The sequence below is a fragment of the Zalophus californianus genome, chromosome 2 (assembly GCF_009762305.2).
Source record: "Zalophus californianus isolate mZalCal1 chromosome 2, mZalCal1.pri.v2, whole genome shotgun sequence".
NCBI lineage: Eukaryota > Metazoa > Chordata > Mammalia > Carnivora > Otariidae > Zalophus > Zalophus californianus.
In genome coordinates this window covers 34,638,769-35,736,268 of record NC_045596.1, presented here as the reverse complement: position 1 = coordinate 35,736,268, position 1,097,500 = coordinate 34,638,769, and the positions used below count along the sequence as shown (strand labels likewise).

Below are 1,097,500 nucleotides of genomic sequence, written 5' to 3'. Positions count from 1 at the left end.
CAAAAGGAAGAAATAGGGAAGAAGAGGTGGTGGGTCCCAAGCAAGTCCAAAACCTAGTAAGGTAAACTTCAAGTGATCTTAAGGCTCAAGAATAATCCTTTTTGGCTCATGCTCTGCTCTCCAGTCTCAATGGCTCAGTGGTCCCACCTTCTACCTCACTAGGGCAATCGTCCTGCCCCCAGAGTTCTGCTGGGTAAGGATCACACCCCCAGGGCTCTGGGAAGCCTCATTCCCACATCTTTGGGCAGAAATCATCTGAACTTGAAAGCAAAGCCATGGTCTTTCCTCCCCAGCTCCAAGTCTTTTGAAACTGAGGAGGCAGCCCCAGTGATTTCTGAATCACCTTTAGGGTCATCCTTGACTTGTTTTAAAGAATAGCTCCTGACTTCTGCTGATACGTTTGATTAGGTCCATGCCTCATATGTGTACTAATCTCTTTATCAAATGATTGCATGGCCACACCTTCCAAACATAGTATCTTCGTGTTTGCAATATGGATGGGTTGAGAATTTTCCAAATATTTAAATTCTGGTTCCTTTTAGCATAACCATCCTTTCTACATTTTATTTCTCTCTTCTCACGTTTACTATAAGCAGTCAGGAAGAACCAAGCCACTCTTTCAAGGCTTTGCTTAGAAATCTCCTCAGCTAAAGATCTAATTGGGTCACTTGCAAGTTTTTCCCTTCCAAGGAATACTAACACATGAACACCATTCTGCCAAGATCTTTGCTGCTTTATAACAAGGATCTCCTTGCCTCCAATTTCAAGTATGATGTTCCTCATTTCTGGCTGAATCCTCATCAGAATGGCCTTTACCATCCATATTTCTATCAGGCATTCTCTAAGAAGACAGGAATTTCTCTGCAGCTCTCCTCTCTCCTTTCTGAGCTCTCACCAGAATGGCCTTTAAAAGTCCCTTCGCAATAATCTTGGCTTCTAGCAGGCACCCCCCAACTCTTTTGGCCACTACCTGTTCCCCAGCTCCAAAGCTGTGTCCCTGTTCTGAGGTATTTGCAATAGCAGGACCCCATCTTGTCAGTACCAATTTCTGTCTTAGTCAGTTTGGGCTGCTGTCACAAAAATACATGTTCCTGTCTTCTCATCCTCCCTCCAGAGAACAACAGTGGTCATTACCAGGAAAGTCCAGGAAGGGCACAGGAGTATTTATTCGCCCTGGCTCCCAGAGACTAGTAGTGCAAGTATTTAGTGAGCTAGGATCTATGGAAAATGTAGAGTAAACTGGCACAGACAGATTTAAAGCCTTGCCTAATATCAAAAGGCCATTTTCAGGGAGATCAAGTTTGGGAACCCAGGTATTCATCCTTTTCCCACACATCACAATTTTATCTTACAGGCAAACTGTGACAGATGATCTAGGGCACGGAGAATACAAGCGAAGTGGAGGAGGGAATGGGAACAGTACACGAGCACTCCACTTTCTAAAAAAGCACAGATGTGTTGAACAATTCACGGTCACAGTCATTTTATAGGAGAAAAGTAAAACAGTATCACAGATCAGTGAAGCTGATAGGTTTATCCCCATTTTACAGATGAACACCTGAGATGGAGAGAAATTGACTAACTTCTCAAGAGACGTGGCAAATCAGTGGCAGAGGTTGGACTCACATACTAGACTTTCTGATGTCAAAGCTCATGGGCAGTTGCCCTTTGTTATTTGTATGTGAACTCTTGGAGCAATGTTCTTGGATTAGAATCTTCACTGTGCACAGTAAAGAGGTAGAAATCACAGAGGATTAAAAATGTACTCATGCTCAGAGGCCAATACTTTTACCTCTTTCGATTGTGATACAAGAAGAAATAAGTTCCTCTTGCAATGTATTTTCTCAGACACAGAAAGTGGTCAATAATAGTGGTATAGAGTTAAAAGAATACCCCCCAAATAAAACTTCAGGTATACGATGTTTAAATTAACTTTTTGCAAATTGGCCTGATAATCTGGGTACCATTTACGACATTATTTCTATGGGAAAATAACAAACTCGTAAATGAACTTTTGGGTGACAACTGCAAGGTGGGGGATTGTCTACACTGTATAAACACCAGATGTTAATATTGTAAATGTTAATTTGTGTGTATAGAAAGAGATGTGTTTTCAAAGTGCAAACATAAACCGAATTCATCTACTTAGAAATCTCAGATGACTATATCCATTTTTTATCTTTAGAGGCTGACAAGAGTGGCTTTTAAATCTGCACTCTAGAATTGTTTTCTTGAATTACATTTCCCTATTCTAAGCAGCTAGCATCTGTCATGCGACCACATATGGTAGCTTGGTTAGTGAAGTGATAAAGAATTATTGTAGGTAGCAACCGCCTGATTCAATTAGTCATCAATCATTTAAAACACATCCAGCTTTGTTTTGACTGCCAGGGCCTTTGCACTAACCAGATATACAACTGATGTTCCTTGTTCATAGTCACAAAATGAAGATTGTCCTCGATCTTTCCTCTTAACTACATGCTCTCTCCCCTTCTAGCAAGCTGGCTTCAGTCACTTCAGTCTACTCTAATTTTCCAAAAGACATTCTTTACTCTTATGTCCGGATCACCCTCCTGCCCCATCCCAAGTCTTATGTGTATTGTTCCCTTCCTTGCTTGGAGAACCAGCTTAAACAGCAGTTCCTCCCAGACGTCTTCCCAAAGCCTGCCATGTAAAATTTCACCTTCAAGACTCAACATTACTTTGGCACAGCAGACTGGGCTATGTCACCCTTCTTAACAGAGGTCTCCTCACCTTCCTTCCATAAATACATGATTGCCTGCTCTGTGCTAAGCACTAATGTCAGCCAGCCCTAGGGAAATAAAAGGAGTAAATTCTAGATGCTCCTGGTCAGGGAGGGGATAACAAATACATAAGGAAAATTATTAGAACATAGGAGGACCAGAATTATGTTTTAATATTTTATTTTATTTATTTTAAAATAAATAATATATTCATATGTTACAAAAGTTACAAAAAGGTAAAATTATGAAAATTCTCCCTTTTACATTTTCTCCCAGTTACTCATTTCCCCTCTTCAGAAGCAACCAATATTAACAGATCCTGTATATCCTTCCAGAGATATTCCATGAGTATATTAACAAATACTTATGTGTGTATACACACACACACACACACACACGATGTTTTTAAAATATACATGCATATATATAGTATGTTTTAAAATTTTTTACACAGGTACTGTAAACACCCAAACAAGTTTTCGCAGCTTGCCTTTTTTACCTTTTTACTTAATTCTGATATTTTGTATATCACTTGATCAGTACATAAAGAACTTTCTCATTAGTTTTTAAATTTGGCTATATACTGTTCCATCAGAGTGACGTAACATAATTTATAAAACCAAATCCTGATTGAGGAATATTTTGGTTGTTCTCAATCTTTTGCCATTACAACCAATGTTACAGTGAATAGCCTAATACATGCATCATGTGTGTATGTATGTATGGGAGCATTTGTGGAACTATTTTGGTGTGAACAGCCCTGCACAATGTAAGAATGCTTATTTCTCCACAGCCTTAACAACACTTTACCAAGCTTTTGATCTCGGCCAACCTGATATGGGAAAAAAATCCCAATATCTCCATTTAGTTTGCATTTCTTTTATTATAAGTGAGATTAGATCTCTTTTCAAGTTCAAGTTCCTTTTCTGTGAGTTTTATGGACATATTTGTTGCCAGTTTTTCTATCAAGTTGTTGTTCCTTATTGATTTGTAGGAGCACTATAAATCAAAGAAATTAACCTTATGTGAAGTGAGTTGCATATGTTTTACCCTCAGTTAATAATTTGTCTTTTGAATTTGCCTTGCAGAAATTTAAAAAGCTAAATTTATCAATTTCAAAATAGCTAAGGACTTTCAAGTTGTAATATAAATCACAAAAGCCTTAACTGGACTCTTGAAAGTCTATTTGGCTTTCCAGTTAGAGGAAAGAAGAGAAAGTATGGTTTCTTTTTGTTTCATTTCCATATTCCAGTTACATATAATACAGGGACATATGCTAAGACTAATTATGCTACTTAAAAAGCAACCAGCTAATATTTGTTGTTCCAGTTATTAACGCTGCAAAACAAAGTATCCCAAAACTCAATGCATGAAACCACCATTTGTTATGCTCATGAATTCTTTGAGTCAAAAATTCGGACAGGACACAGTAGGAATGAATTGTCTCTGCCCTAGGATGTCTCAGACCTGATGCAGTCTTGAAGCCTGGGGCTGGAATCATATTACAAAGGCTCAGTCTAACACAGAATGCTGGCAGGAGGTGGAGATTAGCTGGGGCTGTCGTCCTGAACACCTTTCTATGGCACCCTCATGTGGCCTGGGCTTCCTCACAATATGAGGGCTGGGTCCCAAGAACGCATTATGGAAAGAGAGAGCCAGACTGAAACTATATCATAAAATACACAGCATCACTTCTGCTGTACTCCATTGTCAGAGCAGTCAACCTGCTCAAGTTCAAAGGGAGAGAAAACAGACTCTACCTCTTGCCACTACTCTTACAGTGGCAAGGTTCACTGGTGATACTCTGACCTTTTTGAAAAACCCAGTCTGTCATCGCTGGTCAAGGATCTGTCCTGTACATCTTCAGTCTGAAGAAGACATCAGTCTTGGTCTAACAGGAAGGACTCACCTGTGGCATTCATTGGATTACAGGATTATGTCTGACTTTCCTGTTGCAACAGGTAAAAAATTAACCCTGCTGTAAGCTGTAAGGCAGGTTCTGCTCCCCTTCTAGTGTCCGAGTCTGGTTACTGGGTTGCTGTCTCCTCCATCAACCATCTCAGCGTAATGCCAGTAGAAACAAAAAAGAGTCAGTTCTTGCTTATCTAGGAATATTGCTACCCACACACCACACCCCACCTCTGCCTTCTGCTGGTGATGCATGTTCACTATTCTTTTTATCAAATAATGGGAAAAACAAGATGAAAAAGTCCTATCAGCCCATTTGAGGATGCATTAGTCAGTGTTAAGAAAAAAGAAAGAAAAGAAGGAAGGAAGAAAAACATGCTATTTACCAAAGGCAGAGTATGCAGATTATCGCTGGGTTTCAATTACCTATATTTGTTTTCTTTTGCTCTGATTAGCATCATTGACTAATCCCACTTTTTTAAAAGAATTTCCTATAAAGTCTCAATTACTTCATATGGAACATATCCTACTCAGTTAAACTAGTCAATAAATACAGCTTTTTCTTTGACTAAAATCTAGAGATATTTTAAATAGAAAAACAAAACAAAATAAAACCATTGATTATCACTATGGCTTTTCATTCAACAGTGCTAGCTAGCACATTAAATACAAAAACAGAAATCACACATGTCACAAATTGAGTAGCTAAGGTATAAGGTCTATCTGACCTTTGTACAAGATCAGGATAAGAAGTGAAGACAATTATTCAGGACGGGACAGAGAACTACCAAGAGCAATTGTCTTGATTCCATAAAGGGGCATCTAGACGATACAAAAACAGCACCCACCCAAGACACACCAGTATATGGAGTTGTTTTAGAAACTGACAGAGGTAGTCAGTTGATGAGATAAGGTAGCAGGGATTTCAAAACAGAATTGTGACAATCATTTTAGACAATGTCTATAATGCAACAGGCAGCAAAAGGCTGAATCAGAAAGGTAAGACCTCATGTCCCAAAGGGTGACCAGAAACTGTTAGCCAGGTAAACACAGATCTCAGTAGAAAAATAAATAAATAAATATAGCAGCAATGTCCACAATAACCAAACTGTGGAAAGAACTGAGATGCCCTTCAACAGATGAATGGATAAAGAAGATGTGGTCCATATCTACAATGGAATATGACTCAGCCATCAGAAAGGATGAATACCCAACTTTTACATCAACATGGATGGGACTGGGGGAGAGTATGCTAAGTGAAATAAGTCAAGCAGAGAAAGTCAATTATCATATGCTTTCACTTATTTGTGGAACATAAGGAAGAGCATGGAGGACATTAGGAGAAGGAAGGGAAAAATGAAGGGGGGGGAATCAGAGAGGAGACAAACCATGAGAGACTATAACTCTGAGAAACAAATTGAGGGTTTCAGAAGGAGGGGTTGGGAGGATGGATTAACCCGGTGATGGGTATTAAAGAGGGCACGTATTGCATGGAGCACTGGGTGTTATACGCAAACAATGAATCATGAAACACTACATCAAAAACTAATGATGTACTGTATGGTGACTAATATAACATAATAAAATAAAATAAATAAATAAATAAAAATAATGGCTGCATTCTATTACTTAGTAAAGGTGATAGCTTTCTATTAGCAGAAGCAGCTAGCAATCACCTAGGAATAAGTCAGATTCTGCTCATTGAGGAAGTAGGTGGTTGACGTCAGACAGTGAATTTATGAAATCCTGGTTTGGACACACAGAGGAGGAGATTTAGGTATAAACCCAGTAACCTAGGGGTGCCTGGGTGGCTCAGTCAGTTAGGCGTCTGCCTTCGGCTGGAGTCGTGATCCTGGGGTCTTAGGATCCAGCCCCACATCGGACTCCCTGTTCAGCGGGAAGCCTGCTTCTCCCTCTGCCCCTCCCCCTGCTCATGTTCTCTCTCTCTCTCTTTCTCTCTCTCTCTTTCAAAGAAATAAGTAAAATCTAAAAAAAAAAAAAAAAAAAAAAAACCAGTAACCCAAAAGCAAGCATTGGTCCATAGGCTTCCAGACATGCATATGACTTAATTTCATGTTCTTGTCCGTTATTTAGAAAAGGTTATTTTTACAATTTTACCTTGCTTCTTTGCAGATTGGCTTAAGAATGTGGAAAGATCCAAATCTGTGTAAGTTGAAGAAAAGTTTCAAGAGGAGCCAAGAAAAGATAGAATCCAAGAAAATGAGGCAGGGGCAGACTATATGTTTTAAAAGACATTTTAACTCTAAGAAGGGTCCTGACATCTGATGCACCTGTTGTTTGCCTTCTAATATATCATCCTTTTCATCAGCTCTTCTGAAAAGATTCGATTCTTCTTGACTTTTTTCAATATTGCAGTGCCTGTTGGAAGGGTAGGTAGGATGTGACTCTGTGACAAGACTGTCACTTTGGACTTTACAAACAACTGCCACGTAACGTTTTACCACAGCCTCCTAGTAATGGATGAAGATGATTGGATATTATCCTCCCAGATGTCAGACTACCCTGACATCTGATTTTACATTTTGTGCCATTTTCATAACAAAGACCATTAAAAATCCCTCATGCTGCCCTGAGCATGATTTAAATCTGTTGGAAAACTTAATTACAGCTTTTACACTGATTTTGTGTCTTATAGAATCCAAATCGATCCATGTTTCAATTTTAAGATTTACACTTAGCTCTGATCTTGAGCATCATTTTATCCCCACTCTCTAGGCATTTCTTCCCAACTTCAGAAAGGTGGTGATAATTTCCAAATGTTATCTTGTATAAATGAGTACATAGAAAAATAACAATACACAAATATATACACACATACATATATACACATACGTGTACATATACAGATTTGCACATAGATAGAGACATACATGTATATGCATATGTATCATATGTTATTTGAGCAGCATACGGTGCTTTTCTGGGGCCCAACATCTTTCTAGTTTTCAAACTACATTTTATGAAGTAGAGACATGTGTGAAATAATGATGACAATGCACATCCGTGGAGGATCCACTACACGCCGGGCACTATTTAACATTTTTAATATGTAATGCATCTAAGTATTTCATATTTATATATAATATTTCATATAGATGCATAAAATAATGCTGACTTTATATGTAATATCTCATTTAAGTCCACAGTGCCCTCATAACACTTAAGCCTCACAGTAAGTGCTCTTAAAAGAGATCCCCATTTTACAGATAAAGTCATGAAGGCTTAGAGAGATAAAGCCACCTGCTCAAGTTCGCACAGTTAGCAAATCATGGAGCTTTTAACCATAACCAGTGACATGTACTGCCTGGGGGCGCCTGGGTGGTTCAGTCAATTAAGCATCTGCCTCTGGCTCAGGTCATGATCCCAGGGTCCTGGGATCGAGCCCCACATCGGGCTCTTTACTCGGCAGGAAGCCTGCTTCTCCCTCTCTCACTGCCCCCTGCTTGTGTTCCTGCTCTCTCTGTGTCTCTCTCTGACAAATAAATAAATAAATAAAATCTTTAAAAAAGAAAAAAAAAAGACATGTACTGCCTGCAAAGGAAGAAAAACACCAAAACCTGAGGGCCACGAAGAACCATCCCCCAGGGACAGACGGCACCTAATCAAGGGACTGGTGCCACGTGCTGGCTGTATTTCGGAACTGCTCTGGCTGCGAGAGCACTATGCCATGTGTACAAGGGCAGAAGAGTGGGGCAATCTGCCTCAGTGGGGAGGACTGTTTATCACTGACACCGTCTGCACTTGCCTTCTAAGATTTAGGCAATTACATAATTGCTTTTAAATTCTTCCAGACATGCACCCTCTCACTGTCCACACAGGCAGACGGTCCCATCACCACCCCTGCCCTTGCTACAGTGCTGCTGCTTTGCCCCTCTTGCTCCCCTACCCCCTCCTTCTGAAAGGTGGAGTTGACAGTGCTTATCTTTTTTTTTTTAAGATTTCATTTATTTATTTGACAGAGAGAGACACAATGAGAGAGGGAACACAAGCAGGGGGAGTGGGAGAGGGAGAAGCAGGCTTCCCAATGAGCAGGGACCCCGATGCGGGGCTCGATCCCAGGACCCTGGGATCATGACCTGAGCTGAAGGCAGATGCTTAACAACTGAGCCACCCAGGCGCCCTGATGTTGCTTATCGTGCCCTCTCTACAAACAAGACATCAAACTGTAGGTTGGGAGAGTGTGAGACAGCTCATTTCCCATTGATTCCCTTGTCGTCAAATCCAGAAGACCTGGACTTGCGGAGCTGAGTCTCTTCCATGCTACGGCCTGACTTAAAGACCCAAGTATACGACGTGAGCCTGAATCGGATGCCATAAAGGAATGAGACCCTTGGGTGTTTGGCAGGAGGACTGAATGCCTCTTTCATGAGGGAGAAACGTGAATTTATAAAAGTTGAAAGAAAGAGCTTGTGTTGGTCTACTATGGTAGTGCCTCCAGTATTCATGTTCTTTCGTCATCCTTTCTGAATCCTGGCAGGCCTTCTCTTATTCACTCACATGTGCTGGAAGCGACAGATTTTTGCTTCAGATTTTAACATTTTTTCAGATAGTAAGCTCTTGAAGGTCAGTTTCATCCCTCGGTTTTAAGGTTGGGCGGATTCAGTTTTGTACCTGTAGGATCCCCGAGTTACGTGTAGGAAGTCCAACCACCCCGATGGAAAGATAAGTGGAGAGGTGAGAGGAACAGGACGTGACATTACACGGGGAGGGGGGCGGATCCAGTCTGCTCAGCACTTCATCTGGGCCCAGTCTTCAACTGACCCCCGGCCAAATTCAACCCAGGCAAGATGAACAGCCACCCCCAGCCCAGGTTGCAGAGTAGTAAGCGGATGGAATGATTATTGTTTCAAGCCAGTAAATTTCGGGTAGCTTTTACAAAGCAAACAGATAACCAAATACCTAGTAAATGGAAAGCGTTTAATAAATATTTGTTGGGGGGGGCACCTGGTGGCTCAGTCGTTAAGCGTCTGCCTTCGACTCAGGTCATGATCCCAGGGTCCTGGGATCGAGCCCCGCATCGGGCTCCCTGCTCGGCGGGAAGCCTGCTTCTCCCTCTCCCGCTCCCCCTGCTTGTGTTCCCTCTCTCGCTGTGTCTCTTTCTGTCAAATAAATAAATAAAATATTTTTAAAAAAATAAAAAAATAAATGTTTGTGGGTACAACCAACAGATAGTGCCAGGATACTGATCCTCAGCGCACCTAAACTCCAGGGTAAGAGAAAGACCAATGAACTGACGATTAAATTGCAGTAAGCTAAGTGCCATAACAGAGTTGTTAGCACGGCACAAATGAAGTACTAGTGGACATCCTGGCCCTTATGAGTGGGATCAGGAAGACTTCCAGAAGAAATAATAACTGGGGGCGCCTGTGTGGCTCAGTTGGTTAAGCGTCTGCCTTCAGCTCAGGTCCTCATCCCGGGGTCCTGGGATCGAGCCCTGCATCGGGCTCCCTGCTCAGTGAGGAGCCGGCTTCTCCCTCTCCCTCTGCCTCTCTCTCTCTCTCTCAAATAAATAAAATCTTTAAAAAACAATAATAACTGAACAAAATTCTGAGTGGAAAGTAGGAGTTCACCAGAAAAAAAAAATTAAGACTTTCCTCTGTATCTCAAACACATTTAGGTCAGTCCCTTATTCATAAATGAAGAAATGAATGAATGAATGAATGACTTTGAAAGTCTTCAGCATAAACATAAAATTTAAAGTAATTAAGACCATGAATAGGAAATGAGCTAAGAATGCCTCCTCTTGAACATATGAAGTTCCAGCTCTCGACTGTGTAAAATCTTTTGCCAAATCAGTGCCTTTCCCTCAGCAAAGAAGAATTCCTTTCATTAAACGAGGTATATGCTAACAATGTATATTACAGTAATTCTCTATATGCTGCCCTACTGAATATACTATGTTAGATTCTCTCTAGAAGGATTCATGGAGATATCACATTTGACCTTTAAGAGCTTATTATCTGAAAAAATGTTAAAATCTGAAGCAAAAGCACTGGTCACATTTACACCAAGGACCTTTGTATTTCCTGTTATTACTAGATCATTAGATAATATGGTGCCCCTATAAGGACAGGGTCTGCTTTCGTTTGGTATGGTTATATTTTTACTTTTATATTTTCCCCTAATTGATATTAATATAAACATACAAATATACTTACTTGCAAAGCGAGAGGAAAAGAGTCAAGTGATTTCAAACTACTAGAAAAAAGCATTTGTTGCTGGGACTATGGACATTTGAATTTTATCTGCTATTTTTTAGTTTTATCATTTGTTTGATAGCTAGAAGTTTGGGACTTTTTTTTTTTATGTTATGTTAGTCACCATACATTACGTCATTAGTTCTTGATGTAGTGATCCACGATTCACTGTTTGCAGATAACACCCAGTGCTCCACGCAGAACGTGCCCTCTTTAATACCCATAACCAGGCTAAACCATCCCCCCACCCACTCCCCTCTAGAACCCTCAGTTTGTTTCTCAGAGTCCATAGTCTCGGGAAGGGGGGAGAGTTTGGGACTTTTTAAAAAGGTGTATAATCAAGGGTGAGATAAAATAAAGAAATGTGTTATTCTCTAATAATCAATCCATCCGTTCCTAAAATTATGGGCCAGAATACATAGCTTCTGTGACATACCGACTATTAGAAGAGGGCCTGTTGAGACCAGACTCAATGATTGTTGAGTGAATAAATAAAAAGTAAGAGGAGTTATTACACTGGAAGACCAGGACAGAGAAGGCATTCTCTGGGAGGACAGAATGGGAATTAGAGAAGATGAGAGTGATGTGCTAGCGATACTGAGGTCAGACAAAGCAGACGGGGAGATGATTAAAAGAAGGAAGATCGATACGGTCTTTGAAATGAATGGCTGAGTGATGATGGTCTTAACAGCAGTGAACCAAAAAGAAAATGAGGGCTTGAGAAGAAGATGGCTGCATTTTGGCAGGAGCCCCTTTAAAGTTTATTGATGAGAGAATTGGAAAAGAATTCATGCGCTCTTGCACATGGAGCAAACAGCTCCTCCCCAAGAATGAAAGAGGAAGGTATCTCTAATACTTCCTTCAAAAACTCACTATTGGTGTTAAGAGTTCCCTTCTCTCCTGGGGAGGAGTGAATGACGGTTTCCATGTAACCAAAGGTTATCCTGATGGAGACCTTTCCCACACGGAAGGAAACACTAGGTATGAGAGTAATTGCTTGCTCCACTAGCATTCCCTAGTTTTTTTGTTTGTTCCTAAATTGCCATTGGGCCTTCCATCTAACAGAAGAGCAACTACCCTCTTGAGGAAGGAGAAAAGTTGCCCTCTGTCTAAATAGCAGTCCTCTCTTTAAATTTATAAGGCAGCCCTCCCATATCAACTTCTGGTCTTTAGAGTAGTCTTGTAAAACAGAAGGGAGAAAGCCCCAAAAGCTCAAAACGGAGAACTCTGAGAATTCCATGCCAAGGCCCTGTTGCACTCAGGGTTCAAGTTCGTTCACTCCCAAATCTAACTACCTTCTTCTGTCTTAGGCTGTCTTCTCCCAGAGCCATACCTGAGCTCAGGATTTTGATGGAAGTGCTTTATCAGAAAGTTCACTCCAAAATAAATTTAAAAAAATAAACAATCATGGAGTAGGGGAGTCAGGAAAGACAAGGGGAAAAACTTAAAGAAGGGTAAAATTTCAGATGGAGTCCAAGATTCAGCCTGATCCCGCAGGTTTGTTCAGGGACTTTAACCCTGTATATATTTTTAAAAATATGTAAATTTCAAGAGTCCCAGCTTAAATTTTAATTGGTCAAACATCACAGCCTTTTTTACAAAACATAAGTATGAACCAATGACTTGTTTTTTCAGCTTTCTTATCAGAATACCCAGAAGTTTCTAACTGGTTTCTCTAAATCTTATCTGACTTTACCAATCCTCTTGATTAATGTCTGAGTGAATGTTCTAAAAATTCAAGTCTGTCATATCCCGGATTACTAGCTTTTAAAATTTCACCTTCAAAAAAAAAAAAAAAATTCGCCTTCCTCCTAAACATTCAGGATCAAGTTAGTCAATCAAAGTTTGAGTTTTACCAAGTAAACCAACCTTGCAAAATGGGTACATGATTAGAAGTAGATCCAGACGTCTTAATACAACTATGTTTAAATATTTAAAATGAATATCTCTTAAACAACTGCTAACAGTTCCTTAAATTTTCCTAGACCACCCCATTCTTGAGCAACAGTATCTTATCCAAAAAAAGACAATGTAATCTGCAATTACAGTATACTGTTAATCTTGTCTATTCTATGATTTTGGTTTCAAAGCCTAGAACTCCATCATAAAACAACACAATAGATCCTAATGTCAGCAATTTTCAACAACCTTCTATTACACAATGTGCACTTTGTCATCTAAAAAGAGGGGAATCAATTCTGCCCCAGCTATGGGAGTTGAATCAGCACAGTCATCCAAGAGGAGTGGCATTATTGATAAAAGGTTTTCTGTTGTTGTTTGGAATATACTTTGTGAATATTTCAACCTGAAATACCTTTCAAGTACAGTCAGCTCTTCTGCAGTGACCCCTTGTAGTTAGTGTTTGTTTTTGTTTTCCACTTGTTTGACTAAAAGGCCAAAAATGATCCTAAAAACCATCCTACTGTTGGTTTTTCTTTGGCAAAATTAATATTGCAATAAAATTGTGCTCTGAGATAAGGTAGACATAACTCTATCCTATATAGATAAAATTAAAAGTGTAAGTATTTATGATTAATTTTAGGAGACTGGCAGACCCTAATCTATAACTTCATAACATTTTGAAAGATACTTCCAATTCCAGTCTTTATTTTATACATGATAAAATGGGAGTCACTTGAATCATAATAAGTTATAAATTTACTCTAAACTTCCTTTTACAAAGTTGTCAAATACTTAATGGGTCATATCCTTTTGCATACTAGAATTTATCATGTAAATTTACCACATAAAATGGCAGCAAATAAAAAATAATTGATTAAATATAAACTCACTTTCTATTATATTTGGCATCAAAGAGCTACTTAATAGAGTTTATTATCATGGCATTCTCATAGATTTTTAATGATCTATTGATATTTTCTCTTCTTTATAGAATCATCTTATCTGTCCACTTGATTTACTTCATTAAGTCATTCTTAAAATGATCTTTATCCAATAAACCAAGTAGGCATATAGGTTTATATTCCAAATATGTTTTTTATAGTTTGTATACTAATTAAATTAAATAGAAGAAATAATCATCTTGCAATAATTCGTTTCCAATGCAGTGTTTGCAGTGTTTGAAGACATACACTTTCTGGGACGCCTGGGTGGCTCAGTCGGTTAAGGGAATGCCTTCGGCTCAGGTCATGATCCCCAGGGTCCTGGGATGGAGCCCCACATTGGCCTCCCTGCTGGGCGGGGAGCCTGCTTCTCCCTCTCCCTCTGTCTGCTGCTCCCCCTGCCTGTGCTCTCTCTCTCTCTGTCAAATAAATAAATAAAATCTTAAAAAAAAAAAACACTTTCTGACAAAATGACTCCATGTTTTTAAGCTAACCACAAGATAATTCCTCAAAAATTTTAACAAATACAGTGATCCCTACACCACTCTGCAATTCAGGAAAGTTTGCAATAATACTCTGTCTTTCAGTTTCTATGTAAAGAAATATATATGAAAGCAAATCTTGGGGCGCCTGGGTGGCTCAGTTGCTAAGCGTCTGCCTTCGGCTTGGGTCATGGCCCCAGGATCCTGGGATCCAGCCCCACATCGGGCTCCCTGCTGCGCGGGAAGCCTGCTTCTCCCTCTTCCACTCTCCCTGCTTGTGTTCCCTCTCTCGCTGTGTCTCTCTCTGTCAAATAAATAAATAAAATCTTTTTTAAAAAATTAAAAAAGAAAGCAAATCTTTCATTCATTTACTTATTTACATGTTTGATAAATTTCTATATGTTCAATTAACTATTAGATTTATATGTGTCTTTTATGTTTATATCTCTAAAGGTAAAATATAGAATTAAGATCATTATCCAGAAATTTAAAAAAAAGAGGTGAAATGATTACAAAATAAAAAATCTTGGAGTGAAAAATTAAACATGAATTATGTAGGTAGGCTAGAAAAATTGATTTTAAAATCCAATAACTAATCTGATTGTTTTATTCCAACCATTTAAACACTAATCACAAGTCACCTGTGGTAGACACAGAGCAACACTGCCCAGATTCCTCTTCAATGAAGGATTCTGTTTCCAGCTTTGGGGAATGTGGTCAGCTGAGAGCCTCTAGCTCTCGCTTCCTTCAGGGTCTACCTCAGCTGCAGAGGCCCACCTAGCTCCAAATCTTGTCCTCCCGGGGTGGCCTACATCCAGTAACTTCACAAAAAGGGGCCCAAAGTTTGAACCATTTAGAAAGAGTAAAGGACAATTCCAATGGATATTACATGCTCCAGCTGCCCCTATGAATTAGCAGAGGCTTCAGACCTGTGTCAGGGTTCAACTTCTTCCTTTGTCCAATCCTGCTTCTTGCCCTGTTTTCACAGGCATTGATCCCTACAAAATCTCTTGTACCCCAAACGCTATCCCAGCATCTGCTTCCAGAAAACCCAAGCTGTGACATCTCCCTTAATGCATAAGAAAGAAAAGCAAGAGTTAGTCAAATCTAGTGTATCAGAGATGATATTGTAAAAGTGTGGCAATAGTACACTGGATTGGAAATGGAAATTAAGATGGGTCTTTATTGCTGTCCTTAGTTTTTGGTGTCTCACAAATCACTGAATGCCTGGAGGACTGGCTCCTTCAACTGTCAAGTTAGGAGATTGGCTGCAGATCTCACTGTACTTTCCAGTACGTCCTGGAAAGCTGAACCATCTACTGTAAGCTGAACCAGTAGTTCTCAATGACTTCTGTGGACTCAGGCCTGTCTATTATAAAAATTTTCACCAACCTGTGGAAAAATGAGAAACATAGAAAGCAGTGAGTTTTTCAGAGTTAATTTTTCTTCTTTTTTGGTTTTGAAGTGAATTCCTTTCTCTTTTTAAAAATTTTTTGGCTTTGTTAAAATATCCTTTCTTTCAGAAATGGTGAGGTCAATAGGTAATTGATTCTTGTTTCATTTTGTTTTGTTTTTTATGTTTTACAGGCAATATCAAACTTGGGATCAGTCACCCAGGATACTCCTGCACTGTTATTTCAAAATTCTACTGAATGGAGAAACTTACTGTGAACCATTAATCTCAAACTTTCACAGCAATAATATGCATTTAATTGATATTGGTACTGGTTGTCATTGATTGATTTAATTGGTACAGATACATCAAAATGAATGAGGGAGAATAGCAGGCTCAGATTCATGTTCTATGACTTGTGTTTTGGATAAGTTTGCATATAGTTCTGATAGGCTTTTGAATTTTAGAGAGCATGTATTCTCATTACTGAACCTCTCCTTTCCAAAATTCTCACTTTCCGCCCCCCCCAAAGTCTAGAATTATCCACTTTAAGAAAAAAGAGGAAAAAGCTTTAGGATGAGTGGTCTGAAGATTTCCGTGTCTCAACTCTTTGAGTTGACCTCTCCAAAGTTATCAAGAGCTTAGGGGCGCCTGGGAGGCTCAGTTGGTTGGGCGGCTGCCTTCGGCTCAGGTCATGATCCTGGAGTCCCGGGATAGAGTCCTGCAACGGGCTCCCTGCTCAGCGGGGAGTCTGCTTCTCCCTCTGACCCTCCCCCCTCTCATACTCTCCCTCTCTCTCATTCTCTCTCAAATAAATAAATAAAATCTTTAAAAAAAATTACTAAGAGCTTAGAGAAAGGATGCTTTTCCCAGTCTTCCTTCATTTATCTCAAAAAATGCCTGGTTAGCAGCAACAAATCGTCTGCTCAAATCTATCCTGCTCGTACTTAATAGGCAGTTTCATATAGTATAATGAAAAGATCAGTGGTCTGGAAGTCAAGATTTATGAACGTGCCAAGTGATATTGTGAATAATATTGAGATAGTGTTTTAATAAACAAGCGTATTTTATAGTGTAAATCACTCCTCAGGTGAGAGGTATTCTACCTCGGTGACCAGTAATATCACTTACTTCCTTTCTCTGCCAGTTGATGACCTCCTTTTGCTCACTCTCTTTCTTATCCTCTAAAGCAAGTCTTTCTTCTCTACCCTCCTCCTAACTTTCTGCAGTTTCCCCAAGGGTACCTCCTCTGTCTCCATTTCAGGGCTCTCTTCTCTCCTGTATTCAAAATTTTGCTCTTCCTCGGGAATAACATCCCTGGGCAACGTGCTCTGCTGCTCTCCTCCCCCGGCCCCCTCCCTGACTTTCCTCTTCACGCTGCTGGCTGCCATTTTCCCTGCACTCACAGCCCACAGTCCTTTTTTTTTTTTTTTTTTTTTTTTACTGAAGTATAATTGACATACCATATCCTATTAGTTTCAGGTGTAGATCACAGTGATTTGGTATTTTTATACATTATGAAATTATTCCCATGAAGCCTAGTTGCCATCTGTCACCAGACATTTATTACAATATTATCGACTATATTCCCTCTGCTGTACATTATATCCCCGTGACTTATTTTATAACTGAAATTTGTACCTCTTAATCCCCTTTACCCATTTCATTCATCCCCAATCCTCCTCCCTCTGGTAACCAACAGTGAGTTTCCCTGTATCTATGAGTCTGTTAAGTGTGTTACTCAATGTACCTTTACTCTCCTTTTCCTGCTGTGTCTCCTGTCTTTGAAAAAACTTAGCTTGAGACTTTCACTAATGGGCCACTAAGGACTAAATCTATTGCTTTAGGTGCTACATTGTGTGGTGGTATTTGTGTTGTAGGACCTGAAGAGAAAGTGGGATATGATATCGTCTTGACATTTTGGAAGATTCATTTTTCAGTTTCTTAAGAATCATCTAAGACAATACAGTAAAAATGATTTTTTTTTTTTAAGTAGCACATCAGAAGCCTGGAAGGCCGCACAATTGTGGTAAGGACCAAATATGATGTAAATAAACATATTTTGTAAATTTTAAACATTAAAGATAATAAAAGGTAATAAAAAGGAAAGTAGAACTGAATTTGCGTATAAACTTGTGCTGTGCTTAAACAGTAGCAATTAGTCTATAGATATTTTACTTCACAAAATGTAAACCAATATGATTTCTAATGTCTTCAGTATTTATTAATCACTCATTTATTAGTGTTTATATCAAACCTACATCCAAAAAGATTTAAAGAGCTAGTCAACAAAATTTTAAAGCCATTATGAACCAAAATGACTTAGGAGAGACATGCGAGAATCCTCTGAGACCATTATTGTTGTGCAAAATATTTGATTCTGGCTATCTTGTGAAATAAAGAGACAGATCCTGAGGGAATACAAACATAAGAAAAATATTGTTCTTGTCTTCCAAGACCTTAAACCAATGAGGAAAAAACCATGTAAAGAAACAGTAAAATTATACCCAAAAAATTGAGGGCAGAGGTAAAGGCTTGTTTCTGGGAAGGGGCAAAGATACATCTTCCTGTAAACTCAAAGGAAAATGATTGGTAAAGCTACAGACAGATTTTAAGGGTGAGAGAAGAGACTGAAGATAATGCTTTTCAGAAGTCTTTTATCTTCTTACTAACATAGTAAATGATTTTTATCTGCTGCTTTGGAAGTGGGTTTATTGCTTCAGGGTCAGTAGAAAAAGTTTTCAATACCCACTGGGGAGAGCACAATAAAAAATAGATTTCTTATTACACCTATCATCAATAGTAGTCTATCAATAAATAAAAAATAAAGACAGCTGACTTTTCTTTCAAAATATTGCAAGAACCTTCTCTAACGATCTTCTTTTAGGTCAGAGAATATTTGGTAGGCCAAGGAATTTCTATTACTAATTCTGTGTAGACAGTTTTATTTATTAAATATACATTAGAAGAAATGATTTTTCTCCCTTAGAGTCTAGACTTAAAGCACTGTAGACTGATTCCTTTAAATATATGGAAACTAGCTATGTTTATTTTATGAGTTAGAAAGTCTCATAACTCTCAAGGCCCATATCCAATTTGTATCTCTAAAATGCTTTTTTACAAACCAGAATAAACATATAATCTCTTTTCTGCAAACTACAGGCTATTTATCCAAACCAAACAAAGATATTTGAACATGTTAATTTTAGTGTGGTTTAAAAATTCGTGGCTGGGCTATGCACATGAGGCATGCTTTTGATACCATACTCCATTTTAACCCTTCTAGTTCACTTGCTTTTTTCATACCTACTATTGTGGAGTATTCTTATTAACAGTCAGATTCAAAATCTATAGAAATACATTTTCCACTACAGAATAAAAGTGGAGAATCTGGACGTTATCTGTGGCCTGAAAGGAAGTACTGTTGGTGAGGGACCAGGACTCAGATTAATCTTGGATTTGATCTAGGATTTGATCTACAGAGCACAAAGTGAAGTTGTAATGAATGGGAGAAGTATATGTCTTCTATTTAGACCATTTTGACTGCATTATAATTGCTTGCATAGATAATTTTTTTAGTTTATAGAATATTCAATTAAGGGCAAAAATTAGAATTAGCCTAAATGTTGGTCAATTTAAAAAATGGTTAAATTGGGGCACTTGGGTGGCTCAGTTGGTTAGGCCTCTGACTCCTGATTTTGCCTCAGGTCATGACCTCAGGGTCATGGGATCAAGCCTCACTTGGGGCTCTGAGCTCAGCGCAGAGTCTACTTCTCTTTCTCTCTCCCTCTGCCTCTCCCCCACTTGCTCTTTCTCTCTCTCAAATAAATAAATCTTCAAAAATTTAATTTAATTTAATTTTAAAACGGTTAAATATTATAGAACAGTATATCCATGCAATCACTAAAAATGTAGAAAGCTTATATGTACTTCAGTGGAAATGATCACAAAGTATTAAGTAAAAATGAACAAACAAACAACAACAATAAAAAAAAACAAGTTGCAGAACAGGACACAGAGTATAATCTTATTTTTCAAACCAACAGAAGTTGAGTGTATGTGTATGTGCTTAAACAAGGAACAAAATGCAAAAGTATTTTGGAAAGTACATAACAAACAAACTTAACGGTAGTTACTTTTGAGAATATAATTAAAGGGAGTCAAAAACTTTCACTTATCATGTAGATATTGTATTATATAGACTTATATATTTATTATATAGATATCTACACCATTTGAATGTTTACCTAAGTAGTTCATTAGATTTGTAATTAAACAAAACAAACTTTGAATAGAGAATTTGTGAAAGACAAGAAAAATCTCCTATTTTTACACATTGGTGATTTCCATATAAGAATAGTAAATATTTATTTATTCTGTTATAATTACTGACTAAAGTATAATTCTCCTCTCTGTTATTGTCATTTAGAGGTGTTCAGATATACAATATATAATTCCTTCCACTTTTGCTTTTGTTTTTGTTACAACGTCAAACTTTATACTTAGAAGGATTTAATAGTAAATAATCTGGTTGAAAAGTACCTAGGTCTTGTGACACAAAAGTATTGCTGATGAGTAGCAACGGCAACATATGTTAGTTTGGTAGAAATGTAAAATATGCTTCATCTCAGATCTATTGAATCAGAACCTTCACTTTAACAGTATTCCCAGGGTACTTACATTCACATTAACGATTAAGAAGCACTGCTCCGGAGGACTAATCTTTAGTCTATGACTTTATAGGAAGTACCTTATTTTTTTTCAGATCATATGTTTATGGAGAACCTGAAAAGGTGGGGGCAGAGAAGATCTATAGAGATTGAAAGGGCTAAAGCCTTTGATTTGTCTCCATATTGCCTTTCTAGGGTTCATGGCGCCAGTCTTTTCCTTTATTTGAAATCGCTTCAGAACAGATAAGAACACAGAAGATCACAAATCTGAGTATATAACTTGATCCCTAGTCTGATAGAAAATGGCATGATCATAGACGGTTTTTGACTCTTGAATGGAAACTGGCTATAAAACACATGCCACAAATAAAATATGTTGTTTGTATAGATATTTATTTGTTCCTATTTAAATGAAAGGTCAGAAAGTAAAAGTCAGGATGAAATGAAATATGGTCAGAATGAAAGAAGTAATATGGGGCTATGAAATGGGAAAAATGCACCTACCAGAAGTGCTGTGTTTTGAGTGTATGAAATATTTGGAAGAAAATAAAGAAAAACAAGGACTCCTAGCAATAGGGATTGGCACTGTTGCCTCAATCACTTACTCTTTTTCTATCAATTTATGTCCCACTACAGTTAAAAAAATATGAAATAACGTTGCCTGTCAAACTGTAGTCAGTAAATCTTTTGGAATAAGTGAATGAATAAATGCAAGCCTCTTCTGAGTATGGAAACTTCCGTTTCCAGTAATACTGCAGATTAGATAGCCTTAAAAATCTTCTCCACAAAGACAAGAGAAGTGCTGGGCAAAATATAATGTATGTACTTTTAAATTCCAAGCTGTACTAGCAAAATATCGGTGAAATCCCCAGGATGCTAAAGCAAAGAAGTCATTAAAAACCAGAGCGGTCAGCACAAGACCTGGCACCAAGTAGCCTTGGGGAAATTATTGCTATCAATAACCTAAAGTCGTGTGGGGTTTGATGTTCAGCAGAGGGTAAGTGACAACCTATGCAAAATGAAGGCTTGGAACTGAGATCTCACACAAAGTCAGGGCATTCCAAAGACTACATCCTCAGTGAAAGGATCAACTTAAAAAAAAAAGCACGCACCTGAGCAAGGAGGAAGTTATGAAGTTTATATCTGGACACCTGGGCAATGCATGGAAAAATTAATCTCCCCTAAGAATTTATAATCATGGGCCCAAAGTCACATGTTACTGGAGTTTAATTTCAACCACCTATATTTTCCGAGACTAGAAATTAGAATAAAGTGTCTGGGGGCTAAGGATACCCCTAAAGTTTTTGGTCAGAGCAAACTGAAATCCTCTCTTCATAAAATAGTTCTCAATACATACTACATTAGATTCCCATGAATAAAGCCCTCAGATGACATAAGAGTCAACAAGCAAAAAAGCAGAAGCATCAGATAATACCATTATTATATATAGAAAATAAAATAAGCATGTTCAAAATGATGAGAGATATAAATTTTAAAAAACAAGAAAAACAGATTACAATGAAAAAAGAATAAGTAGGTAAGAAAAAGAGTATCTAGAAATGAAAAATGTAATTATTGAAATATAAAAATTTCACTGGATGAATTTAATAATAGATTAGCCACAGACAAGGAGAGAATTGGTGGCCTAGAAGAGATTAGTCAGAATGTAGACCCAAAAAATAAAATGAGAAAAAGTATGAAAGAGGGGTTAGAAGTCACAAATCTAGTATTACAGAGGATGAGAATAGAGAGAATGGGGAAAAGACAATGTTCTTAGAAATAATGCCTGAGAAATTTCTAGAATTGATGAAACACATATTTTCCTTAGTCTAGAGTCTCAAAGAGGATGTAAATAAAAATAAACCCACACCATTCCATAATGTAAAGTAACCACAGAATTTAAAATTACAGAAAAGATTTTAAAAGGAAGAAGTCATATTATTACAAAAAAGAAATACTAAAACAGTAGACTTTTTTCAATGGAACAGTATCTGTAGAAAGTTAGTAGAGCCGCAGCCTATTATTTTATACTCAGCTAAAATATCATTCAGGATTGAGGACAAAATAAACTCAGATAATCAAATTCTGAGTTTCCACTAGCAGCTTCCCATTTTACTTCCTTTACTTTATTACAAAGTAATAAAGGCTGTAAATTTTCGGAAAAAGAAACTTAGAAGAAAGAAGAAAATGGCAGGAAGCATAGTAAGGAAGACAATATGTAAACAATAATGATTGTATAAAATAAAAATGATGTCTAATTAGAGGACAATAAATACCAGGTTTAACTAAATTACTAAACTTTAGCACAGAGAATGGAAGATCATAACCAGCCCTGAGGATTCTAAGATGTTTGTATTATTCTACAGAAGAGTAAAGATACTGATCTTTAAACTGCTTAAACTTTAAACTGTTTCAAATATTTCCTATTAAAATGTTAAGATAAATCAGTTAAACAATAGAAGGGGAATGTATAATAGTCAAATTAGTAATGGGGGAAAATCAGAATAAAGAAAACCTGAAGCATCCAAAAAGCAGAAGGAAAGAGAGGAGAAAAAAGACGCAAACAAAAAAGAAAAATTAGAAAATACTCAATGTGATAGGAAAATAATCCTGAATTCTGGAGACAGAAACTGTTTGGATATAAATGAAAACAGAGAACCATGCCCAACCACCCAGCCCTAACCGCATATACGTTTCCCAGGCAGAGTTTGGGGTACAATGTGGAACCTTACCTAACATTTAACTGAGTCCTGCCTTAGAGTTGCTTGATTGCAGCAATATTTGCTGACTCTCAATAATGTAAAGAAAATCACATTTTATTAGAATAACACGGGATTGCTTACAGTTAAATAATGTGAGAGTTAAAATCTCTGCCATCAGGAAAGACAGAAACCAGGGTGAGAACAAATGGCCATTTCCTTTAGAACCAAACAGCCACAAGGAAGATTCTCCATCCTTGTTCTCTTGGGCTTCAAATTACCAGCCTGATGGGCCCAGGGGTTGGATAATTTGATGAGTGGGTGCACTAAGAAAATTAGCAACTGGGCAAAGCAGGAGGGACAGGCAAGGCTTCCCAAAGGAAAATCAACGTGCCATGATAAAGGAAGGACAAAGAAATCCCAAACTGGAAAAAACAAAAAATACCAAAGGTAATTTGACTCTTTCTGCTATACCTTTGTCCAGGTATAGCAGCAATTTTTATATGATATTTGACTCAAGGGGAATATACATTTCTAGAATTGTTATTAAGTTTTTTCCCTTTCTCCTTAAGCATTCAGACCAGTGATGACAAATCAAATGATTGCTAGCCTCAGACAACTCAAGGAAACACGTAAAGCGCTATTGGAATATGATGGTAAATAGGAACTGACTTTCAGTGTCAGGAACAAAATACAAAATGATGAAGGTAAAGAAAAACTGCAAATGCCCAGACCCAGCCCAAGAAAGCAGTGATTACTCAACTCGAGCTGATCGTTGGAGCCAGATCTTTTTCAAGAAAAATCAAGAGTCGGGAATTTATGCAAAAAAAGCTCAATATTTCTCTTGATATCAAACTTTAAATTGATATTGGCAACTGATACAATTTTTAAAATACTGTGTGTAGCAATACCAGACAGATCAATTAGACACAATTGTAGGAACAATTCTGTTATTGGTCATCTATGGATTGCAGCTTGTTGTTCAGTGACTTGTGAATTGCTTTGTCTGTGCATGTTAATGGGAGAAAACTGTCAAACTTTGCACTTCTAATTCCCTTGTCCCATCTTTTGGGCTATTTATCGGCTATACATTTAATGTGCGTATATACATATATATACACATACATATATATTATAAACATTACAAGATAACACTACTACGTTTGCTTTAGATAGTTAATTATCTTCTAGAGAACTTAAAGAAATTAATCTTTATTTGTACCTTTATTTTTACATAATTCCTTTCTTTTTTTCTTGATAGACAGTTTTTTAAACAGATTTAGGTTCAGAGCAAAATTAAGCAGAAAATACAGAGTTCCTGTATATCCTGCTCCACCCCCCAACACACACACAGCCTTCCCTACAATCAATATCCCCCAGGAGAGTGGTATATTCGTAATAAGTGATGAATCTACACTGACACATGGTTTCCACCCCAAGTCCATAGTTCACATCAGGGCTCACTCTTGGTGCTATACATTCTATGAATTTGGACAAATGCCTAAAGACAAATATCTACCATTATAGTTTCATACAGAATAGTTTCATTGTCCTAAAAATTCTCTGGGCTCCATCTGCTAACCTTCCCTTTCCCCCTAGCCCCTGGCAACCCACTGATCTTTTTATTATCTCCATAGTTTTGTCTTTTCCAGAATGTCATATATATGGTTGGAATCCTACGGTGTGTAGTCTTTTCAGATTGGCTTCTTTCACTTAGTAATTGCAATTAATTTTCCTCCCTCTCTTGTAGCCTATTTCTTTTTAGTACTGAGTAGTATTCCATTATCCAGACATACCACAGTTTATTTTTCCATTCACCTAGTAAAGAATACCTCGGTTGCATCCAAGTTTTGACAATTGCAAATAAAACTGCTATAAACACCCATGTTTAAGATTTAGGGTAAATATAAGTTTTCAATTCCTTTGGGCAAATACCAAGGAGCCGGATTGCTGGATAGTATGAAAAGAGTATATGCAGTTTTGTTACAAACTGGCAAATGCTCTTCCAAGGTGGCTTACTGTTTTGCATTCCACCAGCAATGAATAAGAGTTCCTGTTGCTGCACATGTTGAATTTGATATTGTGTATGTTTTGGATCTTGGCCATTCAAATAGGACTTTTGTGCTATGTCCTTGTTTTAATTTGCATTTCCTTAATGACAGATGATGCTGAGCATCTTTTCTTATGCTATTTGTCATCCATGTTTCTTCTTCGGTAAGTGTCTGTTCAGACATTTTGCCCATATTTAAATTGAGTTTTGTTCTCTTATTGTTGAATTTTATTGTTAATTTTGATTAAGAGTCTTTTATTATTTGCAAATATTTTCTCCTAATCTGCAGCTTGTCTTCTCATTCTCTTGATCCACACTTTTTTCAGATCTATGTTTCTAACTGCTGATCAATATGCCCAGCTATGTAATCATTTCAAAATTTAAGATTGTTTTCTATTATCAGATATTAAATAAAGACTGTAGTATTTCCTTACATTGTCAAAGTATTGAGCATAATTCTTATTATTTGATTACAGGACCCATCATGTTTAAAAAAAATAATGATAGCTATCTGGGTAATCAGTCAGACATGTTTTAAGCAAATATTAAATTATTCTTAAAAGTCTCCAAGCTATAAAATCGGCTGTTATTTCTGGCCTGAATTTTAACTTATAATTTTTAACACCTGCAAAGCCAATAGCTACCTGGGGAATAATATTCAAAATCCAGTAAAATCAAAGGGTAAAAAGAGGAAAGTAAGGTTGTTCCACAGCCATTTTTGTCACTTGCCTCAAAAACAAAAACTGTGTGTGTTGGCACTTAAAAACTATCTTAAAAGAATTAGAATTGATTTCCATATTGCTAAACAGTGCACTGTTGATGGGAATGTAAATTGGTACAGCCAGTATGGAAAATAGTATGAAGTTTCTTCAAAAAATTAAAAATAGAACTACCCACTTCTGGATAGCAATCCCATTTCTGGATATTTATCCAAAGAAAACAAAAATACTAATTTAAATAGATATCTGCACTCCCACATTTATTGCAGCGTTATTTACAATAGCTAAAATATGGAAGCAACCCAAGTGTCCATCCATAGATAAATGGATAAAGATGTATATACCCAGTACTCTGGGTAGATTTTTATTCTAAGGCAATAACCATCTAAAATTTCATTTTAAGTAAGCAGGTACCTGGGGCTCTGACATGAGGTAGATTTTTGAAAATAGAAAAGGTGGCGCACTGCGGGGGGGGGGGGGGATGAGGAAAGGGCGACCAATTGAAAAGCCCAAAGAAAGAAAGGAAAGCAGGGGCACTTGGGTGGCTCAGTTGGGTAAGCGTCTGTCTTCAGCCAGGTCATAATCTCAGGGTCCCGGGATCCAGCCATGTCGGGCTCCCTGCTCAGTGGGGAGTCTGCTTCTCCCTCCCCCCACCCCAGATTGTGCTCTCTCTCTCTCAAATAAAATCTTTAAGGAAAAAAAAAAAATAAAGGAAAGCAAAGGCAGAGTATGGATTATCAGGTCCAAAGAAGGTAAGCAAAAACCTCCAGGTATGAAATAGTAAAAGAGCTTTTACTATTTCATACTAAAAGAGTAAAAAAAAAGTAAACAGCTTGGAATAAACAAGAAGAAACTCTTTTAGGAGTGCTCGATGGAGAAATGTAATATTATGGGGGATTTATGGCCTGGTCTTTGGTCAGGGAAAAAGTTATTAATGAAAGTTCAGTGGAACACCTGAAAGTTCATCCAACAATCAAGAGTTATTTCACCAAATATACACCATGTCCTCACTGAAAAGACAGTATTTGGATTTTTGTTGTTTGCTACTAAATTTATAAATTTCTTAAAGGTAAATGGGGAGTACTTGGGACTCAAAATAATCTTTATTTAAATTCTTTCACTAGCAAACTGGCACTATTCATATATCTTTCTAGAGAAAAATGTTCTTCAGACATATAACAAACATAGGTAACTTTTAACAACTTTTCAGCTCTTTTTTGACATTTTTATTTATTTTTATCTGAGTGTGGTTGACACTTAATGTTACATTAGTTTCAGGTGTATGAAATAGTGATTCAACCTCTTTAGGCATTAAACTATGCTCTCCACAAATGTTTCAGCTCTTTTTAAAAATTCTTTGTTTCTTCTTGGAAATTGGCCCTCCTTGGACCCATGTAATTCATACATGGCATAGTATCACTTTGAAAATTTTATGCAATGGTTTAACTTTAATGAGCAAATTAAATTTCAAGAAGGGGAAAATAAATTTAATTCAACTTATTTGCCTTAAAAACAAGTAAAAATGGAGTAACACTTGAAATAAACAGAAATTGTAACATTTGCACAGAGAAATAGAAACCCATCATGGAACGGCTGCATAAAAAATATTAGACTGAGGAGCAACTCAGTTTCATACTGTGCAATTTAAATGTGCTGAAAGTAATTAAAATTAATGTAAGTGAAACTGTTTCTGCACCGTGGTTCAATTAGGTCATTTAATTGTTGCACTAGAAAATTCTAAAATTATTTTTAAGCAAAACAGAGGCCTGGAATTGTGAACCATAGATGCAGGCGAACTCATGTGGTCTGAGGGAATCAGACATGAGGTCAGCCACACCTGCTGCCGAGTGCTAGTGGGACCAGACACAGTGCTGGAAGAGCCCTTTGTTTGTAGGAAGTGGCAGGTTAGTAGTAGCAGTTCCCCTGGAAAAGGAAGGGTAATATAACTGAATGCCACGGCTGGCTCACTGATGCCAGGAATTTGGGGCAACTATGTTCCCCGGAAGCCAAGCCTAAAAGTATTGGAATGTCACATAGAAGATAGTAGGAAGGGAAAAATGAAGGGGGGGGGGATTGGAGGGGGAGATGGACCATGAGAGACTATGGACTCTGAAAAACAAACTGAGGGTTGTAAAGGGGAGGGTGGGGGGGGGATGGGTTAGCCTGGTGATGGGTATTAAAGAGGGCACGTTCTGCATGGAGCACTGGGTGATATACGCAAACAATGAATCATGGAACACTACATCAAAAACTAATGATGTAATGTATGGTGATCAACATAATAAAATAAACAAAATGAGAATAAAAAAAGAAAGGATTCTTTGAAATTAAGGTAGACGTTTTCAGTGGCTTAATAGTATTAATGGTCATGTAATTGGAAGACTAGAGCGGGAATTCCAAATGAGCTTAAGGTGTATCCATGCTAAGATTGAGAAATGTCTAGGAAAGAGTAGAGAAATTGGGCTATCCGGGCTCTATTTGTATAAATAATTCACTTTTCTTCTGGGGTGGAACTCACCCAGGAAAAAGATGTCAAGATGTATAATAATGTTTTGTCTTTAATACAGTCACATATCTGGCCACCAGATTATCAGCTGGCCCAGCTTCTACAGGTGCCCTGCTGCGCACCAGAAAAAGAGTCTACAATAAAGGAGAGAGTAAAACTGAACAGAACTAATCCTCTAAGCTCCCAAATGGACATTGACTGCATAGGGACAGAAAAGGATGGAAATGTCTAGTTTGGTTCCACTGGTACAAGTGGCCAGAGCATGGCAGCTTTGGCAATGACAGGAGTCCGCATGGGAGTTCGCAGTGTGTTCATAGCTGGATGAACACACATAACCTTTGCTGCAGCCATTGGAAGCATGAGCCACCTCACACAAAAAATTGCCTCCAGAGATGAAAAGGCGTAAAGGAAGAAAATATCAGATGTCACCAGATAGAATAGAGTCTTACTATGGATCATACTCAAGGCAAGCCTTATGAAATTATAAAATGATTCAGAGGTATATTTAACAAGGATAGGGGGCACTTTTTATGCAATTTGAGGAGAGGGAAAACCAAAGAATTTTTTCTGCACCTGTACTGTGACCTTCAGTTGGTGTGGCCTGGAGAAACCGTTTGCATTTAGAATTTACAAGAGCCTTTCTGGCATTTGCAGACATTTTAAAGTACAGCAAGATCGGAGTCAGGAATCACTGACAAGCCACACTCCCGTGAGTGCCATTGGAAACTGAATTTGAATTTTTTAAAGCATACAATCAACCCATAACCTTTTTGAAGCACTTGTATCAGGTAATGGGAGCTATACATCTTGCCATGGGCCAAGTTAAGCCACAACCACACCAGAATCTTTGCAGTCCTGAGAATATTAATCATCCCGTGAACAATACATCTAGAAACAGGCGAGCTTCCTTTTATTGGCTCTGTTCTGTTCTTTTGTTCCACATTGACTCTGAGCATTTTGTCATTGTGCCTTTTATTAACTTTATACCATTTTGATTATAGCATCTAATTGTGGAAGGAGTTTTTATGAATACCTTTATTTAGGATATCATTCCAACATTCCAAAAGTTTTTTTAAAGTAGAATATTTAAAATATTAGTCTTTAGAAAATAAAATAAAAAAAAAACATTACTGATGGCTCTTGCAAGGAAAACATTGTTTTGTGTAGGGAAGTTGTCCTTAAAAATTACCAACGTCTTCAGTAAAGGCTTATCAATCTGCTTCTTTTGTTTTAGGATTTATTTATTTATTTGAGAGAGAGTGAGCAAGCAGTGAGGGGTGGGTGGGAGAGGCAGAGAATCTAGAGCAAGGTTTGCTCCCAGGACCCTGAGATCATGACCTGAGCCGAAATCAGGAGTCAGTCGCTTAACCAACTGAGCCACCCAGGCCCCCTATGAATATACTTCTTAAAAAGCATACAAAGACCATGGAGAGGATTCAGAAGAATCAAAGGGATGTTTAAAGAATTGGAAAATAATAGCTATGTAGAAAGGCTGAGAAAACTGGGATTTCATTTTGGGAAAAGAGACAACTGTAAGGGGAATTATTCTTTTAAAATAAGAAGGGCTGTTATGAACAGGATGATAACCAGTGGTTTTTCATCTGCATTTAGAGCAAGATAAGAGAAAGGGGTTGGAGGGAGAGCCTAAGGGAGTTAGGCTAGCTGTTAGAAAAGATTTCCTGTTCATAAGGGATGATAACCCTACAACATCGCAGACATTGTGGAACACATTCCTGTGTGTATTTGGTGCAAATAATAAGATGCAAAATTTAAAATTCAAAGAGTTGTCCAGAGGTTTCTCAAGATCCTTATGTTCATCTTCAAACAGGGAAAACAAAACTCAGTATTTCTACCTCATCATCTCTTTGTCTAAATCATATGTCATTATTACCAAGTTGTTATTAACTGGTTCTTTTTTTTTTTTTGAGATTTCAATGCTTTTTATTTTTTATTTAAAAAATAAATAAAAAATAAAACAAAAAATAAAAAAATAAAAACAAATACATAAGCTGATTCTTTTTCACATTAATTTGTTTTATTGAATTTATCTTTGGCTTCACTTTCTAGTTTCTCAATGTCCCTGGTTGATATAGGAAGTAGGAGATAAATAAGGTTAGAGATTTTAAAACATTTTTGTGCAGCAAGATCCTTGCTGGCAATAAAATCTTTTGTGATGAGTCACATAGGTGAGCAGAGCTCCTCTGATTACCTGGGAGTGAGACGAGACAAAGGGGCAGAGGATGGGGCAGAATCCTGTTGATTTCATCCCCCGTACCTGCCCTCACTACCTGCCCTTCCAACAACCCCCAAGACACCCTGGAGGAACCCAGATGGCTTTTTGAGCATAGTTTAAAAATCACTGACCCAGATAAGAATGGCATATTAACACTCTCGTGGTGTTTTATAGCTCATAAAATGATTTAAAGTATATTATCTGTGTCCTTCCTGCCTCAGCATTCAGGTTCTATTTCAGCAAACCATTTAAAAGCATCTGGTAATAACTTTTTAAAGGTGGTCATAAGTCTAGTTGTATTAGTTATAATTAGGAAAGAAAAAAAATAGTCTCATGTAGAATGGCTTTCTTTCCTTACAAAAATTATGGGGGGCATTTTTATTTCCATCGTTTTAGAAAACATGGGAGATGAAAAGAGTTTATATTGGTTAAAAGTACAAGAGAAAATTCTATTATAAAAGACTTTGATATTGGACCAGGGCCAAATTAGGTACACAGTAGGCTCACAAGACTTCTTCAATGTGCATGAAAATATTTTATACTTTTTAAAATCAGAATTTAGAAAATGAACTAGGTCAAAGAAAATAGTTTAATATATAATACTAACATGTTCTTTTGATCACCTCTTATTTATCTCATTGCTAAGGGAGATATCCAGGGTCAAATGTCATGTTTGACATTCTTTCCAGAATATACTACTAGTTCTATATTTGTCAATGTCAAACATGACATTTGACCCTGGGTAGATGAGACAGAAAGTTCATTGGTCACATAGACTCCCAGCCTAGGAGAGGAGCACATTGCACCATACAGACCCCCATAGAGGCTGCACTCAGAGCACAGTGAACAACTGGCATTAGTAGGCACTGAAAGTTTATTTAATGAGGGAGAGAAACCATAAGAGACTTTTTTTTTAAATTTTATTTATTTATTTGAGAGAGAGAGAATGAGAGATAGAGAGCACGAGAGGGAAGAGGGTCAGAGGGAGAAGCAGACTCCCTGCCGAGCAGGGATCCCGATGCGGGACTCGATCCCAGGACTCCAGGATCATGACCTGAGCCGAAGGCAGTCGCTTAACCAACTGAGCCAGCCAGGCACCCCAACCATAAGAGACTCTTAATCTCAGGAAACAAACGGAGGGTTGCTGGAGTGGTGGGGGTGGGAGGGATGGGGTGGCTGGGTGATGGACACTGGGGAGGGTATGTGCTATGGTGAGCGCTGTGAATTGTGTTAGACTGATGAATCACAGATCTGTACCCCTGAAACAAATAATACATTACATGTTAATAAAGAAAATGAAAAAAAAAAAAAAAAACAACTTCCATCTCAGTAAACGATTTTTTTTAACAAACTAGTTCCCTTTGATATCTTCTCTGAACTTCTGGAGAATTTATTCTCTAAGGCACTCATTTTAACCGAAACTACAACACCTTAGTTATTAATTCTTTAGATTATTTCCCATCTCCCTGAACTGTAGAATTGTAAATGTTAAGGGACAAGATTATACCTTTTTGTTTTCTTAGGCCTAGTATTATTTCCTGCTCACAGTAGGAACTTAGTCAAAGATAAATACCGGTCTTTTCCTCCTCATTCTTGCTTCTCCCGCTCGTTTTAGTGGATAGCATTCTCATTCCTCCAGTCAGTTAGACAAAATTTCAGAGTTTCCATGGATAAATACAGAGTCCCAGGTATCCTGGAATGAGTGTGATCCCTAGCTGTCTGAGGGCAGTGTTGTCAGAGACCAGGAATTAGAAGTGGAGGAGGAAGACCACCCAGTGGTCTAGGTCCATGCACCACATCCTCCCAGAGGATCCAGGCTTTCATACCCACCTCAGTGTTTCTTCAGACCCTTTCACTCTCCCACATTGTTCCTCCAGCACTGACACTGCTCTGTCTTTGAAAAGTCTCCCATATGTGCTCCAGGTCCGCCTTCTCACTACCGGAAGTCAGGCCTCCATCAATTCCCCTCTGAGTTATTGAAATAGCCTTGAAATGGGTGTGTTTGTCGCCAGCTTACATCTCCTTCAATGTATCTTATCTCTTACGACCTGAATTGTCTTCAGAAAGGAGTTACTTTTTTACTCAAAAAGATAATCTCTGTATCTAAATTTTCAACTGGTTATTCAATATCTGCTTATTTACAGTATAAAATCCATGACCAAATCCTTTTGCCTAGAATTGTAGATCTCCTGCAATATTTCAGTAACTATTTCTCCAGTTTTATCATGTATAATATCACATCCTTTGAACACTGTGCAAACTGGATTCACAACTCTTTGAAAAGCAAACAATATTCCCTGTTTCTCTGACCTCATCCAAACTCTTTCTTTCTATTCAAAATGTCTGTCTGTGAACAGGTCTCATAAATTATATCCCCATCATCCTAAATCCATTTCAAATCTCAAATCTGTTAAGCTTTCTTGCATCCCCTTCCAGGAAATCTGTATCTCCCATTCTCTATGCTTTCTAAATCCTATACATTTTGTCCACTCCTCATTCTGACACTTTTCACAATTATCATAGAGTAATATGTGTTTGTGTGTGTGTGCATGTGTGTGTGTGATTTTCTGCTGGGTGGTGAAATTCCATTTGACAAAAATCAATGTCTGATTATCCCTCCATCTCTAATAGTGCTTAGAACCATGCCTTGACCAAAGTGGGAAGACACTGACGGCTATTGAATTCAATTTTTCCTGAACTGAAAGAGGAAAGCCTCTAGGGCCTTAGTGTCAGAAATAAAATATTCCAATTTGATGTGTTCACCTAAAATGGAACAGAAAGCCAATACAGGTTGTATGCATTATTCCATTAATTATCCTAATATTCTCCTTCAAATTTGAGTGTAGACATTATCTGCCCTCATATAAGAAATTTTGTGGTTATTAGAAGAAAAAGCAATAAATAATAAACTGATTTTTTTCTTGTAACACCATTTTCAAATATTTTTTAAGACAAGATATTTCACAAATAAAGAGTTCCATGGATTTAGGAGTTTTTACAATACCAAGTTAAAGTTGAGCCAATCTTTTTGCCACAGAATTTCAATATATTTTTTAATGAATTGTGAATATCAAACAGAGAGAAACAGTGTATAGAATTCCCTAAGCATATTGTTACACAGAAACCTTTTCTCCCAGAGCATATTGCATATGGATGGACTATTTGGGAAACCAATCTTCATTAGTGTTAATCTATTTCAACTTGACTTTAAATCTATTGTAGAGACTACATCATTTTTGTAAGAGCTAGAACACTTAATTACTAACATACTTAAATGTATAAGCATATCAAACTATCTCTCTGAAAACTTAAGGATCCAATCAAAGCAGTATTTACCACTATAAGCCATGCTAAAAATTCCTTATCCTATCAATGAGGCTATATCTATATGGGCCAAAGTCATTACATGCTTGAGTAAAATAGCACGCTACACTTTTTCAAACAACAAAACAGCAACTAAACAATTTTCATAAATGTATGGGCTTTGTGCATGACTTTTGATTTCATGGAACACAGCATTTAGGGGCTGAGAAAGTTGATAAACAAAATGAAACCACTTAATTTTTAAGCATTTAATTTTTACCCAATAAAAATCCCTTGGTTTACCCAGATATCAACTCTATAAATACCTGTGTGGGTGGGATTTTCATAACATTTTCATTTTCGTGAATCAGCTATATCCTAAAGTCAGTCACATGGTAGGCAGGAGATTCTTGGGCAAAGATCAGAGATTAAAGAGACAGCTAATCATTATTATCCAACTCCTAATGAGAAAAAGACTAAAATAGTTTGATTTAGTCATAATAATGATCTAAACATCGAGCATTGTCTTACTATTGTTTTACTATAAACTTGAGGTTACTGTCATGAATAAGTAATAGTGCACACTGGGAGAAAGTTATAGTAGTCCAAAATACCCAAAAAATTCTGCTCATTTGGAGGCACTAGAACTTCAGCCATGGTTATTGTTTACTATTATCTCAATTTGCAAAATAATATCTAAAATTATACATTTATTTGGTTTGCTTAGGCATCATAAAGACAGCAAAATAATTGAGATTAAAATCAGTTTATGGAATAAAAATGATATGTAATAAACACTTCACATTTTTTGGTGGATCTTTCTAGCCCATGAGCCATCATTAGTAGGATTCAGAGATGAGTCACGTTTTTAAGCTGATTCAACCATAATCTATGTGATCCAAGCTGAGAGCCAGGCCTACTTTTTTTCACTTGGTGCAAGGACAAGAAACTGATAGATAGCCATTAAGTATCCACGTGCGACAAAGTATGATGGAAGCCTTGGCTATAGCCTCTGTGTGTGACTGAAGTGTAACATCTATTTTAGCAACTGAGGGAGGCCATATTACTCTAGGGAAAGCTATTTTGCAGGAAAACTGGAAGAGCGAGGTGAGGAAAAATAGATTTTCAATGAGAACTAGGGGAGAAAGAGAGAGAGAAAAGATGGAGAGAAAGAGAATACTTCCTACGGTTCTGATGACATCAGATTTCTCTTTTCAGATGTTTCTTCAGGCCCACTTACATTTCAGTTTTTGTGTTTTGAGCCACTCATGTATTCCATTTCTTTTAAATCTCCATTTTGCTTAAGCTTGTTCAAGTGAGTTTATGTTATTTGCCATGGCAAAATTTTAAATAATGCATTCATGGAATTAATTTCAGCATAAATGTCATTAGAGCAAGCTATTGCCAGTGCAGTCCAGACAAAAACCACCAGAAACACACCCATGGTTGGATAAGTTGGATTTGGTTGCACACTGCAGCCAGGGAGAACACTCACCAGGGAGCTTTGGACCAGTAGAGTGTGTTAGAACAGACACTTCATAGAATTCGGACTTATGATTTGGAGAGCAGCTTTAAGGAAGTTTGGTGTTGCTCTGGACTGACTGCTGTCAGGAAGTGTGAGTAATTCTGTGATTGGGTATCTTAATACATCTTATCTAGCAGAAGAAAAGACTAGACTGAGGCTAAAGATACAACTGATAGAGAAGCAGTCACTCATCTTAGCCGATTCTGGACATTCTTGTGGTGTAGACAAGGTGCAGGTATTTTACACATTTAGACATGATTACTGAGTGATCTTGTTTTAATTTTGACCCATCATGATTGTAGAGTGGCCTTGTCTGATACTGATATTCTACGAATTGTTTTATGTTCAACTGGGGAACACCAAGACCCAGCTGATGATGTCAGGTGCTGCTTTTCTCTTTCTCATTGTAAGAAAAATGTGATCTGACCTAATCATCAATCCTTCCTCATTAAGGGATTAGTGACACTATATCTGCCCCAAGTCACCCTGGTTCATTTTGTGTTGCCCTCCAGACTCTGTTTTTTTTTTTTTTGTTTTTTTTTTTTTAAGATTTTATTTATTTATTTGAGAGAGAGAATGAGAGAGAGCACGAGAGGGAAGAGGGTCAGAGGGAGAAGCAGGCTCCCTGCTCAGCAGGGAGCCCGATGCGGGCCTCGATCCCGGGACTCCAGGATCATGACCTGAGCCGAAGGCAGTAGCTTAACCAACTGAGCCACCCAGGCGCCCCAGACTCTGTTTTTTTGAAGCTGATCTTCTCCATAGCTGATGTTTACCTTGTTTGGTCCCATCAGAACAAAAGTGGGCATTTTTCTGTCAAAGAATGTAATTCTAGTAATAAAAAGTGTTAGTCTCCAAGTTGTGCTAAAGTTCAAACATGACACAAAGTATCTTCATCTACTATATTTCTAAATCTCTAAAGCTTGTTCCCTGTTTGCACAGCTTTTTGCAATGCAGAAATATCCAACATTTTCTCTAAGACAAGCCGGCCATACTTGCTACTCAACCCTACCTACCCACTTATTTCCCTCTCTTTCCCTCTCTGTTCAGTGCAACATCCAGCAGAACTTCATGGTGGAGAAAAAAGAGCGGGGATGTTTACCCCCCAATTTTTGTTAGGAGAAAAGTGCTTTCCAATTTGAAAATTCCCAGGATTCAGAAACTACCCATGAAAGCTTCTCTAACAGAAGGCCATAATTATGATTGCATGATGTTCTCTGTACAACTCTACCAAGTATCACCTTTGTTGTAGTAGTTTAAGGCTTTCACATTTAATTGCTTAATAAATTTTTATTCTACTATTTTATTTTATTTTACTTTTATGAAGGTGATTTAAGCACAGTTTGAAAGTCTAAGGGAAAACTAAAGAACAGGGATGATTTACCTGACACTGAAGTAGGCCTACTACTCGCAGAACTGAACTAGCACTATTACAGAAAACATATTTCTGAAGATTCTAGCATTGTTGCTAAGGACAGGAGTTCTGAAGTTGGGCTAACTAAATTAAAACATTGTCTTCCACTTATAAGTTGTATGACCGATTGCGTTACTTAATCTCTCTGTGCTACAGTTGCTTTATCTATAAAATGGAGCAAAGAAGAGCATTTGTCTCATAGGGGTACCATGAAGGTCCAAAGACAAAATGTACATAAGGAATTTACCAGAGCTCCTGGGGCATGAGTCCTCAGTAATATGTACACAAGAGAAATACACACACATATAAAGATCACACACACACACACACACACTTTTCTCACATAAAACAAGATGTTTAATAGAGTTTCATAACTTTTCATGAAAATATTCATAAAAACAAAAAAAATTACTCAGCTTATAGGACAAATACCCATGAATAGTCACAAATTTTCTCAACTTACAAACACAGATATTTTCTCATCTATTCCTTTCCCAAATTCCAAATCTCTGCTAGATTCTAGGAACACAAACATAAAAGCACACATCTTTGATATTAGGCAGTCATTTTACACAAGAACAGGCATTTGTAAGCTTGGTATTTCTACATAGGCTTCCACTGCTGTTTAAACATTTGAAATTGCAGATTCTAAAGAAAAGTAATATCATGGCTTGCCTGGGGTCATTCACAAAGTAGACATATTTTTGACAAATTTCACATTTCTGCTCTACTGTGAGAATAGGTCTTTGTGATTAAGAATGAATATATGTTTCTCTAGGTCCTAGGAACAGTGAAAAAGTAGACTTGTCTACAAATAGGGGCTATAATCACTCAATCAGCATTTTTTCTTCCACAAAGTTGCTTCAACAGCATGGGGGGGAAGTTACCAAAATAAATCATCCAGATAAAATATTGAAATACATTAAATCCTAAAAAAGAGCAATACCAGATATTGCACTTTCCAGAATATACTACTAGTTCTATATTTATATTGGCTTTTTAAAGATTTCTCTTTTGTTTTTCAAAGTACAATGAGTACTGGTTTAATAGAAGTAACAAACACTAGGCAGATGTGTGAAAAATGAGATAAAGACTCAAAAAGGAAGAATACTCCTAATTATGAGTATGATATGGTTTAAAATAAACAATTTATAAAGGAATGCTGTGAATTTTTTTGGCTTTTTCTTTAAGAAGTACTTCTCAAAAAGGAAGGTATGATATACATAAATTGTCCAATGGAAAAAATGCAAGTCTTGTAGCTACTATTACCTTAATATATCGGTTATTAAAATAAAAAGTATGTTTTTATCAATTATGTCTGGTGATATACATTGAAAATTCCCCTTACTTACATTTAAGTAAAAAACTTGAATTGTAAGATCTAAATAGTACCCTAAAAAATTTTTCAAGAAGCCTCAAGTGGCATCCTTCCTGAGAAGTTGAGTCTCTTATAGCTAGTGTTTATTAAGTACTTATCATGTTTCAGGTACTGTGCTAAGTACTTTACATGTATCATATCTAATTTTTACCCAAGAAAAAACTCTGTGAAATATATATCATAGCCACCATTTCACAGTTGCGGTACTAAATCTCAGTGAAGTAATAGACTTGCCCAAGATAACATGAGCAGTAGGAGGTGGTAGGTCTATTGAAATCCAAAGCCTCTGCTCTTAATCACTAAGCTATAACACCTCTCCTAGGCAGTCGTATGTTGAGTGTTCAGTATATCCTAAGCCTTCCATTATCTCATTCACTCTATACAACTACTATTCAGGGGTAGGAATCTACCAAAGATGAGAAAACAGAGTCCAAGATCACATGTTAGTAAGTTAAGCATGTTAATTGCGAAACCAGAATCTAAATGTAGGTTTGTCTAAATCCAGAGCCATTCTTGTAATCTGTAAATCATACTGTCCAATTGTCATGCCTGCCTGGAAAAAAAAAGTATTGTTTTATTCTATATGTATTATCATTCAGACCAGCCCTGCCCTAATAACTGGTAATATATTTTGGAAGCAGTAGGTAATTATTACTATCATTATTATGTACTTTTCCATCTCACCTGAGAAGGAATCTTGTAAGCACTTAGAGAGTTGTTGTTGTTGTTGTTGTTGTTTTTAATGTCAAGGGGGTTGAACTATATTTCCTGAAACAGATTTGAATATTTGAACTTAGGCTTAATAAATGCAGTTAAAAATGTAATAGGAAAATTTAAAGTGGAGGAAAAGAGATTACATATTTCTGACCCCAGTGTGGATACTTTATCACATTGCTAGATCAAGTGAGAAAGTGATGCAGGAAAATACTATCATCTTGAACAGCCTGCATTTTTTATGGATTTAGCTGTTAATAGTGGGAATGCAATCAAAATTCTTTAAAAGAGAAACTGGAAAAATATTAACTTGATGGAATCCTCATGTGTTGATTGCTGCTTACACTTTATTTCTCAGTTTATAGAATCACAAGCACTGCCACCAAGCTGCCTATTATTTTAAACTTGCAAGACAAAAATATCTGCATCCACAAACTGTATTTCACAAGGAGAATTTAAGATAAATTATGTAATAATAAGAAAACTCCTGGATTAGGGGAAATGTCACCCTTGCATACCTTCTTCATGGGTATGGCTTTCTTGTCCACAAAAAAAAAAAAAAAAAAAAGAGCAGGCAAATACTAAAAATAATATGTACCACCAAGGGAGGGCAAGGGCAATGTATTGGGTCAGCCTGATCCTGGGTCAACAAAGCTGTGCCACAGAGCATATGAGTGGTGCTAAAAAGTAGGAGCATTTAGAAGGAGACCAATTCTAAAGACATAATTGCCAGGAGGATATCAGAAGAGGGTATGAAAACCATTTAAGTTCTGAAGCCTTAAGTCTCTAGGGAAGAAATGTGCAAGAATATTAACTTAATGGAATGCCGGTATGTTTAACATTGCTCTCATTGGCTTGCTTTCTAGTTACATAGTTACAGGTGCTCCCACTAAGCTGATTTTAACTTTGCAGAACAGAATGCGGCTGCCTCAAATTTTATTTAATAAGCATACTTTACTTGTAAGCTTTTGCCTTTAAATGTTACAAATGTAGCACCCAGGAATAGACCGAATCCTCTCTCCTCCACTCACAATTTCACATCACCAAAATGAGACTCTAGTTGCCACAGATTGCAAGTTCAAGGTGATCACCTTTGAACTAATGGAAAGGGGTCAGGTGCTCAAATTTGAACTAATGGAAAGGGGTCGGGGGTCTAGAGTTATTGTACAAATGATCAGGAGCCATTTCCAGGGCCATTTGGATGGAGACTCAATTCTTATCAAAAAAAAAAAAAGACCTATAAAAACATCATGAATGTCCTCCCCCTCATGCTCAGAGCAAGGTTTCAATCCAACTATTTCTTCAAAGGACAGTTTGAGAAGGAAAAAGTGTGTTAGACATCTCTTACGGAGCTCTTCTCAGATTTTACCTTTCTTTCATTCGAGCTGTCACGACAGCCAGAAGCTCTGTGAGGGCAACAGTGCCCTTCCTGCGGGCATGACCTTGCCAAATACCTTTCGTCTTGCCACCGCTGCGTGCTCCTGTGTGCTGCCCGGGTGCTCCCCTGTTGAGGGCTTAGGATGCTTCTGAATACCTATAGGTGAGCCCGAAAGGGAGGGAAATTTAACACTCCATGAAGTATACCTTTGTTGATAAATCCTTGCCCCTTTCACCCTCCCAGTGGACTGTCCTGAGACACAAGGATATAGCTTCTCCTTAAATGATCAAACAATATCAAAGAGTCAGACTCACCTACTGGCAGTCAGCTCAGTAGCACATCCTCACATTGACTCTCTAATGAGACCTACTTCGCTCTCTTTGTCCCTCACTTCTGCTCACTGGGATTGCACTCCCTGACCAAGTAAAAACCATACACCTTTGCCTCAGGCTGTTTCATGGGGAAATCAGATTAAGTCAGGAAGAGATAAGGTTCTTAATTCATTGATTCCTTCACCAGGCAAACAATACCCGCTGAGAAAAATGAAAGCTTTCACATCCTACATATATTGCTTTAAAAACATTTATTGAATGACTATTAAATGTCAAGTACCGTACTTAATGCAGTGGATACAGTGGTGCATGAGAAGGCTACCTCAGCCCTAAAGAAGCTCACAGTCCCTTTGGAGACATGAAAATCAAGTCAATAGATAATTAGAAGTTGCGTTAAGTGCTAAGAAGGAAACAAATCAACGCTCTGAGAAAGAAAATAGCTGACGGAGGCTCTCTTATTAGATAGGGCTGCATTGGGGATGTTTAACAGATGGAATTTATAGTTGCAAGCAACAGAAGCTAACTCTAGCTGGTTACTGGAAGATATTGAAAGCCTAACAGGTAGCTTACAACATTGTTGGGAAGAATGGAGAGCCACGCTCTGAGACAAAGCATTCCAGGACAAAACCCAAACGCACACAACAAAGTAACAGCTGGGGATGTTTCTGCCGACCCACCAGGACCAGAGTAAACCGTATCTCCTGCCCACCAATGTCATTTTGGTGTGAAAAACTTGACTTCGTTACCACTGGAAAATTGATACTGTGTCACCAAAACCCAAATACCTCTATTCCTGCAGTGACAGCAAAAAGTAAAGCACCGTCCAGAGCTTTTGAGGGTTTACTGAGAGTAGGTCTGATTGGTGAGTCCTCATCATGGATCTGCTTCCTCACGCAAGGAAGCCAGGGATTTGGAGTTACGATGTTTATGTTGGGCAGGTGAAATTCAGGATGTGGGGATTCCCATAAATGCAGAAAGGCAGGCATAATAGGAAAGATGCATTAGGAGAGTATACAAAGGCCTTGAGGAAGTTACTGCCCCAAGTTGCTGTATAAAGAACTAAGAGATGGTTTATATACAGAACTAGATCAAGATATAATAAGGCTACATTGAAAAGAGCTGTATCTGGATCCTATAGGACAACAGTGGCACAGGCTAGGGTTGGAAAGCTGGGTAGGGCCGCACCATGGACGTCAACACATGTTGTCCCTTATATATCATGCCTGTCCAGCTACCCTCTATTCGGACTGTTTCCAGAGGTGAAATAATTTGGAGTTCACATAAACCACAACTATGAACTTGGAAACTCATTTTCTGTGCATTGTAAATCCAGGGACCCAATAAATATTCATGTGGAATGAATGGATGGCACAAAAGATGAATTTTCATATAAAGGTTTTGTTCTTAGAGTTGGAATATTTTAATGAGACCTGAACATTTTCATTTGGATGCTAATATTCTGAAAATTGTTAGTATATGACTAATAATCATGTTCTCCAACTATTTATGATATTTTGAAAAATAGAACTACAAAATATTTTGCTGCATTCTCCTTCTAGGCAAATCATAACCATATGCATATTTTCCTAAATCACAGTATAAATCCACAACTAATTATTTATGGACCAGATAAATTTGTTACAGAATTTTGGCATTCATTCATTTTTCTATCACTAAGAATTAGATTTTAAACACTCCTATCAGAAATCCAAACTTGGGCAATATTTAAGGACAAATAGTATGTCCTCTTAAAGCTTCGAAGGTATTAATACATATTGTGTGAAAAATGTAATATCATAAAGCCATATCACACAATAAGTATTAATGCCTCCAATATTTTATCCTTTCTGAAATAACACATGGTATAGAAGCACGCAAATCTTTTACACTGAGAAGAAATCTGTGGGTTCTTTTTCATAACAAAGGATAAACTCAGTTTGAGATATCTGGCTACCTGCTATGCATTTTCCGAGTTTGTAGCCAGGGATGACTTACTGTAATAGCTAATGGCTACTATTTACTGAGCAATATCATACACCATCATGGTCACACAAGATACCACATTTACTTCTCACATCAGTAAAGTGGTTCTTATTCCCATTTTACACATAAAAGAATGATGGTTCACTGTGATGTGTGGGCTTTCCAAATATTGCCAAGCTAAAATCACAAAGCAGTATCACACAGCTACATGAAATACATGAGATCAAAGATCCCACCGAGGTCCTTGATCAGTGAGTCTGGTGTTCCTTACTTTTCCACACTATCACCAGATTATGAACACTCTTCCATAAACATCTCTAGTAGTTTAGAAATATATATAAAAATAACTCCACAAGTGGCCACTTCATAACTAGTCAGAGCAACAAGGTAACTCGGATTCATATTTTCATCAAATCTAGATAGAGGCATTTTTTTTTCCCATTTTTCTTCACATCTGATGGGAAAGGAGCTACACAGAGGAAAAAGCTGATTCTTATTCATGTGCTTTCCTGGATGGAAAGAGCAGTCAAAATATAAAGATATCTCTAAGGCAGAGTTATTTCATAAGTCTCCTTGGGAAATTGCCAGAAGGCAGAGCACGTGTCGAAAATCCCAGATACAGAGACACCACACATTGTCACACATTGTCAGACATCACACACTGTCACTTGATATGTTTCACTGTGTCATTGATTCTAATATATTTTATGGTGTTTCCATTCCAAAGTGATGAGAAAGGCGCAACCCCAAAAGCATAATCCTCACTGTGTACTGATTCTTCAAATAGAAGCAAGGACAATATTAAGAGGAAAGCCTAGTATTTACTGAGCAATAACATATGCCAGCAGGCTCACACGGGGCATCACATTTATTCTTCATGTTGGATTATGTAGCAAAGGCCCTTCTTCCCTGGAAGGTACAGGGGGAAAAACATCCATAGAGGCTGTACCTAGATAGAATAGTGCTATTTGTTGAATGGATGTAGTATGTCCAGCTTAAAATTATTACCTAACAGCAGCCTTGTTCCCATAGGTCTCTACATTTCTCTGGAAACTAACCCTAAACTATCTATGTCATGACTGAGTTCTGGAAGCCCCAGAAGGTATGCCATGTGCATTCACAAAAATATTTTTCTCCTGCTATAAAATGGCAATGAGTTTTTTTGTTGCTTTTAATGTGCTGAAACCACAAAGGTGTTCTGTGTCAATAAACAATACTGGAAACAACATGTTTGTCATCAGGTAGTGACCGCTTAAGAATTCTTGAGGTTACATTGTAACTATTAAGAAGGAAGCAGGTGGATTCATTTCTGAATTTGGAGGATCTACATATTTTCTTGTCTTCTACTCCTGGCTTCCTAGTACTTTATATTTGTATTAGTTTTTTTTTTTTTGAGTGATGTATAAAGGTAATAACCACATATTATTTTCAGAGGTCACCAGGAGAAGCTATTCTAAGCTGATTCTTAATTTTGCAGATCTGCAAATCTTATTTAGTTTGCCCAGAGGACAGACTCAGGCCAACAAAATTAACAAATACTGATTTCTAAATCAGATGCCAACCTATTAATTTATAGGGAGAATATTTATTACCTCAGGGCATAAATACTCATGTTTGTACTGTACCATGACTGGAAATTTTCAGTCATTTTGATTTATGATTATGCATTTATCAATACCTCTATTTTCTCTGTAATATGAGTGTTCAGGAAAGTTGGCTCTCCCCACATTATTAAGAAGAAGAGGTAGGATACAAAATATGCCGACCAAAGGCATTTAAGTCGTATGCAATAGGAAAGTGCCAAACTCTATCTGATGCTTAGTCTACACATAACAACTTTTCAGATGTCTCCGTCTCAACGAAATGATGGACATGGACTAGAAAAAATTGTGTAGAGAGACATAAATCATTTTCCTCATCTGTGGTCTTCCAGCAATTATATTACAGAATCAATTTAGATGCTCAGGCAATTGAACTACATCTGTCATTCAAAAGTCTTCAAATGAGAAGCTGATGTAACTTCTTGACTAGCACTTAAAATGAATTACACACTCAGGTCACACTTTGAAGAAAGGGGGGAAAGTGGAAGACAAATAAGAAAAGAAGAGACAGGGTGGAGTTTTTGTGATTTTTAAGTTTCAACCTACCTTTGTATCCCTACACATTCTCTACTTCCAATAAATAAGGTATTTCATCATTTATTCCATCATGCAATTATGACTGTTGTCTCCTCACAGATTTGACGCCAATATTAACATCTCTGAGAGGGCAAATATTATGAAAGTACAGGTATCATGTCTTATATTCACCTCACAATATTTTGGCTTATGGTCTCCACCAAAGCATTAATAATCAAAAGCAAAGATGAGAATCATTCAAAATAGAAAAGCTCTACTAATAATCTTTTAAAATCAGTTTTATATATAATTTCTACAGTTTTGTTCCTTAATATCTTTTACTTGGGGTTTTTTTAAAGGCACTTTTTATTCTGCAGTCATTCAGTAGCTGAAAATTAAGGTGGACATTAAGAGAAAGTGACAGATAGAAGACAGATCAGGATTTCTAACTTGCACATGGATATCAGAGACTTGAATATAAGAGAGACTTGGGTATAATTAATGTAAAAATAAACTAAATATTCAAATAAATACTTTCTAAGATAAAATCGAATGACTTGTACAATTATCTCATAACTGTTTATATAAATAGCTCTTTTACCATTTAGTAGTGCTTTCAATGGCAAATCATGTCCTCTTTTGCCCCACCACTACTCTGCTAAAAATGGTTTCAAACATAGTCATAATTATTTCTCTTTCTAGTTTAAGAAATATACCTGCTATTTTTGATTTAGTTGAATATCTCTAAGATGTGAAGCAGCATGCTGAGCACACAGAGAATTATAGTTATGTCTTAAAGTAAGATGGATATGTCATTAAATGAACAAATTCTTTCATAAATTGCCCCTGAAAACTACAGAATCAGCTCTTTTATGTAGGAGACTGGAGACTTCACACTAGCAATTTTGTTTCATCTTCAGACTACACACTAGCGTTCAAGAATAAGAGGTGAGGGGCGCCTGGGTGGCTCAGTCGTTAAGCGTCTGCCTTCGGCTCAGGTCATGATCCCGGGGTCCTGGGATCGAGCCCCGCATCCGGCTCCCTGCTCGGTGGGGAGTCTGCTTCTCCCTCTCCCACTCCCCCTGCTTGTGTTCCCTCTCTCACTGTGTCTCACTCTCTCTGTCAAATAAATAAATAAAAAATCTTTAAAAAAAAAAGAATAAAAGGTGAGCTGAAGACATCTAAAGAAAGCTGGAGCTAGCTATCTGCTCTATCACAACTCTCCCTGATTTTTTTATATATTCTCTACAAATGCATCATGTCTTAAAACAGGTGAAGAAAGCCACTTTCTATAGAAAAAAATGATAATCAAAATAATCATTAATGATATCTTTTTTTTAAGAAGATAGCTAGTTCAGTTTAAACATTTCTTTCCTTTTTAATTTTCTCCTGACTTGTGTTTGTTGAAAAATAATTGATATTAATGTGGGGCGCCTGCGTGGCTCAGTCAGGTGAGCGTCTGCCTTCAGCTCGGTCTTGATTTCGGAGTCCTGAAATCAAGCCCCACGTTGGGCTCTCTGCTCAGCGGGGAGTCTGCCTCTCCCTCTCTCTCTGACCCTTCTCCACTTGTGCTCTTTCTATCTCTCTGTCTCAAATAAATAAATAAAATCTTAAAAAAAGAAAAATAATTGATATTAATGTATACGTTAGCAGGTGTCTATATCTATCTTATAGGTTATATTCTGAAGCTCTGTGGCCCTGTTTTTTTCTTGCTCTTGCTGCTATACATTTCAGAGACTTTCTCCTGGACCATGGTTGCCTAAGTATTTAGCTGCATGCCAAGTCCCAGATAGGAGTTGCATTATCACAGGGTTCTTCTAATATGTGCTAAATCAAATATTTAATTTGTCCAAATGCTGCAAAGGCCGGTGAAATGGTATGGCCAACAATCATTTTCTGAACTCCACAACCCTCAACCTTAGGCTCAAAGTGTTGGGTTTTTATGGACTGACCCTTTAGTTCTCCTGCTACGTAATGCTTTGTAAATAATGCTTAGACCTGACATTCCCAGAAGAAGACAAACCCTGCAGTCTGGGCAGTTTTCTTGGATGGGGTTAATCTATAGGGAAATAGTGTTAAGGAATCTCTCTAGACACATAGATATTTGTTTGGACATTGGGCTTTAAAAAAATAAGCTACCCTCACACGCGTTCTGTCTAGCTCCTCATCTCTCATCTCATTCCTACTGCCTGAGTTAAAATGAATTAAATTTTAACTAGTTCCTATCATAGACATAGACATTTCTATATTGGTTATAAAATTTGTTTGGCTTTCTTAAGAGTTTAGCTTTTCTGTAACTAATTTGGGATACTCTGCTCCATTAAGAATGACTTCTATGTTTAGATCAGTCTATGACTATTGTAAGAATTTGATTTTATCCTATATCGAGAGCCCTTTTTGAGGATCAACATATTAGAGATTCTTTGGCTGTCCTTCTTGAATAAATGGCATTACAGGACTAGAACAGGGAAAGTACAAGATAATCTTGGACAAACTTATGATGCCAGAAAGTAAATAAATTTCTTATTTTTTAATGATAGAGACATGTCCAAAGGACACAAGAGTCAACTCAAAGGGACTTCCAAATGCCAAGTCTAGGACAATTTGAAGAACAAAATAAAATAATGGTAGCAATAGGTTACAACCTATAGAATAAACCAAGTATCCGTGAATTTATAAATAAGTAAAAAATATAATATAGGGATATAAATAAAAATTATATAAATAAATAGTTGAAAGATATAAAAATATTTAATAAAATATAAGTATCTTTATGTAATAAATAATTGACTAAATAAAGGAAAATAAATCACAAGTAAATAATTGAATTATAAAATAATAAATAAACACATTTGGTATATATTTAAATGTAAATGGTATAAATAAATATAAATAATATAAATATAAATAAAAAATAACTGGCATAAATAAATAACTGAATAAAAGTAAATAAGGAAAAAGGGAAAACTCTTCCTTACCATGAAATTCCAATCAGTATATTTAGAAGACATGACGAAAAGAGAAAATTCACTATTTAGCAAATACCATACTAATAATTTTTAGGCAAGACTCGTCAATAGATGATAAAATTAGTGGGCAAAAATGATGAGACACAGTATTTAGATAGTCTCCAATTATATCCCCTCAAGATAATTATTAATTACAAGGAGAAACAGAATGACAGTAATTCTCCAGTGGAGAAACATGGCAGCCACCACGTCATCCAAGTGATCAAAATTAATATCACCATCAGTGAGAAAATTAATACTATGTACCTCCTGAAATGATGTTGCACAGAGGGAGGAAAAGCACTTCTGTATATTTTTGCCAAACCTAAATTTAATCAGGAGGAAACATCAGACAATCTCAAATTGAAGACCATGCTACAAAATAACTATCCAGTACTCTTCACAAGTGTCAAGATTAGAAAGGCAAAGTTGAGAAACTGTTCCAGATTAAAGGAAACTAAGGTGACATGACAACTAAATGCAACATATGACTCTAGATCAATGTCTGGATCAGATATAAGACATAAGTAAGACAATCGGCCAGATTTGAATATGATATGCAAATTACCTAATAGCATTGCATCAATATTAATTTCTTGGGTTTGAGAATTATATTGTGGTTATATAAGATGAGAACATGTGGAAATCTATGGGAAGAGTATAGAAGAATCTTTGAGAATTTCTCTGGATTTTATAAATCTAAAACTATTTCAAAAATAAAAAATGGGAAAAATGTTAAAAAATCATAAAACAAATTTCTGACCTCCAAAATGTTTGTACCTTCCTGACTTTTTTTCAGGAGCCAATTCATGAAAACCATAGTTTAGGACTGTGGCATATGCAAGAATGTCTAGCTACCATTATCTACTTTTAACTCTCACCTAGACTATTAATAACAGACTCCTAACAATGGCCAGTCCCTTCTCTATACTATAGCCAGAATGAGCTTTTCAGAACTTAAATATGATTATGTCACCTGCCTCCCACCCATGACACTGAGTTTCCCTAAGGATCAAGATGCCATCTGCCCTCCAGTAAGAGTCTTTACAATGATATTACCCCTCCCTATGGTGTGCCTCTTTCTCTTCTTTACCTTATTAATTCTAATTTTTTAGACAACAGCTAAAGCCTTCCCTGACCTTCCTGACTTGATCCAGTACCTCTATGATAGACACCGTTACATAAAGTCTGTCCTTTTTAGCATCTCTCAGGATTAATGTTACATGTTTGTGTGGTTATTTGATTAATGTTTGCCATTCTCACTGATTGTAAACTTTATGAGAACTTAATCAATATCTATCTCCAGCATGTAGCCCAAAGTATAGCATTCAATAAATATTTGTTAGGTAAAAGAAATAAACAAGCCATATATGAAAGTATGTCTACATGATTCTTCCAAAAATTTGAAATAGGCTTTTTCTAAATTGATACTTTAAAAAAGGATAACTTTTTTAAATTTTTAACTTCACCAAATAAAAGTATAATTTAAAGATATTAACTTCTTTGGCTCTCTTGCTATAAACACATTTTCTGTGTCTAACATAGACTTTTGGAGTTGCATAACACAAGATTTTTCCTGAAATAAGTAAGGCAGAATATTGGCAGTTTGAACTTAATATCTTCACTCCCTTCCAAGAAAGTTTCAGTGGAGTACTTTAAAATAGATTGTCTTACATAGAAAATATAAGTAGAAACAGAATGTCAGAAATGAAAATATGAGTGTATCAGTAGAATGATCAGCTTGATGTACTAGGATTCCCATTTGGCTTAGAGCCTCAAGGCCACAGAGGCAAAAGGAAAAATCCATTCATACAAAGAAGGACTCATATTATTTATTCAGGTATATCTATATTTACTTATTCTTGGCACTATGGAGTTCGCTCTTATATGAAAAAAATGGTAAAGCAATGACTCTGGGTCCACTTGGGAGTCTTCCTCCAGTCTGGTGTGCAGCAAAGCTGGATTAGAATCCTATTTTTGTTAACTTATAAAGTTTGTAAACTTGAGAAAATCACTTCTGTGTGAACCTCAGTTTTCTCACCTAAAATAGAATGGTTGGAAAGAACTTACTATAGAGGGTTTTGTAAGGATTCAAAGAGATTATGCACGCACCCTTAATACATGCAGTTCATGTGGATCTAAGCATACTCCTCTCTGTGTCTTTTTCCTTTAAAAGCTTTCCATTTCTAAAAAAAAAAAAAAAAAAATCTGCTTGCAAAAATACACATTATGGTGGAGGAAAGGGGCTTTTGAAAGTTATTGTGAAAAAAATGGCATTTATATTTAAGATTATTTTTTGTTTCAAGCTTCACATCAAGATTCAAATTCAGAAGGGCCAAGCGGCTACTGTTCAGTTTATTACTCAGCAGTCGGGGCTCACTTCTATTATCAGATAAGACATTTATTGGGATTCTGACAGTTCTGCTTCCTGGATAGGAAAAGCTGAAGGAAGACCTATGTAAGGAGGAGTAGATGATAGAAAGCTGTGATATCTGGGCCGTGAGAGAAGCCCTGGGTCTCCGTGCTTATAATTTAACCTTTTATGTTGACAAGAGCAAGAGATATTCAACCTAAGTGGACCACACTGGCCTCAAAGTTTCTACTCAAAAGAAGATAAAGATAATGGACAAGAGGTAATAGGAGGGCTTATGTGAGTGCTGTAGACTGAATTGTGTCCCCCTAAAGTTCGTATGTTGAAGTTCTAACCCCCAAGGGAGCTATATTTAGAGATAGGACCTTTAGAAGGTAATTAAGTTTCAATGAGGTCTTTAGGATGGGTCCCTGATCCTAGGGGATTAGTGTCCTTATACGAAAAGACACGAACCAAGAAACAAACAAACAGACTCAAATACAGAGAGAGAACAAACTGGTGGTTGCCAGGGGAAAGGTGGGTAGGAGAATGGGTAAATAGATTTTAAAAGAAGAAGAGACACCAGGGAGCTCACTCTTGCTCCTTCATTGCCATGTAAGGACACAGCCAGAAGGTGGCCATCTGTAAGCCAGGAAGAGCTTTCACCAGAAACAAATCCTGCCAGACTTTGGCCTTGGGTTTTAGCCTCCAGAACTGTAAGAAAATAAATTTGTGTTATTGAAGCCACCAGTCTGAGATATTTATTATGCCAACCCTCTCTGACCAATACAGTGAGGAAAGCATTTGACTTGATTTTCATTCCAAAAATTCAATGAGAGCAACTTGAAGTTCAGAGGGAGAAATTTGAGAAAAAAATATTATGAGAGTTAAAATAAATAATAAAATAATTTATCCTAATAAGATAAGGAATTCGGTGAATACGCAGTGCAGAACTCACCAGTTAGCATGTTTATTATCAAAAGGTCTAACCTCTGCACCACTTGCTATATGGAATACTTCAACCACCCTGTATCTTGGTTTTGGGGCATGTGCTCTTGTTTTGGTTAGATGTAAGACAGTGAAAGTAAATCCCTCCTTGTCTAATTAAAGGTAGAGTTAATTTATTCCCTTTTGCAACACAAATAACAAAGTTCTGATTAATCAGCTCTAGAATAAAAGTAAACCCTCTGCTACACTTAATTAAAAATCAAATTTCTCTGGAGGGTTGATTACAGCGGGGAGTTGGGATATGCTGTGGCTAAATATGTGTTGCTTGCAGGACAATGCTAGAGGCAGACCCTGGGGACTTGTGCATCAGTATAAACAAGAATATGCTCAAACATTCAATTAGGTACCTCCACATTTTTATTCTCAACAGAGAATGGGTGTAGAGAGAGAGAGAGGCCAAGGGGACAGTCAAGAATTTTTAAACTATTGAGTCCTAAGCTTCCAGTCACAGTCATTACTCAGAGAATAGCTATTCAGGCAATCCCCAGGAAAAGAAAAACCAGGTGAGTTATTTTAGACATAGAGATAGCATGGCCACCATGCAAAGTCCAATTTAAATGGTAGGGAGAGATAGCATCCTGACATAAAAGTATAAGAATCAAAACATTGCAAAATTACCTTGACATGCCTGCATCTAACTGCAACTAGCTATTCCATCAGGAGCAGCCCTTCATTCTCCAGTCCTGTGTGCCTGTGTTAACCTTTTACTTCCCATTTCTAAAGACGAGATACAATCTCAGGTAAGGGACCACTGAAGATGTAATCTGCCTTAAGGCAGAGATCAAAAGATCTAACTGATACAGGGAGCAGACAGATAACATAAAGGAGGAAACAGACTTGATACAAAAAATTGGGAAGAATGGAGACTGTGATACACTGAGGATCATCGATTTCTGGTTAGTGATGGGTGGGGGCGTCTGGAGAACTCTCCAGGGTCAGGCTGTCACCACCTCGCATGTGGGAATACATGCCCGATGTATCCTGATTTTTCAAAAGAGAATGGAAATCCACATTTTTAATATAAAATATTCTGACTTTACATGTTTATTGTAATGACTGTAAAACTATGTTTAGGTTTAAAAATCACTTCTACCCACGTTATTCAGCTAGTGTGCCTTCTCTCCTCCCCACACACACCCCCCCAAATTGGTGATCTCTGCTCAAAGGACTAAAATTAAGCAAATTTTTTTTTAATCTTCCTTTGTAAAGGCTGCCTGATATACTAGAAAGGATAGTCAACTGGGACTGTACCATTGCCCCTGATTAGTGAATTACCTGTTAGGTCCTAGAGGTATGACCATGAAACTTAGGGCCTCCATCTAAACGCTTGGTAGATTGGACAGTTTGTGTCTCAGTTTCCTTTCAACTTCAACATTTCTAGCATTTCAGCAAGATGAGGAAGAGAAGTTAAAGTTCACATCATCCAGCTCCCCATCCAATGATTGAAGTATGTTTACAGGGTCTATTTGAAATTTGAAGGAATGTTACTCCTAGTTTTTGCTATATTTGTCAACATGGTGTAAAGTATCTGAATTTATGAAAATATCAAGGAATAAGGCATCTAATAATTTGAACTAAGGAGTTTACTTGCCTATAACTACTTAAAATGAATAAAATAATGAATTAACTTCATAAAAATATGGAGATTGTTGGAACCATAACTTGTCATTTTATTAGAATTAATTTTTGCCCTGGAAAATTATTTAAAAATCATGTATAACTTCAATAAACATTGCTGGGTTCCAAGCATTAATATATAAAATTTCTCATCCCTCAGATACACTAGGAGGCACTGAAACAGAATAATTTTAGTTATCGTTTATAAGAAATTTACTTTTTAATATCTTTATGTTTGCTTCCTAAGAATTAGAGCAATTACCAAGGTCATTGGATATCTCAGTGAAGCCAACTCCTACAGACATTGTGATATAAGGATCTCTTTTTATAGTCAAAGGCATAATGATCACCCACTAAACAAGAACAACAATAGTGCCTTATACTTACAAAGCATTTTTTCAGTTTGCAAAGTGCTTTCATGCATTGAGTTGAATCCTCACTACTATATCAGGGGATATTTATGGCAATAATTATTATGTTCATAAGGCATATAAAGAAACTTGAGCTCAGAGAGCCTTTGGTCATCTAAATAGTGCTGTCTTAGCACTGTCTAATGAAACTTTGTGCAATAATCAAAATTTTTTATGAACTATCCGTACGGTAGCCACTAAGGATATGTGGCTATTGGGCACTTGAAGTGTGGTTAGTGAGAATAAGAAACTAATTTTTTATTTTACTTAATTTTAATTAATTTATATTTAAAGTGTCATATGTGGTTAATGGCTTCTCTATTAGACAATGAAGATCTAGAAATTACATACTCATTTTCTTACTAATCTATCTTTTTTTATTTTCACTTTGCATTAAGTCTTCTAATCTGGCCCATACTCGGCTTGAAATGTCTTTCATATCTCTCCTTACTTACCATTCTAATTTCTAATAACTGATTCAGATCACTGGACACACGAACACTGTAACAGCCTGCAAGGTGATCTCCATTACTCATGTCCCTTCCCAACTTACTGTGAAAGTCTTCAAAAAAGAAGCCATACTCAGAAGACATGAGCAGATATTTCTCCAGAGAAGGCATACAGACGGCCAACAGACACACGAAAAGAGGCTCAACATCACTCATCATCAGGGAAATGCAAATCAAAACCACAATCAGATATCATCTCACACTGGTCAGAATGGCTATCAAAAAGACAAGAAGTAACAAGTGTTGGCGAGGATGTGGAGGAAAAGGGACACTTGTGCACTGTTCGTGGGAATGCACACTGGTGCAGCCACTGTGGAAAACAATATGGAGGTTCCTGAAAAAATTAAAAGTAGAATGACCGTATGATCAAGTAATTCCCGTACTGGGTATTTACCCAAACAATACGGAAACACTAATTTGAAAACATATTTGCACCCCTGTGTTTATAGCAGTATTATTTACAATAGCCAAATTATGGAAGCCACCCAAGTATCTATCCATAGATAAATGGATAAAGAAGATGTGGTATGTATATATAGAGAATGGAATATTATTCGGCCATAAAAATGAATGAACTCTTTCCATTTGCAACAGCAGGGATGGATCTACAAGGTATTATATAAAGTGAAATAAGTCAGAGAAAGACATATACCATATGATTTCACTCACATGTGGAATATAGGAAACAAAACAAATGAACAAAGAAAAAAAGATTAAAAAAAAAAAAAAAACCCAGACTCTTAAACATAGGGGGAAAACTGGTAGTTACCAGACGGGAGGTGGGTGGGGGATGGGTGAGGTAGGTGAAGGGGGCTAAGAGTACACGTACTGTAATGAGCACTGAGTAATGGATAGAAGTGTTGAGTCACTATATTATATGCCTGAAACTGCTTTAACACAGGATGTTAATTATACTGGAATTAAAATTTAAAAAAAAGAAAGAAGCCATACTTCTAACAGCTATCTTTGGCCACAGTAATGCTGCATAACAAATAATATATCAACAAATTTAAACTGTAAGCATGTATTTAGCTCACCAGTCTGCAGACCACCTGAGGATTTGGCCACCGTAAACTGGCTGGAGATGGGTTCATTCATGGGTTTACAGCCAGCTTGGGGATGCTGATCTTAGCTTGGCTCAGCTGGTGGCAGCTCTGTTCCACTTGTATATCATCTCCCTCTTGGAACCAGTGAGTTTGCAATAGTTTGTTCCAGGGGTGATAACAAGGGTGAACTAGAGCAAACAGAAGCATAAAAGATCCCCTGATGCCTAGGCTTAGAACTGGCACACAATCATTTCCATGTCATTCTATTGGCCAGAAGAAATCATCTACCCAAACATACAATCAGGAAGCAGAGAAATAAACACTGCCCCCAGTGTGAAGCCACTGCACGAGTCCCTAGTAAAGGGGCCTGAGGAGGGGTGAAAATGTCATGGCCACCATACTTGTTTATGTCTGTGTATTCCTTGCACTCTCTATTCCTCATGGTAGAAAGACAATATCAGAATGAAAACATTTCAAAATGAAAATAGCATGACCTGAAGATATCAGTTCAGTATTCACAAAGTCATAGTGTATTGTGTATGCTCATTTGTCTCATGATTATAGTACAGTAAGGGGTTATGGAACAGACATGAAGAGTTCAGAATTCATTAATCCATCCTCACACACTACAGTAGCGTCTTTGTCATTCTGCTCCCCGAACGAGTCTCTTTCATAAAGCTAGTTCTAATAAAAAATAAATGTATTTCTTAGGAACTTGAAATCACATATTCTTTGAATGTGGAATGCTCAAATGAATCTCATCCCCTTAGTGATATTGTTTCTTCTCTTTCTCTAAAATATTATTAAACAGCAACATCATATATCATGTAGAGATCAATTTCTTTGGGGGATCTTTTTAAACTCTTGAAAACTTAAATTAGAATAACAAAATATATAAACAGGTCTATATTTACCCTAATAACCAAGTTAAAATCTCTTTCTGTTCCTTTTTCTCTTGGGGTTATATATCCTTTAAGCTAGAATTTTCAAGCTTAAAGTCTTATTTAAGTATTTTCTCTTTTAACTAGTGTTCTTAGGAGTCTTATTGAACCATTTGTTTATGTATTCGCCATCACATTTTGTCACATCTACTTGAGTGTGAAGGAAAACCTTATGACAGATCTATCAACAAGCAGCTTTTAGCATAAATCTGAAGCATATTTTAAAATTAGTTGCCTACTTAACCGTAAACGAAACATGTTTGTGTATGTTAAAAATAATTAACATCCTTAAAAAGAATCTTAAGTTGTGTCTTTATGACAGTTTAGTGAAAACTTAAAGAGTTGAATGCTAAAGAGCTGTCACCACACAGAAACAAGAGAAAAGGGTAGGTGAGAAAATTCTAGCACAGTTATCTAATAAGAGGGCTTGGAAATGGGGTGTTTTATGAAGACTATTTTCTTGTTAATTGTGTTTCAGAAGAAAACTTGTTTAATTCTTGTTGAAAATCGTGGAAAATTGTATTTGAGTTCTATAAAATAAGTGCAAAATACTTATTCTTTGGTTTAGTTAATTAGGGTTCCCCTTTGTACATTTATTATTCTGGCATAGTAGAATGAAATGATTAATAAAATTATGCTGAAAGAATACTGATATCAAGACATCTTTAGAAATGCTTACTTCTAAAATAAATTATTGAGGGGTGCCTGGGTGGCACAGTAGGTTAAGCATCCATCTCTTGGTTTCAGCTCAGGTTCTAATCTCAGGGTCAGGCTCCACAATCAGTACAGAGTCTGCTTAAGACTCTCTCTCCCTCTGCCACTCAATCCCCCCCAACTCTCTCTCTCAAAATAAATAAACAAATCTTCAAAAAATAAAATAAAACAAATTATTGAAAAAATATTACATTTTTGTCTTCTTCATCATTCTCTAAAAGTAAAAGAAGAATAATTTAATTTACTAACAACCTGGGTTCTTTCCACTGAAATTTTACCCAAATACAGTTGAATATAAACCAGTTATTTTACCCTGAATGAACTAGAATGAATGACAATAATGGTTTCTTTTATACCTTATTTCAGAAGAGTCCCATAGAACATAATAATTAGTTTCTAGATTCAAAGACATATGAAGTATATCAGCGTTTCAGGCATGAGAGTTGACAGTGTTCCATATGTGATTCAGACAGAATTGGACATGTCTGGAAAAAGTATAAAAAGTGTCTAGCACAATTCCATTTTGTGAGTCTTTTGGGGAAAATAATTAAGACAGGATGAAGTGGGAGTAGTAGAATGGATTGAACCATGGATTAGAGTTGAAATCCCATGGGGCAAGTGTGTGTGTGTGTGTGTGTGTGTGTGTGTGTGTGTACATATTCATGCATATGGATCACAGATTAAACTAGGACTTGCTCATTTGACTTAAAAATTGTTTTCTTTTTTAATCTTCTCTGTTAACTTTTTATAAGTAACATTTCTTTTCATTTGTATGATTTAATTAATGCAGAAAGCTCTGCAATGTGATAGAAATTAAAAAGCAGGAATTCTTACTGAGCCGTGCCAACCCCATCACTGATTGTTCTTCAGCCTCCTTGAAGGTCTGTCTCCTTATCCATAACCTACTTTTGAGAGGATTACTTGTAACATACTTTAATTACTTCAGACAATTGTTAGATAAATATTAACTGTTTTTGCCATATTTTTCAAGAGACAAGTTTCTTCTGCATTACTGTTTTTGATATAAGAAATTACTCAAATCTTGGCCTCCAAAATAAGGTATGGAATTTGATTTTCTGAGCATTTAGCCAGTGATACCAATGAATTCTATGGCAGAGTTGGTGAAATAGGAAGTGATTCATGATAAAATTGAGCACAAAAGTATAATAAGATCTTACATAGTGAGAAGTTGAAAGAGTATCAATAGCATGAAATCATTTTAAGTCACACTAGACAAAACACTAAGTATACTTCTGCTGTGTCATATAAAGAAAGTAAAGGTTTTGGGAAAATTATACCTCCTGCATAAAGCCAATATGTTCCTTACAAAGGGAACTATGAAATCGACTTCAATTAGGTGCCTTCTTTGAGCGGCCATAAATTACCTTGTTCAAAATCACTACAACAGTTATTTCTGTTTAAAAGATGCATTCAACATAGGAAGCAGAGAAAATACTTCCCATATGATTTTTTTTTTCAGAGTTTAGGACTTTTAATTTGTCCCAAAGTAGCTGAAGCAAAAATCATGATAAAACATTCTGCTTTCCTTTACAAACCCCATTGCAAAAAACAAAAACAAAACGATTTGTAGGGGAAAAAAGTGGTTTTGTACATGGGAAGAAACAATATAAATTCAAAACTTACAGATAAGGATTAGCTCTATCACTCATCTCTTTAAAAAATTTATATGAATATCCAGTCAAAACCAACAGGGTATCTCCCTTGAAATGTTATCTATACAAATTTCCAAGTAGACCACAGGACTCTACTGTCTTGGAATGTCCTCAAAAGGCTCTGTCATTGATCAGGTAACAGAATAAAAACCCCAGAGTCCTTTTCTTTCAAACAGAAGAGGGAAAGACAGAGGGATGGAAGAAACTATTCAAACTTCGTCTTCTTTCCTTGTGGTTTGTGGTCTCCCCCTCCTCCTCTGCCTCCTCGGAAGTCTCCTCGCCCTCCAAAGCCTCCCCAGCCTCTGCCACCAAATCCATCTCGGCCTCCTCTGCCACCACCTCGGCCTCCAAAGCCACCTCGGCCTCCACCACAACCTCCAAAGCCACCTTCACCCTTAGGCTTGGCCCAGTCCAAAGTAACTTTGTTTCCATCAGTTTCACCATCTTCCATGGCCTCCTTGGAAGCTTTGGCATCTTTCTCACTGTTGAAGTCTACAAAACCAAACCCTTTGGAAGACGCAGTCTCCCAGTCAGTGACTGTCTTTCCCCGAACAGAGCCATCAAACGACTCCTTTAATGTATCTTCTGTAGTATCCTCAGACAGACCTTTGACAAACAAAGTTTTGGACGGCTGGCTTCTGGCATTAGGTGATCCGCTGGGTCCTTGCAACTCTAGTCTGATTGCTCTGCCCTCAATTTCCCTTTTATTACAGGAATTTAAAGCTTCTTTAGCATCTTCAAATGAAGCAAATTCCATAAATGCATACCCTTTAGATTTGCCATTTTGGTTCTGGGGCACTTTAATAAAAGTTGCCTTCTCAAATACTTCCTGAAGGGTTTCTTCTGTTGCATTGTAAGAGAGGTTGCTTTAAACCAGTGTTTTTGATTCACCACTCCAAGTGCTACTCTTGCCACCTATAGAGTCGTGACTTTGACCCTTCTCTCCGGTGTAGAACGGGGGGATAGCCCGCCTACCTATCTCTGTGCCCTGCTTTTCTTCCAAGGTTTTTTTTTTCTGCATCAGCTTCAGTCTTAAATTCAATATAAGCAATCCCTTTACTCTTTCCATCCTTGCTGACTAATCTGACCTCCGCAGCATCTTCAAATACTTCTTTTAGTTCATCCTGAGTAACTTTGTAAGGCAGATTTTTAGCCAAAAGTGTTCTTGTATCTCGATCTTTCTTACTGTCTTTTCCCTTTCGTTTTTCTAGTTTAATTTCATTGCCAGAGACTTGTAAACCAGTGAGTTCCAAAGCTTTTTCCAGGTCTCCAGCAGATTCAAAATCCACATAGCCAAACTTCCTGGACACACCAATTCTGACATCCACAACGACAAGATCATTTTTAGCAAAAAGGTCACTGATGCCTGTTTTTAATTCGGGAACAGATTTGCTCAAGTTCAGGTTTCCAACAAAAAGATTGAATGATGTCGTTGGTTCTGTAGCTTCTACTTTCTGCTTCTTGGCTTCTGGAGCTGCTTTCTGTTTGGCCATTGCCTTCTTTCATTTTCCAGGTGCTTCTTTAACAGGCTCTTCCTCTTCTTCCTCCTCCTCCTCCTCTTCTTCCTCCTCCTGCTCCTCATCTTCCTCCTCCTGCTCCTCATCTTCTTCCTCCTCCTCCTAGTCCCCCCCCTTCACTGTCATCATCATCTTCCTCAGCACTGTCTTCCTTCTTGGCATTCTTACCATTCTCTGCTCCCTTGGCTGGGGTGGCTGCTCCTTTCTCACCAGGGGTTGCTACCAATGCCTTGCCTGGTGTGACCCCCTTCTTGCCAGGTGTTGCTACTGCTTTGGCCCGCACAACGGTCTTTTTGGCTGGTGTAGCCGCTGCCTTTTTGCCAGGAATGACAACTGCTTTCTTGGCCAGTGTGGCAACTGTGACTTTTTTTGTTGGGGGAAAACATCACCTTCTTTGCTGGAGTTGTAGTAGCCTTCTTGGCTTTTTTCTGAGGGATGATAACCTCTTCTCCACTGCTATCATCATCTTCATCTTCTGGCATTTCCTCATCTTCACTGTCTTCTTCTACCTCCTTTGGGGGAGGAGCCATTTTCTTGGGGTCACCTTGATTTTTACCAGCTGCCATGTCCCCTCCCCAGACGCCAGGACACACGTGGCCACATATGGTATTTTTAATTAAAGTTTTTCCAAGTGAAAAATAAACATGCTCTAATTATGGAAAATACAAAAAAGTACTAAATACTTTAAGAAGGAAAAAAAATGTCCCATCAGGCAAACACAATCACTATTAAGACTGTAGCTTTTATGAATTTGGTAGATTTTTCTAACCAGTCTTTTCTTATATAATTATTAAAATATAGTTATTTTCTATGTACATTTTCCCCTTCTTTCCCTTCCTTTGTTCTTTCTCTTTTGCCTTCCTTTCTTCTTTCTCTTCCCTTTCTCCACTTCTTTGTCTCTCTTTTCCAATTTCTTCTTCTTTCACTGACAATTGAGAATTTTGTCAATTAAAAATATTGCTGTGTATCATAAAGTCAGAAACCACACTTGTCTCAGACCTATGTGAAATCACATTTAATAGAAGCCAATTCCAGCTACCAAAGTGTAATTAGAAAGAAAATCGAACCTTTCTTTCAAAAGCATTAAAAACAATAAAATACTGAAGAATAAATTTAACGAAGGAAATGAAAGATTTGTACAATAAAAACTATAAGACTTGATGAAAATGTGGAACATTTTTACTATATTAAGTGTAACCTAAGAGTACTATTTAACTATTTAATATCTTCTAACAATCCATGGCCACTATCTAATACCACCTGTGATGAAGGGAAAATTTAAAAAAGGGAAAAGAAAACCAGAATTTGTGGTATGCTTCATAGGGAGCTACTTAAAATCTTCACTGGCCTATACATATTATGACATACATTTTACCAGAATAAGGAATATTGAATAAAGAATAAAGAGTCTCACTTTATTAGAGAAATAATAAAGGTAACCTTTATTAAGCACTTGTGGGTCCAGATCTTTTATAAATATAGTGTGTGTGTGTATATATATATATATGTGTGTGTGTGTGTGTGTTTATATATATATATATTAGCTAATTTATCCTTGACATAAGCCCATTCATATCCTTATTACAGGTGAGAAAACTGAGGCAGAAGGGATTTATTTACTGGCTGGGATCAAACAATTAGCAAGAGGCAGAGCATAATTTGAACTGAGGTGATATGAATCCAAGGTTTTATATCTTAGCTTTCCTAATGTACCACCTCCAAAATAGCATTCTATAAGAACATTTCTGATAACACTTTTTTTCCTTATCTTTACTTTTACTTTAAAAGATAAAATATTGAAAAGCAGAAAATTAAGAAATATCTTACCTGGGTAATACTAGACATCATTTATTGCTGTTTGTATAAGGTTGTTTTTTTTTTTTTTTCTTTAAGACTTAAGCATCTTACCCAGATCCTGTATCCCTACAGGGAGAGCCTACCTCTCTTCTGTCATTTTCAGTACCACATTGAATTTGCCATGATTGGAATGTGTTTTTTGTCTCTACATCTTTGTTGGAGTGACTCTCATCATGGGCATGACTCTCATCATGGGCATGAATTGCTAGTCACTACATCCTTCCATACTTTTTAGTTCTCATCGTACTTTATGGCATTTTGATAATTCCCACTCCTTTAAAAAAAATTACCTCTCTTTTCATGATGTTCTTCTTTTCTTGGTTTGCATTCCTGCTTTCTGATTATTTTTCCTTAATTTCCTTGGTGATGTATTCTTTCTCTTCCCACCCCTTCAATATAAGAGTTCTCAACAATTGCACTCTTCCTCACACTCCAAATATTATCTCCAAATAAATCTGACCTAACTAAAGTTTGCAGCATTAATCTGTATACTAATGTCTGAAAAATGTGCATAGAAAGCTCTACCTCTCCTTTGAGTTCATTTAGTAAACTACCCACTACCTACTACCTACTGGACATCCCAAAGGAATTTTATACTCAATTGTGTCTCAAAAGAACTCATTATTTGATCTCAAGAAAACCTCCCGTATTCTTTATCCCAGAGTCTAACGTGACCATCTACTCAGTAACTCAAAGTTGGAATCTATTTGTTATTCTCAAGATCTCCTTTGTTCTCATGTCCCCAGCCAATGAATCAAAACCGTCTACATGATAGAATGCTACAGTAACCTTCTAACTAGTCTCATGGAATATTTGTCAGCACTAAAATCCATTCTCTAAACTGCCTTCACAACAAGTATTTCTAAAACAAAACAGGTCAAACTACTCCTTCATTGAAAATAGTCATTGGTCTCCTGTTACCTGTAAGATTTAAAACAAACTTAACAAACAAGAACCTTTGAGAGGTAGCATTTGACTACCTCTCTAGATTCACGACCTGTAGATACCAATTTACTTGTGATTACACGTGCCTTTACACTTTCTGCCCATTCTGCTCAGGATGCATCTATATGTGAAATATTTACTAATACGAAAATAGATATTACCCTTTTCTCTGAGAGTTTTGCACTTCACTCTAGTACTTCTATGTTTGACGTTATGATATTAGCACATTATCTGGTCCAGCAATTGTGGTTATTAGTTTATATTTCTGTTCCTTTCACTTACTGCATAAAGCAGCAGTATACAGCACGATGTATAGCACATAGTGATGTTCAACAAATATTTTTTGAACCACACTGAAATTTCATCAATTTCTGCAAATATGAAGGGAAGTTGTTTCTTCATGGTGCTATAATACCTGGTTGTCAGTCAAATCAATTAAAGTTATAATTCAAGCTAATTAAAGGCCATGATGAATCAAAGCAATCAGTTCCTACCGAGTATGTTTAACTGTTCAATTGGTTTGTCATGATAAAAACATAACTTCATTTTAGTTGAAAAAAAATCTATGATTTCAGAGAAGAAAACTCATACTGTCTTGATCACTTGGCATTTTCTGGTAACTCTGCTGCCGTTTAAATAGACCTTGAATGACGTGGCTTATCCTACTTTCCTTTTTTTGCAGCAAAGAAACATGGAACAACTGGAACACCCTATCATCTAATGTTTCAAGGCAATTACTTAAGACCTGTAGCTGTCATTGTAATACCGAACTTCCTCTGTTTACCCAGAAGAAGCACACTGACATTCATCACCATGCTGCAAGGTAATGTTAGCTTGCAAGTGTCATGTTTAAACTTTTAAATATGTAATGTTTAATTTACCTTAGTTTGCTTTAGAAATATTTTATACTTAATCCCTTATCTTCTACTTAGACAACTAATTGCTTTTGAAAAATTACACTAGTCAATTTCATATTTCACTATATGGTAAATCCTGATAAGTAACTCTCATTTATCAATGATACTCAGCTTTACTTTAATAATTTTCAAGACATAATACTCTCGGTAACAGTCGTCTTTGCTGACGCTCAAATTAAGTGTAGAAGGTGAGCGATATAATGAACTAGATTAAAAGTACAAAAATGGAGAACTCTACTAGGATTAAAATAAGAAAATGATATATCTAAGGATATTACATAAAAGTTGCCATTAGTCTTTACGTGGAATAAATATTTCACACGTAAATAAAATGATGGTTACCTTTACTTGAATGACCAAAATGAACCAGTCTGATTTTTTAATAGTTACCTATTGGTTATTTTATTATTTTGCTTCTTGATAAACTAACACTGTACTTTCAACATTTATTTTTTTTAAATGCAGTTATAACTCTCTGCACAGATTTTTAACCAGTATAAAAAATGAAACGGAAATGCAGCTGAAGAATCAGACCTATAAATACAGACAACAAACTGGTGGTTGCCAGAGGGAATTGGAGGTAGGGGATAGGCAGAACGGGTGAATGGGAGTGGGAGATAAAGGTTTCCAGTTATGGAATGAATCAGTAACAAGAATAAAAGGTGCAGTGAGAGAATATAGTCAATGGTATTGTAATAGCATTGTATGGTGACAGATGGTAGTTACACCGTGGTGAACACAGCATAATGTACAGAAATATTCGATCCCTATGTTGTACATCTTGAAACTAATGTAACATTTTGTGTCCTCTATACTCAAATTTAAAAAAATTTTTTAAATAAAATTAATGAGGCTGATCCCAAACAAAACAATATGTGAAGAGATTATGTAGAGTATTACCTAAGAGTGTGTTAAGTGCAATTTTAAACTACTTACAGCCAGTCCACTTGGCTTTTGTTAAGCCTTCACTCATCTCACCCATGGGCATTATAATAAGCTTCTCTAATTTCCTAATACTAGACTCCCAAAGCCAGCTCAGAATTGGATATTACTATAGTAGAGATTTAATAAGCAAACCTTAATACATCTTTCCTGTTTAAAAATCTTTGATGTCTCTCTATTGCCTATAGAACAAAACTGAAATCCCTTAACGTAGACATAAGGACCTTGAAATACGTCTACAGTTCACCTTTCCAAACTAATCCTGATTCTCTGTTTCTCCCTAATAAGAATGCTAACACTCCCAAATGTTTAATTTTCTTGGCCATTTTCAACCATAATATATTTTTCTTCTTCTTCTTCTTCTTTCTTCTTCTTCTTCTTCTTCTTCTTCTTCTTCTTCTTCTTCTTCTTCTTCTTCTTCTTCTTCTTCTTCTTCCTCCTCCTCCTCCTCCTCCTCCTCCTCCTCCTCCTCCTCCTCCTCCTCCTCCTCCTCCTCCTCCTTCTTCTTCTTCCTCTTCTTCTTCTTCTTCTTCTTCTTCTTCTTCTAGTACAGCTGACATACAATGTTACATTAGTTTCAGGTGCATAACAAGTATGAAGGTTCCTCAAAAATTAGAAATACCATATGATCCAATAATCCCACTACTGGATATTCAGCAAAGAAAATGAAAACAATAATTCAAAAAGATATATGCAAACCTATGTTTATTGCAGCATTATTTGCAGTAGCCAAGATACGGAAACAACAGAAGTTCCTGTTGATAAACGAATGGATAAAGAAGATATATATATATATGTAAAATGGTATATTATGCAACTATAAAAAAGGATGAGATTATGTCATTTGCAACAACATGGGTGGACCTAGAAGGTATTATGCTAAATGAAATAAGTCAGACTGAGAAAGACAAATACTGTATGATCTCACTCATATGTGGAATCTAAAAACCAAATGAATCAACAAACAAAAATCAGAACCAGATCTACAAATACAGAGAACAAACTGATGACTATCAATTATGGTCTATTCTTATAAAGCTTATTTATTCATCTTTATCTCTTTCTTCAAAGGGAAAACTATTTGTCTTTCTCCACCACCTTTCTCAAATGTTAGCTCCTTTGTAAAGCATTTGGCAACATTTCCAGGCAGATCAGTACTACTTTCTGATCTGCCCACATCACTTTTGTCAACCATTAGGATATTTATCTTCTTGTATTATAATTGCTTTTCTGTTCTCTTTTATCCTTGGGCTGTGAGTTCCTCATACTTCTTCTTGTACCTCTTGTGCCAAACATGTGAAAGATACTCAGAAAGTGTTTATTGAATAAATACATGAATAAATAAATGAATGCATGGATGATTTATACTCTGCATGTGTGTCCCAGGAGGAAATATGGAAATATGTCTCATGCAGAACACAATGTTCCAAAGGGGGTTTATTAACAAAGGAAACATTTACCAAGGTTTGTCATGAGGCATGATGAAATAATCTAGATACCAATCAAGCTCTCACAACCCTAAGCTCAGCAGGACAAAGAGAGAGAGAATAGTGCCTGGAAACAAGGACAGAGAGTCATGTGGAGTTAAATGTCTTGAGGGGAGCAGTGACTTTCAATCAAGGGACACAGAGTGTTGGAGACCACACCAAGGAAGTTAACTATGGAATAAATACCCTGACTCTATTCTATTGATTCTCTCTAGTCTCTTGTTGGTAGTCCTTATTGGCAGACCTCAACTAGAAGCTTAGAGGCCTCAGAGACTCTTGATGTAACCCACATTTATTAGTGCTCCAGTGATGAGCAACATGGAGAAGGATGGGGAGTAGTTCTAGAGGGGCAAATGGAGACATTCATGTGTAACATATATGTTTCAAGATGACATTATGACATTATGTATAACATATTACACGATAATCATATGATTATATATGATTATATATATGATTACATATATGATCATATAATTATCTGATACCATATAATATATGTCATATATAATGTCACTTTGAGGGATAACCCAAGAAATGTTATCTTTCCTCCCTGCCCAGTTTCTGGATAAATTGGGAAATAAAACTTACCTTTTAGTAAGAAAATTGGGAAATCAAACTATCATTTTTCTTGTTAGAAGAGGCCAGATTGAGGAATGTGACTTTAAGTTTATTTTCTAAATAGGTTTGCAAATACTGAGTCTTAAAGCTGAAAGACTTACTCATTTATTCATGATGATTTAAACGGGGGCAGTCTTATATGGTACGCCTGTGGTACAGCAGATTCCATGCTCTTTTCAGGCAAATTGGTTCCAAGAGAAAGAAGGACAGCATTAAGCAAGAATATCTAGTTATTCTTCTCAAATTTAGAAATCAGATGTAGTAAATGCTGAGATTCATACCCTATAATTAAGCAAATTCATGTGTTATATGTACCATGATTGTTTTTTCTCCTGATTCCAGACTCCTAGCCATCAAATGGGAAGAGAAAAAACTCCTGAGCTTCAGAAGAAGAAAGGAAGTCGTAGAGGAAAAGATGAGGCATGGCAATGAAGTGGTAACCAATCCCACCTCAGGAAGCTGGATGGTGGAAGGTGCATCCTCAGTCATCAGTATTCATTCTGCTGACCAAATCTGCTTCTATCAGATTGCTGAAATGGGCAGCAACAAACCAGAAGAGTTTGGGAATTGATGCCTCTATTCTACAAGTCCTTGCCAACCTTAGGATCCAGAATGATCCCTATCAATATTTAACTTGGATCGATAAAAATCAACAGATGATGTCAAACATAATCAGAATTTGGATTGATCTGAATTGTGAAGTTGTAACTGGGACACAGGGTTGTAAGAGGACCTGGTTCTGGGGGTCCCAAAGAGATGAGGTTTAGCCATTCTCTCCGGACAAAATCCAAAGGCAGAGAAGCAAGTGGTGGTGATACAAGAAAGACATTTATTTCAGTGAGGCCAGCACAGGGAAGACAGCAAGCAGACTAATGTCCCAAAGACAGTCTCCAAAGTGCTGAAAATACTTCTGGGTTTATATAAGGAAAACGTGGGACAAAGGTCAGTGGGTGAGTGCTGCTGAGCAGTAAAGGTCAGATCGGTCATCGCTGTGGATCATTGCTGTGGGGTCAATTACACTGAGTCTGGCTGGCTCAGGGCAGTCCCTGTCACCTGAGTGGGTAGTTTCAGTTCCCATCATGGGATGCTTTGCCCTCTGGGTCTTTTGCCTGAATTAAAAGATAAGCTGAAAAGAAGAACTTATTAGAAAGTACAGACTGAGGTCAAAATGGAGGTAGTCTTCCTTCAAAGTCAGATCTTCAGAACTCCAGCTGGCCCACCCTGGCCACTCATTAACTTGTCAACAACACAACTTACATTTAACGTGACTGAAAATTTTAGACCCTATATACAGTATTATGGAGATGTAGTAAATAAAGGAGAAGAAGCACATAGAAAGAATCCCTCCTCATTGAATCAAGAGCAGAAAAAACGTACATTGCCTCTTAAGGATATACTCATCTAGATAATAATAGAGTGATATTTTGTTTTGTTATGTTAGATCATATTAAATATTTAGAAGGACATAGTCTAATTTTTTAAACACTGAATAGTTGTAATGCTGACATTATATTTTAAAATTAGTATTTGCCTATCCTTTTTTATTCAATTTGTATTGAAAATGTGTTATGTGTGTATTTTGGGGTCCTGAACTCGATTCCAATGTATGCAGGGGGAATTTTCCTTCTATGCTACCAACTAAGCAATGTTCCAGACACACCAGCAGAGTTTCCTACAATTCAATTCAATTCTGACACTATCTACCTGAAGACAGGGTCAGATTCCACAGAGTCACCCTACAAGACTATCCCCCTCCCACTGCAGATGCCAGTCGCAAGCCCACGTTATCACCTATGCTTCCGATTGATGGTCTATAGATAGGAGGTTCCAATGCCTTCCACCTTGGGTTCAATTAGTTTGCTAGAGTGCCTCACAGAACTCAGAGAAACATTTTACTCACTGGATTAACAGTTTGTTATAAAAAGATATGGTAAAGAATACAGATGAACATCCAGATGGAAGAGATACACAGGGCAAGGTATATGGCAAGAGGTGCAGAGTTTCCTTGTCCTCTCTGAGCTTGCCACTCTCCCCAAATCTCCACATATTCACCAGTCCAGAAGCTCTCTGAACTCTCTTCTTTGGGTTTTTAATGGAGGCTTCAGGATATAAGCATGATTGCTTAAATCATTGGCTTTGGGCAATTGATTCAACCTCCAGCCCCTCTCCCCTCCCCAGAGGTTGCGGGGTGAGGCTGAAAGTTCCAACCCACTATTCAAGTTTGGTTCCTCTGGTGACCAGCCCCCATCCTTAGCTTCTTTCCAAAAGTCACACAAACCCAACTGTGGTGGAGAAGGGCTTGTTATGAATAACAAGACACCCATTTCACTTTTATGGTTCTGAAGTTCCTGCTCTCCACCCCCACAACCCCCAACTGAAGACAAGAGACTACATATCATAACAAAAGATGTTCCCATTGCTCTTATTGCTCAGGAAATTTCAAATGTTTGGGGAGCTGTGAGCCAGGAACTATGGATAAAGACCAAACACATATTTCTTGAAAGTGTTATCAGCAAAGCTAACATTATGGCAACACGCCTAGGGGCTATAAATCATAATAACACAGTGTGTAATTTTGTATTTTAAGAAAATCCCACTATTCTAATTGTAATGGCATCTCAGAGAGGAATTATGACTTATCCCTTATACTGTCAGACTTTATAGAATACACAAAAACATTAGTAAAATTTTATATAATTTCAAAAATAGGTATAGTAGCCTGGGAATTGACCTGAAATTTCAAAACTGTGAGTTGTTTACTTCATCCTCAGATTGTTTTCCTTGGAAATAATCTTTTGATTGTCATTTCAGTTAAATACTCATCAAAGGCTCTTTTCAGAAATGAAAATACTTGAGACAATTTCATTCTAACATTGCATAATGCTTTGTAATGGGTAGCCAGATCTGATTATCTGTTGATCATTTCCCTTATGTAATAAATGCTTCTTTATTGCCTATGGTTTAAATTCTCCATCCCTGTCTACTAGTGCACATTCTTGCAAAATTAGACATAGTCTGTTTAAAGAGTTGCTCAGGGTAGATGGAACATAAAGATGGGGAAAATGCCATAGGGAAGTAATACAGTGCCTTCACTATGCACTGTAAGAGAGATTGTGCCAAAGGGCCTGAGCTTGGCACAGCATGACTTAATCTGGACTCCCCATGGCCCTCACATGCTGTATTGAGAGAGAATGCATAACCTAGACTTTAAGAATAATAATATGTTTAATCTAAAGTTTATGAGAACACCAAAGAACAAAAACCAGATATCAGCAGATTGAGTAAGGTTTGCCTAGAAAAAGGAACAGGTCGAGAGTCTCCCAGCATATCAACCTACAGTAACACACATTGTAAACTGTACATCATTTCTATTACTCTGAACATTCCGTGAAGTCAAGTTGAAAGTTAGAGCTTGGACTTTCTATTCACGTGTAGAATGACAAATCCATCTCACCTAGGCTTCCAATTAGAAGCAAAAAAAAAGGAGAGGTGGATCCCTTTCATAAGGTTAGAGTGGTAATGACAAAAGCAGTCATTGGTGAAGGACAGCTGTGCCTGGAGAGTGGTGACACCACCACAACCATCATCAACAGAGGCAGCATTGTGGCAGCCTGTCTGGGGGCTGAGGCAGAATAATGTGGGAGACTTATTTCTGAGCACTCATGTGACAGCTATCTGTGGAGCTCTTAGAAATAGCTAGAGGACATGTTGAGAGATGCTAATTTCTGTCATTCAAGCACATAAGGATGATGCCTTAGAAATTGGGATATTCAGAGTTATTTATTATGATGTGTGGTAGTCATAAGCTGGTCAGGCCAGAGAATATTTGGGTTACATAAACCTCATTTGTTATGCAACACAGGCTATATGAACTTCTTTTTCATTTTTATAACCCAACACAGAGAGATGAAAATTCTACTCTAGCTATTTTATCCCTGAGGGGGTCTCTCTGTTTTGGAAGAGGTTTTTGAAACTGCTATTTAACAAAAATATCTCTTCTCTAAAAGAAGTTACTTTGTACCCTAAATAAATTAGTTTAATACATGTATAGCCAATTCTTGCTTTATGAACAGAATCTTGGCTGATGGGTGAGCCAGTCAATTTGATAAAACTGATCAATTCAAGGAACAAAATTAAGGAAGAAATTGTCAGTCAATTCAGTCAGAAAATAGATTGATGTTTTTTTCTTGAAAAGTCCATGGAGAATAAGATAGCTGGATTTTATCAACCAGGGTACTGCTGATTTTGCAAACAAAAAATAAAATATCTTGATTTCATATATTTTATTATTTCACTGACTGGTATAATCACTCAGAGGCCACAAAGCTCTTTGTGGGGTGGGGATAGGGTAAGGGTAAGGTAAAGAGGAGGAATCAGAATGAAAATGTAATAAATTGATTATACATTGATTAAAAAGTCTTTATGATGGAAGGGTTGGTATATGAAATCATGGTACATGCTATATCTGAGACTAACTTACCAAGAGGTCTTGGACGTGATTGTCACATATTCCTTTTAGTATTCTTTCAGTTAAAGTAGGTATTTTCCAACACTCAATAAAAAGGTAGCTGTGAGATGTTGTCAGTCCAAACTCAGATATGTGCAATCTCTTTTTTTCAATCTCCACTCAAAGACATGGCCTGAGTCAGGTTCACTGTTAAAAAAGAATCAAAGCAAAAAAAAAAAAAATCAAAGCAACATAGGATTTGAGGGCATGTTACCCTGGAGAAAATATGTTCAACATATTTTCAGTAGAAAACATATGATTCAACATATCGTTCAAACAGAGCAATAGAAGGAGGTTTTTAATGATGTCAAGCACCTCAAAAATATTCATTAATATACTAAGCTGGAAAGAAATAAAGTAAATAAGTTATAATGGGGAAGGAAGGAAAGAAGGAAGAAAGGAAGAAAAGAAGGAAGGAAGGAAGGAGAGAAAGGAAAGTCTTTTTCCTTTTTTCACCTCCTTACCTCCTCCCCCACTCTCCCCAAACATAGTCTGCTGTTCTTCCTTGTATATTCCTAGTGTTGGTTGAAGGCAACTTGTCTCCCAAATCTGAAACACGAGTCATTCAATATTTCTTCATCTCCTGGGTCTCACCTGCTCTGCGCTGACCCTTCCTTCCCCACACCCAGCCACTCACCGCATGTAGTGAGTTCTACCTACCAAGCATACAGGATCCACCTTCTCCTCTCCAAGGGACCCTATCTAGTTCGAGTCCCTGTCACCTCATTCCTGAACTGCAGTGACAGCTTTCTATTTTCTAGGAAGGAAAGAAGAAGGAAGGATCCAGGACAGTCTTTTAGTTTTTACCTCTCTAGGCCAGAGTCTACACTACCAGTAATAAAAAAAAATAATAAAATAAATAAAAATAAAAAATTAAGAAATATTTAGGCAAAATACAGAATATCTGTCGCTACAGGAAATAAACCTTTTATCAGTATCTGAATGACCTCAGAGTAAGATGATGGGCATAACATACAGGGCTTTTTAATTTCTTGTCCCCTGCCTACCTCTAAAGACTCCTCTTTTGTCAGTCTCCCTTCTAAACTTAAATCCAGTGACTCTAATCTCCTAACATTTCAGAAACATGCTACGTCATCTCATGTTCCTATGGACTCCTTCCCCTTCCACTGGATTGTGCTTACGCTTGTCCAACTGAAAACTGTCCACCTATCTTTTGAATCCCAAATCATTAGGTCTCCTTTTTACAGTGTCTAATTTCCATCACCCCAGAAGTATTCATCACTGTTAGAGTCAAACAACATGAAAGGGTAAAATCTGGGTTGGGGCTTTTTGTAACTATACGATCTTGTGTAAGTCACTTAGCATCTTTTTACTTCATTTTCCCCACCTGCAAAATGGGGACAGTTGTTACAAGCCTCAGCGATTATAAATACCTGACAAAGAGTAAATGCTTAACAAACTTTAGTCATTAAGTACATATGCAGAATGATGTAGGTGTTAGTAGGCAATGAGTTATCATTTTTGTTGTACTAGTCTGTCTTCACCGCTGGAATATGAGATCTTTGAGGAAAGAGACTCTGTGCTATTCTAAATTTCTCTATCTCCAAAATCTAATACTGTGCCTTCATTTAGTAGTTTTTCAATAACTACATGTCAAATAAGTGTATAAAATGATGAATATTCACTACTGTAATAGGGATATTATTGTGTGGGAACTAAAAAGAACTCAGCTGCTCCCTCATGACAAGAGAATCCTTTATGCTCTGCCTTTGGCTGATCTCCAGTTACAATAACAGCACATTTGTAAGTCAATATTCTCAGATACCACAAAATAACTTTGTGAAGGTCAGAGAGTGGGGATTGATGTAGACAGAATATTTATAAGTCTGTGATCAAGACTTATCAAGGAAGTTTCCATTTTTGTACCTCCTGTATCTTCTCTCTTCAGATCACCTCTCTCCATATGCGTATAGCAGGATGTCTCTAAGACCAGGACTCTTCTCTTTTGTGGTGATCTGGATACTATGGTCTTCTGGTCTGCCAGTCTAAATGAGCTACTGCTGAATATATTCTAGTTTCAAGCTCTTACAGATTATTATTCTTGGTGGTTTCTTATATACACTTGCATTAAAGAATTGCTTTTTAGACTACTTTTTACATTATACACTTGCATTGAATAATTTCTTTTTAGCTATTGGTTATTATATTAGGTGAACAAAAAAAACCCAGGAACCAACATTATTAGGCACCCATTATGTGCCAGGCACTGTGCTGGGCAATTTACACCTGCTGTTTTGTTTGATTTTTACAACATAGATAATTATTTTATCCCCCATTTACATATGAGGACACTGAGACCTATAGAGATTAAGTAGCTTGTCACAGAAGTTGTAATTAACAAGGTAAATTAATTAACAAAGCTGATCATTTTGTCTCTAAAACTGAAGTCATTTTGCTTTTTTTAACCCTAGCAACTAACCGTGTGTCCAAGAAAGTGTTAAGGAATTAAGCATGATTACAATATACAGCCTTTGGTTTAGAGTGGAGCTGGTTAAGAAGCTAGGTGATTGGTGAAGTTGATCTAATCGCTAAATACAAACAAGAGTAAAATATTTCCCTGTTTCAGTGGAGAGCCCAGTAGAGAATCCAACAAAGCTATGTTCAGTACTGATATATATATACTGATATATATATATATTTATGAAAACCCTGGGACAACACATGAAAATGAAAAAAATGTATTATTTGACCAAAAAATCATTTACGTCCTTGGGGTTTGTTTGTTTTACTAAATCCTTCTCCTCCTCAGCCCCTCAGTGGTCCCTGCTCCCCTCAGCCCACACTTCAACAGTGACACTAAAAGAATTGATTCATTCTACACTAAATGTAAAGAAGAAATTTTTGCTTATAAGCCCAATGACTGTCAAGTTCAGAGTTGGCTCCTTAGCAGAATAATTAGAGAGCTATGTTATTTTACATTGTCTAGGTGCTTCTAAAGTGGAATGGAGTCAAGGTAATTTAATAAGAGACTGCAAATGACAAGAGTTGATCAGAATAATATTATACTCTATAGTAATGATGAAAGATCCCTCTAGCTCTTGGATTATTACCTAGTATGTGAGACATGTGTCAGACACTAAAGACCATTGATTAGACAGAAATGAAGCTGGTCATTGAGCTGGGGATTATGAAAATTGTCTCTCATTTCTTACAGAGCACACTGGGTAGAGGTTAGAAGGTAATGACCTATGATTGCTTACATATAATTGCATCTTTCATATTTCCAGGGAAGAAGAACATAAGTCTGAAGCTAATATCCTCTGTGGAAATATTTTGGGAGCATTCTGCTGCTTTCCTCTAAGAACCAATGGAGTTTAAGTAAAACTTGCTATTCTAAGAAACAAAATACTTGATGTGACTCCAGTGAAATTGCTAATGCAGGAAAATGTTTCTCCACTCATTTTAATCACAGAATCAAAAGTGCATTCATCATCATTGTGCAGTCCTCAGAACCAAATTGATTGATTTCCCATGACCAAGTCAGGGCCTAAATTTTTGTATATGTTTAGTAATATTTGACCATGCCATCCCTATACATTAAATTAAATTGTGCAAATACCAAACAAGACTTTTGCAGAATGCTATGACCTTTCTTAGGGTAGGTAAAGCCCACCGGAGTGAGTAGGATTGGAGGGCTGGAGTAGAGAGTCCAGGAATCTTTCCTTTAATCCTTCCCTGCTTTGACACCATATTTCTCGAAGTCTCAGTATCCCTCCAGAACTAAAGCTCTTGACAAGGGGCCCTCCTTTATATTTCCAAATTTTACAGAGCTCCATTTCACTATTTATTCCTCATATACCTTCATGCTTAGGAGTGATAATGGCTTCCTTCTATTGCTGGTCTCTAGGTGCCTCTATATCCCATACTGATTCCATTAACCATGCCCACATCTCTGGAAGGTGTCCCTTTGTGAAAATGTCTTTGCCTGATGAATCTGAGTGAAATTCTGTTTTCTGCTAGAACTCTGACTGCCACAGTGAAGTCATATATAATATATGTTAAGCAAATGTATATTCATTAAATGTTTCCATGCCTACTTTAAAAGCTTGAAGAAGGAAAGAAGGAAGGAAGGAAGGAAGGAAGGAAGGAAGGAAGGAAGGAAGGAAGGAAGGGAGGAAGGAAGGAAGGGAGGAAAGGAGGGAGGGCAGAGGAAGGAGGGAGGGGGAAGGAAAGAGGAAAGGAAGGAGACAAACTTAGCCTAGTTATTTCCTGCAAAAGATGTCCCAATTAACAATGAGGTGCTCAATTCAACATTTAAAAAAATACTGAAGTTAGTCTTAGATTAAACTCCATAGATTTATGAAAACAGCAAATTTTGTTTTAGTTTTGTTTCGATTTGGCTAAAATGATCATAACTCAGTATGGTACCACTGGTTATCAGAAGATAATTAGAAATTCTAACTAATGATTCTATGCATCTGAATAATAACCATGTGACAGCTAATTATTTACACTTAATAAATACAATAAAGGAAAAAATAAAAAATTGTAACCCATTAGAGGAAAATCAATAAAAAGGATCTCTTGGGGTAAAAGTCTGGCAATAACTGGCTTAATTCTATAATATCAGTATAGGAGGCTCTCCTTAAGTCTGGGACCCCTCCCTGAAGACTGTCACACCTTCAAGGACATGTTGCAATGCAGAGAGCCACATACCCACTGACATTCAGTCCTCAGAAGCCCCAAGAATTAGCCTTTTATTTTGAATGTGCCCATTGCTTGCTTTGGTCCCATGAATTAGAGATGTCCATGGGATGACAGAGTTGGACCAGAAGTTCATGTTTATCAACACTAAATTTGAGAATGAAGCTCATAGACCAGCACTAAACTTGACTGCCAGGTGACCCGATGCATCTAATTCTCTGTTCTGCTTCCCCCATCTCAGCACATAGAAATGAATGTGACCGAATCTTCTGGATAGGTGCTCCATTTTACACTGTAGTTGAAGAACTGAGTTCACCCCCTTAATAATTCTATTTTTATGGAACTAGCCTTTAATGGATGAGTACTGTGCTTCAGTAAGTAGTTCCCAGAGCGTTAGAGATAGATTTGACTCACAGTCCCATATGGGGGCCAATAAATGCTGTTGCTTGTATCGATAAAAGATATAGTCTCTGAAAAATCCCATATTATTTTGGGATTTTTTTTTTTTTTCCAAGGCCATTTTCCCTGAAGGTCATACCTTAGGTGTCTTAGACACAGCTAGTGATTTCTACCTTGAGATCATGCTGGTGCCAGGCAGAACTTTAACAATAAGCCTGGGGTAAGAGTCTTCAATTTTATATGGTTAACATCTATTTCTTTTTCTATCTATGTATGTGTATGTATATATATATAGTTGTACAAATATATACACTAATACACAACAATAATTCACTTTAGGGTAGCATTCTTAAATATTTTACTTATTCTTAATGCCTTTTCCTTGGGGAAAAAGACTTCCTTTTCTGTTTTTAAAAATACACATATTTGCAGTGTTATGTGTATCTGAGAAAAACAGTTACCAGATTTTAAAACCCAGTAGGCTATCTGAAAATACTAATTTACAAGAAGACATCAAGTGAAAAAGCCTGGATCTTGGGGTGGGGAGACGTAGGTCCCAGAGATGGCCACCATCTCCCTAGGTGGTCTTAGCCAGGGGCTTTATCTGTCAGGACCTCAGTTTCTTTTTCTTTCCTTTTTTTTTTTAAGATTTTATTTATTTATTTGACAGAGAGAGAGAGAGCACAAGTAGACAGAGTGGCAGGCAGAGGGAGAGGGAGTGGGGGGAAGCAGGCTCCACACTGAGCAGGGACTCGATGTGGGGCTTGATCCCAGGACCCTAAGATCATGACCCGAGCCAAAGGCAGACGCTTAACCGACTGAGCCACCCAAGTGCCCCAGAACCTCAGTTTCTAATCTGCAAAGCAAGGAGACTAGAAACCCTTCTTTGACCACTCACCCCACCTCCAGTTCCCCATCTGCACCAAGAGTCTGCTCCTCCCATTGACAGCACTTCTCATATTTATCATTTTCACAACTTGCAATTACTTTGTAGAGGAGATTAATAGACCTGCTCACAAAGTTGAATGCCACATCTCCTTGCAGTATACATCTGGACCTTACAGTTGAGGTCAAAGATTCTCTGTGGTTTTGAAAAAGAGTATTTGATGCAGAGTAATGAGGGCTGGGCTTGGAATTCCTCTCTGCTGCTTATAATTTGCATGACTGTGGACAAACACCTGACACAACATTTTAAACCTAATTCCTCATTCATGAAATTCAGACGACAACGTCCACCTACCTACCTGATGGAATTGCTGTATGTCTTTTAAAAGATGGCTCTAGTGAAGCACACAGAACATATGAACCTCACTGGATGCACTTAAACTTTAATATTCAGATTGACCTTTAGGAGAATTAATGTATAGAAAAATTCAGCTCATATTTTTTAAAGGTCAATGTGAAAAATGCAAGAGATATACTTACTGCTTTCTTAAGAAAACTGCAGAAGTTATTAGTCATGACAATGATCCAAAATATTAAAAATATTTACAGAATTACCAGAAGAGCTAGAGTAATTAACCAGTTAACATGACTCCGTGTTAAGAAAGGATGAAACTATGGCCAAAGATTAAAATAATAACTACAGGAAAAATATGACTTTAAAACTGGGCTGAAACCATGAAACTGAATTAATAGTCCATAGCTGACAGTTGAATTCTGGCCGTCAGTGTGGCTCCAAAGTAACCACAACCTGGGAATTCAGAAATGAGCTAGTACCCGTTCCTCCAGTCTAGCAATAGTAGCGGCTGGTAACAAACATGGCAGATACGGTGATAACCCCCAATACACACTGATGGCTCACAACACAGAACTGTGTTTCCACGTATTGTCTCATTTAATTTCCTCAGCAACCCTATCAAGTTAGGCTCTGCTAATATTTGCACCTTAAAGATAAGGTAACTGATGGGTGACTGGGTGGCTCAGGAGGTTAAGCGTCTGCCTTCGGCTCAGGTCATGATCCCAGGGTCCTGGGGTCCAGCCCTGCTTCAGGCTCCCTGCTTCTCCCTCTCCCTCTGCCACTCTCTCTGCTGGTGCTCTCTTGCTCTCTCTCTCTCAAATAAATAAATTAAATCTTTAAAAGAAAATAAAAATAAATAGAAAGAGAGAGAGAGTGGGAGAAAGAGAGAGAGGGGGAGGGAGGGAAGGAAGGAGGGAGGAAGGAAGAAGGGAAACTGAGGTTTGGAGATGTGGAATAACTTGTCCAAACTGCAGATACTAAATTTTGGAGCTAGAATAAGACCTTAGGAAATACGATTCCAAAGTTACCACTAAGAAAAGAGCAAACAATACTTGAATGACGGAATGACTGAATGACTTGAATACTTGAATGACTGAATGCATCACTTCTGGATTAAGCCTATGAAGGCATCCTGCTTCATTTTGCCTGCCAGTCCGAGAAGCCATTTACTGAAGCTACTCAGTTGCTCAACATCCAAGCATTAATTACAAAAGTAACAAATGTCCAATCAAATAAAACTGCGGTTAGTTGGTGTCCTGCTATTGAGACGCATATGGACAAGCAGTATGTATCAGGGAACTTTTACTCCGGTCAAACAAGAGATCAGGTGTCACTCTCGCAGCAAGACTTGATTTAAGGAGCAGAACTTTGTCAGCTCCATCTCCCTGACATCATCGGCACCAAGAAAGCTGTCTTACTGATCTCTATACTCCCATTGGGATCTTAATTTATTATTATAATCACATCATTAAATGACTAACGATTGTTTTCTCATTCCATCTTGGGGCGCTATTTAAAATTATAATTACATTATTTAGAACTGTTGTTTTTTCATTCTTTCTTCTAGTGAAGTATTTTACCCAGTTCTCAGATTTGCTGTCAATGCTTTCCTTTTAGATATCTTTCACTGCACATACTTCATATTTTAATGACCTCTTTGGGTTAAAAGTCAATCCAGAAAACCACACCCTGAATTAAATAAACTTTATACGTTAAGCCAATAATATTATTTTCATTTTCACGCAACAAGCATTGTCTAAAATTTTCAAGTCATTGTATTCAACTTATTGTCTGAATACGTGTAAAATAGTTACTGAATGTTTTCTTTGGTAGATGATTCAGGATTCTAAGATAGTTGCTATAAAAAAAAAAGAAGAGATATTATTTTATTCTTCTGTTTCATTATTAGAGAACCAAAGAGATGAAATGACCTCACCAAGGTCACAGAGCTAATTAAAGATTACCAGGGCAGGATGTAGGTCTGATATGAATTTCTCAACAGCCTTGCTATTGACAGTGTAGATGAGGACCAGCAGCATCAGCATCACCAGAGACCTTGTTAGGAATGCAGAATCTCAGGCCCCACCCAGATACACTGAATCAAAATCTACATTTTACAAGACCCTCAGGTGATGTGCACCACGTTCAATTTTGAGCAGCACTGCTCTATAGCATGCTGCTAATTTCCTTCATTATCTACCTACAAAATATTGTGGCCCTTGACAGATGGATTAGTCTAGAACTTAAAAGAAAACTGAGGTCTGGAAATTTTTTTAAACTTATATTGAGTAATTTTAAATACATCCTTTTACTGTTAGGCATTTTATTTTAGAAATAACTCATGACCACGTTTGTAATTACAAATGCAAATTCTTATCTGTATGCTCATGTGTTTAATACATATATACTAAAAGGGGTATAAATCTCAGCTTTTTACTAGGCTGCTTTTTTTTTCATCCCTAGACACCCACAGAGGGCAAAATACCTGCATTATCCATCAAACGTCAACTTTTATGGCTTGTCACCTATCAGAAGCACACTATCGCCACCTGCTGGCCATGCCATAGAAAAGCCAGCAAGGTGTTTGTCCTGTTTTCTTCCACCAAGATCATTTCATTATATAGAATTTTACTGTTTGGCACTCACATTTTCCCCCATGTCTGATTTCTTTCCAACTCTATGACCACTCCGTGTGACACTTTTTCTCTATGATGCTCTTACAGAGTAGCTAAACTTCAGCCCACTACAATCCTACAAAAAATCTTTTAAAAAAACCAACTTCAGTATACAAAAAGCAATTTACCTTACTATCCTCCTTGCATAGATTACCAGGATAAGTTCCCAATTTATGATTCAAAAAGTAAAATCAACTTACCAGTTGCAGCCTAGTGACCAATGCAGAAGGCTTCATACCTGTGCTCAATGAACGGGTATTTGAGACTCAGATTTGTAAAAAAAAAAAAATTAAAAAATAAAAAACTTCTCTCTTCTTCTCCATTATTCCTTCTCTATGTATGTTTCCATGAAAAGAATGCTCTCTTTCTTTTATCCTTAATCTAAAAAAAGTTAATATTGCCATATGTGAATATCTTTCTATCTTGTAAAGGCAAATTTTCTTTAACCCTTATTTTTATTTCTCTCCTCAGCTCTGATTAAATTAGGTCCAGAAAAATCTCTCTTTTCTCCCTCATATTACTAAAAAAACTGACCTCAAAAAAGGCAACTGTTCAGACAGTTCTAGAAACATTTTAAAGCTGGCTCCAAAGAATTAATTAAAATTAATATAAACAATAGAAACAAACCTTGAGAATCTCAAAATTTCCTCAAAAAGCCTCAAAAGTTCCAATGGTTAGCAAAGATAATTTTGATCACTGTTGTTTTTGTTGTTATTGATAATGATGATTGATTGTTGCGTCTTTAAGAGAGATCTCTCTAGGGGAATATAATTGCCTACCCCAAATATTTCATTACTGAATGTGATCTCTTCCTCAAAAGGAATACAAAATATCCTTTATGTCAGAGTTACATTGAAAAAAAAATTCCTGCATTTCATTCTTAAATATCTTAAGCCTCTATGGAGAGAGAATGTTACTTCAACATTAGTAAAATTTTAGGGGACAAATTGAAAGGAGAAGAAAGTTAATTCTCTGAAGAAGTATGTGTCTTCAAATCTTAAAGTACCAATTCAATGTGTTAAGAAATGATGAGACATAAAATCCTCAAAAGAAATAGAGCAAAGGGAAGTTGAATTTTAAGAGCAGTTCAGATAAAAATTTGCATGAAATCACTTCAACTTTACTCTTCCTATTGGGTGTGGTTACAATAATAACAATTTTTAAAAGATATGCATGCTGGGTTTATTTTGAGAAAACTAGTTTAGATTGTTATGCATTGAAGAAGGAGGAGGAGGAGGGAAACAAAGAAAGAAGGAAAGAAGGAAAGAAAGAAAGAAAGAAAGAAAGAAAGAAAGAAAGAAAGAAAGAAAGAAAGAAATAAAGAAAGAAAGAAAGAAAGAAAGAAAGAAAGAAAGAAAGAAAGAAAGAAATAAAGAAAGAAAGAAAGAAAGAAAGAAGAAAGAAAGAAAGAAAGAAAGAAAGAAAGAAAGAAAGAAAGAAAAAAGAAAGGAAGAAAGAAAGAAAGAAAGAAAGAGAAAGAAAGAAAGAAAGAAAGAAAGAAAGAAAGAAAGAAAGAAAGAAGAAAGAAAGAAAGAAAGAAAGAAAGAAAAGAAAAGAAAGAAAGAAAGAAAGAAGAAAGAAAGAAAGAAAGAAAGAAAGAAAGAAAGAAAGAAAGAAAGAAAGAAAGAAAGAAAGAAAGAAAGAAAGAAAAAAGAAAGAAAGAGAGAGAGTGGGAGGGAGGGAGGAAGGAAGGAAGGAAGGAAGGAAGAAAAAAATTACACCAGTTAGAATTAAACAAGCAAGGAATACTTTGCTCAAGACTACCACAGTAGGAGAGAGACATTGAACAAAAAAAGATGGGAGGGTTTTGAAGTGCTGAGGTGAGCTAATGAAAATGTACTGAGAACTGAAAAGGAAGTTGGTCAATGAGATTAAGCCATCTTCGCTTGCTAATTGGTGCTTATCTAAATTAGGCTCCTCTCGTTCCACGGAAACTGAAAGATAGAGGTGCTATCTCTCTTGATGATTCCAAGTCAAAGGGATGGCTCTCAGGTCCTTTCTTTTTTTTTCCAGTCGGCTCCATGCCCGGTGTGGAGCTCAGTGTTGGGCCTGAACTCACAACCCTGAGACCAAGATGCTGAGACCAAGACCTGAGCTGAGATCAAGAGTCGGACACTTAACCGACTGAGTCACCCGGGTACATTTTTCAGGTTCTTGACAAAGACATACCTGGGTTGTAAAAATGGCAAGAGGCTGAGAATTTATATCTCAAAGGGGCAAAGAAAGAAATTACAATTGCAAGTTTTCTAAAGTAAATGCCCTAGGAAAAGGGAGGTCAAGGCCTAGCGTGAGGAAGACGTTTGTCAGTGGTTTAGTCAAGCCAAGGGAGTTACAAGCTGTCTGGGTCAGCATCCAATTATTGTACCACAAGTGTGTTAATGAGCTTTAAAATGTAGCATTGTTTTCTGTATTCACAAGATGTGAGTATGCAGTAAATAACCCAGATTTTCCTTATGGATTCTGACACTAACTGTGTAAGAAATTTACAAAGAGAAATTCTTAACCTATAGCAACATGATTAAAATAAGTGAATAGTCTCGTAGAGGAGGGCTCCGAAGGACAGCACTCATTTGAATATGTTAGTTATTGCAAGCTGGTTTAAAAAGTCTCTTTACATAGTGTTATAGGTGATTCTATCCTTTGTCATTGGGTCCTTTTTTTCCCTAAAATTGCAGAAACTCCATTTTCTTTCTCTATTAAAAATCCACTCTGAAATTACATTAGTTAGCTATTACCATAAACTCATTGCTCTAAAATCACTGCCATAAAATCATTGCGAATAATCATGACATTTCAATGTCATACAACAATAATTGTTTATTTCTCATGCTTTTGCAGGTTCCAGTGATCTATGCTGGGCATGGCTAGAGCGACACAAAAATTTTCCACATCGTTTTTCTGGGATTTAGCAAACAAGCCCAAGCATATCCTTCTCAGGAGGATGGTGGAAACACCAGAGCCGGCAGAAACGTTCGAGGTCTTTTGAGGTCTAGGCATACCATTACTTCTGCCTAACGCTGGCCGAAGAAAGTCACATAGATGAGGCCAGCGTCAGAGTGGAAAAACACTGCAGACTTACATGGCAAAGGGCACCCGTACAGGGAGGAGGGAAGAATTAAGGATATGAATGCAATCTACCACAGACTTATTCAGGAAATATTCATTGAAAACGTGCCATGTTCCTAGAATAATGTGGAAGAAGACTTGCCTTTTCTCTCAAAAAATGCACAATCTAAGAGAAATCTGAGCAAGTTCAGAGGCTAAAGCAAATATTTACAACGGGCATTAAGGAACAGACACCATTTAATTGAGTGGAAATGGAGGAAAAGCATCCCTGGAAAAGGAAACTTTATTTATAAACAGGAAAATGCCAGTGAGAGAAAATACAGAGCATATTCAGAAAGGTTCAATTTGAATGAAATAATGAGAACATGAAAAGGAATAATTTGAAATGTTGTTGAGAGAAAACATGGGTCCGGTGTCCTCTACTACATCATCGCCTTCATCCCACCCCTCAAATGTTAACAGCCCCAAGACTTGCCACGTCTTCTTCCTCCCTCCTCTGTACTCCCCTTGGTTGGCCTAATGTCAGCAACCAAATTTAAGCAAATGACTCATGAAGTTGAACCTCCAGTTATAGCCCTTCTCTTTATATTCAGAGCCTCTATTTTCAACCGGTTTCTAAATATCTTTAACTGAATATTCTAGAAATATTTCAAAGATGACGTTTATAATGGAATCTTCCCCACTCCCACATGTCTTGTCTTTTGTATTCCTTACAGTACAGTAATCAGCACTGATGCTAGCAGGCCAGTTCCAGAGACCCGAGGGGGTCCTACAGGACCAGCCAAGAGGGTCCTCGGCTTCCTGTAGGATGGAAATCAAACACGAGACAGCAGGAGATGAGAGCAGAGTTTATAGGAGTTTTAGAGAGAGAAATAAGGCATCTGGGAGACTCGGAAAGGAAAAGAGCGTGAGTCTTGTCTTTGTTCGGGGTCTGGGGGTTTTTACTGAGGATGGTGGTCTGGTGTGTACGTCCTCTCAGGCATCTAGGAACCGGTTAGAACAAAGAAGAGGGCACAGGTATTCTTCTTGGAGCGAGGGGGCCTTGGCGTGGAGATGTCTAACTCCAGTGGTCTGGAATATGCTACACATATGATGACTTTGGCTGGTCCTTCTCACATGGGCCTTCCTTAGATGTCTTCTAGAGAAATCTTCAACTCCTTGTCCCTTATAAAGAGGGCATATGCTATTTGCATTATAGGGCATGTAAACTGGGGGAGGGGGCAGGGGTGCAGGTCCTAGCAACAAGAGAAGAAAGAAAAGGAGCAAAAAGCAGATTTTTATGGAATCCTCCAGTTTCCCTGTCTCAGCACTACCAGGTCCCCTAGAGGAAAACCTAGCAGGCTCCCCAACCTCATCCCTACCCCTAATTTGACCCCATCTAACCATTTAAGTCACATCAATTCTGTCTCATAAGCATTCCACAAGTGTACCTCCTTCTTTCTATTTCCACACCATTACCTTAGTTAAGACCACCAGCATGTCTTCCTGTGATACTAACAATATTCTCCATATTCACCTCCCATCTCCAAATCTTCCCAATGCTAGGATGATCTAACAAAATTGGATTGTTTGATCCTATGATTCCCCTGTTCAAAAAAAAATTTAAGGTATTCCCTTATTGTCAGGATTCTCTTATTTGGTCATTTATTCATTCTGCAACTACACCCTGAGTCTCAGGCATCAGGACCTGTTCTAGGCAATAGAGACACAGCAGCGAACAATACAGGCAAGGTCTCTGCTCCCACGGAGCTGACATGATAGTAGGACAAAAATAATAAGACACAGAGAAAAAAATACATAGCATGACATATTTTAAGAGAATGACAAGCACCATAAGGACTGCAGTGAAGGGTATTGGATAATAGACAAAAAGTAACCAGGTGTGAAGTGCCTATGTTAGAGTCCAGTTAGGAAAACAATACTGTGAAGAAAAGATGGTGACTGAGATCTAGCCTGGAAGCAGTCAAGATATGATTAAAGATAGATTGAGATCCAAGGTACATTTTTGAAGTTTTGAGGTGAAATGGACAGGTCTGAATTATGGGTTGGGTGTGAGAGATGAAGGAAAGAAAAATCAAGAATGGTTTCTGTGTGTTTGGACGGAACAACTGGGTAAATGGTGGTGCCATTGACCAAGATGGGGAAAGCCAAGGAAAGAGCAGTTGAGAATGGAAGAGCAAGATTTCTAGTTCTGCCATTTGAGTTTGAGATGCCAAAAATAACTGCTCCATAGTACAGAAATTAAATTAATTGATAAATTAGCTATGAAAATTCAATATAGTTTAAATAAATTAAATAGTAGATAAATTTTAATGGGAGCTTTAAAAATATATGAATGTGCTTGCCTCTTTTGCATTTCCATGAGGATAACCTTCTGGCTAATCATCAAAAGCTTTCCTTCTGGATGATGAGATAGGATGGTGGAACGGATGAGAGGTAGTATGGGAATCACTGGTTTGGCCTGTTATTAATGAAATGTGCTTCACATTTGCACTAACAGTGTAGGGTTTGGGAATGGAAGAAATAGTCTTGAGAGCTACTATAATAGCTACCTACAACCAAGCATGAAGAATCAGATTTTACCAATTACTTCTGCATATAATCATCTTTTCACTGATTCAAGCAATCATTCAACAAGTATGCTTTAAGTCTCTCCTATGCCCCAGGCTCTGTTTAGTTCTATAAAAACTAGACTATGAGTCTTGCTGCCCAAAGCTAGAAGGGGGGTCATGCAGAGAAAGGCAGAAACACTAAGTCCACTTTTTCCATCCCAGAAATTGTGAAAGAAAAGTGATAGAATTGATCAGACCCCAGCGTCTTTTTCTTCCCAACCCTTTATTCCACATTTCAGACTATACCTTGAATAGACTGTTTTAAACACCCAGATATGTATGGGGACACCAAGAAAGTCAGAGCTCGAGCCCTGTTTTCCTGGGCACAGTAACAGGAGAAATGTACAGGCTGTTAGAAGAACCTTCACCAGGATTCAGCACCGAATTCCAATATGGCATGACAGTGAATTATGGAAGTGGCAACAAGAGGCAGGTAGATAAGTGAGTCCGGCCTGGTGGCTAACCTAGCCTGGAGTGCCTGATGGGGAGACCTCTGATAATTAAGATGACTCTTGAACCAGGAGCATCCTTGTTTAGAACAAAGTTTGCCTCAGTAAGGACCTTAAAGTTGGGCCCAAATGCCAGAACCACATATTGCAGAGGTGGGTCTAATACATCAGTGCTCTTCAAACTAAGACCTGTGCAACCTTCCAGAGGTTATGTAAAGATGGTTTTAAGTATCCAAATTCCTAACTTTCATAATATTCTTTTATAAAAACTGATCTGACTAGGAACATGCCTGAATTTAAAATACCCATTTTCCAATTTTTCAAGAAAGGAACAACCATCACTCATCCCAAATCTTGTTAAGGTACATTACTCTGCAGGGTAAAATGTCAAATATATAGTTCAACACACAGGGCTTCAATCTTATCCAACCCCAAGTCTAATGCATACCTGAACTGTTCACAAAGACCAGTGCTCTTGAGGAGGAACAATTGGAATTTCTGCCTTGGGCATATAGAATGAGAATTAAGAACACAGACTTTGGGGCCAGACCATCCGGGTCCAGACCCTAGCAGATATGGTAAATTTATGTAAATTATAGGTACTATCTGTGACTATGTTTGTCAGAAAGACCTTAACTCTTGTTGGGCTAGTTTTGAAGCTTAAATTAGAATCTATATGTAAAACAGTAAAACACCAAAACACCACCTAGTATATTTTAAATACCGTTTATGCATTAACAATTATCAGTCAATAGTATCATTATCTGTAGCTCTAACTTGGCATGTACCAATAGATACCTTTCATGTGATACTGCCTTGTTTCTCTAGTACCTTGTGAAAACAATACTTTTCCAAATCAAAAGTTGTTAGCTTATTCAGTCGGGACATTTTTAATACTGCTTGAAATACGACTGTAATTCATTAAATAGTTCCTAATGTATACAATAGATTTTTAATAAGTGAAGTATTTTATTAAATCCAGTATTAAATTGAATAACCCTTTTTATATGAAAATTCTAACACAGCACATTTGTTTATCTATAATTTAAAACTCAGCGATCTGTAACTGTGCAACTGGCATTAACTTTTTAATTTGTCTCATTGTTGCAGTATTGCTCCACAAATCCTGTTTAAAATAATTTACTTCTAACCCTACTTATAATAGTCACAGATTTCTGCATCCATCCAACTGCCTTCTGCGTCCTGGCAAGGAAGGATGACTTGCAACCACTCAACACTAAAAACATGCTAAAATATGCAACCCAAGAAACATAATTATTAATGGCTTCCCTCCTCACTTGAAAAAATTTATGGAGATTCTCTTCCATGAATCATGGTCTTATGATTTATGAATGTCTCTGTTTACTTGCCAATAAACCATTTCCAGGAAAAATTGATGAGGCATCAATAATTAAGAAATTCTAAATTATTGACAATTGCTTCAAGAAGTACTAATTCTATGGTTGTCTGAGTTTTGGAGGAAAGTGAAGGCAAATGGACTTGTGGTCATGGTTCTTGGACCAAATCAAGTAAAAGAAGTACTGAGATACATTGAGATGAAATAAAAATCAAGAGCAAGACTATGGAAAAAGACGATTTGAGAGATTCTAGCCAATGGCTGACAGAAATATGACTCAGGGACACCTGGCGTAAACTTTGCTGCTTTCTCCTCCTGGAAAAGAAGTGCCCTTGCCAGTGCAAACTTTGATTCAAGAATGAAGAGACTTAGGGGTGCCCGGATGGCTCAGTTGGTTGAGCATCTGACTCTTGGTTTCGGCTCAAGTCATGATCTCAGAGTTGTAAGACTGAGCCCCGCTCAGGCTCCATGTTCAGCAGGGAGTCTGCTTGGGATTCTCTCCCTCTGCCCCTCACCCTGCTCATGCTCTCTCTCCCTCGAATAAATAAATAAATAAATCTTTTAAAAAAATGAAGAGACAAATTGGCAAATATTTTATTTTTTAAAGCACTAAATATTGATTATATTTTATATTAATAGCATATGTAATAGTACAAATAATACAGCATACATAAATGGTGTATATAACATACTACATATGTAAAAGTCAGTTATCTGGAAGGTGTAGGTATGGCCGTTGGTGGTGTGTTGGTAAATGTTCAACAACCATTTTTCCAGCAGAGGAGATGTGTGTGTGTGTTTGTCTGTGTATAAATATACATATATATATATTTGCTTATTATAAATTTTACTGATATTAAGGGTGTGTAGCACACAATTTACAAATGATAGTAAAATATACATTACTCTTTATTATAAGTTCTGTATAACCAAGAGACTATCATAGATTTTTTTCATTGATCTTTGCCAAACTCATATCTGTAGCCGATTTATGGTTGCAACTGATGAACAAGTACACTTCTAACATGAATGTTGGTTGATACTTTGGGCTTTGTAACAAGGATGATTAAAGAAAGCAATGAAAATGAATATTGGAATTACTAATCTATAAGTAATGTGACACCTTTCCTGAATCAGACAATAGTTTTGAATACTGAAAGGATGCTTCCTCAAAAATTTTTGCCTGCCTTTCATAATATAACACATAACAGAATGCCACAATTTTAAGTTTAATTTATTTTACCGACATTTTCTTCATTACTTTCTGACGACAAGACAATCAACAAAACAGTAGACCCAATCCTCAACCGTAGTTTCCCAATTTCTGTGGTGTAAATTGTCCCACACCATAGATGCTTTCAGGTTATAAACACAGTGGCACACCATTACACAGCATTCCCACCATAGAGATACAATATATATAATCTTACTTAACAGCATAGATAATGCAAATATGTAGTAGTAAAAAGGAAGTGATGACTGCTGAGGACAATTTATTTAATGCAACTAAGTTTGTAAGTGTTCGATATGACTATGATAGTAAACCTAACAAAGTTTTGAATATAACTTATTTTTGTAATTTTGTACATAATTTATTTATTAATAATGGTTGTGTTTACTAGCTCGCCAACGTCCCTCCTCTCTCACAAGCAGGCATGAGCCAGCTGCAGTACGCCACTTGGTAAGCCTCAAACAGCTATGGCTTTTGACATAGGAAGAATTTAACTGTTACTTCAACTCTAAAGAGATCCTACATTTGTAGAGGGGCTCAGCAGAAGGTGTATACAAGATTAGTGAGCTGACGTGCCAGGAAAAAGCTGATTCAAGAAATATTCATCTATTGCTCGGTACCTCCAATTCACTCATGTTAATTTTCTGTACCCTTGGTCAAATAAATCAATAACTTGTAGAACCTGTATATAAGCGCGATCACTTTCCACAAATTCATTATCCATAAAATGTTACAGGGTGAACAAAGTCAGAGTAGAAATGCATAAACTGGAGAATTAAAGTCAGATATATTTATGGATATCCTGATACTAACGTCACTATAACTGTGATTGAGTTAAACTGTGAATACTGCTCCAAAAGACAGGAATGTTGCTAATTTATCTCATACATTCAGTTCTTGACTCAGTATACAAAACAAACTGGGTCCTAAAAGAGTAGTTCCTTTATGAATGACCAAAGTGTATTAAATACTAACTGTGCATGTTATTGTGCCAATTCTGTGAGAAACACAAAAGTGTTATGAGGTAAAGATGAAAGATCTAACTTGACCAGTCCTGTCGTCGCCTCACATGAGTCAGATATACTTCAGGGACCCAAGGCGCCTCGAGTACAAAGTAAACTGACATCACAATCTCTAACTCTTTCTACAGCTCTAATACAACATATAATGAAAAAATAGATATGGTTCCAACCCTAAAATGTTTAAGATATAGTTAAAGAGAAAAAAAACGCAACCTATAACCCATTACAAAAACTGAAATATACAATAAAATAGAGCTAAATCAGAACAACAGACTATGTCTTAAATGATACATCAGATGTTCCTAAAAGCCTGTGGACTTTACCTACGCAAACTACTTCAGTAACTGTAGCATCCTGGTCATTGCCACCTGTGAATGATTCAAACCTTTGATCATTTGAATTTTGGCCATAGCTATTTCAAAAAATAGAGCTTTCAAATTATATGGACCATCTGTATGAATGCATTATGGTGTATTTCTATAAGCACATGTGTTTTTTTTGCTTTGATATGTTGCATTGTCACTTCTGAAAGAAAATCTACTTCCTGTAGTGTACACAAGGAAACATTAACTTTGAAAGTAGGCATGATGCATTAGTCCACTAGAGTGGCCATAACAAAATACCACAAAGCAGGTGGCTGAAATGACAGAAATTTATTTTCTCAAAGTCCTGGATCCTAAAAATCCAGCAAATAGAGTTTCTGGTAAGAGCTCTCTTCCTGGCTTGTGGATAGTCTCCTCACTGTGTCCTCACATGCTCTCTTCTCTGCACTCGGAAGGATTAAGAGAGAAAGAGAGATTTCTGGCATCTCTTCCTCTTATAAAGATACCAGTACTACTGGATTAGGGTCACACCCTTACAACCTCATTTAACCTTAATCTCCAAATACAGTGACATTGCGGGTTAAGGCTTCAATGAATTTGTGGGGACACAATTCAGTCTTTAACACACTGAATTTTAAGAATGAGTAAAAACAACTGCAAACAATTACACATTTACAATATGCCAAATACTATTCTAAGAGCTTAATGTTTACCAATATATGTAATCCTCCTGACAACTCTTTGGGCTAGATACTATTATTATCACTATTCTACAGATGAAATAACTTAGTTACAAAAATGTTAACTTGCCCAAGTTTATCCTGCTCATAAGATAGAGTCTTGCTAAGAGAGCCAGGATTCAAACGTATACAGGCTCCAGAGACTAAGTTGAATGAAATCTACTAAAATCATCAGTCAGGTTAAGGATGGAGCACTGAATTCCCAACATCTTTCTCAGCTTTATGAAGAAGACTATCAGTGCAAACTACTATTTCATACTGAGGCTCATTGGCTTTTATGCAGAGGCATTTGTATTCATCTGTTTGAATTGTAAGAAGAACATTAAGTCTTCCTGGAGAAAACCATCAGTTGTACAGTGCTTTGTGTAACCGACACTGGTTTTGCTAAGGTACATGTAGTGCTGATGTATTTGTCCATTTGAACAACTTACAGTTATTCTCACAAGAGAGGCTTACATCAGCATTCTGTGTGTAAAAACAAGTAAATGAAAGAATTGGGAAACTGAGCTATGGAGTACATCATTTTATTGAGCTGGCTTGGATCTTTGGTGTCTAAAAGGCTTGTTAATGAACTCATGTGAATAATTCACTAAATGTATTATGAACATTATGCAGAGGCATTTGAAAGATAATATAAGTGGTCTATATTAATATTTTCCAAACAAGATCACAATAATTCACGAATAAGGAGAAATTTGCCATGACTCTCATTTATTTTCCAAAGTTTGACCTATTCAGAAATTAAGCAGGTGAAAGAGTACATCAGATGACTTCATCAAACAAAAATCTGTTTTGAAGTCACTTGCATCATTTTCTTTGGAAAAATAACTCTGGGTGTTAAATCTTAATGGAGAGCGTGGTTAAATAGCTTTAGTTTTTTCCAATGACCTGTACCGTTGTGTTGGGATTCTATTAAAACTAACACTAAAAAATTATTTTTTGCTTTTTTTTAAATTTTATTTATTTAATTGACAGAGAGAGAGAGAGAGAGAGAGACAGCGAGAGAGGGAACACAAGCAGGGGGAGTGGGAGAGGGAGAAGCAGGCTTCCCGCCGTGCAGGGTGCCCGATGCAGGGCTCGATCCCAGGACCCTGGGATCATGACCTGAGCCGAAGGCAGTCGCTTAACCAACTGAGCCACCCAGGCGCCCCAAATTATTTTTTGCTTTAACAGCTTATCTTCATCTCGACCTAATCAACCTGAATATTTCTTTACTATAAATTAAACATAAAGAGCCCTAACTGAGCAATATTTTCAGGGGAAATTTTTTGTAAAATGTATTAGAATCAGTATTACTTATATTTCAGTTATTTTAATTTTAAAAAGATTGGTTTTTATTTTATATTTTTACAGCTATAGTCTACCTTTTATATTGTTTTATATTGTTTCCCTCAACAGTAATAAAGTTTTTTTAAACAAATTTATTTACACAAAAAATAAATTGATTTTTAAAATTAATATTTAACGATAACAGGAGTGCAGTGTGCCTGGGTGGCTCAGTGAGTTAAGGGTCCAGCTCAGGTCATGATCTCAGGGTTGTGAGACTGGGTTCCACGCTGGGCGTGGAGCCTGCTTAGGATTTTCTCTGTCCCTCTTCCTCTGCCCCTCCCCTAACCCTCCCTCTCTCCCACTCTAAAAAAATAAATAAATAATAACAGGATTGCATGCACTCAACAGGAACCACGGCATTAGTTTGTGGATGACTGAGAATTACGAAACGACACTCTAGTATATGCTCTAAAAGTCTAATATCATCTTTATTACTCAACCACATCAAAAAGTTATTTTCAGCTTTTAAAAATGAAAAACCACATGCAATAAACCTGGAAACTGTACAGACAAGGTTAAAAGGTTAAAAGTCAAAAGAACATACATGTTTACCACTTACTGCTATCAGCAGGAAAGGAGATCCAAAGTCATTGTCATATTGTTTAGATAATCTTAGAGATTTCACTTACCTACCCTCCTTCTGATCACCTGTAAATTATTTTCGATATTGGTTCACATCGTATATTTACTTATCTGCTTCATATCCATTTCCCTCTACTAGACCATAAAGTATTGGAAGTAAAAACTATCTGTTGCAGATATTTTGCACCTAGAATTGTGCTATGCATTTATACTGGTTCAATAGATACTCACCAAATAAATTATTATTATTACTTCTACCCCACCTTAATTAACATATCTTAAATACCTCCACAAATTATATAAATAAAATAGTAAAATGTAAATAATTGTATATACTTTTAAATCAGAGCAAAGAAAAACACAAATTAGGCCAGAAAAAACAGGAAAGGAAAATAATAAATATAAATAATGATATATATTTAATATATTAAAATGTAGTTTTTATATTACATGTATAAAATATATATTATGTGTATATATCTATAGCATGAGGATCTACACAGTAAAAATTAAGGCTAGCAATTGAGTTCTAAGCTTCCTGATCACTAAAGGACAACAAGAGAACTAATTCTAGACATATGGCACATGGTTTTCATGTTTCATGGGAAAATATTCTCAGTTTTTTAGGGAAAACAAAGCTCTTCCCAAAAGTCCTTTCTAAAAAAATTTTTCATAATAGAACCCTGAGAGATGATAGACAATATAGTCAACAACCCTCTAGAATGTGGGATTCTTTCAGAGATCCTCAGTTAAAGCTAAGGTCATACATTTTAAATGTAACTCAGTGTGCTTCCAGTTTTAGACATTGTTGCTTGCAAGACTGAATAGATTGAAAAATGTAACTCTATATTACCACATCTAACGATCTGTTCTAGGCAGCTACTAGGACACGTATCAAATTAATAAACGTAATTTGTTAGTATTTATAATGCCATTCTTTCTGATGTTAGTTGGATATCAGCATCGGTAATTTGCCAAATCAATAATTTGTTAAAACTAACCTATACCTTAAGCATTTTTCTGCATTCTCTCTTGTTTCAGAAGAAATGCATCCAAACATCCAAATCATCCAAAGATGTAAGCATTTCCAAAGGAAAAGAGCTGCGACTTCAGAAGACTACAACTTAATGTCCTTCAATATTATGATATAAACTGTCAGAAGAACACCCTTGCCCTCCTTTCTCCTCACAGAGGTGATGAAATGTATGCACTAAGAACCAAGAGCCAATTTTTAGCTCATGCAGAGTAACTCACATGATTCCAGTCCATAGTTTAAAGACAGAAAAATTCAACAGAAGGTACAAATGATCATATTATTCTTAAGAAATATCTCAACACATCGATAGAGTGGCCAATCAATAGAATAGCCAAACCTAAAAAAAAAAAAAAAAAAAAAAAAAGAGCCCCTGTTTCCTAATTTAAAGTATTTGCCTGAAAAACTCAGACCTAGAGATGGTGGCAGAGGAGACAGGCATGAGGATCAGTGAGGCTGTTCCACCAGTTGGCTGCCATAGACTGACTGAATGCTCCTGTCCTCTTCAAAATCCTTATCTTGAAACCTAACCCCAGTGTGATGGCATTTGGAGGTGAGGCCTTTGGGAGGGGATGCAACCCTCAGGAATGGCATTAGTGGAGACCCCAGAGGGTTCTCGCTTCCCTTCCACCGTGTGAGGGCACAGGGAGGAGATGTCCATCTCGAAGTCAGAAAGCTGATTGTCACCTGATACTGAATCTGCCAGTTCCTTGATCTTGGACTTCCCAGGGTCCAGAACTGTGAGCAATAAATCTCTGTTCATCACAAACCACCCAGTCTATGGTATTCCACCCCAACGGACTACAGCACTCACTGACCACAACCCTGAGGAGAAAGAAAGTTTGCTCTTCTGGAAAAGAGAGCACATCCAGCAGGGAATCCATTAAAGGAAACAGCTGGTGGGAAATGGAGCCCACTTTTTTAAAGATTTTATTTATTTATTTGTCAGAAAGAGAGAGAGCGAGCACAAGCAGGGGGAGCTGCACGCAGAGGGAGAAGCAGGCTCCCTGCGGAGCAGGGAGCCTGATGCAGGACTTGATCCCAGGACCCTGGGATCATGACCTCAGCTGAAGGCAGACGCTTAACTGACTGAGTCACCCAGGTGCCCTAGTTCAGGGGTTTTAAACATCTTTGACCACAACCTACTTCCACAAACACACCTTACATGTGACCCAGTACACCAAAAATGAATGTGTCCATTAGTTTGCTAGAGCTGCTGTTATAAAATACAATACAGTGTGTAGATTAAATGTCAGAGATTTATTTTCTCATGGTTCTGAAGGCTGGAAGTCTAAGATCAGTGTGTCAGCAGGTTTGGTTTCTCCAGAGGCCTCTCTTTCCTCGGCTTGCAGGTGGCTACCATCTCACTGTGTCCTCAATGAGCCTTCCCCAATGCACACACATCCCTGGTATCTCTTCCTCTTCTTATAAAGATATCAGTCTTACTGTATTACATCCTTACCCTTAAGACCTAATTTAACCTCAATTATCTCCTTAAAGTCTCCTTAAAGACTGCGCAAATACAGTCACATTCTAAGATACTGGTGGTTAGGACCTCAAAATGTGAATTTGAGGGGGACAGAATTCAGTCCATAATAATGTGTCTGCGTGTATTACACGACTAAAATAAAGTTTCACAAGACAGTATCTACTCTCGCTACATGCTAGGTGACGTTGGATTTTCTTTTCTGTTCTATTACTTTGTATTCTTCAAACAAACAAACCTTGCTTGTGAGCCACTAAACTGATTTCATGACCCACAAACTATGGTTTGAAAACCATTGGCCAAGCATATCTGGCCATATGGTCCACCAAATTCTTGGAATAAGAGAAACTGTGGGCACATAATCTAGGTCATCCACATGGGGCAGTAACCACTCGAGGGTCTGTCAATCACAAAAAAAAAAAAAAAAAAAAAATGCTAGCAGTATGTTAAACATTATGTCAAAGTAGACTAAGATATTGGTAAGAATAAAACCTGGAGCTCTGAATTACCAACTGACTCACGGAGAAGTAGGTGACTGCATTTGGGGAATTTTTAAGCCCCATCTCTGCCGACAGATAGAGATCACCAGTTTGACTTGGCAAACACATACTGAAGATATAAGAGACTTGTTCAGTCTGGGGAAAAGATGATCTTCAGCATGAGTCCTAGATGTAGAGGAAGAAAGGGCTTATGAAAGAAAAATATGCTTTGGAGAGATGTTTCACCATAATCTAGGTCATAATATTTTATTAAATTTTCCTTCAGAACAACTTGCCTTTCCAAATATTAGAAAATATTCTCGAGGCACAATAACTAAAATAATATACTGCTGTTGTGTGGAGAAGGGCAGCATCGGGTGTGTGTGTGTGTGTGTGTGTGTGTGTGTGTGTGTGTGTGTGTGTGTGTGTAGAAATCCTTACAGCTGTGTGTAATGGTCCACATGGCCATCTAAACGCCCTCCTCTTTGTTTTGTCCAAGTGCACGGGAATGATACTTGGCAGGTACAGGAAGCTTTTTCCTTTGTACTAATTCCACAGGCATCTTTCTCAGGATTCCTACAGGGGATGTGCACCATTAAGAATCATTACATTCAGAAAAGCCCAAAATATGGCCTTGCCATGCGGTATTTGTAGTTCATTTATAATTTATCTTATTCCTAAGGAAATTTGCCAATAAAAGGGTGTCTAAACCATAAGCAATATTGTCTGGTAACATAGTTGGCTTTTCATCTTTATCAGGTTTCCAGAGGAAGAACTAGAAAGTTAACAGAAGCTAACTAAAGAACTAAACGTTAATTTGACTGAAGACCAAATTCTCATACTGAAGGAATGAAAGGTTTTCTAAACTCCTTACTCATAGCCACTTTCTGTTTAAAGTTTATAAAGTTACCCAGGTCTGATAAACAGAAGACTTTCCTAAGATGAGAAATTGTCAAAATACTGGTGACTAAAATCAAGGGCAGCTCCTCTGTGAGTCCATCCCATTTGGTTTTGGAATGGAAATTATTTCCCTTTCTCACTTGGAGGATTCTGCTACCTATACAACTTTTTCTCTACTCCCAGCTGTCCTGCTACATTCCTCCTCCAACCCAAACCCCACCTTCCCCCTTTGACCCTATTTTATTTACTCTCTGAAAGTGGAATTTCTGACTGTTCAAGCCTGAGGCCAAATATTTCTGCATTGCACTCTGAGTCCTAGTTTCTGCTTTGACATGGTCTGGGTTGACCCATGCATTTGTTGAACCAACAAGATATCAAAGGATAATGTTTACTGTGCGCTAGGCACTCTTCTGTGAAGTGGGGATGTAATAGTAGATAGGACCAACAAAGTCCATGCTCTGAGGATTTGCATTCTAGTGGAGTAGGCAGATAACAAAATGGTAAATACAGAAGCAAGAACAATGCCAAATGTGATGATGACATGCAGTGAATTAAAATAGGGTGAAACCATAAAGTGTCTGTATAAACCGTAATTAATCTTTCCTTTGTGCATCTTATACCATGGTCCACAGAAGAGAAACAAGATAACTGGCCCTTAACCTGTTAAATACCTATCAAGAATGTGTTCAGTTGCACGTAAAAGAAAAACACAACACACAGTGGACTTAATTAGGAGTTTACTTCTCTCAAATCACAGTTTTTATTAATTTATTTATCTATCCATCTATCCATATATCCATTTATTTAGCTAATCTATACAGCTCAGTGCCCTTGTAATTCACTCAGCTTTTCCCCCGTGGTCACAAATTGCTTCTATAAGTTTCAGATATAACATGGGCAACTCAGGAACAAAGGGGAAGGAACCAAGGCATGTATTTTTCAAAACTGCCCAGAAGAATTATGCATAGATCTCAATCTCATGAGGGAGTGACATGGCCACCCCAAACTACAAAGGAAACAGAAAACTGGGAAACTAACTGTCACAGTTGGTTCACATCCACTAAGACCTATCACCTAGGGCCTGCCGTGTTGCTACCTCAAACAAAGTTGGAGTACTTTTAGCATAGAACTAGTAGGAGATATTGGTGGGCAACTGACTGTTACTCCAGTCACTAATTTGATTAGTCAGAACTTCCAATCTATAAGAGGAAGAAATATTCTATTCATTCCTCTATAAATTCTGAAGAAATTATAATCACGAATATAATTTTAGTTTTTATTCAAGGCCTTCTATACCCAATACTATAATAATATTAAACCCCAAGTGAGATTATGATCAGTTTCCCCCAATTCGTCCAAAGGCTAATCAACTTGTATCTAGATGTTTTATCTAGGGTTGTTTGCACAACCCTCTGGTCTTCATTTTCCAAAACTCATAATGACACAGGGAACACTCAAACTTAGGGATACTAAGAAGAAACAATGACTCAGAAAGAAGACCCAGGCCTCCAGAATGCCTCCATAGTGGAGAAAGTTTTGACTTTTCTCCACGCACGGAAGGGTATTTCACAGTGGGAAAACAGGTAGGATGAAAAATAATAATAATAATAATAATAATAATAATAATAAAGGTTCAAAGGGGAAGATTGATAAATCTGTGGTATTAAAATAAAAATTATCATGGCCTTTTGAAATTGTGAGACATAAGATAATTAGAATATTTCCTGACCCAGAGGACACTATTTCATAATTTTGTAGGAAAAAGTAAAACAAAAAGGAACTTATAATAATCATTTATTTCACCAGAAATATGAGGGTACATAAATGGAAAACTGTAGTGTACGCTTTTAGTACTCTGCTCTGGTCCCCTTCTACATGTTAGCTACTTATAGTCAACAGCTGCATCCTTCTCTGGAGAATTTTGTTCAGCCAGCGGCAGCCACCTTGCTGGGGAGACTGTGCCTCTTTCTCTGTGCTTCCTCCTGTACCCCCAGCCAGAGCAGCCTGCAGCCAATGACGCGAAGATACAAAAGACTCCTCCTTGCTAAAAAGCTGGTCCACCTCGGTAATTCAGGGTCCAGCACTCTCCTTGGAATCAGGCAGAAGCGAGATTCCTGATGAGACCACATTCTTCCTAAATTGCTTTCCTTGGCCTGTTGTGGAGCTCTCATTCCTTCCTCAATAAAACACATGCACCTGAATCCTTGATTCAAGCTCTGTGGGTTGGAAACCCCACAAAGAGCAAAGGTGAAACACCCCTTTTCACCTGTGGGAATATTATATTCCTGTAGGCATAGCGAGGACCATGGAGGCCTTCTTTCATAGACGGACACCCTACTAAGGTCCTATAGCACAATTTGGTAATAGCAGCTTCTGATATTGTAGATATATTGTTCCTCCCTTGGGTCTCATAGCTTTGTTGCTATTCTTATAAGTCATTGACAAGCAAGAATGCTCTCATTCCAAGATGTTCCTCAACTACTCTGTGTTCTCTTCTAGTCCAAATAGTGCCTTAACTACCCTTCTAGCTCTCTAATGCACAAATTGAGCTCTTTCTGGGAGTAACTCATTAGAGAAAAAAGTTGAAGATTCTGAAACAGGCAGCAAGAAGGGATAGTCTCACTTCTGGGTATCCTTATCTGAATAGAAGGGTCATGGCACAAATTTCCAATTTCCAGCTTGACCGTTCCCTCCCACCCAATCGTGATACATGGAACTAAATGTTGGCATAAGTCCTAGACTCTTCTTACCATGTCCCGGCAGCAGTTCTGACAACTGGTTTTTCCTCTCAGATGAACACACAAATGTGAGTGTGTGTTTGTATGTGTGTTCTCTTACATACATATGCATGTATACATACATGTACTATAGTGTGTGTGTGTATATACGTGTGGGTGTATATACAGGCAAACATATATGTTTAGTCTATAAAGGTTTTTTATATAGAAATACCAAAATTCTATTCCACTGTTAATTTACTCAAATCCACTCTCAAGTGAAGGATCTGTTTCTTTCAGTTTTGTTGGCAGACAACCTATAAAATATAACTTCAATATTTTCTACATTACTCTAGAAGGCTAAAAATAAATAAGAACAAATCTAGTCCCTTTTATTCTCTTCCTATATCAATAATTTCATGACTTAGTTAACTCTGAAGATCCACTAGACTTCAGTTTCTTAAAGCTGCAAAAGCAACACAAGAAAAGCACCTTAGGGGAATTACTACAGTTTCTGGTGGTTAAAATCACTCAGTTTCTCTGTCTACTTCATCCTGGGGTTGCTCAAGAAGCTAAAATGTTTCTTATGACACAAGAGCAAAGTTCTATAATGTCTCCTTTCACAGCAGAGTTGACTAAAAGCTTCCGTTTTCCCACATGGAGGTTTCAAGGCAATAGCTTTGCATAGTAAGGAAAGTTGCCATACTGTCATTTTCAGGAAGGTCAAACACACACACTGATGAAGCTGTTGACAGAAATATAAGTGAATTATGGCTTGGCAAAACGTGAAGCCATTAAAGGAAAAATGTCCTCCAAGTCATCCCTAAGGATCAGCAGATTTTATACATGACAGCTTTTCTTTCCTTAATGGAGTTTCAATGGGAATTATCGTGGCAGAGTTTGCATTAGATGATTCTTTATTTAATGTGTTGAAATACGGCTCCCCGTCGGAGTAAGTTCTAGAGAGAGGCAGGGAATAAAGACCATGGAGGCTTGCCTAGAAAGGGGAATGAAATTCCACTTAAAATCCAACAGTCGCACTTGTTGCACGCAATTATTTAGGGAGAAATTCTTCCCTGAATGAGTGACAGATTGGATGGTGCAGTGGTGTCCTCTCATTCTAAATTTTCTGAGTCTTTTATGGTTTTACAATAGGCTATGTTAAATCTCTAAACAGAGCTTTAGGGATTTTCTGAACCTAATATTGACTTGCCTCAATTTGTTGTCATCATTGGGACAAGTTGTTGTTTGCTTTATATCCAAGACACTTATCCATAGAATCTAAATAATACCACTGGTTTCAAAAGGATGAGAATTTCAAAAGGCAAAATAATAAAAGGAAACAAAATAATAACATTTACTGTATACCTTGTTTTGGCCATATTCTGTATTAAAGATTCTATTTCACAGTTAATCTTTTCAAGACCATAAGTGGTAGCTGATATTCTTTCTTTCTTGGCACCAGAAGCAAACTATCTTTAAAAAAAAATTATGAGAAGATGAAACAAGCTGTTATATTTTGTGTCCTAGAGTGAATGTGGTGGGTATGTATTATACTGTTCTAGTTTTATTCAGAAATGCATAACCGAGTTTATTCCAATACCTTTCTTTCCAGTAAGGTAGTTCAGAAAATCTTCGTGGTCCTGGCTGAATTTATCAAATGAACAAAGAGGAGAAAATGGTATTTAAGTAGTGACATTGATTGAGCATACATAAAACCTTTAGGTGTGATAGGTCAGCTGTGATTATTCTGCCATGAGCTCCATGTTTATCATGATGCCCTAGGTGCCCAGTATCATGTACAATACACAGGTTAAATTGTGTAGAGCATCATTGTATTTCTATGGCTATAAGTTAGCAAGGAGTAAGCATGGAGTCCTGGATAGGAGATATTAAAACAGTGTGGCTGAATTTACATGGATGAGACCCCTATTTGAAATATAGAAAAAAAATAAAATCGATCTCTGGAATATTAAAATTGAACATTTTGGAGAATTTAGAAAGATTCAATATTGATATGGAAAATTAATTAAAATGTAAATTAGGGGATCTGGTTGTTAGGGGACTAGATCTCCGATCTTGGTTCTCTCCCTCCCTGGCTTTGTGTCACTGGGCACTTGCTGGGTCTCAGATTTACCTCTAAAATGGAATTGCTGAAATAGACATTTTTTAAATCTTCAGTTACCCTTTTTTCTCTAACTTTCAATCTTTTCTGATGCTCAAAAATGTACTAAATTGAACTTTTGGATATGTGTACATTTCTGCTGTTTATTTATTTGACCCAGTTCTTCAACTAAAGCTGATCATGAAGAAAGTGATTCCATTATAGAGGTCACTGGGGAGGTAACAAAGACAACTGGAGTCAATTTAACTTACTAGCATAGTTAGTACATGGGCATCCTTGGCCATTTGTGAATTGCCTTATTCCTTCTTCTGAGTACCTGCCATACTTAATATATGCATCAATTACACGGCATTTAACATTCACATTGAATTGTCATATTTTGTTCCAATGGATCCTATAATTTTCACTGCCTTGATAAACTCTTTAGTGTCCTGGATTGTAATGTGGCTATACCTATTCATAACTTTGTGGATAACAGAAATTTTGAAATAAAATTTGCTGAATAAATGTTAAGCGTTGCCTCATTTTTATTGATAAATGTGTTTAATTATAGGTGTTAGTTCAAGTAAATACATTCCCCTAAAGCTGAATATCTATGAAACAGTGGAAGCTGGAATAGGTCAGATCGACAAATTCAAATACAGCTCTTTCTATGTGCCAGGCGTTATTGTTAGATGCGCAAGTGTTTTACACATATAATCTCATGATTTCTACCATAACCCTGTGAGGTCAGTGCGTTGCTGAACCTAATTTCTTAGAGAGATTCAGCAAAGTCCACATCGGTGGTAAGTGGCAGAGCTGGAATTCAAACCAAAGCAGGCTGAAACTAGAGCTCACCGTGTGAGCCTCAATATGAGAAATACTTGTGTCTCTCTAAGTTAACCGTTGGAAATTTGTAGAAATGGTATTTTTTATACTAAAAACCTTTCTAGAGCAAAGTTGGCAAATTGTCCGTGAGCCAATTTCAGCCATCCACCATTTTTGAAATAGCTTTATTGGAATACAGCCATACTCATTTACTTCTTGTCAATAAGCTGACTTTGCACTACAGTGGCAGACCTGAGTAGTTGCCACCAGAGATTGTATGACCCTCCAAAGCCTGACATACTTACTATCTGATCCTTTGCAGAAAAGGTTTGCAGATCCCCGGTCTAGAGGAATCCTCCTCAAGGTTCTTCTTTTTGAATAATCAATCTTCTTCTAGCAATTCCGTAATCAGAAGATGTCACAAATAATGTGCATCCAAATTCATTCTATCCATCCTAGAATTCAAAACATACATACAAGTTTGCCCTTTTGTTGCCTTATTTTTACTATCCAAACCATTTTATTATCGATTTCTTTTTCCTTATTTTTTAATTATTTACTTAACTGTACTTTCATATCTACAATTAATACTACAGTCTCCATTTTGATTTTTGTGTTTATTAAAATGCTTTGTATCTTACCTTTATTAACATATATCAATAGATCGGTGACTTTCCTCATATTCTCTTGTGCTGATCCTGGATCAATTTGCTCCCAAATCCAATCCTCCAATTCCTCCTTTGCTCCTATTACAGGGCCTCTGATCCCTACAGGATGTATTTTACAGATGCCTCCAACAGTGGGTTCAGCCAGTGGAAAGTTTCTGGGAGATGGGGAGGTAAGGAGAAGCCAGGGTACTTGACCCCCTCCCTGCAACTCCTCCATAGTCTATCATGGTTCCAGCTTCCTGGTTGGTAAGGAAGATGGAGACAATGGGACTACAGCACGTGGGTTCCAATAACACCTTCTCTTCCCTATTTAGATGGCCCAGGCTTCCTTCCATGGCTAATTTCTGGACTGTTTCTCCACTCCATTTGTTTTTGTCACCATCCCATTTCTTGTGTGACCATTTCCTTGTATTTAAGTCCTTTGCATATAAGTTCTTGATGTGATTTCTTCTTTTTTTTTTTGACAGTATACAATTCTGTTTAGTATGATCTTTAGAAATAGACTACATTCTTAACACTTTGTTAACTATCACACATGATTTTACCAAAAAAAGCCTGCAACAGTTCATTATTCAAGTCCTTCACATGTGACATATATTTAAAAAAATATACTACTGCTGGAGCAATCTGGCAAAATGGGCTTTCAAGAAACAACAACAAAAAGATGACTCTCTCCTTGCTTTGAACTCTGTTCATGTACAACAGGTTGCCAAATGCCCAAGAAAAATATAAACCTAACCTCACATTGTAGGCATGATGCCTTTCAATTTAACAGAAAATATATTCAAAATTTTAGTCTTAAGATGTAAATGATCACTGGAAAGTTTCAAATGAAATACAGTGTACAGGAATTTTTTTTAGGTCTCTCTTTGCCATTTCCTCAGGCTTGAGTTAAATGCTCAATAAGAATTCTGCATGCAGACAATATGAATGCCTTAAGATTCCTGCCTTTCCCCAGGATAGAAACCAAGTATGGCTTGTAATGTGATACTGAAGTGAAAACAAATGACGGTCAATAGACATTTCCAGGTTTAGGGCCCAGAATACATTGTTTGGTCTAAAAAAGTTTTAATGTTTATTATATATTTTATGCGTGACACGGTTTTATCATTTTGTATAAAATGTGATGTTTTTGTATTTATTTTAATTTCAAAATATTTGAGATAAAATACATTGCAGGACAGGGGCACCTGGGTGGCTGAGTCAGTTAAGCATCTGACTCTTGGTCTCAGCTCAGGTCTTGATCTCAGGGTCATGAGTTCAAGTCCTGCTTTGGGCTCCATGCTGGCTCTGGAGCCTACTTAAAAAAAGATACATTACAGGACAAGGAAGCCTCCCCCTACATGAATAGATGACACCTTTCTAATATTAGAAATAGCAACTAAGGTTAGAAAATACTTCTTAATTTCTCTTCATGCTGAAAGCAGAATGGCATTAAGGATGCGTTTGGTTGGCTGAAGATTGACTGAATTTCCTCTTCTTTCCTTCTCTTACTCTCATTTTTCCAACTTCTCTTTATTCTCAGTCCAAGTATGTTCTGCAATGATATGACAAGAGTACGAGTTTTGGACTCAGAGACATCCAGGTACAAATCCCAGGTTCCCCACTTCTGACCTGGGAACATTACTTCCTTATCTGAGCCTCCCTTTCCTCACATGCAAAATGTGTGTAATACTACTTCTTCCACAGGATTTTTTTAGGACAGAATCACTTAAAAATTACGTTAAGCTCAATAAATTTGTACGTGTTCAGTATACCTTAGCTCCCTTCACTCTCCTACCCTGTCCTCCCTGCTAACTTCACTACTTTACATCAAAACCAGCAAATGCCATGTATACCATTTTCTGTGTTAACTTGTCTTCTTTGCCACTTGAATTGTCTCATTCTTAATATATCCACGTGAAGAATTGTAGGAAAATACAAAACGATAATTAAATTTGCATTTCTTTCTGATTTGAATTTATTACTGGGATACCTCTGAGTCTACCCATAGCTTATCTTACTTTAAACACATATTTGGATGGGCTACGAAGCTCTCCCTTCCTTGACTCCTCCAGTCCATGCGAATTTCTCTTATCCCCACCATCACTACCTGCACAACAGGAGAAATACATAGCCAGACCTGGGGAGAGAAAGAGAGACATGTAGGTAAGGTAACAAGTTTCAAACATGGCTCCAGAACATTCTGGTGGCTTCTGCTCTTGAGGACCTGTAGGATGGGCCACTGGCTGGGAAGGCTGTGTCCCCAGAGCACATACCAGGTTGTCATAGGTGATACTCCAGGGATTCTATTAGAATAAGGTGTGTGTTGTCAATTATAGACAGCTAACTTCTGGAGCCACTGAAGCCTACAAAAAAAAAAATAATAATAATAACTTGTGAGTGTTCAGGAGTGAAGAGAGGTATATTGATTCCTTCGGAGTGAAAGCCAATATTTAAAACACATATTTTTATTTTACTGACTTTTTTCAGTTGTGATAGAAAAATCCTATTTTAGACTGATTGTTCATGGAAGTGTTCCTGCCAGGACACACTCGTAGAGCTGTAACTGTGAAAACCAAAGCCAGAAAATCCAGAAAGAACATTGTCATTTGTGATGTCTCCCTCCTTGGACATGGAATCCAGGAAGGAGATTTTGCTATATCCCGGATTCCACCCACCCCCCTCATTTTGGACAGACTGGGAGTATCTGATTAGCTAGTTGTGGGGAAACTAGAACTGATGATACCAATGGCAGTGACAGACTGAAGAATGTGAGGGCTTTTTCTTGCTGGAAAGAGAAATCATATGGAACTTCCTTTTGGATTACATAGGCCTTGGAGTTCTTAATCATTCAAAAATGGGAAGCCCCTAGAATGTGATACCAGCTTCTTGTCAAGCAAACAGATAAGGATATAGAATTCTTTCTAGCTGAGTGTGGAAATAAATTGGACCATAACTAGTACCCTGGTTATTGTGGAGTATTTATACCTGTTAATGTTAGTCAGTCTCAATAGTCATTAGTAAGTTTTGTCCAGCTTTCACCAGAACAGTAGATTAAACCTCTGTTATCTATAATATCACTTGTGTTTTCAAATTGCATAGTTACTAGGGAGGTATGATGAATTTGAATTCCCACCCAAGAGGCTCTTTCCAAGTTACCTCATTTTCTTCTCTATATTAAGTACCTCGGCTCTTTTACCACACCATTTACAAAATGCATAACTGTTTCCACTTTCTGACTGAACTGTCACATCGTATCACAGAAATATCATTTGTTTTCACTGCGGCTGTACAATTCACAGTTATGCTTCATTTGACTTGATTCTTTCCTAGCTGATCGATGTGTTACCATGTTGTCCAACTGGCTTGGTAGTTCTTCTTGGCAGAACCAGCAGAGATAAAAGGCAGAAGAGTGTATAAACCATTAAATTCTTGTTGTTGTTGTTTGTTTTTTGTTTTACTTTTCTGCTGAGTCTCATCTAGATTTTCCATTTTAAAATTATGTAACCAAAATAGTGAATAAGGAAAATACTTGGAATCCATTCAGAAAACAGTTCTATTCTTTATCCTTAATTGTCCATTCAAAGTTGGCAGATTGATGGGACGCCTGGGTGGCTCAGTCGGTGAAGTGTCTGCCTTCGGCTCGGGTCATGATCTCAGGGTCCTGGGATCGAGTCCCGCATCAGGCTCCTTGCTCAGCAGGAAGCCTGCTTCTCCCTCTCCCTCTGCCTGCCACTCCCCCTGCCTGTGCTCTCTCTCTCTCACACACAAATAAATAAAATCTTTAAAATTAATTAATCGATTAATTAATTAAAAAAACAAACTTGGCAGATTCTTTCTGTGAGTCTGGGAGAAATCTCAGTCAGATCCCACACAATTTTGTAACAACTTTATTAAGGACTAACTGAAATACAGTAAATTGCATGTATTCAAAGTATACAATTTGATTACTTGTGATACCTGAAAGTATAAATATGTACTTTCAGACCCATTATCACAATCAAGATAGTGAATCACTTCCGGAGTTTCATTATGCTCCATTTTAGTCTCTCCCATCTTCCCTTCTTACTCTCTAAGCAAGTACTGATCTACTTCTGTCACCATACATTACTTTGAATTTTCTAGAATGTTATATAAATGAAATCATATAGCATGTAGTCTTTTATTACTTTAATTCAGCATAATTATTTTGAGATTACCAATGTTATGGTGTATATTGATAGTTTATCCTTTTTTTATTGCTGATTAATATTCCATGATATGGATACACCACACTTTGCAAACCTAATCACTCACTGATGGAGATTTCTATTGTTTCCAGTTTTTTGTTATTACGAGTAAAGCTACTGTGAACATTCATGTACACGACTTTGTACGCACATATCTTTTGTAACTTGGGTTAGGCAAAGATTTCTTATATAAAAAAAATTAAAAGCACAATCTGTAAAAGAATGAATTAAAAACTGCTCTTTGGAAAAACACTGTTTAGAGGACATAAAGCTAATGGTGAAAAGAAAATACTTGCAAATCATATATACGTTGAAAAACTTATATACAAAATATATGCTTTTAAATATCGAAATTCAATAGTAAGAAAACAATCATATTAAAAATTGGGAGTGATTTAAACAGGTACCACCAAAGATGATATATAGATGGCAAATAAGTACATGAAAAGATGCTCACCAAAATTCATTACTAGGGAAATTCAAATTAAAAACACAAAGAGATACCACAACACATTTATTAGAATGACTAAAATTAAAAAGACTGACCTTAACAAGTGTTGCAAAGATCACAGAACAACAGAGACTTTAATGCACTGCTGGAGGAAATTTAACATGGTTTTAATGATTTTGGAAAGCAGTTTGGCAGTTTCTTAAAATACTAAACATAAACCTCCCAAATGGTACCACAATGCCACTCCTGATATTTACTCATAAGCCATGAAAGTACAGCCAGGGCCGCCTGGGTGGCTCAGTCGGTTAAGCATCTGCCTTCGGCCCAGGTCATGATCCCAGGGTCCTGGGGTCAAGCCCTGCACTGGGCTCTCTGCTTGGCAGGAAGTCTGCTTCTGCCTCTCCCTCTGCCTTTCCCCCACTCAAATGAATAAATAAAATCTTTTTTAAAAAAAGAGAAAGTATATCCATAATATTTTGTATCACTCTCAGATAGTTAAAATTCCTTTAGTCGTATTTTAGTTACCCCAAAATTTTCTTTTTAATGAGTGAAATTTTCATTTTCAGGTAGTAATCAAAACTGTAAACTACAGTCAAAGTTCAAACTTCTTCTCTCCCCACGCTCAGGCTTCCTTAAGGTTGTCACCTGAAGAAGCAAAGGATTGTGTGACTGGCTTACTCCTATTCCCTCTCCTACCACCGAATCATCCTTCATCTTTGCACCACTAAGCTGAAAATTCTGTCTGCTCTAGTGTCTGGCCCCAGAGAAGGAGAAAAGATTAGGATTTTATGTGATCATATCAGGATATTTCAGGATATTTGGTTTCTCTGGATGTGTTAAATGTTCAAAACTGACTTTTTTTCCTTTTAAGGGTCTTTGTAGGTTTTCTCAAGACAAACTTTTCATATTGCTTCCAGTTGCTGAAATGTCTCACTGCAGATCCCTGACATGGGTGCTGCACTCTTTGGCAGGAGACTTGGGAATCCCAACAGTTTGGGGAACCTAGGTAAGATGCCACTGTAGGCAGGCTTCTCGGGCAGGATATTAGCTGGCTGCAGACCAACTCTCTCTGTGCATGGCTCATGTCTCATCCACAAAGAGTGCTTATACATGGTTTGGCTTATGTGACACTGGAAGTCCAGGTTATGGCCAAACGGCTACCTTTCCTCAGAACTAACCTCCGTCTCTCAAAGGGATGGATCAAACACAGGTTATCTGTAGCCCTTGAACTCCGGGAAGAAGTTCAAGTTCTCTCCAAGGGCTTGAGATGAAAATAACGTACAACCAATCTTTCCTCCATGGAGATTGAGGCCAGGACCCTCCACGGCCTTCTCAAATTTACTGATACTGGAATATGAAGAAATACTTTTTCCTACTTTCCAAACAGTTATAGTCTCAGCAACTTCAACTTTTAAACCTTAAAAGTGCAAGAGGAGTGATGCATCACAAAACTAATTATTGGACATGTCTTTTCAGCTCACTTCATTTAGCTCACATCTTGCTTGAAATACAGTCGTGCTAGCCTTTTTTTTTTTTTTTCTTTTCCCTTATAAAACAGAAATTCTCTCTTTCTTATAGAGAAGAAATGGAGATTCTATCCTAAAAGAAAACTAGAGGTACAGCACTAAACAAAAGTTACTTCCACAGATCTGGAGCTGACCCTGTTCTAAAGCAGTGAGGAGATTTTCTTTAAAAAGAAAACAAAAAAAGAGAATAATTAATAATCTCAAAATATTTAAGAAAATCTAACACCATAGACCATATATGAAAAACTCAATAACATAATGTACAAACAAGAAACAAAATCTCAAATAATTTGAAAAGAACTTTTAAATAAATAATCTGATATCTCCAGAGAAACCAGAGTAAATTCCTCTATGATAAATAACAAGAATGTACATTTATTAAAGAGGAATCAAATGGAAAAGGAAAATGCAGTTATTAAAACATTTAATTAAATATGTTAAAAAAATAATAGTTTGGATACAAATAAAGAACAAATTAGTGAGTTAAAAAATAATAAAGAGTGATTTTCCCAGATTATAGATTAGAAGGATAGATAGGAAAATTGAAAAAATAGGGAAAAGGTGAATAGAACAGAATGAGAATATTTGATACCCATATAAGAAAAAATGAGTAATTAGAAACAATGGATGAGACAAACATGGATGAAAAGTAAAAGAATGTAAAAAAATATCAAAATTACAAATCTGGAATTGCCATATTAGTATCAAGATAGATTTCAGAGCAAAGAACATTACCAGGAATGAAGGGTACCATTTCATTTTAACAAAGTGATCAATTCATCAAATGGAGATAAAAATCCTACATGTTTCTGTACCTAATAATAGTGTTTCAAAATACATTAAACAAAAATGGATAGATTTGCAAAGAAAAAAAAAAATCCACAACTGTAGTTGGAATTTTAGCATCCACACAATAAATGATTTTTAAAAATGCAAAATTCAGGAATCAAAGAGAAAACATGAATAACATTATCAACAAATGTAACCCAACCAACATTTACAGGACTTCCACCCAATCATAGCAGAATGAAATTCTTTTCAAATAAATGTGGAAAATTTAACAAAATAGACCATATTCTGGCCCATAAAACAAGAATCAATAAATTTACAAATAATTCAATAACACAAAATACATTCTCCCATAAAAATGGAATACTAAAATCAAAAACAGAAGAACTTGGGGCACCTGGGTGGTTTAGTCAGCAAATGTCTGCCTTTGGCTTAGGTCATGATCTTGGGGTTCAAGTCAGGCTCCCTGCTCAGTGGGGAGTCTGCTTCTCCCTCTCCCTCTGCCCCTTCCCCCGCACTTGTGTGCTCTCTCTCTCTCAAATAAATAAAATCTTTTTTTTTTTAAAGAAAGAACTCTGGATAGTCCTCAAATATTTTGAAACTAAGTAACACACTTCTAAACATCTCATGAATCAAAGAAGAGAGAAAGAGAGAAATTAAAAAGAATTTTGAAATGGATGAAAATGAACACACAATGTATAATAATTTATGGAATCCAATTAAAGCAGTACTTGAGGAAAATTTTTAGCACTAAACACATATCAGAAAAAGGAAAGTCTCAGATCAATGACCTCAGCTTCTTCCTTAAGAAACTTAAGAAAGAAGAGCGACTGAAACCCAAAGTATCCAAAAAATAAAATAAAACATATATTAGAGTGGAAAACAATTGTATTTGTAACCCTCAAATCAGTACTCAGAGCACTTTCTTAATCATTTACGGACTTGCTCAAAGCAGCAAACAAGTGAGCTGGTTGATGTGCATGTTCCCAACTGAGATGGAACAAGGCAACACTCTGCTTTTTTGTTGCGCCTCTTATACTATAAACAAGGGTCCTTTTCACCATCTATTGAGTGCCACGTTTTTCACATTTCTGCACTCTTTGTTGATGATTTCATTGCTTAAAATAGTCTCCAAGCATAGCCTGAAGTGCTATCTAGTGTTCCTCAGTGCAAGAAGGCTGTGATGAGTTTTACCAAAAAAAAAAAAAAAGTGTGCTAGACAAGTTTTTTTCACGTATCAGTTATAGTGTTGTTAACCGTGAGTTTGATGTTCATAAGTCAAAAATATATATTAAGTAAAGTGTATTTAAACAGAAACACATATAAAACAAGGTTATGTATTGATCAGTTAACAAAAATGTAACCAGAGGCTCTTAGGAAATTAACCCTGTGTTTCTCCTAGGAGCAATAGTTCAGTAATTGATAATTCAGTGTTCATAGAAACTTTATAGAACATAATGACTGTGAAAAACTGAAACTGAAACTTTCATACATCATGGGTGGAAATATAAATGGTAGAATCTCTTTTGAAAATTCTTTGGGACTTTCTTAAAAAATTAAATATGCTCCTACTTTATGACCCAGCCATTCGACTTCCAGATGTTTGCTCAGAAGAATTCAAAGTTTCAGTCCACACAGAGACTTGTATATGAATATCCATAGCAATTTAATTCGCAATAGGCAAAACTGGAAACAAGCCAAATGCCTGTCAACACAAGTGAATGCATACACAGATTGTGTTTTATCCGTGCAGCAAAATTCTACTCATCAACAAAAAGAAATGAAGTATAAATACATGCAACAACATGGATATTATCTCAAAATCATTATGCTAGCACGGAGGGAAAAATAGAGTATATATTATATAATTTCATTTACATAAGATTCTAAAAACTGAAAACTATAGTGACAGAAAGTAGATCAGTGGGTGCCTGCAGGTAGGGGAAGTGGTGTAAGTTTCTTGAAACCAAAGTCAACATAATGAAAATATTCCTCATTCCCAAAGTGCCCTTCTGTCCTTTGATGATTCCTTCCATTCTTCCCTCATACACTGCTCCCTCTACCTACATCCAATTACAGTATTGCAGCTTGTTGCATGTCATTTGTACATCAGTAAAACTGCTCAAAATATTTCTAGGGCATGTTACAGAAATGATTAAAAGCCACTCATTCCCGGGCTTGGCAACCTGCAGCCTGTATGTCAGAAGCGGCCCTTCAGGTGTTAGATTGGCCCACCTGGGCTGACCGTGACTTGATTCATACCTCCGGGAACACGGTGAATGCCTTTCCCTGCATTCGCCACTGAAAGCTCAATACATTCAAGTTGTTGAGCAAAACCACCTGCCGGGAGTAAAAATGCCACTCAGAGGTAGCTGCCCCCTCCGCAGCACAGCACAGGATATTATCTAAAAATAATATCCTGATTTTTTTAACACACACAACACACACCCCTACCTCATCTCCCTTGCTCTTCTCATCTGGGAGGCAGGGTGCGGCCAGTGGCTCTCTGCCATTGGATTTGTGACGGAGTCCTGTCACTGAGTCATCACTTCCAAACTGTGTAACACTGTGCTAAACACCTTGGTTCTCAGAACCTCATTTTGCTTACCTGTAGAGTGGAGAATATCATACCCACCTCAGGAGGGTTGTTAGATAAGGATGTAGTGAGCAACATGCCCAGAATCAATTTTTCACAAAGAGCATCATTCATCTATCATTATGGTTAAAACAGTAATAAGATGCAACGGTCCAAAGAGGCTGCTGGGGTTTGGGCTGTAGGACATCCTTTACGTGTCAGAGGATGGTCCTAAAACCTGCATGCACTCGTTTCCATTTCTAACAAAATAAGTAAATACCTTTAAAAAAAATTAGGTCATTTTTACCTGAGAGAGCTCTGTGGGTAGTAAAGCACATTGTGATGTGTAAACTTCAGAGCCGTTTTAAGTACAACCAGCAGAGTAGCCACAAGGAAGAAACACAGTTGCTGCGCTGTGTGGAAGAAAATGTTCCTGAACACAATGTCTATTGCTCTGTTACAGAGAGGCAGAGTCTCACTAATTAGAATGAATTAGCAGTAGTAGGGCTCCCATGAAATGGATTGAAGACTGGCTGACGCGTTAATCAACACAGAGTAATGATAAATGACGGTGTGCTGAGTTGGGGTGATGTGATTAATAGAATCCATAGAGGTCCAGGCTGCTTCTTACTTGGCTTATTATTTTCCTGAATGGATTAAAGAAGCAGATATTTTAAAGCACATCAATTTAAATGAATAGGAAATAGTGGTGCTGACAGATGTTTTAAACCCTCGAGAAGTCAAGCAGAAGAGAATATTGCTTCCTTTGGCTCTTACGGGACTAACATGTTTACAAAGGGCTTTCACATTCTTTTGTTTTTCCTTCTTACTGACATAATGACTTAGGCAAACTGGTATTAACCCCCATTATATAGTCAAAAAAACAAAATTCAGAAAGCTTGGGTCACTTGGTCATAGCCAAAGAGTTAGTACATTTCAGAGGTGGGTCTATGTTTAGAGCCTCTGCTGTATTTTTGTCTGCTTGGCATCTATTACCTATTCTAAAAATAATATCCTGATTTTTTAAATCCCACTTTTTAAAAAAACTATTTTATTTATTTATTTGACAGAAAGAGAGAGAGAGCACAAGCAGGGGGAGAGGCAGAAGGAGAAGGAGAAGCAGGGTCCCCGCTGATCAGGGAGCCTGACATGGGGCTGGATCCCAGGACCTCAGGAACACAACCTGAGCCTAAGGCAGATGCTTAACCAACTGGGCCACCCAGGCATCCCAACAAGAACCACCACTCCTCCTCCCTTCAACTGTGTAGCTTTAATGTGACTAACACCACCCATAGGTTCATAGCGTGTTTTGGAACTCCTACTAGATTTGTCAAAGAAAGGGGAATCTCTTTCTTTTTTCTGGGGCTATATAAGTTGCTTAGTGGAAACAGGTCTATCAAAGGTATGTCATTTTCATGTCTGCCTAGCAACTCCAAATTAAAGGAGAGTAATGCCAACAAAAAGAGAGGGTAGAGGAGGAAATAGGGGAGGCAGGGAGAGAAAGGAGATCATTTGGGTTCATTGTTTGAATCTCTTGATTGTAGCATCCAGCTGTGCCCAAAACCAGACCTACTCTTGAAATTTCAGTTATATAAACCAATAATTCCTTCTTATTTTGTTTAATCCAGCCTGCTTTTTGTTTCTGTCACTTTTACCTGACTAATACTGACAAAAATTCAGATCTTCGGACCCATATTTCAGTGTTCCTCACTACACTAGAATTCCTCTCTTGGAAAAAAATAAATAACTATAAAATTATGATAGTTCATATTTATTAAGTACTTTGTATATGCCAACTACTCTTCTAACTACATAGATGAACTCTTTTAATCCTTACAACAGCACTATGAGTTAAAATGTAGACTTATCTGATGAATAACCAACATGCAGAACAATTAAATAACTATATATATGTACCAAATAAATGGAGGAGCCGGGATTTGAACCCACTCAGTCTGGCCACAGAGCCAGTGCCTTTTATTGTGAAGCTATACCTGAATTATTCTTTTATCAGTATTATTCTGAGACCAGTAGTTGAATAAGTGCTAGTTTCTAGTAAGCATTGAATAGGACACATGGAAGAAGGAGGGGCAGCCTTAGCCCATGATCACTTTGGGTCTACCTAAATGAGGGCAAAATCCAATTGAGATGAAAAGTACCTCCTCACCTGAATTGCTTTTTCACTGCATATCCCGAGTTACCACTGAGAAATGAGCCATGGGAGCCTTGATAAAACTGGCACTCTAGTCAGAACAAGAACAACACACTATTCTACATTTTTAAGACTCCAGGTTTTCCTGAGGCCTCAACTTCCCCACAAACAGGCTATGAATACCCTGTGCAGGCAACCAAATACACCAGAAGGTTTAAGGCTGGTCTCTGCTACAAGTTCCCCTTTGGACCCTCCCCTGACTGTGACCCAGTGACATTCAAATGCACACGTGAAATCCCTCATACCTTTTGCTTGAGCACTCCGCCATGACCCACCAGTGAAAACACTTGCCCACAGGCCCCCACTTGCTCTCAGTTCCCCCCTCCCTTGCTTGGTTGAGCCCACTCCCTTGGAGGTCTTTTTGTGTGGACCCTTGCCTGGTGTTCCATGCCTCCCTCTTCTAGGACCTGTGAGTATGATAAATTTATTCCACTCTCATATGCCTTGCTATAGAGTTTCTCCATGTCCACACCAGACTGATCACCAAAAAACCCATTTTAAAATGATAGAACTGTTCCTTACAACACATATGCACATCTTAAGATTTTTTTTCTGTGCTCTATCCCTTGGCTCCTTTTCACTGTCAGTCAGGTAATGCTTAGATTCACTTAGTTAATCTGGAGTCAGAGGATTATGACCTCAATTTATTACTTTGAAATAAAATTTTACATATTACTGAATGTGTTCCCACAAATGTTATTTCATTTGATCCCCCAACAGATCTTTGAGGCAGTCCAGGCAATAAAATCCTTACCTGTGAAGATGAGAAATCTGAGACTCAAGCTATGTCTTGTTCGGGGTCACCCCCCTGTTGGGTAAGGAGATGAACCAGCTTCCCTTCCACGACATCATCCCACTTTTTTAAAAAACGATTTTATTTATTTATTTGACAGAGAGAGAGAGAGAGAGAGAGAGCACAAGCAGGGGGAGGGGCAGAAGGAGAAGGAAAAGCAGACTCCCCGCTGATCAGGGGCCTGACATGGGGCTGGATCCCAGGACCCCGGGAACACGACCTGAGCCGAAGGCAGACGCTTAACCGACTGAGCCACCCAAGCATCCTAACACCATCCCACTTTTTATTGTTTTCTTGGGTGAGTTATGTTTTCCTTTTATATCTCATTTATAAAATATGACCCATTCCCATCTCCTCAGATATGTCCAACCCCAAGCTCACAATCTTCATCTCCAACCATTTCTCTGATGTCACTGACATCTTTATTTGCCCTTCAGATATTTCTATTCAAGTTTAGTGGCCTTCTTTGTTGCCATTGACTTCCACCTCTACTTTCTATATACTTCCCTGTGGATGGACTTCAGCACCTCAAGCCATGAGCCACTTTGGCAATCTTTAATTAGGTATGACCACCACCAGTCTTCCTCCTGATACTTAGTCATTCAAACTGCTCTCCACTTTCCCCAAAACCTTCAGTCACTCACTCCCATCTTCCCCAAACCTCTCACCTTGAACCTGCAGAATAGTAACCTGGTCACAGATGGTAAGGACTCCTAGCCCACCATTTTTAACAACTGATAGCATTCTTTTCAATCTCCCATAAAAAAAAAAAAATCAGAACATACATATGCATCACCTATGTGCTTCATGCACAGAATAAGGAGAGACCTATACATCCAGGTCTCGTCAAATTCCACTGATGAGAAAGGCCATCAAGATGACATGACCACTGGTTGACCTGTGAGCTAGAACCCCGCAATTAAAAGCTCCTCACCCCTCCCCTGACCTTGGAATGTAGATTCTGCTTGCCTTCCTTACTTCCAGAAACTGTCTCAAGGACACAATCTTTAGATAATAACGTGGTGTTGGAACTATCTGAATGTTATCATTATTGAACTCAGTTAAGGACTCCATAGAGATGTTTAAGTTTGGCAGGCAGATGCAAAGATCTCCTTGTCTTGCAGCTGCCCAAAGCAAGTGTCATGTGTAAGTTCCCTTGCTTATTAAACCTGCCACCTACTAATCTGGAATGACCTGCCTTTTTCTTCAGTCTTTCCCTGCTTTCCATGGACAGAGGGTAGCTTCAGATTACACCTGGGAGGTTCCCAAAGAGGTTGGGAAGCTCCCAAGGAGGGTTGCAAACCAACATCTACCCTGGTCCCAGATTCAGCATTAAACATTTTTCACTCCCCAAGAAAGTATACTCATGAGGTATTCTACAGCCTTAAAGTTCACAGTATCAGAGTTAAGAGGAATCTGGTAGATGAGGAAACTGAGCCCCAGAAAGATAAGGAGGACCTCTACCAGTCAGGGCAAGCTAATTATTATAACCCACAACACCAAAAATTGTGGAGGCTTAGCACAATGCTACTCTATCTCTCACTCAAATCGTAGACCAAGTTAGGATGGCAGATGCATACGTTAGGGGCCCAGGGTCTTTTATCTAAGCCCTTGGATTCCTCTTTTTTTAAACCAGTGGTTGAAGAAAAAAAAGTACATGAAAAGTTCCACAGGAGGTTTTAATGGGTCTGGACTGGGAGTACATCCTGCCAGTTCACATTTCATTGACCAGAGCTCAGTTACATGGACACATCTAACAGCAAGGGAGGCTGAGAAATATAATGAAGCTTTTTTTTTTAATTGCAGACATTACCTGGTTTATAGGTTGCCTTAAATATTTTACTTTAAAAAAGGCCACTTAGAAATTTGTAATAAAGAAATCAAGTCATACGGTAACAGAAGAGCCTAAACAGAGACTCATGTCTATTGCTTTACAGTCCAACGCTTTTACCCCTTCTATTCAATCACCATGTTCAACATAACCCTCCTCCATCTCTGAAATTGTCCAAGCCGTTCCATGTAAGCTTCTTCATTTCTCTTTCTTATGTTACCATTTTTGCCTCTTGAAAGTGCCCTCTTATATAAAGTTCACCACAACCTTCCATCTCTTCCTACTCCCTATGGGACTTCATTGCCATATTGATCCAATTTTTCTCTCTACCCATGTGCCCCAGCTGAGAGTAGACCCCAAGGTATTTGAAACACTGACTGAAATAAAGCTACAGTATGAAAGTTGCAAACAGTTTTCTGGTTCTCAAGATTAAAGATTTTAATTCCTCTTTGATGCAGCTAATTCTACCCCCAAGGAAAATCACTTCAAGTAGGCTCTTCAATTATTCAAATATTAAGTCAGAAGTTAAACTGTGGTGCAAACATTAACTTAAACACCTATGTTTTACATGGACCATATGACTTTATATGTTACTGAAGTAAGAACTGTAATTTCAGACTTTCTTGGTTTTCTATGTGTAAATTTGCTTATCATAGTAGTTTTCTATTTCTTTCCTATTGGAAATTATCACAAACTTAATCATAACACAACCCAACACAATGACAGTTCTGTAGTTTAGAAGTCGAACACAGGTCTCACTGGGCTAAAATCAAGGTACTGATAAGACCACCTTCCTTTCTTGTGTTCTAGGGGTGTATTTGTTTGTGTGTTTTTCCTTTTCCATCTTCTGGAGGTCACCCATATCCTCAGTTGCACCCCTTTCCTCCATCTGCAAACTCAACACATCACACCTCTCTGGCCATTCTTCTGTAGTCACACCTCCCTCTGACCCTCATCTGTTTCCCTCTTCCACTTACAAGGATCTTCATTATTATACGGAGCCCAGTGGACAATCCAGGATAATAGTTCTATTTTCAGGTCAGCTGATGAGCAACTTTAATTCTCTTTTGCCATGTCAGGTCATACACTTGCTTGCAGTTTAGGGATTAGAACATGGACATCTTGGGGACCATTATTCTGCATACCAGTTATTGTGTTGGGAGAGGTACTGAAATGGAAAGGTGGATTTCAACTCTATATGGATGGAGACTTGTAAGGCACTGGCCCAAATTACTGTGTATACTTGTAAAAGTGAGATGCAGCATGAAGATGGCAGTAAAATGTTAGTATCTGTAAAAGAGAAGGGCCAGAGGGGAGAAGTGGAAATAACTGCTCTTCTGAAAGCCTCTGTAAGTCTCCAAGCACAAGGAGTGTTGATCTGGCCAAAGTTTGGAAATCTGCAAAACAAGTCTCTTCGTTTGGGCTTGGCCAATCTCACAGGGCATCAGTAAGGCTCTTTCAGGAAAATTCAAGGGCAGTAGATTTGGCCAGGTGAGTGCAATCAAGGGGGAAAAAAAGATGACTGAAACAGACAGATTACTTTTTGAGTATAAGTGATGCTCTTCTCTGGGGATCTCAGAAATAATTGAGGTCACTCTTCTCATGGATCTTAAGTATCTCAAGCCCATTGCTCAGACGATGGGAGCCACAGCTGAAACTTGGTCTGAAAAAGTAAATTCCACTTCCAAATCTCCTCAGAGACTTTAAAGTCTATATCTGTATCTAGATATCTATCTCACTGTTTTAATTCCTCTATAAATTTAAATTTCCTTCTATCATTAAACATGGTCAAAGCAACCAAAAAAAAAATTCATTTGACTACTACTGCTTTTGTTTCTGTGTTTCAAGATAGAATTTTGAAGTATTTTTTTGTTGTTCTTGTACATTCTGCTATCCCTTCATTCATTTGAGCTTCAGTAGCTTGCTCCGTACATCCTCGTTTAGTGGAAATATTGTAGTGGTACGGAAAGCAAAAGTTATTGGAAAGACGTCTCCCTTCCTAGTTGTTGTTTCCCAAAACCAAGCCCACTGATGAAATTAAGGTATATTTCCTAGAAAAAGAGAGAAGAAATTTGACTTTAGAGGAGTCCATTTGAGAAACACATAAAAAAAAAGATCTGGACAAACACCATTCTGAAAACCAGGATAAGAGACAGATGTCTGTGGGTCTCATTAGGAGCTAAGGTCTGTACACTGCTTCAGATACATATCTCAAGAGGGGGCCAGATCTTAGGAAGGAGTTACTGCACATCATCCTTAGGAATTTTAGCCATGGGGCCTCAGCTTCAATAGATGCTCATGCTTTAGGTATGACCCAGAATCAGCAGAACCAACTGGGATTCCTGGATGTCTCTACAGTGATTTGTGTCACTGGTAACATAACAAGAAGGTATCTTCAGGACCTGGACACATTCCGGTACAGTCCACAGGGCCTTGCACTTCTCTGGAAAAAGGGGGCAGCAACAATGATGGGGATGGATTGCCTGGTCCCTTCCCAACCACCTCTTTCCAGCAAAAGGAAAGGGAATGCTCAAAAGTGGACTAATTTTAAAAAGCAAGCGATGTGCTATTCCGTGTTTGTTTATGAGCAAAGATTCTTACCTTGCTTTACTTCCCTTCTACCTTTTTCTCCATGATTTTATTGTTAGCGACAGGTTGTCTACAAACATGACCTCTGAATTATTATAATTATAGTACAGACCCTAACTCTGTACCCACCCCACTATAATATATTAGCTATATATAATATATTTAGTTATATATAATATATAATATATAATAATAATTTATATATATAAATATATAACTTCACTGGGGGTATTATATATTATTTATATATTTATATATAATATTCATTTATATATGAATATGTAAATATTTATATATAAATTTGTATATAAAATTCACTGGGTGATATTATATATAATTTATATATTTATATATTTATAGATATTATAAAATATATAATATAATATTAATAATATATATAATATCACCCCAGTGAAGGATTCATGTCCATCTGAGGCACTGAGAGCCCAGATTGCAGCAAGGAAAGGTAAAATGAATGACTGAGAAAACCACTTCTGGAAAACCACACTTCTCTCTATAGCCATGGAGATGAGGAGTACCTTTGGCTCCTTTCACAAAAGTGTCGTAACAATAGGATTGGCTGATTTTTAGAAATAATAAGCAAGAAAAAGAAAGAAATATCTGGAGTATTTTTTGAATTGAATTACTTAGAAATAAGCCATCCAATGATTTTTATTTTGTCATAGGAAATGCTGAGTTCTGCTTACTAAGAAGAGAGACTTCCAGGTCATTGTATTGTGGGGTCAATCCTAGTTTTGATTGATAATCAATAAAAGCTTGTTATTTGCATATCAGAGGCTTTTAACGTTTTTATAGATGAATGTTAGTGAAGTATTTGGAGTGAAGTATTTGCTTACTACTATGTGCTAAGTACTCTTCTGAGTATTTTACCTGTATTACATGTATTATCTTATTTAATTTGGCCAATCAAAGCAATAGCAAGAAACTACAAATTAAAAACATGGAGACTTTAAGCTCATCATTTTTATTTATGGATAACATTAAACTATTGCTATTACGCCAACCTTACTATTTTGTAAGCAGCTATATTATAAATTAGTAAATATTTCAATAACACCCCACATCAATGAAATTACTGTAAGTTTTATTGTATATATAGCTGTTAAATCCTGAATGTCCTTAGATTTTTATTCAAATATTTAGAAACCCTAAATAATATGAACAGAGGCATTCATAGATAATGTTCAAAATCCAAAAGAATAAGACTCATTTTTTTTTCACTTTATTCTGGTACAAAATATTTAAATACAATACCCCTTTCTTTTCTGGTTAATTATTCTCAGTGACATTTTGAGATCAGAATCAGCATATAATTATTCTTTCTCTAAAACCCCTGAAATTAAAGTTGAGCTGACAAAAGAATATTTAAATCTAAGAACTTTTGAAAAATTACCTCTAAGTGAGTCAGCTAGAACTAACTTTATTAAGAATTTTAATTTAAAAAAAATATTTGATTCTTCAAGGTGAATAAGAGGTCTGTGATACTAAAAAAACCTTATGGGATGGTACAGAGAAAATCTGTGACTAAAAAAATGAAAATAAGGTTTTCTGGAATGTTGAGAATTAAAGGAAACTAAGATCCAGCTCCACTGGCCTTCTTCCAGTTCCTTAAATTATTGCAAAGATTTTGGCTACTTCAGAGACTTCCCATAAGCCACTTCCTCTCCCTAGAATGCTTACTCTGCCCCAAACTCCCCTCAATTCTTTGCCTAATTTCTGCTTTTTCTTCCAGTCACTTCTTCAGGCACGCCTTCCAGACTTCTCAAGCTATCTTATGCTTCCCCAGTAGATGCTCTGGTATAAGCATCCACTTCCACAGCTTTTAATTATATTCTTAGTTATGCAAATTTCTATTTGTCACCCTTATAAAATTGTAAGATCCATCGCAGGGAAGCAAGCATTATGTTGCCCTCGTTCCCCGCCGTAATTTCCAACCCTCACAATGTTGTCTGCAATATAGCGTTTGTGCCATAGATATTTAATAAAAAAATGAGAAAGATAATGGGAATTTTGAGAGAAAAAAATTAAAGAGATTATCATTAATAAAATCAATAATGCAAAACTTATTTTTATTCCCCATAATTCTGTATCAATAAATAATATCAAATTTCTTCATTCAATAAATATTTATGGAGCACCAGATCTATGCCAGGAAATCATGGTGAACCAGACACTTAGGGTATTTGTAAGTCAGTGGGAGAAACATACAGTAAGAAACAATTATGAACTACTGTGATGAGCATTACAGTAGGGTAAGGACAGAGCACCATGTAAGCCAACCAGAGAGGTATCAATTCCAATATCTATTGTTATGTTACAGATTATCCCAAAAGAGAGTGGCTAAAACAATTTGTTATTTTTACATCTCATAATTTCGTGGGTCAGCAATTTGAGCAGAACATAGACAGGATGACTTATCCTTATTCCATGATGCTTGAGACCTCAGCTATCAGAATGAGAATTGCTGAGGACTGGAACATCTGGAGGTTGGCCGCATACTTCTCTCTGTCTCTGTCTGTCTCTATCTCTATCTCTTTCTCCACCCTCTGCATATTGTTAGCTTGGGATTCCTCATAATACGGCAACTGTAGTAGGACATCTTATATGGAGGTTCAGGGCTGTAAGAGGTGATGTTTCAAGACACAAGGAGTAAACATTACCAGTCTCTTACAATCTGGGCCTTTGGTCAAAGTGGGCCTGAATGAGATGCCCATGTCAAATTCCTCTCACATATCCTGAAAGGGAGCCGTGTCAAATATCTACAATCCACTGCAGCACTTACCTCAGGCTTGTGGCGGGGAGGGCAAGAGAGAGTGTGTGGAGGGCCTAATCTCTGTTGACACCTACAACAACTATGAGTTAAGCTGAATAAGTGGAGGGTAGAGCAGGGGAGCATTTCAAGCAGAAGTCAGTATATGAAGAGCCTTAGTGCAAGAATACTCACAGTTTGGCCAGAGCAAGGTAGAGCTGGGGGTAGGAAGGAAGGGACAGCATGGTGGTGATAAAACTGACTAGAAAAAGAGTGATGCACTTATAAAAGGTCAAACAGTTCTAATTTCAACATATCCATCTCAGCGACAGCAGTCAAGATGAAGGTAGCAAGTGGTACATACAGGAAAAAGGATGGATTTGGGTGTGCGAGTTCAGAAGGACAAAATGTGTAACCAGTCTCTAATACTCTCTAACTGCACCATCTTGGACAAGTTCCTTGAGCTCCCCGAGCCACACTTGCTACAACTCTAATAGGATGAATCATGTTTCTTCATCATGATATATCATATTAGCTATTTTTATAGCTAATATTTATTGAACGTGTGAGGTATTGGCTAAAGGCATATATCATCTTATTAACAACCCTGTACGGTAGGTAATTTCATCTCATTTTATAAGAAAACAAACAGGCATAAGTAGGAAAATTCTTTTCCTGAAGTTTCCAAAGTTTCAATGGACCATGAAGTCAGACAGTCTGGCCCCAGAGACACTGTCCTTCTTAACAAGTTCTTTATGTTTCTATGAAGATAAAATAAGATACCCATTCTAAAGGTCTACCTCAGAATCTAGCAACCAATCTAGAGATATTCAATACGTGATAACTTTATCATTTGAGTGTGATGCCTACTTCTTAATAGCTTGTCTTGAAGATTCTTAGAAGCATGTCTAATATTACACACCGATCTCTGTTAAAAGCAAAATTCATTACTATGCAAACTCTGAAAGTCATTCAACTGGCATTGAATTCCATCTCTGTACAAGTCTGTTCTGGCCTATGATGTCAGATGCATGGATAGAGCAGCTGGGATCTCTGCTCAGTCCACGGCAATATAACCTAGGCTCTGGGTTCCATCAGAGACAGATTCTGAGGCGAGAATTCAAACATAAATACTTTATTTAGGAGGCAATCCCAGGAAATAGCACAGGGAGTGGGAGGCAAAACAAGGAAGTAAAGAGAGCCCAAATGGTGCATTCTCTAGCCTCTGGGCAATAGAACTTTACTCCATAGGCAGAGAGACAAGAACTTCAGAGTTATCCCTACCAAGCGGCAGAGAAGCTGGGGTATCCATCCCTCAGCTTCCTGCCCATCATGGGTTGTCAGCTGCTTCTGGGGGCATTAATTCTCTAGCACTCAGCCCACCTTGCTCTTGAGCCAAAAGCACGTGGGCAGCCAAACAACCCTCAGACAAAAAGTCAGAGGTGTTCAGAGTTAACAACATTCTGTGTGTGGAGGCCAGACTGGGTCAAGGGCCGATGGAAGGGGCCCTGGCAGTATCTGCAATGATAGACACGTAAACACGAGAATCATATAAATTAGAATGTGACAAATGCTCCAATATTATAAGGACGAATGAATGTTACAAATTCTCCCTGTTGAAAATAAGGGGAAAGATTCCCCTTCCCTTCTTAGAGCATTTACTTTAGAAAACTTGTCATTGTATTTCCCCATCGTCACGTAATGTTTTTGAAAGCAAATTTCAAATACTTGGATTTTTATTGTCTCCTCTGTCTCCCTACATATAATCCTGGACATGGAAAAATTTGACAGCACGTAATGTATAAATTGACCACTACCTGATTCCACATCTATGCTGTGAGCATGCATCACCACAGGCCATGGGACATAACGAGCCTACCTTTGAGACACTAGGAATCCTCAGATAGCAGAAAATCCTCAGTAGACTCAGGTGAAGAGCAACGTACTGACAAACAAAGCTGTTTGGGCAACCCGTGCCCCGCGCTGTCAGAGACCTAAACAGAGCATTTATAAGGGAAAGATGAAAAGCTGTGACATTCATCATACCAAGAAAACTACGAAGGCTATTTTATAGACTAAAGATGTTTTGTGTCGACCAAAGAACAAAATCTCAAAAGGACAGTTAGATCAAGTGAGGAAAAACAGTAAGGATATAAATAGTAAGACAGAAATTATCTCAGCACTTGAAATCTCTTTCGAATCTTTCCTATTTTATTGGGAGATATTACCAGGGGAAACAAATGGTTTGTGTACTCTCTCTGGAGACAATTTTCTGGGGCAATCAGCATTGGAAGCAAATGATTTATCGTTCAGCAATATCTATTGCAGAAGGATTAAGCATTTCTGATTTTAAAGTAACAGGCAAAACGGGTCTATGCGTATGATTCATAAGCCATTTTAATAGAAAACCAAATAGCTAAATTATAGTCAATGATTTGTTCTCTGTCTTTGGGAAAAATCCATCATAGACTTCCGGTTTCAGTAACTTCATTTTTCACATTTGAGGCATTTCTCACCTAGCACTTTTCAAGGGCATCAAATTAATTCAACTTCCATTTGTTTGTGGTACAAATGTTTACTGGATTCTTGATAAGTGCCAAGCCTGACACTTGACTCTCAGGACTCAGTATTGAAAAGACAGGGACCTACTCTCAGTAAGCTAAATAATGAAACAGATAATTAAAGGTAAATAAGCCAGCACAGTACAATGTGGTAAGAACTTCACTATGGAATGATTACTGGTCCAACTCGGCAAACATTTATTAAGCGCCTCTTTGTGCCAAGCAATCTGTTAGATGCTGATGAGGAGACAAAATAAACCAGCATTGTTGTAAGCAGGAGATCTTCTAGTGCCAATATGTACCACTGTTCATTCATAATTCAAAGTATGTGCTATGGTGTGGACGGACACCTAGAGATTTACAGGTAACACCAGCTGCTCTTCAAACACAATGCAAATAAGGCCATTATCTTTGGGTAGTGTGCATATCATGAAGGATTGCTTTGCAATAATTATTATCAGTGTCTTTTTAAGGATTTTAGAAGTTTTTTAGATCATGATGAATCACACATTCGATTTAGTTTCCTAACATGGTTGTAACTGGAAAGAACTGTTGCTGTTTATAGTTTATCGCTTTTTATTACTTTGAAGGATGCATGAAGTTTGTCCTTTCTTGTTTGTTTGTTTGTTTTTTAAAAAGAATTTCCACATTACGGTATTTCAGAATGGGAAATGGCAGATAGAGTTTGGCCCCACATAGCAGGCCCCTTTTGAGGGAGAAATCAACTTCTTTTTCAGTGCATTCTCCAAAGAATTCTTTAGATCATTTAGTTTGTCATACTCTTATCCCTTTTTACATTGTGGCATCTATTTTGGAATGTGCGGCTTAAGCAACTCCCCCTAAAAAAAAAAAAAAAAGTTACTATTCTTCTTAATTAACTAGCAGAACACACAATCATGAACCCCTAAGTGTCTTTGTATATGGATTTTTTTTGTCATTATTAATGGCACGTTGAAAGGATTCACCCTCAGTATTTTGGTATCAATTTCAAACAAATTATGAATCGAGTGTTAATGGAGGTTGTAGACATAATAATCTCTCCTAATGCTCTAAGATCATGGTATAAGTTTTGAGAAAATCAAGTGAACAGTATAAACGTGTAATTATATATTCATCTTCAGTTAGAATAACTTACTTATCTGCTGTTAGGATGACAAAAAGATACTCATGAGTCCGTGGTTAGGAACTCTTAGACTAGTAGTTTGTATATGCAAAACAGGTAAAAAAAAATTTGGCTAAAATTCAGACAGCCTACATACTGGTGGTCATGAGATAGAGCAGAGACTGGACTCCAGTCCCCTCAACCTTGACTGCAAAATCCAGCGTTCCTGCGTGGCTGAAACTCTCTGCCCCTTGAGTAGCACATGCTGCAGGCAAGTGAAAGCAGGGTGTTTACCTAAAGGAGGGGCTCCACTACGAAGACTAGAGAAGACCCAACAGAATCAGTCTCTGTCAAGGTGGACCCCAGAGCTGCCCTTTCACGGACTTTCTTTCCAATTATAATACTAAAAATCACACTCAGGGGTGGAGGTTTAGCATGCTAATTAGATAAACTACATGCTAAAGCCTGACCTGTAAGTGCGCAGGCGCCAAGAAATCCCCGCCTCTGTCTGCTTAAATGTCTTTCCTTTCCTGCTTTAGTCCCTTTAAAAATTTTCCCAGCCTTTGTTCAGGGAGCCAGCCTGAAGGACCCTTTCCTTTGTGTAGTCTCCCTTGTCCTCCAGCATGAGTCCCAGTAAAAGCCTTGCCTGGCACTGCCGTTTGTCCTCTGTCAATTTCTATTGCTTGGAGAGCCCGAGGACCCAAGTCACTAAGAGTCAGATGAGCTGCCGTGACTGTGAGTGATTCCCAATTCCTCAAAGATCCACTACGCTTCTGAGATCCAAAAATTAGCCAGTGTTTGATTCTTATGCAGGGTCAAATTTTAACAATGAGAGATACAACCATTTAAGAAAAAAACAATGTTTTAACTAAAGGAGAGAAGTCTAAGATTGAAGTAGACCAAGGTAAGAAGATACTGAATGGGCTGAAAACTTTGGTTCCAGCATCCGGCATGACGTGAATTAACTATTCCATTTAGTCTTCCTTAACTGATTCATGATCTAATTCTTATCTCTGATGTTAATTATGGCATTTAAAAAAAATCAGATTTTTCACTTAAGCATTTTCTATCTTTCATACTTTTGATTAGGACAAAATCACCCAGCTTGAGAACTACTTTTCAAGAGTTCACAGGACAATATGGAAAATTGCAAAATATGTTAAATTTTTACTTAATGAGAAGATAAACACACTTGATTATCCCTGGAGAGTAAGCCTTATACCCACTAAAAGGTCCAAAAAAAGAAATGTGATGTATGAAGTTTCATGTTAAGCTTGTCCTTCTGAACGGGCATATTGAAATAAAATGAGAAATTTAGGACTTGACTTTTTTTCACTTTTGAAATTTCATCATCTGCTTCGGAGAGAGAAGATCAGAGAGATGGTCAGTATCTGGAACTAAATGAAGGCAGATATCACAGGGGAAAAGGGCGCTAATGGTAAATTATGGGAATTAAGAAAGATCAGGAAAAAGTGACTAAAATCTGCAGCTGAGACACTGGCAGAATGTGGAGGCTTGAGAGACGCTGGTAGAAGTATAGCCTGCTATTCCTGCCCCCCTCTGAACCCCAGGACACCCATGTTCTTGGCTGCGATGTAACCATAAAGCCTCAGGCACATTCAAGATGTGCTGTGTGAGGTATATTGGTCCATCGGGGCAGTGTAAATGGCAGTCAACTACAATAGAATCAGAAGCTCTGCTTGATAATAATTCTTTATGACATTTAGGAAATATCCTTTGCTTATGCCACCTACCATCCCTTTAGTTTTCTTCTTTTAAAACAGACTCCAAATTTCCTTTACACCTACGTTAATGCCATGCTAGAGGGTTTGGGAGATTTGCTTAGCAGACAGCTTTAATTAGCCATAGTAATTAGTCACGGGGTGGACACATGACAAAGCCAGAGACAGGGAAACATCACGGAGCTTCTGCCAGGAATCCTGAGGAGAAAGACTCCCTCTCTTTCCCCTGCCCTGAAACCTGGTTGAATGTAGACGGTAATTCCTACAACCAACTTGCCCTTCGTAGAAATTGAGAATAGAGAACACATATGGAAGGGCATTGCTGAGCTGAGAGACACAGAAAAATAACACGAGACACGGCCCTGGTTTGAGGTTGTAGCTTGATCAAGCTGCAGCTGAGATCAGACTTAGCCCAGGGCTTTTCAAGTATAAAAACAAAAAAACTCATTGTTTTTATTAGGTCAACTTCTTTAATACTAACGCATGGACCTCTGCCTAAAATATAGCAAGGTTCTTCAACATAGTAGAAGAGATTTTGGGTTTAAATCCTAATTCTACCACTTCCAAAAGTATAACTCTTGGTAAATGAATTAAACTTCCGGCAATTCAGTGTTCTTATACAAATAATAAAATCCAAATGATCAATAAAAAGCCTATGGAGAGCTTCCACAGTATATGCCATATAGTAAGCACGCAATAGATGATGGTTACTGTTTTTTGTTTTTTTGCTTATACCACAGAAATAATGAATCCTTCTGAAAGGTCCTTACTGGCATTTATGAAAAACGAAATATAAATTGTGAGGGAAAAATCAAAGATATAAATTTTTTTTTCTGATTTTATTAACTAAACTCAGATGTTCTAATGCCTACCAATTATATGACTTTGAGAACATCACCCCACCTTTGCCATGCCACTTTAGCTCTAAAGTGACTGGATGATGAATTCCAATTCCGCTCTCAGTTCCAAACCTTTGATCTGATAGTTCTTAAGTGTAATATTACAAATGAATACTATGTTAATCAACATGTTTCTTGTATAAAAATAGAAAAGCCATCATCCATTCTCTTTATCTGGCTAGTTACCCTGAAGTAGTGATTGAACAGATAACTTTTTTAAAAAATCCCATTTGAGATTAGAAACTCTTTAAATATAATTTCTGCCTGCATTCTTTCTTTCCATCTTGTTTTTCTTCCTGAATAATTTAGCCACTAGGAGGGGGCAAGCAAGGTATGTGGCAGTCAGGGGACAGTGGCAGTCATTTGGCATAAGATGATGGAGCCAGAACAAGATGAAGAGTGTGTCTACTCACTGGTGACTGGCCCTGGTAGGTTGTTAAGAGAACCCCAGCAGGGTGACGACGGCATCCACAAAAAGAGTAAGAGGGTGGTGACCATGGCCCTGGGGGGTTGGAAACATGCTGGGAGACTGAATTCACTAAGTTACAGATTGAAGGTTATGGAGAAATGGAAATGCTGCGGTTTGAAGCAAATGGTCAAGAAAGAATTCTTGAGACGTCTCTGGAGCAAAAGTTGTTTTTTTTTAAAGCACAGCAACAGGACCCATGGGCAGAAAGAGCTGCACTGGGATTGTGAGGGGTGACTGATTCTATACTTTCAAGTTGGGAGGGGAGAGCGTAAGAGGGAGAGCTCTTAGGGAAAGCGTAAGTCTCTAAGGAATTTTGGAAGCAAGGTTTGCAGGACCTTGAAGGAGCTAGCTATTGTTGGGAAAAGGTCATTTATTATTGTCTAGTGAAACCTGAGTCATGAGACCCTTCAGATGTCTATTGGTGGGCCATATGCTTGGAGGATGATTGCTAACATATAACTTCCGGGGGGGATGGGCATAGAGATAAAAGAAGTTTCTAAAGGAATTTTTATGTTGAAGTAGACTTACCGGATCATGGGAGATTGAGATAATGTTAAGCGAAGATTGTCTTTCCCTCTTAGCAAAGTGTCAACATTGAGGCAGCTGAGTTCCTAGAGGAAGGTCACTCTACCTGTTTCAAGGACTTGACGATGGGCCGTAGGCAGTAAGGAAATTTACTTTTTTCTTTTGCCTTTGTTTCCCCCTTCAGTGGGATCTCTGTTTTTCCAAAGAGAGTTTCAAATATAAAAAGGGAGTAAATTAGAATAACCATTTTGTTACAGAACTAGAATTGAAGCTATCAATTGAACTCATGGGTATATGTAGATATAGATAGATAAATAATATACAAATATTTATATACTTAAATGTGTCTATGTATTTACATACATACTTCCCCTCACTGTCCACTGAGAAGGTCTGGAGTACTGACACCCCAGTAGCAAAAGCACAGCTAATGTCTAGATCTTGGTTTCCACTGAAAAGAAGAGGGCTTCTTGGTGGAATGGCTAATTTTAAAGCTGGAGCAGAGAATAAAATATGAGCCTGGAAAGTCTTGAATCAGAAGAAGAAAGTGCTCAAATGATGGAGACATGCTAAAAGAACAAAAAAAGCCTAGCTTATAAAGATTATCTGGCCATATTTAAGACAATTTGAATATCAAAATAAATATTGACTGTAACAAATTAAATGCTATTTAAAAAATAGGAATCCATGAAGCCATACCACTATAAATAAATGAATAAATGTATGCTGATAAGAGAAAACATTTTCTTTTGGCACAATTTCAACCAATAAATGTAGAGTGAATGATAGAATTAGAAAATCACAATTTGGCATAGTAATATTAATTTACCCAAGACATATCAGTGGATGCTAAAATGATTAAAGTTTATGAGCAAAGGGAATTTGCATAGTCTCAAAGTACCTCTCTACAAAATACGTATTAATCACAAAAGGGCACATGAGTAATTTTACATGGAGAAACATAGCAGATGCCACCTTAATCAAATGATCGAAGTTAACACCACCAGTAACCAGACAAATTAAAATTGTGCACCACCTAATAGTATACAGTGAAAAGAACACATTATTTCTTTGATATTATTGCCAAAAAATGTATAACTTACATCTAATCATGAGAAAACAGACAAAATCCCAATTGAGGAACATTGAAGGTAACTGGCTGTATTCTTCAAAAAATAATTAAGATGGAGAAGGCAAGAAAAACTAAGCCAACTGTTTTTTGATTAAAGGGCATTAAAAAAATTGCAACATGTTATATTATATACCTGAAACTAATGTAACATTGTGTGTCAATTTAAAAAAGAAAAAGAACTGCAACATGCAACCTTGGTTTAAACTCTTGGAAAAACTGGTGAAATTTAAACCGCTCCTGTAGATTCCATAGTGATCATGTATCAATGTTAATTTTGAAGATTGTGTGTTGCTTATGTTGGAGAATGTCCTTGTTTACAGGAATTATACACCAAAGTATTTAGGGTAAGGAAAAATCATATTGTCAACTAATTCTTAAATGACTAAAAGAAAACTAAATTCTTTGTGCTCTTCTTGTAACTTTTATCTAAGTTTGAAATTATTTCTGAATTATTTTAATAAATAAAAATTAGAATTAAATATCACAAAAGCTAAAAGCTGGAGACAACTTAAATGTCCATAAAAAAATGAATGGATAAAGAAATTGTAGCATATCCATACAACATAATACTACTGTAAATAAATGGAATGAACTACTGATACCTGCAATAACATGGATGAATCTCACAAGCACTACGCCAAATGAAATAAGGCAGACACAAAAAAATAATTACTGTGTTATTACATATTACTGTGTGATAAGAAATACTAGAGCAAGAAAAACCAAACTATAATAGCAATCAAATCTGTAGTTCCTGGCTATGGAGGGTGGAAGATCAGGAGAGACTGGCAGCAAAGGGCCACAAGAGAACTTTCTGGAAGGACAGAAATGTGCTGTGCTCACTGGAATCATAGTTTCCAGATGTATACTGTTGTCAAAAGTCACAAATCTGGATTTTATTTTATTTTTTTTATTTTTATTATTATGTTGTTAGTCACCATACAGTACATCATTAGTTTTTGATGTAGTGTTCCATGATTCATTGTTTGCATATAACACCCGTTGCTCCATGCAGTCATGCCCTCCTTAATAGCCATCACCGGACTAACCTATCCCCCCACCCCCTCCCCTCTAAAACCCTCAGGTTTTTCCCGGAGTCCATAGTGTCTCATGGTTTGTCTCCCCCTCTGATTTTAAAGATTTTATTTATTTATTTATTATTTATTTATTTATTTATTTATTTGAGGGGAGAGAGAGGGAGCATGCCCACAAACGTGTGCAAGCAGAGGGAGGGGCAGAGGGGGAGGAAGTGGGAGAGAGAAGCTCAGGCAGACTGCTCGCTGAGTGCAGAGCCCAGTGCAGGGCTCAATCTCACAACCCTGAGATCCAGACCTGAGCTAAAACCAAGAGTCACACCATCAACCAGTTGAGCCACCCAGGTGCCCCTGAACTTTATTATATGCAATTATATCTCATTAAAGTTGATTTTAAAATAAAATATTGCTGGTTATAATAAAGCAATAGCAACAGAGTAAAGAAAATACTAAGTAAAATATCAATAAAAAATTTTAAAAAGCCAGTTGCGACTGTTCTTTTTGGAATTATTTTTAATAAACAGCCACAAAATGGTAAATTTCCTGTTTACTGAAAATCAGCTAATAAGTATAATAAGCTTATAAGTATTTAAGTTACTTATGTCTCTTAATTTTAATGCTATGTTTTTAATAAAATTCTATAAAAAAAAAAATTTCTAAACCAAACCACTTCATTATGTAAATTTGTTTATTCATGGTGTTCTTTAGCTTAATAGTTTAACTTTATTTTAATTAAGCTTTGTTAAAACAATGTCCTTTAACACCAAACAATTCAGTTAGCAAATGCCTTTATTGGCTTGGCCAAGGAGCAGAACTCTGACTTCATCATCCAGATCTCCTATAAATTATTTGAAATGTTTTGTACCAAAAGCTTTATCATGACTCTAACGTACCTGAACACAACTTACCTAGTCTTTAAAACTAAAAGCATTTTTAATTGCTACAGGACGAACATCTTTTAAGAGCAATATATCAAACATTCAAGGAGACAGTGGTCCTTCCTTCTAAAACAAAACAGATGAACATATAGGAAGGAGAAAAAAGAAAAGAAAAGAGAGAGAGAGGGAAGCAAACCATAAGAGATTCTTAAGGACAGAGAACAAACTGAGGGTTGATGGAGGGAGGTGGGTGGGGGATGGGCTAGCCGGGGGTTGGGCTAGCCGGGGGATGAGGATTAAGAAGGGCACTTGTGAGGAGCACTGGGTGGTGTTACCTAAGTGATTAATGGCTTGAATTCTACTCCTGAAAACAACATTGCACTGCATGTTAACTAACTAGAACTTAAATAAAAACTTGAAAAGAAAAAAAAGGAAATACATAGTGTCAGAAAAGAGAAAATGATTATGTGATGTAAGTCTTGCAGGAAAAGTATATAATAGCAAGGTGTACAACAGATGGGCCTTGTCGTCTATAATCTTTCAGCTCCTTGCAGAGCACTCAACAAAGGAGTACTGATAAGCTGTTAAGAACTGGTAGTTTCAGAGTCTACTCATCACCCATTCCTTTTAAATCCATTCTTTTCAGATTCAATATGCTGGAATAAAAGAGGAAAGACATCTAACATTTAAATATCAAAATTTATGCACCGTAATTTTGCTCCTCAATTCATAGGTGGATTTTTCAGTGCCCTAAGTGCCACCCCTAAATTATTTAAAGGAAACTAAGTAACCTAAATTCTTCTGCTGGCTGAATTATTTAAGGCATAAATGTTTCCTGTTGAATGCTTTTGTGGTCACATTTTGTGTCTTGGCCTAAGTGAATAAAATTAGCTTTAATGCTATAATACAAAAACAATGGTTAGAAATAATACATGAAGTGATTGTCATGGTTTTTTCCTAAGAAAATGATGAAGTCGATCTCAATAATAATACACATTTCTTATTTATTTATTTAGTTTTTAGTCAAGCCTTGTGCCAACAAGAAATTCCTCCCTTCTGTCTCCATCTTTCTCTCTCTCTTAAACTTATATGAAAGTCGATTGCAAATAAATGTTCCTGTACCAAATTTTTAACTCACTTCTAAATCTGCCATTGCTACTAGTTCAGGTTTCCTATTACCTATTACAATATTTTATATTAGCAATAATACACTTACCAGTGTGGCCAATTACCTTGTTGAAGAGAAATTGGCAATCTGTCATTTGATGTGAAATCCAGTGCATTCTCTCTGGGGTAGAGCTTTGATTATATTGCTAAGAGATAATATTGTGCTTTATTTGCCTCACAGGCTTAGGAAGAGACTACCTTGAAGCCTTACTAGAACCTCATTTTTGTCATTAAATTTAATTGTCTCTCAAATATTGCTGCTTTTAGCAAGTCCAAACCACACAGTTTGAGTTTCAGATTTTATTTCTCTTTTCATCTTCTTATCAGTTGGGAAGATGGGATTCAGGAGGAGGAAAGTCATTTAAAAGTTCAAAAACCACAGGACAGCAGGAAAAATAAAAATTTGGAAATGACCAAATGAATCAGAAAGGTGGTAGGCAATAATGGCATTATTTTGTTCATTAGATACTCTCCTGAATTAAATTGAGATATCCTCTAAATTGAATAGTATTTTCAATGTAATAAACATCCCTGTTGCTTTACGTGGCAAGTAACAGGAACCAAATCACCGTACAGTAAGGAAAAAGGAAAAAAAAATAGCTCAGACAGGCTGAGGAGATGGAATTTACTCTATGGACACAGGGACATTTCACAGAATCCAAGGGCAATAATTCTGTCTCCAGCAGAGACGGAATTGTAGGAATTGTAAAGATGTAAGGCTCTCATTATACCCCTTCAGCTTGCTTCTCTCTGGACTTAATTTCTCTCTCTTCGGAGATTGACTTCCCTGCCCACATGGCAGCAAAATTTGGCTAACCCCGAGTTAGCAAGTTCAGATCTGGTATGTGCAGGCTCACCAAAAATTCCCTGGAGGAAGAATCTTTTCAGCTTCCCTTGAGCCTGCTGCCTTCCCACGGTCAAATCAACTATGAACCAAGATTTCATTACGTGGCTTTGGGGACTAGGGTTGTCATAAATTTCCAGAGCAAAGGAGAGTTTATTGGTTCCTGAGCTGGGCAGATACTCAATATATGCTTACCACAAAAACTTGTAGCTCAACCATTTTAAAGCAAATTTTCCTTTTAGGTCATATCCTTTAATAACTGTCATCCCTAAAGTAATTTACCAAACACTAAGAAGTTAGACTTCCAGAATTCCACATTTTGCCTCTGCAAATGTAAGATATTTGTAAACTGTGTGTCCAATTTTCTCCCTCCAGTGCCGGGATTTTTCAGGTTTTTGTATCTGAACCACAATTTCCTGTCCTTGTGCAAAGTTGCCTTCAAAAACTGGGCTGGAGAGCTCGCTGTCAATTTATCATGACCACTATCCCTTCTGACATCTAACCCAGGACTACAGGTAAGGACTGTAAAAATAAGAACTATATTCTGTATTTTCCACCATCCTCTACTTTGTGTGGTTCTGGGTTAGAGCTTGCCAATGAAAGGCATTTGCATGAGATTAGTAAGAAGTCGTTGTTTTTCAGAGATGGTTGAAGTCAGATGTGTGGACAATCAGGAGGCCCAGCCACCCTAGGGATGTAAAGACTGAAGACTGAGCCTGTTGATAGGAGCTTCCTGGGGATGGTAAAGGAGTATAGTGGCTACCAGGTGAGGACTACATCTATTTGATGTATCAGGCTGAGACCCTCTACGTTGGCTCCCTTGACTGCAGCTCCTCCAACACGTGTGTATCTCTTTAATTCATGGATCAAACCTTTATAGCAACGATACATGAGTGGCCTCTGTGTTCGTGATTGTGCCACGTCTAATAAAAAGATTATTGAATTCTGCTATCAGCTGTTTTTTTGTATGCTATGGAATGCACCGTCATCTGGAGTCTATGCTCTTAGTAGTTCTCAAATTAAATTCCAGACATTCAGTTACATCATTTTCATCTTAAATAATACTTCTGCTTATGTGATCTGGAGTCTGGTCACTTTCACTCAGTATAACCAAACTTTTCAAAAGCTTTCAGACTCAGAAGTCCCGTAAAACATTGTTATTTCTTTTTAGAAGGGTATAATATCACTACTTTTTAAATGTATTATTCCCCCCCCCTAATATATCCAGAGGCCTGTGGAATGAAGTTTAGCAATGGTTATAAATTAGTCTTAAAAACCGACAGTCTGGTCATCATGAAAAAGCTGCCTTCAAAACTTCTATCTTTCGGGGCGCCTGGGTGGCTCAGTTGGTTAAGCAACTGCCTTCGGCTCAGGTCATGATCCTGGAGTCCCGGGATCCAGCCCCACACTGGGCTCCCTGCTCAGCAGGGAGTCTGCTTCTCCCTCTGACCCTCCCCCCATCATGTTCTCTCTCTCATTCTCTCTCTCTCTCAAATAAATAAATAAAATCTTTAAAATATATATATAAAAAATTTACAAAATTAAAAAAAATCTTCTCTTTCTCTTTCTGCACTGCTTTGGATGTGACTGCCAACCCGATTATGTGCTCTAAAAGCTTTCAGGGGCAAAAGTATCTATATTTTTGGAACCCCTTTAGAACCCTTTTGGAACCTTCATTGCCCACTACTAATGGGATACTTAACATATAACACATGACTCATCTTTCCACACTTCGCTAGTAAGTATTTGATTTCATTAAAACTAGTTTTGGCTGCTGGGTTTGCCTTGGATATTGAATTTGTATTAAGTTCACATTAGAGCACTGGGAGAAATAGGCGTAGTATAAATAAATCAAATCAAATGAATAAAGCATTAGGTGGGTTGTGCAATGGGGCAGAAGTGTCTGTATGTTTGCAGGAAATTCAATACGAGATGAATGGTTTTGGAAAACGCATGCACAGCTAGGAAAGGGCTCCAAATGAGCAGGCCAAAGGCAATACTTCACTTCAGTGGCCCGTCCTGCTCAAATTTGCATGGTCTTTGAAACCCAGCTGTTGAAACCCTCTTTTTCACTTTGAAACCAAGGACGCTGGATTCTACTATGACTGTCACACATTAAAATAAACACATCTATTGGCGGTTTTTTATTCTCTTGGCTGGACTTTTTTGAAGTGATGAGCTAAAGCTTATAGTTAATTAGAATATATTGGTGAGGACAGATTCATAATTATCAAGGCCTGTCTTGATGAAAGTCTTTCAGCAGAATTTGACACCCCCCAGTTGGTTAAGTGATATTGTTATAGCCCTACTATAGTTTCACGTGAAAATTTGGTTTTCAAACCGCAGTGATTTCCTTAACTTGTTTTCTTGTTATAGAACAATATCTACATTAGAATGAAACAGACGTCCATGATAGGTATGCCAAGAAGTGAAGAGTAGTAGCATATACATACCTCACCAGCATCCACAACCTCCTTTCAGACCATAAAAAACAGTCACTGCGGGCACCTGGGTGGCTCAGTGGGTTAAGCATCTGCCTTCGGCTCAGGTCATGATCCCAGGGTCCTGGGATCGAGTCCCGCATCAGACTCCTTGCTCAGTGGCGAGCCTGCTTCTCCCTCTGCCTACCACTCCCCCTGCTTATGTGCTCTCTCGCTCTCTGACAAATAAAGAAATAAAATCTTAAAAGAAAAATGTCACTGCATTTCACCTAGATCTGCTATGTTGGCAAGGGTTTGAAAAATATCTGTAAGACTGGGCGCCTGGGTGGCTCAGTTGGTTAAGCGACTGCCTTCGGCTCTGGTCATGATCCTGGAGTCCCGGGATCGAGTCCCACATCGGGCTCCCTGCTCAGCGGGGAGTCTGCTTCTCCCTCTGACCCTCTTCCCTCTTGTGCTTTCTATCTCTCATTCTCTCTCTGAAATAAATAAATAAAATATTTTAAAAAAATATCTGTAAGACTGAAAAACAGGATGGGGTAATTGGGTGATGGGCACTGGGGAGGGCAGGTGATGTGATGAGCACTGGGTGTATTATGCAAATTACACATTATTGAACACTACATCTGAAACTAATGATGTACTTTAGGTTGGCTAACTGAATTTAAAAAAAAAAAGACTGAAAAACAAACACTGGCCATTTTATTTCAATCACATTTAATTTTAAATGTGTTCATCAACTTCACTGTTCACTATTTTGGAAAAAAGTTATGAATATAACTACATGTATTGATTCTCAATCAATGTTTCCTGTAACTTAGGCAGATATTACACCACAAATTCTAAGTCATCCTCACTTATCAAAAATTCAGACACTGACTTTTTAGATACTTTACTTTTCAAACTACTAGGCAATTGTTCAGGATATCATCAAGCGGCACATTTTTAGCAAATACTCTAGTTCATCACTTGGCTCTTCTTAAGACAACAGTTTGAGGAAGAAGAAAGCATGAAAAAAAAAAAATCAAAGTTTTCTATTCCCATGCTCTGAACTATGAGCAATGAAAAATGATGGCAGGTGGCTGTCATCTCAGAAAAAGTGAAATAAAACTGAGAATCCATTAGAGAAGAATTAGAGATTCATCCCCCTCAAACTATATTTAAGCTCTGAACATAAGAGGCAACAAGAATTTCAAAAGAAAGCCTATGTCTACATTGGATCTCAGAAGATGTTTTACTAAAAACTTACCATCAATTTCCTTGTCAAAATTATCTACTCAGGTGGGTTTTGTTCAGATCTCAGAATGTCAAATCCTCCATAGTGTGTTTGAGCTCATAACCTATAGTGTCACCCAGAGAAAAAAAATCTAGAAATACTAGTAGCCTTTGTGTTAGGACTTCCTAAGCAAGGAAGAATTGATAGAATTATTTGGAATAACATTGTACAAATGCAGTCTGAGAAAGTATATGGCAGGGATAAGGGATGTATTTACACATGTTGTGAATTTTTGATCATATTTGTTTCATTGGATCATTATTTTTGAAAATCACTGAATAATTTCATTTAAAACCTCTTTCAAAGCTGTCAGATGGAATGTCAGCACTAATAGAATCTACCAAGTAATATCTAAGTTTTATGTCACTTTTCTTTAATAAGCACAGCTAGATATTAGAAGAAGTACAAAGTAATGGCATTCCAGTTTTCTTTTTATTTTAAGGTTTGTCTATTTTCTTTGAATAATGATGAATATCTTTCACAGCATCTCGTGGATTTCAGATTAAGAATCAAGATTCAATTAAGATTAAGAAGCAAACACTTCACACTTTGAATCAATGCACTATGAACCAGTGAGAAAAAATATTAACACACTTATACAACAATAAACTCCAAAGATAAGTCAGATATTCTATAATTCAACTTAACATTCATTATATGATTATGGAATGCCAATTCCGAACATTCTAGAAGGTATGAGCTCTACTGAGTAGCGCTGAAGTTTCCAGTACCTGAATAGAAAAATGGAAGGGATGGAATATTGGTGAATATGCTCTAGTATGAAGAAAGTAAGCCAGAGCATCAGAAACTGCAAAATACATAGGTTATAATTGTATTTCTGATGCTACTTAAAACATATATGGAAAGGTCATAGAAGTAGTTTGTTTTCTTTTGTTTTGTAAACAAAAGATCTCTAATTCCATCCTAATTATTTTTCAATAATCTTTCATGAGTATTCTAATGAGCTTCATCCATTTGTTCCCTTTTAGTATCTCTGTGGAATTTGGAATGCACATTGCATTTTTTCCATACACAACATCAGGGACCAGTTGGCAAATGAAAGGGAGAATTCGTTCTCTCTGAAGAACAAAAAAAGTTTAGATGTAGACTGATGCCATGTGTGGGAAGTTCTAAGTAATGCCTAAACAACTTTTCATTTATAATCTGAACTGTGATTGCCTTACCCCTAATTATTTTTTTAAGATTTTATTTACTTATTTGGGAGAGAGAGAGAGTGTGTGAGCGCAAGCAGGGGGAGTGGCAGAGGCAGAGGGAGAAGCAGGCTCCCCACTGAGCAAGGAGCCCAATGCAGGACTTGATCCCAGGACCCTGAGATCATGACCTGAGCCAAAGGCAGACTCTTAACTGACTGAGCCACCCAGGCATTCCACCTTACCTCTATTTAGAAAAGTAATTTTTTCAAACCATGAAATAAAATTTAGGAGTGAATCACCACTTCTACATATACACTCTTCAATTCATGTTGTTATAGCTGCCCTCCTGTCTATTAAATATTTATATTGTTTTCAGGAAGGTAGTATATACCAAATATTATTGGCAAGAATTTCATCTGCCCTCTTATGAAGAAGAAAAAAAAAAACCATGGAATTTAGCCAAGGGCTTTATGAAGATTAGACTATTACCAGTTGATCCAGGCTCTTCCTTAAATCCAGTGATTCCATGGGTAGAGCTTTAGGTGGTTAAAAGATTCCTCTAATACTTTGCATTCACTTGGTGATGGGTCTTCAGAAGCCTCATCACTACCACCCAGGGAGAATTTTGAAAAGAATTTAATCTCTGTATATTTCATAGAGCCTTTTCTGGCCACTAGATCTACTGAGGGGTAATTACATTTGGAATGAGAAAATGGATAAATGTGCCAACTCCTTGAGTGTGGTTTACCCTCCTCTTTCTGAGTCCTTGAGCACTGCTCAGAATAGAATGGGGAAGAATAAGGGGAGAAACCTGAAATTCCTCAATCTGACAACAAATGTAGTTATTTGCATAGCTGGGACACATGTCAGGTCACTGAACTTCATCTACTCTTCTTCCTCTACCTCCTTATAAGAAGATTTGAATGGGACTAAAAAGAAGCAAATGATTCATTTACAGATTTTGACCAGTTGCAGTCAGAATCAATTCCTTGGCTCTTCTGACTTGATACGTTTCTATACTTAACAGAGTTGGGTGGCAAGAGATGTAAAAGTGCATCAGCAATCAGATAGCCACTCAGCAATTATTAGTTAGGAATATAGTATAAGTTAAGCCTCATGCTTAGCATTGACAATATAAAGGTTAAAATATATTACTAATACCAACAAGAAGGTTGCCGCCTATTCAGAATATTCCATGAGCTTACCAATCAATCAACCATTTTCAGTGCCCAATTATATGAATATATATCTAGAAAATTCAAGTGAATCAATTTTAGTATTTTAAGAATCAGTAATGGAGTTCAAAAAAATGGCCAATACAAAATACCTTTAAAAACTACCACTTTTAGGGCACCTGGGTGGCTCAGTTGGTTAAGCGACTGCCTTCGGCTCAGGTCATGATCCTGGAGTCCCGGGATCGAGTCCCACATCGGGCTCCCTGCTCAGCGGGGAGTCTGCTTCTCTCTCGGACCCTCCCCCCCTCATGCTCTCTGTCTCTCATTCTCTCTCTCTCAAATAAATAAATAAAATCTTAAAAAACAAACTACCACTTTTAAAAAGAAAATTGCATATAAATCACTGAGAAATACAATTGGAAAACATAATCATTCATCATAATAACTCTAACAAAAGAAAGACGGAGGATACACAAAACTAATTCTTCCATAATTGGGGCGCCTGGGTGGCTCAGTGGGTTAAGTGTCGACTCTTGATTTTGGCTCAGGTCATGATCTCAGGGTTGTGAGACCAAGCCCTGTGTGGGGCTCCACACTGGACATTAAGCCTGCTTAAGATTCTCTCCCTCACCCTCTGCCCCTTCCCCACCTCTCTCTCTCTTTCCCTCTCTTAAAAAAAAAAAAGTAATTCTAGCATAATTAAAAAAACAAAAAGCATAGAATAAATAACAATAATTCTAACAAAATATTTAAATTACCTACATGAATAAATAAAATGTTACTGAATTGCATATTTTAATAAATTTATTCAATAAATTTTACTGAATTTTTATACATAACTGTCATTATTCTAACATCTTGGGATAATGAAGTGAACAAAATCCGTGCCCTAATAACAACTAAATATATACTACAATGCCAGTTACCAATAAGTGCTATGAAGAAAAGCAAAGAGGGAAAAATACAGGAGTTGGGAAGGTAATAGTTTAAATAGGATAGTCAGGAAGGCTCTCTCTGGTTGAGGTGACATTTAAGTCAAACTCAAATAAAATGTTGACTAGATAGTTCTATGTTTCTTGATCTGAAAATTAAAAATTAGCTAGAAGAAATATATATACAGAAAGATACAGAGTGATGTTAGCAAGATGGCAGAACAGGAATTTCCATCCCTTGTCCCCTCACAGAAACATCAATTTGAACAACTATCCATGCAAAACATACCTTCACAAGAACTAAGGATTCCAGGTGAGGGATTACAGCACCTGGATGGAGCACAGAAATAAGAAAGACACATTGAAGAGCGTAGGAAGGACAGCTTCACATTACCTGCGTCACCTTTTCCCCAAACCCAGGCAGTGAAGCACCAAGGGAGATACCCTCCCTCTGGGTTGAGAGAAAAAGAGTGAAGAGAACACCGGACTTCTCCATGGACCTCAACCTCCAGACCCTCCTTCAATGCCAGGCCAGCTCCACAACCCTAGGCTCCCAGTCCACCCCAGTGCCAGAAAACCTCTGTGGCCCAAAGCACCAGCAAACCAGGAGTATAGGTCCTCTCCTGTGGACCCAGAGTCTAGGACTACCCCTGTGCACCCAGCTCCAGGTCAGTCTTCACAGCCTCAGGGGCCAGGTCTATGGCCAAGGAATCAGGCAACACACCTGCCCTGGCAATAAGCCAGCCTCCTAAAGACCCAGGTATCCAGGCCTGCTTCCATGGACTTAGGTGCCAGGCCAGTCCCAGACTCAGGACAAGCTCATCCCCAGGGACCCAGGCACCACACATGCCCCGGATCAGGTTGGCCCTCATGGACCCAGGCTTAAGGCTTCACTCCATGGACACATCTCCAGGCCTACCCCCATGAAGCAAAGCTCCAGGCTGGACTCTGTGAACCCAGGCACCAGGCCTGCCTACCTGCTGACCCAGGCAATGTAATTTTATCAAAATTCCAATGCGTGTTTTTACAGAAATAGAAAACAACAATCCTGAAATTCACAAAAGGAACCAAGTAGCCAAAGCAGTCTTCAAGAAGGAAGAACAAAACTGAAAGTATCATAGTACCTGATCTCAAAATATACTACAAAGCTATAGCAAACAAAACAGCAGGAAACTGGCATAAGAGCAGACTTACAGAGCAGTGGAACAGAAGAGAAAGCCCAGAAATAAATCCACACATGTCTGGTCAATTAATCTTCAACAAAGATGCCCCGAGCACACGATGGGGAGAGGATAGTCTCTTCAACAAATGCTGTGGGGAAAATTAGATAGCCACATGCAGAAGAATGAAATTGGACCTTTCTCTCACTCTATATACAAAAAATCAACTCAGAATGAATCAAAGACTTAAATGTAAGACTTACAACTGTAAAACTATTAGGGAAAAATCTTCTTGACATGGGTCTGGGCAATGATTTTTTTTGCATATGACCCCGAAATCCAGGCAACAAAAGCAAAAATAGACAAGTGGGACATGATCAAACCAAAAATCTTCTGCACAACAAAGGAAACAATCAACAGAGCAAAGAGACAACCTCTGGAATGGGAGAAAATATTTGCAAACCATACATCTGATAGGTTAATATCCAAAAAGTATAAACAACTCAAGTAATTCAATGCAAGAAAACAAATAACCTCATTAAAAAATGGACAAATGACCTGAGTAGACATTTTTTTTCCAAAAGGAGACATACAAATGGCCACCAGGTGCATGAAAAGGTACTCAATATCACTAAAATCAGGAAAAGACAAGTCAAAATCACAATATATCACTTCATTTTTATTAGAATGGCTATTATTAAAAAGACAAGAGATAACAAGTGTTGACGAGGATGTGTAAAAAAGTGAACCCTTATGTGCTGTTGGTGAGAATGTAAGTTGGTATAGTCATTTTATGGAAAACAGTATGGAGGCTCCTCAAAAAATTAAAAATAGAATTACTATTTGATCCATCAATCCCACTTCTGGATATATACCCAAAGGAAATGAAATCAGGATCTAGAAGAGATACCCATTCTCTCATGTTTACCGCAGCATTATTCACAGTACCAAATATGGGAACAACCTATGTGTCCATCAATGGGTGAATGGTTAAAGAAATGGTACATGTATATACAACGAAGTGTTATTTAGCCTTTAAAAAGAAGGAAATCCTGTCATTCACAATGATATGGATGGACCTGGAAGACATTATGCTAAGTAAGTCAGTCACAGAAAGACAAATACTGTTTCTGATCACTCACGTTTGAGACCTAAAAAAGTTGAACTCCCAGACACGGAGAGTAGAATAATGGCTCCCAGAACCTGGGGGTTTGGGGAAATGGGGAGATGTTGGGGAAAGGGCACAGAGTTTCAGTTATGCAGGATGAATGAATTCTGGAGATCTAATGTACAACATAGTGACTCTAGTTAATAACACTACATCGTGTACTTGAAATTTGCCAAGAGACTAGATCTTTAAATGTTTTTATCACACATACATGCACACACATGTGTACAAAGATAGCCAAATGCGGTATTTAAAACCAGTTAATTAGTTTGATTATGGTAATCATTTTACAATGCATACACATATCATAACATAACGTTGTACGATGTAAATATATACAATTTTTATTTGTAAATTATACTTGCATAAAGATGGAAATAAAAAAGAATGATCCAAATGCACACAGTTCATACAAATAAAGGTGAAAAGTTCTGAAGGAAATAGCAGCAACGTGTGCATTTGTGCTGGTTTTTCTCCTTTAGTTTTATCTTTATTTTATAAAAAAAAAATGGTCATGTATAAATTTAATATTCAGAAGTTAGTAATTATATGCACTGAAAATCATTCCTGCAACTCAGATATGCAAAGAAAATGTGCTGGCATAAAAGCCTACTGTAACATTACTTTGATTTTACCAAGCAATTGCTCAAATAAGCGTCTTCCATATCAGCAGGGAGTAAATATCTCTCACTTGAGAATTTTTTTAAGCCCTTGGATTTTCTAAAATTCTGGGGAGACCCTGGTTTCCTGAGCTAATATCTGGTCATTCCACTGGGGGCATGATTTTCACAGCCATAGGTCACTGCTGAAGATACATCCCGCACAGTCTCATGACTGGTGCTTGTCACTTCTTAGTGGGGGACACTTCCTAATCCAGATTCCTGTGCAGGATACAGTAAAGGAACCAGCTCTATTCTTTTTAGTTCACACTTTCATTTCCAGACCCTGTTCTCCAAAGCACAACGATAAACTTGCCTACTGTTTAAAAAGCTTTTCTCATCAGCTTCATGCTATGCTGAAACTATCTCCCCCCACAAGGACCCACACATCTTTGATTCTAGTTCAGGTTACTGCTAGGCCCCCAAATGAAATTATAGCTGCATTAGAGAAGGAATGAAACTGACTCAGAGACAGAGAAAATGACTGACAATGATTGATGAGTTTTTGATATGAATTTAAATATGGACTCAGTTATAAAATTAATTACCAACTCCACACTCTGCACAGTAGTAGGGAAAGGTGAGGGGAGAGAAAAGACAGAGGTTAATGGATACATAGAGAGATACATAGAGAGATAATGGAGAAAGTCATAACATATCGATAGCTGCAAAGATACCTGTTTCTACAACAGGTCATCACACTTGGTGTGTATTTCCAAATTTCTTGCTCATGTTATTCTGTGTTAAATTTGCCCTCTGTCAACACCTTGGTGGACTAGGTTCTTGTCCTAGTAGGATGACCCAAAACTTTCTCTGCAGGTTATCTTACCCTCTAGTTGCTCTACTTTCATTACAGGACTATAATCCTCCATTAACCTTTATCACTGGGTTACTTCTAGTTACTAGAAGACATGTCCCAAGTTCCGGATATCCTCCTTCTTGAATACATGGTGTAGCCCTCATACTATTCTCCACTGATAAACAGGATCAATCAGTCAGCCAAACTGTAACTTATTTTTCTGTAGGTTTGGTGTCATCAGAAGCTAAAAATGGCCTCATTGAAGTCTCAACTTTCAGTTCAATAGACCATTGTTTGGGTCCAGATGCCAGCACACCTTCTCTGAATGCTAAGATATTAAGGGTGTAACATCATGGGGCTAGAGGTGAAAATATTTTGAGCTAAAGCTTAAGAGTAATATTTACAGGATCCATTCTTATTTCTACCTCTTAGTTCCCAGATTCATATATTCCTTTTTTATGTATTCTGATTATTAGAAACAAAACAACCCAGCACCATACACTGTCATTGGTTAAAAGTATATACCACACCCTAAATTCTTGAGTTATTATTTCCCACCCCATCACTTCTTTTAATATATAATCACTTTATTTTTCCAAACCAATCTTTCATGGAATAAATAACTTGACTGAAAAAGTATTCATTGCCTCCAGGATGAATACAAAGTTTTGTGCTTTCAAAGCTTTTCACAACCAATTTCTAAACTATCTCTACTCTTACGTGGCAGGTACTGAAATAAATACTTTAATTCTCCCAACAACCCTATAGTTTAGGTATTAGTGATACTCCCATTTTGCAAATAAAATTGAGGCACACAAAGTGTTAAGAAAATTGCCTAAGGTCACACAGCTGGTAAATATCAGAACTGGGATTCAAAACCAGATAGAATCCAGAGCCTGTGCTCCTAACCACAGTGACACATTGTCTAGCATCATCATCTTTGGGTTGACTTGGAACATGTAATGAATGTTTGCCATCTGCCAGGCATAGTGTGGAGCATGGGCCATGACTTCCGTCTATAACGTGGCTAATAGAAATCCTAGCTATTGTCAAAGGCACGGCTTCAAGCTAGGTCCCCCAAGAAGGCTTCCACGTTCATATATTCTGCTCATTTGAGCTACTTAGAATAGTGTCCTTACCAGACATCTGAAAACCAATAATTTCGTGATAGAATTTGTGTCCTATTTATCCATGACATGTCTTATCTCCCCAGTCATGGTAAAGACAAAGCTACAGTATACTCATCTTTGTATCCCTCACAATGTCTGGTACATCTCTTGACCGAGAGTCACATGCTTAGTTTGGGATCCAGAAATTCAGGGAGTTTTCGCCAGTACTTCCCAGTTCCTATTTCTGCAAACATGGAAGGAGAGTAAAGTGGGAAGAAGACAAGTTTGCTAGCTGTTCACTATTTATAACAACACAGGCTTCAGAGGAACTACTTGAAAAAAAAAACAAAACAAAACATGAAGAGAACAGACAATTTTACCTTAGGGAAGAATGTTCTGAAAAACAGATATATTTCTCTTTCTTAAGAATGAAACCTGCTGTAATATTTCCGAGCCAGCACCCAAAAGTGTGACAGAAAATATATTGACAATTCTGTCTCCGGGTAAACTCTACATCAGACAGCAAGCCCCTCAAAATAGACCTCTAAAGGTCAAAGCCAACATGTAAACTTCAGAGCAACGAAGTGGCATTTGCTTCTCCAGGAAACAACACCTTAGATGTTGTACTGGTTCTCCTGAGGGGGCCTTTTCAGGCTTCCTGATGGCTTTATTCAGCAAATGTGAAGCAATACACAATATATGCAATATGTGGACCAATCAGCAATGTGTAAAAAAAATTAAAAGATCACTATTTCCAGCAGTCTTAACATTTTTCTTTTATTGTAATAAATAAGCACTCTTTCCAGATTTTCACACCACCACTTTCCAGATTTTGCCCATGTTTTGCTTTCTATCACTTCAATTTCGGGTCCTGAGATAACATCAATTTTGGTATTCCTCAAGCAAGGTTGCAGAGAGAGAAGAATTAAGATCACAGAAAATAGAAAAAGTGAGCAGAGCGCAGAATGCTAACTGGGGCAGGTGCGGTGTGGAGAATCAATATGGATTTTCCAGATATTGATTAATATTAAGAGTAGTCTTCAGTTTTGCTGCGTATACGTGATGCTTTCAGGACATCTTATATTCTTTTATGAGAGTTATATTCCCATTCAAAGTCACCTTGCCACCAAATTGTGCATTTTGAGTTTTTCAGTGTGTTCTGTGCTAAGTTTAACAGAAGAGTTCAGAAAGTTCAGAATGGGACCAGAACAAGACGTTTCCATCAGAATGAGTAATCCTTCTTTTCTTGGAGGACCTGCACTTTGAGACATGGATACCTCCCCAGAGTAAAAGAAAAGCTTAGTCTCATCAAGGAATTTCCAACAGGCCAGTGGTTCTCTGAAGATTGCTTCCAGTAAAGCGCAGGTCCCTTGCAGCTGCACGTTCTATGAGACTCTCTCTTTTTTAAAAGTGTTATTTTTTAAAATTTTAATATAAATTATACATAAGATGTACATGATTTGCTATACATATACATAGTGAAAGGATTAATACAGCCAGGCTAATTAACATATCATCTCCTCACATAGTTACCTCTGCCTGTGTGTGTCCAAGAAAGCACCTGAAATCTACTCTCTTAACAAATTTCTAGTATTCGGTGCATTAGTATTAACTATAGTCATCAGGATGTGCATGAGATCCCTAAGACTTACTCGTCCTACATAATGCAACTTTGTATCTTCTGACTAACATCTCTTTTCCCCACCACCCCCACCTTGCTAACCACCCTTTTACTCTCTGCTTCTATGCATTCCTTTTTTTTTTTTAGATTCCACACATAAGAGAGATCATGCAGGGGACATTACGCTAAGTGAAATAAGCCAGACACGGAAAGAGACTGTCTCTCAGGGAGGCAGGTGTGGGAGTCTCCCAGGCTTGCGGAGAGCAACATGTCTTCCTGAGTAATTGGGTCTCTGGTCAAACACCGCAGGTCAAACACGGCCTGCCTTAGAAATGCTGGTAGCTAAGCGATAGCAGCTGCTGTTAAGCCTGAAGGGTGGTGAGGAAGGTAATGGTAAATAACCTTGAGCATATTATCATCAGTGCCCCTGGTTACTGTTAAGGTCACATCAGTTAGCTAAAGCTTTTTTTTTTTTTTAAGATTTTATTTTCTATTTATTTGACAGAGAGAGATACAGAGAGCACACAAGCAGGGGGAGCAGCAGAGGGAGAGGGAGAAACAGGCTTCCCGCAGAGCAGGGAGCCCGATGCGGGGCTCGATCCCAGGACTCCGGGATCATGACCCAAGCCAAAGGCAGACACCCAACCCACTGAGCCACCCAGGCGCCCCAGTTAGCTAAAGCTTTTTTTAGGCCAGTTCCACTTCACCTACGCTCCAGGTTGGCAGATGCTCCCCATTCCCTCTGTAATAACATTCCTTCTGATGCCTTCTCCCTGCTGATGCTTGCAGCCAGGAGAAACACTCTTCTACCAGCAGACAAATAGATCTCCCAGGAATCAGTTGTTTCTTCCCAAATCCGTTAGATTTCTAATTGTGTTAGTAATTATATATATAATTGTATAACTAAATCACATTAATTTTAACTAAGTGAAATAGTTTGTTATTACTCAATGTCGCGTGGACCAGTTAACTATGAGAGCAAAGAGAAAGATGTTTACGAAAACGAAGTTTAATGCCTTTAGAAATAACTGTATAAAATCAAGTACTAAAAAAATATATATTATCAAATTCTTGTGGGTGAGGAAACTACAAAAGATCAGGAGAAAAAATCCCCCAAATCTAAAAGGATATCACATTCAGACTACTTGCCCAAATAGTCTTCACATTTTCACTCCACTTTGAAGAACGCCAGACTGACTTCTTTATTGGGTGTGAGGCTTGTGCATGAAAGACCAAACCCTAATCAATATACCAATAATTTAGCCTTTTTAAAAAAGACCTTGGGATTACAAGAAGATTAAAAAACAAATATGCATTTATATTTATTAGGTAGGTGTTATTTTTTTTTAAGATCTCCCCACCACCCTTTAATCTTGGTTAAAAATGTTTTCATGGACCATCCTAGCCCTGATGGTATCACTATGCATCCTTAGCCAAAACCAGCGTTGCCTGGCTTTTGAAATACATGGAGAATTGCAGGCAAGAATGTATGAAACTCTAACAGTGTAAGAGCATGGGGCAGACTTTTCATTCCTATTCTATTGCTTGTGTAGGTGTGTATCTTTGAGCAAGTTTGTTATTTGCTTCATTGATTTCCCACTTTATACCAGAAATAAAGCCAGCTCACATGGACACTTAATACCACAAATTAATACAAATATCAAGACTTCAGGAAAATTAATAACGTTCTGAATCAGTTTCTTCACAGTATGGTAAAGAATAAGACACCTAAAAACCCAAGCACGCTGAAGGTGCCCAATAAATGTTAGCTCATTTCCTTATCTGGTTAATAAAAAGATACACTGTTGATACATAAATTTATGGTAATTATGAGGTTGTTCTATGCTTCTGTGCAGTGCTTTGTGTTTTTAAAATAGATATACTTTCCTATATATTCTAATTAATTGCACAGAAAAACAATGTGGGATAAATATAGCAGGTATAATGATCTACCTACATTTTATAAAACTGAAATGGATAGACGTGAAACTTCTAAATCAAGTTCTTTCAGAAAGTTAACATAAGTTCATGTTTAAATAAGCCTATTTATGAGCCTATTACTCTCATTAACTTCTACAACCCTATGAGATGTCTGAGGTTTTTTTTTTAATTTCATTACTCTTCCATAATGTTCTTCTTTAGAGGCTCACAAATAATCAGCAGAAAACATAACACTTTAATTCCATGCCAATGCATGAAAAAAAGAATAAAAGAGAAACAAAAACAAATTCCTCCTGAATACAAATGAAAGAGAGCTTTTGTCTGAGATAGGGCCTAAAAATTAGAATTCCCTGTACTATTCTAATTCTCCCTCCTGGTTATACCCCAGACAAGAGGATGTGGGGACTATGGTTGGATTTGCAGACACATAGCCAGTGCCAGACTAGTCAGGAAATTTCTGGATAAGCCCTACTGCTTCAAAGATTCTCAGAGACATGTTGGAGCTGTGATGAGAATTTGTTCATTGATTGGAGAAACTCTTCCCCCTTTCCTGACAGAAGAGAAATCTGCTCTCAACTAGCAATAATTTGCACCACTGTCTTATTCTGGTCTGGCCATATTTAATTTCCTCTTTTTTGCCCCTTCCTTCCCATGAGGCAACTGTTCTATAGATTGATTTTGTCCTAATCTATAGCTTCATCTAAGTGGAATCACACAGGATATATTCTTCATTTCTGGCTTAGTTTATTCACATAATGTTTTTGAGATTCATCCATGTTATTGCTAAATCAATAGTTCGGTCCTTTTTTATTACTAGGTAGTGTGCCCCTGTATTAATATACCCATGATTTTCTTATTAATTCTCCTGTCAACCAGCATCTTGCTTTTTGCCTATTATGAATATAGAGTCCATGAAACTCATACACGATGTGGACATAGGTTTTTTTTATTTCTCTTGAATAAATAACTAGGAGTAAAATTATTAAGCATACAATTACCTTTATTAGAAACCATCAAATGGTTTTTCTAACTGGTTGCACCAATTAACATTCTCATTAGCGATGTGTAAGAGATCTGGTTGTTATATATCTATGCCAACACTTTAGATCTTCAGTCTTTTAAAAGGTTAGCTATTCTTTTTTTTTTAATATTGATTTTCTTTATTTATTTGAGAGAGAAAGTGAGCACAAGCACAAGCAGGGGGAGGGGCAGAGGGAGAGGGAGAAGCAGGCTCCCCGCTGAGCAGGGAGCGCAATGTGGAGCTTGATCCCAGGGCCCTGAGATCACAACCTGAGCAGAAGGCAGACACTTAACCGACTGAGCCACCCAGGCACCCCTAAAAGTTTAGCTATTCTAAATATGATATAGTAATGTTGTATTGTGGTTTTAATTTGCATTCCCCCAATGACTAATATGTATATTTCCCCTTGTTTTCAGCCATCCGTTCGTCTTCTTTTGTGAAGTGCGCACTTCTTTATTAGATTGTCTTTAATAGTGATTTTTCAGGGTTCTTTATATATCCTAAATATAAGTCCTTGGACAGATATTTGTACTGTAAATATTTTCTCCCATTGTAGCTCCCCTCTTCATTTCTTTTTAATGAGGAGATTTTAATTAAGTCCGATTTACCATTTTCTATAGTTGTCTTGTGACTTATTCAAAACATCTTTGCCTACCCCGAGACTTTGAAGATAGTCTCCTGCTTTAGTGTTAACATTTTGATCAGAGTTTGTCAGTCTTGACACTACTGACATTTCAGACTGGAGAATGCTTTAGTGAGGGGTGGGGTTATCCTGTGTTTTGTAGGCTATTTAACAGCATCCACGGCATCTAGCTACTAGATGCCAGTAGCAGGAGTGGTGGTAATGGTAGCCGTAGTAGCTTTCAAGGTCGTTTTTTTGCATATGGGAATCTAATAGTTGCAGCATTATTTGTCAAAAAGACTTTCCATTCTGCATTGCCTTGACTTGGCATCTTTCTTGAAAATCAATTGACCTTATTGTGTGTGTCTATTTCTCCATTCTCTATTCCATTTCACTGGTCTATTTGTTTATTTTACTCTACTTATTAAACATTTTCTTGAATACCCTAGATTGTTTGCATTTTTATATAAATTTAAAATTATTGGTCAAATTCTACAAAAAATTTTAGTTGAGGATTTTAGTTGAGATTGCACTGAAACTATAGATATCTTTAAGATGTCATCTTCCAATCCAAAACGTGGTATATTTCCTCATGTATTTGGGTTCTATAATTTCTCAGCAAAATTTATTGTAGTTTTAAATGTAGAAATCTTACACATATTTTGTAAAATGTATTCCATATACTTAAAGATGGCTGACAGCATTATAAATTGTATTATTTTAATTTTATATTCTAACTGTTTGTTACTTGTGTATTGTATTTCTAATTTTTATGAAATGACTTTAACTCCAACAATTTTTAACTTCACTTTGAAGTTCAGTAATTTGTAGATTTCTTTGGGTTTTCTACATGCCAATCACATTGTTTACAAAGAATGAGCCTTATTTTTTCCCAATCTTTATGACTTTTTGTTTTCTGGTCTGTTTCACTGGATAGGACCTTCATCATAATATTGAATAGAAGTGATAAAAGTGGACATTTATGTACTCTTCTTGATCTTAGGGGAAAAGTATTTAATATTTTTACCATTAAGTATAATGTGAGCTATAGATTTTCATACTCAATGAGTTCCTTTCTATCTTTAGTTCAAGAACTGAGTTTTGCTCTAGCAAGCAACCAAAGATACCATGATACCATGGAAGCTTTGTTTTTGGTCTTCTAAAGGCAAGGTGTTTTGTTTTTTTTCCCTTTTCTTTACAATATAGCCCTTAATCTTAACTTGGTCTTAACTCTAAATATGGGGCTTTTCTGGGATTTCAGGGAAACATTGTGTTTACCACATGAACTCCAAACTCTGACTTTGCAAGATGAGCAGCTGTTGAAATTTCTGCTCAATTCTCTGGTCTCTCAGCTACTTCTTTCCTCTGGGTGATATTGTGATTTATAATAAATATATATTTGGTCTTTGTGCCCTTTTCTGGCACAGAGCTAAAACCCTTGGAATTTAGGACAGTTTCTGAGTTGGTGAACATGCGGCAATGCTGGGAGAGTGACATGTTGGGAGAGGGTGTAGAAGTCCCTTTCCCCACACCTCACCCTATGCGTCTCTTCCATCTGGCTATTCCTGAGTGATAGCCTTTTATAATAAACTGGTGATCTAGTAGGTAAGATGTTTCTCTGAGTTCTCTAATCAATCCCGGATTGGGGGTCTTTGGAACCTTGTATCTCTAGCTGGTTGATTAGAAGCACAGGTGACAACCTAGAGTTTTGAGAGACATCTGAAGTGGTGGTGATGGGAGGGCCGTCTTGTGGGACTGAGCCCTTAACCTATGGGATCTGACACCATCTCCCGGTAGACAGTGTCAGAATTGAGTTGAACTGTAGGACCCCCAGAAGGTGACAGAGAATTCCTTGGTGGTGTGGGGAAAACCCACACACACTGAAACTGGTTACTCTGCATAGGTCAGTTAGGAATCAGCCCAGGATTTAGGTGGAATTAATAAGCCGATTTGGTGGCTCCTCTTTGTTTGGTTCTCTCATTTCTTAGAATTTTCCATTTAGTTCCAGGCATCCTGCAACCGCAAATGTCAACATTTATTTCTTTAGTCAGATAAGTCTGCACTTTCATTATGGGCTAAATTCTGTGCAAACTGGAAAGTGTTCTCAGAGAATAAGCAGGGTCAGTGTAGATTCATTTGTTTGTTTCCCTTCTTCCAGTGATTGAATCCCTTCCAGTTCCTTTCTGGTTGTAGTCGTTTTCCAATGCCTTTGAGAGTTGTTATTTTTCATTATTTTGTTCAAAATAAATGTGTTGTGAGTAGGATGCTTAGCCTGCTATAAACCGTTCCATTCTCACTGATTGTCACTCCCCATATTGGATTTCTTACAGTTCCTCAAACACACAACTTTTCTGTGACCTCTGGGTCTCCACATCTGCTATTCCTTTACCTGGAGCACAATCACCCTTGCCCTGTGGCTACCTTGTTTCCAATTATCCTTCATGCAGGAGTAGAAACATCAGTTGCTCCACCAAAGTCTTTTCTTACTATTTCTAATGCACACAGGTTGGTCCCGTAGCACAGTGCACCATTTGTGGTATAAGACTCAACTTGCCTATACTTATTTAACACTTTCTTCCTTCTTAGAGTGTAAGCCGCTTGAGAACAGAAACCGTACCTTATACTAAGCCTCACTGAGAAGAAAGTACTCGGTAAAGATTATAGCTTTTTACAACGCCAAAGTGTAAAATGTTTTGATTACCTTTTCACAAATATTGAGCAAGTGATTTATTAAAGTCATTCATAAGGGAACCCATCAGGATACAGATGTATGTACAGGTAGGCATCAACCAATAATTATAACAAAATTTTTTTTGTCCACTTTGCTAACATTGCCTGTGTGTTCAAACTATGTCCGGCTCAGAAGCACAATAGCACCTTTTTGGAGGGCATTCAGCATCAATAGCACAAAGCAAATATTTAAAAAACTAAGTCCAGATAAGTCTTCTGGTGGCTTTTATATATATCATCACCAAGAAATCCACCTGATAACATGAATGATTTATCATTCATGTCATGAGCTCCAAGACTGTTTTACAGCTTTAAAAAAATCTACTAAGTATAAATATGATCATATCCTGTTCCACTATCCAGAGCTCTCTTCCACTCTGTAGCTGAGACACATAGAAACGTGTTATGCATCTCGGAAGTTGGATTAACTCATTCTAGACAAATGGGTGACACTGCAATAGGCACCATTAGACATACTCGGTCTTCTCTTCAGAAAACCAAACACATTTAACAAATCAGAGTTTGGATATCCTGGAATGCTCCTGGGTACTCCATTGATTTCAAGTAGGAACGAGGGTCTAGCACAGGGCATGGCACATCGTTGTGAAACAAACATTTATTTAATAAATCAATGAAAATGGCCACAGCAAAAATTCAAAACAAAGGCAATTACAATAAACAAAGTTTATTGATTAGTCCATAAACATGACCTTTAAAAAAAAAAAGTATAAACCATACAACTGACTCTGGTAAATAAAACAAGGTGCTCCCCGGGTGGGAGGTCCACCTAACCAGCACAGCTCTTACAGCGCTGAAGACCATTCTCGTTGCAGGCAGTACACTTCAAAGCTTTGAAAGAGTCTGTAAAGCAGTTTCGAAACACTGACATCTTGCTCCCATGGCAGACAGAGCACGGAAGAAAGCCAAAGCCTCCACAGGAGGGACACTCATGTGGATGCTGCACTCTCTGTAGAGGGACAAGAGAGGACAGAAAATGCGTTGGCATGAACAACTCAATCAGCCTTCCTGTCATTCTGTATTGTGGATGGTCGTAAAATAATATTGGCATAATATGGCCGTGGACTTGAAATCAACGACCATTTATGCACATTAGACCCAGGGGGAAAGTTCGCTGAAGTTTTCCTTATTATCCCATTGACGGCCATCAATCGCACAACCTTGGTTTGTGGAGGCTGGGACATTTTAGGTTAAAGGGTCCATATCCCAGGAAATCTATCATATGAAAACACATATTTACAAACCAAGCAATTCAGGAAATGGTTCTTCGCATTAGGGGAAAGTACGGTAGCTTTCCCTTTAGTATCTCTTAACAGTTTTATATCTTTGTTTATAGAAGAGTATCATTAATGGTGAGTCTGGAAAATCAGAAAACAAAAAGCTGAAGAGTGGAGAAGCCACTACCAACTGAAGATTTGTTGTTGTATTGCACATTTGAATAATGCTTTGTTTTTTTAAAAAGCACTTTCAAATGCCTTATTGCGTAGAATCTTTCCTTACCCCATCCTTTACACATACAGACACCTTCTACTGCAAAACAGATAATTCAGGCATCTTTGCCCTCATTAAGGAAATAGACATTGAAATCTTAAGACATTTATCTAAGTCCATAAAACTTCCCACAATGGCTATCCGCCGTTCTACCTCAAGTAAAGATAGAATACCCTCCTACTAGAATAAAAATAACTATGCGGTATGTTGAGGATAATATTTTGAAAATTATTCACACACATTTCTATTTGCTTCTTTGAGCACATATCCTTTGCTGGAGTCCACTAGTGGTATCCATCAGCTGTGGGGAAATTAGGACAGAGTCATTACAGAATGAATACAAGAAGAAAAGTGAAGTAAGACCAAGCTTCTGACTTGCAAAATAGGAGTCTGCAGCAATGTTTGAAAGCTTGGCTTTGTAAAGAGAATAATTGCTAAAATAAGATTGGGAAATATGAATCTATACACACCCACAGAAATACACTCAGACAAACATATTTTACATACACATATGTATGGCTGTTCTCTAGAGACTCACAACTGCACATACTAAAGCCTCCAAAGCACCCAAATGAAAAGGAACCTGATTAATTAGGTTTAACCCATCATTTCCCCAGGACATACAGCTATGTTAACACTTTTCCCAGGAAACAACTATAATTCTCTCACAATTAGTACCTTAAGGAATGCACTTTGAGGAACAAACATTAAGGGCATGATTGCCTGAAAATCTGTATGTTCCCAGACTCCTTTTCAGATACACATTTTCTCTATATAGCAACGTTCGCTTGCAATTACAGTTTGACTTAGCTATTACAGCAAGATGGCAAAATACATGTAATATCTCATTTTTAGTGCCACTTTGATGGAAAGTAGTGACTGGCAAGCTGAATGAAACAAACAAGGAACTTTATAGAGACTACAGATTCAAAACTGTCCCAAAAAGTTAGATTGAGCATGTACAGCAATCTGGTTACTATGTAGGTGGGTTCTTGTCATTCCTTTGTGCAAGAATTGACCAACACATGGTAGTGTGAATTTATAATTTTACATAACACTAAAAAGTCTTTAGGGGCACCTGGGTGGCTCAGTCGTTAAGCGTCTGCCTTCGGCTCAGGTCATGATCCCGGGGTCCTGGGATCAAGCCCCGCCTGCTTGTGTTTCCTCTCTCGCTGTGTCTCTCTCTGTCAAATAAGTAAAATCTTAAAAAAAAAAAAAGTCTTTAGAAAAGCCCCCTCTTTAGGAAATGAAGAAATTCCTTCATAGGAAAGGGAGCTACTTTTAGTAGCTCTCAAGATAGGAAATTAAGGTAGTTTAAAAGCAAATTATAGGAGAATTAGTAAATAATGGTGTTCTTATCAAATTCTAGAAAAATATGATAAAGATAGGCCCTTGACATTCACTAGAGCTATGCTAGAAGTTTATATTAAAAATATATAATGACTTGTACAGCAAGAGCCCTGACTTGTCAGAACAGATGTTGGGCTGGCCTAGGTCCTGGGGAAAGGAACTGCAGCACCCTTGAGTTCAGGACTTCACCCATTAGTGCCAGATTATAATTAGGTTTGGGTTCCAAGTGGAATAGGGTTATCAAATTTTGCAATTAAAAATATGAGATGCCCAGTTGATTTGAATTTCAGATAGACTACAAATAAATCTCTGTATAGGTTTGTCCCAAATATTGTCAAACTATGGAAACAGCCCAAGTGTCCCTTGATGCTTGAATGGATAACGAAGATGTGGCAGATACACGCAATGGAATATTACTCAGCCATCCAAAAGAATGAAATCTTGCCATTTGCAAGGATGTGGATGGAGCTAGAGAGTATTACGCTAAGTGAAATAAGTCAGAGAAAGACAAAAATCATATGATTTCACTCATATGTGGAATTTAAGAAACAAAACAAATGATCATTGGGGGGAAAAAAGAGAGAGAGAGAGAGAGAGAGAGAGAGAGGCAAACCAAGAAAGAGACTCATAACTATACAGAACAAACATAGTTATCAGAGGGGAGGCAGGGGGTGATGGATTAAATACGTGATGGGGATGAAGGAGTGCACTTGTTGTGATGAGCATCAGGTGTTGCACGTAAGTGTTGAATCACTATATTGTATGCCTGAAACTAATATTACACTGTATGCTAACTAACTGGAATTTAAATAAAAACAAAAAAAAGAGCAAATCCCATGGTCTTTCCTCTTTAACAGTAGTTTTTAACTTTATTTACATCCATGCTCGTCTCCAATAACATATTACATGGGATCCCCAAACCTAAAAGAGTTAATATGATAAGTGCCGTGACTGAAACAGAAGTGGGGGGAGGGTGAGTGGGTCTGAAGCTCCCACTGGTCTATTAGCCTCCAGGAATCTCATTCCTGTTAAGTCATCCAGCACAATCTAGTCCATTTGTTCTTCTAATAAAAATAAATAATTCAGTCATTTCTAGCTGTGTCCTCCAGAGAGTACTTTTGTTATAATGTTATACTTTCATCAGACTGTGGTTCCAACTTAAGAGAGTTTCAACAAAGAGAAAGAACTGGCTTGGATTCGATGTATTAGATACAGCTAAATAGACGGTTCCGCCCTCAGGACAGATGTTGAAACAGCTAGAAAAGTCCCCTAAGCAGGGACAATGTTCTAGGAAGGAGGAAGAAGGAATAACCGAAGTTAACAATAGTTATTATTCATAGCAACAAAACAGACTTTCTCTTTCAATGAAGAGATTTACTGCAGAAACATTGAATGTGAAGCAATTCGTTCTTCCATGCCCGTAGCCCAGCAAAGCAAGAAATTATGCAGACCTGGGTGAGAATAACACACAGAGGACTGAGTCTACAGAATGGCCATTCTTTGGAATGGGCGTTTGGGTAGAAGCATGTCTCTTTGGGGTGGAATTCAAGAAAAAAGGAGGGAGAACTCATCCTCTCCTTTTACGTATTTCTGTTCACATATACTTGGTGAGAGATTTTAAACAAATAGATACTCAGCAGGTGAGACACTTTCATGTATTCATCCATTCCACAAATACTGAGTGTCTACTTGCCAGACACTGTACAAGGCACTGGGGATAAAGCAGTGAGACAGACACTTTCCTGCTCACTTCATAGTAGCTCTCAGCCCTACCCTTAGGTCTTTGCATAAGTCTACTCCATACTGCAATCATCTGAATTGAAGCACAGAACTCCAGAGTCTCTAACAAAGGACCAAGGGGACAAAGATAAAAGGGGAGAACTCATGAATGGCTATCACATAGATTTCCTTTGTAGCACAAACTCAAATTCAGAAATATAAAGAGATTTTCCCCTTATCTAATATAGAAACACCAAAGGGTTTCAGTGTCTTCCTCGAGATTAGGAAATGAATATATTTATTACTTTTAACCTCAGATTGCCCTTTCCTATTCTAGTAGAGCTTGAAAGACTCATGTATTTCAGCAAAGAGGAAGTGATTTATCTGAGTTCCTGTAACCATAAACCTCATCATCTAGATTGTCTATGGAGCAAATTTATCCACATAACAGACTGTCAAAGAGTGCACACTTGGCATATAATCATCTCTGGACAATTTACCTCTGTCTATGTATTTTGTTTTAAACTATAGTCAACAATTTAATTCAGCAAATGCTTGTTAAGTGCCTGCTAAACACCTCTGTCTGATCAAGCTGCTAATAGACACAATCTTTCCTGATAATCGGAGTTTCCAGCACCCTCAATTTGCAGACTTGAGAAAGAAGCCACTGAACAAAATGCAGACACAGAGGAAATTTGTAGCTTACTATCCTAAATGTGTAAGTCTAAATACACGAGTCCGATTCTTGAACCCAGGGTGATGGTTTGCCACAGACCTACTTAAAAAGATGTTCAGATTTCAGAGAGAGGCAGACAGGGTACATGGCCTGATTTCCCAGGTGAGTGGGTTCTGCTCTCCTGCTGTGGTCTATGAATACGCCATGGCCACCCCCAGCGGGAGGGGCAGGGGGGCGATCATCCAGAACTCTGCTTCTCCAGGGAGGGTTAGGACAGTTTCTGACAGCTTCAATGCCCCGTAAAAATACCCATAGCATCCTCCATGTGCAGCTGAAAATCTTACTTCTGTTCTTCATGAACAATAAATAAGTAGTCACCAGCCCTCAGGGGATAATCAGATTTTTACAAGAAAAAAGTACAGGGAATGGACACTATGTTGGCAATCTCATTAGAATGACAAGAATGTTTGTTCATATCTTTAAAAAAAATAGCGAGGCTAAAGCTTACTTGGAGCGTCTCTACCATCTGCAATCTTTAATTCAGTATCTGCCAAAACCAGGTGTTTGTTAATACATCTCAAGGCTCCCGTGGCTTTCTCTGTGTGGACACGAGCAGGATCAGCTATCCATCATAGTTATTGTTTAGGGGGAGCCTTAAACACTTCTTTGCTTCTAATCTCCAGCTTGTTTATTTATATAAAGGAATTCATAAATATATAAATAAATAAATTTTACTCAAATGGTGTTTTCATTTCATCCTTCTCACCCAAGCATTATCCTACATAAAATACTGAAAACTAGAACCTGAATTATGAGGACCAGGACAGTCATTGTCTACCATGTAGGACCAAGTAACAGCAAACCAGAACTTGGCAAGATCTGTCTGGTTTCTCTTGAAAGTTATCACCAATTTACCTATCTTCCAGGATGCCCCACCCCTAGTTTCCAAGATCCTAGTGTCAAAATCTAGCCTGTTCCCTGGATCTAATGCTCTGTCTACTTGAGCCTTGGGTCTTGCCACATATGGTCAGATTTCCCAGACAACTACATGCCACTTAATTTGAGAGTCGTGGCTACATAGATTCATGCTTAAGACCATGGGCTTTGGAGTCAAGGTGATTAGAATCACGACTCAAACACTATGTGTAAGATCTTCAGCAACTGATCTAATCCTCTGTGCCTCCATTTCCTTGTCAGTAAAATGCGGATAATAACAGAACCCAACCTGCAGAATTGTTGTGAGGTTTCAATGACTCAGTACATATAAAACATCCAGAATATTACTTGCTACCTAGTTAAGTCTCCAATGTTTCCAACCTCATGAATATTTAACTCCTACTCTGCTGCCAAAAGTCAACTTGAAGAATGGGATGGGTTTAGACCTGAATCTTGCATCCTTTATCCACTTTTCTTGGCTCTTCCAATTGCCTCTCCTGAAGGTCAGTATCATTACCTAGGTTAGTGAGCCTTAAGCCTCTCTTTCAGCAGAGTTTAGGGCTTTCTTGGACAGCTGCAATTTCTCTACCAGTTTTGTTATATGGGAAAAACAGCCCAACAGAGTTATAGCACCTTTCAGCAACTACAGCAGCAGAAGCCAGTACCATACAATTCTTTTCAACATTACCAATAGTCTTAAATATTTGCACTTTATTTTTGTCATCTGTAGAATGGAGACAGACTTAACGAAGAGAACAAAATCTTCTTTCCAAAATTCTTTGAGCTGAGAGAGAAAGGTTATATTTATATAGCATGATGGTGTTAATCAAGTTGAATTAAGGGATTATAGACTCAAAGAATAAAAGTTCATGAACAGCTAAGCCAATCATCAGTCTTTAAAAAGAACAATGAGAGAGATTTACCCTATATGACTCTAAAAGATGCTGTTAAACCACAGAAATGAAAACAGTATGACATTGGTACAGTAAGAACAGACAATGGAACTGACTAGAGAGCTCAAACCAAGGCCCAAGTATAAATGGGGATTTACTATGATATAAAATTGGCACAACAAAGCAATAAAAAAAATAGTAGATTATTTAATAAGTGATTGGGGTAAATCAGAGGGGGAGACGAACCATGAGAGATGATGGACTCTGAAAAACAAACTGAGGGTTCTAGAGGGGGGTGGGGGGATGGGTTAGCCTGGTGATGGGTATTAAGGAGGGCACGTTCTGCATGGAGCACTGGGTGTTATACGCAAACAATGAATCATGGAACACTAGATCAAAAACTAATGATGTAATGTATGGTGATTAACAAAACAATAAAAAAATTTTTAAAAATTAAAAAAAGAGAAAAAAAGAAAATGAAGGGCAACCCTGTTGGGACCCTTCTCACTCCTGAGAACTTTTTCTGTATCTTCACTTAATAAACTTCTATCGCTTTACTAACAAAAAGAAAAGAAAAGAAAAGAAAGAAAGAAAGAAAGAAAAAAAAGAAAGAAAGAAAGAAAGAAAGAAAGAAAGAAAGAAGAAAAGAAGAGAAAATGAAAGTGCATTCTATATGAATTAAGACCTAGATGTGAAATGTTATAAAGTTAATAGAAAGTAATACAGGATGATAATTACATGAGCTTAAGATGAAAGTTTACTTCATTATGAGGAAGAATGATCAATTTGATTATATCAGAGGATTTCTATTGGATGAAGGACACCATGAAAGAAACTGAAAAAAGGAAAGGAAATATTGACAATGACTAAAACAAACAAAAAATTAATATTTAGAATACAGAAGGGGCTTCTGAAAACCAACCAAGAAAAAAAAAGACAATTCCAAGACTTTTATGATGTAAGGTGTAAGAATACACAATTCACACAAGAAATTTAAAATCTAACAAGCTTAAATGAGATACCTAAACTCAGTGGTAATCAGGAAAATGTAAATTAGAACAAAAGGGCAATATATATTTACACCTATACCCTAGCAAAAATTAGAGAACAGTACATTAGAGAACAATATAAAAGAGTAAAGAATGCAGAAACAAACAAATAAAAGAATGTGGGAACACACTAAACTTCTTTCTCTACAAGAGGGAATATCTGCAAGATGCAACCATTTCAGAGACCCATCTACCTGGAAAATTAAGCGTATGCTTAAGCAATTTCTACTCCCAGAGAAATCCATAAGGGAACACGTTCAGGGCTGTTCCTGGCAGGGTGTTGAAGGACATCGGGGTATCCATTGGTGGAAAAGTAGGCAGGTAAAAAATAGTGGGTGGTCACCATGGAGCTGCACTGTCCAAAACAGGAGCCACTGGCCACATGTGGCTATTTAAATTTAATTTTAAACCAAGTAAAATTAAATAAAATTTAAATTTCAGTTTCTCAGTCACACTAGCCATATTATTCATGATAATAGTGGTTATAAAGTGCTCAGTAGCCATATGTAGCCTGTGGCTCCTACTTTGGATAATACAGATATAAAATATTTCCATCATGGAGTAGTTAGAAGAAATGGATTAAATGTTCATACAGTAACATAGATGGTCTTTAAAAACATAGCATCTAGTGAAAATAATTTGCACCAAATTAGGTAAAGTACATAACAACATTACACAAATTAAAAATGTACACAGAAAATAATAATACACTTTAACCCAGTTAAATCATTTAAATAAAAAGATATGCCAAATTAATGGTTTCAAGAGGTTGGAGTTGAGTATAGAGACAAAAGGAAAAAAATAAATCCATCCATACAGATTTTCAAGCTGAGAGGAGTTTCAGACTATGGAGTACTTGCCCTCATGGTGTTTGTCCTTCGGAAAAGATCACAATATGAATAAGACATGACTCCTAAAACCAAGGCATACATAGTTCATTTGGGACATGAGTCAAATAACCAAGGAAAAACAATACAAAAGTGAAAAAAAAATTTTGATAAGCATCCAACAAAAAGAGAGTTATAGGAATTCCAAGGCGAGAGAGACCAGGAATGATGTGGGGAAGAAGGGATACTCTATGTTGGTCTTGAAGATGGTGGAAGGAAATGAGGAACTGGACCAAGGGCATTCTAGTCAGACAAGACAGCTTGCACAAAGGAATGGTAGGAAGAAGCCAAAAATAGTTCTCTCTTTCAAGTGAAGTACAAAAAATGGTAGAGAATCAGACATGAGGTCAGTAAAGGAAACTAAAGCAAGAAGAGCTGGTAGTGGCATATAGATAGATACTGGGTGACCATATTGCCCAATTCACCTGAGAATGTCCTGGTTCGTGTGTGCAGGCCCAGAACAATTATCAAAAGACCCTTTTCACTCTCAAAGTGTCCCCATTTGAGCAAGAAAACATATGACTTTCCTACTGATAGAGAGAAACAGGCTGATAAAATAGTTTAGCAGAGGGCTTCCTGGTTCCATACTGATGCGATACATTATATATTTGAACCAAGCACTGCTCTGATGCTATAATTATAAGGATTGGAACAAAATTAAAGTGTGCACTTTTGGAGAAACCATTTTTCTGTAATCTTTAGAAATGATAAGCTGGTCCATGGGAAAAATAATTTAAATGAAAAATTGTAAATGTGCTTCAAGACAATTGCCTGATTCTGAAACACCTCATCAACATCTCTATTACGAAGAATTAGGCTCTAATAACACTGACTGGAATTCTCACCTAATAGTACGAGGTTGGGAGAAGCTAACACCACAGTCACTCCAGCTGGAGCAAACCTAATGGCAGATGATATCAAATTAAAACTGCCACACGTATCCTGTTCCATATTTGTTAGAACATGAGGAGAAAAATGCAATTAGGAAAACTCAATTACAATCAGAATGTGTTTAACATTTTGATTACTAAAAATAAGTTGCTAAAAGCACAATTACCTCAATTCTGGTTAAAAGGTCTTGCAGTTCTCCTGATTCATTCATTGACAAAATTTTCTCAGCACCCTATTAACAAGAAAGGGTGGGGGGGAGAAAATCCATTTTGTTAGTATTGGAGGAAACAAAGTTCTAGCCGGGAGAGAGCTTAACCCACAAGATAGGAACACCATTCTTCCCTTAAGATCTAAGTAACCTTACAGCCAGGAGGCCCAAGAGGGGAGGAAATTTCTTTTTCCCTTCACATAGTCTCCCACTTAGTAAGGCTTAGTGGGAGCAGAAGGAAGACTGCCAGCGGGAGGTGAGAGCCGGGAAGCCCACAACTGTCAGATCACATCCAGACATGGAAGGTTCCGGCACCCCCTCCCCACAGAGTTGTTCAGTTCTGCCGCCTGGGAAAGGAGACCATTCAGCCAATTCCCAGCCGGGGCTGTCTCCACCCTATTCCCAGCAGTGCTGACATGACCCTTCTTACAGTCATGCATGTAAAGATAGCAGCAGCTAATAGCAATAATGAAATTAAAAACCACTGACACTAATGAAGCACGCATTATGAACCAGGCACCCAACATCATCTGATTAGAAGTGGTAGACTCTATTAATAGCACAAAGTGAGCCTCAGTGAGATTAAGCAACAATTCCAAGGCCACGCAGAAAGCAAGCGGAATGGGAATTTGAACACAAGCAGGGAACTCACCCCACATGGAAGGAATCCGTGCCATTTGGAACTCCAGAAAGGATTCCGAGCAGAAGAAATCTGAATGCAACCCTGAGCCAATCCCAAACTTGACCATGAAACCGAGAACAGGGGCAATGTTCGCACTTTCCAACAAACTCACAGTGTTTCTTCCAACTACCGCATTCTCCTTTCCTGACCAGCCTCTTACATTCTCCTACTCGATTTCCCAAAGTAGAGGCATACAGAAGGAAGGAAATTATTTCTGATCAAAGGCAGAGACCATGAGTGCCTTATTCACCACATCTCCCTGCAGCAGAATAACAGCTGCTGGCACAGAAGAGGTGTTGAATCAACTTTTGATTAATCAACAAGATGGGGAGAAATAGCATCACACAGTAAATGAATGCTTCTTGGATTCCTCTGCATGCTGGGCAGGGTGGAAAACTCAAAGACTCACTCAAAAAAATTTAAAAGGTCTTTGTACTTAAGAAGCTTACAATAGATTTTTATGCAAACACCCAACAAAGTAAGCCACAATGCAGAATGGAAAAGGAAAGTGTCAAGTGGGTGGTGCAGAGAAGGACAGCGAGGAAATCCTAACATGGGTGGGAGGGATCTGCTTATTAAGGGCAGAGAAGGCTTTCTGAGGTTAGTGGCGTTTGATCTGGACTCTGAAGCTTAAGGGAGGTTTCTAAGACAGGGTAGGCAATTTTCACCAAACTGGTGTAGAGGAGCCTTTAGTTCTGGATTTTATTTCAGTTTACCTTATAAAACTCATGTCATCGGAATCACCATCAGAAATGTCGGCTTGATATATTAAAAAGTACTGTGAATGAAGATGCAGGGTTACAGAGGATATATGTAGCTCTACAGGGCAGGTTATATTCTTTTACTTGGGGGTGGCTTGGCCAGGAGTACAAAGAGACACACCTACGGTGGCAACCAAGGTAACGAAAGCAGCAAAGAAAACATGACATTCTAAATCGTAACCATAACTGGTAATATTCTACTTTCGTTGCATTCCATTTCTTTTAAGAGTCAGCTATGTGCTAAAATGGGAAAAGCTCCTGGGGAATCTGGTCCATGAGCGAAAGCAGCGAGGAGAATATATGACTCATTTTTCTTCAATGAAAGCACATGCGCCACAATGACCCCAAACAAAACGAATGTCCCAGAGAAGCTATCACGCATCTGCTTCCCAGCACTTTTCTTATCTTAGCCGTCAAGGAGCCTTAGTCAGTTGTTTAAAATACAATGCATAGGCCAGGAAAGGACTTCTCATTAACCCATCAATACATGCAATTTGCCCTGCCTCAGCCAAGTAATTCCAGCACCATCAATAGTGCAAGAGCAGGTTCTGCGTTTCAATAGAAACACAGGCTTCGCTCACATTAAGCAATATATCTAAATGCATGATAGTCACCTGCTCTTCAAGACACACCTGGGGTCTGGTGCATAGGTGGTGTACCAAGTGCTGAAGGTGGGAAAAGTTCTGCTCTGTACCGGAGACCTGGGAGCTGAGTACTCGGTTCTCTCTCAACGGCTGCTACCCAGTATAGCCTCCACCCACAAGTCCACCTGGGCGGCCCTCAGATCATTTCCTCAGAATAAGCCCTCTGCTCTTTTGCCAACTACTGAGCAGAAACAGTGGTCATAGTCCCCTGCCTCCCCACTGGGTCCCGCGTCCCCAACCTCCACCTGACCCTGTCCTTGCCGAACCTAAGTGCAAGCATGTAAGTCTACCATTCAGTTCCACGCAAGTAGAAATTAATTAATCTTTCTCTTCCTTGGCATAGTTTTCCAAGACTTCCAGGATACCTATGGAAATATTTCTCATGTATTTTTCAAGTGATTCAGAATATTTTTCTGAAAATTAATACAATCCTGAAATTAATGATAATAGGAATGTGCAGCGTGCTTTATAGACACTGGCTCTTTTAATCATCAATGCAAAGTAAGCGTTATTATCTCATTTTTTTTAAATAAAGAAAATAAAGTTTGAAGAAAATAAGGAACACGCCCAGCACCTTTTAGTTCATCAACACAAAGCCTGGCCAGATCTTGAATTCAGGTCACGCTGCCTCTAAAACCTGCACTCTTTCCATGATGCCATGCATGCTGTCTGCCCATTGAAATAATTTATTAGTGAAAAAAATGCTACAGATAAATCCTAGTCTGTGGAACATGACCCGTGTATGATTAGGATTCCTTGTTGACAAGGTGCCCAAGAAAGTCAAGTGAGTGCAAGCTTTCACTTCAAGGACCCTAAACAATTCATTTGAATGTGCCAGAGAAGCTAAGGAACATCCCAGTTTCTTTCTTAGGTCAGTGTTATGCCTTATTTGGTTATTTCAAATACACTGCATATTCCAGGAAAAGACTTACTTCATTATCAACTTCAATACATGAAATTAGCTCTATTCTCAAATTCTTCCCACCTCAAAATTCTGAGCAGTGAGCTGTGACACGTGAACAAACCACTTTATTTTACGTGTAACAAGCTTCTCAGATGAAGATAAGACACTCTACATAATCGTTCCTCATATAAATCACCAAAAAGAGACTCACACCTTCAAGGAACAAGAACAAGTTGAGAAAAGTTATCAGCCCCTTGCTGATTAGGACTGCCAGCCACTTACCCATCATTTTTCATCCATGAATGTGCAAAAGCGGGCCACCATACTCATTCATACTTATGTTCATTCACCTATTTCCACATTCAACGCAGTTTGGAGCCTCCACGATGGGTTAGGCACTGTGCTAAGTGTTAGAGATATAAACAATAAACAAAGAAACAAAAAGTCTCCCCTGTACTGAGGGAGGTAAAATCTTTTGGAGGAGACAGATATTAAACAAAAGATCACACAAATAAATGTAAATTTATTACCGTCATAAATGCCACAAAAGAGATGTTGGTACAAGATATTGTAAAAGTATATATAGTAAGGTGTAATTAACCTAATCAACAAGATCAGGGAAAACTCTGTTGAGTAACGATTAAGCTGTTATCTTTATGAAAACGAGTAGGTAACTGAGCACACAGAATGAAAGGAAGGAAATTAATTGGGAAAATAAGGCTACCAAATATCATATGTACACGACTTTTTATGGTCACCATTTCCTTTGATCCAAAATAAGAAAAATTATGTTCAATGAAATTTCCTATCAGATTCTGCATAGTATTTTGGATTGGTGCCCTGGAAGAAACATAGGGAAGATACCAGGCCACAGTGTAAGCAATATATTTTACCAATAATTATGCTGAGGAGAACATAAAGTTGGTATAAGCCAGCTTAGATTCATCATACTCTTCCAGATCTCTGTGAAGAGTTGTAGGTCAAGGGTTTCCAAACATCATCATCGAAAACCAAAATAAACAAATACAAACATGTAAGTACTTTTTTCTGAAGAATTACTTAAAGTCACACATAATAGATTTTAGCTGTCTCCAGGCTGATGGATCTCCATGCTGATATCCAGGCTCTGCGAGTCCGCATTGAACAGCCACGTTTGGAAACCATTGACCTGAAATTTCTGAGAGGTCCAGAAGAACTAAAAAAAATGTTCTCATTAACCAAAACCAAACACAACTCTTAATGTATATATACACATAAGCATATTGTGTGTTATATATCTGTATTGCATATTATTTTGTTTTAATTTTTATTTACATTTATTCACATACCACTTCATCTTACTAGGAAAGTTGCCCACAATACAAGATCCATACAATGATATAATAAAATAAAATTTGAATAAAAATTCAGGACATAAGAAATGTCCTAAATACGTTTCAAAATGATAGCTACGACTGAGCCTTAAATTTAATTCTAAGCCAGCTCCTCAGTTGAAACAAAGTTTTTCTTAACATGGTCGTCAAACAACGCAATGCCCTACTATAATACTTTAGACGATCTGGCTACTATAATAAATAATACCCCTGCTTTTTCATGAACCATAAAAATATAGTCGCCAAATAAATACCAGCACAGAAGTAGCTCTTGACTCAAATGGTACAAGTTTCCGTCCTTCCCGCTGGCTTCAAGCAGGCTCCTTTTGCCTCCCACTTAACCACCTCCCTGCCATATATTTCTCTCTATTTTATCAGTAAACTGCGTGCTGGAGTATCCCTTCTAGTGACTGGGATGAAACCCCAACTCCTCAGCATGGCCGACAAAAACCTCCACGATCTGGTGGCACCAGTCCTTCCAGCCCTGGCCTTTAATACCATGTACTCCCGATACTCTGAATCTCTCTCCTTCTCCTGGGCGTACCAGGTCCTTCCATGAGATAATGTGCCATTGCCCATGATCTGTACCTTTGCCCAGTTTCTTCTATCCTTCCCACCCTCTCTTGGAAAACTTCTCGACGTCCTTCCAAACCCAAACAAAGTGTTACCTTATTGATGAAGCTTCTTTGATTTTCCCAGACAAAAATCAGTATTCCTTCCTCTGGGCTCTCGATCACATTATGCCCCACTGCACAGTGAGCCCATCAGTGATTACAGGGGCTATTACTTCTTCACGGACCCAGCGCTTTGTGTGGTGCCACCAGAGACACTCAATAAGTATTTGCCATATTAATGTCTTCAGCCATTTTGTAGTAAATACAGCATTAAATTCCAAATGGCTGTTTCTTATCATGAAGGCTGATTTAACAGGACAGATAAGCAAAGGCATAAATCAAAATGCACCTTGGTGGAGGTAAATCTGCAAGCTGATTCGATTTGATGATAGAATGCCAGACACCTAGAAGAGTGAGAGGAATGAACACGGCGTAAATGCTTTCTCCTAACCACCGCTTCTTTCAGCCGGACACTTGATGGGAAGTGAAGAGCAAACCAACTGCAGGCCACGCTCTGACGAAGACGAGGAAGCTAGGACTCTCTAGTGTCAGTTGCTAAAGGATTTTTCCGCTGTGTCATCAGGAGAGCAGATGGCAGGGTTGGCATTCAAGGAGCTCAACCAGTACCTAGCATGGTGACTGCCAAAGGATGCGCTCAATAAATGTTTGTTTCTGGGGCTGCCATGCTCACCAGAACGGGAGGTTACCTCAACCCTGGAGACAGGCCACCTGAGCCCTGCTGACAAAGGCAGAATTTACTTTAGGAATCAGCTCTGGATCTTGTCCAGTACATGAACAAACTCCATTGAGACCGTGGAGTCCTACACCAAACACTTAGGCCTGGAAAATGTTCAAAGCAGGTGTAGTGATATCCCTCCAGTGTCTTATAAAACACAGTAAAACCTCCCTAAAGAATCTCATTCTAAAGAGCGCGGTTTTCCTGAGTCCCTGGCAGGAAGAATAAAATGCCAAATTGACTATAAACTAGTTGACTTGTTTTGTGTAATTATATAATACTGACATCGGGGTTTTAAAAAAATGCCTGCCAAAGACAGTATTTAGGTTTTGGGTAATTAATGCCCAGCCACTTATTTTCAGTGTAGCTATAAAAAAAAAACAATTTCTCAGGGAGGCCAATCTTGATCTTTTTATAATAAAGCCATATCATCCAAGTAGATGATCATGGGGATATATCATTCTCTTTTCTATGCAGAAGGCCATCTCTCTTGTTCCTTTATTTGTTCTTATTCCTTTAAAATTAACATAAAATCATATAAAAGTGACATCAAGTCACTAGGTTAAAAAAAATATATAGTATTAGGGGCTGAGCTAGAAGCCAGAAGACTGTTTTATTTAATAGACTTAAGACTATTATCTTCTGTGTCACAAAATTCTCTGCATAAACTGATTTTTAGAATGCAGTGATTAAGTTCACCAAAGTTTTTTTTTTAATTCAGATATAACTGATATATAACATTTTACTAGTTTAAGGTATACAACATAATGATTCTATATTTGTATATGTTGCAACATGAACACCACAGTAAGTCTGGTTAATGTCCGTCACAGCACATAGTTATGCATTTTTTTCGAGCGATGAGAACTTTTAAGATCTACTCTTAGAAGCTTTCACATACACAATGCAGTATTGTAGGCTACAGTCACCGTGCTGCACATGACATCCCCAGTGTTTATTTATTTTATAACTGGAAGTTTGTACCTGTTGGCCCCTTTCCCCTCTTTTGCCTCCCTGTCCCACACCCACCTTTGGCAACCACCAATCTGTTCTTCGTACCTACGAATTCGTTGGGTTTTCTTTTTCCTTTAGATTCCACAAATAAGTAAGGTCATACAGTATTTGCCTTTGTCTGTCTGACTTACTTCACTTACTAGCATGATGCCCTCAACTCCATCCATGTTGTCAAAAATGACAGGATTTCATTCTTTCTTTTGGCTGAATTATATATATATAATATATACGCATATCACAATTTTCTTTATGCATCCATCCACTGATGAACACTGAGGTTGTTTCCATGTCGTGGCCATTGAAAACATGGCTGCAGGGAACATGGGGGTACATATACCTTTTTGAGTTAGTGCTTTTGTTTTCTTTAGATAAATACCCAGAAGTGAAATTGCTGGATCATATGGTAGTTCTAGTTGTAATTTTGTGAGAAACCTCCATTGTATCTTCCACCGTAGCTACGACAATTGACTTTCCCTCCAACAGTGCACAAGGGTTCCCTTGTATCTACATCCTCCCTAACGCTTGTTATTTCTCGTCTTTTTGATTATAGCCATTCTAACAGACGTGAGGTGATATCTCACTGTGGTTTATATTTGCATTTTCCTGATAATTAGTAATGGTGAGCATCTTTTCATGGGCCTGTTAAACATCTATATGTCTTCTTTGGAAAAAAGATCATCTGCCCATTTTTTAATTGGATTGCTTATCTCTTTGCTCTCTAGTTGTACGTGTTCTTTATATTTTGGGGTATTGATCCTTTATCAGATATATGATTTGCAAATATTTTCTCTCATTTGGTAGGTTGCCTTTTCACTTGGTAATGGTTTCCTTTGCTGTGCAGAAGCTTTTTGGTTTGATGTAATCCCACTTGTACATTTTTACAACCAAAGGTTTTCTGAATAAGACTCCGGATTCAATCCTGGTGCCCCCACTTACAAATTAATTTAACTTAGACAAAAAAGGTAAACTCTTTAAGATTCAGTTTCATTTGCAAATTGGCTATAGTTATGTTTATAGTGTTGTTGTAAAGATTACATGAGATAATATAAAAGTCTAGAACACTGTATGATACATAATAGGAATTCAATGAATGGTAGTTGTTTATTATTATTATTATTATTGAACTCTTTGAGAAAATTTGTAATTTAGGATTAATTCTGAGTGCAGAAAATTTGATCTGCAAACATTTCCTATCTACATTCAATAAATAATAAAAGAAAAGTGGAGATCAACAGGAGTATGATATTGTTTTTGGGTGATGCCACCATAAAGTAAAGCGAACACAATAAAAAAAAAAAAAGGAGGTGGAGTGTCGGACAAACTGGGATGAAAGTGGCTTATTAAAAAAAGGTGCATGTGATGTGATGAGCACGGGGTGTTATACATAACTGATGAATTGTTGAACATTACATCTGAAACTAATGATGTACTATATGTTGGCTAATTGAATTTCAATTTAAGAAAAGAAAAGAAAATGGGATAAGAAGTTTGAAGACTCTCTAGCTAAGTTATAGAATTGTTAATGTATTCTTCATTATGAGAGATTTAACTAGCTCTCAGCTAGGGCTCTCTGGAAAGTCAGAAACTAAGGACAGTTAGTGAAAAATATTACTGAATAAAACCAAGTTATTTTTCTTGGATAACATGAATATTTAATCACTCAGCAGGAAAAATATATGAGGAAGATTCACATGGTGAGGGGAATTGAGAGATATAATTAGTTGATCAAAATGTCAATTATAATTCCATTAATAGGAGGGAGCTCCTACCTAAATAGGCCTAAATCCCAGATGGGATCCCAGGATGTTTAGACATAGACAGGTGACGGAAGAATCGTCACGGAAGCTTACGCATTCAATAAAAATCACTCTATCTTTCTTATTATGAGCTTCGTGAAATTATCACCCCTACCTAGCTGCTACCCAGAAAGATTTTTCTGCAGTGTTCTGAAGTTCAGGGTAATGAGATGACACAGATGTCCCATTCTTATAAGGTACTATAATGCTAAAGAGTCATGAGTTGTCGCATAATCGTTCTCTTTAAACTCATGAGAATAACCCAGTGCATCTTTAAACTTGCATGCCCAGAGTTTAAGTGAGGAGCATCTAATGAAAGGATAATCTACAGAAGTGTGGACGACACTAAGCAAACACTTCACTTGGTGAGACACCGGGGGTGGGCAACAACGAAGGCCAAGCCTAGCAATCTTGAGGAAGGTGTTGTATGACAGCGCCTAACAAAAGAGGTAGCCATGGGAAGGGGGCTGAGGGGAACTCAGCAACTGCCCCAGTTGCACCTCAGCTTGAAGGGAGCAGAGAACATAAATAGCCTCTCTATCCAGCCTCACTCAGATTTCCCCCTTAGCCCCCCTCTGAAGTCAGAAGGCAAAAGATTCTGCGTCTGTCAAGTTTACCTTTCTTTGGCTCAGAACAGGCCAGTGAAGGGGAAAGAATGGATCTGGAAGGGCAAACAGAAAGTAACCAGCCCACCAGCCATGAGTCACATGATTCCTTTCACCCTAATGGAGTCAATCGCTGTTTGAGTCCATTTATTATGCGTCTCCAGAACAAGAGGATAAGAATATGAGACTCTTTCTGTAAGCTTAGGGTGAAAGGAAGTGAATCGAGTGGGAAACAAGGTATGTTGGAAATGCTGAACGGCTGGAGTTAAAACTGTGGGTTTGGCCACATATTAAATCCTGTCTCTGCTACTTAACTGGGTGTGCAGCTTGGGCAAGTACTTAAGCCCTCAAAACCTCAGTTTTCTCCGCTCTAAAATGAAGAGAAAAATATGACTATCAGGTAGAGTTGTAAGAAATAAATGAGATAAGGCATGTGACGTGCTTAACATAGTACCAGGCAGGCACACATAGAGCCTTAGTAATGAGAATCATATTTGTTTCTCTTTGTTGTTTTCAGCAGACTAGTAGAAGTAGTGGATTTTCCACTGAGCCTAATGCCAAAGATCTATTTTGAAAGCCTCACTGTCAACTGTTTCCTTTCTTAAATCAACTGAGTGACCTCCTTATTGTGGGACTATCCTCCTTCTATTATTGGTGAGGAGAGAATATTAATTACCTCCACTCCACTGTCACTATCCATTCTCCTTTTTAGTCGGAGAATCCTTTGAAATTTATTTATGCACAGCTTATAGCAAGAGACTGTTTTCCCCAGCCTCCTGTGTAGTTAGGTGTAGCCATGGGACTGAGACCTTTCCAGGGAGATGTGAGCAGGAGTGATGCGTACAGCTTCCAGGCCAGACTCTTAAGGGCAAACAGATCATCCGATACTTATTCTTTTTACCTTTTAACAAGCCTGAAAAAATGTAATGGACATGAGCCATTTCTAAACAGGAAGTGAGGACTCACCCTGAAGGGAGGTGCAGTAAGATAAAAATCTCTCACGGAGCAGAGACAATCTATAACTTTGGACCACTACCAGCTCAGACTTACTTGAGAGGCAAATAAATATCTACCTTGTTTGAACCAATAACCTATGAGTTGTATAAATGGCGGATAAACACATAGATACATAGATATGGATATACATACATATGGATGGATGGCTGGGCAGACGGATGGACAGATAGACAGATTTACGTAGGGATATGGAGACAGAGAGAGAGAGAGATAGATATAGGATGAAGATGATGTTACAGAAGTGAGCTGGAGGCCAGCATAAACTCCTGGGTACTGTCCAAAATTTAAGAATTTTTTCAGCTATAAGATTTAGGAAAAGAAGTAAAACAGGATAGCAATAATAGCCTTGTCCAGAGAGATATCTTATATATATTTTTAGACTCTTTACCCTTTCTTTTAGGAACTCTCCCTGCCAGAAATTTCTTCTCTTTGGAGAAGAACACCGAGGAACTAATTGTAGAGGCAGGTCAGGAAGGATGAATAAAACTCAGGTCTCTAAACCTGGACTAAGAACAAAGCCCAGTACTCCTTTGTCATTTCCCTTTGTCTTGGCCTTTGTGGCCTCCAAAGAAAGCAAGCTTGGGATTTTTCTCGAAGTTATAAGGCTCCCGTGATTCATCTCTTGAGAAACTCGGTTATTGCAGGGGTAGGACAATGCCAGGAGGACAGTTCTTACGGGGTGGGGGGGGAGGGGTTTGAGCAATGGCCCTAAGTGAAGCCTCTAGTAGTCTACTGAGCACCTCCCATTAACCATGTGCTCTACAAGCATTACCCAATTTAATCTTTACTGTATCCCTGCAAAACATTCTTTAAAATCCTAAGTTTTAAAATAGGGAAACTGAGACTCAAAGAGATTAGGAAAGTATTAAGTGTCACAGGAGTACTTGTTCAAGATTGTCACACAGCTAACAGTTGTCAGGGTCAAGGTTCACATCTAGATCTACCTGTCTCCGAAGTCTATGTTCTTCTTCACTGAACTTCACCTTTTCCCATATATATATACATACATACCTCTAAGGGATACTATGAGAATAAAGCATGATACTAACATGTTAAGCCACAGTTTAATATAGAACATAGCAAGTGCTCAATAAATAATGCCCATTGCTACTACTATTCCTATAACCTTTATTATTATCCTCACACACCATAATATTAATAAATTACAAATTTTGCCTAATGTTCAGTGATGGTAGACGATAAAGAACATAGCTTTTAGATCTTGTCATTTCTTAGGTCCCCTAGACCATTCCAGCATTTCATTTATGCCATCAGGGAAGGCAAATTTCTGCTATAAGTTTCTGACCTGTGTATCTCCTCTTTGCCTTCCCGAAGTACAGAAGTAAATGGGGGGATATAGAGGCCATCTGTCAAAGGAAAGGTTTGTTTTGGAGCATCCAGAGGGTAAATATGTAGTGTTCTTATTTAGAAGATGGGCTAAGGCAAAAGTCATCCCTGAAATGACCATTTACCTTACCAACCAATTTAATAAGGCAAAGCATGGTCATAGACACAAAATAATATACTAATACTAAAAAGATGAAATAATCTACGAGAAATGAAAGCATACCTGAAGCAGTAAAAAGTAAAATAAAAAAGTAGATTCCAAGAATAAAAAGAAATAATATAATCAATGAAAGCTAGATAAAATGAAGCAAATAAAAACTAGGAAAAAGATATTAGTGAAATAAAATATTATAACCAGAGCCACTGCAGACTAAGAAAATTAAGATGAAGAGAGCCCCAGAAACATTTCAAAAATAAAACAAAATGGGAAAAAAACATTTGAAAGTAGAAAATTAACCAGTTACGGTATTATGAGGTATGAGAATAAAAGCCAGAGAGTTTTATTAGCATGCATAAATGAGGCAGCCTCCAAGGCCCAGAGCATCAACCCTCACATGGAAACTACCCAGGCTTTCAAAGCCAAAGCACCAAGTTACTAAACTATAAAAGGCGCCACCAAGCAGCCAGTTCCTCCAATCAGCATCCTAGCCAACAATCTTGACTCCACTTTTCCTCACCTCATGTCCACCCCAATCAGGAAATCCTGTTGATGCACCTGCAATGTTCAGTTGGAATCCACCCATTTTTCATCACCTCTACGGCTGACATCCCACTCCAACGGCTGGCCCTTTCCCTGCTTTTATTCTTGCATGGATCCACTTCTCTGTTCCATGGAGGCCAGAATAATATTCTATAAAGTCAGAAGGGTCACTTCACTTGCCATTCTCCTGATTAAAAGCATTGAACACCTCTGCCTTCCATTTATATCAGAAGCCAGATCTCATACCGTGACCTCTGGGATCCTGTGTAGATGGCCCCAATTCTCTGGCCCACCTCAGTTTCACCTCGGTCTCAAGCTCACAACCTTCCCACTGGGCTTTCTTCCTATGTTCTTTTAGCTCCTAGAACAGGCCAACTTTTTCTTGTCTTAGAGTATTGGCCTATGCTTCAGGGCACACAATCTCTAACATCAGAATGCACAACTCCCAGGATCTCTTTATGATGGCCTCATTGTAATGCTCCAAGTCTTAGCCTCAAGTCCCAGATCCTTAGGAGACAGACCTTCTCCAATCACCCAAATTAATTAAACTCTTTTTCTAATTATTACCAATCCCAGATCCTATTAACTTCCTAGAAGTTTACAAACCGTAATTCAGTACATACTTATTTACCTACTCATCTCCCCCAGCAGAATGTAAGCTCCATGGGAGCAGAGACAATAGCTATTTAATTCAACACTATGTATAGCTGGCACCTGGTGTGGGACTGGACTCCCATTAGTTTCTCATAATTATTTGCTGAATGAAACACCATACTGTGGGTGGGCTTCCTTTCCAAAGCTTTGGACTCCCTGGTGGGTAAGAATCCTCAAGATTCAGAACCAAAGGACAGAAAGCAGGATGCTTGGTCTCCATGCCCTTCACCCACATCTGGCCTCCCACATGCCCATGAGTACTGTCCACCTTAGATATTAGTGTTAGGATAACTGGGCACAACAAGATTGAATTCTGTGGCCCATCTCCTTGATTGGTATAGTTTGCAATCTGGTCACAGTCTCCCTTCCTACAGTGGCTCTTTGTTCTTGAACAAAATAAGGTTGAATGACACGGCATTGCCATCATTGCCAAAAATGATCAAACATCAGCGATTTCTTATTGTTCAACTTAGTCCATACACACCAGTCCACAAAAGAGGGAGCATAGAATTAATGCTAAAGAACATGCTACAAATAATAAAATGTATCCAACCAGTCTCTCAAAGGCTGCTGCGACATATGGGCATATTTTTTATGTGTATATATGTATTTCTTTATTTTAGCCAACATATAGTACATCATTAGTTTCAGACGTAGAATTCAGTAATTCATCAGTTGCATATATATGGGCATATTTTTAAATAAAAGATGCCGGCAAACACTCAGAAACTAAATTCTGGTTCAATACCGGTTTTGTCTATATCAGACCATAAGTATCAGTACCTTTTTCCATGAGACCAAAATAAACTCTCATCTCTTTACCCCTGACATTTCTGATCAGGATAAAAAAGCAGGAAAAAAATCATAGCACTGGTTCACCCAGCCCAGCATTCAGGAACAAATCAGCTAAAATATAAGACGGATATCCCACACGCCCAACAGTGACCAGCAAGGCATTCGGAAGCCCCCAGTAAGGTACATACACTGCTAAGGACTTACATTTTGAAGAGCATGAATACATAGATTTCTCCTCCAGAAGAACTCCGTATCCTTCCGGATACCGCTCCTCATAGTGCAGAATAAATGTCACTGACTCTTGAATTCAGTGTTTTACATCAGATACTTTCCAAGAGTCTAAGACTCAATTGTGAGAGCAAGCAGGACCCTTTGCAAAGTCTAGCACCAAACCCCATGCCAAGCCATCACCCACGGAGGCGGGATGGGCCTTAGTGAATTCAAAACCCAGGCGAATTCAAAAACTAACTGAACAAGTAGACAACCATTTTTTTTTTTATGTTCCAATAAAACTTTATTTGCAAAAACAGTCAGTGGGCCAGATTCAGCCCATGGGCCTTAGTTTGCCGACCCCCACACTAGAATCTAAAGAAGACAGAAGCCATTAAAACTGGCTTCACAGTAGACAACCATTTTTAAGGCAGGCAACTCACTGAAAATATATTTTATGAAAACGCAGCTCATTGAAGAGCAAGGGAAGCAAATTTGGCAGTTGTACAAAGGCATCCAAAATCTCTGACAAAGAGGTAAGAGTTGAATTGAAGAAGGAAGAAAGTGCCTGTAGCTACACATAGTATCCCTAGTGTGCAGCTGAAAAAATTATGAATTGGTAATATAGTCAGCCTCCTCCCACCATATGTTTTGATAATAACACAACCACTGCAGGCTTATATATCACCACAGGTAACAAAGGGGATATTAAGGTGAAATTAAACTCCGGCAACCATCTGATATGGAATGTAGTGGGCTTGTCTGCTTACTGATGCTTACAAACTACAGAATCCACCAAATGCTTTCCTGAGCTCTTAGTGAATTAAAACTGGTTTGTTTGTTTTTTTTAATTCAGTGAATGACAAACTTTATATGAGTTTTAAAAAATTCTCATTGTCACCCCAAGCAAGATACCTTTAATGGAAAAAGCTGTTTCAAGGATATGCCTTGTTGGGGGGTAGCTTGAGGGAAAAGGTGAGTCTGAGGATGGAAGGCATATAGAAGCGAAGAGGCAGCAAAGGAGGATGGCCTCGCTGCTGTGTCGGAGACAAGAAAGATTGTTTTGTTTTTGCTCTCAGAGAAAGAGGACAGAGAGACCGGCAGGATGGGGAGCGGGCAGGCAGGGCAGTGATAAATGGAGCCATCTAAGGCTTTGTGATGAGGAACCTGAAGGGCCCCCCAGCCAAAACAACTTTAAAGAAGCTCATGTTTAATTGGAAGCTGTCTCTGTCGAAGCCTGTTTCTTTAGCGCAAAGCAAGTCTTGAGTAAATTCTGCTCTGAGTTCTGAGTAAATTCTGCTCCTGCTTGCTTTGCAGGTATCATGTGCAGAGAAACCAGAAGAGGGCTAAATTTCACCATGGCCCAGGAGATAAATTGCACAAAGAACAAATAGGTCTGTGGCAGAAGCGATCTTAAGAATGCTGATCACCCTACCCTCATTTCCCCTTCACCGTCAAGAATTCATGAAGGTCTTGGTGGGGATTTTGGACCTGCATTAGGAATGCAGTTCTGCAGCTAAACTGAATGTCACCCATATCTTCAGGGGTCAGGCATCCCAGGTGTCATCTGCGTTTTGCTCCTGTGAAGCCATTTGTTCCTAAATTGTCTGTGTTCATTTGAAAATACTTTTTGATGTCCCAGAAGGACCAAATGTCAAATCAACAACACGAGTTGCATTTCGTGGTCAAGGAAGCCAAATCTAATTTGTTAATCAGTTTTTTGAAGTACATTCTCAAAATTTATCTGTGACAGACAAAAGTGAACAATGACTAGAGTCAAGAAGAATGATCAGAAAGGTACAAAAATGTCTTCTGTTTAAATTTCCGTTTTCAGAGGGGATTGTTCCTTGAAACAAAACCCTCTGCATTATGGAGTAGTCAAGAGACACAGGACATTTTTAGATTAGGTGATTCTCTGCTGGGAAATGCAACGATTGTGAAATTCAGGGACACTGCCCAAATGCAGACCCTGCTGTATTTTCTTTGTTTTATTTTTTTTAATGGGAAGGCACAAACTTATAAAACTTGGCCACTTTGATGACTTTTTATTCAATCATTTACAATTTTAGAACTTACCATTAACTTCACCAAATATTTGAAGTTTCTCACAGATGGCAAAAAAAAAAGGAAAAATAGCATAGAGGTAATCCAGATTTCAACTTTCAGTGAATCTGTTTTAAGACACCATCTCCCCAAAATGTATCATACCTCTGAGTAATAATCTCCTATTAATATAGAATATTTTTATACACCTATCAGTTAAGATACCCATAAATGGCATACAAAGAATTTGTATGTCATTCATTTGCTCAATAGTCAAAATGGCTACAGACCAAACATGTTAAGAGCCTGAATGAGAACATAAGGAAAAGGAGCAGAAATAAACAATATTCAGGAGGTAGAACCAAGAGTTCTTGGTGGCCAAGGGATTGTAACCAAGGGCGATCATCCCACTGTGAGTGATGAGATACATGCATATTGTAAGACATTCACATTTGATTAATGCCTATCTTATTAGTTTGAAATATTAACTCACAAAATTTATTGCACCTACTGGAGTTTATATTTTTACATCGCCAGGATGTTATTTTGCCACTTCTATAATTGCAATTTTGAGGATGCATAACAGAGTCATCTTCAAAATGCTATAATTAAGGATGACAGCTCTCCACAATAAATCTAAACTTGGAGAACTTACAGTTTTGCTATGTAAATTTGCAATGAAATGAATGCTTGACAATTTTTAAAGCAAAAGTAAAAACTGGTCACAGGCAAATCTGTTATTACACTAGAATTACAAAAATAAATCTTTAAAATACATAGATTATTAGTCAAGATTTCTTCATTGTGCAAACCAAAGGGTCCACATATCAAAAAGCAGAAGTTGAAAAAACTAAGATGATTTATTCTCCAAGTAACTTTAGGTCAAAGTTAAAGATGACTTATTAGGGTCATAAAATAGCAGTGGATGTAGTAAATTTATGTCTTTGCTTTGTTCCCTGTCATATTGTAACCAAAGCTATTTCTACCCTGCCATAATGTGTATTTTTAATCAGACAGTATTAGGCACAGCAGAGCAAACCACAAGTCACAAGGACAGATGACTGTAACTCTATTTATGTTAGAGATAGATTTCTGTGACATTGCATATAAGCAGGATTTATAAATCAAATTAAATTTCCACTTCACTTCCATAATAATTTTGCTTCTAATGAAAGCATTTTGACCCTAAATTTCATCTTTAAAAACATACTTGGAGAAAATATATAAATTTTTCTTCAGGTTTCTAGAGTAACCACAGTAATCTGAAAAAAATAACATCTACTCTTTATTGATTAAATGCTGCCCATGATAAAGTAGGGTAATGAAAAAATCTGAAAGCTTCAGGATGTTTATATCTGAAGTGTTCTCTGGTAAGACTACACAGCGGTAGGTGAGGCCTGGTTTTGCCTGAGCAAGTATACCATAGTTTTGCTTTAAACAACTTCTAAGCCCTCAGACTCAGTGAGACCTTGTCTTGAGCTGGTTGAGCTGGCTGAGTGGGCCTCCCAATTCTTTAAAGGTAAAATTCTGCTTACTTGCACATTACCTTAGAAGGGAAGAAGCATTAAAAATTTAAAATGTCGGGCGCCTGGGTGGCTCAGATGGTTAGGCATCTGCCTTCGGCTCAGGTCATGATCCTGAGGTCCTGGGATCGAGTCCCGCATCGGGCTCCCTGCTCCTTGGGAGCCTGCTTCTCCCTCTGCTTCTCTCTCTCTCTCTCTCTCTCTCTCTCTCTCTCTCTCTCTCTCTCTCCCCCCCGTCTCTCATGAATAAATAAATGAAATCTTTAAAAAAAAAAAAAATTTAAAATATCATCCCCAAATTTACCAATTCATTGTATTGACTTAAAGTGTGGCATACATATACTTCACATACTTTTTTTTTTTTAGGATTTTTTTTTTATTTGTCAGAAAGAGAGGGAAAGAGCACAAGCAGGGGGACCCTGGGATCGTGACCTGACTGAAGGCAGACGCTTAACCGACTGAGCCACCCAGGCGCCCCTACTTCACATACTTTTTAAGGCAGCAAATGCACTGCATTTTAGTAAGATTTGCACCATAGGTGCTTTCCCAGGCAACCCAATTTAGCTGCGTGTGTAAAATTGTAGGTACAGGCTCCTTATCGCGTGGATGTGGTAAACTAGTGACTCCTAGTGGTTAGTACATAGTTGTGCAAATTACCTCTTTCCAGCAAAGTCAAAAAGAGGGGAAAAATAATATATACTGCTTCATTCCCTAATGTCCAACATTACCTATAAAGCAAACCACAAAACTAGAAAGATTAATTTCCAACAAGAAGGAAATATGTTAACAAATTCAAATATGTCACCATGATGATATGATGATATGTAATAAAATCATTCTCAAGTTTAATTATAAATACTAGGGGAAAAAATGAACACTGGCTTTGATAAAATACTAGGTTTCAAAAAGCAGAGTAAAAATGGTTCGTTTATTGTGAAATGTCACCATAAAATATATATACATATGTATATACATACTGGAAGCTACTAGAGAAAAGACGGACATGATTGTATCAAGGCAGTAATATCATGTATTTTTCTTATTAAAGACATTTTTTTTCGAGAGTGGTTTTAGGTTCACAGCAAAATTGAGATGAAAGTACAGAGATTTCCCATATACTCCCTGCTCCCACACATGTAGACCCTCCTTCCTCATTATCAACATTCCCCACCAGAGAGGAACATTATTACAACTGATGACCCTACACCAACGCATCATTATCACCGAAGTCCGTAGTTTATATGAGGGTTCCCACTTGGTGCTGTACACTCGAGGGGTTTGGACAAATATATAATGACACATACCCATCGTTATAGTATCATGCAGAGTATTTTCCCTAAGAATCCTGTGTATTCTATACTTTTAATGTTTCAGACATCTTTTGTGTTCCCAATTAAAAAAAAAGTCAAAGAAAAGAAAATATCTAAATCGTGAATTTCTTTCAGAGTAACATGTAAGGATAAGCTAACAATGAACTTCTCAAAATTCAAATCTAATCCGCTATTTCTCTCCAACACCTATTCCACCCTTATAGCCCCACGCCCTCTTACGTCCTCAGGAAAGTCTTCCCTAACACCCTAGTCTGGGTAGAAGTACTTTATTAAATGTTCTCATCTTTGAGAACCTATTCTTTTCCTTCAGAACGTATCTCTCACTGTGTGATTATTAGAGTGACTGCTAAGGTTTGTGTCTTCCACTAGATTGTGAGAGAAACACTGTGTGTACAGGAAGCACTCAATACAATTTGTGGAATAAACTGAAGGGCAGCATGTACTCAATGAGGTATTTAACTTGCACAACTTCCTGCCCCCACTGCTGTAGCAGCTGGATCAGACCAAGGCACAGGTGTGATCCTTCATTCAGTCTGCAATTTTCACCAGTCCACATAAGAATTCTGATGATCTGGGTGCTCGGGTGGCTCAAATGGTTAAGCGTCTCCCTTCAGCTCAAGTCATGATCTCAGGGTTCTGAGATCGAGCCCCATATGGGGCTCCCTGCTCAGTGGGGAGTCTGCTTCTCCCTCTCCCTTGGCCACTCTTCCCGTGCTCTTGCTCTTTGTCTCTGTCTCTCTCAAATAAATAAATAAAATCTTAAAAAAAAAAAAAGAATCCTGATGATCTTAGAATTACCTAATACCCTGGGGTAGAGTTAATTAGAATCTCTGTCTCTTTATTTCCTATCAACTCCTTATATCATCTAGAATGAAACACATTGAAAGACTGAAAATTTCTCATTTGGGCCCCCTATTTTGTCTCCTAAAGCTGTTTCTCTCCCATACCCTCCTGCATAATGACTTCAGCCCCAAACCCGTCCTCTCCATCCTTCTTGATACTATCCAAACTGACCAAAAGTTGTTGCAAATCTACAAAAACAGTAGCCCCTCTTTCAAGAACCAGTTTCAGCCAATATTCCTTAAACCTAGTGAATTTCCACTGACCTATGCTTGCTGCAGTCCTGTAAAACATTTCCTCCTCCTTTCCCAAGTAATTAAGCTGCTGCCACGTCTTCTCATAGCGGCCATTATCAAGTAAAGGCTGTGCTCACAGAGCCCTCGTCCATTTTCTTCCACACTAGCTAATCAGCAAGTGAAAGAGAAGAGATGACATGTTTGCCCCACTCTTCAGAATGTACACAGCATCCAGCACAGCCTACTTGGAGCCTAACAATATTTTTCAGATGGAATTAAGTGATTGAAAACTAGAGCTTGTTGTTCAGAAACGGTCATGATAGGCTAAAAGCAAAAGTCTACATCCTCCCTACATTTTCCCACTTTTTCAGCTCAAGGTAGAGATGCACCAAGGAATGTAACCCGGAGTCCAGGAAAAACAGGAAGGAGACAGATAATGAAGACGAAGGGAGTGTTCCTGAGGTGTTACAGAAGTGAATGGCTTCCATCTGGCCAGGAGCAATTCTCAGGGGTTCCTCTAATGTCAGGTATGTTTCGCCTGTGAGAGGTAAAATACACTGGGGTTGGAAGGAAGCAAGAAAAGAAGGGAGGAAAGAAGAAAATCCGATCACTAATTAAAGCAGCATTTGCCATTTTCAAAGCTGAAATGAAGTGTAATATGTGAAATGGGGAATAAGAAAGGAAAGGAGGGGAAAAAAGAGAGGTCTTAAGAAAAACTACACTTTTATTATTTTTCTCCCCAGACCGGAAATGTACGAAAGAAATGTAAGAAATTTAAAAAAATCAATAAACCAAAAGAACTACAAAAATATTCATCTTTATAAAAATATGTGGGGGCGCCTGGGTGGCTCAGTCGTTAAGCGTCTGCTTTCGGCTCAGGTCATGGTCCCAGGGTCCTGGGATCGAGCCCCGCATCGGGCTCCCTGCTTCTCCCTCTCCCGCTCCCCCTGCTTGTGTTCCCTCCCTCACTGTGTCTCTCTCTCTGGCAAATAAATAAATAAAATCTTTAAAAAAAAATATGTGAAAATCTTTTTAAGAAACCCATTTAATTATATTTTATATTTAAGTAATTATACTAAAACATGTGAACTTTACCCCCACCCACAATCACCTCACTTCAATAGTCTGAAGGTACTCACAGCTGTGAACAATGCGAAGTCATTTACTTAGCACGTTATGTGCCTGAATCAAGCTACTAAACATTATGGGCTTCTGGGTCCCAGGATGAAAACCAGGGCAGGGGTTTCCAGGTCACTGAGGAAATAGCATGATCCACTATGAATGTATTTAATGTAATGTAAACAAATCTTATTTTCAACTCCTCTCCACACTAATATTGGAGTTCTAAAGCAGGGAAATTATGCCAATTATGTATCCAAGTAATAAAGTGTTGGCAGTCTTCAGAGGTAGGAAAAAAATAGCATGCAGCATGATACATCTTATGTAAAAATATACAAAGCACAAAATCACAATAAATTAGTCATCTGTGTTGTAATTAATTTGAAGTATGACTTTTGGTGTGCAGAGAAATTGACATTCCAATAAAACGACGATCCCAGGTTTGACTCGCAGCACTCCTCTTTCTCTTAACTACTAATTATCAATCATATTAAATCATTTAGCTCTCTGAAGAAGGACATTTGCTGAGTTTCATTTGAACGCCATGCTTATGGTTGTACTCCAGAAATGTCTTAGGAAACAGCCATATGGGTTTCTAGGTAAGATGGTGACATAACCCTATGGGTCTAACTCCTCCCCTACCAAATTTCCCAAGAGAAAACAGAATGTAAGAGTCAGGGGAAATGTGATTTAGTGATAAGAACTAGGGTGGGGTAACATCCACATGCCAGGTTCTCAAAGGAAACGCTGTAAAAGAAAGGGCAAACAGGACTGAAAGTTCCATGGATTCTGCCACTAAAGGGGCTATGGGCCAGGGAGAAAAGTGAGAGATACCTCCAAACACTTGACCAACACCTGCTCATTCAGAGTTGAGTGGCAGTCAGGAGACCTCTGTCCAGTATGGATCCTCAAAAGGGACAAGGTTGTCTCCAGGGGGGTGAAAGTTGATTCTTAAGGGTGGGGGAAAAAGATATATACTCTATAAGTATATACGTACTTAAGCAGCAAGGAGGCAATAATGAAAAATAAAAAGACTGAGAAACTGTTATATAGCATCAGCTACTGAGAAGGGCTTTTTGGACAGGAACCATTGAGCCGCAGTAACAATGTTCAGACTCACAGCACTCCCTAAGCACCTGCCAGAGGTCTCCTTGGAAGAGGCAGTTTACTGTGGCAAATACCTCAAATGCAATCCCCATCCTGATCTCCTTAGACTGCAAAGAAAGCAGAGTGCTTTTAACAAAAGAGAGTTTGGTATTGTTTTTTCTTTTTTTAAAAAAAAAGGTTTTATTTATTTATTTATTTGACAGAGAGAGAGAGTGAGCATGAGCAGGGGGAGCAGCAGGCAGAGGGAGAAGCAGGCCTCTTGCGGAGCAGGGAGCCCGATGCGGGGCTCGATCCCAGGACCCTGGGACCACGACCCGAGCCGAAGGCAGACGCCCAATGAATGAACCACCCAGGCGCCCCGAGTTTGGTTTTGTTTTTAAAGAAAACAGAAAAAATACACAAACTATAAAATAGAATGTCAACACTAAAGTAGAAAATTCTAGTGATAGGTTAATTCTCTTACTGAAACAGATTCACAGGTTATGTCAAATAAATTCCAATTATATTTTTGTTTACAAAAGAGATACCTAAATCAACATTACTAAGCAAAAGAATACAGGCAAACGAAAACAAAGTACATAAATATGCCACGGGAGATATGGAGTGGGCTGTGGGAGCAGTGATATAAGACAAGAAAAATTCAAGCCAAAAAGCACTGATTTATCAAAGATGATTTTTAGAAAAGCCATGAATATATCTGTCTCTACATATTTAAATATATGAAGCTACACTGGTAAAGACTAAAATACAATAGCTTTCCCTCAGTATTTGATGAAAAAAGGAGATTAAAATAAAAATCAGAGTATTTGAATGATATAATGATATAATTCAAATGTTTTATTTATATATATATGTATCCATAAAAATGGAGGTTACATATTCTTCCCAAGAAGCCATGAAAATCTTACAAAAATTTATTATATATTAGACTACAAAGAAAACATCAATAAATTCCAAACACTAACTATCTCATAGGTCATATTATCTGACCACAATGCAGTACAAGTAGAAACAAATTGTTAAATGTAAAACTGTGGGGGGGGGCGGAATTTCTTTGAAATGAATAAATTTCCTAAAGAACAATTAGGTCAAAGAAAAAAAAAACCCTGAAATTACCAACTACTTTAACGATATAAAAATTAAAATGTTACAGATCAAACTTACATACGCAATGAAAACAGTTTTAAGAGGTAAATTCAGATCAATGAGGTTTTATTCCTTAAAAAAAGGTAAACTCAAGAAATTACACAATGAACATCAAAAGTGTCCTATCCAAGCAAAAAGAAGAAAATAATAAAGTTGTAAATTTAGAATCAAGTTAACCAGTCAAGAGGCAGAGAATAGCAATAGCTCAAGTCCTGATTATACTAAAATGGCTACATTCCTTGCTCTAAATTTGAGTTACATTAAAATGTTAATGCCCTTGGCTTTAATTTTCTCATTTTTTGAAAGTTCTCTAAAAAAGTTAGTCTAACTATATAAAAATTACATTCACACAGATATTTATTGCAGTATTTTCTACAATGCTGAGCCCAAATTCTCAATAGCAGGGGAAAGATGAATATAATGTGGTATATATGATAAAAATATACGAAACCACTAAAAAAAGACTTTATAATTATGGAGACTCTAAATACCTTTTAAGGGAGTTCACAATGTGGGTGGAAAATATTGGGCATGTTTCCTGATACCCTCTACCACCACAGTCTGGCTCTAGAAGAATATAAGCGAAGCCAACCAGCTCCATACAACAGAGCACAACCTGTGAATGACTCCATTGCCTGGCTCCAGCAACCTCTCCAGTCTTACATCCCTATATACATTTGTGATAGATAATATGCAGTGATGGCCACCATCACTTTCTTCTCTCCCTATAGACATATGTCACTCCAACCATCAAGAGGTGGAGTCTGTCCTCTCACTTGAATCCAGGCTGGACTTGCGATTTGTTTGACCTTTAGGAAGTGGGGGGAAATGATGTTCTGGAACCTCTGAGCCCAGACTTTAAGAAGTCCAGCATCTTCTGCTTCTTCTCTTTTGGAAGACAGATGCCATATAAAAAGTTGACTACCCTGAGATCATTATGCTGTGAAGAACCCCAAGACAGCTACCTGGAGAGGCCATGTGGAAGAGCACCAAGGTACTCTTTGTGTCAACAAAAAAGAAGAGGAAGAGGAAGAAAAAGGCGATGACGACCTTTAAGGGAAGGGTTCTTGCACTTCGCAGTCCAGCCCAACTGGCAGCTAAGCGCAACTAGTTAGTTGAGTGGCCCTAGCAGATGCCCTAGCATCTAGTGAGAGGCCCTAGCAGATGCCATATGGAGCAGAAGACTCACCCTGCTGAGTGCAGTCAACCCATGAAATTGTGAAACACGATAAATTGTTGTTCTAAATCACTAAACTTTGGGATGACTTGTTACAAGGAATTTGATAACTGAAACACATTTGATACTTTAGTCACACCAAACTATTCAGAAACTACTATGTCTGTGAGTTTGCACATTCTACGTTTTTGCTCCTGCCTTTGCACACTTTATAAACTTCTAGTCCACTTGAAAGACCCAACTAAGCATTTTCTCTTCTGTGAAGTCTTCCCAGAATATCTCAGGCAGTTACTCTTCATGCCTCCAGATGTCCTAATATACTGACACAGAATACTTCTTTCACTGCCCTTGCACACTGAGAGACATACTTGGTGCCATGTCTACCTTCACACTCTGAGTTCCTCGTGGTCAGAGACTGTGATGTTATCATTTCCATATTTCCGTTGCTTAAAACAATACCTAAAAAGTAAGGCTTTGAAGCAGAAAGGATTATTTCTGTTTCATATATGTGGAAATTGACATATAGGGTGCTAAGTTAATGTGCTCAAGGTCACTCAGAAAGTTGAGTTAAATGTATAGAGAGTATGAAAGAATGAAGTTCTATGAGCTCAAGAAGTGTTTGCAGATGACTCCATCTTTCATTGATCTGTTTCTCTTCTTATGCCCAATAGCACTTATAACCTGAAAAAATATCCATATGGAACAAAGAATACTCCATATACGCTTGTCTTCACAGCCTTACTGCAAGTTTCTGGCATGCAAACATCACAGTTTATGTTGCTGCTAAATCTTCAAAAGGCCCGGCATAGCACATAATAGGTTCTCAATCATTTATTAATTGGTCATTTACAAAGTATCGAACTAGTCAATAATAAAGGGAAGTTCAGGAAAATGTATCAAGCATTTTTCTACAAAATAAAAATATAATTAAATATTCAATTATATTTTCAACCTCAATTTATTACATTGCAATGCATTTTTAAAATATATGTTTTAAAGTAAAATAAATGTTTTTGAACCCAGGGAAAAGAATGATCTTGAATGAATATTCCTTGGGAATAGCCTCCCTTTCACTTGAGTTCTGCACTACCCAAAGTGAAAGAGTAGACAACTTAGCAATCTTCAGGAAAAATCATATTGTTATTTTTATTGTATCCTTTGCTTGAGAAGGGACTGAGATTTGGTCATTCTGTGTCAGTATTCTCAGTCAATGACAGAATGGAATTGATTTATTTCTCATTTTGACTTATAAAAATCTGAAAATTTAGATCTTACCCTTTTTTCCTCAGGGACAAAACACGATAGCCAGAGAGGAGCCAGGATTCTCAGCAAGCATTCCCCTAGCCAAGACAGCACCCAGGTCCTTCTCACCCCCTTTACTACATGTTTAAATTCTCCTGACTCATTCAAGGTTAAACCAAAAGACTGAAGTTCAGACTAAGGTCATTTCAAGCTCCAGAGCACAGCACAGTCCAAAAAATGTGTGACACTGGAGGACCCCAATGAGAAGAACAAGGAGGGACCCTCCTGCCCTCAGTGGACTCTTAACGCCTTCGAGGCTATTGACTGTCAGCCACAAGGGTAGCAGGGAAGCTGAATACAATCAGCACAGAGCTAAGCTGTATGTCAGAAAAAGCTCATAAAAACGGTTTCCCTAGGTAATACCATTTTATGGAGGTCTAAGTTGATCTGCTATTCCTTCAGGAAAACCCAGTAAGTCCCTAGAATTCTTTTACCCTGCATTTCATCACCTAGATCTTTCCCAGAACTAAACTGAATCACACTTCATTAGAAAGAATCAAAGATGTTCACAAGTGGGGCGCCTGGGTGGCTCAGGTGGTTAAGCATCTGGCTTTGGCTCCCTTTGGGCTCCGTGCTCAGCAGGGAGTTGGCTTCTGCCTCTCCCTCCCCACTTGCTCATGCTGGTGCCCTCTCTCTCTCTCATATAAATAAATAATATCTTCTAAAATAAAGATGTTCACAAGTTAGGCATTACACTAGATTTCTCTCTAGAAATCTTTTATGCTAGGAACACATGCGTCACAGAATTAGGAGCACATTCCCACCGCTTCTAATTAAAATCTTACACATTTGGCAAAGCGCCGCTCAAATGCTGTCTCCTGCTTAGGACTTTCCCTCATTGCCCTGATTGAAATATGTCTCTCTTCCCCTTCTAAACTTTTACAATGAACTTAGCACTTAGCACAACTAGCTTAGGGTGACCTAGCCTATGTCATGCTCATTTCCTTCTCCCCCTCACACACACCTCTTACGTTTTGAGCCTAGATGGCAGGGACTGTGCTTTTAAAATCTTTGAATCCCTACAACATTGCACAGTGCTTTGTACACAGAGGGTGCCCAATGTTTGCTCCATGACTGTTCACTTTATTCCTTCTAGGTTTTTCAGGATGACTACATTTATGATAGCCTGGAGGCCCTGCAAAGAGACATATCTAAACCTGCCCCACCTACTGTAGATCATGACTCCCACCCTGCATATTAGCAATGTGACCCAAGTTCTAGAAAAATTCAAATAATGCAAAATCACTGAAGGGAACTTTAGACATCTGTGTCTGTGTTTTCCAAGTTCCTCAACTGAACCTTTTTGTTTATTTCAAATATTTCAACAGAAACCATAGGTAGAATACTATAAAATGTGTGGATTGGAGGGTGTAGTTTGGTATTCCGAGGAGAGCCTGAAATCCTTCCCACTCACACTACTCATCAGGTGCCCCTTAAGGAAAGGCTGAAGGAATCTGGGAGACCACAGAGAACACATTGGTTATCACTAATTTTGATTCACTTCCTCAGATTCTCAAATAGGCCATAGGAGTCACAGAGAGTTGCTGAAATCCACAGTAAATGGATGAGCACTGGCCCATGGAGCCACCAAACCTTATTGACTTCCCGAAAGAGGGACGTCATTACACCCAAAGAGGAAGCGCAGGGTGCAGCTTTTGCATCAGCATTTCAGGGCTCGTTTTTAGATAGAGACTTTGCTTCATTTTACTCATTCTATTGATTCTTTGAATCTAATCCAGAAAATAAACACCACCAGGACCAAACATATGGTCAAGTCTTTAGCTTAATTTTTGTTTTTAGAGAGAGAAGCATCTTGGGCTGAGTTCAACCAAGCTGGGAGTGCAAGGAGTGATTAAAAACAAAACACACGGGCGCCTGGGTGGCTCAGATGGTTAAGCGTCTGCCTTCGGCTCAGGTCATGATCCCAGGGTCCTGGGATCGAGTCCCGCATCGGGCTCCCTGCTCCTTGGGAGCCTGCTTCTCCCTCTGCTTCTCTCTCTCCCTCTCTCTCTCTCTCTCTATCCCTCTGTCTCTCATGAATGAATAAATAAAATCTTTAAAAAAAAAAAAACACACACACAACACAATGTATCATAATCCTACCTGAGCATATGGAAGCCTGCCACTTCAGGAGCTATTTACTTTGTCAAATCCTAGTGTGAGATATTTGTTCGGTTGTAAACATATCTTATAAATATCATGGTAACAAACGATGTTTATAGAAAAATACATCCTAAGGGCTAGAAACTCTCAGAGAAAATACATGTACTTTATTCTTATTTTTTTTTCCATTCAAAATATAAATGAATGGTAATAATGTTTGATTTAGGGTTAGGCCCCCAAAGTATAAAGTATTTATTACATTTAAGTTTTTGAATAGTCAGTTTAAAATTGTTCCTGCTAATTTTTTTTTTCTTTTCCTAAAAGAAAATCTGGATTTGAAGCTTTGTCTGTTATCCATATATTTTAGACACTTAACTTTAATTGAGCTCATTTATTCTATTGTATATGCAGTGTATTTTCTTATATTGTGAGAGCCCTCTGGTGGTTGAGAGGACACTAAATCTCTATGCTCACAAGAACAGAAATACAGTTCATTACCAACCAAAGCTTTTCTTTAGTGAGATACTGATTTCAAGTTCTACTAGAAATGGATGCTCATTAAAATTTCTATTAACTGTCACCTAGTCATAGAATGGTACATTATTTTCTTGCATTCTCTAAGATTTAAAAAAAGATCTTAAATGCTTACATTATGTCTTTAAATCCAAATAAGAAAGCACTGATTATGCACAAATATATTTTCTTTTCAATCAGATTGGGAATAGTTAGCAATTTACATCTAAATTGAGATACAGGCAAATTGGCTCTTAGAACCCTTTATTAGGTGGCATGCTCTGTGTCCTCTTTTAACTTATGGCCAAGCCACAAATAGACACAACTATTTTATATTTCCACAGTGCCTAGGTCCATAGCACCAAATTCAAGACTCAGGTTTTGATGGATTATGCAAGTCACTGAACAATGAACCTACCAGACACTTTATGAGTATCCCACCATACAGAGAATTACAGCAGGCAAAATGAAAGGTGGCAAAGTCTTGGTCAAGTGGGACAATGCATTGAAATTTGTGAAATGACAAAGCCAGGATATATATATTAAGGAAAGACTGTATATGGATGAAGTTGTTCCTTGGGCCTATAATTTCAAAATACTTAATGCCTGCATGTTTCCAAAGCTCTCTCTTTAACTGACTCTTAAGTTTTTGGAGTGAAAGTTGAAGAGCGCATAAACAGGTTTCAAGGTACTTACGGCTATGTGATTCTTCATGTCATTGATTTAAGAGCAGCACCCAAAATATGAGATGAAAACACTGTAATCATAGTACTTCTGCATTTCCTCTACAAGAATAAGATGAGAGCCAAACAAATCAGCAAAGCTGAAGATGAAGATTTGGTCAATGGACCAAGTTACACAAGGATTTTAAGTAGCCTCAGACTCAATATGATCAACTGTATGACATAGAGGCTTAAAGTAAATGTAAGTTCCATTAATAGAGCAATAGAGATAATGTTCACAGAGATAATCATCTAGAAGACTGGCTCTAGTTTTGGGTGCTGCACTTAAAGACTAGACTGTGTCCTAAGGAGAATAATAGGATGTGGAAGTTCAGAGAATCAGGAGGTAAGAGTAAAAGTTAAGGGAACCATGGAGAAAACTTGCCAACACTTTTATACATGAACTTATAGTTATGGATGAGGGAACAGTTTGAATTTGCATTGTTCTAGGTAGAAGAACTCAGACCAACAAGTGAAGGAAGTTAGAGGCAGAACTTTCTAATACTTAAAGGGATGCTAGAATAAAATTTGTTGCCTTGAACCACAATGCGGTTGCTGTCACTGGACGTGTTCAAAGGTTGTTCATCTTTGCCCAAGGATGTTGCAGAAAGAATTCTTGCACTGAGAGAAACGTTATAGACAAGCTGACATCTAAGGTTCCTTCTAAATCCAAGGTTCTATGCTTCTGTGTGACACTTCTGTATGCACCTATCTACATTTGTCTTTACAAAATCTAATAAAGTAAGTCTTCTGCAACCTCATCTTGATCATTGCCCCACTATTATCCCAACTTGGTCTGGATCTGAGAGGATATGAGAAAGGAGAGGTGCTAACAGGAGAATGTAAGAAATTAATTCCTTCACCCTTCTCCCCTTACTTGGGCACACGTGTTTAAATGGAATAGCTTTGCTCTAAAAATAAAGAATAAATCGGATGTCACCTTTTGGCATTTTCACATAACAAAATGCTTTCTGAGTTGAATAAAGGTAAAATTGGATTTACTATTAAAAAGAGAAAAATCAGTGTCATACTGTAAGGAAATAATAATTAAGGTGTAGAGTTTCTTATATATAACTCTTAGGTTTCATCCCAAGAAAATATGTAGGTTGCTAATAATTTCCAAACCTCATATATTAAAAAAATCTCACTAATATGTTGTAGATAGCATTATTATTAAAAACATTAATAACTTACCTGGTATTAAAATGAACAAATATAACATTATTTAAATAATTATGTTTAATATTCATGGAAAAGTGTCATGAACGGAGATGTAATATCTCTAATAGCCCATATATCAGCTCACGTGAAACTGAATAGCATTTGGCCTTAATACCCGCTTCATATTAAAAACACTACCACTATCCAGAATCTCAGATGCTGTGCAGCATCCTGCCCCCATGAATCAGACCATTTGGACACTGATGTTTGAGGACAGACTCAGAATGATACTCCACCTTTTCTCCTCTCATGATTTATCGATCCAGCCCTATCTTAATTTTTTTCATTCACTCCGTCTCTTTCCACCTATACATCCTAAATATAAGCTTTCTCTAAAGTTTCTGCTTGACTAATATTATCAAAGGGTGACTTAGAGTACACCAGGTTACAGGTACTGTGAGTTTTTATGCTTCATCTCATTTAATTCTCAAAATACCTAATGTTGTAGGTATTTTATTGTTTTCATCTTGCAAATTTTTAGAAGGATTTTATTTATTCATTTGAGAGATAGAGAGAGAGAGAGCACGAGTGGAGGGGAGAGGCAGTGGGAGAGGAAGAGGTAGACTCCCCGCTGAGCAGGGAGCCCAGCGTGGGGCTCGACCCCAGGACCCAGAGATCATGACCTGAGCCAAGCCAGCTGCTTAACCATCTGAGCCACCCAGGCACCCCTACTATTTTCCTCTTAAAGAGAGTAAATAACTTGACCAACACTCATACCAGCAAGAAAAAGAACTTATTCCAGCTGTCTGCTTCCACTTTCCTTTGCTACTCCTATTTTCCAGGAGGAGCTCCCAAAATGTGAAAGTGAAGAACCCATAGGATACAATGCAAATCTTGGCAAGAGACCAGATATGCATAAGAGAAAGATGGTGGAGTAAAAGAAAACTAAGATTTTGAGTCTCAGCGACTGGGAAAATCGTGGGGTCACTAATCAAAACCAGAGAACTGAATTAAGTAACTAATAATGAGGAATCATTCTATGGTGTGTGTGTGTGTGTGTGTGTGTGTGTGTGTGTGTGTTTAATGTTGAAGTAAAATATCTGCAAAAAATTAAAACACCCTACAAGATTGGAACTACAAATAGACTTGAAGACTGGAAAAAGAGAAAGATAATAATGGATGTGATAAAGAGGGAGCAGGAGATGGCAATGGGACTTCTGTTTGGTGAAATTAGAAAGCATTGGAGCAGTTGCTTATGTGGACTGCAATAGAAAACCAACAAGATATTAAGAGATAATGGGCCTAGATAATGTTGATAATGCTGATAATGCAACTCTGTTGGAGACTTCTTTGCTATGACTTTGAGATTTTCTCCAATAATGTCCTGGGTTGTACTGGAGCAAAAGAGGAAAAACAGATGAAGGGGGTTGCATGGGACTGGGAATGGACAAACGTGGGAGCTTAACAGAGCTTTTTCAGCAGGTGATAACAAACTAGGTATTATCATATTCCTGAATACAGTAAGGTAGGGAAACAAGTGGAACCAAAATTATCACTATAAGCTGAGAGAAGTGAAAAAAGGGAAAGGACAAACAATATCATTGATGGTAGAGCAAGTTTAATAGGGAGATGAGGGGATAGTCTGAAGGGCAGAAAGTCATGGCCACAGCAGGATGTTTCTAAGTTCAAGATCTTGAATGTGGAGCGGTTTCAAATGATAAAGTAATTCAGGGTGTGAATATGCTGCTAAAGAGTGGAGTTGAAGGCCATGGAGATGAGGGTTAAGAACTTTGCAGCCTCCATTTTAAAGGGTCCAATCTCTAGAGTCAGACACAGCCAAATTGGAATCCTGGCTATGCCACTTGTGATCTGGAGGTACTTAAACAGTTTCTTAACTTCTCTAAGCCTTACTTTTCTTCAGGCACAAAATTTGGGGTGGGATAGATGATGTACTATTCACAGTACTATTTGACAATGTAAAAGAGAAAAAGCAGGCAAAAGGCTTGGTAGAGTATACCATTCAAGTTAGCCTTTACTGTTATTGTCATTGTTGTTGCTAATAAAAACTACCCTCGGATATTCAGGAAGAAAGGACAAAGAAGCAATCACACAAGAAAATATTGCTTAATTTAAATTCCAAAAACCTGACTTAAGGCTTAAATTTCAGTCTTCTCCATCCCTGTGCTTTCTGAAGTAGAGTGAACAGCCAGGAACAAATACTTCATGACTTTGAAGAAGGAGGCTTGAAGATTAAACATTTACTGTGTCTATTACAAATAAGATCTAAGACAAAAGGGGTAGATTTGAAAGTTCAGGAGAGTCTCATTCCATCTAGACCTCTGATGAGGTTGTTAATGATCAAGGAAATGACCACAAAGGAATAAAGATGACTTCGAAGAAGAAGAAGGAGGAGGAGGAGGAGGAGGAGGAGAAGGAGGAGGAGAAGGAGAGGAAGAAGAAGAAAAGATAAAGATCTAAATTCATCGATTCCATAATTAAATACTAAAATATCAAAATGAGCTATGATTGTACTTACTTGTGATGAAGTGGGTCACGTTACTAAATAAAATCTTCAAAGACAACAAAGAAGTGGAGTACACTCCAGTAGGCACCATCTCCAAAGCACTCCTTTTAATGAAAAGTTAGGCACCTAGGGATAAATTCTCAGGAAGCCCTGATATTGTAAAGAAGATTGTATACATGTATTATGAGAAGGTCTGTAATTTCATCAGATTTTCAAAGAAGAATACGATGTTTAAAAACCACTTCTTGGGGCACCTGGGCTCAGTTGGTTAAACATCTGCCCTCAGCTCAGATCATGGTCTCAGCATTCTGGGATTAAGCCCTGCATCAAGCTCCCTGCTCAGTGGGGAGTCTGCATCTCCCTCTCCCTCTCCCTCTGTGCATGCTCTCTCTCTCTCAAATAAATAAATAAAATCTTTTCAAAAACCACTTCTTATATGTACATGGTAAATATTTTGAAGAGGTTTAAAACAGAACAGTCTCAAAACCTAACAAAACATTTAACTTTACACTGATTACATGGATGGTTTATAACACTAGTTATTATTTCATATCATAACACATTCCCATAAAGAAACCAAATTTACCAAAGATTCTCCACTAGTCCTCCCACCATCTTTGCAGCCCTCATTAATATACTAGGGATTTGTCTGGTTCAAGGAAAAAATTAGTATGAAACACAAAGCCCGGAGGAGTTTATTCTAGTCAACTACTCAAAAAGAGTTTTGCTTAGTGTGGCAAACACCAACCACCTACTTGATATCCATGATTCCTCTTTTCTTCTTAAAAAAAAAAAATCTGATTTTTTTTCAACGTATCAATGTGTCCCTCTGGAGGATCACAATTCCCAGCCTATTTTGCAATAAAAGGTGAACCATAAAATGCAAATGGAAGTTGGGTGGGATTCTGGAAGAACTCTTTAAAAGGGAGCTCCTTTAGATAGAATGCACTTCTCTTTCCTCTCTTCTTTCTCAGACCCTTCTTGCCTGGAATGCAAGTATGATGGCTAGAGTTTCAGCAACTACCTTGAACTTTCGAGACATCTCAAAGATAGAAGACGTGCTAAGAATGGCAATACTATAAAACAGAAAATGGTCCTAGGTGAAATCATGAATTTTATGCCCTATCTAAAGCATCTTCCCGTACATTTTTTATGTGAGAAAAAAGACCGTAAAACTCCCAATTTTTAAGGCTTCAGAGTTTGTTGCTGTTTTTTGTTTAGGGATTATTTTGTGTGTAGAAAGGAATCATTGTCATTCAGAAAAGAAGGTGATTCACAACTACCATAGACATCCAGCCTGAAAATTCCACTTTACTTTCTTATATTGCCTAAAAGTGGACCAATTGCTGATTCACTTTGACAAACAAAGACTTTTAATGGATCGTCTGCATGATATTGGACATTAGGCAGCAACGAACTATGATCTATGCGAGGCAGGAAATAAATGAGGTGAAGGGGGAGTCCAAGCAGAACCTGGTGGACACCCTGGGTTGAGGAAATAAACCTAAAAACCCAGGAGACTAGGATGGCTAGAGTTTACAGGACAAAGCACTAGAGAGTAAAGAGCTTCATGGAGACCTCTAGAGATACGCAGAGAGCCCAGCCTATGTTCAGTGGAGTACTGATCAGCACATGCATGTAAGGAAACTACTGAAGTCCGGCAAAAGAACCTGGAAAGATAAAAGGGACAGTACCTAGGAATAGGGCTGAGAAGAATGTCTGTCCCCATCAGCCAGACTGGAAAACCTTATAATGGGACATTAGATAAAGATCCCACAATATTATGCCTCCACATTGGGGAATAATTAGCTTTGGACTAAACAGTATTCTGGCTCTGTCTAGAAAATCTTAAAAACAAAACCCTAAATAGCAAACTTTTTCCAAGTAATTTAACGGCATCCTAGCAAAAAGTTAAAGAATATTTATAGGAATACAAAAATATTCCAACAAGGAATACTTTAACCCACCTAGGTCACATTCATAATATGCAAAATCCAATAAAAAAATTACTAGGCAGGCAAAAAAAGTAGAAAATATGACTCACAATGAAGATAAATATCAATCCCTTGAAACCAACTCAGAACTGACACAGGTATTAGAATTGTCAGACAAGAAGATTAAAACAAGTTATTATACCTATATCCCATATGTTTAAAAAGCTAGAAGACATATTGAACATGTTAAGTAGAGACGTGGAAAATATATTATAAAAAAATAAATATCTAAAGATAAAATTTTAATGCCTGAGATAAAAAAATAAACTGGATAGGATTAACAAAAGATTAGACATTTTACAAGAAATGATTAGGGATCTAGGAGACATACAAGAGAAACAATCCAAGATGAAAATAAGTGAACTATGGAACAACTTCAAGCAGCCTAATATGCATGTAAGTAAAGTCTCTGAAAAGAAGGGAAAATGGGGAGGGGGCTAAATCATATTTGAAAAAACAATGGCTAAAAGTTTTCCAAATTTTATTTTTAAAAAGCCAAAAAACTATAGATCCAAGAATTTCAATGAACTCTGAGCAAAAGAAACATGAAAAAACTATACCAAAATATATCATAATCAAGTTTCTCAAATCCAGTGATGAAAAGACAAATCTTTTTTTTAAAGATTTTATTTATTTATTTGCCAGAGAGAGAGAGAGAGAGAGAGAGCACAAGCAAGGCGAGCGGCAGGCAGAGGGAGAACCAGGCTCCCCACTGAGCAAGGAGCCCGATGTGGGACTGGATCCCAGGACCCTGGGATCATGACCTGAGCAAAAGGCAGATGCTTAACCTACTGAGCTACCCAGGCAACCCGAAAAGAAAAATCTTAAAAGCAGCAATTGGAGGGAAAAGACACACATACAGGGAACAAAGATAAGAATAACAGCATATAGTTTATCAGAAGTAATATAAATGGGAAGACATAGGAGCAATGTCTCTTAAGTATTGAAAGGGGAAAAAAAAAAAAAAAACTTTTTTAAACCTAGCATTTTATACCTAGCGAAAATATCCTGTAAAAGACAAAGATGAGATAAAAACTTTTCAGACATAAAAATGCTGAATTTATCTACAGCAGACCCACACTACAATAGTAGCACATAAAAAGTCCTTCACATAAAAGGAAATGATGTCAAATGATTTAATGCTCTACACCAAGCAATAAAGAGAATGAGAAATTGAAATTGCAGAAGGTAGAGCACTTCCAAACTCACTTGATGAGGTCATCATTACCCTGACACCAAAACCAAAGACATTAGAAGAATAGAAAACTATATTGACAGAAAGATCAATGACCACCAAGGGACTAGGGTTGGAGGAAGAGATTGCCAAATGGCATGAAGAATATTTGGGGTGTTATGGAAATGCTCTGATCTCAAATGTGTTGATAGATTCATGAGTATCTGCCAAAACCCATCAAATTATAATTTAAATGGATACAGTTTATTATATATAAATTGTACTTCAATAATCTGATTAAAACAAAACAAAAATAAATGAAAACAGCATATCTGGCAGATACTATGGTTTGATTCACTCAGTAACCAATCTGATCGCCTTCTAGAATGTCTTCCTGTACTGTAGAGGCTAGAAAGCTAAAAACCACATTTCCCATTTTCCCTCATTGTTTTCATATGTGACAGATTCAGCAACTACAGATACACTCACCCAAGACTTTACTTAGGAACAGAATTTTGTAGAAAAAGGGGCAGAGAACAAATCATCTGTTTTTCTGGAGAGGACCAAAGACAGCATTTCTAGAGTGAACCACTTCCTGATCGTGGCAGAGGCTTCCTTGGTGGCCCATTTTTGCAGAGAATTTTTGCAAGTTGTCCCTAAACACATGCCTAGAGTCTATATTTCTAATGTATAAACTACCTGCGCTCAATAACAATTCCTTCATTCTTAAACTGAAGGAAAAAAAAAACTGCACTTTCAATGAATACAGAATTATCAAGCAGTCACAGCTCAATATCAGCTAGTTTAAAACACCTGTCTAGATCCATAGCCCTTCTAGTCCTCTCTGTTACCAGAGTCCCCACTCTAGTTCATTCCATGTTTTATAGCTCAGTTCCAATGTGGGTTTTATGGATTTCTACCGTAAAGTTTTATCGTTGGTCCAGAATCAAGACAGTACTTCTAACCTACTTCCTACTAGAATTTCTAAGATAATTTATGTCCGAACTATCAGAATGCAATGTTCTTGTGTAAAGATCTCCTGATGCCAAAGCAACAGGACAATGGCTTTAAGCAAGCTTCAAGTTGAACTTGCTTCCCCACCGTCCACCCCTCTTAGCCCCCCACTCCTTGACTGACGTTTCCTCCCCCGATGGAGCATTCCAGGGCAGTGGAGATTTGTTTTCTAAAGTAATTTCTTTCCCTTGACTATTTCACTGCTTCCATCTTTACATAGAAGTTTGGCTGGGAACCAGAGTTGTCAGGAAAAAAGAGCTCAGCATTCTTCAATTCTTCTGTTCTTGCCCATTGAACTCTGTGATCTTCCCCTCATTGAAGATAACTGAATTTCTTTGGTACCACCCATCCCTGGCTCTGGTGACAATGATGGCAGGAAAATAAGGGAGCCCCAAAAATGGTCTCATGCTCGCCCCATCCCATCTCACTGCCTCCATAGGCCTATTTCTGTCCCTATCTACCTCATTCTCTGGCCCTCCCTGGTTCCCCCTCTCCCTCCTTAAAAAAGTTGTATTGCACAGATGATGCATACATCTTGATTTTTCACTCATCTAAATTTAAACTAAATCAAATGGTTTCATGTGACTGTTTAAAACATCACAGATGTTAAGGAAATTACCAACGTCAGCTTCTTTTCCTCCCTAAAAACTATGCTTCACCATGTGCCAAAACCCAGCAGAGGGCATCCTTCCATTTCAGATGAATGAATACTGCAGGGAAAAGGCTCTATGAGTCCAGCAATGTATTCCATTTACAACTGTGCACTGGAATTTAAAATCAAGGCATTTTTGTAGTAGAAGGAGAAACTGTTGTAGAAGTTGTTTTCTGGAGTGCTTACGTCCATTTTGAATTATAGAGTTCGAAGTAATTCTCCTTTTTTAAGAAAAAAGAAAGAGGAAAAGAAAATCTCTGTCTCCGGTCTCTTTCCAGATTTGGGGCATTAGCTTCAAATTGCAGAAGCAACAAGGTAGCACCTGTGTGATCGTTCCTTCTCTAGGCCACTGTGTGGTAATAAAGTAATCATGGAGAAAAAGGAGTTGAGAAAGAATCTGCACCCCACCCCTTTGTCTGTTGCCCTCTGCCTCTGCCCATCGAACGGAAAGAAAAATAGCATCACTGCCTGTTAGATTGCCTTAGAAGAAGGAAGAAGATTAAGTATGGCCAAAAGCAGCGTATCAGGTGAGGCCAACCATATTACACCTGTGTAAGGAGGCAGTCACCCACAAAATTTAATTGGGCAGTTTCACAGAAATTAAAATTCTACAATGTATAATATCTTACATCATCAGAAGAATTTTGCCAGGGTTAAAAGGCAAATGACCACAACCCTTATCAGTGATTTTCTCCCTGGTGTGAGTGAGTTTATCAGATCCTTTCCTGGTGGAAGAATGTCATAGGGAGAGAAGGAAAGAATGTGAGAGAACAGTATAGCATCATTCATACAACCATTCAACATACGTTTCTGAGCACTTTGTGCCAAAACATGTCCTAGGCATAAGACCATATTCAGCAAACAAAGTATCAAAGATCCCTTTATTTGAGGTGATGTGCCAAAAAGCAGGGGTTTGGGGAGTCAGACCTAACTTTGAGTCCTGGCCCTGTCACTTGACGAGCCATGTGATTTGGAGCAAAGTAATTAATGTTCTCTTTGGCAAAACAAGGATAATAGTTGTTACTATTGATTAAAAACATACTTTGTTCCAGGCACAGGAATTGAGCACTTCTATATATTATATATACGGTAAAATCCTCACAATTAGTCTGTGAGGAAAGTTCTATTACCATGCTCCTTTTACAAATGAGAAAACCAAGGCACAGAGTGATTTATAAATTACCCAGAATCACATAGAAGTATCAGAGCAGGAATTTGAAACAAGGCTGTCTTGCCTCTCAGCGAGTAGAGCAGAGAGGTATTCTCTAAGGCCATCCTGGGGATTAGATGAGATGAATGTGTAAAGCTGAGAGGACAGTATAGTAACATTATTACTACTATTATCATTAATTTATCATTATTATCACTGTCAGTGTTGTCGCTTTCTGGGACCTAAGGGTACATGTGGAAATATAATGAAAGAGGCTCAATGCTTCAAATCAAAATTCCTCTGCTTCGGAATGTAGTCTGTGTCCAACTCAAGTTTAAAGTGAGATTGCAGAAGGCAAAGCTAGTGAATCATGGCTTCTCTGCATTTACCTTTCCATCAGATGACAGGCTGCCTCTAACAGCGATGGTTCTAGACAGGATAGCCGAACAGTTTCCCTGTAACAAAACATGAGCATTTCCTGCTCTGGATTTTTTCTAACCATCTCTGAAAACTGAAGGCTAAGACTAAATGTGAAACAAAGCCAAGATCCAAATATCCATCTGCCATTTGAAGGCAGCTCTTTGTTCTCTGATAACTGATCTGGGGGAGTCAGTCCCATCCCCTCAACCGCTGGCCTCCTTTGGCTCTTTGTTCTTACTCTTTCGAAAGTGCACTCTCCAGAGCCCTCTTCTTGGGCTTCTTAGTGATTGAGTGTGTTCATAGATCAATGGGGGTTAATTAGGCTAACAGTGTTATTCAAAGAGAAAGGAGGCATCATGTTTCATTGCTGCTCGGGAGTTTTCCCTTCTCTGCTACTGTAAGCCTAAATGTGTGTCTCACACTGCCAAATTACCAAAATCCAGAATAATTTTAAACAACAGGCAGGTAAAATTCTGGCTCCAGGCCCCATTTCTTATTGATTTCGTTTTGGGACTGCCATCTTAGTTTCATTAGGTAGGAAACTGAGTGTTCGATAATGGGGCATAAGAGAATTCATAAATGTGTATCTTATAAATACTCCCTTTTTCTTGTGTGCACTAAAAAATAGTTTTTATCTCACATGTCAAGCTTCATAATGCAAAACTCAAGTCAACCGAACAAGTGAAAAACATATTCCTACTTAAAAAGGCAATTTCATGTGGATTTTATCTCACCATGCTTCTGTAGGGATGAACACTGTTAGCAACACATCATTTGGGATAGAAATGAGTGCCTCAATCCCTTTGGTCTGAACTCCAAAAAAAATAACAAATGTCCTGGGAGTTATGTTGCAAGTCGCCTTGTCATAGGCTTATAGACTTCTAACAATACTGGTTGGGTTCAATAAAAAAAGATTTGCCTTAGCAGAGTACTTACCCCAAGATAATGGCCATCGATGAACACGACAGGGAGGGAAGGGGCTTCTGAAACACGTCGGCATCGCTCATCTAACTCTTTTCCATAGTCACCATTCAGAGCTATGTTTTTCTCTTCAAATTTTACTCGATGGTTTTGGAAGATCTTTCTAACCAGTTCACATCTTTCAAAGGTTGTCCGTACCACACGAAGGCAAGTGGTATAAATCACTACACGGTCAAATTCTAGGTCAGCTGATGGTTGCTGAAGGAAGAACATGGTAGTGTAAATATTTTCATCTACTTTCTTACATCTTATTGAGACAATTAACATTTTAGTGTCTTCTACATTAAAGGCATGCAATAAAAGTTAAAGTGCCATATTTGTCAATCCTCAGACGTATTTTTATGTTAGAAAATCTGTACTTCAGAAGGGGATAACAATCAACATAATTTAAATGACATAATTTACTTGACAGTGTTTTTTCTGTTCTCAGTGGCATATCAAATAACGGCATATCTTAAAATCGATGATGTCTCACATGGCATGCCATGTAGTAAAATAAGGAATGGTTGAATTATCTTTCTCATGTTCTGTAGACATGGTTCAATTATGAGATCAGCCTCTTAAACCCAAGTGAAATATGTGACAGAACAGTCAAGATTAGTATTTAACCATTCGAAAATCCTTCTCTTTATCTTTGGGCCACAATCTCCTGGGAATAAAAAGAAGTATATCAGAGGATTGTTCTGAGGTTTCAGTAGCACAGCATATGTGCCTGCACTCCGTTGAGCGACAGGGCTCCGACATGCAATGAGAAGGCTCTGCAAAGACTGACTGATGCGGGGAACACAGAGAAACCAACAGCATAGTGGGCTGTGGGTCAGAGTCAGGCATAGAAAGGAAACAAGGAAACAGATACATGGGAACAGAGGCAACCAACTATCAAAACCAAGGAGAAGTCTTCCCGTGTGTGAATCTTGCTTTCTGTATTTCCTGCTACATCAGAAATCAGTGACTACATTCCTGGGACGACCTGCCCAGGGCTACTAGATCCAGACCACATAGGCCCTGACAACATTAGGGAAGATCCTCTTCTTCCTTACCACAGTCTTCCTTGAAGGAGACTAAACGGAATACACTATACCATGAGTCCAAGTGATCCATGAGTTTTCGTGGGGCTATGGCTGTTGCAACACAACCATGCAACCATGCAACTTACAAACCCCTCTGAAGTCAAAACTTTGACTGGAAACCACTCCAAATAGCTAAAATACTAGAATCAGAAAGTAGAATCCACTACTCTATATTCAAAGAAATCAGTCCACCAGATGCAAATATAGAGTCCTAAAATGGTCTTAAGTCATAAAGATGGCAAAGCAATGGTCTCCATCTCACCAAGAAAGAGGTCATTCTTTTTTCCTGATGATAAAATATATTTCTTCCCTCAATAGAGTTCAGAGGCAAAGCTGAAAACCCAGAGACCTGGAGGGGCCAAACCGGTGTCATAAAATGTTGGGCCAGGCCAGGAGTAAAAGAGATATTAGTGAGGGGTAGAAAGTCAGCTGAAAGAGGAAAATGTCACTCAGGTTCAGGCAAGATTCAGGCTGGCAGGCATGTTACTCAATATTGTCAGATAGGATTTTTTTTTTTTTAGTTTTTTTATTTTACCTTTTTTAGACATGATTATTCTGAATATAAGCTTGAAATCTGGACTTTTATGGGAAATTTTCTGCTTTCTAAATGGCAGCACCTCATTAAAAATGTATTGAGACCATGTGGACCAATATATTTGAAGGCCAAATTTGGCCTACACACTGTTAACTAACACCGGGGTGGAGAGAGCATCAGATATATCTGGACTCTGCCACTGGCCATCTGTGTGTTTCACAGAAGCTAGTCAACTAGTAAGCTTCAATTTTGTCATCTGTAAAATGTGATCTGCCTAACAGGTTTGCTGAGGAGACTAAGTAACCAAGACTATGAAAACAGCTAGTGTAGGGCTTGACATGTACTACTGTGCTCAGCTACCCAGTGCAAAAGATTATACTCCACACTGGGGAATTTTTAAGATTAAAAAAAAAAAAAGAAGATAGTAGGAAGGGAAAAATGAAGGTGGGGAAACCGGAGGAAGAGACGAACCATGAGAGACTATGGACTCTGAGAAACAAACTGAGGGTTCTAGAGGGGAAGGGGGTGGGGGATGCGTTAGCCTGGTGATGGGTATTAAGGAGGGCACATACTGCATGGAGCACTGGGTGTTATATGCAAACAATGAATCATGGAACACTACATCGAAAACTAATGACGTATGGTAATTAACATAACATAATAAAAAAACACACAAACAAAAATAAATCAGTGGAAATAATCAGCAGTCAGCGGATTTAATGACAAGAAAGGGGGATTGTTACTATGCTTTAGATTAAAAAGCACTGATCTTCAAAGAAAGTAAACCAAATGCCCAAGAGCCTATGGCTCGTCTTCAGGTTCATGGTTATGGGCAAGTAGGGAATCAAGAAACTCACTACAAATATTGCAGCTTTTGGAAGTGCACTCCAGTTCTCTTTTCTCTGATGCTATTATGTGAGTAAGTATGCATTGTTCCTCCGGCTGCAAAGGCTGCTATAACTGCATTTGGTTCTACCAAAATGTTCCACTTTTTTCAATAGCTACACTTACTTCCGAATATTTGATAAGACATGTTTCCCCCCGATAGAGGTGGGAGAGTTTAAGATCGGACCATTCTGCTGCCGTGTTAACCAACTCCTATGGGCTTCTCTTGGCTCACACAACAAATGGTAGGTACCGCTTTGCTGTGTGTCTCTAAAGATATGCATTTAAAAAATAGTAATAAGATGGACCCCTATCAGGTGGCCATGTTGGATGCTGTTTAATGCAAAGGGCAACGAAAATATCCCTTTACCTCCTGTTAAGGATGAGCTTTGCCTGGAATCAGTGGATCTCCGAGAGTGTTGGATATTAGAATAAACTGGAAAGGCTTTTTTGTTTGTTTGTTTGCTTTTTGTGGGGTGTTTTTGTTTTGTTTTGTTTTGTTTTAAACTGGGGAGTTTTTAAAGATCCTCCAAGCCCCGGCCAAGTACATAACAATTAAGCCAGAATCACCAACGATGAAATCTCAGAATTGTGATTTTTTTTTTAAGCTTCTAAGGAGATTCCAATCTACAACCAAATTCTACAGCTGGTTAGATATGAGTTGGAAATGCAGAATGACAGGCCTCACCCTAGATCTACTGAATCAGAATCTGCATTTTTAACAAGTCCTCTGGGGAATTTGGATGCACATTACACTTTAAGGAGCCCCAGTCAATCATGTTGACAGCTTGACTTGACAGAGAAACTGGGATTATGTCCCTTTAAAATAACTGCTAGTCATTCATTCAGTTACTAGAATCATTTATTTGCTAAACACAGTGCTAGGTACTAGATATATAACGGTGAGCAAATAATATCATTCCCTCACAATCTGAAGCTCATAGTTTTAAAAAAAGTTACATAAATAAAGATATATTCACAAACTCTTAAGCGTTGGAAAGGAAATGCATGAATTGTGAGGAGAGGCTATTGAAGGTGTGCACTTTTCTTGTTTCAGAGGTCGAGAAAGTGTTTTCTGATAAATGAGTTCTGCTTTTAAGGACAGGAAGGAGTTCGAGAAATTAGCTAGGTAAGAAAGCATAGGGAGGAGTATTATAGGTAAGTGCAAAGATCTTGAGATGGGAGGAAGATCCATGTTGATGTAAAAGTTGGGTGTTCATCCTTTCTGATGGCTGAGTAGTATTCCATTGTATTTATGGACCCCATCTTCTTTATCCATTCATCTGTTGAAGGGTGTCTCAGCTCCTTCCACAGTTTGGCTATTGCAGACACTGCTTCTATGAACACTGGGGTGCATGTGTCCCTTCTTTTCACTACCCCAATAGTATCTTTGGGGTAAATATCCAGTAGTGCGACTGCTGGGTCATAGGGTAGCTCTATTTTTAACTTTTTGAGGCACCTCCACACTGTTTTCCAAAGTGGCTGCACCAACTTGCATTCCCACCAACAGTGTAAGAGAGTTCCCCTTTCTCCACAACCTCTCCAACATTTGTTGTTTCTTGCCGTGTCAATTTTTGCCATTCTAACTGGTGTAAGGTGGTATCTCTATGTGGTTTTGATTTGAATTTCCCTGATGGTTAATGACGATGAATATTTTTTCATGTGTCTGTTAGCCATTCTTCTTTGGACAAGTGTCTGTTCATGTCTTCTGCTCATTTTTGACTAGATTATTTGTTTTTTGGGTGTTGAGTTTCAGAAGATCTTGGATACCAGCCCTTTATCTGTAATGTCATTTGCAAATATCTTCTCCCATTCTGTGGGTTGCCTCTTTGTTTTGTTGATGATTTCCTTTGCTGTGTAGAAGCTCTTTATCTTACTGAAGTCCCAAAAGTTCATTTTCGCTTTTGTTTCCCTTGCCTTTGGAGACGTGTCTTCAAAGAAGTTGCTGCGGCCGATGTCGAAGAGGTTACTGCCTATGTTCTCCTCTAGGATTTTGATGGATTCCTGTCTCACATTGAAGTCTTTCATCCATTTAGAGTTTATCTTTCTGTATGGTGTAAGAGAATGGTCCAGTTTCATTCTTCTGCATGTGGCAGTCCAATTTTCCCAGCACCATTTATTAAAGAGACTGGATATTTTTTCCTGCTTTGTCAAAGATTAGTTGACCATAGAGTTGAGGGTCCATACCTGGGCTCTCTATTCTGTTCCATTGATCTATGTGTCTGTTTTTGTGCCAGTACCATGCTGTCTTGATGATCACAGCTTTGTAATATAGCTTGAAATCAGGCAACATGATGCTCCCTTTAAAGATCTATGGGCTTTAACCTCAGAGCAATGGGAAATTCCTGAAGGTTTTTAAGGAGGAAGGGAGGAATTTACATTTAAAAAAAAAAAGTGAGTGAAGTAGGCCAGTGCAGATAGTTACACAGAATGTGCACTGCACAAGCCTCAGGAATGTCATTATTAGTGTAGTCTAATAAATGATTGCCTCAGGGGTGTGTAGCTGACAACTTGAGCAATCATACTCAGTCTTATTCCCAACTCCGTTGGTCTGAGAACTGAGATTGAACACAGAACAAAATCAGGGTAGAAAATTTGGTTATCTATTAGAATAAGCTATTATATAAAATGTTCTAAAAAAGATCTTATTGAACAATTTTTGGGTATGATTTAGAAGTAGATCTTCCTAGAGGTAGTAGGTTGAATGATTTCTCAAGGTCTTTTCCAGTTTTATAATATGAATTTCAATGATATTGTCTTTGGGAAAAAAAATCCTCTCCTACATTTGTTTCATTTTCTTTCCCTCAACAGATTTGTCAAAGCATCTGGCCAGAAATCTAAAAATAGCCACTCAATGGTTAGCTGTCCTTCTTCTCCCTGCCTAGGGTTACCATGGGAATAGCGTAATGAAGGATGGATGCATCTGAGACAGGGCTGAGAAGCCATTGGGATTTGCAGCCTGCTTGTTTTGAGAGAGCCGACCTGGATAATAATAAAGGCAGGCCATTTCGTCCTTCCTAAGATGAACCTTAGGAGTGGTCTGAAGCCTCACAAGAGCCTGAAGCAAAAGTAGATGTGTTGGCAAGGGATGGATATTGCTGTGTACAAAGAGGTTTCCAAATAGCCAGTGTATGTCCTCAGCCTGCACCTGCCCTACAAGAGGCACTGTGAAATGGTAGTACTTCGTCATCTTGGGGCAATTCTGGAGCCCCCACACCCGCTGGAGCCCTCACACCCACGGGAACTGCCACTGGAATTCAGGCCAAGAATCAGTCCCCACCGCTCCCTGACAGAGGATCAGCTTGGAGCAGACCCAGCTCCTGAGACTGGAGCTAATCCAGTGGGTTATTTCCACTTGACCCTTTGCCTGTCCAGCCTGGCTGGTTTTTGAAAAGGCCTCCCGAAATAGGGGCCTCCAGATACCTCCAGGAATTCAGGTCTTAAACAAAAATAAAATGAAAAGTCATATTTTAAGATGTCCATGGAAGACATAATGCTGGTAGCTTTACATTCATTTAATCCCCACAATACCTGACATGTTGCGGCTTTATTCATAGACGAAGAAACCTAGGCTTACAGGGGATAAGTGTCCTAAACAAGGTGACAGAGTTAAAATTAAGCAATTTAGGAAACTGGAACCCAGATCCATACCGTTCCATAATCCATGTGCTTCCCCTGAGCCAAGATGAACCACAGAATTGCCCTTTTGTTTTACTACTCCCTCCCCAGGATAAAGTTGTTGCCCAAACACAGATGGCTATAGACCTAAGTCATCGCCTGTGAAATAATGTTTGTGATTTAAAGAGGTTTGCCTCTGCTAAATTATGCTCCCACATATAATAGGAAGTAACATCACAAGAGGTGCATTTTAAACTTTTTTCACTCTAAAGAGATTCTTTTGAGATGGGGAAGGTGGAGAGATCTTTTCTCCTCTACCTGAAAACAAACAGGTGGAGTGATGAGCTCAGAGCCATACAGCATGTCAGAAGGCAAACTGGGACCAGACCAGACTTCTTGATTATCAGGCAATAGGTCAACCTGGCTCCAGAACCGCCATCTTAAAGAGCAAGTGCATGCCCATGGAAGCAGGGCTGTGGGCCTCTGTAAAGGGCAAGGAATTTTACATCTCTCTCCCTCTCTCTGACTCTCCCTCTTCGTGCTATTCTGTAAACCCTTGTAGCTGTATGCATGTTCTGGGATGCACCCCAGGGAACTTCTCTGTGTCCCTTCATTAGACACAGATTATAAAAATAATTATAATAACATTAGTTATGACATGACTCCTGTGTATCTGTATGTGGTACTTGGACTTTACATGTGCAACTTCCATGACATAAGAACTATAATTCAAATTTCACAGATAAGGAAACTAAAGCTTGGAATAAACTTAAGGTGCCCAAATACCTCAGGGGAAAAGGAACAGAACCAAAATTTTAATCTGGATCTGCTTCCTAAGTCCTTACTCTTGCCATAGGAAGATACTTTACATAACCCTCTTAAATACAACAAACCAATGGGCCATACTGTTCTAGAACTGAGTGGTGGATTATACCGGGGAGAGACTGTCACAGGGACAGCCCTAGAAATTCCCATTGCTCATCCCTCTACGTCATTCTACTATTTCTGGCTAGATTCCACCCCCTCACACACTCATCATCTTATGGAACATAGGCCCTCTATCTTCTTACCCAATTCTTTCCTAGCAGTACCTAGTACTGCAAGACATTACATTTATGTTTGTTTATTGATTTACTGTCTATTCCAAATAAATATATAACCCCAAATAAAATATAACCCCAACAAAGCAGGAACTTAGTTTTGTTCACTAGAACTAAGAACCCGAACTATGACCCGGTATATGGTAGATGCTTAATAAATATCTTCTGGCCTCTTTCCCACACATTTAATAAGAATTGATTTGAATCTGCCTCCTAATAACTGGATAATCTTGGCCTAGTTATTTAATCTCTTTAAATTTCAGTTTTCTGATCTGTAATATAGGGACATTAATGCCTCCTTCATGAGGATTTGTGGGGACTCAATAATTTAATGAATAGAAAAACCCTTGGCATGAAGCATAATAAACACTCAGTAAATGGTACCTTTTGATTATTACTATCATCATTACTATTATAAAACGTTACCGACACACACCAGCAGCAGCACTATTACCCCTTTTATTACAACCGTGTGAACCAGACTGACGTCATCTTGGACAAAACTGCCATGATGACCACCCAGTGACCTGAAGCCTTCTTGAGCACAGCAACCTCCCCCCACATTCTTTCTTTTTATTTAACCACATAATGGCCCTTAAGTACGCCCTGGAGGCATACTGTCCTTGATCTGCCCTATGACTATGACACACAACTATTCTCAACAGTTCCCCCAGTGGTTCCCCAGCAGTACTCCCAGCCTGTAGGCTACAAAAGCAGGTCTTACGGGGAAGTGGGGTTGTGGAGATCCACTCCTCGTGTAGCAGCCCAAGACTTCTGTCCGTAAGTCCCCTTAATAAACCATTTTTTATCAAGTTGGACTTATGGACCTTTTTCTTCAGTCTCATAGCTCCTTTGGCCATTGGAGGTCATTTTGCACACACCTCCTTTTCAAAGAACATTAGTCCAAAGTCACATATGTCATCAACCTCATAAGCTAGAATGGCAAAGTTAAATCTTATAAATTACACAGTGATCAAGATATAAACCTCTTCGGGGCACCTGGGTGTGGCTCAGTCAGTTAAGCATCTGCCTTTGGCTCAGGTCATGATCTCAGGGTCCTGGAATTGAGCCCCGCATCCGGCATCCAGGCTCCCTGCTCAGCAAGGGGTTTGCTTCTCCCTCTGCCCCTCCCCTGGCTCCTGCTCTCTCTCTCTCTCTCCCAAATAAATAAATAAAATCTTTAAAAATAATAATCAATCAATCAATCTCTTTAATGAGTAAAATTACCATTTACATTTGACTGGATGCACCATCAATTCTAACAATGAAAACAACAAAGTGGAGGATATATATCGGATGCCATAAAAATCTCTCCTTTTATAACTGCGGGTGTCCCCTCAGCGGCATGAAAGAAATGCATGAGCACAATCTTTGCAGGCAACGATTTCTGGAGAATGTGTTTTCTGTTTTTGTAATGCTCTAAGAGCATATAAATAAATGAATTTCCTGGGGTGGTGGGTGGCTCAGTCGTTAAGCGTCTGCCTTCGGCTCAGGCCATGATCCCGGGGTCCTGGGATCGAGCCCCACATCAGGCTCCCTGCTCGGCGGAAAGCCTACTTCTCCCTCTCCCACTCCCCCTGCTTGTGTTCTCTCTCTTGCTGTCTCTCTCTCTCTCTGTCAAATAAAGAAAATCCTAAAAAAAAAAAAAAAAATGAATTTCCATTATCATCTTAGGAATTATCTATTTGTCCAAATCAATTATTGAGTTGGCCTAGACATTAATTGAAAAGTCAATGAACCTAATGAATTCTCCATACCAAACAAACAAATGAAAAAGACTTTTCCAAAAAGTTCAACGGAAACAATGTTGATTTTACAGCACATTTGAGTTCATGAAAATGAAGGTGTCCCACTCCCCTACCATAGAGACCTTTGAAAAAGATCATAGCTCTGCCAATTTAGCACTAATCAAACACAGGGAGATTTCACTTGAAAATCTGGATTTTTGTCTGTTCTTGAAAAAACAGAATCTGACAACACTAATTCTGTCGCATTCTTGTGCAAAAACAGTAACCGAAGCTTGGTGGAAGCTACCCCCTTTAGGGGCACATGTCTCTGGAAGTCACATGTAATAACCGTTCCCTTATATCTAGACAATTTCTTGCACTAACATTGCCTGCAATGCTCCTTTCAATCTGAGTTTGTGATGTTGCATCTACTCTAATGAGTCTGTATACATATCTTATACGGGGGGAAACTGAGACTCCCAAGTTTACTCATTTGAATCAACTTTTTTTGGGAAGCAACACGTAGTGGAAAGAAAACCCATCCCGAGCCAATGCTTTGGTTAGCTGTATGAACTTGGGGAAATCAGTTTACTTTTCTGGAACTAGGTTTTCTCTTCTCTAATATGGGAATAGCTGTAATCCAGCCCAAAAAGGAGTTGTAGGATCATATGTAAAATGCACCTGAAGGCACAGTGTAAATTATAATACTTTACAAACTTAGCAGCTTTCATTGCCCAGTCACACAGTTGGGAGAGAAGGAACTGGCCTCTACTGGAAACCACCTTCCTATTGACAAACAAAAGCATCTCCTCCAATAGGAATAGTTGGGTTTCTATAGACATCATCAAAAATATGATTTATTGCCATTTACTATTCTGCTCATCTCTTCAGATAACACTGACATCAAGGTGAGTGCCCAAATCATCATATTCAGGAGCATCCAATCCCAAAGTTATATGCTTACAACAGTGAAAAGCCAGGGAGCAAATGAATTAGGAACATCCCACAAATGGAAACATTGAAAAAATATACTTTCCCTCACATCCTATGAAAAATTCAAGCAGCAAAACCAGAAGAAAAAGAACGAAAATGTGTTCCAGAATAATAAGTGGTTAGATAGTCCTGCCTTGACCATTTCCCTCATGCCTTTCATCTTTTTACTTTACAAAAAACCCGGTGCTCTTTCTTAAAGGTACAGGTGCCTTTTTCCTTCCATTCTCCCAAATATATACATATCATGTATAAAAACCAAACAATAAAAGTTTAAACTCTTTCCAATTCTCTCCATCAAAGAAAATGCCTGAATAATCAGCTAAATGATGTCAATCCCTTTTAGTGGGTTTGGATGTGGTAAGAATCTACTTTAGAGGTTGAAATACCTGCATCTCCTCTCAGCTTGATAGTTTCATAAATATCAGTGTGATGAAGGGAAGTGATCTTAGTCTCTGTGGAATTCCCAGAAAAGACTGAGAACCAAGCGCAACAAAGGCAGTGAAAACTGAGTCGAGAAAATTGGACCCAGCCTCAGGCAAATCCTCATTCCTGCCTCCTCCTTGGGTTTCCAGGTTTAACTCATGTCCCCCTGACTATTCTGATTGTCATGAGCCCTTATGGGAAGCTTGGAGTTGCCACACAAAGCTGATACATGTATTTTATGAGGATTGAGTCCTTTAATTCCATAAGGAACATAGGCACTCTCATTATCCTAACTTTTCAGAGGAGGAAACTGAGGCATAAAGAAGTATATGACAAGTCTAAAGTCAGACAACTAACAAATGATGGCCCTAGTATTTGACCTGAGTAAATCGTGGAACTCAAATCTTTATATGGTCCTATTAGTCACGTGCTGACTCTGTTTGAGTGTATCTATACCCCATCTCATCTGGTAGAGAACAAGAAATAAGAGGGACAGATACAGGACTTATGAATCTTAAAGTTTCATATATATACACGGATTTTAGATACATAGTGTAGTAGTTTCCTAGGACTGCTGCACCAAATTCCTACAAACACACTGAGTGGCTTAAAACAACAAAAATAGCCTTGCTATTCTGAAAATCAGAAGTCCCAAATGGGACTGGGAATAAATCACAGGATCAGCAGGGCTATGCCTCCCACTAAGGCTCTAGGGTAAAATCCCTTAGCTTCCCTTTCCCAGCTTTTGGAGGTCACCTGCATTCCTTGGATCTTGGTCCCTTCCTCCATCTTCGAAGTGTACTGTAAGAGTCTCTGTCTCCGTTGCCCCATCTCCTCCCTGAATCTGATCTTTGTGCCTCCCTCTTATGACGACCCTTGTGATGACATTGGGCCCATCAAATAATCCAGGATAATCTTCCCATCTCCAGATCTCTAACAATTACATCCTCAAAGTCCTTTTTGCGGTAAGGTAACATATTCACAGTCCCATAACAAATTGGGACATAGACACTTTGATAGGGCTGGGGGTCGGGGGGACTCCATTATTTAGCCTACCATAGATAGACAGATAGATTTTAAGATACTGGACCACAGGTATAGGAATAAAAGGACTTCAAATTATATAGTCCTAAAACAGAAAGGAAACTTGGAGATCCTCTAATCCAACTTGAACAAAGGTATGGCAATGTCAAGAATACACTCAAGCCTCCGGTTATTGAGCTACATCTTCCTCATTGTGTTTATCAGCTTGATTTATAAACAGGAAATGAGGTAATTCTAGTAAGGTAGGCGTGAAACATATTGTTCTTCTAAGACCTTTGACACAATTACTTGTGAGTAGAACTTTCTCCAAGTTGCTACTGAAGAAATGGAAAGGCTATTAAAAAAGAAGCAAGTGCGTTAAAAAAAAAAAAAAAAAAAGATTTGCCTGATCTTTATCTACCCAGTGTGTTTTCTCTCTTTTCCACCTCTTACCTAGAAATATGCTTTGTTTCCTCCAAACAAGCCTTAGAAATTGCTCTGAAAACCAGACCTAAGCATGACCAAATGAGGAGGTACTTTGTGTTACATGAAAAAGAAAACACAAATGAAAATGTTTGAAATTTCTACATAAAGCCAGAGGTTGAATTTGTCTGTGTTCTCCACAAAAGCATCTAGCTAATTTTTCAGTTCAGCTTCAAAGAGAACAAATAAAACTTCAAAGGCAAAAAATTGTTGCCTTTCCATTTCTTCTCAAATTTCCCCAAATTAGGTTGCTTTAATAAAAGCAACTTAATTGTAAGGCACACAAAGCCCACAGAAGCAGATGTGAAGAATAATGCTTGAAACCTTACAAGTCCTATTTTTTTCAAGTATATACCATACTATTTGGGATGACCGATGTAATTTTGTAAAGGCAGTTTACTTGATATTGATTGCATATTCAAATAAGAAATGCAGGTGTGTGTGTGTGTGTGTGTGTGTGTGTGTGTGTGTGTGTGTTTTAAGATTTTACTTATTTATTTGAGGGAGAGAGAGTGAGAGAGAAAGAGAAGAGCATGAGCTGGGTGAGGGGCAGAGGGAGAAGCAGGCTCCCTTCTCAGCAGGAAGCCCAACGCTGGACTCAATCCCAGGACCCCGAGATCATGACCTGAGCCAAAGGCAGACACTCAACTAACTGAGCCACCCAAGCACCCCAATGCAGGTGTTTTTAAATAAGATTAATCACAGTATTATTGGAAGGAAGAAAATAAATTTCTGGAAATGTTCTTCAATGGACACTGCTTGCTTTGATACCAGAGCTCCTAACTGGAGTTGATTATTGAATTTTGGAGATTCAGTTACTAGGAAAGAAATATGACCAAATTGTTGAACAAAATAATAAGTCCCATTAAGTGGAAGATCTTGTCGTGAACAATTTTATTAGTGACCTAATCAATACTAGAAACAAACAAACAAACAAACAAAAAAAACTGATGAATTTTATGTCACAGGGACCATGTCAAATGAATGCATTTATTGTCACTACAAACCTCATAACATACAATGCAACAGATATCATTATTCCATTTTCATTGATAAAGTAAAAAAGTCACAGAAAGATTGCAAACTTGCTCAAGGTATGTAATCATAAAAATCTTTTCCTGTTGGTATAGATTTTCTCTTATATGTCTTACATGTCCTAGGTTTATATGTCTTACATGTCCTAGATTTTCTCTTATATGTCTTATATGTCCCTTTCCATGTTCAGCTCAAGCCCCTCTTCCCCTAAGAACTCTGGTTCCCATGGGCTCTCAGTTTGGTCCACCTCCTTTTCTGTGGATGATCTCATCCAAAGCCTCAATAACTGATTGAAGACTAATGAACTCTCAAGGATATAGCCTCAGCTCAGATTTCACTCCAGCACTCCAGATTGGATATCCAATTATGTATGTAACACTTCCACTTGGAATATACCCTCTATACTTGAATTCAGAATGCCTGAAGCTAACCTCACCATTGTCACTATACCTACTGAACCAGTGCTTGAAATCTGGGAACAGTCTTGATTCCTCCAGAGCTTTCCCTTATCGCTGCCCCCTACACTATACATCAAGCAGTCTTATCAATTCTTTCTTTGTATGTTTCAAGCCTGTCTCCTCTCTGTCCCCTCCTATAGCTTTAACTCAGGTTCCCACAGTTTCTCACCTGAATTACAATAGCCTCTCCACTGGCCTCCATGGCCCTAAAGTAGACCCTTTCTATCCATTCTCCAGAGCCCATGTGAGAATCTGATCATGTCATTTCTTTATATAAAATAATAATAAACAATTGCTTCTCACAGCTTTCAGGATGAAGGTCAAATACATAAAGCCCTTTGTGATGTGGCTCTTAATTTGTCCCCTGGCTTTGTTTCCCATAGCACTCATTGCCATGCACTCACATTTAAAGTTTAAAGAAATAAATAAGATTATTTATTTCACTAAAATTTATAAATTCCAACTATGTGCCAAATTTTCCAGACAGAGCAAAATATTTTTACCAAAACATGCCATGTCCTTTAGTGCCTCTGACTCTCTTGTCGTCCTTATGCCTAGAACACACTTTCTTCCATTGTTCACTCTTCCTTCTCAACAGACACAATTCACGTCCAGCAGCACCTCTCAAGGGAACCCCACCTTCCTCCCTCCAATGGGATATGTGCCGTCCCTCTTTTGCACCCCCAGCATTCACTCTGCACCACCCTCTCTTCCCCTACCATGAGACCAGGAGCTTCCTGAGATTGAAGGGTTTGTGTTATACAATTTTGCATCCTCTACACTTAGTAGAATGTCTGCAGCACGATCAGAGACATTGAGCACATATTTGTTGAATGAAGAACAAACCAAGATTTAAACCTATGACCATCAGATCCTAAAGTCTACGCACTTCGCACTATAATATAACAACACAATATAGCATGATAGGAGAAAATCAAGAAAAAAAGAAAACTCTCCAAAGTGATGTTTTTAATCCAAAATAAGCAAAACCACACTATTTTATTATCAAACTGATCTTTACTTAAGGAAATATTTACAGTGGATATTTCCCTATGTCATTAACAAGCTTACGACATAATATCAAATTTGCTCTTAGCACAGTACTCAAGGTGAAAACGCAGGTTTTTGTTGCTTGGTCATTGCAGTAGGTATATGGAACTGACTATGAAGTGGTCCCACACACACACACACACACATGGGAAGCATGAGGTAGGATAAAAACTAGCTAACCACCTTTAAAACAGAACAGAGAGCATCATTATTCTACATTAGTCTCCATCAAGATGTGGCTAAATGCTTATGCAGATGTTAGCCATGCCTGAGGAAAGGCTAGCCTGTTGCCTTTATTGTCATCCACCATCTACCTGGCAGCTTCTACTAAAGTGGTATTTAAATGTCTGTAAGAAAACAACCACCCTCTGAAGAGATCCCAAACCTGCATGCCACAGTCATACCCTCAGCCAGCTCTGGGAGAGAAACCATCTTTCTCTCTGTTACCCAAGCTATGAGAATATACGCATAGAAGGTGCCAGACATGGTGTTCTCGTCACCCCCAAATGTGGAGAAAAAAGAAAGGAGGAAAGAAGCAGGAGGAAAGAAAGGTTCACAACAATATATCCATTTTCATTTCCTTCTCCACCCCGGTCACGGCCATGGCCATGGTTTATTTACATGAGTCAATAAATAAATTCCTCTTCCTGTGTTTTTTGCTTTGGTCATGTTTATCATAACCAACCAGAGATGTTGTTACAATACCCAGGATTGCAGCAGATTCAATGAACTTTAGTGATTACATTTTTCTCTCCAGAAATAAACATTTTTCCAAAATAATGGAAATCAGACTTTTTAACCGTTTTCACATGCTTGGGATGTAGCCTATTTCTACACTCATATATCACCTAGGCTCAAATAGAATAATTGACTGAAGGCCTCAGGAAGACCTGGCTGATCTCTTCCCTCTTGACTTCATGGTATCAAGAATTCTGAATTTGGAGGTATGAAACATAAGTCGTGAATCCCATCTCTGCTAATCTGTAGTAAAATTAGCTATAACAGATTGATTCTCACATTCATAGAATAGGTACAACCCTCCTGCGTCCACATCACCCAGCTCTTCTGGGGATCAAACAAAATGGATGGCATTACCGTACTTTGTATAGCCATGCATAAGTAACTGCTATTAATCACTGGCATTTCTCAAGACTGAATCTTTGAATCTTTGATATCTTTTCTAAAATTCTCTCCCTTGAAGGACTAACCTATTCAATTGCCGTCAACTACCACCTTCCTGCCCCTGGCTCCCAGGTCAATACATTTTTTCCTGTGTTCTCACCTCAGCTAGTTGAACAAACATTTCCTTTTTAAAATCCTGACATAGGGGTGCCTCTCCAGTTAAGCGTCTGCCTTCCGCTCAGGTCGTGATCTCAGGGTCCTGGGATAGAGCCCGGTGTTGGGGGCTATCTCTCTCTCCCTCTGCCCCTCCCCCTTGCTTGTTCTCTCTCTCTCTCATAAATAAATAAAAAAATCTTTAAAAAAATAAGATCAAATCCTGACATAACCTCAAACTGAGCAAGTCTAAAATCAGACTTTTCCACAAATCCATGTTCTTCTGATCTTCCACTTCTGGCTTTGGGCTGTTCATCTTCTACTGGGTCCTGAAGTCACCTTCCATCCATTCCTCTCTATTGATCAGACCCAATCATAAACCAGTTTCTACTGTGGTCATGTCCTTATAAATTTCTCTCACATCTGTATTGCTGCTCTTCTTACTGCCCCTATGCAACACTAAATCGTCATCACCTTTTGCCTAGATTACTAATACCCTAACTGACTTGTCTACTCTATTTTTCTACCCCATGCACTATCTCCTCTCTAACAATGTCAGAAAAATCTTCTACAAATCTTCTTCCTGGGAAGTTACTGATCCCATATGTATTATATATATATATACACATGAACACATTGCAATTCTGCAATGTAAATGTCTTTATTTATTTGAAAGATGTGGAAGCTGAGAGTCAGAGATATAAAATGACTTGCCCTAAATCATGTAGTTATGATGTGGAAAAACAAAAGGGAACCTAGTGCCTCTGCCTCCCAAACTGATAATGCAAGTTCTTCTGCTAACTTGTCACATCTCAGCCCTTCCATCAAGGGTTGTGTGGCTTCCGTTCACTCTTAAACATCTTCTGATTCTCCCCTTACCTTCAATCTATGCTTTCCTACGTGGCATCAAGGCACAATGGCCACAGAGATTGTGAATACCTTGATGGCAACGTTCAGATCTTCAAGTTTTCCATCTCTGTATTATTGTCTGCTCCTAAAATAAAGTTGAACATAGCAAAAAAGAGAGACAGAGAAAGAGGGAAGGAGAACAGGAGGAAGAGAGGGAAGGAAAAAGGAGAGAAGAAAATCAAATTTTCTAAAATTCTTATAGGAAACAAGATGCATTATCATCACTTCTCAGAATAAGGCCCATAGATCCCCTGCATCACATCCCCAGGAGGGGGGTCCCAGGGCGCCACCCCCACTGATTCTGATTCAGGAGCAGGAGCCCTGACTCTGCACTAAGAGCCCCGGACAATTCTTATGCACACTACAGACTACAAATCACTGAAACCTGAAATCTCTCCTTGTTTTTGCCACAAGACAGAATTTTTAAACAGCATATTCTCTTTGTGCCCCTTGAGAGGAAACAAACATTTAATAGGAAATGTGCCTAATTCCTATGACTATCAGTGGATGAGACTGACACCTTTTTCTCATTTTCTCTTTTTTATGGAAAGAAGAGCTCCTAATTAAAACCTCCCACGGAGCTGACAGTGAGTCAGGTGCAGGCACCTACACTGTCTTATTTTCTTTCCCAATTTTGTGAAGGAAATGTGACAGAAGACAGTGAAATTTTTTTTTAAGATTTTATTTAGTTATTTGACAGAGAGAAAGAGCACACGCAGGGGGAGCAGCGGAGGGAGAGGGAGAAGCAGACTCCCCGCTGAGCAGAGAGCCCAATGTGGGGCTTGATCCCAGGACACTGAGATCATGACCTGAGCTGAAGGCAGATGATTAATGACTGAGCCACGCAGGCGCCCCAGAACTTTATATTTTTTAATTGAAGTACCGTTGACATACAATTTTATATTGGTTTCAGGTGTTCAATACAGTGGTTCAACAATTATATACCTTACCAAATGCTTACCGCGGTTAAGTGTAGTTACCATCTGTCACCCTACAAGCTTACTACAATATTATTGACTGTATTCTCTATGCTGAATTTTCATCTTATTTATTTTATAAATGGAAGTTTGTACCTCGTAACCCCCTTCACCAATTTCACCCACACTCCACCCCCTCCCCTCTGGCAAACCACCAGTTTGTTCTCTGTATTTGAGTCTGTTTCTCTCACTCCCTCCTTTAAAGTCAGCACAAGAACAGGCTGTGAATTGAAAACTTTGTGAGCAGATTTTCAAATGATGTGCTCAAATTGTTGTTTTAGTTTAGAGGATACACCAAGTTAATAAGAAAAAAAAAAGCTTCTTGATGGTTTCCTAGTTTGAACCATCTATATCATTTTTAAAAGGGGAAGGGGACATTGCCACATACTTTAAGTCTATTCATTTTGCTTTGTTTAGCTTTTTGTTTTGTTTTTAATTATAAAGATAATTTTATCCTTAAAAATTTACACTTCCTCCACTGACATGTATTATAAGATGACGGGTTCATCTGAGGCCCTTCGGTCAATTGTCATTAAAGAGGGATTTGATCTAAGTAATCCCAACTGAAGTAGAAGCTGTGGGGGATAAGGCTGGCCTAGGAATCAGAAGTCCCAGATCTTATTTCCAGTTTGGTCACAACTTTGGGGTCTTTATATAATCCCTCCAGAACTCACTAGCCTCTCTAATAAATGAGAGGAGTGGACGAGATTAAGGGCCACAAATTCAAAGGTTTCTCAGGAGCTGGGCAGTTAAAGCAAGCATAGGAAGCAAAATGGTAACAGAAGATGACAGGATGTAGTGGTGATTATCAGGACTGGATTTTATGCCCTCTCAAAAGGCATCTGAATTGGGGCGCCTGGGTGGCTCAGTCAGTTAGATGTCCAACTCTTGATTTCGGCTCAGGTGAGGATCTTGGGATCCTGGGATCCAGCCCTACCTCAGGCTCCACACTGGGTGTGGAGCCTGCTTAAGATTCTCTCTCTCCCTCTGCCTCCACTTCCCCACCCTTAAAAAAAAAAAAAAAAAAAGCATTTGAATTGGAAGTAATTTTAAAACACTATGTTAACCAAACCTTTGAAAGTCAAATTTAGCCCACAAGCTACTTATGATCTCTGAACTAGATAGTTTTTCAAGTACCTTTCAGCTTTAACCATATGTGATTCTAAAATAATAAGTAATGGGGTGCTTGGGTGGCTCAGTCGTTAAGCGTCTGCCTTCAGCTCGGGTCATGATCCCAGGGTCCTGGGATCGAGCCCCGCATCAGGCTCCCTGCTCAGCGGGAAGCCTGCTTCTCCCTCTCCCACTCCCCCTGCTTGTGTTCTTTCTCTTGCTTTGTCTCTCTCTGTCAAATAAATAAATAAAATCTTTTAAAAAATAACAATTAATGGTCATTGAAATCACCTTAAAGCAAAGATAAAAGTTAACATCTATCTAGTTCTTACTCTATGCCAGGCTCTTAGCTAAAGACTTTACTTATAGTAACTCATTTTAATCTTCATAATTACTCAGTGAAGTGGGTATGTGGTTATAATCCCTCTTTTCCAGAGAAAAAATTCGAAGCATAGAGTTTAAATAACTTATCCAAGCTAATTGGTATGTTTCCGTTTTGCAATTGCCTTATGTTATCCTCAAGTCTTGTGATTACAATATGTTAATTTTGCTTTGGATTAATTTTTTTTAAGTATAAAGAAACCAAAGAAATAGTTATTACTTGCATGAGCTTGCTCCCTGGAAGCAACACACCACTCTTGACATTCGGCATATTTTCTATGGTCAGTTTTCTACGCATCTTGAATTCCAAGATCATACTGAATACTTTAGATTATTTTTAATTTAGGTTTTTAATTGATATGTTTTATGCTACATATTGTCAGAAGCATTTCTCCATGTCATAAGAAATCCTTTTAAGTCTTATTCCTAATAAATGCCTAAAATACCATTAAAAAAAAAAAGAATTACAATAGCACTATGCAATAGAGCAAACCATGCTTAATCAATTTTAAAATGGATTAAATATTCAAGTTATAAACCTTAATCAAGAGACTTAATGAAAGCTAAAAGTAATATTTCAAATTTAGGTAATATTTTATATATTAACATTATTTAATTTTCTCTCCATCAGTAATAAATAACAAAGTTATTTTTGATGTCTCTAAATTACTGAACTAGCATTGTGTACTTAGAGGACTAGTTGTTATTAACAAGCTAGAGAATAAGAACGGTGGTAAATTTTCACAAAAAAATGAATTATCTAAAATGTTAATAATTTTTAAAATTAAGAAGTGTTCGATCGATGTCATCTGAAAGTTAATAAAGTCATAGAATCAGAATAATAGAACTAGAAGAGATTTCTAGAAACCAACAGACACTGTTCCTTGACCCATTTATTGGACTGTACCATAGCTGCAATCAGATTATAGGAATAATTATTTTATTTTAATCCAAAATACCAAATGAGATAATCATTAAAATTTGATCGTTTGGACTTCTGGTTTCTGCTCCAACATGTAAAAGCTTGGAAGTTGTCACTTCCATCCTTGCAACAAGTAAAAGCTGGACAAAATTAAAATCACTGACTTTTGGGGGGGTCCATCAAAGAACTGAGGTTGCAGGGCAAACTGCCACCCTGAAACCTAGGGAGACAGATGGATTCAGGGAGACAGCTGAGCTCTGCTTACCTAGAACCCAAGTCTTTGGGAGCCATAGGTGGATAGGACATTTAAATGCTAATTTTGATAAACTGCTGGAAGCTAAATGTAGACTAGCACGACAGTGTGCAAGTCCAAGGAGCTGCTGTTTTAGGGGGATCTCCACACTTTCATGAGTTTTACCTCCAGGAACCACAACAGGTTCTCACAGTGAAGGACCAAAAAAGATCCCTCCAGGCTCTGCCAGGAGGTGTGGCGGCGGGGGGCGCGGGGAGAGTAAGCCCTGTGAAGTGCAGGTGGAGCTAATACCCCATCGTTAAGTGTGGGCTATGCTTTCTTTCCAAAGAGCACAGCAGAAGAAGTAGGGAAAGAGGGTGAGTATACGATGGAGAAACCTGACAAGCACTGCCTCAGCTAGGCAGTCAAGTTCGGCTTCAACTGTGAAAAGTCAGGTCCATAGCGGGTACCTTTACACGATATGATGAAAATGGAGCTTTACCTCTGTGTCTTCCTCCTCAAAACACATAACACTCGTATAACCATAAGAAAAACATTGAACAATCCCCAACTGGGAGAAATTCCTTATCTGCGCAATACTCCCCCAAATTATCAAAGTTATCAAAACCAATTAAAGTCTGAGAAACTAAATGTACTGTGTTATCTTACATGGGATCCTGGAACAGGAAAAGGATATTACGTAAACACCGAGGAAATCTGAATGAACTATGGACTTTAGCTAATAAGAATGTATTAATATTGGTTTATTAATTGTGACAAATGTACTATACTAATTTTATAATAATTTACTATACTGAATGAACTATGGACTTTAGCTAATAAGAATGTATTAATATTGGTTTATTAATTGTGACAAATGTACTATACTAATTTAAGATTTTAATAGAGGAAATTGGATGTGGGATATATGGGAAGTCTCTGTATTATCCTCACAATCTTTCTATAAAAACTATTCTAAATAAAACATTTAATTTTTAAAAAGCAAAGGCTAATAAACATGGAAAAAATCTAACACTAGCAATGAAAAGCTTACAAAATAATGTAAATATTAATAGTTTGCTATAACTCAGGTAATTATTAATTAAAATTAAAGAATTGGATGTTGTTCCCTCATTAAAGACCAATTTTCAGCTTGGTACGTGGCCTCAAATATATTGCACTTACTATAATTTTTATTGAAATTATAGTAGAAAGCAAAATGACAGTCTTGTTTCTATTTTATTCTTGTTTCAATATTTCTATCATTTGATAAAGAAACACAGTTGCTCCAAAGAAGGATACATCTCATTCTTCCCCTCGTCCAAGAGAAGAGTGGGAAAATACCTGGTAGAGCATTTTCCAAAATTAATTTCACAAAATCACAAATTTTTTCCACAGGAAAAACAGAAAAGTAGAATGGGAGTTTTTTAACGAAATATTACATTCCTCTCCTGAAGAGCCACAGTGTACTTCAGCATAAAAGACTGAGAAGTCCTAGAGTAAAGACACCTTGTGTGGCCATCGTACAGTTTCTCACAAAGCACATATTAACATCTGAAAGAACACCAGATTTCCAAATAACAAAGTGCATTCAGATCATTCAGGAAGAACGTTAATCAAAATAATTTAAAAATGCCCTTCTTAATCACTCCAGATGCGTCTGCCTGGCATTCATACCACTCTACTCTACAGTCTATTTATCCTTCGTTACATGTCCAGCCCCTACCTTGGACTCCTTCACCACAAAACTCTGCTCGTACAAATTTCCTCTCTCTTCATCTGCAGATTAATTTCATTTCTGAGACTTGCTTATGTCGACCTATCTGAAATGCCTTCTTCCTCTCCTCCTCTCCAAAGCCTTCCCTCTTTCAAAGACCAGCTTAAGTCACACTATTGCACAAAGCCCTCCCTGATCTCTCCTGACCCTAACCATTTCTTTCTTCACTCTTCCTCCTACTGTCTATGATGCTTACTTTGCCATTGACTAGACAATGTCCAATGACTTCACTCAGTATTTCTCAAAATGTGTTTCCATAGATGATCCAGTTTTTATTTGGTTTTGTTTTTCCCAACCAAACCTTAGTACTAGAAATCCATATACTTCAGTAGAGAAAATGCTAATTTGGCTATTGTTTGTGTGTCTCTGAATGCATATGTTTGCCATTTCCTTTTTATAACTGTTTGAAGCAAAAAAATAAGTCCTTCACTTGATGGTAACCTACCAAATGTAATGTTTAACACACGGTACATGACAAATACGTGTTGCATTAACATGTTCCTGAGCAGTCACGGTTTCAGGTATTCCAAAAACATGTGTATATTCAAGGAACTTGTTTAAGGATCTTCCTCCTATCATCAGAAGCCAAGAGTATGGAGTCCCCACCACAATCTCCAACCAAAATCCCAATCCCAGACTCAGATCCTGGGAAGGAAGTGTTCTTAACTAAATGTATTAGATCTCAAAGAAAAGTGTCATTAACCATAAGCATAATCTTTGTCCAGGATCCTGAGCTTCCTCTGAGCTCATTGACGGGGCTCTGTCATCCCCATTCATCTCATATCCAAGCTCCTATCTGCACCTGAATCTGTCCAAGGCACTAGTTTGAGCTATTATATATGGGGCTCTTAATTTTTTCAGAGTTCATTCACACAGTGGGTCTAATACAAACATGGAGAAAAGGTAAGTGAACATATTTTCTAAAAAACAAAATAGAAGTCAAGTCAAAAGAAATTAATTGTGTCATGTGATGGAGCAAGTGCAGGACTAGGAAAATGTGTAGTTTACTGTTAGCTAAGATGGAGAGAGAACTTGTTTCTTTTGGTGCAGCCTCAAAATCCTCTCTGTAGATGAGCATTCTCAAGAAAATTGTATGAATTCTATGAAAAGAAGTGCTGATCCATGTGTTCAGACATAAAAAAGAGAGACTCCGTGTGTGTGTGTGTGTGTGTGTGTGTGTGTGTGTGTGTGTGTGGTGCAGAGGCAGGGTGTTAAACTGAATTACCATTTGTCTCATTACAAAATTGTTCAATGCATCTCTTCTGCCCTTTTTATTGCTTTTTTCTCTATTACCAAAATTGCACTTATGATATGCTAAACCGTGTGGGTACTTTTGACTATCTATGATGTCATATCATACATGTGTAATGGGTATATTACAGTATATTCTCCACTGACCATAACACTCTTATTTTTTTCAGTTAACTGCCCCTAACTGTGCTTTATCAAATCCCACTAAGAAGAAGAGGTCTCCTTAAGGATGCCATAACTTCTCTGCTCCTTTTGGACTTAAAACGGTGTCATTTAGATATTTTAAGTAGTGCTAATGATTTTACAATTTCAGTCTCAAACCTAAAGCAGATTCTCCTCTTTCTCCTTCCTGTTCAGCTACAACATCTCTTTGTGTCTAACTCAGCAGAAAGAAGGGGAGTCATGGAGTCTGCTCTTTGCTCCCCTTTTTCCTTTCTCAGAGCACCAGTTCCTCCCCCTTGTAGGGGAGGAAGAAGAAGGGGGAAAGGGGAAACATCTCAATTCACTAAGTGGACATGCTGGCTTCCCCTTGATGCACCATGGCAGTTCTAGCTACAGGACGGTAGATAGCGGAGCATGGGTGCAGCCCTAACAGGCCTATGCAGGACTCCTCCACTCTGGCAGGCCCTTTAAAAATGGGACCACTTCTTCTGGATGATCTCCAGCTTGTGGATTCAGGTGACATCCCCCTGACACATGGTCCCCTTTCACTCCATAAAGCACTGGTTGCAGAAAGACTCCAGTATCACTGCCCTCAATAGCCAGGCATATGGAAGGGTGTCCTCTCTTCCATATCTATTTGAACTAGGAACTAGATGTGGGGTGTGTCCTGGCTTCCTCTCTGCCTAGTAATATCTCATCGGGCCATCTTTCTCTGATTCTCTCTTCCTGTGCTTTAATATACATTGGCAGTTTAGAAGGTTCTCTCACGAAGCACATCGAAGTTGAGCAAAGTGGCAGTCTCTCCTTCTTTGAGTCTCCTGGAAATCAAAGATTATTCTCTCAACACTCTCTCCACTGACCTTCCTTAGCTTAAAAAAGAGGAGACACCAGCGCACTTTTCTCTCCACCTCAAGGGGTAGGATGGTGGTCAATGAAGCGGTAAGTTCTCCCAGGAAACCCTTCTGGGAGGTAGGCATCTCCAACTGCTGCTAGCTCTCTAAAACTCAGGACCACTTAACTCCTTTTATACTTAGCCTTGGTCTTTTCAGGGCAAAAGGAAATAAATTCTTTCTCAACAAATAAACTGCAAACTATGTGGACAGAGATGCTACACACTTCTTTAAGGCCCCACATGTGGCAGATTGCCCTGTGCTGATGCTCAAAAAAACACTCATTCATTCATCTGAGAGCTACCTGTGGTTGATCCTAAACAATGTGGCCTAGTCTTTGCATTCTGAGGATACTCACCTGATCGTGATGATAAGTAAACTTTCTCTGTATGCTTTACAGGCCAGACAGAGAGAGACTTTGATCCATGTTTAAATATTTACCTTTATGAATTTTGAGATGCCCTCAACCACATTTGAAACTTCAGTGGGTGATACTGAATAAGGAAAGACACTGGTCACCAGCTTACCAATCTTTGGTGTTGACTTTCCAAAAAGGAGGGGCAAGTTACATGAATAAGCTAGAATCCTGTCTGCATATTGCAACATGGTAGTTCCTTTAGCTTCCAAAAGATTTCCTGACTCAGAGGAGGCGCTTGGTCAATTTTTAGCTGATAGGCCCAAAGAGTGCCTATCTAATACATAAGAAACTATTTATCCAGTATGATAACATACCTAAAAGGTTTCCTGGCCATTATCTCACCATTGGACATTTGACAGAAGGATGAGGTGGGACTCTTTCTGTTACAATTTGACCATGACCTAAAGTGGAAATAAGTCAATAGGTGCCAAAATGACTCCTGTACCCTAAAAGGAGATTCTCTAGAATGGGTAACCAGTGTGCTGCATGAACCAGCAACAAGAGCATCACTTGGGGCCCTGCTGGAAATGCAGAATCTCAGGCCACAGTGCCAACCTACTAAATTAGATGCTATGCCTGACTCTTGGCCTAACTCTTTTCTCTTGGAGTTTATGAAAATGTCTATAGGCAAGAGACCAGCTAAGAAGCTTTGGCTGCTTAATAAAGAAGTGGCATTGAGAACAAACTGCACTGAAACCCCCTCTGGGGGATTAATGTGTTTTCTCTCTGTGGACCAAATGTGGGCCATGAATCAGGGAGCTGCCAGGAGCTGCTATGAATCATGCCCAAGAATACCGCTGTGGAGAGACACATTCCAGGGATGCGGCATAAAGAGCTGGATGCCAGAGGCTGAAGAAGGAATCTGTGCAGGCCTGGTGGGACTAATGCTGCATGCGTCTAGAGGATAGCAGTTGAAAGGACCCAGAGGGGATATCACAGACAAACACAAAGGTAGCCCATGAAAGGCAGAATCAGCCTTGGAAAGGTGGAACTCCCAGAAGATACCATCACAGATGACATTTTATCAGCCACCTGAGACCTCACCTTCACCCACCAACAAAAATCCTAAAGAAGGCAGAAGAAGTCTAATGAATGGGTGGGAAGAAGAAGGTGGGGAAACAGAGATGAAGTCTTCATACCCAACTCCCTGCAGCAGGCTGACCAGACGCAAGAGATCCCAATTAGAGGATGGAAAAAAAAAAAATAACTTTGAATGTAGTTCAACGTTTTTATTATTGCACTAGATTGGGCAGTTTATTTATGGCAATGGCCTGTGACCAGGCCAGAAGACCTTTCACTTTCTAAGAAGGGATACAGGTATGTAACCTGCCAGAAAATTTCCCAAAGTTTCAGGAAGAATTATCCCGTAAGTTTGAGAGACATCAAGGAAACGGAGCATAGATGTTTTGGGCTCATATTATAACAAAGGCAGCTCATTCAATGTACATGTTGTACAAACAAGAAAAGATATGGAGAGAAGAAGTCAGACAATATTTCACTTTCCCTTTTGCTGAGCTACTGGCTGCAAGCCTTAGCTTTTAACCTAGACTTCACTGACACCATTATACTTCAATCTGAGCAAACCAGTACTATAAAAAAACACAAATTTCTACTTGGGCCGCCAGTCTCAATTTCAGTAAGAGTCAATACTAGCGCTACGATCTGGATGCCAGAGGCTAAAGAGCCAAATAGGTGAATAAAGGGAAAGGAAGAACAGGAAACACAGCGAACTTAATGAGTATCTCAAAATTAACACGTCCGAAACCGATTTCTGGATATGCAAACCCAGGCCCACTGCTTGGTTTAGAACAGAAGTTTGAAGCTAATCTGCTACAAGGAATAACCTAGAGAAAGAGGAGATGAGGCCTGACTCAGACAGAGAAGTGGTCTAGAGAAATCCCCCACAATGGAGAACGGCTGATGGATTTTTAGCACCGTGGTGTCTAATAATAAGTCTTAAGTTGGTGCTTCACCTGCACTGGGCTACTCTGGAATCCCCTTCCCTCAGTCTCCAAAACTTTACTAACAATCTCCTACACACAACTGACTTCTTACGTTAGTGGAATTTTGAGGGAATGAGAAAAATGTGTAAGGGTGATGACAGGTTGGTCAAGAAGGACACATAACCAGAAGTGAGATAGAGAATGGATATAGAATAGACAGAGAATCCACTAAAAAGCAAAAATCCGAGCATAGAGAGCTGCTTGGGTTCATAGCTCAGTCCTGCTGTCTAACAGTGTGGTTGAGCAAGACAAAAATGGGTACTGAGAAGTGGGGTGCTGCCGAAAATGTGAAAGTGGCTTTGGAACTGGGTAATGCTAGAGACTAGATGATTTGAGATACATGCTAGAAAAAGCCACGGTTGCCATGAACAAAATTGTAAGGGTGTTTCTAATTGTAGCTCAGAAAGAAAAGAGGAGAATGACAGAGAAGGAAAGAGAACCATCCTCGTAGAAAATACCTAAATGGTCATGAACACAGAGTTGGTAGGAATACAGATGATAAAGACCATTCTGACAGAGGCTCAGATGAAAATGAGGAATTTGTTATTAGATGGTGAAGAAAAGACCGTCCTTGTCATAAAGTGCCAAAGAACATGGCTGAATTGTATTCAATTTGTAGTGTTTTATGGAAGGCAGAACTTGCAACAATGAAATTGAATATTTAGCTGAGGACCTTTCTAAGCAAAATGTTAAAGAAGTAGCATAGTTCCTTCTGACTGTTTATAAGAAAAGAAGAGAGAAATGAGCCAAAGATGGAATTGTTAAACAAAAGGGAACCAGAACTTAAAGATTTTAAAAATTCTCAGCCTGTCCATATTGCAAAAAATGAGAAAGCATGTTTGGAAGGGAACACCAATGGTGTGGTTGAGCAATTGTTTATAAGGAGATTAGTAGAGATGGGAACCATCAAAGACTTAATCAACTATCTCAACAAAATCCAGCAATAGAGATGGGTTTAGACCAGCAGAAACACTGCCAGATGAGACTAAAGGAAACAGAGCAAGCAGGACAAAATGAAGGAAGACTGTTGGACTTCTTAGATCCAACAGGACCAGGCCAGAGCACTTTTTGGCTGCAAGTACAAGAGAAGAGGAGAAGGAAGAAGAGAAGAGGAACCTCAAAGGCAATTCAGATATTAGGGCTGCCAGTCCCATCACAGGCCCAGAAAGGCAAGGCTGCCTCCACCATGATTTCAAAGGGAGGATGCCTAATGGAGCAGTGGGGTTGGTCTGCCCTGTAGAGCTCTGGGTCACATCTCTAGCCCTGATAGACCTGGAACATGAGCGGTGCCACTGCAGAAAGCCAGGGACTGGGCAGGGCTCTGCAGAGTTCTGAAGGTGTTATTACTACCCTAATAGGTCCAGAAGATAGGACATCTGCCCCAGTGGGTTCAGAAGGAGAGGCCACTGCTCCAGTGTGGCCAGAAGGCAGAGCATCAAACCAAAGAGAATCATTCGCAAGCCTTAAAATATCAAGGAGCTGCCTTACCAGGTTTTGTACTTGCTGGGACCCTTCAGCCTTCCTTCTTTCCTACTTCTGCCTTTTAGAATAAGAATGTCTGGCCCATGCCTCTCCCACCACTGTATTTTGAAAGCACATAATTTATTTGATTCCACGGGTTCATGACTAAAGAAGAGTTTTGCTTCAAGATGAGTCTCACTCATATCTCATTTAGATGATATTTAGATGAAATTTTGGACTCTATACTTTAAATTGATGCTAGAAAGAGTTAAGAGTTGGGGGGCTTGTTGAAATGGAATGAATGCATTTTGCATGTGAGAAGGACATGAACTTTGAAGGCAGGGGCAGAATGCAATGGAATGATATCCCCCAAATTCATGTCGAAATCCTAACTTTCAATGTGATGGTATTAGAAGTGGGGCCTTTGGGAGGTAATTAGGTCATGAGGGTGGAAACCTCATGAATGAGATTAGTGCCCTTATAAAAGAGATCACACAGAACTCCTTTGCTCCCATTTTGCCATGTGAGGACACATGAACCAGCGAGTATGTTCTCTTTAAACACCAAATCTGCTGGCACTTTGATCTTGGACTTCCCAACCTCAAGGACTATGAGAAATAAATGTTTGTTGTGTAAGCCACTCAGTCTATTATTCTATTAGAGCAGCCCAAGCTGACTAAAACAGTGGTCTTAGATGAGTATTTGACCTCTTTATACTTGTTTCCTTACCTCTAAAATGAAAATTATAATAGAATTTACTCCAAGGAGTTATCATGAGCATATAAGAGATAATGTATGTAGAGAGAGTATAAAAACACCCGGAACTCTTTGGTGGGTGATGTTGTGGTGGTGCTCACTCAAGATGATTTTAAGGAATACTGGGTTTCCCCCCATTCATTGGATGGCAGCTAAATCATTCTACTGGATGTTGCATGAAAATGTGACCTACATAATCCAAAAATGTTTGAGATGTGCGGGTAGCCTACCCTTACGTTACTATAAGGAATAGCATTTCTCTGCCCTCCACCTCCTCACACCACCCCCCCACCATGTCCACCACCCCACACAGAGCAACCTCCAAATCCTTCTGCAAACACATCTAGGTTTTTATAAGGGAACTCACATATGCTAATGAGTACAACTGTCTCAGCAGCCATTCTGAGCCTGCCACATTTCTCCTCTCCTCTACCGTCTCTCTCTCTCTCTCGTCTACTGACAATGTTTCTGCTGAGAAGGCTTTGTGAAATCATTATTGCCAAAGGTCCTCATGCTGAGACTCATGAGTGCCTATTGAAAGTACTCTCCTTTATAGTTTTCTGCTCCCCATGCACACTGGTATACACCACTGTGCAAACCTCCTTGTGTGATAGGTTTGCCTGCTGGGATGAATCCTTCCCAGGCCTTGCCATCTAAAACATAAATGGTGGCTCTTGCTCATAGGCTGGTCATTATTTTCATGGTTGCAAAGTGACTGCCTATATGTGATAGCTGGTTGTTATTATATAAACTATGGGAAATATAGTAAGAGAGTGCTGGTGGCAGAGTAAGAAATTATACCCAGAACCCAGATATTAAGTCCAGGTGAGCAATTTCTACAACCAAATAAGGTAGTATCTGGAGATCCAGAGTATACTGGATACATTTTTTAGTTTTCTGTATATTATAATGTTTTGACATCTTAAAAAAAGAAAAAAGAAAAATTCTGTCTGGGGAAAGACTGCCCTTTCTGGGGCTGGCCAATTTTTGGAGATAGTAAAGGATTCCACCAGGAGCATGCCTTAAATATGCAAATTAACCAATCTAGAACCCTGCTTCCTCTATCTGGTCTGTGTACCCCAAGAGATAATATTCTTCTGCCTTAATCACCCCAGGGCCACTAGGACAGCTAGGGACCACTCCCATAGTTTAGAGTCTGCCAAAATTATTCAAACTAGCCAATTCTAAACTGTTTACCCTGCCCCACCTTACACTCCCCATGGAAAGCCCAGTAAAATTGCGACCCAAACTCTTCCCCTCATTCCTGTACTCTGCCTCATGTTCACCCTGGTGGTTTTTCCATGTGGCTCTGTGTGTCACACCACGCCTCCTGTCTCTAGAAGCCAGGAGTACAAAAAGCATTGTTTTCCTGGGCCTCTCCTCTGTCTTCTCCTGACTGACAGTCTCATAAAAGAATCCAGAATACCAAGTAAAGCATTACTGGTATAGAAACTGTGGTAAGCCTCTGCCCAGCCGGACCTCACCCTAGGGAGGCAGAAGGACCACTGCTGCTAATAAAAACACATCTCTTAAGAGAAAATGGAGAGACATAAGAAACCAAGCTTCCTGAACATTCTCAGGACCAATACCTGCTGGTGCCATTGGCTGAGTGTGTATCTTTTACATTTATTGCAGCAAAGTCAACTTCAAACAGATTTAAGTATCAGAATGCTTTTAATGCCAAGCCTGAGAGCCTCTGCAGGACTACTTCCAAAAGTAGGACACCCCCCCCGCCCCCATCTCACCATGGTGTGTGGGTTCAGGGTATGCCACTGATCCTAGGACACAAACCCGTGACTCTCTACCGGTTGGCTTTCTCTCAGCTGGAAGTTCCGAGGAGTTAACACCTGTGTGGAATAGCCCTCCACCAGGGATATAGGAGGGCTGGAGAATAAATATCCCAGGTTCCTTGCCCCTCTGAAGTGCATTCTATATTGTAGAACTGAGCTCTGGTTGTCAAGAGCAATAACTTGCTCAATAACAATGTTTATGTGCTTCCTTCCCTTCTCTGTCTCAATTTCCACTCTTCCACTGGGGCTTCCTGTGATCACTTCACTCAAATCCTTATCTGGTGAACCCAATCTAAAACAAACACTTACCCTTGATGGGAAAATTCCCCTCCCCACCCCCAACAAAGCACATTTCTATTTTTATTTCCCAGATTTCAAAGCAAGGTTATCTTAGGTCTCCAAGCTCTCCAAAGATCTTAGTAAAATGGTCCTTTTTCCACTTATTTATATCCCTTTCTACCTTGAATCCAGGCATTCAAACCATCTTTCGCTATTACTATCGTTTCACACGTTCATCTGTCTCTTCCAAGTAACAGGTAAGGCACTTGAAAAAAGGAACTGACTCTTAAACACCTTCCTACTTCCTCAAAATGCATAGCATAGTATCTAGCACATAAACATTCAGTATCTGTGCTTAAGTTCATAGCAAATTTATCGAGTATAGGTTGAATACTGTCAGGTGCCAGCCTCAGAGGGATTCCTTTGAGATCTATGGAAGTATAGCCATAGGAAGGGATTTAGAGTACTTTCCCCTCAAATTTGTCCTCATAAATTCTGGTACCATCATTTCTAGTATCTGTACCCATATCTGGTTCTGCTGTAGATTCTTTGGTCATGGTACTCAGCTCAGAGCAAGCCAACCACACCTCACCTTACTGAAGCAGTACACAATGTATTTCATACTAACCTGTAAAACCCAGACAACTCTTCCAAGTCTTAGTGTAAAACTATTAGTGGATCCATCCCTACCCTACAAACTAAACTAGGTCATCTCTGGATCTTTGGGAATGGTTCAAACTAACTAATGCTCTCTAAAAGAGTCCCCTACCACATTAGGTCATGTCAATAGTGGTACAAAGGTAAAGACAAATCAAACAGTTCAGAATAATAACAGTGATTTGGGTAATGATTTGTTTTTATTTTCTCTCTCCCACAAACTCCAGAGCTTACAGTGTATAGTGATCAGTTTTGCATTGGCAGCAATGAGGGCTATACTACAAAACAGAGTAGATGCTCAATAAGCATGAGTTGAATTAATAAATGAATGGAGAAGTAACTCCAGCAGAAATGGAAAGAAGAAAATCACTAAAAACAAATAGGTTATTCAGGGATTTACTAAAAATGTACTTCAGCATAGTAAAGGTCCTATTATGGCAAACCCACAACTAACATACTCAATGGTGAAAAGCTGAAACCTTTTCCTCTTAGGTCAGGAAAAAGTATGCCCACTCTCACCACTTTCATTCAACACAGTATTGGAAGTCCCAGCCAGAGCAATCAGGCAATAAAAAGAAATAAAATGCATGCAAATCAGAAAGGAAGAACTAAAACTGTCACTATTTACAGTGACTGATATTATATATAGAAATATTATATACTGTTACCTGGAAAGATATATTCATAGATTAGAAGAATTAATGCTGTTCAAATGTCCATACTACCCAAAGCAATCTACAGATTTCATGCAATTCCTATCAAAATACCAATAGCATTTTTCACAGAATTAGAAAACAATAATACTAAGATGTGTATGCAATCACAAAAGACCCCAAATAGCCAAAGCAATCTTGAGAAAGAAAAACAAAACTGGAGGCATCACAATCCCAGATTTCAAGATATACTGCAAAGCTGTAGTAATCAAAACAGTATGATACTGGCATAAAAACAGACACATACATCAATAGAACAGCATAGAGACCCCAGAAGTAAACCCACATTTATATGATCAATTAATCTATAACAAAGGAGACAAGAATATACAATGGTGGAAAGATAGTATCTTCAATAAATGGTGCTGGGGAAACTGGACAGCTACCTACAAAAGAATGAAACTGGACCACTTTCTTACACCATACACACAAAAAAACCTCAAAAAGGATTAAAGACCTAAACACCAGACAAAGAACCGTAAAATTCCTAGAAGAAAACATAGGCAGTAATTTCTTTGACATTGGCTACCAGAATATTTTTCTAGATATGCCTCCTGAGGCAAGGGAAAGAAAAGCAAAAATAAACTATTGGGACTACACCAAAATAAAAATCTTCTGCACAGCAAAGGAAACCATAAACAAAATGAAAAGGCAACTTAATGAATAGAAGATATTCACAAACAATATATCTAATAAGGGGTTAATATTCAATATATAAGGAACTTATACAACTCAACACCAAAAAAGACAAATAATCTAATTAAAAATGGGCAGAGGACTTGAACAGACATTTTTCTAAAGAAGACATACAGATGGCCAACAGATACATAAAACGATGTCAACATCAGGGAAATGCAAATCAAAACCACAATGAGGTATCACCTCACACCTGTCAGAATGGCTAGATTAAAAAAACAATAAATAATAAGTGTTGGCAAGGATGTGGGGAAGAAGGGAACTTTTGCACTTTGTGCAAAATTGTGCAGCCGCTGTGGAAAACAGTATGGAGGGTCCTCAAAAAATTAAAAATATAAATACCTAATGGTCCAGTAATTTTACTACTGGGTATTTACCCAAAGAAAATGAAAACACTAATTTGAAGAGACATGCACCCCTATGCTTATTGCAACATTACTGACAATGGCCAAGATATGGAAGAAAATGTCCATCGATAGATTAATGGATAAAGAAGATGTGATCTACATGTGTAATGGAATATTACTCAGCTATAAAAAAGGTTGAGATCTTGCCATTTGTGACAACATGAATGGACCTAGAAAGTATTATGCTAAGTGAAATAAGTCAGATGGGGAAAGACAAATACCAATGATTTCACTCCTATGTGAAACCTAAAAAACAAACAAAAAGCAGAAACAGCTCATAAATACAGAGAACAAATCAATTGTTGCCAGAGGGAAGGGGGATGAGGGGTTTGGCAAAATGGGTGAAGGGGAGTAGGGGATACAGGCTTCCAGTTACAGAAGGAGTAAGTCACAGGGATGAAAGTACGGTATCGGACATACAGTCAGTGGTATTGTAATAGCAATCACTATGTGTACTTCTGAAACTAATGTAACATTGTGTGTCAACTATACTCAAAAAAATTTAAAAACAAATAACAATTATGCATCTTCAGATGGAAAGTGTTAGGAGGTTAGAACCCATTTGAAAGAAACCCTGTCTCTCGAGGAGATTGGAAATGTTCAATCAAAGCAGTTTATCTCATGGCAGTATTTAACGAAGTAATTACTGAGGCAGAGTTATCTGAACTTTTCCCACCTAGAGGTATCCTATACTGAAATTTTTGCTCACTTACTTCCAGAAGTGTCCAACTCTGCTTCAGGGTCTGAATCTTGGAGGTGGTGAAAATGGTTGATGAGATTAAATGAATCAGCTGTCTTTGGGTGTGACCCATTCCTCCACTTTTTGCCTCCATCAAAGAAAGTACTTTCTCTCCATCTTGCCCTCCCTCTCCACCTCATTAAATCCCCTGCAAAGATGGTGGAAGGGTACAAACCCAAGTGATTCCTTTTCGTTTATAACTGTAAAGGAAGAAAATTGACTGTAAAGTTTTTACAACTACAGAATCAGCATTTTTTTAAAGGCAGTTACATCTGAGAATGTCACTCTGAGAAGAGTAAGGAAATTGTTGAAATAAGTTCCAATAATGATCAAATTGCTGGAAAAAAAATAATAGGCAATTAAAATCAGCAAAATTCAGATAATTGGTCTGCCGCAATTTATTCTTTTTTTAAAAGTTTTTATTTTAATTACAGTTAGTTAACATACAGTGTGGGATCTTAGTTTCAGGTGTACAATATAGTGATTTAACACTTCCATACAACACCTGGTGCTCATCACAGCAAGTGCACTCCTTAGTCCCCACCACCTATTTTACCCATCCCCCCACTCACCTCCACTCTGGTTAGCATCAGTTTGTTCTCTATAGTTAAGAGTCTGTTTCTTGGTTTGCTTTCCTTTTTCCCTTTGCTTATTTGTTTTGTTTTTTAAATTCCACATATGAGTGAAATCATATGGTATTTGTCTTTCTCTGATTTACTTATTTTGCTTAGCATTACACTCTCCAGCTCCATCCATGTTGTTTTGAATAGCAAGATTGCATTCATTTTTATGGCTGAGTAATATTCCATTGCATATATATATTGCTATACACACACACACACACACACACACACACACACACACACATATATCTTCTTTATCCATTTATCTATTGGTGGAATGCTGCGATTTATTCTTAAAATGAACCTCTGATTAGGATGCTGAGGCATTTCATAAAATGACTCACTTTTTATTTGCTTCTAGAATTGAATTATCCTAAGGTTTATATATTCCTGAGTAACACAAAGTTGAGGCTTTTGTTTTTGTATCTATAGGTTTCACATTCTGCTTTCGTCAGCAATTTGCCCTAATGCCATACCTAATTTCTCACTCTCTCCTTTCCATCTAATTTTCTTCCTCTTTCCAAAGCATGTAATATTGGTCCTCATTAAATGGGCATTCAACCTAAACACATCTGTATCTACTTGCCATGTAAGAACTTAAAATCATTTTACATATACTGAGATGTTTTCCTATGCATTTAAAGACATCTCACACACTTCTTTTTCATAACAGATGCAAATGCAGACATTGCTACATAAAACCATGAGCTACAAACAAACTGCAGAAAGCAACCAAGGGTCTCCATCGACAAATGCATCTTGTTTACAGGGCCGTGGTGAAACTTAGACACTTCAATAAAGCGGTCAATGCCTTGTGAAGCACATCAGTTTCTAGACCTCCCTGACCTCCATATCTTAAAGACAATTCTACCCCTACCCCCTACCTGTTATCTCATTCCTCATTCTCAATTGCCTTACCTTTTGAAGATTTCCTTCATAAAATTTACCACCATTTGAAGGTACATTATGTACTTTAGTTGGTTTGTTTTTTTTTTTTAATTTGATTACCATCTGCCTTTCCAAGCCAAAGGCAGGAACTTTGGATTGTCCCTGGTGTATACACAGCACCTGGAAACATATCTGGCACATAACAAGTACTTCCCACATTTCTGTTAAGTAAAGGAAAGCAGTAAAAGAAAATGGGAGGGAAGTAAATGGTGGGAAGGATGACTGATTTTGGAGTTAGAACGTCCTGAACTTGCAACACAGCTTCATTGCTTCTTTTGTTGTTGCTGTTTCCAGCTTTAGCAAGGTGTAATTGGCAAATAAAATTGTAAGATGTTTAAAGTATACAACGTGATGATGTGATATATGTATACATGCAAAAGGGTTAATTAACACATTCCACCCCTCCACATACTTAGCTTTTTGTGTAGGTGAGAACATTTAATTTCTACTCTGTGGGCAAATTTTAATTATACAATGCAGTGTTATCAGCTGTAGTCACTATGTTATACATTGGATCCTCAGAACGTATTCATCTTATAACTGAAAGTTTGTACCCTTTTACCAACCTCTCCCTATTCCCCCCACTGTCAAACTGTGGCAACCATTTTTCCACTTTCTGTTTCTATGAGTTCTGTGTGTGTGTGTGTGTGTGTGTGTGTACATATTTTTAAATATTTTATATTTTTAGATATTTTTTAGATCCCACATACAAGTGATACTATGCGGTATTTGTCTTTCTCTGTCTGGCTTATTTCTTTTCTGGAGGGGGTAAATTGTAATTTTTTTATTGGAAAACAAATATACAACTTGGAATGGATTTGAAGCAAATTGTGCCATAAGCAGATTTTCTTTAAGTGGCTAAACAAAGTTTAAAAAGCAAGTAACAATAAAAGAAAATGTTTCTGGTATAGGACCAGCAGTACAAAAAAATAGTGTATGAGTACCTGGATAATACACCCGTTTTGCAATTGTGCAACTTTTAAGTACATATTATTGACTGTCCATAGTTGTCTGGCTTATTTCACTTAGCATGATGCCTTCCAGGTTCACCCATGTTGTCTCACATGACAGAATTTCCTTCTTTTCTGAAGGAAGAATAATATTCAATTGTATATATATCACACTTGCTTTATCCATTTATCCATTGACTGACACTTAGGTTATTTCCATACTTGGCTATTGTTAAATATTGTTGCTAGAAACATGGGAATCCAGGTATCTCTTCAAGACAATGATTTTGTTTCCTTTGTATATATACTCAGAAGTAGGATTGCTGGACCGTATGGTGGTTCTTTTTTTAATTTCTTGAATTAAAGAACCTCCATACTATTTTCCATAGTAGAGAATACTGGTTCATTGCTTTTTAAATGTATGAACTTGGGCAGATTATGTAAATTCTCTGAGCCTCTGTTTCCTTACATACAAAGTGAAATTATCTTTACTTCTTCCACAGAGTTGTTTTAAGGATTAAATGTGAAATATAGGTTAAATCATCAATTTGTCAATCATTATTCCTGGCATATTACATGTACACATTTATTATACAATTCTCACATAAATATTTCTAAAAGTTTGATATCTATGTGAAAGCAAGGCAGTAACAGCTACTGACTGCTGTTGTTTCACATAAATATTTCTAAAAGTTTGATATCTATGTGAAAGCAAGGCAGTAACAGCTACTGACTGCTGTTGAATCTGAAAGTGAAATATAGGATGTATTCCATTTATCTAGGACCTTCCATAAATTAGAGTCCCTCCCAGGAATCAGATTCTCTGTCTTTGTTATAATATCCTGCTGTCTATTGCCTTTTCTACTTTAGATCGTTGAGGGAATCGCTTGTCATTTTACTATCACAATCAGTTGTGCAATTTGTGGTAATTTTTACCAGTAGTAACAATGGTGTTTGTAAATGATTTACCTTTTAAAATAGAGTGAATTCAAGGTTATCCCCATAACAACTTCATGATCAGTCATTAGCATTCTGAAATGATCTTTGAGTGAGAAAGATTAGAGAGAAGGTCCCATATCAGATCACCTTGCCTATGGAATGATGCTTAGTAAGTAAGCAATAGATCTATTACGTATCTCTCTGAAGAAAAAAGATACCAAACATGGTGACACATCTTTGGAGATTGTTTAGGAATCGGTGTTTGTAGGAATGCTGTGTATGTGCATCGCCTACCCTGGTGACAGATGCTGGTGCAGAAGCATGGGGCGAAACTAGGAAGAGGAGGGATTAAATTGGTAATCTGCATGTTGCTCAGAACACATTTTTAAGCCAAATTACAATTATGCTATTTGTATACTGTGAAGTAAAAGAAAATTTCTATACACAAAAAGCAAAGATCAAGGTAAATATTTGGCTAAACAGTCCTTTTTCTTTTTAATTGGCAAAGTTACCCCCTCTAATAGGAAAGATACTTGGTTTGCGTATGTATTAGGTTATTGAGAGGTTTTCTTATTGGCCCTGGAATGGTTACTGAGACTATAAACTGAGAACACAGGAGCGTAAGTTACCTAATAATTGGGGACCAACAGGCCCTCCTGGGTTTATTAAGCAATAAAGGAGCTCTGCTGTCCTCCAACCACCTCCCCATTCAGTTCAACCACAACCCCACCCCACCTTATATCAACAGAAGACAGAGGGGAGCAGAGAGGACCATTAGCATAGCTAGTTGTTAGCTTGCTCTACAGAGGACTCTACTCTTGCCCTCCTACAGTCATGCCCAGCCCCATAAGGTGAGGGACAAAAGGGTGTGCCTATCTGAAACCTGCACCTTCTTCAGATCATGCTGGGTACTCCCGAATTCTCTCTCCCAGGGGTCCTACACCTGCTGTCAGAGCCCACAAAGACTTCTTCCCTGAGGAGCACAACTGCTCCACCCAAAGAGTGGCCAAGGCATGGCCATGTTTACAGCAGGTGGCAGGAAGTCAGAGCTTGAACATGTTGGCTCCAGCAACTACACACAAGTGTGCAAGGCCATGATTAGTGTGAAACAGATCCAGGACTGGAAAGGTAAGGATGATAGGCCTGGGGACATGGGCGGGGAGAAAGGCAGGGACAGTTCATCCCATGTTAACACACAAAATTGCAAGGAATTCAAGAATTTAAATTCTAACCTGGCCTTGAAGATCACTATGAATATATATATATATATACACATATATACACATATATATGTCAAGATAAGCATACAAATATATTTGTCTAACACTTTGTTGGCTTGATATATAACTTTTTCATATTTAGACACAGGGTGTGTAGACCTCCATCTGTACTCACGCCCCAGGCCCCACAGATGTTAGGGCCAGGCAACAATGCCCTAGAGGCATCTAGGACAACCAACTAGTGTTAGCCAAGAGATAAATGAGAAATACTTGTCACTTTCAATCACTTCTCTCCTTCCTGAAGCATAAGCATGGGGACTTAGGAAAGGGAGGAGGGTGAGGGAAAGGAAGGTAGATGGTATGTTCTGGGAGCAGAACACACCCTCTCATCTCTCCAAGTCCTTCCAGCCCTAAGTCAAATCATCAGGCAGGGAAAGAAAAACCTTGAATGGGATAAGCGAAGTAATGTTTTAGGAGTAGAAAGGTTTGGCCTAATTATGGGATTTGTCTGAGATGTTTATGAAATAAAAAAAGAGAGAGAGAGAGAGATTGGATGAAACATGTTTAAAGAGAGTGATTTAAGAGGACTAAAACCATTTATTAAGTAAATCTCACCACATTCAAACTATTCAAAAAACTATTTAGAGATGGACTAAGTGTGTGTGTACGTTTGTGCATTTGCAGTATTTCCTATGTACAAGAAGTCCCACCTCAACATTCTAACTAGAAAATACCCACCATCCTCCATCATAGTATTTCTTGCAGTGGGGTCTTCTGTAACCAGAACCATGATACAGTTCTGAAGTCCCAAATTTAGATGATCCTTAGAGAAAAAAAGGAAAATCTAGAAATGGATAAAACTGGGAATGTGGGTATAAATGGAACCTGTGGGGACAGCTCATTGCTATTTATTTTCTGGGACAGAGATTTGAAAGGAAATTATTGTAGGTCTGAATAATAACCCCAGAGCAAAGGCTACTGGCAATAATGTATCGGCCTTTGCTTACTAACGACTGAAGGAGAAAAACCAAAGAGAAGAACTATTAGCATCACTATAATGAGGATTTAATCAGGATTAATGTAATGGCTTGGTGTCGGAAATGAGAAACGAATGAAACATCTGATTTTCTGAAAATTACTTTTAAGAAATTTTTGCAAGAAATAAGAAGAGGAAAGAAGGGAAGGGAGGGAGGAATGAAGAAGGGGTGGAGGAAGGAAAGGAAGCAGATTCTTCAGGATTAACCCCATTTGATTGAGAGGAGGACTCACTCCCACACACTGCACCGAGGTGGGATCTGAAGCAGAACCTCTGTACCCTTTCGATGGGTGCTCTGCACGTACCATGGGAGCACATTCTCTAAGCTTCCAGCTCCTCTAGGAATGATTGCCACACATTACACTGCTACTTGCTATTTCTCTGTGACACCTTGTCCTAACACATATATCATAATTTCGTAATTGGTTTTGAACACCGTTCTGTCTGATGTGTGCATTAAGTGCAGATGGCAGGGGAAGCAAATTAGTTCTCACACTAGTTCATTATAAGCTGTAAAATAAAAGGTTTTTTGGCTGAATGGGTGAGCATATGATTAGAAATATTAAAATTTTTCTCTTTAGTTAGGATGACTGCTAAGGAATGTATTCACTGTTTGTGCTCAGGGCTCATCTTTCCCCCCACGCCTCCCCCTTCACCTTTCCAATTGCTGACTCCAAGTAAGGCAGCCAGTCCTAGAAGTCATCTGTCCATGTATCCCTTGTCCTATAATCAACTCTTCCTGCCAGAAGTGCAGAAGAAGCACACTGTGGAAAAGCCCTCCCTTGGACGGTCAGCAGTGCCTAATTTCCTGCCTTCTCTTCTCACACAGGCCAGACTTTTTGCTGCTCTCTCTGAGATCTAGGGTCCTTTCCCTTGTGACACAAAAGCCATAATGCTTTGCTTTGTGGAGACCCTCCACAGGCATGCTGGAGATATATGTGATAATTCTACACACTCCCTATCTTCCAAAGCAAACCAGTAGTAATACGCATCAGTCTCCTTGAGAGTTACAGAAGTCAAGGATAGATGTCAAAATCCATAATGGAAGTGGAGAAGAACTATTATAGAAATTTACACCCCTGGAAATTAAAATTTCAAGCTCCAGGAAGAAAATAAAGAGTGGGTTTGGGGAATTGATTTTTTTTTTTAACTCAGTACATAGTATGTTCTTGGAAATGGCCAGTGCCCACTGGTTTAGTGTATTCTAATAATTTTGTTTTAAGATTTTATTTATTTATTTGACAGAGAGAGAGAGAGACAGCAAGAGTAGGAACACAAGCACGGGGAGTGGCAGAGTGAGAGGGAGAAGCGGGCTTCCCGCGGAGCAGGGACTCTGATGCGGGGCTCGATCCCAGGACCCCGAGATCATGACCTGAGCTGAAGGCGGACACTTAATGACTGAGCCAGCCAGGTGCCCCGGTTTAGTGTATTCTAAAGGGTCCAGTGAGAGCAATCAAGAAAACATGGCCTGTGTGTTTCTATATCATTCAAATGTATTCTCACATCCTGTCAAACTCCCAATTCTGAAGGCACTGATCTGAACGGTGTGAATCTTTCTGTGTTTGGAATCACAGTACCCCAGGTATACCCTGGAAAGGAATGACATTTTATAGTGCACCTTTATAAAATGGAAAGCAAAAGAAAATGGCACAATTTAAAAATACCATGTCCAAGAAAGGAGACTCAGAAGCTGGCCTATGGCCTTGAATTCAAATCCCCACAAGAGATAAGCAGGTAATGGAAACAGGAGGGACTTGGACCAGGTATAAAAAACCAACAGAGTAGATATGAGAATAAATTCCAAGGACCCTTGAACTTGGGGTTAGAGACATAATAAAGAGGAGTAGAAAAAGTGGCATCTTGGAAAGTGCAACCCTGTCTGACCAGGCAGCCACTACACCTCTACCTAATGTCACCTGAGGAAATGCAGGCCCAGATGTGTCAAGAGATGCTACTTATCTGTATTTGTGTAAAATCTCCTGATTTAAAAATATTAGCAACTAATAGAGGGGCTTTTTTTAACCCAGAATATTATTAAGTCATACGATAGTTATTATGAAAATGTCAGCTAGTGGAGCTCCCAGCTTGAACCTGAGACAGATTCACCCCAAGGTTTAGCATGTATAAAAGATGTAAGGGGGAGAATGTTCTAGTGCTTTATTCATGTGAGTAAACTCAGGCACCCACTGGGAAAGAACTGCGGGTATCAGAAGAGAGATGGTCAAAGCACAGGAATTTGTTATAAAATTGATGGGAGGTAGCATGGGGGATGGAGGAGATGGGGACAAGTATCCTTTGTGCTGTCATCTGCTCCTTCAACACAGAGCACAAAGAGCTTCATCAGGGGCAGAAGCAGGGGCTGTTTCCATGTTGTTGCTGTTGTTTTTTTCCAATTCTCACTCTTTAATCAATCAAATCTACCAGTTAACTGATTGTAGCCAATAGTTACTGAAAGCCATGTAAAATGGCGCTCTGGCAGATATAAGACATGCTCTTGGGGAACATACAATCTAGAAGGGAACAAGACAGAAAAACCTGAAACATTAAGGAATCATGCCTGTGACCAGCAACAGTGGGAGGCAGAAAATGGAGTTGGAATGAGGGGAAGAAATATGGAGGGTTACCATAAAGTCAATGGTGAGATCCAGTCCTCTCATGCTATGCTTCTTAAACTGTGGTTTGCAAAGGAGTCTTCCAGGCATCTTGTTAAAATGCAACTCGTTCCCTGGTTCCCTAGGTCCGGTGGAACCAAAAAGTCTGTTTCTTACAGTAAAATTCCAGGTGCAGCTGCTGGTCCTTACATGACATGTTGAGAAGCAAGGAGGCTCAACTCTTTCTGGGAATTTTCCAAGGAAAAAGCAAACCTTGTTAGGGCTGGAATTGCTCAAGAAATACATGACTGTGACCCCAGGTTTATGCCCTCTTGAAGGTGAGGCTGATGTGGCAGGGGAGATACGCACTGGGGTGACTTCCAGAGAAATATGTGCATATAAAACTGATTTCAAACCACTGGATCCACACTCAGATATAAGTCAGCACTGGCAGCGCTGGGACCTTAAAACACATACTCACCAGTGGGGTTCCATATCAGATCTCATGACGTTAAAAAACTAAACATGAAGGTGCCTCTTTCATGGACTTCCTTCCTTCCCATCACTTCGTCTAGTTCCCATCTTGTTTCCCTGCTAGAGGACTAGGGCTTGTGCTGCCTAGTTCCAGTTGTTCTCGTTCTAGCCGGAAACATTGAGGTAGCCTTTCTGCTCCAGACAGCTTCCTTTACAGCGAAATGTATTCGCTCTAAAAAGCTCTTATCTAAGAAGCCCTCTGTCCCTCCTTCATCCTGACTGGACACCTGTTTCGGAGTCTATTTAATTAAAATGAGAGTCAGGAGTTCCATGTGTCACTCTCCCTGTGTAAGTGAAGAGGAATCATAAAGTCACGAGTTGCCGCCAGTAAAGCCCTCGCTCACTCGTGAGTCTCAGCTGAGCTGCAGACATCGAGCATTTGCAGTGGCTGTTTTTCCAACCCTTCATTTGGGATTAATTACTCTGCAGGAGCAGTCTGCCTCGTACAACAAAACAATTCTCATTCATCAGCTGTGAGTGTGAAATTAATGAAAGCCGCAATCTCATTGGAATGCAACGCTAAGTTCTCATTTGTGCTATCAATACTGGAGGAAATGGGATACTTTTTTCCCTCCTCTCTCTATTTCTGCTTTCAGCAATAAAATCAGATGAGACTTTCATAAATGCCAAGGAATATAGTTTTGGATACACACACACACACACACACACACACACACACACACAAAAGAAAGAGAAAGAGAAAATAGAAAATACCAAATGTATTGGGAAAACATTAGCATCCTCTGAAGACAATGTATAAAAGCAAATTACAGAAGCCATCCTCCTATCAGTGTTCTTTTTAAGGAAGTAATCCTTAGCTTTATTTCCCCCTAAGCTTTCTTCTCTGACCCTAAAGCAACCACACACCATTAAGGTAAAAGATCGTATGGAGATAGAGCATAAATTTCCTGTCTCGAAGTTTTTATCAGCATGTACATTAATTCGTTGAAAACCTCCATTTAAATTTTAATTACCCTGGAGACTGAAAGTGCCCTGAATAAGGAAGACACCAAAAGACTGGATCTCAGAGGTTCTGGTCAGCACTCATAATGGTGGCTTTATTTATTTATTTTTTTAAGATTTTATTTATTTATTTGAGAGAGAGAGAAACAGACAGTGACAGAGATAGCAAGAGAGAGCATGAGCAGGGTGGAGAGGGAGAAGCAGGCTCCTGCTGAGCAGGCAGCCCGATGTGGGGCTCGATCCCAGGACCCTGGGATCATGACCTGAGCCGAAGGCAGACGCTTAACCGACTGGGCCACCCAGGCGCCCCTACTGGTGGCTTTCTGAGTCCAAATCACTGTACGCATCCTCCCCGCCAAAAGTAAGATCAACAAGGAGCAAAAATAAAATGACACATTCCATGCATCAGCATTCCTAGGAGGGAAAGAATAGGATAAGCTTCAAATTAACTAAAAAAAAAATCCAAATTACAACAGAGCTTCCTCCACCGTGATCATTCGCTTTGTTCACTGAAAGGACAGGCAAGTAATGACAGACAAGCAGCAGTAAGCAAACCTACTACCCAGATTTTGGTTTCCTAATGCCATTCTGCACCAAAAGGTACCAAGGCTCTTTGAAGAAATGGTTGATTCCTGGGATGAGTAGAGAAGGTATAAAGTGATCTTGGAATACCTTATGCCAAAAAGTCAGGAAATGCTTAGAAAATTGATTGGGGCATGTCAGAAACACAACGGTGCCAGTTTAAGGGGCTCCTAATGGCCAAAACTGTGATATTTAAAGCATTAAAATAAATAAGGACAGTGATGGATTATAACCCAGTAAGAATCCACAGTTTACATACTAATAAATAGATGGATAAATAAACCTATAAACAAAGGAGAAACAAAATCTTCCTTACAGAAGAATACTAATCACTGTAGGAAAATCTTCATTGTGCAAACATAATCCTAAAAATTTATTTAGGCAAAAATCACCAATGTGTACTTAATCTTGTGTGTAGAAGCTTGATGAGTAACAAGATAATCACACAGCCTCAAGGTATCTCCCAATAAATTATTTATTAACAGAATACAGAGCCCAGAAATGGACCCTCAACTCTATGGTCAACTAATCTTCAACAAAGCAGGAAAGAATATCCAGTGGAAAAAAGACAGTCTCTTCAACAAGTGGTGTTGGGAAAATTGGACTGCCACATGCAGAAGAATGAAACTGGACCATTCTTTTACACCATACACAAAGATAAACTCAAAATGGATGAAAAACCTCAATGTGAGACAGGAATCCATTAAAATCCTAGAGGAGAACATAGGCAGTAACCTCTCCAACAGCGGCCACAGCAACTTTTTTCAAGACACGTCTCTAAAGGCAAGGGAAATAAAAGCAAAAATGAACTTTTGGGACTTCATCAAGATAAAAAGCTTCTGCACAGCAAAGGAAATAGTCAGCAAAACTAAGAGGCAACCCACGGAATGGGAGAAGATATTTGCAAATGACATTATGGGTAAAGGTCTGGTATCCAAGATCTATAAAGAACTTCTCAAACTCAACACCCAAAAAAACAAATAATCCAGTCAAGAAATGGGCAGAAGACATGAACAGGCACTTCTCCAAAGAAGACATAGAAATGGTTAACAGACACATGAAAAAATGTTCAACATCATTAGCCATAGGGAAGTATAAATCAAAACCACAATGAGATACTACCTCACACCAGTTAGAATGGCAAAAATTAACAAGACAGGAAACAACAAATGTTGGGAAGGATGCGGAGAAAGGGGAACCTTCTTACACTGTTTGTGGGAATGCAAGCTGGTACAGCCACTCTGGAAAACAGTATGGAGGTTCCTTGAGATGTAAAAAAATAGAGCTACAACCCGCTCTAGGAATTGCACTCCTAGATATTTACCCCAAAGATACATACGTAGTGAAAAGAAGGGGCACGTGCACCCCAGTGTTCATAGCAGCAATGTCCACAACAGCCAAACCGTGGAAGGAGCCCAAATGTCCTTCAACAGATGAATGGATAAAGAAGATGTGGTTCATATATACAATGTAATATCACTCAGCCATCAGAAATGATGAATTTGCATCGACATGGTTGGAACTGGAGCGGATTACGCTAAGTGAAATAAGTCAAGCAAAGAAAGACAATTATCGTATGGTTTCACTCATCTGTGGAACATAAGGAAGAGCACAGAGGACCACGGGGGAAGGGAGGGAAAAATGAAGGGGGAGAAATCGAAGAGGGAGACAAACCATGAGAGGCTCTGGACTCCAGGAAATAAACTGAGGGTAACAGAGGGGAGGACTGTGGGGGGAAGGGGTTACTGGGTGATGGGTATTAAGGAGGGCATGTATTGTGATGGGCACTGGGTGTTATATTCAACTAATGAATTGTTGAACACTACATCAAAAACTAATGATGTACTATATGTTGGCTAATTGAACATAATAAAAAACAACAACAAAAACAAAAATAAAACAAAACAAAAAACAAGGAACCTGAAAAAAGATAAATAAATAAAATAACATAACAAAAATAGAGTGGAGATACTAGACAACACTGTAATAAAGTAATCACAAGTAATATTATTCATAAGGAATAAATGGACATGTGCCTTCAGATATGATACCCCCAGAAAGATACATCACTTACATAATATCCCAGCCTAAAAGGTGTAACCTGAATCTAATCATGAGGAAACATCAGAGAAACCCAGATTGAGGGATGTTCTACTAGATAACTGTATTCTTCAAAATGTCAGTGCCATGAAAGACCAAAAAACATTGACTACCATCTCAAAATGATGAATTTTCATGTGCTACATATTGGGTCATGACTATTTTTTAGCTTGTGGTTTTACCTGATGTTTATAATTTACTTTCTTTTCTCTTGATTAATGTGTGTATGTATCTCAGGTAACCCACGATGTTTCCTAAATTCCAAAACTTCTCATCTCTTGGTTTGTACCTTTCTTTTTTTGTAAAAGTGCATGTTTATTTTTTTTTTTTTAAGGATATGAGGAAGGCAAATGCTCCTGAATCTTGGCACATATGGAAACATTTTTGTTCTACACTTATACTTGATTAGTAGTTTGACTGGAAGGGAAATTATCTGTTCAAAATCATTTTTCCAAGAGATGCCCAGTCAAGATAGCATTGTAACTTTAGGTATAGATATGCCCCAACTCAATGCTCCAAGCAGTATGGGAGATTAAAATGAAAAAGGGTAGATTTTTTGAAAAAATCAAAACATGATATTTATATCAAGGACCAGAAATAGAAACAAAGTGGTAGATGGGGATGAAGTCACATAATTCCCACAGCAATAGACTAAAGCCAGACTCATTACTTGAAATGGGGCTAGGCTAGGACTTATCATCTCCTGACAGGTACCTGGGGGGAAAAAATAACCTCATTAGCTACCTAGAAATATAGCTTATACAAAATGTAGCAAGACAGAGCCCTGCAAACAGAACCTGAGCCAAGCTACCTCCAATACAAGTTTTGTAATTGGATATAAAACATACCCAGTATCACCAGAGAACAAAAGTCTTAAGTAACCATTTAAGATGTGGTTGTAGACTGAAGTAGTGGTGCCAAAAACTACCAGACTGGTCAGTGGAGAGAGAGAAAGAAATATTCTTCCATTCAAGGTGGCCCTGCACCTTCATTTCAAGCAAATGACCCGAACTCAAAGAAGAAGTTAGCACAGGTGAAATGAAAATACCAGTGCAATCTAAAGAAGATTTTGTATCAGACACCTCTCACATACCACTTCAGATCTTCATGGTGTCACATCTCACATATCCCATTCCCCACTGTGGTGACCAGCTCTGCATGGCTTCTGACCAGCTTCAAGCTGGTACAAGCCAACAGGGCTCATGGAAGGCCTATCCTGCACCACTTACTCCTGCCCAGTGAGTGGACATAGGTTGACTCAACACCAGATTGATTTGTTTTTTTAAGCCCAACTGATGATTTCAAATTTGCCTTATTAAACTCATAAGAACCATGTTTCATATCACTGGTATCAGTACTTTCATTTCCCAATTTCTCAATTATATTCATTAGATAATAAGGGCAAAGTGTAGAATGTTGACATCACTTCACAAACACTGCCACATAATGGTGTTGTCACTGTCCAAACCAACTATTGATGAATGTATATGACAATGTATTCCAAATCTGGCATATGAAAATAGTTCAGGTCTGTCATTTGAATATGAAGTAAAGGACTTCCCATGTGCATGAGCTATTTGTAGTTTATTTGCCATGAACTTTGACTTCCCCCTATTTTTTGTGTTTTGTTTGTTTTTTGTTGTTGTTTATACAAAAAAAAATTCAGCTTCACATATTTCTTTGAACAATTCCAAATACACTGAAAGCGAGTTACAATGTGCCAATATAAAAATGAAGAAGGAACTCTACCATATATCTCCAGGCCCCTTCCTGTACTGGGTTTTTATGATTCTGTGGAGACATATATTATTTTAAACAAACATGCAACAGTTTGTCACCAACCCATGAAATGTTTTTCTGAGTGCATGTTACATATTTATGCCAGATAACCTCCACAAATCCCTATGACCCCTGTTTACATATAAGTTTTTTAGATATCTTTTATCCAAACAAGACACTTGGGAAAGTGAAAGGTGTCCTAAGAGTTAGACCAAGGCACTAGTTAAACCACAGGGGAAACTAAGACAATATAGTCACCTTATCTCTGTTTGCCCTCATTGCTGGCTATGGCTGACCCTTTGGCTCCTCACTAAGAATCCAAAACAGCTTTCCAGTCTTACCTCCCACCATTTCCCCACACAAACTCCCTTTATTGGCTCCCAAACATATCTTATGTCTCTGCTGAGACTCACCGCCCCATTTTCTAAGGTAAGTTTATCATATGTAATAAAGTGTTATATGCCAGGCACTGTTCTAATCTCTATAAACATGTTGCTTACTTTAACCCTCACAATACCCACACAAATCAAGTATCATTACAAACTCAAATGTATAGATGAGGCAACCACAATTTGTCCAGGAGGACATGGATAAAGGTGAGATGTGATTGAGGAGTTTGAACTACGGGGTCCTTTCCAGAGTCACTGCTGTCCACCACTCCATATACTGCCGAGTTCAAATCTTATCCACTGCCTAGAAACTTCCTTGTCCATCTAGCCCCAGAAGATCCCACAATCCTCTGATCTCCTAGTAATTATATTTTCTGCTAGTTCTTTCCCTGTTCACCTGTACTACCTTACAGTATTTCATCTCTCAGTGTGGTATCTTCTCCTTTATTATTATTCATAATGTTATGTGTCTGTGTCTTACCTATTTAATTCTTGAGAGTAGGAGTCCTGCGTTTATTATTACTGATTTATCACGTGATTTTTTTTTACAATTTCATTGTTATTGCTTTGTTGATTTTATATATATATATATTTATATATATCATATATATAAATATATATATGGATATGTAGTAAGCTTCTTTCAAAATATAGCCACATGTTTAATTGCTTTGGAATGGCCTTAGATTAGATTTTCTTTGTTTGGGAAGAGCAGTCCATTGCAAAATCAAAATGTACTCAATTCATTTAGTCCACAAGTACTTATGGAACATGTATTATGTAGCCAAGTACTATGCTAGGCACCCAGGATATGGAAATTTAAAATACAGTCCCTCACAGATCTCTGTGGCAGGCTGAGTAGTAAACAGATTTCTGTGTTAGAGTTGTAGTATGTTGTAATGGGGCTTTAGTAGAGCTATGATACGGGTGTTTCAAGAGCTATAGAGGCACTTAACACTAACTGGGGGGAAGCACAGAAGCTTCCAGGAAACAGGCACATCTGAGGTTAGTTTAAAAGATTGAGTTAACTAAGAGAAAAGTGGCAGAATTTCAAGAAGAGAAATCAGCATGTACCAAAAAGAAAGGGAAAAATCAGATTACATAAAATTGCAAAGTATGGTGAGGGTACCTGTATTGGTACATATAGGCTCTAAGGGATACCCTGTCCAGAGATGAGATTGGGAGAGTAAATAGGAAAATCAGGGAAAGCCTTATACATCATGCGTATCAGCCGCCTCTTCGGTTCCACCTCCTAACCACGGCTTCAAGAAACAGTTCCACGTGAGCTTTGTTTCATTTTGTGCTGAGAGATACCCCCCGTGAATTTATGCCATACATCTTTTGCTTCAAGCTCTGGATTTTCCCCAGCCCCTCAGGGTGGGCACTGAAAGAAGACCACTCAGCTCTTAGGCATATGTAGCCTAGAAATGTGTGTGTGGTGAGCGGGAGGGATATAGATCTCTTGGGGCAACCCTCACCAAAGGGAAAGAGCCCACAAAAAATGCTTCTCCTTGGGGCGCCTGGGTGGCTCAGTTGGTTAAGCGACTGCCTTCGGCTCTGGTCATGATCCTGGAGTCCCGGGATCGAGTCCCACATCGGGCTCCCCGCTCGGCAGGGAGTCTGCTTCTCCCTCTGACCCTCCTCCCTCTCGTGCTCTCTGTGTCTCATTCTCTATCAAATAAATAAATAAAATCTTAAAAAAAAAAACAAAACTTCCCCTTGTTGAGGTGGATTCTGAAAGGCATTCTAGACACTCCTCAGAAGGCCCCAGCAGGATGTAGGATCAAAAGAACGCTAGGTGCTCATGGCAGTAATCAATGAACCTTTGTACTGGCGTTCTCTCCTTTCCTCTCCCACATTCCTCCATCTCTTCCTCCTGCCCTGAGATCACTGCCCCTATAAACTACCTGCATGCAAGTCCTTACTTCATATTCTGCTTTTGAGAAGAACTCAGGCTCATACAGCAGACTAGGAAATTTGATTTTATATGTAAATGCTCCAAAGAACCATGGGTGTGTTTTCAGCAGGGGAGTAACATGATTAGCTTTTCAGTTGAATGAGGAAGAAATCCCCAGGAGGCTGAGAAACGGAATGGGGGAGAGTTTCTTCATATCTATGGCAACATAAAGTTAGTGAGAAAGCCCTGGAAGTAAATGGATTTTTTTTAATGAGAAAATGACAATAATGGCCTTTAAAAATGGCTAACCAGATGGCACTTTCTGATTGCATTTTGTGGAAAAGAAAAATGTGCAGGGACTAGCTTTGGCTCTAGGATAAATTATTAAGTAGGTAGAGTTTGGGGGTTTGGGGCTCTCCTACTCTTCACCTTTTCCTGTTTTGACATTCTTTTCAGAAACTTTTTAGTAACAATGATGTGCTGGTAAACTACTTTCAGGGAGAGGAACAAAGCCCCGATTTCTAGTGTTAGTCAATTTCTGTTTTGGGAATACTCCCACCACAGCCAATTTCAAACTGCCAAGCGTTTCACAACCGACTCACTAACTTCCTGAACATTTCACGACACCTTCCCCCCTCCCTCCCCCACAACTGCCACTTCCACAGGAAAGCCCTTCGCTACTCTGAACTCAGGCAACCAGTACTCTGGTGTCCTCTCTTTCTTGAAATGCAAACTGCCTTTCATTGCTCTTCAATGCAATCTTTTCAGGAGAGATTCTAGAATCCTGGATTTTGATCCCTTCCCCACCCAATGCTTCTCCTCCCTTGTCTCCAGAGAACATTTTATGTTTACAAGGTATGGTGGGTGCTAGGGTTGTCCACACTCCTCCGGGCTGGTACATTGTCCTCACCTACTGAGTGGTGGCTGCTAATTCTTCTCAGCTGCTTCTTGCTCTGAACAGAGGATAAGTCCCTCAGACCATGGGAGCCACTTTATCAAGGAGACTGCAGGGGGGAAGGGCAGCTGACTATTGACATGACACAGAACCCCACACTGATCTACCAGTATTAACAACTCATCTTAATAAGACCTGATGAGCAAGAAGATCTGAATATAATAAGACACACTGTTCCAGAGTGTGGGTGATAAACCCCACAAAGATCCAAGAACTTGCAACTCCTGGTGAATTATTTAGGAGTCTGGTGGATTGAGGCATATTGGAAACTCCTCTCAAAAGGAAAGACAAATTATTTTGCCCTTTCTACGTCTAAGAAAGAAGCAAAGTGCTTTGTGGACCTCTTCAGGTGTTAGAGGACACATCCATTTTTCAGGTGGCACAGAAGCTTGCTCGTCTGGGCCAGGGCTCAAACAAAGAACAGCTGCAGGCTGAAATATGACCAACACTGAAGTGTGGTTCCTACAACCCAGCAGATTCCATGTTCCTAGAGTATCTGTAGTGAAGACGGGCATTCTGTCAGAATCTCTAGCCAGCCTCAACAGCAAAGACACAGCACCAATCCCTAGGGTTCTGGATCAAGACCAAGACCATGCCATACCCTGTACCATACCGTCCAGAACCTGCCACCTGATAGATCTTTAGAGTAGCATCTTGAAGGTACAGATGATGCATCAGCTTAGATGACACCCTGTGGGAAAGGGGCATCCTTCTTCAGGATGCCACTTATACCTTAAGCCAGGGGTTGTTATATGGTGCTATATAGCCAAAAGCTAGAATTCATGGGTCCAGGAGCCAATGGGAAGATGTAGGAATGATCCCATCCACCATCACTCCTAGGCACCCAGCGGGGGAATTCCTTCAACTTTAAGTATTATTAGTTTTAAGTTCTTGGTCCCAGAAGGTAATACTTCCACCAAGTAACACAATGAGAGGCTCACTAAACTTGAAGCTACGGTTGACATCTAGTCACCTTAGGTTCACCATGACAGTAATCCAGTTAGTATAAAAAGGAGTTATTTTACTGGCAGAAGGATTTGACCCTGATCGTCCCGAAGAGATAGAACTGCTGCTACATCTTAAGGGCAGATAAAAATATATCTGGTACCCAAGTGCCTCTCTTGGGACTTACTTGGTTTTAAATGTAAATGGTTGAGTACAGCAACCATTTCTTGACAAGGGCATAGTGATCAGAGGCTCAGACTCCACAAGGACTTAAAATATGGGCCACCCAACCAAGCAAACCACCTAGACCAGCAGAAGTGCTAGCTAGGTAGGAGGAGGTGGTCTAAAATGGATGATAATAGAGGGAGAAAATAAACACCAGTTATCACTTCCAGACCAACCATAGTGTGGGGGCTATAGCTTATCCCATTAACTCTCCCACTCACTGTGCCAAGTTTGTGCCTGGATGGAATACACTTAGTGGAAGAAGCACATAAATCTGAACAGGGCAAGAGGTGACTGTAGTGGATGCTCCCAGTCTCCTTTCACAAGGCCAGCTGACCCATTACCCTTGCATCCCCAGCATTGTGAGCACTGGCTGCTAAAAACTCACAGCTTCCCCTTTCTCTGGGTAAATGTCTTAGCAGAATGGATGACGCCTTGACACACATACATGGACAGCCAATGGCCAAGGACAGACTGACACAGGCATACTAAATGCCAGCCCCTTCCTGCAAGGTGGGAACAAATCCATGGTGCAATTTGTATTCTGAGTATCCAGACTGAAGCTGGTCTCCAGCCAAGATCTCTCCCTTGCTGAGCTTTCTTCCCCTGCCCTAACCTGCTTCCTTCACCCCTTTCTTCTGAGAGTACTCCCTCAATAAATCACTTTTCACAAGAACCTAATCTCAGGTTCCGCTCCTAGGGACTTCAACCTAAGCCTAAGAGATCGCTGGAGCAGGAAAATGGGGAAAATAATGGAAAGAATTTCAGGCGGCAGATCAAAATAAAGACCAAAATATGTGGGGACAAATGTTTTTTCATTTTCCTTCAAGTCGTACTGGGATGTTGTCAGCTTCTATCATGCAAAATAAGTTAACATCGAGCTTGCACATGTGTGGAGGATTAAAGAAACAGTATTGTTAGAAAGGTACCAAAGATGATTTCTGCCACAGGTAGACGTTCAATAAAGGATGGCTCTTACTACCAACACTAATAATATTCTTTGAAATAATAGTTTTAAAAAGCTTGTTATGACTAGCAAAATCTGGACAAGCAGAGCAGCCTTGCTGAACGGCTTGCTGAGAGACAGTCTGCCCTGCTCTGCATGCAGAGAGCTTTTCTATCATTGTTCTCCTCAAATGTGAAATGAGTTCTGCCTCACTGACTGCAGAGCCCCTGAGGTGATTGGCTTGGGAGCGGGGGGCAGGAGGGGGACAGCGAAGGAAGAAGCTGTGGGAATGATCCCTGTGACTCTGTAACTCATTGTGTTCTGTATTTTATTGTGTTTTTGATTCAACGTAGGCAAGCAGAAGGGAAAAATAAAGCAATGTGCAGCGTTTGGGGGATGCTCCTTGGTGCCTTAGATGGCTCAGCTTAAATCAGATGTGGCATGCACCTTTTTAAAATGACACAATTAGCGCCCTGCTATGATGATGGCAGATAACTAATAGACTTAGACTTCTATTGCGGTTATTTAGTGATAAATTGTTTACCACCCCTCTGGTCATTTGAAGTTTGTGAAGTTCTGGTGTTAGAATAATAGCATCAGGTAAAAAGCTCTAGGCTTTAGAAAAGATGGATGGTAGCCAGAAATCAGAAGGAATGAATACTGAAAACAAAACAAAACAAAACAAGATAAAATAAGAGGAAATGAACCTGGGAAGACAGGAAAAAACAAGGACAGGCAGAATAAATGTTATGAAATAGGATCACTATTAAAGTGCTTTTGTAATTCAAGTAGCATGATCTGATGTGATTTAAATTGCATAAAATAAAAATTAAATCTTACCAAAGTTCTGGAGTAATGGTGTGGCAGGCACTGTTGCTTGTTTGTCCAACAGTTATTTCCAAGCCCATGCCCCATGCTCCCTTCCACCAGAGAGACAACACCATATATTCACATTCCCAGCCTCTTGGTGTAACAAGCAGTAGCCATGAGACCCTCTTCCAGCTAATGAAATGTAAGACAGGACTTCTAGGAAGTTTCCAGAATTTTCTTTTTTTTCTTTCTGAGAGAAGAGGCACACCTACGTAGAATGTTCTTTTTTGCTATGCTTCTTCTTCTGTTTTTGACTCTGGCTTGGCTTTAAGCACTGGCAGTCATCTCGAATCCATGAGGGAAGTTCACAAACAAGCTAAGGATGAGAAAGCCAAACAGGAGGAACTGGGTTGTTTACCACATTATCAAGCCACCAAACAACCTGAGCACACCAGCCTTTTCTGGACTTCTTAATTGATACAATAAACGAATAAATGTCTGAGTATTTTAAGCCATGTCTAGTAGTCTGCCCTGTGGCTTATAACAGAGCACATCGTATATTTACAAATAACTCCCTGATTAGTGTTGAAAGGCGTAACAAGTCAATCCAGGCTATTATTAAAGAAGAGAAAGAGACCACCTCTGCCCAGGAGAGGCAGGCCAGGCTTTTAGGATGACAGGTGCTGTACAGGAATGCTCAGACACTAGGTGCATGGGTGGCTGGCTGAGCTCCCAGGTATGGAGCCAAGGGCGAGGCTGGCAAACACAAGGCCAAGTACTCACAGGAGGTTAAGACTACAGAATCCAAGACAAGGACCCAGCTAGGAGCCGAAGCCAAGACAGAATCTCAAACAGAGGAATTGGCCTCAGGAAAACAGGTTTGTGTGGCAGAGGCTAAGCCAAGTTTAAAGGCAGCAGCTAAGATTTCCCAAAGGAAACGAGTTCAGCCAACAAAACTTGCAGTACCATAATGCCTTTGAAGGAGTGGCCCAGGGCTTCCCATGCAGCCGTGGTTTTAAAAGACCTTACGTGAGGGGAACAAGATCTTTCTAAGATTTACCAAATTTAGATGTCCTGCCTCTGTCCCCCAGTAAGCTCTGAGTACTTACAATATTTTACAGTAACTCTGAGTTTGTCCTTCTCATAAGAAAGAATTTAGTTCCTCTGAGGACAGAAATCATGCTTTATTTGTCTTTGTGTCTCATTACCTATCAGAGTACTTAGCAATGACTCTGATTCTATACGGGCCAATGACAGGCTGCTCTAAGATGGGCCACTTTGACATGAACATCATTTTGAGTTAAAAGTAATCAAAACCCATTAGATAAGGAAAAGCTCTCTTCCTGGTCTTCAACTGCCTAAATTTACATTGGCAAGGAGAGCCTGTTCCAGGAATAGAGTTATTAACAGAGACTCCCCTTTACCTAAGACTCTTATCTGTATAATAGGGCAATCTTTATTTTTTGAAACATCTCCTTTCACCTTTCCGCTAATGGCCTCTCTCCCCTTTGTAACCTCAGACCCCACCCCTCTCCTCATGCAAACTTCATGTTGCCTCACTGTCCTTGGAATTTCCATGTCTGTGGGGATTCCCTTATATACACTATTAAATTTTATTTTCTCCTGTTAATCTGTCTCACATCAATTTGATTCTCTAAGTCCAGCTAGAAGGACCTGGTAGAGCAGAGAAAGGTCTTCCTCCCCAACAATTCACAGTTTGTTTAGAAGACAGATAATAGGGGCATCCGGGTGGCTCGGTTGGTGAAGCATCCAACTCTCAGGATCTCAGCTCAAGTCCTGTGTTGGGCTCTACTTAAAAAAAAAAAAAAAAAAGAATATGGGTAATAAAAATAATAACAGTATTTACTGAGCACTTACAATGTGCCAGACATTGTGCAAAATGGTTTATACACAATAGTTCATAGGAAATCATCACAATCATTATCCTGACTTCAGCAATGAGAAAACTAAGGCTTATGAAAGTTAAATAAATTTCCCCAGAAAACCCACGCAGGAGATAGCAGACTCTGCATCTGAAACCAGGTCACCTCCCTCCAGAGAATAGTGTTCCTCATGGAGGGAGAGAGAACACAAAAATCATTTAAGACACTACTGAAGAATTATGGTATTTGTCTCTTTTTTCTCTCGTAAGGGAAAGTGGGGATTCTTAGAAACTTGGGGGGGGGTTGCCCCTGTGAATAATTGATAGAGCTATGTTTTCAAGGGCCTGGACATAAACAAGATGAAGTTGGGCAGTTTCAAGAATTAGAGAAAGTAAAAGTTGGGCATCCTGAGAAAGAACTTATGTGAGGGGCCGCGTGAGCTCCTACAGCCTCAGTAAAGCATCACGGGGCTGAAGGAGCAGAGATGAAGATGGATGCACCAGAATCCACGACCAGCACCATCTCTAGGTTTTCTGGCCTCTTGCAAAACTGCATATCCTGCAGATCACAATGGGTAGGGAAAGAAGCCCCAGTGATAACTAATATAGGACTTTCCTGTCCACCCTGAGAAATAGGAGGCAAATTATTAGTCACTTTTAATCTGGTATGGAAAAATCAAGTCAAATGATGTTTCCAGCAGTGGTGGGTTTTGCCTCACATTTCCACCTCCAACAGAAACAAGGGAAGGAAAAGAGAGAGGAAGGGACTGTGGCGCACACTGAGTGGGCAGCTACCTAATTTCCAGCACAGGCTTTGGGTCTGCTTCAGTCCTGATAAGCTCTCACCACCAAGCCTCCACTTCAGGGGTACAGTTTCATCTCCAGAAATCTCAGAAATACGAAAAACACTTCTTGAGAAAGCCAACTTAATAACTGAGGCAGAAAGCACTGGCCATGGAGGATGCTGAAGTAGGCACAAACTAAGAGGAACAATAAAAGAAAAAATATATCTACATGAAAAGAAAAATCCCACAATTAGAGGAGGAGCCCTGACAGCTGTGATTAATTAAGAGACTCTATGATGTTGTGTCTCAAGGTTCCATGATTTAGTTTTTTGTATGATTAAAAAGAGAGGTGGTCACCTCAGGAAAGGATGGTTGGTTTATTTGTATTACCCTTTAAGAGATTTCCTAATACTTTCTTTTACCTGACAAATGTGCATAACTTTGTGCTGTCCCAGAACTATAGTTAAAAGCACAAGTTACTCCGAGAGGCCAATTTTCAGACTTCAGGCTCCTGCTACTGAGTTTTAATTGTGAGTGAAGTTCCATGACTCTAGAAGCCAATACTACTGAGTATTGATTCAATTGGCCCAACATACAAAATTTGTGCCATGACTACAAGCTACCTGCCTCCCAGAAATCTCAGTTATTTTCTTGAGATTGTAGGAAATAGGATCCATGGCCCCTAGGAGACAAATGACTCCCTTCCTGAACTAAGTTTCTGGCACTCTGTGGGTCATGTGTAAAGATCATTGTTAAAGAACCTGTAAAGGGAAACCCCTGGAACCCTCTGAGGCTGACACAGTCTGTGGTACAACCACTTAACACATCATTCATTTCTCTCCTTCTTCTGTGTTAGAGAAAGACCACTAGTTCACAGACCTATACCTCTGAAACCAATAATACATTATATGTTAAAAGAAGAAGAAGAAGAAGAAGAAGAAGAAGAAGAAGAAGAAGAAGAAGAAGAAGAAGAAGAAGAAGAAGAAGAAGAAGATGATAGCAGGAAGGGAAAAATGAAGGGGAGGAAATCGGAGGGGGAGACGAACCATGAGAGACTATGGACTCTGAGAAACAAACTGAGGGTTCTAGAGGGTAGGAGGGTAGGGGATGGGTTAGCCTGGTGATGGGTATCAAGGAGGGTACGTTCTGCATGGAGCAGTGGGTGTTATACGCAAACAATGAATCACGGAACACTACATCAAAAACTAATGATGTAATGTATGGTGATTAACATAACATAATAAAAAAAAAATGGAATAAATAAATAAATAAATAAATAAATCTTAAAAAAAAAAGACCACTAGTTTAAATGTATTGCTTTCTAACACTTACTAAAGTACATTCGCTACTTCATTAGGGATGCTTTATTTTATTTCATTTCTTTTTACTCACTTAATATCATTCCACGCTGATAATTTGCCATTATCAAAACTGTGTTCCACTGACTCCATAAAAAGGGCTAAGGCACGGCTAGTTATAAGACTAGAGCCCAAAAGGATTAACATCTTGGACTAACACAAAATTAAATTTTGTTGAACATAGAGTCCTGTATATAAACAGAGAAAAAAGCTAATGAGTATCATATTAAATAAAAACAGATGTTTTATGGGATTGAAAGATTTAACCTCATGAATCGTTTCACTGAGAAAAGATGTTTGAACGAGTCAACAAGCCAACATCATGATGTGGCCACCAAAAATATTAATTTAGTCTTAATCTACACTCATGGAAGTGGATGAGATGGCCTTCTCCCTATCCTGGTATGATCAGTTTTGGTAGGTTCAACACCCACACGATGGTGAGACTTGAATCCATATCTTGCCAAAGACTCTGAATCTCTTGCCCCTAGACTTTGTACGATCTTGGCAGAGATAATATAGAGAAAATCCAGGCATCAAATGAGTGGTTGGGCACTAGCTGCTTAGTGGATAAGAGCCCAGGTTCTGGAGTCAAACTTTCTGATAATTACATCACTTACCATCGGGTGACTTTGAGCAAGGTACTCAGTATCTGTGAACTTGTACCAGCTTGCTTCTGCTGCTTAACCAACCACCCCAAACAGAGTGCAGTACAACACTAAGCATTTGTTGCTCACTCATGAGTCTGCTGTTTAGCTGGCAATAGGCAGGTCTGGCCTAAGCTATGCACAATTTGGCTTCAAACTGTTTTGGGGTCCAGGTCTGTTCTTCGTGTCTCTCACTCTCTTAGGACCTGCCAGCCTCCTGCAGCATGCCCTCCACTTGGTGATGGAAGGGGTGCAAGAGGGAAAACTTAGCCATTGCATGTGCCACATCTATTACCATCCCACTGTCCAAAGGGAGCCATGTGGCCAACACTTAAGTCAAGGGCTGCATCCTCACATGGCCATGGCAGAAGTGTGTTGATGTGTGACACACATTGGAAAAAAATTTAACCGACCACAAAGCCATAGTATTCTCATAGACAAAATAAGTTTACTGCACCTACTAGGTACGGCAGGCAGACTAATGATTGGCCAAAAATGCCCCTGTCCAATCCCCACAACCTGTGAATACAGTACCTTATATGGCAAAAGAGACTTTGCAGACATCATTGCACTTAGGATCTTGAGACAGGAAGATTATCCTGGATTCTCCAGGTAGGCCCAGTATAATCACAAAGGTCTTTAGAAGGGAAAGAAGAAGATGGGGAGTTAGAAAAGGAGACATAACACTGGAAGCAGAGGCAAGAGCAGGAGCCAAAGAATGTGGCCAGGCACCAGGAGCTGGGAAAGGCAAGGAATGGATTCTTCCCTAAAGCCTCCAGGGGGAACACAGCCCTACAGAAAGTCCCATAAGGCCCATTCCAGACTTCTGACCTCCAGAACTAAAAAGTAATAAATCTGTGTCATTGTAAGCCACCGAGTTGGTGGCAATCTGTTTCAAAAGAAATAGGACAGTAATATACCAGGTGAGTAATTATCATTGTTCAGTCTCCCCTACATATGGATACTGCAGGCTTTATCTTTCATATAACCACGCAATTAATGTGGATGTCAAAGGCCTTGCTCTTTATTTCTGGGGAAAGTCAGGAGTTCCGTGTCATTGAAAAGGGAAGTGTTCACATGGAATAGTTTGGAAGGAGCTCAGCAGAATCTTGAAACATGAGAGGGCATCACCTCTGCCAGATGATTCCCAAGCAGTGTGCTGACAGCTGTCAAAGGAAGGCCTCACGAGTCAGTCACGAGAGGACACACAAAGCTGGCTCTACAACCAAGGTCACGTGTAGGTAAGCACAGCTCTTCTGCCAGCATGGGCTGCTTCTGGGACACTCACAAGCAGGGCTATCCCACAGCTTGTCCATGCAGCCCCTGCTCTAACCCATGAAGCCCACTGCCCCCCAATTGCGAGACCTGTCAATTTCCCCTGAGGTCACAGCCCACCCAACTCTTCTCCCTTCCTAAAATGACTCTCATTCAGTCTCCTCCAGATTGGCACACTCTCCCCTGTTTGTGCTCCACTGACTCATTAGAACATAATTCCCCTGTGCCTACTCTTCTGACAAAAACTCTCTCTTGCCAATCAGTAACCTGGCTTTCACTACTCTACCCCTTTTGTGGATGAGTCAAGCTTTCAGACTTTTCATATAATTAAGATCTTCAATTCCATACCCTTAGTTACATAAAAGGTGCAAAAAAGGGGCAACTTAATTCTTTCATGGCCTAACTGTTGGAGGAGTTAATCAAGAAGACATGACTGTCAGCTGACAGGCAATCAGAGGCTCCTCACTTCGTCCCCTGCCCTTGGAATGTATGCTCTGCCCACCTTTCCCACAGTGGGAGCAGTTTCAAGGAGGCAGCCTTGAGACAGCAAGATGTTGAGGCCATCTGGATAGTATTTGTGACTGAAGCCAGTTAAGGCCTCTATATAAACTTTTGAAATTCTGGCAGGTACGGAGATCCACTCATCTTGTGGCTGTCCAGACAAGCTTTATATGTAGGTTCCCTTGCTTATTAAACCTGCCTTCTACCAATCTGGACTGGCCTGCCTCTTTCCCTGGTCAATTCCTGCCATCGATGTATGGGAGCTCATTTCAGATATCATTGGGGAAAGCTCTAGAGGTTGGGAATTAATGCTAATTTTGTTGTTTGGGAATCAAAAAATAAGGAATACTTTTACAATTAGTTCTATTAACTATGAGGGAGAGTTACATGAACAAAATGTGCATCTATCTCTTTCTTCCTAACAAGATGTTCTAAGGCATAAATAATTTGTCAGAAATTAGGTGAGATAATGAATTATTGCAAAAATAAAATTGAGCAACGACATCCTAACTATTACTTGAATAGACCTTTGCACATGAACCAACGTCCCTTAACAAAAATTTCTGTATGACGTTTTAATCTGTCTGTAATTTCTAAAATTCCTTCCAGGCAATAGCGATTGAGGAATTGACACATTTATATAGTGTGTCAACTTATAGACTATTAAATGTTTATATTGCTTTTATACAAAATTCAAAGTACTGGGTTTGAGAGAAAATATCAGAAACTCTGTAAGCATGAGTAGGGCCACCCAAAGGATGTTTGTCTAGTCCTGATATTATATTGCTTTTAATGTTTAGAAACATCAGATGCTAATTTCCTAATTATGTGGTAACCAATAGTTGCCAGTAAGAGTTCATTAAGCAGTTTCCAGTCATCTTGTGGAATCTGTGGGTTTGCTCAGCATGTTGTTCTAAAGTCAGAATTCAGGTAAATTAATGGATTAAGCTTCAAGCTTCCACAAATTAAAATGTCATGATGATTGCATGTCCTGATGATACACGCACTCTGATGAAAAGGCAAGAATGAGAATTATTCCAAGGAGATATTCACTGAACTAATGAGAGAAAGTTGTAGTAAGATTCATGGAACTTGGATAAATGTTCATGGTCAGAGTCACTGTTAACTGACTTCTGGAGCCCCTCATAGGATCAAAGTAAGAGTCATTAATTATGCAGATTACCCTTCAGTTCTTGGACCTTGAGATGGAACTAAATTAGAAGGAAAGCAAGAGAAATTGAAGAAAGGACTACAACAAAATGATGGTCTAATAAGACAAAGACTAAATGGAGGAAATGATAAGCATTGGAGAAATGAAGAATGTGTGCAGAGGCTATGTTAGGCTAATAAGAAAACAGAGAGGGAAAATCCTCTGGAAAAGGAAGAGAAAGTCAAGTTTTGTATCTGAATTCTTACAGAAATCACTTTATACAACCATTCACAATACACCACTGAATAGTTCATGAAGGCAGGAGTTGGGTTTTAGTCCTCACATTATCTAGCTTAGTGACGGCTCCATAATGGATATATAGTAAATGGTAATTAAATAATGATTGAATGAATATAGAAGATAACCTACAACAGGAAGAATTTAACGGAGCAAGATACTGACACTTAACCATGCAAAATCAATTCCTATCTGTAGAGAGCAAAATGGAGTCTCTCATGTCAAGCAGCGGCCTGTGTCAAGCCATGACACAAGCAGGTAAGGTACCGCTGATAGGAGACATGGCGGGGACCCACGTCAGCTGACCCCCCAGAACTGATAATGAGCAGAACCAGAGGAGGTCTGCAGAGACCCGAAACTGATGAAATCCTTTTAAGAGGGGAAGCATTTTGGCAACAAACTATCAGATTCTTCAGACATGACCCCTCAGTGTCTGACCACTTAAAAAAGGCAACTGCCGCTGAAGGCTCTGCCTGATGGATCTCCGAACAGAACTAAGATCCTTCACTGCTTGAACATCAGGAGCAGTGAGTGCCGAGAGCTGACCAGGACCAGACCAAGGCCTTATCTCAACTGTGAGCCCAGAGACTGACTTTGAGTTGAGTTCCTTAACTTCCTGCGCCCTTCTGTTATCGTGTTTGTTGAGTGGCTTATCTTCTGTCCTGCTCTGTGTGCCGTGTAAGAAGCCATGTTGAATCCCATGGTGAATTGTCATTGAGTTTGGAATCCTGAAACTGCTTCGTAATTGTGATTTAACTTTGCTTTCTGATTGAATAAAGCTGACATTGTGGAAAGACATTCCTCGTGTGTGCGCCTTCCTGGCGTGCTCCTGACACTATCCAATATGGGAAATCTCCAAACCCAGAGGGGGTGGAAAAGAAGAAAATAATCACTGTGGAAGAGAATTTCACTTAATTCATTAACTCAAAGAAAGAACATTTATTGAGGTCCTCAACAGTGTCAGTGTTTCAAATGCTGTGGCCTCCAGTAGCAAAGCGTTGGTAGGTGGAAGATGGTCACGGTCACAGCACGCCAGCTAGTTTGAACAATTCCCTTGCTTCAAGCTTACGCACTCCTTGCCTGCTAACTGCAGTTCATTGGTTGGAAGCAGAACTAGCCTCCTTTGCTTGAGGTTTCACGGGCCTTGAGGAATAAAGGACCAGACTTTCCTGGAAGCTAAGGCCTGACCCCATTAGAAACAGCTGCCTCCGATACCAACCAGCCTAGCCTGTTCAGGGTCACGTTGACATATGATTAACGTCCTGAGCATCAGCGTCTCCTGCACGCAGCCCCCATCCTTTCCCAAGCCTTCTGCTTTAAACACCCCTCCACCGCTCCACCTTTGCCTAGACTGGGAAGATGGTCTTTGAGACATTAGTCCACTGTCTTCCCAAGTTGAGGCTTCCTGAATAAAGCAACCTGTCACTCATCTCTCAAGTACTGATATTCATCAGGTGAGTAGCCGAACTGAGTTTAGGACCAGTTCTCTGTCTGGGAACAATAGGACCTTCAGGCCCATCAGTTGGCAAGGCTTTAATTGTACATAAAAAATAGATCAGTAATACCAGCCCATTTTTGGTGCTTCTTTCCCTGCTTTTTGGATAACAAGTCACCTAATTTCTTAATGTAGTTTCTTGCATCATTTGGAATTGTATCAAAAATCCTACAGTTTCTTGCTACTTCCTGATAGCTAAAAGAGGCAATATTTTCATTTGTAAATGCTTATTTTTTTTAAGATTTTATTTATTTATTTGACAGAGAGAGCGAGAAAGCACAAGCAGGGGGAACAGTTGAGGGAGAGGGAGAAGCAGGTTCCCCACCAAGCAGGGAGCCCGATGTGGGGCTCGATCCCAGGACCCTGGGATCATGACCTGAGCCAAAGGCAGACGCTTAACCATCTGAGCCACCCAGGCGCCCCAGTAAATGCTTATTTTGATAGAACATTACATAAGAATTTTTTCTGAGTAAATGTGATATTGAATCCTATAACAATGTTTCATACACAGAGAAGATGTTCAAATTATTATTAATGATACTACCTCATAAAGTTGCTATGAGAAATAAATATGTCAATGCACCTAAATAATAAGAACAGTGCATTCTATACTTAATCAGTATTTAGTATTACTGTTGCTGTTTTCCAGCATGATCCAAATAAACCACCGGGACCACGGAGTCATCAAGAGTATCACCTTGTTTTCACTGGAATATTATTCTATTGCCAAAGCTAGATGAAGTGAACCAGAGATGAATAATAATAGGTACAGCCAGGAATTTCTGTTAATCATCCATCTCTAAAGTTAGTGAACATCGCTGAGCAGGGGTCTTCCTTGAGCTAACCCATCACCCCCTTCCTTTCAATCTCAAAACAATTTAATCAAATGATGTTATAGAGATGATAAGTTTTGCTAAATTTTGAAAATAAAATTTAAAACTGAGTGGAAGCTATTTAATTCTGCAGAAAAACCTTCCCTAGGTGAAGATCTGAATGTTCAATAAACAATAGGTTTTTAAATCTGCTACACAAATATTGAAGTTTCAAAAGACTAAATCATATCATAACACTGTTAACTATGATAAGTATATTATGATATGATTTAGTCTTACCAATCTTCTTATTTGTAATTATAACATTTCAAAAGGTAAGGCTGAGTGTTCTTGTAGATAGCATTGTACTTTTAAAAACTAACAAAGCCTAAACAGTGAAAGGCAGGGTTCTCATGTTACTAGCTTTGGGTCAGACGCTTGATTTCTCTGACACTCAGTTATCCACAAACAGGCATTATAATACTCATTTTCCTGCTTATTTCACAAAAATCTTCAGTACGATCAAGTAAAATAATGTATGTGAAAACCTTTGCAAAATGCAAATTGTTCTGCAAATGTATGATTATCTTTATTTTCCTTATCTTGAATTGTTAAAATGCCCATAATTATAAGCACATCAATCACAGATGTTCATGTAAATACAAAGATGAAAGTTATATGTTTGAGTTTTTTTAAAAGAGCCAGCATAATATGTGGTATAACTATTTTCCTTTTTTCCATCTATTTTTCTCTAATATAGTAGTTTTAAATTTGTAAAAAGAGGGAATTAAAATTATAGAAATTACAGAAAGAGATTCTGAGTATACAACAGATTATACATATTTGAAGATAGGGTCAAGACAAGATTATTGATTCTTAATTACCATCTGAAATTTAATCCCAGAAGAAAATATTAGAAAAAAACAAATGACCTTAATTATCTGCATCACTGACCCACCCCAAGAGACTTTGGAAATATGTTGCCACTAAGATCCAGGTGTATCTCAAATCTAATCATGCACCAAGTGGACGAGAGCTATGAGCTATATAGTGGCTTTGTAACTTGTCTTCCATGAAGTAACTAATTTAAAAAAATAAATAAAAAATAATTTTTTCTAAAATTTTCCAGTTATGAGTAGTAAAATCATTTATCTAGGTAGGATTATCCTTTCAGCAGAATATCTTAAAAAGAGCTAAAACAGAACACCTACATCATAATGTACTGGTAATTTCAGGAACCATTTCTAAACCAACACATTGGTAAATTAGGATACCAGTAGGAAACAAGTCTGTCAGGATATCTGTATTTATCTTTGGCTCAGGAAAGACTTTCCTGGTGATCTAACATGATCAGAAGAACAAGTAACAGATCAATACATAACTTCTTTGTTTCCCCCCTTAAATAGTGAAGACATAAAGGACATTAAGGAATATTTTTATTAACTCTAGTGAACTGGATGGATTTCCCTTTTACACGCTAGGTCAGTGATTCTCAAACTTTAGTGTATGTACAAACAACCTAAACAGCAGCTAATAAATGCATATTTCCAGGCCACAACTAGATTTCAGGTTTTCAGATTTCCAAACCCGCCTCTCTTGAGCATTATACTCTTGTCGTTTCTGGGAGAAATGAAAAAGCCAAGCACCTGTATCTGAAAAGCCATAATCTAGACCCATTGGACGCCTTGAATGATTCACAAATGAGACAATGAACCACCCTCTATAAGGCCCACCTAAGCATCCAAGTGACTTTTCTCTTTTTACCTCCTGGTCCGTTCCTACCCACAAAAACCTTAATTGATACTGTGTATCCTCAACCACGCAGAATTCTATAGGGTAAACTAATTAACAAGTGAAATGGGAATTTGCTCTAACATCTCTTTTATAGATAATTTTCTAAATAAATACTGCTGAGAGGGAGGCCTGGGTGGCTCAGTTGGTTAAGCATCTGCCTTCGGCTCAGATCATGATTCCAGAGTCCCGGGATGGAGTCCCACATTGGGTTCCTTGCTCGGCAGGGAAACTGCTTCTCCCTCTGTCTGCCGCTCCCCCTGCTTGTGCTCTCTCTCTCTCTCTTTCTGACAAATACATAAATAAAATCTTTTAAAAAAAAAGTACTGCTAAAGAAGTATAAATGTTTGAGGCAAATAATTTCAAAGACTACTCTCTGCACAGTTGAAATTTTTGCAAGATACATGCCAATATTCTAGGAGACAGGAATAACAGAATGGGAAAGTAACAGTGAGGAAGCCAAGTGATTTACAGATTCTTTGGAAGCTTTTATTTATATTCAGTGTTTCCTCTCAAGTTTCAAGTTGAGTGCTTTAAGATTTTATAACTTAAAACAGGAAGAAAGACCTGTTTCTTCAATTATAGTTCCTTGCTTCAATAAGATTGTGCATTGAAACTTTAATCAAATATCTAAGATACCACTCCTCATTTTTTCCTCCCTGAGAAAAATTGCTACATCACAGTTACATCCAGTTAAGTTTGCCGCTTACTTTCTAAGAGATGTAGAAAATATACAGAGATCCAGGGAAGAGTCACATCTGGTCCCAGAGCCATAGGAGTAACTGAATGGTAACCTCTACCTTTAGTCCCTGGGGCTTCCCTGCTACTGCACTGTGGGAAACCTACTCAGTCACCCTAAGGCACATGCCGCAGACATTTGTCACTCCTTACGACATACCTATCCTTTAGCAAGCAGCAAGCATCCAAGTTAGTTCTCTCTATAATGCTGTGTAGGTGTATTGCACCACTCCAAGGGGTGCTGTTTACACAATGATGTGAAGGGAACCCCCTAAAATAGTGCATCCGGCAGCTCCCATCCAAGGTAAGAGCTCCTTTAACTTATGTTATGTCCTGGAGAAATCAGAGAACATTCCATAACAACAGTGGTGATGATTACGATGAAACTAATGATGATGGTCAAAATTGTGAGTACCTACAATATGCTGATTACTTTACCCACATTATAAAGAAAGAAGGACCAGCTAGAAAAAAAAACGATTAAATATGAGACATTGAGGGGCCTCTGTTAGTAACCACTATTGTTTTCTTAAAGCAAAGGGTAAATGGAGTGGGGATAAGTTATTAAGAAATGACAGTTTTATTGGATTTTTTTCTCAAGAAAAAGGGTGATGGAATTACGCATAGAAAAATACAGCAGTAGAGCCACCTGAGTGGCTCAGTCAGTTAAGCGTCTGCCCTCCACTCAGGTCATGATCTCAGAATCCTGGGATCACACCCCACGTCGGGCTCCCTGCTCAGCGGGGAGTCTGCTTCTCTCCTTCTCTCTTCCTCTGCCTCTCCTCCTGCTTGTGCTCACTCTCACTCTCTTTCTCTCAAATAAATAAACAAATCTTTAAAAAAGCGAAAGAAAAATATACAAGTAAATGACTGTAAACTAATCTAGTGCTAACATTTGATTTTGGAATTTCCTTTATCTCCTATGTGTGAATTTCTTGCTCCACCAGGACAAAGCCAGAGGGAGGAAAAGTTTTTCTCTTGTAGGATTTGAAGATTTAAATTATTTACTCATAAATAATAGTTTTTTGGGGAGAATTGAACAGATTCAAATCAAAGTACTAAAACTGGTGCAGCAGTTTTGTAAAGCCCTCCAGATCATAAAGCAATTCAAATCATGATTCAAGTAAAAGCTAAATTAATCACAATAAATGCAAACATTTTTTAAACTTAATTATTATAGAGTCTTGGTCTACACCAAATAGTAATAATTTCTGCAGTGGGTGAAACACAGAGGCCACCAAGATGATCTCAACCTAATAGTCACATCTCTAGAAATCTATACAAGATTTTTTCCAACCTAGTCAAACATAGTCATCAGTTGCTAATTTTTGATTCCCCACCCCCACCCTTAACCAGTGAAATCTTTCATGGATAAATTCTATATATGAAAAGAACCCTGGATCTTAACTGTTTTTACCCTTTAATTTCTTTTTTTAAAATCCTGGTGATGTGATCTTTCCAAATACTTCCTTCGAAATGAAAAATAATCAAATACCTTTGGCTAAAACCCTTTCTCCCTACCACTACTGCATCCTTATATAATGCAGAGGCACTGAATAATTCATCAAGGAGATTTTATTTAAATATTGAGAATCATATAAAACGGTATTACAATGAAAAATATTGGCTTGCTACCTTAATGATAGTGATTATGAATTCTATTCCTGAAATAATGATGTCGTTTTTAACAGAAAATCATTTTACCAATGCTTCCGGGCAATTTCAAAAATTTGTCTAAACATTAGATCATTGCCAAAGGCCCCAGGATCTGAATAATACATTTCTACATTACTGTGCAGAATCTATCACATTTTCAAGGCTAATGTTTTTACTATAAAATCTGGATCTCAGTCTATATATTTATAGAGGAATAACTTCTTCAAGTGCCATTCTAGAGTTCTCATGGGCAAATGAATGAAGAAATGCACCTCAGATAAAACCTGCAACCTCTAGAGCAGTGGGAGAGAGTCCAAGTTCATCTTTACAGCTTCATACTATTCCAACTGAATCCAGTGCCACTGAATGCAGCACTCCATCTTCTCTGGTTTAAAATCTATACAAGAGATGATAAATGCTAATCTGGTATCTCAAGGATGATAAACCAGAAATTAATTTCTAAATTGTGCTCAGATGCTTTGAACACTATAGTCTGTCTTTTTTTTTTTTCTTGGCTAAGAAACAGATGCATTGTTTTAGTCATTGCACACTGGAAGAAAAGACCACTCAAATGTTAGAAATTTGGCTTTGGGAATCCATCTAATTTGCTAAGCATAATGACCCTATTTTTAATCGATGGCTGTTGAGACAATATCTAAGATGGAGGAGTGACTCATGAAGTATGTAGGAGTCATGAATAAGAGAGGCTTGCTTTCAACTGGAGGGCAGAGAGGTACTGAGAAGGTGAGTTAGGAAAAAAGCCCCGGAGGAGCAAAGTGCATTGACTTACCTGCAGTACTTTGGTCAAATTGTTAAATAGAGCTTGGCCGGCACTCACTTTGTATTTGACGCCTCTGACTGTGCCATTTTTGCTTAAAATGTTGACTCTTCTTGTACCAAAACCCTTCTCACTGGCAGCCCTTGCTAACACCAGCAAGTTATCCTGGTCATTCTCACACTCATCACCTTCCGATCCTATGTGGCCGTCTTGCTGTCCATCAGACTCACTCAGTCCATCTATCCCCCAGATGCTGGCACACTCAGAGTCCAGAGAGCCTGATGGTTGCCCATCTTCGTACACTTCCTTCAGAACCCGCCCACTATGAGATGATGCGATCCGAAACCGGACTTTCCGTGGCCTGTCATTTTCTGCCTTTATGTCCCTTTTCAGCATGATCACTTCCACCCACATAAGCACTTCACATAATTCTGGATCCCTTGTTATTGCAAGAGTCCGCTTGCCACATAGCTATATGAGAGCTTCATTCTCCCGACAGCAACACCCATACGAAACTAACATCGAAAGGAAAGAAGATTCCTAAGAACCTACAGTGCATCTCTGCTATTAATAATGAATGTGTGTGTGTGTGCTATGGTTACCTTTAAACTAACACCTGCAAATGATCCCAGCCTTTAAATATTAACCAGCCATGGTGGACTCTTTAACAGGACAAGTGCAAGAAAGTGGCATGCAGTGAAACAAAAAGTAAGTAGGGAGCAAGGAAATGAAAGACTTCAACTTTGAAGCCAACCATGAGCGTTGAAAAGGATCTTAGCAGAAAAGTATCTCTACAATTCTCTGTCCAGGGTGGAGGCCAGAGACAAAATGTGGAATCTAATGTGTAGGATGGGACAAGTCTTGGTCTTCCCACAGTGCTTCTATCTTCAGTCCCACACTGTCAGCAGGTGATCTTTAAAAAGGGCAGTGGACTGGGCAACCCATTCGGGACCCCTCTTTCCCTAGAGAGCTTTTTTTTCTTCCTTTCTGTTCTCACCTTCACTTAATAAACTTTCACTTCACTTTAAGAAAAAAAAAAAAAGGCAGTGGACTACATGCCAACCTAGAGCTTTTAAAACTAGTTCTTTAATCATCTATTAGACTTCATCAGCATTGTAAGATGCATTTTCAATCTGCATCTTCATGCACAAGTGGTTTTGCTAAAGAATAACTTTTTAACAAACTATGAAAAGAGAGAACATTTGCTGTTACTTTCCCACTTCTGCTAGCAGCAAACATTCTCTTGGACAAAGGGAAAGGTTTTGGAACGAAACTTAATGGGACAATGAGGGAAGAATGGAAAATCCTCCAAGCCAGCCTGAACTGTATTAATAAATATTATATCCAAATCACGCAGGCATAGAGAAGGGACCTCCTAATGGTGTGCTCAGCAGATTTGCTGATACTTTGACCAGTGACTGAACAATCTCTTAAGATAAAAGGCCATATTAAAACATACACAATGGTGAGTGCCCCAACCTGTCCGCACCTCCAAAGGGAGGACACACAGCTGGCCCTCATATTGCACTTCAAGGTTTTTAATGTTTATAGTTTTATCTGATATAAATTGAATTTACATTTATTTTAGAAAATTCAGACAATAATAGCACAGCGTTGAAAATAAAAGTCACACCAAAAAAGAAAAGTCACGAATGACCTCACTAGAGATGTTAATAATTTTGTGAAATATCTTCCAGTCTCTATGAAGATGAGATGCTCTGATGGTCACAAAACTACATTGCCCAGCCTCTTGCCATTTAAGGGGAAAAGGAACAGGTGCCTAGCTTTTGCTGATGGGATGTGAGCAAAAGTAATGCATCATTTGTGGACGAGGCAGTTAAGAGAGAGAGAGTCCCCTGTCCATGCCCTTTCTCTTCCCCTCTCCCCATCTGCTAGCTGAATGACCCCAGCAGTCTTGAAGCCATTTACTGAGCTTGTCAGAGTCACAAATTCACAGTGAAAAATAAGCCTTTATCATGTTAAGCAATGGAGGCTGAAATTTAAGGGTTGTTTGTCAGTGTTCTCAAATATAAAATCATACCATATTTAACATCTTGCTTTTTTCATTCACCATTGTATAGCGAGTCATTTCCTAGACCTTTATTTCGAAAAACATGAATTTAATGTATGTGCTAAAAGTCCTTCCAATAGTTGTACCATATTTTCTTTCTCTTTCTGGATTGCTAGATGTTTAAATTATTTAAAATATTTTTTAGTAAAATAACGCTGCACTGAACGTTCTTGTTCAAAAATCAGTGCAGATACATCTAAGTAGTTCTTTAGTGTCCATTCCTTTGGGTAAAGTTGATGAGGGAAGAATTTTTTTTTAATGTCAAGCTTTTGACATAAATGGCCAATTACAGATAAGAAAAGCTGTAAAATTTACACTTCTCCTAGCATTTGAGTTCCTATTTACTGCACTCTCACCAATGCTAACAATGCATATTACCAATTTATTGTTTATTTTGTCAAGTTGAAAAGCAGTATTTCAGTGATGTTATAATTTCCCAGCTTTGAACCCTGCTGATGACTTTCATTCTGAATATTTTCTTCATATAGAACGCTCGCTGAAGAAAAAGATGGGAGAAAAATAGAAATCTCTGCCTCATGGTTAATTGAATTAGGAATCAAATATTAGAGAATTCTATATAATGCCAACAAAGAAGCAGGGAGAGATGAAGAGAGGAAGGAAAGGAGAGAGAAAGAGCTAGCACTCTATCAACTATCTCTAAGTGACATAAGTGACATAGGCTTTAACTTGGCAAAGTAAAAGAGTATGTAGTCAAAGTACATAACAAGAGAACATAAGTAAGGAAATACTTATTGGGAAAGAAGAGAAAAATAATTCAGTTTTATACCCAAATGTCCAGATCTTTAAAATACACCAAAGTGAATGGGGAGGGCATGAATATTAGCCTAATCAAGAAAAAAATCAAAATTCTGTGATTGTCCCAATTATTTTTTGCCCTGAACTCCTCATATAATCTGCCCTAGTTCCCTTTTTCTAGATGTTTGGGTTGGACAGAGTGCTATAGCATGAGCAGAATTTTGAAGTCAAAAAGCCTAGGTTCAAATTCCAGCATACCTCAGTGAGAATGCTCTTTTCACCAACCAAATCTTCAATTTTCCCATCAGTAGAATGGAGGTAACAATATCTGCCTTAGTGAGTTGTGCTTGCAAAGTAGCTGGAACATATGCTCAATGTGTTTGTGATGATGTGTATATACACTACGTGTCCTCTGGATGGAAACAACTAATTTTAGCCTGAATAAGGCAAGACAAGGGCTACACAAGATTACAGTCAATAAGTATACTTGAAGGATAGAAAAAATTCAATAGAATGATTAAAAAGTTTGTGATATTTTAAATATATACATTAAAAATATATAGTGTGTGTATATGCACCTTCACATGCATATGTATGCATATCTAATATTTATATACTTATATACTATTTTAAAATAATGAGACTAGTTAAGAGTCATCTCTCTTTCAAGGATGAACTGAAAGTCCAGTAAACTGGAAACCAGACAGCCACAAGTATAAGGAGGTATCTGCTAGTGTGAGAATACATTTTGATAATTGTAATTCACATACTTATCTTAAGCTGATATAAGAATTGAGCTGCTCTTTTCAGCAGATAATTTTGCAATTATGCTTTCATTCGGGCAATGAGTATTCCACAAGTATCTACTGAATGCCACCCAAGGATAAGACACAGCTAGACACTATGGTAAATATAAAGATATGTAAAATTATGCCCATGCCTTCCATTGGTAACACTGCTTAAACAAAACAGCTAGAGTTCAATGCAGTGTATTTTAAGCTAATATATAATTCCATTTCCGTGAAATAACCAGATTGACAGTCCTCTCCAATAGAAAACATCAACACTATTCTCAACACTTTCCACTCTCATTCTGCTTACAATTTGTTCCCAACTGCCTGATGTTAATACAGCAACTTCTAACTACTCCGTTTGCCACCTTTTCCTACTATCAGTTTATTATTCCCTACATTTTACTCACTCTGCCAGGTTAGCAGCCTCCCTTCAGAAAGAAGGTCCTTCTTCTCTTCCTTCGGATGTACTCTTTCAATCATTTATTCATTTAACAATATTTATCAAGCACCTAAGAAATACCAGAGAGTTGCCTGATCTATACAGGTGAATACAACAGGCATGTTCCCTGCCTTTAGAATTAGATAACACACAATAAACAAATAAAGGTATAATAGAAATTATAACAAGCATTACTAAGAAAAAGAGGTGGTTGTAACAAGAAATGATAAAAGAAGGGAGCCTACTTTAGACTAAATAGTCTCTGAAAAGGAGACATTAAACGAGAGTCTACCAAAACTAGAAGAGATTGATCATGGAAAGGTTTGAGGTAGGCAGGAGCAGTCGGAGATAGTTCCTCAGCTGTGTTGACACGTGTAAAGGCCCTGAGGCCAAAAATCAGCAGGTTGGTTCAAAGAAGTAAATAGAGGCAGAATGACTGAAGACAACTACGACTCCTATTCTATAAAACCCTTCTGAAAAGGGCCAACTAACTAACGAACCTAACTAACAAGACCTTTCCTTCTTAACCCAATTCCTTAATTTATGCAACCCCCTCAAAACATAAAACAAAAACTTGTAAACCATATTACCAATATAGAAATATTTCAAATACTCATAAATTTAACACAAATGGGCATCTGTTTGTTTAAAATAGTAAATTATAAATTCTAGAAGCTAAATAGAGGGCAGAATGTTGCATTAACCAAACTAGAATTACTTTGGGAAATACTATTAATGATCAATTCAAAGGAAAAAAAAAATTCCTTGCTCAATTCCCAGTAGAAATAATAACCCAGCAGCTAGACCTAGGCCTGGGTATTTCTTGGTGTCAGTTTTTTAATCAGAATATCTAATTATTTCCTTATTTGTAGAGAAAGCAGAACATCAAAATTTATTCTTTTACTTATCCTATCTCCAAATATTGCCCCACATACTATTCTGTGTCTGATTACCGCTGCATGGTGAGAAGTAATTTTAACCATATTCCTGGCTTTTGAACCATAATTTTTAAAAATCCCTTGAATCATAGTAAATATATACAACATGTCTCCATTTGCTGTTATTTTATAACTATTACATTCACTATTTTGTTTTCTGGTATTGAAACAGTAAAACTTGGTCATTGGAAGTGAGGCAGAAACTCTGCCTCTCATTAACAAAGTGATTGTCTTTTCTCCAGCAACCCTTGACAACAGAGAAGCAATAAGCCATGACTCACTCCCCAAGTGCTGTTTTCAGAACTCCTGTTTGGATGGAGAGAACCTATTGATTTTTATTTTCTAACTATGCTGGTGACTGGAAGGGAAAAGAGATTCACTAACCATCAGTGAAATAAGGAAAATAAAGTGTCCCTGAAACTTTTCAGCATATAGAATATTGAACCCTTCTTAATCAACATGACTTTACAAATCAAAATTTACAGTTCAATTATTAATTGGAAGTGCACAGAACTTCTAGTCACAAAAGAAAGTAAGTGCATTAAAGAAAGTATTCTTTGAAAACAGGACTATTTTCTTATTATATAACAAGAAAGATGGAGGATTTCTTAGTTTATACATTAGTTATGAATGGGGGCTGTGGGTACACACAATGCTGGGTTTGAATCTTGGATCAGCCATCCTCTGAACGACCTTGAGCCTCAGTTTCCTTATCTATCAAATAGTAGTTCCTACTGCATAGAATGTTTGGAAAAATTAAATAGAATGATATATATGAAGTGCTTAGCATGCTGCTCAACAAATGACAGCCATAAATTCTTATCAGTTACTTAACTAGCTAAATAGACAGTACATACTATTTGGAGGACAGTGAGAAGAATGGAACCAGATGAGCATAATTATCTGACAGGGAGTCAATGTAATCCCATTCTGTTTCTGGTCTGATTCTAGAGCTTTAAGGCTCAACGAGTCTGTCCTCACTAAGGTCTTGGAGAAGGTCTTCAGTTTCCAAAACTTTGTTCACTCTTTACATCTCTGGACTGAGACTTTACCATATATTAAGTGCTACACTGGGGGCAGGAGGCTTAGGTACTAGTTTACATCCTGTCACTATGGACCCTAAGTAGGCATGGCTGTCTTTGAATCCTGGGCTGCTCAGCTCTGGATTCAACATGCACCCCAGCATTTCCACTGGATAATTATATAAACTCTCTAAAACAAACACAAACTGCAAATGAAGGAAGATCAATAAAGAGTCCCCAGAGAAACAACTTCCCACAATGGACTTTCATAGTTCAATTTTCATCTTTGATTCACCTCTATATCTTGTAGAGTGTTCTGCAGATAAACAATGCTCAGAGAAATATTTCCTGAGTTGAAATTAGCTAAGTTAGATTTTCAGGTCAGAACATGCTGACCTCACATTTTAGGAGACAGGTAAAGAACAACTGACATGATTACTTTCATCTATTTCTGTCTTGCTTCCAGTGCATATGTGAGGTAGGAAATAATGGCTGTTTACTTTTCAGGCAAAATATCTAATGTTATTGGTGTCATTAAAGGCACCATCTATCCTACATTACAAATTGTTGGATGCTAGAGAGTAAAGAGTGTATTCTGTCCATAGAACCCAAGTCCTCGAAAAAAAATCAAAGAGTGATAAATCAAGTTTACCAATTTAGGTGTTGAAAACTTGACTTGGCTGCCTTCAACTTATAAAAGCCAAGCAATTCAAACATCCAGTCCACTTAGCACCACGGAGCTTTATATAAGCTCAACGTTCATTCTCAAGCATGAAACAAGGACTTTGCTCTTTCCTCTAGAATAAGGAGTTTCTGTGTATTGTGTGACTAAGATTCTTCAAACTGGGAGAAAAAAATCACTTTTACATCCTTCCTCAATCAGACTGTCACTATGGAGAATACCTATAAATATGTCTTACGGTAGAAAGATTTTTTAAACTAACTGTATTATATTATTACTCCAAGATATTGGTGTATGGATCCAACATTCTTAATTCTTAATAAAGAGATAATCAATGAATTAAATTATGTACATGTTTATCCTACACACGGGAAGTTTACTTCTCACAGTTCTGCTTGGAACCATCCAAAGGAAATCCAACTGCTTTGGGATGGAGAAAAGGTCGGACAGAATGAATGAACATGGCACTCAAGAATAAAGAGTAATGAATAAAGCATTAAAAATACTGAATCAAATCCAGAGATGCTCAAGGCATCCTACTAAGTATCATAAAGACCAGAGTTTATCCTTGAGATTTTTCCAGAATCAGGATAGAAACAAGAGAACAGGGAAACAGAGTCACAGTCTTAGAAACATCAACCTAGAAAACTAAAAGCAGCTCTCCAGATCAGCAGCGGATTTCAACAGAACGTCAGTGCTGCATGTGGTAGCAAAGGAATGTAAATCCCTAGAGTGGCAATTTATTTTTCCATGAGAATGTGCTTGCAGAATGTGTAAAAGAGTCTTACAAATTTTCAAATGTATTGAGGTAAAATAGCAATGCTCTCAGAAACCACCCTGCTGATAGATTTTTCTTAGTCATTATTTTTTAAATTGATGAAATAAATAAAATGTCCAAAGAAACATGCAAAGCTGACTGGAAAATATATATTTAAGAAATCCTTATCCTAGACACACTTCCTGTCTGATTCTTGTGGCTGAATTTTTTTAAATCACTGAAAATTTGACATGCGTCAGTTTTTACCAATAACTGCCATAAATTTATCACAAATTATATTTCATAATCATGTTGCTTTTTTTCTTCCAAAAGCATGATGACAAAATGGAGCCCTGGGACAACCTAATTCTATTATCCTACCACTGTTGCTGCGGTAACAGGGGACTGTTGATTCTACTGTCTGAGATAAAGGTTAAAACTGGCAAGAAGAAGAAAAACAGGGAGCCCAGACCAAAAAAAAAAAAAAACCGACTGTGTTCGTTCAGCAATCCAGAGATGTTTTTGTTTTCCTTGTGGGATTGTAGTTTCAAGTCCACAGATAAACTAGAAAGTTTTTTAAGAGCACACAAGTAGTCCCCAAATGACCAGGAACGTTCCCCTAAAGAAAAGACATGATGCAATGTGGATGATGACTCTGGGCTAGAAAGGCACAGCCACCCTGGAGAGCACAGAGTTCAGTCAAATCTTTCAAAGTATCAATTACACATTGAAAAGGGGACCTTTTGCAGATATGTCTTCTTGCATCGTGTTTTGCAAATGAGTTAATGCAGTTTCCAAAGCTTTTGCATATATAAACTTGGAACTCTAAAATAATCTGAGTTGGCTTTGATCTGCTCTGTTGGCAAATAGAAGCTTTTTCAAGTATGAATATATAAGCCATATTAGAAACTAAATAAAAATTCATGAATCATTTATATTGACTGCCCATTATTAGCTCCAAAAGCTGGGAGTCTCTTGGAAGATTCAGTGGACTCTAGGGATAAACTCTGATGCTTTGAGACCCAGGAAATAAAATAGGATGAGGAGTTGAGAAAACCATGATCCCACTTCTATATGAGAACTGCTACATTTCTGACACCCTGAAGATTAATAATTGCTGGGACTGTTAGAAGGTAACACCCCTGGCATGGACACTGGGGTTTCACAAGGGGCAGGGGCAGAAGGTGACAACTGTAAGGCCTAGCTAGGCAGCTTCAGAGCTATTGATAAGCATGAGCCAAAGGGGGAAAGCCTGCCACATGGGGCTGGGCAGTTTTCCATGTGAGATCCATTGAGTTCCCTTTCCTGAAATAATTCTGGAGGCTCTGGAGCAAGGGACCCTGAGGTCCAGCCATCCATCTGTTGGAAGCCTGTAATTTAGGAATCGTCTATTTTCTCAGGCTGCGGAAGCCCGCGTGATATGTACACCAGTGCATAATTGTGAAAGGCTCAACCCAGAGTGCGGCTCTGGTAGTTCAAGAAGGGATCTGTGCACCCTCACACTGTTGAGGATTTACTAGGGGCTTCGACAGTTCTAAGATGTGCATTTTCTCACATGTGAGCGTCTCTGAAATTGGTGGGCATCTGACCCTCAGATAGATCTGGAATGGTCATGACATAACTGCCTGCACATTAAAACTTATAGACCAGTTTCCCTGACTTGGAAGAAAATCCAAGACAACAGCAAAGCACACTTTTGATAAACACCGCATCACCAACATTTTTGATCACAAGAAGGACTGACTGCCTTGTGTGAAAAATCACACACATCAATGACTCTGAGTGGAAAAGTGACTAACAAGACTCAAACTCTGAGTGTTTGGGAATATCCTAATTAATTCATTTTACATATATTTGCCTTTATAGGTATACTCAAGAGCGATATACAAGAACAATCTCTATATAAATACATCTCAAAGAGCTTTTTCCATATGTTTAAAAATTTCAAGCCATAATAAAATATTGTGCCATGATTAAATTAGCAGGGCTTTTTTTTTTCTTTCTTTCTCAGTGGTTCATAAAATAAGGATGCATCTTCTAGCTGATAGCATCTCAGATTCGATGAAAAAAGGACTTATGCTACAATTTTCATATACAGGTAAATTTTATTTAATATCGTGCAACACCCAAAGGGACAGGCAAGAAACAACTTCATTACCGGAAGGGATGCATTCTTTTCCCTTTTTTTTTAATTTTATTTTATTATGTTATTCACCATACAATACATCATTAGTTTTTGATGTAGTGATCCACGATTCATTGTTTTAGTATAACACCCAATGCTCCATGCAGTATGTGCCCTCCTTAATACTCATCACCGGGCTAACCCATCCCCCCACGCTTCTCCCCTCTAGAACCCTCAGTTTGTTTCCAGGAGTCCATAGTCTCTCCTGGTTCGTCTCACCCTCTGATTTCCCTCCCTTCATTTTTCCCTTCCTTCTCCTAATGTCCTCCCTGCTATTCCTTATGTTCCACAAATAAGTGAAACCATATGATAATTGACTTTCTCTGCTTGACTTATTTCACTTAGCATAATCTCCTCCAGTCCCATCCATGTTGATGTAAAAGTTGGGTATTCATCCTTTCTGATGGCTGAGTCATATTCCATTGTAGATATGGACCCCATCTTCTTTATCCATTCGTCTGTTGAAGGGCATCTCGGCTCTTTCCACAGTTTGGCTATTGCGGACATTGCTGCTATGAACATTGGGGTGCATATGGCCCTTCGTTTCACTACATCTGTGTCTTTGGGGTAAATACCCAGGAGTGCAATTGCTGGGTCATAGGGTAGCTCTATATTTAATTTTTTGAGGCACCTCCACACTGTGTTCCAAAGTGGCTGTACCAACTGCCATTCCCACCAACAGTGTAAGAGGGTTCCCCTTTCTCCACAACCTCTCAAACATTTATTGTTTCTTGCCCTGTCAATTTTTGCCATTCTATCTGGTGTAAGGTGGTATCTCAATGTGGTTTTGATTTGAATTTCCCTGATGGCTAATGATGATGAACATTTTTTCATGTGTCTGTTAGCAATTTGTATGTCTTCTTCAGAGAAGTGTCTGTTCGTGTCTTCTGCCCATTTTTTGACTTGATTATTTATTTTTTGGGTGTGGAGTTTGAGAAGTTCTTGATAGATCTTGGAAATCAGCCCTTTGTCTGTAGTGTCATTTGCAAGTATCTTCTCCCATTCTGTGGGTTGCCTCTTTGTTTTGTTGACTGTTTCCTTTGCTGTGCAGAAGCTTTTTATCTTGATGAAGTCCCAAAAGTTCATTTTTGCTTTTGTTTCACTAGCTTTTGGAGATGTACCTTGAAAGAAGTTGCTGTGGCCAATGTCAAAGAGGTTAGTGCCTATGTTCTCCTCTAGGATTTTGATGGATTCCTGTCTCATATTGAGGTCTTTCATCCATTTTGAGTTTATCTTTGTGTATGGTGTTAGAGAATGGTCGAGTTTCATTCTTCTGTATATAGCTGTCCAATTTTCCCAGCACCATTTATTGAAGAGATTGTCTTTTTTCTATTGCATATTTTTTCCTGCTTTGTCAAAGATTGGTTGACCATAGAGTTGAAGGTCCATATCTGGGCTCTCTATTCTGTTCCATTGGTCTATATGTCTGTTTTTGTGCCAGTACCATGCTGTTTGGTGATCACTGCATTATAGTATAGCTTGAAATCGGGCAATGTGACGCCCCCAACTTTGTTTATCTTTCTCAACAATTCCTTGGCAATTTGGGGTCTTTTCTGATTCCATACAAATTTTAGGATTGTTTGTTCCATTCCAAAAATGTGATTGGAATTTTGATCGGCATGGCATTGAAGGTATAGATTGCTCTGGGCAGCATAGACATTTTAACAATGTTTATTCTTCCCATCCATGAGCATGGAATGTTTTTCCATCTTTTTGTGTCTTCTTCAATTTCTTTCATGAGTGTTCTGTAGTTCCTAGAGTTTAGATCCTTTACCTCTTTGGTTAGGTTTATTCCGAGGTATGTTACAGGTTTTGGTGCTATTGTAAATGGAATCGTTTCTCTAATTTCTCTTTCTGCACTGCTAGTGTATAAGAAAGCAACTGATTTCTGTGCATTGATTTTGTATCCTGCCACACTGCTGAATTGCTGTATGAGTTCTAGTAATTTGGGGGTGGAGTCTTTTGGGTTTTCCACATAAAGTATCATGTCATCTGCAAAAAGAGAGAGTTTGACTTCTTCTTTGCCAATCTGAATACTTTTTATTTTTTTGTTGTTGTTGTTGTCTGATTTCTGTTGCTAGGACTTCTAGTATTATGTTGAACAATAGTGGTGAGAGTGGGCATCCTTGACATGTTCCTGATCTTAAGGGAAAGGCTCTCAGCTTTTCCCCATTGAGGATGATATTCACTGTGGGTTTTTCATGGATGGATTTTATGAACTTGAGGAATATTCCCTCTATCCCTATACTCGGAAGAGTTTTAATCAGGAAAGGATGCTGTATTTTGTCAAATGCTTTCTCTGCATCAATTGAGAGGACCATATGGTTCTTCTCTCTCCTCTTATTAATGTGTTCTATCACATTGGTTGATTTGCGAATGCTGAACCACCCTTGCATCCCAAGGATAAATCGCACTCGGTCGTGGTGGATGATCCTTTTGATGTATTGTTGGATCCTATTAGCTAGGATTTTGTTGAGGATTTTGGAATCCATATTCATCAGGGATATCAGTCTGAAATTCTCCTTTTTGATGGGGTCTTTGCCTGGTTTGAGGATTAAGGTAATGCTGGCCTCAGAGGATGATTCTGGAAGCTCTCCTTCTGTTTCTATTTTTTGAAACAGCTTCAGTAGAATAGGTATTATTTCTTCTTTGAATGTTTGGTAGAATTCCCCAGGGAATCCATCAGGCCCTGGACTCTTGTTTTTTGGGAGGTTTTTGATCACTGCTTCAATCTCATTACTGTTTATTGGTCTATTCAGGTTGTCAATATCTTCCTGTTTCAGTCTTGACAGTTTATAAGTTTCCAGGAAGGCATCCATTTCGTCCAGATTGCTCAGTTTATTGGCATAGAGTTGTTGATAATAATTTCTAATAATTGTTTCTATTTCCTTGGTGTTAGTCATGATCTCTCCCCCCTCATTCATAATTTTATTAATTTGGGTCCTTTCTCTTTTCTTTTGGATAAGTCTGGCCAGTGGTTTATCAATCTTATTAATTCTTTCAAAGAACAAGCTTCTAATTTCGTTGATCTGATCTACTGTGTTTCTGGTTTCTAATTCATTGATCTCTGCTCTAATCTTAATTATTTCTCTTCTAATGCATGGCTTAGGCATCGTTTGTTGTTTTTCTCTAGTTCTTTAAGGTGTAGAGTTAATTGGTGAATTCGGGATTTTTCTATTTTTTTGAGTGAGGCTTGGATGGCTATGTATTTCCCCCTTAGGACTGCCTTTGCAGTATCCCATAGGTTTTGGACCAATGTGTTTTCATTCTCATTGGTTTCCATGAATTGTTTAAGTTCTTATTTGATTTCCTGGTTGACCCAAACATTCTTGGGCAGAATGGTCTTTAGCTTCCAAGTGTTTGAATTTCTGCCAAATTTTTTCTTGTGATTGAGTTCCAGTTTTAAAGCATTATGGTCTGAGAATAGGCAGGGAATAATCTCAGTCTTTTGTTATGAGTTGAGACCTGATTTGTGAGCCAGTATGTGGTCTATTCTGGAGAAAGTTCCAGGTGCGCTCAAGAAGAATGAATATTCTGTTGTTTTAGGGTGGAATGTTCTGTATATATCTAAGAGGTCCATCTGGTCCAGTGTGTCATTCAAAGCTCTTGTTTCTTTGTTGATTTTCTGCTTAGATGATCTGTCTATTGCTGAGAGTGCAGTATTGAGGTCTCCTACAATTAACGTATTGTTATCAATATGACTCTTTATTTTGGTTAACAGGTGGCTTACATAGATGGCTGCTCCCATGTTGGGGGTGTAGATATTTACAATTGTTAGATCTTCTTGTTGGATAGACCCTTTAAGAATGATATAGTGTCCTTCTGTGTCTCTAACTACAGTCTTTAGTTTAAAATCTAATTTTTCTGATATAAGAATTGCTACCCCAGCTTTCTTTTGAGGTCCGCTGGCATGGAAGATGGATCTCCATCCCTTCACTTTCAGTCTGGTTGTATCTTTAGGTTCAAAATGAGTCTCTTGTAGGCAGCATATGGATGGGTCCTGTCTTTTTATCCAATCTGCAGCCCTGTGCCATTTTATGAGAGCATTTAGGCTGTTCATGTTGGGAGTGAATATTGAAAGATATGAATTTATTGTCATGTTGCCTATGAAGACCGTGTTTTTATAGATTGTCCCTGTAAATTTCTGTTGTATATCACTCTTGGGGTCTTTCTCCTTTTATAGAACCCCCCTTAATATTTTTTGCAGGGCCAGCCTAGTGGTCACATATTCTTTCAGTTTCTGCTGGTCTTGGAAGCTCTGCATCTCTCCAACCATTCTAAATGACAGCCTTGCCAGATAAAGTATTCTTGGCTGCATGTTCTTCCCGTTTAGTACCCTGAATATGTCTTGCCAGGCCTTTCTGGCTTGCCAGGTCTCTGTGGATAGGTCTGACGTTATTCTGATGTTCTTCCCTCTGTACGTAAGGAATCTCTTCCCCCTAACTGCCCTTAAGATGGTTTCCTTGGTTCTAAGATTTGCGAGTTTTACTATTACATGCCGGGGTGTTGGCCTGTTTTCCTTGATCTTGGGAGGGGTCCTCTCTGCCTCTAGGACACGAATGTTTGTTTCATTCCCCAGATTAGGGAAGTGCTCAGCTACAATTTGATCAAATATATCTTCTAGTCCTCTCGCGCCACTCCCTCCGGGATTCCAATAATTCTGACATTGGAACGTTTCATGGTGTCACTTATTTCTCTGATCCTATTTTCATGGATTCTGAGTTGTTTTTCCTTGGGTTCCTCTTTTCCCTTTTTATCTATTAAATTGTCTTCCAAGTCACTAATTCGTTCTTCTGCCTCACTTACCCTAGCTGTTAGATTATCTAGATTAGATTAGATCTCATTGATAGCATTTTTAAGTTCTGCCAATTCAGCTTTCATTTCTGCCCTTAGGAACTCTATGTTGCCATTAATTGTTTTCTCCATTCTAGCTATTGTCTTCACAATTGCTAGCCTGAATTCCAACCCTGACATCTTGGTTATATCTGTATCCATTTGTAAATCTGTGGCATAAGTCATAATCTCTGAGTCTTTCCTATTTTGGGGTTTCCTCCTCCTAGTCATTCTGTTGAGGGGTGGTTGAGGGAATGTATAGAGTCCAAATTATTGACCACAACCCAAGCAAGTTGCACCTGTTTTCTAGGGACCTTAGGGTTGCTGGCCTCTTGTTCTCCCAGCCTGTCTTCTGGGGGACGGGCCTGCCGCACTGTTACCTGTTTGGGCAGAGTTTCCCTGCCCCCTGTGGTGGGGGATGGGCTCAATGGAAACCGGTTTTTGTTCTTTTGTTCTTTTGTTCTCTGGCGGCTTTCCCTGGCGACTTTCCGCATCTCTTCCGAGAGTCAGAGCAGAGGAGACCGTTTCCAACCCTCTGCCTCAGAGCAGAGAGATCACAGTCTGTTCTTCAGTGAGCTCTCCAGGCCACACTGTCTACGTTTCTGTCTGTGCTGCTATAAACTGCAGTGTCCTGGGTTGTGCACCCCTCCGCAGTGCCCCCAGTCCTGCCTCCAGGTTGGGGCACGTCCCTGTCCTTTGTGCTTCTAAAACTGCCAGCCGCCCCCAGTTCCCACGCATGGCCCCACCGCTCTGGTTTCTGTCTAGAGTCCTTTCCCCGCCACTACCGGTCTGCGAGTCTCTGCCCGGTCCCCAGTGTGGGAGGCTATCGCTCACCGGCGGTGCAGGATCCCCACGGCCGGGCACGCTCCCACTGCTGTTTATCCTCCGATATCTGCCCGCGGAATCACGGGTCCCTGCTTCGTACCTCGGAACCAACCACCAGTGATATTCTGTTTGTAGAGATCTAGATCTTCTTACATCTCAGGCTGATTTCGTGGGTGTTCAGCTGGTAGATATCCAGCTCAATTCTGGGGGCCAGTTGAAATAGGGTCCCCTACTCCTCTGCCATCTTCTCCCAAAGGGATGCATTCTTAACCATAGGTCTGGAACACACGGGGGTCCAGAGGATGGGCTATTAATTTATTTGCTATCTGCATGGGGTCACCTTCTATCCAATAAGGTCAGCCTCAAAGAGGAATCCAACATGTGTTCCTCCCCACTTCCATCTTCCCACTACCCTCCTTTCCTGCCTCTCTGTTCTCTTCCCAAGACTCTGGCTCCATTGGGTTGTCACTATGTGGTCAAAGTCACTGCATCTGGCTCCTCTCACCCCTCCATGGAGACAAGCTCAGGTCTTCCAGATATTTCAGAATGGAGCTTCTCTGAAACCCCCAAGATGTTCTCTTGCCAATACTGATCACATTTCACAGCATAAATGCAATATGCATTGTAGGTGGGGGGGGAAGGGGGAAGATGGAAGGAATGAACTGGGTAAATCAGAGAACACTTCCTTTTACCTTCAATCTCCGAACATTCCTGACAATAGGGGATTACTAAACATTCACTTTACAGATGGCAAATTGGGCCTAAATGGTGAGTCATGCACTAACTCTAACACGGACATGTAAAATGAGGAGCTGGGACAGTGCATTAGCTGTGATTCACACTGGGGGGAAACAGTCTTTTATTTCACTTAAAATAGTAATAAGCAGAGGGTGTGTTAATAATGGCCTCTCAAATGTTTACAAATGCTTGTTTATGACGAATTTATGAGGCCTTACTTACAAGGGATCTAATTTGATTTAAAACAAAACAGCTATTTTTATTTCAATTTATATTTACCCAATTCTTTTTTTTAAAGATTTTATTTATTTATTTGTCAGAGAGAGGGAGAGAAAGGCAGAGGGAGAAGCAGGGTCCCCGCTAAGCAAGGAGCCCGATGTGGGGCTCGATCCCAGGACCCTGGGATCATGACCTGAGCTGAAGGCAGACGCTCAACCGACTGAGCCACCCAGGTGTCCCTGTATTTACCCAATTCTTATAGAGACTAAAAGAAGGCTACAAAAATATATATAAGATAGCAACATACAATAAATTTAAAATAAGCCAGAAAAAGGAGGAAAAATAAAGATAGGAGGTAAATATTAATATATTCAACTTCCAGAAATGAGGCACAATGAGATAAAATTATTCCTAATTCATTATTTATCCCACTGTTCTAGGTCCTACATAAATGAAACATCTGAGTTGAAGTTGAATGCCACTAACCTTTCAAAAGTCAGAAAAGCAATCCTCATCTTTATAGGTTCACTTTGTCCCTCACAAACTCAACTGCTTAATTTCCCAACCCATTCATTCATTCAGCAAATACTTTTTAGTAGGTTTCTTGTACCTGGCATCGTCCTTGGCCCTGCCTATACAAATATGAACAAGACTGATCTCCATCAATATAGAAAGTGGCCTGTTCTACTTCTTCCTCTCTAAGTTGACATCCAGTTCAAATACCAACACAGCAATTTGAACATAAATATTTTAACCTCCAAAAATTCCCAAGGTATCTGCAATTGTTTCTGCTTAAGTGGTAGTACTCAAAATACAGTGTTCTTCACAGAAAGTAATTCCCTTTGTTCCAAGTAAATACACAAGAAAAAAGGGAGACATGTCCACATGTCCTATTCTATAGTCTGCTTTGAGCTCCCTTATTAAGAAATATATTTGTCCTTCATAAATAAATGACTTGAATTATGCTGTCCTGATTAGCACAGTGTATAGTGAATAACATCCTGTCATCAAAAAAGAACATTTTCATGGAAGGTTATGTCATCTCTTCCAGTTTTCCTCATCACCCCTTACATAAGTCTAATGAAATCTCAGACAAATGCAGAATGTTACATTTTACTTTTTTAAAACTATTTTCTTCATTTATTTGACAGAGAGAGACACAGTGAGAGAGGGAACACAAGCAAGGGGAGTGGGAGAGGGAGAAGCAGGCTTCCCGCGGAGCAGGGAGCCCAATGCGGGGCTCGATCCCAGGACCCTGGGACCAGGACCTGAGCCGAAGGCAAATGCTCAACAACTGAGCCACCCAGGCGCCCCAGAATGTTACATTTTAGAAAAGAATTATGATCAGCACTCTTATCTTTCTTCTTCCCACACTCGGGTTTCTGGTATTCCTTTTATGTCGATCATGATGTACACTATATACATAAGAAATCTTCAATATAAAAGGCTGAAGACTCAAAGAAGAATTCTTAATCAAAGTCTATGGATCTACTTAGTTTTCGTATGCTGAAATAAATCCTTCTTAATATCAACTCTCTTGCTCAACATGTCAATATTGAATTCTCCAAAACTGAGGTATAGCAAATCATTGATGTTCTCAGAGTATCAGTCTAACATTCAATATAAACGGGAGGATTTGTATCAGAGATGGTGTGAGTAGTGGAGAATAATCAATATCTACATCAAACATCTGGTCATATTGAATCACTGTAGAATTTAACAGAACTGTTGGCTTAATTTTACTCAACATCATAAAAAACCTTACAAGAAGTTTAGCATATAAAAAAGTAAACATATGGCTAAATGGAGAAATTTTTAAAAAATACCTTCTATCATAAGGGTAATTCTGGTCAATGACTCTTCCTCTACATAAGAGGCATGATTAACTGATAGTTGTTTTTTACTTCATTGACTCAGCGCGTGCCCAGCAACATGATTGTCAGAGGATATCATGTGTAGAATTGCTCTAGAAGTTAGGTTTCCATTTCTTTTCAGTTTGTCATTTTACCTATTGAATTATTTCTCTTCATATAGTCCAAGTTTCATTAGTTTCCTCTAACCAAAGAGTTATACTTAGGAATAACCTATGACTGGCAAGAAGCTGATCCCTACCCATGTCCAAATATCAGTGATTCAACTTACTAATTTGATAACTATGTCGCCTTTGCTGTAGACTTGTTTATGTCCTATCTTAGAAGCATATTTTACCTGAATATTATGAAATAGGCTATCAGCTAAACAAAGGATGGTAGTCCAATAATTAAGGTCTAGCTTTGAATATAACACTAGAACATTATTTTAAAACATAAAAAAGTCATGGTAAAAGAGGTTTTAAAAGTAAATTCTATAACAAGAAAATATTTATTTTTTAAAAAAATATAGACAGAAAACTAATTAAATACATAAATGTTGGAGGATGTGGAAAATTGAAAGCCTCCTACAATTACTGATGGGTATATACACTGATGTACACATTATGGATCCCATGACCCAGGAAAGCCACTCACAGTTCTATACTGTAGAGATGTTACCTCAAGGTCCACAAGGGGACATGTAAGAGGAGCTTTATTTCAATATTATGTGGGGTTGTAGGAAACTGGAGACAACAGCCTTGTAAATGCTATGTAGAAATCAGGATCAATGAGCTAAGTTCCCATATAACTCTGATATATCTTTAACACAGTATTAGTATGGACTAGAATAATCTAGAAACAGAATGGGTTCTACAGACACTAATATTTCATTTAAGTGGAATAAAAACAAACAAACGCACAAAGCAACACTACATATTTTACAAGGGTGATGTAAATCAAAGCATATTTTGTAAGGGTACGTAAGAGAGAAATAAAAGTAGGAATAGATGAAGGGGGACTGTGGGGCTTTGCATGGACCAGTGATGACAGAGCATCCTGAGTAGTAGGATATAATTAACTCAGCTCACTGTAACCCAAAATAGATATGTGATTATCTCGTGGTTGAGATGTGATAGCTAGTTTTTACTTTTTTGTATTTCCAGATGAGCATATTTTACCTTCATACTTACTAAATAAAGTTATTCTTCGGACTTTGAGTTATATTTGTATAAATATAGGTTAATTTACACACAATAAAATGCACCCTTTTAGTACTGCAGATTGGTGAGTTTTAACAAATACATACAGGACTCCTTAGATTTTTAAGTGACTTGCTTGAACCAGAGCTTCTGTACCCAGATCCAGGGCTTTACCCACTACCTCAAAATAACCTTTAAAAAACTACCCAAAAACCCCCATTCATTTCTGTTTGTATTTCAGAATACATCATACCATTTTTTACCTTGAAAAATTAATTACTATAATAAATGTCTCCATACAACTGCATGTGGGAGGACATCATTGGATGTGCCCTTTGTTATGTGAAACAATGGAATTGAGAGAAAGTAATTTTTCACAGTGGGAAAGCAGAGACCAGATAGGAAATCAGGACATCGTGAGCCTGACATTTGCTTTAGTGAATTTTAATGACTAACCTTTCTTCTGGGGAGGAGTTGACCCATCTTAAAAGGATAGGAAGCCAAGACTTCATACCTTTAAAATTATGCCATTCTAGAAGGAGTGATAACTTCCACTCACTCCTGGTTTCCTTCTTTCTACTTGCCATGGATCATTTGGGGGCTCTAGGGGAGTTTTTGGAGATATTAGAAGCAGAGACAAGAGTAATGTTGAAGGGGAAGAAAAATGAGCTGCCGGCATCCAATTGACACAGCACGCTGAGTCTGGACACAAGAAGATGGATACAATATGAGGTCAGCCATCCAGACGATGGATGATACTCCTACAGCTGTTAGGACATTGTTCCCAACTAGACTGGCAACAGCTTGTGGTCTAGCTCAGAAATCAGATCTCCCTCACCCAAAAGCAATTAATTAACACCCACCCCTCTGAATTAAATAGCTCTGTCTGCCTGCCCAGCTTCTGTCAGCATTCTTTCTTCCTTAATGCCTGTTCCTTTGCTGAGCTTCCCAACTGCCCTCAGCACTGCCAGGCAGGCAGCTCCTGTTCTTTAATTCAGTTTTGACATGTCAGGAGATTGCCATCAAGCCTTAATAACATTCTGCAGCCCATGGAGACATTAGCCGTCCCTAGAGCCCAGCTAACTTTTTGTTACAGGCATCTGTTCAAGAGATTGAATTCTGCCCAGGCTCAGCCAGCACAGGACACACACACTCCAAAGAAGCACAGAAAATGGACTAGCATCGTTGACTTTATTCTTTTGTCAGGTTTCTTATTCCTATTGGGAATGCAATGATCATCAAATACTCTTCTGTAATCTAAAAGATGACCAAGGACAGTTGAGATTAAAATCTTGAGAAGAATTCCCTACAAGCTTTCCAGGTGGCCCTCAACGCATCATAAAGTTATGATGGGAACAATTTGCATTCATTTAGTGCTTTAGCTTCCAATGGCTCTCACATGCCTTACACATCAGGTCAATGGAAAGGGATCTGAAGAAGTTGACTTTGCAAAATGATCACCCAAATAGCTGCTTAGTGAGAGAAAATTTTAATTTTCAATCAGATGATGATGTTAGCAGCCAAATATGTAATTATTGGCAAACTCAAACATCTATTACCTGAATCACAGCCAGGACTACAGCCTCCTGTGGCATGGGACGGCTTGGGAAGAGGGAAGATAGAGCCCAGTGTTGGGGTAGGCTGTGAAGACCCTTGATTGAGCACAGACACACCAGAAGAGGAAAAAAAAAAAAAAAAGGCATGAAAAGAGACTTCTCTAGTTTCTCAGTGTGGCTTGACACCAATTATAGCAAACACATCAATTTGCCTATTGTACCATGTCTCCTTCTTAGACAGTGTGCATGGAACCTATCCCTGGCCTCAGGAGACCTCAGACCTAACCCTAATCATTTGGCTTTGTCTTTCTGGAGAATTTCTAACTTTATGCAGTGATTCTCATCCATGTCTGTAGGCACTAAAATTTAGGGTCATTCTTGGATAATTTTCTACCATATGCATGAAGAAACTGAGAAAGCCACTTGTAAAGAGAGGGAAAGAGGAAATGCAGATATCCAGAGGAAAACAGAAGCAGGGTTTGGGGTGGGGGGTTGCTAGCAGGACAGAGAAACAGAGAAATGCCCCTTAGCTCCCAGTCTCATTGCCTGGCTCTGGTCTGATTGCTGGAGAATACAGTTAGTTTCCCAGCCGATTTGGTTCAGACATCTCTTGAGGAACTTGGGATGTGAGGAACCCCCATTGGGAAATGGTGCCAGCTTCTGGCAGCCAACTGTTTCACATCCAGATCACAGCAATGTCCTTGCATAACCTCTTAAAAGGATTTCCTCTGAGCTGACTCATTTGCCCATTTCCCTTTTTGCTTCTGACTTCCCAGTGCCCTCTTAATGTTTATGAGCTTGTGCATTAGGGTCTTTCCCTCAGGTCTAAATGTTCCAGCAATGGGTCAGTTCTCTGCAGAATTAGGGGAATTCGTAGGCTCTACAAATCCCTCTGGATCAGTGTGTTCTATCCTGAAGCTCTCCAAAGAAAGAAGGAATTAATCTATTTTATATAAGATAGAGCTGTCAGTGAGGAAAAGTGCATGGACCCAGACCCAGAAGCCAACCAACTGGCATGAAAATTCTAATTATGAGTCAAGTTGTGTGACTTTGGTAAGTTTATTTTTCTTACCATCACTGAACTTTCCTTTCTTTGCCTGTAAAATATTAGGTCTCACTGTATGAAAATGTCATTTCTGTAGGTCAAAAATGATAGAGTATAAGTAACTTCACAGGGATGAACCTAATGGCATTATACCTGTCTCACAGGTGAGTGAGAATTTGAGTTTTGAATGCCTAATGTTTTTAAGTGTCTGGCAAAAGTACACCCCCAATGAGTAAGAGCTATCAATCTTCATGTGTTGTTGTGTATTGTTATCCAGAACAGTACCTTTGTGCCCACAGGTACTTTATGGTGAGGAAGGGGAGGACCAGGAAGAGCTAATATGGCGTAAGGTGCAACCTCCCCATGCTGCTGGGCTCCTCAGCTTCCTTACCCCAGAATGTGGTTTCCTGACAGAACATGATCGCGCTGAGCCGAGCAAGACCTGTGGAGAACAAGGGGCAACAGGAAAGTAGCTGCATGGTGCTCCATGAACTGAACTGTGACAGCCGACAGCCCCGGGGTGAGCAGCCCAAGCTCTTCGAAGACCGCTAGGACCAGAGGCTCGTGTGTGAGGCGAAGATCACACCCAGAAAACAGAAGCAGCGGCTTATTCTACAGGAGCTCTCAGACCATGGTTGAGCCAAGTCTCTAGACAGAAAGAGCTTCTCAAAATACAGCCACAAATTGAGCTCAGCCTTTTACAAAGCAACCTCACATTTAAAAAAAAAAAAAAAATTTAAGATTTTATTTATTTATTCGAGGCAGAGAGAGAGCACAAGTGGTGGGGAGGGGTTGAGGCAGAGGGAGAAGCAGACTCCCCACTGAGCAGGGAATCCCAATGTGAGGCTCTATCCCAGGACCCTGAGATCATGACCTGAGTGGAAGGCAGACGCTTAACCGAATGAGCCACCCAGGTGCCCCAAAAAGCAACCTTACATTAATACCATCTTTCTGTGACCGTAGTGTGGAACAGGTCTTCTGACTGGCAATGCCTCCATACTCCTACACTGACAATCAGCTCTCTCAGTGGCCAGGCTCGGACAGGGCAGGTTAGCCAGTCCCCGTATGGCTAGTCCTTAAGGTGCCATTCCTAGGAGAGGCAATGCCACGGTGGAGTCCTCTTCTTGTTTTAGAAATTCTAAAATTATAAATTCGCAATGCCCAAAGTCTGTGCAGAGTGGTTCGAGCATTCCCTCTTCCTGGACCACTTTCCCTTAAATAAATACACCACCCGTTCACCGATTTCTCCCCGTCTGTTTATAATGTCACACTATCAATGGGGTGATCAGATTGCTGTCAAGGGTGCCTGGGACAGTGCCAGTTGATGTCTGTTATTCCAGAATTACTAAATAGTGCTTGCTTTCATACTCAGAATATCTCCATTAGAAAATAAATGAGGGACGCTTGGGTGGCTCGGTCGGTTAAGCGTCTGACTCTTGATTTTAGCTCAGGTCATGACCTCAGGATCATGAGGTCGAGCCCCGCCTTGGGCTCCGTGCTCAGCGGGGAGTCGGCTTGAGATGTTCTCTCTCCCCCTCCCCCTCCCCCCCGCTTGCACATGTGTATGCTCTCTCTCTCTCCCTCAAATAAATAAATCTTTAAAAAAAGAGAAATGATATAATCACTCTGCCTTCCCTGACAACTTAGATAAAATCTGCCACTATTTCCCTTAACCTGCTTTATTATTCTTCACATCCTAACGATTTGTCTCTTATAGTCTGTCTTCCCATTGTAAGCTGCTCTAGAGCAAAGACTTAAACAACTGTGATAAATGCAAAAAAAAAAAAAAACACACAATTTTGATAAATGCTATATTCCACATTCCAGCATCTAGAACAATCACTAGAAGGCACTTGGAAGGTTTTCCAAAAATCTTGTTGAATGAATTTAAAAATTAAGGAATGAGACAAGTTTCCCTTCTAACTAGTAATATTTATTTTAATTATCTGGTAAAATAATAATAAAGTTAATCAACTAAGTCCCTACCCAGCCTTTTCTTAAAATGCTTCAGCATTCTAATATGGCAGTATTGTTTTTGCAAATTTGTTGCCTTGCAGCATTTCCTCCAACATACTCAGGACCCACTGCCCTCCACATTCCCATTAGAGTATTCTGCCAATGGCATTTAGCAGGCATATTTTCAAATTGCTTGCCTTGGGCAAGCCTCTCCAGAGTGTCCATTCCAACAGCTCTACTAAGAAGTTTGCAGTGGGTCATATAACCCTACCCTTTGGCTGGCCCAGCAAGATTACTTGGAATTAGAACATAGCAGTTCTGAGAGCTTCCAAACGTTAACAAGATAAAGAAAATAGCTGCCTTCACTCCTAGGGATTTCCAGCTCTTGGCTCTTCGTGAGGCCTGGGATAATGTCCTGCCATGTATACCTCTAGTTAATGCACCTGTTTACTTAACCTAGTTTGAATAGCTTTATGCGGCTTACAACCAATAACTCTTGAGTCACTGGGGAAAATTCACCAAAGGAACTGCTCCTTCTTATTTCTGCAAAGCATCATCCAGGCATAAACTCCCTGGTGCTCACTTCTCTGTGACCCAAAACTCCAGATGGGAAAACCTTTAGCTCTCTGGAGCTGATTATACATAGATTGGCTTTAGGGAAATGGAACATCGGAATGAAAACATATTAATGGTTCAAAGCTATTTCGTGACTTTCCTTTACGTCCCCATGCTCACCAGACATTACCAACAAGGTGTGCCTCTGTTACCTAAGCATAAAATATCTAAAATAGAACATCATGATTCCTCCTTCTCTTCTTTCTAATCAGCTCCACTTCTGCCAATAGCACTCCTTTTGAGCAGATTTAGAATTTCTTCTCTCCAATCCCATCCCCTTCCTTTGTCTCTCTGCACATGGTTACCAAACCCACAAGTACTATTGTGCGCCCTTCTAAACATACCTCAGGTGCATACCGTTGCTTACGCCTAAGTCCTCAGTGTGAAAAGAAAACTGCACTCAGAACTGGTAGATCTGGCTGTATTCCAAACTTCCCTACTACCTAGCTTCAAGTCCAGCCACATAAAAACTCACACATTTTGAGTTTTTAAATGTAAAAATATAGGCCAGATAACTTGAATGGATGAAGCTGAGCATCCAACCTATCTAAAACAATTAAGATTAACAATCATTTCTTATCCGATAAATTCACTGTTCAATAAAATCCTATGTGCATTTTATACCATCAAAGTATTTCCATATGGCAAGTTTTTCTCTTCGCTTCCTACCTTTCCATTTACTTACTTTTCATTTACTTCTTTCCCTATGCCCATATCTTGTTTCTATTTTTGAAATATCTTGTTTCAGCTTTCTCCACATTTGATTTTTATGCCCTGGCACCTGGACAGCACATGAATGAGTTCCAATTTTAGAAGGTACAGCTGGGCTTTTATGGGAAATGGAAAAGGACAAAACCCCTTTTGAACAACCTGGAGAGCTCATCTGGCTTTTCTAACTGTTGCTTTATGTTTCATTTTTTAGAGGACTAAATAACATTTTCATGTCAACAAAGCACCAGTGGCCCTGAGTGCAATCCCCTGTTGTAAAAACAGATAGAGATAAATAACCTGGCTTGTACATTTCAATATTTTATGAATGGACACTAGCCTGAGGGAACTATTTCAGACTCTAAGTCAGAACTCAGTCAATGATTCACTGCATATGGTTAGTTAAAAGTCTGGGTTTCTTCAACTGTATCAATGGTCCCTAACTGTATCATTTCCCAAATCTCCTTTTATGCCAAATATTTTAATATCTCCTTTACTATTCTGAAATGAAACACATAGACTCTCTAATCCGTCTACACAGAGATAATACATTCATTCCATTGTTTCTTCTTTACAATTCTAAAGCCCACCAAGCTCTGAAATCTGAAAACTTTTACCCAAGTTTGGCTCCTAAATTTACCTGGCTGCATCCCCTGACCTGAATTGATGAGAATAATTTATTTTACTTATCCCAACTACTATGAATATTTGCTACACCAAAATCAATGTATTTGGTGACAGGTCCCATATTCCACAGAAAGTATTACATTATATTAGGTGTATGTATTTCATTGGTTTTCTAAAATGGGAAAACGACTGAAAATACTTCTGGCTAAAATATACAGAAAATGGTTTTTGGAACTATGTAAACTACCTTCACACAAAACCTCAGTATACACTCTAACTCTAGCATAAAGAAGAAATAAAGGATACTAACTTATAAAAAGCCATACATATGTCATTATGTAAGCCCTTGGGCATAACATAGTAGCAGATGTATTGAAGTGTTCTGATACCCGGGCCAAGTCCTAGAAGCAACCCATCACTAGGTATCATAGACACACATGCAAACTGGCAGGGGTGTGTCATGTCAACCACTCAACTGCATGACCAACACAATGATGTAATCTTCTGAAATGATGAATAACTTTTGACAAATTTCCCAACAAAGCAAAATACTATACTCCCTTCAATTTACACATCAGTTGCATTTCCTGGAAAATAAACTGTATATTAAAACTTTATTGGGGCGCCTGGGTGGTTCAGTCAGTTAAATGTCTACCTTCGGCTCAGGTCATGATCCAAGGGTCCTGGGATTGAGCCCCCCATCAGGCTCCCTGCTCAATGGGGAGTCTGCTTCTCCCTCTCCCATTCCCCCTGCTTGTGCTCTCTCTCTCTCTCTGTCAAATAAATAAATAAAATCATTAAAAAGAACTTTATTAAAAAGCACCTCATGTTCATACATCAGATGGAGTTCATTTCAAAGCTAAGATAATATGAATTGTACAGGATAGATACACATTTGTTGTGCAGATCTCTCCCACACATGGCAAGACATCTAGAATCCCTGGATCCAACTTTATTAAATGACAGAGGGGACCCCTCCCTAAATATTAAACAACAACAAAAAAACACTCCCCCATAATTTCCAGAATGCCCCCCCTACCCCCGCCAAGAGGGGAGTAATTCTCTTACTAAAAACCACTGAACTGATTTATCTTCAGTTTCTCTCAGACCACAGTAGCCTTAGGAGGATTTGGAAAAGAGATTAAATTGGGACTGAATCTTAACCCAAGCCTTGCTGATACTCTGGAATCACAGCTACCTCCCTCCCCAGTACAACCCATCCAAATAGGAACCCTGATTTCATGGCTGTTAGCAGCATTCTGTCTGTGGGCATGCATATCACCCCACTTCTTCCCCAAGACCCTTGGTTCCATTCATTCTTCAGCTGTCCATTCAACCCATTTGATTGAGCACATATGTTAAACAGCAGGGATTTAAAAACTTGTTAAACTCCTGCCCTCCAAGAACTTCCAGTATAGTCTGAGAAGCAGTATGATAGAGATAAAGTGCCGAGGAATATGGAAGTAGGTAGAAGGGATACTTAGGCTCAGACACAGAAGGTCTTAGACAGCTTCCGAGAAAAAACTAGTAGTTACTGCTGATATAATTCCCAAGAATGCTAAAGAAAAGCCTTTTGCAATTAAGGCAAATAGAAAGACAAATATTGATTGCACATTTAAAAGATAAATATTTACCCCTTTTCTGAGTTTCATCCTCAATGGAAAGAAAACGGATAGTAGTCCATTCATTCAAAAACATGGTTTTTAGGACACCTATAAATACAGGTTTACTGAACACCTATAAAATATCATACAACTCTAAGTCCTTATTTTCATTATTTTTTTCCCAAGCTATGCTTTAGATTAAGAAAATCTACCCAAACACTTCCTTCTCAAGAGTTCTTAATATTCCACAGATGCTATCTGGTTTTGCCTCACGTTCTCTATAAGAAGGATATATATTTTTATCGCCACAGTTGAGGGCACAAATATCCAAAAGCACTATGTGTACAAAGACGTGTTTTTACCACTTTTATTGACTGTCTACTTAGTTTACAAATAAAGCGAGAGGATAAATAAAAGGCTCAGTGGTGGTAACTTACCATTCAATAAGTAAGATTAGCTCTTAGAATAGAAATGTTCCTGAGAAAACTGTTTTTGCTATTTTGGAAGTAATATCGTAACTGGAACATGCGACTGAGAAGTTGCTTCTCAAACTTGGAAGATATAAAAACATATTCCATTTTCATGGCCTATTTAGATAAGTTTAGACTGTTTGCTGCTTTGAATGCCAAAATATTCTTGGTTTTTCATTTGTGAACTACATTTTTCCTAATTTCTCAGCAATTACATTGTGTAATTTTAAATTGTGAAGTCTAATTGGAGATAAGAACCTGGATCCTTAAAAAGTGTAATCTGAAGTGAGAAACTCACTTTAGCTTATACTGATGTGTATCCTACTGGATAGTCTCCATTTCAGATGCTTCATAAATAATAAATCAAAATGAGAAAAATCATATTTATTAAAGATTTCCTATGTGCCCCAAAATGCTCCATATGTTACCTCTTTTAGTCCTTAAAGTAAATCTGTGAAATACGTAATATTGTTCCAACTTTACAGACGAGAAAACTGAGACACTAAATACTTTACTCAAAATCATTAAGGCAGAGCTGAGATTCAAACACAAAACTGGCTGATTCTGGCATTCCAGATTATAGACACCATGGTACCAGAACGGAAAGACCAACTCATTGATGTTCCTTCCTCTCCCACTTCTGGCTGGAGTAAGGTTCCTACTTCCACGTTCAGAAAATGCAACTGGCTTCTTACCCTTGATGCTTCCTTATTCCATGGTCTGTGCTCCCCACAGCTTCTGTGCAGTAGAAGGTTTCACTCAAATACCTCTTTTGGAAGCATCATGTGGAAAAAAAATAAGGAAAAGTCTCCGAGAGATGACAGCACAAACTCACTTAATGGTGGTAGATTGCTCATGAGCCTGATGCCAAAATGTTGTGAATTTTAGGAAACCAGAAACTGAATACTGCGCTGCGGTAATGTTTTACAACTGATCTAGTTGGTCTCATAGATCATCACCTTCCAAGAACTATAATTCGTCTTCCATTTCTAAGACATGCGTACCTCTTGAAAGAACCTGAAAACAGCAGTTGGCTAAATCCATAAGGTACCAGCCCAACCATGAGAATGGAGGCCATGGGCAATGCTTACAGAATGTCAGAGCTAGAAAGAAACTTAGATATAAAAACACATTTGATCAATTTTCAAAGGAGAGAACCGGGGTGGTCTCATGGATTGTTAGGGACATTATCCAAACTAAGACTGGCTTCCACTGGAGATACTGTTCCATTGCTACCAAGTCTGAATAATGCCTAAGAGATCCTATCTACATTCTTGGGTTAAGTTTTAAGTTCACTTTGCTTATTGCTGTGCTCTGGACATTGTTGAATATACAGCCACCTGAGGTGGTAAGTATTGTTCTGGATCTTCTTTCCTATTAGTTCCTCTCGATAGATGCCAGTCACCTGTTTCTCCGTTATTTCCCCTGCTACTCCACACCTGTTGGGCTCCGCAGCATCTGGTTTTACAACTTTACCTCGGCATTTATCTTCCTTCCCTCTCAGATTTCCACGCAAAGCTTTATATGTTATTTTATCTGGAACAACAAGAAGGAAAGTGAAACTTGACAGAGGCCAAAAAAAAGGTTGAGGCCAAAGAAGAGTGCCAATACTCAGGCAAACTCAGACAAAGGACCTACTGAAAAGAGGAGCGGGGGGAAGTGAAAAGAGAAGAAGCCAGGAATGGACAGCACTCAAGTTAGAGAAAACAGACCAAGGAGGTATCCGGAAGAGTGTGACCAACTCATCTCCCACTCAGATACACGCCTGTATCCGATGAGGGGTGGGGCGTGGCAGCAGAAGAGTCCAGGTAGGGCTCATCAGTGCAAGGCTCAGGTGAGGTGAGGGAGGGGACAGGGTCAGGGTTCTGACTCATTCTCTGGGAACACATTCCATCATGTGCCCAAGTAAATGGGATCGTAAAAAGGGAGCTAGCAAAAGAGCTAGGCCAGAACTAGCCAGGTTGTCAGAGACCCAGTAGAGTATATAAGGGTTCAGGACTAAGCTCTAGTACCAGAGGGACCTGATGCAATGAACTTGAGACAGATAGAAACCGAACTGAATGGAGGAGGTCAAGAACGAAGAAATTAAGGTAAGGTTACAGTTCAGTGCTTTGTGGGGGCTTGCCCTGGTTCTGTGGGTTTGGGCAGCAAAACTGGTCTTCTACCACCTGCCAACTAGAGTCTTCTACTTTAGTCTCTCCTGTGTCAGGAAATGAAGCGGACCCCAGGCCCAAAGCTGAACTAGAGAAAGCTGAGGCTGTCCCAGGTCATGGGTAGCATGCAGAATGAAATCAGAGACAAATCAGAGTTGGTGGTAAGGGCAAACGTGGGAGCTGAATTGATATCATGGTACTAACGATGTTAGCAGACTTGCTGTCCATGCAAAACAGGGCTTTGAAAGTGAGGCAGTGTCTGTTCTGGGGAGTTTGTCCTCTCCATGGAACTAGCACCAAAATCTAGCTTCCTGGAATCTGAGCAGCTCAGGACCCAGGCACTCCAAGGTTATAAAATGTAAGCCCGTGTAGTACCCAACAGAACCTGACACCCCAAGAGGAATGTTCCTAATGCAGTCCACTTTGGAATCCTGCCTCCATCTACACACATCTAAGCCCCGAGTCTTAAGTACCCCACAGTGCATGACTGCTTCTGGAAGCAGCAGGTGTCTTACCACATATGCTGCAGATCATAAGCAAAGCCAACTGTTAAGTAGTGAGAACGACGGTGTGCCAGAATCATCTTCACTACATTTCCTTATCTTACACAGACTGTAACTTTCCTAAGGAAAGCACATTAAAGTAAACATAAACATTTCCACCTTTAAGGCAGTAGGCACAGAAGCAAAAGGCAGTTAGTTCGCTGTAGTAAAGAACAATGGATATCACTAAGGAATCACGTTTGTTTTAGAAGAACTTTAAAAAACAAATGTTGAAATTCTTATGACCTGTACCTATTCAAATGTAGCAGGTTTCTGTACTTTAGGAAATGGTTACATGATGGTTTCTGACAGAACAGAAACATTTTACCATGTTGGCTTTAGAAACCAATTGATAATAACTATCAAAAGACATATAACTAAAAAAGACCAACATGTGATCTGATTTTTTTTCTTTTCAATCTTTCCTGGTTATTTTGTGTAGGCCCTGCCTGGGAGGGTTATCAGTATGGTTCTAGTCAGGAAAACAGCAATGACCCTAGGTACTTCATAGACAGAATATTTACTAGAACTGGTTAAACAGGCGCTAGAGAAGAGAGAACGCCAGGGTTAATGAGGTAAATCAGAAATGAGAAACTGACCAATCCGCTTCTCTAGTTTTGCATAACAAGGTACCTCAAACTTCAGGGGCTCAACACAACAATCTTTTTTTTTTTAATCATTATCTTTCACAGATCTGGGATTTGAATGGGCACAGTTAGATGGCCCTCACTTAGGTTCCCTCACGCAGTTATGTCAGATGGTGGTGGAGGTTGTAGTCATCTTGAAAGCTTACTTGCTCACATGTGTGATGGCCAGTGATGGCTGTTGGCTGGGACCTCAGCAGGAGCTGTGGGCCAGAACACTCACACAGAGCTCCTTCATGTGGCCTCGCCTTCCTTACAACATGACCGTCTCAGACTTCTTACTTGATGACTCAGGCTTCAAAGGCAAGTAATCCAGGAGGAAAAGGTCGAAGATCCATCCCCTTTTGTGACCTACCCTCAAACATCACTATCCCTTCAGCCATATTCTGTGGGTTCTTAGGCAATATGTTTGGTCTGGATACAAGGCGGGGGGGAACACCAGCCCCATCTCCTAGTGGTAATGTCAGAGAATTTGTGGACACACTTAAAAACCACAAGACAGAGGAAGCAGCTACCAGTCCTATAGACAACAGAAAGAGTCAATGTTGTAAGAAACAAGGATTGTGGAATTGGAACCACAAAGGCCAGTGCTGGGGGCGTAGAGGAGGCCACACAGGAATCGCTAAGAGAAACAGAGGGGAAGGCAGGTCTTACTATTCCAAGCCCACAGAAGCAATACTAATTATTCCATCATACATATTGCTCTTGTTGTCTGCATCTTCCATAAGCAAGCCTGACTTGACAAAGTACTGACTGGCATGCTAGTAAACTGATGAGTAGATTAATTACTGATTTTTGTTACAACAGTATTTTTCAGGGAACAATTCTATCAAAATAAGCTGGCTGCTTTTTAAAAACTAAGTCTTTAATATTTTGGGATACGAGGGGTGCCTGGGTGGCTCAGCCGTTAAGCGTCTGCCTTCGGCTCAGGTCATGATCCCGGGGTCCTGGGATGGAGCCCCACGGCGGGCTCCCGGCTGGCTCAGTGGGGAGCCTGCTTCTCCCTCTCCCTCTGCCTCTCCCCCTGCTCATGCTCTCTCTCTCTCTGTATCTCTGTGTCTCAAGTGAATAAATAAAATCTTTAAAAAAAAAAAAAGAATGTCTAAAATTTAAGAGAATGTCCATACCAAGTACTTGGGCAATATGGAAAAGCTGGAACTCTTACCCACTGCTGATGGGAATGTAAACTAAACTAGCACAACTACTTTACAAAACTGTATGACAGTTTCTTAAGTTAAAAACACTGCTACCATATAACCCAGCGATCCCTGTCCTAGATATTTATCCAAAAGAAATAAAAGCATATGTACATAAAAATATTTGTGCCTACATGTTTACAGCAACTTTGTTTATAACAGCCCCAAACTGGAAACAACCCAAAGGTCCATCGACAAGTCCATGGATATAAAAATTGTGGTTCATCCACACTAAGGAATACTACTCAGCAATAGGAAATGAATGGACCATGATACAAGCAATAACTTGGATGAATCTCAAAATAATTATGCTGAGTACCTCCTTTATTTTTTAGTAAACACACATGCAAACCCAACAGAATACATATTTAATATTATTACAATCTGCACATGTTACACAGTGTGTTAGAGATGGCCATTGAGAGCATGGGACCGCCGGTTGACCCTCAAGCTGGACCCAGGCAATCTGAGGCTCCTCAGGCCCTCCCCTATTCTTGGAATGAATGCTCCGCCTACCATTCCCACAGTAGGAACTGTTTCAGGGACTCAGGCTTGACAGAGTAAGGTGTTGTTGAGACCATCTGGATAGCATATGTGACTGAACCTAGTTAAGGCCTCCAGATAAACTTTAAAGATTCTGGTAGGTGGGTGCTGCCTGCAATAAACCTTGTATGGAAGTTCCCTTGTTTATTAAACCCACCACCTACCAATCTAGAATGACCTCTTTCTTTGGTCTCTATTTGCCCTCCATGTGCAGGGCCAGTTTCAGATTTCACCCTGGGAACTCCTGAGATTCTGAACCAACACGTCTAAATAAATATGCCTGCAGGGTGATTAACTCTTATGGTATAATTGAATAGAAGACCCCACCCACTGCAATGTCAGTAATAACCATATTAAACTCTTTTACATTCCAAAGTAGAACATTCCAATTCTCATTGTTTGCCATCACTAATTCATTCTTAATAGACAAAGCCTTTTGGGGCTTCTTAATATTTTTAAGTGAGTTAGGACATTCAAAGATGTGAACACAGTATATGGTTTGTTTTTTAGTGGACAGGGGACTCTAGCCCTGGGTTTGAGCTCTATCCACTCAGCAACTTTCAAGTTTCCCTAGTTTTGTACATACAGGATTTTGGTCCTCATAAATATCCTGTATGTATAAGTGACTAAGGCCTAAATACAGTGCTTGGCACGTGGTAAACAGTCCATAAATGACAGCTACTACTAGCGAATTTCATAAATACTTAAATAACTTTCAAAAGGTTTTTTGAGTCCTAGTTCAAATTAATGCCAAGAAGTTCTTGGTTTCTTTCTTGGACTGAAAGCAAAATAATCCTCATTTGTTCTGTCGTACAGAATTTCCCACTTAGATTTAAATCTTTATTGACTGCTTCAGATGATAATTTTTGACAGGATGTAAATTCACCCAAGGGGAGGGAAATATAATAATTTTCCCATGTGATATGGAAAGTTAAAATATTTTCCCATTTCTGAAATTTCCTGTTTCTTACAAAGTATGTACTCTAGTAGAAAAAAACATTCTCAGAAAATATTCAGAAATGTGGGGGCTCTGGAAGAAAAAAGTTTAAAAAAACTTTTCAGTATAACTGCTAGAGGTTTATAAACTAATAAAAATGCTTTCCCCTATATGGAGAATCAAACACCCTAGATTTGCTACAAAATACAATAGGTGTGGTGTGTAAAGATTTGGTTATGAATGCAAAGGAAAAGACTGGACATGAGTTCTCCTCAAGGAGGAATTAGTGGTGTGGTCTCTTTATACCTTCTTTGGGACAGACACCTCTGGACTGTATGCACCAGTTGATCCATTTACCAGCCTGTTTTTGGTATATAATTAAAGCAGAGTCAATTTCACATGAAAATCTAAATGTCCAAAGTCCAGGTAATTTTCATTCTAGACAGTCCTCTCAAGTTGAGGATTATCTTTTTATCTTTTTTTTTATTATGATACCACAAAGGAAATTTTAGGTCAGAAATGAAGCCATATGTCTACATACAGTTTTTGAAATGACACTAACCTTCTACTTCTGACTCATCTTCCGTTCCTGCTCCATGTTCTTTGAGTAAAGATCACTTTCAAATGTTCTGTTTCTAATCAGAATTTTTCGTATCATTCCTAAGAGGTTAGATATCTTTTTAAAATTCTTCACTGATTTATATCAGCATAGAATTTCCTTACAGCTGGTTCAGCCATATTGAAATTTGTGGCCCAAGTCCCACCATCCGGAAAGGTGATACCTAATTGGCCCCAGAGTGTATGCACAGTATACATAATGTCATTATGTCCATTTTTCTTAATTTTTACTTTATCAGTTAATTATTTTATATGCTTTTTAGAATTTTTAGACTTTGTATTCATTTGCTAAGACTACCATAACAAAGTATCACAAACTGAGAGGCATAAACAACAGAAATCTATTGTCTCACAGTTCTGGAGGCTGAAGTCCGGGAACAAGGTGTCAGCAGAGTTGCTTCTTTCTGGGGGCTGTGAAAAAGAATCTCTTCTATGCCTCCCCTCTAGCTTCTGGTGGCTTGCTAGTAATCTCTGGCATTTATTGACTTCTATAAGTACTATCCCAACTTCTGCCTTCATCATCATATGATGTCCTCCCTGTATATCTGTGTACATAGTTTGTGCAGCCCACTTGACTTTGGTCATAAGTTTTAAACAATAACAGCTCTGTGATACTGGAGCAAGTTAGACTATTTAAGTTTGTTTCGTAAGTACTGACAAGCAGGATAGCAAATAGGTTTCATTTCTCTCTTAGTGCCAACTCCAGTAAATCAGTAAATTGAATTTCTAAAGAATTTAATTGAAGTTTCTAAAGCCCGTGGAGCCGCAGGTCATTGTAGTTTTTTTTTTTTTTTAAGATTTATTGATTGATCTGAAAGAGAGAGAGCGTGCTCATGAGTGGGCGGGGCAGAAGGAGAGGGAGAGGGAATCTCAAGCAGACTCCGTGCTGAGCGGGGAGTCCAACGCAGAGCTCAGTCTCACCACCCTGAGCCAAAACCAAGAGTCGGACACCTAACCGACTGCGCCACCCAGGCGCCCCTCATTGTAGATTCTTAATGTTTGCCATGAGTTGGGGATAGGAGGTGGTATAGTCATTCCACGACCCTAACTCATCCTAAGGCACCCTAAGATAATCAAAATTACCCAAAGACAATTGTAATCTAGATTGAGGCATCATGATTATTCCATTCCCCAGATCCTGCTTCCTCCCACCCCGATTTCCTGTTTATGAATTACCTTCCTGCCCCCCCCACACCATCTAATGTACTAATACTAATTATCCCTCTGTCTCTACTTCATTGACCCTGCGAAATCAGCCCTTGGCTGCATTTTCTGTATTGTCTCTCCTAACTTTTACACCAAATGCCTGCTGAGTGCTATAGTTAGTAAATTAGGCTCTGCTAAACAGATGCCTTTTGACAAAGTTCCAAAGGCAGAAATACAGTGAACACCATATTCCTGATTGTTGGCTGTGGCTGCTGTCAGGAAAGGTCACGGAAATGTAAGATTCTCCAACATCAGCATTCCAGGGTCTGCTGTCCAGCTCCCTGGGTTGAGAGGCAGGTTTTGCGACAGTGGAGGCTTCCTGCTTCCAGCAAGGCTGCAATGGAGGCTTTAGAGACGATTGTCACCTAGTAGGACCACGATCCACTCTTCCTAAAGACATTTCTGGAAATGCAACCTAGATTTCTTCCTTTAGCCCCTCCAATTATTATCTAAGCACCCACGTTTGTGTAGGAAACCTCTTTCTGCTTCAAATACATAGAGTGGTATTCCTAATAATAGTAGATTTAACTTACTATGAGGGAAGAGTTTATGCCCTGAAGAGTTTATGGCACAGAAACACAATTCCAAGAGCATTAGACATTAGACGCCTTTCTTTATTATCATCTCTGGATCATTTCCTTGTGGAAGTTTTCATCAGATACTTCACACTACACCAAACCCCGGCTACGTACAATCTCACGCCTCCTTTCCAGACTATTTGCGATTTGCCAAATTTGTCCTAATTGCAGAGAAATTCACCCTCTTCATTTCCCAACACCAAACCCAGTTTTCAAGCCAATTTTGTATCTCCAAACCCACAGCTCAAAATAACTCACATACCAGGACCCACTCTCTTACATGGCAGCCATGCTTATCCACAACCTTTTCATCCATGACGTAATGATAGTTGATGTGGAAGCCAACACAACAAGGGCTTATATGTCACATGAGAAATTTAAGGAGAGACCGTCATGGCATTATCGGGAAATATCAAGGTTCCTCCATGACACATCAAGAGCACTACGTACTTCCTGAAGGGGTATGACAGGGAGCAGAATGAAAAGCCAGTGCCACCCGCCTGTTTTCTCTCTCTCCCTCTCACCTCCAGCCCTCAGCTACAGAAATCAATCCTGCCTGGGCACTTTCAGTCTGAATACACAAGTCTTTTTTTCTTTTTTCCAGCCAGTGTGATTTTTCCCTACTGTTATTTTGATTATTATGTTTCCTTCTACCGGTTCCTTTTTCTCCTTTGTAGGATCCTTGTTCTCCACATTTTACAATTCCTGATGCTGTGCCCCAAACCTCTTAGCCCTCTCCTCACGATTTGATTCTCTTTGTATTTTTGCTGTGTTTTGAAATGTGTCTTTCACTTGGCCCTCCAGGCTGATCTCAATGCTGACTAATCTCTCCTTAATTCATCCACTCAGTTTCTAAATTTTTAACTTACCAGATTTTTAAGTTTCAGGAAGTCTCTATAAAGCTATTAAAAATCATTTTTGTCGTAGTCATTCTTATAGTCATTCTTGTAACCGTTTTATCATCATTCTAGAAGCTTTCCTATTCTGATTCTCTTCTCTCTCCCTAATTTTCTCTTCCCTCCCTCCTCCTCTTTATTTTCTTTTCCCTTCCCTTCCCTTCCCCCTCCTCTCTTCTCCTCCCCTCCCCTCTCCTCTTTTCCTCTCCACTCTTTCTCCCCCTCCACTCTCTCTCTCTCCTGTCACTTCTCTCTCTCCCCCACCCTCTGCTTGTTTTAACTCAGAGACTCTGCTGGGCCCCCTCAGATTGTGATTATTTCCTTTGCACACCCATGAGTCTATTTATACACCAAGCTAATAGGGTACAGGGGAGCGATGAAAACCCACAAGTGGTAGGAAGTACTGCTGTTTGCAGACAGAGATGTGAGAACTGGAAGCTCTTCGGTCCCCTCTGCAAACATCAGGCAGAAGCTGGACTGGGGCTCTCTGAGGCAGAGGGAGGATCACAGTGTCCCTCTGAAGTCTTCACAATCACACGTCCACCTGCAATAACATGCATAGGTCAGCAAGGCTTTTCCTCTTAGGGATGCACAGATCTCGAGGCACAATCTCTCTTCAGGAAAAAGAGTTCAGTTTCTCAGCCCAGATCAACTTCCAGGCCAAGATTGAGAATCATCCTAAACTTCCTGCCCATTTCAGGGTCAAGGATTTCATGCACACCCTCCAGTCCCAGCACCTATTTCTCTATGAAAATATAGCTGGTAGTTGGAGGTTGCCTGGGATGTTGATTTCTAATGCATGCTAGAGCATCACTGGGATAAATTCACAGAGTGTAAACTAGTCTCACTCCCATTAAAGTAGATAGAATCAAGTCAAAATTAAAAACACTCTTTACTACATTACATTATCTTTTGAGTAATTTTTCCCTACCCATATATAATTTTAGTGAGTTCAATGTCAGCAAAGTGAGCTGTTTCTAAAACCAAATAAAGTCAGACATAGGTTTGCTTCTGGGGAATGAATAATTTAGCTAACTAAATTGGAAACCTGTACTGTGTCTTCTAAGAAATTGTCTTGGACCTCTACACTTCTATAATGTCTATAAGTTTGAAAATTATAGAAGGGAAATAGGATAAGAAGCAGATAAAATAGGAAATAGTGTAACAAATATTTTGGTTGGTATTAATGAATGAATACATGATTCTGTCCACATAACTTCTTAGAAAAAAATTTTCTCACCACCTCCACTACATAAAAGTTTCAAAATATATTTTTAAAATTTCCATCTGAAAAGGCATCAAGGGATTGAACCCGCCTCTCAGTCTGCCCTGTCGTGTAGCACATGCAATAATAAGCCTTGTTGAGTACTTCTTCTGACCCTGTTCCAGAAGCCAGAATCTTGACTAAATAATTAGGCATGAGCTACCTAGTTCAAGCACCTATCTATGGAAATACCTAGAATGATTTTTAAATTCATATCAGCTGAAGAAAAACAGTAGTTTCATTGAGAACTACTAAACAGAAGAAACCATACATATTCAGATACATTTAACTTGAACATGAACATACACAACTTTCTCTAAATGACTCAACAGTGTCATCCTGAGGCTAACCAAACTTCCTTCTCAGTCAGGAATTATCAGGAATTACTCTCCTTAACCAACCAGCCAAGAGAATAGACTCTGTTTTGGTCCAATTTGGGATTTATCTTCTTGAAAATTCTGGTGGTAACCTTGGGATTTGAGCCTGTAATACTTTTACCACATTATTCTGAGACTCTGCAAATGTACGAGGTTCATGGAAATGACCAAATCTTTAATTACTGCTTTTGTTGGATGATGACTTCCTCCCATATGCTGTGTATTCAGTGCCATTTTTTTTCTCCAAACTCAGCTCTAAGCTCTGCATCTCTTTTTACCATTGTGATCATCATTCCACACTTCTGTTCTCTGCCCAGATGTGGAATCAAGAACTTGCATAGTAGGAAGGGACACATCCCTGTTGGGGTCCGAGCAGGAAACAGCTAACCCCAGTGGGCACAGAACATGTGCCATTCTACTAGCTGTGAAACATATTTAAGAAGCCTCACTTGCTGCAGTGTCTCAGAGCTGTTAAATAACTGAATACCCCAAATCATATGGGCTGCATTCTGATCCTCAAACAATAATGTTATTTCATATCTACAGAATAATAACTAAGGTACTTTCTCACAGGCTCCCTCAACTGACGGCTGACACAACACTGGGAAGCAGGTAAATAAGACTTAATTATCCTCATTTTATAGCTGAGGAAGCTTAGAATCTTAAATCTATAAGTCAGGGCAAAAATCACAGTCCATAAAGCCAGCTAGATCTATGTTCTAATTTCAGCACGCTCACTTATGTAGGTTCTCCATCTTTCCATTCATCATGGCTTCCTCTGCTCTCATAACTCTCAGTTGTGAAGATGAAGTGAGATACTGTATAAAGAAAAAGTACTGGTAGGATCCTGGCATTTTACTACTAGATGCTCAATAAATAGCATTTCTCTCCCCTCTCCTTTCCCTCAGAGATGTGGGTCTGACCACCCAGCCAATAAATGGCAGAGTTCAGAAGAGAACCCAGCTTCTGACTCTTGACCAAGTGGAAAAGTATCAGCTCAGGGACCACAATTCCCTTCTATACTCATACTTTCTGGCTCGTCCATACCATGTAAAAATTGCTGCCACAAGAGAGAGGGGCAGATCCAGGTTCTGTCCAGCCTGACACTTACACAATTTGGAAGTTCCTTCTTTAAGAAAAGAACACAAAATTGAGAACATAAGATTAAGTGTAAAAGGGCTATTTAGTTAGAATGAACGAAGCCATAGCAAATTATAAAATTTTCAAAGCTGACTAAAAATGCAAACATTACAGGGGCGCCTGGGTGGCTCAGTCAGTGAAGCGTCCAACTCTTGATTTTGGCTCAGGTCATGATCTCAAAGTTGTGAGATCGAGCCCTACGTCAGGCTCCGTGCTCAGCGCAGAGTCTGCTGGAAATCCCCTCTCTCCCTCTCCCTCTGCCCCTCCCCCAACCCACGCTCTAAATAAAAATAAATAAATAAATCTAAAGAAAATTAAAACATTACAAAATCCTGAAAAATAATACATTTATTATCAACTTCCAGAAATACCTCTATACTATCTTCTCCTACATTTTTCTGGCTGCATTCTCTTTGATCACTTCTTCACACCACAATTTTGAAACATTACCCAAATACAGGGACTGGCAGAATAATCAGTCTTTCTTTGAGCATAGTTGATTGCTTTACTCTATGGAAGGCAATTTTATCTGCCATTTGGTCTGGAACTGCCAAACTTCACTGAGGTAAGACATATGAGATACGCGAAGGTGCCATCTGATGTGCTAGAATGAGCAAAATACATAACTTCACCAGTTTGTCCTACTGCTTTAGATTTATGTCCTATAAACAGAGGAATTTCCATAAGTTCTATTTCATGTAATTCTCATCCCCCCCCAAAAAAAGATGGAGTGTTATTGACTAGAAAGAACTGCTTTAATTAGGTGTCAGTGTGACTTGAGTCCTCCATTTACAATTTTCTACATCTGACTGACAGCTGGAAAAATTTTCCATAGCATAGTTTCTGGCTCCATGTATTTCAAGCTTCCTTTCACCCCTTTTCCTCCATATTTCTGGAGCTGGTTCATATCATGCTACCGTGCTTTTAAGTTAAGATGTCAGATGCATCGTAGAGTGGACATACTTTGGTTAGCTTACGTGTACGCCAGGATGATGAGCAATCACGCAGGTCTATTCTGAGGTGACAGCAAACTATGCAAAGTAGCTCATAAATCTGCTACTCGGATTCCCCCAAAAATGCATGCTCTGACACCACACACCAGGAGAGAAATCTGGAGGGGAACAGGTAGTCTTAACTGATTGCTGTTAAAACACCTTATGTTCTTCAAATTTTACAAAACATATGACCATTAGAACTCATTGCTAGGGGCACCTGGGGGAGCGGCGCAGTGGGTTAAGCGTCCAACTCTTGGTTTTGGCTCAGGTCACGATCCTATGGTCATGAGATTGAGCCCTGCCTCAGGCTCCATGCTCAGCTCAGCTTGAGATTCTCTCTCTCCCTCTGCCCCTCCCACCCATGCTCTCTCGCTCGCTCCTTCTCTCTCTGAAATAAATAAATAAATCTTTAAAAAAGAAGAAGAAGAAGAACACATTGCTAGGGCCCCAGATAGAGTTAGTGTAGGTGAGAGGACACGTTAGCTTTACTGAAAGGAAATCCACCCCTGGAGGGACCCATTCCAAAGCAAGGTCAGGGAGCCAACTTAATCAGATGCCTCAGTTTTTTATTATAAGGGGAAAACATTTCTAGGACCTCAAGCAATTTAAAAGGATAAGTTAACTCCTCACAAACACTACCTTTACCCCACTTTCAATTAATTTATTTTCTTTGGCTGCTCTTGCTGCTTTGAAAACCTGAGGAGTATCTAAGCAAAGAAAAGCAAAGGATTGATGGCTGGGAGGAAAGAATGTCTAGGTATCAGTTGCTCACTTTATGACATTCCACACTTGAGACTATTTTGTAACATTTTAGCTATAACGGCAACCTTTCAGATTCACTTTAACCCTGAAAACTCCAAGCCGAAAAGCTTCTGCGACAACTTACCACAGGTTGTTTCTATGCCGGCTTGTTTTCATTTCACCATGGATCTTTGAATAGTCACTGAGCTAATTCGATTTTCAGGCCCATTAATCTAGAACTTCAATTCAAAGGAGAGATGATACATCTCCCGGATAAGTTTGCAGAGTGGCAGCCACTGGGGCGACGGCATCTTCAAACTCCCCGGGCTGCCTCCAGATCGGTGTGGGCACCGCTTCCCTAAGCCCCTGACCTACATATGGACGGCAGCTGGCATGCCCGAGGGAAGGGGAGAGAGGCAACGGGTGCCTCTGCGTGGCATTTCTTCACTGTTTGTCATCAATACTAACAAGCCTGGCCTTCGAGCACAGTGAAGTGGACAGCGCTTCGTTTTGGAATCCCCATGTCTTCCACTCCGAGTCTCTCTTTGGTTTGACCACTCAGTTTCCCTTAGTGTCCAGAATTCTCTTCCTTTACTGCCTTTCTCCCTTCTAGTAACCTGGTTTTCAGGAAGATATCTGATCTAAAACAAAAACAAAATGCCCACACTCATATCTCAGGCGCAAATGAGCCCATCTTAGTGGCCCACTGACAGTGTGAATGAACCCTGATGCACATTAAAATTACCCAGGGACTTTAACAAACACCAATACTTGGGCCTTAACCAGACTGATCAAAGCAGACACTGTGGGGTCCGGCCCAAGCATGGCAATGTTTCTAGTATCTCCCCAGGTGAGTCTCTATTGTTATTTTATTTTCACAGAGAAAGGAAACATAAGGGCAAATCTGGAACTCCATTTGTGGAATTTCAGGCATCAGAAAGCAAGGAAAGTATTTTAGGGAGCAGATTGCAGAGGACTTTTCCAGCAGCCTTAAAATCCCTTCAGTAGTCAATTTACTTCTCCCGTTCCTAGACAGAGCCTGCTGTAAAAGTGCTGCACCTATGGCCACCAAATTAGAATTAAACCGGCCCACTGAAGTGCCAATATCTGGTAACAATCCAGTCCCACAACATCTGTAAAAAGTTGCTTTCATATTTCAATTATGGATTTTACCAAGCAGTATATGGACCCCACAATCTCCACCTACTTCCCCAGTGTCACCTTGGGCAGGCTGGGCCTCTGTGTATTCAGGACAACCTGTCACTGTTTGAATCTTTCTGCCTCTATGGCCTTCACTTTACTTGACTTTTCTCCACCAGTTTCTATCTGGCTTCATACAATCCGGCTCCCACTGCTGCCTGCTCCTAGTTTATACCTAATTCCACCTTTCACCAGCTGCCCCCACCACTGCCTCACCCTAAATATAGAATACGATGACGTCCTTTTAAAGATTTTATTTATTTGTCAGAGAGAGAGAGAGCGCACAAGCAGAGGGAGGGGCAGACAGAGGGAGAAGCAGGCTCCCCCCTGAGCAGAGAGCCCAACATAGGGCTTGATCCCGAGACGGGATCATGACCTGAGCCGAAGGCAAACGCTTAACCGACTGAACCACCCAGGCGCCCAAGATGACGTCCTTTTAAAAGCAAGTTGAAAAGTAAACCATGGGTCACTGGGAAGCAGAGGAGAAGAAAATAGGTGTTGGCCACAGGAACTGTATTTCACAGACTCTGCATGTTTACTAATAAACAGTAATGTCAGCAGTGAGCAGTAAATGTTCCCATTTCTAGGAGTGTACTCCTCCCTTTCCCCCTTTCCCTCAATTCTTGTAGCCCTCTGTCTAGAAAGAGAATGCTCAGAGCACATGTGAAAAACTCACAAAACCACCAGTCTCGATGGGAAAGATCTGGGTATGAGCTTCCTGCTAGTTAGTGGGCAAGACCTGAGTCCCCTATTACTGTTTTTATGTAGAAATTCTGAAGTTAACATGATCTGTAGAATTGCACTGTAATGTATTTTTATGATGTTGTTTTTGCAGGCTACCTCCTTTGAGAAAAATTAGCATTTGTTAGACCAACTGCCTTTATATATTAAGATATCATTATAACCACACATTAAGAAGACTTATTTAGTTCTGAAATATTCTGTACCCCAAGCCAAAAGCATTAACTCATGCTTGCTTTTCATTTGCTACCCATAACGTATATAAAATAAAGTTACCTTGACTACATTGCAAAGTAGGTCTAGACTGGTAAAACAAGCTGAATTCAGAAGTTCCCAATCAATGGCAAATGACATTGAGAGAGGTTCTAATGAATGGCCAATATGTTCTAGATATTAGGAAGACATAATAAATATACCTCGAATCAGACCCAAATTACTGGCTCTAATTTTCAAATTTAATTATAAATATAAATGATTTTATGACAATCTAATTAGAGATTTACGGTTGCCCTAGGTTCAAAAAATTTCACCAAAAAAATCTTAGCTTTGTTTGCAGCAATAGCTTGCTAAAACACAATAATAGTAATTAAGTAAGAAAGAGTATGCTTTTGAGGGGAAGTGTGGTGTGAATTTTCTTTTTTGATGGCATTTGAATTAGCCATGGAAGATTAATGAAATGAATAAAATGAAATGTATTAGTGAAGTGAATGTGGCAAAAACTAGAGTAGAAATATTATTAGAAACAATTTGTAATCGCACGAAAATAACTGTTAATTGCTTGTTATATCTCCCAGGTATTCAATTTTAGCAGAAATTGCAATGTCTCTTTATCTCTACTAGTGGATTTCAGTCGTAAGAAAGTAATCAAGACATTTGGACAGTAGCATCTTCATTGCTTTCTGTCACTTCATTTACACAATTGGATCTTCTACCTAAGTAGAAGATACCCCCAAATCAAATAATGTCTATAAGGAATACTCTTCCCTCTACTTAGTTCTACCTCTCAGAGTGACATACAGAAAACTTCATTCAGTAGCTAATAAATATCAGAGGCTTCCATAGAGATTCCTGTTGTATGTTGGCTCAACTCAGACTTCTGAATTTGGGAGACACTATAAACAAAATAAAAGATAAAGAAGATAAGGGGAGAATATGTCTATTGCCTTTAATGTGACCATCTTTATAGCTGCCTAGATGCCTGAAACACCAAAAAGATGCCTATTCATTCATTCATTCATTCATTCATTCAACAAATATACATTAAATGTTTACTATGTGCCAGGCACTATTTTTGGCACTGAAGATACAGGATGAAGAAAATGAGCAAAAATCCCTTCCGAGAGCTTACATCCTTATGGAACTAGACTAAAAAATAAATAACAACATACTAAAATAATTAAATATTAAATGTTAAATGAGAAATGAGTGCTATGGAGAAAGACAAAATAAGCAAAGAGAATATTATGTTGGCAAATAGAGTTTCCAATTTTAAACAGAATGGCTAGGGTAGACCTTCTTGAGAAGGTGACATCTGAATAAGGATCTGAAGGAGGTGACGGACAGGAGCCGTGCAGAGAACTGGAGGAAAGGGGAACAGCAAGCTCAAGGCCCCTGAAGTAGAAGTATGCCTGGTGTGTTCAAGGAACAGCAAAGAGACCAGTGATACGAGATGGAAGTGACCAGTGGATAACATAGAGGTAGATTAGGTCAGAAAGGAGAGATTTAGTAGGGCCTATGAAGGCATTGTAATGCTTTCCCACTTTGACTCTGCATAAGATGGGAAGCCATGAGAAATTTTTAACAGAGAAGTGGCATAATTAGATCAATGTCTCAGAAGGAATCACTTTAGTTGTTCAGCTGAGACTAGACTGCATGGAGCAAGAATGGAAGAAGGGGACCACCTAGAAGGGAGCTTAGCCTGGGTTTCCCCAAAAGCAGTGCTCGAAATAGATGATGGCTGCCCACAGATAGCCGACTTTGTAAAGTGACCCCAAAGGATAGGACTGGGCAGCTGAGAAAAATAAAACAGGGAACTAGAGCCAGGGAAGAGCTTTATGAAGATAGCTGCTGTGAGCAAGTGGGGTTCCATGCAGGGAAGCCTCTGAAGAGTTTCTACCCAAAAGATGGAAGAGGGAGTTTTTTCCCACCAGCTCTCATTCCCCACTGGCCAAGTGTTGTCCCATGGAGATGTAATTCTCTTTGGCTTCCAGTTCTGAAAATGGAAAGCAAAAGAATGCGCAAGTTCCCGTGGATATCCCACTTAGGGGAGGCAAAGAAACTCTAGAGGAAAGCAAGAGATGAGAAAGCTAGAGATAATTTGAGGGGAGCTACCACCAGGTCACACTTACAAGCAGCCAGGTGTGGAAGCAATGGCTAGAGTAAAATAGGTAGGCTGGGAGGATGGGAGGTAGGGCACAAGATTTTTCCCACGCAGGGAACTTCTGCAATAATCCACAATGGTGGTTTGGACAAGAGCGGTGGCAGTGGAGGGGTGAGAAACTGTCAGGTTAGAGTACATTTTTCAATGTATGACCAAAAATATTTGCTGACCAACTTAGTGAGAAGTGTGAGGAAAAGAGAGTGTTGTGGGGTTTCTGTTAACTGAGTAGGAGGTAACTGTAAAACACTGAGGTTTGGGAGAAAGATCAGGATCTTTGGTTTTGGATATGTTACATTTGATCTTCCTATCAGACAAAGTAGAAATCTTGACATATGATTCTGGACTTAAAGCACACGGGAGAGATCCAAGCTGGAGCCATAAATTTTGATGGTCCCAGCACATGCACAGTATTTGCAGCCCTAAAATTGCTTAAGCTCACCAGGGAAGTGAATACAGAAAGAGAGAGAGAAGAGGTTCAAAAACTGAGATGTGGCGCACTCTAACATTAAGACAAGAAGTAGAGGGAAAGAAGCCAGCCAAAGAGATTGAGAAGGGAGCAATCATGGTACAGGAGGAAACCCAGGAGACGCTGTGCTAGAAGCCAAGTTGAGAAAGTATTTCAAGAAAGAATGAGTGATTAAGCCTATCAAATGCTGCTGACAGGCCAATGGACCCCTGAATGTAGCAGTGAAATGTCACTGATGATCATGACATGAGGTACCTGGGTCAAAAGCCTGGTTGGTTTGAATTCAAAAGACAGAGAGGAAGATTTAGGGTTTGTGTGTCTGGAAAATCCTTTCAACATGTTTTGCTGCAAGGGGAGCAGGAAGTCAGAGGATAAGGTGGGGCAAAGAAAGTTGTTCTTTAGATGGAAAAAAATAATGACACTTGTCCGTGAATGGGAATAATCTAGTTGAGGGAGAAGTGGTGGGACTTGAGTAGGTGGGAGTGGATCGAGTCTAACACACTGGCAGAAGCGCGGGTCTCACTTAGCTTGCAAAGCTCAATTACACCAGGGGGATGAAAGGTAAAATCTGTGGGTAAAAGGCTGGTCCTAGGAGCTCACTGAAGGTCTTTCCTGGTTCCACCAATTTGAGCAGTGAAATAAAAAGCCAAGCATGGGGTCAGGAAAGGAGACGTTGGAGATTTCAGGAAAGAAGAGAAGGTACATGTATCTGACATCCAGGAAAGTGCGGAAGTGAAGAGTAATTGCCAGGTGTTTTAGTCTACTTGGATTGCTATAACAGAATATAGTGGCTTATAAACAATGGAAATTTATTTCTCCCAATCCCGGAGGCTAGAAAATCCAAGGTGAGATACCAGCAGATTCACTGCCTGGTGGTGAGGGTCTGCTTCCTGGTTCGAAGACAGCTGTCTTTTCGCTGTGTCTTCAGATGGGCAAAGTGGTGAGAGCGCTCTGTGGGGTCTCTTTTATAATGGCACTAATCTCATTCATGAGGGCTTCACCCTTATGACCTAATCACCTCCTAAAGGTCCCCCCTCCTAAATACCATTACACTGAGAGTCACATTTAAACATACGAATTTTGGGAGAGACATAAACATAGATGCTATGGTACCAGGTAGCTCTAAAGGACCACTAGAGGGTCAGGGTCATGAGTTTAAAATGACACCAATCAACCTGGATGTGTACTTTTCTTCAGCAAGACCCAGGTCTCCAGGTAAGGACACAGCAGAGCTGGATTTAACCAGGGCTAGGGTTTAGCCAGTGACTACAAAGACCATAAAGAGTGGTGCAAGAGAGTGACTTTAATAATTACCATGGAATTAGGCTGATATGGAAGGATACAGGGACATGAAATATGAAAGAGTGAAAAGTGTTAGATCAATCATTGCAAGATCAACCACAACTCTGCTGCCCTATAGCGATTACAGTGACTATTGCCTAATCTAGGACCATAGTTTAGAATCTTGGGCCCCATGAGCATTTTTTTTTAATTTTTAATTTTGAAATAATTATTGACTCACAGAAAGTTGCAAAAGTAGTCACCTGTGTACCCTTCCACCAATGCATCATTTATAACTGTCATATAATACCCATGAGCATTCTTAGGGTATTGGGTGCCTTGTAATTAGATTAAATTCAATGAAAGAGAGGATGGCATAAAAAGAAGCGGCACTCACTCGGTGGTATTCATACACTTGCTCTCTCCTTCATCTGCATCCAGTGCATACCCTATGAGCCAGATGAACAGACGGGTCCAGACACACTTGGGTTCAAATCCAAGCTCCACTCTTCATTGACTTTGGCATCCTAAGCAGGTTATATTGGGGTATAAGGCTGAAAATTAAACCTCAGTATCACTGTGCTCCTTTTAAAATTTATGTATCTGGTAAAATCAGGAGGGTCTCAAATAGCCTAAGCACAGGTTCCCCTCCTCCCCATCCAGTCCTGTACTAAGGTTGCCTAGCCTAAAGACCCTCCTTACCAAAAAGACCAGTACAGTTCTTGGTTATCCCTGAGGATGGCTTTCAGTTCCCTGTAAGCCCTCAGAATTATTCAAATCAGCTGAGTTATATCTTCCCATGGGAACCAGGGGTCATTGCTGATTCTGTAAAGCCTAAGTCCCACAGCGCCGCCCCCCCCCATTGTTTACTCTGCTCCTGAGCACAAATCTGTGTGGTCCTGCAGAGTGTGCAGTGTGCCCTTCCCCTTCATGAACTGCTATTGACCTCAGCTGTCTCTTGCTTTGTGTCCCGCCATCCCAATAGCTCTAGGGCAAGAATCCCTCCCTCTCCAACAAGGTGAACCGGAGGTTATAATCCACCTTTCTAATAAAAATTTCTAAGAAATAATGAAACCATCATAGTTGTAAGGGAAGAACACAAATTGGAAACATAAGAAGTCCATGGAACTTCCTATGGGAAGAACCAACTACACACACACCCAAATGTATACATAAAATCACCATGTTGATCAAGATATAGGACATATCCAGCATGTAGTTGCAATTTTGTATTTTTTTTAGATTTTATTTATTTATTTGAGAGAGAGAGAGAGAGAGAGAACAGGGGGAGAGGGAGAAGCAGACTCCCTGCTGAGCATGGAGCCCCATGTGGGACTCAATCCCAGGACCCTAGGATGACCTGAGCCAAAGTCAGATGCTTAACCAACTGAGTCACCCAGGTGCTCTGCAATTTTGATTTCTGTTTCACCCAAGAGTCTTTTAAGATAGTGCCTTTTAATGGCAAAGTTTCTTGTGTTTATATTTTAGTTATTAATGTCTACTCTTTTGCTTCATGTTAAATACTGTGGCTTGTATCATTTTGGGAGTTCGGAATTTATTGTGTTGTTCTTGTTATATGATAATACATAGCAAAATATTATAAATGGTACCTAGTAGCTTGGAAACAAAGATAATATCCTCTATTTGTTGGAAATAGAAGTCTATATATTCTATGTGTGGTTGCATAGATTAGTATACATGTGTGTTTCTATAGGATTTTATTTGTATTTCCAACGGTTTTAATATGTGTTATATTTTTAATCAATTAAAAATCCCTTTTCTCCTATAAAAATAAAAAAAGATATCTTAGAAATAAAAAAAAAACACATGCATCACCTCTCTCATTTTTTAATCTATAAAATGGGAGTTCAAATACAACCCCTCGTCCCAAATCAGATAAACTATCTTACACAGTCTCTGTGTCAACAAATATTCCCTTCCTCTCTCTGAAGATGATGCCTCAGTTTCAGTGCAAGAGCCACCTTCTTCACAGTGATTCTCTCACCCTTCTTTGAACTCTTCCGACAGTTATAGTATTTACTACACTAATGGTACATACATTGTCTTCTCATATGTACCCATTTTCACTGCCACTTCCAAAACTGTAAGAGCAAAGAATGTGCCTTTGCTTTTCTATGCCTCAAAACACTTTATGCAGTTTTGTGATCACAGTAGATGCTCAATAAATAAAAATAAGAGTAAACATTTATTAAGTATTTACTAGAAGTCAGGCCCTGAGTTAAGAGTCTTACAGTAACCTTCACAATGGATGAAACAGTGTTTTACTTATCCAAACATGGTGGCTTAAAGCAACAATTATTATTATACTTTATGATTTTGTGGGTCAGAAATCGAGGCAGAACTTAGCTGGGTGAAATTTCTCCATGATGTCGATGAAAGTCGCTCAGTGGTATCTGGCTGACAGATGGACAGGTCTGAAGGGCTCAAGATGATCACACTTTCATGTCAAGCACCTTGGTGGAGACGGATGGAAGGCTGGGCTCATCTTAGACTGTCAACCATAGTACTTGGTGCACTGAGGATATTAAGACTTCTCACATGGATGTACAGAGCTCCAAGAGCAAGTATTCCTATGAGCAAGACGGCAGCCCCATGACCTTCATGACCTAGCCCTTGGAAGTCCCATTGTGTCACCTCACTGTATTCTATTGGTCAAGCAGTCACAAGCCCACCCATTTCAAAGACAAGGGGACATAGACTCAATCAACTGATGGAAGAATGCCATAGAATTTTTGGCCAGGTATTAAAGTCACTAAAGATATTATCCCCACTCTTGGGCACCTGGGTGGCTCAGTCCTTAAGCGTCTGCCTTCGGCTCAGGTCATGATCCCAGGGTCCTGGGATCGAGCCTCGTATTGAGCCCTGCATCGGGCTCCCTGCTCTGCGGGAAGCCTGCTTCTCCTTCTCCCACTCCCCCTGCTTGTGTTCCCTCTCTCGCTGTGTCTCTCTCTCTCTGTCAAATAAATAAATAAAATCTTTTAAAAAAAAGTATCCCCGCTCTAAAAAAAGTAAATTTGGATTTACAGAGAGATTGAGTAACTTGCCTGATGTCATGCAGCAAGGCAATGGTGTGAACACCTGAGGAGGATGTCCATCAATTATACCCCCAGATAGCGACCCTGTGGTATCTGCATTACTTGTTTAATTAAGATACTTGATGTTGAAATATTTTAATGCCCTTCTAAGAACTCACAGAATATAAAGAGAGACCTGCCTCTTATAGCCCATATATTCCTTAAACAGATACTCCCACAAGTCTGAGCATATAGTTTACAGTAGAGGGAAGATTTATCACTTTGCCAGAGCTAGCATATGGTTATGACACATTTATAGGAGTGATTGAAATGATTTGGAAAGATGTGTCTAAGTTGCGTCACATCACCTAAGATTATGAGGCATCCTACAAAGAAGACTGATTTAGAGGCATTATGGCTAATGTGGTTGCAGTTGAAAATTGCTCTGAATTTGCATAGACGTGCCTTGAAAAGCAAAAAGCTGCTATAGTATGACTTTTCTGGAAATTGTTTAATTAGTATGTTGAATATTAGTTCATTTAATGCATACCCTCATGGCCAAGGGGTGTGTGTGTGTGTGTGTGTGTGTGAGAATGTGTGTGCGTCTGTGTGCACATTCAAGTGTGTGTGCAAAAGTATGTGTGTGTTTCTGGCAGGAGGTGAGGGTAGGGGCTGGTAGAGACAGTAATAACACAGTATGCTGAACACATTACTTTGTACAAAAATGACCCTATCTGTGGGGAATTCTGGCAACATGAGTGACTTAAATGTAGAGTAGCAACATGGCAGTGGCAAAAATACAGAAGATGGTGGCACTGAGAATTATATTTCTGATGTGAAATCAACTAAAGCATTGAGGGGCATGGTAACAAGGCAGTGTAATGCAGTTATGAGGCGGTAGAGCTCCTGCAGGCTGAGCCCGGAATCCCAGATCAGACACGTCACATCGACTGAAATTTGAGCCAACTATCCAATGCCTGTGAGCCCCAGTTTCCTTACGTGCAAAGAGGAGGTGATTACATGAGAGTAAAGCATTGCAGCAAAAATTATAGACACCGCACAGACAGTGCCTAGAAATGGGTCTGGCACTTTTGGGGTATTTAATAAATGCTGTCTGATGATGGTGATTATCAGGAGATTGTAACTCTTTGTCTCCTCTGATCAAGTTCCATGAATGGCAGAAACATTGCCATCAAATTCCCATTGTTATGGTAAGGGCATGTTAGCACAGGGCCTAGCCTATATTAAGAACTCTGTAACTATTGTGATATATAATGTATGCACGCATGAACGCATAACTGGGGCAGAGATGGAGAAGAGCCAAAAATTATGGGGTTAGGGAAGTCTGTGGCAACATCTCCAAGCGGTAAGAACACTGGCTTTGAAGAGAGACATACCTCGGAAGATCTGCTATGTCCATCACTGGCTGTGGGCTGCCGTGAAGACCATAATACTTCCCTCACAAGTTGTTGTGGCGGTTAAAGGAAGTACTATATATAAAGTGCCCTGTGCAATGTATACACAGAGAACACACTCCAACATCGATTGCCGCCCTTGGTACTACTGTTAATAATCTAGTAACAGAGCCTTCCCCATTCTTTGGGTTTCTTCCTCACTGTGAGTTCAGTGCATTTCTGCATCCACCCAATGAGAACAAGAATTTGTAAGCCTGTTAGCTTTCACGTACATTCTGGAGATCTACAAATCTGGCTTTTTTCCTTTTCTGCTTTCAATGTTTTGGCTCTAGGTTCATGCTAGCTCTATTGATTGCTTTAATGTCACATCTAATGTTTCTTTAACTTAATGAAGATGCTTAGCGCCACAGCAGAATGGATATAAAGCCTCACACTATAATTATCAAAGCCTGTGATTTTTATCCAAAATAAAATGATTCACATTTTTTTCACCTCCTCCCAGCAGTTGATATGTAGCTTATTTAATTTTATTTTTTGTTCTCTGTAATGGCTTGTCTCTATTAATTATACACTAAGCACATTTCTCCCCAAACTAGTAACCGGCTGTAGCATTTCGGTGTTTTCATCACCAAATGTCCAGCTCGTGACTGACTCTGTAATTCAAAGACATGTTTGCATAGTCCTCTGAGCTCTGTAATGAAATGTGTTTGTTGTATTTCGTATTCTACCAAAACTTGACTCTTTCCATTATCTTTCTTTTTAAATTGCAAAAGCAATACAGGCTCTAGTCTACACATTGATTACTGAACCAAAGGGAGGTGTTCTCTCATAGTGCTGTATTCCCTAAAAGCACTCTATAGATTTTAACAGTTCCATTCAAATGGGAAGTCTGATTCAATCAATACCCAGTCTCTTTTCCCTCCTTAATGAAAATACTACAGTACTATCTTAAAGGAACACTGTAGAGAATCTTTAGTCTATGAATTTTCTGAAAATAAGTCCATGAATAGGAAATTTATGAAAGAAAAATATAAGCAGCCAACCAACACAGGAAATAATGTTCACCTTACTATGTAAGGGAGGAAAAATACCTTTTTTCCCATTCCCCGCCCCCCCCCAGGTCCTCCAGCTGGGGCTCTCTAATTGGACTGATAGTACACTGAAGAAGAGAAGAAAATCATACAAATGTTACTGAATATATATGTTACCTCACATAGGACCCCTCATAAAATGAAGATCCAAAGAAATGGTTAATCCTGAGTGCTTTTATACTATGTTTGATGCAAAAAGTCATGGCAAAATGTGATAGAACAAAGGGGTATGAGCTAAAGGTAATAAACCTGAGGAAACTTGAAAAGGCCCGCCCATTTGGATTCCTCTAGGCGTCCCTCCCTCAGGCTTCAGAGATCCGGATGTTCCTTTCTTTCCTCAGGTACAGGGAGGGCACCTCTCACAACAGGGTCTTAGGAGAAAGGGGGAGACCAAAGAGTCCTTCCGGCATTTGCCGTTTTCTCATATTCCTTCAGCTTGGAATATTCAGCATGCCATATAGTGGGGTAGTGTGTTCTGAACCCCAACACTACCAAATAAAGAAGAATATAACCTGCAGCTATCTAGTGCTTTCTGCATACAAGTTCTGTTCTAGGAGACTTGCACATATTGATTCATTCAATTCTCATAACCACCCTATACATAGATGCCACCCAGATTCAAACACAGGTCAACTAGAGACGATGCTATAGTCTAAAACACTATGCTCAGAAGAAATGTACGTAAGGCAACATAAAATACTAAATTTCACCTACCAGACTGACCAAAGATTTTTGCTTAGGCGATGACTCAAGGATCATAAAAATGTAGTGAAACAAACTTCCTTGTAATATGATGTGAAAATACAGATTGGTACATCCTTTCTCTAAGCTAAGTAAGTGCCTCAGTAAGTTTACACCCTTTAATCCATGCTTTTAGAAATCTGTCCTTAAGAAAATTCTGGGATGAACTGAAAATTATTTGGTGATTCTGGGGGCTTTTGAGTCCAGCTGCCCAGATTGGGTTCTAGCTCCACTAATTGCCAGGTGTGTAGACTTGGGAAGTTAGCTAGCTTCTCTGTGCCTCAGTTTCCCCTACTATAAAATGAACATCATCATATTACCCATCTCTAAGTTCTGCTGGAAGGATTCATGTCCTTAATACATGTAAAGTGGTAAGAAAGGTACCTGCCACATAGTTGGCGCCATATAAATACTAGCTATTATATACATTGCAGAATGATTTATAACAGGAAAAACTGTGAACTCCTAAATGCCTAAAATTTATAAACAGTTACATACACTGGTTCATTCTTAAATGTTACATTCTATACAATGGAACAGTACATAGCCATTTAAAATATTTCCAAAAAATTATTGATAAAATGCTTATGAAATAGTACTATATGCAAAAAAGGAAACATTTTAAACAGGGCAAAATTTCAATTACTCACATAAATATGTCTGTGTGTTTGTATGCACAAAAAGTTTTGATAAATATGCATCGAAATTTTTAAATCCTGGAAATTTTTGTGGTGTAAGATACATATGTGCCTTTTTCTTCTATAGGTTCAATAGTATTCCTCTTCTTTGTATAAATATTTTTAATTACTTTTTTTTTTGAGAGAGAGAAAGAGAGAGAGAGAGAGACAGTGCATGCCGAGGGGCAGGGCAGAGGGAGAGAATCTTAAAGCAGGCTCTGCACTGAGCGCAGAGCCTGATGCAGGGCTCGATCTCACAACCCTGAGATCGTAACCTGAGTTGAAATCAAGAGCCACCCAGGTGCCCCAGTAGTATTCTTGATATTGAAAAACTAATGCTTATGATCAAAAGCTCATTTCTCTACCTACAAGCTATAAAGTGAATTTACATAAACCTTTGAGCTAAACTCTCTGAGACTGTCCAACACAAACATCCCTGCAGGACTGTGTGCTGGCATTTCCTTTCTTCCTGAAAGGACAAAGAATGGGGTCATTACCTCTGAGTGAGGCAGGACAATCAGACACTTTAGATGGAGCCAATTTTTAGATTCCTCTGTTAATCACTTCACTTTGAGAATGATTTCCGCATAAAATCTGAGAAAAAGAAAGAACACTCTTTCTTAGGGGCTTCTGGAAGCAATGCTGGTTTGCATTACAGACTGAAGAGAGGAAACAAAAAAAAAGCAGTGTCATGACCAAAACTGCCAAAGCATTAATAAGGAAAAACAGGCAATATGTTAGTAGAACTTGAATTTAACTTTAAAAAAAAAAAAGTATGCATTTAAAGATTTAATAAAACAGTACATTTGAAAGCAGATGGCCACGAAGGGCAGTGTTGTTCATTAAATATCTACTTTCTAATTCAGAATTCAGGACATTTCATGGAGTTTTAAAGTCTTCTTAGAACACAATCACTTCAGTTTGATAGTGTCTCAGCTCTTACCACAAGAAGGGCTGTCCTTTCCTGTATGAAATGCTTAAGTTATAAAACGTTCTCTTCAACCTTTTGCAGAGTATTTCAACTCCAAGCTGGCCACCTGTGTTTTACACTGTTACTAACAGCATTCTGTAAATATCTTTCAAAGTTTTATATGAAGGTGGCAGAATGCAAATTCTGAAGGGCAATACAAACCTGCAAAATATAACTGGGCCATCAAGAAAAAAAAAAAACTCTTGGCAACATATACAGGTAATCCATTTTGCAATCAACCTGGGTCTTATCAAGGTTCTGTTTGCTTTGCAAATACTGATGAAGTAGAAATCTGAGAGGAGATTGAGGTTATTTACTAAGTAATCATCCGATGTCCGAGTGTTTAAGTAGGTGGCATTAGTTAGAGTTAATAGAAAAGGAACTCCAACAACTCAACACACATGCCTCTTTTATCTACAGATGATGAAAGAAGACAACACCGCTTTCACTTATTTAATGTACCAATCAACCCAACACAAAATAAATAGCAAGGCAATTGATTTCTGTTTGTCTTTAGAACTTTTTTAGGAGCAGACATGAAAAATCTGATTACTCGGTCTTGCCCATACAGGTGGAGAGAAGACATGTGTGATTTACAGAACAAAAAACAAAACAAAACAAAAAAAGCAGCCCTGAACAGGTTTCATGAGCAAAAATGAGAAGGATAAGTGAGGATCTCCTCACCTAGAGCTGCAGTTGAAGCTAGAATGGAAAAGAGAGGAGCAACTGCCCAATTGGCCAGGGGGTTGATGGCAAAAGGATCCTACGTGACCCCAAGAAACCCATCTCTGTCCAGCATCTGGTCACCAGATGTGTAGACTAAAAAACCTGATTAAAAAAAAAAAAACTACTTATCAGTTTCTCTTGTAATAACAGTGATATATTAAAGAGAACTAAAATTAACTATAATTCTCAACATTACTGTTGATACTATATCCTTCCTCCAAGGCTCTTCTCAATGCACAAGCCCTTTTACAGACGACATGCTACCTCCATGGGCGAGCTAGCCTCCAGGGTTATGCATAATTTTAGTTCAAATTTAATGCATTCATTTGATACTCAAAGGTGTGGCCTTTGGAATGAGACAAACCTAGATTAAAATCCAGTCGTTTGGAACAAAGTACTTAAACTCTCCACAGTTCACTTTCTGCCATGATAAAATGTGTAAAATATCTTCTTAGGGATCAAGGTTCTGAAGATTTGGTGAAACAATGTACTTAAAGCCGTGCATACAGGACAGATACTTATCTGTAAATTAACAACAGCTATTTTTACTTTGTATGTGTTTTAAAATTAGCATTGTAAACAACTCAGGCGTTTCTTTGTGCTAATCTTTGGGAACTGGACTCCAGCATTTCCGGTGTGTGTCCTGACCAAAGATTGCTGACGCACACTTCCTCAGCATTCCCAGGCCCACTCGTTGACTCAGCCTCGACTCAGCTGCCATTATTAGGAAATAATCTAAAAACAACCCATCACTTTATTTTATTTTATTTTTAAAGATTTTAAAATTTGACAGAGAGAGACACAGTGAGAGAGAGAACACAAGCAGGGGGAGTGGGAGAGGGAGAAGCAGGCTTCCCGCTGAGCAGGGAGCCCGAGGGGGGACTCGATTCCAGGACCCGGGGATCATGACCTGAGCCGGAGGCAGACGATTAATGACCGAGCCACCCAAGCACCCCACAGCCCATCATTTTAAGTACAGATAGCTAACAAAAGCATCTTTATTTTCAGATGCCCTGTTTAGTATGACCTGTGGAGATACAGCATTCGCATGGTGACTACAGTAGCTGGGGGGTAGAGGGGGTGGGATCCTCACTCTACGTACTACTAGCCATATGCCCCTAGACCAGTCACTTCACTTCACTTGCTCTCAGTTGACTCAGCTGCCCAATAATAAGTAAAGCTTAGAACAGTGTCTAGCAGCATTAGGTAATTTGTAAGTAATATCAGCTATCATACAGAGCACTTTGTGGGATTCATATCCTGAGAAGCACTTATTGTTTGAAGATTGTCCTAGTACAGCCATGAGACTGAGAGTTAGGCCTACAAAGATGGTTTTCATACTTCCCCTCTGCCATCCACAGCTTATCCATGAGGGCTCCTCTCCCAGTCCCTAGGCACGGGGCTGCTGCCATGCCAGATAGTCCAAACAGATGCACTAATATTCTGTGAAGGAGAGGGGCATTTCTTCCCATGAATATCTGTTTATTAGCAAAGAAAACTTTTGCGGGAAGCCCTTACCAGGCTGCCCCTCAGATCCCACTGGCCAAGGCTGGATTGCATGCCCAGGCCTAAACTCGTCACTGGCAAGAGGAATGACATCACCAAGAATGACCTGGACTAATAATGGCTCATCCTCCAGAATATGGTACAATGGAACACTTAAAACTGGGGGGTGGGGGGGGCAGGGAAAGATCTTCCAAGAAAAGGAATTAGGGGATGGGGGAAGGAGGCAAGGAGAATGGCTTTTATAGGCGGTCCATGAAATCTAACACCAAACCTTTCTCAGTAATTTTTACCATATGTTAAGCACATACTGTATACCAGACACTTGCTTTGTGTGGATTGTAATTCTCTTAACAATCCACGCCAGTATGGCCTCTGTCCCCACTGCTCTCGTGAAGGGCTCTTGTCTTGAGTCACTTCTCTATCCTTATATTTACCACTCAGCAGCAACAAATACAGTTAACCCCTCCCTGGACATATCAAAATGTTCTTGTGTTTTCTCTCTGCTATCTCCTCCTTTTCCAACTCTGCAGCTGACCCCTTCTGGTCAACATGGCATCTAAATGCTGGAGTGCCCCACGGCTCATACTGGACCATTTCTGTTCTCTGTTCATTCTTTCTCCTTGAGTCATCTCTTCCAGCAAAGCTAATGAGTCCCAGATTCATGTCTCTAGCCCAGGGCTCTGCCCGAAGCTCCAGGTTGCATATTCTACTTCTTGTTTCTATATACATATTTGATATCTCTACTTGGATCCTAACACACAGCTTGAACTTAACATATCCAAATTGGAACTCTTAGTTTCTTTGCCCAAACCAGTTTCTTCTAGAGTCTTGCCTCATTTGATTGATTCTTCTTGTCAAACCAAAAACCCAGGAACTATCTCAGATTTCTCCCTTGAGCCCCTCACATTCAACCAGTCAGCAAGTTTTATCATTTCTACCTTCGAAATTTGTCCCAAATCCATCTTTTTATCTCCATTTCCATTGCTATTTCTTCACCGGTCCCAGCCACCACACCTTACCTAGAATACAGCTAAAGCTTCCTACTTGTTCTTCCTGCTAGCATTCTTAATATCTGCGCCATAGTCCATTTTCTACGGGCCAGTTAGCTTCTAAAAATACAGATCAAACCATGTAATTACACTTCTTACAAGTTTCCAATGATTTCCACAGCACTCAGAGATAGCCAAATCCTTACAATGGCTCAAACACATTACCTGACGGGGACCTTGCCATGCTGTAAAGCCAGCCTTTTGTTTTTAAAACACTCTGTCCTACTTCAGTGCCTTTGCGTTTTCTACTCCCCAGCACAGAACACTCCTGCCCTCATCCCCCACAAGGCTAGTGCCATTTTATCATTCCGGTCAGCCTCATCCTCAGGAAAGCCTGCCCTGATCACCCTGCTGACGGAGGGCTACCTCTATCTGCCAAGGCAATCTTACTGTTGTATCCTACGTAACACTTAGGACTATCAGAACTGGCTTAATAAATTACTTATTGTCTGCCTTCCGTGACTAGAAGGCAAGCTTCATGAGGACAGGGACTTTGTGTATCTTATTCAACACTGTATCCCAACATTTAGAATAGTGCCTAGCACACAGTAGGTACTCAGTAACACTTGTGAAGTGAATAAATAATACTCTAGAAGGTAAATATTTTCCCCTAATGTACAGATATTGAAATTGAGACTCAAAGGGGTTTAAAAATTTTGTCCAAGGTCACTCAGCTTGTTACAGGTAAATCGCATTTTAACACTATGAGTGTCAAAACGTAATCAGTGTTCTTTCCATAACACTACTGAAGGATGGTTGGAAGAATGGCAGGCAGGGACAAGGGGCTCCAGCAATAAGAGGAAACCACCTTTAAAGGGATTTTACACCACCCTGGAAGGAGCCCTCTACCCTTTCCCATGTGAGAGATAGATGATAAAAACCTGATTGAGTGATAGGCACAGGGAGGGTTAACCAGATGAAAACAGCCCATGCTCACAAGCCCATAAAAACCCCCAGATCTAAACGCCAAATCGCAACCCTCTCGGGTCCCCTCCCTCTTCAGGAGCTTTGTACTATCGCTCAATAAACTTTGCTTTGCTGCCCCCCAGTTCTTCATCTGGTTTACTTCTTCACTCTTCTAAGCCATGTTATCAAGAACCCCGGACACTGAAGGAAAAGAAATCCCATAAGAACGCCACTGAGAATTTAGACAACTTGTTTCGATCCAACATGAACAATCTCTTCTAACTACTCTAGCGTTTTCTTAATGTAATCAATGTTGGAATATTGCTGCATTGGTAGCAACAGTTCATTATACAAACAGATAAGAGTTAGGACCTAGAACGTTGAGGTTAGTGAACCTGCTGACACAAGAAATCCAGGACTTGTGACTTCAACCAAATGTTATCACTAAGTAAATAGAGATGAAATGCAATGGTATTATACCCTGAGGATCAGAGAAGATATGTCAAACTTTACAAAAACACTGTAAATCACTGTAAAATTTACGTGTTTTTTTTTTAAACCAGAAGCCCCAGCTTAAACCTAAATTATGGGAATGTTTTTCTTTCTTATAAATAACATTTTGAATTTATGAAGCCTATTTTTATCTCCTTATGTCTATAAGGCTTCCTTTTATTTCTTCTAAAACTGGAGGGTGAGTTACAAAAAATCCAGTCCATCAAAATACACATTTACCAAGCACATTTATCTCGGCTGAGGGCTGTGCCTGCTCTGGGACCAAAAGCCTGTGGTGACTTATGAACCGTTAAAGTCTTAGAAATATCAGTTGAACTCCAGTGCAAATCTGAGAGTCTAGAAGCTCATTCAGTACTGCCTTCAAGATCAGAAAGAACCTGTGGGAAAACTAAAATTCACTAGCAACCCTGACATATCAGAAGGAAGGTAATAATGTTGGGATGTCCTGCTGGTCAACAGTCCTCTGGGCTTCCTTAAATCATTCAAAAACATATTACTGTCAGTCACTCAGCTGGGCCTTAGAGAGGCACACGACTGAACAGGCTCTGCTCCCAGTTATTGATTCCAATGTAGTTTCATGGACAGCAAAATGCTCTGGGCGGTATCAGGATCCAGTTCAAAATGAAAGGAAAGTGGGCATTTTATTTGCTACGTTGCTTCGCTCATTGACCCCTGGGTATCTCCAAACACTGGCCGTGGCAGAGCTGCTTTCTAAACTCCTACATCTGCTTTCATGTGTCATGAGGTTTCAATTAACACCCAAGGGAAAATGCTTTCTCCTGGGTCAGGACGCCTGTGCGCCCTGAAGGGCCATGTGCATTTCACTGTTGTAGCTGCAGTACCCATCACCCGCCACTCGGGGGGACAAGCCGCTCTGCTCCCAGGGCCCTGTGACTGCTTCCGGAAACAAAACCCTCTGATCAGATCATCTCCCTTCAATATTGAAAAAACAATCTAGAAACCTAACTGCAAAGTCTAAGGGCTGGGTGTATCTATACATATAAATGTACATCTGGGGCACCTGGGTGACTCAGTCGGTTAAGTGTCTGACTCCTGATTTCAGCTCAGGGTCCTGAGATCGCACCCCGCATGGGCTCCAGGCTCAGTGGGGAGTCTGCTTAAGATTCTCTCTCCCTCTGCCCCTCCCCTGCTCATGCTCTCTCTCTAATAAATAAATAAATAAAACTTAAAAAAACATTAACATACATTTATATGTAAAAGTTTTTCAGCTAACAAGACTTGAGAAACACCCCAATTTCCACCTACCCCATAGGCTTCAAATACTTCTCATTGTGCTTATTCTCTCTTCAGATCTAGCAACTACAGTGGATTCCAGGCACCTCAAAACAAAGGAAGGGCCTCACCTCTGGAAGACCATGACTACATTTTACACATGTGTGGGGTCACGGATATGTCAAAAGCCAGGATCTTTCAGAAGATCATGTCAGAAAGATATTAGTGACTCAAGTACTTCTACACACTAAACATCTGAGCCACACGAGTGGTTTTTTTCACATTCACCATGTGGCAAAGTTTTTTTCTTTTTCTCTTTCTTTTTTGTTGTTAACATAAAAGGAAAGTGTCGGCACCTAAGTTGCTCAGTACGGCTCCCATCTCGTCTACCCTCTATGGGTCCCTGCCTCCCTCTTTATTTACCTTGACATGAGAACCTTTCTTCTTGCCAAAGAGGCAGTTGAGGTGGAAATGCTAACTTATTTTTGTGTCATCACTCTGAAAACTAACAAAGGAACCAAATTACCCAAGGAACATTGTAAAATCAAAAAGGCACTATTATAAGTATACCTGTCCAGATAAAACTTTGAACTGCTTTTTTTCACTTGTCTCCAGAAAATGGCCAAAGGTTATATTTTGTCATAACAGGCCTTGGATGTCAGAAGATATCCTTAAGCCAGAAACACGACCATAATCATCTACAGATACACACACACACACACACACCCCCCATATGTGGAAAGTTTAAAGAGCAAACCAAAAGTCAAGATGGATCAGGCCCTGGTTGATACCATGATCAAATATCAGGGATCATGTGCTTGCAAGAACAAAATGGTCACCAGAATTTAGAGTAAGGCTAGCATTATAAACAAAAGGCCCAGGGTCAGGCAAGCCAAAGGCATTTTCTTCTAGGTCAATCACCAACCAATTTCAGGGGCACTGTGACTAGCCTCTGAAAGGCTGTAACAAGAGTTCATAGCTGGTCTGGCAAGTAGGACCTCGCCCGGAACAGGAAATACATTTTCTTCTGGTCAGTCCAGAAAAGGATACCTGAGGAATGGAGCCAGGTCAAGAACCTGGTAGCATTTTCCACTCCAAGACCAGTCTGTCCTGTCTGAGCCCAGATCAGCTCCCCTGTTAGCTAAGGAGATTTCCTTTTATATATCAATTTATATATATATATATATATATATATATATATATATATCAATTATATATATATATCAATTTAGTAAATAAATATAAAAGATGAGACAAAACCAGTCACCACTTCAGAATAGGGTCAAGTACAAGGAAATACAGAGTATTTCATTGTGAGAAGTAACCGTGATTCATGTCAAGCTGGTCCTAAAACTCCATGGTAATAGCCAGGACCTCATGAATTTTAACAATTCTTTGGGAAGTGAACTGGCATGATTCTTTTTTCAACTTCTGTTAAGAGCTTAGGCTCTGGCCTAAGGTGGTTCAACATGAGTTCTAGAGTGAGTTCGACTAATTCTAAGCTCTGCCACTTGATCATGTCAGTTAACCTGTTTAATGCTGTTTTCTCATCTCTCCAGTGGAAACAGGAACAGGATTTACTTCACATGTTTGCTGGGAGAGTTAAATAAGACAGACCCTGGGACTGGCCTGGCACACAGTGAGCCTTCAGTAAAAGTCAGCTACCATAATTAGCATCATCATCATCATTATTATTCTCATTCTGTTACTATAAAAGTAACTTTCTCCCTGGTAAAAGCCAACAGTGTCCTACATACCAGAGGACTTTGGCAAATCCGTTATTACCTTTCTCTCCTTCCCTTCGACCTCTCTCCTTCACTGGATTTTCCAGCAGCATTTAGTCATGTGTTACTATTTGCCTTCTTTCACAAAGCTCCCCCTGATTTCACACCCTCTTCTAGTTAGCTGCTTTTCCCTGCCTTGCTTGAAAAAAAAAAAAAGCTTGAAATGGTTGTCTGCACATGGGGTCCAACTTCCATCCTGACATCAACCCACCCCACTATGACTTCGGCCCCTACAGTTACCTCCATGTTTGCCAACTCCAGAGGACATTTTTCAATGCCCATATAACTAGAACTCTTGGTCACATCCAATATCGCTTACTACCCACTTATTGAAACATGCTGGGTTTGATTTTTTAACATGTTTGTGACTATTAGAGTTCCCCTTTGTTCAGTCCCCAGGCCTTTTTGGTTCTTTTTTCCACCTCTCTATCAGTGATCATGTCCAATCCCATGGCTCTCCATATTTTCAGCTAAAATCTCTTCATGCATATAAGCAACTGTATCTCCTTGACTTCTCCCCTTGGACTCCTCCAGACATCTAGATTCACCAGAGCTACAATGAACTCCTGATAGGTATATACATGGTCCTAAATATTCTCTTTCTCAAATCACTGCATTTCCATAAATCAACACCCATGTATTTGCTTGTTGAAACCAATGTCATTCATGATATTTCCCACCCTTTTATCCCCCACATCTAATCCGCTGTCCATTCCTATGAAACGTCTCTCTGAAATAGTGGTTGTCAATTAGAGGAGATTTTGTCCCCAAGGGAGATTTGATAAGGAATACCTGCCTATCTGAAAACAGTTTTGGTTTTTACAACAGGGGAGCAAGGAGTGCTACTCGCAGAGGAAGAGGCCAGGGAGGCTGCTAAATATCCTACAATCAACTGGAAAGTCCCACAACAAAGAATTATCTGACCCCAAATGGGTCAATAGGCTTAAGGTTTAAAACTCTGCTCTTAAATACATCCTAAATGTGTCCAGTTCTCTCCGTCTCCGTTGGCAGCACCTGGTTTAACTCATGACCCTTCCTGGCTCTATTCTTTCAGTGGCCCCCCAGGTGGTCTTTCACCTCCCTTTGTCCCCCACTCTCTCCTCCTTTTCTCCACACAGCAGCCAGAGCCACCTCTGTAAGATGTGAATATGATCCTATGAGAACTCTACCACCACCCTAACACCTTTCCATAGTTTCCCCACGTGCCTAGAAGAACAGCCCAACTTCTAAACAAGTCCTGGGCCTTCCCCCACCTTTCCAACTTCATCTTTCCCATCACTCTCCCATCACTCAGCAAACTATGCTTCTTCCTTTCCCTAATACACCTGGCCCTCTGCCTCCTCTGGGACTTTGCCTAGAATTTTCTTCCTCCCATTTTTTACCTATCCAAGCCCTACCCAGCATTTATATGCCCATATAAATACCACTTCACATTAAGCCTCTCCTCTAAAGTGCCATGATTCTCTCTGATAGCACTCTTTCTTAGTATTCATTGTGCTTGGGACAATTTTTACTTTTGTATACTTATTGTTTACTGTCTGTCTCCCCAAGTAGAATATTAGTGCTGTGAGGTCGAGGAGCAGGAGAATGAGAGGAACTGTAAAAATTCCGGGATCCAGGCAGGACATGTGGTCTGAGCAGTTCAGACCAGAGGATGGAGGGATTAAAGAAATCTTCACTTACTTTCTTCATACTTTTGTTTAGGGCTCCCGCTATTTTCAGGGAGTTCCTGAGCTTCAGCATGGGGGAGTAGCACATTCCCATACCCCAGGGACTCCTGACATTGGATGTTCATACGGGGTATATCTGACCTCATCCACAGCTTTCCAGCTCTATTTTAAGTAGCCTCAGCTTCACTCTCCTACCACAGTGGTGGGCATCTTTGGAGCAGTAGCATTATGGCTTGTATGAACACCCAAGAACAATTCTATTGCTTTTCCTTTGTAATAACTTATCATGAAATATTAAATTTTATACTTTCCTTCTTAGAATGCGCATCGTTTGTGAATCTTTGTGGAGACAGTGAAAGGAATTCATATAACCTTGAGAAGAGTTAGAATTATATCACAGGAAAGCAAAGAGAAAGAAGCAATCAATTTTCAGGCTTGGGAAAGGTTTTTCATGTTCAAAATATAGACTTTTTAAATCCTCATCAGAAGCAACAGTTTTGAAAGCCAAAGCCACTGATTTGCAATTTTATTTTGAAAGCCAAAGCCACTGATATGCAAGAGTTTTATTTTGTTGAGACAAAAAAGTGGGGGGAAGAAGGCTCTTAAGTTTCAAAATGGAAGGTCGTGGGGGCAAGTAGTACATAGTTGATACCACAACAATACACCAAAACTAGAACAGGACTGCAAATCAACCAACCTCTGGGGAAACTGAAGGAGTTCCCTTGGACAAAGAAAGGATTGCAAGATGGAATCAAACACGGTGTAATTCCAGCCGAGGCCAGTAGGTCCTTAAACCTGACCAGAACTGAGGGACCATGGACAGAGAAATGGAGTCACTATTGAAAGAGACCTGAACCCAATTGGTCTCCAGCATTAGAAAGATGCTTGGGAACAGAAACAAACCATCTAAAATGGTGGCTTTTAGGCATGTGTAGCTATTGAAATTTAAATCAATTAAAATTAAATAAAATTAAGAGTTCATGTCCTCAAATTTCAAGCGCTCAACAGCCACATGTAGCTAGGGGCTCCTGTATTGGACAGCATAGAAATATTTCTATGATTGTATAAACTTCTTTGGACAACACTGTTACATATCTGTGGTCATGCTCAGGTGCTCCCCTAATGTTGTAGAGCCCGGGGCAAAAGAAGGCACATACTGCTGTCTAAATATTTAAAATGTATAGGTCAGAGGCAACTGGGTGGCTCAGTCAGTTGGGTGTTCAGCTCTTGATTTCAGCTTGGGTCACGATCTTGGGATCCTGGGATTGGGCCTGTGACAGGCTCCGCACTCAGTGGGGAGTCTGCTTGGATTCTCTCTCTGCCTCTGTCCCTGCCCCTCCCTTACCCCCACTTGCACACACATGCTCTCTCTAAAATAAATAAGTAAATATTAAAAAAAAATAGAACATATAGATCAAAGTAACATTGTTGAATAAACTTCTGTTTTTTCCTCCTACTTTGACAAATACTCATCACTACCTAGAATTCTAAGTGCCAATTTAGATTCTCAGACTCCTCTGAGTTCCACATTGACTGAAATGTGACGGCACAGAGAGAGCCAGCCCCTGGCCCTCAGCCCTGACTCCTTATGTCCCTCACAGCTGCATGTGACACTGAGAAGAGCTTATATACACATGGACATCACTGGAAAGGTACCAGGGTACTCTCTGGGGAAAAACCCAAGACTCTACTCTATCATCTCACTCAGTTAGTCTGCTTACACAATGTATTGCTATGTCACACTTTGTTCATTTTTTTGTCTCCTTGTCACTAAGGAGAGGAGAACTTGATTTAACTTGCTCCCTATAGTATCTTCTTAAGTTTAGAAAAGCTCCAGGTGCGTAGTGGATGCTCAATAAACTTTTCTGTACTATTAAATTAATAAGTTTAAGAGAAGATTCTAATGTCATCTTTGTAATGGAGCCACGTTGGCTGTTCTTATCATCTGGTGAGAGTAGCCATTTAACCATTGCAGGCATAGCATCCGTGGAATCGCAAGCAGAAGTGATGTCCATCTGCAGCTGAGACTTTGCTAAACCTAATCGACTGTCTCAGGTGGACACATTCTCCTTTGAAATGACCCAAGAGAATCACAAAGCACCCAAAATAGGAAATAGGGTCCTTGTCATTAAAAAAAATGGTGAGGAATGAAAGAACAAACTCTAATATCTGTGCTTGGGAGAGATTAGGCCAGGGTGAAATACAACCACATTATAACTCTTGCTTTACACTTCCACACACACCACAACTCAAGGTCTAATACCCTCTGTGAAATAATATATTGGTTCCATTGATAATTGCTAGTGGCGATGATGAGCAGTATTTTATACATATCCATCAGGTCTGGACCAAGTATAACAGAATAAAAGAAATTCAGAGGGATGTTTCAACTTAGCTTAGTGACTGATTACTTTAGAGTCTACTTATATAACTAATATAATTAATGGCAGCTTAGTGGATACATTTGAGTTGAGTGAAAAAATTTAGTTAGCTCTTCTCTAGGGTTGGCGATAAATTTAAAATGTCAGCTTCTCTTTTGCTGAAACGTGTTGAGGGAACCCTGAACAATCCACAGTACTTTGTGTTCTCTATCAAGTGAAAGGACAAGTATATACCACTTCCCATAGCACAATTTCTCAAATGCCAATGTGAAAAATACCCTTTTCTTTTAAAATTTCATTTGAGGCTAGTTAATAACAAGGCCCCCAGTCAAAGTCCAGCAGAGCAATCAGCTGTGACTGTCTCCTTTGTCACAGCATTGAAAATGTGCCAAATATAGAAAGTTCCTCTCTGAGTCTAAATGCTCCCAGGGCATGTCAGGACTACTAAGTCAAATCAGCACATTACCAAAATGAAAGTCCAATCATGGTCTTCTAGTTCTAGAATGGACGGCAAAACAGTAGGGGTTCCTGGGCAACTCGACCCAACCCTAGAGGAATACAGAAGCAAGAAGGCAGTATGGGGTTACAGGAATTAATACACACAGAAAACACATACATTCATGAAAACCCTGGGGAACCGAAGCTTTTTCTAACTGGAGTAGGTGTGGGCAGTTGATGACTGACTATAGCGTATAGCCAATGAGAACCAAAACCAGCAGTAAGAGGAGAAAAACCTGAGATCTATCCTCCTCTCCCTACAATAGTCTGGGATGGTCATAGCCTGACCTTTCACTACAGAAATTGCAACATGAGTTTAAGTCACCCTGGTGAAGGCATTGCAGAATTTCTGCTAGGGTAAACACTAGATGAAAATATATGGGCTATCTGGCCAAACTGGGAAACCAACTTCTCCAAGCCTTTTCCCTCAAGCCCCTAAACTGGTAACTTCCAACCTAAAGATACTGTGTTCTTCCAAAGCTGCTTCTCTTCACTAATTTTAAAAAATGTTTGGTGGGGGGGGCTGCCTGGGTAGCTCAGTTGGTGAAGCATCCAGCTCTTGGTTTTGGCTCAGGTCATGATCTCAGGGTCATGAGATCAAGCCCCACCTCTGGCTCCATGCTCAGTGGGGAGTCTGCTTAGCCCTCTCCTTCCCCTTCTGCCTACCCCCTGCCAACTGCCTGCTTGCTTGTGTACTCTCTCTCTCTAAAATAAATAAATAAAATCTTTTTAAAAATTAAAAAAATTTTAAAAATTTTGATCTAGCATATACTTTTATTGAAATATATAACATTGTGTCAATTTAAGGTGTACATGTTAACTTGATACCTATGGTAATATGATTGCCATTGTAGCTATAATTAGCACCTCCAACACATCACATAATAACCATCTCTTTTTCGTGGTTGAAATAATTAGGATTTAATCTTTTAGCAAGTGTGATGGTTATAATACAATATTGTTGTCTATGTTCACTTTACTGTGCATTAGACTTCTAGGACTTACTACTTGGAGCAAGTCTGTACTCTTAAAACATCTGTCCCATGCCCTGTCTCCGCCACCCCCCAATCCCCTGGCAACCACCACCTAACTCTCTGTTTATATGAGTTTGGCTTTTTTAGACTGTACATATAATGATATCATATAGTATTTGTCTTTCTCCATCTGACTTATCTCACTTAGCATAATGTCTCTTTATTAAGTAATTAATTTATTTTCTTTACTAATTTAAAGTACAACTCTTTTTTTTAAGATTTTATTTATTTATTTGAGAAAGAGAGAGTGAGTGAGAGAAAGAGCACAAGCCAGGGGCAGAGGGAGAGGGAGAAGCAGACTCCCCGCTGAACAGGGAGCCTGACGTGGGACTCGATCCCAGGACCCTGGGATCATGACCTGAGCCAAAGGCAGACGTTTAACCAACTGAGCTGTCCAGGTATCCCAAAGTACAACTCTTGAGTTGCTTGGTGGAGTGGTAGCAAATGGAAGAGATATCAGTAGTAGTTTTTGGTACCTGGAGATCATATACTCCCCTCTCATTAGCAAAGTAGAAAAAAAAAGTATCAACTACTTAAATGATGCAAAGAAATTTTAATAAAGTTCAGGACCTATTTATTTATTTATTTTTTCAAAAAATCTTAACAGACTAACACTGGAAAGGAATTTCCTCACATTGGTAAGCATTATATATCAAAACCTTATGGGGCGCCTGGGTGGCTCAGTCGTTAAGCGTCTGCCTTCGGCTCAGGTCATGATCCCAGGGTCCTGGGATCGAGCCCCGCATCGGGCTCCTTGCTCAGCGGGAAGTCTGCTTCTCCTTCTCCCACTGCCCCTGCTTGTGTTCCCTCTCTCGCTGTGTCTCTCTCTGTCAAATAAATAAATAAAAAATCTTTAAAAAAAGTAAAAAATAAAATAAAATACAAAACAATACCCAGTATCACCACAACTGATTGATACAGTTGAACTCTACAAGTCCTACCAATACTAAAAGAAAAGAAAAATAAGATAAAGAGAAACAAGGTCACTGTACATAATATTATCATCTAATAAACCACAGAATGATCACCACATAAAGCAATTAAAAAACAAGAAATTTCAGAAACTTAGCTGGATATAATAACTTAAAAAACCGACAGTACTAACTTACACCAGCCATAACCAACTAGAAAACATAATAGCAAAAAAGAAAGAAAAAGAAAGAAAAACCTATAAAATATCTGGAAATTAACCAAGAACACAATAACTATGGAGAAAACAAAAACTCTAATAAAGGTCATAAAGATGATTCATAAAATTAAATGGACATTTTACTCTCTTACCTAAGATGACTTAACATTACAAAGATATTCATTCTTCCTAATTATTCTACTAATCTGATGTAATACCAATCATATTTCCAATTGGATTTTTTAAGAATTAAATAAATTTATTCTATTATTTGATAGAAGGAAGCCAACCTTATAAAAGATGGGGAAAAAAGAGGGGCAAGCTGTCAGATATATTAATATTTATAAATCATAATTTAAAAATTAAGATACTGGGGGGTGGAGCAAGATGGCAGAGGAGTAGGAGACCTGGATTTTGTCTGGTCTCAGGAATTCAGTTGGCAGGGATCAAACCATTCTGAACACCTACGAACTCAACAGGAGATCGAAGAAAAGAATAGCAACAACTCTCTGAACAGAAAAGCGACCACTTACTGGAAGGTAGGACGTGCAGAGAAGTGAATCCGAGGCGATATTCGGGACGATAGACGGCGGGGGGGAGGGGGCCTCTGTCAGCCGCTTCTGGCAAGTGCTAGAGCCGCAGAGCACAAAATCAGAACTTTCAGAAGTCGGGCCTGCTGAGGGACGTCGCTCCAGTGGCTAAGCAGGGGGTGGAACCCTCGCGGGACAGTGTGGTCTCAGGACCCTCGGGGTCACAGGAAGAACGGGGGTGCCTGAGTGCCGCAGAGCTCCCAGGTATCGGAGCGGGGAAGCTGCCTGCAGAGACGGAGCCGAGGCGCAGGCTATCAGCTCGGGGTGGCCATAAACTGTGATCAGTGACAGTCGGGCCACTGCTCCTCCAGCAGGGACCCAACAAGCAGCAGATCCGGGGAGACTCCCCTTCCTCCCCCAGGGAGGAGCGGCGCGGGAGCGCACCGCAGGGATCTGCTGAGTTTGGAGACTCCACACGGGGTCAGGAAACAGAGACAGAAACGCTCGGTCACAGGCCGGGTGAGCACAGAGTGCGGCCGGAGACCAGGGAGACGGGAGTGACTGCTTTTCTCTGGGGGCGCACTGAGGAGCGGGGCCCCGAGTTCTCGGCTTCTCCGGGGTGGAGACTGGGAGGCCACCATTTTCACTCATGTCCTCCAAAGTTGTACGGAAAGCTTGCAGGGAACAAAAGCTCCCGAGAGCAAACGTGAGCAGATTGCTTAGCCTGGACCTGCAAGGGCGAGGCAATTCCGCCTCCGACAAAGACATTTGGGAACCACGGCAACAGGCCCCTCCCCCAGAAGATCAGCACGAACAGCCAGCCAAGGTCAAGTTTACCGATCAATGAGAACGGCAGAACTCCAGCGCTGCGGGAATACTGCACATAGAATTCAAGGCTTTTTTACCATGATTCATTAGTCTTTCAAAGTTAATTTTTTTAACTTTTTTTTGAATATTTCTTTTTCCCTTTTTCAACCAACATCTTATCAATCCCTTTTTTAAAAAAAATTTTTATTTTTCATTTTTAGAGTCATATTCTATCCCTTCAGAGTAGTTACCCTTATTTTTCGCATATATAAGTTGTTCTCACTTTAAAATTTTGAGATAGTTTCTTCTAACATATCAAAATATAGCCTAAATCTCTAGTGTATGGCTTTGTTCTAGTCTCCTGCCGGATCACATTCTCTCCCCCCCTTTTTTTTAAAACCTCTTCTTTCATTTTTAAGCACCTTATCAATTCCACTTTTAAAATTTTTTATACTTTTCATGTTTACAGTCATATTCCATCCCTTCATTGTGTCAACCCTTATTTTGTACATATATAAGTCTTTCTTTCTTTAAAATTTTAGGAGGCACTTTCTTCTAACAGACCAAAATACACCCAAAATCTAGTGTGTGGCACTGATCTATGCACTAGCCTGATCATATTTGATCATATTCTGTTTTTTTTTTTGTTTTGTTCTGTTTTTGTTTCTTTTTATCTTTTTCTTTTTCTTTTTTTTTCCAATTTCTTTTTTCTTTCTTTCCCTTTCTTTTCCCGTGGTTTCAGGTCTTTTCTGATTTGTTTAGAGTATATTTTCTGGGGACGTTCTTAACCTGTTAGCATTTGGTTCTCTCATTCATCTATTCTGCTCTGGACAAAATGACAAGATGAAAAAAATCACTTCAACAAAAAGAATAAGAGGTAGTACCGTCTGCCAGGGACCTACTCAATACGGACATCAGTATGACGTCGGACCTAGAGCTCAGAATCATGATTATAAAGATCCTAGCTGGGCTTGAAAAAAGCATGGAAGTTATTAGAGAAACCCTTCCTGGAGAAATAAAAGAACTAAAATCTAACCAAATCGAAATCAAAAAGGCTATTAAGTGCAATCAAAAATGGGGGCACTAACTGCTAGGATACATGAGACAGAAGAGAGAATTAGCGATATAGAAGACCAAATGATGGAAAATGAAGGAGCTGAGAAAAAGAGATAAACAACTACTGGATCACGAGGGCAGACTTCGAGAGATAAGTGATACGATAAGACGAAACAACATTAGAATAATTGGGACCCCAGAAGAAGAAGAAAGAGAGAGAGGGGCAGAAGGTATATTGGAGCAAATTATAGCAGAGAACTTCCCTAATGTGGGGAAGGAAACAGGCATCAAAATCCAGGAGGCACAGAGAACCCCTCTCAAAATCAATAATAATAGGTCAACACCCCGACATCTAATAGTAAAACTTACGAGTCTCAGAGACAATGAGAAAATCTTGAAAGCAGCTCGGTAGAAGAGATATGTAACCTATAATGGTAGAAACATTAGATTGGCAACAGACCTATCCACAGAGACGTGGCAGGCCAGAAAGGACTGGCATGATATCTTCAGAGCACTAAACGAGAAAAATATGCAGCCGAGAATACTATATCCAGCCAGCCTGTCATTGAAAATAGAAGGAGAGATAAAAAGCTTCCAGGACAAACAAAAACTAAAGGAATTTGCAAACACAAAACCAGCCCTACAAGAAATATTGAAAGGGGTCCTCTAAGCAAAGAGAGAGCCTAAAAGCAGCATAGACCAGAAAGGAACACAGACAATATACAGGAACAGTCAACTTACAGGCAATACAATGGCACTAAATTCATATCTTTCAATAGTTACCCTGAATGTAAATGGGCTAAATGCCCCAATCAAAAGACACAGGCTATCAGATTAGATTAAAAAACAAGACCTGTCGATACGCTGTCTGCAAGAGACTCATTTTAGACCCAAAGACACCCCCAAATTGAAAGGGAGTGGAAAAACATTTACCATGCTAATGGACACCAAAAGAAAGCTGGGGTGGCAATCCTTATATCATATTAGATTTTAAAACAAAGACTGTCATAAGAGATGAGGAAGGACACTATATCCTACTTAAAGAGTCTACCCAACAAGAAGATCTAACAATTGTAAATATCTATGCCCCTAACATGGGAGCAGCCAATTATATACGGCAATTAATAACAAAAGCAAAGAAACACATTGACAACAATACAGTAATAGTGGGGGACTTTAACACCTCCCGACTGAAATGGACAGATCATCTAAGCAAAAGATCAACAAGGAAATAAAGACTTTAAATGACACACTGGACCAAATGGACTTCACAGACATAATCAGAACATTCCATCCCAAAGCAACGGACTACACATTCTTCTCTAGTGCCCATGGAACATTCTCCAGAATTGATCACATCCTAGGTCACAAATCAGGTCTCAACTGGTACCAAAAGATTGGGATTATTCCCTGCATATTTTCAGACCACAGTGCTTTGAAACTAGAACTCAATCACAAGAGGAAAGTCAGAAAGAACTCAAATACGTGGAGGCTAAAGAGCATCCTACTAAAGAATGAACGGGTCAACCAGGAAATTAAAGAAGAATTTAAAAAATTCATGGAAACCAATGAAAATGAAAACACAACTGTTCAAAATCTTTGGGATACAGCAAAGGCAGTCCTAGGAGGAAAGTATACAGCAATACAAGCCTTTCTCAAGATACAAGAAAGGTCTCAAATACACAACCTAACCTTACACCTAAAGGAGCTAGAGAAAAAACAGCAAATAAAGCCTAAACCCAGCAGGAGAAGAGAAATAATAAAGATCAGAGCAGAAATCAATGAAATAGTAACCAAAAGAACAGTAGAACAGATCAATGAAACGAGGAGCTGGTTCTTTGAAAGAATTAACAAGATTGATAAACCGCTGGCCAGACTTATCAAAAAGAAAAGAGAAACGACCCAAATCGACAAAATCATGAATGAAAGAAGAGAGATCACAACCAACACCAAAGAAATACAAACAATTATAAGAACATATTATGAGCAACTCTATGCCAGCAAATTAGATAACCTGGAAGAAATGGATGCATTCCTAGAGATGTATCAACTACCAAAATTGAACCAGGAAGAAATAGAAAACCTGAACAGACCTATAACCACTAAGGAAATTGAAGCAGTCATCAAAAATCTCCCAAGAAACAAAAGCCCAGGGCCAGATGGCTTCCCAGGGGAATTCTACCAAACATTTCAAGAAGAATTAATACCTATTCTCCTGAAACTCTTCCAAAAAATAGAAATGGAAGGAAAACTTCCAAACTCATTTTATGAGGCCACCATTACCTTGATCCCAAAACCAGACAAAGACCCCATCAAAAAGGAGAATTACAGACCAATATCCTTGATGAACATGGATGCAAAAATTCTCACCAAAATACTAGCCAATAGGATCCAACAGTACATTAAAAGGACTATTCACCATGACCAAGTGGGATTTATCCCTGGGCTGCAAGGTTGGTTCAACATCCGCAAATCAATCAACGTGATACAACACATTAACAAAATCCAAATCGGCAAAGAGGAAGTCAAACTCTCACTCTTTGCAGATGATATGATACTTTATGTGGAAAAGCCAAAAGACTCCACCCCAAAACTGCTAGAACTCATACAGGAATTCAGTAAAGTGGCAGGATATAAAATCAATGCACAGAAATCAGTGGCATTCCTATACAACAACAACAAGACAGAAGAGAGACAAATCAAGGAGTTGATCCCATTTACAATTGCACCCAAAACCATAAGATACCTAGGAATAAATATAACCAAAGAGGCAAAGGATCTGTACTCAGAAAACTATAAAATACTCATGAAAGCAATTGAGGAAGACACAAAGAAATGGAAAAATGTTCCATGCTCCTGGATTGGAAGAACCAACATTGTGAAGATGTCAATGCTACCTAGAGCAATCTACACATTCAATGCAATCCCCATCAAAATACCATCCACTTTTTTCAAAGAAATGGAACAAATAATCCTAAAATTTGTATGGAACCAGAAGAGACCCCGAATAGCCAGAGGAATCTTGAAAAAGAAAAGCAAAGCTGGCGGCATCACAATTCCGGACTTCCAGCTCTATTACAAAGCTGTCATCATCAAGACAGTATGGTACTGGCACAAAAACAGACACATAGATCAATGCAACAGAATAGAGAGCCCAGAAATGGACCCCCAACTCTATGGTCAACTAATCTTTGACAAACCAGGAAGGAATGTCCAATGGAAAAAAGACAGTCTCTTCAACAAATGGTGTTGGGAAAATTGGACAGCCACATGCCGAAGAATGAAACTGGACCATTTCCTTACACCACACACAAAAATAGACTCCAAATGGTTGAAAGACCTAAACGTGAGACAGGACTCCATCAAAATCCTAAAGGAGAACACAGGTAGCAACCTCTTCGACCTCAGCCGCAGCAACTTCTTCCTAGAAACATAGCCAAAGGCAAGGGAAGCCAGGGCAAAAACGAACTATTGGGATTTCATCAAGATAAAAGCTTTTGCACAGCAAAAGAAACAGTCCACAAAACCAAAAGACAACCGACAGAATGGGAGAAAATATTTGCAAATGACATATCAGATAAAGGGCTAGTATCCAAAATCTATAAAGAACTTATCAAACTCAACACCCAAAGAACAAATAATCCAATCAAGAAATGGGCAGAAGACATGAACAGACATTTTTCCAAAGAAGACATCCAAATGGCCAACAGGCACATGAAAAAGTGCTCAACGTCGCTCGGAATCAGGGAAATCCAAATCAAAACCTCAATGAGATACCACCTTGCACCAGTCAGAATGGCTAAAATTAACAAGTCAGGAAACAACAGACGTTGGCGGGGATGCAGAGAAAGGGGAACCCTCCTACACTGTTGGTGGGAATGCAAGCTGGTGCTACCACTCTGGAAAACAGTATGGAGGTTCCTCAAAAAGTTGAAAATAGAGCTACCATATGACCCAGCAATTGCACTACTGGGTATTTACCACAAAGATACAAATATAGGGATACAAAGGGGTACGTCCACCCCAATGTTTATAGCAGCAATGTCCACAATAGCCAAACTGTGGAAAGAGCCAAGATGTCCATCGACAGATGAATGGTTAAAGAAGATGTGGTATATATACACAATGGAATATTATGCAGCCATCAAAAGGAATGATATCTTGCCATTTGCAACAACGTGCATGGAACTGGAGGGTGTTATGCTGAGTGAAATAAGTCAATCAGAGAAAGACATGCATCATATGACCTCACTGATATGAGGAATTCTTAATCTCAGGAATCAAACTGAGGGTTGCTGGAGTGGTGGCGGGGGTGGGAGGGATGGGGTAGCTGGGTGATAGACACTGGGGAGGGTATGTGCTATGGTGAGCACTGTGAATTGTGCAAGACTGTTGAATTACTGATCTGTACCTCTGAAACTAATAATGCAATATATGTTAAGAAAAAAAAAAAAGAAGATAGCAGGAGGGGAAGAATGAAGGGGAGTAAATCGGAGGGGGATCCGAACCATGTGAGACAATGGACTCTGAAAAACAAACTGAGGGTTCTAGAGGGGAGGGGAGTGGGGGGATGGGTTAGCCTGGTGATGGGTATTAAAGAGGGCACGTTCTGCATGGAACACTGGGTGTTATGCACAAACAATGAATCATGGAACACTACATCAAAAACTATTGATGTAATGTATGGTGATTAACATAACAATAAAAAATCTAAAGAAAAAAAATTAAGATACTGTCACAAGAACAATCATGTTGATGAATGGAACACAACAGAGAGCTCAGGGCAAAACATGTATATGGGAAACTTTTATATAAGATAAAACTAGTATCACAGATTCATAGCAAAACTATGAATTATTTAGTAAAATGGTTTGGGAAAAGTGAATCTCTACTTAACCTTACATATCAAAGTAGACAACAGCAGGAATAAATATCTAAAGGTAATAAACTAGAAAGTTGGTAGAATAAAATATGTAATAGCTACAGAACTGGGGAAGGAGAAAGATTGTTTAAACCAAACTTCAAAAACACAAACAACGAAAAAAATGATTACATTGTCTACATCAGAATGAAGTACTTCTGGTCAATAAAAGATACTATGGATACAGTTAATATACAGCTGACAGAATGGAAGAAGATATTCACAAATCAGAAAACCAACAAGGGATTACTGTTTAGAATATACAAGAAACTCTTAGGAATGTATAATGAAAAACAACAACCCAAACAGAAAAATGAGCAAGAAATATGAATATCCGATATACAGAAGAAATCCAAGACAATTACAAACAGATGACAAATCGAAGTGACTGGTAATTATAGCAATGGAAATTAAAATAAGTTATAGATTAGTAAAAATTAGAAAGCTGAAAAATGCTAAGCATTTGTAGCAATACTGGCAGACAGGAACTTTCGTCCACGCTGGTGAAAATAAAGACTAGTGCAGCCTTTCTGGAGAGCAACTTGGCTCTAGTCAAAATAAATATATGAACCACATGACTCAGCAGTCCTGTTCTTCAGTGTATTTCCAAAAGAAGGTCTTGCAAGGTCCCTGAAGAGATAGATGCTCAGAGTATTCATCGCAGCCTTAACAATGATGCCAGAGTTTCCCATAGGTCGTGTGACCAACCGAGAAGGCAAGTGGACTTGGGCCATCTAGGCAGAACCACACCCAAAGCTCAGTTCACTCATGACAGACTCTCCCAAATAAGAAGCTTGAAAGATGGCTTGTTTTGGCCGGAGCTGGGAGGAGGCAGAAGGAAAAGAGCCAGAGCTGGACTTCATAATGAAAAGTGCAGTGCTGTCATCCCCTAAAACTCATCCGAAGATTCATACATGTGTCCTAGGAGGAGTCAGTTCTGTATTACTTGCCACAGACAGGGCAATGATTGTAAGTTACTGGTGGTCAGAAGAGCCGCAAAAAAGGGGCAACACTACTGACCAATTAAGGAAAGAGATCTATTTGCCCCTCCCTCCTCCTACTCCAGCAAAGTGGAGGAACTGAACTTTAAAGCGAATTTGGAGAGGAGGTATCACAGAGCAATATCATACCCACCACTGCCCAAGCAACCAGAGACAACATCAAGTCCGCTCTAGCGAGGGAGGGAAAACAAGGTAGTTGAAAAAGAGAGTCTTTATAATGCTTTTCAGCTCTATAGTGTCTTCTCTGTGTGGACCCTGCTACAGTCTGAATGTTGTGTCCCTCCAAAATGCACATGTTGAAATCCTAACCTCAGAGGTCATGGTACTAAGAGATGAGATCTTTGGGAGGTGATTAAGTCACCAGGTCAGAGCCCTCATGAGTAGGATCAGTGCCTTATTAAAAAAGGGCCCAGGGAACTTGCTTGTTCCTTGCATCATAGAAGGATGCCATGAGAAATCTGCCCTTACCCAGCCATGTTGGCACCCTGATATCAAACTTCCAACCCCCCAGAACTATAAGAAATAAAATCTGTTGTTTATAAGCAGTATTTTGCTACAGCAGCCTGAACAGACAAAGACAGATCCTAAAGGAAAAAGGAGGTCAGAGCCAGAGGTTAAGCTGAAGCTGGCTCAGCAGATGCCAGAAATAGGAATTAGTTTAATTTTCCTTTATTTATACATCATGTAACTTCAAAAATTATTTACGTCCAACAGAATAGAAACTATGTAATGTTGGTTTTCCTTCCTTCCTTTCCTTTCAAAGGACACCCCCCCACCATACAACCTGAGAATCAGCATCCTTGTGTAAAGGGAATGAGCAGGGCTGGCCTGTCCAAAATTATGTCCAATCACAGAAGGTCCAGAGAGACATGAATAAAGACTTTGCTCAGAGACCGCAGTACACAAGTGAACCCCGCATCACAGCTGTCCCAGAGAGCTCTAAAACAACCAGGATGAAAGAGGAGAATTAGGAGCAAGCCCCAAAGCTCCTCAAATGTCGTCCATTTCCAAGTCCTGGAAGACATAATTGTTGATCTCCAGATCCTGAAATGGAAATTAATGGTTTAAAAATGATAGAGAAAACAAGGGAGTTAAAAATAAGGAAAAAACCTTACAAGGAGTACAAACTATTAAATAATGGGAAATGGTCCTTTTCATCATCCATACCTGTGTGCTTAAAGACAAAATGAGATGTGTCCAAAAAGGAGGCAGTCTTATTTCTTAGAATAATCTTAACATTTCACAGAAGCCATGAGTTACTGTTGCCAAGTCTCAAAAACATCCTTCTAACAACTCCACTGCAAAAAAATTGAGCAGAATGTGTGTTTTAACCCTAATTTGTTCTTGGTTACTTAGACCTAGCCATGAGCCATCAAATGCTCGGTTTGAGATCTAAGAGCCAAATATCACTTCTTATTGCCTTGTTTGTGTGTCAGATGTCCAAGCTTAAATGCCCTTGGGAGTTGGTTATTAAAGTAGCTATTATTACTGAAAGCAACAGAATATCCCAATAGCTTCAAATATTAACTTTTGCCCTGAAGTAAGACAAGCACATGCAAATATAATAATTTGGGCCTGAGGTGTTTAACAAATACAGAAGTATGGGGAAAATATCCCAGGTATGAAAAGTTAAGAGTTAATCAGCCCACAATGCAGTTGCTTCTCCTGTGAACAATTAAGAGTTGACAATATAACAATAAATATAAGGTCAGTTCACTCCTTTTGCCTCCAATAGAATACCCACACATGAAGGAAAATCTCGTTAAAGCCAAAGTCCTCGAAAGCAGGACTTGACTGGGTATAAAATTCTGTTCTATTTCTTTGTATTAGTAATGAAGTTGATTGTAATTTTATTTATCACACTCATTCACAGTTTTGTATCAAGGAAAGAAAATGACATTTAAGAAATTAATTGAGTGCAGTGTGAAAGATATCTTACATTTGATGTTTTTGAAAGCCTAAATATAAATAAAAATGTCTGTCAAGGCATGTTTCTGAATTTTTATAAGACTATAATTATACACACATTTAATAACCCCATTAGGCAGGATGCTTTAGAAAACATTGAAGACTTAGATTATTATGATTAGCATAATAATTAGGTTGTTCATCAGGAAAAACTATGAATAATTCATTCCAATTAAGTAACTGATAGAACAGTAAATCAACCATCAGTGCCAGAGCCCAGTAAGTTATGGACGGTAGGAAATCACCAGTAAAACTAACTTCTGGGTATAAGATAATAAATTAAAATATTTTAAATATTTGTTCTATTACTGGAAAAAAGCACCCAAAATTCTTTCTTGGACTTTGCATGTTTGACAGTGAGTAGATCTGCCCCAGGTATGTGGTCATAAAATGATTAAACGTTCAAGATATGAGAGGAAAATGTGCCTCTCTTCTAGATAATAAATGTCACATTATGTTACTTCTCTCCAGCTGTACTAGGTGACTAACTTTTGAAATCAGGTGTAACAGTATGTATCACATGGGTTTGAAACAGCTTATGGAGAAAACAGGTGGCTACAAAACTCCTCCAGTCCATAATGCTGGTGTAAATGATTCTTCAAAAGAACAAAAGATTCTATTCCCACATCCATTTGTCACTATATAAAATGAAAGCCAATCCTCACAGGAAAAGGACAGAGACAGCTTATAAAGCCTGTTGAGATCCTGGACCTCAGACTATTATTAAATATTCTGCTGTTTCTTCTGGTTTTGCCAGAAGGAAAACAGTCTAAGAACTATACTTATTTTCCGGAAGAGAGATAAAGATCAATTTGAAGATTTTATTAAATAATCAATATTAGGATATAGGAGAAACCTAGTACATGAAGTCCTATCTAATTTATGGAAGTATTAATTTGAAATTTGGGATGTAATAGCCTTTAAATCAAAGTGTATTTGTTTTTTTCTTATAACCTATAAGATTATAGTACATGACCAAGTAGACTCCAGTATGGAAAGACCAAATAGAACCTTATTTTAGTGTGAGAGTAACTAAAAATAAAGCATTAGGGAAGAAGTTCAAGCGAACATGGGAACCTGGGAATTGTTTTCCATGCTGAGCAGAAGACACATTGGATGAATAAACATTTAGCTCTAAAATGAACTGCCTGATCCTCCAATTGACTCTTTGGCCATAACTCTGACCTCAGAAATGCTACTGTTGGGTTTTAGAGTAGCAATGGTCACTGACTAGTAATCCAGTAGAATTTGCACATCAGCCAAGAAACATTGCTATTGGAAATCTCTGTACTGCAATTCTCCAAGACAGGCTGCAAACCTGGGAGCCATCCCTAACTCCTTCCTCTCAACTTCCCATCTAATTGGCCTCCCAGTACTGTGGACTTATCTGCAAGCATCTTTCCATACTGTCCACAGTCATGGTTCTCAATGGTACTATGTTCATTCATGGACTGATCCTCTCTTGTTTTGATAAAATGGTCTCCTATTGGCTTTTGTGCCCTCCTCTATGCCCCACTCTGACACAAATCTGATTGCAGAAATTTATCACTTAAAATACTCCAGTAATTCCTAATTTCTTTACTTACAATTTGGTGTCTACTAACTTCTCCAGCACCTGCCTTATCAACCTTGTACTTGGCAATAACCCTTACAGATCTCAGAACAGGTTATGCTCTCAAGTCTCTAAGTCTTTGCACATGGATGCTGAGATCAGCCAAACTGGAGTGTCCATCACTCTAAGGCCAGATGGCATTCAATTATAAATTCATACTTAAGCACAAGTCCTAGGGTACCATGATATTGGGTCTGATTCTGTTTATCCTTTCTCCTTATTTCCTGTTATTTGCAGTCTATTAGCAGCACTGAATTTTCTTCCTCAATGTAAAGGTAAAAGAGCTTTATCCACCCAGCCCAGCCCAGAACCTGAGACAGTCTAGGAAGAAATCACTTGGCACAAAGGGTAGACCATAGAGGGACTGCTGAAACCAGAAGCTAGACTTCTCTAAGTATAACCTGAACAACTATTCTGAAAAAACTTACATAGAAACAAAATTAAGAGCCTATAGCAACTTCCTTGGTGTTGGTTGTGATCTCTCCTCTTTCGTTCAGGATTTTGTTGATTTGGGTCATTTCTCTTTTCTTTTAGATCACAACCAACACCAAAGAAATACAAACAATTATAAGAACATATTATGAGCAACTCTATGCCAGCAAATTAGATAACCTGGAAGAAATGGATGCATTCCTAGAGATGTATCAACTACCAAAATTGAACCAGGAAGAAATAGAAAACCTGAACAGACCTATAACCACTAAGGAAATTGAAGCAGTCATCAAAAATCTCCCAACAAACAAAAGCCCAGGGCCAGATGGCTTCCCAGGGGAATTCTATCAGACATTTAAAGAAGAATTAATACCTATTCTCCTGAAACTGTTCCAAAAAATAGAAATGGAAGGGAAACTTCCAAATTCATTTTATGAGGCCACCATTACCTTGATCCCAAAACCAGACAAAGACCCCATCAAAAAGGAGAATTATAGACCAATACCCTTGATGAACATGGATGCAAAAATTCTCACCAAAATACTAGCCAATAGGATCCAACAGTACATTAAAAGGATTATTCACCACGACCAAGTGGGATTTATCCCTGGGCTGCAAGGCTGGTTCAACATCCGCAAATCAATCAACGTGATACAATACATTAACAAAAGAAAGAACAAGAATCATATGATCCTCTCAATAGATGCAGAAAAAGCATTTGACAAAGTACAGCATCCTTTCTTGATCAAAACTCTTCAGAGTATAGGGATAAAGGGTACATACCTCAATATCATAAAAGCCATCTACGAAAAACCTACAGCGAATATCATTCTCAATGGGGAAAAGCTGAGAGCTTTTCCCCTAAGGTCAGGAACGCGGCAGGGATGTCCACTCTCACCACTGCTATTCAACATAGTATTAGAAGTCCTAGCCACAGCAATCAGACAACAAAAAGAAATCAAAGGCATCCAAATCGGCAAAGAGGAAGTCAAACTCTCACTCTTTGCAGATGATATGATACTTTATGTGGAAGAGCCAAAAGACTCCACCCCAAAACTGCTAGAACTCATACAGGAATTCAGTCAAGTAGCAGGCTATAAAATCAATGCATAGAAATCAGTGGCATTCCTATACACCAACAACAAGACAGAAGAGAGACAAATCAAGGAGTCAATCCCATTCACAATTGCACCCAAAACCATAAGATACCTAGGAATAAATTTAACCAAAGAGGCAAAGGATCTGTACTCAGAAAACTATAATATACTCAGGAAAGAAATTGAAGAAGACACAAAGAAATGGAAAAACGTTCCATGCTCATGGGTTGGGAGAACCAACATTGTGAAGATGTCAATGCTACCTAGAGCAATCTACACATTCAATGCAATCCCCATCAAAATACCATCCACTTTTTTCAAAGAAATGGAACAAATAATCCTAAAATTTGTATGGAACCAGAAGAGACCCCGAATAGCCAGAGGAATCTTGAAAAAGAAAAGCAAAGCTGGCGGCATCACAATTCCGGACTTCCAGCTCTATTACAAAGCTGTCATCATCAAGACAGTATGGTACTGGCACAAAAACAGACACATAGATCAATGCAACAGAATAGAGAGCCCAGAAATGACCCTCAACTCTATGGTCAACTTATCTTTGACAAAGCAGGAAAGAATGTCCAATGGAAAAAAGACAGTCTCTTCAACAAATGGTGTTGGGAAAATTGGACAGCCACATGCCGAAGAATGAAACTGGACCATTTCCTTACACCACACACAAAAATAGACTCCAAATGGTTGAAAGACCTAAATGTGAGACAGGACTCCATCAAAATCCTAAAGGAGAACACAGGTAGCAACCTCTTCGACCTCAGCCGCAGCAACTTCTTCCTAGAAACATCGCCAAAGGCAAGGGAAGCCAGGGCAAAAATGAACTATTGGGATTTCATCAAGATAAAAAGCTTTTGCACAGCAAAAGAAACAGTCCACAAAACCAAAAGACAACCGACAGAATGGGAGAAAATATTTGCAAATGACATATCAGATAAAGGGCTAGTATCCAAAATCTATAAAGAACTTATCAAACTCAACACCCAAAGAACAAATAATCCAATCAAGAAATGGGCAGAAGACATGAAGAGACATTTTTCCAAAGAAGACATCCAAATGGCCAACAGGCACATGAAAAAGTGCTCAACATCGCTCGGCATCAGGGAAATCCAAATCAAAACCTCAATGAGATACCACCTTGCACCAGTCAGAATGGCTAAAATTAACAAGTCAGGGAACGACAGATGTTGGCGGGGATGTGGAGAAAGGGGAACCCTCCTACACTGTTGGTGGGAATGCAAGCTGGTGCAACCCCTCTGGAAAACAGTATGGAGGTTCCTCAAAAAGTTGAAATTAGAGCTACAATTCGATCCAGCAATTGCACTACTGGGTATTTACCCCAAAGATACAAATGTAGGGACCCAAAGGGGTACGTACACCCCAATGTTTATAGCAGCAATGTCCACAATAGCCAAACTGTGGAAAGAGCCAAGATGTCCATCGACAGATGAATGGATAAAGAAGATGTGGTATATATACACAATGGAATATTATGCGGCCATCAAAAGGAATGAGATCTTGCCATTTGCAATGACGTGGATGGAACTGGAGGGTGTTATGCTGAGTGAAATAAGTCAATCAGAGAAAGACATGTATCATATGACCTCACTGATATGAGGAATTCTTAATCTCAGGAGCAAACTGAGGGTTGCTGGAGTGGTCGGGGGTGGGAGGGATGGGGTGGCTGGGTGATAGACATTGGGGAGGGTATGTGCTATGGTGAGCGCTGTGAATTGTGCAAGACTGTTGAATCACAGATCTGTACTTCTGAAACAAATAACGCAACATATTTTAAGAAAAAAGAAAAAGAAGAAGATAGCAGGAGAGGAAGAATGAAGGGGAGTAAGTCAGAGGGGGAGATGAACCAGGAGAGATGATGGACTCTGAAAAACAAACTGAAGGTTCTAGAGGGGAGGAGGGTAGGGGGATGGGTTAGCCTGGTGATGGGTATTAAAGAGGGCACATTCTGCATGGAGCACTGGGTGTTATGAACAAACAATGAATCATGGAACACTACACCAAAACAAATGATGTAATATATGGTGATTAACATAACAATAAAAAATTAAAAAAAAAGAGCCTATAGCAACTTCCATTTCTTTTTTTTTTTTTTTTAAAGATTTATTTATTTATTTGAGAGAGAGAATGAGATAGAGAGAGAGAACATGAGAGAGGGGAGGGTCAGAGGGAGAAGCAGACTCCCTGCCGAGCAGGGAGCCCGATGCGGGACTCGATCCCGGGACTCCAGGATCATGACCTGAGCTGAAGGCAGTGGCTTAACCGACTGAGCCACCCAGGCGCCCCAGCAACTTCCATTTCTTACTTTTCATAACTTCTTGGGGCATTGAGGATAGACTTGTTCCTAACCTATGACTCCTAAAAACCTATAAAAAAGGAAGCTAGCATAATTCCTCATCTTGCCTCCTCCAAAAAAAAAGGAATTCTTAAAAGGACCTCAGATACTGTATAATTCTCTTTCTGCATTAGAGTGATTTAAGTGATCTATTTCCCAGAAGAACCCAGCAACAGTGGCCTACCTTATTCAAAAGGAAGCATCAATATTATGGAATTAGTGTTAATCTGGGTGTGTGATAAAGGTGTTGCGATTATTAATCAAAAAGAATCCTTAAGCATTAGAGGTAAAACGTTTACAGGTGAAATTATATATGCCTGGGATTTGCTTTAAAATAACACAATGTGGGAAGGGGTAATGACAAATGAAACAAAATTGGCCATGAGTTTGATTATTTTTAAACTGAGAGATTAGTGCATGAGGGTTCATGATACAATTCTCTCTTCTTTTGGATGTTTTTTAAATTCTATAACAAAACCTTTTTTAAAAAGAGAGAATCTTTACAGCTGGTTGATCCCATTTGTTTCTATAAAAGGGGAAAACCTCTACAAGACATGTGAAGGGTTTCAGAGCTCCTCTAGGAGATTTTTCTGAGGGTTTCCTATAATATTCAGCTCCCTCTATTTGAAAAAATCTCTCCCACCGCCACCTTCCCTAACTCCTGTTTATTCTTCACTGCCTACTGTAGACATGCCCCTTCTTGGAAAGCCTTATTTTAATGCCATCCTCCTGCCTGTTTGTGGGAAGTGCCCCTGGAAAGCTCTCCTAGCACCCCCTGCTTACTTTTATCAGGGCTGTGATCACACTACATTTTATCTATTTGCTTACTTGCCCGTTTAGAATCTATAACAGAAGCCAAAAGCTTCTGAAGCTAGGAAACACATCTTACTTATCTCAAGAAAGGATCTTAAAACACACACAATTTGCTTTATGTTTAAATTTTCTGACAGTTCTCCTAATTTAATGTCTGTCCTGATGAACTTTCTTACTTTGAGAATCTTCTGCATGTGGAGAAACCAGGAATGAAAAGTCTGTTTCAAATCCCTCAAGTCCTTAATCTCTTATGTGTCCTCTAAGTTATGCCTGAAAGCTGAACTGTTTCTTTTTTAACTCATCCCTCTCTTTTTGTATGATAGGCAGTAAGATGGAGCAAGGTAACACTTTCAATGTTCTACATGGAAATCTTCTTAGCTAGATCATGGTGAAGTGGGAGAGTGAGGTTCTTGTCTCACAGACTCGAAGAATGAATCTCAAGGACAAAGGAGAGTGAGTAATGTGATAGAGTTTTATTAAGTGAGGATATAGAAAAAGCTCTCAGGAGTTAGAGGGGTCCCGACAGGGTTGCCACTGAGGGCTTTTAGGGATGGCCTTTTATTGAAAGCTAACCAGTGGTTTCAATATATTTCAAACTATTCAATAGTTTCTACATATACCTCCAAAGGGACCCTTAAAAGATCTGGGTATTCCCTTTACTCCAATGTTTAGTTACTCAAGTAAATGATGATAAATTCCTCTGAGAAAGGACTAAGGGACTCACTACTGTATATACTTGCTATAGCATTAAAAAGCCTTTCATGATGGGAATTTGGTCTCTCCAACCAACTGATAAGTTCTAGGGATGATAAATCACTATGGTCTAAAATCTGGGTAAGAGATCATGACTTTCCATTAAAGTCTTCTGTCCATCCTTTCTTGATCTCTTCTAATTACATATTTTATGCAATACCCCTTTTTGGCTACCCCTTTATCTTGCCCCTAGGAATACCATGTTCTATGGACCATTTCCACAGACTCCTATAAAATCCCTGTGACTTCATCATTTATGGGACCCAGTGAAAAATGAAATGTGGGGCTCTTTGTTAAGGAATTAAAGAATTACAATGAAATTCAAGATGGTGACAGCATAGCATTAAACAAAGCTGGGAGCCCATTTAAGCACAACTCACACATCCATGAAGTAGACCTGCCTCCCTGGGTCAGGTCTAGCTGACCCTCATTCTTAATTTACTGCCAATTACAGTTATTATTCCCACTTAGTTTCTGATAGTTAAATGCTGTCATCTGGCCTCTGTTATTCTGGGATTCTATCCTCTCTACTGTCATTGGGGAGCCCAGTATTGGAGCATCTCCTACCATCAGCCCTGGACTACAGAGGAGAGCTGTTACTGAGTTTCTCAGAGATGCTGGTGCTTCCTGCACTATTGCAATTCTCATCCTAGGGCCATTACCAAACTTTTCCTTATCCAAAGTTATATCCTACAATTGCTTGGTCCACTCCTAGACAAAGTCCCCAAGCACATTCAGGAGCTACACCTAGATCAATTCCCACAGTTCCTGCTGGCATGTGTTAGGCCATCCTACTGCTGCTTTGTGTGCAATCTCTCCCTTTTCCTAGCATCTGCATTTTCCCACAGGTTTACTGAGATCTTATCTTAGATGAGTCTGGTGACAGATCGGGACAGGTCTTAAGGAGTGCAAGCATCGTTCTTAAGGGCATTTGCCTTATTTGAAGTCTCTGCATAGTCTTCAAGGAAGAGGAAGGCCTTTCTATTCCAATGAGGAAAAGTGGATCATTTCCATAAGTCCTGAGGATTTAGAACATTCAGTGGGGGGAGATGAAAGTAGGTGCTTAAGTGCAACAATCCAAATATTCCATATATATAAACTTTCTATTTTTACATAGTTTAACAATGAGAATGCATCTATATAAATTCCCAAGAAATGCTATAAAAAGATATGTATTTATCTGTATATATATTTTTGTGTATATATATAACATATATGGTACATATGTAAAAACATTAAAAATATCATATGATATACATGCATATAAAAGGATAAAAACTAAATTCTTACCTATTGCAAGGGACATAGAAGGGACTTTCACTTCTATACCTTTCTACTGTTTGTATCTTTTTCTTGGACCTTCACTGATGAGAGTTCACTAAATCACCTCCTCAGTTCATAACATATTATCATTATTTGTCTTACTAAGGTTTTGTCTTATTTATATTATTTACTAATATTTACCTATTTATTTTTATCTTCTTCTTAGTTCTTTCCCCATACTCCACAGGCAACTATTATAATGTGTTTCTACTAACATAGTGCATTGAATCATCAATCGGACTCACAAAAACCAAGTCCTACCCAGCACCAGGCTTTATTAATAATTACTCAAGTTTACAAGAAAGGAGTCATATCACATCGGAACACATCTTTCTAAATCCTTTTTCCACATTGGCATGCATTTGGATTCAGCGTGACAAGCACTATGGCCAATACAAAATGGCCCAAGGAAGCCTCTTAGTTTTGTGGGTCTCTCAATCTTTATACTCTCTAGTCATGTAGCAAGAAACACTATACAATTAACTTCCACTTTTCAATCCAGCTATGGCTCATAAAGCCATGAAGTGAAGACTAATTTATAATAAATAATCAAGACACACCAGGTATATCCCGCTATAAAGATTCCTTAGATAAGAAATCGGGATATAGCACTATCTGGAAGATCTTCAATTGCCTTCTAATTAGTAAATTCCATTAATTTGATAACAAAAGGGTCTGGCTAAGGTCAAAACTAACTCAAGCAGGGAGAAAGGAACCAAGTATAGTCCTATTTATTAATCCCTTTACAGTGTTTTAAGTTTACCTAGCAAGAGCTAGCAGTCCTCCCTAATTGTGGCAAAAATAACTTACTGTTGCAAATGTCCCTAAAACATATAACAATGTAAATGTCATAGGAGGATTCCCCCCTAAACCAAGTAAGGAGCCCTGAAGCAAAGCTTTGTTTGCTTCACAGTAAATCTATTTGGGGTCCGACGTATATATGGGTCCAACATGGGCCTACTATTTGGTTTATTACCATGTCTTTGTAGTTGCTTAGATTTTATCAATAAACATATTAAATTATTGTATATATTTTTCAAACATCACTGAGGATTTCTTAAAATCTCCAATGATATTTTATATTTTGTTTTCAATTCAAATTTTATGCATTCCCCCCCCCCCCCCGCCCAACTCCCTCACCTTGCCTAATAGAGGATGAGTCCTCTGACCAGCAGGATCTCCCACCTTTGGTTGTCATTAACTTCCATGTTCTTAGAGGCATTATTCCCTCTAGTTTTCATTATCTTTATCAATGACAGAGTCTAGGTAACTAAGACATTGCTAAGAAAAACTCAGTCTACTCCCTTTCAAATTAATAAATTAGTTCATGCATTTGTTTATTCAACAAATAGTTCTTGAGTCCCTACTATGTGTTTAAATGTTATGAGTTCAACAGGAGAAAAAAAAACATGTTAACCCTCAAGGAGTTTAATTTTTACTGTAAAGCATTCCCCTTACCAAGAAGAAACTTGAGAGTATATGGGGAATATAAGTACTTTATTACTGCTTCTTATGATGTAAATAATAACATGCATCCTCCTAATAACCCCTGCTGTAAATTTCTAGACAATGAAATGCATCATAGCGGTTTCACACATCAGCATTTTTAGTCTCACTGCAACTTCTACCTGGAATGCATTTCCAACATTCCTTTCTTCACCTACCTCTCACTCCACATTCAAAATACAATTTTGATCCTGACTCTTCTCCAATCACACAATGCCCCTCTCCTGAGACCCAAAGCACCCTGAGCATCCTTGATCAAACACTTAGTCTCTTGAAGTGATCTATTTATGTGTCCATCCAGCCCACCAGCCTAAAATTTCCTCGAAAGCAGATACTGTGTCATACTCATCTTTATATATCCAGCTCCAACCACAGTCCTTGCCACAGAGCATGTAATCATTGTAACCATTAAATATTGAAGAGAAAACAACTAAAATAACTTCTTGGAACAGAACTTTGAGTTTATACAATCATAATCACCTCAATATGAACTCTGTGGCTAAACACAATAGCTAGCTTTTGACACAGGGAATTTGAGGACCAGAGAAAGGACCACTGGCAATCTAGCAAAGTGGTTTTCAAACTTTGCTTTTTGGATTTAAGGTAGTGACTGTTTAGTGTTTATTTTTTGTGTACATATTTTGAGGTGACCCTTTTTTTCTAAATAAAGTATGAGCAGAAACATCAACAAATGAAATAGCTAAAAGTGAGCGAGCTGAGATCAGAGGAAATGAGAGGAAAACAGATGTAGTGCCTTAGAACTCCTACTTCTCCTTGAAGCTCACCATGGCAATCATCTGTAGGCAGTAGGGACTGTCCTTGGCTGGAGCACCAAACCAAATTTGATGTGCAGTGACTCTGTTCTTCCATCCCTGCTCACTGCATGATCACTTATTTCAATTTTTTTTTTTTTTTGAGTTGGGCAAGTAGATTCTGAAACTGCCAACTTCATCTCTATTCAGAAGTATCAAGTGTTCATGGCTTCTAGGATTCTGAAGTTACTACAGAATTCTAAGGAGGGGGTTCTATAAGTGATATATAATTACCTGCTTCATGTTTATTATCTTTCCTATTATTTAACATGTATAAAAGTGTTAAAAAGCAACGTTGCTCAATTTATAACGTGTATATGAAGCATCTGGGATCTTGTTAAAATGAAGGTTCTGACTCAGTAAGTCAGGAGCAAAGTTGGATAGTCTACATTTCTAACAAGCTCCCAGGTGATGCCAATGCTGCTGGTGCTTTGAGAAGCAATAAAGGATGCAAAACAATGGATGAGCTACAGTCTCCAATTCTCACCAAGTTCACAGTCTCACAGGAGGCACAGGCCTAACCTATAAGAACTCGAATACAAGGCAGCAAAGCACAAGTAATAAAGAGAATGAGGAACACCAAGCAGGCCAGAGTGGGAAATTTACAACATGGTGGTTTTCAAAATCTCGCTTTAAGTGAAAAAGAAATAAGAAAGACCATCAAGAAATCAGTCAATAGGTCCCCAATAAAACTAAATACTTTCTCCAGATTTCTGGTCCCTTTCTGCTCATTGTCTTAGCATTAGGGAATTGGGATTTTGTTTACTATTACCAGCATACTTCTGCTTTCTCATCCCAGAGACAGCGGGAAAGGAAGACGGACCCTAGAGATAGGAAGCTGGAAAATGCTAGCTTCCTCATGGTTTCTGGAAACAGCTTCCTAGACTGGGTAAGGCACCTGACAGAGATGTCACCTTGCAGAGACAGTAAAACTATCAAGCCCCAAAACTATGCTTGTTATCAAACAGCCTGTCCCACTCTTATGCGTAGGTGTCCAGGTGTCAAACTGAAAGGAAAGACAGATGCAGATCTGCCCACATGCACAGCCGTGAACTGCTTTGGAAAATTCCACGGTGTGTGACAGGTTACTTTTCTGTACTCTCACATTTTAACAGGCTAACAGCTGTATTTTCAAAGCATAGTTTTACAAACCTGGATATCTTTGTAATGAAACCATAAAATCACAGGATTGAAAGCCACGTTGATACCATCCTGTGAATGTGCATCAGGATTTCACTCTCAGAACACTGCTTCCAGGAAATAGACACAATGGCCAAACTAACCTGCAGCCAAGCAGTGAACAAACAATCCTCTTGCTGAAAGAGTTGGCTCTGAATTTCATCAAGCTCTTTTTCTCAGAAAGAAAACTCTAGCTCGGTGGTGTTCCCTCATCTTTTTTTCCAAATTGATGATACTGCAATAATGTGCTGGACTCTGTAGAAGAAAACACAGGGTATTTGGAACACCACCAGGCTTTAGGCTTTGGGCAATGCCTCCTAAGTCCAAGTTTCTTATCCATAAAACAAAGGTAATAAAATCTATTGCAGTGACCCGACAAGATATTGTGAAGATTTAAAGAAGCAAATGTATGTGAAAGAACCACTAAAAGTACAAAATAATGATAGTGAAAACCAATATTTATTGAGTGAATACTACGTACCCGGAATTTTCTATGTATTACCTGATCTTATACTCAGAGTAATCCAGTAAGGTAGGAATTATAGTCATTATTTTACAGATAAGGAAACTGAGGCTAAGAGAGTTTATATCATTAATAAGTACCCAAGCATAATGCACATTTGTTATTTCTTGGTCCCCAGCATCGTCTCTTTCCCACAGCATTCCAACTTCCTTATAGGAAATTGTATCTACGGTGAGCGCTGTGAATTGTGCAAGACTGTTGAATCACAGATCTGTACTTCTGAAACAAATAATGCAACATATTTTAAGAAAAAAGAAAAAGAAGAAGATAACAGGAGAGGAAGAAAAGGGGAGTATGTCAGAGGGGGAGACGAACCATGAGAGATGATGGACTCTGAAAAACAAACTGAGGGTTCTAGAGGGGAGGGGGGTAGGGGGATGGGTTAGCCTGGTGATGGGTATTGAGGAGGGCACGTTCTGCATGGAGCACTGGGTGTTATGAACAAACAATGAATCATGGAACACTGCACCAAAAACAAATGATGTAATATATGGTGATTAACATAACAATAAAAAATTAAAAAAAAAAAAAAAAAAAAAGGAAATTGTATCTCATTCGTTAAGAATAGTCTTCATAGAGGTGCCTGGGTGGCTCAGTCATTAACCGTCTGCCTTCGGCTCAGGTCATGATCCCACAGTCCTCAGATCAAGCCCTACATCAGGCTCCCTGCTCCGCGGGAAGCCTGCTTCTCCATCTCCCACTCCCCCTGCTTGTGTTCCCTCTCTCGCTGTGTCTCTCTCTGTCAAATAAATAAAAAAATCTTTAAAAAAAAATAATAGTCTTCATAGGGAGGAAATAGTTGACTTCCATTACAAAAGTTGAAGGGCTAGATTCTTCCTTCCACTAGACTGGTACTGGAAGAGGGACAAAATGTAGCCACTCTTTCCTGGGACTTTGACCCTTGAGGAAGTAGTATGAGGCTTTAAAAACTGGTGAGGTCCCATTCAATCAGAAGCGGCATCTTGATCTGACTATTCCTATTTTGAGAAATTTCCTGTAGTTAATGCTTCTTTAACTCGCCCCAAACTACAGTTGCTGCCTATGTCAGGATATGATTCTCCAATCTTCAGATTTGTTATATCTTGAGGTTGTCAATATATTTTTTTTAAGTTAGCCAATATTTGCGTTTTTGCGATCAAAACAAGCTAACTGATATACCAAGCCAGGATCTCAACCCACGGTAGCATAATTTCTCCATATCCGTAAGTAAAGTCCATGCATGAAACCAATTAATGATACCATTTCTTAGTAGGTCACTTCAAGTATTAAAACATACAGTGTTTCTCATTTCCAACCAACAGCTGTATAAATCCATGACCCACTTATTAATTCATATAACTTACCTCCTAAAAATAAGTGTAAAAATTATTTCTCAAGTGATAATTTAGAAATTCTCTTAAGTGCTATAGATTTAAGGTGAAATCATTTGGGAAATTGAGTTGTAGAGCTGATAGGAACCTATGAGATAATTTTCAGCTACCTTTGGATAAATATAAATATCAATAATTTAATGAAAACAACATCTGGCAGGCTTAAACATTCTTCTTTAATTTGGTATAGGATGCAACGGCTACACTGCCTAGATGCAATGTATTATAGGTAAGTCTCACCAAATACAAACTATAAACAAAGACTACAGAAACAAAATTTACCTTTCTGAGCTTTGTGTTTTTTCAAATTTAAAAAATCTCCAGGCTCTGCTAAGTAAGTATATTATTCCAGGAGCTTCTGGAGTAGTCTAAATGATCATCATGGACATCAAACAACAGAGAGCTTTCAAAAAGAAAAAAAAGAAAAATGGTTCAGCCCCAGTCTAATTTCCTCTCTACTTTCAAAAGAACATATATTCACCGGGATGCTTGGGAAAAGAAATTTCTTCCACTCTCTTGACACTTTTTTTGTTTCTGCTAGATGAAAAAAAGAAGCCATAAACTGATTTGGGCATTTAGATTTGCAGCTTTATAAAGAAGGGACTGTAAAGCCAGGCATGTTACATGTGGGGGAGGGAAAGGGAAGCACAGCAATGGGCTGCTACATTTGTTTGGAGCTGTTACCATTCACCCCAAGGTAGGGTCAGTTCTTCAGTTCTTCTTGAAAGAAACAAAATGTAATACACATGCATCAAACTGGAATATGTACATAGGACCAAATGATATTTTTGAAATTCTCTGCCACATGCAAAAAAGCACTCACATTTGTTAAATATCATTTTCCCCACTCCAGGGTTGAAAGATTTTCATTCGGCAGGTATTTTCTGAGCAGTTTGAGGGACTATGTTAAGCATGCTTTGATCTCCAATCAATAATACCTCACTCACTCGGAAGTTCCAAGCCAACGGACCATCTTATAAAACATTACAGAGTCTTTCTAGTAATGCTGGTAACCCAATCTGGTTGAATATGCCCAAGTGGAAACCACAGAACACTGAATTTCATCATATATAAGATGTTATCAGAAAGTAGGCTTTATACATTTAAGCAAAGTATAATTTTAGCAAAGTAAATAAAGACAATTTGGTCAAATATTTAATTCGATGATGACTTTTATTGAATGTGTGACTTTAGAATCATGTATTAAAAATACTTGATCTAAAATAATGAATTCTGTCCAAATAGAAGTTTTGAATAACCATATCCTAAAAAAAATTAGATGAATGAAAATATGGGCATAGAATCTCCTCAGAAATCTCAAATGGAATTATTTGATGGATTTGGAACATAATTAAAGAAATTTCTATTCACTTCTTTGAACATATTCAGAGAGAAGTTTAGAAATCTTGGTATACATAGAACAGAACCCTTCTATAAAGACATTGCAGGAAAAAATACCTATAATGACATGGCCCAAGAATATCACCTTTACCCTGGAAGTTACTATTTTTAACCCTTTCATTCACAATTTATTTCAAAAATTGGTCTAATGCTTTCACATTTCATCAAAATGGCCTTTTAACAGGATAAACTTCCCTTCAGCTTGTAAAGACTACATCCCACTCTTAAGCAATCCTTGTTTCGTACTTGCAGCACCATCAAACAGAACTGGAGAGGTAACTCTTTTTGTTTTGTAAATATTTTTGTTGTAAATCTCACTACTCACACACTTTTTGTGGAGCCAAAGTGGGGGAAAATAAGAAATGAAATCAATGTTTGTATTTAAACTTGGAAATAGGATGAGAAGATATGATGTGTGCACGTGTGTGTTGCCTACTCTCTAGAACGCAGGCTCACAGAGTCATAGCTCCTTTTCTTCCTATTACAGAGATTAATAATCTTTTTCTCTCAATAAAAATGGAAGCTAGCATTTATTGAGTAGTAATTATGTGCCAGGTACCATACTATATTCTTCAGGCCCTTTGTCTCATTTTACTCATCCAAGAACTCCATGACTAAGGTTAGATTCAAACTACAGAAAACTTTTAAGTTGTTCATTCAAAAATTATTTATTGAGTAAGTACTATCAGCCACTATTCTGAGCTCTGAAGATAGAAGAGAAAACAAAAAAACACAAAGTCACTGTTAGCATATAAAGAACAAAGAACTTAAAAGCATTCACAGGTAAAAGAAAATCCTTAAGTATAATAATTCAACTAAAAACAAATCTGTAGTTACAATGGGAGCCAGAAAAATGTTGAGAAAATGTATTCAATGGGGGGCCCAGGTGGCTCAGTCCTTAAGCATCTGCCTTTGGCTCAGGTCATGGTCCCAAGGTCCTGGGATCAAGCCCCACATCAGGCTCTCTTCTTGGCAGGAAGCCTGCTTCTCCCTCTCCCACTGCCTCTGCTTGTGTGCCCTCTCTCGCTGTGTCTCTCTCTGTCAAATAAATAAAATCTTAAAAATAAAAAAAGAAAAGAAAATGTATTCAAAAATATATTCAAAAGTCAATCTGGATTTGTATATCCAACTAGATTATCATTCAAGAATGAGGGCAAAACAAGTAAGTTATTAGGTGAAAACAGATTCCCCCATTAAGACATCCTAAATAAAAGCACCTAAAATATACTTCTAGAAGAAAACAAATGATCCCTGAAAGGAGATCAAAAAGCACACAATGGTGAGCAAAGTAGATTCCAAAAAATACCACAACGATGGTGGTGATCATTATCCTTTGTGTATGGATATCATCTTACCCATCCTAAAAATTATATATATACATATTTACATATTTAAACTTGAAAAATATTATTTTCCCTTAAAGAAATTAACCTGAATATAGTACCATTTGTATGAAGAGAAAATAAAGTCCTATTTTCTTTTAAGCATAATTATGAATAATGGCTTCTTCTAGGCTCTGCTGTTTTAATCAGTTTGATTTTTATCTTTTTCTATGCTCAAATTGTCACAGCTTGGCCAATGAAAGCTCTTTTTAAGTTGGCTTCTGAGTCCTGTCAACACCACATCAGAACATTTCAAAGCATACTTGCTTTCTGGCAACAAAAGTTTCTAGCTTAATCTTGAAATATCTCTTCCGAAGGCATAGAATTAGCTCCTCCTAGAAGCGCTGATATTTTTAGTTAAGTTTTACCATTTCTCTATAATAGCCCTACTTGAAAGTTTAACTCCTCACAAACTATCAGTGAACCTCTTTATTTAATGATTTGATAGACCAAATAATTTCTTGCTTTTTTTATTCAAATTCATATGACTTAATTTTTAAAAATCTGCCCATAAGAATTAAAGTCTAGGAGACAGTGCTAATATTTTGAGTCATTTGCAGTATCTGTATTCTGGGTATGATTTTATGCACATTTATTGAATCACTCAAAGCCTATTTCAGCCCGATGCTTCTAATTATTTTCAGGAAGTTTCATAATTTTTCTAATTTTTATAGGGCTATATTTCTAAGAGCTGCCATTGTCTTAGTAAGTATTATAATTACTTATAATTACTTTTTGTTCAACTATGAGAGAAAAATTTTAAAGTCAACTACTGGAAAAATGCTAAGAAATATACTTTATCCCTCCATACACAGAGACAAAAAACGAAGAGCTTTGGTAGTTCATTTTTTTAACTCAAATAAGAAAAGCATTATATCTGTAAATAATAAGGTAAATTAAAATTGGAAAACACCTTTCAGTCTTTGCTTGTAGAGAACGTGAGATTTGTATGCAGAAAGACAAATTATTCATCAGGGAAGTTCAATATCTAGGCCCTCACAGAAAAAGCATCTTTAGATCTCTTTGATAATATTTACATGGCCAAATGGTACCTTCTGGTGCAAGACTGATTGAAACTGACACTTTTAACAGTATGATTGCTCCAACTGGAGAAAGGACTCCTAAGGATCAAGTAGCAATGCTCAATTAAAAGTGCCTGAATATTATAGAAAATGATACTGATTATCTTGCCTCTGAACCTCAAATTAATTTTGCAAGATAACTGTCTACAATTTAAGTAAGACTGCCTCTATTATGTGATTTATCAGAGCTATCTTGAACCTCTTGGCCACTTAACATATGACTTTTCAAAAAGTAATTGAGAGGGGCGCCTGGGTGGTTCAGTCCTTAAACGTCTGCCTTAGGTGTGATCACCTATCCGGCTCCCTGCTCTGCGGGAAGCCTGCTTCTCCCTACCCCACTCCCCCCTGCTTGTGTTTCCTCTCTCACTGTGTCTCTCTCTGTCAAATAAATAAATAAAATCTTTAAAAAAAAAAGTAATTAAGAAATGTGTTTCTTTTTCTGGTTGGAATTTAGTTAAGAGGTTTAAGGACAATAACTTGAGATATAGCATCTAGATACATGAATATTTATAAACTTTGTTTAGCTTTGCCAAAACCAAGCTGCAATTAGAATCCAGATACTTCACCAAACCATTAGGGTTTTTTAACAGAATAAAAACAAAAAGTGATTTTGGCTGAATCTGAAATGATAATTTGTCCCAAACTGTTGCCATTAAGTCCTATATTCATTCCAAGGGGAAAGCCAAGTAGAGAAACTGAATACATTAAAAGGCAGGCTTTCCTGAGGCTGTTTTTATTCTAGTATCATCAGTCAATATATGATTAAATATTTTGTTAGAGTAAAAGGTGTGATATTTTTCCCCGGAGACAATATAGAAATCCCAACTAGGTTGTGTTGTATGTGCCAATTCCAATTGTTTGATACAAAGTAACTGTAGGACTGTGTTGAGAAGTTCTCTGAGGAAGATCTGTGAGGAAGGGTCAGTCCAATATTAGCCAAGAATGGAGTTCTAGAAACATTCTTTTTTTGCCATCTGGACTGCAAAACAACTAGAGAGGATTCCTTAGGACATGATCTCTACTTTTTAAAAGATTAAATATTTTTTTGCCACTTTTAAATTGACTCAGAACATCTGATACATTTTGGTTTCTATAAATAACTCTGAAACTAAATTTTCATGATATCCAACCACTTGCCATTCAATTTAATAGCAAACGAATATTTGAGTGCCTACCAACAGCACATATGTTTGGAACTGAGAACAAAACAGTGAAAAAAATACAGACGCAATTTTGCCCTCATTGGGCTCTCAAATTATCAGGCAGCTAATAATTTTGATAACAAGGGCGCCTGGGTGGCTCAGTTGGTTAAGCGGCTGCTTTCAGCTCAGGTCATGATCCTGGAGTCCCCGGATCGAGTCCCGCATTGGGCTCCCTGCTCCATGGGGAGTCTGCTTCTCCCTCTGACCCTCCCCCCTCTGATGTGCTCTCTCTCTCTCTCTCTCATTCTCATTCTCTCAAATAATCTTTAAAAAAAATTTTTGATAATAATAGTCTAACTAAACACTTGTATCATGCTTTGCAATGTACTTTTAAACCTTAAACCTTTGAATTCCTTGGAAAAGCCCAATTTTTCCATGATGTATTTGTTCAATACATTGTGAGATTTGGCTTGCTAATAATTTTGTTCAGGAATTTTGCATCTCTATTTCACAAGGGAGAATGACTTTTAATCATCTGTTACAAAAAAAAAATCCTTGTTTGGTTTTAGCCTCATACAATATTAGCCTCATCAAATTATTCGGGAAGTGTTACTTGTTCTATTCTCTGGAGGGATTTCTACGGCTTTGGAGTTATTTGTTTTTTGATGATGTGTTATAACTTGCCTTTGAACTTATCTAAATCTGTTTTATTTGTCTTTTCTGTTTTGGTTTTCATTTTGGCTTTTTTAATAGGAAAGGGGCTAGATTTTTAAATACTGATCTAATTTCTTTAGATATTATCAGTCTATTAAGATTTTCTGGGTTTTATTTATACTTCATTTGGTTTTGCTAAGTAATTTTTTTGTGTGTGAAATTGTCCATTAGAAGTTTTTTAATAAAAGAGTGTTCATTCTTCACAGTATTGTAATTTTATTCTGTAACCAGAGATTTGTCTCTTTCTCTCCCTTTTCTTGGGTAAATTTCACCAGAGTAGGTACAGAATATATACCTTCACCCAATTAGCTTTTTTCCCCTCACAACTTGAATCAATCTGGTCAACTTTTTTGGCTTTATACAAAAAGGCATAAAATTGCCAAAAAATGATAGGCCTTTTGTTGGTAAACTACTAATATTAAACTTCTCAGTTATTAAGGTATATTTGTAATTATTCTGTGTTGAGACCCATAAAGAGCAACCAGTCTTTCAATTTTATGAAATAAATATCCAACTCTTCCTCATGGCCAATAATAGCATGATGTTTTCTTTTTAGAGTCTTCCTTTTTAAATTTTTACTTACAAGCCCTAAATTTCTCTTTAAGGTATTCCTTTGAGCTCTTTCTAGGGTCTCTACCTATCTTTTAAATTTGAGACACTGAACTTAATATTAGATTCTAGAACTACCCACTCAATGGTATATAAAATAAAAGAATGATCTTAAGAATCCAAATGCCCAATATGTTATTTTATTTAATACTGGTCTAGAATAAGAACATTACACAAAGTGGGTGAGTGGAGGCAAAGGTCTCCTACCCAGAGGAAATCTTTGTTCCAGATAAGCTTCCCATTGCCAATTTTCTTATTAAGACCTCAGACACTGTGTCCTCTGGCTGTTTACTTGTCTGCCAGCACATACGTCTTCCAGTTTTCCACAGCCCCCAAAACTCACAGCTTTCACCCAGTCCATGAAGATTTCCTACTTGTTTGTATTATAAAAACAATAAGGACACTACCTGAGATAACTTTAACTAATTAGAAGGATTTTATATTTCCAGTAAGTGTCTGAGCAAATGGACTCCAATGTCCATAAGACCTAAGAAAATTATGCCTACCAACCCTTTGGCTCTCTCTTCTTTCTCCCTTCAGTTCTGTGATGGCACACCTTAGCAGGTGTCAGATGAAGTGATTTTGTTCCTAGGACTGGTGGTTCTGATAAGGATGATAAGAACTAGTTATATCTTAGTTACCTACATATCCCTTCTTAGGGGGCAATAAAGGAACACATAGTTCTTTACACATGGAAGTCTCAACACCCGTTGAATGAATGAACTAATGACAAACAAGTGAAAGTTGGCAGTGAGTCTTTGGAATCACAAGGTCTAAGGTAAGTTTCTCTACTTTTCAGAAAATACAGATATTTATCTGTTTCTCAGTTTTTACTTCTGCTTCATGAAATTGCAATGATCTTAGTCATTCCCAGATAAGGGACGACTATTTTTCTTTCAAGGATAATTAACTCAAAAAAAAAAAAAAAAAAAAGTTCACAGAAGTAACCTAATAGGGAAATTGCTATTTGTTTTTTTTTTTTAATTATAAAGTGTGACAAGAAAATCAGCAATAAAAATAAAGAACTGATATATGCTACAACACAGATGCACCGTGAAATCATTACCTAAGTGAAATTTATATGAAATATCCAGAAGAGGCAAATCTACAGAGACAGAAGTAGCTTAGTGGTTACCAAAGTTGAGGGAAGAGAAAATACCACTAATGAGTATGAAATTTCTTTTGGAGGTAATAAAATGCTCTACAATTAGATTGTGGTAATTGTTGTACAAATCTGTGAATATACTATAAAGCATTGAATATTATACTTTAAATGGGTGAATGGCATGGAATGGCATTATATTTCAATGAAGCTGTTTTTAAAAAGATTAAGTGACTTATTCAAAATTACATGATTAGTTGGTGAAGCCAGAACTGTAATCCACATTTTCCCAACTAGAACAAATCTTTTCTCTCACTTTGCTGTTGTCTTGTGTGTTTCTGCGCCCTTATTTCCTAACAATCATTTCCTTTTTTTTTTGTCATTCACGTATTTATATTAAGTTCTCCTTATTTGTTCTCATTTCTTAATTCCTCAAAAACTCTCACACTGTCCCTGTCCCACTGTTAAGTGGCCTACATTTTAATGATCACAGTGCAGCTTTATTTTTTATTTGGCTATACCTCCAGGCGACGTCTGATACTATTGACCTATTAGTTTTACAAAAAGGCATAAAATTTCCAAAAAATGATAGACCTTTTGTTGGCAAACTACTAATATTAAACTTCTCAGTTATTAAGGTATATTTGTAATTATTCTGCATTGAGACCCATAAAGAGCCAAAAGGACATATGGAACTAAGCACATGAAACTTGGTTTCATGGAGAAGAAGACGACTTTAGCAGGATGTGAGTAGCAACTGGGAAACCACTGAACAAAAGAATGATTCTGTTGCTGGAATCTTATTACATTCATAGACATGAGAGACCTACGAGGGTTGTTTAACTTGATACTGTTACCCAGGAGATTGACTTACAGCTGGTGTGTGAGAAATGCCATTTTCCAGATAACTTCCTCTCCTGTTACAAAGTCTAGCTATGGCTTCCTGCGAAGTGCTGGATCTTCTCCATGTTCGAGTGTTTGAGACACTTATCTTTCCCGTCTGTGCTGGCTTTTTCCACTCATCTTTTTTTAATTTTAAGTGTCCTACTGTAGGAAGATTAATTCTTCTCTATTGAGTTCCATTCCTTTTTCAATATTTGTGCAGACATTGTGATATACCCAGCTGGGATAGAGGAAGGTGTAAGGTAAATAGTAGTTCATACTATACAAGAAAGTCATAAGATAATGCCTTTTTTTTCCCCCTCTCTGTAGGATATGACTGGATTACCTTAATCAAATTTAAGAAATAAAAATGGACATCTTGTCCACCATTGTCAATCACTAGGAATGTGATTCAATGTTATTAGCAGGTGGCTTTTTTTTTCTCTTTTCCAAATGAAGATGTCTAATGTAAATTATTACTGGTTTTTAAGTTGCAAACTAGGTTTGTTTTCATCATTTGAAATATTCTCTGGTGGCTTTAAGCAACTTTTATATACTTACTTTCCATAGTTATCATTTACTTTCCATTTGTCCAAATTATTTGGGTAAATTGTGAAATTTCTGTGGGAAAAATATGTTAATATTGGCAAGTTCACATTGGTCAACCTAACACATAGTAGTAAATAATAGTAGGACTTCCTTAAATCCACTGGGTGGTGATGGGGAGGTGCCAGGAGAAGGAAAGGTTAAATTGTGGAAAGTCAAGGGGGAACAAGGGAGAAGAAATAAAATTGGTCTGGATACAGACATAGGAGAAATAAAACCCAAGCTAGAGCCTTTATGCAACACTGTTATATTTCACATGGTTAAAAAGGAATGATTACATGTAGCAGACAATATTAGTTGCTCACCCCATAGCCATTCTCTCCCTTTTTCCTTGCTAACAAAACCCACTTGTTTTGGGGCTGGCAATATGCCCAGTTCCAAGGACTGGATTATGGCTAGTCTTATCGATCATGACTTTAATGTCTCCTCTTGATTCCTCCCTATTTGGGATGATGCCATGTCATAGTGATGCTTAGAACTTCAGCAACCATCTCGCCATATGATGCAAAAAAAAGGACAAAAATTAAATGTGCTGTTGAACCTTCCTGAGCCCGCACCTCTGCAGGAGGCCGCAGCCAGACCTGCGCCGGAACCATGTTTCGCAACCAGGATGACAGTGATGTCACTGTTTGGAGCCCTCAGGACAGGATTCATCAAATTGAGTATGCAATGGAAGCTGTCGAGCAAGGCTCAGCCACAGTTGGTCTGAAAACACATGCAGTGTTGGTTGCATTGAAGAGAGCACAATTAGAGCTTGCAGCTCAATCAGAAAAAAATTCTCCATGTTGACAACCATATTGGTATCTCAATTGCGGGATGTACTGCTGATGCTAGACTGTTATGTAATTTTATGCGCCAAGAGTGTTTGGATTCCAGATTTGTATTTGACAGATCTCTTCCTGTGTCTCGTCTTGTATCTCCAATTGGAAGCAAGACCCAGATACCAACACAATGATATGGCCGGAGACCATATGGTGTTGGGCTGCTTATTGCTGGTTATGATGATATGGGCCCTCACATTTTCCAAACCTGTCCATCTGCCAACTATTTTGACTGTAGAGCCATGTCCATTGGAGCCCGTTCTCAATCAGCTCGTTCTTACTTGAAGAGCCATATGTCTGGGTTTATGGAGTGCAATTTGAATGAACTGGTTAAACATGGTCTGTGCGCCTTACGAGAGACACCTCCTGCAGAACAGGACCTAACTACAAAGAATGTTTCCATTGGAATTGTTGGTAAAGACTTGGAGTTTACAATTTATGATGATGATGATGTATCTCCACTCCTGGAAGGTCTTGAAGAAAGACCACAGAGAAAGGCACAGCCTGCTCAACCTGCTGATGAACCTGCAGAAAAGGCTGATGAACCGATGGAACATTAAGTTACAAGCCAGTCTATATGTTTATTATCAAATCTTTAAGAATGCAGGAACATGTACTGATGACAATAATCTACACTTAGGAATGAGTACAGACGTGTTTTTCCCTAGCAACTTGTCTGAAACCATATAATGGTGTGAATTTTCTTTGAGAGGGTCTATATAATCATTTTCTAGAAAGTACAGGTATCTGTACTAATGCTTTTATATGAAGAACACAGTGTCTTTGTGGTTTTAAAGACAACTGTGAAATAAAATTGTTTCACCTGCCAAAAAAAAAAAAAAGAAAATTAAATGTGCCAAGGAACAGAAAGGTGAAAAGAAAGTGGGTCCTTGATGACATCACAGAGCTTATGAACTAGATGTACTGCCTCTTCCAGTACACTTTGCAATGTAAGAGAATTAAATGTCTCAAATGCTCACTTGGGTATTTAACTGTAGCCCTAGCATCCTAACTGAAACAGTAGCAAAGTACTTTCATGCCATCAAGAACATATATGATGTGAAGCATTATTTTTCAAATTAATTTTTTAATTAATTTTATTAATTTTCAAATAAAAGAAAAATATCTAAGCCTTTGATCAGGCTTAGATAATATAAGCCTTTCCTGAAGCTCAACTGTCCTACCTGAGTAGGAAAGGGAGTTTCTTCTCTCTGAGGTCCCCCTCTAGACAGCAGAGGTGAAAGACATAGTTAAGGATAAGCAATGGTACTTCTCTGGGTCCCCTCTGAGTCTTGAGGTACAATTCACAACAAGAACCATCCTATAAGAAAATAGTGGATGATTATTAAACTTTTAGAACTTTTCCTCAAGAAGACAAGCTGTTGCATTAGCTGATCTCATCCGATAATCTTATTTTTTAATTTATATTTCTGGTTATTGCTACACACAGCACAGAAGACATACCTGCGTACCTAAAAGGAGAGGGCACATTTCATATTTACAAACAGTCCTGGTTGCAGATCAGCGCTGGAGCCTGGGAATGTGTAGCTATGTTAATAGCACGCCTCCTATGCCCTCTGCCTATCCCCTAGTGGCACCCTTAGCCATACCCCTTTATTCAATAATGAAAGTAAATGGTATGAAAATGTGCCAACACACGAAATACTGTTTCCATATATCTGTCTTATTGGTAGAAACTTGAATGGAACATTAAAGGGCTAATTGGAATTGTCTAGATGAGGAGAGGATATTTACTAGCAGGTAGAACTGGATTTACAAAGATTCCAAGACAGCAGAGATGCAAGCAGTTGATTATGGCAGACATGAGGGAGCCACGTGAAGCAGGGGTAGCAGATGCGAAGGGAGGGACTTTCTGTCTGTACTGAAAAATTTAGCCCCAAAGGAGACAGCTAGATCTTGGGGGATTTTAGGCAGGGAAGCAAAAGATCATTCTGGCAGCTTAGGAGAGGATGAAGTGGAATGAAAGGAGTCTGGACGTAAGAAGAAAACAATCACAACAACAAAAAATAATGACAGTGGCAATGAGTATGAATCAAGAAATATCAAGAGACAGACTGGAGGACTTAGCAACCACTTAAACGTAAGGGTAATAGCACCCGGGAGGTTTGAGGATAACTCACTTCCTACAATCAACTGGGATGGAGAGTTATAACATCCTTTATAGTATAGAAGAAAAAGGAGTTGGGTTGTGTGCGAAGGGAAAGAAGGAGATAATAAATATACTTTTTATAGTGTCAAGTTTGAGGCACTCACGGTTTATTCAAGTAAAGCTATCCAACAGATCAGAGGCTCCCAGGCCTTTCAGGTTTCACAGACCTGCAAAATTTTCAAATAAATATGAGGAACCACTTTCAGACTGCCAATTCTTTCTTTTGCTAGGTCAGGATATGTTTCCTTAAAAAACTATCATCTACTTATATCGACGTTTCATTCTTATAAAAGGATATTTCAACACCGAAAATTAAGGTGTGAATCTTGATACAAAAGGCAATTTATTGAGGGCGCCTGGGTGGCTCAGTTGGTTAAGCAACTGCCTTCGGCTCAGGTCATGATCCTGGAGTCCCGGGATCGAGTCCCGCATCGGGCTTCCTGCTCAGCAGGGAGTCTGCTTCTCCCTCTGACCCTGCCTCCTCTCATGTGCTCACTCTCTCTCATTCTCTCTCTCTCAAATAAATAAAATCTTTTTTAAAAAAAGGCAATTTATTGAATTAAGGTAACTTGCCTTCAATTTAAAACTCAACTGAAGTCTTTTTTTTTTTTTTTCAGTTCTTCTTATACCAATGTAATTCTCATCACCGATTTACAATAGACCACAAACAGCACTTGACACTGATATAGATGACTACATATAGAGATTTGGAGCCCCAATAGAGAAGCTTTAGCTAAAGATCTGGAATCATAAGCATATTATTTGAACCAGACAAATAGATCATCAAAAGTACTATTTATTTGGCACTTTCTGTGTGCCAAGCACTATGATAAAGGCTTTATGTATATCTCATTTCAAAATCTCAACAACTCTAGGAGGTAAGAGAGGGTAGCTCATTTTTACAGTTGAGGACATTGAGACTGGAGATATTAAGTTACCCAAGATCACAAAGCAGGAACTGGCAGAGCTAATATTCAAGATTTCTCTAACTCGAAGCTCTGTGCTTTTAAGTGTGATGTTATACTGCCTCCCTGGAAAAAACATACAGAATAAGAAAGAGCATCAAAGATGGAACTCAGGAATACTGACACTCTAAATGCTTCAGAACAACAACAATAACAATAACAACAACAACAGAGCCTAGAAGAGGAAAATAAACAGGGCCATGTGAAACAAAGGAGAGAAGAATTTCCAAAAGAAATGTATTGTCAAAAGTGAAGGGTATTAAGAGGTACAAATTTCCAGTTACAAAATAAGTCACAAAGATGAAAAGTACAGCATAGGGAACATAGTCAATAATACTATCATGACTTTTCTGGTGACAGATGATAACTACACTTACTATGGTGAGCATTTTGTTATGAATACAGTTGTTGAGTCACTACGTTATACACCTGAAACAAATATAATATTGTATATCAACTATACTTAAATTTCTTTTCTTTTCTTTTCTTTTATTATGTTACATTAGTCACCATAAAATACATCATAGTTTTTGATGTGGTGATCTACAATTCATTGTTTTCATATAACACCCAGTGCTCCGTGCAGTACGTGCCCTCCTTAATACCCATCACCGGGCTAACCCACCCCCCTTCCCTCTAAAACCCTGTTTGTTTCTCAGAGTCCATAGTCTCTCATGGTTCATCTCTCCCTCCGATTCCCACCCCCTTCATTTTTCCCTTCCTTCTCCTAATGTCCTCCCTGCTATTCCTTATGTTCCACAAATAAGTGAAACCATATGATAATTGACCTTCTCTGCTTGACTTATTTCACTTAGCATAATCTCCTCCAGTTCCATCCATGTTGATGTAAAAGTTGGGTATTCATCCTTTCTGATGGCTGAATAATATTCCATTGTAGATATGGATATGGACCACATCTTCTTTATCCATTCATCTGTTGAAGGGCATCTCAGCTCTTTCCACAGTTTGGCTATTGTGGACTTTGCTGCTATGAACATTGGGGTGCATATGGCCCTTCAAGTCCTAGCAACAGCAATCAGACAACAAAAAGAAATAAAAGGTATTCAAATTGGCAAAGAAGAAGTGAAACTCTCTCTCTTTGCCGATGACATGATATTTTATGTGGAAAATCCAAAAGACTCCACCCCCAAATTACTAGAACTCAAACAGCAATTCAGTAATGTGGCAGGATACAAAACCAATGCACAGAAATTTCAGTTGCTTTCTTATACACTAACAATGCAACTGTAGAAAGAGAAATTAGAGAAACAATTCCATTTACAATAGCACCAAAAACCATAAGATACCTCGGAATAAACCTAACCAAAGAGGTAAAGGATCTAAACTTTAGGAACTATAGAACACTCATGGAAGAAATTGAAGAAGACACAAAAAGATGGAAAAACATTCCATGCTCATGGATGGGAAGAATAAACATTGTTAAAATGTCTATGCTACCCAGAGCAATCTATACCTTCAATGCCATCCCGATCAAAATTCCAATGACATTTTTCAAAGTGCTGGAACAAACAATCCTAAAATTTGTATGGAATCAGAAAAGACCCCAAATTGCCAAAGAAATGTTGAAAAAGAAAAACAAAGCTGGGGGCATCACGTTGCCCGATTTCAAGCTATATTATAAAGCAGTGACACCAAGACGGCATGGTACTAGCACAAAAACAGACATATAGACCAATGGAACAGAATAGAGAGCCCAGATATGGACACTCAACCCTATGGTCAACTAATCTTCGACAAAGCAGGAAAAAATATGCAATGGAAAAAAGACAGTCTCTTCAATAAATGGTGCTGGGAAAATTGGACAGCTATATACAGAAGAATGAAAGTCGACCATTCTCTAACACCATACACAAAGATAAACTCAAAATGGATGAAAGACCTCAATGTGAGACAGGAATCCACCAAAATCCTAGAGGAGAACATAGGCAGTAACCTCTTCGACATCAGCCACAGCAACTTCTTTCAAAATACATCTCCAGCGGCTAGTAAAACAAAAGCAAAAATGAACTTTTGGGACTTCATCAAGATAAAAAGCTTCTGCACAGCAAAGGAAACAGTCAACAAAACAAAGAGGCAACCCACAGAATGGGAGAAGATATTTGCAAATGACACTACAGACAAAGCACTGATTTCCAAGATCTATAAAGAATTTCTTAAACTCAACACCCAAAAAACAAATAAGTTAAAAAATCGGCAGAAGACATGAACAGACACTTCTCCAAAGAAGACATACAAATGGCTAACAGACACATGAAAAAATGTTCATCATCATTACCCATCAGGGAAATTCAAATCAAAACCACATTGAGATACCACCTTACACCAGTGAGAATGGCAAAAATTGACAAGGCAAGAAAAAACAAATGTTGGAGGGGTTGTGGAGAAAGGGCAACTCTCTTACACTGTTGGTGGGAATGCAAGTTGGCACAGCCACTTTGGAAAACAGTGTGGAGGTTCCTCAAAAAATTAAAAATAGAGCTACCCTATGATCCAGCAGTTGCACTACTGGGTATTTACCCCAAAGACACAGACGTATTGAAAAGAAGGGCCATATGAACCTCAACTATACTTAAATTTAAATAAAATTCTAAATGTCTCAGAGAAGGCAAAAATAAATTAAACATGTATAAAAAATTATATTTATATAAATCCAGGGGAAAGTTATACATGGCATCAACTTTTAATGAAAGTCCATTAATAATACTCCTCAGTCCTGCAGACCTTTGCACTTGCTCAGCAGTCACTCAATTAGTAGGATCATGAGCTTACTCTAGAACCCATATATCTAACACCTTTTGCAAACCTAAAGCCAACCTGAGAGGCTTAAACCTGAATCATCTGAGCTGTTAGATGAGCTATCATTTGAACTCCTCACCCTAATACTAAAATAAATTTTTCAGGATCAAATCAAATCATATTCAAATTTATACAATAATATCTATGTTGCCATCTAAGTACCTCTAACTAGAAACAGGTTTTTAAATGTAATTTATTTTTGCCACAATCCTATAGCCTCTGTTTTACAATTTCAATTATAAAATATCTAACTGGCACAAAGATTTGAAATGCAATTTCAATTTACTCTCACCAGGAGGCATTGGTGCATTGATACCATGGTTTGAATAATTGAGCCAATGCTTTGTATAAGATTAAGACAATCACTCTAAGTCCTAACACAGATTTTCAAATCATGAATTCTCCATCCCTATGTACCCGTGATAAATTATTACCTCTTATCTCCAAATTCATCCATTTTGCTTGCTCTATGAGAATGGATCTGGGCCCCTTAAATATTTTCCACTGTCAGCTACACAGTGTCAAACTTTGTCAGTAGAGGCTGCTGGAGAGACGCTGTAGGCAGAAAGCGTTTTGCTTCCTGGTTCTGAGGTGCTCGCTTGGCCGGCTCCTGCAGTGTGTATAGCTTCTCCAGAGCCAGCCTCCAGAAGTACAAAGATGGCAGCAATACAGACGCCATCACCACTTCCAGGCAGATTTGTAGCACTGCTTCACGGGTGACACCTCCTCAACTTTTCCCAGAGCCCTGGAGGGCAGAACTCTAGCCAGTTCCTGAGGGCAGATTTCCAGTAAATTCCCCCACAGTACCATCACAATTAGGTCACTGGGACTCTGACATCCAGTTAGGGCTGTGCGTTTTCCCATAGGGTTCAGATCTCAGCTGTGGAGTAGGAGGGCAGAGGGGGGTCTATTCCTTGGACTCTCTATCTCAGCTCTGGGTAGTAACTGCCTTTATATCTGTTTTATTGTATTCATTCATGTTCTCTTCTTACTAGCAAAACCCTCATTGTTCCAATGTCCTGTTGTAGTTAATAATTCTTTATATAAAACTTTCTCTGTTCAAGGTGCTGTAAGACATCTCTCCCTTGATTTGACCCAGACTACTAAACTTCTTTTTTATATCTACCTTTATTAAAATAATTAAACTAATAAACTAAACAAATAACAGCAACTCACTATAAACTTTGAAGGTGATAACATCACAACTTTTAAAGAAATAAAAGATTCACATTATACCTTTTGCGATAAATCTTAACTTGGCTAGTTCACCATGTTTCCCAAGATGGAGCTAGACACCCTCCCTGATGGGTTTTCCTTAACCTTTACATAGCCTTTATGTGAAAGGGGAAAGAAGAAATACAACTGAAAAACCCTGGAAAGACAGTTGAGAATGAATCGTGTTGCTAGAAGCCTGTGTATCTCATCTGTTTAAATTCTCGCAATGACTCAAAGAAGTATTATTATTTCGATTTTCTCTATGGGGGAATTGAGACCTAGAGAGGTTAAATCACTCACCAAAGACCATGCACCTAGTAAACGGTGGATATGGGATCCAAAGCCAGGTATGCCTGACTCCAAACTCCCTACATTTTACCTCAGAGAGCTTCCCAAGATGGATTTTTGCTTTTGTGGAATTGGCTCCCTCTTCTCTGTTGCAGACAGAGGAGGCTGCTCATTTGGACTGAACTGTTTGTTTGTGTTTTCATCCTCTTTGCCCTTAGAACAGTTGCTGTTTCTCTCTGTATGTCTCAGAAGAAAAAGAAAGCAAGAAACAACTACCTAGTATCCAACCATCATTGGGATCAACCAAAAAAAAAAGTTTTCATATGTATTTCCCCTCAAAAAGAAAGATTTTCTGCCATATGAGAAAAGGAGCAAAATTGTACCCTGCCTTTTCTTTTTCCAATCAAAATAGGTTATTTAGACTGCAATCATATAATTAAACTTAAGCCCTAGAAGTACTGGTTTATATTATACTAAAATAGCACATTTTTCAAGTGCTGAGAGAAAAAAAAAAAAACCTGCCAACCCTAAAAATTCTATACCTGGCAAAAACAAAAAAATCCTTCAGATATGAAGGCAAATTAAGACATTCTTAGATGATGGAAAACTAAGGGAATCTGGAGCTCTAAGGGTAGCAGACCTACCCTTAGAGAATGCCTACAGGGAATTCTCCAAACAGAAAGTAAATGACTTCAGAAAGGAAGAAATAACAATGCAATCGGTTAAAAAGGGGGGCAGCGGATATAACAGATTATACTTCTCCTGAGTTTTTTAATCATGTTTGATGGCTGAGGCAAAAACTATAATACTAATTGATGGGGTGCTCAATGTGCGTAGAGAAAACAAATTTTTCAAGTGGGCAAAGGAATCTAAATGGAAGTAAGATTTCTACACCTCCCCTAAAGTGGCAAAATGTTCCCAGCAGATTGTTATCACAGTTACATATGTTCATCATAAAACTAAAGCAACCCCTAAGAAAACAATACATCTAAAAAAGGTTCAAGAGAGATGAGGACCCTTCTATCACAAGTTAATGTCCATTAGAGAGAATCTACTTCAGAAAAAGCATTTGGCAGCCAGATGGACAGGATGACTCAGTCCACCGACCCTCTGTCTTCAGCTTCTCTCGTGCTTGAATAAAGTAGCCAAGAACTAGACTAGCCACGGTGGAAGACACAGACCTGTGCATGGTCCATGGGTCCACGGACCATCAGCTGGGCTCGCTCTTGCCAAAATGATCTTGCTATTGCCACGCTGAATGTCCAGCAGTAGAGAACAACAGTGAGTCCTCAGATGGTATTACCCTTCAGTAAGACCAACAAGAGAATGATACCCCGGAAAGAGTAATGTTCCATCCTGTCTGTGCTTGACCCACTCACTATTCCAGTTCTGGCTTTGCCTTTTCTGGTCACACTTCCCAGCCAGCACCACTACCAGGGGCTTGAAGAATGTCTAATTTAGTGCCCTGTATAAGTGCATAACATTACCATGAAGTTACATACCCACTGTACAGCGAAGGAGGAGCAAAAGTGGTCTTGTGACAACAACATCCATTGTTCCAACCATTTACTGTACCATCCACGCTGCCAACCCAATGAAAGGCGGAAATGGACTCTTAAGTGTGCCGCTGAAGGAGCAGCTTGAAGAGAACACCTTGAAAGGATAGGACCCTATCTTTTACAATTCAGCATACACCTCAATTCAATAGCCATTCCATAGTGCTCTGCCTGTAACAGTAGAATGAATGGTCTGGCTAAGAAGGGACGGAGTTAGAAGCAGTCCCACTCATTATCAACCCCCAGGAACCCACTTGGGGAAACATGCATACTGTCCCCACAATTTTAGGCTTTGTATAATCCTTCCACCACGGACACAGCAAGAATCCCACTCATCTTACAATTATCACTGCTTCCTGTTCACTTTGGGATCCTTACGGCAGAGACAAGCAAGCGAAGAAAAGAATTACTATACTGACGGTGATAATTGACCATGATAATCAGGAGGAACCGTAACTTCTGTGATAGATTAAGGCAAGGAGGAATATGCCGAGCACTTGGGTAAGCCATGTGACTTTCATTCTGTTATAATTGTATATGGATTGTCTAATTGTATATGTAAAGCACAGCAACCATGACCTGGTAAAGGCAGAGTCACCAGAAGGCTCACACCCTTCAGAATAAGGTTGAGGCCTCGGCATCCCACCAGGCGAACTGCACAGATTGGCCTAAGTCCTAATCACTAGGGAGAGGAATTTAGAATTGGTAGCAGAGGCAGGAGGTGATTCCTATTAGTTACCACCTCAGAACAAACTGCAGCAGCAGCAGCTAGAACTCCTCCCAGGAATACCCTTATAAGGTTTTCCAATCAGAATTCTGGAAAGGCTGTGCCATGACATTTGGATGTGTGAGCTCAAAGGATGAACTGTAAAGAATGCTATTGGTAAACCACCATCATTATGCAAACGGGGGGGGGGCAGCTTTTCCCCCAGCAACTATATTAGTTGATAACACAGCTACTCCTGTCTCTGGAAACGTCCTCACACAAACAGCACAGCCTTGCCTAATTATCTATGACCACCCCTCCCAAGGGAAGACCACTGCCAGTGACTGAGTCCCATGGGGTAGGAGAGACTTTCTTGTACAATTCGTCCTGCACAGCTTTCTGTGGGATCAAACAAGCCAGTCTCCACCTGAGCCCACTTTCTGGATCAGCATCTTTGTCTTTTTTTTTTTTTTTCTGTTTTAGCCTATTTTCCTCAATTCTCTTCACCTGTTTTTTTTTTAATAAACCACTTGAACAAGAATTCCTATCCCATGCCCTGCTTCTAAAAACTCAAGCTAAGACACTTGTGAGTCTTACAACCTTGCTCTGCTACATATGCTTTGGGAAACGTGATAGATTTCCATAAAATCTGACACTTGAAAGCAAAATGTTAAATTTAAATCTGTAGGTAACATAAACTCTGTTATAATTGGATACATTTCATATTACTTAAGTTAGGAAACCGGAGTTTATGGTAAATGTGATAAAACACTAATAATTCAAGACAGTAAGTAAGCTTCCTAGTTCTGCTTTGATGATATCTTTCCAAAATCTTCATTACTCTAACGGCAGGAAACATGCAATCACATAAAGAGCTTAACTTTAAAATTAGTTGGTTTGTATGCCAAGAAAATTGCAACAGCAGTCACCTACAACTGAAAGAAATGACTTTTGAAATAATTTTGACATAAAATTTATTCTGCTTATTTTTAATCATTATTCAGGTGATTTTCTCAAAAGTCCAATTTAAAAAAAACATTTTGCAAAACAAAGTCACAAATCAACATTTTACTGAAGAGGGAAATATTTCTAGAAATGATATATAATACAATGGATTCAAAAAACATTAAATTGAGGAAAAAACAAAAACACCACAGAGAATTTAAAATCTTAATTGCTAAATATAATAGTAGGAAACCTGGTGGGTTCAGCTCTTCTCTAGACAAAACACAGAGCAAGTGTATTATTTTTTAACTCTGGTTCTCCCAGACTAGAAATTTATAATCTAGGTGATCAAAATAAAATTATGGAAAAAAATGCTCCTATCACTATTAAGGAAATGTTATTAAAATTCATTATTCATCTTTCATAAATCTAGTATTTATCAAATTTCATTTTCCATTAGAGGGAGCTTCCAATATTTTGACAAAGTATGGTGATTAGCATTTAAATTAGCATGAAATCTTACCACAGAGTTTTGGTACAGAACATGATGGTACCCTACGTATTGAAATAATGATTTCTTTTCAAGTTCTTTAGCCTATTTTCCAAGGCCCTTCTAAGCTTTGGCCCTAATCAACCTTTATAAGCTTATCTCTGACAATCCCTGCATGGGCCCCATAGATCAACAAAACTGGGCAATTCGCTCTTCTCCAATAAATCCCTTATTTCTCTGCGTTTATTTTTTTACTGCAACAGAATAATTTCATCATCAAGCTCTGGAAGAAACTACTTGAGTTCAAGTTCCTCAGCATTATTTTGAAGCAAACCCCAGACATCAGTATCAATTGATCCATACATACTTCATTGTATATCTTTAAGTCTAAGAGCCATTTTTTTTTCAAAAGCAGCCATGATGTCATTTATCATCACATCTAAAATATTAACAATAATTCCTTAATATCATTAAAGAAGCAGTGTTCAAATGTCCCTGATTCTCTTACACATTTTAAAGTGTTTAGTTCAAATCAGGATTCAAATAAGAATCACACATTACACTTGACCGTGTGTTTCTTATATCTCTCAAGAATTTTCCATGGATTGAAAGAATAAATACTGTTAAAATGTCTACACTACCCAAAGTAATCTACACATTTAATGCAATCCCTACCAAAATACTAATAGCATTTTTCACAGAACTAGAACAACCCTAAAATTTATATGGAACCACAAAAGACCCTAAATAGCCAAAGCAATCTTGAAAAAGAAAAACAAAGCTAGAGATAACACAGTTCCTGACTTCAAGGTATATTATAAAGGTCTAGTAATCAAAACAGTATGGTACTGGCATAAAAATAGAAACATAGATCAACAGAATAGAATAGAAAACCCAGGAAAAAACCCACAATTATACAGTTAATCTTCAACAAAGAAGGAAAGAATATACAATGGGAAAAAGATAGTCTCTTCAACCAAAAGATGTTAGAAAACTGGACAGCAACGTGCAAAGGAATAAAAATTACACCATACATGAAAATAAACTCGAAATGGATTAAAGACCTAAATGTGAGACCTGAAACCATGAAAATCTTAGAAAAGAGCAAAGGCAATACTTTCTCTGACATGGGCCCTAGCAACATTTTTCTAGATATGTCTCCCGAGGCAAGGGAAATAAAAGCAAAAATAAACTAGGAAATAAAAAATAAATTGGAATTACATCAAAATAAAAAGCTTCTGCAGAGCAAAGTAAATGACCAACAAAACTAAAAGGCAACCTACAGAATGGGAGAAGATATTTGCAAGTGACATATCTGATAAAGGGTTAGTATCCAAAATATATAAAGAACTTATAAATCTCAACACCCAAAAAATAATCCAATTAAAAAATGGGCAGAAGACATGAACAGATATTTCTCCAAAGAAGACATACAGATGCCCAAAGGACACATGAAAATATGCTGAACATCAGTCATCATCAGGGAAATGCAAATCAAAGCTACAATGATATACTACCTCACACCAGTCAAAATGGCTAAAATCAAAAACATAAGAAACAGGAGCACCTGGGTGGCTCAGTCAGTTAAGCAGCTGACTTAACTGTGGTGTAGGTCATGATCTCAGGGTCCTGGGATGGAGCCCTACATGAGGCTCCACACTCAGTTGGGAGTCTGCTTGAGGATTTTCTCTATTCCTCTCTCTCTGCCCGTCCCCATGCTCATGCACACACTCTCTGTCTCAAATAAATCAACCTTTAAAAAAAAAAAAACCCACAAAATACAACAAATGCTGGCAAGAAAGTGGAGAAAAAGGAACCCCTTGTGCATTACTGGTTGGAATGCAAACTGGTGCAGCCGATGTGGAAAACAGTATGGAGGTTCCTCAGAATGTTAAAAATAGAACTACCCTACAATCTAGTAATTGTGCTACTGGGTATTTATCAAAAAATACAAAAACACTAATTCAAAGAGATACATGTACCTCTATGTTTACTGCAGTATTATTTGCAGTGTCAAAATTATGGAAGCAGGCAATGTCCATCAATGGATGAATGGATAAAGAAGATGTTGTATATATATATATATATATACAAAGCAATATTACTCAGCCATAAAAAAGAATGAAATCCTGCCATTTGCAACAACATGGATGGAGCTAGAGGGTATCATGCTAAGTGAAACAAGTCAGTAAGAGAAAGACAAATACCATACGATTTCACTCATATGTGAATTTAAGAAACAAAACAAATGAGCAAAGGAAAAAGAGAGAGAGAGAGACAGAAACCAAGAAAGAGATTCTTAATTATAGAGAACAAACTAGTGATTATGAGAGGGGAGGTGGGTAGGAGGATATAGGTGATGGGGATTAAATAATACACTTACCATGAGAAGCACTGAGTACTGTATAGAATTGTTGAATCACTATTGTACCCCTGAAACTAATATAACATTGAATGTTAACTATACCGCAATTAAAATGAAAAACTTAACTTAAGAAAAAGTATAATCTGAGTAAAAGTTGAGCATTTAAACTATGGGCAGGATAGAGGGGCGCCTGGGTGGCTCAGTCGTTGAGCATCTGCCTTCAGCTCAGGTCACGATCCCAGGGTCCTGGGATCGAGCCCCACATCGGGCTCCCTGCTCTGCGGGAAGCCTGCTTCTCCCTCTCCCACTCCCCTGGCTTGTGTTCCCTCTCTCGCTGTCTCTCTTTCTTTCCATCAAATAAATAAGTAAAACCTTAAAAAAAAAAAAAAAAAAAAAAACTATGCGCAGGATAGAAATGCAGCTGCTCCATAGGTGTGATTAGATACAGGGGCTAGAATGCCATAAAATTTCTCACTCCATCTCTTGCCTCTCCTCACTGTTAAATGTGTGTTTCTTTGTCTCCTTTTTCTCTTGGGACTGCTTCTTCTGTTCCCCAATCCATAGACTGCCTCATCTGATAGGGTCCCAAGAGTTATAAAGGTTTACCTATCACAGCTTTTTCCCCCCTGGAGAGATTATGCCATCACTTTGTCCCAAATCACCAAGTTCTAGGGATAGAACTCACTGGCCAACTTGGCCAAGGGTTGAAGTCAACTTGTAACATGGCTCTTTCAGAGGCACCATGTATACTGGCAGAAGGAACATTGTGACAATTAATAAAAGATATAACTAGTCCCATAGATACCCACTGCAATATCCCAGCACAAGGCCTTAATACTATGAAACTAAGGGTAAATTGCTTAAGCACTCTGATACTGAAATTCCATGTATGTAAAATATGGACAACATTGTTCCTATTTTCCATCCAAGGTTTCTGTGAGAAACAACAGAATGAAGATTCTAATAACACTTAGTAAACTAAAAAGCAAGATAAATAAAAAAGAAAGATTATGGTGATGATGATACAACACCCCAATATCACAAGAGATTTATCTTCCTCTGTATACTTATTTATGGGTCATATAAATAGTAACACATAGTAAACCATGGGATTCTCTTGCCAAATATTGCTCTCATATGTAAATGTCTTGTCTGTTTCCTCAGCCACATAGTACATGTTATGAGAAGAACTGTAATCTAAGTAGGGATTGCAAACTGGTGACCCACAGATGTGCTTTGTCTTAAATGCCCTTGACTGTCACACTTTCTCTAGAACACACAATCAAGCCACCGCTATTAACTTACTTGACTCTTGAAACCTGTCTGGCCACTGAAGTCTTTTGAATTTGTGACCCCCAAACAAGAAAGAGCATAGACCACAGAGAAGAAAAACTGTTACTTTAAATGCTGGTGGCAATAATTCTTTAAAAATGTTCTCTGGTTAACAAAACAATTGGTAGTCCATTATGGTTAGGGATTTTTTTTTTTTTCTCCTTCATAGTATATATATCTGGCTATCCACCAAAGTGTTAACAGTGACTGTGGTGGGGAAATCAGATCTTTTTCCTACTGAAATAGTAGGATCTTTCTTCCAAAAACTCTACTATTCTTATAAGAGCAAAAATTATAAGTTATTGTTTAGGAAGTGAATGAGTAAACTTGGCCCGGCAACTCATGGTCTATCACTTGGCCTACAGCCATCTTTTTATTGATTTCCCTGGTTCTCATTCCACTCTGCCCTGGGCTATTTGAAAAGCTGCAGCTAAAACCCATCCTCTGTTTTGACCATTTTCTGCCCAGTCATTTTATGCTTCAGCAAAATTCTTACTGTCTTCCTTAATGGACCTCTGGGAATGAAAGAACAACTTCAATAAAAGTACAGTGAATAATAAAAGTACAGTGAATTAAATGATGGGACCAAGCCAGTAACAAAACTGGCTTGTCCTAGATTCTTAGAACATATTACATTAGCATAGCCCCTCAAGGTTTTAACATATTCTGATGCATATTATTTAACAAATAGGTGTTTACATTTATCAAATGCTTTTTCTGCATCAATTTAAATAGTCACTTGTTTTGTCTATTAATAATGGTGAATTCTCTTGACATATTTTCTTGTGTTGAGACTTGAATGCATTCCTGGGATGAACTTGATCAGAACAATGAATTATGGTTTAAGAATCAAATGTTTCATTTCAACTAATATTTAATTTAGAATACTAAAACATGTATCCATAAGTGAAACTGGCTTGTCAGTTTTTTATTGCCTTTATCTGATATTGGAATCAAGATTGCACTAATACCATTAAATAAGCAGATAGTGCTTCTTATCTGGGGAAAAAAATTGTAAGATTAGTGTTTCCTTGAAAATTTAGTAGAAATTCTGTGTGAAACAGACCAAGGGCTATAAAGTTTGGGTGGCAGGGAGGTCTTTTTTGACCATTTAATGCCTCTACTGCTTTTGACCTATTCAATTTTCCTAATTTGGGCATTTTATATTTTTCCAAATAGTTTATGACTAAGATCTTGTCAGTTATCAAGTATATTCTGATTCAGTTACTCATAATATTCTTTATTTAAAATCTGTTATATCTGTAGGTATTTTTCTTTTTCATTGCATGTTTCTGTTTTCATATTGTTTTTTCTTTTTCTTGCTTGGTTTTGCCACAGACCTTTAGTTTTGTTGACATTTTTATTATTTGTAATTATTCATTTTAAAAATTTCTTTTTTATTGTTATCAATTCTTCTTCCTTGTTTCCTTTGGTTGGTTTCTTTGTATTTGCTCTGCTACATTTTCAACATTTTAAAACTTTGTGTCTTGGTAAATTTATTTGAAACTATACAATTCTGTAAAGGACTATGTTAGCCATGTCTTACAAACAGTAACTTGTGAGGTTTTATTGTTAAGTCCTAGAACTTCATAATTCCCTTCATGGTCCCCTTTGCACTCAAGGATTATTTAAATATAAAACCTGACATTTAGGATTACATAAGCTATGCTTCTTTTTCTTTTTAAGATTTTTTATTTATTTATTTGACAGAGAGAGACACAGTGAGAGAGGGAACACAAGTGGGGGCAGTGGGAGGGGGAGAAGCAGGCTTCCCGTGGAGCAGGGAGTCCAACGCGGGGCTCAATCCCAGGACCCTGGGATCATGACCTGAGCCGAAGGCAGACGCTTAACCATCTGAGCCACCCAGGCGCCCTGCTCCTTTTCTTTTTTAAAATTTCTAGTGTTAATTGGTTATGGTCAGAGAACATAGCCTACATGATAATGATTCTTTGGAATTTAAGACTGCCTTTATGGTCTAGTAAATTTTCCAGGTAAGGAATACACACACACACATACAAACTCATATATATAAAAAATAGTTTACTTATATATATGTGTGTGTGCATATACACATATATATATGTAAACTATTTTTTATATATATGAGTTTATATATATATGTGTGTGTGTATATATATATATATATATACACACACACATATATATAAAATAGTCCAAGCTTCTTTATTACATTACTTCTTTTACGTCTTAATGTTTGTCTGATTTATTTATCAATTGCTGAGGAAAGTATGCTAAAATCTCTTGCAACATATATTTATCAGTCTATTTCTCCCTGCCATTATGCCACTGCAGCTCTGTATACTTTCATGCTGCTTATACCTCCTTGCTCTGTTATTTTACCAGTATATGTCACCATCACCCTTTTCCCCATATAACATTTTTTGCTTTGATGTATCAAATATTAACATGTTAATATTAAGAGTCAGATATTAAGATGGCCACTCTCTTTTGGTTTGTAGAGGCCAATATGAGTTTTTATCCTTCTTTTTTCAAATTTCCTGTGTCTTTTCGCCTGAACTGAATCTAAATAGCGCACTGTTGATTTTTTGTGTTTTATTTTTTAAAATATCATCTAAGTTTCCATCTTTTAATTGATGAAATGAGCAATTTACATTTATTAAAATTATTATATTAGGACTTTTTCATATTTTCCAATGATTGTACTTTCCCCATGTATCCTTCTTCTTTCATACTTTCCATTAATTAGTTCAAGTTTTCTTCTCTGATATATATACACATCTATACACAGCACTGATGCTGAGCATTCTAATGTCAGTCAGATTTCTATTCTAGTTGATCTGCTCTTTCTCTGTGGCCTTTTAGAATTATCTACTGTATTAATAGAGTTAACTTTTGATACCATGTGTCTAAGCGTAGGTGTTTCTGTATCTATTCTGTATGGTAATCGCTGGGCCCTTTTAATCTGAAATCTTACATCTTTCTTAATTCTGAGATATTTATCATAATTATGCTGCCCTCTCTGTTCCTTCTTCCCCTTCTGGGATATCCTGTTATCCAAATTTGGGGACTCGACTTCTATTCTCTACATTCTTTTCCCTCATTACTTACTCTGCTTCTGACAGATTTCCTGAGTCCAGCATTCATGCTCACAAACTCAGTCTTCGGCTCTTCTTATCCCACTATTTATGCCCTCTAATGAGTTCTTTATATCAACTCTTCATTTCTGATATTCCTACTTCTTTCTGGTTTTGTTATTGTTAATTTGTGTTACTAATTACAGGAGTATTACTGTGGTAGGCCGAATGTTGGCTCTCCTAAAGATGTCCATATCCCAGTCCCTGGAACCTATAAATAGGTTCCCTTACATGGTGTATTAATTTCCTAAGGCTTCCATAACAAAGTACCACAACCTGGGTGGCTTAAAACAACAGAAAAGTATTTTCCCACAGTTCTGGAGGCTAGATATCTAAAATCAAGGTGCCGGCAGGGCCATGCTCCCTCTGCAGGCTCTAGGAGAGAATCTGTCCCACACCTTTCTTTTAGTTTCTAGTGTTGCCTGTCATCCTTGAAATTCTTTGGCTTCAAGACACATCATTCTAATATACTTATGTGATCAATTGGCATTTTCCCTGTGTGTCTGTGTCTGTATTAAAATTTTCTTCATCTTACAAGGACACTGGTCACTGGATTAGGGCTGACTCTAATCCGGTATGACTTCATCTCAACTTGATCGTATCCGAAAAGATCCTATTTTCAAATAAAGTCACACTCACAGGTACTAGGGTTTAGGATCAGAACATACCTTGTTGGAGGACACTATTCAACCCAGAGCACATGGCAAAAGGGACTTTGCAGGTGTGGTTAACTTAAATATCTTGACATGGGGATATTATATTATCTTGGATTTTCCAGGTGGGCCCACTGTAATCACAAGATTTCTTATATGAGGGAAGTAGGAAGTTAGAGAAGAAAGAAGATGCTCTGCCACTGGCTTTGAAAAGGGAGAGAAGAAGGAACCATATGCCATGGAATGTACGTGGCCTCCAGAAACTGGAAAGCAATAGCTTCTCCCTTGGAGCCTCCAGGAGGAACTAACCCTGCTAACACCTTGATTTTTTTTTTTTTTTAAGATTTTATTTATTTGACAGAGAGAGACAGCGAGAGAGGGAACACAAGCGGGGGGAGTGTGAGAGGGAGAGGCAGGCTTCCCGCTGAGCAGGAAGCCTGATGTGGGGCTCGATCCCAGGACGCTGGATCATGACCTGAGCCGAAGGCAGACACTTAACCAACTGAGCCACCCAGGCACCCCAACACCTTGATTTTTAACCTCATAAGACTCATTTTGATTCTGACCTCTGGTATTTTAAGAGAATAAATACATGTTGTTTTCAGTTACAAAGTTCGCTGTCAGTACTTCTTATTTGTGTGGTGGATAATGTTTCATTATCTATCTTTCATGAACTCTCTGGGAACCTAGTTATTTTATTGTGTGTGTGTGTGTGTGTGTGTGTGTGTAGGAGCAAGCTTGTATATTCCTGTGGCTATCAGCTAATATGCCTGCTAACGTGTACTAGAGAATAGGAGTCTAGTCCCCAGTCTATGTCACTCTAGGTGACTTTAAAAAAAAAAAAGAGCAGGGGAGTTAACTCACAGGTATAGTCTGGGCACCACAGACTCACTGTGGAGTACTCTACAAGGAAATCCCTCTGTTCAGGGACTGGCCTTGAAACTCTTACAATGAAGTGACACTGGGGAGAGGAAGTCTTATTGTGGCCCCCCAGTCCTGAGGTTTGAAAGGGGAAGATTGGGGAATAAAACCAGAAAGGCATGGTCATTCCACACCCGCTTGAATCATCTCTTTGGCCCAGCAGCGCCTGATAGGAACTGATAATGGACACTGGCTGAGAGCCACGCCCCAAGGCCTGTGCTATTGTTGTAGATTTTTGGTGGCTGTGGGGCAGATAATGAATGCTCAGAGGTCATGTGAGGAAGAGGCAAAGCAGGACTGAAGTGGCCTTCCCCAGTCTATCTCCCTATTGCTGCTTGGTCACTCTTAGCCTAAGCCTTTGGCATCCATATTGGTTTTTCTCCAATTTTTTTTCTGGCAATTCCTTAAATACAAGCTTCATTCTTCTATACATTTTTAAAAGTGGACCCCGAAATAAAAAAAACAGGACTCCATGAGAGTTTTCCATTCTGTCGGCTTTCTTTTCCATATCCGGCAAAACTAGACTGAAAAAATAATGCTACGTCTCTCTGTAAATATGAGGGCAATGGTTAAACTGGAGGTATAAGACAATATTGGAAGAATCAGGGTTGTATATGGATGTGTTTCTTCACTCAGAAATCAACTTGTCCCAGGTAATTTAGGAGGCACAAATGGGTGGACGTCCTCATTTTGGAACCAGTTTCCTTTGAAATAAGTTTTCTGTGTGATAAAGAATGTTGTTTTCATGCGCTCACGCTGTTGGTTCTCTTGCATGATGTCTTTATAAGGAGATATCTCATGAACCAATTTCTTCCAGAGTCACAGAGCCAGAATCCTGCCCACTCAGCTCCTACACTTGCACATGTTACTTGAAAATGCCTTTTCCTTCTGATTCTCTTGTTTGTATTCTGTGAGTACCACTACATCCAAATCACTTTCAGGGATTCAACCTACCCATAAGGAGCTGTAAAAATGAAAAATTCCTCAAAAAGAATGGTTTGGAAAAGAAAAGCAATTTGAATTGATGTATAGCAAGCTTTTCTTCAGACAATTTAGCGCAGGGAATGATTCTTATACTATTAAAGAGGAATTGTTAGAAATCTTTTTTTTCCCTTTAAATTATAGTTTGGTAGAGTATTTATTACTCCATTGCTACAAAATTAAGAAGGATAATTATACATACATTTGCTCATAGGGCGAAATAATGAGACTCCCAAGAATTAATAAAAGAAAGACAATGAACCAAACAGTACATATACATGAATTAGAACTATTGGAACCAATGGATCCAAAATTTAAAAAGAGGCATAATATTCTCAAAGAGATAAAGGAGGAAAACATATTATATATATAAATCATATAAGATTTTCTTCATGTCCTCCTCTATCTCTACCGAACATAACTTGTACTAGTATTTACTGTACACATGCTGGCTCAGTATTCTTTTTTTTAATACTTTTTTGAGGTATGTTTGACATACAAAAAGCTGTACATCTTTGATGTATACAATTTGATGAGTTTGGAAATAGGTATACATCCATGGAGCCATTATCACAATCAATTCCATAAATATATCCACCACCACCAAAAGTTTCCTCCCACCTTCTTTATTTTTGTGTGTATAAAATACCTTAACATAAGATCTACCATTCTTAGAAAATTTTTAAGTTCACCACAGTATTGTTATAAAGCTACAATAATTGAAACAGTATGGTACTGGCATAAAAACAAACATAAAGACCAATGGAACATTATAGAGAGCCCAGAAATAAACCCTCTCATATATGGTCAACTGATCTTCCACAAAGATGCCAAGAATACACAATGAGGAATGATTTCAAGAAATGGTGTTGGGAAAACTGGTAATCCACATGCAAAAGAATTTAATTGGACCATTATCTTATACCACACATAAAAATCAACTCCAAACGTGGTAAAGACTTAAACATGAGACCTGAAAATGTAAAACTCCTAGAAGAAAGCATAGAGAAAAGGCTTCTTGACATTGGCCCTGGCAATGATTTCTTGGATGTAACACCAAAAGCATAGGCAGCGAAAGCAAAAATAGACAAATGGGATTACATAAAACTAAAAAGCTTTTGCATAGCAAAGGAAATAATCAAGTCATAAGACAACCTATGGAATGGGAAAAAATATTTGCAAACCATATATCTGATAAAGGGTTAATATCCAAAATATGTAGGCCCTCCTACAACTCAGTAACAAAAAACAAATAATTCAATTAAAAAATGGGCAAAGGATCTGAATAGAAATTTCTCCAAAGAAGAATACAAATGGCTGACAAGTATGTGAAAAGGTGCACAAAATCATTCTCATCAGGCCAGTATGAATCAAAACTACAATGAGAGGGGCGCCTGGGTGGCTCAGTCGTTAAGTGTCTGCCTTCGGCTCAGGTCAGGATCCCAGGGTCCTGGGATCAAGCCCCGTGTCGGGCTCCCTGCTCAGCTTCTCCCTCTCCCACTCCTCCTGCTTGTGTTCCCTCTCTCGCTGTGTCTCTCTCTGTCAAATAAATAAATAAAATCTTAAAAAAAAAACTACAATGAGATATCAGCTCAGTATTCTTAACACATTGTAAAGGAGGGCTATAGTGTTACCACCTGTGCTTATGATAACCAGATTCCATTGTCCCTTGAAAGCCAACCCCGGGGGAGTCAAGATGGTGGAAGAGTAGGGGACCTCGTTTCATCTGGTCCCTTGAATTTAGCTAGACAACTCTCAAATCATTCTGAACACCTATGAATTCAACCCGAGATATTAGAAAGCCAACCCCGTAAAAGCAAAAAGTGTCATCCCCAACAAAAGGGCAGCAGAAGGGAAAGCAGTCAGGGACTCTAGAGTCAGCCTGCCTTATTTTCTTTAGGGTTTCTCAAGATACACATTATGTCCTTCCATGTGTTGAATAATAAGTAATTTTGAGCATGCACGGAGCACAGCATAAGCATGGAACTGTTCATTCCTTTCCAAATGGAAGGTCATGATCTCTGTGTCTCATTAGTGAAGCAGCAGGGAAAGAGCTGGGAGCTGAAACCTGGTTCCCAAAATTCCAGCTCTGCTGTGGAATTTTAAACAAGTGATTTAACTTCTCTGTAAAATGGAGATAGTAATTCTTCACCATAAACATTTCTCAGGATTGTTTTAAGGATCAATTTAGGTCATATAAATGTGCAAAGAGCCCAAGATCTATCAAGGAATTTTGTGTGGTCCTATAAAGATAATATATAGTACAAAGTGGAAAGTGTAATATTCCAGTTATTAAATCGTGAAAAAATGTTAGAGCATCATTTTTTCAAACCCTAATAAAATAATGAATGTAGGCAATACTCAACAAGGGCTACTAACATCACACAACAAAGAGAGACAAACAGACATTATCTATGATGTATTCCTAAAGGGGGGCTAAAAAAGAACCTAAATCAGATCCAAGCATTAAGCCAAACCTCTAGATCTAATTTCTAGCTTTCAGGAAATACAGGAGGCAAAAGTACATTAAAGGACACCACAAGCAAGCAAAGGCCAAAGTCCAGAATTAAGGAAATTCTACAAGATAAAGTGCTTCATTTCTTTAACATATTGCTAAGGGGAAAAAAAAGAGACAGGGGAAATCTATGGATTAGAAGAGACATAAGAGATATGCGAGAACCTAATGTGTGTGAGAACACCAGAAGTTAATGCAAACAAACCAAAATTTTTAAAAATCATTTTGGAGACAATCAGGAAGTCTGAACAATGACAGGATATTTGTTGATATTAAGGAATTACTGCCAATTTTTTAAGTGTGACAATGGTCTTGTGGTTATGTTTTAAAGCAATTCATTATCTTTTAGAGATACAAACTGAAATATTCATGGACAAAATGACATAATGTCTGAGAGTCTCCTCAAAAAGACCAGAAGGTACAGGGGTTGGGGGCGGGGAGTGCAGGTAGAAATGGGAAAATATAAGCGTAGTATATAAAGTACAATAAAAATTGTTATTTAGAAGAATCTTGAATATGCTATGCTCCCTGTGGAGTGACTTAATATTCACCCATCACAAGCATAATTTACGCTATCACAAGCTCTAAGGAGAGCTCAGGAATCAGAAATCACAAAAGTTAGTAATTTATTATTATTTTTTTAATACTAAACTTTGAGGTCTTAAACATGCATCAGTGAGAGGAGTACCTGTTTAATTCCATTGCAGGCTAGACATTTTCAGACCACAGCCTTTTAATTTACACATCCTTCTACTTTTTTCAAAGTATAATGGAAAGGGTGGGCTTTATCATTTTAATCATTAAGGAAATCTTAGGAACTCTTGTGAGAGATCTATGGTCACTAGCCGTAACTCTCAAGAAACAAAGTGTTCTTATGATACTTTTAAAAACTGGTTTAAAAAAAGTGGTGTACTGTGCTCTTCAGGCTCCCAGACCCTTGGCTACACAAGCTACAAATACATTTCAAGTGCAAATTATTTGCACTGTTCAACTTTATAGTCCATAAAATCATTCATCTGATCAACAATTTTGAAATGCTAGACTTCTAAGAAGATGAAAGCGAATTACCAGCCAATATTTCTTTTTTTAGCAGATTAATCATAATATAAATTACTAGAGACTTCAAAGTATCTAGGTTTTATACACACTTTCTAAAAAAAAATACATGATACTAAACAATTTTGGAACAGCTGGTACATTGAAAATAAAAAATGTATCTTTATTTTCATTTATTTAGTTTTTTAAGTAGGCTCCATGCCCAGTGTGGAGCCCAACATGGGGTTTGAACTCATGACCCTGAGATCAAGACCTGAGCTGAGATCAAGAGTCAGACACCTGTAACCAACTGAGCCATCCAGGCGCCCCTAAAAAAAAAAAAAAAGCGCAACCTCAACAGTCCTCAGTAGCACCCAGTCTGCCCAACTGTATACACCACCTTTGCTTCAATTCTTAAAACCCACAGCAGTTTGAATGTAGTTCTATCACCACGTGATGCCCCAGACAAAATGAAAAGAAAATCCCAGTCATTCTGCCTCAACCACATGAATCTATCCTCTTTCCATTAAATGATGAGAATCATATTAGTTTGCTAGGGCTGCAGTAATAAAGTGCCACCAACTTAGTGGCATAAACAACAAAAATGAGTTGTCTTGCAATTCCAGAGGCTAAAAACCCAACATGAAGGTATCAGCGATATTGGTACTTTCTGATGGCCATGAGGAAGAATCTGTTCCATGTACCCACACCCCCACCCCCAGCTTCTGAAGGTTTGCCAGCAATCTGTGGCATTCACTGGCTTGTAGAAGCATCCCCCTGATCTCTGCCTTCATCTTCATGTGGCATTCCCTCTGTGTACCTGTCTGTGTCCAAGTCTCCCCTTTCTAGAAGGACACCAGTCAGACTGGATTCCCACTCCAGCACAGAACTCATCTAACTCAACTAATTACATCTGCAACGATCCTATTTCCAAATAAAGTCACATTCTGTGTTTTGAGAGGTTAGGACTTCAATGTTGAATTTTGGGGGTAAACAACTCAATGCATAACAGGAATTAAGCTAATTTGCTCATGTGGTACACATACTCAATCACCCAGGACATACACAAGGCAGAAAAAAATCTAATCAAGTTAGAAGGAGGAACTCTACATATCAAAGTTGTATAGCTCTGTTTCATTTCAATAACTCATTCATGCACGCATTCAAGAAAACAATGAATAAATAGCAACGACATATAGGCACAATAGAGGATAAAAGAGTACACACATCATTAGGGACAACCTGACTCACGTTTAATCACTGCACAGACTCACAATGTTTAAAATTCTCATTCAACACTTATTTTAGTATCAGTGGAAAGAAACCGATATCCTATTAATAAAATCATATACTTTTTTCATTTCAAAATCATGAATTAAACCTAAAATAACATTTATTTATTTTCTTTTTTTAAAAGATTTTATTTATTTATTTGACAGAGAGAGAACACAAGTAGGCAGAGCGGCAGGCAGAGGGAGAGGGAGAAGCAGGCTCCCCACTGAGCAGGGAGCCTGATGCAGGGCTTGATCTTAGGACTCTGAGATCATGACCTGAGCCGAAGGCAGCCGCTTAATCAACTGAGCCACTCAGGTGCCCCAACATTTACTTCTATTTGGGAATTTTTTCCTGTTCACAGTTTTCTGTCATTCATACCTGAATAATGTTAGTAATTCAGACTCACTAAGGATCAAGGTAGGTTACAAGACTATAGTTACAGATAATTGTTCAACAAATATTTGAAAGTTTTTTTGACAAAATAATTCCTGTATTTCTGTAGTTCTTGATCCCTTTTCAGTTTTCTTTTACAATTTTCAAATTAGAGAAAGTCTCAGTAGGTATACTTAAAGGCTCAAAATCTAGATTAAAAACTCAATCGCTCATTCTCATCACAGAGGACTACTAGACTTCCAGCTGACTGTGACTGCTGGTTTCAGAATGGGTAGCACAACCCAATGTACCCATGTATCCCAAACATATTGCACGGAGCCAAAGGACACCGAAGAGGAACCTCTTAAAATTTTCCATTTATTGGCCCTGTATATTTCAGAGGTAGAGAGCAAGAACAGTATGCCTTTTTCTGGTTGTTTAAGGCATTATTTATGGAACTGTGACTTAATGAACACCATATTTCCCATTCATTCCAGTGAGATTTTAGTATCTCCTTGTGACCTGGAACCCCAGGAAGCTCTGTGATATGCCTCTTAATTAGTTTTGCCAATTAGTAGGGAAAATGACCACAAAAAGATTGAAAATACCTAGTAGTTAGAGGAAATACCCAGAACAACACTGTGGTCTGTCTTTTCCCAGCTTTAATGCACGAGGGAAATCAACTGTTCAACAGTGTGGTGCACAGACTCTGGACTAGGTATCTGGGTACAAATCTCACTTCTGGCACTTATTAGCTATGTGACCTCGAGCAAACCATTTGACCTTTCTGTATCTCACTTGCTTCTTGAGCAAAATGGTAATGACAGCAGTACTTACTTCATGGACTTTTATGCAGATTAAATATGTTAATACCTGTAGACTGTTGGGAACAATGTCTGGCACATTCTAAACACAAATGCCAGCCATTATTAGAAATTTGTAATTGAACAGTAAACTATTTTGTTGTGATGTTAAGTGTTGATGTGAACTTTAAACAAGTGTATTTCTTTGTTGGCATGGAGTAGGCAGTGAAGCAGCTGGGCATACATTCTATCTGATAAGATTCCCAAAAGCCAATCACTGATCTCTCTCTCCAGGGTAGTTCTGCCCACTAGGAAGAGGTTCTCTGACCACATTGATCCTGTTGGAAATGTTTTGGGAAGCACTTTCTAAACAGAAAAGCAGTCTAGCACATACTCAGCCTACCAAGCTAGCCTCCTACTTTCCCTCAGTTAGCATGCACAGACTTCTTTTTGCCAGACAGTTGAGACTATAGATCCCAACATCTACTAGGAACCTTCCCTCTAACCCCTTCTAAATTAAGGGAGAATGAGAACCAATCTCATTGTTGTGTTGTAGCTGCTCAACCTGAAAGCACATGTGGATGGGTTTCTTGCTGTTAGATACAACCAAAGTTACAAAGAACGTGAAAACACATCCGAAAACTAAGAGCCCTCAGTCACCCTCGCATACACCTTAAACTGTTCTTCTGCTCCAGCCACTCAACAGATGCTTTTATCAGTAACTGCGAAATAGAAAAATAATTTTAGAAAACCATAATTAAAAGCCACAAATTATAAATCCCACAAGATGAACAAAAGTTCATGAGGGTGGGGAGGAGCAAGGAAATTACCATGTACTGGAGGAGGTAGATAAGCAAGAGGAAAGGGACTAAGGTTTAGGAAGATTTGACAGAGGAAGCCTATGAACTGTGCCTTGAAGAGTATGTGACAATTTACAATGTTGTATCTGTCCTGAAAGAAGTAAGGAATAGAGCCATTTCCCACCGTAAAAATAGCTCACTCTAGCACTGACTATACTAGAATCAAGAGTATCATAGGAAGAGAGTGGCACTGAGAGCTTAGAAACATTTATCCACATACTTGCTCACTGAGCCCTGTACACCCATCTTCTACAGGTCACGAAAGCAAGGGTAAGAGCCTATGGAAAGAGTACAGATGCATGTTTATTTATCTCATGATAAATGGACATGAGCACAGGACTAGAGTCTGCATGGTTAGAACTAAAAGATGAGAATTTGGATTATAAAAATACTCAAGCGTACAATAGCCTGTCTTTCACAACTTCACACTGAATGATTTTTATTTGCCACTCACATCAGTTGTGACCTTGCATGTCCCACTGTAATTAAATCCCTTTTTTAAAAATTTGTCAGTTAACACGATCTGTGGTGCTTAGATTTAATAGTAACAGAACTACCAAGAAAGAAACAGTTGCCTCTGACATTCAGGATTGTCAAATACCTAAGTGTGGAGTTATTGCCTATTCCCACATGTGGTGTACCTGTGGATAGGGATGAGTAGAATTAATTCTCAATTATACATTCATTTAGTTATGTGTGCAGCAATGGGATACTTCTAAAGATATAAGGGAGAGATGATATACAGTGCCTAATTCTATGCCCCCTTGCCTAGAAGACTAAAATCTATTTGGGAAGGTAAAACATGTATCTATGAAATAATAAGTAAGTTACTGTGCAAGATGGTACAAAATTAAATGTCAAAATGAATGCTAGAAGCCATAGTATTACTGTGGGAAACCACTCTGAGCTGAAGCAATATCAGACCTTGTCACAAGAGGAGGGGCATGGGCTAGAGCTTGAAGAATAGGTATTATTTACATAAAAAAGAAAAGAATTCATGGGGCATCTGGGTGGCTCAGTCAGGTAAAATTTGACTCTTTATCTTAGCGAAGGTCTTGATCTCAGGGTTGTGAGTTTGAGGCCCCGTGTTGGGTTCCATGATGGGCGTGGAGTCTACTTAAAAAAAAAAGATTTAATATGCAGTCCTACTAAATCTCTGCAGTCAGAGAGAATACAATTGAGAAAGGCCAACTCAAGCAAGTTATCTCCACAGGTGAAGACGTAAAGAGAGTAATGGAGAGGCCAAAGATAAGGGTCTGATTAAATTATTAGGTGGGTTGGAAAGTCAAACTTGGGAATTAGGGACTTCTCCTATAGTCAAGAAAGAATCACTGATACCTTCCAAGGCAAAGCAGAATATAGAGAATCTAGTTTGGTTTGGTTTGATTTGGTTTAGTTTTCGGTAGTCTTGCTTGTTCTAATGAAAGGGAACATGAATAATACCAAATATCAAATAAGCCAAAAACCATGTAAATTTGCCTTTGGATGGCATTACATATATGGTTTGATACTCTCTTAAAAGAGTAATTCCTATAAATTCTCCTGTAAGAATCTTGAAAATAAAAAGAAAAAAAAAAGTTTTCCTCCCAATTCATCCCCCTACCTTTTCTGAAAGATCCACCTAGCTCAGGGATTCTACAGGACTAGACAACTCTTGCACCAGAGAAAAATTAGCTAGGCTTTGTTTCGAAAGCCTATGTACAAAGTTCTATCTGATTATCTGAGACGGAGGGGGTCTGATGGTTCTGCAGAAAGAGAGGGTACAACGTAGGGAGAATTGGTTCATCAAAGAGTGATTGGTGAGGAAGTTTCACTTTGTGGGCAACACAGGGCTGGGCTTCTCATGTTTCACCAATATTCCTAGGTGTGGCAGGACCTCCTCAAGTTCAGCATGCATAGATACCTTGGACACTGAGTAAAAGGCCCTGATGGTCAAGACTGGAACAGCAGAGGACTTTGGGACTGTGGGTAATGGATCCCCTGACACTTAAGGAGACAAAAAAGCAGCTCAGCCAGTGACCATGAAACTAAGGCCAGAAGTAGTCTTCAAATGGGCTTCTTAAAATAGGGAGGATTTCTTAAAATCATTGAAGGTGGTTTTCCCCATAAACTGTTGGTGGGGACCATATCAATCAAAGCTGATTTAGAAAAATAAAGGAATATGACATTTGTCACAATTGAGAGCAGTGGAGCAAATTTATAACCTTGTTCTATTTTTCTCTTATTCTCTTAAAGTAGCACACTGACTCATTCCTTGAATGAAAATTTTAGTCTGCACCAAATATAATGATTCCTAAAAGCAGAATTGATCAGCCTTGAAGTTGGGTGAGGGGACAGAGTTTTCCATGAATTGAAGGATGCATGGTGAGTGAGAGGCCAGAACCTCGTGCCCCTCCCCACTATTGATGGTATTATCAGAGAGCTGAGTTTGTGCAAGGGTAATGATGCCCATGCAGACGTGTAACCAGCCATGTATGTTGAATGCCATTAAATTCATCAAGGAAAAATTATTTCTACCACCCTTATGCCAATTTATACTCTAGTTTAAACTTTTTCCCAGCTTTACCGATGTATAACTGACAAATAAAATCATATGTATTTGAAGTGTACATGTGAAGATCACGTTGTGAGGGAATTACCACAATTGAGTTAATTAATACATCCATCACCTCGTAGTTAGACCCTTTTTTGTGAGTGTGGTAAGAATGTGTGAGAGCTCTTCTCCGCAAATTCAAGTATATAATAGAGTATTATTGACTACAGTTACCATGCTGTATATTAGAGCCTTAGAACTTATTTATTTTATAATTTCAAATTTGTTCTCCTTTTTTAGATTCCACATAGAAGGATACCAACAGTATTTGTCTTTCTCTGTCTGGCTTATTTCACTTAGTATGATGCTCTCCAGGTGCATCTATATTGTCACAAATAGCAGGGTTTCCTTCTTTTTTTATGGCTTAATATATCATTTATATCACATTATATATATGTGTATAGGCATATACATATACACATATATATAACTTACATATAACATAATTATATATATGTAACATACATCACATTTTCTTTATCCATTCATCTACTGATGGACACCTAGGTTGTATCCATATCTTGGCTATTGTGAATAATGCTGCAATAAACATGGGGGTGCAGACATCTCCTCCAGATACTGATTTTGTTCCCTTTGTATATACACCAGGAAGTGAGATTGCTGAATCACATGGTAGTTCTGTGTTTAATTTTTTGAGGAACCTCTATACTGTTTTCCATAGTGGTGGTACCATTCAGGCACAAATTTTGATAATGATATTTAAAATGCTAAGTGCTATGGACTAAATGATTGCGTCCCCCTGAAAAAAAATTATAAATGGAAGCCTTAATCCTCAATGTGATGGTGTTTGGAAGTGGAGTCTCAAGGTTAAGATGAAGCCATTAGAGTAGAGCCCCAGCATGGGATTGATGCCCTTACAAAAAGAGGAAGAAATCTGAGTTCTATCTGTCTTTGCCACGTGAGGACACAGCAAGAAGGCAGGCCATTGCAAACCAAGAAGAGGGTCCTAACCAGACACAAATTCTGCTAGCACTTGATTTTTGACTTCTCAGCTTTCAGAACTGTGAGAAATAAATGTTATTTAAGCCATCCAATCCATGGTATTTTGTTGTAACAGCCCAAACTGAGACAGTAAGTAACCACCTCTAGATGCTTGTTGATTCTTCTCAGGGTCTTTCAGATGTGGTCCCTAATATATGGAGTTTACTTGTATATGACCCAGATAACCCTGTTTATCCTGAGATAATTTCAAAGTAAATTATAGACTATAAAATATTAGGGTATTGTGTTCTATGCATTCTTTTCCAATAACTGTTAATATATGCAAAATTGTTACATTCAACTAGGATAAACATGTATTTTAAAGATGAGAACTGAAAAACAGAAATCTATTTACTAGTTTTGTGGTCATTTTAAGCCTCAGATGTTTTATTTATATAATATGGTCATTGTGTTAAATACATATGGTAACGAATATAAAGTTCTTTTCTCGGTGTCAGGCATTCAGGAAAAATTCAGTCAATTATAATTGCAACATTCCAAATGAAATATAAGTGAATTAAAGACTTTTTAAGCCCTCATTTTACAATCTGAGAGAGCATTGCCTATCAGCAGTAATCGAATTTCACCCTTAGATAAACGTTTAGAGCTAATTTAAGAATAATTCCTCCAAGAAACTGAAGTTTAAAAGAAGGTTTTGATTTGCTTGAGATAGCATAGAAAGTCTTATTATAGCTGAAGTCTGACAAAGGTCTAATACTGGCCAAAAAATACAGAACTAGCACATTTATGAATTAAATCCTCTTTCTGTTTTAGTTAGTATAACTCTACTCAGTGTACCACATCCCAAGAATGTTCCATCCCAGATACCTGTGTTTCTTAGAAGCCATCCCAAGCTTCTTACTATGTCAGCTTGTTCATTTCCCTCTGCTCTTTCCATTATCCTCCTTTTGTCTTTATGTCAAGAGATGAATGACATCATTCTAGAGGGTTGCCTGGTGGCCCTATATCTGGCTTTATCCTACCACTACTACTCTCAGTCCTAGCCCAATCCCAGGTTAGTTCCCTACTGATTCACCAGTTAGCAAAAAATCAATGTGTGCTAGCCCTGGGAATTACAAGTGATAAAATGGAAATGGCAAGGTAGAAACCCAAAGTCAAAGGCTCACTTCCAACTCTTGGTACAAGACTCAATTTAAGAAGAATATGCACAATAATGCCAGCAGACATTAGGAATTTTACAGAGCGTGCTGAGTAATTTTTGGCCTTTCCATAATTTCTGGCATGAACAGTGCATTCAATGCCTATTAAACCATCAATGATTCTTTTTCTCAAATTTCTAAAACTCCAACATCCAAACCTTTTTTTCTTTAGTCTTAGATTCGAAACAGACATTAGAGATTCTAATTCAGTCTCCCAAACAACATCAACCTTTAGAACACTCCCTTCAGGGGCCAGTCAGCTACATTGTTTCAGATCCAGTTATTAGAAAGTCCATAGTTGCATTCAGCTGAAATCCGCCATTCTGTAACTTTCAGGTGCTGATCAGAAAATCAATCCTAAAAACAAGGTTTTTCAAAGTTGGCAAGAATCTTAAGAGTATTCTGTTCTCTAGAATTTCCACAAACAAATTAAATCTCCTTTCATATAAGAGCCCGTATGAGTTAGCTTTTGCTGAGTAACAGATCATCTCAAACACACACTTATTATTTCTCATGATTTTGAGGGTCAGCTGGGTAACTCCTCCAGTCTGGCTGGCTCACCTGTGGCAGAATGGTCTAGAAAGGCCCTAATTCACATATCTGGCAGTTATTAGGCTGGTGGTTCTAGAGGTGGCCTCAGCTGGGAGAGCTGCCACCCTGGGCTTCTTCATAGGATAGTTTCAAGGTAATTAAGATCAATGCTTTTCCAGCCTCTGATGTACCATGGTTGCTAATATCTTTTTGGCCAAAGCAAATCATACAAGTGTACTAGGTTTGACAGTATCCCCACTAAGATTCAGGTCCTACCCAGAATCACACAATGTGATTTTTTTGGAAATAATGTTACTGTCAATGTAATTAGTCAAGTTAAAGGGAGGTCATCCTGGAGTAGGGTGGGCCTTTAATCCAATACAACAGATATCCTGATACGAAGAAAAGAAGAGACACACAAACACAAAGGAAGAATGCCATGTGATGATTCAAAGAGCCCAAGGATTGCCAACAACATCAGAAGCTAAGGGAAAGGCATGGAATAGAATCTTCCCTAGAGCCTTCAGAAAGAGCATAGCCTTGCCAAAACCTTGACTTCAGACTTCTAGCATCCAAACTATAAGAGAATACATTTCTATTGTTTTAAGCTACCCAGTTTGTGGTTGTGTGTTATGCAACCCCAGGAAACGAAATCACACGGCCAAGCAGATTCAAGGGAGGCTTTGGAAGCATGTTCCTGCTTTGTCAGCTCTGTTGTGGGTACCAGCAAGAGAGAAAAGGGTTGGGAATGGCTTTTGGGGATAGTTCTTGAGCAGCCAACCAACAGTGTCTAGCATACCTCCCAAGAAACACATGACATTTTGAGGCAAACATACTGATGTGGTCACTACCACATGCAGGATTTCTAGAGATGACAATTAGCAAGCAATGTGTTCATCATATAGGATAGGGGATAGAGAATAGTAGTTAAGCATGGGGGCTCTGAAAGCAAACTTCCTGGTTTCAAATCCCACCTTATAATTTACCAGGTATATAAATTACTTAACTTCTCTTGTCTCGGGTCTTCTATCTTAAAAATAAAGATAGTAATTGTCCCCACACATAGGGTTGTTAAGATTAAATGTATTGCACTTTTTGCAATGTCTGGTGCATGGTAAATTCCCTATGCCCACTTCCACTCAGGAATAAGGTAAGGGCCAAAGATGGGACAAGGAACAACAATGTTATGGCACATGAGTTTACATTAAAAACCAGGAAGAACACTTAAGAAACAACTAAAAGCGATTACCTACTGTAGGGAAACGAACTTTTTAGTGAATATGTTTTATATACTTGAATTATGTGAATAAATATTATCCAGTCAAAAAAATGTTTAAAGTCCCCATTATGTATTTAAGTCAATTATATTTATTATTTCACAAATAATTATAAGGAAAATATTTTCCAAAATGTTAACAATGGCTGTCTTTGGGTGACTGAGTAAAGGACTTTATGTATTTTTACTTTTCTGGTACTTTTTTGTGGTAAACAGGATAATCCCCTCCCCCCCAAAGAAAGATATCTGTGTCCTAATCTCCCAAATCCATAAATAGGTTAGAGAGCAAAGAGGAATTAAGGTTGCAGATGGGATGCAGGTAGCTATCAGTTGGTCCTTAAATAGATTATCCCAGATAATCTGGGTGGACCCAATATAGTCATGAGTCCTTAAATGTGGAAGAGAGAAGCAGAAGAGACAGAGTCGGAGCGATGCCATGTGAGAAACACTGGAGCGGCCACTGCTGATGGGGCGAGGTGGAAAGGCACCATGCACCAAGGCTGCCTGCAAGCTAACAGAAGCTGTAAATGGCAAGGAAATGGATTCTGCCCTGGAAGCTTCAGAAAGGAATATAGCCCTGCCAGCTCTTTGATTTTTACCCAATGAGCCCCATTTCAGAGCTCTGATGCTCAGAGTTTAAAATAGTAAGTTTGTGGGGCGCCTGGGTGGCTCAGTCAGTTCAGCGACTGCCTTCAGCTCAGGTCATGATCTGGAGTTCTGGGATCGAGTCCCATGTAGTGCTCCCTGCTCAGCGGGGAGTCTGCTTCTCCCTCTGACCCTCCCCCTTCTCATGTGCACGCGGGCTCTCTCTCTCAAATAAATAAAATCTTTAAAAAAAATAAAATAAAAAATAGTAACTTTGTGTTGTTTTAAGCTGCTAAATATATGGTAATTTGTAACAGTAGGATACTTAATATATTCCTCATGGTTAAATAATGACAATGTACATATTATTTTAACAATCAGAAAAAAATAACATAAAAAATGTATATATACATACAAACCTGAAATGTGACCAGAGTACTAGATGACATATACTTGTGTATTGGAGATGCATCCCTGAGATGACAGGCACCATTAACTTGTCATTATTCAGAGACTCAGCCCCAGGGCCCACAGGCGGTCACCAATAGCCACAAAGAGGCAAAGTGTGTGCTTGCACACTTCTGGCCTTGTTATTTTTCAGTCTACTCATTCCCTAGCTGTTCACCTATTGTGCCACAGGCAGCAAGCATCCCATATATACCTAGCCTTCAGCAGAAGTGCAGATTTTACAAGAAATAATAAAATCAAACTATAAAAAGGAAAGACAGATCAAAAAGATATACACCAATACAACATCTTTGTTTGAACAGCCGGAAATGTTCTGAGACACCCGATAGAAATCTCTTTCTAATGGGATGCACCAAGTTTTCCAGAGAACAGAAAATTGCCTGTTATAAATGCATTGTCATGATGACAATTGGAAAAAGAATGAAATTGGACAAAATTCCTTTGTAGTTCATTGAAACCTAGAGTCCTAAAAAACCTGTACCTTGTAGTAGCTTGATGTTTTCTAAAGGTAGGAAATAAAAGCAGTTGGAAAATCTTCTTTAAAGAACAGAAGCTAAGTCATTCTTAGAAGAAAAATGTAACTCAAGCTTTTTCTTAAATTGTATATTTCCTTCTTGATTATGAAAGTAATATATGCTCACTATAGAAAATTCAGAGAATACAGAAACATACCTAGAAAAAAATATTAATCATTCATATTCAGAGGAAACTACTGCTAAAATTTTTGCTATATTTTCTCCCATTTTATAGGCTTTTTTCATAGTAAAGATATAATTGTATATAATATATACAATTTCTAGCTTCCTTCTGTTAACATTAAAACGGTAGCCTTTAACTCAGAATGTAAAATTATATAGCCATAATTTTTATATTGTATAACTTTTATATTTGCACCCATTATGTGGCTATACCAAAATATATGTACTTTCTCTAGTGTTGAATAATTAGGTTGTTTCTAACTGTTCACCATTTATAAATAATGCTGCAACAAACAGCTTTATACATAGTTTTTTCTACATTAAGGATTATTTCTTTAGGATCAAGAAGTGGAATTAAAATAATTCAGAAGTGGAATAGCTGAACTGGAATGTAAGAATATTTTTGAAAATTTAATATATATTGCTAAAATTCTTCCTAAAGATAGAAAGATAGATAGATATCCTCAAGCAAAGCTTGAGATACTCTGTATCACCAGCTCTTGCAAGTACTGGGTATTATTATTACTTTTTTTTTCAATCCCTTGATTTTTTTTATTTTAAAGCCATCATACTGAAATCCAGGGATATTGGTTCACTAATATGAGCATAATGAAAGGCTAACAATTTTAAATTATGACAAATGGATCAAAAGTAGACATAATTTGTCTTTTCAGGTCCCTCTGCCTAGAGCTGAAACAGATCTGGGGTCACACTACATTGGATTTATATCCCATCTTCACCATTTCTTAGCTAAGTAATCTTGGGCAGATACCTCTCTAACCCTCAATATTCTGATCTCTACAATGGAAGAGAAAATAAAAATTTACTCCAAAACAGTGTTATGATGAGACTTAATGAGATAATCCTTGTAGAATGCTTACTGTAATATCTACCACATGGTAAATAATCAATGGTAGCTCTCATTGTCATCATTATAGTTAAAGTACCATTGCACCTACTAGTGATGTATTTAGATCCTTCCTGCAAAACACATCTAAGTCCTGCCTTATCTGAAACCTCAGACTCCTCATAGAGAATGTCATCTTGGGAGATGGGCTTTGTGCAATATATTTGTCACGTATTGCATACCACCATTATAATTATCCCTTCGTTCCCACCACCCCAACAATTCTGAACATTATTCAGTACACATCATGGTAAGTGTACTCTTAATCACCCTTCATCTGTTTCACCCATTTCCCCACCCACCTCCCCTCTGGCAACCACCAGTTTGTTCTCTGTATTTGAGGCTGTCTTTTGTTGTTGTTGTCCATTTGTTTCTTAAATCCCACATATTAGTAATCACATGGTATTTGTCTTTCTCTGTCTGATATTCCCCTTAACTTTATACCTTCTAAGTCCATCCATGTTGTGGCGAATGGCAAGATCTCATTCTTTTCATGGCTGAGTTATATTCCATTGTGTGTGTGTGTGTGTGTGTGTGTGTGTATGTGTGTATACCACCTCTTTTTTATCCCTTCATCTACTGATGGACACTTAGGTTGCTTCTATATCTTATTACAAATAATGCTACAATAAACATAGGAGTGCATATATCTTTTTGAAAGAAATTAATTGTCTTTGTTTTCTTTGGGTAAAAACCTAGTTGTGGAATTAAGGGATGGTATGATCATTCTATTTTTAATTTTTTGAGGAACCTCCATACTGTTTTTTACGGTGGCTGCACCAATTTGCATTCCCACTAGTAGTGCAGGAGGGTTCTTTTTTCTCCACATCCTCACCAACACTTATTATTTCTTGTCTTTTTTATTCCAACCATTCTGACAGGTGTAAGGTGATATCTCATTGTGGTTTTGATTTGCATTTCCCTGATGATTAGTGATGTTGAGCATCTTTTCATATGTCTGTTGGTCAGCTATAGGTCTTCTTTAGAAAAATGTCTATTTAGGTCCTCTGCACATTTTTAATGCAATTATTTATTTTTTTGGTATTGAGTTGTATAAGTTCTTTATTTACTTTGGATATTAATCCCTTATCAGACGTATCATTTGCAACTACCTTCTGCCATTCAAGAGGTTGCCTGTGCATTTTACTGATGGTTTTACTACTTTTAAATCTTCGTCAATCTGATGAACAGAAAATAATATTTTATATTTATTTAAATTGATTTTTTAGTTAGGTTAAACTCTTTGTTCACTTTAATGTCCTGTTTTGTAAAATTTCTAGTTGGAACACCTGTTGATTTGTTTTGGGGGGTTAATTTGGAGTTTACAGCAGAGGCAGGGGAGATACTGAGTGAATGACAAAAATGAACAGTTTACTATGTCAGTTTCAGGTCAGATATACCCAGGGAGCATCTTCTCTGACAAGCAAGTAATACCAACCACATAAAACCTGTAGAGACCCTGATCTCTGCCTCCAGAGAAGCCCTTCCAAATATCACCCCCAACTCAATGTTTGCACTCACAAAAAATGCCTAGTGAATGGTAAGAAATAAATCAGTCGATACTTCCTTAAAAATTCCTACTTTCAAGAGCAAGTTGGTGGTTCTGAAGAAGTCCAGTCATATCCTATCTAGGCAATCTCTAACAGAAAATGGAGGGAGGCAGAGCAGAGCCAAGTATGCTGTAGTGATGAGACTATTCCCTAGTCTAGTGGATATCCATGGAGATAATTCTCCTTAAAAGAGAGAGGGTCCCTAAGAGCTACCATTGTGAGATGAAGAACTGATTGAGCTTCACCAGTTATTTATTCTCAAGAACATGAATCACAAATGGTTTGTACTAATGATATTTTTAGAGTGGCTTCATATAATTTTCATTGAATACTTTATATATATAGACTCCTCACCCTGTTATCAGCATGGTGTGACTTAAAACAAAGTAACAGGGAAAAAAGGACAAAGTAACAAGCATACTGGGTTTGTTTGTTTTGGTTGCTTGTCTTTGCTTGGGAGCAGTTACATAAAGGCAAATGGATGATTTCATAAAAATGAAACTCAACATGGTATTATAGTTTTGTGGTGGTAGGGCCAGGGCGGGGGTGGCATGGAGCGTTTTGGTGGTTTCCCAGGTCCAAATCTCATCCACTTAAGAATTAGAAGAAAAAAAAATGTATGTCATGAATAAAGAGAGAACATCCCTTATTGAGCAAGATATGCAATTGGTAGTTTTAGATGATATCTATTCCCAGAGACTTCCATTGCCTGCTTAGAATAATATATAAGCAACAAAATAGTACTTCACTTTTAGAACCCTTTAAAAAAAAAACTAAAGATTTGTGTAAGACAGAAGCCATGTAGATTATTTAGGATTACTTTGGTTTCATCTAAAACAGAACCCCTCTAAAAATGCTTAAACAATAAGGTATTGTTATCTCAAAAATAAGTAGCAAATTACACTGGTCCAGGGTGATTAATTTAGTGGGTCAACAATGATGGGACTCTAGGCAGCATTTCTGACTTTTAGAGCTGTCCTCTTAAGGTTTTCAGATAGCTGTCATAACTCCAAATATTACGTCCTCACACAACAATGGCCAATATGACATTTTATTGGGAAAGTATTTCCCAGAAGCCCACAGCAGGAATCACCTACAATGGACTGATTGGTCAGAACTGGTCACAAACCCCACCCTAAACTATTAGTAAAGGGGAGCAGGATTACTTTAATTGTCTTAAACCAATCATAATTTGCTCCTGGGCTGGACTTACTGCTCCCCAAACACCTTGATAAAATCCAGGTTCTGTTGGCCAGGAAATAGCAGTGGAATGGCTGATGTGTTAGCAACCAAGCGTCTACCCCCTCATGTCTTATTCAATTTATATTTCCCCAGAATCTAGTGAAGTACAAAGCAAATATTTGTAGACTATGTTAATAAATTAGAACAAATATTGTAATACCTTTGTAAAATATCGCTGGCACATTACATGTACTAAGATGACTCAAGAACTATGAAATATTATCCTATTTTGTAGACTACTAAAAGGCAACACTCAACAAAATAAATTTGTAATTATTTCTTTGAATGAAGAAACACCTTGAATTTGATAGTGTTAGAAGGAGAAGGAGGGTCAGTAAAGTATCTTCCAGACACAGAAGGCACTTTAGGACCCCAAAACAAAGCAAGCCATTCCATACCATTTACACCGGTTTTATTTTAGGGTAACTTACTGATAGGGAGGATCGGGCAGACACTGGATCCAGGCACTACACATCCATCCTCTGCCCCCATTCTTCACAGCCATTCTCTACCCAGTCCAGACCTTAATCCCAACCTTTTATGGAACCAGGGACATAGTGGTGAGATCACAGGGTAGTTATCTAAAGTGGATCTTTGGGGCCCCTGGGGGGCTGAGTCGGTTAAGCTTCTGCCTTTGGCTCAGGTCATGATCCCAGGGTCCTGGGATGGAGCCCCGGGTCAGGTTCCCTGCTCAGTGGGGAGTCTGCTTCTCCCTCTGTGCCCCACCTCCCTGCTTGTGCTCTCTCTCTCTCCCTCTCAAATAAATAAATAAAATCTTTAAAAAAAAATAAAGTGGATCTTTGCATCAGTCATTTCTACTAGTTACCTAAAGTGGGGCCTGGTATGCGCCAGTCATTCCTACTAGTTATCTAAAGTAGAGCCTTCTGGATTCAACTTTAGGGAAGATCAGAAAAAGCCTTCTTGAATTCCAGTCAGGGCATACATTAACCTCCATGGGGCCTGGAACACGGAGCCCTAGGGAAGTGATTGCATGTACATGAGCAAGATGGAGGGCCAAAGATGGAGTCAGTGTTGGCAGCACTCCTACAGATGGCATCAGAAATCTCTGAGATGTAAACACACACACACACACACACACACCCAACAGACTGTACTGGTTTGACAAATTTGGGGAGATTAGGTTGGAGGAAACATAAGGAAAATACTCAAAATTGTGCCATACAACCTCTACCAGTTACCTTTAAACTGGCATGAACATTGATGCTTTTCTATTTTCATATAATGAAGCTACCTAAATAGCACCTAATTAATGAAAAAAAATGATGATTAGGTTCAACAACCTATTCAGTTGGCTCCCCTCTCCATGCTCCCATCATAATGTGAGGGGCCATTTATCACATTACACCACAATTGATACTATACATCAGCCCTCCTCCCTCTTCCTTGAGGACAGAGACAGGTCATGTTCAGCTCTGTATTCCCAGTAGCATGTAGTAGATACTCTGTAAACTCTTTGCCCAGGACTCAGTCACCAATGTCTACTAAGTAACTTGTTCTGCCTTTCAGGGTATTTATGTCTCAGTGATTTGAGTGACTATTTCTCAGCTCCAAACCTACCCTTTTGTATCTTTCTGTTTTACCACCTGGCCTTGGCTCTGCAAAGAGAGACAGTAGGGGAGGAGTCTGCAAGCCTAGTGCTCAGTGTTAGTTATTGTAATCCAATGTGTTGTTTGTAGAGGTCCTTTTTAGGTAAAATCCTCAGAAATATTAAAAGTTGATTTTCTACTTTGTGCAGAACAGTTTCTCTCATATGCCTTGTCTGCAGGGCTACATCAGGGGAGCAGAGAAACTGAGTAAATTCCTGGGTCACCAAACTCACAGGGATGGTAAAACACTGGAACTGGAGCCAGAAGGAGAGAATTGTGATTAATGGAAGGGGGCTTTAAGAAAGCACTTGGTTTGGGAGGAGTGAGAAACCCCAAGGGGCATGTTCTTGTAAGGATAGGTGGTTGCTAAATCACCTTTTTCAGGAAAGACCCCAGGTGACTGTAGGGATTTTGCTTTGCTGATGCAAATTTGGGCCAGTTTAGAGTAATAGTGGAAAGGCCTAGGGTCCCCGTATATGGTCCTTTCCACCCTTCTCCCCAGCACCACTAAGCTCCTGAGTTCCTCAAGAAATAATATAAAGCAGTATTTTCCCAGAATGAGGCACCAGTGTATTAGCTCTGTGGTGTATATGTTTAATACCATGGATTAGTAAAATGGAGGAACTTCCAGTTGTATCAGTCAGGGACCGAGGAATTGGAACACCGAAATTCAATATAAAAAAATTGTTAACTAGGTGTAAGTTTGTGAACTAGGTAACCAAAAGGGCCAAAAGAGGATTTTAAGGTGTTCCGGAGGGAGCAGTTGCCAAAAGCAGCTAGGGTTGAAGGTACAAAGGAGTGAGGCTGGAATTTCTAACATGTAGGGTCCCAGAAGACACTGGAGCTCAGCCCTCTGAGGAGCAGTTCTGCTCAGCTGGTGTCTCAAAGCTTGAGGAAGAGGTGCTGGCCTGCCCGGTGCTGGGGTCTTGGGACAGGGTGGGACTTGAAACTCGTTCGTCATGTGTTGGGAAACTGCCTTTTGGGTTCAGCTGCTGCCACAAGAAAGAACTGCTCAGAGGAATAGAAAGCAGATAGGAAAGAGCCCGTCTCTTCTTCCTCCTCCCCCAACCTTGCAGACTCCTCCCCTACTGTCTCTCTTTGCAGAGCCAAGGCCAGGTGGTAAAACAGAAAGATATAAAAGGGTAGGTTTGGAGAGTTCACAGGCAGAGTAGTACGAAATAGAAGGTGTTTAAGTGCATGTGTATGAATGTGTGTGTGTGTGTGTGTGTGTGTGTGTGCGCGCGCGCGCGCGCGCACGCGCACGCGCGCGTGCAGGATCTGGCCCTCTTTGCCCACAGATCAATTCCCTCTCTGTTGTATATAGCAATGGGGCTAACCCCTGCAGGCTCCATTTCCCAGGCTCCCCCTGTCAACTGGCTGCCTGCGGAGGGCAGTGAAGGAGAGGCACGAGAGAAATGGGAGGGCTGGGGCAGGGGGAAGCCAGGGTATTTCTCTCCCTGCCTCTCCACCTCAGTATCTCTGTAGCTTCTGTTCCTCCTACCCAGTCCTACCAGGGTTCTGGCTTCTGCTGGGTATTCCAGGCCCTAGGTCAGGTAACAGCACCGCCTCCCTTTGTTGAAAGAAGGTAATATCTTCCTGCTGCTAAGAATCTCTGAGTTAGCTCACCATTCCCCCGTTGGGCCTCTCAACTCCTTCCTCGATCCCGGGACTCCAGGATCATGACCTGAGCCGAAGGCAGTTGCTTAACCAACTGAGCCACCCAGGCGCCCCTCTCAACTCCTTCCTGACCTGAGTGAATGAAATGTCCCCTGTTAAAACATCAGAAGTAGCTTCTGTGTTACTGAACAGTGATATGGAGGGAAAGACTTCTCTGTTCCCTATTATTCCCTACCACATGGGAGGAGCTCCAGTCATGAGAGAATCCTGGCTTCTCTCTGTCCTGTACCCACTCACCCACTGACAGAGGAGGAGATGAATTTAACGATGAGTGTGCAAGGAGATCCCAGTCCCTCCCCTTCCCCTCTCCTCTAGACCCCCTTTCCTCTGGATGTCAGCCCACCCTCACTCAGCGTGTGTTCTGCTCTGTTCTCAGCCCTATGGTGAGAAGGGTCTGTCCTGAAAGAGAATTCTTGCAGGTTTCCAGAGCCGCCTATAGCTGGGGAAATATGCCTAATTTTAAATTTCCGGATTAGGAAGCCCAAGTGCCTACAGATGCAAGCACATTGTGCTACACCAACATTATCAGTGTTAGAGGAATCTCTATTACTCTCACTTCTTATATTTCAATTAGTTCAAAACCCAAACAGGGAAGAGGGTTCTCATGAGGACTCCTCAGAAACCCAGCCTCCTCAGAAACCCAGAAACCCATATATGTATAATATTCTAATTAACTGTATCCCTAAGTCACTAAGTCAATTAAAAATAAAAGCGGACCCTACAGCTTGCATTGTGTCAAGAATTATTCCAAGTCTTTTACATATAACTCATTTAATCTTCAAGCCAATATAATATGTATTATGAAAGTTCCTACTTTATAGCCAAGGAAACTGAAACATAGAGATGTTCTATAACCTCCCCAAGGTCACACAAATAATGAGTGGTAGAATCTATAATCAAACTCCAAAAGTTAGGCAGTAGAATCTGCACCCTGAAGTACCATGCTATGCTGCCTACATTCACACTTGAACAAATGATTCTGTACTTCATTTAATGTGATTTCATTTTCAGTCCTAGATATGTTATTTTCAAATCCCTCATGTAAGCCAGCATACAGTCTCAGTTTTTGCCTGCCTCAACTTTGACATAAAACTCCTTATTATTTTCCTCTCCAAAAAGAATCCATTTCCCCTGAAGACATTACTAAGCCATGTAGATTTTACCAAAGACTTCCTATAAGAAATGGAAGAAGGGATTTGTATCAAATACCTGATGACAAACTACAGTGTTTTATGCAATGGATGCATTCCTAAAGACTCTGACCATTCTACTCTGGCAACTTGGAAGAGAATTATTCCATAGAAATAAATGTAAAATCAGATCATATATCTTTAAAAAAAATTTTTTGACAGGACAGGCTATTTTTAGTTCTTTCAAATTTGAGTAGTTCAAAATTACATAAAATAAATAAAAGGTATAGGGCGCCTGGGTGGCTCATTTGGTTAAGTGTCTGCCTTCGGCTCGGGTCGTGATCCTGGAGTCCTGGGATCGAGTCCCGCGTCGGGCTCCCCGCTCAGCAGGGAGCCTGCTCCTCCCTCTGACTCTCTCCCTTCTCATGCTGTTTCTCTCTCGCTTGCTCTCTAATAAATAAATAAAAATAAAAATAAATAAATAAATAAATAAATAAATAAAAGGTATAAATTGAGGCTTTCTCAGTAAGAATAGAGAGTTTTCTTCTCCATTCTTCTACCACAGAGCCGGCTAACTCTTGCGTCCTGTCCCCTATAATCTTAGCATCCACCCGCTCAACACACACAAGCTTGCATCCTTCATTATACTCTGCAATTTACTCTTGCTTCTGCCTCCAGACTTGCTTACCTAAACTCCCACCATATAAAGTTCAACAAACAAAGATCTCCCCAGGGCCCACTCTACTTAGAAAAGGGAAAGACGTGAATAGAAGTAAACAGATAAATACAGTGTTGTATTGGATCCAGTTTACACCAGCTTACAAGGCCAATTGCTAAATTCTCAGGAATTTTGCGAGAGTTCTTAAATTCAATCATTATTAAAAACCAAGTTACAGACACTTACAATTAAATATATTGCACTAAAACAAAGGAAATAAATAATCAAAATGGACCCTTCCTAGTTATTTTATCGTATTTTACCATTATGTATGATCTTGAAGTTATTTACATTTATTGTAACTTTATGGTGAAAATATTACAGAAAAGTGTTCTACTGTGCATTACTTCCCAATTCTGGGTTCAATGACATCATGTTGGTAGCTTGAAATGAGCCATGGTGGAGTACTGATGCCTCAGAAATTGGCAAAATTTAGAAACTAGACATTATTCTCTCTTGGAGAGCCTACTGCTAAACATTTAGCACACCACTAGATAGTTGGTTGATAGATAAAACTAGGCAGACAGATGCATACATGTATATATACATACATACATACGTAGGTATATAGATAGATCAACACTATTTTTCTTACAAAACACCTCTATATTTTCTTTAACAAAAATTCCTATAAATTTCAGCTAAACTACTACATTTTATATGTATTTCCCATTGGAATACAGAGCACATGGTTTCATACAGGACACGAATAGTAAAACTCAAGCAGTCCCCCTTTCATATAAACAGACAATAATAGGGAAGGGAACTAACAGTATGAACCATGGAGATCTCGCACAAAAATCTCTTTGAAGAGTTTGGGGGAAAATGCTGAGCCAGCACAAGTCCCAGGGAGCACATTTATATATTCTAAATTATAGGTGGTCAGCATAAACATTCTCCAATAGGAGGGTGTACTTAGAAACCTCCCCTCTAAATAAGAAAAATGGTATTTTAAATTGCAGCAAAGGGTAACCAATTTCTGTGTAAGAGAGCAAGAGCAAGGAAATTTGCAAAACTCATCAACTGAAAACTGGGGGCTGATTTTGTGGAGCAATCCTCTCCAGTGCCAACCTAAATAGACAAAATCATTTTTAAAAAATAATGACACTGCATATCTCTCAGTTTTAATGACAACATACAGCAGTAACTACATCTTGAGACCCCAAGGAACAGAGGCAGCCCTGCTTCATGCTTTATTCCAGGCAGTCTGCATCTTCCACAAGAACATTTGCAAATAAAAAATAACTTTTTGTACAGAACTTTAAAATGTTACCTGTTAGGACTGTAGTTACAAACATTAAAATAAACATAGGGTAGAAGCAATTAAATACAACTATTTACAGTGTTCAAATAACTGTTCTCATCGCAGGGAGATCCACTTTGCAGATATTTACCCTGTCATGGGAGAGGCACAACTAAGTGTAAGCTGGATAACCTGCCTAACCGGCTTGGAGTACAAATATAGTTACTCCTTTAATAATCCAATTACTCCATGCCTAAATTACCTGAGCTCTTTTTCCAACAGAAATTGGGGGCAGGGGGTGTTAGTTTAAGGAAAACCACTTGAAGTTCACAAGACAAAATTGGAGAGTTTGATCAGGACACCATGAGCCTCAATTTGTAATTTTCGTTACTTCTGTTGCTAATGAAATTGAAAATGCATCCTGGCCTCTGGTCTCTAGATCCTAAGTCATCCTCCTGGGCCAGATCCTTTCCAGAGGCTGCAATGCTACCTTCTGCTTGGGCTCCCAAGGTTTTATCTCCTTTAGTTTGTACTCAGAAGCCCACCATGGATGGGAGTCAGAAGCCAAGCCAGGATGTAGGGCATAGAACTTTCCAGCCCAAACTCAAGCTCTGTCAGAAACAATCAAACCCCACAAATAGGGAAAATGGTGATGAATCAGGACCATCTTCCTCACAGTAACCTCCCCATTCAGGTCCTTCATAAGCTTTAGTGACAGAGGGCCATTAAATACATCAGAACCATCTCAATCTATCAGAAAAGTTACCCCAGTAAACCTTGGAAGGAAAGAAGATGGTACCTGAACATGTCTTCTAGGGTATTCTTTGGCCCTCTGCAAACATACCTAAATCTTCCCCAGGGATTAGTTCTGCATGTTAAAGAGTCCTAGAAGGCTGGGGGTTAGATACTGTCCATGCTGTAGGCACAAACTCACATCTCAGTTATACAAGTAAGAGGGAATGCTTAAGTTATTCTCCTAGAACTAAGAAAATCTGCTGCGAGGTCGGTCGTATTCTGTGTCTACAAAGACAGATGGGCTGTGTTGGCCCCCTTAAAATGTACAGTCTCACCAGATATACTGCATCTTAAATAATTTAGAAAGTAACCTGGGCTGTGATAAATGTGTACACAAATTCAATAGGAGCACAGAGTACAGGGCAATTAAGTTTGACTTCATAGATAAGGAGAGCTTTCCACAGCCAGTGATATTTGATCTGGGAATTAAAGTGTGGATTATGAAAACAGAGTGAGGTGTCTATGGACAAAACAGCCCAGCGGAAAAGCATGTTTAAATATTTCAAAGTAAAAGTGAGCCATTTACCAGGGTGACAGAAACACAGAGTTTGTGGGTGGCCAGGAATGAAGGGAGCTGAAAAAGTAAGTCAGAAGGAGACCCATCTTTTGCTCAGCTTTGAATAGCCCAGTAATGAATTTGAACTCTATTCTGAAGACAACGGGAAGCCACCCAAGGATTAAGAGCAGAACGAGTAATATGCTTGTATCTGTAATCTAGAGATAACTGGTACCTATGCAGAAGGTGGACACATGGGAGGCTGCAGGTAAGAACCTGAAGCTGTTCTCAGGAGAGGTGGCAGAGCCCTGAGAGGAGAGGCGGTGGCAACCAAAGGGAAAAAATGATTCTAGTTTCTGGACAGAGTTAGAAAACACTAAGGAATAGTTGTATGTAGGGTGAAATGAAGAGAGGAAAGTCAGAAATGGAGCTGGACTCTGTAGCGAGGGTGACTGGATGAGAGCTAAGCCATTAACTGCACTAGGAACCATTAGAAGAGAGCCGTGACAGGCTACCAATAACGGGTTTCTTCTGGATGTATTGAGTTTGAAGTACCTGCAGGACATTCATGTGGAAAAGCACTTCCTAAATTCATATTTTTTTAAGAAAATGCTTTTATTGGTCTCTTGGCACAAAATGGTAATAACTGCTGTAAGGACAACCAAACACTACAACAAAATTTCTCATCACATAAAAATATTCTGCTACAAAAATATTTCTGGCACCAATAAGACAGAAAAGGTTGGGTTGAAAACACATATTATAGTTTGTGTATTTACATAATATATGTAATATATAAGATACCACAAATGGATGCAAATGAAAAAGATTATTTAATAAACAACAGGGATTCACTATTAGCTATTTGGGGAAAATGTATGGATTTAGAGCCTTACCTCATTCCATCCACCAAATCAAATTAAAGAAAAAAATAAAATGGAAGAAAATGAAGATATCTATGCAACTCTGAATGTCAGGATGGTAAATATCTTGTACACTTAGAAACAGTAAAAAGAAAATCACAATGTTTATGATTAATAAATTGAACTATGTATGCATTTTATATCTTTCAATAAGAAGAATAAAAATTAAGTTCTTATTAAATTCTTCAATAAGAATTCAAAAGACTGGGGCGCCTGGGGGGCTCAGTTGTTAAGCGTCTACCTTCGGCTCAGGTCATGATCCCCGGGTCCTGGGATCGAGCCCCGCATCGGGCTCCCTGCTCAGCGGGAAGCCTGCTTCTCCCTCTCCCACTCACCCTGCTTGTGTTCCCTCTCTCACTGTGTCTCTGTCAAATAAATAAAATCTTTTTAAAAAAGACTGCAAAAGACTTAGAACATACCGAAATTTTTAATTAATGAATATGACAGAAGAAAAATTAGCATTACTTAAAAATAAATACCTAATATGATCCCTTAAGAAAAAAACAAAATGGAAAAAGCTAAGACTAGACAATATTTATCTTCACTTAGAATGAAGACATCTTACATATTTCTTAAAACTGCATGAGAAAACTTAATGCTAGTAAGTTTGCAATAAACACTCTCAAATATAGCTGCTAAGAATGTAAATTTTAATTTTTTAAAAAAAGTAAATTGGTAATATCTACCAAATCTGTTTGTTCCAATTCTGATAACATAATCTAAAGATACCATTCAAAATGCAGACAATAATTTATACTGTGAAACACTTACCTTTAAATACATTTAGAGATTTATATATTTCAAAATATATATGCTGCTTTTATAATGAAAAATAGCAAACAGTGTTAAAGGCTAAAAGACTTAGATGTAATCAGATTTAATCAATATAAAAGTCTGAGTGTAAGAGATGGTTATATGAAAGGAAGGAAGGAAGGAAGGAAGGAAGGAAGAAAGAAAGAAGGAAAGATAGATCTACCTGTGTAATGTGTGCAAATTCCAGATTCTGCCAGTAAAGGGAAGGCATGTACTCTTCTCCTCTAATTCCTTTCCTGTTGGCTGGAATGTGGGAGTGAAGGTGGAAAATGGAAGCCCCATGTTCATGATAGCAAATCCACAAGGTAGAGCTTGCATCTCCAACACAGAAACCTCCCCATACCGCCCTTGATTTCTGTACCTGCTGTATCCAGCTTCTGGGCACCTACTCAATTCAATGTTCTAAATGACAACATGGCATAACTATATACATAATCAGCTACAAAAATTAATAAGTTTTTCTCATTGATCAAAATTTAGCAACACACCTGTAAAGGTTTGGGTATATCTGTGTGCCAGAGCTGACGGATGAGAAACAGGATATAGATCTGTGCCCCATTCTTATACCATTTAAGAAAGATCAGAATCTACCTTTCTTATACTTTAAAACAATGTCATTAACAAAATGCATTGAGCTATTCCAGAAAAAACAGATCAAGTTCTTAAGGAGAATTTAAAAACTGCCCTGGAAAATATTCATAAATAAGCCTCTAAAGCAAACTATTTAAAGTTACATCAGAGATTGCTAATTGTGCCCCAATATTCATCTTCCTCTACTCCTTTGGTAATAGAACCATTAATTTCTAACTGGGAACAGGTTGAAATTTACATTTCACAGTCTTCCTTATAGCTAGACATGGCAACGTAACTAGATCCTGGCCAACAGGATGTAAGTAGAAACGGTCTATGAAAACACGAGTAAGTGTTCTTCCTTAAAGGTCAGGGTGTATCCTTACCCTTCCTCATTCATGCTGGCTAAGAGCAGACATGAGATTTGTATCTGGAGCAGACATCTTGGACCATGAGTTACAAGCTATATGTTAAGATGGCAGGGAGACCTGATGGAAGGAACCTGAGTCCCTCATGTTTGTGGACTTTCCTTATTAGCTGTGGATTGTCTACTTCCGCTTCCTGTTTATGAGAAAGAGAAATAAATCTCTGCCTTCTTTAAGTCACTCTCACTTTGGGCTTCCTGTTAATCCTAACTATCACAAAGATCAGAAACATATCATTACGCTGTGCTCCCAAAAGTATCAGAAGGGAATGCAGACAATACAAAATCTACTACTATGGAAAAATCAATGCATAATTAAAGGATTTTAACATGGGAGTCATTATCACAGGTCAGCAACACTTACCAATACCTCAAGAACATCAGTTAGTTGTTTATCTCTTTTAGTTCTCCAAATTGTAAATCCTGTGATCCATAAAAGTTCCCCAGTCATAGCCTCTCTGCTGACTCATTAAAAAAAACCAGTGAGATAACTGCTTTGTTATTTTATAGTGTACTCTAGAGAATTATCTTCCTATGTTATACAAGAAAAATTAAAAATATAGCCACTTTCAAAAATCAGCTGTAGAGCTCTATGGTGCCATCACAAATCTGGCAATTGGCCCAGATTGAAATGTATTGAATATTTTGTTGAAACCAGAAAAACACACGCCCCAGATGGACGGTGTGAGAAGAGAAGCAGCTGTTGTATATATTTCCTAGTCTCTCCATGATTGAGTTCTAGAGAAAAACTGCTTGCTGAAAAACTGCTTGCTGAAAAATTTCAAAAAGGTGACTGTTTTTTACTCTAACGCTTACTTCAGGTATATGAACCACAGGAAAATAGAAAGAATGATAGAATTTAGGCATGTCTCCAGAGCAGCATGTTAGGAATAAAGAGAAACAAGCCATCTGGCTCATCTGGTGTGGTAATGAGGCATTTGGTGGAGGTGACAGTCAAAATGGATCAGGCACAGCTACTGGAGAGTACAAAGAATTCAGAAGATTGAGGGAACTTGATTAACTATAAATGACCTATACCTACAAACACTGCCACTCGCATACACATAAGCAAAAAAAAAAAAAAAAAAAAAAAAGTTCAACAGGTATGTCTCGAAAACAAACAAACAAATCATGGAATGACAATTTTCAGTAAACCATCACCATTTCCCAATATCCCAGATTTCTCCTTAAGGAATACAAAGACAACTGACCTCAGTGCAATTCAAAGATGGCTAAACATTAGTAATCACTCAAGAATAATAATGGCAATATCAATTTATATAAAAATTGCCTAATTGTTAAAATATTAAAGTCTGATAAAGATATAGACTAGTTGTTGTCTTTGCCTTGCTTCCTTCTAAAGGGAATAGTTTTCAGAAGCTCTCAAAAAAATTAAGAAGTTACAGTGAGAATCAGCCACATGAATAACAAATAGCAATGTATGTAATTGAAGAAAAGAAGTCAGGAGGCCAAAAGGGAGCACGCTCATATATCACCACTTGTCACCAACTGCAGGCTCAATTGAAGAGGCGTACCTCACATTCCCGAAAGGAAAAAGCTTTACTCCAGCAGGAAGAAGGCAGATTTTCCCCGTGTCTGGCAACAGCCCAGCCAATAACAAACCGCCATAACTCATCCAATGAGAAGCCACGACACTACCAACTTTCACTGTACCCCAATGGACTTTTTGTTTATAACAGCCCTTTCCGACTGACTACACACTATCCTCTATAAAAGTGTGTTCCTTTCCTTTATTCTCCAGACTTGCCTGTGGCTTTTGCTATAGTATGCTTGTCCGAAATTTTAATTCCTTTGCTATTCCTGAATAAGCCCATTTTGCTGATAAAAAAAAACAACTGTATATTTTACTTTTAAGGTTGACAAATTGAATGAGGAAAAAATAGTAATAAATGTCCCTTTTAAGGTCTTTTTTTTAAATCCCATAACCTTTTGTGGTTAAGCTTTTATGGTCCCTCAAAAGCCACCGATTTTTAGAAGATATCTTAACATGATTACAGAGAGTGAATATAAAGAACAAAAAAATTGAAAGTAGTTTAAAAACTACCATAAATAGTATTTTTAAATGATTTTCTTCTGAAATTCTAATATTTGGGAACTAAAAATGAAAGTAGATATACCCCAAACTAAGATTCCATAAATAATGTGTTGCTTACTCTGAACACCAGAAATATTTCTTAAAACATAATCACTGCTTTTCATCACAAAGGAATTTGAAAGATCACTTTCCTCTTCCAGAGAGATCAGGAAAGATAAAAAATGATAATCAATACCTGTCATTTTAATCAAGGAGTACGGCCTTTAGACCTTTACTTTCCCTTTCCCACGTTTCCTTCTGACACAGTCATCTGGAACAGCATTTAAGAGAATTATTTCAAAAAAAAAAAAAAAAGAGGGAGAGAGAATTACTTCTAAATTTCACCAATATTGTGGCCAGGTTTAACCTAGCCCGTATGTGTCCTTTGTGCATATTACAGAAAGGCACTCTTTCTTCCAGAGTGCAGTCTCTTGATCTTGTCACAATGCATAGCTTGTCAGTCAGCCTCTCTTCCTGGCCAGGAGCCCTAGGGCAGACAGGGCACAGTCTGTCCAATATCCATGGCAGCCCTGCTTGCACCTGAAAGATTAAAGTTGTTTGCCTCAAATTCTTATCTCAAAAAACTCTGAGAAATTTCCTCCCCCTCCATGGTTATACTGTGCTTATACAACCTTTAATGGAAGAATCAGGAGAAAAGTTAAAGAAATAAATTCCTAGGAGCTTTATTTAAAGTAACAGAAGAGGGGCACCTGGGTGGCTCAGTCGGTTAAGCATCTGCCTTATGCTCAAGTCATGATCTCAGGTCCTGGGTTCGTGCCCCACGTCAGGCTCCCTGACCAGCAGGGTGTCTGCTTCTCCCTCTCTCTCTGCAGCTCCCCCTGCTTGTGCTGTCTCTCTCAAATAAATAAAATCTTTTAAAAAATAAAAATAAAAAAATAAAGCAACAGAAGATTTGTTCTGAAGTTTTGCAAATGTACTTCTAACATCCAACCCACTTACCCAACCACGGACTTAGGCTTCCTCTGAGCTTTCCAGCACTTAGAGGGCACAATTTTCAAGAAAACCAGAAGGAACGCTCAGTTGGTTAAGCGACTGCCTTCGGCTCAGGTCATGATCCCGGAGTCCTGGGATCGAGTCCCGCATCGGGCTCCCTGCTCGGCGAGGAGCCTGCTTCTCCCTTTGACCCTCCCCCCTCTCATGTACTCTCTCTCTCTCATTCTTGCTCTCTGAAATAAATAAATCTTTAAAAAAAAAAGAAAAGAAAACCAGAAGGAACACAGCTAGAAAATCATTATATTCAGCTACTTTAATTTTTCTTAATCTCCATTTTAAAGATAATCCTATTTTTCCCAGTTTTTTTTCCTATCATGCTTTTTAAAGTATATATATTAATTCACAAGTCTAAATAATCATAGACTTCTTTAATAATTTAATTTTAACATGGCATTTTTATCTAAAACAAGACTACTTTTTAAATAATGTTTGTAGTCTCTTTAGAATAACGAATGTAACTTACTACCTTTAACCCAATTCACTCACTCTAGCACAAATCAAATTTTATTTTCTCACAATTCATCATTTTTATATTTTTCATGTATTCTACAAGTTGTTTCCAAACATTGTGACCTATTTTATAACTTTTATTCAAGAAACATAAGATTCTCTGAATCTTAGTCATTTCTTTTCCCCTCAGCAATATTAAAACTTGAAGATGACTCATATTATCAGAGAAAATATAGAGATCCTCTTCTCACAACTGAATATACATGTGTGTGTGTATATATATAGCATAATAATATAACATATGCCATAATCTCATGTATATAAAATACTTGTTGAAGACCACTGAACTCACAAAGATATAAAAATGCACCAGAGGGCGCCTGGGTGGCTCAGATGGTTAAGCATCTGCCTTCGGCTCAGGTCATGATCCCAGGGTCCTGGGATCGAGTCCCGCATCGGGCCTCCTGCTCCTTGGGAGCCTGCTTCTCTCTCTCTCTCTCTCCCTCTCTCTCTCATGAATAAAGAAAATCTTTAAAAAAAAAAAAAAATAAAAAATAAAAAAAAATAAAAAAAAATAAAAATGCACCAGAGAACGTATCTTTGACCCCAATTCAAAGCAGATTTCTCTTAAAAATAGGCTACAAATACAGAAATTCGGGTGAAAAATCAGATCTAAAAGATTCTCTCTGGCCATTCTTCCTCCCTCCACTCTGCCCCAAATATGTCAACCAAGTCCTAAAGAGTAACAGAGACTACAAGAGTAAGGGGCTGACCCATCCCATTGGCTACACAAATCATCAAATCTCTTCTATCTCTTCTATTTAGGTACAAACCCAGTGACCATACAGTTAGTATCATTCATTAAAAATTACGATGTATTATGCTTCAAAAAATGATAGAAATGATAATGATAATGATTAGTAAATGATGATAATATATACATGCATACATATACACATTCATGCATACATTGATAGATGCATACCTAATACATAATACATACTAAATAAAGGGGAGAGAAAAAAGGGGAAATGATGGAGCAGAAGAATGCCAGTTAATAAATGTAGAAATAATAAAATTAGAAAAATCACCCTTTTGCAACCCCCCTATGTGATACTGATGCTAACACCACTGAGTGACAAGTTGAAGAACAGGTTTCAGAGCATCATCTCACATATCACTTTTCATTTATAAGAGGAAGCAGTTCCTTTATGTTGTAGAGATCTAAGTAGACATCAAGTAACTAAATAACCAAGTTGTTCATTATCAAGAATGGCACAAACAGACATCATGTGCTTCCTAACGTGATGCAACAGGAAGTACGCAAATGGGAAGTGGGACATTCTTCTAGACAATGAGCCCACACTCCAAAAATGTCAAGAGCATGAAAGCAAACAAACAAACAAAAAGAAGGACTATTCTAGATGAAGGAGATGAAAAAGACATGACAACAAAATGCATTGCATGATTTCTGTTGAATATTGAATTTAAAAAAAAAACTATAAGGGGCAGCACCTAGGTGGCACAGAAGGTTAAGCATCTGACTCTTGGTTTCAGCTCAGGTCACAATCTCAGGGTCATGGGATCCAGCCCCGTGTCCCATACAGCTTGTGCTCAGCAGAGTCTGCTTAAGACTCTCTCCCTCTCTTCCTGCCCTTCCCCACCACGCTCATGCATGCTCTCTCTCTCTCTCTCTCTCTCTCAAATAAGTAAATAAATCTGAAAAAAAAAAAAAACTATAGGGGACTTTTTCTTTAATAATTGAAGAAATTAGAATATGGACTGTACATTTAATTATATTATTGAACAACTGTTGAATCTATTCAATGTACTAGTAGTATTGTGGGTGTGTAAGAAAAGTTCTTCTTGGAGAAACATACTAAATAATTTAGAGCTGAATTGTTATAACATCTGCAATTTGTTTTCAAATAGCTCAGGAAAATGTGTGTGCATGATACACAAACACAGCATTGAGATTTTCAAAATAAATTGTGGAAGAAAAGAGCTAAAGGGAAAAGGAAGGAAAGTTAGTTAATTGATCTGTAAGTGCCTCCAGATAATTCCTTGGAGTAGGTAGTTCCCATTATATCATTGAAACGCTATGTTAGAGGCAAATAAATATATATTATGATATTACATAATAAGTAATATGAAAGTATAATCACCTCTGAAAAAAATGTCCAAATAGTTTAACTCAAAGATGAAATTCAGTTAACAGTTAAAATTACCCAGAAGCAGCATGGAACCTAAAGTCTACAACCAGGTAATAGTGAATTTTAACCTCAGTTTTGCTATTTATTAGATGGGCATGATCCCCAACATTAACTGGACATTTCTTGGATTTCTTTTCTGTAAAACACAGATAATAATACTTAACCCATATGGTTGCCTGACAATTAAATGTTGTAATGCTGCCGGTCAGTGGGTCTCAAACATTAGTTGCACCAGGCACCTGGATCTGTAAGACCTGGCCCCACTCCAAGTTTTCCAATTCAGTAGGTCTGGGATGGAGCTCAAGAACGTGTATTTCCAACAAGTTCCCAGGTGATTCTGATGCTGCTGGTCTAGAGACCATACTTTGAGAATTGAGACTATATTGATATTCAGATAGAAAATTGTGCACTCCACCAGCAACGATACAGGGAGAAATCTGGTCCACCACCCCTCAGGGTGGCCTTTATTACCTTGAATGTGCTCCATCACCACCTATTGTGACTTGCACATTTTTTTTTTCCTTCAGATGGAAGATCCTCACCCTTCCCATCCCTGCCCTGATCCTAAACACACATAAACCTCTCACTTGCCAAGAACTGAATACATACAGCATGGAAACTGCACTGACTTAGTTCCACCTGTTTCTTCCCTGAAAGTGAATGTCATATGTAAAACAAAACATGACAGTCTGATTATACTAGATTCTCCTTACCCCACCCCTGGGACATAACCTCCAGGATGGTCAGACAGATCCAAATCTTCAGTACCAGACTCAGAAAACTCATTGCCATAGGCCTCATGTGCCCCGGCTTAGATCCTCCTTTTTCATATCACTGTCCGGATCAATTCTAAGCTTACTCTGCACTCTGATTTGGGATTGGGGGCCTCGACCCCTCATGGATAGTTATCAGAGGAATAGAATAATAGACTGTAAAGAGTATGGCTCCAGAGACCCAAAGAATCCTAGCGTGATTACTAGATAGGAGGCTCTTACAGTCCCTTGAGCCTTAGTTTGCTAATCTGTACAATGGGAAAAACATAACTTGATTCATAAGATGAAAGGAGATAATGTATATAAAAGCACTGAGCTCAGTATCTGACTACAGTAAACATAAGATATGTTAGATTTAAAAAAAATTGGACTGATGATGAAGAGGACAATGACAATTGATAAAGGAAGGACAAAAAAAACCTTCCTATTGGTGAAATTAAACCTTTGGCTATTCCCTGGCCAGCTTCTGTTCTACATTTCTCCCTCCACCTTAGACTCCCACCAGGCCTCATAGCCCAGTAACAGGACTCTGAAAACCAAATTAAAAATCTTTCTGATGGCTGTCTTAAATCCTAAGACCAATGAATGGGCATTCTGTTCTTCCAATGGTATAAAGGATTTTTAAAGGGTAATGGGAACAATTACTAAGCTTCATGGAATTTCTTAATGGTGGAGATGTTTCCAAGGCGCTCTTTATGCAGGGCCCTGAGGGTGGATGCTGGAAACATTTCCCAATAAAACTAGAACACAGTGCTCTATTCTGCAATCTCATGAGATGGAATCCTGAGTGAGAGACAATAAGCAGTAGATGACAGAGCAATGGACTGAGTTAGCACAGCTGGATTTCAGTCAGGGGCTCTCACCAAGAACCAGCTATAGGGCCTTGGACATTATTTTGGAGTCCTCACTTACCGCATGTGTAAAATAAATACTCATTCTGTAGGATCTCTTCTACCTTTCACAAATGATGGTTATCTCTGTCTCAACTTTGGCTCTGGATAAGCCTTCTAACATGAAAGAAGAATCATATGATTGACATAGAGGGTTGTTCAGTTCATGAAAAGTCCTGACATCTGGGGTGCTTGGGTGGCTCAGTTGTTAAGCATCTGCCTTCGGCTCAGGTCATGATCCCAGGATCCTGGGATCAAGCCCTGTATTGGGCTCCCTGCTCCGTGGGAAGCCTGCTTCTCCCTCTCCCACTCCCCCTGCTTGTGTTCCCTCTCTTGCTGTGTCTCTCTCCGTCAAATAAATAAATAAAATCTTAAAAAAAAAAAAAAAAGTGCTGACATTCACCCTGTAGCTGGCCTCAAGAACCAGATCACAATTGTAAGGAACCACCTTGAATAGAGAACAGAAGAAAATAATACTTTGTTAAAGTAAGTTTTATGGAAAGGTAGTCAAAAACCTCACAGGTATATACTTACCATATTGACATTTTTATAGCTCCATGTATGCCCTAAAGAAAGAAAATAAATGCTTTTAACCTTTAAAAAAAGCTATAATCGGTAACAAAACAGGTTGAACAGCATGATTTGATTTTTGAAGAATATAAAGAGAGTTGTACACACCAAGGTAATAATGGTATTTATCACTCAGTGAGAGTTACAGATTTTTAAATTTTTTTAATTGTCAATATTTTCTTGTTTTCTGCTTTTGTAATAATAAGCAATACATAATATTCTGAATCCTGCTTCTCTCTCTGTCTTGCATTCTTTTACAGTTTCTCTGCCTGGAAAATAATTCAGAATACTATACTTCTAATCTTTTCATGGATAAAAAGAAAAGCCATTCATAGCTCCCTAGCATGTCTTCCAAAGAGAACAATTTTTTTTCCATTAAACTCTACCTCAATCTTTATTGAGGTCCTTTAGGTTAATATCCTTAACTGTAACTGTTTCTCACAAAAAAAAAAATAAGTACGTGCTCAGCCTTCCATCAAAAGGTGTTGCAGGTTTCAGAGCTCAGATTCACCTGCTTGTCCTAAAACTAGTTATAGGGGTTTCTACATTGGGTCCCTTAACAGCTTGAAGGAGGTGGAAAAGCAGAGAATTGACAACATGGATTCAAATTCTACTCTAGGTTGAATCATGACTGCCATTCTCAAGTTGTACAACCCTGAGCCTTTTACTCACCCTCCCATATTTTGTTTTCTCATCTGCAAAACGAGCACACAACGTTGCTAGGACTAAATGAAATCCTACTTATAAAGAGGATAGTTCAGTACCTGAAAAACAACAGGTACTTATTAGAGCATTTGATGGCCCAATAAATTCAACTCTAATTAATTCTAAAATAAAAATTATGCTCCTTCTCAAATAATTTCAGAAACTAAGCTTATACAGTCTGATCCTAAATCTGATTCCATCCTCAGCTTTTCCCTGTTTCTGAGAGAAATAAATATACTTGAATATACTTTGGGCAATTTTTCTGCTTTGATTTTAATATATAAAAACTCTTACCTACTGTTTCTCAATTTGAAGATCTTTTAAATGTGCAAATGAGCAATTTCTATTTCTTAATAAAAAGATTATTATTTCTCAGAAGTAGAACTAGTATCTAATCAATCTAACTATACAAACACAAAATTTTTGAGCTGGAGGATAATAAAGACATAGGCACGTCTTTTCCATTCAGACAGATGCCTGTTAACATAAACTTACATTTACATATTCAAAATATTATTTTTGAGGTCCTAACACTGAAATAAAAAGACTGTTAAATAGAATATTCAGGGGCGCCTGGGTGGCTCAGTTGTTAAGCGTCTGCTTTCGGCTCAGGTCATGATCCCGGGGTCCTGGGATCGAACCCCACATCGGGCTCCATGCTCCGCGGGAAGCCTGCTTCTCCCTCTCCCGCTCCCCCTGCTTGTGTTCCTGCTCTCACTCTTTGTCAAATAAATAAATAAATAAAATCTTAAAAAAAAAAAAAAAATAGAAGATTCAAAGGGGATGGCCCAGACACACTAGTGCTGCCATGTAAATGGGGAAAGTACTTAGCCCATCTTCCAAAGTGGTTTATAATAATACCTACTTCACAGAGACACTGTGAGAATTTGATGAGAAAATAAATAATTTAGCAGAATCTGAATACAGTAAGTGCTTATTAAATGTTATGATTATCATTATTTTTTATTGCTGAGAAAATATAAGCACTGAAGTTAATTCCTCAAGATTTTTTAAAAGAAGACTGTATCAGAATAATTTCCCATGAAAATCACAATGTATCCTGGTCTATTTTCAAAGTTCATTCCTTGACAAATTATTCTTCTTGCTACTTCCTTGGCCAGCTTAAGAGAAAACCTCTTTAATTCCCTTACTTCGAAGTTATCCCTATGGGAGTACATTCACCTGAACTCAGCCCTTTACAGTGGGTAATTAGAAATTATTTTTCTTTTTAACCATGAAACCATTTAAACACATAAGAGTACAAAAGGCAATGGGAAAGACACCTGTAAATGAAACAATGCTAAATTACCAAGTTTAACATGTGTTAAAACATTGCTTTCTTTACTTCAATTCTCTCACTTTGCTTTCTAAAAAATGAAATATTATAGATACATCTATTTCCTCAACCTGTCATTTCATTCCTCAGCAGTAACCACTATCCTAATGTTGGTGTGTATCATATTCATGATGTTTTTCTACTTTTATTATGTATGTAGAATCCATAAATAGTACTATTTCTAAATTTTATATAAATTATACTTTAAGTATCCTTTACAACTGATTTTTGTTTACTCAGCATTGCATTTTTTAAATTAACTATCTATTCATGTAGGGCTGGACCATTCATTATAAATCCTGCATACTAATTGTTTGAATAAACCATGGTTTATGTGTTTATTCACTGTTAAGTGGATTATTTCCTGTATTACAAACTTGCTCAGATAATCTCCCTGTGTACAAGTGCCTGGGTTTTTCTAGGGTAGAGAAGTATCTTGGCAAGGCTGATGAATCTTCAACTTTACAAAGTACTCCCAAATTGCTCTCCAAAGTCATCAAACCAATTTACACTTCAACCAACATGGACGTGATTTCATCTTCCCCCACACCCTTACTACTATCTGGTATCATTATATACACTGAATTTTTCCAACTTGCTATTGATATATATTTTCACATCTGCCTGAATTATTTGCCAATCCAATCATTTGCCAGGAATCTCATAATACCATTTTCTGGAAAAAGTCTGTAATACGAGAAAAAGAGCAAATGAACGCATGATTCTAACAATTCAATCATTCATGAAAGATATCTTTTTAAATGAAAAGACCAAATCAAGGAAGGAAGGGGATGGATCAACATCTGAAAGTATAAATATGAATCAAAAAAGCATGTTCTTCTTATAAGGTAGCCACAGGTAAACCAGCACAAAAATCTTAAAAGTTTAATTCCTGTTCTGTAGTTTAGGACCAACTAGATTATACTAATTCCTTAAGAAACCACAAAAGCTGTAATTTCCTCTTTGTATTTTTCAGAAGCTGGGTAGAAGTATATAATGTAAAATGTAAATGTAAAAATCAATAAATTTTGCTTGTTGAGAGCTCATATTCCATTTAGTTGGTAAATCAAGATTAGCTCAATCATTTATGTATCAGTTGAGAATAAATTAATAAGTTTGGTGCAGTAGGTTGCTTCTACATAAAGGGAACTGAATACAAATCTTTCATGTTACAAATGTGCTTGCTACTCGGCCTTCATAAAAATAAAAACCACAATATGTAAGACTGTTGAATCACAGACCTGTACCTCTGAAACAAATAATACATTATATGCTAAAAAGAAAAAAAAGAAGATAGCAGGAGGGGAAAAATGAAGGGGGGAAATCAGAGGGGGAGATGACATTAGAGACTATGGACTCTGAAAAACAAACTGAAGGTTCTAGAGGGGAGGGGGGTGGGGGCATGGGTTAGCCTGGTGATGGGTATTAAAGAGGGTACATACTGCATGGAGCACTAGGTGTTATATGCAAACAATGAATCATGGAACACTACATCAAAAACTAATGATGTAATGTATGGTGATTAATATAACAATAAAAAACAATAATAATAAAATAAATAAATAAATAAAAACCACAGTGGTCCTATGAATATGAATGCCAATAGTTTTACACAAAGGAATATTAAACACAACATTAAACTATTACGTGTTCTTGCCTACCAATATTGTACTCATCTCCAGAAAAAAATTATAATGAGTAACCCTGGCCTTGATAAATGTAATTTTTGTTTTTTGTTGTTGTTGTTTTTGCTTCTGTCATTATTGATTTGGTTATTCTATTTTCATTTATACTTTCTACCATTGAAAATTTGGTAATATTCAGCTGTGTAAACTGTGTTTTTATCTGGTCAAGTCATTGGGATTTATTCTAGGTAACCTCGTCACAACATAGAAACTTCTAGAAATAAAGTCTTTACAGATACATGGAAAAATAAAGCTGATGCATGGTACTGGCACATTACATGCTAAGAAGCCATGAAGCTGCTTTGATCTTGATCACAATAAGACTCTCTGTAGAACACTAAAAATAGTTTTCTAGTGATTTATTAATTTCACATTAGACAAAAGTACACTGCATGTCCTTCCATTTTCTTGTTTTTTTTAAGATTTTATTTATTTGACAAAGAGAGACACAGCAAGAGAGGGAACACAAGCAGGGGAAGTGGGAGAGGGAGAAGCAGGCTTCCAGCAGAGCAGGGAGCCCGATGCAGGGCTCGATCCCAGGACCCTGGGACCATGACCTGAGCCGAAGGCAGACGATTAATGACTGAGCCACCCAGGTGCCCCTGTACTTGCATTTTCATTACTTGTTTCAAAGAAGGAATAGGAAAAAGACTGCTTTGATTTAATGGCCTTTTAAAACTGACAATGCTTGATTACTTGGTGTTCAATAGAGTCAATGATTTAACTAAAGTTATATTTTTAAGTGTAATCATTTACTAAGAAATGATCTTTTAAAAAGCCAAAATGTTCATATCAATAAAGCAATGCAGTGATTTTAGGTTTTCATTTTGAAAATAATGTTGTAGTTACATTTCTTTTATAAATGCTATTTATGAAAAAAAAATCACACACAAAATTGCTATTAAGTTTGTCTTAGGTGAAACTGTATAATGAGGAAAAGAAAATAGAATCAATGCCATAGATTATATTCCTGGGTGCATGCAGCTCACACAGTAACTAAACAGCATGGTGTATTTTATGGCTCTATTGAACACTTTCTGTGTTTAAAGGAAATAAATACAAAAATTTTCCACAGTCTTATATTTAGTTATGAAATTATTCTATTTTCATATCCTTAAAAAAAATTCATGGGTTGCATCCTGGAATAAACCCCACTTGATCACGGAATGTAATTTTTTTATATATTGATGAATTCTATTGGCTAATATTTGTTATGGATTTCTACATCTACATTCATGAGGAACACTGTATATGGTTTCCTTTCTTTGTATGGTCTTTGCCTGATTTTGGTATCAGGGTAATATTAGCTTCATAATGAATTGAGAAGTGTTCCCTCTCTTCTATTTTCTAGGAGAGACGATGTAAAATTAGTATTAATTTTTCTTTAAATGGTTAGAATTCTCCAGTGCAACCATCTGGGTTTCAAGATTTCTTTGGGGGGAATGTTTTTCATTACAAATTCAATTTATTTAATAGTAATAGGACTATTCAAATTATTTCATGAGTGTGGTGATTTGTATTTTTTGAGAAATTGGTCCATTTCATCTAAGTTGTCAAATTTATGTGTGTACAATTATTTATAGTATTCTATTATCATTTTGATATCTGCTTGGTCTGTGGTGATATCGTCTTCCTTTCTGATATTGGTTATTTGTGTCCTCTCTTTTTAACTTTGGTTAAAGTCTTGCTGGAGGGTTATCAATTTTATTGATCTTTTCAAAGCTCAAGCTCTTTGTTTCATTGATTTTAATTGTCTTTCTTTTTTTTGAGAGAGAGAGCAAAGGGGTGCTGGGGGGGCAGAGGGAGAGGAAGAGAGAGAATCTTAAACAGACTCCATGTCCAGCACGGAGCCCCACTTGGGGCTCGATCTCACAACCCTGAGATCATGACCTGCTGAGCACCTAGGTGCCCCATCTTTGTCTATTTTCAATTACATCCCATGTTGTTTCCTTCTTTCTATTTGACTTGGGTTTATTTTGCTCTTCTTTTCCTAGGTTCTTTAGGTGAGAGCTTAGATTACCGAGACTTTTCCTTGCTTCCAACATGTGCGATCAGTGCTATAAATCTCCAAGTAGCCATGCCCCAGACGTTTTTATGTATTGCATCTTCACTTGCATTCAGTTCAATTTACTTTTGTCATTTCCTTTGAGACTTCCTTTATGATTATTTAGGAGTGTGTTGTTTAATTAGCACGTGTTGTTTAGTTTCCAAGTGTTTTGAGAAATTCCTGTGCAAATGTCCCTTTTCTTATAGGGATACCAGTCAAACTGTATTTAGGGCCCACTCCAATCCAGGATAATCTCATTTTAACTTGATTACATCTGCAAAGAGCCTATTTCCAAATAAGATTACATTCACAGGTTCCAGGGATTAGGATCTGGGTATCTTTGGGGGTCATTAGTCAACCTACTACAGGGACTTTGTTTTAACTCTAGAACAAAGTATTGGGAAAAGGATTGTCCTCCTTTTCGACAAACCACAAACTATCTCAGAAAACATGCAGCACATTTTACTCACAATTGTATATAGGATTATGATGGCTGGAATTGGAGATTAGACGCAATAAATCGATAACTGCCGAAGAACTAATTTCAACTGTAAAGCATTTTCTTCAATTAATTTGATGATAAATATAGAAAATTCTAAATCACACATAAGTATAACTAGTTTTCTTTTATAGCAAAATCAAATTTTGTCGTGATATATGTATCTAAGTAATTCTTAAAGTATGCCTTTCCCACTAGAGATTAATCTTCAAATGAGGGCTCTTGTCCTGTACTGTTGAATCCTCAGGGCTTAGCCTCATGTCTAACATATGTTAGGGACTCAATAAATATGTGTTCAACAGATTGAATAAACGAAAGCAGACAATCTGATGACAGCATTTGCATGAATTCCTTTAACAAGACCAATGCTTCTATTTTGACCCGAGTCCAGATCCTCTGCTCTAACTATCTAATTGTCTACTTGAAGATCCCACTCAGATCCACGGTGGCCCAGCCATTTCTGCTATAAATGCTGACATGATATGTGCAGGGTACTCCAAATCTTTTTGTGTGAGTGTCCTAAAAATAAAACGTCTTCATCAATTGCAGAGTTGTCATTTTCTTTTTTTTTTACATTTTGATTTTGTGAAATTTTGAAAACAAAAAATACAATGACTGAGACAGCAAATATCCATGCTCCAGCTATCCATGGGTGTGACCCAGGCTTCTAGAAAAAGAAATCCATCCAGATATAACCAAAGTCCACTTTAACTTTTCTAGTTCCATTTTACTCTCCTGCCCACACCCCATCTCATTATCATGACCTTGAGCTGTATACTTTCAGTTCTTTCTAAAAACACATTTATATTTAGATCTTCTATTTACCTTTACTCTTTCTTATAGAGTTTGAATAGAGAAATATTTTAATTTTTAAATATGGATAGCCAATTGTTTATCTATCCATCATGCACTGATTTGTAATTTTTTTTATTTTTTTAAATATTTATTTATTTAAGTAAGCTCTATACTCAACATGGAGCTTGAACTCATGACCCTGAGATCGAGAGTCACATGCTCTTCTGATTGAGCCAGCCAGGTGCCCCTACATTTTTTAGATATAATTTTCCATTTATGTTAGTGTCTCCTAGTTTCCCTTTTCTATACCACTGGCCTTTTAGTTTATCCCTGGCCAATAACACACTGTTTAATTACTATAGCTTTATAAGGAATATTGATACCTAGTAAGGCAATACCCCCAGTTTTGTTCTTCACCTTGGTTATTCTTGCATCTTTACTCTTCCATGTAAGTTTTTGGATCAGTTCACCAAATATCATGACAAAAAAATAAGAATAGAAAAACAAACCTCATTGGTATTTTGCCTGCAAATGAATTAATTTATAATTTAATTTAGGGGATTTTACTTCATTATGATATGGGATTCTTGGAATCTATGAACATAACATTTCTCCATTTTCAGGTCTTAACATTTAACACATATAAAATATCTAATATAAAACATTTTTTAATGTTCTATAATTTTCTACATAACGATCTTTGACATACACCAGCCATCTCATAGCTTTTGTCAGTATTGAGAATTGTGTTTTTAATATGTTTTCTAAATAATTATTGGGATAATATTAGCTAGTGTTTATTGAGTGCTTATTAGGCCAGGCACTGTTCTAAGGACTTTACCTATACTAACTAATCTAATCTTCATAACTACTGTGAGGGATAAATAATATTCTTAGCTCCCATTTTATAGGTAAGGAAACTGAGACACAGAGAGCCTAAATATCTTGCCTCAAGTCACACACACACACATATATATATACACACACATATTTAGGATTATATACATATATACATATATGTGTGTATATATATATATACATATATGTATATATATATATATGATTAGAAAAGAATTATGATGTCCTGCCATCAGGTTGCCAGGGAGTAGGGTGCCTCATGGAAGATGCTTAAAGTAACTGTGGCTATCTATAAATGGGGCAAACAAGAGGGCCTTTTCCTGCCCAAATACTTTGTGACAGAATCAAATCTGATTTGCTCTTTCACTGCTATGGATTAAAATTAAAAGCTCATACTAAAATTTGTAAAATAAAATTATAAAATGTGAAGTAAAATATAGGTAAATATCCCTTTAAGAGTTGTGCTATTCTAGAATATTAAATCATTTTGTAGCTGCCTGGCCATCTGACAAGAACTGAAAAATAAGAAAATGAGTTTTGGAAAGGACAAAGCATTCCTAAGTTCTATAGGTACATACTAATGGGAAAGGACACATCTCATACTGAATATACCAATGCAGATCTTTAAGGAAGTTATACAGACTGCTACCACAAACCACTAACGATGGAAAAAAATCATCTCTTTATGAGGCAAAAATTATTGTTAATTCTGTCTTGATAGCTGGATGCAACATGCCTATTTTTTTTCAAGTTGATGTCTCCAAAATAAACATACATCATTTATTATTGTCTGGTTTGTAATTTTGCTCAGATAGAACATGAATAAATCAGGTAGATCTATTTGCCTAGTCCTACTCATTTATAAATATTTTGTAAAAGTTATCTTCTAATCACAAAACTGCAGGGTCCTTCTCTCTGTTTTTTTTGAAGCTGGACAGCCGTTATGGTTCTGAGGTTGCCAGATTCCATTCATCATAACAAACCCCTAAAGCTCGTGAGTTCCTGCTAGGAACAAATCTGAGGACTGAGACCAAATTTCTCAGCAACATTCTGCAAAAATGAAGAAGCATCTCAAACCTTCACCTCAAAAATAAACAACAACATGAGAGACTATGGACTCTGAGAAACAAACCGAGGGTTCTAGAGGGGAGGGGGGTAGGGGGATGGGTTAGCCTGGTGATGGGTATTAAAGAGGGCACGTTCTGCATGGAGCACTGGGTGTTATCACAAACAATGAATCATGCAACACTACATCAAAAACTAATGATGTAATGTACGGTGATTAACATAACATAATAAAAAAATTAAGTAAAAAAATAATAAAAAAATAAACTGTAAACAATATTACCTTAAAAAAATAAACAACACCTAGGAAGTCACACTAGCCCACTTTCACTCTTTACAGCTTCTCATTTTCAGGTATTTGTATCAATGCACCTGCCTTAGAATGGGATTATTCTCCAAAGAGCTCAAGTTATTCAAACGTAAAGTGAAAGTAAGTCCTCTGTATGGGCTGTTTCATAGCATATCTTTAATATTATTTTAAAAACAAAATTCCTTTTTTAACTATACCTTTATCTCTCTTAGGCTGGAGTTCATCACCCTGTATTATTCTTATGATTATATAATATTCATTTCCCAATTAAATTAACTTGTCCAAATAAAAACTAGTTTTGGTTCCTGTATATCAGATTATCAGAATATCCAAAATCTCCCTTAGGACCACTCTCTCGTAAGCGGTCCAAAAAATTCATGAAAGTGACTCAGGCCAAAGAGACCAATCATACTTCAGTGGTAGACACTGTGAATTGCTATACCAGCAACTCATCTTCTTCTTTCTAACAGAACCTTGATTTTATTAGTTGCTCTCCATGTAGCTATTTCCTTCAGGGAAGACAAGACCCATCTCCCTCCCTAGCAGGTGACTCCCGATTGACTGGAGCCATTCATAGTTGTTTTATGCCTCTTGGCAAACATTTGGTTTGGCATAGCATGTGACCCAATGAGACATGGGAGAAGTCTGCTGAGGGACTTTGGGGGAAGTGTTTCCCTTTTCTTAAAAAGAGACCCAAGATAGAAAGATTTCTTTTTTCCCTTCCTCTTGATATTGATATGTAAGTATGTGATGCCTGGTGCTGCTGCCGTCAGAAAGCAACCATGAGGTAATCTGCTGTCATGAGGGGAATGGAAGAAATAGAAAAGATGGAAAGGCCCTTGGATTCTGATGACTTTTTTTGAGCCACTGAATTAACCAACTCTAGAAGAGTCCTACCTTACAGAATTCTGACGATATGAGAAAATCAACTAAGGAATGTATTCGGTTAAAAAGTAATAGAAATCTCAATTTATAGGGGTTCAAGCAAATAAATATTACTTTCCTCTTTCAGCATGAAGTTCAGAGGTGGGTACAGAGAGGGCTTGCAGATGACTGCCATACAGCAATGTAGAAGGGGCCTATATTAAAAGTATTTAGCAATATAGAAATTAAAATATGGGCTTATAAGGTAAAGGTAAATGTAAGGGAACATAAATTATCCAGAGCACAAAGTATGGTCTAAAATGATGACTTAGGCTACAGCTAAGGTTGTGTTTACTTCAGTTTACTACTAAGCAGCCAAAAAAGCAATGCAAAAGATAAACATGAGATCAGGAAACAAGTGAGTCAACATTGTTCCCTATTACGACACAATTTCTCACAGAAGTGCACCCAAAAATATATATACTTTAACAGCATGAGGAACCCATCACTTCGGAGGAGGCTAGACTTGTGAGCTTCCCGCCTCTCATGCCATTAAGCTAAGGAGAAGCAGCCCAGGGATCAAGGATCTACTCTGTCATCATAAAAGAACAAAATCTTGCTCCACCTAATTTTGCGACCATTCCATGGCTTCCACAGGATTAGAACTATATGGATAGAAGCTAAAACTAGACTCAAAGAAACAGAGAGAAAAAAAAAGGTAGATACAAAAACACCAGGTCCTTGGAGCGAGAAGACTCCTGAGTTGAAGAGGCTAAAAACCCAAGTCTGCCGTGTGCTTGATTGTTCTACGCTGCGTCAGAGAATATCCTCTGATGGGGGTGAAGCCTTTGACGTAGAGGAGAGAAAGGTGGCACGTGATGGAAATTTTACATCTATTAAGCTTTGTTCCTCAACATTTTCCTTAAATTAAAATAAAAAGAAGCAATATGCAAAGAAGTAAGTCAAGCTCCTTGCAGAGTTAATGAACCAGATGCTCCAGGGAACTGGGCAGCAAGAGAAAAGGAACCTCCAAATGGCTGGTGCTGCCATAAAATCCACTCATTCAACACCATTGGAGGTGAGCTGCTGAGAGTTTTAAAACAGCTTAATGTGTGTATAATAAGGCTTGAGAGCAAAAGAACACAGGGCTAGCTTCAAGTGGCAGCTAACAGTAATGGGACCATTAAAAAAAAAATAGTAATAGTCTGGAGTCACTCCGTGCAGGATAGCAGTTTTCAAAGCGTAATCTCTGGGCCAGCAGCATCAACAGCACCTAGCAACCTAGCACCAAGCACTCAGCCTTCACGCCAAAACTATTGAATCTGAAGCTCTGGGGCGGGGAGGCCAGCAATCTAGCGAGTGTTCTAACACAAGGCCTTCAGGAGATTCTAATGCATGCTCACATTTGAGAACCACCGGCGCGGGGACAAGCAGCCCTAGCCACCAGGAAGTGTGGTGAGGTGACCAAGAGCACCAGCTCTGAAGTCATGCAGTCTCTAGATTTGCATCTCAGATCTTTACGTCTGGTGGTGTGAAACTGGGCAAGTACTGAAATCCCCTCAACCTATTTATAAGTGTACTTATCTTAGAGGTTTCTTGTAGGGATTACCAATAACAGTCACGAAACCCACTCATTAAACAATATTAACTATCATTTCACCAAGGACATCATCATCGCACAGCCTGAAGACATGACTATGTTAATTTCTCTGGGTAGGAAGGCACCAGGTACTCAACATTCAATGTATTTTATAAAACAAAACAAGAAGGTAGGTACAATTACTAGCAATATTTGCATATGAATGGTTGAATTAATAATAACTCTTCTAGGACTCAAACAAATTTAGCACTGTTTTAAATGCTTTACAACTATTAATTCATCTAATCCTCTTTAATTCTTACAATAACTTTACAGAGTCTTGGGGTGCCTGGGTGGCTCAATTGGTTGAGCATCAGCTCAGGTCCTGATCTCAAGGTTGTGGAATAGCGCCCCATGTCAGGGCTCTGGGCTCAGTGTGGAGTCTGCTTGAGATTACTTCCCTTTCCCTCTCCCTCTCCCTCTGCCCCTCTCCTTGCTTGGCGTAGGCATGCGCTCTCTCACTCTTTCCCCCTCTCTCTCTAAAATTAAAAACAACAACAACAATAACTCTACAGAGTCTATCATTACCCCCACTTTACTGATGAGGAAACTGAGGTAGGAGAGGTTAAGTACAGTGCTGAAAGTTACAAAGCTAGAAAATGGTAGAGTCAGGATTTAAATACAGCTAATCTGCCTCAAAGTCTATGTGCTTAACCACTATACTATACTGCTTCTCAAAGTTAAAAACAAATTTTAATGTTTAAGGCAGAAGTTTCAGTTATCTAGAAAATACACTTATGTGGAATATCTCCTTCTCTGAGGGATCAGAAAAACAAAACATTCTATCCTTCTTTCTGCTACCTGCTCTAGAAGCATCTCTTCTGTATGCATTCAATGCACCCAACTGATCCCACAGGTAAGCTGGTAGCCTGCAAAGTGGGATGGCTGTTCTCTCCAAAATAGCAGGAAGAATCAGAGGCAGGAAGAGCTAGTGAATAATGCATACAGTGGGAAAATTCCCCAGCTTCTAATTTTCTCAGTGCAAGGGCATTCCAGGATAACAGAACAAACTATTACCCTCCAGCAGCAACAGTATCTCTGCAGTCTGAGTCAGAAGCTCAGGCAGTTGAATGTACTAAGAGAAAATAAGAGAACAGAGCTCAAGGGGAACAGGCTGCATTGCTCCAAGATGCACTCTACATGCCTAAGCAAGCTGCCTAGGTGCCTGTGTCTGGATGGAAGGAAGCGGCTTCCTTGACCTTGGCTGGCAGATTTTACTGGGTATTTGTCAGGGCTTTCAAAACTTCTCAGTGTTCCAAACAAGAGAGATCAGACGCCAAAGCTGCAACACAAGGAGGCAGTTGTTTGGACAGAAACCTGCAAGGCAGATCAATTTTACCCTTAACTGGTGCAATCTCTCTGGTTTTTGAATGCCTGCCAAGTTCTTTAGGCTTCTTCAAGGTAACCAATCCAAGTAATTCACTCTCTGTTTCAACGCTCTCAATTGCCAGTAGTTCCAAGACATACTGTGTTGTGGAAAGAGAAAACAAAAACAAAAACAAGTCTCCCTATTTATTTCCCAATGCCAGAAAACAATCCGAAGTGAAATGGAGAGAATGTGAGATCCTCCTATTATTTAGAATGAAATATTCACTGCAGCAGATTTTTGGCCAAATGGAAATTTCAATAAGCATGCTATTCCTTTTATTACCTCTCACTGAAAGTGGCATCTCATTTCTCACACACACACATTCCCTCAACATCTTATCTCATATGTTATGGAGACAGACACTGAAAAGGAAATACCCATGTTTTACCCTATAAATTTTCACACTATCTAATCTGTAAAGGAAAACCAGAAGCAACAAGATTTCTTGTAGGTCAGAGTAAAATGTTTCCTTTCACCATGACTGTTCATTATGCTAACATTGAGCATAATGAGCACATTTTCCCTAGCTTTATATTCAATTTATCTGCAAAGAATTGCTGAAAGTGAAAGAATTCTGAGCCTCTACTGGATGTGTAATAATATTAACCTATTATTATTAATTTTTAGGTATGAGAGTAGTACTTTTTAAGGTCAGTGACTTTGATCTCATGCAGGAACAAAGCTTCCTACATAACAGAAGAGGAGGAATACATAAGGTCTACAGAACAAATTGCCTCAGTGTCTTTTGTAAGAAAGGTATTCAGAAAATTACTCAGCAGAAAACGCTTTCTTACATGTCATAGAGCAAAAAAGAAATATCCTCTTATTTTCCATTTGATATAATCCTTTTCAGAGACTCCCAAAGCTCTTAACAAAGTACATTTCATGTTGTTTTCACAGCTGGGTTCTGGGAATTGAAGACATGGGGGAGCAAAGGGCATTGTGGACTCTCTCTCTCCCACCCCTCAGCCCTCCGCCAAGGCAGTGTGGACAGGCTGACCAGAGGTGTAAGCCTGTGTCCCCATGGCACATCTGAGGACAACTAAGCAATCGATCTGGAAAAAAAAAAAAAACAAACCAACAAAACTTCCTTTCCAAATATGCAGAGTAGAATGACACTGTACGATGTATAAAAATGTTTTAAAAAATGTAAAACTGGTCTCCCCACCAGATACTACTAATTACAAAAGGATAAAGCGCAAGCTTACAGCGGAGCAACCCAGCAGTCTTCACCTTAACCAGGGGATCAAAGTTAACATCGACAGTATTGGGGAGTCTGCATCGTGCGCCTCCTGATAGATGCGCTGAGAATAACACAGCCTCACTTCTGCGATAATCTTGCCAAAACCACAAGGAGGCTTCAGACACACCCAGATGGAAGGATATTGCACAAAACAACTGGCTTCTACTCTTCAAAAATATCAAGGTCATGAAGATACATGAAATACAAAGACTGAAGAACTGGTCCAGGTTACAGAAGACAGAAGGAACGCGACAACTGAAGGCAACACTCTGGAGAGTGAACGTTATCGGGACAAATGTTCAAATCTGAAAAAGGTCTAGGGATTAGAGACTAGTATCATTTTAACATTAAACTCCTGATTTTAATCATTGTGTTGCGGTTATGTAAAAGAATACACTTATTTGAAGAACTACACACTGAATTACTTAGGAGAAAGGGGTATCATGTCAGCAAATTACTCTCAAACTATTCAGAAAAACAATACAGAGAATAAAGCAAATATGGTAAAATGTTCTTTGTTATATTTTAACAGCTTTTTATAAATCTCAAACATCAAAATTATGTATAAAATTTGTAATATAAAACATGAAGATAACTATAGTTTCCATAGTCCAAGGGGAAAGGAAAAAAAAATAGCTTAATCCATTCACAGGGAATCACTTTGAGGGAATACTGTAGTTTCTAGACTTGCTTCCCGGTCCCACGGTCCTTTCCTTTCTCTCCCAAATGCTTAAACCTTCAGTGCCAACTTCCATTTCTACTTAGGAAAACCCCCATTCTCTTGAAACCAGTGCAATACACTGGACTTAGAAGCCTATTTCCCCAATACTGAGTAACTCAGTCCAGAACGAAATAGTGAGGGTTGTAAATGGATGAATGGTGGTAGTTTAAGGACCTGCCCAGTGGGACATCCTTCCATTGGTGCGAGGCAACAACATGCCTCCTCATTCTTCATGCTCAATTAAAAAATAAAAACTGTATCAAATTTGTGCATCCCTCTTTTTCTCACACACACACACCCTAAGAACAAGGAGTGATTTTCTGAGACAACACAGAATAGATTCATACTGAAGAAGAGAGAGTTCCCTAAAACTTGAATAATCTTCACACAGTCCCTCTTTCAGCAAGAAGACCACACTTGTCATTATTAATGTGCATTCCAGCTACTGCTCTCATATTCATCCTCCAGTTTCCTAAACACAGAGAGGGTCTGTTGGTGAGGAACAAAAATCCATTGCTTCAAACAACAGTTATCTGTCCTTGCTTGCCAAGTTATGGCTACCAAAAGACCCAGGAGAAACTCTGGAATTAAAGCTTTTCTATACCTTAGCCTAGATTAATATTCTAGGGTGTGAGTTCTCATAGAGGTCAGTAGGAGAGCATATCACCATCTCACCACAAGAACTGCAGAGGAGTTGTAGGGGGAATGGCTTACGGAGTGAGGATTTGGAACTGCCAGTCTCCACCTTACCTCTGGGGTCTTTGTTCAATGTTTAGTCTTCTAAGAATCCATCTCTAATCTTAACATGTGCTCTCAATTCTCCTTTTAGGACACCTCTCCATTTCTCCCTTGCTTCCATTCCAATTGCTACCACGCCCATTCAGGGTCCCTCGACTATAAGCTTAGACCTTAAAATTAAAAGGAACTGATTAGAAAAAGCCTTGGACAATAAATAAAACCCAATCCAACACCATTAAGAACTATACACACTAGTACTATCAGGAAAATATATGAAAATAATTTGAAGTAGAATAATACAGTAATAAATTAGCTGAAACCAATCAAATGGACTAAGTGTAAATTTCCATATATGAAGAGAAGTATGAGGTAACAGAGGACTTGAATCTACAGAACTAAGGCCCATTGACAGCCAAAGATGTAAGACAAATTTCAAGGGTATCAGTAGTTCCAGAGCTCAGATGTCCCAGATGATATCTCTGGTTAATATTCAGCTTCAGCTAATTTAAAATGTAACCTCCAGAAGCACTTCTAATGCTAACCCTAAAATTGTTTGGATGACATAATGGTTTCCAAGAGAATTAGTAGCTTTAAACTTGGAGAATTAAGTATATATACATGCTTATCAAGTCAAACCTATAAGTCAAGCAAGTCAAACCTATCTTTTAGTAAAGTTTAGAAATAAGCAAGAAAATTTGACCCATTACAAAACATGTCATGGTTGTGATTCCAAATTAAATTGATGGGACTGGAAAACTGACTTATATCAAAGATTTTATGCTGAAATCCATCAGGTTTAGAAAATTTAAGAAAGCCTAAGCGTTATTTTATAGGCTAAATTTATCCTATTAAAATGGTTACTTAAATACTGGAAAGGTTCTCACAAATGACTAAGTGACTTAGAAAATAAAATTCAACTTCATAAGTGTAGTTTAAAACGTTTAAGGGAGTTTTAGCTTACGAACGGAATCAAACATTAATCAACCACATCCTTAAAAGTAATTCGTAAAATGTGCTAGATTTTTAAATAGAATAAAATGATCAAGTTAAATTTTAAAGCTTGAGGAAGAACTGTATTTTTAACATATGTATTTAGTATATTAAATATTAATTTTAAAAAATAAAACTTGCTCTAGATAATTTTTCCAGGGTCCAAAAGCCATCATCAAGAACACAGAAAACTCCTATTGACACGAAGGCCACAGTAGCTTCCTAACATGGTGGGGGCCTCTTCCCTCAAAGTACCGTCTATGCACAGCTGACAGACTGATGTTCCCAAAATGCCATTATGTAACATCTCTCTTCAGAAACCTCTAATTCTTTGTCTTTCCCTTTTCTGGTTTAAACACAGGAAAAAACTGAAATAGAAGATCTATGTTTCTACTCCACCCATTGCTTTGTCTCTTTTTCACCTCTAAGATTCTATTTGTTTTTAACCAGGAAGTCACCTTAATAACTACGTTACTGCTTCATTAAATTAATTTCCCTGTCTTCTGTACTCAATATTATTTTCAATTATCATTTAACAAATTTTCCGTTAAGCCTCAGCTGTTAAAAACTTGTTTCATCAAGCCTGTTTCTAAAATGAAGCAAACTCTTTCTCTTCTTTCTTATATTTAAAAACACAATTTGAACAAAACATAGTTTCATTATGATGTCCATGAAGAACTCCAGGACTTTAATAATGCAACCTTGAGAATGATTTCTGAGATTTAATTGAAAGTGTGGCAGAGATTGTTGGCTGCCTACCCTCAACTCCATTCTCTTCTTCCTCACTGGTAACAGAATGCCAAGTTTTATCCAGGTGCATTGCCAACTGAATAAAAAACTAAATTTCCCAGCCTCCTGTTCAGCCATGGCCATGTGACTGAGTTCTAGCTAATAAGATATGAACATAACTTTCCTGTAAGATTTCAGTAATGGATGCTTTAAAGCATGGTGGGGTCCCTTTTTATCCTTATTCCATTCCCCATCTTCAATGTGGATTTTATGGCTGGCACAACAGAAGCTACCCAGGACCCTGAGATGACCCTGAGGATGGAAACCACTTGTTAGCATCACAAAGCAGAAAGGGAAGACCCCACATCTCTGATGCCAGTAGACAGCCTATCTTCAGACTTCTTTTATGTGACAAGAAATAAGCTTCAATCTCGTATAAACCACTGTTATTTTGGGGTTTTTTATTACGTGCAATTGAACCTTTTTCTAAACGACATATAGAGGCACAATTTTTAACATGTTAATAAATACTACTAATGAGCATTCTTGCAACAAGTCTCTTAAATATCAATAAGTAGCATTAAAAGATAAATAAAACACTTCCATTAATTAAGCAGATGTTCAAACAGAACATTCACATAGCATCGTTCAAAGAAAGTAGCAAAGGCAATCTCCCCTCTTCAAATGTCAGAAATTGATTCAGTAAGAAATTGACTCAACATCCAAAAAGTTCAAATATAGCCATTATCTATGTCTATAACTATACAGAGAAGATTATCTATTTTTTTCAGACAAACATATCCTTTATTCTCTATAGTCCCATAAGTATTACTAAAAATGCCTTATGCTATATTCAAGTTTTTTTTTAAAAAAATCACCTTTTCCTCTGTTAAGTGAACAGATCTTTGGCATCTCCAACTTGGTGTCTCTGCTTCTAACTCATGCTCCACATTCTATTATCACAAGAATCTTTTTTAAAATACAATTCTATCGTGTCCCCGAGTCTACACTGCCTCCCCTTCACTTCGTGCATGTGTTCCATCACCTTTGCTGGTTTGCATGGTGCTCCTTCATTTGGTTCCTGTACTTATTCAAATTTAATTAATAATTCCCAACCTGTAGGTTTCCCTTTGCCTCCTGCACTCTCATTGTACATCAAGAACAAGTCAGAAGCCAACAGGAGCCAAAAGTAGGTATAAGATTAAGCCAACGGGCATTGGGACCACGCTGCATCTTGACTGTGGTGGTAGATACATGGGTGTATACATTTGTCAAACCCACCACCTTGTACGTTTAAACGGCTGCATTTTATATACATTAACTTTCTGTAAAGTTGAAGGGGAAAAAAGTTAAGTAGGAGTCAGTAGCCTTGTCAACTGAAAACCGAGAGGCTATGCAGGCAACAGATTGAAGCAATCTCAGAAGATACATGGCTTCTGAAAGCATGAGAGGGGTCAGAACAGCATGGATGCAGGAATGGGAGGAAAGAGATTCCAATTTAGTAGGCTGCAGTCAGTTTTCAGAGTAAAACCAAATGAAAAAAAAAAAAGACAATACAGGCAGGGAAGAGGAGCCCACATTCAAAGTCTGGCAGAAGCAAGCCCACCTATACAAAAGGTCCAAGCATCAGCTCTCCTACTCAGCCCTAGTTCACTATGCACCTACTTCCAATATCTCCAGCCCCACAAACCTTGAATCTGTAGTGAGCTTACTTCCTTTGTATCTTTTCTTCACAGTGTTCCCCCACCTTCTTTTCTTTGGGATTACTGAAATGTAATCCTGGATTGATTCACATTCTCCAGTTACTGGATTTCCTCAGAGTTCAAAGTTGGCAAGAAACTACAGTGATAAATAATTCCTCTTTCCAGCAGATGTTGTTTCTGATTTTTTGGGATCCAAGGGAAAAAAAAACTGTGATTTTCCAATAAATTTGCTAAATACTGTAATGAATTATGAACTTGAGCAGAGGATATATCATCTAAGAGGCCAAAATGCAATTGGCAAATATTTTATATTTGAAAGTTATGGCTTATTTCAATTAATCAGGAAACTATTTTTTTAGGTTTGGCATTCTTTCTCAATTAAAAGTCATGGAATTATAAAATTATATTTGGTAATTTTAATTATTCATCTCATTTACTATTCTACTCAATTTTTAATGAAAATTCTGAGATTTTCATCTCTTTCAATAAATTTTTCCTCAGTATTGTCATCTTTCCTCCCTGAAATCGCACCTAATTGACATGGCAAGAAAAAAAGTGAGATTTCCTTGGGTGTTTCTTTTGTTTCCAATATTGGCTTTCTGGGCAACACCAAAGAAATGAATTATAATAAAATTTCTTGCCTTCACTGGTTATCTTTTCCATATAACAAACATCATACTTTTTTCAATATAAAAGCCATAGCATCCAGCAGAAACAAAATTTTTGTACAGTTTTAGATCTATGACAAACACACACAGAAGCAAATTTGAAGAGTTCTAGATATAATGTGAAAGCCCAGAAATACTTCATAGTACAATCAATATATACAGGTGTAGACTATCTTTCCTTAGAGTATGACATACAGTTCTGATTTTATATTTATTTACACAATTATTTGATCAGTGTCACAAGTTCTGGAAGGGCCTGGAACCTAGCTGTTTTACCTCAATCTCCAATACTCAGCTCAGTTTTCTAGAACATGGTGGGTACTCAATAAATTGTATTGCATGCATGGAGAAAAAGTATCTCAAGTTATACAGAACAACCATACCAAGGGGCAAGAGGAAACTTTTGGAAGTGATGGATATATGTTCATTATCATCAATGTGGTGATAGCCTCATAGGTGCATACCTATGTCCAATCTTGTCAAATTCTATACTTTAAGCAGATGAAGTTTATTGCATGTCAGTTATACCTCAATAAAGCTGCTTTTTAAAATGCCAAAATCTATGACAATACCATGCTAAATGTATTATCCATAAAGTTCACAGAGTATATTACAATAATATTTTAGAGGATCAGCATTATTGGAACATTGTTCGTTAACTTTTGGGGAAAAAAAACAGCACTTCTGATTAGGTACTAGTTTTCAATTCCTGGCTACATAGGAAAGAATCTTTTAAAGTAAAAATCTTACCATTTAATTAGTCTCTTATCAGTTTGAAATAAGGGTATGAATTTAAGATCTCAACACTAGGACTGTTTTCCCTTGAATGTTCATTTACTTTCTTAGTAAAATATTCAGTAACGTTCTTCCTAAAAGACTGTGAACTGGATGCTATTTTAAATATAATGGACAATAGAATTTAAAATTTCTATTAAAAGTCCTTTCATATAACACAAATCCACATTTTAAAACTCTAGTTTCATTTAAACAAGAGTATTTTCGATTACAGTGAAGAAAAAATCATTGTACTTTTAGTTGTAAATTCCAAGTATATGAAGTTGATAATAATGTTTAAAGACATTATAATTTTGAATTAAAACCTTACTAAGGTGTTTGAACAGAGAATGATGATACAGTCATGAGAAATGAATCACAGGCATGAGAGAAAGTATTGATTTTATCATTATGAGTAAGAATAAGTGCCTGAATTATTCAGTGACAACGGATTTAGAGCTTTTAGTTGAAATCGGTTTGTTTTTAAAATTTCATCACTTAATTCTGACAAAAGCCAATATGGTATTCATAAGATTTTTCTGATCTCAAGTACTTCATGGCAAATATGCTCTAAATTATTTCACATAAATAATTCTGACAAAGTAATATATTCTAGTATATATGTTTATGAAGGGCATAACTTATTATCTCTTCAAATAGAATGCTACCTATTCTTCTACTGATGTCCACTGTCCAATCTTAGGGAACCAGATCATTCACAGTATACATAGTTTTCAGTTCATTCATTCATTCTACAAATATTTATTGGTACTGTGCCATACGACAGATACTAGTTAGAATAAGACTAACATAGCAAGACCTATTTCTCATAAACAGGTAAACAAGCAAGTAAGAAAACTTCAGATAGAGGTTAAGTGCTAGGAGAAAGACAAAATAAGACAATGTGGTGGTGGCTGGCACTGGGGGAAGAGGGGTAATCTAAGCTGGGGGGAGTTGTGGAATAATCTGAACCCAATGATCAAATGAGGGTGCAGAGGGAGATAAATCTGAGAGGCAGGCAAGGAGAAAATCATAAAGGGCTTGAGTTTTATTCCAAGTGCTATGGGAAGCCAATGAAGAGTCTCGAGAAATAACATAAACCGATTTGTGTTTTAAAATAACAACCACAGAGACAATGGACTCTGAAAAACAAACTGAGGGTTCTAGAGGGGAGGGGGGTGGGGGGATGGGTTAGCCTGGTGATGGGTATTAAAAAGGGCACATTCTGCGTGGAGCACTGGGTGTTATGCACAAACAATGAATCATGGAACAGTACATCAAAAACTAATGATGTAATGTATGGTGATTAACATAACAATAAAAAAATTAAAAATAAATAAATAAAATAAAATAATAACCACAGCTTCTAGAAGATGAATGGGTGACAAAAATAAAAGCAGACAGATCCGTTAGGAGGTTATTATAGGTGAGAGATCATGGTGACTTGTACAAGAGTGGCAAAGATGAAGGGAAGTGGATAGAATTAAGATATATTTTGGAAACAGAGCCTGAAGAATTTGCTGGTTTATTGGAGGGGGATGCATGTAAGGGATGGTGACAGAAAGAGAGCAATTAAGATGGGAAGACTTGGGAAACATGCCTTACAAATCTAATAATATAGTATGTTAACCCTACACTATCTGTTGAATCAACATAACACCAACTATGCATTAAAGGTAATAAGCATCTTTTCTTACAATAACCAGGTAGCTTTGCAATTTGATAGAATGTTATGTCATATTTTAACCTAAAAAATGTAATTATCTACAATTTAAGATTAATTTACCTAATTATTTTGAGCATCTGCAAAAGAATTTAGAGTATACTGGCCAGCACTATTCAGTGTCTGTATTTTATGGGAGTGTGGAAATCAACTTTCCACACCTCAGTCCTAATTGGATGCAGGGTTCTCAGGCATGTCTCTACCTTCAGGCCACAAGGTCGCAAAGCATTTCTGGCTGTATTATAAATCAGCAAATTAGTAAGCATTCCTCTCTCATTTTTTGACTATGAGTTCCTCCCAAAGGAGACCAAATTCTTAATCCTTGGTGGCCCCAAACAATAACCAACTCAGGCAATATCAGGTAAGTGAAAACCCACCAAGGTAGGAATATCCTCTGACATCTCTTTTTGAATTTCTGGACTTTTGGTAATTTTTTGGCTGACAATTCCAAAGACATTTTTTAACATCTTTATTAAGCTCTAATTCACATAACATGCAATTCACTCATTTAAAGTGTACAGATTTCCAGGGAGAAGATTTGTTATAGCCAAACTGATCTCTCTGTTCTTTCCAAGGATATATGCTTCTCTATCATTCCATTTCCCTTAAACATTCACTAAACAATCATTGTTGGGTATTTACTATATGCCAAGCATTCCTATCTGAAATAATGTCTCCTTTCCTTAACTCTGACTTGAAGACCCAGTTTAATTATATTGATCACCTCAGCTCTTGGACTCTCTCCTTCTCTCAATGTCTGTAGGTTACTGGACATTAAGTATCAGCCATTTTGTTACATTGCTGGTTAACTTTCACATGTGCATTGTCTTTGTCACCTAGCACTCCGGCTTGGCCCCTCACACATTTTATGCATTTAATGTATATCTTGTGGAGAATGATAAAACCTGGTCCTTGGAAAAGCTGTCCTTGAATAACCCTCTTCCTTCTAAATCCACCAATAGTGTAGTCATAGGACCTGAAAGCTTTGAAATGATCTTGCTGACATCTGAATTGTACTACAGATTCTGTGACAAGGTCATGTTGCTGGAACCAGAGTTCCCTGCCAGGGGCTGGCACATTGCACTTTGCTCAACAATGGATGAGGAAATTATCTGAGATGGCTTTGAAATCAAGTAGATGCAGATTAGTGCAATATTCTGTGTCAATCAGGTTTCTGACCTAAAAAAATGTGTGTGATTTCTAGCAATCAGGAATGAGTGGTTTTTCAGAAATGAGTTAGTTGGGATACTCTTACCATTACAGATAAAGTGACAGAATAATCTGGGAGAGGACACACAGTGAGCTACAGACTATAACCATGCAGTGATCTTCTCTATATGAAAAGCAGTTGTCATTTCCTGTATGAATGGCACACCTTGTCAATTTTGCTGATGGCTTGTTAATGGGACACACACAGAGAAACACATAAAATGGATTGCTCTATCGAAAACAGAGGTAATCTCTGGTACTCCCTTCAGTTAATTATTATTTGTAAATAAGCAGAACTGAGCTTCATTTGAGGGCTTGTTAGGAATTACAAAGGTGATTGTTTGTAAATCGAATACTGGCATGCTGCTGTGCACTGATTTTGAATAAAAACTGGCTCTGGCTTTATATAAAATTACACCTAAAATGTTAATCATAAAAGCACAGCATTATCTCTAGTTTCTGTTCACTAACTTTTAAAGCTGTTTTTTCTGTTGTTATTGTTGTTGTTGTTTTTTACTGTCTCCATGTTGTACTTACCCTTTTAATTTTGTTCCAGACTCACATTCATCAAGTTGGAGGATGCCTGCTTTATACAGGAGGTCCTGGACCTGGAAGAAATAAAAATGGCCAGTGATTAACTGTCGTAAGAAGACTGCATGCTCATTTCTTACTTTTAGAAGAACATACTTGCAAATCATGACCATCACTAGAACACAGTTATCTTGAGCCCTGCTCTACCCTTGCTGATGTTCCATGAATACTGGAAATACATTTTCTTTGTTCTAATCCCAGCCTCTGAATCAGAGCCAAGTAGAGTGGGCTCTTCATAAATATGCATTGACCGCCTGACAGTAGTATTAATGTAGGGCAGGGCTCTGCTGAGTAAATGTTACCTGCAGGAGGCAAAGGAAATACCACAAATGAAGATAAGATGCTATTAGTAGATTTCATTTTTTCTTGAGGCTTGGGAATAGTCACTATCTCTGTGGTCAAACCTCCTCAGATCTCTCCCTGCAGGATCTGAAAGCAGCTCACATAAAAGGCCTCCATGTAAGGCCTCTCTTCCACTGGGTGCTGGAGGAAGAGCACAAGATGAAGGAAGAAGCAAATTGCTTCTAACTTAATTTATTCCTTTCTTGCCATTTCAGCAGCTCACCAGAATCTACGTAAAACCTTACATCCTAACTCAATGATAAAATCAGCAATAAAAAAAAAAAAAATACCGTACTTGTTTCCATAGCTTGTTAGCATAGAACTCGGTATATAAAAGGTAATGAGGTTACGATGATCTCTAGGATACGAAGGAAATTAAAATCTTATATTTATTTATGGATTTTATATTAGGACACTCCCCCCCCCCCCCCGCCCTTTTCAGGTACAACTACTGCTCCCAACTTCCTGCAGGTTTGAGTAAAAGCAAAAACCAAAAAAAAAAAAAAAAAAAGTCATTTTTGAACCACCTGGCCCAATAGTTGAATTTATTGCAATTGCCGAGCTTTGTCAGGCTGCAGAGCACGCACTGGCGGGACGCACCGGCCCACTCGCAGGCTGTCCAGACGCACCCAGGCACCAGTGGCAGAAGGAGCACTAGCTCCGGGGAAAGCCCGGCCTCTGAGCCTGTTGCTCGTGGGCCAGGCAATGGAGCAAGTGCAGCTCAGGCGGCGGGGGCTGGCGGCCGCCCTGGGAGGCTAGAATTCCACCCAGGCGGCGAACTCGCGAGTCCTTTCCATTGCCCGGGTTGGGACTTAACCCTTAGCGTCCCAACCCCTCTCGCCCCTCGCCTGCCCACTCGGCCCCAACACCACTTCCCAGACCACGGATAACTCCATTGTTATTACAAGCCAGAGGGTAGCGGGAAGGGATACGCGGAGATGTGGGCGCCAAAGCACCCCTTCCTCTCTAGGAAAGACTTAGCAGAGTCAGAACGGTGTTAAAGAAGGAGAGGACGAGTCGAAGCTGCGAGGCGGAGCGAGGGCGTTCAGCGGGGACGAGGAGGCTGGGAGCTGACCACCCTGCCCCCTCAGGAATGGTACGGTCCGGAGCGGGGCGGGGAGGAGGAGGTCCTCCCGGGTCTCTCCCCGCCCCTCTCCCGACTTCGCTGCCGAGCTGCCGCGGGAGCGAGTGAGCGCGCGCCCCGGCGACCCCTCCCCCGGCGCGGGCACCCGAACTCCTCCCCTCGCCGAGCCGCCCCCTCCGCGGTTGCAGGGAGAGCTCGCCTAGCTCTGCGGACGCCGCCACCTTCGGAGCCTCTTCTTCCTGCTCCGGCGTGCGGGGACCGTCCGGCGGCGGCGCTGCCCTGGGTGGGCGACGGGGCCAGCGCGGCGGCTGAACACTCGGCGCGGCGCAGCCAGGTCTCCAGCCTGTGCGGCGCCGTGACAGGTGCAGAGTCCCGGCTAAGGCTCCACCTGCGGCGATCGCCGCGATGCCCACCATGCGGAGGACAGTGTCGGAAATCCGCTCCCGCGCGGAGGGTGAGTGGCCGCCGCAGCGCTGAGCTGTGCGCCCAGCCTGCACGGGGGTGGCTCGGGGCCAGCTTGGGGTCGGGCCGTGCGTGTGTTAGGGAAAAGATGCCCCGTCCCACCTCTTCCCCCAGGTAAGTCTGGCGGTCGCGCCTGGTCCCTGGCGACCCTTCTCGCTGCGCCACCTCCAGTGCACTTGCAGACCCCTTCCCGGATCTAGAACCCCGGAATTGGTGTCCTCGGCCGGAGCCCCAAGTCTTGCTTTACATCGCAGCGTGACCATTCGGTTCCTGTCACCGAGCGCTCTCGTCCTGCCCACCGCCCTCCCCACTAGCGCACAAGCCTCCCAGTCTCCGCTTGGCTTCTCCACCCTTGTGAACAGATCCCCAGCCCGCCGCCCCCGCCTACGGCACCCACCTTTTTGCAGCCCCCACACCACGGCTCCCAGAGGAGGGGAGTGCCTTTCCCAGATGCAGGATCCTTTGATCTACAGCCCCTTGCCTCTTAGAGCGTGAGGAGCCTTAACTGGGGCTGGGTGCTCAGCGGGTTCTGGGCAGTACAGTCTCTGCAATTCTCCTTCCTGCAGTGGAATCTCCACCCAGCTTCCATCTGAGATTTCGGGTTTTTTTCCTGTTACCTGAGATCCTCACTTTGGCCACCTGAGCTGACTTTTTAGCAAGGTGGAAGCTGTTTTCTTTGCTGCACCGAGGGCCAGCTGTTGAATGGCTACACCTGTCAGCCCTGAGCAACAGATGTCCGAGGGTATAGCCAGTCAGCTTTTGGAGGCCGAGGCACCCTCTTCAGCTTATCTGAGGAGTTCTCAGCATTCTTCCTGGCAAGTGATGGTCACTGGGTAAATATTTCTTGATTTTGCTTACGGCAAAGTCAAGATTGTACATATCTAGAGATTTCTTTTTCTTGTTTTTCTGTCCCATAAACCAGTACTTGAATCCTGCAAAGAGTGGAATAACATGTTTTTGAGAACTAGTCTATCTTCCCATCATCCCTGCCCCTCCACCCCATCTTTTAATGTGAGGCAGGTGGGAAAGTGGTTTTAGAAAAAAGATACAGCAGTTAGGAGAATAGGACTCCAGGGCTTGCAACAAGCGATTTTATTATTTTTCCTCCTCAGAGTCTTCTTGTAAAAATATGGGGATATTGAGTTCTAATATCTATGGTTTACTGATTACAGCGTTTAGGCAATACTAAATGAAACTGCTCTGAGTAGGTGTCTGGGCAAGAGTCACAACTGACCTGTGGCCTACGCAGGAATTTAGTACATACTTCTTGTTATTTGTACTGTAATGAAAAAAGTATATATAAGACATTACAGTTTTAGATACAAGGTGAATAAATGGTCGTGTTATTTTTGAAAAGTACACAGTAAAAAAATTCATTCTTTTTTTTAATACCTCTGAGTGAAATGGATGACTATTCCTAGTGATTACCTGAGTAAGCCATACAGGTGATGAAAATATAGTAGTAATAATTGGGATTGTTTTTTCAAATAGCAGCCGTTGATGAATCATATATTGTGGGAAATGAGGAAAAGAGAAAAGACCAGAAAACAATGCAAAACCTGTGGCATATGAGAGGATTTTATTAGTATTAAAAACTACAGTATTGTTTCTGGTTGTCCTGTGTATTTTTCAAAGCATTTTTCCGAAGATTGCCTTATGGACTCTCACAACATTCCTGAGGGTAAGTGAAGGTGGTCTCGTCTGAGGGTTGAAGGAACTGTGGCCCACGTGGTTGAGGTGCTTGCCCAAGGTCAAGTAGTTAGTTCAGTGACACATTTGGATGTAGAGCTCTGGAAAATAAGGACTGTTTTTTATTTAATCTTTGTATTCCCTGTGCATCCAGCACAGTGTCAGGCAATGACCCTTCCCTCCCATATTGGTTGGTTTCAGTTTATTATGTGCTCAGGATTTTGCTCAGGACTATGGTGAGGACAACATAAATAATGACTCTGGGCTGGAGATGTGGCTCACTGCCCGCCTTGCCCACACTTTTCTTTCCTAAGGAATATTCTCCTTTGACAGTTCCTGCGGCCTAAAGGGCCTTGTTCTGAACTGCAGCCCCTTTGGCTCAGCTGATTGGACTGGGATGGGCTCATGACTCAGGGGTAGACAATCCATAGGTGGCGCAGACACTTGTAACCTTGTGGTTTGGCTCAAAAAGGTTCTCTGTGGTGATCATCTCTCTTGTGGGAAGAGTTAAGCTTAGAGACGTAGGGTGAAAATTGAAGCAGAAAGGGACAGAGGTGAATAGGCTAGTGGAGGAGGGAATGGCTGGCTTTAATGGGTCCTGTGAATGCTGCTGACGTGAGGAAGCAGGAACTATGGTAAACGGAGAAAAATAGGAGAGAGAATGGATTAAATGGAGAGAATGGGGCAGAGACACAGATGCTGAGAAGGGGTAGCCTGACCTTGGAAATCCTCCCTGAGTTTGCTAGTCCCTGTTCCCAAGTACTGTTAGAATAAGCTCTTTTTTCCCTTGAAGTGACTTGAATGGGTTTCTGTTCCCTGCAACCAAATTGGCCAGATGTGTGGCTGTCCTGTGTGCAAGTTATTTACATCCAAATTGTGGCTAAAGAACTTACGTGAAATAATAAATAGTCTAAGAGTGGATGTTATTAACAGAACATGGTGCTTGCTATGGGTGACATAGGTCCCATTAGCGGTCAGGACATAGAGCATGAGGCCTGCTTGGCGAACACGTCATTGGGAAATAATTTGAGATGAGTGCTTCCCCAACTTTAAGGTGCACACAAATCATCTGGGGATCTTGTTAGGTATAGATTCTAAATCAGTAGGTCTGGGGTGGGGCTGCAGCTGTTGCCTTTCTGACAAACAGGTAATCCTGGATGGCTCTGGCCTTCAGGTCTGAGTAGCAGGAATCCAAAGGATATTGCCTTTTTCTGTGTGTGTGTTTTTTTTTTTCAATAGTTGGGACGGTGTTGAAGGTAGAGAGTAACCAATTGAAAAACTGGTGAACGTCACCATGGCTTATTTGAGAGATCTTAAGGAAATTGGCCAGGAGCAGAGGGAAGTTTGGAAAGAGTAGGTTATAAATTTGGATAGGTAAATTCTGCTGGATTACAGGGTATTTCAAATGCCAAGATGAGTCATTGGGATATAGAATCAAGTATTGGAAGATCTTACCCATTTCTCATTCAAGCATGATGCCAGTGCATAATATCTAACAGGGCCAGTTAGGAGCCACATCATCATAGGGGAATGACATCCCCAAGGAAGTCTCTTACGAAGGTACATCTGGAAGCATGTTGGATGGTTTGGACAAAATGGCACTGTAGACAGACTTTGTCATTAAAAAAAAGAAAGAAAGAAAAAAGTCTAGTAATGACAAAGCCAGGAGTATTTTTGGAGTGGAAAAGTGAGAATGGGAAGAGAGGAATCAGAGATTATTTCTAAGTAAAACAGAAGCTCATTCAGCAGATATCTGTTGAGCTCCTACAAGTACTGTTCCTGGTACTTGGGATACATCGGTAAACAGAATAGAAAAGGCCCTGCTCTGGAGGTGCTTACATTTTAGAGGGGCAAGAGACCAGACAAACACAATACATTAACAAATTATAGAATTCGTTATGTAGTAAGTACTATCGGAACTAGAACAAGAAGGTAAGATGCATAAAATTGGTGGATGGATTGCAACTTTAAGTAGGTTGGTTAGGTTGGACTTCACTGAAAAGATGACATGGACCAAGTGAAGGAGTTAGCCTTGTGGGGATCTAGGGAAAGAGTGTTCCAGGCAGAGGGAACCGTCACAGCTGAGGCCCCCAAGGCAAGAGAGTCAGGAGGGTTAAAGGAACAGTGTAGGGGAGAATAGTAGGAAAGGAGGTCACAAAGGTCACACCATAGGACATAGCAATACAGGGCAGGAGACAAATGGATTAAAATGAAAGGAAGTTTTCAAGCAGTAATTTTAAATTTTAATGTTTACAAGATCTCAGGTATCTCATTGAAACTATAATTTCCTAGGTTACTCATGAAGATTTTCTTCAGTAGGTCTGCAGTAGGACTGGGAATCTACATTCTTAATGAAATTGCTAGGATGTTCTGGTATAGGTGAAACATTTTGAGGAACTCTGCTTTAGTCTTAAAACTGCTTGGAAAAAACTATTAAGATAAGGAAATTGAGAAGGAGGGTCAATACAATAAGAAGTAGGAATTGTGGGATATCCAAAGGGATGTGTTTTGAAGATACTTAGAATTGGAGGTTAGATGTGGGCAAACTCAAAGGAGAATCTTGAGTTCAGAGGTCATAGTTGAAACCCTGATAGTAGACATATTTTCCAGAAAGCAAAACAGGATAAAGCTGAAACTAAGAATTCTGAATTTCTTCATTTTTACCCCAGCTAAATCAAATGGTCTCTCAATACAATGTTAGGAGTGCTAAAAACAGGGACTAAAAGTATGGTGGCTTACACAAAATTTTTTCACCCTGGTAAAACTAGTATGGAGGTAGGCAGTCCAGGTCAGCTATGCTCAATTCATAAAGTCAGAAGGAACATTGTCCTTATGCCTTCTGCTTCAACATCTTCCATGAAGTCATAACATGGTTGCTAGGGTTCCAGCCATCATGGAAAAGTTCCAGGTAGGGAAAAAAACACACACACACACAAAACCAGAAAGATGAGAGACCAAAGAGTTTACCTGGAAGTACCACACAAAGACTCATCCTAATTTTACTTTGGCTTCCATCTGTAAGGGAAGCTGGGAAATGGAGTTTTCTAGCTAGGCACATTACTCAGTGTTTTATTACTAAAGGCAAAAGGAAGAATGGCTGGTGGGTGGACAGCTAACAGACACAATCACCATCAGGTATTCAGATTATTAAAGGCTCTTGCTTGCAATAAAGGAATGTTCTAGAGCTCATATACAAAATAATAAGCATTAAGTTGTTCAGAACTAAGGAAATGTACACGTGCGTGTCCAAAGGTTTACATTTTCCTCTGCTGAATATTATAATGCTAAAATGAAAGACATTCATTTGATTGTGTAAAACATGTGCTAAGTAATAAATTTAGTTTAGGTATTGTTCTTTTAAACTAGTCTGTATAAATGACAACTTTAAAATATTTGTATTTTCACAGAATGTTATGTCTTATTTACTTAAAAGATAACAAAAGGAGCATTCAAGTAGTTTCCGTAAGAATTGTTAAAGGGAAATTTGGGGGAGGCAGTTTCATTTGTCCAGGTAAAAGATGACTAAGATTATTTGTTCCCTTTAACAAGCGTGTATTATTCACCCGCTGTGTGCCATCTAATTTGGGTGATGGGACAAAAAGGTGTGAATGAAGGAGATCCCAAAGGAAATCTGGAGATGGGTTAAAGATTTATAACTGACATGGCATTGGGAGAGAGAAGGTGTATGAGTGTAGTGATCCTTTGCATAATTAATATTTGAGAATCCCCAATACATGTCATTCTGCTTAGTATAATTCTGGAGATATTAAGTGTGGCAGAACCAAACTGTTAGGGTTTTCTAGTCTATAGTCTATCGTTCACGTTTTCATTGAATTACTTCAAGAACTGTGAGAATTGAATCATGAGCCTACTTTACAACCATAGGAAAGTTTGCATGATCAGAGTATACTTTTGAAGTTGGTGAAATGTTTGCTGCCCGGGTTTCTATTTACAGAGTTTTATTAGAATGTAAATGTTGTAAAGGCAACAGTTTCATTCTTCATTACTAGCTGGAGCCCACATCTTTCAAAGCTATTATTCTGTGGATTGTAAACCCTCTAAACTAAAGGTAGGGATTTTTGTCTGTTTTGTTTACTCATACATGGCTCCCAGTGAGAACATTGCCAGGAATGTAGTAGAAGCTCAGATAGTGTTGAATGAATAAGTGAATCTTGTGATCTAGGGGTAAGATGATCTAGAGATGCCTTATAGTCAGACCTGTAAGACACCCTCCTCCTGGAACCTGAGCACCACAATGGGAGCAATTTACAAAAACAGAAAACAAACCATGTGAACAGTGTGATCTGTTTACTGCTGTACACCGCCCTCACAGCTTTGCCTGCCGTAGTGGCCCTTCATGTTTTTTTGTCAGATGAATGGATAACTCTGAACTTTGCTTTGAATGGAAGAGCTTAATGTTGTTCTCTTGATTGTAGAAGAGTAACACTTGCTCATTGGAAAAAACACATACTGCAAAAGGTGTCAAAAAGACAGTAAAAATCACCCCAAACTATGCCATCCAAATATAACTACTGTTAACATTTTAGCATATATCCTTTCCAACTATTTTTTAGGAGAGGAGAAATAGGTTTATTAAGAGAAATGAGATCATACTCTACATAATTTTTAATCTTTTTTTCCTCACTTAGTATTTCATGGGCATCCTTGGCTATCAAATACAGATTTTTGTAAACTGCCTGAAGGATAGAATTTTTGCCTCCTCTCACTGTTTATATCTTCTGCCTAGAGCTGAGCCTGGAACTTAGTAGGGGCTCAATACTATTTGTTGAATACATAGATCATTAATTTTATGAAAGCTCAGCATTTTTATGTTAGTATATAATTACTAAGGAATCCTCTGTGACATTTAGGGCATTTAGATCATTTTAAGGTTTTTAAAAACAATTCTTGGATAAGCAGTTTTAGACATATCTATATATTTTCTGATTGTTTCTTTGTAAAAAGCCCCTAGAAAAGGGATTCCTGGATCAAAAGTATGTACATTTTAAATGACTGTTGGTACGTATTTCAGACTTGTTGGAAAGATTATACCAGTTTATACACCCACTGAAAGTGAACAAGAGTACCTGTTTCTCTATCTCTCCTCCATCATTGGATTGCCACCTTTTTCATCTAAATGTACAATGCAAAAAATGAATCTCTAAGTTTACATTGCTTTTAGTTATTAGGTTGAATATATTTTGGTAAGCTTAATGATTTTCAATTTTTTTCTGAATTGTTTATTCATGTTCCTTTATGAAGTTTGTTTTGTATTGAATTTTAAGAGTTTCTCATATGTTAAAGACACTGTTTTCTGTTTATAATTTACCTTTTAACTTCTATATTTTCTAGTGTGTATGCTAATTTTCATAAACATTTTTTAAAAATTTTCGAAGGATAGTTGACACACAATGAATGTTAAATTAGTTTCAGGTATACATCATAGTGGTTCAAACTTCTCTATTTATTATGCTCTACTCACCACAATTGCAGCTACCATCTGTCACCATACATTTCCGTTACAACACAATTGACTATATTCTCTATGCCGTACCTTTCATCCCTGTGATTTATTTATTCCGTAACTGGAAGCCTGAATTTCCCACTCCCCTTCAGCCCTTTTGCCCATTCTCCCACTGCAACACCCCCACCCGGCCCCTCCGACAACTATTGGTTTGTTCTCTGTACCTGTGAGTCTGTTTCTGTTTTTTGTTTGTTTGTTCATTTGTTTATTAGATTCCACATACAAGTGAAATCATATGTTGTCTTTTTCTGGCTTTTTTCACTTAGCATAATACCCTGTAGGTTCATCCATATTGTCTCAAATGGCAAGATGTTCCTGATCTTAGAGGAAAAGCCTTCAACTTTCCCCCATTGAGTATGATGTTAGCTGTGGGTTTGTCATATATGGCTTTTATTATGCTAAGGTATGTTTCTTCTAAACTCACTTTGTTAAGAGTTTTTATCATCAATGGATGTTGACTTTTGTCAGATGCTTTTTCTGCATCTTTTGAGATGATATGGGTTTTATCCTTCATTTTGTTAATATGCATCATGTTGATTGATTTAAGGGTATTGAAGCATTCTTGCATGCCTGGGATAAATATTGAATCATAGCAAATGATTCTTTTAATGTATTGTTGAATGTCATTTGTGAGTATTTTGCTGAGGGTCTTTGTATATATGTTCATCAGGGATATTGGCCTGCAGTTTTCATTTTTTGTAGTGTCTTTGGTTTGGGTGTAAAGGTAATGCAGGCCTTGTAGAATGAATAATTTGAAAGCTTTCCTTTCTCTCCTATTTTTTTGGAATAGTTTGAGAATAGGTGTTAAATCTTCTTTAAATGTTTGGTAGAATTCACCTGTGAATCCTATAGGTCCTAGATTTTTGTTTGTCAAGAGATTTTTGATTACCAATTCGATTTTGTTATTAGTAATAAGTCTGTTCAGATTTTCTATTTCTTCCTGATTCAGTTTTGGAAGATTATGTTTTTAGGAATTTACCCATTTCTTCTAGGTTGTCCAATTTGTTGGCATGTATCTTTTTGTAGTAGTCTCTTATTCTTTGTATTTCGGTGATTTTGGTTATTTTCTTTCATTTCTGATTTTATTTGAGCTCTCTCTTGATGAGTCTGGCTAAAGGTTTATCAATTTTGTTTATCTTTTGAAAGAACCATCTCTTGGTTTCATTGAAATAGATAGCAAAAATGTACAAAAAACTCATTTATTTCCACTCTGATTTTTATTATTTCCTTTCTTCTAACTTTGGGCTTTACTTGTTCTTTTTCTAATTTCTTTTTTTTTTAAGATTTATTTATTTGAGAGAGAATGAGATAGAGAGAGAGCATGAGAGGGGGGAGGATCTGAGGGAGAAGCAGACTCCCTGCTGAGCAGGGAGCCCGATGCGGGACTCGATTCCGGGACTCCAGGATCATAACCTGAGCCGAAGGCAGTCGCTTAACCAACTGAGCCACCCAGGCGCCCCTCTAATTTCTTTAGGTATAAAGTTAGATTGTTTATTTGAAATTTTTCTTGTTTCTTGAAGTAAGCCTGTAACATTATAAACTTCCCTCTTACAATTGCTTTTGCTGAATTCCAAAGATTTGGGACTCTTGTGTTTTCATTTGTCTCCATGTATTTTTTTTTAATTTTCTCGTCAATTTCTTCATTAACATATTTGTTATTTAGTAGCATGTTATTTATCCTCCACGTGTTTGCATTCTCTTCCAATTTTTTTCTCATAATTGATTTCTAGTTTCATACTGTTGCAGTCAGAAAAGATGCTTGATATGATTTCAGTGTTCTTAAGCTTATTGAGACTTGTTTTGTGGCTAAGATGTTATCTGTCTTGGAGACTGTTCCATGTGCACTTGAAAAGAATGTATATTCTGTTTGTGAATGGAATGTTCTATATATATCTGTTAAGTCCATCTGGCCTAATGTGTCATTCAAAGCCATTGTTTCCTCATTGATTTTCTGTCTGGCTGATCTATCCATTGATGTAAATGGGCTATTAAAGTCCCCTACTATTATTGTATGACTGTCAATTTCTCCCTTTATGCCTGTCAGTATTTGCCTTATGTATTTAGGTGTTCCTGTTTTGGGTACATAGATACTTAAAATTGTTATATACTCTTGTTTGATTGTTTCCTTTATTAGTATGTATGCTCTTCTTTGTCTCTTATTACCCTCATTTTAATGTCTGTTGTGTCTGATATAAGTATTGCTACCCTGCCTTTTTTTTTCCTTCCAGTTGCGTGGACTGTCTTTCCCATCGCTTCACTTTTGGTCCGTATGTGTTTTAGGTCTGAAGTGAGTCTCTTGTATGCAGCTTATATAGAGGTCTAATTTTTTTTGTCCATTCCATCACCCTTTTTCTTTTGATTGGAGCATATAGACCATTTACATTTAAAGTAATTATTGATAATGTGTACTTATTGCCATTTTATTAATTGTTTTCTGGTTATCTTTGTAGTTTTTCTCTGTTCCTTTCTGCTCTTGCTTTCTTTCCTTGGGATGGATGACTTTCTTTAGTGTTACGCTTGGCTTCCTTTCTCTTTTTGTGTGTATATATCTGTCATAGGTTTTTGGTTTCTGGTTACCATAAGGTTCATATGTAACATTCTAAGTATATAGCAGAGTATATTAAGTTAATGGTTACCTAAGTTTGAACATACTCTGAAAGAACTTCATTTTTACTACTCTCTCCACGTTTTATATATGTGTTGTTATATTTTACATCTTTTTTATTTTGTGAATCCCCTTAACTAATCTTTTAGATATAATTGATTTTACTACTTTTGTCTTCTAATCTTCATTCTGGCCTTAAAAGTGATTGCTCTACTACCTTTACTGTGTATTTGCTTTCATTTGCAAAATTTTTTCCTTTCATAATTTTCTTCAAATTATGGCCTTTACTTTTCCACTTAAAGGAGTCCCTTTAATATTTCTTACAAGGCCAGTTTAGTGGTGATGAACTTCAACTTTTGTTTGTCTGGGAAACTCTATCTCTCCTTCAGTTCTGAATGATAGATAACCTTGCTGTGTAGAGTATTCTTGGTTGTAGGTTTTTTTTCCTTTTAGCATTTTGAATATATCCTGCTACCCTCTTCTGACCTTCAAAGTTTCTGCTAAAAAATCAGCTGATAACCTTATGGGGTTTCCCTTTTACCTAACTAGTTGGCTCTCTCTTGCTGCTTTTAAGATTCTTTCTTTATCTTTAATCTTTGACATTTTAATTATGTGTCCTGGTGTGGACCTCCTTGGGTTCATGTTGTTTGGGGCCTTCTGAACTTCCTTGGATCTAGATGTCTGTTTCCCTTCCCAGTTTAGAGAAGTTTTCAATTATTATTTCTTCAAGTAAGTTTTCTGCCCTTTTCTCTCCTCCTTCTGAGACGCTTATAATGTTAATATTAGTACACTTGATGTTGTCTCAGAGATCCCTTAACCTATCCTCATTTTTTAAAATCTTTTTCTTTTTGCTGTTCAGCTTGTATGCTTCCCATTACCCTGTCTTCCAAATCACTGATCTATTCTTTTGCATCCTCTAATCTACTCATGATTCCCTCTGGTGTATTTTTCATTTCAGTTATTGTATTCTTCAACTCTGATTGGTTCTTTTTCTCTCTCTGTTGAAGTTCTTACTGAGTTCATCCACTCATCTCTCCACTCTGGTGGTGTCTTTATGACCATTTTTGAACTCTTTATCAGGTAGATTGCTTATCTCTTTTTTTTTCCAAGATTTTATTTATTCATTTGACAAAGAGCACAAGCAGGGAGAGTAGCAGGCAGAGGGAGAAGGAGAAGCAGGCTCCTACAGAGCAGGGAGCCCGATGGAGGGCTCAATCCCAGGACCCCGGGATTATGACCTGAACCGAAGGCAGACGCTCAACCCACTGAGCCACCCAGGTGCCCCACTTATCTCCTTTTCATTTAATTTTTTTCTCTAAGGTTTTTTCTTGTTCTTTCATTTGGAACATATTTCTGTCTCCTCATTTTGTTTGACTTTGTGTATTTCTTTCTATGAATTAGGCAGAACAACTACTTCTCATAAAGTTGAAGGAATGGCCTTGTGCAGGGATGTCCCCTGTGTAGACTTGGTGTGCCTGCTGGCTTTGGTTGGCTGACTGGAGCTATAGCAGGTGTGGGTTAGGGATCCTGGGCATCCCATGCAGGGGCTGCTCTGGTGAAGTAACTGGAGCTGACGTGGGTGTGGGTCAGAGTGGTCTAAGGGCTCTCTGCAGAGGGAGCCCTGTCAGGATGGCTGGAGCCCAAGGCAGATGTGGGCTGGGAGGTCTTGGGGTGCTCTGCACAGGGAGGGCCCTGGTGGGACAGCTAGAGCTGAAGTGGGTGTGGGTTGAAGGGTCCTGCAGTGCTCCACATAGCTGGTGCCCTAGTGAGGAGCTGGAGCTGTGTGGACCTGGAGTGTTCTGGGATGCTTTGCCCCTTTGTGTGTCCTTGGCAAGCTGGTTGGAGTTGTAGTGGGTGCTGTCCGGGGGTGTCCCAGTGTGTACCACATTGGAGCCCACTTCAGTGGGATGGCTGGGGCTGGTGTCAGCTAGGGGCCCAGGTTCGCTGAAGCAACAGACCCTGCTTCTATCTGTCCTAATAAGGTGGAGGGGGGACATAAACAGTGGCACTTGCCAGCCTCTCTGACTCTGGAAAGTATTGCGCAGCTCCCTTGTGGGTTAGCACATTTCTGGGGCTGGTTCCTTTATGTTTTAGTTGCTCTTTTAAACTGTGGCTGGAAGAGGTTAGCAGCCCATGCTCACTGAGGCAGCAGGCCAGCCAGGGTGCCCAGACTCTGGTCTTATCTGCACTATCAAGATGGAGGGGGGAATATAAATAGGGCTGGTGATTGCCACCCCACCGACGAGAGTTCCAGTAGATCCCTTCATGAGTGCTTGGTGGATCCAGTTGTTCTCCAAAATGGCAGCTCCTTTCAGTGCCCTGGGACAGATGAATCTGCTTACAGTCCCTCAGTACTGCACTTCACAGCATTGGAGGTGGGGGCTCCCAGTTGTTACCATGTCTCTATCTCTCCTGCCACCTTCTATATAGTTCCTCTATCATTTGTTGTGCAGAAGCTATTCAGTCAGTCTCTCAGTTCTTCAGGAGGAACTGTTCCATATGTCAGTGTAGCTTGAGTGTGTCCATGGAAGAGGTGAGTTCAGGGTCTTCCCACATTGCCATTTTGGACCCTCCTCTATATCCAAGTTAATTTTTATGATGTGTAATCTTTCAGTTTTTTCATTAAAATTTCTGCTTTAATGTCATATTTCTCATTTCAAGGTAATGATAATTTTTCACTTACATTTTTCTTCTAGTATTTTTAGGGTTCAATTTAAACCTAGTTACATGGGCAATTCCTGTGGGGTATATTTTGTTTTGAGATGTGAGGTAGGGATCTAATTTTATTTTTTCTCAAACTATAATCCACCTGAAATAATAATTGTATATTTAATAATACTATATTCTTCTTGTATGGGTTTGAGGGATTTCTTTTTACTAAATTGACCCATATAGTTGAGTCCTTTCTGGAAGCAGTCTCTCCCCGCTTTCTCTGCCCTCCCCTCTCTATTTTGGTCTTTTTTGGCCCCTAGAATCAAATTCCATTACTGCAATTAAGAACTATCCTTTTAACTCTCCTACTCTCACTGCTCTTTTATCTAATTTGTTTATTTTTCATGTTATTTTTCCACTTGAACCAGTGAATGAATCAGTCAAATTTAAAATGTGTTGGGATATTTATTGGGATTACATTAAGTTTACGAATTTATTGAAAGAATTGATATCTTTCATATATTGAGTCATTAAAGCTTAGTTTCTTTTCTCAATTTATTGGCATTTTTTTCCTGTGCTGGGTAGAGCCTTCTTAAATCCTGTCTACTTTATTTTTTCATAGACAATTTCAATTTTATGAAGATTTTATGAATAGAATCCTTTCTACATTATATGTTCCTGTTTGTTAGCACATTAGAGGTGTTTGATTTTGACACTGTCCATCAGTCAATTCTTTCCTTTTAAATAGTTTTTCAGTTAATTTCGTCTTTGTAAGTTTTAAAATTATACTGTGTGTCATAAAACAAAGTATTTTTAAATGAGGTTCTCAATTAACTAGACTTGACCAGGTATATTTCAATTATGCTATTTTTTTCAGCAAGATTGGTTCATTTTTTATCTGCTGAAGTATTGTGGATTTTAATTTTGGAACTTTGGATTTTGGGAATTTTGGATTTTTTATTTTGGAACTTTGGATCCAACATACAACTTTTAAGATTTTTATAGGATCCCTTAAAAAATAGCTGAGCTATTACTCATCTGCTAGGAGTATAGATCAGAATTTAGGCCAACTGGGATTTAACTAATGATTCCGTGGAAACTGTTTACATCAAATTGGCATTCCTATCTGAGATAAACACTAAGAGAAATAGAATGTGGGCTGCAAATGCTAGGCACATATGTAGTTTTAAGTATTCTGGTAGCCACATTAAAAAAATGAAAAGAAACTGGTAAAATTAATTTTAATAATATATTCTTTCAATATATCCAAAATACTATTTTACCATATTGTTGATATAAAAATTAATAATGAGATACTTTGCATTCAGTTTTTGTAGTATGTTTCTAACTGCCGCATATTTTATGTTTACAGCACATCTCAATTTGGACTAGTTTCATTTTATGTTCTCAGTTGCCGCATGTGGCTAGTGACTGCCATTTCGGATAGCACAGGTGTAAATTATCCCTCCACCATGTGTTTACATGTTAGGATTTACTAGCATTCTTCAGAGTACAACTTCATAATGGAAATCATGGCTCAAAGGAAGCATATTAAAACTATATGTGTGGATATGCCTTTCTCTTAAATAGAGATTTAAAGCCTTCAGCTTCCTTCCTTACAATAACCGGCTGTCATGGATATCCTCATAAAACCTTGTTAGTGCTTACGGGGCGCCTGGGTGGCTCAGTTGGTTAAGCGACTGCCTTCGGCTCAGGTCATGTTCCTGGAGTCCCAGGATCGAGTCCCACATTGGGCTCCCTGCTCAGCGGGGAGTCTGCTTCTCCCTCTGACCCTCCCCTCTCTCATGCTCTCTGTCATTCTCTCTCTCTCTTTCTCTCTCAGAAGTAAATAAAATTAAAAAAAAAAAATTAAAACCTTGTTAGTGCTTAAATGATACTGCTTTTGACATGGCCCTTGTGGAAATTCAGAGGTTTTATGTAAGTATATCATGGCATCTTTTGGAGTTACTATTTTTTAAAAAGTTCTCTTTTTAAGTATTTTAATAAGCAAAAACCATCCTGCCTTACCTTCCTGTTAATTTCCACTTAAATGTTAACATGTAACCTGTATACATAGATGGCAACTTCCAGTAGTATGCTTTTATTTACAACGTTGCCATCACTTTTGTTGATCTAAGGGGACTCTAGAACTTGGCTTTGTGATCATTTACACAACTAACTGGGCAAAGGGAAATGTCTGTTTTAAACTGAGCCTCTGTTCATTATTTTTTGTGAGCCATCGTTAAAGATGACTGATCTTGATCTTGATCTATCTGGGGTTGTACTTTAATGGGATCGCACTAGTCAGGTGACAGTTTAGGCAGAGACTATTACTAAAAAGGCCAAAGCTTCTGGACCAGGAAACCACGTTAGTGGGCAGACCTATTTAGAATACAAGACTGACTTTCATGAGGGAAGCAAGCAAACAGTGAATGCAAGGGTGAATCTGAGAGTTGGTTTATTCTGACACCAATCGAGAATAGCTTCTGTAATTGGCTTGGATCCCTGGGCTTAACTCTGATCCTAAAAGAAATGCAACTTGGTATAAGAGAAGTCCCCTTCCAGCATCTACAGCCCATCTTTCCCCCACATCTCTCCCTCACATCAGTGTAGGCTTAGCCCTGCAAACCTTAAAGATATGAGATATTTAAGGAGCTCTGACTTAGTACTCTAAGGATGTGGTATGAATCACCCTGTCACTATTTCCTTGACCCTGAGTGTCCATCACAGGAGTTCAGAGCTCCTGAGCTGAGGCCTTGCCTTACTCTGGAAGAGGAGACCCTCTCCCTGACCAGAGTTTGGACTGCAGGGCTCTGTACTTGTGAGCAATTCTGATGCCAAGCCAGGCCTGCCACGGGTTCTGAATATCTTTTGCTTTCACTTTCCCCACTGTTGCTCTCGGCCACAGCTGTCTGGACAAACTTGTTGCTCCATGTCAGAACTCTTTGACTCTGGGTGCACCTATTGTCCATGACCATTTTTCCTGGATCCCTTGCTCTGCCACCATATTGTCATCCTAATGTCTGTGACTGGTTGACCCTTTCCAGTCCCCTTCTAGTCTGTCTTTATTTAAAACAAACAAAAAAACAAACAAACAACCTAGGCCATGTCCTATCTCTGACCGAAGAAGTAACTCAGATCCCGGTATATAGATTTTACCCAAATTTGATATGGTGCTCTCTATACCTTAAGCTTTAGTTCATTCCTCCATCAATGCCAGAATGGTTGTGATAAGTGTTCTCAGGTGGACTTACTCAACTTTTATAACTTTATTTTCACCATTTTGAATAATGGTTGGGGAGAGGACATAAAGAAGAATGATTCTGTCTGCCATCTTTTGGGCTAAGTGTGTCCAATATGGTCAAGCCCGGGGAGGCTTGCATAATGTGGATTGTTTTATAGCCATGTTGTGTACCTCAGGGGTGCTCAACCCGGGTTGCACAGTGAATCAAATTGGAAACTTCTAAATAATACTGATACCTGGACCTATCCGAGACCAGTGGAATCAGTCTGGTCCATTGGGCATATGGACCAAGCACTGATCCTTAATATCTCCCAGGTAATTCTGAAGTACAACAATGCTAGAAAACACTGGTGTGGATCTTTGAATTTTTTACTTTGCAGAGAGGATGAGGAATAGAGTATATAAAACCATGTAGGTTGTCAGCCAGAAACCAAGTGCATGTGGATATTTTGGTAAATCTTTTGTCTATTGCTCAGTTACCTCATGGGTCTAATTATACTCCTCTTGCTTACCCTTCTCAGAAATGGTAAGGTTTCTAGGATGACACTCGATTATTAGATTTTGAAGACTTTCTTTAAAATCCTAAACACTTAATTCATTATAACCAAATGACGAGTAAACACATTTAGTTTATTTTTAGCTGGTGTTATATCTACTCTGGGAGTGTGATGAATTTGAGCCTTTCTGCAGTGTCATTACTAGTTTTTTTGCTAACCTACTTACTTCTGGTATATGGTAGTAATTAATCTCTTTATTCATCCTATATTTGTAGCCTATATATGTAATCATTTGCACCTAGAAGAAATACCTTAATGATCTGGTAAATCTCTGAAACCTCTGTGGCAACTTTATGTTAAGGGGTTTATTTTCAAAAAAAAAGGGGGGTTTATTTTCTCCAGTTTATAATTATTTTTTCCTTTTTTTGTATTTTTATTTAAATTCCTCTCAGTAAACATACAGTGTGATATCAGTGTCAGGTGTACAATATAGTGATTCAGTACTTCCATACAGCTCCTGGTGTTCATCACAAGTTCACTCCTTAATCCCCATCACCTGTTTAACCCATCCCCCATGCACCTGCCCTCTGGTAACCCTCAGTGTGTTCTCTATAGTTAAGAGTCTGTTTCTTGGTTTGCCCCTCTCTTTCTTTTTCCCTTGGCTTGTTTGTTTTGTTTCTTAAATTCCACATATGGGTGAAATCATATGGTATTTGTCTTTCTCTGACTGACTTATTTTGCTTAGCATAACACTCTCTAGCTCCATTCATGTCGTTGCAAATGGCAATATGTCATTTTTTATGGCTGGATAATATTCCATCTTGTATGTATACCACATCTTTATGCATCTTCAGTTGGTGGACATTTGGGCTATTTCCACAATTTGGCTATTGTAGATAATGCTGCTATAAACATCGAGGTACATGTATCCTTTTGGATTAGTATTTTTGTATTCTTTGATTTATCCCACCACGATGTGAGGTTTTTTATAGGTTAATGTACAGAAAATGAAAACTTACCACAAGTCCTAATTTACCTGCTTTCTCTGGTTGCTGAGATGAAACTCATTTTTGAGTCTCTTAAGTTAGCCTGTGGCACTTCTCTGTGGCCACATGCATGGGTACTGAGTGTCTGGCTTCAGGATGTGATTATTTCAAATTCTGAGCGTTAGAAAACAAGCTCCACGTGCCTTGGAGCCCGTGCGTTGTGTCCAACCATTGTGTGATTGTTTTTTATTTTATAATTCTCTTCTTACTGTTTCTACATTTAGACTTGACTTTTTTTTTTTTAGGTGATAATGTGACTTGTACTCCACAGATGGAAATCTTTTTTAAAAGCCAGGATTTAACCTAAGAGGGGAGGGAAAGTTCTGAATTGTTGGCTCAATTTAACCCCAGATGGCTACTTATTCTTGTCTTTTTGTTTAAAGTTCAATGGAAGAATCATTACATGACTTGGCCTTTTTGTTGACTTCTTAGTGAATATAATTAGGGAAGAAGGGGGGGCAAAAAAGCTCTCTTAATTTTCCCAAATGCAAGTGGAATCTTCCTTGATCTTATTAAGTGACTTTTCCTGTGGGATTTATCCTTATGGTTGGTGAACTACTCCCTTACGTGTTTTAATTTTAACTAAGTCTGAATACCAAGATTTAGGTCTGTATAATAGTTTTCTTTATATCAGACATTTTTCCATATGTTCAACTGGAATTGTCCTTTTTTTAAAATCCTATTGACTCAAACTAGAATCACCATCTTTACTGTTTATATTTCATGTGTTTTTAGTCTATTTGGTACCAGATTATTTGACATGGTAGCCACTTAAAAAGTAGAGTGCATTTGTTTTCAGTGGCACAACAACAGAATTTGAGACAATAACTTCCTTAGTGCTGTCCCTACTCTCCTCAGCGTCTTGAGCTATCACCTTATAATAGTTGACTTAAGAGAAAAAGAAATGAGGCATTTGGGCTCCCAGTTAGCCTGGAGTGATAACTGACCTCTGGCTCTTCCAAGCTGTGTGGCCTTGGGCAAGACACATAACCTGAGACTCCATTTGCCTTTGGCAGAATGATACTAATCCCCACCAGTAAATCATCTGCCTGTTGTGTAGAGAGTAGACTAGCTGCACGCTGGACTCTCCCAAGGAGCTTTAACCACACTGATGCCTGAGTCCCACCCCCAGAGATTCTGATTTCACCTCGAGGATAGGAGATGAAACAAGGAGTAGTGATGGTGGTATGGACTACGAGGCAGCAGGAAGGCGACAAGAAGGGGACACAGTCTGAAGGTCGATCTAACAGATTTATTCATGGATAGGACGGGTGCATGAAAGAGAGGAGTGGAGAATCAATAAAATTTTGGGCCCTGAGCCCAAAATGACAGTGCCATTTACTGAGATAGAAAACACTGGCATGAAGGACTGAAAACATTCTTGCATCTTAGAAAAGAGTGGGAAGGTCCACATGTGCATAATAGGTATGTTCGTGTGTATTTTTTTTTTTTTTTTTGGTTTCTTAGAGTATCACATTTATTCTAAGATCAGGATTTCCGTCTCCTATTTCCCTCCTCTTCTTTGAATATTCTTTAGAACTTCAGTAAACATAACTATTCGTGTCTTATCTATTGCAGTGGATTTTAGACATCTGGGAACTGTATGGATTTAATCTGTTTGGGATTGATATTTCTATTGGCAGGACTTTTCACCCCATAATCAGAGGTGAGGAGAACTTTCTTTCTTGTCATCATCCTGTTCTCTTGGCTCTTGAGGTGTTCCAAGCTGCCGGAGCATCCTTCAGAGTGGAGAACTTAAATGAAAGCACTTGCTATAAAGTAGGTGCTAAGCAAATGTTACTTGAATCTGTGTCTGGTGAGTGACTGGAATTAAGATCAAGCTGTTCAGTTTTGGGAAGCTGAGATTTTAACATGTTGGAGTGGTTTTAAAATCCTGTGGAGTTTTCTTCACTTTGCTCACCAATGGCCAGGATGTCCCAGCAGATCTGAAGGGCTGGGTTTGTGATTCTAATTAGTGGTGGTAGCATGTAGAGGCACAAGCGTTGAATTAAGAGGCTCCCTCTACAGTGGGTGATTTTTATTTAGGGTGTTAGAAGGTTCTTGAAGCATCTGTGCAACCCATCCTCGCATCATTCTTGTTCCACCTGCAAGTTGGGTAGGGCTGACGGCAATCTCACACATGTGTAAGTGTCATTGTTTTAATGTCACCGAGCACAGTGCTGGGTCATCTACGTCTTTGCAGCCCACTAGCTGTCGTTCACACCTCCTGGTTTAATGTGCTCAGTGGAGGTTTCTATCATCTTTAAGCCACATCCTGTCATACTGAAGGAAGCCAGCCATGCCTCACTTGCTTTTGTGCAGGTGACTCCTAGATCTTTGAGCCTGTCTTTCTAACCAGTCTTGGTGGGTTCTTCAATACTGCCCACAGCGCTATGGCAGAGAAGCCAACCCCAGGTCACACCCATTCTTAAGGTCATGTTGGGATGTGGTGGGGGTTCTCTGGTGCTCCTTTATGGATTTCCCATTTTTCTAGCCCTTTTTCAGTGGACTTGTTCGATACGTTACATGCCAGATTGTGCCACTGTTTGTCTTCAACAGGCAGATGAGCATGTCACCCCTTTTCTTATCCTGGGCTGTGTTCTATAGCATAACATGGTCTTGCTTGTGGGCAGCTTATGTTGCTGTGTGTGCTTACTGACTTCTCTGCCAAAGTCATAGTTAGCAAGTAGGCTTTAGGTTCCTCACTAGGTGTTATTGATGGTTGAGACCTTGTTAAGAAACAAAGGAGAATTATTATTTCTCTCTTACAAAGTCACAATGGAGGTAAGAAGCAGGTGCCTGTCAAACTCCACTGACTCATCCTGCGAATAATACAGCAGCAAAACGATGTTATTTGACTGCTTCTGCTTCCTTAAACAAAATGAGAACTAGTCTGTTGGAACCAGTCATGTGTTCACCTATTTTTACATTGTAAGATGCATAAATAGCTCTAAAAATGAAGGTTGTAATAATTCAGATAATTTTCATGGTGGTTTATTCGTATTTTTTCCCTAGTGTGTTTTAAGGGCCGACTCATTCAGAGCTATAATTCAGTTATATCTTCCTATGAATGCATTGCTACTGAAGTCTGTAGGGTAAACTAGCCTGCAAGGATCTTTATTAATTCAATAATGCTTTTCTCCATGTCTAAAGTGATTAAAACTTTTGTTGCACATGGCACTGTATTTGTGGTTCTCTGATGACCTCATAATTGTCTTTTTTTAATCTTTTTAAAAAGATAGCCTTGAGGAACTGTAGAGCTGGAGGGAACTTGGAGCTCATACAGTACAACACAGCCCTGACACTGCCTGCCTAGGCTTTGGTTACCCAGTTCCTGCTTGAATACCTCGCAGTGATGGGAACTGTGCCCCCCTTGTAAAACAGCTCATTTCATTCTCAGCCAGGTTGAATTCTTAGCAAGTGCTCTCTTGCTAAGAAAGCAATAAAAGCAATGAAACCTTTTATCTGATCCACGTTTTCCTGGGCCAAATGTCCCCCATGTTGTATTTGCATAGTTGGGGTGTTTGTTTAGGTTTTAGTATAGAATCTTCAGTTCATTCAGGGTCCCTAAACCTTCTTGAATTCTGAGTCTTTAATGTCATCTGTACATTTAGTGGTGGTGCCCTGGATGTCCTTATCCTGTCATTGGAATCCAGGCATTCTGGCTCTGGAGCCCTCTTTAAGTTATGTATTTATTTTATCTGTCCAGGGAATCCTCTTATATCACAGCAGAGACTCATGGGACTCAGCCTTTGGGGTCACTCACTCTGCACAATATTGTCCTGTTTTTTTTTTTTTCTCCTCTGTAATCTATTTCATTTCCTACTTCATACCTTGGGCATGCATATGGCTTCAAGGTACTATGACCCCCTCCAGCCCCATTCACTGTGAAGGTCCCTGCTCAGTGCTGAGTTGCCTATGTCTCTGGACCACAAGACCACATTCCTGGAAGGGAATCAGATTGGCCCAGCTGGTCAGGTACCCCATGTTAACCCTGGCACCCCAGGCCAAGGTAGCAGGTCAGGAGAGGATTAGAGGGGCAGAAGCCAAGGGTGTCTCAGGGTAAGCTCCTTCACATGGGCTTGCAGGCGGGGGGGGGGGGGGGGATGCAAAGGGAACCTCCAGTGTGAGCCCTGTCTGCGGATGTTGGTCAACTAGTTAAGAATTCATATCATCACATAATTATGGAATCATGTCTCTATTTAAAAGAATAGGGCTTCGCAAAAAGCCTTGTTGAAATCCAAGGCTAAAGCCTCTATTTTATTTTTTTTTTAAAGACTTCATTTATTTATTTGAGACAGAGAGCACACACACAAGCAGGGGGAGAGGGAAAGGGAAAAACAGACTCCCCACTGAGGAGGGAGCCCAATGCAGGGCTTGATCCTGGGACCCCTAGATAATGACCTGAGCCGAAGGCAGATGCTTAACCAACTGAGCCACCCAGGCACCCCTAAAGGCTCTATTTTAAAAAAAGGAAAGAAAGTCTGTGGAGGTTTGCTGGTCCCTGAAGATCACCTCCTTCCTTTAAACCATTCTTTTAATCATCTACACTTGATTTTTGACTGGCATTGACTCCAGACGCATTAGCCGGTAACAGTATTGTTTCGACTTAGGTAATACAAAAAATCTTTTTTAAAGGGGAAAATTTTTTTTTAATCTCTAACTATATAACCTGTGTTATGAGAAATACCACTTTTAGGACAGTGAAGCCCTATTCAATGTTAACTGAATTCTCAGTGCTGAAGGGAAAAGTTTTTAACTTTGAGTTATTTTCAGATTTTTACCATAAATCCTTTAGAAATTGTAGTTCCCATTATATAAATTTGTGAGCTCTGAAAGACCTCTGTAGACTATGTTCATAAACAGTTTCTAATGTACAGGATTCCTTTAATTTCCTGTCCAGAACACTGGGACAGCAGTTTCTTACCTCCAACTTTTGGAACCTCTCTCATTCACTGTGGTTCTTCTGTGATTAGTGACAATCCACTTAATGATTCTGCAGGTTCTCACAGTTCTGTAGGTTTAAAAATATATGCATGTCTCTAAGTACGTATATGTGTATAGATGTAGATGTAGATAAGCTACAAGTAGGAGTTCATTTAGAGCAGCTAGGTGATGGCTTTTTTTTTTTTTTTTTTAGCAAGCTCCTCCTTTCATTTTTGTTTTGGTGCCTCCAACGAATGTTTCTTTTAACTTTTCTAAGAAAGTCTTAAGTTGATTACCGTTGATAGAGAATGACGTGAAGTAGGAGCTGAGAAGTTCTGTTTTTATTATCTCTTAACATTATGCCATCAGTTGCAGGCAGCAGACCTATCCCAGCAATTCCTTCTGCTCCCAAATGGAAGGAAGAAAACATTTCAGTCTTCGCTAACATTTTTTTAAAGCACATTTCCTTCATTCTCAGATGTCTGTGTATCTGTTATTATTCGCTCTTGAACATGTGAGCCGATTTCCAACCTTTTCCATGATCTTGTTTATCTTCTTTTACTTGTGTGTGGCAGCACTGGTCTCTTTGAAGACGCCTCCCTTTCCCCCTCATCAGGACCTTTCACAGTCGGTCAGCATGTTGCCTTTAAAAAAAATATATATATTTATTTATTTATTTATTTATTTATTTATTTATTTATTTGAGAGAGAGAGTGTGTGCACACAAGTAGGGGGAGGGGCAGAGCGGGGGAGAGGGATGGAGAGGAAGAAGCAGACTCTCCACTGAGCAGGGAGCCGGATGTGGGGTTCGATCCCAGGACCCCGGGACCATGACCTGAGCCGAAGGCACAAGCTTAACCGACTGAGCCACCCAGGCACCCCGGGTTGCTTTAGACAGCCTTCTAGACTTCTGCCCTTTTTGGGTCTTGATGATAACTTGAAATGTGTCCTTCTAGAGTCTAGAATACATGTCTGGCTTGACCTGATATTCCCCTTTTTGCCTGTTAAAAGCTCTTTGGTACAGTTATGTTTTCTACAAGTTTCATTTCTACTTTATCCCTTTTGCATTGATTAGAGCCCAGTCCATAGTAGCAATTCCTCATCTTGTTTCCTGCACCTTCTCAGAGATGAATTTGATGCCAAGACAATCAGTAGTGCTTTTAGCTAATTGAGACTTGTGGGAGATGCCTGATAGATGTCTGGCAGTTGAAACCCCTCATTGCTAGTGCAGTCTGTTTCTGTGCCAATTTTTAAGTCTATATTGGGAACATACCGTTTCTTTCTTTTATCTGACCAAATGATCTATGGGCTATTCCCAAGGAGAGATCATTAAATTCCTTCCATCTTTTATTCTTCTTCCTTTCCTGTTAAGCATGATTTGGCATTAATAAAATTTTTCATTATTATTTCTAGCAATTTAGCATGCCCAAGATGATTATTTTTCTAGGTTAATATCTAAGGCTGGTGGCCAAGGAAATTGAGTGCTTACTTTTTTGAGGTTCAGCACTAGGCATGCCATAGATTTTCATGTCATACTTGCTTAAGGATAGCCTGTCTTCCTAATGTCAGGAATACTTTTTTTAGTGTCCACCACTTAGAGTTCAGAGTACTACTTTTGGAGCTTGCTGCAATTCAGCGTGAGTTCAGGAAGTAATAAGCCATTTTTTTCCTGTTCTAGATAAGAAATACTGTCTATGTGGTTGCACATGTTTATTTTTAGATCAGTTCCCACAAAGACACTTAAAGGAATATATCATTTACCATGTATTGTATGACAGGTCCTGATAGAATATATTAGTGGGTATCAGGATAGGCACAGAACTTCTAGGAATTTTTGGATGCCTGATAGTAAAATAGAAAATTTAGTGAACATTTATTACATGCAAGAGACTTTCCTGAAGTGTTCTTTTTTACTTCCCCATATTAGAATAACATACCTGACAGTTACTTACATGTGCCCTTATGCCTGTCCTGTCTCAGTGTAAAAGTTAGGTATATTTCTAACATCTATTCTTTTTCTCTGTTGCTATGTATAAGTATATAGGTCAAAAGACGAATATTGGAATGGTCAAAAGACCACTATCTATTAAAAAATCTGTAGGTGACACTTCAAGGAGGAATGGTCAGGGAGGGTGCTTTAACATCGAAGTAGCATCTAACAAGGCCATGAGGGTGGGAGAGATTTATGGTTGGAAAAACTATTGAGGTGGAATAGGGCAGGTAGAGGAGAAATAGAGTTAGAAGTCAGGTCAAGCTTAATTGTTGCATGAATGAATACATCCGTCAGTGTTAGAGCTTTAGAGCTAGGTTGGACCTTAATCAGTGTCCATGTATTGTCCTGGCTATGGTACTCACTGGCTCTCTGACCATGAGCAGTGCTCCATGAGAAGTAGTTTCCTTATCTTCATCGTTTTGAGAAGAATTATTTAAAAAAAGAAGTGAACCATTGTGTAAGATGAAAACCAATTTTTTTGAAGCAAATAACCATGCTTTACATCACTGGAGTAAGCGGATGTCCTTTGTTACAACATTTTGTTATAACTCAGTTGGGCTTGAGGGTAAGGAGCTACCATCACATTTGCATGAACAAGAAGGTAAAGGAGAGGAAGCTAGGGATGTAGAAGGCTTTTGGCTGTTGTGCAAATTCCTTAGGGCAACAACCCAAAGTTATCCCAGAACATGCTGGACTCAGGGCTTGGGTTACGGCAGCTGTTAACATCAGAGGAGATCTGATCTAGCAAGTAGGGCCGGTTGGGGAAGGTTCTAGGCAGCCTGGTGATTTTGTGGGCAGGGTAGTTGCATTATGGTTCCAGGTCATCATTCCATGCAGAGCAGGAAAGTCAGCTAGTGATTGGTGGCCTGGAGCAGGTATGGTGTCAATATCCTACATTAGATGGGCATTGGGAGAGAACTTCAAGCAAAAGACTGAAATGCCTCTGCTAAAATTCCATAATATGGAAGCTGAGCATATTCTTTAAGTAGGTAAAATAGTTCCCAGAATCAAATGAGAAACTTTACAGGTGGGTCAAGGATGATCCAAGGCAGCTTGACTAATAGATGGTTAGTTCAGGTGTCTTACTGTGCTCAACCTTTTCATATGTCCAAACTGCAAACTGACTGTGATTCGTTTACACGTGGACCGTGTGCCGACCTCTAAGTCAAAAAGGGAATATAGTATCTTGATGTGCCAGTCCCTAAAGACTGCCTACAGTTGGGGAAGGGGAGTTCTCCAAAGAAAACCAAAGGATTTTTCAGGAGAAGCAGACGTTGAGGTGAAATGAGTAGCAGATATCCCCTGCACTGAGCCTAAATCAACACAGTATAGGAAGGTATACTGATGCAATAGAAAATTTCATTTCCCTTCTGGCTATTGAAGTCATGGGCTAGAAATTCGAGATAGATTGCTAAATAGTTTCTATTTAATTTCCATACTTTTAAAGGTGTTTGATTTCTTCAATGCCGTCTTTGAAAATGTAGTGTGAGTCTTAACCTTTAAAGCACCCATTTCATTGTTTTCCAGAGTGGTGGTTTCTTCCTTTTGTACCCTTTCTGAGCAGCTGCTATCAAGATCACAAGTGAACATTTGAAATCACTGTTCTGCTCCAACAATGCAGGATATGGGATTTCGAATCTGTTTTGTAGCTCTAATAACTGCTTTTATATTTCTAATTAAACAAACCATTTATGTAGTAAGATACTATTAAAAACAAAATAAATACAAACCTGTAAATTATATTTAGCTGAAGATTGCTTTGTTCCAGAAACTTGAGCCAAAAAAAAAAAACCTATTACATGAGGACTTTTAATTGCTAATTTTTTCAGAAAAACAAAATAAAAACCTATTTAAATTTTGGAAATGCTCATGATTTCCTAATAAGTAGCCCGCAACTTTAATCACACCTAAGTTCTGTAGTTTGTGCCTCTAAAGTCTCTGGCTAGTTTTCCAGTTAATCTTTTAAAAGATTCCATGACTGTTGCAGGCATGACTGTCTGATGACCTCATTCTGTGTCAAAAACCATAAGCAATTACTGTGACCTCTTTAATGTCTAATATTGGAGGCCACTGAGCAAAAGGATATACAACAACTGGACTCTCCTGAATGTGTTAGGAGATAATATAATAGATACTCTGATTCCAGCTTTAGCCTTACTTTATAATTGCAATAAAGTTGAGTCTGCAAAAACTCAGTGGTTCTATAACCATATTACCAGGCAACAGAATGACTTTGTGTTTTGTTCTCTTTCCCCTCCTACCTACCCAACCCCTGCTTTTCTGTTGCATAACCCCCCACATAGATGACAATTTAGGGGAAAACATTTACTGATTTTGTATTAATTAATAAAATTGTAAGGTAAAGTCCATTATTTTACTGTCTAGATGTATCAACTGGTCGCAACCTTAATTAAATATCCCAAAATTTAAAAAAATATTAATACCTACATTAGTGTCTTTAAGACCTGTTTTCCCCATCTCAAGTATTTTGAAGGGGAGATTAACTTTATAATATCTGGCTAGAGGACAGGCTGATAGGAGTTGTATGAGTGACAAGTATTGTGCTACATTGCTCACATAATGTCATTTAGTAACTATTTTATGAACGAGGACACTAAGGCTCAGAACATAAAATAATTTGGACAGTGTTCCATACAAATGGGTATACAGGTCTGACCATAAAGCCTATTCCTTTTCCCCACAGTCTGCCTTTCTGCTCATAGTAATAAAAATAATAGCTATAATTTTTATATGTGCATGAGGAGCCAGGCACTGTCCCGCATACTTTACGTCCATGCATTATTTCATTTAATCCCCACAAAAGCCTGTGAAACAAGGTAGACAGCTAAAGTTAAGTCATTTGCCTAAGGCAGCCAGAGCTCACAACTGATGGACCTGAACTGTATCTCTCACACTGTGCGTGGTCTGTGTTCCCAGTTACAATTCTGTAATGCCTTCCTTGAGTGTACCTGTGTTTGCGGTATCATCGGTTGATATGTTATAAAAAGAAAAAGATGCATGATTTTTAAGGATAGGATTGGTTGACTCTAAAGAGAATTCTATTAAGTGGTTAATCATTTGTTGCATTTAAAATCCTAAATTTCTCTCAATTCTTGGGCTTTGGCTTGGAGTAGCATCAGATAGTGGGTAACTGTGGCATCATACATGGGTGGAATGGTAATGCTTGGCCTGGAGAGACTGTGAGGATCAGGGCGGCACCACCTCCAAAAAAAATATCATGTATACATCCATTTCATCTCTGTCACCACTGTCTCACCCAGGCCCCTTCATCTTTTTCCTGGATGATCACAGTAGCCTCAAAATGATCTTCCCACCTAAAACTTTTCAGGGGATTCCTACTGTGTAAAGAATCTAAGTTCAAGCTTCTTATTGCTTACCCAATCTGGCCCTGCCTCTCCCTATGTGATGCCCTGTTCACTATCACCGATCCTCACGTACACGGAAGTGCCAACCTGATTCTTACCTCGAGGGCTTTGTTCCTGCTCTTCCCCAGCTGGGTTTACACTGTCGCTTCTTTAGTTCCTTATTGAGGTCCCAACTCGGCCTGTCCTTGGAGAGGCCTTCCCTCCCCCATCAGTATAAAGCAGCACCAGCCATAGTGTTGTCAGCAACGACAGTGAGGCCAGCCAACATTTAGTGAGCTCTTACTCCACACCAGGCATTGTTTTCTACATTTACTAACTCACAGGGGCCTCGTGAACCCCCCTTTGAAGTAGACACTGTTATCATCTCTGTCACAGAAATGATGAAACTGAAGCCCAGAGAGTTCTTTCAATCATTCTGTCAACCACTTGTTGTATTTTCTTCACACCTACCATGATCTGTAATTATCTTGCTCTCCTCTAGAAACTAAATTGCTGAAAAGGGACCTAATCTTATTTTCTGCTTTTCCTGAAGCTTTTTAAAAAATGCCTGGGACACAGGAGGCATTTATGTCGAAATATGTTCAATGAATGAATGAACAATCTGACAGATTAGGTCATGATATTTATGATGAGAAATAGAACATTTCAAAGATGATACTTCAGCTGTAATTGTACGGAAAGGACTCAGAGCCCTTCACTTAAATAATTGTTGAGCATTTTTCTTCTCTGTTGCAATGTAATGCGTGCCTATAAGCACCTCACCATGAATCTGGGCAGAGGAAGAAAGACTGTATGTCAACATACTCATTAACCCAGTTGTCGCTGGTCAATAGGTGGGTGCCATGGAGCTGCTAGCAACAGATTATTGTCACGCTAATCTTCTCAAACACGGAGCACCGTTTGACTGTGTAACTGGGTTCTGCTGCAGATTAGGTAAGGCAGCGTGGCTGTGAAACATCTGGCTCAAGTAGGGAGATTCTTACTTTGTTTTGCAAATTTCGTTGTTCTTCTAAACAAATGATGTATTGACCTTTCTCTTCCTGGTGCGGAGCAAATACTGATTTCACAGGATTTGGAAGCTGAGAAAGAACTTCAGAGGATTAGCTTAACTTCCTCATTTTACAAGGGAAGAGAAACAACCACCCCCCCACACACACCCCCCCCCCCCCCCCACTCCACCCCGCAGGATGAAGTGGTTTTCACAGGGTCACAGAAGTAATAAGTGGAAGAACCAGAGCTTGCCTCACAACCACCAAGCGAGTTTAATACAAAACACTGTTAGGGGAAGAAGAGCACTTGTTCACTTCGGGGCCAGGATCAGAATGCTGACCCATCAGCATCTTCTATTTCCTTGAGTAGGAAAAATATTGCTGGAAGCCAAAATGGCTGCCAGGAGGATGTTGCTTCTCTATCCCTCTTTAGTAATACAAAGTAATATCTGCTTGTAGCACATTCAGTAGCTTAAAATGCTATGTCACTCTTTGTTTCCCTGTATTGAAACTCTTGGTCCTTCAGAAGCCTGGAAATAGAATTTGGTCATTTTATAACTAAGAATGAAGAATTTGGCCTGGTAAAAGTCCCTGGTTTGCTGTGTGTTCTAAGTAATTTTATCATTTAAGTACTGAGTAACTTTATCATTAATTGAAATAGTTAACAACAGTGCTTTTGAAAACAAAAATGCTTTTCTGCTGGGGAAATAATACGATATTACAAACACTAAATATGGAATTTTCACAGTATCTGGAATTCTGAATTACTGAATCATTGTCTATTCTATTTTGCATAAATAAGGAAAAGTCTTCTCCTTATTCATTTCAATAAAAGCTAGTGCAGAATAGCTTATTTTAGGAGACTGGTTTGCTTCTGGCTGGTTTTAAGACATTACGGACATTGGAGAGTACAACACCAAAAGAAGCTAAGGTAGTTCAGAAGGAATTATTGAGACCTACTTCATTTTTGTTCCTTACAGTGCTGGGTGTGGGACTATGTCCACCAGGTTCTTCGCTCTGTAGAACTTTTAGTTTAAGAAGAGTAATGATGCCATTAGTGGATGTCAGATGCCCAAGTGAGCAGTAAGGACACTGGGATGAATGCTTGAATTATTTTCCTGGAGAATTCAAAATGAAGGAGTGTGGATCTGGTGTCACTATCATTACTTTGTATATCTGTACTTGGGGTCATATTGAGTACTTGGGACCATATAGAGATGCCCCCCAAGAACTTGAAAATAAGGGAAATGGGTTTGCTTTGTTATTTCTTTGTAAGCTCAACTCATGGGAGGGACAGAGCCACCTGCAAGAGAGGTAGATCTGTTACTAGGTGTGCAGGGTTTGATGGTCAAATCCCATTGCCACCTTAAATGTGAGTTGCTGTTTGGAGATGGATATGGTCAGGAAAAGGGTGAGTCAGGGAGTTAAACATTGGTAGCACTCTTCTCAGCTTTGTGGAAGGAAAAAGAACTGTGTTGAACAAATTTTCAGAATGATGGCCCCATTGCCAAGGTATCCCAACAGACTTTGAAGATTTTGGTTCTACAGGTGCATCTACCCTTGTTGTGGAATTGGGTCCATCAGGCTGTGCAAGCCCAATGCTGTTAGACTTGTCATCTCCCAGTGGATTAATTCATCAGATGTTGAAGGAGTGTAGATTGATGTGTTACCCATATGTCCAAGAACCAACCTGCTTGTTTCTACAGTGTAAGATAAGAGTTCATCGAAGGGTCTAATCATAATAGTTAACAAACTTTCACATTCCAAATTAGTAAGAGTGCCAGTCTTTTTCCCAGATACATTCATGGATTATTCCTGAGGACCTATGGGGTTAGGTGCATTCACTGAGATATTCCTGAGGTTGCTGTGCCTGCTCACTTCTAGCTCACTGCCTACCGCTAGGAATAAATAGCAATTTGGGGGCATACACAAGGTGGTACCTGCAACGTCTGGCCTTCAACGTCCTGGGAGTGGGCCTCAGGTGCCTGCAGGGTCTCTGTTACTGCTAATGGAGGAGCCGATCTCCCTGGAGCCCTGAGGGAGGTGACTACCGGCCCCCACGGGCTGAGTGCCTGGCTCCCAGCTTTCAGTGCAGATCTCCCTCCCTCCTCCAGTATCACCCCTGCTCAGGGCATCCCACTGCCTGAGCTCCAAGGGTTCTGCTCCATGTGCTCAGCTTCACCTGCACTATCTTTCTAAGGCTTTTTTCTGTCATGCCTGAATGAAGCAGGCTTGTGGCATCTGCAATATTTTGTGCTTAGAACCATCCAGCCCCCCCTACTGGATGAGAACAGGTCACTAGTCTAGACATTCCCCCCACCCCGATTTTGGGGAGTTTTTTCGTTCGAGGTCCCTTATGTTCAGACCTTGGGTAGGGCCCTGCTGGTCCATTAGAATTGTTTCAGTTACTCTCCCATTTAAGGGAAGGAGTCGATTCCATTCCCTTTGTCCCAAGAGATCCTTTTGCTTCATAGATATTCTTGACTATAAATTAACATGTGAGGGGGAGATGTGATGTCCAGTGCCACCTGGCAGCATTTGAGACCCCAATATAAATGGCTATGGAGTGACACCTAACTCTTCAGCAAAGAACATCCAAGGACCATGCCCTCAAAAGTCCAGCTACATAAAGTAAGTACAGTCTGAGGGCTTCAGAGCAGAGAACTGGTTTTTCCTGAGGCTCTCTGTCCAGTTGAGGTGCCAGAAATAGGACATTATGATTTTTGTGCTGTCATTAAGGAAAATCTCATAAAAGATTTTTAAGAAATTTTTTAAAAATTTATTTCCTTCTATTTAATGTTCCATATCTTAGTCCGTTCAGGCTGCTGTAACAATACCACGGACTGGGTGGCTTCTGAACAACAGAGCTGTATTACTTACCGTTCTGGAGCCTGAGAGGTCTAAGATCAAGGCACCAGCAGAGTCACTGTCTGGTGAGGGCTCACTTCCTGGTTATTGATCATCTAATCAATGTGTCCCCACATGGGGAAAGGGACAAGGGATCTCTCTAGGTCTCTTTTGTGAGGATACTAGTCCCATTTATGAGGGCTCCACCTTCATGACCTGATAACCTCCCAAATGCCCTACCTCCTAATACCACCAATTTGGGGATTACATGTTTACATATGAATTTTGGGAAGACACAAACATCCAGTCTATAGCAATCAATAGATAAGATTTTGATTGTATAAAACTGGGGGGGGGGAGAGTTTGTATCTAAAACATGGTGTAGTGAAAGATAACTATTCACCATGTGACCATAGGCAAAGCTGCTAATGTGTCTGAAACTGTAAAATGGATATGACAGTACTTAATTTGGAGCCATGTGGCCTTTGGAGTGACCATTCTCACTCTGCGCCTCTCTACTTGGAAAGCTTTCGGTGGCCTGCTGCCAACCAGAGGATGCCTTCCAGGCTTCTGCCCAAGTGTGAGAGGTCTTCCAAGATGTGGCCTGTGTGCTTTTCAGCACACCTCACCTGTCTTTACCTTGCCCCTTGTCACCCACCGTGTGAATTCCCCTGCACACACTACCCTGGTCCCCATACTCACGTTGCCCACCTTTGTAGAAAGCCTAAATGATCTTCTGGTTTCATATAGCAGCAAAATCCCACAGACAAGCTTTCCCTTTACAGTTTGTTACCAGCACTTGGCTGTCATTAGTCTCCTTATCAATGGGTGGAGAAAAATTTACTTGCCCTCAGTGGGAGGGTGGGAAGGGGAACGGCCAAATAACCACTCCTTTGTCGTTTGATATTTATTCAGCAAACATTTATTGAGTACCTGCTGTTTGTTGGTACTGGTGTTAGGAAGATGAGTAACCCAGCATCTGTGGCCTCAGGGAGTTCCTATTCTGGTAGGGAGAGACAGACTCAGAAGCAGGCAGTAACAAAACCTTCTGATAAGTGTTTTGATAACACTTTGGTAAGTGTTCTGAAGGGGAAGTGCAGAGGCCCGTGGGAATACAGAGAAGAATCACTGACTTAGCATTATAGAACACTTCAGAAGAAATGTTCAATAGGTCAGCAGGTTTTATGGGAGGAGTTGGCGTGGCTAGATAAAGAAGAAAAGAAAAATGGCTATCTAATATAGAGTACTGTTGATGGCCTTTTCTGGGAAAGGGGTAAGGACTGATTTAATCTAGTCTCATTTAATTCTCACTAGACAGTAAAATAAGCAGTTTACATTTTTTCCCCATTCTTCTGGAACTTGTGTTTTTAAAAAGTGTTGTCAATAGGGTGACAAGATGTTACCCCATTGAAATTGGCAGAATCTGCTGCATTGTTAGAATGATCCTGAGATGACTTGAAATGGTCTCAAGAAATTTAAAACTCAGTTGTCATTTAAAACTCATAAATTGTCATTAGTGGAAAGATTAAGATTATCACAGTGAGTTGTGGTCCCACCACAGCATGGTGTTTGCCTATTTAAACCTTAATGGGTATCTTTTTTTCTGTCTTCATCAAAAAGAAAAAAAAAGAAAGAAATACCGGAAAGGTATTAAATGTGTATACTTATGTTTTAAATTACCCCTCTCTTAGTTTTGTCTAAAACTCTAATGGAAACTAGTTTAAAATTTTTTGTTACTTTTGGATGTATTCTTACATAATGGAAGGAAATAAGTTGAACATTTATGGAGGAACAATGAGTAAAAATTGCAAAATGATGTTACTGTTTTTGAAATGGTCAGTTTTTACATGACTCTTAAATGCTGCCTTTCAGGGATTCCTGGGTGGCTCCTTCAGTTAAGCGGCTGCCTTCGGCCCAGGTCATGATCCCAGGGTCCTGGGATCGAGTCCCACATCAGGCTCCTTGCTCAGCAGGGAGCCCGCTTCGCCCTCTCTCTCCCTCTGCTTGTGCTCTCTCTGTCAAATAAATAAAATCTTTAAATGCTGCCTTTCAAGTTTAGTAGAAATAGGAGATGTGGGGATTTTCCTTTTACTGCAAAAGAAGCAAGAACATCAATCAGGTGGAAGCATGCAGCTTTTAACATAATTTAGAATCCCAAGTAGTTATGAAGTATGTTTTTGTCTGGATACTAACATGAAAGATTTCTTACTGAATAAGAAGACTGTTTCTCTTTAAGGTTATGAGAAGACTGATGATGTCTCAGAGAAGACTTCACTGGCTGACCAGGAGGAAGTACGGACTATATTCATCAACCAGCCACAGCTGACAAAATTCTGCAATAATCATGTCAGGTAGGACCTACGAAAGATCTCTGTGGGACCAGCTATCACAGCGGAACCCAGTAGGCCATCTCCCCTCTCTGACCAAAACAAAAATACTTACAGAAAGCTTTCAGTTAAATCGGTTACTATTTGAGAGCTCACTGGAGGCAGTATGAATCGGCTCTTTTCTCCATCTTCTGGCCAATAAAGAGATGGGAATAAGAATCTGGAAGTTGGAAGGAGAAGAAAGGATAAACAGCCATACTCTCCCAATTATATTTATAGTGTCTGGACAGTGAAAGCTGCTTATGGATTAGTGGAAATTAAAATTTAATGGATATATACCTTTGTCTCAAACCTGTTAATAGAGTGATGAATTATTGTTTTTGGCCAACAAGTCTTAACATTTTAGAAGAGGTCTTTGCAGTTCTTCATCCAGAACTCCATTTTGTTACATAGTCTTTAAATATTGGCGTTTGTTAGTTGTAAAAATTAGTGTGGTGTTGAGGAATGGAGGGCTGTGAGAATTACTTCACCGTTACGTTTTCCTTCCAACAATAGTATAAAAAGTATCACTGTTGTAAGCACAGTTCACCGTTACATTTTCCTTCCAACAATAGTATAAAAAGTATCACTTTTGTAAGCACTGTTCACTAAGTGTCCTCTGAATGGAGTGAACATGAACACCCCCTTACCCCTTACGCTAGCCCAGGGTTTCTCCTGTGGCAAAATTCCTGGATTTGAGAAAAACCCATTTACAATTAATATTTACAACTTCACATTCTAGAGTAACTTTCTCAGTTGGGGGGATGTGGTATGCATTCCTGTAATCTCCTATTTTTTAAATTTTTAAAAGATTTTGTGGAAAGCATTAAACGTAAAAGTAAATAGCACAACGAACCCCCTTGTACCCATCATCCAGCTTCACAATTATCAAGCCATGTAATCTTCTTTCTATTTAAATAACAAGAAGATTGGATGTTTTCAAGACCTAAGTGTTGATATCTTACTGATTGCAGACGTAGCTGGTATGTTCAGTGTGGAGTCCTAGCCAAGTTCCTAGAGGGACCATGAAGAAAATGAACAGAACCCTAGAAAACTTCCCATTTTTCTGAAATTATCCTATGTAGGCATCTCTGTTTAAAGTTCCTGGTCTTGCTCAAATTCGATTTTTTTTTTTTTTGGTAAGTTTTTTTATTGATGCACCATCATTGATTGCTAACTAAAGTTGCTCTTCTTCATAAGTTACTCCTAGTATGTTAAAAAAGGATGGTTGGCAAAAGAGAACAAAAGATATCGTGCAGAAAATTAGACTCTTACTATCTAATTCGACAGTTCCTTTTGCTCATATTCATTTAGGTTAATGACCATTTGCAATATTCTCCCAATCTGAAACAAAGGGCAAATGTTCATCTAATTTTTTATGTGATGATAATAGAATTTTATAAATGTGGGTGCTAATTATGGAGTAATTAAGTTTTATGCTGCTTTTCCATTTTGTTTTCTAGCACTGCAAAATACAACATAATCACATTCCTTCCAAGATTTCTCTACTCTCAGTTCAGAAGAGCTGCTAACTCATTTTTTCTCTTTATTGCACTGCTTCAGGTAAAGTCACATCATAAAACTTTAGTTCAAAGTCGAATGTTCAGATACTAATAAATGTTTTTGTTAAGCCCATGACCAATCTTCCAGAGCTTTAGCTAAACACAGAGAGACAAGCTGGTTTGGGTGGACATTTCCAGTTCCTGCCACAAGCAATGTCAGAATTCCACTGACATTTGATTCATTGTTACCAGCTTATTTTATTTTTAAATCGTTTTTATCGGCTTATTTTAAACATTCTGTCAATTTGATATGGCAGGGATGAAATTTAATGGTAAAGGGGGATGGAACTTTTTCTTCAAATATTAATTAAATATTCATTTATTTTAGTAACAGTAACAGTCAATTCTGAACCTTATAAGAATTTCCATTTTAAAACTTGTTTCTTTTTTGTATTTGAGTTAGTAGTAACCGGGCAAAAAAAGAGTTTCATTTTATTAAAAAACATACATTCATTGTAAAAATAATTGGAGAAAAAAATTGAAATAAAGAAAAAAAATTAAAACTCTCACTTTTCCGCCACTCAGAGGCAACTACTCTTAACATCGGGGTGTATATCTTCCTCGCCTTTCCCCTCCCCCCTCACGTATTGTTTATTGATTTAGCTTACAAAAAGAAGATCATAGAATATATATGTTTTATATTCTGCTTTAACCATGTGATAATGTGTGGATATTTTCCCATGTGATTCGGTGTGTCTTTAGAATATCATTTTTAATGATTATGTGATATTTAACTAACTCCCCTTTGTAGGTGTTAGTCCTGCACACACAACAGCTTGTCATGAAGCCAGCTCCCATGCTCTTCTAGCCACTTCCTAGACAGGAGCAGACTGCCTCACTCAGTGTTAGTCTGCCGCAGTAGTAAAATCACTGAAGAGTATTTTAAGAGGCACTAAGACTTGGTTGTTTTTAAACCTATTATAAACTTGCTAGTTCTCACTGGATTTTTTTTTTTTTCCCCAAATAGCAAATACCTGATGTATCACCAACAGGTCGCTATACAACACTGGTTCCTCTCTTATTTATTTTAGCTGTGGCAGCTATCAAAGAGATCATAGAAGATATTGTAAGTACTTAATTTTTTCATAAATGTGCCTTATTTTATATGCATATTTTAAAATACTAGTTTCTCTTTAATTCTTGACACAGGCTGTTTAAAATGCTCATTCAACTTAAAAACATATAGAATATGCTCTGGAGTCCATTGTTCTTAGTTTCTACAGGATTACTGTTACAGAATGCTTGTCAGAGTGTTCTCTGCATTTGTAGTTTAGTAGTGAAAGAAATTAATTTAAATGCAATAATTGGCTTGGAGAAAAAATTATATTTGAACAGTATTTTCAATTTGAACATTATTTCAAGTTAAACACAGTAGCCTCCAAATTATCTCAGTGTAAAGGGTCTTTTAATATATGTTTTATTTTTAATGCATATGCACGGTTTTCACTTTATTAAATACCGTTGATTCCTTTTCATCTTTAGTAGTTTTAAGCTTCCTTTTATTTTATTGAAAGGAAGTAGTATTAATCTGTAGTAGCTGAGAGAAGGGGAAGTCAATTTCCTGTTCATAAAATAAGTTCCCCAAAATAAATTGAGACTTGTCTTTTTCCTCTTCTACCATTATTTTAACTACTTTAGTCGAGGAAGCCAATTTTTTTTCTTTTGCTCTTTAAATACTTGGCCTATATGAAATGACCTTCTGTCGAGCCTTAGGCAAGTCAGATGGTAAGGCGAGGAAGGCCTGAGACATTCTTTAGGAAGCTCCAATTTAAAGTTGCACAGACATTTACATTATTTCTGTAGAGAATCAAATTGAAACGGGTGAAGTGTCCATTTAGATCATCAGTCTCAAAAACATCCAAGTGTCTAAGAGTACAGACAGAGGTTTGATGTCTGTGTTCATGTGTGTAAAACATCACAGTCCTCTTGATTGGAAATGACATGCTTGATGGGGACCACAAGCTGAAAATTTAAGGGACTCTCTTTTTACCTGTATTGTTCCACACAGACTTACCATCCTTTAAATTGTACTTGGATCTAGCAATCCATTAAGGATCGGTCTTTACTATAATTGGTCTCCTTGTTTGCCTTATGTACTCCCTTTTCTTTCTTTGACATAGTTTGATTAAGCATATATTATTTACTAGACATTGTGCTATTGTTTTTGCAAATGTTTTTCCCATTTAATTTCTTCAATAACTTTACAAGTTGGATATTAATCACATTTTAAAGGTAAGGAAGCTGGGGCTTAGAGAGATCATGAAACTTGTCCAAGAAAGGTTGGGATCAGATTCCTTCTCATCCAGCTCTTGTTCTCTTTTGTGGCAAGTCACCAATAATAGTATTCATCACATCTGTTGAGTTTCTGGGATCCGTGTACTTGTTTTATATCCTTTACATTTATTAAGTCTTATAGCCACTCTCTAAAGGATTACTGGTATTAGCCCCATTTTACAGATAAGGGAGAGGAGGCACAGAGGAGCAAGGTAACTTGCCCAGGGTCACACAGTTAATAACTGGGGCTGCGAGAATTCAAAACAAGGCAGTTTGGTTCCAGAGCTCCACGTTATTATCACTGCTCTAAGCTGCCTGTCCTTTTTTCTTTTTCCCTAACAATATTATAAGCTCTCTAGCTATGGTTTTTAGTACCCCTCTGTATGAAAATAAATGGTAAATAAAATGATATCCAAGAGGGTATTTTTTTTGTTTGCTTGTTTTTTTTTATAACAGAACTCTTATTGGCACAATGTAATAATTGGGTACTTCTAGAAAACAGCTTATCAGGTACTTCCTGGAGGATGTATTAATAGTTGGGTGGGGTGATAGTATTATGTGGAGTACTTTTCCAATAAAATCATTGTTAAGAAATTGACAAAATAGGTTAAGAATGGTTTAACAAGACATTTATATCAACTTAGAGGCGATAGAAAATTTGAAAAATTACTCCCTAGAAAAGGAAAAAAGTCAAATAGTTTAGATGACTGCCCAAAGAGTATCTTTATCAGTAATTATAATGAATACATATATTTGCTCATTCATTCAACAAAATATATGAAGCAGTACGTAGGTGCCAAGAATTCACTAGGATAGGTATTAGGATGTGTTCAACTTTTGCTGCAGTAATAATCATGTCCCAAATGTCAGTGGCTTAAACCTAAGTTTATTTTTCACATTTTTCACATTTTCAAAGACACTGCAGGTTTTTATCCAGGAGGAAGGGCGGGCATCAGGCCCCGTTGCTCATGTGGTCACTCAGGGATGCAGCTGAATCGAGAGTCTGCTATGTGGAATAGTGGTGGTCACCAGAGCAGAGGAAGGAGAGAATGGAGGTCCAGAAATTTGTGGTCCAGAAATGGAGCACATCACCTCTGCTTACAGTCTAATATTAGAACTAGTGACAAGAAGGAAGTTAATCTCGGTGTCCACGAAAATAGAAGAAAATGAGATATTGGTGAAGACTAATTATGTCTCCACTCTTATGTCAGTGAATAAAACACAGCTTATCTTCCAGTAAGCCTTCTTTCATATTCTGTTGAACATTTACAATAAAACAGTAGGAATCCCCTCCAGGGGAGACACCTAAGACTTACCCCCTCCCAGTGCATTCTAACTTTGATGCTTTGCATAGCTTAACATATGATTTCCTGTTTTTAATGTGCAAGTAGCAAATGACATAAATACTTATTTGAAAATAAAATTGGTGGAGAACTTTTTAGTTTAAAAAAAAAACTGCATCTTGTCAGATGCCAACTCTTATGGTAAGGGTCAAGATTGGTTGTTAAATTGATAATATTCACCATGAAAAACATGCCTTCTTTGCTATACATGTGTTAACTTAAACTCTGATAAACTTAATTCATTTAAAAAAAAAAAACATAAATTTTTGAAGTCCACAGTGTTCAGAGACCAAATACAAGGAAAAGGTTAGTGAGTAAAAGTAGCCAGTTTGGAGCTTGTAGTCCAGTGGAAGAGACAGAGATTAACCAAGTAACCACACCAGCTATTGCCTTTTGGCTAGAATTAAATGATGCACTGAAGTCCTTAGAACAGTACCTAGTTCTAGTAAGTGATGAATAAATGTTAACTGTACTATCATCATCCAAATATCCATTTGACTAAAATATAGAAAATGGATTGGAAGGAAATAGGATTTGGGTACACTAGTTAGAAGAATATTCTAGTAGCTGGTATAAAAAAAATGAAGAGATCTTAGACCAGGTGGCATTGCAGATAAAGCAATATAAAGAAATGAATTCAATATCTTTTTAGGAGTAGAATTGATAAGACTTTTCACCATCCAACATGCTACATGCCCTACTTATTTTGTTCACATTCTCTCTCCAACCACTAGAATGTAAGCTCCATAAAGAAAAAGTTTTATCTCTTGTTCATTGTTGTATCCTCACCAGTAGTAACAGGGCCTGGATCATGGTGTTTTGTAAATATTATTGAATGAAGAAGGATTGGATGGAAGTGAGAGGGAGAAGAAGATGCTAAGGATGACTCTCAAGTTCCTGGTTTGTGCAAGTGGATGGTATATGGTTCCATGTCTGAGAACAAGGACAAGGCTTGGGGGTTAAAGTCCTAGATTGCCTTGTGGACACAGCAGGAGATGCCTTTGAGCCTGCCAGAGGGAGATGTCAAGGATATAACTCTCTGGAGCTCAGATGAGAGTCTTGGCTGGTTATATTTATGTATCAGTTACAAGTGAAACTGCAAGGATAGATGAGCTGAGCTGGGGAGAGAGTATAGAGTAAGAAGCGAAGAGGGCCAGGGAGTAAGTCTTGAGGAAGTCCATCACTGTAGAACAAGATAGGAGATGAAGAAGGGACAAAGGTACAGGTGGAGCACCTGGGCAATGATGAAATAAGAAACACTTAGGAAGGGTTCCCAGGAGGGAGTGGTCCACATTACATACTTCGGTATTCTAAAGTTCATGGTACTATTTATACAGTACAGTTTACTGATGCACTGTCAGTTAAATATTGATAATATTAAGTAATTCACTAGCCCTCAGTGATTTGAAATGAATTCTCACTATAGGACAGTGGAGGTATTTGAACTCATGGAATAGCTGTATTAATGTTTTCTGAAGTGTTCATTTTAGAAGGAATAATAATCTGTTTGGGATCCAGAGATGCTTTTCTCTCTCTTTTTTTTTATAGTTTTAAGATTAGAATCTGCCTATCTGGATAGATCCTTATGTATATTCCACACAATTGTTTCTTGACAAACAACCGAATTTATTCTGTGGCGGGAAGGCCGAGGAAAGAGCTGTACAAGAATTCTCCTATATAAGAATTCTCTGTAGATGGAAAGTAATGTTCAGGATCTCCTTAGGTTTCACTAAGATTAAATTTCCTGTTTAAGTAGAATGTTTCATTAATTAGCTTTTGTCTCCTTCAGTTGGAAGTCTATTGTCTGTCATAGATGTCTATTGTTTTGGAAATATTTGCACGTCCTTCATACATCTAAATTTGCTTTGGACCATTACTTTGGACCCAGAGTTATTTTGGGTTACTTTCTAATTTTCTTAAGATCTTTATGAACAATAAAAAACAGTAAGTATTTGAGAGTTTCATCAATTATAAAATATTCTCTACTGATGCTACAAGTTTAAACTTTAAAAATGTATTAAGAACATCTGGTAAATCATAAGCTTACTTTTGGAAGCAATAGTTTGCCTAATGAAAGTCTACATTTTTACGGTTTTATTAGTGAGTGTTTTGCTCTGAGAAAGAACTGTAATGTGTTCCTGTTTATGGATGTGGCAAGAATTACTTTCTACAAGCCTTCCACAGAGGCATTTTGAATGCTCTCTTTGCATTTTGTGCAATTCAGTGGCTGATTGTGGGAACTGCGTTCCCGCTGCCAGCTATTAGGACACTCCTGAGTGTTGCTGTTTTGGGAGGAGTGCTAATCCACAGCTCCGGCATTTTCTCTTGGAGAGTATGGTCATATTTGCACAGTGATTCTAAAAACCATATTTCTTCTCAAATGGAAAAATTAGGAACTCCTTTGTTTCACATTCATTCCAACCCACCTTATAGTCAGGTCTGTGTAGCTAAATCTGACCTTGAGCTTTAATGATAGAATTTTTGAGCTCAGAGTTAGTTATACTCAACACTTTTCTACAAAAGTCAGCAGAGGCTGATGTGTTAGACTTGATGCTGTAAGTTTAGACAGAAGCCATGGAAAGCCTCTAGTTGGACCGTAGACAAGATAGCTTCCTCTGGCCACTCAGATAATGAATTTCATAAGAAGCAGAAAATATTTCAGTACCACTATTAAATGGTAATTATTACAGATAATTCTCTTGGGCAATCTTCTTTTTTAAGTGAATTATTTAAGCAAAAAGCTAAGTCAGCCTTTTCCATTACATTAAAATTTGAATCTTACCTGTGTAATAATGTATGATCCTTCTGAGGACTGCACAGCTGTGCTCCCAGGAGTATTCTATGAAGATGCTATAGATTGTGCTTTCCATTTTAAAATTCCCACCTACCCTCTGATTCTTCTTATCACCACACCCCAGCATGCTTATAAAATTGATATGGGTATAAAAGGATAAAAGCCTTGAGAAACATAAGTTGAAAGAAATCTTTCTTGTTGTAGATGCTACTTTGTTTTATTAATCTCACCCATTTTTTCACAGTTCTTGTTTTTGCTTTTAAACTTTAGAAACGACATAAAGCTGATAATGCAGTGAATAAGAAACAGACACAAGGTAGGATTTTTACATTTTATTTCTCTTATCTGTCAAATATACTCATAGTAATATATTACAAATCACTTCAATTAAATGTAGTTCAATTGAAATACTGTGTATCTCTTAAGTTCTTATTCCACCGTAGACTTTTTTTTTTTTTGTAGCATTTATTAGCATGACACTTAAATTCACTTTAGAATGATTTACAGTGGTAATACTTTTGAAAGATAACATTTTTAATACATTTAAATATCTCATAGCAATGTATTCTGAAATACTGTTCATGAAATCAGCAGTTGTTTAGACATGTTAAATGCTGCAAGATGTCCACATTTTGTTGGTGATCAATAGATGTTACTCTAGGCAAGATTTATAGAAAACAATCAGATGTGATTTTACTTGTTAAAAAGCATGTTGGAAGCACTTTGTGTTCTACTGTACACACAGGTGATATATGTCCAGAAATAAATAAAACAAAAACCAGACCAGCTTCTGGGAAGCGTGTGGCATTTTGACAGGGCTCTTTTGTTGTGGGTCTCTCTTTGACACAGCAAAAACCACAATGACCTGTAGCACAAGACCATAAATAGACCATAATGCTCTTAGATTAAAAAAAAAAAAAAATACCCGGGAACATGTGAAATAGACATCTTATCCCATCCCTGAGCTTGCCCCATCTGAGAATCTCATCTCTCTCTGAAGTTCCCTGATGTGATAAGGATCAGCCATATCTGCCAAAATTAGCTGGTGATTAAAAACAGTATTTTTAGGGCACCTGGGTGGCTCAGATAGTTAAGCGTCTGCCTTCGGCTCAGGTTATGATCCCAGAGTCCTGGGATCAAGTCCTGCATCGGGCTCCCTGCTCAGTGCAGAGCCTGCTTCTCCCTCTCCCTCTGCCATTCCCTCTGCTTGTGCTCTTCTGTCTCTCGGTCAAATAAATAAATAAAATCTTAAATAAATAAATAAAAACAGTATTTTTATACTGCTGTGATTTTTATGGGACCCTGCCAAATACCCTGCTTTTCTTCCAAAGGGATCATCTGCTTATGCCCTCCACTAAAAGGATTATCTGATTTTTTTTTTAAAGATTTTATTTATTTATTTGAGAGAGAGAGAGAGAGAGAATGAGAGATAGAAAGCACGAGAGGGAAGAGGGTCAGAGGGAGAAGCAGACTCCCTGCTGAGCAGGGAGCCCGATGTGGGACTCGATCCCGGGACTCCAGGATCATGACCTGAGCCGAAGGCAGTCGCTTAACCAACTGAGCCACCCAGGCGCCCCAAGGATTATCTGATTTTTGATACATTTGAGGAAGGTGCATTTATTAAAGTATCACTTAATAAATTAACAAAATATTTACTGAGATTACATTATTATGGGACATGTGAGAAAGCGTAAGATGGGAACTATATAAAAGCACAAGGGCAAGATATGATCTTGTATGGATCAAAATGAAAGGCTTGGATTACATGGTCTCGATGTCTCTCTCAATTTTTGTGGCAAATAATGGTTCCTATGTTAAGTCCTACATGGATCTAAAAGAAGGAGAGAAAATTGTGGGGTAATTTGAGGTCGATCTATAATCTTAGGGAACACTTTGAATGAGCAGAGGCGTCCAAATGGGAAGACCTTACATGTGTGTTGAATGAGAAAAAGGAAAGGGAGGTTATCTTGAACAGAGATGAAGAAGGCTGCTGGATTGCCTTGTTGAACCATTACCAGAGTGTCAGATGAACAAAGGAGAGTCATATCAAAGAGAAGCAAACACGGGGCACCTGGGTGGCTCAGTCGGTTAAGCGCCTGCCTTCAGCTCAGGTCATGATCCCAGGGTCCTGGGATCGAGCCCCACATCAGGCTCCTTGCTCAGTGGGGAGCCTGCTTCTCCCTGTTGCTCTACCTCCTGCTCCCCCTGTTTGTGCTCTCTGTCAAATAAATAAATAAAATATTTTAAAAAATAAAAAAGAGAAGCAAACACATGATTAAAAAGGAATGCCAAGGTCAAATTTTCCAGGGCTTGCATGCCAACCCAAGGAGGTTCCAACTTTTGAGTATACTGAATAGCTGTTGAAGGTTTACAAGCCAAAAAGAGACAGGATGACCATCCAGCGTAAAGTTGGAGAACAGAGTGGAATGGAGCAAGAGGCTATAAGTAGCCTGGGGACAAAGGAACTCTAGGAATTTGGGTGGGAAGAGACAACCATAGGAATTGAAAGGAGAAAAAATCCAGATGTTACTGGTACTGGTGTTTTGGACAATATGCAGAAATACATTTGCATTTGTTGCCATGTGGCTTAGAATATTCAGTAACAGCTTTTGAACCAAAAATACGTAACTGTTTTTCCAATACAGAATGTATCTTGTAGCTATTTTACAAGGGCTATCTTCAGGGACTAGCAGTTATTTATCTTCAAGCCTTGGCCCAAGAAATCAATATTGTATGATTGAAGAGCAACCATCATAAGCTATGATGATTTTAGGCTACTATACCTTGTACTGATGCGTTCTCCAATTTTCCAGGAACTTACCTACTTCCCCAAATACTCACTTTTCTCTCCTTTTTAGAGAAAATATTCTTTCTTGGTTCATCAGTTAATCCTGGATTAACAGGATTAGCTCTATGGCTAAAAATGAAGAACAGGGAAGTGAGAGGGAAAGCTTCTATAGTATATAAAAAAACAAAACATTAGGGCTTAACAGCTATAAAAGCCATTTAAATCAGAAAACTTGAGAATTCTATATCCAAGAAATTCTGACTTTTAGTTTGATACTTAAGTTTATTTTCTGAGGGAATAGTATTTTTTTCTTTGCCTCTGAGTGTTGGTTGTCTTTTTGTTTTGCAGTTAATAGGAGATAACAGAAATGGTTGAGTAGGATACTGTTTGCTGTCACATAATGAATTGCTTAATATGAAATCTATCTGTTGTCAGTAGACCAGAATGAAATTCAGTTTGCTTTCCTGAATTGAGGCAAGAATGGGTGTAGGAATGGGAAGGGGGTATTTTTGACAGATAATTAATTTTTTGGCAGGCATTTGAAGTATTTAACTTAAATTTTCATTTTATAAATGTTTACCAAGACCATGTAGTATGTGAGAGGATACCTTCCTGTCGGATTCAAATATTAATCCTCTTTCCTTACAGAAATGAATATTTTGTCTCCTTATTTTACATCGAAGCACTAGAGTGACTTTTTTCTGTCATTCCCTAATGACTTCAAAAATATAAATTCATAATTTCATTTACAACGTTTTTATCCATTTGACTGTAGACTATCTGATGCCTCATTTTCATGAACTAATGAATCCAGTCCAGATGAAGTGATGGATTTGGGACTTAACTCACGACTTCATAAACTTTACATCTTGAGCCTATCATCAGTACTTATGGGAACAAGCCATTTCTTGTCCTAGAGATACAGAAGTTGCTTAGGTAGATGGTTCAGTGGGTTGACAAATGTAAAATTGTAGGTTGCTCTCTGAGAACCTACCTGCTGAGGGAGAGCAGAGTAAATTGATGGTCAGAAGTCCAGGGAGTATGAGTGTGTCTTTGAGTATTGTGGTTCACTCCTCCCAGTGAGTTTTGATTGCTTCTCTGGGCTCCCATGTTTTTCTCATGTGGTGGTTTGCGTGTACTAGGTAGGTGTATCCTCATACTCATCTTTGTATTGCCCAAATCTCAGCCCAGGTGCCTGTATGGGTGAATGAACCACTCTCCCTGTAGATACTTGAGTACAGACGAAACAGCAAGAAGAGACTAGAAATGAAAGGAGACATTGAAAATTCATTATCTGCGGTGTAAACAAGACGAAAGGCAGTGTTTTCAAAACACTGTCTCTGAGACTGTTTTGCAAGCACTGATAAAGTGCTAATGGGATGGAAGCTTTTGCTGTCTCTTTACCTTCTCTGTTGAAGTCATCATATCATCGCTTTCCCTCCCATGAACACGCTACTGTGTCCACTTACCACTTCCATTACCCAAAGCTCCAGAGCACTGCCAAATTCAGAATGCCCTGGTTTTCTTTGCACCTAAACTTACCTTCATGTTCTCTGATTTCTTCCTCAGTATTTGAACTCAGAATATTTGATTATCTCTCTCCATGTGTCTACATACACACTAGGGGTAGTCTCTCCCTGTTCTCCCTCATCTGGGTTGTTTTGCCAAATTTAGCTCTGCAGGAATTTGTAAATTGTAAATTCATTATTATCATTATAATATGTAAATTGAAAACAATCTCTGAATTTATGATAGAGGCTGAGCTAGTTCTCTTTTTAAATTGTAAACATATATTTTTTTCATGAAGTGTGCTATTATGGCTAGTGTGTCAATATTTCAAGTGGAATGGTAGTTTCACATAAAATCACAAGGCAGAGGCCTGGAAAAAGATGGGACTCAGGTGCAGACTATAAAAGATATTGAGGATCTTAAAAATTAAAATTAAAAATGCCCCCTAATGGAATAGCTTTGCTTTTTTTAAAAAAAAAAAATCCCAGGTTTGGATCTTCCCCGAAGGATTGTGTGTATACATTCCACCAGTGAGAATAGATGGGAGATAACCTGCGGTTCCTGGCAGCCCATCAGTCACCTGATTTGATGCCATAGTTGAACGAGGACCACCATTACTAGTTAGATTGTTTCATACCTTGCTTTATTACACAGCAGACATCAGAGTAAGTTTGTAATAAAGCTGTTTCTCTCTGTTTTAATTGAGAAAAGGACAGCAGCAACTAAACATGTAGCTAAAAATACCAGATCTCATCTTTAGCTCTGTCTTCCTGCCCTGGAGCTACCTCAGCCTTCTTGGAAGTGGAAGTGAAGTGGTGGTCACCGATAGCCAGTAAGGAGGCTGCTTCCCTGCAGGGCACATAGTTACCTCTCTCCCATGGGAAACCAGTTCGCCTTTAAAGCCCTTCGCGAGAAAGGTGTAGAGTTGGCCTGGGTGGACTGTTTCGGGATGGTAAGCCTGAAATGACCTATTAAAGGCTGAATCCTTCTGGAGGACTTCATTCCATGCTAAGGGACTTAGGATAGCACCAGTTTCCTGTGTATTGAAAAAGCTAGCTTTCGGCCGGAACCGCTATCTTCCAGTATTTCACCAAAATGACTAACACAAAGGGAAAGAGGAGAGGTACCTGCTATATGTTCTCTAGACCTTTTAGAAAACATGGAGTTGTTCCTTTGGCCATGTACATGTGAATCTATAAGGTGATATTGTGAACATCAAGGGAATGGGCACTGTTCAAAAAGGAATGCTCCACAAATGTTACCATGGCAAAACTGGAAGAGTCTACGGTGTTACTCAGCATGCTGTTGGCATTTGTAAACAAACAAGGGCAAGATTCTTGCCAAGAGAATTAATGTATGCATTGAGCATATTAAACACTCAAAGAGCTGAGATAGCTTCCTGAAGCATGTGAAGGAAAATGATCAGAAAAAGAAGGAAACCAAAGAGAAAGGTACTTGGGTTCAACTGAAGTGCCAGCCCGCCCCACCCAGAGAAGCACACTTTGTGAGAACTAATGGAAAGGAGCCCAAACTGCTGGAACCCATTCCCTATGAATTAATGGCATAATAAATGTAAAGAAAATAAAAGACCTCAAGACTGTTAAAAAAAAAAAAAAAGAAAAGAAAGAAAAGAAAAGAAAGAAAAAGCCAGGGCACTGCCTTTGTGTCTCCCTAGAGGTATCCCTGCATCAGATCCATCCTGTAGGCCTGAACAGATGCTCTGCCACATGGGCGGCATCAAATAGTTCTTAGGGAGTACTGTTTCCATGATCTTAAACATTAGGCTTAAGAATTGAGCACCACCTGTATGGCCTGAATCATGTTTTCAGACATTCATAAGATTGTTAATGTTTTCAAATTATTGCAAAGATCTTAGGGTTGTATAAATTTAACAGGTTTGGTCTTTTCAACAGTAGCTCTGGACAGAGCCCGCATTTATTTGAGGTGAAATTGAAGCCCAGATTGTCTTTCTTTTGTCCCATGAATAAAAGTTGCACAGTGAGGAGCAGAAAACCCACTGAGGAAATTTAGGGCCATTTTTAAAGTAAGAAAGGAAAAACAGGTGTGACTCCGAGCATTAGCTGTTTCACTTGAGTTAAGTCCTCACTGAACATCTACCTTGTGGAAGACCCAGTACAGAAAACGCAAAAAGAAATCAGGCTGCATTCTTTTCCTCCATGAAATTAGGATCTGGCAGAGAGAGAAGATGCTCTCTAATACTATGTTGCAGGATAGAACAGCTAGAAGGGGCCAAACAAGAGAGGTAGGAATTCCAAAATGTCATTTTCAAGGTTCGTGAAGGATGAGTGGGCTTTTCAGTAAATAGAGCTATTGGGATGGTAGCAGTGGGTGATTCAGGAGGAGGTGAGAAGGCATGAAATGTATCCTGGGAATAGCAAATAGTCTATTTTGGCCAGAATGTAAGATACCTGTCATGGAGCAATGAAAGCAGGGATAGGAAGGCAAGTTAGGGTCCTTTTTTGGAGGCTTTTGAGTGAAAACCAGAGTCGAGAAGTTGGAAGGAATTAGTGAAGAGTGTGACTATGTTCCTAGTTGTACTTCTGAAAGAAGAATTTGACAGCTGTGTGGAGAGGGGGAGTTGTGAGGAGCAGAGGGATTGACTTTTGATTAACCAGGGAGGGGGGCTAGAGCAGTGATGATGGGAAGGCCAAGGAAAATGCACAGCAGACAGATCCAACTGGACTCGGCAAAGGAGAGAGAATCTCATCAAGCACCAAATGCTGCCAAGTTAGACTGGGACACCCACTATGTCCAGCATTTAAGAAGTCACGATTCTTCGCAGGAGCTCCAGCTCTAAGCTACAGAGCCCCAGCGGAGCTTTGGGAACCAAAGCCCAGTTTCAAGAATTGTGGAATGATTGATTGCTGAGGCAGTGCAGGGAGATCTTTCTTTCAAGGAATTGGTCGATTAAGTGAAGAAAAAAGCAAATGATTCATGACTCTGGGAGCAGGATTGAGGAAAAACATTTTGAGAAAAGGGGATTGCTGAACCTTGTACTCTGATCATGTCATCTTACCCATATTTTTGTTTTTATAAGTCACTCGTTCAAAAACAGCTTCCTGGACACACCCATAGAGTTTCTATAGGCCTCCCCAGGGCCCCAGGATTTCATTCTTTTTAATTTTTTTTGAGATTTTATTTATTTATTTGAGAGAGAGCAAGAGAGAGAATGCAAGAGTGGGGGGCCGGGGAGGGGGGGGGAACAGGGAGAGGGAGAAGCGGACTCCCCACTGAGTGGGGAGCCAGACATGGGGCTCTATCCCAGGACCCCAGGATCATGACCAGAGCCAAAGGTAGACGCTTAACTGACTGAGCCACCCAGGCGCCCTGTCGGAAGTTCATTCTTAGGAAACTCTCAGTGATGCTGATGCTTTTAGTGAGGCTGGCGCATTGTTAAAAGTTTCATAAATGAGGTGATAGAAGTAGTATCAACTAATTGAAAAGTCATATATAGAATATGGACAAGAGTGGAATTCAGAAAGTTCCATCCTTCTTTTTTGTTGGTAGACTCTAAGCAGATCATCGTTGAACTTGACTTTTATTTATTTTTATTATGTTAGTCACCATACAGTACATCATTAGTTTTTGATGTAGTGTTCCATGATTCATTGTTTGCGTGTAACACCCAGTGCATAACTTGACTTTTATATGCAAATTCATGGAGGAGAGTTTTGTGCAACCTCAGTGTTTGCCACAAAAGATTTCTGCCTTAAAATTCTCTATGGAATGCAAGGGTCTACATAGTGAATGAATTGATGCTTTAATATGGGTATGATGGTTTTCTTTCTTTGCCAAGTTCAAAGCCATGGTCTCAGCTCTGCCCTGTCCTTCTCAGTGCATTAAAGCTCCCCTTCAATGCTTACAACCAGGTGGGAACTGGAGTATGCCACCTTTGCTGTGGTTTCTGTGTCCTCTGTGACATCGGGAGTGCCCATGATCCTTTTGGATAACTTGCTTCTTGTTACCCACTCCAAGAAGTGGCATGCTTGCCCAGGAATGGCACCCCAGTGATTCTTTCAGTAATAGCCCCATGGTGGACTGTTTGATTTGCAGTGGTGACAGCTTCTCTCTGAGAAGCCGGTATTAGACTCTAAGAGAGCACCTGGCCCTGTGCAACGTTTGATTGAGTCCTGAGAGACTGCCAGTTTCTCCAGGGCCTTTGATTAGGGAACTCCCAAGGTACTCTAACAGAATGTTTTCATTTCAAAAAAAGAAACCCATTACAACAAAGCTGTTAAGTAGTACCCTGCTAAGTAAAAACAGGTGACATTTGAAGTATTTGTTCAAAGTCTGAGCTCTCCTCTGCATACTGTCAGACTAATTAGCTGGGTGAAAACTGTAGCAGGTGTGTTTGGCTGGAACAGCAGAGAGAGGAGTTTTGCATTTAAAAAGAAAGAGCTGTTAAAGCACCAAAGGACAGGCCATTCTCATTATTCTGCCATAGCTCACTCTCAGTCCCCTCCACCAGGCATCACTAATCAACTTTACGGCGCACCTCTTGAACTCTGATAGTCTAGAGGTGTAAAATAGGTGTACTTTTGGCCCAAGAAAGCTAAAAGCTCAGAAAACGACCCAACATAATTTCTCGCTTCCTCTCAACCTGGTTGGAGCTGGGTCAGAGGAGGTCAGTTATTAAAAAAAACTGTGTTGCTATTTTAGTCACCAGCATAATACATGTGATACGACTTATTTTAATTGTTGTATGGCTGGATGTTTAGGAACCATTTCTGAAGTAAAGACAACTGTGAATTATGTGATTGACTTTTATCCTTGGCCAGTATTCAAGCCCTGATTTTGTACACAGAAACCTTTTATATGTTGTGAGCTGATTTTTAACTTCACCAGAATTCTGTTATTTCCTGTATCCTAAGATGGGTCTAGCCTCCAGTTTGAAGAAGCCATGCATTTCCAGTCTTTATTTCCGGGTTCTTGTTTTATGTTTCAAGAACAAAGGAAAGGAGGAATAGAGGATAAAAACCTATTCTCAGTTCTTATGAGCCTCCAGGTGATGCTGATGCTGAGGTCCCTGGGCCACCAGTTGAGCAGTGAGAGTCTGTGGTACCTTCAAAGAAAGGTTACTGTTACGTGGTTAGGATTCTAACTCAGTGTAGAGACACAGAGGTAATTTACACTTTGATTAGTCCAGGCCACTTTAACCTTCGGAATAAATCAATACCCATCAGATGGACGAAAGTCAAATGACTGATAACAATTTGTGCTTTGGGTTTATAGTCCGTGGAACTTCATACATTGCTAGTGAGAGTATGGACTGCAGATGGTTCTTAGGGAAGTAATCTGGTTATATCTGATAAAAGTTCAAACACAAATGCCCTAGAGCCAGCAATGCCCCTCTTAGGATCCTGTCCTATAGAATACAGTCATGTAAATATATTTCAGTGTTGTTTGAGGTGGAAGAAAAAAATGGAAGTCAGAGTTCCCATTAATCGGAAGATAGTTGAATACATTCTGATATATCTTTTGTGTAAAACAGTTGTTTCACAGCTGGACTGGAATAGCTCTGTGCTTATCTCTGGGACACCTGGCCAAGAGCAAAACAAGATGGACTCGCTGGTGATTTATAAGGTGCTGTATGGGGTTTGAGACTCCCCTGGTGGCACCCAAGGCCAGCTTCTCTACTTAGTTGAAGGATGTGGTTAGACTGATGGCTTACTTGGTGTAACCTGTTATATAGTCTGCCTTGGCTAACTGGGGCTATAAAAGACCCCTTGGAAACTTTTCTCCAGGCTTCCTTGAAATTAAGATTTATCATACATATCGTGGAGATTCAAAATACACATCCTAGGTGAATGTGATGAAATTCCTGGGGAACAGTCCTGGGTAAGTATGCCTGGAAGTTTCTCAGACCCTTGTGCTTTCCTTTTCCTGCTGTATCATATCCTCTACTTTGATGAAGCTTTTTGTGGATATATCCTATAGAGTCTTATCAAACTGTTCAGTTATCTGACTCATTGTAATGGTGGTCCATATAGTGGGTTGTTTTTCAAAAATGGGTCATCTCTGCTTTGTCCTGAAAGCATCTATGACATGTTAACAGGAAAACCAAGCTGTAGAGAAGTAAATTTTTAGAGGAAAGAAAACAAAAGTCTGTCTGTTCATGTTTGTCTAGAGAAAGGTATGTGAGGACGCATCGGTTAGTATTCCTTACATTAAGAGAGTGGCATGAGGGGCTCCTGGGTGGCTCAGTCGGTTGAACAATTGACTTCAGCTCAGGTCATGATCTCAGGGTCCTGGGATCGAGCCCTGTGTTGGGTTCCCCACTGAGTGGGGAGTCTGCTTCTCCCTCTCCCTTTGCTCCTCCCCCCGCTCATGCTCTCTCTTTCTCAAATAAATAAGTAAAACCTTTAAAAAACAAAAAAGTGACATGAGAGAATGTCAGCTTTCCTGTTATATAGCTCTATTTGGCTTGTTACAAACATGCATTGACTTTGTTTTTGATAGAAAACATTGTCCACTGTTACGTGTTTAAAAGTTTCTTAGGGGCACCTGGTGGCTCAGTCATGTGTCAGACTCATGATTTAGCTCAGGTCATGATCTCAGGGTCCTGAGATTAAGCCCCACCTCTGGCTCAGGGCTCAGCGTGCAGTCTGCTTGAGATTCTCTCTGTCCCTCTCCCTCCGCTCCTCCCCTTGCTCATGGGCACTCTAAATAAAAAAATAAAATCTCTAAAAAATAATAAAAAAAATAAAAGTTTCTTCTCCCTGTAAATTTTTGCAGCAAGCCACATTTCCCATGGATCTCCTCAACAATGAATTTTCAGGAAATGTTTGGATGGAGGCAGAGAGCCCCTAGGAGATAATATAGGAGGGTGAGTGAATTGAGAGAGAGGGAAGTGTAGAAAGGTCAGTTAGGGGAAGGAGGTAGATGGGTTCAAATGTGCAGAAAGAAGAGATGGGGGCACCTGGGTGGCTCAGTTGGCTAAGCATCCTGGGATCAAGCCCCATATCGGGCTCTCTGCACCCCTGCCTGCTTCTCCCTCTGCTGCTGCTCTGCTGCTCTGCCTACTTGTGCACGCACGCATGCGTGCTCTCTCTCTCTGTCAAATAAGTAAATAAAATCTTAAAAAAAAAAAGTGATGGGAGCAAAGTTGAGGGGAAAGGAGCAGCAGCAGCAGGGAGGGAGAATGGAGACATGAAGCAGATTTGAAGGATTGCTTTCCATGGTTCTGCAAAAAGTACCACAGGTTTCCACCCTTGTTAGTGGAGCAAGGACTCCCTGGCATGCTCTGCCGAGTTTGGGAAGCCTGTCATGACACTTCCATCCTGTTCAGGGAAACCCAGTAGAGTGGTTCGGGCTATTTTTAGATGTGAACTAACAAACAGCTGCAAAGTGGCAGCATTTCAAGGAGGGCTAGTTTAATATTTTTTTTAAGATTGATTTATCTTAGCATAAGTGGAGAGAGGAGCAGAGAGAGAGAATCCTCGAGCAGACTCCCCGCTGAACACAGAGACCATGGGGTGGAGGGCTTTATCCGAGGACCCTGAGATCATGACCTGAGCTGAGAACAGGAGGCCGGAGCTTGACTGACTGAGCTACCCAGGTGCCCCTAGGAGAGCTAGCTGAGATTACAGATCTAGAAGGGGTGGCCTGGAGCTGACATCATAAGACATTCATGTTAGTGCGTCCGATGGTTATATAAACATTTCTAACTGCTCCCACTGGAATCATTTTAGGAACTTACAAAACTGAGAAGTCTGTTTTAAGCAAATGTTTAAGTAGTTCATTGGCATCTTTTTATGTAGCTGTTTTTATTGAGTTACAATTCACCTGCTATAAATTCATTATTTTCAAGTATACATTTCAGTGTTTTTTCATGTATTCACAAAGTTATAGACCCATCACCACTGATTCCAGAATACTTTCATCAACCCAAAGAGACCCATATATGTAAATGTTCAATCCCCACACCCCTCTTCCACGAGCTCCTGACATCCATTAATCTACATTCTGTATCTATGGATTTGTCTACTCTGGATATTTTATACAAATGGGATCACATGATGTGTGGCCTTTTTTGTCTGGTTCTTTTCACTTAACATACTTCAGGATTCACTCATGTAGCATGTATCAGCATTTCATTCCTTTTTATGACTGAATAATATTCCATCATTTGGGTGTACCCCATTTTATTTAACTGTTCATTAATTGATGGAATTTGGGTGGTTTCTACTTTTTGGCTATTGTGAATAATGCTACAATAAATATTTGTGTACAAGTTCTCCTGTGAACATATGTTTTTGGTTCTCTCGGATGTATACTTAGGTGTGGAATTTCTGGGTCATGGTAGCTCGGTGCTTAACTTTTTGAGGAATTGCCAACGTGTTTTTCTATATAGCTATTTTTTTTTAAAACATTGTGTGTATGTTGTTCTTAACATGGGACCGACTGGGAGGCAGGGTTGTATCTTGTAACTGTTCTTGTGGCTTCATATGGTCCCAAACACATCATTGGATCCAGCTTTTCATCCAGCAAGAATTCACTGAGCACCTTTGCATCACTGTGTTGTAATACTGGGAATTGAGCAGTGAACAGAATAGAGAATGTCCCCATTGTCACAGATCTTACAGTCTGGGGCAGGAGATGGCCCTTACATAAATCGTCTCTCAACTAAATATATAGTAAAGCTGCCTTACGTGCTCTGAAGGAAAAAGCGCAGGAAGCTTATTTAGACTTGAGGGTAGTGGGAAAGGAGTGGGCTTCACGAAATGTCCCCTGAAAGCTGAAGATCCAGAGTTTATGTAGGAGTTATCTAGGTGAGGGTGGAGGGAAAGAGTGTTCCAGTCATGGAAACGTGCAGAGGATTTTGAGGCAGGAAAGAGCATGTTGCTTTCACACAGAAGGCATGGGGAGGAGGCAGAGGGAGAGGCAGGAGGTGATAGTAGAGAGTAGGCAGGAGCTGCTAATCAAGGGCCTTCTAGATGCTTGGGTTTATTTTATGAGCCAAGAGGAGACAGTTGAAGAGTTTTGAGCAAGGGATGACCTAATCTTGCATATGCGTGTGTATGTGTGTAAGGATATGTGGATTTATACATATATATATATATATACATACAATCATTATATATAGCTATACTGTAGAAATTAATTTGAAAGAGATCAAGAGTGAATGTGGGAAACTAGTGGTCAGGCTAGCTGGGACATGATGGTTGCTTGAAGTAGGAATGCTGGTATTGGTGATGGTGGAGGAGTTATAATTTGACAGAATTTGAGATGCTTGGGGCATAAAATCAACAGGACATTTTTAGTAGTAAAAATTATTCCTGATTTTCTGGGGCACCTGGGTGGCTCAGTCAGTTAAGCATCTGCCCTCGGCTCAGGTCATAATCCCAGGATCCTGGGATGGAGCCCCACGTTGGGCTCCCTGCTCATTGGGAAGTCTGCTTCTCTCTCCCTCTGCTCTTCCCCCTGCTCATGTTTTTTCTCTCTCTCTCTCTCAAATAAATAAAATCTTTAAAAAATTGTTCCTGATTTTCAAAAAAAATTTTTTTGCAGGAGAGTGTAAAAAGTAAAGAGATTAACAGTGAGGTATATGAGCATAATATAGCCACTCCAAATCACAATACAGCATCATTAATGAGAGGAATTTAAGTTTCTTAGGAAGTACATTGCTACAGAAACAAGAAAACCCTACCCAAACTAATAAATGAATTTAACAAAATTATAAGATAACAAGGTCATTGTATGAGAGTTTAATCCATTTCTAAATACTACCAATAACCAGTGGGGAATGGAGTAAAAATACTATTTAAAATATAAGAAAAAGTTATCAAATATCAGTAAATAAATCTAGTAAAAGACCCATCCACTGTAAATGGGAATCTGAGAGAAAATTATGAAAGTTAAACATATATCTGAGATCAATTAATGAAGACGTAAATAAATGCAGAGATACAGCTTGTTCACGAATTGAAAGACTCACCCCAAATCAAAATCCCAAATCACAAAAATTAATGATTTGACTCTAAAATTTATATAGAAATGCAAAGAACCTAAAATAGTTGAAACAGTATTTTAAAAGTACGAAGTGGAGGACTTACCTAATTTCAAAACTTACCATAAAGTTAGAATAATCAAGATGGTGTATACTGATGTGACAATATGCAAAGTGATCAATAAAATAAATAGAGTCTAGAAATGTATTACTATAGCACCATGTTAATTTAATTGGGAAAAGTCAAGTTTTGTTTTGTTTTTTTTTACTTTAAGGAGAAATATGTGTATTTTTTTCCCTCAAATTTTTATTTAAATTCCAGTTAACATACAGTGTAATATTAGTTTCAGGTGTAGAATTTAGTGATTCATCACTTACAAACAGAATCTCAGATACATACTGTATGCGTCAGTATATATGAAATGCAAGACTAATCTATGGTAACTAATTTATATCTGCCTCTGAGAATGGAGGGATGGATTTTAAAGGAGCATGAGGGATCTTTTTGGAATTTTATATCTTGTTGTGAGTGGTGGAGTCACAAGTGTTTACAATTTTCCAAAACTCACTGAACAAAACATTTAAGATCTGTACAATTTGTTATGCCTCAATTAACAAAAGAAAACCTCCGAAGCGTGAGCCAGACAGTTGCCCTAAATAAGGGAAGTAGGCTGGGAGTGAAGCAGCAGGAAACCATGAATGTGGTGATAAAACAGTGAGCCCCCTGGAAAGAGGCGGCCACCCCTCTCTGCTCCAGGCACAGGCAGGGAATGACTGACCTTCTGAGCTTTCCGGATAAGCTGACGTCTTCGTTTTCATGCCAAATCTCAGTTGTAGAAATACTGGACCCTGAGTTTTTAAAAAGTTAAGTGTTGCAATTGGGGGGAGTGTTTACTAATACGAGATAGAATCAGAAGAAAATAAATGGCAGTGAAGGGCTCTAACTACTATTGAACAGTATTCTTCTAATTTAGAGTACTGCAGATTTTAGCACCATTATTTATACTGTCGGTTCATCTTGGTTATGGTCAACCAGAGCAGCACTTGGCTAGCTGTCTTTGTTGAGTACTTACTGTATTATAGCTACTGGGGTAAGCCATTAAAGGGCAGAGTGCTCTCATTTATTCTTTATAACAACTACTTTTGAGGAAGACACTGCTAAGCAGTGACAGACGACATCTAAACCCAGGGCTTTTTACTCTTTTCTCATACCCTGACCCTCTCATGGTCAGGGAACAACATCAAAGAGCAGGTTTATTCCTGGGATCAGTTCGGTAAACTCTGCAGGGATTAGCGTTTTGTGTATTAGAATATACTGGTCACTTTTGGATGCCTATGGTTCTGATCCTTGACCCATTACTGTATGATACTGTAAAAATTGTAAACTTTAAAGTAAAAGTTATAGGTAGAGATATTGTATTGGAAATATTTTAGTGTTAGTGCTCCAACTTGGAATTATTCTTTTTTTAACTTAATGAAGTTGATTCTCCAAAACTCACTGTAGGATATTCATTGTTGCACTTATTCATTTGGTTAACAAGCACTGGAGTGTATTCAGTGCTAGGAGTTTTGATATTGAGGTTCTGTGGGAAAATGAATAAGACACAGCCCTGTCTGTGTTCAAGAATTTTGAAACAAAAAGATTGCATTTACATTAAAATAATTTATAATACTGACCACAGGACCAGTTGGTATGTCATTAATGTTAGATTTGCTATTTAACATTTTGGAGATAATTATCATTGTAATTGACTTCAAAGGGCTCAGACTTCAACTTTTCTAATATCAAAAGAAACTGAATCTAATGTTTTATACCTATAAATTATTCATCCTGCAAATATTTACTGAGTAGCTACTTTGTGCCAGGGACCATGCTGTTTCCAGGGAATGTAGTATTAAACAGAGCAAATACTAGCTTTGCCCCGATGAAATTTACTGTCAGGATAATTTGTGGACCAAACTTGACTTATTCCTTTTCTTAAATGCTAAGTGCTGTGCTTTCTACCTCACGTTATTGTCTTTATCATTTATTTTCTCTTTTAGTGTCTTGGTATATTCAGTATTATGCCACAGACACCCTAGTAGGGAAGGGAAAAAAGGTGTACTGAGCAACTTTACTGCTGTGACTCAGTGATAAAACACTAATAAAAGATCCTTCTATCATAATTTAATAGTAATCCTCTTCTTTCATTTCTTCTCCATAAACCAAACATGGAAACTTCTGCAATTTTGCATTATTCTAAAACCTAAGGTGCAGATTCCTTATCTGTTTATGTGTTGTTACTACTAACCAATTTGAAATCTATTTCTCCTGTGCTTGTAAATCCTTTTTTTTTTTTTTTTAAACACTGCTACTGTTATGGCTTCTGAGATGTTTTTTAAGCTTGTCACTTCCTTTTCACATCATTTTTGTGGCTTTCTCCGCCTGTAATTCTTCTATGTACTGAAGAAAGCTCTTGTAGCACCAATGAGATTACCCTCTGTTAGTAATGTTTCATTGTGGGATCTAAAATGTGCATTAGGTTGTTTCTAATTCTTTGTATAATTTTATACATCTTTGCAGTCATAATTAATTTTTAAACCTGTAAAAATTGTTGCTAGTTAATTTTTTTGAGGCTAGCCACTTAAAATGATCATTTCCTCGGAAGCAGGCTTTTGGGAAGTAGTAAAAATGTTAAAAATGTCACCTTTTCTCTTTCCAGTTTTGAGAAATGGTGCTTGGGAAATTGTGCACTGGGAAAAGGTATGCATTGATTTTTATTTTGTTCCAGAAGAATTGCATAGATGTGTACTCTAAGAGATGTAATTTTTGTATATAATATGAACAAATGTCAATTCCAATATGAAAGCTGTTTAGTAATTAATGTAAACATACATGGATTCTTCCAGTTAGTCTCTTCCATTTAATTCTGCAATTTACTAGAAAGACTTAAAAAGTAATATTTGGAACTCTTTGTTTTTCATAGTATAATTTTGAGTATTGTTTTCATTTAACCATGAACTGTTTTGTGTTGAAACTTTTCGCTTTAATCATCTACTGTCCAAGTAAAAATAAAAATCAGAGTTCTAAGATTTCATTTGCAAATTTGATTTCAAATTCATGTATTATGACTACACCCTGCTAATTCCTTTAAAAAAAAAAAAAGCTTACTAACTAAACATCATTTTCTAATGAGCGGGGAAATCAGTTTCATAATATCAAGAGATTAATATCCTCGTAGGACGTGTAACGTGGTTAGTGAGCTGAGTCATAATTTCACAAGTGTTATCTAGGGGCTTGGCAGACCTCAGTTTCAAAAGGTAAGCAATTGTTACTAGTTCTCCCTTAGTTCTGGAAGACCATTAACTCTGGTCATTCACAGGCGAATATTTGTGACTTGGTGAGACTTTTGGAGGCAAGGCCACTCTCCCTGAGGGATTTTGTTTTCTGAGATTGTTGAGAACCTCGGAGGTGTGACACAGTCAGTGTACTTGCCCTCCAGTATTTCCTAGCAGGTTAAAGGCCATGCCCTTAATTCTACCCTGTGATGTACATAGTTACCTTGTATCCCTGCAGGGAATAGGGTTCCCTCTCAGTTAATTGCATTTTTGTTGATTTTAAATCACTGGCCAAATCGAGATTGACATCTCCCTTTCTGGATATTTGTAAACTCACTACTCTCTCTCTCTGGGCTTTGACATAAAAGTAACAAAGAGGAAAATACCTTGATTGTGCTTTCCTTATTTCTGTGAAGCAAGGTAAAAAATGAGAAAGCTCAAAAAACTGTTTCAAAAAAAGATTCCTTTATGCTCTTCTTTGGCACTTGTGGATTTAAACATTTTAGAAGACTGGTAGGATATAATCAAGTATGATAAATTGTATTACAAATGTGTTTCACTGAGTAGGTTTGTTTGGGTAATTAGCATAAACACATATCCTAATAAATTGATAGATCTGTTTCTTACCATCTTACCCAGAGTGCTTGTTCAGAAAATAAGCAGTCAAAGTCAGGAGATAAGCATCCAAAACTTCACTCTGAAATTAACTTGTTAGAACATCTTATTTTCCTAATGTCTTTTTTTTTTCATTATTTCAAGATTGAGTGGATTACTGTAACTCTTCCAATTTTTCACAGACAAAAAATATTACCAGCCCATGATTACCCATAATCCTCGTATTCTAAGTGGTCTTGAAGATCAATGCCACACCTTACCTGGGCATCCCACTTCAAGAGGCAGAGGGATAAAATTTAAAGTGTTACCAAAAGTCACCCAACCAAAATGAGCTGATGTTACTTAACAGTTTGAATTAGATACTTAATTAGCTAGAATAATGAAAGTTGGTTCAGTGATGAATTCAAAGATAAATATTCAAAAATTAACAGCATTCCTTGCAGGCAATATCAAGTTAGAAAAATACAGTGAAAGAGAGATCTCTTTCCTTGTGGCATTTGAGATGCTTACAAATAAATTTAAAATATGTATATGACCTTTGTAAAGAAAACATCAAAACTTGAGGTGTTCAAGATTCACGTAAGTGGGCAAATATGTCCTATTCCTAGAAAAACTAAAAATATCAGTTGTTCCAAAGTATTGATATAATCCCAGGGAAATTATTATTTTTCTCAAGAGTTGACTAAATTATTCATCTTAATTTCAAAAATAAAGAGTTGAAAAAATAGAATATTTTGGAAAAATGAGCTATGTGCAGGGATGAGTAAAATAGAGAGCAAAAGTTATTAAAATTGTGTGGATCTGTTACAAAAATAGACATGGATGAATAGAGTAAACATAGAATGGAAGAAAGGGAAGCCCTGAAATAAAGCCCATTTAACATGTGATAAAAGAGAGAAAATCATGGATAAAAGAATGATTTAATAAATGATGTTGGGATCAGATTCACAGTTTCAGGAAATAATGCAGTTTATATCTAAGTCACATCCCATGCTAAAATAAATTCCAACTGGCTCAAAGTTAAATGTTAAAACATTATTTTTGAAAAGCCTACAAATAGAATAAAGACTTCAATAAATATTTGGAGAAGAGCAAGATCCCAAGGTCTCCGGAATTTGATCATATAAAATTTAAAACAAATACACAACAAAAATTACCACAAATAAGTAGACACCATATGGAAAATAGTTGTACCAAGTATGACAAAAGATTGAAACTGCTGTTATATAAATAGGAAGTAAAGGTTGGCAGTAAGCAAGAAAATCTATAATAAGCAACCAGACTCAGTATAATATTCAACCCAGTAATGAAAGTGGCAAATTCAAACAATATTAATGTCTTATTGGCTATATTTATATTTTACTTATACTTGAGAATTTTTGTTTTTATGAACTATTTCATTCACATGCTAATGTGGATTAGCAGTTTAGGTCTCCATACTGAGAACCATAAAAAGGGGATTCTGGGAATTTATCCCAAGAAGATAATCGTAATGTAGGGGGAAAAACCTGTACATGTATAAAAAAATGTTTACTGTAACATTATTTAAAATAATGAAAAGTTAGCCTATGTGGATATCCAACAATAGGGAAAGCATTTTCTAAATGATGACGTTCTACATTCTGGCATATTTTGTGATACATAAAAGCTATAATTTCAAATACTGTGGCATCACTGAAAAATTTTATACCATTCATTCAACAAATATGTATTGAGTATAGGTGCCAAGCAGGGAACTCACAGCAGTAAGCAAGACATATGAGGGTTCCTGTGTCATAAAATATAATCATAGGTGAAAAGAACAGAGCCATGTACACTAAGACATCAGCTATGTAAAAATGGTTTCTTGGACACTAAGTGGACAGGCATGAAAGCAGGCTTGCTTGTTAGGTTAGCCAGATTGTGGGGCAGGGCTTTTCCTTAGCTTGTGTCCTATTTTGTGCAATTAAAAATAAAATCAATAAACCAAACCCAAGAGTCTGATCCTTATGCCAAGGTAATACGATAAACCATAGTGCAAATGGGCTTTAGTTCAGGAATTGCTTTCTTTGTTTTTCTCAACATGTGGCTACTGTGGCCACCTTTTAATGGTCCTCAGAAGACCTGCAAATTTGCACAGGGTACATCCAGCCATTCACAGATGAGCTGACTTCAGCTCTCAGGCATGAACAGTTCAGATCCCTCCAGTTTTGCCTTGAAGCCGTTTCTCTGTTGTATAAGGTTAAATTGCCAGTGTCTGCTTTTCAAAGAAAGTATTGCAATTACAAAGCCCCATACAAGGCACTGCATCTCCACTCTTGACAAGTCAGCTACCGTCTTCATTGCCCTTACCACAAAGTCCAGTTCTTCAAGGTGAGATGCTGCTGAGACTGTTCCCAGGCTTTGGAGATAGTTGCGAGTGGAGAATTTAGGAGGAATCCTAAATGTCCTGGCTTTGTAGGGAAGCATGGAGTGGTGGGTTGTTTGCAAGTCTCTAAAGCTGCTTTAATGCATGAGGTTTGCACCCTGAAATGTATTTCTTTGGATTAAGAATTTATATCACCAAAAATTCCTTAGTAAAAATATAAATATGCCGGGGCCTACAATTGAACAAAGATTTTAAATCAGTCTCTTACCATTTGATAAGTTTACCCTTTTACATAATCCTCAGTTGTCGGTACTAATGTGACTTGAGAAGGCTCCTGGTAGTAGCCTAAAACCCTAAATATCTCCTTAACCTCAGTATTTGGGGTCCTAAAGCTGCTTTGTTGGGTTGTTCCTCCACTGAGAATATGTGGTCAAGGAATTTTTGCCATCTTGACTTTTGTCTGTTATTTCTGTCTGTTACTCTTATGCACAAACCAGGCTGAAGAGGTGAATGCCACATTAGGAGCTCAGAACGGAAAAAAGAAAGAGAGGTGCTTGGATATGTTTGGGAAGTGATCTAAAACCTAGGTATCTTAAACAAGGAGCAAGTTCTCTGCTCTCCTCATACTATTGCGAGAACTACTTTAGCTCTTAGTGAGCCCTTGGTTTTCCCAGGCCACTGAGTCAGGACATTATACCTTATCAGGTGCTAATGGTTTGTTTTCATCTTCAGTTTAATGACTACAAGCCTTGCTTTTGTCTTAAGAATGAATAAAGATGTGGGAAAGCAGTACGATCAATTCAGGATTTTTTAAGTCGAACCGGTAAACTCTTCCACTATAATGCAGACAAATATCCCAGTTTTATGAAGCATCGAGTCTAATTGGAGAACAAACATTACCACACAAGAGATTAAAGAACATTTAAGTGGTAGCCTGGGCAGCACTCTCTAAATGTTCCAGTGACCTCATACTTCTTGATCCCGGGTGCTGTCAGAGGACTATCCCAACACATTAAAGTCCAGTTTACACCTGTGTTTGCTGGGTGGTGGTGGTGGTTTTTTTAATTTCCCAATTTGCACTTTTTCAAGGGAGGGGATGTATGATTCCAAGGTCCCTGGAAATTTGTCAATTTCAAATTATCCAGATTTCAGCTAAAACCTCTTTGTAATCAGAGCTTCCATAACCAACATACACACCATAGATTAGAAGACCTCCTCCAACCTTCCCCAACGTTCCTCCCCAAGGTGTATAAAGTAGACCACAGTGGGCTGCCTTTGACATAATTTTTTTATCGTGATTCCCACTGAGGACACAGTTCTCTCCTTTCCCCCAGTAAAGTGTTATTTTGGGGTTCAGGGAAAAGTAAGGAGAGGAAAGAACAAAAAGGCTTTAACAACAACAACAAAAGGCTTTTCTTCTCTTGATTAAGTATTGAAACTTATGTAGATTTATTTGGCTACTGAGAGGGCACTTTCATGTTGTAATGGGAGTGGTTACAGTGTAACTGGGTCAAGTCGTTACTTAGTTGGAGTCATATTGTTTGCTAAAAGCTCTGTGACAAGCCTATCACTTGAATTGCTCCTAAAAAGTTTCTGGCCTTATTTTATCTTTGTCTTTAGGCCATGCTCACAAGAATGCTACCAAGTAGCAAAACTAGGAAAAGATTAAGCATTTTAGTTTTTTTTAATTTTTATTTAAGATACAGTGTTATTTTACTATATTTACTTATGCACAATCGGGCTTTGCAGACAGTCAGATAGAGGTTTGAGTATAAGCTCTTCCAGTCACTGTGATCTTAGGCAAATAGAAGCTAAGATTCATTTCTTCCTCCCTAAATTATGGATTATAACTAACACCTATTTCCTAAGGTCGTCATGAGGAGTAATGATCATATGTATGAAAGTTGGTTTTTCTGGTTACATTGGGATTTCCTTAAATAGGGTAAAAATCGCACTGGGTAAATTCCTCCTTTTTATTTTTATGTCATAGAGAGAGAATCTGAGAAGTTGAGATGTCGATTAAGTGGATAAAATGGATGAATTTATTAAGAGAAGTCATGTAGTTGATAAAAACAAAGATACAGTGTTCATAACTTAAAGGACTGCCCCATCCTTGGCCTCACTCCTAGATAATTTTATGCCATTTTGTGTAGATAAGTGGTTCTTGTTTGCCAGTAACCATTTTTTACTGTATTCTATGCTTAAATACAGTGGGTTGTATATTTGTAACTATCTTTCAATGCAGATAATTAACCGATTCCCAGTTTTCTTTCAGGTAAATGTTGGAGATATAGTTATAATAAAAGGCAAAGAGTATATACCTGCTGACACTGTACTTCTCTCATCAAGGTAGAGATACCTACTGATGCTCAAACAGTGTAGAGGATGGTTTCTCTACCCTGCATTGACCTTGTGATTTCTCCAAGGAAATAAGGAATAAACGAAGAATTTAAAACCTCTCTAATGATTTTGAATGAAACATTAAAAAAAATCGATTGGACTTAAAGGACTCTTTCATGTTTGCCATATAGAATAAGTGATAGGTCCTATACTGTGTAATTCAAGTTATAATTACAGTTAGGAGTCTACTCTCTCTGGATATGTCCAGAGACTTTTCTGTGGACCACTAACTCCTAAGATTTCCTGTCATTTCTATTATATAATACATGGATTGGGTTCTGTTCATTTTATCTTACAATCCTTGTTCATGATAAATTTCTTTATGATGCATTCATATATTCCTCCAAAGTTCCTTGATCTTTATGGTGCATTAGTACAAGAAAATGGATGAATGATTTCTTTTTTTGTCGTCATACCTTTTGAAATGCCATACTCTTCCAACCAAAAAACAATTATTTTGCTCTTTTAAGTTCTAAGACAGAATTTTAGATAATTTTTGTTTTATTCACCTTTACAAGAGTCATGAATTAGTATTCAGAACATATGGCACTGTTACCCTTTAAAGAATGTGATTTTCAAATGGTTTGGGGTTTAAAAACTTGTAAAACTAGTCCTAATATAAATTAAGAAAAACTGTTTTTTTTTTTAATATCTTAGAGGTTGTTTATCATCATTTCCTTGGACAGTTTTATTTGTAAAATCCACATATAATTATGGACAGTGTCCTTTTTTCAAAATCTGTTTAATCAGGTCATTATTTAAAGTGATTGGATTTATAACAAGTTAGTGAAACTTAACTGAGCAAATAAGAGTTATCTAGAGGTGCTGGTCCACACGTGGCTGTGTGAGAATGACCTTAACAGTGAACTTACTATCATTGTCTCACATCAGGTACTAGAGAAAGCTTTGCTCAGGAGAAGACAGAAAACCAGGGTTCTTCTTATCCTGGCTTCATGATTTTGAACAAAGTACTTAATCTCAGGTCTTAATTTCACATCTTTTAAAATGTGGAAGATGGAGTAAATGATCAAGCTCTAATATTTCCTGATTCTCTTTTTTATTAAATTCAGTAATCTTTTAAGTTTTAAGAATGCCTAGCCAACAGAACGATGTGTACTTGGTGGTACTAAGTAAAAGGTTGATAAATGTAGTAGATGACTGACCATCTAAATGTCCCATGACAAAGTTCAAAATGATTGTGAAGCACTCCAGCAATTTAAGAAAGTAATGATGTTTTCCTGATTAAACCTGTCATAGAGACATAACTTATCATAGAGAGTATCATGTATGTGAACCATTACAGTATTTATTTTTTATATGCTTAAAAGTATGGAGATAGTTGACTACATTGCCCTGACTTTATACTTAATTCTGAATTGAAAGTTTTAAAAAATATTTTTCATCTCCCTCTATCCAACCCCAAAAACTCCCAGAAAGCTCAATGCTCAAATTTCTTAAAGTTTAGAGCATTTTTATAGGAGTTATTTTCTCAACATTAAAAACATTCACTGGTGGCTTGTAGATATTGTAGTGTAGCTATAGATAGGGTAGATCAAAATAGTGTCTATATCTTTTTTTGTTTTTTGAGATTTTACTGTTAAGTAATCTCTAATTCCAAAGTGGGGCTCAAACTCACAACATCAAGATCAAGAGTTGCACACTCCACCTACTGAGTTGGCCAGATGCCACAATAGTTTCTATAGCTTAATATAGAATCCACAGAGATTAACTTGCTTCAAAGATTATTATTTTTTAAAAGATTATCTGATTCATTGCATTTAGTTACTTAGTAGCATTTAAAGTATAAAGCCTCTACCGTTACATATTTCTATCCCATTGGCAAAATACCACCTTTCAGGTTTGTTTGGTTTTTTTCTCAAAAGGTTTTGCATTACTCTTGTGAACCTGCATTAGCCTTATGACATAGGTAGAAGTTTTGGGATGCCTGGGTAACTCAGTTGATTAATCGTCCAAAATCTCAGTTTAGGTCTTAATCTCATGGTTGAGAGTTGGAGCTCTCCGTTGGGCTCCACACTGGTCATGGAGCCTTCTTAACAAAAACAAACGAACAAATAGGTAGAAGCTTTTGTCCTCATTTAACAGAAAGTGGAATCTCGACTTTAAGTCTTATTTTTTGCCATTTAACTTTAGCTGATGACTAGGTCAAGGTTGAGATACTTAATCCCTAATCTAATCCTTCATTATGCCACACTGTCCCCTATCAAAATAAGGACATGGTGATTTTCACCTGCAGGTGGGCACCACTTAACAGTAAGCATAAGCAACAGTTTATAATATTTTCATTTCCAAATATTTTTCAGTTATTAATTACAATGCACCTTCTTCGAGGTAGTTTGAAATTAACGCATGAACATTGTTGAAAGTTAGTGTGTTTCATTGGTTTTCACTTTGACGTGAAGAAACTGAGGTTTTAGTATATAACAAACAAATACATATATGAGTTTAGAAAGTATAAAAACCGAGTAAAATAACTCAAGCTGTTAATTCAGGTCCACACAGGTTCCTGGCATGTCTGTTTCATAAGCCTCTGAAAAACTTTCCCTGGATTCAAAGGCTTACCCTTCTAAGACAATGCATTACCAAGACTTTGTTAATTATTGAACAACTCAAAAGGCTGCAATTATGCCTTCTAACATCCTAAGATCCATATCTTTATAGCTTTGCATTAAAGTTAATGATATGTATACAGTTAACTTTGAAAATGTTTTGGAATCAGAAAATTTCTAATACTTGTCTTTTTCTTAGTGTGTGGGTGGGGGCAGGGAGGACTAGTACAGTATACTTGGTTTCTCAAAAGCCTAAAACATGGTTTCCACAATTCTTTCCTTCTTGGGTAGGAGTAGATGGCATGAGAGTGAGGAATTGGAGAAAGGAAAATCTATAAAATAAGTAGCTCTCTATATAAAATCATGTTTTTATTTGGTAAGAGAGTCTTGTGAATAAACTTTTGAAAATTGGGCTTAAAAGCAAATAATCCCTGACTATATCATGTTTTCTTGTGCCTTTAGACCTGATCAAAATAAATTTTGAAAAAATTGGCATTAGACATTTTTATTAACATGTATTATTTTCTATAATAATTTCAAACTTTCTGTCTCTTTTGTCCATTTGTTTGGTTTTTCTTTTTTCTGTTTTTCATTTTTTTTTTCCATTTTAATTATTTTAAACTGGGACCTGTAGGTGGCAGTAGGGGAAATAGTGAAAGTGACCAATGGGGAACATCTCCCAGCAGATCTCATCAGCCTGTCCTCAAGGTTAGAACCACTGAGTCGTACAGGATGTGTGTATGTGGATCCTCACCCTACAACAGAGAACAATTACACCCAAAGATGGTTGAGTTCAATGTCTCTTCCTTTAAAACACAAAATTTTTTATACTTCTTGGAGATAGACATTTTAAAGGCCTTTTATGAATACAGTGTTGAATGCTGTTTGTCCCTCAAGGGGGCAGATTCAGCTCCTATTGTTATCAATAGGAGTCTATTAGGCATGACTGTAAAGGTAGATTTTAATTTCCTATACATCATTAACATATATTCGTATTTAACAACATGCCTAAATACTAAGGCTGAATATAATACCTCTCCAGGATACTGTTTTGAACAGTGTGAAGCTTTTCATGAAATGAAGTTATTGAGAAATTTTGTCTTATTCTTATATTTGAAATTTTCTATAAGTCTTATAGAATCCCTTCAGCAATTATGACTGTAATTTGGGCTTATCTAGGGTTTACAGAGGACCCCCTGCACAAAGCTGGATGTTGTACATTTTGTACTGCATGCTTTGGGATCCGTTTTATCCCACTTGTAACTAGTGACAAAGTGCATGTTACTGTGATAAAGTTCAGCTGTCTCCTGGTGTCTGTATTGTGATATGCATCTTGTTTCATTTTTCCCACTTACTAATCAAAAAGCCTGCCTTGCCTTTCTGACTGTAGTTTGCGTTTTGGATGTCACCATAATTTGCTGAAATATTTATTACCTAGCATGACTCCTTATGTAAAACCTCTTGCTGCTTTTTCATAGCACTATTAAGAACTGCTTCAGTAACAGCTGTCTTAAAGGATTAAGAATGTTCTGAATTTGGATGCCTTTTATTGGCCCCACTTCAGATAGAAGTCAGCCATTTGACTTCTTAACTTCCTAGCCATTTAAAGTCCCAGAAGAATTGCTTTGTGGGAAAAAAAAAAAAAAAAGGAATGTTAGTCTCATTTTAATGTGAGAATGGCTTTGGATATATTGATCAGTAGTATTTTAACACATTTTACTGCCAAAATATAGAATCTGCATTGTTCACTTAGCATTTGCTTGTCATTGTGCTTCTATATTATCAGAAGGTATGTTTTATAATTTCATAAACCATTTATGTTTCAAATGTATACATGAGTAAATTACAAATTAGTAACAGTTACCAGAGCCAGATTACTATTGTGACAGTAATAAAGAGCAAAATGTTGAATAAGTGACAGAATGAAAATACAAATATTAAAAAACTTCTTCAGTTGGGAAAAAAGTATCAGGCTTTATGGGAGGGGAAAAAAAAAAAAGTCCATAGAGTAAATTGAAGAACTTGCCAAGTGACTTTAAAATGAATCTGTAAAATATTTGATCAGTGACCATATGTTTCAGCAATTTTCACAAATCTGCAGGCCACACAACTAAGCCACATGCCCATTTCTGAAACTTAGGATTAGTCTGTTTTACACATGTACAAATTGAAAGTTGATTAGAAGATTGCAGGTGTTTGGAACTGACAAAATAGTTTCTAACTTTGAAGACATATGCTAATCTGAGATTACATTTGGAGTTACTTATATGATGTTAATTAGGTTTACTGTATAACCACCTGTTCATGAGATTGACATCACTGCAGAACACTTCTGATACTCGAGGATCCGATTATACAAGTAGATGGCAAATTCACCTGTCCTTAATTGCTGGGCATGTAAAGTCAGTTTGTGAAGGAGAAGGATATAAACAGTCTGGGGTACACAGACCCCTGCCACCATCCGCTGCTCACCACACTTCCCAAAAACACTCTGGTGGGGCCTCATGAAGTGGATCTTCTAGGTTCTGGTCAAGGAGCAACATGGCCAAGTTGGCTTGCTTTAGTTTCTCCCATGAGAATCTCTGAAATGACCTTAAATAGAACAGGAGCAGAAAAAAGAAAACAGAGGGAGAAGAGTGTTTATCTACTTTCATTTTAAAATCTGCTCATACAGTTTTTTAAAGTAGCCTTAAAATGTAAATATGATTCGTAGCATTCTATTCATCTTTTTTTAAAAGGTAGTAAAGGCAAGTTTGCGGAAGCAGCAATCTGGAGTTTGCTAATCAAACACTTTCCTTAACCAATTTATACATGGGCTACAAGCATGAAATCTCACTTGGTATTTTTGAGCTGAAGATAAATCTGGACACAAACTACTTTACATTTCAGATACAGTCTGTGTTGTGTCTATGGATGAGCAATTTAAGTATCCTATGGCAGGTCTAATCATTTACATTATCTTGAAGATCAGTACTGATGGTCAGGAAATTGCTTTTTGGTCGTTCTAGCTGGAAAGCTGATCCATGGATTGTTATGCATGGGTTCTGCCTCCCAGCATTTAGCAGTTAGAATGAAAATCATCAAGAAACTAGATGGCTAGAACTTTGGTTAGAACAACAGGTTTCAGTGAGTCTAAGCATTTAAATTAGTTATTATGTTTTCCTTCCCCCACTAAATCTTTTGCTTTTCAATTTTAAACAACAGCGAGCCCCAGGCCATGTGCTACATTGAAACATCCAACTTAGATGGTGAAACAAACCTGAAAATTAGGCAGGTAAGATCTAATTCAGGTTTGCTGATTTATTACATGGAATCAAGAGCTTTATTTCTGTTATTGTCTTGAAGTAATTCTCTCTAATTGCAAATACTTTCTCATTGAGCCACTATGAGGATACATCAAGTATAATGGAAGACTCAGATTTACTTGACTGATTAACTGTGGTCCATCATCTAGATACTATTTGTAATATTTTTAATATTTGATGTAATAGCCAACAGTGGTAATAATACTAGTAGTTCTGAGTGCTTTGACAGGGGTTCACTTTTTATTTTCCCTATTCCCCTGGACCAAATCATGGTTTGGCTTTGCCATATTGAAAAGACAGAGTTTCCATTGCTTGTTCTAAAAGTCTCACTAATCTCAGGGAATAGTTTTAGATTTCTATATTTGCTTCACATACCATCCCTGACAGAAAGCAACAGTCATTTAAAGAGACTTTAAAAAATGTACTCTCTTGGGTTCTAGGTGGATGATGGAAATAACAGTGGGAAGGTTGGGATGTGGTAGAAACAGGTCATCGTAGCACCTGAACTCAGAGGGCCCTGGGAAACAGGGGCCTGTCTACTTCCAGCTAGTAGAATCTAGTTGGCCAGAAGGAAGAACCATTTCTGAGTTTTCCTTCTCTGTGGACTGAAAGAACAGAAACATACTCTTCTTTGGACATAGATTCTATTTATTTTGCATTCCCTTTTTTGAGATTCAGCAGACAGACTATAGTGCTAAATATTAATTTTATTTTTGGAAACAAACAGTTCTTTGAGGACTTCAAAATATCTTTGCAGACAAGTTTATAGTCTCAAATATGTTTTCAAACTTTCACGAAAGCTGCCCTACTCTTGTGTTCAAGCAGAGAGGAAGGTATCCCCTTAACTATGATTTGGCAAAGAGTATTGTATAAGGGGGGAGACTTGCTTATAAAATAGTGGGATCTCTTAGATCTTAAGGCCCAGATGAATTCAGAATCCCCCCTCCCTCACTCCCACATGCAACTCAGTTAATCTTTTGCTTATTTAAAAATTTCTAAACAGGGCTTACCAGCAACATCAGATATAAAAGACATTGACAGTTTGATGAGAATTTCTGGCAGAATCGAGTGTGAAAGTCCAAACAGACATCTGTACGATTTTGTTGGAAACATAAGGCTTGATGGACACAGGTACGTAAAATTGGTAAATTTTCATAAAAACACAGAACTCACTGTGTCTCAGGTGTATTGCTGAGTGTTCTCCAAGCCTGAGTACATATTCTTTTCTCATGCTCTAAGTTTGAATGCTCAAAGCATCTTTCTTAAGCATTTCTATATTACTTTCCAACAAGAGTCTTTTTGCAGAAATGTTAGCTCTCAACACTATGCATTTGGTACAGCTGAAGACTTCCTCAGGATTCCTGCCAAACAATTGTCCTGTTTTCAGGGACATTCCAGGATTCTGGCACATTGTTTAGTAGCTTATTCTTTGGCCAGAATCCTTATGTTATAGGCCTATCTGCAGTCTCCATGGCTTGGGTCCTTACCTGTGATCTACAGGTGCTTCAAGGAGTTTAGACTCTACCCCCAAGGAGTTTATTGTACTGGATAATTTCTTGTCTTCTTCTCTGTATCATTTCATATGCTCCTTTCTAGGCCGTGTTATCAATTGTATTTATCTTTGCCATCACCTGATTCCTGTTCTTCTTCCCTTCCCACTTCTCTTTCCTGCCTCTTCCCTCATTGATTCAACCAGTATTAAACACCTAGTGGACTAAGCTAGTTACAGGTGTTAAGGAGATTGCAACAAACAAAAGAGATAGATAGACCTGCCTCTGTGAGCTTACTTTCTTGCAGTAAGGGAAGGGCAAACAGACAAACAATAAAATGATAAATAAGAAAATTTTATACTGTGTTAGAGACTGATAAATGCTTTGGAAAAAAAATAGCACAGGACAAGGCAGATTGGGAGTCCTTGGGAGGGAATCACTTTGAGTTAGGATTGTTAAGTAAGTCTCATTCAGGAGGTAACACTTGAGCCAGGTGAGTAGGAAGTGAGGAAGTTAGCCGTTCACATATCTGAAGGGAGACAGAAGGAATAGTGCCAATTATTAGTTAGATTATTATATCATCTTAAAGTGGGAAAGCACCTGGAGTAGTTATGGAATTTCATGGAGGCCAGCATGGTTGGAGTGGAGTCACCAAGAAAGAGTAATAAAAGAAAGACCATGCAAAGCTTTGAAGGCTATTGTAGGGTGTTACTCTGAATGAAATGGGGATCCATTAGAGGGCTTAGGGGGGATACCAGCAGTTCAGTTTTGGACTTAATAAGTTTGTGTCAGGGAGGCAGATGAATATGTAAGCCTGAAGTTTGGGATAGAGACCTGGGTCATGAGACAGATTTGGGAATAGTTGGCATAGATAATTAAAGCCATGGAAGTAGATGAAATCACTGAGGGTGAAGGGGTATGGATAGAAAGGTAAGGAGTCCCAAGGACTGTCCTAAGTCTCTGCAACATTAAGGCTGAGAAGAAGAGGGACCAGCCAAAGAAACCAAAATCAGGTTGGTAGGAAGGCAGCCAAGGTAGAGTGAGGAAACTCTACCAAGGCAGAGGGAGTGACTAAAGTGGGTCAGATGTTGCTGCTGGTCAAGTGCAGTGAGGCTGAGAATTAACAGTTGGATTTAGCAAGTAGAAATCCTTGAGCTTGGTTAGAACTGGTGGAGCCTGAGGAAGTAAGTCTGAGATAGTGGATAGGGTGGAAAATACCAGGGTGAGACAGATTTTCTGAGGAGCTTTGTTGCAAAAGGGAGCAGAAATGGAGTAGCACTTGGCAGGAAGGGTGGGGGTCTTTCCAATCTCCCTCTTCTTCCTCCCTTCCCTTCCCCCCCCCCCCCCGACTCCTCTACTTTACAATATACCTTACCTACCAGGTAGATGTAGTGGACAGCTAAATGCGCTAGTTCCTTCCACCAGCCTGAGAGATTGTCAGTGCTTTCATTATTTTGTAATTGCATTATTACAGTATTTGGATTCTAAAAGACATTTGAAATATACCCTAAACTGTCATCGTCATTCTGATCCACCAAAAACTTTCCTGTAATTTGTGAAGTAATTATATATTGTTCTAAAATTTGCACAGAGTGACCTCACAAAGTGAACATATGTTATAGACTAATAATAGAGTTGGCCCTTTATATAAGTAATGTTTCTAGAGTCTGACATTCCTAACTGGCCCAGTTCCATTTCTTATCAGTTCCCCATCAAAATCAATGCCAAGGAAATCCACACAGTGGAAGAGAAACTTTGTATGATCATGCCAAGATTTAGGGTACAGATAGAATTTATATAATATGCTTTAAAATATATGAAAGGTGGAAACGTACCTTGTATTTGTAGCACATTTGATGTTTACAGTGATTACCCAGAGCTCTTGGAACCCCTTTGTTTGGAATGAGTGTTCTTTGATTCCATTATTAAGGATGAGAGTCATTGTCTAATGCCAGAATTTTTGGAATTCCAACTCTGATGAAATCTAATAACTAATTCTTGTTGAATCCTTACAATTAAAAAGGTTTTTGTTTTTGTTTTTTTTTGCTTTTGAGGAGTTTGTACCTAATTCCAATCAATCCACACCACAAATGCTGAGGTGACAGTTGTCCTATTAGACCCCATTGTATATGTGAGGGACAGTTGGCACATATGTACCCCAGAGCATAATCTAGCAGCTTCCCAAGAACTTCTTGGAAATGTGCTTTAGACCTAAGGTCCCCTCCCAACTCTGAAGTGCACCCCAAATCTTGAGATATACACAAGAGGGGTTCCCTTCCAGATGGGTCTGAAAGGCATGCTGTTCTACAGAAAGAATGAGAATTATAGACGCTGGATTCTTTTTCTAAATTGACATACACTGTTTCCTAAGGGTTTCTTTAAGTAGAGGCCTTCAGGTGCTGTTATTACCCACCCATCTGGATTGATTTCACTTGAGCCAGTGACCCTTGCATAGCTCCTGAAAGAAGGTCCAAGGTCCAAGCCACTACCAGCTTTAGACACCTACCAGACCAAAAAAAGCCCCCCAGAAATGAAAGATTCAACCTCACTTTGTCTCTACTGGCCAAGAAGTTCTGTGTTCTCTGGAGACTTTTCTTAGGGAGGTTTCCTTCTTTTTCCAGAAGTTTTTTTTTTTTTTTTTTTAATTTTCTTTATATTTGACATTTCTTTCTTGCTTTTTTTATACTAAAATGAAGACATAGTGATAGGAATCCTTGAACTGTTACATCTTGTACATTTCCATCAAGAATCCCACTATATCTGTGATAACTTGTACTGTTCTGATATCTCTGTGTGAGGTTGTGTCAACCAACAACCTACCATAGTGGGTAGTTTTACCAAGAACCCACAAAAGACCCAATGTGGCCTTTATTCATGAAAAAATGTGGTTTAAATGAAATGGGATGGGTATCCTCAATTTGCTGTCATTTCAGAAGAAAGTTTAAGACTTGTTAGATGCTTATCATTGATTAGAAACTTATTCACAGTTCTTGGAGAATTGAAATTCAAATACAAAAAATTACCCTAGAGATTTTAAATACAGGATTTATGTCTGTAGGGTGGGGATGGCAATGTAAATGTATGATGAGATCTATGTATTTACCTTGCCTTGTCTATTTTTTGAACCTTTATTATGCACAAAGCTGTTTTTAATTAGGTGTGGGAGGGGGAACAGATCCCCTAACCTCACCACTTCCAAACATCTCAGAGACCTAAACAGACTTACTAAATCAAGAAAAGTCTTAAATAGGTTTGAAAATTAGCCTCTGAATTCCAAAACATTGCCTACTATCTTGGATTGTGAAGTTGTAGGAAATGGCTGGTTGGGTGCTAGGGAGAAGAAACCGAAATGCTTCCCTCCAGCTGTCCTTGTGTAAAAAAAATATTATTCTTACTGGTAGGAAAATTACTTATTTTTCTAAAAATAAAGTAAATGTGAGAAGGGCTATTTTAATAGCAGAACCTTCATTGGAACTATGTAGTAGCCATAGAATTCTTAAGCATTTTGGAAAATGTTGTTTCTAATGTCAACATCATCTGTCATAGCACTGTCCCCCTGGGAGCAGATCAGATTCTTCTTCGAGGCGCCCAGTTGAGAAATACACAGTGGGTTCATGGAATAGTTGTCTACACTGGACATGACACCAAGCTGATGCAGGTGGGATTTTTTATCTATGAAAACCTTGTGGACCTATTCTCTTGAAAATGCACTATTTGTAGCTCTCTATGCAGTAGTCCCAAACATAGCAGACCATCTGTCACAGATTTCAGAGCCCCACTCTGTACATTCAGAATCTCGTTCTTCAGTGTTTGGGGCCATAAAATGGCTCATGCATGCAAGAATATGGGAAAGTTTCATCAGAGATCAACACTGCGTGAACTCTTAATGATTTTTTGTATCGGTCCTCTGGCAACATTTACTCACCATTGCAGTGGTAGATACTAGTTGTCTATGTGCTGTGAGTGCTCTACATTAAAGTGTTTGTCTTATAATTTTATTTTAATACAGTGATCAAATTTTAGAACTGTTTTCATTTTTTCGTAAAATTAAAAGAAGGGGGGGCGCCTGGGTGGCTCAGTCGTTAAGCATCTGCCTTCAGCTCAGGTCATGATCCCAGGGTCCTGGGATGGAGCCCTGAATCGGGCTCCCTGCTTGGCAGGAAGTCTGCTTCTCCCTCTCCCACTCCCCCTGCTTGTGTTCCCTCTCTTGCTGTCTCTCTCTGTCAAATAAATAAATGAAATCTTTAAAACAAAATTAAAAAAAGAAGAATTTGTGAGCCAAATGTTGACCCTTTTTTGGTAACATTTTTATGTTAAGCCATTTCTAATCAGCTTTAGTCTTAGCACTTGTAATGTTTACACGTGCCTGAGGATGCTTCTTCTCTGTCATAATATCATGAGTGTTCAGGGGTTAGATGGGTGGGCAAAACTATTTTAAGATACTAAATGAAAATCTGCTTTAAGGTCTGATAACTTTGGAAACTGTAAAGTCATGGAGACATTATTGACAGGCATATGGGACTGCTATTAATGATTCTACCCTAACCATAATGATTCCACCCTTAACCATTTTATAAATTCTGTAAACCATTATTTTATATCTATGATGACGTTTAATTTTCTGTCCCATGGATGCCTTGGTTAGCAGTGATGTAGCGTGATCGCTTTTATCATTAACCACAGCTAAGGAAACTTACTTCTGTTATTCTTTATAGCCAGAACTACTTAGATTGTTGCTGTTACTGAATGCCACCAGAAATCTGGAAACCAGAGATCCTTTAAGCCTACTTTGGAACTTCCAGGTCTCTGGTTATGGGTGCATAGGCCACCTCCTCTGTCTCTCTTCCTGAGCTGAGCTGTTAAATTCATCTATCCTCTTTGCTTAAGTAGTCAAGTAATGCCTTGTTCATCTTCCTGCCACAAGCAAAAGTTATGTCTCTAAAAGTATTATTTCCTTCTCTTCTTATTATTGTTTTACATCCTAGAAAAAGGCTTGGTGGTATAGTGGCCTTTAGGAAAAAAAAAAAAAAAAAAGGTGGTTAACATTTGACAGCTTATGACATCTGTGATTTTTTTCCTGTACGATTTTCAGGTGCCTACCCATGTCTAGATTTTGAGTTGTGACTGACTTTGTCATCTTCATCAAAATACCAAATACACATTACTAAATCGATTTGTACACATTTTTTATTGTTCATCTTCTTTCTTTTTACAGAATTCAACAAGTCCACCCCTTAAACTCTCAAATGTGGAACGGATTACAAATGTACAAATTTTGATTTTATTTTGTATCTTAATTGCCATGTCTCTTATCTGTTCTGTGGGCTCAGCCATTTGGAATCGGAGGCATTCTGGGAAGGACTGGTATCTCAACCTAAACTGTAAGCATTAAAGTGCCTATGGTATTTATTTTTTCTTTCATTAAAACATGTGTTTGTTTCACGGCTGATGGGATTTCCTATAATTCCTAAAAAGAAAACCTTATTGCCACGATAACTGGGCATTTAATTTTATTTTTCAATGCAATTTCCAGTAAAAGAAAGTAAAATGTTGTTAGTCTCTAAAATTTCAGAATCCTTAAAAATATAATGATTACTCTAGAGTAGTATAAAATGATAGGTTATTAATATTATTTTTGTGAATGTTATTCATTCTTTAAAAATATTTTCATACAAGCGGTTAGATAGCTACCAGTGAATAAAGCAGATTGATTATATTTAAAGCACATGCTTGTAAAATGTTTAAATTTACTGTACTTTCATTTGAACTCATGAATGCAGTAAATTCCATGTTAATGGTCATCTTGTCTTAGGGAAAATCCAATTAAATAGGTTCTTTTTGGACTATCTATCCTTTTACTATGGTGGGGATGTACCATCCCTGAATATTTCTGGAAAATAAGTTTGCATTGCCTTTTTTTTTTAATTTTATTTTATTATGTTAATCACCATACAGCACATCATTAGTTTTTGATGCAGTGTTCCATGATTCATTGTTTGCGTGTAACACCCAGTGCTCCATGCAATACGTGCCCTGAGTACTTAACCAATAAATACTCAATTTCCAAAAGCGTGAAAGCAAATTCTAGTAAACCTTGTAGCAAAATTGATTTTTTTTCAGTTTTTATCATATTGATTTAGTTTGTGGCTACCCCAACTTTTTTTTTACATTGATTTACTATCTCAACATTAGAACTGTTAGGACTCCCATTAGTTTGTTTCTTCAGATACTTTACGGTGTGTCTGCCATAGTGGTTCTATTTTCATTATTGAAGAGGAAGGGTATAATTTGCCTAGGGTACAGCCCTACATTGTTTTTGCTATTTGGGTTAGTTTTGCTGCTGTTTTGTTTGATTGCTTTTAAGGCATGCTTTAAATCAGAAGTGCTTTTTAAGAATTTACATAACAGTGATTTTGCCCAATGGAGAGTTTACATTTATAAACCCACAAAACTGTCCCCGATATCTCAAACTTCCTGTTTGGAACAGGATTTGAAATACTGAGCAGTGCTTTCCTTCGTTCTTAATAAGCCAAAATAGGTTCTTAATAGTACTAACAACATACGGAACACAGAAAGTGCTGCTCCATCCTGAATGTATTTGAGAATAAGGATATGCTATCAGCACAGTGTTCCTCCCGAACTATCTAGACATGTTGTATAATATGTAAAATTTTTGTTAGGCTAAAGTTCTGGTCAGTGCAAATGAAATCTATAAAACTACAAATGACTTTCTTCCCACCTCCCCCAACAGATGGTGGTGCTAATAATTTTGGACTGAATTTCTTGACCTTCATCATCCTTTTCAACAATCTCATTCCTATCAGCTTGTTGGTTACATTAGAAGTGGTGAAATTTACCCAGGCATACTTCATAAATTGGGTAAATATGAATTATTATTTTTCATCATTCTAAATATATGTTTTGTCTTTTTTGGCGGGGAGATAGGGTCTTTGAAGATCTTAATTTTTTTTTTTAGTAATCTCTACACCCAATGTGGGGTTAGAACTCATGACCCCATGATCAAGAGTCGCACACTCTGCCAACTGAACCAGCCGGGCACCCCGCCTCATAGTGTCCTTTGATCTCTCAGAAACAAAATTTTAATTATACCTTACCTTTTATTGACTGCAAGATGACATTTCAAAATATTTTTGACTCTAATATAATTATAACAAATTCATTTGACATGTAAAAATCAATAGCAAAAACTCTTTATCTCAGAATCACACAAGTTTACAGACCGGACATTCTGGGAAACTAGGTCTCCAGTTAAGGAACCCTATTCTGGGTTATATAGTGTGTCTTGGGGAAAAGGAGAACCATGAGCTTTGGAGTTAAAATACCTGGTTTATTGTTGTAGTTCTGTATTTACTAGCTGTGTGAACTTTGCCAAGCCACCTGAATTCTTTGAGACTTATTTTCCTGGGCCTTTAGATAGGAATGATAAAACATGCTTTACCAGCATCTCATGGTGGTAATATAGAGCAGAGGAATCTCACAACATAGCAAACAGCCTCCTAAACAATTGAATACTGTAGAAATAATACTGTATTCACTGCTGTCATGGTTTATATACCTATGTAGTTTATTTTTCCCCACTGTAAACAAATTCAGCTATGCTTAATATTTTTCTTCTCAAATTTTTTTTAATCTTGGAAAAATGTGCTAGATATCTGTTTCCTGAATATTTTGTTTATAAAATGTGTTGTTGTTTCATTTTACCAAAGTTAAAATTAATGAATTTATGTAAATTAAATAAGCCTTCAGACTTAATCTGCCAGAAAGTTTAATTCTTCTTTTATTTTGGGAAATTTTGGTATTATCTTTTGATGTTATCTTTTTAAATTATTTAAAAGCCTTTCAAGTGAACAATATTAGGATTTTTAAAAATATAACTGGTAATACTTTTGCCACTGCTCATTACCTTCCCATGGTAAATGATCCACCTCAGCTGTCAAATTGCCTAATTCATTGGTAGAAGACCAGTATAATTTAGAAATCTAAAATGAGCTGCAGTTGTGGCGTATTTCATGCAGGAAATGTGTTGCTGAAAAATTATGTAATAAAATTTGTGTAAATAAAATTAAAACCTTTTGAGGTGTCCCACTTTACAATAAGAAACCATAAGGGGACTCATTTTGAAAATCAAATAGTCACTTCATTATTTTTTACTTGGATTTTCAAAAATAATATTTGCTTCAAATAATGACATAATTTGAGTGTTGGAGCAACCCAGCAGGCTTATCCTTTTCAACCACCTTTCTATTATACAGAGATTCTATAACATTGCTGACAGTTCTTCTCTCACCAGACAGCTCTTCTGTGTGTGGAAATGAGATTAATAACTGCCCCCCTTTGATACTGGTTCTGCCTGATCTTTTATGAAAATGTCTAATCGTGTTTCTGAATGATAGCCTTGCAAAGTATTAGAACGCAGCTGGGGGTGCCTGGGTGGCTCAGTCGGTTAAGCATCCCACTCTTGGTTTCAGTTCAGGTTGTGATCTCACATGATCACATGTGGGTCGTGAGATCAAGCCCTGCATCGGGCTCCGTGCTCATTGCGGAGTCTGTTTGAGATTCTCTCTCTCCTTCCCCACCCACTCGCACGCGTACACTCTCTCTCTAAATAAATCTTTTTAAAAAAACAAAAACAAAAAAAGACCTCGGCTACTATGCCTATTCTTCTATCACATCTTCCTCCATCTCTTTCTGTTCCTTATTAGACTTGATTTCCAACTTACTCCCTGTTCCATTCATTCCTCTCTGAACATTGCTCAGTTGTTTAATATCCTTCTTAAAACATGGCACCTACAAGTCAACAACCTTCTTCAGAACTGACGCTGATCAGTCTGAAATGCAAATGTGGGAAAGATCAGAATTGTCCTTTCCTTTGACATGTGAAAATCAGTAAACCCTGACTTGCCAATAAAATGGTGTACTATGAAAAATACTAATTCTTACAGGCTTAATAGTCAAGCCTCATAATGTTTGGGTACAAAACAAGCACAAATTGATACAAAAGCTGTACATTTTTGTTTGGGTTTTGAGAAGTGCACTCCTGCTTTCAAGTATATACAGTGGAAGGAACTTGAGCCAAGAAAGTAGAACCAGATAGAATCTCTTAGGTACTTTTTCTAGGGGTTTAAAAATCTTAATTATTGGAGCAATGTTACCTGCTCTTATTTTAGCTACATTAAGTCCTTTATATTGTGTCAGACACTTGAGGAAGCACTTCATGTACATTATTTAATCCTTACCACAGGTCACATATCTAGAAAATGGTAGAATTATGGAAAAATCAAGATTGCCTGATTGCAGAGATATGCTCTAACTGCCAGGCTGTCCTGCCCTTACTGTGAAATATAATATTCTATACCGAGTACTTCTCAGGGAAATCAACTGAAATGGTATAAGATGACAAGATATGAGAGTGGTTTCGTATTATAGCTCACTAGTTAAATAAAATTTCAGTAATCTCTTGTTACCAGTTGCATTTAGTAATTTCTTTTATTTAAAAAAAAAGGATCTCGACATGCACTATGAACCCACAGACACTGCTGCTATGGCTCGAACATCTAATCTGAACGAGGAACTTGGCCAGGTAAACCGAATTTCTTGTTGATACGTTAAATGGGAAGTCAGATTCGTTGTAATTTCTGCCATATGTGGCAACTTCATATGAATTGACAGCTCCTGATTTTCCATTATTTGAATAATCAGCATAAATACATTGTTGGTACATAATTATCATTTTTAGTAAATGAAGTTTTTAAAACCTTATGTAAAACCTATTTTGCTCTCAGATAAGGCATTGCACTAAGGGATTTCCTTCAGTATATAATCTGATTACTAGTCAAGTATTGGCTATTTTTGAGTGATAAACCCTCAGTATTAAAATTGCTCATAGCTTTTGACCAGAAAGGAAGAAAAAATTAACTTGATCGCTGATGCTGTGTAAGTCAAAGTATGAAAGTAATCAAACAGGAATTTTAGATTCATAATTTACACTGTATTCACATATATGTGTATCTTTGTAATCCATATTTACATACTAGCTCAGGAAAAATTCTTATTCTGTATTTTTGCCATTTGCTAACTCTTACTTTTCAAATAACATTTCGGCCAGAATTATCCTTTTTCTTACCAATCCGGATGTTATATGAAGTTGATTGCACAAGCCATTACTAATTCTGTAATTGTTATGTTGAGAAATCCTGGTAGATGTTTTAGTGTTCCATAAATGTTAAGTAACAGTAGTGGCACTTTCTAGTGGAAATTCCGACTATGTCAAGGCATATTTCTGTATGGCTGCAGTTTTTCTAACCATCTTGATAGTCTTTACTGTTCATACATGAAAGGATTCATTGCTAAAGTACTAAAATAAAAAAAAGTTGAACATATTCCTTAATGTGAAGAAAATCACCAGTTAATGGCATTGTGCCCCTATAATATAACAAGATTGATTAAAAAAAATTTATTTTTAAGGGGTATTTTCCCCCTCTGTGAGAGACTGGCATAAAAAGACTTCTGAAATTTTAACGAGAAATTTTAAACTTTTTTTTAGGTAAAATACATATTTTCTGACAAAACTGGTACTCTGACCTGCAATGTAATGCAGTTTAAGAAGTGCACCATAGCTGGAGTTGCTTATGGGTGAGTTTTTTTTTTCCCTTTATTTAGAATGTGAAACACACATTTATTTAGTGCTAATAGTTTGGTGTGTTTTGAGAATTCTTATTAGGGGAAATTTTTTTCAACATAAAAAGCCCCTGTTTTGACTTCAGCATACATGTATGTTTTGTGTTATAGTTTGAAGTTGTTTTTCATTTGGAATTACCTATGAGGTGGAGGTTCTACCCAGTAGTATTTCCATGTTTAGAGTTGCTAAAGGTCTCTATCTGGCTCTGGTCATGAAGTAAAAATACAGTTCCCTCTACATTGCCATGGAGTTAGAGTACAATGTCATAATAACATGCAGAGTGTCCAGTTTTCGAGTTAAAATACTGTTGTTTCTATGATAGTTATCCCTTTAGTTTGTTTTTTCTTATACTATCTCCCCTCTTTGCAGTCACAGAGCAATCTAAATTTCTGATGGTGGGAAGGAGGTAGGAACACGAAACTCTTAAATCTAGGGTGTAATGAATACCCTCAGAAACTTTTATCAGGTCCCTGATGTCCTTTAGAATATGCTTGTTAAGAACCCTTTTATTTCTTTTTTGTAGTTATGTTTACCTAAATCGTTCAAAAGCCTTCTTTTTGAAATACCTTTTTAGGACAATGTGAGAAAATTAATCTATACATTTCCTAAAAGGATGTGATCAAAAGATGAAACTTTCCTTGGTTGGAGTGACCTTGACCGTGACTATTATCAAATTTTCCAACTATCTTTATCTATAAGTGAGACTGGGAAATACTGATCCCTTAGCCATTGAAGCAGGGGCACTTGTGTTGGGGTTTTCTGGTTTGTACTCATTCTTCCCCACTCACACTCTGTCTCCAAACCATAAGCGAGTATAAAAATAATGTATTGAATTTTGAAAATGCCTTAGTTAAAATTAGAAATAAATAACCATTTGGTAAAAAATTCTAAAAGCAAAAGTTTCTCTCCTATACAAGGGTCTACAAAGAGGAGATGGAGGCAGATACCCTTATTCTTTCAGTTAGCAGAGAATGTGACTAAAATGGACTTCAAACTGTGTGTGTAAATGAAGCCGAAAAGACCTTTGATTGAATGGCTTTTTCACACTTGCCAAGACGGGTTGTTAATTTAAGAAGCACACTTACTGTTTCCAGGGCTGCATGCCATTTTGCATCTTTCCTCTATCTGAGACTACCCCACCTCCCCTAGAAAAGGCTGTCCTTACTCCTCCCCACCAATAGCTACCAGCCTTGTAATTTGGTTAGCTGCTGTGGAGGGGGTGATGCAGACACACTTTTTGACGTCATGCGTATTTGACCCACAAGAGAAGGAAAGGCCTATGGTGATTCTATTTATTATGTATTTGTTGTATATAATACAACATTTGTTGTATTATACTTGCTGACAGATTTATGAAGATTGTTTTTACAGAAATTCTGCATTGATAAGTGAATTTGAGAGTGGTGTGTTTGATACTTGACATCCTTTATTTTGCCAGTTTCCAATTGAACAAGCAAGTTTTTCAAATGAGCAAATATTGATTGTGAAATCAAAACAGAAAGATAGAATGAGATCTAGCCTTCCTCCTGCATTTTTCCAAGTTTTTTTCTTCTTCTTGCAACAAGCCCTTAAACACTTCCGGGCAGTAGTCCTAAAGAGTAGTGTTCTTTCTGGATCTATTGGTGATAGTATCACTAACAACCATTATATGATAGGGTGGGTTTCAGATTGGTAAATATTGAAGTAGTATTAAGAGTTAAGAACTGTCATCATTTAGATTAAGTTTCCAGTAAAACAAATTTCCTCTTGGGCAGATAACATCTCTTAATATTGAGGTGCAGCCATGAGACATGACCTCTAGTCTTAGCTTTGTCACTCATCTACCATGTAACTATCAATAATTCCTTTCAAATATTCCAAACTCCTTAAAATGAGGATAGTGAGATAAGATGATCTCTGAAGTTGTTTTCCAGGTATAAAATTCTAGATATAAAAAAAACATACATGAGAGACTATGGACTCTGAGAAACAAACTGAGGGTTCTAGAGGGGAGGGGCGTGGGGGGATGGGTTAGCCCGGTGATGGGTATTAAGGAGGGCGGCACGTATTGCATGGAGCACTGGGTATTATACGCAAACAATGAATCATGGAACACTATATCAGAAACTAATGATGTAATGTATGGTGACTAACATAATAAAATAAAATTAATTAAAAAACAAAAGCATGTTTTATTAGAAATAAAAGTTGTTCCTTTGGTTGCAAATCTTAACTATATAGATAGAAATACATTTCTTTCTTGGGTGATATAACATGTTTTTGAGAATACCAGAAGCCTTGCTGAGTGAAGTGAGTTGTTAAACTGCTTCCGGTAATCATGTAGTGTTGTGTATGTGTGTTTAGGATCCTTAACCCTGAATTTTTATCAACATCCCCTCCCCCAAACATCCTGATGGACATTTGGGATGTCAGCATTGTATTGTAGAGAGTGGTTGATACAGGAAGTTGTTGATACAGGAGACTTCAGATGCTTAGGTGTTTACAGTAAGAGACACACCACTGTTCGTTAATTCCACCAAACTCAGCAAGAAAAGTAAATACTGTCAGCCATCTTTCTGTGGGAATTTCCTCTGGCCACTCTTGGGTTATCGGAAGCCAGACAGGGTAATAATATGGTTTTGCAATCCCCATTTGCACGGTAGCAGTGTTAACACTTGTTTAATATGGGGAACTATTATGCACACGAACCTTCAACTCTAACAGAAGAAAGCATGGTGTTTATCCAAACCAGGAAAAGGAGAACACCCTACATTTTCATAAACTAACAAATGCTTTTGGGGTTACAAATTCAGAACTGATCCTTGTTCAACATTTTTTAAGAAGTAAGATAAAGCCTAGTTTTACCCTAGGTAGAGTCAGAGGTGAGTTCTGTTGGCTTTTATGGGTTTGAGAACAAGACTTGAAGTGTCTTCATTTTTGTCTAGTATTCCTTAGGTTTGTAAGAAGATAATATTTAACATTTAAAACAGTGCTTCAAAATTTAATCTTGGTAATTTTTCCCTAATTTCGCATAACCACTGCCCAAATTGGATTCGTGATGGGCAACAAAATAAAGATTTGTACATACTTAGCAGCGATGATTATTTTGTAGAGTTCACCTTTGTCAGAGATACTACTGTGTTTAAACTTACTAGATTGTTTCATTAGATCTTTGATTAAATGTAAATTGATGTCATTTCTAAATTTAACTTATTACAAACTAGAAATTCTACTGTTAAACATTTGTTAAAGTATCATTTCAGCAAATTCCTTCCTGTAGGGAATGAGTCAGTTTTATCAAAGTAACTGGAATACCAGGAATGGGTAAGGAGACTTTTATGTTCACTAGCTAGGACTCTCAATACAGCGAATATAATAGACTATAATCCTAAGCGTAATCTTTGTCGGTAATTTGGACCTTACTATTAGAATGAGGTGATGAGCTGGGCAAAGCTTTACACAGTACAGTCTCTAAAGTTAAAAAAAAAAAAAAAAATTCTAGTAAGCCAACTAAAGAGTGATTTTTGTTGCGTTAGTCATTTAATCAAACATTTCATTGACATTTTCCCTGTATGTAAAAGATAAATTTTCTTAAAAGCAATCTGTATGTATATATGAATATGATATATGAACCGCTTAACATGACCATATTTTGTTTAGTAATATGTTTGCTGAAAGGATCAGTACTTCAAACTGAGAAGAGATTCATCACAAGAAACCTCACAATTACCATAAAACTTAGCCCCGAGGTCTAGATTATACCCAACAAATTTATCTTACTGCCCACCATGGTAAGAGCTGGGTAAACACCATTCGTTTGTTTATTTATATGCTTCAACAAATATTTTTATCTCCTTCTGTGTATGTGGCACTTTGTTAAATGATGGGATTGTAATGATCAGCAAAGTTCACATGGTTTCTGCCCTCCTAAAATTTATAGTCTAATTGGGGGTTAATGGATGTTAATTAAGTAATCAAAGATAAAACACAGTACAGAGGTCCACGTGAGTCTGGGGTGGGGATTTGATCAAATCAGGCAGGTCAGGGACTGCTCTGGAAGAAAGTGATCCTTGAGCTGAGATGTAAGAATGGGTTTGATTAAGTGAAGAACTTCCCAGGCAGATACAGCAGTATTGACATGCACACAAAGGCAGATGACCAAATAGCACATATACACCAGAGCTGCCCCAGCAGCAGTCCTGGGGAAACTCATGCAGACAGGTGCAGTAACAGGTGTGTGGGTCTCCTGCTGCTCATCACATTCTGAATAGCATTTGCCAGGGCTGGACCCGACCCAGGAGAAGGGACCCTAAGCCTTGAGCTTTGCATCTTTTAAGCTATATGACTTGAGATGCACTTGCCCCTCTCCTGATGTGAGATCGGGTACTGCCGTCCAACCTGGCAGATCCTTAGCACAGTGTTTTTGCTTGGGTAGCACTGGCCCTCCCCTGGTACAGTCCGGGGTGGAGGGGCTTGCGGCTAGAGTCCAAGCCTTGAGGTTGATCAGAAGTGATTGCCTTCAGCACTGGGCTGCAGTCAGTTTCTACAGAGTTTTGCAATAGGTCATCATTTTTTCTGGGAGTCCAGCCCACAGGAGGCTTGGTTAGCCCTTCCTCTCAAGCATCAACAAAAGTCATTTGGTACAAGAGAGAATAGTGAGTAGAGGGGACTGCCTTCATTGGGACTAAAGACAACGGATACTGCCCTGGAGGCGGTCTCATGCTTCGGAGGTAGAAGAGGTGCCTTCGAATGATGAGGCTTGTGTCATAGCCAGTTTGGTGGAAGGGTAGAGGGAGTGGAATGGACACTGAGGGAGTGAAAGGACTTCACTGAAAACTCTTGTCAGAAACAATGAATGACTCTACATTTACATTACTGAACTCTGCATTTTTTAAACTCTATCGATAGCTAATAAATTTAATTTAAAGAAAAAATATTGAATGGTCATATATAGTGAAAGAAATGAGAGATAAGAAAAACTTTTCTGGCTGCTAAGAGAGTAGATCTTAAATTTTCCCGACAGACAGACGGACAGACAGACAGACACACACACACACACACACACACACACACACACACACACACACAGTGGCAATTATGTGACAGATGTGGAGGTGTTAGCTCACACTGTGGTGGTGATCATATCGCAGTGTATAAGTGTATCAAATCATGATGATGTTGTATACCTTAAACTTGTGCAGTGTTATACATCAATTATATCTCAACAAAGCTGGAAAAAATTTCAACAATAAAAAGAAAAATAGAATAAATACAAAAAGAAAAGAAAATCTACTCTGCCATGTATCTTCTGGCTGAATACATGAGTGGCTTGTTGAAACAAAAGCTATACATCAGTCAGACTTTTCCCAGTGCTCAAATGAGCTAAAGGATGAAATTAAAATTATTGATGAATGTGTTCTCTGTTTGAGATAACAAATGGCTCAATGAGTGAATTATAGTTTAAGTGAAAGATTTTGAGGATCAGTTAATCTTTTAAAATGTGGTTCCTTTTAATTATAGAAATGTAATTAACTTTTACTTTAATATATCTGTTTAAAGACCCATTACTTTATGGTAGTCAAATTTATTTCTAAAATGTACTTGGCAAATTGTATCAGTGATAGTTTGTTCCTAGGTATTAGTATGTTTGTTTCATTAAAACACTTTATTCTGATGATATAATATGTAATTAATTTTCCATTGGTTTTAGCATGTATTTAAACCTCTAGGTTAAAATATTTCTTAGTGAATATTGAATTCTAGGAATAAAATGAGTAAATTCCATGGTCAAGAGGCAAGTTGGCTATCCTGTTATAGAATAATTTTGTAAACCTGCTCAGTTACCATAAATTGTGTTCTACTTACTATACTAACTGCCATTCTTTCAGAATCAACTAAAAGTTCATTTTCTTAACTTTTTCAAGATCCATCTTTCAGTACTTCCTTTATTCATGCTTTTACATTTCCAGCCTTTCTGTGATGATTTTGTCCTCTCTTTCTGCCCCTCCTCTTGCTTTCTGAAGCCATGTCCCTGAACCTGAGGATTATGGCTGTTCTCCTGATGAATGGTAAGCTGCATGGACCTTTCTGTCTCATTGATTCCTCTAAAAGGTTTGCATTTTATTGCTTTGATAAATACATTTCACTACTTTTGCGGGGGGGGAGCATTATTGATCAGGTAGGATAAGAGGGCTATAAAGAACCTATTTCTTGAAATCCAGTGAATATCCTTGATTTCCTATTGCATAACCTTTAGTCATTTTACAAACATTAGGTTTAACGGTTAGGCTTGCTAGAGTTTTACATTATGTATCTATCATAAAGTCTGTAATGATCAACTTGAGGTCCCTGGGCTGTGAACTAGCTAAGATTTGTTAGAGCTCAGGAAGTTTTATGTTTTGTAGCTCAGCACTGCCACCTTCTGTTGCAATTTATATACTCTTCGGAGCCACAAAAAGATGCTACTGAAACCTACCGAGAAGTGGAAATTTCCTTTACATCTCTTTTCATTAGTTTAGTAAATCTATTCCGGGGCTAGAAAATGAACATTTTTAAAAATAAATGTCTGGAACAAATGTTGGAAGACTATGCAACCAAGGACTAAAATTAACTGGAATATAAATAATTATAGAATTATTAAGGATGGCATTTTATAGTTTTAATTTCCATACTTTTGAGGGGGTTGGTTTGTTTTCCCTTAAAATCCCCCCTCCATGGATTTACATTTTGATTTAGAACTGTATAAGTTTATTTTGATATTTCTCTAACTCATCATGATTTGGTGGCCAATGAAATTTCAGAAATCAGATTCTTTTAATGCTGGTAACTATAGAACACATTATGGTTTTAGAAGTGGTTATATTTTTATTTTCATGTTTATACATATGTTTTATGATTTGGCCACATTTCCAATATGCATGGAAGTCCAATAACATCATTTAATATTTTTCAACTTGAATTTTATTTCAATAAAGTGGAGATTTGATAACGATTTGCAGCAAAACTCATACCCATAATAATGACAGAGGCAACTGATTCGTGTGGTAACTGATGAGTCATCACATTTAAGCTCATTGCTTGGAGCATCATCCAGTTTCGACACCTACACACAACTGAATAATTTTGAGCATTTTTAAAAATATTCCAAAGCTGCTTACTGCTGGTGGATAATTCAAGTTTAATGCAGTAGCTCTTCCCTTTTATTTAATCCTTCAAGAATGTAGTAAAATTTTGTGACTGCATTTAATTTTTTCTGTAACATTAATATAATTCTATTAATTGTAAATACTGTTCATTAGTATAGAACTAATACACAATTTTTCTAAGAGAAATCTTATTCTTAAGAGAAGGAAATTACCTTCAGCATATTTTCATTAAGAGTGAATGAAAATGTAAAAAATTGTTTATTTATTTGGGTCATTTAAAATATCCTACTTCCAATAGAGATTGTTTTGTGACTTCTACCACCTTTGGAAAGAGAGGATATTATATTATCTAGTTAAGGTCTCTTTGTAAAACACCCTTTTGGAAAATACTACTTGAGCTCCTGTTCTGTTCTGGCCATGTGCCATGGTCAAAGATGCAGACTTTGGATTCTGACTCCCCCCCCGCCCCGATCCTACTTGTGCCCTTGAAAAAGTTACCTAATCTCTCTGCCTGCCTGTCCTCCTCTGGTAGAATGTGGACATCATAGGGAGGTTGTGAAGATTGAGTTCTGGTTTTATTTATTTATTTTTTTAAAGATTTATTTATTTGAGAGAGAGTGTGTGTGCGTGTGAGCATGGGGCGTGGGGGCAGGCAGAGGGAGAGGGAGAGAGACTCTCAAGCAGGCTCCGTGCCGAGCACAGAGCCCAACTCAGGGTGATCCTGACAACCCCGAGATCATGATCTGAGCTGGAACCAAGAGTCCGATGTTCAACCAACTGTGCCACCCAGGTGTCCCGAGTGAGTTCCATTTTTAAAGTGCTTAGAATAACGTCTAGACATAGTATACTCATGGAGAGTGTTAGCCCTGGTGTCTCTCACTCAATCCTCATGATGTATTTGAAGAGTTGTGATTGACATGACCATATTAAAATTGGTGAAATTTAGGCAAAGAAGCTAATAAGTAACTTGCCCCAAAGTACACAACCAGGAAACATGAAAGCCAGATTATAGAGTAGGTGCTGGTCACTTTATGTCCTACAGATCTTAACTTTATATGCTTTTAGAGCACAAAATATCTTTACCGTGTCATTTTTTTTTTCTTTTCTTGTTAAGGTAGCAAGAGCAGGTACAGTTTAACTGACTTGAGAAAAGTTAGCACAGGGAGCGAAATTTTGCACATTCATACATCTGGCATCTCCCCCCAACCCCTCATCCAGTTGATTTCATTTTGCCAAGGAAACCAAGATCTAAAGTGTGATCCTGGAAAGAAAAAAGAAGAAAAAAGTGATACTCGTTGAATCCTATGCTGTAGGCATCTGACCACATCTTCATGCCACTGGTTTTCAAGGATAAATTAGAGAGTATAGATGACTGTATAAATCCAAAATCAAAGTTCGTGCCTGTCAGCAGCTTCACATTTCAATGTGAAGTTCATTAAATTCCATACATAAGACCTGTAGCCTATATACATTTTACTGCCCTACTGAACCATATTCACCACAAAAATGTCGTTTAAAAAACACACAATATTTAACACTTAAATGTGTGCAGATTATTTTATATTTAGTGGAATTTGAAGGCAAACCTGTGATATTCTCTTGAGAATATTTTCAAACGTACCCTCTTGACATTAAAGATAATTGGATGATGGGTGTAGCTTTACTTGCTTAAATATATTAGTATAAAATAGTTTACAGAGATAAGATCATTCCCCAACCAGTAGCTACTTACTCCAAAATTGGTATGGTTTTCTTGTTATTGCCAACTACCCATAAGCTAACATATAACCTTACAGATTAATTCTTTTCTATTAAAACTCTACCATTGGAAAAAAGATCTGCTTATTCTCAGCATCCGTGTAGCCCTTAAGATGTGATTGTTTTCAACTATATATTTCCATAGCCATTTTTTTTCTTTTCCTAATGCTTACTGTGGGAAATTTCAAGCATAAACAAAAGTAGACAGATTACCCTTTCACTTACTTCCATCATATGCACCAAAATCCAATGTCATCTATACCTCTCCCTCACCATTATTTTGAAGCCAATCCCAGATAACATATTTGTTTTTCTTAACTATTTAATATAGAGTCCATACTGTTCTGATATATTTTTTGGAGTTAATGCCAGTGATGATGATTCTCCAAAAAGAATTTCCTTAATGTGTTCTGTGCTTAGTCATTTCACTGGGGTCTTTAGTATTATCATAGTATCAGTGGATAGTACTATTTTTCTGGTCTTATTTATTTTCTCATTTCATCCTGGTCTATAATTATGTATGGAATGAGTGGTATTTATTTTTTTCTGCTATAATAGCTAGACTCATGAAAACATCCTTCCAGGTGTGACTGTATAATAATGAGATCTAACGCATCCAAATTAATGTTAGTCTTCAAAGTAGTCACGTTGACAGCTAATTTATTTATTTCAATGATGCAGCCGTTTCACAGAATGTTTTTGGAACACCTCTTTTGTAATTGCCTCCAGAAACACTCTGAGCCACACAGAAAAGCAGGTCTTAGGATTTTGGTTAAAACCGATGTCTAACAAAAATATTATTGAATTCGATCACTTGTTTATATTCTTGGACTTGACATGACTCTGTCATGACAATTTTTAGGAAAAAAGTCATTCCTAAAAATTAAATCTCCCTCTAAGGGATTTTGATTTGCAACCAATAGCATCATTTAAAAGCAGGAGGTGCAGATCCTTTCAAAAAATGGTGCTTTACAGCCCCACTAACTTTTATCTTCCAGTGTGAACATGTGTGTAGTATATGTGTGTGCATCATGTATACATCTATTTTATGTGTAGACTGTACATCTATTACAGGTGGCTGACAAGGGTTTTGTTCTTGTCTTTAATTTTAATTTAAATTTAAGTTCATAATGCATTAACATGTTGCAAATTCCAAGGGTGTAAAGAGGGCAAGGTTTTTCTCCCTTCCCTGTCTTAGAGCACTCCTCTCCCCTCCTGGAGGTAGGCAGTAACAATTTCAGATGTATCCTTCCAGATCGGTTCTACACATAAACATGTATGTATCTGTTTTCTCTCCTATATTTACAGAGAGTGAAGCATACTATACGCCCTGTTTCGTACCAGCTTTTCTTTTCACTGTGCGTCTTTGAGATCAGTCCAAGATCAGAAGAGCTTCCTGTTTTTTGTACAGCGTTTGCTATGTGGATGTACCACAATGTTTTAAAGCAACATCCTTCATAGTACTTGAGTTATTTCTAATCTTTTGCTATTTAAAAAAAAAAAAATGTGCTGTAGGGGCACCTGGGTGGCTCGGTTAGTTGAGCATCTGACTCTTGGTTTTGGCTTCGATCATGATCTCATGGCTCCTGAGCTCAAGCCCCGCATTGGGCTCCGTGCTCAGCAGGCAGTCCACTTCAAGATTCTCTTCCCCCGCTCCCTCCCTCCACTCGTGGACGCATGCGTGCTCTCACTCTCTCGCAAATAAATAAATCTTTTAAAAAATGTGCTGCAAAGAATGAATTTGTGCATACAACATTTTGCACCAGGTAGATAGCTAGTATAAATTCCTAGAACTGGAATTACTGGATCAAAGGGATACATGCGTTTTAAATTTTGGTAGAAATTGCCTAGTTGTTCTTCTTAGAAGTTTTGCCAATTTTCATACTCAGCAATGGTATGATTTATCTTTTTCCATAATCACAACAGCACAGAATTGTCACATTTATTTCTGTTAAATTGATGCAGTCATTTCTCTCATTGGGTAAACTGAAGTTTGTATTTAAAGGCACTCATATTTCCTCATCTGGTTGATGGGCTGCATTGTTGATCTTTTTCATATTGGTTTCTATGAGTTCTTTCTATTTTAGGGAAACTAACCTTCATTATATGAATTGGAAACAGTTTTTCCCAGTTTTTGTTTGGCTTTTGATTTTGCTTGCAGTAGTTTTTGCTATGCAGAAATGTTTTAGCTGTATACAGTCAGATTTATCTGTTTTGTTTTCTGGATTATGTGTGATACATAGGCTTTTTCCACTCTTATTTTTAAAATTTTCCCATATCTTAATTTTTATTAAATTGTTCATCCATCTGGAGTTTATTTGGTTTAAGGTGAAAAGTATGAACCCAACTCTTTTTTCTTTTTTTCTAATGATTCCTTAGTTGACATGAATTTTGAATTTAAAAAAATTTCAAGGTCCGCATATTGTCATATATGAAAATAGGTAATACTGATTAAGCCATATACATTCTGAATTTTCTGTTAATTTTTAATGCCATGAGGATTCTTCATTTTTTTGTATAGTCAGGAAATAATTATTTACACTGTATCATAGTTTTTAAATCATCCAGCAAGAAGCTACCATTTACATGGTATTGTGGACTACCTGCTTCTTGTTCTCCTTAACCTTAATGTTACCCTCCCTATCTTATCCCTTCTTGCAAAACACCATCATTTCTTTTGTCTCTTTGTGTGCATAGTGCCACTTGAAAATTTCTATGGAAAAATCTAACAAAATGTTGATGTTGGCTTGCATTTGTATAAAATATATATAAAGCTTATTGCTCAGTTTGCAAATTCATAATTTTGTCAACTGAGTTTAAATGATCACTTTTACTTTTAATCCAGTTGGTTCTTCCTTTGAAATGACACAAGCATCCTAATTTTGTCTGTGTACACTTACTAAAAGTGAACATTTTGTAAGATTTTAGAGAGGAGTGGTGAAAGCTCCATGCCTGAGTTATCCAACCCAGGCTATGTGGATTAGCAGATGAGTTGTTTATGGTTTTTATGATCTTGGGAAAGAAGTCACTTTCTGAGTGAAGAGTCCTTATTTAACATTATTCATGGTAGAAGCTTCATTGGTAAATGGAGGGTGGATTGTGTCCATGTAAAGATTTCAGTTGCATTATCTAGTGTTATTTGTTATAAATACATTTGAAAGTTATATCTATTATGGTAACCGTGATTTATGAGATAAGGGTTTCTGGTGAGATTAATTAGACATATCTTCAGATTTGTGAAGGCTTTTAGTCTGGAATTCTTTGGAAAGAAAATAGACCTCCCCATGCAAGATGTTACTGTGATTACTCCTTGACATTTCAATTTATCTAACAAATAAGAGGGAATGTATAACTAAGACCATTAATGAATACATTTTAATAATAGGGAGACTTTATGGAGCCCCAGTAATAAACTTTTTAAGAAATGATAGTATTTGGAGGAGAAATGTATGCGAATTTTTTGCATTCCCATTGATAAATCATTTAAAAGATCTTGGATTGGGGCTCCTGGGTGGCTCAGTTGGTTAAGCGACTGCCTTCGGCTCAGGTCATGATCCTGGAGTCCCAGGATCGAGTCCCGCATCGGGCTCCCTGCTCAGCAGGGAGTCTGCTTCTCCCTCTGACCCTCACCCCTCTCATTCTCTCTCTCTCTCTGTCATTCTCTCTCTCTCAAAAATCAGTAAAATTAAAAGAAAATATTTAAAAGATCTTGGATTTTTCCCTCCATCTTTAAAACTAGAGGAAGAGTAATTACGTATTTATTCTGCCTCCTAGGGATGTTTTGAAAGAATTCAAAATTACTGCATGCTAATGAAGATGTACTATTTTACAGTCCTCAGAATTAATAGATCAAGCTACTACATGTAAATAAAGATGTATCTTATTATAAACGTTCTAACTTCCTTCTTTGGTTATATTTCATTGACACTGTGTATGTTTAATTATTTCAGATTCTTTTTTTCTTCAGTGATTTCTCCTTCCTTTCCAACTGCTGGCTTTAAAAATATGAAACTCTTGATATTTGGCACTTAGGCATTGATAATACTCTGTAACTTAAAAATTATGATCAAAAGCTTTCTGGGCTACAGCTATTTAGTATTGGACATATTATTTTTCCTTGGTGAATTAATTCTAGAATTTTCTTCTATGCACAGAAGTTTAGATGTATATATTTTCACTGAACATTGCAAAGTACACCCTTTGGGTTTGACGTTCCCACTTATGTGTTCCATGTTCTTCCTTTTAATCTCAACATTTTGGTATTAAATTGCATGGCCATGAGATTCGTAATAGTTAGATTATAGAGGCAATTCTGAATCCATTTATTTCATATGACATACATAAGTGTTTGCTCATCTGAAGATAGCCCCAACACAAAAAATCCCATACATTTTTGTGATTTGTTCTTATATGTGCAGAACATATACATGAGTATATCAGATATTTCTAATTGATGTTGATAAGATATATATAAAGCTTATTGCTCATATTTTTATATTCCATATAATCATGTAATGTTAGTCACTACAAATAATGATTTCTCATAGGCTAAAGTAAAAGAATTTTTTTATAATTACTTTATTCTCAAATTCTAAAAACTTGAAAAAAATTATGGAACTAGAAATTCACCTGTAGGTATTTTAGCAGTGTTGTAACTTTTTAAAAAATCTTTTTAAGCTTCATGTGGCTACAGTGTAATTCCACTCCAGAAAAATGAGCTGTAAAATACTATTTTTTTATTACACTGCGGAAGTCTTATCACGTTTTAGAATGCTTGAAAATAATGTATGGTTCAGTTATGAAGTCTATGGTATCTTATCTAGAAATGCAGACTAAGTTATATTTAATCTATTAAAGGTTTGCAGGCATAATGATTTACTTAAAAAGTAAGTTACAAATAGATCAGTGGCTTATATAAATGAACCAGGTTTGCTCCAATTTCCCCTTCAGGCAGAGCTCACAGTTCGGAGACGAAAAAACATTTAGTGATTCGTCATTGCTGGAAAACCTCCAAAATAATCATGTAAGCAACATAAAACTATTATCTTTTTGTTAATGAGTGAAAGCTAATGAGTAACCCTGAATTATCTTCCATGTTTATATATTTTTTTTAGTTTTGTGATCATTTTTAATACTTACCAAAATCTGTTATTGTTAAATCCTTCTTACTTGGCCCACACAAATTCATGGCTGTTAGGAATTTAGTTTTGAAATTCTTGTTAATCAGTATTCTATCTTTTCAAAGTATCTTATGTTAAATAATTAAGAGAATTCTGTTTGTATAAAAGAGCTCACTATTCACCATTTCAGACTATCTGTGGAAATGAATTACCTGCTCAAAATGGTAGGCCAGTGCCCAATCTATACAAAGAGAGAACTCCAGAAATTTCCATCCAATGTGACCATTGTACTTATGAAGTTACTAATACTTACTAAATTCCATCAGATCAAATGGTGTGGCTTCCTAGAGTTTTAACCCCAGAACCTTTTCTCATCATCACTTCAAGCTCAATATGTCAAAACTTAATTTTGAACTCATTACCTCAATAAAAGCTCCTTGAGCACAGGTGGCTTACTAACCTGTGCCCCTGGGTGGAGTTCTAGCAAGGTGTTCTTACAGCTATTTTTTGTATCCTTTCTTCTTAAGAGAGCCTTCTATAGAATATGAGGTTCAGGATCCACAGGACCTAGACCATTTCTTCCCTCTGCGTTCTCAGGTTCAAATTGCTCCATCACCTATTTTAATTCTCTTTCTAGGAACTTAAGAGCTGCTTTGGATACCTCCTTCTGGGTCCATCTCTAGCTCTCTAGAATGGCCAAGCCCTTGTCAGTAGTGACTTCTGGAATATATCCTAAATGTCTTCTTTACTTCATGCTCACTTTCCCTCCCTAGTCCAGACTGCCAGCATGCCCTTGCCAGTCTCCCTGTATCCATCTTTGTTCCCCTCCAGTTCTTGTTGCACATGGTAATGGGAATGATGGACATGGACACCACATCCCCTCACTTCCCTGTTTAAAACCTTTCTCTGGGGGTGCCTGGGTGGCTCGGTTGGTTGAGCATCTGCCTTCGGCTTGGGTCGTGATCCCAGGGTCGTGGGATCGAGCCCCAAGTCTGGCTCCCTGCTCAGCGGAGAGCCTGCTTCTCCTCCCTCTGCCCCTCCCCCCTTTTGTGCTCTCTGTCTCTCAAATAAATAAGTAAAATCTTTAAAAAAAATTAAAAAAAAAATAAAATGGCTTCCCTCTTACCTTACAGAGTTAAATGGTCGGGCCCCTGCCCAAGTCACCAGCCTCACCTGAGCCACTCTTCCTTTCTTTCTCCTCAGGCCATACTGGCTTTTATTTTCTCAAACACACCTCATTCTTTCCTTTCTATAGGATCTTTTCAGTCTTACCTGATTCCTGCTTGATGCAAAGCTCTTGGCTCAGTTCTTCATGAGGCTAAAACCTCAGCTTAAATCTCACATTCTCTTGCGAATAACCACAGACTGGCCCAAATACATTACATGATGTTTGCACATTCTCTCCTTTATAGTCCTTTCACACCATAAGTAAATATTTGTCTTTATCTGTGTTCTGTCTTCCCCACAAATTATGCTTCACACAGCAGGGACCATGTCTGTTTTGTCTACTAACCTGAAAACAGATTTTTCAAATAATGTTGTGATTTACCTTTCCAATCACTTCATGTGTTTTTCAGTTTGTTTGTTTGTTTTAGCCTAAGAGCATAGAAGAATATTTTTTATTTAATATTTATCTCCATCAGGAACCAAACAGCAGAAGATCTGGCTTCTGGGGCACATGGGTGGCTCAGTCTGTTGGGTATCTGACTCTTGATCTCAACTCAGGTCTTGATCTCAAGGTCATGAGTTCTTAAAAAAGAAAAAAAAAAGATCTGGCTTGTTTTCTCCTATAAACTCTAAGTTCCTTGCAGAAAGGATCCACTTTTATGTCTTCCTCAGGCTCTAAGAGTCCATTGCATCGTACACAGCAATAGCTCAACCAATTCTTTTTATTTAGTAAAACATGTATCAGGTTAAGGTTGTCATTTGTGGAGAGAGGAAGGACAAAGCATTACAGAGGAATCCCCTGCCATCATCACCCCAATACAAAATGGTGGAACCCCAGTAAGATCAGATGCCAAAAGTTTAAATCTAATCAGGAATTAGATCCAGATAAATGAGCATTTTAGAATTTTTCTCCTATCTTCTGAGAACAGGATTTGATCTATCTACTTTTTTACACTGTGCTATTTTCATTTGACACACCAAGTTGTTTTGTGTAAATGTTTGGAAAATGAATGGAAGAGTGTAAGCATGAATGATTTTAGTTAAAAAATATATTTTCTTCATAACAGATATTGGCTTCTTTGTTGTCTGTAACCTCACACCTTCAGTGCCTAACAGCTGTAGTCTTAATAGACATGAAGTAATGTTGCTGTCATCAGTGTCAAAATGTTTAAATGAAAAGGGTTGAATTACGTGTTTATTTCTTACAGCCAACTGCACCTATAATATGTGAATTTCTTACAATGATGGCAGTTTGTCACACAGCAGTACCAGAGCGAGAAGGCGATAAGATTATTTATCAAGCAGCATCTCCAGGTACAAAGGAAGGAATTATAATGTATCTTTCCAGTGGAAAATTGTTCTGAAATTTGAGGTTGTCTAGAAAACAATCAGTTTAATTTGAAAAAGTAAAATAACCAAGTTTTTTTAGATAATAAAAATGTATTTACTAATTAGAAAAACCTGGTTTTCAGAATTAAATATATATATGTCAAAATATATAACCTTATCTACATAATTTTTAGCATATGACATAAATTGCATGGAAATTTGAGTTAAAAAATTCACACAAAAAGTACTTTTTAATACACATAATAGGGTCTCCTCCCTTCTTTGAAAACAACAATTTTGCTTTCCTCTTCTGGAAATGATAATCAAGGAGCTTGTTGTGTATTTATTTGGATGAAGAAAGTTCACCATTTGAAAGGGATGCCATAAAATATGTATTAGCATGGTTATCAATATTTAATGCCTAGGCTTAATTTTAAACCTATTTTCACTGTAAAATTGGGCAATTTGATGATTGCAAGATTTTAGGAAAGAAGGAAAGGAACATACTTTAAAGAACTTTGTTTCTAAGTGTTTTAACTGTATTCTAAACCAGCACCTGTGATCTTGCAGAATGTACCAAATTCCTAAAAAGCAGAAGAAATGTTACATCTCATATTGTTAGGATGGACACTATGTGAATGTTTCTTATCCCACACCCTACCCTCAGCAACTAGAAAGTTTGACATAATATGGTGATGAAAGTAATATATAATAAAATAAACATCAGTTCATTTATATCCATTTCTTTTCTTTTCTTTTTTTTCCTTTGTCCAAGTTTCTCTTTTTTTAATTCGAGTAGAGTTGACACACAGTGTTACATCAGTTGCAAGTGTACAGTTTCATGCAGCATTTATATCCATTTAAATTGAATCCTCAATTCGGATTTTCTACATTCAGTGGTTTAGGAGGAAAAGCATAAAACATAAGACAATCTTGTGCATTTATTTTGAGAAACTTTTTTATAGAACATTCTGGACCAAGGGTACATTTAAATTTCCTTTCTTAGGTGTGTTGACTAACAGTCAAATATGATTCCTGGTTCCCTACAAGAATCAGAACCTTAAGATGAGTCTACTTGTTCCTTTGGCATTGTCATATGATTTCCCAAAAGAAATGGATTTTAACAGGGGCCAGAATAAACAGAATTTTAATTCTTTTAAAATTCAATAGAAAATATAGTAATGTATTTCTGTTGTACTAGGGATAATTATTTTATCTCACCATGTATTTGCTTTCACCTTTTTTCCTAAAACAGATGAGGGAGCATTGGTCAGAGCAGCTAAGCAACTGAATTTTGTTTTCACTGGAAGAACACCGGACTCAGTGATTATAGATTCAGTAAGTTTTAAGTTTTAAGTTTTAGTTTTAAGTCTCTTTTTCATCAAAGTAATAACATGTGCATAACTTCAAAGATAAAATAATATCAAAGGATCATAATAAAATAGAGGTTCTCTACCTCAGAAGAAGCCACTTTATCTCTTTCTTCAGGCATTTATAAATCTCCTATTTTCAAAAGCATATGTGATAAATGATAACTGTTTTGATTCTTCCATTTGAACATATCTACTGACTTTGTCTTCTGTTATGTTAAATGAGGATTTATCTCTCTTGATTCACTATCCCTTCCTGGAATATATATTACTATATGACTATATATTTTTGTAATTACATCACAGCTTTTAGTGAAACAAGTATTCAGACCTAATTTTTTAAATATGCAAAAGACTTGAACAAACATTTCAAAAAAGAAGATATATGAATGGCCACTGAGCACAAAAAAAAAATCATTAGTCATCAGTGAAATGCAAATTAAAATCACAATGAGATGCTATATACCCACCAAAAAGACTAAAATTAAAAACATTGCAGCACCAAATGTTAATGAGAATATAGAGCTAGTGGAGGACCCATATGTTGTTAGTTGATGTGTAAAATGGCATGAGCCGTTTGGAAAGCCTTTTAGAGTTTTCTAACACAGGTAAACATGCACCTGACCCAGCAGTTGTACTCAGTTACCCAGGAGAAATGAAAGCTTATGTCCACAAACAGATACCTAATGGAATGTTCACAGCAGCTTTATTTAGAGTAGTCATACACTGGCAACAAACCAAACATCCATCAGCAAGAGAAGGGGGTAAGCAAATTGTGATATATACTTACAGTGGACTATCGAAACAATAAAGAGGAAGGAATTATGGATTCATCAACAGCATGGATAAATCTCAAAAACATTATGTTGAGCAGAAAAAGCTAGACACAAAGGAGTGCATACTCTGGAGATCAGACAAAAGTGATTATGGGAGTAGAATTCAGAACAGTGGTTGTCCCAGGGTTAGGGAGGAGATGGATTAGAGGAGAGGAAAAGGAATTTATGGGGTGATGGGAATGTTCTATATCTCGTTGAAGGTGGTGGTTACACCAGCATACCATTGTAAACAACACAGTTTTCGCCAAACTATGCATTTAATGTCTGTGTCCTTTTTGTATATACGTTTCATTTCACTAAAGAAATCATGATTTAGTGTTTGTTATTATGCCTGTACCAGTATACACAGTTGAACATTGTTGTATTCAGGAATTTTTTTCTTTTTTTAATTTTATGTTTTCTGATATAAATTATTTCCTGAAGATAATTTTTCCTTTATTTCCTAAATATAAGTCCCTTACCTTGTTGTTGTTTTTTTCAGTTGCTTAATTTTCTTTCTACCTATTAGTGATTGTTCCCATATCTTCTTAGTACACTCTAAGTGTACTAAGTCACACCAGGTAATCTGTCAGTTGGCAGTTCTTACCTTGAGACACACCCATCCATGGCTCTAGAAGTTCACCATTCTTTTCGGTCCGTGCCAACTTTGTTCTAAGGCCTGTTTCCAACACTTGGAATCCCGGTTGATTTTCGTCTGTTTGGGACTATTTCCTGTGTCTCAAATCTTCTTTCCTAGTGAACTTCCCTCTTTTGACAGAACACATATCATGTTTGTTTCTTCAGGTTAAAAAGTCATTCCGGAAGCAGAGGACGCAGTAGTGATAGTCCTCAATAAATACAGCTCCTGACTCTTGGGCTCTGAGATGCACTGGTTGATGGGTCACCATTTTGTTCACGGTTGTCACCCTGGAATTGTTTTATCATCTTCCCGAGAACTTTCTTAACTTCTGTCCTGTGTTAGATCTTCAATTCCTAAATCCCATGACTTTCTTGTTCTTGGTTTACTCTTTTACTTATGTGGAATACATTTTTTAGTGGCTTTTTGGGAAAAGATACATGGGGAGTAACTTACTTATTTTATAGTCCTTTCAAGTCTAAACGTTTTCTATGCTACTGTTATACTTAATTGATCGTCCAGATGAATATAGAATTACAGGATAGAAATTATTTTCCTTAGAAATATTGATTTTTCCACTATTTTATGGTTTCCAGTACACCTCATTGAGAAATCAAAAGCTATTTTGATTCCACAACTTTTGTGACTTGCCCCTACCCACTCCCCCACACTCTGGAAGGTTCTAGGATCTTTCTCCCAAGAGTTTGGATATTTCATGGCAGTGTGTCTTAGTGGGAATATTTTTAACCTGCTGTACTGAGCACTGGTGGGCCCTTTTCCATTTGGAAAATTCAGTTCTGGAAATTTTTCCTTAAATCCATTTTCCTTCCCTCTTTTTGCCCTGTTCTCTCTCTTCAGAATTCTTGAACTGATCTTTAGCTTTTCACTAATGCTTTTCATGCCTTTGCCTTTTTGCTCTGCTTTTTGGAAGTTTTCATCAGCTTTATCTTCTTAACTTTCTATTCATGTTTTTTGTTTTTAATTTCTGCTCCCATGTTTTTGGTTTTGAGAAGCTTGTTTTGTTCTTTCAGTATTTCTTTTTAATAGTATCCTGTTCTTGTTTCATGAATGTTGTATTCTCTGAGAGAAATAATGATAGTTTTTTGAAATTTTCATTTAAAAAATTTTACAGGCATGTAACAAAGCACTTAATTAAAAAGCATTTACAAGCCTTTAGTTAAACTATAGTTTTTACCAGAATATAAAATTGTCTCAAACTATCACTGCAGTTTTGCAGTGATTATAGTTTTGGGAAAAGCATGCTTCACCAAAAGTTAAATATCAGCTCTCAAATGTTCTTCTCCAAAGTTTCTCATTTTCCACTTAGGGGAAAAGAGCAGCATTTAATTACTGTAGCCCTTGCACACGGGATGTGTGATAGACTCTACCAGGTTTTTGACACAAATTACAATATGCAGAATAATAAGGCCAGTCTCCTCCCATACTACCAAAGAGCAGCAACCAGGGTATAAGTAGTAATCATAAAAACATAAGGATTATTATAAACAGTCTTATTGTTTCACACATTTTTTTATAGGTCCCCTTAAAAATCATATCCTGGCTTATGCGGCAATATTTCCAAGGGTGTAAAACTCTGCAAAAAAAGTTTTATGCCACCAGGAAGCCACAGTAATCAGTTCCAATGTAGAACAGAAAATACCACATATGACGCATGTGACAGACCACTTCAGTCTGGTGTTGAAACTAATTTCAGAGGCATCCAGGGCCCACCCACCAGCCCCTCGTGCCTGTCAGGAAACCCAAACCTGAAACCTCATTGGTCCATGGGAAATTTTGTTTTTGAATTCTTTTTCCTCCAAATTGCTTCTGTCTGTTGGTTTTGGATATCTCTGTTCCATGTTAATGTCCTTCGATGTCTGTCAATCATTGGTACTCTCGTGGTTAAGAAGAAGGAACTTGAAAGCAGATGTGGCTGTTCAGAGCCTGAGGGGAATATTTGTCTACCCTGAGCTCTACTGTAGGGTGGTCTGGGGGGATTCATTAGGGAAGTCATGGCGTCTGTACCTCTAAGGCTTCTCTTGGGCTTGTTGAATTCCCCAGAGAGTAACTCCCCATTTCTGCTTGGGATATTGGGGCCCAGCATTTAATATATTTCATATGAATATGATAACAATGCCATGTCTTCAACTGTGCCAGTCAATTCTAGACATAAGATTCTGCTAGACCAGAGGAAGGGCCGGTGCTGAGAGCTCATTTCAAGTGGCTCTTACCCAGTTCTCCCCATTTTAGGCCCCTTTTTTACCTCACAATTCCAGAGCTAACTGCTTTTTCACATCCTTAAACCACTTAAGGATCATATGGTACAAATCAGGTGGGTTCTCAGCTTTTCCCATGACCACTATAGCATTCAGCCTTCTTGGATCTGCTAAGATCCCACTCACTGATCTGTGTTCTAGCTTCCAAATTTCTGGTGCTATTGTCTCTTTTCTTATTTCCCTGCCATCGTAAGCTTCTTTCTTTTTAAAGTGTTTACTATAGTTTTAGTGAGACTTTGGGTAAGACAGAAATTAAATGTGTATGTTCCATCTTCCCTCTTAACCTGAAAGTTAATAAATTCACTTAAAGAGGATATATTCGGAAGGGATGCTTTGTTTGTGTTATTTTTTACATTAAAACTTCATGCATAGGGTTTCTTTCCAAGAAGCTAAAGATACTTCCAATATGATGTAATCATGTATTCCTTTCCTTCATAGCTGGGGCAAGAAGAAAGATATGAATTACTCAATGTTCTGGAATTCACCAGGTAAGACATCTGCTCTGTGATTTGTATCTGTAAGATAAATTTCTACATATGTTTGGGGGTTTTTTTTCCCTTTTAAATAACTAGAAAGTAGGCTTTATTTTTTTAACTAAATTTGTTTAGAAAAAATATTAATTTAAAATCTGCAGTATAGCTTGTAATTGTCATAGCTGCTGAGAAATCATAAAGACCTATCTTCAGAGTATTGCCAGACATGACTTCTGGAGGCAGTGTAAAATTATTTTTGAACAAAGCTGGTATGTGTCACAACTGTGAGGTATAGGACCAGGAGTCTTAGGCTGGTGATCTGGAAACATCGTTACACTTAGAGGCAGCAGGATTTATGTGTACTGAAGCCGAATCAAGAGTTAGGAACCCAGCAGTCTAATTCTGCGTTCATTGTATTGTATCTAACTGTCTTTGGGATTTCAGAAACCATGCCCATCTCTCTGTTCGGTATAAAACCAGTTATGATTTAGTAGGAAAAAGCAGAAATCGAGGAGGTTATCCTACTTAACTTTATTTTTTAAGGTCAAATAGTAGAGACCTTCTAGTAATAATCAGCGATATGTCTAGGAGTTTGGCTTTTTATTTTTGCATGACTACATTGTTTCTGAACTAATACGCTCTTAAGGCAAATAGGCCTCCGTTAACAGACAGGATAGTCTATTTAAAGATTGCATCACCATTAACAATAGGACACTTAGGGCCAGGCCACAGGCAGGAAGTAACACTGCTGTTCAAGGAAATAAGTGTTCACTTATCTTCTTGAACTTTCTCCTACATAAGGCAAGCTTGTACACTGACTAGAAAAGGCATTTTCTGCAGTATGAAGCTTCCTCAAAAAGTTAAAAATAGAACTACTCTATGATCCAGCAACTGCCCTACTAGGTATTTATCCAGAAAAAGATACAAAAATACAGAGTCAAAGGGACACATGCACCCTGGTGTTTATAGCATCATCAACAATAGGCAGATTATGGAAAGAGCCCAAATGTCCCTCAACTGATGAATGGATAAAGATGTGGCATATATACACAATGGAATATTACTCGGCCATCAAAAAGAATGAGATCTTGCCATTTGCAATGACACAGATGGAGCTAGAGAGTATTATGCTAAGCGAAATAAGTCTGTCAGAGAAAGACAAATACCATAGGATTTCACTCACATGTGGAATTTAAGAAACAGAGCAAACAATCATGGGGAAAAGAGAGAGTCAAACCAAGAAAAAGACTCTTAACTATAAAGAACAAACTGATGGTTACCAGAGGGGAGGTGGGTGGGGGCATGGGTTAAGTAGGTGATGGGGATTAAGGAGGGCACTTGTGACGAGCACTGGGTGATGCATGCAAGTGCTGAATCACTAAATTGTACACCTGAAACTAATATTACACTGTATGTAAACTAACTGGAATTTACATAAAAACTAAAAAAATAATAAAAACACGTAACTTACTGGAAAAAAAAAAGAAAAGGCATTTCCTTTTCAGTGCCAGCTTTGGTTGCTATCTTGGTTAGGAGTGACCACATGCCATTGGTTAATATCAAAAATAATGGGGTCTGTCTAATGTATTATTTAAGCACTATTTTCCTTACTTGTATGCACTGAAAGGCTCAAGGGAAAATGCATGGGAAGTTGATGAGTAACTGTAATAGAGTATTTCCAAAATGTATCCCCCACCTTTTTTTTTTCAAGTCCAAGTGGCTGTTTTTACTAAGTCTACTTGCTTTATGCCTGCAAAATATTATAAGTAGTATATCAATGAGCATTTGGGTATGTTTGTTTATTAATACACACCTCAAAGCACCACAAAGAAAAATAAAGCAAGGTTAGGGGTTTAGGGTCTTTCAGGGTGCAGTGTTGGGGGTGGGCGTCAAGGATGAAAGTGAGAAGAGTGACTATGGAGGTCTTAAAAGAGATTCTGGAGAAAACATTAGTGGTTTGGACTAGGATGATTCTAGCACAAAGAAAGTGAAGTTGATAGAATCCAGATACCTTTTGGAAGAATGTCTGGGGGCCTTTGGGATGGATTGGAGTTAGAAGAAGAAAAGAGGGAGGGGTTGGAGTCTCTGGTGTGAACAGCTGGGTGGGTAGGGGTACCGTTTACCCTGATGGCACATACAGGGGTAGGAATAGATGTGCAGGATGAGGTGTTTGAATTTGTTATGTTTGAGATGCCCGTGAGATATGCACATGGAGGTGTCAGAGGTGGGCGCTGGATGTGAGGGCCTGGAACACAGGAGAGATATAAATGGCTGAGATATAAATGTGGTAGTCGTTGGCCTGTAAATGGTAATCAAAGCTACAAAAATGAATTGGATCTCCTGGAAATATAGAGTGAGGGAAACAAGAAAGGCTGAGGATTGCACTATGACTAACTCCAACTTCTAAGGGTTGATTAGAAGGAGAGGAATCAGCAAAAGAGACTGCTTTGTGGCTAGAGATGTGGAGGATAAAGAGAGGGTAAGACCACAGAGCCAAGAGAAGAGGCTTTTTTTCCGAGGTGACAGTGGTCATCTGTGTCAGAGACCCGCAGCAAGGTTAGGTGAGCTCAGAGACCCGCAGCAAGGTTAGGTGAGCTCAGAGACCCGCAGCAAGGTTAGGTGAGCTGAAGGTGGGCCATATTTGCTGGATTTAGCCGTTCAGTGGGACGGTCAGGAGAGAAGCCAGGTGGGAAGGGTGGGGATGCACTGGGGGTGGGGGGTGTACACAGGGGATGTAAGTAGAGATCGTCGGTGTGTGCAGCACTTGTTTGGAGTTGAGTTGTGAAGGGGATACGGCTCGGTGGGAGTGGATTGTTTGGGCTGAGTATTGTAGGCAAGAGACTCCAACGTGTTTAAGTACTTATGAGAGAGACCCTGTCGAGAAGGGGACGATGCAGACTCGGGGGAGAGCAGCATACCTTTAGGAGTGAGGTTACTGAGAAAGAGAGGGGGTTCATAGCACATGGGAAAGGAAGGTCTCTGAGAGGAAAAGAAATACCCCCTCCGTTGTCAGGAAAAGAGGCAGAGAGGATGGGGACCAGCAGGGAAGTGTGTGAATGTGTAGGTGTTAATGGCGGAAAGGATAAGAATTCTTGTCTGAAGCTTCCATCAAGGTGAATTGCAAAAATTCCAAGGGTCCAGAGGATGAGGGTGCATTAAAGACCTGGGGAATGGAGAAGGTGTTCCAAGTCCTGCAGATGGTGAGAGAGCGAGCTTATTAGAAAGAGGACAGCAGGGAGCATGCAGGTGACAGCGTGTCATGGATTTCCTAAGCTCTGTGGCAGGGCGACTTTCCTTCAGTCCATCCGTCTACTCTGATGCTAAAGAAAGGGTTCCCATTTACCCAGGATTTGTGCGTCCTGCCAGGAGAAGAAAAGAGCAGGAAAGTTGGTGAGCTTGGGACCATCTCATTAAAGTTGGAGTAAGAGAGGCACCAAGAAGGGCTGAGACAGAATATAGAATGTGCAATGTCCTTGTGAAGAGGGCCCAGGTAAATGTCTTCCCGAAGTGCAGGGGTGGCCGTCGGAGGAACCTACACAGTGGGGATTAGAGATGGAGACACAGAGGACTGAATATTTCTAGACGCCTCGGAAAGAAACTCCTAACTGTATGCTAGGACACCATATCTTGGCTACTTTATATTGGACTCATCTCCGTTTTTCGCAGAATGTTGCAAGGTAAAACAAATAGATACAGACGCCTGTGGGAAGTCCATTTCCCCCGCCTCGTTTCTGGAGAGAATGCTGATACACACTTGGTTCCGAATGAGGCATATCCTATGCGGGGCTGTGCCAGTTTGTTCTACTCACTGTTACTTGCTGTCTCTGTGGATGCTGTATGTGTAACATTTTTATATTGCCAACACAAGGTTAAAACGTTCGTGCTCATTAGCTTAGCTTGGTAATGCGAGTAGATTTTTTACATGCTGCCGGTGGCTTGCTAGGAATCATTGAGAAATAACAGTTTGTGAAAGCTGAAGTCAGTTTTAAAGGGCTAGTGTTTGCCTTTCTGTGTGATTTGGGTATGTATTTAATGATGGATTATTATTTCTGTTTGTGTTAAAAGCTATAACATACAATTCATCTTAGATACTGACTTAAAGATTTTTGAAATCTGAAAACATTGAACCAGAACTCTCCTCTGCCCAGGTGGCTCCTCACTCCTGCAGGTTTCCCAGGATCCATTTTGTAAATTATTCCTTTGGGGCAGCGGATGGTACCCTGGTGCCTTACAAAACAGAATGTAACTCCCAAAGGTACCCAAACCGCACACCCAGAGGATGGTTTGTATCTGTGGAAGGATAGGGTTCATAATTTGGTAAAATTTATTTTTCACTGTGAGTATTAAAATATGTGAGGCATGACAAACATATATATGCATATGCTCAGTATGATCACACATTATGGAAAACCTCTTTCAGCGCGAGAAAAAGAATGTCAGTGATTGTTCGGACTCCGTCCGGGAAGTTACGACTTTACTGCAAAGGAGCTGTAAGTTTTTATTTTTGTCTTTTACAGTTTTGATTTATGATGGTTTATAATGTATACGTTCAGCATTTTGCTATGGAAATGTAACACAGATGTTTAGCATAAAGTTGCTGACATCCACTTTCCTTGGTGTTTTATAGTAATAGCGTTCAGCCTCTTCTGGTGAAATGTGGAATTCCTTCTGGGTAAATTTGGTGCTTTGAAAAAATTTGGCCTAGCTTATTTATAGAATTCAATTTTGATACTTAATATTTGAGGCTTATATTATAAAATACATTAGAAGACAATTAAATCAGAAAATGCTTTGAAATTAGAAATGTAGTGATCCACACCAGTTTGAATGTAATTTTTTAAAGACCATAGAAATGGGGGGGGGCGGGGAGGGGGATGGATCACAATTACTGCTATAATTTCATCCTATGGTCATTACTATTCGTCTTGCATTGTTTTCATTATAAAAGAATTTCTAACTATTGGTTGGCTTTGGTATATTGGCAGGTTATATTGACAGAAAGAGTAATATGTCATTCAGAGTGATTTTTCCTAGATAAAATATGTTTACACTCATGGAAAAATAAGGAGTCTACTGACCAGTCTACTCATGGGGAAAAAAGGAGCCTTTTGTTCCAACAATTATTATTTTCCTTCTGAATTAGCCTTTCCAGGTACCTGGTCTACTTGGACTAGTCAGGTAACTTACCAACCTGGAACTTTCCAATTTCAAATATAATCAACAACCTTGATTTATTAAATGAAACTTGGAAACTGCACTTATGAGGAAACCAAAGCTTATTACTTAAATTTTTATTGAAAATGTTTTTCAGTGCCTTGGTTTTAAAGCATTGAAATGCAGTTTTTGAATGCCTTGGTTTTAAAGCATTTTGGTAGAATTATTTCATGATGTCTCATAAATTTAGTTTTAGAATTCCTCTGGTTGTTGACTGAAACAACTAGCATTTATTCATTGTGTGCACTTTATCTACCAGACTCTCAACTGGAGAAAAGAAGATAAGACCCAACACTTGTCAGGAACTGAGTCAGGGAAATAGATATAAAGAGAAGTTTAGGATACAATACTGAGGTATATTGTAAAGCTCTTCCACATTCCAGTGGTAGCATTTATTGATAATGGAATAAAGAGAGCTTTTAAGACCTTCTACTTTAAATGGTTATGTGTCCAGTTTGCACCCAACTCACATCCTTCCTTTCTTAGTTTTGAGTAACCTTCCATCTAGAACCTTTGTTTGGGAAGTTAAAGCATTGAATAAAAAATAAAAACATTGGACTTCCTTTTTGAATAATCATAGAGGTAGTTTGCATACATTAACTTGCTTATTGTATTGTTTCCCCTCACTGCCAAGTGGGCTGTGAAATGTGGTTGAATACTAAAAAGGCAGAAACATGTAAAACAAGGTACATTTGAGAACTGCAGGTAGTTTGGCAGAGAATAGTAGATTCGAGGCTGGAAAGGTGGACATGCTTTAGGTCATGGGGTTTTTTTCATGCTCAAGAACTTGTACATTTTTCTGAATTGTTCTGATGCCATTTGGGAAGATGACTTAAGGCAGGAAGGAGATGCATACGGAGTTCCCCGTTGATGCTATTGACTATAGTCCACAAGTTGATAAGAGGATCAGAACCAAGACAGTTGCAGAGAGGATTGCGAAGACAGAGATTTAGGACTCAGTAATTGATTACATGTGGGTGATAAGGGAGACCATGGTCTAGAATTATTATCCGATTTGGACTTGGCTGAGTAGATGAAGTGGTACCACTTCCCATGATAGAGGGTTGGGAGCTACATCTGGGCCAAGAGGCAGAGATGCTTGGATTTCACAGGGGAAGGAACCTGGGATGCTGGTACAAAGTGTAGCTAGAAGGTAAAAGCAGGGGATTGATGAGATCTTGTAAGAAGGAAATATTACATGAAAAGAGAGGAGGGCTAAAAGTGAGGAGTAGAGGATCTAAAAAGAGATCAGAATTGGGAAGAGAGTCTGAGGAGTGTTGATTCCCTGGCAGAGTGAACAATCAACAGTGACGTGTGCAATAGAAGACTTCAGTAGTTAAAGAGTCAGTTAAGGAGTCAGCTAATACTTTCCAGTCAAGTTAACACGGTCTGCTCAAACTCTAATGTTTCTCCTCTATTCCAAATTCATGACAGCGATTGACACAGTATAGAGAGAGAGCAGAAAGGTAGAGCCAGGCTTAAAAACAAGATAAATATCTTTGAAGCCCCAAATAGGAATAGAAAATCAGCGTGGTACACCGAACTGAGGTCTTGAGTTGAACGGGGGTGGGAGTCCCAGGCCCAGAGTCAGGATCGGGGAGCGGTGGTTGGAATTTGGTTTCTGTAAGACAGTGGGGGCAAATAGTGCTTTCTGTAAAATGTAGAGAGGAGCCAGCCTCCCCTCTTTGATGCCTGAGACATCAAAGGCATCAAAGTGGTGCCTTCCTAATCCTGAGAAGAGACTAAGAAAAACTCATGCCAACTCTGCTGGGGGAGTATATCAAACCACTAGATTGGGGTGTGCACAAGCGGAGAGCAAAACTGAGAGACACATGAGGAAATCTCGTTCCAAAGAGCACAAGCACGTAAACAACCGGACATGAATTCACTCCAGGTGAAATCATTTGTGTAGACAAGTCTGACCAAGGATGCTTAGTTCAACATGATTTAAAAAAAAAAAAAAAATTACAACTATTTTTAATCAAAAAGAAATGGAGGGGATGGGGATATGTGTAAGCTAAACCGGAAATCATGAATTTAAGAGAAAACATGAGAAAACGGAATAAACTCTAAATTAAACAGAGTGGAAGAGTCGGGGGTGCAGTTAGTGAATCGGAAGATGGTATGGAAGAGTTCGTCTAGAACATAACACAGAGAGATGGTGGCTCTGTGGTGTGTGTGTATATGGATGATTTCTTTTTCTCCTTTCTTCCAGGTTTTCTGCAATGAGGTTGCCTTGCTTTACTAATTTTTAAATGAAAAAAGTATACAATACTCAGTTTATGTCTGCAATAGTAGCCAATTTAAGAAGTTACGTTTACACACATAAAATCTTAATTTATTCAAGAAAATAAAAACCCTGCCCCAATACTTATATACTAGAGGAAAAATTAGAAACTTGACTATTACACTCAGTGCCTTAGGGACCGTAAAGTGACTGAAAATTTCTAATTAAGTGCCCCATACGTAAAATTCTGCACCACACATCAAGAAGACCACATCTGAAATCAGTTATGTTTAGCAGTTCACCACCACATCATGGGCAGAGTACAGATAAATCCGAATGGCACACACAAACACAGAAAATATTCTTCTACATTTACATATGGATGTGTCTGATGATTTTAGCAAATGTCCCAGATCACAGAGGCCAAAGCTTCATGCGGCAGGTCAGTCAGTCTCCCCCTGTTGGGTAACCTGACGGCAAGATCAGAGTCCTCCTGGCAACTGCCGAATTTGTAGCAAGATTACCTAGATAACTTCAGTATAAATTGCAGTGCTTAAATAATTCTGTCAGACCTCTTTTTTCTATTTGCTACCTTCTTACTGTTGACTCTTGCACTTCACTGTATAGTCCTTCTTTATTTGGCAATATTGTAGAATATGCTTCAGGCTGAATGAGGACTACATCAGGTGTTTTATTCACGTAACACCTATCTTTTGAACAACTGCCACGTGCAAGACACAATAGGTGAGGACGGAGCAGCATTGGAACCTGAGTCTAAAAGATGAATAGGAAAACGACTTTTCAAGTGAAAATTGACCTAAGATGAATTATTCATCGTGAAGCCCTAGGTTCTTTATTGACTATGCCATGCTGCCTGGGGAGCATCCCCTCATGGCCAATTTTCCACTCTTACCTTGCTGAGGGCTGGGACACCACATAAGTAAATTCATTTAGGATTTCCTGCAAATGTAGACTCAGTAGGCTCTGAGTCTGATCTTAGGGGATACACATGCTTTAGTTCCTGTGAAGAAACCTTTTTTGGTCGTAACCACGTGAAGCCATTACTTTGGGTGTTACTTTGGGTGAAGAGGTTATTTGTATGTATTTATTTCTCACATGTAAGCCTGGCCAATTGACTGTCACTTAAAAACATACTATCTAATTCATGTGGAAGGCCACATTCTGTCCCCTGCTTTCCTTGATACTATAAAGAAAGTAGAAAATTCTATTTCAAGCATCAGTTTCTTCCACTAGAAAACTTGGCTACATGGCAGAATTTAATCTCCCTTATCATTTTTGTTTTCATGATGTTAATTTTTTTTAGAGATTTTCTTAGTTTTAAATGGCCTATTTTAATTTCATTGAAAATGTCATTAGCCTCTGGAAAAAAATAGAGTTCATAAGTTATAACTTTCATTCCTAGAAAGGAGCCAAGAGGGGAAATTATCATTTCCTTTTGCTTTGCCCCCCTTCCCATTCCACCACTGAAAAATGAAAAGAAATTCATAATTGGGGCCTGGAATATTCCATCTGTTCTGAGGTCACTAAGTTCTTGTTTCTCTCAAGGGTTCTAAATCATACTCCATTAGTCTGCTTCCAAATCTCAGCCCTGAGACTGGAGACCCCAAAATGGGTAATACCACTGAGAAAGTAATTGCAGGTAAATGATTTATTTTTTCCTAGTCTAATAAAACCATGGAGGCCAAACACTAAAATTCTTAAAACATTAAACCCAAGCCGAGGAATAACAAAAGGAACAATAAGCAGTTTATAAAGGGGCAAAAATCAGAGAAAAGTAAGTGGTACATACGTTCGAGCTGAAAGGGGCTTTAAAGATAATCCAGTAACTGAATTTCACAAACTAGGTGAATTGAGCTTTTAGAGGCTAAAGTGACACAGTCAGAAATACTCAGCTACCGACAATGCTACGTTTGTTCGAAATTCTCCCTATAATACCCACCAGCCCTCTCTGTGCATTTGGACCTGTGTTTCTCAAAGTTTGTTCTGTGGGAGCACCAGTCCCATACAGATGCCCTAATCTCTAGCTCGGGCTCCATAATGAATGAGTCTGGGGCACATACCATATGGCCCTCTTAGAGATCTACTGTGCACATCAGCATTTTAAAGGCTCCAAGAAGTATAACCGCAAGGCAGGCTTTGTTCAGCCAGCATTTCCCAAACTTTTTGAGTGCTGGACCATTCTCCCTTGTGGCACCTATGTCTTCATAGAGGACCTGTGCCCTGCAGTGTCCTGCAAAAATACCTTCAGGGGTGGGGGAGATCTTGCAAGATAAGCGAAGTGCTGGTAGAATATGAGATGTGGAACACTGGAGTAAGTCCAGGTTTATTCACAAAGGAGAAAGATGAACATATGGGACTCAAACCTTGTTTCTTAACGTCATTAGGGAAACAGTGTTATTAGAGAAAAAATATTTTGCGCTTTAAAGCTAATGCTCAAAGTGGCTGTTTTTATACTCATTGCTGCTCATAATGTTGCCAACGTCAGTGTTATTAAACTCAAAATGCTTCATTTAAGTGTATTATACCTCTGTTTGTTTTCCAGGACACTGTAATATATGATAGACTGGCAGAGACGTCAAAATACAAAGAAATTACCCTAAAACATTTAGAGCAGTTTGCTACAGAAGGTGAGTGTAATAGGGCAATAAAGCATGATTACAATAAAAAGAAATCATCTACTAATGTCTTGCAGGATTGTTGTTATTTTACCTAGAAATTCCTAAAGCAAGATAACAATTATCTGATAACTTAGGTTATACTATGTGCTGTTCCCATTATTTCTGTTTTGATTTCCTATGTTAAAATTTTGAGAGACTTGGTCCCTATGTTTTGGGGGTGTAGGGTCTATAAATCTGTTCAGTTTTTAGCATGGGTACTATTCACACTTTAAATACACTGTATCTCTAGCAGTGTAGGAGGAAAGGGACCCAAAAAACTGGATATTCTAATCTGAGTAAGAAAGAGGAAAAGAAATAAGCCTATATAACTATTAAAATAGTTTCTCAGTGTAGTTTCAACTCAAGATTTCTTAAGCCCTTACTGAATGGCAGGCTCCGTGTGAGACCCGGGAATCATGGTAAACAGGCTGAGTCCTGTCTCTCTGTCCTACTGAAATATATGATCTGTACAGCTCAACAGTCTAGGGGGATGATCTAGGTTAGATGGGAGGACATGAGAGTACTTAAACAGTAGGGTCAGTTACTCCAAGAATTTGTAGAGTCTTCTCTCTGAACTTAACAGAAGCAGCCAGAACTGTATCTAAATCTCCCTTCTAGGGCATCTGCCTTCGGCTCAGGTCATGATCCGAGGGTCCTGGGATCGAGCCCTGCATCGGGCTCCTTGCTCAGTGGGGAGTCTGTGTCTCCCTCTCCCTCCCCCTCTGTTGCTCCCCCTGCTTTGTGCTCTCTGTCTCTCGCTCTCCGACAAATAAATGAATAAAATCTTTTTAAAAAAAAAATAAAAATCAATCTCCCATCAAAATTTTCACTCTTGTCTGCCTTGGCTTGAACTGTTGCCAATGGCAGCAAGCCTGACCTCTGATCAAATCCTTTTTCCTCTTCATCCAAGCGATGAAAAGGTAGGATTGTTTTTAAAAGCACTAGGCTTTGAAAAGCAAGGACATAGAGACCCTTCTCTCAGTTCTCCGAAAATACAAGAGCATGGAGATGCTCACGTTCATCTTCAGTGGGGCTTGGCAGGTAGAGCCTAGCCGGCGTCCAGCCCTGGTTCTTTTAATGGGGGAGGGTTGAGGGAGCATCCTTGTCTTCTCTGGTTGTGATATGAAGATATTCCAGCTCTTAGAGCTGAGTTCCTCCACCCTATTCTTTCTGGCCCTAGGCTGAACAACACTTATACTCCACGGCTACCCCAGAATAAGTCTCCAGCCAAGTTTCCAAAAGAGAAAAACATGTCCTGATATGGCCCCAAAGATTTAAGTTCTATGCTCAGTGAGCTGACAACAGACAGCCCTACTCCTTTCTTGGAATATAGAGTCCTCTGGGCACTTTATGTCTTATGTCTTCTGCTGCTTGTTTCTGACATGTTACCTGGCCATATTTTATTTGGCTTGAGATCACTAGCACCTAGTTATTCTGAGAGTTAATGACCTTGAGTGAGGGTATTGTCTTCTCAGGAACCTAATTAACTGCATTTGTCCTGGCTGCTAAATGCTTTTGTTTCTTCTTTGTTCCAATCCACTGTTTTTTTCTGGTTGAGGGTAGCTTCCAAGTGAATTATGAAATTGATAGGCACCAAGCACTGGGAGTAGGTCACCTCAAACTTCAGCTTTGATTGTTTTCCCGGGGTGTTTCTGATGGGTCCTTTGTTTTGTCACTATACCTCAGGTTTTTTTTTGACTTTTTTTTTTTTTTTTTACTATTTCCTTTCTTTTTAATTTAAATTCAATTAATTAACATACATTATTAATTTCAGAGGTAGAGTTCAGTGATTCATCAGTCTTATATAGTACCCAGTGCTCATTACATCATGTGCCCTCCTTAATGTCCATCACCCCATTACTCCATCCCCCCACTCCACTCCCCTCCAGCAACCCTCAGTTTGTTACCTATGGTTAAGTCTCTTATGGTTTGTCTCCCTCTCTGATTTCATCTTGTTTTGTTTTTTCCTCTCTTCTCCTATGATCCTCTGTTTTGTTTCTTAAATATACTACAAATTTGCAGTGACAAAGAGCAGTAATAAGCACAATCATATATCCCTGTAAGAGGCAGATGGCTTTCCAAGTAAACTCCACTGGGGTCCCTCTCTTTCTTCATAAGCATCTATGATGCCACTGTTGTAAGCCAGCCACTGTGCTCAGTACGGGCACTATGGAATTGAAGAACTCAGGGCCTCTCCCTTCCAGGAGCTATACACTAACACAGGAGCTCCACAAGAAAAACAATATGGAACATTGTTGTTCACACCATATGAGCATTTGGGGATTTCTGCCTCGGGTCTGAGTGAGAGGAGAATTCTTCAGAGAGAATGGCATGAACCGAGTCTTAAAGTAGATGCAAGGCAGACAGTGGAGGGAGTTGGAGGGGGCGAAATGGAGAAAAAGTGACCAGCATGTGCAGAGACTGGGTATATAGGAGGTAAATGTCAGGGAGGGAGGTTGAAGACACTTGGTGCATGGTGAGTGAGCCAGCCTTTGGGGGTTGGACTTCATCCTGGGGATGAATGATTGGAAGATTCCAAGCAAAAGAATAAACTGATAAGATCAGGATGTTGGAAAAAAATCACTTTGGAAAAAGCACAAAGGCTGTATTGAAAGAGCTGGGAATCAAAATCAGGAGGCCAGCTGAAGGTGAGGGGTGCTTTGATTACCCATTTCGCACTGAGGTTGTGTCCTGACTAAATCAGACATCAACCATATTGTTTGAATTGAATTGGTCTTTTCAAAACAAGACTTAATTATATAAAAATGGGTCAGACTTCTGAATGAAATCTTATTTGGTGTTGGGGGGATGTCTGCTACCTTCTTTCAGGGTTAAGAACTTTATGTTTCGCTGTGGCTGAGATTTCGGAGAGCGACTTTGAGGAATGGCGAGCAGTCTATCAGCGCGCATCCACGTCTGTGCAGAACCGGCTGCTGAAGCTCGAAGAGAGTTATGAGTTGATTGAAAAGGTAGGTGAAAGACCATTTTGCTCATACAGAAAACTTGGTTTCCAGAAAACTTCAGTCTTCTCAAGGAGCCAATAAAGATCAGAATATCTTGACACACCTCTTACTGTTGAGTCTCCTCTGGTCCAAGCGTTAACAAATCTTAATACTGGTTAGGGCTTTTGCTGAAAAGTCTCTGGAATTGCTTTGTATAGGTCTTCCTACTTTTTATAGTTTTGGATCAAAGTTAGGCTAGTCTAACCACTTCTTGCCAATGTATACTGTTGCATCTGTGTCACTGAAGATGAGCATGCCCTCCCCCCACACACTTGCACACAAGTTACATACGCATGCATGTGTGCATAGAGTTGATCATGGTGTATCATGTGTAATACAAAATAATATAATAAAAATATAGCTTGTGTGACTCTGTAGCTAATAATAAAGAATGTATAAGTGAACAACCCAGTGCTTACCCCTGGCTAGCCTGTGTGTGTGTGTGTGTGTGTGTGTGTGTGTGTGTGTGTGTGTACATAGACACACATCCCTCATTTGCATCACAACTAAAAATACTCTCATTTTACAGATAAGGAAACCAAGGCTATTCATCCAAAAAGTGATGGATACACTCTGATTGATGCTTTATAAATAGCAAGAAATCTTGCTCCCTTAATTAAAAATAGCAAACATTTTTGTGTAGTACTCACTGTGTGCCAGGTGCTGTTTGGAGCCCTTGAATCTATTAACTACTTAATCCTCACAACGTCCCTTTGAGCTAGGTACTGTTCATTCCAGTTTTACAGATGAAGACACCAAGGAAACAGAGAGGTTAAGAAATTTGGTTGAGATTACACAGTTCAAAAGAGGGTAGCCAGAGTCCTCATTCTGGCTCCAGAGTTCATGCTCCCAGCCACTTAAGTTATATTCATTCTAACCTTTCACTTTCCATCAAATAACTTCCTAATTGCAGAATTCGTTAACTTTATTCATGTTTATACTGCACAGGATCAGGTTTGTCTGTTAGCTTCAGCTTACTTTTTTTTTTTTTTTTTTTAATCCTTCCTCTCTTTCAAACAATTTACTCCCTGGTGCTTCCTTTCTTGAAAGGTGGTTGCGCCTCCCTTCCCCCTGTGCGGTCGCCTCTGCGTAATACTGGGGAATGTCCCATCCTAGCTGCAGGTGGTTTTCTCTGCTGAATACAGTGGCCATATGTGACTCTAGATATTGTCTCTCCTGTCTCCTCAATAGACTGTGATCACTTTAGAAGCTGGTTTGTTTCTCAGACCTTCCTTATATTTGAACTTATTTTTGTATCCTGCTTATTTCTCAAAGACATGTGATAGCATATATGATATCTTCTAGCTTCATACTCATCCCCCAGTTGTAGAATTACACACACGCTCTCAGTTAACTTGTTGAGTCTCTCTCTCTCTCTCTCTCTCTTTCCAGATGTATTTATATATGAGTATGTCTTTGGGACATTATGTGGCAAAACAAAATATTTTATTATTTATAAGGCCATGACCATAATCTCTTTCAATCTCTCTGACCAAAGTTACTTGTTGTCCTCAAGTACTAACGGTATTGATTTTTAATCTCTTGCCTTTCTTACTCTTTTGAGAACTAAAACAAAACAAAAAACTACCGTTTGGAAATAACTTTTCTCCTGTCTCCTTATGTACACAGCCTGAAGATAATGGAGCCTTTGCTCTCCATGGTAATGTGGTAGAATTAATGCACAATAAGTTACAGTCAAATATTTGAAAATGGATTCTAAACATTAAATTTTGTTTCTGTAGGAAGCATACTGTCAAAAATTCTGGAGTTGAATGTTTAATGTGCCTAATACCATTTTTACTCTGAGCCCTCTAGAGTTTATAGATTATATTTTATAGGTTTAACAGTTGTTGTTGCGGGGGGGGGGTGTGCACACAATATCTGATATTTAAAAACCTTGTGACTTCCACTTTTTAAATGAAATAGATGGTCAGCTTCTCTCCAGCAGATGGCGATCATGAGTCACACTGAAATTTAAGTTGCTTGGGGAAATCATTACATGTATACTTTTAGCTTACAAATATGCCTCCCTCTGAGTGCCTCTTTCCTAAAATGAATGAAAAGAGGAATTTATATCTATTTCCTTTTTACTTTCTGGTAAGCCATGGTCTCTAAGTTTTATTGAAAAAAATCTGAAAGCCAGAAAGGTGAAGGGATTGGTTCCCTTGCTCAGCCAACTTCCAAATAAGGACTGGTTTTCTGTGTCCATCCCTACCCCAGAAACCATAATTTCATTCAAGTATTAATTTCATTAACTTTAATTAGGCTGCTAATAGATGTTAGGTATTGGGGAAGCACAAGCAAACTAGGAACACTCAGCTGAGACCCTGAGCATCACAGTCTGAACAAATTCCTTAAGTAAGGAAATCTAAAGGAACTCAGAGTGGTGACCCTCAAACTTGGTCCAACGGAAGCCTTCAGAGAGGTGGTAACTTTTAAAATGAAACCCACAAGGTTATTTTACCAGTGAAAGGAGATGGGTGGTTGGGGGAAGTTGTTTTTGGTTTTGATTTACTATACAAAAGATCAGAGGTCTTTTTAGGGAAAAAGAACAGGCACATGATACTGAAGAGTCTGCCACTGAGAGCTATTTTTCTGACAAACGCTTTTCCCATCCCCGATCATTGGAAGACTGTTGGGTTTTTAATGTATCTAGGGCCGGGGCGATATCACTCCTTCCTGGTCTGAGCTTCCGTTCTTTGTTAAAATCAACAGGGGTTAGTGTTCCATAGGAATTGGGGGTGACTGCCATTAAAACTACCCTACTGAGGCAGGTTTCAACATGTCAGAGCACGTATCCTGCTGCTGCACTGCCCCGGCTTTAAATTCAGCTGTCGTCACCGATCTGTACCTCTGAAACAAATAATGCAATATATGTTAAGAAAAAAAAAAAAGAAGAAGATAGCAGGAGGGGAAGAATGGAAGGGGAGTAAATCGGAGGGGGAGAAGAACCATGAGAGATGACGGACTCTGAAAAACAAACTGAGGGTTCTAGAGGGGAGGGGCGTAGGGGGATGGGTTAGCCTGGTGATCAGTATTAAAGAGGGCACGTTCTGTGTGGAGCACTGGGTGTTATGCACAAACAATGAGTCATGGAACACTACATCAAAAACTAATGTAATGTATGGTGATTAACATAGCAATAAAAATTTTTAAAAGAAAAATTAAGCTGTCGTACTGTTAGGGATCAACCATTTGGCTTCTTCTTTGGCTACTTTAAATGAGACATGTTGATTATGTTATCTTTTTTTATGTGATTGGAATCTGTTTTTTATGCAGACCATGAGAATGGACTTCTCATATGAGATAGTGAATTTTAAACCATGAGAGTCGTTTTTAAATCTTTTTTTTTAAAGAGCAAAACCCATTTTCCAAACAAAATATTGCCTGAATCATCATATATATAGTAGATAAAAGCAAAGCTGCTCTGTTTAAAGAGTGGAGGGGGAGGGAGGAGCCCCACATTGCCTCTCCCGTCAGCCTCAGCACCTTGCCCTCATCATGGTCTGTGAGGAGCTTTTTCACAATTCTGAGGTTCCACTGAGCACCGTTTGAAAACCATATAATATTCCATCTGTGTGTGAAATTTTTGGAAATGGGCTCCTCAGAATACTATATATTTTCAGTACTCTTTTCACTTTTCAATGAAAGATCAGATCATCGTTGTGGTCCTATACAAATTGTTTCTGAACATATTTGAATTAATTATGCGAAATGCCATTGACACGTTAGCGGTAGTGTTACATTAAAGACATTGAAAATTTGAAAGATTTGTAGAGTTTTTCCTGAAAACAAGAATATTTCTAATATGTTACAAAAGAAGTAAAATGTTATAAATGATGAAGGTTATACTTTTAAACCTTACTCTCTATCTTATCCCTCCAGTGTTTGTTCAAACAAGTAATTCAGTTTTTGAAATTTGGTTAAAGCCTTATTCCTTTGGGTGCTATAAACTCCTAGCATAAGCTGCAAAAATATCCAAATAGACAAGAACATCCAACAAGATAATGGCATTGGTCCCTTGGCACACTGCTTTGTCACTTTTCTTTCCCAGCAGTCTGAGCACTAGAAAGTACTCCTTTCACCCTCCAGAGCACTAAAGGAAAGAAGGAAATGTGAGAGGTTTGAAAAAGTCCTCTGGATATTGTTTTCCCCATTGACAGTCATTGTTAGAGGAGAGGATTTAGGACTTCTACATCCATCTATAAAATAACAGCACCATCTCTGTCCTCAGGTGGGACCGTCTGAGCTCTAACACTTGCATTCAGATGGTAAACTTACAGGATTTAAAAAAAAAATTCTAATGCTATAAGCTGTTTCAAGACGTTCCTGAAATATCTTTTTTTCTGTTACTAAATATAGGCCAAGAGGCAGCATTTATTCCTAGGAAGACAAAATCATACAGGAACAAGAAGGTTCACATAGTTAAAATGCAACAGGGATTAATTAGAATCCTATCAGGTACTTGAGGTATCTTGACCCAGTTTAGGAAGGGGAATTGTGGATCACTTTGGGTTTTATGGAAGGTAACACCTCTTCATCTCTTCCTCACCACTTCAGAAAACTTAGTTGTCTCAGTCTTTCAGAGCATGTACTTGACCTGCTTTACCTACTTTAAACTTGTTCTTTTGAAAGACAATATATTTGGACTCAGAATTTTGGATGATGAGACCACTTACTAGTGTTGATCTGCATTTTTAAAAATCTGGTTTTTAAAATAAAATTTAGAATTTATTTGTATTTGGCTGGGAAAAATTACAGATCAGTAACAGAACAATTATGAAGATTTATGCTTCATTAGCAGTGGTTTTTCTGAAATTTCTCACCTTTTTCTTTGATCTGTCACTTTAGATTTATTCTGACGTGTTTCTAAAACAAAATTTTTTTTTTTGCCTCCTATTCATACTCTGCTGCTGGGTTCCTTTGAAAATTAATAGCAGAGAGGGCTCTGATCTTTTCAGGGAAGATTTTATAATTATTGGCTGACATAGGAAGGTGTGCCTTCATGGTAAATACAGGTTTTTGAAAATGTTTCATATTTATTTGCTTCAATAGAAAAATGCAGTCATATCTTTAGCATTGCACAAATTACCTACTAATTGCATCTGGTGTTTATGAAAGCAAATTATTTATCTTGAGCAGTAACAAAACCGAGTGAGATCTAACACCTCTCTAGATTGGGCAATGATTGAAGCATGATTTCGCTAGTGATCACGTTGGGTTTTTTTCCTTTTTTCTTTTTTTTCTTGTTAGGAGGCATAGGTTACAAAATCTGTTTTAAAAAATGACAACTTACTGCTGCGCTATTTTTAATAGATTATGAATCAGAGAAGATCATTTCTGCCCTTAATAGTAATGAGAAAACTAGCTTTGACAATCGAGCTCTCCTTTGAATCAGATAACAATGTTTCATACACATTTTGTAATTTTTTATTAATGTAGAGCCTCCAGTAGATTGAAGCTTCATGAGAGCAAGGACTGTTTTTATGGTATTCATCCCTGTATTTCCAGCACCTGCCCTTCTGCCCTGTGTTAACTACTGAATAAATATATGACGAATAAATAAATGATTCAATTAAAAATTTATCCAGAAGCTAAGTTTCTATAGTAGGTGCTTGCTTAATGAAAGCCTGGCCCCTATTACTAATACAGCCCATGCTTTCTCCACAGTGAGGATGTTCATATCACATATATTTTGTCACTAGGGATTAATTTAGGGAAGTATTAGGGAAAAGAGCTAATAATTTTCAAGAATGCATTTTGTAGAAATGTAGACCCAGCCATTTTAAAGACTTGTTTTCTAAGTTATTTAATACATGACTGTGGGAAGCACATGGTTGGAATGATTCAAAGGCACATGTCTGAACACATGACAGGCTCTGTTCTGGGCTCTCAGGCGCAGCAGGGGACAGGGACAGAGACATCCCTGTCTTCAATTTTAGTGGGTGGAGATAGGCAGGGCACTTGTAAACTGAAAAATGTTCATTCCAGACAGGACTTAGTGCCCGGGGCACCGAGATGAGTCACTAAGATAGGACAATGAGGTGTAGTGATCTTTTTTACATTATTTCCTTTACTCCTCCCTCAAATGTGGCTGACGTTTCTAGGTTTTTTTAAAGACTGCTTTGATGTGGCATGATATAGATCAACCATTACACTCAGTGTGACTAAACACAACAGTTTAGCACCCTTCGCAACATGTGGCAACGAGTGGTTTGGAGGATTACTAGAAAAATATAAAACTTAATGGAAAACAGGACTTTTCTTGAACATTTATGACTGCCAAGTTCATAGTAACTTCTGTATTAGAATGTAATGCTTTTTCAGATAAAACTACCACTTCTATTCTTAGTAGCTGCAAATATCACTTTTGTTTGTACTAAAAAACGAAATGTACTAAATGAAAATTTACATCACCATGTACCAGTGATTTCATGGTTTAAAATTCCAGTAGTTTCCTGTTTTACTGGTTCCTTAAGAATATTTGCAGTCTATCAGCTCAACTACTAGGACCTGCCATTTTTGGGCATTGACTAAGCTCCAAGTCTTCTCCTCTTTACCCTGATTACTTGGTTCAAGGGCCTATAAAATGGGGTACACAAGATGATCCTTTGGGGTGAGCAGGAAAATGTTATAGCTTCTGTTTCTATTTATATTTTATCTCAGCTTTTTTATAATTTCTGTTTTTGCATTCTGCAAAGTAGATAATTTATTAATATTAATAGGACAAACATGTTTTACAAAAACATAGCAGTGTCCTAGGTGAGTACTCAACATTTTTTCCTATGATACTACTCAAAAAAAATTTTTTTTAAAGTTTTGAGATGACCGATCTAATTTCATTCTCAGAACGACCCTATTTAGTCCGTATTATTAGCCTTATCTTGCAGGTTAGGAAATTCTTAGGAAAGCCACTTGCTGAAAGACACATACCGAGTGGTCAGCAGAACAGGGATTCAAATCCCAATTCTGCCTTAACTCCAAATCCCATGTTAATAATCCATATGTTAGGTGGGTTTGGTTTAGAAGAAAGCAAGAATGTACATGAAATGTTGTAAACTTGAGAGATAAAATGTAACCAAGCATGTTGGTTGCATAATCACCAGCTCAGCACTTGAGAGGTACTGGTATGGTTGGGACACGTCCACAGAATCGATGAGGGGGCCTCTGTGCACCCTATTTTCCTTAAAAATGGGGGCAGAAGTTTGTTTTTCATCATTTTCTCTCAACTCATCTTTAGAATCGTATTTAAAGTGTTTAAGGTTCCCTTTGTTCACATGCGTCTCCTTTCTAGCCTGATAGATCTCTTACTATGAGCATTTCAGGGTAGACTTTCCACACTGGGTATTGCTCTCTCATCTCTCAGAGAAGATGGATGTTGTTTTTGCAGGCTACACCCAATCGCCTCTCAAATCCTGATTCCTTTCAGCTGGGTGTGTGAATTCTGACCTTATTTGGCAAGCCCTCGGCTGCGTGAGAGTTCAAGTATGATTTTCCGTGGTTCAAAAAGCACCAAGTTAAAATCTCCTCCTTGGCCTTGGAAAAATGAACCGGTTGCCTGATTTCTCCAGAAGCAGGCAAATGAGCCATCCCAGTGGTTTAATGCGCTTTGTCCTAGCGTTCTGTAGCCCCACTTACACTGAAAGGAAAGAAGCAAGAGGTTCTCCTTTTTTAAATAAAACTCCATTGTTATGGGCTCCAAGACGTTGAGAAGAAAAACCACAAGGGTGAATTCTGACCAGTGAAATGCAGAACAGAGAGAAGCCCGGCAACCTTTGTGAGTCAGCACTATAAAATTACTAAGGATCACATACCCATCAGCACATCCTGAGTCCAGGGTTACCATATTTTCAAGCTAAACAGGATGGTAACTGCCATAGCCTCTTAACTGGTCTTAAGGCCTCTGTTCTTCCTAATCCGTCCCTAGTTGGCCACCAGTAATCTATCTGGAATGTAAGAGTCTTACCCTGTTCCTCTTCTAAAACTCCTCCTCACATAACCTCTGTCTTTGGAATCCTGCACAAAACACACAGACCCTTCCATTTCCATTCCACTGGCTTTTCCAGCCTCATCTTTTTCCTAACTTACTACTCAAAGTTTGAGACGACTAGTCCAATTTCATCCTTAGAGCAATCCTACCAGATTAGCATCATTTAAATCACTGCCACACCTCGTTTCATGTATTATTTCCATATTGTCTAAATGGCAACTTCTCAAACACAATATGCTTTTGCATACTTCTGTCTTCACACTTGTGATTTCTTCTGTTCGGAATTCCTTTGTCCATCCTTTCCCCACCTTGGCCAAGTCTTAATTCTTCATTTAAGATTTAAGGTCAAGTGTTAACTCATGTTGGACTGGATCTTAGAGCCACCCAGACTAAAGAAGAGATCCCTTCCCTGTGTGTCTCTTTTGTACCCACAGAAAATGTTTTGTTTACATTTAAGATCGTGTATAGCACCATGAGAGACGATGGACTCTGAAAAACAAACTGAGGGCTCTAGAGGGGAGGGGGGTGGGGGGATGGGTTAGCCTGGTGGTGGGTATTAAGGAGGGCACGTTCTGCGTGGAGCACTGGGTGTTATGCACAAACAATGAATCATGGAACACTGCATCCAACACTAATGACGTAATGTATGGTGACTAACATAAGAATAAAAAATTTAAAGGGACAAAAACACATGAACAATAAAACCCTATAGATGTAAAAAAAAAAAAAAAGATCAGGTACAGCATATGGTAATATTGTTTGGGAAGAATAATATTTTTCTCTGATGGTAGCCCTGTCTTACAGTTAAGAGATTTTGTCTGTGGCTGGGGATTGCAAGGAGAGAGAACTGGGTCCAGAAGATTCTGAGGCCGTGCTAAGGAGGAAGAGCAAGATTTGGGCAAGGAAATATGCAGAGCAGCCAGGCAGGCACTCTGCCGCGGGGGGCCCGCAAACTCCGGCACAACGGCCAGATGCACCCACTGCCTGGTTCTGTAAATAAAGTTTTATCGGAACACAACTACAGCCACTTGTTTACACATAGTCTTTGGCTGTTTTCATGCCATTTTGCAGGGTTTGAGTTGTTGCAGCAGAGAATGCACAGCCCTCAGACCCTGAAATACTTACCGTCTGTCCTCTTACAGGAGCATTTTGTCAACCTTGCTCTGCGTACACAGTTGTTAGAGCTAGGTCCTCAGGTCCACAGCACTGTTACCATTGCACATTTCTGGGTCTCACCTCCGACCTACTCCGTGAGAAATTCTGGATTTGGGGCCTAGCGATCTGCGTGTCCTAATAAGCCCTTCAGGTGACTCTGACAACCATCACTCTAGGTTCCTGGTCCCACGGCTACTTACTTGGGCCTTGATGCTAGCCAGGCAGCTGGGGTCTAGGAGAAACAGACAACAGTAAAAGGAAAGGAGGTACAATCCGAAAGCTAGGGGGAAATCCCAAGAAGAATCTCTCCTGGTACGTTCTAAAATGTAGATTGCCCGGAGGAAGGAACTCATTGTTGGATCCCACCATTTGCCCAGAACGACCTGCTCAGAGTGTATCTGTGAAAGAATGGGTGCAGGCCAGTGTGTGTGGAGAGGAGCCAGTCCCCAGGTGGGATCCAGAGTCTGCAGGTGGAAACGGGGAAATAGGTATGCTCGGCAGGAGTGGCTCAGGACCAAGTCTGAAACCGATTCAGAGGAACAAAGTTACTACCAAAGACTGAAGAACAGAAACAAACATTTAAAAACTTACAAAGATTTGAATAAAATTCCAACTTTGGTTTAATCAGTTTTACTTCTCATTTGCTGCCTTTGGGTGTTTGTTGATTCCTGGGATTTTGTTCTTACCATGGTAGTTCAGCTGTACCTCTGTTTGACCTTGGATAGTTTACTCAACCGCCCCAAAACTATTAACTGAATAAATGTAAAGCACGTGGCAGTGTTTGATACATTTTCTCTAGTAAGGAAATATTTTTCTTCATCTTCCTGCCACAGTCTTATTTCATAATGAAATAGAGGTTACCAAATGTTGCTCATATTTACTCTAGTAGGAAAACTTTGCTTACCGACATTCTTTCTTTGCTTTAAAGAAACTTCTGCCAAATAGTCCGTGTTGTAATCTGAAACCCAAATTGATATGAGTTTAATTATTATACCTTTTATTATTTAGGAATATTATCACAGACTTTGTAAAAATAACAAAATAATCTAAGTACTAACCAAACATTTGCTAATATGGAAATAAGTCATTTTGAGGTTCTGTTATTTAGCAAAATATACATGTCCTGGGAAAAACATGATTTCTAAATCCATCATAATACATTTTATCATACAGTTTTTAAATATGCTGCATGAAGCCTTTTATCTTTACTAGGAATTTTATATTTCTATGACTTTTTAAAAATTCTACATATGTTATGAACATCTGAAAGAGAAAATAAGATGCTTGAGGGCTTTACTAGGTGAATAAATATTATTTCATGATTTTTCAGTGATCATTAAATCTACATTATGTCGAAGAGTCATCAACCTGAAACCCTTATAACTTTTGGCATAGTGACATTTTGAAAGTAAGATTAGTGTTTGAGGTTTTTTTTTTTTTTTTTTAATTCCATAAATGCCATGGGGATTTTATCACGTTTCAACACTTGCTGAATATGTAATTCCCATAGTGCCCATTAGTGGCCATCTGTGTAAGGTAATACATGTTTGGGATGAAATTGATTACGGCTTAAACACTCCTGTGTTATGATCAGGAAAAGCACGCAAAGTTCAAATTTTTTTTCTAGTGGTCATTATGTAGCTAAAGATATTAATTTCCAGGGGCAGAACAGCCTATCACTCAAGATCTTAATCTCACAATAATGACACCAGGGCCAAAGGAAAGGAGGCAGCAGAGCCTTCCCCTAAAATTAGTAAGTGCTGTACCAGAGGAGTTTTTAGGATGAAAGGAAGATTAACAGGCTTGAGAACAGTTTTTCCTCTGTAGGCTTCAAAATAGACCCACTGCAATTTTGCTGAATATTCAGAACGGTTTCATCACCCTTTTTAGAAATTCCTCTTATCATAGTCACCAAAACACGCCAAGTTAGCCTTCTTCTCAACTTTTCTCAGCATACACATCACTGGAGGTGTCCTTTATATTATTTTTACCTGGTTTAAAAAATATTTCTTTTTTACTTGTGCAAACCAGGTGCTTTCTTTCCTTCAAATATGGCTTCAATGCAGTCAGTTTATTTTCATTAGATTTGTGCATGATAATGTATATCTGTATACTCCCTGAGCTCATTTCTCCCCTTAGAGCTACAAGATACACAAATATACTTGTTTATGTATTTCTAATGAATGTGTTCACATCTTGGCTCTCCCGTTATCGAATTACCTCAGAGTTTTGTGAGACATTGCGAAAAAAAATAATTTTTTAGGTTAGAAAATTTTGAGAGCTTGTATTACTGAATGATCCTCGTGATCATTTAAAAATCTTTGCTTTCTGTGGAATATTTGACATTTGAATACAGCTATATTCTGATCTTCCCTGGGATGGGGGCCAGGATGATTTAGCTGCAGATGCCCCAAAAGTAGCTGAGCAAATGGGGATAGAATCATTGTCTAAATGCTGAAATACAGCAATTGTGATGTTGGCATAGTTGTTGCTGAACTGTTCTTCCTTTTCATTCTTGAACTTCTTGATGATAATTATTCATCAGGTTATGATAGATTTCAAATCTGCTTCCCATTAAAGATAATAAAATGATACTATCTCCTTGAAGAAGGGAATTTGCCTTCCTGTCTTATGTATTATAAACTAAGAAGTCATGCATCAAGTGAATCTAATAGCCGTATAACTTATTTGGAGTATATTGAAAAGAATATGGTCTAGATTGCAGCAGTACTTTATAACATTTGGATTTTGGCTTTTTTGTTTTTGTCCTTCCCTCACTTTCACTAACTCAACAAACACTGAATGCTGACTGTCAGTGTTCTGGAGATGTAAAGATGAACAAGACATGGTCCCTACTCCTGAACAAAACTATCAGTTGTACATAAAATAGTTAATCTGAATATGATAAATTAAGATGGTCTAAAGATGAGCAAAGTTCTATCAGGGCACTGCAGAGGGGAAAACTTGTTTTAGAAGTAAAACTTCAAAGAAGCAGTAACTTTTGAGTTTGGCCTTGCAGGATGAGCCAAGTTTCTCCAGGCAAAGTAGCGGAGGATGTGTGTATCTTAAACATACATGCACACGTAAACACATGTGTACATAAACACTAATGCATATGCATGTCCATCTGTAAGCACTGTGATAGAGACTATTGGCTGGCTAATTTAACACCCATTCCCATCCCTCTTCTGTCTTGCCCATTATCGAGGCTGGAAAAGCTAAGTACTAATAGTTAAGGATGGTCAAGTAAATATCAATAACGAAATATGGCCATATTTGGAAATCTGCCAAGGACTTTTAGAAACACTTTTGCTTTCAAATAAGAGATGGGTACAGTTGGCATTACCCCCCTTACTTTTGTCTTCAGGTGTGGCAGTGCTCATTACAGCTGTGGCCGCCACCTTGAGATGTTGAGAGATACGTGCAGAGTGAATCTAATGCCCACACCTGCCTGTCCCAATACTACTTATGGAAGGAAAACAAAATCTTTATTTAAGCCACTGTTAGATTTTTTCTATTGTAGCCAAAAGCATTCCTAACTAATACATTCACAAACTCTCTCTCACTTACTCGTGTGTATTTGCATATATTTTCCATCCATACCAAGACTTAGGACTAATTTTAGACTTACACTTTGGCAAATAGTAAATGGAACTTAATGTTAGAAGGAAGAGAGAAAATGGAATGCTTTCTTTGTTATTACCAACTTGGACACTCCTTAGCACTTGATTTCCCTTGTATCTATACGGCCTTAGTCTGATGTTTTAAATAAAAAACAAAGGCAAGAAGGGAAAAAAACTTGAAAGATAAATGTTGGGGTGGATCATATTGGCAGTTAAGTTACAGGGAAAAATCCAAGAATCGGTTGATTGTGGCTTAGTTTGTCACTGTGCATTCCTATGTATTTAGGACCAAGAACCATTGCCTCCATCTATGTGGTGAGCCAGGTTTCCCTAACAACCAAAAAGTTGTTCTCTTTTCCCTCCATTTAGGAAGATGAGAGCAGAAACCATTCTTCTTTCTGGTGAGCGATTGGAAGAGCTTCCTGCAGAGCATATTGATTGTGTTCAGTCTTATATGAAAGATGCCATCTTTAACAGACTCTGGCCTTCCACTACCTAAATATGGAGCCATGTGAAAAGTGCCCAACCTGTTCTTTCTTACAGACACTGATGCTATCTCTTGGTTTATTTCTCTCTTCCTCAGCATTCCTAATTGTATGATATGTGTACATTTTCTGACACGCATCAAATTACAATTTAATTATCTCAGCATTCTTTTTTTAATGAGCATTTATTCTTTTTTTCAAACAGGGCAGCAAGATTGCTTCTTTGCTCTGAACAACTTCCATAGTTTTTGTTTTTGCTATTTTTCGGTAGCTGCCTGCTCCTCTTTAACTCCCTTTTGATTTCCCCCTTCTATATGGCTTTTTGTCGTATTTTTGTTTTTGTAAGAATCCATCCCCTACCTAGGTAGACAGGGGTAAGATAGTACAGGTATCTTCAGTTCATGCCAAAGTACTGGATCAAAGTCAGGGATCCTTAAGAGAAAACTCTCTGGAATAGTTGGAATTTATATCAAAGTCTATGTATTACCATTTAGTCTCTGATTGAAAGACATATGCACAGTTCAATTCTTAAAGAATCTAAACTGGTTTTTTTCTTAAAAGTTCTTCCACTCATTTTCCCCAGAATCTTCAGCTACTTGGAGCTACAGCCATTGAAGATAAATTACAAGATCAAGTGCCTGAAACTATAGAAACTCTCATGAAAGCAGACATCAAAATCTGGATCCTTACAGGGGACAAGCAAGAAACTGCCATTAACATTGGTAATCCACCTAATTCAAGCTTTAAATTGTGATGCTTTTTAACACGCTGACATATTTTGGAAGATAAATTTGAGAGATTTCAAGATCTGAAAGATTGGGTTTTGTAAGATTTCCGTATTTGTAATATTATCAGGCTTCTCTATTTACTTACGGCCCCAGTGCCCCTTAACATTTGCAGTGGTTGTGCATACAGCCAAACCTTAGCTCTTGCAACCACAAAATAACCCTCTCTCACCTTTGTATCTCTGCCTACCCCCACCTTCCAACCATAATTGACACAGGTAGATAACATCTCTGCAGTTGCCTGAATGTCTGGAGGTTGGGATTAGGGCACACTTGTGTATTAGCACTAGTTTATGTGAACACAGGTTATTTCTGGGATGGGAAGTAAGAAGGTTGCCAGTTTTCATTCATCCTGCAGTTAATTCATTTTTCACAAAGAGGTTTTATTAGGTAGCTCATGCTGCCATAGCAACATACTAGAGATGGTGTGGGTTCAACAGCAGAAATTTATTTTCTCACAGTTCTGGAAGCTGGAAGTCCAAGATCAGGCGTCAGCAGGTTTGGTTTTTCCCGGAGCTTCTCTTCCTGGCTTGCAGTGGCCACCTTCCCGCTGCGTCCTCAGCTGGCCTCTCCTCTGTAGATGCATGCTCCTGGTGTCTCCTTCTTTTCTTACAAGGGCCCCAGTACGATTGGTTCAGGAACCCGCCTTCTGACCTCATGTAACTCTAACTTCTTGAAGGCCCAATCTGCAAATAGTGTGGGTGAGGGCTTCAACGTGTAAAACAGGGGGAACACAATTCAGTCCATAACAGCGGTCTCATTGAGAAGAATGTTAGTGTTTGGTGTGAGGCCTCTAGTACCAGTTATATGCAAGAAAAGGTCACTCTTTTTTTTTCTTCCACATTCGGTAATAGTAGGTTGCCTGAACACTGTCAGCCCTGACATAGAAAAACCTCTGGTTATTCATGATATGAATTACATCCAAAACTCTCCCAAAGTTGAAGAAACCATTCAGAGGTGTTTACAGCATGAAACCACGTTTTTAGAAAGTCATTGTCAAATATCAAGAAACATTTACCTAATATTCCTTTTAGAGTGTTTTGTAATCACAGCATTCTGTAAATATAAAACTACAGATTTATAGTAAATTGCTGGGACTAGAGGAAAATTAACTTTTAAAAGACACTAGCTAGTAGAAGTATAAATCTATAAGCCACACAAACAGTTAATTTTGATTATAAAAATTATCACTGGTGTTAGAGACAAATGGAAAGACGATGTACAAGAATACAAAATGCTTTAGAGTTGGGAGACCTGAAAGACAAAACAGAAAACATGACTACAGATAGGAGACTATATGGTGACAAAGAGTGATATCTGAAGAAAACTAAGTGATCCTGAAAATAGTTCAGGGCGTGTAGCCATTTTGACCATTCCTGTGAAGAGTACGGTGGTGGTTTCTGGTAACATTTAAGTTTTAGAGTCTTGGGTCATAATCTTTGGGGCCTTTTCCTAGAATAAAATAGATTCATTCATACGGTATATGGTTATGGTGCATTGCACAGAAGGATTCAGTTTTAAATCAGGAGGTCAAGAAGAACTCACTGAGATGGAGACGTTTGAGAAACAACCTGAGAGAGGAGAGGGAGGGAGCTTGTCATTTAGATGATCAGAGAAAGCTGTCTTCTGTTCTGGAAAGGGCAGAAATGCCAAGAGGGAGAGTAGGAGAAAAGGCCAGCAGCGTAACAGCCTCGGTTGGATGAGGCCTCCCAGGCCCTTGTGAGGGCTTTGCATTTAGTCTGAGTGAGATGGGAAGCCACGGGCTGGTTCTGAGCAGAGGAGAGACGTGGACTGACTTTGCTGTGAAAACAATCACTCTGGCCGCTAGCCTGGCTGAGCATGGATTGGAAGGGAAGCCCGTGTGGAAGCAGGGAGACCAGTGAAGAGGCTCTTGCATTAATCCAGGTGAGGCATGGTGGTGACTTGGACCTGGGTGGTAACAGTGAAGCTGGTGAGAAATGGTTGGAACAGGTATATATTTTAAAGATGGAGCCCACAGGATTGGCCAATAGATTAGATGTAGGGCATGAGAGAAAGAAAGGACTCAGGCATAACCCCAAGGACTTTTAGCCATAGTGACTGAAGGATGGAGTTGCCATTAACCAAAATGAGGAAGACTGAGGAGAAACAGGTTTTCTGGGAGGAGATAGAGAGTCTGGTTTTGGATCTGTTGAGTTTGAGTTGCCTGTTTTGTACCTCAGCGTCTGCTGTTACACGGGCGCTGGAATGTGAGAGGCTGGAGTTTAGGAAAGAGCTCTAAGTGGGAGATCTGAGTTCCAGAATGGTCAGTGTTTAGATGGTATCTAAAACCATTGTATCAAATGAGCTCACAAAAGGAGTAAGTATCAATGATACTAGTTTACGTGCGATGGTCATGTTTTAAACACCAGTCAGCGGGGCTTGCTTGTTTTCTCCAGCCATGTTCAGCTATACACAGATGGGTCCAGAGGAGGCAGAGTTGGTTACACCAGTGGGTGATTTTGCCCTGCAGCAGGTACAGCAAAGCAAGAAAGGACCAGACCGTGGAGGACATGAACACAGTCCAAAGGCAGGGAGATGGTGGTGCGATCAGTGGTCCAAAAGATAGGTGAGTGCAGATAAGATAGATCTGCACCTTCTCCGGAAACAACCATCAGCCCATCTTCTATTCCTCACGTTGGTCATCGTGAAGGATATTCAGTATAAATTTGTTGGTTTTCAGGACAATGAGAATCATTACCACTTTCTCTTTCCCTACTTGTTTATCAAGACAGCCTTAACACACCAAATGTTATCCTTGTGTCCTTCCTGTAATAAGAGCATTTCTTTAACTTCCTACAAACCTGGAAACAGGTGACTGTCATCAAGTCCTAATAAAATAGATAAAACCTTTATTTTATCTAATAAAATTTAGATGTTTTTATAGTGTTATCACTTTAACATCTTCACTACTTTTCTCTAGAGAAATGAATGATATCAATTAATCTACTCTATGTTTGGACATAGGACACTCCTGCAAACTTTTGAGGAAGAACATGGGAATGATTGTTATAAATGAAGGCTCTCTTGATGTAAGTAAAATTATCCTTCTAAAAAAAAAATCCTTTAATAACTTAATGATCTTGTAGTATTTTATTTTATATCCAAATAGCTGTGGAAATATTTGATCTTCCTCAGGTTAAAAGATACTTCTCACTCTTGTTCTGCTATAACATAATGTATACTCTTCTGAACCACATCGAGGTAAATAGATTCCAGCTTTGTGTCCGCGACAGCTAAAACAAGTTGCTAAATGATTTGCTTGATGGTGTGAGACAAAACTGCTTTACAAAAGCATTATGTCAGGAGGTTATGAATGACTGCGGTTGTTCATATCTACATGGGAATTTTTTTTTAATTTTTTTAAAGATTGTATTTATTCATCTGAGAGAGAGAGAGAGCGAGCATAAGCGGGGGATGAGGAGAAACAGAGGGAGAGGGAGAAACAGACTCCCCATTGACCGGGGAACCTGATGTGGGGCTCCATCCCCGGGATCATGATCCAAGCCAAAGACAGACGTTTAACCGACTGAGCCACGCAGGCACTCCCTCCCTGGGAATTTTGTATATTAAACATTTAATATCTGGGGCGCCTGGGTGGCTCAGTCGTTAAGCGTCTGCCTTCGGCTCAGGTCATGATCCCAGGGTCCTGGGATGGAGCCCCACGTCGGGCTCCCTGCTCAGTGGGAAGCCTGCTTCTCCCTCTCCCACACCCCCTGCTTGTGTTCCCTCTCTCGCTGTCTCTCTGCCAAATAAATGAATAAAATCTTTTAAATAAATAAATAAAACATTTAATATCTGCTTTAGCTTCCAGGGTTAATATATATTTTGTTTCTTTAAAAAAAACCTGCAGAATCTATTAAACAGCATGAATTCACCATTTCTTACAGGAAAGTCATGCTGTTTTTTTAATGTCCTAACTTCTGGGCTGAAATACAGATTCCTAGGACGTCCTTTATTCATGGCTGTGATCACATGAAGTTATATTTGGGAAAGAGGGAAAGATTTGTTATGTTTTCAGTGTCCAATAGAAGTTAAGCAAAAAAAAAATATATATATATATATGCAGGTCAAATGACCTGTAAGAATTTTAAAGTAAAGGCGACCGTTTGTAACTTAAGGTGGAAGACAGAGCAGGGGAGTGACTATACAACTGCTTAAAATAGTCATGGTGACGCAAAGAGCAGAGCTGAGAAGAACCTATTAGTAAGGATGTGGGCGAAGTGGTGGGGCCAAGTGCGTAGAAGGAATGGTAAAGAGGCAAATGTTTAGAAGTCAGGGGGAGAACAGAAATTACATCTGAGAAGTGTTTGATTTCTGATCTTTGGATTGGAATGATGATCTCTTCCTTATCTGTCCTCAAAACAATCCTTGTGATCGCTTTCCCTTTCTTGTGAAACCTTCGAGAAATGTGTAGTCTAAAGAATAATGCATGATTTTGAAACCATGAAAGTTGGTCACATCTTTCGTAATAAGTACAGTTTGTGAACCGTGCTTTATTTTAAGATTTTATTTATTTATTTATTTGACAGAGCACAAGCAGGGGGAGCAGCAGAAGGAGAGGGAGAAGCAGGCTCCCCACTGAGCAGGGAGACTGGTGTGGGGCTCAGTTCCAGGACCCTGGGATCATGACCTGGGTCAAAGGCAGACGCTTAACCAACTGAACCACCCAGGTGCCCTGTGAACCATGCTTTAATCCTAAAAACACAAACCAAAAAAACAAACAAAAAATCCCAGCCTGTGGTTGGAAGACTTTCCTTTTTATTTATTCATCTAGTAGGCCTCTGCTAGCCCCGAGAACACACCACTAAGCAAGCATTCACTGGACTCTGCCCCTTTTAGCTCACAGTGTCGCCGTTCCCTACCCCCATATTGTTAATTTTTGGTTTGTTCAAGTTACGATGTTGTGAAAAATTATAACTGTGATAGCCCTGCCCTTCAAAAGCTTACAGATGACAAGGGAAGTAAAATGCATACAAGTAACAGTACAAAACAGATGTGTAAATAAGGTAGCTGTCTTGCTATGAAAATATTGTGAAGCTTAGGGAAGTATTTAAAGTAAGTGGCATTTAGTTAGGTAGAGGTGAGAAGTTGAGTAATGGAGGAATACTTGAAGCAGAAAGTTTATGCAAGTAAGTTCAAGGTATATTTGGGGCATAAAAGAGCAACATTGAACTTGAACACAAGGTCATAATTTTTTTAAGCATTCTTCGTTTGAATAAGTGTAGGCACATAAGGTAAAATGCAAGTTACAGAAAGGGATAAGTACAAGTGTTAAAAAGTGAATCCCCCATCCTCACACCCAAGCTACCCAGTTTATCTCCCTAGGAACGGCCACCAGTTCCAGTTTCCAAGTGTTCATCCAGAGATATTCTGCCATATCTATGCACACATACTTTGTTATTGAACATAAATTATACCATTCTATCCACACTGCTTTATACTTTGTTTTTCTCAATATTACCATAGCAATTGCTCTGTGGTAGGATAGATGAGCTACCTAATTCTTTAATCATGGCGCAGTGTTTATGGGGAAACTGTAAAGAAATGACAGAGGGCTTAAACCTGGAACGGTCGGGGCGCCTGGCTGGCTCAGTTGGTTAAGCGACTGCCTTCGGCTCAGGTCATGATCCTGGAGGCCCCGGGATCGCGTCCCACATCTGGCTCCCTGCTCAGCAGGGAGTCTGCTTCTCCCTCTGGCCCTCTTCCCTCTCGTGCTCTCTATCTCTCCTTCTCTCTCTCTCTAATAAATAAATTTAAAAAAAATTTAAAAAAAAAAAAAAAAAACCTGGAAAGGTGGTCTCAGATCAACTGGGGAATGCTGGGCCAGGTTTGAGAATTCGCTTCCCCAGGCAAGGGAAACCACTTCATCAGCCTCTTCAAAGAGGTAAGATGTGTAGAAGGAACTGTCCACAGACAAGTGTGGAAGGACAGGGAGGTGTGGGGTACCGGCAACGGACCAGGATCACAGGTAGGTAACAGAGAATGGGAGCACCAGTGCCGGCGATGTGGTGTGAGAGAAATTCAGGGAGACTTATCCCACGTGATCCCTGCAGTGGTTCCAAAACTGGGTTGCAGTTGTTCACAACATTGAAGAAACCTCCGTGGAAGCATTCCCTTAGTCCTGAGACGTTTAGGCCTGTGTCAGCAACATGGGTTACAGGTAATAGATGCTTTTTTCTGACGCTTGAAAGAGGTCAGGAGTAAGACCTGTGAGGTTGACACAAACGCGTGACAAGCCATGCTTCATCTGACACGTGATCCTTTCTGTCTGCGTGTAAGCTTTCACCTCGTGGAGGGTGTGATAGCAATGCTTCTTTTGTTTTCATCTGTTTCATAATTTTTCTCCAACTGGGATACACATGTTCTGTATGTGTTCTGAGTATCGAGTGAGATAAATAGTACTCTCAAGGGAAAAAAAGAAAAGTGAAATGCCAAAAATATTCAGTGCACTGCATCATGATTGTTAGGACAACGGCATGTATTTTCATTTTGAAGGTTTCAGGGCGGTAACTCATAAGTGATAAACACCCAAAGGGTCCCTGCATTACCTATTTCTACTGGACTAAACACAGGTAGGACTCCCAAGGGAATAGTCCATTTCAGTGAAAGCAGGATGCGCGTCTGTCTGTTTTGGTTAACGATTCTCTATCAGTGCCCAGCAAATTGCGCACCACACGATAAGTACTCCAGAAGTATTTGAGAATTAAGTCACTGAGTAATGATAAATTAAGGGTTTCCCTTTAAAAAAAAAAAAAAAAAAGTTGTGTATCCGTTTTAAATTCAGCAGTAATTGCTCTTATCTGGTATTTGAAGAGCAGTTAGAAAGATCCTTAGCAATTCAAGTGACCGCGAGGTGTGGAAGATCATAGGCAAATCCTGGCTGAATGGATTAATGCTAATTTATCCAGCTCTGCACTGCCATGCATTCTCTCGCTGCCGTCTGGGGAAGGTTTTTCTCCCAGGGAGTTAAGTGGTGACTTTACAAATCTGGCTGTTTGGGGTCAGACCCGCTGTGGTGCACTCATTTGCTTCTCAGCAGGAAAGGAAACATCACTTTGCATAGCTCCTTCAGATCCTGTGTCATAAAATCCACAGCTAAGATTTCAAGCAAATCATTAGATGGGCTAGAACGCCTGTAGATGAACCATTATTTATTTTTCATTGTCATGGGAAAGAAAAGCACCCTCTGTGTCCAAATTGTACTGATTATGATAAAATACGGGATTGCCATTCCATGAGCACAAAGAAATAATTAACATTTAGGTAATAAACTTAGTAGGAACATAGTATTCTAGGAAATAATGTAATAGAAAATAGACTGTGGGTGTGTGTTTCATCAAGGGACAGTTTTAATGAGCATGCTCAAATTATTCCGTGAAATGGTACAGTTCTGCCCTATTCTGAAAGTGGGACCCTGGGCAAATTGAAATTAGGTAACTTCTCTGAGCCAGTTTTGCTGCCTATAAAGGGAGGAGAATGTTACCCTTGGCAGAGAACTGGTATGGTTACTATAGGGCACGGCACATAGAAGAAAAAGATGGTATAAAATTTTGTGGAAAAATAGTATTTAGCAGCTTGCAAGTTGTTCTGCGTAATGGTCATTTTCATTACAAAAGATATATGATTTCCCCATCTTCTAATTTTTTTCTAAGCAAGATACAAGTGTAGATCTTCTTTTGCATAAGTGATGCATATCGCTTGAACTGTGCAAATTTTCTGCCAAGATATTCCTAATACTGTTAACATTTTAAAGCGGAATCTCTCTTTTTTATGTTGAACTTGTCCAAGTAAAATATTATATTTGAGGCTCTTCAGTTTCCAAACAGAAAAACCTTTCACCTGGCAATCACAGTAATAGAAATTTTTGTGCTCATGTCAAAAAAAAAAAAAAAAAAAATGTTATTTGGCTTTCTAAATTTTCTCATTTTGAGAAAATTATCCTTCTTGAAAAATTTAATGGCTGTTCAGCATTGTTTAAAACCTTTAAGTAAACATATAAAACCAAACCACAGTTGAGAATACAGAATGAAAGTCTTGCTGCACAGCTCTGATACGAAATCTAACCAGCATTTCTGCCTCTGCCCATTCCTGGCTTCCTTCATAGCAAGAGTAACATCCGCTGCTAACATGCTGTCCAGAACACAGAGGGCGTTGACACCCAGTCACCTACCAACTATTGTCTAATATTGACAGTGTCCGCAAAAGAGTTTCTTAGAAAGCTTGATCATGTTTTTCTCCGAGTTTAGGAAATAAGAATTTCAGAGATAAGCACCATTAAGAATCATCTAAAGTTGATCAGAATCTATTAGATATTTGTAATAAATTGATCATTTAGGTAATTTGTATAATTTTGTGTGCTACCTTGAACCACTTTATTAGTTCTGATTATGTTCTTGGTAAGAGACATTTCCTTAAGGGTCTGCAAAGGCAAGCATTTCAAATTTCTGGCCCAAAGGGTACATGGCACTTCTTCCGTAATTCCTCAGCAATGCCTAGGAAGTAGCCCACAGACTTCTCGGAAACCCCTTCCACTCAGTGACCTGGATCTGAGGGATTCTTCTAACATCTCTTTCATATCTTTAGTTTGTCATGATTTGTTCAAAATCTGTCTGCTAAAACTGGAAAAGTCTAAAAATGTGAGCTAAGAACTAGGGAATCTCAATCTGTCTTTAGCAACCAGTGTCTAATTAAGGCCTTTCAAAATGTACGAAAAGCTCTCTACATCCTGATTCCACTACCCTCATCTGTCAAGTCGAGGGTGGATAGAAGAGACGATAATTTCTTAAGCCATTAACTCTGTGGGTGCCAGAACAATCTCCCTGAGTCTCTATACTATAGTCTCTACTATAGCGGAATATGCCTTTAACCTTGGTCTCTTTTATGTGGAGAGTTGTTGGATCTGTCCTGGGAGGCAGGACTGGATCTTAAATCCATTCTTACTGTTTTTCCTTCTCCTTTCTGGTCTGTCTGGTTTCCCTAGGACACAAAAAAAAAGGGCAGAGAAGAAAAATATTTACTATATATTTATTGAATCAACAGGAATGATGGTTAAATACGTATGTATGTAGAGAGCTTGGAGAAATAAATTTCCTGCGCTCAAAGTCAAAAGGCTTCCAGTGTTTACAAGTTTAACTCCTGAGAAGCCCTGCCTACCTCTCCTTCAGATCATCTGGGCAGTTTTTCTAGGTAGTCTCTGCGGCAACAGACATTCACATTCAGCCTAATTAGTAGGAGTCAGCACCTGATATATGGGAGGTAGGGAATGGATTCCAGAGGAAAAGGCAGCTTTCTGACTTTGTGTGAAAAGAGAGCCCTACTACCCCTACAGGGTTCTGTGCATTGCTGTTACAGTCATAAGAAAACACTAGCTTATGTTTATGAAGTGCTTATTTTTTGTACTAGGTACCAGACTAAGGACTTTATAGAAATGATGACACTTACACCTGAAAACATTAGTAGGCAGTTACTGTTATGCCCATTCTAAAGCTTCAACTTGACCTCTGGTGCTAACTGGCATTGGAGGATGTATTGAAGTCCTTGGATTCCGGGGTGTAAGCAAATAGATTGTTCTGGGCCTCAGCTGCCCGCTACTCTTATAAAACAAAAGTAGTAATAATGTCTATCTCTGGAGTACATTGTGAGGATTAAACAAAACAGTACCTTCTAAATACTTAGAGACAATAGCCAGCATGTAGTAAGCTTTAAAAAAAAAAAAAAAGGCCGTTATTATAATCATCATCATTATATTTCTTTTAGCATTATTATTCCCAAGGAGGGTGGTCCTCATTGCCAGCTGATATAAGAGGTGATATCTTTTTTTTAAAGAGGTGATTTTAAACAGCCACCCTTCTCATTACTTAAACTTCTCTGCCGAATTTGAGAATATGACCCCAAGCCAGCCCAGGTTTGATTATGGATACCAACGTTTTCCCTCACTGATGGATTTTATAGAAAATGAATTGTTAACCGCATGTGATACTAACAAGCATAAAAGTATATATTTTTCAACACCATGGTAAAATAAAGCCCTTTATGGGATTGTTCTTTTTTTTTTTTTTCCTAGCTGAATTTGATTTTCTAACACCATGTAAGCTTCAAATACCCCTTACAGGGCATTCATGACATAAATGGTGAGGTTGTCATCTGTATCCTTTTAAGCTTGACTTATATGCATTATGCCGACAAACCTCACTGTTTGGGGAACCAGCCACCGTGGAATGGCCTCTGAAAGAAATCCAGAATAAGCAAATTATTGACTTGACTCCAGAAAAGGAGGGAGAGAAAAAAGACGTGGGGCTACTTCAGGTTTTGTCTTGATGTGTCCCACGAGTCCAATACAATACATTTTGTATTGCTTTGAAAAATAGTTTAGGCAGGTTTTAAACCTCACTGAATTTGCCTCCACTGCCAACATGGGAGCTGTAGGACTGTGAATTTTCTTTTACAATTAGCAAAGCTGTTTCAGCTTTTTGGCCTGAAAATGTTAAGATCTTAGTTTAACTTTTCAGGTGTTAATATATCCCTATCAGAAGCAAAGTTAGGTTTTTCTAATGTCCCACAGCAGGACAATTGTTCAAATGGTGTCCAGCACACTGCTTACTCCAAGTAGCTCTCAGCAAAGAAAGCCAACTTTGTTCCACGTGAAAGAAACGAGTTAGTAAAAAAAAAAAAAAGTAAACATTACAAAAAATGAAAATAGCGTATGAACAAATAATCTGTTCTCTTTTCCTCTGATTTAAGACACCGCCTGCCACAAACCCAGAGGATGTGGTTGAAAGAGTTCCATCAAACACAATTGTTTGGTCTCATAAAAACTCAATGTGCCCCCTTTCCTTAAACAAAATTCAGTCATCTTGGCTGGTGTGCAGAACCCTAAGTGAAGTTGTTCACAAATTCATAGTAATTCTGTTTTGAGAAATTCTTCCTACCCGCAAGCCTGAATATTCTTTATCTCTCTCTTCTCTCTTTTCTTTCTTCTTTTTTTCTTGGCTGAACATCTGAACTCCTCCAAGAGCCCCCTGAGTCCTAGAATTACAGATAAATGCTTCCTCGCCAGTCTATCTGCCCTCTCCCCAGAGCTTGTTGACGTTTCTGAGGGGAGCAGGCCTTGCCTTGTGGCTTCTTTGCATCTCTGCCACCCATTTCTTCTGATGAGTCATCATGCCATCAAATTGAGAGTTGAGAGGAAACCTACTGTGTGCCAGGCGTTTGTGTGTACCTGAGTCTTCACTCCCGTGGGGCTGGGGCTGTTTGTCTCGCTTACAGATAGAGACTTCGAGTTGACGCAGCCGGCGAGTGCAGAATCCTAAACTTCAACCTAGGTCGCTCTAAGTCCAAAACGATCCATTTTTCTTTTTTGTTTTTATTTATTTTTTTTTTAAAGATTTTATTTATTTGACAGAGACAGAGACAGCGAGAGCAGGAACACAAGCAGGGGGCGTGGGAGAGGGAGAAGCAGGCTTCCCGCTGAGCAGGGAGCCCGATGTGGGACTCCATCCCAGGATCCTGGGATCATGACCTGAGCTGAAGGCAGCCGCTTAAGGACTGAGCCAAATAACCATACCTTTTCCAGTAGCAGCAGAGACTCAGTCACAAAAGGAGGCTTTCTGGGAGGCACCCCCACATTTTCTACGTTGTCCCTCCCTCCTTTCCCACTCACCACCACGACTACAAAAGCAGCTGAGAGAGGGATGCCCTTCTGGAAAACGGTGGTGTTTGGGCATCTTGCATTTATTGGATTCAGGAAAGACTACATTTCATTTTACTACTACAACAATTGTACATAAGATTTTGTTGAATGTCCATGTGAAATAATGGAAAGGGCGTGCATTTGGGATTTGCCCTGAGAAAATACAGCCTTCTGCATTCCTAACACTAATTAATTCAAATCATTAGGAAAAGAGGGCCCAACGTTAGCTTTCTTTGTGAGGTAACAATTTCTCACAGGCCCCGGGTTTTTACATTCTCCAAACCGTTGATTTGGTAATTTGATTATTTTCAAAAAAAAAAAAAAAAACAAAAAACAAAAAACGGCTATATATTCTGAGCAGGCTCTTCCTGGCGGAATCGAAGGCAGTCTGAGAGACTGGATGTCTGCCGACCTAGTTCCTCTAGAATTCCTTCTTCTCAGCGTTTGGGTCCCTGCCGCCACCAGAGAATATTTAATATCAAGCTCAAAATAAGTGTTTAGGAGGCCTTCAGTGGTGGTTTAAAATAATTACCATGAGAGCTTTGGTGAAAGCCTTTATCCACAAAACTACTTAAATTATATAATTATATCCCCTATTTCACTCTTCCTTCCTTTCTCTGGATTTGTTTCTCTTTTGCTACGTGCCCCTACCCCAACACTGAAACATAGCCTTGGACCCAGATTCCACACTTCTCTGCCTCTCTCTCTAGTGTAGTCCAAGTGAGACTAGATGCCTCATGAGGAGTTATTTGCCTGATGGAACCTATCATAATCCCACATCCCAAACCTCTGCCCAGGGCCAAGAGCAATTTATCCAGCACTACAACTTGCCCTTCTTACCTTCCTCCATTTTGTAACCCTTGACCTTTCTGATGGCATGACCCTACTGGGAGATTGGACTGGTTCCTCAGTTACAGTGTTTTATACGTAACTCCCACCCTGGAAAGCCCATATCTATGTATCAGCAAAGCATGAGAATTTTTTTTTTGTCTTTTTCCCCTCTTCATTATATTTAGCAATATGTATTGATTAAATGCACTCCCTTGGCTGCCTTCCACTAAGCTGTTTTGGAGGACCTCTTTGACCATATGTTTTTAATGATTTCACCTTCTGTCTGCCCTTAATCCACTTTAGAAAAATTACTCTATGTTAGTTTGGTTCTACATGAATATATTTTTTAAGATTATGTTCCTGTATAGTCTGGGAGTTTAAAAACACCAAAGCTTTTTGGTCAAAAACTATGTCCAAGAAAGCTGGTGATCCTACTGGAATAAATACTAATGGACCAATTATGTATAAATGTAGTTTCTCTCTACGCTCAGGCATACATTTTTTACAACTTTCTGCCGCCTGCACTAGCCGATGGAAGAGTGGGTATGTGTGTTACACAGGCGCACATGGAATGTCCAGTGTTCCACTGAATCAATAACACATTGTCGAAAAACAAGTAATACCCGGCGGTTTATCCACATTGCTATTATGGGAGTCATAACTCACTCTTTTAAGAACTTGCTAACATTGTCCATACTTGATATGGTCATAATGTATTATTAAGAATGTCCTTGGAATGTTCTGTTAATTTGTAATTTTAGGGTGTGAACATTTGGAGAGTATAAAAGTAGAGAAAGAATGAAATGTTATTGGACCATAAATTTGTAAATACCTCATGGCTTAAATGAGGATGAGGTGGGGCCACAAACCTCAAAAACAGCAAAAAAAAATATGTGTTAGTTTAAGATTCTTATATATGTCCTCTTTTTTGACATTTTAAATTATAATGAGTTTTAAAAGGTAGATCTTAAGCAAGTTAGATATTCTCACACACACACACACACACACACACACACACACACACACCCAGTGAATATTTATTTTTCTGCTCTTAAAAACAATCAGTATCTGTGAAGTTAAGTTATGGTGTTGTATCTGAAGAACATGCCAGCAAAACATGGCCTCTGTGTTTTCTTTATCATTACTGATTTTAAACCCAGTATTTATGAAGTGCTCATTTGCATGTGCAATGCTATCACATGTAACTTTACATGTATATAATTTTACATTCTTTGTGGAAGCTTAAAGTCTAACATATACATTGATGTGGTCATCTATATAAAAAAAAAATAGAGAAAAACACCAAACCAGTTTATAACTTTCAAGTTATTTTCCACTCAAGAGTTGTGTCAGTTTGGAGACAGAAATTAAGAGAGAAAGAAAAGCAGTCTAGTCTAGTTATATAAATATGTATCTTCCCACCATGTACCAACAACTATATGCTGTATGAGAAGAGATAATGCTAACTTTTCTAGAGTTGAGGGGAAGACAGGTTTCCAGATTAGTGGGAGTAGCTGGTAGAGTTGAGTGTTAACAATCAAAAGGTGGGTTGAAATAAATTGCCAATGGGAGATTTCAAAAGGAAACTTAAAATTCTCTCCATGGTACCACTTGAATTGTACCACTGTTGTACAGTATTTGACACTGTACAGATCCTTCTTTATCAGATGTGGGTACCTCTGTTAAACCTAATGTCAGAAGATGGGAAAGAACTAGTCTTTCTTGGATGTCAGTTCTGAGCGAAGCACTGGGCAGGGCACTTGACTCACAAGTAAAGGAGTTATTTAGCCCACAGTAACCCTACAAAACAGATATTAACACAGCCTTATGAATGAGAAAATTTTGATTCCAAGAAGTTAAGTAACCTGCCTAAATAAAGATATCCATAAATAGCAGAGCAAGGCCATTCTGATGTATTATTGCCTCCTAGCTTCTGGGACGTTAGGTCTTTATGATGTGGCTTCTTCATCTGGCTTCAAATATTACCAGTGCCCAGAAGCATCGTGTGAACCTTCATGGCCACCCTTGACTTCTAACTTCAACAGTCCCACTTTTTTATAGCCACGCATTTGCACATTGTACATTGATGCCTGCTTCCTCTGCATTGATCGGTGACTTTGCACATCAGCTGACAAGTTCTGAAGAGCGATTTTACAGTGGCTCAGCCTCCAGTGAGTTAGCTTGTTTTAGCAGAGTCCCCATCTTCCGCAAAATTCCTGCAGGTGTCTTCCTGGAGCATTGTGTTGCATTTTGCCCTTTCTACGGAAAGTAAGTGAAAACAGACACCTGTGGGACTTACGCTAAAGTCAGAAGTAGAGGTTTCATAAACTTCAGTCCATCTGACAAGGATGAGAGTTGTGCGTCTCCCCAGAGTGATTTATCATTAGCCCCAATTGTATGCTTATTGCACTTAACTGGTGATGAACTCATGAAGGAAAAGAATAAATCCAAGAACAATGAAATACATTGTTAAATAACTGTGTCTGAAAGTCAAAGGGTAATTCAGAATCTTGATATATTAGTTTTTCCTTTCTGGGACTAGAATTTTCCTTAAAACAGATGTTTATCCTTTGACCCGCACCTATTATAACAGATTCACAGGAAGAAATACAAATGCCCAGTGCTTGTTTGTATTCAGACCCAAACACCAACATATAATTTGGAATAAATAAGTATCCCTCTTTCCTTTAACTCTTGCCATTTGTGCTTAGCCTTGCCGACGATACCGTTTGGGGTAGAGATAGGTGATCCTGTCACTGTAAGTCACCACAGCCTGGAGCAAGGTAGGGAAGCCACCACCGTTAGATGTTACATGTTTGATTACTTATCTGTAATCTTTACCTGGTCTCTGCTGGTTAGACTTGGCTAACTAGTCTTCTAGTCAGAGGCTAAAGGCTCTTATTTTCCTCTCCTTAGGGATTCGTCCAGGTTCTCTATGAGGGTGTTCCTTGGATATGTTCTCAAGTAAGACTACCTGTACTATAAATCTCTGAGAGGAATCAGGGGAAAAAAACAAAGGCTAGGAGCAGCAAAGGGCCATTTTTATGCAGGTGCTTTCTGCAACATGACATTGGGGGCCATCAAAAACATAGTTCTTAAGTGGCCTAACATATTCTTTGCACATCTGGCCTCTGGGTTCTTCAGACTATTCCAAGCATGGTTTTTGTCAAAATGAAAGTGACATGTTGCCTGCTGTGATACTTTCCAAACAAATCAGGGCTTTCAATTTATTTCACTATAAAATTGTGTCAGATTTCATTGTCTAGGATGCCCTATGTGGTTTTTATGAAAAAAGTCATGTAAAAGCAATGAAAAATATTGCCATAAAGCTCTAAGTCTCTGATTTCTTAAAGATTATTGTTTTATTTTATTTTATTGCAGGGTATTATATGAACATGTTACCTATTTGCCAGGCTACCCCTAAAGATTGAAATAGAACTCCATCTTAAGGCCTTCTGGTCAGAGGTATCTTCATGAGGAATTCTACTGACCTAATTATCTGCCAAGCACCTTTCTTTTTCTTTTCTAAAGATATTTCTTATAAACCAAATAAATATTGTTTATTTGGCCCACTGTTATGTAACCTGGCTTGATCCCAAGATCCTGGGGTCATGACCTGAGCCAAAGGCAGATGCTTAACCAATTGAGCCACCCAGGCACCCCAAAGCAAACAACTCTTAAATCTTGGGGTTGTAAATTTGAGCCCCACGTTGGGTGTAGAGATTACTTAAAAAAAAAAAAAAAAAGACTATCCAAGATGTACAGCAGTCTTATGGTCAGCAAAAACAGTCTTCAAAATGACCACAGAAGAAGCATTGTAACTTCCCACAAGGTATTCTGCAATCATTCATAATTTGCTTGCTATCTCATTACAACACTTTTGTTTCATTTCATCAGAGACCTCAGTCCCAAAGGGAAAGAGAGAGAGAAACAGATAAGCGACTATACATCATGCTCCATTGCAGAAGTATAAACAAGTATGTGGAAAATCCAAAAGATAGTAGTAGTCCTGTACCTGGAGGACTCAGGAGAAAGAGAGCCATGTTTGTCTATTTGTTCACTGTTGTTAGTGTGTAGTCTTAAAAGGGAAAAACAAATCATGACAATGGGGAGAATGAAGATGCAAGAGAAAAGTGGGGGAAACAGAGGCAAAAAAAAATCTCCATTCTTCCCCTCCCTCAAGAATTAGGGAGAAAGAAGTAAAGGGAAATTTTGAGGTTGAGGGAGGGAAGTTGAGGGAATTCTTCCTGGTATAAACGTTCTCAGTAAAGCAGGTATACGTTTGCTGAAGTGACAAGGGCTGAATTTGGAATCTTGAAGAGAAGAAAAGGTCTGGAGTAGCCTGTAGGAAACTGAAATCCACTGGGCGTGGATGAGAGTACGGATCAGTGGTCATGGGCAGCCATACAAGAGAAGAGAGCTGGAACAGAGCCCGTCCACATGGTGAGGTGGTTTTTTCCCTTCTGTGTTGTGGAGACTAAGAACCGAGGAGAATGTTGGTCGTGGCCTGAACTGTGAATTGGCAAGGCAGGAAACATGGCAGGAGGTCCAGGGACCAAGAGCCTCTAATGAGCACTCGGCTACGTGCAGGGCTGTGGGTAGGCAGAGTTGAGTTGAATGACCAACTGGAAGGTCCACATGGGATGCAGGTTAGGGAAGGCACAAACAAACCCCACTTTCCCTCCCTTACCTGGATGGCTGCCTGGTAAGGTACCTGGACCCCTGCCTTACCCCTCGCCTGTCTGGGTCCCCAGATTGCCTTTACTTCAGACCGTCTCTGATTAGGGCAACACATGTGACTTCTCTTTCAGCTCACAAATAAGACTGTGTAGAATAAGGAGATACAGAGCTTTTATTTTGTTCTACTCTATGGTCTTTTATCCTTTTTCTGATTTAGCTTCTCCTTTATATATTTTCACTTTCACATGTCACTAAGTTTAAACGTTTAAACATTTCCCCCTTCGGTAGCCAAAAAGAAAACAGAGCAACAGCTAATACAGTAATAAATTTATTTCTAGCTACAGGAGATAAGCTTCAATGCAATATGGCCATAAAGTATGGCTTCTAGGCTTAGGGGAGAAGCAATAAACCTTCATAAATAAAATAATTTTAAAATACTCCAGGCAGTATAAATAAGAGTAAAATATAACTTGTAACTGGCAACACACAGCCAACAACAGAGCTACTTACAAAAGAAAGCTATAAACTAAAATAAGAAAAGTTTTGCAGCTTTGTTGTTGTTGTTACCTTGCACTCTAGGTGGGCGGGCTGGAGAATTCACCAGCGGGGGGGGGGGGGGGGGGGGGGGCATTTTTGACCTCCCTTCTGAAATGTTACCTCTGTTACATTTCCTGACACCTTCTGATTTGCTGAAGACCTGTGATAATCACCAAGGAAACCCGGGGGAACTGAGGCTACAAATAAGAGCTCTCAACCAATTTCAAGGTGTCAGAGAACACCTTCAAAAGGAGAGAGAGTGGGGCGCACAGGACCATGTCCCAAGGGTGCACTTAATGCCGGAGCTTGCCCAGCTCAGGGGTCCCTTGACTTTCAGTCTTGTTCTGCCGCTGATCTTGAAAGAGGGGTGAAGTTCTCCTGAGGTCCATCTCAGCTTTCATTTGGGTTTTCAGCTCAGGAGTCGTGTGGGCAAAAGCATAAAAAATATAATGGCGTTTCAGTGAGGAGTGCCTTGGTTTGAAAGACTGTTGAGTCATGGATTATTCTCTAAAAAAATTAAGGAGCAAGCAAGAGAAGATCTCCCTCCTTCCTTCCTTCCTTCTCTCTCTCTCTCTCTCTCTCTCTCTCTCTCTCTCTCTCCACACACACACACACACACACACACACACACACACACACACAGTCATTCACTTACTCATATCAGAAGTAAGAACAGACAGGGAATCGGAGAGCCACCAGGAGGGTGAACTCAGAATTGATCTGTGCTCTCATTCGATACGTTGATAATTCCCAAGCATTTGTCATCTCAGGCACTGTGTTTGTTGCTGAAAAATGGGGGAACGTGTTCTCTCCCTTGGAGGAACTGAAGGCCTTTCTGGCCTAGAGTGAGTTATGCTTGGCCGCATGTAATGAGTCTGGGAGGGCTTGGCAGGTAAGCTTGGTTTAGAAGGTGATAGACTAACTCTGCAGGGAAGGGGATTCCAGAGAGGGCAGAAAGAGGTCAAGATTGTGAAGGGAAATATGAATGAGAATTAGCTGGGCCTTGGGACGCCTGGGTGGCTCAGTCGTTAAGCGTCTGCCTTCGGCTCAGGTCATGATCCCAGGGTCCTGGAATCGAGTCCCACATCGGGCTCCTTGCTCAGTGAGGAGCCTGCTTCTCCCTCTCCCTCTACTGCTCCCCCTGCTCGTGCTCTCTCTCTCTCTGACAAATAAATAAATAAAAATATTTAAAAAAATAAAAATAAAATAAATATATTAAAAAAAAGAATTAGTTGGGCCTCGATTGTGGAGAGCTTTAATTGCCGTTCTAAAGAGTTGGGGCTTTCTTGTGTAAATGGTAGGAAGCCATAGACAAATTTTAGAGCAAGAAGAGCCATGGTTTGTGTTCTAAATTTGTTTTATAAAGAGAAATCTCTGTTGGCGGTAAAGACGAGATGAGAGACAGATGATGAGTGCTCTAGGGAAACAGCAGACGGACTGGTGTGGGCATTCCATTTATAATTTGCTGTGCCTGGTACTTTTCCTGGATTATGTAGAGAAAGACAAGCTAGCACAGAAATTTAATTCTGAGTTTGATTTCACCACATAGTGGCCAAGTGTTCGTGGGCAAGGAACTTCAGTCTGTCTCCTGTTTCTCATTGGCAGAATGGGGCTCACAGTGATGCCTCCCGCATAGGGTTGTAACATGTGTTAACTGAAAGGCACTGTATGCGTAGCCCTTAGAGCCATGCCTGGTACATGGTACGGGCTAAATATTTTATGTTACTTTTTTTTTATCAGTTCATTCATTTACTTGTTTGTTCATTTCATCTTTGCAAATTTGCTTTTAAGACAATCTAGAGTAATCTACTGTAAACTGTCATTAGTAGATTTCATTTGCAGAATTTTTCTAACATTTTCCCCTTCTTTTCTTAGGTGTTCTTGGGCCAAAATTTTTTAGCAGGAAATAGGAGGGTGAGGCCTATGAATTCAAACAGCTCTTTCCTCCCAGTGTAAAGTGTAAACAGAAAATTTTGCAAAGAACGCTGCTATATGGTGGTCCTCAGTGTCACTGTGGGTAATGGGGGCCAGGGGAGACATTAAGTGACGTTCCAGTATTAGGAAATTTGGGCAGGCTGACTTTATGGCACAACGTGGTTCTATTATTCTGATAAACAGATTCTGAAATTCCCGAACACAGTGTGAACCATATTTGAATATGAATGCTGAAACACCTTCAAAAATCTCCAATAAAAATTTTAATTACCTCTGCCTTTGCTTCCCTCTTCGTGAATGCAACTGAAGTTAACACTCTTAAATTGGAATAATAATTATATCTCCCATGTTTATAATAAAAATTATTACGTAAGTATTTTTATTATAGGTATATTTTATTATATAAATATATATACATACGTGTGTGTGTGTGTATATATATATATATATATATATATATGTTTGTATCTATTACATAAATAACTACAGATTCGGATATTAGCATTCAGAACAAAACTCCAGTAGGAGAGGAATCATTCCTTATGTTTCCCTGTGCAGAGCCAGTGTTCTGTCTCTCCAGTGTTTGGGCTTTTGTAAAACAGAAAGCTGGTCCCATTAGGTTATAGGAAGAGTCTACAGGATCTGGGGAGAACCCTAAATATCTTGCAACTTTTTGCCTTTGAATAACTGGGAAAGCAGTTCTTAATAGAGGGAGATAAATATAACCCCTCTGTGTAGTTGAGGTGAACAAAGGTCTCCTTGATACTGAATGTTTTTATTTTGCCTGAAAGTGAACTCTTCATTGATGGAAGGGGTTCTTCTATTTGATCCATCAAGATTACCAAGCCAGGTGTCCCCATCCCCAACTGAAGTACAGCATCATGAAATTATGATTGAAGTTTATAAAAACCAATTCATGAAGTGGCAAGAGATTACAGATACTGCATTTCCCTCTCTTGGTTACTGGGCATTAAGTTGCACTAGCATTGAGGAATTCTGAAAAAACACCCATAAGGTATTTAAATGATATTCTTCAACTTTTCCCCTGGATGCATGGCTAAGCAGTTTTGACTAGTTCATCAATTAGGACAATGTTATTGTTTTATAATAAGATAATTTACTGAAAATATTTTTGCAGGATTGTGATTGTGTGGTTAGAATAATGAGCAAAGCTCGCAGAGGAATCAGTGATTTGTAATCCCAACCCTGGTTGGCACAGGTGTGTGACTTTAATAGAGTAATTTACTTTTTCTGATAACATTTGTCCAATCTCCTTTGAGGGGCTTTTGTGAGAATAAAATGAGTAGAGTTATGTGAAAGCAATTTAAAGCATAAAAGCACTAAGAACAACTAAATGTAGTTGCTGAACATCCTTAAGACGTCTTAGTAGAACAAATGGAAGTAAATGTTGCGGGTGTTTTTGTTTGATTTTACAGGCAACGAGGGAAACTCTTAGTCGCCACTGCACTACCCTTGGTGATGCTCTTCGAAAAGAGAATGATTTTGCTCTTATAATTGATGGGAAAACCCTCAAGTATGCCTTAACTTTCGGAGTAAGACAGTATTTCCTGGACTTAGCTTTGTCATGCAAAGCTGTAATTTGCTGCAGGTAAGCTCTCCTTAATGTTGTCAGATTTCACTAAACAGCACCTCGATCCTCAGTTCTTGATTTGTAAACTTCCTTGAAGTTATTCTATCCAGAATTTGTCACTGTCAGGTTATTCTTTCACTCACTCAAGACTCAAGGTTCACAACATGGAATAGAATTTAGTAGCAGAGTTTTTTTTTTAGGTGAGTCCTACTGATCATGAGTAATGATTGTTCCTAATTTGAATCAGCAGGTTGTTGCCATCTCCTGTGTTCCAGTTGGGTTATTTCCCTCATTTCCATCTAGGGCTTTTTCTGTAACAGTTCTGTTTTCTGCACATCAGTCTTGGCTCCTGCTTGGAGGTCTTAACTTTAGGGAATGGCATGGCGGGAGGTGCTGAGTCATTTTCCTGAAAACTGTTTCTTGACTGTACATTCCTCTTTCCTGTAATTTATAATATTGCCCCATTTCCTAAATTAGAATCTGTTTTAAGTTATCCAGGCTTACTCCATAGAACTACATTTTTATAAACTATTTAGCTCTAGTCCTCCCTGAACTTCTCGTCAAAGAATCTTCCCTGTGTCTTTGTCGAAATTGTTCACACAGATCTTCCTAAAATTTCAAGTGTTTTCATGACTCTGCCCACTGTCTTCACTGTGAAACCTAAGGATTTTCCTCTTTGCCGTCAACTTACTGAGAGTCTTACCAGCTGGTCACGCTAGGTCTGTGGTGGTAACGTCTCCAGCTGCTTTCTCCCTCCCCAGGGAGATGAAATCTTAGCAGGGCTTCTGAAGAATTTCCCAGAATTTATTCTTTCAACATTGTTGTTAAAATTTTTTTATTTGCTTTTATTATTATCTTAAAAAATATATTTACTACTAAAAGAATATTTGCTTTTTGGACTTATTCATGGGCTGATTCACTTAATTCACTTATTCACTTAAATACCCTGTATATAATTTGTCTCCACGTTTATAAGCCGTGCCTTGTAGATATTTCCTAAATTTCCATTGGAACATACTGTGTGAAATATAATTTAAACCAGACTTAATAATTACCTTTTATAAAGCATCATTTCAACCTATAAAATTGTATCATACTCAGAATTAAAAGTTGCTTATTCCAGGAACCGTATTATTTTAGTCATTCATTTTTCTTCACTGTAGGATGTGTTAATAAACGTTACCATAGAGCTCTTGGAGAGCCTATTCTACACACATTTTTTTTTTATTTTTTTTTTATTTTTTTTTTTTTATTAAAGATTTTATTTATTTCTTTGAGAGAGAGAGAGAATGAGAGATAGAAAGCATGAGAGGGAAGAGGGTCAGAGGGAGAAGCAGACTCCCTGCTGAGCAGGAAGCCCGATGCGGGACTCGATCCCGGGACTCCAGGATCATGACCTGAGCCGAAGGCAGTCGCTTAACCAACTGAGCCACCCAGGCACCCACACATTTTTTTTTTAAAGATTTTATTTATTTTACAGAGGGAACACAAGCAGAGGGAGCTGCAGAGGGAGAGGGAGAAGCAGGCTCCCCGTTGAGCAGGGAGCCCGATGCAGGACTCGATCCCAGGACCCTGGGATCATGACCTGAGCCAAAGGCAGACGCTTAACCGACTGAGCCACCCAGGTGCCCCTGTACGACATATTTAATATCAGTAGTAATCAGGCTCTCTGCTTAATCATGAAGAAAGAATTGGAAATTATCTTGATGATCTCATTTGCACTTTGATATCATCAATATGCTTTTTTAAAATCTGCTTTTCCAGGGACTTTTCTTGATTCCTTGCTAATCTCTTGACCAAGTCTTAGGAACGTTCAACTCTGACACACTTCCATTAGGATAATTGTGTGCCAGATCTGGTTGTTTAGTCACTTTCACTAATGGGATCACAAAGATCAACAAAAGCTTGCTGAGAAGCACAGTAAGTGCTGTGAGGGTTGGCTCCTGTTTGAAAACCAAATGGAATCCAGAACCATTTAGATACAGTGATGTGTTCCCTGAGGCAGCACCTGTGCGGGACCAGTTACTGCGTGCTGGGCGGAGATGCTGCACATACAAGGCTGAACGTGACTTCCTGCCTTCTGTCCATCATGTCTCTTTTTCTTTTTTTCCTTTTAAGTAGAATCACAGTTACTTTGAAAGATGTGGGAGGCCGATTTTCATAATGCAGTAAGTGCAGCTGAGCCTCATTCTTAGAGCATTGCCTAACACAGTACCTCCCACCATTCTTCAAAAAGTTGAACCACAAAATTAAACAATAGCAGAGGGAGAGAAGAAGTAGAAAGCGATGTCAAGGGAGAAAAAATATGTTGTGCGCTTGTGAAATTCCCTCCCGAGATCCTTGTTCTGTACGCTCACGAGTCACATGGACCTCGGGGCTCCTCCAGGCCCGGGCCCCTGGGACGGAGTCACACTCTACCACGCATGTGCAGCCCAGCTCGGAGACTGAGCTTATAAAGATGTGTGTGGCCCCTTCCTCCCTCCGTCCGGTTTTATGTGTGTTCGAGGACCCGGAGGTCCCTATGCAGACACTGGGCTTTATTTAGAGATTTTAGGGTTTGGTGGTGGTGGTGGTGGTGGTGTTTTTTAAGTAAAATATCTTTCCTCAGCTTTTTTCCTCTAATTACCTTCATACTCTCTCTTTTCCCATAAGGACTGTGGTTCAGCTTCCGGGCTGGTGTTGAGAATTCCTCTAAGCCCATAATTACATCAGTACCACTGCCGGGTTTATGTCTGCGCACCTCCTGGGCCCAGCGCCTCTTGGCATTTAAACTCCTGGCACAGACCATTTTCTTGTCATTTAGCTTACTGACCTTGAAGTATAATTTCCATGATAATGCTGCTGTCACTGGTGAGGAATAGGTGGGCAATTCTGTGTATCTTTCTTTACCATTAAATGCAGTTGTTGCTCCAGGCTCCTCAGAGGATTACAATCTTCCCAGCCCCAGGGAATTCTCTATTTTATACTCCAGTAGAACAGACACTCCAGATAAATACTGAGTATTACTTCAAAATACGGTGCTGTTTCATACCTTTGTTTGTGTTCAGCCTGGCTTCCTGGGTATGCCCTTCAAACCACTTTCCGATCTTTTGTCCATCCTCACACAAACATAATTCCGAGTCTGCTCTCTGCTGCAGCCTCCCCTCTGCCACAGCAGAGTGGGAGCCAGAGGGGCAGGCCTTCCCGTCACGGGTAACGAGGCTCTCCATGTTAGTTCCATCTTCAGGATTCACGTCAGCCACTTTGGTCCCAGACATGATCAGCATAAAGGGCGGAAGGCAGTTTTCAGTGTTTGCCTAATTGACACCGTCAGAGATGAGCCTTTTCCCTCCAGAGCCCACAGCTGAATTGAAAGAAACAGTTGTTCTCTCTGTAGTCGCTACATCTCTTCCCACCGCTTTCTGAAGGGACTATTCAGACACAGAAATAATCCCCTCGTTCCAAAATTATTCAGGGCTTTGGAGTCCTGGTTTTGGTTTACAAAAGGAAAGTTTCATGTTATACCTCAAGTAATTTTTTTTTTAAGGAGGTAAAACCCAACAAGTAAGATGAAATCTGGCTTTATCAGCCCAGCAAGTACTGTATTTTTATAGATACCATGCAGCTTTTGTTTTTTTACTTCTGTGCCCGTTTACTGCACAGCCTAAGTAGTTTAATAGGAAATATGCATCTAATGTCAGAGGAGTTTCTGATAAGTTTTCCTGGTTATAAACATAATCTCCTTGTGGCCCTTCTTCCCTTCTTTTCCCTTGCTCAAGTATACCAATTGTTATCATTGGTGTGATCAGATACTTTTGAAGAGCATGAAAGCTGTGAATCATTCCCCCCTCCAAAAAAAAAAAAAAAAATACACATACATACCAATAGGTAAAACTGAATGCGCCATTTTAGGGGTTTCACAGACCCCCTGAAACTCTTGGACAGGTAGGAGAGGGAAAAGCTTGCTCCAAGACTTGTGGAGATTTATGGGCACAGCTTAAATCAAGAACTGTTCTACCAAGTGGCATTTTATCTGAGGATTCATGAAATTCTTGTTCAAATTTTTACCTCTCTGGCACTTTGGATACTGAATGGAATTTCTCTAGCTTTGGTTTTCGTGGCCTATAAAATGAAGAGCTTGGCATTACAGCAATGATTCAAATCCTCCACGGAGCCTGGATGTCTAAGCAGCTAAGAGCAGGGCTTCTCTGCCGTGGAAAGGTGGGAGACCCATGCACACACCCACCCTTCCTTGGTAATTTCCTTCCAGCTTGAAAGCTTCTGGGCCAGAGGACCCCCTCCTAGGCCTTTCACTTTCTGGACAAACCCTACTTCTGTGGGCCACTCTCTGCTGGGAAGGGTCTGTCTGCTGCTTGGATCAGGTTAATTTGGGGAAGCATCTGTTCTACCTCTTTTTATATTCCCTCCAGAAGAGGGTGGGAGTGTTGCAGTGGAGTGTTGCTGTGTGTTAAATAGCATGTGGTTTCTGAGATCCTCATCAGTTCACATAACCCAGCCTTTCAAAGAATTTTACATTTTTTCTGTAGTTGTCAGTTTCGTTTAAACATATTTTGAAACTTATGTTCTGTGACAGTTGGTTGAAAATTGGCCTAGAGCCTCCAGCTTTTAGACTGTCTAGTAATCACCGTTCTCCTACATAATTTATGTACTCATGTCTTCTGAAAAGCAGAAGTTAAATTGAAGTGAGCATTTTTCCCTACTTGCAACATCTCTAATCAAAGTTTAACCCCCTTTAAGGCCATTTTCCCCGTAGAGCATAAAAAAACACTTGACTTCGTTGAGTGTCGTCACTCGGGAGTAGGATTCCAGGCAAAACCTTTCACCTCAGTCTGATCAACGGGTCCTCCTCAAAGAGGTCTAAAGGGACACTTCGAATACTTTCTGTCATAGCATGAGTGCATTAAGTAAAGGGCCAAGACAGCTCTACTTCTCGAATCTTTTGGGATTGTCTTAAACTTTAAGGATTTCTCTAAATAAATGTTCTACTTAAAGGGTAGTTATAAAGCACAAATGAAGCTAATAAATGCTCCACAGACATTCCTTTAAAGAAAAATGTTTGTGAACACCGTCGGATGCCAAGCAGATGTTTGGCTTTGAGAAGACTTACAAACTGTTAATGAATATCAACCCCATATTTGCTTCCAAGAAAACATGAATAAATGTTGGAAATGTTGAGAGAATATTTCTTTCATACGTGTATGGCTAAAAGAGGACATCCTGAATAAATTTTATAACTTAATAAAATGGCCATATTTTGCTTTCACTTAATATAATAAACTGTTCAGCCCTGTCTCTGTCTCATTGGCTGCCCTCTCTCTACTGAATAATGTTAAAGGAGCGGTGAGGCCATGTTACAGCCTGTTAGCCACTTAGGATGTACATGTCCCCACCAGGAAAGTCCATATTTGACAGTAAAATTTAGATTGGTAAACCTAAACACTTGAGAATTCCACTGCAATTCAACATTATATAGTTTTAGATGTGATCAGTTTAGATAAACCACCATCACCCAACACACACACACACACACACACACACACACACACACACACACACACACACACATACCAGTTAGAATTGCAGATCATATAATTCTAATAAAACAGAGTTAACCTGTACTGGAAAGTACATAAAGTATAAGCATGCAACTTAGTGAATTTTCATAAAGCGAATACACTCCTGTATCAAGTACCTGAGCATGACCAGCACCTCAGAACCCCCCTCGTGCTCCCTTTAGCATTATTATCCTCCCAAGAGTAACTTTTATCTTGCTTTCCATGATCATGCCTCTTAAATGCTATCTTATTCATTTCAGTCTTTCTCTGTTTTCTATCTTGCTAACTTGGAATAAGTGTATGTATCTTCCATAACTACATTCAAATTCTTGATGATGCTTTTCTGTTCAGCAATTTTAAGTACAGACTCTGCAGCTTCCCAGCAAGGCCTCACTAAAGCTTTACATAAATCAATAAGTCAGCACTCTAATGTATTCTTCAGTCAAAAACAAATCCACCTAATAGATTACGTGCAGTTCTCCTTCCGTTCTATGGTGATAGAATAAAGGACTTCGTTTTCCGGTTTGTTAAGGACATGATATATGTAACCTACAACATTTCTTCGATCTGTCTTCTGACCTGATTTTATGTGGGAAAGGAAAGCAGAGTTACTTTGGTGTAACTGGGTCTCCTTGAACCCATAAGGTTTCTAGTGATTACCTTCTTTCTAATAAACCCATCTGAGCCATCCCATTTAGGGCAAGTTAAAGGCTTGGCATTTTAAGCCAGGCTAGGGTTCAAAGAGTCAAGACCAGGGAGGATGTAAGCCATGACTGTTTAACAACTGTAGGGCATGGAGTCGAGAGAAGGGAGAGACGGCATCCTAGGGGAAAATGATCTTGGAAAACAAAAGGCATATTACCAAGGGAACAGACACAGAGACAAGAAATGCATATAAAACAAGCTTTAAGTTAAGGCATGAAAGAGGAGGTGGTTCCAGATAGCATTTTCTAAAAGGAAGGGAGTATTTCATGGAGCAATGGTGGGTAAACTTTGTTAGTAAAGGGACAGATAGTAAATATTTTAGGCTTTCTGGGCTATCCGGTCTTTGTCATAGCTACTCAACTCTGCCATTATAGCATGAAAACAGCTCTAGACAAAATGTAAATGATAGGGGTGGCTGTGATCCATCATAGACCTTAAGACAGTCAAATTCCATCAATTGTTCCCTTTATGTTTTGTGCTTTTTGAATTAGTAAGAACTTCCCACTCATAAAGATATTCTCAGACATTTCTTCTGTTAACATCACAGCTTTCTGTTTTCCATATAGGTCTTTGATCCATGTGACAATTATTTTTGTATATCTTAGGAAGAAGGGATCTGATGTTATTCATTTCTACATAGCAAATTCTCCCAGTACCATTTACTAAGCAGTCTGCCCTTTTCTCTCTGCTTGCAATACTGTATACTTTATCACTCAGGCTCTGGGGCCAGACTTTCCAGAATCTAAGTCCCAGCCCTACCTCTTCTTGTTAGCTGAGCGGTGTGTTGTCTAACTTCTCCAGCTTTAGTTTCTTCATTCTTGAAACAGAGTTAAAAATAATTGCTCTTCATCTGCCTTCGGCTCAGGTCATGATCCTGGAGTCCTGGGATCGAGCCCCGCATCGGGCTCCCTGCTCCGCAGGAAGCCTGCTTCTCCCTCTCCCACTTCCCCTGCTTGTGTTCCCTCTTTCACTGTGTCTCTCTCTGTCAAATAAATAAAATCTTTTAAAAAATAATAATAATTGCTCTTATAGAGTTGTGAGGAATAAATGGGTTAACGTGTATTCAGTGCATTGGTAGCTATTATTAAAAATTATGTTACTCTTAGAAATCTATCAAATTTTCTTTTATATGGCCTAATTGAATATTTCTGGTGAGAAATCATACCTAAAGATTCTCTCTGACATCAGGGCTTTTCCTATGGCCTGAATTCTATTTTGTCTTATATTAATAACACTAACCTGGCTTTCCTTTGTTTTGTATGTGCCTTGTCTTTTTCTTTTTCCTAAACCCTTATGTTCAATACTGTCTCTAAATCCACACTGCTTAGAGTTGAATCCTGGTTTCACCACTTACTTGCTTTTTTGCCTTAAGTTATATAATCTTTCTGTGCCTCAGTGTCTTCATTTGCAAAATGACAATAATAGTAACCTATCTCTTCTAGGGTTCTTCTGAGAACTGAATGAATTAAAACAAGTAGAGAGCTTAAAACATAGTGAACAAATAAGTGTTCTATTAGTTCTTATTTTAAAGTATGTCTCTTAGACAATATATATTGGTGGATCTTTTTGTTTTAATCTAATCTGAGAATCTCTTTCAGTCAGTGAATTTAACCCATTTATATTTATTACAATTATTGCTATGTTGGCCTCATTTCTTTGATCTTATTTTGAGTTTTTAATTTATTTATGCTTTTTTATTTCTTCTCCTACCTTCCACTGTCTAAATCAGATTATATTCTACTGGTTTGCAAGCTTTACAATCTGTATTCTATGTCTGGTTATTTCTAAGGTTTTGATAACCATATTTTTGCTTAATGTCTGTATGTATTAGTATGTCTTTCTTTCCCTGCCCCCCTCCATAAGGAGACAAGAACTGAAGATTTTAAAGTAATTTTGTGTCTCCATCCAGTTCAGTCAGATCTTATTTCTTTTGTAAGTAATCTGCTTTTTCTCTCTAGAAACCTTTAGAAATTTTTCTTAATCTTAATTTAACCATAATGTGTCTAGGGGTATGTACCTTTTTCTTGTATTTCTTCTTGGCACTGTGCAATCCTTTTTAATAGAAGAACATGTTTTTCTTTAATTCTAGAAAATTATTCTGTTTCATTCTGTCCCTCTTTATTCTCTTATTGAACTCCCATTATGAATAGCCACCTATATTTCTCCATTTCTTTTCATTTTTCTAACAATCTTTCATTTTCATTTAATTTCCTAGTTTTTTTTTTTTAATTTGAACTTCCAGGCCCTATTATTACTATTCAGTTTACTATTGGCTTTTTTACTGTAGCAGTTATATTTTTATATTTCTTATTTTCAGTTCTTCATTATAACTGCTTGTTCTGGTTTCAGGTTTTCAGTATCTTCCCAAATCCTGCCAAGGTTTTTTGTTTGTTTGTTTGCTTTATCATATCTTTTAAAAATTCTTGTTATATCTGTTTTTACTAGCTCTACTTTCTTATAAGTCATTGTAATTTCTTTTGTACTCATGATCTTCTCTTGTTTTCCCTGGGAGATATTTTTCCTTATTTTCCCTAATGGCAGCAAAGTCCTTTGGGAGAAAAGTGACAGCTACATCCGAACTTGAGGTAGAGTGGAGACAGGGCTCAATCTGAGCTTCACGAATCCCTGTTTTCCCCTTGTTCTTTTGCCCAAGTATTGATCTTGTTAGAGGCAGCCAAGTTTTGATAAATTACCTAGGTAAGGTAACATTGAAGGCTTTGTTAACACACCCATGTCATTGGCACCTGTCACTGCCTGTCTCCATGGCCTGAGGTTGACTAGAAAGCTCTAACTTTCCTGTTTCTAGATATGAAGTGGGAATTTTCCTGGGGTCTTAGTTTTAGGGCACTGGGGATGCTCCTGAAATTGGGGAGTCTTTCAAGGATGTTATCTGGGGGAGTCTGAGTTTCCACAAGCTCCATGCCTACATCAAAGTTTTCAGTTACAGTGAGAGAGGAGCCCCTTTGCTCCACCTAGGCCACTCTCACCTCCCTGACACTGGTCAACCTGGGCTCACACAAGGCACCACGGGGAGTGAACAGAACAGCTGAAAAACTTTCCCTGCCTGTGTGTTCATCTCTGGCCCCTGGCACACTACTCTTTCCTTCTACACCATTTACCTTCTGACAGGTATCCACTACTTCATGTTTCCCCCAAAGGTTTCTCATAGATTTTTACTAAGTGTGAACCTCAAATTTACACACTTCTTTAGCTCCTGGCATCTTCAGGATTTTATTTCCATTTCTGTCAGTAGCCAGCACTACCACTCATTTCATCTTCCACTAGGTATTTGTAAGAGGAGAGAAAAGTCTTTGGTGAAACCCATCCACATAGAGAATTCCCAGAAAGGAGGGAGAAAAGGAAGAAAGGAAAGGCAAGCTGGTTTCCTTACAGCCTAAGGAAGTTCCAGTCCTTCCTCACCCAGAGTCACAAGAAAAGGGAAGAGAGCCAGTGCCCACGTGGGCTCCAATCAGATACCAAGAATGGAAAGAGATGGAGGCCATAGCTCTTAACCACTCTAAGAGCAAGGTCACAAAAGAGCAGAGCTAGAAAGGGGAAGCACTCCAGGCCTTCTTAAGTAGACATGCTTGCCAGGTGGGAGTGCACCATTCCTGTAGGCAAGACTCCCTAGACAGAGAAATGTAGCTGGACCTTGTGCCATGAAGGAGAGATTTCTGTCTCTCTCTGCCACTTATGTCTCCTTGGAGCAAGAGTCCATAGAGAGACCACTGTCCTATATATAGGCTCATAATATCAACTCCTGGTACAGTAGTTCAAAAAAGTTCTTAATAACTTTTAGGGGCAGAAGGATCTTGAGATCCTTCTCCTAAGATCTTGTACTTTCTTCTCCTTTCTCCTCTTTATATTCTTCCATAGAAATTTCATCATGTACTAAAGGATCACTTGATGAGTGAGTAAATGGCCTGAAGGCACATCCCCAGCTCTGCATTTTTTTCTAAGCTTAGTTCTGACTCTTCATTCAGTATACTTAATGATGCTGCTAGGACATCCCACTGCTCTCTCAACTTCCAAGGGTCTAGAACTTCCCTGAGAATTTTCCTCTATAAATCCTGCCTTTTCCATTAACGTTTAGACCATTATTTTCTCTGTCACTCACATTTGAAACCTCCAGGTCATCTCTGATCCCACTTTCATTCAAAACCCCTTAACCCATGTGTCCTTTCTTTTCATTTTCTTTTCAATTCAGATACATATGTAGAGATAGGTATAGGTATCTACCTTTATAAAAAAAAAGATATATTTTGGTGGGCAATCCAAATTAATATATTTTTTAAAGGTTTTATTTATTTGAGAGAGAGCGAGCATGAGCAGGGGGAGAGGGAGAAGCAGACTCCCCACTGAGCAAGGAGCCTGATGCGGGACTCGATCCCAGGACCCTGAGATCATGACCCGAGCTGAAGGCAGCTGCTTAAGGACTGAGCCACCCAGGCACCCCCTTATAGCAAGGAAAATTTTTTTAAATGGATGCTGTAAAAACAATAGATCTTTTCAACAGATTTCAGCTTGACTAACCTGAGTCCCCTTGAACCACATTCCCTCCCTAAGACATGCTGTTGGGGCCCACAGCACATCACACCCAGAGCTGGAAGGACACTTTTCATGAGTTGACTTGGTGCTTGCTTACTAAGCATCAGTCAAAATTCTTGCTAGGAAAACTAGGTATAATGCTCTAGGGAGCATTAGTTGTTTAAAAAAATTGCTTTTAATCTAGAGCATAAGAAAGCAATAAACTGAGGTGGAGGCATCATTATATTCTGATTTCCATTTGAACCAACCATGGATTGCACCTCATGAGTGAGACTTCTGCCACAAAAAAATATGCAGAATCTCAAAAAGCAGACCCCTGTGCAAAGTAGGTTCTTTGCTCTATATCACAAGTTTGTATGTTTATGAGTTAAATGTTTTATGTATGTATATTTTACTTTTTATGAATCCCCACTTAAATCAGACATCTTTTTTTAAGCAACCAACTGCTATGTCAAACACATCAGATACGAAGGCTTCCACTGTCTCTTGAATCTTCTTCCAAGCCCATTGTCTGCTGTTAGCTTATAGATGCTACTGCTAGTAACAGTTGCAGTGTAACCTTGGGGAGGCCTCCCACTGTATCATCATCTTTAAAACACACACACACACACACACACACACACACACTTCTTGCCAGGGGGATCAATAGTCCGTTTTTAACACCTGAGTTAACCACACTCACAAAGTTGGTGAAAGTCCTCAGCCAATTTTAATTTGGGGGCATTGAAAATTGTAGTGTCAGGCAGAGAAAATAGTGGTTGGTTGTAATAGCCATGAAGAAAGAAAACAGAGTTGAGTCCAGCTCTTTTCTGATGTTGATTTAAATCACTACTATTAGCTCACCATGCAGAGATTTCTCCTTTATTACACATTCAGCCAAAGAAAAAAAAATACCACTGTTTTCTAGCTCCATCAATCCCATGGTGTGACTTCACAATTATGTACATTGTGAGCCTGTTAAATTGTGAAGGGAATTTGATGAATGTTTTCAAATGCTTCTCTCTTTTCATGTCTATTTCCCATTTGCTGTTTAGATCATTTCTTGGTGAGCATTCTTTTTTGACATTTACTAAATGTTAGCTCTAGTCCATGTCTAAAACATTGGCCTAGAGCCAGCAGGCTTACCAATTTATATTAGCCTGTTAAGAAAAATTAAATAAAATGTGAAAATGAAAGGAAAATTGCTTCAAAGAAAAATGGGGGCCAACCGTGAAAAAGCCCATAATGGCTGCTACTCACACCCCTTTGCTTGCTGTGTTCATGGTTGGGTCATTTTGTGCTGTTGCCAGATTCTGAAAGGAAATCCAAAAAAAGAATTACACATAATTCTTTCATATAGCAACCATTTATTGAGTACCTATTCTGAATCGGCACCAGCAATACAAAGATGAGGAGACTGGTTCACTCTGCAAGTAACTCACAGTCTCATGTAATGATTCTCAAACTTGAAATGAAAACCAGGCTTCCCTGATGGAAGGCTTTCAGAAGGGCAGGAGGGCCTCCTAAAGCTGCATATCTGTGCTAGGAATTATTCCTAAGGAAATAATCAGGAAAATTGCAAGATGTCGTCTTTCAGAGTAATGGTCTCCATTCTTATGTAGAGTAATAAATGACTTACCAGACGTTCTAGCAGATATGTATTAGACACCTATTCCACTTCATCTTGATAAAGAATTAAATGAGTTATTTTTCATGACCACTAACATGGTGTATGTTAGTTATTTCTTCGTATTTAATTACTGTTTTCATAGTTCACTGACTCAGTTCACTGTTGTTTAGTTTTCCTCTTTTAATTGGCAGTAACTGTGGATGATATACTGATGATGCTGATGCATATTGTCTTTGAACCCTTCCCTCATTGTCATGGGGTTTATTTCTTAAGTGGATTTTTAAAAGTCTGTGGTACACTGATCCGAAGTTAATACCAAACAGGATTTTAGTACAGATGCTGGTGTTCTCTGTTCCTGATCCACGTCTGTATAAAAGGTTGCTTGATTCCACTTGGCCGTTAGTAACTTTGGAAGAAAATTGAGGCACGTGGACTATGTAATCAGGCATTTGGCGTTTATTTTGGTTGATTCATCATGGTTTTGAGCACAGGTCAAGAGGTTAGCCAATTCCCTACTGTTAATTTGAGTTCTAAGTTGTTTTTAAATGTATATCTAGTAAATGATCTAAGAACTGCTTCCAGAGGCTCAAAACTTTTATCTTCCAGGTACAGTATAGGATTTAGTTAGTATAGTATTTAGACTACCATTCAGCAGCCTTTCTGACCTTTTTCATTCACAAGTGAAGAATCTGAAATTTCCATGTTATTTGTTAGGAAGTAATGCAATTTCTAAACTCCAGTGTTATTTCTTTAACAAATTAATGCAACCATTCTGGTAAAATAGCATTTAACAGGGCATTGTGGCTTCTACCTACCACCTAGAGGTTTGCATCTTAGACTTGACTTTGTCCTTAAAGTGGCAGCCAGGTTAAGAGAGACCTGAACGTTTGCGAACCTAAGACTTTTCCATAATGGTGTTTCATAGAACTCTTCTTTTGGATCTTCTGCTTCTTTTCTCCCTCAAGACAATGACATTTCAGAATTCCTTTTTTTTTCCAGAAAGCAGAGGTAATTGATAATTTGTTCTAATTTAAGGGTTTCTCCTCTTCAAAAATCTGAAGTTGTTGAGATGGTTAAGAAACAAGTCAAAGTCATAACGCTTGCAATTGGTGATGGAGCCAACGATGTCAGCATGATACAGACGGCGCATGTTGGTGTCGGTATAAGTGGCAATGAAGGCCTTCAGGCAGCTAATTCTTCCGATTACTCCATAGCTCAGGTAAAGCAGCATTTCTGCAGAACACAGCATGAATACTCAGCTGACAGTATGAAGAGAAAAATACTAATTCTTTTCCGTACTAATTCTTTTCTACTTTTATTTTAGTTCAAGTACTTGAAGAATTTATTGATGGTGCATGGTGCCTGGAACTATAACAGAGTCTCCAAGTGCATTTTGTACTGCTTCTACAAGAATATAGTCCTCTATATTATTGAGGTAATCGCAGGTTAAGCTTAAAATCCTTGTCAGGTGCATAAATATTTAAAGAAAAGTTCTCGTTGTTTTAGTGAATCCTTCATTTGCCCACTTTTTATAACTTCCAAACATGTTAAAGTCTGTTGGCCCTAGAGAATGATGAATGTTTAAATTTTCTGGGGCTAAAAATGTTACATTGTTTTGGTAAGATATTTTGAATTAGAATTAATGAAGTAATGTTTTCAGTTTTTAAGAGACTACAGATTGGGGCACCTGGGTGGCTCAGTTGGTTAAGTGTCTACCTTCAGCTCAGGTCATGATCCCGGGGTCCTGGGATCAAGCCTAGAGTCTGGCTCCCTGCTCAGCGGGGAGCCTGCTTCTCCCTCTGCCCGTCCCCCAGGTTGTGCTCTCTCTCTCTCTGTCAAATAAGTAAATAAAAGATTTTATTTATTTGAAAGAGAGAGAAAGCATGAGCATGGGGGGAGAGGGAGAAGCAGGCTCTCCGCTGAGCAGGGGACCCCCCCAAAGTGGGGCTCAATCCCAGGACTCCAGGATCATGGCTTGAGCCAAAGAGATGCCTAACCATCTGAGCCACCCAGGCACCCAATAAATAAAATCTTTAAAAAAAAAAAAAAAGCACAAACTTCATAGCCTTTTTTGTAAAGCTTAAGATCATACTAGAGAAAGCAGTATAGTGTTTTAAGGATACACACAGGGAAAACTAAAAAGAAACTAAGGGAATGACAGACATAAAATTGAGGGTAGCAATTCTAAGGGGTAGAATCAGGAAGGATACACACATAGTTTTGCTCGTATTGGTCATCTCATAGTTCTTACTGTGTTTTCAAACTTACTTATATGCAAGTATGCCTTGCTATCCAGACCGGTTTGGCTTCTGAGTTGGTTGGTAGGTAGCGAGAGTTCAGATATGAGGAATTTGTCTAAAACTTATCAGAACATTCAGTTCCTATGTCTGGATGGCAACAAATTTCTATATTCCTTTTCTGGTACCACATAGAACATTATTACTAAAGTTAAAGCTTAATCCAGGTCAAGAATGTCACCTCTAAAGGGAGGTATTCTGGGTTTTTTTTAAGATTTTTATTTTTATTTATTTGACAGCGAGAAAGAGCAGAAGCACAAGCACAAGCAGGGGGAGGGGCAGAAGGAGAAGCAGGGTCCCTGCTGAGCAGGGAGCCCAATGTGGAGCTCGATCCCAGGACCCTGGGATCATGACCTGAGCCAAAGGCAGACGCTCAATCGACTAAGCCACCCAGGTGCCCCGGCATTCTGTTTTATAAACATTTTTGCAGCACCTGCTGGGTGCCAGGCACCAGGCTTATTATTTCAGCAATGACAAAGTAAATCAAGCATGGTTCCTGTCCTCCAGGAGCTTGCCAATAGAATACAACATAAGCCATATGTGTCATTTTAAATTTTCTAGGAACCATATTAACAACAAGTAAAAATTAAAGCCCGGGTTAATTTTAAAATGACATTTTCTTTATCTTAGTAAAATCAGAATTATCATTTCAACCTGTAATCACTTTAACAAAATTATGAATGCAATATTTTACATTCTTCATACTAAGTCTTTAAAATCTGGTGTGTATCTTACACTAACAGCACATCTCAATTTGGACTAATCACATTTCAGGTGTTCAGGAGCCCTATGTAGCCCATGGCTACCATACTGGACAGCACAACACTTGTGGATAAATTGAACTAGATGATTAACTGGGACATGATAGAGAAGTTATTTACCTTTTTTTTTTTTAAACATATAGCCATTTTATCATCCAAAACTGTATTTGTAATACTTAAACTCTAGTAGAGGTTATCAGTTTCTTGCTCTCCTTGCTGCTCCACACAGCATGGGGATAAGGGCCCCGTAGCTTGTTAAGAAAACCCTCCGTCTTCCACTCCTGTCTGGGGACCTGCCCACACCCTCGTAAATCTGCCCAGGGCTCCCTAACACATGTCTGCTTATGCCACCCTGCCCTCTAATCTGCTGTTTCTACACATCTGTCAGGAGAGACACAACTAACCATTTGCTGTATGGAAAGACTATCTCGTACTTTACACCAGAGAAGTAACACTATAAACAAAGAAAAAATCCGTGGATTTCACATTTACGCTACTGATCCTTAGTTGGGAGCTGCTGTCTGTTTCGTTCAGCCGTTCTTTATGCCTCTGTCAGAATGCTTATCTCCTTATTAAAATGTTGACTGAGCATAGTTCTTATGAGACAAGCCAGGAAAATTTGAAAGTTAATTTCAAAGTATGCAGACAGTTTCATTTGTTGGTCCACAAAAATGCTATAATTAGGTTACAACCCATTAGGTAAAATAATCAAGTACTTGGAGACAAACAACATAATCCATGAGTTTATTGTTCATTACTGCTGAATTTTGTCTGGAATAGTCTGTTTTGAAGCAAAATGCACTTCTAAAATAGCTTATAAGGTCCAAAAAAAGATACATTCTTTGTTGTATGTGTAAATTTGTGGTTCTTTTCTAAAATAATAGTTTTTGATTCCCAATCCCCTCTATAGTCCTAGTTTTTCTTAATTGTATTTTCTTCTCATCCCATTAATATTCAAAAGAATATTAGTTTATACAGTTATTTACAAATACCTTTGAAGATACCAGGAGTTTAAAGCCACTGACAGCAATAAATCTGCTTACAAAAATTTAATTTTATGGAATGAAATGAGTGTGCAACTTGTTGCTTTTTAAAAACCTAGATTATTTGACAGTCAACAATGAAGTGGGCAAAACTCACGTACTAATGGGGGAAATAAAATATATTAAACTTACATGAAAGACTAAAACTGCACGCTCTGTTTCAGATCCAGAGTTACGTGATTTGTGGTAGATTAGCCCTAAATTTCACTTGGCTTTGAATTTAAAGCCTCTTCGTGAGATATTTAGCACTGATCAAATTCCTTACGCATGGAAAAGGAAGTAGGTCCTAAACTCTACGGGAAATCTCATTTTTAAGGTATTTTTCTTTTAGCACTTTATAAAAATATATTTTGAATATAATTCAACTGTCTTGGACAGGAATTGACCTTTTAAATCAATTCCCAGATACCCAACGTTTGCCAGCTAAAACAAGTTCTGCAGATGTTAATGGCTCATGTCACTCCCGTGAGTGAATAGACAGAGAACACATCGCTGGGTGTCTCTAGTGAGGACAACTGCCAGTCTCGAATCTCTCCTTTCAGTTTTTTGTGCTGATCAGGCGTGGGAGCAGAGGACTCATTGACTGTTTGTAAGCTGCTGTTTAACATGCAGAAATGCTCCATGAGGAAAATGTCTGTGAAGCTTTAACTGCCACGCCTCTGCTGGGACGTGGAACTCAGAAAATAATACCAGGAGAGGCAGGTCTGAAGTTTCTTTGGTAATAAAGGAATGGCCTGGAATGCTACGGGTTTCATAGATTATCAGCAACAAGTGCTTTTCCCATTGCTGTAGCGCCAGGAACGTCACTATCTAGCTCCTTCATTGCCATAAATTACAGCCAAACACACACACACACAGACTTGGCAGGTGCAGTATAAAATGCTTACTTGTGGTGGCCGCCCAGCAGCAGCCCTAGGTGTTCATTGAAATCACTGGCTCTTTTCTAAAGGGATTTTTTTTTCCTCTGTAATAATCTGACTCCTTCCTAGCAAAACAGGACCTTTTCTTTTCAAACGATTGGTCGCATCCAGGTTTTCTGCTAAGATCCCAAAACAGTGTAGTGTTTCTCGGTTCCGGAAGCTTTGATTAAAGTCAAAGAGGTGATACTTTCCGAGCACATTGTGCTGGGATATGGATTTCTTGTGAATTTAAATAATCTCCATACCTCCCCAGAAAGACTGGTATTTTCTTTCTGCATCCATGGTTCTGGTTGAATCAAAGGAGGGGCTTTTATGTGTTTATAGTCATTTAGGTGTTGTTTCATTTAGTACAGGCTATGTTTCTAATACATCTTTTAACTACAAATCAGACTAGCTTGAAATCAGCCTTTCCGTAGACTTCTTCACTATCAAAGACCTTCTCTTTCTCCTTTAAAATATGTAAACTTGAATGCCAAAATATTTGTATAAAGGTGTAGGGTACTATATTGAAGGATTCTGTTCATATTCTAGTCATGTCTCCTTTTTAAAAAAAAAAAAATTGGAATAAGAATTTTTTAGTGCAGGAAGATAATTTGTAAAAACATGTTCACGTACCTTTCAATAGGAGAAGTAAAAAGTTAAAAATGTGTTGATAGCTTTCCACTTAAAAAGTTCTGCATTTCTTTCATAAAGCAGTTAAATTAGGCATTTTTAAATGAACTTTGAATGCAGACATATTCATTTATTTGCAAACTATTTTGAATGTTAAGCTTTCTGTAAATATTACTTGATTTGAGGGAGGTTCTTAAATTTCAAGCTCATAGTGGCATTTGAATCCAGACCAAATGTTACATACAAAGCTAGGAGACCATTCACATTTACAAATGTTTACTCACACACAAATTTAACATGATTTTCTCATTGGATATAGCATTGATGATTGCAGGTACATTTACGACTATAAACTTTTGAATCAAGTCCTATCCATTAGATAATTTGGTATGCATCTTTTTTCAGACCAACAGTGATTGGACCACATCTTCATAGACTAATGAGGCCATAATTTGAAACTTTGTGTTTAAAAATTCCACATATTTCCATCATACTCTAAGATATCTCAAAGACGTTCTTAGTGTGTATTGCTGCAATAAGTCACAGTCCCCTTCAGGGAGAACATTACTATCACCCGAAGTATCACAAATATGTATTTACATAATCCACATCTGAAAAAGGCCAAATGTGAAAACACAACAGAGAGCATTAAAGCCCGTCTTGTCACCTTGTATCTACTTACGCTTAAAAAAAAAAAACCACTCTAAGGAATAAACCTAACTTCATATAAACATGCTAAGTTCTTTTAAAGCATGCACAAATGAATGACCTGGCTTCTAGTCTAGGGCAAATGTTCAGTTTTTGTCTGTAAATAGATGGAGGAAAGCAAGCAAGAATTTCAGATTTGACTCTGATTCCTATGCTTCTGTTATTGTTGTTGGTAATGTGTGTTACAACCCTAACACAATTTGGACTTATTTTTCATGTGCTATGCTGCTTTGTTTTCTTTTCCATCTCATGAAGCAGACATTCGTTTTTATATATGTTCAATCATTCCTTTCCACTATAAAAAGGAAAAAGATCAATGTGGGTACAGAAGCTCTTCATAGGGAGGCCAGCCTGGGTACATATTGATAAATGGTGAATTTGTAGCAATTCATGCTTCCATAATGAGGTTAAATGAAACGTGAAGTGTAGCAAAGTCCCTGCAACTCTGATTCAAAAATTCACTTGACTGGCACCTCAAGACTGCTTTCCTGCAACAGGTTTTGTTGTTGTTTTGCTTTGGTTTTGTGTATGTGTTTACGTAACCTCCTTGCCGGGCTAGACTTTTTACTCTTCCAGATCAGCTTGATTTTTAATTACATTTTAGGTCTGCTTTTCTAAAAGCAATCTATGTATTATTGACTTACTAATATTCACTTTAATTTTCCGTTTGTCTTAAACATGTTAGAGAAAGGTTTTTTTATATTGCCTTTCATTTTGTATCCAAAGTTAAGGCTGCTGTTTTTAAGAAGAACATTATGCTTTATTACTTGAAGATTTATGCTTAATCAAAGCATAAATTCAAGTGACCAAGTATTTTTAATATATAAATTCAAATTTCACTTTTGGATGGCTATAATTATCAAGAAATATTTAAAAAGCTTATAAACTTTAACCCATTCATTCTACTTCTAAGAATTTATCCTTAAAAAGGGGAGGGGGGCCACAAGAAAATTTTTGGAGGTGATGGATAATGTATATTACCTTTATTATGGTGACAGTTTCACCAGTGTACACATATGTCCAAACTTAGCAAATTGTATACATTAACTGTGTGCAGTCTTTTGTGTACCAATTATACCTTAATAAAGCTTTTATTTACAAAAAAAATAATCCATCCTTAGAAAATAGAGATGTATAGGTTTTCTGTACAAGAATATTTTGTTCAGAATTATGTATAATGGCAAAAACTGAGAGCAAACTAAATATCCCAAAATAGTTATAGTCACTCTATAGAGGATGTACATCTACTAATTTCATTTTAAGGGGTATGTAACAACTTAAGAAAATTTATATTATGTAATGTTCAGCGGGAAAGGAGCACGACATCACATCATATACAGTAAGTTTCCAGTAAGGTAAATTTGTGAGTGTATATAAATGACCTATATGGATGCAGCCAACACAGAAGAAAACTGTGATTATATTATTAGAGGAAATCATTTCATTTTCTAAACAAATGTGTTATTTTATATAATCAAAACAACAGTTTATCTCTTTAATTACCAAGAGGTATTTATCTCTTTAATTACCAAGAGATAAATATTTTAAAAAGGAATTAAAGCTCTAAAAATATAAGGACAAAATATATTCCCTAAACTGCCTTTTAGAAAATAAGGTTATATTTAATTTTTTAAATGTATGTTTGCCTATTAATATGATTCCTTTTTGACTGAAACTCATTCTGACTTAAATAACAAATACCTTCTGAAAGCATCCCTTCAAATTAGAAAGCAAAACAAAGAAATGCCATTTTCAAGAAAGTTGTGAAAATCCTATGTTAATACTGCTGTTATGCAGCAGTTGAGTTTTTGGGTTCTAAGCAATGCATTTATGGTTTTTTGTGTTCTAATTTGGGGGGTTTGGGGTTGTTTTCTTCCTAGATCTGGTTTGCCTTTGTTAATGGCTTTTCTGGACAGATCCTCTTTGAGAGATGGTGTATAGGTCTTTATAATGTGGTAAGTTTAAGACATTTGATTATTCCTGTTTTATTAAATACTTTGCAATAAAGGTTCACCCTGCATTAGGCTGCTTGGAGTAATGACCAGTGTGTGCCCTTTAGATGTTTACAGCAATGCCTCCTTTAACTCTCGGAATATTTGAGAGATCATGCAGAAAAGAGAATATGTTGAAGTATCCTGAATTATACAAAACATCTCAGAATGCCCTGGACTTCAACACCAAGGTAGGACACACTGGCCCGGCATATTTGGGGTGGGCAGTGGGACTCGCTTCACTGCTTTAATTCCGTGGGGCGTCTGGTCTTCCAAAGCCATGGAAACGAACTCCGGGGTACTGAGTGTGGCAAGTCATCTTTCCCGAAGGTTCTGATGTGGACTCAGAAGGGTTTTTATTTGTTGTTTTCTTATAAAATTAATGCATAACCACAGTTCACTAGGGTTTGCCAGGCAGCAGTAAATTGGGTCTGAAAGACAGACACGAGTGTCCCTTTGGCCCTCGGACTTTCTATCTTTGCAGTGTTGTGGGGAAAGGCTCACTCCTCACAGGGGTCAGTCATCCAGGACCCACAGGGTCTGTCTTTACATGTGTAAAGTGGTGGGGGGGGGCAGGGATGGGCATATATCGTTCTTTGTTAATTTTCTGTTTTGCAAAATCACTTTGACCCTATTAGAATATTAGATTGCATTATAATCTCTGGTCAGTAACTCATTTAGTCATAATACTCAGTATTTCCAAGCCATAAAATTTTAAATACAAGATAAAATATCTAACATTTTATCTAAAATCACATTCTGAGTTTATATCCTACATAACACATCACGGACTATTTGTCATCCCTTGGGGTCTGTGGTATTTATTCATCCCAACAACAACAAAAAAAACATTTTCCTCCAAGTTTAGATTCTGAAGTCTTTCCAATGGCATTTGTTAGTCATTGAGGATTCTGTTCAGAGAGAAAAAATGTTTAATTTTATACCAGTCAAGGCAGATGCCATTTTGAAACTATAATAAAAGCAACAAATATAATACACCTTCACAGAACTATTCCCATCTAATATAGGGCATGTTTATTAGCGTGTCACTAATAATCAGATGTAATCAGTGCTTCAAATTTAGGACAGTTAATGTAGGATATTTTTAATGTTTATTAATTTGCAAAGCTCTCAAATGATGTTTATTCTCAGTATACCAAGAGAATAAAACAGACAGGTGCTTCAGCTCCTCGAAGCTGTAAATGACAGTGCCAAGTTGATAGCGAGGATGTTATTCGTCTTTTGAGACGAGGTCTTCCTGAACTCACTGTGCATGCCTGTCCAGGTGTGCACACACAACTTGTTGGCATTGTTTAAATAACTGAACTTGGTTAATTAAAAACAAAAAGCTGAGAAGTGACTTAGACCATTGGTTCTGAGAAGTATTTTTAATGGTCTCTTAAAACAATTAGTAGTTACAGTGTGCAATATCTATGCTTTTATTTTTTAATGTTTTATTTTGGCTTTTTTTTTTTGAAATTTATCTATGATGTCCAGTTTGTATTAAATCGCACCACCTTGCTATAATGTTTCTTGTTATCTGTGGTGGGTATTTCCAAGGAATGGTAGGACACAGGACAGATACAGTGGACTGTGAACTCTTGTTTTTCTGAAAAGGTGATTTGAGAGCTGAGAAAGTGCCAGGCCCTACTGGCATACTAACAGTAATTCTCACTGACCTGGACAGTGGTATCACCCTCAGCCACAAGTATCCAGTCTACCATAGCTCAGGCTCCACGATGCTCTCTCAAGAATTAACTTCCCAGACACAAACTTCGCCATGGTACTCTTGCTTATAAACAGAAATCGATCCTCACAGAATTATCCAAAGCCATTCCTGGAAAGTCACATCTTTTCATACCCTTTGCACATGGCAACTTGGACAGTCTTGCGGCCAAGGAAAACGCAGTCTGTAGTTTTAATGTGGAAGCATCATTCCTTGTGTCCTTTGCCGTTCTTTTGTTATTTACAAAGTACTTCATTATCTGCAGAGCCCATGCATTTTGAAAAGTCATCAGATCAGCCCACATGGATGTTGCAACTCCTCTGTCCTTTGAATATTTATACATAAGTTGCCAACCATTTTTTTTATAGCCTATGTGGATTTTCTAGTGATTTCTGTGAAAAATCTTTGATTAAATCCCTTCTAAGTGTTTTAAAATTCAGGGACGACTGGCGATAAAATGCAGAGTTGTATACACGGCAGTCGCTGTGGGTCCCCAGTGTAGGAGCATTGTTGCCCTGAATGATGATGATTACGTTTGTTATGGTAAAAAGGGTCGGAGGTTCTGAGGTCCTGACAGGGGTTAAAGGATTAGCATGTGACAATAAGTATCGGTCAGGAAAATGGAAAAGTAGAACTAATTTTTCTTGCACCCACCTGTGCTTTCTGTCAAATAAAAACTTGTGGTAATGACATAGTGAGGAGAAGAGACAAAGGTTAATGAGTAACACAAGTTCAAATGTGTAACGCATTGGAGCGTAAATTGGATCATACAACCCAGTGTGGCTGCGTGAACTAACAAAGGAGATTGAGATCACGGTGGAAAATTTTGGGAGGCAGGCAACTTAATTTCTGTTGTTTGAACAGCTTAAAACTATTAATACATGCCAATTTTATTTAGCGTAAGTTTTGCTTGCAAGAGGCACTTTTAAATGACAAAACTGCAACTCTTCAAAGGGCCATAGGAATTCTAAACAGGTTTTCTATAACTTAATCTTTCACATCCTTGCTACAAAGAAAGTACCAGGGATACATGCTCCCTTGCTCTTAAAATACAATAGATATAGAAAAGTAATAACTATTCAATGATGTTATAATTGTAGGAAATTCGATGTTGACAGGTGTTAAAAATTGTGGAAGCCTTTTGCAAATTCAGTAATAGCGACAGTGCTTTAAGGAATTACACGACTTAAGCGGTATACCTGTTATTTTTGGTATGTAGTGTGTGTGTGTGTGTGTGTGTGTGTGTGTGTGTGTGGAGAGGTGGGGGGAGAGAAAAAGAGAATTCATTATATTCTCACCATTGAAAAGTGTACACTTTTACTGCACATGGGAAAAGAGAAAGCGATTTCACCAAATTACAGTCTTTTCAAAAGTCTGTTCTTCGAGAATTATGAAAATAGTCCCACCTAAAGAATTGCAGCACCTACATTTCTTTTAAATATTATTTTCTTTTTCAGGCAGAAATTTAAACTTTTAATACTCGGTTTTTAAAAAGCAGAAAAAATTTTCAGTGAAGCTGAAAAAACATTTTGGGAAACATAAAAATAAATAAATGACCCATGAAGGTCTAAGAGGCAGAAAGTGTCTGTCAGTTCTATTAATTCACAGTGGTGGCCCGACAGAAACACATTTTGTGAATCTAGCTCACAGATAAAAAGAAAGGTCAGAGTTCACAGAGCTAGTTTATCGCAAGTGGTTCTCATGGATTTTTGTTTTCCCTCAGGTTTTCTGGGTTCATTGTTTAAATGGCCTCTTCCACTCAGTTATTCTGTTTTGGTTTCCACTAAAAGCCCTTCAGTATGGTAAGTAGAAAGGATATAAATGCTAAGAGATGACTTTTTACATTTTTAGAAAAATAACTCATTGTCAATATAGGTTAAAAATTATAGCAGATTTTCATTTTATGCTGTTTTCCTTAACCTAAAATACATGCATCCAAAAGCTGTACACACTTTAAAGATTTTTATTACTCCTTTGGGAGCAAAGTGATTTAATATATGCAAAGCCTTTCTTCTCTACTTCTCATGTTTTCCAAACTTGCAGAGTTAAATTTTAGGACTTTTTTTCCCCTTCTGTCGATGTATAGTTTGAAGACAACAGTGCTAATATTTTATGTAGTCCATTTATTATACGTACGAGGCTTGCACCAAACTCTATACTGAACCTGATCAGAAATGTTTGTGTTTTCAAGTATACGTGAGCCGATGTTTTGAATGAGATTTTTTCATATGTTTTTATGTTCATCTTGGAATGGAAGCTTTTCCTCAGCTTGTTTTGAGGGAGTGATTTTATTCTGTCAGTTTGGAGAGAGGGGAGCACGGTGAATTTCCTATGCCCGTAAAAATGATGAAGTAGCTACTCGACAAAAGAGATTTCCTGGGATGCTGTGTCCCCCGAGCAGACCTTACCCTGAGATCCTCAGGAAGGCAGCCGGCCGCTCTGGGCCTCTGCTCCCAAACGACAGGAAATAAAAACATGACACATACTCCATCAGAGGATCTGTCAGTCTTTTAGAAGCAAAGGCCTTACCTGGCTGGCTGGGCGTTAACGACTGCCCACAGAGGAACGTCCTGTGCATCCCTCCTTGCCCACCTGCAGTCTGTTCTCCACAGGCAAGGTGGTCCTTGCAAAACGTAAACCAGACCAGGTGCCTCTCTCCATCAAGTTTAGAACAAAATGCACAGCACTCATCGTAGTTAATCCTTCCACCTGAGGGAGCTCCACCATGTCCCCCCCACCCCCGTATCACCTCCCCACCATCACCATGCTCCATCCAGCCTGCCACTTGCCTACACTTCTTCCTTCCTCCCCCTCTAGAGAGTCCAGCTGGCTCTCTCCCTCACTCCCTCAGGCCTACGCTCCCAGAGAGCTACCAACACCACCCTCCTCTGCTCCCGTTGCTTCTCCTCATTATCCTTCATCTTCTCTAGTGTGTCTTCACCAATCAGGGTGTGATACATTTGCTCCTTTTTTATTGTCTCTCTCCCCTGTTAGAGTCAAAGCTCCCAAAGAGCAGAGAATGGTCAGTGTAGTTCAGTGTTGTGTTTGCAGGGCTTAGAACAGTGCCTAGCTAGTCGCCAGCGCTCAGGAACCTGTCAGGGCCTGCATGGGGTGAGTGTTCCAGGGAGGGTGGGACCCTTCGTGTCCTAATCAGAGATTTTCATCTCATTTCTTTGTTAATTTCTCTGCCGGTACACCACATACTTCTCATGTTCTAAGCCACGGAAATGAGTGGTAAGAAAATCCAACTAAACTACAGCCTGTTGACTCTAATAGGCCAGGAGAACCACAATGGAATTCTTTTTTTTGAGATATAATTCACATGCCATAGAATTCACCCTTTTAAATTGTACAGTTCAGTGGGTTTTTCTTAGTATATTCAGAGAATTGTACAAATTCACCACGATGCAAGGCCAGAACATTTCCATCACCCCATAAAGAAACCCCACACCCATTAGCAATTACTCCCCATTGCTCCTCACCCCGAGTCCCTGACAACCACTAATTGTTGTCTGTGGATTTGCCTATTCTGGACATTTCATAAGAGTGGAATCATGGAATATGCGGCCTTGGTCCATTCATGTTGCAGCATGAATTAGTACTTCACTCGTTCTTATGGATGAATGATATTCCCTTGTATGGATTTACCACATTTTGGTTATCCCCTCATCTGTTGATGGACAGTTAGATTGTTTCCACTCTTTGAAGCCATGGGATATTGTATAATATAGGACCTTAGACAGTTTCTCTCGGTAAAGTTCATTTTCAAATAGCAAAATCAATATAGGTATGAAAGACTAGGCATGTCCATCTCTTGCTATTTCAACATTCTAAATAGAAATTTAGAATTTTCTAATTTAGAAAACATTCTCAACATTCTAAAATAGAAAAATTTAATGTCAAAAGTATCTCAAGCCAAATAGCGCGTAAAATGCCTTCATAAGTGACAGGGTTTGAAAGGAATTCCCAAGTAACTCCAGCTCCTAGAGAGCAGATCCTAGGGCTCTCTTGGCCTTTGGGAGACTGCCCAAGCCTGCCACCTTCAGCGGAGGCAGTTCATGAAAGGTGCCGCCTGGAGAACCCAGACCTAGCCAAGTCCAGGGCACACATGCTTTCTCTTCTTAAGACATGAATGGTGTATGGCATAAATTACATTTTAACCTTCTAATGTTGAGGGGTTTGTTGGGGTCTTGCGTTGTTTTTAACTTTTAAATAAGGAGAGGTTTGGGGTTTTTTTTTTTGTCTTTTGAAAGGACGGGGTGCACAAGAAATGTAAGAGTATATAAAGTGCAGCTAAATATGCGTTAATACACTCGCTTCGGCGGTTCCCAAAGTACGGCCTGTAGACACCTTTATAAATACCCATGATGACCTTTCTGGGGTACCTGATGTCAAAATTTCAAAATTTTTGTAGTATTATCCAGACATTATTTTTCTTTTTCATGCAAGGGTGGGTAAAACTGCTAGTACCTTAGCACAAATAGTGGTTCCACTATACTAGTGGGCATGATATTCTTCCCTGACATGCACGCACATTAAGGAAACAACAACCAAAGCCAGTCTCACTTAAGAATGCCCTCGAAGAAGCTGTAAAGCTAAAACATTTATTATATCTTGAAACCTGGTGCACAGCTCATTAATATTCTGTGTGACACAATGAGAAGTGAGCAGAAAGCCCTTCTGCACACCAGTGAGAGTCGTACCAGGCAGGATGCCCTGTGGACCATTCAAGTTGTGAGCGGCACCAGCTGCTTTCATGAGGTTACAGAATCCTGCATGAGTTGAAGGTCCACCCAAAGCGTCAAGGGGAGCCATTGGCTTTAATGTAATAGAGTGCTGTAAGTTCACGATACAGTTTCAGGTTGCACACTCTAACCTCTAAGAAACCACTTGTCGAATTTTGATGTAGTATCAAAGAATATCCACACTCATGAGAAAAGATTATTAAAACACTCCTCTCCATGAAGCTGAATTTCCCTCATATATTTCAACCAGAATATGAGAATCCAGCTGCCTTCTCTTGAACAAGACATTAAAGAGATTATAAAAATATAAAACAAGGCCAATTTTCTCACTAACCTTTTTTGTTTGGGGAAATATTATTTATAAAATCTGTATAAAATATGTATGGGGTTTATTAGTTATCTTTAGATAAATCAGTACATATTTTTTAATATTCTGCCTTAATTTCTAACTTGGTAAATATCGATAGATATAAACCACATAAACAAAAGCTTTTTGGGATACTCAATAATTTCTAGGCGTAAAAGAGTCTAGAGACCAGAAAGTACAAGAATGAATGGTTTACCTGAATCGGCCAAATGCTGAATCTGACAAACCCCACAACAGGCTTTTTAATTTCTTTCTCAAAGTGATCTTGAAATGACTCTTTGGCTCCTTCGTGATGAACCAGTCATCACCAGAAAGCCTACTTGGACCCAAATATTATTTTTGGATAACTTGTATACATTGGTTAAAGGACCAGTGTAAAAGCATGGAAGTCAGGACGTGATCATGAGATATTTTCAGGTACTTCGTAAATTTCTGAGTATGTTAATTTGGTTGTCTAGATATTTGCAGATTAATAGCAGATACAGGTTTGTAAACAGTGTGCTCAAAAGACATAGCACCTCAAGGCACACCTGAGACTCAGTTGGTTGAGCATCCGAATCTTGGTTTCAGCTCGGGTCATGATCTCAAGGTCGTGGGATCAAGTCCTGTGTCAGGCTCCATACTGAGGCTGCTTGGGATTCTTTCCCTCTTCCTCTCCTTCCCCCTCTGTCCCTCGCCCTCCTCTCTCTCTCTCTCTCTCTCTCTCAAATAAATCAAATCTTAAAAAAGACCTAGCACATCACATCCTGTATCCTTAATCATGGAATACCTCCACAGAGAAAAGGAGTCTCCTAGATTGCTGGGCTGTTAAGTAGCCCTTCCTGACTGCTTCTAACCAAAGACTTTAGAGGGGGTAGAGCCACAACCTGGAGCATCTGCCACGTGCACCCAGCACTGGCGCATTGTGGGAAACCTCATTTTAATATTAAAACCCCTCCAGGGTGGTCGTTTCATTCCATCTTTTTAAGTGAAGAAACAGTTCCCTTGGAGACGGATTATAAGCCAACATTGACACAACTGGTCACAGAACCAAGGCTGGTCTGTGTCTCCCAAACTCACCCAACTATTCCTTCTCTCCGTACTGGCACCACTCAGCCTCTCTTGTCCCATACTTTATTCTAATGTGTTTTGTCCTTACATACGAGATTTTGAATAAATACTGTTGAATATTTGCATAAGTAAGATATTATACTGCATATGCCATGCGTTTTAAATTTTTCCATGGTGCCAATGATTTAATTATTCAGTTATTTTTAATTTTTTATTTTTTTTAATCAGTAGTCATGATTTTTGTTAGCTACCACGCTCTTCATCTAAACACATTTGTTAGTCATTGCTGGATAACAAAATACTTTAAAAATATGTGCCTGAATTCAGCCAAACCTTCCAAGAGCCATATGCCTGGACCCATATTGGTGCTCTTCAGTCTTCTGTGATTTGCATTTATGAATCCCTTTTGGTCTGATGCCAACAACTTCATTGAGAGAAAGTAAGAAGTCTCCCTAAGACTCTCATCTATATATTTTTTTAAAGATTTTATTTATTTATTTGACAGAGAGAGAATGAGAGCAGGAACACAAGCAGGGGGAGTAGGAGAGGGAGAAGCAGGCTTCCCGCTGAGCAAGGAGCCCGGTGGAGGGCTCGATCCCAGGACCCTGGGACCATGACCTGAGCCGAAGGCAGACGCTTAACGACTGAGCCACCCAGGTGCCCCAACTCTCATCTATATTGTTAACAAAATTCTTTGTTAAGGTTCAGGATGTTTTCTCCTATCTTCAATGCCTGTAGAATTAGGCTTTCCTTGAACAATTAGTTTGATTTTTTTTTTCCACCTCATGGATCCTGAGAATTGGTTAACAAATCAAGTTTCCTCCTTCATGTTGGCTATTGGAAAATTGTTTTTAATTTGTGACCCACATTTATAACAACTTTGTGAAACTTCTTATAATTTTTTTTTTAATTAGCCTGGTTTGATTCTGTGGTGTGACACTTGGTTCTCCTTCTTTTGTTCAACAATTATAAACTGATTTATCTTTGAAAGAATTCTGAAAGGATCTCTTTGATTTCCATTTCTAATAAGCCTCTCTTCTTGTCATGCAGGTAATGTATTTGGAAATGGGAAAACCTCCGATTATCTGCTGTTGGGAAACTTTGTTTACACGGTGAGTACAGAGCATTTGCCTAGTTTGTATATAAAATCAAATCCTTTCATATGTGCTCCTTTTGTTGTCAAATCTAACTGTGCACCATTTCTGAACATAGGGTTGTTTGCACTTCCCTTTAAAAATGAAATAAGATGTTTTGACTATTAAGAGATTATTTTATGTTGGGTTATTAATATGTCACAGGCTCACTGACTTGATGGGACTTGGGTTGCTATTATTTTCAGTATTCCCTCTTTCCTCTTAGCGCCCCCCCATTTCCCCTTTTTCTCTTCTTCATTTTTATTTTACTGCCCTTGTTAATTTTTTTTTTTTTTTTTGCTTTCCTGAATTTATGGCAAATATTATCATACTGTTCTTGGGTGTTTAACCAGTAATGATTCTAGAGTCTCATGAGAACTAAAATGGGAGAAAAATCACTCTTTGGGGACATTCCATTCACACAAGGCATGGAACCCGCTGTGTTAAGTCACTATCCAAACTCTTACAGAGGACACACACATGAGTACAAGCCCGTTCCTGCCATAAAGGGCCAAAAAATGTTTTAAAACCACTTTTCCCTTAGAGAAAAAGCACTACTTGGATGCTAATGCCTGAGGTCACGTAGTTGGTGTCTGGTAAGTTTACTATACCCTTCAACACTGAATTCTCAGGCTGATGTTCCTTCTTCTAATTCTGTGTCCCTCAAATGAGGGCCGTGTGCTGCTCCAAATACTAAGCAGCTGTCAGCATGGCTGACTCAGTTGGGAGAAAAAACATAACACAATGTTTAAATATCAAGTGTTTAAGTTACTGAATGATGATAGGCCATTGAGGCCATTAAGTAACAGAGGGATGAAGTTATTTTCTGGAAGTCACCTTTCCATTGACATCAACCCACGGAAGTAGTAACAGGAAGGAAAAATATGTTTGGAGGGCTGGTGACTTGGGTCTCCTACAACATAAGTGTAAAACAGAAATAAGTACTCAAGAGAGTCAGTTTAGAAATTAATCCGAGGATAGAGCAGGGATGTCTCTCAGGGATGCACTGAGATACTCAGGTCTCAGGAGGGTGTTTTTCTTTAATTTTATGTCAAACTATATCTCTTAGTTTTGAACTTTTTATATAGATCATTAACAAGTACTTACATTTTCATAAGAGTTTTACTGCTACAGATATTAATCCTAAATCGCCGTTAGAGATCTTGCTGAGAAGGCCCAAATACCTCACCTGAGCCTGACTTTCTGACCCCGTGGGGAAGGCACTAACGCTCTTTGCAAACCTGAACGTATAGGCCAGCATCTCACTTCCACCACCGCAAACTACTGGAAGTGTCCAGAATTCCGTTGACTACTAACAGTATTTAAAATTTTATTTTTAGGGCGCCTGGGTGGCCCAGTTGGTTAAGCGACTGCCTTCGGCTCAGGTCATGATCCTGGGGCCCTGGGATCGAGTCCCGCATCGGGTTCCCTGCTTAGTGGGGAGCCTGCTTCTCCCTCTGACCCTGCTCCCCTTGTGCTCTCTCTTTCCCTCTCTCATTCTCTCTCTCTCTCAAATAAATAAATAAATAATCTTTTAAAATATTAAAAAAATTTTTTATTTTTAATTATACATAGCTAATAACAGATTACAGTGCTATGCCCTCTTCTTGGTGTTTTATACTACCTGCCCTCTGAGGCAGGTGATCTTTATCGGGCCCAGTTTACAGATGAAGGAGCTGAGACCCAGATGTCAAGTTACTTGCCTTGTTCCTTAACCAAACACCTAATAAATGGTGGAGGCTTGAGCATGAATAGTCTGACTCCAGGGCAAGTCCAGTTAACCCTTGTGCCACCCTCTGTAAAACCCAGGGCCGTTCATTAAACCTAGTGTCCTTACTTCAGAATTAATAGCAGGGTCAGCGATGATAATGGGTGTGTACATCCTGGAGGGTATTAACAAGCTTTTATATCCTGATCTGGAGGGTTGTAAGTAAGTCAAGTTACAGAGTAAGTGTTTAGGTTTCTAAATATCCAGTTATGTTACTTCTAGAAGTTATCTTGAAAATTCGGAAAGTAGGGGCTTTAAGTTTTACCGATGATATACAATGAAAGCAAGCTTGAAAATCCAAGTTACTGCAGATGTACATTCATCGTTCACGAGTGCATCCACACAGACCTCGTGGATGGAAGTGTGCAGGAGAGGAGAGCAGCAGTGGGGTGCTGCTCATGGGCCCTCCTGACCAGTCACTGCCATCATGGGCAGGCACCCAGCTCATTCACCTGCGTCTTTGCTTGGTGGACATCCAAGGCAAGCTGTGAATAATCGACCAGTCCCACAGTCTCATTCACAGTGTAATACCTGGTCTTTATAAACCTCCTTTTAGTCATTTGAACTAACACATTTATGAGATAAAATAACATTTTCCATTCTGTTTTAGTTTGTGGTGATCACCGTGTGTTTGAAAGCTGGATTGGAAACCTCATATTGGACATGGGTAAGAGCGTCTCTAACCACAACCGAGGCATGTCACATTTACTTATGTGTTATCACGAACATCACTGTTCTTCGTTCTAACTTTATGAATCCCTGTACCCTTGTTCCACTGGTAGATTGTTAATCATGAGTGGTCTTGGGTGGAGGGGGAGGAACTGGGAATTCTAGTTTGTCTAGTTTGGAAACAGTAAGAAAAAACTCACCTAAGTTTATTGACCACAGGATTTTCAGACCCTTTAATATATTATTGTGAATATCCCAGGAAGGAGAGAGGCTTCCAAACCTGACTAAGAATCTTTTCTTGGTAGAGTGTGTCACAAGACGCATTCCACAGAAAACCCGTTGGAAAATGATACAAAAACGGGCGATATGAGCAAAAAAATTTGTCCTCGGACATTTGTAAATATCCAGTATGGATAAAACAAGTTCCATTTTAGAATGTTAGTTTTGAAGTAGAGAGACCCAGGAAACAAGGAAATGAAAGTTTGATGTGCAGGGTAAAGATGGGCCCAAGAAACCTGGATTGGACAGTCACCGACACACACGTGTATTCTCACAGGGGTCTAGCCCCTCCCGGAGAGAGCACACAGAGCAGAAATAAAGGAGGTTAAAGATGGTAGTGGAGAAAGAAAGAGGAGAGTCAGGAGAGAGGCCCCCAAAGGAGGTAGAGAGGGAACAGTTGTAAATGCCAGTACCACAAACATCCTAGCGGTTGGGGAAGACATTAGCATCAGCGCTGATGAAAGATCCAGTTAAAACACACACGCGTCATTATTTAGAAATTCCTATAGAGAATATTTTATGGATGAAGTAAAAAATTAATGTGGGCACTTGCAAAAGCTTCATTAGTGTGTGTGTGTACTCAGTCTCCCTAAAAGTCTGTGACTCACATTCCCTTCCTTCACAGTTCAGCCACATAGCGATTTGGGGCAGCATCGCACTCTGGGTGGTGTTTTTTGGCATCTACTCATCTCTGTGGCCCGCCGTTCCGATGGCCCCCGATATGTCAGGAGAGGTAATGTGTCCTAATAACTCATGACCCAATAAATCTGAAAAATTGGTATTCGTTAATGAGCCTTAATCGTTCAGCTTGGATTTATATTAAAACAGTATTTGACCATTTCAAAGCTATTTTTAAAGTCCACAGTTGCGAGTGATAAATCTTGAGAGAGAATATTTTACACTTGGACATTTTACTTAAATCTGACTTATCCTTTCAAAAACATAGCAAAAACCATAAAATATGGTCGTCAGGGGCTTGAATCATGTTAAGAATCTCCATATAGAAGGTGCCATTTTAAAATTAGACTGTAAATCAACAGATACATTTTGGAGAAGAGATTCGGGGAAATGGTGAGCTTATGTCTTTGGGACAGTCTATCATTTCTTCTGTTATCTCTTATTCTAAAGAAAAGTCTACTGTCACTGGATTAAATGCACTTTTTTAGCGTCGTCTTAAATGATACCGGCTTGGTTTTCATTTTGAACAAGTTAGGGCATCTGACGTTTCGGCCTTATCACAGTCCATTTTCAATCCTGTCTTTCAGTTTCTTGTTACACCGGTAGGAATTGAGTTATTAGGTGTTCATGGGGAAGTGTCACAAGATCTCCTTTCCTTCAGAAGAGATTCCAGCAGTAGGAGAGTTTATGATTTCAATTGCAGGAAATTTGACATAAAATGTATAAAAGAAAATGTGGAAAACATTTCAGGATTTCCTGTGACCTCACAGTAACTTGCAAATCAAGGAAATGTGAGCTGCGTTACAGTACACTGTTGTCCTGCAGCCCCAGGAAAGCCTTCCAGTGGTTTCCATGGATTTGTTGCCCCTAAGTACTGCCTGAGTACATTTCACTTTTGACAGTCTGGTTTATAGATCATTTTCATGAAATTTTATCTGACAGCATCCTGCTTTTTATAAATTAGCAGAATGCAGACACATTTTTAAAAAAATTTGTGGTTAAATTTATTAGAGAGAGGTATTATATACTATTACAGCGAAACCAGACATATCAAGGAGCAAGGACTTCCTTCCACCAAAAGTGAAGGCCGCTTTTGAAACATGTACTGTGAACTCTAGAAGATTTACAGCATGTATTTTGAGGAAAACAGAGAGAAAGCTATGAATGCACCTCCTCCTTACCTTGGTTTGAGCCCTTTTTCCCTGAAGAAATAAAATTGAAGACCATATGTGTCTGAAGATGCCACTTGGAAAATCAATTCTATTCTTTGTGCCTATTTGATGTGCTCTGTCTGATTGGTCCTGCTTTTCCCTGAGGTTAATTTCAATTTAATATCATTTTCACTAGGCCTCATTTTATCTCATTTCTTAATGTTTTAGCTTCAAAATGCAGGACACAAAAGATGTTGAGATTCAGATAGTTTAGGCAACTCTAGCCAACAGCTTTGATGACAAGAGCAGAGTTTTTGACCACCTACTTCTAGAACAAGTGTGAAGTTTGATTGGCTTCTTGCCAACCAAATATAATTCTACCCTTGCCTGTAGAATTTCTGGTATTACCCAAACGCAAAATTTAATATCATCTCTTGGGACTTGCGGTGATGCTGTGTTTAATTCAAAGTGAAATGAATGTCAGTACCCCATCACGTTTCTGTTCACTTCATATACAGTGGGAAGTGCTAACAGGGGTTCTTTTTCTTGTTATTTTATTACTACTAATTCTTTGAATATAATGTTTGAGTAGCTGGGGCTCCATTGAAAATATGAAGAATGGACTAATTTACCGGTAGGCTTGACTAGCTTGTCCAAAGTGTAAGTCTGTTGAATTTATTCAAAGAAAATACTTTAAATTTATATAGTACTTAGTGCTTACAAAGCATTTTGATATATGTGTATGTGTGCAAATGAGCCTCACAACAACTCCCAAGAAAGGGTTTAACAAGTATGCCACTCAGATTCTCAGAGATAGTTAGTCTACATTTACTGTTTCCTGGGCCTAGGGTAAGAGATCCCAGGAAATATTTGTAGCAATACTCAATTTTTGAACATTTTTATTATGTGTAGAGAGTCATTAGTTCTATAATCCAGTTAGTTTCAGAAAGAAGTAGCTACCCTTAGGTTTACATTTTTCTAAGCTTAAAATTCTATATTTCAATCAAGAGTATAGCCAGATACAGGGGCACTTGGGCGGCTCAGTGTGGGTTGAGCGGCTGACTCTTGGTTTCGGCTCAGGTCATCATCTCAGGGTCCAGGGCTCGAGCCCCGCACCAGGCTCCACACTCAGCACAAGTCTGCTTGTCCCTCTCCCTCGGCCCCTCTCCCTGCTCACATGCTCTCTCTCAAATAAGTAAATCTTTTTTTAAAAAAAAGTATATCCAGATACATACATACATGCGTATATACAAACATGCAAATATATGAAAATTTCATTTCATGTACCAATATTTATATCTGTGTGTGTGTATAAAATGGGCCAGCCATCTTGAATAAAATTTACTTACTCATCTGTTAACTTTCATAGCAAAATGCTATTATATATTACATATATTACTGAGTGTTACATATAGTAGTACTATAAATAATATCGGTGTCAGTAGAAATATTAGCCTTCCTCAACTTGACATGTTTTATGTAATCCACATAATGAAACATGGCCCAGGGCAGCCCCCAGGATTTAAGACTACTCCACCGGATTTGTGGTGTGGTGTGTAGTAACTTTCTCTCACAACCACTGCTGCAGACACTCAGTGTCCGATCCCAGCTCTGTACCCTAGGACTCTGGTTCCTTCCTGTATCAATGTGGCAGCAACTCCTCCTAAAACAAAACAATTCATTAAATATGGATGTATGTTTTAGTTGCCTAAAAGCTTAATAAGGACCTACAGGATAGAACAGAATTATTAGGGATGGAGTAAGACTGAAAACAGCAGCCCTGCTCCCCTGTCCTGGTTCAGGTGGTATTTTGGAAGGCGATACACTGTGTGGCATCAACAAGACAGAGAAGTTCTTCAAAAAGGCAACCAAGATCTGGGAGAAATAATACCATTAATACCTAATGTGTATTAAACTCCGTATCCCGGGAACTTCTCCAAGTACTTGATATGCAGTCGTTCAGTCAATTCACCAGCTATTTGTTGACGTTCTTCAGTGTGTCAGGCACTGTTCTAGACACTGTGGATTCATTGGTGAATAAAATAGACAAAAATTCATATACTTCTCAGCCCGCTTTTCTAGTGGAAGAAGACAAAATAAGTGAAATATATAGGCAGATAGAAGTATATAAAGAAAATTACAGCAGGCAAGGCGGACCGAGAGCCAAGCTTCCAAGTCATGCTCCCCACACAGCCTTGTGGCTCTTACTTCTGGTCAGATCAAGAGCCATTGGAGGGACTTGAGAGGGAGGTGTTAAGATCTGACTTAGGTTTTCGGGGCAGGACCATGACTGTTGTGTTGGTTTAAGAAGTTATCCCAGTAACCCAAACAAGAGAGAATGGTGGCATGGGCCAGGCGGACGGTACTGGTGGAAGTGGTCAGATTCGGAATCCCCTTTAAAGGTTGAGCAGGTAGGATTTGCCTGCAACCTGGATAGGAAAAGTGAGAGGAAAAGAATACAAGGCAGACCGCATCGCCATCGTCCGTGAACTTTGTCAGGATGTGCTTGTCCTCAATTCACTGGATCCTCACAGCAAACTTGTTATTATAACCAGGTTACAGATGAGAAAACAGGCACAGAGAAGATGCAGAGGTCGAATTCGGCTCAAACAGAGCATCTTTCTAACATCTAGAGAGCCAATAGGTCATGATGTCTAGTGGCAGAAAAGGATGCTGGGCTCATTTAACCACCCGTTTCTGTGCCGAGTGGCCCCTGGTAACACTTCGGCAGAATCTATCATCTGCACCTCCAAGGCTGCCTTCCAGCTCCTAAGATTCAGATCTCTGTGCGCTTCTCTTCACTCTGTTCCCTCCAGAGGCACATCTGAAATGTCGCAAGGGCGCAGACTATTTTGCTCTAGTTAACAGGATCTCAGGGTGCCAACTGTACACAAATTAGGCAACTTACAGGTACAGGTCTCATGCTTCTATATTCAGATGGATGCATATTCACACATAGGTCAGGATTTTCTCGTCCTTTCCAATTTACATTCTTAGTTCATCTTTGCAGCCCCGTCTGAAGACAGAGCAATTTCTCTCAACGTGTTCAAAGAAAATCCTTGCAGCACTGAGAGGGGATGGTAAGGGAACCAACATTTATTGTGCACACACCGTGTCCTCCAGGCACTGTGTGTGATTTCCAGCATTCTTTGTTTTATTTAAATCCATATGATAAACCTTTGTGGTAGGCAAAGTGTGAGCAAGTGGCCCGGAGAATTCACCCCAAGTCTTCTTTTCAAATCCATTGGTTTCCTCTAACATCCTAAGGCTCTAAACACCTTCTCTTTGGGGCCCTTGCTATTCTTTACCCCCAGGTGGGAAATTGTTTTTTTTTCTTTCCTTCCTGCAGTCCATCGATATCCCTGATTTAGCTGCTATTCCCCGGATACCCACAGCCCTGATCAGTTTCCCTAAGTGAGCCAGGTACAGACACCTTCCCATCTCTTTTCAGAAGCACTCAGATTTTTAATTCCCCCTTTTCAACACCTACCTAACTCCCTAACACATTTATAGAAATTCCATCTCACTCCATATCCTGGCCGCTTGCCTCTTCTTAACAGCAATATTAGGGTAAATAATACCCAGCTCATTAAAAAACTACTTATGAAAATGAAAACCCAATCATCCCATTATCATTGGAGAATGCCCAGTTTCCACTCGGATAGTAATAGGGCCTCATTTTCTGAAGGCCAGTCACCGGTATAGCACGTTCCTGGCCTTCACTGCGAGCATTCACTACAACACGGTGAATTGTACATTTCACAGGCACAGAGTGCTCACACACTGTTCTCAAGGTCACACAGCTTGTGAGTGAGCTGAGACTGGATCCCAGAGTCTGTGCCCTCAACCTCCTTATACACTGTCCTCTGTGCCTTCTACATTTCTTCTCTTCCTTTTCTCATTCCTCTCCACAGAGGCGTTTCCTCCCAGCCTCGTCGGCCTTAAAGATGTGAAATGCATCTTTTGTGTCAGTGGCACCCATCAAAGTACTTGCATCCAGTTGGTACACTAAGGAGCCTGTTGTCTCTATGAATTATTTCTATCGTCAGCCATCCTCAGGAGCTGTACTCATTTCCCACTGATTGAGGGTTCTTTTCACACCATCGTTTCTTTCCCCCTTACTTCAGCACATTCTGCGTGCACGAAGTTCCAAAAATCTGTTCTCCAAATATCTCAGAGTTGAACGCAGTCTTTGGTGACTCCAGCTACAGCCAGATTGGGTGGCTCTCAGTTGGTGGGCAGGGTGTTGCCATTTGGGAACATTCCTTCCTATAGCTTTGCACTTTGTTTCCATTACAGTAATTCTGCATCTCTGTCCAGAATAATGATTTCATGATAATGATTAACAAGTATCCCAGTAACAGGAATTATTGACATATTTAACTGTTACGAGGGAATGCTGACATCAGGGGTGGGGGGGGGTGGGGGGGTGGGCAGTGGATTATACAAAGGTGTAGAACATGAAACAATAAGAAATTACTGAAGAGAGGAAAAAGAAAAAGAAAATAGTGCGACAGGCTTGGCTGCGACTTTAAATATGTCATTGTCTTCCTCTCACAAATATGGTTGTGATTTAAGAGAAGGACTTTTTTTTTTTCAGACCTGACTTGTGTTTTTTCACACCAGTACAACAATTTATGGAGTAAGGTAGACCCTGGGGAGAAGTGCTATGTTATATAAACATATGCTAGCCTGCTTTTCCTACTTGTCTAGATGATGTTACTGGGTTTGGTTTGGTGTTTTTTTTTTTTTAATTTCCAGAAGAAAATATTTTAACCACTATGATTAGTACACCAGATTAAAAACTAAAAAGCAAGCTACATACATCAAGGATCATTTCATATCACGATTAATACCAGAAGCTTAGTATCGGCAAAACTTTTAAATTTATCATGGCTTTGCAGACATGCCCTGCAAAGTGCTCCGAAGCACCATCTGGTTCTGCTCTCCCTGGCCTAAGGGATCTATAAAACTACCGAAGGAAATTGAAGTTAAGGAACAAGCATGTGTTTTACAGAATTTCAGATCTCTTGACTGAGGTTTGTAAAGTCTCTCTGAAAAACAATAAAAATCTTTGTTGAACTCTTTGGTGTCACCCCTGTAGGAAAGGCATTAATAAACTACATTAGTGATATGATTTTCCTAAATTGTGCCATTGCCCACCTGACCAACACAATAAATTACTTTACGTATGAGGAGATTCCTGGTTAAAATAGTCTTTATTCATCTATCAGCTTTTAATCACCTAGATAGCTTGTGGTAATTTATTGGTCACAGGACCAGCCCTTGCCGAGGGGGTGGGGCAGTGTTATGATATAATGGATTTTCATCCAAGATGACTTCTTAGCCAAGTAGCCTAGAAGGAACAGCGACCCCGAAGTCTGTCAGAAGTTCTTCAATGAGCCAACAGTTGGGAGCCCATCCAGCAAAACACGCCGTTGGTTGACAGGCCTCATGCCCCTGATGGTAAATGAGACAGGCCAGACTTTCACAGTGCTGAAGACAGGTGGCTGCATAGCCACTTCCAGGCCCATTCTGTAAAGAGAAACCTGTGTAGAAACACTAAGAAACAGGGGTGCCTGGGTGGCTCAGTCTGTTAAGCATCTGCCTTCGGCTCAGGTCATGATCCCAGGGTCCTGGGATCGAGCCCCACGTTGGGCTCCCTGCTCAGCGGGGACCCTGCTTCTCCCTCTACCTGTTGCTCCCCCTGCTTGTGCTGTCTCTCAAATAAATAAAATCTTAAAAAAAAAAAAACACTAAGAAGCAGAGAGAGATGTGGATATGACAACTGTAATGGCAAATCAGGATATTTTAAAGTTATAGCTGTCCTTAGAGTCGTTGTGAGAGCTGGCTTTCTGTAGACACAGCATCTTTAACGACAATGCAGAGCAAACATATACTGAGTGTCTAACATATGCCAGGCTCTGTGTTGGGCAGTAGAGGATGCAGAAGTGAATGGAATCAGTTCTTGCCCTTAAGGATCTCATTGCTAAAGATGGGATGTTGATGTCATAAACATAAGAGGTGTTAGGGTGGACCCAAAGTGCCATGGCAGCGAGCAAACCGTAGGAAATTGAACAGAGCGTGCCGTTAGTATGGCAGAGCTTTGCATGTTCTCTAAAATAAATTCATTCTTGCATTCATTTGTTCCATAAATATGTGTTAAGCGCTTAATGGGTGCCAGCCGCCGTGTCTAGGTAATGGGTTAATGAGGCCAGATCCCCATTAGCATGTGGGTTGAGGGGACCAGGGAATGGGAGGGAGAAACAATCACTAAATCAGTTAACAGATGACTAAAGGTTGAATGACTAAAGGTAATTTCACAAAGTAACAGGAAGAAAACAGGGTGCTATGATATGTGGCAGAATGACAATGGCTGCCCCAGGAAGATCTTTTTGAAGAAGGAATGATTAAGCTGAAACTCAAAATGATGGGTGTGTGCAGAAGAGCATTTCAGGACTGAAAGACCAACAGGTGCCTGTGCTCCAAGGCAGGAATGCTGGAGCAGAGAGGGTGGAAAAGAGGGCTGTGAGGACTCCGTGAGTTGGGCAGAGGGCAGATCACCCCCACAAGCTCAGCATTCTCACTCATAAGACCGGCACAGCTTGTTTCTGAGTTACATGCCAGGGATTCCATCAGAAAGGCCCGTAAAAGAAACCACAGATGTCACTGTGTGATCTGCTTCAACAAAGCTCATAACTGACCACAAATCTTGCGTTCTCTGTTAGAGTCAAATAAAGATATCAGTGAGTGGTCAAAAGCTGCTTTGTTCCATGTTACCACTTAGGCTTCCTAGCACATATCATTTCCAAGTTATTTTTTGGCATATTTTTTGATGCTTAAAAAAAAGTGTGGATTAAATGATAGTAATTTGTTTCATGTGAAAGAAGTTGGTGATTGCAGACGGTCCAAGGCTGGTGTGGCAGCTTGCACAATCCTCAGGAACCAGGGTTCTGCTATTTGCTGCACTGCCAACCTCATAATCCAAAGTGGCTGCTTCTGCTCTAGCCATTTTACCAACATTCCAGCCAACAAGAAAGGGAAGAAGAAAGGTTAACCCTCTCCTAGACATTGCCCACCACATTTCCACTTAGATCTCATGGCCACACATAGCTGCAACAAGAGAGCCAGGGGAATATAGTCTGAGCTAGAAGACAAAGTGTCCAGCCAAGAATCAAGTATTTGTATCTAAGAAGGGGTGGGGGATATATCTAGGGGAACAACTAGAAGTGTTTGCCATGAAGGTAATTTTTCAACATAAGCCATTTAACAGCCTTTATAGGTTTTTTCTTATCGCTAAGTGCTTTTTTATTTTTTGAGTTTTTTAAAAATAATTTCCTAAAAGAGATGGTAATTATGTGACAGGATAGAGGTGTTAACTAATGCTCTGGTGGTATTCATTTTACAATTTATAAACGTATCAAATCAACACATTGTACACCTTAAACTTACATAATGTTATGTGTCAATTATATCTCAATAAAGCTGGAAAATTTAAAAATTTTTAAAGTAACTTTCTACAATCTGAGATACAGGTCAGTATGCTTCACAGATTGAATTACTAGTAATCAAACAACTGATGCTTTCTGAGATGGTTTTTGAAATAAAAAGCAATCACAAAATTCTAAAAAACTGCAGGAATGATAGAAGAAGTGAACAGGTTGAGCCCTGAGATGATGTACCCTATCTTACACAACTCATCCGGGAACATCATAACATTCTTAAATTATATTTCTTATAATAAAAAGAATATTTGGTTACTAATTCTGCCCTCATTTTTCCACTTTTAAGTTTTTTAAATAGCACAATAAGGAAGATTAAAATAAAACAAATTCTGTTCTTAATTATTTTCACTATTCTGGGAACTAGATCCCTAGAAAATAAAGTTTCAGAGCCACACATATCCTGGTGCTCTGGGTTGCTTTTTAGAAAGATGATTTTTCATGTTCAGTTCTCAGTATATATTGGTATATAGAGAAATTTTACTTTCTTTTTAAAAAAAAAAAAAAGGTTAACATCACTTCAGGTCCCAACTCACTAACTCGTCGTCCCTTTTCTCTGAACATCTTTCTTAATCATTTCTTTTCTCATTCCTCCCTTTGCCAGAGGGTGGAGATGTGGAGGCTGTTCCTTGCGTCATACAGCTAGATTGACTATTGGTTCTGAGCCCCTCAAAGTGATCGCGCCTGCTTCAGCCCCTCACCACCATCCAGAAATGTCCGTGGGGGGCAAAAAGCACATAAAGGCTATGAGCTGGGTATCTAATTTGCATATTTTTTCTGTGGTTTGGGACAATTTGCATCTTTTCTAAGATTTTTGTTTGTTTATTTGGAATAGGGCAAGCCAAGGTTTTTCTTTGTCTCTGAGTAATCAGGAGCTTCTGGGAATAATTGCGAACATAACTGGAGTTTATTCGAAACACCCTTCTTCTGAGTTATTTTCTGGGTGTTCTGCCCTGTCTGTTTTTATGGAGAAACTAATAATTCATCCTGTAGAGGAGCCCAAGCAGCTCAGTACAACTGAGATTTACAGAGTGCCTGTATGTCAAGACCTATCCTGGGTGTCAGTGGATCATAAGGTGAAAAAAGAGAGTCTTCCTGAGGAGGTTGAGTCTTATGGATAAAACAACAGATCAACAGGTAATTATAATGGAGGATGCTAATTATTGTGACCAGGATGCACCGGGGCTAGCAGAGGAGGGGGCCCTCAACGCCCAGGCTATAGTTTGGACAGTTTCTTGGTACTGCCGTTCCCCAAGCTATCCCAGAAGGCAAGTGTGAGAAGGACTTTCCAAGTAGAAAACAGCCCAAGCAAAGAAGGGGTTTGGGGTGGCTGTGGTGGGGAATGGTTGGAGCTAGAACTGAAAAGTTCGGCCAAGACTAGGTCACAGATGGCTTTTCATTATGAAATATATTAGTATTCTAGAAAGTACCTGAGACCATAGAATAAAGATTTGGGTTGGAGGACATGATAAATCAATGCTAATAATAAACTAGTAAGGGATGAAAAACATTTTAAATTTTGACATGACTATAATATGATATAGTTGAAAATTTGCAAGAATTTTTTTCAGCTAAAATAAGACATCGAAGCCCTTTCCCAGTGATAAACACCAGAATGTAGAACTTGGCATGTGTATCCCTCTGTCTTTGGGTTTTATCAGAGGGAAGTTTTGAGCTTGACCCCCCAAGATGTGTAGCCTCTGAAGGATTTCAGTGGAAGTTCGTGTCTTCTAGCCCAAGTTTCTGTGAGCTTGGAATTTGTCTCTGGTTGAAGTATAGCACCACTTAGTGCTGGCCCGGTGATACTTAGGTACCTCCAAATTCAACCCCATACCCAGGTACCACAATTAATTGAAGACAAAGACTCGAGCGTCTGAGAAAGGCTCACACAACTTAGAGACCCTGGCAATGTCACACCCTGGTATTTCCCAGGCCTTGGACACCAAGACACTTTCAGAAACATTTGCAAGTTGAAATTCAAGTAGCACTGTATTGTCTGAGAGCAACGTTGATTTTGACGAGCCAATATGAAGTTCCCGTACTTCACTGAAGGGTGGTTGTGTTGCCAGGAAAAGGCACGGTTTTGATATACCAAATACTATTCCGTTTATATAAAATTTATATTTTGCCATAAAAATATAGGCGTTAAAGTTGTGGATTTCAGCTTTCAAGGTACCAAAAGGTATCCTTGTACCTCAGGTGCAGGGTATCGGCTCTCCCAGCCCCCTGAGAGTAGGGACTGAGAAAGGGAGCTCAAGGAGGAAAGAGCACACGAGTAACGGGTTCAGTGACATGGGAGTGCAAGTGGAGCACTTGACAGTGACAGTGACACAGTCTGCCTTTTCCAAAGAAGCATCCAGCTGACAGGGCAGAGACAAAGCACTGAGGTATGGGAGGGACAAGAGAACCACAATGTGGTTGGAAAGACACGGAAAATTTGTATGAAAAGAAACTGTACCTGAAAACCTGAAGTTGAGCACTGATTTTTTTTTTTTTATGAAAATGATTTCATGAAGACGATGCTTCCAGGGGACCACGGAAGGATTAACTGAGACAGAGGAGGAGGCAAGAGGCGTTAAGTGAGCTCATAACTTGGTGAATGGCTTTAAAAAAAGAAGTGGGAGGTCATGAGATGTGAGAATCCCCACATATGCAGGGTTGTTCTACCAAGATATTTCAAAGGCGCCATGGCCAGAAAGAACAATTACACTCTTGGGTCCAACACCCTCCTGACCAAGTCCTAAGAAGCACGTAATGGGATATACAAGCTGTATATAGTAAGCGTTTGGGGTTTTTTTCCCCAAAACTTGTTAACTCCCTTGGAAAAGCCCTAAATCTTCAAAAATAAGCCCTCCTACACAAAGAAAATAAAAGGCCCCATTCACAGCAACAAGAGAGACTTTAGCCAGTTATGTATAGGGTTAGTGAGAAGAAAGCTAGAAGATTCGGCAAATGAGAGAAATATAGGAAAACAAGTTGAATAAATAAACGTACCACGTTCCTGAACTGGAGGATCACTATTGAGTCGTCCATTCTTCCCAATTAGAGAACCATCTGGGGAAAAAGAAAAAGAAAATACATCTCCTCTGCGTGATTGTAACTGAGCCTAGGAAAATAATCCTAAACGTGGAAACAGAGGTTAGGGTCTGACTGAAAATAGTGGCTTTATTAGAACTATCTTGAATGTTTCTCATATCAGTGAAAATTGATATTTCTGCTTTTTAAAGTAAAATTCATAATTTTGATTTATGTGAGTAGCTTGGAGTCATTAAATACACTTTGGAAAATAGAGGAAAAAGGAGAGAAACAGCACTACCCCACTATCCAAAGGTAATCAGTGTTAACATATTAGTCCAGTCTTTTCTTACCTTTAATTTATATACTTAACTTGGATTAAATAATTTATTCTTTCAACACTTATGTGTCAAAAGACTATTCTAGTTGCTGGGGATACAGCAGTGAACAAAAGAGAAAACTCCTGCCCACAGGTGCTTATATTCTGGAAGGAAGGGACAGGCGAAAGGGAGGGACAAAAATCTAAGTCTGTTCTGTAGCCCACTAGGTGGTAGTAAGTGCCATGGAGAACTGTAGCGTAGAAAAGAGCACAGAAGGTACTAACATGGGAGTGGGGCACTAATTGAAGTGGGGTGGTCATGGAAGGCATCACTGGAAAGGTGATCTTGAGCAGAGATCAGAAGACGTGGTGGGAACCTAGGCCAGGGTGGAAGGGCTATGAGGTGGGTAGAGTCTGGATTTGGGGGGGGGGGGGGGGAGGATTTTGTTCTTAGAATCGTTTTAAATTTTTAAACATGTTTTATTTGATAAGAGGTATGAAATTTACTATTTACCATTTTAAACACTTTTAAGTGTACAGTTCGGTGGTATTAAGTGCATTCACAGTGTTGTGCAACCATCACCACCATCCCTCGCCAGAACTTTCCCATCATCCCAAACTGAAACTCCGTGTGTATTAAACAATTACTCCCCATTCCCTTCTCCCCCCAGCCCCTCGCAACCACTGTCCTACTTTCTGTCTCTGAATTTGCCTATTCTAGGTACCACATATACATGGAATCATAGGATATTTGTCCTTTTGTGTCTGGTTTATTTCATTTAGCTTATTTCATTTGGTAGGGTTCATCTGTTGTAGGATGTGTCCAAATTTCTTTTTTTTTTTTTTCAGGCTGATATCCCATTGTATGTAGTTTATCCATTTATCTATTTCATGTATCCATTTATCTATTTATCCACATTTCACTTATCCATTTATCTATTGATATTTCCACCTTTTAGCTGTTGTGAATAATGCTGCTCTGAACATCGATGTGGATTTTGTTTTTAAGTAGAGCAGATTGGATTTGCCAAAGACTGGATGTGCAGTTTGGGAGAAAAGGGGGAAGCAGGGATGACCCGTAAGCTTTTTGGCCAGAGCAGGTAGAAGGATAGTTTGTGCTTATCAAGATGGATAATATATTCTTTTTATTTGACATTGCAAAGTATTCATATAGCTAATAAAAGTCTTCATTAATGTTGGTGGGAGACCTCCCTTCTCTTCCTGCCCATTCTATATCCTTTCCCAACTCCCCCCAAAATTATGTCATTTCCAGTTATAATACTTTCCTGATTCACTGAAATATTTCTGTTGGTTCAGATGGGGGAGGGGTAGTTTAACATACCTTGCTTTTAATGCATGTTGCTCAGCTTTGTTTGTTTGTTTTAAGATTTAATTTTAAGTAATCTCTGTACCCAACATGGGGCTTGAACCCCCAACCCAAGATCAAGGGTCATATGCTCTACTGACTGAGCCAGCCAAGTACCCCTGTTGCTCCGCTTTTTTAACAGAAAAGACAACCTGTGTTGAAAAAGGATGGTTAAGGAGCTGGATCAACCTTTTCTCCCACCTCCCCAGATCACATAACCACCTAGTTATAACTGCTCCCAGGATAACTCCATGCCAGAACACAAGAAAACCAAGCCAAGTGTCATCGCCACATCTTAGGAGCGGGGTCCCAAGGCTCTGGTGTTTTCGACTTTCAATCTCCAAACACTGGATTGTAAGAACTTTATTAGTAAACAGTCATTTACTGAGCACCTGCTTGGTGGTTAAGTACTTCGGTTGTGAGAACTCATCAAGATATATTTCTTCCTCTTATAGAGATTATGGTCTAACTGGAAGACAAAGGAGCAACTAGGAAATGGGTGCTAGGTGCCACCAAAATGGAAGCCAAGAGTAGGGTCAGCTCACCCAAGTCTAAGGAATGAGGTGCCATCTGATGTGAAAATTAAACAAACGGGGTCAGAGATGGAACAGCCCAAGGATGAGAGTGAGCATGGGCACCTTCCAAGAACTGAAACACACATGTGTAGCTAGAGATGGGTGCTGGCTTAAGAGATGGCACGTGGGAAACCAGCAGAAGTCAGGTAGGCAAGGACTTGAAGTCCTATTAAGGATTTTGTACTCTCTCCTCAGGGTGATAGGAAGCCATGGAATGGGTTTAATCCAAGAACTGCTGAAATCTAATTTGCACTTTGGAAGTATCCCCCTGGCTGCAGTGTGGAGACAGGGCTAGAAGCAGAGCAACACGGGAGTCCGTAAGTCTAGCTTGCAGGCTGTTAGGACGATGGGCACATTTCTGGACTGGGAACATGGCCTCAGGGTTGGCAAAAAGCAGATAGGTCCAAAGATACTAAGCACAACAGAACCTGGGGGTATAAAGAGACCAAAATAGGCCCACTTTTGTGTCATACACAGTTGGTGATGAAGCCAATCCCTAGATAGTTGGCACAATGGTAGAGCAGGTTTAGGGGGAAAACAGCGTGTGTCCAATTTGAGATGTATTAAGTTCAAAGTAACTGTGCAACGTTCGAGTTCAGAGCTGTACAGTCTGGTTGAAGTACAGGCAAGAGATGTAAGCCATAGGGAGAGATTGTGACTGATTCCCCATATAGACGATAGAAACCACCAGTCTTCCCAGGGAGTGTGTTTACACGGTAAAACAAACCTCCTGACAGAATACTAGGATATTTTCCCTTTCCCTTTATTTAAGGCTCTTTTAGACAGTCCATTTTCTAATAATTACAGTCTGTGAACAGTGTCTTGAACAGCTTGGCTAATATTCTGTAATATGGCTGTACATCTCCATATCCTGCCACATGGTGTCCTGTTCGTTTACACTGAAGTTTTCCTATTTAAAAGAGCCCACATTGAATATTTGCTTTCCCCAGAATTAGTTCCAGGGGATGTGTTAGTAAGCAGAATGTGGCAAAAGTGTTCCATGTGGATAAATACATTTAGAAACCTTGATTTAAAAAACTGTTTGGAGTGCTTGGCTGGCTCAGTCAGAAGAGCTTATGACTCCTGATCTCAGGGCCATGAGTTCCAGCCCCATGTTGGGTGTAGAGATTACTTATATAAAACAATTAGTAAATAAATAAGTACCTGTTCAGTAGGGTTCTTTACAGTGATTTCTCCAAGCCTCAGATATGCTACTTCGCAGTGTGACTCTTCGAGAGGGTGCTGCTGTGGTGTATTTATACCTTCACTAAGCCCTGGGCTATAACATGCTTTCTGGGGGTTGTACTCTCAGGACTAGTAACCACAGAACAGTTGCAGGGGATACTAACCTATATGCAAAAGCTGTCCTAAATTTCAACACATAGTTCCAGAAACTGAATTATCAAATTAACAGGAATGTATGTTTATGTCCTCGCTGCACATTGCCAAATACCTTTCCCAAAGGCGAGTACATAGCCAGTGGGAATATAAATTATTACCAAGAGCTGTTTCTCCCACACCGACTGTAATAGTGAATTGTTTAAATTTGATCTAATTTGTAGGGTTTCTATGATGACACAGAGGTGCCCCACTTTTCCGTGTTATTGATTACTTACTGCTGCTTTTGTGAATACCTTCTCTGGCCTTTTGCCTATTTACTGGGACCTTCGCTATTCTTATGAAGATAAATGGTCTATCTTTATAATCAGGTATTAATGCAGAATTTCATATATTTGCGACAGTCATTTATTCCCCCAGTTTCTTGTTTATCATTTGCTTTTCAGTTATGTTCTTTTAGAACATGTGGAACTTAGACATTTTTATGAATCTGTTCTTTAAAGCATTTCTTCTTATAGTCTTTTTGTTTTTTTTTGTTTTTGTTTGTTTGTTTGTTTTTACTGTTCTTAAGCTTGGAAAGTCCTTTTATAAAGCTTTATCTAGACACTTAATAATCACTCCTTGGTTTTTTGTTAATTATGGACATGAACTCTTCACCTCCCTGGAATTTATATTAATTTATCTTGCTGTCCAACCTCCCCTCTGCAAAACAACTAAACAAGATTTACAGCACTGTTTTCTGAATAATTTTCCCTTCCTAAATTATTATGCCCTGACAGTCTAAATAATTTTTATGAAAAAGATAATTTGTCTCCAGTTCCTAAATTAACAAATCGAGATGAATGGCAGCTTATTGGTGGCCGGTTACCTTGGTCAGTTTCAGTCTTGAGATGAGCATATATTGTGACAATGTGATGAAAACCATGACATTTACAAACTGACTTACAGTGACAAAAATTTTCTTCCTTGAAGCTCATAGGAGAGATCACTGGAAAGAACGAAAGACCTAGGTATTTTAAGAAATTTGAAAATTAAATGAAGGGAAAGGTTGTTAATCGGTGTCAATAATAAAAGCAGCCACTCTGCAAACACCGTGGGGTTTAAAAATTCTTAGGGTCCAACTTTCCAGCTGAGGGAGCAGAGACTCGGGAGTTACTTCCCCCAAGGAGTCTGAGAGCTAGGAAGGCAGGGCAGTGCCAGGACTACTGAGGGCTCTTGATCATCAGTCCTGCTCCAATCAGGGCCCAAGGAGATAGTCTGAGGACGCCCCAAAGGGCCTTCCCTTTGAGACGGCCTCTGTACTTTATCCAAGAATAAGAGTCCTAGTGCACCAGTCTGACATTTATTGTTTAGAAGGCGGGGTAAGAGGAAAGAACCACATCGCTTAAGTTGTGTAGACAGCACATTTAAAATCTCCCTCCTACAAGACTGAATTGGGGGGCCCTGATGGGGAAGAAGTGTTTCTCTCTGGTGTGCCAACTGGGTGCTAAGGGATACCTACTGTGGGTCAGAAGGGAAGCCCCTCTTATCCAGTCCAGCCCCGCCCCCGGCCTGGCTCAGAGGAGCCGACGCCGGTGCTTCTCTCCAACGGTCCTTCTCCGCAAGTTCACACGCAAGTTTGCGAACCATCCCTCCGGCCCGCTCAGCCCGCGTTTTGCGGCCGCAGGAGTCACTGCGGAAGCCGGCGGGCTCGGCGGGTGAGCCAGGGTGGCTGTGCGGAGGGAGACAAGCGGCTGTTTGTTTCCCGCGCAGGCCTGTGCCCCCCACTTCCCCGGCTCTGCAGCAACTTCGGCTGAGCCTTTCCCAGGTCCCCCGGGGGCCACTTTTGTGGCAGATTCCATTTGGTTTCACAGGGCCTCGAGGAGGGGCCGTGGGGGGGGGGGTGGGCGTTTGGCACGGCCCACCAGTCTCCCACGTTCGGAGCAATTTACAAACTGCTCTGGGAGGGAGCCCGCGCCCAGCCCCAGGCAGGCTGCGCCTGTTAACCCGCCCCGCCATTGTCTGCGGGGATCGGGCGCCTTTGCCCAGCCGACCTGCCTGCGAGTGGCGAGATGTGAAAAGTTAGAGACAAAAATGGTCTCTCCAGACGGAGGGGGAGCTTTCTTGTACAGAAAGAAAGGAAATACCTCTGTGGGATTTTATTTTTTTCTTCCCCCTCTTCATCCAAAAAATACAAAGAGACTCTGTCTTTAATGCGAATGTCGGCTTTAAATCTTTTAGGTTTGGATTAACTCTGCAAAAGAAAAAAAAAATCTGACAGGCTTTCAGATATGATGCAGAAAAACTTTTTTCCCCTCAATTCATGTTGTTCATTTGTAAAGCCAAAGGCTAGTGGACTGAATAGTGGGCGCCCCTTGTTCCCCATTCATAGTTAACATCACAATGGTCAGAATTAGCAGCCCGGAGTCTCCACCACCACGTTTGCCTTTTCCACCAGCGACATTTAATACAAGGTGGTAAAGGCAAGCATAAATCTTGCTGCTTTTGCCCCTAAATTAAAACAGATTAAAATCAAGCGAAGCAAATGAGGCATTTTCAGTTGCAGGCTCTAGAATCCTATCTACCTTTTACCCCCTAGAAGGAAAAAGAAATGTTGGGTTTTTTTTGTGTGGCTGTGGGTGTGTGTGTGGGTGTTTGCAGTTGTTACTCACTAAAAAGCTTCCTTCAGTCTAAACAAAACCCATGGATTTGATAGACATTTCCTATTACATAGTAATTGTTGGTTTTCGCTATTGAGGATGTCAGCAAACATGTTGAAGATCATGTTTTGCTTATAAAATAAAGTGACTTTTATGTGAATATTTTTCGTCCCGTTGGTGTCTAGAATATAGGTGCTATTTCATTGAATCCACGTGGCCACATTTATTTTCAGAAATTCTTTTATAATAGCATGTTTTTATTTTAAACATGCTCAGAGCTATTTAATCCTATATGGGGGAGGGGAAGACCATAGCATCCTTGAACTGACAGTCTATATCATGAGCCCATGTTAATGCCAAAAAAAAAAAAAAAAAAGCAGCAGTTCCTAGTCTTCAGTTGAGAGTCAAAATGAATAGGTAATCAAACAATTTAAAATTAGTAATCTTTATATTAGGTAAGGATTGATTGGTTAGGACTGTTAACGTGTAATTGTGCATTGGCCCGTAAGAATTAAACTCTAGGTCATTTTTAATTCCTGAACCACACCTGGTTTAAAAAAAAAGAAATCCTTGTGATTTTTTTTTTTAAAGATTTTATTTATTTATTTGACAGAGAGACAACGAGAGAGGGAACACAAGCAGGGGGAGCGGGAGAGGGAGAAGCAGGCTTCCCGCAGAGCGGGGAGCCTGATGCGGGGCTCGATCCCAGGACCCCAAGATCATGACCTGAGCCAAAGGCAGACACTTAACGACTGAGCCACCCAGGCGCCCCAATCCTAGAGATTTTGGGCAGAGTGTAAATGTGTTTGCATTAGTTGGATGCTTTTTAATGGAGTTATACCAATATATTTATGCACTTAAACAGGTGCTGCAAATTTACTGTGATAAACAGCCTCAAAGTGAAACAAAATATTTCTTTTGGTTTTATTGTGTGATATATTCCTTTTAAACTCTGTGTATCTAATTACATACAGAGGGATTTTTATTCTAATTGCAGACAGCTAATAGATTTATTAATTTTTTAACCATAGAATCATTTTCTTTGCAACCCAAAAGGTTCTGATATATAGTGAGTTAATACAAAGGAATGATTAAGATTATTTTTAATACACTGTTATTTGGGTTTTACACACTAGATATTTGGTTTGACTTTCACAGTAACAAGACATATCGATACGAGTTATGAAAATCTTTGAACAAAAATTAAGATTATGCTGCCTAATATCATAGATATCTTAATTTGATTATACTATATCATGGTTTATGTGGATGATTTTTAATATAATGTAATATTTTACAAAAGTTAATTTTTATTTGCCAAGAATAGTAAATTTAGTTTCTAACTAGGATTTATTTTACATGTTATAAGAGAATGTAAGCCAGAGTATATTTGAAATTTGCTCCAAAAGATTGATTTTGATATTCTAAGTTACAAAAGAAGGTCAAACTTTATTACTCCACGTATTGACCACAGTAATAAAAATCTCACATAAAAGTATGAAAAGATTTGGCACATGTTAAAAACCTTGCTATATTAGCTGCTTAAGGGGGGGGGGAAATAGATGTGGTAAAGAGATGTCTTAACACATTTGGCTTTTAATTCCAAATTATGCACAAGTTTGGATTTAAAGTTGCTGTATATCCTCTTGCAGAGTGAGATTTTTTTAAATTATTTTACTTAAAATCATATAAAAACTAAACATGAATGATGTATGTCTTGGTTGTTAAAGCAATGTTGTTTCTGATCATTTACTCAGGCTGCCATGTTGTTTAGTTCTGGCATCTTCTGGATGGGCCTGTTATTTATCCCTGTGGCATCTTTGCTTCTTGATGTGGTGTACAAGGTGTAAGTATAGTACTCGGTTATTTACATAAAAATATAGATTTATAATAATCCTCAGATTTCTCCAGTTATAACATCAGGTCAAAGATGTACAGTTTGCAAAGTGGGAATTATTAATATTCTGCATATGTAGATAAAGAAATGAGTGAGGAATTAGGAAATTAGTTTAAAGACAGAATGAGAAGTAAAGCAAGTAGTTTCAATTAATATTAGAGAGTACATTTTTAGAAATCAGCTTGAAAAATCCATTCAAGGTAGAAGAAAATGTTATCTCAAAACACATATATATTTTATTAATGAACAATAGTTATGGGGGGAAAAAAGGTTTTTGCCTGCCTGTTTTAAAGCCTATATGCAATATAGAATGAAGGAAACTAAAACTTTACTAATTTTTCTCAAGGATTGTCAGTTTTAAAATGTTACCTCTTCCCACAAAAAAAAAGATATCATTAAAGTTAATTATATGATGCTTATTTAATAACTAAGAGTTTTACTATTATAAAACTAAACCATTCCTTTTAAGACTTGTTTCTGTAAATACGTAATGCTTAAAATTACTGTAATTTCATAGATTCTATTGAAAAATGATTGCCTGTACTCTGGTTACTATTGTACCTAGCAGCACGATAATAAACCAGTTTTGTAAAGTGTTACATCTTCACACGAAGATTCACATGCAAATCCTTTTTTTTTCTCCCGCCCAGTATCAAGAGGACTGCTTTTAAAACATTAGTAGATGAAGTTCAGGAGCTGGAGGCAAAATCTCAAGACCCAGGTGCAGTTGTGCTTGGAAAAAGGTAAAATACACACTGCACATGTTCTTTCCCAAGTGAACTTTATGTTTTACTAGGGTTAGAAATAAGTGGTAAAACTTATATTTATCACGTTATGGAGCTAGCAGTGTCGATGACCTATTTTATTAATTTTTTTATTTTTATTTTTTTATTAGGTTAATCCCCATACATTACATCATTAGTTTTTGAGGTAGTGTTCCATGATTCATTGTTTGCGTATAACACCCAGTGCTCCATGCAGTACATGCCCTCTTTAATACCCATCACCGGGCTAACCCATCCCCCCACCCCCCTCCCCTCTAGAACCCTCAGTTTGTTTCTCAGTGTCCATGGTCTCTAATGGTTTGTCTCCCCCTCCGATTTCCCGCCCTTCATTTTTCCCCTCCTGCTATCTTTTTTTTTTTTTTTATTTAAACACATATTGCATTATCTGTTTCAGAGGTACAGGTTTGTGATTCAACAGTCTTGCATGATTCACAGCGCTCACCGTAGCACATACCCTCCCCAATGTCTATCACCCAGCCACCCCATCCCTCCCACCCCCCCACCACTCCAGCAACCCTCAGTTTGTTTCCTGAGATTAAGAATTCCTCAATCAGTGAGGTCATATGATACATGTCTTTCTCTGATTGGCTTATTTCGCTCAGCATAATACCCTCCAGTTCCATCCACATTGTTGCAAATGGCAAGATTTCATTCCTTTTGATGGCTGCATAATATTCCATTGTATATATATACCACATCTTCTTTATCCATTCATCTGTCGATGGACATCTTGGCTCTTTCCATAGTTTGGCTATTGTAGACATTGCTGCTATAAACATTGGGGTGCACGTACCTCTTTGGATCCCTACATTTGTATCTTTGGGGTAAATACCCAGTAGTGCAATTGCTGGGTTGTAGGGTAGCTCTATTTTTAACTTTTTGAGGAACCTCCATACTGTTTTCCAGAGTGGCTGCACCAGCTTGCATTTCCACCAACAATTTGATGACCTGTTTTAGACTCAGAGAGATGTGGATTCAAATCAAATCTGTCACTCACTAAGCTATGCGTGACCTTAGCCCAGTTGCTCAGCGCTCTTGAGCCTCAATTTTCTCATCCTATAAAATGGGGATAATAATACCTCCCTCGTGGCTAGTTTTTAGAATTAAATAAGATATAATTGATAAAGTATGTGGTGCTTAATGAGCTTTAAATAAATGATTACAAATATTATTGTATTATTAAAATGAAAGGGGATAAAAAAAGTCTTTTAGCTTGAAACAGTATCCATAATAAGGCTATACGTAGTGAAAATGGAGCTTGATATAGAGCATCGTATGCTCAGTAGCATTTAACACGTATTCAGAACTGACATGGGCATATGTTCCATATGAAGTGCATTACGTTTCCCAAGTTTCTTCCTCAGTACCACCCCCTCAATAAAAGCAAGGTCAGAAACCTAATCAAATTGGCCGCATTCACAAAGCATTATAGAAAAGAAATTAAAAGTGTTTGAAAACTGTCTATGATAAAACACAATTACGAAGGTAATACCAGTTTCAGTCACACTAACGTGAGCTCAGATTTTGTCTACACCAGAGGAAATGCTTTGCTCCCCCATGGCTGTCACTGTCATCACGATTTGCTACTGTTATTCAGTTTGACACATTTCAGTAAGTGTCAGACCGGGAACTCAAGCTGAGACCTTGGCTCCCAGCCTTCCTCAGTCACGTGAGGCCAGGGGGACTGGTCACACACACACACCGGTCTGCCCCTGTCTTGTAAAGGGAAGAGCCCTGCTGGGTGCCGAGCACTCACTACATGCTAGGCATTGCGCCAGTCGTGCCATATACGCTGTCACGTGGGATCCCCGAAACAGTCCTGGGCAGGTTAGTCACCCCATTCGTTCCCGATGAGGAAACTGGGACTTAGAGTAAGTTCTCGGTCAGAAGTCACAAAGCAGGGCCTTCTGGAGCCGCTGCTCCTTACCATGGACTGTTCTCCTTCCTTTTCAAGAATGGGAGACAACAGCAAAAACAGCCTATACCAGCCTGACGAAGTGCTTGACCTCTCTCTGTCAGTGTCGCTGTGCGTAGGATGGAAATAACTTCCAGAGTTAGGAGTATCCTTCCCCCTGCACCTTCCCCTCGTCTGTGTCCCTTCATCTAAACATCTACACCTGCTCCCTTGGTTGGCCCAAGTGTCCCTCTCTTCATCTTTTCTCTTTCGCTCTAGCAGTAAAAAGGATTTGCTAGGATTCTAGCTTACAAAATTGTGAATAAAACTGTTTACTAACAACTATTAGGGAAAGACCATACAATTACTACCCTTAGGAGTCAATTCCTTATATTTCTAAGTATGTTCGTCATTCTTATGTTAGGCCCCTGCGTGTGATATTTAGCTTTCCTGGTTTGTAGTACATAGGTGACTTCAACGACCATAAAGCCAAGGTGAGGTTTTGATATGGTGACCTCTTGGTGCTAAAGATTCAACGATTCTGTAATGTAGGTGGCCCCTGCCATTAAAAAAAAAAAGTCAGAGGGGCGCCTGGGTGGCTCAGTCAGTTAAGCATCCGACTCTTGATTTCAGCTCAGGTCATGATCTCAAGGTCATGAAATCAAGCCCAGCATCAGGGCTCCCTGTTCAGGAGGGAGTCTGCTTCTCCTTCTCCCTCCGTCCCTCCCCCTGCTCTCACTCACTCGTGCGCTTTAAAATAAGTAAATAAATAAATAGATCTTTAAAAAAAAAAAAGAGGAGCCCCTGGCTGGTTCAGTAGGTAGAGCATGCAGCTCTTGATCTCCAGGTTGTATGTTCGAACTCTATGTTTGGGGTAGAGATTACTTAGGGAAAAAAAAAAAAAAAGTCAGCCTAAAAGGAATAAAGTGGATTCCACCATAAATGACAAACTTTTCCATAGAAAATGCATCAGATAAATTTCCTGCAGCCACCTCATTTGCCTAAAATAGCAAGAACTCAGAAATGAGTTAGCTGTTAGCTAAAGGCCACAGATGAAAACCCGTGGTATAACACATACCCCATGTTGCTGTTGCTGCCCATGGTTACCAGAAGGATGGTGACCACAGTGCCTTCCTGCTGGATGATGGCTAGAGAGGGAGGGAAAAGAAGGGATCTGTGAAGGAAGAAAAATAGCAACTGGTCGGAAAAGTCTTCATGCTAAAAAATGACATTCTAGAGCAATTAGGAATTGTCAGATTGATTTTACTGCCAGGATTTTTTTTTTTCAAGACTTTATTTTTAAGTAATCTCTACACCCAACGTGGGGCTCGAACTCACAACCCCAAGATCAAGGGTTGCATGCTCTACCAGTTGAGTCAGCCAGGAACCCCACTGCCAGGGTTATTTTAGGAAACTTAGAGAATGAGACTGATGTAAAATTTCAAAAAAGTTAGCTAATCTTATTTACATTTTCAAAGAGGAAGAAATTGTGATTTCTGTGTATTCAAACAATATCAGATTCATTTTAGTTCCAAAATACCATGTTATTTTATACCTCCCAATCTTTGCACGTGCTGTTCCCTTGCCAAGAAGCTGATACCCTCCTATAGATGGGGCAGTCCAATTCCTAGTTTTCAAAGCTCAACTCAGGTGCAATTACCTTTTCTTTTCTGAGATAAAATTAATTCCTACCCTACCATCTGAGCACTTTATGCTTCTGTCGTTACATTTACTGCATTGTATTGTGATGTGTTTGTTCATCCTGTGTGTTTGTTTCCCCTACTAGATTGAGTGCCTTGAAGGAGAGGCCTCCTTTTTAGTCTTAACTGAAACCCAACACCTAGCACAGACTCAGGAACACACTAGCACCTGATAAAGATTTGTCCAATGGGTGATTGAAGGGTCCAGAGAATGAACTGAGGAATGAATGAATGAATGAATGAGTGAGTGAATGAATGGGCGAAAGGATGGCTGAGTAGTGGGTGGTAAAGAGATGATTGACCCCTGGGTAGTTAAATACAAATATGATACATAAGAACATAGAATTATATACATTACACTTCCCAAACGAGTCATGTCCAAAGCAACAGTGGTTTACTTCTTCACCGTAGATAGAACAATGCAGTCTTGTAAACTGATCGTCCCCCATTTTTTTCAATGTCCACTGAGCACTACTATGAAGTTGGGCTCTACATAAAGGGAACTGCCTCAGAGAAACTGTAACTTCTAAGCACTGTGTCCAGATTAGCATTTATGATCATTTATTTCTCATGTTTACTTATGTTCAAAACTAAAACATTTTGGTTAAAACAGTCTTTTTTTAGTAGAAATAGTATATCACAGGGCACCTGGGTGGCTCAGTCGTTAAGTGTCTACCTTCGGCTGAGGTCATGATCCCAGGGTCCTGGGATCGAGCCCCGCATCGGGCTCCCTGCTCAGTGGGAAGCCTGCTTCTCCCTCTCTCACTCCCCCTGCTTGTGTTCCCTCTCTCGCTGTCTCTCTCTGTCAAATAAATAAATAAAATCTTAAAAAAAAAAAAGAAAAGAAAAATAGTATATCACTTACCATATTATTTTGTGAATTAGATATATTTATCCCAATTTTACATTGAAATTTGGGGGTCGAGGTATTTCGTCATCTAAGTACAGTATATTGCTTTTGAACCTTGGGTTATGGTAGGAATCAATTTAAGATATTGGGACAATAAATGCAAGCCCTACCTCTGATCACTGTGTAGCTATGGCTTACTATTTTTGGTTAAGGAAACAACTTAATATAACACCCAGTGCTCATCACATCACAGCACTTGGTGTGATACGCAACTGACGAATTATTGAACACTACCTCTGTGATGTACTATATGTTGGCTAATTGAATTTAAATTTAAAAAAAAAGAATATATACCCTTATATGGTATGAAACCCTGTTTTTGCTGTTACTTTTTTGTGGATAGGCTCCAACACTAGGGAGCATAGCATCTGCAATTCCAAAATGCAAAAATACTTGGAAATTCAATTTTTTCCCCTAGGTTTATAGCAAACATTTGCTGGAAAAAAACCTAAACCATTTGTTCTATATAGATAAAGGCATTAATAGTGTTTATTTTTTTCTATAGTATAAATATTTATATCCTTTATAGCATAAATGTAAATGTTTTGGAATATGGGCCTCTCCGATCTCATGGGGGGGGGGCATGACATCTATAAATTTTGTGTAACATCTTACCTTTTCTAAAACAAAACAATAACAAAAACCAATGTGAATTCAAGAACCCAATGCTTTGAAATAAGGAACTGTAGACACTGGGCTCATGGGAGGCGGGACAGTTACCTTTGGGTATCCTTTACATGAGTGTGGCAAGCAGTGCATCTTATAGACAGGCAAATAGGATGAGATTCATAATTTTTTATATCTCACTGTAGACATAAGCCAGCATATCAGCAGCCATTGCTAAATAGAACTTTGCCCTGGGATCTTCAGGTCATTCCTCATGAACGTGTCCATCACTCTACCATTAGCTTTAAAGAAGAGAGCATGGAAGGATAGATATCAGATAATTTGACCATCTGGACAGTAACAGTGGCTTCTCTGAGCCTTCCTCTGTATTATTTATCTTTAAAAATAGCAATTTTAACATTGCCCCAAAACTAACAGAAAAGAAACTGTTTCTCAGTGTTCACACTGGTTTTATATCAGTGTTACATATGAATCTTGGTGCAGGTTTGAGGTAGGAGCATGTGTCCAGTGGTTTGCCCCAGCCTTCTCTCAACACTGTGATAACAGTTCCGTCCAGCATTTGTAAAGAAAAGTGACGGAACAATGAAGTGCTGTCTCCTCCAGAGCAGAGATCAGGCCTGTTGTAGTCATGGTTTATCTCCCCACCACGGCTGCCTCATCCAGGACGGCTGTCCCATGCCCTACACTAAAACATCCCACGTATGGATGGTTCTTTACTTTCTGGAGATCCATTTAAATGAATCCACCAAAATAGCTTGCCAACCCACCATAAAGACAACTGCAAATTTACCACTCTTCAAAAATAACTGAAAATACCTTCAGACAATATGTTTCAGGACAGTAAATGGGTTTCTACCTATACTTAGTGTTTCTAAATGAATTATTATTTTAAAACATTAAAATCAATTATTTTAAATTAATATAATGATTAAATAATTATAAATAAATAATACAATTAATTATTATTTTAAAACATTAAAACACCTTACCTCTACCACATATCCAAGTTGAAACATTTTAGTGGGCTGGGAAATAAGGTAACAATATTTAAGTGGTACTTGCATAATTGCACTGAATGAGATTTTAGAACTTGTGTAGATTGGTATGTAAATGAAAGGCCATGCAAAATTAACACTGCTGACTAAGAGTTGTGATTAAGATGGGGTTTTAACGAGAAGGTTCTTAAAGTCTTTTTCTTCTTCTCACAGTGCTAAGCTAGTCAAGAAAAACTGAACTTTTTAACATGTCTGTTAATATTAACATGTTCCCAATATACTGTATAATGTGACTTGACAGTAACCGCAGTACCTGTAACCATCAAGGACATAGAACCACGTTATTTTGAAATGATTAGTTCCCAAAAGGTAGGATAAGACTAGAGAAATACAAATCATCATCACTTAGTATTTATTAAGCACCCTCCTGTGAATGGCATTTATATTTCATAGGAGGGCCTCTGCCCTATAAGAACTAAAGCAAGAGGTTCAGCGTAGCTCAGGAAAAAAACAACAGAAACCTAGTAGTTTTCCTACTGGGGAAGTGGAGTGGGGGGCACTGTAAGTGAAAACTCATATGTAGCAAGAGACGTTTTGCGTGGAGCTGATGTTGACTCTAAGCCAAGGCATCAGAAAGGGATCCTCACAAAGTTATCTCATGTTTTGTGATGATCGCTGTCCTACTTGATTTTTTGTATGATCAATTCCTTGGGAGCTGGGGGAGTGGTAAAGGTGGGAAGGACTAGCATTCTTTGAGTGCTTCCTAAATGCCGGTCACTAAGGTAGAAGCCATGCAGTTCCCCCAGTCCTACTGTTGGCCTGAGGGTTAGGGATTCTCCTCTTCCCGTAGATGAGAGGACCAAGAAAGGTTTGCCTGAGGCGACCCAGCTAATAAGTAACAGACTCCGAATTAAAGTTAAGACTCCAAAGCCCATGCTCTATCCCCAGTACTGCGCTTCTTTCCCAAGAAAGAAGCTTTCTTATTGCACCTTGTTTTTTGAACGCTAGACATGAACTTGATGTGACAGCTGAGTAAAAGTATAGCCTCATATGAGCCATTACAAAACAAAACTGCATTATCTTATACATGGAAGTTTCATAACATGAAAGATAAAATTCTCACATCTGCCTTCTTAACGTTGAATGTTATAATATTAAAGTATTATGCGTTTAGGAAGGTCAGCCTGAAACCTGGAAAATGTATCTGGGGAAGAAGAAGCTACATAATGATACATTGCTGTCCCCTAGATGTCTGTAGTCATTTCCATCTTAAACACCAGAGACTTCCCAGCACCCCATCCACAATGATCTGCTAACAAAATCAGACCACCTGCTGCTAAAGCTGCCGAATTCCTCAAAGCAGTTACAGATTTTAGTGTTCCTAGGGGTCCCCAGGTCTGTAATGTTAGATCTTTTTAAGAATAGAGTAAGAAAAGTGACTCTAAAAATGGCCCCTTCTCACTCCCCATATCTGTTTATTTCGCTGGCAAAAACCAGTTTTACAACTATTTGCAAAACCCCTGGAGTTTTAGATTAATTAGCTTTGTTGCCTTAATGTAGCTAATTCTCAGTGACAATGAAGTATGTCTAATAAGTACCAGTTAACATCCCTAGACTTGAAAAAATGTGTGTAGAAGATGAGTACAAATGTCAACATTTCTAAATATTTTACTTCAGCAAAAACCTGAATGTTTATGTAATTCCGAGTTCATTTGGCAGATGATCCTTTTATTTTTACTTCTTGTATATGATAAAAATTGTTCCATTTCAGGCTTTCAAAAAAATTGGCAAAATATAGAACTGACATAACTTAGGACAATTTAACTACAACTTTTATAGTGGGGAAAAACACAAGATGGAAATTTTTCAACTGAGTCCATTCCAGTGATTAAAACAAAATTGCATAAACATTTGCTATAACACATGTGGATTTCTTATTAGCTCTTTATGCTTATTATGTTCTTTGATATCAAAGCAAAATTTTAGAAATCAACCACTGGAGAAATGGCATGATTGGGAGGGCTGGTGATGTTTAAAGTGCATTTCACAATTATTGCTTGAATTCATTTATTTGACAAATAATTGGCTTCCTACTGTGGGAGACACCATTCTACGTGCAGTGGAAAAAAACAGATGCATTATTTCTTGCAATGTGCTTTTAGAAGTTACATAATTAATTACATGGATTTGTTTCTGTGGAGATTATTCTAAACGTTTATTGAAAAATAAATATTTCTCCTTGTCATTTTACCTAGTATTTTCTGAAAATAGGTTTCTTTTTAACGAAATTAAGGAACACATTTCATACCATATTGGAGTGGTAATGGAACTTTTCTAGTTAAAAAGTCTATGAAATTTCTTCTTTGTGTAATTTTGAGGATTTCTTTACATAATTAAAAAAATATTATTTTACACCAAAATATGTGCAAAGTGGAAAAAGATATATAGTAATAATTTTTGTAATTCAAAAAATGCCGTGCTTAGAATGCACGCAGTAAGTCAACCAAGATTTTAGAAGTTAATAACACTACTGGCAGACTTTGTATTTTTTGTTAACCATATTGTACAGGGTCTGTATCCCCATTTGACTTAAATATAACTGGGGGGTGGGAAAATCTTTTGGCTGGATTATTGGGAACAAAACTCCCCTCAGCTATGGGAAAAACTGGCCTCGAGAGTATCTAAATACTTTAAATCTCATTTGCCATCTGAGAAAATGGGGTAAAAAGAATCCCTGGGCTGCAGACTTCTCAAGCAATCTTTTGTTTAAGTCTAACTCTCTCTGGTGGTCCTGTGGGCACACTGGGGTCTCTGCCGAGTTGATAATTCATTTCACACATTTGCACCTGCTCGGCAGCCTCACGGAGAGGGCGCAATTGCTCAAGAACGTCTTTAAGAAGAACCACGTGAACTTGTACCGGTCTGAATCGTTGCAACAAAACCTGCTCCGTAAGTACCTGAGTTCCGATCCATAAATAAATTCTCTGCTGTTATGTCCTAGCATGTATGAGAGCAGCATTTTGACTATTTAAAATTAAAACCTAAAGCCAGTTTTGCTTCTTTGCAACATGTTACATAAATAACCAGTGATTAGAGAAACCTTTGACCACAACCATCTCACTTAGAGCAGACAAGACAAAGCATTTGAAAATCTTGCTGCTTTCACTTGAAGAAATAATACTTCCACATGCCCCTTGCTTCCTTAAATCTTAAAAAGAACTAGTGAAATAAATCTTAACTCTTAAAAGCTCCCTCTGTATTGTTATCTTTTCTACTTGAATAACTTTGCAAGGGCTTTTTCAGCTTTCAAACAGCACAGTGAAACATATATTTCCCCCTTCAAAAATATTTATGAATATTTAGAGTTGTAAGAAATTATTAGGTATCAGGCCCTCTTAACATTTCAAGGATCTGAAAAAAATATAATATATAAAGCCCTGTAGTAAATGTATTTGCGTTAGTAATATATCTTTTGTTTCATGTTGTTTCCACATATAATTTATTTTCATTTATATATACTCATGTTTAATGCTTTTGCCTTTTATACTTCAAGAGGCCTTTTCTAAAGATGTGACCCCCTTGGGGGTCACTGCTTATCCCCAACCATGCTGGGGCATGAATGAGTTTATCTGTAGATGCCGAGAGCCAAGGACAATGTAGTCCCAAGGAAGGAGACCACTTTTCCAGCACGGGCAGTCCGGGTGTTTATCTCTGCCTCCTTCTCATTTTTGTTCTTCCTTCTCTCTCATCCACCCGATCTGGATGGAAGTGTATGTGCCCGCTAGACTGGACATCACCCCCACCCTCACCCCCCACCCCCGCCAGTAGCCAGGAAGCAAAAATTGGTTGGCTTGGATTTGAGATGCCATAAGGAGAACCGAGGGGGATTGCGAGCACCTGCTCATTCATCCGGGGCAGAGTTCATAGAATCTCAGCTGACGGCCTGCAGTCAGCCCACTCTTCATGGTGCAGTTGAGTCCACATCTTTTCTGAACGTAAAAAATTCATGTCTTCACGCAGGCTTTTGAAGGCGGGAGGGGCATAGGAGTTCCCCAAGTTAGAAAATGAGTCCTTCACACTCAGAATCACAGAGATTCCCAGTGACCTCACAATGATCATTTCTGTTTTATCTTTAACTTACAGACGGGTATGCTTTCTCACAAGATGAGAATGGAATTGTGTCACAGTCTGAGGTGATTCGAGCATACGATACCACAAAGCAGAGACCAGACGAGTGGTGATGGGACGGGGGCTGCGAGGCAGGGGCTACTAGGGCTCTAAGGAGAGCTCCCAGGTCTTACCGGATCTGCTGACCAATTCCAGTCTGGTCCCAGGAGGGGAGAGTGGATCTGAGCTCATCTCATTGATTGACCGTCAGATTCGTGTATATTACAGACATAAGCACTGTGCAACTCTACTGTAACACCATCTCTTTCAGACTTTTTAAAGTATTTGCTAAGTCTTTGTAAGCAGAAATTGAAAATGACCTTGTTATCTTGCCAGAATGCTTTCTTAAACTGAGAACAGGTCAGTAGTCTTATGCCATTACTCTGGGGCTGTAACTGACTATCAATTTATTGGATATGTACCACAAGGCAACCAACCATGAAAAAACTCTAAAGTGGTAGTAATTTATAGGGACTCTTGATATCCAGACTTAGATTTCAGAATATGCTGAAAAAACCAGCACTCTTCTCTAGGAACTGACTCACCTTCCTGAGCAAAATTTCTAAACAAGACATTAACAAGTGTTTGTGTCAAAATTTGTCTTGATAAATGTTTGCCAAAGACATTCAATAAGTGTATTTCTCATTCAGTAGTCATTTGCCCAGAAAGTTAAGAGAAAGTTTACCTCCAGCTCTGCTGTAAGATCTGCATGCTTGACTTTTCAAATGTAAGAGTGATTTGCAAAAACGAGTATTTCAAGGCATTTGCTACTAAAATCCGTGATGTTGCACCTTTGGCCTTACACATGCTTCTTTCTTGTTTGTCTTGTTTACTTGTTAACATTGGAAGACATTACGTGGCAATGTGACTCTGTCATTATGATATTGATTTCTAAACTGTATGTCTCCGTCCTCTCTGATGAGCGGTCCTCATCATTTAGATTTTTCTAAAAATCTGGCTTCTGCTGAAGACTGAGTGCTGTCCTTTTATCTTAATGTTTTCTCTCTCAAGAAAAATATGCTTAGATATTTATGTGAGCTCCCCAGTGCTTGCGTGGAGCTGTTTGGAATACCACGCTGGATAACTGCATGGGCTTTTGTAATGTACATAGGCTCGGCTTTTGTCCTGTGTTTGGGATCTTTCTACTAGTTCCTGCTGGAGATGCCTGCTGGTGCACATAGCACACCCCGTGTTCTGGTGACCATCCCTGTACTTAACCCTGAGAATTACTTCACAGCTCACTAGTTAAGCAGCTTCCCCAAATTAGTCACATGCTGCTAATCGGGACAAATAAGTAGTACATAGTCCCCATTTTAAAAACACCTATTTTACTCCAGCCTATAACTTTACAGTCAGAGATACTTCATCACAAGTAGATTTTGTTACTATGTTTTTAAATGTATGTTCAGTTTAATTTTTTTCAGCATTTCCAAGCCATCTCCCAAAAAAATGCCTATTTTGCTACCAACAATAAATGGTGAAGGGGCTGTTTAAAAACCACAACCAGTTTTCTATACTCTTTTTAAAATAATGCCTTCATTTAAAAAAATAAATAGAAAGGCATTCTAGTTTTCAGATACACTTCAGAGATTGAAACTAACTTTTTGCCTTCTATTCAGAAGCCTGTTTGCCTTTAAGTGGACTTAACCAGCAAAATAGGTAGAACTTCCTCTTAAAAAAAAAAAAAAGAAAAGTCAACTAGAATTGTGAGGAGAGGTGATTTTCCAAGTCACTCCTTGAGCTGAATAATTTCGTATTCTTTTTACCCTTTTCCTTCATCTAGGTTTAAAATTAGGTGATAATGTCATTTCCTTGTCTGTATTTTTAGTTGTTTAGTTACAAGTATGCCCCCCCCATTTTCTAGAAACAAGAAAGGTTATCACACATACATAATTCTAAAGGGGGCAAGGAGTTGACACAGTTCACTTCCTATACCGTTCCCGTTTGGGGTTCAGAAAGAAAATTGCCAATTGAAACACCTAGAAAGAGCACAGGTGTAAGAGTCTGAGACCATCTTCAAAACTCTGAAGGTCACAGATTTTTGTCTACCGAAGGGATATTCAGAACAGCTTTCCTGGGCCTCCCCGTGGCGAGAGTCAAGGTCAAACCACACAAATCAAAACACAAGAATGAGGTACATCCCTCCAGAGAAACACTTTATCATGGTCACAGACAAGAGCTGCTTCCCTTGGCCTCCACCTCATCAGTGGCATCCTTCCCCCAAATTTTAATATCAAAATATGAATATAATAGAACTGAATCTTCTGGCTTAAAAAAAAAAAACAAAGTTTTATTTTTATCTTAAAACGTGGATTATTTCTATGGAGCTCTTCAACATGGGTAGAATACCCATGGTTAATTAATGCATGAGACTGTGGTCTGAAATATGGCTAATTTAGGTCTTTTTTGTCCCATAGTCCTATTTTTGAATTATTAAGTCGATTCTTTTGCTTCTTGGGTGAGAGAAGGGGGTTGGGCAGCAGGGAGTGACCTCCTTGGTAAAACTTAAAACACAGCATTGCAATCGCAGTGACTTTATAGTGTTAGAGAAAACGCTTCAATTTTTTAACCTTCCAAAGGTTGGGGGGGCAGGTAAGAGTTTTACCAGGATTAAAACAGCTGAAGTGACTTTTAACTTTTATTTTCTGAAATAAAGGACACATCCTCTTCAATTAAAAAGTCCCTTGTAGGGACTTGGACAAATGCTAACAGCGTCGCTTTACAATGTTTACAATTCAGAAAATACTACTTACGGCAGAAAAATCCTCATTCATTTAACATTGAAAAGCTGGGAATTGCTTCTTTAATGTTGAATAGTACACAGTGATATTGAGCATGAACTTTCTAAATGTTTTATATATACCTATAAAAATATATTGGTGGTTCACACCCAGAAAGATGCTATTTGGCAGAAATTGTTAGTAGAAGGGTGTTTCTCAGGAATGTAGCAAATTGAAAATGATCTATGTGCTGCCCACCCTCCCACACCCCATTCAGTGTCTGACAGTGAGCCTGATTCAGCAGTGTTGCAAAGTTAGTGGAAAACTTTTTTCTAATCAAGCCAGGTGAACATGTATTCTTATTCAATAATATTCATTTACATGAATTACATAGTCATTGAATGGATTCAGTAATTCCTCTTAATTTTCAGGGGGAACTGTGAATTCCAGAAATCTACGTTTATTCTGATTATTAGGTTTTATATTTTAATTTTGCAATTTAGCATTCTAAATAACAAATATGAACCTCACATGATCATTTGTTCTGCATTGTGTGCACTGTACATCACTTATAACTTGTCATTTAAAATGTTCTTTCAGGAAATGAATGCTTATCTGAAAGTAATAGATTGTATATTTGTAGTTTTTAAATTATTTGTAACAATGTCCTAATTATTACCATGCTAAATGATCATCAGTGTATATTTTTGTGCAGTTGCCCTATGACAGTTCTTGGTTCTAAAACTTATTTTATCCAATAAGTCTCTATATAATCTTATGAATAACCATTTATAAAATTTATCAAGAAAACGCCCACCCCATTAACATCAAGTGGACCAGATCTGTGGAATTCTTTTTGTAAATTCATGTAATACCATGCAGTTTGGTGCCTAATAAATGCTTTTTAATGACGAACATTTCTATAATGCTTCTTTAAGAGATATAATTGATTTTTCTTGTGTTAACTGAAGTCACTTGTGAGACTTAGTTATACTTTGCTGCATTTTAATTAACCTTCAGTGGCTATTAAAATGGAATGTAAGTTAAACTTTGAAGGAAAGGAAATAAATGTTTTCCATTTTTCATCTTGACTTATTTTCTGTATGAAAGCAGCTGTGTTTTTGATAGGTTTATGGTTTGCATGAATTAATATTTAAAGAGGCTTAGGCCAATGCATGGCTATTGCTGTAAATCTTGATGTTTATTTCTGCCTTATAAAATTCTATCATGGCCTACTTGGAATTTAATATTCGGTGGACAAATTAATTGGTTCTCTGCACCACTTTTTTTTAATAAGTAAATTATTTTACAAATTTGAACAAATTTAATTGCAACTTTTGTTTAGCTTGCTTTTAAGAACTTTTCTTAATAAAGCTCACAAAACTTCTCAGCAAATAAATCTCCCGTAAGTAGGAAAAAAGCTAGATTTCATACATGCTTACTTTGAATTAACAGCAACTTTCCATAGGTAAATCTGCTCTTGCAAAAATGTGAGCAGAATATTAAAAAATAAGAAATATTTTTATGTTTCATGGTTCTAGAATAGAAGCCATAAATGCAGTAAATACTGTTTGCTGTTTGTTGAGCTACTTCAAGCTTCATTTTTCACATTTTCAAGTTTATTAAGTTTAAAAAAAAAAGGCAGCCTTGGAAGGCAGCTACTATGGAAAATTGAAGTTTGCATTAAAGATAAAATAGTATTTCCAGATCCTTGAAATCCATTTCTGCTGAAACTGCTGTCAAAATCGTGAAGCTGCATGAGTGGAGAGTATTGAATCTGTGATTATAGTTTTCTCAGGTTTGTTTTTCTAGCTGTTCAATGCACTGTGTTTTATAAATAGTTATTAAAGTTGAGTAATATTCAGTTCTCTGCAGTGTTATGTGTCATTGGCCTTTTGTGAATGTGCATGTTTTAAACTGCAAGTTTTAAACATTTTGTCCTCTCAGTGTTATTAAAAATGAAATAAACTGTACCATTACATAAAGAAATTGTTGCAGTTTTAATTGCTAGTTTTAGAAACTAGGTTGCTTTATAAAACCTTCAAAGCCACTGTAATTATAGTCTAAGAAGGTGTATCCACTTCATAGCATTTTAACATTTTGTTGACCACCCAGGTGATATAGAAAATAGCCCTTCATGGAGTCTAGCTTGGTGAGAGGCGTGGTTAATTAATTTGAGTCCCTCGCCTGACCAAAAAAAAAAAATTTCTTTAATAAAATTCCTGTATTTTGATTCTTCAGTCAGAAAAGCCTCCCAGGATTGTCCCCATTACATATTTAAATCAGCCGGCAAGTCAGCCACTAATTCCTGGCTCCATCCTTTCCCATCGGACGGATTTCCTAAGTTTTCTAAACCCACCCAATTTTTTTAAGTTCACGAGAAAGTGGCCAAATGTAGTCAGTAACATTTGAAGGAAGTAACCAAAAAGATATTAAAATTGCCATGTGAGACAAAAGCACAAGAAACACCGGAAATGAGGCCAACGGCCTTATCACAAAATAAGCATCAATTGGCAAAAGAAAAGCAACTGAAGCTGCAGTTTCATAAACTGCTAGATTGGATTAGTTCACAGAGAGGCTGCACTGGGCGAGCAGTATGAGAAGCCCCTGGGTCTCCTAGCGAGGTGCAGCGTGTGCTTAGGTGTCTGGGGCCCCAGGTCCTTTTAAAAGTCTTCCCAGGGACACTGATTGGGTGTGGGTCTCCCAAGCAAAACCACAGCAAAACAAGGTGTACAGAGAAGTTTCCTGTGGATTATATTAAATGATTTGCACATTCATCTCCACTCCCCCTTGAAGTGTAAGCACTGTGTTTATACTGACCCTGTGGTTTCAGATGCCTTCTAATATTACCTAAACGCTAAAGGAAGCAGCAGACTTGAAATACATTCTCATAAATTCAGTATGTCATCCCCATTGAATGTTTTTGTATGCTTACGGCATCTCTAATCTCAGCTTCCATTTCGGCAACACAGAGCCATGCATTTTAATGAAGAAAGATCTTCCTAACCTGGATAATTTCACTAATAGGCTAGTAAAAATTTATCCAAAAAATTGGATAATATTATGTTTTACCGTTGTTTTTATTTCAAATGCAAACTATGTATCTAGTATTTCAAATAAGAATCCTCTGTCAGAATAATTGCTTTAATAACTAATGTTTACTTGCAATTTTAAAATAGCCATCTACATGTCAAAATACGTCAACAGTTTGTCCCCTTAACAGTTTAATACATCTTTAAATTCTTGTTTTTCCTGAATGTGTACTAAATGTTTTAGGTTATGCAAAGGTAAATTGATTCCCAACCAAATGAAATGAATCAGATTTCTAATTGTGATTGCATAGGCTTTCAGGAACTTTTTGGTTATCTTGTTTTAGAAATTTTTTTTTTCCTTTGAAGCCAACTTCGTTTTAGAAAATTTCTTATGGATTTAAATCAATCTGGCCAATTCTCCATTATATGACATAACTAATAATAGCACAAGAAAAAATAAATAGGTGGGGAAAATAAGAGGGAACAATCTATTCATTTGGACAATTAAAAGTGTTGGCTTTATAATAAATAATCATTCTAAAGCAACTTTATTAAATACATTCTTCTAAAGCAGATAATAAATGTACAGGTCATGAATACCCAACGGGGTGGGAGAGCGCTCTACTCCTGGCAACAAGGAGAAGCTGGCCAGGTATCAAATTGGGCCATGGATTTTCATGGACTCATTCCATCAAGCCATGGGGCCATTTTCTCTGTTCCCCGCACTCTGATCAACAGTTACATCTACCCTCCCACAGTACTTAGCCTTTTGTTTCTGTTCTAGGGTAGATAATCTGCTTTCCATTATTTATTGTTAACCTACTACACAGCTCCCTCTCCACTAGAATGCAAGTATTTGGAGACAGTGACTCTAACTTCTTATTTCTCAAGACAACCCTACGCAATAAGATGCCATTAATATCTCCATTTTACAAATGACAAAACTGAGACACAGTGAAGGTAAGTGACCCAAAGTCACTCAGCTTATAATAAGTGACAGAGCTAGAAAACTAACCCAGACACTATGACTTCAAAATCCCTGCTAGGTCACCTGGTCTCCTGAGTTTCTCATGTGCAAAGGGAGAAATGTTTGTCATCTAATACTTCTATTCATGCTTTATATGCTGTGATTCATAATGTAGCACAAAATCTGACTGTTACAATGTCCTCTATTCTATAGGATATCATATCTATAGGATGTGTACAATTTAACACGTTTTCCCCAGACGATTTTCTGAAAAGCAGGTTGACTGTTTTTTTTCCTGAGAAAATAGGCCTTCTAGAAATTCTAGAAAGTTCATTCTACTGGGGAGGGAACATGTAGTAAGTTATATGTCATAAAGAACATAGAATTTCAAAACAGCCCACCAGAGTTCAAGTCTTGGCTCTGCTATTAGTGTCTGACCTTGGGCACAGCATTTAACCTTTCTGCTTTGACTTCTTCATCTGCAAAACAGGCATGATAAAAACCCCTACCTCAGGCTTGTGGAGATTAAATGTTATAATTCATAAAGCACTTGGGACACACACAGTGCCTAGTAAATGGCACCCATTATTTGCATAAGTTCCTTTCAAAGTGTAGAACTTCCGTTCTTCAAAATAATGGTGATTTTAGGATGTTAGGACTCAAATTCTCTGTGAAAGTAATAAAGCATTAATCAGCCAAATTTCTGCTGTATTTTGATGTTGTGGCAAGCCTCTCTTTGGAAATTTCAGGTGATTTGACGTGACCCTTGCTCTCTAAACTTTCTAAAATGGCGATGTGATCAAGATGCTTTCCCTCATGGAAGGCTTCAAGGTTCTCCCTTGCATTTGGTGTATAGCCTACCACCATGGTTTTCAAGATCTCGGATACTGACCCTGCCCATCTCTCCACCCTCACTCTTTGTATTCTTCGTCTAGTTTCCAGAATGTTCCTTGTTCATTTATGCTGTGGGTGTGTCTCTGCCTTTCTACCAGTTCTTTGCTTAATACACTCTTCCCCTCATTCCCAGCACTGGTTTCTCCCTCCCCCAACCAGTCTTTCTCACTCACATCCCATTCATCCGGAGGCTCAGGTCCAATCTCATCCCCTCCAGATGAGTGAGGTGTTGCCAAGGCACTGTATATGTCCCCTATCATTGCAGTTACCAGAATGAATTCTAAATGTTGGTTTTGGGGTTCATATTCCCCTAAATGACTGAACTCCTCTGGAAAGCAGGAAAGATAATGTGCTTCTCTCATAGAGCATCTGTAACACCTTATCACAAGGACTTGCAGCCATGCCTGAGTCCATGAACACAGAGGCTTTGTGAATCAGACCTGAATTTTATTCATCTTGATACTCCCAACCCCTAGCACAGTGCCTCTTTAAGGTGGTGTCCAAAAAACACTTGCTGAATGGACAATTTCTGGAAATCTGCTGCAGGACAGCCCGATTACCCTGGGTTTATAAGCAATATTAGCTACATATCTTTCAGAGAGAAGTCCAAAGACATGCGCTGTATGTCAACAAGTAGGTGGGGCTATGATTTGATTCAGTGTCACCGAATGCCATGTTACAATGAGGACACAGTGTCTCCCTAATTTTAAACAACTTATTGCCCATAACTTGATTAATTGGAGCACCTTGCTAAGGAAGGGAGGTTTGCAGAAAGTTCGTGAGCTTTCTGAATTCCTTAGCATTATTTTGCCTAACGGAACCACTTTCCAAAGGGATGGCAAATGGCCACTTCTCTAGAGAAGTCTGACAAACCAGAGGATTTTCAGTGGAGGCAGTTCTGCCCTCTAGAGGACATTGTGGAATTGTGTAGGACCATCTGTGCCCCCACAGTGTTGGGGTACGGGAATGGGTGTGCCGTGGGTATTCATTGGAATAAGACTCAGTTTTAAAAGAGATCCTACAATGCATAGGATGGTCCACCCAACAAAGACTTGATGACTATCAGCATGACTTTGGAATGTCCCACCTTTTCTTTAGGTGGAAACCCCTAATCCCATTATACCTGTAAAGTATCTTTTGCACTGCTTTAATATACACTGAATTTTCCAGATATATAACTACTGTGAATATCAAAAGGAGATCAGACCTTGCTTTGTTTGGAAAAAAATCACATTAATAGCCACAATGCAATTAGGATGGATGAGTTGCCAGTCTGGCAAACCTGCATCAGTCTGGATTTGGAACTGTCACGTCTCAGTGATTCTGCGTAGAGGTCTGAATCTGAGAACTTTGTTAGGTCTACTGAAGCTGTTACATATTTTTTTAAAGATTTTATTTGTTCATTTGAGAGAGAGAGAGAGCAAAAGCAGGGGCGAGGCAGAGGGAGAGGGAGAAGCAGACTCCCCACTGAGCAGGGAGCCCCACATGGGACTCGATCCCAGGACCTGGAGATCATGACCTGAACTGAAGGCAGACACTTAACCATCTGAGCCACCCAGGTGCCCCTGAAACTGTTACATTTTGAAATAAATTATTTTCCTTTTCTTTCTCCTTTCTATTTACCATGGCAACATTGCATTGATTTTTTTTAAAAAATCCTATCTGTAGGGAGTAATATTACCTATAAATTTCATTTTAGGATAAAGGGATGGCACAAAATGTTTGTTCTAAGGAGAGCTCACTGGGCCCAATAGAGTTGACAATTGCTGCTTTAGAGAGAGGAACTGGGCTTCATGCTTTACTCCATACTGGACTTCATGGCTTAGAAACGTCAAAATTTCAACTCAGGTGTCCCCTCACTGTTTGAATCTGGCTTTGCACACAGCTCCAGTATTGACTAGCTCTGGGACCTTGGGCAAGTTACTTCACTCCTCCAAGCCTGTAAGATAGGAATTAAAATGCTTCCCTGCTTGTAGTTGTTTGGAGGATAAAATTAGTGCATGTAAATATTTACAATAGTTTTGGACGCCTGGGTGACGCAGTCAGTTAAGCATCCAACTCTTGTTTTCAGCTCAGGTCATGGTCTCGGGGTCTTGAAATCGAGCCCCATGTCAGCCTCTGAGCTCAGCCCCACAGAGTCTGCTTAAGACTCTCCCTCTTCCTCTGTCCCTCCCCACCATGTTCTCTCACTCTCTAAAATAAATAAATAAATCTTTAAAAATATGTATTTAGAATAGCTTTTGGCTCATAAGAGCCCAGTAGAGGTTAACTTTAAAAATATCAAAGGAGGGGCACCTGGGTGGCTCAGTTGGTTAGGCGACTGCCTTCGGCTCAGGTCATGATCCCAGGGTCCTGGGATCGAGCCCCACATCGGGCTCCCTGCTTGGCGGGAGGCCTGCTTCTCCCTCTCCCACTCCCCCTGCTTGTGTTCCCTCTCTCGCTGTCTCTCCCTCTCTCTGTCAATTAAATAAATAAATAAAATCTTTAAAAAAAAATCAAAGGAGCAGTATGTAACAGACATGAATAAAACCAATCTAATGACATAGGCATGTGCTCCGGAGCATGCTCACAAATGTGTGTCCTTTTACTGGGAAGCCTTTCCTCTTTCCCTTCTTTCCTCCCTCCCTCCCTCCCTTTCTTGCTTTCATGTGTTGTCTTGGTGAGTATGGGATAGCTGAGGTCACCATTTTAGTCATGGGAGAAAGCAGGGCACTAGAAGTCACGGCTCCTCTGCCCTCAGACTGGGCAGAGGCACAGTATCTTTGAACTTGCTTCCTCAGCTGGAAAGCAAAGTGGCAAGGCCACATGGCAAGTCCCTCAGATCAGAACTCTACCTCTAAGTAGCCCTAGTTTAAAAGGACTACTGAGGGACACCTGGCTGGCTCAGTTGGTAGAGCATGTGACTCTTGATCTCAGGGTCCTGAATTCAAGCCCCACGTTGGGCTTAGAGCTTACTTAAAAAATAAGTAAAAGTGTATTGTATTTTCTAAAAACTACAAAATGAAAAGAGCTATTGAGGGTGACATATGGTAGCACGAATTCATATAAACCTGGGTTCCCAAACGACACCCACAGGGGCCAGGTATGTTACAAAATGGAGTGAATGGGGCCAGGCTGGGGAGACCGGGCAGGAGGCTGATAAATGGCAAGCGCCTGGTCTGAAAATGGCTGGCCTGATCCCATGGCAGTACACGCGCCTCCGTGCCGCATCTTCCCAGTGTCCCAAGAAGCCAGAAATCCAGATTCTTATGAGAAATGTCCCGACTTTTCAATCTATAAAAATTCACATCCTTCGCTGCTTTTCACAAGCCCTACTGCAAAAAGAGCTTTTTAATGCAATTGAAAATCAATGTAAGATTTTTTTTTAATTTCAAACTATGAAGTGATAAGTAAAGACATTTCCTTTTATTGAATAGCAGAGTATCATTAAGAAGATAAAATGAAGCGCGTTGATCTAAAATTTCAAATGGGCATCACAAAAACATTTTATTTATTCTAACCCAGCAGGATATATGCCCAAATGTGTAATCCTCAGACGTGGAATTCAGTGGCACTTAATATATGTAATATTGGGTAATTGTAACCAAGAGCTGGACTCTGAACTCCATAGTTATTACATAAAAAATTTCAGTGTGACTACTAAATAATTAGTACCGTCAATGTGGTAAATACATTAAGTTACAAATCTTTACATTTGTACATCATAACTCATTTTACAAATAAAGGTTTTAAGACTCAACTGTCCAACTTTCTTTAAACACTAAATGTTGCTGAACAAAAAGTCTGCAATAAATATTCCCTCAGGTGGGTGGGGGAAATGCTTTTACGTAAGATCTGTGTTACAATGAATATCTGTGTAAATATTTAAAACCTTAAACTCCTCATGTGGTTATTGAAATCTTGTATTCTGAAAAAGCTTATATTTTAAACAAAATTTAGTTATTAATTTAAAAAGTAACTGTTCTCACAATGCTGATGTTATTCATTGTTAGGTTCCTCCCCGAATCATAAATAGGTTGTTCAACTGTCCCCTCAGGTTGCTGAGTTGTTAATTTTTTTAAAAAGAACCTTCAATAATTACCATCCAGGTGTTTTCCTTTGCTTGTTGAGGTACAGATTTGTATTATGACTCACTGAACAACTTAGAATGAAAAAAGAACACGTGGGCCTTTTCTCAACAGTATAGCTGAGCTGTCCAATTACACATCTTCAGCCAATTTGCAACTTTAAAAGTCGAACTGCTGCGTATTTGGAATAAAAGTAGCATAAACTGAAATGTAATAATCACCATGTTTTCAAAGCCAGAAAGCAATTCTGTAACACACCCATCCTGTGATTGGAGCCAGGAAGCGTAGGACTAAGAAGGCGCTGTGTTTTCCTAGCACATTCCTCCAGGACATTGCGGGGTTCAAGGCAAATTCCCCCGGAAGTCCTTGGGGCAATGGCGACAGCCCTCCACCTGTCTTCCAGGTGTACTATCGCTGTGGCTTGTCAACTGGAACTGAAGTCCGGACAACTCTTCCCAGGCAGCGGGGGCTCCTGCTGGAGTGGGTAAGCGAAGTATTGGGGTGACACCAGGAAACCGGATGGCTGCGTCAGGTGGATTGGGTGGCCTGTGGTGTAAGGTGGGGGCGGTGAGGGCACCAGGCAGCCTGGCTCTGCTCTGGCAAAGGAGAATCTGCGGATGGAGCCCCCAGTGGAGCTGGAGCTGGTGGCCGTGCTGGACTGCCTGGAAGGTGCCCTGAGGCTCGTGGAAGTCAAGATCATGGGCAGGGTCTCTGTCTGGTAGCTGCGGAGTGAGAAGCGGATTGGCTGCTGTGAGGGCTCCTTGGGTCTCAAGCAGGTGCAGCAATAAATAGCCACTAAGGAGCCCAGGATGATGAAGGCAATGAAGATGGAGCCAACGATGAGGAAGGGAACATAGACGGGCTCTAAAAGGTAAAAACAGACAGACACAGGTGTTTGGACAAGAGTCTCCCAAACTCCAGGCAGCTCCCGGTGGGAGGTAAGCGGCCCAGTAGGACCACCCTTGTCAGCCCAGGCTCTCGGAGCTTATTACTGGTAATCTCTGAAGTGCGAACTGAGATGACTGAATATTCTTGCTCCTAGCAGGGGAAGGAAGCAAACATCCTGGAGCCTCTGTTAGCAATTAGCCATTATATTGCACATCTGGAAATCAGAAGGAACAGAACCTACCCTCCTGTTCAAGCACTGAAGGGAGGGGAAGGGTGAGTTGTTTGGTCACCTTGACTCCGGATTTAAATCCAGGTTTTGGGTAGTTTTATCACGGTGGGGCACTTAGGGCTCTGACCCATCCCCGATGCTGAAAATTCTTCTCCCGTCCAAGAATCTCCAATCTAAGCAAAGAGAACCGGGCCTGTAAGGGAGACCCCCATTATAAGACTAAGGAAAGAATGGTATAAAGAAAGCCATAGTGGGCCTCAATTAACTGTGTCTTGACTGCATCGGAAATTGTGCCTGGCTCTTTCTTATTTATTATCTGACTCAAGTCCTGTGGAGACTCTTGTAAGGTGGACATGGTCAGCTCTGTTTTCCAGATGTGGAAACATACTTGTTTTTGACCCTCCCAAAGACACACAAGCAGTGATTGACAGGTAACTATCAACCCGGAGGTTCTGTAGGTTCCTGGGTGTAAGCTCTTCAGTCTCCCATCCGCTCTGCCATGTTTAGTAGTAGAAGGCGAGGGGAAAGCGACTAACCACTTACTTGGGGGCACTGTGCTAAGCATTCATACACTCTCACTCAATCCACAATCCAACTCCTCAGAACAATATGCCCATTTTAGAGTTGAGATGGGGCCCAGAGCAGTTAAGTAACTTGCCCAAGTTACACAGCTGGCAAGGGGCAGAGCCACAAGCCAAGGTCCCTCAGAGTTCGGCTGATCCCGCCTCAGTGAGTGCGGGGCCGGCCCCCTCTCCTGCTGCCCTCCCCCCCCGCCCCCCGCAACAAACCGGATTCGGGGAGGCCCAGGAAGGAATACCCGCTGCAGACTGCGCATCGACCCTTACACTCTGCAGAGCAACCGGGTCCCCCAGGGTGAGTGGAGTAAGCCAGGGGAAAGCGTCTGTATCTTTTTGTAGAGGACCGCCTAGAGTTCCCTGCTTTCCCCTGAGCATCTTTTCTCCAGAAACCACTTCGCCAATCCCCCAGATTGGGAGTTTTGACGCTCGAAGTTAAATTCCTTGAGAGTGTAATGGAGCTCTAAGGCAGAGCAGGCTCCCCTTTCCTCCGGGTTATTACTCTATTGGCGAGTGGCTCTGGGGCAGAGGGGGTGCTCTGGGCACCAATAATTTTCTTTCCCGCGACCTTCTTTTGCCCGCTTCACACCTCCGCTGTGGAGTTCTGGGGTGTCACCCGCTCTTAGCTCCGCCCGCTCCCCCGGGTCCCGGCGGTAAAACCATCGCCTCGAGCTCTAACCGGTTTCCCTGACGTTCCCATTCAGGTGGAAAGCTTTTTCTTTTCTTTCTTCCTTTCTTTTTTTTTTTTAGGTGTAAAGTTCCTCTGCTGGGGTCATGATTTACTCCGCTCTGAAGTGAGCGGAAATTTGACCCGTGTTTTCCGACACGAGAATAGGGGGCGGGCAGCCCCTGCGACCCTGGTTTCTGAATCTCCACCTAGAGGACCTGGGCATTTCTGAAAGGCGTGACAATGGGGGTGGGCCGGAGAGGGTAATTCGATGCAGAGAAATGAAAGGAAGTGGGGAGAACGAGGCAGAGGCTTAGGAACGCTACCAAAGATCCACCAAAAAGGGGGGGAGCGGTGAACGTGGCTCAAGTTCCTGGGCCCTGCGGGGCTGCAGATGAGCGCTCCCCAAGAGTTGCGGTCTCTGGCCGCCGGCAATCCCCGAAACTCCTGGAGTGACCAGGACGCACCATGGGGCGCCCCCACCGCCCCGGAAAACCGCAACCCGACCTGACGCTGCCCCCGTAGCTCTTCTCCTCACCTCCCGCGCTCCCGCGAGCTCCAGCTGTCTCGCCCAGGGCCTCCGGTGCAAGCCCTGCAAACTTTCCTGGGGCTGACCCGCGGAGACCGCGTGTGGCGGGAATCGGGAGTGCAAGCGAATTAGGGCGCCTGACCCGAAATGCGACCACCCGCTCCGCCTCGATGCCCCCACCTGGCCGCCCCACCAAGCGCAGACGCCGGGCGGGGGCCGAGGGCCCGCACTTACGTGCGGTGATGCCGGGGTGCTCCAGCTCGCCGCGGTCGTTGGTGCAGCTTCCCTGCTCCAGCCTGGCGTCGGCCGCGGCGCAGCAGTAGCGCAGCGCGCAGGAGCCGCAGCAGATGGTGGCGTCCAGCGTGTCGAAGTCCTCCGGGCACTGGAAGCCCTCGTGGTAGTTGCCCTGCACGTCCACCCAGCCGTGGCAGTACTCTCCCGACTGCTGGGCGCCCGCCGGGCTCCAGCGCAGCCAGCCCAGGAGAAGCCAGAGCGCCAGCAGCGCCCCCATCGCCGCTGGGCGCCCGGGCCGGCCGGGAGGGAACGCAGCGGGAGAGCGAAGCGCGGAGCGCCGCGGTGCCGCCTCCCTCCCCGGGGCGCGGCTCGGGCGGCTGGCCCCCGGCAGCCGAGCCACCCCCCCCAACTCCTCGCGCGGGCTAGCAGGGGCCGGGGAGGCGGCAGGGGCTGCGCCGCGGGCTCCGCAGGCCGGGGGTCTGCATGGTGTGCGGGGGCGAGGGGGCGAGGGCCCGCGGGAGGCGCCGGCGGAGGCTGCTGCTGGGGAAGCTGCTGCCGCCCTTCGCTGGTCTCATACTGCGGCGGGCGCGAAGGGCGCGCCGGACCGTCGGCCGCCTCCCGCCCCTCTCCTCAAGGGAGCCATCAAGTCCCGGGCTGGCGACCCCCGCGCCGCACAGCGCCCCTCCTCGTGGCCGTCGCCGGGTCCCGAGCGGAGCCCGAAGGAGGAAGAATTTGAGATCCCCACGTGCGGGCGCGCGGGGACCCGCGGCGCCTCCACCCCCGCCCCTGTCTGTCTCCGGAGCAGGAGTCAGCCTGACCGCGGCCAAGTACAAACGGCCTCGGGGTTGCTGACAGCTCTGCCTGCAAGGCGTCCTTTAAAAAGGAAGAGGGAGGGGGAGACAGCGAGGGTTAAGAAAGAGTCCGCCCTCCCGGGTCGCGCCGCTGGAGCTAATCACCGCGGGCGCGGCGCGAGCTGCGGGTCCCCGAGGCTCTCGGGTTCGCGCGCCCCCCTCTCCGCCATTCCCGGGGCCCCCCCGCCTCCCCCCCCACCGCGCTCTCCCAGGACTGGACTCTAGGCCTGCGGGGAGCAGCCCCCCCACACACACACACACAGCCCAGACATCTCCGCAGAGCGAGGGCGACGGCTGCCGAACGTCCGCGGCCATCCACGCGCGTTGACCCGCGGGTGGGGACGCCCGAGTGCTTTGTACGGATGTAAGTAAAAGCGCGCGCGACCACTGAGGTTTGTCGAGTCTTGTGTCGCCTGTTGCACAGTTCCGGACTCGATCCTGGGACACCTGTTCTAAGGGTTCCGAACATGATTTTAAGGGGCCGCCAACATTTGCACTTAGTTTTCCACCTGAAAGTTTCCACTTCTAGGAGGAACGGCACGTTTTCGCCAACAGACCCACACGTGCACTCCCCCGCCCCCCAAACCTGCGTGCCGCCGGGTGAAGAATCGCCGGTCACCTCCACCAGCCGAGGGCAGCTCGAAAACCCTCAACGAGCACGACTTCGTTCACACCCACAAAGGAAATAAAAGAACAAAATTAATGATAATTGAGCCGATCTGAACTTCTGTTCGGGCAAAGAAACACATTTATTTAAATGATGTGTCCCCTGTGTGCTATTTTCAGGGGCACCGCTACTTTAGCGGCCTAAGTGCCTTATGAAACTGGTGCTATGTGAAACCTAAGCTAAACTCAGGCATTTGTTTTTACTGCATCCTGAACTTCCTCTCATCGTTTACTGGTGTGTGTGAATATGTTCCACGTATCTCAACCTATTTGTCAAACGGTCTGAATGCCCGTGTCACTGATTTAGATGTTGGCAAGTTGAGTGAAACAAAAGAGACAAAAGTTTGCTGTGCACCAGCAATAAAAAGTGTGCGGTCAAAAGCATTTACCACGCCCGCAGCTTCCCCGTGGTCCCCAGTCGGTTCAGAGCTTTTTTTTTTTTTTAACTTCGAATAAAACGGTTTCTCTTCTTAAATCCAAGTTAAAGTATATTCCAAGTAAAGAATTACTTCTGACTTCTGCTTTTAAATATTGGGATTAGCATTTAGTTATGAAAATGTAAAAATAATGCTCAACATTTCAGATGGTAAGTAGGACTGTGTAAATATTTAGCTTTCTTGCTTTCTTAGAAATAGTATTTCTAGGGACAATAATAAGCTATTAAGTAAAAACAAATTAAGTTCTGGCTTTTATCCACAAACAATGGTACAGTTTTTCTTGACTTAAGCAAACGGAAAAATTGTTTTTGCAAAAAATTTCTTGGGTACTATGTTTTTATTTGCCAAAAAAAAAAAGTTCTTGCCAAACTTTAAGTTTTTTTCAAGTTTTTTTTAGGAGTGTTGTTTGGATTGTATATATCCTGAGCAATTAAGGGAAAAGGTCATTTCGAGCCACAGCAAAAGTGAGCTCTAGTGATCATAATAAGATGATAAAACTACAAAGACATGTTTACTGCTAATAACTTTCCCAGAACCACACCTCCTTATATTATTTTTGTTAAATTTAAAGGAATTCCATTACATCACAACTGCAAAAAGTTCCGCAACAGCAACATTTGCTAGTCCCCCAAGGGTCAAGTTTCTCTCATTATCCAGCTGTTCTTTGATAGCATTAATATTTTAAGGAGTGATTTGTTGGCGCTTACCTCCCATTAATTACATTCTCCATGCCACAGTGGGATTCTTTTCCTCAGGACACCAACTATAATTAATTCCTTCATTCAAAGCCCCTGTCTATTTGACTTATTGAGAGGGCATTTTACTCGAATTTAGTTGGATGTTTACCAGGGGAAAATAACCAAACCTTCGAATTACTTGATACTCCATAGATCTGATGTGTGTGACCATTAGAGCAACTGTGAGCCATGCTTTCTTATCTAGATCCAGGTGCCTTTAAACCATTACAACAATCAGCTCAGGGAGCCTGCCCATGAGGGGTGGGGTGCCCGGGGAAATGTGGTTCTTTGTCATAGGAGAGCTCCTCGAATTTACACTGACAAATTTTAACTGCAAAAGTGATGTCCTCAGAATGCTCTTTGTGAATAGGAAAAGAATATGCATTTCTTTTTTGGTTTATAAACATCCACATTTTCTGTTATTCTGTTATTATTTTAAAGATTTTATTTTATTTATTTGAGAGAGAGAGAGAGTGAAAGAGAGAGCACAAGAGGGGGTAGGGTCAGAAGGAGAAGCCGACTCCCCACCGAGCAGGGAGCCCAATGTGGGACTCAATCCCTGGACTCGATCCCGGGACTCGATCCCGGGACTCCGGGTTCATGACCTGAGCCGAAGGCAGTCGCTTAACCAACTGAGCCACCCAGGCGCCCCTATTATTCTGTTATTACTTTAACAGTAAAGGAAGATTAAAAAGTTCTCATAGACCCCCCAAGAAGACTCTAGGGGAAGACATGGAGATGGAAAATAAAATCTATACCGTCTGGGGTATTATGTGGAGGTTTTGGAAATTCTATATTTTTCCTTATCTCAGTAACACAAATTCCATATTTTGGTGAATAACACAAGTCATAAGGGATCATTTCCTCAGCCTACATTCTCTTGTGGCCCTGCCTCCAGGAAATTCTATAGGAAATGAGTTAAATGATATGATGTCTGGGATTTGCTTTAATAAACACCAGCAAAAGAGAAAGAGTGAAGGACGGAGGGAGAGGAAGAGAGTGAGGACGGGGGGAGAGAGAGAGGGAGAGGAGGAAGGAAGAAAGAAGGAAGGAAAAGGAAGGAAGGGAGGGAGGAAGGAGAAAAAAAGAGGGTAGGGGATAAATGGAAATGGAAGATGGAATAGAAGCAAACCGGAACATAACTGGTAATATGTTAATCATCGTAGCTGCACGGAGGCTATTTGTACGATCAAAATGCAATTCTTTCTATTTTTTGTGTATGAAGAAAAACTACATACACATGTTTTTCTTTTAATTCTTAATTGATAAGAATCAATAGCAGCGTGAAACTACCACTGGACCACTTTTAAACTTTGTCTTGTTTCCTTCTCCTTGTCTTAGAGTCTTTGGAGCAGAGTGAAAGATTTAAGAAAAGTAAAAGCAGAGAAGGAAAGAAAAAGAAGGCAAAATGAATGCGTCAGAAAGGACTGGAATAAAAATGTACTAAGAAAAGGAGAAGAAAAAGCCAAAGGAATGTAGAAGTGAAAATAAATGAATGAATAAATGAATAAATGCATTAATTAATAATAAGGACAACTCACTTTGGCTTTGGAAATCCCCTCTGGATAATTTGCATTGGATCCGGAAATAAAATAGAAAACAAAAATTTTCTCAACCCTCCCTCAAGTTCCTTTCTAGAGTGATTTCTTATCACTAACCTTCCTTTAATAACTTTGCAGAAGACTTAATGGAATTTTCTTCCTTGAATCACTCATTATAAATCTCTTATTCCAGGACCCTGTCAATCTGAGTTACTGGAAAGGTATTTTTCCTCAAATTTGCTTTGGCACATATCCACCACTGGAGAATAGCAAGGTGCCCGGAACCCTACTCCCAGCCCCCAGCGCCCAGCCCCCAGCCCCCAGCGCCCAGCCCCCAGCCCCCAGCTGGCCCTTCCACCTGCCGTGTGCATTAGCTGGCCTTAGAGTCTTCATTTATAAAGAGGGGATTAGGACACAGTGCCCTTAGAGTGTTTCTCGAACCATAAGGTGCATAGAAATCACCTGGGGACCTTGTTGAAGTGCAAGTTTTGATTTCCAAGGTCTATGGAGGGGCCAGAGATTCTGCATTTCCAACAAGCTCCCAGGTAACGCCAAGGCTGCTGGTCTGAGGGCCATCCCCTGTGCCCCTCTGGTCCTCCTCTACCCTGCCCCCCCCCCCCCAACAGGGGAAGGAATGAATGGAGCCAAAGGGACCCAACCAAAGCCCGTTTCCTCACTCTCTATACCACTCTCTGGGCCTTAAGATACCAGCAGTCCCTCCTCAAACAGACTCAAGCTTTTGCTTCTAGGGTTTGCAGAAGCCATTTCCTGGTCATTAAGTGGCTCTAGGACCAGGTCATTAAAAACTTGTAAACCAGGCTAAGGTATCCTAACCCTTACACAGGAGGGCCCCTGCAGGGCAAGATGGAGGCCGAGATGGGAAGGGGCGGGGCATGAAGGGGCAGGGCAGACCTGGCTGGCAACCTCCATGTCTACTCTTGACCCAGCTCACACCTGTTAGAGCGGGCCTGTTGCCCGACTCGTCCTAAGGGCTCAGTAAATTGTCCAGAGGGAATAAGTGAGTGATTGAATAAATGACAAAGGGAACGTGTTCCCTTAAGTGATTTCATAGCCTCTACCACACCTCACTGTAATTAAGTGATAGGGCACGTGTCTTACCCCATTAGTTTGGCCTCCTTTTTCATGATTATATCCTGGAACCTAACAGAGCACCTGGTACATAGTGAGTGCTCAGTAAATGTTGAGTAAATAACTGTAAACAATAGATGACTGGTTGAGAACTTGTGACAACTGAGTGACATCCATCTCACTACTATAAAGAGCTGCAGCAAGTGAGTATCTGGGAGTGACCAGCGGAGGGCAGGGCAAGTTTCCAGGGCAGGGAGGATTTGGAAGAGTCAACCTCCGTAATTTAACTGTAACTGTAGCTCATCAAAACTGTCTGGGGTATTGGTACGGACAGCATACAGCAGTCACCAGCCATCCTCTGTCCTCCGTGGAGACAGACGGTGAGGACACTTGTCCAAGAGAAGAAAACTATGATGTGGAGAAAATCAGCCAGCACAGTAGAAAGAATATTCTAGTTTTTGAGTCAGACAAGTCTGGGTTTCTGAGTGTGCCTTCTTTCTGATCCCATGGCCTTGAGCAAGGTCCTCTCTTCAGCTTACTGAATCTCAGCTATCATGTCTCTAAAATGAGGGGAATGGGAGAGAATAATCCCTCTCTTGAAAGGTTACTGTAAGGATTCAAAATAGAACATGTCGCGGTCTGAAGCTCGGGGCTTCAGAAACAGTAGGTATTACCCACCACCAGTTGGTTTGAATCTATAGTCAAATAATCATGGCAAGTTTCCTGCTCACCAGAATGGGCCTGTGCCCTGATGAATTTGAGCGGATTATTTACAGTGCTCCATCATTCATTCCCTTATTCATTCAATGTGCCCACTCATAACCACTGGCAATTGAATATTGATTATTCACTTTTAGAGTTGCTCTCCTGAGACATGCCCCAAAGCTAGGAGCAGTGGGGGATGAGGGTGGTTGTCAGACGATCACAGTGGAGGGACAGGGCCTGCTGGACAGACTCTATTTCAGCTGGATTTCCACAAGGTGCAGCCCCAAGCACAGGTGGGCATTTAATAAGTATCCAATTAGTCTGTGATTCCATATTATGTCAGTCGAGATGTAATTTACTAACCTGGGCTCCTGGCATCCTTCCAGTGTATGTATAATGGAATGATATTTTTCATGAAGAAATATAAATTAAATTAATTGGCATCCATATTTAATTGAAACTTCCTTGACAGTAGATGGATTCCCCCCAACGCCACTCTTTTCTCAGTAAGGGGCATTTCCTTCTGAGTGTTTGCAGAGTGAAGGGAGGCCAGCCCCAATTCCTGGGGCTCCCCAAGGAGCTGGCTTTCAGCAGGGCTTAGAGCACCTCGGAAAAGTGAATTGGCCCTGGAAACATGGGAAGTTGCTGCACTGCAGCCACGTGCTCTTTTGGTGGGGGGAACGGGTTTTAGAGGACAAAGAAACACAGAATGTTTCTGTCTTATTTCTGTCTTCTTACTCCCCTTCTCACCTTTACCAACCACATAAAATGTTTTGAAAATTTTTAATTTACCCTTAAAGTTTGTAAATCATATGGAATTCTTCGGAAAGCTACGATACAGTTGCTGTCAAAGTTACCTTTTATTTTAAATTTTCCCCTTTTCAAATAGCCTGTATCTGGTTAGATCTGCTGGTGACATGAGGGCTCAATGAGGCAAAGGTCCTAATTTCCACCCTGTGGGTCAACTAAGTTTCCTTTGTCTCAGGAATACAGAACGCACACTTGACCTTGGCTTGCAAACTCCTGCTATGAGTTATTTGAGGGCATCAGCCAGAGCACTTGGTTCTAACAGATATAGTCAAATATGCAGCTTGGAAAATGAGCTCAGCGTCATACGCTCCTACAGCAGATGGGTCGGCGGTGTTATCTTTGTAAATATCAGTGTCTAATATTTAGCGCTCGCGTGCCCCTCACCCTATCCTCGAAACTGTACCCTAGAGTCCTTTCTGCTTTGCCTACTCCACCACCTGATTTCATCCAACCGTTCATTCTGTACAATCACTTTATTTTCTACTTCTTTAACATACTTTCTGTAATCAAGGATAAGAAGAAAATTCACCCTTCGCATTTTTCTTTGGCTTCTCCCCTTGAATTGGGCTTGAAATACAGACCCCCGTTTGTAGCTGTCTGCATGGCTAGTCCAATTTAGCGTATAAAAAACTAGGAGTCAGTAACTCTAGTTTATGTGCCATTATTTAGTGGCATTTTCCATTTAGAACTTATCTATTTGGCAACCTTAGCTCTCTTAAAGATGGGAAATGCAGGAAACAATCTTCCTTACCTACATGTGCCCCCCCACAACATACATACACCCTCTTCCTAAGAAGGCATAAAAAAATCACAAAGTATGGGACTAAATGTAGTTTACTGATAAGAGTGCTTCATGAATGACGTGGATGCAACTAGAGGGCATTATGCTAAGTGAAATAAGTCAGTCAGAGAAAGACGAATACCATATGATTTCCTCATGTGGAATTTAAGAAACAAAACAGATGAACATAGGGGAAGGGAAGGAAAAATTAAAAAAATGAAAATTGGGACAGAGGCAAACCATGAAATGCTGGACTGTAGGAAACAAACAGGGTTGCTGGAGGGGAGGGGGGTGGAGGGGAGATGGGGTAACTGGGTGATGGGCATTAAGGAGGGCACTTGATGTAATGAGCACTGGGTGTTACATGCAGCTGATGAATCACTAAATTCTACCTATGAAACTAATAAAAAATAAAAATAGATAAAATATGCTAAGTCCCATAAAACATTAAAAATGTTTAGATAAAATAAGAGTGCTTTATGCCCCCACACAGGGCCTTTTCTTTTAATGTAACTTTTATTATAAACATGTAGTATTTATCTTTGTTAGCAATGATTTTTTTCATAATATGAGCATGTTTCAATCACCCAAAGCTAGCTAGCTACCTACCTAGCTATCTATATAAATTAATATACATTCTGTTGATTGTCTACTTAGTAGAATCCCATGGTAAGTTTATAACGACTAATCAGCCTACCTCTGATATTTTTGGTGTAAATAAAAAAGTTTATATTTATTTATTTTTTATTTTTACTAAATCAAGTTAACCTATAACAAATTCCCTTTTAGAAAATTACCACATGAGTACAAGTTTAGTCTTATGAAGATTAGAAGCAAATTTGAAAAGCAAGTGTCTGGAAATTAAAAAAAATGCACAAGGGTGGTTTAGAACACACCAACAGAGTAGATTATGTATACAAATACCTACTTAGTAAGTATTTGAGGAATTTTGAGGATTTCTGTGTGACATATGCTATTATTTTCTGTTGCCGATAGCTATATAATTAATAAAATATGGTCTTCTGTACTTTTTTAAAAGAAGAACAAAAGGTAGTTTTAAAAACTCACACTCTGAGGGAAAAATATGCAGATCCAATCTCTTTACATTTCTTGAATCTAGAAGTACTAGATTATTGTATGGAAACTTAATACCAAGAAATCATTTAAAAAAAAACTTGTCAAGTTTTAAATTCAAAATTGTGAGAGCAATTATAACAACACTTTTACTATTTTCTCTACCAATAACTACATCTCATGTAGCATTTCTGTTACATTAGAAATCCTGACAAAATGGTTTCATAAAATGTGGGGGAAAGGCTAGAAAAAAACATTTCAACTAGATTAAAACAAAAACAAAACAGAGAATGTTCATTATACCGGGATATCATAAAACTCTTATCATGGGTAAGGAAAAGTCTTACTTTTTTAAATGCCAAAAGAACAGTTCTGAATAAAGTTCAATTCAATTTTATATCTAACAAAAATGTAGAAATCAGATGGTCATATTCAGATCAATCGGTCATGTTATGTGTAGCACAAACATGGTGGGGGGAACCTACTTCTACAAAAATGCTTTATCATTATAAAAATATTAAACTAACTTAAATAAGAATTCACTTTTGAAGAAACCGTTTGCTATCTTATAAGGAATGCAAATAAGATAAATCTTATGCAAAAGATTCAGAATAAATGCAAGGGCCTGTCTTTCTATATCTTCCTATCTCCCAGGATATTTCTCTTGGCCTGAGCAGAATTCCTCCCCTCATTCTAATAATAGTACCCCACTTTCTCCCATTCCATGTGGACCTGGACGGACTGTCAGTCATGGAGTGCCACTCCTGGCCAAGGGTTGGACCGGAGATTTTAGTGATGCAATCAGAATTCCTTATCTCTCCGGACTTTGTGATTGGTTCAGGGGGATGCACATGACTCAAGCGTGGCCAATCAGAGTCCTTCTATGAGATTTGAGGACCGCATCCCTTCATTTTCAATTGTGAACTGTGGAGATGTTTGCTTGAGGCAGTCAGAGACATAATCCTTGCCTTGTAGAGTAAGCCTAACTGAGAAGAAAGTCATCTCACAGAGGCAAGAGAAGAATAAAAGGGAGAGACCCAAGATGTTGGAGTCCCTGGACCCCGCTGTGCTTGAAGCTCGCACTATCCTGGTCTTCCCTGTTACATGAGATGATCATTCACTTTTGACTTAAGCCAATTTGGGTTAGGTTCTGATCACATATAACTGAAAGGAAATCTGGCCGCTACAGTAAGTGTTATGGAAGCAACTTTAATAAATGTTGCCTGAAAGTGGAGAGGAGAGGTTGGTTGGTAAGGTTATCAAAATAGGATGATACAAAAGCACAGTATCGGGAGCTATACTATGAAAAAACAAATGTTTTATTCACCTCATTAGGACTTTAGGACAGTATATTTTAGGTCGTGAATCAAAACACATTGAGTGGGTCATGAAATTAATTTACTGATACATGCATGAATGGTATTTATTTAAAGATAGAACAGGATACAAAATAGAGACTACATCACAAAAATAAGGTAAGTTTGATTTGATGACATTTTATTTCAGATATATGGGTAAGTATATATGTTCTGGACAGTGGTATGAAAGAACTTTTTTTACTGAAGGGCATGATCAAAACATTTGAAAGTCAAGCTTAGAACAAAACTGCAATCACAACATCGAATACGTTGAATGGAGCAAAAAGGGTCAAAATACTTAGCACATTACTATTCCTATGTTCTAAAAAAGAACATGTTCTAGAAAAAGTAGCTGCCTATTTTCTATAACTGACCTTGCTAGGTGTGCACATGGGGTAAGGATGGGTGTGAGTCGTGAATGGAATTAAAATAGTCAAAGATGTATTAGGCTAGTTTAAGCTGCTTCCTTTGAGTTATTTATTCAATTAGTTGAAGTTCATCTCTTTATCAGGGCTGTTTTGCCCCCTGGTCCTCTCTCTTGGCCTAAGGGGTGAAGAAGAGAAACAGCTTACCTCAGCTTGTGACGGCGGGAGAGAGAGAGTCTAGAATGCATACACTGCTCTCCAGATCCTCACTGTTACCTGTCGCAGGGCTGCTGGTCCGACCTGATTTCTGGAATAAGTCCATTGAAGAAGTCTGTGGTTGGCAAGCATGGGGATTTTTCTCTACTCTTGGAAAAGGCCCATCACCCTCCCTTCCCAGGCCCCATCTTGGCTCTCACCAGTGAATATTTTACTGTGAATACCCTCCCCCAGACCCCAGCCTCAGGTCTAGCTTGTCTGGAGCAGTTGATCCCTGGTCTTTCACTATGGGGTAAATCCCCCTCAACATGGCAACAGTCCAGACAGCACAATTGGCTATTTTCCATGTTTCCCCATGCAGCATGAGGAACCTTTTAGATCCTTCCACAGTACACAGGAGCCAAGAGAGGTTCCAGAATGCTAACTCAATCTCTCTGTCTATCCCTCACTGCCATTTTAACTGGCTTCCTCACACTGGAGCAAGACCACACTTCATGATTCTCTCCCCCAAGAATCCCAAATAGGCTTGGAAAGGAGTAACCAGAACACACGTGTCTCACCAATTGCTTCTTTTAAATTTTTTTTAATTTAAATTCAATTTAGTTAACATAGAGTGTATTATTAGTTTCAGGGGTAGATTTTAGTGATTCATCAGTTGCATATAACACCCGATGCTCATTACATCAAGTGCCCTCCTTAATGCCCATCACCCAGTTACCCCATCCCCCCCACCCACCTCCCTTCCAGCAACCCTCAGTTTGTTACCTAGAGTTAAGAATCTCTTATGGTTTGTCTCCCTCTCTGTTTTCGTAGTTTTTTCCTTCCCTTCCCCTATGTTCATCTGTTTTGTTTCTTAAATTCCACATATGAGTGAAATCATATGATATTTGTCTTTCTCTGACTGACTTATTTCACTTAGCATAATACCCTCTAGTTCCATCCACGTCATTGCAAATGGCAAGATTTCATTCTTTTTGATGGCTGAGTAATATTCCATTGTATATACACCACATCTTCTTTATCCATTCCTCTGTCGATGGACATCTGGGCTCTTTCCATAGTTTGGCTATTGTGGACATTGCTGCTATAAACATTGGGGTGCATGTGCCCCTATGAATCACTATGTTTGTATCCTTTGGATAAACACCTAATAGTGCAATTGCTGGGTCCAGAGGGTAGCTCTATCTTTTACTTTTTGAGGAACCTCCATACTGCTTTCCAGAGTGGCTGCACCAGTTTCCATTCCCACCAACAGTGTAAGAGGGTTTCCCTCTCTCCACATCCTCACCATTGTTGTTTCCTGAGTTGTTAATTTTAGCCATTCCAGCTGGTGTGAAGTGATATCTCATTGTGGTTTTGATTTGTATTTCCTGATGCCAAGTGATGTTGAGCAATTTTTCATGTGTCTTTTGGCCCATATGTATATCTTGGAGAAATGTCTGTTCATGTCTTCTGCCCATTTCTTGACTGGATTTTTTTGGTTTTTTAGTATTGAGTTTAATAAGTTCTTTTTTTTTAAGATTTTATTTATTTTTTGACAGAGAGAGACACAGCGAGACAGGGAACACAAGCAGGGGGAGTGGGAGAAGGAGAAGCAGGCTTCCCGCCGAGCAGGGAGCCCGATGCGGGGCTCAATTCAGGACCCCGGGTTGATGACCTGAGCCGAAGGCAGACGCTTAACGACTGAGCCACCCAGGCACCCCTGAGTCTGATAAGTTCTTTATGGATTTTGGATACTAGCCTTTATCTGACATCATTTGTGAATATCTTCTCCCATTCTGTAGGTTGCCTTTTAGTTTTTGTTGATTGTTTTTCTTTGCTGTGCAAAAGCTTTTTATCCTGATGAAGTCTCAATAGTTCATTTTTGCTTTTGTTTCCCTTGCCCTTGGAGACGTGTCTGGCAAGAAGTTGCTGTGGCTGAGGTTGAAGAGATTGCTGCCTGTGTTCTCCTCTAGGATTTTGATGGTTCCCATTTACAGTCACACCCCAAACCATAAGATACCTAGGAATAAACCTAACCAAATAGGTAAAAGATTTGTACTCTGAAAATTATAGAACACTTGGGAAATAAATTGAGGAAGACACAAAACAATGGAAAAAGATTCCATGTTCATGGATTGGAAGAAGAAATGTTGTTAAAATGTCTATGCTACCCAAAGCAATCTAAACATTCAATGCAATCCTTATCAAAATACCATCAGCATTTTTCACAGAGCTGGAACAAATAATCCTAAAATTTGTATGGAATCAGAAAAGGCCCCAAATAGCCAGAGTAATGTTGGAAAAGAAAACCAAAGCTGGAGGTATCACAATTCTTCAAGGTGTATTACAATCATCAAGACAGTATGGTACTGGCACAAATTCAGACACATAGATCAATGGAACAGAATAGAGAGCCCAGAAATGGACCCTCCACTCTACGGTCAACTAATCTTCGAAAAAGCAAGAAAGAATATCCAATGGAAAAAAGACAGTCTCTTCGATAAATGGTGTTGGGAAAACTGGACAGCCACATGCAGAAGAATGAAAGTGGACCACTTACACCACACACAAAAATAGACTCAAAATGGATGAAAGACCTAAATGTGAGACAGGAAACCAATTGCTTTTCTTAAATGTGTATCCCTGTGTTACCCACACTCCCCTGGGGCATGCTTTCCTTTTTCCATGGATCAGAGTCTTCCCTTAAATCATTTACTGAATTCTTTCTACCAACGACTTGCCACAAGCCTGACATTGTACAGGCATAGGTCTTAATAAGTAAAGGAGAGTTAAGGAATTTAAAATATCCTCAAGATTTTCAAAACCCTTGTCTTTTTAGGGACTTAAAAAAAATCACATTTTGGTAGTCCAAACCTGGGCATTACCTTTCCTTTCTCTTTTTTTCTTGTTTTAACAAATTCTGAATGCTTTGATATAAATGGATGCCTTTGGCTGGTTAGGGGGAAAGTTACAAAAATTGAGATCTCTTGTTTAAATTATTGACATAATTTAATATTTATTCTCCTTTTATAAGAATAATTTATGTTCATAATTATCATCACATATGGTGGTCAACTTGAAGAACCTTTGGGTCTTTTAAGTACTTAGTGTCTGTACGCGTAAACATGCACATACACATACATCCTTGGTATGCCCACCATGAGATTTTTGGGAGAATTCCTCACCATTATTTATAAGAGTGGGTGGGCTCATAAGCTTTGTAAGCACGGAAATAGCTCTACTTCTCAGTTCAAAAAAAGAATTTTCTAGGCAGAAGACAAAGAAAATTTATTCTTCTAGACCAGCGGCCAGCAACCTTTTTGTAAAAAGCCAGATAGTAAATATTTTAGGCTTTGCAGTTTGCATAGTTTCTGTTCGTAACTATTCAACTCTGACGTTGTAGCACAAAAACAGCCATAGATGAACAGAAGTGAATGGGCATGGCTGTGTTCCAAAAAAAATTTCATTTAAGGGCACTGGAATTTGAATTTTATGCAATTTTCACTTGCCACAAAATATTCTTCTTTGTTTTTTTCAACCATTTAAAAAGGTAAAGGCCATTCTTAATTGTGGGCCATATGCAACAGGCAGTGCGCTGGATTTGGCCCACCAGCCATACTCTGACAACCTTTATCCTAGATACCCTTTTTAAATTTAGGTATTTTAATTTCCTCTTTCTTCCCATTTATGAGGCAAGTTAATGTAGCAATGGCAGCAACCAAGGCCCAGTTTTAACTTACTGATTTTACCAGCCCCCTCCCTCCTTGTGGGCACTTAGGAGAAATGCTATCACACACCTGCACTAAACAATGAGTATGTGATCTGGACATTTTGAGTGACATCCTTCCAGATTTGCAAAATACAGTCACCTGAGCCACAGAAATGGTTGAAGACAAGGGTCACAGTTCTTGATGCCTCCTCACCAGTCCTCTGAATTCCTTTCCTGGCTCCACTTTGGATGACAGAGGTCAGATCATGGTGGACACTGCATAAATGGCAAGAGGAGAAAGCTCTTGCAAGATCGAGATCATTCTGCTGAAACCACCATCTTTGCAGATCTAGATGTTATTCCTGCCAGAACAATGTCTTGTCACAAGTCATCAGAATTATTATGCCTAGGGCTTTTGGCAAATTCATAAGATAAAAAGTAAACCCAGGAGTGAAGGAATAATTCAAATACCAAGATCTAGGTCTGACTCCTTAACATCCAAGCCACAAGAATGCATCATGGGTCATTAAGAAAAGTTTACATCATAATCCATATAAAATCTGTTCAAGAAAAAAATAAGGGGAAACGCCTGGGTGGCTCAGTCAGTTAAGTGTCTGCCTTTGGCTCAGGTCATGATCCCAGGGTCCTGGGATCAAGCACTACATCCGGCTCCCTGCTCAGTGGGGAGTCCGCTTCTCCCTCTCCCTCTGCCGGCCCCCTCCCCCGCTTGTGCTTGCTTCTCTCTCTCTCAAATAAATAAGAACTTAAAAAAAATAAGTGTATGATATAATTAGAAAATGTTCCAATCCAAATAGTTGAAATGTTCAATGTTTGTTATTTTAAATCAAGTATTTGGAACATTCAGCTATAAAGAACACCTCATCCTGAGTGGGTCTGGTATAGCCTTATTTTACTGTAAAATTGCCTTCTGGGAGATTTGTCACTGTCACTCAGAGTATAGGATTTGCCAGAGTCATTTATGGCAGTATGTGTGAGGTTAGATACAACTAATTTCTATGTAACACTATTTTTATTACCCAAAGAAAATTCTAACTAAATAAACCAATGTGTGAAATATAATTTCTCACCAGAATTACACTAGCATCAGCCTTCTGGCTATCATTCATTTTCACATTACATAATTTAAGTTAATTGAATGAAAATATTCTAACATCTTGATGGTATAGCTAAACCTTAGAGGTTTCATTATAAGAAGGAAAAATAACTTATTCACACAAGAAACACTCTGTTTAGGGAAACTTCATATACAATAGTGATTATTAGTGAACATTTGATTCATTAAAGTTAACTTTGTGATCACTTTTTTGTAGATAAAACATGAACTTATTTGCTTTGAGTTAATTTGTTCCTATAGGTTAAAAAAACAATAAAAGAAAACCCCTGAATACAGGTCACAAAATGACAATTCATTTTATGAATTTATTGTGGAGGGTCTCTGTGAATAATTTTTAAGTTGCTACTTTGTGTCAGGTGCTATGGTGAGTGTTTGACATGTGTTAACATCAACCCTACGTGAAGACTCCAAATTTAAGAAACTTGTCCAATGTTCTCACGGACTCCAGAGTCTAAATCCATCTGCTGGGTGGTCTATGTACTATGAGACTGCTGTACAATGAAAACAATAGAGAACTATTTAATTAATCATTGGCTGTTTTGTTTATGTGATACAAAAATTCGGGTTGATTCATTTTCTCAATAAATAGATTTCATTTTCACTCAATTCCCCCAACACAGTTTGAGATTTAATATATTGATTAACTTCTTCCTGGGGAGCCCAGGCCCCCCCCATAGTCACTTGGCAGATTTGCAGAAAGCTAGAGAACTAGGCTTCTCAAGCAGTCCCTACACCTTGAACATTACGCACACCTTAGCCTAGCTGACAGTCTAAACTTCTTAGTATTGGAGTGAATGTCATTGCACAGGGTTTCTTTTTTTTTTAATTAAAAAGCTCAGATTCCAAAGATCACAAGTGAATTAAGCTTTCATCCTTGGATATTTCTTTCTGCAATTTAAAACAGGTTTTTTTCAGGAGTATATTGGTTATATAGTATATTAAAATTGACTTTGGAGATTTCTTTCATTCACACTGGTATGATATTCAACTACACTAAATGCTACAGGTTGAAAATGATTGGCCTCTGGAGCAGAGTCAAAATTTGGCCTCAAGTCCTGTCTCGGTGAGTCCAAGCTTTGGGTTAGTTGCAAGGCACATGAGCTGAAATGGAACCTCTCATGTTAGGCTGGAAAATACCGGAAGGATCAAGTTGTCCCAGGTACTTGAGATCCCCCAGTAACTAGAAGAGGCAAATGCATATCTTATCAGAAAACTGCCTTCAAACAAATATGAACTCACAATCAAAATTAAACATTTTGGCGGGAAATGCCATAAGTGAGAGTCATCAGACACAACCAAATATACATTTAGATGCCCTAAGACTTCAGAACTTGGAATTATCAGAAACAATATTTTAAAAATGTGTATGTTGGGTTCAAAAGAAAGAAGATGGAATAAAAAAATAAGCAATTAAGAAGAGTAGAATCTATTAAAATTGCCAGCTAGACTTAAGAAATCATCAAATACAACTTTTTACAGTAAAAATTATCATACATAAAATTCAATGGATGTGTTAAACAGTAGGTCAGATACAAGTGAAGAGAGAGAGAACTAGTAACTGAAAGATGTATTTCAAAACATTTTTAGAGTGAAACACAGAGAGCTATGAATATGAACAAAGGAGTAAGAGATTTTAAAACATACCAAGAGGTCTTACATACACCTATTTTGAGTCCCAGGATGAAATGCTAGCCATAATGAAGGAGAAGCAATTTTTAAAGATATAAAAGCTGAGAGTTTTCCAGAAAGACAATGGAAGATGTAAGTCCACATATACAGAAAGCATGACATGTACCAAACAGAATAAATAAAAAGAAATCCACAACTACACACATAGTAATGGTACTGCAGAACACCAAAGAAAAAGATAAAAGCTTAAAAGCAGGCAATGAGAAAAGGCAAATTACCTACAAAAAAGAAAAGACAATTAGACTTACAACCAACTTCTCAATAGCAATATTGGAAGCCAAAAGACAGTAAAATAAAAATCTCAAAGACACTGAGAAAAATGCCAATTAAAGTTGTATAGCCAGCAAAAAAACTATATTTCAAGAATAAGGAAAAACAAGACATTTCCAGAAAGAGAAAAATTGAGTGACTGAAATAAAATGTCCTAAAATAATTGTATTGTTCAGAAGAAAGGCTAAGACATGAACTTATCCCCTACTTAGTCATACTTGTTAAATACGAATAATTTTTCAAATGTACTGGCTAAAGAATAGAAGCATCCATATTTTCAATCCAGTAGGTGGGAAAAAATGAATAATAAACACAAGATGTCATCAACTTCTAAAAGAAAGGGAGAAAAAATTATGATAAAAACAAGTTCACATATGTCAGTAATCACATAAATATAAACTAACTAAAACAATGAAAGTTTGTTTTCTTCCCCCCTGGGAGACAAAAAAAAAAAAAAAAACTAATTATAGGCTCTTTACAAGAGACACACTTAAAACATAAGGACTTAGAAATGTTTGAAAATAAAAATACTTTTTTAAAAAAAGCCAGGACAAATATTAACTTTGATTTCAGGTTGGCATAGTTATATTACTATCGGACAAGAAAAACTTAGAGACAAAAGCATTATTAGGAAATGGGAGGGTCAATACATTATAAGTTCACCAATGATACAGGATAATTCTAAAACTTTGTATACACTCAATAATGAAACTTTCACATGCATAGAGAAGAACTACAGAAGAATATTGGCAGATAAAATATTGGGAGATTTTAACACATCTACTTCAATTGTTCATAAGTCAAGAACACAACAAATCTTTGTGAAAATTTGCAAAGCAAAAATTTGAAAACTACACAATTAACCAGCTTGAATTATTAGGCAGTTATAGAACCCTTTCTCTAACAGTTACACATTACACAATCTTCCCCAACACATACAGAATATTTCAAAACTTGACCGCATACTAATTCATAAATTAAATCTCCAATTATCACATATTCCAAAGACTTGAATCTCACATAAACTACAGTCTATGAAAAAAATTTCATGAAATTCAATAAATGTTACTGGGACTGTTATGGTTATCCATATAAAAAATGCATTGGATCTTTACCTCACACCATACACATTAATAAAGACACTGGAAATAAAATGGTTAAAACAGCAGGTCTGTAATCACTTTCTCCAGTTAGGGAATGAAGAGCAATGACACCAGGAAAGAAAGAACACAGTCTAATCTCCTTGTAAACATACTAATGATAGACACCTTGGCAAATGAATTAATGGAATTTGTGAATGGAAAGGTCTTTATTCATGGAATGCTTTTAGCAGGATATTTCTGATTGTCTAAAATTGATCATAGCAAACAATCTTGAGATCTATGGATTGATGATGCACCGATGGAGGACATTTTCAAATGACCCTCCTTGCGTTCAAGTGATGTGAATCTCACACATTGCCTAGAAAGGATCTAAAGAATGATATTAATGGTCCAGGACCTCCCCCTGCTTCACCTATTACAAAATTACTTGCATCCCTTAAATTATTAATAAAGCTTTAAAAAAAAGTCTAACACTGTGTGAGACTTCTCATTTCTGAGAGTCTGATTTGAGCAGCTCATCCTTTGTGTTATCACCAACACCATAAAGAAGGTAGGGGGAAAAAAAGACAAGCTATAACCTGGCAGAATTTATTGGAAATACAATCAGTGAATGAGGGATTAATCTACACAATATGTAAAGAAGTCCTACAAGTGGAAAAATGGACACATTTCACGAAGGAGCCTTTCTCAGAAGAGAGTTAACAATTGGCCAAAAGTATATGAAATGATATTCACCCTTTTTTAAAAAAGATTTTATTTATTAATTTGACAGAGGACACAGTGAGAGAGGGAACACAAACAGGGGGAGTGGGAGAGGGAGAAGCAGGCTTCCCGCCAAGGAGAGAGCCCGATGTGGAGCTCAATCCCAGGACCCTGGGATCATGACCCCAGCTGAAGGCAGACACTTAACGACTGAGCCACCCCAGGCGCCCCATGATATTCACTCTTATAATTAGAAAGATTCAAATTGAAACAATGATGTAATGTTCTTTCATACCCCACCACATTGCCTGCATAACAAAGATACGGAGAAATGGTAGCATTGATACACGATGGAAATGTAAATTAAGTTCAAAAGTAAACTGCAGCTGTTTTTAACATATCTTATAATGTACTCTATAATTCAGAAATTCCACTCCGAGATAGGACACTTGAGAAACCCATGCACATTCTTGTTCCAGGAACCAAGGCTGTTCATAGTAGCACTATTTTCATCAACTGTAGAATGGATAATGGATTTTAGGGATATTAACAGAATTCATTATAAAGCAATATAAATAAATGAACTACACATAACATGGTGGATCTTAGAATCATAACATTAAACTAAAAAATTGAAGACTATGAATACTTTTTATGAACTTCAAAACCAAACAAAATTTAATTTAAAAATTCTAGAGATATGCACAAATTTGGTAATGTCATCTTAAAGAAATAACACAAGAATAGTGGTTACCTACCTGTAATAGGCAAAATAATGCCCCCCCAAAGATGTCCATGTCCTAATCCCCAGAAGCTGTGAATATGACACCGTGCATGGCAAAGGATGCAAGTAAATTAAAGATCTCGGGAGGGGAAGATTATCCTGGATTATATGGTGGATCCACTGCAATCACAGGGGTCCTTAAAGAGAGAGGCAAGATTGTCGGAGAAGAGATGTGATGATGGAAGCCAAGATCAGACAGAGACAGAGAGATTTGAAGACGTTACCCTGCGGCTTTTGAAGATGGAGGAAGGAGCAATGAACCAAGGCAGGCAGGCAGCCTCGAAAAGCTGGAAAAGGCAAGGGAACAGCTTTTTCCCTGGAGCCCCCAGAAGGCACACAGCCCTGCTGACCCATTTTACACTTCTGATCTCCCCATCTGTAAGGTAATACATTTATGTTGTTTTAAGCTACTAAATTTGTGCCAGTTTGTTATAGCAACAATGGGAAATTAATAGACTATGAGCAGGCCTCAGAAGGTTGAGACAATAAAGTTCTACGCAGATGCAATGATGTTGGTGGAATGCTAATTCCTCAGTTATGTGAAGGTTTCATGAATATCTGTTTTATAATTATGCTTCATAACTTACATAAGTCATGTTTTTATTTAAGTATCAAATATTATACTGAAAAACTTTCACACACACACACACACACACACACACACACACACACACAATGAATGCCACAGGTTAGCAGGTTTGGGAAGAGAATAATGAGGTGTTTTCTTCCCCACTATTGTGTTTGAGATACTAATGGGACATCCAGGTAGAGAGGTTCAGAAGGCAGAGGGAGGGGTCAGGAGCTCAAAGAGGTCTACAGTGTTCACCCTCCGTCCTCCAGGTGGTAATCGAGTCAGGGAAGGAGTTGCCAAGCCCTGGGGTGAGCCTTGATTAAAGAAGGATGAAGAAACCCACAAAGGCAATTGAGGAGTGCTCAGGTGGAAGGAAACATGGAGAAAAGTAACTGATGTGTCATTTAAAGATTCAGTCATTTATGCACATACATATTTTAAGTTCATAGTGGTGTTATTCTCAGGAAACGCAGTGATACCCCTCTTGGCAAGGTATGGGCCATATCAAATATACCAGAACCTGGGTGGATCTTACTGATCTTTCAGGGAGGTCCAGGTTAGCCCAGAGAGGCTCCTCCTGAAACCTTAGCCACCAGGCTCACAGAGCTCCCTCCTTAGAGAGCTGGGGGTGCTGGGCACCGGGGGCATCTGCTGTCTTGCTTCACAATAGCAAGACCCGCTCAGTTTGAAGGCACCTGTTTTCCTACCTTTGGCCAGTCACATTTATCTGAGATCGAGACTTCTTGATAAAGTCTAAAAATATAATTGTGGCCATAGCCACTCTTCTCAGATTTTAAGTAAATGATGCTGTGAGGGGTGTCTAGCTGCTGTTGTCTATCTGTCTTGTGTGTGACCAGGGCTCCACACTCACCCGAGCTGCCAGGCCTGGCTCCTCACAACTCTGTTGTCTTAGAACATAACCCTTCACTTCTCAGGTCTGCAGGTGAAATAAGGAGCCTAGGAAATTATGAAAATGACAACCGATTTTGCAGAAAATAAAAGTAATCAGGGGTCACGGTGGGAACACTGTTTACATATGGCACTTGACTGTTTTACACTTTGGATGTGCAGACCATATGGGAGCGGGTTTTGTTTGTTTTGTTTTGCATTTCTAAAGCACAGGGTGTGTTTAGTCCTTGTCACTTTCGGGCTGAGCACAGTGGAACTACAAAATGCAACATCTGTTCTGTGGAGTGTTCTTCCAGTGCCCCAGATGCAGACAAGATGTCCTTGGTTTTACTGCCATAGAAGGATATTAATCTCTTAGGGGAAATGGATTAGCAGAACTTGACTTCTTAGTGTTCACAAATATTTTAATAGTGATAACCTACAGAGATTTTCTCTCTTATCTACAAGTCAATCTCATTTCCTTATCTTTCAAGATCTGAGCTAAAGAAAGGATCAATTTAGAGTAGGGACATTGACATTTGCAATAAATAAATATATGGGAATATGCTTTAATAATTCAATTATGAAATTTGAAGTAGCAAAATATATTCCAGGGGATTCCATTCCCCCGCCCCCATCCGGCACTTGAAATTAAGAATTGAATGGTGCCATCTGTTGGTGAGTTCTTGGGTATTGCTAGTCTCTCTAGTATTTCAGGATGCTGAGATTATTTTCACTCATTCATTCAATTATACTAAGCACTAATTATGTGCCAAAATCTACACGAATTACTATAGAAATTAAAATAAGAGATCATGATCAATCAAAATGTAATACAAGTTTGGGACCTGTGTTCTAAAGTTCTAGAATTCCACACGCCCTTCTACTGCAACACAAATGTCACAGTTTTATATTTTAGGGAACTGTGTACAATCCGTTGTGTTAGTCGTTTTAGTAATCCTAGAGAGATTTGGTAATCCTAGACCTCTTTGTACACAATGATTTCATGGGCCGAGTGAGACACAGGTATTTATTTGAAATTCTTAGCATTCCTTAACTCTGATTAAATAAATTTAGAATCATCCTACTAGCTAATGGATATTTGCAAGATGATTTATTAGGTCAAAAGCTTAATAGAGAATAAAAAACTAGTATAATAATATATTTCCCATTGGAGAAAAAAAACCCTTCCCTTAAACCCCTATTCCCCAACACCTCTATTATTCTGTTCCCCTGAAAGGAGTAGTCTATAATTGACTTTTTTTTATAATCTACCTCAATCAGCCTTTTGTGCCCCCTTTACACACACACACACACACACGCACACACACACACACTGAAACCAGCAAGTTCACTAACAATCTCTATGTTGCTAAATACAATGGCCACTTCTCAGTCTACATTATACCCTAACTCTCAGCAGCCTCTAACACAGTTGTTTGCTTCCACTTTCGTAACATATTTTTTTTTCACTTGGTTTCTAGAACACCGCACTCTCCTGGTTGGTCTCCCTATGAGGCTGCTTTTTTTTGAGGCTTCTTCATAGGATTATCTCTCTTTCCAAAAGCTCTAAATAGTAGGGTACCCAAGGGTTCAGTCCTCAGATACTTCTTTTTTACTAGCTAAACACTATCCAATAGAAATGTTATGCAAGCCACATATGTAATGTTTGGTCTTCTAGGAGCCACATTTTGAAAAAAAAGCAAAAGAAACAGGTGAAATTAATTTTCATGGCACACTGATGTCAATACATCTAAAATATTATCATTTCAACATGTAACCAATATTAAAACTATTAATAAGTTATTTTACATTTGGGGTACCAGTCTTTGAAACATGGTATATATTTTACCACTTACCATACATCTTAATTCAGATACTACATTTCATAGGAAATGCCTGGTTTCCATTTCATAGGTATTGCCTGATTTTATAATATTTGCAGTTGAAAACTATACCTATGTTTTCCAAACACACTGAAAGTTTTCCAATAACTGAATCATGTGTCAGTCTTTACATTTACATTTAAATTGATTAACATTAAATAAAATTCAATTCCTTAGTCCTGCTAGCTATGTTCCAAAGTGCTCAATAGCCACATATGGTTACTAGTAGCTACCATATTTGGAAAGCACAGCTCTGGATGATTATGTTTATTTCATGGATGTAAATCACATCTATATGCCCCAAATTAGATTTGCAGCATGGAACTCCCTCCTGACTGATATATCCAGAAGCTAATTCAACATTTTACTTAGATACCTAACAGACAAACCAAATTTAGTATTTGATTTTGTTTTGGCATCCCTCCCCACTGTACCTGCTCTCGAGGGGTGAAAACTAGAAGTCTTCTTTGATTTCCCTCTTTGTCTCACACTCCACAACCAATCCATCAAATCTACTTTTAAAATTATTTTCAGATTTGACCATGTTTGGCCCCTTCCACTGTCCCCCAGTCAAGCCTCCATCATGACTGTGCGGCGGTGCTCCCCACCCCCCCACACCCCACACCCCCGCCGCCAACCCCTGCATCAGCCCTACCCTCCTACGGTCTATCCTCCACGGGGCGCTACAACAAGTGTATACAAAATGAAAATCAAATCATCATCTCTTCCTTACTCAAAATCCATCACTGTCGTCCTGGGCTCCCGTTTACTGCATGCTCAGCTCCTATAGGATCGGGCTCCTGTCTCTCCCTCCAGTCTCGTCTAATGGCTCTGTTCCGAGCCTGTGCCTTTGCGGTGCCACTGCCTTTTCCAATCACCTCACGCTCAGGAGGTTCCCACAGCCTGCAGGTCCTCCTCAGATACCTCTGCGGCTTGCTTCATTCCGGGCTCTGCTCCCACGTCCCCCACCATCCTATCCAAAGAGCCACCCTCTTCCCCTTACCCTTAGTTCTCCCTGTCCCCTTGCCACCACTAATAGCCATCATCACTCCCTGAGAGGCCAGCCTCTGGTTGTTTGGTTATTGTCCAGCTTTCCCTCTAGGGAATAAGCTCCATGAGGACAGACCTTGAGATGTTTCTCTTGTTCCTCTAGAGACTTACACTTTCTGGTCCCATTTGTAAGGAGCTTGGAAGTAGCCACTCTCTGGTAACAAGTAAAAACTGGACTGACTCAAAAATCAACAACCCTTTGTGGACCCATAGAGAGGAGGAAACACAGCAAAATGTTGCCCCTGGGACCGGAGAAACCAAAGGCATATACAGGGAGTTGAGGCTAACGCAGCAGAGACTCCTGAGGGGGAACCACTGTAGGAGGAAGGGCCGAGGGCCTGGTGGGAACACCGGAACTGTGATTGGCAAATTGATGGAGGCTCAGGGGAGCCACGTCTGAGAGTTAAAAACTCCAGGGACACCCAGTGATAGGGAGACCTCCACAATATTGTGACTTCCTGGAGCTCAACCAGACTCCCACAACGAATACCAGAGAAAAATCCCCTTGGACTTCTGGCAGGGTGGGGGGAGGAGAAAAGGAACCATTCTGAAGAAGACCACAGTACTCTGTCCTCCTTAACAAGACCCCCTCAGGGGAAACTAGGTAACCAGAGCCTAACTGACCTGAGAAAGGGAAATACTCAACGCCAGCCAGCTCTAGCCATCTTGTCCCACCTAAAGAAACAACAACTGAGGGACACTCATGAAGTTCACAGTCAAGAAACGTTGAGATCTCCTCAGAGGATTGAAAAATACTTCCCCTCCCCCACACCTCACCACACCTTGCTGAAAGCCTATTTACAGCATTTCTTCGTGGCCCATCCATCAAGAAAAAATTACAAGGCATACCAAAAGACAGCAAAGACAAGGTGAAAAGACTGAGCAAGCTTGAGAACCAGTCATAGCAGAAATACTGGAATTATGACTAGGAATTGAAAACAACTTTGATTAATATGCTAAGGGCTCTAATGGATAAAGTAGACTTCATGCAAGAACAGATGGGCAATGTAAGCAGAGATGGAAATTCTAAGAAAGACGCCAAAAGAGATGCTAGAGATCTTTTGTTCATCTGCTTATTTAATGTGGCCCCTGCAAACAAAGAATCATGCCATCACTGAAGGAATAATTATTCATGAATGACATTTTAACAACACAAATAACATTTTTAAAATGATTCCCATTTTGAAGCATTTTATTGGCATTTAAGTAATATTTGGCCTGACCATCCACCATCCATTTCCCTAGTTTGGAGAGTGTCACTCTTTTTTTTCTTTTTCTTTTTTTTTTAAGATTTTATTTATTTATTCATGACAGACAGAGATAGATAGGGAGAGAGAGGCAGAGGGAGAAGCAGGCTCCCCAAGGAGCAGAGAGCCCAACATGGGACCCGATCCCAGGACCCTAGGATGATGACCCGAGCCAAAGGCAGATGCTCAAACATCTGAGCCACCCATGCGCCCTTCTTCTTCTTCTTCTTCTTTTTTTTTTTTTAAGATTTTCTTTTTAAGTAATCTCTATGCCCAACGTGGGACTTGAACTTACAATCCCAAGATCAAGAGTTGCATGCTCTACCCACTAAGTCAGACAGGCGCCCCCAGAGTGTGTCACTCTTAACATCAGTCAACAACTGATGAGAGGGAGAAGCAGGAATGCCCACTCCTCAACAGATGCTGGAGGCAGCCAAAGAAACACTCCCACCCCCGGCTTCTAGAAGGAGCTAGTCTAAGGGCTGGCTAGCTGCACAACAGCTGAAGTGCTAATCTTTAAAGGGTATAGGAGAATATTTGTAGGTTCCAGGCATTCAGACCTGAGATCTTTGGGTGGCCATTATTCAGCCTACTATACTACATTACCCATTCTTCTAACCCATCTCAAATCTCACCTTTTCCATGAAGTAGGAAAATGGAAAAAGCTCTGAACTGCAAACCAGAGGAGCTAGACTTTTGTTTTGACTTAGAACTAACATGCTTTGTTACTTTGGGCACCTTACTTCTCTGGACCTCAGTGTCCTTGACTGCAAAATAAATGGGCTAGATGCAATTTTGTCAATAGGGCTGCCTTGGCATTTTGGGTGGGATAATGCTTTGATGTGAAGGACTCTAATACACTTGGCATCCCTGGCCCTAAATACCAATAGGGATCCCAGTCAATATGACATCCCCACCAGTACTTGCCAGTATCCTGGGTGGGTGGGAGAATAATATTGCCACAGGCGAGAGGCGTTAAAATAAGAGAGCTCTAAGATCCCTTTTCAAAAGAATAATACATTTATTGATGATATTCCCTCTGATTTAGAAGTAATGTCATGCCAATTAAAAAAATATTGACAAATAGCTTAAGTACTAACAAGAAAAGAATATCATCCAAGATAATTGCTATAAGCCTTTGGACACTGTCCATCCAGTCTTTTAAAAAATCTATGTCTAGGGGCGCCTGGGTGGCTCCGTCGTTAAGCATCTGCCTTCGGCTCAGGTCATGATCCGGGGTCCTGGGATCGAGCCCCACATCGGGCTCCCTGCTTGGCGGGAGGCCTGCTTCCCCCTCTCCTGCTCCCACTGCTTGTGTTCCTGCTCTCGCTGTGTGTGTGTCTCTCTCTCTGTCAATTAAATAAATAAAAAATTTTAAAAAAATCTATGTCTATTCATTTTAAAACTCAGATTGGATCTTGCCATATATTCTGTTTCATAACTTGTTTGTTACTCTAAACAATAAACTATGAACATTCTTCCATGTCATGAAATACTCTTCTGAGATGATTTTTAATAAAACTTACTCTTTCATATATGTCATTGATATAACACGGAGTCGCATTACTCTGATCCTAAGAACACAGTGCTTCTTTTCTCTTGTCCTCTTTTGGCACCAGATTATATTGTGCTTTTTATTTTCCATTATTTTTTGCAAATGAGTTTATAAGATCATAAAATCCTTGAAAGCAAGTACTGGGGAAAAAACTAATTTGAATAAAAATCCACTAAATTTTGGAAGCAAATAAAAGATCTTTAACACTTCCTATCTAAATGGATGCTTGCCCCCCTTCCCCCAAGTTCTATCCTGGAGGTAGAGATATCAACAATAATAGTAATTAACACATAGTATCTTTATGTGCGAGGCAGTCTAAGTGTTTGACATCTTTTTATTCAGTTAACCCTCACAGTAAGTGTATTAGCTAGGTAGTCTTAGAAAAAAACTGAGGCACAGAGAGACCAAGTAACTTGCCCAAGGCCACAAAGCTAGTAAGTGGTAGAGCTGGGATTTCAGCTCCGGCAGTGTGGCTTCTGACATTATATATATATATAACATATATATATATATATATTTTTTTTTTTAATTTATTTGAGAGAGAGAGCAGAGAGAAACGGAGAGAATCCCAAGCTGACTCTGGCCGAGTGCAGAGCCCAACGCAGGGCTCAATCTCACAACCCTGTGATCATGACCTGAGCCAAAATCAAGAGTTGGAGGCTTAACCAACAGAGCCACCCAGGCGCCCATGATGTCTGTACTCTTAACCATTGCATAACTATATAGACTCTTCACAGAACAAAAACAAAAAAGAGAGAGAGAGAGAGAGAGCAAGAAATGGGAAGTGCTGGTGGCAGAGGACCTTGCTTCTATCTCTGAGGAAGAGGCAAGTCAATCTGTGTCATGTGGGTGATGGGCTAAGCATCTGGTGCCCTTTAGCTGCTTCTCTTATATTTATTTGGCTGGGTTAGACAGGATCAGCAGAGTGTTCTGTTATCAGAAGTATCTGCTTCTGAGGGAAAAGAATAAATTTAGATTTTTCTAGTTAGGTAAAAAGTCCTGTTTGGAAACCTGAGTTATTTGGCAACTTATTTCTGATTTTTTTCCCTCTGATATTTTAGTACCTTTTATTTAAAAAAAAAAAAGATTTATTTATTTATTTGAGAGAGAGAGAGAGCGCAAGCGAGTGTGCGGGCAGGGAGGAGAGGAGAGAGAGAATCCTCAAGCCGACTCCCCGATGAGTGCAGAGCCCAATGCAGGACTCAATCCCAGGACCCTGAGATCATGACCTGAGCCAAAATCCAGAGCTGGATGCTTAACCAACTGAGCCTCCCAGGCGCCATTTTAGTACCCTTTAAAGATTAGCACCTCAGCTGTTGTGCAGCTAGCCAGCCCTTAGACTGGCTCCTTCTAGAAGCTGGCGGGGTGCGGGCTGGGGGGATGTTTCTTTGGCTGCCTCCAGCATCTGTTGAGGAGTGGGCATTCCTGCTTCTCCCTCTCACCAGTTGTTGACTGATGTTAAGAGTGACACTCTCTGGGGGCGCCTGGCTGGCTTAGTGGGTAGAGCATGCAACTCTTGATCTTGGGATTGTAAGTTCAAGTCCCACATTGGCAGAGAGATTACTTAAAAAGACCTTTTAAAAAAAGAAATGGGATCTGAAAGAGATACCATGAACAAAGAATCAATGGTGGGAATGACCGCAGTCAGGGAACAGTGAAAAGACCAGTTAACCACTGAAACTGGCTTATGTGGAGTGCAGTGGAAGACACACTCTTCCTGAATTGTCTTGTCATTTCTCAGCATTTGTAAAGGTTACCAATTTCAGGACATTTCATTTAAAAACTTGCAGAAAGCTTGATGCAATATGCTGGTTTCGATTGCTTTCCTATATTTGCTTTCTGGGAATATAAACAAACTACACAAACTGAATATGTAAAACATAGCAAGTTTAAATCTTATGTATACATTTCTTCTCCACTGAAAGGCAATTTACATAAAGCACAAACATAAACAACATCTGTGTATATCTCCAGTAATATATTAAGTGACAGTGATGTTCTCTTTAACCAAAAATGTACTTACACATTCAAAATTACCATTTGCATAGAATTTAGGAAAAATACACATTTTTTCCAATGGAAATTACCCCTAATGTGTCTTAAATATGTAAACAGACCTAGATATATCAGAGTGGTATTTGTGAAATATCACACATGTTTAAAGTTTACCCAAGTAATTTTATTTTATAGCTCTTGAAATGGTATGTATCTCTGAACACACTCGCACGTGTGCACGCATGCGCGCGCACACACACACACACACACACACACACACACACACACACAGGCTCCACATACATCCACGCGTGGAGCTCAGATTTGAATATAGTGTTTGAGTGATTCCTTCTTTGGACAATTAAGACACTGAGAATTTAAGCAATAAATTTGCTTAATTTAGCAATAAAACTTGTATCTTTTAGTGATAGAAAAGTAGTACTTTTCCACGCCATCTGAATCCCAGGGACTAACAGCTTACTTATTTAGCTTCCTGGGGTCTGAATACCTGGATCTAGAAACATTGTGTTCAGCACCACCAGTCGCACCATTCACAAAGCCACCTTCGTGGAATGAAAACACGCAATTAAAGATGGAATCAAAGCTTGAGGGAGAGTGCTTTCCTTATTTGTACCTACTCTTCCTGCTAAAATCAATTTTCGCCATTCTCCTCTCCCTCCTCCTCTCTTACACAGTCCTTATAAATCACCAACACTATTTCTTGTCCAAAGACTGTCTTGGTAGAGTCAGTGTGATATAATGGTCACGCGCATGGGCTCTGAAGCCACATGGACCTGCGTTCAAGTACTGACCTCCACAGTTATTAGCAGTATGATCTTTGGCAGGTTACCAACCCTGCTGGAGCCTCAATTTCCTCATCTGTGAAATGGGGAGGATACTACAATGCCAACTTTATGGTGTTATTGAGGCTTTAATGAGTTTTAGCACAAAATCATTGTATAGTGTGAGGGAACGATCCAAGTGCAGCCAACACCTCCTATGTTCCCAGGAAGAACCCGTGCTCCGTACAGAATAAGCTGGCGAGCCCACAAATAGCACTGTGCAAAGATCCCAGAGCACACCCAGAACGTCCCTGTTCCCTCTGTATTAGACACATGCACGACTTTCTTGGAACTGCTTAGCTGTGCATGCATCAGTGACCCTCAGGCAGCCCGCAGACTTCTGTGTCTTAGACTCAAGAGTAAGGGTTTGGGGGTTCATCTCTGCAGCAGGAAGTGGGGTATGTGCGGCCACAACACCCATGGGGATCACGCACTGCAAGGGGCTAGCTGTGAACTACATCACATCTAAATGGCATCAGTTGTAAGAAATGTCATTGTCCGGGTACCAATAAGAAAGTGAAAACAGTTCCAATTAAACTGTCACATGTCATTGACTGTAAGATACATTCTGACTCCAGAGATACTAAAATGTGAACGTCACGTGCAGTTGAGAAACCACGAAATATATTATAAGGAAAGTGGATGTGTGCATGGAAAGGTACTTGTGGCTTCTCTAATTAACTAGGAAAAATGCTTTCTTACAGGTGCAGAAATGAATTTAAACATCAGCATGCATGAACTTATAAATGCCATCCAATTCTTAAATCCCCTCTAAGCTATGCTTACACAGTGACCCCCCCTACACACACTCATACACTGTCATTTTTGCATATTTCCATTTGGTGACTGACTTTTGGTGCTATTGACATTTAATTGCCCTTCGGACACCTTTGATATAATAATCTCCATTATTGCTCCCTTGCTCTCCGACCTGCACCTTCCTCCTATTTCAATGCAGTTCAAAGATTTGGATCTCACCTCAAAAAAAAGATCTTTGCAGTGAAGATGAGTTATCAGCTGCTCAGTTTGTTTTTTAATGCTAGAATTTGTTAGACATGATTATTAATTCCAGGGGTTCAGCCTTAAGTGGAGCCTGTGAGCAGAGTGGACGGGGTCCCCTAGCCTCACTCTATGCAGGACTGTCCCTGCCAGTTTCCCTTAGGGCTGCTTCTTCTCAAAGGCACCCCTTCGTTAATAGGGGTTTTTCTGGGCAGTGGCTTTGCCTATGATTAATTATCATGAACCCAACTTGGACCTTTGGCTTTCTGGCCCTTAGCTGAGTAGCCAAGATATTTCTCTAGACTGAGATAGTTGGCTTCAGTTCTAATTAATGATCAGTTGTTATCAGCTTAGTTTAGACTTTTTGCTCTCTGACTTTTTGGCTGGGTAGCCTAAACACTTCCCAGATCCAAAGAGCTGGCTGAAATTTATGTTCCTTTTTTTGGCACTGTCTTGATCATTCTGATGCTTTCCCGGATCTGGAAAAAGATTTTAATTGTTTACAGTCTTGATTGATGGGTTTGCTATTGCTTTGATAGTCCATCATTTATAACGATAAGAAACCAAAAAACAAAGGGGCATGTTATATTGCTCTTTGGGGATACTCTGGTCAATCCTTTTTAAGGAGTTACTGTTTTGTTTCCCTCTTTATAACTATTAAGTTACTAATAATTTTGTTACAATTGAACTTTAAACTATTACTATTTCTAACTCCTTTCTCCCTATGGTATTTATTAGGCCCCTACAATTTCTTACTGTTGTTTCGACAGAGTCCTTTTCTCAGAGTCTTCTGGTTGTATATCTGAAGTTAGCCACTCACTAAGACAGTTTGGGAGCAGTTTGGCCTGCAAACACAGGGCTTTCTTATCCCTCCTTTAGCATCTATTACAAAGCTCGGTGAAATTAAATGGCTTTTTACTATCAAATAAATTAATCCTTTGCACTCCATAAGCACTCTTTGGTTAATTACCAAAGTAAATAATCCTCCTTTAAAGTGGAACCCCAAGTTCACTTTTACTACCAAGTTGTGTACTGCACTCTCAACTTGTCATCTGAGTGCTAGTTCAAGTCAGAGACTTTTCTTGATATCCACTTCTTATTAATGAAGGCTGTTCACTGCTGTGAATTAATACACCGTTAACCTAGTCTAGATGGCCTCTTCCTCCCAATACTTGGCTTAGATGGAAGCATATGTTTTCTCTGCTAGAGTTCTCTGTGGCTACTTTCTTTGTTCCCAAGGGAAAAGAATGAAAAAAAGAAAAAAAATACAAAGTATTTGAGGGCGGTGACAGTGTCTGATGGTTTCGTTTTTAAAACGATTTTTGCACACTGAGTTTCGTATTACATTTTCTTTTTTTTTAATATTTATTTATTTGAGAGAGTGAGAATGAGAGAGCGAGAGCACATGAGAGGGGGAGGGTCAGAGGGAGAAGCAGGCTCCCCGCCAAGCAGGGAGCCCGACGCGGGACTCGATCCCGGGACTCCAGGATCATGACCTGAGCCGAAGGCAGTCGCTTAACCAACTGAGCATTTACATTTACGTTTTCTTGACAATGACACTAAAGGCCACAGTTTGCCCTCAGTTATGTTTGGTGCCTTAAATCAACAGACACCTGCCTCTACAGTTTATTAATTTCTATCTTGTCTCAGCTATTTTGATATGTTTTCTATTGGATATTAATGAAAATTTTACACGTGGTGGAAAGCATCTCTCAGTTCACCAATGACTTCCTTTGGAAAGAAATTCTAGGTTTCTTCCCCCATTCTCATTCTTTTTGACCTCTCTTTTGCAGCTGATACAACTGACCCTTCACTCTTTGAAAACACTTCCTCTCTTGGTTGGCATGACCCTCCATGGTCCAAACCCCCCTCCTCCCTCTTCAGTCATGCCTTCTCTGTCTCCTCCACAGACCACCCCCCTTAATCCTCCCATCCTCTAATACTAGACCACCCCAAGGGCCTTCTCTGCTCTGAGCCCAGACTCCTCACGTGGACTGCACGGCCTCCCGCAGCCTTTCCCAACGCCTCTGCCCTAAATGATCCCATTACCACTCTGTTCAGTTCTCTCGTCTGAATTCTGATTCATGTTTCTGTTTAGAGAACTTCCTTGTGGCTATCCTGTGACCATCCCACATTTCACTTACTCATGTCTTTAACCCGGATTTAGTGCATGTCTATGACGTGCCCTTCTTGGTACCAGGCCCGGAGGATACAGTGACGATCAATACAATTTCTGCTCTCCAAGAACAGAGAGCTCCATCAAACCTGAAGGTGAGGACTGTATCAAATTATTCATAACAAGAAGGAACAAAACACAACGAAAGAAAAACATGCTGTTCTTCTTGTGCCCCGATTTTTTCTTTCATGATTCTTGTTTTTGGTGTTATAGCTAGAAATCTTGTACAATGCAAGGTCACGAAGGTGTTTTTCTATGTTTTCTTCTGGCAGGTTTATAGTTTTAGGTTTTACATTTAGGTCTATGATCCATTTTGAGTTAATGTTTGTTTTAAGTGAGAAGGTATGGGTCCAGGTCCGTTTGTTGCTTATGGACCTCCAATTATTTCTCCCTCTAATAAAACCTAAATACTTCCACCAAAATGAGCTCCCTTAGCATCGTTTTCTCAGGGTTTCTTTCTCTCTTTCTTTCTCTCTTTCTCTTTCTCTCCCCATGGCTTCCGGTGGCGCACCATTAACAGCGGACACTCCTTCGCCCCCACGGGCTGGTGCTGAGCGGCACAGCCCACTTTACTCCCCACGACCTTCCATACTAGCCAGACCAGTGTCCTCACTGGGGTCAGTGGACTCCGGGAGCTATCGTTTCTGAATTACCCAAGGAAGGTCAATCAGAATGCTCCCCGAGATTATAAGATGGATATTGAGAGAGTGAAGCTTCTTCCCCTGAGCTGCTGAGCTAAAAGGGCCAAATGAAGGAAGAGAGGAGGCCAACACACGGAGGGAAGCAATGGGTTGGCCTGACAATAGACCCCATCCTCCTGGCTCTAGGAGTTGGCATATGACCCACGGTCATCCTAATGGCTGGAAGGCTGGGAGGGGTCTAGTTCATTCGTGGACAAAAAAAATCTTACTATGAGACACTCACGCTAAACACAAAATTCAGAAGATGTTGGAAGAGTTGTCTCCTGTTCCCCTTGAGTTTCACCTTGGTCCTCCTCACTGGTTTCCCTCACTCTCTTCCTACCCCCCTCTCCCCCCAGAGTCCCTTAGGTCTATTTGGCTCTCCTCCGCCATCTCTGCCCTCGCTGTCGCTGCTTCACTTCTTACCTTGGCCTCCATTCGGGCTCCCCCCCGAGGAAGCTGGAGCAGGGAGCTTCACAGCCTTTCCTTCTGAGGAAAAAAATGAAGGGAAAAGCCCTCTCCTGGTCAGACTTCAAAGTGAACCATCTACCGACAGAGATGAAAGCAGATATAATTTGTAATAATAATTTAAAATGAAACAGGTAACAATTTCACTCAAAAGCAGATTCATTATTTTAACAAATCAAATTAAATCTGATTCCCAGAACACATGCTCTACAGTGATGAGAAATTCAACTGGATGAGTTTAATTAAAACAGAAGACAGCACAGCCTAAGTTGGCAGCTTTTTGAAAATTTGGTTTGATTTAAGGGCAATTTGGAAATTAATCAAGGTGGTCTTGAAATGTATCAGGTGACTGGACTCCGACGGTGAGTCAAATTCTGATTTATTGCTGGTGAAAAGGCACATAGAGACAGAAGCTGGGAAGCTCTGATCCTCACCTGGCTACGTTGATCCTTCCTGAGCCCAACTATCTAATGCCTTCAACCACAAGACTGATGGGTCAGGGAAAGGGACAGCTTGTGATTTCTCTCCCTTATATGTGCATCTGGTTGGTCAGGAGCCGGAGAGGATTAGAAAGCCCTACCCCCCCCACACCCCACCCCCCCTCCACTCTTTCCTCCTGACCTGGGTGAAATCCTCCCCTGCCCTACATGGCCTTTCCCTCTGCCCCTGCCAGTCTGAGCTCCCCGCCCCCTTCCCCTCCGTTGCAATCTCCAATGAAGACCTGTGCTGTCTGCTTACAGATTTGACAAATCGCTTGACTGACATCTTGCCCCGCTCAGAGTAATAGATACCCTTTTCCTGATGGCTTGTTTCTCTTCGACTGTGTAATTCATTTGAAAACTCCTCTCTGAACTTATGCCCATATGTCCCTTTCGTGATCTTCTCAGAACTCTGGTTGAGGGGACATTTTGTGACAAGACCTCCTCCCTGCCTCCATTCCATGGAAAATAATTTTGTTGCTCTGATTTCAATGGAAGTTGACATGAAATGCAATTGTACATTGGGGGGGGGGCGGAATCTAAGTAGATTAAGGGCTCATAATTGTGATTTACCTCGGCTTTTAATTTGAATACTTTAATTGCCTACTTTACAAACTGGGCTTTAAGAAAATAAAACAAGATTCAAAACTTGAGTGTACCTTCAAAGGGCTGTGCTTTGTGGTTTCTCTAGGACAGAGAAGCCCTATGTCCCTCCCCTTCCAATTATTCTTTCCCTCCTTCTCTCCTCATCTCTCATTTTCTTTTCATCCTTTATGTCCCTCTGTGTGTACGTGCAAATCCTTTCACGATTTTTAGTAAGTGTATCTGAAACAAAATGCAAAGGAAAAAGTACAGGTAGGGAGAGAAAGAGACACCGGTCCCAACTCCTGACCCTCAGGCCACTGAAGGCAATGTCTAATCCTGCGGGCCTCCAAGGCACAAGGGAGCAAAGCACTCCCCGAGCCCCACCTCACTGGCTTTCTTCCGCTTCCTGGGATTTGGCGACACTTTCCCTGCCTTTGAGCATGCTGTTCCTTCCACCCGGAAACCTCACCACTGGTGTCCAGCTTGGAGGTCTTCTTCTCAATCTTTAGGCTTTAGTTCAAATTTTGCCTCCCGTGAGAAGCCTTCCTGATGGCCATCAGTGGTCCGTGCCCCCAACCTGGGTTTTCTCTATCAGTACCCTATTTGTTTCCTTCTTGGCTCATGTCACAATTTGTAATTGTCTTATTTATTTTCAGTTCCTTGAGTTTACTGTTTGTCCTTGGTTTTCTTTTGGTCTGTTTGCTGGCTCTGACACTGAGCTCCAGGGGAAGGGCTGGGACCTGCCAATGGAATTCAGTGCTCTAGGGAGAACACCTGGCACATAATAGGCACTCAATAAACATCCCTTTAGTGAATGAACAAATGAACGAGTGACCACCCTCTCCTGAGAGGCCTGGTGCGCCAAACTGTTCTGAGAAAGCCCTTTGCTACGTTGAATCTGAATTCTGTTCAGGGAGACCTCCAAGGAGGGTGCACCAGCCAAGTGGGTTGGGTGGGCTATTTCTAAGGCCAAGTCCAGAGGCAGTCACCCCAAGGAACACTTAGAAGGACAGAGTGAAGCAATCCCTGAATTATTTTCTTAATGAGGGGAGTTAACTTGGATCTCAAATTGAATCAGGTGTCCAACACAGAGGGCTCAAAGCTAGCCACGTTTGGTAACCACCCTTATAAAATGACCCCCAACCTGTGCAGGCAAAACCCCAGAAGCCTTGTGCCAAACCTGGCAAGATGGGGCACTGCTTTGGCCCAGGATAAAAAATAAAAATAACATTAAATATTCTTGAGGCAAAGTCTCTGAACAGCTACAAAAGACAATGACTTTCCTCTTACTGAGCTTGTGTATTTTTTTTTTAAATCTTGAGTATCTCCAAGGCAAAGACTTTACAACGTTCATCTTTATATCCTGTCACAATCTCCAGCATAGAAGCGTATGATAAGAGGAGCACAAGAAAACTCAGATATTCCTAAAAGTGTATGACCCTTTAGTTATATTTGTAAGTATCATCCATTTACTGGGAGGAATTTCTCATTATAAGCATGCAAAATTTACAGTCCAGAGGATGGTGAGAAATAATCCTTCTATTTAAGAAGTCAATTATCAGTCCGTGAAGAGCCCATCTTGGGTGAGCATCTGAGAATGACCCCTGCCCCAACTCCTTTTATTTCCCCAGGGTCTGTTCCATCTTCTCTCCTCCTAATCCTTTCTTCAAGGTCCATGCCTAATCCTGGAGAATAATATCCCTTCTTACCCTGTGTTGCTGGAGAAGACTTTTAGCTCTTAATATTTTTTTCAGAGGAGTAACACAAAAATAATTCAAAATAACACAAAATGTATTAGGATTGGATTCAGCTACTTGTAGCAGACAACCCACATGGCTTAAACACGATAATTTCTCTTTCTCTTCTAAAGATGAAGGAGGGCAGTCCAAAGCTGATATGGTAGCACCTCGCTACCAGGGGCCACTGCTCCTTCAATCTCTCTGTTCCATTATCTCTAGTTGGTCACTTCCATTTTCACGTTCACCTCATGGTCCAAGATGGCTGTTGGGCAAAAAGTACAAAGAAGGGGGGGCAAAGGCAACAAGGGTATTCCTGCCAGTGGAGGCAGCCCCCTTTAATGAGATCTCCCAGAAGCCTTACCCAATGACTTCTGTTTACATCTCATGGCCAATTCTCTATGCAACGATGATAAGAAATGTTACCCCTGAGCTGGCACATTGCTGCTCTGAGTGTTTTACTATTATGAAAAAAGAGAAGAATTGGAGAATGGATATTGTGTAACCCCGTGGCTCAAAGCCTGTGTTGGAATAATCTGGAGGGCTTATTAAAACACAGATTGTTGTATCCCAGAGTTTCTGATTTAGAAGGCCTGAGAGGATCTGGAGACACTTGGAAAACTGGGAAAACCACTAGCATTTTCTTCCAAGCAAGTCAATTTTTTTTCCCACCTAATACTGGCTATCTATTTATTTTAACCTCAATCCACTATTTTAACTAAAAGAAGTCCCACACTCATTACTCTACCAGAGAGACCCTTCCCATCAGAGACAGGGCAAGGGAGAAAGGAAATCATGTCTTGCCATGACTACCATGGCTGGAAATCTGCTCTTTCCCACCATTTGCAGACTAGAACATCTACACTAGATGAGGAGCTGAGGAAGAACTGAAAGAGATTGGGTTTTAGTGGCATCAATTATCAATGCTCAAGAAGCAAAAGAAAAAAAAATTGGTGGAAGATTCCTGAGGATTTGGGAACTTCCAAAAGGGCCACAAATTGGTCTTCCTTTGCCACTGATGGCTCAGGGTAATTAGGTGGATTCATTCTTAAGTAGGGAGATGGTATAGACTCATGGTTACAGATCAACAGAAGACAGGAGAAGGGAGAAAAAGATCATGGGTCCATGGGCTTGGCAGTGGGGCCTGGCCAGCCTAGGGTAGGAATTAATTGCCTTGGGATCAGAGATCCTTTACTGAATACTCACCCTTGTGGTACTTCCTTCCTCCACCTCCTCACCCTTTCTCTTAGTTTTTTGTTTGTCTCCAAAAATTTGCTGAGGGAAGGAAGGAAAAGGAAAGAATTTTTGTCTGCGCTCAGCCTAAAGACATAAAGATCTACAAATCCTTGGAGACCATGGAGTAGGGAGAGTGAAGGAAGAAGTTAAAGAAACCCAAGGGAGACATGAAAAGTTGGGCCAAGAAAGTCAGAGGCAATTTGCACAGAAGGACTTGCCCCTTCTGGGCTGTTTACCACACAAGCTCTTCTTCTCTTATCATTTGGGGAATTTTTGTGTTTTGCTCTATTTTATGGTGTAATTCCCACACAAACTATTTTCCTGGTGGGGTCTAATTTGAACATGATGCTCTGAAGTTCCAAGCTAGTTGTGTGTGTGTGTGTGTGTGTGTGTGTGTGTGTGTGTGTGTGTGTGCATTTCTTTCAATTGTCCATTGTCAAAAGGAGGGTGCTGTAGTTTCCTTTACCTTCCTACCTTCTTCAGGGTTTGGGCCCCCAAAAGGTAATAACTAACGGTTCTAAATTCCATATACTTGGAAAAGTTCTACATGGAAAACAGAAAACTCAAAATTCACTTCAAGTTCATTTTAATTGAGTCGCAGTGTAATGTAGACCTTGAACTTCTTCAGCCAGCCACATAACCAGGGAGGCACTTCAAAGAGAGGAATCCTGCAGAATTCACCAAGAGCTGGAGGGGTATAAAATGTTCACCAAAAAACAGGCCTTTGTGGGGCACCTGGGTGGCTCAGTGGTTAAGCTTCTGCCTTCGGCTCAGGTCATAATCTCAGGGTCCTGGGATGGAGCCCCACATTGGGTTCCCCTGCTCAGCTGGGAGCCTGCCTCTCCCTCTCCCTAGGCCCCTCCCTCTGCTCATGCTCTCTCTCTCTCTCAAATAAATAAAATCTTTAAAAAAAGGAAAAACAGACCTTCACTAGATCAACTCTTTCTTTTTTTTTTTTAAAGATTTTATTTATTTATTCATGAGAGACAGAGGGAGAGAGAGAGAGAGAGAGAGAGAGAAGCAGAGGGAGAAGCAGGCTCCCAAGGAGCAGGGAGCCCGATGCGGGACTCGATCCCAGGACCCTGGGATCATGACCTGAGCCGAAGGCAGACGCTTAAGCATCTGAGCCACCCAGGCGCCCCTAGATCAACTCTTTCTCTTGGCAATAAGGCAGTTGAGGTTTGGTGCGGGTGAGTGACTTGGCTGCAGGTCATTAGCAGAGATTCCAACATATGTGCTTTGCTATTCCCACATTTGTAGCCATTCTTGTTCTACTCATACTTCACTAGCCAATATTTTAGATCTTCACAAATTTCTGAAACTTCATAAACATTTGGTAGTTGGAGTTATCAGGCTTAATTAATTAAAATAATTCTTACTGTGTCGGACATGGAGCCAGAACTAAGGTTAGAAGGACGGTAAATGCAAACACCACCTTCCCTGCCCACAAGGAGCTTTTACTCTAGCACAAGGGATAGAATGTACACAATAGCTGGCAGACAGGGTAGACAGAGTGCATGCCATGGAAATACAGCATGAAATAGAGAGGGCTTCTGAGGAGAACTGCTTCCAAATGGGAGGAAGTGTTCACAGAGGAGGTGGCTTTGGGGCTGTCTGGGGAGCAACTGGAGATGTGACCATGACCTAGAGGAAGGCAAGGAAGAGCCCCCCACATGATTTTACAGAATAAAAGGAAGGAGTACACGAAAGACAACAGAGTGTTTGGTTTCACTAAAGAATACTCTGTGTGAAGGGAATTGGTACGACAGAAACAGCCTCCAAAGGCATTGGAAAGCAAATTTCTTAAAATATAGGCCCATGTATTAGTTTGTGGTCACTGTAACAAAGTACCACAGACTGGGGGCTTAAGCAACAGAAATGTATTTTCTCACAGTTTTGGAGGCTGGAGATCCAAGATCAAGGTGAGGGCAGGGTTGGTTTCTCTGGAGGCCTCTCTCTTTGTCCTCAAAGATGGCCCATTCTTACTGTGTCCTCACTCGGTCTTTGCTCTATGTGCAGGCTCCCCTGGGGCTCTTCCTCTTCTTAGAAGGACACCAATCCTATTGGATTAGGGTCCCAGCCTGATGACCTTATTTAAACTTAATCACCTCTCTAAAGGCCCTATCTCCAAATACAGTCACATTCTGAGGTCCTGGGGGTGCAGGCTTCAATGTATAAATTTCAGAAGGGCACAAACCATCACGACTGCTACTCTGTATGATTATGTTACTTCAAGACAGATTACACTTTCGTAAAAGCTACCAGGCATTAAGAAAGCCTATTAAAACTAGTTACACATTTACTCTCCCAGACATTTCTATGAATCTTTTATTCAAGTATAAAGATTAAAAGTAGAGGTTCAAGTATTGCATAAAAACTTGAGAAAACAAACCTGCATTTCTACACCAAGGAATTTACCCAAGTGAAATAAAAAACATATGTCCACACAAAGACTCATCCACAGGGTGCCTGGGTGGCTCAGTCGTTAAGCGTCTGCCTTCGGCTCGGGTCATGATCCCAGGGTCCTGGGATCGAGCCCCACATCGGGCTCCCTGCTCAGCGGGAGGACTGCTTCTCCCTCTCCAACTCCCCCTGCTTGTGTTCCCTCTCTCGCTGTGTCTCTCTCTGTCAAATAAATAAATGAAATCTTTAAAAACAAACAAAACAATACAAAAAACAAAGACTCATCCACAAAGGTCCATAGCAACATTACTCATCATATTTAAAATGTGGAAAACAACCCAACTATCCAACCAATGGACAGATAAACAAAATATGGTATACCCATACCATGGAATATTATTCCACCATAAAAAAGGAATGAAATACGGACATGTACTACAACATAGATGAACCTTAAAAACATCATGCGAAGTTAAACAAGCCCGATGGAAAAGGCTACCCAGGGAATGATTCTATTTATGTGAACTGTCCAGAAAAGGCAAATTTATAGGTACAGAAGGCATACCAGGGTTGGCTGGGCCTGGAGAAGGGAGTAGAGACTGATGTAAGTGAGCATAAAGGAATGTTTTAAGATAAAAGAGAATTCCAAACCTGGATTATGGTGACAGTTGCACAAGTCCATAAATTTACTAAGAAGCATTGAATCATATGCTTATAATGGATGGATCTTATGGTATGCAAATTGTACTTCAATAAAGCCAGAAAATGTTCGTGTGCCAACCTTGTGCAGACGCCAGGCTAACTTTATCGTTCCAATTTAGTATACGTGCTGCCGAAGTGAGCACAATAAAGCTGGAAAATATAATAAAAAATACATAGGTGGCATTGAAAAATTACAAGAAAATAAAATAAACTTTAAAAATTTCCTGTAATCACGCAGGAGCCCTTATGCCTTCCATCTGTAGTCTGCAGAAGGAAAAAGCTTACCCCCATCCCAAGTGGGTTCTCGGTTCTGCACTGTGTGGGGGTAAAAGGAAAGGGGAGAACTTTGCAGCTCAGGGGTGTCGTGTACTGTTTCACATCCACTAACCAGCTCCTGGTGAAGTCCGGCAAGTGATAAAACCCTGCAGCAGTAACTCTGGGAGGGGCCCTCAAGGACCATCTTTTGCAAACCTCTCATTTAATTGAAGCTGGAGTGGGGGCTCAGAAACCATATAACTGAGCTGCTCAGGACACCACAGGTGGTGAATGGCCAAGTTGGAGTCCATCTCAGGTGCCCTGATTCTTAATCCAGAGTCATCCACTGGGCTGTCTCTTCACATCTCTTAGCCTTTCTCAGCCCCAGTGATCTCACCTGCAAAACGGAGACAGTTTATCTGCCCCTGCCACAGGAAGATCAAATGAGATCAATGAGGTGAAAATGCTCTCGAAAATAAAAAGCCACTGGGGCCCCTGGGTGGCTCGGTCGGTTAAGTCTCCAACTCTTGATTTCGGCTCAGGTCATGATCTCAGGGTTGAGAGATCAAGCCCCACCTCGGACTCCCCACTGGGCAAGGAGCCTACCTAAGATTTTCTCTCTCCCTCTCCCTCTGCCCTTCGCCAAGCCCCACCCTCCACCCTCTCTCCCTCCCTAAAAAACAAAACAAAACAAACAAATGAAGAAAAGAAAGCTTCTAATAATGCAAAGTGCTACTGTAGTCTTATTAGCAGGTCAGTTGTGGGTCTAACTCAGAATCTAGACCAAAGATCTACAAGACTACACTTCCAGGAAATGCATTCGTCTGTCCTAATGTGAAACATGAATCTCTGGTTCAAGTTGTTGCTCACCATCATGAGTGGGTGGGGGTGGGGCAGTTTGGGCACCATTCCTTTAATTTTCCAGAACATTCTCATTCCAGAATACCATTATCTCCCTGCTGTCCATCCGTGACACTTTAATTACCTCAATGACAATGAAATTTAGTCTGTGTGCAGTCAACTACGATTACTCAAGTAACAACAATGGAATGAAGATTTGATTTAGATATGTATAACCTAAACTTATTTATTTTACCCTCCTCCTTTGAAAACATATCCATTCCTGTTGGGACACAAGAAAGGGACTTCTGTGTCTAATAACACCTGGAAATCCCCAAGACTGTAAACTAAGTATATTTTGGAGGGTATTCATCTCTGCTAAAAGATCCCCTCAATCCAACGCCTTTCCCTGAGCCTCCTAACCACCCACACAGGGGCGGATCTCACTAGAACCCTCAGCAAATGGAGAGCCCAGCAAACCAATCATCACTGCTGGCCCAGGAAAAACACCAGGTGCAGAGCCCAGCGCAGAATGTGATCTGAGAAAGCACTTATAAATCAAGCAGGTCCCAGGGAGTGAAAGTACAAGTTAGTAAAAATAACAACAAAGTGACCATGAAATGTTAAATCAGATCAACCCAACAGCAAACTCATTACTGGGACCTCTATAGAAAACCCAGGGTGAAGGCTCCGGGATAAGCCAGGAAAAACCTGGAGAAGCATTCTCACCTCCCACATCTGGTTACTTTTCATATATTAGGAGGATTGGCCCTTTAACTGTGATATATGCTCCAAATGTTTTCTCCCAATCATCTTATGACTTTGTCGTGACCTTTTTTTAATTTTACCATGCAAGTATATTTATTTATAGGCAGCTTAAATTGTCAGTCTTTTCTTTTGTGGCATCTGAGTTTTGAGTTACATTTAGAAAGGATCTCCTCATACCTACATTATAGATACAGTTAGCCATATTTTCTCCTAAAACTGGAGGAGGGGGGGGGTTCATTCTTGATCCATCTGGAGTTTATTCTTGTATACCACTAACCCGTGGTCCTTATGACATTTATTAAAAAGTCCGTTTTTGTCCTAGTCATTGGAGATACTACCTTTATCATGTGTTATATTTCCACATATATTTGGGTCTATTTCTTGACTTTCTATCCTATTCCAATAGTTTGATTATCTAGCTATGTGCCAGTGTTACGCTGTTTTAATTTCAGAGGCTTTATAATAAACATTGTAATATCTGGTAGGCTCTTTTCCCCCGGTGTTTTCCCAACTATTCTTGCATGTCTTGTTTTGTTTTTCTGTATGAACTTTATTATTAACTTGCATGGTTCCAGAAAAAGGCTTTACTGGTATTTTTGTTGGGATCACATTAACTTAGGAAGACCTGGTATCTATGACACTTAGGATACGAGTCATCCTATCCAAGAACAGGAATTTCTTTCCATTTGTTCAAGTTTACTTTTGTGTCTTTCAAGAGTATTTTAAAGTTGTTTTGTTCCCTTATAAAATCTGCACATTTATGTCTAAGTGTTATGTCTTTTTTTGTTGTTACATCCTGTTACTTTTTGAAGCCAAGCTGATCCAGGCACTTGATTTCGGGTTCTAAATAAAGAGTGACATATTCTTCTCCTCCACTCTTCATTTCCCTTTGCCAGTCCACTAGTCTCATTGGCATGACTTGAGAGTATGTCCATCGACCACGCTGGGAGAACAAGAAACTATAGTAGGTCTAGGGTTTAAGACAAGATGACATAAGACAGTGGCGAACAAGGTCTTCGGGTCTTAGCAAGAAAGAATTCACATCTGCCTGGGGGCAAAGATAAGAGTTGCAGGGCTCTCATATATTTAAAAATCTAAAACTAGATTTAACTCATCTGCTTTTCTCAGTCAAGTAAACTCTATCATTTTCATGACATCTTGGACAATCTTCTAAATCCTCTTTCCTCTTCTGGATCTGATATAATAACAGTATACTTATGAGTAATAGTACTGAGTTGATAAATCCCTTCTATAAATTCTCCTTTCTTAATATTTCCCTAGTACTTTCATGATCCAAACTCCATGTGGCCACAGGAGTCTCTGGTAGATAGTTGTCTCCAAGACTATCTGTAAAACAAAGTGAAAGGCAGGCCCTGTGAATTCTGGTTCACATCTCACACTGTCCATTTCAGTCGGATTTCAGACTTGGGGTCTCTAGCTGGTGTTCTCAGGTTGGTACATGGTCCTGCTGAGACCAAGATCAATGGATAGATTTACTCCAGACCAGCCAGCATTCCTTTCTCCCAAAGTTTCTCTTTCAATGGTACTTTAATTCCTTAGACCCAAAGAGGACTGAGTGAGAAATCTAGACAAGTCATAGGAAATCCAATGTTGAAAAAACAACTGGAGACCTAAGGCAATTGGAGACTCTGAGCCTTTGGCAGGAATGAGAAGGAAGACCCCTGCTGGGCCCTTTCACCTCTTTCTCTACCAGTTTCACTGCTGAACTCCTACACACCCTTCAAGGTCAAGCTTAACCGTCACCTTTGTTACATAATTTTTCATGACACTCCTCTACATCCCAAACATGTAATTGCTCCCTCGTTTGTTTTCCTACTAAATTTTACACATACTTCTGTTATCATTTGAATCACATTTTATTACAGCTCTCTCTTATTTGTTTATATTCTCTGTCTACCAACAAGGCTTCAGATTCCCGGAGGGCAGAACTATATCTCATTTCTCTCAGTATCCGCCAAATCCAGCAATTTAATTGAATGAAATTGATCAAAGAGATTGGAACTTTTTTGTTCTATTCACCATTTGAGATCTATTAGTCACAGCCTTGGCAGGAAGCAGCGCTGAGTTTCACCCAGCTCACATCTGCACCAATGACCCAAACCAGAGCTCCTTGGTCAAGGTAAGCCATGTGCTTCAAAGCCCATCTCCCTTTCAGCCCATTGGTGAACTCTTACTTGGTAAGATGTGAATAGGCATGAGGATTAAATAAGGTAATGCATCTAAGGTACTTATTGGTGAATAATAATTAAAATATTAGTGACTTTATACAAACACAAACTGATGAAAAAGTTGGATGGCAAACAGCAGAGCTACTGAGTCAAAGGAATTCCTTAATGAATTGCCATGTGATCCAATAGTAGTTTCCCATCTTTTTTCTACCCCTACATGTAAGATAAGGGGCATATTCCCAGGGTCATTTCTATGGACTGGCATGTAGTAGATAAGGATACAGGCAATGTCATGTACATTTGCTGGCACTTTCTGTCTCCTTTCCCTGTGCCTTGAGAGAGAATACTGGAATGTCTGTGAATAAAAATGGCGCAATTTTTAAAATAACATGTCTACTCTTATTATTTAATACACACAACTTAGTTCCTTATTATTACTAGTAAATTACTCCAGCATACCTCTGTTTTGACTCAACCGTGTTGTGTGAAACCCCGTTGCTAAGATCCATTATTATAAATCCAGAGGGCTTGAGGCCGACCACTGCCACAGTGTGAGATGTTCACAAACTCTTCTACTAACCATATAATTATGAAAAGCAGGCTTGTCAAATGTGCTATCAGAATATTCTCAGGCCGGGGCACTTGGGTGGCCCAGTGGGTTAAGCATCTGACTCTTGGTTTTGGTTCAGGTCATGATCTCAGGGTTGTGGGATCGAGCCCCGCGTCAGGCTCTGCGCTCAGCACAGAGTCTGCTTCAGATTCTCTCATTCTCTCCCTCCCACTCCCACTCTCTCTGTCAAATAAATAACTAAATAAAATCTTAAAAAAAAAAAAAGAATATGCTCATGGATAATCATGACACAGAATGAAGCTGCAGTGTCTCAGGAGATAATTTAAAGCTCGGCATTCTGGCAGGAAAGAGATGGCAAATTCGAAAAAGGAGATAAAAGAGAATTGGATAAAGGCACTATTTACAAATGCTCAGGCAAGTTTAAGGGAAACCAACAAGTGATGGTAAAACACCCACAGGCTAGAACCAACTGGAAGTTGCTATGACCTACTTCTTAGAGGGGAGAGCAAGAAAGTAGCCATTGGAACCTGAAAGAGAGCGGTAGCTGTCAGAAGCGGCTGTGAGCCAGGGGAGTAAATGCTGCAAGGTCTTTCCCCTTCTCCTGCCTCACTGGCCAAACCCAACTGGAATTCCCAGGGCATGGGCCAGCGATGCAGTCCAGAAAGGCCAGTCCTCCTGGCAGAGAACAGGGTGAGGGCTGCAAAGTGCACATAAAGGGACAAGCAGGAAACATCCAGCACCACTGCCAGCCAGCTCTTTTCTTCTTGATTCTGCATTGCGATTTCTAGCCTGTTTTCCAGGGGAACTGGACAAGATTTGAGTCATCTTCTACTTGGTCTAAAGGAGAAAGCTCTTTTTTTTTTGTCAGCAAAACCAGAAACAATAGGTTCACAAATGTGCAATTAAACCCTAGAAACACATGGGGTTTTCATCTCCATCTTAGATAAAAAGAAATCTCAGTTACGTCTTTCCCAGGCCATTTTAATTAACTTTGTCAAGAAAGTTCTAAATGCCTAACTCTCTTTATCTTTGTCTTCAGAATATCAATTGGGCAGAATGTAAAGATAAAACTTAACAGAATTTACAGTGAAGGGGAGGGGGGTAAAAAACCTGAAAAAGAACAGAAGATTATAAGAGTTTTTTTTCACCCTCTTCCTTTTTAATTCTTGTTGTACGTACTTAATAGGATTTTGATGGCTGACAGAACTAAAAGTCCTGTGTATTCATTCTGACGACACATCTCTGGCTCCAGCAGGTATCCCTTCTCAGAGACACAGGCAGAGATCAGGCTGACCTTCTTTGCTGGGCAGGTGGGGCCTCCATTTTCAATTCAAGCTAGCTCAGCTGACAGTTTGGAGAGGACACCAAATATTTACTCTGTTGAATACAGCACTTTTATTGATTATGAAAAATAATTTATCGATGCTAATTATATGTAATTTGAAAAATATATAAAGAGAAAAGATAGAAGCCATGCATGACCTCCTCTAACAGTGTAAACTCCTGTTAAAGTTTTATTATATTCTCTTTCATTCTTCTTTTTATGCATAGAGTTCCCAGATAGGCATTACACACTGCATGCAGGTTTTTAATCCTTCTGTATTATAGTGAATATAATTGACCAATATTCCCCATGTTATTAAGTAAATGTCAAAATAATAAAATTTAAAGACTGCCTAACATTTTATGTATGGATGGTGTCTTAGTCTATTTGGGCTGCTATAACAGAACACTATAGACTGGGGGGGGGGGGTGGCTTAAACAATAAACATGTATTTCTCACAGTTCTGGAGTCTGGGATCCAAGATCAAGATCCCCATATGGCTGAGTTCTGATGAAGGCCGCCTTCCTGGTTTCTAGGCTGACGTCTTCACCTTGTATCCTCATGTGGTAGAGAGAGAGAGAGAGAGAGAGAGAGAGAGCTAACTCTCCTCCTCTCTAATAAGGGCACTAATCCTATCAAAGGGACTCCACCATCCTGACCTAATTAACTCCCCAGAGCCCCACCTCCTAATACCATCCTACTGGGGCTAGGGTTTCAACGTAAGAATCAAGTGGAATACAAGCATGCAGTCCAAAGCAGATGGTTCTACCCCTATGTAATTTAACCATTCCCCTACTATTGGACCTTTGGCTTTTTCAATGTAGGTTTATCCAATTTCTTTATTCTGAATAAGACTACAGTGAACACCTTCATTCATAATTTTTTTCAATCTATAAATTTCTGAGAACAAATTTCTTGAAGCAGAGTTAGGAAGTTAAAGTTTCACTCTGGATCTTGCCAAATTGCAATCCAAAAAGATCGTACTAATTTACACTCCCACCCACAGGATACAAGAGTGCCCGTTTTTACAGAACCTGGCAGACACTGAGTACTGGAACTTATTTTTATCTCCCTTAAAGGCATTTTGTTGTTTTTTTCAACCGACATGTCTTTGTTCAGTGAGGGTGAATGTTCTTTCACACATCGTAGTCTATTTAACTCCCTTCTTTGTGGATTGTCTGTTCCTGCAGTTTGGCAGCTGAACAACCTTCTTCTAAATTTTTGTTCCTCTCCTGAGGATCACAAAACTTTATACAACTTTATTCCAATTCATTGAGTGTTTTCAGATGGTTGGTTGCTTTTAACAGAGTGAGTGGATTCCAAAAATGTCATTCCAGTTTGGTTTTTGACAGAGAATGGCTATATGCTCAGCTGAATGCTGCCCACACTGTTTTCCAAAACCATAACTAAAGTTATCTTAATTGTCTCTCTGCATATATTAAAATACACAGTAGCCTACAGTTTTTAGTTCATAAATCCAAAGCTCTTGGAAACACATTTCTTTTGTGGGCCTCTCTAGGCCTAATTAGGACTATATGATCCTTTTTAGGTGCTGGGAAGAATGAGAAAAAAATAGTTTGGTCAAGCATAGGCCTTTTGACGTGAGTTCTCAACTTGACAGAAAGCCCAGAAATGTTACTACAAATGTGTCCTCGAGTGCCCGAGTGCTTCCCTAGTGTTTCTATGGTAGGCGATGGTGAGACTATTTCTACGCTGGGGCACATCTTGCTGGGGCTCCTAGAAGTTAGTTATCCCAAAGGAGGGATGGAGAAAGCCAATGGGAGTTAAGTACATAGAACCATTTCCCCGCTGAATTGACCAGTAGTAGCAAATAGTATTTGGTCAGTGTTTTCCATTTTACAAAGCCCTTTCTCATCCATCACCTCATTTGATACAACCACCACATGGGATGTTTGAAACCATCACCCTCCTTTGGGGGGCAGAGTTCAATGACTTGCTCAAAGTCACACAGTTAACACGTGGTAGTTAGGGCTCAAATTCCTGGCTTCGGTCTGCAAATGGGATTGCAACTGTATTCTTCTGCCACCCTGGGACTTTGTTTACTGACACCCTTTAGAAATGTAAGAGGATCATGAAACAAGAATAGAAAAAAGAACAACAACAACAAAAAACCCACACACAGGTTACAGCCCTGGTCACCATCATACTTAACGTTCTAGAGAGAAGAAATAAGAGAGATTTCTGCGATCTTTTCAGTGAGAAGCAACATTCCTGGTGTTTGCATATGCCTCTCATTAACTCCCTGTGTCCTCTTGAAGACTGTGATGTCTCTGTCTTCACTCCGTCAATCCAGCTTGACCTTTCATGGCATTATAATCACTGTCGACTCCACAAAATGCTCTAGGATGTGTTCAGCCAGGGCAAGCGAGTAGACAGTCGGATGAGAAAACCTGGAAAACCACACTGCATTGAAGGGGCCTCTTCTCCCGTAGAGTCTACTGACCCTTCTCATCAGAATCTATATTTGCCAAATTTGAGGGATTTCTGAGGCTGAAAACAAATATAAGAGCATATTTTTGCTGGACTTTGGGCCAATGGTGGTCCCCACAGTGGATTTGGGAAGTATCTCTTACAATTTGGCCATTTTCACTAGGGACTCGGTTGCTTGATGGTGAATGAAGATGGACAACAATTTTTCTTAACATACATTTATGTGCCTACACAGATTTCCTAAGCATTGTTGAGCTTCCTGGTGGAAAATCAATTCAGATTCTAAATCCCTGTCTTCATGACCAGGAAAATGCAAAACAATAAACTGGTCTCAGTCCTACAGAGACCTGATTATTAGAACATACCATGTGGTTTCTATTCCGAAAACCTCACTCAGAATGCCACAGCCTATGTGATTGGAGGCTTCTGAATAAGCTGATATTGAAACCCACCACCGCCACCCACGAATGGGCATTCACCCCAGTGTCATTGTCTGTGGGAATGCAATTATTGAGGGAGTAGTAACACTTTGGGGCCCGAGCAGCTCTCCTCTGGTTACCACCTGACCGAGCACAACATGAGAGGGAGAGAGTTTTGTTCCTACCACTTCTGAAGGGACTGATAAAGTATCTTAGTGCTGTGACAATCCAGAAACACAACTCCAACCTCAAATAGAAATGAGATGGAAGTTTGGGTGTGGGACTGCATAACTCCTCCCATTCCTCCTCCTCTACCTTCTGCCCTGGTGAATGGCATCACCATCCTTCCAGAAAAGCCTCCAAGATGATGTCGGAATGGGAACTAAAACCCAGATTGTCATTCCTGTGCTCTTCCCATGGCGACCCACTGTCTCCTAACCAACCAGTGAAGTTTTCATCAGCCCTGACCAAAATATTTGCCACATGGAATCTGTAGAATTTGGCTCTCTCAAGTTCCATGATTCTGAAACAAGAAAAATATCTTTACCTGACAAAGACATTTCTCTGCCATCAAACAGCAAAAGTACCTATTAACTCATACCTACCCACCTTTTAATCCAGAGCATGGAAGCTACGCCTCATCTCAGCCTGTAGGGACATACCCATATCACCTTAATGGGACATTCAGGAGTCTAAGAGGTAGGAGTGAAAAAAACATTCCCTTACTCACAAGAGTCCAACAGGCCTGATAAATGCCTGCAAAGAACTGTGCAGTTCAAACACAACTCCATGAAAGCTGGCCATTTTCAGGCACACGATGAAGGTCAAGTACTATCTGGGGATATCATATATATTTTATTTGGAAGGGTTAGAGTGATTCAGTTAACTTTGTGTCCATTTTCCATTCTCCTTAACATCTAAAGATAAAATAAACATTATGAGCAAATTTTAAATTTTTCAAATTTAAAAAATATCTCTCCTGGCATTCAAAATAAACCAACACATTAGTGGTAATAAAAAAAAATTACACAATGTGGACAGTGTCTCTTCATGCTGCCATTCTTCTGCTGACATCGGGTAATTTCAAACTGTTACAATCCAAAGGTAATGTACAGAGAACTATTAAATTTAGATTTACATTCACACCACATATTTATTAGCAACAGGTGAGACTGGCTATGTTCTAGGTCTATAAATCTATCCTTACTAAGCAACAGAAATTGCACTAGACTTTTCAATTAGGTGACTTGATTAATCCCTCACTGTCCCCCTTTTAAGCCAGTTTGACATAAGCTTCTCACACTCGTATGTGACTAAGATCTGATTAATACAGTACCACAGAAAATATGTTGACCAAGAAAACTAGAGTATAAGTCTCTTTTGATTATCTATTAGGGAACTTTTATAACTAATCAAAGCATATGCCAACCTTGTGATTATAATTTTCTGCAGTAATTCCATATATGGGGTTTTTAAGTTAGAAAAAACTAATTCTGTATATTTATATATCATTATTATGCTCCTTATTTTGAATCAAATATTCATGGGGAGAAAAAGGAATGGAGAGAGCCATTCTCATCAGTCTCAAAAGGCTGGTTATTTGATTTTTTGAGGATTTCTCTCTTGTCGTCCCTACTTTTAATTTGGAAAAGTCAGCACTTGTGCCAAAACATAAGACATTTATCATCTCCTGCCCCCCAATCCTGCTAATCCATAATCAAATAGCCCATTAGCACTTCGCTTCATCCAGCAGGAAAAGATATATTTTAAATCTTCTGACAGTATTTAGCAAAAAACATAGCACACCTCTGCATATTCTTAAAACTTCTGGATAACTGTTGTAAGTAAAGCAATACTTCAATTTAGTGATCCGGGTAACCTATAAACAACTAACTAAGGAACAGGTTTCAAAGATTCATTAGCAATTCAATTATATGAAATCCAGAACGTATTTTCTCAAAAACATGGTCTTGTCTTTGGTGGATAGATTCCTAGGCTACCCCCAAAGACTCCTCTACCCATAAAGAAGTGTACGTTAGTATGAATAATTACTCCCAGTCCTTCAGAGGCCCGTAAGCCAGGTCCTGGGCCCCCCTCTATGGTAGTTAAGACCCAAGTCCCATCATTGATCAGATGAGTGATCTCAGAGTACCCTCCTGTAAAGGTGGATATATTGATATTTACCCTTTTAAGGAATAAATTAAATACTGGAAATAAAGCATTTAATACAGGGCTTGGCTCAGAATAAACAGTGACAATGACCATGATGGCAGGAATGACAAAGACTTTTTTTAATTTTTTTATTGTTACGTTAATCACCATATATTACATAATTTGTTTTGGTGTACTGTTCCATGATTCATTGTTTGTGCATAACACCCAGTGCTCCATGCAGAACGTGCCCTCCTCAATACCCATCACCAGGCTAACCCATCCCCCCCACCCTCCTCCCCACCAGAAACCTCAGTTTGTTTTTCAGAGTCCATCATCTCTCCTGGTTCGTCTCCCCCTCTGACTTACTCCCCTTCATTCTTCCTCTCCTGCTATCTTCTTTTTCTTTTTTCTTAAAATATGTTGCGTTATTTGTTTCAGAAGTACAGATCTGTGATTCAACAGTCTTACACAATTCACAGTGCTCACCGTAGCACATATCTTCCCCAGTGTCCATCACCCAGCCACCCCATCCCTCCCACCCCCGACCACTCCAGCAACCCTCAGTTTGTTCCTGAGATTAAGAATTCCTCATGTCAGTGAGGTCATATGATACATGTCTTTCTCTGATTGACTTATTTCACTCAGCATAACACCCTCCAGTTCCATCCACGTTGTTGCAAATGGCAAGATCTCATTCCTTTTGATGGCTGCATAATATTCCATTGTGTATATATACCACATCTTCTTTATCCATTCATCTGTCGATGGACATCTTGGCTCTTTCCACAGTTTGGCTATTGTGGACATTGCTGCTATAAACATTGGGGTGCACGTACCCCTTCGGGTCCCTACATTTGTATCTTTGGGGTAAATACCCAGTAGTGCAATTGCTGGATCGAATGGTAGCTCTAATTTCAACTGTTTGAGGAACCTCCATACTGTTTTCCAGAGGGGTTGCACCAGCTTGGAATGACAAAGACTTTTGAGTGGGCCCCTCAGAAGCCAAAGGGCCTGAGAAGTTTCTTGTGTCATGTTATGTGTTTACTTTGTATTGAGAAAACCCATGGTAAGTGTATTAGTTTTCCAGGGCTAAAGTAACACAATACTGAGTGGCTTAACCAACAGCAATGTATTGTTTTAGAGTTCTGGAGGCTGGAAGTCCAAAATTAAGGCATTGGCCATGTTGGCTCCTTCTAAGGGCTGTGGGAGAAAATCTGCTCCAAGCCTCTCACCCAGCTTCTTTTTTTCCCCCCATGGCAATATCACTTTATTTATTTTTATTTTTTAATTTAAATTCAATTTAGTTAACATATACTGTATTGTTAGTTTCAGGGATAGAATTTAGTGGTTCATTAGTTGCATATAATAGCCAGTGCTCATGACATCAAGTGCCCTCCTTAATGGCCATCACCCAGCCTCTAGTGGCCTCAGGTATTTCTTGGCTTGTGGATGGCGTTCTTCCTGTGTCCTCACATTGTGATCACTCTGTGCATGTCTCTCTGCCCAAATTGCCCCTTCTCGTAAGGACACAGTCACATTGGATTAGGGCCTAACCAATGACCTTAACTTGATCGATCATTTGTAAAAATCCTATTTTCTAAATAAGGTCATATTCACAAGCACTGGGAATTAAGACTTCAAACGTTTAGGGAATGCAATTCAACCCGTAACAGTGAGTAAAAAATTTCACCGAGCACCTCTCAGGACATGTTGTGACAGGCTTCACGAAAGAGTGGGAGAGTCTCCAGGGCCGTGAGAGGAAGAATGGGGTCCAGCGTCACCATGGCAGTCAGAGGAGAGCAGCTCTGGGATTTCTCCGTGGGTGGTGGTGCGACCCCAGGAACTGTGGGTGCTTCCCAAAGCTAAGGCACATCACCCACCGTTGTACTCAAATGGATGTATCCAAACATAAGCCTCACACTTTTTTTTTTTCTTCCAAGTTTACCTTGTTTCAGATCATTAGATCGGCTCCCTTCCTGAGCTACATACACATCTTAAGAAACTAGCTATTCTTCTTTCTGGCTATGAGAGTCCTGAATAGATCATTAAATTCATTATTCAATTCCTAGCAACGGTTTTGCAACACCTGGGGTTTCATCAGTTTCTCAAAACTCCTCAAAGTGAAATGAATTTTATATCCAGTTAAATGTTCAAAACAAGCACAAGCCCCATAGCACTTTCAGAGAATGAGGTAATCATGAACTCTAACAAATGACATTAGGGCGTCCCGGTTGGTCCTCCCTAAGTTGGGAATCACAGTGCTAAATAGCACGCCTGACCTCTGGAAGGAAAACCAACTCCCCCCGGTGACTAATTTACAACCAGGAAGTAATCTCTCCACTGGGAGCCCGTGGATCAACAAAGTTCGTTCTTGGTGTTCTCCCAGGACTGCGGTGAACCAGGCAGGGGGTGATCTAGGTTCACTCTTCCCGCAGGCAGAACAACCCCCAGGCTCCAGCAGGGGGTCGGCGGAAGCGGATTCTTCTCTAAAACGGCTCCATTACTCAGGATAATGTTTTGAATCTCCAAACATCACAACTAGCTGGTTTCAAGCAGTATTTTCAGTGAGACAGAAGTTCGGGTTTCTAGCAAGAAGCCCTGAGCGGTTGCGGTCCCGCAATACTGAGCTGAGGAAAGGGTCCTTTGCTGGCTCCCTTCTCCCTCAAGCCCAGCGGACCTCTTCTCTTCCTGCAGGGTCAGCTGGAATGTCTTGTCTCAGAGACACCTTCCCTGATTATCCCCACCTTCATTATTTTATATGACATCATCCTACTTAATTCCTTCACAGTCCCGGCGATCGATCAGTAATTATTTCAGTCAGGTACTTGGCTCACCGTCTCCATACGAATATGTGTTGCAGAAGACCCAGAAGCTCCCTCATTCTTCTCTCCCCTTTGGTCCCTGTGTCAGAGCCTGTGCCTGGCACAGAGTAGATGTTCAGTAAATACGTGCTGAGTGATTGCTGTTCTAAATGACCAGCAGGTGAACCTATATCCTCAGAGCCCCTGTTGACCAGTGTTCAAGATGTAGAACATCTTGTAGGCTGGATGGAGCAATAAAATATTGACCTGCAAAATACGACTTTCCTCAATATTCATTCTGGCCTAAATAAACAGAAGGAACCCTGAGGAATTAGGCTACGAGGCTGATTTAGTAGAATCATTGGCACTTGTGTAAAATTTTGGAGAATAATGTCCTAAGCACAGATGCTATTTTTAAGAACTTAACACCAGGAAAACCCTTCTGGGGCTCACTCGGTGGGAATGAAGCCCTTTTTATGTCACGGGTGATGTATGAACTGATGGCTCATGGAAGGTGAAGCTCAGACTGAGTTATCGGGCTTTTTCCTTCTGAGTTATAGCTCAGCAAGCCGACTTGACCGATTACAGTCACTGACAAGAGCTGAGCAGTCTGTACGCTTGTTTATATTACCAAAGAGAAGCGACAATATGGCCCAATTTAGTGTCTACGGCCCAGCATAACTAAACAAATTCTCTTTCCAGTCCAAGTCGAGGTTCACCTAAGCTGGACTGGATTTATGGAAAACAAATGCCAAACAGGGCCAATCGGTCTATGATGCTTGTTTTGGGCCAAATGACTTTAAAAGCCACAAATTAGGACCCTCGAGAAGCTGACTTAGAAGAAATCTCTGTAAGTGACGCAACTAGATTTCTGGCATCTGGAGTTCATACGTGTTGGGCAAGGCTTCCTGTAGTAGTTCACAGGGAAGTTAAAAACCACCCAGAGCCACTAACCAGTACCCATCTCACAGAGGCAGGGAGACCTCAAGAACTCAGAGTCCCGGGGTGCTTCTTCGTGGCTGTGGACTCTTCATGACAACATTCATCACCGAGGTAAGGGTTTCAAGGACAAAGACCTTCTAGGAAAGGTGAATTTACCTGCGGGCAGATCCAGAGATGGGGGTCCACTGGGCAAAGACACAGGACTTCCTCCCCTGAAGGCAAAAATAAATACTTGGGGGGAAAGAAACTGCAGAAAAGATTTAGATCTTTTTTTACTGCTACAACTTCTGTGTTAAAGAGAGTGGGAAAACTTCGAATGAAATCTGCCTCCCATCCCTTCACAGATAGATTGTGTTTAGTTCCCAAATGTGGTAGCATTTCTGCATCCATCTCCTCTCCCATCAGTTTCCTAACATTTGAGGGCGGTGGGGGTATCGTGGAGCTTCACAAATGCTCTGGCCCCTCTAACGGAAGAAATGTAAAATAGTTTCAGGGGTCCAAGCACCCCACTTAAAGCCCATTCGTGGACCCACTAGAGATTCCCTCTAGTATTGGAATGAAAGTGCCCCACTGTTGGGTCACAACTGGAGGATGATGTCAAGACATGACTTTACAGAAAGAAGGGAGAGAAGACAAGACAGTCTTCAGCTCTGTCCTCCCCAAAACCCAGGTCCCCACATCCCAACACAAAGGTTAGACATACGCCAGTGACACACAGGAGTGACTTTGACAGAAGAGAAACTGAAAAATGTCCCCCCTTGTCTGGCTACTAGGGTGCCTCCCAAATGAGGTCCAGTCACCATGATTCCATCCCTCCTTTTGCAGTTATGGTGATTCGACAAGGTTTACAAGTGAAAAATAACCATTACAGGTGCAATAAACACTGGGATGGTGTTTTTCTGCTATAAACCTTCAGAAATGGATATTATCACTGCTGTTTTACAGATGAAGCTATAAACTATGGGCTTGGGGGACAAGCAGCATTTTTTAACACCCTCTATATTTATTATTTTATAAAAACTGACAGTCCTGAAGATGTGTATTAATATGCTGATTGTATTAGTGAGAAAACTGAATTTAGAAAGCTTGGGTGATTTTCTAAGGTCACAGAGCCGACAGGCAACAGAGCCGGGAGCTGAACCCAGAAGGGGCTCGCTCCCAAGTCCCTGACCTTTCAGCTGCTCCACTCAGCCAGGAAACGCATCTCCTGCTTTTACGGGGTTCCCATCCCGGAGCACAGTGCCAGATTCCCAACCTCCATCCCGGACATCCTCTAGGAATGTCACCTCTCCCCGCTGACTGATCATCCAACCAGCTCTACATTACCTCATTCATTCCATATAAACACCCTATGGGAAGGTAGTATTGGCTTTCCTTATTTTGCAATAAGGAAACTAGGCTCGCAGAGATAAAGTGACTTACTCAAGGTCACACAGCCAGACTTCTGTCTCTAAAACTGTGTTCTTTCCATCAGATCATTCCACTCCTGAAAAAAAAAAAAAAAAAAAAAAAAGGAATCCCTTTGAACAGACAGTCTCTTTAATGGGCATTCATCATGGATTTGCCGTCTGGGGTGTGGTGTTTCAGGTTTGTGTTTGTCTCCACACCACGTGTCCCTGCAGATACAATCGATCAACTCCAAGAAGCTTAGGTGTCTGCTCCCCCAAAGGCTGACCCAATTTAGAATGTGCTGGCTCCCCTCTTCTCAGAAGGAAGACTTAAAATGAGTGAGTCTTCAGTGCTCAAGCTGTGGCTGCTTTGTAAAGCCTAGCTGACATGTCAGACGGCACCAAAGGTTGCAGGTCTTCTGTAGACAGAGCTAGAGATAGATTTGACACCGGGTTGCCTGGCTCCATTTCTTACAGGCTGGGTCACCTTCAGCAAGTTACTGAACCTCTCTGTGCCTCAGCTTCCTCATCTCTACAATGATACCTCGTAAAAGGAGGATTATACAGGATAACATTTATAAAGCACTCGACCTGGGACAAGCTGCTACAGTAATGTATCTTTTAACTCTTGGACTACGTCAATCTATTGTCAAGAACCCTCTTCAGTCCTAGAGAGTCCTCAAGGGCATAGTCCAGAATTGGCGCCCACAGAAGCAGAAGCTGTTTCACCAACCTTTTCAGCCTCGTGAAATGCAGCCCAGGTGAAGCCTGCCTCTTCTGTGGGTCAAGGAGTCAACTCAAATCTCGACACTGCTGGGATATTCCAAAGGGTTGTCTCCTCCCAAGCACCCCCTCATCCTAAGCCCCACAAAGCGCATCTTACCCTGAGGGAAAACTCAAGAGACTCAAACCCCCGTGGCCTTGGAAGCTATGGTTTCAGGGACTGCCTGGGATGGGGGGGGTAGGTTCTGGGGCCCCTGTGTGGAGCCCCTGGGAAGCCTTATCCCAAGCAGGGTCACCACAACTTGCAGGAGCGCTCGGCTCTGACATGGGGCGGCAAATGAGCCTTTCTACACTTTTGCAGAAAGAGGTCACTGCCTTAGATTAATTCCTTCTCATCACCCTCCCACCTTGAAAACTGCTCCAGTGTGGAGCTGGGAGTCTACAAGCTGAGAACCGGTTCCAACAGTGCTGAAATTCAGGAGGGAAAAGAAAACTCATTTCCTCTTGTGAACGGGCATAGGTTGTGAGGCAAAGAATTTCTTCAAATTGAGTTTGACAGCAACCACCAGGGCCCAAAACGAATCTTCTTCTCAGGCGTGACCCCAGATCTGTATACAACCCGAGCTGCCCATGCACAGGGGAAAGAAAAGGTCAGATTACTACCCCCAGAATTCCTGGTTTAAAAGACCGATCTCCCAGAGATCTTCCTCAAGATTTTTTCTTTAATTGTGGTAAAACACAGAGCCTAAAATTGACCATTTTAACCATTTCTAAGTGCACAATTCTATGGCATTAAATACATTCACATTATTGTGCAACCATCACGACCATCCATCTCCAGAATTCTTTTCCTCTTTCCCAGCAAAAACCCGGTACCCAGTAAATGATAACCCCCCATTCTTCTCTCCCTCCCAGCCCTTGGCAAACCACCATTCTGCTTTCTGTTTCCATGAATTTGATGACTCTAAGTACCTCATATGAGAAGAATCATATGTATTTGTCTTCTTGTGCCTGGTTCATTTCACTTAGAATAATATCCTCCAGGTTCATCCATGTGGTAGCAAGCGTCAGAATTACCTTCCTTACAAAGGTTGAATAATATTCCATTGAACATGTATGCCACATTTCATTCATCCATTCATTTGTGGTTGATTCGTCATCGATAGACATTAGAATTGCTTCCACCTTCTGGCTACGGTGAACAATGCTGCTGTGAACAGCAGTGTGCAAATGTCTGTTCAAGTCCCTGCTTTCAATTCTCTTGGTCATATATCCAGAAGCAGAATGGCTAACTCATACAGCAATTCTGTTTAATTTTTTGATGGACTACCGTAGTGTTTTTCCACAGTAGCTATACTTTTGTATGTCCCCACCAACAGAGCACTCAAGGCTTTCTTAGACCCCATCCCTCCTGTGCCTGCATTATCATACACGATACCATGCAAAGACCAGAGGGGTAGTCAAGTAAGTCTAAATTTAAAAATCTTCTACTTTTAGAAACTCGATCTCTCAGTGCTTCTTTCTCAATTCAAGTCCAAGAGATGTTGTGCTATCTTGCAATACGAGTAACCACTAGAACATGGGGTTCCATGTAGGCAAAGTGGTTTTTGCCTCTTTGCTTGATTTTTATTTTTCTGTCTTGTTCATCAGGTTTCAGTACCTGGCACAGCCACCCTGGCACACAGTAGGCATTCAATAAAAATGTGTTGAATAGGCGTGCCTGGGTGGCTCAGTTGTTAAGCGTCTGCCTTCGGCTCAGGTCATGATCCCGGGGTCCTGGGATCGAGCTCCATATCGGGCTCCCTTCTCGGCCGGAAGCCTGCTTCCATGGAATAACGGAAGATCATACACGAGAGCAAATTCTGGAGTGCCTGGGTGGCTAAGCATCTGCCTTCAGCACAGGTCATGATCCCAGGGTCCTGGGATCAAGACCCACGGGAGGCTCCCTGCTCCATGGGGAGCCTGCTTCTCCCTCTGCCTACTTATGCTCTCTCTCTCACTCTGTCTCTCAAATAAATAAAATCTTTAAAAGAAAAAAAAAAAAGAGCAAATTCTGCCTGAGAAGTTTGAAGAAGGTAAAGCCCTTAACTGGGTCTCTTTTTTAATAAGCTGTGCACTGAGCACTTCCCTCCCCCCTGCCTGAGGTATAATTGACAAATAAAATCGTAAGATCCTTAACCTGTACAATATGATGATGATTTGATATAGGTACACATTGTGAAAGGCTTCTCACCATGAATTAACACACCCTATCACCTCAATATTTACATGTCACTGAGCACCTTCTGTGCTCTATACGCTGTGTCTAAACCGCCCCCCATCCCCAACAAAACTCTGCTTCTCCCCAGTTTATAAATGAGAAAATGAGAGCTCAGAGAGGTTAAATATCCCCCCAGGTGACACCTTTAGCAAGTAGCTGGCGTCTGAATCCACATGAGTGTCCTCCCCTTGCCTGTGCTCCTTAGGATGCTTCCCTGCCTGCAGGCTGGACGGGGTGAGGCCCCCTGAATGTGGGCAATAATGGCAGGCGGGTAGGGGTGACAGAGCATGCGCAAAATCATGAGACTTAGCCAAAGTAAAGGGCTGTCTGGAAAAGTAGAGAAGGTTTAGGCTGTCCAGAGAGAGAGAGAGTCATCCTCCTTTCAACAACCTTAAAGTCAGGTGGAATTTAAATATTTCTCTCCTTTCAGCCCCTAGCACTGTAACATGTTTGCAAGGCTAAAAAAAAAAAAGGTGTGCCAGAGTAGAGGGGAGAAGAGTGGGTCAGGAAGGGGAGAGCTGTTGCCATGTTGCCCTGGTTATCCGCAGCCCCCCTCCAGACAGGAGGACGGCGTGAACAGGTTCAGGAGACATCAGTCCGTCCCACATGGCTCCCCGAGGTGGTTACACAGCCCCCCAACAAGATTTCACAGCGCGGTTTGGCTACACCGAGAGCCTCCTCCCCCGTTGATTCTTGGCTCTGACTACAAACACAGGCAGTGACAGGCTGCGCACCCCAGGGACAACTACTTAAACTCCTCCACTCATCCTTTCTGAAAGAAAAAGTTCGAGAAAAAGAGAGAAAGTAGCATGAAAACCCACACAGGTATTTCATCAGCTCTTCCCACTCAACAATTTCCCTTTGCTTCCATTTTTTTTTTCCTTTTATTACCCTTTTTTGGTCCGTGGTGTCTCCCAAATGCCAAGCATCACTTTACTCCTCTGAAGTTCAAACGCAAAGGTAAGCTTTTATTTTCCTAAGAAGACATACTGATGACAATCTTGAAGGTTCAAATTAAATGGCCAGACAAGGTTCCAAATCAGCACTTCATTCTTGGTCCCTGCAGATCGCACTTGGCCAGCTGCCCAGCGGGAAAACACTCATCCATTTATCTAGTCATTTGCGTGGTCCACAAGTACTTACTGAGCGTTCACTATGTGCCAGGCACTGTCTGGGCTCTAAAAGCACAATGGTGACATGACCCTGCTCTTCTGGAACTTAGTCTAATTGGTGGTAGAAGGAAACAAAGAACAGTCACACAAAAGCTCTGAAAGGATAAATTCTTTAAGTTATGGCAGCACATAGGAGAGATTCCCACTTTTATCCTGGGGGGGGGGGGGGTGCCAGATTGGAGTACTGCCCTCAGCTCCTTACCCTTCCCTGTATTTTTTCTCTTGTCATGATTTCGTCACAGTTGCCCTTTGGGCTTTGGGTTTGACCACGTGACTTGCTTTGGCCTGTGGCATGTGGGTAGAAATGATAGTATGGCAGTTGAAAATCCAGGACTTAAGAAGCATTACCTACCTACTTCCATCTGCCTGCAGAGAGAGAGAGAGCCACCCAGTGGACCCAGCCTATCAGCTGAACCTCAGTCAACCCATGGGCATGTGAGCGATAATAAATAATTATTGTGTTAAGCCACTCACGAATTTTTGGAATGGTTGGTTACACTGGAGTTAATTTGGAAGACAGAACATGTATCTAATGAGCCCAAGACCTGGGCAAGACTGCCAGATCACAACTGGAAGCTGGTTGTTTTCTGCTGCATCTACTCAGGGAAGACCTGGTCAGGTTGTCAGCAGAATTTAGAGGGCACACAGAGAATCTAGAACCAACTGGTTTGGGAGATAAGATTATTTTTTTATTCCCAGACTTTCCAGCCAGTAAAAGATTCTCAAATAAGATACAGCCTGGAGACAAAGATCAAGTCAAGGGTATGGCCACCAAGATATGGCTTAGAAACCAAAACCTATCCTGGGCACTGCCAGTGAGGCCAAGTCCTTGAGGTAATAACCGAACCCTCGAAGAAACAAGATGGCACCCAGTACAGTGTTCTCAAACGTTAACACGTGTTTCAGAATCACCTGGAGGGCTTGTTCGCACAGATAGTTGGCCCCACCCCCTGAGATTCTGAGTCAAGAGATCTGCAAGGGGCCCAAGAACTTGTAGTTTGAACGGGCTCCCAGGTGATGCTGATGCTGCATGTTTGAGTCACCCTGGTCTATGAGGAGGTCCTCTCAGCTGGACCACCTGGTTCCTAGAAAACATAAAGGCCTCATCCCACAACAGCCCGATGTGCCCAGATTGACAGCAACTATGGAGAGAGACAGACAGAGAGAAAATCAGCGACGGGGATAGAGAAGCATGTCCCAGATGAATTTTGACACATGGGCAGACTAAAATAAAATACATTTAAAAAACTCATAAGGATGTTTTATTTTCTTGTTTATAACAGATCTATGTGCTGAGAAATTGTGCCCTTAAACAAAATTTAATGGGACTGGAAGGAATTTGGTTGGAGCCATGTCATTCAATGCTTTGAACTTCTGGGGTAAATGCTAAAATCACAGAGTAAGCATTTATCAAAGCTAAATGTAAAAGTTCTATCAACTGAAAACCCAATTAAATCCTATTGCAATTTTCTTAAATGAAAACAATTAGGAACCATCAGACTTGCATAAAGCTTATACCCAGACATTAGTCCTTCATTTTCTCAGTGCTTATGACATCTTCTAAAGAGACTTTCTTGGACTTATGTGTTAACCACTAATTATACAAATTATACTAATTTATATAAGCATATGCAAATGCTTATATAAATGTTTTTACCTTGTTTAATCTGACATTTTCAGGAAGATCTGGGGGAAATTAAAATATCAACTTCAACATACTATTACTAAGATAATATTTGTTATAAATTAGTTTATTAAATATATATTTTGGTCCAAACCTTGAATTACTGAAATCCCTAAAACTATGCATAAGGAAATATTCATGGAATAAAATCTTAGTTGGTCTTTTTGACCATATCTTCAACATTCTTCTTTTATTTAGTCATTTGAGAAAATTTATTACTAAAGATAAACCTCACCTTTCTAAGACAAAGTGTGCTTCCTTTCCACCTTTTCATTTGTTGCTTGTTCTGTTTTTTGAGGTAGGACTAACCGTGAACTCATGATCCTGAGATAAAGACATGAGCTGAGACCGAGAGTAGGACACTTAGCTGACCGGGCCGCCTGGGTGCCCTTGTTGCTTGTTTTTATTTGTAAACTCAGAAAGGTTTTTGAGAGTATTAGTGGCAAAAGCACTTCTAGCCTTGACCAAAAAAGGACTGCAACTGTATGAAATGTAAAATGAACCTGTGAGCCCCCAGCTTTCTCCAGGTTGGAAGCATTCTGAGAAATTTGCTCAGATGCCAAAAAGGACATATTTTCTCAAGCCTTTTTCAGAGTGACAAGACAGATGATAGAAATGAAGGACAACCGTTCTTCCACTGCCATTTGCACTGGGCTGAAGTATTCTCCCCAATTCTTTCTCTCTCCCTTGCCATGGCTTCACTATGGGTGCCCTTTGACTTTGGACTTGATCATGTGACTTGATATGGCCAATAAGATGTGGGCAGAAATAGGAGTGTTTCAAATGGAAGTATTTATTTTCATTATTTTCTTCCCATTTTTCCACCTCTGTGAGTTGGGTACATGAGTGGTGTAGAAGATAACTTGTCATTTTTGTCTATAAGTCTCTGGCATGTCTGGACCAAATCTAGATTGACATCTTGATCTTGAGCCAATGTTGTGACTGAATGACACTCTTTGAAGCTCTGGGATAGGGCTAAGGATATTTTACATGTTGGAGGAAAGTGAATTAATTCTGACCAAAAGGGTAGACTGTGGTATATGTGTCTCAATGGTTTCCCAATTCTTCACTCCTCCCCCATGCATCCTCACCCTTGCTAGGGCCTTATCCTGGCTTTTGACTTTGGACTTGGCCATGTGATTTCCTTTGGCTATATACCAGTGAGCCTAGTAGGCTCTAAGAAATTTCACACATTTCCACTCACCTTCTTACACCTCTGCCTTTGCCATGAAAATATATACTGGCTCTACCACTAGTCCAAAAGCAGTTGTGAAACATGGAGCAGAGCCGCTCCAGCAGATGCATAAGGCTACAGGGGAAAGCAGAACAGCTCTAGCCACTGCGACCTGATGCACAACCACCCAGCCCGACCCAGCCTAAATCAGCTGAACCCTACATGACCCGCAGGTGCATGTTTGCTGTTTGAAGCTGATGAGTTGTAGAGTGGCTCGTTATACAGTGAAGGCGAACACACAATGGAGGAAAGAAGCCTTCCTGCAGGAGGCATCAACGAAGCTGACAATTCAAACAGGAGCAGACATAGCAAATAAGCATATGCAAAAATGCTCAAGATCATTTGTCATTAAGGAAATGCAAATTAAAACCATAATAAGATATCACTACACACCCATCATAATGAATAAAAACCAAAACACTGACAACACCAAATGCTGGTGAGGATGTGGAGCAACAGGAATTCTCTTTCATTGTTGGTGAGAATGCAAAAAGGTACAGCCACTTTGGAAAACAGTTTGCCAATTTCTTACAAAGCTGAACATAGTCCTACTGGATAATCCAGCTATCGCACTCCTTGGTGTTTATCCAAATAAGTGACAGCCACACAAAAATTTGTATACAGATCTTTACAGCAGCTTTTTCCATAAATGTCCAAACTTGGAAGCAACCAAGATGTCCTTCCATATGTGAATGGATAAGCAGACTGTGGTACAGTCTATAATGAAATAAGCTATCAAGCCACGAAGAAACATTCAGGAAACTTAAGTGCAAATCACTAAATGAAAGCAGCCAACATGCAAAGTCTGCATACTGCATGACTCCAGCTAGATGATGTTCTGGTAAAAACAAAACTTACAGAGACAGTATAAAGAGCACGAGTGGCCAGAGGTTCAGGGGGAGAGAAGGAGGGAGGAAAAGATGGAGCATAGGGGATTTTTAGGGCAGTGAAACTATTCTGTGCAATACTGTAATGGTGGGTACATGACATCATGCATTTGTCAAAACCTAGAACATGCAACATAAAAGTGAACCCTAATGTAAACTATGGACTTTAGTTAATAATAACGTATCAATATTGGTTGATCAATGGTAACAAATGTACCATGCTAGTATAAGATGTTACTAATGGGTGAAACTGGAGGGGGGTAGAAAGGAAGTCAGTGGAGAACTCTCTGAACTTCCTGTTCGAGTTTTCTGCAAACCCAAACCTCTTCTAAAAAATAAGGTCTATTTTTAAAAACTCAAAAAAAGTAGGAAGAACCCTGGATAGTCTGGAAAAACAAACAAACAAAAACAACTGGAACAGAATTGAGCCATGGAGAGTAAGGCACAATGGAATCAAAGACTATCATAGCAGAGGGCAGTGTAGACGAAGGCTGGGTGTTGAGAGAGAACATTTCACGGTCTCAGAACTGCATACAATGGGGGGGTAGGGGCGTAAATAAAAATGCGGCTCACAGGACATTGTAAGCTGTGTATATTAAATCCATTCAGGTATCTCTAACAGAATATTGCACACTGGGTGGCTTATAAACAGGAATTTATTTTTTACCATTATGAAGGCTAAGTTCAAGATCAAGGTAGCAGCAGATTCGGGGCCTGGTGAAAGCCTGCTTCCTAGTTCATAGAAGACTCTTTTCACTACGTCCTCACATGGTAGAAGGAGACAGCGAACTCTCAGGGGCCTCCCATATAAGGGCATTTTGATATGGTGATTAATAAGAAGAAATACATATTTGTCTTCATCCCAGGTCCTGGCACAGAGTTTGGAAAGCCTTGGAATTTCCTAAGTGACAAAGTCACAGAGGTGTCTTTTGTTATGAGGTGACTTTTAGAAAACCCCTATGTAACCTAAAGGTGGGGGCTGGTCACCAAGGGAACCAACCATGTGGTTAGAGAGTTGGAACTTTTAGTCCCACCCCAACCTCGGGGAAGGGAGAGGGGCTGGGGGTTGAATTAAATCACCAATGGCCAATGACTTAATCAATTGTGCCTAGGTAATGAAGCTTCCATAACAACCCAAAAAGGACAGGGCTCGGAGAGCTTCTGTGTGGCGGAAGACCTGGAGTTTCAGAGAGTGATGAGCTTGGGCAAGAGGGGGGACTCTGCGCCCTTTCCCACAAAGCTTACTCGACTCTTATATCTGTCTGTCCTGGTGTTAACATCCGTTCAAACCAGTGATCTAATAAGGAAAATGTTTCTCTGAGCTCTGTGAGCTATTCTAGCAAATTAATCAGACCCAAGGAAGGAGGGGGTCGTGGGAACCTTGATTTACAACGAGCTGGTCAGAAGTACAGTTAACAACCTGGGCTGACTACTGGTGTCTCGGGGGTCAGGGGCGGGGAGGGAGAGGCAGTCCCTTAAGACTGAACCCTTAACCTGTGGGAACAGATGCTACCTCAGGGTCAGGGTTAGGGTGAGGGTTAGGCGTCAGAATTGAGCTGAATTGCAGGACACCCAGCTGGTGCCGCAGAATTGTTGGGTGTGGGGGAAACACATCTGGTGGCAGGAGTTGTGAGTATGGTGGCAGTGTGAGAGTAAAGGGGACACACACAGGAGGAAGAGGGACATATCTGACAGAGGCACTTAGCCCAGGCACGAGGGCTCCACCCTCGTGGGCTGATCACCTCCAAAGGCCCACTTCTAACCACCATCACCCAGAGATAGGTTTCAACATTTGAATGGGGGGGAGGCACAAACATTCCCTTCCGTCCGTGGCACCATGGTGGGCACTCTTAATGTTATCCTGAGAGCCAGGGGGAGTCACTGGAGGGCTGCAAGTACGGGAGTGACTCAGCGATTTCTGCCTTGGGAAGCCATTCTTGTCACTTTCTGGAGAGCCATTAGGAGAGGAAAAGAAGCCTGCAAGCAGGGAGGCCCCTAGAAGAGGCTGTCGCAGGAGCTCAAGTGTGGGGCGCTGGCTACTGTGCTGGTGATCCTTCATTCGAGCCTCCAGCTCCGCACTCTGCACCTGTCTCTGCCCTGCTTTGTGCTCCAGAAGCCTGGCCCCTGACGACTGCTTCTCTGGGGCTCCCTCACCACTGGGCTTCAGTTGGGTTTGGCCAAGAGGAGGTGTAACCGGAGACTGGAGGACGGGAGGAGAGGTTGAAGGTTGAAGTATTTACCTCCCCACCCCCCCATCATGGCGCTCCACAGCCCCAGGTCTCTGCCACATCCCCTCCCTGACACAGCAGCTGCCCCCCTCACTCTCTCTCAGGCTTTGGGAACACAGTGTCCTCCCCTGTCCCCAGCCTAGGAGTGGTACTCGCATACTGGTACCCCTGCTCCCTGGGGGCCTCATCGCACTTGTGTGTTCCCCTAGCCTTGACCACACGCCCAGAACAGTCTTTATTCAAACCATCTGGGGCAAATTTAGTTTCCTCCCAGGATCAACTGATACAGTTGCTCTAACTTGGGCAATGACGGTAGGAATAGACAAAAGGAGACAGCTGGAGAGATAATTAGGAGGTGAGCTTGACCACAGAACTTGGACGCACCAGGAAGCCCAGGTAAGAAAAAGTTGTGGGAAACTGCTGGGTTTTAGCGTAGACCCCTGGGGGGATGGCAATGCCATTTACTACCATTACCTTGGTGTTGCTTCTTGGTGCTGGTGGATTTAGGACAAACCACATTTACAGTGACCATAATTTGAATATTGGTAAAAATTGTTTTTTTGTTTTTGTTTTTGTTTTTTGCTGGCATGGGACAGTCACTTTTAAAACATACAGTTCAATGATTCACTTCACTTAAGAGTAATTCTCCAGGCCCAAAAACATCTGTCCTTGATTAAACAACAGATACCACTTACAGACCATGTCTGTTTTCAAGGGTTTTAGGGCAGTAATTAATCAGGCAAATGAGAAAGCCCAGACCTCATCGTTTTATCCAATTAGGAGAAACCTCTGTAAATGGAGGGCACCAAACTATCTGGTTTTGTTGAAAGGCATTGTGATGAGTGACTGGTTTTATATCTTAGAAAACATCAATATTTACTTTACAGTAACAGCTAAATTAAAGAAAAACAGAAGTTATTGGTTAACTGTCACAGAATATATGGAGGGTGCTATTGGGTGGCTACTGCAGGGCACCACGAATGAGAAGAGAGACACCCAAGACTTTGTGCTTTCCGCAGCTGGGGACACTCCAAGCTTTCTTTTTGTGGTTTTGCCTTTTGGTCTCCCATTCATCATCTGCCCGTGACGGGCTTGCTTCCGCCTCTACGCCTTTGCCCATAAATGCTAGACTGTCCTTCCTCCATATCCCATCCGTGCCCTTCACTGCCTCAAATATATCATAGCTCCACTACCAATTCCAGGAAATCCTGTCAGATCGCCACTACTGGAACTTTCTGCCTTTACTCAGAAGTGGAAAGAACCATTCTTATGCTTAGCTTGAACTACCAGGATCTTCAGGTAATTAAATTGTTAGAATCCAACAAAGTGAGCTGCGGGCTAATTGTCGCCCTATTTCCCCAATGATTTCCAGAAGGCCTCAAAGAGTCACTGAAGTTTGCCCTGGAAGGGGCAGCAGACCACGCAAGGAGGAGACTGAGGCACTCGATGTTTGGTGGCATCGGACCAGAACTCCTCCTTCAGACTCCCGGTCCAAAGTTCCTTCCGTTCCCCTCTCCAATGAGACGTTGGCTGGGTCTGTGCTCTTGGTCATTAACTGACCTCCCTCTCAGCTGCACAGGTCTGTCGTGGAGGAATTTCAGGGAGTAAAATGAAGTAGAAACAAAAAACCTCATTACTACTCGAAATAAAAGTTGTCTGTGCTAGATAGAATAAAACTGCCCTGGAAGAGACAGCTAATCTCCAAAAAAACAAAAACAAAAAAAAGCCACCCACACATATAAACAAAATCTACTTCCTCTCATATTATAAAAGCAGAACATGCTTACTGAGAAGGCTAGAGAAGAAAATTAAAATAACCCATAATCACATCACCCACATTTTACAATATTCCCTTCAAGGGTTTCCCCCCCTTTAAATCCATGCATGACAAAAAAATTTTTAACATCCTATGTAAGAAAAAAAGTAACATTTTAATTTTGAAAATCCTGAACATTAAAAATAACACTATGCTATACTCAAAAAGTTATAAAATAGAATAATGGAAAAGAAAGATAACATCTCAATGCGAGGGACATAGGCAAATTGGTTTTTCACAGAGGAAGAGAAAGAAGGTGCTGGCTTCTTTGTGGTTATGCATATGGGATTCTGTAAAAGTGTCCTTGAAGCACTGGGATGGTCCTTCCGGTGCCCCATGCACCTGGGCCGTGTCTAGTCATTGCTTTGCACATTCCCAGGGCCTCTGGATCTTCCGGAAAGCAGCCAGCGACTTCAGCCAACAGGCAGTCAACGGCCTTCTCCAATGCCCAGTGCCAATCACCCACTCCGGGGTCTCTTTCCAGTGCCCTGTAGACCTCAGCCTGATCAGAGGAAAGGACAGGCTCAACATGAGGTGAAAGGGGGGCTGGTTTGCTTAAGGGGGGTTTCCCTGTTCTCATCACTAAAAGTATGAATGAAGAAAGAGGCTGCCAAGCCAATCATCCATAACACTAAAAACACACCCCTAGACTGAGTTCTAAGCATGGGCCAGGTCCTGGGCAAGTAGAGAGTGTCCCCGGGCTGGGGGAAGAGATTAACAGGGATGGCCAGATCTCAGTGAGTTTGCGGTTCACAGGCTTATGCCGGAATTCAGCTTCTCCCCATTCCAGGGAACCCAAGTGTAGAGGGAGGAGTCTCACCTGTGCTCAGGAAACACACCAGTGTCTCTGTTGAGAAGGTAATTGGGATGACGGCCAAGAGCATTGGCTCTGGCATCTAAAGGCCTGGATTCAAATCCTGGTTCTGCCAGCCACTCTGTCACACTGGGGGAAGTTACTTAATCCTTCTTTGCCTCCGTTTCCCACTGGAAAATGAGGAAGATGGAAGTACTGATGGTTGTTCATTTGCAAAGATACATGCACCCCATGTGTATTGCAGCATTATTTATAATAGCCAAATTATGAAAGCAACCCAGGTGTCCATCGATAGATAAATGGATAAAGAAGATTGTGTGTGTGTGTGTGTGTGTGTGTGTGTGTGTGTGTGTGATGGAATATTACCCAGCCATAAAAAAGAATGAAATCTTGTCATTTGCAACACATGAATGGATCTAGAGAGTATAATGCTAATAAGTCAGCCAAAGAAAGACAAATAACCAATGGTTATTAACATAACAATAATAAATAAATAAATAAATAAATAAAAAGAAAGACAAATAACCAGATGATTTCACTCATACATGGACTTTAAGAAAAAAACAAATGAACAAAGAAAAAAAAGAGACAACAAAACAGACTCTTAATTTTGGAGAACAAACTGATGGTTACCAGAGGGGAGGTGAGGGGATGGGGAAATATGTAGATGATTAAGAATACACTTATCTTGATGAGCACTGAGACGTGTAGAATTGTTGGATCACGATATTGTACACCTGAAACAAATATAACACTATGCTAATTATACTGGAATTTTTTTTTTAAGATTTTATTTATTTAGGGCACCTGGGTGGCTCAGTCAGTTGGGTGTCAATCTTCCGCCCGGGTCGTGATCTTGGGGTCCTGGGATCGATTCCTGCGTCAGGCTCCCTGCTCATCAGGGAACCTGCTTCTCCCTCTCCTCCCCGTTCGTGCTCACTCTCTCTCTTAAGGAAGTAAATTTTTTTAAAAAGATTTTATTTATTTATTTGACAGAGAGAGAGAGAGAGAGAGAGAGCATGTGAGCGAACAAGCAAGGGGAGTGGCAGGCAGAGGCAGAGGGAGAAGCAGGCTCCCCACTGAGCAGGGAGCCCGATGCGGGGCTCGATCCCAGGGTCCTCGGATCATGACCTGAGCTGAAAGCAGACGCTTAACTGACTGAGCCACCCAGGCGCCCCTAATTATACTGGAATCTTAAAAAAAGCACCACTGGTTATTGTCACATGGTTGTTGTGACCATTAAAAGTAATGACGTATGTAAAGTGTTGGCAGGGTCCCTGGAGCCTATGATTTCTAGCTATTACAGTAATTAAAGGGCACTCCTCCCTACACACACACACACACACACACACACACACACACACAGGACACACACACACACACAGTCCACGTTCCCCTCCCTGCCAGTACACATACTCACCAATGACTCTGAGCTTCACAAGGACACTGATCTGCCAGGCTCAGCCCTCTTCCAGCAGGAACCCGGGGATGCAGGGCAGAATGCCTCAGCATTGGGAGGTAGATTGGGAGATATTTTCCTGGACCCTAAAACAGCTCTTCCTGTGCCCAGAGTTACATAACGTCTTCCACGCACACAGGTCCTTCGCCTGTTTGCTCTCTTTCTACTGAATCTCAAACCAGTGGGCACAAGGCCCTGGCTCATATGGCTCCTCTGAGTAGCTCTCAGAGCACTTCTTGTGAATTAGACAAGACAGCCCTCCCCGGAACCAGTGCAGCCCCAAGGCCAGGCAGGGATCTCCACCCCACTCGCCCTTTTCCAGCCCTATTTATGTGAACACCTGTGCGCTGTGACTGAAGAGGGGGACGGGGACCACCCAAAGGGGACCACCATCCCCTTCATTCTTCTCCTCTCTCCTCCCCTCACCAGCACCCTACCCCAAACTCCTCCTCCTCTCTCCCTGAACCCCCTCCTAAAACAACATCAACAACAGAAAGCCTTAATCCATATCAGCTCAGGCAGATGCAGAGAGGTGGGTGGGAGTAGGGAATACCCCCTACACAGTAGCATTATCTAGTCTGTCAGCTAACATCCCGCCAGGACACCCCATTAATATATATAATCCACCTGGCACCCTTCTGAGCAACTTTTATTATTATTTCCATTTTACAGATGAAGAAACTAAAGGCCAGAGAGGTTAAGTGACCAACCAAATGTCACACAGTGGTAAGTAGCAGGAAATATCACACCCAGGCATGTTTTACTGCGACATTTGTTTACAACTACTGGTCAGGTACCTCTTAGCTAATATGATCCAACTTCCCAGTGGTTAAAACAAGAGCTACTCAAAAACAATCAAATATTAAGATGTAATCAGATATTATCAAAGCATAGTTATACAAAGAATTCTGTGAAGTAAATATGATGAATCAATATATTTATCAAAAACGATCAAAGTGTAATTAGGATGGGTAATTAAATCAATCAAGTATTAATATGCATTAGCATTTTCAACATCTAATTATAGAGCACATAGGCAAAATATAGTGGCAATGGAGGTTAAAAACAGTCCCTCTTCAAAGTTCCATCTAAAATTCCAACATTATTAGGGCACCTGCGTGGCTCAGTCTGTTGAGTGGCCGACTCTTGGTTTTGGCTCAGATCATGACCTCGGGGTCATGAGATCAAGCCCCGTGTCGGGCCAAGCCCTGTGTCGGGCTCGCGCTCAGTGCTTAAGATTCTCTCTCTCCCTCTCCCTCTGCCCCGCCCCCACGCTTTAAATAAATAAATAAATAAATAATCTTTAAAAAATAAAAATAACCCAACATTCTTATCCGACCAGAGCCAAATCCAAACTTTAATGAACCTTATGGATAATGGTCAGGAAACTTCCCTGGTCCCACATAGACCCCTCTAATTAGGATGTCCGTATAATTTATCCTTTAAATTTTAGAGTGAAAGAGGCTTTTATCAATGATTAACATTAGGGCAAAAAAAATTCATTAACGTTAGGGCAATAGGTCCCAGGCAAACACAGTTGTATGGACACCTTACCTGCAATCAGCTTTGTTCCCTTCCATTTAACTCAATTCAACCTAAATTTTCAAAAATAATTTAGCCCATATTTTCTTGCAGAACTGATGCTAGATATTGGAAATATAGTGGTCAGCAAAACCATTACCTACCCTGATATTTTCTACTGGGTCAGACAGGTAGATATTAGGAAATTAAACCACAGTGCCATCAGCTCTACAGAGGGACAAAATAGAATGCTATGGAAGCAGTGATAGAAAGCGTGGTTGCAGAGATCTATGGCCTGCATAACACAGTGGCTTGAAATGACAACCATTTATTATAGCTTATGGTTTTGTGGGTCACCCATGCAGACAGGGGTCCGTTGCACAACTGTTAATCACAGCGTCAGTGGAGGTCACTCACGGGGACACATTTGGTGCGTGGCTGGTCTGGAGGGTACACGACAGCCCAGTCACATGTCTGGTACTCTGGCAGAGCTGGCTAGAAGGCTGGGCCCAGCCGAGCCTGTCCAGGGAAGCACCTACCTGTGGCTTCTCGGCACGGAGGCCTTGGGTCCTTGGCTTCTCACACGGCAGCTCGGGGCTCCGAGAGCAAGTGTTCCAGCAAATAAGATGGGAGTCGCATGACCTTTTATGACCCAGTTTTAGAAGCCACACAATTTCACTTCTACCATACTCTAGCAGTTGAAGCAGTCAGAAGAGCACCCAAACTCCCCTGGGAGGTGACACAGTCCCCACCTCTCTGTGGGATGAGTGCCAAAAACTCGGCAGCCTTAGGTTTAAATCGCCTCAAGAGCCAAAGACAGTCTTTGAGGACCAGGGAAGGCTTGTTTAGCTGAAGGGTGAGTAGGAATCCGCTCAAAGGGAGAAGAGCAGGGGATGAGAGGAGTTTTGTAAAGGCCCTGAGATGAAAGGCGGCATGGGTCAGTCAGGGAAGCGAAGGCGGTGGAGCGCGAGTGTAAGGAGAATGAGCAAAGAGTTTGCACTAAAACAGATGCACGCCGGATGGCGAGAGTGAGTTCAGAATCTGGGACGTGAAAGGCGTTTCATAAACGGAAGTGAATGGACGAGTGAATGGAATATGCTCATCACAGGGAAGAGCGGGGCGATGGTCGGGTCTCACCACCGCTGGGTGTGTTGCAGGGGACACGGGAACAGTCCCCACTGAGGACACAACACGCCATCAGAGCAGAGCTGGATGTGGGCAAAACCACCAGATGAACATACAACTCCACCTCCTTGCCCTGGGTGACCTTCTCATTGGTGAGGAAGGAAACACCAGCTCTTCCTGGCCACCTGTTGATCCCCTTACAACACACGATCCTGAGCCCCTCTCGCTATCCCTCACCCCAGCAGAGGGGACCCCTGAAACGTCGTCAGGCTGTGAGGCCCACCACTGGCCTTGCTCTTCCCTACCCTTCTCCTCCCTCCTTCCTTCCCTTTCTCCACCCTGCCTTCTTCCTTCCAAGTTCCTATCCTGACTGCCTCCTATCAGGCAAACTATCCCGAATTTGTAGTGCTAACCTAATTAACATAAGTCCATTTCCCAATAGCTATTTGTGAAGCCGTCACTGGCAGGTATAACCCCGAGCTAGGTCTCAAATACGTCATGTGCACACCACCTCGACGATGTTTCCCGTGTCCGTGCACCCCCAGAATATGTTTCCTTTAAATTGACTCATTCCGGGGGTGCCTGGGTGGCTCAGTCGGTGAAGCGTCTGCCTTTGGCTCAGGTCATGGTCTCTGGGTCCTGGGATCGAGCCCTGTGGCCCAGCAGAGAGTCTGCTTCTCCCACTCCCCCCCCCTCCCCCCCTTGTGCTCCCTCTGTCAAATAAATAAAATCTTTAAAATCAATCATTCTTTAACTTAGACTTAGTTTTAGCCTCATCCTAAACAGACACATCAGTGAAACCATGAAGTTGATGTGCCTGTGGTAGTTTTTCCTTATTACACATGAAAATAAATATATTTATAAAACTCAGAATACTATAAAGTAAATATATCCAAAGACAAACATTTGTTAGCATGCTACTTAAAACCACCTCACTTGCCACAGATGACACGGATAGCACACTTTGAGAAAGGCTGCTAACAGAGAGATCTTCTTGAGCGGTAGAAGGCACTGGCTGTGGTGTCACAAAGCATTCTATGAGGTGAGAGATCAAGGGAGAAGATTTCACCACAAGTGGACAGATGGAAACAAGGCAGACAATAATCAAATCCCAAAGTGTGTGGCCCTGGCAGGAAAAAAGAGGAGAGGTCAGGGACACGGGGAAGCTGGTGGGGCACAGAAGGGCCACCTGGTGAGGAAAGATGGATCCACGCTGAATCCCTGATCTGGAGGTGGTAGTTAAGATCCCTCAAAGGCTCCCAGAGCTACAGGACACACGGTGAACTTCGCCACACACCTGCCCCCATGATTGGCCTCCTTCCGTCCTTGTGTTCTAAAGCCCAGAAGTCTCCCGAACTGATTGTTGTTCTTCGAACACACCATGGGCTCTCCCTCCCCAGTACGTCTGCCATGCTGCTCCCTCCGCCTAGAGACCTCACCTTTACTTCTGCCTTTGGGGCAATTTCTATCCAGTCTTTTAAACTCAGTTTAAATATCCCCCCTCCTCTTCTCTCATGACTGCTTGATCAATTTTACAGCACCCTCATGCAAATTAGAAGTTTTCCTTCCTCTGACAACCACAGTCCAGCGGATGGAGGGCCACAGTACTTGGTGAGCAAATGGCAGCTTGTATGGATAAAAATGCAACCCTTCTCCCGGTGTATGCAGCCCTGCACCAGAACCCATAGGCTGGATCTCTGTCTCCCTGACCTGGCACCCTTGTGCCAGGATGGATCTGGGTTTAGTACACCCAACACCCTGCACAACATACACGGCAGACCTGCCTTCTCCCCACCACACAACTCAGGCAGAATTCACTGCATTCCATCTTGGTGGCTATTGATTTATTCATATCCCCAAACAGACAGTCAACAACTGAAGGCAGGAAGAGCCTCATCTATCTTTGCATCTGGGGCGACTAAGAGAACGCCTATAATGTGGAACAGAATAAATATCTGCTGTGTATATAATTAATGACCAATCAACAAATACATGTAATACATGTTGGAATGATTCAGAAAGCAGTCAGTGTTGGGAAACTTTGAGAAAAGGGAATGAATTTGAAATCGGAGTTTTAACTCCGTGCCGGCCCACATTGCCCAATACATAAATTGTACTAACTTGTGAGATAGCGTGAGCAGAAAAAAAACCTGCAAGTGGCCACAGACCACAGTGAACAAGGACAAAACAGTCAGACAGAGAAATGGCCCGCCCCTCCTTCTCCAAAGATTATCCAGTTGTTTGAGTCAGGGATCACACCTGCCTCATTCCATGCTGCAGCCCTATAACTCGTAAATAATACTTGTTCAACAAATTACTGATGGAACACATAAGTTAAACACACACTGCTTGCCTATTGCATTATACAACTGAAATAATGATGGCTGGATGGATCTGGGTTTAGTACACCCAACACCGTGATTAGAGCTAAGTTTATATACAGTGATTCAGGTATTTTTTACAAAAGCTATTTTGTCGCTAGAACTGTTCACATCACGATCTTTAGCCCCATTCCTGTTACCTGTAAAAGAGAAGGTTAAACTTGCAAATTAAAGATGACTCGATCTCTTCTAATTTAAAACAGACCTTTTGGTCTAAATCTGTCTTCTCCGAATAAATGTTCACTTGATTCAAAAATCGAATTTCCTCCAGGGCCATTTCCCTCCTCCAAGAGGTCCCTCGTGAGTGCCCGGGGAAGCTCATATAGACCCTGTCCCCCACAGCCCCTGCTGGCCCCCGCTGTCGTGTGGCCGGTCGGCTCTGCCTCTGTGGGTCCCACTCGGGTTTTCACGGAGGCGGAGCAAGTCCCACCTGGCATCTTGAGCACCATGTGACCCCCACGGCCGCGGGTGCATTCTGACTCCACTATTCTTTTAGAATAGAGAGAGCGAGCACAAGCAGGGGGAGCGGCCGGCAGAGGGAGAAGCAGGCTTCCCGCCGAGCAGGGAGCCTGATGTGGGGCTCGATCCCAGGACCCTGGGATCCTGACCTGAGCCGAAGGCAGACGCTTAGGTGACTGAGCCATCCAGGTGCCCCTGACTCCTCTTTTCATTCTTCCCTCTGCCCCAGCTTCCAAGGCCTTACAGAGAGCGCGGACATTTCCCCTGGCTTCTCAGCCATCTTCAGATCCTTTGCTTTACTGGACTATTTCAAATGGTTCCATGAGGCTCCAGCTCCGTGCTAAACACAGCACTTCCCTAAGGATCTGGCAATTTCTGTGTTGTCCCTGAAATACAAGGATTAAGCCCTGCTAAGGTGGGACCCCATATTCCTCTCTGGACTTTACACCCCTTGCCTCTTCCTTGACCCTCTCCTGGGGAAGGGAGCCAGGACCCCCACTGTGATCTCAAACTTCTCCCTCACTTTTCTCAAGTCCCTCATTTGCCCCCTGCCCCCAGATGCTGGTAAGGGTTTTCCTTACAGCATATCCTGAGTAGTCTCTGTCTATGGTTGAACATAAAACTCTCTGTTCAGGGAGTGAACATGCACCAATTCCAATGCATTCCCCTTTCTGTTCTTGACATGTAAAAAGAGCTGTTGGAATTGACAAATCCTTTGTTTCTCTCACCAAAGGCTGCCTTTCAAGACTATTCTTTCATTTTGAAATTTAAGACCCTGTTTTAAAGTCAAAGCTGAACACTGATTCTTTATTTTTGGATTCCTGCTACGGTGCTTCTGGGGAAGGTCCCGTGCAAGGGGTGAGGCGAAGACAAGCACATTCATATATTTCGACAGGTAGAATCTCTGTTACACTAGCAAATTTGACTACCAAACCATAAAACTTTCATAATTCACTGCCTCTTGCAACCCTTGCCTGAAGGGTGAAAGGTGAGGTGACCCTAAACCGCTCTTCAGATATTTTTGGACCCAATCCCTTTCCAGCCAGCTTCTACTAAATGGTCAATGACTAATCAGAGGTTCTCATGAATATGAACCAAAAACACGGAGAGGAGAGCCAGACCGCAGTAGACGCTGGTCCCCTGAAGTCATGTAGAGTCAGGGCCAAAGTCAGCATCACGGCAAGATAAAGCTACCGGCAACTGCCCCAGAACTAAAAGGCGGTGGAGGAAGGATGGAACATATGCACCAAGAGAAGAAAAATCCAAAGACCATGTGGTCATCGGGGGAGTGAGATATGGCCTGAATGCCTCTTCAGTAATTTTCCAGGTCCCTAAGGCTGTATTTCTTGATTTTGGTTTTCAAGAGATCCCTTTGCTCCATATTTTTTTTCTAAAGATTTTATTATGTATTTGACAGAGAGAGAGGGAGAGAGAGAGCACAAGGGAGAGCGGGAGAGGGAGACGCAGGCTCCCCAATGAGCAGGGAGAGCCCAATGCAGGGAGAGCCTGATGAGAGCCTGACCCAAGGACCCTGGGATCATGACCTGAGTCGAAATCAAGCGTTGGACATTCAATTGACTGAGCCAGCCAGGTGCCCCTAGACATGAATATTTAGATAGCACTCCCAGGCATCCTCAAGGAAACCCTTTCAGCTTCTGAGGGCAAACCCTATGTCTACAGGGTTAAGGATAGAACCGAATGCAAGGTAACATAAGAAAGGGCATCCAACCCCATCTTCGAGAGTTAGGTAAGGCTTCTTAGAAGAGGAAACACCTACGGTGAGACCTAAAGCATGAAAAACACCAGCCACGAAAAGGAGTCTGTGGAGGGTACGTTCCAGGTGATAGCACGGGCCCGGGAGTGAGAGCGCAGATGCCCTGGAGGACTACAGGTCATTCGGGAGGGAGGGAGGAAGGGCCGAGCTTGTAGGACAGACACATCATGAAGAGCCTTGTAAATGGTGTGCGCTAAAGAGTTTGGGTTTTTACAGGAAGGCAACATGGAGCCTCTGACGAATTTTAGGCAGAAAAGAAAACTGTGGCCTGATACACATTTATTTATTTATTTTTATTTTTTTCAGTTAGCCAGCATACAATACATCATTAGTTTTGTTTTGGTTTGGTTTCTTTTGGGGGGGGGAATCAGACGGGGAGACAAACATCATTAGTTTTTGAGGTAGAGCTCAACGATTCACTAGTTGTGTATATAACACCCAGTGCTCATCACAACACGTGCCCTCCTTAATACCCGTCACCCTGTTACCCCATCCCGCTACCCCCCAATCCCTTCTGTAACCCTGTTTGTTTCGCCAGAGTCCAGAGTCTCTCATGATTTGTCTCCCTCTCCGATTTCTTCCCATATACATTTTTAAAGAGAGTGGAGAATGCTTCTGGGAGGGACATGACTAGAAGCAGGGAAACAGTTACACCATTCACCATGCTGGAGTCACACGGACTCATTTTTACGTGCTCCTCACTTCAGAATTCCCAAATTCCTGGCTCACAGACTCTAAGGGTGGAAAAGACCCTCTAAAATCATCCAGACTAGCACTTCCTTTGCAAATTATACTGCAGACCAACAAGGACTCAACCCTCTCCTTGCCCCCAAGTGGGAAGGGGAGGACGGGGCAGGACAGAGGGGCTGAGCAGGACACTGTCACTGAGCAGCTGAGAGACGGAGCAGGTCTTGGGAAGCAACCTTCTTCTGGTCCATCCACCCACCCAGCCAGTGATTGACTTCTCTCTACGCTGATCTGATCCAAGTTAAACACATGCTTTTCAAAACAGGGAGAAATGTGTACCCAGAATGTGCTTCAACAACTCAAAAGCCAATTACGGTCCATCTAATCTAACCAAAGCTGATTTCCTCAGGTGGCCGAATGAGAGGTCAAATGGCCATTCCTGAAGATTTCCACAGAGCTCCGCCAAAACATGAAGTTCCTGGCATGTCCCCAGGGCCAACAGCTCAACTGCTGCAGAGTCAAGCAGTTGAATCCTTTAATTTCCCTTCCTCTCCTGATAATTATAAATATGACACAGCAGTGAACTACAGCAAACTCCCCTAGAGGTGAGGGTTCACTATTATTCACAAAAGAAAAAAAGGAAATCCTCCATATTTTACTTTCCCACATGTGCATCATTTTCACTGATGCTGATCCAAAACAGACAAAGAGGTATTATTTGCTGATGAAAAAAAATCTACATATCCATATTCATCTGTTTATATAAATAGATTTTGCTCCCATGCCGAGAGTGGGCCATTTCTGACAAACTGCGCTTGTGTGAGTTCGGCTCATGGAGAAGCTGTGAGTGCCCTCTAGAGGGATTTTGTCTCTATTGCATGTACATCAAAGCTGCTCTTGTACAAAGGAAGTTTTGGAGAGAGCATCAATTTCTTGGGATATACATGCAAAGTTTAGGTCCATTTTCGGTTTCTCTTTTTATGCATGTGGTTTAGAACTCAGGGCCAAAGCCGGTGCTATGATCAGAGTAAAAGCTGGACGGGCTGAAGTTTAGAGAGCATGATTAACCGTTGGAAAGATGCTTCTCCCTCTGCTAGGGTGATCCCAGAGCTGAGGCCAGGCCAACCCCGGGTGGAGGAATTCAACCAGAAATCCACAGATCCTTGGTGTGTACTGTCCTCATTCCCCTGCCGGCGAGAACCCTTATCACCCGGAAGGTGAATCTCTACAACCCCTACACGACCCACAGCCTCACGGTCCTTACTCTGAGGTCAAACTAACCTTGGCAGGGGACCAATCAACACCAACCGGGCCACTAGCACCCCGCATGACTCTGGGCAAGTACTGTCACTTCTTAAAACAAACACTGAGGAAATCCTGGAAGTGTTGCCTTGAACAGCTATGGGGGTAGGGGTCATACACCAATAAAATCTTGATATAAATGCCCTTGGAACTCTTTCTTCTTCTTGAATATAATGCTGAGGATTGAGAACGATTGGGTAACACCAAAGTGTAAAAGTTCACTTCAAAAAGAGGAATAACTCATATGTGAGAAGCCCTAATGTATGGTGTGACTAGATACCATGTGTTATCTTGAAGTCATTCGTGTCATCATGGGAAAAAATGTTATTTTTTACTTATAGAGAATGCCCTTTTCTGTGTAGCACACTGAAAATATTTGAAGAGAGATCCCTAGTGATTCACCTTAATAAAATACTGAGTAAAATCTCATTAAATTGAGGGGAAATGATGTGGGGAAAATGAACCTTGAGTTGACTTGGTTTGAATTGTGCAATATATAAAAAATAATAACATGAGACATCTAGATAATTCAGAGATAGCAGCTGCTTCAGATTGTGTCCAATCCTAGATCTGGGGATGCTGCTTTCTCTTGGTGTGGTGAAATGAGCGGTTTGGGGAGCCAGAAAACTCTGGGTTCGATGCTGCTTGTGGGTCCAGATCCCAGTCCACAAACAGCAAACGGTAACCTTTATTTAGTTTCCCTCATTCAGCTTCATTTCTGTAATGAGCCCCCCTTTCCACCAGGGGGCAGAAACATGATCTGAGTCAATTATGGTTCTTTTCTTGTTTCTCCCAGGTGGCACCTGCAAGCCTGGCAGCCTGTGGCCTTGATCGTTACCTCTACTCTCTGGCACAGCCCCTGAGACCTCCCGTTCCTAGCAGTTTTCAGCTGCATCACTCTTCACATGCAGCATCCACTTCACTGCCAAGCATCCTCCATATTCCCCAAGTCTCCCTCCTCTGGTCTAACCCTGTGGGGCCTGTGCCTCTCCTGAGTGTGGGGGCCCACTCCGCTGCTGAGTGTGGGGGAATCCGGTGAGGCTGCCCCAGGCCCAGCTGGCTGCCAAGCATACCGCAGCCATGCTCCTCAGGGTCTCATCCCCACCAAAGAGGGGCTCACAGATGGCTCTGCACTTGGACCCCGCCCCCAAAACTAGCTAGCTGGACTCTTATTTTCCCCAGCTCCTGACCCCCAGCCCAGCTGGAAGATGAGGCATGAGATCCTTCTTCTCCGAGCCCCCACCCCACCCCGTGTCTCCTCACTTCCTCTTCTCCAACTCTCCCCATCCCAACCGCAAAGGTGAATTTATATGTCCACCTGCCTGGGCTAAGGGATGCCCAGCCAGCTGGTAAAACATTATTCCGGGGTGTGTTCCATGAGAATGTCTCCTGAAGAGATCAGCATTGAAATAAGTGGACTGAGTAGAGAAGGTTGCCCTCCCCAATGAAAGTGGACATTATCCAATCCGTCAAAGGCCTAAATAGAACAAACAGGTGAAGGAAGAATGAATTTGCTCTCTCTGTTTGAGCTGAGACATCCATCTTCTTCGGCCCTTGGACATTAGAGCTACTGGTTCTTGGGCCTTCAGACTCAGACTCGGAACTTATACCATTGGCTACCCTGGTTTTCAGGCCTCAAGGCGTGGACTGGAGCTGCATCACTGGCTGTGTTGGGCCTCCATCTTGCAGACTGCAAATCGTGGGACTTCTCAGCCTCCATAATCACATGAGCCGACTCCTATAATAGTTCTCTATCTGTATATCTCTCTATATATCCTATTGGTTCTATTTCTCTGGAGACCCCTGACTAACTCACCGACCCAGGGAATCTCCATCTAGCCTGGAGGACTGGGGTAAGGGCTTCACCTCGCCCTGAGTCATCAGGTTTTTCTACACTGAGATGCCCATACAGTTTCTAGAACCGTCCTTTCCTGAGACCCTGGATGTCCATCATGCCAAGAACGGAGGGAAGGGTCAAGAGTAATAAGACACGCGGAGGGGAAAAGAGTATGTTGCCGCTCCCCAACTTACTGTGGACCGTAGGCAAGCTCCTTATTCTCTCTGAGCCTCAGTTTCATCAATCAAAATAGAAAATGGTGTCTCTCACATAAGGTCATGAGAAGGTAGACATTACAGTTCTAGTTCAGCACACTAACCTCACCCCCCATCCCTGCTCAGTCAATTAGCACATCTGGAGAGCCAAGAGTGTAGAGGTCAGAGTGTCCACAGCAACTGCTTTCCAATAAAGAGAAAAGGCAGGAGGAAAAGAACACAGCCACGCCCAAGGGACAACATGGCGGGCAGAGGAAACTTGGGAAATGAACACTGGGAGAAAGAGGAGCCTGGCCCACGACGAGAAAAGGCAAGAACAAAGGTGCAGAATGACCAGCCCCACCGAGGGCTGTTCCAGCCACACACATAACACGCATCATTCAGGAAAGTGGCTCCAGATGCCTGCTCAGCCAGACCCACCCGGCCAGAATACGCGGCAGCGGTCACAGAGGCAGGGTTTAGAAGGCAGATGGTGGCCCTGCCGCCCAACACGCCTGGTCTTGAAGTCCCATTTCTGCCACCTGCTGGGCAAAGTCCTGAAATGAGACACCTCTGATTCTCAACTCTTCTCCAACTGACCACATTCATGAAACTCTGACATCCGTTCACCATGTCCCTACCCAAACTCGCTTCATTTTAAAATGACACTTCTTGGATTTCATATATCTTTAGCAACACTATCTCATCCAGCCAATTAGATGATAATTAAAGAATTTCCCAAAGCTCTGGTTCCTTGACGTCAGAAAGCCGTTTGCTTTTCTCTGACACATCTATTAGTCTATTATTTCCATTTAGCCTATTTGTACACAGCCCTCTACTGCTCCAGACTCTCAAATTACTGATTTTTATGCTTCTTCCTTAGCACTTAATGCAGTTCATAAATTTCACTCTAAAAGTTTAGGCATAAATCACATTAAAAGCCCAAGTTGCTAAAGAAAACTAGCAGCAAATCAAGCTTAGAATATCAAGCCACCAGCATCAATTCTACATTCACACACTTTGAATTAAGGGTCCCCCCCATTATTTAGAATGCAATTTAAACTTTTCTTACAACTTTCCCTGACTTTACATCAGGCCCCAAACTAAAAAAAAAAAAAAAAAAATCAATTTTTTTTTGTTTTTGTTATTCAATACCAAAATTTCTGAGGTGAATGCATTTGCATAAATGCATTCACCTCAGGAGAGACACAAACAAATGAAAAAGGATGCCCCTGAGAAACCATTATTCACTTCTGGCCAAGGTGAAAGGTTCTAAGTTCAAAGTGTTCTGGAAGAAAGAGAGAGAGAGAGAGATCACTCGATCTGATGCCCTATCTGTGATTTAGGCTGTCAGTAGCATTTGAGGTGACATGTGGCTGACAAAAGGCAAAGCCAAGTCATCAGTGCCTGACAAACCCCTCACTGACAAAGGCCTAGACTTCAACCTTAACCAAACTGCCCCAGTTACACTGCATGGGAGTAATTTGGTCACGTCTTTTGGAAATAGATGAACAAGTTTCAGGGAGCTATTCTATGTGAAGATAGTTTTCTTTATTGGTAAATATATTCCACCTGTGAGATGCAGAGCATTCAAATTAAACGTCGGTGACCATTCTGGGACTCCCTTTAAAAGGCAGAGAATTTCTCTTGAACAACATAATAATAATCGGCACTTTTCATCCTCTAAGCAATTTTTGCACATTAAATAATCAATCTGTCCAACATCTGTGTGAGGTGGATGAATAAGGATCATTATTTCCACTGGGGAGAGAGAAATGATGAAAAAAGTTGAGAGCCTGGGGCTCAGCTGAGGTCAAGAGAATCCTAGACTGAAAATCAGGAGATTCCTACTTCAACACGGGTCCCGCTTTGGGACTTTTGGCAAGAGAAGAGAGGCTGCGGGACCAGTTAGGAGGATATTATGATATTCCAGGTGAGACTTCTGCCGTCCATACTTTGGGGAGAGGGGTAGAAATTAAAAAGAGAAGCCAGAACGCTATGGGAGACCATCAGACCCTACCAAGGAAAGAGTCATTTATTAATTCATTCATGGCTTCGTTACTTGATTCGTTCACTTAGCACCCTGCCGAAGACGTGTCGGCCGAACAATGGAATTTATCCATTTACCGTGTGTTGGGTGGCTGCCAGCGACTGTATAAGGTTTGGGAGACACTAAATGGAAAAGACACAAGCCCCAATCTTAATTTCCTAATGTATGGCGTGGAGACACAAAGTGCTGACCTCTCTCCATCACAGAGATCACTAACTTCCATCAATGCCATTCCTCAGGCCTCTCCGCAGACCATGCCATCCTCCTCTTATGGCTGCCCCTGCAGTTGCCCTTGCTCTGGTCCTCATCATCTCTGGCTACCGGTCTCTGTCCTCAGAAACTGCTTCTGTTTTGTTTCTGGAGTGCTTTTTGAAACTTCTAAGCTGATGCTAACACTCTCTTGCTTAAAGGCGTTCAGTTCTGGTCCATGTCTTCCAGAATAAATTCCAAACAAGGCCGTCCCCATTCAGGCTGATGCCTCTTTCTCCAGTCTCATTGTCCCTTGCGCCTTACATTTGAGCAATACGAAAATACTTTCAGTTCCCTGAACACAATATCATGGGGTTTTTTGTTTGTTTGGGCTTTTTGGTCTATCTGACTTTGCCTAAAATGCCCTCCACTTGATCTCTCTACCTGGCCTCTCTGCTGAGCCATCATCCTGCAGTTTTTCCTTGGTCCTGCTTCCCTTCTCGGAATTCCCTGACCTTCTCTGACAGAGTTCACCATTCTCCTCTGTGTGACCGCATTACCTTATCCCCAACCCTCCTGAAATTATGGGTGTCCCTTATTATCTGAGGACTCATCGCATGAACATTTGCTGTAGTGAATTGCAAAAATTGCCACCCAACAGTCTCTATCCAAATCAGAAACCCATCATAATAAATCTGCCTACGTAGGTTGCATGCAAATGCGGGCAAGAGGGAGTAGAGTGCCCTGTGGTCACATGTCAGCTGTTCTCCCAAAAGGACCTTATTGCAAGCTTCCGTTGTTCTGTATTGTCTATTATTGTTTTCACATATCTCACAACCTTTAAGAAAAAAATGTCACCAAAGATGTATTAGAGAAAGCAGATAAATGTAATATGCCTGGAAAAGTCCACACATTAGAAGTGACAACGTGTGCTCAAAGAGGTAAACACACAAGGGACCCATGTTTGGACATGCATGCATCCCCATCTACCTACTGAGCATACTATTTTTTCTATGCATGAGAAAATGCAAAAAGAAATGTTAACAGTGTTGTTGGTTCTGGAAAGCTTCACTAGACATGGCATGATATTTTTTATTTCCTTTTTATTTAAATTCCAGTTAGTTAACATTCAGGGTAATATTAGTTTTAGGTGTAAAGTATAGTGATCTAACACTTCCATGCATCACCCAGTGCTCATCACAAGTGCCCTCCTGGATCCCCAACACCTATTTCGCCCATCTCCTACCCACCTCCCATCTGGTGACCATCAGTTCTTTCTCCATAATTAAGAGTCTATTTCTTGATTTGCCTTTCTTTTTTCCCCTATGATTGTTCCTTTTGTTTCTTAATTCCACATATGAAATCATATGGGTATTTATCTTTCTCTGACTGACTTATTTCACTTAGCATAATACTCCTTAGTTCCATCCACATTGTTGCAAATGGCAAGATTTCATTCTTTTTTATGGCTGAGTACTATTCCCTTGTATATATATACCACTTCATCTTTATCCATTCATCACTTGATGGACACTTGAACTGTTTCCATAATTTGGTTATTGTAGATAATGCTGCTATAAATATCAGGATGCATATATCCCTTTGAATTAATGTTTTTGTATTCTTTGGGTAAATACCTAGTAGTGCAATTGCTGGATCATAGGGTAGTTCTATTTTTACCTTTTTGAGGAATCTCCATACTGTTTTCCAGAATGGCTGCTTGCATTCCCATCAACAGTGTAAGAGGGTTCCCCTTTCTCCATATCCTCGCCAACACCTGTTGTTTCTTGTGTTGCTGATTTTAGCCATTCTGACAGGTGTGAGGTGATAACTCATTGTAATTATGAATTGCATTTCCCTGATGATTAGTGATGTTGAGCATCTTTTTATGTGTCTATTGGTCATGGCAGGATATCTTTTAAATCTGAAGAAATACTATGTTCAGTGGACCAATGGCCACAGTCAGAATGGGATGCACTGAGGGTAAGTTCTTACTAAAGCGTGTGTTCTATATATAAAACTAAAACATGACCTAGCTAGTGCTCTTCAGTATCATTGTATACTGCACAAAACCATGAGAAGTAGAGTAAGCGCTATAAATTAGATGATTGGTGTTTAAGATGTTTTATATTAAACCAGAAATTTTTACTGGATAGTAGTGTAGGTGTTTTCAAGTGTTTTTGAAAGATTCTTGGAGAAACTGATTGGGATTTTTGGGTGGGATAGGGACACATTATTATTTTTCCAATTTAAAACAAAAGAGCTTTGATTCTCCTACTGAAAATAGGCAATCCAGCACTTTTTTAAAAAAATTAAATTTGGGTATGAAGATGGCTCTATTTGCTTACACAGCTGTCTTCCCTTCCTCCCTACAAGACTGTGAGCTCCTGATCTAGGGGCTTGTGTTTTGTTTATCTACATATCTCCAGACAAAAACACTATGTCTGACACTCAGTAAACATATAATGGATGGATGGATGGATGGATGGATGGATGGATGATTGGACGGCCAGACGGGCGAATGGGCATTCTAATTGCAGTATCACTAGGTGTCCATTCCCCTGGAATCCACCAGTAGACTCTCAGCCTTGTTCTGCTCTCATGTGTAGCCAAAAATACGACTTTTCTGTCTCCCTCATAATATGACAGTGTCAGGAAAAAAAAGAGATCTTGGAAGCCTATTTTGAGAGCATGAGACATTAAATAAATGCAAGTGACTTAACTGTGGATGACTGAAGAGAAGTAGAAGCAGAATCCCTGAGCCCATCACATTCCCTCTTATCCCTGGTTCTGGCACTTGATCTAGTTTAGAGTAAGGTCTAAATTCTTAGAACTGTATCTCCTTCCTTCCAGAAGAAAAATCAACCTGGTCCCTTTCCAACAGGCACCCCCTTTAGAATTCCTTTGCCTTATCAATTTCCTAACAGGGAATCATGTTTGCTCTCTGCTCAAGACTGTCTCTGTAGCTACCTGTAGGCTCTTCTAATCATACCTATAGATCAATAACCACCAAGTCACACTGCCTTCTCTATCAACTCAGTGTTTAGAAAGAGAAAACAACAAGATCCCTCAACGGTTTATTGAGTTTAAAAAAAAAAAAAAAGTTTTCTATAGCCTTATTTATAAGTAACCTTTCCCACCTATTACATGAGCTAAGAATCCAGGCACCAGCTACCAGGAATCAATACTTTCTCAAATTGCTCCATCAATATGCACGTTCATGTATTTCCTTCAAGGTTATCTTGGCTCCTTCAGGGCAGACATTCATTTTCTCCATTATAGCCATGCCCTGTAGGTTAAGTGAAACTAGTCAAAGGGAGAAACCTCACAAGGACATCCGCTTGTGTATTTGCAGCCCTACGAAGCAGGCAGACCTCACTGGGAAGAGGGGTGGAAGTGTGTGGCCACTTATCTCCAACTTGTTCTTCTTGTTTATCCAGGGAATTTACTTGCTAAGCACAGCCCCTCCAGGACTTCCCTACATAGATGTCAAGGTCACCAACCATGCAGGTAAGACAGGAGCATCACCATCTTAACCTCTTTTGTATCCAAGATCTTGGCACTTATGTACATAATAAATGTTCATTGCATAAACAAAACATATTATATGGAGAGACAACCTGCGTTCACAACGAACCCCTGCTACTTACTAAAGCATCCTAACCTTCTGCATCAGTTTCTGCTTATGGGTTCCTGCTCTGATTAGGTTGTGCTGCTCTGTATCTGCCTGTCTCTCTCTCCAGTCTGGAGGACAGCTGTTCGCCCTGTGACCGCACTTCTCTTGACAAATCCAAAAGAAGTTATTGTTTTCCAGTTTGTTTGGCCGTTTACTTGTTGTTAGAATGGAGTGGTGACTTCTAAGCTCTTTACGTGCCAAACCAGAAACCGGAAATTGCAGGCATAATTTTTATTTTATAAATTTGGACAGACAAGAAACATCTCATTACTTTATATATACGTATGTGTGTGTGTGTGTGTAAATCATGCCCACACACACACACAAGCTTATTGCTAAACTATACGCAAGGCACTGTTTTAACTGCTTTATAAGGAAACTCATTTTTGTCCCAAAACAACCCCAAGGAAACATCAAAGGCAGTTTCTTTTATCATCCCCATTTTATAGGTAGAGAAACTGAGGTTGAAAAACTTAACAGAGAAAACACAGGCTTGTGGCTCCAGCCACTATGTAGATAGCCCTTTCAAATTCAACTTAACCTGATCTAAAACCCTTATCCTCCCAAATGGGAGGTTCTTACTCCTGCTTGGGTTGTGGGGAGTCCTTTTCAGAGAAGACCATGGGATGGGGGCGGGGAGGGCAGCTCTGGTCACCAGCCAGCACAGGACAGTCCCCACCAATGAGCTCCCTGTCCATGTCTACTCATTCCCTGAAGATGAGCAGCTCTGCTCACGTGTGTCTGTTGGTGAGCCTGGAGTTTGTGAAGGACTCTCAGTAGTGGTATAAATATGAAAACATTTCCTATTTTCCCGTCACTACCTCCAACTGTGCTGTATCTAATCCCTTTCCTTGTTCCTCAATGGTATCTTGGACAGATTTTATCACTTCCAATCCCTTTTGATTATTAGAAGTCCAGTCCCATTTCAAGCTGTCTCAAAGGTGCTTCGAGTCTCATTTCTTGCCCTTTCTTCCAGTAGGGGCTGAGGGAGAGCATCAAGGTGCTAGGTTGGTGTCACTCTGAAACATCTCTAGGCTGGCTGGCTTCTGTGGTAGGAGAGTGGCACCGTGGCAGGGAGGGGCCCAAACCTCATTCTGATTTGGTCTGGTTTTATATAGCAATTTCCTGTGTAGAAGATGGCTTTCTCAGGGTGCTGTTCAGCTTCACCCCAGCTCCTCTGCCTCGAAGGACTATCTCAAAGAGGCAGTCGTGATTTCTGGCCCCACTGGGAATCCACCCTGTGATCCACTTATCTGAGTAAGACATTGCCTGGCTGGACCCAGAAGTCACCAGGGCACCGTGTGTGTCTTGGTCCCTCCCCCAACTTCCTGTCTCTTCCTGGGAACCAGGCGGAACACTGTGCTCCAGCTCCGTGTCCTTCAGGGGCCTCCGGGAATATGAGTGGGTTTGCCTTCATCTTTTCCTTCCCAGGTTTACTCACTCCCCTTCCTACTTTTTTTTAAGATTTTATTTATTTATTTGAGAGGGAGAGAGAGAGAGAGTGCATGTGAATGGGGGGAAGGGGCAGAGGGAGAGGGAGAGAAAAAATCTCGAGCAGGTTCCACCCAATGCAGGGCTTGATCTCAAGACCCTGAGACCATGACCTGAGCCGAAACTGAGTCAGATGCTTAACTATGACCAAGCCCCCAGGTGCCCCTCCCCTTGCTACTTGTGGAGAGAAGTGGCGCATGTTCTGTGGCCGAGCAGAACCCTCATGGTCAGGTTACCCCAAGTACTAGCCCAACAGCAGTTCCAGGGTAGGCAACGGCAGATCAGGCAGGCAGCGAGACCTCACTCTCCCCCTTGACACAGACATCCCCAGACTCTGTTAGAGTCTCTGGAGCCCCTCACGGCCTGGGGGCGAGAGAAGCCCTTCCCTCCCTCTCCCACGGAGAAGAGTGGGGATCTTCTCGCCACTAGCACCACACTCTACAGACTGAAGAACTGGGCCACTCTTCCCTGCACCTCCCCCCCACCCAGTGGTTTCTTCTGAGGAAGGTGATTGGTGGGTGACCATGGTGGGGCTGATGGTGTGGCCATTTGTAAGCCCAGGGAAGGGTGGCTGGCAATTGGATCATTGTGAACTTCCTTTAGTGTGGGCTATACTTAGTTCCTCTTGTTTTCAACTCCCAGTCCCAATGACGGGAGGAAAGGAAACTCCCCCTGCCACCCACCCCGGACCTCCTTGGAGGTGCTGATTCTCTCCGGCTACTTTGTAAGGAACCGTCGGAGCTGCTCTGCTTGCCTGTTGGCACCATGAGCACTAATTCCACTGAGGACGTTTCCTTCCCAAAGAGGGGGAGGAGGGGAAGGCACACAGCATGTTTTCCCTCCTCGGTTGAGGCTTGAGGCAAAGAGGAAGAGAGGGAATGAGAATTGAGGGGTTTGTGACAACCTTTTACACACGTGTCCATGGTGGCACTTCTCAGTAATTCAGTGCATAGTAGATACAGCTTAAGCTACTGAGTCTAGTAACTTGCCCTGTTGTCAAACACTAGCCTGTGTCTGAAACCTCTTTCTTTCTAGCACAGCCGGGCTTGCTGTGAGGGCAAACCCTGGCGGCGGGGAGAGCTGACCCTAAGGGACTTCATCATGGCATGTTTCTTAGAGTATCAGCCCATGCTGATGTTAAACATGTTATGCCTGTGTATCTCACCTCCCTAATTAAATTATAATTTCCCTGAAATCAAGAATGCATCGACCTTTTTTCCCTCTCATAGCATTTAGAGCAGTGCCTTTATGTGAAAGCTTTATATTTGTTGAATGAAGAAATGAAGGAGTAAGAAGACAAAAATATTGAATACAAATACCGTGACTCTGTGACCTTATCTCAATAATGGCACAATGTGAGTAGTAAGTATTCAGGAAACTTAGGTGGAACTGAATAAATTACAGAGTCTTGTGTGTGTGGCTGGTGTTTGTCAACAACGACAGAGTCCAAGGACAAGGGTACAGGTTTCACTTAGAAATAGAATTTGAAGATTAGGATATCGGAACAAACCAGGTAAAGTTTTGACAGAGGTGGAATAAAATACTATTTGCAAATCTTCTCCTGGCCAGACTATTTCTTTCCAGGATTTTCAATTCAAACTATTTCTTTTATGCCAGCAAACAAAGTTAAGATTCTCAAAGCCTGTGTTCAAGTCTGACTGCAACTTGGTCATCTCAAATTTTCATACTCACTTGTGAAGGAGAATCATAAAATAATGGGACTGATATTTATGTGTGGCTTGTAGAAACAGTTTTGTTTTTTTACAGTTGCACATCATATTTTTAGAAGGTCTTTTTTTTTTTAACTGGAAGCAATGGCAAGGGATCAGTATTCAATCAGTTTGTGCAGAATATGATGATGGATTTGAGATCACCAGGGTCTGGAATAGTTTGATGCCAAAAAAGTCAGTAATTCTCATTCATTCATTCATTCAACAAACATCTACTGCATATTTACTAGGCACTAGACATCAAAATATCAAGATAAAAGACACAGTTCCTCTCTTCAAGGCACCACAGACTTCCTGGGAACGCGGATGAGCGGGGCCCCGGTTTCAGTGCAGTGGGTTAAGCGTCACGGTAGAGGCAAATAGGGCTGTCAGAGGGGCACACACGGTGGGACCTAATCCAGACTATGGGGGTGGCAGGAGGGGCTTCCTGAAAGGAGTGATGAGTGAGGAGTGTTTTGAAGGATGAAGGATTAACCAGATGAAGAAAGGCGGACAGAAGAAACATATAAAAAAGTCCAGGTCTAAACTGCAAGCAAGACAGGTGCACAAACCACGTGTAATCACAGGAACCCTGCAAAGAGGAGAAAACAGGAGTGCTAGATGTTCCTGAGAGTTTTCTGCTTCTGCCACTCCCAATACCTACAGAAGTGCCACCACCACCATCATGGGGTCACCAGCTCCCACAGCCCTGAGCCCAGCCTCAGCCCTCAGCATCCCAGGCAAACAGCTCCTCCCCAACTTTGGTCCTCCTGTGCCTTCATATGTGCCTACACTTGGCCACGTAGGCCTCAGAAAGGTCAAACTTGGGTTTAGCTTCACAATGGGCCTTGAGAACGTAAAGCTTGGGTCCAGGTGGTCTTGTGGCTTCTTTCTCAGTGCCCAGCCTCAGGGATGAGTGTGAGGAGAGCCATCATGGGCTCCATCAGGAAACCCGTAACAATCCACACAATCTTAACCCCCAGAGAGCCCCCAACTTTGATAGTCCCCGATGAGGAAAAGGGAAGTGCCCAAGCTTGGGAGACCAGCTTAATCCTAGGCTTGCTTTCTGTGGGGAAAGTAAATGGCCCCGTTTGATCTCAGTGTCCAAGACTGCAGAGAACTCAAGCGCTACCCATGCTGGATGGATCTGGAGGCCGGGGTGAGCTAGCAAAGTCTCTGGCCAGGAGGGTAGCAGCTTTCCTGCGCATTTGGTATGGAACAAGACCCCAGTCAGGGCCCAGATGAATGGGTAGGAGGATTCAGCCCCGCTAGGAAGAGAACTGGCAGGTCTGGGCCGAAGGACCCAGGGCATGACATTAGTGCCAGGGAGTGATAGTTTAGGATGACCCTCCTGACAACTTCCTTCTCTTGCACAAGTCTGCATCAAGGTCGTAAATACAATCCCAGGTGACAGGCTGCCTCTGTCACCAAGTTGTCCTATAAGCTCTGATTTCCCTTTATCAATAAGCTACAAACAGAAAGGACTAGAAGGATGTCTTTTCTTGCACCATTTGTGCAAATCAGAGTCCACATTAGGTGCCAATCCGTTGGTAAAGTTCTCCTGGCCAGAGAGCAGGTGTGGGGGAGGGAGCTAGTCATAGATCAGTTGGTGCCATTTACAGACAGCTGTCTCAATACCATGAACCCCAAACATTGGTACTTGGCCCCAAGTCTGGGAACAGATGAATAAACCGGTGCACCCAAAATCAGGCCACCTGACTTCTTCCCAATCCAGCCTTACCCCCCGTGCTGACTCATCTCGTGTCAGGACACGGCAGTCTAGGGCCAGGGGTAGAACTGCAATATGAACATATTCCGGAGCTCCCGGCACTGGTAGATTGTGGCTAGTGGCAGAAAAACAGGATTTAAAATAGAGCTAGACTGTGGAAAATTCTTCCAGTTATCAGACATGTAGAATTTAAGTGGAGGATTCAGTTCTCAACAATGCCTAGTCCAAACGGGCGATCCATTTCATTAGGCACATGCTCTGTAATGAAGCATATATAATTATACACACACCGTGTATTATTTCTCTCCTCGGAGGGGAATCTCACAAAATAGAATTTACAGAATTCCTGTGTTCATAGGATAAAAACCTACAGAGGTACAATAAGCAGTGAGTGCATCTGGGTCTGAAGTCACATGTCTTATGCATCCCAATGTATACCAGCTCACGCCTTACCATATCTGAAACATCTTGTCCCGAGGAAGTCTGGCAGCTCCGGATGAAGGCATGCAAATTTGCCGACAACACAGCAAAATGGCCTGAAAAACAAGTATTCCGATGACACAATTCCTAAGCCACTACATGTAATCTGAGTAATTTGATTACATAATTATGTAGCTCAATACAACAGGGAAGCCTTCGAAAAAATGCATTTTTATTCTTCTTTTGTGTGCCTTAATTTCAGATTCATTTTGTATATTTTTACAGATTATTGATTAAATATGATGGAATGAAACATTCTGATAGAAGCCAAAAACATGTGAAAAGAAAGGCTTTTTACAATTGTCTGTCCTTTTAAATATTGTAATTTGTAGTGATTTATTTTCTCATTCTAAATAGATATTCACTTTCATGCCTAATTTTATATGTATGATTTTGAGTTCTTTTTTTAAAGAGGGTTCCCAAAATTGCAAAAGCTTCCGATTCCACAAAACTGGAACTGCCCCTACTATCTAATTATCGTGATGCTAACTTGTCATACCCAATTTGCTTGCTCATGTCTACAAATATTTAATGAGTACTTACTATGTGCCAAGTACTGTGTAAAGTGCTTGGAATTTTTATGTGCTTTTCAGGGCTATTCCTTTATAGCAAACTATCAGAATATTTTCCTGGTCCATCTGAGAAATAATGCAAACATCTAGAACTCAGTATATTACAAGTAATTTTTAAATGTGTGTATACCTTGGGAACACTTTTAACTACAAGAAGATATAAAATGAAACTATATGGAGTTTGAGTTTTCCTCAAAGTTGGAATTCTCCCAGGTTAGATATGCTAAAACCACTTTTTTTTGCAAGTCAGTTTTAATTTGGCCAATAGTGTATAATGACCTAAATTTTCTTCAAAAATTAGATGAACAGAATTCTGGGATTGTGTGATAGTTAAATATTACAGTTTTTAGAAAGCACATGGAATCCCCTGTCATAACATGTATTAGTCAACTATAACTTCCATGCAAAAGAAATGTTAATTAGATATTTAGCTCTGGGTGCCTGGGTGGCTCAGTCAGTTAAGCATCTGCTTTCAGCTCAGTTCATGATCCCAGGGTCCTGGGATCGAGCCCCACACTGGGCTCCCTGCTCCTTGGGGAGCCTGCTTCGCCCTCTCCCACTCCCCCTGCTCGTGTTCATGCTCTAATAAATAATCTTTAAAAAAAAAGAAGTTTGACTGTATTTACATGACACCCAGTAGTGTTTAACAGTAACAATGCAGTTAGATCCCTCTTCTTCATAAAATGTATGTTGCTTTTTTTATATACAGTCAATCCAGCTTACACGTAATATTTTTATCTCACTTTCTGTGGCTTTGCTGGACTCGTAGCCCTGTGTCTCATCTTGTTCACTAGTGTATCCATAACGCCTGGGATGGGCCTGACACACAGGACACACTCAATAAATATTTGTTGGACGAACTGAGCCATTTCGTAATTTTCTATTCAGGAAACAGGAGTGCAATCACCTTTCCAGCCAGAAACCTTTGGTTGTTCCAAAACACTACCTACCAGATCTTTTAGGCTATTTGTTTCCTTTTTTCATGCCTAACGTCAGATTGATAAGCATTATCCCAACACGGAGTGCCTAGATAATGTATGTGCATTATGATGTTTTTTACTCTGTCGATGTTCATTTCGGAAAAGACAGCCTTACAGTTTTGTAATCATCCAGCCAATCTGTCCCTCCAAATTTGTGAATTTCAGCAAGCCTCATAACGCAGTATGATAGGTTCTGATTGTGAAATTCCAGGCATACAAATAATGATGGAAGTGGTCAATTGCCTTAACAATGCCTAATAGCCCTTTCCTGGGGCTCAGCAGTTTCTGGTTGAAGTACTTACAGTTTGATTATAGTGAGTGATTATTACCTTATCAAGAATCCTCTTATGTCTGCCATGTTTTCCTTCTGGACAGAAAAAAGGCCCCATTAATCCTCAAATCACCCACACTTCATCTTTTTCTCATTTACATCCACTCTGTGACTCCTTTGCTTCAATCTTTCTCTCTCAGAAGACTCTTTCTGGTCTAGAACACTCATATGGGGACCATATTGACAGACCCCAAATTTAAATTCGTGTTCTGACACATGGTGTTTTTCATTTGTGAATTTATTTTTAGAAAGCCTCAAAAATTAGAAAAAATTAATGTTATGAGTTCTACATTTAACCCATTGCCTTTTACCGACAAGAGTAAATGTACATGAGAGTTAATACAGAATTTTGTAAAAAGTTACACATGGATTAATTTTACTTTAATACAATTTCATCATTTCTGTTGAAGCTGATGACAGGGTCTGTGTTCATTTGTAGAATTCAACTTGTGAAGTTAGAATTTGCTCTTTTTTTTTTTTCAAACATCTCTTGGAAAGTCTGAGTAATTCATTTGATTATCAAGAGAGATTTTTGTATCAATTACTTTAGTAATCCTCCAAAAGTTGTCAGCAAAAATGATCTGATGAGCTGGAATCATATACCACGTGATGTGAAATCTTGGAATAGTAATATGTTTCTCCATGAAAATCTTTCTGGAGAATTTTGTTTTTTCTGCTTCTACTCAGCAAACAAGTATTCAGGTAATAATTTAAGGATCCCATTTTGAAAAGTTTTCACAACAACAGAAAACAAAATATCCCAGAAATTATTCCATGTTTTCTTCAAATAATCCTTTTCAGGATCTTTTAACAAGTTTTTGTTGTTTTTTCCAAATAAAGCAAAACTGTTCAAGGCTTTTCAATATATCCCTTCTTAAAGTGGGTGATTCTATTCCCAGTCCCTCCTCCATTTCACCAAATCCACATCACAATGAATAGCTAACATCATTAGAAATTTTCTTCTGAAATTCTTTTATTTTTAGAAGGAAACCATTCACATTTTTATCTTTCCCTTAAATTCTGATTGAAATGCAAAGATTCACATGGAGAAACTTCCTGCCTCTCCATTTTTTAAAAAAGTGTCATGGAAAATTGCAATGGCCTTGTTTTGATTTAGAGTCTTTGGAAAATGTCTTGACAATGGAACTTTTTCAGCTGATAAAAACGAAGCACATGATGATCGAGACATGATTAGTATTCTTCTGAGAACAGGCATCCATATCAGAAATCTTATGTTTGAATAGGACGAAATTTGTCTTTGATAAAATCACACAATTATTTCAATGTCTTCACTTGTATTATAGAAACGTAACAAATTTTGAATAATTTTACAATAACTTCTCCATCAATTGAAAACATCTGATGAATTATTAATACAATCGTTGCAAATGTGTGCCATGTAACTGATCCTCACCAAGATTCTGATACTGCCATTATTGGAAAAGAATCTCAGAGCTGGCATTAAAAATATTGCTGGACATAGTGACAAGCTCATCAACAGGCTGCTGAGGCTGAGGCCGGAGGAAAGATGGTCATTTAATTGGCCACTTCAGTCACCTGGCAGATGTCACTTGCAAGAATCTTCACACTAATTTCAGTGTTTTCACTTAAATATCTTACTAACTAGTTGTGCATCATGAATTACAACAGCATGTTCAGGAAACATTTTTAAATTACTCATATGCTGGGGAAGTACTATGGGTAGTGGCTGAAAGAACAGACTCTGGAAGGAAACCGCTGGGGTTCAAATCCCATTTCAGCCACTTATCAGTCAGGAGATACTGGTCCAAGTTATTTAACTGTGCTCTGTGCCTCAGTTTGCTTATAGTGAGATTACAAGAAGAGTTATTATGAGGCTTAAACAAATCACTATTTGCATAGTGCTTAGAACAGTACCTGGCATATAGTAAGCACCATATAAACATTTAAGTACATTTGTGGCTAGACGAGTAGATCATGATTCTAAGATCCAATGTCTCACACAACACTATTAGAGTTTTCTTGAGCTTCTGGAACAAGGGTGTTTTTCACAGTTGTTAATCTTTTTGTTTGTGCAGACAAAAATTTGGATTTGAACAATATGAAAATTAGCCGAGATGTATAATCCACATATCTGAAACTATGACTGTGTCTTGTGATAGGAAAAGCAATGCTTGGGTTTTCCGTTTTGTTTTGTTTTGTTTGGCCATAAATTCCATTTCCGCAGAATGTTATTTTCAGTAAAACTAAAACGCAAGTTGATCTTTGATTGACTATGGGAAGCTGCAATACCCCACAGAGGATTCCATTGAAGTCTTGAAGAAAATAAGCACTTGAACAGATAGATGCAAGGAAGCTACAATTTGCATCCGTAAGCACAGAAAACACATGCTCACGGAATAGCGATGAGTGACAGGGATGTAATGGGCTGTGGAGTGCTTGGGGAAAAGGTTCTCAGGTGTCCTCATGTCCGAGACATGCTTAGGGCTGTGGCTCTGCTTTTCCACCTGTTAGATCCTGCCAGGTCACAGGAAGCAACCTCGGGGGAGAAGGGCTCGAGGATCTTCTGCCCCAACAGGTCACCCTGACACACCAGTTCTGCTCCACCAGTTACAAAACATCTGGATCTAGCATCTGGTTCTGGAAACCATCTCTCACTAGGCCACAAGAGCTATCTCACCCCATTCCACAGATTACATCAGGGGGTAACAAACTACAGGCCACGGGCCAAGTCCAGCCAAGTGCCTGATGTTGGTTTTTTGGTTTTTTCCAGCCCACAAGAACGATCTTTACATTTTTAAAGAGTTGAAAAAATAATCAAGAGAATACTACTTTTGTGACGGGGGGACAAAGCTCTGATACTCACATTTCAGTGTACCTCTGTTGTTTTATTTGAACACAAATGTGGTAGACAGAATTCTGAGGGAGCCCCCAATATTCCTACTCCCTGGTATACACACCCTGTATAATCTCTCCTTCTCTCAAGTGTCAGTAGGACCTGTGGATATGATGAGGTATCACTCCCATTATTATGTTACCTTGGATAGCAAAGGGGAAAGGATGTAATCTTTTGCAGATGTAATGAAGGCCTTAAATCAGTTCAGTGTGAGGCAACCAAAGGAAGATTACCTTGGGTGGGCCTGCCCTAATCAGGTGAGTACTTAAAAGATGGCTTAGGCTTTTCCCAAGTGTCTTGCTGAGATGAGTAAAATGAGATAGATAGCTCATCTGTTGTTATTAAGCCACTGTGAGTTAGCTGCAATTCTACCAATAAGCACTTGAACTTGAAAGAGGATCCCAAGCCTCAGATGAGACTGTAGCCCTTATAACACCTTGATTATAGCCTGATCTGAGGACCCAGCTAAGCGGACTCTTGACCTATAGAAACTGTAAGATAATAAATATGTATTGCTTTAAGCCACTAAGTTTGCAATAATTTATTACGCAGCAATGAAAGCAATATGATAGCCACACCCATTTGTTTAAGTATTGTCTGTGGCGACTTTGGGGGTACAACAGTGGAGTTGAGTGGCTGCGACAGAGACTGTATAGCCCACAAAACATAAAATATTTACAGAAAAAGTTTGCAAACCCCTGGGTTATATAATTATGACTCAACATCATACATACCAACCACACAGCAACCATGTAAGAGGGATCAATCTGTGGTTACACTTAATAGGATGAAGGCTGAAGAAAGAACAGATGTCCTGTTAAATCACTTCGTTGTATACCTGAAACTAACATAACATTGTATGTCAACCAACTCCAATAATAAAAAAAATTTAATAAGTAAAAAATAAAATAAAATTTTATGGGGGGGACGATTGGGAAAACATTGCCTAAAAAGGGTTGTTGGGTCCATGATTTTCCGAGTCCTCATCCTATATACTATGAGCTGCTCCTCATTCATATATACTATGAGTTCATACATGATTAAACTATCATAAGATAAAAACCAAGAAATAACAGATGTCTTGCTATAAGCAAAGTTTATCTTACTTATTAAGGTACAAAAACAGACATGTGGATTGGGATGCATCCTCCCGGAGTTCTACTCTTTCGAACAGTCTCATGAAAAGGCTCCTTTCTTTTCTAGTCCCTGTATTCATTTGCAAACAAACCAGAATTTCATAATTAAGTCATTTTGAACTTCAAACAGCTTTCAACTACAGACAAAATAACTATGCTTGGTGAGACAAGAAATGCTCAATACTGTTATCACCTTACACTGCAGTCACCTTTGCTGGGCAGCTACCATTGATGCTGCTTGGGGGAGCTCTCCATCTAGAGGGGCCAGCATGCATGTCGCCCTGCACAGCCAGGGCCGGACGCGACCACAGCCTGCGTGGGCACAGTTCCCCGAGTCACCGATGTCCTTCAGCCTGTACCCTCCCCTGCCACATCACGACCTGATCAATGCATTTGTTCTGAAAATGCAGAGTGTCGAACTCTGCCAACTGGGGATTCAGCAGTAAACAAGGCAGATGGGGGCCACTGACACATGCTCACGATCAGGTGAGGAAGACCTGCGCTAAATAAGAAATTAAAAGGGAAAGAAGGGAGTGAAGATGTACAGTGCTATGGGGAACATACCTCCAGGGTCCTAAATTAACAGGTGTCCTGGAAGCCTTCTGTAAGGAAGTGTTGTCTAAGCTATGACCTGAGAATCTACAAGAACCTGAATAAACATGCCTGTTTCTAATCCAGTGAAAACCCAGAAGTCTTACTGGTGCATTAGAATCAGCTGGGAGAACTTGTTTAAAATCCTGATGGCCAGGGGTGCCTGGGTGGCTCAGTTGGTTGAGCGACTGCCTTCAGCTCAGGTCATGATCCTGGAGTCCCAGAATTGAGTCCCACATCAGGCTCCTTGCTCAGTGGGGAGTCTGCTTCTCCCTCTGACCCTCCCCCTTCTCGTGCTCTCTCTCTCTAATAAATAAATAAAATCTTAATAAAATAAAATCCTGATGGCCAAGCTGTACAGCAGACCAATTAGAGCAAAATCAGAGGGCTGGGACAAGGGCAACGGTAGATATTTTTAAGCCTCCTACGTGGTTCCAGTGAACACCCAAAGCCTACAACCATCTTTTCCTCTTTCCCTCCTGTTAAAAAGGAGTGTTCCCTCTGCCAAGCTAAAGCAAGGAAAATCTAGTGAAGATCTCTTGTCTCCTGTTTCTCCAACTTAATCCTCACTATTGGCTCCTTCCTATTAGCATTTAATTATGTCCAAGTCTGGCCTATATAAATTTTCTTAATTCCCTTGATCTCACCCACTCACTTCAGCTGCCACCCTCACCGTTTTTGCAGCCAGACTTCCTCAAAAAGTGGTCCACACTCTTTCTCTGCTACCACTCACTCTTCAACGAACACAGATCTGGTGTCGACCTCCAGCATCACTGAAAGCAAGGGACCCTTTCAGCCCCCATCCCACACCACCACTCAGGAGCACTTGTCATAAATGGCCGACCCCTCCCCATCTTCTTGAAACAGTCTCTCCCCTTGGAATTTCCTGGGGTTCAGGCTGCATCTTTTTCTCTTTTTCTCCCCTGTCCCTCCTATATTCTTTCCGTAGGTGATCTCATCTCCCCCAAGAGCAGCCAAGTACAATCCCTATGCTGCTGGACTTTTAAATTCTATACTAGTATTTATCAAATTACGATCTCTGCAGAGATCAAAAGTTCAGATTCCGTAGCCTAACTCCAGACCTACCAGAGTAGAGTCTCTGAGAGTAGGACCTAGGAATCTGAATTTTTAACAATCTCCTCCGATGATTCTTATGCACAGTCAAGTTTGAGACTCGCAGTTCCAGACACATGTATCCAACTGCCTATAGGATACTTCCTATATAGGGTATTTCAGAGGTACCTTAAATGCATCTTGTGTGATGGACATCCCTAATGTTCATTAGCACCCTGTTGTCCTCCTTCCTGGGCACACAGAAGATAATACATCACAGACCTCTTTGCAGTTCGGGACTGTCATGTGACGAACTCTGCACAGTGGGCTGGAACGAAAGTGACACATGTCACTTCCACACTGAGGCGGTGAATGCTGGATTTCTCTTCCACTGCCCTGGTGATCGAGAAGTCACCTGGAGGTCTGAAAGTCGTGGTGAGACAACAGAGCCACGAGATGAAAGTGACGGGATTTCTTTCACTGCTTGGAGGCGAGCTGCTCTAGAGAGCCGCCAAATTCACAACAGACACCGTGTGAGCAAGAACTAAAACCCTCTTGGGTTACGTCGCCGAGATTTTGTGATGAATTTATTACAGGGGCATGATTTAGCTCATCCAAAATGGAGCCGCCTGTTCTCTCTGCCTCTTCCCATCTCCAACTTGCACCTCTCTCTAGTGTTCTCGCTCCACTCAACTGATGGGAACAGAAACTTCATGTTGGCAGTGAGTAGATACTCTCATCTACTTTTCATGTTTTCTTCGTAGTCATCCACTCTCCAGAGGGGAGCAATACTGGAGAACTCTTCAACTCAGTTTCTCCACTATCCCCTAATATGCTGATGGCAAGGTTCACTTAACTTATTGGTGAGATTCATTGAGCCACCTTTATTGTCACTTATTTTACATGTCCAGACACTATACTTGAACCCTAATCCAGTTCTGGTCTGATCTCAGTGGACACAGAACTGAAGAGGAAGGAAGTAGGAATTTGATGTCATCCCTAAACCTAAAGAGACAGAGACCAAGCTGTCTGGCTTTCCACAGTATTCCCAGCACATAGCTAATGGAAAATTAAAATATTTGTTTTTTAAATTTAAATTTAAAATTATTTAAATTATTATTTAAATATTTAAATTTAAATAATTTAAAATTAAAATATCATTGACCAACTTCATTTCATTATTATTTGCTGAGATGCTGGAATTTCCATGGTAGCTCATCTGTTTACAGAGAAAACAGTACAGGACTATCATATAAAATCTGGATCATAGAGGCCCCAAGCTTCCTCTACCACCCATACTCCACCATGCCCAACTCATACTTTTTCAGGCATAAGAGAAGTAAAACACGGCTCACAATATTCCTTCCTGTTCCCCATCTCCTGTCTTTTCTCTTACTTATAGGCTGAATTTATATGCTTGGTGTGGTTAAGGACACAGTCTGCTCATGTCTTTGTCTTATGTCAGTCTAAATGTGGGTATTTCCATGTTTGTGACATTTTCTGAATCTTATTACATGGTGTATTATTCTACTCTAGAATCCCTCCATTCTTATCCTTTAAGAATTTAAATTAAACTAAAAGCTGACCTTGTGTCATTTTCCTCCTGTTTTAAATTCCCTTCATTCTGTTTTTGTAGGGTCTTTTCGGGCAATATTTGCATATTTACTTATTTCAATAGTTTAAACATATTTTACGAGGGCACAAAGTGGCAGGTATTGGGCTAGATGTAGGGGACAAAATGGTGAACAAAAACCAATGAAGTGCCTGCCCTATTTATGGTCTACACGGGGCAGTAATGAAAGCAAAATTACAAACAGAGAAAAGAGTGTTGGAAAAAGAACATGATTCTGCATTTTAGCAAAGTCGTCTGACAGAGACTAGAAGCTAAAAGAAAGGGGTTCCCGAGAAGATATAAAGGAGGGATGATGTACAAGGAGAGGTACAAATGGGGGTGCAGGTCCAAGGACTCAGCAAGAACTAGACAGTCCAAGGAACTGAACAAATGTCAGTGGCTGAAGCACAGAAGAGCAGGAATGTGGTAGAGGGAAGGTTCAGGGGTAGTGGAGCAGGGGTATGGTCAGATCCATATTTTGAAAAGATGCCTTGAACTTCAGTATGAAGAACAGAGAGCAAAGGGCTGTGGCTAGTGAATATGGGGAGGCCAAAGTAGGAGGCTAATCCATCTTTCCTGGCCAAGATGATGACAAATTGGTCTCAGGCATGTCAGCGAAGAACGAGAAAAGTGATGCATCTGAGAAATATTTGGAAGGTAAAAGAATCGATAAACCTTATACAAGAGCTTGCATGCACCTGGCACTCTTCCAAGCCCCCTACAGCTGCCCTGTCGGATGCAGTGGCCACTAGCCACTTATGACTACTAAGCACATGGGATGAGCTAGTCCAAATTGAATTGTGCAGGAAGTATAAAATCCAGATTCCAGAGTCAGAACAAAAGATAATGCAAAATAACTCCTTAATAATTTTGTATTAATTACACATTGAAACAATATTTTGGATATATTGGATTAAGTAAAATATATTATTACAATTAATTTCATCTATTCCCCTTTCCTTGCTTTTTATGGGGCTACCAGAAAATTTTAAGTTACATATATGGCTCATGTGCTACTTCTATTTGACAGTGTAACTCTAGATATACCAACTCTCTTAATTGTGCCAACAACCCTTTTAGGCAGAATCCCACGTACTGCAAACTGAGGCATTGGGACCCCAGCTGTAAATGGCCACCAGGCAAGTAAAGGGAAAGCTACGATTTGAACTCATAGAGCCTGGCTCTGGAATCTGTGCTCTTAACCACTACACTTGCACTACCTCTTGGAAGGATATGATGCTAAACACCTCAAATTTCTAGATTTTGCTCTAGTGGCCTAAAAACTGTTCTTGTAATTGCCGCACACGGAATGCTAATTATAAAAATTAGCTCAATATCTTTTTTTTTTTTTTCACTTTTTAAAAAAGATTTATTTATTTATCTGAGAGAGAGAGTGAGCATGAGCAGGGGGACAGAGGAAAAGGGAGAAAGAGAAACTCAAGCAGACTCCACACTGAGCACAGAGCCTGATGTGGGGCCTAATCCCAGGACCCTGAGATCAGCCACTTAATCGCCTCCATTTTCTCAACTATAAAATTATAACAAGAAAAGAGTTTATCTCATATCATTGCTGTAAAGATTAAATGAGATGATACATGTAAATTTAGAATAGTGCTAGACACATAGTAAACTATTATAATAATTATTTTAAGATTTTATTTATATAATTGAGAGAGAGAGAGCACAAGCAGGGGGAAGGACAGAAGCAGAGGGAGAGGGAGAAGCAGACTCCGCACTGAGCAGGGAGCCCAAGGCAGGGCTCGATCCTAGGACCTGGAGACCGTGACCTGAGCCAAAGTCAGACGGTTAACCAACTGAGCCACCCAGGTGTTCCTATAATAATAATAATCACTATTTTATTAAATTATTATTATTAAAAGGAGTTTATGACATTTGTACTAAATATTTTGCTGTATACTTTGAATTTGCTTCATCTTATTCTTTATTTACCTTTTGCCTCTTATTTTGTTAGTTTAAAGGTAGGCACAATTTGGCTGTAAGTAAAGAGTCAGAATGCTCATCCAAAGTCTATGCAAAAATATACTAGAACTTTTCTTATTTTCCTAGAATTTGCAGCTAAGGCCCAATATGCCATGTTGTAAATGTGCCATTATTGAGGGATAATATCCTCCATCCAGGGCTTACAAGAATTGCTAAGAAGTATCTTTGGACTGGTCCTACAACCGCTTGCCTCCTTTCGCATGACCCCAGTCAATATAAAGCAGGGGTTAAGAGTGAGGAGGTAGTGTTAGGGGGAGTGAAGTGTTTGAGACTGTTCCCTCCACTCATCCTAACAGGGGCCTCCAGAGACTCCCTGGTCAGGACAGGGCATCCCGAAGGAAGAGGAGACTAGCCTTTCATTCTCCAGTTACGACTGCTTAGCTAAGAGACTTGCAGATTTTTCCCCAGGGCTTTTGACCATGTAAAAGATAATTCTGGAAAGGCAACCTGGCAGGGAAGGAGAGGCAGGCATGAGACTGCCAGGGATCTGCTGTAAGATACAGCTGTCTCTTCAAGGACCTGCTAAGGCTCAGGGAGCTACCTGGGAGTGAGTTGCAGGTCAGCGGACAGTGATGACTGGCCACCATCCACATCACTCCTATATGGACACTGAGCAAGAAAAACACTCACAGCCAACCAAGGGGAGGATGCGAATTTGCCCAAGATGGCAGGAAGATGTTTGTCCTTTCCTCAACTTTCCCCTAGCACCTTAGAGAAACTGAGTTCTTAGAAGGAAGCAGAGAGCAGGACATCTTTACTATAGGTTTTTGCTTTGTGGTTACCATAAGGCTTACATATAACAACTTAACAATAGTCTATTTTATGTTGATAACAAGTTTGGTCCCATTGTAAAAGCTCAACATTATACTCTCCTCCCAATGTTTTACGTGTTTGAGATCATATTTTGCATCTCTCTATCTCGTGTATCCCTTAACTAATTATTGTAATTATATTTTTACTTTTTCTCTCAACCTTCATACTAGCTTTATAAGAGATTAATCCACTACCTTTACTGTATTTACCTTTCCAGTGAGATTTATTCTTTCACATGTGTTCTTGTTACTAATTAGCACCCTTACTTTTCAGCTTAAAGAAGTTCCCTTACCATCCCTTGTAAGGTCAGTTTAGTGGTGATGAAGTCCTTTGGCTTTTGCTTGTCTGGAAAACTCCATCTCTCCCACACTTTTGAGTGATAACTGCCAGGTAGAGGATTCTTAGTTGGCAGGCTTTTTTTTTTTTTTCTTTTAGCACATTGACTACTAGCAATGAGAGAGTTCTCGTGGCCTGCAAAGTTTCTGCTGAAAAATCTGTTGTTAGTCTTACAGGGGTTCCTTTTTACATAACAAGTTTTCTCTGGCTGTTTTTAACATCCTCTCTTTGTCTTTAACTTTTGACATTTTAATTTTGAGTCTTCTTGTGGGTCTCTTTGGATTCATCTTATTTAAAACTCTCTGGGATTCCTGGATCTGGATGTCTGTTTCCTTCCCCAGGATAGTTTTCAGCCATCATTTCTCCAAATAAGATTTTTGCCTCTTTCCCTCTCCCTTTCCTGGGAACCCTATGATGAGAATGTTAGTCCATCTGATGTTGTCCTGTAAGTCTCTTAAGCTATTTTCACCTTTTCTCATCCTTTTAGCTTTTTGCTGCTCTGATTGGTTGAGTTCCATTGCCTTGTCTTTGAGTTGACCGATTCTTTCTTCTGCTTCATCTGGTCTGCTGTTGAATCCCTCTAGTATATTTTTCACTTCAGTTAGTGTATTCTTCAGCTCTATGACTTCTTCTCTTTGGTACTTTCTTATATTTTCCAACTTCTTCTCTTTGGTACTTTTTTATATTTTCCATCTCTTTGATGAAGTTCTCACTGTGTTCATGCTTTTGACTCCCCAGTCTGATCAGCATCTTTAAGGCCATTACTTTGAACACTTTATCACATGAATTGCTTATCTCTATTTCATTAACTTTCTTTCCTCCCTGAGGTTTTATCTTGTTCTTCCATTTGGAACATATTCCTCTATTTCTTCATCTTGTTCAGCTCTTATGTTGGTTTCTATAAGGTAGATGAATCAACCACCTCTTCCAGTCTTGGGAGTGGCCTTGTATAGGAGAGGGCCCTGGTTTAACCCTGCCTCAGGTCCTGGTTTTCTCTCAAACCTCTGTGCTTTTCCAAGTAGCCGCCTATTATATTTTTAATAGCTCCCAGCAGTTGAGGATGTGCCAAAACTTGTCAATGTCCAAAAGGGGAGGACCTCAGCATTTAGAGTCAGGCTAACTAAAGCCAGACCCTCAGGCACCAGCTTTTTAAAGTGTGCAGATGTATATAGTCCTATAAGACTGCAAGTGCAAGCCCCACTGGCCATCAGAGCCAGGGATCTGAGGTGTCCCCTGAGCAGCAGTCACATAAATCACGAAGAATAGATAAGCTCTTTTCTGGGTGATACTGGTGAGCTGAAGCAGGTCAGAGGGAAAGCAGCAAGATGGCATCCACAGCCTATGTTCCTTGAGAGCAGTTCCATAGGTCACTAAATGTGTGCCAAACCTGAGTCCTGCCCCTCAGGCCAAAGCTCCAAGACAAGCCTCCTTCACGGAAAGACTGGAGGGTGTATCCAGGGCTGCTGTCTGTGTGGTGCCCTGGGATGATAACCTTCCAAGAACCATCTCTCTGATTGTCACAGGCTCTTGGGACCCAGGAATGCAAGTCCCCCTGGCCACCAGAGCCAGGCAATTAAGGGACATCCCAGGTGGCAGCTGCAAAAATGGGCTCCAGACACAAAAAGCAGGGCATCAGAATCATGTAACGCTCCCTCCAGGGGACACTGGCACTCTGGATCATGGCAGAGGGTGAGTATGAAGACAGCACCTGCCCTCCGGCGTCTCTGAGAAGGATTGCGATCCACCCCAGGATGCGTGCCCGATCTCCACTTCATGGAGATCAGCTAACAGGCCTCCGTCACAGAAAAACCAAGTTCCTGGGCCTGTTGCCTCTTACTGTGTGCTAAGGGTGGTAGATGTTTAAGAACTGTTTCTCCGTTGGTTACAGTCCTGGGGAATTCACAAGCATGGGCCCCACTGGCGACCAAAGCCAGGCAATATAGAGGTGTCTCCTGGCAAAAGTCAGAAAAATCAGGGTGCCAGACAGGAGTAGGAGCTCCTTTCTGGGAGACATGGATTATTACAGTCATATGGGACCAGGAACACAAGCTCTTCTGGCCTCCCCTGACAGGTGATCAAGAGGCATCCCCTAGACTACTTTTCAAATAGCTTTGGTTATAAGTCAGAATAAAAGCAACCTTGAACTAAGTCCAAGCTGTCCTTTTCAGTCATCTTTATACTTGGTCAGACCTGGCCCACATATGTGCCATTCTTCCTCCTCCCTCTCCCTGGGCAGACGTTGCTAATGGATCACAGCACTCTTTCCTGCCGAGTCCAAATGTGTCCCCATAATTCTCAATACCATACTTCAGGCGGCTACTGCCATCCAACCGAGTTAGCAAGAAAGTTGGAACCAACGTGCCAGCCCTAACCAAGACTGAATTTTATGCAGAAGCCAGAAAGACTAAACAACTCCAAGCTAAAGGAATTAGGAAACCCAAATCCATTTGTGCTGCCACTATTTTTCAAACCCAAGAAGGCACACAATAGAGAATATGGCTATGTGTCGGCTATCCCACTTTAGATTGATTATTTTCATGGCTTTCCAGTCTCGCAACTATTTTAAAGTGTCCTCTCCCTTTCCAAGGTATTTCTGACTCATTCCCTTTTCATATCCTCTTAAACATGGTAGCCATTCAGTGGCTAGATCTGGCATCTCCACCTAAGAGCACTTCTCCTCCATTTTAGACCTTCCAACATTTAATACCCTCTCAGTGTCACCATCAATAGAGCTGTGAGTGAGCTCAACCTTTCCCTGGAAGTGGTGATTTAATGTGTGAATTATACAGTTATTAGAATGGGTGTCAGGGAAACAGTGTAATATATGTAATGTGGAGGCTGATGGGGCCAGAGAAGCTGAAACCGTCTGGATGATTTCTAGCACTTCTTTTAATGCTATGTCAGTTATTCTTATGACTAATCATTCAAAGCTGTCTATTACCTTCTAATAACAATAATAATATTTTTCACTTAACGTTGCACCTTTCACCAGAGGATTTCAAAGAGCTTTGCAAACATTCATTAGCACTTTATGAAGTGGGCAGGTAATATATAAATACCAAGTCACATGTCCCTGAATAGCAGCCATTAATAGTTCCCTTGACACCACATTCAGGTTAGGGCAGAAACAAAATAAGACCATATAAATGAAAAGTCAGGCGTCATCATTATCAGCATTTCCTGGGCATCCACAGAATCCTATCAGAGATAAGCCTCATTTTCTTGTCTCTTAGTGTGGCAGGAAAGGTGGTCTGTTTCCCTCCTCTTGCTACCTCTCCCCATACACACAAACACCTCTTCCTGAGACACAGTACAGACCAATGTATACACAATCGAGAATACTGGATTCTTTCAGCCTCATAACTCTAAGAATCCCTGCTAACAGCAGACATCTTGGCGGGAAAATTCTCACTGTCCTAAAGATGATCCTTATGCAAGAATCCTAAATACCTTAAGCCCTATCCTCAGAACAAAATGGAATGATTGAAATGCACACCAGAGGCTAGGAAGGGGAAGCTGCCAGATTCTGGGAGTGAGGGGAGTTAGAACAAATAGTCTGGGTATGAGCAATGACCACCTGAGAAGCAAGCACAAGAGGCAGCCCTAGGAGCCAAGGTTACAGGTACCCCAGGTGAGTAGCTGGTGACAAAAGGGAGAGGAGAAGACTCCCATCGTCTATGAAATTTGGGGGAATTAGAAGATATAATTAGAAACAGAACCAAGAGCCAGTTTTGTACATTCTTCTTGACGTGTGTGTGTGTGTGTGTGTGTGTGTGTGTGTGTGTGTGTGTCCACCAACCAGGATGTTCGTAAGAATAGGCTAGGTTAGGCTGTGGTAATATACATCCCCCCAAATCTTCAGGCATTAACACAACAAAAATTTTGTTCACACTAAATCCATTGCAGGTCCAAGTGGCTCTTCCAGACATTTGTCCTCCATGTAGTGGCTCACTATTCCAGGCTTCAATCTTGGGTTTCTCCATCTCAACGTGATACTTCTTAGTCTACCAGGAGAAAGATGGAAAATAACACACCAGCATTTAATTGCTTTCCCCAAAAGGGACACATATCATTTTTATTCCCAGCCTATTGGCTAAAACTAGTCACATTGTTTCACCCAACAAATGGAGGGGCAGGAAAGCATAGTCTTTCATATGTCTGAGAAGGGGAAGAAAATTGGAAATATCAGTGAGCATTAGTGATGTCTATCACAACTAGCAAGTACACAGTGATAGTTTAGTTTGGTACCAGGGCAGCAGAATCTTCTCTAAACCTCAAAAACAACACAACTGAACACTGGACAAGAATGTTATCACACAGAAGTCGGTTTGCCTTGTCTCATGTTCTCATGCTCTGTGGGCATGATCAGTCTGAAGGTAAATAAATCCTCAACATGATATAGCCCGGATATAGCTAGGAATGGCTTTGTGTTTCATTCCTGCACAGATCTTTCTTCCAAAAATTATTCCTCTCATGCTCTTCTCTCTTATTTTTACCCAGTAATAAAGAAAGGTCTGAGTTAACATATTTCTCCTTACTCAACCCCAAATTTCCTTTACACAAAGAGTGTTTGTTCTCTGACTACAAAAGCAGCATGTGAAGGGAAGAATCCATTGAGCTAATATTTCCATGCTAAGAAAGTTCTGTCCCCTCTCCTTCTTGAAATTGAAGAAAGGATGATCATTACACTGACTTATGCAGTATTCACTCTTGATTACCCACCAATGCATTATCCATATTGCTTCCTAATCAATGTTGACATTATTAAGTTAGGAAGATATTTTTCACATTAACTATCTCTTCTTTAAAAGAAGAAATTTTTCTTTTTTTTTAAGGTTTTATTTATTTAACAGAGAGAGAGCAAGAGAGAGAGAGGAAGAAGCAGACTCCCTGCTGAGCAGGGAGCCAGATGCAGGGCTGGATCCCAGGATCCTGAAATCATGACCTGAGCCAAAGGCAGATGCTTAACTGACTGAGCCACCCAGGCGTCCCAGAAGAGACTTTTCTTATAGAAAGTTTTTCTTAAACCAAAACAGATTTCACGTTCTCCATATCAGAAAGCGTAAGAAACACAAATGTACTAACTCCCTTCCTCCCACCCCTTTTGGGCCCCATCAAGCCTTCCTTCTCACCTGGAAGCTCACTCGGAGCAAAGTCTACTGTGTCAGAAAAATGCCAAGGTGAAGAGGAAGAAAAGGAGAACTCCTCCTGTCACAACTGATTTCCCAGCAACCTTTCATTCAAATTCTTCCTAATGGTAGACAGAATGGATTTGAGAGGTACAAGACTAAAAAGGCAGGGGACAGTTCCATACTACTTCTCATCTATGTGACTTTGGGGAACTTAATCTTTTGGTTAATCTGTTTACATATCTGTAGAAATGAAAGAATAATACTGCTGACATAATATTGTCATAAGGAATAAATGAAATTATATATATATGTGTGTGTGTGTGTGTGTGTGCATGTGTGTGTATGTATATATGAGACAGAACAAAGAAGGTAATAAAATTTATCTTCCCTTCCTGAAAAGTTTGCTCCATCTACCCCTCCATCTCCTTTTCTCAATTTCTCTGTCTCTGTCTCTCTCTCTCTCTCCATTCCTAACCTTTCCTGAGGCAAATATTGAAAGACCCATAATAAATTTCCTTTCCCCAAGGCCTAATCCCACTAGGCCTTTAAGACCAATCTCCATTAGACCTTGACTAGGTGAAATTCCATTAGGCCTTAAGCAAGGGAACACATCTCTCGTTATATACATTAGGAGGCATCAAGAGAGGAGAATTGCTGATAACAAATCTATAGATGTACTATTCATTATTCCTCAATAGAAGCACATGTGCAGTGGCCCTTTAGTATATCTTCCTGAAGAAAAATGGTATTAATATTAATGTTCTTTCAACTTGAAGGAAAAAGATTGCATAATAGACAGCTAAGGGGTTTCAGGTGCCACATAGGGAGGGTAACAAGTTAAATCCTTTTTGAGGAACTCCTACCCTCAGATTTACACACTCTTATTAAAGTACCTCCCTCGTGCTTCCTCCTCATGAATCTCAACCTATCTTTTGGGAAACCTCAGCTCTCCTTTTGGAGTTCGTCCTCAGTTGCAAATCAGTCTCCTCCCACACCCCAATCCAAGGTATGTTTCTCCAAGTCTGAGTAGTTAAGTGTCTAACAACACCCTGACCAGGGCTTCAGCCAGAGGGTTAGCAGGGACAGGCTTCCAGTTGCATAGCACTGCTGGGCATCGGGAGGACACAGACCTGCCAAAGTGTATCAGTTCCTTACTTCCCGCTCCATCAGTGTAAACTGAAGTCACATCTATTTATTATCCCCAATTTTATAGCTAATAATAGTTGGGCTAAACAGACACATCCTCCAAAGGCAGAGAATTCTCATTCATTCATTCTACAAATATTTACTGGGCACCTATGTGTGCCAGGGACTCTCCCAGACTTAGAGGACAGTTGCTTCTCCCATGAAGCTTGTGTTCTAGTAGAGAGGTGTGGTGGATATCTTCTGTTTGCCCTACCAGATCCTCTCTCCCCTCTTTTCAAGCCAACTTTATGCCTTGGAGACTGACCTTTATGGATTGCCTCAATCGGTAGTCTTGCCCTTTGGCTTCTGCTTAAATGAGGCCAATGAGGAGGAGCACCAGCATAAGTCTGGATGGAAGCAGGAAAGTAAGGTCTGAGTGTTTCTTTCCCGTGACACCCTGTCTGCTGGGCCAAAGTCCTGCCAAATGGCCTCTCCAGTAAACGACAGCTCCTCTGTCCAGGTTCAAGGAGCTAGTCCCAGCCCCTGCCCCATTCAGGCCTTGGGGTGTTAACAGTTTTCTATTATTTTTGCTATAAGATAGGAGTGCTACCATCACTTGTTCGTTTCCTTTTACCTAAATCTTTGTAAATGATCCTTTTATTCACCTCTCTTCAACTGTTCCATGTGAACAGGATGTTTTCTGTGGGACCTCATTGATGCAGAGAAACACACCATCAAAATGATTCCTGATACTGGCTTATACAACCTAGATGATTGTAAAAGGAGATAGGGTGGGGGTGGAAAGGCATTATACAGAGTAGTCAGGAAGGGCTCTTTGAGCAGGTGACCTGACTCATGAACAGAGTTCAGCAGTGCTCTGGGACAGAGACTTCCAGACAAAGGGAAAAGCATGTGCAAAAGATCCAAAGCAGGAATGTGCTCTGTATATTCAAGGAAGGAAGATGAGGCCAGCGTAGTGAAGGAGGAGGAGTGTGATCGTGATGGGATGGAGAAGCAGGCAAGGGCCAGATCAGGTGGAGCCCTGAGCCATGGTAAGTTTAGATTCCGTTGTAAGTACAATCAAATGACATTAAAGGGGTTTAAACAGGAGGGTGGCATAATCAGAGTTACATCTTTGACAGAATTCCCTCAGCCTGATCTGTGAGAATGGGTTCCTGGGGACATGGGAGAAAGAAAGAAGATCCCCTTGAAGTCCCCAGCACCTGTTCAGAGGGGAGGTGATGGTGAACCTGGAGTAGAGTGATGGTGGTGGAGATGGACAGTAAGCAGTGCTGGGATGTGATACGCTTTGGAGGAAGAACTCACAGGACTTACCAGTGAATGAGATGTCAGCAGTGAAGAAAAAGGGAATCAAGGATGACCAGGAGGTTTGGGGCCGGAACCACTTTGTACATGATAGTGCCATGAATGGAGATGGTGAAGACTGGGGGCCGAGGGAGGGGGGCGATTTAGATAAGGCATGCAAATGGAGATATCAGACTAGGAGATTAAGTGTGGGTGTCATCAGCATATAGAGGGGGATTTAGCGCAGAGGGGCTGGACAGGCTGACTGAGAGAGAGGATGCAGTTCATCAGCACCATCTGAACCTGGAGAGATGAAGAGAAATCATTTTCTAACTGCTCATAAATTGCAAGGTGCTGCTCTCTCAATAGCATCACTGTGTTACATTAATATGCAGAACAATGTTTAGTTTCTCCCCTTCATTTTCTATTTCCAAATTGTGTATCTTCAGGCCTGCAGAAAATCAGAGGCCCAGCTATGAGCCCTATATTTTCAATAACTGTCCCTTAGAAATGCAAAGAGGTCTTGAGCTCATAGGGATGACCTGATTAATTTTTTTTTCTATGGACTCTCTCTCTCCACAATTTCTGTCTGGGGGAAAAGGAGGGATGGCTCTAATCATTCTTGTATTTGGCAAACATTTACTGATTGCCTATGATGGGTCAGTGTCTAAGGGCTGAGGTTAGCAGAAAACAGGGAAGAAAACAAAAAAAAATCTCTGCCTTTACAGCACTTACCTTCTAGTGGGGGTAGACAGAAAATAAACAATGAATATAATTTTTAAAATTAAATGATAGAACACCTTACAAACTGGTAACAGCTATGGAAAAACTAGATCAGAATAAGGGGCATTCAGAGCATGGGGGTGGGTTCTGATTCTAAATAGGGAGGTTGGGGGGGTCTTCTTGGGTAGGTGATGGTAGAGCAGTGACTTGGAGGTGAAGAATTAGTTAAGCAGATTAGGGGATAGTGTTCCAGGCAGAGAAAACAGTAAGGGTCTAAGTCAGCAATGAGGCTAGCATATGGGAGGAACACCAAAGAGGCCCGTGTGACTTAGGTAGTCATGCTTAGAATGCCCTTCCTTTCCAACACCCAGTGGGTACCACTTGTCCTTCAAAATGCTATTCAAATCCTATCTCCTCCACAAAGCTCTCCCCAGAGCCCACAGTTCACACTAATCTTCTCCTCTCCAGAGGACCTCAGTACCCACAATTGAGATCATACAGCTTAGAAGTTGTTTGCAAACAGCCTTATTAATTTTGCTTCCACAAGTAAACTCTGGAGCTTTCTGAATTCAGGGGACCATTCTTTGTACTCTTTAAGTCATTCATGGCACATGATAAGTAAATAATAAATATGTTTTGATTTATTGACTAAATGAGCAATTCTTAAATCATTTATATTTGATTCTGAAATGCAGGCACATAAATATGCATACACATATGCCTAGAATCTTCTCCCTGTCTAGTACTAACCCCTTTCCAGGATCTGGCTTTAATATCAAAAGGTTGGGAACCAAGATGGACAGGAGGGATGGAAGAGTGAGGAAGCTTCAGGCAATAATGACTTGTCTGAAAAATGAATGCTTGAACTACAGAATTCAAGAATAGATTTTAAGAACAGTACAGGGCAAGAAGCAATAATCCTGGTGTCTGAAAGAAGAACTGAACAGTAGAGGGAAAAGGTGAAAGGGAGATTTCTGTAAATTTTCTAACTTTAAAACTTTTAACCATGTGAATGTATTATTTCTTCCAAAAAAAGAGAAAAAAGAAACCGTGTAGGAGAGACTATCTTAGTAACAGTCTAGGTTGGCAAAGCTGACAAATGTTTCGCTCTTCACTGGGTTTTCCAAAGTTGAAAAGGAAAGTTGACATCCCTGGCAGTCTGCAGCATTAATTAGAAAGATGCGATTTCACTTTGCAATTAGACTTCACATTTTCCACTCGACTTGGTGCAACCCAAGAAATAACTGTGGGCAATGTTATAGGAAGAGCCCTCTTCCATCCATCCCCATGTTGTCACCCTACACTATGGACAAGACTTCATCTCTTGTCCTCTAGGGGAGTGTTAGGGAGAACACCTGTACTTCCTCTCTGTCCTCTATCACTGGTTCCTCTCCACAGGAGAGGATAAGACTGGAAAAAGCAGAGTAGTCATGGGCACACTATCCAGGAGCCAGAGTCATTCTGGGCCACGGGGGCCAGCTATGGCCCACCCCTTCCCATTTGCACCTGGCCTCTCAGATCTGCATGTACTCAACAACATGGATAGCTGCTTCCTCTCCCAACCAGTTTCTGGCAGGCCTAGCCAGTTCTCAACCTTTCCAAATGTGGGCTAAGAATGGTTAGGTCAGGACTGGGAAAGTATTGAAGGTTCTGCTTGGGAGGAGGAGGAAAAAGGCTTTGCCACATCCTCCAGCTCTCCTAGTCATAAAGCTGATCATCATTTTGTTCCTTGTGTTCTCAGTTGGTTCTTAACCAATTGAAAGGGAAGGGGGATTAATTAGCACCCTCAGACTTCCAATGTAACTGAATTCTCCTGATAACAGGGCATCTTAGAGAAGTCCCTGAGATATTTCAACATTCAAACACATAAGCACCATTCTATCGAGTGGTAAAGACTAGAAAGATGACTCCACAACCATTCTTCCAAGAAATGGTGGCAAATCTTATGCTCTAATGTTTCATGTGGTAAGATTTTCAAGATTTTTCCAACTACATACTCCAGAGTCTTCATTTTAACAAATAAGAAGACTATTAAAGATATATTTTAGTGCAGATGAAAATTTTCGAATTGGCATTGCATATCACCTGCGTTGAGGCCCTGAGAAGGACACAATATCACATCAGTGGTATTCTTAACAAAAATGCAGAACTTGAAATAGGTCATAAGGAAACAATCAGACAAACCCAAATTGGGGGACGTTTTATGAAACAAGGGGCCAATATTTTTCAAAAATGTCAATGTCAGGAAATAGAAAGAAAAACCAAGGAATAAAGAAACATGGCACCTCAATACAATGAGCGATCCTGGAGTGGAAAAAACAGGTGTCAGAAATGACACTTTTGGGACAATGGACAAGATTTGAATATGTACTCTATGTTAGATAATGACCTTGTATCAATGTGAAACTTTCTAGATTTGATAAGTTCATGATGTTGATGCACTTAATGTTCTGGGATAACGTTCACTGATCTCTATCATGATCTCTACGATTTACTCCCAAAGGTTCAGCAACAGATAAATAAAAGGTATTATATATCATACATCATATCATAGATATGGGTAGCTAGAGTAAAAGTGGCAAAATAGTAGTAATAGGTGGATCTAGGTGAACATGTATGGCAACTCATTGTACCGGTCTTGTAACTTTTCCATAGATAGGAAACTTTTCAAATTAAAAGGTGAAATTTAAAAAAAAGATACTCCCAACAGATACCATAATTCTTACATATTCTTCAAACTTTGAGAGAGGATTAAATAAGTCTTGAGGATACCATAAGAGACAGAAAATCATTTTGTAACAAATCCCCCGTGTCTCGGTGTACTGAGGCTGTAATTTAGGTCACGCCACATGGGGATCTAACCATCTGAGCCACTGCTTTCCAATCCGCATGTCAAAAACAGACCCAGGGTAGAAAGTGGTGGCCCATAAATTGAGACCTGCTTCAACTTGTTCCATCTGGGGGACATTTGTCAGCCCTCTTCATTTCCGTCCTTCCCTGGGCTTGCTTCCTTCCATCTTCCCCATCCCTACTTCAGTCTGTCACTAAATTAAACAACACAACTGTGCCTTCCCAGGGCATTTAAAAAAATTTAAAAATTACCCTACACCCAGACTCAGCAATATCGCAGACTGTGTTTTTTAAAATATATTGACACTGCCCTCAGGCCTTTGCCAAGGAAATAGATGTGAATAAATGCACTTTATGGCAGGCCTTTTTTTAATACCATTTTTTATAAATTTCCTTGAAAAGGGTCCAAGACAAACATGCCTCAGGCCAAATAGTGTTAAGGTGAGGTTTCAATGTATAATTATGACTATTTCATATAATTCATTTCCATTATAAATATCAGGTAATTTGCAATTTCTATATTGGTCACACAGCTTGGATATCTCCCCCTCCTCTTCATCGGCCCTTCCCCAAGGCGATGCAACATTTATGGGCCCTCAGTATGTGTCAGGCACTGTGCTCCATAAACATTATCTTATTGGATATTCACTACCTTATTAGGTATATGGTATTATCTCTCTCTTAAAAACAAGAAAATTGAGGCTCAAGTTTAAGTCCCTTGCCCAAAGACTCACAACCTGTTAATAGAATAGCAGAGCCAGAACCCAAGGCTAGAGCTACCTGACTCCATATTCCAAGATCTTAACACTATTACATACCTATCTCCCAGCCTCTGCAAAGCACCACCTTGGATTCCATCAGACCTCAGACCAACATAAGGCCATGCAGAGACTCCAGAATCTTGTGAAAACTCTAGGAGATGCCAAATAGGAAAACAAGGACATTCCCTACCATAGGAGGCATAAAAGACTTTTCTGTATAAACCTTCATTTTTTTTTTTTTTCTGAATTGCTTGAACTTCACACTCCTAGGGAAAAGAAAAGCCAATATTGCCATTTGTGCTCTTACTGAGATCTTTCTGGACAATTCAGGATGGTCTTTTGAACCAGAATCAAGTTCTTCTGCCACCCATCCAAAACTTCAAAATGCCTGTTTTGCACAGACTACACCAAAAGCTTCAGGACATAATTCACACATAAAAAGTACAATACTGAATATGAAAATCTGAAATACACACTGCATAAGTAATGGCAGTAAAAAGCCAATGATATTTTAAAGATATTTTAAAGATTTAGTATTTATCATTGTAACACAGCTTTTATGTTTGATGTTATACAAAGCTATGAGCTCACTTCTGAATCAATGCTATTTTATTGCTTGCTGTTATATTTATGGAATGTTACTGTGAACAAAGCAGAACAGGCCAAGTCTATTCCCAACATAACCTATAAATAATGTAAGTAAATAAACTAAGCAAATCTTCATGAAGCAATGCATTATTTACTATTCCTTGTTGCTGAAATATGAGTTTAAATTTTGGTTACATATTAATGTAAGATCTTAGCCATTTCTAGGTCTCCCTGGGGAGTTGAATCCTAAAGTTTAACTCAGAATTAACCTTGCATGCCTTCCCAACTCTGTGACTAAAAGCCACACTCCTCTCCAGAGCCGGAAGCTAGCCTATAGAAGCCATATCACCATCATAGGCTAATGATCTACAATAAGACCAACAAAATCTACATTAGCCTCATAGTGTAACTAACCCAACTGGGTGTTCTTGAGCCTTTGGCCAGTGGGGTTTTGCAATACAAAAATCACAAGGACTTTATATCTCCAACTGCAGCCTTTTTACTTTCACATATTATATGCCGGATGGGGGTCACTCAAAATTTCTTCAAGTTTCAGAGTGTTTTTAAAGATTCATTCATTCATTCAAAAAATATGGGTTGAGCCCTACTGCAGTGCTAGGACATCACAGTGAACAAGATAGGTAAGGGACTCTACAGAGATCACAGTCATAGGGAAGTAGAGAATTAGCCAGCAAACAAGTAAACAAAGGAACAAGATAATTTCAGGAGTAAGGAAGAAAATAAAAGAATAATATAGAAAATGATGGGGTCACTTTAGAAAGGGAGGTTAGAGAATGTTTCTATAAGCAACTGAACTGAAGCATCCTAAAGATTAGCAACTTTTATCAAAGTTTCTCCTCCTTCCTCCTCCCACCCCCTTTTCTTGTCTGTTCAGTGCCAGCTACAGGCCACTGATCCATGAGCAAGGGGCAGTTCAAGCCGTGGAGAGAAAACATCCCAAGGTAAGCTCAGGTGGAGTCCCCTTGCAGAAACGAGGGGAGAATAATGGCAGGCAAGTGCCAACGAGTGGACAGCCATCCCTCACAGAGAGGAATGGTGCCTGGGAACATCATCCAGTGGTGAGAGATGGGTCGGTAGCAGGGGGTCACAACAGAAGTAGGAGTGGAACAGCAGAGTTGCAAACCAAAGGTGTGTGCAGCCATGGGCAGCTTGGGAGGACTCAGGAGGAAGGGTCTGGAGTATAGACACTATGGAGCTGAAGGTAGGATGTCCTGACCTAGAGCCAACCAGATTCCAACACCTCCTTCCTTCATTGCTCCTTCCTTCAGACCCCTGCGTGGGATCACTCACAGCATACGTGGGCTCACTCATAGCCCCAGGGTGCTGGGGGTCTTACTTTCCTGACAGCATTGTCCTCATCTCCTACCGTGCTCCCTGACAGACTTAATTATCTGAAATGAAAAGACCAGAAAACATCCCCAGAGGTTCCCAATTCTGCCTCTAGACAGAATAAATGAACAAACTACCCAGGACAGAGATTAAAAGCTTAGTTAGATGACCAGGCCCTAAGCAAATTTGTGAATGGGGTGAAAGTTGCCTTTCTACCTACAGTTACAGTACCCTTCACTGTGTGAGGGTAATGGGTCATCTTTTCCTCATGCCTAACACTTATTTCAAGCTGTCTGCACCTGTTTTATTAGGCTGCCCCCCCCTAACCTGAGTAAAGTATCAGGTGAAAAACACTCTAATAAATGAACGCATTCTAAATAGTCAAGGACTCAAAAACAGTTTAATGCTAACCAATTATAATCCTTATTAAAGACTTACCCGGGGGGTGAAAGTGAGATGGGGAGGAAGAATGGTTGCCATCTACCAAGGACACTAAATAAGCCAATTAAAGAAAAGGCAGGTAAGAAAGGCATGAGAAATTATTTTTATTTTTTATTGACATATACATAAGAAAAGTATGCTTATCATAATAACACAGGTCAATGAAATTTTCGAAAACTGAACATGCTCATGTACTCCACACTTAGATCAATACATTGAGCATGACAAGCACCTCCCCTCATACTCCTTCCTGTCACTCCTGCCCCCAGGGGCAACCACCTTCCTGACTTCCAACACTATTGATGAGTTTTGCCTCTGTTTTTGAACTTTATGTAAATGGAATCATGGAGTGCACTCTTTGGTGTCTGACTTCTTCTGCTTAACATTATGTTGTGAGATTCATTCATAATGTTTCATGTACTTACAATTCTTCATTATCATCACTGTATAGTATAAGAAGTCGTCTTATAAATGTCAATATTTGACCCTCAGGACTGAATTCTAAGCATACTTAAAGGGAAAAAATACAAACTCATCCCCAGAGTAAAATTAGCTCCCTTGGCTGAAATCATTTTTATTTTGTTCATTGAGCCCTGAGCTCATAATGCATTCTCTTAGACTTTCTTATTTAATTTGAAATTTACATCTGAGCTACTCTTAACATCGATACAGACAAATAACTTCAAGTCACAACCCTTTCTCACTACCAGAGAAATGAAGCCAAGCTGTTCTCTTGCTCCAATTTTATTTCTTCTCTCACAAGTAACTACGCTTGAAGATACACCAAGAACGGCTGCCAACAACCCATCCTCTGGGACGCTCATCCAGCTCAGCCAGTCAGTCAATTAGTTGGCACGTGTGCATAGGTTGCAAACATCAAAAAGTGCTTGTGATCATTATTGAGGGAATTCTAAGCCTTGCAAACACACATATACACAAAGACCCTGGCTACAATGCTTTCTAATTCCCGAGAGTATGCTTTGTCGATGCCATCAGCTTGGGTCCCCTAAGTAATTCAACCCACATCAGATACCTGGGGAATAGCGGCACTGCACCAAGAGATGCCCAGTTCTCAGTGGACTGCACACCAGCTCTAGTTTTTACTAGGACAGCAGTAAAATGAAAAATGAGACAGATAGAAGTCAGTGTCAGTTTGACTTTAGCTGTCATGCCAGGTCTGGCAGGAAATGGTCATGGCCAGCCAATGAAAATTTCTATTTACTCAGTATCTCGAAAACCAGAATTCCAAACAGCAGAACGTTTTGATACTTACGGCTATATGATAACAATGGTTCAGTACAATAGCCTGTAAAGTCCTCAAAGATCTTCTAAATTGGGGGGGGGGATTCCCATTTGGAATAGGTTTAGTGCCTTTTGCCCATATTGAGAGGCAGTGTGGGGCAGTAGCAAGAATACCAGATGCCAAGTCAGATATGAGAGTCAGAGCCTAGCATCACCGGCTGTGAGACTGGCGTCCTTTGAGAACTTCCAGGTCCTAGGCCTCTTCCTTTTGGAGGCTGACGCCATATAATTTCCCAGCCAAAGGGCTTTTTAATCTAACTTTTATAAATTGTTCTTACTGTCCAATGTATTATTTTTTTTGGAACCCAGGTAATTTGAGTATAAAGGAAAGAAAGTGCTTGGGATTTGGGGATCTGGGATTTTAGGGATCTTTGGGAAGGTATATTTCCTACAGTATATTTGGAAAAATATTACCTAATTACATGAGAATTGGCCCATTCTCAATAAGCTGGTTTTCTATTCTCAGGCAAGAAGTAACGCCAATCAGTTCACCTTGTGCCCACTAACTCATTTGGTCATTTTAACATTCTTACTGATTTTTAATTTTGAAGGGACTGTGTGCTCATTTTAAATAAGTGACAAAATCTAACAACATACAAACAAAAAAAATGCACCTCCCTCTTCATTTCCCTCCATCCTTGCCTTCTTCCCAGAGAAAACCAATATTAAACAGCCAACTGAGCACTTTCAAACCTTTTTTGGTATATATAAAATATAGATACAGAAACTGGATCATATTTGTCACATAATTTTGCAGCTTCCTTTTCTTTCCTGAATTACCAACAGAGGTGGAATTCATTCTTTCAAATGGCTGCATAAAATTCCAATGTTTGGATCTCTTTATTCAATAATTCTGTTGACGAAAAGTGAGGTTGTTTCCAGTTTTCTTGTTTGTTTGCCAATAAAAGCAATGCTGTAATAAATATTAGTATACATGTCCTTACATACCAGTGCGTTATGCCTATTGGCTAGAATTCCACTCACTTTGCAAGGTCAGAGCTTAAGTACATTACTCATTTTAATAAAGACTGACATGTTACTTTCTTTAATCCATCCAGACTTTATTTTTTAGATGATGAGGTAGGGATTATAAATTTTGTTTTCTTCCACATGGGTAGCCACTTTTGCCAGCACCTTTTATTAAATAAACCAGGCTTTTAATAAGTTGCACTACCACTTTTTTTTTTTAAAGTAGGCTCCACACTCAGCATGGAGCCCAACCTGGGGCTTGAACCCATGACCCAGAGAGATCAAGACCTGAGCTGAGATCAAGAATCAGACACTTAACCAGCTGAGGCACACGGACACCCCACAATTCCACTTTTGATACATGGTAAGTTCTCATAAACACCTGGCTCTTTTTCTGGAGTTTTTAATCTGCTTCTCTGATCTATTTATCCGATTTGATGCTGATACTAAAACTTTTTATTACCATGGCTCTGAAGTTAGTTTTAATATCTAGTAAGTTGTCTTATTATTCCTTTGCATAATTTTCTTGACTATTTTAAGATACTTATTCTGCCATTTGAACTTATTTTCTTTAAAAAAAAATCCCATTAAGATTTGAATGAAATTGCAAATATGTGCTTACTGATTTTGAAAGAATCGAAAATTTTAGTTTTAAGTCTTCCATACAGATCATTGTGCGTCTTTCCATTTATTCAATAAGTTTTTTTCATTTTTTTAAGGAAGAGAATAAATCTATAAAAGTATTCATATGTATTTTAAATTTTTGTTGCTATTATAAATGGAATGTTTTCTCAAAGTCTATTTTAGTTGACTAACACTAGCAAAAAGAAAAACTATAGGGGTGCCTGAGTGGCTCAGTCAGTTGAGCATCCGACTCTTGACTTCAGCTCAGGTCATGATCTCAGGGTCCTGAGAAAGAGCCCTGTGTTGGGCTCCAGGGTCAGCGCAGAGTCTGCCAGTCCCTCTTCCTCTGCTCCTCCCCCTGCTCACTCACTCTCTCAAATAGATAATCTTTTTTAAAAAAAATTACAGATTTTGTATATTTATCAAATAACCAAACACCTTACCAAAAGCTCTTATCAAATCTAGTATTTTTTTTTTTTTTTTTTAGTCTCATGGGTTTGCTAAGTATCCAGCCATACTATCTCCAAACACGGCAATTTTATCTCTTCTAATATTTATACCTATTATTTACTTCTCTCATTTCATTTGCTACCACCTCCAAATCAATGTAAATAATTGTGGTCTTAGAGGGGAGCCCTATTTTGTTCCTGATTTTATCTTTATTTTTATAAAGATTTTATTTGTTTATTTGACACAGAGAGAGAGTGAGAGAGCACAAGCAGGGGGAAGGGCAGAGGGAGAGGGAGAAACAGGCTTCCCTCTGAGCAGGGAGCCTAACGGAAGGACGTGGGGCTTGATCCCAGGACCGTTGGATCATGACCTGAGCCGAAGGCAGATGCTTAACTGAATGATCCACCCAGGCATCCCTTGTTCCTGATTTTAAGCAAAATAACTTTATCATTGGATCATTTATTATATTTGCTAAAAGAATGTGATAATCTTTTCATGCTTGAGTAAATTTCCCTATATTCCTATTTTGCTTGTAGTCTTATCAAGAATGGCTGTTTAATCTTATAAAATTACATTATAGTACCTAATGATTTAATTCCATGATTTTTTAGTTTGTTGAAGAACTATCATGTAGATTTTCTGATATTAAAACACCTTTACATTACAGAAATAAATCCTACTTAGCCATGGTGCATTATTCATTTTATATAGGGCTAGATTTATTAAACTAAGGTTTTAGTTAGACTTTTTGCATCCATATTTATAAGTGAAATCAATGCATAATTATCAGATTACATTGGCTTTGTAAAATGAACTAAGGAACAATCCACTTTTTTCCTATGGCCTGAAATTGTTAAATAACAGAAATTTTCATTTTGCTTTATGATAACATGGAAAGGTGTTGTTAGGTATTATTAGGGAGGGTATTATTGTTATACAGTTTTTAAACACGACAAGGAGTAGATGTTCGGTAAAGTATCTAAGTTGACTAAAGTCAAGCAACCATTAAGGGGTAACGCTAGGAATGGAACAACACCAGGCTTCTGATTTCAGGCCTGAATCTTGATCTACCATGTACCATTCTACCTCTCCAGGTAGGAGACTCAAATTCAGCCCTAAACAAAGGTTAGCAGAAATCCCATAGCAGGACCAACAAAAGAAAGCTGCCCTTTGGAGGACACCCAATAGAGTAAGCATAAGACTTGCAAAGAAGAGCTAGGAACTGCTGAGAAGCACCAACCACAGAGTGATCTTGATATTTGGTCCTTTGAAATGGGATCACCCAGATGGAGCTAATGGACCACTAACAGTGATTCAAGATGACAGATTCACAAGAGGCAACCATGTAGGACTGTACATAACTGTGTAATGATAATTCACGTATATATAGTCCTTCATAATTTACAAAGAGTAAATTCAGAAAGGTTAAATCATTTGTCAAAGATTATCTCTACCACCCGATAACTCCTTAAATCATGCTTCTTGTATGTTTCCTTCATAGCATTTATCACTCTTATTGCAATTATTTATTTGTGTTATTCTTTGCCTACCCACTCCTCCCCAACCACAATGGAGGTAATATAAAAGCAGAGGTCATATTGTATTACCGCTTTATCCACAGGTCTGAACACAGCAAAAAGACATTTAAAACATATTTGTTATGTGATTGGGAAAACAAACACCATATACCATTTACACCTAAAGTGACCCCTGTTTGAATCCTATAGAGAAAGAACACCAGCTTCCTGTCCAGATATGGTGGTACCCTACACACGGTTTGGAATAACACTGCCGCTGCCTCTCTAAATATAAATTGTGCTATACATCCAAGTGAGAGCTCTCCATATCAATCTTATACAATCACCTTATTTGACAGTGACATTCTTTTTAAAGGCAAATCAGTGTGAACTCTCAATATCCCAAATTAGATCAAGCACACAAGTTCAAATGAGTTGGCCATTAATTACTCACCACCACTGGCCTAAGTTTGAAACCACCAGATCTCATTTTTCACTGGGCTGACATCCTGAAAGGCACCATTTATCAGAAGACCTCCCTTGTATTTTTTTCTTTTTCCTCCATTGTTTCACTGAATTAACCCAAGCAATATTAAATAAGGTGCTAAATACAGATATTAGCTCATTTGTAGATAATTATTATAAGTAAATGGTGCAGTAAATGAAGTACCCTAAAACCCTCCCCAGTCCCCCCCACCCTTTTTTTGAAGCTTTTGTGATGTTCTCCAGGTAAATCCCATGCATAATGTAAGAGTGGCAATGTTGTTTGCATAATAAGCTATTTTCTACCACAGAAGCAGAAACATTTTATCGCTATAGAGAAAGCTCAAATTATGAATACATTTTCATATAAGTTGATTTATGTGAAAATTACAAATAAATGCAGAGCTGAGCTGCAAGTGAATTGTTTGTTCCCAGTTCAAGGAGTGGTGTTATTTGAAATTAAAAAAGAAAACAACTCTACCACATCCCGCTAAGAGAAATATTTTTAATGTTATTCAGACTGAAACACATACCATATGATCCAAGAAGAAAAGCATTACCTGGTCTGGCAGTGGGCTTGAGGTTGCAAAACTAAGATAAATATGTCCACTGATTTTGGAAGCCATCTTTTCATGGATAAAAATATACATGATATATGATATATATACAGATATAGATCCATGATATATGTATTTTTACTTGCACTTGGGGCTGCAAAGATTCGCAGCAAACTCTGTAACTACTTCTTTCAGTAGTCAAAGGAAGTTGAAGGAATAAAACCATTATCACCTCCGCACAAGTAAAAGCTAAAAACGTGTGTTGAAGACATGAAAATGGTTTTGTGTAAGACCCAAAGCTTCTCAGACACCTGCAGGGCTCTCAAAGTGGGAAGCACATTTCTAATTCCAGGCAAATCACTGGAGAGAGAGAGCTTACCTTGCTAGAAGCCCCCTTAACTACTACACCAGCACACCGTCTGGCATCCAGGCGGTTGATCTGTAACAGGGATATAGAGCTGGCCACAAAGCTTTGGTGAGTGTCTAAGATGTGGAGGAGGTGGGTTTTCTGGGAAAGGGACATCAACGTGGCACCTTGGTTATGTCTGCACAGTAAAATAAATGTGACCCGTTTAGCAATTTAGGCAACATTTCCCAGCCCTTTAAACTTTGCCTACATGATCCTCACGATGGGCCATGGTCACAGAAAACACCTTGTCCCAGCTATTGCCCCAGACTTCAACCCACTTATGCTTCACATGTTGAGTAATTTTTTTTAAGATTTTTTTATCTTATCTTTCAATTTCTTAGTTCTGATAATGGTCTCTGACTCCCTTCACATTTTTGCACCCCTTCCTACCTCCTAAATAGGCTTTCTGGCCTTTGGTGTCTTATTCAGCTCTCGGCTCTGTGTGCTCCCCAGATTTTGGGGAGCCTGGAGAGAGAATCCTATTTCCAGCCTCAGCCATGTTGCTGAGCCCCCACCAACCACCACTCCCTCTCCCCCGCCTCCTCCCCGTGCCACAGGAAGGCCAATCTGAGTAGTAGAGGTAGCCAAACTAAACACAGATCACAAAAGTCTCCTCTTGCTATTGGTTGTCAAGTCACCTGCTGGTCAAAAGATGTTGCATGTGTAGATGTGACTTTTTGCAAGCCTTCTCTGTCATGTCTAAACCATCGATCTGTGTGTGTGTGTGTGTGTGTGTGTGTGTACCGTAAGTGTATTCCAGTCAAAGCACAGACAGGCATCATATAACTTGCTCGGCCTTGTTAGATCAAAGAGACCAGAGCCGGTCTCTTCTCCATGCCCCAGATTCAGGTATTGAATTACTACCCAAGGATCTCTGCCACATCCATTCTGTTTTCCTTTCTTATCTGCATTTCTGCCTTCTCTTTAATACTATGCTAGGAGTCTGGGTGAGATGTGAAAATAAGTAATGTTGGCGAAACACTATCTTAATCCCATTGCCTTGGATTCCCACATTCAATAGGTCACACCCTGGAATTTCAGTCTAGCAACAAACCTTATGCTTGAAGCTTCACAGTAAGAAGCCTGGAGAAAATGATCTATCCACTTCTCTTCCCCTCCTACTAGTCTCTCACTCTTTCAATGTGACTAGGCCAAGAATAAGCATATTTCTTTTTCAATCGGATGAAGAAAAGACTCACTCCAACAAACACTACCACATAGTCTTGTGTCCCTCGCTCGTTCAGAAGGATAAAAGTAAAAAAAGTCTTTAAAGGACAAATACTGTATGAGCCCACTCGTATGGAGTGCCTAGAGTAGTCAAATGCACAGAGGCAGAAAGGATAATGGTGGTTGCCAGGGGTAGGGAGGAAGAGAAAACAGGGAGTTAGTGTTTAACAGGTACAGACTTTCATTTTTGCATCCACCTGTGGATGTATAGTAATGATGGTTGTATAACAATGTGAATGTACTTTATACCACTGAACTATATGTTTAAAATGGTCAGGATGGTAAATTTATGTTACATGTATTTCACCCCATACACACAAAAAAATAAAGGATATTTATTGAGCCACATTTTTTAAAATAAAAAGGACTTCTAAAAATACCAGCTTTTCAAATTTTAATAGAACAACTATTGAGTCATTGATTTATCACCAGCTATGTGCCTTGCACTCTGCTAGACCCTGGGGATACAGTATTTATTGCAAGAGACAAATGCTCTACCCTCATGGAGCTGAGAACTAGTGGGAAGAGGTGGATATTAAACAAAAAAAAAAATTACAGGGGCACCTGGATGGCTCAGTCGGTTAAGTGTCTGCCTTTGGCTCAGGTCATGATCTCAGGGTCCTGGGATTGAGCCCTTCGTCTGGCTCCCTGCTCAGCAGGGAGCCTGCTTCTCCTCCCCACACCCCGTTCATGCTCTCTCTTGCGCTCTCTCTCTCTCTCAAATAAATAAATAGAATCTTTAAGAAAAATTATAGTATGATGAGGATTTTAAAGGAAAAGGGAAAGCTGTGCAGGACCCTTTGGCAGACACCATCCTCCTAACCCAGTCTGCAGGATCAGAAACTTGAGGGATAAAGAACCATTCACTAGGAGAAAAGCTTCTGAGCGATGCTTGGCCCCACATGTCTCAATGTACCACCTCTCCACTAAGAACTCTTGGATTCTAGATTCCTATGATGCTTGTCACCCAGCAGTTTTCTGGAGACCAGACTCACGTGAAAGACAAACATCTTTCCCTTACTTCAATCTCAAATACTAAAAGGGAGCAGGACCTCGACACTGGACCAAGGTCAGTGAAGAAAGAGATGGCATTTTAGTCTCTTCCTTCACCTCTCCTTTCCAAAGTTCTCATTGGCATACACTGAATAATGGAAATCTCCAAGGGCCCAATAAGTTCCTTACAAAGTTGGAAGAAATTCTTAAAAAGCAAAGTGGTTATCTAAGAGTTTGTCATTAAGAGGTTGATAGTGTGTTACATATTTTAAGCTGTTTCCATATCTTCATGTTTACCAATCATCCATCGTTCTTGATATCTGCATCATCCCAACAAATGCACAATTTTGGAAGTAATATCCCTCATGCTCGTCCCACTTCAAAACACACACACACACACACACACACACACACACACACACACACACACACACACACACACTTTCCCATCTCTACTAGATTGTAAACTTCACAAAGGCAGGGCCCAGGTCTGTTTTATTCCTTCATGAATAATCTCAGTGGTTCCTACAACATCGCAGATGCCCAATAAATATTTCTTTTTTTTTAGAGTAAAGACTCTTCTTTTTCTCTTTCTCTCTTTTTTGGGGGGAGGGGGAGCAAAGGAAGAGGGAGAATCTTTTATTTTTACAAACTTTTAAAAAATATTTTATTTATTTGACAGAGAAAGCACAAGCAGGGGGAGCGGCAGGCAGAGGGAGAGGGAGAAGCAGGCTTCCTGCTGAGCAGGGAGGCCGATGTAGGGCTCAATCCCAGGACCCTGGGATCATGACCTGAGCAGAAGGCAGACGCTTAACCGACTGAGCCATCAAGGCACCCCGAGAGAGGGACTCTTAAGCAGACTCCACACCCAGCACGGAGCCTGACTCAAGGCTCGTGATCTCACTACCCTGAGATCATGACCTGAGCCGAAATCAAGAATCAGATACTTAACCGACTGAGCCACCCAGGTGCCCCTTCAATAAATATTTCTTCAGTGAATCCCTCTCTCTGTGCCAGCTTCTGAAATCCCTGTCACATACAGCCATGACACAGCCCCTGCCATATATAGATACAAAATAGCAAGGCTTTTGGGAGTCAGACAGACCTAGGTTTAAATCCTGGCTCTGGCTCTGCCATTTACTAGAAATATGAATTTAGGCCAATTATATTAATACTCCAAACATCACAGTCCACATCAGTGAAATGAGAATAGTGACAGTTCTCAGGGATGTTAAAGGACGCAAGGAGAAGGCATACATGCATGGTACATAAAAACACTGTGAGGTGGCACAGGTGGCTAGTTCCTCTTTACAAAAGAAGCCAGTGTAAGCCACTGAAATCACTGCCCCCAGTACGCAACTTCATCAGCTGATTTACTTTCAAGCAAAGTAAAAAGGGTAAATAGTGGAATTACTGAGACTGGGGCTTAGTCCCCATTAGGTCAGTGCAATGTCTCGCACCTCTGAGAAGGGTCTAAAAATCAAATCATATAGAACAATATGAAATAAGCTCAGCAGTGCTTCTCAAACCAATACGCGTGTAAATATCACCTGGGGATCTTAGTAAAAATGCATATTTGGATTCACTGGGGTGGGAACTGCGATTCTACATTTTTTTCTTTTTTTTTTTTAATTTATTTATTTGACAGCCAGAGAGGGAACACAAGCAGGGGGAGTAGGAGAGGGAGAAGCAGGCTCCCTGCTGAGCGGGGAGCCCTATGCAGGGCTCAATCCCAGGACCCTGGGACCATGACCTGAGCCGAAGGCAGAGGCTTAACGACTGAGCCACCCAGGTGCCCCAAGATTCTACACTTCTAACAAGCTCCCAGATCCTGACAGCTCCCCAGGCTCCTGCTGTCTACAGACCACACTTTGAGTAGCAAGGGTTTAAAGCACTATGCAAAATATTGGGTATTATCACTCCAAGGGCCATACCATCATAATGATAATAGAGAATCCTCTCATTTCTGTGCTCCGTGCAATGACTTCCCCCAAGTACTGTGATTTTCTCTCAATGTCTTTTAAATGCCACAAAATCATACTTTGACCCCTGATAATGATCATGATAAACACATCTAAATAAAGAGACCCCCAAGCTCCTGTTAAGCAGTACCTTTAAGCTTAGCGCCATATTGTTTGTGGTCGCCTTAGCTTTTCTCCTTTTCAATCTGCTGTCAAGTCAGTGAACCAGACTCACATCAAAGTCAATTTGAATTCATTTTGTACAATTTCAACAGATAACTATTTCAAAGGATTCTGCTAACTTCAAAAATAATATTCATTACCTGGTCGTTGAAGGAAACTGCTCTCAGGATATTGTACGCTGCCATCCCCTAATTTGGTAATTCTATCAGGAAAAGCAATTAAGTTTGTCTGACATGACTTGTTTTTATAAATCCATGATGCTTACTGCTCTTAATCTAATTCTCCTCTTACCACTTATAATTTCATTCTCATCTGACAGTTCGTATTTTCTCTCTGAGTGATTTTTCCCCCTTTATATTACTAATCATAGAAAACTCCGTGAATAACACCAGCCTTTGAGTAGGAGGGAAACGAAAATGGTGGGCTGCGCACAGGCTTTCCTCAGGGATGGCAGGATTTTTGTTCCTTACAATTTCCACAGCCCCTAAGAGCCGTGCTTGGCACACAGATGGTGCTCAATAAATGTCTGGTGTCACGCACCATGCCAGGCACTGCGAAGCAAAAGGAGACTGTGACCCAGGCCTTTTCCCATGTCTTACAGTAGTCAGGAGGCAGACATTTAAAAAATAATAATTACAAAGCAACTGGGGAAGAAATGATACCGTTAGAGGGTTTCCAGTGGAGACGAGACCTCAAAATTTTATTTTATTTTTAATGCTAGAAAAACTTCCATCTAAGATGCCGTCAGCAGTTTCTGTCACATTCATCAGAGACGTGAATTATCTGTGACAATGTACAAGTTACAGGAGCACAAACAAGAGGACGGCCAGCCATCCTGGAAAACCTGAGCTCAGGGAACACAACAGGTAAAAGAATTCCCTTGGTGAGGTCTCAAAGGATGGACTGGGGTTGGAGGACAAAGGAGGCAGGAACACGTTTTGTACACAGGGAGGAGTGTGTGCAAAGCCATAAACTTGTGCAGCTATGTGGTATGTTCAGAGAAGCATAGGCATTTGCTCTGGCCAGAACACAGGGTTTCATGGGGAAGCAGCCAAAGATGGATTCAACTTTAGCCAGGAGCCAGATGCTGGAGGACCTTATGTGCTGAGCTTAGAAACTGAATTGCATTAGGGAGCCACTAAAGCATTTTTAAGCAGAGAGTGAGATGATAAGATGTGTGCTATGAAAAAAATTAAAAATGTCCGGAAGAATTTAAGGGATGGATTTGATGGGGACAAGACTGGAAGCAGGAGAAGAGGTGACAATTGCAACAGCCTAGGGGAATGGTAACAAGGGTCTGAAGCAACCACTACTAATAGGAAAGGCTACCATGAATGGCATGCTTATGGTGTGCAGGGCACAGAGCCAACACATTGCAAGCATTATCTTACTGAATTCAGAGACCTTGGGCAAGAGAGGAGGGGGGAATTGAAAACCATATAGGAGGGAGGATCAGCAGGGACCTACTGGACGTGGGGAGGTAAGGGAGAGAGGGAAGAAACGCATCATTCATTCATCATTCATTCAATGGGGTTTACTTGCACACTGCTGTAATTCCTACTGAAACCTTTCTTGCCCATCAGAATAAGCAACAGATGGATGAAAAACACCCCCTAAAACTGATGGTAAAAAAGATCAATGTCCAGCATTTAAGATTAGCCATCTATTGCAAGTAGCTCACCCTACAATAGTCCAGCAATGTGCTGACTTGGAGGATACTGAAGTATCATGAAAATATGAAACAACCACCTACAATAAGTATTGTTATGGTGACTTGCCCAGCATGAATTGATGGAATGTTAAGAGTTGAGTGGGAGCACGTGTTTTTCATAGAAGATAAAAATGCATATTGGAGAAAAAATGGCCAATAAGCGCATGAAAAGATGAGTAACATTACCAATCATTAGGAAAATTTAAATCAAAACCACAATGATAAAAAACAAACAAAAAAAACCCACATGAGATATCACTTCACACTCATTAGGATGGCTGTTATTAAAACAAAAACAAACAGAAACTAAGAAGTGTTAGTAAAGATGTGGAGAAACTGGGACCCCAGTGCATTGCTGGTGGTATATAAAATGGTACAGGCACTGAGAAAACAGTATGGTGGTTCCTCAAAAAATTAGACATGGAATTAACTTGGATTCAACAATTCCACTTCTAGGTATATACCAAAATAACTGAAATCAGGGACTCAAACAGATATTTGTATACTCATAATCTTAGCAGTACTGACAACAGCCAAAAGGTGGAAGCAACCAATTTACAAATGAATGGATAAAGGAACTGTGATATATACATACCACGGAATATTATTCAGCCTTAAAAAAGGAAGGACAAGCAGGCATATGCTATAACACGGATGAACCTTGAAAGCACTCTGCTAAATGAAATAAGCCAGTCACAAAAAGACAAATATTGTATGATTCCACTTACACCAGGCTCCTAGGGTAGTCAAATTCATAGAGAGAGAAAATAGAACGGTAGTTGCCAGGAGCCAGGGGCAAGGAAGAATGGGGAGTTATTGTCTAATGGGTACTGAGTTTCTGTTTGGGAGATAAAAAGGTTCTAGAGATGGATGGTGGTGATGTCTGCACAACACTTTATTTCCTACCAGAGCACTGTACACTAAAAAATGGTTAAAATAGTAAATTTTATGTTGTGTATATTTTGGCACAACAAAACAATGAGTCTTGGAGAAGAAGATGGAGTCTATTTTCTTCTAAAATTGCCTGAGAGAGAAAAGGTTGTGATTGTAGAGGGCTAGAGATGAACAGGTTTTCAGAAAAGAAACATCCCTAGAAAGAAAAGACCCTTTGTCATGCCACAGCTAAGAATACTAATAGAAATACCAACACTACCAGTAATATTACTACCATTTATTATTTTTTTAGTAATGCTAAGTATTTTATATTTTTCATTTTCAAAAAAAAATTAAAAGTGACTGTCCCTAATTTATAGATAAGAAAACTCGGGCTCCAAAAGGTTATATAAATTGTCACAAGGAATAAGAGGCAGAGTGAGGACTCAAATCCATGGCATGTCCCCAGGGCCCATGCTCTCTCACCCTCTGCACCATGAGTTGAGATTCTGTACCCAACTCCCACGCAAGGCTTCCATTTGGAAAACTGTGAATTTATTCAGAGAACTATTAACATAGGAGACTGTTTTCTTCCTTAAACAGGGAGTAATCTCCACCAAAAACTAATCAATAGATATTTGTCCTATGCATCTCTTGGTAGACACAGCATAGAGGAATAGCTGTAATATGGGCTCTACAGCCAGACAGCCTGGGTTCCCATCCTGCTTTTGTCCTTCTGGTTGGATGACTTTAAGTTACTTAACCTGCTGGAGCCTTAACTTCCTCACCTGAAAACAGGGGTGATTTGCTAGGATTAAATGTGCTAATAAATGTAAAACACATAGAATGGTGCCTGGTCACTAGAAAGATTCAATTAGCATTAACTATGTGTTTTTTATTATTTTAAGCCATTCTGTGCCTCTGGGTGCTAATACTGGATCATCAACCCTAAGGAACAAACTTGAAAAAATCTGGAGGTACTTGAAAAGTTCTGATGTATTCTCAGGGCCAATCTCCAGCCTCCTCTCTGCAGCTATCCAGTGGTAACCCTGAGGAACGAATTCAAGAAGAGAATCTACCATGTGCAAGCACTGTGCTAGGAGCTAAAAAAGATGAAGAAGATTTCATCTGGATCCTTGAAGAGACCCTAGGGGGCCAGAGAGATGAGCATAAACAAACAACTGGGATACAATATGCTACAGAGTAAGAAAGAAAATATGCTTCAATCACCATGGAGACGGAGAGGAAGATAAAGTTGCCTGGGTTCTTATTCCTTCCTTTAAAATATTTCATTGCTTTGTAGGTCTCAGAGTAGGAAAGAACCTCCAACGTCACCAATTGAGTCAAACCTTTACTTTGTGGAAGCCCACAGGTTGTCCCCCTTAAGAAACGGTCTCACAACTCAGTCTTTTGTTTTCTTCTCTTGCAAGGATGTGGATTGCACATCTGGAATTCAAAGAGAGGAAAGCACCTTAAAAAATAGAAAGGGATTAAGAGTTCACGTATCTTGATGAGCACTGAGTGATATATAGAACTGTCGAATCACTCTATTGTACCCCTGAAACTAATATAACACTTCATGCTAACTACACTGGAAATAAAATACATACATACATACATACATACTTCATCAAGCAAAAAAAAAATAGAAGTGCAAAGTTATTATTTCACAGAGGACTTCAGGATATCTATCAGGAAGAATAGCTTCGTGGTTTGAGAAAGAATCTCTACTTGCCTTGTGCCCAGGGAGAATGCCTAGGCTCTCCTCCAGGGCAGATCAGTTCCAAGTGGCAACAAAGCATGATAATCCCTTAAAATCATAAATAGGGGTCACTGACATGTACACAAATGTTCTTAGCAGCATTAGTCATGACAGCCAAACACTGGAAGCAACCCAAATATCCAGATAACAATGGAATGATAAATGAAATACTACAGAGTAATGAAAAAGAACAAGCTATGGCTACACTCAACAATACACATGAACCTCATGGACACATTATTGAACAACACTGGCCAAACACAAAAGAATATATATTATATAAGTCCATTCATGAGGTTCCAAACAGGCAAAACTAATCTCTGTATTAGAAGTAAGGAGAGTGGCTACCTCCTACGCAAGGAGGAGGGGAAGTGGTTGGTAAGCGGAAGTAAGAATCTTCTAGGTTCCTGGGGATGTTCTATTTCTTGAGTTGTGTGTTTATTTTGTAATAGTTCATTAAGGTGATTCTATTTGTCAATGAAAGTAAAGAGAGAGCTATTAAGAGTCTTTAATTATAATTTTAACTACTATATGTTTTCTATAGACAGGAAGAAATGGTATTAAATTTTTAATCAGGGCTTCCTGTCCATCAAGACTACTGAGAATTCGAGTAATTCATCATTAACAAGTGTTCTTTTAAAGATTTTATTTATTTGAGAGAGAGAGAGAAAGTACAGAGGGAGAGTGAGAGGGAGAAGCAGACTCCCTGCTGAGCAGACAGCTGAATGCGGGGCTCCATCCCAGGACAGATCCCAGGACCCTGAGATCATGACCTGAGCCGAAAGCAGACAGACACTTAACGACTGAGCCACCCAAGAGCCCCAACAAGTCTTGATCAGGAATCATAAGTAGCCTTTCAAACATAAAACCTGGTATTAAAAGTTATGTTCATGGAATCAAGCTAAGTTTCATTTTCAAACCTTTGAAAAGATTTTACTTGGAAGCTTTCTACAATTTCAATATTTAACATGTTTCCGAATATTTTATTTTCTTCTCATAATTGTATACCATAATGAAAAAACATAATGATTTTTTCACCACTCCTCAGACAGACATCCCTAATTCTCCTCGGGTTCACCCCAGGATGCTATGCAAATATCATCTTCAGTACCTGCCTTGGATTTCAAAAGGATGGGAAATACTGGTGGGGAAAAAATTGTTAATGTAGAAAGAGAAACAACATGGAGAACCAAATTGGAAGAACTGCCATGGGGATCAGAAATTCAATTGTTCTGAGGGTCCCCAAAGGGGTGGACTTGGTCCTCAAGTGAAGGCTCCAAGAAGATGGCTTTAGGTCAATTCCCAAGAGTCATCTCTGCCCAAAAAGAGAGGCTAGGAATGTTCTGACAGAGTCTGGCCGACCGCTTGTCAGAATGTTGTAGATGGAGATTCAAACTTCAGAGCATGACTCATCTAGGGAACCTATACCACCTCTTCTGACCTTAAGATTCTAGGATTCTATAACAGCCAGTTCAGGAAGTCTTCCAACTTCTCCTTCCCTGACATTTCTTAAATTCCTGGTATAGAAAGACATGAAATCATCAAGAAATGTAAATAAAAAACCATTGGCATGCCATGCCTGGCAGAAAGATACTGAAATTAAGATCAGTATGTTGGGGCACCTGGGTGACTCAGTCGGGTAAACATCTACCTTCAGCTCAGGTCATGATCTCAGGGTCCTGGGATCCAGTACCATGTCAGGCTCTCTGCTCAGAGGAGTCTGCTTCTCCTTCTCACTCTCCCTCTGGGCCCTCCCTCTTCCTCTCTCTCTCTGTCTCTCTCTCTCTCCCCTCTCAAATAAATAAATAAAATCTTTTTTTAAAAAGATCAATATGATACACAAAGGATTAGCTCTATGTTTACTGTCTTTAACTTTGAGAAAGACAAATGGGGACACAGACATTAACCGTGCCTCAGGGTTCTAGCCTTTACTAAACCACCCACTAACTACTAGACACTGGGAAAGTCAATTTCTTTCTAACTTAATTTTCTTATCAAAACAAGCAATAGGGATGAGGTGGAGAAGCTTAGTTGATTTCTCAGGGTCTCCTCAACTGTAAATTTTTATCTAAGATTATAGATATGATTTCTCTGTTCTCATATATACAATGATGTTCTCATAACTGTTCTCATATATACAAGGAATATAGAAGGGCCTCTTTCATGGAGGGTAGTTCAATTCATTTCAATATTTACTAAATAAGCATACGCTGTATGTCAGGCTCTGTGCTGAACACATATCAAACTTCAATAGAGAGGAGAGATTACAAAAAGGCAGGTTAAAGGCCAGCATACCCAACGAGGCCCTTGGAAGACTGAAATAACTCAGGTTATATGGAAAATGAGGATGTGGAAGAAAAGAAATCCAAGATGGTGACCATCTGGGAAACGAAGTAAGTTCTCCCACCCATCATGCCCCCTATAGCAACACAGCAGCCATTGTGTGTGCCTTGAACAAAAAGCAGGCCATCACTACTTTAGGACCGAGGGCTTTGCTAGAGGTTCAGGAAATAAAAGACTGGAGGCTGAGCAACAAATAAGCATGGGTGGCTCCAGAGGAGAGGCGCCAGCTGGTTCACCTGAGACAACATGGAGACCAATTCCTAAAAAGTTACTGACAGGGCTCTTGGAAGCCAGGAGGTTCTATAATGAGCACACATGCTCATCAAAACCTTGTTAGCCTGCCTGGGAAAGAGAATACACCTGCAGCAGGTGTGGATGAGTTTCACAGACTGAGATTATCCAAGAATTCCTCCCATGCAAATGCAAGTCACCCACGTTAATGGTACGTAGTGTCTTCTGTTCATTCATCAACTTAATGTCTTCATGTAATATAATTTTGCCGTAATAGCATTTGTTCTGTATGTCAGATAATCCCAGAAATGCTGGCAAAGGGAGATTTTTCACCTGGCAGTGTTCTTTGAAACAAATTACTTTGGAGGATTCATGAACAATGAAATGGAAAAGAGGAGAAGCTTCACAAAAAGAGTAAGATCCAGTTCCTGCAGTCATGGACTTCAAAAGCTAACAGGGTGCACAGACATGTATTCAACTATCAGTGTGCAAACTTCGTGAGGACAGAGCAGGATAACAAATGTTCAGAGCGTCATCGGCCATAAATCACAATACATGTCGCACAGAAGGTGTATCAGGATTAAGGGTGGTGGTCGTGCTATCATCTCAGAGCAGTTCCTCATTCAGACCAACTTCCCTACAATAAAAAGGCATAATTTTTCTCTCTGATCATTTGAGCAGCATCTAAACAGTGTCTGTTTCTAAAAATCATTATTCTAGGCGAGGCTATGTTTGTCACTCAGCTGTGCTCTGTCATTTTAACCAAGCGTTCTAACACCGCTTCAGTCCGTTATATAATCCCCAGTTTTCCCCCATTTTGAATGTCTCTTTGTTGTTTATTGCTCTGCTCTCACACAGAACCTGCCTGAAAGGTCTGGGTGCTTTCAATCGGGCCTTATCAGAGACCCTGGTTATTGGAACTCTCTGTGTTTTACTGCCTCCATCTCATTAATGCCAGCACTAATTTGTGGTCCAATCCAACACCACCCCCATAAGATCTGCATGAATACACACTGGATTTCAATCTGCCATTCAACAAGCATGAAGTCCTTTATGTTCATTATTAGCCAATCAAACGGCTCCAGTTTTTCTTCTCTGCATTTTTTCCATAGTGAAGTCATTTTGTTATTATCCCAAAGCAGTTGCTTGGTAGGAAATATTAGGAAAAAAGAAAAACAATGACAACGGTAGCAGCCCTTCTTCCTCTTCCTTTTCTCCAGCAAATGCAACTGTTTTAACCAGTTACTGAAACCTTTAACTGACACTCCAGTTCAAATGGAGTCGCCAATGTGTTTGTGAAAATCTTCCTTCCCAAAATAGCTCCTACCCTGAGATATCTTGCAGTATATTATAAAATGGGCCTATTTTTTTACCCTCCAAGAAGCAGAAGGACCGTTGCAATGAAAACGAATTCATGCTCCAGTAGAGAATGAAACCAGGTTCCCAACCCAAGTAGACTGATGGACCCAATGCCACATGCGCCAGGGTGAACTCATTCCGATACCCGCCATTTTCTTTTCCTGAAAACTGGGGCCCGGGGTCATTCTCATGGGATGCTCCTTCATTCAATTTACATGGTTAAATGATTTCCCTTTCACATCATTTTCACCCCATGCATCATTACCAGAAGTACTCCATTCTGCTATAATGTTCTGCGTTTCCTGTTCCAACAAATGCCTTGTTCTTCCAGTTCCTCATGTAATTTTCTGTTCTGCAACAAATTTCACTTGCAAAATGGGTTCGAGTAGGTTTGGCTATTCATATTTTTTTAAAGATTTTATTTGACAGATAGAGACATAGCGAGAGAGGGAACACAAGCAGGGGGAGTGGGAAAGGGAGAAGCAGGCTTCCCACTGAGCAGGGAGACCAATGTGGGGCTCGATCCCAAGACCCTGGGACCATGACCTGAGCCGAAGGCAGACACCCAACGAATGAGCCACCTAGATGCCCCAGGCTATTCGTATTTTGAGATAAATTAAAACCAGGATGGAAGTTAGTAAAGAAAGGGAAACAATACACAGCAGAGTGTCTAGTTCAGCAGAAAGACCTAGCGAATCTCCAAAAGGGTCATTTTTTTTTCTTTCCTTTTTAATGATCAAAGGCAGAAAATCTCAAAAGTGAGTATTTTCTCACACGATAAGGATCTGAGAACTATTTTTTTTCACCTCCCACTGAGACCTGGTTTCACAGGTTGTGTTCCCCAGGAAGCGAACTTTGAGATGCTGATTTAGGTAGAGAGGCATATTTGGGACTGCCCTTAGTTCAATACCCATGGAAGAAAAGGAAGGAAGCAGGATAGGGCAGAGGGGGCAGCTGGGCTATGGAGCAGGTACAACAAGATCTCAGCCAACCCCACAGGGAAGTCAAGAGCAAGAATGGCCCTTCCAAGCTCTCCCCAGCCAGGAGAGGGGGGAGGGGTATTTATATTTCAGCATCACAAGTTGAGGGCTCTCCCCAGTGGGGGTGTGACCCGGGCAAGAAGGCTCTTTCTCCACCAGGTGGCAATTTCCAGAGAGAGACATTAGCCAACAACCTTCTCAGTAGCTAGAGGACTAAGCCCTTTAATCCTCAAGCAGGGATCTGGGCGATGCTGCACAGCCTCCAAAGAAGGGTAAGGCCTTATAAAATTTGTGATTAACTACCTTAAGCAGCAACAGGTGAAAGAAGGTGTATTTGCTTGTCCAACTAATCTAATATACGAGGGGCCTGCTAAAATACTCTCCAGGATGGCCACAGGCAGCACCATCTTCCTGCTCTCCCTTTGCCTCTTCCAGCTCACCAGTATCACCAGGAAGGGGCTCAGACCCTCCTCTGGTACCCTGATTTTTGCACCGGCCCAAGAGGCACCTCTAGATTGCCTGGCTCAGGTGGCTGGTGGAGCTTACATCTACAGGCCTTGCAGGACTGTAACCAATGGAGAAAGAGTTCCTAACCAGCTACTACCACCAGGGCACAGCAAGAAGCGCCATCTTTCTGTGAACAAACTATAGCAGTGCACACTCAGAAAAGTTCAAGTCTGGAAGTTAAACTGGGACGCAAATAATCTGAAGCATCTGGAACTGGCCACTCATGAGCGTTCTGTGGAAGTAGGGCCCCGTGCTGAAGAACAAGATTCTAACTCTCCACTTCTTCCCAACCACTTTCCCCACCAGGGATGTCTTTTGTGGCTTGATACCTAAGTAATCTTCCACAAAGACTATCTGTGTTGACTGATGCCGACTATAGAATGAACAGAATCCTGCCTCTGAAACAATGTTGTATCTGTAACCTACAAATGAGGGACAGAACACCCCAAAATACAAAAAGGCTATATACGCTAGCATTCAGACTGAAGATTGGGGCCAGTTCATGCACATGTGTGACATAAATCACACTGCCCGTAGTGGACAAAAAGATTCAATGGAAGCTTTGAAGTAAAGGATTTCCAAAAAAACTACAATCATAAAGAAATCCAACTTGTCTTGTCACTTATTGACGTGCATGCAAGACTGTAGCCCAAATTTCCAATCTCTGATTGTGAAGAAGGAATTCATTAAAGATAATCTAGTTAAGCTGCTGAATCCCAGATACATTCTGCCATTAGACATTCAGAATAGAATCTTAAATTTCATTAAGATTTGGTCACTGTGTTTCCCAGGAGGCATGGATGTCGGTGAAGTGAAAGAAGTGTACCTTGACCTTCTTAAGGAAGGTGTTCAGTTTCCTCCCTCGGATGCTGAGGCTGAATCAGCAAGACAAGAGACTGCTCGGGTCTCGCTGACTCCTACTGCACCGGCGCTTCTTTTGGTAATTATTCTCCCGAGCTCTACTATTACACTGGTCCCAAACCAGACTGGACAATTGCACAGTGAATTGGATACAGTGAAAACGAATGTGAGGGTGCTGTCCACCATACTGATGCAGACCCACTGTATTCCTGGCTCTGAAAATCATGAAGACAAAGAGAGTTTGGGATGAGCACTTTGTAAGATGGGTCAGGAGGCGCAGGGCAGGATCACGGACCGGCGGCTCACGGCAGTGGAGACCAAAGGTCCAACTCTTGAGCTAATTCAAGGGAACGAGGATTTAAACGATGCTATCCTTGGAGGAGAGCTTTACTCAAAAACAACAAAGGGTTCTGGAGCAAAACAAGAACCAAAGGGAAGATGCCAGTAGTACCAGTGAACATGCTGCCCCATCCTGTGATCTCTTTGACCTAAGTGCCAGCCCTTCAATGCATGGGGCCACTCTGGGAATGCTCAGCACCATGAATGCTCGGCTTCCAGACTTAAAGTCCTGCTGTAACAAACAACTTGAAACTTAGTCTTCAACTGCAGGTGGATTTGTCAGCCTTGGTAAACACAGAAACACCCATGTTTACTCAAAGGACCAGCCAAAACCTCACCTGAAGTCCTACATATGAAAGTTTTCCAGAACATTCAAATACAGTGTTACTACTATAGCCAGTTAGTCTCCAGACCATTCCAGAAACACCGTCAAGCCAGAGACTATCATCCTTGCCCAGCAATTACTCAACAATGACAAAGAATGATCTCCAGCCACCCAATTACTACAAGGTAATGGAGTTTGATCCCTCAGCTCCTGCTGTCACTATAGAAGCTATGTATAAAAAAATTGATGTTTATCACCACAAAAGAGCTCTAAGTCATAGTGACCGTTGAGGTGAAAGTGGATGACTGGCACATTAGCTACATTAGAGGTGCCAATTCTCTAAAAGGTAGACCCTGGCATGGGTCTACCCTGGATGGCTCTGTCGGTTAAGCGTCAACCTTTGGCTCAGGTCATGATCCTGGAGTCCTAGGATCGAGTCCCACATCAGGCTCCCTGCTCAGCAGGGAGTTTGCTTCTCCCTCTGCCCCTCACCCAACTCGTGCCCACTCTCTCTCTCTTTCTCCCTCTCTCAAGTAAATAAAATCTTTAAAAAAAAAAATGTAGATCCTGGGCAGCTCTGAAGCTCAGAAGACAAGACTTGCCTGTGCATCAAAACCACAGTGGAACATTTCTCCTCTGCAATAATGAAGTTTAACAGAATAGTAACTGTTCCAGAGTAACATTAATGGTTGCTGAGCACAGCACCAGCTTTATCTCAAAAGACCTTGGTTTAACATATATATTCACTTAAAACTTCAGCAGAAGAAAAATTCATTGTACTAATGCAAACCAGTTTAGTTATAGCACCTTATGGTTCACAGGCCTTCCTACATTTAGAAGAGAACACATCACAAAGCTGTGAGAAGAGTAGAGGAAGATTATTTTATTACAAAATAATAAAACTATGGAGTGCCTTCATTTAACTAAAGTTGAATGTAAAAGTCAATTTGTACTTCTTAACAGATGAACATAGGGGAAGGGAAGGAAAAAGAAAATAAGATAAAAACAGAGAGGGAGGCAAACCATAAGAGACTCTTAACTACAGAGAACAATCTGAGACTTGCTGGAGGGGTGAGGGGCGAGGGGACGGGCTAAGTGGGTGCGGGCATCAAGGAGGGCAGTTGTTGGGATGAGCACTGGCTGTTGTATGTAAGTGATGAATCACTAAATTCTACTCCTAAAACCATCACTACACTGTATGTTAACTAACTTGAACTTAAATAAAACCTTGGAAGAAAAAAAAGTCAATTTGTACTTCTTCATAAATACTCTGTTTAGAATTATCACTTGTAAAAAGCTTGATGATTGAGTTTAAGCATATTTCAGGCACCCTGAAGAGGTCATTGGACTCTGTATCAGGTTGCCTTTGATTCCTTGTGATTCTCTGTTATTCTTTAAAATATTAAATGTTCCTTTCTTTCCCCCCTTCTACTGCAATTTAATATTTCTATCTGGTACAAAGACTAACCGGGAAACATCTGGAATAAATTGTGTTTGTTTATGTCACAAATTACAATGACAAATAAATTACCGTTAAAACAAAAAAAAAATGTAGATTCGGCCCATGTTCATGAAGTACAAACTTCTACTACTCATAGTGTAAAAGAAAGTGAAGAACTGGGTTTATGTCTCAGTTCAGTTACCTCTGCGCCTTAGAGCGACACTTCAACTTCCCAAGACTCTGCTTCTTCGCGACACGATGAGGCTCGCCGTATTAACTCCATCTTCCTCGAGGGGTTTCTAAAAGAGGCAACGAATGTGAACACGCTTTATAAACCACAGAGGGCTCTACAAGACAGAGCTTCTAATATTTGGCACGGAGGAAGTGCTCAGAAGATCTCTGTTGAACAGATAAAAGAGTAGGATTCTAATTCCCTCACATTCCACTGGGGAGCCCCGTGGCTGGCTTCCTTCCAGCACACCGCCAGGCTGGGGCTCAGTCTAGCAGTTTGTATAAGAAACAGGAGGACTGAGTGTGAAGCGAAGGCACACTCTGCTGTGACAAACAGCACTGCAAAAAGACAAGAATTCTCTCTCCCCTGAGGTCAGGACTTTCCGGTCGCATGCCGGGAGAAGTCTCCAGAAGCAACTGCTCTCATTGCCTGGTGCCATCTGAAAAATTGCTCTTTATCAATGATGCCTCAACAGACATGATCTGTATGATAACACGCTCCAACGTTCCAGTGAGCTCTTACACACGTTCTCCCTGCAAGCCGACTGCTTTTCAGGTATCCCGGAAACATTCTCAGAGGAGAGGGGTCCGCGGTCCCCTCCTCACCCATCTAAAATCCAAAAATTTCTGAAAACCAAGTTTCTTCCCTACCCCATTTGGCGGTAAAACCTGACCTGAAGGGACAATGCGGTTGTTTACGGTCTGTGCTTACTCCTCCTGGTGCATTTCACTCGGTAGAAATATGATGGCGTTTGATTATCGGGTGCTACCGAGACCCCGCTGGTGGTGTCACACAGCATACAGCGCATGCGCTGTAGGGCCCAGCCGAGGCTCCGATATGGACTACTGCAGATCTGTAAGATTTGTCAAAATCTATTAAGGAGTTTCTGTGTATCAGAAACTATTCTAAGTCCTTTGCATGTATTATCTGAATCAATCTTCACATAATCTGAACATATGTCTCATTTTACAAATGAGGAAACTGAGGCACATATAATTGCCCAAGTCACACAGCAAGTAAGTAGTGGAGCTGGGGATTGAAACCAGGCAGTCTAACTCCAGAGTCTGCCTCCTCCCTTGGCAGCAAACTCATCTTGGCAAATCCTACAGGAGTGAGCAACAGGCAAAATGAGTTGCCCCTTAGGAGACATATTCAAAATCTGTGGTGACTGTGGTATGCAGTAATTTCTACTCGTACTAATTAGGGTCCTCCAGAGAAACAGAATCAGTAGGGTATGGCTGTGTGTGTGGGGTGTGTGTGTGTGTGTGTGCACGCACACGTGTGTGTGTGGAGAGAAAGAGATTTTAAGGAAGCGGCTCACATACTTATGGAGGTTGGCAAATCCAAAATCCTGAAATCTGTAGGGCAGGCTGGCAGCCTAGGGACGAGCTGATCTTGCAGCTTAAGTCTGAAGGCAGTCTGGAGGCAGAAGTCCCTCTTCCTGGCAGGACCTCTGTCTTTTTCTCTGAAGGCCTTCAACTGATTGCATGAGGCCCATTATGGAGGGTGATCTGCTTTACTCAAAGTCTACAGACTTAAAGGTTAATCACATCTAAAAAATACCTTCACAGGGGCGCCTGGGTGGCTCAGTTGGTTAAGCGTCTGCCTTCGGTTCAGGTCATGATCTCCAGGTCCTGGGATTGAGCCCCATGTTGGACTCCCTGCTCAGTGGAGAGTCTGCTTCTCCCTTGCCCTCTGCCTCTCGCCCCTGCTTGTACTCTCTCTCTCTGTCTCTCTAATGAATAAATATTTAAAATAAATAAACAAACAAATACCTTCACAGCAACATCTAGAGTGGTATTTGACCAAATATTTGGGCCTAGCCAAGTTGACGCATAATATTAACAATCATGCTGCTCTTAACATTATCCAGTCTGAACTGGGTCGGTTTATGCTTAACGTTATCATTTTATGAGATTGAAAAATGAGCAATTTAGCAGATAATACAATTTTGCCCCTAAAGAAAGAGATGCTTCTGATCACAGGCTCCCTCTGACCCACCTCTGTGCAGACACAGTGTGGGAGTTGGTAAGATACAAGTTGGACCCCTCATTTTCACTGGAAGAAGCTGCCTCCTGCATCTACAACATTGCATCTGTTAGCACTGCTCAGTTCACAAATGACAGAAATCCAACCTGAACCAGATTAAGCAAGTAGAGGCTTATTATCAGGATGCTGGGACCAATGAAGATAAACAGAGCCTCTCCGTCCTCCAATGCTTGGAGTCAAGCAACTAGCAGACATTTCATTAATATCAAACAAGGGAAGGGGCAGCTAAGGAATGAAGCAGAAATTTCTGGCCTTGCACAGCTCCTGAATGTGACCTTCAGCCCCCATGCCCTCCAGCCATCCACCACCAACCACCCCTCGCCCACCAGATGCAGGATCAGGGAGTCAAAAGAGTCCTACACTGTAACTACTTTTTCCAAATTAGGATAGAAGTGAATTGAGGGTAGATCTTTATATATCCCATCTTCCAACTGGCAGAAAAACAGAAATGGGTCCTAAGAAGGGACGTATGAGATAGGTGACACCTGTGGCCCATTTTCTCTGCCAGAAATGAAGGCTTCAGGGCCCTTCAATGACTCTAGGGCCTTGGGTGGGGGGTAAATAATCTGGAGTGTAGGGACCCCAGCCCATGAGAATATAATCTACCCTCAGCAGCTGGAGTGAATTCTCATAAACAACATCTGAAAAAAATCAGATTATAGAACAGAAGATGGGTCTTCTGATCAAGATAGCTCATAGCTTCAACCATGTTTTTTCCCCATTCCCAAGGGTACAAAAAAGAAGAAAAAAGGGCTGAAAGAAAACTAAATATCTAGCCTTCAAATAACTGAGAGTGGGAAACGATGGCGTTTCAGATCCAGTAGAAGAGGCAAGGGGAATTCATTCACAACACACAAAGACAGATAAACGTTTTGGAAAAGCTTCTCAGATGAAAGATAATCAAGATGAAATGAGAGGACAAGACACCACTCAAACACAGGAGAGCAAAAGAGGAGGAAGAAATGCAAGGGAAGAAGGAGGGAAAGGAGGGAGAAAGGAGGGAGAGCGGGTCTGGCAGGGGAGTCCAGGGGTGTTTCCTAAGCAGCTGCTCACACAGCAGGACCTGGGCTGGGTTTTCTCACTGCTCTGTCTCCCTCGATTCCTACCCAACTTCTGGCCAGGATTCCCTCTAGTCTTCCCACCTGTGAGGCACCCAACATCCAGCTGACCAATTCCTTTCCTGCTTATGTGAACCAAAATTGAATTTCATCGTTTAAAACCAAGAACCTAAAATAATACAGATGGTGAGCAATTAATCTATTTCAATAGAAAACTAAGATTAAGTAACTGAGGGAACCAGAGATACAAAACAGGTATAGACGTTACAAACTCTGCCAATACATAATAAAATAATACAATGAAAACAGGAGGCGGGGGAGCGGAGTGGGAGTGGGAGTGCTCATTTCCTCAACCTTTCCTAGCAGGGAATTAAGAGACACTAATTAAAATGGAAACATGTAGTTTTAAGAACCATAATGACTCATAATGTCTCTTGTAGTCATTTCATAAATCCTAAAGTGAAACTTCAGGGAATGCAGGTGAGGAAGCTTAAGTCGGGGATAACGGACTTTACCCAAAACCCCGCAGCTGCTGCCTTCAATCACAAATTCAGCAAATGTGCCTACAAGGTGCCATGCAGGACACTAGGTGCTGGGCTTATCCTGGAGGACAACCCAACACGGTCCCTGCCTTCATCGGGCTGACGGTCTGGTGGGGGAGCCAGGCTGAAACAAGTGGACAAAGAAATAAATATGAAATTCTAACTGTGAAAAATGTGTGAAGGAAAAGAACATACTTGACAAAGGGTGGACAAGACCCTCTTGACAAGAGGAGTGTGACATTTAAAAAGAGACTTCAGGGGCGCCTGGGTGGCTCAGTCGTTAAGCGTCTACCTTCGGCTCAGGTCATGGTCCCGGGGTCCTGGGATCGAACCCCGCATCGGGCTCCCTGCTCCGCGGGAGGTCTGCTTCTCCCTCTCCCTCTGCCGGCCACTCCCCCTCTTGTGCTCTTACTCTCACTCTCTCTCTCTCTCTGTCAAATAAATAAATAAAATCTTAAAAAAAAAAGAATCTCAGACATTTCATTACTAAGATACTTGTAAAACATCCAAGTGGAGATGTCAGATAAGCCATTAGATCTGAAGCTCAGAAGAGAGGCTGGGGATGGAATCATCATCATACAGTTGCTATTTAAAAACATGAGAATGGAGAGGATCCCCCAAAAAGAGAGTGTGGAGAAAACGGGGGACCTATGACCAATTCCTGAGACAACACAGGTAGAACAGAGGAGAAGGATCTATGGGGGCAGATACAAAACAAGAAGAGAGTGGTGCCCCAGTGCGAAAGAGGAGGGGGTTTTCAACTCTGTCGACTGCTATTCCTGAGCCAAATAAAGTGAGGACTGAAGAGGGCCCATCATACTGGGCAATCAATAAAAATGATAGTATTTTTGGTGGAAATACAAAGACAAGATACAGGAAGCTCTTTTGAGAAGCCTGACAATGATGAGAAGCAGAGAAATGGAGCAATTACAAGAAAAAGATGGGATCAGGGGAGGAGTCTGAGGATGCTGTGTGGCCCAGCAGAAATGGGGAAGAGGAAGGGAAGGGAAGAAGAGAAGGCACAAAGACAACTCACGCAGGGAGGGCGTGACAGGGGAGAGGGCACGGATCTATCTGCAGACGGGGTGACCACAGGACAAAAGCACTCCCACTTCTATGTCCCAAGGAAGGTAAGTTCCTCAGCTGCAAGCTAGCTGGGAGAAATGAGGAAGGGGAAGGAGGTCTGAAATACCAAGCAAGTCATAAAATGGTCACCGGGAGAGTGGAAAGCAAGTCCCATGTCAAGGCTGAGGTAGAACTGCCACACAGACAATGTGGCAATGCCCAGGGGCTCAGGTGCCAGATCAGAGAAGGCCTGTGCTTGGGGTCAAGGTCAGAACTTTGCCAGATAAATGGGACCAAAAAAATGAAAGAATCGAGGGAATTCAGGATACCTCCACAACGTTGATCGCAATGATCACGGAATCTGAGTGAGACCATGAGCAGAGAAAGGGCAGGAGGGAGCTGTAAAATACGGACAAAGGAGCTTGATCAGTGCACCTGAGGTCTTAGTGACACAAAGAACTGCCACAGCGGGGAACTGAGCAAGACAACCACAGCACAGGAGGTTTCAGTGAAGAGGGTGCCAGACTTGTGTAAGGCTCTGCAGGTTGCACACTGCACAAAGGCACCACATTCAAAGTGTAGATACCATAAATTTATACATTCTGACAATTCTCTGGCAGATAGTGTTGTTACGGAGTGAACTGTGTCCCCCTTAAAGGCAAATGCTGAAGCTGTATGTCCAAATATAGTCACACTGGGGGGTTAGGGCTTCAACATATGCATTTGAGGGGGACACAATTAGAGTAAAATGAAATCAAAGGGTGGGCCCTAATCCAATAGGACTGGTATACTTACAAGAGGAGGAAGAGACACCATTGATGTGTGCACAGAGAAAAGGCCATGTGAGGACAGGTAGAGGGTGGCCATCTGCAAGCCAGGAAGAGAGGCCTCAGGAGAAACCAACCCTGCCAGCACCTTGATCTTGACCTTCCAGAGTCGAGAACTATGAGAAATTAATTTCTGTTATTTAAGCCACCCAGCTTGTGGCATTTTGTTTGCCAGCTCCAGCAAACTAATATAAACAGCAAAGTGTTCTTTGTTCTCATCATCAGTATATTAGGAAAATTCTGATAGGTAGAAGTGAAACCATTTGAGGAGGGGTTGATATTTTGTAATTTATAGGAAAATGCTATATAGGCCAGCAGTGACCCTGAGAGTCACAACGCCAGGTGGTTTCTTTCATGCTACTTCATTTAATCCATACACAACTTCATAAAATAAAGGGCATTAAGATGAAGAAAAAGCAGTTCAGAGAACTTCAGTAACTTGATCAAATTAAACCACACACTGATGAGAACCTGAGCTGAAATCTGTATCCAGATAAGCCTATGCCAAAACTCACATTTCATGATCTATCGCACTGCCTCCAATGATAAGCTCTAGTATAAAAAAGATGCCGCTAGTATCAATTGTGTCTTTACTCTGCCTCAGATACTCTGCTAGATGCTTTGGCCTCCAATAGTGAAGTAGGTCTTATTGACACTATGTTAGAGATGAAGAAACTGAAGCCCAGACAGGTTAAGTGACTTGCCCAAGGCCACACAGCTTAGCAAGTTGCAACTCGTCTGTTTACTGCCCCTTTCTCACCCTCTTCACCTCATACTCCATCACTGAAGGTTCCCTCTTCTCATACGCAGCTTTTCCTAGGCGATCCATAAACACAAAAGAGCCCTTCTCCTGTTTGACACATTATTTATATCCTTTCAGTACAATCAACATTATCAAAAGTCATTTACAAAGTAAATAAGGTAGCGATTGTCTGACTATGCATTTGCTCCCCAAAAATAAATAAATGAAGATCATGTTAGAATTAAACAGCAGTTGCATTCATTGAATAAATTTCTAGCTCTTCTTGATGCATATATAGTTTTTCTTTGGCTGACTTATGAATTTCACCCCAAAGATTAATTTGGCTCTCTATAAAGAGCCTAAGAATTAATATTCGCCAAGATAGGAATCTTTTTTTCATTTTCATTTTAGTGGAAATCAATCTGTTAAGATATTGTTGAGTGCAATTTGTTACTTATTCACTCCCACTTTTCTGCTCAAGTCGGGGTACTTAGAAATATCTATATAAACACTTTTTGTCAATACTACCAAGATTTATATTGCCAAGTTACTGTAACTGTTATCTCTGAGAACACTATGAATTACGCTATGTGATGTTAGATTTTATTGAACTTATGTAATAGAGAAGTGATCAATTAAAAAAAAAAAAAAAACCTCACAATGATTTTTGCCTCCAGCAGGCAGTATGTAGAAATGACTTCTGGATTGAAGAGATACAACTAAAAAAGCGGATGTGGCCCTCTTCATGTTACCTAGTCTGGCTTAGAGACACTCCCATGTCTTCTTTAACACATTTCCTATGGTGGTCACTAAGCAGAATGTTGCACTTACAATACCATTTAGCCAGATCCTTAGAATGGGGATTTATGCTGGTGTCTCTCTGTGTGTCTGTCTGCCTGTCTGCCAGTCTCTCTTCTACAGTTTCCATAATAAAGTACCACAGAGTAGCTTAAACAACAGAAATGTACTGTCTCACAGTTCTAGAGGTTAGAAGTGGGAAATCAAGTTGATGCCAGGACCATGTACCCTCTGAAGGTGGTAGAGAAGAATCCACCCCTGCCTCTCTCCTAGCTTCTAGTGGTTTACTGGCAATCTTTGGCATCCCCCGGCTTGTAAATACATCACCTAAACTCTGCCTTTGTGTTCATATGGCATTCTCTCTGTTTGCATATCTGTGTCCAAATTTTCCTTTTCTATAAAGACACCCATCTTGTTGGATTAGGGGCCCACTCCACTTCAGTATGACCTCATCTCAACTAATTACATCTACAAAGACCCTATTTCCAAATAAGTCATGTTCGGAGGCACTAGGGGTTAGGAGTTCAACATATGCATTTCGGGTAACACAATCCAACCCGTAACACTCATACTCGTTCAGTTTGTAAGCATGCTCTACTATCTTGTTATAAATAAAACTAAAAACTAATAATAATGATATATACTATGGCCTTAATTCTTTCTTCCCTTTCATAACCAAAAGAGTAATCTCTCTATTTCTCCATCCACTTAACCCTCAAACCCACTTTACTCTGACCTGGCACCAAACATCCTCAGCAACATCACCAATAACTGCCTAACTTTTAAATCATCTTTTTTATATTTTATTATTAAGTAGGCTAAATGCCCAGCTTGGAGCCTAATGCAGGGCTTGAACTCATGACCCTGAGATCAAGAGTCAGACGCTTAGCCGACTGAGCCACCCAGGGGCCCCTAAATCATCTTACTTTTTAAATCCTGATCCTGCTAAACCTCACTGCAGCTTTTGAAATTGTTAATCCTATCTTCCTTTGGGAACCGCATCCTCTCTTGGTATCAACGTTACTATCTTGAGATTTTCCTCTTTCCCGCTCCCAGGTGCCCTCTGCTGCATCCGCTGGAAACATCCTGGAATTCTGTTTTGATGCCACCTGTCTTCTCCCAGCCATCCATCCTTGCTCCCATCATCACCCACCTCTCATCGGCTGACGGCTCCACCCCTGTCATCTAGGACACGGCTCCCCTCTGAGTTCTAGGACATCCCCAAGGACTTTACTTTCCACCTCCTTCTGTGTGTCCCACATCACCTAAAATTCAACAAACCTAAACAGAAATCCTCCTCCTCCTGTGACCTATATCGCACCTCCTCTGAGCCAGATGCCCTGGGCAGAAATCTGGGAGCCAACCTTCCTCTTGTTAACCACTCTTACCCCCGAACAGAAATTCAGATAGGATTCCAGCACACCTTCCCCAAGAAGGCCTTGGTAACGTAATGCACAATTCAGAGCAGAGTTTAAAGCAGACTCCCTCGTAGCCTGAAATTTGGGCTGTTCTCACAAGGACACAGGGTACACTTGAGCTGCTCAAGGCCACTCAGTGGTATACACGGCATTGTTCCACCTGCTTTTTAGGAACCTACTCCTCCATATGGCGCCGCCCCCCCCCCCCCAATTTCTAGCTCCCATCCCTCTGTGCTGCCTACCTGGGCTCTGGGGCTGGCTCCTCCATTAGGCACACTTCGCACAGTGCCTAGGGCCACAATCCCTTCAGGAACCCACAAAAATGTTTTAATTGACACTCTTTTCAAGTCAGAAGAAAAAAATGAATGCAATCCACCAGGGTGGATTATATTCATCGATATGCCAATGCAATCATAAAGTATAATTTTTCCACATTATTTTATGGAGGAAAGAGCCCACAAAGCAAAGTCCTCAGGAGACAAAGCAGCCTGTGTGGGTCTGCCTTCCCTCTCTGACTACCTTGCCATGGGCCCTTCTTTTGGCTAAAAAGGAAAAGATAGATAGTAATTCACACTGAAGCCCTAAAGCTTGGTAATTTACTGGGTAGCCACCCAAGGAAGATTTGCTTCAAACTTGTCCAAAGCCAAAAAGAAGGAAAATTTTCTTAACATTTAATGTTTTTTTCTTTTAAATATAGAGGAAATACATAAACTTTGTAGGAATTTCAGAGAATTCACAAAAGTTTAAAGATAGAAATAAAATCATCTATAATGCCAGAAATAACCACTATTAACAAGTTGATAGGGCGCCTGGGTGGCTCAGTTGGTTAAGCAACTGCCTTCGGCTCAGGTCATGATCCTGGAGTCCCGGGATCGAGTCCCGCATCGGGCTCCCTGCTCGGCAGGGAGTCTGCTTCTCCCTCTGACCCTCTCCCCTCTCATGTGCTCTCTCTCTCTCTCATTCTCTCAAATAAATAAATAAAATCTTTAAAAAAAAAAAACAAGATGTATTTTCTCTTGATATTCACATGCATGTATATATATTTGTTCTTAATCAAGTGGAATTCCTTTTTTTAACTTATAATTTTGTCCTGAGCAGTTTCCTATAGCATTAAATATTTATGATTTTAATGCCATAATTAATATATTTGTACAAACATTTTTGTCCACATTTCTAATTATTTCCTTAAGACAAATACTTTAAGAGAGATTACCGCATCCAAAGCTGTAAACATTTTTAAAGTTTCTGAGGCACATTGTCAGTTTTTTTACCAGAAATGTTACATAACCTTCTCATCCTTGGTGCCAATTTCCCTATACCCCAAGCAAGACTGGACATTATGCTTTATAATCTCTGGGAGTCTGATATGCAAAAACTGGGATTTCTTTGTTTCAAAATGCATATATTTGATTCCTTGTGACATTAAAGTATTTTTTAAAACACCAAACAGTTGTTTCTTCAGGGAAATTTTGTTCAAGAACTTAAATTATGATATTGGGGTAATGATCTTTTCTACTTATAAAGGCACTCTACTTGATAAAGATGTTAACTTTTATATGATTGTACATTTGGGTCCAAGTTTATATGCTTTTCAATTGGGTATTATATTTTTAATTATATAGAAGTTCTTAATTAAAATTTAATAAAATAGATCAGCTGTGTTTACTTCTGCTTTCAGAATTATTCTTTAAAAGCCTTTTGCCATCCCAAGGTATTTATTTTCGTTTAACATTTTAAGGAGTTTTGCTTTTACATTAAAATCATCTCCAAATTGAACGTATTTTTGATGTAAACAGTAAGAAAACACATTCTTTTTTCCTAAGGCCTTACAAAATTATTCAAAAATTATTTTTGAATAAGATCCATCCAGTCACTCCCTGATTCTGTTTTCCTTTATTAAACTAGAAGCGAGTCTGCGTCTTGACCTTCTCATCTGATTCATCATCTGCTGCCTCATTCCTGGCCAAGCACTGTTTTAGTATTTGTAAACTTACAATGTGTTTTAAAAATCTACTGGTTTGGGGGGCGCCTGGGTGGCTCAGTTGGTTGAGCGACTGCCTTCAGCTCAGGTCATGATCCCGGAGTCCCGGGATCGAGTCCCGCATCGGGCTCCCTGCTGTCAGCGGGGAGTCTGCTTCTCCCTCTGACCCTCCCCCCTCTCATGCTCCCTCTCTCTATCTCATTCTCTCTCTCTCAAATAAATAAATAAAATCTTTTAAAAAAAATCTACTGGTTTGGGACCCCATTTTTGATCCTACTTTTTGAAATCTTGTTGGTTACCCTAGTACTTTTTTTTCTTTCAAATGAAGGAAGAGGAACAGAGTGATGGAGAGAGACAGAAAGAGAACAAGAAGGTAGAGAGTGGGTAGGAAGATGATTCGAGGCTATTTTAGTTACTCCTCCGCCTGACTGACCCCCCCCACCGAAGAAATTCAGTTTCCATCAACATTCAATGAATACATCGTGACCCAGGCACAGTCACATAAACTGTGAGTTCCCTCCTCTTTAGTGTCAATATCTAACTTTAACCAATTTCATTTTTTTTTAACCTTTAAGACCCAAAGAATACAGACAAGGCTTTCCTATCTTCTGGACTAAGAAATAAGGTGATTAGAGCAGTGAACATCCTAATGACCGATATTCCAAGATTTCTTGATTTCTTAAGGAGAAGGACTTAGACAAACCTATCTCCATAACAGGAATTCACATCCCAGGACGTACTATGCTGACAAGCACCTCTAATAAAGTTCTGAGGTTTTATTATGTCATGTTTTCAACAGTCTATTTCAGATGGTAAATACCCATCCGCCCCCAAACCACACAAATGCTGATAAGTTGAAGTACCATAACCCAGAGCATTAGGAACAGTTTCTATGTGATCACCAGATGATGAGCTCAAGTAAAGATAGCTTTTCACAGAAGCACAGAGAATGTCAAATTTCTCTCTCTACCTCCTAGATCTGGACTCCATCTTAAACATTCCAGAAAAACTGCCTCTCCCATCCTGGGAGTTGCCTCCATACAGCAGTAAAAGGGCCTGCCTCGTGGCCAACAGATTCACCTCCCAAGATCACCTCTACTATTTCTTCGCTTTATGATGCCAGGTTGATCACTTTACTTTCTGTGATTCAGTTTCCTTATCTATTAAATGGGTAAAATAATGCCAGGTTTTGGGTGGTTATGGGGATCAAAGGGGTTATAATGCATGCAAACTACACAAAATGGAGCCTAGCAGGGGGCAGGCTTCCTATAAATAATATATTTTACCGGGGTTTTGAAGTTTAAAGGATTTGTCTTTTTAAATCAATCATATTAAATCACAGGCCCTAGAACATTGTTGTCGCTCAATAAATGTCAGCCAACAAGTTAATAAGGAAGTATCTCTCCAGGATAATGAATTTAAAAATTCCTGAAAACTTCTTAGAATATCAATTTTTTTAATTTAAACATTACATATATTTTCCTATTTGCCAATGTAATACAAAGGGAAAGAAAAAAAATGACCAATTCTATTATGTATGATATTAATTTACACTGTGTTTTTAAATCTCAGTTTTGCACTATACATTCGCCACCTTGACTACACATGTTCCTAAAGATGGATGTGAACAATCCACCCATTTTGAACAGACTTCTATTCCCACACATCTACAAGGTATTATGAATTCTCTAAATCATCCTTACTTTTGGGGCACCTGGCAGGCTCAGTCAGTAGTGCACGTGACTCTTGAGCTTGGGGTCATGAGTTCAAGCCCCATGTAAGGCATATAGCCTACTAAAAAATAATAATAATAGGGGCGCCTGGGTGGCTCAGTCGTTAAGCGTCTGCCTTCAGCTCAGGTCATGATCCCAGGGTCCTGGGTTCAAGCCCCACATCAGGTTCCCTGCTCAGCGGGAAGCCTGCTTCTTCCTCTCCCACTCCCCCTGCTTGTGTTCCCTCTCTCACTGTGTCTCTCTCTGTCAAATAAATAAATAAAATCTTTAATAATAATAATAATAATAAATAAAAATCCCCACTTTTAATTTTGCCATTTTCCTTTGCAGTTAATACAAAGGAACAATTCAACTGGCTTAAAAGTAGGTGGTCCAGCTGAGGTGAAGATTGACCACCTCTTGTCTTCATAGTAGTTTCCTTCTTTGCCTTAATGGAATAAAATTTATGAGATACTCATTTCCTAGGACTTTAATTTTTCCACTTGCCACTTGTTTTTCACAGACAACAAAGAACAGTAATTTTCAGAAATTTTTAAAACAATAAGACCCTTTCTTTAAAAAAAAAAAAATCTATCCAGGGGCACCTGCTTGGCTTAGTTGGTAGAGCATGTGACTCTTAGTAGGTTCGAACCCCACGTTGGGTATAGAGATTACTTAAAAAATACAATAAAGGGGCGGAGCAAGATGGCGGAGGAGTAGGAGACCTGGATGTCGACTGGTCTCAGGAATTCAGCTGAATAGGGATCAAACCATTCTGAACACTTACGAACTCAACAGGAGATCGGAGAGTAGCAACAACTCTCTGAACAGAGAAGCGACCACTTACTAGAAGGTAGGACGTGCGGAGAAGTGAATCCGAGGCGATATCCGCGAGGATAGACGGCGGGGGAGGGGCCTCCGTCGGCCGCTTCTGGCAAGTGCTAGAGCCGCGGAGCACAAAATCAGAACTTTTAGAAGTCGGTTCCGCTGAGGGACGTCGCTCCAGTGGCTAAGCGGGGGGTGGAACCCTCACGGTACAGTGTGGACTCAGGACCCTCGGGGTCACAGAAAGACCAGGGGTGCCTGACTGCGGCAGAGCTCCCAGGTATCGGAGCGGGGAAGCCGGCTGCAGAGACGGAGCCGAGTCGCGGGCTTGCAGCTCGGGGTGGCCATAAACTGATCCAGGGCCCGGTCGGGCCACTGCTCCTCCAGCAGGGACCCAACAAGCGGCAGAGCCGGGGACACTCCCCTCCCTCCCCCAGGAGGAGCGGCGTGGGAGCGCACCGCAGGGATCTGCTGGGTTTGGAGACTCCACACGGGGTCGGGTGCCAGACATAGAGACGCTCGGTCACAGGCCCGGTGAACACGGAGTGCGGCCGGAGACCGGGGAGACAGGAGTCATTGACTGCTTTTCTCTGGGGGCGCACTGAGGAGCGGGGCCCCAAGTTCTCAGCTCCTCCAGGCAGAGATTGGGAGGCCACCATTTTTTAACTGTTTTTTGTTTGGTTTTTTTTTTTGAATTTTTCTTTTTCCCTTTTTCAACCAACATCTTATCAATGCCTTCTTTAAAAAAACATTTTTTATTTTTCATTTTTAGAGTCATATTTTATCCCTTCATAGTAGTTACTCTTATTTTTGGCATATATATTTAAGTTCTTATCTCTTTAAAATTTTGATATACAGTTTTTTCTAACAGATCAAAATATACCCTAAATCACTAGTGTATGGCTTTGCTCTAGTCTCCTGTCTGATCACAGTCTCTCCCATTTTTTTTTCTTTTTTTTAAATCTTCTTTCTTCTTTCAAACAACTTATCAATTCCGTTTATAAAACCTTTTATAAGTTTCATCTTTATAGTCATCTTCCATCCCTTCATTGTATCAACCCTTATTTTGTACATATATAAGTCTTTCTTCCTTTAAAATTTTAGGAGGTACTTTCTTCTAACAGACCAAAATACACCCAAAATCTAGTGTGTGGCACTGACCTATGCACTAGCCTGATCATATTTGATCATATTGGTTTTTTTTGTTTTGTTCTATTTTTGTTTGTTTTTATCTTTATCTTTTTCTTTTTTTTCTCTTTCTTTTTTCTTTCTTTCCCTTTCTTTTCCCCTGGTTTCAGGTCTTTTCTGATTTGTATAGAGTATATTTGCTGGGGACGTTGTTAACCTGTTAGCATTTTGTTCTCTCATTTATCTGTTCTCCTCTAGACAAAATGAAAAGACGAAAAAAATCACCTCAGCAAAAAGAACAAGAGGTAGTACCGTCTGCCAGGGACCTACTCAATACTGACATTAGTACGATGTCAGACCTAGAGTTCAGAATCATGACTTTAAAGATACTAGCTGGGCTTGAAAAAAGCGTGGAAGTTATTAGAGAAACCCTTTCTGGAGAAATAAAAGAACTAAAATCTAACCAAGTCGAAATCAAAAAGGCTATTAATGAGGTGCAATCAAAAATGGGGGCACTAACTGCTAGGATAAATGAGACAGAAGAGAGAATCAGCGATATAGAAGACCAAATGATGGAAAATAAAGAGTCTGAGAAAAAGAGAGATAAACAACTACAGGATCACGAGGGCAGAATTCGAGAGATAAGCGATACAATAAGACGAAACAACATTAGAATAATTGGGAACCCAGAAGAAGAAGAAAGAGAGAGGGGCAGAAGGAATATTGGAGCAAATAATAGCAGAGAACTTCCCTAATGTGGGGAAGGAAACAGTCATCAAAATCCAGGAGGCACAGAGAACCCCTCTCAAAATCAATAAAAATAGGTCAACACCCCGACATCTAATAGTAAAACTTACAAGTCTCAGAGACAAAGAGAAAATCCTAAAAGCAGCTCAGGAGAAGAGATATGTAACCTACAATGGTAGAAACATTAGATTGGCAACAGACCTATCCACAGAGACCTGGCAGGCCAGAAAGGACTGGCATGATATCTTCAGAGCACTAAACGAGAAAAATATGCAGCCAAGAATACTATATCCAGCAAGGCTGTCATTGAAAATAGAAGGAGAGGTAAAAAGCTTCCAGGACAAACAAAAACTAAAGGAATTTGCAAACACAAAACCAGCCCTCCAAGAAATATTGAAAGGGGTCCTCTAAGCAAAGAGAGAGCCTAAAAGCAGCATAGATCAGAAAGGAACACAGACAATATACAGTCACAGTCACCTTACAGGCAATACAATGGCACTAAATTCATATCTTTCAATAGTTACCCTGGATGTAAATGGGCTAAATGCCCCAATCAAAAGACACAGGCTATCAGATTGGATTAAAAAACAAGACCCATCAGTATGCTGTCTGCAAGAGACTCATTTTAGACCCAAAGACACCCCCAGATTGAAAGTGAGGGGGTGGAAAACCAAAAGAAAGCTGGGGTGGCAATTCTTCTATCAGACAACTTAGATTTTAAAACAAAGACTGTAATAAGAGATGAAGAAGGACACTATATCTTACTTAAAGGGTCTATCCAACAAGAAGATCTAACAATTGTAAATATCTATGTCCCTAACATGGGAGCAGCCACTTTTATAAGGCAATTAATAACAAAAGCAAAGAAACACATTGACAACAATACAATAATAGTGGGGGACTTTAACACCCCCCTAACTGAAATGGACAGATCATCTAAGCAAAAGATCAGCAAGGAAATAAAGACTTTAAATGAAACAGTGGACCAAATGGACTTCACAGACATATTCAGAACATTCCATCCCAAAGCAACGGAATACACATTCTTCTCTAGTGCCCACGGAACATTCTCCAGAATTGATCACATCCTAGGTCACAAATCAGGTCTCAACTGATACCAAAAGACTGGGATTATTCCTTGCATATTTTCAGACCACAATGCTTTGAGACTGGAACCCAATCACAAGAGGAAAGTCGGAAAGAACTCAAATACATGGAGGCTAAAGAGCACCCTACTGAAGAATGAATGGGTCAACCAGGAAATTAAAGAAGAATTCAAAAAATTCATGGAAACCAATGAAAATGAAAACACAACTGTTCAAAATCTTTGGGATAATGCAAAGGCAGTCCTGAGAGGAAAGTATATAGCAATACAAGCCTTTCTCAAGAAACAAGAAAGGTCTCAAATACACAACCTAACCCTACACCTAAAGGAGCTAGAGAAAGAACAGCAAATAAAGCCTAAACCCAGCAGGAGAAGAGAAATAATAAAGATCAGAGCAGAAATCAATGAAATAGAAACCAAAAGAACAGTAGAACAGATCAACGAAACTAGGAGCTGGTTCTTTGAAAGAATTAACAAGATTGATAAACCCCTGGCCAGACTTATCAAAAAGAAAAGAGAAATGACCCAAATCAACAAAATCATGAATGAAAGAGGAGAGATCACAAACAACATCAAAGACATACAAACAATTATAAGAACATATTATGAGCAACTCTATGCCAGCAAATTAGATAACCTGGAAGAAATGGGTGCATTCCTAGAGATGTATCAACTACCAAAACTGAACCAGGAAGAAACAGAAAACCTGAACAGACCTATAACCACTAAGGAAATTGAAGCAGTCATCAAAAATCTCCCAACAAACAAAAGCCCAGGGCCAGATGGCTTCCCAGGGGAATTCTACCAAACATTTCAAGAAGAATTAATACCTATTCTCCTGAAACTCTTCCAAAAAATAGAAATGGAAGGAAAACTTCCAAACTCATTTTATGAGGCCACCATTACCTTGATCCCCAAACCAGACAAAGACCCCATCAAAAAGGAGAATTACAGACCAATATCCTTGATGAACATGGATGCAAAAATTCTCACCAAAATACTAGCCAATAGGATCAAATAGTACATTAAAAGGATTATTCACCATGATCAAATGGGATTTATCCCTGGCTGCAAGGCTGGTTCAACATCCGCAAATCAATCAACGTGATACAATACATCAACAAAAGAAAGAACAAGAGTCATATGATCCTCTCAATAGATGCGGAAAAAGCATTTGACAAAGTACAGCATCCTTTCTTGATCAAAACTCTTCAGAGTATAGGGATAGAGGGTACATACCTCAGTATCATAAAAGCCATCTATGAAAAACCTACAGCGAATATCATTCTCAATGGGGAAAGGCTGAGAGCTTTTCCCCTAAGGTCAGGAATGCGGCAGGGATGTCCACTATCGCTACTGCTCTTCAACATAGTATTAGAAGTCCTAGCCACAGCAATCAGACAACAAAAAGAAATCAGAGGCATCCAAATTGGCAAAGAGGAAGTCAAACTCTCACTCTTTGCAGATGATATGATACTGTATGTGGAAAACCCAAAAGACTCCACCCCAAAACTGCTAGAACTCATACAGGAATTCAGTAAAGTAGCAGGCTATAAAATCAATGCACAGAAATCAGTGGCATTCCTATACACCAACAACAAGACAGAAGAGAGACAAATCAAGGAGTCGATCCCATTTACAATTGCACCCAAAACCATAAGATACCTAGGAATAAATTTAACCAAAGAGGCAAAGGATCTGTACTCAGAAAACTATAAAATACTCATGAAAGAAATTGAAGAAGACACAAAGAAATGGAAAAACGTTCCATGCTCATGGATTGGAAGAACAAACGTTGTGAAGATGTCAATGCTACCTAGAGCAATCTACACATTCAATGCAATCCCCATCAAAATACCATCCACCTTTTTCAAAGAAATGGAACAAATAGTCCTAAAATTTGTACGGAGCCAGAAGAGACCCCGAATAGCCAGAGGAATCTTGAAAAAGAAAAGCAAAGCTGACGGCATCACAATTCCGGACTTCCAGCTCTATTACAAAGCTGTCATCATCAAGACAGTATGGTACTGGCACAAAAACAGACACATAGATCAATGGAACAGAATAGAGAGCCCAGAAATGGACCCTCAACTCTATGGTCAACTAATCTTCGACAAAGCAGGAAAGAATGTCCAATGGCAAAAAGACAGTCTCTTCCACAAATGGTGTTGGGAAAATTGGACAGCCACATGCAGAAGAATGAAACTGGACCATTTCCTTACACCACACACAAAAATAGACTCCAAATGGTTGAAAGACCTAAACGTGAGACAGGAGTCCATCAAAATCCTAAGGGAGAACAGAGGTAGCAACCTCTTCGACCTCAGCCGCAGCAATTTCTTCCTAGCAACATCGCCAAAGGCAAGGGAAGCAAGGACAAAAATGAACTATTGGGATTTCATCAAGATAAAAAGCTTTTGCACAGCAAAAGAAACAGTCCACAAAACCAAAAGACAACTGACAGAATGGGAGAAAACATTTGCAAATGACATATCAGATAAAGGGCTAGTATCCAAAATCTATAAAGAACTTATCAAACTCAACACCCAAAGAACAAATGATCCAATCAAGAAATGGGCAGAAGACATGAACAGACATTTTTCCAAAAAAGACATCCAAATGGCCAACAGACACATGAAGAAGTGCTCAACATCGCTCGGCATCAGGGAAATCCAAATCAAAACCTCCATGAGCTACCACCTCACACCAGTCAGAATGGCTAGAATTAACAAGTCAGGAAACAACAGATGTTGGCGGGGATGCGGAGAAAGGGGAACCCTCCTACACTGTTGGTGGGAATGCAAGCTGGTGCAGCCACTTTGGAAAACAGTATGGAGGTTCCTCAAACAGTTGAAAATAGAGCTACCATATGATCCAGCAATTGCACTACGGGGTATTTACCCCAAAGATACAAACGTAGGGATCCGAAGGGGTACGTGCACCCCAATGTTTATAGCAGCAATGTCCACAATAGCCAAACTGTGGAAAGAGACAAGATGTCCATCAACAAATGAATGGATAAAGAAGATGTGGTATCTATACACAATGGAATATTATGCAGCCATCAAAAGGAATGAGATCTTGCCATTTGCAACGACATGGATGGAACTGGAGGGTGTTATGCTGAGTGAAATAAGTCAATCAGAGAAAGACATGTATCATATGACCTCACTGATATGAAGAATTTTTAACCTCGGGAAACAAACTGAGGGTTGCTGGAGTGGTGGGGGGGTGGGAGGGATGGGGTGGCTGGGTGATAGACATTGGGGAGGGTATGCGCTATGGTGAGTGCTGTGAATTGTGCAAGACTGTTGAATCACAGATCAGTACTTCTGAAACAAATAATGCAATATACATTAAGAAAAAAGAAAGAAGATAGCAGGAGAGGAAGAATGAAGGGGAGTAAGTCGGAGGGGGAGACGAACCATGAGAGACGATGGACTCTGAAAAACAAACTGAGGGTTCTAGAGGGGAGGGGGGTGGGGGGATGGGTTAGCCTGGTGATGGGTATTAAGGAGGGCACGTTCTGCGTGGAGCACTGGGCGTTATGCACAAACAATGAATCATGGAACAGTACATCAAAAACTAATGATGTATGGTGATTAACATAACAATAAAAAATTTAAAAAAAAAACAATAAAATCACAGTGCCTGGGTGGCTCATTCGGTTAAGATCTGTCTTCGGCTCAGGTCATGCTCCCAGGGTCCTGGGATCAAGCCCTGAATCCAGCTCCTTTCTCAGTGGGGCTTCTCCCTCTGCCCCTCCCTCCCACTCGTGCTCTCTCTCTCTCACTCTCTCCCTGTCTCTCTCTCTCAAATAAATAAAATCTTTTTTAAAAATACAATAAAATCTTTTAAAAAATAAAAATAAAATAAAGGAGCACCTGGTTGGTTCATTCAGCTAAGCGTCTGCCTTCGGCTCAGGTCATGATCCCAGGGTCTTAGGTTTATGCCCCAGGTCCGGTTCTCTGCTTAGTGGGGAATCTACTTCTGCCTCTCCCTCTGCCTGCTGCTTCCCCTGCTTGTGCTCTCTCTCTCTCTGTCAAATAAATAAATAAAGTTTTTAAAAATAATAATAAAAATAAATAAAACAAAATATTTTAAAAATTTAAAAAAATTTTTTTTAATCTATCCAGAAGCCAAATATGTAAAATAGGTCAAAGTGAAGTTGGCCTGGATGAAAGGAGGTAGGAGACCTAGAGCCCTTCTAGGAGCAACCATTCCCAGCCCAACCACCAAGGTCTCTGCTGCCCCCTAAGTCTCTTGAATAAAACCTAAGTCAGATCATGTCATAGATGATGTTCCAGACCCTCCAATGGCTGCCATTCACACAGAGAAAACCCAAAGTCTACACCTTGCCCAACTTGTTCTGGTCTCTGATCCCCACTCAGTCTTTTATGTCCTACCACATTTTCCTTCTCTGCTCAACCTGCATCCCTCCCCCACCACCATCTTGTTGCCCCACTCTACCACTGCTACTGTCCTTACTAGTCCTTGAACAAGCCAAACATACTTGCTCCGCAGCTCCTTAGCATTTGCCATTCCCTCTGTGTAAGATGCCGCAAAACCACGTGGTCCCTTCCCTTCTTTCTTTCAGATCTTTGCTCAAATGTTATCTCCTCAGAGAGGTCTTGCTGGCTGCCCTGTGCAAACCAGCACGCCCCCACCCATGGCACTCTCTGTCTCCTGTCATTTTTCCTTCTTGGCACTGATACTATTAACACAGTCCTCTATTTAGGTATGTACTTTTTTATTGCCTGTGTCTCTCAATTAAACGCGAGCCCACTAGGATAGGAAATTAATTCGGTTCACCCCCAGTTCATGAAACAGCACCCGACACATGGTAGGTGCTCAGTAAACAGGCGCTGATTGAACGAACGGATGAAATACGTACGCACGGTTCACGAGGCAGCTTTAAACCTCTCCAGTGTGCAAGTCAATATGCCCCTAAGCAAAAATGGGAACTCTGTCACAACTGGCATCAACAAGGGGCACTGGCGGTGCCACATACATAACACCCAAAAGTACCAGTTGTTTTGACATCCATATTTTGTGTCTTAGGCTTAGATTCCAAAGAAACAGAGATGGGCTTGTGAACGGTAGAAAAGAGTCCCCTGAAAGCAGACCATTGTTCCTCACACGCTTGTGGCCCATGATGTGTGAACAATGAACGAGGTCCCAAGGTCTCCACACAAAGGGGATCCCTGGCTTCTCGCTTTTACCCACTCCCTGCCAGAAGAATCATGTCCGTTTTGGCCTTAATTCTGCTTCTCATCAAGCCACATCACCAAGGCCTAATGTCCGAGGTCTCAATACTGAAATCCTCGTTGCACCTTTTGTAGGCACTGCTTTTGTCTTCAACTGTGCCTCAGGACCCAGGGATTTCCCCTACATGTGCTTCTAGGGCTTTCCATGGGCTGACTCAGCCTACCGAAGCACCAAGCTGATGACTACTTTGAAAACACACCTAGAAACCATGAAACTCCGTGGCTTAAGCATAGGACTAGCTTCAGGAATGATTTAAATAAACAAAATTGGACCCAAAAAATTGCTCAACCAAAGATTCCTGGTATTCTCATTAATACCCACTTAACACTGGTATTATCAGAGTAGAGGCAGATGCAAAGAAATGTGGCCCAAGTCACAGGGAATAAGATGGGTTATTTTGGACATTACTACAACCCATGTTTAAACTGGAGTGAACATGCCACAGGCAGCCATTTTATTATTGATAAATTAAAACTTTATCTATGTACAGATCCCCGAAACCTTGATCTTAAGAAATCTTGGGTTGTTTTATTTTTTCCCCTCTGCCTGGAACATTCTTCTCCTCTTTACTCCTAAATAACGCCTACCCACATCTCACCTCTCAGCTTCCCTCACTATTAGTCCCTTGCAGAGGCTGTCCCTGACTCCTTTCCCACACCCCTGCAGGCCGACCCACCACCCCCCTTTCATAAAGTCTCAGAAAACCTGGACTTTTCCTTTAATGCTCTTAACGCATCTGTAATCAATGTGCATTTACCTGTTTAATATCTGCCTCTCTTACCAGACTACAGGTGAGCAACATGTGGGCAGGAGTCATGTTTGTATCGTTCACTGATGTGTCCCCAACACCTAGCATGGACTAAGTGCTTGGTGCATCTGGGGAATAAAGGAATGAAACACAACCTGAACTATGTGTTGAAACAACCATGGATACTTGCAGCAGGCCTGTTATATTAAAGCAACAAGTTTCCCTATGCAAAACAAACAAACAAAAAGCGCAGTGATCCTTTGGAGCAAGATGTGGATCATTTTCGCAAGGCTCCCACTCCCAAACCTCCCTAATGAGATCATTCAAATCCTTTCAGGTACACCTACAGGGTGAGGAAGCTCATAGAATCTTGGACTTGAGTTCTGATCTAAACTTGACCTTAAAATTTCCTGAAACATTAGTAGGAATGGTAGAAGTCGGGTTAACCATCATTCCGAAGCATCAAGCCGACATTAAGCAAACAGCAACCAAAAAGAAAAACCCAGGCAGTGCTTTTCAATGCCAAATGCAGCAGTGTTCCTGGCACTGGGTCATTCCTCCCCCTCTTAGAAGTGAGAACCCCCTGGGCGGCCCGAGAACTAGCAGCCATCAGAATTTCAAGAGGCAGCAGCTCCCGGGGGGACACCACCACCACCAATGAAGGGGAGAGTCCCCCGAGTGGTGTCTTTGGCACTGTGCATCAACTGAGAAGAGCCGGAGCATGTGTATCAACTAAGAAGAGCTGGAACAGGGGCATCAACTAAGAAGAGCTGGAACAGGGGCATCAACTAAGAAGAGCCGGAGCAGGGGCAACAACTAAGAAGAGCCGGAGCATGTGCATCAACTAAGAAGAGCCGGAGCATGTGTATCACCTAAGAAGAGCCGAAACATGTGCATCAACTAAGAAGAGCTGGAACAGGGGCATCAACTAAGAAGAGCCAGAGCAGGGGCATCAACTAAGAAGAGCCGGAGCATGTGCATCAACTAAGAAGAGCCGGAACAGGGGCATCAACTAAGAAGAGCCGAAACATGTGCATCAACTAAGAAGAGCTGGAACAGGGGCATCAACTAAGAAGAGCCAGAGCAGGGGCATCAACTAAGAAGAGCCGGAGCATGTGCATCAACTAAGAAGAGCCGGAACAGGGGCATCAACTAAGAAGAGCCAGAGCAGGGGCAACAACTAAGAAGGGCCGGAGCATGTGCATCAACTAAGAAGAGCGGGAGCAGGGGCAAAGTGTGACGGACACCAAGGGGTGTCTGTATCTGATCCCTATGTTGCGGGCCTCACCTCTCAGGTGAGGACTCCAAGCAATATTTACTAGGTGAGGTGTTCTCAGGGCAAGACACTCTACGGCATCAGAGTAAGAGCAGGAAACCTAAGTTGCTGCTGCTTTGACTTCATTTGTATCTGCAAGGTGCTCTGTTCTTTAACCTTTGAGTAATACCATTGCACCTCAGGCAGAAGGAGAAGGAAAAGAGAAGAAAGTTCAAAACATTATGAGTAGGAGGTGAGGGGATCCTGGCATTAAAAAAAAAAAAAAAAAAAAATCCCCTCCTCAGAGAGAGAGACAGCATTAGAATCACCACCATGGGCTGCCAATGTTACAAAGGAGAAGGAACTGATGGGTGAATGCCAAGGCAGCAAGCGAACACAGCACGACAATGATGCCCAGAATGTCAAAAGCTTGGAAGTTTTCCTAATCCTTGTTTAATCTCCATGGGAGGGTTTTTTTTTTTTTTTTTCATAGAAATGCATCTTTAATTTCATAATGAAAATCAAGAGGCAAATAGATTTGAGTTTATAGCCAACTTAGAAAAATGTATCTATTCCATTAATGACTGGACAATGTACTTATAAAAAGAAGGGGGTTCCAGACAATGATCATTCAGCCTCTGAGGAAACTGCCTTTCATTCATTCATTCAAAAAATATTTAGTGAGCCGGGCACCGCTATAGGGGCTGGGAATATTGCAGTGAACAAAACTTTGCCTTCATGGAGTTTGCATCCCAGTAGGGACAAGCAGACCGTAAACAAAGGAAGTTAAGTGGGAAAAAGTATTAGTTCTAAAGACCTGGGAGAGAAAACAGAGAGAAGGCTAGTGAGCATGGGAGCCGGGCAGGGCCTGTCTCACTAGAAGGTGAGATTGGGGTCTCACTCAGGGCATGCTTACTCACACTGAGAATATGATCACAGACGTGAGAAAGCTGAAGGGGCAGTTCGTGTGGATGGGGGCGGGGAGGGGGAGGGGAAGTTCCAGGCAGAGGGAACAGCAAGCGGAAAGACCCTGAAATGGGGCTTCTCCTCAAGCGTCCCAGAAACAGCAAGGCTGGTGTAGACGGAGTGTCCTGGTTGCGGGAGGTGCGATCAAGATGCACGGCAAAGAGGCGCAGATAAGAAGGCCTTTGCAGGCCTGGTGTGGACTTTGGTGTGAGCGAGAGGGAAAGCACAACAGATGTGAGCAAAGCAATGACATGACCCGACTTCCCTTTAAAAAGCATGACTCCGGCAGCAGCATTCAGATGCTAGACGTATTTGACCTGAAGCTCCCCCCCCCAAAAAAGATTAAGACTTAAGCTTCAAGGGTTCCACCCACCAACTCAACTCCAATACTCCCACTGGAATGTCCAAACCTGGGCTGAGGGGTGATTTTGCAAAAATGCAGAAAACAGCAATCGTGTCCTTTTAAACCTAGCACAGAGATGCACAGGAACAGAGTTGCCCCTCCACACCAAGTCAGGTCGTACACATGCCCACGCCCACAGCTCCTGGACTACACTCAGAACTCCGCTCCAGCCCAGTCAGACATTTGGGGGTACCGTGAATGAAGGGAACATGAGGAGAAGAGAAAAGGAAGAAACCAAAGGACTACATCTGACCGAAAGCCTAAATTCAGTCTTGAGGAAAGAACCACATGCTTTGGTGTAGACTGGCCAGGTCCAAAGATGCAGAGGAGATCCCGCAGGACCAGTCAAGAGGGTCCTTGGCTTCCTGCAGGATAGAACTCACCAAGAGGAAGTAAAATCAGGGTTTACTGAATGGCATGAAGTGAAAGATCATAACAGACCGAGGGTCTGAGAGACTCAGAAAGGAGAGGAGAGTAAGTCTCACCGTTGGCTGGGGCTAAGGGTTTCTATTAGAAAGGGGTCCAGGGTATGTGTTTCTTCAGGAATCCAGGGCAGGGTCTGATCAAAGGTGAGTGACAGGTAAATAGTAAGTGTTGTTTCATAAATTATCGAAAGTAGGGGGTACTGATGCCAGTGTTGGCCGAGATCTGTTCAAAGCTAATGTCCCGGACCATGTTCGGGATCCAGTTCTTCTTAGATGTCATCAGGGGCTTGGGGGCTTAGGACAAAACTCAGGGAATGACTCACTTTCTTGCTTCCCCCTCGGGCTGGGGACATAGCTGCTTTAGTTTACTGAGATGCAAGGTAAAACACAGAACATGGGTAAATGGCGCCTAGCGGGGAAATAGCAGAGACAGAGTCTTTCTTAAAAACGGAGTCCCTTCAGTTTCCCTATCTCAGTTTGAGGGTGACCCCTGGCCCTAGAGGTTCCGGGGTGGTCATGGTTTCACATATGGTATCCCACTGGCCCCACAAACCAGTCCCTGGAGAACTTCCCACAAAACTGCAAACAGAAAACATCAGGGGTCTCTATCCCAGAGAGAAGAAAGGAAGGCTGGAAGAAAGGAGCTCTACCCAGGGTAACTCAGTCTCAGGAGTAAGGAGGAAGGCAAGGGGGAGGTTCAGGGTGTGCACAGTGGCTGAGTCCTCGGCTGGGGCCACTAAGCTCTGTTTGGCTCCTGGGTTCATAATCCTGATTAAAGGAGATGCTGGCCATATACCAGGGCACCCAGAGAGGCCAATCCCCTTCCCTCCCCCCTGAGTCATCCTATCACTTTCTAGGAAGGCAGGAGGAGACAAGCAGGCCGGCTTTAGACAAGTTGCAAGACGGGTTTCCATGTCTGCTCAACATGCCCACAAACACACGGGCACAAACTGAAACAGAACATCCAGAAGAATGTAAATCAAGCATTGACAGTCATCTCTGGACTGCGGTATTACGGGCCGTACTTTTGTTGTTGTTCACCTGTATTTTTTTTTCCTCTTCCACAATGAATGTGGATTACTCCTATTTTTCTAGAGGCAGAGAAGGGCATATTAGATTGTAGAGAGGCTTCCAACACAAATGGTTCACGTGAAAAAGGAAGTCTGACACACGTGAAGCTAATGTAACATTGTGTGTCAACTACTCTCAAATAAAAAAAAAATTTTTTTTACAGAAAAGTCAGTCCCTAAAAAGTGAATGTTTTGTCATCTAACCTACATCCTCCTGGGCATGCCTGGAAGTAGCTCCTGAATCACTGGTCCATGGAGCCCAGGATGGGTTTTGGAATATATGGCCAGCACATCATGCCACCATAAAAAGACTGGTCTGAGGATGGCACAGACATGACACATGACAGTAAGACTTCCAAGCCTCTTCAAAGAAACGTGCCCCACCCCTGCTCTGGTTTAATTTTAAGCTTGCCAGTAAAGCCACTTCATATCAACTGACTGCATTTTGGATGGGACTCACTACTGGAGAAAGAATTCCTTGCTATCCCTGTCAAGCAGGATATGAAAAAAGGCTGAGGACCGTGAGTGGTGCATTTTGGTTTCCTTTTCCTTTCTACAAACTGGGAGCTTTTACCTGCGTTTATCCTTTTACCTCCATCTAATAACAGAGGGTATTTTGGAGACTGTTAGTCATAGGTTGCCAGACCGTGAAGAGCCATACCTGAACCTGGCCTAGGGGAAAAGGGATTACCCAGAAATGCTACCCTTGGAGCTAGATGTAATAATTGGCTGTGACATTACGTTGTTTCTCTTGATAGGGAGTTTATGAGCGTATTTTGGTTGAACACGGGATAGTTATGATAAATGAAGACATTCTCGGGATTTTATGATATGCATGTCACAGGTAGCTAAAGGATGGACTGTCTTGGACTCCAGTGACAATGATCTCATCCCTCTCCTCCTCCTGAGAACACACACTCTGCCTCTGGCCACAGTAGTAAGCAGCCAGACCCAGATCAACCAATTGTAATATCCATTCTTTGGCAACAGAGACTGATTGGTCCAAGGGGTGGGCATATATCCCAAAGCAGAGTGGATCAATGTCCCAGCCTGGGATTTATACACAAGCACCAGATGAAAGAAGTTCTTTTCGCTACTACACCGGGTACTACACTGAGGCTGAGGGCAGCAGGCAGACTTGGCATCTTCAGTCGGGGTGAATGAGGACAACTCACAAAGGGAAACTGAGACACGCAGGGATGAGCAGGGGATGGAGAGGGAAGAGTCCTGCCAGCACCAAGTCCTTGACTCCAGCCACTACAACCTTGTTGCTTTGGTGAACCTGTTATCCCCATAACCTTCACGCCTGCATCAGTCAACAAGGCCCTTTGCTTCTTCTGCAGGCCTGAGCTGGGTGTACTGATAACACTTCTACCCTGGGATTCAGTTACAATAACTGCTATCAAAGAAGCACTGGATGATGTTTTTCGGTCATAGAGAAAAGAAACCTAGTTTGTTTTTCATTCAAATCCATGCTGATCTTCCATAGCCTCTTGTTCTTAGTCTACTTTCAAATGGTGTTAAAAGGCTACAAGGAGACATCAAATAAAGGACATAAACATCTTGTCACTGGCCACCCATTTCAACATTTCTCGCAGCAACACCTGTCGGTAAGATGGGGGGTTTCCTCTATGGAATCCCCTAGCAACTGAACGTGAAACAAGAAACCAGCCACAGGAAGGGGGTGCTCGACATCATGGGGCAGCTGGGGTGGGGAGCCAGGACGCTCAAGGCTCAGATGCGAACAGTGTTTCCTGCGCTACCTCAAAGACCCAGAACCTAACAGGAGTGCAACCTTGACAAATATGCAGAGTGTAGTCTCTCACCATAGGAATTACCAAAGAAGCTAAAAACAGAAACACGCACTGCATAATCTCTAACCTCAGGGGACAAGAAAAACAGAGAATTGCTGTGTCAATCTCATTTCCTTGTTAGGCACATTATCATAAGTGAGGGCCTTTCGTTCTGAATGCTACACTTCACTAACATTTACCCGACTCCGGCTTCTGAAATATTGAATTCCATAGTAATTCTATTTTTTGCTTTTGATCTTTACTGTTTTGCTCATTTATCCATAAACATGAGCTACTGAACTGAGTTGAAATTAAATAGCTAAGGTTAGAACCTGAGGCCATCCAGATTGGACTAAACCAGTAGCCTAAGACAGGAGACCGCACTATTAAAGTAAGAATAATAAATTTAAAATTTCTATCTTTGGATACTCCATGTAAAGTGACTTGATGATGATCCATCTCTTGATTTATCTTGATGGGAAGAGATTTATAGGATACAGGGATTTTCCTGAGTTCTCATAATGTGAGTTTTCTAAATCCTACCCTTTTGTCAAAACGCTCTCTTACACAATGGTTCCGTGATGGGGAATTGCTAGAACCACCCTGAGAAACAGTACTTTGTATCACTTGACGAATTTTGAAAGTAGCTCATTCAACCAGTTTTGGCAACCGAACTATTTCCTGAAGTCCAGAATAACAAAGATTTGAGAACGAGACAGGGACCAAATGGGGGACTTAAAAACAAGTCGCAGTGCATTGCAGGTGTCTTCCATTTACTGAAACATTACCCGTGGACAGAAAGGAGAGCTAGAGTGCATCTGAGCCGGGGGCTGCCCACTGATGCAGGGCCTCGGGCTTGGGGCTGCTGGGAAATGTGGCCTCCTCCATCTGCCCAGCGAGCAGACCAGGGAGTTCAGTGTGGTTTTCCAGGGTTCAGAATTGAGGGAAATGGGACTCAGAGGCATGCCTAATCTGTCCAGAGGCACACAACTTGACCACCCTCTCAGAGCCAGTAAGTGGTGGAGTCTAAACTTGGGTCCAGCAGTGCTGGTTTGAATGTCTAGGCTCTCCACACAGTTTTAGAGTGAGGCCAGCAGACTAGCCTAAGCCACAAAGATCCCTCCCATGGGGCAGTTGTCTGGGATTAAAATCTACACAAAGGATCTTATTTGATTTTATCTAATGATGATGAAGACAATGATAAGAACTAAGATTTACTGAGTGTTTTCTCCATGCCAGATTCTATTTATGTGCCATGTATTTATTCCTTGAACAATGTTGCCAAGTGGGTACTATTATTATCCCCATTTTATAAACAGGGAAACCAAGATACTGAAGGTTAACTGGTACAAGGACAGAGAACTGTTAAATGGAAGAGCCAACATAAAGCCCCAGTGACTAGCTCCAGAGCTCTCATGCTCCTAACTTCTACATTCTCCCGCTTCTAAAACACACGGATAATGGAGAGTTAGAACAGCCTACGACTTCCTAATTCTACATTGTGACACTCAGACTTTTTTTCAGAATAACACTTTTGCTACACTTTTATAAGCGAAAATGAGACCCTTGGAACACAGAGCAGCTTACAAGTTTCTCAGGAGAAAAAACTGGATCTCTTTCAATTTCACCCCATTAAAAAAAAAAAATCTACACTTGAAACCATATCTATGTTCTTGGAAATCCCAAACACCTATGATCGTGTCCAATGGATGAAAACAAATGCCCCCAGAGGTTCAACACGAGTGGTCTGCTAGGCAGGAGTAACACCTCTGCATCTGCTCTTATCTTCTGGATTCGTAAATGACCTTTTTCTTGAAAGGCCTGGAATCCCAGTTGGAGGAGGAAAAAAAAAAAAATACAGAACAAAATCACTGAGCTCTTTCATTGAAAGGAAAGTAACAGCTAAGTAACAGCTGCTGTCATGCATATTACAGAAAATACATTACTTGCTTTACAGAGCAGACTGTGTTGCAAGTCAAGTCAACTCATTGTTTGCACAGGTGTATCTGTCCATGAACAAACAAGTCCGGATCAATCCTCCTAAATTTCACCAACTAGAAAAGATAGTAAAGCATAAAACTGACTTTTGACGTTTGAGATTGTCTTCCTTTGTCATTTCGTTTTTCCCTTACAATTCCAAAGAAGGCTTTTTCCTTGATTTAGGGGAACATTTTTATCCCACAGAAATGGTTTTTATCAAAGGTTGAAAGAGGGCTATTAGTTTGCTCTCCAAGAGAGCAGTTGCTCTAGTCTACCCAGCATCCGTTCCTTAGGGAAGCACTTCCTGATGTGCGGTCCCAGGGGGGGCCCTGTGATCCAGACCCAGAATATAACAGAACCAGACTCTCTCTCAAGCAATAAAAGACGAGTCCAGGGATAGCATGTGACAGCTTTTCCTGTTGTGGATTTTAAGCTGGGAAGATGACACTTTGTGTGTGCTGGATGCCATCTTTCCAGCAACATGGAGAGATGAGTAGGGTGGAGAGAGAGAAAATTCTGGGATCAGTGAGCCCCTTTTTCTAATCTCAAAGACTCTAATTCCTACAGTCTTTTCTTCCTTCCTGTGAGATACCTTAGCATCCTTCTGAATTGAATGAGCCAATAAATTTCCCCTTTGTGCTCATCTGGTTTGAGTTGGATTTCTGTCTCTTGCAACCAAAAGAGTCATAATATAAAATACTAAACGTTTAAGTCACTGCCTTGACCTCTCCCAGAAGGTGCCTGCCTGAGCTGAATGTATTTCCCTCTCTTACAGAGTACTGAGTTTCTGTTATGCCCGATAAACCTGTCGTCTTGCTAGTTTGAATCATCTCCTGATTTTAATCCATTTCTTTCTTTTTCATGCCCCACTTAACCCGGACTTCAGGCAAATGTGATTACCCTCTAACTGCAGTAACTTAGCCTGTCTTTGGGAAGACGGTGACATACCCTGCTTGCTCATAAAGAGACTTTTAAAGAAGAGACTTTTAAAATACCAAGGCCAAGGTCTTGCCCCAGAGATTCTGTTTTAATTGGTCTGGGGAAGGGCCTGGGCATCAGTATTTTTCTCAAAATTCTCCCAACCAAGGTTAAGTCAGCCAAGATTAAATTTGGCTGACTAAAAATATATTTATACGTGTTTTTGATGATTTTTATGTTTGATTCAGCTAGAATAACTTGTGCCCTGACTATGCCGTGGAGTTGGAAAAGGCACAGATGTTTTAGCCCTGTGTAACTCTCCCTCAGTATCTCCTGTGCTGTGCTTAAATTCATTAAAGCACAGTAGACATCTCCAAGGATAGGATGGGAATGATCAAGGTCCTGTTCTTTTTCTTTTTTTTAAGATTTTATTTTATTTATTTATTTGACAGAGCACAAGCAGGGGGAGCTGCAGGCAGAGGGAGAGGGAGAAGCTGACTGTCCGCTGAGCAGGGAGCCTGACGTGGGTTTCGATCCCAAGACCCTAGGATCATGACCTGAGACAAAGGCAGACGCTTAATGACCAAGCCACCCAGGTGCTCCATCAAAGGCCCTGTTCTTAACATTACTTACACATTGCCCCTATGTTCTGTGGCCTCATGGGAACCCACTATTTGTGCAAGTGTGCATATCTATTGTGTGCAGTGCACACAATATTATATATATATATATATATATATATATATAATCATTCAAGTTCTGATAGACTTGTTTAAAAAAAAATCAAACACTTGGGGTGCCTCGGTGGCGCAGTTGGTTACGCATCTGACTCTCAGTTTCAGCTCAGGTCTTGATCTCAGGGTCATGAGACTGAGCCCTGTGTCAGGCTCCACACTCAGTGCAGAGTCTGTTTAAGACTCTCTCTCCCTCTGCTTCTGCCCAACCCCACTCTAAAGTAAATAAATAAATCTTTTTCTTAAAAAAAGTTTAAAAAAATAATCAAACACTTAACCCTTCTGACAAAAGTCAGTTTGGTTAACAGAGATGATCATATAACCCACCTATGTGGCATACGTATTAGTTTCCTAGGGCTGTGGTGAGAAAGGACCACAAACTGGAACTGGCACATGCACACACAGGCACACGTAGAGAGCACCATGTGCACATGAAGGCAGAGGTGGGGTGATGCTTCTACAAGCCAGGGAATACCAGAGATTACCAGCAAACCAGCCACCAGAAGCGAAAGGGGGGTTGTGGGACAGACTCTTCTTCCCAGCCCTCAGAAGGAACTCATCTGGCTGACACCATACTTTTGGACTTCTTGCCTCCAGAACTGTGAGACAATAACTTCCTGTGGTTTGAGCCACCCAGGTGGTGGTACTTGGTTATGATAACGCTAGGAAACAAACACCATCCCTTGCAGAAAAGAAAAGTCTATGATTCTGTAATCATTCACCTTTGATGCTGTCTGGGGGGTGGGGGGGGAAGACCAGAAGCTTGAATAACCTGAAAAGAGTAGGTTAAAGGGTCATTGCTGATCTTTAAGCAACACATGAAGTTTATTACCAGCTGCCTTTTGAAGACAAAAGAAGAGCAACAAAAACCCAAACCTTCCTTTCTCCTAGCCTAGAAAAGAAATCCCAAAAGCCCAGCTGCCTGGACATTATAGAAGTCAGTTAGAAAATTATCATAATTTTTATAGCAAAAACATATTTCTATTGTTTTTCAGAAATGGGTACTTACAGGAGCTTTGTTGGCAAACCATGGAATACTCCAAACAACCAGTACATCAGTCAAATCCACCTGCTTTCTTGGTTGCAGACATTTGGCATGGATTAACTTGTAGAAATCCCAGTAAACTGCCTAATGTGTGATGTCAGAAAAACCTCAAGTTGCCCATGTCTAAGACTGTATGTCACTGGCTCATTTCAGAACCCTCTTCATGGAAGCTGGTCCTCCTGTGGTACTCTGGAGTAAGAGTATGAACCCATCCTGTCTGGTTGCAGTACAATATTCATACAAAGAAATGAAGAGAGGGCAGAATGCATCTTGCTGGAGGATCTTGCCGACTCTTCTCCGATACTGAACGCACCATCTGACTTGCTTGTTACCACATCTCCTCAACTTTCACTTAATGACTTTTTTCTTTCCATCATTTTCCCTCCTGGCTTTAATATCCAATTTTGTTCTCATAAATATCTCAAGCTCATACTTCTGTTCAGGGTGCTTTCAGTTCTTTGAGGGAAATATTCTTTTAGAAATTGGCCCAAAGTGAAGAATGGAGAATAAAAGATTAAATTTACTAAGCTTGACAAGGTATATTTGCTACTTCTATTCAACAGAAGAACCTTGACTTGAGTTAAATCCTCCAGTGATTTGCTTTGTGACTTTGGGGAAATTTCGTCAATTCCTTGTTCTTCAGTTCCCTTCACTTTAAGAGAAATAGGCCCAACATCTCTTAACAGTGGAAGGGTCAATGAACAAATGAACTAACCCATTATCCTGACCCAAATAGACAATGATGGCCAAATAGACAATGACCCAAATAGACAATGATGGTACTTTTGCTGGAGCCGATGGGAATGTGGTGCTCTCTTTCCACACAGGTGACAACTGCTGATGGCCAGGTGAACACTACAAAGGAAGAGCCTGCCAGAGAACAAAAAAACACAAGGAAAATCAGAGGCGAGAAATGGAGAGAGGTAGATTCCTAATAACACCATAGGAGCATCCATGCCTGCTCTATACCGGATATTCCTCCAGTCTTCAAGATCATGAGAGCCTAAAGCATCTTAATCCCTACTCCATTTGCATTGTGTTTCTGTCACTGGCTACTAAAAGAGTTCTAATAAATATATGGAATCCTACTGGTGAGAAAAATATTAATTAAATCAAAGATGACTGTTCTTTTCTAGTCTTTAAAACGATGTGTCCACTCTAAAAAGGTCCTAGAAGCTGTCACAGGAAGGAAAGGGAGGGGATTAAACTTCCTCTGAATAGCTCAAGGGCCAGCAGCTGGAAGAAGCAAATTTGGGTTCAAAGTAAAGAACACCTTTCCGCCATTCAGAGATATATAAAACGGAATGGGCCCCTTCCTGAATATGTTCTGCACGTGTCTAAATTTCTTCCAACCTCACTGCCACTGCACCAGCCCCACTCATCTCAGCTCCCATCTAAACTACTACCAGAGCCTCCTAAAGTCATCTGTGCACTAAGCAGATGTTCATCAAGCCTCTGTTCTGTGCTAGGCACAGTTCTAGATGTTGAGGACTCGGCAGGGAGCAGAACGGACAAAAATCTCCCCCCCCCCCAAAGGAGTCCCCCTTCAGGACACGGGAAACAAACAACATATAAGTACGATATACGACATGACAGATGGTGCTAGGTACGAGTGGGAAAGGAGATGTGGAGCGTGGAGGAGGCCTGGGTTGCGATAGAAAGAGAGTGATCAGTGAGGCCCTCACTGAAAAAAAGAGGCCAGAGCTAAGACTGGAAGGAGATAAGGTAGGGAATGATGCAGACATGCGGGGAAAGAACACTTGAAGCAGAAGAAAGATGGACAGTAAGAATCTGGAGGCAGGACATTAGGGCCTCTTCAAGACCAGTGAGGCTGGAGTAGAGTGAGGGAGGGGGAGAGTAGAAGGAATGAGGTCCAACAGGCAGGGAGTGGTTATAGATCATGAGGGGCCTTAAGTAGGCAATTAAATATAATTTAAATATAAATTAAAAATAAAATCTGGATTTTACCCTATGGAGGAGAAAGACAATAAAGGGCAGTGGAGAGACATGATTATATTTTAAAAGGGTCACTCAGTCACTGTTTGGAAAATAGATTGTCTTCCTGCTGCCAATCTGATTCTCCATAGTCCATTGTCCACAATGCAGAATAAATCTTTTAAAACATCGTATAGTGACCCAGCAATCCACTCCTGGACATTTACTCCTCCCAAAATAAAATTTACATCCACACAAACACCTGTACATGACTTTTCAGAGCAGCCTTGTCTGTAATAGTCCCAAACTGAAAACAAGCAGAATGTCCTACCATCGGTGAATGGTTAAACAAACTGTGGGACGTCCATAGTATGAAATACAACTCAGCAATATAAAGGAACAAACTATTGATACACACAACATGGAGAGATCTCAAGGGCACTAAACTAAGTGGAAAATCTCAAAAAATCACATATTGCATGATCCCATTTCTGTAACTACAGTTACATAAAATGTACCCATTGGAAGAAATGAAGGCTACCCAGGACCTTTCTGTACGATCTTTGCAATGTCCTGCAAATCTGCAATTATAGAAAACAAAGTTTTTTCTTAAAAAAGCATTGTAGAAAAGGAATTGTCTTTTGGTGGAAAATTATGCATTGTCTCCATATAGCACACCCTTCCAAGTTATCTGATTCTATTCTTTCATTGTCTTTGAATGATTTTTACAACTTTGAAAGTGTAGATAACTGACAGACATGCAAACTGTCCTGTCCAGTAAAGGCTCCCTTCCTCCCTCACCTGTACCTCCCCATGGAAAAAACCAGTTTGTCCATGGAAAAACCATTTGCACTTTCAATTCAACATTCCTCTATTCCATATCAATTTGTGCTTTTTTGACTTTTCCTTTGAATACTATGAGGGCATCAAACAAGTTAAATAAAATCGTTAACATCTGTTCATTTTTTGTGTGTACATATGAGAGTCATAATTTTACCTTTTCTGAAAATTATCTTTTAAGAGCATCAATCAGGTTGCGTCACTCCCGAGCTTCACCACCTCCAAGCTTCCTGTGGCATTTCAAATGAATGCCAGACATTTCCCAAGGTACACATAACACAGCACACGCTGGGCCCAGCCCACCCCAGGGCCTCATCTCCTCACCCTGCCCCTTGCCCGGACACTCTGGCTTCTTGCCCTTGCTTCAGCTCCCTGAGAACATCCAACGTGTTCCCACCTGCTGGCTCCTGCACTTGTTGTCCCTCAGCCTTGAGTGCTCTTCTCACGGATGGCTCTTTTTCACCAGTAAACTCCCAGCTCAACTGGTCCACCTCAGAGAGGTCGTCTCAAACCATTTATCAAAAGTAACATCCCCATCCTATTTTTTTCATCATAGTTATTTCTATCAGAAATATGATCAATAATAGTATTATGTATTACATATGTTTTATATATTTACTTTATTAGTATAATATTAACTATATAAGTATGCAATGTATTTACATATTATATTATGCGAATATAATATATTGTTTGGTTAGTTTCCAGCTTATTTATTACCTGCCCAACCCAATTCTATAATAGTAGGATCTTGGCATCTGCTTCCATTATATCCTCCAATGCTTAGAAAGGTACCTAGCACATAGTAGGCACTCAATAGATATTTGTTGAATAAATCCTTGGGAGAGCGGTATCTGGCCGGCTCAGTTGGTAGAGCATGCCATCTTGGGGTCATGAGTTCAAGCCCCACATTGGGCATAAAGCTTACTTAAAAAAAAACAACCAACCAACCAACAAATCCTTGGGTGAATGATGCTTCCGGAAGTGGTGAGATCCCCAGGACCGAAGTATTTAGGTGTGGTTTGTACAACCACTAAGCAATGTCATAGAAAAGCTATAGGCATAGGATCAGTCACAAGAATAAAAGATCATGAAGGACTCTTCTAGTGCCACGAGTCTATGATTCTGAGGCCACTCCACCCTCTCTGCCATGCAGTGGGAAAAGCAAAGGAGTATTCCTCAGCTCTTTCCCACCAAATGATGGTACGCACACTCCTGTTCCTGCCGCAACATCATCTCAGCATTAAAATGTTGAAGCTAATCAGACATTTAATTTCAAAGTGGAAGGTCATTATCTTGTCACAAAATTTTATTCCAATTACTTTTTTTTCTATTATACGAAATGAATTAAAAGTAGCACAAAACATTGGGAGATCAAACAGTCAATCAGAAGCTCATTAAATATCATTGAAATTGGTGCAATAAAAAGCATTTCCCACAGCTGACTTATTATTTAAAAGCTATATTCTGGATGGCTCAAGGAATTGAATGCTGCCAATCAAAAATCACCCTGTCCATAAATAGCCAACTTGGCTTTAAAAAGTTCACTACCTTTTTTTTCTTTTTTGAGATAAGAGTAAATATCTAAGGAGATTTAAAGCATGGGTGTAATTACCATCCTATCAGCCCCCATGAGACCCTAAAGAGAAGATATCAGCAAAGTCACCATCTGATAATGTAGACTATAACTTAGAGAAAGATGCTTACAAAGTGCTACCAGTGATTTTATAAACACTTCAATACATTACATTTATGTACAATACTCAACAAAGTACAATCCCAGGCAGGGATTAGTGGTCAGTTACAAGTTTAAAATTGAGTCCAACTCCACACTTGGAATAAATGCCCATTTTATCTTCTCAAGAGTGATTATTAAGCACTTCATTTTTCTATGGACCCAGACGTAGGTGACTGTTAGCATGAGGATCTGTAAGTTGACTGTTTCTAAATTTCTAATATTTTTTCTACTAGGAGCCCTCCCCCCACCTTTTCTTTTAAAGCTATACCACTAATTTTAACATTCAGTTTTATAGAAATGACTACTTTTTGATGTATAGGATGACAGGTCCTTTTAGTTGGTAAAATACAACAACAGAAGTACTGTTCCCAGTCTTTTAAGGTGTTTAAGTGGTGAGGATGATACAAACTAAAAATACATAACCAAAAAGAGAAAGCTCTCAGGCATAGGAAATTACTTCTTCAGTAGAAGGACTCAAGAATTTCTCCCCTCTAAACCACCCCACACAAACACTGCCCCCACCCCAATTTCTTTTCAAACGCCAGGAATTAATGGCAAATTATTTGGGAGTAAAGTGGGAGGGAAACATTTCAATGCAAAATTCAGAACTGCTTTACCGAAAGGAAAGTGTGGGGAGGTTTGTTATCATTTATTTCCTCCAGTATATCATTCAATTTCAGCTGTCTCATGTCTCAGAAGAAGCTCCCCCATTTCTCACTTATGTGCCTAAGAAACATCTCTCTGGCATCTCAATCCCTCACCTTGTCTTTTACCAGCATTTCATTATTTCGTAACTGTCCCTCTCATACTTGTCTCCCTGTTTCCTAGTGACCCACGTGTCCTCATTTAGCAGTTTTCAGAAGCCAGGGAGAAACGTTGCAAATAATGTTAAATATGATTAATACCTTGAATTCCTTGAAATATGACATGCATGAGTTACAATGAAACCTCTTTTATTTCCCCATGAAATGCTTTTGCATAATGAGAAAGAAAATGTCCTCTATGCCCTAATCAGCTCTGACAGTTCCTGGACTCCCAAATACTTTTATTTATGGCATTATTTATTTCATCTCTAATAAATGGAAGGGGGGTACCCACAGCATGATCTGAGGAAGCTGAAGGAGAGAGAGAGACTATCCGGGGTGGAAGAACACAGAAGCTGAACCAGCAGAGAGAGGATTCCAAGGTAAGGGAGATATGGGAAATAAGAAGCAAAGGACCCGAACCCCCAAATGGGTCACTTTCCCAAGACTGAAAGAAAAACTCCAAAAAGGAATGTAACTTCAGAGTGGTGAGAGGAGACTCATACATTAAGGAGGAGATGCACCCAGATTCCTAACCTGGGGAATGAAGACTGACAGGCTGGAAACCAATCCTGGGAGGGAGTACGCTGGCATCGGCGTCGGCCTAGGAGAAGGATGATTTACTCCAAGGAGCCTCTGGGAGAAGCCAGGGCACTCCTAGATTTGAAGACATCTCTACTCCATGGGGATCCTCCTCCAAACCACAGAAGCTCTTCTCTCATTCAAACAATTACTGGAATTGTGTGTCCTCCAGAAACACCGTCCTGGTGGCCCCAGATGCAGTGAGAAGCTCGCTGGGTTCTACAGGGAACGAGCAATCGGGCCACCTTGGTTCTCACATTTACGTATATATCAAATGACACTGTTGAAAGTATTTAATCACCATCCCAAAGGGAGGTATCAGGTCAGATTTTTTCCCTCAATTGCACAGAGTCTACGTGCTATGAGGATACGAATTCAAATGATCTGGATGCATGTCTACACTCTGCCACACACTCCCGAGTGTCTGGCTTTGGGCAATTACCTCGCGGAGCCTCTGTCTACTCATCTGTAGAATGGGGTAAATGATTCTGCTACATTCTCGGGGCCCCTACGGGAAATTAATAAAATAATGTGAAAGTCCGAAAGCCCGTACGCTCGTGGGATCTACAAGAGCTCAAAGGTCACATGCTGCGTGTGGGCGGACCCCGAGACGCGCAAACAACGCGCAGCGACCCTAGGTCAAGACCTGCAAGGTGTTCTTTTCCAAAGGTTGGGGGAGCAATTCCCGAGGGGCAGAACTGGCTGCAATACCTTCCCAAGGCACGCACGCCCCGCCCCAGCTACTACCAGCCCCTCTGTGCAACCCCGAGAGTTTAGGGTCACGTAGGGGGCGCCAGGAGCTCATTTCCGAAGCTGAACCCCGCCTGCAACGGCAAAAGCTTCAAGTCCGCACCTGGGGCTCCAAAGTCTCGCGCTGGCCGGGACCTCGCCCTGTTTATCCGCGCGCCCTCGGGATCCGGCTTTTCCCTTCCCTCCCCCCGTCGGAGGCGCACACCCGGCGCGCGGACCCCACGGGCGGCGGCGGCGGCGGCGCCAGGCCCCGCCCCCATTATCATTAGCAGATATTACCCTAAACACTTGCTCTTTACCTCCTTTCTCCCTCCAGGCATTGGCGAGGCGGCCTGTCAATCAGCGCTCGGGCGGCAGCCCCCCGCGCGGGGGCTCAGCGATGCCAGCCTCAGCGACAGGCGGCAGTGGCGGCGGCGGCGGCGGCCCAGGCACAGGCACACACCCTCCCACACGCGCGCACTCGGGCAGAGCCCGCGGGCGGGAGGCGGAGGCACCCTCGGAGGCCGGCGCCCGGCGGGGAGGGGGCGTGCGACCGGGGACCGGCCCCGAGGCGCAGGATGGAGGAGGAGATGCAGCCGGCGGAGGAGGGGCCCAGCGTCCCCAAAATCTACAAGCAGCGCAGCCCCTACAGCGTCCTCAAGACGTTCCCCAGCAAGAGACCGGCGCTGGCCAAGCGCTACGACAGACCCACCCTAGTGGAGCTGCCGCACGTCCGGCCGCCGCCGCCGCCCCCGCCGCCCTTCGCGCCGCACGCCGCCGTCTCCATCAGCAGCAGCGAGCCGCCGCCGCCGCCGCCGCCGCCGCCGCCGCCGCAGCAGCAGTTCCAGGCGCAGAGCTCCTACACCCCCGGGCCCGGCCGGGCCGCCGCCGCCGCCTCATCGTCGTCTCCATCCTGCACGCCCGCCGCGTCCCAGGGCCACCTGAGGACTCCGGCGCCGCCGCCGGCGTCCCCCGCCGCCTCCTCATCCTCGTCCTTCGCCGCCGTCGTCAGGTATGGCCCGGGCCCGGCGGCCGCAACGGGCAGCAGCAGCGCAGGCAGCGACGGCGCCAGCCTGGAGCTCAGTGCAGGTACCAACTCCTGGGCGCAACTTTCCTTCCCGCCCGGCCGCGGGGAGGGGTGGGGGCCCCGGGAACCAGAAGCTGGGCATGGCGGACCCCCTTTCGCGCGCCGGGCCTGGCGGGAGGGGCGCGGGGGGGAGAGGGGTCGGCGCGGTACGGGCTGAGAGAGAGTCAGGGCGTCGGAGCGCAACCCTGAGGCCTCCACGCACCGGCAGCAACTTCTAGAGGATTCCCCGCCGCCGCCGCCGCCGCCGCCGCGTGCGGAGCTTCCGACGGCGAGCGCGCCTCCTAACAGGTGGCTCCGCGCTCGGATCCAGCTCGGCGCCCAGGAAGCGGGGCGGTGGCGGTCGGCGGCCGGGGTCCTTCGGACGGGGGGTCGGGGAGGCAGCCTCGGCGCCGAGGTTGCGCGCCGGACACCCCAGGGTGGCGGCCACGGCCGCACGGGGAGAGGCTGGCGCTGCTTTGGCGGCGCTCGGGGACGCCCTCCCTTTACCCTGGGCTGCTGCACTTTTTCCTTCCACTTTTCCTTTATCTCTCTTTCTTCTCCGCTTGTTTTTCCTTCTCTGTCTCCCTCCTTACCTTCCGGTCCTCTTTTTCACCACCTATTTGAGGCACTCTGACTCTGTCGCGGTCCACTCGGCTGGCTCTTGGGCTCGCTCTTTTTCTGTGTGCTCGTGTTTCTCGTGCGCGCGCTGTCTCTGCTCTCTCTGGCCCTCTTTCCCCACCGACCCCAGAGTCCCGGCCCGGGGGTGTAAGAGAGCGGGGTCCTCTGCACCAGCCCGCCAGGTGGACCTGGCGCTCGGCCCTGCGGCGGACTTTAGGGAGGGGGACGTCCCGCCCCCTCCCCCCAGCCCAGGGACACCCCTCCCCCGGGCGCTCCGGGCCCGCCGCCCACGCCCCCCGCGCAGAGGGATGGGGCTGCGAGCATCTGAGCCCCAGCCCTGAAGAAAGGCCTGGTGGGGAGCGCCCACCCCAGGGAACGAGGCTCCTCTCCACTGGGAGCCTGCAGGAGGTCCCCTGAGAAAAGCCCGCTCTCCTTCGGGAGGTGGGCTGGTAGAAAGGCCACAGCCTGGGGCCTGCGCCCGGGGGCACTCTGCGCTCCCTCGGGGCGCGGAGCCGCGTTTATCTCGCTGCTGAGAACTAAAAGTTCCTGCTGAGGCCTTTCATGGCATTTTAGAGCCCCCCCCCCAATTCTGCGCATCCATGGATACAAGGCTTTTGTCCCAATGAAAATATGAGCATTGTCTCTAAATGAGTTATAGAGGCCTGTGCTAACGTTACGTTGTTTGTCAGTATTTTGACGCATGAAGGATTGGTTTTAAGAAAGAAAATCTAATTACAGGTAATAGTGAAGACTTGTTCTGTCACATCTCTCACTGATTTGGAGACGTTTGACGGCTTTGAGTTGGGTTCTTATGTAGGTGTTCTTATTGTTTGTGGGGTGGTTTGTTGGTTTTTGGTTTTTGGGTTTTTGGGTTTTTTTTCAGTTGCTCTTGACCCGATATTCTGTTGTGTTTTTATATTCATTGTTAGGTTACTCACCCATTTCCCTTTTGTCCGTTATTTTTCTTCTGTGTTCTCCCCTTCTTAGTAAGGTTTGTGTTCTTTTCTCTCTGGATTTGGAGTCTTATTTTCTTCTAATTCATGCCCATGTTTATTGCCTTGTTCTGCTTTATCTTTGTTTTTTATATGTTGTTTCTCCCCAGTTTGGGTCTTTTTCCCATTTTCTATGTTTTGCCTACCCCTTTGCATAACTTTAGTTCCACCATGTTCACTGGAGGTTCCCCCACCTTTTAATCTGCCTGTTCAGTCTTTAATCTCATCTTGCTTTCTGCTTTCAGTCTTTGCTGACTGTCTTTCAATCTTTTACTTCCTTTTATACACTATAAATCTGCACCCTCCTTTCCATTTTCATTCATAGTTTTAACCTTGCTTTTTCCTGCTCTTTTTCCTGCATTGTTTCTTTTTTCTACACCAGCCACTTGCTGTCCTTTCCGTGCTCCCTCCTACTCTGACGGTGTCCTTGCTGTCTTTCGTCCACAAGGAGTTTGTGTGGTTTTCCTTTTCACCTTGTTGTAAATGTTCTCTTTCAGTGTTTCGTCCTAGTTAATTTCGTCTCTGTCCCCAGGTGGAAATCACAACATCACTGCATCTAAAAGAGTGAAAGGGGCTTTATTTGATGCCCCCTCAAACTCCCTCTATTTTTTATTTCCTTTTATTCTCAAGGCTGCTGTGGCTGCTGCTTTTCTTTTTTTCTTTAAGGTCATAGAGAGGTAAGCTTGATAGCACCAAGGGCAGGATGCCATGTGCTTGTTGGAAAGACAGGAATTGGTTGGTAGGTTTCTTCCATGCAGTGAGGAAAATGGTCTGGCAGCAAAAAAGAAAAGAAAAAAAGGCCGTAGTATTAGACATCATGAATTGTGGTCATAATATGAATCATTGATGGACAAAGCCGTCTCTTAACGGGCACAGAGATGTGAGTGGCCATCAGAGGGACAGTCACCTGAAGAGCTGATTGGCTCTTTGAGGAACTAGTGGTTCCACTTTGAACCAATGAGCATGTGTGCCCAGACAGACACCATTTCAGCATATTGGGGAGGGGGCTGGGGAGGGGGACAGTTGCTTGTTGCACCCTCACGAAAGTGTTATTGCAGCTACTCCAGCTACCTAGTAAACGGAAAATAGTCAACACATCCGTGTGATGAATCGAGTCAAGGATAGAAGAGCTATAACTGAGCGTCAAGAGTAAATGCAGTGAAAAGATGAAAAGGTTGAAATGAATCTTATTTGCCATTAAGAGCCATAAGCCATTGAGAGGAGAAATGTGTGATTAAAAATAGATTTTTCAGCATTCTTATAAAATCTCATGAAGAGTATAATTTTCCTTAAAAGGGGTAATATACCATGGTTTTAAAAGCATATTTTTCCTCTGTGGGAGGCTTAGAGTTAAAATCCACGTAGATCTTGATATGCAGCCTAAATTTGGCATCAGGAAATGGGAAATTGCATCTTTAAGCAGAGTACAATCAAAAATGAATTACAATAAATCCTATATAATTGCATAGGTCATTCTCTTTAATGAGATTTTATTAACCTGACTGTCAAGCTTTTGAGTCAGGCAGATATTTTATCTTCTTCAACTGATAAAAGTGTCAGCTATAAACCACCATATAAATATTCATAAATCTACACATCTGTGGCAGCCTATCAGCATCATTCTTTTGGACATTAAAAGCATTCTAATTACTTTCTGTCTAGCAGAGCTGAAATGCTGCCTGTTATAGTATGTGCTTGGCAGGCATGATTGCTTTTGTTTGCCATCACAAATAGCAGCATCCTATTTTATATACCGATGGTCCAGAAAATATTCAGGGATTGACTGAGCAGGATGAATATTAGGAAGCACCATCTGGTTTTGATAGCACCGAGTATATTAACTCATCTGTTAATTTTTGACACATCATTGATTTATTTATTTAGAAAAATTGCATCCTGTTTTGCTGTGTTGATGTTTGCCATTATGAAAAAAAATTGGATGGCATTTTTTTTAAAAGACATAGTTCATTGATTTAAGACAAGGGTGATGCTTCCAAAGATGCTTTCATTTCCTAACTTCTATTTGCTATGCCATGAAGTCCTCTCTTAAGTTATATTAGTGTTTTAGGGAAATTATCTATATTGGATAAGCTGAAAAATCCTTTTGGTAGATATAACGTATGGATACATGATAGCACATCACAAAAATTTTTTTTCTGCTTCTGCATTTTTAATATTAATATATTTCACCCTTCGCTGGGCTAAAATCAAAAGGTTACCACTAATCTCAATGACTGTGATCTCCCTCATAGTAACAAATACTCCTGGGTATATGCTGTGATGGGCAAATTCCATTCAAGGCTTTACTTACAAAGAAGGACATTAAAGTAAGGCGCCTGTGTTTGATTGCCGAGTTCCCATCCCTCTTCTTATTCACTTATCAGATTTAGGATGGATTAAACCACTTAAATTCAGAAGAATTTCTAGAAATGAATTTTTTAAGCCACTTATATTCAGAAGATTTTCTAGAAATGAATTTTTTAATTAAAAAAATAATCACGGGTTCAGATTTTGGAATCAGACTAGGCACAATTTGCAACATATCCCAACAGATTGCACAGTAGAGCAAAATAAATTACAAGTGGTCACTTTACAGTGCTTCGTGATTGCGATTTATTAACATTTTGCAGTGTTTACTTTTAGAGAAGTTAGGAGTAAAGTAGGTAGTTTTAAAGCCCCTTTGTAAACTGTTGACTTTGTACTTTTCCTGCCATCACTTGAGTGGAGCATTCTGTAACTAGGGGGAAAAAACAGTTAAAGAAATTCAAAATACATGTTCACACTTTGCTCAATTAAGAATCATGGGTCAGTGACCATTCAATTGTGTTCATATGAAAACAGAACTTTTCTCTATTTCTTAGCGATAATGGGCATTGCACAGTACTTGCATTTCTAATTATATTCTGTCTGGAAGGCTGAAGTATTGCTGGCTGCAGTACGTAGTAAGTAGAAAGATGTGCTGTTTTCTGCCAAGTGTGGTGGTAATATTTTTCATCGTATTCTTCCATGTATTGATGTTAAAACACTATTTGAACGTTTTAAGGTACCAAAAAGAGGAGAAATTCAACTTTAGGGCTTATGGTTGCTATTTTTGCATCTCAGTTCTTAGAACAAATTCAGAATGAAGCATTTTTAAAAACTGAAGGCAAGAACTGTGTTGTGTTTGTAGCTACCCTCTGATATTCTGAGAGCGCTTTAATACGTTATCTTCATAATGTAGTGTATCGCATAATGATTTTTTCTCAGCATATTATGAGTTTATCCGTCAATTAAGAAAACAAATCATGCTTGTCCCTAAGTCAGGTTTTTTTCCCTTAAAATCTATACCGTAATGTGATTTAGCAATATGATGAAAGCTACTGAGTGTGCTTTAGGACATTGAACAGATATATTCGAGTAATTCTTTATAGACACTTCTATTTTAGCCCTTCTTTTCATATTTTCCTTTCATCAAGGTTATGTTAAAGGTGTATAGGATGTAAATCAGTTGGGACTGTGCTGATTAAAATGCAAACAGTAAATACAACTTCAGGTCTAGAATGGGATTATAGGATTAAAATGAATGAAAACTACTAGTGTGCTAGAATTGAAAATTCCCAATCAATATCATCCTTTGATTTTACTAATAAAAGAACAAAAACCTGGAAGTGAAAATGACAATGCAACATTCTAAGTCCTCCCACTTGTATGGTTCAACTGTTTACTTTGTTTATTTGGTTTGGGTCAACGTAAAGAAATAATACCAAATATCTGAGGTCTTTCCCCATTGCTTTTTGGTTTAAATCGTGGGCCCAGTTCTCCCCTTCCACCTGGCAGGGGACAGAGGCATCAATTCCAGTGTTTTGGTGTAAAAAGATACTTCCCATATCCACATTCCTTTTTCTCCCAAATAGCGAGTGGACTTTATCCTGGCTGCTGCTTCAACAAAGTTCCCAGCCCATCAACCAATTCTAGCCTGAAACTGTACTTGATATCTGGTTCTTTGGGACTCAAAAATCATTGTATAAAAAACAGGCCTGTGCCTAATATGTGTGGGATTTAGGACAAGAGTACAAATGCAGGCCTTCATACCATATATCTAAATAATTAACAAATTGTTAAATAAAGTATGTTCCCATCCACCTACCTTGATAAATACACCTTCTTAATGACCAGATTTGATTTTGGAGTTTTCAGCCAGCCCATGGCCTTCTCTCCCCACCCCCAGCTTCATCTTCCACTAGGAGGAACCTCACATACACAGGAATGGATGCCCCAGTCCAAACTTCCAGGCTCTGGCACCATGGTCTGTCTTTGGGAGAATGGCTCAGGGAAGAGTCCAGCACAGGCCCTCGAAGCAGTTTGAGTAAGGAATTCCTGGATCTTGGGTACCTCACCATGGGGAGAGGGTGGGATGGAGGAGGATGGTTAGGGGCAGGGGCCCTCCTGCCTGGGTCTAAGGGTTATGTTGTCCCTAGGGGTGAGAAAGCACCATGCCAGGAAGAAGGCAGTCCTGTGGACTCGCAGCGTGCCCAGAGCACTCTTGCCACCCCAGCCAAGGAGACGTGAAGTGCTATAAACTAAGATCTACTTATTTACAAGAGGCCCTGCATATATTCAGTAAATATTTCATTGTCCCCACAGAAGCCCTCAAGCATCTCACTATTTTTCATTTTGGAAGTTTATCCCCCCCCCCAAAAATAACAGCTGATCAACATGTTCGGAGACAACAAGTAGCTAGATAAATTTCTATCATAAATAGTTACCGGCATCTAAAATCTATAGTATTTTGTTTGTGGCCATTATTCTGAGTAGGGAGGAGAGGAAATGAGAGGCATCCACCACCTCTATGTAAGCCTTATAAAGTATCCCTTTGTATTTATAAATAGTCCATTCCGGGTGGTGGTCAGGAAAGAAGAAAATGTACCTGGTGACATTTGCATTTAGGGTGAATGTTCAGGACCCTTTGACAACATGGAAACATGTTTTCACAATTTGAAGGGTTTTTGCTTGTTTTTCTCAACTGATTGCTTTCCACTTGGTTTTTGCTTTTCATCGATTGACGATTAATATGCTTTCGAATATGTTTCTGTGAACTAACCACCACTCTAGACACATGCCATTTTAAGAGACGTGGCAGTCTAATGGAAGAGGCTCTAAGAAGAGGCACTGCTGCTTTTCACGTGATACTTAATACAGATTGGCCTAAACATTGGCCTTGACAAGAAATCCAGGTTCACAGATAAATGAAAAGAAAGCATAGTGAACACAAATGTGGGATAACACAGTTTTGCTTTTGGGCTCATCATCATTTGCCTTATAGGCCACTCTTTGTTTTACCTTAGATGTCTAGTGAGCTCTTCAAAAGGACTTATCTTTCTCCAGTTTGCATCTGGGAGCAACGTACTCTCGGCAGGGATTGTATCAGCTGATTAATAGCAAGGGCATGAGGGCACTCCAGAAATAGAAGTAATGATTGCTGTAAGCCCTCCTATCAATGAGGAATTGAGTCTGCCGTGGCTGGCTCGATTCATTAGAGTAAGGATATTAATGAAGCCAAAGGTGTGAGTTCAGACCTGTGCAGGCCAGTTAATGCCACAGCAAGGGAGAGCTCTGTATGGTGCCCAAAGTCACAGTCCGGCCATTTCCCAGAGTGAGGGGGTGGGGGTAACTCTTCAGGCACCCCTCTGGTTACAGAATGACAGGAAGCTAATGCATCCTATCTTGTCACCTTAGTTTGGGACGAAGAGTAAAAATACCTATTTTTAACATTTTTGAATGTTAAGCTCAACATTGAGGACCGCACTTACCCCTAGTCTTTGGCTATCCGACTCTGATGTGTCTTTTCATGTGTTTCAGAGAGTCGAATGATCTTGGATGCCTTTGCCCAGCAATGCAGTCGAGTTCTTAGTCTCTTAAATTGTGGAGGAAAGCTTCTGGACTCCAACCATTCCCAATCCATGATTTCTTGCGTAAAGCAGGAAGGCTCGAGTTATACTGAAAGACAGGAGCAGTGTCCCATCGGGAAAGGGGTCCACAGTCAGACCTCAGATAACGTAGACGTAGACATGCAATATATGCAAAGGAAACAACAGACTTCTGCCTTTTTGAGGGTTTTCACTGACTCCCTACAAAATTACCTGCTCTCGGGGAGCTTCCCGACTCCAAACGCCTCATCGGTCAGTGAGTACGGCCACCTGGCCGACGTGGATCCTCTGTCAACCTCCCCCGTGCATACACTAGGTGGCTGGACCTCCCCGGCAACCTCTGAATCCCATGGTCACCCATCCTCTTCTACGCTGCCAGAGGAGGAGGAAGAGGAGGAAGAGGAAGGCTACTGTCCGAGATGTCAAGAACTGGAGCAGGAGGTTATTTCGCTGCAACAAGAAAATGAAGAGCTCAGACGGAAATTAGAGAGCATCCCAGGTACTGTGCCATTTTCCTTGCCAGCTGCCTGCAGATCCTTCCTCCCATTGTCTCAGCTCTGTGTGTGTGTGTGTGTGTGTGTGTGTGTGTGTGTGTGTGTGTGTGTGTGTAGGTATGTGTATCTATTTTTCATTTTGGCCAGCAAGGGAGAAAAGTTGGGAAAAAACAGACATGCACACAGGGTGGCCTTCGCCTTTCAGTGCCAAACGGAAATTTCAGGACAGACTACTAGCCTTGTCCTGTTGATGTTTAGGTCGGGGCAAGGCCTGAAGACCACCGTCCTGTTTAAAGATGTCTCTATCCATATAAAAGTGATTCCAGACTTGACTGAAGAGTGCAGTAGGCCAAGCGTCATGACTCTCCGTATTCGTCAAAAAGTGACCCTCTTTTTTAAAAGCAGCTTTTGTATTTTTAAAGACTTCATTATATGTGTTTTATTAGTAATAGAGAGTAAAATGGAATGATGCTTTCAGAGGGGGTACGTGAGTAGTACTGAGCAAGTGGTCTCTTCTGTTCTGTTAATTTCTTGCCATTCTTGTTAAGTTTCTGCAGGCATAGTCTCGGTTTAGCATGCAGGTTCCCCCTGAAAGTTGGTAAGCAACTGTAAACTAAGAGGAATAGATCTGAGACAGACCAGTAATTAAGCTGATCCCAAACTGTTTGTGCCCCTGGCGAAACAGGCATTTCCTGCCTCTTAGAGACACTAGATTTGGAGAGTTAGTAAAGTCATCTTTATGGCAAGATCTTCCCTGGGTTGCAAAGCCATGTTTTTACCTAAGTACCGATTTTGCTTCTATCTTTGAATTCATCCTTGCATGTCCGTGACTTACAAAAGACAGTAAGATCATTAGAAAAAAATCTTCAAACCCCGTTAATCACGCAGCCCCTTAATAAACATTTTTGAGCGTGTACCCGCCAGTGTTCACATTTATTGGTTAATTACATACATGTCCTACTCTACTAATATAGTGTGTTCAAAATAAAATATATATAACACATTAAAAAATTTTAAGGCTGATACATAAATAGAAATAGAATGTTCTTTTCCTAACTCAATGTCTTTGAACCACTCAGTCTGGCAGCTGACTTAAAAAGAAGGAAATATTGAAGAATACTGTCCACTTGTTTATTAGTACACAGACAAAGCAAAAACAAAAGCAAGAACAAAAGCAAGTGTTAAGAATTGCCAAACCAGAAATTTATTTTCCTTCCATCCTTTCATTTAAAAGCATCCCCCAAATAGACCTGAGGTTTGGTTCAGGATATTTTGGAATTAGATGTAGTGCAATTGTGTTGTGGGGGAGAATGAGGAGGAGGTGAAGTAAATCCTTTCTTTTCCTTTGCCTTTGAGCCCTGGGGTTAGATAAAAGGTCGTGGTGTCTTTCCAAGCCAGCAGGCGGCAACTGCAGGAGACCCAGGGTAGAACTTAATGCAGGGGAACCAGGGCTGCTCTGGGTTCTCCCAAGTCCGAGAGAGTGGGTTACAGCTAACACACTGTGGGGTTTTACAGCTTTCACAGTTCCATAAATTATGGTTGGTTAACTTGGAGTTTTATCCCCAAAGGAGTATTTTCCATCTTGCTCCCCATCCTCCTCTTTCCCTGGGGGAGAAAATAGTGCCCTGGAGATCAACGAATTTTAGATACTTATATCAGCCATTCAGAACTGTGGCTCAGAGTTTCAGAGTGCAGGGACAGGTAACACAGATGTCCAGAGAGGTATTGTCTACTTTGCAGTCCTAAATGCTTGTCCTCGGCAAATACCAAACAACCTTGGGGTTTAGTCCTCCTCACGTTTCCCAAATCTGTACCGAATAACTCATCGCTGACCTGCCGTTAATCACTGTCTCTGTTTCCCAGAAAGATGGAAATGCTGCAATTTCTTGAGGCTTCTAGATGGTCCGATATTGAATGACACTTGTTGAAATTAGGCTGTGGTCACCACTGTTAGGGTAAACAGTCCAGCCCTGTTGACAGCCCCCTCCATGAACTTCAATCAAAAGCCATTTCACATGGAGAACCATGGTTGCTGTAAATAATCCATACTGAAACCCAACTATATAAACAAAAATCAATTTGTTGGGGCACCTGGGTGGCTCAGTTGTTTAGGTGTCTGCTTTTGGCTTAGGTCATGTTCTCAAGGTCCCAGGATCGAGCCCCATGTCAGGCCCCCTGCTCAGTGGGGAGTCTGTTTCTCCCTCTCTCTCTCTGCCCCTCTCCCTGCTGGTGCATGCTCTCTCTTTCTCTCAGATAAATAAAATCTTTATAAAAAAGAAAAGAAAGTCAGTCTGTCAGTTATGAATAGAAAAAAATTAGTATAAAATTCAAGAAAGATTAGCTATTTAAGGGGTGCCTGGGTGGTTCAGTCAGTTAAGCATCTGACTCAATTTCAGCTCAGGTCATGATCTGAGGTCGTGAGATCGACCCCCATGTCAGGCTCCAGGCTGGGCATGGAGTCTGCTTGAGATGCTCTCTCTTCCTCCGTCCCCCCGCCCCTCCCCCATGCACACATACTCACTCTCTCTAAGAAAAAAAGAAAGAAAGATTAGCTTATTTGTGATTACTTAACACATGTACTCGTTACGTAGGGGTGCCTTAGTATTGGGCATCCAGTTGAATGCGTCGCTTACAATGAAAACTTGAAGCAGGCATTCCTCTCCCCTTGCCCACACTGCCCAAACTCCATCTTTGGCTGAACAACAAACCAGATTGTGGATGATCACCTAAGAATCCACCTTTCACTCTATTAGCTATGAATTTTGGGGGCGGGAGATTCATTATTTTTAGACGGCCATTTGAAGAAAAGTGTAGCAAGTGATAGATAAAATAGGTCAAGTAAAGAGGGTGAGTTAAAAGTAAAAAGCCATCTGGTTTTGCATGTAACAGGAGTATTTTGCCAGCAGTAGCTCTCCTGGATAATTTGGGATGGATTTTCTCTAAGCATTGTCAAGGTTTCCCAACAGCCCCAGCAGGCCTCTGTTGTTCTAAAGACCAGTGCCTTTCCATGGGAGGGCCGGGTACCTGGGACCTTCTGGTAGTAGAAACTACCCTTATGTTGTGGGATTACTCTCCTTACAGCCCAGCAGGATGGATGAGTACAAAGGAGAAAGTAGCATTCGGAGGAAATAGGGTTAACAAGAAGATAGGGACGCCTGCCCAGGTCAGAGCTCAGGCACTGATTTTAGTCCCTTCTCGGCTGTTCCAGAGTTGTGCTGTTGAATGACTTTGAGATTCCTGGGTTTTCTTATTTTTCATTTTTTTCCTGAAATAAAGCGTTCATACCTGGGAGCCGTTCGTGAAGTGGGACTTCCAGTGAGCCTGTTAGAATACAGGGGGAAATTGGCTCACCTGGGCAGCTATAAAAGGGGACAAAAAAGTGCAGACCTTACCAAAAAGAAAGAGGTTGGGGAAGGTGCTGCTCTTCCCGCACCACCTGACAGGGCCTGGGTTACTGTATTCTTTGTCAAGGAGTCAGCAAAGGCCTGTTGATTGTCAACCACATGCAAGCAAGGGGCTTCTGGAGAATTGTCCTCTGACTTCCTGCTCACAGTGATTTGCAGATGTGGATGAAGGAGCACTAGCACTTACTCTTTGGTGTTAGAGTATCACACCAGAAGTTAGAGAGTCCGTTGAAAAGTTTAAATTTTTTAAAAGAAAATGAAGATAAGTTAAAAGTAAAAAGCCGCAGAAGGAAATGATATTTGGATCCAGAATACGAAAAGCTGAGACCTTATTAAAAGAAGGAAAATGGGGCACCTGGGTGGCTCAGTCGTTAGGCGTCTGCCTTCAGCTCAGGTCATGATCCCGGGGTCCTGGGATTGAGCCCCACATCGGGCTCCCTGCTCCGCAGGAAGCCTGCTTCTCCCTCTCCCACGCCCCCTGCTTGTGTTCCCTCTCTCACTGTGTCTCTCTCTGTCAAATAAATAAATAAATAATCTTTAAAAAATAAAAATAAAAAAATAGAAGGAAAATGTTGGGGAAATGTCTTCCTGGAGGGAGTATCAGCTTAGAGCCGGCACACTTGTTTAGAAAGCTAATGGTCAGCAGCACAAGGCAAGAGAACTCCTAAGGGAGGGTGGATGTCAAATACCACATGTCATCTAATTTAAGACCCCATCGAATGCAAGACGTACCAGTATTCTGTTGTCCACTAAGAAGAAAATACTGCGAATCTTAACTGCCCCTTAGAATTCTCTCTGAACAAGCAAATATGAAAAAATATGGGTCTTAGATTCATAAAATATGGTAATTTTAGAAAATAATTTCCAAAGTAAAATAATTATGACTTGTTAAAAATACCTTGAGGCGTTTTAAGTGCCAAATATACAGAAATATACTACTGACATTATTAAAGGACTTTCTACTTTTTAAAAAGCACATTTATGATTATCTCAATTTATCTTCAGAACCCCGAACAAATATTAATATTCCCGCTTTATAGACAAACAGGTTGAAGCCGGGACAGGCCAAGTCTGTGGCAGAGCTAGGATTATTATCCAAGCCTCTTAACTCTAGATCTAGTTTATTACCCCTTTCACCCTGAAAATAGAGTCGATTCTCACAGTTCATTGTAGTTACCTTCTATAAAGTCACTGTCAACACTGAATTAGCGAATACCGAGGCGTCACTACTCCGGGAAATACAGAGCTGGGATTCTGAGGACCTCTGGTCACATTTTTTATCAACCGATCAATGCATGTTTATGTATGTTTTTGTTCAAAGAGACCTCATTTCATATCTAGTGTTGTCGGATTAACTGAATTTACAGCCCGCAGCACTGTAACTCCTGCTGAATGAAGCTTATCTAACGCGCATTTTCTCCCTGCTCTCATCGCGGCCTTCCTGCACTTAGAAGCACTAGACAGCCCTTCAGCTCTGCATTTGGGATCCCTTTTAAACAGCGAAATCGCCAACAAAAAGCACAAAAATGTGAAGAACATGGCACATGGAAAGAACATTTGCTGTGGTGCGAGAGCTGAAATAAGCAGGGGGAGCGTTCCCTTGTTCGACCTCAGCTGGGGAGCGTGCGCATCGGGCCACGGGGTTTTCAGTGACCCGCAGATGCCTGCCAGAGCCTCACACACGTGGGCATGACAGTTACAAATACACGTTAGCAAGCTGGCAAATTGGAAAACGTGGACTCTGCAAATAACGAGGATCGACTGTACTAACTCGAGGGTACAAACCAGAAAACTCACCTTGGATTATGCAGCTCTGATCCTGTTAGTCCACAGTTGTCGTTTCCTAAGAAGATTTTTAAAAGATAATCAGGAATGTCAGGTTTTTGGATAACTAATTTTGCAACAGCTAAAAGCCCTTGGAGTGAGTGCGGTGTAGCCGTGCTGGGGCCCTCTCTCCAGCCCCCTGCCCACCCGTGCCCACAAGTGCCTGTGGAGAAACGTTCAGGACGGCTTCGGGTCCTCAGAAGCATAAGGGCCACGTGTAGTGTGGGGATTCTAATATATGACTCAGAATATATTCAGAGTAAGAACTTGGAGCAAATGATAAGAACAGAGGAGTACAGGATTGAGCTCTTTTTATTAGAAATTGGTAAAAGTCATCACAACTCTTGCTATGGCCGTGAGATCGAGGGAGACATTGTTCTGTGGTGAAAGAGAATGGGTTCGGAGTCAAACCTGGTTTTGGATTTCTGCTATTTGCTACTACCTGTGGTTTTTGGCAAGTCACTCAACCATTCTGAGCCTGTTTCTTTTTTCTGTACAGTGAGGTTAATGATACTGTTGGAATGTTGGAAATGTTAAGTTCACTAACTAGCAACTGAGTGCCTCCCAGGTCTGCCAGTAAGTGCTCAATAAATAGCAATGTTCAGGAACAGAGAGAGGGAAACTGTCCTGCGCCCAGTAATACAGAAATCTCAAGTGGTTTTCTTAGATTATAAGTAGTAGTCTTACTGTGTAAGGAGGTCAGAACACAGTCAGTTACCCAGGTTAGCAACCTCAGATCCAGCCATAACGCGTTAACATCATGTCAGCTCCTTCTGGACTCCACCTCTCAGATGCCCATCACTTTGGGTTCCTCATCTCCCCACTGTTTTCATCCCGGCCTATCTCAGCATGGACGTTTGCATAGACACTCACCTCCTCCCAGACTCCAGCTTCTCCCCGCTGAAAAGCCCCAGATCGTCTGTTGCTGATAAGCCTCTAAAGGCTTCATTCACATGGTCTGTAAGTTCCAGCACTCATTATGACACATGAGGTCCTTCGCTACCTCAATCTTTTCCTGTCCACTTTTGGAGACTCGACTCCCAGTTCCCACCAAATACCAAGTGTTCCAACCCCAGTGGACAGTTGGTGATTCCTGAGCAGCCTGACACTGGCTTCTGGTCTTCCCTTACTCCTGCTGTTCCTCCCCATTCAAGAACATATTCTCCTTCTCCCGACTTGAAAAACTCCTACTCCTCCTTCAGGACCCAGTTCAGGAGACACCTGCCTCTGTAACAAACTCTTTCCCCCAGTTCCCAGGCAGAATTCATCACTTTCCATTGTACGTCATGCATACTTCTGTGAAAGTCAGTATCGGGAGGTTTTTATGCGTGTATTTGTACTCTTTCCATCTCTCCTGGGTGTCCTGATAGGAGGAGAGGCAGGCCATGTAGCCATGGAAGCTCCTTGAGGACAGAGATGAAGCCAACGTCATGTGTGTCCCAAATCCGAGCCCAGTGTCAAGCATGCTGTGGCATCTCCACATTTCCGTGAAATTACACAGAGACAGGACAGTGTCCTAATCGGAAGCATAACTGTGCCTCTGTAAGGCTGAGCACTACTGGAAGCTCATCATCTGTCTCTCCGTATTTACAGTCAGGAGCTTAGACTTTACAGACATGGCGTGAAAAGGACACTTAAAGATGAGACAAGCGCACAGATGGCATGGTCATCGGGGCAGTAAATAATTTCCGTCTCCCTTTAAAATCGTAGGTGGTGTATTTTGTGAGTCTTTAAAAACAATGATACAGCAAAGTAGAACAACTAATGCTAGAGAAACTGACCAAGATGTTAATGTAATGATCTGCAGTGAAAATTAGGTACTCAAGACCTAAGCATCCTTAATGTGGGAAAAACACGGAATTGGATCAATTTTTTTTTAAGATTTTATTTATTTGGGAGAGAGAATGAGAGAGAGCACGAGAGGGAAGAGGGTCAGAGGGAGAAACAGACCCCCCCCGCTGAGCAGGGAGCCCGATGTGGGACTCGATCCCAGGACTCCAGGATCATGACCTGAGCTGAAGGCAGTCACTTAACCAACTGAGCCACCCAGGCGCCCTGGAGTGGTTTTTTCCTGGGAAGACCCTTACTTACTAGTTGCAGCAACCAAGTCAGTTAAGTGACCTCCAAGGAATTCACTAGGCTCCTAGTCGTAAAATGAGACTAGCTTACATTGGGCAGTATTTACTGGCTGCTTTTGGCTTTACAGGTATTACTTCACAATAACTATATGCAGTAGGTAATTATTCTCTGTTTTACAGATGAGATAACAGAGGCTAAGAGAGGTTAAGTAACTTGCCCAGAATCAAACCATTCCTAGTGTCAGAGGAAGTACATGGAGGAGAAAAAAGTACCCAAGAATTATTTTAGGACCCATTTACACGTCTTTTTGTCAGCTAATTGATATTTACTAGTACTGTCTGAGAATGTGTTGAAGACCCTGTCTGTGTGGATTTAATGAACCTAACCCTGACCGTGACGACATCAAGCCGTCCAGGCCAGGGGCCCTGTCTGGTTTTGAGAGTCGTACATTCATCTAGATGTCTTAAGATACCCAGTGGAGCATTTGTAACCCATTTCTCTCAGACTTTATTGACACGAAAGATCTTACTAACTTGCTTTTTTCCTCCCAGTTACTCTACTCTTTCCAGGATTCTCTGGTATGCATTCTAAAATGCTATTATATGGTGGGAGGGGGCGGAAATTATAGTTATTGATAATCAGGATAGATACTAGGGACATTTGGGGGTACCTTTCTGTTCTCCCTTCCCTTTAATAGAACTTTTTACAGTTTTTGGCTCCTCAGGTGTTGTCTCATTAAACATGCTAGGTGTATCTGCCTTTCTTTTGCAGAATGCATACGTGAACAAATGAAACCCGCCCAGTGGGTCTGAGGTGGTAGCTTTTCCATCGGCAAGAGTGACTTGCTTAATATTCAGAATGTGCATGAGGAGGCAATTAGATGTGAATGCATCTGGGGCATAATCAGCTCCTTGAGGATCCCGCTGCTCTTTTGCTGGAAGCCCTGACCTTCACTCTCTCATCCCTTGAAAGCCAGAGGAGCGGTGTCTGCCCTGGACTGCAGGAATCTTGCAGGAAGCACAGGCCCCTTGTTCCCCGTCTCCGAGGGCCCCATGTGTCCCCTGGGAAAGTCCACGGCGCTTCCACAGAACTGTAGGTTGACAGGACAGCAGGGCAAGAGAATGGGAGGTTTTCCACGATTTTCTTCTCGGTGCCCAGCGCTTCTCCCAGAAGTGTAGCTGTGGGTCAGGATACTGCCTTTCCTTCCACTTTCTTCCCTCTTAAATAGACGCCACTATCTCTACTTTCCACACTGACTGAATTTTTTTTTTCACTAAAAGTGTTTCATTTGATTATACAGCTTCCCATGTAGAAATCTAGGCAGCCCTCCAGACAGCCCCAGTAGGGGGTGACGTTCCGAATCTGTCCTTGCCCTGGGCTGGGTGGGGGCCTGGAGGCCTCTGCCTTGTGAGGATCAGGGCTGGGAGTGTGCCCGGGAAGGGCTGGTGAAATTAGAGGTACTTGACAGGTTTTATTGAACTTTGGTTTGACAAAAGGCCTACTCCGAACTGATACATGTGTGTTTTCTTTTCATTGACTTTGTGGTTGTTCAGCAAATGCTTCCCCAACTTGAAGACTGTATTCAAGGACTGTAAGACACAGGTCCAGAAGGATGGTTATTTAAGAAAATACTTTTTTTGGCAAGAAGAAAAAATTCCTAAGCTACTTCTACTTGCTATCATTCATATTCTTCAAAAGGATGTTGATGTACATTTTGATTTGTTATGTTACAATGTGATGTCACCTAAAAAATTCAAAGCTTTTAGCAGTGTGGATAAAGATGGTAACTGATGTTTGCTGTCTTTAAAAAAAAAAAAATGAGAAAAAGTGCAGAAGGTAGGCAGTGATACTTTAAATTTGGAGTTTAGGTTAAATCATTATTATTGTCTTTAATGTGACAAAAACAGCCTAAGAAAACCCACAGCTGAGACTGATAGTGGCAATAATTCCTATAAATTAGGTTATTAACTAAGCTACCAAGACCTTTAAAAGCAATTAGTTAATACTACCCCTGAAAGGGCTCTAATATAAATCTTAAGATGTAGGAATTATTTATGCAGTGGTACAAAAATGTCAAGGCTCCATGTTGGGTTAGTATCTGTTCAGTTTTATTGTAATTATTCAATGAATCTATGAGATTAAGCCTCAGAAAATTAGTGCAACAGTTAACAGAAGACACAGTAACCAAATCTGCACTGGGCTGGCTCGGTAAGTACTCTGGGCACCTGTATCCACGTTGGGAAGCAGGTTTATGTTGCACAGCATTCCTGCTTGCTGCAGAACTTAGGAATGAATCTGTCATTAAAAACAAGTATTATATTATTGATTTAAAACTGGTGAAACATTAGTTTGCAGTACCTTGATTTTAAAAAGCATCGTTGGGTGCTAATGTTACAACTTGAGTCAAAGAAAACAAGAAAACGTCTCTTCTGTGAGTGGTGCACTGATCCTCCTTATTGTTGACCCAAATTCATCTTAGAGTGAGTATGACTTGAAAGTTTTCAGTGAATTGTGCTGAGCCCTAAAAATTCTCCCCAAACCGTAGCTAGCATCTGTTCTGTATTTACAAACTGAAATAACTACGGATGTCAAAAGAAAGAAGATTCTATTTTCTTTAGAAAATATGTCTTTTTTTTTTTTTTTTTTAGAAGTTTCCATCAAAACTCTTTTTAAACCTTAAAGCTTTTCATTTGCTTGTCACGGGATAGCTATTGTGTAATCCCTGTCATCTCTTGCACGCAGTGCCCTGCCAGACCGTCTTAGATTACCTGAAGACCGTGCTGCAGCACCACAACCAGCTCCTGGTCCCTCAGCCCGCCGACCAGCCAACCGAGGTAGGTTTCTAGCAAAAAGGTATCTATGTGGTTCCATTAGGAATTTCTTTGAGACGAAGCTTCTTGATGGCATATGCGGATACCCCCGAGCAGATTGGCTAGCAGGACACAGCTTTGACTCCCTGAGGTTTGTGCCTCTTATTACCTGTGCGTGTATACACCGTGGAGGAAGAGCGTGCACGTATCCAAACTCACCAGGATTCAACGCTGTGCGCCAAGAGGGGGAGACAAAGAAACAGCAGTTCAAATGGTGGAGGCCAGTCTGGCGGCATTCTTTCGGGAGAGCGGCTGAAATGGAGGCACCAACCTGCCCTTCTCTGGCAGAGTTAGGGTTCCAGAAAGCCCCTTGCTCTCAGGCACCTCCCACACTGTGTTAGATGGATATCTTCCAGACACTGGGGCTCCAGAACATTTATTCCTCTGGACCTCAATAAGAAGCAACCACAGTCTCTTCCAAAGAGCAGGAGAGATGGTCTGTTCTGCTGGGAATGGTAGGTCAGTGGAAACATGGCACATTTTTATAAGATTCTCAAGACTCAGTTTTGAATATGTGTTACTTTTATCTTATGGACTTTAGAACCTAAATCCAGTGGAAGAAGCAATTGCTGGGGTTAGAAACGTCTTGCATTGATAACAATAGATAAGTTCTTTTCACGTAGTTAAGCTTCCTGCACTTGGCAAGGTGAGTTGTTCATGCTGGTGAGGGCAGGCCGTTGACCCTCTCTCTCATCTCGTCCTCACACATCCTTCGACGCTCCCTGTGTCTAGTTAAAATCATCTCGAGGCTCCATCCTCGTGCATACCATTTCATAGATCCAGCTGCCCACCTGCTCTTCCCACCCTCATTCCATGCCTTGCAGCCGAAGAAATACGAGAACACACTCCTTTCCACATTTCTGCACATAAGAGAGGCCAGAGGATGGAAAAGGTGGCATCAGTCTGGTGCGCACTGAAGCTCTCTCACCTCCGGGTGAGGTGGTGACTCCGTTCACCTGAAGTTTGGAGAAGCTACTTCAGAGGTCTCTGCTCTTTTCCTCCAGCCCCCATCCCTAGTCCCACCACCCTCCCCCTTGAATTCAGCAAAAAAGTAAGCGATACCAAGTTGAACTCAATCCGGTGGATTCCGCCGCACTGATGTCTACCTTCCTGCACACCTGGTGCCCCCACCCAGGAAGCCGCGCCACCCACCCACATCTGTGCTTCCACCTCCGCTGCCCCCCCCCCCAGAACGCCGAGCCATTGGTCATTCCCCGCCTTGTGCACCGGGTTACTGGGTCAGACACGCTCCAGTCTTCCCACCCTGAAAGCAGGCATGCGTTTGATGCTCCCTCTGTCCCTCCATCATCGTGTTTTCTTCCTCCTTCCGCCCCCCGGCGTATCCTCTGTCAGCACTTCACTCTGCCCCACGACGCATCTGGCTCCGTGAAGGTGGGACGCAGGTTTCATCCCACGTGTGTCCCCAGGGCCTGTTGTCGAAGGCACTTACAGAACCGTGACCTCGTTTTTCTTAGGGATTGAACACTTGAAACACTGGTCTGTTACTCCACTCTTAGTTTCCACTTGCTCTTCCACCCCCCCCGTAATCTGGCTGCACCTCGACTGCTTCCCAGAGTCCTCTGCGAGTGGTCCTGGTGACTTCCCCAGTTGTGCAGTGCGGGGCCCTTCCTCCTGCCCTCGTCCTCCCCAGGACCCCACTCTCCTTCTCCATGCTCTCTCTTCGCCTCAGTGTCAGGACTCTTCTTCTTTTCCCCGTCCTTTTCTTGTGCGGTAAGGAGTTTTGCATCCACAGTTGTCCAGAGTGCCACCCTTCATCCCCTTCCCTCGCTGTCCACTGCCCTTCTCTGCCCAGTTATGTTCTTTCTCTGAACACCAGCTACGTGCAGGTTAACAAGTCCCAAATCGGGAGCTGGGCTACCAGTCCCCAACTCCCTGCCGCTCTGTCCAACTGCCTGACAAGAGTCGGATGCCCTTGCACCCTCGAACTCACGCCATGGCCTCTGAATGCCCAGCCCTACCCCAGTTTTCTCTCCAACCCCAGGCAGAAATTTCTCAGGCATCACGGACTCCTCCCTCTTCCTCCTCCTCCTGACATCTGCTTGTTTTACAGCCACCTTGAGTAGTCTCTCCTCTCTACCTCCTTCCTCACACTTTGTACCTGGACTGTTAGAAAGGATTCTTCTCTCTTCTCCACACTGGAAGGTTAATTTTCTAAACTACAGATCCAAAAGGAATGTCACATGTTTAAAATCCTTTCATTGCTCCCTAGAACAGGGTCCACGTTTCTGAACTTGACGTTTCTATTGTACAAAAAAAGCACTTCCAAAAAGCCCACTTCCTCCAAGAAGCTTTCCCTGATTGCCACATCCTCTCTGTGCTGACAGAACACATTGTTCCTAATAAGAGTAATTCAGAAGTTACTTAAATACTAATGCATACATAGGTCTTCCATTTATGAGTCTGTGAATATGTTAAATGAGAGTGGTTCATTTTGTTTTTTTCAAAGTGACGCATAGATCAGAGTTTAATAACCTGTTAGTGGCTAATTGAAGAGACTATGCAATCAGAATTCTATAAAAACAAAAATAGGGGACATATCTACATTTCCTCTGGATAGGAATATTTAAACTTTTATTACCCATCATCATCATCATTACACTATTTTTACTGTTATTTCAAGCACATGGGCATTTTCTTTTTTTTTTTAAATGTACTTTTTTTTTTTTAAAGATTTTATTTATTTTATTTGAGAGAGAGAATGAGAGAGAGAGAGCACATGAAAGCGGGAGGGTCAGAGGGAGAAGCAGACTCCCCGCTGAGCAGGGAGCCTGATGCCGGACTCGATCCTGGGACTCCAGGATCATGACCTGAGCCGAAGGCAGTCGCTTAACCAACTGAGCCACCCAGGCGCCCTGGGCATTTTCTTATTAGTGTTATTGATCACTTTTTATTTCTATTAACTATGCTAAAATAGTGTGGTAAATCTCATCCATAACACAGGAAGCATTTGAGTTGTTTGGGGCTGAGAATGACTTTTTTCTTTCTTTTCCTTTTTCTTAAAGAAAATTACCTCCAAATGGTATTTCTACACTTATGGAGAGCTTCATTTTATGGAGAGCTATTCAGCTCTTCTGTATAAGTGGATTCTTTTTAAGGATTTGAGAAAGCTTCTTTCTTGGGCTATGAGCTCCCTCATCTCAGGCACCTGTTATCTTGAAACAGACTCAACTCTGGTTTTGGGGCAAGCTCTGAATTCAGGGACCAGGTTCCCAGCTCTGCTTTTGCCTTGTGAGACCTTGGAAAAGGATTTAACATCCTTGGCCAAACTGCTGTGGGAATCCTGGCTTGCCCAATGAGCTCAGACACCCAAGGGAAAGCTGTTTTTAAAACTTTCACAACATTAGGGGCGCCTGGGTGGCTCATTTGGTTAAGCATCTGCCTTCAGCTCAGGTCATGATCCCAGGGCCCTGGGATGGAGCCCCGAGGCGAGATGGGCTCCCTGCTCATTGGGGAGTCCGCTTCTCCCTCTCCCTCTGCCCCTCCCCCTGCTTGTGCGCACGCTCTCACTCTCTCTCTCTCTCTCTCTCAAGTAGATAAAATCTTAAAAATTACTTGCACAACATTAAATGGAAGATTTAGCAACCAGCTGTTCAGTCCCCTTTTCTAAGGCTGACAGGTGGACTTACAAGAACCCTAACTGAGAGGATGGTCTTAAGGATTGGCAGAAGCCCTCTGTCCCCAGTACCCCTTTTTTAATGGTCCCTTGTCGTCGTCGTTCTCCTTGAAGTTCTTTAACTTTGCCAATGAATACTCATCAGAAGCTCTCCAAATGTCCCAGGGCCATAGCAGTTAAAAAAAGAGAGAGAGAAAGAAAAAAGAACTCTTGGCTGTAGCCACTGTTACTGAGTGTGTGCTTCGTGCTGGCCACGCTAGTGTCTACTGCAGTGGTCGTTCGACAAACGTTTGTTGCACCTACCGTGTGTAGGGTACTGTTCTTAGCCCTGAGAGTAGAGCATCAAGTAAAGCCGACTGAAAACCCCCGCCCTCGTGGGCTCGTCTTCAGGTGGGGAGACGGCGTGGTTTCCTCACCACAAACCTGCAAGCTGGGATTATTCTCCTTGCATTGACAGAAAGAGCTGCGGTGTAGACTCGAGTCGCTGGTCGCAGGCCCGCCCCCCAGCCCAGCTCTGCAGGTGCACCCAGTGGCGCCTCCTGTGAGGGGCCAACAGGCCGGGGCTGCCGGGCGCCTGGGGCTGGCCTCGGGCTGTGCGTCCCTGGCTCTGTAAATGGTGACAGTTATTAGTAACGTTCTTCCGCAGAAATACTCTTGACACAGTTTGTGGTCTGAGACAACCAGCCCTGGATTCCACTTTCCCTAGCCGCACCCCCCCCCAGCTGCCCTGAGGACTCAGGGCTCAACGAATGAGAACCCCCGCAACCCCTTCCTTTCCTGACCAAGAGTGGGATGCCCTTGCACCCTCGAACTCACGCCATGGCCTCTGAATGCCCAGCCCTACCCCAGTTTTCTCTCCAACCCCAGGCAGAACCCACAGCAGTCTCCTGTGCATGGGAAGCAGAATTCTCTTCCTTGCTGTCTGCCTTCTCCTCCCTGCTGTGACCATCTGTTCTGTCTTTGGGAAGGACATCACCATCTCACCTGGGGGTCACCCTGACTCCTCAGTCCCCCACAGCCTGGCTTACTGAATTGGTTGCCTGACCCCCCGGATTCTCCTTCCTTCCTCCTCGCTTCTCCATCTGCACCACCACAGACTCCCATCATCCACCCCCGCACACCCCCACACTCTGACTCTCCCCTCCTGCTGTCCAACAGCAGCCTGGGCAGAGGGGCCCTTTGGAACCTCTGGGCTGTTGCCCACCTTTTGATCATTGATAGCACCAGAGCCAAGGGTAGGTTTCTGCCCCCACATACTGACATGTTAAACCCATGATAATTTAGTTCTACCTGTTCTACAAACAGGGAAGCTTCGGTCCAACCAGTTGAAGTCACTTGCTCAAGAAACACAAATAAGACCCGGAACCAAGATCCAGCTCAAACTCCAGCTGTTGTAAATTCAAAGCACAAGCCATGTGCCTCAACTGCCTCCCTTAAGAAGGAAACCGAATCACATGCTGCTAGGTGAAAGAAGTGTGAACACCGTGGTGGTGACTTTGTGTGGGTGTGACTCCACAGCCGCCTCAGAGCACAAGCTGGCTGCCTCTTCCCTGTTGGTTCCTGGGCCGTTTGCCTCCTCAGTGCTTCACCAGCAGCACTGTTTGAAACAGAACCCTATCAGCCCCAAACGGTGCTGAATTTATCACCTGTAGTAAATTTGCAGAGTTGTAAAACTGGATGAGTTTTTCCTTCTTTATTTTGTACACCTTAATTACTAGGGAAGGAGTACATTAAAACTGAGATCATGGGTTAATTAATTTGTCCTGGACTGTAGAATTTTATGGACAACCAGAACTAAAGTAATTGTTGTGTAGGTGGAATTGACTAAACATGGCTTATAAATGTTACAGAAATTCCTGTAATTAGTCCCACTGCAGCTACTGAGCCTGGGAATTTTATAGCAGACATAAATTAAGAAGATGAAAAGGAAGAAAAATTTTGAGTTGACATAGTGGCATTTGCAGAAGCTATCATTTGAGGAAACCTGGTTGGCATTATTATTAATGATGATTTTGGGGGGTTCGCAATTCGCCCCTTTAAAGTTCACTTTTTACTGCTGTTTCCACCATTATGCAATGGCTATCAGGTGTTAGGTGAATTAAAACACAAATAGTAACTTACGAAAATAGACCACCAGCATCCTTTCTAAAAATACTTAACCGCCAACCAGAGGATGAAGAGACCTGTTTGATCACACTCTTCAAAGTCATTTTTGCATATTTTAATAGATTGAAAGGGAAAGTTACGGGTTATATTTAAATAGTGTTCCCTGTCATTGGATCTTGACACATTTTAACCTACCTGTTAAAATGCAAGTTATAAATAGCTCCTCTTTCAAAGGTGTTCATTATACCTCATTGGCTCTTGTTATAGAAAATGCAAATGTAATTTGAAAAGTGCCCGTTCTGAGTGCGAGCAATTACCTGTGCTCTTCAATACCTGGTTCATTGTCAGCCAAGCCACTTGGTTAAAAAGCATGTTTGCCTTTGAAATGGAGATCGCCTTCGCGGGCTGGCTGCCTGGCCGGCGGGCTGGCTAAATAGGTAATGAGAAAATACTTGGCTTTTCCAGGGGAGCAAGCAGCTGCTGAACAACTATCCTGTCTACATAACGAGCAAACAGTGGGACGAGGCTGTAAATTCTTCCAAGAAAGACGGGAGGCGGCTCCTTCGATACCTCATCAGATTTGTTTTCACAACCGATGAGCTTAAGTACTCATGCGGCCTTGGGAAAAGGAAAAGGTCAGTGCAGTCAGGAGAGACAGGTCCTGAAAGACGCCCTCTGGATCCAGTTAAAGTAACATGCCTCCGAGGTACTGCATCCTTCCGCTCAGTGTCACCATCTGTGATCTCATTTCACCGCATTGGCTGTGGTTCCCCCCGTGCAAGTGTCCAGCCTTGACTGTATTTTAGTTTTTCCCGCTGAGACCTCTATAGGCTTCATGTGGCCCATCTACTTGGTATCGAGAAGTTCTTTAAAAATTCCTCGTTTGCTTTAGCCTTGGCGTTCTCACGGAATGGCCCATAAGCATCACATAGCACCTCATGTTTCACGCTTCAAATTCAGATTTTCTTTGCTGCCACAGAAGGCCACCTCCAGCAAAACTGGAGCATGGGGAAACGCACAGAGGAAGGGAAGGGGTGGAATTTTTTTAAAAATTAGGAAAAGCAGATCTCCCGTTTCCATTTGCAGCCCGTGCCCCCCTCTCCCCCAGCTACCTTCTCAAGAGGGCTTGCCCCCAACTCCTTATATTTATTTAGAGTTAATTTTCCTTAATATTGGGGTGCCTAAAGTATCTGTTGCCCAGCCAGACTTTATTCTGTTAGTTTTTTTTTAAATCTCTACCTTAAAAATATTGCTTCGATGATACCATTTCATCAGTATTAACAGCTGACTACTTTGCAGCTGATCCACACTGTGGTAGGCCAGGCAGAGGATGAGAAGGAAGAATTAAGAGGTATACAGTTGATTCAGCAGGTGCAAATAAAAACACAGCCTTTTAGACAAGTAGAAGCATTCTAGTGCCAACAGGAACACTGTTCACACCTGAAAAATTCATATCAAAAAGCTCAAGTATTAACCTGTGTATTTCAATAGTAATTTTATTGGTTGGAAAAACTTAATAATTTACTCCGGACAGGGATCAAAATATTTCCTGGCAAGGAAGTCACAGTGAGGAGACACTATTACTGATAAGGCCTTGGTGTACAGAAAGGACACTCCAACATCCCCTCCTGGGATGCCCACAGTAGTCTGCAACATTAGCGTGCCTGAGGCACATGGAGGTTTTGTTAGCAGCTGAAATTCCTCGGGCCCACCCCAAGCTTCTGATTCAGCAGATCGGGAGTGGGAGTGGGAGAGGCGTGCATTGCTGCTCATCACAACCACCCCAGGTGATTCTAGTGCAGGTGGCCCGTACTTGAGAGAACCAACTGGAATGAAAACACCCCTATCAACTAGGCACAGGTGCTCCAGAGCACCTCTGTCGGCCAGTCTGAAGATTCACTTACTAACAGTGGGTGATGGAAATTTCCAGGGTCTGTCTTAGCAAACTAGCCATAGTTTCCTTTATTCCTCAACATCATCAGAGCTGACACAGTTACTCACCAAGAGTAACAGAGGCGTTTGTGAGCTTGGGGCTCTCCTGGGAACACTGTACTCCAAGAAGTTGCCCTGGGGCCCATAAGGGGAGTCAGGACAAGGGGCCTCACAACGGTGTCCCTTTCCAGAAATTCTTATTCAACATTTCACATTTTAAGCAGCAAGTGAGTGAAACTGAGAGGTTAACATACCTCCCAGTGCACCCGTGCCTTGCCCTGAGAACGTTGTCTGACCTCTGTGACACTGACACAGTCCAGGTGGGCTAATCAGCATCTGTATCCTCCAGCTCCTGCCTCACCTGGCACCACACCCACAGCACCCCCCCCCACCCTTGGGTGGAGAATCAAGAGGCAAAAAACGGCAATGGTCTGTGTCAGGGGTGGCTGATCCAAACATGTATATGCTTGTCCCAAAAGCTGAACTCCTAGGGCCTTCCTGTGACCCAGATGGGATTCCTTTCATAAAGCCTCAGACCTGGTGACTCCCGGGGTGGACATCCGTGTTGGGTGAGCAAGATTAGAACAGCCGAGGAAACGTCAGACTGTTGGACACTTAGTGATGGAAAACAGTTTGCAATGGAACCAGACTCCAGGCTGACCGATCCTGCAGGTGGTTTGACCCTAGAGGGAAGAGGGCCTGTGAAGATGCGTCCTGTCTGTGCAACAGAATGAGCTTTTAATAGTCTACCACAGTATCCGAGAAAGTCCTATCTCAGCAGCGGATGCCGAGGAGAGAGTGGAAATTGACAGGTGTCACATAGCAGCACCTGCTCTGAGTCCCAGGGTCGCAGCGTCCTCATCCGCTAGCCTGTATTTCCTTGTGTTGATGTGAGTGGGGGATCCAGACAGAGGGAAACTACAACAGTTATTAGACACTTACAGAATACAGTAGGGATGGGAGGGGGACAGAAGAGGAATAGGGAGTTATCCTTCCGTGCTTCCCAGGCCTGCACTGTAGGCTAAGCCATCTGATTCTGGCAGTTTTGCAGGATGAGTTGCTGAATGAACACTGTTCTTTCCCTTGAGTAAGGCAGCCAGGGCTGGGACTCCGGTGAGGCTAGTGAGGCTCTCACCTCAGGCACATAATCGAAGGGGATACCCCTGCTTCTCTGCTAAGCTAGATTCTGCCTGCTGAGAAGGGCACGGTTCAATTTATGAGATTGTTGGGGTCCAAATACTCGAAGAGCTTCAGCTTCTCCTAAGGGCAAATAGGGCCGGGATTTCACGCAGTCATTTCAGACAAATCCAGTCCTGCGACCAGACCTGTTGTCTTGTAGAGGGAGCATTGTTGGAGAAGAAACTGTGTGTAAATAATAGTCACCTTGGACTATTTTGTAGTCAGCTGTGCAAAAATAACAGAGTTTGACTTAGAACTTTTTCCAAAATGCTCACTTCAGTTTACAAGTGTCCATATTAAAATAGTTAGGTAGGAGTTATGTATGTGCCCCGATGCCCGGAGAAAACAGAAGAAAGGATCGTGTGAGCTCAACCCAGAGGGTGGCTGAGTCTGTTTCATTGGAGTCTGAGTTCCTTTTTATACATTCACCCTTCCGGGCATGCCGATTGCTTTCTGGTGAAATTAAATACTTTAGAGGAAATCTCATTTAAGAAGTATTTGTCAGTACATGTGCGGATATCCCAATTGGAGAAATAAGTATGACCTATAATACATGTTAAAAACATGGAAATCTCTTCTGACCAAAATTCAGGCAGTTTCTCGGCCATTGAGATTTTGTTCTCTTACTGCACTTAATCTACAAATTAGTAGCTGGTTAAAGAATACCATACTGATGATATTTGCTGTTTCCAGAAATAGTGAACATTCTAAAAATGTGAGCAGATACTGACATAGGTTTGAAATGTACGCCATAACTTTTACTAAGCGTGATGTATAGTACATCTTATAAATCAGATTTACCTTTCGTTTCAATAGCAAATGTTCCTTAGGAGGATCACCTCACTTAACATGATTTTTACTTTTGCACATGAGTAGAAGGCTTACACGTAATTAGTTGAGTCTAAGAAGTGACATCATCATAACATTACATTGGATTTCCCATAAAGCTTTTCTTATAGAGCTTTTGTAAATGTGTAAGCAGCCTGTTCATCATCTTCTGCAAAAACCAGCTGTTTTTCTCTCTTTTTATTGTTGTGTATTCCCACAGAATTCATTAGGATGCACTGTACCTCCAACCCAGACTGGTGGATGCCCTCGGAGGAGCAGATCAACAAAGTGTTCAGCGACGCCGTGGGGCATGCCCGGCAGGGGCGGGCAGTGGGGACTTTCCTGCACAATGGTGGCTCATTTTACGAAGGGATCGATCACCAGGCTTCCCAGGATGAGGCCTTCAATAAAAATTCTCAGGATGGGTCTGGGGATTAGTGGACAAAATCTGGACACTGTAGCAGCTGGTCCTCTCATTGGTTCCAGTCCGGTTACCATCAACTGAGAGTCCAAAGCATGTCCTTCTGCCAGACTTGACACATCTCAAACCTTAAGTCTCTGACCTACTGCCACAGTTCCCAAATAGAAATCCATTGTAGGGTTGTTGGGGAAGTCTATGGAACGTACAGCAGGCTTTCAGATTATAAAAAGAAAAAAACCACAGTTGCATTGAACTGATTCCTAGCTAGACAGTGAGGGTGAAAACAATAGGTGAGCGGCTGGTCACCTGTCTGAAACCCACGTGCGCTCTGCTTCCTGAACAGAGCTGGTTCCCACAGAAGCCTGGGGTAGAGTAGAGGAGATAGAGACACGGAGTTACTGTAAGGGACAACGAACAAACATCGTCTTTAAATAAGTTGTCTTTATATTTTCCAAAGACTTGAATTCATACTTTCGGCAAAGACGTAGGATAAGTGACACTGTGCTGTCTCAACATGGACAAAGTCTGTATGAAAAAGAGAAAAGAGGTCCCTGCTAGACAATGATTCTTTGGAAATCACCTGGGGTTTTTTCAGTAATTTTAGGAACCCCCCCCCGCAAAAAAAAAAAAAAAAAAAATTCTGCCATGTTGATCAGAAAGGCATGACATGATCTCTGGAGTTTACAAACAGTAAGTTTTCATTATGTCAGTCAAGAAACCTCCAAAGATCCAAAACCCTTTTTAAATGCTTGATTTCATAGGTTCATAGACCCACAGGTTCCACAGCCTTCCCTCAGACTTTGTTGACGCCAATGCCAGGGTGATGGGTTGAGCAATGAGCATTTCAATCACTTAGTTGTTTGGTGCACTGAAGACCAAACAAGTGGTGTGACTGATGGTATTCACTGAATTGACCAGATGTTCTGGAATTGTATACATACAGCTTCAAGGCCATTCTGACAACTATGCAATGGGCTTGTCTGTAATTGCTCTGAAATGTGAGGGTCTTTCTCTGAGTAGATCTTTCGAATTTGCATAAACTTTTGTTTCTTGTTGTCTCTGATGAAAATGTTTCATCCCAACTGTTTTGCTGCTTCGCCCCTCCCTCCTGCCCCCCCCCCCGCCATGTTCCCTTGAACTACAAGCTCTAGCTAAGTTCACTGGTTTTCTCCCATTTAATTGGTTGAGCTCCATCTGTGAAATTACTACTGTCTTTGGGAGCATTCCTTACGTACAAACTGTGGAGATGCATTGCACGGCCAGTTCGAATGCGTCTCCTGGGCCCGGGGCCTAAGACCAGTTGCCCTGGGTCAGGTGTCCACAACGTTCTCCGCCGTGTGTGTGTGTCCCCACTGCCTCTGTGGGCCCGCAGGTGTCCACGATGTTCCCCGCCGTGTGTGTGTGTGGCCTAAGACCAGTTGCCCTGGGTCAGGTGTCCACGACATTCTCTGCCGTGTGTGTGTGTGTGTGTGTACGTCCCCACTGCCTGTGTGTGTGTGTGTGTGTGTGTGTGTGTCCCCACTGCCTGAGCCAGACGCTGACACTCACCGGGGGTGCAGCATGGCATCTGAGGAGATACTGTGCCGTCTCCTCTCCTAAAGGTGCATGCACATCCGTGAGGCCCGCCGAGCTTTCCAGCTGCTTCAGGGTGGGGGCCTCATGGCCGCCTCACTTTCAGATCAGGCCTCGCAAAGGATGTTCACGTACTTGTGGTGGGACCGCTGTGCCCCCTACAGAGCAAGGTTGTAAAAAGCTCACCATCAGGAAGACCGGATGCTGTCCCTGCTCTGTCTTCCTTTCTCTTGGTCTCTTTGGAGACCTGACGGTGTTGCTTGCTTTCTTGAGTTGATTCTCTACCTTTCTTTGGCAGCTGGACAGATTGCTCATGACTGGAAACCTCGTCTCGTGTCAGCTTGTAGAATCCTCCTTGAGTCCTTTTAGGACTGTTGTAAAATGGGTTGAATTAAAGCTGCTCAGGATGCCGCTGTGCTCCATGTCCTTGATGAGAGAGGGAGGTCACGGGGGTGGCCTGACACGCAGGGCTCAGCTTGGCATTGTTACCTGCTCGAGGGGTGTTCAATGGGCACGGCGATCAGAAGAGCCTTCAGCAGTGAGTGTCTTTATGTGTCTTGTGAGTCCCCAAATTAAAACATCACAAAGAGTATGCCTACTTTTCAAACTGACCCGAAGGCCCAGGTGCCATTCCACTGGGTTCAGGATAACCCTCCAGGGACCCACATCAGAGGACGTAGGCCCAGAAGCCGTGGAGGGGAGCACTGGTCTGGGAGTAGTTTTCCTAGAGGCACACTTCTCACAGTCTCTTAAAGCTGCACTGCTCACAGTCTCACGATTTACTCACCCCAGTGTTAAATGCTTTGGAGGAAATCTGTAAACTTGAAAGTTTGTACCTTCCTTTTTTACTTGAAAACATTTCATCCAGCCCTAGAACCTGAGCATCTCTCTGTTAGCATTCCTGATTTCCGCCACAGGGTTTGGGTTCCTGTCACCATTGGTGTTTCATAAGGTTTCACTAGGGATGTAGGAGGATAATGACAGAGTGTGTGCAAAAACTTGCTGCCCTCTCCTTTGGTGAGGGAATTGGGAGATGTATGTGGCCACTTCACAGCTGGAGAGCAAGTGGGTGAATTTATATTCTGGATCTTTCTTGGCCCTTCATCAGTCATAGACACATTGACCTAAGAGATTTATAAGGATTATAGAGGTATAAATTGTTAGAGTGTATTATTTGGTCCAACTACTCCACGTGTCAGATGTGTGGAATGGTTTTTTTTTTACTCCAGTAGCTATTCCTGTAATATCAGACGTTCTCCCCAAATCTAGACAAAAATACAGACTTGGGAATCTACAGGTTCGTGGTTTCTACATTTTCCTACCACCTTTAATGTCTTGCCCTCCCTCCTGTTGCTCTCAGAAAATGGATGGAGCATCATGTGAGATGAAACATGCACGATTTCCAGAAAAGCAAACCTACGTTTGCCCTCATTTGGATTTTATCCTATAACCTGTGCTCTAGAATCTAAACCTGATACCCACCAACTACCTCCTTAGTTTTGTCTTAGATTTCAGTCATTTGTTCAAAGATCTCATTCTTGGATAACTTTATTTTTAGAAAAGATTTAAACCTAACTTTTTTCATTCAATGCTATGTCATTTCATAGTACAGATCTATAATTTTTGACAGCTCTCATACAAATTTCTAGAAATGTAATAGAAAATGATTTTGCACATATGGCACAAGTCTTGCTGGTGTATGTTTAATGTGGCAACACTTGCCGTAACTGCTTGGCAAAACGTCAGCTAGAACGCTTGAGTCAGAACTCTGATGTAAATGTGTCCAAACAGCGGTATGTATCATTATGATATATTTTTGTAAACAGCGATGGCTTCTTTCAGTCGTATAAGTACTGAATAAAAATAATCACTTCTCTTGGAATAAGGTAGGAAAATGCTCCCCAGCTGAATGGACCTCTGCAAAGTCACTTGCGTGTTTTTTAGAGAGTGAAGGACTGATACCCGACAGCTGAGTGCAAGAATACCAAGCCTCCAGTACTAGCTTCTTCGTGTGTAAAGTTCAAAACCATAACAGGCAGCGTCTGCACATGAGAGACCACTCTCACCCTCCGTGTGTGTTCAGTTGCAGGAGACATTGAGAGGACTGGACTTGGTTCACCTAATGACCAGCTTGGTCAGTCTGCCTACTGAAGCTCTAAATTTACCAAATCTCTGTGGTACAGGTGGCCAGATTAACTTTCCTCGTGACCCTCTATAGCTGACTGATAACGAGGTCTAGGTGTTCTTTGACTCACAGTTCCCCAAATTATAATGAAAATACATCTACTAAGAAGACTCCTTCAGAATAATTGCCCCAGTACAAATGGCCACGTGGGTGCTGGCCACGTTGGAAAACTGTTCAGGCCCACCCCCAAACCACTCACAACAACTGTACTAACTGTAGCTGACAGTCATTGAGTTCTTGTTTTGCAGGTACTCTACTAAGCACTTTAGTGCATTCTCTCCTTTTAATCTGCACAGCCATCCTCCGGTTACTGTTGTCCCAGTTGATCCATAAAAACACTGCCCGAGGTGCTCTGCTAACAAGAGGATTACTTTGGGCTTAGTAAGCAGGGTGACTAGTTCAGTTTTCCCCAGTAGTCAACGCAGAGTTTTCAAAACCCATCAACACTTTGGAATGGATTTTGTTTAATTTATACCATTGAGGGAAAGATGGTGTTTGTGTTACTAAAAACCACCTTTAAGGTATGTTGATGCTTAAATAGGATCTTATAAACCATATCTCCTCTGGTAACTGCCCGGGTTTCTGCGTAAGACTTGACTTATGTAAGATTCCATGTTGAAGACTAGAAAAAGTTTTAAAGTAGTGACTAAATTAAGATTGCTGATTTGTTCACATTTGTTTCATAGGTTTCCTGTATAAAAATGCAGGGATATAAAAGAAAAATTTGAACTCAGTGAAGTGATAATCTTTGGGAACTCCTACGTGTTAGAAATGGCACTGGGCATCAGTTAGCTAATGTTTCATTCACTTTTTCACATTTGTTGTATTTGTAGCCTTAGAATTGGTAAGTCTGGTTTGGAAGAGAGGGATTTCATTTATGATGCCACTGTGAGAACTGTTGTGAAGATTTTGTAGGAAAATACAGTAATCTGTCGGTTCTTTCCTGTCGTGATGGCGTTAACATCTCTTTGGCTGTGTTTAAGTTCAAGAGCCTGCCAGGCCACGCGGGCCTGGCTTGTATTTCTTGGGAACAGGGCATGCTAGACCGTGAGATGGGTCCTGAAACGTTCAAGGTCACTGGTCCAGCCCGACTCTGCCCAATGTAAGCATCACCTCTCTGTCTCTCCTCTCTGGAACTTCATGTAGCAGCCTAACACTGGGGCCAACTTGCCTTTACTCTATTTTCTATGATGAACACTTGTGGAGAAACTGTGACAAATCCATTGATCCTAATATTTTTATTGTTGGAGTCTTGTTGATTCTCTATGAATAATTTCTATTTGATTGTACTGTGTAGAATTAATACCCACTAGGGATATGTTAATAAAACTATAAATGCATAGTGTAATATAGAATAGCAAGATTTTTTTGTGAACAATTTATATAGAAAAGTAAGTCATTTTTTAAGTGTTAGGCACATTTCTTTTAGGAACTTAAAATGTTATAAGAGTTTTTTAAACATTCAATATTTTTAATTATAAGAAACATTTGTTACTAGAGCCAGTTATTTCAGGTGTTCTAATTGGAGTATTGATTTTATTACCTCATATACCTCTAGAATGCCACATGTTCTGTTGGAGATAAAATTGCACAATAAATGTCAAGTCTCTGTTAAGTGTTTCTGCATCTTTCTCCAATTCATTGAAGAAGCTTTTCTGTTTGTTTGTTTGTTTGTTTTTAAAGGACCTTATGCCCCCTGAAGCTAAGGCTTTTCTGCTTATCTCTGAATGCCAAGAAAATATTATATACTTAAAACTCAAATAAAAGATACTCAAGTTATGTCAGGGAATGGATCAGAAATCATCCAAAAAAGTCCTTTGATCTCGTGACCGAGAAGGACAAGCAGTGATGATGGAGAGTAGCGTGGGAGCCGAGAGGACTTCTACCCTTTGTTTTTCTGTGTGTTCGCACTTCACACAGCCTGTTTCCTACGTGACGGCACCCTTCTGTTGGGGAGGAAAAAATCCTACAGCTGCTACTCATGACCTTTAAAAATGAACAAATGTTGATTGTTTATGGTTTTTGAACAGTGATCTGAGTACAAAACCAGAATAGTTATGGCTAAATAAAGTGGCATGATTGTGGCTTCCCACATTTAGTTATTACATAAAATATGAATCTGACAGCCATTATAGAATTATAAAATTGGGTAAATGTCATTTCATAAATCAGACTAAGTAAAAACTAAAAAGATGTTTCATTTTAGGGAAAATCTAAAGATGTGATTTTTTTCACTAGAAGATGCAACATTTCAACCAGGTGTTTTGGATGAAAGCAATAATTTAGTCCAAATAATTTGGGTTTCCATTGGGATGTCAAAATGGAATTTAAATTATTATTCTAAAACATTAAAAGAGGATTGTTAAGTAACTTTGAGTTTTTAAATATTTTCAAACCTACAAATGTTCTCAAATATTTTGAATATTAACCCCAGACACACAGGGTAAAGCTTCAGATTTAAATACTTGAAAAAGTATTAGGAACAAATTCATCCAGGTTGCAAGATATAAGATCAATATTCAAAAATCAGTTGTATTTCTATACACCAGCAACAGACAATTTGAAAATGAATTTAAGGACAATTCTACTTATAATAATATTGGAAAGAAGAATATACTTAAGAATAAATTTAATAAGTGCCAGACCTGTACACTGGAAACTATAAAACATCAATGGAAGGAATTTTAAAAGATCTAAATAATAACAATGGAGTGCAAGACTTAATATAATATTAAGATGGCAATACTCCTGGAAATGATCTACAGATTCATTGCAATTCCTATCCAAATCTCAGGAGAATTCTTTGCAGAAATTGACAAGCTGATCCTAAAATTCATATGGAAATGCGGGAAGCGCACATAGCCAACAGATAGACATCCTTACATTTTTGTTCAGTTGATTGTTAACAAAATGCCAGACAGTTGAATGGGGAAAGAATAGTCTTTTCAACAAATGGTGGTGGGGCCACATGATATGATCTCATCAGAACAAATGCAGTTGGGGGCACCTGGGTGGCTCAATCAGTTAAGTGTCTGACTTAGTTTCAGCTCAGGTCATGATCCCAGGTCCCAGGGGTCGAGCCCTGCGTCAGGGTCTGAGGTCAGTGCAGAGTCTGCTTGTCCCTCTCCCTCTGCTCCTCCCCCCACTCACGCGTATGTGCTCGCTCTCTCAAAATAAATCTTTTAAAAAATGCAGTTGGAGGGTTGTCTGGCTGCCTCAGTAGGTAGAGTTTGCAACTCTTGATCTTGGGGACGAGAGTTCAAGCCACACGTTTGGGGTAGAGACTACTTAAAAAAAAAATGTAGTTGGGACCTCTACCTCAAAACCGTATGCAAAAAATGAATCAAAGTGGATGATAGACCTAAATGAAAGAGCTAAAATTATAGAACTTTTAGAAGAAACTATAGTATTAAATTTTCATGATCTTGGATTAGGAAATAGCATCTTCAATTTGAAACCCAAAAGCATAAGCAACATTGAAAAAAATAAGATTAACTGGACTTCAGAGAACAACACTATGAAGAACGAAAAGACAACCCACAAACTAGGAGAAAATATTTGCAAGTCATATATCTGATAAGAGACTTGTAGTCAGAGTATATAGAACTCATAACTCAACAATAAAAACAGCCCAATTAAAAGTGGGCAAAGAATGAATACACATTCTCCAAGAAAGATGTATAAATGACCAATACGCACATGAAAAGATGCTTAACATCATTAGTTATTAGGGAGTTGTAAATCAAACCACAATGGAATACCACTTCACTAGGATCGCTACAGTGAAAATACACAATAACAAATGCTGGCAAAGATATAGAGCTGTTGAAACCTTCATACCTTGCTGGTAGGAATGTAAAATGGTGCATTTTGAAAAACAGTCTGGCAGTTGCTTGAAACATTAAGAGTCAATATGTGACCCAGCAATTCTACTCATATACCTATGTTGCATACAGATGTTCACAGGACCATTCTTGATAATGGCCAAAAAGTGGAAACAATGTCCATCAATTGATGAATGGATAAACAAAATGTGGCGTTAAAAAAAAAATGTGTAATGTGTAGCCACACAATGGAATATTATTCAGCCATAAAGAAGGAGTGAAACAGCAACACCTCCTACAACATGAACGGACCCGGGAAGAATGAAAGAAGCCAAAGAAGGCCACTTTTCTAGGGCTCCATTTATAAGAACTATTCTGAGTAGTCAAAATACCAGGTAGGTCAATTTTAGAGTATGCTGCTCAGTGCATGGTTTACATAATGAAGGAACCAAACGTATTATGATACAATCCCTTTAAAGTTGATTATCATTCACACAGTAGATGTATGGAGAACCCGATGTGCCTGGCACTATTTCAAGCATCACGTCTCAAGAACCAAAGCGATACCACCCATGGCTGGATCCCTATTTGGAGGAAAATGACAAAGACCTATTATGAATTACGAGAAAACCCCAAGTTCCACTGTGCAACTTGTTCCTCCGAATAAAGCTATATTCAAAAAGCTTACTCCCGCACAAAACGAGAGACCATGCCATTGAGCCTGTGTCTCTGACCTACTGAGATAGCTCAAGCTGATGGTCTCTGCCAAAGCACATGCCAATTCAGGGCAAGAGTGGTTCATTATGATTTATGGTACTCCTGAGCCCTTGCTGAATTATTCTTGTTTTCTCTTTTCCTCCTCCCCGCCAAAGCCGCTGTTCAGACCCCACATAGACAGTCCTGGTGTTACACACCTGGTGTTTCAGGCAGTCTGTCAGCAAACAGATGGCCCCGTGCATTTGAGGAGTGTTTAATATAAAGGAAGAAGGAAGAAGAAATATTCGGTAAGAAGGTGTGGGCGGGTCAGACTGCAGCTCCGAGGGAGTGTAGTGTCCAGACCCGGCACCAGCAGGGGGGTGTCAGCCAGGAGGGGCAGACCAAGTGAGTGATTGGTGGCACTGGAATTAGGACTGTGTGGAGAAGTCTCCTCACCAGGAAACATGATCTCCCTGTAAGAAGCCCCGTTAGACTTGGCAGAGCCTGTGGGGCCGGAGCGGGAGGAATCAGCACCCTGACCGCCCTCCTCTTTTCTGTCCCCTGCTGCCGCTCCCCTCCAGCTGAAAGCATCTGGAAACCAGAAGGCCGGGAACCCATTCATAGCCATACAAGTCAGCATCCTGGGACACCGAGCCGGGGGAGAAAGGAGAAAGGGAAGGTGGGAGGCACAACTGACATGATCATGGAGACTAGTCTGATGGTCCTAAGCGCCCTTGGGTTCCAGGCGCCTGGGTGGCTCAGTTGGTTGGGTGACTGCCTTCGGCTCAGGTCATGATCCTGGAGTCCTGGGATCGAGTCCCGCGTCGGGCTCCCTGCTCGGCGGGGAGTCTGCTGCTCCCTCTGACCCTTCCCCCTCTCATGCTCCATCTCATTCTCTCTCTCAAATACATAAATAAAATCTTTTAATAAAAAAAGAGCTCTTGGGTTCCGCCTCATTGGAATCCTGAGAGTTGATGTCTTTCCATCAATGACCTTGTAATTCCTAGGAAATTGGAATAGTTGACATTTATTTAGTCAGCAGGTTAAGTGTTTCACTAACATGATCACGCTGAATCTTCTTTATGAGTCTATGACATAAAGTAATATTGTCCCCCCTCTCTGGATGAATAAACTGACAGAAGTTCCCAAGATGACAGAGCTAGTCGTGCCGAAGTGGTGAAGCCAAGGCACCCATCCGGGCGGTCCAACTGCAGGTAAGAAGCAGAGCTTTTACCTACTTCGGTAAAACTCATCTTTGAAGGTAATATCTGAAAGACTGAGAAAAAAAGTTGCAACGATGAGGCTAAGACAGCAACTACCTCTTACCTCTACCCAGCTCTGGCTGGTCAAACGGTACTCTCTCTGTCTCGATTTGGTCTGAGAAGACTTGCCACGTGAAATCCTGAAAAGAAGGCACAGATGAATATCGGTGCAATTTCTGGGTCCCCAGTGAGGCTTGGTTCGGCTTCAGTGTTAAAGCTCATTAGAGACACAGTCTCAGTGCCTCTGCTAACAGCCCTCTGGATGCATTGGTCTTGATGTTTAAGAAACAATGCTTCAGTCAATCAGTCATCAGTAAGGTAGAATGAAATACGTCTGAAAATAGAATCTGAGTCTTTGTACTTATCAAATGTCAAATTTTAATAAATTGGCTTATGCAGTGGTTTTGAAATACAGCTTTAAGATAAACATTCATTCCCATTTCCCAAAAATGTTATAGACCAGATTGATCCTGATCTTTTTTACTTTCTTTAGTCATAAAAATCAAAATTCATCAAAGCACAAAAATACTTAAGAATACCAATAATGAAAATGAATAACCAACAGTAGGCTGTGTGGTTGAAGAACAGCAAAGGGACCAGAACACAGAACTATAAATACCAGCATTTTTTAAAACCTAGGGTCCTCTTCCCAACAATAAGAGACTAAAAACAGGGGCGCCTGGGTGGCTCAGTCATTAAGCGTCTGCCTTCGGCTCAGGTCATGATCCCGGGGTCCTGGGATCGAGCCCCGCATCGGGCTCCCTGCTCTGCAGGAAGCCTGCTTCTCCCTCTCCCACTCCCCCTGCTTGTGTTCCCTCTCTCGCTGTCTCTCTCTCTGTCAAATAAATAAATAGAAAAGAAAATCTTAAAAAAAAAATAAAAACAGAGACTCTTCAGCCTCTGCCAGATTCTAAGGAGAAATTCAGGCCCTGGGGAGATAGGAGGAACAGAGGTATGAAATGTCTTCTACTCTCTTTTTTTGTACCATTGACAATGATTCATTCTCCTTCCTGGCAACACAGAAGCATTTTCAATTCAATTGAAAAAAAAAAACATAATAATGTGTTTGATTGTGGGTTGTATTGTGTTTTCTATTAGCATTTTGTGCTAAATAATTACCCTTTCGGTTTCTGGTGTATTTTTGGATAGACTGTTTTTCTGTGACTGCAGAAGAATGTCAAAGCCAAAACTAGGCACATAATATATGAAATATATGATAGCTCTGGAATTGGTAAATATTGGGGAACTCCATCACATTTCTCTTTAGGGATATTTAATGAGGAAAATTCTCACGAATCTCCAAGGAACTATAAACATTTGTTTAATGAAGAAGTGTCTAATCCTGGTGAAAAGTATAAAACAAGCCTTTTTCCTGAAATGTCATTAATAATGGAGAAGTTACAGATAGAAGGAATTTAAAGATCTTCTATGGAACAGGAATTACCATCACTTAAGGAAAAGTAAGGCCCAGAAAATTCTAGTAACTTTCTCAAGTCCATGCACCTATTGACTAGCAGTGCCTAAATGAATATCAAAATAATGGAACCGTGGTTTTACAACCACTTGTGCAAACTTCTTATCGCCTTGGCTGCCAGGAAGCCCAGTGTTAAATTGTATCTCTGTTGTATCTTCCTGTAGCTCAGCTTCTCTAGTATGTTTATTCCTTACCACCATCAACCATCTTTTCTGTTCTTGTCTTTGCATTTATCTTTGAAAATTTATTGTAACAGTGCTTTATTATTAAAAGCTATTTCTATTTGGAAATAAGTGAAGTACAGATAATAAGTATATTAGAATGCTTCCTGGAATGTAAATAGTAGTGTTCAAAATCTCTCTTCAGAAATAAGACACCTCCTTTACCCCTTCCTGTCACCATTGCCCCCGTCCCTGCCCCACACTCACAAAAACGTTTCAAAGTCTCTGTTCCAACTTATCCATAGATTCTGTCTTCTCAACCTTGCTGTCACTTCCCCACCAGGGTTCTGTCCCCTCTTTGCCTGCAATGAGGGTAAGAATCTGATGGATAAGGAAAAGTGAGGCACTTGCCCAGATCTACGGACATGTGATGTCCGGGGGACCCGATTCCTTGATTCCTTCCCTCTCTGGGATCCGACCTATGAGCCTTTGAGCAGAGAGAGCTCAAGTGTCGGTTGTCTGACAGGAGCTAGAGGAAGTAACATAAGGAGTGAGAACCAAGTGTGGTTTTAAGCTACCAAGACCTCAAGTTTAGTTTGTAACTGCAGTGTAACTCAATCTACTGTTGATTCATATTACAAGAGGATTCTAACCCTTTTGGGTCAGGACCACTCTGAGTATCCTATAAAAACTAGGGACTTTCTCCCTAGACGAACAGACACTCGGGATTTTCCAGGGCATTCCCAGGGATCCTTGAATCCCCTATAGCTTATCCGTGGTCTCCGTGTTATAAGAAGTCTTAATCTAGAACCTTCTTCTCCTCTGCTCAGAACCACCTTTTCCTTGATAGCTTCTCTTACAGTTCTTCATTTCTCCTGAGAGCACTTGTTGGCTACATAGGAAAGACTTGGGAGTAAAATATACTGCTCTAAAATATTAAAATGAAATGGCCAAATTATTAGTCTGGAAAGAGGGTATTAGAAAGACAAATGGATGAGCCATTTTCAAAATGAAAATTCCACTATTAAAAAAGCATTGTGCTACATCATTATTGAAACAAAGCAGCTTTGTTTTCCCATGATACCCTAAAAATGAATGGATGTACCTTCTCAGAATTCTGCCAAGCTTCAATCTGGTGGGTTCTTTAATATTAAAAACTTTATAGGATACTAATAAAAATATTTATAAAGGAACATTTTTGAAGGACAATTATTCGGTGCCAGAAACAGTCCTTCCCATTTTGTTAGCCAGACAAACCTGCCCATTTACATTGCAGACAGGCTCACGCTGCAGACTCAGCCACCCACATCATTCCCCACATGTCCCTGCCCTCCCTCCTTCCCTCTGCTCTAATCAGAAAGGCAAATGGAGCTGTTTGAGTGCCTCTACTCTGTACTGTCATATCTGTTCAGCGAGCAGATGTTTCTATTGCCTAGGTACTAAGTGCCCAACCATGAAAATACTTGGGGAGAATATTTAAAATCCGGCCACTCAAATTCATTCCTAAAATAAAGCTACTTTTACAAACAAGTAACCAGATAATGATCCAGTGCTTTTTAAAATCATTGCTTTTGGTCTCTTCCCGCTCTGGTTCTTACCCAACAACTAACAAAAACTAGTTCTGTCTCCCCTTGGAGCTATCTGAAGCCAAACGCCCATTTTGTTTTCTGTTTCCTTTTATTTTCCCTTTTCCTTTTTTCTTTTTTAAGCATGTATTATGTAGTATGGGCTGGGCCCCATGCAAGCGGTCAGCCCTAGGCCCTACCCTCGGGTCTCTAGCTCCCTCTTACCAGAGAAGAGAGAGGCTATGGAGCAAGAGAACTGTGATCTTTTCAGAACCACACGAGGGCAGCTTTCTCACCAGCTACCCCAGCCAGTGGGCTCCAGCCAGTGGGCTGTGGTTGGAGAGAATCAAAAGTAGCCCCTGCGAGATCTGGTCTTGTGAGACAGGGAAGTGGGCTCCCAAGGCGCCAAGCCTGGCTCAGTTTCTCCAGGACACAGCTCACGAGGAATGAAGTAGGATCTGGGTGTGCCGCTTACATGCTGTGGGTTACGTGGGTTACAGCATACAGTTGTCCACACCCGGGTGCCTGGGTGGCTCAGTCCGTTGAGCCTCTGACTCTTGGTTTTAGCTCAGGTCATGATCTCAGGGTCCTGGGATCGAGCCCCGCCTCAGGCTCCATGCTCAGCGCGGAGTCTGCGTGGGGCTCTCTCTGTGCCCCTCTCCCTGCTCGCACTCCCTCTAAAATAAATAAAAATTTAAAAAATAAAGTCTTCCACACCCATTCGTTAATGGAGTGCCTGAAGTGTTTTCTTCTGAAATCCTATGGTTAAAGCCTGTGTTATAATGAAAAACTCCTAGTTGAATATTTACTCTTAAAAATTATTGTTCTTTTAGCAGAGGGGAAAGGAAAGGTTGAATAACTTTCAAAATAATTGCAGGCGACAGCCCTTCCTACTCAAGAGACTACACTAGAAATACCTTGTGGAAAAAGAATCGCTTGCGTCCAAGCATGCTAAAGTTGAAAGAATTGTTTTATTACTAAACTATATTACTTATTGTCAACTTCTGGCTCGGTGGCTTTGTGATAGTTTCAAAGTCCTCAGTCCGCTTGGTAAAGGAAAAAATGGCTATTCCCATTGAATTTGTGGGTAACAGTGAATAGCCACAGGAGTATCCTGGAAATCTGAAAGGAAAACAAGCAGCATTACCATGGTAATAATACTCAGGATGAGGTGGGGGTAGCAAATGGGTCATCCTGTTATCTATCAGGGCATTCTGTGGCTTCAAAGCACTTAGGACAACCTTATAATTACATATTTGTGGGACTTTTTGTATCATTTGTACACCTCAGGAGATTTTTAGCTCTATGATGTCAGGGGACATAATTGATCTTTTTTTGCCTTTTTGTATTTTTTACCTAGCACAGTAGCTAGCATTTTGTGTGCAGCTCCAAAATATTTTCTAACGTGTTAGTGTACTGGGCTTACATGTATGTATATGCCTAGATGATGAACAGAGCAAAAAGCTTGTAAAGATTTGAAGAGGTTTGTGGGAAATAATTTAAGACGTCCTAACTGTGGTCAGCGAGACAGTGCCGTGGAGCCTTCTCAGGCCACTCCCTCAGTTATAGGGGATCGAGGCATGTCCCCACCCATGACGGAGAGTGAAGACAGACAGGAAAACACTCAAGAAATAACGCTGTGTAGCTTCACTGTCCTTTGAAAAGTGCAAATACATTTGGGTTAAATAGGCGTGCAGAAACTGAAATGGCAATCGTATGCACAAATGGTGAAGACATTGGTTTAGTTCTCCCAAATTACTCTACACACCTAAGTAGCTAGAATGCACATATGATACAATGTTGCCATGCCTTGGCCCTCAATAAAATGCACAAACCTTGGAAGACCTGGAACCCGGATTGAAATCCAAGCCCCAGGACATCCCGGCTGTGTCACTTTTGACAAGTCATTTAAAGCTCTCTGAGTTTTTGTTTCCTTATTTGTAAAATGATATCTACCTCTTTGAGTTAAAGTAAGAATTAAAGCTGACATCTTATTTGTGTTTTGTCTCTTCTTCGTTCCTTGTTTACTGCCTTGTTTTGGATTGAGTATTTATTACGATTCTACTTTATTTTCACTCTTGGCTTATAATTAGCTGTACCTCTTGGTGTGTGTTAGTGGTTGCTTGATGATTTACAATCTACATCTTTAACTTATCATGGTCTGCCTTAAAATAAAGTTTTATTTTATTTTTCCTTCCCTTCACTTGTTGCTATATATTTTAGTTCACATTTGATATATATCCTATATATACAATATATAATTATTTTTCCTTTAAACCATCAACTATCCATTAATTTTAAAAGTAAGAAAACATTTTTTTATTTTTTATTTTTTTATTGTTATGTTAATCACCATACATTACATCATTAGTTTTGGATGTAGTGTTCCATGATTCATTGTTTGTGCATAACACCCAGTGCTCCACGCAGAATGTGCCCTCTTTAATACCCATCACCAGGCTAACCCATCCCCCCACCCCCCTCCCCTCTAGAACCCTCAGTTTGTTTCTCAGAGTCCATTGTCTCTCATGGTTCGTCTCCCCCTCCGATTTACTCCCCTTCATTTTTCCCTTCCTGCTATCTTCTTCTTCTTTTTTTTTTCTTAACATATATTGCATTATTTGTTTCAGAGGTACAGAGCTGTGATTCAACAGTCTTGCACAATTCACAGCGCTCACCATAGCACATACCCTCCCCAGTGTCTATCACCCAGCCACCCCATCCCTCCCACCCCCACCACTCCAGCAACCCTCCGTTTGTTTCCTGAGATTAAGAATTCCTCATATCAGTGAGGTCATATGATACATGTCTTTCTCTGATTGACTTATTTCGCTCAGCATAACACCCTCCAGTTCCATCCACGTCGTTGCAAATGGCAAGATCTCATTCCTTTTGATGGCTGCATAATATTCCATTATATATATATATAATATATATATATATATACCACATCTTTATCCATTCATCTGTCGATGGACATCTTGGCTCTTCCCACAGTTTGGCTATTGTGGACATTGCTGCTATAAACATTGGGGTGCACGTACCCCTTCGGATCCCTACATTTGTATCTTTGTGGTAAATACCCAGTAGTGCAATTGCTGGATCGAACAGTAGCTCTATTTTCAACTGTTTGAGGAACCTCCATACTGCTTTCCAGAGTGGCTGCACCAGCTGGCATTCCCACCAACAGTGTAGGAGGGTTCCCCTTTCTCCACATCCCCACCAACATCTGTCGTTTCCTGACTTGTTAATTTTAGCCATTCTGACGGGTGTGAGGTGGTATCTCATTGAGGTTTTGATTTGGATTTCCCTGATGCCGAGCGATGTTGAGCACTTTTTTATGTGTCTGTTGGCCACTTGGATGTCTTTTTTGGAAAAATGTTCATGTCTTCTGCCCATTTCTTGATTGGATTATTTGTCCTTTGGGTGTTGAGTTTGATAAGTTCTTTATAGATTTTGGATACTAGCCCTTTATCTGATATGTCATTTGCAAATATTTTCTCCCATTCTGTTGGTTCATCTTTTGGTTTTGTGGACTGTTTCTTTTGCTGTGCAAAAGCTTTTTATCTTGGTGAAATCCCAATAGTTCATTTTTGCCCTTGCTTCCCTTGCCTTTGGCAATGTTTCTAAGAAGAAGTTGCTGTGGCTGAGGTCGAAGAGGTTGCTGCCTGTGTTCTCCTTTAGGATTTTGATGGACTCCTGTCTCACATTTAGGTCTTTCAACCATTTGGAGTCTATTTTTGTGTGTGGCGTAAGGAAATGGTCCAGTTTCATTCTTCTGCATGTGGCTGTCCAATTTTCCCAACACCATTTGTGGAAGAGACTGTCTTTTTGCCATTGGACATTCTTTCCTGCTTTGTCAAAGATTAGTTGACCATAGAGTTGAGGGTCCATTTCTGGGCTCTCTATTCTGTTCCATTGATCTATGTGTCTGTTTTTGTGCCAGTACCATACTGTCTTGATGATGACAGCTTTGTAATAGAGCTGGCAGTCCGGAATTGTGATGCCGCCAGCTTTGCTTTTCTTTTTCAAGATTCCTCTGGCTATTCGGGGTCTCTTCTGGCTCCATACAAATTTTAGGACTATTTGTTCCATTTCTTTGAAAAAAGTGGATGGTATTTTGATGGGGATTGCATTGAATGTGTAGATTGCTCTAGGTAGCATTGACATCTTCACAACGTTTGTTCTTCCAATCCATGAGCATGGAACGTTTTTCCATTTCTTTGTGTCTTCCTCAGTTTCTTTCATGAGTATTTTATAGTTTTCTGAGTACAGATCCTTTGCCTCTGGTTAGATTTATTCCTAGGTATCTTATGGTTTTGGGTGCAATTGTAAATGGGATTGACTCCTTAATTTGTCTCTCTCCTGTCTTGTTATTGGTGTATAGGAATGCCACTGATTTCTGTGCATTGATTTTATATCCTGCCACTTTACTGAATTTCTGTATGAGTTCTAGCAGTTTTGGGGTGGAGTCTTTTGGGTTTTCCATATAAAGTATATCATCTGCAAAGAGTGAGAGTTTGACTTCCTCTTTGCCAATTTGGATGCCTCTGATTTCTTTTTGTTGTCTGATTGCTGTGGCTAGGACTTCTAATACTATGTTGAAGAGCAGTGGTGATAGTGGACATCCCTGCCGCGTTCCTGACCTTAGGGGAAAAGCTCTCAGCCTTTCCCCATTGAGAATGATATTCGCTGTAGGTTTTTCATAGATGGCTTTTATGATACTGAGGTATGTACCCTCTATCCCTATACTCTGAAGAGTTTTGATCAAGAAAGGATGCTGTACTTTGTCAAATGCTTTTCCTGCATCTATTGAGAGGATCATATGACTCTTGTTCTTTCTTTTGTTAATATATTGTATCACGTTGATTGACTTACGGATGTTGAACCAGCCTTGCAGCCCAGGGATAAATCCCATTTGATCATGGTGAATAATCCTTTTAATGTACTGTTGGGTCCTATTGGCTAGTATTTTGGTGAGAGTTTTTGCATCCATGTTCATCAAGGATATTGGTCTGTAATTCTCCTTTTTGATGGGGTCTTTGTCTGGTTTGGGGATCAAGGTAATGGTGGCCTCATAAAATGAGTTTGGAAGTTTTCCTTCCATTTCTATTTTTTGGAACAGTTTCAGGAGAATAGGTATTAATTCTTCTTGAAATGTTTGGTAGAATTCCCCTGGGAAGCCATCTGGCCCTGGGCTTTTGTTTGTTGGGAGATTTTTGATGACTGCTTCAATTTCCTTAGTGGTTATAGGTCTGTTCAGGTTTTCTATTTCTTCCTGGTTCAATTTTGGTAGTTGATACATCTCTAGGAATGCACCCATTTCTTCCAGGTTATCTAATTTGCTGGCATAGAGTTGCTCATAATATGTTCTTATAGTTGTTTGTATGACTTTGGTGTTGGTTGTGATCTCTCCTCTTTCATTCATGATTTTGTTGATTTGGGTCATTTCTCTTTTCTTTTTGATAAGTCTGGCCAGGGGTTTATCAATCTTGTTAATTCTTTCAAAGAACCAGCTCCTAGTTTTGTTGATCTGTTCTACTGTTCTTTTGGTTTCTAGTTCATTGATTTCTGCTCTGATCTTTATTATTTCTCTTCTCCTGCTGGGTTTAGGCTTTATTTGCTGTTCTTTCTCTAGCTCCTTTAGGTGTAGGGTTAGGTTGTATATTTGAGACCTTTCTTGTTTCTTGAGAAAGGCTTGTATTGCTATATACTTTCCTCTCAGGACTGCTTTGCTGTATCCCAAAGATTTTGAACAGTTGTGTTTTCATTTTCATTGGTTTCCATGAATTTTTTGAATTCTTCTTTAATTTCCTGGTTTACCCATTCATTCTTTAGTAGGATGCTCTTTAGCCTCCATGTATTTGAGTTCTTTCCGACTTTCCTCTTGTGATTGAGTTCTAGTTTCAAAGCACTGTGGTCTAAAATTTTCAGGGAATAATCCCAATCTTTTGGTACCGGTTGAGACCTGATTTGTGACCTAGGATGTGATCTATTCTGGAGAACGTTCCATGGGCACTAGAGAAGAATGTGTATTCCGTTGCTTTGGGATGGAATGTTCTGAATATGTCTGTGAAGTCCATTTGGTCCAGTGTGTTGTTTAAAGTCTTTATTTCCTTGTTGATCTTTTGCTTAGATGATCTGTCCATTTCAGTCAGGGGGGTGTTAAAGTCCCCCACTATTTTTTTTTTAAGATTTTATTTATTTGAGAGAGAGAGAGAGAATGAGAGATAGAGAGCATGAGAGGGAAGAGGGTCAGAGGGAGAAGCAGACTCCCTGCTCAGCAGGGAGCCCGATGTGGGACTCAATCCCGGGACTCCAGGATCATGACCTGAGCCGAAGGCAGTCGCTTAACCCACTGAGCCACCCAGGCGCCCCTAAAGTCCCCCACTATTATTGTATTGTTGTCAATGTGTTTCTTTGCTTTTGTTATTAATTGCCTTATATAATTGGCTGCTCCCACGTTAGGTGCATAGATATTTACAATTGTTAGATCTTCTTGTTGGATAGACCCTTTAAAGTAGGATATCGTGTCCTTCCTCATCTCTTATTACAGTCTTTGTTTTAAAATCTAATTTGTCTGATATAAGGATTGCCACCACAGCTTTCTGTTGGTGTCCATTAGCATGGTAAATTGTTTTCCACCCCCTCACTTTCAATCTGGGGGTGTCTTTGGGTCTAAAATGAGTCTCTTGCAGACAGCATATCGATGGGTCTTGTTTATTAATCCAATCTGATAGCCTGTGTCTTTTAATTGGGACATTTAGCCCATTTACATCCAGGGTAACTATTGAAAGATATGAATTTAGTGCCATTGTATTGTCTGTAAGGTGACTGTGACTCTATATTGTCTGTGTTCCTTTCTGATCTATGCTGCTTTTAGGCTCTCTCTTTGCTTAGAGGACCCCTTTCAATATTTCTTGGAGGGCTGGTTTTGTGTTTGCAAATTCCTTTAGTTTTTGTTTGTCCTGGACGCTTTGTATCTCTCCTTCTATTTTCAATGACAGCCTAGCTGGATATAGTATTCTTGGCTGCATATTTTTCTCGTTTAGTGCTCTGAAGATATCATGCCAGTCCTTTCTGGCCTGCCAGGTCTCTGTGGATAGGTCTGTTGCCAATCTAATGTTTCTACCATTATAGGTTACATATCTCTTCTCCCGAACTGCTTTTAGGATTTTCTCTTTGTCTCTGAGACTCATAAGTTTTACTATTAGATGTCGGGGTGTTGACCTATTTTTATTGATTTTGAGAGGGGTTCTCTGTGCCTCCTGGATTTTGATGCCTGTTTCCTTCCCCACATAAGTTCTCTGCTATAATTTGCTCCAATATACCTTCTGCCCCTCTCTTCTTCTTCTGGGATCCCAATTATTCTAATGTTGTTTCGTCTTATCGTATCGCTTATCTCTTGAATTCTGCCCTCGTGATCCAGTAGTTGTTTATCTCTCTTTTTCTAAGCTTCTTTATTTTCCATCATTTGGTCTTCTATATCGCTGATTCTCTCTTCTGCCTCATTTATCCTAGCAGTTAGTGCCCCCATTTTTTATTGCACTTCATTAATAGCCTTTTTGATTTCGATTTGGTTAGATTTTAGTTCTTTTATTTCTCCAGGAAGGGTTTCTCTAATAACTTCCATGCTTTTTTCAAGCCCAGCTAGGATCTTTAAAATCATGAGTCTGAACTCTAGGTCCTACATCGTACTAATGTCTGTATTGAGTAAGTCCCTGGCAGACGGTACTACCTCTTGTTCTTTTCGCTGAGGTGATTTTTTTCATCTTGTCATTTTGTCCAGAGGAGAATAGATGAATGAGAGAACAAAATGCTAACAGGTTAACAACGTCCCCAGCAAATATACTCTAAACAAATCAGAAAAGACCTGAAACCAGGGGAAAAGAAAGGGAAAGAAAGAAAAAAGAAAGAGAGAAAAAAAAAAGAAAAAGATAAAAACAAACAAAAACAGGACAAAACAAAAAGAAACAGAATATGATCAAATATGATCAGGCTGGTGCATAGATCAGTGCCACACACTAGATTTTGGGTGTATTTTGGTCTGTTAGAAGAAAGTGCCTCCTAAAATTTTAAAGAAAGAAAGACTTATATATGTACAAAATAAGCGTTGATAAAATGAAGGGATGGAAGATGACTGTAAAGATGAAAATTATAAAAGATTTTATAAAAGGAATTGATAAGAAGTTGTTTGAAAAAAGAAAGAAGTTTAAAAAAAAAAAGAAAAAAAAAGGAAGAGAATGTGATCAGGCAGGAGACTAGAACAAAGACATACACTAGTGATTTAGGGTATATTTTGATCTGTTAGAAGAAACTGTATCTCAAAATTTTAAAGAGAGAACAACTTATATATATATGCCAAAAATAAGGGTATCTACTATGAAGGGATAGAATATGACTCTAAAAATGAAAAATAAGTGTTTTTTTTTTTCAAAAACGGATTGATAAGATGTTGGTTGAAAAAGGGAAAAAGAAAAATTCAAAAAAAACAGTTAAAAAAATTAACTTTGAAAAACTAAAGAATCATGGTAAAAAAGCCATGAATTCTATGTGCAGTATTCCCCTAGCGCTGGAGTTCTCCCGTTCTCCTTGATCGGTAAACTTGGTCTTGGCTTGCTGGCTGTTAGCGCTGATCTTCTGGGGGAGGGGCCTGTTGCCGTGGTTCCCAAATGTCTTTGCTGGAGGCGGAATTGCCCCGCCCTTGTCCGTCCGGGATCAGTAAGCTGCTCCGGTTTGCTCTCAGGAGCTTTTGTTCCCTGCAAGCTCTCGGTACAGCTTTGGAGGACCAGGGTGAAAATGGTGGCCTCCCAATCTCTGCCCGGAGGAGCTGAGAACTCGGGGCCCCACTCCTCAGTGCGCCCCCAAAGAAAAGCAGTCAGTCACTCCCGTCTCCCTGGTTTCTGGCTGCACTCCGTGCTCACCCGGCCTGTGACCGAGCGTCTCTATGTCTGGCACCCGACCCTGTGTGGAGTCTCCAAACCCAGCAGATCCCTGCGGTGCGCTCCTGCGCCGCTCCTCCTGGGGGAGGAAGGGGAGTCTCCCCGGATCTGCCGCTTGTTGGGTCCCTGCTGCAGGAGCAGTGGCCCGACTGGGCCGCGGATCACAGTTTATGGCCACCCCGAGCTGAGAGCCCGCGCCTCGGCTCCGTCTCTGCAGCCAGCTTCCCCGCTCTGATACCTGGGAGCTCTGCGGCACTCAGGCACCCCCGGTCTTTCTGTGACCCTGAGGGTCCTGAGACCGCACTGTCCTGCGAGGGTTCCACCCCTCGCTTAGCCACTGGAGCGACGTCCCTCAGCCGAGCCGACTTCTGAAAGTTCCGATTTTGTGCTCTGCGGCTCTAGCACTTGCCAGAAGCGGCCGATGGAGGCCCCTTCCCCCGCCGTCTATCCTCCCAAATATCGCCTCGGATTCACTTCTCCGCACGTCCTACCTTCCGGAAAGTGGTCGCTTTTCTGTTCAGAGTGTTGTTCCTATTCTTCTCTTTGATCTCCTGTTGAGTTTGTAGGTGTTCAGAATGGTTTGATCCCTATCCAACTGAATTCCTGAGACCAGACGAAATCCAGGTCCCCTACTCCTCCGCCATCTTGCTCCGCCCCTAAGAAAACATTTTTATATTTACTCACTTATTTCAGTGCTTGTCATTCCTTTCTGTAGATCCAGATTTCCATCTGTTTTCATTTTCCTTCTGCCTGTAGGACTTGCTCTAAATTTTCATGTAGTAGCGGCCTGCTGCTTGAAGAATTCTTCCAACTTTGTGTGTCTGAAAGGTTCTTTATTTCACCTTTATTTTATAAGAGATTTTCACTGAGTATAGAATTCTAGGTTGAGAACTTTTTTCTGTTAGCATTTTAAAGATGTCCATCTAGTTTCTTCTGGCTTGCATAGTTTCTGATGTGAAGTTTCCTATATTTCTTATCTAAGTATCTCCAATCTAAGGATCTTTGTATATATGTGTCCTTTTTTCTCCCCTCTGGCTATTTTAAGATTCTTTATCACTGTTTTTTCAAGTTTGATTGTGATATGACTTGGTGTAGTTTTCTTTATTCTACTTGGGATTTATTAAACTAATTGGTCTATGGGTTTATATTTTTCATCATATTTGGAAAATTTTTCAGTTATTTCTTCCAACATATTTTCTGTCCTTTCTCCTCTCTCTTTCTGGCACTCCAGTTAGATGTTGTAGAAGACAAAATAATGGCTCCCTGAAGCTCTCTACATCCTAACCCCCAGAATCTGTGAATATGTTAGGTTACATGGCACAGGGGCCTTAAAGAGGGAGATGGCCCTGGATTATCTTGGTGGGCCCTATGTAATCACAAAGATCCTTAAGAGTGGAAGAGGAAGTATAAGAGAAAGTCAGAGTGGTGCAATGTGAAGGTCTGACTCACTGTTGCTGGTTTTGAAGATGGGGGAAGGAGACCATGAGCCAAGAACTACAGGTGAGCCTCTAGAAGCTGGGAAAGGCAAAGAAAGGATTCTCTCTAGAGCCTCCGGAAAGAAATGCAGCCCTGTCAACACCAGTGAGACCTTAGTTGGACTTCTAACCTCCAGGACTGTGAGATAATAAATTTGTGTTGCTTTAAGCTACTGAGATTGTGGTAATTTGTTACAGCAGCAATAGCAAACTAATACAAACATATATTAGGGCGCTTGATACTGTCCCACAGGTCACATGGATTGTTTCCTTCTTTCTGTCTGTGCTTTATTTTGGACAGCATATAAGTACATCAAATTCACTAATCTTGTCTTTTGCAGTGCAAATCTAATATTACTCCCTCCCAGCATATTTTTCTCTTCAGATATGGTATTTTTTTTATTTCTTGAATACACACACACACACACACACACACACTCTTTTCTCTTCCACACACTTTTCTTGAATATATATATATTCGTTCACATCTGCCCTCATATGTTCACATTTTCATTTACATTCTTGAGCAAATCTATATTTAGATAGCTGTCCTAGGTCCTTGTCCACCAATTTCTTCATCTCTGTCATTTCTGCGGCTGTTTCTACTGATTGATTATTCTCCTAGTTATGAGTCATCTCCTCCTGGTAGGAATTATTGATTGGATGCTAAACATCATGGATTTTATGTTGACTTGCTGAATCTTGTTGTATTCTTTATAAAGTGTTGGATTTTGTTCTAGTGTACAATTAAGTTACATGCAGATCAGTTTGATTCTTTTCTTAAAAGATTTATTTATTTATTTATTTATTTGTTTATTTATTTATGTGAGAGAGAGTGGGGGGAGGGGCAGAGGGAGAGAATCTCAAGCAGACTCCCTGCTGAGTGTGGAGCCCTACAGGGAGCGCAATCTCACGATCCATGGATCATGACTTGAGCCAAAACAAAGAGTTGGACACTTAACTGGCTAAGTCACCCAGGCACCCCCAGTTTGATTCTTCTGAGGCTTCTTTGGGCTTTGCTATGGTAGATCCGGAGAAGCCTTTACTCTAGGGTTAATTTAACCTCACAAAGGTGTAATCCTTCCAAGGACTCCACCAAATTTTCTGTATATGGTAAGTTTTCTCTTCTGACTGAGGGAAAAACCAACTCTTCCAGCTGGGTGGGAATTGTTAGGTCGACTGATTTCCAGTTATTGTTTCCCCTGTTTTGGGGAGTTTTCCCACATGTGTGCAGAGGTAAGTACTTAACCAAAGACGTGAGGGAATCTCATGACAGATATGTATGGCTTTCTCCCTGTACCTCCATCGTCTATTATAATATGCTTGACAGGCTCTCTCTTCCTTGAACTCCAGTTTCATCTCAACTCAACAAGCTCTCCAGGCTCTGTTTGGCGCATCCATGTCTGTGCTGCAGCCTAGAAACCTGCTGTCCAATGTCTTAAAACAGTGCTCGCCTCACATATTTTGTCTGGTTTTCTAGTTGCTTTCAGCAGAAGATAATTCCCATAGCAGTTAATTTGTCATGGACAGAAGTGAAGGTATATTTAAAGAATTAAATAATAGGTAAAAATGCCTAGCAAGAAGGCACTCAATAAGTGATTATTTTAATCAGTGAATTATTTGAATTACCTTCAATAGTGATAGTAATAATATCAGCTAAGTTTAATTAGGCTCTTACTAGGTCTGAAACAATATAGTATTTTACATCTGATATCTGATAATACTAGTATCACCATTTAATAGATAAGAAAACTGAAGCAAATGGAGTAAAGCAACTTGCCTAAAGTCACACACACAAAGTAAGTAGCAGAGTCAGAATTTGAACCCTAATATACCTCCAAAGCACCGGCTATATGACCTCAAGTATGGTGCCTTTTATCTTGTGAAAGAATACTTGGAATGAGTAAGATGGTAAAATAATGAGACTGTCTTCTTTAACCAACAAACCAGAGTTTTTATCTTCAGGTGAGCATTATTCTTCAAATTACTAATTACCTTGAAAGGTCACAAACTTATTTTAACAAGGTTCATAGCACAGTTAGGTCTTCTCTTACAAAATGAACTGATGAGCCACAAAAACAACATAAATTTTTAACCCAAATAGTGTTCTTTACTTTCAACCCAAAATAATAACCAGCTTACCCATCCACTATATTCATCAGTCTTATATCCAACTAGTTTCGGCTGCTTCCAAAAATATCAAAATTATCCTCAAAAGATGAAGATATCCATCATTTTAGCAAGCATATTTTAAAAGATGGGTGACAAATTCTCTAGTTACTTCCCAAGCAAATGTTGGCACCTTTGTTAGAATAATACTGTAGCCTCACAAGGGATTGTTTTTAAAAGAACACTTAGTTGATCTTTCATATTTATTTAAAATACTATTGACATTATTTTATGGCCATACCTTTTTTTTAATGTTTCTAGTTTTTATTTAAATTCTAGTTAGTATCTTCTTTTTTTTTTAACATATAATGTATTATTTGTTTCATGGGTACAGGTCTGTGATTCAACAGTCTTACACAATTCACAGGGCTCACCATAGCACATACCCTCCCCAATGTCTATCACCCAGCCACCCCATCCCTCCCACCCCCCACCACTCCAGCCACCCTCAGTTTGTTTCCTGAGATTAAGAATTCCTTGTATCAGTGAGATCATATGATACTTGTCTTTCTCTGATTGACTTATTTCGCTCAGCATAATACCCTCTTGTTCCAACCACGTCGTTGCAAATGGCAAGATTTCGGGGGTTTTTTTGATGGCTGCATAATATTCCGTTGTGTATATATACCACACCTTCTTTATCCATTCATCTGTCGATGGACATCTTGGCTCTTTCCATAGTTTGGCTACTGTGGACATTGCTGCTATAAACATTGGGGTGCACGTACCCCTTTGGATCACTACATTTGTATCTTTGGGGTAAATACCCAGTAGTGCAATTGCCACTGGGTGTTATATGCAAACACATAATCATGGAACACTACATGAAAAACTAATGATGTTATGTATGGTGATTAACATAATAAAATAAAATTTAAAAAATAAAAAATCTAGTTAGTTAACAAGTATTGTAATAGTTTCAGGAGTAGAATTTAGTGATTCATCACTTACATAGAACACCCAGTGCTCATCACAAGTGCCCTCCTTAATACCCATCACCATTTTAGCCTATCTTCCCGCCCATTCCAGATTTACTCCAAGAAATCAACTAGGTAGGAAATGCATTCCTTTATAAGAGAATTCATAGTGATTTTTCTTTTAAGAGTGTTTCAGTTTTACAACCACAATAACTACCTAATTTCTTTGGAGATACATCTATTGTAAAAGATCAGATATTCCTGTGCCAGTAGGCTGCATATCCAAACATTAGAAAATAATCTTAGTCCTTGATAGTCAAAGTGTGGTCCGTGAGCCAGCACCTTTAGAATTAATTACCTATAAGCTTGTTAGGAACAGAGAATCTCAGCCCCACTCCAAACCTCCTGAATCAGAAAATCTGCATTAACAAGATTTCTGGGTGATTTGTATGCAGGTTAAAATTTAAGAAACAGCTCCCCCTGATTCTATGAAGAGACAATGTAACTTATAGTGCCAGTGGAACAACTAATGAAGATAAGGAAATGTCTTTTGGATAGAATAGTCAGTGATGACTATCTTTATTAAGGAGAAAGTTAAATCTACAGTGAAGTTTTAGAAATGTAAATCTTTAAGAGAACTTTAGCCAAATTTAGTTAGACCAGAGATAAGTATCAAAAAATTAAATAACTAGACCATAAAACTCCTAGAAGAAAACATAGGTGGTAAGCTCCTTGACATCAATCTTGGTGATAACTTTTTGGCTCAAACTCCAAAGGCAAAAATAAACAGGTAAGGCTACAAACTAAAAAGCTTTTGCACATCAACAGAAACCATTAATGAAATAAAAAGGCAACCTACTGAATGGAAGAAAATATTGCAAATCACGTATCTGATAAAGGGTTAATATCCACATTATCTGAAGAACTCATAAAACGCAATAGCAAAAACCCCCAAACAATCCCATTTAAAAATAGGCAGGGGATCTGAACAGAAATTTTTCCAAAGAAGACATATAAATTGCCAAAAGGGGGCACCTGGATGGCTCAGTCGGTTGAGCAATTGAGCGTGGGACTCTTGATTTCTGCTTAGGTCATGATCTTGAGATCAAGCCTCGCCTCGGTCGACCTCAAGCCCACCTTGGCACAGGGCTCATTGTGCTGGGTGGAGAAGGAGGAGGGGGTTTCTGCTGGAGATTCTCTCCCTCTCCCTCTGCCCATCCCCCTGCTTGCACATGCTCCCTCTCTCTAATAAATAAATAAATCTTTAAAAAAATGACAACAGGTACATAAAAAGGTGTTCAACATCACTAATCATTAGGGAAATACAAATCAAAAATCACAAGATAACAGCTCATACCTGTTAAAAGGCTATTATCATAATCCAATTAAAAAATGGGCAAAAGACATGAAAAGACATTTTTCCAAAAGACATACAGATGGCCAGCAGACACATGAAAAGATGCTCAACATCACTGATCATCAGGGAAATGCAAATCAAAACTACAATGATATCACTTCACACCTGTCAGAATGACTAAAATCAACAACACAAGAAACAACAGGTGATGGCAAGGATGCGGAGAAAGGGGAACCCTCCTGCACTGTTCAGGGGAATACAAACTGGTGCAGCCACTCTGGAAAACAGTATGGAGGTTCCTCAAAAAGTTAAATATAGAACGAACTTATGACCCAGCAATTGCACTACTAGGTATTTACCCAAAGAATACAAAAATACTAATTCAAAGGGATATATGCAATCCAATGTTTATAGCAGCATTATTTATAATAGCCAAATTATGGAAACTGCCCAAGTGTCCATCGAATGATGAATGGATAAAGATGTGATACACACACACACACACACACATACACACACACATACATATATATACACACATACATACACACACACACACACAGGAATATTGTTCAGCCATAAAAAGAATGAAATCTTGCCATTTGCAATGACATGGATGGACCTTGAGGGAATTATGTGATGTGAAATAAATCAGAGAAAGACAAATACTGTTATAATCTCACTTATATGTGGAATCTTAAAAAAAAAAAAAGCTCAGAGACACAGAGAACAGATTGCTGATTGCCAGAAGCAGGGGTAAGGGTGGGAGAAATGAGTGAAGGCGGTCAAAAGGTACAGACTTTCAGGTTATTAAATAAGTCATGGGGAAGTAACGTATAGCATAGTGACTTCAGTTAATAATACTGTTTTGCATACTTGAAAGTTGCTAAGAGATCAGATCTCAAAAGTTCTCATCACAAGAAAAACTATGTGAGGTGACGGATGTTAGATTTATTTAAAGTGGTAATCATTTTGCAATGTAGACAAATATCAAATCACTATTCTATACACCTGAAACCAATATGTCAATTATACCTCAATAAAGTAAAAAAAATTAATAACTTATAAGAGAATTGAACCCCTTTAATCTGAAAACACCGCCAGGCTTTGAGGGGTAGTCCTATTGTAAAACTCGGCCTGTGTTCAGGACACAGAAAGGCCCCGGGCCTCAAAGAAGTGAAGGAAGCTCAGAGAGCCTGGGAGGAACCTCGCAAGGCTCGGGCAGAATAGGAGTCCCACCGGAACGAAAGAGGTGGAAACAGCTGTGACATCTATTTCTTTCCTTCAGGAGGTCCAAACTTTTTCCCATTTGGAATAAACTGAGAAATTCTATATTAAATAGAACTTTCTATAAAAGTTTTAAATTGCTTCAATCTGAGTTTAACCGCCACCTCTCCTTTCATGTCTTCCTAAATCATTGTAAGATTACATCTAGAATTCAATAAGAAAAATTACAATAAAAATGGGTTTTAGAATTTTCTCAGATTTATTTAATATTTCTACTGAGAACGGATGAATCACAATTCAGAACTCCTGCAAGAAACAATACCTTGAAGCTACACTTCCGAGGAAGCAAGTTAAATATTCGGAACCACCAGAGACATCATACATACCATTTCAAAATAGGCAGGAGACTCTTATCGATTATGATTCTCTAGATCCGGTAGAAATGTCGCAAAGGGGAATTCACTCAATATTGAAGCCTGGAGACAATCTGCTCTAGCATCAGGGGAAGGGTTCTCAGGAATGAAAATGCACTCTGATATTCCTGTTTGAATAAGACGTGTTAGCCTGATTAGACACAGCTACCAGCTGAAGACAATAGCCAGATTTTTGGGCACCTTCTATCCCTCTGGCCGGCTCTCGGTGCCGGGCCTTACAGGGGGCTTCCTCAAGGGGGCGTTCCTATCCCCACAGCCTAGGTAGTTAGGAGGTGGTACAGTGCCTAGTGACACAGGGTACTCAAAAAGTAGCTGTTGATAAACAAAAACAAGGAAATAAGCCAAGCCCATAAATATAGAGAATAGGGGGCGCCTGAGTGGCTCAGTCCGTTGAGTGTCCACCTCTTGGTTTTGGCTCAGGCCATGATCTCAAGGGTCGTGGGATGGAGCCCCGCTGCGGGCTCCGCACTCAGCAGGAAGTCTGCTTGAAGATTCTCTCCCTCTGCCCTTCCCCTGACTCGTGCACATGCTCTCTCTCCCTCTCTCTGAAATAAATAAATAAACCTTTAAAAATAATAAATAGAACAGATTGGTGGTTGCCAGAAGCGGGGGATGAGAGGTGGGAGAAATGAGTGAAGGGGGTCAAAACTTTCAGCTATAAAATTGAAAAGTTATGGCAAAGTAATGAATGTATAGCCTGGAGACTACAGTGAATAATACCATATTGCATATTTGAAAGTTGCCAAAAGAACAGATCTTAAAAGTTATCACAAGAAAAAAGTTTCTTTTGCAACTATGTAAGGTGACGGATGTTAAATAAATTTATCGTGGTGATCATTTTTCAATTTATACAAATACCAAATCATCATGTTGGACACTCAAAACCTCTATACAGTTGGCCCTCCAACAACATGGATTTGAACTGTGCAGGTCCACTTCTAACACAGATTTTTTTTACAGTACAGTACCATAAATGTATTTTCCTTATGATCTTAATATTTTCTTCTCTCTAGCTTACTTTATTGTAATAAGCATACAGTATACAATAAGATACAAAATATGTGTCAATCAACTGTTATCAGTAAGGTCTCCGGTCAACAGTAGGCTATTAGTAGTTAAGTTTTGGGGGAGTCAAAAGTTATATGTGAATTTTCGACTGTGTAGGGGCTCAGTGGCCCTAATCCCTGCATTGTTCAAGGGTCAACTGTAATGTTATGTCAGTTATACCTCAAAAGAAAAGAGTATTTATTGAGTGTATTCAGTAATTGAAGCCTGGTTGTTTTGTTTTGTTTTTTAAGATTTTATTTATTTCATGAAGAGGGAGAGAGAGAGAGAGCACATAAGTAGGGAGAGCGGCAGGTAGAGGGAGAGGGAGAAGCAGGCTCCCCACTGAGCAGGGAGCCCGATGCGGGGCTCGATCCCAGGACCCCGGGATCATGACCTGAGCCGAAGGTAGACGCTTAACCGACCGAGGCAGCCAGGCGCCCGTGAAGGCTGTTTTCAACATTTCTTTTTCAGTTTTCCAATAGAACAATTGCCCTAGTCTTCTCTGACAAACATACTGTTTTTACAATGACCCACAGTGATACCTCAGGGTATCTCAGGTTATATAAAAGAGAGTCAAGCACACCACCATATTGACTTCCAACAATATATGTTCCTATTACTAGGGGTGGAAATCCCTATGGGAAACTTCTGAAGTCTAATGGTATTAAATCCAGGTTAAAAAATAATCAAGGGGTACCTGGGTGGCTCAGTCGTTAAGCATCTGCCTTCGGCTCAGGTCATGACCCCAGGGTTCTAGGATCGAGCCCTGCATCGGGCTCCTTGCTCAGCGGGAAGCCTGCTTCTCCCTCTCCCACTCCCCCTGCTTGTGTTCCCTCTCTCGCTGTGTCTCTCTCTCTGTCAAATAAATAAATAAAATCTTTAAAACAAAATAATCAAAAGAAATGAGCTTAAGTCTTTTCCCTTTAAAATTGTTGGTTCTCATCTCCTTTTGAAAGGAGGTGTTAAAATTCTAATTCAAGGATTCTCACACCTTAGGTTTTTTTTTTTTAAGATTTATTTATTTTAGAGAGAGAGAGAGAGAGCAAGTACAAGTGCGGGGGGCACAGAGGATGAGAGAGAGAGAGAAACTCAAGCGGACTGCCGACTCTGTGCTGAGTGTGGAGCCTGACACAGGACTCGACCTCACAATCCATGCCAAAACCAAGAGTCGAAAGCTTAGTGCCACCTAGGCACCCCACACACTTTAAGGGTTGTTTTATTACTCAAGTATAATTAACACGCAGTGTTATATTAGCTTCAGGTGTATAATATAATGATTCAACAATTCCATACATTTTTCATTGCTCGTCAAGATAAGTGTACTCTCAATCCCCTTTTCTGTTTCCCCCACCCCCCACCCACCTCCCCTCTGGCAACTACCAGTTCATCCTCTGTATTTAAGTCTGTTTTTTATCTCGTTTTCTTCCTTTGTTCTGTTTCTTAAATTCCACGAGTGAAATCATATGGTATTTGTCTTTCTCTGATTCATTTCACTCAGCATTACACTCTCTAGCTCCATCCATGTTATTGCAAAAGGCAAGATTTCGTTCTTTTTTGACTAATATTCCATTATACACATGAGACACTCTAACATTAACAATTATCTCAAGAAGATTGAAGAATTGTTTGTCCTTTTTAATTATCTTATTATAAAAGACAAGCTCATGGTAGGAAATCTGTAAATGACAAAAAAGAAAAGAAAAATTACCCATGTATGAGCACTGTTACTATTAGTGTATTTCCTTTCAGTCCTCTATGTACACAAAATTGGAACTATTCTGAATAGAGTCAGGTATCCTGTTTTTATTTTTTCACTAAAAACATGAGTCTTACGCACTTTCTAAAATTTACAAAATATTTGCTCATAAAAATATTTTTAGTGTGCACAATAAAAAGTAAGGAACATCTCCCACCCCAACCCCAAACCTTAGCTGTAACAACTTGGAAGTCCTAGGTGTGTATTCTTACATTTTTCTCTACCATAAGCATTTTGCCATGTTAAGTATTCTGCAAAAAAATGCTTCCAAAGATTGCACTGTATTCTACCTTATAAATATGGCATACTTTAACCATTTTCTTAAATTTTTAAAAGATTTTTGCCATACTGGGCACCTGGGTGGCTCAGTCGGTTAAGCAACTGCCTTCGGCTCAGGTCATGATCCCGGGGTCCTGGGATCGAGTCCCGCATCAGGCTCCCAGCTCGGTAGGGAGCCTGCTTCTTCCTCTGACTCTCTCCCCTCTCGTGCTGTTTCTCTCTCGCTCGCTCTCTAATAAATAAATAAAATCTTTAAAAAAAATTTTTTTGCCATACTGAAGCAACTTTATCTCCTTGGATTTTATTTCTAGAAGTGGAATGACAAGGTCAAAAGATATGAACATTTTCGACTCTTGGTACCTACAGATAGGTGGCCCCAACTCACACTCCCTTCAGCAGCGTATCAGCGTGCCAATCTTACAAACCTAGTTTTGCTGAAGATTATTATCAATCCAGTTAAATATTTGATAAGCACATTACGCTGAATTGCAATCATTTGCATGGGTTGCTGCTTGTCAGTTTCACCAGACTGTGAGCCAGAAGACCAAGTCTATGTCTTTTTTATCTTTATACTTCTACAGACTAGCATCATACACAAAACATTCACTTATTCAATAAATACTTCTCGAATGTCTGCTAGGTATCAGAGGTCATTTTAGTTTCTGGAGACATAGCTCTAGGGGATGCTACATTCTAGTGGGGAAACACAAAAAATAAAGGTAAAATTATAGGATGCCAGATAATAAATTCTATGGTCAAAAAACAAATCAGGGAAAAATTAGGGGAGTAGAGAGGAGGATGGAGGGGGTTTTCCCTATTTTATATAGAGCAGTGAGAAAAGGCCTCACTGATAACGTGGCATTTGAGCAGATACTTGAAGCAGCAACATGCTGTGCGGGGATGTGGCAGGAAGAGTAGTCCCAGCAGCGCAAGGGCCCACAAGAGTATACCTAGGATGTATGAAAAGCAGAAACCCCAGTCTGGCTGGGACAGTGAGCAGAGAACAGTAGAAAATGGGGTCAGAGAGATGGTTGGGAAATACCATGGAGGACTTGCAGGCCCGGTCAGGACTTTGTCTGTTACTCTGTATGCGATGAGTAGCCATTAGGGAGCCCTTGAGAAATGACACGATTGGACAGATTTTCAAAAAATCACAAGCTGCTGTGTAGAAATAGAATGTGTGGGCTAGGATTATGGGGAAACCAGGTAAGAGCTACTTTGGAAATTCAACTGATATGATGATGGCTGACATTAAAGTAATAGTTGAGATGATGAGAAATGGATTCTAAATGTATTTTGAAAGTAGAGTCAGTGGATCTTGCTAAGGTGTTGAATTGTCCATTGTATGAGAAATGCAGAAGAGCCAGACTTCAAGTCAAGATTTGGGCCAACTGAAAAAATGAAGATGCCATTTACTGAAAAGGAAAAAATTACAAGAGATTCTTTGAAGGCAAGGTGAAGAAATTGGGAGTTTTGATCCCAAGTTTTCATCTCTAAGGCCTTCAGATGATGAATAGTGTCATACCGATTTAGCTGTTTGCTGAGCTACCACGTTAAACTAATATTAACCCTCAGAATCACGTAAGTTATCAACCCCGGTAAGAATTTCTGATGATTCAAGAACACTTTTTTAGGGTTGACTTGTTTACTAATGCTCAGAATGATTGTGCATTTGAATGAGAGATGAAGTCCAGTTCAAACGATTTTTAAAACGAGAAATTTACATATTCAAGGTAACACTAATGAGTTGTAGCCTTAAGTTACAGCCCAAGACCTAATTATACATCAATACATTTTTAAGAACTAAGCTAGAATTTCTTTCCCCTTCCTCCAACAACAAAAACTAGGTACTATAGATGGTCCCTGACTTAACGATGGTTCAACTTAGAATGTTTTGACTTTACGATGGTGCAAGAGAAATACACATTCAGTAGAAACCATACTTCAAAATTTGAAATTTGGTATTTTCTCCAAGCTAGCAATATGTGGTAGGACACCCTCTTGTGATGCTGGGCAGCAGCAGCGAGCCACAAATCCTAGTTAGCCATGCAGACACAAAAGTGAAGTGATATAATTAAACCATTCTGTACCCATACAACCTTTGTTTTTCACTTTCAGTATTCAAGAAGTACACGAGACATTCAACACTTAGTATAGTCTTTGAGTTAGATGATTTTGCCCAAATATAGGCTAATGTAAATGTCCTGGGCACATTTATGGTAGGTTAGGCTAAGCTGTGATGTTTGGTAGGTTAGGTGTATTAAGTGTTTTTTCAACTTAAGATTATTTCAACTTACAATGGGTTTATGGGGACATACATCATTGTAGGTTAAGAAAGATCTGTACTTTGTTGTACACTATAAAATACTCTCAAATATTAAAGAGATTAGAATTACTTTATTATATTAGCACTGTCTAAAAAGAACCGTGAAACGGAAATGTTCTATATCTACACTGTATAACATGGTAGCCACTAACCACGTTAGCTATTGAGCACATAAAAATGTGGCTAATGCAACTGGGGAACTGATTTTTCAATTTTACTTATTTACATGTTAATAGTCCCACATCACAAGTGGCTACCATATGGTAAAGCACAGCACTATACTGTTACATCCTCTTGATGTAACAATTTTCACTAAACACAAAACTCTGGAAATTGGCTGTGTACTTGTTAAATTATAAGAAGATTCCTTAATGTATTAGTATTTTCCCAGCTGTGTAGAACAGAGGAAATATATACTATAAACTTGTATGTGGGTGTGCATATATACACCAAATACGTGTAAGGATACATCCTAAGCTTGTAATACTAGTTTTCTCTGGGAGAAGAAAATGGGTAACTAGGGGTCACAGTTGGAAGAGAGAGTGTTCCCGATGTATCTGTTTGAACATGTAAGTGTTTAATTTTAGATCACATAAATGTTTCATCTACTCAAATACAACTTTAGGGTATTTTATAATTTTTTGATTAATGCTAACCTACACACCTTTCCCTAAATATTTTTCCTACATGGTTCAAATCAAAGACTAACAGTTGAACTAAGTATTATCTTCTGAGTATGTCTCTAAGGTGGTCTGTAAGTAATACTTGAAAATAAATCTTAGAAGTGACAGCCAATTCCTCAGCTTCTACAAAACATCAATGTCCCACCCCAACCCCACCTCACCAATCCCCCTGTTTCAAGCAGTCTAAATTAGATGTGGCTTGGTGTTCTGACTACTGAATATTAACTCACTGGCTTATTTTACAATAAAATGATTATTTTGCTTCCACTTTCTGTTAAGTGCTACCCTTTTGGGGCTCTTGTACTCAGCAGAGTGACTTGTAGAGAGCCAAATTTATCTGAGTTCAAATTTGGACTCTGCCCTTTACCAGCTGCATATCCTCAGACATTATAGATCTACTGTATCTCAGTTCCCTCATCTGCAAAAAAAGTAAATAATAATCTTTACTCCACTGGCTCCTTGCAAGGATTAAATGGGCGAATATATGTAAAATGGTACCTGACATAAAAAATTCAAGTTATCCTATTGATAGCTATCATAATACCAATAGGTATGTTTTAAGTCTATTTTAAAGCCTCTACAAGCCCTTAAAGATACAGATACAATTCTGTATTTTGCTATGCAAATTCTAAACAATTGTGCTTCTATTTTCATTTTTTTAAAGATTTTATTTATTTATTTGACACAGAGAGTGAGCACAAGCAGGGGGAGCAGCAGAGGAAAAGGGAGAAGCAGGCTCCCCACTGAGCAGGGACTCTGATATTGGGCTCAGTCCCAGGACCCTGAAATCATGACCTAAGCCAAAGGCAGATGCTTAACTTGACTGAGCCAGCCAGGCACCCCTGTGCTTCTATTTTCAATAAATTTGTTTTGGGGAAGGGAACTATGTGCTCTCAAAGTACCAAATTACTTTCAGTAATTACTTTGGTTTAGTTTCTTGTAAAAAAGAAAATACAGTGGGAATTCCTATATTAGCATTAGTAGAGAATTCAACGTGGGCGCCAGTGCAGGCTAGCTCTAGGTTGCACCTTTTAGTGTTCTTGTGTTTTGTATTTTTTTCTCTGAATATGCTATATAGACACATCTCAGAAGAAATAACCTAATTAACATGTTTAAACAATCTAGTTTTGTCAAAATGTAATAATATATACCAATAAGGGATGTAACATTTTGGGTTCGTGCTTTTACAAAATACGTGATATCCTAATGGTATGTTAATAACAGTTCTCTTTATCCTGAAAACTGATTATAAAATGATTAAGAGTTGTTATATTTTGGTTTTGTAAAACCAGGAAACTTACCAACTAACAAGCATACTCAACGAATAATAAATTCTGTTAAAAAATACAGGCATTTTTAAGGTAAAATATATCAATCTACAGTTTACAATTATTAGTACATGAGGTAAAGGAGGATTTAAGTTGACGAAACATTTATTTATCAGGAGGAAAAAAAAAACCCAAAACTAGTAAGTGAACTGCTCTTACTTACATATGACATTTGTTAAGGAAAAACCATCCTGAGGGACCAGGACCATCTTAATCTGCCAGCACATCAGACAGATGAAATACAATATAATAGAAACAAAAATTTTCTTTTCCATAAAACCAAAGTCTAGGGATGCTAGTAAACTTAATGGAAATATAAAAGCTGCCAGACCAATCTGCTACATAAATGCCTTCCAAATTTCCATTTAAGACACAGGGATGAGGGATTTAGGGGAGACAATCTTTGAATCAACATTTTACCTTCAATTCTTTGCTTCACTGACTTCTGACAGTTTGGCAAATTGGGGGTCATCACATTTAAAAGAAATGCCAAAGCTTGACAAATGCAATCTAAAAAAGATAGTATAAATTCTAAATGCCTGTGCAATTTTCAGTAGTTCCCAGCATTCTACCTCAAAAAGTTATCAGATTTAAAACTTAAGTCATTTCCTTTAGATGGTATAATTTTAGCAAAAAGCATTTTCCAAATTATGGGATAATTAAGGTAACACTAAAATCATATACCCAAAATTCAAGTCTTACATCATTTTGTTATTCTGGATTATTTGGTGTGTGGGTAGGAGGATGTATGCAAAGATTAACTTTTCCAGTATAATCCTATCTCAGTTTCTTTAGTACATGTTCAGGAATCTCCCTCTTTGGAAGTGGATATTTTTAGCCACCAAGACGGTCCACTTAAAAATAGGTCTCCATCCCTTATCCTCCCAACTGCCATAGTCTAATTAATAATGTGCCACCTTCCACAGTTTGGGGCCTACTACTTACAGCTGATTGGAGATCCATTCCCAGCCAGGGCTGAAAACAGGCATATTCACCTTTGAGTACCTGAGGTCAGCTTAGTACAAGTAGGAGTCATGGGCCCTTGATTGCCCTTCTCACTGTCCAACCTTATTTTTGCAATTATTCTATCACAGAAGCTATTTCCCTTGAAAATACAAGATTTATATGCTTACATGTTCAAATGCTATGCATCATCAGATCAAGACTTAAAAGTCAGAAGCATTAATTTGGAAAAACGCAAAAACAAGAAACCTAAACTAGATATTCTCTCATTTTTTAAAAAAAGAGGCCCAAATTCTCTGGTTGTAGAATTTAAACTGGACTCTAGTTTAAAAGGAGAAAACAAACAGAGCAGTGATAGCATACATTTCCTGATTCCACAGAAATACTCAAATTCTTAGACAGTGCCGTATGTCTTTATGTCAAATTTTGTTAAACTTTACAACATCAGTGAACAGAAAGGGAAAGACAGAAACATAAGCCTTCTATTATTATTTAAGAATAGGCATGACCTCAATCAAAATCAGATTAGAAAACTGAAAGAAGTATCAGGAATTGGTTTCTTTTAGGGAATTCTTAAAAAATCTACCATTTAGAATAACTTGTACACACCAACTTTGACATTTTTTTCTAAATGAGTTAATTACTCTCGTGTAGCTATGTGAAATTTTTCAGAGTAATTTTCCTGGGAGGAAACTGGATATAATTTGGTACCTTCCCATTTGACAGTGACACTAACAAATGGCAAGTGGGAATGGGAAGGAAGATGACATTAGAAGTATAGAGTGAAGTATGAGTCAAAAACAGTTAAAAAAAAAAAAAAGGAGGGGTAAAGAATTTGAAACCATAAGAAGAGAATCAAATTGTGTGTGTGTGTGTCTGTGTGTGTGTGTGTGTATATATATATATATGTGTGTGTATATATATATATATACATAACAATTTTGTATCTTCAAAAAATAAAACTGGAATGTTATTTCACTTAAAATGTACAACATGCAAAATGCTCTCTAATGGTAAAAAAAAATGTACACCGATACAAATTTTCATAATTTTCCAATAAATGACATTTCTGGATCAAAAAATTACCATTACAAACCCTTTAATCAAATGTTTATTTTTTGTTTCCAGCATTACAATTTGCTGTGATTCATAAACTTGAACCTAAGTAAGTTTTTAGACACTGACCTCATAGAATTAGTTAGGTCCTTAGGTCAAACACTCACTTATCAAGCAAAGAAATCACCCAGCCACCGCTCTTGCCTGGACAACACTCACTGCTACCTGAACAATGTAAAGTGCATAGGAGTTGTTTTGATGAATGGAGACACAGCTGTGTTTTGCACTAAATTTTCTATTACTGAATTGTATGTTTTTTCACCCGGATACCTTATGATCATTAGAGAAAACTACTTACTTACATAATGTTTTAGCCATATAGTATGTTAAATGTCCATTTATAACTGCAAGAAACTCACATTACAGACACACTATTGACTATATGATACAAAATCGGGGCCACAAGTTTCCGCATAAGAAGAGATTTACTTCTCTTTCTCTTAAAGCAAGAAATACCCCACAGTTCAGATTTACATGAGTAGTGCCTTTTTAAATAAATTAAAAATGCTGTCCAGTCTGTAAAATTATAAATATTTCTACTCATTTTACAGAATGTTAAAATGCTTATAAATGCATTACCTCCTAGTAAATACACATTATGGCACCGAAGCCAGTTAAAAAACAAAAACAAAAACAAAACAAACAGCCATCAAACTGGCCTATGGAAACATCTAGGGTTTATTTTGTATCTCCTCCACTGGAAAAATTAAACTAAATAAAGAAAAAAGGCTAAGGAGAGATAAAAATTTTACAAAATGGCAACTACTATAACCTAAAAGAGTGGACTGACATGTCTTCCTTCAATTCAGTAACTAAGCCATTTCTGGAATGAACATTTATGGATTAACTAGGTTAGGAGAGTGTTCCTCTTAGTGCTCAGGGCAGAATTATGTAGAAATAATTTCCACATTCTATAAGAAAAAAAACAGAGTGACTGTTTAAAAACCAAGATTTAGCCAAAATGTTCAAGATTGGCAGGTTCTGATGGAGTGAAATCTTCAGTGGTCACAAAATTAAAAATCATAATCCTATGGATGCTGCTTATTCTTACCAATGTGAAGAAAGGAAACATGATTGCAAGGTACAATACACCCTGACAGGGTAAAATGAAAAATTATGAACAATTCAAATAACTAAAATGTTCCCTGCTGAAACATAAAAACATGATTTCCAAATTGATTCAACTAGTAATGTCTCTTAGAAGTATGAAGTAGTATTAGTTCTGTAGACTGCTGAATTGCCCTTCACATTAAATATTTCCTCCATCTTAAAAAAAAAACAGCTTCTGAATGGCATGGGCTCCTTTGGTGTGGGAGAGCAGGCTCGCCGAACTTGAGTCCAAGGCTCCCTCCAAGGTGATTCATTCCATCAAATCTATAGTATCTCCAAATCTACATGTCGAACTTCAGGATTTCGTTTCTGAAACAAAAAATCACCACCACATTATTCATAGCAAAACAGAATTTTGTTTCCTTTTATTCCTTTAGATCACTAAAGCCACTGAAAACATATGGTCAAATGATTTCATGGTGGCATATTAGCAAGATAAAAATCAACAGAGGAATATTATACACTATAAACAATAGGGTAGGTAGCCCTACCTCCCTGAGTTTGTTCATATGTTCATTAATATATTAATGTATTAAGAATCTCATATGGGGGCGCCTGGGTGGCTCAGTTGTTAAGTGTCTGCATTTGGCTCGGGTCATGATCCCAGGGTCCTGGGATCAAGCCCTTCATCGGGCTCCCTGTTTGGTGGGAGGCCTGCTTCTCCCTCTCCCACTCCCCCTTCTTGTGTTCCTGCTCTCCCTATCTCTCTCTCTCTCTAAGAAATAAATAAAAAATCTTTAAAAAAAAAAAAAAAGAATCTCATATGTACCAAACATTGCAAAGCTTTGGAAATATACTAATTTGTGGTAAAAAGAAAATCACTGGAAGACAATAATATTAAGAAATGAACTGCTACTCACTTATTTTATATATGTTAGCAACAACCCATACAGTTTTGGGCCAGGCACTGTGCTAGAAAGTAGAGCTATGATTATTAAATAAGATAGTTCCTGACCTTGAGGGACTCAGTTTAGCCAGGCAGCCAAGTATATCAATAACCATCTATGAGTTAGTGCATTAGAGCTAATAACAATTAATATTTAGGAGCAGTTACTCTTGTGTCAAGTACTGTGCTAAGTAAGGGGCTTCACATGCATGTGTATGTTTTAAAATCCTCTAATAACTCAATCATTTCTATTTTACATATGGAAAAACTGAAGTCTGAGGAAATTAACTAGCCTGCCCAAAGTTACATAGCTAGAAGGGATGAAGCCAGGATTAATTCCAGACCCCAAGCTCCTAACCATTACAATGACTATAATGCTAACTCTAGGAACAAAAATGTCAGATCTATTACTTTAACTCATGAGACCAGCAAGACTTCACCAAGGATATAGTATCTAAACAAGGCTTAAAAAGTAGTGAGTTTTCCAGGGAGAGGATGAAGAGGACCTAGACAGAACAGCCTGAACAAAGTTAGGGAGCCCAAGAAGTATGCAGTGTTAGTACGGTATAGTTAGTCACAGAAGCTGCAAAAAGGGCAGGATTAGTAAGGAGGCTGGAAAGGCAGGCAGAAACCAAGTTGTGAAAAACTGTAAATGCTAGCTCAAGGAACTTCAATTCAATCATGACAGAAAATATCTTTATTACATGCCCACTCTGTGCCAGGCACTGAAGTATACAACAACGGACGGGAAACAGTACTTGTCTTCGATGAACTCTTGTCTAGGGAGGAAATGCAGGTAGGTAAGCAGGCAATTGTAATAGTCTGCTACTTAAAGAGCAAGGTAAAAAAAATAAAGAGCAAAGTAAAAGGTCTCGGGATTTTATGAGTACAAAAAGGAAGGACACCTAATTCAATCTGTGGAGTAATTAAAAATGTAATAAGATGTAACATAATGACACCGTGAAAATGGAGGGCAGAGAGAACATATAAAACTATGTAACTAATCTCCATCTATCAAAGAGGAAATTTTTTTTAAAGATTTTATTTATTTATTTGACAGAGAGAGACACAGTGAGAGCAGGAACAGAAGCAGGGGGAGTGGGAGAGGGAGAAGCAGGCTTCCCGCCAAGCAGGGAGCCCGATGCAGGGCTCGATCCCAGGACTCTGGGATCACGACCTGAGCCGAAGGCAGACGCTTAATGACTGAGCCACCCAGGTGCCCCAGGAAATAATGTTTAAATTAGGAGAAGGAGTTTAAGACTTTCATATAGGAATATGGTAGTAAATATAAAAGAAATACTAAAAATGGGTTATCTCTGAGCAGAAAGATTGAGGATGGTGAGGGAGGTGATACTTACTCCTGTTTATAAGCTTTTCAGTTGTTTGACTTTATAAACTTTGTGTGTTATTTGATAAAAAAATTATAAAAATAGGGGTGCCTGACTGGCTCAGTCGGAAGAGCGTGTGACTCTTGATCTCGGGGTCATGAGTTCGAGCCCCACTTTGGATGGAGAGATTACGTAAATAAATATTAAATAAATGGACAAACAAATCAACATGGGAGAAAAAAAACTCTTCTAAGGGATTCTAATAATCAGTTAGGATTAATAATTCCTAACTTAAAAAATAACATCCTAGGAACATCCTCATATTAAAGGAATTCACTTATCAAGACAAAAATCTGATGTAATTCTGGAGTTTAGCTCCAGCTGGAGCATTCTACTGAGTGTGCACTGAGATTTTTCTTATAACTAGTTTTGTTCAAGTATACCTGGGGGTTCTTTCCTCTTGGATCCTAATGCAAGAATGGCCAGGGGACCCCCAAACATGGGGGTACACTTTTGTTCTCAATGTTCTCTTTACCTTAAACTATTTGCTCTATCTAGAATTCCTTAAATTCAATACAGAATAAAAAAAGATTTCTTCAAACAGAAATGAAACTGAATTTTATTTTCCCTTTCCAATCCTCCCTAACCCATCCCAATATGACTTTAAAAAGTTTAGTTATTAATGGAAAATTTGAAATTATTCTAAAAAAACACTATATAACAAATGTGTACCAATTAAAAATTTAATCTCAAGAAAAAGAAAGTAAAAAGTTGATGTACTCGGTTTTAAAATCAAGTTTTTAGAGAGAAAACTATCAAATTCCTAAAATGTAATGCGCCAAGTACAAAGAAACACTGTATTAGCTGAATGAATGAATAAAAAAACAGGATTAATATCCTTAAATTTTAATGTTTAGTGCCTAACAAGAGATCACGTGCATAGCAGAAACTGAATAAATACTGTTAAATAGAAATGAAAATCAGTAAGTGGTATTCAACTTATAATTTTCAGTTGTTTGCTCAATACTTATTTTTTTTAAAAAAGATTTATTTATTTATTTGAGAGAGAGAGAGAAAGGGCACTAGCAGGAGGGGCACAGGGAGAAGGAAGAAAACCTCAAGCAGATTCCATGTCAAGCGCAAAGTTTGATGTGGGGCTAGATCCCATGACCCCAATATCATGATCTGAGCCGCCAAGAGTCGGACGCCCAACTGACTGTGCCACCCAGGCGCTCCTCAACAAATACTTACTGATTTATTATGTCCTAGGCACTATCCAGCTCGAACATTTTATATACCACAAATTTATTCCAAAACTCACTATGGAGAGATAAAAACCACATTGTGTAATTTATTTTGCAATGCTGCAGACTCAAGAAAATGCTATAGGAGCATACAATTAGAGAAGCACAAGACGGACTAAAGAGCAGAACATTTAAATGGAATACTACTTATTAGGAATTTGCAAATACTATGGCATCTTCCCACTGAATTAATTCCCAATAAAATTATTGCCTCCCAAACACAAAAAAACAAAAAAACTTCATGGAAGGATAGGAGAAGGGTCTATCCACAGATTGAAATATAGAGGTAGAACAAAAAAAAATTTTCATTAGCAGTTCAAAGAAGTTAAAAATAACAACAAAATATATTTCACATTTATAATACGGGAATTTATAAATTAGCTTCTATTATTTTTCATGTTTTTACATAGAACTATCCAAGCTATAGATTCTATGCCAAAAATACCATCTATTCTAATAATTAGCTCAATGGCATTACTCAACAGAGATGGCTATACTGCTAAATTTTATCACTGAGTGTGATCTTCCAAAATAAGTCAAAAATTATTAAATTTAAACTTAGAAGGCAACATGCTTAGATACTAAAAAGAAGGGAATATGCTAAAGTTTTAGTTTTCAAAAGAAAATCAGCTGATTTTCATAACAAGAAACAAGAATTACATTCATGCACTCTCTTGGTTTGGTGCCTCAATTATGAAGAACTTTCCTTTAAGATAAATTATACCTTATCAACTTAGAGAGGTTTTTTAACATGAAAGTATGGGTTAAACTTTGTTTCTTGGCTTGAAAGACTTATAATTCAAAATCACGTATGAATTAGTTCAGTCTATTAAAGATTTAATAGCTTGTAATTAAAGCACAAAGTTAGCTAAACAAAAACAATAAATTTATCTGACTGTGGTAAGAGTAAATATAAGTTAAGAATGACCAATTTGTTAACTTAAATCTGGCTTCTGACTTATTGTTTCTATTAAAGAGTAAAGCTAAAATAAAGATTTAGTCTAAAAGTCCATTATTTGGAGGCGCCTGGGTGGCTCAGGGATCGAGCCCTGCATCAGGCTCCCTGCTCAGCAGGAGGCCTGCTTCTCCCTCTCCCACTCCCCCTGCTTGTGTTCCTTCTCTCACTGTGTCTCTCTCTGTCAAATAAATAAATAAAATCTTAAAAATAAATAAATAAAAATAAAAGTCCATTATTTTATCCACGTCAGGGAAATAAAAACAAACAGAATGGAAAAGCAAAGTTTATTTATTCTCAGGTCACCCTGCACAAAAATAATCATCTTGTATTATATTTAGAAGAGTGATTTTTTTTCAAAGTGTGGTCCAAAGATCCTGAAACCTTTTCTTTCTTTAAAAGATTTTATTTATTTATTTATTTATTTATTTATTTATTTATTTATTTGAGAGAGGCCTTTCGCACATTTGTGTGAGAGTGTCTGTGAGAACGTGCACGAGCAGGGGGAGGGGCAGAGGGAGAGGAAGAAAGACTCTCAGGCTGACTCCATGCTGAGTACAGAGCCTGGATGCTGATGCGGATGCCAGGCTCAATCTCACCACCCTGAGCAGAAATCAAGAGTTGGTCACTTAACCAACTGAGCCACCCAGGCGCCCCCTGAAACCTTTTCAAGGGGGATTCCAAGGTCAACACTATTTTCATAACAACACTAATGTCATTTGCCTTCACACTATGCTGGTATATTTCCTCTGATGACATATAAAAGCAATGGTAGATAAAACTGATGGCATCTTTGCACAATTCAAGGCAACTGACACGGAACTATACTGATAGTCACTGTGTTCCTTTATTGTCAGACACGTAATTTTTTTTTTAAAAAAGCCAGTTTCACCTTAAAATGTCCTTCATGATCAGGGCACCTGGGTGGCTCAGTCGGTTAAGTATCTGACTCTTGATTTGGGTTCAGGTCATGATCTCAGGGTCCTGGGATTGAGCCCCCAGTCGGGCTCCACACTCAGTGCGGAGTCGGCTTGGGATTCTCTCTCCCCCTCTCCTTTTGCCCCTCCACCCACTCACGTTCTCTTTCTTTCTAAAAGAAATAAAATCTAAAAACAAAATGTCCTTAATGAAAAAATAAAGAAAAGAAAAGAAAATGTCCTTCATGAAGGACATTGGTTTATTAAACCTCAACCCTTGAGTACACTTTTTAAAATATTCTGTGAAGGGGTGCCTGGGTGGCTCAGTCGGTTGAGCCACCAACTTGGTTGCAGCCTGGGTGGTGAGGCTCAGGTGGTGAGTCTGGGGTTGAGGGATCCGCCTTCCGCAGGCTCTGCACTCAGCAGAGCCTGCTTGAGATTCTTTCCCTCTCCCTCCCCTTCTGCTCCTCCCCCCACTTGCACTCATTCATGTGCTCTCTCTCTAATAAATAAATAAATACAGTCTTTAAAAAATAAAATATTCTGTGACAACATGGGAAGTATTTCCAAAGCCCTTCTGCTTCTGAGGTCTGATGTCACAAGGAAAAGCACCTGTGTGATTGCTTGAATTATGGGTTGACTCAGATGCTTTTTTATCTAAACACCATTTAGGGGCTCCTGGCTGGTTTAGTTGGTAGTGTCTTGGTGCTACCAAAAAAAGTGAGCTTATCTAAATCCCAGTTTTACTTGAAAGAAAAACTAACAAACTATGGTTATTTAAATATGGTATTTGGCAGGGATCTTCTTAAAAAATAAACAAAATAAATCTGTTACTTCAAGTAAAACAGTAATATTTGTTGCTAATGGTAAAATGCAAGGTTTCAAATGAAAATCAGAATGCTGAAAAATTTTTATCTACCACCATGACCTTGACAGCTTCCTAATACTTAGAAATGTATCACCATTTGAAAGACATGCATAAATCCAGTGAATTAGTATTTTCCAAATGGCCAATTCGTAACATTCCAGAATCATGCATGGGTTAAAAGATCCATTCAAAGTACAAAGATAGACTAATGGATTTTAAAGTAATAGTGTATAGCAGATAATTAATCATACCTAGAGAGAGGTCCGGCCTTGGCCCTTGGCTATGGGAGGTGATCTCTAGGCCCTTGCAATGTCCTGGTTGATAATTTTGTCTTTATCTTTGGCCATACAGTATATGCTATATATCCACAAGGGAATGGAGACTAAGAGTGTGGGCTTTTCCCTGGAGCGGCTAGAGATGAAAGGTTGACCACTCATGCAGTCAACCATGGAGCCCCAGTAAAATCTCTGGACACCAAGGCTCAGTTAAGCTTCCCTGGCTGGCAATACTCTGAGCAAACTGTGACATCATTGCCAGAAAATAACAGTGCCCATGACTCCATGGGGAGAGGACAACTGGAACTCTGTCCTATGCATCTCTTCCCTTGGCTAGTTTTAATCTGTATCCTTTCACTGTAATAAATCATAACCATGAGTATAAAAGCATTCAGTGGGGGCGCCTGGGTGGTGCAGTCAGTTGAGCACCGACTCTTGGTTTCAGCTCAGGTCATGACCTGAGGATCTTGAGACGAAGCCTTGAATTGGGCTCCACACTCAGTGTAGAGTCTGCTTGGGATTCTTTCTCCCTCTCCTGCTCATGTTCTCTCTCTCTCTCAAATAATCTTTAAAAAAATAAACAAATAAAAGCATTCAGTGAGTTTTGTGAGTCCTTTCTGTGAATTATCAAACCTGAGGGTGATATGAAGAACACCTTGAAATTTGCAACTGGTGTCAGAAATGAGGGTGATCTTGTGGACTATGCCCCCTAACTTCACAAACAGTATGTGAAAAGTTCTCTGATATAGTTTCAGGTTCCACATTGCAACTAAGCTTTAAGAGGCTACCAGTTGTCAGGTATTGGTGTAATATCCAAAAAGAGTATCACAATTATCTGAAAACGCTGTTAAGAATACTCTTAAAGATTCCTCCCTTTTCCCTTTTCTTCATATTCTTCAACCAAAACAATATATGTCAACAGAATGAATGCAGAAACAGATAAGAGAATCGAGCTTAGATTTTTTAAAAAATGTGAAACAATGCTACTCCTTTCACTATTTTTTTCATTTTGGAAAATGTAGTTACTTTTCATTAAAATGTTATTTATATTAACATGTAATAGTTTATTATAGTTTTTAAATGAATATTTTTAGAACTCTTTTTTAATTTATGATTCAGTAGGTATCAATATTAATTCAAATAAATAAAAGCTCTTTGGGTCCTGAATAATTTTTAAGAATATAAAGAACTTAAGACAAAAATATTTGAGAACAGCTCATCTACAAACTTAAAAATCATGTTGTGAACTATAATATTAACATAAACAAAATCATATTATTTGAAGTGCTTCTATTACTCTGGTACCTAGAGTCTAAAAGAAAAAAATAGTAAGGAATAGAAATGCTTCCCTTCAATTTTTGTTATTTCCCTTCAATTTTTAACAAAACTAAAGAATGATCAACATCAGCTGAAGAAAATGCATTGCCTTCAACAAGATATTTATGTTAAAGATCATTTATAAGTTTTATTTATTGCAATAACTTGAACTCAAGAGTCAATAAATGACAATTTGAGAACACTGAGATTTTTAAAGATAGTAATATTTCAGTAAAAAAACCAACAGGTTGTAATGATCTCCAACTCAAACAGAAGCAACAAAAAGAAAATATAAAATAATGATGGAGTAAAAGGAAGATGTGTGTATGTTCAAGGTCACATTCTGTTTTTTCAAACTTTTGAAGAGAATCTAGTTTCCCTTTCACCTTTCTCTAGAAACTTTTAAAATGCTTTTTATTTCAAAACAAAAAACCTTTAGCTACTTTAGAAACTAAGCAAGCACTACAGAATAGTGGTTGAAAGTACAGAATTTGGAATTGACCAACAAAGGTTCAAATCCCAATCCCCTACTTCCTTGAGTAAATTGCCCAACTTCTCTAACCCAGTGATTTTTCTTGTTCACAACTACCAGTCATACACCATGAGGTTACTGAGAAGATAAACATATACATGTGATACAATCAGCACATTGTTCTGACACAGAGTAAGTACTTAAGAAACAGTCAGCATTATGATTATTATGAATACATCTTACTTTCAGTTCTTTCTCAAGTCTATCTACTTCAGCTCCTAAAGTATCAATAATATTTTCTCCATGTTTAAGCATAAAGGTCTCTAGTTCTTCAGGAGTTTTCACTTCTTGAATTTCCTATAAAGAAAACGACAGCAGGAAAACAAAATAACTTTTTAAAAAATCATAGTAGTACACCAATGATTTCTTTAAAAAATTATAACAAACACCATTAAGTTTAATGAAAAACTTTCATGCTAAAGGTGATGGACCACCTAGTTCCAAAAACATTTAATTCAACAAAAAATTAAGTATAATACTTCACAGAGATAGCATTACAAAATTAGTGGGAAAGGAACAGACTATTCAATAAACAGTGCCAGGGCAATTATTCTTCTGTAGGAAAAGAAGATTAAACCCCTACCTCAGATCATTAAACAAAAAAAAATAATTCTAAGTGAATTAAAAAGCTAAGGGTAGAAAACAAACCACAAAACTTTTATTAGAAAAAAAAAAGAGTATTTTTATGATACTGAAATAAGGAAGTATTTCTCAAGCAAGATAATAAAAAGCCTAGAGAAAAGGATTATAAGTTGGACATGAAGTTAAAAAACACATTAAACCTTCTGTACAATAACAACGTGAAATGGTAAATCACAAACTAGTAAAAGATATTTGCATATATACAACTGAGGAAGGATTAGTGTCCAGCATATTAAAAATAAAATGTTTATTAATTTGCCAGAATAACAGAAATTAACTAAATAAAGCAGTAGAGGAAATCCCAATGGTCAATAAATTTAAATGCTTACTAACCTCACTACTACTACCAGGGGGAATAGAAATTATAATTAAATATAAATAGTAGTTTTCACATCTACCATAATGACAAATATTTCAAAACTGTGAATATAATACCATCTAGTAAGAATGTGAAGCAAGATAAACTTTGATGTACTGATGATGGAAATTAAACTGACACTCTTTCGAGAACAATTTGCCAATACCTGGGGAAGGTGAAGGTAAGTTTGTTTTGTTTTGAAGTAGCCTCCACACTCAGCGTGGAGCCCAACACAGGGCCTGAACTCATGACCCTGAGATGAAGACCTGAGCCAAAATCAAGAGCTGGACACTTAACTGACTGAGCCACCCACCAGGTACCCCAAGTTTACTCAAAAGCCCAATATTTTAAATCTAGCTATACAGTACCCTAAAGAAATTCTTACACATTTGAACAAGAAAACACATGAGAATGCCATTGTGGACATAATTGTCCATCAAAGGGAGACTGGATAAATAAATTGCAGTATATTCATAGGAGATTATATATAGCAATTAAAATAAATTAACATATAGGGGCGCCTGGGTGGCTCAGTTGTTAAGCGTCTGCCTTCGGCTCAGGTCATGATCCCAGGGCCCTGGAATCGAGCCCTGCATCAGGGACCCTGCTCCGCGGGGAGCCTGCTTCTCCCTCTCCCACTCCCCCTGCTTGTGTTCCCTCTCTCACTGTGTCTCTCTCTGTCAAATAAAATCTTAAAAAAAAAAAAAAAATTAACATATAAATAAATATATGTGTACACACATATATTAATATGGAAGAATCTCAAAATGATGCTGTTAAGCAAACTATAGAGGAAATCAGATGGTATGATACCATTTATATCAATTTTGAAATATTCAAAATGCTACTATATACTGTGCTAAGAAAAATCTATGGAAAAGTGTAAAAACTGAATGTAAATGACAGTACTAAATTCAAGACAATTTTTAGTTCTAGGGATGGAGGAAGAAGAATGGGATCTAGAAGGAGAAAACAAGGTCTTCACCTGTTTTTGTAACAATTTCTTTCTTTAAGATCGTAAGCAAACACAGTAGAGTAAAATGTTAAGATTTGACAAAGGCAAGTGGTAACCTTTGCACTGTTCATTATTATTACCCTCCGAATTCTCTTTTAAATTTAATTCTTAATATAAAATCATGGGTTGCAGAATCACAGAGACCTACATTGATATCTGACTCCATATTATGGCTTTGTAATTTTAGACAAATTACTTAATCCTTCTGTGTCTTAATTTGCCTATGTATAAAACTGAAAACACTATTTCTTTACCTCACAGCGTTGCTGAGAGTATGCTAGAGAATTTCTATAAAACGCCTGGCACATGGGAAGCACCTGAATAGTAGTTTGCTCTGCTGCTATCTCCTCCTGCTATTGTTACAGCAAATAAAACGGCCTTTGTCAAGTCTGGGAACTCTGAGCTGAAAGCTCAAGTGACTTTAAGACCTGTAAAAGTTTTATATTATTTACTCAAAAAGTAATTTTTCTAACCTTTGACTATATAAGAAAACAATAAATACATAAACTTACCTGTAGCATTTGGTCAAAATCTTGTTTTTCCAAATATGATCTTGTAACAACTCGTCCATCAAAATCTACTTCTGCCTTAAATCTTACTTTCCCTAATCCCAAATCTGTGGCTTTAACATCATGAATTGCCCTGCAACCAATAACAATGCATACAAATTTATATTTGCACATATACACATTTTAACGGCACAAAGTACAGAATTCTTTTTTTCCATCAGTGATGAAAATGGACCAAGATGGCTTTCAGAGTATTCACCATTAAGTGCCATCTATAAATTTCTAAACAAACGTCCATTTAGCTATTTTTGCATAATGCCATACAAAGATGCAAACTTAATAAATATGATTTTATGGTTTGTATATACATGAATTATACAGTTTGTGGATTAAAAAATCAACTCTAAATTGCTTTTCTACAGTGTTGTCATTTTGTCTCATAATTCTTTTTTTTAAAACCTTCTTTAAAAGTCTTCATGCAATTGTGAAGTACTCTATTTGAATGAAGTTAATAATAACTACCTAATGGGATTTGATATGGGGAATAAAGAGCCAGCACATACATACAATGTTTAATATGGTAGCAACTACACGGCAGGCATTTAATGAGTGGAATTCAGAAAGTAGATAAGTTGGCATCTTTACTTTACAGATTATAAAACAGTCCAAGAGGGGCCTAAGTGACTTGCCTGAGATAATTCAGCTAGTCAACAGCAGAGGCAGGACTCACCTCCAGATCTTCAGACACCCAAACCCAGTAGTCTTTCCATTATTCCATTCTGCCTCCCAGAAAGGGAAGCAGATGTTCTAGTGTTATAGCTGCTTTTCATCCCTTCTGCAAACCCTCAGGAATCAATATTCCTTAGAAAACTGTTGAGATATTCTTTTCTTTCTATGATAACCACTATTAACATCTTTTCTTTATGGGATATATAAAATAAAAAACACTCTGAATCCTGGGGATGTAGAGAGTTATAGGAAAACAAGCCTAAATGAGACTCCAAATACTCAAAACATTTGACCCTAACTTCTGAGTGATCCTGAGCAAGTTACTAAATACTGAGTCTAAAATGTTTTTTTTTTTAAAGATTTTATTTATTTATTTGACAGAGACAGAGATAGCGACAGCAGGAACACAAGCAGGGGGAGTGGGAGAGGGAGAAGCAGGCTTCCCGCCGAGGAGGGAGCCCGATGTGGGGCTCGATCCCAGGACCCTGGGATCATGACCTGAGCCGAAGGCAGGCGCTTAGCGACTGAGCCACCCAGGTGCCAGAGTCTAAAATTCTTTAGCCATAAAAATAAAGAAGCATATTTATCAACAAGGATAAAAATAAGAATGATTTAATATTTGTAAAGTTATATATACCCAAAATGAAACAAAACTTGTCCAGACTGGCAAGAAGCTATATAATTTTTTCATTTTTTTTTTAAAGATTTTATTCATTTATTTGAGAGAGAGAATGAGAGAGAGAGAGAGAGAGCACGAGAGGGGGGAGGGTCAGAGAGAGAAGCAGACTCCCCGCAGAGCAGGGAGCCCGATGCGGGACTTGATCCCGGGACTCCAGGATCATGACCTGAGCCGAAGGCAGTCGCCTAACCAACTGAGCCACCCAGGCGCCCTAATTTTTTCATTTTTAAAAAGCGTATCTACCTCAGTCCTAACAAAATATTACAAATTTCATTATTTGACTAATACAGTGAAAGTAATGCTTATTCACTAACTGTAAAAGCCTATATTTTTTAAAAAGAAAATAGATACCAAATGAAAAACAAACTACCATCTTAAGACACTGGAAAGAAGAGCAAACTAAACCTAAAGCAAACAGAAGAAAGGAAATAATATAGATCAGAGCAGAAATTCATGAAATAGAGAAAACAACAGAAAATAAAACTAAAAGCTGGTTTTCTGAAAAGATCAACAAAATTGCCAAACCTTTAGCCAGACTGGCCAAGAAAAAAAGGAAGACTCAAATTACTAGAGTCAGAAATGAAAGAGGAGACATTACTAACAACCCTAAAGAAATAAAAAGGATTACAAAGGAAAATTATGAGTGGTTGTATGTCAACAAATTAGATAACTTAGAACTAATGCAGAAATTCCTAGAAAGACACAAATTACTGAAACTGACTCGAGAAGAAATAGATAATCTGATCAGACCCTTAACAAGAAAACAGGTAGAGTAAGTAATCAAAAAACTACCCACATAGAAAAGCCCATGCCCAGGGAGCCTGGGTGGCTCAGTCGTTGGGCGTCTGCCTTCGGCTCAGGTCATGATCCCGGAGTCCTGGGATCGAGTCCCACATCGGGCTCCCTGCTCAGCGGAAAGCCTGCTTCTCCCTCTCCCACTCCCCCTGCTTCTGTTCCCTCTCTCGCTGTGTCTCTCTCTCTGTCAGATAAATAAATAAAATTATTAAAAAAAAAAAGCCCATGCCCAAATGGTATCACTGGTGAATTCTACCAAACATTAAAAGAAGAAGTAATACCAACTCTTCATAAACTTTTCTAAAAAATAGAAGATGAGAAAACACTTCCCAACTCATTCTATAATGTATTACCTTGATACCAAAATCAGACAAAGATATTACAAGGAAAAGAATATTAACGTGGACTAATCAAGTACTAAGCCTAATACTGATTCTAAGAATATTCAACTTCTAATCTAGATCTAGCTAGGTAACGACTTTTCCAGATTAAAAATGTAGGGCTTAGAATATAAATCTAGTAATAATTTACTCATTTGTTTTATTGATTCAGATATACAGGTCATTCTTAAAAGATTTCACTTAAAAGATAGATATTGGGGAGGGTATGTGCTACGGTGAGCGCTGTGAATTGTGCAAGACTGTTGAATCACAGATCTGTACTTCTGAAACAAATAACGCAACATATTTTAAGAAAAAAGAAAAAGAAGAAGATAACAGAAGAGGAAGAAAAGGGGAGTATGTCAGAGGGGGAGACGAACCATGAGAGATGATGGACTCTGAAAAAGAAACTGAGGGTTCTAGAGGGGAGGGGGGTAGGGGGATGGGTTAGCCTGGTGATGGGTATTGAGTAGGGCACGTTCTGCATGGAGCACTGGGTGTTATGAACAAACAATGAATCATGGAACACTGCACCAAAAACTAATGATGTAATATATGGTGATTAACATAACAATAAAAATTAAAAAAAAAAAAAAAAAAAGATTCTGGTTTTAAGGGGTGCCTGAGTGGCTCAAGTCTGTTAAGTGTCTAACTCTTGATTCTGGCTCAAGTCATGATCTCAGGGTTGTGGGATCAAGCAACGTGTTGGGCTCTATGCTCAGCGGGGAGTCTGCTTGAGATTCTTTCCCTCTGCCCCTCCCCAGTTTGTATTTCCTCTCTCAAATAAATAATCTTAAAAAGATCTGGTTATAACACAGAAGAAAAATATATTCACTTAAAGTTTAACATATATATGTAGCTAGTAGAAAACTGGGATTTTAAAGGTTTATTCCTTCCATATCACTCTGAAACTTGAATTTCACTAAAAAGTACTAATTAGAATGCTGTATCTCTTCTGATTATCTCCTAAGTCTTCAGATCATTTTTTTTTTTTTTTAAGTAAACTCTACCCCCAGCGTGGGGCTTGAACTCACAACTCTGAGATCAAGAGTTGCATGCTCTACTGACTGAGTCAGCCAGGTGCCCCTTCAGTTCTTCATTTTTATATCATTTAAAAGATAAAGATTATAAGGAAAAACTTTTAAAATGAGCTAAAACAAGAAGTCTATTTTCAAAAGGAGTATAAATTATATTTAATTTGGTAATCACTTCCCCATTGAATAAAAATGTTCTTAAATTTAATATAGCAATTTGTAATTATAATACAAATACAAGGCAAAAATAAATATGAAGGTTCCGCAGAAGTGGTTCTACATTATGGAGATAACCACTTGTAAACTTCTGTTCCCATTACATCATCTAAGTGTTCCTTATTCTAAAAATTAAAGATATACAGAATTTAAAAGAAAACAGGGAGTTTCCTAAATGCTTTCACTTGTTTTCTTATAAGGTTGCAAGTCTGAAAAGTCATAGATTAAAAGGCTAAAGGCTAGGGAACCACAAACTCTTCTGGAAGTATTTACAAACCAAGCATTTCTATTTCTTAATATGTTTTTATAAACCTTAGCAGCATCACTGGAATAAGCTGACCTTACTGATGGGTCGTTCTCCAGGAGTTCAGTAAGCCGTTGTACTTGCTCTGGCTGGATGGATCGCCCTAAGAGCGCTTCCGTGTTAGTGTAGATGAGGAATGCTGAGACAATGCCTAATAACGTGCCCACACCCAAAGAACCTAGGCTGTCATACAGTGGATTACCTAAATAAAGCACAGAAGTCAGTAAATTAACATTTTCTATTATTTCATCAATCAGCTTTAGTGAGTAAAGAACCAGAATTAGTAAAACAAAGGACCTGAAATTCATTCCTAATTCCTTTAATGACTTTCTCCTAATAAGTTTACTATACTACAAAATGGGGATGCTACATGCTACAATATGCTTCACATTACATAGAAGTATTATGTGGTTTAATTATTTAAGATCTATTTCTTGCATATGGTCATTACATGAGTGAGGGTTCAGAGCATTTTAGAAACATCATATACATACTACTAATATAATAAAATCCATTTCTTTTTGATATATCAGTAGCACTTTTCCTGTCTCACGCTGACAACACTGTGAGATCCACAGCTGAAAAAAATAACCACCTTTTGTTTCTTATTCTTATCAAGGTTCTGTGAGAGAAGCCATACAAAAAATGATACGGATCACTCTTTTCATTCAACCAAGGATGATGCATAGCTAGTACCATTCTAGATACAAAGGGGAGAAGTTAATTCATTGCATGCCACAGGTACCTTAGAGCAGTGGTTCTCAAAGTACAGTTCTTTCACCAGCAGCATCAGCATCACTTGAGAACTTGGTAAAAATGCAAGTTCTTAGGCCTTACCTAAGACTTTCTGAATCAGAGCTACAATATATATTTATTTACAGTATTAGAGTTAATGGAAGTTCTCTCCCATATATTACCTTAATAAACCTTTGAGGTCACTAGGCCAAATATTATCAATACTAAGCTCAGAGTAGTTGCATAATTTATTAAGGCACAGCTAGAAAGGTTTAGCACATTACAGAAATGCTCTAACAACAGCCGTCTTTATTTCAAACTAAGAAAATTTCTGAGAGAGAACTCTGAAGACTTTTACTGTCTTATCTGTCTTACACAAATAAATGGTTAGTATGCAATTAGCATTTAACAATCTATTGGTTTAAAACTATTCAGTGATATAAAAGAAAATACCCACATATTAGAGAATTATTTAAGTAGTACAAATAAATCACCTGTAACTTAAGAAATATTTACCTGTTAGAGAAGTAAGGCCCATACACGTAGCTGCTATTGTCACTCCCAAGACTGCTGCGGTATCCTCCAGTAATATCACATTTGTACTAGGATCACGACTTTCCATTACTTAATCATTGGGGTAGAGACAAGAAAAGAAACTTTCTGAAATCCTAATTTGATACTATCATGCAACATTTTAGTAAGTATCCATTTAAAATTAAGATATAAATTAAGATAAAAAATGTATGAGATCCTGATTTTAAAAGCCCTGTTCCATGTAAACATAATTTATTAGTTTAAATGTTGACAGTAACTGAAATTTAAAGTCAAATTACTTTCTCTAGTTATAAAAACATATGTAGAAAAAACGGTAGTCACTTAAGTTAAAATCCAAATATAAAGTATTCATGTTCATATCACACTACGTTTCTCTTTTTAAAAGAGATGATATATAATATAAGAGCCATACAGAGAAGACATCGAGATATATTTTGTACACACCTATAAGGAAAAAGCAATAGTACTGGGCAATTTTAGAAAATAAAGGAGATGAAGTAAGACAACTGGTTTCTAACATACATACCATATTTATAAAATGACATTCCTTTGGCCCGAGCACTCCTACGAAGTTCATTTACAGCAACAAGAAGTGTTGCTGAAAGAAAAGCATTCATATCAGCAAGAAAAAAACTTCATGCCTCCAAGTTTTAAAGATGGCTTCTCAAAATAAATAGGTACAACACTTTTAATGCCAGGGTTGTCAATAAAGAAAAGTTCTGTATTAACAAGTCATTATCTAGACTCCAATTATCATCATAATACAAGGAATCCCATATTTCTAAACCATAATAATTTAAATATCGTTACCACCACCTTAATGACCTTAATTTATTGGACAGCAACTAGTGGGCAGGCACCACACTAAGCACAACACTTTTGATCCTCCCAACCTTTTGAAGCAGGTGGTGTTATCACCATTTTACAGACTGTCAAAGATTAAGGGAACACTATGCATAGCAAATGACAATGTATCGGAAGTAAGCAAATGTATCGGAAGTAAGCATACTATGAATACAACCAGTTAGGCAGTTTCCTACATGATGTAGTGCTTTTCTGTCATAAAACTTGCTACAGCTGAACCTCGCAGAAACCTGGAAATGTTTTATTGCAAAGAGTCAGCCTTCCATGATTAACACTACTAAAACCTTTCATTTATTTTTTTTAAAGATTTTATTTATTTGACAGAGAATGGGAGTGATCGAGAGAGAGAACAGATGGAGCGATCGAGAGAGAGAGAGAGAGAGAGAACACAAGCCGGGGGCACAAGCAGAGGGAGAGGGAGAAGCAGACTCCCTATGGAGCAGGGAGCCCAAAGCAGGGCTCAATCCCAGGACCCTGAGATCATGACGTGAGCCAAAGGCAGCTGCTTAACTGACTGAGCCACCCAGGTGCCCCACTAAAACATGATTTTTAAAAATTCAATATATAGTTATGTTTTTAGACTCCATTCCAAACGTTCTGAGTGTTATGATTAAGATACTCAAGAACAAAAAAACCCAGCTTTTCCCTTGCCCACATCGATTACCGGAATAACGATAGTACATTATACAAAGAATTTACTCCCTCAAAGTAGATTCCTATTTCAATAGTTTTTCTTTAATCAGTGGAATTTAGCAATTTATAAAAATGAACTGCTGAATATATATTACTAAATTAAGAATAAAGAGATACTGTAACAGTACATACCTCCTTCAGATGCTAATGATCCTGCTAAAATACAATATGCCTAGAAAAGAGGTATTAAAATAAAGTGTAAGTTAGTATTTCATTAGAGAATCACAACGATTCATGCATAAAGTTTATAATGTTTAAAATGGAAACATAAATTCAAATCCTAGCCAGATAAGAATCTTGATGGGAGATAGCTCAAATGAGGGCAATGAGATAGATGGTATATCTTCATAAAAGGAAAAAGAATAAAAAAAGACTTGATGGTCATTTCATTTTTTAATACTTAGAAGAGTAATCTGACTACTCTATAGAATGTTATACCATGCCTAAGTTAAATTCATGATATAAGAGATGAAAAAATTAGTATAAAACATTTTCTGAAGTTCAAAATGAACACAAACATTTGAAATCTGGGGTGTGGATACCGGGATACAGTAAGATCCATACCCCTACCCACGTAACTTCTGGCTTTTGTTTGGACGCCCAGTACCAATCCTGATTCAGAAAGATAAGCAGTTATAAATAGTGACCAATTTGGGAGAGGGGGATTACACCACCCTCCTCACAGTACCAGGACACACTTGAATTAAATAAAGATTTGCAAAAAACTTTAATCTAAGAGATAACCTAGCAACACAAATTTTTAACAATTGCAATAAAATTCAAACGAAACATATGGAGAATTTTCAGCATCATCTTTTTGGAACCCTGGGCTTCCCTAAAATAGAAGTTTGGAAAATTCTGAACCTAGTCTAATACTCTTACAATTCTGTTAAGGAAACTGAGGAAGGCTATGTGATTTGCTTGAGTACATAGAAATGATACCAGGGTAAGATCTAGTATATGGGTTTTCCAGTCTCAACTCTAGGCTATCTCCACTGAATCTTACTGCCAACCTACAACATAATTAAAACAGTAGCTAAACTGCCCAGTATTTTTTTTAATCCTTCTATCTCCTTCCTGAAAGGATTTAAGACACACTTATCACCTAATAAAGGGAAACAGCATATATCAGCAAAAGATCCCAATACCTAATAAACATAAATTGGTCTATGGTACATTGAATCTATTATTTATTAACTAAGAGTCATAGTCTGATATAACCTCATTTAGTTGCAAAAAGACAGAAGAGCTCCTAGGAGCTTTTTTTTTTTTTTTTTTTTTTTAAATAAGTTCCGCACCCAGCATGGAGCCCAACGTGGAGCTTGAACTCAGGACCCTGAGATCAAGACCTGAGCAGAGATCGAGAATCAGATGCATAACCAACTGAGCCACCCAGGTACCCTGAGCTCCCAGTACAATTGAAAATTTAAACACAATTGAAAATTTAACTAATTTTCATTAACCACTTATTCTCTGTAAAATAATACTATACAATTCAGATGAATGCTGGAAGAATGAGGTATCTATAAAGTGGCCGAACCTTTTCAGAATGGAGGAAAAGATGTTAAATGAGATTCATTCCAACTGAGAACAAATTAGGTTATAAGTACTCCCGCATTCCAAAATGAGGTGCTGTACCATCCCTTCAGGCTTTGCATAGAGAATGCCCAAGGCTCGTTTTACAACTCCTAGCTCCACACCCACTAACCCATGAGGAAGAGCTAAGGTTAAGGCCAAAAGTGAAGATTTCTTTGGAGAAAGCTATTAAACTGTAAAGATTGTTCAGAGAGCTGGATGTGCATCCCTGGTGTTTAGAGATTATAGTGAACTATGTCTAATTCACATATAAAAATAAATTTATTGGCAAGTCTACTGATACTGATTGTGTCAACAGAGTAGATGATTATGTTTGGGGGAATAAAAAAAACTGCATGCTCACTGGGAGGGCATTAAAGATGTCTGTTTTAACACACAGAGCCCAAACAGGATTCTGAGTAAGAGTCTTTAGAAAAGAGATGAACTGCCCAAAGAGCCTTCTCGAAAATGCAAGACAACCTCAGCAGAAAGAGTCTGGAACTACATCCTAAGAAGCAGAAGCTAAAAGGGGGTGCCAAATGACCAATCCAAGGGAGCTAGAGTCGGAGTGGACATGCAGGGTAATCTCCAAGAAGTTTCCATGAGAGAAAAAAGCAGCTTTAAGTGTCTATGAGGGCCAGAGGAATCCAATGTAAAACGATGCTGGTGCCAGTAAAGTACAATAAAGTAGTACTTTTCTGTCCTCTCTCCCTACCTTTGATGCTGCCAGAGGCAAGCTCAGAAGTAGGAGAGAAGGGCAGAAGCCCTAGCGAGGAAAATACAGAAGGTGACCATGCTCCCATCCTCCCATTCCCCTGGTACAGGCTTCCTACCTACATGAGTGAAAAAAAAAAAATCTTTAAACACAACAATTCCAACTTATGACTGTCTTGTGGCACTGGATATTTTAATTACTGACATTATTCTTGGGACTAAAAATGAACAGAGATCTTCTTGTTCTTCAATGTAAGTGAAGAAATTAATGGAACTGCCCAAGATTTTAACCCAGGAGTCAGTACTTAACGATTGTACCTACAGAGATACTCTTTTCTTTCTTTTTTTTTTTTTAAGATTTTATTTTTAAGTAATCTCTACACCCAATGTGGGGCTCAAACTCACAACCCTGAGATCAAGAGTTGCACAATCCACCAAGTCGCCAGGTGCCCCTGTACCTACAGAGATACTCTTGTTCAACATCATTGAACCATATGAATTTAGAGGTCATGTGCAGTCATGTCCTAAAAAACACCACTACAGACACATAACCCCGTATTACAGTCAAAAAGGTATGTGTTAGTCCCTTTAACATCAATATGACAAAGGCATTCTACTGTACTTAATCATTCTTATATTACTTGAAAACTGAAGGGAAAAAAGATTACCCATAGAAGAGATTCTATTGGTTGAGGATTAAGCAGTCCCATGATTCCGTGGTACCAAGATAATCCTGCACCCATCATGAAAATACCAACACCACTAATTAGTGAAGCAATATAGCGCATATTTGAAAATCCATACCTGAAAAATAAAAAAAAGTTTACAAAAAATACAAATAGTTTCATAAAATATGTTGAATAAGTCAATGAAAAAGAAAACCAAAAACTTCTTACAATATAAAGATGTTTATGGCTTTATATTTAAGTAAAATGTAAATACCAAACTTAAATCTAATCGGAAAATAACATATAAAGGGAAAAAACTGCAAGATCTTTGAAAATACAGAAAAACAGTGAATATGACTGAATTCAGGTATTTTCTAATCCCTCTTCCATATAGTCTGTTCTGATTACATAGAGTCAATTTACTATTATGTACCACAAATACTGATAAAATTCATCTTTTTAAAAAAATGCATTCAGGTGTTTAATGGAGAGGATGACACTGAAATTTCCCTGTAATACAGCTTCTAACTGAACATTTGGTCTTCTTGCCTATAATTTGATGTTGGATACTTGGGGCTGGTTCTGAATAGTTTAGCACACAGCAACTAACTACTATTATTAGGACTATAAGCTTCAGTTTTTCGGGTGTTTTTATGGCAAGTTTTTTCAAAAAAATCTCATTTTTAAAGAATCTTTGGTAAATATGTGTATTATTTTGTATTATTGTATGTATCAATAAAATACTGAGTTTTAAGAAACTCAAAAACCTATATACTATACGAGGAAAGGAATCACTCATTAATAAAAATATTTCCTAGGAAATTTACTCCCAAAGCCGAACTCTATGGCACCCTTCTGGAAGATGCAAATTTAAACAATAGGTCTTAATTAAAACTGCTTTTTAATTATTTCTGCAAATATGTATTAATCTTGCCATAGGGAATTCTCAGTTTATAGATGTGACAATGTTCTACCTGTTTGATTTAGAACAATTTACTTTTTCTTAAATGTACCCCCCAAAGAAATATAGGATATATATATATTTATTTCAGTTAAAGTAAATTAATTTAATTAATTAAATCTGAATCAAGTGCTAATACTTTCCTTCTATGTGTTTTCAAAAAATTGTAGGTTCTGACTGAAAATTTTAACTATGTAGATCTTCACTGTCCCATATTAGTCATCAGCCACATAACGCTATTTAAATTTAAATTAATTAAAACAATAAAAATTCAAATGTAGATCTTTACAGTAGGCACATTTCAAATGCTCAACAGCCACGTGTATGTAGCTACTGACTATCATACTGGACAGATATAAAATATTTCTATCACTGTAGAAAATTCTATTGCGCAGCACTGAAGCAGATTGTTGAAAATACCTTAAAAAGAAATCCTCACAACCTAAAATTATAAAATTTTATCCTGTTTTTAAAATTTTGGTGTATAAAACTAATCAGGAAAAAAATTCTCTTCTTGACACAGTAAAATAGTGTAATGATGTGTAATTAGTAGATTAGAAAGCTACTTGCTCTCTATAATTGCTCACTGATAGTTCTAGGATATTCAAAATATACTATCATTTATGAGAAAACAGTAGTGTCTTGCTTTAAGCAAAAAACAAAAGGCCTTTATATAAAGCACAGAGGCAGACTCCTTTACAGAAATAAAAGTATATTTTTTCTGCCTTAAGACTGATCAAATTTTATTATTGAAACTTGTTAAATAAATGATACATGTGGAATTCAAAAGTATTAGCTGGGTATGTTAGTAAAAGGAAAAAAATCTCTATAAAATAACTGACGTGACTCAAAATAATATAAAAGAATACTCATTTTACAAATAAATAATTTTAAAATGTTAGCAGAATACTATTTCCAAGTCACAACAGGATTAAAATACAATAAATATGGATTTAATAAAAGTTATCACTAAAATTTTAGATTCAGTGCCTATTAGTTTACATGTAGAATGTTTCCTTTAACCAAATAAAACACAACTCTAAGATCAAAATGTGTGCTTTGTTATTAATTATCAAATATGAAGAGGACAAGATCTCTATGCTGTTACAAAGCATAAAAATAATTTAAACACAAATTTCAAATTATATCTTGAATTTATTTTGACACTGTGTTTTGAGTCCTACATTTTAGATCCTCTAGTGAAAGAACTGACCAAATCTTTAACACAAAAATGCAGGTATATAAACTGCAGGAGACTTCTAAAATTCACCTGCTTTTATTTCAATGACTTGCTGCCAAAAACATAAAATAAAATAAAGGCAATGTCCTTACGGATGAGTAGGATCTGGTGTCTGAACAGACTTACTGATGCCCACTGCTAGTAAACCCTATGGAGAAGAAGAAAAAAGGGTAAATAATTATTAGCAAGATGGAGAGTATAGTGTGGTAGAACCAATCTGGAGTATGCAATCTGACAATGGCAAAGAACCACTTCACACGCACAAACACAACAGCCCAGCAATTCTGGTTTACAGTCCTTACCTTAGAGAAATAAAGATGAACCCAAAGGGGTTCAAAACACCATTGCTTATAAAGACAAAAAATGTGAAAGCCAACCTAAAAATCCCTCAATAAGGAATGGCAAAATAAATGCTGGTATTGCCAAACCATAGTTACATCTACAACGGTTTAAAAGAATGGAGTTGAGACAGAGCTTTCGGTACTGACATGGTAAAAGCTCCTACACATACCATTGAAGTGGAAGGAAAAAAATCAAATTAGGAACAGTGCGTAAAGTACAAAAAACTAACGTCGTTTTGTAGACAACATACAACATAAAGCACAGGAAAAGGTCTAAAAGAATATACATTCAACTGTTTGTACCTCTGAGGAGAGAAGGATCAGGACAGTCTGTAATGTCTGATATTTTTATAGGAAAAGTAACATATTGCTATACAAATAAGACAGTACAAATTTCAAATAGTATACACTGTATACAGACACATCCATTTCTACCAGCTCTTCCAAAGCCATGCACAGGGAGTATACATATCAGTATGTACATTATCTGGGGTATGGAAGGAGGGAATAAAGATGTAGGGCTAATTACAACTAAGACTTTATTTCTTTAAAGAACCAAAAACATAAAGTAAATATGGCAAAAATATGAACATGTCTTTAATCCTAGTTACCACCTTTCTCTCCTTCCTTCCTTCCTCCCCAGACTTGATCTTTTCTTCCTTTCTTTCATTTATTTGGTTTTTCAGTTGCATCTTTTGTTAAAAAGAGTTATCCAATGGAAACTCCCAATATTAGTATGCTTGCCCCTAGTAAGCCCCTTCTATTCTAATTTGATGTGAGTTTAGATATCCAAAAAAGATTACCTTATTAGAATTATTTATTTAATAAAAATAACAAGGCCTCCGAGTGAATACCCTACGTGGTATTATTTGCCTAATCTGGGGCTTTTCCATTTTTTCAGCATGGTATCAAATAATCAGATAGGTAAAGCTCCAAGACAACCAAATTCTGCATAGATGAGGTTTCCCTGTAGGTTACAAAAAACTTGATAGAAACATTCTCTCTGGTAAAATAGAGATTACACCACCTTGGAAATGGCTAAAACAAATATATGACTGGACTTTTAAGTTCTGATATTGGAAATCCTACCCTAAATACACAGAGTATTACAAGTTTTTTTTCTACTGGATTCCAAAGAAAAAGAGGGTTAAAACTACCTAAAACACAGATGATGGCTTTTCAGGGAATCAAACCAAGAAAATGAAAGCAAATTAAGATAGAACACAGAATCCTTTTAACTTGCAAATTAAACTGAAAATTTCATTAATTCACACTATGTATGTGTGTGTGTATATATACATATATATGTGTGTGTGTTTATAATGTTTACAAAATAGCCAATGGGTATTCAATTATTTTTAAAATCCTTAATATTCAGGTTGGCCACACAATGAAGTGTAGGATATCAAGTTTTTCATAAACTGAATGTGGACCAAATTTATTAGTTTTTCCTATAAAAATAAGATATCACAGACCATCCCTAATCCCGTCCCCCTCACTCCCCCCAGAGGTAGGGTAACATGAGATAGGTTTGGTATGTGTCCTTTCACACCTTTTTCTGCATAATTACAATGTGTGTGTGTATACATATATAAATATACACACTGATATATATATATATGTACGTATGTAAATATAACCTACATCTCTTTGATTTGCAACATAACGGATATTAATATCTACTGGCCAAGAAGTATTATAAATGCTTCCCCCTCCATGATTTTCCTTCCCTTTTTTGATTTTTCCTTCAGTATCATACTATCATACAACTGCTTAAATGTCATCTTGGAATATCTTTCTAATTGTTCTGACCTCCTTACAGAAGAGCAAAGACTGATTTCTTCTAAACACTACATTATAAACTCAGGTGCTCGATAAATTCATATCAATTAGTATTAATGATGTACTGTATATTATTTAGCAGAAAAGTTTTAAAAAATGAACTGTACAGAAATTGTAAACCTAAATATCACTACAGGCACAGGTCTAAATTTAAAACTTGACGTATTTTAGTCTTTCAAGAGGTAAAGAAAAAATACTATAGTTATAAAAATATTACAACAAATTAATGTTTTAATAACTGGAAGTTTGTACCTTTTGACCACCTTCACCCATTTCACCCACCTCCACTAACTCCCTGTCTCTGGCAACCACCAATCTGTTTTCTCTATCCGTAAGTTTGGGGTGTTTTTATTTTGTTCCACATATAAGTGAGATAATTCAGTATCTATGTCTGACTTTATTTCACTTAAGTGTAATGCCCTCAAAGTCCATCCATGTTGTCACAAATGGCAGGATTTCTTTCTTTTTTTTTCTAATGCCTGAATAATATTCCTGTGTGTGTGTGTACACATACATACTATATTTTTTTATCCATTCATCTATCAAAATGGACATTAACGTTGTTTCCAAGTCTTGGCTATTATAAATAATGCTGCACTGAACATGAGGGTGCAGATATATTTTCATAGGATTTTGTTTCCTTTAGATAAGAATTCCAGAAGTGGAATTGCTGGATCATATGGTAGTTCTTTTTTTTTTATGACCCTCCATACTATTTTTCATAGCACCTGTACCAATTTACATTCCCATCAACAGCGCACAAGGGTTTCCTTCTCTCTACATGCTCGCCAACACTTATTTCTTGTCTTTTTGATAACAGCCCTTCTAACCGGTGTGAGGTGATAGCTCATTGTGCTTCTGATTTGCATTTCCTTGATGATTAGTGATGCTGAGCACCTTTTCGTGTACTTTTTGGCCATTTGTGTGTCTTAGTTGGAAAAATATCAATTCGGATCCTCTGCCCATTTTTTAATTAGAAAGGTTTTTTGCTATTGAGTTGCAGGAGTCCTTTAGAATTTTTAAAGATATTATAATACTTCTAAAGCAGTTTTGTTTTGTTTTTTTTCAGAAGAGAGAGAGAGGACACACAAGCAGGGTCGGGGAGGGGCAGCCGGAGAGGGAGAAAGAGAACCTCAGGCAGGCTCCACACCCAGTGCAGAACCCAACATGGGGCTTGATCTCACAACCCTGAGATCATGACCTGAGCCAAAATTAAGAGTCATACGCTTAACCAACTGATCCACCAAGGGCCCCTAATAGTTTTCAAAAGAACATAAGAAATACAATTTCCATCTACTCAGTAAGGCCCAGTTGAAATTGTTTTCATCAAAGCTTTTCTGACCACGCTAATCAAGACAAACTCTTCACCAAGGATTCTCAAAGCACTAATACCAAATGATTTCAGCTTTTATTTACCTCTGTTGCCACTCAATCTATTACGGAAATTAATTTGTTTTTCTAGTTAGAACGCTAACACATTCCCATTGTAAAGAAAACAGGACAGAAGAGGGAGTCATTTAAGAGTCTGACGGGTATTTCAGACTATCTTTATATACACTTGTATATTAGTTGTTAATGTTGCTTTTGTGAACATATTTGTGAGAGACTTCAGGGAGGGGTGTGTGGGTGCTTGAAAAGATGATCACAATTGAGATCATGTCTTTTTGTACGTTATATTATGGACATTTTCGACATACAGAGAGATGGATAAAACATTTTTTAAAAACCCAATTGAGGGGCGCCTGGCTGGCTCAGTCGTTAAGCGTGTATCCCTTTCAATTAGTATTCTTGTATTTTTTTTTTTTTAAGATTTTATTTACTTATTTGACAGAGAGAGAGAGAGAGAGCACAAGCATGGGGAGCAGGAGAGGGAGAAGAAGGCTCCCCGCCGAGCAGGCGGCCTGATAGAGGGCCTGATGCCAGGGTCCTGGGATCATCACCTGAGCCGAAAGCAGATGCCTAACCAACTGAGCCACCCAGGCGCCTGTGTTCTTGTATTTTCTGGATCATACCCAGTAGTGCAACTACTGTATTTCAGTTCCATTTTTAACTTTTTGAGGAACCTCCATACTGTTTTCCACAGTGACTGTACCAGTTTGCACTCCTACCAACAGTGCACGAGCATTCCTTTTTCTTCATCCTTGTCGACACTGGTGTTTGTGTTTTTGATTTTAACCAGTCTGACAGGTGTGAGGTAATATCTCATTGTAGTTTTGATCTGCATTTCCCTGATAAGGAGTGATGCTGAGCATCCTTTCATGTGTCTGTTGGCCATCTGCATGTCTTCTTTGGGGAAATATCTATTTATGTCTTCTGCCCATTTTTTACTTGGATTATTTGTTTTGGGGGGTGTTGAGTTGTATCAGTTCTCCATATATTTTGAATATTAACCCTTTAACAAATATGTCATTTGCAAATATCTTCTCCCACTCAAAAGGTTGCCTTTTAGTCTTGTTGACTGTTTCCTTCACTGTGCAAAAGCTTTTTATCTTGATGTGGTCCCAATACTTTGTCAAAGAAATTACTGCCCTGCTCTCTTCTGGATTTTTATGGTTTCAGGTCTCATGTTTAGGTCTTTAATGCATTTTGTATTTATTTTTGGGTACAATGTAAGAAAGTTGTCGTCATTCTTTTGCATGTAGCTATCCAGTTTCCCCAACACCATTTATGGGAGATACTGTCTTTTTCCCACTGGATATTCTTTCCTGTTTTATTGAAGATTAATTGACTGTATAATTGTGGGTTTATTTCTGGGTTTTCTATTCTGTTCCATTGATCTATGTGTCTACTTTTGTACCAGTTCCATACTATTTTGATTAATATGGCTTTGTAATATAACTTGAAGCCTGGAATTGTGATACCACCAGCTTAGCTTTTCTTTTTCAAGATTCTTTTGGCTCTTCAGGGTCTTTTGTGGTTCTACAAAATTTTAGGTTTGTTCTAATTTGGTGAAAAATGTTGGTATTTTGATAGGGACTGCATTAAATCTGTAGATTGCTTTAGGTAATACGACATTTTAACAATATTTTTCTTCCAATCCATGAGCATGGAATGTCTTTCCATTTCTTTGTGTCTTCTTAAATTTCTTTCATTGGTGTTTTATAGTTTTTGAAGTATAGGTCTTTCACCTCTTTGGTTAAGCTTATTCCTACAGACTTTATTATTTTTGACACAATTGTAAATGTGATTGTTTTCTTAATTTCTCTTTCTGCTGCTTCATTATTAGCATATAGAAATGCAACAGATTTCTGTATGGTGGTTCTGCATCCTAAGATTTTACTTAATTCACTTATCAGTTCTAGTAGTTTCTTAGGGGAGTCTTTAGGATTTTCTATATATACCATGTATGTCATCTGCAAATAGTGGAAGTTTTACTTCTTCCTTATCAATTTGGATGCCTTTTCTTTCTGTTGTCTGGTTGCTGTAGCTAGAACTTCCAGTACTATGTTGCATAAAAGTGGTGAGAGTGGAAATCCTTGTCTTATTCCTGACCTTAGGGGAAAAGCTCTGTTTTTCCCCATTCACTATGATGTTCCCTGTGAGTTTTTCATATAAGTCCTTTATTTGTTGACGTATGTTCCCTCTAAACCCACTTTGTTGAGGGTTTTTATTATGAATGGATGTTGTACTTTATCAAGTGCTTTTCCCCATCTATTGAAAAGATCATATGGTTCTTTTTTTATTTTATTTTTTTTGCAGCATTCCACGATTCATTGTTTACATATAACACCCAGTGTTCCATGCAGTATGTGCCCTCTTTAATAATACCCATCACCAGGCCAACCCATCCCCCCAAGGGATCAAATGGTTCTTATCCTTTCTCCTATTGATGTGATGTATCACACTGATTGATTTGGGAATGCTGAACGACCCTAGCACCCCAGGAATAAATCCCACTTGATTGTGGTGAATGATTATTTTAATGTATTGTTGAATTTGGTTTGCTAGTATTTTGTTGAGGATTTTTGCATCTATGTTCATCAGAGGTTTGGCCTGGAATTCTCTTTTTTGGTGGTATCTTTACCTGGTTTTGGTATCGGGGTAAGGTTGGCTTCATAGAATGGATTTGGAAGTTCTCCTTCTTCTTCTATTTTTCTGGGATAGTTTCAGAAGAATAGGTATTAACTCTTCTTTAAATGTTTGGTAGAAATTATCTGCGAAGCCGTCTGGCCCTGTACTTTCATTTGTTGGGAGGCTTTTTTTTTTTCTTTTAAAGATTTTATTTATTCATGTGAGAGAGAGAGAGAGAGCATGAGCAGGGCGGAGAGACAGAGGGAGACTGCCCCCCTGAGCAGGGAGCCAGATGAGGGGCTCAATCCCAGGACCTGGAGATCATGACCTGGGCTAAAGGCAGATAGATGCTTAACCATCTGAGCCACCTAGGCACCCCTGGAATTTTTGATTACTGATTCAATTTCCTTGCTAGTCATCAGTCTGTTCAAATTTTCTATTTCTTCCTGCTTTAGTTTTGGTAGTTTAATTTATCCATTTCTTCTAGGTTATCCAATTTGTTGGCATATAACTTCTCATAATATTCTCTTACAGTCTTTTGCATTTCTGTGGTTATGGTTATTTCTCTCTCATTTGCAATTTTTGAGTCCTTTTTTTTTCTTCTTGATCAATCTAGCTAGAGGCTTATCAATTTTGCTGATTTTTTTCAAAGAACCAGCTCCTAGGGGCGCCTGGGTGGCTCAGCTGGTAAGCATCTGACTCTTGACCTTGACTCAGGTCATGATCTCAGGATTGTGAGATCGAGTCCCATGTGGGGCTCCATGATAATGGTGGAGTCTGCTTAAAATTCTCTCTCCCTCTGCCACTCTCCCCCATCACTTACACACAGAACATGCATGCTCTCATTAAAAAAAAAAAAAAAAAATCAGATCCTGGTTTCATTGACCTATTGTTTTTCTAGTTTCTATACCATTTATTTCTTCTCTAATCTTTATTATTTCCTTCCTTCTGCTGGCTCTGGGTTTCTTAATTTTATAAAAATCTTTCTTCATTTGTACATTCAAGCAAAGGAATTAAAAATCCCAGTTTAGGGGCACTTGGGTGGCTCAGTCAGTTAAGCATCCAACTCTGGATTTCAGCTCAGGTCATGACCTCAAGGTTGTGAGATCAAGTCCCACATCAGGCTCCATGCTCAGCAGAGAGTCTGTTTGAGATTCTCCCTCTCCTTCTCCCTCTGGCCTTCCCCCGGCTCATGCTCTCTCTCTCTAATAAATAAAATCTAAAGAAAAAAGAAAACAGTCTAATGTGAAATCATTTTAATTCATTAATCACTTGTGATTATTTTATAGCTTTATTTTTTTAAGACTTTATTTCTTTATTTGAGCGGGAGAGAGAGTGTGTGTGCGTGTGCGGAGGAGGAGCAGAGGGCGAGGGACAAGCAGACTCCACACTGAGCATGGACCCCAATGTGGGGCTTGATCCCATGACCCTGAGATCACAACCTGAGCCAAAATCAAGAGTCAGAAACTTAACCCACTGAGCCACCCAGGCGTCCTGATTATTTTATAGCTTGATTCAAAAAACTTAATTGGCCCTTACAGTCAAAAGAATTCATATTCAGAGACCAAATTTCTACCTAATGATAAGAATCTCTTATACAAAAGATTCTGCCCAACACTTACTACTGATAATGTTATACTTCATATTCCATTGTTGTTAAGTTCTTAAAGCATAACAACGTGCTTTAAATATGATCAGGGGTAGTGCTCGCTTCGGCAGCACATATACTAAATATGATCAGGGGCACCTGGGTGGTTCAGTCAGTTAAGCGTCTGACTCTGGATGTCAACTCAGGTCATGATCTCAGGGTCGGGAGATCGAGCCCTGCACTGGGCTCCGTACCGGGTGCTGGAGCCTGCTTGAGTTTCTCGCTCTCCCTCTGTCCCCCTCCCTACCCACTCACCTCATTTTCTCGCTCTCAAAAACAAAAGTAATAAAGAAGATCCTTGATTTAAAAAATAATAAATAAAATACTAGGATCAAATTTCTATGTACTTCATCATCAAAAGTAAAAACAAACTTTCATTTTATTCCTCAAGCCTACTATAGGAATCATCTGTTTTTACTTTTAGACCAAAGCTTTAAAAAATTTACTTTAAAATTAATAAGAAAAAAACTTTTACACCTTACCTGATTACAAGTATCAGATAAAGAGTGTATAGCTTCAGAGAACATACTTGCTGAACCGGTATAAATCCAGGCAAGAAATTTAAAGAAGCAGTTTAATCCATTGCTAGGAGAGAAAGATAAAACAATTTAGCACAGGTTTTGATAAAAATTTCCACCAAAAGCTTATTTAATTGAGTATATAAACCTCCATACTAGATTCTGTTCAAAGTAAATTAAAAAGAATCTCTAGCCTTTAAGAATTTATTGTATTTTAGGTAATAAGAGAATAAATTTGAAAAATACAGATGATATCATTAAATATTCAAATGAAGACACATGATATGTGTAAACAAATTACTTAAGTATATTTTGAGAACTTATGAGAAGAGTGTGTTTTATATTTGGATGAAGTAAAGTTAGAAAGGAAATTGTCTTAGGGTAGGTTACACTTGATATTGTCCAGCACACTAATGTCACAATCAAAGTCTATTTACTTAAGCAGGCCAGATGTGAAGGTGCCAGATGCCAGAGGTGAAGACAAATCTAGACCAAGCAGTCTCAGAGGCATACTAGAAGATAACAGATGCTAAAAATAAACATGGTTAGCTCTGGGGAAGCTAGCTGTTCAGATTCCAACAGTAATGACTGGTACGGTTTATCTCGGGCACTACACTTAGTCACTTACCATGTTTTATTATAACACTATTATTATATAAATATTAATATCCTCATTGTATAAATAAGGAAACTGTACATCCCCTTCCAGCTCTCTTTCCCTTCTTTTCCACTTCATTGAAAGAATTATAGCTCCTCTTGCTGTATCCATTTTCCACATTTTGCACTAAGTCTTCAGTCCATTTAACAACGGCTTATGCCTCAGATACCTCAGTAGATTATTCGTATCAATACCACAACTGTTTCTTGCTACTAAATTCCTGAAAACATTTTAGTATTTTCCTTAATCTCACAGAAGCATATGCCACTTTTTTCTTAAAGGAATGTTTTCCTTGGCGTCCATGATATCCCTGGTTTTCCTCCTAGTTCCTGATTTGCTTTCCTTTCTGTCTTGCTTTCTCTTCCTCAGTCTCCTCTGCAGGCTCTTTTCCTCTACCCATTTCACAGATGTTAGCATTCTTCAAGGTTTCCTCCTGAGGGATTTTTCTTCCTCACACCTCAAACACATTCTCCAGGTGATCTTAATTACTCCTATGGCTTGAGATGCCTGGGTGGCTCAGTCGTTGAGTGTCTGTCTTCGGCTCAGGTCGTGATCCCAGGGTCCTGGGATCGAGCCCCGCATCTGGCTCCCTGCTCAGCAGGAAAGCCCGCTTCTCCCTCTCCCACTCCCCCTGCCTGTGTTCCCTCTCTCGCTGTGTCTTTCTCTGTCAAATAAATAAATAAAATCTTAAAAAAAAAATTACTCCTATGGCTTTAATTATCACCTCTGTATCAATAACTCTCAACTCTAAATCCCTAATCCAGCTTTCCTTTGTGAGCTTCAGACCCAACATATATTAATATTTTAATTAAGTACCTGTTATGTACTGGGTATTACACTAAGCAGTTTAACCTCACTTTACTGAAGAGAAGAATTAATGCCATTGACCAACTCCACTTGGGTGCCCTACAGGCAGATCACTCAAACTCAAAAATACACTCATTTCCTTTGCTGCCACCCTGCCCCTCCTTCAAGTGCTCCTTCTCTCAATGATGATGCCATTATTTATCCAATTGTCCAAACCAGAAACCTGGGCCCATGCTTGACCACACCTCCTAAATACTTCTTGGACCTAAACATGTCTTTCCATCCCTACCTTCATTATCTCAGTTTAGTGCATCATCATCTCTTCTCTGCATTACTGTACATGACATCCTCCAGTCTAGTGCCCCTCCAATCCTTAAAGATGAGAATTATGAATTGCATCTTTGTATTTCAAGACCCTACCACAATTCCTGACATGTCATATGTATATATTTTAGAAATAAACAAACTAATAAATTATGGAATTAATACTTTTAAATATCCTAAAATAGATTAATCAGCAAAAGAGAAAAAAGATAACAAAACAATAGGAATCAAGAAGACAGAAGGAAAAAGAAGAGGCACAAATAGCAATTATGTTCTTCCAAGTTAAATGGGGAAAAACAAGAATGTAAATATTCTTCAGTAGTTATGACCCAGGTTGATTTAGTTACTCAAAAAATGATCTCAGCCAATTCACCTTTTTAAAAAAGACTTCTTTCAACGCCAATGAAAATAAAAGAATTTTCAGAGAGCAACTATTCTTAGATCCTAATCACTCCAAAAATAGACCCAGCACAAGCATGGATATCTATATGGACTCTTCCCTCATCACTTTACTGACAATATTAACAAAGGCTCATTCAACTTCCTTCTATAATAACATGAACTTATAACTCTTTACCTAAATACCAAGTAATAAATTTTTACATTCATAGATACACACATTAAAAATAATATATTTCTTCTTTTTTTTTTTTTTTTTTGACAGAGAGAGAGAGAGAGAGAGAGAGCGAGCGCGTACCAACAGGGGAAGCAGCAGGCAGAGGGAGAAGCAGGCTCCCCGCTCAGCAGGGAGCCTGATGTGGGGCTCGATCCCAGGACCCTGAGATCATGACCTGAGCCGAAGGCAGACGCTTAACCATCCGAGCCACCCAGGTGTCCCAAAAATAACATATTTCTATTTTAAATGGTACTTACATGCAAATGGCAACCATCACCACTTTTCCTGGCCCTTTAAAAAAACTGATGTCGTTCTGGACCGTGGCTATAAAAAAAACAAACAAAAACACACACAAAAAAAAATCTTTAAAATTTCCCAGAGAAACAGTTTAATGCTTATAAGTGATCTGACACACCAGAAAATATGTCCTCTATTAAACCCTCTGAACAACTAGATTTAGTTATTTGCTTCTTTTTCTCCAGAATCTCCACTTTAAAAAGTGAGAAGATAGAAATTGAGAGTACATGTGAGTCCTTTTCCAAAACCTTAATTGTTTGTTTCCTTGTAAGTAATCTCCTGCCTATTGCCAGAAAAAATCTGAGTTGGTTACACAGAAACTAGGGACAAAGTGATAAAAATGTACTGAATACTGATATACTCTAAAATTTTTCCATTTCCTGAGCAACTTAACTTTTAAACAAGGAATGTCCAAAGCCAAGTTTGCTTCTCTAATTTAACTCCTTACTGCTCTCTAAATACCAAAGACCTCGAGTGATAATATGTTTAATTCCAAAACAAACCAAAAGAAACAAACCAAGAAAACTATTTTTCTTGAGTTAAATGTAGTTTTGCTGTTCCTGCAATGTATACTTTCTGTGTTTTGTCTCCTGCTCTTTCCTCTCCCTGGAATGCTACCATCATCTTCTACCACAATTTGTCCAGCTTTTACTTATCCTATTCCATGTTAGGCCAACTGGCATTTTTCTATGTAAAGCCTTCCTTGGTCGGTCACAGAGAATAAATGCTCACTCTGCTGCACATTTATTATTGAACTTTACATTTCTATTAAAGTACTTCATATAATTCTGCCTTATGTCATTTATTCAAGAAACATTTATTGTGCAACTACTACATGCCTGGAGTAATTCTATGGCTGGGACCTGACAGTAAACAAAACAAGAGTCCTGCCTTCACTGATCTCACAATCTAGTCCAGGAAGATAGAGAATAAATCCATAAACAAAAATATAACATCAGATAATAATGAACATAACAAAATAAAATAGAACAAAACAAAATAAAAAAGGATCATGTATGGGGGGAGGGCGAATGTGGAAAGGGTTATTTTAGCTAGAGTAGGAAAGAGGTTCAAAGATGAGAAGGCAGCAACCATGAAAAAAATATGGAAGAATGGTTTTCAGGCAAAGTATACATATAGCACATTTAAAGACTGTGGAACAGAAATAAGTTTGGTATATGGAAAGGACAAAATAAGATTGGGTTGGTGTGGCTAAGAGCATAGAAAGCAAGGAAAATGGTAGGGGTTGAGGACAGAGGAGGAGGCAGGGACCACATTCCACAGGAGTTTGGAAACTATGGTAAGGAGTGTAACTCTTATTCTACTGGCAAAATGGCACCATATGATTTTTAAGGCAAGTATTTGGTACAGTCAAATTTAGGTTTTACAAAGATATAGTTTAAAATGTAGAGAATAGGGATGCCTGGGTGGCTCAGTCAGTTAAGCGTGTGCCTTCGGCTCAGGTCACGATCCCAGAATCCTGGGATCGAGTCCCGTATCGGGCTCCCTGCTCAGCGGGGAGCCTGCTTCTCCCTCTGGCTGGTCCTCCCCCTGCTTGTGTGCTCTCTTTCTGGTCTCTGACAAATAAATAAAAATAAATAAATCTTTCATAAAATGTAGAGAATAAATTATGGGGACAAAAGCAGAGGTGGAGAGAACAATTAGGAGGGTACTCCAGGTAAAGGATGGTGATGATTTAGACTAAGGTTTCAGGAAGAGGCATGGTGAGAAGCAAGTACACTAGGTATCTGTCTTGGAGAAAATGCCAGTTGGAACCTGCTAATGGGCTTTAAATATAAAAGAGTCTATAATGAATCTCCAATATTTAGAGATTGAGTAAAAGCAGAGATTTTTGGCAGAAGAGATGGAGGAAGTGGAGGTATTAATGAAGTACAAGGAAAACCAGGGAGAAAGACTACCTTGGGCTCCTAGAGAACAAGGGTGTTCCGAGGAAAAGGAATACTTGCTACTGGTGGTGGGCACTTGAATACTTCTTCCTTCTCAGATTTCCATTAGAAGAGATTCCTGCCCCCCACCCCACCCCGTGATAATGGTGGCCTCCCCTCCTCCTCAGTGGCCCTCTGGAGGTTGACTAAGTTAGTGAGGTAAATTCAGGAGAGAATGCTGGGCATGCTTATTAGCTCCCTCCTTTATTTTGGGAGTTGGTACACATTCTTTTCTGTTCTTTCATGGCTCCATATTTGGGCAAGACAGGTAGAGTTGTCTACAATTTACTGGGTAAGTCTAAATCAAAAGAGTCTTTAAGATCTAATGTACTGGCTTGGAACTCTAAGAAATAGATGAGGAAAACAAATAAGGAGTACAATTTTAGGTTGTTACTGGGGTCATGACATGAAAGAGTAACTTCTTGTTAAGTCACCACAGCTTACGGCAGTTTTGTACCCTTGCATACAGACAACAATAGCCTTGAAGAAGTAGAAACAGCCCTCACTGAGAGCTGTAAGACAGGCTGCTGTAGTTTACACTTGAATTCCATAGATGCACCCTGGCTGGGTATTGCCAAGAAAGCTGAGGTGAGATTCCATATCAGGAATTAGGGGAGAAAAGTGCCTATTTAAATTTTTCTCACTATTTTAGTGTTTTGCAGTCAGGTCTGCAGACCAAGATTTTAAATAGCACCTCCTACATTCCCTGTGGACAAGAGAACACAAGGCGGAGCTTCTAGATTTTAAGTGTTAAGGCCAGCTCTTGACAAACAATGTGCAATCAGATGCCCCCAAATTCTGTTTTGAACTGCCTCCAAAGCTAAGACGAGGAATTAGGCAGGAAGAAACCTTATCCACGATTTACTAGAACTTAGATTTGCAAACTACAAATTCTGACCATGGCTCTAGATTTCTGAGTTCTATTGTTTATTGATTAATAAAAACCAGAGTATGTCTGTTTTATCATAATGAGAATGTGCCGTATCCTTTGGCTGAAAAGAGAAAAACAAAATTCCAAAAAATTATTTTAGGAACAGTAAAAAAAATGCAGAGATAAATGAAAAGATGTTGTTTAAAGTGAAGATGAGAAATCTTTCTTTAGAAGAAAGGTATGAGAACTTTTGGGATAAGTAAGACAGATAAGGAAGGAAAATGAGATCTTTAAAATTAGAATAGAATGTTATAAGGAAAAAGAGATTCATGGAGCACAGATTGCTGATAAAAAATGATTACAGAAAAGGTGAAAACATGTTGGTATTCATTAGATCAGAAATAGTGACAAAGTCCAAGGAAAAGCAAGAGATCTACAAGGAGCCAGGATTCACAACCCCCTTGGGAAGCATCCTGTTAAAGTCACCCCTAAATTCCATTAATAAAAGCAATTGGAGAACTGCCCCTTAAAGATCAGAAGGGCCAATATGCTGGGAATTACTGAAACTGGAAGATGGGTATATCAAATATTTATTTTTTCTACTTTTGTATATATTTGAAATTTTTCATAATAAACAATTTTTTTTTAAATATTGGAACAGGGCGCCTGGGTGGCTCAGTCATTAGTGTCTGCCTTTGGCTCAGGTCATGATTCCAGGGTCCTGGGATCGAGCCCTGCCTTGGGCTCCCTCCTCAGCGGAAGGCCTGCTTCTCCCTCTCCCACTCCCCCTACTTGTGTTCCCTCTCTCGCTGTGTCTCTCTCTGTCAAATAAATAAATAAAATCTTAAAAAACAAAACAAAACAAAAAAAACCCTGCTTCATGAACATCATACTTCAGGGGTCTGCAAACTTAAAAAAATAAAAATAAAATAAAATATTGGACCAAAATTAGAAAATTTGGCAATATTTCAAAAAGGACTGCCAGTAAAATCAGGGTAAAATACTCAAAGCACTACTTGCACTTCAAGGTTATAACAGCAAGTAGAGACAAAGGTACTTCTGATGCTCTAAAGGACTATCACAAATAAATTCACAGAATTAGAATTCTAAGGAAACAGACAAGAAAGTAGAAATGTATTATAAAGGAGAAATGTATTAAAAGGACATTGAGAAATTAGATATCAGACAGTTAGATATTGTTCTGACGAGAGAATGCTTTTGGCAGACCCAGGACATAGTAAGTTCATATATATCACTACTAGAGTTCCCCTAATACAAAGAAAAATACCAAAGAAAAACAAGTGTCTGGATCAGGGAAAAAAAAAAAAAGTAAAGAACTTAATATTTTAAAATATTTAATATTTAACAGGAACAGCCCCATATATTTTAAAGAAGGAAAGCAGCCATCTTCAGTAGAAGAGTAAATGTTCCTTACGGAAATATGGGAACAGTAGAGGGAAATTAAAATGTTATCCTATTACTACAAAAAAAAAGAGTGTAATAGAAACAAATTCTAGGGGTGCCTGGGTGGCTCAGTTGGTGAAAAGCATCTGCCTTCAGCTCAGGTCACGATCTCAGGGTCCTGGGATCAAGCCCCACATCCGGCTCCTGCTCAGAAGTGGGGGGTCTGCTTCTCCCTCTCCCTCTGCCCCTAATCATGCTCTCCCTCTCTTGCTCATTCTAATAAATAAATAAATAAAATCTTAAAAAAAAAAAAAAAAAGAAATTCCATTCAAACCCTGGAACGTTTCCAAGGTTGACAAGTATGAATCCTCAAAAGGCCTCTAGTGACACTGATTTCAGAAGTCAGCAGCTACTCTCAAACATCCGGTGACAATGATCCTCCATGTGAAACAGATCTAACACCTAGGAACAGATCTTCCCAGGAGGCCGGTCTCACCAGCCTAAGTTATTCCACAGCTGCCAGGTCACCGAAGTGAAAAGGTTGGCTCATGAGGCAGACAAGGACTCCACCAATGGGATGCCAGAAACACAAAACTCATATGGGAAATGGAAATTACGGAGTTCTGAATATAATGAATGGAAAAGAAAAGAACATCAAATAAAATATGACTACAGTTGTCATCATTACCAACCTAAATTCTGCCAAAAGGGAGCAATGTCTCAAATGCAACTCAGAAGAAAGTAGACAATTTGTACAGCTAGCCTCTTCTCCAGATAGGACAGTCACTTCTTGACAGGAGATACTTCCCAATTAGGTTTAAATGCAACGGTGACTCTGGACATGACTACCTGGTATTTTGGAGGTCTTGGTGACTTTGATAAGAGCCATTTCAGTGGAGTGGTGGGGATGAAAGCCCAAATGAAGAGGATTCAGAAGAGAATAAGAGGTAGGATAATAAAAGTAAACTTTCTATACTGGTCCCAATATTAATTTCCTTCTAGTAGGAAGTATTCTGGCACACAAGTAGATAAGTTAGTAAATCTGGTGATGGAAAGTGAGGTACTTTTATCAGTTACATCTATTTTTTTCAGTGAAAGATGAAGCAAGGTCATCAGCTGAAGAGTAAGGCTGTAGGAAGTTTGGGAAGAGAGGAAAAGTATGCAACAGCTATCTCAGAGAGAGACTGAATGCACTATGGAAGTTCAGTAAGACTGTCAAATAGCATCGTGTCCGCTGGTTTTATATTACTCATATAATACGAAGAAAAGAATCAGAATGGCTGTGTAATTTTCTCCTCCAACGGCTAAACTTTTTGAGTACAAGCAGAGAAGTGGCAGTTTGAATATTGAATCAGGGTTAGAAGTAGGAGAGAGGACAAAGGAAATTAAAGATGTTTATGAGAGCTGAATTTTGCTAAAAACCTAAGAAAATAAGTCTTCTCCCTTACCTCTATCTATACACTTATGGTTTATAACACTGTTATGAATTTTTTTAATGTTTTATTGTTATGTTAATCACCATACATCATTAGTTTTTGATGTAGTGTTCCATGATTCATTGTTTGTACATAACACCCAGTGCTCCACGCAGAACATGCCCTCTTTAATACCCATCACCAGGCTAACCCATCCTCTCCCACCCCCCTCCCCTCTAGAACCCTCAGTTTTTCAGAGTCCATCTTCTCTCATGGTTCGTCTCCCCCTCCAATTTCCCCCCCTTCATTCTTCCCCTCCTGCTATCTTTTCTTTTTCTTAATATATTTGCATTATTTGTTTCAGAGGTACAGGTCTGTGATTCAACAGTCTTGCACAATTCACAGCGCTCATAGCACATACCCTCCCCAATGTCTATCACCCAGCCACCCCATCCCTCCCACCCCCTCAACACTGTTATGAATATAAAGAGAAGTTATGTCCCAGTTTTTTTTTTAATTTCAAGAAAACCAAACAGAGACAAACAGACCATATAATTTGGTAAGTTACAAGTGCTCAAGAAAATCTTGAATTATGATCAGACATGCTAAAATTTCACAATGGACTGATACTAAAATTTCACTGTGCAAAATATACACACATAACATTATCAGAAAGATAAACTTACCTTGGTGTTTCCCAGGAAGTCTCTATATTCTCTTAATATTTTTTGGTTTCTAAATAGCCCTTTACAAGAAAAGAATTACAAAATACATTTAGCTCATACATATTCTATTAGTCACATTTTAGGGTAACACAATTATTCTCTTTGAGAGTATGTTAAATATGTTCTACTGGCTATGAGCTAAAATATCAGATTACTATAAAAAATCTGGATCTGCAACTCAAATAAAAAATGGGCAAAGGACTAGAACAGACCTTTCTCCAAAGATGATATACAAATGGCCAACAAGCACATTAAAGGATGCTCATATCAAACTTATTATCGGAAAAACACAGATTCAAACTACAACGAGGTATCACCTCACACCCATCAGAATGGCCATTATCCAAAAACCAAATCAAACCAAACCCAGAAAATAACAAGCGTTGGTGAGGATGTGGAGAAACTGGAAACCTTCTGTATACTGGTGGGACTGTAAAATGGTACAACCGCCATGGAAAGCAACATGGAGGGTTCCTCAAAAAATTAAACACTACCTACCATATGATCTAGTAATCCCACTTGCAGGAGGTATACATCAAAAAAAAAAAGAAAGAAAGAAAAAAAAAGAAGCAAACAAGCAAGCAGGTTCTCAAATATTTACATACCCATATTCAGAGCACCACTATTCGGAATAGTCAAGAAGTGAAAGCAACCAAAATGTCCATGGATAAACAAAATGCGGTATATGCATACAATGAAATATCATTCAGACTTAAAAAGGAAGGAAATTCTGGCACACAGATGAATGTTGAGGACATTAAGCTACGTGAAATAACTGAGTTAAAAAGACAAATTTTGTATAATTCTATTTATATGAGATATCTATAGCAGTCAAATTCATAGAAACAGAAAGTAGGAGACTGGTTACCAAGGGCTACAGGTAGGGGGATTGGAAGAACAAACATTGTTAAAATGTCTATACTACCTAAAGCAATCTACACATTTAATGCAACCCCTCTCAAAATACCACCAGCATTTTTCACAGAGCTAGAACAAACAATCCTAAAATTTGTATGGAACCACAAAAGACCCCAAATAGCCAAAGCAATCTTGAAAAAGAAAAGCAAAGCTGGAAGCATCACAACTCCGGACTTCATGCTATATTACAAAGCTGCAGTCATCAAGACAGTATGGTACTGGCACAAAAACTGACACATAGATCAATGAAACAGAATACAAAACCCAGAAATGGGTCCACAACGATACGGTCAACTAATCTTTGAGGGGCGCCTGGGTGGCTCAGTCATTAAGCGTCTGCCTTCGGCTCAGGTCATGATCCCAGGGTCCTGGGATCGAGCCTCGCATCAGGCTCCCTGCTCTGCGGGAAGCCTGCTTCTCCCTTTCCCACTCCCCCTGCTTGTGTTCCCTCTCTTGCTATCTCTCTCTCTGTCGAAAAATAAATAAAATCTTAAAACAAAAACAAAAACAAAAACTAATCTTTGACAAAGCAGGAAAGAATATCAATGAAAACAAGACCATCTCTTCAAGCCAATGGTGTTGGGAAAACTGGACAGCCACACGCAGAATGAAACTGGACCACTTTCTTACACCATACACAAAAATAAATTCCAAATGGATGAAAGATCTAAATGTGAGGCAGGAAACCAACAAAATCCTAGAGGAGAACACAGGCAGCAAACTCTTTGACCTCAGCCATGGCAACTTCTTACTAGACATGTCTCCAGAGGCAAGGGAAACAAAAGCAAAAATGAACTACTGGGACTTCATCAAGATAAAAAGCTTCTGCACAGCTAAGGAAACAACAAAACTAAAAGGTAACTTACAGAATGGCAGAAGATATTTGCAAATGACATATCCAATAAAGGGTTAATATCCAAAATCTATAAAGAACTTATCAAACTCAACACCCCAAAAAACAAATAATCCACGTAAAAAGTGGGCAGAAGACATGAATAGACATTTTCCCAAATAAGACATACAGATGGCCAACAGACCCATGAAAAGATGCTCAACATCACTGATCATCAGGGAAATACAAATCAAAACCACCATGAGATACCACCTCACACTAATGGCTAAAATTAACAACTCAGGAAACAACAGAGTGAGAATGCGGAGAGAGGGGAACCCTCTTACACTGCTGGGAGGAATGCAAACTGGTGCAGCCATTCTGGAAAACAGTACAGAGGTTCCTCAAAAAGTTAAAAATAGAGCTACCCTACCACCCAGCAATTGTACTGCTAGGTATTTACCCAAAGGGTACAAAAATACTGATTCAAAGAAGCATACGCACCCCACTGTTTACAGCAGCACTCTCAACAATTGCCAAATTATGGAAAGAGCCCAAATGTCCATCGACTAATGAATGGATAAAGAAAATGTGGTGTATATATACAATGGAGTATTACTCATCCATCAAAAAGAATGAAACCTTGCCATTTGCAATGATGTAGATGGAGCCAGAGTATTGTGCTAAGCAAAACAAGTCAGTCAAAGAAAAACAAATACTATATGAGCTCACTCATATGTGGAATTTAAGAAACAAAACAGATGAACATGGGGGAAGAGAACAAAAAAAAAAGAAAGGGAGGTAAACTATAAGCGACTCTTAACTATAGAGAACAAACTGAGGGCTGATGGAGGGGAGGTAGGCACAGGATGGGCTACATGGGTGATGGGTATTAAGGAAGACACTTGTGATGAGCACTTGGTGTTATATATAAGTGATGAGTCACTAAATTCTACTCCAGAAACCAATATTGCACTATATGTCAACTAACTGGAATTTAAATAAAAACTTGACACAAAGATAAAATTTAAAAAATAAATAAAATGTAGGTAACTCAAAAAAAAAGAAAATATTCAGAACATACACAATTAAGAATTAAAATCTATCAAAAACTCATGAAAATCAATTTAAGAAGACACACAATGTAATAGAAGATGAGTAAAGGGTATAAAAATTATCACAGAAGAATTAAGAAAAACAAACAAACATATCAAAAGATAACCAACCTCAGTATTCATCAGAGAAACTAAAAAAAAAATTTTTTTTTCTTTTTTTAGAGGGACTGGTTCTTTATTTCAAAAAGACACTTGTCAATTTTCAGTATCAAACAGTTTGCCCTATTGGTTTCTTTCTCCCAATCGGCCCCCAGAGACCACACCAAAGGAGACTGCATTTTAAGCCAATAAGCTGCAGGATGCACACCTAACAGGCCTCACAGAAACCTCACCAAAAAGGGGAATTGGGGAGGGAAAGAAACTTTAAAAGATCAGCACACTGTCAGCCCACAGACTGTAGAGAGTTCTCAGCCAGACAGGGTGGCCAATGTGCCCCACCCCAAAGAAGTAAAGTTCCAAAATAATATAAAATTTAAAAACAGTTTTGTACATAATCTATTCAAGATTTCTCCAGCACTAACTGATACAAAGCACAAGATGGCACGTTTAGAGACAGCAGCTTTGGACCCAGCAAAGGGTGATGAGATGAGTTTGTTTCATATAGCTAAATCAATGGCAAACACATAATTTTCTTTTTTTCCTTTAAGGAGGCAGGAGAGAAAATAAGCGGTCACCTCAACATAAGGGAAACATGATCCATTCTGTGGGCAGTTAGGGTAAAGATAGGATAAGGATTTGGTCTCAGAGGTCTCACCATCTTAATTTAGAGAAACTCAAAATTAAAGATGCCATCTGTTGCCCATCAAATACACAAGAAAGTTAAAACAATGGCAATATCCAGCATTGTCAAGGGCATGAGGAAATAGTCACCCTCATACACTATAAGTGTAAATGTAAACTGGCACTATATTCCTTTGGAGAATATTCTACCAAATTTTAAAATGCCCATGTCCTTTGACCCTGAAATACTACTAACATTTTATCCCATGTATTTGTAATAAGAGCATAATATATTATTATATACTTAAGAAATATGACATTTAAAAAGAACATAATGTGTTCTTTTTAAAGGTAAAAAAAATTGGAGAACATAAAGCTTATTACATCCATACAATGGAATACTATGCAGCTGTTAAAAAAGAATGAGTGAGAGGTAGATTTCTATATGTAGACATGGAAATATGTTTATGGTTACACTGGTAAGTATAAAGAACAAGGTACAAAACAATAGGAATAGTGTCACCCCATTTATGTTTAAGCGAAAAAAATGTATGTATATAAATTTGAAAATGCATCAGAAATAATCTGGATAGATGCATCCCAAACTGCCAGCAACAGTTATCTATAGGAAGTAAAATGAGATGGTAACTAGAGAGAATGAAAGGAGACTTTTTATTCTTTATATTTTTGTATTCTTTTTTAAATCACAAGGGTGCATCACTTTTGTCATTAGTGAATACATAAATATATACAAATCAAAGAATTATCTAAATTATATTTCACATAATCCTGAATCCTAATTCTATAAAGGTGGCTTTGTCACTCAACTATTGGATTGTTAAATGCCCTGAAAGTCTTATTTGCAACTAAATCTCAAGCATCAAGCACAACTTCTCGTTCACAGTAAATGTTTGGTAAGTACCTGCTAAATGAATTATTTAAGGTAGAAATGGGGGCGGGGAGCGCTTGGATGGCTCAGTCAGTTAGGCATCCAAGTTTTGGTTTCAGCTCAGGTCATGACCTCATGGGTCATGAGATCAGCCTGGCATCTCTGCGTTCAGCAGGGAGTCTGCTTCTCTCTCTCTCCCTTTCCCTCTGCCCCTCCCCCGACTCATGTGACTCTCTCTGGAATAAATAAATCTTTAAAAAAAAAAAAGTAAAGTAGAAATGGGGAAACTGAATTAACAGACTCTTCTGTAAGAAAGCACTACTACTTTTAGAACAAGTATAATCTTCAAACCAGACCATAAATTATAATATTCATATATCTTTTAATAAACCACCAACCAGCTTTGTTTCTTCTTTAAAGAGCTATGGAGGAGAAAACCGAAAAAATAGATACTGTTTTTATTTATTTATATATTTATTTTTTTAAGATTTTATTTGTGAGAGAGCAAGCGCACACGCCCACAAGCAGGGGGAGTGGCAGGCAGAGGGAGAAGCAGGCTCCAGGACTTGATCCCAGGACCCTGAGATCATGACCTGAGCCGAAGGCAGACGCTTAATCGAGTCAGACACCCAGGCATCCTGATACTGTTTTTAAAAAGTAATTGAATCCCAAAGTGGCAAGTGGTATTTGCCAGAACCAACAGAGCCAAAGCCAAGAGGCATGCAACTACTAGGGAGTGTAATTATTTAAGGCCCAAGTTTTACCTACAAGTTACTTTTCAATTAACTCCAATTTAAACTGAATATACTTACTTTCTCTGTATTCTATTTCTGCTTCCTTACGCAGTTTTTTCTCTCTGGCAAGAGCCTCAGGGCTTCCCCAAACTTCCAAAGATCTGTGCATACACACATGGCCATCAACAATGGACAATTTTAATGACTTTATTATTAATCATATTTAAATCGAGATGAACTATAACAACATGAGACTCTTACAACAAAGCATAAGGTCCTTTAGGAAAAATATAAAGCACTTAAGAAATTTTTCTAAATTAAATCTAAACAGCAAGTATATTCAACAGCAAATTTTCTTATAAATTATCACATAGTTTTAACTAGTACATACTAGTAATTCGCAGACAAGTTTGCAAAGATGAAAATACTTTGCTTTTAAAATATATCATTTAAAAACCTCTATCTAATATGCGTTTTTATTAATCCAAAATTTGGCTTGTATATTTATTCTAAAAGAAGTATGTTCTTACTTTGCCTCCACATCTGATCTCAGGTATACAGTAAAGGACTCGGTATCTTCATGAGGACTTCGTCGTCTGATTTTTCGAAGTTGTTCTAGATCACTGAAGAAAGAAAACATGCTGAATTTATTCAGAAAAGGTTCATACAGTTTTTGTTCTGTTCTTAGAAGGATTATTAGGGGTAGATAAAAGCCACTACCTAGATCCTGACCTTTAAAGGCTATACAGATCAGGTGAAGGTTTGAAAGATGAGTTTAAAGACGTCCTTTTGTACACAAAAATTGGTCTAGAGACAATGAAAAAATAACAATTATTCTTGATGCTCACTAAAAATACATAATATGTATTACATAATATGCAGAGATTCAACTCCTTCATCAGTGTTTGTATTTATCTGCTATGGACACCCCACTGCAATGTCTGACGTATGAAAAAAAAGTGGAAAAAACATAGATTAGAGTACCATCCCCTACTTAAGAATTTAAATTTAAAATTTATATTCACACTTGTTTATATCCAGATTAATACTAAATGGTGATACTAAATGGTAATACTATCTATAGGTATCAAGTCATAAAGAGTATCTGTCAATTCTATGTTATTTATTTTCCATTCTCTTGAATTCTGAAAGGTGTATGTATTCATCAAGTCACTGCTAAATAGTCATTCTAAATTTGATCATTGTACTTCCTATGGAAATTTTTTAAGAGTTATGAAAAGGCCTATAAATAAAAAGCTGGTATAAGTTCCAAGAAATTAAACTTGGGAGTTTATAGGGTACCCGGCTGGCTGAGGCAGTGGAGCATGCGACTCTTGATCTCGGGATTGAGGGTTTGAGCCCCACTGGGTATGGAGATTACTTAAAAATAAAATCTTTAAGATAAATACAATACAATACAATAAGTCAACAACAAACCATCACATATTAGTAAAAAGTTTGGACAAGGTATCAAAGATATGTATTCTAACCCCCTGATGCTAACTCAGTAAATGAGCTGGGTCATCACTAACATCTTTACTGTTTCCTGGCCTACAATGTGGAGACAGCAATACCTAATCTACTTAATTCACAAAATTTTTGTGAGAACTAAATGAAATACTCCATGTGAAAAGGACATTGTTTTACATCAATGTCACAACTGGTTGTTAATAGTTATGAAAGTTATAAAACTGATTATAAGAATTCTTATTTTCTTGATAATATACAATAGAGGATGTGACCAGGAGGGAAAGGGGAAAAAAAGGCTAAATCTGATGACTAAATTGCCAAGAAATTTTCCATGTAATATGACTTTCTTAGGTAAACACAGAAAGGAGGGTGAAATTTTTAATTTGTTGCAAATATCTCAACAAATCTCTATGGTTACAAGAAAATTAATAAAAAGATACCAGAAAACAAAAATAATTTATGCTCAACAGAGTTGGAGTGTGAACATAAATGTAACTAAATTAATTACTCAACTCTGCTAGCCAAATAAACCCGTAACTTTAAAAAGTTAAATATAAAAATATGCAAATATCTTATTGATAAGGTATCTTATCTGCCACATATTAACATAATAATAAAACTCCTAAGGTTCTTGTGTGATACAGACATTTTGAAGAACCTGCTTTTTTGAGTTTAAGATACCACGAAAGGCTGCAATTGCTCACACTGAAGCAGAATTCAGTTTAATAAGCTAACAATTTTAACATTTTTTTAACTGAACAAATAGTTCTTCAATTTAGGAAGGAGTCATGGGAAAGTTTTCACATGGACAGTAGCAAGTAACACATTCTAAGAAATAAATGGTTATTTAGATTAGCTATAACTACCACAGTAAAAAAAACCAACTGCTGTACCTGGATTTAAGGCAGAACTCATTTATTGCTCTGACTCCAGTGATGAAATTATTCTGAGTGTACTTTGGTCCATATTCCCTCTTCTTAAGGACTGCTTTGACTAAATTCAAAAATATAAGAAAACATAAAAAATATGCACACTAGACATAACATTAGAAGATGAACATATGCTGACACTTAGGGGGTTCACTAATGAATTTCATAGAAAATTGATGTTTTTCCTGATGCACTGAATGGCATCAGAAGAGAGTCTCCCAAGTGCAGAACAGGACAGAACTCCATTTGTAGCCATCTAGATTTTACCTCCATAGTCATCTGTAACTGATGCCAAAATGTCAATCCTTTGTCTAATGGACACCCTGTAGAGGTATTCCTGGTCTGTTTAAATTGTACCAATACAATATAAATTGTCTAGGGCCTAAAAATAGTAACAATAAATTGTCTAGGGTCTAAATGAAAATGAAGTTTCAGTAAAAAAATTATATGCTCGAATGTTTTTCAAACTGTAGGGTGAAACCGGCATTTCATAAAAAATGAAAATAGAAAGTGATCAAAGAGTACCACACACAGCGAATAAGTACTTTTTGTGAAAACTTTTGTTTCAGTCACACACAATAATGTATGTACATAGTAGGTCATTAGTATTTCTTATGTGAGTTGCAGTCAAAAAAGCCTGAAAGCTGCTGGACTATTTCACACAATCCATAAGAAAGCTGAAGTAAACATAAATATTTTTATCAGTTAAAAATTATAGGAAATTTATTACAGATTATAGGTAAAATACTGCCTTCTATTAAATTGTTTCCCTATTACCAAGTATCAAATCGTTCATTAAAAAAAAAACCCAGAGATATCAATAACAAAATACCAATTTGGCATCAATTATAGTCTGTGAATTAAAAATTACACTCAATATAGGTCTATATTTATAAATCATTATAAAGTGAGACTGTTGGTCGTATGACATAGATAAATAAAATAAGCAAATATCTGAAGAGCAGGGGCAAAACAATAGAAAGTCATGTGTTCTGTTTCGAACTGCCACCCTGTCACTTCATATTCTATTCCCAGATATTAATTAATGAGTTTTCTGTTGTATTTTGAAGTGGAAAGAGCAAATTAAGACTAAAATGATTCATCACTACAGTAGGTAAAAAAGACTCTTAAAATAACACATTAACTATTAAAATCAAATGTACAAATAATAATATTTCAAACATAAAGTTCAGTATACAAATCAAAACTTTATTTGGAAAAAATACATCTAAGGAAGTTCAGGTTTCTTTTTCCATGAGTTTCAAGTCTCTAAACTGCCTTACTCTAATAATCCTAAAATTCTCTATCCAGATGAGCTCCTCTGGAGCAAAGAATTACTAATTTTAAAAGATGAGTTTTTTTTTTTAAGTTACTTTTTAAAGATTTCTTCAAAGTATATAGAAATCCCTATTGGTCTGTCCTGGCCCAGATTATTGACGATGATGACTGCTATCGTGTTCATTATTCTTAGCTGTAACTATATACTATGGATCATCTTCAAGGTTATCCTAGGAAAGAAATCCCATTTTTAGCACAATCTGATAGGCTCAGGGAAAATGCCCAAGGCCATACAGCTAGTACGTGCTGGAGCCACAAACTGAGTCCACTTTCGTCTGATGCCAAAGCCATGGTGCTTCTAGTCACAGAGTTACCCCCCTGTCAAACATGCTGCTTTGGAGACAGGAGCCATAGCTCATTACAAAGGGCAGAGCTGCAAACAAGAATGCCTTCGTCACTCAGTTATTCCTAAAAAATAAAGCTGGACAAGAATGTCCAAACTCTATCTGGATTTGAACATGCTGTAACTGAAAGGTGCTGGTCTCTTTAATCACATTACTTTTCTAAAAATGATAAAGTAATTGATGACTTTTATTTGCCATTACTGCCTTCTTTGGGCTTTTGAAAAAACAATTACCACAAAATTTATAACCAAAATGCAAAGTAAACTTCAGTAGAAAATTAGCTTATAAGCAGGAGAATAAATCTTTATGGCTGGTATATTTAAAGAAAAGTAAAAATGGACTGTACACTCAGAATAATATAATTATATAGAGCTCTATATAAACTAATTTTGTATATTTAATTCAAAACACCATTATAATAAAAAATAGAATAAAATATATTTACCTCTTACTTGGAGAGGTTCTTGCTTAAGTGGAGCTTTCAGTTCAGCGCCTATATTTTCTGCTGTAAGGTTTATTTAAAAAGTAACAATAAGTAGTTGCTTTCATACAAACCTATAAACTTAATATTAGCTAATGATAAGGCAATGTGTAAAAAAGATAACATATGATAGACCAAGTTGCATTTATCCTAGGAATTTAAGAGTAGTCAAACATTAGTAAAACTATTAATGCCCCTCATCATTAACAGACTAAAGGACAAAAGCTATAGAATCATTTCAGGAGCTAATGAAAAAGCATTCACTAAAATTAAACACCCATTCAAGTTTCAAGCCTTTTTTGAAAATTAACACAAAAAGGAGTTTTCTTTTTTTTTTTTTTTTTAATTATGTTAATCACCATACATTACATCATTAGTTTTTTTGATGTAATGTTCCATGATTCATTGTGCATAACACCCAGTGCTCCACGCAGAATGTGCCCTCTTTAATACCCATCACCAGGCTAACCCATCCCCCCCCCAGAACCCTCAGTTTGTTTTTCAGAGTCCATCGTCTCTATGGTTCATCTCCCCCTCCGACTTACTCCCCTTCATTCTTCCCCTCCTGCTATCTTTTTTTTTTTTTAACATATATTGCATTATTTGTTTCAGAAGTACAGATCTGTGATTCAACAGTCTTGCACACCTCACAGCGCTCACCATAGCACATACCCTCCCCAATGTCTATTACCCAGCCACCCCATCCCTCCCACCCCCCCACCACTCCAGCAACCCTTAGTTTGTTTCCTGAGATTAAGAATTCCTCATATCAGTGAGATCATATGATACATGTCTTTCTCTGATTGACTTATTTCACTCAGCATAACACCCTCCAGTTCCATGCACGTCGTTGCAAATGGCAAGATCTCATTCCTTTTGACGGCTGCATAATATTCCATTGTGTATATATACCACATCTTCTTTATCCATTCATCTGTCGATGGACATCTGGACTCTTTCCACAGTTTGGCTATTGTGGACATTGCTGCTATAAACATTGGGGTGCACGTACCCCTTCGGGTCCCTACATTTGTATCTTTGGGGTAAATACCCAGTAGTGCAATTGCTGGATCGTATGGTAGCTCTATTTTCAACTGTTTGAGGAACCTCCATACTGTTTTCCAGAGGGGTTGCCCCAGCTTGCATTCCCACCAACAGTGTAGGAGGGTTCCCCCAAAAAGGAATTTTCTTAAAAAATAAAACAAACCTCTAACAAACATACTCAATGGTGAAAATTTAGATGCATTTCTTTAAAATAAGGAACAAAACGAGGACACACACTATAAATTCTTTTACTCAAAACTACCCTAGAGGGGCGGCGGCTGGGTGGCTCAGTCGATTAAGCATCTGACTTTGTCTCAGGTCATGATCTCAGGGTCCTGGGACAGAGACCTGTGTCGGGCTCCCTGCTGAGCAGGAGTCTGCTTGTCCTTCTCCCTCTCCCTCTCCCTCTGCTCCTTCCCCTGCTTGTGCTCTCTCCCTCAAATAAATAAATAAAATCTTGAAAAAAAATATTCTAGAGATACTATTCAATGAGGAAAGAATGACTATTGAGTGGCTACTGGGACAACTATACAACTCCCTCCCCCCGAAATAAATGAATAAATAAAAGTTAAAAATTAAATATACCTCACTCCATAAACAGACAATTTCAGGTAGATTAAGGACTTACGTGTTACGGCATTTACATGTCTAACAGACACGACAGAGAATATTTTTATGATAGAGAGATTTCTCAAACAAGAAAAAATGGGTATATTCTGCTAAATCAAAACTTCTGCCCATCAAAAGATCCTTAAAAAGAAAGAAAGAAAGAAAGAAAGAAAGAAAGAAGGTAGGAAGGAAGGAAGGAAGGAAGGAAGGAAGGAAGGAAGGAAGGAAAGAAAGAAAGAAAGAAAGAAAGAAAGAAAGAAAGAAAGAAAGAAAGAAAGAAAGAAAGAAAGAAAGAAAGAAAGAAAGAAAAGGCTCAAATTGGGAGAATATATATATTTTTTTAAGATTTTTATTTATTTATTTGAGAGAGAGAGACACAGTGAGAGGGAACACAAGTAGAGGCAGTGGGAGAGGGAGAAGCAGGCTTCCTGCCAAGCAAGGAGCCCGATGCGGGGCTCGATCCCAGGACCCTTTACATTTTACAACCATCAGATTAGAAAAAATGAAAAAAATATATTAATATCTAATGTTGGTAAGGATACAGGAGCAATGTACGAATTCATACACTGCTGGTGGAAATATAAACAGGCACAATTACCCTGCTAAACAAGCTGCCATTATCAATATAGTTGAACACAAGCATAACTTATGACCTAGCAAACTACACTGCTAAGTCAGTATGTTTGCCTTGATAGAAACTTGCACAAGAATACAAGGAGAAAAGTATATGAGTGTTTCAGAGCCACACTGCTCTGCTGCTTCACACTGGAAACCCTAATGTCCGTAAGCATGAGAAAAGACAGATATACCATGTTATAGTCATGGATTTCATACAGTAGTGAATAAATATAATAATAGTTTTCTTTCTTTGAGCCTTTACTATGTGACAACCACTACTTATTTACATTTATCAACTCATTTAATTCACATAACCCTCGAAGTACGTACTCTAATTATCTCCACGAAAATTAATGAACCAGACACATATACTGTTAGGATAAATCTTAGCAAAATTTAATGAAAAAAGTAAATCACAAAAGCATACATACAATAAGTTATCACACAATAAATAAATAAAAACAAGCTAAACAATTAGAGATACATACAAATGTCTAAATCTATTCCTTTTTTTAGAAATCGGCACAAAATTCAGGACAGTCATTTGGTTTTTCTTGTTTTTGTTTTTTTATTTCAAGATACTTTTTTTAATATAGATTTTAAAGTTATCTCTACACCCAAGATGGGGCTCAAACTTACAACCCTGAAATTAAGAGTCACAGGCTCCACCAACTGAGCCAGTCAGGTACCCCTCAAAATACTTTTTTTTCTTAAGATTTATCAGGAAGAGGGGCAGAGGGGGTGAGAGAGGAGGAGGGAAAGAATCCTAAGAAGACCACACTGAGTGCAGAGGCCATGCAGGGCTTGACCCCAGGACTACTGAGATCATGACTTGAGCCAAAACCAAGAGTAGGATGCCCAACTGACTGAGGCAGCCAAGAACCCCAAGGTACTTTATTTTTTAAAACAGGTCACAACACTAAGCTTTTGGCCCATTCTGCCAAATGTATAAGCTAGAAACACTTGCTCAGTAGCTGAGGAGCACTCTTTAGTAGCATGTGTGAGAAGTGAATAAAAATCCTATAAAAATAATTATTCAAATAGTTTCCATAGGAACACAGATAACTGGCCCCATCTCCTAGCCTTCCATATTGTTGCATCCATGCCAACTCTACTTACAAAGACTTTTCAAAACCAGCAGTAATTAAGTTAAATGGTCCCCCCAAATCCCACAGTTCAAGCTAAGCTCAAAGTGAACAGCTACAGGAGTGGCACCTACACGTGAGCGCAAGCTGAAGCACAAGCAACAGGGGGATGCTTCATCCTACTCTCCCAAGCACAGGACACAGACAGAGGGCTTATGTCCTATGCCTCTACTTGGGGCGGGAAGTCGTGGTTCTAGATTTGCTGCATCAGTTGCCATGTTGGCCCCGAAATGTTATAGTATCTAGCTGGCCTCTGGTACCCACCCAAAGTAGAAGCAGCAGCAACAGTGTAAGCACCCACATTTTCAAACAGCATCCAATCGCCCACATGCATCTCGGGCAAATCACAGCTGTCAACAACGTGATCAAGGCTGTCACATGTTGGTCCCAATATGCTAGTTGAATAGTACCTCGAATCTGGTTTGGGTCTCTTCTGCAGAAGGGGTTTCACGTGGGCATTAGATCATAAAGGATCCAATGAAATGATCCATATACTCCATCACTCACGTAATAAAGGCTTGTTCACTCGATTCATCCTCATCATCAGAGCCTGTCTGTTCCTTTAATACAAGTTTTTTGGCAATGATAGTAACTGCAAGCACGAGAGCTGGTGTAACGTGGTATCTGTTGGGCTCAGCTATGAGCTAGGCTTCTCAATCCTGAGTCTGATTCCGGTGTAGGAGGCAGAGGGGACTGACCAGGATGGTCGCTTTGGATGCACGGGGTGAAGGGGACTACGAGGGGGATGTGATCAAGAATGTAAGGCTCCTACACTGGGTGGTAAATTCCCAGGTGCTGATTTTGTTATGTTTCCTAACTTAGATATACATCATATATATTCTTTCATATGTATCGAGTATTTTGTAACAAAAATCTCACCCTTAAAAAAATTTCCCTTGTATTTATACCCTCACTTAATAAGATACATTAAGTTTATTAATAACAGCTAACATTTACTAAGCACTTAAAATATGCCACATACTGTACTACAAGTTTTGTAGTATGCATCATTTCATTTAGTAAATGCATTATTTCATTTAATCATAACAAAGCTGCTGAGGGAAGTACTACATTATCTTCATCTTACAGATGAGGAAACTGAGGCACAGGAAAGTTTTCAACTTCCCCAAAGGGCCACACAGCTAGGATTTTAAACATGAAGGCCGTCAGGATTGAAACTGGAGTCATTTTGATTAGTCTATGCTGTTAACCAACTTCCTACGCTGTCTCTATGTTTAAAACAACATTTGATATATGAGTGGATGTTTGTGTATTTTTCATGGTGGCAGGGGAGGGGGAAGGACAGAAGTAACAACTGGATTAGCAACATGGAGGTTACTGGTAAGCTTCTGACAACAGCAGTTTCAGCAGGAAGAACGGGGGACAGAAGCAATAGGCTAAGGTGAGAATGAGAGATGAGATATGAAAGCAGTATTCGGACTTTTAGCAGGAGCTAGAAAGGAGAATGAAATCAAGGAAGGACCAACTGGATTTCACATAGAGGTGAGAATGATGAAGAGGAAGAAAAGGGTGGTGTAACAGATCAAGAGGAGAATCCTAAGAGCCAAGAACTTGAGCAGCTGAGATAGTAGAGGATCCAGAACATGTCTTTGAAAACATGTAATAAAAAGTGTTTTGAAATACTTAGATCATCAGTGTACTTAAATGATATGCAGCACCATGAAATCTGACTGCTTGAGCAGTGGTACATTTGGACTTCTGCCGTTTTACCGTCCATGTTCAGTTTACCATTCCCCCCCTCCCTTTTTTTTGCTTTTATTTTTATTTTGCCTTTCTTGCCATCTGTTAGATTGATAAAATTATCTACATCTTCTTCCCGCCCCATCCCCTATGATGGTCTGAAATTTATAAGATTACATTTCTTTTGTTTTAATGATTCCACTTAAAAATATAATATACTTTCCTATAAATCTTTCCAACCATCAATAAAGTCATTCAGTATATCAACTCTCCTCTAAAGAAAAAAACCTTTAACCACGGAAAGCTTCTTTGATCTTATTACTCTTGACTAAAATTTTAGCATTTAATATTTTAAAAGGTTGTTGTTTTTATTATCAACAGTTAATTTTACCGAAACATTTTGTCCCTAGCTTGCTCTTCATGGTCTCTTTTATATCACAATACTTTCTTTTTTTTAATTTTATTTATTTATTTATTTATTTATTTATTTAGAGCACACGCAGGGGAGCAGCAGAGGGATAGAGAGAAGCAGACTCCCCGCTGAGCAGGGAGCCCGACATGGGGCTCCATCCCAGGACCCTGGGATCATGACCTGAGATGAAGGCAGACGCTTAACCGACTGAGCCACCCAGGCGCCCCTCCAGTGCTTTTTTCCCTCTGGGTTTACTCTGCATCTTATACATACAGATACATACTTAAGTTTCCTTTTTTAATGTGGGTGGGTTAATAGTAAATGACATTCATCCTTCTAGATTTGAAATATTTTTTTCTTTTTTAAATTTTTTATTAACATACAATATATTATTTAGACGTGAAATATCTTTATTTTGCCTTCACTCTAGATTGGTTATTTAGACCAGTGTAAAATTCTAGAGTAACATTCATTTTTCCTTTTACCCTTTCATGGATGTTACTCCAAATCACTCCTCCTTATGTTTTCTGCATATTGTAGCAGATAAAAAGCCTACTTCAAAAGAACAACAAACTGGATAGCATTTTCACTTTTCTCTTTGGAAGCTTTTAAGTTGGGCTGTTTGTTTTTGTTTCTAAATCTGTGAATTTATTTTTACTTCTCCCGCTTAGTATTCAAAGTGTACTTTTGATCTGAAGATTCTTTTTTTCTCTATTCTCTCTGAAATGGCCTACTAAATGTAGGCTAGAGCTTCATGCCTCTGAAATGCCTTTTTTTTTTTTTGAAAATCTTTTTGCTTTCCTCTGCACACTGAGGGTCAATTTCAATTTACTAATCCTCTACTTGATGATGACTATTTAATCTATTAAACTTTTTTTTAAAGATTTATTTATTTATTTTAGAGACGAAGAACAAGCAGGCGGGGTAGGGGAAGAGGAAGAGAGAATCTCAAGCGGACCCCACGCCAAGCCCAACACAGGGCTCGAAACAAGGACCCTAAGATCATGACCTGAGCCAAAACCAAGAGTCAGACGTTTAACCAACTGTGCCACCCAGGCACCCCTAATCTATTAAATTTTTATTTTAGTGACTACACTTTCATTTCTAAGATTTCTAGTTGGCTCTTTTCCAGATGTATTTATTTTTTTGAGGATATTAAACTTATTTTAAAGCAATTCAGGCTGTTATTTTAATATCATCTAGAGTTAATACACATTTGAATTTGTTGGCTTTCTTACAACTAGGATTTTTCATGTACTTTTATTTTTTTATTGATATAATTGACATAAAAGATTTTTATAAATTTAAGGTGTATAATGTGTTGATCTGAAATTTATATATTGCAGTATGATCCTTCCTGTACTTTTAAATTTTGGAATTTACAATCTTATTCTGAATAGGATATATCCTTTCACTCTCCTTCTCATGCTCTAGCTCAAAACTCAATCTGATCCTTCTGTCTTGAACCAGATTTCCTACTGCCAGTTTGAAATTCCTACCGCTCTATCCAGTCTCCAAACCAGCAAATAGTAGGTTCCAGTTCCTGTTTTTCCCTCTTGCCTCCCTACTTTACAGCCTCCTACAAGACAAAGCCTCACATAACAAATGGAAGAGGCTAGTTCGGCCTCCTCTATGAGAGTGTGTGTGTAAGTTCAAACAATAAGTCTGACTCCAGCACCTGGCTATGCATGTAGCACCCGAACCAAACCAAACCCCTGGTTGCCAATGCCTGATTATAGACTAAGGTCCAGTACCTTTTGTTACACTCTTTTTTTGTACAAGCACATCCTTTTTTTCAGTCCAATTGTTTTTTCAGTTTTCTCTTCTATATTTTATCTATCACTCCTAGGAGAAGTAGAAAAGATACCTCAAAGCATCTATTCACAATGCCATCTTGATCAGAATTTCTGCCTAAGGCCCACTGATTTACCTTCCTTCAAGGTTTTAAGATAAATTAAATGCCAACAGAACTAGGCACTAACAAAGGTAAAACTCTTTGCAAAGGGCGCCTGGGGTGGCTCAGTTAAGTGTCTGCCTTCAGCTCAGGTCATGATCTCAGTGTCCTGGGATCAAGTCCAGCATCGGGCTCCCTGCTCAGCAGAGACTCTGCTTCTCCCTCTTCTCCTCTCTCTCTCTCTTGCAAAAATAATTAAATAAAATCTTCCAAATAAAAAAAATAAAAGCAAAAATCTTACATCTTCTTTTTAGTATATTCTTAGGGTTTTTTTTAGTGAAAGCCACTGGAGAAATGACTTTAATCATTGGTATATTATGTTTTGATTAACTAAAACATGTATCACAAAATCCAAAAAGGCTTTAATTACCCATCAAATCCTAAGTAGGTTATGAGAGTATATTGGTAAATTAAGATAGGCTTAAAAACACTCCTATATAGGGGTGCCTGGCTGTCTCAGTCGGCACAGCATACAACTCTTGATGTCAGGGTTGTGAGTTCAAGCCCCACGTTGGGTGTAGAGATTACTTAAAAAATAAAAAAAAATAAATTTAAAAACACACTAATAACTACAGCTTGTAACATCTGACATTGAACAGTTCAATAATATGATTTTATTTTTTTATTTTTATTTGCAAATTCTAAAGCATCTTTATAAAATCCATATATCAATTACTTAAAATTTTGTTTTGAGGAAGAGAGAGCAGGGTAGACAAAAGTGAAGGAAAAGCTTTCAACACTCACCTAGTATCTGAACAACTAAAATCTATTGTCGAAAGTTTCAGACACAATCCTCTTTTCCACAATGATCAAAATAATTCAACCACATCACATGAAGTGAGTTGCTCTAAGACTGATATTTTTGGATATTTTTCTTACTACAAACTGTCTAGATGATACTAATAATATAGTGCTAAGAATTATAAATAAGAAACGCTAGTAAATGGTTTCAAACACATGTATGAATACTTATTTTGCCCACCAACATCTTAATAAGCTTATACTGTACACTGGGGTAGAATCTTTATGATTTCAATAAATAACTAGACATTCTATCCATGAATATCTCTAGACACTTGTTTAAAAGGCTCAACCCCTGGCTGTTTGCCACACATCTGCTGTCATTAGCAAAATTAAAACTAATTTTACTAAAATTTAAAACATCTGAATGCTCCTTAAAAATTTAAGGATTCCTTAGCAAGTCTTTGCCTCTTAATGAGCTGTTCCTGACTTTACCATGTGATTTGAATTATTCAAAAGTCAATCTCAAATCCTTAAATATACAAATTATCTTTCAATCAAGCAATTACTTGATGTCTACCTAATGGCTAACAAGTCTAATTTGTCCTACGCAAATTGTGGAAAATTGAGCCCAAAATAAAACCGCCAATAAACAATATATTTCTAACATAAGAAAATAAACTAACATTTTAATTTCAGTTCGGTGGAGAAAAAAGAAATCTGGTCATGGATTTTCATTTCAAGCATTTCATACAGCAGAACCAACATTAAGTACTTTTGCCTGAGTCTATGTTCACCTCAGAGGAGTATAATACCATATTTTACCTTTAATTATATTATTTCATCACTTGTTTCTTTCCCATTTCTATGTTCCAATAAATACACTTATTTCTGGAACTGAGGGACTCATTATACTCTCCATCCCTTCATCTTCTAATATCAAACTCTCAATCAACATTCGTCCCTGCAGTTCTCCATCATCACAAGGAAAAGAGAACAAATTGGCTAAAACTGCACAGTAAGCCCAAAAGGAAGACGGGGCTTAGGGAAAAGGATGAAAACAGGAATTATAAACATAAGCACAGGTTTCTCGAGGAATCTATAAGATATTCCCCTGTAAAAGACATCCAACTAAAGAAAAGGTAGTCTTGAAATGTTATTATTCCTCAAACACTCTCTTCTTCTGACACCATATTCTCCTTGTTTTTCTCCTACCTCTCCAGGCTGCTCCTTCTTAAGTATTCTTTGCAGGCTTCTCCTCTTCCACCTGTCCCTTATTTATTGGGGATTTTTGTACTAGAAGATCTTATCTCCTCACTCTGAACTCCCTTCCTGTACTGTCTCAAACACACTCATGACTTAGCTGTCTCCTGGGTATAGCTAATAGCTACTCCTAAATCTCTCCCCAAGTTAGAACTCTGCATTCACTCATTTACAAGTATTTATTAAACCCCTACTATATGCAAACCACTGCTCTAGGCACTGAGGCTCCTGCTCTCATAGGGCTTTGAAAACAAGTAGGAGATGAGAAATAAATAAAAGAATATTGAAAAATATCAGTCAGTATTAACTGCTACTTACAAAGAGAATTAAATTAGGCTAATATTAAAGACTGGGTGGCTGCTTTATTTTATTTTTTTAAAGGTTCTATTTATTTATTTTAGACAGGGAGAGAAAGAGAGAGCACGCACACGCATGCACAAGTGGGCAAGGGGCAGAGGGAGAGGGAGAGGGAGAAACAGACTCCCTGCTGAGCAGAGAGCCCCACACGGGGCTAGATTCCAGATCATGGGTCATGACCTGAGCCAAAGGCAGGCGCTTAACCAACTGAGTGGGTGGCTACTTTAGATGAAGTGATTAAAGAATGACTTTGTGCAGAGTTGACATTTCAACTAAGATGTAAATGACCGGAAGGGGTCAGCCATTTGTAGAAGGGTACCTTGGAACGAGAAAGTACCTAGAGCAAAGGCCCTATAGTGAGAACAAGGTTTGTATTAAAAGGAGACTGGTTTGGCTGAAACATAATGAGCATGAAAGAGAGTAAAAGCACGGAGCCCAGGAGAAGGCAGTAATCCAGCCAAGAGATGATGATGTCTCACAGCAGAAAAGCAGCATACCCAACTGCCTACCAGTCATCTGTTAAGATGTCAGAGAGGCACCTACAATTCAGATGTCCAAAACTAAATCACCATCTTCTCATTAAAATACACTCTCGCTCTGTATTCCCAATTTTAGAAATCAATGAATCATCTACACAATCATCCAGTCCAGTGAGTTACCAGGCACCATGCTTTTACTTGATCCTCTTCTCTTTTTCCTAAATTCAATCACCAAGTCCTAATTTTTCAGCTCCTAAATCTCCAGTTCATCTACTCACTTAAAAAAAGCATTGCCATTAACCTAGTCTAGCCCTCATTTGTATTACGGCTCTCAATCTCTTTCCTTCCAATCGGTTTTCCAGTCGGCAACTAATTATCTTCCTAAAAGTTTAAATCTGATCAAGTACTTCCTCTACTTAAAATACTCTAACAGATTCCCACTCCTAGAAAACGAAGTCCAAACTCCTCAACAAAACCTTGATTTGACTTTACTTACCTCCTGATATTCATCCCTTGTGCTCTCAAAACTACCAACATCACTACCAGGTCCCATACTCACTAATCTAATCACACTAAATTACTTGCATTTTACCTTCTTTCTCTACCATTCATCACACCAATACCTAATTTTCTTTTAGGTCCCTAATTAGATAATATTTCCTCACTGAAAACTTGCTCAACCACTCAACACTCAGTTCAATACCCCTCTAAGTGCTCCTGAGGGTGTACAGTATTTCCTCCATCACAGTGTTCACTACACAGTATTATATTTGTTTGCTTAACTTGGTTTTAGTAATTTTCTGTTTTAGTAATAAACTCAGAGTCATTCTATTTTGCTGCCATATAGAAAGTGTTCAATAAATATATCTTGGGGTGCCTGGGTGGCTAAGTCAGTTGAGCATCCAACTCTTGGTTTTGACTCACGTCATGATCTCAGGGATGTGGGATCAAACCCTGAGTCTGGCTCTGCGCTCAGAGTAGAGTCTGCTTCTCCCTCTCTCTCTGCTCCTCCCCCTGTTCTACCTCCAAAGTGAATAAATAAAATCCTCAAAATAAATACCTCTTGAATAAATTAATGATTAAAGGACTTCATTTTAATGCTGCACAGCAGACTAGATACCCTGAACAAAATCTTTTCAAACACATTGCTAAGCTCACAAAAATGATGCAAAGAGGGCAAAAACAAAAGGAAAGCAGAATCTCTACAGACTAAGTGAAAATCAACAAAGCCAACCTCTCCCCTGAGATTTCTGTTGAGGTTTATAGTCTTTGAGCTTCCTCCATGCTGCTAGGGCATGAGAGACCAGAGAACAAGACTACATTCTATTCGAGATGGAACATCTAACAGGAGACACCCAGAAAAAAAGCTAGACAGACAGTATAGCTGTGAACTAAAAAAAAAATATATATATATATATGTATGTATATAATATATATATATATATATATATATATACACACACATACACAGAAGGGAATAGCAAGAAAGCATGCAACCTCTCCTTTGGTGTTAAATAGTGGGGGTGAAAAACATAAGGCTAAGTCAGCCATCACACAAGCTGGCAGTATGAATTCATGCTACCAAAGTGGTCTAAAAAGTCTAGAGCAAAGAATTTAAGTTAATTTGGTCCCTAAGCTATATTCCCAGCAGCTAATAAAAGCAGATGAAGCAAATGCTATGCAGGAATGCATCTTCAATCTCTGGACTTCAAATAGTTCCCAAATATAAACTACATGGAAAATGAACAACTCTCAATTATAAAACATAGATACGGCATCATGAATGAGTGCACACAGAAAAAGATAATATAGTAAGAACCAAAAATTTCAGATAGAATTTTCATTTATAGAATATAAAAGACATGTTTAATATGGTAAGTAATAAAACAGGAGTTTGAAAACATAAGAAAAAAAGAATAAGCAAGGTGATAATAAATGATTTCTAGAATGAAAAATATAATCACTGAAATTAAAACCCAACATAAATATCAACCAGCAGATCAGAGGCAAACGAACAAGGGAATTAGCAAACTAGGCAGACCTAAGAAAATAATCCAGAATTCGGGCCAGAAAGATAAAGACATACAAAATATGACAGGTTTAGAGACATGGAAAATAAAGCAAAAAGATCTAACATAATTCTTTTTTTTTTTTTTTTAAGATTTTATTTATTTATTTGAGAGACAGTGAGAGAGAGAGAGCGAGCACATGAGAGGGGGGAGGGTCAGAGGGAGAAGCAGACTCCCTGCCGAGCAGGGAGCCTGATGCGGGACTCGATCCCGGGACTCCAGGATCATGACTCGAGCCGAAGGCAGTCGATTAACCAACTGAGCCACCCAGGCGCCCTAACATAATTCTAATTAGAGTTCCAAAAGGAGATAAAAGAGAACTGAAAACTAGCTCAGTCAGTGGAGCATGTGACTCCTGATCTCAGGGTTGAGAGTTCACGAGCCCCATGTTGGGTGTATAGATTACTTAAAAATAAATGAGCAAAGGGGCACCTGGGTGGTAGAGTTGGTTAAGCATCCAACTCTTGGTTTTGGCTCAGTTATGATCTCAGGGTCATGAGATCAAGCCCACATCAGGCTCTGAGTTTCTCTCTCCCTCTTCCTGACTCTCCCTCTCAAATAAATAAATCTTTAAATAAATAAGTAAATAAACTTAAGAAAAAAAAGAACTGAATAAAGGTAATAGAGAGTGACAGAGATCTGTAGAATAATACTAATCCTCAGATGCTGGAAGCCCAACAAATCTAAAGCAGGATAAATACATACCTAGTATGCAGAAATACATACATAGTAAAATTAGAGTTTACACCAAAGAAAAATTTTCAAAATAAAGTTAATCAAATTTAAAAAGCAATAAAATAGAAAAGACATGAGAACAAAAGCATGATATGTGACTTTTCAACAACAACAGAAGCCAAAAGACACTGGAATAACATCTTAAATGTGTCTTTACCATAAAAAGATCCTCACCTAAAGGAACTTGTTTTCTTAGGATGCACATCAGACAGAAAGACCAGAGAAATAAGAAAAAGTGGTTAACAAAGATTTTAGAAAAATCTGAATAACAATGTATATTGTAAAGAAGGGAAAGAGCAGAACAGACACAAAATACTAGCCAATAAATAGCATGTAAATTGGGAGAAAGTGACCAGAATTAAAGCATTCTAATTTCTTTATATTTTTCAGGAAAAAATGTAAACTTTTTAATAACCTTTAGACTTTGAAGTACATGGAGTATATAACTCCCAAACAAGTGCATGTATGTGTGTGCTTTTGGGGAGAGAGGATAATGCAATGAGAAAAAAAAAAAAAGAAAAAAGAAAAAAAATTTTAAATGCCAAAAATAAAAAAATAAAACCACAAGGAAGTTCATGAAACAATGGCAGAAATATGCCCAAACATATCAGTGATAACAGTAAATATAAACAGACTAAATTTCCAATTATAAGACAAAGATTACCAAATCAGGACAAAAAAAAGGTTAAAGTCAGAGGGTGGCAAAATTTATACCAGGAAAATACTAATAAAATCTGGTAGAGATATTACTAAAAAAAAAGTTGTTACATAAAAATAAAGGATGTAATTCATCAGTGTTATGTAACAACTCTAAATGTTTTGTATCTAATAACATAGCTTCAAAATATATAAAGCAAAATTTTAGAAAGAACTGTTAAAGGAAAGACTGTCAAATCCATCAGAGCTATCATGGCTTAAATGCCTACTTTAGAAGAGAAAGAAGGTTCAGAATTAATGAACAAAATTGCTACCTGATAATTTAAAAATGAATGACAGAATAAACACAAAGAAAGCAAGAGAATATAATTAAGGTAAGAATAAAAATTAACAAAACAGGAAACAAACATACAATATAAATGTTCAATGTAAAAAGATATTACTTGGAAAAATAAGAAAATGGACAGAGCTCTGGCAAGATTAATCAAGAAAATGACAAATACCTTAAAGAATGGAAAAAAAAGATATAACTATATATGCTGCTAAGAGTATACAGAGACTATTATGAACTTGATGCCAATAAATTAAAAATTTAGTTTAAGTGAACAAACTCCCAGAAAAAAAAAAAACTTACCAAAACTGAGTCAAAAGCAAAAAAATTAAATTAGCAGTTAATAGCTTTCCACAAAGTAAACACTAATTTAGATAGTTTTGTACATAAGTTCTAATGAACATTCAAGGGACAAATAATCTTACACAAGCTAATTCAGTATACAGAAAAAAATTATTTTAAAAGATTTATACACACCTGTTTCATCAAATGATGGTACTTTTTCCACTCTGAGAGTCTGTGATCCCTGTCCTTCTTTCTGAACATTTGTGGAGTATGACTTCACTTGACTCAGTGTACAAATATATGGGTGACTACAGTGAACCATGTTTGAAAAGCTTCCCAATGTCACTAAATTCTGCCATTCTACAAGAAAAAAAAATTAATTTCAAACTCACAACAAAGATTTTATACCCAATAAAACATACCCACTATGAAAGAGAGTAATTTTACAGAAAAACAGTAAAACTTTCATTCTGCTAAATACTCTAATGAACATGCTAATCCACCCTCTCTATGGAGGTTTTCATTGACCTGTAGGTGTATGGGGACTACATTTTGTAAAGAAAAAATAATAATATTCCTATTCTCTAATTTGTAAATTTATTTATATGGCAATCTTTTATTTTTTGTCTTTTTTTAAAGATTTTATTCAGGGTGCCTGGGTGGCTCAGTTGGTTGAGCGACTGCCTTTGCTCAGGTCATGATCCTGGAGTCCCGGGATCGAGTCCCGCATCAGGCTCCCTGCTCGGCGGGGAATCTGCTTCTCCCTCTGACCCTCCCCCCTCTCATGTGCTCTCTCTCTCTCAAATAAATAAATATTAAAAAAAATAATAAAGATTTTATTCATTTATTTATTTGAGAGAACGAGAGAGAAAGACAGCACATGCAAGAGCAGAGGGAGGGGCAGAGGGACAAGCAGGTTCCTCCTGCAGCCTGATCCAGGGCTCAATCCCAGGACCACGAGACCATAACCTAAGCCAAAATCAGATGTTTAACCCACTTAGCCCACCCAGGCGCCCCTGGAAACTTTTAAAATATGTAAAATCAGGTAAGACTTATTCACCTCTTCTGAAACATCTCTGACATATAATAGATACTTTTTTATTTTGTATGCTGATTCCATGTCAAAAAAATTTTGCAGAATAGAGAACTCAGAGGAGGGGGAGGTAAGGAGGGCTTCCTACTCAAAACTACCCTGTGTCCTTCTGCTAGCTAGAGAATTATTCCTCTTTCATTTCACAATCAATAAGTGAATTATATTAATCAGTCATTCATACTGTCACTGATTTTTTTTAATCAGATAATTAGATCAACATTTGGTGAGATTCCTCGGTATATAGGAATTCTAATTGAGGGAAGAATAGAAGACTAATTACAAAGCACTTCAGCTGCTGCATCTGGTTGACAGTGGGCTTTGGAGGGCTGAAATACTGAAGAAAAATATATTCCATATTTGCACTGAAGTGGCAGAAAACTAAATCTGTCTATCTCTACTCTCATGTGACCCTCTTTCTCTTTTTTTTACTATAAGTACTAGACCTTGAACACCTTGTAAATAATTTTCATAATTTTTAAAGTGTTAGGTGAAATAATGAAGTTATACCATTAGAGATCGTCAAGTTTTTCCCGAGAGTGGAGAGTTAAGCATTTAAGGGCTGAAACCTTTCTTTCCTTTCTTTCCCTAAGTAATCTCTACACCCAACTTGGGGATTGAACTCACAACCCTGAGATCAAGAGTCACATGCTTTACCTACTGAACCAGCCAGGCGCCCCAAGGGTGAAACTTTTCTGTTTAATAATGATCTTCCCAAAATGTTAACTCATGTGTGTGCATGTGCAGATACACGCCTTCTGAAATCAAGAAAAATAAATCTTTTCTTAATGACTCGGAGAATTCATCAGGAACATAAGTTATCGTGAATGTCAAAGATAATTCAAAAAGCATGAAGAATATAAAGCAGTATAAATATTCACTCAAGCTTCAGGCGTGGAACTTTTGAAAAACTTCTTGATGTCAACTTACTGTTTCACTTTTTTGGCAAATGATTGTTGAAGGCCCAGTATGTTTTTGGTCATTTGCCCCTATTTTTTAAAGGCTTACTCTTACTCTAAAGTAGAGCAAATATAACAATGTACCTCCTTGCACATTAAAATCTGTAGCCTACTAGCCAAATCAGTGACGCAAGGATTAAAGCAGATTTTCCTAAGAAACTCACCCTCCAGAAAAGCATCTTGTTTACCATGGCTACTGGGGTTCTGACCTGTCAGTCCTATTCAAAGTATCTTTTGTGATTATTACCTAACAAAGCCAATATGCCACCAATGCTTTTTTTTCACCCATGTGCTAAAGTGTTTAAAGAGAGACTACTCCACAGTCTTTTTTTTTTTTAAGATTTTATTTATTTGTCAGAGAGAGTGAGAGAGAGCACAAGCAGGGGAAGCGGCACGCAGAGGGAGGAGCAGGTTCCCCACTGAGCAGGGAGCCCGATGCGGGACTCGGGACTCGATCCCAGGGCCCTGGGATCATGACCTGAGCTGAAGGCAGATGCTTCACTGACTGAGCCACCTAGACTTCCCTACTCCACAGTCTAAAAATCCTTCCTCAGAAGATAGTATTTTCCATGACTTGATCCTCGATTTTTTTTCAAGGTTCTCCTTAGTTTTTCAAACATTAAATTTCAAACATATGCAAAGGTAGGAAAAAAGTACAATAAATTTCCAGGTACTCATTGCCCACCTTCAGCAATTATCAACTCATGGTGAACCTAGTCCTCATCTCTACCTGCACCAATACTTCCTTACTTCCATGTTAATTTGATGCAAAACTCAGATAGTGATTTTTTTAATTTATTTATTTACAAAGATTTTATTTATTTGAGGAAGAGTGTACAAGCTGGGGAGAGAGGGAGAGGGAGAAACAGACTCCCTTCTGAGCAGGGAGCCCGACATGGGGCTCGATCCCAGGACCCTGAGATCATGACCTGAGTCAGAGGCAGCTGCTTAATGGAATAAGCCACCTAGGCACCCCTCAGACATAATTTAGTTCATAAATTTTTCAGTATGTATTCTAGGAGACAAGAACTTTTTAAAACACAGGCAAACCACCATTATAAAAAAATAAACAATGCCTTATATCATCAAATAGCCTCAATTTCCAACTGTTTACAAGTGTTAGAACTTTTGTGTGTGTGAACAGATCCTAATAAGATCCATATACTATTGCTGACTGAGATATCTTTTAAGTCTCCTGTATACAGGCTGTAATACAGCCACAGGATGTATTTTTTTTTTTTTTAAGGTAGGCCCCATGCCCAGTGCAGAGCCCAAAGCAGGCCTGAACCCACAACCCTGAGATCAAGACCTGAGCTAAGATCAAGAGTCAGACACATCACCAGCTGAGCCACCCAGGTGCTCCCAGGATGTCTTTTTTTAAGAGCCAATTTTAAATTGAAGAAACCAGGTTGTTTGCCCTAAATTTTTATCCTGGTAGTTTTCCAATCTGAATTTTGCTGACTTAATTCCCATGGTGTTGTTTAACCTGTTCTTCTATATGTTCTATAAATCAATGGATATACAGGTTTTATCTAAATTCTGACTCTTTTTATTAGAACAACTCTACTTATTAAGCAGTGATGAGTTCTGGGATGCCTGCCTGGCTCAGGTGGTATAGCTAGCAACTCTTGATCTCACGGTCATGAGTTTAAGCCTCATGTTGGGCATAGAGCCTACTTTAAAAAAAAAAAAAAAAAAGGGCAGGGTTAAGTTGTTTCATCAGGAACCACATAATATTTGGTTGTCTCTTTATTTGTGTAGTGTCTGCTATTGTTCAGTGCCCAGAACCATTTATCCATTAGGTGGTTATAAAATGGTGATATTCAAATTTTACCACTTCTTCATTTGTCAGAATACTTCACAAAGAGAAAATTCCCCACATTTCTTTGGTTACTCAGCAGCATAGTTCATATAGGAAAATCAGGCTAAATTCTCTCCTTCTTTACCAGTTCTCAAAATAATGAGTTCACTACCTACCATCCTGAAGTAGTGACACATTAATTTGTATCATTATTTCATAGATTTAAACATTCTTTGATATATTTCAATCCATTTTAGTCGTTTTGATTAATGGTCAATCTGTCCCATTTTTGGCCAGAAGGGTCTCTTCAAATTGACTCCTGCATTCTTTTGACACTATCCTAGTACTAATCTTTGATAGCTTCCTTGCTAGCTGTTCTGAAAAGTCCTTAATTTTTAACTTCAGTAGAATTTCAGGTATCAGCAACTTTAAAAGTACACATTTGACATTAATGCAAGATCAAAAATTGCACAAAACTTGAAGAATACATTACCATCTTTAACACTTTATACTCTAAAAAATATACAGGACCACATTTGATTCAAGAAAACAAATACAGTATCTAACACACAGCAATAGAAACACAACCATTTAAAAAAAAGAAACGAACAGGCGCCTGAGTGACTCAATCGTTTAAGCATCTGCCTTTGGCTCACGTCATGATGCCAAGGGTCTTGGGATCAAGCCCCGCATTGGGCTCTCTGCTCAATGAGGAGTCTGCTTCTCCCTTTCCCTCTGCCGCTCCCCTGACTTGTACTTGCTCTCTCTAATAAGTAAATAAAATCTTAAAAAAAGAACCATTTTTTAATCAATTATTGAATTCATTAGTTAATTCTAGGAGGCAGAAAAATAGTAAAAAAAATATTACCCACCACTAATATACCCTTTCTTCAAGGTGACATCTAAAATATGTTGCATACAGAAGATTAATCTTTGAGAGTGTGGTCCTCACTGTTCTTTGGGTTTGGACAAGGACTTCGCATTACTGTGTATTTAAGAGCTATTTTTTTTTGATTTTTATTTATTTATTTGACAGAGACACAGCGAGAGAGGGAACACAAGCAGTGGGAGTGGGAGAGGGAGAGGGAGAAGCAGACTCCCCACCGAGCAGGGAGCCCGATGCAGGGCTCGATCCCAGGACCCTGGCATCATGACCTGAGCCGAAGGCAGACGCTTAACGACTGAGCCACCCAGGTGCCCCAAGAGCTATTTCTTCACCAAGATTGCGAAGAGACTCTTGTCAGTCTAGTTAAAAAATCACTCTGCTTTTATTTTACTGCTATTGCCTCTGTAGCTCCTAACAATCACTGCTGATAAGCACTTGTCCTCTCTCCAGTGTGGTTTGTCACATACCACTTATTCTGGCTTTGAGGAAATTTGGCCTTTTCAGATTACAACAAACAACAAAAGAAACTCTTTTTGTCTCATGCAAACTGACAATTCTGTCTACTGTGTATGTTGCTTCTGCAACAACCATAACTAAAAACAAACAAAAAGATTTCTTGCAGTTTGTACTGTTTTTTTACTGGCTAACTTCAGGACTAGAGAGTCAAACTTGTAGCCTAAGTCTTCTAGAGATTAGTCTCTTTATTTAAGAGACAATTTCAGTAGTTTCTCCCCTAAATTCCTAAAGCGCTGACATATCAAAAACTAAATCATTGTTACACTTAATTTTATAAGAGGTTAGTGTGAACTTAAAATACACAATAATAAGCAGAGTAGCACAGCAGAAGCTTGCTGGACCCATTAAATACACAATAATATAAAATGCAAAAACTGCTCTTCGTGGTAATATTTATCATGGCAAAAACAGGAAACAACTTACATGTTTCCTAATGGAAAAATAATTAAATTATGAGAGGTCTCTGTATTTTCATTGTGTATACATTTAAATCTTTTAAGAATGTGGGGAAATATTCATAATGTTGCATTAAAAAAAAGCAAGAGAAAAAATAACATAGTGGGATTTCAACTATTAAAAATGTGACTAGTGGGGGTACCTGGCTGGCTCAGTCGGTAGAGCATGTGACCCTTGATCTCAGGGTTGTGAGTTTGAGCCCCATGCTAGGTGCAAAACCTACCTAAAAAAAAAAAATGTTGGGGCGCCTGGGTGGCTCAGTTAAGCGGTTGCCTTCAGCTCAGGTCATGATCCCAGGGTCCTGGGATCGAGCCCCAGGACAGGTTTTCTGTTCTGAAGAGAGCCTGCTTCTCCCTCTCCGTCTGCCTGCTGTTCTGCCTGCTTGTGAGCTCTCTCCGTCAAATAAATAAATAAAATCATTTAAAAAAAAAAGGTGACTGGGGTGCCTGGGTGGCTCAGTCGTTAAGCGTCTGCCTTCGGCTCAGGTCATGATCCCAGGGTCCTGGGATCGAGCCCCACATCGGGCTCCCAGCTCCGCGGGAAGGCTGCTTCTCCCTCTCCCACTCCCCCTGCTGTGTTCCCTCTCTCACTGTCTCTCTCTGTCAAATAAATAAAAATCTTAAAAAAAAAAAATGTGAGTGGTGAAACATCTAGATTATGCATAATTTTTACTCCATAATTTACTTTTCTGTATTTTCAAAAATGCCTAAATTTTTAAAAACTAAGAATGTAGTCATTGCCAAATTAATTTTATTAGTATTACTACCAATACTAACACTATCTAGTTTACTTTAATGCTTTTGACTAGCCAAAAATGCAGAAATACCTCTTGTGCCTAATCATCTACCAAGCAAAAGTGTGACCTAGATCAGGTAGCTCAGCCTAGGACTACTGCTGACGTGATTTTTATCCAGCAACAGGAAAATTCTGTTTTTCGTTTTTGGGTTTTTATTAAGTAAAGAATATGAGATCCTGGCAACTTCCTGCACTGCCTCTTGGTATATATCCCTACTGCACTTAATTCTTGTTAATATTTGCTTAGAAAAGTAAAAACAACAATATCTAATATATTCAGGGTTTACCAAGTGCCACTGTCCAAAATACTTTACCTGTATTATCACACTGTATAATTTATATTCCAAAACATACCTCAAAGCCACCTACTTCCCTCCATCTTCATTGCTAACTACCCTGGCCTAGCCCCAGCCTTGTTTGCCTAGATAACTCCCAAATGATCTCTTTAATTCACCCTCTCCTTTCTGATCCATTTTCCACACAGTAGTCAGACTGATAATTTTTAAAATATTGCCCCCCCTTTTTTTAAAACTATGGCCTAAAAGACTCCGATGCCTCTCAAACTTCATTTCATACCCTATCCCCCCTTACCCGAGCCACGGCAGTTTTCTTTTCTGCTCCTGATTACACTAGTCTGGTCTTCAGGGTTCCTATTTGCTCTGCCTGGATTGATGTTCACCTGGCTTGCTCATTTTCATTTTTCAAGACTTGATTCAGTCACCACCTCCTCAGCATATCTAATGAAATGGCCTCTGCTAGCTACTTTCTAGCCCATCACCCAATTTATTTCTTTTACAGCACTCAGACATGTTTTCTCATTCCTGGTGTCTGCCCAATAAAGGCGGATACTATGTCTTGTTCAGCACCACAGCACCAGCAACAACGCCTCACCTCGGACCTCTTTGCTGAATTGTACTTCACTCTCTAAAGGTTATGAGGTGCATAGTATAGTTATTATCATTTTACAGTTAAAAATCCTATCATTGGGGCGCCTGGGTGGGTCAGATGGCTAAGCATCTGCCTTCGGCTCAGGTCATGATCCCAGGATCCTGGGATCGAGCCCCACATTGGGCTCCTGGCTCAGCAAGGAGCCTGCTTCTCCCTCTCCCTCTGCCTCTCTCCCGGCTCATGCTTTCTCTTCTCTCTCTGTATCTCTGTGTCTCAAATGAACAAATAAAATCCTTAAAAAAAAAAATCCTATCATTAACTTGAACTACATAGAATCATGGTGTCAGCCTGCCAGAATGGTCTTTTATTGCTAGTTATTCAAAGTGGGGTGGGGGTGGCGGGCATAACAAAACAAAATTCTTGTCAGATTAGAGAAAACAATAAAATACAAAAATTTAATTTATATTTTTTTATTTAAAACTACACTTCTATTAATCTCAGATTTAAGCAAAAGCACATATCTGTTAATTTGGTATGCTGTACTTAAAGGAGCATCCTCCCATCTCAATTTTTGCCAAATGAGGCAAGGCATAAATATATGAAAAATAAAATAAGTGCTCTATGCAAAGTCAGAGGAACTTAAAAAGGAAATATTTACTACAGAAACTAAGTCACATTTTTATCATTGAAGAGGATTATGTTTACTATAGATTGTTTGAAAAACACAAATAAAAAAAAATTTCTAGAGAAACTTACTGTTAATATATATTCTAAACTGTACTTTTTTCTAGTTTTACCTAACAGCATAATAGCATTTTCCCATGTCACTATTCTTCTAAATTGATTTTTTAAGCCCATAATAAAGGCACCAAAATATAGTTCAGTTTCCAACTCTCTATAACTATAAATGTTACCAATTTATTACTATGAATAATGAACTTGTGCACACATCGTAATACCTGATTATTTCTTTATATAACTTTAAATAGAATTACGGGGGGGAGGGGGCGGCGCAGCACCTGGGTGACTCAGTCAGTTAAGCATCTGCCTTCGGCTCAGGTCCTGATCCCATGTGGGGCTCTGTGCAGAGTCCCCTAGTCCCTGCCCCTTTGCTCCTCCCTCCCACCCCGCTCTCTCTCAAATATATAAAACCTTGAAAAAAAATAGAACCACTGGGTCAGAAAGTATAAACCTTTAAAGTTTGTTTGTTTGTTTGTTTGTTTTAAAGATTTTATTCGCTCATTTGACAGAGAGTGCACACAAGTAGGGGGAGCAGCCAGCAGAGGGAGAGGGAGAAGCAGGCTCCCTACTGAGCAGGGAACGGGAGGCGGGGCTCCTCGATCCCAGGACCCTGGGATCATGACCTGAACCTAAGGCAGATGCCCAATCGACTGAGCCACCCAAGAGCCCCTAAAGTTCTTTTCATAAAATAACTGACCTCCAAAACACTGTTCAACTCTAAGTCCCAATCAACAGAAAACGAGAGTTCCTGCTTTCCTGTACCCTCAGTATGAGGTATCATTATGAAAAACTTAGCCAATATGAGACCGGAAATGAGTAGCAAATCCTTAAACTTACTTTTCTATGCCTATTGGTAAGTATGGTACTTTACACTTTTATTGGCCACTTGAACTCCTTTATGAACTCTTTCATTTCTTTCAGCCATTTTTTTTTTTTTACTGGAAGATACACTGGTTTGTAAGAATTCTTCATAAATTAGGGATATTAATTTTGTAACTGCCCTGTCCAATACAGTAGTCACTGTTCACTGAGCACTTGAAATGTGACTATTCTGAACTAAAATGTGCTAAATGTAAAATATACACTGGACTTCGAAGATGTAGTACAAAAAGATGATGTAAAATATCTCAATTTTGATCTTGATTGCATATTGAAATATTTTTAATATACTGGATAAAATAATACTAAAATTAACTGTTTTTACTGTTTCACATATGGCTATCAGACAACCCAAGATTACATACATGTCTCACGTCATCTTTCTTTTGGACAGTGATCCTCTACAATACTATTTTCCTTTTCACCTTTAAACTGAGCTTTCAGTGTATAGGCATTTCTCATTTTTAAGTATGCAGATAAAGCAACTGTTTCCCTTAAGGTTTCCTTCTCTCCTTACTCTTTTTAAGTTTACCCCTCTGCCATACAGGAATTTTAGAAACATAAACTTTATTTCTTGACAAAGAAAAACATGTTTTTAGATTTTTTTTCCCAAAAGTTCTTCAAATATCCTTTTCTTCTTACATGCATCTACTTAAATAGTACCCTTTTTCTAAACGCTTTTTAAATTTTACCATAATGGCTGCCCTTTTAAAAATTGTTTCAGTTACTACTGGAACTAAATTTTCACAAAGAAGGTTATTTTTAAAACCTACTATGTGTTAAGTGCGAAAACACATTTTAATTTTCTGTTGATAAACATTCCAAAGAACTTTGCAAAGTCATTCTCACTGAAGAAATAGGTAATTATTTGTGGTTCACAGGCGGATGAGACAGAGTACATAATTTTCGGCATGATGACAGCTACAGAGAATAGGAATAACAAATTACACTATTTCAAGTCCTTTCTACCAACTTAGAAGGCAGTTTAGCCAATATGCCTAATTTAAGTGTAAAATGCCAAAATTGCCTGGTCAGTAGAATCAACTATGCTAGAAAGTTTACTTGGGGATTCTGGAGTACTGTATAATCAGAATATTCATTTTGTTCATAAGAGAACCAGCTATATTGCCAATATAGAAAAATTCAACTTTTCTATACCCACCAAAAAGCCCCAGAACACGTTAAAAGTAACCCTTCTGAAATTTTAAAAGCCAGCTTTTACATTTATTGCAAATAAAAGATACTAATATATTCTAATTAATCTGCATAGCACAGGCGTCACTATAACTTATGTTACTTGTAAACTTGAATGACTCTACTACAAGTTCTAACTTCTATTGCCAGGCCACAAACACGCTACAAATTTTTTTAAACATGAATTTTGGGGAAATGTTTCTGTAAATACTCTGTATGCTCAAGAATCTAAGGAATTAGACTAGGGGTGGATTTGGTTCTGTGTTTTTCCCTCTGTTCTCAAGGGGTCAAGCTATGGCAAAAAACGTAGGTAAGCCTGACTAAAACCTACAAGTTCAATGCTATTTTGGAAACTGTGGGACAATTTAAATGAGTCAAAAGAGAATGTGTAAAGAAAGGGATAAAAATTCTCGTCAACCACCTTTTTCTGGGTTACAGCTCCAGTACACAGGTTTTAAAAAAAAGATTGTTAACAGAACTGAAGTTAGTTCTTTTGCTTTACGATCCAAAACTGGGCTCATTCAATGACTGCGGCATGGTCATATCCTCATACTTAATGATTCGTAAATGATGAGTAGCACCCCCATCCCTCCCTCCCTCCTTTTTAGGAAATTTAAGGAAAAAAGTTGGGAAAACGGGAGAAGGAGCAGCGCAAGAAAATCTGTTGAGCCAAAGACGCTCAATGAAGGGGAGTCGGTGAAATCGAAAAGACCCTGGCACTTTTAGGATTCCGCAATTTCTCATTACCTAGGGGAGAGGGGTTGTCATCGGGGGACACCGCGATGCGCACGTAGCATTTTATCTGGTACAAAGTGGTTGGCTTCATGTATGTGACCCAGCCGGAGAGCTACCCGCAAGTTTCCATGCGAGTCGTGCTAGGGCCTTAGGCAAAACCAGGGTCTGGGAGAGCTGTCAGAAGTCCCCGCCAGCTGGGCGGGCTGAACTGCAAAGACAGAGACCCGAAAGGAAGGTTCTGGGGTTGGGGAAGGGCAAGCGGGCGAAGTGCCGGAGGCGAGGCGCCGAGCCCGGCCTGCTCCTCCAGGCCCGCTGCCGTGGAGCCAGCGGCCGAGGCGGGACACTCACCCTGGCGCTCGCTGGAGCCGTGGGCCGCCGCCCTGCAGCGCAGACGGAGCCGGCACAGGGAGGACCAGCTACATCTGTGGGCCGCAGCGGCGGCGGCCAAGCCCGGTAACATCCTGGCGGGGCAAAGGCCCCCACTCGGACACCACCTCCTGCCCTCCGCGACGCCGCGGGGAATTAACTCCATAGACTGGGACACCTGCTAACGCTCACGCCTGCGCCGCCGCTGCGGCCTCTTTGACCCGGAAATGGTGACATCATTTATCGGCGCCGGTCGCGCAGGTGGCGGAAGTGACGTAGACAAAGAGTACAAATCTGGAGGCCTTGTCTTCGCAGACCGAGACCCGCGGCGTGGGCAGGGCGTGGCTGCAGTCAGGGTTTGGTGTCCGCCCTTTTTTCCCGCATCTGTATCTTTTCGCTTTAGTTGGAAATCATCGCGTATTGTTTTCATCTAAACAGCTAGGAAAGCTTTGGGAGAAGTGACAGGGCCTTTTCCGGCGTCTGCCTGCTCCCTTCTAATTTGTGAGCTCGAAATTTGGGCGGTGGTGTTGGAAATGGAAGAAAGGTGGAAAGAAAGATGCTGGTTTTCTTAACCTCTTTCGGGAGCCTTCTTGGATGAGCCTAAGCAGCGGCTAACGTACCGAACTCAGTACTCTCCGAACATTGCCACAGTACGTCGTTCTCTTGTAACACACTTTTGTGTAGCCAGTACATGAAGGCAAGTACTCATTTTGGAATCAGTACTTGCCTTACTAACCTCTGACCTCGATTCTCGTGTGTAGTGTAGTAAAGTAAGGCCTTCATATGTTCAAGATTTGCCTGAGTAGAGGGAGATGTGCAGACATCGGAAAAGGAGTCAGTCTGGTTCTAGAGAGAAAGAGACCGGAAACAATATTCACCGTGGTGTTACCCCTGACAGGCTTGTTCAGGACTCAGCGTAAACTCGGGAGAGGCTTTCCTTAAACCCTGGCCAGTTTAGTAGGGCTGGTTATTCTCTGCCGGGTTGCATTGTATTTTTCTTCAAAATGCTTATCACTATTCGAAATTATCTGTGGTTTTTTTTTTTTTTAATTTTCTCTCAGAATAGAAATAAGCATCAGGATGCTGGAATCTTAGGTTTTGTACATTGCTGTTTCCAAGGGGGTAAAAAACAATAGCTGGCACAACAAATAAGTTGAGGGGAATGCATGGTGTTTGTTTAAATCAATTTGAGTAGCTTAACTATGTTACTACACAATTAACTATTTCAAAGAGAAATCAATTAGCATGTTCCTAATTTGAGAGAATCAAGTCTTTTATGCTAATTTAGATAACCGGTTTGTGAAGTCATAGTGATGAAATTAACCTAAGAATGGTAAACAAGTTAACTTCTGTGACAAACCTAGTTTAAAACGTTAAATGGTCAGGGCATCTCAGTGGCTTAGTCGGTTAAGGGTCCCACTTTTTTTTTTTTTAAGATTTTTTATTTATTGACACAGGGAGAGAGGGCATGCTGGCGGCGAGAGAGCACAAGCGGGGGGGTGGGGGGAGTGGCAGAGGAGAGGGAGAAGCAGACTCCCCGCTGAGCAGGGAGCCAGCTGAGGCTCAATCAAGGACACTGGTATCATGACCCCAGCCAAAGGCAGAGGCCCAACCTATCGAGCCACCCAGGTGCCCCCTAAGCGTCCCACTCTTGATTTCAGCTCAGGTCATTATCTCCAGATGATGGGAATGGAGCCCCACAGGGAGCCCTACCCCTTTGGTTCCTCCCCACTCTCGTGCAGCGTTCTCTTCCCCCTCTGTCTCTCTCAAATAAATAAAAATCTTTAAAAAAAATAATTTCACCACTTACTTGGTTACCTTCCTTCACTTAAAAAAAAAATTGACGTGGACATTAAAAATTGCCATAATATGCATAACCTCAAGGTTAATCAAATAACTGAATATTACTGGAAGTTTTTATCTCTTCCTTATAACAGATTTTAACAGAATTCAGCTCTATGATATAAAATACATAAAGGCATAGCTCTAATTTTATGTAAATATCCATTGACCTTCACTAATAATGCTTACCTGCTTCAGATTCTTAAAGTAGCCCCTGGTTTCTTAACTTGGATACTGTATTAATTTTGATAAACCTCCAGAAGTCTTGACTTGCCAAATAAATTCTGAAGAATAAAGCAGATCATGCTGGGTTATCTTGTTTAAGCCTCCCGATGTTCTATCAAATAATAAGTCTCCAAGGACTTGGATTAAAATACTTCTACAGCTGTCTTGGTGTTTACACCTATATTGTCATTATATACTTGTCCCTGCTGGACAGTTTCCCCAAGTGCTGAAAATTGAGGCAATGTCAGTTTTAGAGTTTTAGAGTTCCTTAGGAGAATTTCCTTTGACCCTAATTCTTTGAGAAATTCCATCCTTACCAAGAGATTTTGCCTTACTGCTCCACTTCAGACACATTCAGCAGCTGCCTATATGTACAAAATGGTAAGATTCCAATATCATGGTGCTTATTTTCTATCAGAGGAAACAAAATTTAAAAATAAACACAATTTCAAATAGTGATATTATTAGGGGTGTCTGGCTGGCATAGTTGGTACAGCATGCGACTCGATCTTGGGGTTGTGAGTTTGAGCCCCACGTTTGGGGTACAATTACTTAAAAAATATAGTAATAATATTGATCACTTACTAATTGCCACACTCTCCATGTGCATTTATCTCATTCATAACATTTAGGCAAGTTATAGATGAGGAAACTAAGCAGAGATCTTGCTTTTTACACCACACGTTACTTTCTAATCAGTGGGTTTTATCCTTTGGCAGAAAATACGAGGTCTTTCAAAAGACTTGAATGACATGGTCTTTTGTTTCCTGAAATGTAGGTCAAAAGAGCATGTCCTAGATTTTTTTATGTATGAATCAACATGATACTGAGTTTCAAAAAAATAAACTTTCATGAGGATTTGTGATATAAATAGGTGCCTAAATATAGGTAAGTCTTAAGTCAGAGAGAGATGGAAATAGAAGTTAGGAAAGGAGTGAGGGTCATTTGATTATTAGCACACACCACAACACCTGCAGGGTTTTCCATGAACTCTGAAGAAGTTCCTACATCTTTCAGGAATTTGCTTCTGTAATTTGAGCTGACTGTTCCTTGGTTTCACCTTGTCCGTTGCTTTGGGAAAATAGTGCTTCTGATCAAGAGACAAACTTGGCCATTTATTTGGAAAATTGAGTTAGATAATCCATTACAAGTTAAAGTGAGTGGTTCTATCATGAGGTGTACTGAACACAAATTTAATTTGAATGCAGATATTTGTGGGCATCATGTTGATTTTTGCATGCAGGATTGGGGGTGGAGGGAGCTTGCCCACCTAAACACTTCAAAAGAAAACAGCTTATGTGTGGATAAAAGGGAGACTACCTGGCCACAGCCAAGAGTGTCAATGCCTGCTGTACAAACATGGTCAGAAGCAGTGTGGGGTCTGCACAGACATAGTTTGCATGTATAGGCAAACATCTGCATAAGTAAAGAAAGTGAAAAGTGAATTTGATACGATGTCTGACCAGGCTGCTAACCCTCCTCTCATTTTTCAGAGCTGTTGAGTGATTTTCCCAAAACCACTCAGCAAGGATGGGCTCGAACATGGAATCAGACACTGGTCCCCTGACTCCAAATCTGTAGGTGTGTGAGCATGGGGTGCACGGGGGAGAGGCAGAGGTTGGTTGTTCTGATGGGTTTTGTCCCCACATTATTCTGTGAAGTAACTTGTTCTAATCACATTACGTGAAATAACTATATGGTAACTCCACTTGCATTCAATAGGTTCTTTGCCACTTTGCCACTTCCATCTAGGAATAAAAAGAGTGATTTCTCCAATGATGACCATATTCCTGGGTCCCTAGCTCTCTTATCCATCTTAGCTTCTCCAATAATAGCACCTTCTGCAATTCACTTTGTTAAGTTGGGGGGGAAATTTTATATGTAAATTTTTATGTATGCATCTTTCACCATGTGCCCCTGGCTCCCTTCCTCAGAGTTTAGTGATCGGGGGATTACAGGCATTACAATTGGGAAAATCAAGTTACTAAATACTCCTGGGGACAGAGGAGACTGAAATGTTTGATAACCGTTATCCTTGAGAAAATAACCTGGGGACTGAGAGCAAGTAGATTTGGTACTTTTGGGAAGGGCAGCATTTGTGAAGAGAGTAAATTTCTTCTGCAAAGCCACAGGTGGGGGCACCAAAAGAAATTCTCGTAGGTTTTAAAAATTTAACTTTTTTTTTAAGACTATTTATTTGAGAGAGAGAGAGAGAGAGAGAGAGCGCGCAGAAGCAGGCAGAGCAGCAGGCAGAGGGAGAGGGTGAGGGAGGCTCCCCGCCGAGCAGGGAGCCCAATGCTGGACTTGATCCCAGGACCCTGGATCATGACCTGAGCCGAAGGCAGCCGCTTAACCAACTGAGCCACCCAGGCACCCCTTTAAAAATTTAACTTTTTATGAAGTATAATACGCAGAAGAAAGCATAAATCTTACAGACACACCTCTAAGGATTTTAACTAAGGAATGAAACTATGTTACCAGTACACAGCATTACTGGCTTCCCAGAAGCTTCTCTTCCACTCACTGCTCTCCCACCCCTCAAGGTAACATGCTTCTAACAACATAGATTGATCTTCCCTGTTTGGGGACTTTATATTGCATGAATTATATATACACTCTGTATTCTTTCATTGTACATATGAAGGAATCTAGTTTCTTTACCTCAATATTATGTTTGTGGGATTCATATTTTCATTCTCACAGCTATGTAAGATCCCATTGTATGGATATCCCACAATTTGCCCGTTTTACTGCTGATTAGCATTTGGGTATTTTCATTTTGGAACTATTACAAATTATCATGGACATGTGTATGTGTTTCTGATGGATATATTCCTAGGACTAAAATTACTGGGTCACAGTATGCAAACTTCCAGCTTTAGCAGTTACTAGCAGTTTTCTGAAGTAGTTGTACCAATATACACTCCCAACAGCAGTATGTGAAAGTTCTGTTTCCTCATGACACATCGACATTTGCTACTATCTTCTTTTTTAGCCTCATGGTAGGTATGGAGTGGCATGGCATTGTAGTTTTAATTTGTATTTCCTTGATGATAAATGAAGTTGGATACCTTTTCAAATACATATTGTCCATTTGGATATGCTTTTCATATCCTATTTAAGACTATTATTGCCCACCTTTCTTTTAGATTGTCTGTGCTTTTCTTACTGATTTGTGTGATTTGTATGATTGATTTGTATGATTCTTAATGATCTGTATATTCTGGAAACAAGTCCCTTGTTGGATATATGTATTACAAATATCATCTTCCACTCTTGTGAGTTGTTCTTACCATTTTTTAGTGGTGTCTTTTAAGGAAAGGAAGTTCTTAATGTTACATTATCAAATTGTCTAAATTACCAATTTATTTTACTAATAGTTAATATATTTTGTGTTTTATTTTGAAAATTTGTCCTTTGCTTTGGTACTTATAAAGTTTTTGTGCATCTTCAAGATGAGGAGAGTGGTATCCTCCATCCCCACTGTATGTTTGCTTAACCACCAAGCTTGCTGACCTATCCCAGTGCTATGAATTTGAGAGGAAATTTTGAGCACTGGGAGGAGATGGTACCAGAGAGCAGAGACTGTGGATCCTGACTGATCCTACAGACCTCAAGTTGGATCACAGAGAGTAAATGAGATTGAGACCTATAGACTTGTCACAGAACACCAAAACATGGGGCAAACGAGTATGTGTGTCTCAGGTATGTGTGTATCACCACTGCCAGCCAGTAGTCAGCTGATGGATACAACAAGTCCTGCAAGGAATTATCACAACATAGGGAGCTGCTTGGGATTGAATTTCTCCTCAGTGGGGCCTGTCAGGGAGCCCCATGTGTCCTCACTGACAAGTAGCTAGATAAGCCACAATGACCTACAGAAAGGGGACAACAACTTCACCACACTCATGCATTTGGGAGATCACATATTTCCCTTGTTGAGCTCCTGACCCCACCATCAGAAAAGCAAGCATATGGAAAAGAGAAAGAGGTGTGTGAAAGTGAGTTGGAACCACAGGTCTCGTCTACTCTACCCTGGAGGGGGCGTGAGTGTTTTTAAATTAAATATGAGATTAATGTTTTGGTTTTTTTTAAGATTTTATTTATTTATTTGACAGAGAGAGAAACAGCGAGAGAGGGAACAGAAGCAGGCGGGAGTAGGAGAGGGAGAAGGCAGGCTTCCCGCTGAGCAGGGAGCCCGATGCGGGACTTGATCCCAGGACCCTGGGATCATGACCTGAGCCGAAGGCAGATGCTCAACGACCTGAGCACCCAGGCGCCCCCTAATGTTTTTTTTAAAGATGTATTTATTTATTTGAAAGAGAGAGCTCAGCAGGGGCCAAAGGGGGGGAGGAGAGGGAGAGAAGCAGACCCCCTGCTGAGCACAAAGCCCCACACAGGGCTCGACTCCCATGACCCCACAAATCACGACCTGAGCCAAAACCAAGAGTCAGACGCTCAATCAACTGAGCCCCCAGATGCCAGATGCCGAAGATGAATGTTTTAAATGAAGAGAACTAAATTGCAGTACCTGGAATAAAGTTTTAAGAACCAGGGAGGCTAGTACCCCCAAAAACAATGAAGTTTGACAAGTACCAAGTGTAGAAAATATGAAAATTTCATGCTTATGCATCTTGAGATTCTCAAACTGGTTACACATCTTTGTTCCCCTGGTATCTTTAGACAGGGATTGTTTAGTATTCATCTTTCAAGCCTTGGTGTCTAGCGTACAATAGTACACGGAACATAAGATGTATTTGAGTGAGTCAATGAATGCATGCAAACTGTAAGAACTACATAACTTCTAATTCTCCGTAAGTACAGAGGCTCCTTCAGAGAAAGAAAGAGTTACGGTTATGTCTGTAAAATCTCTACAACTTTCACCCTACAGAGAGAGCTTTCATCCACTTTCACCTCTTTTTCTAATCAGCTCTCCTTCCCCCTCAATAAACACATACATAACTCTACTAGGAGAAAGAGGGATTTTCCCTTAAATGTTACATGACTTCGAGCTACATTCCTAAGAGGCTCTCTCAGCCTCTAGAATCCTTTCCCTCTCTTTTAGGGATCTCCTGCTCTGTCTCTGGCATTCTACTCAATTTCCTCATCCACCATCTCCTCCCATTTCTCCATAATAACTTCGTAACTCTTCCCCTCTGGCCTTACCATGTACCAGTTTTGTCCATGTTTGAAGCCACTTCCCCACTCAGCATCACTGTTGGGAATCTGTGAGAGAGGAATGGGAGGCAGTATTTCTTTCCTTCTTTCCTCAAATATCTATACAAGTGGGGATAGGAAGGTAAAAAGATAAATGGCCAGAGTCTTGCTCTTTTTTATTCCCAGCCTCTTGTGAACCCATCTTCCACCAAATATTTCAGTAGCATGGCCACGCTTCATGTCAGCTGTTTCGGTCCCACCAGCTGTGCTACCCTTTCTCCTGACACCTCCAACAGTCCTTGTGTTTGGATAGCTAGCTGGAAGTTTTTGTCTGGCAACTCTCTCTCTCTCTCTCCTCTCTCTCTCTCTCTCTATATATATATATATATATATATATATCAGAATTCTGTGAAATTTTGCACTAATTGTTTGCTCTTTCTAAAAATATCCAGACTTTTACTTTTTAGCCATTAAAAAAAGGGGGGGGGGGGCGTTGAACTGAGTCAATTCTTGTATTTTGGCTAAGCCATATCTGGACACAGCAGCTATAGAGAAACTGAAAAAGGAAGAAAAGAATCCTGTCCATGCCCTGTTTCCTGGTTAGGAAGGAGCAGACTTTAGAGAAGGAAGCCAAAGCATGCTTTGTAACAACCTGAAAATATGCCCTTGAAGGCTAAGGCCTAGATTGTACCGGTGAAATGGTAAACAAGCTTGACTGTGGCTTTGGCTTCTTTTCAATAAGAATAAATCAATTGAAGCATTTTACATTCTTATTCATACCTAAACAGAAGAGACCATAAAAGGCCTTTTAAAAGAATTGGGGCAAATGGAAGAATTTAATAAACAGAAAAGAATTTAAAAAAATGAAATAAAAAATAAGCAGCAAAAATATTTTTTAAAAAAGCTAAAAACATTTAGAAAGTGTCAAAAAAATAATTACCAACCCCACATGGCTGGGACAAATGAATTGCAATCAGAGGCCAGAGTACAAAAAATAATTATTCATTAACTTGCATTGTAGCCTCTGCTACATGTTATTTCAGCAACTAAATTGTGCAGTTATGACAAAGAATTCTAAACTTAAATCTGTAATAATGTGGCAGTCATTCCTATCCCATACTTGCAAAAAATAATAATTTAAAAAAGAAAAAGTGGTTAAATGGAATCAAGACTAGTCCTAGAATCTAATGTCTTGAACAGAGCTGGGCAGCAGGCTGCTCACTGACGTAGCTGCTGAATACAGTTTTTAGGGCAACAGAGGAAAAACTCTGAGGTAGCCCAGTATTTTTCACCCCTGCTGTGTTTTCTGATAATGGGCTCACACTCATTCCCTTTCCATAAGTAAAGCATCAGACTGTTTACTCACTCCACCCTCTGGCCAAGAAGTACAAGTTCATGATGGAAACCATACTCTAGGCAATGGATTTTGGCTATTATTTATCAGGATGTGAAAGGAGAAAATATGCAACTGACAAAGCTTAGAAACAAAATCAGGAATAAAGAAAAATAAATCTGAAAATAGACTGTTGAACAGTTTGTTATTAGAAACAAATTCTGGCCACCCCAAAGCTATTTGCTAAGCCCACCCCCGGCTTCCTCTACACCCACTGGCCTGCTCTGCCCCCAGGTCTCTGGGCTGCCAAGGGGCTGGCTACAGTGGTCCTGACCTTTCTTGCTAAGAGCACATCTCTTTGCTGGGTTGCTCCTTTCAAGCAGATGCATTTGATTGTATGAAACAGACTAACCATTGGGGCAGTTTTAGGAATTGTTTCTAAATTAAAAAAAAAATTAATTCTAGATTAAACAAAATTTCTATCTAAATTCAGATCTCCTGACATGGAATTTTTTTAATGAAATTGTTTTGCAGTTCTTTTTAAGTTTGTTCATTTTTTTTTTTTTTTTTTTTTAGTAATCTCTATACCCATAGGCTCAAACCTATGACCCAAGATCAGGAGTTGCAGGCTCTTCTGACCAAGCTGGCCATTCCAGATGGCCCTGGAATTTTTTTTTTTTTTTTAATGATAGAGTAGTCCAGTGCCAGTGAAGGACATTTATTATATTTTCTGTCTGCCCAGCATACTTTAATGTAATTCCAATATCTGGGGAATCTCCCACCTTGTGGGGTCTACTTCCCCAAGGCAGAAGCCTGGGACTTGCTTCCCCACTTGCCCTTGCAGCTTAGGGCCCACAGATGTGACAGAGACTTCCATTTGAAAGAAAGTAATGGGAAAAAGCAAGGCATCTCATGGAATAAATTTGGAACAAGGGAAGAGGTATGAGGCCAAGATACATGCAGTTTTCAGAGAGAATAGGACAGAAGTTTTGGTGAGTGGCCCCATAGTCTCCAATGGAAGTTGCATCACTCCTGGTTCTATAGCTTCCAAGCTTGATTCTCTACTTCCAGATTTTGTTAGCTACCCAATATACTTTGAAAAGGATCTTTTTCTGTTTAACTATGGTGGATTTTGTTTCAAACATTCAGTGTATATTCTAGGAACTGGCTTTTAACAATGGAAAAATAGAACACATTCTTGTCCTAATAAAGCTTACACTCTGGTAGGGGAGACAGATGATAAAATAAATATATGACAATGCTACGTGCCATATGATAAGCACTCTAAGACCATAAGTATTGTAGAGAAAACTAAAGCAGCTAAGGAGAAGAAATGCCAGGGTTGGAGTATGGCACATTTAGATAGGGTGGTCAGGAAAGGTCTGACCAAGAATGGCTAAAATTAACTACTCAGGAAATGACAGATGTTGGCAAGGATGTGGAGAAAGGGGAACCCTCTTACACTGTTGGTGGGAATGTAGGCTGGTGCAACCACTCTGGAAAATAGTATGGAGGTTCCTCAAAAAGTTGAAAATAGAGCTACCCTACGACCTAATAATTGCACTACTAGGTATTATCCCAAAGATACAAATGTAGTGATCCGACAGGGCACGTGCACCCCAATGTTTATAGCAGCAATGTCCACAGTAGCCAAACTATGGAAAGAGACCAGATGTCCATCGACAGATAAAGAAGATGTGTTATATATATATATATACGTATATATATATATATATATACACACACACACACACACACACACACACAATGGAATACTACTCAGCCATCAGAAGAAACCGAAATCTTCCCATATGCAACGTGGATGGAACTAGAGGTTATTATGCTAAGCGAAATAAGTCAGCCAGAGAAAGACAATTATCATATATGATAATGATCTCACTCTTATATGGAATTTAAGAAACAAAACAGATCATAGGGGAAGGGAGGGAAAAATAAAACAAGACAAAACCAGAGAGGGAGACAAACCGTAAGAGACTCTTAATCATAGGAAACAAACTGAGGGTTGCTGGAGAGGAGAGGGTGGGGGGATGCGGTAACTGGGTGATGGGACATTAAGGAGGGCATGTGAATGTGATGAGCACTGGGTATTATACAGACTGGTAAGTCACTGAACTCTACCTCTGAAACTAATAATGCACTATATGTTGATTGAAGTTAAAGTTAATTGAATTTAAATTTTTTAAAAAAAAGGGAGGGGGTACCTGGGTGGCTCAGTCGGTTGAGCATCCAACTCTTTAATTTTGGCTTGGGTCCTGATCTCGGGATTGTGCGATCGAGCCCCACACAGGACTCCACACTCAGTGGGGAGTCTGCTTCTTCCTCTCCCTCTGCCCCCCAAAATAAGTAATTTTTTAAAAATAATTAAAAAAAAAAGGAAAGGTCTGACCAAGGTGACATCTGAATAAAGATCTGAAGGATGTAAAGGAGTGAGTTAAATGGGTATCTAGGTAAACATTCTAAGTAGAAGGGAAACAAGGAGTACTTGTGTGCGTGAGAAGTGTACTTGCCACTTTCAAGGAAGAGCAAGGAAACCAGTGTGGCTGGAACAAGATGAACAAGGGGAAAAGTGGTAGGTGATGAGGACCAAGAGGAGAGTGATCCAGTAGGTGCTGGTAGGTTACTGCAGGGGCTTTGAGAGTGGAAACAGTGAAGGGCTTTGAGCAGAGGAGACATGTATGATTTAAAAGGATCACTATGATTGCTGCATTGAAAACAGACATAAGGAAAGGGGCTGGGCAAAAGCAGAAGAAAGAGAAAAGTGAAGAACTACTATAACAACTAGGTGAGAAGTGAAGATGATTTGGCCCATGGTGGTAATTGAGGCAGGTGAAGAGAAATAGGCTGATTCTGGATATATTCTGAAGGTATAACTGACACCATTTATTGACAGGTTGGTTTGGGGACATTCTGATAATTTCATGCTTCTGACATATAGGATTAGCATATATGATGTAATGTGTTTTCTAAGAATCAAAAGGCAGAAATACATGTATTCTCAACATTGGTAATATAAACTCTTACATTAATAGAGAGCTTTAACATTAACACTACCTGATACATATATTATCTATCAATCATCCTTACTCTGCTGAAGTCATTTAAAAAATATTTTCAGTGGGGGTACCTGGCTGGCTCAGTCGGTAGAGCATGTGACTCTTGATTTCAGGATTGTTAAGTTCAAGGCCTGCTTTGGGTGTAGAGATTACTTAAAAATAAGATCTTTTTTTTATTTTAGATTTTATTTATTCATGAGAGACAGAGAGAGAGAGAGGCAGAGGGAGAAGCAGGCTCCCAAGGAGCAGGGAGCCCGATGTGGGACTCGATCCCAGGACCCTGGGATCATGACCTGAGCCGAAGGCAGACGCTTAACCATCTGAGCCACCCAGGCACCCTTAAAAATAAGATCTTTAACAAAAAATACTTCAGTGTTTACTATGCGCAGGACATGGTAATTTGGTATCACCAAAAACCTAAATAGCACTAGAGGTTCACAAAGCACTTTAACACATTATTAAACTCACAACCACTTCAAGAGAAACAGTATTACCTGTTTTACAGATATGGAAACTGAGCCCTAGAAACATAAATAACTTGCCTCAGGTCACCTCCTGGCAGAGCCAGCCTTGAACATGGCCACAGATCCTTTACTCACAGATGAAAGTGCTATATCACAGATACACTCTAAAGTGGCATTCTACCATCTCTCAGGTTTCACTTTTCTTAGTTATAAATACTTTCTACATATGTATCTTTCTACCATCTCTCAGGTTTCACTTTTCTTAGTTATAAAATACTTTCTACATATGTATCTTAAAACACTAAGCCCATATATTGTGGACAGAATTTTGTTCCCTCCTCACCCCCTAAATTCTTATATTGCAGTCCTAACCCCCAATGTGACTATATTAGAAGATAGGGCTTTTAGGAGGTAATTAAGGTTAAATTATAAGGGCAAGCCTTAAGCCGATAGGACTTGTGGGCTTGTAAGAGAAAGAGATCTTCTCCAGGTATACATATCTGAACATACAGTGAGATGGTAGCTATTTACAAGCCAAGAGAAAAGGCCTCAGAATGAAATCTACCTTGCTAGCACCTTGACCTTGGACTTTCCAGCCTCCAGAATTCTTGAGAAAATAAATTTTGTTGTTAGCCCAAGTAGACTAATACACCATTATTGTGGAAGAGAAAGGTGGTTTAATCTCTTAACACTTAATTTGGCCAATTTAACATATACACGGAACCCCAAAGAAATGTTCAATCCCAACTTCATTTTCAGGCCGTGAGTAATCCAAACCACACAAAGTCCACAAGCCGGTGGAGATTAGAGTCATCCTTTTATGCTCCGTTCACCTGGCCCCTAAGCACCATTCACAGGCATGGAGTCTTACTCGTAGCCTCTGGGGGAGCAACACGTGCTAAGGCCAAGTTCACCAGAGAAATCTCTTACAATCTCCTTCATACCTTCAATACCTGTGTTGTCCAATAAATTAGCCACTAGTTGTATATGGAGAATAAGTATTTGATATATGGCTAGTGTGAATTGAGATGGTACTGTAATAAAGTATATACCGGATTTCAAAAACTTAATATGAAAACATATATATAAAATATATTAATAACTGTTGAATAGTTATTTTGGATACAGTGGGTTAAATAAAATAGTATAAAAATTTCACCTATTTCTTTTTACTGTTCTTAATGTGCTCCTAGAAAATTTAAAATTATGTATGTGGCTTGCATTTGTGCTTTGCATTGTATTTCTGTTGCTTCTACACACACACACACACACACACACACACACACACACACACACACACACACACACACACACACACACACACACACACACACACACACACACACACACACACACACACGTCTCTTAGTCCTTTTGATATACTTACACTTTCCTCAGAATCTCAGCTCCTGCCTCCAAAGGATGTTGCCAGTCTTTCCCTAGTTCTACTATTGTTGTGGGCAGGTTTCAGAACTTGAATATGCATGACGTGGAGGGAGAAGACCTTATGGAGTCTAAACAACCCCCTCCCCTGGATAAAATATTGAATGCAATTAGATCTTTCCTCGTTGCACTGATACTTTTTCTCCTTCACTATTTTAGGTAACATTATTTTAAAACACCCTTCTAATTATGTAGCCTTTAGAATACAACATTCCAGAAAATGGAAGGGAGTGGCAGGGAAGAAAACTCTATCCTATCATACATACATTAATGATTTTGATCCTATACTACTCCCTATTTTTCAAAAGAGAAGCTGTCAAGAGTGATTAAATTCATTACCCAAGGTCACAGATCTGCATGAAGTAGATTTCTACTGAAATCTGGGCTCTAACCAGATTCTGGGCTCTTAACATTATATCAAAATATCATGTAATCTCCAAAATTCAAACTTTTTTTGACAATTCAAAATTTTATAGAACTTGGGTAAGGGAGAAAATGAGAGGTGGCCATTGATACAAACTAAACACTACCTGGAAAATAATTACAGTTATTTTCTGTTTGGGATACAGATAAGTGGGAAATTATGTTAACTACTCAAGCAATTCAATAAAGCACTCCACAGAATTGTTCTAAATTACAGATGATGATGACAGCCAAAATGCTGTATGCCCTTAGATGTGAAGCACTGTGCTAAACACTCTGTGCTTGAGCTCATTTTATCATCTCACAGTGTATGGGGTCCTAGTAACCCCATTTTATAGGAGAAACTGATCACAGGGCTAAGAATTGACTGAAACCAAGCCTGTCAGATTTCAGACCCTAAAGCTGGGCCATGCTCTACTGCCTTTCCAATAATAATGGTTTTATCTCCACTACTTCTAGGTGTCTCACTTGGGATAAAAGAATGAAGTCGCTCCCAATTTCTGGCAAATTCCCTAAAGAAGAAAGAATTGTAATTCTGGGCCTCATTCTCTGCATATTACAGATAAATTTAGTTTTGAGCATTTCTTAGACTATTTTTGCATCCTTCTTATGCACTCATTTGGGATAGTTTAGAAATAGCATGTTTTAGAGAGGACTTTTAATCATTTACTGATTTTGAAGATGTACTTCTGAAGAGAGCTCTCACAATTCCAGAAGCCGATCTGATATTTGCCAAGTAATAGCATTTTTGCTTTCTGTCCTTTGCATGAACCTTTATATCCCTGGAAATATCCAACTGCCAACATAAGGCTTTGTATTTTAAGGCAGGGGCAGGGAGTCTCCTAACAGGTCCAGTTTCTTTTTTGCCCAGAAAGGTGTTGACTTAAAACATGATAACACAAGTTTTAACTAAACACTGACTCATCAAGCAGGATCTTCAAAGAAATTCTTTAAATTCCAGGAGTCCCAGAATCCCTTAAGGTAAAATGAGAAACATAAAACGTAGCTATTTGTTTGTACAAACCATTACAGTGTACGAATATGTTCACTTCAAACAATCCTCAAAATAACTGTCTATTGGCCACATTCTACAAATGAGGAAACTGAGGCCCAAGGAAACCAAGAGAATGTCTAAAGATTATAACCACCATTTGTGGACTTTCTGACATTACACTTGATTGATGTTACATGTATTTGCTACTCCTTGATCATACTTTAACATACAGCTGTTATGTCGGTTTGAATCTATCAACCAGAAAGAAAACTGAGAGATCCTGAATAAAGAGCTCAGAGAATATGGCAAAACATTTATTTACTTTTCCCAGGGAGTCTCTTACCAGACCGTTATCAGAGTCTACTTCAGACAGACAGTAGTCCCTTTTCTAAGGCTCCTTGCCTCTACACCATCACCTACCCTTCTCCCCAGTCTTTTCCTGCCCCTTGCATCCCATTAGGTTCCCATGTCTATCCTGGACCAGCAATAAAGGATCATTTAAGTTCCACCTATCTTGAAGGGGAGGCTTTGGATCCTTCCGATTCTTCAGAATGAAACCCTACCAAAAGACCTCTCTTTTGTTGGTGCTGACCAGCTCTCAAATCTCAAAGCCTAACTTTGGACTGATTTGTTTCTAGTAGTATGGCCAACACCCCAAATAAACTTTCCACTAAAATCAACCCAAAAAATCTGGTCAAATGGTAAAATAAATGCACCCCACCACACACACACCTTAAAAAAAAAAACCCAAGATGATAAAATGTAAAGAATTTTCAGAATAAGTGAATACACAGGTAATCAATCTATCTAGTACCTCTCAAACATGGAGTAAGAGGTGGGAAGCCAGTACCAGACAAGAAGGCAGGGGATAAAGAAGGCCACCCAAGGAGGGGATTCTAACAAGAGAGACATCAGCGTAACAAAAAACTGCATTTGAAGTTTAAAGAGGCAGCTAGGAAAGTTGCCTTTTTCTACCCTTGGAGCCAGGTGGAGGGAAGAAAGCTCTGCATAACCACAAGCCAATATCCGTAACATTTGTGTCTCCAATTTATACTTTCTATATAGAAAAAAAAAAATCTAGAGCTGAGAATTTAAGTGGTCCCAGCTTGGTAGTGCCCCGAAGCCCCTAGCAGAAACATACTAAAATTTTTAACACAAAACTTTAGGTATGGATGTTCAAATTTCTAAAGTTTAATGGAAAAAAAGAAACAGTAGTAAGTGTATACAAATTCCAAAATGGGAGATAGGTAAAATAGGATGAAAAAAAATCCAATTAAAGAAAAATCAAGAAAGGAGGAAAAAGAAACACAAAAGGCAGGACAAAGAGCACAATATACTGAAAATAAGCCCAAATATATATATATCAGTAATGACAGTAAGTTTAAGTGGACTATCCAGTTAAAAAACAAAGTCATCAAATTATTGTTTAAGAAAAATGTAGCTATGTGTTATTGTCAGAGTTAGGGTGCAGAAGCAGAGCTCCTGTTATGGGATAAGGGATTTATATGAAAAGTAGACAATACCAATGTGAGAGGAGATCTGGAACAGGGAGATGGGAGAGTCAAAGATACTAACTAGTGCTCCTAAGCACTATTAGTGTTGGAAATTATAGGGGAAAACTGAGAAAGCACATGCCACCCAGCTGTGAAGTGAGAACGCAACAGGAATTTGTGGAAAGTTCTATGAGAAGCTACTGCCCCTATGCGCCTACTACCTCTGTGGGTCTGCAGCCAAGCACCAGGGGGCCGACCTGGGGCAGCATTCAGAAGGAAGAACTGGATGAAGTACAAAGAGCAAGAACACGCCAGACCCTTCTGGGCACCTGTTGAGCTATTCATCACCCCGTCTACAGAATACAGCCCACGCCTTCATTTCAGCCTGTCAGTTCCCACACAAATTCATCTTTGGGCCCACTCTAACCCAGGAAAGGGAATTCTGGGAAAATGTAGTTCTCAGCTTGACCAAGCTGATCATAGAATAATCCAGAGCAGCTGTTCATAAAAGACACGCCTAGGGGTGCCTGGGTGGCTCAATCGGTTAAGCATCCGACTCTTAAATTTCAGCTTGGGTCTTGATCTAAGGGTTGTGAGATGGAGCACCGTGTCAGGCTCGGTGCTGGGCATGGAGCCTGCTTAAGATTCTCTCTTTCTTCCTCTCCCTCTGCCCCCCCTTCTCCCCTTCTCTCCCTCTCTCTAAAAAAAAAACAAAAAAAAAAACCCCACACACCTGAAGCATAAAGAATGGAAAGACACGTCAGACAAAAAACTAAGCAAATGAAACCTGTGTATACCTATATTAAAATCAACAAAATTTAAAGCAAAAATTATTTTCAAGAGTTACAGGGTCATTATAAAAAGTGTTCAAAAAATAAACTTCTCAAAATTGCATACATCTAATAATATAGCCTTTAAAATAATACATAAGGCAATTGAGATTACAAGAGAAACTGACAAATGTTATCACAGTGACAGACTTTGACATACCTTTTTGAGATTTAATGGTAACAGCAGACAAGGAATAAGAAAGAGTATACAAGATGTAACACTAGTAAGTGTAAAGGAAAAACCTAGAATGCTGAGAGAGAAGGTGCAGGGAGGTATTACTTTAGATTGAAGATTGAGGTTTCACAGGGCAAATGCAACAGAATGGGGCAAGTGTTGAGGACACTGCCAAAAGAAAGGTTCATGAGATGTCTGTAGGTAGAGAAAAATGGAAATAAAGACAAGGTTAAGTTCAGAAAAAAGGAAACAACAGGAGCATTTGTGGAATGATGCTTCATTGATAGGTGATAGGTCTTCTGAGTGCTGGGGGCTTTTCACTTTAGCTCAGCTCTAGGCCTCTGGGAGTTCTTTCTCCTGGGTTTGTCTTTCTGTACTTCAGAGAAGTGGGAAAATGTACTAAGCCTTAGGGGCCTGAGGTTCTCCCCGACTTGAGAGGTACCCATTCTCCTTTCCCTTCCCTCCTGTCTCTGGTCAAAATTGAAAATTGTTGGCAAGGGAGTTACAAGACTGGAGTCTTGCAGGGCTCGAGCTTCAGTATTTTCTCCACCAAAAGGGATGTGGGTCAGGGACAGGGTCAGTAACAAGGATGGAGTACAGGGCAAAGAGATGGGGAAGGAGCTCAGCAAAAGGAGAGTTCTTGAGGTTAATGTAATCCAGCCCTATTTCCCACAGCAGGAGATCAAAGGTCTGGGACAGAGCTCTTCACTATTAAAGTGTATACTGGCCCAGGAAGACCAGAGCTGGTAGCCTGTCGCTGAATTGGGTCCACAGGGAGAGACTCGGAGTGTCAAAATGTTTTAATTTGAATTTCAATGCCCATGTACCCTCCTACTCAGTTCAGTCTTCCCATGGCTCCATCTATTGTTAGAACTCCTATGGATGTTGGCATGTGTGGCATTATCCTTTCTTTTCTTTGGGTAATAGTAAATAGTTGAAAACTTGGAATCCTGGATATGTGTTTCTTTTTAAGAACCTTGATCAACATTCAGGAAAAGAAAAACCTCAAAAGATTCTGTGTGACTTAGCACCATGATTTATAACCAGGTTTACTGGTGGCTAATTACAACCCAAACTTGCTTTGTATTTTCAAAGGGCTTTTTGTATATTCCATCTATGGTGATAATAAAATGTGAAAATACAGGGGATGGGTTAAATAGCCCTTATCAATAAGATTATACAAAATGACACTAAAATACTTAACCAGTGGTAAGTTCTACTGATGTCTGAGAGTGATAACATTATTTCAAGGGAAAAATTTTGAGTATTTGGTGTAAATGGTTATGTAAGGCTTTTTTTTTCTTGGCATGGTAATTAGGAAATCCATGTATAGGACAATCATTATAACAACCAAAAAAATTTTTTTTCATTTACTGGAGGAGTTATCTCCTCTTATCCTTGCTCAAAACTCTGAAGACATGTGAGGTGTCTAAAATGACCTTCTGAGGTGGGGCAAAAAGCAAATGCTTGAAAGCATCTCCTAAGTATTGAATGATTTATTCTACAAATTTTGGAAAAAAAATTGTATGAATACCCAAATTATGATGGTATCACAAAGAACAGCCATGGGCTGCTGTTTCCTAAGACTATCACTGAGACTATAAAAATGTGCATTCAGTGAGCATGGTCTGAATGAGGGTTTTACTCTGATTTCCTTCACAAATTATCAGTCAGGAATTCCCATGGGCTTGTCTGGAATTCTGGTTTCTCAGTCTTAAAACAGAGACAGTCTACTTGTCTCATAAATATAATGAAAAAATTCATTAGCTCACTTAGCAATCTTGAAATAGTGATTATTAACCAATGATAACGGTCTAAAAACTTCGTAACATTAAAAGGTTGAAATCATGAGTAAGAATCCCATAACCTTAATTAGTGTTTAATGTAAAAACCAACTGGAAATAAAAATCAGGAGTCAAGCTATGTTTCCCCCAACCATGATTTTTATTACATGCAAACTGAGCCATTAGAATTTTTCAGAAAATTTGCCAGTAGGGGGCAGTGTGCTTGTAATTAAAATAAGACTCTAATGTTTTAAAATTTGAGAATCTGACAACTCCCAGTATACAGACAATAGATTGATTTTACAAACCTGCTTCAAAGTTATTTGGGCATTAATGTTAAAGCGTTAAAAAATACTGATGTTATTGAAAGCTATTAGTGCTATATAAATATCTTAAGTATAGCTGCCACAAAACCATTTTAGAGCAACTATAATGAACATAAAAACCCAAATAGTAATAAGCCTTACAGATCCTTTGACTTTATAATATTAAAAGGCAAAAACCAACCCTCTGGCATATTCATTTAAATAGGGTAAATGTTTACTCACTTCAAAAAAATATTTTACTCCCAGCAATATGCCCATATAAAAGTATAAAAGTTTTCTAAAAGCTGTTCCAATTTTTTTTAAGATTTTTTTTTTTTTAAGTAATCGCTACAGCCAAAGTGGGACTTGAACCTACAACCCCAAGATCAAGAGTCGCATGCTTTACCGACTGAGCCAGCCAGGCGCCCCTCTTCCAGTATTTTTAAAGAATTGTTCTGCTTTTTTTAAAATTGAGGACTGTCCTTGGGAAAGAGAAATATGAAGTTCACATATAAAATATTAATTCAAAATAAGCCCAATAAGACTACAAGCCCCAAAAGGAAATTTAGCTTTTTAGACAAAAGAATAAAAAGAGTATTTCTAAACACTTCATAACATGAACTATATGCTTTGGATATTACTAAAATGAACTGTAAAACATGAATCTGTTGGTTAACTGCATCAAGGACCATTATTTCAGATCAGAGAAACCTGCATATACAACTCTATCTTTTAGGAGTTAAAAAAATACATCCATTTTATTCTGGATCACTGCAAGTTTCAATTCTTTGTCCTGAGAGTTTTTGGTGAAGTCAAATGGCCTGTTACTCTTGAACTCTTGGTCATAAAGGTTGCAGAGGTCCAAGTGTGAAAAATTCAACCAAAAAAATACCATAAACTACTTAGTTGTACAGCATTTTGCTTAGTACAAGTTAAAATTGCCACAGAAAATATCTGCCAATTCTAACCACCTAGAAGGAAAATATATTCCTCTGTGTTGATTTAGTACTTTGGCTATATTGTAAATAATTTGAGGGTTATAAATAACTTATCCACTAGGCTCTAAATCTCACTAAACAAAAAAGTACAGAAGAAAGCACTCAAACAGCCTAGAGATCCACTATGACTTTTTTTTTCCAGCTCCACCTTAGACCACAAAATTACACCATTTCTATTATTTGTGATGAGCTGAGGACAAAAGAAGTGTTCAAATTCACCTTATTCTAAACAATAAGGCAATGAAGCACAATGGAAAGCTGAATTCTAACTGTAAATGTTTTTTTGCAACATAACATTTTCAAATCTGCTTAAATCCAGAGAGATTTTTTATTACACAATTCGATTTTTACATCAATAAAATCTTAGGTATATAACAATACAGATGAAGGAACAAGAATTTAATTTGTATTGAAATAAATATTAGATATACAAAGCACACAGAGTGAAAAAGGGTCACAATAAATTAAAGTGGAGACATCACTTTGTTCAATCACCAAAGAAAGCCCTTGACACTTTCAATTTCACACCATCAAATTTATCATTCTTGCTGATTTAAGCAGAACACAAAACAAATATGGATCCCAGGGCTTACTTTCACAGGTACCAGCATAGATAATTTACTACAGTGATCCAATTTGGAAATCAGTAGGGACCAGTAAATCGCTGCATAAAAGAAAGAGCGAATGAGGTCCTTTTTCCTTAGTGTCAGCAGGCTATGATTATTATGTTTATTAGATTTTCTTGAAAGGACTTCACATTTTCTCAAATATTCAGGAGAAATATATTTCCCCTCTGAGCCCTACATTAGCATTTATGTTCGTTGGTCTTGAATATAGGAGAATGATGAATTTTTCAATTTATTTTATAAATTTATACAGTCTGGATAGTATTGGCCTAAAGAGTATAACTCCCCAACCTGTACAATATTAGATATTAAAAATGGATTCCAGAAAAGTTACTAAGAAATGCTGACATACTATATATACAAATTTTTTAGTTCAATATATCCCATTATATGGAGCACCAGAACTAATGCATTTATAAATCAAGCAGTTTTTTATGACTCTTTCTAATCTTTGTGACCCTTTTACATTTGTTCCAATATAGACACATCACAAATGTTACCTGCCCAAGACTTTGCCCGTTTGGTCTCAACTTACAAATATATATGTAAGCAAAAATTCATGTCAAAAGCAATTGTTCTGCTTCAAAGGTACAAAAGAAAATCTGAATTCGTCATGAACCAAGGAAAAAAATTAGTTTAAAAGGATTGAGCATATCAAAAAGTTAGCTTTAAGAACACTATGAAGGAAAATGTGAAACGACTCTTGAGACTTTCCTTCTCCTTTAATAGGAGTTAATTTTTAGATTCCAGCAAAGGTATCTATCAATTTTTTATCACTTTCCTAAGAAACAGAATCTGCTTTAGATTTTAAAAATACTGTACTTTATCTCATCACATCAACTCCAACTCAATGCAGTTTTCCTATTTGCACTGCACAAGAGCACTCTAGAGTTTATCCCTCACACAGAAAAAAACAGGTTCCTTCTTAGAACCCACCTGAATACCACCTTAGAAGGTACACATGTCCTAGAATAATTACTACCAGGAATCCTTCCAAACTTTTAGCAGTTCCTTTCTTAACCTTAATACCAGATCCAGTTAACACCTTTCCACTCTGAATATTAGAAGAGGGCTGCTCATTAAAACAAACCCTGGAAAAGACTCCTGGATTTATAAACATACACCTTTGGCACACTACCTATTAAACTACATTATCATATAGCCTCTGCAGAATTCTCCTAATCCTAGAGAAATTCCAATGAGGCGTAAAAGAGAAACTAGTTGTCTCTGCAACTCAAACTGAATTTACAAGTCTAGGTATTATTCTTGATACAATAACCAAAAATCTCAATATGCTTTTATATTACCATGAAAAGTCTAAATTTTAAGAGGTTAAACTGGCCTTATCTTGTGTACCTACAAAATGACCATGAAAAAATTTTAAGTACCATTTTTCTACACAGCTGAAAATTAAGGAGAAAGAACAATTTTATAACTGATATATATTTAGGTGATTTAGACACTCTTTATAAAGAAAAAAACAACAACACAGGGCCCATGATCTGAATAATGCCGCACCTAATTGTGGCCTATACTACCATTTGACTAGAAAGTAAACATTAATAGGGTACTCTTCCAGCTTTTCAACATTTCAATATTTTACTACGATTTCAATATAATTGAATACAGAGTAATGTAGTTTCAATATTACTATGTACTCATAGTAAATGCCTACTAAATATTTGTTGAATTTTGAGTAATTACATATTAAAAAAGGTGAAATCAGATCCTTTTATGGCTGACTCCGCACTTTTGGTGGCATTTAACCTTCCAACAGGGCCTGTGACCTGAGGAAAGAGTGCCACCTACTGATCATATCCCGTAACCGTCTGTGGTTACTTTCTCCCTTGAGGTTTCATTACAGAGTCAGATCAAAATTGGTCTAAATTTGGGTGGTAGCTTTGAGGCTAGCAGATCCTAGGGGGATTTGGGCGGGCACGAGTGGGGGAAGAGTTTCAGAATAACTATTTTAATCAAAATAAACTCCTTAGGATTAGGTAAGAGTCTTTAACCACAATCCCTCAACACTAATTTCATTCACTCTGATCTCAAACTTTAAAAAAAAAAGGAAGCCCCTCGGTTCCACTTATCTTACTACATATACACTCATTTTCCTTTTCACATAGAATAATATTCATGTCCTAAACTTACAAACCTAATCAGAATTTTTGATCTTGACTTCTAGAAAGAAAAGGTATTCTGACAGCTTTACAAATCACAGTTATAAAACAGACCTCTTAAGTCTTTCATAAAAACTTCTCGTTTAATATCAGCATGCCTTGGTTTTTCCTGTAACAGAAGTTCCTAAATACCTAACTTTAATTATTTGCTTACTTCCAGGAGCATCTACCTTGGTAAATTTTATTCCAAGAAAATTTAAATACAAATTCTTATTTAAGAAATTTCAGTTTTGGACTGATATTAAATAGAGTTTAAATTCATGAAGAATCAAGTATACAAAAGGAATATAGAATTCTTGTTATAATAAAAGTAGGTTTTATGTTAGGCTTCCTTCCACCTGTCCAAGAGGGTTTAATATCTAAAAGTACTAGAAGAAGAACAGCACTATACCACTTCTAAAGAATTAAATATTCTGGGTGTTAACTTTTTTAAACCTGGAAGTAAAATTAAGTTCAGCTATGCATAGTTTCTCCTACTTCATTCATTCCATATACTGCTACAGTATTTCCTTAATTTTAATTTGACAGATGTACATATTAAACTATAATTCCAGATGCCAAATCAGCTGGTTGTACATATACATATCACGGAATTCTTAGCTACAAGCTCATGCAAACTAAACATCTAGTAATGCTCAAATTGTAAAATTTACTTTTTCATGAGTGGAGGAGTATTTTATTTAAAAATCAAGCCTTCCATTAAAGAACAGTCCAACATGAGCATATCAGAAATATAATCCTATTATGAGATAAAAACCCTCAACTTTTAAAGCACAGGGTATTCTACGTTGTTTTTTTAATATTAAAATTATTTTTGTCAAAACCAACATGAAATTATTTCCTCTAGGGAAATCTTTTTGACCAGTGGTAATTTCCAAACTAAAGAGGAAAAACTCAAAACAGAGACATACTCATAGGTCATTAAAAGACAACCAGTAAAAACAGCTCACAAGAAAATTAACAGAAAAAATGGTGAAATTTGAGTAAATTCTATACTTTAATAGTATTGTTCCAAGGTTAATTTCTTAGTTTTGATAAATGCTGTATAGTTATGTAAGATGTTAATATAAGGGGAAGCTGAGTAAAAGGTATACAAGAACCCTCTGTGCTGTTTTTGCAACTCTTCTATAAATCTAAAATTATCTCAAGATTTTAAAAAATTGTAGAAAAAAAACTAGTAACTTAAAAATAAATATGACTTCAGCTGCCAAAATTTCTTGATATAATTCAAGACTTAATTTTTAAAGACATCATTAGGAATCAATATACTGTTTACTTAACATTATAGTCACTTTATTGCTCTAGAAAATTAGTTCTTAAAACCATCAGATTACATATATAGTGATAATGAGGCTAACCACACACCCACCCACCCAACCCAATCAACTGTATTGCATGAGGCTGCTTTTCTAATTTAGCAGATAAATATTACAAAAAGACAAAAACAGTTGGCTACAGTTGAGCTATCAAGTAGATACCACATTTCCAGATGGGAAAGTTGAACAAAAAGAAAACTGATGTTATTGCCAAGTTACTAATGAATGTATCTGAGAAATCCAATTACATGCAGACGGAAGAAAACTGGTTACAAAAACCATTACATTACTGTGTACTAAAATTTTTGCAGTGTTTTAAACATTCCCAATCATGCAACAGTAATAAAGATCAGAATGAATTTTATAAAGAAGTTGATGGCAGCTCAACAAACAGGATTTAACATATTATACAACTCAAATCACAGCTGCATAATACACCCAAGACTCCCAAATTTACCTACACGTTACAAAATTAAAATGCACACTATTCCCCCCATAATTCCTCTTCCACCCCCATTCCCAATCAATTATCTTACCTATAAACCTTTCCATTTAAACTTTTAAATCAGATTTGATGGGTAAGTATGTATCTACGGGATAATCTTCATTATTATTTCAGAACAGACACCAAGCACAGGCATATGCTCAATCTTCAGTTACATTCCTTTCAAAAGACATCTGAACTGCTGCAACTGTCTATGAAAATTCAAGCCTAAGAAACCGAGAAAATTGGTAGTCAAGAATCTAAGTAATTCTGTAAGCTATGATAATACTAATCATCTATGTGTCCACATTTGTAAAAGGGTTTCCTATTTAAGAAAGGTTACTTAATGGGTGTCTGAAAGAAAGCTGTGTAACTACTAAGGCTTTCTGATGTAAAACAGTTGTGACCCCATATATTGACCCAACCGGGTAACATGCTTACAGCTCAGTCTTTTTAAAAAATATTCAAAGCCACATTAAAAATTTTGGAAGATCACAGCATAAGATGCAAGATGCATGCAGAATTCCTCTTATAATGGTATATCCAAAATATATCCTAACAAAGCAGCAGAAAATCATTTTAATAACAATTTGAAATTGAATACAGTGGGAAATGTTTCTTTTAAAATCATCAACCAAAATTACTGAATGGAAAAAGAATACGGGCTCAAAATATAATGAATTCATGTATGTTAATATTACCATAATGAAATCATGCCAGATATAAATTTAGGGTACCAATTAGGTTGAAAGAAATTTTACAGCTACTTTTACAAGAGAAATAAATGTACTTCATGATAAAGGCACAGCAGCACTTAAAAAAATTTTTGATACATTTATCACAAGATAGAAACTTCCTTAACCATTAACCAGCACAGCACAGTAAAATTTTCTTGGGAACTTTTTTTTAAAAGGCTTGATTTAACATGCCAGGAAAATGGTAATTTTTCCATTGAGATGCATTTACGTAAATTGGGTTGAGGTCAGTTTTACACCTGGAATTAACAACCCCTAGCAGAAGTACCAACTGCTAAAAATGCTTCTTTCTACTACATATAACTTAGCTGGATGTTAAACTACGCAACTGTTGGTGCCAGTCTGCTTATAAAAGCAATACTCTGGAGACAAAGTCTTCTCACAAACAGTGGGCAGGCAGGTTTCATTATTACATGTTCAACAACAATCCTCAGTTCATTAAACAAGGTCCTGCAAGATAAAACAGTTTTCATTCAGACACAAAAGGAAAAAGAATACAAAGCAAATGCTGATGAAGGAATTTCCCACAGTCACTAAAGAATTTAAAGTAAAAGGAATAACGAGAATGCACTGTAGGAAACGCACAAAGTAAAATTCTCAAAATCAACATTTGTGTGTTTTTTTTTTTCGAGGGTGGGGAGTTAGTTCATTTAACAAAAGTATCTAATAAATGGTTATCTCCAAGGGCTGAGATAAGGGGTGATTTATATCTTTATAGTAGAGTCACATCATTTTCACATTTAACTTTAGTAAATTCAACTAGTTCTAAAAAAGAGAACAAGAGAGTCAAAATTATATACTATGGGCAATCCCACTTACTATTCTCAGAGCTTTCCTCATCTATAAAATAGGAATATGTACTTCATGGAGTCAGTCGTAGAGTAATTTAAGTGAGAAAGCATAGAAGATACTCAACAAATGCCATTTTCCAGTTGGATTAGCCCACTGATCAAACCAGCTCTTGTCTACCTTTAGACTAAAGTCCAACTCCTTAACATCTAACGGCTTCTAGAATCTGGTCTTAATCTAATTTTCTGCTCCATTTCCTCTCCCACTCTCTGCCATGACTCCTATATTCCAGTTATTTTGCACATTTGTGCCCAAAACAGGTTTTCGACTTTTACTGTGCTTGCTGTCTCCAAAGGACTCCTTATTACATACTGTACACATCACACACACATTGTATAGGCTAGCAGACACAAAATCATGTATACTGGTTGAACTATAATTTACAAGATATCTGAAAGATCACCAAAAATAATTTTGATCATTCACTTCTGAGTTTTCACACTTTATGTGCTGACTCATCCTGCATAAAGACAATTCCTGTTCTACCTTTCTGTATCCTGTGGGGGGCTTCCTTTATCTTAGTCTTCCCCAAACCCTAAGCTCCTACCTGGTAAATCTTTCAAATTTATCCCCTTTTTATCTTACATGGAATTAGTTCAGGCTCTGGACTACCCTCACAGTCTCCAAAGTGGTCCTCTCTTCCTCTTGCTGAGCCTGTAATGCATCTTCTGGAATATTTCTAAATCAGATCTCATCATGTTCTCAAACCCTCCATATTATGAATTTCAAATGCTCTTCCTATCTTGAAATGAATTCCAAACCCTTTCATGATCTTTATTCCCTGTCTTACCTTCCAGGCACAAATCTTCATTACTTCCCTATATACTTCCTTAACTCCAGCAACATGCATTTTCAGGCACCCATGTGCCAGAACTGACTTCAAAAGACTTGGCTTCTACTACCACCTCCTCAATGAATTCTCAGCTGCCTCCCTCAGTTTCCTGTGCTTTCACAGAACTGTCACCATCACAGCCTTACACCTGTCTAATTCACTCAGCTCTAAGTCTCTAGAAAGCAAGTACTTCAATCCTACATAAATGTGTTATCACCAACACACAATCACTGTCTTCTGAATAAATGACTCTAATGAGTAAAACTAGACAACACCTTGAAAATACTCTAGTCAAACCCCTCAGGCTACAGATGAGGCATGAAGAGGTCAATGGCTTGCCTAAAGTCACAGGGCTAGTTCTTTCATTCCTGGCCATATCCCTGGCATAATCTAGACCAAGTTGCAGAGTTGCTTTGGAGCAGTGCTGACAATATACGGTCAGTGATGATTAAAGTGTCTCTCTGCGCTGTCGAATAGGGTAACCATCAGCCACACATGACTTCTGAGAGCATGAAACTGGTTAATGTGACTCAGGAACTGAGTTTTAAAGTTTATGAATTTTAATTAACTTTTTATTTCAATGGTCAAATGCGGGGCACATGGGTGGCTCAATCAGTTAAGCATCTGACTCTTGATCTCAGCTCAGGTCTTGATCTCAGAGTCGTGAGTTCAAGCCCCATGTTGGGCTATACACTGGGCATGGAGCCTACTTAAAAAAAAAAACAAACAAAAAAAGGTCAAACGTAGCTGGTGGCTGCCATGTAGACAGCACAGCTCTGACCCATCTACACCAGACACCTACAAAGAACTGACACCACTAACTTGAGGGATATCATGATGAGTGAAAACAGTACAAACTGGCAAAATCCCTAACAAAAAAGTGTAGCATACAAAATGTAGTTTTATAGGCTGTTTATCAATATTTATAAGCTCAAATATTTCCCATTACCTTCCCACTGTTTTGTTTTGTGTGCTTACGCAAGATCTTTGAAAGTGCTTATTCGCACATATTTGTGTTACCCGCATCCACTGCTATCCTTCCCTTTTCCATCCCACTGAACACTTCTAAATTTCTCTGTCTGCTAATCTGATTTAAAGGCGTGGGAAAAATGGGAGTAGAGATAAAAAGGGTATAAAGAAGCAGAGAAAAACAAATCTGATGAAAAATGGATAATAGGGCAGGGCACCAGAAGATACTGTCTGAAATGAATACATGAACCAGAAAAAAAAAAAAAGAGGCAAAAACTCATGGAATCAAGTAAAACTGAATTTATTTCTGACTAGGGACTCGTTAAGAACCTATGTCTGAAGTAAGCTCTATTTTAGGAAGTACTGTAAGAAAGATATTGTCTAACAGAGTATAAAAGCCCCTCTAAGGACAATCAGAATCACAGAAAAAGGAAAATAAACTATGTATTAAAAACATAACAGAATCTAAACACTTTTAAAACATTACTTCATTTCACCCCCAGGAGGAGATTTTCTCCTCTACCAATGAAGAAATTAAAATTTAAATATTAACTTGCTTAAAGTTACACTACCTGGCAAATGATGGACCAGCATTCATTTTCAGTTCTTTTTATTTTGCTCGTGAAATTAAGGATCAATGCTAAAACACTCACTGGCTTTCTGACTGACTTATACTGTACAATGAATTTATTTTAAATTTGTAAACAAACTCTATGTTAACAGTATTCTCAGTAACATATCCAAGAAGCTATTAAAAACAGCTATTCATTTCAGTTTTACTCTAACTTCTGAGATCCACATGCATAACTTACTATATCACTGAAGCCTCCATTCCTGAACGTTATAGTAACTCATTAAAATATTTCTGCTTCCTCATTTTTCCACTCCAAACTATTCTGCACAAGGCTATCAGAATATGATCATGTCCAAACCACCATTCTCATACATCTAAAAGATAAATTCCAAACTTATCCTGAAATTCAAGAAATTTTATGATTTGGCTCCAATACACCTTTTTAATCTTAGCTGCAACCACTTACCATTCAGAATCCCTGGTATAGTCAAACAGGTCTATTCAATGTCCCTTAAACACAGCTTACTCCTTCTTGCCTCTGAAGATAGTTCCTACTATCTTCCTATCTAAAACACTTTCACCTATTCTGTCTATTCAAAGGCTTTAATCTTTCTTGAACAAAATAAAATCTCTACTTTGTGAAACTTTCATGGGCTCTTTTTATTTTCTGGCTCAATGATCTCTCCTTCCTGTGGACTACAGTATTGATATGATAAGGCAAACATAACAATGCATCATATATTGGTTTGTGAACACTGTATCCTGAACTATTGTTTCCTTATTATTTGACATACGGTTTTGTTTCTTCAATTAAGAAATTGCCTTGAGTTTGGGACTAATGTCTTAGACATCTTCAATACTATTTTGAGTACTATTTTAGCAGAGATAAAGGTAAATCTGGTCTCAGTTTCTAAAAAGAAATACAACCACCTCCTCAACAACCCTACTAAGGCCTGGAACTTAAATTTACAAAAATATCACTTGCTTCTAAATTCTAACATAAAAGCTACACAACTCTCATAAGTTATAAATGCTGTATTTCACAATACTCTCAACAAATAAAACATTTAAACTAATCACCAGCTTACCGACAATATGGATTTCTTCGAGAGGAATATCGAAGAGTAAGAAATCTATAGTATATAAAAGGCTGGAGCAAACTTCCTTGCCCACTGAAATAAACAAATACAAGGTTAAGAAATATACATGATCAATTCATATGTATACTCTCAAAACTTAAAGCAATTTAATTGGAGAATGTGTGTCTTCATTCATTAAATGGTCATGGTAGGGGCGCCTGGATGCTTAGTCAGTCAAGCGTCCGATTCTTGATTTCGGCTCAGGTCATGATCTCAGGATTGTGAGATGGAGCCCCATGTCCAGCTCAGTGCTGGGCACAGAGCCTGCTTAAGATTTTCTATCTCCCCCTCCCTCTGCCCCTCCCCACCTGCTTGGCGCACATGTGTGCGCTCACTCTCTCTCTAAAAATAAATAAAATAAGAAATGATCATGGTAATACCTATCATGTCTAAATCAAAGTTCTTTTTTCTTTAAGATTTATTTATTTACTTTAGAGAGAGAGAGCAAGGGTACAAGCAGGGGAAGGGGCAGAGAAAGGCGGAGAGAGAGAAGCAGACTCCCCATTGAGCACAGACCCCAACACGGGGCTTTGATCTCATGACTCCGAGATCATAAACTGAGCAGAAATTAAGAGTTGGACACTTAACCAACTAAGCCACCCAGGCACCTCTAAATCGAACTTATTCCAAAAAAGGAAATAAAAGAGTGGCACCTGGCTAGCTCAGTTGGTAGAGCATGCGACTCTTGATCTTGGGGTTTTAAGTTCAAGCCCCAAGCTTACTTAAAAAAAAAAAAATGAAATAAAAGAATTTATATGATTGCTAAGGAGTAAAATGTTATTGCTTAAATTTTTATAAACATACATTCATGTATGTATTACTTTTAAAAAAGTTTAAAAGCTATTAAATGAACGAGAAAATGTATACGGGTGCCTGGGCGGCTCAGTTGGTTAAGCCTCTGACTTCAGCTCAGGTCATGATCTCCGGGTCCTGGGCTTGGTCCCAGGTCACACTCCCTGCTCAGCAGGGAGTCTCCTTGTCCTTCTCCCTCTCCCTCTGCCCCCCACCCCCACTCTGTCTCTCAAATAAATAAAATCTTTCAAAAGAAAGTGTATAAATGCTTCCATAATTACCACTGATAATTGATCATCAAATTTTGAAACTTTTAACATAGTAAATGAAAAGTGGTTCATCTTATATAAACAAACAAAAAAACCAGTAAAATCACACAGGCTCCCTAGTAAATTTGCATAGCTTATTCTACTATTTTGCTTGGTTAAAAAGCACCTTTATAATACCCAAGAGCCATTTACTAGTTATGCAATTCTAAGTCAAGAATTCTTTCCTAGGAAAGATTATCTGGGTTAAGACATTCGCTACCCAAGCACTACAAATTAAATGCATCACTATTTGGATAGTGAGGTAGCAAGGCTAAATATATTATCTTTACTTGATAGAGTTAATATGCAACTACCTAAAATCTTGATTACGAAAACCACAGAGCAACTTTGAAGAATGCAGAGTATAAAATTATACGTATTATGATAACTATATTTTAAAACTTTTTGAAGAAATACGTTAAGAGATGCCAATGTGGTTTTTAAAGTTAATTTTTACCTTTTCTTCTAAATTGTGATTACTTTCATAATAAAGATTTGTGATTACAAACTAATCACTAAACTAAATGTTACATCCACTTTCCCCAATAACTCCTGTGACAAATCTTTAACTCTTCAAATTGAAAAAAAACACATACTACAGAAGATACAGAAAGGAATATTCAATGAAAAACAAATTTTCCATCATCCAAGTTAGCTCCTTCCTCAGAGTTACAGCTCAGTCTCTAATATATCCTTCCAGAAATTCACATGTACAAGTGTATATAATGACTAACACTAATACAGTGCTCACTTTACAATTCACTGAATCCACTTACAACAATTCTAAGACGGAAGGGGCATTATCACATTTCAAAGATGAAGAAACTGACGCAGAAAAAAACATTTCTATGCCCTTAAATACACAAACACACCCCAAAATATAAAAGGGAACACCCTACACAGTTCTTAATAAATTTTTAAACTTATTGTATCTTGAAGATTATCTGCACCATAAATTTACCTCATTCTTTTTACAGCTTCAAGCAATTCATATTATGCATTACTATTATGTAACAAGCCCTCTACTAATGAATAAAGCTACCAAGATCTCATCCTTTTATCTTTTTTTACACTCATGTTCATGTACATATAAGATAAACTCACAGACTTTACCTTCATTTTTAAATACAAAGCTTGAAGCATTACTCAGAAAAATGTAACTTAATGAAGCCTTCTAATATTAGATTGTGCTTCTATCATGGAGGGAACATCTAAGGAATAATGATTTTAAATTATTTTTAATTTTATAGTCTGTGTTATATGCAAGTGACATATTAAAGCATCAACAGCTTTTCCTACTAGGGACTGAATAAAACCTTATAATCTTACTATACTCTTCTAGAATAACAAAGTGATTTTTCTCTATTTAAATATTTCCAGTAAATTCTCATCTCTTACAATAATCTTGAAAATTAACATCAGTTTAAGATTTAAGTTTTTTAAATGTGAAAAATGAATGCTCAAAAGGTTAAGTTAATGATCACATCAACTAGAATCCAGGGCCCTAACATCCAATAAGAAGTCTTTCCATTGTGCCATTCCCAGACTTTATTTAGATTATATTATCTAACTTATGATCCTATGACCTGAACAACATGCAGTGATCCCGGAGTCTCCAGAGAAAAACATTACTTAAAAGAATGGAACGAAGGCATTTATGAGGAAATCTATAAAACTGTTACTAGCTTACAGACTGCTGAAGAGGCAGACATGCAAAAATCTCACTATTAAGCAATGCACACAAAAATGAAATATTTCATAAACAAAGATAAGTTTTTACAAGTTAATGAGATTATGGAAAACAGCTAATACTGACATCTTAAAGGACAATCTGGCATCATCTATTAAATATAAAATGCACTTAGCTTACACTCAGCAAAATCAATTCTGGTCTAGAGAAAACGCAGGCACAAAAGTAGAAGCAGAAAGGTAAAGAGGGGCGCCTGGCTGGCTCAGTTGGAGGAGCATGCAACTCTTGATCTCAGGGTCCTGAGTTTGTGCTCCACACTGGAGGAGAGATGACTTAAAATACACAAAAATTTTAAAAAAAAAGGTAAGAAGATGTTTACTCCATCAATATTTGGAAAAGCAAAACTTTGGAAACAAATGTTTCCCCATCATCAGGGGAACAGGTAGTAAAATGCAGCCTATGAATATGACCAAACACTGTATGGTCATTAAATGGAACAAACCAGAATTGTATCTATCAACATAAATAGGTCATGAAAACATACTGTGGGAGTAAAAAAAAGCAAGATGCAGAGAACTGATGCATTATGGCACTTCTGATGCAAAATTAAAAACTAAAAAAACAACAAAAAACCCCACACCCATGATATTTATTTCCTATGTGTCTGTATATGTATTTTTCAAGTACTACACGCACATACACATAGGAGGAGAGGAGAGAACTGCAACAGCTTAGAGTCAAATGATATTTTAGCTTTTATCTGTAATGTCCTCTTATTGGAAAAACTAAAAAAGCAATAATCCAGGCAGAAATGTAGTTTTATTTTTTTCCTGCTAATCTGAATTATTCATATTTTCCAATTTGGCTCTGAAGCTAGTAATTTTTTTTTCTACAACAAAGAAGATAAACACATTAATAGAGACAGAGAAGAACTTCTGACTTGGTAACCAAAGCTTTTATGCTCCTCCCCTTTCCTTCCTTTTTTTTTTTTTGGTTCAGTTTTAATTTTAATTACCCAGTGCTCATCACAAGTGCACTCCTTCATCTATTTCACCCATTCTCCCACCCATCTCACCAGAAATGTAGTTTTCAAATGTAAATGCAAGAATCTTGATGGGGAGGGTCAGTACTAGCCTGATGTTCTAATTTTTAACAGGACAGCTTTCTTTATTCATGCATTACTTCTATCATTAAGATACAAACAAGGGGCGCCTGGGTGGCTTAGTCCGTCAAGCGTCTGCCTTTGGCTAGGTCATGATCCCAGGGTCCTGAGATGGAGCCCCGAGTCGGGCTCCCTGCTCAGCAAGGAGCCTGCTTCTCCCTCTGCTCCCAGCTCATGCTCTCCTCCCCTGTAGTGCTCTCTCTCGCTATCTCTTTCTCAAATAAATAAAATCTTAAAAAAAAAAGATACAAACAAAACATGGAGATGATAGCAGGCAGCTATTAATACCAGACCATAATATTTTTGAAAAATTTCTAAAAGAAAAATCATCTAAATAGTGGCAGATACACTAGACTAGGCTTCCCAAGATTCTTTCAAAGGCAGCAGTTCTAAAATTAATTTTCAAAATGTTAAATGGTATATCACAAGGAATGATAAATAAGACAAGTTCCTAAGGTTTACCATAACGTCTCAGGTTCTCTATGATAAAATGAAAAATGGTTGCTAGGATAAAGCTAGCTCTGCACATCAGTATCTAACAGGTTTAAGCAGGATAAAATGAGTTAATGTATTTAATATATTCACTTAGTCATCTGCCTCTCAAAACAAATGTATTTTTATTCTTACCTAAAAAGCATAAAAACTGTAGCAGGCATCAAGAATATTTCATTACAAGCAATGAATTTCAGAATATTCTGTTGATTAGAGCTTAATTTATCCAAGATAGATCTCAGCAGAGGTAAACTATTTGAACCCTTTGCCTAAAACATAAGAAAACAAGTATTAGAAATAATGAAGCATTTTTGATTACTCAATTATTTTCTTTCTTTAGATAAATAGCATATCCAACGGGTAATGCAACTAAAAGACAATTATTTTGGAAATAGTAATATAAAAGTTTGCAAAATAATGTAAAATTTAGTGTATTTTCCTGCTTTGTTGTATTTTGTGTATTTGAAAAATAAAAAGACAGCTTAAGTAAGTCATTTTCATGCTTTATTTTTTGTTAAAAAAAAGACTAGATCATTTCACAAAAAAATGGTGATTACTTCTATCTAACCATAACAAAATCGGACTACCTAGTAATACAGTTAAGGTATTTGTGAATCCTTAGCTAAATAAAAGAAATTACAGAGTCCAATTTCTGCTGTGACCAAAGAACTGTAGGGATAAAGAAACAGGCCAATGCAAGGCAAATATTTGGATATTTTAATTCAAATGTCAACGCATATGCAGTCAATCCGCCTGGCACACTTAAGTGAACTAAGAAAATATTTTCGGAAAGTAGCAGTTCTGAACACTAATGTAAAAGAAATTCAGTACACTCTACTTACCCAGTATGTTAAAATTAAACAATGACAGAACAAGAGATCTCTGACAACTTACCAAACCTAAATGATTTTTTAAGAAAAAAAAAAAAGAGATTTCAAACTTCAGAAGTTCTCTGGGAACTGGGGGGTATTCTGCAATACAATCCAATACAATCCTTCACAAAATGTATTTTGTGAAACTTAAATAAAAAATTTCAAACTTAAAACTTTTAAGTCACTAATAATTTATAACAAGTTTGCAGGGATTGAAGGAAATTTTTGAGACAAATACAAAAATGTCTCAGAACTAAATTCAAGCCAACAATCTGCAATCCAGGAGTCAAAAAAACAGCATAGCTCTACTTACATCAAGGACCTTTTTCGTGTATGTGGCGGCATGAAGCAAAGAGAATAACAAGACTGGGAAAATACTCACTGGAGAAAACAATTAAGGAAAATATTTAACATTTATCAAGTACTCTGCAAAACAGGCTATGTATTATGCCCAATATATATCTGAACCAGCATCTGCTAAAAGGACTTCAGTGATGGCTTTTGTTTTGTTTTACTTTGTAAAACCAAATGAAGTTTTATTTTTCTACCTGTAAACAACTTCATTTTCTAAAGCTCACAGTTTTATTAATAGTGAAAGTGTTTTTCTTTTCTATTAGATAATAAAATATTGTAAACATTTGCTAAATTCAACTGAAATCTAGGCCACCTCAAAATATTACAATTTTTAATCCCACAATGGCCATCCTGGCCAGAATAATTTGGCCTTCAAGTATAAAGAGTCTTTGGTCCTGCCTTCCCCATCACAGTTGCTTAGGAAAGAGTCTGGGGTAATGGTTTAAAAGCTATTTCTTCGGTGGTGCCCCAGCTGGCTCAGTCAGTACAGCACAGGACTCCATCTCAGGATGGTACTTGATCTCGAGGCGATAAGGTCAAGCCCCACATTGGGTGTAGAGTTTACGTAAAAAAAAAATAAAAATAAAAACCTTTTAAAAAGTACTTCCCCAATTTTCCTCAACTAAAGATCTTTCATTATTTCTTTCCTACAAGATCCCCATTATTTCAAGATACGGTACCGATCAAGCTTGTACAGTTCATGTGTTTTCAATCGGTACAAATAAAAAGTGTATATATATTTGGGTTTGTGTAGTACAGTTAATTGAGAGTCTCATCAGTTTAATTACAGACACCTATTTGAGTTCAACTGTTTGGCTTTATGTCATGGATAAATATGCAATTTTCATTCAGCTTTTTGAAAAATAAAAATTGCTCAAAAGACCCTATTTACCCCAACTTCTGCCAGGCTGATAACAAGAACAACAAAACTTGTCAAATATTTTCATAAAATGATAGAGACTGTTAGTCCATTATGAATGGCAAAAATACGTGTCCTAAAAGTATTTGCAGTTTCTGGGGTGCCTGGCTGGCTCAGTCAGTAGAGCATGTGACCTGATCTCAACATTGTGAGTGCAAGCCTGATGTTGGGTGTCAAGTTTACTTAAAAAAAAAAAAAAAAAAAGTTTAAATTACCCTCATTTAAAAAAAAAAAGTATGTGCAGTTTCTAAGAAATGAACCATGATATTTTTCTACACTACCTGAAAGCTTTGGCGTGATGGGAAATGGTGATTACTGTAACACAAGGAGTTCCAAATTCATAACCACCATAACTCATTAGGATCCAAAAATGCCTAATTCCAACTGGCAAGCAAGACAGTGACCTATACCCGAGGATTAGGAAAACCCTACCTCTCCAATATAGTTCTCCAAATTGGCATCCTGACCAATTTTTCCCTGACACAAGAATTAAGTAAAATGCCAATTTCCTCAGCAGAGACCATGTATAGTTTCACATTTTTTAATCCATCATAGATCCCTCCGGAACGATGAAAGCTACAAGCCTCTCCTCTCCAAGGCCACTGTAAAATTCTGTTGCTTCTTAAGGAGTTAAACTTTTGACACAAACCCTAACTTGAAGCCTGATTCAGTAGAAGCAATGCAGGTAATGAAAACAGAACCCTGAAAGGACAATCAAGATATCTGGGTTCCAATCAGGGCTCCGACACTGACTTCATCTCCTAGGCTAAGTTTCATCAAAGCTACAGATTTCTCTCCCTCTCCCCCGCTCATTTCCCCCTCCCTCTCAAATAAATAAATCTTTAAAAAAAAGGGGGGGGTGCCTGGGTGGCTCAGTCAGTTAAGCATCCAACTCTTGAGTTCGGCTCAGGTCATGATCTTGGGTCATGGGTTGGAGCCCTGAGTCTGTCTCTGTGCTCAGCCGGCCTCCACGCTCCTCCAGCAGGGAGTCTGCTGGAGATTCTCCCTCTCCCCGCCCCCCACCTCCTGTACGTGCGTGCTTGCTCTCTCTCTCAAATATTTTTTAAAAAGCTACAGATTTCTGAGTTTTTTTACAGCTAACATTCTATAGTTCACAAATCCTTGATAAGAGATTCATAATTTTAGCTTTCAATGTCACCTTTAAACTATTCAGAAAATGTAAAGGGTGTAAGTACCTATCACTGTCAGACAAGGACAGCATCACCTTTTTAAAAACAAAGATCAGAACACAACTTGGTAATGACTTTGGGCTCACCTTTATTTACTAACCTAATACCCAACTACTTTAAGAATCAGATTAGTATTTATTGCCAGTTACTAGTTTAGGCTATTCCTATTGCTCACTACTCCCCAACCTCCACCCCAAAGAGGAATTTAAGGAACATGAAATCCTTAATCTTCAACATTCCCAGAGAGAGGGGCTAGCAAACAACCAATTGCATAGAAAAGGCAGAGAGGTTGTCTTAACTGGTCATGAGCCCCATTTGGCGTCAACTCAGGATTCACTCAACAAAACTTAGTGACCACCTGCTGTGTGGACTGGCTTTGTCCACGTACAGAGAGAACTATTTCAAAACTATACTTAAGTGTTACTCATACATTAACTGTAAATTAGGTAGACCTTTTAAGTCAGATAGACCTTGGGGCACCTGGGTGGCTCAGTCGTTAAGCGTCTGCCTTCGGCTCAGGTCATGATCCCAGGGTCCTGGGATCGAGCCCTGCATCAGGCTCCCTGCTGTGCAGGAAGCCTGCTTCTCCTTCTCCCACTCCCCCTGCTTGTATTCTCTCTGTCAAATAAATTTAAAAAAAAAAAAAATCTTTAAAAAAAAAGTCAGATAGACCTTGTTAGCATTACTATGTGCTTGCCCATGTGATGTCAGGCAAGTTATCTGAAACTCTTTGAGCCTCAATGGCCTTATCAATGTGATGCTCTGGGCACCTGGGTGGCTCAGTTGGTTAAGTCTCTGCCTTCAGCTCAGGTCATGATCTCAGGGCCCTAGGATCAAGGAACCCCACATTGGACTACCTGCTCAGTGGGAAGTCTGCTTCTCTCTCTCCCTCTGCCCCCCACAATGGTGCTCTAATAAATAAATAAAATCTTAAAAAAATATATAATGCTCAGTATGATTTTTTTCAGTATTGCAAGGATTAAATATGCCAAGTTTGTATGCGCTGACAAAATACTCAAAAAATTTCAGTTAGCTATTCTCTTTTCCTTAAGACTTTTTAAAAATCTATTTAAAATTTGATACTTCACGAACATACAAAGTATTATCTAAATAGGTAATATTTAGCCCTAGAAACATATTTTATTGTGTTTTGCATTAGGTATAGTTATGTAGACACATGCACTATTTATGATTATTATCAGAAACATTTAAGAACTCTTAAGAGCAGCACTTAAAGCACAAAATACTTTGTGGAGGACAGAGGGACAACAGTGGGGACAGAACTATTAAAATGACTGCAAGGTGACTGTTCCTGGGTATGGTCTGTGTTCCTTTCTGGTCTACGTTACTTTTAGGCTCTCTCTTTGCTCAGAGGACCCCTTTCAGTATTTCTTGTAGGGCTGGTTTCGTGTTTGCAAATTCCTTTAGTTTTTGTTTGTCCTGGAAGCTTTTTCTCTCTCCTTCTATTTGCAATGACAGCCTAGCTGGATACAGTATTCTTGGCTACATAGTTTTTTCATATAGTGCTCTAAAAAAAAAAAAAACAACAAAGATTGTGAGACGCCAGTCACTCTTTGGCCTCACAATGCACATTAGCCCATCAAAGTCCTGTAGTAAAGAAACCTACTAAAAACTGTTTAATCCAGTGCTTCCCAAACATACTCAACTGCAGCTCTCCCCCCCAACCCTCCCCAGCCTTTTGAGAAAACCTATTATTATCCAACACACTTTTGAAATGTATAAACATACAATTCCAAATGAGTTATTTCATTCTCCTTAGCTCCAAAGATTATCCGTGTGTCCTTATTTTCTACTCTATCCACAGTAAATACTAAATTTTTATTGCATTTATTAATTATCCAATCTTCTGCTTAAATAAGTTATTTCTTGAATTTCCATTTGTTTCTAGCTCACTAGGAGTTGAAAGAGCTGAGGATTTCTTTTTTTTAAAGACATATGGACAATTGCCCAAAGATGTGAATTAAATGAAAAACAAGTGTAAATACTAAAGTAAGTCCTCCATAGTCCCGTGCTTGGAATCTGAAGTTTAAAATATCCATCGCTAGGGCGCCTGGGTGGCTCAGTTGGTTAAGCGACTGCCTTCGGGTCAGGTCATGATCCTGGAGTCCCGGGATCGAGTCCCACATCGGGCTCCCTGCTCAGCGGGGAGTCTGCTTCTCCCTCTGACCCTCTTCCCTCTTGTGCTATCTCTCATTCTCTCTCTCTAATAAATAAATAAAATCTTTAAAAAAATAAAAAATAAAATAAAATAAAATATCCATCGCTAATAGAGAAGTTTACAAGAGGCAAGAACAAAGATACAAAATTTAAAATTCCCATGTCAGCTCTTCAAATTTAGATTTCACATTTTAGAGTCAGAAATTCTTACACTAAATGTAGCTTCATTCAAATTAAGTGTCAACAAACCAACCAACCCAGGTTCACAGAAACCCTCACTGCTGAACCGTTTCTATTGCAAAAAATAATCCAAAGAGATCTATACACTCGGTAGGTGACGCCTTTGTCAAAAAGGCACAGAAAGGATACTTGTAACAGGGTAGGAATTGACAAAGATGAGTGAGTAGAGCAGGTAGTGGCAGCTGTCTTCTAATAAAGCCTGGGCCAGGAATGCTCTGCTTAACTGGAAATGTGGTAATCTTTGGTGCAGCCTCAGAGCACTGGTAAGAGCATTTGCCAGTAAAGCACGCTGGTAAAAGCTTGCAGCTTCATGCAACCTGCAAATTACCAGAGGAGAGGTTATCATGGGACATAACTACCGTGTCTCTTCCTCCTTTGTGGATTGCATCATAATTGCACAACACCTAAATCTCTCACTTGTCCATAGAAAAAAATTACTTGAACCTATTATACCTTCTTAGAAGCATCACTTCATATGTATACCCAACTGAATTTTATAAAGGAGTCCTCCTCCTTTTAAGTTAAAAAATCAAAAATGAAAAAGATATGAACTCCTCTCATCCCCACACACCCATTTTCTTTCTGATTTTCAACGTGATGTCAGCTTTCATAAAGCACATGACATAAAATATTCCTCCAGTTGGTACTATAACTGAATTATTAGCACCTAAAGCATGAGACCTGTGCTTTATCTGTCCCAGAACCTCTTGCAATTTAACAAGTCTTGCAAATAAAAGGTAGTCCAGAAAAACCAACCAAACAACTGAATATCAAAGGCAGAAAATCTGTGTAATACATACCCAAGAACAGGCAGGACAAACAAAGCAGAGCAGTAAACTGTGAACAAACGAGAAAGCCACATTGCCGTGTCCAGTTTATTGGTCATCATGAATTGCTAAATTTAAAAAGAAAAATACTGTAGTAAACTAAGCCTGCAAATTATCTTTCCAAGGATGAAGATCACATCGTCTTATTCCTATTAAAAATGTTTTAACAACCCTGTAGCAATTATTTGAGATCATTAAATGAAAACTCCTAAGGCAAATGTTTAACCTATATGCTCAGCAACACCTCCAAACACCTTATAGTTTTGATGCAGAAAGCAGCGGAAGTACTTAAATAGAAAAATACCAGTTGATATTTAAAAAAATAAAGACTAATTAAGAAAGAAACCTTTGAACAGAAATTTAACTACAATTATCTGTATTCCTTCAACACTCGTAATACCGGCTTCATCTATTTTAAAAGAATGTTAAATAAGAACTAATTGCTCTCAAGAGAACCATAATGCCTATTCTTAGAAATCTCAAATTCAAATAGGTAGGCTTCAGATCTGAGTAAAAAGGCATTACATAAAGCCAGTTTGCATTGAATAAACCTTACAAAGCAGAAATGTAAAACCATGGTAATAGTCACTCACTACATTATAATTTGCTTACATATACACAAGGGCCTGACATACACTCTAAGTGTTCAAAATATGGCTGTGAAATGTTAAATAGCACCTGCCTCTCCAATTTTATGACTTTCTTCATCCCCTTGGAAGCTTTCCCATTCATCTTACTCTATTTCATTGGCCCTAAAGTAAACTCCCATATCCCACTTTATTCTCCTTGTTTTCTCATTCTATCTTTGCCCTTGCTGCGTTTGCCAAAGATGGATCCATTATCACCAATAGAATCACTTAAAATCTGTTTTCTCATTCAAAATGTATCGTCTTCAAATCCTAAAGTGGCTTTTACATTTTCTGACAGAATCTATGTTAATAATTTTTACATCAAAGTCAAATACAAACACACATGGACATATAAACTTCTATAAAGAAGTTTCACAAAACAGTATCTTCCCCATGTATAACGGATTTTGGTATTTTGTACTCTCTTTAATGTTTAGAAATAGTGTTTTCACTAAATGGATTTCAAAACTCACTAATGAATCTTAATGTGGAGTCTAAAACACTTCTCTAAGCAATCTAACTTAATTATCTTTTGAAAGATATAAAAACTGGGCGCCTGGGTGGCTCAGTCGGTTAAGCGTCTGCCTTCTGCTCAGGTCATGATCCCAGGATCCTGGGATCGGGTCCCACATAGGGCTCCCTGTTCAGCGAGGAGTCTGCTTGTCCCTATCCCTCTCCCTCTGCCCCTCCCCCCGCTCATGCTCTGTCCCTGTGTCTCAAATAAATAAATAAATCTTTAATTAAGAAAAAAAAAAAGAGGGGCGCCTGGGTGGCTCAGTTGTCAGGCGTCTGCCTTCAGCTCAGGTCATGATCCCAGGGTCCTGGGATCGAGCCCCGCATCAGGCTCCCTGCTCAGCGGGAGGCCTGCTTCTCCCTCTCCCACACCCCCTGCTTGTGTTCCCTCTCTCGCTGTGTCTGTCAAATAAATAAATAAAATCTTTTAAAAAAAAAGAAAGATATGAAAAACTTTTGGAAAAAAAATACAAGTACATTTTAAAATCCAAAGATGTTTCACAGCATGTCTTTTTAACAATATGCGGGTAATTTCAGAAATATGCCTGGTTTATTGTATCTAAACCTACTATACTGTGACTCCTCTAAATTTAAATGATCGCCCATAGTCAAGTGGAAGAATGAATTTGGCTTACTGTACTCAGACTCTCTACAAATATTCAGACTTTACACCATAGTCTGAAATTTAATTTTAGAACATGTTTAAAATTTAAGCTTAGGTGCACTGGCTCAGTCAACGGAGCATGCAACTCTTGATCTCGGGGTTGTGTATTCAAGCCCTACATCGGGTATAAAGATTGCTTAAAAATAAAATCTTTTTGGGGTGCCTGGGTGGTGCAGTGGGTTAAGCCTCCAACTCTTAGTTTTGGCTCAGGTCACGATCTCAGGGTGGTGAGGTCAAGCCTCAAGTTGGGCTCTGATTTCAGCAGAGTCTGCTTAAGTTTCTCTCCCTGCCCCCCTCCCCACTGTGCACGTGCTCTCCCTCTCTAAAATAAATAAATCTTTAAAAAATAAATAAAACAAAATATTTTTAAAAATAAAATACAATGAAATCTATTTGGTTAGCGTGTTTATTTTGTAATAAATCACTGATCTATTCATTTCATTTTGTACACTTTTATGTATCTGCATTTTAGTATACAATAAAAAAAGGTTTAAAGAAAAGGTTTAAAAAAAAGTGTATTGGTTTACACTTTAAGAGTCAACAATCCAGCCATGTTATAAATAGTTTGGGCAAAAAACATCAATGAAACTTTAGATGAAAACCTAATGAGGTGAAAAACTATTCATACAGTCTCAAAGCATCATGCCACAGAATACTTTTTAATTACAAAAGAAAAATGGTATCTTTACAATGGAGAGTCTGCTGGATACCACCTGAACCAAATAATCAAACTTCTCTCCAATGATGACATAAATTAACATAAAATGTTTCCTGAAACATGTAACACACTGAAAATGACAGAATATCACTTATGTAATATTCCTGACAAAATGTTTAACTTGAATCTAGTCATGAGGGGAAAAAAACAGGCAACTTCAATTTGAGAAGCAAAACAAGTCTGAATTCTTGACAGTCAAAAATGGCACCAGGAAGGTAAAGGGAACTATTCTAGACTAAAGATTCTAAAGACCAGTAAAAGCAATGCATGTTTGGATTAAATCCTGGATAAGGAGAAAGCAGCTTTAACAGACAACGGAGGAAATTTGAATATGGATTCTAAATCAGGTAATAACATGTATCAATGTTAAATTTTTCAAATTTAATTGCAAAAATTGCAGCAATAACTGCATTGTGGTATTGTAGAATACTTAAGTATTTTATGAATTAGCCATCATTGTGTATGCAAATAATTCTCAAAGCGTTCAACAAAATGAAGAAAAAAGAAAACTGTCTATGAATGGAAATGTTGTAAAATGTTTAAAGGGGAAAAAAGTGACATGCTCAATTCACATATTCATAGTGTTTAAGATTACAGAGCAATAACGCTTTCGGTACAAATAACTAGTAAGCAGATCTGCATGTTAAGAATAAAATATTTACAGAAGCCTAGTTATCTCTTCGTAAAGAAGGAGAAAATGATGATAAGAAAAAAAAAAAGAAGACTGCTCTTCCCCCACTGCATAATTTCCATATAATGGCATAAAACGGGCAGAGGCGTTCTCTGCTAGCATGGGTGTGCGGAACAAGGCCTGTGTCACGGCACCACCTCAGCTGGCATCTTCAACTTTGGAACCTAAGACAATTAGAAACGGGGGGCGGGGGGGGCGGGGGGACGGGTAAGAAGGCCGGATTTCCTTGGCATACAGCTGAGAGCCACCTGCTCCAGCCCGGCCCACCGTGGCTTAAGAAACAGAAAACTTGTAGCTTCCTCTACATCTCTGCTCAAGACCTCTCCTCTCTATGCTACCCCCCACCTCAATCACTAATCCCAGTCCCTTTAAGCACTGAGGTGGAACGTCTCCGAACAGACTTGGAGACACTTCCCGCTCCTTCCTAACTCTAGTAAATCAAGCCAGAAGACCCTGCTCGCTCACTTACCACTGCGCCCGCCCCTTGGGGGCCGTTAGGGGCCGTATCCGCCATGGGAGACCCACACACCCGTCTGGGACGCTGCAATCGGGAAGGAAAGAAAGGGAATGTCAGCACGGGCCACGAATCCGGTAACCGGTCTCCTTGCCCCGTGCCACAAGCCCGCCGCACCCTACAGGAACTCCGAATCTCAACAGAAAAGTCTCGCCCGCTCCAGAGCAGCAAATCGCCTTGAGAACACCCGAAGTGGCCGGGAAATACCTGTACGACACCACCAAGTGCAAAACCGGGTTTCTAGAAAAACCGGAGAGAGGCGGAGCTTCGGGGCAAGACCCAACAAGGCCGATCTAACGCCGCCGCCGGGCGCAGGTTATTGCCAAACCCGGAAGTGCTCCTTTCACTTCCGTGGGGAAGGGGCGGTGACGAAGAGGGGAAACCGATAGCCGAGCCTTGAGGCATGACGGGAAGTGTAGTTTTTCTTGTTTCAGTTTCACCTGTCCTGCACTCTGGCTGTGTAAGTTAAGAAGAGAGGCTGGCAAAGCAATTTTTCCCTCTTCTCCAGCTCCCAGGTGGTCCTCCCTGTCAATGTCCAAGCCGTAAAATGTCTACTCGTTAAGCCTCAGAAATGTTTTCTTTGCTATTTTTCTCCAGGGGCTCCATAAGCCCTGTGGTTCTACTTACAAAATTAAGTATTCTGGGTGGCTCAGTTGATTAAGCGTCTGCCTTAGGATCAGTTCATGATCCCAGGGTCCTGGGATGGAGCTCCATGTGGGGCTCCCTGCTTAGCAGGCAGCTTGCTTCTCCCTCTGCCTCTAGCCCTTCTCCTGCTCATGCTCTTGCGCGCTCTCTCTCTCTCTCTCAAATAAATAAATAAAATCTTTTTTAAAAAAAATTAATTCTTCCAACAAGCACTTAATGAGACCTGCTATCTGACAGGCTCCATGTTTGGCATGGAGGATAAAAAGAATGAATATGACACAGATTGTGGGAAAGAAAGACAAGTAAACCAATACCACAGCACAGCACTTGTGTGATATGGGCAAGAGGCCAAGTTAATCACAGAGAGCACAGAGGAGGGGACCTAAATCAGAAAGGATCTGGGAAGGTTTCCTCGAAAAGGAAATTCTGGCTCTAAATTTTGAAGGACAAGGAGAAGTTTGCTAAACAGAGGAGGGAATTCCAGATACAGCAACAGAAAGTTCATGAAGCAATAGAACAGAGTAAAGGAACTAGCTGAGTATGACCAGAATGAAGGGATGTGTGTGTTGGGGGTAGAGATGGGACTGGGAGAAGTGGGTTGAAAAAATTTGAGATAGAGAGGCAGGGAGACATGTTAAGGAGGAGATCTGAACTTGACCTTGAGATCCAGGCAATCATGATACAATTGTAAGCAGAAATGTGACATCATGAGATTTAGAACAATCACTCTGGCAATAGGATGGAGGATGATCAGAGGAACAAATTAAAACTCAGGGGATTAAGTGGGATGTTTTACATACATACAGAAGAAATATCCAACATCCATAGTGAGTCCAGGTGCTGGTCAGTTGTAGCTGACAAGTCAAATGGTGCCCTCTTGAAGCCATGTAATCTTCGGTTTTTCTAAGGTCACTGCCCAAGTTCAGGTTCTCATGATCTACAGCCTGGATTACCTAAAATGCCACCTCCACTGCACTCCTTGCATATCATTTACTCCATATTTTTATAGCACTTATCATTCTTTAACATTTCTTACAATTATTTGTGTACCTATCAACAGTGTGTGTGTGCATGTGTGTGTGTGTGTGTGTGTGTGTGTGTGTGTGTGTGTCTAAGCTTGGGCTGCCATAACAAAATAGCATAGGCTGGGTGGCTTAAACAACAGAAATTTATTTCTCACAGTTCTGGGGGCTGGAAAGTCCAAGACCAAGTTGCTGGCAGGTAGGTTTCATTCTGAGGCCTCTTCTCTTCACTTGTACGTGGCTGCCATTTCATTGTGTGCTCACATGGCCTTTCCCTGCTAGGGAGAGGGAAGGAGGAGAGATCTTGCTTCCCTTTTTATAAGGCCACCTAGTTTTATTAGTAGGGCCACACCCTTATACCTCATTTACACTTAATTACCTCCTAAAGATGTTATCACCAAGGGGGGCCTGGGTGGTTCAGTTGTTAAGCATCTGCCTTTGGCTCAGGTCTTGATCCCAGAATCCTGGGATCAAGCCCTGAGTCAGGCTCCCTGCTCAGCGGGAAGCATGCTTCTCCCTCTCCTACTCTCCTGCTTATATTCTCTCTCTCTCTCTCTGTCAAATAAATAAAGTCTTTAAAAAAAAATAAAAAATAAAGATGTTATCTCCAAAAATAGTCATATTGGGGGTTGGGGCTTCAACATATGGATTTTATTTTATTTTTTTTTAAGATTTTATTTATTTATTTGAGAGAGAGAGAGAATGAGAGATAGAGAGCACGAGATGGAAGAGGGTCAAAGGGAGAAGCAGACTCCCTGCTGAGCAGGGAGCCCAATGTGGGACTCGATCCCGGGACTCCAGGATCATGACCTGAGCCGAAGGCAGTCGCTTAACCAACTGAGCCACCCAGGCTCCCCAACATATGAATTTTAGAAGGACACAATTCAGTCCGTAGCAATATATATGTGTGTGTATTACTGGTTTATTTTTTTATTTAAATTCAATTAGTCAACATATAATACATCATTAGTTTCAGATGTAGAGTTAAGTAATTCATCACTTGCCTATAACACCTAGCGCTTGTCACATCATGGGCCCTCCTTAATGCCTGTCACCAAGTTACCCCAACCTCCACCCACCTCCCCGTATATTACTGACTTATAAGAATCCTCTGTGGAGTGCCTGGCTGGGTCAGTCTGTAGAGCATGTGACTCTCAGTCTCAGTGTTGTGAGTTCAAGCCTGAAGGCTACTTAAAAAAAAATGCTCTTATTACAAAAATATTAACCTATAAAATGTCCTCTATTTAAATTCTGTGTAACCAATTGATCTCACAAAACACTTTTGTTGTTTTTACTGAGCTTTTATAACCAAAGCAACATATTGTTGCTATTGGTAAACCAGCATAATTCAATGAATGTTCCTTGATATTTTTGTTAAGCAATAAAATGAATGTAAAACAACTAAGACATATATTGAAACTTCACTCTTTCAACAATGATATGAGCAACTTCTTTGCTGAATTGAACAGTTTTTGAATACTGGATGAATATTTACTCAATTTTTAAAAAGATTTTATTTATTTACTTGAAAGAGAGAGAGAGCACAAGCAGCGGGGAGGGACAGAGAGGGGGGGCAGAGGGAGAGGAAGAAGCAGACTCCCCACTGAGCAAGGAGAGTGATGCGGGGCTCAAACCCAGGACCCTGAGACCATGACCTGAGCCAAAAGCAGATGGTTAACTGACTGAGCCACCCAGGCGCTCTTACTCAATTTTTTAATGCTATTCACGATGTTAACAGCTACAGACATAACACACTTTTAAGTTTAATCTGCATCATCAACATTCTCTCCATAACTTTTAAGTCTAGACAAAATAATAAATTGAGCCTTGATTTGTAATGCTTGCTGGTGTTGCCATGTTGTAAATACCCCCACCAAGACCTATTTCAAACTATCAACATAACGTCACTGAATGTGGAAATGGGAAGAGATGTGCATAACACACCATTATATAACATTTCCATCATGCAGATACAATAGACATAAACAACTTCAAGGGCATAGAAAATGATAAAATGCAGTAAAAAATAATTAAGAATTAATGAGTTTTAAATGTTTATTTTATATTTTTTTAAGTAATCTCTATGCCCAGCATGGAGTGTGAACTCACAACCCCGAGATAGAGTCTTATGCTCTACCGAGTCCAGCAACGTGCCTCTATTATCTATTTTTAATATAACTTACTGTAAATGTATACACTTTAACTTTTAATAATGGCTGTGCATAACAATCAGCTCACAAAATTCTGAAAAATTTAACAATCAGCTCTTGCAAGCCAATATGAACTGCCTCCAGCATACCACTCTGTGCCTACTCAAATGCCTACTCAATCTCACTGCCTAGTGACACTATCACCAATCTCCCAATTTTTCCAGCAGAAAAAATCCCCCATTGAAATCCCTGGATATATTCTTATTACTTTAGAGATTTTTTTAAATCTTTTCTTATAATCCAATGACTTTACATTCTCAAAGGTCTAAAGTTTCAAGGATGCAAACATGAGAAACTTAACAATGGGAATAGAAGAAGGTGGAGGACTTTTGGTTGATAGTCTTTTTTTTTTAAGATTTTATTTTTAAGTAATCTCTACACCTAAATGGGTAATGGGGAAAAAGTTGCCCTGGGGCCTATAAGGGGAGTCAGGACAAGGGGCCTCACAACTGTATCCAGAAATTCTTATTCAGCATTTTATATTTTAAGCAGCAAGTGAGTGAAACTGAGGTATTATCATACATCCCAAAGTACAGTACAGTGTTCCCAGGAGAGCCCCAAGCTCACAAACACCTCTGTTACTGTTGGTGAATAACTGTGTCCGCTCTGATGACGTTAAGGAATAAAAGAAAACTATGGCAAGTTTGCTGGATTGCAAAAGGATTTGTTACCCAGTTAGAGTCATTCTTTCTCAACATCTTACTTGATATTTCAAACTGTCCCTTTATTTGGTGCCCTGGAAAATTTGACAACTACTAAGATTTAGAAAGTTGCAAGAGATGCCTTTCAGAATGTGGAAAGAACCAATGTGACAAGTTCTCAAGAAGATTACTTTTAGGAAAACAAGTAAGTGGAAGTTTTGCTTTGGTTCGTTACATTGAAATATGGAATGCCAGGGGCACCTGGGTGGCTCAGTTGTTAAGTGTCTGCCTTAGGCTCAGGTCATGATCCTAGGGTCCTGGGATGGAGCCATTAGACTGAGGTGGTGCTAATACCTTATCAGTATATTCCAAAACCTAAGTAAGCAATTCCAAACCTAAGCCTGTAGCGGCATCAAGGTTAAGAATACAAAATCTAAGGATAATCAATCACATAGAGCCAAATAGGCTTATTTATTTATTTCCAAATAAAAAAGTTTAAGCTATGGCCAGCCAAATAATTTCCTTGCTTTGCTTCTGCCTTTTCTCTACTATAGAAATCTTTCTCCTAGTTCCTGTCAGTGGACTATCACTTTTGGTTTGGCACTGCCTGATTTAAATTGATTTTTGCTCAAATAAGCTCTTAAAATTTTTAATATGCCTTCATTTTATCTTTAACAATAGTGAAATAACTTACCAAATACACATGGTTGTCTTAGTAAGCACTCTCTTGACTCTAAGTAACCAGAAATTAATCCCAAACAGACTTATGGGGGAAAAGGGGCAAAATAATTTACTACTTCAAAAGACCAGAGGGACTGTAATGATTCAAGCTTGATTCTCAATGGGTTAGATCTGGTCCCATAATTTTTTTATTTATTCAATTATTTTTTAAAAATTTTAAAAGATTTTAAAAGATTTTTATGTATTTGAGAAAGAGAGAACAAGCAGAGGGCAGATGGTGGGGGGGAATAGGGGGCGGGGGAAGGGGCAGAGGAAGAGGGAGAAGCAGATGCAGGGCTCAATCCCAGGACTCCAGATTATGACCTGAACTGAAGGCAAACACTTAACCGATTTAGCCACCAGGAGCCCGATTTTTCGATTTTTTAAATTTATTTTTAAGTAAGCTCTATGCAACCCCGGAGATCAAGAGTCACATGCTCTACTGACTGAGCCAGCCAGATCACTACCCCCTTACCCCCCCACACATACACTTTTTTTTTTAAAGAGTGCACTTGAATGTGAAGAGTTTTTTATTTTATTTTATTTTTAAAGTAAGCTCTACCCCCAACATGGGGTTTGAACTCAAGACCCTGAGATCAAGAGTCACATGCTCTACTAACTGAGTCAGGCAGGTGCCTCTGGCCTCATAAATTCTTAACGTATCATTAAGACAGATGGGCCAGGCTTAGGTCATTCACCCACTCTTGTCTGAATAGAGTAGTAAGAGGAATATGTGTGAGTCAACCTCATCTGAAAATCTAAGCCTGTTGCTATGAAAAGAAAGAAGTATAGATGCCAGGAAACAAAAACAATATAATTCCACTTGAATTGTCATTTTTTATCTGATGCTTTTTATATTTTTGCTTCCCCCTCACCATGTCTATCAATTTTGACTTGATAAGAGTTTCCTTAGGGTGAACATCAATTCCTGTTATCCAGCTTATTTTAATTGAAGGCAGAAAATTCTGCTGTAACACAACCCCAAAGCTGAAGCAGTTGGCTACTAAAAGGCCATTATTCCTTTGGCTAGAAATTGGCTGATGGAGCAAGAATTGATTCCAGGGTTATTGATGATTTGGCTCTCCCCAGTTTCCAAGGGGGATTCTACTGAACCATCAAGTCATCAATTTGCTCATTTCTGCTTCCATCAGTGATTAAAGGTCCTGAGGTTGGATAGGGCATCTTTGCAATTGCTAAGTGCTGAATCATTCATCTCATTAGGAACACATTCCTACTTTTATTTGCTGCCCAAAAAGTAAGCTCCATAAGCTCTGCAGATATAGTATGAGTATGAGGTCTTAACTATATATGTACATATATGTAAGTGTGTGTGCCTTTGTTTTTGACTGAGCTATTTTTAAACTCTGTAAGTTGTAGATAACTGATAGCAATGCAACTAATTTCTTTTCTATTACCTTAGTTTTCTATAGCTGTTCTTAAAAAATCACCACAAATTTGGCACATTAAAACCACACAACTTTACTGTCTTATTATAGTTCTGGAAGCCAGGAGTCCCACACCAGTTGTGCTGGGCTAAGATCAAGGTATCTGCAGGGTTCCATTCCATTCTAGACACCATAGGGGAAATTTTATTTCCTTGCCTTTTCTAGCTTTTAGAGGCCGCCCCCCATTCCTGAGCTCTTGGGCCCTTTTTCTATCTTCAAAGCCAGCAACGTTGCATCTTTCTGACCATCCTTCCACAGTTGCAGCTCCCTCTGACTCTCCTGCTTACCCTCTTCCACTTTTAAAGACGCTTGTGATTACATTGAACCCATCTGAATGACCCAAAATAATCTCTATAATAAAGTCAACTGATAAACAATCTTAATTCCATCTGTACCTCCTTAATTCCCCTTTGCCATCTAACATATTCCCAGGTTCTGAGGATTCGCCTGGACTATTTTGGAGGTGAGGGAAAGAGACATTATTCTGCCTTCCACCATCTATAGACATGCAAATTAATCCTGCCAGATGGAGGTTGAATTGACGTCTCTACCGCCCACTCCTACAGCAAAATCCGGTTTTGCTTCCATTTCAACGTTCCTTTACTCCATATAAAGTAGTTTTTTCCAGTTCTCTCATTATTTAATGAGCTACGTAAAGTCTTTGACATGTGTTTATTTTATACATCCTGTAAAATAATTTCTTAGCTTATAAATATTATATATTTATATGTCATAATTTTACCTTATTTTGAAAATTTATCAGAGGCTTAGGTACTAGAGATTGAATATGATGTATATATATATATACACTAGAGATACATTCTAGGGCTTCAGAAAATGAGGGTATCCCCGACTCTCTTCCATCTTCTTATAGATTTTAACATGAGCAGGAGATAGACCTGGCTGGGACTCTTAACAGCTACTGGTTGAAAGTCAGAGATCAGGTTACTTCCTTCTGACATTAGAAACCCAAGACCAGGGGCGCCTGGGTGGCTCAGTCATTAAGTGGCTGCCTTCGGCTCAGGTCATGATCTCAGGGTCCTGGTATCGAGTCCCACATCGGGCTCCCTGCTTGGCGGGAAGCCTGCTTCTCCCTCTCCCACTCCCCCTGCTTGTGTTCCTGCTCTCACTGTCTCTGTCTCTATCAAATAAGTAATGAATAAAATCTTAAAAAAAAAAAAAAGAAACCCAAGACCACAATGAGATACCACCTCACACTGGTCAGAATGACTAAAATTAACAAGTCAGGAAACGACAGATGTTGGCGAGGATGCAGAGAAAGGGGAACCCTCCTACACTGTTGGTGGGAATGCAAGCTGGTGCAGCCACTCTGGAAAACAGTATGGAGGTTCCTCAAAAAGTTGAAAACAGAGCTACCTTACGACCCAGCAATTGCAGTACTGGGTATTTACCCCAAAGATACAAATGTAGCAATCCAAAGAGGAATGTGCACCCCAATGTTTATAGTGGCAATGTCCACAATAGCCAAACTATGGAAAGAGCCTAGATGTCCATCAACAGATGAATAAAGAAGATGTGATACACACACACACACACACACACACACACACACACACACACACACACAGTGGAATATTATGCAGCCATCAAAAATATGAAATCTTGCCATTTGCAACAATGTAAATAGAACTAGAGGGTATTATGCTAAGCTAAATAAGTCAATCAGAGAAAGACAATTATCATATGATCTTGCTGATATGTGGAATTTGAGAAACAAGGCAGAGGATCATAGGGGAAGGGAGGGAAAAATGAAACAAGATGAAACCAGAGAGGGAGACAAACCATAAGAGACTCTTAATCTCAGGAAACAAACGGAGGGTTGCTGGAGTGGAGGGGGGTGGGGGGATGGGGTGGCTGGGTGATGGACATTGGGGAGGATATGTGCTGTGGTTTGTGTTGTGAATTGTGTAAGACTGATAAGTCACAAACCTGTATCCCTGAAACAAATAATACATTATATGTTAATAAAAATTAAAAGAAAAAAAAACTCAAGTTTGAATTCCAGGCAATTCAAGAGAATTGTCTAAGATCATCTGTTCATTACCCTACCTCGATTCCAGAAGTTTTACAATCTACTTCTTAGAAAGAAAGCTAACAATGAACTTCCACCAATGAACTCCAATCATTGACCCGCAAAGAGTGTTTTTGTAAGACTGAAGTGAAAATTTTAAGCATTTCTGCTTAAAAGTGTAAAGTATCCAGCTAATCTTCACAAGGATGTTGGAGTTTTCTGTTCTGATGCCGCAATCACCCTAGCTTTGTTTCCTTTCACTTGAAGCTCTCAACTAGCCTGGACAGAATAGCTTCCTATAAACTTTACCCTACCTATTGAATGCAGTAGACCAATATATCTGGTAATCTAGAAGAAACAAAGAAATAGAAGATAATGGACTTGTAGCTTCCTTATTACTAATCCAAATCCTTTTCATTTGCTATTTTATCACAGAAGAGCTGGCCAATAGCTCAATAGATCAAGATTGTGTTATCCGGCTATGCTTTAATTATAACAAAGTTTCAATAAAATAAAAACGTGAATAATAATAAAATAAATAACATATAGGATTTGATAGGGATTGCATTAAATGTATAGATTGCTTTGGGTAATATAGACATTTTAACAGTATTTGTTCTTCTAATCCTTGAGCATGAAGTGTTTTTCCATTTCTTCGTGTCATCTTCAATTTCTTTCATCCGTGTTTTTTAGTTTTCAGAACACAAATCTCTTACCTCTTTGGTAAGGTTTATTCGTAGGTATGTTATGGGTTTGGTGCAATTGTAAATGGGATCGATTCCTTGATTTCTCTTTCTGCTGCTTCATTTTTGGTGTATAGAAATGCAACAGATTTCTGTACGTTGATTTTGTATCCTGTGACTTTACTGAATTAATTGATCAGTTCTAGCAGTTTTTTGTTGGAATTCTTTGCGTTTTCTATATAGAGTATCATGTCATCTGTGAATTGTGGAAGTTTGGCTTCTTCCCTTCCAATTTGAATGCCTTTTATTTCTTTTTGTTGTATGAATGCTGAGGCTAGGACTTCCAGTATTGTTTATCAATGGTGAGAGTGGACATCCCTTATTCCTAACCATAGAGGAAAAGCTCTTAGTTTTTCCCTGTTGAGGATGATATTAGCTGTGGGGTTTTTTTCATGTAATGGGATTTGTAAGCTTGTTGGAAGCCTGAAAGAGTCAGTTTTGAGTGCTGTATTTATCCTTTTTTTAAACATTAATTTTATTTATTATTTGAGAAAGAGAGCATGCAAGCAAGAGAAGGGGGAGGGGCAGGGGGAGAAGAAGAGAGAGAGAGAAGCAGACTCCTCCATGACTGTGGAGCACCTCTTGGGGCTCAATCCCACAACCCCAAGATCAGGACCTGAGCCAAAATCAAGAGTCGGACACTTAACCAACTGAGCCACCCAGGCACCCCTGTATATATCCTTTTGATCAAAGTCCAAAAGAATAATTTTATGTTTATTTCTCTATGATCTACATATTTTCTCTCCATTAGTAAAGAAAATTATTTGTATTTTATTTTATTTTTTAAAGATTTCTTTTATTCTTTTTTTTTAATTCTGGTTAGTTGACATACAGTTCAATATTGGTTTCAGGAGTAAAGTTCAGTGGTTCATCATTTACATATAACACCCAGTGCTCATCATATAACAAGTGGCCTCCTTAATAACCCTCACTCACCTATCCCATCCCCCACCCACCTCCCTCCATCAACTCTCAGTTTGTTCATCATAGTTAAGAGTCTCTCATGATTTGTTTCCCTCTCTCTCTCGTTTTCCCCTCCCATATGTTCATCCATTTTGTTTCTTAAATTCCACATATGAGTGAAATCATATGGTATTTGTCTTTCTCTGATTAATTTATTTCACTTAGTATAATACACTCTAGCTCCATCCACATCGTTGCAAATGTAAAGATCTTTGGTTGGTGTTTTTAAAAGATTTTATTTATTTATTTGAGAGTGAGAGCACACGCAGGGGGAACAGCAGAGGGAGAGAAGCAGACTCCCCTCTGAGCAGGGAGCCTGATGCCAGGATCATGACCTGAGCTAAATGCAGATGCCTAACCGACTGAGCCACCTAGGCATCCCAGCAAATGTAAAGATTTTTTAATATTTTTATCTCTACACTCAACGTGGAGCTTGAACTCACAACCTTGAGATCAAGAGTCACAGGATCTACCGGCTAAGCCAGCCCAGTGCCCCTATATTTATTTGTGTATGATCTACATATTTTCTCTCCATTAGTGAAGAAAATTATTTATATTTTAAACTATAGGTTTCCTATGTTTTGATATTTTTCATTATGAAAATAATATATGTTTGGGGTGCTTGGGTGGCTCAGTTGGGTAAGTGTCTACATTCGACTCAGGTCATGATCTCGGGGTCCTGGTATGGAGCTCCCTGCTCAGCGGGGAGTCTGCTTCTCCCTCTGCCCCTCCCTCTGCTCATGCTCTCTCTCTCTCAGATAAATAAATAAAATCTTTTTTAAAAAAAGAAAATAATATATGTTTATATTAGAAAATTTGGAAAAAACATTTTAAAAATAAGAGGAAAAATTATTCACAATACAACCATCCAGACAACCATTGGCTTTTATTAATGCCTAAGTGTTTGTTGGGCTTTTTTCTTATATTGTAATAATCTTTCATATATAAAATTTTTTATATTGTTCGTCTCACTTAATATAATAAGCAATTCTTATGTCATTGTTACATAATTTTTTATTGGCTACATAATTTTTCACCATGTAGGTATTCCATAGTTTAAGTAATATTTGTATTTTTGTTCTTTATGGCTATAATAGAGATCTGCCTTTTATTGTGGCTTCAAAGATATTTATCCAAGTTTTTATTACTGCTTCTTGTTAGTTAAACAATTTATATAAGTTTATGAAGAACAAAATTCAGTAGTTATATTAACAATCTCAAAACATAAAATTCAGATTCTTTATCCTTAAATTTCTCCAATAGAAGCTTTAAAATACCCCGTAAAACTCAAGACAGATCACTAAAAGATTTGTCCATGAGTCCACCTAGTTTTAAAGACAATTAGAAATTCTTTCGTTTATAATCATTGTTATCCATATTGTATAATAATAAACATATATGGACCACAAGCTTAGTAAGAAGAGCTTGTAGAAGTAGGCAACAAACATATAATACAAAGATAAAATAGAAGCCAGTTTTAAGCACTATTCTCTTTAGTTTTATTCAACGCTGGTTTTTCAATATTTGTTCATTTATCCATTAAATACTGAAGGAGCCCTAACTAGATACCAGACATTAGAAAGAGGATAGGTAATAAGAAAGACTTTATTAGCTTTCATTTTAGGGCTAGCTGGATCATCTTCAGACTCTTTAGCATGGTCTAGATAATGTTCTCTGGGATCTGGCTGCTAATGTTGAAGAATCAGAACCCCATACTGAGTTGCTCGAAAGGCACAGCCCCTCTCTTGGTACTCACGTCTTCAGTGGTAGCTAGTTAATGTGAATGTGAAAACTTCTAGGCTTGTTATTAAAGGAGGGAATGTTTGGGGTCGCTCAGAGAAAGGAAGTCCTGTGGAGAGGGCGGTCTTCACAGCAGTTCGCTCTAGGAGGCAGCCATTCTGCAACAACCCAGTAAGGAGGAAGCCTGGGATTGAAAAAAAGAAACAACCAAACTGTCTTTTCCTACCTACTTCTGATCTTCTCCCTGATCTGGTCTCCTGGGATTGGTCAAATCCAAACTGAAACTAGAAAGCAAGGAAATTTATTGATAGAGCCCATGTAGGCCGGACTCCCAGGGCCAGGAACAGGGCAGAGAAAAGTAGTGAATCTGGAGGGACAAACGGAAGATGTTCAGCACAAATACTCTAAAATGAGTAGTATTATTGTGCCAATTTTGCAGGTGTGGAAACTGAGGTACAAAGAGGTTAATTAATGTGCTCATGGATAATAGGGGGGGCAAAACTGGCATTTACATAAAGTGTTTATGTTTAATTACTCTCCATATTACCATTTTTTCTCCATGATATCTCCCAAATAGTGCCACACACAGTAAAGGTCCTCAGTAGATACTTTTTGAAAGGAAGGAAAAGGAAAAATGAAGAGAAAACTATTTAGGAAGAATCTGTTAGCTCTCTAGAAGAATGTCTTGGGTTAGCAAAACCAACAGATGTACTTCTGGCAAATTTTCATGAACCTGATGAATCCTTGTTTTTAAGAATTGCTCAAATGTGGGGTGCCTGGGTGGCTCAGTCGGTTAAGCGTCTGCCTTCAGCTCAGGTTGTGATCCCAGGGTCCAGGGATCGAGTCCCACATCCGGTTCCTTGCTCAGCAGGGATTCTGCTTCTTCTCCCTCTGCCCCTCCCCCCCGTTCGTGCCCACACTCTCTCTCTCAAATAAATAAACAAAATCTTAAAAAAAAAAAAAGAGTTGTTCAAATATACTCGGCCTAAAATGGTAACTAGACTTACCATTTCATTATGTAAAAAAATATCAAATCACTATGATGTATACCTGAAACTAATAGACTATTGTATGTTAATTATATTTCAATTAAAAAATAAAAAATACTCTGTCTGAAGGTGAGGGGTGTGAATCCAAGAGGCTAGATCCAAGGCCCTATGTCTCCACCATTCTGTAAAATCATACTTAAATTTTTTTTTTTTTTAAAGTAGGCTCCATGCCCCACATGGGGCTTGATCCCAGCACCCTGAGATCCCGACCTGAGCTGAAGGCAAACAATTAACCGACTGAACCACCCAGACGCTGGGTTATTAATCTCATTAGATGTATGATCTGCAAATATTTCCTCCATTGTGGGGATTGTCTTTTCACTCCATTGATAGTGTCCTTTGATGCACAAAAGTTTTTCATTTTTTAATAAAGTCCAATTTATCTATTTTTTGTTTTGTTATATACGCTTTTTGGGGGAGTGTGCTATCAAAGAAATCATTGCCAAATCCAATGTGTGAAGCTTTCCCCCTTTTTCTCCTAAGAGTTTTATGATTTTGGCTTTTACACTTAGGTCTTTGATCCTTAAAGGGTATTTATGGAGCACCTAATCAACTTAAGAAGTAGGTACTAAGGGGACAACAGAAAATGCTAAGCCTTCTTTTTAATAGTCCAAGTATGACATAGAAACAAATGCAAGTAAGACAGGAACATGTGCTGTAAAAAATTACAAATCAAGTGCATTTGGAAGGTTCAAAGAAATGACAGATCAGGGAGGATTTCATGGTTGGCATTTGAGCAAGCACTTGGAGGGTATTTAGATTTGGACTTAACAGAGGTGAGGTAGGAGAACATTCCAGGCTGAGGGCATATTGTGGGCATACACAAGAAGTAGTGGCAGTTCCTTGGCTAAGGGTTGGGTACATGTGAAAGACAGGCCTGATGCATGCACATGAGAGATAACAGACCAGATATTACTTAAATCCAAGACTGCCCTAGAACAAGGGTTCCAAGTCACCTTTCTGGAGCGTTAACATTTCTGTTAACAGCCAGAAACCTGAGAAATTCATCCTTCTATACAGCCTGTAGACTAATAAGAACATCCCCTCCTGCAAAATAAATTTTATTAAAGGAAAAGTAAACCTGCAATCATTAGGTATTATGCCATGGATAAATTCCTGTGGTCCATAGTCTCACCTTGTCCCATAGTAGGTTCAGGAAGGGTCAATCCTATAAGCATACCCTGGCCCCAAATGGTTTAGTAACATGTCTTGAGTGTAATACCCCTATGTTCTGGCTGAGCTGCCCCAGGACACTGAAACCCAACAGTATGCTTTAACAAGGTCTAGATGGCTTTCAATAGCAAGTGAGGTACAGATTTTAGAATTTTCCCACGCACTGTAATAAGGGTCGATCCTGCTTTTTCTGGGTACATCTCCCAGTTCAGCTTTCCACAGGGCTCCACAGCTTTTCAGTCTTTTCTTTAGCAGGATTGATTGAAAAGAAAATATGACCAGTAACTTAGAAAATTTCCTTTCAGCTTCACATGACATTATATGCAATTAAATTTTTAGAATTACTGTCAAATCTGAGAAAAACTCAATCGAATTTCACCCATGCATGAACAATAAGAATATATAAGTGCTCCTCAAATAAGAGTTCCTACGGGGTGAATATATAATCCTTGCACTGACAAGATTCCTGGTAGTAGGATATTATGGGTTTTATGTTATCTTCGTTAATGGCAACACTGCATGTCCAAGAAACAAGAAATATAAATTTAAATATTTTTCCAAAATATTCATATGATTTACTCCTCTTCATTAAGTAGTTTATGAACCAATCCATGGTGGCACATTTTTTTTAAGATTTTATTTATTTATTTGAGAGAGAGAGAAAGAGAGAGCACATGAGCAGGTGGGAGGGGCAGAGGGAGAGAGAGAAACAGATTCCCCGCTGAGCAGGGAGCCTGATGCAGGGCTCAATCCCAGGGTCCTGGGATCATGACCTGAGCCTAAGGCAGATGCTTAACCAACTGAGCCACCCAGGTGCCCCCCAAATATTCATTAATTTTTAATAGCAAAGTACTTGTTATTAGAAATTGGATTATGTTCCCCACCCAATAAAAGATATGTTGAAGTCCTAACTACCAGTATTTCAGAATGTGACCTTATTTAGAAAGAGGGTCAGTGTGGATGTAATTAGCTAAGTAAGGTCATATTGAGTGGGGGGACCCCTAATCCAAAATGACTGCTGGCCTCATTGGAAGATGACCATGTGAAAACAGAAGTACAGGAAGAATGCCATCATGTGAAGACAGAAGATTGGAATAATGCATCTTTAAGCCAAGCAACACCTAAGATCTGCCAAACCACTAGAAGCTAGGAAGAGGCAAAGAGGGATTCTCCTACAGCTTTTCGAGGGAGCACGGCCCAGTCTGGATATCAGACTACTGGCTTCCAGAACAATGAGACGGTAAATTTCTGCTGTTTGAAGCCACCTCGTTTGTAATACTCGGTTATGGCGTGCCTACACAATGAATACAATTGTCTGTCTTCTGAAATTAGGTTGTAACAGATTAATTAGAGGCACTTTATATTCCTATTTTAAGTTTGTGTTTATCCTTTTTTTTTTTCTTTTTCAGATATGGTGAGAAAACAAGACGTGATCAGAATTTACTCTTCATTTTTAAAATTCAGAAATGGCAAATTTTACCACAGCAAGCATAGCAAGGATGAAGGTCAATATGTTGTTTTATTTAATCCAAGAAAATAAAAAGAATATTTCCTGCATTGTGCGGTTTATTGCCAGAGCAGTTGTTGGGGAAACAGTGATATGTACATTAAAAATGACACTTACAGGATCGACTATCAAATTATTTGCAGAAAACATTTCAAATGAAATATTCATTTCCAACTCCAATATCAAAGAACGTTATTAATATTCTTTGCAATATTAATTATGCAAAGTAGGTGGAGGATAGCAGACTCACAGATAAATTGTCAATTTATTTATTTATTTATTTTTAAGATTTTATTTGTTTCTTTGACAGAGAGAGAGAGAGAACACAATCAGGGGGAGCAGCCAGCAGAGGGAGAGGGAGAAGCAGGCTCCCCAGCAGGGCAGGGAGCCCAATGCAGGGCTCGATCCCAGGACTCTGGGATCATGACCTGAGCTGAAGGCAGACGCTTAAACAACTGAGCCACCCAGGTGCCCCCAAATTGCCAATTTAGATGGAAAGTACTCACTCTGAAAAGTCTGAGATATCTTTGAAGTACTGCTTGCCTCAAACACAGGGAGAATATTGGAGATTCATAGAGGTTTCTAAAGCCTTATACTTTACCAGAATAATTTTTGAAGTTAAAACATTTCTTTATATTCTCTTCCACCATAAAATAGAACATACTCTCTACTGATGTTCATGGAAAAATCCAAGGATGTCCAAGTCAAGTTTTTTTGTGTATAAATAACCTCCATGTTCGATACTGAAAAGAATAACATAGTACTGGAAGTCTTAGCCTCAGCAATCAGACAACAAAAAGAAATAAAAGACATCCAAATAGGCAAGAAAGAAGTCAAACGTTCACTATTTGCAGATGACATGATACTCTATGTAGAAACCTGAAAGACTCCACCAAAAAATTGCTAAAACTAATACATGAATTCAGTAAAGTTGCAGGATACGAAATCTGTATAGAAATCTGTTGCATTTCTATACACCAAAAATGAAGCAGCAGAAAGAGAAATCAAGGAATTGATTCCATTTACAATTGCATCAAAACCAAATAAGATACCTAAGAATAAACCTAACAAAAGAGGTAAAAGGTCTGTACTCTGAAAACTATAGAATATTTATGAAAGAAATTGAGGAAGACACAAAGAAATGGAAAAACATTCCATGCTTATGGATGGAAGAACAAACATTATTAAAATGTCTATGCTACCCAAAGCATCTACACACGTAATGCAATCCTTATCAAAATACCACTAGCATTTTTCACAGAGCTAGAACAAACAATCTTAAAATTTGAATGGAGCCACAAAAGACCCAGAATAGCCAAAGCAATCTTGAAAAAGAAAAGCAAAGCTGGAGGCATCACGATTCCAGACTTCAAGCTCTATTACAAAGCTGTAATCATCAAGACAGCATGGTACTGGCACAAAAACAAACACGTAGATCAATGGAACAGAATAGAGAACCTAGAAATGGGCCCAAAATGATATGGTCAACTAATCTTCAACAAAGCAAGAAAGAATATCCAATGGGAAAAAGACACTCTCTTCAACAAATGGTGTTGGGAAAACTGGACAGCCACATGAAGAAGAATGAAACTGAACCACTTTCTTACACCATACACAAAAATAAATTAAAAATGAATGAAAGACCTAAATGTGAGGCAGGAAACCATCAAAATCCTAGGGGAGAACACAGGCAGGAACCTCTTTGACCTCAGCCATGGCAACTTCTTACTAGACATGTCTCCAGAGGCATGGGAAACAAAAGCCAAAATGAACTATTGGGACTTTAAGACAAAAATATTCTGCACAGCGAAGGAAATAATCAACAAAACTAAATGGCAACCTACGGAATGGGAGAATATATTTGTAAATGGCATATCAGATAAAGGGATAGTATCCAAAATCTATAGAGAACTTAAACTCAACACCCAAAAAACGAATAATCCAGTTAAGAAATGTGCATGAATAGGGCGCCTGGGTGGCTCAGTTGGTTAAGCGACTGCCTTCAGCTCAGGTCATGATCCTGGAGTCCCGGGATCAAGTCCCGCATCGGGCTCCCTGCTCAGCAGGGAGTCTGCTTCTCCCTCTGACCCTCTTCCCTTTCGTGCTCTCTATCTCTCATTCTCTCTCTCTCAAATAAATAAATAAAATCTTTAAAAAAAAAAAAGAAATGTGCATGAATAGACATTTTCTAAAGAAGACATACAGACACATGAAAAGATGCTCAACATCACTCATCATCAGAGAAATATAAATCAAAATCATGAGATACCACTTCACACCTGTCAGAATGGCTAAAATTAACAACACAGAAATAATAGATGTTGATGCGGAAAAAGGGGAACCCTCATATGTTGGTGGGAATGCAAACTGGTGCAGTCACTTTGGAAAACAGTGTAGAGTTTCCTCAAAAAGTTAAAAATAGAACTACCCTATGACCCAGCAAATGCACTACCAGGTATTTACCCACAGGATACAAAAATACTGATTTGAAGGGGTATGTGCATCCCGATGTTTATAGCAGCATTATCAACAGTAGCCAAACTATGGAAAGAGCCCAAATGTCCATTGACTGATGAATGGATAAAGAAAATGTGGTGTATATATACAATGGAATGTTACTGAGCCACCAAAATGAATGAAATCTTGCATTTACAATGACATGGGTAGAGCTAGAGGGTATTGTGCTAAGTGAAATAAGTCAGTCAGAGAAGGACAAAAACCATAGAATTTCATTCATGTATGGAATTTAAGAAACAAAACAGATGAACATAGGGGAAGAAAAAAAAAGAAATGAGGAAAAAAAAAAAGAGAGAGAGAGAGAGGGAAGAAAACCATAAGAGACTTTTAACAATAGAGAACAAACTGAGGGTAGATGGAGGGAGGTGGGGGATGGGCTAAATGGATGATGGGTATTAAGGAGGGCATTTGTTATGATTAGCACTGGGTGTTATATATAAGTAATGAATCACTAAATAAAATTTTTTAAAAATACTGAAAACAGGAAGGGGGCGCCTGGTTGACTCATTCAGCAGAGCATGCAACTCTTGATCTTGGGGTTGTAAGTTTGAGCCCCACATTGGTTGTAGATATTACTTAAAAATAAAATTTAAAAAAATCCATTAAAAATACTGAAAGCAGTGAGTCCTAAGGGGAGAAGTGATGTGCAGAATAAGGAAGACCTAACTGAGGTATGACTTGCTGGTTAGCACACATTTTCCTGGAAATGGAAGGGAATGCACACTAGAGAGTAACATGCTTCATCTCTAAAAATACTCCTTGACAAGAAGAGTATGCTGCAAAGATATGGTCAATATAATAAATGATATGTAATACACACATATCCTCTCTCTTTTTCATAAATTTTAAGGGAGTATGATGTCTTCTTGCTAGACAAATCTGATCTAGTACCTACTATGTGCTGAGAACACATGTGCTTTGAAACATACATTCAAAGACCCTACTTTCATGGAGCTGGCATTATAGTAGAGGGGACAAAAAAAATTTTATGTTGTTCTAAGATATGTTCTATCAATTTGCTTGGAGACTACACCTCTAAAACTGAGATTATGAATTGCATCACCTGAGGAAGCGAATTTGATGGTTTCATCCAATTTGTATATCTACAGCCATATTTTGAAGTCTGTCTCTTCTGGAATCATGATGGCAATAACAGAGTGGTATTTCCTGCCAGTTCAGTTGGCAGCTTAGTTTAACAGTTGTGGATATTCTTGAGAATTCTTTTTTGTCACACTGAAATTCTTCCCACCTACAGCAAATGTAAACACCTACTCTTTTGTTTTGGGTCTCTCCTGTTCACACCACTCCATACCATTGTGCTGATATAGAGAAAAGAAATTTTGGAGTCTAGCAGTGCCCGCATGGCTCGGTTGGTTAAGCCACCAAGTCTTGATTTCAGCTCAAGTCATGATCTCGGGCTCCTGGGATTGAGCCTTGCGTCAGGCTCAGCTGGGAGTCTGTTTGAGAATCTCTCTCTCCCTCTGCCTCTCCTCTGCTTTCTCTCTCTCTCTCTTTTTTTTTAAAAAGGAAATTTTGGAGTCTAAAAAAGTGCTACACATATATAAGTTCAACAATCAGTTTTCCCTTAACAGAACAAAAGAGTCAGGGCCCTTTGTCTACCTCTTACAGTTCCATCAAAGGCCCTCTGGGAAAAAACACTTTGGATTTGAGTCATTTCATGAGGATCTCCACATTTTCCTTATATTTCTTCCTACAGCTGTTCTGATAAGCTCCCAAACTTTAGTCCCAGTGCCCTGCAATCTACAGAATAAGTTTCAAACATTATCATCAAATGATTTGGGAAATCAACATAACAACTGAATTTTCAATCTATGCAAGATTACTTGTTTTTTTATGTAAAGGGAGGGACTCAATTCTGAAATTCTTTTTTTTTTTTTTTGGAAAATTTATTTATTTATTTTTGGTAATCTCTACCCTCAGCGTGGGGCTCAACTTCAAGACTCTGAGATCGAGAGGCCTGGTCCTCTAACTGAGCCAGCCAGGTGCCCCATCAATTCTGAAATGCTTGAGGCATGCCCTTTATTGCCCAACATAACCAAAAGTGTCAGGATTCTTAGTTGCAAGGAAGAGAAATCAAATGTGACTCTTTTAATAAAAGGAGAACAGAAGTTGATTAAAGGATATTGAACAGTTCAGCCAAAGAACAAGGCCTAGAGACTACACAGCTTGAACAGTGCCCCAGATCAAGTTCTGGAATTGGTCCCATGAAGCCACCACTGCTGCTAAACTGGACCCAGAGACCACAACTTTGAACCACCTCCATCTCACACACAGAACATGGAACCTTTGTGCTGAAACCATAGACACTGCCAGTGCTTTGCCCCACATGTATCTGCCACCTCGGCTGCCCATCTCTTCTGTGGGATTCTTCTCGGGTACTGCTTCTTTCAGCACTCACTTCTGTTCTGGCACGACCCGCCATCACATGCCTGGCAAGAGAGGCTGGGGCAAAGTGAGTAACTGACATTTTCAGATTCCAGGGTAGGAGACGCCTCCAACCAGGGAAGGGGGTTCGTGTGCAATGGTAAATATCTCCTTCCCTGGCCAAGCTGAAAATTGACTTACCACCCTAGACAAACAAGCACCCAAGTTAGGAATGGGCTGGAGACTTTTTTTTTTTTAAGATTTTATTTCTTCATTTGTCAGAGAGAGAGAGTGCACAAGTAGGCAGAGCGGCAGGCAGAGGGAGAGGGAGAAGGAGGCTCCCCGCCGAGCAGGGAGCCCAATGCGGGGCTCCATCCAGGACCCTGGGATCGTGACCTGAGCAGAAGGCAGATGCTTAACCGACTGAGCCACCCAGGTGTCCCTGGAGACTTTAGCTCTCTTTATGACATGGAAGAGCAAAACGAGCTGTTCTTCCTACTGCTCCTCTCCCTTGACCCTCCAAGCCGCTAAACACAACTCATGACTTCAATGGGACTGAGAGTGGCCAGTCCCATGCCTCCTCATGCTGTGCCCACTGCCCAGTTGGCCCTCTGTCCCTTAGCCATCCCCATGACCCACATGGCCTGACTCCAGGGCCACCTCCTCCAGGAAGCCTAGAGATTACTTTGCCAAGGAGATTCCTTTGTCTCTCATTGCTTCATGGATCTGCTACTCTCTTGGCTCTCAGTACTTCCACAGTACGCTGCTTTTACCTTCTGTGGCACTTGCACACCTCGCAATTAGTGGTTTGTAAATGCACTCAATGGTCCGTGGAAGTTCCAGAACCTTCTTCAGGAGGAGTTAGTGCAGGGGTCAAAGTGGGGGCTTGGAGGCTGGAACTGTGTCTGCTTCACATGTTCCACGAGACTGAGACGTTGTCAATTTCATTAGGAAGACGGGGATTTTGTTGGTGCTCAGTGTGCCCTGTTTCCTCAGCAATCACCTCTCAACCCCGCTGCCTTTTTCTCTGTGTGGAGGTTCAGGGCTCAGGCTTTGCACCCGGCCCTCTGTCCCTTCCCCTTTGTGTGACCTTCCTAGTTGAGCAGGGTTTGGCCAGTGACTTCTCACAAACTCCACAGGTTTGTGTGGAGACTGCGTTAACAACCCAAAAGTCTTCCAGAGGCCAAGGCTTTCTTGGTTCTCCTTTGCATTCACCTCTGCCCAGAGCCTTGCTTAGAGGAGAGGTTGGTCAAGTCTGTTGAAGTGAGATCTGGAATCTGGAGGGATATGGGAGGATGCTGGGGAGGCGGAGTGGCACACTGCGGTAAAATCCCGTCACAGCAATAAAAATCCTGAGGCAGGCCTCAAGGGAAGAAACGTTGGGAGGTGGAGATCAGATCAACTGTTCGTGATAATGCCAAATAAGTGATCCTGGAAGGAAAAAAAAACCAAAACTGTCCACTTAGTCCATAAAACTTACTTGGTCATTTTGATATGATGTTATCTAGAGCATGCTTAATTTTGCTGCCAAGAAATCCATACTCACACGTGTTCCCTTCCAAAAATAACTGTTCATCACGTGCATTTTTCATGTGCACAGGGATCACTGAGGATCTTGCTCAAATGCAGAATGTAATTCTGTAGGTCTGGCTGGGACACAAGATTCTGTAAACTCCCAGGGGATACCAATGTTGCAGGTCCATGCACCACACTTTCAGTAACAGGGATACACAACACAGATGAAGAGGGAAAAAATGCTTATATCTTTTTCCTTGACCATTGCTAAGTAAACGGATGTCCAGGCCTAGGAAAACCCATTCTAACTTGAACTGTTTCAAGATACCTGTGGCTGTGATAGAGTTTTTCCATGATGTATCTGCTTAGCCTCCCCCGCCCACCCCGGTTGATAGTGGAGGGGGTATTTATGACTATATTACTATGTGGAAAGAAAATACAAATTATTTGTCTAAACCTTCACATTAGTAACAAGATGAGTAAAAGCACTCCAACAAGTGGGGATGATCTGCAGTTTCAGATTAGGTGAATATTCAAAGTGGATTAAAAAGGATTAAATTCTATTTCTTTAAGAGTCTACCTTAAGAACCATCCAGTATGGTTCAAATGCTGGCTCCTGGGATCCACCTCAGATATAATGACTCGTGATCTTCATGGGGGGATCTGAGCATCTGACGCTCATTCAGGCAATTGTTACTCACATTAAAATTCAAGGAGCACGAATGTAGAGCCTTTGAGGTCACTGATAAGACTTTGTATCATTTGATGATCCTACAAGACATTGAATTGATAATGGTGTGAGTGATGGTAGCCCCAATCCTTATCTTGCCCTAAAATATTCTGTGATTTTTTACTTTGGTTTCTTACCTAAGGAATCAGTACTGAAGTTTCTGGAAATGTCATTAGACTCCACTGACAATCTGGTCCTATTCCAGGTGTTTTTTGTTGATATTCAGTAAATACTACTAGGGCGTATATAATATAGCCAGGTCAATGTTACTTCCACAGTTCGTACAATTTGTAGTGCAGTACTATGTACTTTTCTTCCTCTTTATAGGAAATACGGAGTCAACTGGATGAAGTAAATTTCCACCAAAACCTATAGTGGTTTACTTGGAACTATTTCCTCCCCCAAATCCATGGAGAAATAAGAGCATCTAACAGAGAAGGGAAAATAAATTCATGATATCACTAGAATGAATACCATCCTTGACTAAACAACTGTGGAGGGAGAACAATAGCCATTTGGGGGTCTTTTTCAGGCTGAATAAGGTTGTAGTCTCTCCAGCACCCATACCACTGAGCTACAATTGTATCTATAATTGTGTGGTATCTTAAAAGCGTTTTCTGTGTAGTTTTTATCAGAGAACAGCAGAAGTTTACCAGAACCAAAAATACTTTTCTTCACATTGTTTAGAGGACTTTCATGCTTTTCATCCATTCTTTAGAAAATGAAAAGCTAATGCCACGTAATCACAATTTCCTGGGATTCTGAAAAACCATTAAAGAGGCACATTGATACCCTCTGAATGGAAACACTGTAGCACGTTTTGGATTGGCTCTGTTGTGGGGGTTCTTGACACTAATATGCCCAAATCAGAGTTTTCAAAGGTTTCTTTTGTATCCGAAACACCCAGACAGTCTGATTTCAACCATTAAGTGCTTCTGGGTGAATGCAGATGGTAAGTTTTTTTTTTTTTTTTTCCTTTCGGGGAAAAAAAGGAGAGTTAATTAAAACCTATATTAATTACATCAATCCTTCAAGCTTGACAGTTATTCGAATTTCATTTTTGTATGTGTGTAAAGTGTCATGTTTTAAAGTTATATTGCCTACTGGAGTGTTTCCTCTTTCTAGATTTACTAAAAACCAACCAAATACCATTTGAAATGAGCTTTATTATGAACAGGGAGAAGCAGGAAGTTTTCTGGCTGCTTAAAGAGTTAGTTTAAAGACAAAGTAACATGTCTGCATTACTAGATATAATAGACTGGATTTTGAAACCATGTTATTGGGAGCCTGGGTGGCTCAGTCGTTAAGCGTCTGCCTTCGGCTCAGGTCATGATCCCAGGGTCCTGGGATCGAGCCCCACATTGGGCTCCTGGCTCTGCGGGAAGCCTGCTTCTCCCTCTCCCTCTCACCCTGCTTGTGTTCCCTCTCTCTCTGTGTCTCTCTCTGTCAAATAAATAAATAAAATCTTAAAAAAAAAAAAAAGAAACCATGTTATTCTTCTTAGGCCACTGAGGTAGCCTCCTCCTCCTTTCTTCAAAAATATCTTTGAAGTTTATGATTATATATAGAGTCCTGAAGCAGTTTTCAAGAGCCTCATTGATTCCCAGGAAAATGGTTGTATAGAAACAAAATTGGTTTGTGGGGTACCCCCAGATAAGTGCACCGCCACCATCACTTAGGAATGCTTATTGCATCCTGGGTGGTGCACAGGGAGACCTACACTGTTGGACATGAAGTGATAAAATACTGTGGCCTCAGGAAAGTCAAGAGTCCACATTTCTGTGTAACAGGAGATGTTTTCGGCTCTCTGAATAGCAAGTGGCCCTTGCTCCCAAAAGGGAGATCAAACCCCTTGGAAGATCAAGGTCACGGAGCAGTTGATGGCGGGGAGAGTGGTAGGTCCAGTGGCCATGCTCTTCGCGGGTAAGCAAATCTATAAGATCCCAAAACCAGAAGCAAATATTTCAACAGGAATAATGTGGCTCACCCAGAAAAGGAGTGTTTCAGGACTGAGCATGCTCCACACAGCCGCCCTTTGTGGCGGGTGGGGTGGGGGGGTGGGAGGGGTGGGGAGCGTGAACTCACAGGATTCTTGTTGTACAGATCTCATTCTGGAGTTCAGTGATTTTCTTTCTTTTTTTAGAGAGTTAGAGAAACTTTTTTTGTTTTTTTGAGATTTTATTTATTTGAGAGAGGGAGAGAGTGAGTGAGAGAGACAGCACAAACAGGGAGCGGGAGAGGGAGAAGCACACTCCCACCGAGCAGGGAGCCCGACTTGCGGCTGGATCCCAGGACCCTGAGATCATGACCTGAGCCGAAGGCAGACTTGTAACCGACTGAGCCACCCAGGCGCCCCTGGAGTTCAGTGATTTTCAAAAAAATCCTTTTGTGACCTTCACAAAGTCTGGTGTCGAAGATCCCCTTTAAGGTGTTACATATAAAAATGTAGATCTGGTTCATCTAGCTTGAACAAGAGAAAGTGCCTTGAAAGGATGAAACCTCCCTTGCCAAATTGGGCAGGGTCTGGTTTGGTCTGGATGTGCTACATGTGATTCCAGTATGTGTGAAGAAGCTAGTATGTTATCCTGAACTGAAGAGGCAAACAACCAGATCTGGTTGATGTAGGATCCACCATGATTGTGTGAAAAAGAAATGAAGGACAAATAAACTGAGAGCTGAGCTTTTTGAAAGAACACTTTGAATAATCTAGGTTCATTGATAAGAATTTTTCATTGATAAATTATCACAGGCCCCAATATGTGCAATATTTTGATAGGTGTCACAGTGGTGAAAGTGGCAGAAAGTGCAGGAAGGGAAAAGGAGATGGGTCTGCCGCAGGTTAATTTTAATTGCCTACTGTGTCTGCATTGGCAGCACAGTATGATGAGCGACAACGCTCAGAAGAGAGATCCTATGGCATCTTGCAGTGCGCTGAGGCTCGTCAGCAAGGCCGTTTAGCATAGGGTTAAGAACATGCTCTCTGGAGCCCGATTACCAGGGTTTCGATTCCAGCTCTGTTGCTTCCTAGCTTTGTGGCAGCTCTGTTTCTTCACTTGCACAAGAGGAAAGGTAGCCATACCTATCTCGCAGAGAAGAAGCTTATCTAAAGCACTCGGTATAAGTTATCTAAGTATTAGCTATTATCATCCAGCATTGCTGAAATTGTCACTTAGCAGTCCATGAATTCCACTCCATGCTGTGTGCCAAATTTTTGCAAATGACTCATCTATGAAATTCATTATCAGTGATTGTGAGGTAACGCACCAATTAGAATTCACAACTACCCGATCACTCCAGAAAAACGGAAAATTACCATACAAAGATTAAGATACCTTCCTTGTACTTGAGGATGTTGCAAGTCTATCTAGAAGAATCTTAGAGTTCTGTATTTTATTGAATTTGACATATCATGGATTCATTCTTACTGTTTATGTGAATCTAATTCATATTAACGGAAGGAAAAGAATTCAGATTTATCTGAAGTAACAAAAGCACCAGTTTTCAAATGAGCGGACTGTTTTTGTCCACCAGGGGGCAGTCCATTCATTAAAACCAAGCACAGAAATAATAAATAAAATCCGTAATTTAAAAAAGAATCACATTTTAAATTAGTTTCGGTTTCAATAAACCTTTTACCAGGGTAACAACCACATAACAAAACTGTTCCTTGTTCCTACCTTCTGGCAAATGGATGATCAAGAGACAGGAGAAAGAAAAAGGAAGTACTAATCCATAATTCGGTCTCAAAACCAGGCAAATCCATGAGGCGTCAAGCGTACCCTAGCAAGTGAAATGGACCAAGGCCGAATTCACTGTACAGAACAGGGTTTAAATGCAAGAGTACTAGTGATAATTAGTGGGACAATTAAGGCTTTAAGTACCTAGTACCTACCTATTCACCAGTGTTTTGTCTCCTGCCTCCTCTAAAATGTGGTGAGAGAAATAGCAGCTGTAAAAGCAGAACAACTCTGAGCTTCTCAGTTAAGAAATACATCCCTAAATTCAGGATTACTGCTACACATTTTGGCGAAGGACTTTGCATTCAAATAAATGGTCCTATTTCATATGCTCAGTATTGACATGTAGGGCTGGAATAGATGCGGACCACTACCAGAATATAGAAACCATACTGCTCAGCAGGAAGCCTGCTTCTCCCTCTCTCACTCCCCCTCCTTGTGTTCCCTCTCTTGCTATGTCTCTGTCAAATAAATAAATAAAATCTTTAAAAAAAACTTAAAAAAAAAGAAACCATACTTAATGACAGAATGAAACTAAACATTATAAACTTGGAAACTTCTCTGGATTTTGGTGAAGTTAATGCTGCAAGTCCGTGGATCACACCTTGTGTAACAAGGAACTAAGGGGACAGTCGGGTCCGAGCATGCTATGCTTTGCAATTTACAAGGGACTAATCAGGTATAACGGAATGATCAATGATCTCAGTGTTAAAAGAGGCAAATACAAATTCTAGTGTCTCTACTTTTCAGTTATGCAGCCTTGGGTATTACATAGGTAAGAGAGTTTTGGAAAACTATGAATGGCTAATAATTTAAGGTGTAAGGAAGAAATAAAGTAACATCAGACGTAGAAGTCTCCCTACCATGTGGAACGTAATTGTATCAGATATTCACAAAGCTTTCCCAATTACAAAGCACCATCTTTTCAGTGCGTCGTCTCCCCATAAGACTTTATTCCGATGGGATTTTGCAAGAGGTAATGAGATAATTCACACAAAGCCCTTGGAGCATCCGAGCCAGCCCACAATGAATGTCACCTGTTATTATTATACTTCAATCCTCCAACAATCCCATGCAGTAGAGATCACCATCTTCACATTGCCAGATTTTGAACATCTGAGGTCCAAGAGAAGTCAAGTGATGTATCCAAGGTCACAAAGGCTGAAATGTCAGAACCTGGAATTGAGCTCATCCATGTTTTCTCCTTTTTCAGTGCATGCTCTTAGACACTATTCACAATAAACATGAATGATACCATAAAGAGGGTTTGGGGTCTTTTTTTTTCCTTGAAGAATATAACAAAATGAGAGCCTCAGTCAGATACCTCACCATTAGCTCTCCCATCCTTCTGGTCCCGGCCTTGTGGTTTCCTGTACCCCAAGTACTCTGTCCATGCATCAGTTTAGAGCAGAGGTTTTTTTTTTTTCTTCTAGCTTTATTGAGATATAATTGATAGCATTGTGTAAGTTTAAGGTGTGAGCAGAGGTTTTTAATTTTATTTTCCTTTATCTTTTTTAAAGTAGGCTCCACACCCAGTGTGGGAATTGAACTCACAACCCCAAGATCGAGTCTCACAGTCCACCGACTGAGCCAGCCAGGCACCCCAGTGAGCAGAGGATTTTAAGCTTTGCTGCACCAAAGAATGCTCTGGTGAGTTGTAAAAGGTACTGAGGCTCAGGTTGGAAACCAGCCAAATTAAATCAGAATGTCGCATAAGAGATTTCTTCCTCTTCTACTCTATCCACAGTGAGAATGTGTGAAGCTGGAACTCAAAGGCAGTCCCTCCAACTCCAGGTGCTGCCATATCTAAACACTATCAGTCTCAAGAAGTGAGGCCACAGTTACAAGTGGGCACCAATTACAAAAGTAAAGACCTTATGGGGCACCTGGGTGGCTCAGTTGGTTAAGCATCTGTCTTCGGCTCAGGTCATGATCCCAGGGTCCTGGGATGAAGTCCCACATTGGGCTTCCTGCTCAGCAGGGAGCTTGCTTCTCCCTCCTGCTGCTCCCCCTTCTTGTGCTCTCTCTCTGCCAAATAAATAAATAAAATCTTTGAAAAAAACTAAAGACTTTAAAGTAAAAGATGGAGGATGGTCCAAGAGGTGGATTGCCGGGAAAATACAGA

General features: G+C 39.4%; 6 protein-coding genes, 2 long non-coding RNA genes and 4 pseudogenes across 21 annotated transcripts; 5 read left to right on the top strand and 7 right to left on the bottom strand.

The window, feature by feature from the left end:
• Positions 1–57,879: 57,879 nt before the first annotated feature.
• Positions 57,880–60,001, bottom strand: LOC113925598 (annotated as a pseudogene).
• A 95,187-nt stretch (positions 60,002–155,188) lies between these two features.
• Positions 155,189–461,698, bottom strand: GRXCR1 (glutaredoxin and cysteine rich domain containing 1). 8 transcript variants are annotated; one of them, XR_003520592.1, is made up of 6 exons: positions 461,367–461,698; positions 460,444–460,514; positions 436,201–436,232; positions 380,718–380,780; positions 366,914–367,064; positions 204,798–204,885 (listed from the first exon to the last, which is right to left on the bottom strand). XR_003520592.1 is itself a non-coding variant. In XM_027597683.1 (4 exons), exons 1-4 carry the CDS (start codon positions 274,901–274,903, stop codon positions 155,273–155,275), a joined length of 891 nt encoding a protein of 296 aa, XP_027453484.1. In that variant the 3' UTR covers positions 155,189–155,272. The 8 variants fall into 8 exon arrangements, 1 of the variants encoding a protein (XP_027453484.1); XR_003520587.1 differs by lacking the exon at positions 204,798–204,885 and adding an exon at positions 310,548–312,238; XR_003520590.1 differs by lacking the exon at positions 204,798–204,885 and adding an exon at positions 344,279–344,335.
• LOC113924228 lies at positions 378,217–379,003 on the top strand (annotated as a pseudogene).
• Positions 461,699–462,074: 376 nt separating the features above from the next.
• ATP8A1 (ATPase phospholipid transporting 8A1) lies at positions 462,075–684,391 on the top strand. 4 transcript variants are annotated; one of them, XM_027597680.2, is made up of 37 exons: positions 462,075–462,377; positions 496,020–496,134; positions 497,613–497,712; positions 498,679–498,777; positions 504,393–504,438; positions 521,092–521,132; positions 526,945–527,018; positions 532,841–532,910; positions 533,945–534,072; positions 537,978–538,089; positions 539,647–539,812; positions 541,183–541,310; positions 543,955–544,032; positions 544,996–545,084; positions 551,133–551,177; positions 558,963–559,035; positions 561,508–561,613; positions 562,884–562,966; positions 567,165–567,214; positions 571,620–571,689; positions 577,204–577,288; positions 580,148–580,287; positions 594,157–594,295; positions 597,344–597,408; positions 615,488–615,660; positions 629,095–629,278; positions 629,384–629,494; positions 636,281–636,355; positions 636,460–636,582; positions 639,841–639,919; positions 645,330–645,391; positions 647,791–647,847; positions 648,754–648,861; positions 668,469–668,557; positions 669,259–669,351; positions 678,377–678,468; positions 679,663–684,391. In XM_027597680.2, the coding sequence occupies exons 1-37, from the start codon at positions 462,329–462,331 to the stop codon at positions 679,758–679,760; spliced, it is 3,495 nt and encodes a 1,164-aa protein (XP_027453481.1). In that variant the 5' UTR covers positions 462,075–462,328; the 3' UTR covers positions 679,761–684,391. The 4 variants fall into 4 exon arrangements, with proteins under 4 accessions (XP_027453481.1, XP_027453480.1, XP_027453482.1 ...); XM_027597679.2 differs by lacking the exon at positions 526,945–527,018 and adding an exon at positions 530,271–530,344 and having other exon boundaries at positions 462,076–462,377; XM_027597681.2 differs by lacking the exon at positions 551,133–551,177 and having other exon boundaries at positions 462,076–462,377.
• LOC113924229 lies at positions 655,166–665,861 on the bottom strand. The gene is made up of 3 exons (XR_003520595.1): positions 665,574–665,861; positions 660,454–660,513; positions 655,166–655,492 (listed from the first exon to the last, which is right to left on the bottom strand). It is a non-coding gene; the product is annotated as an uncharacterized LOC113924229 (long non-coding RNA).
• Positions 684,392–690,685: 6,294 nt separating the features above from the next.
• Positions 690,686–694,797, bottom strand: SHISA3 (shisa family member 3). The gene is made up of 2 exons (XM_027597510.2): positions 694,489–694,797; positions 690,686–692,230 (listed from the first exon to the last, which is right to left on the bottom strand). Exons 1-2 carry the CDS (start codon positions 694,763–694,765, stop codon positions 691,791–691,793), a joined length of 717 nt encoding a protein of 238 aa, XP_027453311.1. The 5' UTR covers positions 694,766–694,797; the 3' UTR covers positions 690,686–691,790.
• Positions 694,798–795,136: 100,339 nt separating this feature from the next.
• LOC113925599 lies at positions 795,137–837,804 on the top strand (annotated as a pseudogene).
• A 41,062-nt stretch (positions 837,805–878,866) lies between these two features.
• Positions 878,867–907,806, top strand: BEND4 (BEN domain containing 4). Of its 3 annotated transcripts, none has more exons than XM_027597347.2 (6): positions 878,867–879,505; positions 885,300–885,437; positions 886,931–887,497; positions 897,542–897,633; positions 903,875–904,115; positions 907,569–907,806. In XM_027597347.2, exons 1-6 carry the CDS (start codon positions 878,995–878,997, stop codon positions 907,784–907,786), a joined length of 1,767 nt encoding a protein of 588 aa, XP_027453148.2. In that variant the 5' UTR covers positions 878,867–878,994; the 3' UTR covers positions 907,787–907,806. The 3 variants fall into 3 exon arrangements, with proteins under 3 accessions (XP_027453148.2, XP_027453151.2, XP_027453150.2); XM_027597350.2 differs by having other exon boundaries at positions 903,875–904,044; positions 907,569–907,701; XM_027597349.2 differs by lacking the exon at positions 885,300–885,437.
• Positions 907,807–946,504: 38,698 nt separating this feature from the next.
• On the bottom strand, positions 946,505–1,023,795 carry SLC30A9 (solute carrier family 30 member 9). The gene is given in 19 exon segments (XM_027598805.2): positions 946,505–947,946; positions 956,203–956,316; positions 958,547–958,676; positions 962,717–962,882; positions 963,932–964,039; positions 964,497–964,568; positions 965,660–965,699; positions 968,485–968,620; positions 970,778–970,833; positions 979,010–979,112; positions 981,708–981,753; positions 981,756–981,774; positions 988,070–988,128; positions 993,395–993,477; positions 993,847–993,939; positions 995,680–995,779; positions 997,843–997,902; positions 1,012,471–1,012,638; positions 1,023,567–1,023,795. Coding segments are annotated over 19 exon segments (1,782 nt in total). The 5' UTR covers positions 1,023,751–1,023,795; the 3' UTR covers positions 946,505–947,901.
• Positions 1,001,316–1,008,754, bottom strand: LOC113924484 (annotated as a pseudogene).
• Positions 1,023,796–1,023,895: 100 nt separating the features above from the next.
• Positions 1,023,896–1,038,126, top strand: LOC113924686. The gene is made up of 3 exons (XR_003520766.2): positions 1,023,896–1,024,234; positions 1,027,145–1,027,232; positions 1,038,005–1,038,126. It is a non-coding gene; the product is annotated as an uncharacterized LOC113924686 (long non-coding RNA).
• A 6,307-nt stretch (positions 1,038,127–1,044,433) lies between these two features.
• On the bottom strand, positions 1,044,434–1,068,948 carry TMEM33 (transmembrane protein 33). 2 transcript variants are annotated; one of them, XM_027598811.2, is made up of 9 exons: positions 1,068,809–1,068,948; positions 1,068,557–1,068,628; positions 1,064,846–1,064,940; positions 1,064,175–1,064,362; positions 1,059,478–1,059,545; positions 1,058,428–1,058,561; positions 1,053,798–1,053,881; positions 1,049,815–1,049,935; positions 1,044,434–1,048,958 (listed from the first exon to the last, which is right to left on the bottom strand). In XM_027598811.2, the coding sequence occupies exons 2-9, from the start codon at positions 1,068,599–1,068,601 to the stop codon at positions 1,048,953–1,048,955; spliced, it is 741 nt and encodes a 246-aa protein (XP_027454612.1). In that variant the 5' UTR covers positions 1,068,602–1,068,628; positions 1,068,809–1,068,948; the 3' UTR covers positions 1,044,434–1,048,952. The 2 variants fall into 2 exon arrangements, with proteins under 2 accessions (XP_027454612.1, XP_027454611.1); XM_027598810.2 differs by having other exon boundaries at positions 1,044,434–1,049,935.
• Between the last annotated feature and the right edge of the window lie 28,552 nt (positions 1,068,949–1,097,500).

Bases quoted from the DNA above. Each gene is read 5' to 3' on its own strand.
- SHISA3 (XM_027597510.2), bottom strand. From the start codon at position 694,765: ATGGGGGCGCTGCTGGCGCTCTGGCTTCTCCTGGGCTGGCTGCGCTGG. The intron at 692,231-694,488 runs GTAAGTGCGGGC...TTTACCTTTTAG, and splicing joins GCACCCCGGCATCACCGCAC to AGCCCGTCTATGTTCCCTTC.
- TMEM33 (XM_027598810.2), bottom strand. From the start codon at position 1,068,601: ATGGCGGATACGGCCCCTAACGGCCCCCAAGGGGCGGGCGCAGTG. The intron at 1,064,363-1,064,845 runs GTATGTATTACA...GGTAATTTGCAG, and splicing joins TTTGTCCTGCCTGTTCTTGG to GTTGCATGAAGCTGCAAGCT. The intron at 1,058,562-1,059,477 runs GTAAGTAGAGCT...CTTATGTTTTAG, and splicing joins ACACGAAAAAGGTCCTTGAT to GCAAAGGGTTCAAATAGTTT.
- ATP8A1 (XM_027597680.2), top strand. From the start codon at position 462,329: ATGCCCACCATGCGGAGGACAGTGTCGGAAATCCGCTCCCGCGCGGAG. The intron at 527,019-532,840 runs GTAGAGATACCT...TTTAAACAACAG, and splicing joins ACTGTACTTCTCTCATCAAG to CGAGCCCCAGGCCATGTGCT. The intron at 538,090-539,646 runs GTGGGATTTTTT...TTCTTTTTACAG, and splicing joins ATGACACCAAGCTGATGCAG to AATTCAACAAGTCCACCCCT.
- GRXCR1 (XM_027597683.1), bottom strand. From the start codon at position 274,903: ATGTGGGTGGAAGTGATCATGCTGAAAAGGGACATAAAGGCAGAAAAT. The intron at 164,628-204,642 runs GTAAGTACTCTG...TCTTGTTAATAG, and splicing joins TCGATGGCCATTATCTTGGG to GGTGCTGAGAAAATTTTGTC. The intron at 155,453-164,561 runs GTAATTGTGCTT...GTCCCTCTACAG, and splicing joins ACCTTTTAACCAGAATTGAG to AGAGTGCAGCATCCACATGA.
- BEND4 (XM_027597347.2), top strand. From the start codon at position 878,995: ATGGAGGAGGAGATGCAGCCGGCGGAGGAGGGGCCCAGCGTCCCCAAA. The intron at 885,438-886,930 runs GTAAGGAATTCC...CATGTGTTTCAG, and splicing joins AGGCCCTCGAAGCAGTTTGA to AGAGTCGAATGATCTTGGAT. The intron at 904,116-907,568 runs GTACTGCATCCT...GTATTCCCACAG, and splicing joins TAAAGTAACATGCCTCCGAG to AATTCATTAGGATGCACTGT.